The sequence below is a fragment of the Syngnathus floridae genome, chromosome 11 (genome assembly GCF_059516105.1).
Source record: "Syngnathus floridae isolate MCC-2025c chromosome 11, RoL_Sflo_1.0, whole genome shotgun sequence".
Taxonomy (NCBI): domain Eukaryota; kingdom Metazoa; phylum Chordata; class Actinopteri; order Syngnathiformes; family Syngnathidae; genus Syngnathus; species Syngnathus floridae.
The window spans coordinates 5,453,888-6,331,280 of record NC_142423.1 but is presented as its reverse complement, the minus strand read 5'-3'; the positions used below and the strand labels follow the sequence as shown (position 1 = coordinate 6,331,280).

Below are 877,393 nucleotides of genomic sequence, written 5' to 3'. Positions count from 1 at the left end.
GTATATATACTATATAAACGATGAAACAAATAAAATATTAACACATGACAGTTCCATGTATTTTTTGTATGCAGACCTATGTCAAATTTAAAACATTTTACTGAGCAATAAATTCCCTCCTTGAATAACCAAATCCAGAATGGTGAGTTAAATATTACTCTTCCTCCGCCCTCACCGAACCATTTCAAAACTCCGAACTCCTCATCCAGCAAATTAGTTGTTCATTCATATATAATCACAAATTCCTTTGAATGTTGAGCTGAGAGATAATTTATTTCTCCCAAGTTGCTCATTCATAGCCATTCCTGATTTAGCTCATTTGCCCATACACTATTTCACTAAATATTGATTCAAACCATTACAACATCAAACTGTGACATTTATCGGAAAGTATTTTCCAGTCCACAAATTCCCACTATCATTTACATTTTCCAAGCCCATAAGTACAAATCGATATAGCCATTTTATATTTTGACGTCCCCTCCAGGCACATTCCTCAATCAATCAAGAAAAATCGACATATTGTACGGCACCTTTTTTTGTATCCCCCCAAAACAAAAACAAAATCAATTAATTGAGTTTAATTGAGTTTATCAGTGTTTTACCATTCACTCGAAACAGAGAGTGCAGTTATAACAGTATTGTCTTCAAATACATATTCATGACATCATCTTGGTGATGAGGAAGATGATGATGATGATGATGCAATCTGAACCGTTTTAATGAAAAATAATGCTATCACGGCAGTAGATAGATATACACAGGTTAATTGAAGAAAAAAATATATTGTTCCGTCACTGGCATAGACTAATGAAGAGGAAACATGATAATTTCCAGACAAATTTCATTTCACGCTCCTGAAACACTTCCCTGAGGGAAGCAGAGTGAAGACAATGTTCTATGAATGTGGTGATGGTGACGTTGCAAGTCTGATGACCCTGCTTTTTGTAAATGTCCTGTCGTGAGAGAAGGATGCTCGAGGGACGTGCTGTATACTTTTTTTCACATGCCCGAGCGATTCCTATCCTGAGCAGTGCAGTTTCTTTTCCAGTGTGAAGAGATGACACTTTGCCCTGTGTGTACCAATAGTGTAAACACAATCGCTTATTTATGGTTAGATTTTCTTTAGGCACAAACTACACGTGCAAATATGCTCAAGATCAGTGAAAAGCGGGCCAACAGCGACATCTACAGGTTTTATAATGTCAATGTTGAGAGGAACAAAGGGTTCTTTCTTTTTGTGAGGGGGCTGGAGAGTTGGCTGGGGAAAATACTGTAACTCACCACCAAAATGACTCTTTGGTTTCCAGCCCATCACTTTACCGTGGCCAGTTATTCTATCGCACAAAGAAAAATGACTAGCTTATGTAGGCATTTTCACTTTCTCGCCACATTCTTGACTTTGTTTTTTTTTCTCAGGCATTGGCTTGCTTATTTTAGTACTTTCATTGGTGCTTGCAAATGTGGTCATGCCAGATGTTTTTGCCCGATCTGAAATGCAGTGGAAGAGACAGGAAAGCTGCATTTACACACTGTGCAATGGAAACATACTGATCAAATAAATTAAATCTTACTATAAAAGAATAGTTGTACTTTTGGTTTCTTGCTTTACACTGCCACTGTTTTATTTATCTGATTTAAAGGTTCCATTATATTGAGTGTAATGTATTATAGTGTATCAAATGCTGATTTCAAGTCAAATCGGGTATCAATTGAATAATTGTGTACCTTTGTCACAAACACAGAGTTATGATGACACATCTCTTTTTTGTAAGTACTGTATTTCTTTGTTTTAACCCGAACCGACATAGGCAGTAATTTTTTTTAGCGTTTACAGTTCACCAGCAGAGAGCAGCAAAACCCAAGTTGTACTGAACGGGAGCAACTTGGACATCAACAGAATAGTCAAGCAGCTTTTGAGTATTGTAGCAGTCGTTTTTTGTTCAAAATGTAAAAGAAATTGGAACGTACATTTAAAAAAAGAGGCAAAAGCCCTTTTTCATAATCAGTTAACTTCAAAAAGCCTTTCTTTTCGCGAATGTCAAAACAATGAGAACATTCAAAGTTCAGAAAATTCAAAGAGCAAGTCTCGCATCACAGTGTAAGTAATACTTGCAAAAAATCATTATAAAATAATCAATCCAAGAAATGCATACATCTCTACTTCCTCGTACCATTAAATGTCTCTTCTAATTCATCTTTGAGCTAATTTATCTTTCATGAGTAGCTGCGGCGTATTGATTTGTGCCTCTGCAGCATCATGTTGTAACATGATACTTTTATCTGAGGGGAATAGCTCAGTGCCCTTTTGCGCAACCCATACTGCAGTCCGCACATCATGCAGTCTTTTGCCCCCCTAGCTCGCTAAAAAGAAAAACTGAAATCATAGTTGGTCATGCAGTCCAGCATTAATGCCATACAGAATAATAGAAAGATGGTTTTTTTTCCCAGAGAGGACTTTAGGCAGCATTTGTGTTAGAATAAACACTAGTTACTAGCATTCACTTAGCAAAGGTGTGACTTGACTGTATATTACAGACATCTTAAACCCAGAAGTTCACAATTCCCATTGGGAAATCACAAGCGGGAAAAAGTGTTCATCTTGAATTGCACTGCTAGATATTATCCTTGGGCCTGCTCTACTGGGCCACTTGTCCAGGATGGAAACGTGAAAACACCATTCATCTGGCTTATGTCATGACTGGGACGAGTATTTCATCTGTCATTCTCTCATCCACGACGCACCTCCACCCACTTTGTTGTAGCTGTGATAGAACCCAGGAACAATTTGTTGAACGCAGACAATCAACAAAGAGCCCCCCCACCCTCTTCCCCTCCCCAGCTTTATATGGTGTTTACCAAAAGCATAGTAATTGGAAAAGATAGATCCAGACAGTCACTTTGTTGAACCCCCCCCCCCCCACCCCCCTCCACTAACGAGATCCACAAGTGTGCCTGCTGTAAGCAAGCACATGCATAAATCTCTAAACGGCATCATGATTTGGAGCAACACCATGGCTCATGTTGTACTCTCCCTTTCTCCCGCCCTTCCCAGATCCTCCCCTCCTTTGCCTCTGAGCCAGATGGATTATCTCATCAATCAAAGTTCCTGGAATCACATCCTGTGTGTGCGCGTCCCACCGAGGCAGTTACTCTCTCATGCACCGCAGCCATTTTGCAAGGAATGCAAACTAATGCTGAAAAAGGATTTTTTTTTTTTTTTTTACTATTCATACCTATCCATCTGCTCATTGTGAAAGGGGGGGAACACACAGGAAACCGCTAATCTTACGCCGGCACGAAAGTGTGCGCTTTGAGCAGACTGCAATTTGAATGTTTCTGGATAACAGCAGGAATGACTCAGATTGAAAAATAATCAGTAAAGAAAGTAATCATGGTAGTTTGGAAATAGGGGAAGGAGCAAATACAGAAAAACCTCAAATGGCCCTCTTGTAACTCCAAAAATTTTATTCTTTATCTTTTGGCGCAAAGAAGATTGTGAAGACTGATAAAGAAAAGACTAAACCAAGGAGGCACTGTTGGGCAGGTTAAATAGTGGCAATTGTGCGCTAATGCATTTAAAATACATTAATAATTGTAAAATAATTGGAAACTTAACCACACACCCCAGTTATAAGTAGGTGTGCGCACTTTTGCAACTACGTTATCTCCACTTAAAAGGATTCAGTTTTTTTCCAACCGCGTCAAACAAGTCACTGGTTGAGATTTGAGGTGGCTATTCTTTGTCTCATTGTTTTATTTCACAAAACCTAGCATTTGAGCAGGGGTGTGTAGACTTTGTATAGCCCTTGTAGATGGAAGCATTAAGTGAAAAAAAGTGGCCAATGGGTAATTCATTTTTACTCTTTACAATATTCGTTTAGGTTTTGTTTTTAACATACACATTGAGTATTGTTAACTTAATTTTACACTTGTAAGACAATTAAAAATAGTCTGGAATGTTTATTATGCTAGCACAGTGCTAGTTTGACCTTGGAACTAATTAGTTACATCGCCATTATTAATTCAAAAGCAATTGTATTCAACCAGAGCGACACCACTGTATTCTACAGATGCATAAGATAGAAATAATTTATAGCAAAGCTTTTAAACTCGATGTATAACAGAGGAAGGAAAATAGCTCTTGGCTCAACCCTCAAATCGTCTTTTCAGGATTGGCTTTGTTTTCATGGAGCTGAAAAATTTGTCCTTTGTCTTAATGAGACAAGAATAGCAACGTCGGAAATGTCAGCATTTCAGTTCAAAGATCTTGACCCCCTTCGCCCCCGACTCCCTTTGTGGTCGACAGAGTGAAGGGAGGAAGCTTGACCATGTTTCCCCGTTGCACTCTTGTCCCCCTCTCCTCTTCTTCCTTGAAGCCAGCAATTATGCAGCGGGATATGCTGATAACACCTAAAGAATTCCAGGCATGCACAAACAGCCCATCCCCCATCCGCTTCGCTTCTCTCTCTCCCCTTTGCCTGCCCTTGCCCCCTTCCTTTCCCTTCCTCCCTCCCTTCTTCCTTCGCTGGGATTTTCTTTCTGCCTTCCCAAATCCACCGCTCATGTTACTTGCAGTTAGACTAAATAGTCCGCTTCACAGATTCTTGAAACTCAAACGGATTATTTTGAGGAAAGTTGTTTTTTTGAACTTGTCTTTGTCTTGTGTTGTTTTCCCCAAAACATTAAATCCCATTTTGCAAAATGTAACCCTGATTGGATATTTTTCTTTTTAAGACAAAGCTTAAATTTTGCCATTGCCCTGACAGTTGAGGAAGATTGTTGTCACATGTACTAAACAGCCATTACTTGCCAGAAATTCCTGCAACTCCATAAATGTGCTGTCTGCCTCTTGGCTTGTCTGCCAATATTCTCCTTGTTATTGCATCACTTTGGGCGGGATGTTCTTGGCATATGTTCTTGCCAATGTCAATGTTCTTGGTATTCTCTTATCTGAATGATAACACTATGTTCCTAATGCCTTGAAAATTATTTTTTCTCTCTTCACCTAACACCTTTGAACTATAAAACTCTTGTGCTGCAAGAAATGTCAGGAGTAAAATGAAATGAACAAAACAAAACGGGCTATGATGTTGGATTTCCTCCATGTGCAAACAAACACATGCAAATACTGCATTTGTACACAAGCTGCATACTTTTCTCCTTCGACAACAAACCTTCTTAAACTTCCTCTTTCACACTTGCCTTCCAAAACACATTCCTGCCACAGGGAAGGCTTGAGTGATTGTGTGTGTGTGTGTGTGTGTGAGTGAGTGTGTGCACGCGTGTGGTCTGGTGGGCAGACTTGTAACCCGACTACTCTGGTGTGAAGCCAGCACATCCATCACTTTATCGGTGCACTGCTGGCACACATCTCCAACGCGCCATACTTACTGCATGGGAAACGCAAATTGCACCTCGCTATTGATTCGACTGCAGATGTTTCTCATTAAAATGCAACTTCATCTAAATATTAAGATACCTTGAAACAAAAGCAGATGTTTAGCGGTTGGCACACTTGGATACTTTGTGGAACAGGGAAAAAAAAAAAGAACTCTGTGGTCTGTTTACGATTAATTACGGCAACATACACACCATGCAACGTCCTTTGTTTTTTTTCTTCTTGAAATATGATTTCAATTTATTTTAATACATTAAAATGAGATTTAAAGCAACGCTTTACAATATTTATGATCGTGCCAGTTTAAGGTTGGAAAAAATGAATTCCTGTAGTTGAACTATTTGAAAGTTACCCAGCGCCCCAGAATGATTTGTGTATGATTTGGAAGTTCACATTAAGTTTTTGAAATAGTTTTCAAAAAATATTCCCCAATTTCATTTCATTTCTACGCCAGTGAAGTCTGGTTTCTTTCATGCGCTTTCCACTCATTTGACCTTGAACCCCAACTTGACAGTCTCACTAGCCACACATGAACTTGTTGAACTGTTCCACGGCAGTTTTGTTCGATTTACACACACGCACGCACGCACGCACAGACACACGCACGCACGCGCACACACACACACACACACACGCACACACACACAGTCGCAAGCTTCCCATCCTCCCACCCAAACAATAGTCCACTTTGATCACCAAGGTTCACGCCTACAGAATCGACACTTTGCGCGGTGCATATGCATTTGTCCTTGAGGTTGATGGGCGCAAAATGTGGGAGTTGAAATTGTGTAGGCTTGACTGATTGGAGATAAAATGCAAATTTTCATTTCAACCAGGACAAAATAACTACAAAAAAAATACTGAGTTACTTTACTGTAGCTCTATATCTCAACAGCAATAAGTATGGATTCCCAAACCAGAAAACTCAGTTTGGAGGGGGCGTGGTTCCATAGCAACGAGCCTGTTGATGTGCAAACAATGTTGATGTCAAAGAGGCCACTTGTGCTTGACTTATAAATTGTGTTCAGTGCAGCAATGTCATTGGTGTGTTCCAGAGCACACAGATGATAAACAACGCACACACACACATGCACAAGTTGAATTGAAGGAATCACAAGCCAACAAAAACTGCTTACATGGCAAAACTGTACTCATCAAACGTTGCATTGTCGGGGGCATGGACATGGAAATGTGCTGGTCCATCAGCAGATCAGGCAGTTTAGGATGCCAGTGGGCTTTTTATGAACGCTATAAATCGGTGGTATGGAATGATTGAAATGCTTTTCGAATGAGGTTATTTAGTTTCTGTAAAAGCCCGATTGGTTATATTTCTTCATTATGCAAATGTTCCACGTCAAACTTAAGGTGTAAAAAAGGCTGCAGGGTTTCACGTCATGCCCAGCATTTATGGGAGAACTAATTTAAGCGTAAAATGATGTTCCGGAGATGTAATTCCCCCATCTCCTGCTTTTAGCGTCTCGGTTCTGCGTATTTCATATTCATATGGCGCCGTCATGATGTCATAAAAGACGCTATGATGTGATGCGGATGGAACGTATGATTATTTTAAATTGCTTTCTGGGTCAAACTAGCAACGAGTCTTTACAATGCAGTGAATTAATTGCCTTGTGGTGATTCATTTGAATGCCACTGCATTTTAGGCATCAGGTTTCAGCTGCCATCTGCCCAGGCATTCATTTCTCAGCCAATCTGTAGCAACAGGAGAAAGTGAAAAGACATTTAAATATAGAAGTAAAAGTATTTTCCAGAGTCTCTGACAAAAGCATCTTGAATACGATGGGAAAGGTGACTTGAGGACATTCACGAGCCAACGCTAAGTCTTTTAGGTTTAGTACCCTGTACGTGTGTGTGCGTGCGCATGTGTGTGTGTGTCTGATGTTTAACAACCTTTCTCTGTGACCTTCACAGGAAACTACAGGGCATCATTAGAGTTGGCACCAGATGTACTCAACCACATTCCTCCTCTCAAAAAAAAAACTTTCTTTACTGATTCTTCTCGTGATAAATGTGTAATGAGAGTGGAAAAATACAACAAAATGTTGCTCAGATAAACAAGGAAAACATCCACATAGCTTTAGCCTCCCAGTCTGCTAGGCATTGCTAACATTAACCTTACACAAATGGTACAGCAGCACATGTAGGCAGACAATTTAAATGCACTCTTGTCTTTATCTTTGGCAAAAAAAATCAACTAATATTGGAGTTGACATGTCTCAATGAACAGTAAATCTGTCTGTCTGTTTTACACTGCCCTCGGGTGGCATAGGTGGGCACACCATAAAAATCAGTACAATGGCGATTCAATTGATGCAATAAGACATAGCCTATTATTTGGAAAAAAATGTTTATACCTCGAGTAATCGATTTCAAGCTCCCACGAGCTGTTTCACTGTGAAAATGCTTTGTATCCAATTTGTGCTGTATAACCAATTGCTAAAAGAAGTCAGAATGGCAGCTGGTTCATTTAAGGTGACAGGAGATGGAATCATATGAGTGACCTCTGGCTATCAATTGCTTGCATTCATTGCACAAGAGCTTGGACGTCAAGTTACATCATTGTCCTACTTCGCTGACACACAAACATGCATATTTCAGTTGAAGTGAAGTGCAGCAATGTACTCGGAGCGTATTTCTAGGGTGACAATCTCGAATGTTGATGATCTTAATGTTTGTGACACCTAAAATTATTATTTTTTTACTGGTCCAACGTAAAGGGAAGAAAAACAGCAAGTCAGCCTGCAAAATAGTGCTTTAAACCCCGCAATAAAAGAAATTATAGTGACAAATAAAAGCCCCGTGAGTAACACCGTAATAACCGAACCACGATGGAGCGAGGGAACACTGTAATCCCACCTTGTGCTGCAAGGGAACCCACCTGGGAGCAGCACTGCCCACCCCTTCCCGATCTCGGCCCTCCCCTGTCCCCTGCTCTCGTCTCCCCTTCTCTCCCTCCCTCCTCCAGCCGCGTCCCGTAGCAGCAGCACCACTCGCAGTCAAGCAGCGGGACTCCAGGCACTACTTCCCCAGCTGCTGACGTCAGCTGGCAGCCTGGGCAGTGCTCGCCGCTCCGGACATAGCGCCGATAAAAATGCTGCTCTCCGTACCGCCAAGGGCAGGAATCAACCCGTACAGCGGCTTTAACAGCAGAAACAGCAAAAAGGTAAAATCTCTCTTGCTTTTCTACCATTTTGACTCGACTTCAGCTTGCGGGGCAACACGCCCGCCCGCTCGCGCGCGTCGCCACGGAGAGGCTGGTGACAGTGGGTTGGCTGCAGTGTCCTTGAGAGGCCACTTGAATTTAACTTTTGCACTTTAGCGGACCGCCGACATTATTCACAGCCGTCCGGGTCTGCCTGGGTCCGAACCGGTCGATCGCGGGATGGCGTTTAGTGGCGGCCGTCTCTACTATTCTTGTGTGTATAGTATGCGTGCGGTTGCTACACGGGCGCGATGTGGACGAGGATTTGACGCTCTTGGGGGAAAAAGTCCCCGGCGCAGAGCAACTTGTGTGCGGGCGCCGTGCGTGAAAGTGGGAGCTGAAGCGCGAGTTTAACATGATCCCAAATAAATACTTCTCTTTTCGCCTTCTTTCCATCGAATGTTACAACCCGGCTAAGTTGGCAAACTTTGTTTTCCGTGCGTTTCCCTTGTGGAAGTGGAATATGCCCCACCCCTTTGGAAAAAAAAAAACCCACGGTGACTGCTTTATTCCCAGAATTGAGAATCCCGTGGATACTGTTTACACTGTCACATTTTGAAACCAGTTTGAAGACGCCCACTCCTTCAAAAAAAAAAAAAAACAGCAGTCACGACGTTCGTGTTAAAACGTAATTGAAAGCCGAGCTGTTTCTGTTTGATAGATTCTTGTGGAGTCTTTGAATCATTTCCCCTTGAGCCAGAGGCTGCTTACATCCTGTCTCCATCGACCATATTTATGGGAAAAAAATATTTCCCCTCATAATGCATGCATCCTAGCATGTACTATGTACAGTGACATTTTGTCTTCCTGCGATAGAGGCCAACGCCTGGCTACTCATATCAACATTTGCGTCTGCATGAGCATTAGGTTTCAATTGTCTTCTCCTTCCCCTCCACACACACTCGCAACATATTGTACTGAATATTCGTCACTGTGAGACTTGTTAACTCATAAATCTTCTTTCCCTAAATGATTAAAGTGGATTATTTTCAGATTTTCATTGTCACGTCTTGTTTAAAAATAGCTGCTTTGTAGTAGAACACATTGAAAAACGGGGTCATTTACTTGCCAGATAACTTCTTCCACAGTTTCCTGCTTGCAATATTGCATATTCATGTTGAATTAAAACGGTAATGTACACAGAAAATCTGTATTTTCTGCTTTGACTGCACTAGTTTGAAGCAATGTTAAATGCATTTGTTGAAGAGAGATGCTCGAACGTCACCAGATCAGAGGACAGTGAGATGGAAACAATTGATCTGCTGTAGCGACCCGTAAATGGGAGCAGCCCAAAAAAGATAGTATATCTTTTTTATCCTTTGCAAAAAAATGAGTATTAACTTATTGCTGCAGCTAACTGAGCAGTTGTGACCTTCTTATTTGTGCATACACCTGTGGGTGCACTATACTGCCCCCTGGTGTCCACGGTGCACATACCAGAAGGTGTGGCATAATGAAATCGTAACACAAACTGTTCAATTCTATTTACTCTGTTTCTATAAAGCACTATACTGTGGAGTGCTATTCTTATAAAGAAAAAAACCTGCTGGAGTTTTATGGGCACATGGAATTGATGAATGTCATTTCAATTTATTTCAGTGGGGGAAGAAGATTTGATATTGTCTTGAGTTACAAGCACAGTATTGAAACAATTTAATCTTATTCTTGACTTTTGATTACATCTGTCAGCGCCTTTCCTCAAGAGTTGTTCGACAACACAGTGCCGCATATGGCTAAGCTTTTGCGTCGGAGTCGGGCTGTGCTGACTGGAGAAAATCCTTCTTGATGTGGAGGTCTGATGAATGCGACATGGTCAATCAGACTGCGGTCACATTTCAAAACATCACATCTCGTGGACGACGTACTTCAAGAAAATGGACTGGGCCCAAATTAATAAAAATCAGATGTGTTGTTCAGTCTGCCATGATAAAATCTGTGGGCAAAAAAAAAGCTCATTTGGGATAATGCCCACTTTATAACAATATCGATGTTAGCAAGTAATTTCTTTGGCTTTGAACTAACATTGGCGCAGTCAACAGAAGGCGAAGCTGCTTTTTGAGTGATGACGAGTTACTTAAGGCTCATTGTTAATCAAATGTTAGTCCTCGCCATCAGATTTGGACAGCAAATCTGAAATGGGACAATTAAAACAGCAGAGCAGATTGTTCAAAACACAGATGCTCTTGACGCACGTGCTTTCATGGAAAATACTATGAATGGCGCCGCAATTCGTCAGCAAAGATAAGGGTCCGTGTCAACAATCTGAGTGCTGTTATTGCCGACTTACTTTGAAAATAGTATTGCGTCATAATCTCTGTAAAAGAGGCTGAAAGCCACTTGGGCCATGTTCAATATATGTCAACAGAAGTATACATAAGGACAGTTTTTCAAGTCATACTCTGGATGTTTATGTTGATGGCCATGTGATTCATGTTTCAAAGTGTTTCTTGTTCTGAATCTAAATTGATGTAGCTAACGATCTTACGGCGTGGCCGCTATTGAGACGCAAACACACAAGAGTGGGTGGCGTTTAAGTACCCCAGGCACGTATGTAGCGTGACATAGAAAATAGAAAAGGTTATATGAATATTTTGTTTCTTCTACGCATTACGTGACCCCCGTGGGCATAGAAAATGGCAGAGATGATATACTGCAGTATGATGCAGCAGGATGCTAACGCTAATGTGTAGGGTCCAGCACATAAAACAGTGATGCATTACGACAACTGTTATTGCGCCAAGGCACCCATTTTACACGAGATAAATCTCCAGGAATATCACCGAGCAATAATTAAGAATGATGTCATCTTAATTTATTTACAAATGGAAAAATCACTATAGGGGTCGAATTTGTATCGGAATACCGCCAAGCTAGGTTTGGAACTAATGTGGTATATCAAACGCAGACACAATTGAAAGATTATTTGGGAGACCCCTTTTATCTTTATAAACCTCCTCGCAGTCGAACAAATCTCAAGGATTCGGAATAGGCCAAACATTGAAAATAGAAGCATTTGTTAGAATCTCCAAACCTCCTTTGGCCTACTTAGTGAAGAAAAGGTTCAGCAAAAGGTCAGGCGACTCTGTAAATGTTCCCCCCCTCCTATCGCCTTCGTAGAGTTTCCCTCCGCTGCTCACATTCTGCCATATCTGAGTCGCACGATTACACAAAATAAATGTCTGAACACAAAATAAACACAAAGAGGGGTGAGAAAAGCTCTTTGTGTGTGTGTGTGTGTGGGGGGGGGGGGGCGATTAGAGAGCCCGGCAGCTCCAAGGTGTTTGGTTTCTGTTGCGCGCAAAGCCGCCGGCTCCTCCCCTGACTCAGCACCTCATTTCCTCCTTCGAATAAATAGAATTAATGTTCTCAAATTAAATTTGGTCATTTTCCACGTAAGGCTTCCTGAGAGGAAAAATAACAGGAGACGGGCTGTCGCCTCTCAAGGTACCACAGGTCTCGTTCGCTCAGGGCCTCGTCCAACGGCTTGTTTATGTTCTTTTCAGTCAGACGTTCATTCTCATCTCGCGATGAGCTCATCGGAAAAAAATGTCAATGTCTATTACGCCGACTTAATTGTCCAGATGAGCCAACAGACATTCAACAGCATTACAACACAACTAAATTACGTCGTCAAACTGAATATGATAGACTAAAAAAAATAAAAATAAATCAGCTCACACAGCAGAGCCTTTTAACTTGAAACTTTTAAAGGCTCATTGAGTCATTTTACTCGAGCCGGGTTCCTTCTGCCTTGCACTCCACCCTGTAATGAGCAAAGTCCTTTTCATCTATGCACCTCTCTTTTTTTTTTTGCATGGGTGCCATTTGAATTTAATGATGACGTTTAACATGTAAAATACTTTGTAATTTTATGGCACTACTCTGTGAAGATCTAAGCCGTGTTTTTATTCTATCAAGATGCTCCACAATTATTTACAAGCGCTTATTTATTTGTTTAAATATTTTGAATGTCTCTTCTGGTAATCAAAAGGCTTATTATTATCTTAAACGTTTGCAAAAAGGTTATGGTGGAAATTATTCAAAAATAATAGCCTTATCATTTCCATCCAAGACTAAAATAGAAAGACATGTGCTTGCATGTTTGGGTATGCACTACTTTGGTGCAACGCTTATTTAGCAAAGTGAGTCTAGTCGTCACGATATTAATTCAAGTCTTAATTCGCATATTATATACAAGCGAGTTTCGTCAGGCCCACATGGATAATAAAAACAGGAGTGAACGGCTCGATGTTTATCCGAGAAGAGGATAGCGTAGGGTGAAAGGGGTCATCTGAATGACCCCCCCTCCCCCAATATCTAATTACCACAGAGTGTGCTATATTGTATCATCTTATCATATTGTTAGTCTACAGACCATAGTCCCTGTGCCGCCGATCTTGGTCTAATACTGGAGGGCTGAAATCAAGGCAAGGTGAACTTCAGAGGTAGTTTCCCCCATTTTTGCTCTACAGCCAACACTGTCAAAACAATCTCCGTGCACACGGTGCTAGCAAAAAAAAAAAACAACAGGTCCAGTCACACATGGCTTGTTGTGGCGGTTTTAGACATTTGTAACAATGTACATTTGCATATTTTAAGGTTGAGAATTGGAGTTACGGGTTTGATGGTTCTCTTGGTCACAGTAAATATCGACTTAAGTGCTTATTAAGCTAATTTGCACGCCACAAAAGAGCAGCTCTGTCTTCTTGATTGTTATTCGGGCTGTGAGTTACTGTACTGCCATGTGTAAGTCCTCGAAGATTTCTGACATAAAATTTTTTTTGGGGGGTTGGTACATTTAGTAGTTCTACAACAAAGTAGCCAGACATTTTATCGCATTTAAACTGCCTGTAGATTTAATTGTAGAACGCTATATGGGAATCTGTTATAAATATTCAGCATTTGACGCTAACCTATTTTTTCCCACCTCAAACATCAATCAACCCCAAAATAAAATCCTCCAGTTTGTATTGTATTTGCGTCAAGGCACTTCAAGGCACTCATTGATCAACGTTGTCAGCTCTCATCAAACAGCTAATTTTAAGCGGCAGGTTTAGACAGACTTTGTGACGTTACAAATATTTGCAAGTTAGCTCTGCTCCATTATTCAAGTTCGCACGATGGAATGTTGAAGCTTGGAGCTTTTAGCGACTAAATACTTGACGTTAGATTCATATGAATGCAGGATACAGCATGTCTCAAATCCATGTGTAGCTTTTGAAGTTGCTGGTGTGTGCTCAAAATGATGGCATCTATTACTGTACTATATATATGCATATAAATACAGAATATATGCATCGGTATAGATCTTGTTAGATGGTCTAAATGTACCCAATGACGTGTTGGTGAGAGCATATTGAAGTAGAAGGGGGTAGCAAACAGCTATCTGGTCCATCCTGGATCAAATTTCAGAAGGGCACACAGGGGCTGTTTGTGCACTTAGAGCAGAAATGCTTCCTCTCTTTGTCTACGAGATATTTAGCCAGAGTCAAAAAGGCAGACCGGACAGCTGTTCTGAACCATTCTCAGCGCCAGTCGATCAGATAGCACCCACCCAAAACACGGCCTTTTGAGTGCACAAATCTGTGCCACAAGAATGTTTACAATCTGTAACTTGTACACGCCTTTAATTTAATTGGAATTGTTCTAGCAAATACGCAATATGTTTATTGTAGGAAAAAATTTATAAAAATTGACATGACTTTTGAAATGGAATATTATTTGTTATCATAAGCCATTTTTCAACAGTACTTATAGGTAGAGTCTTACACAAAGGCAGATTGTTGAAATATGGTTTTAACTAACCAAAAAATACAATTGAAATCATTTACATGATTTATTTTCAATTAAGTTAAATCCTAGTTACTCTTGAGGCAAGTCACATTTAAAAGTAAAATAATTTAAAGTGCAACCCACACCGCCTTTTATTTAGCGCACGCAAGACTGACATGACGTTGGGTCACTTTTACGAAATATCTTTGACACTTTCCGATTGCTTCCCTTAAAGTGTGCCCGCCTGCAATGGCGGTCATGCGCCACATCATAACTTGGTTCTTTTTTAGTCCAAGCAAGCCTTTTAAGCTCGGAGCACGGCACACTGACAGACTGCCAACAGCCCTTCATGTCCTGAAACGGCTGGATGGGGATTAAGCATAGCTCACCTCACCTGTCTGGTCGACACATTGAAAAGAACTCAGTTTAAATATCCGTGTCCTCACTTGTGCGCCTGCACCAGAAAAACACCATGCATATTAAGTATTAACAATGGGAAATATCTGACATCAAATTTTGATGTCTGCTGGGCTACTTTGAATTTTCGCCGTGACTCAAGTTTCACCTTCCGGCCCAAGTATGTGTATCTATTTCTCGGTCTAACGTGTCAGATGTTTTGGACCGGTCCCAAAAGCGTCTGCCCGCTGAGCCATCCGGTCAAGGTGAGCAGGCAGCGGCGGGGACCAGACGGAGAGTGAGCCGAGTTGTCTAAAGTAGCGCGGCGGCGATGATGCCAGACGCTCGGTGTGCCTCTCATTCTTGTTAGATCTCCAGCTGGGCTGTGGGCCAGCATCTCTGTGGGTGTATACGTTTCAAAGCTCCCTCGCCTTGCGCCATCCGAAACTGCTTGAAAGCAAACACGTGCCTGTGCATCTGTGCATCAAGGTGCCATCGTACCCTAAGAGACAGACAGATTGAAGAGTGATGTGCGCGCCGCATCGCCTATAAAAGCAGAAGGAGGGCGAGGAGGACAATTTAAGAACCGGTCTTAATGCGTGTTCTGCGTCCCTCTCACCTGGTTGGAATGCGGAGTGCTTCGTAAAAATTGCCGCGTGATAAGATCAAGAGCGGGCACACAGGATTTCCTGTCCTCGTCTTTACTTTATAGCTTCATCTGAGATACATTCCTCGCACAACGCTCAGCTAGTTTTAAAGCTTTATTTCATATTGCCGCATTTTTTTTTTCTCTGTACAGGAAACGTGACTAGTAATTAAGAGAGGTGTGTGATCATAATAGGCTATAAAACCTCTTTCACAAACAAAAACTTGTTTGTCTGATCTTTTGCAAGAGTAGAAAATACAAACAAACGTGTCCTTGTAGATGTTTGGGTCATTCAGGCCCAAATAAAATGTGATAAAATGAGTATATCCCGTGCAAAGTAGAATTTGTAGAATTAAAAAATTATTAAATGCTAAAATTTATTTTCACTGGAATCTGAAGATCAAAAAATCACGCACATCGATTTTTTTAATGCTAATATTTATTTTCCCTGGAATCTGAAGATCAAAATGTCACGCACACCGAGCGACACGACCGTATTTTGTCACGTAGTGTTCCTGTAGCTTTACTCCAAGGTCCTGTTTGAGACAGGCCCATCCATGAATCAGCATGTACGTCACTCAGTTGGTCACTTTCCTTCCTGACGAGAAGACAAGCAGTCCCGTCAGGATAAAGAAGCAATGACACACAAAAGCGGGAAAACTCCCCAACAGCCTGGAATCCAGGAAATTCTCAGGGTCGAGCCAGGGTCAACTGGAGAACCGCCACAGGGGAGTTGAAGTGAAACTAATAAAATGTTCGGACATAGGAACAAGCTGGGAAGTGGCGCAGTAAAAAGCTTGATCACCGGACACTTCATTAGGGACACTAATGAGATCTCTGATCTGTCCAGTGTATTGAAAATTCTGCCTTTACAAAAATACTTTTTTTTTAAAAAAAACACCCCCACTATGAGGTTTTCCACCAAGATGCTGCAAATTAAATTAGAATTTTTTTTTTTTTTATCTTGAGCTGGATCCTAAAAATATGCACCAGATAGGTCAGACGTTCTAGTTTTGAATCTCAACATCAAGAGATATCATTCATTGTTGTCGCAGCTGGTTAAGAGAATGCTGCCAGGGTCGGGCGTCATCAAGGGGGCGCCGTGCCTTTCTGGAGACTCTGATTAGCGTGATTGGTTGATGTGGCGGGTGCATCTGTCGGCCTGCTGGGCTTTCCCCAAACAACGTCAATTTAATCAGTGACCCATTCACATCTCTTAAAAGAAGCCATTGTTGCCGCGTCGTCGCCATCCAATTGATCTCGCAAATGAGACAGGAGCCTTACTGCACCCAACTGCGAGACCAGTAGGAAGCTACATCTATTACTATTCCTCACATGTCGAAAACTATTTGGCTAAATAAACTTAATACAAGTCATTTGCGGTGAATCCTTGTGCTGCTATTTATTGCCTGACTCATAAAAGCACCAACTGATCTATTCTTGGAAAGACATTTTTTTTTTCACAGCATCTTGACAAGATTATGAAACCTTGTTCACCTCAAGATGGTTTGGGATGAATGGTTGCGCAATCTCCGCGGAGAGCCACAATCCATGATTCACTGGTTGTTGCGCAATATCCTGTTATAATGGTGAGTCATGATGACGAGTCGGCCGCCGTAGTTCGTAAAGTCAGTTGCGGTGGCAAGTGTTGTTGGAAACAACAAGAGGGATTGATCAGCGAGTATTACCGCAAGAAATCCCTGGTGTGCACTCGAACTTCTGCAAACCAGAGACTACTTGAAGCGCTTTACTCTTTATGATGATTTGATCCGAAAAGAGCAAAAGCAAGTATCACAAAACACGAATCGCACTCTACCCAAATGTTTTCTGGTTTTGCTCTGCACCGCAAGATACTTGTCGTGGTTTCCAAAGTAAAATCGGAGTTATCCAACATGGAGTGAAGCTAAGAGGCCCCTTTTCCCCCATATATGGAGCAAGCGGCCAAGAGGCCCAACATTCCCCTCAGAAGGCATTATTGGGGAGTGTTGACACGGGCGCTGTGAGATATCATTTTTCACTGAAGAGAGTGCACATCTGTCTCCCGCAGATTTACTTTTTATCTCCTCATAAAAGCACATTCCCTTGTACTCACTTAGAACAGCACTGCAGCTGCCCAAATAAGTAGCTGAGGTGTTTGAAAGAAAGGAAAAAAAAAATTACGACAGTACTTTTCATTTTTAAGATTCTGTTGAAATCAAGCGGTTGGGTTCAGTTTGGTACAGTTGTAGGCATGTTTTTGTCTGTGTACGGTTTAGAAAAGAAGAGTTAGGCAAGAGGGGTGTCAAACTTATTTTTGTTGCGGGCCACGCCGTAGTTATGGTTTCCCTCGTGGGGCCGTTAATGACATAACCTCCTGAGACCCAGCAAATCATTTTTGTCCTCTGTAGAGGACATAAGTTTTTGGCCTGTATCTCTGAAGTCATACACGCCACTGAGTTTGTTCCTGTTGGTCCTTACAGAGGACATCCTAGGCTTTTCACATTTCCCAGCACCGAGTCCCGATGTTCTCGCCAAAGGACACAGAGTAATGTTTTTTCACTCAAAGATTTATGTGGTGTAAAAAAATTAAAATTACAAAAGTTTTATCTCTGAGTCTCAGGGAGTTATTATACTTATGACATATCGCATACACACAACAGAATCCAGTTCAACAATTTCTAATTTATTTTGAAAGTTTGATATTAACAAGAAATCATTGCAATATCTCACTGTTATTAAAAAGGAAGATAATTTACAGTTCTGGTATCTTAACAAGAAACATTGAGTTGACACACCTGATGTCAGGCAGGGAACAAGGCGGAGGACTCGGGTGCAGAGTCGTTCTTTTCTCTGATTTATTCCAGCACACACACTAATCAAAAGTACAACTCAAGACGCCTCTTGCGAGGGAAACACGTGGCAAAAAGTTCAAACAAAAGTGTCGCTCTGTGGCGAAACAAAAAGGCTATGGGGATCAAGGCACTAACAAAAAGCGTCGCTCCGTGGCGAGACAAAAAGGAGGAATCTTACTGGGAGCTCGGACGTCAAAGAATCGCTGGTGGTCGGGACGAGGCAAGACACACTGGCACAAGACAAGGGGAAGACACGGACTAAATACACACAAAAGGGCTGGGGCGCAGGTGCTGACAATTAGCGCCAATCACGCAGGTGCCACAATCGGGATCGGGGAATGCAAGACAACCGAACACAGAGGAAGGAAACACGAACTGAAACGGAAGGGATGACAGAAATAAAACAGGAAGTAAAGTTACGACACCGACGAGACAGAAAACCGGAAAAATAAACGTGACCGCATGACACATGAGTTGCCTTTGCGGGCCACATAAAATGATGTGGAGGACCGGATCTGGCCCCCGGGCCTTACGTTTGACACCTGTGGGCTAGAGGTAGGCTGGTGGAGGAACTGACTGGTTTATTAAAAATATTAGGCTTAATAATGCTTAAAGGCTTATTAATATCTACTGCAGTCTATGCATACAAATACAGTTGGAGAAACGTTCGGGCTAAATAGGGTTGCTTTGACTCAGCTAATCCCCTTGTCCCATCAAGGCCGAAATAATGGCGCAGAGACTCTGCAGTGGTTTCCTCGGGGTAATTGGCTTTATTTTCACGGTGCACAGAGCTACACAATAACAACAACAACAACAAGCAAAATGATTCGCCCATTCTTGCTCACCCCTTTGCTGTCTGCCATGTTGGCTCCAATTTTGCCTTCTTAATAAACACACTTGAAACATGAACCTCGTGTAATTTTCTTTTCTTTATGCTTAGATTCAAAGCGATGCCCTCTGGCCAATTAATATCTGCTCAAATGAACTACTTTCATGCATACATAGAGCGGAACCAAGGCACAAATCTAAAAACAGTTTTCTGAAATTAGCACTGTTCAAGGAAGAACTCATGATCTGTTTGTCAAGCCGAAAAAAACCTGTTCAACTCTGACATTCTGATTTTCTCACAGCAGACCTATGCGTCTTTCGGCCACCAGATGGCTCCCCCTAGTCCCAACAACAACAACAGCAGCAACAGCGGTGGAGGAGGTGGCGAACAGCTAAGTAAAACCAACCTGTATATCCGCGGCCTTCATCCGGGGACTACGGACCAAGACCTGGTCAAGCTCTGCCAACCGTAAGTTTCAATATTTGACCGTCTGTCTTCAACGTTACGACCACGCACAAGACATAAATGGCAGTCATTGGTCTTTGTGAAATGCAGAATATTTTCACCACTGGAATTACTATTGCAGTTTGGTTATTATAAATGGAATAAATCTACCGCCGGCTGGGTGACATTACTCCAAATCCGAGTTTTTTATTATCTGCAAATGTATTGGTGAACTCCACTCTTAGAACTTTATGGTAACAGTTCTCGCAGGAACACTGCGATACTTTTACCCCCTTGGTTAATATAAAATGGAAATATTCAATGAGCTGAATCACCCAGCATGACAAAGTGTGTTTGTGTACGTGTTGTATATCCCACTCTAGATGCATTAGTGTTGCGGTTGCTTACCGCTGAGCCATTTCCAGTCTTACAGAATTGGAAGGTTAGATGAGGACAAACAGCAACTGGCTGTACCCATCTTTCTCTGGCTCACTGCTGTGTCTCTATTTTTTTTCTTTCTGAATTAATAAACCTTAAATTTACACCTTCCTAACACAAATTTTACTTACGAAGAAATTTGGCTGTTGATTGAATCAAAGCATCCTGTATTGCATTTCATTTGATGATTCATTTGGCCTGCGACAGCCTTTTTCTGATCATCAAAGTATAGCCTGAACAATTTTATTTCATGTTTCCAACAGATGAAAAGCAGAGCTCAACACAGAGCAGATGTTATCAACTCACTTGAACGTCCTTTGCATGACTCTTAATCCAGATTTTGCGTTCTGTCTATACACAACTGGATCCAGTTTTAAGGAGCTGGCATGTGAATTGTGACATCCAAACGTACAGTGACGAATCAAGCAATGATGAAACTCACTGATTGGATCCAATCAACTTTGACAAACTGATTATAATTATGACACACGCCTGTCACACGCTCGAAGATATTTGACCACACCTTGCCCAAACAACATCGGACATATTCTTCCCGTGCTGGTTTCCTTCCAGATTCATTAAGCATGCATGTTCGGTTACTAATTAACAACTCTAAATTGCCCATTGTTGTGTGTGTTTGAACGGCTGTTTGTCTACTTTGTTGTGCAACCAGAACTGGTATCACCCAAAGACTGCGTCTCAAACCCTAACCCAACCAAGATAAGCAATCGTAAGAATATCGAGTAGATTTGATGATTCGCCACTAGAATATTCAACAAATAACACTTTTCTGTTTGAGTGCGTCATGTAGACAGCCGAGGTAAAATACCCGTTCCTAACCATCGTTTCAAAACACACGTTCCTCTCAGAAGTGACGTGAAAGCTTGACAAACACCCAGCGATCAATAAGCGTCATGAGTGAAGCTAAACTTCAAGGCTATGCTTTTATGTCACAGGACTTGTTTGCCAACATTAAGCGTGAAAAATGTTAGCGTCAACAAATACGGGCCTCAGGAGGTCCACCCTCTTACCTGACCTGATTTTGAGCCTTCACCATCAGAGTCATCTTAACACAGCATGTCAAAGACACGGCAATCAAAGCCAAGCAGAAATCGGCGGTAGGTATGTGGAACTTTGATTGTAAAAGAAAACGGCCCACAGAGAAGGCATTGTGTGGCGTCAGAAATGTGGAGAGGGGGACTGACGTGATGGGACGGTTCCTCCTGAGTTAGGAGGGGGAAACATGAATGAGTGGGAAAAGAGTAGTGCCCGCCCGCCTGCTGGGAAAGAATGTGAATGTCAAGCAGCCCGTGACTGTCTTTTAAGTGTGCGTGTGGCCTCGACAGTGTTGTCAGCTTTCCGAGGGGTCTCGGGTTAAGTGGGAGGTCACAAAAGCACTGCCTTCGGACTTTTGAACTGCTCGGGTGTTCGTGACATGGCAAACATGAACACGTGATACGTTGCTTTTGTTTTTCTTGTCATTCCTCAAACTGAGACTCTTATCAGGGTCTGTTTTTTGTTCTTGTTCATTCATAATAATTCTGAAATATTTTAATGTTTCTAACTGAGATCTGTTTAATATTTTGCTTGTGTCAAAAGAGGCATGTAGCATTTTGGGGACTCAAGCTGGTCATATTTTTTTCAGTATTGCGCTATACATGCAACATAAAATATCTAATAGATGTATGTATGCCAGCCCCCCTCCACTTCATTATAAAGTACTACGGTGAACGTATTTTACATAAAAATAATCTCACTGCACACCACCAAACAGAAATACTGAAATATTAAAATATAATTAAATAATCTCATCTCAATTCAAAAATCATTGCGAGCCACCGTTGTAATATAAGTGATAATGTATTATTAATTTGTGGAAAAAAATAGGAATTCACTTTCTTACACGCACACACAAAACCAACTAAACCTAGGTGTAGTAAAAAATGCAAAACTGGCAGAGACAATGCTCAGATGTAGCTAATGATGAGGTCAGTGAGCTCTTAGTCACGCACTACTTACAGATGACAGTGGAGAAATCATAAACAAACATGATGATGAAATATGAACTTTATAGCGTAGCTATAATTCTTTCTACGACGTGTGTAATCATACACTGCTCGAAAGTAGTCGGACGACATCGAGCCATGACCCAGTAGTACAAGAAGAACATGCCTCGCTGAGGCGATACCAGACACGTCATGGGACACATCCAAATCATCTGGCCACCAAGAGAAGGCAGGCGTGTAAGACCCAGCTGTGTGCTGTGCTCTGATGTGAGGATGGAAAAAAAAAAAGGGAGGAGGAGGGACATAGAGGGAAGGAAGGCCAAGTGGAGGGGCCAAGCATCAGGTTACAATCCGCCCAGACACCATGTCGCCCAAACAGAGGAAGACCGCCCTCCTGCTTTGGATAAATAACCTAGGCAGGGACAATCTATTTTGCTGTAAAGTGGATACGCGACTCATTAGCCTCCACAATATCAAAATATGAATCAAGCTGGAAATGATTCTGCTTAGACTGTGTTTCATTGGTCACACATTTTTCTAGTTTCTGTGCTTACTTGAAAGCCCAGTTCTGGTAGTGACAACACCCAAGAGGATACTTGTCTCCAGGGGAAGTATGTGCGTGGGTATTAAAGACACAAATAGTCTTTTGGTCTAGAGAGGCCAACATACACCTGTCAAAAACAAAGCCAGAAATCCACCCTCGGCAGGAAGGGTGGACGTGGACATAGTTGGCCTTGACGTAAAAGCAATACATGTGTTTATGTTGGTATGCGGTCTAAGGAAATGCGTGAGGATCGTTGTGCATGTGGAAGGAGCGGATTCCTTCTCATTACTCACTGACAGGATGTTTGTTTGTTTTTTTCTGTATCTGCTAAAGGTATGGCAAGATTGTGTCGACCAAAGCTATTTTGGATAAAACTACCAATAAATGTAAAGGTAAGTTGTCACGGTTTCTGGCCAGCACATTTTACACACAATTATTTACCGATATTCCAAACAATTTGGATGCTACCATTACTTGTAACCTTAATTATGGAATAAGGCCATGAACACGCATTTTGTATTTGACAGGCTATGGCTTTGTGGACTTTGACAGTCCGGCAGCAGCTCAGAAAGCTGTTACGGCTCTGAAATCAAGTGGTGTCCAGGCGCAGATGGCCAAAGTAAGATTCCATCAACTTTTTTTCAAATTCCACCTCAGTGCAAACCCAAATCTACCTGACAACACCCGTGTGGTATTTACAGTCACGTGTTGTATTGTCTTCACTGCCTCCTCACGACTGCCGCTCTTGTTTCTCTGCACTTGCTCTCTTGCTCTGAGCTCTTTGTACGGGTGTCCGCCGCAGTCAAAGCAGCTCTTGTCGGCCTATTAAGCTGATCCCCTGGCTCTCCGGCTCCCCATTGATGGAACACAAGGGGAGGGTGCCACTACAGCCACTGTCAATGGGCCAGTTACAATGGCTTGGCATTGTCCGGCGTCTGGGCTCAAGGCCTGAGGCTGACACCCGCACTTAATTGGCTCCGCCCCCTCCCAGAATCCGCTGTAATACAACACCAGGGTATCCCTCTACACTGTAAAGGATCTGCACCCTAACTTCACGCAATATCATACATCCATCTCCATACCAAACCAAGTGCAACTGGACACCTCGCCGTGACTCACCCAGACAGCTTGTGCTCCGGCAGACGTGATGACAACCACAATAAAAACCTAAATATACACAGCTGGTTCAGAGCAGACCGGGTTACTTCAGGTTGTCAGAAGAGGCTAATATTAATATTTCGGCTTCACCGTGACAGGTTTTGTGGTGTTTTTCCAGAGGTAAACCTTTCCCTAAATGTCCTCAGAGTCCACTTCCAAGTAGGCCTCCGGGGTGCAGACCCAGCACAAACAATTTTGAAGGATCTGAGGAACAATGAGACAATTAAAGCCAGAAGGCTTACTGTGCTGCCCCTCCCTGCGCAAATGGGCTCAACATAGAGCGACACTTCTCAGCTGACGCTCGACAGAGGATGGACCGGCGCCAACTGTATTGTCCCTCACAGGTCCGGTATTTCAGCAAATGAAATTAGCAGAGGCGATGGGTAAATAAAATATGAAAAGGGAGGTGGGGCTTTTGTTTGTTCAGCTTGCCTTTGACTAAATGACAGTTTGTCAATGACCTCCAACATTCTGCCGCCGGGTTACACAATCAGCTTATTGCTGAATTGCCGTAGCCAGAATGATGAGAATCACAGAGAAAACATGGCAGACAATAGTAGTAAGCTTTATCAGCAATGGAGTTTGAGATAAATGATAAATGAATCCAACAGAACACATTTGTTGTGGAGCTCAAATATGAAGATTTTTTTTTTTTCATGGAATTTGTTTTTATGTGACAGCATCCGACTAGAAACGTTATTTGCTTTTCGATACTCGTAATCAATTAGAAAAAGATGAAGGAGCCATTTATCGTCTTTTCAGCCATGCTGCTTTAATATTAGTCCAACCTCCCACTGCTTCCTATCCTGTCATTTCCTCCTCCAATACCAAATCCTGCTGGAAGACACTCATTCATCCCACCCTCCCCCTTCCTCCTTTTTCGCCCAGCCTCTTTTTGCTCCCAGTTGCCAGGCTTCGCTTGTTCTGTGAACTCTTAAACTTCATGCCTGACTTCCTGTCTTCCTCTGCAGTCTCACAAGGTTTCACTTTCCGGCGAGCGCCACGAAAATTAAGTCTCAGAACTGTGTGTTTATGTATAATCTCTCTGCTTTAATGCACTCGCAGCTGTCAATATTTGCTAATTAGACGTTTTGTGAGTTGACAAATTCTTATTTGCATGTGTGAGTATTTAAAAGTGACAGGATGCCTAGTCAAGTCAGTGATGCACCACTAGCGTAAGTGACAAATTAGTCAGGGTTACACTTTTTTTTTTCCTTTTACATCAGGCAGATTTTTGAAAAAAGTGTCATATTGGGTATTATCACTGAATATCCTTTGCAAAGGATTAATACGTCAAGACGGTTGCCACAATCATACAAACTAGGTCATATCACATTGATATTTATGCATTAAAAAGTTCACAGATGCAAATATTGAAAGAGATTAATTGAAATCCATAAAAGATGAACTGGTCAGAGTTTTTCAATGGAAATGTGGACAGTAAGCCAAGCCAAACTTCCATGTTGCTATGTTAGCAAAATCACTACCAATTCTCACTTGATGGCGAGATGGCACATTACATTAAAGAGATCAAGTTGTGGATACAAGCGATTCATTTTTCTCTCTGGTGGAATTCCCCCCCCTTTTTTTTTATTTTTACTTATGTTTGAGGATATTGTTTTCATCTGCAATTGGGCTCCTCCCGCCCAGCACTGTCATTTTTCACATCATAATTTTCTGACATTTAGACTTTTTTTTTGCAATGTTTTGTTTGTGGTTTAAACTTGGAATAAGTTTGCCATTCTAGTTTGGAGCTCAGACTTTAATGGGGATTTTCCCCTATAAATATTTAAAGAAATATGTCAACTAAAAGCGTCTTTTGGCACCCGTACTTTCCAACTAGCAACAAGAGCAGGACCCCACCAACCTGTACATCTCCAACCTGCCGGTGTCCATGGACGAGCAGGAGCTGGAGAGCATGCTCAAGTCCTTTGGCCAGGTCATTTCCACGCGCATTCTGCGAGACGCCAACGGGACCAGCCGCGGTGTGGGATTCGCCAGGTCAGATGTCAACTAGCCAAAAAAACAAAACGAAAATGCATGTGAGTGTATTTTTTAAAATATTTGTTTATTGTAATTCCAGAATGGAGTCCACAGAGAAGTGTGAGGCCATAATTCAACATTTCAATGGCAAATTCATCAAGACTCCACCGGGACTTCCAGGTATGTGGAATTTGATTTTCATACAACAAGCTCTTCATATTTTTGGTGTCTGTTCCAGTGTTCATCTGTTTAATCTTTTGCTTTCCCAGTGCCCACAGAGCCCTTATTATGTAAGTTTGCAGACGGAGGTCAGAAAAAAAGGCAGAACCAGGGGAAGTACCTCCCCAACGGAAGGCCCTGGGCCAGAGACGGGGAAACCGTAAGTAACGCTGGCATTGGCGCTTTTTATCCAAACTAGTAAAAGTTTTGAGGTGAATGCAGTGCTGTTTGCATGACCTCACTGGTTCTGAATCCCACATTGTTTTCCCAGGGAGGAATGACGCTTGCGTATGACCCCACAGCATTACAAAATGGGTGAGTGGTATGCAGGCCCTGAGTGAAAACAGTCCCAACCCACACGCAAATAAAAGCAGCGCCTCAACTTTGCTGCAATACTGCCCCCTACTGGGATGTTGATGTTATGTTGAGTTTTTTACGTTGCGGCTTCAAGATGATATATTTTCGACGAGTTCAAATCAAATTGAACTTTACAACCTCGGTGGAAGTTTCTATTCATGCTGTGTGCAAGTACGAACACTGCGGATACGCTTGATGTTTTCGTCTCATTCCATTCGGCAGCTTCTACTCGTCGCCATACAGTCTGGCTCCCAACCGGATGATCGCCCAGACGTCGCTCTCACCTTACATGCATTCTCCTGTATCATCCTACCAGGTGGTGTGTTTTACTCAAATGTCAACTTTTGGATTCACAAATATCAAATACACAAACTCAATTGCTATCTTTCTTCCATCACGTGAAGGTGCACAGCCCGTCCTGGATGCACCATCAGTCATACCTCATGCAGCCAGCTGTGAGTAGCCATTTTGAACATATCCATCCTTTTGAGCCTTACAGCGTGGATCTTGTTTGCAACTAGAGTCTGATCGCATCCACAGGGTACAGTTCTTACCCCAGCAATGGATCACGCTATGTCCATCCAGCCCACGTCTATGATGGGACCTCTCGCCCAGCAGCTAAGCCACCTGTCCCTGGGCAGCACGGGCACAGTAAGTACACACACACTTTTCTTCTTCTCAATGATATCAATAAGGGATTATCAAATTTCTCAATTCCAGGAACCCCTTCCAAGGGAGATTTTTTTCAAAAGTCCTATCATATTCTGGACACAAGTACCATATTTATGTACTCCTCGATGCCATAGGAACCAAAACGTTGCCTATTTTGATCAAACAAAGTGTAATGTTACTTGAACAAATTCATATTTTTAGAGGGAAGAAAGTACAAGAATCAAGTCAAGGAAATAAAACTTGGTTACAATTCCAAAATTATGCTGTAATACTTTGATAATATATGGTCGTGGTCAGTTTTAGATTTTGTAAAAATGCTCCATTACAATAATTCCGGTTGGGTACTAACATAATTTTTTGTCCTCTTCCGTGCAGTATATTCCGGCCAACACGACTATGCAAGGGACATACATCCCCCAGTACACCCCAGTGCCTCCCTCCAATGTCCCAGTAGAGGTATTTACGGAAACACTTTCCATACTGGTTAATAGATCTATACGCACTGTATACATTTCAAATGGCTTAAAATGGTACAAAATGAAGAAAATGTGAATTGAATTATCGTTTTAATTTATGTTCTGTATATCATCCCACGCAAGGTCTCCGTACTTCTCACTTAGTCCATTTTCAACACATTTCTCAAATGTATGTATGAAAAGAAAACGAGACTTTAGATAGAGAGCCAACATGAACTGCTGAATGAAAGGCATCTTGGCAAGAGTTCTCTGCATGAGGCCGTCTGTGCCCGCGGGGAGTCGTCACTGATCTAATTCAGTGTAAATGCTGGTGGGAACCTGGAGAATGAGCGACATTGTCAACAGTTGGGGAAAAAAAAGGGGGGGCCATGTTTATTAATGGGGCGCAGCACGGTGGTAGCAAGCGGTAAACTGGGTGGGAGGGTATGAATTGTAAACATCAGTAATCAACAAGCTCTGCTATTGAGCTTTTGCACATTAAATCATTAGTCATTTGTTTTTCAGGAGAATGGTGGTCAACAGCAACAGGTTGCTATGGAAACCCCCGCAGAACACACAAACTACTCATACCAACACACCAAGTGAAGCTAAGGTACGGATTTTGACACATGGGAGATTGCAATCTAATAGAAAATAGCCGAACAAATTAATTTGCTGCTGACAAGTGGTCAACAAAGAGATGTGGCAAAAATATGTTCTTATTTATTACATTCCGAAAATATATTTAGGTTAATTCAATAACGATTAAAGGGCTCCAATAAATGTTAACCTAAGACTCGTGATAGCTTGAATGCACAATATCATAAGGAAAATAGAATAGTCAACACTTTTTTTTTTTTTTTTTTTTTTAAATCATATCACTTTTCTGCATGGTTTCTTCCAGCTCCATGGGGTGGGGCCTAGGTCATGTGATGAATCAAACCAATCAGGGTTCTACTGAACGAGAACTCTGCTCCGTACCGTCGCTAAGCATCCGAACTTGAACATGGATGACAAAAGGAACGTGTGTACATGTGTGCGAGAGTGTGTGTGTGTGTGTGTGTGTGTGTGTGTTTGTGTGTCTTTCCTTGTCTGTTTGTTTTCTCTTCCATTTTAAAGAAACAAGACAACACGTCCGTCATTGAAAGTTTCTGCTCACAAATTGAACTACCAAAGGAGGTAATCTTCTCCAGAGAAGATCTGATCTATTTTGATAACTGAAACGAGGAACACGACAAAATGTTGGAGAGGGGGAAAAAAAAAAAATCGGGAGGATGAAAAAAACCTAGAGCGTTATTTTTATGCACGTAATATAACAAATTCTTATTTTTAAAATGTGCATTCTGGATGTTTCAGAGTGATTCAAGGAAAAAGAGTTAAAACACAATGTGTCTTTTATTTTTTTGTAAAATATGCAAACTTTTTATTTCCCGATGTCTGTTGTTTGACATTCTATTTGCAGCAGTGGGACAACAGTTTGTACAGGATAAAAAAAACAAAACACTTTTGCTGGATATCAAGTCATTGCAACCGCGAGAGGCAAACCATTTAAAGCTAACTTCTTCCTCTAACTGCTGCAGAGATTTCTATTCATGCACAGATGGTAGAAACCCATTTTATTTATACTTTTTAATCCTTAGTTTTTTTAAAGCATGAATGAACAAAAGACAATCAATTATTTCTATTTATATTTGACTTTTTTTTTTCTCCAGAATTTTTAGACCATTTAAACCTTTATACAAAAGACGTTATTTAATAGTGGGGGCTCTCTAAAGACTATAAAGAAGCCAGAGTGATAAACTGACATTTTGGGATCTGTACTTTTGACCCGTTTCAGTCAGACCACTTCCGTCTCCACATTTCTGCTACTAATGGAATAAGATATAAACAAAAGAATATTGAGATGTGGAATGCTTCATTGTTCATGATTGTAGTAAAATTCCCCAAGCATTAAGAATTCTTGATGCATTCTAGCGCACTAATCAGCCTCCAGCTCATCTTGGGGGTTGGAGAGCTGTCTTGTGTTCACCTCGCTTTTCCTCAAACTGCGAGGTGTTTGTATTCATGAAAGCTGCTGAGCATGTAATCTATAATTTAGTAGCAAATTATGTGAAAAAAAAAAACAAGCTTTGACTTCAGCAATAATTTTAATTAATGAGATGAAGATTGGCTAGCATATTTGCTTGCTAAACGAGCTAATGGTTACAGAGCAGCTTTTCCGTCTCTTTTTCTGGCTAAACTTTGTCCACTTAACAAGATGGATCTGATCTGATGGAGAAGTGCCAAAAAATTCAGTTGTCAATATTAAACAGTCATTCCTATCAGCGTACCTCACCGGTTGACACATCTATCATTATATGTCATAGATCTACAAAAATATAGTTATAAAAATAATAAATTAATTATCTAATTTCCTATGGCCGCAATATTTTCTTTGTCGTTGCAGGATATTTTAAAAAAACATCAATCTTTTTATTCATTTATTTATATCGTATTCCATTCTAACTTGTGGAGCTGAGGCTAACACCGAGAAGATACGGTTCTGACATTACGGTTAAAAGGGATTGGACACTGTTTTTGGTGATTTGCTAGGTTTGAATGTGATCCGTGTACTGTGTATGTGGTGCGCACAGGCTGTAGATCAGCATGACACCTGTTCACACTCCTCACGGCCATATTGAGAAGTGCTTTTAAGCGGTTTTGCTGAAGCAACTCTTCAAGCATCATTCGATTGGTTCTCTTGCCGCAAAGAGGACGTGCATGAGTGAAATGACCACAGTTGTTAAATTGAGGGAACTCGAAGATTTCCGAGTGAGTGCTTGCAAAGGGAGCTGTAGGTCTTTTCTCAATGCTGCTGTTGTCACCTGATTTTAAGTCATTGATTGGTTTGTTGTTGTTTTTTGTAGAAAGTTGTTTTCCTTTTGACTGTCATTTGAAAACCTTTTGAGCTAACTTGCCTTATTTTTGATTACCTTAGAAGTAGTTGACATTTTAGCTGTCGAGATAGCATTAGATGTTAGTTTGTAGGTGTTAGATTTGCCGTTTTCTTGCTCAACATTTGCCGTTTTCTTGCTCAACATTTGATTCACGAGAATCTCTGTTCCTTTTGTACCCATGTTTGTGCCGTTGAGCCTTTTTGTAAAAAAAAAAAAAAAAAGGAAAAAACGAAAAATAGAAGCCTTTGCAAGTGGACAGCTGAACCAAACTCTTGACTTTGTTTGCTGACTCGAAACATTCATACTGACGCTGCATCAGTGTCGTAGCTCTAAATGAGGCTACTGCAAGCCATTGTATCCACACAAGTTTTCATTTACGCACACATTACAAACTGTAAACATCTTTACAAGATTGATCACTAGACCGTGAGTGCCATTCGAGAGGGTATTCATGCCCCTTTTCCACTGCACTGTATCAGAAAGAAAAAAAATGATTTAAAAAAAACAACACAGCAACATCAGTTGAAGCAACACATGCTAATTGCTAACAAAGAAGCACAAAGCTTTCTTTTTACATCACCGCGTTTGGCTGTTTTTATTCAAAGATGGGACGGGACGCAATCGCTTCATCAAAGTGCGTAATACATCTGCAGCACCAAAGAATGTTAATGTTAGCATGTTGAAAAGGGGCTTTAGTACCTTCAATTAGTGATACAAAGTAATCTGGAAATCCTAATGTTCTTTCTTTGTGGGAACTGCCTCAAAATTCCATGGGATTGTCACTACATATGACAGCAACCAACTTGTTGGGAAGCCATTGAGTCAACAATTATTTTGGTTGGCCGGAGCAAAGCCGTTCGTCAGGTTTGGCTCCAGCAAAAAAAACACATAAAAAAAAAAAACCGCTGACTTTATTTTTTTGTTTATTTGTTCCCTGTCTGTTTGCTATATTGTTCATTTGTGCTACCAAAGATGTTGTCGTCACCCACACATTCACGCTCATATATTGCTCTCAACAAAACGTGCGATGCGAGCCGGACAAACTGCTTTTGTCGATACTGAATGACTCATAAGGACGATGGCGTTTTCATGCACTCTGAATCCAAAGTGCGGCTATTTTTCTCATTTGGAAAGTAAATGGAAAGTACCATACTTGTGTAAAGCATTCGCTCTGAATCTAAAGTAGGGTTATTTTTCTCATTTAGAAAGTAAATGGAAAGTACCATACTTTGTATAAAGCATATGCGAGAAGGCTGCAGTGCGTGTAAACACGCTCCAAATGAAAGTGGGCTTAGCATGCTTCCAGGAGGAGCACTTTGTGCAGCTTGAGAGCACATTTTGTACATAGTACCACACACCTTTTCTTGACATTGTTTTTTTTTTGTGTGAATTTGTTTTCATGTCTTTTTTTTTGTTGTTGTTGGATAAACTGTCCAGATCACACAGGGGGCTAGCAATTGGTCCGAATCAATCGCACCATGAAGGACTATGTCATGGCAAACGTTCGTATGAGAGAGAAGGTATACTGTATTCGATGTGTTAGCCATCACTTTGAACACACACATACACTCAAAAGGATTTTGGAACTATGAAATGATGACTTTGTTACAATGCAGTGTTTATTTATTTGATCGTTTTCTACCAAATTATAAGCAAACCTAACGTTAAGTTTATTTTGATGCTGGAAAATGAATTTGCATCATGAAAAGTTACTGGTAGTATGTCAAACTCTATTCTGATGGATGGTCCACAGTTTCTCTCCATGCACTTAAATGTACTTCCACCAATTTGATAAATGGTCATCTGAAAAGAGATTGATGGCTTATTTCATAGCTTCAAAATGTTTTGCTGCTAAAAAAGGACGTCTCAACAGGTTGTAGGTTGCTGCCCTGTCTGCATTTTCTGAATCTTTAGTTTTGGTATTACATCGACAAAGCTATAATTTCCATATTCACTGGTAGAAGTGTAATCTTTAAAAAAAAAAAAAAAAAACATGAATCAGATTTTGAAAATGCACTGGTTGCCTCCCGCTTCCTGCTTGTGAACAGTTTTCTTATTTATACAAGAACTCATTTTGTACAGTTTTGTTAGAGGAAAGAGCTTTTGATATTTGGTTATTTTGCTAGCCACTTGGCTACTGTTGTCTTCCTGTGCCAGAGTTTTTAAAATTGTCTGTAACTTGTCTTTTTTTTTTATATTTTCCTTCTGTCTTGGATTTGTCTTTGATTTGAAAATGTCCATTGTACTTTTTTTAATAAAAAGCTTTGTTCCAACTATTTTCCATTTTATTACTGTTAGCAGTCCAACACCCCACACAATGAGATCATGAACTAAGGCTAGCAAATTCAAATTTTGAGTCATGTAATTCCGACATCACATTGCTTTTTTAAAATAGAAAAATATTACATTCTACTAATTTATATTGTTTATATTATATACAAATTATTAATACACATCACATCAACTATAATTGGTGACACACACTTGCTCTTTATGAATAAAACAGTCACAACATGTATAAAAGATCTGCATCAAATACAATAAATGGTAATGAACACAAACTCAACCCCGCCAGATTTAAAAAGTGCAAGGTGTTCACCAGAGACTTTCATCAGTCCTCACTCCCATACTGTCCTTATGGAATGAAAGGACAGCTCATCACAGATTACTGTAATTCCTTATCCTGCCCAACCAGAGGAGTATTACAGTCAGCTATTATGTCACAAATCACACCAGTCAAAATAGCCACACAACGTGCACACGTTCTCAAAAGGCTGACACAAAGGTAAAGCGTGGTAAAAAAATTTGTAAATTTGCAAACCGCAGATTTCAGCGAAGACGACCCAAGCTCGCATACGAGGATGCGCTTCATTCGCGACCTCCTCCCGCGAGCTGTAACAGGAAGCTGAACAGGTAGATGATGTCCAGGTAGATGCTGAGTGTGGCAAAAACATATTCTTCTGGACTGATGCTGAAGCGCTTGTTCCCAAGCAGCATCTGCGTGTCGAATGCCAGAAACTGCACAGGGCAGACACACGTGTCAAAACTTTGGTGATCCAAATGTGGATTTTGTGTCTAGCTGGCAATTGAAATAGTGAATGTGCTTCTCACCAGAGTGAAGAGGATGGCTCCGAAGATGGCGTAAATGGCATGTAACCAAGGAATCTGGAACAAAAATATTAATTACAAAACACTGCTAAGAAGGATAGCACACTTCTAATTTAGGTAATTATTAATTACAAAACACTGCTAAGAAGGATAGCGCATTTCTAATTTAGGTAACGACTAGCTTATCTGTGACGCTAATCCCTTTAGGTTAACACACGGGGGCATCACATTTACGAAATCGTTATTTTTGAGCCATTATGGGAACGTACGTATCCAAAAGGCACGGCAATGAGAACGAGGCTGCCCAGCAACATGACCATACATAACGAAAACAGGACGCCTTGACAGGAAGTTACATCAACCTGAAAATAGGAAAATAAAAATGTTTTGTACCACATTTAAAGCTCATATCGCACTCTATCAATCTATCCAGAGTAATCTTCAACTCACTTTGCTTTGGAAGCTGAAAACGGTGATAGAAAAGCAGACCATGGCGGTGATTCCCAAACACAGCATCACCGACTTGGTGTTGTAAAAGCTGGAGAAAGGCAGAGCTAGCTCAGTCGCATATTTCTTACTACAGAGCGGAACACGCAATCAAAATCAGCGTCCATGTGACCCAAATATGAACTCACCTCGACATAAATCCCATCATGAAGGCCATGCTTAAAGTCTGTGCGATGAGAGAAAGCAGATAGTTCACGCTGGCCACACACGCCCATAATAACAATGAGGAATACTCACAAAGATAACTAACAAAATGATGTTCCAGGGAACCTGCCTCCTGTTGAGGGAAAAAAAAAAAAAAAAAGCTTGTTTATGATTCCATTCGTAGATTCTCAGGATTGGGTCTTTTTTAATAATTGAAAAATAGCGTTACCTCAAGTCTCCACAGCAGGACAGAGCGATGTATGTGACAAAGAACAGGAGACTGTGCAGAAAGGTCAAACAACAAGATTAAAAACAAAATATAACACTTGAATAAAAGTTGATGCGCTTGCACTTACTAAGATGCCATGTACAAGCTCGGGTGAGTCTGGATGAAGAACCTGACGGGTGCGCTGCAAAAACAAACAGAAAAATGGAGAGAACGTTAGAGTCCATGACATATAGCAATCACTGGCCACTTAATTAGGGACAACCTAATGTTGGGCTGGTGACATCACAGTTGTGCTCATTTACATAATAAATGCCTTCACTCGAATTTAATCTGCCTGTGACTTGCGAACTAGGCTGGGTGAAGATCCGCCTCTTTCAAGTGTTTTATGTCAAAGCCAAATGGTAAGCAGAGCTGCAATTAGTATTGTTGGACATGTTATCTTGAGATAAATAGCACTTCTCTAGGTAAAGCTGTTGATATGATCAGGTGGGGGTTGCTTGTGACTAGCGGCACACCAGTTTTCCTAATATCGCGATCAGTGAGTTCACAGTATGCATAATTGTTTTAGTATATGGAAGAGATCTTACCAAAATGTAAAGAGGGCAACAATTCCCACAGTCACTAAGAGTTGGACCATGAGAATAGCGTAGACCTGCAAAGAAATGTTGTGTCTTCATCAAGCACCTTTACTTTCTAAATAGTTGTCATATACAAGTATTACTCTTGCTGGTAAAATAATATGTTTACCTTCCTGATGAAGGTCCGCCTGATGGTCTGGTCATCCCACGAAAACTGGACCTGCATCGCCTCAATGCCTTTGAGAGAAAACCCAGATATGATCTTAACATTGTCACAATATGAAAAGTTAAAAAAGTGTATTTTAATAATTTAACGAGAAGTTTTGAGCATTTTACCTGAGACCGTTTCCTGATAGGTTGGTGGTTCATTGTCATCGTCGACCTGCTGAAATAAACAGTGTTAGAATCACTTGAACTGCACATATAGTCAAAAAGAGTGTCAAAATATTTTGTCATCACGGACCAAATCGTAGTTTGGGTTTACCTTATAGGGCGTCCTGATTGTGGAAACCATATGTGGAAGTACCAGTCAAATGTTTTGAAACAATTCAAGCTAAGAAATTCAAGCTCTTGCTAATGTGCCGCTGTGAACTGAAAGTAAATCCAGATCATAAAGCATACATCATAAAGCTGAGTGAGAAAATACCGACACGTGCCTACTTCGAAGACTCTGATTTACTTTATGGCTTTGATTAACATCTTATGTTTACCATATAATTCCAATAGTATTAATTATCAATCTACAATTTGAGAATTTTTTACATAATGAAAAAACACAGGATTAGAAGGTGTTTCCAAACTTATGACTGGTACTGTATAATCACCTCATCATATTATTAATATTGCAAAAGATGCAATTTCCCCTGCATTTAAGTATTGCCTTATATATTTTCAACTTCACACTGAGTTTAAAAACCCGAAGACAACCAACTAGAAATACTGTATCAAGTAAGTAAGTTCCGATTTTTGTCCAATAGGAAGTATAATTTGACTTTGCTGTGGTTAGAAAAAAAATAATAATATTTAAAAAAATAAAAAAGATGTGATGGCCAGATCGAGTTTGGATGATAGTTTTTCTAAAATAAAACTTGAACTGCAAGAAAGTAGCTCTCTCTAGCTGTTCTGAACTCCTGTTTCAATGCCGGTGTCATAGTGAAGTAAACAATGTTCCCGTAGCAGTCTAACTTTAACAATGAGTAGCTCACAATCAACAATGAGAAGTGAATTATTTTTCCGATTTTCCAAAGTCACTAGCGCATTTAACACAAACATTACATTGAATGTGCGGCCTCTGCATCTATAAGAAGCTAGCAATGTAAATAATGTACAATCAAGACATTTATTCTTTTACACTAATATATAAGAACACTTTTCATATCACGGTTACAGATTAACGACTATCTTGCAGCAACGTTAAACAGTTATCGGTGGTTCAACATTAAAACATACCTTTGCCTTTTTCATGGTTCTCCCTTGGTGATGATGTTGAGGAGGAGGAAGATGTTTTGTTGTCAGTCTGTTTCTTCCAAGAAGATCCAAAAATCAGAAGACTCTCAGCTTCGTGTTCCTCACTTGACAGCTAGCATGTCATGCAAAGTATGCGAGTTGTTGTCGCCCTGATTTTGTTTGGACGGTGCGGATTACGCAGCAGCTTTACAGTCCATCCTGCTGGTTAATCTCTTTCTAACCCCGATCCACCTCCCCTCTTTCTTTTTCTAACGAGGGTGTTCTAGAAGAGTACAGGTAGTCTCCAAACATCCAGATAAAGCCAGACTGTACCATTTTTTTAAAATAAACAAATGTGTTGTTTAATTCTCTCAATGAAGCCTTTCTCCTTCATTTGAGATGCTCCATCATCGAAGAGCAAACAATAAATCCTCAAATTTTGAATTGCATTTATATCATATCATTCGGTTTCTTCAATAATTCCAAGATCATGGACCATAAACATCATTGGTACGCATCAGTAGGAGGCACAGACAATATTCATTTCTGCCGTATAGTACAAACATGATCCTTAATTTCAACTCCATCTTCAACCAGGTGACCCATGACCTCATGCTTTGTGTAAGAGACTGGTTTGGTAATTGCTGACTTAATTGGTAATTGTTAAGAACATTATGATGCTCCTATGACCGTCACATGGTTTAATAATGAGATTTACTGGCAAGCTTTATATCACCCCCTTGGCAGGTACACAAATAGGGTTTCTGATTGAAAAACTGTCCCCCTAAAAAAGTATCCTAAGCCAACAAAAAGATATGTATTTTTTTTTAAATTGAGAGAAAAAAAAGAAGGAAAAATTACCTCAAACCAACAAAGATGTAAAATTATTTTTAAAAGTTGAAAAAAAAACAAGTGACTGTCAAACCTATTCCTGGTGTCAACCCTGTAGCAGCAAATACACGCTACGAATTGACCACATCTCAATATACTGTGACAATTCTGTGACATTTGTGTTTAGTGACATGCTGTGAAATTTTTCTGATGTAAATAATATTTGTGCGATGGCTTAATGAAACAGTACTGGATCCGCGAATTCTGCCTCAATCAGTGAAATAAATTAAAAAAAAAAACCTCAACAAATACAACTCACAGCCACTTTGTTTGTGTGTGTTTTCTTGTTTTGTCTTGTGCATAATGCATTTTGTGAAAACGACTACTCCAGGCGAAATACGTGCATGTTTAACAAAACATTTGATGTACTTTCTCCACAAAATGTTGGACTCACCATCGCATGCATCGACGCCATGTGTAGACAGTTGACAATTCGAAGTTGGCGATCGACACACGTCCTTCCCTTTCCTGCACGAATGCAAGTGCAATTTAGCACGTACTCAATCTTGAATTTCACTTTTCCAACAAATAGCATTCCCGATCTGTGTTACAATCACCTCAAGATGACGTTTTGCAGCAGGTAGCGGCTCATTAGGTGGCTTGCTTGCACGTGGCACTGTCACTCTTGATCAGAACCAGTCACATGAGTAGAAACTCATAAATCCATAATAACAATGCCAAAGAGATAACACATGTTCTTTTTTTAGGTTTTGCAATTATAGCTGCCGTTTGCCTGGCAGTCATCGGACAGTGAAGCACCTGAGCATGATGGGAAACTACAACAAAGACGTCATCATTTACCTGTCTACCGATGTCTTTTTTTTTCCTCCACTTTGTGGTTCCGTTCTATTCTAAGTGCCCAATAATGCAAAATTGAAAGAAAAAAAACTCATCATTGTTTGAAAATGAGTTATTATTTTTGTGAGTAAATATGTTGTTGTGTACATCATTGGATTGTTGCATATGTGAGCCAAGTATTTGATTCATACATTGACTAGTGATTGAATTATTGCTGATTTTATATTTCTGGGATTTAATATTTCTGCATGCAATGTCATCATCTTTCCACCAGGTGGCAGAAGAAGACAGTATAACAAATTGTGTTTCATTTTCAAATAAATTTAGCGCGTCTTTGCCCAAAAAGTAGTCATGGTCACAAATAGTGTTGTGTAGCCCTTTTTATCCACAATTTATTAAACAACTGCAGTTTGCAGCTATGTTTGGAGCTCATTCCCCTTTAAACCTGAGCTGTGAAATATGATCCAGCAGAACATTAGGGTGTCCTGAAGTGGCTTGGATCAAAACATTAGCTGTGGTGATGGTTTGGTTTACTTCATTTATTTGAAGACCCGGAAGTGAAAGAGAATACCTGTGAAAACACTTACGGCCATTTATTATCTTTTTTTCCCATTAATATGTTTATAATAAGGGGGTGTCTGCATTTCAGACATCCCCAGGGTTCTTAAAGATCACATTGCCTTTTGCCTTTTTCTGGAAAGTTTGGAACTCCTTAACTGAGATTCACTCCATTGACAGCTGGAAAACAAATGCTCACAGGTAATGATCTAAATCTTGTATAAAACCTCCATTGCCACAAAGGTGCTCTCCTATTGTCATTGCCTCAAAAGAAACTCCAGCAGAATACCTTTAAACTTTAAAGGTATTTATCAGCCTGTGCCTTTAATGCAAAACCAAGCAAAGTATATAACAGCATATGTATGAATTCATAATACTCAATTGAAATGAGGCGTGATGTCACTGTCTGCTGTAGTGTTTCGAAAACTTGTTAGACAGTGGCATTTGTTTTCAACACCACAGGGCAAGTGTTGAATGTCAAACTTAACACCTGTTCCGCCTTTCTGCTATTCCTTCCCAAACAGGTGTGGTCCTGTGGACGAGGCTTGCTCGTTTTGTATTTGTTGACCCTTTTGCTCAAATTCATGATTTTATGGTGCACTGCTGCCTCAGCACTGTCAGATGTCTGTTATTTGAAATGGCACATTAAGAAGAAAAATATAATTTCCATTCCTCTTTTAGGGAGCATGATAAGTATAATAATTAAATAAATAAAAAAGAACCCACAGGATGTTGCTAAATTGTGCTAGATGATATCATCTTGACATTTTATCATCAATCACAATTGGGCCGAGGTCATATGAGTCCACTCCAGGCTGGTTTTAAAAATAATGGAAATTTTATGGTCATAAAGATTAGTTCCTGTTTTCAGATATTCTTCCTAAACGTAATCAAGCACAAATTTCCAAGGATATCTATGAATGAGGCGATTCTCTTTGTTCTGTCTGGGGAGCTCTTAAATTTTGAAATTGCCATGTCCATGATCATTTTATGTGGGGAAAATAGCTCCTTCTAGATGCTTGGCAACCCCAAGTATTTATTTTGTGTATTTGTTTTTGCATATTTACTTATTAGCACGCCCTAGAAAATTCAGATTTTCCTTGTTGATTATGCTGTCGTTCCTTTTAGACCAGTGGAGACATTGCTTCTGTTGCTAGGTTACTGTGCATGTCGTGTCTCGGCAGTGATAATGATGATGAAAACATCCTGTTCGGAAAATTAAGAATGAAAATGAGCACAGGGTAATTTCTCTATAACATTATTTAATAATAGTACTCTATGGTGTAACCACAAAACAGTTACAAAATATACACAAGTGATGCAGTCAATTGACAATACATTTAGTTCGTTCATATATTCTCAAATAAAAAGTTTATATTCAGAGTGCATGGTTCAAATGCAGTTTATGGAGCAATTTATAATATATTGTTAATGATGCTGGCTTAATACAATACTTAACATCTTCATTAACATATCCAAGACTCTTCATACTACCAACCAAGCATAATATTTACAAAAATTTACAAAGAACATATTCAGTGAAAACCCATCAGACTCGGTCTGAGCGACCAATAATTTCTCCCTGATTAGCACATAGCGACACAATACAACTTATTTTCATTTCTTAAAAATACATCATTATATATCTCTCATTCCACAATAAGGTGATTTACTCATGATGTGAAAATAGCTGATGGGAGCACATATGAACCATTAGTTTAGCTTGGCTTCATCTCTATTGCTCTCATCTACTCTGGGTTGAAGGACTTGTCGACGTCTGGAGCATGCCATTTACAGGTGAGGTGAGAATGCACAGTCAAAATTCGTCATTGGTGAAGGTTTGTACAAGCTCCTGGAGTGTGTGTGTGTGCTTTGCTGCCTAGTTGGATTAGAGGACAATAGACCAATGGAGAACTTCAGGGAGGAGAGGTCAGCATTTGGTGAACCAACCAGGAAGAACATAGTTTGAAGTCGTTTAACTGACAGTCTTGGAAGCAAGCAATCGGTTGAGTTCAAGGGCTTCCGCCTCCCCTGCTGAGCTTTTTAAGAGTCCCCTCTCTCACGCCATCGCACTCGGCCAAGTTCCAACAACAAGCATCCGTCACGCAGGGGCCGACATCTGCGGCGGGCCCGGCTTGAATAGGAAGCCAAGAAGCCGCCCCCACCCACCGAAGCAGATATCACAGCGGGCCTCGTGCTCGTTTACGGATCAATGCGGAACGCTAAAAGCTTATCAGAGTGCTGGTTGTTCAAGGTTCGCAGGTCCGGCAGACGTAGCAGCAGCTTGGGGAAGAGGGTGCTGTCGTCCGGCCGGCGACTTGTAATAAGTGTGCGCAGAGCTTTGATTAGGTTCTCCTGCAGTTGCTCTACCGCTCCCACGTCCACGATACCAGAACGATCTAAAGGTAACGGTAGGGAAATAAGTTAGAAACATGGACGGAATGAGAATGTGTTGCGCCTTTATAAGTTTGTGTCTTACCAGCTGAAACAAGCACGACGGCCATGAAAAGAGCCATCTCATCTGGTTCCAAACCCAGAGAGGCGAGCTTTTCGCTGAAATCAAACATGGCGTCCAGTAAAACACCCATGCCCAGCGCCCGTAACGATGCCAGGGAGTATGTCTGCCCATTGAGGAAGGTCACGGTCCTCTCCTTGGGGTCAAATAATGAGCAGAACCTCACCATCAGCACCTGCAAATCAATACAAGAGTCATTGGACGAACTTCGGAGGCTGCCGCCGTTATCGCATGTAAACAAGCCATACAAGGTTACGCAATGTACCTGGAAAGTGCCAGATTTGAGTAGCATGACTTGGTCCTGTTGGCTGAGAGTCTGGAAGCCTGGTATGCTCTTTGCGAACTCCACCACTTCTTTGACGGCAGGGGTGAAACACTGCGAAAAGGACTCCCACATTTCCTGACTGGAGCGACTTGCCGGAGCCACCGGACAAGAATTGAGCGGACATGCCTGTTAGGAGAAGACAAAACGACCAGATACATTAGCTCCTTCGTACTGACATTATGAGGAGTGAAAAAAAATGGAAGAATGTTTCAAGACTCACCAAGACTTTGGCTCCACCGTTTAGTTTCCAAGGACAGGAATTTTGGTTCTGAGAATCAGTCTTCTGATTGGCCGCAAAGTGCTGAGATGAAAGGCCGCCACGAACGGGACACTGATTTTGATTGCTGAAGTTGTACTTGGAAATGTTGGCGTTATTATTGGATGTGTTGTCGTTGTTGCTGTGGGCGACGGGACACTTGGAGGGGACGCCGTACCCCGATGTCAGGTCTCCCTGGAACGTGTGGTGCGCCTGTGCTGGGGCCGCTTCCTGCACCTGCGCAGGAGCGTTGTGGAAAGTAGCTCCAATGTTGCTGTTGCTGGCGGGTCTCTTGAGAGTTTTCCTCTCGCTGTTTATTAAGTCGCTCTGGTACGACTGCATTGCGGAGCCCGCTCCTTCATTGGTCTGGTTCTTTGGGCTGCAGTGGGTGTCGGAGGGAGGTGACATCTCCATCTCCATGGAGGCAGATTCATTTAGACTGTTCATATAGCTTTGCATCTCATCCAAGAGTCTCTGTTTCTCCCGTTTGGGAATGCGACCAAAACGCACAGCTGAGGAAGCAAGAGAGAGAGAGAGAACCCTTCTGTTAGAATGCACACTCTGCAAAAGCCCAAATTTGATGCTTTTACAAGCAGTCACAGTTTAGAATTTCAAAAGCCTCTACATTAATGTTGTTCTAAAGTCGTCACCTCATTGGACAGCTTGTTCCTTCCCTCCAGCATTACGGTCAGCCCTCCCCTCTTTTTACCGCTCCTGCTCTGACAGCCCTATTTATAGTTCCGTCGATGCTCTCACAATGCCCCCCTCCCCCTTGTCACTCCTCGCATTCTGTCTCAAATTTGAACGCTGCCTTTCTCTTGAGCTGAAGAACTAGGTCACTGGGTCAACAGTGCTAAATATGATGTCATTTATAAATTGACCAGGGGGAAGGTTAAAAAAGATAAGAGGCAGGTAGGGGAGGTAGAAATTAGTTTGGGTGGGGAAAAGAAATTTTCAAATATTGCTAATCAATACATGACATAAAAATGATTCCGGCAGATTAACCAAACATAAATCCCAACGATTAACCGGTTCTTAATTATACCTTTATAATATTCTTACTTATAATTCTGCCTTTGCTGTGAGCTACTGAATTATCTGGCAATTTTTCAGTCCTACATTATATTCCAGCTTTTTGAGGTCAACTAAAAATGTTTGCTCCAAAAAGAGATGATGTATCGTCACCTAGTTTGCCCATCTCTCAAGAGGCCGGAGCCCCTTGCGGTGAACATTTTCAATGAAGGCCAGATTACATGTATAACACCTAAAGTGGAACACTCACTTTTGCCATGATTAATGAAAGATTGCCTGAAAGCAGAGGTTAGGCTCTGCATCACGCTGAGTGCATGATCACCAATTCTGGTGTCCCAATTTCCCAAAATAAACTATATTTGTCGCAATTTCTCGGTGATTGATGACTACTGGGACTCTTAAGCTCCTCTAGTCATAAATCAGAAGGCAACGAGTGAGGAAACTGAAGTCTACAAACGAAAGCGGGAGGGAGGATAGAGGCGAGTAAAAGAACCAGTGAAAAGCAGCAATGCTTCTTAAAATTATGACTGTGGATTTATAATCCACCATAGTTGATCATCGTGATCGATTGAACAACTCGCCCTGCGATGCAAATGCCTCATGTTCCATTTATAGTGTGTGCACATCTCTTACCATCTCTGGACATGCCCACGGAGAGACACTTCTTAAAGCGGCAGTGTTGGCAGCGATTTCTGTTCATGCGCATGATGAGACAGTTTTCATTCTTCACGCACATCTTGTAGTGGATATTCTGCTGAATGCTGCGTCTGAAAAAACCCTGCAGACAAATGAGAGGAGCGTTCAATATCTCCGGCAGAAACATGATTTTGCCAGGTAAAGGGAATAACGCTTTGGCGAGCTCACCTTGCAGCCCTCACAGGCGTGGACACCGTAATGGAATCCGGATGCGATGTCCCCACACACTTTGCATAGAAGCACCATCCCTCCGGTTTCTGTGAAGACGTAAGCACACCATTTATGAGAGGAACGCAAGAGCTAACTGCTAGCAGGTAGACGGAAAAAGAAGACGACAGGTGGGAGACGAGAGGCGATGTACTTACTTGGGAAGGTGCTAGTAAACCCACAAGGTCTTTTGGCCACTGTGGGATGGCTGTAGGTGGCCGATGACACAGTTGTAACTTGGGCAGCTGGAGCATTGTTGACTTCTGGAAATTGGAAGACCATTTTCGGGGAAGGCGTCCCTCCCCTTTGCTCCCCTCGCTGCTTCATGGCCCCAATCTCCTGAAAGGAGATACCCTCTGGGGATGAGGGTTGCGAGTGGGAGGAGGGCGACTGGGTTTGGTATCCACTGGATGGGCTGCCAGGACTTGGGCTGGCACTGCCAGAGGAGCCGGCATAAAGGATGACACCACCTGGGGAACACAAAAACATGCAGAGAAATTTAATATTGAATTCAACGTCCAGAATTAGCTGAAAGCTAACGACTTGACTCGACCCCGAATAGATTTAATATAGTGATGCTTCATTGGAGGATTATTATTATTGCATGCCAACAAGTTTATTCATTTTGCAATAACAAACTGCCAAGTGAGTTGTTATTCAATCAGGGTCATAATCATTGTTCGAATGCGCCAAACAGCCACAGCTCGGTGAAGCGTAGCTAATGGTGAGTGACATTTTTAATCATTTCTTTTTCTTTTGCTCCATGAAAGTAGATCCTCACACGGTAAATACAAACATTTAATATATATTTATATGTAATATTTAATTGTCTTAATATAATAGTGCTGCAAAGAAAACAAAAAAATAAAGTCAACATAAATATTTCCTACATTTATCTATCTTCTTTTTATTACCACAGCTTTTTTTTGTTACTGTATGTGCCTCATATGAGCTATAAACGTGGCCTTTGTTCAAGGATGTCACATCAAGTTGGAAATGCCCTATTACCCCTGAATGCAACTCCCCCGCAGCCATCCCCCTTGTTTTGCAGACAGTTTTCTTCCCACAAGATGAAAGACTCCCTCTCACGTGCAGCCTGAGCCAGCCAACTCCCTCCCCGCCCGCCCGCTTTCGCTTCACCACAATCCTTACGCCTCCTGCTACCCCTCCCTTCGTCTCCATCCTCCTCTCCTCCTCCCACTCACCCACCCTCCCTCTTCTCTTTGGCTCTGAGCACGCAGACCCATCTATCCGCCAGCCACCTGACCGCCAGCTCACATGGACTCTTGACACAGTTCCCGCCCGGCTCACAAGGCCCTTTTGCGCAGTCTCGTGTAGACAACAGCAGCAGTGCAATAATCGGCGCTCGGCCGAGATCACGTTGGGAATACTCAAGCTAACTGATTGGCTCCAGTCCACATTATCACTGTGCTTTCAATATACAATACTTTGGATCAGTGAATCTAGAAGAGTGTTAGTGTTAAATTGTGGGCCAACTGAATAATTTTAAGACAAAATTTATTTTTATCACAAGCATACATCGCTTTATAGCAGCAATTAGATTATTTGGAGAGGGTTAGGTTGTCAAAAAGGATATATAGACAAACTTGTCATGTTGCTGTGTTAATCACCAATAATCTGCTATTTGGTCTACCAGATTACTAGTAGAGACCTTGGCTCATTCCCACTATCATTTTTTTGTGTACGTTTCCCATTAATGACCTTGAATCAGCCTCGAATGGCTGATTAGCCTCTTGCTCCAGTGCTCTCCTTGAAAAAACGTGCTGTGTTTCTTGGAGGCTTTAAGTGCCTCCCTGCTTAATTCCTGTCCGTCCTCACACGTGTCAACTGCGAGTGAGCCTGAGGTAGCTGTGACTTGACACAATGATGATCCATGTGCTGCTTGTTCGTTTGTGTGTGTGTGTGTGAACAAGGTTTTATGAACATGTGTACCATCTGAGTCACAGCCGGCGTCACATGGTACAAACTTCCTCACTTCATTCAGTGACACACTCCTCATCCGCCCTCTCCAGTGAAAACTATTCAGTTGGCCCCCTATCAACTTCCTGGAATCTAGTTTGACTGGGTGTCACAGTGAGCTCTGAGAATACAGCGCTGTAGTCATGCACAAGTTGAAACACGTGATCTGTGGACTCACACAGGGCCTGAAGAGCTATAGAATAAACAAAACAAACCAACCCCCCTCCCACTTGCCAGTTCTCTATGACTTCCCATCTCGTGTACTCCCGCCTCCTAGGCATCTGACCGTGGCAAGCTTACTGTATAAACATCAATCTCATGTCATGACTCAGAGACCCCCGCCCCTCCCCAACCTCTGTGTGAACATTTACAGTTGTGCATGGGTGGTAAGCCCTAACCCACGTGCAAAGGCTGGGCTTGTATATTTTATGAACGGGATGTTTTGGTAAAGGAAGTCAAAGTGATCGACCGAACTTCATGAACAACAAACCTCAGTTGGTAGAGGCGGGTTGTACTAATTTCATTACCAGAGATATGTACTATAATTTTGTTACTTGTCAACGTAACCTAGACCACAGATGTGACTCACACAGTTTTGATATCTGCGTCATCTTAACTCCTCCAGAAATCAAGAAGAATGTTCCTCGTGGTGTTAAGTACATTTGTGACGCATTCAGACATGCAGACGCACATGTTAACACCTGCCCTGCGATTGCCTGGTAGTCGGTCAAAGGCACTTGGGCTAAGCTCCAGCTTCCCTATGACCCTGAATCGGATAAGTGAAAATCCAGCTGATAATTGATGGACATAAACACATTTAAATTTAAATGCCATCTTTTCATATTCAACTTGTAAAGAGCAAATAATTAACTTTTGGGGACATTTTTTTATTATTTTTTTAACAAATAATATTTTTCTATTGCACTGCATGACTTAGTTAACCCTCCTGCTGACTCTGACCAGAAAGTTCATGAAAGTTCAGTACTGGAAAACATCCCTCCAAGGCACAAAAGAATTGATTCATGAAATTATATTAAATGAAAGAAAATTAAAGGCTCATGTTAAGGACTCTTGCTGGCCAGAAAAGCTAGTCTTACCGGATGAACATATGTTTCACTTCATTAGAATACAATGACGTACACTTGATTGTGACTGCTAATGAGTAATTTGCAAAACAGCCTTATTAAATTGTGCAAAAGGACACTTTTAAACCCCTCTGACCCACTGACCAAACTCGCTGAGAACACAGAGGAATCCCCGTGCTGGCCCCCGGGAGCGAGCAAGCGTGCACGAGCCTGCTTGGAGAGGAGCATCCGTGAGGGGCGAGGCTGAGAGGAAATCATGCGCGGCACGTGGACAACGAGGTTGTTACACGTGTTGTGTGCTCGAGGTGGGGCGAGGCGGGGCCGCGTGTAGGAAACCGGCCGCATGATCGGCAAGTATTATCGTTGCCGCCTCTACCCATGATGCACTGGGCACGGAAAAGACATGGCACTTGAAACGATATAGGGGACGTTGACGTACTTGGAACTGCCTCCGTTGGGATTTCCACCGTATTTTAGAGGCGATATCACCATATTGGGTGCGCCGTGTCATGCATGCATTTAAATAAGCGATAAGAAGGTCATCATTTTGGGAGGGGCGGAGATGCGTCCTCATGCTCAAGGGGCATTTTAGGTCTTACTCCACGTGAGTTTGTTTACATGCAATTGTTCGAAAGTCAAGTGTCAAAAGGTCACTTATGGAGAGCATGCAGCTTCCCGTGCTTGCAGCTGTCAGTCAGATTGATCATCAAGTAGCAACAGAACCTGGACATGAATAAAGACTATTGCAAGTTTTATTCATCCACATGTTTTCCCCATGTAAAGCACCTTGTATATTTGAAATAAACCAACGACATACGCACAACATCCAATTTTCAACCGCATTACTGACAGTTACTATAATTTATAACACATTATGTCGCTGTGGGTTGATAGAGAAGAAGGCTTACCTCCGGGGCTATTCTCCATGATTCCTAGTAGATAGGCAGACGTTGCTTCCGTTGTTCTGGTTTTGTTTAGCGCCTCAGTTTGCCGCTGACGAGGAGTTTGGTAGACACAGGTGAAAGAGTCCTGAACTGCCAAGGCATAGAGAGTGTATCCCACAAATCAAAAGAGCGGGGATGTGCACAGGGCATTGGTCTGGGGGGTTCTTGAGAAAATCCGGTCAGCAGAGCAAAAACTCTTAAGTAGGAAGAATAGAGCAATGCTGTATTCAATCCAGAAAAATCTCCGAGGTGAATGGCTTTCTACGGACGTGCGGCTCAAAGGGGTTCCTCTGTCACACTGAACTGCTTGCCATGTACAGTCACCATGAAAACACGATTAGAGTGCAAGTAGTTTAAACACACCCCACTCATCAATAAGCAACACGCGTCCTGAAATAACCAGCACGTTTTCAGGTGCCTGACAAATGTGACCGTTTTTTTCCCTCTCTCCTTTTCTCGTGTCCCCTCCGCCGCCCGTCCGTTTGTTGATGCGTCTCTCTCCTTCTCTCTCTCTGCCCCCACCCTCCTGGTCCTCCGCCTCCTCCTCACGCCCCCACTCCGCTCGCTCGTGCTCGGCCTCTCATTGGCTGAGAACCCCCGCTCGGAGACGGCTCATTGGGCTGTTTGCACATTGGAATGCTGCTTAAAGCTCTGCTGCATGTGCACATGGCATGTGAGCCAACGCTGCCCTACTGACACACATTTTATGCAAATAGGCTGCCTGAGCTCGCAGCAAGATGGAGGGATGCGAGCGAGAGCTGACAAGATGTCCCACTCGGTGTGAAATACTCCATCTGTTGTTGGAGGGCAGGGAGTAGCCTCTTTCACACTAGAGCAGTGATTCCCAAACACTTAGTGTTGTCGTGGGAGATAATCTGGATTACTGTGGCAAAGAATCAAATTTGATTTCTTTAGTCAAAAAATTTCAATCCTTTTTATGAGTTGAGGATTTTAAAACACACAAGAAATTTGTCTCTGGTAGATAGTCACTCTGGCTCTTTAGCAAAAAGCACTTTTCACTCAGTTAGAAACAAAGCGATGCCCTTGCGTTTTATAATGACAAGGACAAGTGACAAAAGTCAAATTAGCACACACCAAAACAATCTCTCCTGGTTTATGAATGTGTTGAGTACTTCAGTGAATGCGGATATCTTCCAGCCTTGCGTGCATTCCTCCCGTGCTCAAACCGTCCGCCGCAGATTGGGCGAGTGAGCGGTGTGTTTGGGTTTGGACGATCGCTCTTCGTCACACTCTGCACGTGCGTTGTGGGCGGTGCTCAGCGTGACTTCCCCTGCCCCTCCCCCAGCCTCCTCACGTTCCTGCTCTCTGCAGATTGTGTTTGCACACAGCCAAGCTATCAGCACAAGATTGGCTGGGACCGCCTGAATGTAGGTCACAAGCTGCTTGCGGAAACATGAGCTGAAGAAGAAAGGAAAAAAAAAAACCGACCAAATGTGCTCAAAATTGTGGGCTCGTCGCTTGAAAAAAAAAAGAATAAAAGATGAAAACCCTGCCCTTTGGCGGCAGGCGTATCGAGATTGAATGTGGGTCATATTTTATGGCCTGGCTGTATCAAAGCGTGATGTTATTTTCAACAGCTCGAATGTATTCTTGATAGATGAAGTCAATCAAAAATGTGGTCATTTAAAAAAATAGGTTTAAAGGTCACTCCAACGTTATTGGGTCGTAATGGACACCCTGACATATTGGTATTTCAAAAAAATCATCCATTAATTGGGTTTATTTATACTACATATATAGGTCATATTGCTGCCAATATTTTAAATTGGGACAAGTGGGATAGAAAATGAATGGATGGATGGATTTAGCAGTCATTGTACAAATTTTACTGTAGCAGTTTTCGACTCCTAGATGGTGCAGGGCTAGGGGGTGCTATAGCCCCATTAGAAATCGGAGTAACCCCATATGGTTCATTCAGCATTTTAGTTCATATTTTAAAATACATTCATTTTCACAAACACCCCTTTCGCCCTGAGGGAGAAAATCCTGAAGCCTTGTCTGTTGAGAGAATATTTATTATTTACCAATCCCAACATGCAACATCCTAATCCTGTTTTTCTTGTTATGAGTAGATTTGCTTTCATTTCAATTTCATCCCAATGCTGCTTCTTGTTTTTGTTTGTACTTTGTGAGTTGTACAATAATATTTATAAAGCGTAAGTGTTTATATGTAAAGGCTGCTGTGACCGTTTAATTTCTATCAAACGTATTCACTAATATTTATATCATATTTAGCAAAAGTAACTTAACTTGTTGCAGAATGAATGGTTTCCTGAAAATTACCTGTGAGAAAACTGTAAACCCAAAGCTGACATTTTTTCCCGATGCAATAGTGAAACAGGAGCGTCTCTGTGTGGCTAAATTAAGACACTGCAAGTTCACAAAATGCCCAAATGTGTCATTCCAATTTATGTCCACAAGGGTTCAGTGTGTGCTTGTTTTAAATGTACCGTTAACTTGGCCTCACATACGTTTTTCCGTCTGTTTGTCATTACAGATGAAAATGTGATCATTCCTATAAAAAAGGGTCATACGCATGTCACTGGCACGTTCTAACAATGCATGCTTGTTATATTACTTTGAGGCACATTGTTTGCTTGCTTGGATTGCAGGTTCATCACACACGATGGAGAAGAAATAGGTTTTAAGGTATTCCCCTGAGGGACTATTAGAAGTGTTCTTATGATCATGAGGCTCTCTGAGAGCAAGTCAAATATTGGCCAGCAGTCTGATGTTTCAAGAAAGTATAGGCCTTGTGAGGCGCACATACGTACTGTATTTAATGATGTGTACTTTAATCTTGTGTCATGTATGAATGCATTCTTATCACTTATTAATTCTAGCCAATTATTTCTGAGTTTTTGCACAACACTGGTGGTAGAGCTGAACGGCAATGTAAGTCAGCAAAATGGTTTACTTAAATTTCAAAAGCTTGGTTGTGGGTAATGTAGCATTTGACACGCACAAATAAATAGGCCAGGAATGTCACAAATGTATAAAAAAAATTGTTCTCTTCAAGCATTTCCCCCCCCCCCTCTCCCCCCATCATTTAGAGATATTTCTGCAGTTAATAAGTTAACGGGCTTTTGTAAAAAATAGGATCTTTGTTCAAGACCTTGTGTAGCCAAATTATGTGGCCCTAAGATTCATTGCTTCGTATGATATATTGTAGTTCTATCACGCCAATAATAAATACTAAATTTGCTTACTACCACTATGTCAATAAAAAAAAATGTTGTTTTGGATCTTATTAGATTGTGCAATAGTACCCAATGTTGTGATTTGTGAGTGTATATTTAGCATGCTGAAGGAAATATGAAGAGAATGTATTGAACAGATGGTTACAATAAAATAGTGAAAAAAAAATTAAATGTGCTTTTACTGCTTTTGAGGCCTGTTGGTCATGAGGACATTAGTCTCGTGCAAAAAAATAGTAGTGTGACTGCAGCATATTTAATGCCTGATGTCCTTGTTTGCTCTCAATAAAAAATAAAAAAAATTGTTTCGGGCAGGCAAACAGACTTTCCCACTAGGTAGTTAAAATATGCTGACATCTGTTGACAGGCAGCCTCTTGTGATGAGGTGCCATATTATCCCGAGAGGGAAGCGCCACATTGCAGCATTTTGACAGATCTACTTTTGTCCCAAAAGAGTGAATTCTAATATTTGGTGAAGCTGCAGGGGGGAACCATCCATTATTCATTCACTGTAACTTTATGCAAAACCTTACAGCTTGAATCATTCTTCATTTTTGTGCACGACTTCAACTCTGTCATGCAGTGTTGGACGTGGCATCACGTTATGTGTTGTTCCCAATATTTTCATTCCTTCATGTGATTCGTCTTGCATTAAATAGAACTGAATTTGGATTCTCACCAATCAGCTATCACCACTTATGAGGGACCGAAGCTAGCAGCATCACTCTGAGGCAGGGAGGAACAAGAGCACAACAAAAATACAGCACATCCGAAACAGTGAAGAATGTCAATTTTTTCTCAATGCGGTCCCTTGCCGGTTTGCTCACCCCTGATCTAAACAAACCAAATCCAAACAAATCCTCAGTAGCCTCTTGAAGTCCATGAAAATGTAGACAATAAAACAAGCAGACTGTGGCCCTCAAGGGCTGCATTCGCTCACATCCCAAATTGAGCTAATAAATCTTTAAAAAGACAACCTGCTGGAATTAAAAACAAAAAACAAACAGAATGTACACGTCATTGCCAGGTGTTTCCTGTGCAGAGTGTACACAGAGTGTTTGTACGCATGTGGGTCACCAGTCACTCGCCATTTCTGGCTTACCTGTACTTTTTCAGCAAGTGCAACGATCAAACTGTAAGAATTCCTCTCAAGAATGTCTAACACCCTGATCCTAAAAAAATAAGAGCTGTTTATTAGGAGTTTAAAATAATAAAAATATATTGTTTTGCTGTGTACAGGCCATGCCCCCTGAGTGCTTAATAACATTTGAAAATGTAGATAGTTTCACAAGTTGTACTTTATGAGTTCTGTTGTGAAGATAGGAATACTGTTTAACACATTACCCATAATGGAGCCTTTGAGCAAAATGACGTAGTGACCATCTAAATGCTTCCTGTCCATGTGAGGAGATGCGGCGCGGGCTGAAATGGCCTTCAGCGCCAGGCAGGAAGCCTTTAAAATTTCCAAGACCTCAATTTGGAAAATTCCTTGTTAGGAACCACCAGTCTTCAACTCCTTCTCCTCCTTCAATTACCCATCATGATTCCTCTCTCATCCAATCATCTGATTTTTGTCATGGTGTGCCCCTCCAATCAGTCGCTGTCCCCCAGGCGGCAACACTTCGACGTATTTGCCATAATGAGACGATCATTCCCATATGTGGATCAAACTTCTCTAATCACCCCAACCTCCAATCCACCCACTGTCTCCATTTTTCCTCCCTCTGTTTTTTCTTATTTCCCCGTCTCACACTCTTCTACCCTCTATGTGCCCCTTTACACTACCCCCCTCTTTTCCCTCTCGTTCTGATTGAATTACCATAAGTGCAGGTCCTGGCCAAAATATGCCAGCTTTTTCTGATTAAAACTGTCCCTGTTAGAGTAGAGACAGTCCAAATGGCTGTGAGCGGTTTGGGCGTTTGGTGGTGGGAGGAGGGGGGGGATGGGGGGGGGGGGGTTACGAGGGAGGGGGGAGCACATGCGCCTGTTTGTGTTGAAAAAGAAAAATGCATCCAGACAATGTTGCATGGCGAAAGATGAAGAGCGGAAGGCCGAAAACAAGATGGGGACGGAGAGGTAGTGCGGTGGAGGGGGAGTTGGGAGGAGGGATGAGACGGTAATGGTAGTTGACAGTGTTGAGTTCACAACAGGTTCATGGTGACATCATGGTTGAATTTTGGGGAACATTTGTACGGGAAGAGCTATTCAGTGTTCATTGGATGCACATGTACGCCCTTTTCACCCACAGAGAAACAACAAATACGCTTTGGTGCTTTAATATTCATTTGAGCTCGTTTGTATTTCCATGTGCGCATATGATTTACTGTGATTTTTGCCTCCAGTCTTCACTGAAAGGACCCCTTTCATTTCGCAATGTGAGGTAAACTTGCTAACCCCAAAATGGCTACCCAGAGTGTCACTCGTTTCCTTTTCGCTCCCTCGTTTACCTCGTCCCCACCCCCCTTCGTTTTCGGTCTATTTTTTTCGCCCGCACGTCTCGCCAACATTTGCCTGCCGGTACAGTATGTTCTTTGTGTGTAGCCATGTTTGGCCGTTTTAGAGGACGAGACATAAAGGAGCCCCGGGACCCGAAAAGTGTTTATGGCGAATGTGTGGGTGTGATTATGTTTGTGTCAGCTCTTTTGCTTGTTAGAAATAAAAGGAGCCAAAAAACAGCAGGGAGATTTGGTGTGTTAAAGGTTCTTTGTGCACTTTCTGCTCTTACTTTATTGGCCCGTACACATATGCTAGACTTGATACGAATTCAACCCCTCCTTTGTAGCCCTGTCGTGCGCTCGTATGTTAGCGCGTGTCCGAGTCGGCTTGCGGGCTTGTCATGCATGCCTGTCATCCTCGGCATGCCTCTCTGGGCATCGCACAGCTTCACATGACATCCATCCGAGAGCAGCGGGGTAGTGATCTCATTACCAGCAGCCTGTTGCTGATTAAAACCTGCCGTCTGAATCCCCCCCCCCACCCCTTTTCTCCTGTCTTTCTTTTCTTTTGCCTCCTCTCCACGCTACCCTGCTTCCCTGTTCTCTACCCCCCCTCCACCCCCCTGCCTCCTTCAACCCTTTACTCTAGCGTCGCACCATTCTGCGGTTTCTCCACTGCACGCTGCCAAAAAGGGCCCCTTTTCCAGTTCTCCAGAAAGTTAAAAGCGCCCCTCTTTTTCCTCTTCGGATTTGCTACTCCATTTCTTTGTTCTCTACACTTTGTTGTTCATCTATATTAGCGATGGGTAACTTTAATGCTGAAAGGTTCCACAATTTTTCAGTCAATGCTGCGCACTTCCTAACCAGCTATATGACTAATGCTAATTTAAATGTGGACAAAATACTTGCATGTATGTAAACTACTCAATCCAAATTCGCAAATAAATATTACTTCTACTCATGAATAGGAAAGTATAAGACATGTCTGCCATCTAGTGGTGATTAGTGATATTACAACTAAAAATTACAGTCGACACCGAGATATTCATAGTTTAGCACCCACGGATTCTCATTTTGTTTTTCTGTATTTCCAATCATTCGGTCAAGGCCTTAATAACCAAGAAACTGTCTCATGCTGAGTGTTTTATTTCCCAGATGTGGCTACGTGTCATAACTTTTGTTTTTGTTTAACATTGACTAATACACAAATTGCTTCTTTCATACCCAGCCAGGAGTAACACACTGGCCTGCTCTTGGCATATTTCACTGACACAGAAACACAAACAATAGTAACCTTACACCTCCTGCACTGACGCGCTCACTTAGAAGTGTGGTCGGACCCGTAACCCAGTACTGGGCTCCATATATATTTCTATGCAAGAAATTGTGCAGATTTAAGACCCAACTGTATCTATTATTGGAGTATTTTCAAGCTGCAAGAGAATCTTTGCGCCAGTGCATGCTGTGTATGCATTCACAAAAACCACAGTCAGCCACTGTGGCATGGCCACCACATGCATACTGTGCGCAGAAAATGGCTGCGCTGAAAATTACTTTTCCCATAATTTCAATGCAGTTAGTTTATTTTTACATTATTTCAAAAAAGGAAACTTTCTCTAGCTCTCATGAAGTAACAACCAATCAGAGGACAACTAAATGCTGATGTCATCACGGGCAATCTTTAGAAGATCGGCCTTGTCTGTAACTTAACTATTGTAGTTGGTATAAATGTAAAAGAAACTATTAGGGATATTAGACTTATGAGGCACATGATGTTACCGTTAAATCGTTATTCTGTATTAAACATGAAATACATATTGGAAAGAAATACAGCGCCATCCGGTGGATCCATTGGGGCACTGCCCTTTGCCCATTTGGCGTTGTTGCGTAATTTTCTTTGTTTTGTAGTAAGGTAAGTACAAAAGTGCTTTTGGTACATCTATCCATCTGCGTTGTGTTTGAGATCTTTGTCTGAGCCTGTGTTTAAACCTTCCACATATTCATTTTCCCACACATGGCTTAAATTTGTTTATGTCAGCATTAAATATGACAGAACCATATGACTGAGTTCCCGATGGTTTGTTATAGTTTACTGATGGCCAACTTTGTGTCAGTGACACATGAGAATAAGCATTTCGGGCCTGATTCTCCCGCCTGATTCTAAGCGTCTGAACTTACGTCCTTTTCACGTATGTATATTCCCCCATCCAAAATTCCGACACACCCACCGCACGTAATCTACGTTTTAAATGAAGGTGGCCTTATCAAAGACGTGATTCCTAGACAATACAGGTTGTTTGGAATCATGGGACATGGAGATTTTCTGAGACTTGAAATCTGTGCAAAAGATAAAGCACACGTTACAATTGAAAAGGCCTCTCACTTTGATGGAAGGCATTTTTATTTATTCTGTATAAAATGAATATATGTATACATAAAAAGGCTTTGCTATTTCCCTAAGCATAATCCCACTGAAGTGTAAAAGCACTCCAATTTGTCAAGGAAAACAAAGGTAATGATGTCTAAAAGGAAGCTGCATTTCAAGGATAGAAGAAGTGGAGGTGCTTGTGCTGTGTAGTCAAAAGGCACCATGCAGTTTAATTTGGTCAGGGAGCACAGAAAAACGTTTCAAGACAAAACTGGTGTCTACATACCGCCACTGAGCTGAAGCACAGCTTGAGAGAGACTCTCCACGGTACGAAGGACTGCTTGTGGCCCACCAGCTCCTCCGCTTAATTTACCCACAGAGCAAGAAGAAGGGGGCATACAGTGAACAAACATAAAGTTAAGTAGCTGTCTCTGTCTTATTGCATCAATTAGGATTGTATCCAGTTTTTTTATTTTCTTCAGGACTAACTGCATCAGCCAATCTATTGACTTTAATAGACAGATACTGTGATAACATCTTTCCAAAGCCAATGAAGCAGATTATAAAGAACACACACTCCACAGCATATCGTTTTTTATTGACCGGCTGTGGCCAAGCTGTGAGCGTTTAGTCAGACAGGAGCAGACACTTTTGTCTGTGACATGAAGAAGGCAGGTAGCGGGAACCCTCAAGGGCCCACTGGTCGGGTTTGATCTCATCATGGGGCGACATTTAATGATTCCAGTTACTGGTTTGATCCTCTTAGGAACCTCCAGAAGCACAAGAAAGAAGAGTACGCATGAACTCATTTTAGCTGGTGAAACCATTAAGGCAGTCTTGGCAATATGGGAAAGGGCTCATGGTAGCTTGATTTTTGAATTGTCTAATGTACTCATAGCTATATTGTGTATTATCATGATGTGTTTGTACTGTAAATTTGCAATCTATTGAATATTTTGCAGACAATTCTCCTTTTTGACTACATGTGGCTCAGTTAGCCAATTTCCTATGCTCTTTGTCATATGAAAGCCTCACTGGATTGGCATTCATATGAATATTTTATGCAGATGTGCTCCAAAGCAGGATTCCCACAAGTGTTTGAAATTCATGAAAATGGTGTTGGCTTTTCCATGATATCAAAGCATATGAATTTTCATGAAGGTGTGAGAAATTATAACAAATGGAATTCTTAACAAATAGCCATGTGACCAGATAGTCCACTTTACGATGTGCTACCCTTCATGTACGGTCCGAGCAACCAATGAAAAGTTGTTTTTAGTCATAGCCGTTAGCTGGAAACTCTCCTTCCAATACGCAGATTCACGAAAGAACACACCTCGCTCCTTCACATTGTGGGCCACGAGAAGATAAATGCTGATAAATGGATTTATTTGTACGCCAAATTTGAGAATAGTAAACAAAGAAGTCATTTTGAGGGGAAGTAAATTGCGTATAGAAACTAGCACAGCTCCACAAAAACGTATTTTCTCTTAGCTCCTTCCCACTCTGGCGTAATGAGTCTTTGCCTCAATCTTTTGGTCTCAATCATACCCCGACCCGTGTGTCTCACGAATGGTTCTGGGGCCCCTCGTCCTTTCCGCATTGGCTGGCCACTGTGTTTAAGTCAAGGCATTGTAAACACCATTCACTGGTCCACGGGTTGATATTGATACCCCCAAAGGTGTGCGGCCCTGTTTGCCGTGTGTGTTTGTGTCCGCCTGTACGCTAATGACCGTTTTATTTGTGCTAGCGTGTGTCAGCTGTGGACTATATTTGGACAGCACCAACGAGTCAAAATTCAACCAAAGGGTGTGCTCTGGTGAGACGGCTATAGGTAAAAAGTAAAACGTGCTATGAGACAAAGGCGATGAGAAAAGGGGAGGGGGTGGGCAGCTCAGTGAAACCTAAGCCTTGTAGACCCCGGTCTCCCTTCCTACGGGCATTCTGTGGCTGGCAAAAAAAAAATTGCACTGTATATTTGAAGTTTTGGATCACGTGACAGAGGCAGGGTTTGTGAATCAAAGCGCACTATGACTTCAAGAGAGAGAGGGAGAGAGAGAGACGGGAAAAAGAGAGGGAGGCGGAATGCAACAGGCTAAAGTCAGTCGTCGCCTTGAGAGAAACTTCACAACTTTTGAGTTCATGGTCTGCTCATTCTTGCGTTGACTTATATGCTTGTAAAAAAAAGTAGCCTCCCCCTCCCAGAACAAAAACCAGCAAGCAGACTGCCGGCCTCCCATCAGACATCTGGTAAGTTTGTCTTGTAGACTTGTTTTTTGCTTGATGTGGATTTTCCTTTCAAACTTGAGCGTGTATCAGCGATGTGTAAGAAAAGACGGACGGGCATGTCAGAGCACGAGTGACATATCTCTTTCTTGCTCTGTGTTTGTGTGTTGTTGGGACTGCACGAGTGCATGGGGTTGGGTTTCCTGAGGACCGCTTTAATTGAGAGCAGGGCGAAGAGAAAGAAACATTGAAAGTAGAAAAGTGATCGGCACTCCAATGCGCTGGTGGGCCGCGCCATGTGAGCGGATGAACTCTTACACGGGTGTTAGCGTGTCGGCTTTGCGCCGGTGATGGATGCGCAGGCCCGACCTTTTAGATTCACCCATGCTGAAAGATCAACTCTGGATGCCGGTGATATGTTTTTGATGTGGTCAGCCACTAGTTGAGTACTTCAGGTGCAGCGGTTGCAGACTCTTTGCCATCACACTAAATTGATGGATGAGACCACTAGCATAACAATGGTTGAGTAACTCTTGAACAACTTTCCGTCCACATCAAATAGTCTGCCGTGGACAATGCGAGACCAAACTAATTGTTGCCAGTTTGCATTTATTTCCTTTTTTTTTGTCTTTTTTGTCCCTGTTCTATGATTACGGCATGATTGATGAGTAAGTTGCTACTAAGTGCTTCCTCCTGCCTGGTCTCTTTATTATTTGCGTCATATCGGTTCATCATCACGTCGATAGCTGGGGCATAAAAAGTTATGAGTAAACACTTGGGACACGCTGACTCACAATAGCAATTAAAAGTTAGCGATCGGAGAAAATTATAGCATATACTGAATCGTAATTCAGTCCCAAAATATTTTGGTGCCACATTGTAAAAAGACATAAAAATAGAGTTGTTATTGAAGGTTTTAAACTGAACTGGGAAAAATATCACATTCAAAAGTGCCTAAAATGGGGGGGCTGTGACATGTCACATGGGACCATACCTGTGCTCATGTGTCTCCAAACATCTGCCATCGTCAACCCAAGCGTAAACTGGTCTATGTGAGCAACTCGACTCAGCGCTCCATAAAATAAAGTTGGATGCATCTGTTGTTAGTTAAATCCTGTGGCATGGAAACTCCCTAGACTGTTTATTGGTGTCCGCTCAAATTGATTTGGGTGTGTTGGATGTCATTATTTAACCCTGCTGCAATCTCATCTCCATGAATGACCCTTTAGGCCAAAACCACTTTTGGAATTCTCTGTCAGGCTAACTTAGAGTTCCTCGTCTACACTTAAATTTGTCTTCTTGTTTTTTGTCGTCCAATTCGTAGAAACTAGAAACTTGAGTGTCCTTAACCCACCCAAGTATATTTTGCTCTCCACAGTATTCCACATTGTCCATGGAATTATTTAGAGAGATATTGTGAGAGTCATGCATGCCTAATTGGCTTCAGAGATTTGGAAGTCATTTGAATTGCTGCTTTTTTGTGTGTGCCAGTACATTGAAAGAAGCACACAATGTGTGTTCAATTGTGGCCTGAGGATGTTCTGTGCTCAGCGCTGGCTCCAAATGCTTTTAAACACACTTCTAATCTTCTATCTAGAGTCGCAGACTGCGTCTGAGCGTGTGTGTGTACGTGGGAGGGGAGTTTAGACTCACTTTTCACTTCAATGCTAAATGAAAAGCTGCCTAACAAATGCCTCAATTAGGCCTGACCCATGGCCGTAGTACGAGGCCCGGAGCGACAGAAGCTGACCCCCGGCATCGACCTCGAGACCTTGAGCAGCCCACAGGCTTGACTCCACATAATGACAACATTGTGTGTTTTATAAAACATCACGCTCATCCACATCATCCCCATTTACACTGTGTAATTCCAAAACCCAAGTATTCCTGTTTTTGTGGAGAATGCTTGATTTATGTCGCATTCAGTGTTTGGGGGAAAAAAAATGTGGAGCTCATTTATCAAAGTCCTTGCCAGGGTAACAGTGAATTTCAAAGCAATGAAGTGTAACAACAGCATATTTAGTCATTTTGACATGCCAAATGTCCAATTAGTTATCACGTTGATGCATTCCTCATCTTCAGACTAGACATGTGTACGGAGTACGGAAAATATAATTGCAATGTTCAAGGCTGAGATGTTTGGGACTCGTCTCACCTTGGTGTGAGGCGGCTGGTTTACATCCAGTGCATCCATTTTATAAACTGCTTATTGTCACGATGCTCGCAGGTGAGCTGGGTTCTATTCTTGTTGACTTTGAGTGAGAGGCAGGAGGAGGGCACGAAATAAAAAGACACTGCAAACACACATACAAGTTTGCTCTGTTTTTAACGTGCATTGTCTTCAAAAGAAATACATTATTGCACTGGAAATGGGAAATGCGCTCAAGCAATGGGCAACTAGTCGTGTTTATGGCAACCAAATGGTAACGCCTCTGTCGTGCTTGCTTTTGCCAATGGAAAAGTGTCAATTGTTAGCTGAATGGTTACCTCTGTGGTGGGAAGCATTTTTGTCTCTTTTTTGCGGTGCTGTGGGATGTTGGCTATATCTCCCATTCGGTCGCCCGTGTTTTAAGATAAGGCAGATTTGATTGTGGTTGCGGTTGGCGTGTTTACAGCTTATTGTCTTGTTTTTTATTTCCACCCCCTCGTTTAAACGATATTTCCATAACGTTTTTATTTTTGATTTGTGTTTTTTGCGGTTAAGTGGCTCTAAAAGAAAATGTGGTTTTAGAAAAGTGGTCCTGGATTTTAAGTGTTGCTTTATATGCGTTTTTTTAAATCTGACAGACGTTGAATATACGGTTTGATGAAAAATGCATGGTTTGTTATATAAGTATCTACAATCATGAAGAAAAAAAAAAATAGATCAATTTTTCGCTTTAATTTCTCGCAAAAGAACCAAGTGATATACGGGAGCAACAAATCCGGTGGGATTAAACCTGGTCTTTAAGCATGTTTGTGAAAATAACCACAACTTGAAGGTCTAGAAACACAAATATTGAGGAATTGAGTTCTTTTCTCATAACAAGACAGCTTCAAAGCTCTCTCACACTTTGGGACGTAGACACTTTTAAAGCCCGTCACCATGTAATCCATATGATATGCTAACATTGAGTACTAATCAAGCACATGATCAAACTACATAAAGAGCACCATTGTACAGTGCGAAGCAGAGAATTTGTCCCCACCGGCTCAACTTCATAACCACTGGAGACCATCCAAGCATTGCTGAGCATCACGTCTGTGTTCCGCCATTCACGCCATTTCACTACTTCAACCCGAGTCACATGAAATTGGTTTATTGCCATTGTTTGACTTCATCGTCTGCTTTGAGCGCTAAATGGAACATAAAAGATATAATTTAGGAAATTGTGTGGATGAGCATGTCAGAAAGATTTCAGATCGAAGTTGTTGAAGATAATCAAGAGGAACCAACTGGATTCTTTGGTGGCGTACGAGTTGCTCGGTTTTGAAACTTGTCTATTTTCAGGTCCAGCTAAAACTATTCATGACTGGGGAGGCACTGACAGCCACATTAAAGTTTCCACCAATGTTTCTGCATAATAAAAAGTATTTTTGTATTTCATACAATCATTATTGAATCGTTTTATTTTTTATGAGTAGATTTCAAAGTAGGATTTTGGAGCACTGTAAAGTGCATTTGTGTCACTCCATGCCATCGTCTTACTCGAATCGCAACGGTCGGAAACCCGCTTTTCCACAAAATGCTAGGTAGTTAGTTCTGCTTTTCATGATACAGTATTTTTTTCCTGCAGTCGTCAAAGGACACAGTCATTAACAAATTACTTCTGTGTGTTGCCACCATGCAAATTACAAGAAGACAGGTTTTGAGAAACTGCGTTTTGTATTCTTTCCTTTCCATCCTTGTCACACAGAAGTGGCGATTGTGTTAGTCTATTCCCACCATACGACTGCGGTTGGAACCAAAATGGAGGGTGCCACGAAACGCTTCACAAGTTATTTTTGGAACAATTCAAGAATACTGACCATGGAAACAGTAAATAGTGTGTGCTAAACTCCACAGAACTGCCCTACACTAGTTGGTGGAAGAGTTTGGTTTTGTGAGCAGTCTTTGTACAAACTTGCAGTACACTAACAAGATCAAACAATGTTTATGACGAGACGAGATGTTGTAACACGGATCCGTTTTGAATTGGCATCGGCTTCTTTGTTTTCGGACCATGTGTTGAAATGCACGGCGTGTATTCATCATAGCAAGGGAAATACACACGTCTGTGTGTGTGTGTGTGTGTGTGTGTGTGTGTGTGTGTGTGTGTGGTGGCGGGGAGAAAAGTTTTCAAAGTTACTCCATCTTTTAGTTTAAATAAACAGTGCCAGTCATTCTCTATGTTTGTTAATGAGCCTTGACATAGAAGCTGAAGGGTTGGCAGCTAAGGCGTTCACTTCTTCTGTCTGCGTGTCAAAGTGGCCAAGATACTAAACTTTAAAATTGGTACGAGAGGCCAGCTTGCGGCAGACGAATGAAAAGTAACACTTCAATTGTGTTGCTTTTTCTGTCTTTTTACCAGAAATGTGCTTTGATGTGATGTGGGCTCAATGTTTTTTTTCTCTTGTTTGGGATTTTTGTTGTGGAAATGCGGGCATTAATGAAATCAACTTGAAACTGCGGTTGGGACACGTTACCAGCGTGACTCTCAGTGATGACCGTGTGTGTGTGTGTGTGTGTGCGTGTGTGTCTTTCATAACCGTAACCATAAGCTAATTTGGAAAAACTATAAAATCCAGTCACATTTGCAAAAGCTAACTAGATCCAGATGACTCGCCTCACAAACAGCGGAACATGTGATTGAAAAAGTTTATGTCATTTCAACTGTTTAGATGTGGAAATGGAGTGAAAATAAGCAGAACTGATGGTAACTTATGTAGCAACTTGTTTGAAAAGTCGTTCGGATGGAAAGCCCCTTTCAGGTTTTTTTTTTTTTTACACTAAACCTGTTTTTAATCCTCATTGTCTGGGTAAAAGCAGCACCGGTTTGCACGTAAATGTGTGCGTGTGTGTCAGCAGAACCGGTACCAGGTGACCCAGTCTGACCTGACCCAGCCTGCGCTCATAAAAGCAGCATTGAGGCCCAGAGGCCCGCAGACACAGCGCCACTTTTGTTGCCCTACCCAAGGTGTATTCCCCCCGGAGGCGCAACGTGGGGGCGGAGGGTGTTACTCATTAGCGAGAAAGAAACCAGTCCTTGGCTTTGGACGTATATGATTTTATTAGGAGAAATAAAAAAGTGTTTCTTTATTTTTATGTTTGCGTTTGGTAACGACTCCGTCTGCTGCTTTCTTGTAGCCCCCATGCTGTTTCACCACAGTTCCTTCTTTCTCCTATTAATCCACTTTCCAATGCGCCTCTAATTAATAGCACTCCACTCTTACACATGGCCAGCCAGATGCTTGGAACTCCTTGTGTTCCTCATGCTCTCTTTTGCCATCTTTTTTCTTTTTCAACTTTCAACACTATTTTTTTTCTCTTCATGGCAAATCTTTTTACACATCTGGCTTTCATACTTGACTTTTTTTTTGGGTTTGATTTTGTAAAAGAGTCGACGTCAACCTGAGTGACCCAAAGGCTACATCTGTCCTTTAGTTCCTCCTTCATTCTTCAAGGTCAATTGAAACTTTCAATGACGCTTCAGCTTGTGTGTAATGGCTGAATTTTCTACTTGATGATTTGCTCCTGAACATGATTAACCCTCTCGGTGATGCCTGGAAAAGCAAGTATTTGACACTTTTGATCAATATTTGTCTAGTTTCTTGTGTTGAAAGTCGCTTGAATTGAAACTCCATTTTACTAGTTTCTTTTGGCTTCACTCTCGTATTTTCAAACCAGCGTGAAATATATAAATAGAAAAAAGAAAATGCACAGGTGGTGCCGAACAAAGAACCCATGTTATATTAATTATTGTATTCATCCAACTTTAGAGGGGGAGAAAAAAAAGTCCTTGACCCCAAAGGGTTAAATGTGCAGAACATCTGTGTACATTCACTTGCAGACTGCATGTCTGTGCTTGCATGTGCCTCTCATATGCAGCCCTGTGTGTGTGAATGTTTGTTAAATGTGGCATTTTGCACATGTGCATGATGGGGGGGGGTTGGGGTGAGAAAAAAAATTATACACAAACTACCTGGCCACTTTATCCAAACCAGTGTTTGACATTCTTTGATCGTCAAACAGTCAAGGTCTTTGTGGAAATAGTGGCAGGGACTCTCCCAACTGGCTCTCGCGGTGAAGAAAAACCGCAGCGGAGCCGAGCAGTTACAGAAATATGTCAATATGGGAAATATGACTTTAAAAACAACATTGACTGCGCTGACTTTGGTGTGTGTGTGAGAGAGCGGGGGAAGAAATAGCAAAAGAATTCTAACTGTAATGACAACCGCTGATTTGTCATTCTAATGTTACCCTAATGCACTGTGTTATTAAAGATCATGAAATATGATGATTTCCAGTGCTGTGTTTGGTATATCTGTGAGTTATGATATATTTGTTTAAAAGAGCTTAAACAATACTATTCAATGAGAAATTACTCCTCTGACTGATTCAAATGTGACAAGAAAATATAACATACTTGTGCAACTACATTAAATCCTTTTCTTCCCTTTTGTTTTGCACTTTCAAAAAAAATTCCTAAAAACTCACCTAATGGCATATTTTTGTCCTTTTTGTAAATCTCTAAAGAGTCACAAGATGGCGCCAAAGGGAAAAAAATAATGACTGCAATTTTTTGGGCAAATTTAGGCATATTTTGAAATGCAAACTTTCACATTCAAATACCAGTCAACATGAACAATTGTATAAACTCGATGTACTTTTTTTTCATGGAGGAGCAAGTCCTATAAAAACTTTCCAAGCTGGGGTCATGTCGATGATTCAGAGCAAGCACCGCGTTGTTTTTGGACGGCAGTGATGCCATTATGTCTTTTAAAAATGTGAAGCGCAAAACTAAAACATTCTCACAATGAAGCAGCGTTTTCCAGCGACATGCATGTGTGTATGGGTTCATGTTTCTTGCGCATGTGGAACAGTTTACCTAATAAGCAGGTATGAGTCGACCTGATGTAGTTGCTCTCCAAGTGACAAGCAGCTGTGTGTAACCGCGTGTACCCGTGATAACAATGACAGCCGAGTAGCGATTTTTCTTCATTTCAACCACTCCACCTATTTTTTTACTTTTTTTTTAATTCTGGCTGATTCAGTATAATCCCTTTGTTCTTTAGTGGAAGACATTTGTAAATTCAGATCTCCTTCCCTTTGTGCGTGCGTGCATGTGTGTGTGTGTGTGTGTGTGTGTGTGTGTGTGTGTGTGTGTTTGAGTGTTTGATTCGCAAGCTGAAGCAGGCCCAAAACAACAAGACATTCTTTGGCTGAGCTGTATTTACCACAGCTCTACCACAGAGACTTAAGCCCCGCCCACTCGTGAAATCACTGAAGGGAATGAGAAAGAAACAAGAGAGGGCAGCCCTCGTATAACTTTTCCAGCGGGTCACTGAGGCACAGCGGGAGTCCCAAAAAGACAAAAAAAGGTGGGATGAGATTGCGGCGACCTTGAGCCAAGCGAAAGCGCAGAGGCCTTCCTGTGGGGTACGATGAGCACGACTTAGTTTAGTGTGTGTGTGTTGTTGTAAGGGGTTAATTTTACCCATGTTGCTGGCAGGCTGGCAGGGGGAACACAGAGACCCTTTATAATACAGTTGTGCTGATTGAAATCATATGTCTGAAATCATTACACCATTTGTGAAGCAGAGCATGAGAGAAAGGCTTTCTTTTCCTGCTTCTTCCTCACTAGCTTTTTTTTTGTTCTTTAGCAGCATGAGTGCTTTTCTACATTTATTTCAATTGAGGAACGTTTAGCATCTAATGTGTTCTTGTCTCGTGTTCTTCTGCAGACTAGTGGCCATTGCCGTCACGTGATTTCCAGGAGGCCATCACAAGTCTCACCCCCCCGCCTCCGCATCCCAACTTGGGAGAAGCCAACACCTTGAGGTGCTGGCTGAATGGCACCTGACCCTTTCACTTTCCTCTGCGGCCCCTGACCACCGAGACGTGGAGAAAAATCAGCTAAAAATCACAGCAGTAGCTTTTTAGTGTTACCATGGCAACCAACAAGGAGCATCAACTGCGTCATATGGCGGGCTTCCCTCGCACCATGTATCCTTTCCCTTTCAATGCCATGAGGAGCCACTCCCCCTTTGACCTGCTGGCCAGCAGCAACCTTTTTGGCCGCTTTGGGGCAGACCTTCCGAAAGAGATGGCAGCATTGTGTAAGTACATCAAGTCACTTTGTGTTTACAAAGAGCTAGGTCCCAAATTATAGGAAATATTGCTTTATTTTGTTTTAGTGTTGATTACCCCCTCCTTCATGTTTCCTCGCAGAATATGCACACACCACGTCATTCTGCACATTAATCATTTTTAATACATTTGCTTGGCGCCCAAAGTCAGCTGAGATAAACCGAGACACTAATGAGATCAAACGATAAAGAAAATTGATGGCTGGGTCCATAAATGTACAAAGAAAAACGACTTGAATCCTAGTTAATGTTTATAACCATCAAGAAAATGCATTTGAGGTCAGATTCTGGCGATAATTCTAAAATGTGTGAAGAATTGGCATTTTTAATCTCAGTCACACAGTCTTGCACATGACACTGAGTGTGGACTGTCTGTGCTGTGTGAACAACATTGGAATTCTTTTTGATTTAGGAATCTTTTAGAGATACTTTCAGGCTTCAGTTTGTGTACAGAGTTTTTTTTTTTTTTTTACAGTCCTCCATAAATAAAAATCCAGGTGAGCCTTTAAATCCACCATGAGTTTACTACCTTTGACCTACAGGGGGTACTATTGTCCTTCCATAATGCTACACGTGCAAAGCGCCTATCAAGAAATATTCTCTTTGCCTGAGATTGAGGCTTTTCCTTCACCTTAATGTCAATGAAGTTTCATTATTGATTTAATTATCATCCAGATTTGAATTGTCAGGTCAAATTTAAAATTAGCATAAAATCAAGGAGAACAAAGAAAACGTTCTCACAGGAATGGCAAAGCAGTTCACTTTGAGGATGAAGAAACACACCTAGAATTGTTGAACTCATTACATTATGCAGGTGTACCTAATATTGTGGCTGACTGGCATTAAGGAAAGGTCCAATAGCTGCTGAGCAGATTTATTTTTTCTTACCTTGGTTTACCCAGTTTGTTGTCAATCTCAAGTTTGGTTTAAATATGGTGTTAGTGTCGCATGTTTTTTTTTTTTTTCCCCACTTAACCAAACATTCACGTATGGAGTAATACAAACCTAATCTTCTCTGAGTGGATTTCCCTAAAATGACATATTAGCATGTTCACTTTCTGCTTCCAAAATATGCTGTCATCCTTGTCAATATTAGTATTAAGTAAGCTGAAATGACGCTCCGGGTTTGAAGCTTGGGATAATCAACAGAGGCGCCCTGTTTGACTGTACAAAATACAATAGCTCCTCTTTGGGCAAACAAGAGAACATATTTAGTTAGGTTTCTTTTTTGTTTTTTTTAAAGTACCAACCGTTTTTAGCTGCAGCATGGTGACTGAGCTCATTCATTGAGCAAACATCAAAACTGCTTTTTCTATTTCATATTTGAACATCACAGAATTCTACTACATCTGCATTGTGTTAGTTTGAAGGGTTGTAAAGGTTTTTAACCCTTACAACAATTTTTGCACAAATGAGATCTGCCTTGGCTCCTGCGGTAATTTTGGAGTTCAAAAGCAGTGAAGAAAAAAAATGCAGCATGCTCCTGGAGTTTTTCAGTCCTCTCGTAATTACTGGATGCCAATCAAAAGTCATGAGTAAATGCAAAGTTGGAGATATTTGTTGGAACAGTCTTATTTATTTACTTGTCATGGACTAAGAAAATCAATTTTGTTATTTCTCATTTTATCTAAATTCAAATGTGAATGGAAAAAGTTGTTTTGTAGTTGCAATATGCCTGTTTGTTACACTGATATGCAGATTTACTCAGTCATTTCACAGTTTTAAGTCCTACATGAAGAGTGCTGGATTCTGTTGTTTCCAAAACATGACAAATCCATTTGGATCATTATGAGCTTGTTTACCAAAACTTGACATTTTCTTTTCTTCTGACATCTCTCAACTAACAAAACTCAATTCCTATTGTTCCTCCTGCAAATTCCCTTTTTCAAAACCAAATTCATTTGACTGCCAAATTCCCTTTTTCAAAACCAAATTCATTGGACTGCCATCCCAAATTGTCTACAATTTACTGTCCAGGATATTAATAGCCACATTTACCATGTGTAACTGACACCAACCTGAACGTCCCCCCGCTGAGTGTAGCTTCCACATAAGCCTGCTGCAGTCAGCCCGAAGTCATGTCCCGGCCAGCTGCATAATCTTGTAGCCACAATGCAGTACTCCCAGTGGACAGGGACCTCCAAAAGAACAAGGCAGCACTGAGGTGGTAGCTCGAGCACTGTCCAAATCAAACATTTTGAGCAGCGTGTTTGTGTGTCACTATCCTGTGAAATGGGCATCAGGCCCAACATGCCCGTCAATCCCTTTGTGTGTGTGTGTGTGTGTCTGTGTGTGTCTGTGCGTGTGTGTTCCCAGCGCAGCTGTTATCATTTGATCTGCAGTCATTCAGTGGAGCCTATAGCAGCGTATATTTCACCAAGCTAGTAGCTCACAGCATGTGATTACATCTCCAACATGTCGCTCCCGGTACTTTATCACTTATGAAGACAGATGTGTCCAACTTGTATTTAAGTCATGTCGTTGAGATTTAGTGGCGCTGATGATAGAAAATAGCAGCAGGCCGCATACAATTGTAATTATAATAATTCTATCCAGAGACTGTCATAGTTGAAGTTGACAATTTAAAATTCCATTTATTGCTAAGATAATTATATCTATCCACTTTCTATAGAGCCTGGATGGATGGATGGACGGACTGATTTCTTCCACCCAAACCCATACTAGAAACAAACAATGAATTAAAACCAAATAGCAGCATTGAGAAGGCATTAAAAGAAATGTAAATTTAACCCCAAGCAAGAATGCAAAGCAGCTATGATATGGCACTTATTTTTCAAATTTGAGCTCACTGTTTTGATTCTTCCTGACACCCAATTCTCGATGGGTACCCTCGCGCAGCAGTGCCGAGATATAAAGCTACTTGATGAATGGCGTCTTTTGAATACTAATTGCTAGCATGCCAACGAGGTCCCGGTTTGGCTGTTTGAAATGGTTCTCCAAGGCTTTCCATCCCGACCGCACGGCCATTCCTTTACATCAAATACGGCAGCAGTGATCTCTCATTATTTTGCTAATTAATCCGTGCGCAGCGTTCCCTAATGAGATGAAGCATTGGTGCACTTGAAGTAAGCACACACAGTAGCAACTTCAAAAGCTTATTACGGCCTGTTCACTCGTACAGTAAGACGTCTCTAATTTTTCTAATGTAAGCTGTAGTTAAAGAGCTTGAATCCCATTGGACACCGTGGTTTTTCAAATATATTTAGTCAAACACAGTGGTTATAAAAAGTCAACACACCCATGTTCGGGTTTTGTAACGTATAAAAAAAAAATGAATCAAGAAAAATCATTTTAAAGCTTTTTCTATCGTCAATGTGACACGGTATTTGTGCTGACACTGAATGCAATTTACAATCATTTATTCATTTATTGATATTTGTACATTCTGAATACAGCTAGAATTTGCCAAGAGGGTGTGCACACTTGTGCAATCACGTTCTCAGCTGTTAGTTTTTATTTTCCCTCTCGAAACAATTGAGTTGTACACGCCAAAGTAATGGTGGAAAAAGTTTTGAAATGATTTATCCGACTTTTTTTTCATATCTAAAAAAAAAAGGCATTTGAACAAGGGTGTGTAGATTTTTTATATCTATTGTATGTCATCCAGCACAAGCAGACAAATTCTTTTATCCTGAGATTGTGGATAGTTGTGTGGACATGTGAAAAACATTTTAATATGTCATCATATTAATATCATGAGGAAACTTTTTTTTTTCCCTGTTGTCCTTTAGTGGTCTCATCACATAAATTAAGTCGCTATGTGTCGTGTGTGCGTGCGTGCACATGCTTGTGTCGGAGCACAACTATGTGTGTATGCTTGAACTGAGTGCCTATGATGACAGACACAAAGAAAAACACACAAGTCCCACTCTCTGCCTCAAGTTACTCATATCTCACACACGCACAGATATTTCCATTGCCACTCTGTCGGCTGCACATTCCAACATTCATGAATGCCGCGCTGCTGCTCACATTCGTGACTTATTTGTGCGCTCTGTGATGGCCGCAGAGAGACTTTGTGCAAATATCTGCGGCCGAGCTGGAGAGAGAAAGAGAGAGAGAGAGGCCATTGTTCGCCTCTGTGTGTTTGTGTCAGACATGATGACGGGATGAATAGCTGAAAAACCTGATTGTGAAAGCTTGTAATGTGACCCTCTTCTAAAAGTATGAGGCGGAATCAAGACACCAGCATAATGAAGAGCAGAAAGCGTGCGGTTTGGCCCGTTTGTGAGCTAGCGACTGGTGCTATTGGTAAAATGTGGCGTCCGCTTCTTCTTTCACATTCCCCCTGTATTTGTGTGTCTCTTTTGTACAAAGCAGCAACAGGGGGCAGGGTGCTGCGAGGCGGGGAGGGTAATTGTCTCAAGGTGTGGAGAGAGCTCAGCGGGCTGTTATTGTGCCACTCTACTCCCTGCAGGGTGTCATTATAGTGTGTGTTTGTGTGCCCGGCCATGATGTTGAAAGACAGGTAAAGCAAAACAAGAAAAACAAGAGCGGGTCAGACGTGTGAAATAGAGCGCAGCATCCCTTTAACTTCCAAATCATAATGTATTCAGTCAGGGGGATGAAAAGAAACAAATAAAAAGGGGGGGAAAACAACTCTAATAATATGAGTGTACAAAGCCGAAGGCATGACATGTTTGGAAGTGAACGTGCATGTGTGTGTATATGTGCAAAAGGGGGGGGGGGGAGCCCCAGTGGGGGTTTCTTCTAGAGTTCATCCCTCTTGAAGGAGGGAAGGAAAGGGAGGAGTGGAGGGAGGAGAGTGAAGCTGTCTAGTATACAAACTATTCACACCGCAGGCCAGTGTGTGTGCGCGCGTGTGTGTGTAAGCTGAACACGCACAACTTAATCAGTTTGGACCCCATTTGAAAGAATTGAATTTGATAGCCGCCACGCATGCCGGGCCTCGGCTCACAACAGAGAAATGAAAATAAATGATGATTTAATGTATGTGATAAGTATGATAAATTTAGGCTAGGTCTAAAAAGAAAATCTAAGTGGACCAATAAAGACAAAAAATAAAAACGTGATGAAATTTGTTTTTCTTACCTCAATTTCGTTAGTTAGTTAGTTTTTTTTTTAATAAATATCATCACTATCAAGATTTCGATGAAAAAGATCCTTAAAAGGATATAAACTTTTTTAATTGGACTTGGTGCACTTAAATATAACCAGGCTAATAGCACCACTACTGACGTCACTTCTAAATTACTGTCACAATAAAGTTATTTGAAAAATTCCTCTTTGGGCGGGGTTTGGTGACAAAAGGAAGTTTTGAGATTTGACTTGAGCAAATTATGCTACATCTAAAAAAGTAGCTCCCATTTTTGTAATTTTTTAAAATTTTTTCTTCAAACCTGTGCACAGCTCATGCGTGAAAATTTTGTTAGCTGAATTCTGACTGACACCAACGAAAATGTTGCTTTAAGTATGGAGAGATTTTTAATGTTTTGGAAATGCTTGCATTGTGACTAAGTGTGTTTGTGTAAGCACTTGGACCTCCCCCGTAGTCCATCATCTCAATGCACCGCTCATCTCTCAACACGCTCCTGTCTTCGTTGCAACAGGTGTGAACTGATTTCTTTTTTTTAAGTGTTACTGCCGTTTGTTGTCATCGCCAACGGCAATGGAGCAGAATATCATTTATGGGACAAAAAGGAAAAGCGTTTCATGCTGAAGTCATTGCATAAAGGCAAATCAAGTTCAAAAGTGTATTGCAAGGCAGGGCAGAGGGTTTGTTCTTATTTGCATCCAATCTGAAATCCGAAGCTGGAAAAGTTGGAGGCGATTCGGAGGGAAAGTGGGGCTGTTCCGCGTGGCCTATCAGGCATCAAGCGCACACCCGGCTCCTCCCCGACCCCGCCCCCCCTAGTGCTCATGCCTTGCCTGTGCTAGTGGTGGAGAGCGAGAGGCCCACAGAGCCGCCGAGAGGGGAACTGAGATCAGTTACAGAGCTGAGGTCCATTGAGTGACCCGAGGGCAGAAGGAAAGTGCTCCGCAGAGAACTGGAGAGACTGCTTTAGACTCATCAACTTAGTCGGAGTTGCACTTTGGAGGAGACAGAAGCGGTTCGAGTCCGGTATGTTCGACTGCATGGAGGCTCTGGGGCTGGCCCCGCGCCCCCTCTACGATGTGTCTGCACAGGGATCCTGCATGCTGTCCAAGGCGCCCCCGTTCTTCTCCAGCCTGGACCCCTTCGCTTGGGCCGGGACTGGCAGCCTTCAGTGTGAGTACCCGGCCCATCCCATCCCATCCCTTCAATTCTGTCCATCACATTGGTTGCTCCTTATCAGGCTTGTCGCCGGTGTTATCATGGCGCTCTCTCCACAGGAAGAGGCAGATTCCCCTCAGTGCTGTGTGGCCATTCTCACCCCCGCCGTCCGTTTGTTTATGTGCTTAGCGGGCTTTGCGGGGGACTTTAGCGGCGCATATTTATACATCATCATGTTTGTTGTCTTTGCGAATGACTTCACATGATTGACAGCTGCTTGAAACAATACAGGACCTGACCTGGCAGCCAGCGCAGAACACAATGTCCAAACAGAAACAGCTTTGACAGATTGAAGGCAAATGGGCCTTGAAATCACATTGTTGTAATTTGCCCTCTTGTATGGAAGTCGCACAGCGCAGCACTTATGCGCTTGTTTCAACACTGCTTTCCTCTGTGCCTTGGTGACCTTCATTTTCTCTACTGCATTAGCGAGCAGAGCAGTGGGCCAACGTGTGCCGAGGCCCACATTGCATCAAATGTGGACCCTGTAACAAACCCGCTCCAGATAATAACAAAAGCTAATCTTTTCCTATCGTCATGGAGCAGCCCATTGTGGAGATTTTTTTTTTTAAATTCCCTTTGGCCCTGCCGTGCGCCAACTCAAACATTGACTGACTATTCAAGTCAAATTGTGGCAGTCAGATACCTGGCCAGCACGACCTGTGCTCCGCACTCAAGTGGCCAAGGCAAAGCACCCCGAGTCTATTTATCTTCAGCGTTCATTCGGACGGCGACTGTCAAGTCGGCGGTGTGCGCTAACGATGACGGATGAGCAGTCGGCTCGACAAACACCACGGCCCGGGCCTGTCCCGACTCGCTCGGGAGCTTCCCCAGATGCCAGCCTGAAAGACACACTTCACATTCATTCAACTTGTTTCAAAAATGCTTTTGAGAGTCCAAGAACCAAATTGTAGAAACTGTTAATTGAAGCAAAGAAACTACATAAAAGTGCTTTTCTCTTTTTGTCACCTAGACTAACCTGTTAGTCTATTTGAAGAGGAAACAGGCGAAGGGGAGTGACTCATCTCTCATACCTTTATGCTCAAATCTATTTGTAATGCAGATGGAGGCAAGACTGCTTGTTTAGAAACTTTTTAATTTGGAGGCCTAAAGGCTGTTGAATATCAATCATTATTGACTTTATGGATTTTATTTATTTATTTTATTCTTCTATTTATTCTTACTCCTTGATCGTTCTTCTAACTGACTACTTGATAATGATCTCTTTAGAAATGCTATTCTTAATTTATAGATTCCTCATGAGATGGATGGGGGACACTATTTGAATGAATTTTGCCCAACTAGCTTTTTCAACATCCTAACATCACAAAAACACAGAAAAATTTTATTCTAAGCTGATGAAGCCTAGACTATGACATTGCTCAAAGTCGTTTGATTAATATTAAAGTAATAACTATTGATGTGCTACGATTACAGCTAAATAATTTATTAACCCCAAAATACTACACCTCTCTTTAAAAATCATCATTTCCTACACCACAAAACATTCATGTTCATTTTACTACTCGACCTGTTGGTTAACATTCCACTCTGTCCTAAAATTGGATTTTATGTTGTTATTTGCGCCTGACTGAAGCTTCCTCCAAGAAGTAAGACTCAAAGCGCTCAAGTTGCGGCCCATTTTTGGATCGTTATTTATTTTACTTTTTAGATTGAGTTGTTGATGCATTGCCGAGATATCGGATCGAGTATCGGCGGATACTCAGAGTTAAGTGAAAAAGAACTCGATGGGACCTTGGCTACGAATGAAATCTCTGGAAAGCTTTGCTCGCTTTCCTGTGTTTTGGCGCATTTGGGTCAGTTGAGCACCTCTATGCCGTCCTTTTGTATCACCGTCAATGAGCATTAAAAGGAGCGCGAAGTGTGTCATGGCACGCCGGCGTCTCCGCTGTGACGTTTTGTTTCTTGGCTGCTTTTGAGCGTCCACTCTCCCTTTGGCCCATGGCCCCATCCAGGAGTGTGTGTTGGTCCGCCTCTCTGATGTCCTCCTCGCGCACGGCTCAGTTTACACGCCTCGTCTTGTGTAACCCGCAGCTTTTAATGAAGCCATTATAATTAGAAAAGGACTCAATTAAGAGATTAGCAGGCGTGTGGGGGCATGAAAGAGGAGTAGAGGGATGAATTTGGTTTTGGGATTAGCCCCGCGACCCCCTCCCTCCCACTGACTCCTTATATCTCGGCGTTTCAGGCCTTAAGGGGGACATCTCCCGTCTCCGGGCTACTTTAACAATGCCGCAGGACCACCACGTCTCCAAAGTGAGATGCACCGGCCCGCATTCATGACTCAGGAAGTTTTTGTTTGCGTTTGGAGGCTACAGCAAAAGACCCTTGAATGTGCTTTTGCCTGGTGTGTTTGTTTTATCACATATCTTAGAAATCAAGATGAGCTCCAGATAACAGATGTGTTATTAATCTGTCAATTAGTTTGTCAAATAATCTATGAATTAGAAACTGGACATCTGGAAAATGGGCAAAAAAAAATGAATTCCAATTCAGTTACTTGTCAGCATTTCAGAAAATAGGCAAACTTGCTGGTCATTGCTTTTCAAAGTAAAAGCTTAATTTGATCGTTCTATTCAACGCAATAATAAATTTGCTTTCAGTGAGGAGTACATGAATTTTAATTTGTTAACTGTGAGAATGTTTACAATTTTAAATTAAACATGGTCTCTAAACCATTGGCGACACTCATTTTTCCATGGGCCGCATTGGCGTTTTAATTTACCCTGGACGGCCATCGTCATCACAACAAATGAATGAATAACTTACGTATGAAATCTGAAGTCAATAATGGTAATTTTGTTAAACTATTGAGTTACTCTAATAACATAACAAGAAAACGCTTGCAATATTTTAGTTATGATTTATTACAGATGACAATGTGAAAATTTGGTACAGCTTTTAGCTAATATCATGAAAATATTTTTTGCAGGCCGCATCAAATTATCACTCCTGTGCAAACTATTGGAAATGATCCATAGTTGTCGATTACTCATTGCATCTCTATCTCTCATTCTGGTGATGGCAGTCATATGCCCAATTAGTTTTTACCAAAATAAATGCATACAACTTTCAATACATGGTAACTTTCAAAAGTCACCACTTGCAATATTAGTTGTGCTGGTCCGATTTAATGTGTTTTGATTCCCTGAAGAGCTTGTGAGGTCCCTTATTGAGTGTTACAGCAAATGAAGGGTGTATCGAAGACCCGATGATCTACTGGCTGAACGAAGCTGTCTAATATCCGTCCCCTCCCCACATTAGTCAAGGGAAACTAAAACGACGCCAGTGTTGGTATGCTCAACTCAATCAGAACGCTAAGTTGCTGATGATTCACATTTGTGGAGTCCATCCGAAATCCAAGGGCGTTGTTCGCAAGTGTGTGAAGCTTGTCAAGTTGAAGTATTTGTCCAGGCTTTCTGGTGAGCTTGTGCAAACGTGTGTGTGTGTGTGTGTGTCTGTGTGTGTGTGTGTGTGTGTGTCTACCTCCTCCTTTTTAAATGTCTGCTGCTTTGTTTTTTATGGAGCTGTCTTCTGGACAGCAGCCCGGTTTTCACAGTCTTTCCTTTAAGAGGCGCTACCAATGACAGGAAGGGCTCCTCCTCCTGCCCGGGCAGGAAGGCAGGGGAGGACAGAGGGGGGAAGAGGGTTATTACTGAGGGTTGGGGTTGGGGGGGGGGGTTCTGGTATTGAACTTAGAACAGCTGATGAAAGGGATTGTCACTCACATCTCCCCCATCTCCTCCCTGCTGTTGTGGTAATTACTCACTCAGCATATTTGGTGGCAGCCTCCCCCTCACACCGCTCGACAACAAAGTCATTGGAAGCACTTGACAATGACAACAACAATCGATTGAAAGCAGTCAAATCTAGGCAGACGTTTGCTTCTTGCCTGCGTGTTTGTGCGTATGTGCGATGCTGCTCTCTCCCGCCCACGGGCCAACACACACAACACACTCACTCACATATTCACAAGTGCACGCACATTCCACAGGGTGCTGTCGAACATTAGGTGGAGCCAGATAAAGTGCTGCATTTGAATTATTATTATAATAATCGCACGAGCTTTACTATTGCTGCTGTTGGCAGCGTTTTGTCATGAATCATCCCCCGGACATGTTTTTTTTGATTGACAGTTTGAAGTGGAAAATTCAAATTGAATGAATCCCCTGCAACTCTTGTCAGCATAAAAGCCTTCCAGTGTCATTGGAACATTCTTAACTGTCATGCAGGTGTTCGAAAACGGTGTAATAAAGCAAATATGATATACGGAACCACCCAGCCCTCGATGATTTGTGATGGACGCGGTGTTTAGGGATATGAAGTAGTGCTGAAGTCAGTTCACGTCATGCATCACACTTGACAATATTCTTAACTTGTCATACAAGTGTAAAAAGAAGTCGTGGAGCCAAAGAAAAATACCAGACTTAAATTTTGCTCCAAATTGGACAACAATAGAGACACTCCAGTTTAAAGGTTCCACGGCGGACAACCCTCGACACCTCCCCAATGTGATGCTGTGTGCAGCCCCCGGGGCCAAAGTCAAGCTGCATGCCATATGTCACACTATGTCGTCCACGCAGACACCCCCGCAAGCAATAAAATAAAAAAAAACCTTCAATGTCGGCGTAAAAGCACACACTGGCAGATTGGTCAAGTCCAACTGTATTGACGCCAAATGAGAGCAGACACGGCTTAGCCAACTGGCGGCTTCTCCAAAGTGAACGAGGTGTCGACCACGAGGCCAAACTGGACTGTGTTGATGGCACATTAAAACTCATGGCTGAAAGGAAGGAAGGAAGGGATGTTAACAAGACACAAACGTGGAGGTTGAATAGTTGTACGCTGATGTAGGTGACAGAAAGTCTGACAGGATGTTCCGAAAATGTGCATGTGTGTTATGGCCCTGCTGCAAGCGGACGCTGATTCCCACCAGTTCTGTCGTCTCTCGTGGCTTCTCCAAAAGGTGCGCTGATAGATGTTATGACACGCGGCGGGGTGAACTGCAGGTTAAGACTAGACTGCTGTTTCTTCAAGCCGAGTCTCGGAGGCCACGCACAGTTCAGGGTGCTGACAGCCCGCTGACACTTTTTGGCTCCTCTCCTTGTTTTCGTCACGCCAGGTAGCGTCCCCCCTCCCACTACTTTTTCTACCTTCTCCTCGCCCTTTCTCACCACACTCAGACGCCGTCAGTCAGTACCTGTCGGCTGGCGCCAGATGCGCTACCTCGGCGCCTATTTTCTTCCCTCTGAGACACTCTTAACGTTGTTACTATATCAACAGATAGACTTACGACTTTAGCTCCGCCCACAATCCCCTCTCACCTGAGCTCTAAAACCTCATAAGTCAACACCACATGGAGAATATTTTTATAAATTCTCAGCTGAAGCTCTTGTGTGTTGCATTCTTTGTACGGTCACTTAAGAGGCAATACACTCATTTTGAACAGATCCCATTCAAAAGATGTCAAGAGCAGAGGTGGAGAGAACTACGTTACATTTAGTCAAGTCATTTTGGGAATAAATTGTATTTTTACTGCGACATACTTTTTACGACTATATTGAGCTACAGTCTATTCTTATTTTTATCTTTCTACTATGGCTTGAGTGATCATATGTAAAAGTAGTTCAATAGACAGTAGAAAGTTTTCAGTTGATCAAATATGCATGTGAGAGCAGGATGAGGACGTGCAAAGTCCACAGGAAGGCTGTCGCTGAGATTTTAGATTTGTCTCACAACTGCGAGAAAACATGTTACATCACCGGCGTTTGAAGAAAAAATGGCGGCGTGCTCGTTTTGGTCGCTGCTGTGGCACTTCAGAATATTCAGAAAGTGATTCGGACGACTGATAGGAAAATAATATTTAAAAAGCAAACAATTCATCATATATAGTTCTTATATTAGAATTAAAGTATTTGTAATTTTGAGGTTGATGGGTGTAAAGTAGTTTAACCAGAGCAGAGGTTTTTTTAGATTAAGCATCTACAATTCTAGCCCTTCCTTCTCTTTTTACAAATAAAGTCATTTGGTATAAAACAATTGTAATTGTCCGACGACATAAGGGTGAATTGTTAAATGCCACTTGCACACACATTGAACTTTTAAAGTGCCTGCTGGGCAAGTAGTTAGTCATGACCCTCTTGAGCCAAGGTCAAAGTTAAATGGTGGAGCTTTGATTGAAGCTGTTGTCCACTGGGAAGTTTGTGTCCCCACGCTCACCTCCCTTCCTTCTCTTTCTTTCTCCTTTCTTTTGTTTTTATTGGATTATTCCTTTGTGCTTTACCTCTCTTGCGTTTTGAAACCTTACCACTCTTGTTAATGACAGGCCGCCGGGTTCATTTTAGGGTTGTTGCTGCTGGGTGGGGGGTGGGCCACATTTGGTTGGGCCCGGTGAAGGTGACAGAAGGGGCATTGACTTTGGGGGGGGGTTCTGACCCCGGATTCTTTAATTTTTACTAGGAAGGGATGCGAGGATGGAGCTGGATGTGTGAATAGCTGCCCAAGGTGACTGGATGCCAATAAAGGGGTCGTCAGCCTGGCCGGGGGCCTCCTTCCCATCCCAGACACAACCTTTATAGGGCCGCTTGTAAGCCTGGGCAACTATTAAACTCCGTCCTGCCTGCGCTGAGGAATTTAGGGCCAGGAAACAAGGGGGTGGGGGTGCTGGTGGGAATGGGCAGAGGAAGGTGAAGTTGGGGTGAGTGAAGGTGAAAGTTGAAAGGCATGTTCCAGACAATCTGCTTCTTCAGTCGTCGCCTCCAAACGTGGAAGGGGGTCAATGTGGCTTCTTGTACTTTTTACTGAAGGGATGCGCTGCATTGCTTCGTTTTGACATTGCTCTTTATCTTCCTGGTTGTTGGTTTTTTTTTCCCCAACATGGTCTTCACAAATGTCATAATACAGTTTCCCCTCGGAGAGAGGGGACAGGGGCCGAGCCTCGTAAACTTCCAGCTTTTGTTTGTTCACATGGGCCTTCGAGCTATATGGGCATTGGATGGCCTTTCACGTAAAAATGTGAGCTTGTGAACACAAACGCTCACAAAACTCCAGAAAAAGTCAACAGGAATGCCGCCCCCCCTCCTGTTGGCCAGTAAATGGAGAAGCCAATCAAATCTCAGCTGCCAATCAGCGTTTTATCAGCGGGGCCATCTGGCCATCAGCTAATTGTGGCTTCTTTACGTCCCTGTCAATCAGACGCCTCCCTCCTCCCTTTTCTCTTAAGAATCGTTGCTTTTGAGTTTGCCTTCTGGCCCCAGCGCTGACCACACGCTGTCAAACGCGGCTTGTCTGACTGTCAGCATCAACAAATGACTTCAATGCTGCTTCTTGTGCATGCAGCCGTGGAGACCCAGAGCACCAGCTCCGAGGAGATGGTGCCCAGCTCGCCTTCTCCTCCGCCGCCGCCTCGCGTCTACAAGCCCTGCTTCGTGTGCCAGGACAAGTCGTCTGGATACCACTACGGGGTCAGCTCCTGTGAGGGCTGCAAGGTACGAGCACTCACTGGGGGAAAACAAAGCAGTCTGCTGCCCTCTACTGTGGTCTTGCTAGTACTACATTCGGTCAAAAGCATTTAACACTAAACCTTGATTGACCCAAGGCAAGGCATATAGTATACACAAAAAATTAGGATCTTATTTTAGTTTGATCACAAATTATAATAATTTGTTATCTTGAGCTTTATATCAGCAAAGGAAACAATATACATGATGAATATTCTCCATTAATTGAAACGAAATCCCAGGCTAAATGTAGCACCTCAAAGATTTGAATCCCTTTGCAAGGTGCCATCTTATAACTTGTATATAGATAGTATAATAAAGATTTGGTCGCAACCCCGCAGATTTAATCAATGTGCATTTTTGTGTTTCAGGGTTTTTTCCGGCGCAGCATTCAAAAGAACATGGTGTACACGTGCCACCGAGACAAGAACTGCCAGATCAACAAGGTGACCCGCAATCGCTGTCAGTACTGCCGGCTGCAAAAGTGCTTTGAGGTGGGCATGTCCAAAGAAGCGGTACGTAATGACCGCAACAAAAAGAAAAAGGACGTGAAGGAGGAGGTGGTGCTGCCTGAAAACTACGAGCTGAGCGGCGAGCTCGAGGAGCTGGTCAACAAAGTAAGCAAAGCCCACCAGGAGACATTTCCGTCGCTGTGCCAGCTGGGCAAATACACCACGGTGAGTGTCGCGTAACGATGACAATGCGGCGCTGAGAAAGCGGGGAAAACCAGACCCAACCTTAGCGACACGTGCAACTCTTTTGTCTGTCTCTCCCAGAACTCGAGCTCTGACCACAGAGTCCAGCTGGACTTGGGCCTGTGGGACAAGTTCAGTGAGTTGTCCACCAAGTGCATCATCAAGATTGTGGAGTTTGCCAAGCGACTACCAGGCTTCACTACGCTAACCATCGCTGACCAGATCACCCTCCTCAAGTCTGCTTGTCTGGACATCCTGGTACTGTTGACACACACATGACACACCCATGCTGCCTCATTCGCTACGCAGCTTAAATTGCAATCACAAAAACATAAAAATGTGAACAGCCGCCAGCAAGCCTCCTCAAATGTCAATTTTTCGGGGGGGACGTCTTCAGATGCTGAGGATATGCACGCGCTATACCCCCGAGCAAGACACCATGACCTTCTCAGACGGCCTGACCCTCAACAGAACCCAGATGCATAACGCCGGTTTCGGCCCACTCACAGACCTGGTGTTCGCCTTCGCCGGGCAGCTGCTTCCCTTGGAGATGGACGATACTGAGACGGGACTCCTCAGCGCCATCTGCCTCATCTGCGGAGGTGCAGCGAGCCTCATCTCGTTTGTATCTTTTTGCCTCCCTTTGGCGAGATTTTTACGCTGTCTCGCTTGTCAGACCGTATGGACCTGGAAGAACCCGGGAAGGTGGACAAGCTGCAGGAGCCGCTGCTGGAAGCGCTGAAGATTTACACACGCCGCCGACGCCCCAACAAGCCTCACATGTTCCCGCGCATGCTGATGAAAGTCACCGACCTGCGGGGAATTAGCACTAAAGGTCGGTTTGCCGTATGCGTGATCCAGATGAGCACACACAACGTTGCTTTGGTTTGAAGTGAAAAGAGTTTTGTGGAAATTTGTGCAAGGTGGGACGACATTAGGAGCTTCATTTAGACAAAAGTAGTCATTTTCTGTGGCAGGGGGGAAGTCAACTACTCATGTCTGTCAACTCAGGTGCAGAGAGAGCCATCACACTGAAGATGGAGATCCCCGGTCCCATGCCGCCGCTCATCAGGGAGATGCTGGAAAACCCGGACGCATTTGAGGACAGCAGTGACTCGGCAGAAAGCCCCGCACCGGCCGCCGCCGCCGCGCCGCCCGCCGTTCAGACCATCAAGCAAGAGGAGAAATCCACATACGAGTCGGCGGTGGAGGAGGAAGAGGAGGAGGAGGATGACGACTATTGGGACGAGGACAGGGAACGGCTGGCGGACAGTGACGCCGAGCCGTGGGGGGAGGCGGCTGCAACGGCGACCAGCACAAACAAGAAAAGCGGGACAACGCAGTAGGACGGACACTCCCTTCCCAGGAATCCTCATCTTCATACCATCAGGCTCTTATAAAAGAATTGCAAAGTTTACAGGGAGTGAGGGACAAAGCAAAAGCACTCAACAAGCGACTCATTGTGGTCCGCAGTGACAGGAGGGAGGCGGGAGGGGGGGCTCACAAGGAATGCCCCCCCCTCCCCAGGAAAAGGGCTACGCTTGTATAGAAAACATCTCTTTTTTGGGGGGTTACAGGAAATGCTACTTATACTTTCTTCTTGTATGATGTATTGTCTCAGCCCTTTGTCTCATTTCTTCATGGCGTGTGCATTTATGCGCTTAAGTGAGACATCGTGAGAGCAAGTCTCCAACTTTCAATGTCTTCCAGGGTGGTCAATGTCTTCCGAAAACGAGCAATAGTGACTTTGGCATCCTGAATAGGGATGGGAATCCAGAATGAGTGATTTGATTCCAGTTATTTCTCTTATTTGCTCAGTTAACATCTTGCATTGTCAAAGTTGCATCTTGTTTGAACCAATCTGAAAAGTTGACAACCAGCAGTTGAAGACAGCAGACCAATCCAGAGCAATTTCACTTCATTTGCTCATCCACTGAAAATGGATAAACAATTGAATCCATAAATGAATCGCACTGCTAAATTTACGTCGATTCCAATCCATGGACGTGAAAAAAATGTGGTTCTAAAATAACGAAACCGCTCGTGATGTCAGCATGGAAAGCCTTTTGAGCCTTTTTTGATGTCCATCTTCATGTCCTCACGCTCTTTGTGCTCACTAATGGGACAACTTTGGCTTGAGTTGGACATTAAGCATATCAAATTTTAGTGCTCAGGCGCCTTTCCATGTCAGTACTCTTGCATTGCATAATGAAGAGGACGCCGTTAAGCCATAGACGCCCCAGCAGCCATTATGAACTTTTTACATCATAGCAAATCCTCAGGTGTTTTTTTTTTTAACTGTATGAAAAAAATAATTGCATACTTTACCCTGCAACCTTCTACAGTCAACCTCTGTTCATTTTAAAAACTTTGGTTTTCCAGCTAACAAACGCACACATAGAACATAGTGGCTATTTCTCTGCTGCCAAATGTTTCATCATACCATCGCAGTTATGTATGGCCTGAATGTACAGAATGTCATCAAAGTATTAAAAATGTCAGGAGGTTTTAAGACGAATGTTACTTCACTTTGAATGTCACTTAAACAAACTCAGTCCAATGTTTTTGTTTGCATTGTTAAATGTCACGGAATAAGACCCGCAACAGCAGCAGCAAGATCCTCCGGGGGCAATAAAGTCATTTCTTTTGTCTTTTTCCTGAACTTGAGCCAGTGCAATAAAACAAAAGCCGCCTGCAAGGTTGACGGCGACATCCGTACTAAAAAGTATAAATTCAGACAACTCTGGCTCATTTAAATTCCATCGCCTTGATGATTGTGACATTTTTTTGTATGGTTATATGCAGAGAATATTTAATGATGACTTTTAAAGCGCAAACCATCTCATTGTGTCTTCTTTTTTTAATAATCAGCTACCTTCACCGTTATCTCCGTGTGGAGAGATTTAAACATCTCATGAATGGGCTCATTTGTTTCTCTTGGTATTAAATCTATATGTAGTTTGCTTCTTTGGTTTGCTTGTTATTTTGGCTGTATTTTTGATAAAAGGCCCTTTGTGTTTTCACACCTGTCGGCGTGCAGCTGTATTTATTTTGTCATCACTTTCATATACTTAATAAGCATATCGACCATAAAGTCATCTGTTAATACAAATGGCAAGTTAAAACCATCACATTCACCAGACACACAGAATGCATTTCATTATATTACAGTGACTTAAAAGCAGGCATTCCGAATATGCCGCCGGCAATATATGTGGCGCGCTAAGAAGTGTAAAATGTCATACTTGAATCCTGACAATGAAACGTGAGCCGTAAATGAAAGTGTCAAGTTGCTCAACAAGACGTTTTAGCTTCGACTACAGTTACACACAAGAGCCATGCAAACATTTCTGTCACAGACTTGAATCCAGTTTTTAAACACGTGCTAACAAATCTACTCAAGCAAAAGTCTCATTTTCACATTTGAATCTTTCACAGCTGCAAAATTAGAAAAAGTTAAACATCTACATTCGTTAAGAATTAATGCTAGAAGGCAGTGACTCCCAACCACTGTTGCAGCACAACAAAACTATGATTTCCCTTTCATAAGTCATAAAAGCACAATTTGACAACAATGTATCTGAAGTTCTTTCATATATTGCATACAGTGACAAATGTTCTTGTGCTAGATGGCAGAAGGTACAGTTAACCTGTGAGTCCACATGTTGCCATTCATATATAATTGTTCTATTCATTTTATAAGATTCACTTATAGTTGTATAGTTATAGTTAGTGCAATATATTTGGTGTGCATATCTGATTAGACGCATTCGACATGGGCTAAAGAACATTGCCGCCACCTACTGGCCAATTTTAGGTCGACTGTTGCTGTTGCCGGATACAGGTAGTTGTATATATGTATGTGCAAGTAATTGTGTATGTGTAAATGGACACACTTAAAGGGAAATTGTGTTATGTGTAAATGGGACACACTTAAAGGGAGAGTAAAACGCACCCAACATTGGCACTTATGTGATAAAAAACGTATTAAAAAAGTGATGTCAGTAGTTCTTGAAAAATGACCCATCCTCAATTTCCTTTCATCTTAGCCCTACAATCTTACAGTTCTTTAGGTCACCACATGATGTAGTTCGCCGATTCACTGCAGAGGGAAACATTTGGAATGAAAAGCAGTGTTCACGCAAGTATGTTGTGTAAGTCAGTGGTCCCCAACCTTTTTTTGCGCCACGGACCAGTTAAGTGTCAAATATTTACGCGGACCGGTCTTTATATAAATAAATACATTTGTAATAAATATATAAATACAGTGAAATAAAACAAATATAAACCACATAAAAATAAAACTCACCATTACGTTGAATTACTGGGAGCACTCAGCTTGTTTCTATGAAACGAGCCGGTCCCATCTAGGCGTAATTGGAGACAATGTCATTCTTGTTCACGTTTTTTTTCTTTCAAAAAATTCCAAATGTTTGTAATGCAGGATGCTTGGTCTCCATGTACCGAAGCAGTTTTGAAGGCTTCATTGCTTCGTTAGCTAGCCTGTCGCCACATATTGTGCATAGTGGGCTTGCCGCGTCATCACCTGTGGCGATAAATCCATATTTTGTCCTACTTGTTCACGTTTTTTTTCTTTCAAAAAATTCCAAAGATTTGTCTTTCAATGCTTGGTCTCCATGTGCCGAAGCAGTTTCGAAGGCTTCATTGCCTCGTTAGCTCGCCTGTCGCCACATATTGTGCATAGTGGGCTTGGCGCGTCAAAGTCACCTGCGGCGATAAATCCACATTTTAAGTTGGACTCCTGAAATGTTCTTTTAAATGCAGCTTTCCTTTTCTTAGAAGTCGTAGCCTCTTTTTCTTCAGTCTCCTCATTGGGCTTTTTTCCCTTTCCGAAGAAGCTTTCCAAACAACTGTTTCTTGCTCATTTTTGCTAGCTTCGCGGGCTCTACTGAGGTGACATGTCACGTGACCTGGACGACTGTCTTCAACTGAATTAACCTGTGTCAAGAGACACAGATGTACCGACGGATGTAATTGGGAAAGAATCGCCAAATTTTTGATATTTTTCAAAATAAATTCTTACTCATTTTTGCTAACTTTGCTCAACTGGGGAAACATGTCACGTGACTAGGACAAGTGTCTTGACCTGAATTAATTGATCGTCGATAAAAAAATAATAATAATAATTTCTGTGCGGCTTGGCGGCCCGGTACCGGTCCGCGGCCCGGTGGTTGGGGACCCCTGGTTTAAGTGGTGGAAATGTCACCTGAAGACAGAGTCTGCAAGGCGGCTGTCCACGGCCTGCATCACTTGTTTCTTGCCACTGTCAGTCTGCTTCTGATTGGGCCAGCACAAGTAAAAAATGAAAGGGGAGATCTTAAATTGACAGCAAGTTCTTATTTGAGTCGTGGTAATGAGCCAGTGACTATTAAAAAGTATATGTGTGCATGCATGTGTAAAACTCACACTATCACTGTCATTCTCTCTCCAAAACGGCATTTTCTCCTTCTCCAGCAGTCGCTCTTCCGCCCTTTGCACTTTAATCCTCAGGTCCTCTATTTTCTGGTGGTCAGCCTACGTATGCACACGCTAAGTTATTAGGTGAATAAATAACGAAAACTAAAATTGAAAGAAAAAGTACATTTTGTCAAGGAAGTAAAAACAAAAATGCTTTAAAAAAATAAATAAACGAAAAAAACTGAGACTACACTCCGAGGTCATCTGTGCGTCTTTCATGTTTCCGGTTAAAACAATCTAACACTAAAATACTAATACAGACCGATATGTGCTATTGTCACATCTTTACCTGCGCCGCACTCCGGAAAGCTTCTCTCTCCAGGGCCCAGTTGGCACGCTCCTCCCTGAGAAGAAGCTTCTCCTCAGAGAGCTGCAGGCCCAGTTGGGCCACCTGCAGTCGGCTTTGGTGCAGCTCGGCGTGGGTGTGCCCATGGCGGGTGCCCAGCTCCCTCAGCTCGCCGCGAAGTCCCTCGGCTGAGCGCTCGCTTGCCTCCAGGCGAGCTTGCAGGCCGCGGACCTCTGCCTGCGAAGTTTCATGCTCTGCCTGTGGGGAAGAAAGACAGGGAGGATGAACTTTATTGCGATGACAACCAAAAGACGTTTGACGTGAGGTCTATGGTTGGAGGACTTTACAGACCTGCAGCAACTTTCTCTTTTCTTCGACATTTTTGATCTGAGCTGAGAGTTTCATCATTATCTCCTCCTGCCTGCAGAGGAAGTGTCAAAGTGTGATCACACACAAAGCTACCTTAATGCTAATTAGAAATTTCAAAGGCGTGTAGGCTAGAAATATATTCTTTATCCTTAACAAAGCACAAATAATATTACTGCCGTACTGAGGAGCTAAGAGAGGAGCTGAGGCTTTCATACACTGCCTCGAAACCTGTTTTGTTCATTTTAATTAATTTATGACTATCACACAATAATCTTAGCCTCTCAGTCAAGGCACCAATTACTACTTTCCTATCTAGCAAGAGCTCTGGCACCAAGTGAACTTCGCTGTCCAAGCATCTATCATGAGTTTTCAAAACTTGCCTTTCCATCTCCACTTTTGTCTCTTTCTCTCTATCAGTCAACACCTTGACTTCATCTTCCAAGTCTTTCATTTGTTGCTGAATGTGCGCTTGTTCAACCGTAAGTTGACTCAGTTCCGAGGAGAGATTCTCCTCACTGCTTTTCACATCCTGCAAAGCAGCACATGAGAATTAATCAACCATCAAACATGATCTGTGTTAGGTCTTACTTTGTTTTCTCCTTCCACTTTCTTCAAGGCGTCACATTTATGTGTCAGGTTTTGACAGAGCTGGTCTAGCTCCTCCTTCAAAGCATCCCTTTCGCTCTCCCATTCCACCTTAGCTTTTATGTTGCTCCTCCTCTCCTCCTCTATTTCCTGTTTGGCCTCCTGCACAGCCTGTCGCAACTCTGCTTTCTCCCTCAAGCACTTGTCCAGCTCACTCTGTGGAGAGCAAATTATCTTCAGCAAATTCAAATGGCACACAAAAGTGAACGCCCGGCAGCTTTTTTTTCCCACCTGGAGCAGCTGAGCTCTGGGGACTACAAGGAGCAGCTCCTCCTCGTCATCATAGCCTCCTCCTTCTTCCTCATTTCGCTCTTCACTCAAGGTCTCCAACTCATCCAGAGGTTTGGGGGCGCAGAAGGTGAAGGGTCGGCTTTGGGCGCACACTTTCCCCATCTTGTCGACGTAGACGAATCGGTACTCCACCGGGCTGGGGCGAGGCAGGTAGAAAGCTGTCAAAAACAACAACATTTCTTGACAAACTTTTACTACCGAGTAAATCTTTTCAGTGCTTGATGTTTACCTTGAAAAAGTGCACAGCAGTCAACAGCACTTCCTTCGGCGTAGCCTTCGGGGACAAGCGACCAGGCGTACGTGTGGTACTCGCTAAGTGACGACCATCCCACCTACAGTATGGAGGAACAAGACCACCAAGATTAGGTACACCTACACATCAAATGGCAAACAATACAGAGGGTATCAAAAGTCTACACACCTGGTGGGCTGTGCTAAAAATAATCATATTTAAACCCATATTAAATGGAATTCAGCACACACCTGCCATTATTTTAAGTGCCTCTGATTCACCCATGATAAAGAAAAATAAAATAAATCAATAATAATATATAAATAATAAAATATAAGCTAATAAAAGAAATCGTCATCATAATCAAATAAATCAACTGTTCCAGTAACACATTCAGGAATGACAACAACAAAGGCAACCCCAAATTGAACATCAAAAATGTAATCCTTGGCAATTTAAATATGCACTCAAACCTTGAAGATCCCAATCCAGTCACTGCTGCTCCACTGATGGGTTGAAGTCACGCTGTAGTGACACTCGACCCTGGTTTGGGGGAAGTAACGTTGACCCACATTTCGAAACACCACCGAGGACTGTGGATATTGTTTCTCCATGACTTTGACGAGGAGGAAGGCACACGCTGATCCGGCAACAGGAGGAGGACAGCTGAGCAGACATTTGAGAGGAACACTGTTGGGCAATACAGCATGGCCTCCCATCTCGTGTTTATAAACAACGTGCTTATACTTTTACCATACTGTTGTTGTTTTTTTTCACTTTGGACAGACAGACAAATATATATAAAATTTAACATTTAATTACCATATGTAAATACTCAAAACAAGTATGGTACAGGTCTTCAAGTACAGTTAGGATAGCAGTCATAAAAGCTTTCGACTATTTATTTCTCATAGTAAGAATCGTAATTTCGTTTAAAAGTCCTACCTGGGGAATAAAAAGTAGCTCGTAAGACGTTCACACTTCACAGCTGTGCTTCCATCATCACACTGACTTGAGTTGACTTGGTGCCGTCTGAAGACAGTCACGCCAAAGGATCATGGGAAATGTAGTTCACCCTCATCATCACACTGACTTCAGTTGACTCGGTGCCGTCTGAAGACAGTCACGCCAAAGGATCATGGGAAATGTAGTTCACCCTCAGTAAAGGCGACTGGGTACTGTTTCTGGACACATAATCCGATGCTGTGACTTGTTTACTCTCTTCTTTCATTTCTTGGCAGTCGCTGAAGCTTACTAGGAAAAGTGCCTGGGTTATTTATGACACGGATTCATATCCTAATGACAAGTCATACATACCTCCAATAATCTTTTTGTTTTCACTATTGTAGTGGACCTCAGGACCAGGCCGGCAGCCCTGCAGTTAATGGTGGGGTGATATGTTTGTCCTTTGTGACATCAACTGGTCTTTGTTGATTTGATGTCGAGTTTGACTTATTGGCAGTCAATCATGGAATAAAGATGTGTTGACACTGTTGTTTTGATTTTAAAGGGCAGACGTCAAAGACATTCAAATACAAATGCACAATAAAATGACACTTATCATGAATTGAACAGTGACAAATTTAAGTTGACCTTTTAACTTATTGTGGATTTTTCACCTACATTTGAATGTTCTTTTCTAAATTGCAATAATGATATATAACACATGGAAGTGTAAGGTGTGGCGTTACAAGGCAGCAGTGAAAGACCTGATCAATCATAATGGATATAAATAAACAAAATACACTAACCATTATATTCGTAACAAATACAGACATTTAAAGACACAGAATTGGTCAAATGAATAAGAAATCATTATATATTAATACAATGGAAATGTACATAAAACAGCATACAATACAGTAGAAAATCTTCAACAACCCTGAGCATACACTTGTGTACTCTATTTGTACTTTCACACAAAATTAGCAATGATGGAATCCAGTTCACCCGCCACCCTAATGAGGATATGCAATATAAAAAAAAAATGACTGGATGGATTTGCCTGCTATAAAGTCTCTTGAGTGTGAGAGGATTCTGGCCTTGTGTCATTGCTAAGTAAAGGGAGGATGCCTAGTTGTGCTAGCTTAGCTTTAGCCACACTCTCCCAGCCTTTATTGGCCAAAGGGTTCCTGGGGGAAGGATGCATGATGCCCTCCACTCGCACGTCCATACCAGCTGCGGCAAGAGCACGGCGTGCCCGCTGCTCTGCCACCCTGCCCACACCGATCACCATGGAGACACCCAGGGCCTCCACGGCTTGGCACAGGGCAATGTCACACAAGCGCAGGAGCTCCTTGCGCTCATCGATATCAAGCTCAGGGGGGGTCAGGTTCTTCCCGCTGCTGCTCATAAAAATGAGGGGGCAAAGGTTGTGTACAAAACAGTGACGGAAGAAAGCAGCAGGCTCACCGCACAACTTTTGGAAGAAGCCCCAGAAGCGGGCGCCGCTCACTTCGCTCTGAGTGCAGGCCAATCCGCTGATGCGGCGTTTCGGATGCTCGTTGTCGGGGCGACCGACTGCCCCTGTTATCTTCAACCAGTTAATGACTGACTTCACTTCGCCAAAAGGAACCTGTGAGGGATAAAATGGAGAATCAGTGTTTTATTTCCTTACAGTTAAATTTTGTAACTCAATACCTGACAAATATGCATGACTAAAACTGACAATAATTTGTGGGAAGAACTGACAACTCTATGAGTGAGGCACAGGATTAAAGTTATGTATGAATGTTATGTAGATATTCCCACGTTTGTATAACGAACTTATCGTTTTAAGACTTTCTGCCCGTTGTCAGCTGGGATAGGTTCCAGTAACCCCCGCGACCCTGAACAAGAAAAGCGGTGCTGAAAATGGATGGATGGAAGGTCATTCAAAGCTAACTCACCCCCGTCTGGGCCATGCCGAACGGTCCCGGATTCATGCCCAAAAACAAGAAGCTCTGTCCCGCCTGGCAATACTTCTCTACGTAGCACCGGTGCGTCTCCCACGCATACTCCAGTGGGTTGTACACATATTGGACGGGTTCACCGAAACGGAGCCCACGGAGATGCGCGTTGAGCTCCAGCTCGAGCTGCAGGAACCTGAAGGGGGTCGCGTTGAGTTCTGGGGTCCACTTCAATATGATTTTTTCTTTAGAGTCCTGCTCCTTTCCATCAGGTTGCAACACTGCAACGTCGTTTAGCATGGTTGTTGTTTTTAACGTAGTATTTGTACGATGTTTGTTTCATTTGTTTGGGTTTTGTTTCCTTCTTTCGTGCGTCTTGTTTTACGGACAAGCCACACTCGAGCGCTTTACCGCCGCCTCAGGCCTGGAATATGTACTACATCTATGAGATACGGGTAAAACGTCTCCATTTATTTGAAAATGAATTGATGGAAATTCAGGGATACCGATAATGTGGTGTGAAACCCTCCTAAGATGTCCAGAAAGTGTTGGCATATGATAGGTAGTTGTGCGTGTTCTGAATGGATTTAATGGTTTAGAATTTAAAGGGTTATAATTGAGAATTGTGGAAGCCTAAGATTATAGAATATATGAGACACATTTGAAATAGTTTCAATGTTAGTTAAGCAATTTAAGGAATGAGACAGACATCCTTAACAAATGTTTTTATTTCAGCATAATAGTAAGAAGCCTCTCCTCCGATTTCCATACGGTTGAAACTAATTGGATCACAAGGGTACATTATTAGTTAGCCCATTTACAATAATTATTGTAACAGTTTTAGGAGGTTACTTGTATGCACTCATTTTTCTACACAAAATAATCAATATCAAGATTCTATTATTTCAACTGAGGACCATAACTTTGCATGCAAGACTAATAAAGAAAACAACTAATCTGTGATAGCTACCAGTATGCCGTTGCTCTCCTAATACCATGATCAATATAATTTACTACAAATATCAGGGACTTTGCATCAGAAGCAATCTTTTTCTTCAAACAAACCACCATCATGGGCTGTCAGCTGTACTGATCCAAATGTTCATCTTCTCTGAGGAGAAAGAGGCTTTTTCTAAAACAGAGTACAGTTTGAAGGAAACAAAAATATCCATCACTCAGTTTGCCTTTTTCCCCACGTCACTCCAGTGTTTACAATTTAAGAATAAAAATGTACTTGAAATAAAACTCTGACCCACATTTGAGTCGAGTGAAAAGTTAAAACTTCCATGTTCAAAACAAGCGATTGAGACGTCAGGGTTCTTTTGTGCGGTCCTACTCAAAACTAAAACTGACAACAAGTACTGTATTGCCCTTTTAACAAGTGTCACTTATGCACCAGCGGCATGCTTTGTGCACAGCTGGAAGAATGTCGAGACATTCCTCGAACCCGACCCTCCGTCAGTCGGCGAAATGAAATCTACACTGTTCATTTGCATTGAACATAAAACATGAATGTTCTTTCGGGCAATCACGGAGGAACTACAGACACTCTGGGACTGCACCTCTTACATTCAGTCAACCTCAAGGATGTCTTATGTACACGCAAGCGTCTCTCATCGCAAGGCCGTGGATGAGAACAACTCGCGGAGGGTCAAGTTTGAGAAATCGATCGGCAGCGGCCACCATGGCGCCTCTCTGCTTGCGCCGGTACAACAAAATGCTTTGTTACAATAATGTTTAGTATTACAATGATTACTTATGTATCCGCACTTTGTTAAGGCTACACCCAAAGATAGACATACACCTGTTAAAACACACCAAGCACAGAGTATCTGCATAAAAAGGCAATGGTTAGTGCACAGCAGAGTGTTGGTTTCACCAGACCGGGCTTCAGTTTTAGACATCATGTGACTCTCCCTTCAACTGGGGTCACCAACATTCTGTAACCATGACAGTTTAGAGGATTAAAAACATCCACTGTGACATAAAAGCGGCCTTGTCTTTGTAAATACATCTGATACACAGTAATAAAACATTGTGGGGAGAAAAGGCTAAATAATATTGAAGAAAAAAAAAAAGAAGAGGATTCTGACACAGAGAGAAATCTTAACTTGATAGTTACAAGCAACAAAACAGGGGCGAGTCAACAGAATGGGATTGCCCACTCATCACCTACTCCATGGAAGTCCTGGTTAACAATAACGCCCACTGGCTTGCTCGATGTAGGTAATTCTTGGCCAAATGGAAGGAAGAAAAATCCACCTAAGTCCAACTGTGAATGTAGTAGCAATATTTACAGACAGTACACCCCTAATGATGTTAGAGGCAAAGAACGCCGGTCAACCAGATGGCTTCACAATAGAGTCCTGGTCAAGCTACCGTTGCCATGGTGACACTAACTGAAACACAGCTGCCGCGGCCGGCAAGATCTGGTTGACGCAAGCCATATTTGGACTTAAGTGACACAATGAAATGCTTTTCTTCACAACTATGTCCCTGTGTGTCAATTTAAAAAAAAAAAAGACTGCTGTCATTACAGAGTACCAACAACAAATGCGGATGCATCAGAACGATAAAAACAGAGTAAGTACAAAACAGGAACACTCTTCATCACAGAAAAGTCTTGTCATTAAAAAAATATGGTGGGGAGAAAAGAAACTGTTACAATAAAACCAACAAATGTCCCGCAGTTATTAGTAATCCAAGACTGAAGCCGCACGGTCAGTCTGCACCGGAGCCGCTCAGTCCAGAGCGAGCACCACGCCCGTTGGCCGGTCCTGTGTCCGGCGGCCCGATGGACGCGGCCAACATGGAATGTCAGACGGCCAGGCGACCCGGAGGTGGGTGCATGGGGCTCCAAGTCGGAGGGGCGGGTGGTGCTTCTTGGGCATATTGGCGCGGTTCACAACACGGTTGGGTCTCCACTTTAGCTACACCGCGGCCCTGGCACAGCCGGCGATGCCGCAGCAGGCGGTCTGTCCGGGAAAAGTTCTGCGGGAAAAGCGGACGTTGGTCAATACACATTTCCCAAACATGCGGTGGCTTGAAACACAGTTGCCAAGGATGTATATTTCCAATTAGTTGTTCTCACCTGCTGGCAGCGCTCGCACTGGTAAGGCTTCTCGCCGCTGTGCACACGCTTGTGTCTCTCTAGGTGGTAGCGCTGGATAAACCTCATATCGCACATGTCGCACGCAAACGGCTTCTCCCCTAGCAAAAAGCACACACAACAGAGTCAATGCGTCAATATTTGTTTTTTTGCACCACTAAAGTATGTCAAACTGTATCGTTGCAGCAATAGAAAGCCTTATCAGTGACTAATGAGAGTTTGGCTTATCAAAAGGCCTGCTCATCAACTCATTATGTGTAGAGCAGAGTGGAGTTATCGTGGCCCAGATGTACGCAACAACATCTGGGCTGAGTGTGATGCTGGTTCAACATCCCATCAAAGTGGAGGCTGCGGTGTGGCGCGTCAGGGGGGGTGGGGGGGTGCGAGCGGCAGCGGTGGGTGGGGTGGGGGCGCGGCAACGGAACGCATACCCGTGTGAGTGAGGCTGTGTCTCTCCAGGTGGTTACGCTGAATAAACCTCATGTCACACATGGAACAAGCATACGGCTTCACCCCTACACACACAGAGCAGCGTATTAGGCCTACCCGCCACACACCACACAAGGTCAAGTAACGTGCAACATCACCTCTGCCGTACACACACACACACACACACAAATGCGGAAATGTTCACACATGCAAACTACGCGGATGCGGCTGCAACACAAAAGATACCAAGCGCACGGTGTTAGATTATCAATGAGACGTTCGATAGCTTCTACAAGAACCCTCACGCTCGTTCTCCATATTCACAGACGAGTGTCATAAATGAATGCTAATTTGGACATTTATAGAGGGCCTTGGGGGCATATATGCTCAAAATGATTCCTCACTATGAGATTGCAAGCCGCTGAGAATTTGTGCAGCCAATCAGTGAAGAAGAATAAAGAAAAGTGGATTGTAAGGATTGAATGATTACATGCATCGGTCCGTGTTTAAAAATGTGTTTAAAGAGATTTCAACAAAGGAATGAGTTGTGGTTTGCACTTTTTTATTTTTTTATTTTGACACCTATTTCTTCCCCTTTAACTGAAAGGAAATATCAGCGTTCGGCCTCCTTGATTACTAAAAAATCGGTACGAGCCCAGAAACACACTTCATAAATCCCTGTCTTGTGTAATGCACTGGTATAACAGTATTTATTAGGAGTAATAAAACGTCTTTGTTCAGCTAAAAATCTTTTTTTCTTCAAATTTTTCAAGAAAGATCAACAGTACACCCAATATATGGATGTCAAAATGATGTTGAATAAAGTTTGATTTATAATCTGGTGCGCTTTCTAATCCGGAAAATAGAATTTTGAATTTCTAAGTACCGTATTCCAATGAATTGTCCTATATTCGGGCTGCAAATGTCCCTCAACAACAACACAACAACAACTAGTTAATGTATTGGGCTACACGAATTGCATCCCACTGTGTCAGTTTGTAAAACAGGCCCAATGGGAAAACAAAATGGAGGATTACACAAATCCACATCTGAGACGCTTTCTGGCTGAGATCTACGGTCGTACTTGTACGTATGTTCTGAGGTTAGCATGGGCGACGATCAAAACAAGTTAGCGTCGACCTGGATGTGTGATAGAAGTGATTGAAAGCGCTTTTGAAACATTTTTGTTCCCCAGGGAAAGGTCTGATCAAGCGTGAATATTTCTGGCAGGGATGAAGCTACGCTCTTGGAAAGCTTGCGTCAAAGCACACCGAGTGGCTGGAAAGATGAGAGGGGCAGGTGTACGGACCCATACCCGTATGAGTGAGGCTGTGTCTCGCCAGGTGGTAGCGCTGAACAAACCTCATGTCGCACATGGTGCAAGCAAAAGGTTTCACACCTAAACGCAGAGCATTAAGACGTTAATTTTCAAGACTTGTCATTCGGCTCCATCATACGTCAAATTGTCATTGATGGGTTGTTAACCACTTTTCAGAGCTCAATTTAGTTCAAGTTGTATTTGACCAATTTTCAAATCCACAGCTAACACAAGATGAGCTGATGATGTCACACTGTTTGCGTTCATTGTAGTTGTGTTTGAGATTTAAACGCTGAATGGCGCGCGTCCAATTACATCGACTCTAATCATCATCATCATCCGCACGGGGTCAGTGTTGTTGTTTAGGTGGGCGGGTGCCTACCCAAATGAGTGAGGCTGTGTCTTGCCAGGTGATAACGCTGAAAAAACCTCTTGTCACACATGGTGCAAGCATAAGGTTTCACACCTAAATGCAAAGTGGCAGTGTTACATGACTTAGGCTCCATTTTCATTCGTTGCCAGTACATCCCGACGCTATTGGTTATTAACCACACAGTCGCCAATTCATGCAGTAACCCGATTTCAGTCTGCCTCTTTGCAGTGGCATTTAGCGGTTTTGCTGTGGCGCGGTTCTCAACTTGATTTCACGCATGTATCTGCCAGTAACAGAGATGCCAATCCTCCCGACTTCCCGGCACAACCGCTGACATTGCAGACATCTACGACTGGTGATCAAGTCTCATTGTGAATTCATGTGCACTGGCATCAATCAGTTCATGCATGCATGAGTTCTCGCCATAGACATGTCGTCTAATTAATGTGTCTGGGCTGGTTCGAGGGTGCCCTGAATTCACAAGTGTGTGGCGAGACAACACACAGAGACAAAGGAGGATAGGTTATTTCCAACTCTGGCGTCTTCGGACATTCTGGGAAATAAGGATGGTTGGCATCTTTGCTGTAACTGTCCCCACAGTAACTAACCAAGATAGCGGCCTCCATTTTCTCGACAGCAAAGCTAACACGGCTATAACGCTAATATACCCAATTAGATTTTTCCCCCCCACCGTTACCGAATAACGTCTTTTTAAATTAGGCTACGTTCGCTAACGCTTGATGGGCAGTACGGATTCAACAGAATGGAGGGGGCGGGTGCATAGACGCATACCGGTATGAGTGAGGCTGTGTCTGGCCAGGTGGTAGCGCTGAACAAACCTCATGTCACACATGGTGCAAGCAAAAGGTTTCACACCTAAACGCAGAGTATTACAGGGATTACATTCACACTTTGGTTTTGGGAGTTCACAATCCAACAGTGATGTAATGTGCTTCTTCTCTATTTAGAATTGATGGGTTGTAAACCAACATTTTTCAGGCAATTATTTTGGATAGGCAAAAACGCCTCTTTTTAGGACCAAACTCAGCATAAAATGTGGGAAGCAATAATCCGCGGCTGTACTTCTAAGGTACGACTGAATTTAGCCGTTCGTCACATATGCTGTGTGTGATGTCATGCTAAGTCAAACGTGACTTTTAAGTGTCATGGGCAAGGTGGGCGCATACCCATATGAGTGAGGCTGTGTCTTGCCAGGTGGTAGCGCTGAAAAAACCTCTTGTCGCATATGGTGCAAGCATAAGGTTTCACACCTGAATGCAAAGTAGCAACATTATAATATTTTGCTTTGCTTTGCTCTTTTGTAAACACAACTACGCTATTGGTTATTAACCACACATTTCTCAATTGATGCAATGACAATATCTCAATCTGTTGACATCAGTTTTTTTTCTACCATAAGGGATTTAGCTGAAGTGCCTTTAGATTTAGTTGGAGGAATGAAACACAGCTCGGGTAAATGACACGCTAGCCATGACAAGCTAATGTCAAACATCACAAAAAGTCCGATAGCAACAAGTCGAACAAATGTCTGTCCAATCTATTATTAATCGGTCAATGGGGGTGGGTAGTACACAAACTTGACGAGCAATCAGGGTCTCGACAACTGAAGCAAATTAGGCCCAAGTATAAACGACGCTCCAAGAGAATCCGTTTGTTCTTCTGAAGAAATCAAAACTGTACACTAAACTCTCTTCAGACGTCGTCACTGTTCACAAGCTCTAAGTTTGGCTTTTGTTGCATCCAAAACACATGGCCACTGCAGTTAGCTCCAGGGAAAAATCATTCTATGTAAAGTTTGAAGACTGGAGTTTTTTCAAGTGTTCATGTAAATTCAACAGATGCATTAGTCCAATAAAAAGCCAGAAGAAAATAATGTAGCCAGACAATATTAATAATACCAGCCACTTACGTATCTATCTAATACTGAGTGCACTACATAGTAGCTAATCCGTTTATATGAGTGTTTTTGACACAAAGTAAAATACATATATTAACAACCTACATATTTTGGTTACTACAAAAAAAAAAAATTCTTCGATATCCTACTACCCTAATAAAAACAAAATGTTTCCCCAATCCCATTGTATCTGATATGGTAAGTTAGACATGAGTGATTTCCTGAAGTGGCAAATGGAAAGGTGCACACAGAATGTACTGGGCACGGTGTACGGACCCATACCCGTATGAGTGAGGCTGTGTCTCGCCAGGTGGTAACGCTGACAAAACTTCATGTCACACATGGTGCAAGCATAAGGTTTCACACCTAAATGCAGAGCATCAACAGCATTAATTTGCGTCTCTGCCCCAAAGCAACAAGGAATCTTAATGATGTATTGAAAAATCAACTCATTCGGACTAAATTGATGTCTGTGGTTAATAACCAATGTCATACCCTAACAATTGTGACACGGGCATAGTCGGAGCTTTTATAAAATGACACGAGTTTCTGATCCACTTACATTACACATGCCCATAATGTCATTGGTGCTCGTACACTAAATCTGCCCCATCGACAACGGGTCAGAACACAGACATTTAACAGATGTTGCAGCATCCTAATGGTGTGACTGTCTTAAGATTGGCAGGCGCATACCCATGTGAGTGAGGCTGTGTCTCGCCAGGTGGTAGCGCTGAAAAAACCTCTTGTCACACATGGTGCAAGCGTACGGCTTCACCCCTACGCACACAAAGTACCAGCTTTAGCGTGAAAAGGAAATGATTCAACTGCCAAAAATGATCGCCGCTAAACTTTACCAATTTAGTAAAGTTTGGTTGCACTCATCAGCGGTTAGTTTGCGGCAGAGATTCCACCTGGTGAGGAAGTGCGTCTGCCATTCCAATTCGACATGACTGCTCCATAACTACCATTGCTACAGTCAGTCTTCAAATTTCTAAATCTTGGACAATAACAAAAAAAATCTTCCGGAAAGAAAAACAAACCAATCTACAAACCTAGAAAACGAAATATCCAAAGGAATAGTTGAGGTCCAAAATGGATATATTTCACCAAGCCCAATAGCTAATAAGAAATTTCCTCAATTCTACAAATTTATATTTCAACGCTGATCGCAGGTTAGACAATTTTAGGCAGTTGGAAAACTATGCACAATATATAAGTACGTAACATCTGCAATGTAAAATTGGACAGAAATGTAACACCGTACTGGGAAAACATTGCGATCATATGATGGTAAAATGCGATGTAGTCCATAATTTATGCTTTTGTGACAATCATTTTAATATAAAAAGTGACAATAGACAATGTCAGTAAATTGAATGATCAATAAGTGACCTATGTGGGTTGTGGTGCATGTTATAGTTTCTGACCACTGACTAACCGAAATGAATTATTGATATAATCCCTCATATCTTTTTATTATCATTCTTCAATGAACAACAAAAACAAATAAAAACATGACGCAAACAATCATTTTTACTGTCATGGGCAGATTGGGGGTGGGGGGGGACTTTAAACTTTATGCAACTGGTTGCAAAGTGCACAATTGACATTACACAATCGTTTGGCTACATTGTGCCATGTGGCAACACAATTTCATGGCGGCCACATGACCACGGCACCATTAAATAAAATCGACCTACCTGTGTGAGTGAGACTGTGTCTTTCCAGTTGGTAACGTTGTATAAACCTCATGTCACACATGGTGCAAGCATATGGCTTCACTCCTGGACGGAACACAAGAAGGTTAGATGCATTTACAAACACGGAAATGCAACACGATGCAAGCTCGTGCGATTTAGAACAGCATGCTAAAATAAGTGACCGTGGATGAGACATTACGCCAGAAAGAACTGGCAGACATCACAAGCTAAGTTGTATCATTACCAAGAAGCAGACATAGGAGCTACTTTAATAATGTTCAGTCTCAATGCAGACAGTTGCCAACCTTTCGAAGCTGAATTTGTTAGAAGCCAAATGGAACTTCACTTTTTTGGTATTTCAGACTATTGATGTCTGCCATTGAGTCTTATTTGTGTAATGTGCCCGCTACTGGTTGTGTCATCAAGTGCTCAACGATAACATGCTAAAGTAACATTACAGTTTTCAATCACAAAGAGGGACATTTTTTTTCAGTGGACGGTTTTCCAACAAAGCCTAGTTCAAGTGGAAATGTTCCACCGATTACATAATGGTCTTATTGCAGGAAACGGGACTTCCTTGTCGGTTAGTTATATTTACAGATTTAAAGGTAAAAGGGGAACAAATGCAGCATACCGGTATGAGTGAGGCTGTGTCTTGCCAAATGGTAACGTTGGAAGAACCTCATGTCACACATGGAGCAAGCGTACGGCTTCACCCCTGAATGCATACAGTACCAAACTTTATTAAAGTGCTCCTGTCAGCTACAAACACAAATGTCACAAAAGTCAGTTTGGGGCCAGTACATACTCTATAGACTATCAAGGCTATCGGGTTCTTAGTCACGCATTCATGCTGATACAATAAGAAAACCAAAAATAAGTCATGAAAGAACCGTACACAATTAAATGGCCCTTATTTGTCTTGAGCTGCTTTTCCACTGTGTGGCACCTACACGGCTGGCCTCGGACTTGTTTGGATACTTTTGGTTTCCCCACTTAAAACAAGCTAGTCGTGCTAACAACCAATTTATTTGAGAGGAGTCTGGCACCAGCAAGCAAACAGAAACTCTGGAGCAGAACACGATCGCGTTCACAACTGCGTGTTGGGTTTTCATCATTTCTTGCCCAAATGTGACCAAAAAAAAAAAAACCCGCAATGACAAAACTGCAGCGGTTTGCCCCATATGGTCTCGTCACGACATGCTTGGAACCTCAACCGACAATGGAAATGGGTCATCAGTGAGTAGAGCCGTGTAGGTATCGTGCAGTGGAAAGGCCTTTGTGTCCCGGCGCTCTGACGGCTAGGGTGAGGCCTATACACTCCAACGTGTGCTAAGGTTGAGAATAAACATGTACCCGTATGTGTGAGCGTGTGTCTCGCCAGGTGGTATCTCTGGAAAAATCTCATGTCACACATGGAGCAAGCATATGGCTTCACCCCTGTACACACAGAGCAAAAAGTGTTTTGCAAAAAAGAAAATCCAAACACCACAATGATGTCAACAGGACACACCCGGTTATTATGTATCCAGACATGCCAAAGGCAGTGGCACAAGTATACGACACTGAGCTATTGTTTTACTGAACGTTTTGAGAAACTTCAACGTGTTTGTCTTCAGGCTAAGTATAAAGTGTACCAAAAACATGGAAGTACTCTTATCTCTAGAACTACAACTTCGAGGGTTATGTCAGATAGCAACGAGCACTACTACTGGCCTGAGGAGATCGGTGGAGATCATTCTCGAAATAAGTTCATGACAACTAGGCCAGTAGGAGAGTTTAAATGGATCAAGGAAGAGCAACCTCATACCGGTGTGAGTGAGACTGTGTCTTGCCAAGTGGTAGCGTTGGAAAAATCTCATGTCACAAATGGAGCAAGCGTATGGCTTCACCCCTACACACAAAAAGTATGTCAGTAGAAGCTAGAAACACAACAAATCACAACCATCAACTCTTCCCTCATGTGTAGCTCTTCTTATACATCCACACATCCTCCCAGCAACTCATGTTTTGGCTGTGTCTAATTAGAGGCCCAAATCATGTCGGCTACATTAAATGTGGCTAAAGATGATTTTTTTTTTTTTAGGGACAAAGAAGTTAACTACGCAGAACAAAGTAGAGCATTCAGCAGGGGGAAAAGCTGACGTTTTGTACATTTTCCGAAGACACGCAACTCTAGTTTGTATTTGTCTGTCGGAACATGTCTGGATACATTTTCATTCTTCCTAACATTTTGAGTCGAATAAAAAATCTTAACGTCAATTGAGACACGATCGATTCGTCACAGTCTGTTGTTTAATGAGCGGATAAGTGGAGGCACTTGAGACTAGTGTAGGTAGACGCATACCAGTATGAGTGAGGCTGTGTCTCGCCAGATGGTAACGTTGGAAGAACCTCATGTCACACATGGAGCAAGCGTACGGCTTCACCCCTACATACACAAAGTAACACGTTAGCCTACGACCTCACGTTGGCATTAAAAAAAAAAAAAGGGACAGTCGGTAACGGCTCGTTTAGGTCCAATTAGATCTTCTGTTATTTGGAAGCATTTGTTGTGGGGAGTTATGACACAAAAACAGCCACAGGATGTGAGCCAAGCATGCGTGAACGAGACACACAAGGAGGCAGCGGCAGCAGCAAGACAGCAGAGATACGCGCAAGACAGCGATCACACGGGCCAGCGGAAGCAGACACATTTGCATCACTTGGTACTATGATGAATGACCGTTTTAACACTGGGGAGGAACTTTTTTTTTTCCAGGTATGACCTGCCCCGGAATGCTAAAGCTTGCCATTCAATTCCTGCTCCAAACTCCCATCATTGAAATTTTGCTGAAAGCCTCAACTAAAAAAAAAAAATCCACAGCTAATTGCAGCTCAGCCATGTGAGCTGCAGCATTTTTGATGCATATGCTAGATGTGGGTGGACATCAAAGGACTAATCGCCATTGCTTCATTCAAAAGGCGTCAAGCTGGGTGACACAAAACACTACAAACCGACATATTTACCAATGAGACATAATTATCACACAAGCCTATTTCACCAACACCACACTTAATACACTCGTTCCTTCTATTTCACCTAATTTTAACGACACACTGCATGAACCAACAAGAATTATTCCAACTTGCGATCTTGAAAAAGCTTCAAACAAAACAAAATGCATCAAGAGAATGAAGGCTAATAATGTGGTTACATTTATATCATACCAAGAATGTTTATATTATGTAGAATCATGTGATTGGTATGTAAAAATGACAGGTTGTAGTGTGATTATGACAAGGTTCTTGTTCATCATATTTTCATTTTTTGGGGGGCCTCTCATTAAAATGTCAAAGCACCAACATAATGAAAGACTCACTGCACTTTCTTATAGTTATACAAAAAGGGGAAGTTAGTGACTTTAGAAGTTTTCATTAATGTGAAACACTTAAAACATAAAAATCGAAAGTGACGCCGTCCTTTGATGTCCATGCAGTGATTTTTCAAAAATTGTTATATTTTAAGATGTTTACATCTGACCTATTTATTGGGGACAAACACTGTGGTCCACAAGTCAATTTTCTAGTCCACGATCAAAAAAGCTTGCTTTTATAACTTTACAAAACTGATTAGTGGCAAGTACTCAGAGCAGAATTATGTAATCAAACAAATTCTAATCCCACAAAAAAAAATCTGGGACTCGTCAGAATTTGTTGAATGAGCTGTTAATAGGCCCAATTTTTAAGTTGTCCATTTCAATATTGAAATGCACGCACACGTATTTCAATGAATTTTGAGTACATTGAGTATAATAGGGAGTTGTATTTCTAATCATTTGCTTTGATTAATTTCTTTAAAATGTCTTCAAATTAAACCAGTACATAGCCTAAATGCAGTACAAATTGGGGACTGCTGTACTGTGCTGAAAAATATCAACGAGGTCATCAAGAAGTATTACTTCATATTTTTTGGACCGATAGCATGAACCCAATGGAACCTCTTTTCTTATTTCTTTAAGGCCATAGTTGTTAGAACAAACCGGGTCTAGGCAAAAAAGCAAGCCAGAATAAAGATATCACAGATGAAGGCCAGATGTAGCGTCCACACATTTGGGATTTGAAAACAAAAAATTAATTCTGTAGGATCTGCTGTAGTCCAAATAACGTACTGAAACTATTCTTGGAAAGTGCTAAACTACAAAAAGCCAGTATTTTTAATAGTGGACTTGGCACTGATGGGACCACACACTGTGATAACTGTCTGGAGCAGGTTTACTTGATGTTGAGGAAACAACTTAGAAGACAAATGCTGTGTTTGAAATGCTTCGGGCTGGAACAGATTTTTTTTTTTTTTTTGCATGGTGGCTTTGTTGGAAATTACTGTCCACAGACAAAATGAACCCTGAACATCCGTCCATTATTTCAAAGTGTCAGACTACACAGAGGCAGCCTGAAGGATATATGCAATATGGGTACGTTTAAAGGACGCATACCCGTGTGAATGAGGCTGTGTCTCTCCAGGTGGTAACGCTGAATAAACCTCATGTCACATACGGCACAAGCATACGGCTTCTCCCCTAAACCGAAGAGCACCAGTTTTAGTTCAAGCTCCCACAGAAACCACTACAACTGTGAGGCAAAACCTATCATACCAAACAGGCCATTTGAAACCTTACAGTTGCTGCACAGTGCCATAATCCAGACCATTTAAATGTGCCCGTATTCAGGGTGCTATTGTTGATAGCGTGACGCGTACCTGTGTGAATGAGGATGTGTCTCTTCAGGTGGTATCCGCTCCGAAATGCTCCGTAACAGTGGTCGCAAATAAAGTTTTTCTGCACTTTGGAAGACGGACCGTTTTCATCTCCACCTGCACCCTGAGGAGGACAGCAATGAATTGCTATTTAGCAACACTTTCTATGCACCAGTCATAAACTAAGACGTTTGTTTCCATACCTTCTCCTGACCGTCTTGTTATTCAAAAGCAAAATAAGTAATATAGATCAATATACTACAATTCAGGTATATTTTAAAATTTTTTTTTTGCTGAGGGCTGATTGAAAATTAACTCTAATCCCCTCCAAATGGCCATGGTGCTGCTCCCCCTGTTATGCACACAACTGCTGTTATTGTGCAGCGCTCTATCCTGCTCCCCTCCCCCCCGCGTTCCTCTCCAGATCCTCCACCCCCACCACATCTTCCCTGCTACTCCTCCCCCCACCCCCACACACACAAACAAATGTGCAGACTAGGGAGAGCCCCAAGAGGGGGAGCGCTCCAAGACCGTTCCCTGTTTTGCAATCACAGCCACTGACCTTCCCTCCCCTTCCCTCTTGTTCTCTCACTTTACAGGGCGGGACTGATTTCCTGTTCTTTTTTTTCTGCTGCAGGTCCTCATTGGTCCTCAAGTCCTTCTCATCAAGTAGGCGCGGAGCTTGGAATTCACCTTCCTTCCGGAGCAACTAAAATAAAGCACAAAGAACGGACAATTATTTAAGGATTTCTGTTCACATTTTAAACACTATGCAAAGCCAGTAGTGAAATATATTTAGGTTTTGCCTCATACTACTAATAAGCAAAGACTTTAGAAATACTGCAATGTGGCTTTCAAAAAGTCAATCAATCGTCCCGCCTAAATTTCACAGTGAATCCTAACCAGGGGTGGACAGCTCATGCCAGACGGGAGGATCATGTGACTCTGGGGACCACGGTCAGGTCCGTCCCTCTGTGGCGGTGCGTGTCCGAGTGGAGCCATCATCTTTTTGGGTGGAGCTGCCATGGTGCTGGCCTGCATCAGGGCCATACTGGAGAGCACAGCTTCACAGCCGAGCAGACCGGCCTAAAACATGAAAGATGACATTTAAGATTGACAACATATGTTGACATGTCTCTACTGCACTGCAATTATCAATGACAACATCCTGAGTGACACAAGACTGTTTATTAAAAGTGACTTGCAACCACTTTGGTGTTATGAAACACAAACCCATTTCATATGGTCGCGGACTGAGCTGCTGGGCAGATGTGACATTGCTGTGGTAACGGTGTGTGTGAGCGCAGGGACAGGGGTGGGGACAAGGTCATCCACAGAGCCGTCAGTCAGGATGGTCAGGCTGGTGGGAAGCCACACCCACCTCACTCATCTAGCATTCAAACTGAAGAAGAGGATGTGGATGAAATAGACAAGACATGGAATTAAAACATCACTTTTTGCTTCTTCTTCTTTTTTTAGCTACATACACTCCAGTGGTTATGTTTATTTAAGTTTGTGCTACTGCAACTTTAGATGAATCTTATCTAAGTTTTATTTTGTAAAATTGTGAACACTATTCTGTCATTTTCCAGTACGATGGTACACTCACTTATTAGCTTCAAGAATCTGCTTAGTTCTAGGAGTGTAAGAGCTATATGAAAAATCAAAACTTACATCTAGTATTGATACCAATTTATATTGATATTGGATAAAAAACAGAAATATATGGCAATAACTGACAACATACATAGCATGGGACATGTTGACAAGGGATTGTAGTATGAATTTTTATGGAAAATAACAATCAAACCAACACGACTTTGCAAAAAAACAAATGTAACTAAGTATGATCTTTATGAGTGCTTTATTTTTTTAGTTAAAAACGGCCGAGATAAAAAAATACAGGCTGCTATGAATGATTACTCATTTTAAATGTCATTCAGACTTGACTAAATGATCTTTAGCAAGAAGCTAACAGCTAAAGAGGACAATTGTAACGCGTTCAATAGAAAATGCACTAACAAAAGCTTATATCCCTTTAAAGCGTCATGTATATTGTATGTCCCTTGTAATTCGTTACACTATTGCACGATCAAAAACCGACGTACAAAATAATAGACGAAAATATTTGTATTGGTGAAAGCTGCAGTAACATATATTAGCTTTGCTAGGCTAACGTTGTTAACACTTGTTACTGAGTAATAAAACGCTTTGGCTCACTAAAAATGCTACAATGTGGAGTATGTTATGGGTGTGACGGAGGGACTTTATTAGCACATTTTGTTTGAGGAAGAGAAGTTGGCATTTTTCGACATTTTGCAGGGCTTGGCCTTCGCGCGTCAACCAAACCTGACGCTAGTTAAGCGCACTTCGAGTAGCCATTAGCTCGCTTGCCTCGGGAGCGCCCTCGCCCACTGCAATATTATACACTGCGTGTCGTTTTACGGCATTTAGCCTTGAATTACACACAGAAGCCAGGCGAACACGTCCGTGGCCAAGAGGAGAATAAACGACATCGCTTTCGGTGTAAATCTTGAAGACAAAGCCCGAGTCGCTCGAGACTAGATGGGGCGATAACGACGCTCATAATGGCCGTCGTGGAGAGCCTCCCCCTCTCGACGAACAAGCTAACGTTAGCTAGCGACGGCTATCGTCAATGCTAAAATATCGAGTAAATGTCTCGCTTTCACCCTCCTCCTTACGTAGGCGTCCAGAACGAAACAACGCTCGCCATCAAATTAATCATGAAAAGCCAGCAAATACAAAAGAAGGCGATGAAAGGATGATCGTTTTACCTTGGAGCTTAGGTCGGCCGAGGATTTTCCGAGAGCGTCGAGTTTACAAACACAGGAAACGCCACAGGATGTAAGGACCCACTCCCCCACGCAGCAGCAGCACAGCCTCCCTGAGCTCAGAGATCATCTTCTTCACCACTCCAGCCAGCGTCGATTCTTACACGCTCGTGAAAACCATTTGGACATTAGAGGACGGCATTACTCGACGTTTCGGGTATAATTGTGGGGACGTTTTTCGTGAGAGATGTCCGAGCGCGGTTTGCTGCGGACAGAGGCGCGACTGAAGAGACGCAGATGGACGAAGAAGAGGAAGAGGAGAGGAGAGGGGGGGCTCAGCATAACAACCCGCGCCCCTGCTTCAGCCCCTTCTTCACAACAATAATGCTCATTCAAATAGAATTAAAAATTTCAAATTAATCCTGCATTGATTTTCTCCTCAAAATTCTTCAGTACAGCACAGTAATTACATTTCAATGTACAGTAAAGCGAGGCCACAAAATATTAACTAGTAACTACTAAATACTAAATTGTGGCTAGGAAATACTAAATGATGGCCGCAAATTACAACATCGCAGCCACAATTTACCAATACAACATTATACCAAATTGTGGCTTGCCGTGGATAGTTATTGCTGCATAAATATATGCAAAGCTGCTGCATAATTATATGGTTAGTTATCATTGTGTTTGCAAAATTTAATACTTGACGAGAGAAACACTGTCGTTCACTTTTCACTATGAAGTCCACTCTGCAAAAGTGAATGTCACAGGTGGGTAAAACATGGAGCTCAGGGCGCTTCTTATCCTTGTAAATAAGTTAGCAATTATGATAATACAGTATGAACAAGCAACATGACTGACGAACGAAGATGGTGTTAATGCTTAATTAAAACGCCCTTTGCTTATCTTATTACATCATTCACGATCGAAACTACTCGATGGATTTCTTTCATTTTCTTCTTTTTCTTGCTTAGCAATGTTGCGTTTGTATATCCACTAAGAACGTGTGTAATTCTCATCTTTTATTCTGGCGGCGTTTAACTTGTAAAAGTACACTTTCTGACTTGGGACAATAAACAAAACTAGGGCAGGTAGAAGTAACGTAACACCAAAGCTCATTGGTGCATAAAGTCACATGACCTGCCTCCTCCACTCCTGTGACACCTTTCATTTCACTCCACCTCAAACTGCCCTCACGGTGAGAGGGTTGCCAAGTTTGACGGTTTAATTGCAGCAGTTTGATCAAGCGATATATCAAATTATCCGTATTTTCATTTGATTTGTTTCGTCTATTTTCCTATCTTGATTAAGTACAACAGAGGGAAATAATGCAGGAACCACCCGTTTCAATTGCCGCGATATCATTAACCAAGACTATCAGCTGGATCTGGCAACCATGCATCGGGCTGTAGCGAGTGTCAGGTGTCTTGGAGTTTCGTCAAAACTTCACGGAAGTGTGTACAGGTAAGACAGCTTTTTAACGCAAGACCGTAAAATAGACATATTTTTTATTGAATTCTGTCCTTTATGAGTCATACGTTGAACGTAAATTCGTTGTCGTCATAATGCGCCATTTAGGAATGATTTTTTATTAAACCGAGTGCCTATAGTATAGGCCCTATACTTACCGTAAATTCAAACATTTGATCGATTCACAATATAGTTCCAAATCAGATCCCATGTTTTCAAGTACGTTTAAAAAAAAAATCAATAATTATTTTCATATCCAGCCATCATTTAGTACACCAGTAATTAAATTAATGATTTACTAGCTGTTTCGGAATTTGCAGGAGCAGGCTTCTCCAGTCTTACTCAAAGGTTCAACTAATCATACGTTCTGTCAATTAATTTATTTAAATCCTTAAGTTCCTCTGAAGTCTGTTACGTATTAATGAGTGTTTTTCCTCCAATTTGCTTCTGACTGTCTAGACTGCGTCAATATTTGAGTGTGCTGTAGTTACTTGGTAAGGGTAACTTGAATACATTCGGTATGGACCTTGCACTAAAAAAATGCAATATGAGGACTATTGTCCTTTTGGCTTTGTTCATGTAGAACTCTCAGAGCTGAACGCCAGTCGTAATATTTTATTGACCCAAAAGAGCAGAAGCATGGCCCAGCCCAGCACTCCCTTTCCATTTGTCATAATCTGTGATTGTAATGACTTCCGACAAGTCCTAAAGCAAAGACTGTCAGAAGGCAATGTGCTCTGTCACACTTGAGACACGCCACACAGATTTTAGTAATCTAGTATTTCTATTCATTTAACAGGAACATTCAATGAAAGGAATTCCTAAAAGCGATGACTTCTTAACATTGTCAAACAACTCCACTGTTATCACACACCTAAGCCTAACTGAAACTACATGTGGTGACAAATAAATTTAATAACGTTAATTCACATGGTCAAGACTGCAAGCAACACGGTAAATTTATGTGTTAAATGATTTGTCTAAAGTACACACGACACATTGTATTTATGTAAGACGGCCACAGTGGACTACGGAGAAGACATTGAGACAATCTGTGCTTGTAGGTGAATATAAATGCCACTCCTTGAGGGCTTCAAAGGACAGCTTGATGACTAATCACGTGATTTATACGCAGCGGCAGGGCGAGCACAAATTACAGCTACAATGTAGGTTTGTTTGTTTTTTTTTCCCCCCATCATTTGTTTATTTTTATGTCGGTCCATCGAAATTGGAAATTTTTTTGGACACAGAAATGGTCAGAGGCTGCTGTACAATACTGAGGAAAAATATCAGTGATCAGTCCATCGGGGTAATGTCAGTGCTCTCAAAAACAGTATTTCACACTCCAGTACTGCAATTTTTTTTTTTTTAGTTTGTCTTAACATAGCTCCTCAATCTTTCCCATTGCTCCTAAATCATGTTTATAGAGCACACTGTGAACATCAGTAGTGGGATTCATTCCCAGACCTTTGGACGTTCCACTCTACTAAACACAGAAAAGGTAATGGAGGGTTATCATCTGTCTGCCGCTGTTATGATACGGCTGGGTCAGAATAAAGTTAAATAGCGACTGTGTGTTTTGAGCCGTGTGGTTATGAGCAGCCAGTGAGTTCTATCCGCAAAGCACAGTATGCGCTGGCCTTCCCAAAATAACAGCCTAGATGTTTGCACTTTTAGTTTTGAAATCAAGCAGGCAAGGGAGTGCAAGTTTGAACGTGTCAATACCAGGAATGTCGTACTTTGTATGTTTATTTGGATTTGTGTGGCATAAAACTTTGGCCAAGGATAAGCGATTGGAGTGTGTGTGCTGATGCCCGTGATTTGTTTGTGTGTTTTTTTTAGGTAGCTGCGAAGATGGAAAGGACTCCATTCAGTCGAAAGTCGTGGGTGACGCAGTCAGTGCGTGTCACCGCAAAGGAGTTGTCCCTGGTCGGCGGGCCAGGAAGAAGTAATGCCATTGCTGAGCGCTTCTCCAAGTGAGTTAACAAAAGGATTCGAGTTGCACATGTATTGAAAATCTTTTTTTTTTTTTTTTTTATAAACACCCCCCTCTCCCCACAGGTATCAGAAAGCTGCAGAGGAGATAAATACAAATAAAAGGAAAGGAGTAAGTACAAAATTAGATGCTTCAAATACACCGTAACTTCCCAAGTTCAACCTCCAATTTATTTTTATTTTCTTATGTATGTGTAATGTGTTTCCAAATTCCAGTCCTCTTCTTCTTTTAAATTAATTAAATCAATGCCAAGTAAATCCGCGAGCGGAGTTGATATTTCAGTTGGTCACTGAGTTGAACTGTCACAAGATTGACAAATCAACCTAAAGTTTCTTATTCACCTGAAAACTAAGGTTTATTGCATCTATGTTTAGCGTCATCAGTGGCTGTTTGAACTTTGAACTGAATCAAAAGTACTGACTGGCAAGACAAGTCTTGGCAAATTGTGTTGTCCTAGCTGACCTCTCATTGGCCACCAGTAGCAATGGGCAGGTCATGGAACCCATAATCCGACCTCAGTCAGTGTAATCTGCTTGCAATGTGCCGGTGTTTGTTTGCTGTTTTGTCTGAATGAAAGATAAAACACACATGCCTGGACCAACAATTATTATTATTACTGCTATGACATGGATAAGTGACCAGCCACTATCATGAAAAAAATCAAGGTAATATGGCTGTGTGTACCTGAAGTTGTGTTGTTTTTAAATTTGAAATAAGATTAATTTTAGTTAACTAAGAATTACCTTTTTGCGTAAGACGCACAATGTGCTCAGGGATGCGTCATTGTTCAAACTATAGGAAAATAGTTCCCTGCTGTAGTTGAGGCTAAGCGGCAGAAAAAGACCATCTGTCGTTTGCGTGCGTGTGCATGTGTAAGTCCTCACAATGGAAGTCATTAAATTTCAAGGATAAACTAATAGCTAGGTTTGACCAAGTGGAAATAAAAGTCGAGCCGTGAAACCTGTTCGAATGCCACATTGTTGTTGTCACGTAAAGGGCAATCCAGAAAAAGCCCCAAAATCCTTCCTTATGTTTTGTGTGTCAACATATTTTGATTTTTTATTGGTTTTTCAAAACAAACAGTGGTTGGCTTTGATCTTGGGAGGATTTATAAATCATCACTCTTTATCCAAAAAGCAATGTCCGAAACGCAAGATTAAAACATGTCTCCATTGGTTGTCTAGGCGGTTTGGCTGTGATCACAATAAAGGACACAGATGAAAATTCTTGCTAAATCTAAGTTTAATGACACGTCCCGATGTTTGTTGGCACGCATCATAAAGCTAAAGCTCTAGTCTCAAAAGGGAATAAGGCATGAAAGAGGATGAAAACTGTAGAGGGAGAAAGCAGTTGGCAGAAGATCGCATAGGCTACGCAAAATAGGCCACGATGAAGACCTTTAACAGATGGAGAAAAAGTGCCACATCCGGAACATTACCCACACTCGGCGGGCCTCCTTTTAAAGTTGGCGTTAAGTCCAGGAGAAATGTGATAAGGGATGCTGCCAAGAAGCCCACGTCAACATTAAAAGAGCTGAAAGGATTGTTGGCAAGTATTGTTTGGATATATAATGTCTATCCGAAAAGTCAAGAACATTCTCGGCCACAATAATCCATCCGAGTTGGACATTCTGCTTTTATAAAGAATGAGAATCAAACATTCGTTTTGGTGGTTGTTTTTGCGACGCTGTAGAAAAATACTACATCTTACTGAGAGCTGTTCCTAATATTTTTACTCGTCTCACGGGAGCAGCCGAAAGCAGACTAAGATAATGAGATACTAGGAACTCTCATACTTTGATCACAACTGTTCTCATCTGGACTATAAAGTGCACAGACTGCTTGGTTTGTTTGTTTCAGATAAACACAGAAAACATTACACAGTCAGGTTTTAACACAGGCCTGCTTGCATGCTTGGTGCTTGCAATAAAGAGCTTTCTATCCTATGAGAGCACAAAGTGTTAACTTTGCTCCTATGTATCATTTCCTGCTTGAGTTTGTTGGGCTTTCTGACTCTTTCCTGGTGTCGGAGGGGTTGGACTAAGTAGCGGGAGCTTATTTAGTCTGGTGGCTAACATCTGGCACACTTCCACCTCATGCTCATCGGAAGAGGACCGAGCGGAGGACGCGCTCGCACACCTTGCTGCCTCCTCTTGGCCACAGGTTGATTTTCTTTTTGCTCTGGGTTTCTTTTCATTCAGTTTCCGCTACTTTGGGCTTTGCATACAATGTCTGCTCTTTTTTTCTTCTGCATCTAAATGTTGGCATACTGTTTAGCCAGGGTCCATTTCGGGTATCTTGTGGGTGTCTGGTGACAACAATCCCAATAGCAATCTTGCAACATAACAATGAAACCGAGATCAGATGTTCTTTAATTACAAGGCATGCCTAGAAAAGTAAACTGAGATTTTTCTTTTGCGTAATTGACGCCCATGTATAGATCCGCTTTTTCTTCAACGTGTCATTCCTCTTTCACAATTCAGGAAGTTTTTTTGAAGGTCACACAGCAGCTGGCAGTCTGCTGCTGCGTCTTGCCGCTTGCGTTATTATTGGCATGAATGGCAAACAGAGCCATCCTCTGTGTTTTAGTCAAGGTGAAGTTGTTCATAATGGAATGCGGCATGCATGCTCAGCCATGTTCGATATGTCTTGGGCCATTCGTTTTGCCTCGAGCCGACTCAGCAGAGATATTAGCAGTATTCCCAGGACGATCTTTAACAGCTGTTCTGTAAATGGGCCAGTCAAGCCAAGCGAGAAGATTGTGGCATTTTCAGTTTCAGCAAAGAGTGCGTTAATGTTGCCTTTCTGTCTTGTCTTTTAGGGATTTGACGGCGCGTCGTCCTCCCAGCGCACCAGCAACCTTAGTGCGTTGAAGAAGCGCTGGGAGCAAGCAGGGAACAGCAGCCGGCAGGACAAGACTCCATTCATCTCGGCGCCCATAAACAATCAAAGCACATTTCCTGCCGTGGCTCGAGCGGCTTCCGTCAGCGAGCCACCCCGTTCACCAAAGAGCCCAGTGGTCTGGCAGCCTCCTCGAGAAGATCCGCCTAGCATCCCTGTCAGCGATCCGGTCTTCACGCCCCCAGCGTCTCCACGAGCGGAAGATCGGAGTGGGATGGACAAACATGCGCCGATGTACAGTGAAGCACTCGAAAAGCCTGACGAACAAGTTCCGACCAGCCCCCGTGAACAGCAAAAAGTGCCACTCAACAATCTGAAGATGAAGTTTGAGAAGACAGACGACACCTCACTCAAGGTGACATCTGGTTTGCTGAATTCTCATAACGCAAAAAATAGAAGTACAATTGAACAGTTTTATTAGAGTAAAACTGTTGACTTCCCTTTCCTTCACATTCCTTAAAGGGGAAGTCAAGAAAAAAATGGGTCACTATAATAATGTGTTCTATGCGGCCACACGAGACTAAACACGGGATTCTGATTGATAGTGCGTTTGTGGAATATGAATTAAGCAGAAAGATGAACCCATTATAATCGAGCTCTTGGGCGGCCATTTTGTTTTCCTTTCATATGTAGTTAAAAAATGAAGCACAAAGAGTCTGTCGCTGAAAAAAAATTGTTTTACAATAACACTTGGAGAGTCTGTAGTAGCTCAAAATGGAGTTTTTATAGAGAACACCAAGGTTTTAGGTTTGATATATATGACAGTTAAACACCTTATGTGACTCATTTTTCTTAACTGTTGCAAGTAATCTAAAGCTAAAGGATGTTTTCAGTACACGGAATCCGCCAAGAGCTCACTTTGACCAAGTGAGGAATTTAGGAACTTTCCTGACCTAGGGCTACTTCGTCATCCAGACCTGCGTTATCTCACGCTCCACATTTTCTCACCGCGCTCTCATCGGTCCGCGTTGACTATAAATCACGCTTGGCTTGATATGACGGCTCGTTCGGGCCAAAACATTGTAACCAGCGTCTAGACTGCATGGGAGTGTAACATTTGGAGCACGGTCTTGCTCAAAGACAGGAAGGCAGCCTCACTTTGTGTAAGTGGCCTGTGAGTAATGATAAGATGATAACTAAAGTGCACTGATTGAATTAGGCGTAAAGGTTAAGGGAGGCGGCCGCTGCTAATGTTCAAACATAATTCTCCCTCTTTCATTCAGGATTACAGGTCGACAAGACAAAGTGCCTCATCGGAAGACATGGAGCAAACATCTGGTGAGATTCAATATGAATATCAGCGCACTGCTAAGCTTGATAGCAGAAAAACATGAACTTTGTGCTCCATCAGTGTGTGACCGTGTGCTGGAGAAGACGTCACTGAGGGAGAAGCTGGCCAAATACTCTGCTGCTGTGTCCAAACAAAGCAACACTAAATCTGTGAGTATTAAGTAAATTTAAATAATGGGAGGCCTGTGTGGGCATTTTGGGTCGATGGAATATTTTTTCACTTCCACTAATGGTTTTAGTTTTACAGGAATAGAATGGAACAAGTAGATCAAGTGAAATTTTCAGTTGAATGAGAACTTTGACATTTGGAGCTGTGACTTTGTTTGTGTGTTTATGTACGTATTGATTGATTAGTGCCCTCCTGTCCTCCTATCGAATGTTCCTCACTTTGATCACCGTTAACACTTTGTGCATAATAGCCATTTTGTTTTTCTCCAGGCTGTGACCCCAGAGGTGCTTCCCTCCAAAATATCTCTATCTGCTATTCAGAAAGTGATACCTGGAACCGAGTGCAATGGTGAGTCACCGGCCAGTTCGTTGTCAATCGGAAAGCTGAATGTACCGCAACTATATGTTCCAGGTGATGGCAGCAGTGAGATCTCAAAACCATCGAGGGTGAGTCCAGTAATGCAGCTCGTCAGTAGACAAGATGCATACTATACATTCAAGTGTGTCTGTGTTTCAGAGGTTCTGCCCTCCAGCCAAGGAGACATGCTTTGCTTGTCAGAAGACGGTGTATCCTCTGGAGAGATTGGCGGCTCTTCAGCACATCTACCACAAAAGTTGCTTCCGCTGTGTCCATTGCAGCACAAAGCTCAGGTTGCTTTCCTGTCCAAAATGTTACCTTAAATGCAACTTTTGACTAATATAGTTCCTGTTTTCAGCCTAGGCAACTTTGCCTCCCTGCACGGCAACGTGTACTGCAAGCCTCATTTCAGTCAACTGTTTAAAGCCAAGGGCAATTATGACGAGGGCTTCGGCCACCGGCCTCACAAGGAGCTGTGGGCACCTCGCAAGGACGGAGAAGAGGGCGAAGAGGAGGTGGCAAAGTCCCCAGAGCAACTACTGGAAGCGGCAAGGAGGAGAGCCGAGTCAATCGAGAGCATGTCGGACAAGCAACTGACCCCGACTTCTGAAGAAGCATCACTGGCAGTCAAAGTCACCGACCTCGCCGCCCATATGGAAACTCGGATGCATACGGCCGCCAGCTCAGCGGAGAAGCCGACCGAGACCCGCAGGTTGAGGATCGCCTGGCCGCCCCCCGCCGGCGAGTCCGCCCTTGGCGCAGGCTTGCGCAGCCCGGCCTTCGAGGGGAGCACCGCGGGACGAGCCTGGAGGGCCAAGTGGCCCCCGGAAGACGATTCTCAGTCCTCGGTTTCGTCATCTCACAGTGTCGAGCGTGCGGAATTGACGAGCTTGAGGAGGAGCTCTTCCCTAAGGGAGCGTTGTCGGCCCTTCACGGCTGCCCAGCCGAGCCTGGAAGCCACCGCCATTCCCAGGGAGCCTCGCCGGCCTCTCAAGGCGCTACAGCAATGGAGAGAGTCCCTAGAGGAAAAAAGCTCATCTCAAGAAAGAAAGGCAGACGAGAAAGTGGAGGAGCGACAGAGGAAGAGAGAGGAGAGTGAAAAGCAAATCGCTAGGGAAGTAGTCAGTCAAAGCAGCCTGGATGATGTCACGGAGACCGACCATCAATACAGTGAACCTGCACAGGAAGGAAGCCCACTAGCTCATAAGCACTCGATGAGCATCTCTCCCAACATGTCGGCGTCCCCATCGCCGCCCGCGCAACCCAAACAGAATCGCACCTTACAGGACGTCGGCTTCTGGGACGAGGATAAAGCCGAGAGCGACGCAGAGGATAAAGCCGAGAGCGACGCAGAGGATAAAGCCGAGAGCGACACAGAAGATAAAGTCGAGAGCGACGCAGAGGAGCTGACGGCGGAAGACATCATCAAAAGGAACCGTTACTACGACGACGATGAAAACTGAGAGCATCTCATCAACATTAACCTAATTTGTCTTCAGCATCATGCAACAGCTGCCTCTTATTTCTGAAGTTAAGGCTTTCATTTTGGTTTTACCTTTGTCAATTGTTTGTCAGTTGGTTAAGAGAACTCCTGAATATACTTTGAGAGGAGTAAGATATCTCATTTTCTTTTCCTACTATACTAAAGGCAATAATTAAATAACTGGACACAAAACTTCTCAGGTAAACAAAGACAAAAAACAAATGGGCATCTGCTCTGACAAGCCTTTATTTTTGCCGAACACCTTAATAGAAACGAATTGCCATATTAGCCTTATTGAGATCCAAAGAGAGTTGATGTCACACTGGTGTAAATGTTATTTTTAGCCTTTGAGAATGAATCCGACAAATTGTTCTTACTGCCAGACATTGAGAAAGTGCTCCTGATTAATATATTTTAAGATTTTTTCCCCCCCTTCATATTTGATTATGTGAGGTAAACAATATTTTCCAATGTTTCAAGCCATAGATCTGGCTTTCTTATTATTTTAAAATTGTATAACAGATTCCACTTCAGTAGTATTGTTTTATGTTCAAGAATAATAAAATATTAAAAGGCAATCTGGCTTTTTGATTTTGTACAATTAAATCGATTATAATATAATCAATTAAACTGGTCGAGAACCTTTAGGATAAATGCCCATTTATTTGTAAAATAATTTCCTGTGAGAGCCATACCATTTTTAAAAAAACGATAGGCTAAATACAATTAAATGCATGTATTGTAATTAAGACCAACGATTTTTTTTTGTGTACTAATGTATTCTTTTTAAAAACGTTTTTATATTGAAGCCTAGAAAAAAAAACTCACCATTAATGAGACTTCTGGGGCTGCATGGTTTTGCTGATGGCTTTGAAGCCCGGTTGATATGCGGTGAGGTTGAGCTTCATGCTGGCGTTGAGGCTCTCATCAGTCTTAATGGCCCGATCGTGAACGGTTCAGAGGAATGTCTTTTATCCGTTTGAGTATCTTTTATTTATCCGTGAAGTCGTCCAAAACTTCATTAGCCACATCAAGCGTAAATGTTGAAATACTCGCCATCAGTGAATGGCTTTTCATTCCTCACAATAGCTAATGCGCTAGCAAAACTAGCGTAACATGTCTTGTCTCAAAGTGGCGTGTTGTAGCGTTTCATTTATGCAAGTTTGTCATTGCATATGAGGCTCCTCTCTCCACAAATGCGAATTCTTCGGTCCACTCACTCTTTAAATGTTCGGTAAAAGTAATCTTTTTCTTTTCGCCATCTTTCGAGCTTGCCTGGCACACACCAGCTCGCTAGCTGACATTTTTTAATAAAGCGGATGGAATTTTACCTCTCACGACCCCATTGGCACCGTATTGTCCAATAAAAATCGCGCTTTTTTTGTCCGACCTGGCGTCACCCTACACTGAAGGGCAGCTGGGATTGGCTGATATGACGCAACCATGGATTTCAGCGGTAGAAAACAGATGGGATCGATTACAAACGTGATCATATTTTATATTTTGAAAGCTAATTTAACATTTTGATTTCAGTAGGTCTAATTTTTACTTTAATAATATAACAAAATTATGTATGACTTAAATTGTGTGAATAAATGTCAGATTTGTCCGCGAGCCAGACGCAGTCACCAAAAGAGCCATAGGTTCCCGACCCCTGGATTATATCAATCACTTGGAAGGCCAAGGAAATGTGAAAAATTCCCTGACACGTTTTTCCAATTGGCACACATTTATGTTCTGAATTGTCAATCATGAATCAAGCAGGTTCAGCATGACTGCCTATTGCACACAAAACTGTATAACTCAGAAGAAAACACTGGTATAGAATAAGACATTCAATATGTACACAGGCACCAGCAAATAATCAAATATCAATAATACGTTTATTGTATACACAACATTTGGGCATTATTAGATTGCTTCACAGAGCCGTACATAAGGCCTGGCCTGGTTGATTGATTTGACTTATCACAAGCTGAGAGTAATGTGTACTTGAGCACCATTTGGCCATTTTTTAAACATAACTGTGAAAACTGCTGACATGAATAAACAGTACATGCTGATTTGCAGACAATAATTGTCAGGCACTTTGGTCAGAATGGTCTAAGGGTGGCTGATCTGATGCAGATTTTCCAAACAAATTCAACATTCATGCGTTCACACTCTTTACAATATGCTACTTATGCAATTAAGAGGTCTCACAGCCAAGCTGGAGCCTATCCCACATTTACACACCAAGGCCCATTTTAGTGTTGGGACAAGATAGAACATACAACAACCTTCTTTCTGTGCGCGTCTGTGGAGGAACAGAAAAACTGCTGAAAGTGCAGGTGACAGAGAGCAAATCTTAGTGTTAAAAAACGAGAATCCTCTATTATTTGAACACAAAGGACACACACCCCCTTCGAGAAAAAAAAAAAGCAAGGCAAAGAAAATGCAACACAATGCAGAAAACATCTGTGATTTGAATAAATAAAAAGATGATTGGTTTTGATATTTAAATATACCTGAGAGCAATAGGTCATAGTTATGGCTTCATTGTCAAGAACATTTAAACATTTGTAATTGTGTTTTTGGTCATTAATTATCCTTCCATCAACATCTTCCCTTTTACTATTTGATAAAAAGCTTGCAAAATGATGTGTGGTTTGCTAACATGTACACTAGCAACATTACAATACCATGAAAATGAAAACAAACCAAACAAAGAGGATCAAATCACCTAAATGGAGGGAAATAAAGCTATTTTTTTTCCAAAGAATTGGCATTAAAGGCTGTAATGTGTTCGGGCAGTGTTTCCCAAACACTGAGCTTAGTGTGACATCATCAGGTCACAAAACATTTTACACAATTATCAGAAAATTCATTCTCATTTTTGAAAAAATAATGTATTTTTGTCCATCCATCTACATCAGCAACATACCTTGACAATGTTCGACAATTGCTCATCCACTATAAGGGCACAAAGTTGTGTAGCCATACAAGAGTAGTAGGAGTAACGTTGTGTTCGATTTGACAAGCCCAGACTTCAAGCCAAGTTTGAGGCAATGAAGTGAAACAATAACTGCAGTACGACACTCTCACCACTTGGTGTCAGTAATGCACCATTTATGTGGCGTTAGGCTGCAGACTAAATGAGGAAATAAGTTGATTGCTGTTTCTTTTTATCCAACATCAACACCACAATGTGTGGTACAATTAGAACTTCAAGAAACATTTGGATCGTTTCGAATCAAAGTGACTTGACTCTTACAGCATGAGAAGGCCACAGTTCCATCCTGACGTGACCTCTACAAGCAGCAGCCAGTTGATGATGAAGTAACGGGAGTCCCGCGTCGGCATTCAGCCGCTGAGCGGGTGCAGGTCCACTTTAACCTTCTCGCCGTTGCTCATCATGCCGATAGTGGGGTAGAAGCCTCCTACCGGTAAGGCCACCTCCCTACGCCCCACCACCTTTCCATTGCGGGTGAAGAACACCTGTCGCAAGAGGACAGCAGAAGGACAAATGAAGAGCGCTGCTCCAAAGGAGCTCCCGGCTTAGCGCGGTCTTGGCAGCGTCTCACCGTGACCTTAGTTCCCTCCATGTCTTCCCCCTCCTCGTCGTCATCGTCATTGCTCGCGTACAAGTCGTTCTGAACCTGGCTGGGCTGCGGCAATATTTCCAGGTCCCAGTCGTCCGCATCATCTAAACAAGGTCGTCGGGAGAAAGACGGACAGTTAAATAGGATGTGATGGCGTGACCGTCAGATGAAGCTTGAGGCGACTCGCCTCCACCCTCATGGCTGAAGTCTCGTGGAAACATGATGCCGCAGCCCATGAGGTCTCCTTCGAAGCAACGTGGGCCGAAGGCGTCGCCGACACCGCTGCCCTGGAACAACTTGCCGTCATCTACAAATGAAATCTGGGGTTACCTCACCGCGTCACAATGTAAGACGTGTCCAGTTTTTACCCGCTGACAAATAATAAATAATCAATTTTGAATACTCACCAGCGTGATACGCAATGGACCCTCTGCTCCAACCTGGATGTCTGTTTTTAGGATAATCCTGTGGGATAAAATTCAAAGTTCAGTCAAGTAAGCATTAAAATATATTTTTCTCTTTGGCCCTCTTTGAGCCTGGTTTACTCGAGGTCTTCACAGATGTGGAAGCTGATCTATTACGAAGAGATAGAAAGCTCTGCATCAAATCCTTCAACTCTTCATGTTGTGCTGCAGGGTGAGATTTTCCCTTATTGGCAAATTTGCAGAAGAAAGACAGCAGAAGCTTCTAGTTTATGTCAGTGAGCACTTGAGCGCTCTCTAGCTTTTGCCTTCAACTCTTCAACTTGTGCACTTAACAGGGTGAGGTTGTTTTAAAAGTCATATAAACATTTTGCTTCCAAATGCTTTTGACATGATCAGCCTTGACTTTCCCTCCCTGTGGAAGGAGATGGCTGACATGCGTCACAAGCTTGACCGATCAGACTGGCATGACGGTTCTTCTTGTCCTGGACTTGGACATTACAAAACATACGCGCAGTGAAAGAAAACTCACACAAATTAGAGGCAGGTTCTCTGGAGTAAAGATTGATTCATTTTCCTCCAAAGAGAACATGGAAATAAAACCGTTGTGGAAGGACTGAGTAAATAACAAATTCTTACCCTGACAGGAGAAAAAGGATACCTCTGTTTTGATTATTAGCTCAAAAGGAACGAGCGAAGAAAAAAAAACAAAAAAACAACCTTTCGAAAAACCACAGACGTGCTGGGAAAAACAATTCCAGGAAAAGCGATCAGGAAAACGACAGCTCTATTCTCCGATGTCGCGACACGCCCGTGCACATCAATGCCAGAAGGACTCAGAAGGAGATTAGAGAAGGCGCGAAGCTCAACATAGATGGGCCACCTCCCAGGCCGCGAGTGGCGTTGCACACAGCTGGCACAAAGCAAAGAGCGAGCGTGTCAGTGAGCCGCCGCAAAGTGAAAACAATGAGCACATGGCAGAAGATCTCCACATGGGAGGCCCGCTTCTTCTCCAATGTGTTATTCCAATGACACAACTTCTCGATCATGTGTAAACATTCAACGGGTCTTCTTTCCCTTTCCAGAATGTGAATCATTTGCAATCAAACGACACCTAACTAACTTTCCTCCACTGTGACTACACTCTTCTCCTTAATGAGGCAGATTAGCATCTAAGTGGAACAACCCAACCCGCCTCGGACGGAAACGCAGATGTGAGGGCACAATGAGATAATATTTATTCTTTTCCTCCCTCATCCATCATCACGTCGACTGGAAACAATGAAAACATGTGGAAGGGAGGCTCCGGACCCTCACGCTGACGGCCTCGTACCTTGCGTGCCAGGCCCAGGGCGATGTAACACTTTTCCCCGGCGTCCGTGATCTCCAGCTCGTAGTAGTGGAAGCGCGTGTTGAGGGGCCGAAGGGCCTGAGCCAAGCCCACGTCCACGATGCTCTTCCCTTTGCCCATGTACTCCAGCAGCTGAGGGAAGAACACGCTCGTGTTAGAACTTCAAATATACACTTGATGAAATGTCCCAAAACACATCAGCAGAAATGTAAAGGCGTCATAAAGCTACTAAGCTGAGTTTAACCACTGACTTTATTACTTGTACTTACTACACTAACAACAAGAGACAATAAACTAATTGAGTAATTAACTTTTGCAAATAAAAAGTGACAATATATGTAAAGATATAAGACCTGATAAGCTTCCAAGTTCAAGCCCTGCATAACTTGAGGTTATTACCAGAGAAGCCGTTTGTTTGTTTTTCTCCCAACAGGTTTCCTGAGAACCGTAGAAAGGAATTTAGCCGTCACATGTTGACGTAGAAAAGAATGACTTTAATAAAATGATAGGGGGCTAATCACGCATGAAGAAAAGGTGTTGCAGACGTCAAAGTTATTTGCTGGTGCCTGGAGGGTGATTGGGCTGCGATTCTCTCTTTGCTTCCTGTAATTGAGCTCACATTTAATGCGCCTCAGCATCTGAGTCAGACACCAACACTGCAGTCTGGACGTCTCCAAAATGGGTGGGGTTGGTAAAATGGAGGAAGGTCAATGACCTCTCCAGAGTAGTAATTTGACTGTATCATTACGAATTTGCCATCACTTACTTCCGTATTTGGCTTTTCTCTCACTATATTGACTCAGTAATATTGTCATTTAAAAAGTGGGAACTTGAATTTACAATGTATTACAGAGAAATGAAACAATTTGTGTTCCCCAAATTTGATTGCTCCAAAGCGTTTATTTCCTATTGTAAAAAAAATATGTCCTCAGCCATAAAAAAATCCATATGAACGTTCTTCTGCACTTTCAGTACTTACAGTGCCAGACACTCTAATGTCATGGAGGCGGCCCCAGTCGTCTTCATGGCTGTCCACTATCATCAGACCGTCATCCTCCTCCATCCTCCATTCGGCGTGCAGGTCCAGCAGCACTTCCTCGCCCAGCGAATGCATTCCTACAGCAGGGTAGAGAGCTTCGGCCGCCGGCACGTCCAATCTGCCAACCTGCATTTAAATATTTTTCAAAATCAGGAACGCGGAAGTCAAAAAAACAGAACCAAAGATGTTCACAGTGTACTTACTTCTTTACCATTCTTGGTAAAAAACACAGTCAACTGTCCATCATCAGATTCCAGGGAGATTCCACAGCCGATTCGATCTCCTCTGCAGCATTTTGGACCAAACTGTTGTCCGACAGTGTTTCCGTTGTACAGCCTGAAGGAAAATGAGTCTTCACATTAGGTCAAGCATCAGCAGATTTTGGGACCGTTTTTTTTTCCTTTTCCTTAATCAGCCAATTAATTGGTTATTCCGATTTGAATCCTGTTAAATCAGCCCCCCAAAATCCTTCCAGTTTGGGACCTATTTTATATATCTCTCAGCAATAATATGATAATACTCGTTTCAGAAATGAATCATGAACACACAACTAAAAAAATACAGAGATGGAGAGACAAATTTATATTATTGCTTGGGCCACTAAACATGCAGATAAGGTCTACTAATGTAAAGGCACCAGCAAGCAGATTGTGCTGTTCATTTTTCTCCGTTGCCACCGCTGTGAGACTTTTTAAGGGGAAGTGTGAAACACGAAGATTGAATATGCATTAATTCACAGCGCATACCAAAGCAAATGTGTACGAAAAAATGTTGCACAATAAGTGCCACGCGTATGTTTATAGGTCAAAGTTCCTTTAAGTTCCCTCAATGCAAGACAGACATAACTGCAATTTTTTACGCGCCTTAACGTGACCGCGAATCATGCTGTGCATACCTCGAAGGAAAAAAAAAATTGTCACACGTACTTGCCATCATCTGCATGGAAAGCCACAGAATTTGGCAGCCAGCCCGGCTGATGGTCCAGCTTGTAGAGCTGAGGCACTAAACCGACAGCAATCATGCCCCTCACTCCTGTATCCACGATTGTTACCTAGAAGAAGCCACAGTAAATCAGGAAAAATATGATCTTGAAAAATGCCGTGTTAAAACTGAGGCGATTCAATGGAACCCATGTAAGCAGACGCGGGCGATTTTCTCACTTATATCTTTTTATTTCCATTTTCCCCAACTTGTGGGATGTTCACCTTACATCAAAACTAGTGACAGAGTAGGTAGAACCCGGCCTGTGCCATGTGACGTGACTCCTACGTGGAAGCGAACACGCTCGCTGGAGCTCTGCTGGCAGACGGAGGGTGAGCAGAAAGAGGAAACTTCAATTTCTTTCCCATGACCTCAACAGATACCACAAAGATCCCTCGAGATTGAGAAGGGAATGTTTTTTTTTTTCTTTCCAAAACTGTCAGATGGCCCATAAATACTGACATCAGATCTACGAGGAGGTCGCGTCGCTGATTAAGCCCCCAACCCGGCTGAAGCAGATGGCTTCTTCCTTCTCTTGGTTACTGCGCCTCTCACATTGTGAGTCATAAGAAAGAATCACATGCAAGCAGAAAAGGTTAAAAGGTGTGGTTAGCGTATCGCTACACGGTAGACCGGCTTGGCGTGGGTGGGTGTGCTCGGCAAGTTTCAACATGGTTTCTTCTGCCACTGAAAATGAGCATCTAGAGTCCAATAAATCAAAGGTGGGCTGACCTCCGAAGTTGAGGCCTCAATAAGAATGTTTCTGGAGACATTTTCTTGTCTGCCCAATGTAAAAGACTCTTTTGAGGACAAAGGAGAAAAGTGGAGATAAAACTAGCAACATTGTGTTTGAGGCTTCATTACGGCTGGCGCATTATTTGGCTCAGTGACACAAAATCCAAACGCACTAAAGTGTGGAAGCAAGTTACACAGTAGCACGCTGGCCACAATGGCCAGCAATCAGCTGCCATGCTCCATGTCGGCAGAAGCACGTACTCCGTCACGAGTTGAATTTGTCATCTAGCACCCGGCCAAAAAATATCATCTGGATCCAGTCAGAATCTTTCACGCTTCAAATTATTAAGGCCAAATTGACGCAATGAGGAGCTTCTCACTTGATAAACAGCCATGTCAGGCGACATTATTTAAGCTCATAAAAAAATTGAAAAAAAACAATGTTGGTAAGCTTCAGTGGGATCACATCATGGGCCTGGATTGAAAGAAAAAAAAAGGAAATTAAAACAAGGAGCCTCCTAAAATTATAACAACTTGGAATACTGTTCAATTCTTAGAGTCATTCTCCAGTACGGACAGCAAGCACAAATGTGAAATGAGAAAGAACCCGTGCAGTGGAACAATAATTGCTTAATTGATTGTTCTGTAGAATTGATGTTTGATTAGTTGTGTCTTACAGAATTTGAGGCAAAAATAACTACTTGGCTGTGAACGAGTGTTTGTGAATTACTAATTCAAGTTACGGCCACATTGCAGTAATAAGAGGGTGTGCACATTTGTGCAACCACATTAAAAACAGTTGTTTGTTGTTACTTCCACTTCCAGAAAGGTTTTAAAAATTTCAAGCTATATAGGTTATAGGTCACAATAATAGTGAAAAATATTTAGAATTTATGTTGGTCTCATTTCAACAGGGGTGGGTAAACTTTTCAATATCAGCCGTATAGCTAGTATATATAAACTTAAACTGTCCTTGCTTGACACAATTTAAGCAATATGAAGACATTATTATATAATCTGACAATATATTTCATCGTTTATTGCTTGACAAATCTATCTGGGAAAGCAAATCAAATGTTTTAGTGGAAAAGATACTTGGAAGGTGATTTGATGTGTTCAGATCGACAAAAAAATTTGATGTAGTCCACGCACACACCCTGACTCATACATTTTTCAAGGCCAGCAACTAAGATTCCGACGTGGCAAGTGAAGCTGAGGTAAGTTGACGTTGCGAAACAGAATGTTCTTTGTTTTATATAATATTGTCCTGTTCTAATCAGACCGCTGCCATGGCAACACGCACGCTCATGTTCAGAGCTTGGTCTGAGCAAACACGTCCGTGGGCTCGGGTAAAAATGTTCAAAGATTGATGCCAAAGGCAAACAAATAAGAGGTGAACCACATCATTGAAGGGGCTGGATGCGACCTTGGATGATGTATTCACATGACTTCCGACGCTTGCAAGCTTAGATCTAAGAAAATGTATTGATTTCTTAATTATGATGACTCATGCAGGTGGAGACACACAAGCAATCCCCAAGGTTTTCTCCACATAAAACTCTGTCTTGGATCTACACAATTTACAGATGATTTCCATTAAAGATTACGTTCTATACTATAAATTTGCAGACGAGGGAGTGGGGGGAAAAAAACTGACGGTACGGAACCCGCACCCATTCATGAAAAAAATAAGAGACAATTCCGGACAGCTCATTGTTAAACAAAAAAAGTATATCATCGGACGAGCTACCTCATGTGTAGGTGTCGAGAGGAAAATGTGACAGTTTGTGGAACACACCTCTCACCGGAGGCGATTGCACTTCTACCCTCAACTTCCCCAACTGATTCACTGACAGCACTTCCTTGACCCAGACTCGAAATCAAGGCGGATTTGTCGACTTTCAGCGCAGATGGATGAAGCCCGCGGGCCAGCAGCGCTACAAAACAGAAAGCTCTTTCTACCGAACACACCCCAGAGACGCTAATTATGGGCCTAACACCCCACCGCAATTGCAGCCAATTTTTTAGTCGTTTGTCAGAAGAGCACCATCAACACACCCCATTACATACCTACACAGAGGAGGTGTTGTCACGAGCCCATAATTATGACTTCATATTATTGTACAATACCTGCCACCAAGATCTTGGCAAAGCCAAAGCAGCAGAAAACGGGAAAGTTGTAATAAAAGTCGACAGCCGAAAAATAATTTGAAGGTGAACTGTGCATTTCTATGCATTGTTTGGTGAACATTTTTTATCACAGACGGCAAATAAATTGAAAACACAGCAGAGAAATCAACGTATTCAATTCAAGTGGACTTGTTGACTTTTTTTATAGCATGACTTTGACGCTTACCTCAAAATAGCGATTTCTTTTTGATAATGGCCTCGCCGCCACAAAACAGCCGACTTCATCTGAGTTTCCTTGGTACCTGCGCGGAGATTACAAAAACAAAAAGACACTATTAAGGAACTCTTTGACGTGTGAAATAAAACAAATGCATAATGGGACAAACCAAAAATGGCATTCTTATAATGAAAGTGGGAGTAATCAGTGCAGAAGCACGTTGACATTACCTCAGCACGTCGCCATCCCTTAGCATTCTTTTCAGACGCTCTCGGTAGCGTACTGGTCGTACTTCACGAATTTCTCGTATTCGCCTTCTCCAGTTCAAAAAGCGATAATGGAGGTTGATGTCGTCCATTTGTGAGAATCATCACAATCTGAAGAGCAAAGAAACAAATGGGGTCATTTGAATATTGTCCATCCACTTTCTATACCACTTGTTTGGTAATGGTTGTGGGAAGCTAGTCTATCCCTGCTGTTCTGCTTGGCCTAGTCATCATCTCATAAAGAGGCAGACAAACATTAACATTGTCACTGAGTGGAAAAAAAAAAAACTTGCATTGGAAGAACAGGTGATGCTGTCCATTTTATAAAAGTAGCACTGTGTGAGGGTAATACATAAAAAATATTTTATATAAGTAGTTAAGTAATTATACATGATATGATGACACATAATAGCTCTGACAACTCCATTAGAAGACAAGACTAGACTTCAAGAAAGCATTTAAACAGATTTGGAAAGTAGATCAAAAAGAGGTAAATATAGTAAGTAGAAGAACATGTTAGTGCATAGTTCAACAATCAACGCAAACACACAGGGCTTTATTTTACAAAGTCAGAAAAGTGGTTACGATTAAACTTTTTTGAGCACTGTTTAATGGTTATGTAATCAGAAAACTAGAGATACGGGACAAAAACTTTCTATTAGTGTTTTATTTTAGGCACGACAACGCATATTTGCATCGATCGAATACAAACTATTAACTGGACGCAAACAAATGCGTTACAAACGCGTGGAAACATTGCAACTAAATGACAAGTGATCAATAATATATCATTCTAAAATCGTTGCAATATGTCCAGCGAGTAAAACGATACTTTCGTTTACATATTTACGACGTCAGTAAACGCACCACAAGAGTCACCAAAACGACACGGTTGGCCGGCTAACTGCTATTCTTTCAATCTGAGTGAATAAAAACGCTGACAACCCATCGATCCCTCAGTTTGAAGTCAAATCTGTTATATTCCCGCTTTCGTATTCTACTTTCTTACTCTTTGACAAGCCGTAACGCGATGTTCTTCAGACTTTCTTCCGATTTGGAGCAGCTGAAGTCTTTCACTTCGTCTCCACTGTCCAACCGGTGCTGCCGGAAGTTCCGCCTCTGCAGCCAATCAGATCAGCGGACTATAAAAACGGACGCGTGATTATTTTGTACGCGCGTGTTCAAGGCGCGTGTAACTGCGCCAGAAGTGTAAATGCGTTGTTAAAAGGACAATGCGACCAAATTAATAATAATAATAATAATAATAATAATCTACATTGGCAGTACTAATAATTGTGGCGCACATGATTTAAATTATTTCTTGATGTGGGATTTTTTTCAGTGGAGAAAAAAATACACTTAAAATTAAAGTTGAATTTTCCTCTTTTTTATTTCGATCCTATATTACTTGCAAAAATAAATATTAAAGAATACATCAATCTCTTTTTTTGTTTTGTTTTCTAGGTGAAAAAATAATCAACAAAATTCAACTGAGCAAATGACAATATTGAAACGATGGTGTCACTGCTGATTCGTGTTGGAATAGAAAACAACTATACTTCAAGATGACAGACAGCAAATGGTATGAGCGTGTATGCGCGCGCGCGTGTGTGTGTGTGTGTGTGTGTGTGTGTGTGTGTGTGTGTGTGTGTGTGTGTGTGTGTGTGTGTGTGTGTGTGTGTGTGTGCGTGTATGTGTGTGTGTGTGTGTGTGTGACAAGGAGAAATGGGGTGTGCTCAGCTGTGTGGAAATGAGAGGCAAAACTAGCATTCTTCATCATGCACCCTCCCATACCTCTCCTCTCTGGTTTGGCCCTTTAAAAGCTGCTGCCAGTGCTATCTGTCAGCCTCATTATCACCATTTCTTGGCTTGAGCAAATTGCTATCCAGCTTTCGAAGCACGGTAGGAATAAACGTAGAAGCTTTGTAAGTCCTCGGAGAAAACAAGCGTCAACAAATCAAGGCCCTGGACAACTTTCAAGTGCGAGATGCTTCTGTGTGTGAACGTGCTTGGGCTGCTTTTCCTGCAGCCACTTCTTTCCAGCTCAAGGCCGCTAACTACACCATCCAGAGGATGTCCCGGCTGCAAAGGAAAGCCTTCCCAAATCTACATGCCGGCAGATTTGAATGGCACTGCTCTAACCGTTGGTGAGCCATGTGGGGTCTACACACTGAGCTGTGCCAGCGGTCTACGTTGTGCACCTGCGCCGAATGACCCCCGGCCCCTCCGCACCCTGCTGGAGGGCAGGGGCATCTGCAGCAACATTAGCGTCATCAGCTGGACGGAGAGGAGCCAGAGCGCAGGTAACATCATCCGGCTTGGCACCTGGATGAAAATGTTAATGGTTGTGCATGCATCACAAACTACTAGTTTAGGTTCTAAAGTCTCATTTGTCTACTGGGTGGATTTTTGTTTACCAACAGTGTTTTTAATGCACTCATTATAATACCAAAATAGCAGCACTTTTCATTACAACTCACCAGACATTTTTGTAATAAGTGATTTTAGGTGTGAACACATTCACTAGTCTATTATGATGTGTTTCTACCTTTAGATCCCGCACCTACCGAGAATCCGGCGGAGGTAACTATCATCTTCACTAATAATCATACACTCTGGAGACGATTAATGATTAGTCATACTTCCTCTCCGCTGACAGGCCCCATGTCGAAAGCTGCTAACCACACTTATCAGAGGCCTTGATAGCCATTTATTCAAGTCCCATCATGATATCTACATGCCCAACTGTGACAAACGTGGCTTCTTCAGAAAGAAGCAGGTGAGTTGTCCTATAGATTGTGTAACATGAATGTTTGCATTTGCACATCTAGAATATTGTTTTGTTTGTGCACAGTGTTGGTCCTCTCGAGGTAAACAACGCGGTCAGTGCTGGTGTGTGGATGAGAGTGGCATGCCGGTGACATCACAAAAACATAAAGGCTTGACTTGCTGAAGAGGGTCAATGTTGAACTAAAGAAAGAACAGCATGGGCCGATGATAAAGGACGTCTTGATAGGAATTCCACGTCTGGTGTCAAGTGTAACTCAAACCATTGGCGCCCTCTAGGGAACATACAATGAACTGTTTTGAACTGTTTTGTTTTAAAAACATATCCTATGTTTATCATTTACCACTTATCAAGTGTAATGTTTGTTCCGTTCGGGTAAATTGCTTTCTTTGTCTGCACATATCATTTCCCATAACATATTTATACAAGATGAGTATTTCTTACACTACTGCTATTGTGTACAATATCTATTTGTGATCTTATTTATGTTCTTTTTACTATTATTTATGGTATTTGTATTAATTAATAATGATTAAGGCATTAGCTAATGCTTATTAGCAGGTTCATGAGAAAAACAACATGGGGTTTGGAAGATAACTGATGAGGATAATTTAAGTTCATTTTTTTCTGTTGCTAAGAGCATAGGTGTATAGTGTACCACTGGGATGGTACCCTCAAGTAACAAACCTTTTGTATTCTTGTAACTAGACTTATATATAATAATACTAATAATATATTTAATAATCATATTTTTAATAATTTATTATTATTATCATCACTATTATTATCATTATTATTACAGTAACAGTTTGGAAAGATAGCTGAGCCATTAGAGTAGCCTGTACCTTGAGGTACAACAACAGTGTACATCCTTGTATATACTATGATTGTATTATTAGTGCCATGTTAAAATTTATTTTTTGTTTGTTTGTTTGTTTGTTTGTTGTTGTGATTTTGTTTGTTCATCAACATTCCATATTTTTACGTTTCATTGTCATCAAATGTCATATATGTTATTTTCAGATGTCTTTACTTATTTGACCATCAGTAACTTAATTAAAGTTATGAAAATGTGACTGCTGTTATCAGGACGTTGTGTTAAGAATTGCGTGACATTCAAATACACGTAAATCCCAGTTTTCAAAGATTTTCCTTTAGTTTTACAAAATTAATTCTAAGCATGATTCAAGGAAAATTCCCTAACTATAGTGGTATTTCGTTAGTAAATCAAGCATGCCCGCAGCAAAATGTCTCTTGAGTAGCCCGAACCAAATCTTTTCAATAACAGGTGGATGTTACGTCACAGCGCTACCAACCTGCAACAAGAAGTCGGATCCATCCCCAACTTCACATCCAGCCCACTTTTGCAAATTGCAAGGACACGGCGCGAGGTGACCGCTGCACACTGACAAAGAGAGTCTTGGATCACGCCAAAGTGCTCTCCAATGTCCTCTCCGAGCGCAGCACGCGTCCCTCACAAGCGGAAGACCAAGAAGAAGCACTTCGTGCAGCAGAAAGTGGAAGTGTTCCGCGCAGGGGAGCCCGTGTCCAGCGTGCTCATGTGGGGGGTCAATCACTCGGTGCGTATGTGGTCGAGAGCCGTGTGCGTGTGCGTAATACGTATGTGTCCAAAGTAATGCTCATAACTAAATAGCTAAGCTACAGGATAGTTGACTAATTGCGTAAAAAACAAGACCGGTTCAAAATGAAAGTAAATATTCTTCTTACGTAAGTACAGTACCTGTAAAAGTAAAAAAAAAAAAAAAAACTGCAAAATCTGAAATGTACCGAGATGAAATTTACAGTCTAATTAATTACTTTAGTAGAAAACAACTTTGCCACGTCTACACACAAATTTAAAGCAAGACAGACATCACAGGGCACTCCCAGCATGTCTGCGAATGTTAACTGGACAAACAAGTTAAGCACTGCACAGATAGCTGAAAATAGTATTTATTTGTAAGTCTCAGCATTGACTAAATATGTGTGCAGATCAATGACTTGAGCCAGGTGCCCGTGCCGGTTATGCTCCTTCCGGATGACTTCCGAGCCAACAGCAAAGTCAAAGTCAACCACCACCTCTTCAACAAGTACGTATGTCCTCTCTTCCCCCTTTCGTGTGATTGTTTTCATCCCATAACACCGCTTCGGCATCACTTCACAATCAGACTATTTACCATCAAGCACCTCAGGACAAATAACAAAAACAACCGAGTTTCTCCATCATTCAGAGAAGTACAACATGCCTCAAGTCTGGAAAAATGAGTAGCTTTAAATAATCCTTTAATCCAGTCAAGAATCCAGGTTGTGTAACAGTCTGGGGAAGAACAACAAAATGCGTTTTGTCATGTGATGTTACTCCAGAGAGATTTGTACTTACTCTCTTTCTTCTCCTGTGGTTTGCTTTTCAGAGAGAATCTGCCAGGACAGTTTAAATTCAAAGAGTACTGTCCGCAAGTCTTCAGGAACCTGCGTGAGCGCTTTGGCATTGAGGATCAGGATTTCCAGGTACAGGGTTAGGGTTTCCAGCATCACCTCTAAATTTCCATGCTTTGGTCAGGTGTGAAATTTGCATTTTTGTGCCTCTCAGAACATATTAAGACAAGAACGATGTGATGCACCCTCAGGTTCAATCACGCAGGAAATCCGTAATATATTTCCCAATTGTCCTGTTTGAAGCGATTTGCATTTCAGTCCAAAACATTTGCATGTTAAAGAGCGGTATGTAAAAAGGATACGTTTTCATCAACAGGTGTCTCTGGCGCGCTGTCCGCCCCTCAAAGACGAGGAGGGAAGATGCGAAGGCCTGCTGTTGACCTCATATGACCGCACTTTGGTGGTCAAAGAAATCTCAAGCGAGGAGGTGGCCGAGATGCACAACTTCCTTTTGGAGTATCACCAGGTGATGAGCACAGTGAAGCTACTTTTATCCGCTAGCTAAATGCGGCCACTTACACGATATTCCACTGCGGCTTTCTTCCCGTGCAGTATGTTGTCACCTCTCACGGCTCGACGCTGCTCCCGCAGTTCCTGGCTATGTACAGAGTCACGGTTGAGAGTGAAGATACCTACCTGTTGGTCATGAGGAACATGTTCAGTCACAGATTGCATGTACACAAGAAGTACGACCTCAAGGTAAAATGCATACGCTTCACTAAGATCCATTCACAGTAAGTTTACAACTCTCAAAATTTAAGCACTGACGCAAGTTGTGGAGATCCGCTAAAATATTAGACGCATCATTAATTTAAAGTCAGCGATGAGCCAACAGCTCGGTGAAGTTACGTGCGAGTCAGGCCTCCGCTCTAATTGAGCTGCAGTCGAATGAGAAATGTTGTGTGGTCTTTGATTTTCTCAGGGCTCCCTGGTGTCTCGAGAAGCAACTTTGAAAGAGAAGGTGAGCTCGCATGAAAGGACGTGTGAGAACTGATTGAAATTCATGCATAGGTGATGAACTCGTCTTATTCTGTAGCATTAATAATGACAGCGTGCTCCATGGTTGCAGTCAGCTCGCGTTGGCGTACTCCAGACTGCACGATTAGATATGACTGACTGAGTATGAAGCAAAGTGTTATTTTTTTTTAACATCGAAGGCACGATTTTTTTTTTTAACAATTCATATACATTATTGTTCAACTGTCCATAGCCATATGACCCCCATAGCTATGATGAAGCTATTTTAAATTATTTTAAAATACAGTAATTTTTTTGTACTTTCAATCATATTGTGTATGAAATCCACTATAAATAAAACTGCCTTGCCTTTACAGGTCAAGGAGCTTCCCACCTATAAAGACATGGACTTTATGAACAACATGCAAAAGATTTACGTGTGTGATGAAGTGAAGGAGAGTGTCATGGGCAAGCTTAACAGAGATATTGAGGTAAGAGTTTAAGGCTCCACCTCAATGAATGACAGCTTAGTGCGAGAATGTCCTCTTCCTGCAGTTCCTGGTGCGTATGAAGATCATGGACTACAGCCTCTTGCTGGGTATCCATGATGTGGAGAAGGCTGAGCGGGAGGAGGAGGAATTCGAGTCGTCCGATGGCGAAGAAGAGCAAGATGAAAGCAGTCAATCTGCGCTTCCATGCTCCACCTCACCTGAAGGCATCGCTGGCTACATGAACTCCTTCAAGCCCATGGGGCCAGGGGAGTTCGACCCATACGTGGACGTGTATGCTATCGAGAGCGCTGTAGGTGAGACCCGAGGGGACTTTTTGCCCATTTTAAAATGACGTTACGCCGGCCCTGGGCGCATGAGATCATACATGGAGATGAAACGCAATCACCAAAGGCTGAAATGCTGAGCCTCCCTCGCTTCCGTGTAGGCGCACCGCGGAGGGAAGTCTATTTCATGGGTCTGATTGATGTGCTGACGCAGTACGACACCAAGAAGAAAGCGGCTCACGCGGCCAAGGCTGTCAAACACGGGGTGAGCATCAGTGTCGTGGAAAGCAACTGCTGCTACTTATTTATACTTACAAATCTGTCTGTTTTCATGTAGGCGGGAGCAGAAATCTCCACAGTTCATCCGGAGCAGTATGGGAAACGTTTCAAGGAGTTCATCGCAAAGATATTTGCCTAGCGGCACCAAGATTCATCATTTCACACATATTGAAGTGAGTGCGGATCCTTTTATAAAAAAAAGACTTAAATTAGATTTTCCTAAATGAACTAATTTAACAAAAAAAACAAGACAATCTTTAAATCTGCTGTTGAAAGGTGAACATGCAATCACAAGGCACATGAAGGAAAACATTAACACAACAGTCTTAATTGAACGTGGAAAACCTTTTGTATCCTGTAAAAAAACAATCGAAGCACAGGGTCAACATGCAAACTCCAAAAGCTGAAATTCAAACCCTGAATCTCAGGTCTGCGAGGCTGGCATGCTGACCACTACTGCACCTCGCTGCCGCTCAGTCAATCAGAAGTCTTCAATTTGATTGGCTTCTTTATACACTAATTGTGCGCGTGCTTACTGTATGCGTTTGACTCAATATTTCCTGAAGATGATCCTTAAATCAATCCAAGCAGTGTCTGCGGTATGATAATATTTATTCCATTTTAAACGACTGATTTTGCACAATCAAAATAAATATCAGCCTTGTCCCGGGGATTATATTTTAACATATTTATCATTGCATAATCTAATATAAAAAGATGTGCCTTTTAAACTGGAGATAGTTTCTGGGGTTTTCTTATATCATTGAGTGTGTTTTTAGACATTTAAAAATAAACTTGTTTACCATTTTCTTGGCTTGATCTTTGGTTTTTTTCTTGGTCTGTATAAATATTTAGCATGTTCATTTATTTAAACAGCGTTCCTATTTTTCAGCCTAAATAAGGGATTGAAAAGGGAACAACAAGTCAGAACAATTTTAGTCCGATCGATCTTTACTGAATGTGTAAATCATCTGGTTCAGCTCTCTGCGTCTGCAGCAGCTCCATAATAAAAGTGAGGCCAGCGCTCTGACCTAGAAAAGATGTAGGCCAAAGCCAAGAAGCCGACAATCTGACAGCGAGATGATGAGTGCGAAGCCATTTCTGCCGGCTGATTATTGCTGAGCTGCAACATGTTCTTGTCATCTTGGGAGACATTAATAGACATAAACACAATCTTACCTACGTGCAACTTTTAGTCGTTTGTTTTTCGACTCAATGAAAACAGCTGGCAGCGTGTATTGATAATGAATGCTTTATGAATCATTGCATGAGTAAAAAAATACAAATGAATAGAGACTCTTTACAGCACAGACGTGTATACTCAGCAACGGTCATTAGATGAACACAGATTCACATCGAATACGGATGAGATGATTCCTTTTTATGCTACTCTTAAAATCTCCACATGGGCAACATTCCTCTTTTTCTCACACTGATTATCAGCCACTTATAAACATTCATTCCAGTGCTCGCTCATATATATATTTGTATACCTACGTTTGAAAACAACCTATTAAACAATACTTTTAATCTCTATGAATCACAGCAGGAGAGTCAGTTCACGTCCACGAAAGCGACACCTCTTCCTGCTGACATGGCGCTTTTAAATACATTCAATTGAAACGAAGGCATTTCCTTTGCTTATACAAACATCACCACTGTAGCCTCCTGCTTCACTTTCAAAGATATCTAAAATGAATCAATCATTTACAGTGTTTATGTCGCGCACAGTGATACAAACATTACATATAAATCTTCATCTTGAGCTTTGAAGAATTTCATTATCAAAGGAACACGAAACGCAAGAAACTGTAAATCTCTTCGAGCCACTTTTGTACACAGATCCACCTGTACAAAAAGTACAATAACAATGCTGGAAATTAAGCACTTTAAACTTTTGGGATTTTTTTTCTTTTTTCAAGAATTTAATAGAATTCTATCATCTTATCTCTAGTTTTTCTTTCAAACGAAAGCAGCCTTTGTAGGTAGGTAGCGCAACTTTAAAACGAACTGCCTGTTTGGCTGCGTCGAACGCAACACAATATTTACACTCTTTTGGAAATACCAGTAAAGTGATGGCATTTCAAACACATACATACGGACCAATTCATTAGCTTATTGCAGTTCTTGACATTTGGACTTAAGACCCCCCCCCCAACTAAATGGACACTGGCCGATCCTGTTTTATGACACGGCTTTTCTCGACGTACTGTAGCTGAAGCTTGCGCCGCCGCCTCTGTGCGAGATCTTGAGCGTCGTGGCGACCGTCAGGTTCGGGGCCATGCCGACTGGGAAGCCTGGGTTGTTTGCCGATGCTAATGCGGCAGTTGTGGCGAGGGAAGGAGAGGCCTCATTGGGACATCCGTACTGCAGCAGGATGTCGGCACACTCCCGGCTGCCCGCCATGCGAGCCAGGGTCAGCGCTGTTTGGCCCTGAGCATCCCTGTACTGCACGTCACAGCCATACTGACAATAAAGAAAACAAGAGGATTTACTTTTTGAGACTATTATTAGTATTCACGACATTCACTCTTAGGTTCCGATTTCATAAAGTTGGGGTGGTCAGTCCCGGTCAACAAAGCCAAAATAAACTGACCCAAACGAGAAGCTGTGTCATCACCACGTCGGCCTGCTGACAGGCAGCATGAAGGGCAGAGCCGGGTAGCCGCAGCGCCAGGAGGGACCGGGAGGAGAGCGCCATGCTGGGAGGGCCGTTGATGTCCTCCTTAGTGCAGTGGGCCAAAAGGAGCAGCAGTCTGGGGAGGTTGTGCTCCATCGCAGCCAGCAGAAGACGGCCGGACAATGTGATGTCGGGACCCTCATTGGGAGTGGGAGGGGGCAATGGTGCCACAAAGAGTTTTTGCTCATATTTGGCCCGAATCCACGACTCTCGTTCCTCTCTGGAAAAAAGAAACTTTCTTGGAGCACTTCTGTCTTTGTGACACCAATAAATCCAAATATTATTACCGGGTAGCATCAGGCGGGGGTTTACGATGGCCCATGGTGCGTGCCTCCCATATACAGTTAACCATGTGGTTGCCAATGGCACTCAGAACCAGCGTCAGCTCTCGTGGCAGATCGTCCAAATCGAGAGAGCGAACGCGCGAAACGTGAGTCCCCAAGTTCCGGTGGATCCCAGAACACTCGATGCATATGAGGGCACCGAGGTTCAAACTGGCCCACGTGGGATCTTGGAGAGAACAAACACACAATACAATCAAGGATATCATAAATAATATCATGAAATAATAATCATAATGAAAATAAATTCATAATAATATTAAAAATGTCAGTTGACGATAGCATGTAGCTATTTTAAAAAAATCCTCCTATAAATGTTGATTTTTTATATGATTAAATAATTGGATATGTTGGCACATCTCTTCCCGAAAGAAAACTCAGAAGAGCATATTTTATTCTTTAGAGGAGAAAAGTCCTCTTCCTCCCACATCATGGTGACCCAATTTTGATTCAGTGGAACAATTAACATGACATCAAAGTGTTTCTTTTTATTGCAGCTTGTAATCAAGATTTTAACACCGATTTCTGCAATGCACTGTCTCGGTCTGAGATTTTCTTTCACTCTGCTGTGATCAGCCGAGAGTGCAAGAAAGTGAGAAATGACTCAATAACTAATGGTCGACTCTGTTCTATTGTTCTGCTAAGTGTTACTCATCTTCAAATGAATGCAAGGAGAAGATGAGGGAGGATTGATGCTTGAATAGCTTTGAAATAGACATTTGGTACTGACTGGGAGCATCGCAGTCCACGCAGAAGTTGTTTCCTTTTGCGTTGCGAATGGCTTGCAGAGCCACGGCTTCGCTCTGGCTATTCTTGCGAGCCTGTGGGGGGAAAAAAAAAAAAAGTGTTAGCTGTGCTCTTCTTTATGTAGCGCAATGACTGTAACTAAATGTGCCTGTGAAGAGATGATGGTTTGACCTGATGTAAATTGTTTCCATAATAAATAAGAATTGCATCATTGCATTAAGTCGTGATATGGAAGGAAATGACATTTTTATGCACTCATCCGAGGATGTTTCCTTGCTGCAGTGCGGATATCAGCGCAAGACAATATTGAGCAGGCCTGAAATCATGACACGCTTGTGATGAAGTGGCTTCAGCGATGAGAAAAAAAAAATCAATTATACAGTCTTTATCTTTTTGACAAAAGCCATCACGGCCCTGTTGGAAGGGTCATAAATCAAGGTTGAGATGTTCTACTATATTTTTCTTTTGAAAGACAGCAGACACCATATTTTTTTCAAGTGTGCAATTCCGTGTGTGTGTGTGTGTGTATGTGTGTGTGTGCGTGTGTGCGTGTGTGTTTGACCTTGTTCTTACTGCTCTCACACAACTGCAGGCTGGCCAAGATCTGACTCTCGATGGCCTGCACCCAGGAATCTCTCTCCTCCACACTTTGGGCTTCAAAATGCCACGTCTGGCCAGAACTCGACACAATCAAGAAGTCATTGTTTTCTTCATCTGTCTCACACACACACAAACACATCCCGACTATAAGACAGTGTACAGTAAGAGTTCAAAAAATGCACATAACCAAACATTACCTGTTTTGCTTACATTCCTCAAGCTTCCAAAGCTTTTAAGTTTCCACATTTTGCGCTTGGCTGAAAAGAAATAACAGTTGAAATTATCAACATGGTTAAAATGCATTAATAAGATTTTATTTGTAAATTACAGAAACTGTCAAAAATAATTTATATGTATTTATTTGTGAGTTTTACACCACGGAGACGCTCATCACCGTCTGCTTGGCCAATATTGGCGTCGCCTTTCTGGTTCATGCTCTTCTTCCTGCGATGCTTCTTTCTGTCCTCCACTGGGGATGTGGAGCCTATGTCTTTGGTGGACGAGGAGCTGGACACGCCCTCAACTGCAGAGTCTGCTGACACGTTCACAGACACTGAAACATCTCCCGCTATGGTACGTACGATTTCAAGAATTCCGTCGCTTTTTCTTACCGACGCTTTGAGCGTGGTTGGAGACGTTGGAGGAACATCGCTGCACGCCTCTGTTACTCCTCAGGAAGATGGTTCCGCCCATCCCCTCCATGTCATCCACTTGCAGGAGGCTGCTGGCACTGACGGGAACTGTCACAACCATCGAGTCAAGTATTTTCTAAATATTTTATATCCGTCAAGGGGTGTATATTTTCACTCACCCAAGCTGACCCCCTCTGACCCCTGCACATCTTTGACCCTCCCGTTTAGCCCGACCGGAGGCCCACCGGCGGGTATGGCACGAGGCGGACGCTTTCCTGGCACCTTCACCGTCACTCTCAGCAGGTCCATTTCTTTCCCGGGGGCGTTCAGCATGTAGTCCTGCCAAATCAAATAGACTCCATTACACCTTACATCATCAACCGTCAAAAGCGTTCTGTCAAAACACACACTCACATTGACGTTGGAGTGGTATGAGAGGATGCCATCACTGGAGAGAGTGACGTATTTCTTCTTCCATTCTTTGTTGAGTGAGTTCCCGCTGCGCTTGAGCAAGAAACCCTGGTAGGGGTCACGGGGGGAAAAAGAAAGTGAAATGTGAAAATCTCACACGGTTAGGCAGCGTTATGCCAAGTGACGGCCAAAAACACCCGCAATGTATCATCCAACCATATGGAGTGTGCAATCATTCACACATCGACAGGCGTCCTCACATGAAGGGAGTGGTGGTGTCATGTCCTCTGCTGAAATTCATTGGGTGGACTCAATATTTGTATTCTGCATCTTTGTCTTACCTGCTTGATGGGAATAAAGCGCCCGCTTCCCACATCTCCTTTGTAGTCTGCACTTCGCCTGGCTGCGTCGCTGCCTCTTCGACCCTGAAGGAAACACAAGGGGACAAAGAATGTTCTTTAAAGTGTGCTGATGCTGAAACTATTATACAGTGGAAGCTCAATATACACTGAGATGTTGTTTGGAATGCAGCACATGTCCCATAGGAAAGAAACAAAGTGTCAAAGCTCCAACTCGATACGTACACAGCACACTTTGGTAAATATAATGTGTTTTAAAAAAAATAAAAATTGACATTTTAGCTAGCAAAAAAAACAGCTACAGGAGTTCTGGACTTGAGTTTCTCGGGAAGTACGAAATACCCGGCCAGAACAAACTTTGTTCTTGTCTTTGCCACCTTGACAAAACAAGGCAACAGCTTTTGTGGTGTATGCACAGGCCTTCCAATCTTCATTTGCTGCTCCTGGCTCACCACCGTAACATGGCCAGATGGTCTTGTGGCACTAAAACTGTCTGTCTCACAGCTAACAACGCGCAAGCCATGTGACCTTCTGCTAGCACAATAAAGCTAGGTTAGGAAGCGGCGGCAATGAAATACACCACCTCATAACTAATGATACGCTTAAAGACGATTTAAAAATTAGAAGTAAGTCTAGAAGTAATTGTCGTTTTGGTGCAATTGGTGCCTGGGCCTTCAATGGTTATTTATCAAACCTAATCCGCCTCTTAATACCACAACTAATCAATTTGTCATGATTTTATAACTAACCAATAATAAACAAAAAAAATATAATGTAACAGCAACCGTAGTGCTTTTTTCAGAATGAAATCAAATAAAACCAATTGGAAAGGAAAGAATACTGTCAGTGGCAAAGAAATGACACCTACTGTACATTATTATCACACCAGCTGGCAAATGAGTCTTAACTTGCTAAAGGCTGCTAATTGAAGGGAGCCCTCAGAGAAACAAAAGGATTATGACACGCATACTCCGCAAAGGCCATTTAAAAAGAACCGCCGTGGATGAGGGTGATTCAGCTAATGTATTTAATTATGGATACAACCAGCTTCATTGGTTTACAGCGGCATTTGGCAATTGGTTAAACATATTTGCTCAGCATATTACCGAAAAGCGTGCTGTGCGTCTACGGGTGGCACTGCGAACTGATCCGGGAGTGCCGCTGTCCAGTTTCTCCCCTCTCGCCGACCTGCCAATCTCTTTATGGCTGATTACGGGGGTGGAGGGAAGAGATGAGGAGTAATCGCTACTCTGACCCCCGTTACTTGCCTGCAAATGAACCAGAGGAAAAGTGGGGATAAAAATTCCAAATTTGCACATGTGTCCACTCCCACAGCGGCGCAGCCCTCACTAGCATTGAATCCAGTAATAATGTGACAACTTTTTCACTTTTACCTGTCCTGGAAAAACACCAGACACTGGAGTGGAGCCTCCAGAGTGACTAGGAGAGTTTGGAAGAGATTTACAGGAAGCCAGTAAAGCAGCTTGCTTCTTGGCAGCCATAATCTTCTGAGCAGCTGGAAGAAAATAATGAGAAAATAAATTGACACCATAACAATGTGTTGATACGGTAATAGTTGATGTGGCTGTCAGATACCATCAGTGAAGACCCTGTTGACGTTGAGGCCGTAGGTGGCGCATGTTTCGTAGTAGGTGCAACGCCGCACATCTGAGCAGAGCTGCCTGGCCCGGGCGTCGTCGATGACCCTGGGGTTGCTGCTACTGATCTTATCTGCCGAAGAATAGTCCAGAGCAAACACATGATATATTTATCACACCCGCTCTATTTTCCTGCTTTTTTTCTCTCAACCAGAGCGCTTGAGGCAGAATGACGCCTTGCAAGGAGATTTGCTGGTGTTTAACTTTTTTTTTTTCTATAGATAGCAGCTTTCCCTTGACATCCTTACAAAAGACTTGCCTATATGGGGATTTGATTCCAAAGCCCCACAATGGTATTTCTACACATCAGAACTACTGAGTGTATTATTTGCCCATTTACGTTTTAACTTACACACCTTTAGTTTTACTGAATAGCAAATGATGCAAACAGAAAATACAAAGCCCCATTGTATGCATTTTACCGCCTCCTACGAGGCACGACTCAGACAGTCAAATCGTTTATATTCAGAGCAGATTTGCAAAAGGAGTGTGAGTGGGTGTGTGTGAGCTAGACAAACAGTGCAGCAGGTTTAGAGTAAACTGAAAATCAAGTAAAGGCAGTTGAAGCTGTTTTGGTCCTGAAAACGGTTTAGTTCCCAACATTTGTTGGATTGTAAACACATTTTGCAAATCGGAAAAATAATATTTTAAGGTCTGTAGATAAGATCGAAAGTGCTTTATTTATTTCGTCTCAAAAAAAAAATCAACACTACTATTAATACTATTAGAATACAAACGCAGTCGCAAACTAAAATATCTTCTCAATGCTTCCCAAAAAAAACAACAACAACTCCAAAACTGTCTCACCCTGTGTGCCAACGACCACGAAAGGTATCTCGATGACAGGCCGATGGATTGCAAGCTGATGGTAGATCTTGTACACTTCCTGGAAGCTGGCCTCGTTTTCCAAACTGAAGACCAGAATAACCGCGTCTAGCCAGCTGGCAAACTGGAGACCAGGTAGGCAAGGAGCAGGCGTTCATTCACTTTTTTTCACCAATTTAGAAGCCAAGCTCGACTCTCAACTCACCTGGGCTCCTGGGAGTTCAGTCTCTTCTCTGATGATCAACAAGTGACTCTGTCCATCAATTAAGACATCCTTAATGTACTGACGCCCTGAATAATACAAATAATGATTAGGAGTGATTATTTGGAAATGAGTTCCTCTAGATTGGCAGTCACAATTAGTTCAATGTCTGGTCCAGAGTCAGCTCCATAGAAAACAGATGGCTGGCTAGACAGATGAACAGATGTAGCTAATGTTGTGGTCAATGAGTGCACAAGTCTGTCATGAGAGAACGGAAAGTTGATAAAAAATGAAACTGACCCTCTGCATTCTCCAGTGATAGATAACTTCCTGTCAAGTGTCTGTGGACTAGCGCTGATTTCCCACTGCACAGGCCTCCCAACACGGCCTAACACACAAGCACACAATTAACACACTGAGAATCTATTTTAGTATCAAAACTCGGATTATGGAAGCAGACAATCTTACCAAGTGAAGTTCTTGTACAGTTTGAGTGATGGTCCATTCTTGGCTGCTGGTGCATGGCGCTAGAGCCAAAAGGAGAACGTGGTGGTTAGTAAATACACAGCTGCATTTTGTGCTTTGGTGGGCAACAAACCGGAGCCAAGGTTGAAAATTGATGCTTCTTCTCACGAGAGACATCATGACGAGCGAAGATCGCATTAAAATGTCGTACTTTCTGTGGAGTCGTTTTCTGAATTGTCCTTGGGCTGTCGTCTATCACTGAAGTTTGCAAGGTTTGAGCTAGTAAGCTTCCTCTCAGTGAACATAAAACATCTGATGCCTCCCTTACTCCCCATCCACCAATATACTCTAAATCCTATATTCAATGTGTTATTGTTGTCTTGCTACTTGCTATACTGCTGTGTCCATTTAGACGTAAAAAGACAAATCCAAACAAGAAAATGAATTCCACAACAAGCCCTATTAAAATTTTAAAACAGAAGAAAATGGCCCCACTGAAATATTCTCTAAAATATACTCAGACGTTATAAAGTTCACATCAGAATCATTCATTCAAGTTTCTTAAAATGTTTTTAATTCATTTATACTTTTCTTTAATTGGATGTATGCTAATTTTTACCCTTCGCTAACTACAGTATCTGTTTCTTTGTTTTTCTCAAAGTGTCGCGCCTCCATAATTGCTGATCGATTATTCCATGAAAAATATTCATTTACAAACGGAATACATGCGTGATGAAATAAATGTACACTTATAATGCTGATAAAAAAAATGTCAAAGACAAAGCACGTTAAAAGCTTTTTCACCATATAATGTAAATGCATCCTGTGAGGTTCAGCTTAAGAGATGAAAATTAATGTGGCCGTGGAAACCATTGTGAGACTGCATGACTCAGTCTGTTTACATACATACATGCACACACACACACACACACACACACACACACACACACACACACACACACACACACACACACACACACACACACACACACACACACACACACACACACACACGCACACACAAGGTCTTTTTCGTGACGTTGTGCAAAAAACGCCCACACTGTCATCTGCCACACTTTGGATGCCCGTTTTGACGACTGTCGCACACCCAGCCCTCGCCCTAATCCCCCCGGCCATTTTTGGGCATTCCCTGCACTCCCCTCGATCAGCGTCACACCACCAACCAAACAACAATCCTCACAGCTGGCTGTTGCCATGGCAACTCCTTTTTCCAGAAGCCTCCATACAATGAATGGCCCCTCTCGGTTGCGGCGACATGCGAGAGGCATAAAAAGGCTGTGTCCACCTCTGTGCGCGAGTGCAAATTGAGTATGCATTAATTTGTTATTTACAACATGATATGCTCAAGACTACAGCTGAAATATGGACGACGTTACTCTCCAAGAGTCAATGTGTTGTCAGTGTGAATGCTGATGACCACGCCACACAGAGCAGGAAGTTGTAGGTTGTTCTCTGCATGAACACAGCTCTGTGTCTCCCCAACCTTAATTATTCATGTCCCACTTACTCCTGACAAATTATTCAGCGCTCGTTTGGATACCACAAACACCATCATAGGCAACTTCCTTCAGTTTAAGCCTTGAGAAAAAGGCTACATCTTTTCTTAATATTCTCATTGTGAGCATCAAAATTTCAAGCTGTTTGTTTTTGACAAGCAATTCTATGTGAAGCCGTGTTTGCTTAAAAAGCCACGTTTGAGGCCCTTGGAGTTAGGAGGATTATTAATTCAACAATCTTGACATGTTGTCATTTTGTGAGATGTTCATAAAGTCAGAGTCAATCACTACTAGGATGCAATTGACAATGAATGCCAAATTAAAAGCATCATCCTGAGACATGTTTGCAATTTTTCGAGAAACAATGCTGAACAAATAACCTCTTGCTTGAAATGTTAGTCAAATGATTTGTTTTCCGATTTTCCGTGCTATAGCGGATGCAAAATGTCGACACGCCTCTGTTCAAATGCCGCCTTTTTGTGCTCTGAAAAATGAGACCGAGATAAATCATTTCAATTTTTTTTTTACACCATTTATGGGACCTTCAACATGTCCAACTCATTTAAAAAACAAAATTAACCTTTTGAAAAGGCGCTATAGAAAAAAAAGAACTGAAAGAATGTGATTGCATAAGTGTGGACACCCTCTGCATTATGTTTTGGTTTAATTTTTCTCCATGTGGAAGTTGGGGCTTGAATAGTTCCTATGTTAGCATAAAATCTTCAAGCTTTTCAAAGAAAAAAAATACACTGCCAGGAAAAGCCCACTAGAACATCTGAACATTATTATTTTTTTTTTAATTAGAGAAATCATTTATATCCCAGATCACATCAAAAAAATTTGGGAGCGCCAAAAAAATCCCGGTAATGTCTAGCCGACTTTAATCAGATCTACTAATTATTACATTAGGTATGCCTGTATTTAAAAATAAACTGAACAGTGGGAGCATTTCTGAGACTCAGGTAGGTGTTGTAATCACTAATCACTGATATGACTGCTCCCCCGTTTTCATTCTCAGAGGTGTAATGTATTTCTGTTATCAGTTTTGCATTGGGAATGAGATCTCTTTAGCGTCATTGTGTGGGTGACTGCAGAAGGAAGCCACAGTGTGGGAAATAATAGGCCGATTAGAAGGCCAATGTGTATGTTAAAAGTACAGCAAGCCCGCCATAGATCTCTGTCATGTTCTGGGAGAGATGAATCAATGAAGAACTTACCCTCCTCCTCGCTGGAGCCCCTCTCCGCTGCGGGATACAGGGCGGATGCGGTGCTGACATTTGAGGGCACAGCTGCACTTTTGGAGAAAATCCCACTAATGAACTTGAGCATCTTGCGGTCACGGGCAGGAGCTCTCTGGATTGTTCCACCTTGGCCCTCTTTCCCTCTCCTGCCATCCTCGGAGAGGCAATGTAGGTCGCTGTTATCCAGGGTGCGACTGGTGGCTTTTCTCTGGGGCCGGTTGGCATCGCAGGTAATCGGCGTAACCAAGGAAACCTTAAATCTGTCCTCGTGAGTGTTCTCCCTGTTCATGATTCCGGAATAGCCTCCGCTGAGGGGAGCGGCGGGACGAATGAGCGTCCCTCTGCCGTCGCTGTCGGCCCAAGACGCCCTGTAAGGCCCCAGAGTTGTCGTGGCCATTAGGGGGGACTGCTCCCCGATCCGGTTATCTCTCCGCTCTAGAGTCTTGGCAGAGTGATATAAGTTGCTGTTGGCTTCTCGGCCTTCCCTCCAGGAGTTAGCCCCTGCGTGCGATCTCATCATGACTTCGGGACGCTGGCTGACCTGAGGCGGCACTGAAAAAGGGAGGCTGCAACGTGAGCGGTTGTTGAGCTCGGCTCCGTTTTCACCCTTTAGGAAGAGCCTGGGAGGCTCCCGGTAGACTTCCGTCTTGGGACGCGAGGCTTCGTTGCGAGGCCCCTCTCTACGTACGGTGGTCTCGAAGCTGCTGCCGCTGTACACCTTCACCATTTGCCTCAGTGGGGGGTGGATAAGAGCCGGGTCCTTGCTTTTAGCGACTGGGACAATGTCTTTGTGGTCTCTCCTCTCAGCTTTCCCCCACTTCTCATTGGGGCTGCCATACTTGACATGCACCTGTTCCACTTCTTCCACTTGTGTGCTCTCTTTACCCGACACTTGTGGACCACCACATACTTCCTGCTCTTTTGGTGCATGTCTCACCTCCTCCTTCTCTTTGGGGCTCCCTCCCCCCTCCTTCTCCTCTTGCTTACCAGCTACATCCTCTGGCAAAGCCTCAACCTTCACCAAAGTGAGGGAGATGAGATAGGTGGTGCGTTTCTGTGGGTTGTCTGCTTGGCTCATTGGGACGGAACACCTCAGCACATTGGCACCTTCTCTCCGACCAGGCCACGCATGCAAATTGGCACCTCACTCATGGCAGGAGGAGTGAACTGAAACAGAGAAGTGAATCTTAGATTGTTGTTGGACAAATGGATGCTGGACATAATTTTTGTATATATTTAAAATTCTTAGTCAGTCTAGACTGTTTTGCCGTCGTCTGACTTAATCCTCATCCATGCACACTGCTACTACTTGTCTCTAGCACTAATTCATTCATGAGCCCTTCCTTGCTTTATATTCTGAACTCTTCTGTGCAAATCTGACAGGTAGACACGCCGATAGATAAAAATGAGTTCAATGGGTTCAAAGATGATAACATAAATTCCATTTTGCTATCATTGAGATAGAAAAAATACAAATGCCACATTTTTGTTTTTGGATTGTGTTCATACCGTCATTCTGTCTCCTTGTACAAAAAAATGAATGATTCCTTTGGCGAAGGATTGGTTGCAAACCGGACATCAGATAGAGCTGACGACGAAGCGCTGATCGATCCAAAAGGCAAATTTAAAAAAAGGTGAGGGAGCCTACTGGGGGGGTGGGAAAAAAAAAAAAGAAAATCATTCACTTGTCACGATGCGTCTTGCAGCTGGAGCCTCCATTTGACAATGTCATGCATACAAGCAGGTATTCACAGCAGGACGGCTACCCCCATCTCTTGTGATGTACCCCCCCAAAAAAACGGAAGAAATTCCGAAAATAGCTTCCTTGTGTCTGTATCGGTCCTCCGGGGAACAGCTCCTCTCAGTCACCGCATCCTCTCCTCCGAGTGGCTCATCCAATTAGCAAGTCAATAAAATGTGTCTGTAAGGCAGAGGAAGCCCACCAGCTCACCACAGCCCCTCCTCCCTCAAAGCAGCCCCCCCAGTTACTCGACCGTAATCTTGCAGCACAACTGGACTCGCTGGCTCCAAGGAGATGCTAACTGTGAAGGTGGTGGCGGTTCTTGCTCACGTTCATCAGATTTTTTTTTTCATTGGTGCACGCTACAAAAGAGACAGGAGGGAGGAGAAGGGGCTGGGGGGGGTCTTGTCTTGCCAGTGCATCTGCTCTGGTGCTCTCTCTCTTGTTCCCTCCCTCTCTCTCGCTGTCCTTTCCAGAGCAATTTATGGGCAGCGCCTGCTCTCGCTGCTTAGCAGCTCGCATACAAAAGAAGATGCACAGGATGAGACATATCTACGCTCAAAGGTGACGTTTAACATTAAATTCATTAATAAAATTTTGGAGAAAAATGAAAAGGTTTGGAGCCAAAATGTCAGCTGACTATGACAAAATGACTCCATGCCATCCATTTTCTATCACACTTGTCCTCATTAAGGTCACGGGTGAGCTGGAGCCGATCCGAGCTGACTTTGGGCAAAGACAAAAAGTACCAGCAGAAGTTGGGACAAGAACTGAAATAGTAATACAGAATGAACCTATCAGTCATTGAGTTGTTTTGTGATTGAAAGTGTTTTTATTCCTTTGTGGTTGCAGTGCAGGTTGATTTCAAAAGATTTCCACACACACAAAAAAAAACAACAAGACTGGAATCTAAATAAAATCCACCTCTTCAGTCATCTAATGATGCCAAACATTTTTCAGAAATGACTTTGAGGGTGATTGATGTTACCGTGCGTGTTTTCAATTGACTAAAGGCTTGCTCACAACCAAGATGTCAATTCTGTCACTTTGCCGAGCCCGTAACTAAATGTTGAGGGACAGACAGAGTAAAAACAATTAAGTCATGCTGTGTTAACATCAATACTTGTGACATTTACATCATGGAAATGCATGGATGTCCATCCATGCGTTTGCCCCTCTTTAACACGACTCCTCTTCAATTATTTTTGATACTGGAGTAATAAAAAAACAAAACCCAAAACATCCCAGGGCACAAGAGGGACTTCCTTGAGTATGAAATCTTGCGGCCAAAAACTGGGCTTGTTTCTGTGTTTTATTGCAGCAGCTCAGCTTTTTCTCTCAGTCAATATCTCCTCGTTGCGAAAATACGGATGATCTAGTGCATTCAGAGCTGATATTCGATCGCAGGGGTCAAAGGTTAACATATCCTAAAAGAAAGGAAGAATAAGGTATGAGAAAAGACCAATTGAAAAGTGACGTCTACTTATTCATCATCTTGAAGGTCACCATCAGCTCTAAAAAAAACACGGTTTACTGTAGAATGCGCTTTGCAAACATTGATAGCTGCCATTTTACAGGATGTTTTGCTCTCATCCTGGATGAAGCCAGTTGCCTGGCAACCGAAAGCGATTCGGAGAAGTTCTTGGTAAAAAGAATAATCAGGGTCAAACTCTCAGATCACGGTTGTTGTTGAGTTAAACTTTTACAACATTCTATAAATCCACACTCTTTTACAGAAGTTATCAAGGACCCCCCAAAAAAATGGAGCTTTACCAGCACTGTAGTGCTTTAGTTTATCATAGACTGTGGAAAGAAATAGCGGCAGAAGGGTAAATTACAGTTGTATGCTCATATATTATTCATAAAAATATTAACATACCACATAATTCATATATGAATTGAATAAATGATGTACAGATGTAAATGTGGTCTTGTTATAGGAGAGTGGCAGTGTTTTTGTTTTTGCCATGCTGTGTATTTAGGGAAACGCAGGCGCCCACAAATGTCTCATAAAAAAACGAATTAATAAAATGTTGATTTAAAACAATTGTTATCATTGTGTAGTAAATGTGCAACTTGATTGAGGACAATGGCTGCAAAATTAAATTGTTGGTGAAGTAGAGAAAAGAAGACGGCAAGTGGTAAATTAACATTTAGTGGTAAATAAACATCTCTGATATCATACCAGCAGCAGTTGAGCTCCCTGCTCATCTATCTCTGGAACAAAGTCAGTTATGGGGCGAGCCGAGAAAGGGGGGAAGTGTTGTCTTGAAAGCGTAACACCAGTTGGCCACTCCTGCTCTGGTGGCAAACCAATCACTCTGCAATGACACGTTCAATTCCAGTGAAATGAGAATCATCAGCCAGGAGGGTTAAGTCACTCTGCATGAATGCATGACTCACTCAAAGATTTTCCCGAGTTGGTCCACTTCGGATTCTCCACAGAACAAGGGTCTAACAGGGGAAAAAAAAAAAAAGTGCAGGGATGATAATGTTAATTGTTTCCTGTGCCATCTGATTGTAGAGTCATAATTTGACAACTGAATCAAGCGAACATATTTTACATAGCAAATCCAATTAGGAGAAAATATAATCAGGTGACATTTTCTCATGAGGTCACATCATTAGGTACACTTGCAGCTGTTTTTTAAAGGTCAGCCTTCACTTCAGTTCAATTTTGAATGACAATGACATGGTGAAGAACTGCATGACATCATCATGTTCCTAGTATTTTGGTGAATGCATAGATTGCGATACCATAGAAACTAATAAACCTCCATTTTCTATATACATATTAAATATCGAATATGACCGCTCCCAACGCACGGACTGGCGTCTTATCAACATCACAATGAGCTTCTTTTAATCCGATTAGCCTTTCTGCTGACTCACTTTCGTTTGAACATTTCCGCAAAGATGCAGCCGGAGCTCCAGATGTCGACAGGTGTAGCGTAGCTGGACTGCAGTAAAACCTCAGGAGGCCGATACCACAGTGTCACCACCTTGGAGAAACGGATGCACAGAAATGATCAACCACATTGAGGAGCTTGAATAGAAAATTGTGGGTTTTCCTCAGATTTGAATTTGTTGCATGCAAAATATGGCGTACCAGTAAATCACAATTTAAATAACACACAGTATATTTTGCTAAAATGTACACTGTAAATATCCAGATGTGTAACAAATATTTAAAAGTCCAGATAATATTGGAAGTGCAATATAAATATTTCAAAGTGCACTGGTTCTTACCACAGGAGTGAGGGCCATGTGGCAGCTGTACATGCGCGCAAGTCCAAAGTCAGCTAGCTTCACCTGACCCTGGCTGGTTACCAAAATATTCTCTGGTTTCAGGTCTCTGTGCATTACACGGTTTGAGTGCAAGAATGTCAGACCACATAGCAGCTGTTTCATCAAGTCCTGCAAAAAAATAAATAAAATTTAAAAAAATCAAGCGGATAAAGGTAATCAAAAAAACGACAAAGCTGCAAAAAAAATAATGACATCCAATCCAACAAAAAATTCATTAAACAACTTCGTTTCCGAGTAGGTGCTCACTTTGATGCGTTCAGGGGCCAACCCCGGAGCCGGCGCTTTCTCCAAATACGTCTTGAGATCTTGTTCCACGTGTTCAAAGACTAAAGTGACTTTAGTCTCCTGCTCCGTCCTCTGGGTGGCACACACGTCCATAAGCCTGGAATAGTCAGGAGAGCAGTGACCATGTCTGAGGGTGTGCTCACAAGACCCCGCACGCAACCGCTATCTTACCTGACCACATTGGGGTGGTCAAACTGCTCCAGTCGCTTTAACAGAGCCACCTCTCTGACTGTGGAGACTGGCAGGCCATTATGGTCCGTTTTGACTCGCACGCTTTTTAGAGCCACAAACCGACCACTCTCCATATCACGGGCCTTATAGACGGTCCCGTAAGCGCCGCCGCCGATCTCTGCCACTCGCTCATACTGGAGGCTGGTGCCCTGGGCCATGAGCGGTTTTACACTGTCAGAGAAACACAGACCACGTCACTAAATTAGCTTGCAAAAACAATATAAGAAGAATCAAATCATCTCCCATAGGGAACATATAGTGGATCATCAGAAGAATTCTGGGTGGTTTGTAAGATGTTTTTGTTTTGTTTGACCTGAGTCAAGATTCAAACCCGGAACTTTTCAATTGCAAGGCAAAATCACTAATACTGGTGGTGTACAAAGTATCGCAGATAGTGAATATGTGGGGTTAAAAATTCCCAATATGCAACATTCCGTTAAGTGATAGCAAGACTCAGAATGAAAAGGATTTGTGGTGTAACCCACCAACAAAAGTGCACAAAAGAAAATTCCAGACCTCTCGGGATGACTACAGCTAACTAATTCACCATTGAAATGCCAAAAGTTTTGGCTTTCCTGCCTTACTCATTGTTACTTTTAAATAATGAATGAGAGGCTGTTGCGTGGCTCGATTATTTCTTGAGAAGCCAACTCTTTTTGAATTAACTAATGCTGTCGAGAGTGTGCGTGTGTTTTTGATGGCGCCTCCAAGCCCTGCTGGGTTAGAGCTTGTTCAAGGGGGAGAAATGGGCTGAAGCTTGAATTGTTTCTGCAGGGGAGAGTGATTGAAGTGCAACGGAAAATGAAGAGAACCACTCGAAAAGCCAAACACTTCAGGCGATGCATCGAATGCCTTTTGTAGCGTGGCCCTCTTGATGTCTTCCAAAATCTTAACACTCTTTAGTGGCGTTCCAGCTTGTTAACAGCACGTCGGAATGCAACTTCACTTTTGTGAGGTTCTTTTACGAGTCATGAGAAGTTGGTTAAACAGCAAATTATTTACACAACATGACAATCCATTTTTCAGATGCTAACTAGCCAGCTTTACAAACAAATGTGTACATTTCCAAACACTTATCGCATATACTGTATTGTGGTAATAAATAATGAGGGTCTGAATAGTTATGTATTGCGCCAGATCGTTTTTGATGTTTTGTGCTGCCACAACGCACGTGACTGTATGTTGAGAAAGATGAGTCATTGTCTTTGTCATTTATTATTGTTTAAATCTGACATTTCCTTTTTCCCAAGGTTTGCTAAGCCAAAGCACCCGTTTTATAATAGAAAAATGTCATAGCACACTACCTAATAAAAATGTCAACAAATACAATAAATACAAAAATAATTATGATTGTGGCCTTTTGTTTATTTACTATTATTGAAGTTGGGGCTTTCAAACTCCACCATGCAAACTCCAAAATGTGACATGTATATATCATGCATATTATGTAAAGGTCATGCATATAGCTGCTTACATAGGTGACTCATTCAACTGAGGATCAATTACCATTCATTGGACTCTGATTTAGCCCTATAAACATATAATCGCTTATCCACCATCGTTGGGACTAGAAAGGCCACTACAAAGAATCTGATGTATTTATATTACATTATACGTATGAGCTGATGCACACCAAGACCCCATCAGTGTCTTTCATTGCATTTTTCTTCTGGAGGAAGTCATTATGGCGTCAAGACAAATGACCACATGATCTGCCGTCCGTTCATTTTCTATAGTGCTTGTCCTCACAATGAGTGAGTCAACAAAAGGCAGTATACTGTGCAGACAAACAGTCACATTCAGACCTAAGGACAATTTAGTTTGATTTAATTCAGTGAGTCATATGGAATCAAACTCTTCATAATGTTATGTGTACTACTTACAGCAAATTTGATAAATTTTCATTTTGTTCAAGTACAAAACAGTTGCATTTAATCTTTTATAGTATTTAACTTGTTTTGAAATATGTACCCTATCTACAAGCATTTTTATTGAATCATTAATGATTCAGTACGTTTTTTTATTTAATGTATTTAAGTACAATGTAAATATTCACACTGCATAACATTACAATAAATAACAATAATATTAAATACCTGGATTCAGGCAAGCATGGGGAGAACAAGCAAACTGTACCGATTCAAATTTCAAACCCTGAACCTCAGAACTGATCACACGATATTTTTTTGTGATTTTGGATATGGTAACGCCAGCTTACATCTAATTTTTTAAATACACTAGCAGGGGAAGCAGCTGAAAACAACACTGACAGTCTGACCTCATTCATTCAGTCATTCATTCATTCATTCATTCATGCCTGTATTTCACCAAGTAGCAACACCTGAATATTTATTTTTCATCAGGGTCATTGCAAATGGTTGCAAAGACATTCGCCAGACATTTGGCAACAGTCATTCGTTGTTACCTTGTAAAGAAACTTTGAAATTGTTTGCACGGAACCATGACAAAGTATCCACAATGGCTTCGTGCGCATACATTTGCAACTCAATGGTTTAAAGGTCGCCCCTGTTTGCCGTCGGACTGTTCTTAAGTTAAAATGTACATTCAAGTGTATTTCTGAGCAAAATTGTTAAGTTATCTAAGCCATCCGGACACAGGAGGCCGGTGGGAGGAGACAGAGGGAGAACCAGGCCAGGAGGTGGGGGGGCGCAACACGTGGTGCTGCTCCGTCTTTTGTTAATTCAAAGTGAACACTAACGTAACAAAAAAACAAAAACAAGGAGCATCCACAAGTTTGTATCCACACCTCCATCTCCTGTGACGTGGCGCACCTCAAGAAAAATAGACATGTAAAAACGTGCACATGTGCGACTTTACGTAAACGCCTTACGTCCAATGGCCCTACTGTTACCCGCACGGAAGGAAAAAAAAAAAAGAAAAAATGAACTAAATGTGTCATATACCTCCGCTTCACAGTATCTTACCTTGTCTCTCTCCAGAACCGGGTCCGCTTCCCTTTAGACCTTTATGAGGCAGACATGCTTTTCGATGCGGTGCCACGTAGAAGTTCTGCCCGACACACAAGGACTCAGAGGCGACCAGAACTTGTTGTGAATCTCGATCGAGAAAAGACAATCAATCGATACGTGTTCCACCTCCACCCACTCTTTCTTTTTCCCTCCCTAGTCTACACTCCTTTCGGGGGGTTGTCGCTTCCTGTTGCTTCAAGAAAGTCCTTTCGGGGGCGGCGCTACATACATGCACTACTCTGGCATACAACTCGACTAGAATATCACTGTATTAATTCACTCATCGCTGTCAAAACAGTGAGGTCAAAATGTCATTCAGGAATTTTTAGTATTGTTGTCTGCAGATTACAGAATATTCAGTGTTTATTGGCAGTATTTAGTAGAAACCAAGGAGGATTTATGTTCATGTCGGATGATGACAACAGAGAAATTGTAAATTAACAAATGAAATAACCAACCTCACTTGCTTGTGCGTTAATGATTACAGAGTGCTTGGGTTTTGTCAATTAAGCAGAGACAGGGGCGGAGCTACATAGTGACCACCCTTGGTCATTCTCTTCCCCACACCTTCCACCTCAAATCTAGGTGTAAATTTTGATACCTGTGATTTTTCTGACATTTTCACATGGATGTACCGGTGCAGTATTCTTATATACATTTTTTGATTGAGTGATTGATTGATTGATTAATTGATTGATTTTATAGAACGCAAACACAGCGAGATAAAGCTATATAGACTACTGCAAGTACTTGTGCATTAATAAAGAAAATGATCGAGTATTAACAGAGTAGGTCTACAGTGCTGCCTTATATACAAAGAACACAAGTCGTACAGATACAGGGACTGCACTAAATGACATCATGTGAGGTGTCAGAAGCTTTGATGAATCTCTTCAGAGTATAAAGCACACTTTTTAACAGTAAGCAGTAAACTGCCCGCTGGCCAAGCACGTCCAAACAAATTCTGAATGTCTTCAACTGGATCGGTAAGGAAAGGCGATGGTCTCATTTTCAATTTACCAGTGTTCAGTTATGTGTTCATTCATGTGTAATTTCGTCCTACTTAAAAAGCATAAGTGGATATTTGCGGTTTGTAATCATCACACGCGTCAGTACAGTATTTTTTACATTGCACTGCACATCACCCCACATAATCAAAAACATCACCCCACATCTTGGAAGCCAATAAACAAAACAAAAAAAAAACGTCTTTACAATTGCGTCTTCCTGGCGTCTGCTTGCATATCCAATGACATCACCGTAATAAGAAGATGAGCGCTTACGTCATCTTTGTCAAGATTCTGCGAAATTTACCGTCGTTACGCGCACGTCACAGCGCCACTACGGACAGAAGCAGGCAATGTAAGTTTATCAAGTTCTGACTTTGTCTATTCCAATTAGTGCCGTCGGGGCAATCACTCGACGAGAATTAAATGTAAAATACTCATTCTGACGAAGAGGAGGCAGTGCAGAGTTGGCTAAATGGATGCGAGGCATAATACAGGCTATCCACTTGCAGATATTTGTGGATTAATTCATGCATTTTTTTGATAAGTAGAAAATGCAGTCCATAGAGAGGTCCTCCCCTGCTGGTTGCTCAGCTTTGCACTTCTTCTAACAACTTCTGCCACCTTACGTCGAAATCAAACTCATTGGAGCAGCGTGTCCGCAAGAGAATGATAGTTGGTGACTAACAGTGTTCTGCTCCAAATAAAGCAGAATCAGAAGACCCAAACCGGCTCCAGCATGACGGGGGAGATCGGAGGCTCTTCTGGGCCGCCGCTCAAACTCACTTGTCCGGGAGAGGAAGAGGAGGTCAAGAAGGAGGACGAAGAGGAGGAGGACAAAGAGGAGAAGGGCAAGAAGTTTTGCCAAGTCCCAGGTGACAAAGTTAAACACCTGCAGGAGGACACCGAATCCTTCGACAATCTTGCAGAAAGTGAAATGTGCACCCCGCAGTGTCGGATCTGCTTCCAGGGCCCAGACAAGGTACACTTAAATTAATAAATCATTTTTGGGTGCATTCCTCCATTTACTAATTTAGACAAATACTGAATGAACCGCATATCCTCAAAGCAGGAAAGAAGAATATTCACAAAAGGTTAGTGGAATGAAAAAAGGAGAAATTGTCACATTGGTCTGAAACATTGGTCAATTAACCCTTGAAAAAAAAAAAAATTGGTCAATAAATATTGTATCTGACTTTTTTTCTGTATCTAACCTACCGGTGTGTTGCGACTGCTCCTCCACTAGATGGCAGAAGCCGGTATGTCATATTGAACCGTGGACTATAAAGTGCCAAAATAGTACAAGTATAAAAGTAAAACTTTTTCAACTTATGTCTCCATAAACTATACAAATTCGAATCACAACTGGGCAATAGAATCATGTTTGATCACTAAATACATTTTGAGTGACAGTGAATAGGTAATAACAGAATGTACATAGGAATCAAATTGCCTTAAATTTGCAATGATATTTGAGCTGTTGTTTGAAACGGGATACACACATGATTTTAAAAACTTTCGATGCCTGACACAAAGCGTAAAATAATGGGCGCGTGTGCTGATAGTACTGACCCTTGGAAGGCAGGATCGTACTGACCTGTGGGAAGCAGCATGCCACAGGGCATCCACTTAATATTCATCCATCCGTGCTGGAGCCTATCCCAACTGACTTGTCATATTCATATTAATATGCTCCATTTTGGTACTGCACATTGCAAGAAATGGAATTCATTATGTTGAAATTGTATCAATGTTATTTTTGGCAAGACCAATTGATGGAGGCTAGTATTGAAATGTGTGCATGAATGCTATTCATTTTAACGGAAACTATTCACTTGGTGGAATCATCTCCAACTTCATGTAGGTGTTCTTTGTTTTCTGCAGGGAGAACTATTGAGCCCCTGCCGCTGTGATGGCTCTGTGCGCTACTCTCACCAGTCTTGCCTTGTCCGCTGGATCGGGGAAACAGGCTCCTGGAACTGTGAGATCTGCCGCTTTAAGTACCGAGTCCATTCCGTTTGCACCAAGAACCCACTGAAGGTACCATATTGTCTCCAATCTTGTATGTGTGCCAAAATGACATCCAATGAAAAGTATCAAATGGAGGAAACACATTCACAGACTTGTCATTGTCAGAAAAACCTTTTTAACCAAGAAGCAACTCGGGGACCACTGCTTTGAAATATTTTTTTTTTTGCACCGAAAGAGGATGACTTATATAGGCTATTTATTTGCACCTGTTTGTCTATTTTGGGAATCTTAGCTACATGTGACATAATTTGGACGGGTAAACAATTCATAAAAAGATGGAAAATAAATAAAGTCTAAATAATCAATTTTATTTTTAAAACTGTTACAATTATTTTCAATTTTGTAGACCACCTGCAATCCCGTGACGTACCACTAGAGAGCGTTAGACCACCGATTGACGTTACTTGATCTATAATATTAACGCCTTGATATTTGTCTTGTCTGTTTTTGCAGTGGCAATCCATCTCTCTGACCTTGATTGAAAAGGTACAGATTTCAGCCATTATCCTGGGCTTGATGTTCCTCATAGCTAGTTTGGGTTGGCTTATATGGTCAATTGTCAGCCCATTTGCAGAATTCCAGCGTCATAATTATATCTTTCAGATATTATACGGCATGTACGTCTTCATGGACTTCGTTTGTATAGGTATGACACAACATATACACTTATGTAACATTTTGCAAACTGATTTATTTATTGGCAAGTGTGACTGGGTTATGTGCAAGTTTTGGAAAGTAAGGTTGTGCTTTGAATGGTGGACACAGTTTTGTTCATCAGACGGCTGTCACCATTTAATTTGTTGCTTCCAAGTCAAGCCTTTCATATTAATTAATTATATAAAGTGTAATTAGAGTTCCAGTATTTAACCCAACCCTCTTTATTGCTCCCCTACCCTTTGTTCTTTCCACACAGGACTTCTAATCCAAGAAGGACCGTCTGTATACCGGATCATAAGGCGCTGGCATACAATGAACAAAAAGTGGAGAGTACTAAATTACGACAAAACAAAAGACTTGACCAGTTCTAGAAAGAAAGGCGCCCGTGATGTGCAAAGTCACACAGCGGAAGTTCCACACAACGGGCAGGAGCCGAGACGGTCTTGCATTACCTTCTATGTTGGCAATATTATTCTGAGCATCCTCAACAGGCTAAGAAGGCCCGACAACAACAACAACAACAACAACCGTGCCGACAACCATGAGGTCGTCATGAGGGCGACCACTGTATAGCAGGGTCAGAAGCAGAGTTGAACTTCAATCCAAATTTAACCCACACAAGCACATTTTGTCTGTGTGGTGAGGGTGAACGGATTGGTTATATTGGAGTAAAAACAAGGACGTTTTCAAGACAAATGTTGAATAAAAGTATTTTTTTTAACTGCTAGAAGTTTTAACCAATATAAGGTTCTAAAGTTTTTTTTGTTTTGTTTTGTTTTACTGTCAGGACCAATCATTGCCAGTCAGCTGTTTTCTGAAGAATTGACAAATGTGTTTTGTATAATTTGTGTTGTGCACATATGCATTGCAATTGTATTAACTGAGACATTTTAACTTCCAGGACTAAAGGATTAATATCAGGCTTGGTAATAAATATCCGAATAAAAATTATGCCGTGACATAATGGCCTCACTTTTCCTCAACTTGTAATGTTTAGGAATATTTTTCTTATTTAACCAGGCAAATCCCTTTAAGATTAAAAACTTCTTTTGCAAGGGAGTCCTGAACAAAAGGCAATTACAACCAAACTTTTATTTGTCATATTTTATTGTAGTGAAAGATGAATGAATGGAGATTATTCTTTTTTTTTTTTTTTTTGGTCGCTTAATGATGACGTAACAATCCGCGACGCGTGTGTTTGGGAAAAGCATGCAGATGAAACCGTGACTCTCAAGAGTTGACATTTTAATAAGTTACTCACTTTAAAAGAAGCGAATAAAGGAAAAACTTGCGTGTTTTTTGGAAGCACATCTTTATCGAAGCCAGGATGAGTACGTCAATGCCGCAGAAGCGTTACTACAGACAACGAGCACATTCAAACCCGATGGCACATCATTCGTTTGACTAGTGAGTGACGTCCGTGCATATTTTCTTAATTCAACAATTTGAGGGAAACTTTTTTGCACCTTCGTTGAACTCTTTCCAAACGTGTTCATAGGATTTCATTGCTGTCATTCTTGTCTTGTCAGTCCTGTGTGTCCAGAGGAGATGGACTGGAGCACGCTCTATCCACAATTCTTTAGTGAGGGGCAATCTGGAGAAGGAGCACCACAAGTTGAGTTTGCAGATATTGGGTGTGGATACGGTGGACTTTTAGGTAATTACTCCTTATCCATTCGACTTATACTGTCTGCCAATCTTTAGACATTTGTATCATGCGTGGTTTCCCAGTGGAGTTAGCTCCACTCTTTCCAGACAAACTCATGCTGGGCCTGGAGATCCGGGTGAAAGTGTCCGATTATGTCCAGGATCGTATCAAGTCATTACGTGAGAGCAATCCAGGAAGCTACCAGAACATTGCCTGCCTTCGCAGCAACGCCATGAAGTATCTTCCCAACTTCTTCAGGAAGGGACAGGTAGCATTTTCATGCTTTCCATTGCATTTTTTTACAAGCATACACAGATGGAACAACTTGACACTCAATTACGTTCCCATGCATTGTCAAATTGGGATACAAACACAAGTGAAGTTTGGTCATATTGCGCAAATTCTGCTCTTTCCAACATTGTGCAGGAAATATGAATGTCACTAGTAGAAAGACCACTACTTCTCCAAAAAAGAAAATAGCTGCTATAATAGTGAGAAATGTTTGTAGCTGCAAAGTTGGCAACAATTAAAACATGCAAGGGCCAGTCAGAGACTGTGGCAAGGCCGAATGTGGCCCCCGGGCTTTACTTTGCTGAGCTCAGGCTTAATAAATTCTCAGAGTTCAGATTTTCTGTTCACAGAAAATAAACTGAACAATGTTCATCTGGCTGTTGCAACCATTTATTAATATACCGTGTAACTATAGCGTAGTAATCCTTATGACATCGCCACACATTTTTCCACATTATTTTTGACTCGCAGGCTTATTTACATTCTTGGTAGTTGGCCAGTCAGTGTTTGAGGCCAAATGTGGCCTGTTCCCCCTTAGTATTTTATGACGACCTGGCTTTATTTTGGACTTGGTAACATTTCAAGAAAACTCTAAATCAGTGGTTCTTAACCTTGTTGGGGGTACCAAACCCCACCAGTTTCCTATGCGCATTCATCAAACCCCTCTAGTGAAAAATAAAATGCTTTTTTTTTTTTTTTTTCAAATTCAGGACAGATGTTTTTTACTGGTGCACAAAAGGAGCCGTGCATGAAATCACCTTGTTGAAAGAACCAAACCCAACACAATGCATGAACTCACAACCAGTGACATACCTGCAAATCAGCGTGACTTCTTTTCCCTAACCCAGGTTAAGAACCACTGCTTTAAATAATGCAATGAAAAAGCAAGCACAGTCACCATCACATATATACTGCAAAAGATTAAGATGTTAATGGCATTATGATACTGTAAATTCTACCTTAGAAAACGTAATTTCAGGGATTTCCGAACACTAACAACAAAATCCAGGATTTCACAACAATGGGGTGATTGATGTTTGGGGGGGAGGCACATCGCATCAGCTGAGTTTAGAGTACATTAGTCCAAGACACTTTTTATCCAATTCATTCAGCTTCAATAATTTATGACTCAGATTAAACAGTGATCGTATTGTACCACAGTCATGTTAGCTCCTTTGGATTAAATGTTCACCTCAAATAGCCTGAGGCAGTGTTATATTTATAATTAAAAAAAAAAAAAAGTCAAATTAATCCTCCATGGCACTACATTAGGTACATCTGCAATGTTTAGAAAATGTTTCTGCTGATAAAAGGTGTGACGTCATCCAATGCTAATTTAATTTGCACAGCGGTTCCGTTCAATAAAGTCCCCGTTATTACGGAAGCTGAGCTAAGTATTGATAATCCAAAAAGTTTGACTGTTCACTGGAAATTGTATTAACTAGGAAAGGAGACTAGGTTAGGAAAAAAAAATTGCACATTTCTCGTTACCATTGTCACAGTCTTGTTGCTGTATGAATGGAATTCTTAGCTACTAGCTGATTGAAAGTATTTGATGGTCCAGTGCCAAGGTTACTATGATGTCATCAATGCTGTTTATATAACAAGTCACATTATTTAGTCACAGCCAAGCAGATTTTAAATGTAGTGACAATCCACCCTTATTAGGAGTGACTTTTAAACTTGAACTTGTAAAATGGATTTTAACCGAAGCGTGATCAATTACTGCTGTTTATTTGCTCTCCTGGTCTACATTGAAGCTTTTCATATACAGTAGAACCTCTAAAGTTGACTCTATTACAACTGTCTCCATAATAAAAAAAAATAGCTTGGAAAAAAATGAACAGTTTAATTTTTTTTCATATTCAATCAGCACCAACCAAGTCCCCCGAGGCTCCTGCAGCCACCAATTATTACATTCACATCTTTCTGTCAATACCTGACATGAACCCTCAGAAAAGAAAAAGTGGTTTGATTGTTATTTAATAGCTCTGGTAGTCCATTTGACGTGAGAAACTATAGGGACCTATAAAAGGAAATTACAGTTTTTAAACAACCGTGTTTAACAACCAACCGCAAAGTCTCAGGACGGCCATGTTAAAGAGTTTACATTATATAGCATCAAGATAGTGGTCTTAAAAATAGAAACTACAATTGCATGTGGATTGGAGTGATTCAAACTTTTTCAGTCTCGTGGGCTCATTCAAAGGTTTCTGACCTTTTGCCTTTATTTTCAGCTTAGTAAGATGTTCTTCCTTTTCCCGGATCCTCATTTTAAGAAGACCAAACACAAATGGAGGATCATCAGCCCTACGTTATTGGCAGAGTATGCCTACACACTTAGAATCGGGGTACGTATGACACCAAGCACAACATTTGCACGAAGCTAAATTAATTGGGTTTCCATAGCGGAAAATCAATTTGTACCATTTCAGAAAGCCCCTTTAACTTGTTTTCCAGTTACTCGCGTGATGTCACACATCAGGCCCAACTTAAAGAACTAATAAGACGACTATTAATTAGGTTTGGTACAACCATGATCTCATATAGCTGTGTTTTAATTGGAGGCCCGAACTGGGAGGCACATGGTCTGCCATTTCAAAGGCGAAACACGTTCTTGTGTGTATCGAGTCTCACATTTTTCAGTGTCTGAACTTTATACTCGCTCATTTTGTCACCCGATTTTACAGTGTTAGAAATCGCTGAATTGCCGGCTGTGCCAAAACTTAAGCCTTCAGCCTATATACCTTCAATTTCAAACAAAGAAGGGCCTTATAGCGAATTAAGCTTTATAGTTTTTCCTTTGGCATGCATGCATGTGCGTCCGTGCATGCATACGTGTGTCCAAGGTCTGCCCGGCGGGCCTTCTCTTTTGGCACAACTGTGCTGGTAGGTGGGGTCGTCTGTCATAGACGTTTGCCTCCATGATACGCCCCCATGAGCATGAATTTGAATTATTGAGTGACACAATCGTTTGCATGTGAACACTAGTCTGATTTGCGACAGCTGAACAAATAAAGTGTGTCCATTCTGTTCTATCCCGGCTTCACTGTAAAAAAAAAAGTGTGGTAAAGTGCAATGCAGTGTGGTAATGTGTGCCATGACTGAGTTTTCTGAGAAGTCCTTGTTCTCGTAAATCTATCTGTGCAGTGTCCAGTGTAAACTGCTGTGACATAGGGGATTAACCTCTGTGTTGTCTCTGGGTTATTTTTATCATGATGCCAAGGATCACTGCTCCGCACATGTGAGGAAACCTTCAGATGCAATTTACTCTGCAAGCTTAAAGATACATTCCATGGGAATATCTTTTCATTTGACTCATTATGACTCGCATATCCTATAGTAGCAAATGAACACTTAAAATAGTAATTTTCAAACAAGATTAGGTTGGAATTTCACGTTGTTGTTTTTTTGCGGGTGTGACGTCACACACAGGTAGTCCGGAGGAGTCAGACTAAAACTTGTCTCATCTCTGTCAACATTAATTGGTTATGGCTCTTCCAGGCTCTATCTACGACAATGTGTCTTGTGCACGCGATTTGCAATTTCATTTTTTGGCCACAGATGGCAGTAGTGATTAGAAACTCCAAATCCAGCACATTGCAGCTTTAATAAGTGGAAAGGCTCTTGCTGGACCACAAACCACTGCCACGGTTGCATAACCCTCATTTGGATCTGCACCAAGGTGCACACCATCAGTATTGACCCTATTTTCAAATTGATATCTATTTCGGCCATAAATGACATAAATCGGATTTTTTTCCCCCAATAGTGATTGTTATTTGTTAATAAACTCGGCAATTTATTTTTTGTGCTCTTTCCATAATGCCCTAAAATAACCTCAAAGCCTTAGCTAATAGGAAAGTAGTAAGAAGTATGTTGAAGTTCTGAGATCTTTGTATAGAAGCTAAGCCCGTTCTGGGGTGTTAGTGGAAGAGGTTCTGGAGATTCTTTGCCACATGTATGTTTTTGCTCTGCTGTGTGGCTATTAAACAGCTCAGCTTACAAGGAGGTCTTGTTATTTCTTGACAATTGTTATTTTTACAGGTTACGCACTTTTCCGTTTCTGGCAAAAAGTCATCTGTTAGCCATTTATTTAAAAGGCTAATGTAAGATATGATTGAAATAGGTTTGTAGAATATTTCAATGAAAATTCTGGTGGGGCATCATTTACTACACAGTTACTAAAATCATATTGCCATTTTATTTGATTGGCTGTTCTGTGTCTGTTTCTTTAGGGTTTAGTTTATACCATCACGGACGTGGAGGAGGTCCACCTTTGGATGGTGAAGCACTTTAGTGAACATCCGTTATTCTTGCGGGTCCCTGATGAAGAGCTGGTACGTGGAGAACACTGTTTGCAGGTCACACAACTGTATTTGTTTTCTGTCTGCTCCATTGAGGTCACACTTTTTTTTTGCGCTGTTCCAGTTTTCTTAGAGAGATTTAACTTTTACTTTTCAAGTGAAAACTTTTGGTCAATATTTGAACTCTCAAAGTTCCTTATTGTCATGCCTTTTTTCAAAAGTTGGGAGGTGACCTTAACCCTTTTGGAAAAAGGTGCACATGTTCAGCTCATGCACACTTGCCGTAGCTTCCGCTAACAACTCTTTAGCGTTGTGTAACATTTTCAAACAAACGTGGGTGCATCTATTTCAAGTTTTTTTCAATGCACGATGCACAGGTTTATTTGTCTCATCCAAAACTTTGTTTTTGCAGGTTGATGATGTCATCATTTCTCGATTAGGTGTGTGCACAGAGGAAGGAAAGAAAGTGCAGCGGAACGAAGGGAAAAACTTTCGTGCCATTTTCCGGCGGATTGAAGATCCAGTATTGATGGACATTGAATGAAACACACAAAAAAAAGACTTGCTCTTTTTGGTGCAACTTAGAGGATTAAACAGAGCGGCTGTTCGGAAAGACACATGGTCTTCTCTGGTTGTTGCCACGTTACACCATCATGGGGGGGGGCAGTTTTTTAATTTTTTTTGATGATTTTTTCTTTCTAGATGCTCTTTTGTTTCTTGTAAATCACATTCAGTGCATTGTATCATACTTGTCATACAGTGGTAATAATAAAGAGCAGGTACATTTAAAAGCAATATTTTACATACTTGATTGGCTAGCTCCTGTAAAACAAGCGTAATTTTTTTTTGGGGACAGTGACAAGTATCCAGAAAGTTCATTCTGTATACACGGGCGCCACTTTGCATATTTACCAACAGTTTGTTCATTGACCCAAGATTACAGATTGAATCTCAGACTGTGACAGGTTCCAGTTGTCAGTTTGAGTGCCAAGAGAAATCCGTGACACAATTGTCAGCTTTCTAAACTCATCAGTTAATTTTTTGCACTTTGATCGTGTGTTTTTTTTTTTGTTGGTTTTTTGCTCCTGTCAGGAGTTTGGAAGTATTTGCTGCTTCAGGGGATGTGATTAGAAGCAGGACAGCACTTGCCTCAGTCAATTAAATTCATAGAAAAATGCACCTTGATGTTATCTATTTTTGCTAGATTATGACATTAAATTGTTAAGTTAATTTGGTGCTATGAATTTGCAACCATCCTTACGTGTTTTCTCATTCCTGAACTTGGCTTCTCGCTCAAAGTCAGCTGTGATTGGCCCCAGCTCACCAGCAGCCCAAATGAGAAGAAACATTTTAGAAAACGGATGTAAGCAGGAAGAAAAAGCTCTTTGTTAAAACATTTTCAAGATCTTTGAAGGAAAGCCAAAGTTCAAGGCTGAAACAATTTGCACTAGTGGTGACATCTTGCGGAAGTTGCATTTGCTCCCATCTGGACCTCAGACTTGTTGAAGTCATCACTCCTTTCTCCAGATGTGTTTACAGAGGCAGCTGTTTGTAAACTCATTAAAATGTTTTCACATCCTCCTTTTTAAGCGTACTCCTCGGACCCAAATTCAGGCCGAAGACTTCAAAGAACTCCTGACTCATGCATTCCGACCACCACAAATTAGAGGTGATTCATACTAAAATGCACATGCAACAGCAAAATCCTCAGACTGAACATATTAAAGGTAAGAAGAAGGTAAGGATGCTTTCATTCTTCTCCACCTTGTATGATTTATCATCATAAAGAAAATTGTGGATTACTTAATCATATACGACCTCTGCCATCAGGTCACCGACCTCATTTGACTGCTTGGCCTAAAGGGGATTATGGGATTTAAAATTGTTCCCTCTAAAATTTCAGGTCAAATTTAAGGTCATAACAATATTCTGCTTATCTTATTACTAGATGAAATCATGTCTGATGGATACTTTTCATTCAAAAGTAGCAAACAAAGCAGCTGCGGCCTCTTGAGTCTTTCCACCTGCAACTCATGACATCATGACTGGCCCATTATTTAAGTCAGCCCTGCATCAGCTGACCGTCAAAGCACTCTTGTTCTGGATTTTTTTTCTCCTTTGTTGCCATTAATTGTTCCTTAAGGATTGAGTTGAGTCCCAGGCACTCTTTACATTTGTCTAAGCGGTTCAGAAGATGGATGGTTGGATCTTTACATCTCTTTACACAACCCCCTGACACTTTTCAACTGGATTCAATTGGGCATGAAAACAACACTATGCATCACCAGAAAAACACCATATGCACAGCGAAGCATGGTAGTGGCAGTGTCATGCCTCGGGGCTGTTTTTTGTCAGCTAGAACAGAGGCTTTAGTCAAGGTGGTTTATGTGCAGATCCTCCAAATAGTCATCTTTACCACAAACCCTTCAGCTGTCAGTGAAAAAAAGCTCAAACTGCATAGGAATTTCACCTTTTAGCATGACGTTGACCCCATGCGTGCATCCAAATTAACAAAAGAATGTTTTCACTAGGAGATGTTAAAGTTTTAAAATGGAGCCCAGACCTAAATTCCGTTGATTATATGAAAATGGCTGTGCACAATACATGCCCTCAAAATCTGGAGCATTCTTGGACCAAAGAGAGGTCGAATGTTCTTAGGTCAACATGTACCATGCTGAGATGCATAGCCTCAAACTGTCAATATTGTAAAAAGTTCAACAAAGTATTCATTTCAGCATGTGTGCATGGATGACAGCTCCGGTCAAGAATGTGACCTGGTCCTTGGAATTAGCTAGCTTAATGCTGAAATGCCTTCAAAATGAACAGAAACAAAGTATTCTTCCAAGAATTTAACTGTGCAGCCAAGATCAAATACAATTTTGACGTCTATATGTGTCACTGGCAGTGAATGAGTTAAAAAGTCAACCACCAAATTTTTATCATAAAAAAACATCACCTTTCTGCTGGGTTACAGTACCATCCTAGTAACACTACCATCTCATCTGAAACTATAACAGATGTTCGGAACGTGGCAGCACATCTGGATGGTCTGCTTCTATTCACCACCGCTGCGAGAGAGTCCCATGTTTGAATCTGTGTCGACTCGAGCCTTTCTGTGCCAAAAACATCAACTTAAATTGTGTTTCTATGGCTCAGTGTAATAAGACCTCAACCATAGCAAAAATCTTTTTTTTTTCTTTCTCTTTTTAGCATGTGGGTTATATCACATTGCACTACTAGAATGTGTAGAGTAAAAATCAGTTGGGCTTACCATGCAAAAAAAAAATCTTCTCATGTCAGCCAGCTGTTATATGCTAGTAAAATGACCACTAATCGCCATTTGTCTTTATAGATTCCATCAGGCTGATTGGTCAGTGACCAATCACAGAAGAGAAAAACTCCTATTGCGGCACATGTTGACACAGTAGCGCTCATCCATCATGCGGACGATGAAAAAAGTCGTCCACATACAGTCGGACGAATACATGTGGCCTCCAGATGCGGTTCTTTTAACAGATGCTATTCACCACATATACCTTAAAGTCCTTCACATGGGTAACATATAAAAGGAAAAGGCAACATAATCCCTGAAGCAAGTTAATCATTTAAATCCTTGTTCATTGGTGCTCAAATAAATCAGTTAGCTTGCTGCTAATCCAGATTTAGCCAGAACTTTAGCAATTTACCTTTTTTTCCAGAGCACTTCAACACAAGCAAAGTGGATTCTTTTGCTAGGCAATCTTTTCTGTCCTAATCAAGCAGAAACTAATAAAATCTTCTCGGATGAGAGGCGACAAACAGAGCAGTCCGGTTGGCATTGATTCAATCACCCAAAAGTTTCAACATGTTGGAAAGTGTAAATGAATATAGAAGGTAATGATTTTCCCCAAAAAAACATTTCTACACCACAAAGCGTAACTTTGACAACGTGACAATCCGAGTGGCCCTTGAACTTTTCAGCCCAGAGGACTCGATGACTGTCATTTCCAATACCAATTTTAAACACAGACTTGACCACAGTACTTTTTCCCCTATTTTACAAGGCAGTTTGGGTCAAGCTAAATTTGGCGGTAACCTCAAACGTAATGTGATTATTTACTGCATTCTCCCTATTTATCCAACTTTGATCAGCCTTTTCAAAATATACATTATGATGTCGTTGGAATGAGTGCGACAGCGGCTCTTTTGGGGACACACACACGCACACACACTTCTGTTTTACCTGACAGCATAGTCTGTCCCCAGTGAGCCCATTTGTAAACATATATGGCACTTTTTGATGCAGAGCTGGATTCATTCATGTTGAGCCAATGCAATATTGATTTCCTAAATTTGCTTTGTCACGTTAGCCCATTATGTAACCCAGCTTTTTTTGCATTCTGCTCCATATAACATCATCTTTAGTAAATTGTAACATCTAATCAAGACTATCAAATGTGGTTTCTACCCAGGACATGCTAAAATACGTCATATACTGTACTGCCATAACAGTGGCATATATACATAAAATGAATAAAAAAAAACATAAAGATGTTATTACAGGAGGAAAAGTTTTAATTTACGTGAGGGGGAAATTTAGTAATGTGCATTTAAAAACCTTAAACTCATTTTTACAACCTAATTCTTCAACTTCAATTAATTTGCAAAAGTTTGACGTACATTTCCAAAGTAAGTGGGGGGCGTGTGCGGCGCCAGACTTGCCCCCGACTCCCATAAATACAAAGTTGTCCACTTTGTTTTTTGTTTTTTTTTAGGGAGGGAGGGACACACGAGCACACCGGACGCATACGCACAATGTCACTTGCACATGTGTGTACGAGTGCAAGCATGCATGCATGCGTGTGCACAAAGACGTTCTTCTGCAACCGGCAGACAGGCTGGCTGCAGCCATGAACTTTAACATACTAGTCTTGGAGTATAGAGCCGTCTCCCCTCTGGGCAGGGGGCCAACACAATGAGGGAAAATACCTCTCGGCCTGTCCCCGCCGAGCTGGAGAACATGATCTACAACGGGGCCACATCAATTCCCAGACGGCACAAAGAGGCTATTCTTTCGCGCCGCCCCTTATGTTCTTTCATAATCGATATAAATCCCCCCCATTTTTCTGTTTGTGAAATATATCACATTCGCCCCCCTTGTTTAATCCGTCAGCTACTTGTGTGGTCATGAATGAGCTTTCTAATGAGCCGAACGAGGTGGGCAAAGATGAGCATCCAAGCCATTGTTGTGGAAAATTATTGCTTTGTCAGTACTCTAGGCTGCGATATCCGGATTGTAGCGGAAGTGAAAATTTTACATCAGCCCTACCTTCTTAAGAAAAAATTGATTATTAGGAAACCACTGTGTCTGAGGAAAAACAACCTGACCGGCCAGGCATCATTCAACTTTGCTACCTGTTTTGAAGAGCTTTGCTGAACCTATAATGGAATATGCGTTGATATTTTGCCAGCAGTTCTAAAATGCAAACATTATATTCTTTTAAGCCATTCTTAACAGGCCTTACACTTGCCTCTTTGGCAGCATTAACTCTACTTAGAGGCTTTCTAGTTTTAGTCATGTGTGGTTTGTCATGCATGGCAGAAACAATGCAACCAGTAATTACAATTATAATCTACTTTGCAGATAAAAAAAAAAAAAAACCTCTAAACATGAGAGAATACGTCTGAGCAAAGTTGAATGGTGTGTAGTAGGAAGATAAGGCACAGCTCAATATATGTGCAACTGATACAGTAGGAGAGTGCAAACATTGTCTGTATTGGATTAATACATTCGATAGTAGTAAATTGGTAAGCAAAATTCATTCCACAGTACCACGATAATAAAAATAAGGTTACATTAAAAGTGCTCGTATAGGCGCGGTCAACTGCGCACCATTGGCTTTCAATGTATTTGCGTCGCTATTTTCAAACAAGCTGATGGACAATCTGGTGGTCTTGTCTGAAAATTGTTTGTGTCAATGTTTACCTTCAAGATAAGACAACGTCTTCCACTTGGGACACCTCGTGTACAAATCCCATGTCTAGACGCTTGCCAAGGTTTGCTCTTTGCTCCATTTTGTTCGAGTTTTAGGCTTGTATTTGGTTTGCCATCCCACTTGTCGATGATGTCCATGTGGTTGTAATGGATTTTTGTTTTGCACCATTGGTGTTTGTAATCAGTGCATTGCGCAACCTAATAACTGACTTGGGTATGTCATCATTGCATTTGTGGTCGTCTTGTTATTTGTTGTGCAATGAGACACAACAACAAAGGGTCTTAACCTACTTAATGCCAATCGATGTGGAATTATTTTCTCTTGGATTAACACAATTTTCATGTCATTGGAAACGATTTTTTTAAAATGAGAACAATTTGCAAGTCGCAGTTACAAATGTTTGTGGGGGGGAATACAAAGTCACCTTGAAGTGATTTTTTTTCTCCAGTTTTTTTGCTATCTTGTCTTGCTCATTTTTAATTTGAAACAGTGGACAGGAATGTGTTCTTGATGCAATGTTTCTTAGTCATGTTGTTACTTTTTTGCTTTTTTATTGTTTGCTCAGTCTTGCATTGGACATACTGCTACATATGTACAGTAAGCACAGGTGGGGGAGGGGGGGGAAAAATACTTGGTCATGCTATACGTCACTGATGCCAAACTCCACCAAATCCAAAATTCCATAAAACAGATTATCAATCAATCCTTTGCATTTCCCTGAAACATTTCTGATGTAAGACTTCTGGCTCGAGCGTCCTTATAAGGGTCAGCCAAGTCCCCCAGGGCCACATGGAAGTATAGCCATTGGCTTGTTACTCAAGCCTGCACACACACATGGCACTTTACACGAATTCCACTTCAAATTAAATCAGGTCAGGTTTTTCTCCCGGGCTTGGAAAACCCAGTAAGTCAGCGAAAATAATTGTGTGGAGCCACTTTTAAATAGTCCACCACCACCAGACTGGCCTGTTATTCCAGTTTAACTTTAAATTAGCTCCAAAATTGTTTTGTGACTCATGCTCAAGGATAGAATGGGATCAGTACTGCCTTGTTCCTAGAAGCCATCATCATATCTACTCTCACAAATTTGAATTATATTGGCAAATCAAAGTCCGGCCTTCCTTTGTGGGGTTTGCTTTTTCTCACTCTTTGGAGTCTTCCCACATTCCGTTAAAAAAAGCATTTTAGGTTAATTGAACACTCGAAACTGTCCATAGATGATGTGGAATGGCGATAGTATCCGGCCTCTCACCCAAAGTTAGCTGGGATGGACTCCAGCTCACCCGTGACCCCAAATGAGGGCACGTTATAAATAATAGACATCCATTTCTGTTGCTGGGGCAAGAAATTACAACAGGGCCGATAACAATTTAACCCTCTAAAACTAGAGGAGCATATTGACCCCATTTTGGGGGTACTCAAGCACCCTTAAAGTGAATCCAAGAACCCCGAAAATGTGAGAGCTCTTTCTTTCATTTTTTTTTGGGGGGGAGGAAAAATACAGTAACACCCACCTCCATAATTCAATAATGGTTTGATCCACCTCAACCTTCCCACCACAGGTTCTAGATAGGATTTAGCTTTTATTAGCTTGGAAACGTTACAAACATTAACTCATCATAGATAGAAAACATATTTCTTGAAAGAAAGAGCCAAGTTAAGGTAAGATGCGACCCACAAAATGTACAAGCCATCGCATGTCGACAAACACACCGTGTTTAATTCACCCAATTCCAGCTGCAGCATATTTTTTAAGACTTGTGAGACCCCCCCCCGAACTTCTGATCCTAGAAACGCCCCTGGTACCAACCATCTGTTTGTATCTTTGCCAGCGACAAAGGGTTCTTCTGTACGTTGCCAATATGCAAATGTTTCAAAAGTGTCAAGTGTGCAAAAGCACCCTGCAGTGACAGCATCCCAATGATTTAGCTCCTCCGCCTTAATGCACAAATGCGTGCTGACTAAATGTGTCAGCCTGGAGGTCTGTGGGGGAGCAAAGGGCAAGAGATAAGCCTGCATCTCTCTCTCTCTCTCTCTCTCTCTCTCTCTCTCTCTCTCTCTCTCTCTCTCTCTCTCTGTCTCTCTCTCTCTCTCTCTGTCTCTCTCTCTCTCTCTCTCTCTCTCTCTCTCTCACACACACACACACACACACACACACACACACACACACACACACACACACACACACACACACACACAAACACACACACACACACTCGCAAGTAAGTCATGTATTATTTATCCTGGAGCTCCACGTGGACTGCCTCTCAGGGTTGGTCCTTTTTCGACCCTGTGATTGGACACACCTCCAAGCTCCACCGGCTCATCCAAGCGAAGGGCGGGGCCTGGGCTCACACCCACCCACCATTGGCCCCGAATCCAAAAATTTACAGCTTTATCTCCGCGGGTTCGAGGAGCAGGTCGTGGGGTTATAAATAGAGCCTCCAGCCCGGCGGGGGAGAGAAAATGAGCATCGGTGTGCGGCGACCGCTCCATGATCTCAGTGAGAAGGATGCTGCAGCAAGCTCTCAGAGTGTCCGGCCGGAGCGCCTTCCCCCTCCTAAAGTGGGTGGAAAGGTGGGCTGAGGGCGCAGCCGCCCGTCCGGACGGGACGACGGTGAGGACTCTGGATGACATGCCCGGCCCCTCGATGCTTGGCTTCGCCTGGGACTTATTCGCCCGCCGGGGACTGTCCAAGCTGCACCAGTTACAGGTAGGAGCACCTTCAAAAATGACTGATTTGCAGGATATTTCAATGCATTATGCAAATTAACTACATTATTTGGGAGGTTTTTGCCTACTTATTACAAATTAGTGGTTGCAGAGGAAGAACGAGTTCTATTGGGAAAAAAAAACTTTCTGTCTGTATCAATAACGTTGCCTATAAAAAATATGCTTGGTGTCGATTCAAGGAAGCTGTAAATTGACAATATGCTGATATATTTTGTGATTTGCCAAATTTTAGAGCTGCATTCCATCATACTGAGAGGGGGGTCTAGCTGTTGTTAAATCACTTGAGTAGCAGCTCATGCAGTTTAACAACCACTCCTTGTTAGATTTACACTTTCTGGCAGTTTGAGACAAAAGGGAACTGTTAAGAGAACATTTCTTAGATTTGCATTCCACTGTGCATGTGTGCTATTGCCAAGGAACTGACATGCAATATGAGATATGGTAGCATATAGCGATATTGATATCTTAACATGTACCCAAAGAAATGACATTTTTATGATCTAATGATTTTTTTATTGCAAAAATAAGCAAGCTCAATGCATTATTGATGCACATCTAAGTTTGCATCTGACCATATTGCATATTGCCATATTGCATGTGTTTGCGATATGCATCAATATATTGCATTGTATGTTCTAAATATTTTGATCACTGTGCTAGTTTCATAAGCTCAAAGCCTTTTTCACATCCCAGCTGGAGGGAGTGCAACGTTACGGCCCTATGTGGAAGGCGAGCTTCGGCCCCATCACCACAGTCCATGTGGCTCATCCGGCGCTCATCGAGCAGGTGCTGAGGCAAGAAGGCCAGCGCCCCATGCGCTCTGACCTCTCCTCCTGGAAGGACTACAGGAAGCTCAGAGGTCAGCACTACGGACTGCTGACATCGTAAGTCTTCTCTTTTAATGTCATACAGTCGCTTATATGCCACCATTTTTCCGGCAGAGAGCAAAAGTGACTTGGTAGCTGCAATTCACTTCATTTTGTCAGATGTGCATCTCTCACATGCGGAAATTTAATTGAGGCAACAATTAGTTCCGCCTCAAACTGCACTGCATTATTGATTGGAATCCAAAATAAAACGGCATGCAACTCCAAACTGCTTAGGTGACGTTGTTACACATTCCTTTACATAGAAGCTTAGTTTAAATTAATTGAATTAAATTACCTGTAACTGTCCAGAATGCAGTTTGTGGACTTTCCAGGTGATATCAAAGTGACCACCTCAAATGTTCAAACCTTCATCGCGTGTCTTCTGTACAACCCCGCTGCCCCTAAACGATAGAAATGAGATGGCTCCTTAATTATTGACTTCAACATGTTTAGTATCATATCCATGTCTTTTTAAGCAAGCCTCCGCTACATATTGATGATGATGTCGATTTGTGTTCTGCTCAGTGAAGGCGAGGAGTGGCAGGAGGTGCGAAGCCTCCTCGCAAAGCACATGCTGCGGCCCAAGGCGGTGGAAGCTTACGACCAAACCCTGAACGGCGTGGTCAGTGACCTCATCGCCAAACTTCGCCTGCGCAGACACCCCGAAGGCCTCGTGACCGACATTGCCAGGGAGTTCTATTACTTCGGGCTCGAGGGTGAGATGTTTTGTGATGAAGCCAATAGTTTAAACATGCATGCCTGACTTGACCCATTTTTATGTTCACTGACGTCGCATCATTTTAGGGATGACTTAAATATTGTACAAATAGCAGGTTCTAGATTGCAGATGTTTCTTAAGAATCAGGTGCAATTCCACTTTTCACCACTAAATAGCAGCATTTTAAAGCCTAAATTACTGTAGGCTACTATAGTTCAGCCACAGACTTAGATTTTACTCATAATGGTGGTGGAGTACTGTATAATTTGTCAAATCTGCTCTCATAAATCCTAAAGACTCCCAAGGAATACATTTGGACCAAGTGATGATCAATTAGAAGCGCTTCATCACGTTTGAGTGGCCATCAACCGCTGTCTGTTCAATTTAGATTGTATCAATGACATGTCTTAACTCATGTTGTTATTTGTTTTTCTCATTTCTTGACAGGAATCTCCTCCGTGTTGTTCGAGTCCAGAATCGGTTGCCTTGAGCCAGTGGTTCCCAAAGAAACGGAGCTCTTCATCGAGTCCATCAACACCATGTTTGTACAGACGCTTCTTACCATGGTCATGCCAAAATGGTTACATTCGCTCTTTCCCCGACCCTGGAACACTTTCTGTCAGTGCTGGGACTTCATGTTTGAATTTGGTAGGTTCCTTTTAGGTCTTCAGATTACTTTTGAGATTATAAAACTGCACGAATCAAATCATGTCATTGAAAAGAGTGAATTTGGATTTATGGTATGTTGCGTGAAACTCCAGAAATGTAATTATTTTTCTTGCATTGGCTTACACTAAGAGCTGGGATGTTATCCACCCTTGCTCTTACACATGTATGCCCATCTGAGGAGTCCAAACATGAAAAGTGAACATGTTTCAAATAATCATGCTGATCCAAAGTCGATAAGCAAACCAGAGATTATAGTGCATACACTACAAGATATGGCATAAAGGCTGGATTATGATTTATGAAGTTGTGTCATTAGCCTTAAATGTAGAATTGCACATTTCAGTTATGTTTACCCGCAAGCAATTAAATAAACAAAAAAATAGTTGTTTAGCAAACGCTTATGAAAAAAAAACCCATTGCTGCATTAATGTAACTTGTAATCCATCTCAATAGGTTGTGATGGTGTACCTGTAATTAGGTGTCTTCATTTAGTGAACATGCTGTGCCTTTTTGCTGCTTTTTCAGCTAAAGGCCACATTGACCAGCGCTTGAGGGAATCAGAGAAAAAATGTGAAAAAGTGGAGGGCCATTATCTTGCCTACTTCCTGGCCCAGACTGATTTGCCCATGAAGACTGTTTACAGCAATGTCACTGAGCTGCTGCTTGCAGGCGTCGACACCGTAAGACCAAACATCAAATTTGTCTTTGCTTCTGTCGTGTACTATCAGTGGACACTATCAGGTTACTCTTGAGTATACATAAATACCGATACCATGGAATCGATACCACTCGTACCTCTGATACATAAATCTAAACTAAAATCCCAAATTATAATCCAAATGATTATAATCATGATGATGTTTGTGTTATTTCCAGATATCCAGCACGATGTCTTGGTCGCTGTACGAGCTATCCCGTCACCGCGAGGTGCAAGCCTCATTACGCGATGAGGTTCTGACCGTCCTGGAAGGCAGGAAAGTGCCTCGGGCAGCAGATGTAGCACGCATGCCACTCATGAAGGCCGTCGTCAAAGAAGTGCTCAGGTGGGAGTCCTCCGAAAGACGCCACGTTGGAATGCATGAGTTTATCGTGCTCACGTCTGGTGACATTTTACAGGTTGTATCCGGTCATCCCTGCTAATGCTCGCGTTATCACTGAGAGGGACATCCAGGTTGGAGGCTACCTCATTCCTAAGAAAGTGAGGAACGCTTACACCTCAGCAGTATCACCATCATCATCATCATCATTATTAAAGAATAACACCAAAATCACCCCTTCCAGACGCTGATTACGCTGTGCCACTTTGCAACATCACGCGATCCGGCCGTGTTTCCCAATCCAAATGAGTTCCTGCCGCACAGATGGTTGACAAAGGACCAGACTCATCACCCATATTCCTCGTTGCCTTTCGGGGTGGGAAAACGCAGCTGCATAGGCCGACGCATTGCTGAACTGGAGCTCTACCTTGCTCTCGCCAGGGTGAGAACACTTCTGGATTGATGATATAAAATAGAAGATGCACAATTACAGCTTTAACATATTTTAACATTAAGATCTCTCTGACAGTGTTTTCTGTACGCTGTCCTTGTCTCAGTCTCTTTTCTGTGTTTCCGGTCTCCATAGATCCTGATCGAGTTCGACGTGCGGCCAGACCCGAAAGGTGTTTCTGTGAAGCCCATGACACGGACGTTGCTCGTTCCTGAAAATGTCATTAACCTGCAGTTTGTTGAACGATGACTCACTCTTCTGAGCGAGCCGAGTTACGTGAACGTGACCACGGCTCTCAAGAGCACAAAGCATGCGGGCCGGCAGGGACCTGTTCAGAATCATGTTAAAAAGGCCCACGGGAGGCCTCTGGAGCAGAGTGCAGCGGCCGAGGCACTCCACAGAAGTTCAACTAGCGGTTGTGATAACGCATATTTGCACAAAGTCTGAGAGCTCACATGAATGTAGTTTCACAGATGATCCTCAGACCACATTTCATTATTTTTTTTTTTTTATATGACTACATATGAAGTGTCTGGAGCTGATTTTTTGTATCACATCACAAATGCCAAATTCAAGCACAATTTTCAAGTTCTAAATTCCAAACAGTTTTCCATAGGCAATCAGGTCAATTAATTTTATTCCAAGGTCCTTATCATAAAAGCTTTATCAGTTGTACAGGCAGTTTTTTTTTAAAAGTAAGATTGTCATATTCTTAGCGCACATGCACAAATGTAGAAAAATAAATTGGCTTCTGAAAAATACAACTCAAATGGAACACAAGTTTGCAAAGCGAGACTGTCATCTAGTGGTGTTTTGTATTTTTTGAATTAGTGGTAATGCGTGTAGTATTATTTACATTAGCGTCTGCTTAGTAACATTAATTTTTCTAGGTATTTGATATTTTATTATTGTGTTGCTCAGTTGAGTAGCAAGGTGATTTTCAGTTTTATAGTTAGTTTCAGTTTTAAGGTTAACACTGTTCATCTGTGATGACAGTAAAAAAAAAAAAAGTGGATGACTTGTTCAATGTCACGTGTGTGACAATTGGACTCAGGTTATATTTGACTGCTCAAAACGTTTTGTTCAAACTCCAAATCGGATGACGATTAGGGGCGTTTCACTTTGGGACCTTCAAGCTGTGCATGTTTTACGAAGGTCCAAAGAGCATCGCTGAGAAGAATACAAAAAGAGGTTTAGTCATGGTAAAAAACATGATTGGACACTTACAATTTTGATATGTTTATGAAAAACAATATTAGGCAGTTATGATCAAATCCACACCCAATGGCAGCTGTTAGAAATATTTCTTTGCATAAACAATCATGGTGCAAATAATAAGTTAAGGCAATCCTCACACTTCTTTTTTTACACTTTGGAAATTTAGCAACATTGGTGTCTGAATTGTGTATTTATTGTAATTTAACATGAACTACATGACAATAAAATCACAGGTGCATAAGCACTGCTGTGTGTGTTCGTGACTGTTCATCTGTGCCAATTTGTTGTCCAAATGTTTATCATCGATCCCTACTGTTTCAGAATTGAAACGATTACATGTTCTTAGAACTGGCAAGCCAGTGTTTAAACGTTTGGGAAGTAGAAAAAAATTCTCAGAAATGTGTTGTTCCATGTCAAAGTTCTTGTGTGGACTGTACTCATTATTTTTGCTTTTGCAACAGACAATACATCCAAATGAAAGCAATCAATACGGATACAGTTACTGTAAATATCGACTAGATGGCAATTCAATAAATGACTGTATACAATATTTGGGCCATTCCACCGAATCAATGTCCAATCAATTTGCTTTTTTTAGTTCTTTAAATCAGAAAATACACACATTGAACAACCTAAAATGTGTTAAAAAGGTTAAAATGTCTTGTCATACTGTTTGTTTGTTGAAATAGCTGTTGTCTATAATAACAAAATCTATTTATTTAGTTACTCACGTACTTTCTCCTATCCCTCCAGTCCACAAGACGGCGGTATTGCGCCGTAAACATGTTAACAGACCTTGCCGCTTCCTCACAAGAAGAAGAAAACATGACCACAACAACGAGCTTTATGCTAACTGTATTTTGTTCCAATCTAGCAATGTTGACACTGTTTTGATTCAGTACACTTCGCTAAACAATATACACGCGGTCAAATACTTAATTTAGTACTGCAATAAACCAACGAAGGAACGGTGAGTTACGGGAACGCGCACCTCGCTAACATTAGCTTGCTAATAAACAGGCTAACTTTAGCTCACATTGGAATGTTGATTTGGCTCAGCAAATACTGAATAGGAGATTAAAGCCAATCTAATTGCATCAAATTAAGCAAGTAAGATTCATTTGACTATTCTTTTACGTTGATCATCCGAGCCAACGTTACGGTGCTTTGTTCGGTGGTTCGGCCCTGTGGCTAACGCTCACATGTAAACAAAAATACTAGCTGCCAAGGAAGTAGCATCGCCTGCAATAAATTGTCTAAAAGCCGTCTCTAACTGGTTTTATAATGTTCTGAAGTGATTATACATGTGATCTCTTCGCCTAATTGTTGGGATTTTTTCCACGATGATAATTGCTAGGTTTTGGGGGCAATAATTGCAGGTAAAGTGCTTTTACAATTGTTTTTTTTTCCTGAGGGGGGACTTAATGTAAGTATTATTGAAAGGTGTGGATGTTTACATTTTTTAATACTCAATTTGCACTCATACATTAATTTATACAAAACTTATTTAGTCATGTCCAGCCCTTAAAAGTTTATAAGCTGAACATGTCATCTTCTTTGTCTTTCATTCTGTTTGAGCAGATGCAAGCGGTTGAGCCTGGTGCGTCGATGGCGGTAGCAGGTTCACACAGCCGCTCAGAAGACGAAGAATCTCCCATAATCAAAGATGTGAAAAGGACGGCGACGCAAGCGTTTGGCAGCGGTGTTCCTAAACGCAGAAGTTCATCGAGGTTCCATTCAATCAATTGTCTAATTCGAGCTTGCTTCTCATATTCTGTTGGGGATAAATAAACATGTCCATATATTACTCATCCACAGATCAATAAAAAGGAAGAAGTTTGACGATGAGCTGGTGGAAAGCAGCCTTGTCAAGTCATCAAGTCGTGTTAAAGGTCCACCTCTTATGGAGCCTTTACGCTGCTCAGGTAGTGAGCCTTCTTCCAGCGAGAAAAAGAAGGTAACAGAAATAAAAAAAATTATCACCGTGGGAAAACAAATGTTTACGTTTTATTTTGCTTAAAAAGACATTGAAATTGCTCATGCTCTCTTGTCAGATGGCAAAATCAGGACCGTCTTTAACAGCGCCTCTCACAATGCTGATGCATCCTACGCCGATAAGCAAAAGAATGAAGAAAAGTAAACAGCCGCTCCACATTACAAAAGACTTAGGTCGCTGGAAGCCTACAGATGACCTGCTGCTCATTAATGCAGTGCTGCAGGTGAGTTTGAAACTTTGAAGTATGTATGTACAATTTACATTTACAGGCAATGCATTAATTTAGAATCATTATTTAGGTGCCTTTATTTTGCTTTCAAAAAGTATAGTGTTGTTTACCAATTACAATAATGCTGTTTTTTGGAGCAAATAGGGGAGGCTAAATTGGATCGAAATAGTCTCGAAAAATAAATTGAATTTGATTGTGCAGATGTAATGATGTGATCTTGTGTTCATATCCCACAGACAACGGACCTCACATCTGTTCATTTGGGGGTTAAGTTCAGTTGTCGTTTCACTTTACGGGAAATCAAGGAGCGGTGGTACTCGCTGCTCTACGATCCCGTCATCTCAAAGTAAGACGTTTATCACATCCTCCTCCCACTGTGTTGACACTTTGACCTTTGACTTTCCTCCCTGTGTTCGTGGCTGCTCAGACTCGCGTGGCAGGCGATGCGGCAGCTTCATCCAGAAGCCGTAGCGGCAATACAAAGCAAAGCTCTCTTCAGCCAATCTGAGGAAGTTCTATTGGCCAAGATTGGTTCGGTCAGTACTCGGGGTTCTTCTATGATTGTCTTGCCATTGGGACATTTGATCAGAATCACAGAGTGTCTTTGATTGTCATCACACAGACGAGTCAGCCCAAGTTAGACACATTCCAGGATCTTCTGAGTAAACACCCAAGTGTTTTTCACCAGTCACGAACCCCCAAAAGTCTACTGGTCCACTGGCAGCTTCTGAAGCAGTACTACCTGCTGGACGACCAGAGCGGTGAGCCCACAGCAAATATTATTTCTTCAGTGTCCTCCCGGTAAACAGATAAACTTCAAAGATTTTACTTTTCCTGAATGATTATTGCTGGAGTATTGCTTCTATCAAATTGAACTCTGTCAATGTCAAACACTGACCTTATCACAATTGGTTATGATGCAAACTTGAATTCTAATTAGAAAAAAAAAAAATTGACGGCAGTGTGGTTAATAAGTGCCTTGTGTTGCAGTCCAGCCACTCCCAAAGGGCGACCAAGTCCTGAACTTCTCCGATGCTGAGCAGATTGTTGATGAGATCAAGTTAAAGTAAGGCATGCTTTTGTTTTCATTGGGGTGTTCATTTTCAAAGTTTGCTGCAAAATGAAAACCCAATGATAATATTTTTTTATTTATTAGGGCCTAAGCAAAACAGCCTCCTGGAATTTTTTTTTTTTTAACCCATAACTTTACACTTCTGATCCATTTGTCATCTTTTCGTCACATGCAGGGAGAGTAGAGATGAAATATTGGAACACGGTAAGAAATTTTGCATCGTTCATTGTCCAGATTGAAAACATTACAAATTGGCTCTCCCTTTCCAGAGCTGATGATAACCGATCGTCACCAAAAAAGGGAGATCAGGCAATTGGAGCAAGAGTTGCCCCGCTGGCAGGTCCTTGTGGATAGCATCACAGGTAGACATGACGTCTTTCTTCTTGATTTAAACGGGCATGAATCCGAGGTCCCAGGTCTGCTCAGTAATTCCCAACACATGAAATATGATCAACTAAATACGATAAGGACGATGCTTATTTATTTATTCATTTTACTGAGCGAAACTGCAACTGTGTGTGTGACAGGGGTGAGCATGCCTGACTTTGACAACCAGACGCTGGCAGCTCTCAGAGGAAGAATGGTACGCTACCTCATGAGATCACGAGAGGTAGGTCGGACACGGTTCCACTGGTTTACCTTTAAGAGCAGATCAAGTTGTAAGCAATTTATCCTCACTCAGATTACACTGGGCCGCGCAACCAAAGACAAACAGATCGATGTGGATCTGTCACTAGAGGGGCCCGCCTGGAAAATATCAAGGAAACAAGGTGATCAAATTGGAAGGGGGAAATTCAAAGCCCGAAGCGTGAGGTTAACATGACATTTGTTATTCCTAGGAATTATTAAACTGAAGAATAACGGGGATTTCTTCATCGCCAATGAGGGCAGACGACCCATCTACATCGACGGAAGACCGGTCCTGTCGGGCAACAAGTGGAAACTAAACAATAACTCAGTTGTGGAGGTACGTGGGATAGTTATACAGTTCATGATTTTGAAATAGGTCAATATAGTCACAAAATTGTGGAGCTACATCTCTTTCTACAGATCGCAGGACTTCGCTTTGTGTTTTTAATAAACCTGGAACTCATCTCCCTCATCAAAGCTGAAGCAGCCAAGATGACACAACAGTGAATGCTCCACTCCGTTCTGTACATAGAAGTTCTTCGGACTTGCATTTCACAAGCTGGTCAATGGACGGTTTCTGTGGTGTGCTGTAGACTGTCATTGTGGAGCACTTTTTCCACTTTCCAGATTATTTTATTTAAATGTGTAGTAAATCTTTTCCACATTAATAAACAGCTGTACACACACAGATGTCATTCTCTGTATGGACTTTGACATACATTGTTTTTCATTAACTCAGCAGCTGACATAAAAACAAAACATCTGAATTCCTGCATTCAGCATATTTCCTTGATATATTTGTCATATTGTCATCTATTTTTTTATACATTATCATCTAAAATTGAAAATAGAAATGCATTATGTCATTTCCAGACAGAATCTAAGAATATCCACTGAATGGTAATATCCGTTTTTATGCAAAGTCTGCATCGACCAGAATGGAAAGTTCTCCAAAGTATAAAAACCGTGTTTATGGGAATAGCGTCATGATGGCGGCAATACTATTTGAGTGTACAAATAGTATCAAGAGGTGTTACCAATAGTTTTATCTCTCTTAACCGCATGTGCAGTGGTGTGCAAAGTGCAATGATAAACTAATTTTTATCATTTAATAAAGGATACCCTTAGATAAATACCTAATTTGGTGCTCAGGGATAGATATTTCCAAACTGAGAGTGTTCTATTTAACATGTAAGTTTGGTAACAGTTTGATGGAATCATTTATTATTCAATCATATCAACTCATATCGTGCAGAGCGTCCTCTAGTGGTATGCCACATTATTACTTAAATCCCCCAGTTATAGTTTACTTTTATTCAATGCATTTGCATTTAATTTTTAGGAGCTGCTCTTTAACATAATTTAGGTGCAATTTTTCCATTTATTACATTAATTTTTACGTTTATATGCATTGCATTTGACTAGAATTAGAGCATAAAGCTACATACTCGCAGTAATTAACAGTATACTGTAAAATAACTTTCCTGCTGAATGCTTGATAAACACGACATGTTAAAATGTGCACGAGACCAAAAAGTATGTTTTGGGTCATTTCCATGAGAACATTTTGCTTCGTTTTTTAATACAACGCGATATCTGTTAGCTTGAACGTTTGTTTGCCACGTTATGTGCTGCGAGCCTGCTGCTGGGTTCACATCACGTGTGCTCGGTAGGTATCCGTGGCAGTACAGCAGTAACACTCAAGCGGGCGTCTGACAGCGCATATGTGAGTTATTTTACTCTTTATTTATCACAATTTATTGCGTGAAATATCCTATCAGGACCTTTACGTGGACAAATATTCATAGTTAGTGCTCATCAGTGGCAAAGCTTGCTAACTGTTAGCAAAGTTAGCTATGAGGAGATCTTGCACAACTTGTTCCATACGAACAACCAGTTTGCAAACTCAATCTGTTCATATATTATCGACATAAATTTAATAAAACATGAGTAGATCGCTTTCACGTGACGTTCAAGTTACAATATTAATCCAGAAATGGTAGCGTTTGCCACAGGAACGTGGGTAAATGACATTTAAGTAAGGTTTACTCGAGGACATCGTTGCATTTTATTTAGTCCATTTAACTTTCTGTTTAGTGCCCCAATCGCGTTTCAATGTCAGTTTAAGTTGTAGCCATCCGTGTGTCTTTTTTTTTTTTTAACACGAGTTTTATAGCATTTAAGATCAACTGGCTTAAGCAGATATTATTGCAGATGAGTCACGAGGTTACAGGACCTTACCGATGCAAAATAAAACTGACCAGCAAACCCTTAAAAAGGTTATTTAAGAAGGAAAAGTGGAAGTACCGATTCAACTTAAATAAGAGCTCCAGATCTTTTGCCTAATTGTTTGTCAATGTTCCCTGGTTAGGGTTAGTTTGACTCTTTACGTAGTTGTCCAGTGACGTCACGCACCTCTGGAAATGGCTGAATAGTTAAATTTTTCAAAGTCAAAGTCAAAGTCAGCTTTATTGTCAATTTCTCCACATGCCAAAGACACACAAAGAAACCGAAATTTCGTTCCCCCTATCCCACGGTGACAAAACATGGCTCACAACAGACAAACAAGTAAACAAGTACAACAAAAGCGTGCTGAATAAATAATGAATAAATAACACAACAATAAATAAATAAATAAATAAATAAATAAATAAATAAATAAATTTACCAGAGTTTGCAGAAAAATAAACACTCAAAATACAGGTACCAGAATAAATAGTACTGTAACAAAATCATTGTACATTCCTGCGTTCCACTAATGGGCTTTGAGATTGTATTTTATTAGCTGTATTATCAGTTAAAGCTGCAGGGAAAGTCTGTAAACTTGATAGTAATCTCACAAACTACTGAAAAAGTTGATAAGAGATTACAAATGTAATGCAATATGTGCATTTTATGGTATCTGTGTGAAATGGACAGTTTTGTATTATTTAAAGTGCTAGAGACATCCCTTTTTTTTCCAATTAGAACGGAATTTGATAGAATGTATAAAGTGAACACATTTGCCGCATTGGAAATTAAAAATGGACACCGATTACTAAGAATAAAGCTGAAATGAAATGCCAGTTTATCGATCGGGTCCCGCACGAGCGGCGCCATTACTGTGACGTCACAAGTTGTACATCTGGATGTCAACAAACCCAAACAACATGGCAGATGATAGCGACAGCTCCGTTTCTAGCGGCAATATTAGCATCATTTTATCCGATTCAGAAACCTCTTTTGACGCAGAATATGATGAATCTAGCAGTTCACTTGGGCTGAGCTGAGCACATTTTCTGAATTGTGCCCCTCCCGTCACTCTGGTTAGGTTGGCATAGTAAAAAGTGCTCTTGGGGGCTTTAGAGTGCCGAGTTGATCTCGGCACATGAAGACATGATCACTTGCAACGTTTGGTTTAGGTTTTATAAGCATTTTTAATTTTATTGCTTAAATCGCATTTTCTCGACGAGCTGAGCACGTTTTCTGAATTGTGCCTCTCCCGTCACTGTGGTTAGGTTGGCATAGTAAAAAGAGTAGAGTGCCGAGTTGACCACTGCGAATGAAGAAATGAACATCTGCAGCATTTGGTTTAGGTTTTAGGCGCATTTTTAATTTTATTTCTTAAATCGCATTTTTTTCGACGAGCTGAGCACGTTTTCTGAATTGTGCCCCTCCCGTCACGCTTCGACATACTTTTCAAAGTCAAAGTCTCAAAGTCTCCTTTATTGTCAATTCCTCCGCATGGCAAGACACACAAAGAGATCGAAATTACGTTTCCCACTATCCCAGGGTGACAAGACAGCGTTCACAACGCACATACAAGTAAACAACACAGGAAAAATAAAACAAGAAGATGAACAATAAGAGTGATAGCACGCTAGCCGCTCCCGATGCACAGCAGAGTCCGCAAAGATAAGACAGAGTTCACAACGCACATACAAGTAAACAACACAGGAAAAATAAAACAAGAAGATGAACAATAAGAGTGATAGCACGCTAGCCGCTCCCGATGCACAGCAGAGTCCGGAAAGATGACGGTCAACCAGGCCACTGTGAACACGAGCACACAGCAGGCACGCACTGTCCGGTTCGTGGATCAGGCGAACTCAACCCATCTTGTTGTCCCGCGAACGAATGTACGCCAGGATAATGGAAGGCACGGCTAGGCGAGCTGGGTTGGCCGCAAACCTGGCCCGACGTCTCCGCGCTGGCCCCTCTTCTGCTTTTGTTTACATTCACTGAAGCTAAACGCGTACAACTTGAGACGTCATGAGACGTCACTTCCGGCTGGCGGCTCGGTGCAGTCTAACTCGTCTGTGCGGCAAATTTAAATGATATTTTTCAGAGCAACAGCTTCCTTTTCGTTGTTTCGAGCGTCAATTTATATTTATAAGCCCATAAGCTAACTAAAACCGATTTATACATATACCGGTGTCTCTAGCCCTTTAAGTCTGGCTCTTTGCCAAAACTTGAGGCCACATTGCAAGATGTTTTGTTGTTGTTTTTTTTCCCCCTTGAAAAAGAGAATTAAATATATAAATACCTGCATGATCAGTTTGTTTACACCACATTACTGTTAGTTGAGCTCCTTTTTAAAGGTCTCTGCTGATTGGTTGTTTCAGGAGGTGTACGTTTAAGTGCACTTTGGCTTTTTAACAAGAATGTAGTACACTATACAAGCCTTAGAGTGAGAGCACATTTAAACAGGATTAGAATCATAAAGTCAATGTCCGCACGTTTGTTTATAACTCATCTTGCGTGACTGCTTCTGTGAGACACGAAAGATATGAAGTCATATCCGCAGCAGTTTAATGACACAGCCTTTGCTCATTTAGATATCATCCATCCATTTTCTGAACCGCTTAGTCCCCACGGGGGTCGCGGGCGTGCTGGAGCCTATCCCAGCCGGCATCGGGCAGTAGGCGGGGGACAGCCTGAACTGGTTGCCAGCCAATCGCAGGGCACACAGAGACAGACAACCAATCGCACTCACACTCACACCTAGGGACAATTTGGAGTCTTCAATCGGCCTACCAAGCATGTTTTTGGAAAGTGGGAGGAAACCGGAGTGCCCGGAGAAAACCCACACGGGCCCGGGGAGAACATGCAAACTCCACACAGGGAGGGCTGGAGGTGGAATCGAACCCGCACCCTCCTAACTGTGAGGCGGACATGCTACCCAGTGCGCCACCGAGCCGCTAGATATCATTGTTTTTCTTTTTTTTAAAGAATAAAAGCTAAAAATGGGTGCAAGGCAGCTTGATTTAACTGATCGTTAAAATAGAATTTAAAAAAAGTAGCAAGCTTAATGTTCCTCAATGTGGTGATGTACAATTGGTCAAAACGTTACCTGAGTAAAACCTGGTAGGGCTCTGAGGTCTGCAGAATTGGGTCAAATGCATGTCAATTTTCATATCACACTTTGACAGAATCTCAATGTGATCTTCCCACAGACCATCAATGCAATGCTGCTGCTTAGATGTTGTCAAGCTCTAACACGATTTGGCTCACTCACACCTCACAGGTATGTGCAGCTCAGCTCTTCTATTTAATTAGTGGCTTAATGAGATTCCCTCCATTTTCATAGACCCCAAGCGCCTGCTGCTGCAGCATGGTGTGCGGTTCGTTTCGTGGGCAGCGGCAGCCACAACAAAGACCAGAGATGGGAGCGAGGTGGACACGGTCCAAGCTGGAGACAAGCCTTAGTGGGTCTCCTAGCCGGGACAGGAGCTGTTCTGGCGTATGGCTTCCACCATCACAAGGTCTGCTGGATGCACTTTTTTGCTCAATGTGAAATAAATGGATATTATCACAAATAGGGATCCAATTGTTAAAGGTGATCTGTGGAAAACGCACTTCTTGTATCAATGCCGCACTGTTAGTCCTTTTGTTAGCATGAACTCCAAGTAAGTTGAGTTTAGTGTTGTCGGCTGCCGCACCCGCTCTGTGCAAACAGTGCAGCAGAAACCCGACTCAGCACATTTGTTAGTTTTAACTCCCACTTTGGCTTGCATTGCAGTTTGGATAGTGTGGATGACTCCCTAACTGATGAGACATGATTCAGTACAGATGATGTCATCGTGTTATTTTAAAGTAAACTTTAGCTGGCTTGAAAGCCTGCGCTTTCTGACTGATAGCATTTTTCTATTATGGTGTTGTTATCTGTGCCGTGCAGGCGGAGCACACCGACGTCGTTAGCGTTCAGATCAAAGAGCAGACCTCCGACTTTCCCATCTTCAGTCAAGAAGAGGTCACCAAGCACCGCACGCTGAAAGATGGCGTCTGGGTCACCTTCAAAGGCAGCGTCTATGACATCACCGAGTTTGTCACCATGCACCCTGGCGGGGATAAAATCCTGCTGGCGGCAGGCGGGGCCCTTGAACCCTTTTGGGCTCTTTATGCCGTGCACAACCAGGAGCACGTGTTGGATATCCTTTCGGAATATAAGGTGTGAGGAAACACACACCAGCATGGAGATGACTTTCGGTTTAATTTTTGTTTGCCTTTTCAAGGTTGGTGATTTACGAGCGGAGGATCAGAAGAAGCAGCAGAGCGCGCCGTCCTTGGATCCGTACTCGTCTGACCCCGAGCGACACCCCGTGCTACGCGTCAACAGCTTGAAGCCCTTTAACGCCGAGCCCCCTCCCGAACTCCTCTCGGACAACTACATCACGCCCTCCGCCATCTTCTTTAAGAGGAACCACCTGCCCGTCCCGCAGGTGGACCCGGCGTCATATGAACTGCAAGTGGACGGGCTTCCCGGAGGTGTTCTCAAGTTGTCTTTGGAGGACTTAAAAAAGCGCTTCCCCAAGCACACTGTCACGGCTACGCTGCAATGCGCAGGCAACCGGCGCTCCGAGATGAACAAGGTCAAGCAGGTGAAGGGATTGAACTGGGGCATCTCGGCCATCAGCAACGCCACGTGGGCCGGCGCCCGCCTTTGCGACGTCCTGCTGGCGGCCGGATACGGTCCGGACGCGGCACGGTGGGCTCGCCATGTGCAGTTCGAGGGGCTGGACAAAGACGTGACGGGGACAACATACGGCGCGTCCATCCCCGTAAACAAGGCGACGAGCGAAGAAGGCGACGTGCTGTTGGCGTACGAGATGAACGGCGAGCCTCTTCCGGCCGACCACGGCTTCCCGGTGCGTGTGGTGGTGCCCGGAACGGTGGGCGCCCGCAACGTCAAGTGGCTGTCCAAGATCACGGTGAGTGCCGAGGAGAGCGGCAGCCACTGGCAGCAGAACGACTACAAGGGCTTCTCACCCACTACCGACTGGGACACTGTCGACTTCAAATCGGCGCCGGCCATCCAAGAGCTGCCCATCCAGTCGGCCATCACCGTGCCGGCCGACGGCGCCGTGGTGCCCCGCGCCGGCGAAGAGGTGACGGTCAAGGGCTATGCGTGGAGCGGCGGAGGACGTGAAGTGGTCCGGGTGGACGTGTCCCTTGATGGGGGGAAGACGTGGCAGGTGGCCCGGCTGAGGAGCGGCGACGAAGAGAAAACGCCGGAGCCTTCGCCGCTGGGGAGAGCCTGGGCCTGGAAGCTGTGGGAGCTCACGGCCCCTCTTCCCCCGGACACCCACCAACTAGACATCGTCTGCAAGGCCGTGGACAACAGTTACAACATGCAGCCCGACACGGTCGCTCCCATCTGGAACCTGAGAGGGGTGCTGAGTAACGCCTGGCACAGGGTGAAGGTCAACATCAGTGACGATGAAGAATAGATTTCATCGGACCGTTGCTTGACTGTGTCGTATTGATACAGATTTGTTCTCTGGAATTCGCAAAATTGGATGGATGGATTGGTCATAGTTGCAAGTTAAGTTGGTACTTAATCTTTTATTTGTAGCAAATAAAAGCGCTACTTGAATTTAAAACTGCTAACTAATAAAGGGAAATGTAATTTAAATATTTTCATGAAGGTCTGGCATGTCTTGCCAACATTTCACCTCTGTTCTGGACTGCTGAATTGATTATGTGCATCGATAGGAGGGGAAAACGGCGCTGAGATTAATGAAGAGACGTCCACTTTTGTTACTTAAAACACAGGAAATATTCAAATTTACACTTTTAATTCTTTCAAAGAATCTCGGATTATAGGAACGTGTCATAAGAATGATCAGTGAAAGGTGCAGATTGTGGAATTAAATTCACACTGGGATGCTTCCACTAGTGTTTTATATGGCAATTGCTCAATATCATGAATGACAAATAAAGAGCTTTTAATTTTGTACTCGAGTCACTCATTCATTTGCAGTGACTGGGAATTTATTTATTTACTTAATTTTCCTCTGCAGCTACTGTACGTGCGCCAAACAGTTGAGCGAGCACTCACATGCTGGTGACACATTTTTTGGCTTTTGCAAGCTCAGGAAGCTTTTTTTTGTTTGCTAAAGCCGCCTTCCACTTTGCTGGCTGGCGATATCACGCACAAACATTTTAAAAAAGCAGGCAAGGTGCTTACCTAAATGCTTTTATGTTACGTCGTGCGGATGTGGCTTCCATGCATGGAGGATGTGACAGCTAAACAAGGATAACTTCTGAGAATTCTAGCCACATCCTGTTTGGGTATTTGGGTTATTTTGCCTTCAGGCCTCGTTTAATATCCCGTTATTTTGTTCACACGCGCACAGGATTGTGTAACCCTCCAGCGCATGGCCATATGTTATTCCTGATGTTCCTGAAGCCCAGTCACATCCCAAAAAACAATCTATAACAAGTATTTTAGTGTGTTTGTTATTTTGACTGATTTGTCAACATGTCCGCTCGGATCTCTCCCTGACTCATGGCTGCCCAAACATTGGGGTACGCAGAGTAGCTCCATCAAAATGTCATGATGAGTGTAGGATTTTAGTTTTGGGGTAGAAACCAGAACTGATGACTCATTCATGAATGGACTGTGTTTCTGTGTGTGCTGCGCCGAGTTGCTAACCACTAAGACAAGGACAATAATAAAAACAATGTGTAAGAGGAAACCGATAAAACCAAACAAACATCTCTGTGTTAAAATGGAGCAGTGCATAGACATATGTAGGGTTGCATTTGATGTATGATCTATAACTTGCACTTTGTTCATTCAAACATATACTCATGTGGGATTTCACCTTAAAACATCATGCAACTAATTTGGGCTACTTTTGACCCAATATTTTGAAGACAACCTCAAGAGTTCCTCAACTCAAAACGAGTGCTGTGACTCCTCTGACAAGACAACCACACAATCACACACAGATTTAGGGCAGTCTGTTCCTCAAATCTACATTCTTCCCTGATGGCTCATCGTCTCTACAGGACTGAGTCACAGGCCAGGCCCGCTTTAAAAGTGCAGCTGCGTCCACCTCTGAGCTCAAAGATGGAGTGCAGTGGGCTGCTTGTGGCGTTGGTGGTGCTCGCTTGCAGCGGCGCATTCTGTGCGGTGGTGCAGTGGTCTGACCTGAATGAGGCTCAGGTAAGATGCTATTTTTTGTGCTGTCAGTTGCAATTTCAGTAACTCAACTTGTTTGTTCCTGCACACCGCAGGACTATTTGAAACGGTATGGCTACCTCAACGAGCCCACTGATCCACAGGATGCCGGATACCTGGAGGAGGTCATAGAAGCTCTCAGGTAACTTGAATAGCACTTACGAAAGTGATATTTTTGCCTCAATAATGGTATTAACTAAAATAGTCAACATTTTCAGTGTTATGCAAGGAGGCATGTTTCAATTTTTTTTATATGATTGCAGAAGTACCTAACGTTATGGCTGTGTAATATTATGGTCATGTGTCAAGTCTTTGTCCGGTTTGATTTTTATTATTTGTTTGTTTTGCTTCCAGGGTGTTCCAACGGGTGAATGAGCTGCCGACGAGTGGAGAGCTGGACGAGGCCACCCTGGAAGTGATGAGGCAGCCTCGCTGTGGCTTGGGGGACCCTTTCAACAAGAAACAGCACAAATACAGAGTGTTGGGTGAGTAATACCATTTCTGATGATGAGGCTTACTATCGAAACTGCACAGATGTGAGTTGATGGTCTGTAACAAATCAAAAATCGAATTAAAATCGACATCACAAAGCCGTTTTCAAATTGCAAAGGCTGGATGATGTTTTGTATTTATTTATATTGTGTCAAGATAAGTTTAATGCTTAAGTGCACTCTACTCCACAAAACCACGAAAATCTGAATAATAAATCCACAGAGATTTTTGTTATTTGTTGTAATATTAAAGTTAATAACTAACTGAAATACATATGGACAATGGGCATGTTATGCTGCCCCTTCTGATGTACATATGTTGGCCACTTGAAGGCAGTATAATACTAATATGGCTGCAAATTGAGTCATGTACTCCTCTCAGTAAGCTATTGTCATTCCTCGCAGAATGACAATTCTGCGAGGAATGAGTGGACATGGATACATGCTGATATCCCATTTGTATCTTCTCAGGTCGCTGGAAGAAGAAAAATCTGACCTACCGCATTTACAACTACACACCAGACATGACAAAGGCTCAAGTGAAAACAGCTATACAGGAGGCCTTCAAGTTCTGGAGCGACGTGACGGATTTGACCTTTAGGGAGGTGGATTATGGAAGAGCTGACATCAGGATCTCCTTCCACAAGAGGGATGGCTCTTGCAGATTTCCGTTTGATGGCCGAGGTTAGGATTTTTTTTCTGACATTTTTTATGGATTGTAGCTGCTGCTTCATCATCATCTTCTCCCTGCAGGTCAAGTACTAGCCCACGCAGAAGCACCAGAATCTGGATTGGTCCACTTTGACGAAGATGAGTTCTGGACGGAGGGGACGTACTATGGCTCCAATTTACGTATCGTGGCGGCCCATGAAATTGGTCACGCTCTCGGCTTGGGTCACTCTCAGTTCAGAAGCGCCCTAATGGCCGCCGTCTATACCGGTTACCGAAGCAATTACAAGTTGCACTTTGATGATGTGAAAGGAATCCAAGCACTGTATGGTAAGTCAACAACATCACTATTAATGATGGAAACATACTCTAAATTTTCTTAAGCTTCAAGCCAGCAAACAACAACAACAAATTAATTAAAATTTATGGGGGTTATGGGTGTAACAATTGCATCTGTTTTTGTACAGGCAAACTCACCCCTGACAGTCCGAGTACGACAACTTCAGATGGTGTCGTCGTTCCAACTGAAGGCAGCAGTGACACGGAGAGTGTCCCTGACCCGTGCACGGCCACACTGGATGCCATCATGCTTGGTACAACTCCAGGCAATTAACACATCACATCATGTTAGCGCTGGAGGAACTAGAAGTGTATATATGTGTGTTTGTGTGTGTGTGAGTGGGGCAAGAATAGATCACTATGTTAAGGTCTAGCAATCGAGGTAGCTGTCTTGTCTTCAGTTATAAAATGTGTCCCAGACCTTTAGGATGTTTCCATTTGTCCAATCAGGTCCTTGGATGAAGACTTTTGCTTTCAGCGGGAAGTACTTGTGGACCATCTCTGATCTGGGTCACAACACACCCATGAGGATTGACAGACTGTGGAAGGAGCTCCCAGGCAACTTGGATGCAGCAGTACACTCGCCAAGGACCGATAAGACATACTTTCTGAAAGGTCATTTAAAGCCATTGCAACACTTTGAACATTTACCTTACAGGGTGTCAAACTCAAGGCCCTGGGGCCAGATACGGCCCGCCACATCATTTGGCAAATTGTGCATCAAATTTGTGTCATTACTAGAATTGTAACCCCAGGTTACAGTTAGGGGTTAGGGTTGGGGTTGGTGTTAGGGTTGGTGTTGTGTGAGGATATTGTAGCGGAGTGACGAGTGTAGTTGTATCATAGTCGGACTTTGCACGCTTCGCGCAGCTTGACTCGTCAACGCTTTGCTCGGCGATCTATTAAGACGTCGTGCGTACAAGCAGCTTTCTCAAACAAGTGTTAGTCGTTGTGTTGGTTACACCACGTCGACTGCGGCCGCGGCCCCTCACTTTCGTCTTTGTAGATGTTCACTTTCTCCTTCCGTGACCAAACGTCAGCAGCCATTTCTTCAGTTTGAGATGCTAGCTAGCTAGCGTCGCGTCGTTGCGCGTTTTGCCTGGCGTTCACCGCATCAAATCAGCAGCTCTCCGCATCAACTGCATAATTTGGAATGCCGCGAGGAAGGACACCGGTATCCAAGCCTTGTTTCTGCGGATCAGGCGACCATGCTGCGATGATCCAATGCACGAACTGTAAAGCATTCATCCACTACGAATGCCTGGGGTTAACGGTATCAGAAATCAGCTCGGTGATCAACGATAAACTTGCAAGCTACATCTGCAAAGTCTGCATTACTTCGTTGTCCAGCCAAGATCTACAATCGTTTGCCGGTCTGAGTGAAAACGGGAACGTCTACCACTTCGTGAACCGATCAGGCACCGAGGATTCAGGACCACCAGGGTCTTCGGTTGTGGGTTCCGTGGCACCGGATCAGCTGTCGCAGATAATTCAAGCTGCCACAACGGCGGCGGTTAAAGCTGCGATGGAGTATATGGAGGAATTCGTCGAGCTCCGAGAAAAACGGAAAAACTTAGTGGTCGTGGGCGTCCCCGAGAAAGAACCGGACAAGGCGACACAGGATCGTGTGGATCTGGCCATGGTTCAGAAGTACTGTGACACTTTGGGCATTGATCCCGGATCCATCAAAAAGACATTTCGGGATGGAAGGAAGAAGGGCTTCAGGGTTATGAAGGTAGTATTCGACGATGGCTGTGGGCACCAGAGAATGACATTTCTAAAGAATGCCAAACGGGAATGTTTCGAAAAGGATTCCAACTTCTGAGGACTCAAATTTGTCCCATTTGTGCGATTTGACTTGACATTCACACAGCGACGTGAAGACCAGAAGCTCCGAGAAGATCTTAGAAAATTGCGCGAGGGAGGGCGGGATGTGATTATTCGAGATGGGAAGATAATTGATCGTCCGTTGCAAGTTGGAAATTCCCAACAGGGAAACGAGTGACATTTGGTCAGAATGGAGTCAATGTGGCATTTCGTGATAGTATTCGCAAAGGTGAAACTAATGGTGTTCGTATACCCGTATTTTTACTGAACGCTCAGAGTATTTGCAATAAGTTCGTTGAGTTTCTATACCTTACTAACATTCAACCCGATGCCATTTACTGTGTCTGTGAAACTTGGCTATCATCTATTATACGTGACGGTTTTTTCTCGGAAATCCTGAAAAAAATTTAATTTAGAACGCTGTGATGACAGTGTTAGGAGGGGCCCGGGAGGTGGTGTCCTATGCTTGATCCCAAAAATACTTAAGTACAGACTAGTTGATGCATTAGCTAATGATTTTTTCGAGCTTTTGTGTATTGATTTGGTAACGCCTGGTGCTAGAAATAAGGAGCCTATAAGAAAGATTGTATGTTATCGTTCCCCCACTCCGAATCGTGTTAATTCAACTGCAGCCTTGATTCAAGCTCTAAATAACTTATGCCGTTTCGAAGGCCCCATCGCTTTGCTGGGTGACTTTAACTACCCTGAGATTCAATGGGAGAATCCGTATTCTGTCAACACTGCCTTGTCCGATTTGATCAATTTCATTGAAGACAACGGCCTCATGCAGCAAGTTACTGGCCCAACCCACAAAAATGGTAATACGTTAGACTTGGTCTTCTGTAATGAGCCTAACCTCTACACCCACGAAGGCCAAGCTGAGCGTTTAGGTTTCAGCGACCATTTCATTGTTCAAGGCTTCTTTGGTCCCTTCGTCTCATTTAACGAATCCAAACCTGTGACAAAAAATTTTTCCAAAACTGACTTAAATCTTTTCAGAGATTTTTTGAATTCAATTGATTGGGTTAGAGAGTTCGATGGTCTAAATTGCGAATCCATGTGGAAGAAAGTTACCGAAATTATACAGATGGGAATAAGCAGGTTCGTGCCTCCATGCAATCTGCGAAATCACAAATTTCCTTGGTCGGCAGAATCTCACAGATTGCATGTGCGGCAAAAAAGTCTTCACCGCGTCTACAGGAGATGAGGAACGGAGCACTGTTACCGAAGATGGAAGGCTGCTTCGAAAGAAGCTCGCGATAGAAAAAGGCTAGATTATTTGACCTACGAGACAAAAATGCTTGAAAATATTAATTCAAAGACTTTCTGGAATGTTGTGCAGGGCAAATTCAAAGTCAAGGCTGAAATTCCATGTCTCAAACTCCGAAATGGGCAGATCTTAACCGATGCGAAAGAAAAAGCCGATGCCTTTAATCAGTATTATTCAACCGTTTTTACTGTTGATAATGGCGTAGCTCTGAACTTACCAACTCTGTTTGACACTGATGTCTTAGATCAATTTGATGTTGATGAAGATTCAGTTCTGGAGGCGATTCAAAGTTTGGCGGGCAAAAAGAGTTTTGGTGTCGATGAAATTCCACAATTTCTCTTAAAAGAATTGAAGCAAAGTCTTATTCTGCCCGTAACAAAAATCATAGAGGCATCGCTGCGAGATGGCATTGTCCCAAATTGTATAAAACAATCAAAGATAACCCCCATATTTAAAAAAGGTTCCCGATCAGAATGTGAAAATTACCGACCCGTCGCTTTGTTACCAGGTTTGAGTAAGATTCTTGAAGAAACGGTTAAGTTAAATATAAATCATTTTTTTGACCGCAATCATATAATATCGGACCAGCAATACGGATTTAGAAAAGGCCGTTCATGTATAACCCAAATGTTGATGTGTTTAGACCAGTGGACGAAAGCCTTGGATGCGCATAGAAATGTAGATATTTTCTATTCGGATATATCTAAAGCTTTTGACACCGTTTCTCACCCAAAGTTGATCGAAGTACTGAATGCTGCAGGAATTACTGGCCGCGCGCTCGACTGGCTCAAAAGTTACCTTAGTGACCGTTTTCAATTCGTGTTCGTAGACGGAGAAAAATCTGGTAATTTATCTATTGGATCAGGGATACCACAGGGTGGGAAGTTAGGTCCTCTGCTTTTTTCCTTATTTATCAACTATCTACCTAGTAGTGTCAATTATTGCGATGTAAAAATGTTTGCAGATGATGCGAAGCTCTCTTTTGTATTTGAAGATTTGAACGACACTGCGTTTGCAGAAAATGACCTGACAAGTATTTTCGAATGGTCAAGAAAATTTCAACTGAATTTATCATACGCTAAGTGCGCAGTTTTGCATCTAGGGCGTAGCAACCCGAAAAAAGAATATTTCATCAATGGAAATTTAATACCCTCGGTAAACCAATTCAAGGATCTAGGATTTACGATCACAGAAAATTTGAAATCTTCAGCGCATGTTTCGAACATCAGCAGGAACGCTAAGCAAATGATTTGTTTCCTCTATCGATCGTTCAAGTCAAGAAATATAGACACTCTCGTTTCGATTTACAAGTCCTGCATCAGGCCCATACTTGAAAGTTCAACGCAAGTTTGGAATTCATACTTGCTCGGAGACATAAAGAAACTTGAAAGCGTGCAGAAATTGTTCACAAGGCGACTACCTGGGTTGTCGGAAGTACCGTACGCAGTTCGCTTGGAGGTTGCAAAACTTGAGTTGTTAGAACTTAGAAGATTACGTTTTGATTTACACATGGTCTATAAAATTATTCATGGGTTAGTTGACGTACCTTTCAATTCGCTTTTCGAGTGGGCACCCTATGCCGCGACCAGGTCAAATACACACAAGCTCGCAAAAAAGCAATCGAGGCTAGACTGTCGAAAATACTTTTTCTCAAATCGGGTAGTTAACCCTTGGAACTTTTTATCTGAGGATTTGGTTTCTTCACCTAACTTGGCTGTGTTCAAACAAAGATTGTTAGCTGTAGATCGCTCGAGATTTTTGAGAGGGGGGGATTATTAGTGGCCCAATGGGCCCATACCCTCCCCGCCATGCCCATTTCATTGTTCACCATGCGGTATCATGACATAAATATCCAATAACTACTCGCTATGCTGTATTGAATGAATTGAAAATGCTATTATCATTATGGTATACCTAATGAGCTCGTTATATGGCTGGCTAAATAAAGAATAAAGAATAAAGGGGTTAGGGTTGGGGTTAGAGTTGGGGTTAGGGTTAGAGGTTAGGGTTGTTGTTAGGGTTAGAGGTTAGGGTTTCAAACCAGGGTTTAAAACTAGGGTTAGGGTTTCAAAGTAGAGTTTCATACTAGAGTTAGGGTTTCAAACTATGGTTTCAAACTAGGGTTAGGGTTTCAAAGTAGGGTTTCATACTAGAGTTAGAGTTTCAAAATAGGGTTTAAAGCTAGGGTTAGGGTTTCAAAGTCTGGTTTCATACTAGAGTTAGGGTTTCAAAGTAGGGTTTAAAGCTAGGGTTAGGGTTTCAAAGCAGGGTTTTATACTGGACTTAGGATTTCAAAGTAGGGTTTAAAGCTAGGGTTACAGTTTCAAAGTAGGGTTTAAAGCTAGGGTTAGGGTTTCAAACTATGGTTTCAAACTAGGGTTAGGGTTTCAAAGTAGGGTTTCATACTAGAGTTAGAGTTTCAAAATAGGGTTTAAAGCTAGGGTTAGGGTTTCAAAGTCTGGTTTCATACTAGAGTTAGGGTTTCAAAGTAGGGTTTAAAGCTAGGGTTAGGGTTTCAAAGCAGGGTTTTATACTGGACTTAGGATTTCAAAGTAGGGTTTAAAGCTAGGGTTACAGTTTCAAAGTAGGGTTTAAAGCTAGGGTTAGGGTTTCAAAGTACGGTTTAAAGCTAGGGTTACAGTTTCAAATTAGGGTTTAAAACTAGCGTTAGGGTTTCAAACTAGGTGTCACGACTCATCCTCGGCTGCTGTATTGTGTCTTTATGTTACCATGGTTTCTGTTCGCGTTGCCCCTCCCCTCCTGTGTTACCTCAGTCAATGTAACCACTGTCACCTGCCTCGTGTTTCGTGTTTAGTATTTAAGTCCTGTCTGCCCTTCCCTCCATTCTCGGATCATTCGTGTCTTCGTGTCTCGTCGTCGTCGTCGTCCCTGTCTTTGTCTTGTCTTTTAGTTCTGTTAGCCTTGTCCCTAGTTGAGCTTCTTATCGTCTGTCTTTGAGTTCTCCAATAGACCCTGGTCGAAGCTGCATTTGGTCGCCCTGCTCCATTCCGATCCGCGACACTAGGGTTCATACAAGAGTTAGGGTTCCAAATTGGGGATCTCAAAGTGTGCTTTTTTGTGGGTTTTTTTGTTGCTGTTCTAGGCAATCAAGTTTGGCGGTACAGCGGCTTTGTGCTGGACTACGGTTACCCCAAGAAAGTGCAGCGGATCCCTTCAAACATTGACGCTGCTTTGTACAACAAGAACAACAGGAAGCTGATTTTTATCAAGGTACATATTGTGCATGCTTGTCAATCATCTCAACAAGATCTACTTTCATGGCACTTTGCTTGCAGGGCTCAAATTATTGGCAGTGGGATGAGCTCCAGTACAACATATTAAGTCCCAGGCCGCTGTTAATGCTCTTTACTGGCGTGCCCTCCGGCCTGGACGCTGCGTTCACCTGGACCAACGGCAGGATGTACTTATTCAAGGGGGATAACTACTGGCGCGTCAATGAGAGGCTGACGGTGGACAGAGGATACCCACTGAGTAAGAAAGAGCGCTGGATGCTATGCTAGATGTCCGCCGATAGAGGGAAGCAGATACTAAATATTCTGCTCCGAGGAGCATTTGGGAGAGGACTGGCTTTCTGTTATTTTGTGTTTTTATGGACTGTGAAAATGATTTTAGATTTTGTATGTCGGGAAGATATTAAAGTCAGGCATTTTTTTTCTCTTTCTCGAACATATGTGTTGAATCATAATTGGGTTTTGATGCTTTGAAGAGGACGTAATGTGATGATGGGAGCGTGTTATGTCGACCAGAGCTCTTGATTCACAGTGCTTTCTTTGTGCACATATTCTCACTGGGCCGTCGGGAAACAGCACAAGCTGTGATTGTATATTTTTGCACAATTAAACACAATACGATGCCAGAAACAAGTAAAAGAATCTGTCGTGATGCAAAGACTCAAAGGACAGAAAGAAGAGAAGTAATGAAAGGCTGTTTTGTTCCTGCCTTGTGTGAGCAACAAGAAAAAAATCTTGGCTGCACACAGCATGGCAGCTACGACCAACTCCAGAATAGGAAATCCTTCCAATGACCTCTTTATTGCCTGAGAAAGGTCTGGTTGCTAAGAGCCCAAAGAGGACAAAACAATGGCACTCATTGACCCAATTAAGTATCAAACACATGGATTTTATTATTCATTTCTATCAACACATATGTACATATTCATATTCAACACATTGAAATGTCCCTGCTAGAGTCAACAGGATAAGAGCTACTAAATTAAAAAACACACCTTTTCAAAACATTATCACTATTGTGTAGTTGGCTGTATGACAAATAAATTATGTTTGACAAGCACACGTAGACTTCAACTTCACATAAAAATGAATGCAGCTAAAAATTTTAGGCAATCACCAATGATCGTAACATTTCGTTTTTGCTTCATTTTGACACTTGTAGTCTTACTTCACTCTCCTGCACCACTGCGGCTAAAGAAAATAAACTCACACATCCTTCAATGTTAAACGGTGACGAAGGAAAACATGGCAATGCGACTAACTTTTGAAGTACAGTACATGTCAGATTAACAATCTGAGAGAAATGCACATCAGGTTCTGTTATGACTTCAAGAGACGATGAGGAGGACCTTGTGTGGCTCGGTTTTGTCCCTCTGAAAAGCACTGTAATGTAGTGGCTTTTTCCAATTAAAAAAAAACCAGCATCCCTCTCCACCTATTATCTTCTATTTGCACGCAGCTCAATGACAAAACATGCTTCAAAGTTCTTCAGAACATCTTCAGCATGGAACACAACCAGAATGTCCCTTTTTTTTTCTTCTTGCTCTTGTTTAAAAATGGTCACGTGGCTCAGACCCTGACGACGGGGGTTGTAGCTGTGAGGGGCACCGTGGAGCCCATGTCACAGTCCAAGTCGATCATAGTGTGGTTGGTGGTGCTCTGGCTGCTAAGGGAGGTGCCGGTGCCCATTTGTCTGTCCCGCAGACTTTGCAGGTAGCTCTGAGAAACATGCAAAGAATCTTTGAGCTTGACGATACTGTTGTGATCCGAAGATGCAGCGGACCCTCGGAACTCAAACGGATTGATGATAGAAAACTCAGCTATTTATTTTCTATAGAGTAACTTGTCTTCATTTGAGTAGACTACACGGACACCCAAATCGGGTTGAACGGCCTCCTAAATAAATTTGAGCTTGAGTTCTGAGAGTCTACTGCACTTGAAAATCGGAGAATTTTTGAAATGGAGACAGTAAGCACAGCACACCATGTCGGGTGACACTGACCGGTGCCAGAAGGTCCCCAGCGTAACGTTTCACTGGGGTGGCTTTACGGCGGTATGTGCCTTCCTGCCCACCTGCCTGCTGTCGCTTCCTGGCGTCCTTCTCGCGAATGCGCATCAGCTGCACTCTCTTCTGACGCCGACTTAAAACCACTAGGAGAGGACAAATGTTAGTAAATAACCATCTTTTCTGACTTGACATATATTTCAAAACACATTACTGGGACCAGATTTGATCCTCACCCTCCGTGTGGGAGAATTTGCCGTCCGTCAGTTTCCACTGGACCAGAACTCCGATGAGGCTGAGGGTGGGCCAGATGCCCAGAATGACCAAGCTGTACCAGCAGAGAGGAGGGCCGGGCGTGAGGCGCAGGCAGCCGTACACGTGCGTGGCCAAAGCCAGCATCTCCACAAAATAGTCGGTGCACACTGTCATGATGGCGGCGCCGAACACCGCCGTGGAGAGGACGGTGAAGAGCTTCTGCCACTGCAGCGTCAGGACGGCAAACAGCATGCCCGATCCCAGGAGCGTGCCCAGAGGCACCCACACCGTGGTGGGTGTGTAGAATTGCAGAGTGAGCAGCAGGGCAGCCAGAGCAAAGAGGAGGCCCAGCAGGAGGCCCGTCATGAAGAGGCCCACGCTGCGCACCATCATGGTGACCAGGCCGCAGAGCAGGCCGATACCGAGGCCGATGCCGGCGCTGGCCTCCACGCTGAGCTGAGTGTCCAGTACGTGCTCTTTGTGGCACAGCAGGAAGATGATGACCGAGCCGAACATCAAACCCGACAGAAACATGACCGCCTTGAAGCAGCGGTAACCTGAGAAAGGACACATCATCAGAGACAGTGTATTAAATCGTCTTTGGCAATCATTTGCTATTAAAAAAAACAAAAAAAACGATCAAGACCATAAATACCGGGACAAATCCATTGCGGTGGTCTTCAGTGCGTCCAAAATGAGATTAATGTCAATGTCCCAATATTTATGATCTTGACTTTATTGTGTGTAATGTGGGGCCCAGAGTTTATTTCTCACCAAAGAAGCAGTAGATGATGCCAAAGAGGCAACACATGGAGCAGATGACAGCGGGGATGATGTCATACTTCCTCTCGATCTCCAAGCTGCAGGCGTCGACGTCGGCTGAGCCGGTCCCCGCCGACTCGGAGCTAAGCCCGGTGGGATCTGCCATTCTGGGGTTTCAGGTCCACAAGAAGACCAGGACGCAGGGTGGGGGGGGGGACTGGCTGCTGATGTTATCTCAGGTCCATCTGAGCTGCTTTGATTGCTATGAAGACAAATGTGGAAGATAATCCATCATGTGTCCACCTGATGCGCAAGCAATTCTTTCAAACATCTCTGAAGGGAAAGTCAACTCACAAATTTGCCTGTCAACAAATGCAATTTTACTCGCGTTGATTTGCATTACGACAAAAAAAAAAATCACGTGTTGCTTCAATCGCTTTTTACCTAAGTTTTTTTTTTTGTTGCTGCAAAGTTAAAGCCGCTACTACTAAACGGATTGCCACTAATGTGAGGGAGCCACACGCGGCTGGATGGGTGGAGCACTGGCAGGCCTCCGCCATGAGCTCACAGCAGACCAGATCCGATTACAACCAACTCACGTTTTCTACGAGATACTCCAAAAAAAAAAAAAAAATCCGTCAGGAACATGTGGTCCTGCTTTTACTATTACGAATCCAAGCTTGCGACTTTGCTTGGTCACTACCTCTGACTCCACGTTGACAGCTGAATATTTTTCTCCAACACCAAAACGTGTCCTTTCATGTGTTTCCTGGGAATGACTTTACATGGAAAAAATGAGGCCACGTCGGAAAGCTCTCCTCACTCGTGTACTTTTTGGTTTCTCTCTTCTGCTTTTGATTGCTATCAGCTGAAGAACAAGGCTAAATAAAATCTTACCAAATCTGAAGTCATCGACGACCTTGCCAGTACGAAATGAAATCAACAGTCGGCTAATAAAACCCAGTGACCTTAGCTACATCATTTTTGCTGTAATGCTAACAGAATCTCGCTCACTTGACAACTTCAAGTAACACTTTGAGAGTGAGCATTCCCAAACCATCTGAGAAGTCATTTAGTTAAATCTCGATGAAGACACACAGACACTCCCATGCATCATGTTACTCTGAGTCACAATGGTGTCCAATGTCTCGCAGCTTTCAGAGGACCTCGCCGCCGTTGGGAGAATAGAGCCTTTGTGGGCTTTAACAAAGACCCAGAGGCCCATGCCGTGACCTCTGGTGGCACTTGCAAGAAACCGCATACGTGAAACTGGGGCCCGAGTAACGACGGCCGGGAGCACCAAGGATACGAGCGGAGAAGGAATATTTGCATTAAGATTGGAGCCAAGGGTTTCCTTCAGATGGCAGCTGAGTGGTGGGAGTGCCAACAAGAAACATGATCAATCTTCAAGATGGAACTCCAGCAATGCTTCCACGCCGCATTTTCTACATTCGCGCAAATCACCAGGCAACACGTTGAATACGTGTCAGTAAGACGAACAGGCAGCTAGCTGTTGAGGAGTTTGGAGTTCAAAGGTCACATTTTAAATTGAAAGTTTCTGACCCCAAAAATAATTGAAATGAATAGAAGCCGAACCCACTAAAAGAATAATAAATACCAGTGGCAACATTAAGCTAATGTGACAGATACTCCCCTCTTTTTAGGGTACGCACTGAAATATCTATTTAATAACTAACTGGGAGAAAACATATTTTTATTCCCTAACGGCACGCATCATTACTGAAGCTTCAGTGAGCAAAAATGATTCCTTCTCTATAAAAGCGGCTACAAAGAGATTCTTGGTATCTCAGTAAATTAAGCGAGAACATCTTCATAAAGACGGCGCTTGTCTGGAAAATTTTCTTTTCTTTTCAGAAGATCGCAAAACTTTCATCAATATATTCTACTTGTGCGGGGTCACGAGAGCCGCAGCTTTTCACTGACAGCCGTTAAACAGTGACAAGAATTGACCATTCGTTTTATTACAAGGAATTTATGGTTCAATTAACCTAACTTGAACCCATGGCCAAAAGGCCCATTGCGTGACAACTCAGCTGGCATCTTCTACGCCAGCTATGAGAGTCACTCCATGTCAACTTGAAACATGATATCTCAGTTGAGCAAACTGGATTCATGGTGATGATTGCTCTTTTATCACTTGACTGTTTTATATTATGACTTTAGTGACTCACACTTTTGGCTTACGTCACTGCTGTATTAAACCAGGAACACCTTGTACGTTTTTCTAATTTAGATATGGACTGGCAGTAATGAACAGCATCCCACACAACTGCTTAGGCGCAAACAGCAGGGGGGTGAGTAATGCTCAGCTGCCGAGAAGGTTGGTCTGGCTACAAGTTCCCCGCATAGCTAATTTAGGCGTGTTTAATCAAGACTTGGACGCGCGTGGTTAGTGGAAAAACGTCTTTCCCCTAACTTGACACCCATGGCCAGCTGCTGAGAAGATACGATTATGATTTGGTCGCTTGGAAGAAGCCATCAAAGAAAGCAAGTTGCGCTCTGCAGTTGCAGCCATAAATCAAGTTGTCTTCTACCGGACATGTCTACAGGGCCAAAAAATTGTCTAGACAAGAGGAGCCGTAGAGAGAATGAGCTCTTTGGTGGGTTTAAAATGGATTTTCCATTCAGAGCGTGGAATATGAATATGGGTAAACACAAATGAATTTCTGTTCATCCTCTCAATAACATCTGTTTTTACTTTGGAGGATTATTGAGAAGGGCATCATAAGGGCCCCAACAGAACTTCCTGCTTTAGAGGAGCAGGAAGAACCTGATGAGGAAGTGGAACATCAGCTTTCAACGGGGGTTGTTTTTTTGACACGGAGCACTGACACCGAGCTTTTAGATCATCAACGTTGACGCTTCAAATCAGTGAACAGCAATTTTTCTGGATTGCTTGGGAATGTGTAAAAACATCTTGCTAATTGATCCTGCAGAGGCTGAGGTGGTCTTAGCATGTTCAGATTTTTGCACACTAAACAATAGAGGCCTTTCAACAAAAGACTGCGAGTCTGTACTTTTTAAGACGCATGAAAACAGCAAGACAAAGACGTCCGTTAAGAAGGCAGTCACATGTATTCAGTGCATGCTTAGAATATAGCGCAGGAATAGGCACTGCATCTTAACAGCCTCATATTTGGAGTAAGGAGGGAAATCCCCTCCGTTAGCTTCGGACATTCTACTAGCAGTGAAGAAGAGCTTCTATCTGACGCTGGGTGTGGCTGTAAAATACTTTGTGTGACATGAGGTTTAGATTACAGGATTGGAAACGAAGCAAAATATATATGTTTCTTATTAAAGTGGAGTAAAGTGGAGTTATTCTGCTCACCACTATGAAATGCAAAGCAAAAAAAAAAAATGACATGACAGCAATTGAAAATAATTGTATCTTGAGAGCGAGCTCAGCAATTGAAAAGACAGTCACGTGTTTTCCAGACAAATGCATAACCTCTCATTTTTCTGTCTGGTTAACTGTAACACCAAGTAGAAGTCCAAAGTTAGCACAAAGGGAAAAGTAAATAACCTGCGAACCCAGCATTTATGATTATTTTGGGAAAACTGATCTGGTGTTTTGATTTTTTTTTTTTTTTTTTTTTTTTAAGGGTTAAACCTGTCAAGTGCAAATCCATTTTTCTCAACTTTTTTTTAGCATGTCTGCCATTGTGTAGAGTCCCAACATGACTGTGCAGAGACAGAAAGTATCTAATAGGTCGCATATTCCGGTCTACTATAGCTCCATAATTAGGAAGGAAATGACATTATAGGTGTGGCATGTTTGCGTCAATCTAAGCCCAAATTGCCTACCATGACACAGGTATAATCAGTGTTTACAGTCCTTAAAAAAAAAAGTCTTTGGATGTATGTTTGGACATGACGGGCTGGATGTGGTTAGGAACATTGTTTTTAGTTCTGTTGTTTGTGCAAAGCCACAACCTGTTATTTTCCAGACAAACACCCTTGCTGTTGTCAATATGTTAGCAGCTCTTACTAAATAAAAATCAATTCAAAAGTTTAAATGATAAAGTAACCCGAGCTGATCTCAATGTGAAATCTTTTGGAGAACGTACCGATCTGTTATTGTTTCCACGTGGACACTAAAAGTGGCAGTCTGCAAAAACAAAAGACACACACATGTGTTTAACTAGTACTTCAGCTCTAACAATAATAGTGGAAACACGTGTACATTTTTTACATCACTATTGCACACATTTCTTCCTCATTATTTACAAAGTTGTTAGGAAGCATTTTCTATCAACGATGACCAGCCTAAAGGGGTTGCATGACACGACCTGATTAAAAATATGTTCAGTACTGTAAGTAAAGAAAAAGGACCAGGGAATGTTTGGCAGCCGAACAGCTGATGTACGAAATTTATGCAGATCATACGCTGGAACACAAGTGCATAGGCAGCTGCGTCAAGGCTCGCCGGCTGTGATGTGATGGTATTTCCAGAGAGGGGGGAAACAAAAACAAACAAAAAAAATATTGCTAGGTGAGCTTAGCGCTGGGACAGTCACATTACTTTTACACAACTTGGCTAATTGGGGTAAACGTGTCCTCCTTCGGGGCCCGTCACAACAATTGGTTTTGCATGCTAGGAATTTGCTGTGTTGGAAAAATAATGAGACCACATCGTGTATGGTGGAATAATTTCCACTCTGTTCATCTAGCATGGGCCAAAAAAGGAATCTCCCCCCCCCCCTCCTTCTTTCCGGTTCCCTCTCAATTACCATAGCTGCATATTCAGAAAATGATGATAACTTAAATCAATTAAGGTGACAGCGTTATTTTATCCAATACACTTTTTTGCTGCAAATGAATCTGCCTCCTTCTCAAGCTAAAAACACGATTAGTGGTCAATTGAGCTTCAATGACTATATATAGATATATTAAAAAAAAAAAAAACATTGGTCAGTCTCATATTTTTTCCATATTGTACACCAGACAATATACTTCTCATCAGATTGCACCACTCTTCTTGCTCATCAAAACAAACTCAGAGTTCCATTGCTTAAATATGACCATGTGCTCTGCATCTGGACCAAACTATTGAGTATGTGCAAGCATTGAAGCCCACAGCAATGTCTAAGTACTTCAGATTTAATGTCACTGTCAGACTGGATCTGCTAGAAATCTTGACCAATATCAGTGTTGTCACGACTCGTCCCCCGTTATTATATGTAGCTTGTCATGATTTCTGTCCGTCTGTGTACTCGCCCCTCCCTTCCTGTGTCTACTCACAATCAATGTACTAATCACAGTCAACCTGCCTCTCGTTACCTGTCTCGTATTTAAGTCCTGTCTGCGTGTCACTCCCTCATTTTTGGCTTTTTGGTTCCTGTCGTTGTCAAGTCTGTTCCGGTTAGTCGGTCAGTTAAGTTCTGTCAGTTTGTTCCCCTTATCCTCTCTTCCAACTACCTTTTCCCTCAGTAAACCCTGGTCCAAGCTGCATTTGGTCGCCCTGCTCCATTCCGATCCGTGCCAAGTGTCCTTTTGAAGAGTCAAGGCTGACACTGAGCTGCTTCTTTACGCCGGAGGTGTTGTACGTGTTCTGTTCTATTGAACTGTTTTGACTTGATATGTCATCTCTGATAGTACAGCAATGTAAAATCAGGGATTCCAAATGCTCTTTATCAAATAGAAACAACTCAGTCCATTTTTAGAATTATTTTGTCATGAAACTTGACAAAGACGTTTAGCACAACAATGAAATAAATCCAGTGACTGAAAGACAACAATACTGCTACTAACATGCAAAGTTTAACTTGCCGTTGAGCCTCTTTTCCTGTCTTCTCTTTTACTCCAAAGCAGGGAAGGATTTCCTCTCTTCCTTTTCAAAGGGGCAAAACCATCTGGTTGCAGGCTGACAAACTGGGCCAATAGATAGAGATGGCGAGCGGCGTGCACTCAAGTGGGGGTTGGAACTGCAGCCTTCAAGGTCCTGGTTAAGGCAGGACCTGTAGGCAGTCATCTGACTACCCCAAAAAACCAAGAGGCACTCCTAGCCTAGATCACAGAACACAACCGCAGGGCTCAAACTGCTGGCAAGCCATGTAGGCCACAAGGAGAAATGTTGGCCTTGTGAAGGGAAGAATGTATTTAGGGGTTTGCATAGAATGTACAAACCGAAAAATTGTGTCTTTTAGTAGATCTGAACTATGTGAACTGGATTATTTCATAGCATACTACAGATGGCTTACAATAAACTGAACAAAACCAAAACTGTTTTCTAATTTTATAACAATATTTGATGTTTTCCATACTTAATTTCAGTTTGAGTTCAGATTAGGCAAATGGCATGCTGCTGTAATGAGATGCTTTAAAAATGTCAAAACAACAAATCTATTCATTTCCAAACACAGTAAATTGCACACTTCATAAATCCATGTTCAGCACTTATAGGGTTGTTGTCATATGATTGTTAAAAAGGTACCGGGGCATTTGAATGTCACTGTTTAATGACGTCACATGGCCACTCACTACAAAATAAGACAATACGTACAAAACAAACAGTGGCATATTGAAAAAACGTAAACATGGCACAAGATGTTAGTTTGAATGACGAAGGAATACTTACCGATGGAGCCAGTAACTTGGATTGTTGACTTGTGCGGGACAATTGGCGCTGTCAGCAGACAAATTACTCCACCATTCACAAACACATAAGCGGTGGAAATGGACCAGGGAAAACGTTTTTCCCCCTAAATTTTCCTTGAACTCTTTGCTATTAAAAGCGACTATAATTACAGCGCACCAACATTGTTCCCCCCCCCGCGAGTAAATAAATAGTCCAAAAAGAGCTGTTTAGGAGGGTTACCTATTTCGGGAGTTGAGTTTGTCGTGCAAGTGAAGAGGAGGTTCGGGCTGGACTTAGGACGAGTTTAGGTCCAACTGCGTTCTCTCTCCTTGGAAAGTCTCTCCCTTGCACCGCCTCTGGTCTCTCCCACTTGTCTATCTGCTTTAACTGCACTTTAAAAAAGGGAAAACTTTTCCTCTGTCCTTCGACAGAAACAAATCCCCCCTCGATCTTCACCTCCTGGAGTGGTGACTTGAGTCCGTCGGAGGGGAGGAAGAGGAGGGGTTGTGAGATCCACAGTTTGAACTCGGCGCCTCCATTGTATGCAAAAAGCTAAACAAAGTTTTATAAGGTGCCACTAACTCAATTAAATTGTTTTACAGGACACATGTCAAACCCGATTTGTAGCCCGTGCAAGCAAATAATGTGAATCGACGTCATATTTTCTTGCTGATATCAAAATTACAAATGAATTTAAATTTTAAAAGGGCGGGGTATTGCAAGCATTTTTGTTACCAATGCACCTTTTGAATCAAATGTTATAATCAGTTTTTATTGGACTCATCAGTTTACTGTGTGTCTTGCTGGTGACTTACTACTGACTACTGTAAAATGTTGAAAATGCAGGGGCGTGCAGAGGGTGGAGACAAGGGGGGTGTGGGGCATCCAACCCGTTTGACCTTAGGAAAAGATCGCAGACATTACTGATTGTGTGATACACTGTGAGATGTCCAGGCTTGTCTTCGTCAACCACTGCCCGTCTTTTCATGAAAGAACATTACTCATCAAATTATTGTTTGATGGAATGTGATGAAATGTGTAGGCAATTCAAGCAGTTGTGCACATCTGCTTTCACAACACAATGTGTTTTAAAAACAATTAAAAAACAAACCCTACAGCAAAACCTCTGGTATGTTCTAATGTAGAAGCTCATCCTACTCTTGATGTTTTGCAACCTGTAGTTCTTCTCTGTATGGAATTATTACATCAGTAACAGGTACGACTCACTTGTGCCTTAAGCAATAATGTACACAACTTTTGTTGACATTGCGATACTAATGACAACCGTCAACTTTCAAAGGAAAAGCTAGTCTTTGTTTCGGGAGACACAATTCTGGCATCTAGTCCCATAAAAGCGCAGACTTTAATGACTATGTGTGCATGTCTGCACCTCAGATGTATGTAATAAAGCGGCCAGGGTTACTCTTTTGTTCTGGTCACGAGTCATCCTGGCCGTATATTTGCTAGGCACATATGTGTTTCTTTGATCATGTCAATTATAATGCACCTCAAACCATAAAAACCGACCCAACATTGTACACACGCACACTCCAGGGTTATTGTGTGGACCATCAGGTTGGACTGAAATTTTTGTGAGGTGGGGGCAGAGCAGATGCTGTGACAGGAAGTTGCTAACATAGTCCAGATGTGAGGACAGGAGACCACCTCCCACACAGTTGGAATATGAGGATGACTAAATGCAGCAGAACCGCTGTCACACACAAGATCTTTGTTTTGAAGAAAATGCACACTGAACACGACTCTCAGTGTAACTCAAATACTGAGCATTGTCTTTATACTGTTAGTGTCTGTTTTAGTTTATCAACTCCCCTAATGCAAGGGGGGGGTAACCGACAGCCCATGGGTCTTGCACATCCCCTCGGAACATTTGCCTTGCAAATCTAAAAACAAATAAAATCTTGACGCAACTAAAAGCACCAAAGTTTCAAACCTACAATTATTACAACATATTTCAGAGAGTATGACCCTCAGAGGACTTAATAAAACTGAAAAGGCAAATGGTTGCACACCCATGTACTAATAAATTGCAATGCACTTGACTCTTGTGAGGTCTGTATGAGTGTTACGTCTTTGCTGCTCTTTAGTACCACCTACAGGTAATAAGATGTAAGCAACCTTACCACACATTTGACTAAAATGACATTTTGCAATAGAATTCAGCAGTCAAAGCGATCACTGTGGGGAGAAAAAAAAGTATTTTGTACTTTAATCATATCTACAGCATGGATGGCCAGCTATAATTAGTTGCAGTACAATTATCTTGAAAAGTAACGTTTTGTCAACCTAAAAATATGAAATACAGCACTGATTATTTTACATTGATTATTAACACGAGAGTTTTACAACACAGCGATGAAAATGTTGGTAAATATGTTATTGATATCGAACATGACGTTTAACGGTAACATATGCGACACCTACTGATCAATTATGGTACTGCTATACAATGACTGGGTCAATAGCATGTAGCACAATTGTGCAATTTCTTTTCAAAACACAGAACTTTATTTGAAAATACAAATAATCAGAGCCGATTTGTGCCAGGGCAATCAGAAGCAACATTTTCTTTGGGTTGTTATTTTCACTGTATTGACTCCAACTAATCTTCATCATCTTCATCAATTATTACCATCTTCCGCCGACGCTTCACTGGTGCAGAAATATCTTCCTCGTCTGAATCTGCGTCAGCATTTCTGTTCATATCCATTACAGAAATGGAACTGTCATCTGCAAAGAGAGTCTGGCTTAATCATATTTTGAAAAATTCATATGCATTACAACCACTAAGCAGATGTATTTGTTTCATTCTAGACAAAATTGTAAGTGACAAATAATACAATACCCTGCTCCTCCTCCTCCTCATCACCATCCAACACTCTGCTTCTTTTAGTTGTCTTCTCTTTGGGCCTGATATAAGAAGTGGATTTTACATTTACAAAGGAAACAGGTATTTTTTTGTGCAGGGATTTCAAATTGATTGAGTTTTTGTGACCTCACCTCTCAAACGAACTGTCTGCATCTTCAGTAGAAGCTAAATCCATATCAGGGGCTAAAATAAATGAGGTTTGGGAAATAAATGGCCATCCTATTCACTGGCTTCAGAAAAAGAATGCAACAATATGTGTGTCCTGACATACCTTCATCTTTGCTGGAGTGCAGTTTCTTCTTGCGTGCACTCAACAGGGCTCGCAAAGCATCTGCTCGTTGTGAACCCGAGACCTCCTTTTTCTCCTCCCGAGGTTCTTTAGGTGGGCCGTCGTCTTCCGCGAGGACCTCCTCACTTTGAGATTCATCGTGATTAGGACTGAGAGATGCAGCTGCACTATGGAGCTGAGATGGGCTGATCTTTTCAGGGATTCTCCAAAAGGTCTCCTAATGTGAAAGCATTATGGAAAAAGTCATGTGAGGCATTTTCAATCAGCAGTTTGATCATGAAATTTGCCAGTGTAATCCTGAGCAATAAAGCCACACCTGTTCATTTGCAGGCGGACGCATCCCCAGTTTGCGCAGCAGCTTGTGGAAGGTCTTGTTCTCCATGGCGTCTTCACATGCCTCAGTGAGAGGGACAAGAGGAGTAGCCTGGGAAAAACCTGGCCAGAGGAGCAAATCTTATTAAGACATTTTCAAATCCGTGCTGCAACACAGCCTTTATTGACATTCTTACCATCATCTTCTCTGCCCTTAGCTGCTCGGTCCAGACAACGTTGTAACCACGCAAGGGCTTCAGACATGCCTGGAAGACAACAGGATCAAGAATATTCACAACCATACACAATTGTTTGCTCTGCGTCACACTGAAAGGATACTCAAAAAGTTTGTGTCACCTTCGTCACGCAGCCTCGTAACTATGGTGCCAACATCAGCTCGCCTTTCCACTTCCGACGAAACGCTTTGACTCCTACTGCTGGCACCATTCTGTCTTTCTTGCATTTCTGGCTCATCTTCTTCCTCACTCTCTTCCGACTCATCCTCATCTTGTTCTTGAGGATCATCTGGTAAATTCTGCGTGAGTTCAGCCAGGAAATCCTCTTCACTCTGTAGGAAGAATGTATTTTCTCAGTCTTCCTTGTTGTGTTCGGCCATTGAAGAACCGTTTTTAAAACTTGCCATTTGTGTGCCAGAACTTTTTGGACGAACACTTCGACTTCTCTTCTTATAAAGTTCTCGTCTTTCTGACACAAGGCCCAGACTGAGGAGCTTGTCCACCACACGTGCACGAGAGCGCTTGGCTGTGAGCTTCTTAAAAATGTTGCCGAGAACATCTAGGGGTGAAAGACAAATTAGGGAAATTGCATTTTCTCAAAAATTAAGCTGCTTCAATCAATCCCAGTAATCACCATCAGAGTCTTTGTATTCTTCATAGAGCATCTGAAGTTCTTCTTCCTGGTCTTCAGTCCAAAGAACAATCCCGGTACCTTTCCTTTGTCATAGAAAATGATTTTCAGATGATTATCGATCGAGTCCACATGATTATATCAAAACTTAATGAATCAGCATATCCAGCCGCCATACTTGGGTTTCTTCAGCTCTTTAGCGCTGTCCACCAGACCCAGGCGTACCATCTGAATCACAACCTGCTTCCGTGTGCGTGTACTGTTGCTTAGTAACGGCAGCAGAGTCTCCACAATGTCTGGATCTGGCAAGAGTTAGTTAGTATTAGTTACCCAGTTAGTGCAACATGGAAAGTAAAATCACAAACAGCTAACAATAAACAAACAGCAAACCTTCAGAGTGCCGGTGCTCTTCATAAAGATTACGCAATTCCTCCTCTTCCTCTTCAGTCCAAGCTGGCATCTTTTCCGCTCTTATGAATGGAAGCAAAATACCACATGAGTGCATCGTTTCCAGCATTAATATAATATGCAATAAAAATAAAATAAATAAATAAACACCAACCCATCTTTGCTGTAGCCTTCAGTCATCTCGCGCACAGCGCCAACGTTTTTCCAGAACAGCAGCTCAATGTAGGCTTTGTTGTTGGTGGTTGCCAGCGAAAAGAAACGATTTAGCACATACTTGGCAAAGGTGACCAGCTCCTGTGGATGACAGAAAGAAGTTGAGCTCATGGGCCTCATCACTGTCTTTAGTTTATGAACCAACCTTGTAAGCAGAGGCTGCTGGGTCACTCAGGATCTTATTGAAGAGATGGAAGACTGACAGCTGATATAGCAAGGCGTCCATTTTGAGATCAAATGCCACACGGTGAAGCATTCGAACAATGCAGTGGTTTGTGTGAGGTGTGTTTTTGGAGTAGGATTTCAGTAAATGCAGGTATGGCCGCACAATGTTGGGGTTGGCAAACCTGTAAAAAAAATCAACTGTCAAAGTAGGATCTGATTTGAAAGGCAAAAGGTGCAAACGTTACAGCCTCACTTCTTGACAAAGTCCAGAAATTTGAACTCAGTTTCCGAAACCTGGACTGCCTCCAACTCTTCGTCTTCTTCTAGATCCGCACCATCGTCCTCATCATCCTCTTCCATTTGAGTCACAGGAGGGGCCGACCCTGAAATCAAAAGCGAATCCTGCATCCAGATGGTGCGATACTCAGATGTCATGTAAATACGCTGCGTGCATACTTGGCAACTCTGCATGCAAGATCTGCTTGAGGAGTTCAAGTTCTTCTTCAGGGTCCACATCGCTCGAGCCAAACACGTCTCCCTCGGGCCATACTTCCCTGAATGCAGTCATTTATTTGATATCTTAAGTTTTGGAATGATTCTAGACGCTGAAGGTGCTGAGTATGAAAATTTACCTGGCAGCTCTCAGCAGCGCTAAAGATTCTGGTCCCAATTGAGCTTGCAAAGAATCCTGCACCCGCACCATAGCCTCAGTCCGTTGCTCCTCCAGAGGAGTTTCCGATGTGGCGTCGAAAGGCACGATGCGCTCAGTTAAAGATTCTGACAGCTGCAGACGAGCCAGAAAAATGAGACACTATGCCATTTCTGTTCTTCTTTGGTAGTGTCCCAATACTTAATTTTATAATTTTTCTTTTCTATTACAGATAATTACACTGACCTGAAAATTCACACCCTTTAGTTGTTCCTCCACAACCTTCCAAGTATCCGCCAGAGCTTCTGGGGTCCTTTCTACATCGGGCTGTTTTTTGTCCTTTTTGGGCTTTTTTCGCTTCACTCGCTTTTTCTGTAAAATTAACCACATCTAGAGTTTTTCTGGCTGGCACTGAAGGAGAAACATTCATCTACATATAACTTGTACATACTTGCACAACTAAGCTCCTACGACCTTTGCAGAAGCGCTCCAACATACGTAGGAAGAGATGCGTTGACTCCACCAAATCTTTAAGGTAGGACTGTGGCTGTTTGGTTCCGTCATACCTTCTCAGCAGAGTCAGGAATATCTCCCTGTATTCCATTAGGTAGAAAATGTTACCTACAAGGTGAGAGGGGAAAACAATTTGTCAATAATTCTAATGATATATCCATTCAGAGGAATAACAATACAAGTGCTGACTCTTTCTTTACAATGAAAATGCTCCATTTTGATTGGCTCCCAGAACAGTATTCACTTTATTTAATATTGCATTACTTTTGATAACATTGGCGCTGTGGCGGATGCTTTCGTCCTCAGATCGGTCCATTTCGTTCACAGTCATCAGCAGCTCCTGATATGCCTTCAGCGCCAGGTGCATCCTAACAAAAACAAGGTGGAATAAAATATGAATGGACATATTTTTAGCAATTTAGTAATAACCCTGCTTCCAAACACCCCTCTTGCCTTCGTGACCAGGACGTGGCCTCTTTGCGGTCAGCCAAAATCATTTCATAGTAATTGGTGATGTTGGTCTCGATAAAATGAAAAGTCCGGGTGGACATTGTTTCGGAAACTAAATCAGCTCGGAAATTGTTGCCACGGTTGAAGGCCATGAAGAAGCTGAGCGCCCACAGGTAGTAGGTCTCATCGTGCTCCTGAGATTGCTCCCGGATCAGGTTTTCCTGGAGAGGAGGGAGGCAAGACAACAGAATGTCAAGTTAAATTATCAACATGAATGGGATAAAGAAAATGAAGATTGTGTATCATCAATGAATCATAAAGAGCTGCCGCTAATTAAATAAAATACTTTAGGGGACAAAATAAAGTTAATTGTCAACTGTGATGGTAAAAATATTGTGGCTGCTGACCTTGACAATGTACATGAGGCGATTGTAGCAGTTCTCTAAGAAATCCACACAAAACTCTCGCAGGAAGAGTCGAACATTTAGAGCTGATCGCCGTTTGTCCATGCATTCGCGGGCCTGTTGATTGCGCCTGGGAACGCGCCGCACAGCTTTACCCATGTCGTGAGTGTAGTTTTTGAACTATAAATTTCAGGGAGGAAACAGATAAGTGAGCTTTAAAAACATTGCTTGGTAAATCGCTTTACAATACTTACTTTGTTGACATTTCTATGATAAATCATATCATTGTCTCCGATTGCTTTGAGTCCTTTCACAACAAAAGACCCTCCGAAGCGTGAATGTCTGACAAAAAACAAAATATTTATTTGTACAAAATAAAACTAATGCGCTTTGAAGATCCTCTCATATTACGTACCTGGTTCCTCTTTGCAGTGTGCGAGAACGTTTCTCTGCCTGTTCCCTCTGCCTCAGCCCCTCCAGCTCCGAAATGTCTCTCTGTTTCTCCTCGGCCGAGCGAGCGTGCCCTGCACTCACCAAGGTGTCCGGCGTCTGTGCCACACCAGAACAAAGCTTAAACACCACACAGTTATCAATCTCGATGCATTGCGCATTGAAAATGATTATTTATCTTAACCTGGTCTCTGAACATGAGGGAGATGATTTCCAACACATGCATACTCCACTGCTGCTCACTCTGGGCCGACGCCAAGAACTTGACCAGGTCATCGAAACCGCTCATGTGAATGGCCCAGAGCAGCCTGTCGTGCACGCTAGCATCATCATCGACTTTCTGTATTAGGATAATATACAGGAGACACATCAATGTAACTTCCAAAAACTGAATCATAGCAGGACATTTTACCTCTTTTTACCCGCTTCAATGATTCATCCAATCAAACTACAAAAGCAAATTAACCTTCTCTTCCAAAGGGTCTGCAGGTACATGAAGCACATTCCGAACCAGCAGCAGAATTCGCTCAATCAGAAGGTTGTCTTCTTCCTGCCTCTGCTCCCATTCCTGAGAGGGAAGCACATTAGCAGAATGAGAGGAAAAATCAATACTGAATACAAGCTGGCATGTTATCAAAAAACATTCACTTACCATTTGTAATAGATTGTACAATGTCTCACTTAAAATGCCAAACACCTTCTCAGTAGCAAATGCCTATAATTAAAATAAAGGAAAAAAAACATTGTCAGATAATTGTGACTTGATCACTGCATTTGCCACTTTAATGTAATCTATTTCAGGTTATTGTCATTTTTAAGTGTCAAGTTTCGCTTTTTGTCTAACACCTACAAAGTATGACGCAAAAAGCTTATTTACAATCACCCGGATAGACACAAATGGGAAAATATAACCTCACAAAATATATACAAGCAGTACCTCTTTGTAGGCTTGTAAATGAGAGGTCACTTGCAAAAAGTGGTGTCTAAACACGGCATCGTCAGGAACCTTCCCAAAGCAGAGCATAGCAGGTTGCGTTAGATTGACCATTAGCCTGTGATCAAAACGAATGATAATTTGAGTTATCATGCTGCTCAACAAGTTTAGACTATCACAAAATCGATTTTATCTTGGGGTGTTTACCGTATGCAGGCATCAAACAAGGCCTTGTCATGCCCATGTTGAATGATAATAGGCAGAAGGTCATGTTCTACGATGTGGCCTTCACCCAGCTGCTGCCTGACATCACGGGTGTCATCTTCATAACGCAAGTACCTGATCAGGTCTTTTACACTCTCTGGGACAGAGCAAACATGTTCACAGTTGTTACACATAGTGATAAAGCACAAGAATGTATTATAAAATCCAATCCACTCACCTAAGCAATCAGCTTCTTTGTGATACGTGTCCCCCTCCAGGTACCCAAGAGCACTGCATGTTGCCAGAAGCTCACAATTCATCCTGAATACCGCCTTCTTCAAGAACACATAAAAAAGAGAATAATGGTCAAAATTTTCTACTGACTGAAAATAAAATGAACTTTGTTTCTTGATGATAGGCAAATTTCTATAATTAGAAATCATAGTCATATGCACCAACAGTGACATTCACCACATAATTAAGAACACACGTTGAAATAAAACTATCATATTTAAAAAAATATCTGCCAGTGTTAGTCAAAGGTGAGAGGGAACTTTTACAGCCCTTAATCCTGATTTCATTTTAGGGTTTTAGATCTTTTACAATATCGAGCTTGGGAACCTAATGTGACCAGTGACTGTGTTTACATCATCCATGTAGAAGCATAAAACAAGTTTTCTACTCACGTAGTAGTAGTCGTTTAATTCGTTCCCTGGTGGTGTCAACTGCCAAGCTTCACAATGTAAGAAATATTATCAAGAAAAGTGTGTCATGCTAAACTAGTTACCTAGTTACTACTAGTAAATGTAGGAGCAAGACCTGCCATCAGCTTTGCAAATTTGGCGCCAAGAAGCGAACAAAACCGGATGTTGAGTGTCGTCATTGTGTGGTGTTCTTCTTGGGATTTTCAAAGCGAGTAGAAAGCACAAAGTTACGCATTACTGCCATCTAGCGTCTGGATTACTCAACTCCCATTTTTAAACAAAACTGTACAGTACTACACGCAGCACAGTATATAATTTTGACAGTAAAATCTCACAGTTTTTAATTAAAAATGTCAAAATGAAATAAAATTCACATGAAGCAATCGACAGAAACATAAGACTTGCTCAAGGTTAATTTATTTGCAATTATGTGGCGCTTCATTGTGTTAAATCACACAGCTATTCAAAGCTTGGACATTACATTTTTTTTCATCACTTTTTCCCCCATGTTTCACATTTTTCTTCTTTTTCAATATAGTCAATAGATGTGGACAGCAAAGCCCTCCTGGAAGGAGATTTTTCTATTTACTGAGGACGGTATGTAAAGCAATAATGCAAATTGAGGCTATTCTATTTTCCACTGCTGTTAAACACATAGCAAGCTACAAATGTGGCCATCAAAGGATGCCATGAGATTGCACTGCAAATGAAGGCCTCATCTGGTATGCTGTTCGAGTTACAGTTTTGCTTTGTCACACAGATGACATAGCTGGGTGGCTGCAATAGCACCAAGTGACACACCAGTCAAAATGTATTTATTTCACTTTGCACCTACATTTTATTACTCTTTGCTAGACAATGAAACACTTAGGAGTTTTACTCATTTTTTTAATTCTTATGTTTTTTAGCTCTTGTAATGGCACAGGCCTTCACATTATCAAGTCAGGTTCTTCTCAGTTGTCCTTGTCATCTTTATCACTGTGGCCTGAATCTCTCTCAGTCTTGGATTCCTTCACCACCTGATGAGAAAATTATGGTAATACCGTTAAGGTTTTGACAGGTTAGAGCACTGCAAATATGAATAAAAGGCTCTTTTGAATACAATCTTATTATCTATACCTGTCCATCTCTAGTCTCAACTGTCTTTATCACGACAGTCTTCTTGGTGCCACTCTCTGGTCTGGGTTCAAAATCTGAAATACAATTTACTGCAGTTAATATCTATCCATCCATTTTGTGAATTGCTCTAATTCTCACAAGGGTTGCAGACTTTTTCAGAGTTATATGAAATGCTACAAGCAGAGTATCGCTATCCCTGCTAACCGTGTTTGCTTTGGTCCATTAATTAGTTTAACCCCTGTGACCTTCATTTACAGTGGTAAAAACAGCAACTTCTTGCAGTTGAGAACTTAATTGTCTTATTTCTGAACAACAACAAAAAAAACTCACCGCGTTCACCAAAGTGATTTGTCATGCCTATATTGAGGAGAGGCATGGTGATCCTGAAGAAGAAATGCAACCAAAGTGTCGGGCCACTCATTTGCTGTTAAATATCATTCAAACTAAAACAAGCCCAAGCTCACCTGCTCTCCTCCCCTTCCAGCAGTTTACGATAAGTCGCAATTTCAATGTCCAGAGCCATCTTGACATTGAGGAGGTCCTGGTACTCCCGGAGGTGACGAGCCATCTCGTCCTTCAGGTGACGGATCTCGTCCTCCAGTCTGCCGACATTGTCTTGGTAGCTAGCGATTTCATTGCCAAACTGATCCTCCATGTCACGCATCTGCCTCAGGAGTGCTTCATTCTGGAATCATGTGGTGAGATGGTTATATGGGGCAGCTCATGTCATCCGAGGTCAAGATAAAATGTTCTCCTCACCGTGTTCTTCAATGCATCAATCTCACAGTTCAGGGACTGGATCTGCCTTCGGGACTCTGAGGCCTCCTGCTTGGCCTGCTTCAGAGCGTCACCATTGCGCTTGGCAGATTCAGTCAAATCTGCAAACTACACACATGACGATAGCAATACAATCATTAAAGTGCATCTTTGAGTGTGTGTTTTGTGTCTATGTGTGTTGTTGCCGACCTTGGACTTGTACCAATCCTCAGATTCTTGCATGTTCTTTGTCGCAATGGTTTCATACTGGGCCCTGATGTCCCTCAGAGCACCAGTGAGATCAGGTCGGGTGGCGTGGTCCACTGTCTCCATCCTCAATTGTTGGGTCTGCACGGTCACTTGAACATCCTGGATTTCCTAAAATAACAAGAAAAAGGAAATTGTTGAGCCATGTCATGACGAGCGCTCACATTTTTAGTAACTGATTATCAAAATGAAATCAAATTTTCAAAGCTCATTTAAATAATGCTTCAAGGACAGAAGAGTTAAAAAAAAAGAAGTCATATGTATGATTTGCACGTACTTCATCGTGCATCTTCTTGAGGAATTCAATTTCATCCATTAGGGACTCGATCTTCCTCTCCAGCTCCAGACGGGATAATGTGGCATCGTCTACATCCTGTTTTTTAAAAAAAAATAAAATAGTCATCGTGTGCGTCCATATTATGCATGATATTCTACAAAGGCAAACATTCTGCAGTACAAAAGAAATGTTTTTTTGTTTTTTTTAAATAATGATATATATATATAGTATATATATTAAATGTATTCATCTCACAACAGGTGATGCCACATATTCAGGTATTCAGATGTTAGCAGAAGTGTCAGAAAAGTTCCAGGACTGAAGTCATGAAAAATATCTGTCTATCTATCGCTTTGTGTCTTTCAACGTAGTAAACTGTGTTTACCTTGCGGAAGGCTGAAAGGTTATTTTCAGCATCTGCCCTCTTCTGAGCTTCTTCATCCAGCCTAGAAGAAACACACAAATGCACACACACGCACACACACACACACACACATGCACATTCTTTAGACACGCTACTAATCTTTTTACACAAAGGGTATTCGCTAGTGGAAAAAGGCACTCTGGATCAATTTGTTGATTCACTGTTCCGTAAAAGGGTTTTGGAAGTGTGCCTCGTGGGAACACCAGCTGATGCTTTTCCACTAATGCAGTTCAATAAGGTCACCATGTCTCTTTATAAGGTTAACTATGCTCCCCCATCATTTATTTCTCTGAAGAAATCTACAAAATGGCCCGTGAGCATGTCGAAATGACAGCCATGTGGATTCTAATGTAAAGTTGTCATCAATATTAACAATCCTAAATGTTGTGATGAGTCACTTCTTGGTACTGTACATCACCTAAATTGAAAAAAAAAGTTTGCTCAGCCCTGGATTTTCTCTCCATTTGATTGATGATCGTCGCTTCATCCCTCTTGTCTAAAATCATGCCGAGGCTGAACATTAAGTAGATTAGCAGGAAAGTGTCACATGGTTCCCTCATCTTTAATTCATGTTGGGTTATAGGGGCCCTTTTCTTCTAATGGGGTCTCCGGCACCGTTTAATCAGTGCAAAGGGACAGTGAAAACTCAACTAATGGAGTCACTGAGTCACATTGATTTTTTTTTCCTGAATCATCCATTTCCTCTACTGACCCCACCCTTTGTCTGGTCACTCTCCTCTCAGCGATGCAAGCACGATGCATGTCATTGAAAATTCACATACATGGTGTGGTGTGTTGATATTGGTTGAGGAAGTCAAACTTGGGGTACTTTAGTGTTTAAATTATTAATATAGCTCCAAAAATACTTGAGCACCAACTACATCTTGTTCCTTTGCGTTTTACTAAGCTGATGCACAGTCATGACCTGTAGCATGATGCAGCAGTCTGTTGATGGACCACGCCCTATTTATCTATTGAGTGAGCTATCTACCAAAATTCTGGGTGTCCTAAGTCGGTACTAACCTCTGCTTTAGGAGGCCCAGGTCCTCAGCCAGGTTGTCCCTCTCCAGTTGGTACTGGTCCCTCTCCTTGCCGATGGCGTCCATCTGGCGCCGCAGCTCCCTCAGCTCGTCTTGGAAGATCTCGGTGGCCCGGTTGGGTTGGCCTTGCTGGTACTGACCTTTGTACTGGGTCAGCTCCTGCTGCAGTGCACCATTCTGCTGCTCCAGGTAGCGCACCTTCTCGATGAAGCTGGCGAAGCGGTCGTTGAGCTCCTGCAGCTCGGCCTTCTCATTGCTGCGGGTGGTGAGGAACTCCTGGTTGATGGCCTCGGCCATGGTAAAATCCACCTTGTCATAGGTGAGGCGTTGGGGCTGGACACTGGGTCGGGAACGCTGTTGGTGGTAGGTGGTGGAGCGGGAGGACACCATGGGTGACACGGAGCGCATATAGCGTCCCCCGCCGACGGAAGGACGAGAGGCCACGCTGGAGTAAGAAGACATGGCGATAGGGTGTGGGCTCCCGAAGGTGCGCCTGTAAGAAGTGGAGGATTGCATGGAAGAATGGCTCATGCTTGGTGTCTTGGTCTGATCGCTTACGAGAACGAAGAGTGGTGAGGCTTGGAGACTGTCCTCAAACCAGTGGTGGAGGTTTATATACTCGCACAGCGGCTCGTAATTCCTCACCCCCTCCCATCCTTTTTCCATCACTCCCCGGCATGTCGGCCCAGGCCACTCCCTTCCGCACAGAGAGAGAGTCTGCCACCATGTCCTTCCAGCACCACTTTGTCTGGACAGCTCCACCCTTTTTAACAAGAGGACATCACATTACTGCTTCAATTTCTCAAGATGTCTCCTCACGACCATCCTTCCCTGTCTCAGGCGGGTGGGCACAGCCCATTTTAATTCCTTCATCCATATTCCACACATGCTTTCAGCTTGTAATGCATTTTACAAAATTTCATGCTGATGTCTTAATGAGACAATCTGAGTTCAGTCCTGTTTCTTTCATTTTTTACATCCACTTATCTCCTTCGCTCTCTCTCTTTTTCCACTGCCACTCCTTTTACAGTAATTCAATACTTAATTGACGTCTTGGGCGTCTGTGGCAGCGCCATGACTCTGCAGTTATTCAATAGCTTTTATGCTTTACATCCAGTAAGCCGCACCAGTCAAATACATCAGAGGGAATGAACACGGATCACTTAGGAATATAATATCACTGTTTAGAGATAAATGCCTGCCGATTAGAACAGATAAAGTTGAATTCACACCACGTTTTGTGATTCCTATCACAAATGAATGTGAAGAGCATTTTCATTTGGGCTGTACTGAAGACTACTTTTAAAGTGAGACTCCACAAGCGCATGTATTCCGGATATTATCGATCATTTGGACTTTTTGCTGGGGTTAATGGGTTGATCTGAGGTGTGGCTTTACCGTCCTCTGAAGTGATGGCTGTGTGCTCTATAGACATTTTAATTGGGCTATCATTCCATTATAAAGTTGACATCATTCTGAGCATGCTCAGTGGTAACTGGGTGTGGCACGATATTGATCAGCTCTGCTGCAAACTCTCATATTTTACACAGAATTTTCATTTTAAAGAGACTTAACAGAGAATTAACTTATCACTGTTTCTGATTAAATATAAGTGTTGGGTTTCCTCCGGAGCATTTGTACAAAAATAACTATCCTATTCCATTTCTGTCCTTGTAACAAATGTAACTGACCTATTCATTAGCATTTTTTTTTTCCTCCATCTGATCCTGCAAGCCTTCTACCACAGAGGTCTGGCGTTGTGTGTTGGAAATGGCCTGTGTCTATATTTGTCTTATGAAATCTAATCAACCAGCATTGTGGTGTAGCATTTCCTTCCCCCTATGTCCTGTACTCTTGATCTGCTCATGGCGATTGACTTTCTCTTCTTATGTCCTTCTTGTTCGTCTTCTTCATCTTCTTAAAACATCAATTTCCAACATGCACACGTGTGGTATCACACTTTGGTTTGTCAGGAGCTAACATTCATTCAAAATCATCACACGTAATGATTTTTTTGGGGGGGTCTCAGCTGTACTAGTAACATAACCCCTTGCCAGATGTTACCATTAGGGATTGAGCCTTCTGTTTCTCAGAGAAACCCCAGAGGAACCATAAATCCAATCATCGACAGGATCGAGCTACAATCTCTGTTTCCATTTGTATATGTGTGTGTGTGTGTGTGTGTCAGGTTTCATATCTTAATGGGTATCAAGATATCATCAACTCGGGGACATAAAAAGGGTTTTGGCTCAGTGGGTAAAATAACATGTATGGATCTTATATGGTAAATGCACAGAGCTTTAAATTTGATAACTGCTTTGAGATAAGACATAATTTGTCAATCTGGCCTTGGTAGACATGGCGGACAAATCATAGTGCTATACCTCTCTGACATTGATTGAATCATCTTGGTATGATGCGTATGACTTAAAACTGACCAACCTGATGTTGTAGTCTGGGCTGTGGAAAATGATACCCAAAGCAGGGTGGCTGCTTGGTCTGGGGCTTCTGTAGTTCAAAATGGAAAGCAAGAGGCCATCAGTTGATCAGTGGCTGTTGTGTTTAGCAATCAGAGTAATGCTGTGCTGGAAGACATAGAACATTTGGGGGGTGGGGTGGTTGTAAGGTACGGCAACGAGGGAGGTCATTGTGTAGCTTGGACAAGGTGCCTCCTGATGCTTCCCAATTATCTTCAAATCAGACATGAGGACAAAGTGCAAGCTCCTTTATTAGCAAACTGACTCATGCAATTTGCTCTCAATGTCATTTATTAACCATATTTGTTACATTCATTTGGCCTCCTTAATGAAATGTTATTCCTACACTGAAGTCAGCATTTCTTCCAGGGTCACAATAAGTCATGTGACAAACATGTTAGTAACATGCTGCCTGACACATGCATCCCAAGGTATGCTAATGGTTGCACATATTTTATCGAGTTCTTTTCTGGGGTAAGCAGTGGTCTTCAACCACAGGACTGAGGACCGGAACTGGTCCATGGGACAATTGGCTTCCGGATGCACAAAGACTTAATAAGAAATATTTTGTTGATCATCAGAGTCAATAATGAGTAAATATAATAATAATAATAATAATAATAATAATAATAATAATAATAATAATAATAATAATACATTTTATTTGACACTAAAGATCACCTTACATGGAGAAAAATAAAATATTCTTGAAAGACTCAATAGACAGAGAAACAAACATGTTAATGTGATAAAGTTCCATTTTATTCGCATTACAACACCAGTGCTCCGTGATATGTAAGAACTGATTACATGTGGACACTTTAGTAAATCTTGATTTTTTCAATTTAGGCGATATATACAATAAGGCCAAAAATCATGGTCAGTGTTTATAAATATTGTAAGCCAAAATAAATATCACAGACACCAAAATTGCTGAGGTTTCTTTCCCATCTTCATAATGGGGTTGGCTTTCTTGTTTATTTCAAGATGATCACAGAGTATATAGGTAACTATGGTAATCAGACATTTTGTGCATTGTGGTGTTGACATTTACACAATCCTCCCCTGAAGCAGTGGGCGGCTTTCTCCGGGCGACTGTCGCATCAGCAAGTTCCACAGCAGCAAAGGCGCTGACGTTACTGCAGAGCGGCCGCCATTGTTGTCTTCGCTCAGGGGCTGGTACTGCTTGAAGCGCCTGCTTGAAGTCATTTAAAGATGAGAGGGAATGAGATTTCACTTTATGGATGAGAATGCTGCTTTAAAGTCCCGCATAGATCCCCTCTGTTGCTTTTTTTAATGAAAAGTCAAACTTTTTACTTGATTACACCTACAACAAATTGCCTGTCGATTTTAAAGCAAACGTGAAGAAGTGATGGAGTGGAAATTGAGCTGCGTGAACCACTGCTCTCCCAATGGTGTTGTTTATGACCCGATGAAATAAATAACTACTTATCTTGTTTAAGGTTGGCAGAAGGCCCGCAGTTACTTGGCATTATTGTGCAGCTGCAATAAAGTTCACAATGTAAACCACTACATGAACCCATGAGGCCATGCAGTATATGATCAAAGTTAATATATTTTTAGGATTTTTTTTTTGGTCTGCTTATATATATTTGAATTAATGCCCCAAAATGTGGAAGCTCACCTATACATCAACCCGACACAGCACACCACGCAGGCAAGAATCGTCACACCCAAGATTATGGCGGCAGTTCCAGCTGGAGAACCACCAGAGGCTATGATGGGAAGCAAATTACACAAATGAGTAAACAATTCAATCAGTGAGTGACTTTAATGTGTGTTTCATTCCCGCACCTACTGCCACGCTAACACGGGCACTCGCCATGGCAAGGCTGACATCGTTGGTCAAGGAGACATTGAGACAGAAAACGCCTGAGTCATTGAAGAACTGGCGAAGGACCATTTGGCAGTCAGGAGAGGGGGTGGCTGCACCGCAGACCGTCTCCATTGGTGTGATACAGTCAGCATCGGAAATGACTGTGCAGACCTCACTTGGTAAACTAGGGCAAAGATCAGAAAATATCAACAAAAAGCATCCTGCCTCCACAGGATTAGAGATGCATATATTCCAGAATTTTCAGTACATTTGTCTGAAAATGTGACATCAGTGATTCAGCTGTATCATGTTTTGAATGCAAATTAATCCCTCACCTTCCTTGACAGCTAATTGTGACATCCACAGCATTCTGAGCCAGTTCAGTGACCAGTGACACGACATTGGACATCTGTACAATCTCGACACTTTCAATTCCCTCTGGTTGAGCAAAAAAAAAAAGAGAGCATTATAAGCCTATGTTGTTTCTATTGAGCATAGAATTCTTGTTTTATGACTTACGGACGACATCAACAGAAGTGATAAGGGAGCCGTAACGGTAGACCATGCAGTCGGCGGAAACTTCTGGCGCTTGTCTTTTGACCACAACAAGGGCAACTTGTGCTGGATCTACTTCGACTTCAGTTTGGACTTCTCCTTCGGTTAGAACCTCTTCATCGGCCGCTGAAATCAAAGTTCCGCAGTGGAGAATTTGCATTGGGATTGTTTGTAGTCTGAGTGCTGGTGCCCCACTCAAATATCTCAAAAAAACCCTAAAAAGTTTTTTAACACACCTTCTGGAGCTGCCGTGGCAACAGCAACATCGTTGTCAGTCTCAGTAATTTCTGCCTCAGCATCAGCTGCCTCTGCTTCTTCTACAGCGGTGCTCTCAGTGGCTGCAGGGACGACGACATTAGCAATGGCGGCTTCTGTTTCAGCCTGAACCACCTCTGCGGTGTCTTCAGCAGCAGCAGCCACCACAGCGTCGTCTTCCGCCGCTATGGTAACTTCAGGGAGGACCGGGGCGACTGTCGCCACAGCATCAACCACGGCCACCTCCTCCGCAGCTTCATCCTCCGCAGCTTCATCCACAACGGCAGCTTCATCCACAACGGCAGTTTCATCCACAACGGCAGTTTCAACCTCTGCTGTGTCTTCAGCTGCAGCTCCATCTTCTGCAGCAGCATCAACCTCTGCGGCGGGAGCGGCAGTGGCGGCTGGGTCTTGTTCTGCCGGAGCAACGGCTGCTGTGTCGATCGGTGCGGGTGCTGCTGAGACAGTCTCAATTTCCTCGGCTCCTTCGTCAATTGCGGCCTCTGCGTCGGCGGCTTCGGCCGGCTGCACGGAAGCCTCGACTGGAGTGGCGTCAGGGACTGGCTCATCAACCGCTGCTGCTGGGTCAGTGTCAGGGGCGGGGACATCTGCCGCTGCTGGGTCAGCTGCAGGGTCGGCTGCTGGGTCAGCTGCTGGGTCGGCTGCTGGGTCGGCTGCTGGCGTCACGACTGGAGCTGTATCATATGACATAAAAAGAGCCTTCACTATGATGCAGTGCAAACTAAAAACACAACAATATTGTTAAAATACAATAATACCCTCAATTGAAAGTTATCACTATTATGTTCATAGCACTATACTTTTCTGATACAGCTTTTGTGTTGTTGTCTCATGCAGGTGTACCTAATTTTATGGCCGTATGCTTTTCATTTCTTTACATTATAAATAGAAAAAAATCATCAAAAATATATAGTTATTTTAAAGTGCAGAATACATACACATACGTATATATATATATATAGCACGCCCATTATTTTTTATTGCCTAGACATAAATTTTAATGTGCCGACAGTGTAATTGAGGGTGCCATAAAACCCATCATATTGCTCATGTACCATATGACTAACCTTCGTGACATTTCCACATTTAAAATCTTACCAGCAGTTGGGGTTAAACAACCATTGGGGATGCTCGCCATCAAGACCACTTGTGGTTTGAAGGTCCCCACTGACATGTATGTGTGCGTGACACTGCGCTCCCTGGAGATCAGAGTTCCGGTGCTGTCGCCGAAATCCCAACTGAAGCTGATATCGGCGCTGCTCAAGTATTGGCTGGGATCGTGAAGGTCGACATTGAAAGCAATGGCTCGGTTCTGGATGAAGTTGGAGTCATCTTGGTTTATGTCATTGACTTGAGCCAGAGATACGGTGAAGGGAACTTGATCTGATGATACAGAGATATAATACAAATGTCATTATGATATTTAAGATAATATAAAATGTTCCACATGATTTGATGGGTCACCAGTGATGGTGAAGAGCGTGGAGGCGTAGCCAAGAGGGATGAACTTGTTTTTTCCACGGCAGTGATAGATGATAACTTCCATGCTGTAGGAGCCCATAGCGGCATCATCTGTTGAGATGGTGAGCGAAGAGGAGGGTCCATCTGCCACCTGCCAGTACTTTCCTGAAACACGTGTGATCATTATTAGGAACTATTGCCTAGAACATACTCTTCAGAAAGTATCTACACAGACTCCTTAACCAAATGTAATCAGTTGACTACCCAAATATCTCTTGTATAGTTATTTGTTCTTTTTTTTTTAATTATGGTTTGATATTTTTGTAGCAATAGTCTTACCCCATGTCTTCCAAACATAGACGTAACGGGGCGGCTGCCTGTCCCGGATCCTGGTGAAAGGCGTGCCATCAGGGAAAACACCAGTCAACTCATTGCTTTGGTCTGGATATACCGCCTGGCCGGCCTGATATTGTTGACCTGCAAATATGTTTCCCTCGGTTACCAAATTTGGCTGTATAGAAGGCGCAGAAGAAACAGGTTGACTTCAGGATCTTACGACGAATGGACTTACCATCGACGGTACAATTACGCGCCCACACCACCTGCCCATCGGCGAGCACTGTTTGGTTTTCAGGGAAAACCAGATTAATATTAAAGGTTGATTTAGCTCCAAGCAGCGTGGGTGCGTCGTTCTTCAGATCAAATGCGACTGGGCCACCTGAAGAAGATGAAGACAAAAAAAATCACTTTACAACCTTTATGATCTCAAACTGGTGGTCTTCTCAGAAGCAAATGATCATCCTCACCAGACCAACAATTTCTGAATCTTGGATCTCCGTCCTTCCACACGGGGTACATGCGGGAGTTCCATGAGCGGTAACGGGTGAACTGACTTCGAGGCCCTGGAAGGAAGGAAGAACGTTGACTTCAATTAACATTTTAAAATACCGCAAAATAATTGTTGATACTGTTGAAATTAAAAGCATTGAGTATAAAACGGTGTAAATTTCACTACATAATGGCATATTTTCAAAGTAGATTTTAGAACGATGTATTCAACCTAAGTGATTATTTGAACCCATACACCTGCAAATAGAAGCCAAAGAGAAAAATATTTTTGGGGTCAATGATTTTTGAGTTGAGGAGAGTGGTGGGGGGTTGAGGCTGTGCGAATCATACGACCTGCAATCCCCCTCAAGCCTTTTCATGTGACCATCAGCTGAGCTGCAACATTTGTAAGCTTCCCTGCAGGAATGAGATCCCACACCCTTCCTTCTCCCTGTATGTGAGTGTGTACGTGCGCATGTGCATGTATGTGTGTGTGTGTTTTTGGTTTACACTTTGAAAAAATGTGGTTGATGGACATCCAGATAATCAGTGTACTAATATTATTTTTACACAGTGAATGGAAACATAACCGTGAATGATTTTTCAATTACTAGTTCAATTTATTGCATTTGTATACGTACACGTATTTAAAAACAAAACTAGCATTAAATATTAATATTATTTCTAAGTTATTTATTCCAATTATCGCAAGTAAAAAAATATGGTTAAATTGTGTGCCTAATTCAGCACTTCATTATTTAAATACTATACCCCTTTTCTATTTTTTCCCCATTTTAATATGACTATTTTCTTGCACCTGAAAAAAAAAAAATTAAATCATTGCGCCAGTGTGACACAAGGCATGAAATGTTCCCCTTAATAAGTTGTCCAAACACATGTAATAAACGGGCATGCTTGTAATCAATGAGAAGTCTTTTGTGTGTCATATTAGTCATGGTCATTCACAACACTTGCTTGTTTATTCTTTTCCAGAACTACATCAACCTAATAGGACCAGTGGCCTCGAGGATGAAATGTGCTTTATAAATAAAATTGCCTTGACTAATCGATGACATCATTAGTTTACCAAAGCAAAAGCTATTGCTAGAAAATTGACCAAATGAATGATCTGACTTACTCTGTGCAGTGGTAGATGTCAAGGCCAGAGCCATCAGCAGCAGTAGCACCAGAGTCTTCATCCTGTCCTCGGTTGTGTGTCTCGTCCCAGAACCCCGGACCTCAGCAACTGCTCCTGACGCAAACACAATGTTCACAGAGACTTTGGAGGAGTCCTCTCACTCTCTTTAAGGAGCTCCTGGACCGGAATTATCATAGACATTCTTACATCACTGCTGGTCTGTACCCAGGCGCCGCCCCTCTTTTGAAAAACTTTTACCCTGACAATAATTCAGTCATATATTCATTCGGGCGTTTTTTCGAATGACTACTAATAATAATTATGATATTATTATTAATAATAAGAATTTCAGGTAATCCTCAGTTTACCATGTTATTATAATTTTCACAGATATGTACTTTGCTGTTACGTATCAACTTGGGTTTGGTCAGTACAGGTAGATTTGGCACATTTCAAGTGCAGAATTTATTTTCTTTACCCACCTATTTTGGCTGAATTTTGGTCCCAATATGTATCCGATGTGCCTAAGGGCTCAGCTTGTGAACGTCATGTGACCAAACCCAGAAAACAGGTGAGTCGTGATTGGTCCTTACCTGAGCCATTTGACACTGATGTAATTTTCAGTCGACAGCAAATGGGAAAATTAGCGTCATTCCGAGATGGATAAATATCATATTCCACAAATTGGATACTAATCAGAATGCTTTATTTACAGTACTGGGGGTACACAATGTACAGAATTTTTTTGTACAGTAAATTGTTCATGACAACAAAAATATGTGTCCACTTATGACAGCAGATTAGAACCACTGTTTTAACTGATCCTGAAAAATCATTTTGTGCACATTACACATGAAGATCTTATGCCCGTGTGTGACGTATGACTTCTCAGTTATGGGTGCATGGGTGTCACAAGACAAAAGGGCAAATGGCAAATCAATAGAGTCCATTTATTGCCAACCTCTCACAACCGTGGTTGTCCTCCTCAGGCAACTCTTACATTCCGTCACCAGGAGCGCACGCACACTCGTGCTCCATTTAGTCGGATTTTTTCTTCTTTTGGATGTAGTTTCATTCATAAGACAAGTATTCATTAATGCTGGAAGGACGATAGTGAAGTTTATTTATACAGCCCTTAATTACAGACAAGTCGTGACAATTATTCTCAACATCCCCTGATCTAAAAAGTAAACGATCATTGTTCTGAAAAATGAAAGAACACTTTTTGATATTTCAATCAATGTGTCCTCCATTTAAGAAGAAGCTCTTTATATATTACAGCAGTGTCCTTCACGAAGTGAGAGTAGAATCATCAGATTTTCTTTTTCACGTTTCTATTTCATGATGATAATTCCTGATTGGTGGTTCCTCACAGCTACTTGGTCCCAAGAGTCTCATGCCAGCCAGACTGTGAGGCTGCACTACATGTGACCTCTCATGTGCTAAACAAGCAGTTAGGCCAAATTCTTCCCACAGAGCACCTGACTGCAGATACCACTAACATTCACTCCTCTGGACTTAAAATAATTGATATTAAATATGAATTAATGATACTAATATGGCATTGTACTTTAATCAGCAAACATCACCTAAAATATGTACCTCTAAGAATCCACAGTAAGGATCATCATAAAAGTACAGTAACATAGTGGGCCTGAATTTGAACATAAAAAACAAAGAAATTGTTTAATTCCTAAAAAGTATATTATCTTAGGCCACTGTAATATGTTGCTGTCTTTGTATGTCAGGCAGCAATGAGAATAAATCTTGAGAATAAAAATTTTATGAGGACAAATAATAGATCTAGTTGGTGTCTATTCATTCATTCATTCATTCACTCACTCACTCACTCACTCACTCACTCACTCACTCACTCACTCACTCACTCACTCACTCACTCACTCACTCACTCACTCACTCACTTTTAATTGATTAATTAATTAATGATTAATAAATAAATAAATAAATTAATTAATTAATTAATTCGTTCATTCATTCATTCATTCTGCTGGTAGGGCTCACTATGGAATGCGTTCAGTGTGTACTAAACAGACCAGAGACGCGGCACAGATTACGTAAAACGTCACTACGTCACGTGACTTGTGTGACTGGTAGACGTTTCATTTACTTACGCGCCAGTAACTGGCCAGTGTTTTGTTTGTTTATTGCGACCAAAGTCAGTTATCTAAACTCAAAAGCCAAATTATGGAAATTAGACTAACCTGTTAGAAATGCACTTAAATTATTTACAAATTCATTCTAATAGTTTACACAAAGAGCGTCGACAAAGACGCGGAACAATTTCCAGAAACACCGCCCCCTCCACAATCGGTACATTGGAGAAAATAAAACGCGCGCTCAGTGTGGCAACGCGGGAAACGTAGCCGTGTTGGTTCTGAAATGTTTTGCGTTTGGACGGCAAACATTGTCACACGGGGTATTTCCGTTTAGTTTACACCGTATGGTCTAATAAACTCGTTAACCAAGCAGTTTCTTTGTCACCGGGTGACTATTTTAACGATCGGTGGAACTCTTTACTCCGGTGGCCGTGCGTATGTGAGCGCAACACGCGGGCGAGTTTTGAACTAGTAGTAGCAGTTGGTTGGATGAATGTCCGCGCGCTGGACACAAAAGACGCGACTGAGCTTTTAGCTGTCTTAAGCCGTGACATTCCCGTCGAACACCAGCCGAGCCTCGGAAGATGGATTCCTTTCAGAAGGTCGAAAAGATAGGAGAGGGAACTTATGGAGTGGTGTACAAAGCCAAGAACAAGAACACGGGGGAAACGGTCGCGCTCAAGAAGATCAGGCTGGACACGTAAGTCAGCTGGGAAGGTCGTGTGGTCAACAGCCCGCTTTGTGTTGCTCAACGAACCCTGCTTTGTGTTCATGATATGGGGCCAAAGTCTCCATGCGTTGCTGGAGTGTGCGAGCACCGGGAGAAATACTGACCAATACTTAAAAGCATTTTACTGTCAATGTAACACTAAATTCAAGAGTATCCTTTTTGTATATGCATCGCTGGATAAAAGTCAAATTACAATTTTTGGATTGTACTGAAACAAAAGAATAGTAAGATGACGTCTAAAGAAAGGCTGGACTTTGGAGCCAGTGGTACTTGTTGTTCTTGTCATAAACTGGTCGTTCTCAAACTTTCAAAAGTACCACTAAAAGGACAAAAAACAATGGACCCTTAAAGAACCATCATAAGGATCCACTTTAAAATACAGTAGCGTAGTGGGTCTAAGTGTGCATACAATTATACAATATAAGTCATTGTAAGATTATGCGTTGTTTGGACATGTGCCTTAATTGCATTAAAAAGTTAAATATAACTTGACTGTACTTAGGCAGTGATTTTTTCCAAGTACCACTAGAGTGAGCCTGAGTACCGCAGAATTGAGAATTGGAGACACTGCACCCTCCACTGCAGTGTTTTCAAACTTTTTGGACCACCGCACATATTTTACATGAGTAATAAGTTTAGAATTTACTCAGCGGTGCCATGACTATGCTGTTGTATGAACAGCTGCAGGTGGATATACAGGTTAATTATTCACCTTCTGCCATCTGGTGGAAAATTATGTCATCGATCAATCAGCAATATATCAATATTTTTTCTCCCCAGGGAAACTGAGGGTGTTCCAAGCACTGCCATTCGGGAAATTTCCCTCCTCAAAGAACTCAGTCACCCAAACATTGTCAAGTAAGCACCAACCGTCGCATGCAATGTTGTTGTCTAATTTACAAAGTTTTAAAATCTTCCGATGCTTTTAAGGTTGCATGATGTCATCCACACGGAGAACAAGCTCTACCTTGTGTTTGAGTTCCTAAACCAGGATCTAAAGAAGTTCATGGATTCTTCCACAGTCACTGGCATCCCGCTCGCTTTGATTAAGGTAAACATTGTGTTTCCATCGACCTCTTTAGTCAATTTATTTACTGTCCTGGTTATGAATCAAAGACATTAATGTAAATTTCCTTTATGTCTGCAGAGTTATCTTTTCCAGCTGCTGCAAGGTTTGGCCTTCTGCCATTCCCACAGGGTCCTCCATCGTGACCTTAAGCCTCAGAACCTGCTCATCAACGCTCAGGGTGAGATCAAGCTGGCTGACTTCGGTCTGGCGAGAGCATTCGGCGTGCCCGTGCGCACGTACACACACGAGGTAAATGACAAAGTGCGACTTTTTTCTTCATGTTTTTGTATACCAAAATGTTCTGTCTTTTTGCCCAGGTGGTAACATTGTGGTACAGAGCACCGGAAATTCTGCTGGGCTGCAAGTTTTACTCCACGGCTGTCGATATCTGGAGTCTGGGCTGCATTTTTGCTGAGATGGTAAAAATCTTCATTTGGGAATTTTTTATTTTTTTTTTTTTTTGTTTATTTCAGCTTGTACACAGACATCATCAAAGTCACACTTTCTTTACAAAGCTTAGAGTTCGTTTCGTACTTGCCGAAAACAGAACGGGTGGAAGCAGTCTTGCTTATCGAGTCCCGTCCCAAAACTTTCATACAAAGATTTTTCGTGTTTTCACAGATACTTATCACACAGCAATTTCATGAGAGTCTTCACAGATATTATGTAACACATTAATTTTAAAATAGTCAACATAAAAATTTCTGGTTATGTATGATGCTAATATTTGTACATTAGTGCATTTACACATTTAGTTTCAAAATAGCCAACATCAAAAATGTATGGTTATGTATGATGCTAATATTTGGAATTTGAATGATTTGTATCGAGTGTAACAAACAGCTATCAATGCTTTCGTCCCAGGGTTGCCGCGGACTCAGCTTACGTAATTTGATATGAGAGAGGCTCTCAGTTTTTTCTTGAAGTCCTTGAAATTTTCGGATAGTTTTAGGTCAGAGTTTAGTTTGTTCCAATTTCTTACACCGACAACCGTCAGCGATTGCCCTCCGAGTGTACTGGACACTTGTCGTTGGTCAAAGTTTAATAATCCTCTGAGGTCGTGTTTTGTGTCCCTCAGGGTGAATAGGCTTTGAATATTTGCTGGTAGCATACATCTAGAAGCTTTGTACACATTTAACAGTCCTGCAAAAGTGATTAAGTCTTGGAGCTTCAGGATTCCAGTGTTTATAAAGAGGTTGTTCGTGTGAGAATTGTACAGCTTTTTGCAAATGATCCTCAGTGCTCTTTTCTGTTGTTTGTAAAGTGGTTCTATTGATGTCTGGTATGCGTGACCCCAGACCTCTGAACAATAATGTAGATGTGGCTCTATGAGTGTCAAATACATTATTCTTAAAGCAGATGTACTAATTTTATTTTGCAGCCTCCACAGAATGGCCATATTTCTTGATATTTTTTTGCACAAGTTTGTAATTTGTTGTTTCCAGTTAAGTAAACAATCAAGTGTTATGCCAAGCATTTGATACTCATTAACTCGTTCGATCTTGGTACCGTTTGACACTAAGTTTAAGTCTTCGCTTGGTTTTCTTTTCCCAAATAGCATATATTTAGTTTTGGATGGATTTAAAGATAATTTATTTGCATTGAATCAAGCTTGTAAAATTGACATTTCTCTGTTTATACAAGCTTCCATGTGTCTTAAATTATGTCCAGTACATAATATACTGGTGTCATCGGCAAACATTACCATTTTGAGGGAACATGCCTTTGCAATGTCATTTATGTATAGTGTGAATAACCTAGGGCCCAAAATTGACCCTTGGGGGACGCCACACGTTATTTTCAATGTAGGTGACCTGTTGGTCTCTACCTGTACAAATTGGGTTCTATTTTTTAAGTAACTCCTGATCCATTTTAAGGCTGTACCCTTTACCCCATATCTATACGATTTCTCAATCAATATTTCATGATGAATTGTGTCAAAGGCCTTTTTAATATCAAGAAATATTCCAATACTATATAGTTTTCGATCCATCGCCATTTTAGTGGTTTCTACAAAATCTAAAAGTGCATGTGCAGTCGAATGTTTTTTACTTAATGATTACGATTTTTGCTTTGGGCCACTGCATCTCTTCATTGTGAGTCAGCAAATCCCACAATTTTTACTCGGACTTTTGTAGCATTCATAACCTGGATTATGTGGAAATATCCTATTTTTCCATTTTGAGCAGGTTTTCCTAGTGCTGTCATTTTTGGCTTTGAAAATAATGCTAATCTTCTCAATGCAGTTGAGGATTTTCCAAGATGACCTTGGCTTTGTTTTTCTCTAGTCATTAAAATAAGCCTGCTGTCTCAATCCCCATGTGCTGCTCTCTGCGGCATGGCACAGAATTTAAGTGGATGGTTTCCACTCCTCCAGTCTTTCTAGAGTGTACCAACTGCCACGCTTTGTGACACTCCGCGAAATCTTTCTTAGATCACAAGGAGGGCCCTGTTCCCCGGCGACTCGGAGATAGACCAGCTCTTCCGCATTTTCCGCACCCTCGGTACCCCCGATGAAGCCACGTGGCCGGGAGTCACGTCCATGCCGGACTACAAACCGTCGTTCCCCAACTGGGCCCGTCAGGATCTATCCAAAGTGGTTCCACTCCTGGATGAGGATGGAAGAGATCTGCTACGAGTGAGAACATTTCCCTCATTTTTGTCTTCGTCTCGACTTGGAAGTGGTGTCCCGCGAGATTTTTCTGTTATGAAATATTTGCACTGGCTCAGTTAAAGTCTGCAGCCGCTACAAAAAAGTATTCTGCTTGTCTTTCAGGAAATGCTGCATTACGATCCAAACAAAAGGTTATCGGCCAAAAACGCTCTAGTCCATCGCTTCTTCCGTGATGTCACCATGCCTCTGCCTCATCTGAGACTTTGAATTGTGTAAAATCTCATAAAAAAAAAAGCAGCAGGTTCTTTTCACGACAACAAGCCGTAAGTGATCTCACTTGATGAGTGGTATCCTTTTGATGCTCTTTTGATACTTTAAAAACTGTTTGAAATGTTCTTGTCTGTTCTGTAGACCTAACATTGTTCTGTTTGTCCATATTTGCCATCGTTAAACTAAATATTGTCACCCTCTAATGTACGTAGGTATTCGTAGACATATTGTAGTTTTGTGCCCAGAGACTTGTTTGTTTTATATTCGTGTTCCGGCCTTAGGCTGTCCAAATTTTAGAATTTAGAAATTGATAGCACACGTTTCGGGATAGTGCAAATACCAACGTTTATTGTTCGTTCAAATTTCCGGCTATAAGAAGTCAACAAAAATGAAAATGTCTTATATTTATGCAAAGTTTGCTTTATTTTCAGATTTTACAGTCTGGTAGGTTGTCACATCTTTCGTACACTAGATTTTACCTGCCCCTTTTATGGCTATTGCTTGTTGACAGTTGAAAATAAATAAATAAATGTGTTTATATAACTGTTGGGGTTCAGTTCGGTTTCTGGTTCACACCTGGTTCATGAAGCAAATTTGAAGCTTCATTTCTAATCACTAAATCTTGGATGATATTAATAGTCGACCAAGTTGTTACTTTTCATCAATTTTATTTTGTCAAAAACAACTCAACACGATCAGACTTGGTTCACAGATATGCGCAGTGTAAAGAGGGAAACGCAACCATGCTAGCCAGCTAGCAAATACCATCAAACACCAAATTGTTTGCTAATGTTGCTGTGAGCTTGAACTAAAATTCTTTGCAATGATTTGAACCACGACTGTCACATTTGATTACATGGAACACACAAACTAACTCTGGGGGATTACACATGTTTGTATTTCATTATAACTCCATTAAGTAAACTATATCTCAATCAGGCTGAGTTGGTTTTGCTTTTATGAGCTATAATCACAACCAGGCAAAACCATATCAAGACAAAGCACTGCTCATGTAAGAGCTTAGTGGAAACCAGTAGGAAATTGAGTTATGCCTGCAGATATTTAGACTGTCCTTCTGCTTCAGTGAAAACAAGAGTTTTAGCTTACTGATGAATCTTTTCCATTGAGTGAGTGAAAATGGAATGCAGATTTTTTTTTTTAAAGGCAAAATCACAGAAATATCAAAGAATAATAAAAGTACAAGATCCCTCTGGGCAGAAGGTTGTCAGCAGTTAAAAGTCACAATGTGAAGAAATGGACACTTTCATTAATGTACTGTACAGTAAACATACAATATAAAGAGACACAACAGACAATAATACTCCAAAAGATGTTGAAGGTTCACTCGCCAGTAGGCTCACACGACGCAGTGCGGCCAAAACTACTCAGCTACCACAATGTGGGTTGGCAATTCTCTCGTTTGATGCTAAACCTCAAGTTTCTTCTTCATGACAAGTTTGTAGAGAATCTGGTAGCCATCATCCCAAGCGTAGAGCAACTTCTCCAGCGGGTTGTACTTGAGACTGGCGTGAGCGCCGTAACGTTTAGGGAAGTAAACCAGCGGCGCGTCTTCATTGCTTACCATGTCATTGACGTCGAACACGCATTGGACGTGAGAGCGGCCGGGCTGCTCCGTGTTGTAGACCACGTATAGCGTGCCGCAGATGACGAAGGCAGCTTCTGCTTTCTGCCTGGGGCAGCTGGTGTCCCACGTCTGCTCGATACTCAGAGATCCGCTGTCCATCTTAGCCAGAGAGATGTGCTGCTCATTCTGATGTGTTGCGTAAATGGCCCACAAGCCTTCTTCATCCACAGCCAGGTCCATCACGGTTTCGGGGCTCAGACCGTACACAGGAATGTAGTCCCAATCCGGCAACACCACGCTATCTGCCACAGACTTGTTCCTCAAGTCATATTTGACCAGCGTCAACTCGTCGGCCTGAATGACGAGATAGGCGTGATTTTTGTAAATGATGTGTCCCGTCCCACTCCAGGCGGATGGAAGCTTCAGCTCCTTGGAGTCAGACAGGCTTTGCGAACGAGTGAAGTCTTGCACATTGGAAAATTCAAAGATGGTGTCTTCATTGGTTCCGTTAAAGATGAAGACCTTCCCAGAGCCCACGCCAGTGTCTCTGGTCCACATCCCCTTGGAACCTCCCACTCTCTTCAAAATCTTCATAGCTTTGATGGTGGAGAGCATGTCGTTGCAGTCTAAGGAGAGCAACACAATTGGAAGACAGAAATTTTTGTCCTCATAATCCTAATGTCAATTTTTTACTTCCAAGCACAATCTTACCAGTTTGTTTGAAGTATTTGGTCTTCTGCTTCTCCTGCACCTGAGTGACGTGCTGCTCGATCAGCTTGTCATCCATATCCACGCACGGCTGAGCGCCGCCGTTCTGAGTCTCCAAGTAGTCCAGCTCACGCTCCACCCTGTCCACCCGCGTCCCCATGCTGTCCAAACTCTCACGGAGTGTCTCCTTCTCTTTGTCCAGGTTCTCAAGCTGCGAAACCATATGTTGCTTGAGTTCCCGCAGCTCCGTGGCGTAGCGAGTAGCCTGCTCGTGCCATAACGAGATGCGATCCTGTTTTGTTGAAGCGGGCGAGGTCAGATACGGAAGCGCAGATTTAGGAAAAAAAAAAAAGGAATGTCAAAGCACAACATTTACATGGATTTCATCCATAATCCACGTTAGAAATTCAAAGTACCATGAATTTTCCTTGACGCCAAGCTGTTATCCTTTTGTGGTACACCGTACCATTAAAGGATAAGACATTCTAAGAAACTCGCTGGAGACTTTCCAGACAGGATATTGATGTAACAACTTCCTTGATTAGCTTGATAAATGCAAAACTTGGCAATTCCAACTTGTTCTGCCATTTTAACATTCCAGATGAATGTAATGCGTCATTTGACGTCCTCCCTGTCAAAGGTGACTAAATGGAACATGAGCGGCATACATAATTGAAAACTTTTCCACAGGGGTTGACGCACTTCTGCATTCCATTGCCTTTGCCCCCTTTTGCTGGAAGTTTCCTCATAGAGTGCAAGAAGCAAAGCCTCACCTCAATGGCAAGCAGCCGCCGCTCCAAGTAGTCAATCAGAGCCTGGTGCTGTGCGCCGGCCAAACACAGCGTACTGATGAAGACAACGAGTCCTCTCATGTTGTCTCTTCCTGCTCCCGTAGACTGGCGAGTGTGTGGAGGAACCGGCAGATCCCCAGAGGTGGGCTGGAATGTCCAGCTGAGCTCAGTGGGAGGAGCCACCAACATCTGGTGGAGATGGAAGAGGCAGGCCTGTTCCTCCTTGTTTCCGAATCGAAGAAGATACATGTAATCTCTTCTACTTTTTTATAAAAATTAGTTTGTGATAGCAGGACCACTGGTCAACAGAGATGTGTCCCTAAACATTTTTGAAACAGATTTAAAAAAAATCCTTTTTTTTGTAGCACATCAGGTTTTTGAAATAGCCTTTTTATCTTTTAATTTTGACCTATAATAACTTGTGTAATCTGGATTTTACCATGCGTTGTCATTTATAGCTATGACGTTTCAGAGTTAAATTCTACCTGTTGTTGAACTTTACCTTTAATTTATTAATATTGTTAAATATATGCACTTATTTTATTATTATTAAAACCTGATGTGCTTGAGGAAAAACAAGAGCAGCAAAAAAAGTAGAGTATGAGTCAGCATGTCTGCCTCAGTTTTGTAGTTCATGCTTTAAATATCTATCTTTCCTGACGAGTATATTGACGCTACATAACCAGTAAAATTCACATGTATACTTAAATACTATTTATAGTTTTCAGTGACCCTCAGGCGCATGTTTTTGGAGCCACCTCAGGAAGAACATTGAAATTCATCACCCTAATGATGACAAGTGCTATAGAACACTCGTGGATGGACATTTCTTCCCCAAATTCCAAAATGTTTTGACTGGTAAGACTCTTTTTGTTGCGTCCGTGAGCAACATGACATCAGAGAAGACACACTACTTTATGACATCATTGCCTTTCTGATCATCATCTTAAAAGTCCCCTGTTGCCAAAGCAATGTGTTCAGATGGAGAATTTACCGAACCTGACATCTTGAGCAAGGCCAACATTTTGTTCAAATCTGTTGAATAATTGTGAGTATAATTTGTTGGCTTCACTTGAAAATATGGTTGGGTTGAACATTGTTCTACTAAAGGACGTTTTAGGTTGTTATTTGTCTTTGCCAGATCACAGTACTTTTAATTACAGGGCTGACAAATGCAGGAAGCCAAACAGTCGTTGGCGTGAGTAATAAGTTAGTCTGCTACTTTGTGATTATTTCCACCTTCTGTGGTCTTCCAAGATCAAAAAGCTGAAAGGAATAATCTCCTTTTTGTGCCAATTTTTTCCACTTCAATCAAAAAAAAAAATACTAAGTGACCCGCTGTGCTCGTGCTGTTGATTCATGACCATTTTCCAGTACTCTCAATTTGGAATGCTGTGTCATTTTATTTCATTTTGGCCAGTAACTTACATGACGTCATTCCAGTTGAGGCACATGCAAGGATTCCTGGAAAAACGGCAAAGTCATAGCATTTAAGAGTTTACAAGGCTGAAAATGTTATTTAACTTGTCATTCATGCCTTTTTTTAAGTGCATATGTGCTAAGGCACATGTAACTAGAAGTCCTGGAAAAAATGGAAAAAGAAAGTGATGTTTAGATTCTTGTCGTTCGTCACTTTTCTGAGAAGCACGGCTACAAAATCACGTGGAAGTGTTAGAAGATTATTCCAGAAGGGACTGGATGCATGTTCATGAACAAAAATGAAATTTCAAATATCTCATTAAATATAAATGTTGCATTTAAAGGGAATGAACGGAGCCATTTTGAGTTGCCATGATTAATTGCGGCTTTAACCACTCCCACAGGAGCGCAGCCCTCACTCTTACAGATCCGCCGACCTAAAGCAGACCCCACCCAAGTTGGCTATACATTATTTAAAACAAAGAAATGATCACAAAGCTTCTGTTATGTATTTTTAAAGAATTTTAGTTACTTTTAGTGTCCAAAAAACGCTGTGGCAATGGAAGAAAGTATGTGTACAAGTACAATACAAGTCAATCTTGTTTTTAACCAATTTCCCTTCAAGGTCAATGATTGGGCAGAACTTTTGAAAAAAGTCTCGCTAAATACAAATGCATGCAAATAATTTTGCCGGCTGTATTTAATGATTGCTTATTGTTAGCAAATCAGCCACGGTATGTAAGGTTGTTTAACATTGTATTGGTTTTGTTGATGTTGTTTATGTGTCTCCCGGGTGATGTTTTTTATTGAAACAGGTGAAAAGAAGAAACAATAGCGGCCCGCCACAACTGCGTGCAATATGGAGTACACATTTAGAGCTGTAACTCACACTCCTGGGATCATAATCTGGAGAGTTGAGGTACTTGTGTAGTTTCGCCATCACATCTTTCCGTAGCAGAGATGGTACAATGTAATGGTGAAAACAGATGTTCTCTCCTTGTGAAACAGAAAATGGAGCTTGTTCAAGTCCCTGAGAAGTCACATGGACAATTTTATGAAGGCGACTGCTATGTTATTCTCTATGTAAGTAAAAGATCTATCTTCATATGATGGAAAACAAAAGTATCCGGACTCCTTTTCTGTTCACATGACTCTCAAATGTCCAGACCCCGAAAGTCAAAGGCTCCCAGCACTGCAACATCCACTTCTGGATCGGCTCACAGTCCTCACTGGATGAGCAAGGGGCGGCTGCACTTTACGCCACACAGTTGGATGACTATTTGGGTTCCTCGCCGATTCAGCTCCGAGAAGTTCAAGACCACGAGTCCGATGTATTCAGGGGTTATTTTAAGCATGGCATAATGTGAGTGAAAGTGGAAGTCGGGGTGTGTGGGGGGGTTAACCTAGATGATCTCTCAGTCTTGTCTCACAAACTGCAGCTACAAGAAAGGCGGAGTTGTATCGGGCATGAAGCACACCGAAGTCAACACCTACGACGTACAGAGGCTGCTTCATGTCAAAGGGAGGAAACGGGTGGTGGCCAAGGAGGTGAGCGTGGGATTTCAGGCCGCTTATGTAACACCAGGGGCACAGAGCACCTTGTGTACGCACACTCCGACTGGTTTCAGGTGGTGCTTTCCTGGAAGAGCTTCAACCTGGGGGATGTGTTTTTGTTGGACATCGGTAAGGTCATCATCCAGTGGAATGGACCAAAGAGCAACAGTCAGGAAAGACTTAAAGTAAGATTATTGTGATTGACATTTTTTTTTCTGCAGCATTGTAATGTGGTGATGTCATACCTTTTAAAAATCTGTTGTGGACCCTCAGGGCATGCTGCTGGCCAAAGATATTCGAGACAGAGAGCGAGGTGGTCGTGCCGAGATCAAGGTGATCGAGGGTGACGAGGAGGACAACAGTCCTGAAATCATGGAGAATATGATTGACGTTCTTGGGCAGAGGCGCATCCATCTGACAGATGGACCGCTTGATGAAGCCCCTAACCAGGAACAAATAGGAAAACTCACTCTTTACCAGTAAGCTCCACCCACTGGGACAACATTGCGCTTCAGTCTGCTTCTTCCAGTATGTGTGATGAGTTGTCTTCTTTTTGTGTACTTTTTCCAGTGTGTCAGACGCTAAAGGGCAGATGAAGGTCGTAGAAGTTGCTCGCAGACCACTGGTGCAAGAACTGCTGAACAATAATGTGAGTTACTGTATTTTTATCTAGCTGCGTCACCGAGCATTTATTATCTGATCCAATCGTGTAATACTTTTTTCTTCTTCTAATATTTCCCAATGTTGATGTTTTGAGAGCCATTTGTCAAATCTATGCAGGACTGCTACATTCTGGACCATGCTGGCTCAAAATTGTTTGTATGGAAAGGGAAGAAGGCCAATAAAGCTGAGAAACAGATGGCCATATCCAGAGCTATGGTGAGTTGACGCACATCTAGATATCTTGTCGGTGATGAGTAGCGTGTTTACACACTGTGCGACTGGTCCTGGTAGGAGTTTATCAAAGCAAAAGACTACCCCAGCACCACAAACGTGGAGGTGATGAATGACGGAGCCGAGTCGGCACATTTTAAGCAGTTATTCCAGACGTGGATGGTGAAGGACCAAACACAAGGCCTGGGAAAAGCACACACAAGAGGCAAAGTTGGTATGGAATACACAACATGGCTGCACGTATCGTCAAATAATTGTCGTGACTTAGTGAATCATTTTTTTTCTGCACTGTTTTAGCGATTGTCACACAAGAGAAATTTGATGTCGCTCTGATGCATGAGATGCCAGAGATTGCTGCACAAGAAAGGATGGTTGACGATGGTACAGGTCAAGTGGAGGTTTGTGACAAAATATCTGCCGTCTAAAATACTTTTTAAGCCTCATTAACATTCCTTTTACCCCGACTAGTCTGAACACGGTATTAATATTTCACTTGTGGAAAATGAATTAAGCAGCAAAATGGATCCATCTCAGGGAGCGGCCATTTTGCCACTTGCTGAAAATGACATCACAGTTGCTGGGGGCTTCACATGAGCTTATCAAATTGATTCCACTTAGGTTTGGAGAATTGAAAATCTGGAGCTGGTGCCCGTGGACGCTCATCGTCACGGCTACTTCTACGGAGGAGACTGTTACTTGATCCTCTACTCTTACATGGTGAACAACAAGCAGAGCTTCATACTCTACATATGGCAGGTGAAGCCCCAACACTTCCCGCTTCATCTTTGAAGGTTGAACCAAACTAAAACCATCACGTGCTGTTTTAGGGCCGTCATGCCACACAGGACGAACTGGCGGCGTCTGTGCTTCACGCCATCGATATGGACCACATGTACGGTGGGGCGCCGGTTCAAGTCAGAGTGACCATGGGAAAAGAACCCAGACACTTTTTGGCCATTTTCAAAGGCAGAATGGTCATCTTTGAGGTTTGACCAAATTGGATGCCAGTGGGATTTTGTTTTTGTCTCATGTAATGTACGTAATCCTTTTCTGTCAGGGGGGCTCATCTAGAAAAGGACTTTCTGAACCCGACCCGCCAGTGCGACTGTTCCAGGTTCATGGTTATGAGCCCTCCAATACGAAAGCAATTGAGGTTCCAGCGTTGGCCTCTTCTCTCAACTCCAACGACGTGTTTCTGCTCAAGAGTCAGAGTGGACTGTATCTGTGGTGTGGAAAGGTACGGAGAAGGCCTTCAAACGTAACAACGGTGTCATTTAAAAGCTAATTGACGTCTGGCGTTTGTAGGGAGCAAGCGGAGACGAGAGGGACATGGCAAAGGAGATCAGCTCCGTGATCGGACACAACTCGCTGGGCTTCTATAGCCAGATTGTTGCCGAGGGTCTCGAACCTTTGGATTTCTGGGAGATGCTGGGAGGTCAGGCACCCTACGCCAATGACAAAAGGTAAAGTTGGCGCACGGGTTTGTTTGGAGCAGGCGGGAGTTTTTGTCCCCTCTGACAGCTTTTTCCAAATTATTATATAAAATATGTTTTCAGCGGGTTATTATATTCAAATGGCACTCTGGATCATTTTCAAATCATCAACTGTTAAGATAAAATTTAAATGTTTTCAAGCAAACCTCCCTATGATATTTTTTTCTCAAATGAAACCTAGTTGTTAACATTATTTAAAAAAAACTATAATTATTTTATTTGTGTGTCGCCCCCCCCCAGGCTGCAGCAGACTGTTTTGGACCATGAGCCACGCCTGTTCGAATGCTCCAACAAGTCGGGACGTTTCGTCGTGACCGAGGTGACCCAGTTCACGCAGGATGACCTCAATGAAGATGATGTCATGCTACTAGACACATGGGACCAGGTCGTGAAGAGGAAGCGTACCAGAACCTAAGCATACAATATTGTCTTAATATGCAGAATAATAATGCTTATTCTGCCTTATCAGGTGTTTCTGTGGATCGGTAAGGAGGCCAACAGATTAGAACGCAAAGAGGCAGTGGTGACCAGCCAGGAGTACCTGCACACACACCCAGGCGACAGAGATCCTGACACACCTATCATCTTGGTCAAGCAAGGGTTCGAGCCACTCACCTTCACTGGCTGGTTCACTGCTTGGGATCCTTACAAATGGAGTGTAAGCGGGTTTTCAATGAAGCGTAAATTGTTGAGTCAAAAATTTGCTAATATTAATTTAATGATATTTTGCAGGTGAGTCTTTTAAATGTATTTTTTATTCGACTACTGTACTAACGTGGTACAAAATGTTTGACCTAACAAGACAACTTGACCACACCCTTTAGAATTTTCATAGCATCTCTTACATGGATCTTCTTTTGCTTTTACAAGTTTACTTAATGAAGTGTTTTTAATTGCCTGGCAGGAGGGCAAGAGCTACGAGCAACTGAAGAAGGAGCTGGGAAACGTGGCGAGCCTTGTCGATGTTTTCAGTGTACGTACAGAACACTTTTGATGTTTTTTTACGTGACGAGTTGATAAACATCATTGTTTGAGTGTTGCTGTCACTTTCTAGGTTCATAGCGATGCTGAAAATGATGCAAGCTTTCAGTGTTTTCCTGCTGAGGTTTTAGTCAAAAAGCTTGTCAACGAATTGCCTAGAAATGTTGATCCAACCCAGAAAGAGGTATGCGTTGGTTTTATTCATTTTCATATGACTGCATGAAACAAAGCCAGTCTCTAAAATATAATCTTGTATTTTGTCGACTGCTTTTCAGAAATACCTTACCGACAAAGACTTCTGCCACATATTTGGAATCAGCAAAGACCAGTTTGCAAATTTGCCAAAATGGAAACAACTCAATTTGAAAAAAGAAAAGGGGCTGTTTTGATATCGATCATGTTTCACTCCTTAACATATCCGACTACAGAGTACATTGAAATAGAACACAATTTGGCATGTAAAATTTACATGTCTGTGTTTTGCATCAGTGGTTTATTCATCAAAACATTAATCATATTGGGCTTTGAGTTCTGTTGGCTAAACTATCTCCTTTCGATCTAGTTTGCCACCTGCTGGACAAATATTGTCACAACTGGCTAAAACATTTGCGATAAAAAAAAAAATTGGGATGACTTATCAAACTAAAAATGTTCAAATAAAATATATAAAACAAAGCACACAAGATTGATCAAGTTATTTTATTCCAAAATTTCAATTCTGGTTTTAGATTTACTATAGAATTCAAAATTATTCAAATGCAAAAAATTTACAAGAATATATACTTTTGCATTTTTCGAATGCACGTGATCTGATGACATAGAACAAAAAAAAATTACAATTGGAAGTTAACACATTGAGGGAAACTATTTGAAAGTCTCTAACCATAGGTCAGAGTTCCTATTACAAATAATGACGTGGCAGACATGTCATCAGAGCTTTGCGTGGCTAAGCAAGTATTAGGACAAAAACAATCATGTTGAGCGACCATACAAATCAAAGATCATACATGCTCATTTCATTAGCAATCAAATATGGCAACATTATTTTGATGTGTTTATGGTAGTTGAAGTCTTTTTAAATTAGGATAAAAAGTGAAACCTGATTCGTAAATCTTAACTCATGCTTGAAATGAATTGCCATGACACCAATGCTTGAAATGAATTGCCATGACACCAATGCTATGCGCAAAACAGTGTTCAAAATGGTTTGAAGATGTGCCATGTGGAAATAGAAACTGACAAATGTCCATGCAATCAACAGCTCCCAAAGGCTTTAAAAATATGACAAAGTTTACAGCAATCAGACATGAAAATTGGACTGCAAATGTGCAACAAGCAGTCTTCCCATGCAGACAAAGGGACTTCCTATCCCTCACTCAAGGTTGATTCTAAAGGGAATGTTTTCAACGCACAAACTTGTGAAAAGTGCAAATGCTGCCAATTCCCCCTAAATCCTCAAAATCGATGATACAAGACATAAAAATACAACTGTTAAGTCACTCAGTCAGGCAGTGAATTGTGGTTCCCTTACTTTTTGACCTTCCAAAAAGTTGCATCTCAAATTAGCCACCCAAAAACAATTAAGCCCAAACTGTAGCCACAATGACTTATTGCAGACAAGTTGAGCAATTGTGCGGCTTACTCTAGTTTCCCTGTATACACATTTATTTCTTATTCAAGCAGCAGCTAAACATTTCTTGAAAGAGTATAAAAAAGACAGGTAGTAAAGATTCGATTGGCGAAAAAGTAGTATCAGCTTGAGAACCACCGAGAATGGTAGCTGTGAAAAAGGATGCATGGCTTCAGAATAAATTAAGACAAAAGGCAGCTGTCGGCGTTTCGGGGCCCCTGGGACTCATTGCCGTCCTTACTCTCGGAGTCATGAGGCAACTCTGGAGGGACGGCGTCCTGCTCAGGAGTTTCCGTAGACGCGTCCTCGTACATGCTCGCCGTGTCCGAGTCGCTCTTATCCGGGGACTGGTCTCGTCCGCCTTTGAAAGGCCTCCGGTGCACCCCGTCCTCACAGAGCGGGTTGTCCAGGGCGAGGGAGGGGGCGCTGTTGGCCACCCACTTCACTTTGGTCACGACACTCCCCTCATCTGCCTTGGTCAGATGCGCATCGTCGCACGCAGCAGCGTCTTCGCTGGCTGAGCTAAGTTGTGCTGTTTCCTGGGTCGGATCGTCCATTTGACTTTCCCCTCCCTTTGCGTCCACTTCACTTTCATTCCTGTCCTCCGATACATGCACAAGAATATTTTTTTCCTGTGAGGAGAAAGCGAAATATCAAATTTTCATTCTGGCTATATGGTAGTGTGTTTGTGTTGAAAGTCACATGACCTCTTTTAATGTCTCCACTTCCTGCATTAAAGAGTTGACCATACGCTCCAGTTTCTTCTTGGCCTCCCGCTCTCGCTCTAACTCCTGAAAGCAGACAGGCATGTTTGGTTTTTTTGTCACAAAGTCTTTAACCAAACTACCATGTTTGTACCACGCACCATATTAGCCTGTCCAACCTCCCTCTGGGTTTCGGCCAGCAGCTCCTCCACACCCTCCAGCGTGTCCTGCAGGACGTCCACCTGGAACAACAGAGCCTCACGCTCCACCTCCAGTCCACGCAGCTCGTGCACTGCCTCGTCGTAGCTGGCCTGCAGCTCCAGCTACACAACAGACACGGTAAGAAAATCAGCGTGGGCTGAATTCGCATGGCAGCGTGTGGGTGTGAGTGTGCGCTTAACAAGCTCTCAAGAAGAACCCTCATCAGGGACATGATGGATGACTGCAATGCTTGTGAGCCATTATATTTACGACAAAGAAAAATTCTCACCATCTCTGAGAGTCCCATTGGGATGTCCTGGTCTGATTGCTGGAAAAAAAATCATTTTAAATAATTGTTTTTTCACAGGAACTGTCAGATGCTCAAATGTACGTGCGATTGTCCTGACTGCCTCTTTTCGCATCTTGGATTTGAATACATATTTTGTGACAAAGGTCCAAGAATTTCTTTGACACTTCATACTCACAAACTCCAGATGACGCTAAGCTTTAATGTACGAGTTTGGATACAGGCCAGAGATTCATGTCGCTCTCCTTTGGACCGCGGCTCCTTACCTGGCTGTCAGATCTCCTTTTCAGGGTCCCGGGTCGGCTGTCGCTTCGTGTCAGACGCCTGGATGAGCTCTCAGCCTGGTGAACGCACGCACACACACAGCACTTAACATCTCGACGTGAGCATTAGTCAACACGGCAGCGCAGCTAACTGGTATGAGGAAGTAGGTTGAAACAAATATGTTAATGCCTCACGGAAGACATTAACGACTACAATAATGATCACTTTCTAGCTAACTACATACTGTGAAGTTGAACTATTTCAAGAAACCGAACGACTCATTAGAGTTGCACTCTATAATAAAAAACAAAAAAAAAGCCGCTGATTCTCTTTCTCTCCGCTCACCTCCTTTATGATACTACGGAGTGATTCATCCTCGCTACGCGAAAACGTCCGCTTCTTTGGAGACCCATTGTTATCCAGAGTAACTGAAAGCATTTTGTATATCTATACACACAAGTGTTTATATAAGGCAGACACCCCCGAGCTCAAACGGTGCGTGTTTCTCCTACGTAACAGTAACAGTCAGTGCGGCTGCTAAGTAACAGTACCATGACAAAGCCCGGCCCAGTTAAGTACGGAGAGCCACCAGGGACAAAATGCATGTAACGCTCACAAACCTGGTACTCAAAACGATTAACAATATAAAAACTAAATATTAACAAGATTAAAGTTGATAAAATGATTAAAGTTAATAAATACATTATTAAAGTTAAACTGTGACTTTATCAAGCACTCCATATTCATAATAACTGCAGTGTATACTTTTACTTTGTACTTCAAGTGAGAGTATTTAGATATTTTGCTGTTAACCAATGGCATTGATATTATTTCTTTAAAACAAATCACACTGAAAGGCTACATGACTAAGTGTTTGAGAATCTTGACAGAAAACAGGAAAGGTCATCATGGATAAAATATTCGTCCCACCAATCCAATTGGAAATCCAACTTTCTAAGTGCCTCTGTCAGTCATGGGTCCTTAGAATCGGCGTTCCTCCCACATAGTAAAAACGTGCATGTTCGGTTCATTGAAGCCTCTTAATTGCCCATAGGTGTGAATATGGGTGTGAATGGTTGTTTGTTTGTGTGGGTCCTGCGATTGGTGACCAGTCCAGGGTCAATGAGGATAATGAGGATGCGCAGAATAAAATGATGGGTGGGTTAATGTTAATATTTGCCACTTTGTGTAAGGGGGTGAAGTGGCACACAAAAAGATCAGTGTTAAATAATTTAGATAGTCTGTCTTAGAGCATATTAACATATAAAAGGGAAATAAATGACAGCTGAGATTACAATTGCTCCACTTGAATTTCTCCAATTTTTTTTTTTTTTGTGCTTTTAATCGATCATAAATCCTTAAGGAGAATTGTTGCTGCTGCTGCTGTTTTTTTTACTTACTTGTCTTTCAGCAAACTGCTGGTCTGGCACCTTGGGTCGAAGCATGTTCTTCTTTCTACCTGATACCTGCTACAGTAAGTGCACAGCTACACACAGTGACGTCACCCTTGGGTTCATCCTAATTATTTATATTTCATTAATTGTAGATTTTAAAGTTGTCTTCAATTCCAAAGGAAATATGCAAAGGTAGTGGCGACTATTTGTGAAGCAATTGAGTCACATAGGTGACGTCGTATCTTAAAATATCATTATTCTGCAAGTCCCCTTTATAGTCGTGCATAAAGGCAATTGAATGCAATGTCACGTCATAAATTGTATCAAAGGAAAAAACGACTCGTCATTGGTTTACGAGTCTTTCTTTATTCCCCCAGCAGATGTCACTGGTGGGTCAAATTTTGCCCGCACTGTACATTCGCAGCATCTTCCTGAGCTATAACAACTTTTCGTATGCTACAAAACAGTGTATTCAAAGCAAACCCTGACATTTTATACACGTATTGGTGTTTTAGGGTCAAAGTTTGAGACTTAATAGGAGAACAAATGAGTAAAATAACTGAGCATTTGAGATAATTCAAAAGTTAAGTCTAAAGATATTTGTTGACTTATAAAATGACTGTATTAACCATTTGTTTTGTTTTTGTGAGTGAACATACTGTCAACTCAATCAGCATCATTTTGACACGCCATTTGAAAACTTAAGCAACTGATTGGGCTACAGGGAGGGAAAACTTGAGATGAGTATAGATAATTACATTCAATGATTTGGTTATATTAATTTGTTTGGAGGAACACGGAGAGTCTAACTGCAAGACGGGATAAAACAATCAAAACATATATTTCCATCGTGAGAATAAATGTGCCATAGACTGTTAAAAATAACATACAATATAAAATACATAACAATTTTGTCTAATAAGAGACCTTACACCCTCCCTTCGCTCTGTCCCTCTTGACTTGGTGACAGACCTAAAAGCCTTTTGTTGCCATTTTAGCCAATGGAGACGGATGACGACAGCGGGCAGCTGAGATATATAAAGAGCACCCTTTTTGACCGCACTTGCACATTTTCCAGTGACACTTCTGCACACTCACACACCTCCATGGACTGAAACTATAGTACAGACGACGCCAAAGGCAACCATCATACTACACGTGATCGGGCTATGCATTCATCTGATAGAAATTTGGTCAACTTGCAATAAAGACCCACTGGAACGCAACCCCCCACCCCCCGACTGCAAAAAGACTACTTCTCGGTGTTGGATTAGATGCCACTCTGGTAGGATAAAGACAGGAGCGACGCACAGCCAAGAGAGGGGATTTAACCGGTAACGTGAGTTAAACAACAAAAAGGAAACAAGCAAAAAAAAAGTTGCATTGCCTGGTGTCCACGCATCGTCATGTCGAGGTATAACTTCTTATTGTGCTTGATGGTGCTCATTTCCCTGGGACAGTCGGGGAGCGATGAGCCCAATCTGCTGCTGCCTCCCGCCAGCGAGACGCCCACGGATGCCGGCCTGTCACTCCTGGATGAGGACGCCGGTACCCACGAGTGCTCCGCCTGCATTTGGAGGGAACAAAGTAAAGTGCTGAGGCTGGAGACCATCAAGTCGCAGATCTTGAGCAAGCTGCGTCTGAAGCAGGCGCCCAACATCAGCCGGGAGGTGGTCAACCAACTGCTGCCTAAAGCGCCCCCGCTCCAGCAGCTCCTGGACCATCATGACTTCCAGGGAGACGCGTCCTCCCAGGATGAGTTTATGGAGGAGGATGAGTACCACGCCACCACGGAGTCCGTCATCACCATGGCTTCTGAGCGTGAGTAATACTTTTTACTTCACGACTTCCGACACGCGCACCGTGCGTAATTACGCAATGGTGCAGACTTTGAGTTTCATGTGCCTCATTCGAGTTAGACACCGAGTGACACTTTTTTTGCTGCATTCAGAAGAACCTTGGCTAATTGGCTCAATCAGCTGTTGGTGGCAGCTGTCAAAGAGGGATTACGCGTGAAGCTGATAAATCAATATTCAGCCAGCCTGACGACCCTTGTCTCTATGAAGCAGAAGGCAGCTTCAACATGGCCCGATGGACATTTTGTTTCCGCGGTGCAAACAATCACTTTGCTAATAATGATGATGAGGACGATGGTGACGATGATGGTCCACCTGGCGTGCGCGTGCACGTGCGTGCGTGCGTTTGGAGCACGCAGCTGCTCTCTCGGGTCCACCTCCTGCTGCTGTCAGCGTGTGGAAAGCTTCCCTCTTGTTTCACCTCGTTTATGTGTGCGAACGCATGACAAAGCAGCCCGAATGTCAAGTGCATTATTAATGATTACGCGACTCTAAATGCGGGGAGTTATGACGACAAAACGAGCGGACGAACAATTTGCTGGCTCTCTTCTCGTTTGCCATGAACCCAATGATAAACCGCATGGGGCCCCCTAGGAGACATTTGATAAAATTACTGTTGAACCCTGGCAGCTGTGCTCTATCGCTCTTTTATAGGAGCCTCTACCGGTCTCCCTGCTGTTCGTCACAGTGAGAAAAAGTGTGTCCAAAAAGCTGCCATTGTTCCCCTCATGCAACGCCCCCCCCCCCCCCCCCCCCCCCCCCCCTCCTCGGCCGCACTTGCCTTTTTAAATGCGAAGTTTATAGGCACAGCTCGTTTTTTCCACCGCGGGTACACAAAGACAGAGAAGCACTCGGGGTCGAGGGGAGTGTGTGACCTTTTCCTGCAGGATCGTGGGGTTCAACAACATTTACACACGTAATATATTCTGCACAAGGCGGATAAAACACGCCCCAAATAATCAGCTTGTACAAGCCGCTGAACAAAGATGGCCTAGTGGGGCTCATGTGTTCCAAATGTCATTTAATATACCCTTTTTCTCTGATTTTAATTTTACCTGTCCTTTCCTCACGACGCTCGTGGGATTAACAGAAATTGTTCATTTTGCAAAAAAAAAAAAATTGCCAGTCAAAAATGTTTTCTCCACATTGGCAGCTCTTTGCCTCCATACATAACAGCCAATTAAAAAAAAGAAATAAAAGCATTACATTGCATGGCAAAGTCACTGAAATTCGGTCTCCAGCATTTCTGTGCGGATCCAGAGGATGTCATCCACAAGATTTAATTTACTTTCTGCTGAGTTTCAGCGTCAACTGGCATTATTTTGAAGTAGCATCGTAAAAATCAACATCTTTATAATGTTGGCCACACACTTTTCTCCGATAAATCCCCCTAATAATTCTGTCCATGGTAGCTACAAGCACAAACGCCTCCCATGCACTCCGAAATGAATTTTATCCTATCCAATTGATCTTAGTACATTATTAAAAACTTATGTGTTAAATTCTGAGTTGTTGCATGTTAAAAAAAAACAGCTGTATTGTAGTTGTGTTTTCCCGTCAGTGCTTACAATTTTGGAATTGTATCACAGGGTGAAATGTGCGTCCAAATACCTTTATACCAAAACAAGATGGTTTTAGGCCACCTTCTCAAGACATAAATAATCTTCATAGATCTTCTCGTATGCGTGTGACGTCTGTGCTCTATCTGTCATGTCTCAGCACTTCCGCTTCACATCAGCTACAGTTTTCATCATCTGCTGCTTCTCCCCCTCATACCACCTGCCACCCCCCACCTTACCTCCTCTATCATCCCTCCTCCTCTCCGGTACCCACGGAAGAGTTAAAAGGAGTGCATCTTTTTTCCGCCTGTGGCGTCTTGGCGGGGTCCCACGGGATTAGAAGTGCCTTCCTTTTCTGTCTTTCTCTGATAGAAGAAGGATTTCAAACACTCTACTGTTCTGTGCGCACGTCAAACCCAATCACCCTTTCACGCTGGCTGCCTTTGATGGCCGTGTGGGTTCACACAGTACATACTGAAATGGACCTGTGCCAGAGTTGCTTCTTAGTATTCACTCAAGGTACGTGTGGGTGCCGCAGTGGGGGTTTACCGGGTCCATGCAACCGAGTGGATAATTACTATGAAATTTCATGGAACGGTACAGCTATTTATATCACGCAGCGGCAGTTAATGTACTTAAAACATCCACCTCCATACAGTATGTTCTCGCTGGCTTACATTCTGTGACTTAACCATGACGTGTAAAGCAGTTCAAAGCGCTCACGGGCTTTATTAGTATGAATTATTTTTGGAGGTTTTTATTCGGGGGGATTTGGTCCCGTTGGTCTGTTTTTTGCCATTTAGGCTTATCGTCGGTGTAGCAATAGTTTGACACACTTTGAAAAAATTTTCTACTATTTATGTACCACCACAATGGATTTGAAATGAATCAAATAAGGTGAAGACATTCAGCTTTTCATCCAAATCAGGGGAACGGTGTAGGAATTATATTAGGCCTCCTACAAAAGTAATGGGACAAATAAACAATCATAAATCAAAGTTTCACTTTTCAGCACTTGGTTGCAAATCCTTTGCAGTCAATTACAGGCTGAATTCTGGAATGCGTAAACATGACCAGACACTGGATTTCGTTTTAGGTGATGCTCGACCAGGCCTCTAACTCGAGTCCTGCTTCTTCTTGTGGCATTTTGTGAAATACATGTCCAATCGATTGAGGTCAGGTGATTGACTTTGTCATTGCATAATGTTCCAATTCTTTGAATAACAAAAACAAACAAACTCAGTTCAGGTGATTGACTTGGCCATTGCATAATGTTCCAATTCTTTGAATGAAAAAAAAAGCAAATTGATTTTGCAGTATGCTTTGTGTCATTGCACATCTGCACTGTGAAGTGCAATTCACTTCATTCTGAAGCATTTGGATATAATATGAGCAGATATTATCCTCCACAGTTGATCTGACTTGGATTTAGAGACACTCAAAAAGTGAAAGTCTGCAGTTCTTTGTTTTATTTCTAATGTATTATGGTGGTGGTGGTGGTGTTTAGAGTTAGAACAATAAGAATTGTGCCCATGCCCCAACATTTAATATTTTGGAACACACCTGAAAAAAATGTTTGAGCGAGAATTGTGCTAGGAAAGCAAATATTGATGCGGTGTATCTCATTTGCGGAAATATTTCATTTGCTGTAAGAACTCTTTGTCTTTTCAGTTCTTCGAGGATACAAACGTCATTTAATTAGACAGTGTAAAGAGAAAAGACATATTTAGATTGAACACGACATTGATGGAATTTTCCCCTTGTCAAGTAAATGTCCAGCATGTCCGATGAGATGAAGTGCAACCACAGGTGCATCTGTACGTGAAATACACGCTCATAGAAATACATTAACATACAATGTTAGACTGGTGTCAACACACATGGACGCTAGAGCACACGCGCGCGCACAAACACACACAGTCGCACACACACTCAAGAGAAAAGTTCTCCTATTGACAAAAAGGGTCACAGAGTTCACAGCTATGTGATATATTGAAGAGGAGACTATTAACCTCATCAGGTCTCTTTCTTTGTCAGCAAAGACGAACCGGTAGTAACTTGAACACTTATCCCCCACCACACACACATGCACCAACCACTCCCACAAAAAAAACAAGTCTTTTATAGTGTTGACCCTATAAAAGGGTCATTTCCTGAAGGTGCAGGAACCATAAAAATTAAGAGGGAGAGCGCTAAAAGGACAGAGCAGAAGAAGCCGGACACTCTGGCTTCGACTCACCGGTCGCTATTTGCGGCAAGTGGGTGACTATGTGAGGTTTTTTTATTCCACCGAGGTCTCAGTTTGACGATGACACTTGCTCCTCTTGCCATCAATGGCGGGACTCCAAGGGGAAGATTGCCGCTGAATTGTTTAGCCGCCGGGGCACGACCGCTTTGTTTAAAAAGAAGTAAAAAGTCAAGAAAGGTCCGCGGGACTGTTGAAATTGCACAACATACTGTCAACTTTATGGCTAATAAAATTTCAAAGGGACCAAAGTCTATTAATACAAGGACAAAATTTCCCCAGGACCTCAGGAATCTCGCTCCCTCCACCCTCCTTCCTCTCTTCCCACGCTCCTCTGGACTAGTCCCTATAGGCCGCTTTCTCCCGCTATACTTGCAAATTTACCATTAGCATTTAGCGCACGCTTTAGCAAAATATCAATATTAGGATACACTCAAATATGTTTTGGTGGTGCCGTGTAGCTGAGAAGGGGAGCGGACATGTTTTGCTAGCTACTCAGCTCCAGTGTAAAACATTTTGGGAGTGTGCGATGGAGTTAGGTGCATCTTGACTCATGCTGTGCGTACAAAAGGGGGTGGAGGAATGAAGCCAGTGAGTCCACGGGGAGCTACCAGGAGCCCAGCTCTACCCTAAAGGGACAGAATTCATGGAAGGCTTTTATAGGTACACTTAAAAAGGCTTGAAACAGATGTTTGGTTTCACTAATAAAGGAAATAATTACTTCGGAACAGTAATTAAGCCTTGCGTAGGGATGCGGCAGGGGGGGTAGGAGGAGTGAGAAGATAAAATGGAGATCATTGAGGGATTATTGTTGATGGATGCATTCAGCCTCTGTGTGGTCGTATGGGCAAGGCATCGGTTTATGGTGGAATCCATTAAAACTAAGAGGCGTTTAAGCGGGGGAAATGCAGTGTGGGCATAATGTCGGATCCTCCGAGGGGAGGGAGGAAATGTGTTGGAAGAAAGCACAATTAATGGCAGATTACCTCATTTTTACCCCATGAAAATTTAATTCGCTTCGTTTCAGCGGCAAAAGGGGAGCAGCCTTTTGGTGTATCTATCACCGTGTCAAACTCGAGTTCCATTATGAACCTTATGGAGATGATTGGCCTAGATATGTTTTAAGGAGTTTGACTTATATGATGTAACGTACCCTTTAATAAAGATCTTCAACCAGTATTAGAGACATCCGATTTCATAAAATCATTCCCTTGCCCAATTTTGAGTTAATGGTTTTTTTTCAATGGGTATCCTTTAGCTGGACATGAGACAAAAATGAATAGCAAATTTAAAATGTAATGTCACGAGGTATCAACAAAAAATGTATATTTGTTTACATTGGAAAAAAAAAATTCTCAGTGTAGACATGGAAAAAACATATTTCTCAGTGTAGGCATAGTTGAATAGAATGCTCATAAGTTAGGAATACTCATTTGTAATACTCCCCAGAAGAGGCTTTTTATTGACTTAATATAACTTGGTTAGCCCATGAAACACGGAAATTAAGAACAGCACTTCTTTACTGTATATGCGAGCATATAAAAGTTTGGGAAACAGAGCGGTGACCTGACATTAACGCTTCACACCCAAACACAGGCGGTGAGACAGAGTAGTGTGCTTTCTGCTGTCCAGCTGGCTACCTTATTGCAGTTCACTGCACCCCCTCCCTCGGAAAAAAAAAAATATCATCCCTCCATCCCCCCTGCTGGAAATGCGCCGGTGCCTCCAAATGAAAGCGCATCTTAAAAAAGACTCTTAAAAACTTAGCGCCAACTGAGTTGAGGAGTGCTTTGCCTCCGTTTGGAGTCAGCTATGGTGTTTGCGGTGTGTTTTTGTGTTGTTCCATGTTTCTCTGTGTGTTTGTGTGCACTCAGCTAGAACAGGCAGCATTAGGAGGTGTCTTTTGTTGCTCCTGGGGGGCTACTGTCCTCAGTCCTAATAGGAGTCTTGTGCCTGCCGTTGTCCCAAGGGAGGGCTTCTGAATGAGGGGGTCTAACTTCACACTCCCACCACACGCACACCCCCTCCCACCACCACTCGCAGCTCAAGCTCAGCCTCCCCCACCACCTTCCTCCATCCCTGGGGACTGGCCGAGAGACAAAGAGGGAGTGGGGCTGCGGTGGGATGGGATGTTTTGGGGGGAGTGGGGTGGGGGTACACCATGGCCCCTGTCTTATTAGAAGGGTCGTGAACGTGTCACGATGATTAATATGCCGAGGTGCGCGGGGATACCCTAGAGTCACATTTATTCAACATGACGGCTGCCAAACACACACTCGCCACAAAATGCCACATTTGCATTTCCCATTAAGGAAAGAAAATATAGATATATAGATATATAGACATGCAAATGAAACTCGGATCTAGATTTATACCATGATGTGCGGTCCATTTGGACATTAACAATAGATGACCGTTTTGTTGTGTGGTTTCACCTGGACGACGGCCTCGTGTATAAGATATAATCACAGCTGCCTTTAAGATTAACAAATGAAAGGCTGGAATAGTAAAAGTCATTTTATCGCCTAAATAAAGTTACATATGCGTAATTATTTTGAAACCGTACTCCCTGATACTCACTTCACAATCCAGGAATGGGCCCGATCTGTATTCTTACATTCCAGAAGTTGCCATTTGGCAACTTTTCTTAGTGTTAAATGTCATGAAAATATGAAATCCAATCTCAACTTTAAAGCCTTGTACCCATTTTTTATTGTGTAACTGCAGTTTGACGTCCCCTGGCGATATGTTTTTTTAACTAGCTCAACACTAGCACAATGTTAGTTCATGTGGCTTTTAAAATGCCTTGTGTCTCATATTAAAAGGAACAGCTTGCTGAATAAAAGCCTTTATTTTCTACATGTCTACCGGTACTTGCATGTATGGGCTAACTGTGCGTCACAGGTACCCAGGGAGTCAACCAGATGCTTGATAGGCTTACCTGAAGGCCTGCTGCGCTTGGGCAGTAAAATTCATGCGCTGCATATTCTGCAATTACACCGCGGGGAAATAAGCTGCCGTTGTAATGAAACATGGCCAGGAAAGGCAAACAAGGCTATTTCCTTTGTAAAAACACAGCATCTGTTAATACTTTTCTTGACGTGTTGATGTTATGTAAAGTACGAGCAGTGCTCTACTTTTTGAGGATCGACATGAAACGGATGAAGGACAATGTTATTGTGATTTTTGTTTTTGTTTGAAAAGGTCTTAAACAAAGTAGTATGACTAGAAATGTGTATGCCATGCCAGTAGTTTGCAGTGTTTAGCAAAGTACGGCCCGGGGTTACATACTGTTTCTGACTGGCCCTTATGATGTCAAAATAAAATGTCACATTTGTGTTGCTTTTATTTAGAAGGTTGTGCTTTCATTTTTATTTGCATTCGTGTGTTAGCGTTTTTATTCAAAGCTGAGGTTGGCATGTCGGCTTGCTGTTACAAGCATCGCAGTTTCTGATGTGGTCAAATTGATTGCTCCATAGCCTCCAAATAAATGTATATAAATGCAATGTCAGACAAATTGCAGGACTGGTGACATAAAATAAATCCTGAAGAATCAGTTTCCCTCTATGACCCCAATGAACTTGGCAAAGAGGGAGATTTTTTTTATATTTAGACCATAAAGGTGCTGCTGTGAGACCTATTAGCATAAGTTTACATTGTCAGGCTCCTAAATGAAACAATACTTTTTTTTTTTCCCCAAAATGTTTCCGGCTTAAAAAATACAAAGGTGTTATATAAATGGCCCTATTTGTTGATTTGCCTTCAGTGAAGTGTTCTCTCGAGTGTTGCTGAATGCAAACACTGATCCTACAAAATACCATTTGTCGGTTGTAAATTAGTGTTAAAAAAAAAAAGTCTAGAATTCAATTTGGGAAATGAAACACAGATGAGGTTCAATTTGCAATGGCAAAGGCCTTAAGGTCTCCCACTGGTTTTCTGTGCTTTACAAGCAAAACTCACCGGCTTTCCCCAAGTGAAACACTCTGCCAAAATGTGCTGTGTAATAAAGCTGGAGGCATTCCTCTTCCTCCTCCCCCTCCTCCTCCTCGTTCTCCTCCTACTAGAGCACTTACAAGATCTATAAAGACACAAATTGAATTCATCAATGAAGTCATTGTTTGACGTGACGTTGCTCATATGTTGGGCATGTGTGTTTAATAAAGCTCCTAACTAATTGACTTGTGCTTCTCAGATTACTTCTTCAGGAGAACAGAAGCAGCAAATACATCTTTGCAATCTTTGGTGCCTTGTTTTGCTTTGAACAAAAGCAAACTGTTGCCGCCACCATCGATCCAAAACAACAACTCGTCATCGTTAAGTAAACCTCGAAATCATTCATTGGCAGTTCCGTTCTGATGAGCAAACGCGTTAATTAACGTGACCTCAGCAACCCACCGAAAAGGAACATATTGTTTGTCCAGCGTGAGACACTATTATTTACGTGCACTAATGACTCGCCCTGGAAATACAGGCTGAAGGATTACGTCTGTCCCCCAGCTTGGCCCTTAATCAACAGTGGCCTGGGCTCTTCTAATGGACAATGTGTGGCCATAATTTAATTATGACTCTTGCTAAGTGTAAAAAAAAAATAAAAAATCAGGCAGTGTTCTCCCCTCCTCAGTGCTTTTGTTCCCCACCCTAATCAAAACAAAAACAAATAGGAGGCCTACCGGGCTCACTTACGCGCTACCGATTTCCAACGATTGTGTTGAAAAGGCACGTTGCGAAAAAAGACGTATTAGCATTGCCATAGGCTCGACCTTGACCTTCAAACTCAATCTGGCTATTCGGTGTCACCCCTCCCCAGCACCCCTGAGATGTAAAGGGGCTGACGGTTTTGACCCCTGATCCCATTTCTTAACTAGGCTGAGGTGCCAAATAACCTTTTGACCCAGGAAGCATTTGCAGGTTACCCGAGCAACCTCCGATTGAGCAATGATTGACAAGTCCATGCACATTTTATCTTTTCTTTATCTGACAACAGTCCATTGCCAAACAAATGACAGTACGTGGCAGTTTATTCACTTATGTCCGTCAAATACGCTCAAGCCCAAATGGACAGCTAAAATATTCTATTGTACTCTGTTAGCGCATTATTATGCCTGCTTGATGCGGAATAAATTTCCCTTAATAAATGAACACTTTACATGGAAATGAATGTATGAATGCAATGGATGGATGTCATTATATCAGATGGAGCTCTATGTAAATGAGCCGCTGTGGTGCCAATCGCCGAAAACACGAGGGGATCATGACAGGAATAAATCTGCCTATTTGATGACACCTCATGTTCTTTGACACGTGCACCTTAATCCCAGGCCAAAGTGGATTTGCTACTAGGCAGAGCGGCTGGGGAAAAAAATAAAAATACATTTTGTTCGTTTTTTTTTTTTTTTTTTTTTTAATAGGGGTAGACCATTTCATTATAACTGACCCAGGGGAATCTAAGGTTACCATCTGGCCATTGGCCAGCATCACTGATTCTTGTTTTAATATGCAAATGGCTTTTTTTTTTTTTTTAAAGGGAGGCCTCATGTAATCACAATTGAAACTCGTCTCAATTGACAGGGACAAAAAGGTTTGCATAGCCTTGCATGAGCAACTAAAATGTGAGTACAAGTGAGAGTCCGCTGAGTCATTTGATGTACAATTAAAAAGTTAGAAAATAATTCAATCAGAAATGTTGAATTTGTTGCATATACATCAGAGCTTCTGTAGTGTTGACTTGCATTATGCAAGACTTGCCATCGATTAAAATGCAAACTATGATGAGAGATGACACTGGATGGGGTTTTGGGTTATTTACACAACTGTTGGTGTGTGAACTGGCAAAAGTCACCGACCGTGCTGTTACTGTCACAGTATTTTTATTTAAAAAAAAAAAAAAAAAATTACCTCACACCAGTCACTGTTATTCATGATGTCACATTTGCAGAAAAAGTCCATTTTGTGGGAAAGTGATATTTGTGGTGAAAAAGTAGTAGCTCAGCATCAATCTCAGGGGTGAGACAAATATGGTCTGCACTTTTTTCTTTAATTTGTCCCCCCAAACATTTACATTACTTACCAACAACATGTTTATGTATATTAATGACTGCTCTCTCTCTTTCACAGCGGAGCCCCTGGTGCAGGTGAATGGGAAACCGAGCTGCTGCTTCTTCAAGTTCAGCCCCAAACTCATGTTTACCAAGGTTCTGAAGGCCCAGCTGTGGGTGTACCTACGGCCACTGCAGCAGACTTCCACCGTTTACCTGCAAATACTGCGGCTCAAGCCCGTAACGGAGCAAGGCAGCCGCCACATCCGCATCCGCTCGCTGAAGATCGAGCTCAACTCCAGGGTGGGACACTGGCAAAGTATTGACTTCAAGCACGTGTTGCAGAACTGGTTCAAACAGCCCCACACCAACTGGGGAATCGACATCAACGCCTTTGATGAGAGCGGCAATGACCTGGCCGTTACCTCGCTGCGACCTGGGGAGGAGGGGCTGGTAAGGACCCTCAGACCTGTCCCAGGGACAAGAGATCCCCTCCAAGCAAAATTAGGCCATACTCAAGTCTCAATTTAATACAAGGAGCCACATAATGTCATATTAACATAATACTAGAATCAATCAATCAATCAATCACTCACTCACTCACTCACTCACTCACTCACTCACTCACTCACTCACTCACTCACTCACTCACTCACTCACTCACTCACTCACTCACTCACTCACTCACTCACTCACTCACTCACTCACTCACTCGCTCGCTGCTAAGCCAGTATGTCAATTTAGGAGCTTCGTAAGGAACCACATTTGGTTAAATCAGTCAAAATTAGGAAATTATCCGATTTTTTTTATTGACCCAAAAAGTTTAGAACAACACAAAATTGAATGATTGTGCTGAGCCATAACGTGTTGCCATCATCTTGGACAGTTAATTATTTCTATATGCGTATGTGAACTGTTGTACAAGCAAGACTGTCATGATTGTAACTTGTTCTTACTGCCCCCAAGTGGCCAGAAAAAAACAGTCAATGTCGATGTAGATAGAATCTTACATCAAAACGGAGGATGATGTTCAATTTTGTTTTGAATATTATATATGAATCGCTGTCATGCTAAATAAGGCCTGCAAATAATTAGATACAAAAGAGACGAGCTAAAGAATGTCCATAAAGGTGAATTTGAAATCTTTAGTGCTTTAATGAGAGTGGACATGATTTTCATAAAGAATCGGCTCCACCAAATATTTGCCAAGTGCTTGTCACAGAGGTCATCTCTGGTGTCTTGGCCAATAAAACTTTGTCCTCAGTGAACACAGCAGTGTCTATTATTATTCTTGAAGTAAAAAAAGAAAAGATCCAAAACAAAGGCAAGATCAAATAAGCAAAGAAAAAAGCAAAACGTTTCCAACCATCATCCTCTGGGATTTTACTTCAACAACAAGGGCCCGAAAGGCCAAAAGTGGTTTCACCCCCATTGGCCTTTCAGTTTATATCTTCTTCTTCATGCGTCACATCAAATTGATTGTCGTCCAGCTGGAATCACAGAGGGAAATGGGGAGGCTTTGCAAAAAAGTCACCCAATGTGGTGCAGCATTTTAGTAAGCAGTTAAGCTACATATTGATGAGAACAATTCGAATTATAAAAAGGGGGCGGTGGGTGATGTCAATGTCATACCTTATGAGATATCGCAAGATTCATGTCAGAAGATGAGTAAAACAAAGAATAATTTAAAGTCATGAATGTTTTGGGATGTGGGAAGACACCTATGATTGATTATATGCAAAAATGTACGTTGATATGACAGAACAATTTTTTTAAAATAAAATTATTAATGAATTTTTAAAATGAATTAATATTGAACAATCAAAATACTTTAAGTGAAATGTATTATTTTCACTTTTGTGTTCATAGATGTTTTTTTTTTAACCCTGTTTGATTTGAATAGTCAATTTTCAGTAAGATAACCAAACACCAAAAATACTCAATAGCTGCTAGCGCTAATTGTCTTTTCACCATTCATCATCAGTTGTTTCACTTTTTACCCCCTTTATAACCACCCCTTTCTCTCACTCCTCCCCCTGTTTCCAGCAGCCGTTCCTGGAAGTGAAGGTTCTGGAGACGACCAAACGCTCTCGAAGAAACCTGGGCCTGGACTGCGACGAGCACTCCAACGAGTCCCGTTGCTGTCGTTACCCTCTGACGGTGGACTTCGAGGCCTTCGGCTGGGACTGGATCATCGCGCCCAAGCGCTACAAAGCCAATTATTGCTCGGGCGAGTGCGAGTACATGTTCATGCAAAAGTACCCGCACACTCACTTGGTGCAGCACGCCAACCCCCGCGGCTCGGCAGGGCCCTGCTGCACCCCCACCAAGATGTCGCCCATTAACATGCTCTACTTCAACGATAAGCAGCAGATTATCCATGGCAAGATTCCCGGGATGGTGGTGGATCGATGTGGCTGCTCTTAGGCTGAGGGGATGACGCACTTATGCACGTTCACCATTCCATCAAACCACCTTAAATGCAAATGGAGCTCTCCCCTGGCACCAGAACCCATTCCTTGGCACCAGATTGAAAAAAAAAGATTAAAAAAAACAACAACCAAAGGGTTCCATTTCGTCAAATTCAAATGATTCTAACTTGTAGAAAGTTCTGTGTGAAATAGGAATCAAAAAAGGGACCGAGTGATGGAAATACAGTACATGAAGTGAATGTGAGGTGCGGCTACAAAGAATAAGAACATATTTGATTTCTGTTGTTGTGTTTTTAATGGCATCTTTGTGAAATGTCCATCCATGTTGGTGGATGAAGATGACAGGAGACATTTTTAGTTTCGAGACATTTTAGTTCACAGCACTCTTTCTTCATGAGTGATCTACAAAAAAAGGGGGGGCGGGCAGACACCTCAACCGGAATCCACACCTACAAATTCGGTTCATTGCTGTTTACAGATGTCTAGAAATGTAACGTTTTGAAGAGATCCAAAAGCAAACCCTTAATCTATAACACCTTAGTGTGACATTCTCGCGTATCTACAAACCCTTTTCACTGCTGCTTTGATGTGTTTTATTTGGAGTCTTGTAAAAACTCCAAAAAGCAAGAGCGTGAGTGGAAAGTATGGCTAGCTCTGCTAAAGCGGCGACTTCAGATAAACAGTTAAAGCTCAAATGATTCATATCTGGGTCAAGTCTTGAGTTGGTCAATTTGCATTTGATGAATGGCTGTTGTTTAGCTCCATAGGTTTATATTCTAAACGTTCTTAGTTGCTTTTAAATTATTCGCATCCTTGCTGTTATGGGAGCTAAACGATAACCATTCAGCTCAACAAGATTGCACTTGAAGTCAACGTTTGGCTGCGGTATGAATCATTTGACGCTTTACTGTACATCAGGAGGTCGAGCGTGCGGAAAATCTAACCTGGTGTAAATAAACAAAAATGTCCAAGCTGGATCACTGAACATTAGCAAAATTAGATCCAATCAAGCCACTAACCGCCATTTAGAGAACTGCATCCCTCCCCATCCCCCCACCCGGCTCATTCTCATCGTGAAGAATTACTATTGTTAGTGCTTAAATACAGTAGAGGTTAGTACAGTATGCTCAAAGTGTGTCTTTGTCTCCTGGATATCCTAGCAGAGATATCCATTTGTTGTAAACGAAAGCACTATGCTGTTGGATAAAGGAAGAGCCTTCTGACATTATTATATATAAATGATATATGTATATATTAAAAAGAAAAAGGCGTACGAAAACCTTTTTGGGGGGGGCACTCTACCTTACCAACAATAAATTTTGCACTATGGCATGAGGAGGTAAAGTGTTATTTTGTGTTTTTGACCAAGCACAAGCGAGCTTGGACAATGTAGCCTCAAAGAAACTAGTCAAGCTTCTGCTGAGGAACCATGCGGAGAAACTAGCAAGGTTATCACTCGTTTGATGCCACCACACTCGTCCTGGCTTTTTGTCTGAAGCGGGGGCCTGTCCACTCCATATGCATTCAATCCATTTTGAATGTAAATCCAATTTGGACCCTGACGTCCTGTCCCGTGCCAGCGGCCTGAAAGGCCTCCTTTTTCCGAACCAAGTCATCAACGTGTGTAATGAAAGTCTGCGTCGATGAATACAGAATGCTTTAACTGGAAATGGCCCGCCCATCTACTTTATTACAAAGTTAGCGAGACTTTAGAGTCCGATTTGCCTTTGTGTGTGTTTTAAAGGAAAGCGCCCATGTAAGAATGGGAGGAGTATCCAGGGATCGTTAGCCAAAGTAGAGGACGACATGTCTTGTGCTGTAACTTGTGTTGTTATCGCAGGAATTATGCTAGAACTTTTCAAAGGGAGGAAAATGCTGTTAGGGGCAGTGGTTGGAAAAGATTCAACTGGTTAATTGTCTATATTTATTAATATTAATTACAAAGTCTGTCTACCTCACTTTAGCGTTCTAAAAAAACAAAAAAAACAAGCTTTTAAAAATGGATTAAAATGTGCAAATGAACCCTCACGACCCCCAAAAAAGAGAAGAAGAAAACCACAGGGTCCCCGTACTCTCAGGCTGGGATGGACTTCTTGACAGAATGACTGATGCTCACGTGTGATATCCGAAGATGGAATTAGCTGTGCCCGCCATGGCTTGACTATTGCGAAAGCCATTTTGAAATGTAGTCTTTGTATACTGGTATGTGTGCAAGTGTTTTCATAGAAATATATGAGAGTTACAAAAAAAAAAAAAAGCCTCTATGTAAATAACAACCCGAATGTTGACATTTATGACATTTTGGACAGGTTCACCGCTTCTAGTGTTTTTTCATTGCTCCATACTTTGTGTAGTTTTAAATAAATCACCCCAACGTTGTAGATTAATGGTTGTGCATATGAATAACTGTTCAATTGTTATTTTTTTGTCTTTGTTGTTTATTATCAATTTTCTTTTGTACAATAAATCATTTATTTAGCTTATGAGATTGGTGGTTTACTCGTTGGTGTTATTTTTTGGACGAGTTCGCCAGGAAACAGACTGATGATGTACGCACACGCTACTGGTGGCGCGGTAAATCCGTGAAAGGGGTAGCGGGCAGCGGAGGTGGCAAGCGACGCATCCAGCGTGAGGCTAATTGGTGAAGGAAAGTGTTCGGAGGACAAAGGTTCAGTGTTGGGGTTGGAGTTGCCATTATTTGGATTTCATATAAGATCCAGCCTGACCCAATTAATATGCCACCTGATAGGAGGGCCTCTCATCAACCTAATTTAGAGAATCAATAGGAATGAGAGTGAGAGCGAAGCCCTTTACGGATGCAAATGGACAAAGACCACCCAGTACAAGCTCAGAGAGACCGATGCCAGCAATGACATAAACCTTTTGACAAATCCTTACTCAACATAAACAAACATTCACAGTCCCCTGCCTCTCCAGTTCATCAACCTGCTGCGCAGATCATCGCTCTTAGTCGCCCTAAATGGACAAGGGAGGACATTGATTGATGCTTTCATTGTTTTGCTCACATAAAGATGACTCGTACAAGTTGGATGTGATGTCATAAGGGTCCAAGGCTGCACGTGAAAGCCTCAAGATCATTAACATGATGAGCTCAGACCCGAGCTCATTTTGAAGTAGAGTTTCAAATTAGAGTTAGTGTTTCAAAGGGTTTAAATAAACGGTGGTAGAAAGGCTCATTTGAAATGGTACAGTCCAACAGGAATATTGAACATCTCGCAAAATCCTCCTGAAAGGCTGCTGGGGGTTGGGAGGAGCTTTTTTGCAATTAGCCATAAAGTTGAGAACGAAGGTGAATTGGGGGCAAGGAGTGAATAGCATCAATTGCCGGACACAGTCATCAGTAACACCTTTTTGTCTGGCTCGCCAATTGGTGTGTGTCGACACAAGAGGAACCGCTCACCAAAGATCACACGCACGGGATTGGACGGACGAATCTGACATCACAATAAAATCAACTAGTGAAGTAGGAAAGGTTGAGCCCTGAGGCAGCCTCACTTATAATTCATATTTTTCAATCAACCAAGCCTTTATTTAAAAGCAACTGACTGATTTTCTAAAAAGGATTTTCCTAGTGTTTACATTTCTTTTTTTAAAGTTTGATTTATTATACATAGCTTGCGCATTACAAACTGTTCCCATTCAAGCGTCCAGAGAGAGATTCAGGGCAAATTAAATGTTATAATTAATTAATTGATCATGTCCCTATTAGGTAAAGGTCCCGTCCGTGCTTGATTCATTGCAAATAATGTGCTGGCCTCATACAGTAACCCAACAATTCATCATTTGAGCTTCAAATGAAAGGTGTTGCCAAAACACAGAACGTGGTCACTTACAGTGACGGCCATTAAAAAAAAAGGCCTTGTGGATTTCTTTGAGTCCCAAGCAGTCAGTGAAAGGCACTGTGGGGTCTCCATAGTTCACATGGCACATTTCTCAAGCACCCTCGGTGGAGGGGGTGGCTTGGGCAAGTCGCCCTCCCTCCGTCCCTCCCTTGCTCCCCATGTCATGCCTTAACTGAGTCTTGTGTTGACACAGTGCTGGCCAATCTAATTTTGATTGTCAGGAGCAAGCAATGGCGATCCTCTCCTCGCCCCCCTCCCCCCACTGAGATCATCAAGTTCATTTCTCTGGCTGCATAGGGATTCTCTCGCCCCACCCTTTCGCCACCCCCTTCCCACCCGCACACCCACTTTCCATCTCCCCATCTCCCCAGCACTAGAACAATATTCCGCCGTTCCTGGGCCTCTCAGAGTGAGCTCACTGGAGTTAATCTCTCAGGCCTCTCCTCCTCTCTTTTTCTGCCTCTTTCTCCCTCTCGCTCTATTCAAAAAGCCAACGGAGAACAGCTTGAATTAGTGACAGTTATTATTCAGACTAATGAGTAAAATCTCAAAGGCAACAAAAGCGGATTGTGAGCATTCATAAATCATCTTGTCTCGGTGAGATTTATTAATTAACGTGTCAAATACGATATCTGATTACTTTAAAAATGTTATTACTTTATTTTGAAAAAATAATACATTTTGCATTTTGGTGTGTATTATGTGCCAAGTATCCGAAGACATGCTTATCTTTATTTTTATTTGTGCATTGGTCCAATTGTTTGAAAATGCAAATAGTTAGCGATATCTCATTACTACAAATATGGTAAACGAGCATTTCTTTGGATCACGATTCATTTATTATTAATGTATTCTCAGTGCTTTCCATCATTTTAGATTTAGTAGGTATGCATGATGGGTTAATGAAAAAAAGGTCCCTCGAGGCCTTTGGTTTGTCACCTAGTCAGTGTAGACATTAAAAACAATTGATTATTTGGTAAACAAAGATACGCTACCATTTTGTGCTTTAATTAAAAATTAACATTGCATAAATAGCCTGCTCTCAAAGAATAGAGATGCTTGATTGCTATAATTTTTCATAATTTCCCGTGACATTGTGTTTACATCATTTTAGAGCTGTTTTTGATTGCCTCCTGCATATGATTAGAATTTGGTTGTAATTATGCGCAATCAAGTAACTGACATAAAAAATACTGTATATTGTTTGTTAGTTTATACAGTAACAATTACAAATTTATTTTTAGGCTAAAATATGCTCGCTATTATTGTGTTATTTGATTTTTATCAAACTTATAATATGTTGAACAATTTTAGCTTTACCGCATCTTTTTTTGCATTAAACAAATCGGATGATTGCATTCGGGGTATTTGCCCACTGTGGTTGTTTCGAATATGCTATAGAAATAAACAAGACTTGACATTAATCAAACACTCCAGTTTAGGCTTCAGCCCAGCGAGAACAACTGCGGCTTGTCAGAAATCATCTTGACGTTGTAGAAAACAATTTCAAATCGAAAGATCAAAGGTGAAAGGTCGGAATTATGCTGTCAGGTCAGGGGCTCTTGCGGGCTCATTTTGGGTGGTGGTGGCTGAGCGGGGGGAGGAAGCTGACCAGGTGTGGGTCCTTGTAGCATGAAAAACAAATTCAAGGGAAAATATTTGTGCAATTTGTAATGAAAGAAATGGTCATAACGTCCAGGGAGCCTAGGGGGCTGGGCAGTGTGTGTGGCGTAGGTGCGTGATTTGCAAGCTGTCACATGACGGCCTTACCCGTTGAGGAGGAGTATAGGCTCCCATTCTCTGTCCGGTGCTCGCCGCTCCCCACCCCCCTCCCTCAAACGCCTCTCGGTATACCCCATGGGAGGAGGTCTGTTGCGCTGTGGCCGCACTAAATCAACACCGTCCTAATGAGGTGTCACACTTGACCCCCAGCAGCCTCGGCCCCTCACTTGGGTGTCAGAGCCACAATGAGCGACCCTCCATCTCCAGCGCCTGGCTGACACATTTTGATTCATGAGAGAGCCTGGGCCCTGTCAGGTCAAAATTACCCCTATCAAAACGCCACCATCAAAACATTCATCAAGTCTACCTCTGGACCTCTTTTTTTCTTAATGCAAGAATCAACAAATATTGGAATCTTGCTCTGGCACACACCGTTTTATGGCATGTCCTCATCGTGTCACCGATTGCCTCCTGTACCGGCGTCCTTGAGGTGTCCCACCCCCTTCGCTCCTGATGCTTCTCTGAATGATGAACTCGATCCCCCTGGTGTTTTGTGAGCTTGTCATCTGACCTAAAACGACTCCCGATGTGAACAGGTCTGATCGTAAAACTGATGATAAGCACAAGATAGCCTAGCTCTGATCCTCATTCTAAACCAAGCGCTTAGGTAGACCACCTACCAGGAGAGCCACCGTACAAGTACATTCCCAAATGATGTGATGCTTGGCAGATGTTGAGGCATTCATTGCCATCACCATCTTGCAGCGGCGTGCCCGGACCTGATTCATGCTTATGAGACTCGTAAACATCGACCGGGTGACAGCTCGTAACTAGAAAAAAATTGGAAATTTGTGCACTCATCAGTAGGGATCGGAATGGAAAACCTGAAGTAGTGGTGGAACAAGAACTGGATTTAAATTTGGAAATTTAATTTTGATTTAAAATAATTTATGAATGCTTTCATTTTAAAATATATCAGGTTATGGACTCACATTTATGGGAAAGATGCACCCCTAATATATATGTATAGAATCTCTTTGAAGGCTATGGCACATTTACACTCTTAATCTGACCTGTATCGAATTGAATCAGATTCCCACTAAATTGAGTCGAATCAAATTGTTGTAGCTAGTTACCGTAATTGCCGGACGATAAGCCGCACCGGATTATAAACTGCACCAGCTAAAATTCAGGGATATTCGTTTTTTTCTTACATAAGCCGCACCAGACTATAAGCCGCACGTGCACACGAGTTTTTTTACAAAGAAAGACAGTACATCGAAAGCCTTTTTAACGTTTTAATAACATACTTGAACATGTCTTTCTAAACATTGCCTGTGACGCAGCAGTAGTACCGCAGCAACGCGGAAGTGTGCACGCGAGTTATTAGCAAAAAAGGCTGGGCACAGAACGTTTTTTTAAAGCTTTAATAACATACCTTAACATTTCTTTCCAAACACTGCCTGTGACGCAGCAGTAATACCGCAGCAACACGGAAGTAACACAGCAAAGCCACTGAGACACAGCGGTAACACAGCAGCAACACAGCAGCGACACGGTAGCACAGCACTAACAGGGCTGGTTAAAAAAAACATACCAGTAAAAGTAAAAAAAAGAGGCGTCTTCATCTTCCTCCTGTGCACTGAAACCATCGAAGTCTTCCTCCTTAGTGTCCGATTGGAATAGCGTTAGATATCCTTCGCCTCACACTTTCGCAGTCTCTCTTTCGTCGTCGGTTTTATGCATTTCTTCGAGTGTGAAGAGGGTCTGTTCATGCTAATCTTATTCATGCACGAAGCGCTAAATTACATTAAACTAGCGAGCGACACGTATAGCTTAAAAGCGGCATCGTATGCATTTCTTTTGTCCCCCATAATGACGGTTTGTGTATAAATGCTTCCTGTCTTTGTGTGAATGCGGGTGTGTGCGTGATGCGCGAGACGATCACGTCTTCTTCGGCGCATTATCTCTTCTTCGTCTGTCTCACTCCTGCTTCCTGCTAGAGCGCCCCCTGGAGACCGGAGGCCGTAAAAATCCATAAGTACGCTCCAGAGTAGACACAAGATAATGTCATCAACATCGACTGCCTTTGGCTTAAAAGCGGCATCATAAGCATTTCTTTTGTCCCCCATGATGACGGTTTGTGTATAAAGGCTTCCTTTCAGTAATGTCCGACTTGATCGCGTTCTGCGTGACGCATGAAATGTAGACACATACTAGCGCGTCTTCTTCGGCGCATTATCTCTTCTTCGCCTGTCTCGCTCTTGCTTCCTGCTAGAGCGCCCCCTGGAGGCCGGAGGCCGTAAAAATCCATAAGTACACCGCGCCGCCGTTTAAGGTTCAAAGTAACCTTCTGAATAAAATGCATTAAAAGTTCACATTCATTACAACTTGTTTTTGGTGAGCAAAATGTCAGAAGAATTTAATTTAAATGCTGATTGATTGGGTTTTAATACAATGCAGATGGTGCAAACAGCGCCACTGCTTTGTGTAGTCTCTGAGTGATATGGCAGAGTAAGAGAAAGGGTTTAGAGCACAGGTGTCAAACTCAAGGCCCGGGGGCCAGATACGGCCCGCCACATCATTTTATGTGGCCCGCGAAGACAAATTGTGCATCAAATTCGTGTGTCATTACTAGAATTGCAAATTGTCTTCACTTTTAATATCTTTTTTTTAAAATATTTGACCAGTTTTTACTCATCTGATTTGAAAACGAGTTATTTGTCAGTTTGTTTTGTAGCTTTTACTGTATATAATAGTGTTAAGAGTAGAGGTGATCAAGTCATCACAAAAATCACGAAAAAAAATCTTATATAAGCCGCACCTGACTATAAGCCGCAGGGTCCAAAATTATGGAAAAAAGTCACGGTTTATAGTCCGGAAATTACCGTAATCATGTATAAAATAAGATAATAAGAATATGTCTTAAAGTAATTAGACAAAGTTGTTTTTTTTTTTTTTTAGTCATGCAGATTATTATTTTTTTTTACGTCTTTGACATGCCCGCAACCGTTCGCCCTCCGAGTTACATCAACAGGCAGTTTCTGATCCCCTCATTTGAGTGTCAAAAAGGCTGACAAACACAAACCCCATGTTGGCACTGACCAGCAGGCCTCTCCTGGCTTGTGTCAAAGCTCCTCATTTGGCTCTCAAGGGCAGTTGGCTTCAAATGAAACATGACTCCTCCCTGAGTCGAGTGTTTATCAAATGCTGTGAGATGGAATGATAACATTCACTGTGCAGAAAACAAAACATTTGATATATATTTCACAGAAATGGCTTTTAAGTGGCAATTTTTTCTTTGACGTTTGTGATCAACTCTCAACATAGTATTTTGAAAATAATATTTTCTTTTTTGCTGGATATTGCTATAACAAAAACTACATGCAGCATCAAATCGATTTTTGAAGTTGTCTAGGTCTTTTTTGCATCTTGTTGGATGACTTTGATTTGCTAGTGTGCATGTGTGAGAGTGATGAACCAGAATCAAGGAATCCCTCTTTAGCAAAAAGGTTTTGTTGTTTTTTAGTCAAAAGACCCTCTTGAAGTGTCACAGAGTGGTTGACGCTGTCTTTGCACGTCATTGTGGAGGAGGAACTTTGGCTGTGGTTAAACAGCAACAACAAGAACCTTTAACACCCAGACAATGGACTATTTTTCTGAAACGTTGCACACGACAAGTGAGGAACAAATTGTGCGTGTGAGTGTGTGCGTGCGAGCGCACGTGTGTATGCCCCACCACCCCTCCATGTCAAACAACCGCCCTGATGCTGACCACCCTTTCTGTCCACTAATAAAAAAGCAAGAGAAAGAAAAAAGAAATCATTCTCTGTTGAAGACGTTTACGAGATCTTCCTTTAAAGGGAGCAAAGAGCAAGTATCCATGGGAATCTTAGCACGTTAGGGAGGCCTTTCTCCCTTCCTCTCATCCGCTCTCCCCCGCTGCACCCATGGACCGACGCAATTGTTTATTTTCCCCCATTGAGCCTGCTCCATTCACTGGCATTCACATTGACTCTGCTCAATTGGAGTGAGACAGCACTTATTCGGCAAGAGGAATGCAGTGTTCCACTGACAGAGCGGCAAGAATGCAGAGGAAGAAATCATTAAAGGGTTTTAAAGGAAAAGGTACAGCTGAGCATGAGGAAGAACCACGTCAAAGCAAACAATGTGGCATGATGTGTATATCCACACATCACCTTGACACAAGAAAGCGGAATACTGCAAAGTGGAGCGGGGATCCTAGAAGGAGGTCATTCATTCTCTGTGCCTTCTTAACTGAAACTGCCTGTAGAACAATGAGGCCTTCTCCGGCCTGCGCAGCCGCCTCTTATAAGATGCGGCCTGTCCTCCAGCCCTCACTCTTCCCGGGCCAGAGCACAATAGCTGCAAGCTGGACCTCAGAGTTAATTTCTCCCCAGTCCATTCTGTCACGAGGAGGGCGTCGTAATGACAGTTTCCCGGCTAGAACAATGTCCGCATCCACCGAAGCCTTCTCGGTGCTGTCAAACTTAATTAGCTTTGACCGGGGACAATATGATGGGAGAAATGAGCAAGGACCAAGGCAGGACTACAAAAATCTCAAATACACCCGCTCTGAAGGGACCAATTGATAACTGCGCCACAGTTGAAAAAAATAAAATAAAGAAATACTATGAACCACTCCTGATCTGTCTTTTGCTCTTTAATTGCTATGCCACCAATGCAAGAATTGTACATTTGCATCAATTACTTTAGTCTTCAGATTAGAATATGAAACATATGAGGCAAGTCTTTAATTAAAGTGCAATTATTAGGCCTACTGAGACATTATTTTTTTTAAATTATACATGACATTACATCATAGCACATTGTCAATCAAATTTTCATAACAAGCTGAATGAATGAAGTTTTATTTGTTGCATATTGGAGAAAAACAAATATAAGGAAAGATAATGACTGTGACCTAAACTCTCCTAAAAATGGAATTGTGATAAAAATAAACCTTTCCTCTCCAGTGACCCAAGGAAAAGGGACTTAAATGAATGTTTTCAAATTTTCAAAACTCACTGCGGCACAATTAATCCTATTTATAAAGAAATAAGGGGGGAGGGTTTTACAGACCTGCACCAAATCAAAAATATTTCATAATTTAACCTTGTGCCAGGTTTGAGATGAAAGACGTGTGACATTTGCTGGTCAGTGTGAAGGAAGCAAATGGAGGTGTTGTGCTCGATTTGGTTCCCCCGTGAGATTTTGTTCCCCCTGCCGCGGGAGCGCGCACAGCTTGTTTGGAAAGCGAAAAACCGATGCCGTACGGCGTCGTACGGCGTCAGCACTATGTTGTTTTCAATAAAAACATGAAGAACTCACGTTTGCGTCAGTCAATTTTAATTTTTATAAGGGATTATTGTCATTTGATGTCTTTAAATTCATCCGCGTTCTGCCATTGAAGCGGGGTGCATTCAAAGACCAGTCGTAAAGACGGAACACTCACTCACTTCACCAAAAAGCAAGGATATAATTACGTGAGCTCTTTGCATAAACCTCGATGCAAAGAAACTCCTCCTTTTGGGTACCGTTACATGCTACAAGGAGTATATATTACAAAGGAGACTTTATTCTTAATTGTAATCATCATTCATCCATCCATTTTATTACTCAGGTATTTTCAAAGCAAATTAATATTGTTGCATTTATTAATTTGCTTTAAAATGACAGCGCAATATAATTAAAAGCTGACACTCTAGCAATGTCAAACGTGTTAGTTTAAGAAAAAGCCAAGATTGTGATCAAATCTTTCATAACGACAATGATTTGAGTGAATTGATTTGAATGAATAATTGAGAAGACATTTCAGTTCTGAAGGCTCCTTTTGTCCCAAGCAAAGTGAAAGGTGGTGGGATAAAAATTGTAACAGGAACGCTATAAAAAATGTCAAGCCGTGAATATTTGTGCCCCCCTCCCATTTTGAGAACGGTGAGTCCTGGACATCGACTGGCTTTTTTTCTGTCTTCCTGGGGGTCTGCTCAGGTAGTGTGGCAAATTTGAACAAGTTCCCTCATTCCTGGCCCAAGTTACAGGGGGGGAACAAATCCTCACGGGGCACCCGTGAGGATTTGTTCCCCCCCCCTTATTTTGAGAACGGTGAGTCCTAGACTCCAGCTGTTTTTTTTCTGTCTTCCTGGGGGTCTGCTCAGGTAGTGTGGCAAATTTGAACAGGTTCCCTCATTCCTGGCCCAAGTTACAGGGGGGGAACAAATCCTCACGGGTGCCCCGTGAGGATATGTTCCCCCCCCTTATTTTGAGAACGGTGAGTCCTAGACTCCAGCTGTTTTTTTTCTGTCTTCCTGGGGGTCTGCTCAGGTAGTGTGGCAAATTTGAACAAGTTCCCTCATTCCTGGCCCAAGTTACAGGGGGGGAACAAATCCTCACGGGGCACCCGTGAGGATTTGTTCCCCCCCTTATTTTGAGAACGGTGAGTCCTAGACTCCAGCTGTTTTTTTTCTGTCTTCCTGGGGGTCTGCTCAGGTAGTGTGGCAAATTTGAACAGGTTCCCTCATTCCTGGCCCAAGTTACAGGGGGGGAACAAATCCTCACGGGGCACCCGTGAGGATTTGTTCCCCCCCCTTATTTTGAGAACGGTGAGTCCTAGACTCCAGCTGTTTTTTTTCTGTCTTCCTGGGGGTCTGCTCAGGTAGTGTGGCAAATCTGAACAGGTTCCCTCATTCCTGGCCCAAGTTACAGGGGGGGAACAAATCCTCACGGGGCACCCGTGAGGATTTGTTCCCCCCCCTTATTTTGAGAACGGTGAGTCCTAGACTCCAGCTGTTTTTTTTCTGTCTTCCTGGGGGTCTGCTCAGGTAGTGTGGCAAATTTGAACAGGTTCCCTCATTCCTGGCCCAAGTTACAGGGGGGGAACAAATCCTCACGGGGCACCCGTGAGGATTTGTTCCCCCCCCTTATTTTGAGAACGGTGAGTCCTAGACTCCAGCTGTTTTTTTTCTGTCTTCCTGGGTTTGAATTAAAGACAATATTGTTTGACCAACAAAGAAAAGAAAACATTATTATCTATTTGTTTATTTATTTATTTATTTATTTATTTATTTAACATCCAATATTGTAAAGTTATCAGTGCACAAATCATTTATTTACATTTACACCGTTTTAAATGGGGGGGAACATATTCTCACAGGGCACCCGTGAGGATATGTTTCCCCCCCTGTAACTTGGGCTACAGACTCAAGGTCTGTCTGTATTAGTACTGTTTATTGAATTATATATTGCAAAATTATCAATGAAGTTAAGAAGTTAAATATCTTAATATTGTTGTCGGGCCAATTAGTGGACCAACAACTTTATTAAGACATTATAACTGGCATAACTCAATTGGCATTAATTTTGTTCTTTACACATTTTATTGAAATTATTGAAGTTGTCAAAGTTGTTTGACCCAAATAAGGCCAAAGACGTTGATAAAGTGCATTAATAACAGTATCACTGCACAAATCATCAGAAAAAAAACAGCTGAGGATATGTTCCCCCCCTGTAACTTGGGCCAGGAATGAGGGAACCTGTTCAGATTTGCCACACTACCTGAGCAGACCCCCAGGAAGACAGAAAAAAAACAGCTGGAGTCTAGGACTCACCGTTCTCAAAATAAGGGGGGGGAACAAATCCTCACGGGTGCCCCGTGAGGATTTGTTCCCCCCCTGTAACTTGGGCCAGGAATGAGGGAACCTGTTCAAATTTGCCACACTACCTGAGCAGACCCCCAGGAAGACAGAAAAAAAACAGCTGGAGTCTAGGACTCACCGTTCTCAAAATAAGGGGGGGAACAAATCCTCACGGGTGCCCCGTGAGGATTTGTTCCCCCCCTGTAACTTGGGCCAGGAATGAGGGAACTTGTTCAAATTTGCCACACTACCTGAGCAGACCCCCAGGAAGACAGAAAAAAAACAGCTGGAGTCTAGGACTCACCGTTCTCAAAATAAGGGGGGGGAACATATCCTCACGGGGCACCCGTGAGGATTTGTTCCCCCCCTGTAACTTGGGCCAGGAATGAGGGAACCTGTTCAAATTTGCCACACTACCTGAGCAGACCCCCAGGAAGACAGAAAAAAAACAGCTGGAGTCTAGGACTCACCGTTCTCAAAATAAGGGGGGGGGAACAAATCCTCACGGGTGCCCCGTGAGGATTTGTTCCCCCCCTGTAACTTGGGCCAGGAATGAGGGAACTTGTTCAAATTTGCCACACTACCTGAGCAGACCCCCAGGAAGACAGAAAAAAAACAGCTGGAGTCTAGGACTCACCGTTCTCAAAATAAGGGGGGGGAACAAATCCTCACGGGTGCCCCGTGAGGATTTGTTCCCCCCCTGTAACTTGGGCCAGGAATGAGGGAACCTGTTCAAATTTGCCACACTACCTGAGCAGACCCCCAGGAAGACAGAAAAAAAACAGCTGGAGTCTAGGACTCACCGTTCTCAAAATAAGGGGGGGGAACAAATCCTCACGGGTGCCCCGTGAGGATTTGTTCCCCCCCTGTAACTTGGGCCAGGAATGAGGGAACTTGTTCAAATTTGCCACACTACCTGAGCAGACCCCCAGGAAGACAGAAAAAAAACAGCTGGAGTCTAGGACTCACCGTTCTCAAAATAAGGGGGGGGAACAAATCCTCACGGGTGCCCCGTGAGGATTTGTTCCCCCCCCTGTAACTTGGGCCAGGAATGAGGGAACCTGTTCAAATTTGCCACACTACCTGAGCAGACCCCCAGGAAGACAGAAAAAAACAGCTGGAGTCTAGGACTCACCGTTCTCAAAATAAGGGGGGGGGGAACAAATCCTCACGGGTGCCCCGTGAGGATTTGTTCCCCCCCTGTAACTTGGGCCAGGAATGAGGGAACTTGTTCAAATTTGCCACACTACCTGAGCAGACCCCCAGGAAGACAGAAAAAAAGCCAGTCGATGTCCAGGACTCACCGTTCTCAAAATGGGAGGGGGGCACAAATATTCACGGCTTGACATTTTTTATAGCGTTCCTGTTACAATTTTTATCCCACCACCTTTCACTTTGCTTGGGACAAAAGGAGCCTTCAGAACTGAAATGTCTTCTCAATTATTCATTCAAATCAATTCACTCAAATCATTGTCGTTATGAAAGATTTGATCACAATCTTGGCTTTTTCTTAAACTAACACGTTTGACATTGCTAGAGTGTCAGCTTTTAATTATATTGCGCTGTCATTTTAAAGCAAATTAATAAATGCAACAATATTAATTTGCTTTGAAAATACCTGAGTAATAAAATGGATGGATGAATGATGATTACAATTAAGAATAAAGTCTCCTTTGTAATATATACTCCTTGTAGCATGTAACGGTACCCAAAAGGAGGAGTTTCTTTGCATCGAGGTTTATGCAAAGAGCTCACGTAATTATATCCTTGCTTTTTGGTGAAGTGAGTGAGTGTTCCGTCTTTACGACTGGTCTTTGAATGCACCCCGCTTCAATGGCAGAACGCGGATGAATTTAAAGACATCAAATGACAATAATCCCTTATAAAAATTAAAATTGACTGACACAAACGTGAGTTCTTCATGTTTTTATTGAAAACAACATAGTGCTGACGCCGTACGACGCCGTACGGCATCGGTTTTTCGCTTTCCAAACAAGCTGTGCGCGCTCCCGCGGCAGGGGGAACAAAATCTCACGGGGGAACCAAATCGAGCACAACAGAGGTCACCGCATCACCACAGAAATAAACCTTACCTGCTCTCTACTGGTCAGATACCGTTATTACACTCCTATATGTAGAATAAAAGACTGGATAGTTTTATTTAAAAAAAGAAACAATAGATTCGTTTTTTAATTTATCTATTTTTCTAATGTAATTGAATCCCCAGATATTAATGACAAACGTACAGACTTAACAAAAACGTCTCCCGTAAACTACAGACGCAGAAAATAGTTGATGTGGCGTTCAAAGACACACTTGTAAGTAAATTTGACACTCTACATTACGGGCTGGAAATGACGATGATAACTATCATGAATGAAGATTCCCCTGTTAACTTCTTATTTTCAAAACATAACTTGTTTCCAGTTGACCAAATTACAACATTGTATTTTGGGAGATGACACATCTGAGCTCTTATCAAATTGACTTTTTGGGTTTTACTATTTTTACATTTTATGTATTTAATTTTGCATATTCGCTTTTTGGTCACTATCCCCTTGTGGACATTTACAATAACGTTTTTTAGTGAAATGAGCACTTCATTTTCCGAGAGACCCTGAATGTATCACACGTAACTTTACTGAAGTACCCCCTGGAAAAGTTTAGTTTTGGGAGTAAAACTTGAATCAAGCTGTTGAACTAAACTATATTTTGTTTTGGAACCACTTTACGCATATTCGAATACACGCGTCTATGTTTGTTATACTCCATGTATTAGTGAGCGTTAAAACGTCAGTTTAATCTTGGAAATGTTCACCGATGGAGTGGCGATTGTATGGAGACAGTTAGCTCGGGATGCTAACTAGTCTGCAAGGTAAGTGCCAAGAATTTCATTTCACTATTTGTTTCAACAGCATTTCTGCATATCATTTGTGTACCGAAATCGACTGAAATGAGTTGTTGTTGTTTTTTTTCATAGGAATGCCAAATGTTTATGACTGCTAAAATCTCAGCTGTTTAAAGTAAGTTTTCCCAACTGATGCTCAGGCCCAACGACAGTAATCATAACGGTGCAAGAAGAAAAAAAACTACAGCTACAATCTATTCTTTTAACGCTCCTTTTATTTTAGTTGCTTTTCCTAGACCATTGACCCTTATTGACAACAAATACAATTGTCACTTCTACAACATTCTTCAAAAATCATAATTTCCCATCACTGATGAACTTTTTTTTAGAACATGTCCATGTGTTACTCATGTGCGCATGGTGACCTCTGACTTAGTATATTGTTGACAGCTTCGTACTTAATTGGTTATATCTTCTAAATCACAGATTTGGGGTTTGAATCTTAGCTCTGGGCTTCCAGTGTGGAATTGGACAAGTTCATCCTATGCTTGTGTGAGGATTTTCTGGGCACTCAGGTTTCCCACAGTCCAAAAATGTGTTAGGTAAATTTAATGCCTTGTCTTGTGTCTGTGGGAATTGTTGTTTTTCTAGCTGAGCCTTTTGTTGTCTCACTGACACAGAGGCAATGTGCAAAGGTGGATCATAAAGATAAAGAAATGCAGAGAAGTGGCGGGTTCGCAACATCCTCTTTCTGCAAAAATGCTCACCAATGTATGAAAACTAATGCTAGATAGTTCCTCTCCAAACATCCACACACCTAACCGGATGTGAAGAGGTAAAACTATACAGACATGGTCATTTTGATGTAAATTTTGAATTTGCATTTGTTTAGTTGAGTTTGTGTTGTGTCCTGTCCATTAAAATATTCCACAGTCTCCACATTCCAAAGTGCTGACCTGAGGGCAAAAGGTCAGCGGTAGCTTGAATCCTAACACCTCGCTGCCCACAGCATGCAGACAGCTGATTCTTTGACCAAATTTGATTAGTAAATATGATATTGCAATTTTTGACCTAGTAGAATAGTGCTACTTGTAATACAAGTGTAAAATATTAACAAAAAAACAAGTGCAGTATGAAAAGAGTAACATTATGAGATAAAGTTGAGCAGAGAAATGTGGAAAATATGATTTATTAATTTTATTTAAAGCAGGCAACAATCTTGTTCCCAATCCAATTTTGTGTCAAGGCTCAGGAGAACGTTTGGCAATGAACTTTACCTGTATAAATTTTTACAACATATTACATTTTAGGAATAGAATGAATAAACTGTCCGGTATGTACAGTTCTTGGCGCTACACACCGGCACCAGTCGTCTGCTCGCACACTTGTAAAAATGACTTGAGATTATTTGAAGAATTTCTTGAGCCAGCTGCTGGTTTGCAGACACAAAGGGCTTTCTGCTCTCCCTCTCCGTCTCTCTTGCTGCTTTAGAAAAGCAAACCATGACCTTCACCAACTGGTTCCACTGGACTGGTCTTGAATGAGGGAAGTCAACTAAACATCCTGTCTTGGCGACACAATGAGAAAGATGGATTAGAATAATTATGCTTTTAAATTGTGTTATTTATCATACTGATGGTCTTTAATGATTAAGAGAATTTCCTGGCTGTTACAAAACATTTGGTTTGTATTTTTATCTCTTGATTGAACGCTACAGTAGCAATCATCCCACACATTTCTTATCTCCTTTCAGGTCTGCCTGGCATGCAGCCTGTTTAAACAAAATTCTAGCATTTTTATGGCCATACTTTATTGTAATCGCATCTTTAGCTGATTTACAAATAACCCGGTCAAGCAATTCTTGGCTAATACCTCCAGATTATATCAGCAAGCACTCATTCCAGTCCTGGATTCTTGTCCAGCGCTAATTTGTTCAGAGTTCTAAACGGTTCTTCCCACAAAAGTAGTGGTGATAAACTATATAGATTAAGAAAAAAACAATTTATGTATTTATTTATTTGTTTATTTATGTCAGGTATAGTTTGTCATATCTGTAAATATGCCAGAATTAGACAAAAGGCGATTTAAAAAAAAATATATGTACAGAAATTAAAAAGATTGATAAAGCAGTTCAGAAAATGGATGGATGGATAAATGTTGTGCCTTGCTTGGGCTCCACTTGGCGGAATGTGATTAATTTGTTTTTGCACGCTAAGTAGCAAACAAGCCAAGCAACAATGAAAACATAACTCCCTCGTGGAAGTCATTAACACAGTGAAACATTTGCTCCCCACCATCATCTCTGAGCCTGTTAGCCGGAGCCGTGTCACATTTTTTTCTGTGCATGTATGTCTGGACACCGACGACATTCCTGGAAATCCTGAATGAATATTGAGATTCACAATGAATGCATGCCATGCGGTGAGACAGCAGGTGCTGTTGTGGCTCTCTATAAATCACACAGACTATCCCACCAGCATGTGTTTCCCTCTCGGAAGTCACAAAAATGGCCTTGTAGAAAGGAAGGAAGGAAGGTACGACGTGTATTAATTTCTGCTTCCTTTGTGAGCGAGCCATTCGAACAACCAGAAGATGGCACTACAATCACTCTTTATTTATAATTTGTTATAAAGAGATCACTGTTAATAATACTAACCACAACATGTCGCCTTTTCCCCTTTAATTTGACTCTTTGTGTCTTCTCCTGCTGTCCTTGAGAAGTTACTGCGATACTTTTAATCAAGCACTCCTATTAGGCGAGTTGGCCTCTCTTCAACCATTACTGATAAGCGCAGATATAATTGCAATAAAATTCCCGGTGACCTGCTCATTGTTGCTGACACAGTTTGAAAGTCAGATGGGAGTTATATGATACTGACTCTGCGTGTGGCCACTCCCTTTCAGGCAGGCAGGGCTTTCTTCTGTGGGCCAGGCTCTCGTTGCTGTCCATACTGAATTCACACTGGTCAGCCTGCTATCAGCAGTGAAGGATTGGTCGCACGTTGGAGTTCAGCAATTCTTTCCTGAAGTAAGTAGATTCGCATATGAACTGTGTGGTTATGATTATACAGCCCAAAGGTTTGGCTTCAGTTTTCAGTTTGTGACTCACATTGCTTCTATGTCGTTGTAATAAGCAGTTCTAATTCATTATTTGAATTCCAAAGAACTTGGCTCTGTTCTGGGGAATATGCGGTCAACATTGTAAATATTGCACACGTGATTTATTTGCCAATATAAGATACGCTTTAAAACTTGCTTACTATGGATTTTCGGTGTATATGATGGAAAGAAGTTAAAGAAAAATGCATATTCTTTAAAAGTGGTAAAACAGCAGCCAAAGATTTTTCGATAAAAAACTGTATTAAAACACATTTTAAAACCCTTCTTTTAATAGTTAAATTTTATTTTGATATGAACATTTTTATTGTTATATGTGCTATAATATTGCATTCTACACTTACTGTAAATAGGCATATGAATAAAAATGTATTATTACTTTGTGTTTTTAACCAACAGACTGCTTTAATAACTTTTTGCTTCATTATTTACCACACCAATCATTGTTTTGATGCAGAGCACTGAATGATAGAGACGGTCATTCTTAATGCATGCATTAAAAAAACAAAACTGTAATTGTTTGGAGATTGGCTATTATTTTTCTTTCAGTCTACCCATTCCATTATGAAGGCCTTGATCGTACCAGGAAGTTTTAATTTTGCCTTTCTATCAGTGGTTAAAATAAGAAAGTGTTGAATACTGTGTAGTCATGATTGTTAAAAGTATCTTAGCAAAACAGTGTGCAGCCTAAGCAAGTCACAGTCATATGCAGGATGTGTCATGTTTAAGTCATGTCCAGCTTGATAACAGGAGTCACTTCTCAGCATTGGGGCCACGCAGTGTGCAAACAAGTTGTAACATTCAAGTCGTACCTCCTTGGCTTCCCACGGCTATCCGAACCCAACCTCCTCTGCGCGTCGGAATGGACCGCTGCCACGCCGCTGCATTCCGCTGATCCCTTTTAGTTAATAATCGAACCAGGAGTTGTGATACTGGCATCGTATGACAACAGAGCAGTCACAGGAAACAAGCCAGACCTGGCTTTACACGCTCGCTCTGCTGTAAGATATGACGCCACTTGCGTGAGTGTGGGGTCAAAGTAGCAGGTCACACCTGAGTCATTTCAGCTGCATGGTTGGATGATAGCAGTAGGACGGGTAGTTGTTTGCTGAGTTTCTATTGCTGGTGTCCATTGGACCTCTGTGCTTGGGAAAGCTCTTGTTTGTTCTCCAAATTATTGAGTGATTGTAAATGTGTCTTTACAGAACACGATGGCAATCAGAAGCTGAGTCATCTCAACTTGAAGAGTAGAACCGCAACAGTATGGAAGGCAACGGCGAGATCAGCGATACTGATAGTGGCATCATCCTTCATTCTGGTAAAGCATTATTCGTTTGCAACACACTCATGCATTTGCGTTGGAAATCTTTCTTTTTTTATTAGTGATTGATTGATTGATTATTGAAAATGACATTGTTGATATTATAATTATTTAATATATTAATACACTTTTGACCCTGTCTTTTTGGACAGCGACTGTATGGTTGTAGTATTTGCACATTTCACATTAGCTTAGCGGTTAGCATGGTATTCCCCCCCCACCCCCCGCCCCTGTCGTTTCTGTGCAGCTGGAAAAGGACAGAGCATGGGTGACTCATGCACTTGTTGAATAAGAAACTTTAATTTGTAAAACTCATTTAAATCCAAAACAAAAAGTTGTTTTCCCTCACAGACCCGCAGTGTTGGTTTCGCTGTAAACATACACTGATTAGTTGTGTCCCGCGTGACATTCCTCTGGCCTTAATTTCTTAGCGCGTGGTGCCCGCGCCATACAATAACAAAGTGTCCATCCACCACGAATGGCCAAGGAATAAGAATCCTCAGCTCTTTTGACACATTGCCACACTTCTTTCCTGTTGACACACCGGATGTTTGTCAGTACCTGCAGGGATTCTGTTAATAATCTCTAAAGGTATGCACTGCTCAATGCATTCTGCAACCAAGACACTCCCCCGGCCTGAAGACTAATCCTCTTGTTATTAGTTTCCAAGGCGACAGACAGCACGAGCCGAACACTCACTCACTGGTTGTCAATAGTCACACACATTGTAACAAAAACATTATTTTTCACCCTAATAGTCAGTTTATTTTTAAAACTACTGTGGAATCTCAAATTTGTGCTTACATTTTCTCTGTTGATTGATTACCTCATCAAATGTTTTTTCTGAGCAGACTTGTTGGCAGTTTGTGTAATATTAAACTTATTGCCAGTAAATATTGCCAATTCCCATGTCATGGAAGACTTATTGTTTATTTGAACATTTTATTGCATTCACTTTTCAGTTTATTGCTCTGAATTATTTTTTGGTTTGTTTTATTTTTGTTAATTAAAAGGTTTTATTTTTGTTAATCAAAAGACTGCCTAAAATATATTGTCTTATTTACGGTCATTCTCTCATTGATCTCATCGCTGGTGACAGATGTTAAAGCCTTGGCGGAGGTCTGCGTGCCCCGATGACTCTTACTTTGAAATGAGTTTGAAGCTCAAGTAAAACAAAACGGTTAATTACAATGTAAGGTCAAAACTGCTTTTGAAAAGATTTACTGAGTGCTGAGGAAGGTCTTTTTTTCCTATTTTATGGCTTTATCACTATTAATTGCAACTTTGTTTTAATTATTTTCACTATTTTTTTTTTCTGCCAAAATACAAATTCATTCAAATTTTCTTCTCCTTCATTGCGGTTGTTCCCGGTAGGCTCAGACAGCCCGACATCACATACAAAGGATGTGAACACGCACACGAGAGCCATGAAGCTCAAGCACCAGGCACTTCAAGATCGTCTGGAGCTTTGCCTCTTGGAGCTGAAGAAACTCTGCATTCGTGAAGCGGTGAGCAATTTGAATCGCTATTGTGTCAAATGATCATAAGCCTTTTGTTCTGTTGAAATCTTTTCAACTTTTAGCAGTCGGTACGTCATTGGGAACGGTGTTATTCCATCATTCTGGAATTGTGCCATACTCGTCATCGCCTATCTGTGTGCAATGAGTTCCACTTGGAATGATTGATGGCACATTTACTGTAACTCCTTAAAATAACATGAGATGCTTCTGAGGTTGATTTGAAAATCTCACTTGTCTCTTCTCTTTTTTTTTACTTTTGGTCTCTACTCCCTTTTCCAGAAAAGCTTCACTTTCACTTCAGCATTTCTAATTCTCCACTTATCCACATGACAAGAATACGATGGCAGTTTGTAAGATTTACCAGGCAAAAAACTCTAAGACCCACCAATCTTCCTTCAGTGGGATTACAGAGATTTGGGGAGAGAAAAAAAAAATGGAGATCTTTTGGAAAGTATGAATCATCCAAGAGAAGGTTCAAGAGAAGGGCTCACCCTGTTTGACCTTTTATTACACCATCTAAGGAGTTTGTTTTCTTCAATGTTTATGTGTTGTTGGGGAAATGGGCCATTTCTGTAAAAATGAAACAGCCATGGTGTGAAGGTTGCATTTTTATTTTTTTCCCAATCAAAATAATAAAATATTCACTCCGGCGCAGATATAAAAATTGTTGCTGATCCAGATAGAATTGTTTTGTTACACTTTGACATTCTGGTCATTTTATTAGCTCTTTCTTTCAGTTGCAGTTTTGCTTTACAGGAAATAGCATCTCAATTCAAAAAGGCGATTTCCACATTATTGACTAATTTTGAAACTGGACACGTAATCAGATTTGGGTGTCTGTGCTAAAGTGTTGTTGCTCAAAGTCCCACTCGTGCTCATTCTTCCCTGCCATCGCTCGGGCTGGGCACTCGTGTCGGGACATGCTAAGGTGATCTAATAGGAACCGCCGCGCCTTTTACCTGCGTTCTGACTCGTCACTCTGACAAAATAACGTGTAAACCAGTTGGCCGTCTGCTTCGGAGTGACTCGGAGATGTTGCGATTTTACGAGTTGATGAAATCATAACACCGGGTGTCGTCATTCGCTTGGTACCCCAACGGCGGAGGTGTGAACAGAAGAATTTGCGAGTGCTGAATTGCGCAACAGACTCCCAGACTTATGTGTCTCAACATGTGAAAGCAACGTGATGTTTGTGTATCGGTCCCATCTCGGCCTGTGGGCATTTTTGTTAGAAATTGTGTCTGCTGTTTGTATTTACCATTTCGTACGTGCATAAATAGGCTTTTAAGTCTGGTTCACTCTCTTTGCAGAGTTCTGATTTGTGATTTTATTTGTGTTAAGGAGCTGACAGGCCGGCTCTCGGGAGATTATCCTCTGCTGCCAGGAGAGAAGCCTCCACAGATCCGCAGACGCATTGGAGCTGCTTTCATGCTCGATGAGCAAAGCATACCTCGGGGAGTGGAGGTAAAAAGAACACATTGATTGAATGCGTGACAGTCTGTTTTTTTTTTTTTTTTTTATAAAAATATTTATAATGTGTTTTGTTCCGTCTTTGCAGGAGTCGGCCCTAAATCTTGTGGATGCCGAGTTGGCTCTTCAGTTTAAGATCTACGAGGCGGCGCGCAAGCTCTGCGAGGAGAACCACCTGAGTAAGGCTGTCCGGAAGAGTCGGTTGGAGCAGTGTAAGCGAGAGGAGAAGAAAGTCAAACAGCTACAAGAGACTGCTTTCCAACTGCAGCTGGAGCACGGCCGATCCTCACCGCTTCCTGCTTTTAATATCCCGCAACAAGGTGAGTCAATGCAGACCATCTCCAAGGTCAAACAATGCATGCAAACAATATGCAGCATCAAATTGGGAAAAATATTGCTATTTGTCATGTAAAAGAACAATAAATCCATTTAAAAGTTTTAAAAATAATATTTTGGCACATTTGTTGATTCCCTTGGAGTATCATGATTGCTCTATCTTAAAGTATGTCTTACTTTTTTTTGTCAGATCTCGCTGCGTCTGATGACAGCTCTTTGTCTGATTCTGTGGTTCAAGATGAAGGTAAGGCCCACATCTATGGAAATATGTGTATTTGCAGAAGTGCAGAGTGAGTCGTCACAGCCGTCCACAGTCCTCCCATATTCCGCAGGGATGGATTCTTCACAGCCAGCCACTGCGTCCCACACAGACGGTTCCTACCGATCACCATCTGCGGGTCCTCAGAACCTGCCCTTGACACCAAGATCATCTCCTCATCCCAGCCTTGACTCATCCATGAGTTTTACCTCGAGCCCCGCCTCATACGACCTGCCTCCTATCCAGCACTCCCCGTGGTCGGAGACAAGCCTGGATCAGCCATACCAGAAGAGCAAGAAGTCACGTTCCTCCTGCAAAGCCAGGTAATAGCAACCATCCATCATGACACGGTTCTCAAGTTTCTATTTTAGACAAGGCAATACAGAGAGAGAGTGCAGCTACTTTTTTTTTTTTTTTTTAGTTGTAAGCATGTGAAGTCTTTATAGTTTGGGATAATGCTAGCTGATAAAAAAAATCTACAATGACTCCAACTTTGCAGTTCTTAAATAAATTAGTTGGGTTTTTTTTTCCGGTGAAATACTGTTGACTTTGCTTTCTGTCAACTTGGTCGCCAATCTGCAATATTCCAGTATATGTTGAAAATTTTGCAGAGTTCGCCCGTTTATCTTTTATGACAAGTTATCATTTGTAGTAGTTAACATAATGGTGCACAAAGAGAAATAATCTCAATCAAAAGTCGTGGTGAAATTATCCTCCATTGTTACAACTTCTATTGTGATAAAAAGTTAGTAATTTAAGACGTGCTGCCATCTACTGGTGAATACATGGTACAATGACCAACAGGTAAAGACAGAACCCCCTACCTGTACGTCCCAGCGGTGTAACCGCCTTGTATAACTCTAATAAAATTAAACACTAAATTTTCAAGGCAAGGTTATTATGGTATGTTTTGGCAAATAAAATATGACGTGAAACATGTTTTTCTCCAGCCCAGCCAAGAATGAGTTACTGCCGCCACTGGAGGCTTGCTTGCCACTTTCAGCTCTGCCACAGCAACTATCCCATTTGAAACTGAGCCGTACACAGTCCAATATCACGTCTTCCATGTCAGAGAAGCAAGTACACAGGCAGCTCTCCCTCAGGTACAGCAAAGAATTATATGTCAGACACCTTGTATTTGTTTAGACTTTTTATATTCACTGTCATTAATTCCATTTTAGTTGTAGTTAAACACATTCTAACATTTTGTGTGACTTGTGCAGGATATCCAACCCTGAATCTTCACTCAAACAAGACAAGGAGCGGGGTCGCCCCAGAGGTCCGAGGAGGCGACTGACCGATTACATCAAAACCCCATCGGAAGCCTCTCCGCTCATGGTTAACTGTGTAAACCATGCGGGCTCCGAGGATAGCAACTCTGAGCACTCGTTTGCATCCTACAGCAGCTCCCCCAGTCAGGAACTTCTTTGCGATTTGCCCAAACACTATCAGGCCTCCTCCCCGCTCGCTGCTCCATTCGGTAGACCTCAAGCATCACCACATGCTGGGTTTTACCACAGTCCCAGACACATGCTCAACCCGGGTGTCCACAAAGCCTATTACAACGAGGAAACGGTCTACTCTCCGTATGTGGACATGCCTTGGAGCTATTATAGCCATCAGCCTCCCTGCTCCCCCAGCAGATATGAGTATCGCTACAAAGAGGCTTCTGTGCCCCTGCAGAGAGCACCGAAGCACTTGGCTCCTGATAGCAGACACTCCCCCACTTCAGCACAATGGGATCATCCACAGTACCGCTCCAACTGCCTCCCACAGCAAGTTGTGAACGAACAGCTGAAGTCGTGGCACCGGCGCAGTCAGCTCAAAGGGCCCAGGTCGCGATCCCTTGACAGACAGGGAGCGGTCAGGGTGAAAAACATGGCAGCTCTGGAGGCAATTCACCATCCAAATCAGAAGTACCAGAAGCAGGTAGGCAGAACTTTGGTTGTTTGGTTTTGCATCAGCAACTGCTTTCTGAATTGAATCACGCCCGTATATTTATTTGATTGTATTTTCAATGAGCTGTATGTTCCACTCACGCACAGGCCATCCCAAGAAGAGCTCTTCAATTACCAACTGATGACCAAGGACGTTGGCTCGTAGATGATGGCACTCACTATATGAGTCAAGTATGACATCGTGAGACGGACGGAAACAGTTTGGACTAAGTGAGGGAAACCGATTTTATGTGGACTTTGCTGTTGAATTACCAAATCAACAGAAGTTGTAATGTTTTGTGATAAAGGTCACAAATTTGGAACATGGACATGAATGATTACAAATAATGAACTGAAGGGGCCGAATAGCTTTCAGCACTATTTTAGCAATACGTGTCTCCAGTTACGGATTGCTGAAGTTTATACATGTATGAAGAATATGAGCCAGATCATGTAAATTAATGATGTGTCCTAAAATTGTATGTAGAGTATTTTTTTTCTTTCCTGGATCAATCAGAATTCCAGTTTTGCCACTTAATCATGTTCTTAAATTGGCAGAATAGTCTTGTTTACCTGCAATTATTTGCTCCTATGCCTGTTATCTACATACATGGTAGAAAAGACTTGATGCATGGCAGCTATGTTCTGTACATTTCAAATGAAAACATGTGCGATTGCAGATTACAACTGACCAAATTTTAGTAGCCTACTCCACGTGAAATATTGCCAGTGTGTCACAAAGTAGAAGTCGGTAGGGTTTAACTACACTCACTCAAAGCTCTTCACTGTTACGTATGTAGTGATTTATTATTTATTCAACTTAGAAAATCCACCAAAGTCAGACTTGAAATCAGTGAAGTTGCTGAGTGAGTTTGTTAATATAAGAGACTACAATCATGCTTCCTTATGTGCATTTTTACTGTTGTATTTTAAAATGGAACTCTAGTTGTATTATTTTTGCCTGTGGAATAAAGACGTTTTTACAATCTTTACCAGTGCTTACATTGTGCAGTATTTACCAGCTTTGTGTTGCTGTCTCACCAACATGATGAACAATGGTGTGTTTCAATATAGATTTTACCAACTAAACTTATAACAATTTCTAAATTAACAGGTCAATCAATAAGTTATGAAACAGCTATTTTGTCATATTTCCAAAATCTCCAAGCGGAATACCTTGCTCAATTTACCTCTTCAAAGATAAACTCCTGGAATGCTCGTTGACGGAATTAAACATGCATGCGACAAGTTTAGATTTTCTTTTTGAAAAATATAAGATTACTGTAGAGCAGTCAGTTATTTTTGTTTTGTGCAACATGATTTTACACAAGTCAAATTGTAGTCAAGGGATGAAAGAAAGCCTTTAGCACAGTTTGGTGGTGTGTCATTGGATTTTTCTAAATTAATTTTCAATGATACCGGCACTTATATTTTGAAATACATATATGTTCAATAAGAAATACTTTTGTTTTGAAGGATAAGGATTAACTAGCCGGAAAAAACCGCAACTTCCGGAAAGGATCGTATTTTGCTTTTTTCGATTAATAATTCACCTTCCTGGTTTGACGACTACCTTGTCAGGTAAATGGTGTTTCTTTCGGGCAGTTGTGGTTGCAATTGTTTTTTTCTTTTACATCTGGCGAATCAAACAATTGTCTCGATTTGTCGCTTGTCTGCCAGCTAAGCGCTAGCTTGAAGGTAATGTTAGCGACATGAAATACGGACGATCTGTCATCACTCATTTATTTGAACTCCTGCTAAATTGGGATTTGCTCCGTGACATAAACAGTAAGCGAACGAAGGGGCTTAAGTTAATCAAACCATCGCTATTTTGCTTTTGTTTTTTACGTTTTGTTTTGTTTCCGTACTGTATTTGGGTCTGACGCTTTGCTAAGTCACATCCGTTGTTTGTCTGCCCGCCAGCGTTTGCTGTACTGCTCACTGTGTGAACGTTCTGTTCTTCGGTTGTCATCTCAGATTTGACCCTTAATCGCAACTGTGTAAAATATTCCACTTGTAGTTTTGCAATCAATCGTGTTCATTACGAAACTTCTATCCAGGTGTCATAGGATGAACCCAATTCATCTACAATGTTTTTTTTTGCGTTGCTGTCAATTTGAATGTTTGCTACATATTTATTGGAATTTAATACCTCTTGAATTCTACTCCCAATCCACTCTGTGCGTGACAACCACTAGATTAATAAAGTATGTCAATGCAATCAATGAAATACATTTGTTAATTAATGGGTCTGATATAAGCTACAGTGCAGTAGTTGACGTGAACATGAACACTTGTTTCAATACGAACCGTACAAGGTCAATTAAGCAATCTCACGTTGTTAGTGGAAATATTTTTATTATTTTGTTACAAAAGTTGTATCTGCGACTGTTTGGAAACACGGTAGTAACAGTCTGTATATGTTGGTTGCCCTTCTCTCTCGGTGCGTTTACTTACTATGACTGAAAACTGTAAAATATATCACCAAAATGCTTTGTGTTTGTCTAAGGAGGAAATTGAAGTGTACAGTTTGAAACAGAATACAAGGACTGAGAGTGGGTCATCAGGCAGTCTCCCTATGTCAAACCGAAACGGGTCTGCAAGTGATGCAGACTGCCGGATCTCAGAGGACTGCAATGTCCAGGATGTTGAGCTAATGGAGTTGGGACCACTGGTGGAGGAGGAAGGGGTTAGCCCACTATCCTCCAAAGGTGTCCAGCCAGAGGTGGGATTTTTTTTCCCCCTAATCCCTCTAACCCCCAAACTGAGAAAATTATTACAGCTCATCTTCTGTAATCCTCTCTTTAAAGGGAGCAGCCATGCTTACGGATGAGGATGAAGATGAGGATGATGATGTGGGAGCGGTTCTGACCTTACCCCTCCAGGCGCACCACGCCATGGAAAAGATGGAAGAGTTTGTACACAAAGTAAGTGTGACGTTTCATTTTTCACCCCAAATAATTATTTGGTAGCAGTAGCAACACACCATTGTTTAAAGTATAACGCCAATTCTTTAGAATGGGAAAAGCTAAGCTATGAAAAGCCACGTGCGAGCAAAATCGACAAGAGAGCACAATGTCCCAAGGCGTGGCTGCCTGTCAGTTAGTGCAAACATGTAATACGCATGGCTCCGCCCAGGAGTCAGAAACAGCATCTTCTGGTTCTAAAATATGTAAATGGGAACAGCTCGCAGGTTTTAGCTGACAAACATCCTATTGTCACTTCCGTGTTCCTATTCACCGCGTACATTCCAATCCAGTTCCTCCGAGGTTTGCATTCGGCAGTTGCCGACTATGATTTCGGTTACAAGTTACAGTGAAGATTATGTGTGTGCAGCGGCTGAGGAAGAGTGATTGAGACTGCCGAGGTTAAAATGGGCTTTGGGCAGTTGATCACTTTTCACAGTGCTTGCACATGTATTAGTCAAATGATGTTTTTTTCAGGTTTGGGAGGGGCGCTGGAGAGTCATCCCTTTCCATGTCCTGCCAGAGTGGCTTAAGGACAACGATTACCTCCTGCATGGTCATCGCCCCCCCATGCCTTCATTCCGGGCCTGCTTTGGAAGTATCTTCCGAATTCACACCGAGACCGGAAACATTTGGACGCATCTGTTAGGTCAGCATGCAAACACGTCCATTTCCTCCTTTTTTTTTTTTTTAAATCATGGTCACAGTGTGAAAATATTTGTTTTACACTGGCCCGACAGAACATGTTTGAACTATTTTGATTTCCTCCAGGGCTGATATTATTCCTGTGTCTGGGCACGCTAACCATGTTGCGACCCAACATGTATTTCATGGCCCCGCTTCAAGAAAAAGTGGTGTTCGGGATGTTCTTCCTGGGAGCTGTGCTCTGCCTCAGTTTCTCCTGGCTTTTTCATACCGTCTACTGCCACTCCGAGAAAGTGTCCCGCACCTTCTCCAAGTAAGCCCTCAAGCAGTTTTTCACAAATGCCTTCTTTGCATTTCAGTTCTCGATGAAGTAATAATAATAATTTGTCATCCACGTTGAATCTGAAGGAAGTTTGTCTGGAAACCTTGTTTTATGTACCCTGTCAGTCGTTTAGAGTTTTCACATTTAGTGCATGAGACTAGGAACTATATTTTACTCAAGCTCGAGATAAGGGTGCAAAAGGAATGTCAGTTTGATATCAGTGGAATCTTTCCACCTACTAAGATAATATTGTCACCCTGTCTGTTCTCCATCTTCGATTTAAAAAGGAAACTAAGCCTGCAAGCTAATGAACAGATTGACATACAAACCTAAATACAAATCTTTTAATTGTTTTCACTTTTATTAATAGTTCAGTCTTGGTGGTGGTCTGCGAGTTACATATCATCATGACATTTCAAAAAACAACAAAAAAATCTTATGGTAGTTTAAGACTTGTGCGTAATGATCCAAAATGATATTTAATATTTTAGAAGCACTCCAATATATAACCAAAATAATAGACATTGTTGACTGAATACATCTGTGACATTCAAAGCTGACTCGGTATCTGTCAGCGGCGGAATTGGTGCACAGAATGTGTATGAGAAAAGATGGAATAAATCTTTCATTTGTCCCCCCAGGCTTGACTACTCAGGCATCGCGCTCCTCATCATGGGTTCCTTCGTACCCTGGCTGTACTACTCCTTCTATTGTTCTCCTCAGCCGCGACTTATCTACCTCACCATTGTTTGTGTACTCGGCATTGCCGCCATTATAGTGGCCCAGTGGGACCGGTTCTCGACACCTCGACACAGACCCACAAGAGCAGGTCAGACCATCCTTCACTATAGTGCAGAAATATTACGTGTCCATATTTGTAAGGATGTCTTCCAATTAAAGTGGAATTGATATGGTTAAAATGATTTTGTTTGCTCTTTTGGCCTGTTATAGGCGTATTTATGGGTCTGGGACTTAGCGGCATTGTTCCCACCATGCACTTCACCATTGAGGAGGGCTTTGTTAAGGCCACCACTGTTGGCCAGATGGGTTGGTTCTACCTGATGGGGGCCATGTATATCACTGGTGCTGGTCTGTATGCAGCCAGGATCCCTGAACGCTTTTTTCCTGGCAAGTGTGACATATGGGTAAGTATCTACTCTATTTTTTTCCCCCCCATTGAGTGACCCAACTGACTATACTGCCGCCTAGTGGCCAAGCCGCACACAGCAATACCATTATATTGTCCATCCATTAGCCGAACGACCCCTTTTAATGGGAGGACTCTATTTTTATATTTACACAATTAGCAACTTTTTGTTTGTACTCATAATGTCTCTCTCCTTCTAGTTTCACTCCCATCAAATTTTTCATGTTCTGGTCGTGGCAGCAGCGTTCATCCATTTCTACGGCGTTTCTAACCTGCAAGAGTTCCGCTACGGCCTGGAGGGAGGATGCACAGATGACACTCTTCTCTGAGCGGCCGAACTGTGACTTGTTTTCTTAATAGCCCCCCCCCCCCGCAAACACCACACGCACACACAGAAACACAGTACAAATGCTGCTGGAATTCCTTATAGTCACTTTTTGCTCGTTATTTACTTCTGGTTTCCTCACTTGATGTGAGGGCTTTGGTGGCTTTTGTTTTTCTGCTTTGGCTTATTTTTGCTCCAATAAAGTAGCATTAACTGGCCAACGAGCGCCTGAGGGAATTGTTAACCATCACCGTTTTGTCAGTAATGAAACTTGAAATTTGCAAATTAAGTAATGAATATTGTACCTCCCTCTTATTTGGGGTCCCTAACATGTTGGTGTCAGTCTGACAGCATGCGGTAAAGGGTAAGAAGAGTATTATTAAAAGTGCTGTAGCAGTGGAAACACATTGTAAACCAATCATTTTCTCCCACTTTGTGTTTGTCCAAGCTTGAGGATGAATGTACAGTCAGTTATTTAGGTACAGAACAACAATCCAGGTCAATGTACATATGAAGGGGCATCCGTGCATTTGTAGGAATTTGAAATGTTACATATAGTATGTAAGGATGTTACCAGACATTTACTATGCTAACAATTATGGTTCAACTTTTGGTTGAAATATGGTGTACTACCACAAACAGTGTAAGACTCTGAAAGCCGTGGTAATCCACCAAACTCTCACTAAAGAAAAATTGTCTTGAAAGAAACACTGTTTTGGTGCTATCCTTTAGATTTTATTGATTATTTGCCTGGCATTTGTTTCTGACACCATTTCCTACATTATATGATTTATTTATTTTTATTTGAAATATTCCTTCCTCAGAAAAAAGATCCCCAAACCAACGTCAGAGAAAAAAATTGTAGCAGTTGTGCGAAAAGAATGACTGGATGATGTTGTAAATGTAAAGAAGTTCCCTGCCGGGTTTTTCCCCCCCAGACAATGGATAATTTCTTTTGTGATGTGTAGATTTTGGTCCCAGGCTACACACAATGTACAGATCTGGAGTAGGTCAAGTTATGTTTTTGTCAGTTGCGAGCTTCCTTTTATGTTAGATTTCAGATGCAATCTGAGGTGTAAATAACAAATCCACCTCCTCCGCATTCTTAAATTCAACACTTTTAATTACCAGATGGGGTTTAAAATGTGTGATTGGTACAAAATTTTAGTATTCCTGTGCCTTAGGCCAATGGAAATGTTTGAAATAAAATGGCCTATCCGAACAGTCAAGTAATCCGCAATGATTTCCAGATGTAGATTCATCTTGATTTCTTTGCCATATACAATCAAATCATTATTGAACTACAACCCCATGGACAGGTTGTATCAACTGCTGTTTAAGACTACCTTTTGTAGATCAACTAATACAAGCTTTATTACAGACTAATGTGTATTCTTGACTTTGTGTTATGTCGTGTAGAAAGTGAGAAATCATACATTTCATTGAAATGTAGGCAACTATTTATTAATCGTAATCTTGGGGGAAAATACTGTAATAAATTTCTTTTTCCACATGTACAGAGGTGTCCTGCTCATTGTTTCCAATAGTTTTTTTTTTAATTCACTTGTCCGTGGCGTAAAAAAATTATGAATATAAAAAAAAAAAGAGAATTCTGCAAGTCTGCAACGTAAACATAAAATATAACGTAAATGTGATTGGTGGACGCTCTCATTAAAAGTAAGCGCATAGCCACCCATTCAGCGCACGACCTTACTGGTTGGGCCAATCACGTTGCGAGCTACCACAGACCCATAATTGATTATTAATGCACTAAATCATCGATTATTTACGAATTTGTGGTTTTCATTTCCTTTGTTCCTGTGATGTTTTGGTGTAAGTTGTGGATGGGTATGTATTGTGTGGAACAGAAAAACGCGTATGTAGTGCCGGAACTGAAAACAAAGTCGATTGTTTTCTGAACGAGCCCGTTTAGTGAGTGGACCGTAGAGTCCAAGACCAGCCAAAATGCTTTGCAATACCTAATCTCTCGGTTCTACGTCAAATTTGGTCATCTTCCCCTCAATTTGCCTAGGTACGTATTCTTCATATTTCTTTAAGAATAGTTTGAAGATTTTTATTTTTTATTTTTTATTATTACTTGATCACAGCGTTAGCATACGCTGTGCAAACTCGAGGGAACGAAATCAAAGTGACACGAACAAGGAAGCATTGTATTGAAATATCGATTGAGATGCTAATACAAAGATGTTTGTCTTACTCATTTGAGATAATTTAACAAGTAAATTTAACACGCATCCAACTTGTAAACGATCAGAACGCTGGTAAGTCCTGTTTCTGTCATCTTTACTTGAGTCAACCTCGCCCCATATTTACAAATTTGGTTTGAAACTATTTATTATATACTATTGACGTGCATTTGGACGCAATAAATAAAGCTCTACCGATTATGCTCAGTGTGTGTATTAAGCTGCAAATGAATGACACACCCTGTACTGAACTGTTTTTGTCTGCAGTTTTCGATCTCGAGATGGACCAAAATACACATACTAAAGACGGTGTGGATCGATCCAACCTGGTTTCCGAGGACGGGAAGAATAGCAAGTCGGTTCTATGCCAGCGATGTGGATCCAAGGTGCTGTCCCCAGGAATGGCTGTATTGGCAGAGAAAGAGGTAAAACAATATAAGAATCCTCAGAAATAAATTGTTTTTCTGATACAGAGGATATGATTTGATCAGTTGCACTTGTGATGGAGTGGTACATGCTGCCACAATAAGGTGCTAGTTTGATTACCAGCCATGCATGGACACAAAATGGGTTGGTTGTCAATGAAGGACATCTGGTGCAAAAACTGTCTTAAATAAATCGTAGAGAAACTCGTAACAGTTTAATATTTATCAGCTGAAGCTGAGTCGGGGAGTTCTACGAGCATTTCGACAATAGTTTCTCACACTTCAGCTTTAATCGTCCTCAGATAAGACCCTAACAATCACACTATAGTCAAAACCTCTCTCAGTGCCTCAAGGCTATCTGTCCAGATGGCATTGGACAACTCTGAGGGTACTTTGTGAATGAGGTGTCTGCTGACAGCTTTTTTTAATGTGAGTTTGAATGTGTTATGAGAGCGTGCACACTTATGCAAACAGATTTTCTCAGCTTTTCAGTAGTTTTGTTCCTTCTCAAAAAAATTTCTACTTTTCAGTTGAGTTGTAAAGGTTTAGGTCTGGTATTCAAACAGGGGTGTGTAGACTTTTTATTATAGCCATTATCCACTGTGACTCTTAACACTGGCTCTACTTTGGTCATTTGTGTCTGTGTGTGAAGCCAATTGTTAGTGGTACGAATGACAAAGCAAAATACTGGATGGTGGGGGATTTAAGGCTAAAATTACAAGCACTCCATCCGTCTCTGTCCAAAATTCCACTGAGTTGTATAAGGGGAAAATGTACTATTTGTCGTTATGAAGCCACTTTGTGAAGTCATTCCAACCTTTGTACAAATCCATTCCCATAACGCTTGAAGGATCAAGTTTTGATTGAGACTGTGTTTTGTCATTTCAGCTTATCCTACCATCCATGCGTAAAAAGAGCAGCCTCAGTGATGCAGAGGGCTCCGTGGACAGGGACACACTGACTGACCACTGGTTAGTGGGGGATATGTTCGATTTTGAGAACGTGGGCTTCACTAATGATGTCGGGAGAATCAAGTATCTCATCTGCGCAGACTGTGAGATCGGACCCATCGGTTGGCACTCTTTGGATGATAAGATAGGTTATTATGTTGCATTAGACAGGGTGAATCATGCCTAGTTTTGAAGCATCATGAAACAAATGCATAGAATAAATACAAATAAATAAATACAGTTTATGTGCTAGCTGGCTTTACTGTCAGCGCTGACACTTAACAGCACACACTCGATTCATACTGTACATGTCACTTCTGTTTTTTTTTCTCACTAAGACCATTGTATCATCGACCATTGCGCTCTAATAAAAATATTCAACTTTCTCATTTTTTTATAATTATGTTTTGTGAGTAACCTGAGGGTCAACCTTGTATGACTGACAAGACCCAACATTACGACTACTTGATGTTACACTGGTGTAAAACTATACTGTTTTTTACTCTTGTGTTAAAATCTATGCCACTCAAAATAACCACAATAATAACCTTGTTGTTAAATTAATACCCCTGACAATGTCACCTGAGCATTATTACCTTTGTGAAGGCAGACCCAGTGCTTGTATGCCAGTGTGGTCATGATATTGTGGCTCATGTTGTGAGGCACATTTTGGCTGCAAGTGCAATAATAAACATTTTAAAATGAATACTTCTCCAACAGTGTCAGTTACACACACATTTCAATGCAAGCATGTTTATAGAACTATTAGACCTCATTGGATGCAGTGAGTGTATCTCACCAGGAATTTGGTAAATTAAATATTTGCTCTCATTTTTTCCATATCGAGTTATTACTAAATGTTCCTCCAATAGGCTACTGTTAAGATTTCAAATGTGACAAAAGGCCTTTTTTTGTAGTTGTTTAGTGTGTGTAAGCCGCTTGGTGTCGTCATTATAGCGTCTTGATCGTTATCTTTCATTTGAACGTGTGGTCATTGTTGTCGTTTCCTTACTGTGATGCTGTCAATCAAAAGGTTAGTTTACGCCCATTTGGCTGGATTCCACCAATAGGCCACAAGGAAGAAGACGAAGCTCAGGCTTGTCTGGAACAGATGACCATCATCTGATTGACTGAAAGTGGAATTTAATTTGAATAGAATGTGTTTCCACATAAATGACACCATGAAATAATGATGGAATCAGCTGTCCGTTTTTGAATGTTATAAATAATATGTAAATCTATATGTGCTTTTGGTTTATATATACATTTAACGACATAAATTGCCTCCAGGTCTTGATAGAAATTCATATTCAAATATTAAAAGAAACAGTTTTACTACGTATGGATTGGGCTGCACTAGACCATTTAAAAACAAAGATCCGGTCGAAGCGGATTGATATGTTAGGTGAGTTCGATTTGTGTGCCATCTAGTGATCTTTATTTATTTTGGTCCAGTCGGGCGGAGTTAGTGCCAAACCAACCTATCGCACTTCCTCGTAAAGTGACGAAGCTACCATGTCTCACGGTGTGTAAATCAAACCCACACAATGGGGGAGTAATCGCTTATAAGAAAACCACGGAACCAATAATCCTTAAATAGAAATATGTTGCGTACAAAAGACTAACCAAGAATAAAGTTCGCTTAAGTGGCTTCTGTACGGTTTGGAAATAACCTGAAGTGCTGTTTGAAGTATGCAATCCATGCCGCCTAATTTTTCTTAGATGTATTATGAACATGAATTAATATAATTTAAATTAGACCAATTATACATAAAAGTAATTTCATCGTATGATTGTGGTGTTTTTCGTGTGCAATAACGTGCAAAACAAGTCATTTCTGGGTGTCTACTTTTAGAGGCGGAAGCACACAGCTCTTTTGCCCTATCGCTTACAACTAGATAATTCGCCTTTGAGTTGAATGAGTGGAGAATGGATACGGATTGAAATCTGGATTACAAAAACAACAAATTGAGCGTCGGCAACCCATCGAGTACCACTGAACGAGCATCACAACAAAGATGCAAGAATGAGTCAACCACAGCTGAATGAGTTCATTCCTCCCCCGGAGTGTCCTGTTTTTGAGCCCAGCTGGGAGGAATTTGCTGACCCTCTTGCGTACATCAACAAAATACGACCCATTGCAGAGAAAACTGGCATTTGTAAAGTCCGACCGCCACCGGTAAGCCTCCCTTAATGTTTGGCATGTTTTTCAACAATTGTGTTGGCGATCTTGGCGTGAGCGCTTGGCCAGGGAAGAGCGTCAAGTCGCAGTCAAAGTTGTGTTTTTTAGACAGCTTTCAACATGGCGGAGTGGGGGCTCGAGAGTTGAATCGTCAGCTAGCTGTGTGTTCTGTTTGCTAACCTTCAAACCCAACCGATCACAAGCCTTTTCAGCACAAAAACACCGAAACGTACATTTAATTTCGACGCCGCAAATTGTCCAACATTCGATCACAATGTTGTGTGAGTTTCCCCAAATCGAATTAAAGGGCTTTTATACATGTAGAGATAACTGAGTTTACATTATATCAAAGTGATCTCAGTGGACTGGAATCTTGCATTTACAGTACTGTTTCTTGTCAGATACTGTTTCGAAATATATTTGATCATTGCAATTCGATGGAATAGGTCTGTGTTGTCTTAGTTTAAAATAATCGCCTGTCCGGTGTACAGCTACGGTCCTGGCATCGCTACGTGCTCGAGAACCAGCAGTTTATGGAGAGAAAGGACGCTTTATCACAATGGCCGCAATGTTCCTCTTTTTTTTTTTTTTTTTTTTTTAAACACATCTTTCCCCCCATTAATACATACTGCGCGATACATTAAATACTCGACGATTGTTTTTAGAAGTGCGTGTCGTGTTTGTTTTTGTCCAGCAGCTTGCTTACTTTGTTCTAACTGAGTGGTAATTGTGGCTTCACTTGCACTTGCTTTAACTTGAATATTGGCCAAATGTGTGAACACAGCACGACTTAATCTTTCAAGTAATTTAGCTTACATTATTCGTCATGCATTGTGTTTGGCTAAAGCCACAGCTTTGTCAAGGGTGTGTCCACGCCTCATTAGCCTACTAATGAAATAAAGGCCCAAATCGGATTGAAATGAATTGACAAATATGCACGGGGTTGCCTTTATCGAATAAATTAATAGCGATGTCCAGGATGCAAACGTAGGTGAATTTATTTAGAGGACATAAATGCAAGTGTATCACAGTCAAATTGGGGAGCTCTTTGAGGTTATATCAGGAAATGGCTGGTGTCGCCAACAAATATATTGTTCACTTAGTCAGTTGGGCAAAGATGGTGTTGGAGAGTCTTTGATCACATTGATGCTTTCAATGGATTGACAATTGTTCTTTTATTAGCCGTTCAACGTCCTCACTTTGTGTATGCATAATATAGGACTGTCAGACCCTTGAGGCCTACTTGCACGTAGCCTCTATGAAATTCTTAATAAGATATGCAACAATGAATTGGTTGTTGTTGTTCTGATGCTTTTCAGTTTCCCAGAGAAATTAGGTGTAAAATTCATTTAAAAAAAATTCATAGTCACCACTTGTATAGCTTTTAGTCAGCAATTTGGACAAACCGTGTGGAAGCTTTCTTTGCTTTCAAGAACTTAAAATGTTCTATTGGGGCAGATCAGTTTTTATGAATTCATCAGTTATACTGCATGTATAAAACAATGATGTGTTAAACAATATTACATGAGTTTTATCATGTGAAAAAGTGTCAAAAGCGAAATCCCTATCCTCCAAAGATAGTACTCCCCCACCATTGGGCCACACAGATAGATCGAGGAAAAAAATATGATGCTTTTTTGTAGCGGTACATATCGTTTGATTGAGAATGTCAGCACCCACACCACACCCATCGTTGACGAATGGTTGATGATCTGCCAAAAATATGTTCTACCTTGAACAGAGCCTTGGCAGAAAACAAATAGACCATGACTGCAGCCTGCGTTGCCTTCAAAATGGCAGATCAGTGATACGCCCCTTCAAACTCCCAGTTTGTGCTTCCAATCCAGACTGGCTATAGTCATATAAAATCCCAGTGCTACAAAACTTGATATGGTTATTATTCTAAATTACTTAAAAAATGTAGAAAAAATAACTGTAGTTTGATCAAATTATTCAGCAATCCACCTCCAACTACGTGTCATGTGACTACTTTTTTCCCCGCTGTCATCTGACCAAAGCATGCTACCATTAATGCTAGCTAACTGGGGACCCTCTAAATTCATTTAGGTCATTAGTAAAGGAGCATTGTGTCTAGCCGGGTTAGAACAGAGATGGACGTTTGCCATAATACAAAGCTATTCCTTTGCACAAGTTAACAACTAGGGCAAAATAAGTACGGGGACAAATGAACATGTAGCATTGTCGTGTGAAACGGAGTTATCTTCCTGTGTCTAAACCCCATTACCAGCAACAGATATGTATGTGACATTTTGCAGGAAGTTGTGTGGTCTCGTGTAAGATATGTTGCAGAGAGAATAGTCACGGTCTTGTCAGTAGTAAAATGTATTTGGATAACCTCGTTAGGGAATGTTAGCTTTGCAGATGACATCAGCATGCATGCTGGTCAATAATCAAACTGATAAAATTGCCCCATTTAATTGTTCAAGCAAAATAAGCGTTGTGAAAATATTCAAATGGTGCATGCAAAAAGTGTTAAAATTTTCATGTCGTTTTATTATTTTTTTTTTCATTCCAGGAATGGCAGCCACCATTTGCCTGTGACGTTGAAAGATTGAAATTCACACCCCGAATTCAAAGGCTCAACGAGTTGGAGGTATTACGTTCGTGGAATTGTGTATGCTAGTGTGCACACTAACTCGAGTTTGATGTTTTCAGGCTCAGACGAGAGTGAAGCTGAACTTTCTGGATCAAATAGCAAAGTTTTGGGAGCTTCAAGGATGCACGCTGAAAATCCCTCACTTGGAAAGAAAGATTTTAGATCTCTACCAGCTCAACAAGGTGTCTTCAAATTCCGCATGGAAACACACACATGAATGTGAAAATTTCCCTCCAACCTTATAAAAATTAAATTACATTCGGTACTTTGCCGCCTAGCTGGTGAATGACGAAGGAGGTTTCGATGCCGTCTGCAGAGAGCGGCGCTGGACTAAAATCTCCGTCAAGATGGGTTTTGCTCCAGGCAAGGCGGTGGGCTCCCACCTGCGGGCACACTATGAGCGGATCCTCTACCCATATAACTTATTCCAGACCGGCGACAATCAGCCTGTACGTCCCACCAAATTGTTGTTTTTTTGTTGTGACCGTGTTTTTTGGGGGGTCACCGTTCATATTCATTGCCTTCTGTCCTTCAACTTCTGTCTTTGCAGAGAGCCACCTTGACCAACGACACGAAGGACAAGGTGTACACGCCACATGACCTCCCACAGCGCCAGTCCGTGCAGCCTCAGGAGATCTGCAGCATCGCTCGCCGTGCAAAACGGATGAGAGCTGAAGTGAGTGTGCTCTGCCTGTCTAATTCTTCGTGGGTTTTAGCCTTCCCTCATCCTCTTTGTGTCACGTCTTTTTCCTCACACTGCAAAACTCCGCAGAGAGGCTACTTTAAAAGCGAAGCTGAGGAGGCTCGCAAGAATCGTCCTAATCTCAGAAGGAGAATGGGAACATATGTTGCCAAGACGGAGATGGAGCCGGAGCCAGGTAAGGACAAGGACCATGAAGGTCGTAAAGAGAAGTAAATGAAGCTTAAAATCAAAACGACTAATTCATCCGTGTGTTTCAGTGAGCATGTCGATTAAAGAGGAGACCATAGAATGTAACGTCACAGAAGGTTGTGAAGAAAATGGGTCAAATGGCACAGCCAGTAAAGTAAGGATATTGCAGTGGACCGACAATTACTTGGATTTGTTTTCAATTGTTGTAACGCAAATGTTTTCAGGTGGAGCAATACATGTGCCTGGTGTGTCACAATGGAAACGAGGAGGACCGCCTGCTGTTGTGTGATGGCTGTGATGACAGCTACCACATCTTCTGTCTCATCCCCCCACTTCCTGAAGTTCCCAAGGGAGACTGGCGATGCCCCAAGTGCCTAGCGCAGGTGAGGGGCCTCCTCTCGCTCGACCTTTGGGGGAGTCATATCCTGACGCAATACCCGGCTCGCCTTTGGAAACAACACAATCCAATTCCAAATGCGTTTTGTCTTTGTTTTGCAGGAATGCGGCAAACCTCAGGTCGCTTTTGGCTTTGAGCAGGCCAGTAGGAGCTACACCCTGCAAACCTTTGGAGACATGGCGGATTCTTTTAAGTCGGATTATTTCAACATGCCCGTTCACGTGAGTGGGGATCTTGTCTGTTTACACAAGTACATGAAAATTACAGGGACTATTGTAACTGAAACGGGGGGAAGGGCATGCAACCATATAATGCAATGAAATCTAATTTGATGTTTCAGTTGACTATGTTGAGCACATTTTTTTTTTATCTCCTAATGTCATTTACTAGACAAAATCTTGATTTTTGTAGATGGTTCCGACTGAGCTGGTGGAGAAGGAGTTTTGGCGTCTCGTCAGCACCATCGAAGAGGATGTGACTGTAGAATATGGAGCAGACATTGCCTCCAAGGAGTTTGGGAGTGGTTTCCCCCTGAAGAACAGCCATTTTGAAGTGTCTCCTGAGGACGAGGTACCAGCTGTAGTTACTATGACGACAATGATTTTTAGTTTTGATCTTAATCATACTTTAAAAATTCGATTTTTATTTTTCCTGAACAAGCTGTGTAAAACATACAAATGACGACGATACACTGATGACGGTGGGCTTGACCATGGTTTTGAGACTTGTGTTCTGTGTTTTACAGCATTACCTAACAAGTGGCTGGAATCTCAACAACATGCCAGTGCTGGATGCCTCGGTGCTGACTCACATTACAGCCGACATCTGCGGGATGAAGTTACCTTGGCTCTATGTGGGCATGTGCTTCTCCTCCTTCTGCTGGCATATTGAGGACCACTGGAGCTACTCGATCAACTACTTGCACTGGTACATTTTCTTAGTACTGTGTGGAGTTGAAGAGATTCATTTTTATACATTAGTCTTTATTTTGAGTTTTTTCCATGATCATGCGTTTTATTTTTATTGCTGTGCAGGGGTGAGCCGAAGACCTGGTATGGGGCGCCGGGTTACGCCGCAGAGCACTTGGAGGGGGTCATGAAAAAACTCGCTCCTGAGCTGTTTGAGTCGCAGCCAGACCTCCTCCATCAACTCGTCACCATCATGAATCCTAACACGCTGATGAACAACGGCGTCCCGGTAAGGCACACTCAATGAGCACCTAAATAAATACAATTCCAAGAAGAGTACACATGAAAATTTGATTGGCTTTCTACTTGTAGATCTATCGCACAAACCAATGTGCGGGGGAGTTTGTCATCACGTTCCCCAGAGCGTACCACAGCGGATTCAACCAAGGTTTCAACTTTGCTGAGGCGGTTAACTTCTGCACCATGGACTGGGTAAGGCACTGACTCGAACGTCAAATATTGCATTTTAATGCAGACTCTGTGTTTGTTCCTGTCAAGATGTACAGAGGAGTCTGTGATGTAAAACTAAGAGTTTTTAATTGTCAATTTCTTGTTAGATGCCTGTTGGGCGAGGCTGTGTGAAACACTACCGCCAGTTGAACCGGTATTGCGTCTTTTCCCACGACGAAATGGTCTGCAACATGGCCTTCAAGGCAGAAACGGTGGATGTGGAACTGGCGTCCGCCGTGCACAAGGAGATGGCCGCCATGATCCAAGAAGAAGAGGAGCTTAGAGAGAAGACCAACAAGATGGTGAGGAGGTTGACATTTTCATCCACCGTTTTTAATTGCCTCGTCAACTGTTAGAGTATCTGGTCATACCAAAGTCTATGACTTTCTTTCTGTCTCAAGGAAATAAGGGTTTAACACATTGTATTTATCAAACACCCAACGGACCGACCCCCCTCCCCTCACAGCTGTTCTGTTTTTGTCTTAAAGCATTAATGACTGTGAATTTGTATCCCCAGGGTGTGGTGCAAACCCGGCAAGTTGATTATGAGCTGCTCCCTGATGAGGAGCGTCAGTGCTGCAAGTGTTGGACCACCTGCTACCTGTCTGGCATCACTTGTGTCTGCAGTCCTGGCAAGGTGGTCTGCCTGTACCACGCCCAGGACTTGTGCTCCTGTCCACTGAGTGACCGAATACTCCAGTGAGTGTTGCAAAAAGATCAATTATTGAAAAATAAAATAGGCAAACATGTTCAAATGTTTTATATTTAAAGCTGCGCTTAGTGTTGAAAGACCAAGATGTTAAGCTTGCACTGAGGTTATTAATGGAAATGGTACTTTTGAAGCCTGCCTTTTTCATCTCGTCTTCTTTTTTTCCCCCCTAGTTACAAATTTACACTGGATGAGTTATACCCTATGATGGCAGCTGTGAAGCGGCGTGCAGAGTCCTATAAGGAGTGGCTGTGTGCTGTGCAGGGCATTCTGGAGAAGAAAGAAAGCCACAAGAAAGGTGAAATTGATTTAAAACAGATGATTACCCAGAATTATTTTTTGTGTGCTAAAAGAATAGTCTTTGTCTGTTTAGGTCTGGAAGAGCTTCACAGCCTGGTGGAGCAGGCTGAGACAAAAGGGTTCCCACAAACCGCCCTCTTGGACCAGCTGCGTGTTGTTGCTGTAGAAGCTGATAAAGTCGCTGTGGTGGCCCAACAACTTCTCAATGGGAAGAGGCAGACGAGGTAGCCACTGTGTACCAGTGTGATTTTTATTTTTTTTTTATTTTCTATTTTATTTTTTTTTAAATCTGAATAAACATGAAGAGTAATTACTTCCTACATCAAAGTTTCATGCTCTTCATTATCTGCATCCAAAGCTTCAGTCATTGTGACTTTTTTCTTCTAATGTTGCAGGTATCGTTCTTGTGGGGGGAAGTCTCAAAGCCAGAACGAGTTGAGTGTGGATGAGCTTCGATCGTTTGTTCAACAGTTGGACAACCTGCCATGCAACATCAGACAAGCACCTTTACTGAAGGTTGTTAACAATTTGAAATGTAGAGCCCTGACTGTGTTTTTAGTATTTGAACCCTAATCACAATTGCATGTGCCTTTCAGGACCTGCTGAAAAGGGTCGATGAATTCCAACAGCGCAGCGAAAGGCTTCTCTCTGATGAGTCTCCTAACTCAGCCGAGCTTCAGGAACTGCTGGATCTGAGCCTGGGCCTTGACGTAGAGCTTGCCCAGTTGCCTCTGCTCAGGGAGAGGCTAGAGCAGGCCCGCTGGCTGGAGACAGTGAAGCAAGCCAACAGCAGGCCGGACAACCTCTGCCTGGACACCATGAGGAGGTTGATCGACCAAGGGGTTGGCTTAGCACCACACAGCTCTGTGGAAAGAGCCATGGCACGTCTGCAGGAGCTCCTGACGGTGTCTGAGCAGTTGGAGGAGCGGATGCTCGGCCTCATGAAAGCCAGGTGAGGACAAAGGCGTGCTTATGTTTCCAAGCAAAAACATATCAGGTTCACAGCCATTCAATACCCTTGCAATGGGTGGTATCGTTACGCTACTCATGAAATATTTCACATATTCAAACACATTGTAGTCTAAAGTTGATAGTCACTTGAGCTATTTCATTTGTGAATGTCTGTTAGATAACTTTCACATGCAACAAAATATCCATTTAGGTTTCACCTGAGTCTTTCTATCGTTAGTCATTGCTTTCCTAATAGAGAAACATTTTCAAGTTCATTTTTACCACAGTTTTCCCCTTCTGGACCTCATAAGATTATTCATTTTCTCTTCCCGCTTTTCTCTTGCCAAGATATCAAGTTGTGACTTGGAAGCCCTACGTTCATTCCAGTCATCTTTAAATACCTCCTAGCTAACCACTCCCTTACTATTCTGCACAAAATAAACCTAGGAAATAATCTTGTTAAATTGATAAGGCTGGCACAGTAATAGAGGGGAAAATATTGAAATGACTTGATATGAATGAATGAATTGATCATGCTTCTCTGTCTTCTCGCAGTCCCCATCACAGTATAGAAACCCTTGATGGCGCTTTACAAGAAATGGAAAATGTCCCCGCCTATCTGCCAAACTGCCTGCAGCTGAAGGATGCAGTGGTCAAAGCCAAGAAATGGCTTCATGAAGCTGAAGCCCTGCAGGTAAAGTGGACACTTATTGAAAAGTTTGACCGAGAGTAACCCGGCTGGCCGTCTAAACGTTGCCATTGCACCCCTTCAGCTCGGGGGACGTATACCCCTGCTCGAAAGCCTCTCTGAGCTGGTTCTCAGAGCAGAGGGCATTCCAGTGAGACTCGACCCTCTCAGTCGATTGGAAGCTCTAATTAGTGACGTGCAGACATGGAAGGAAAGCGCAGCGAAAACATTCCTGCTCAAAAACTCACCCTTTTCGCTTTTGGAGGTATGTCAAGCATTTTAATAGTCTTTGGGTTTACGGTCGTTTTTCCACTGGCTGTGCCACGCTAAATATTATTATTGAAGATATATTTTGACCATTTACCAAAATGGTATCTCCATTTTTTCCCTTGCATTTGTATTTGCAGGTTCTGTGCCCAAGGTGTGACGTAGGAGCTGGGCTTCCTAGGTCAAGATCTAAGAAAACAAAAGAGGGAACACAGATCAATAAGAGACCCGGCGTAAAGCTGGACTCGCTCTATGATGTGGAAAAGGCTCTTTCGGAAAGCAAAAGCTCCGCCTCTGCTGTGAGTGTCACTTCTGATGTAGTCATTTGACTGGCATTTTAATTAGGCTTGCCTGGGAAGAAATCTTCTCACACATTATGAACAACAAAATCTTCTCTGGTGACAGATGGCCACCCTCGATGATGTCCGTGACAAGGAGATGGAAACCTTGTTGGTGTTGAGGGCTTCAAACGAGTCCAAGCTTCTTCCTGCTGAGAACTGTTGTGCACTTAGCGTTTGTGTTTGCCATAAGGCGCCCTCGGGGGCCATGGTGCAATGCGAACTCTGTCGCGAGCTTTTCCACAGTGGGTGCGTCGTAGCAAGCGCCGACCTCAAATACGGCCAAGTCTGGCTTTGCCCCTTTTGCCAGCGTTCAAGGAAGCCACCCCTGGACAAAGTCTTGCCTCTGTTGGCGTCACTGCAGAGGATTCGGGTCCGATTGCCCGAAGGAGACGCGCTGCGCTTCCTCATCGAGCGGACGGTGCAATGGCAGCACAGAGTTCAGCAGGCCTGTACAGATGGACTGCTGGAGGAAGTGTCAAAAATGGTCAGTGGTCAGTCAGATTTGCATCAGGCCATGTGGAGTTGTTTGCTATATTCTGTGTGTTTATGTTTCAGGGGAAGAACAGATCAAGATTATTGCAAAAGAATGCCTTTTTTTATACAGAACACCAGTGCGTTCCACTACAGGGTTAGTTCAAACTGTGGGTGTATTATTTTGTCTTTTTTTTTTTGTCTGGTGCCAATTGTGAATGCCTTTCCCAGGACTTGGCTCTGAGCTGGAGGAGCTGATGGTGGAGGGGTTCCTCCTGCAGGTCACCCTTCCAGAGACTGAGCAACTTTATACATACCTGCTGTACACTCTGGCTCCTCTGCCCACTCAGAGATCTCCTTGTAACAAAAGGACAGAAGATGATGAGCTGCGGAGAGAGAGTACGAAACACCATAAAAAGGTATTGAGTGATTTTTGGACTACAGTGGACTCTTTCTACTTGCAAGGCCATCGTGAGCAGATTTCCATCGACAATTGACACAAATAGGGCAAGTACTAGTCTTATTTCACGGTATCGATATTGTGGAGGCTGTCGATACAATCGTCCGATACTTACGGCAAAGTAGTTGGTGCTATACTGCAGCGAGTTATGTATTATAACTCTAACCCAATACAATAAACAACTCATTAATCCAATTTATCTGACGTGTTTCGACAGAGTGGAGGCTCAAATCACAGTAAAGAGGCGCTGAGCATTCAGAGCAAAAGGACCAAACGACGCAAGGAAAGCTCTGATTCTCAGCACTCCGGGAAGGCCAAGAGGTGTTGCAAAAAGAAGTCTAAGAGGAGACGTGACCGGAGCGAAGAAAGAAGGAGTAGTTGCTCCCCCCCACACAGAGCGTCAGAACCTGCTGCATCCGCTTCCGCGTCCGATTCGGATGAGGATTATTCGTTGTGCGCCGCGCCGTGGTGCAGAGAGCCGGAAGGAGATGAGGTGTGTTTGACGATCAAGCACTGCACAGCCAGCACTGAACTTGTTTTTACTCTCAAGATCCTGTTTTGTTGTCTTTCCAGTTAAACTGGGTCCAATGCGATGGCAGCTGCAATCAGTGGTTCCACCAGGTCTGCGTGGGACTGTCTGCCGAGCGTGCCGAGACGGAAGACTATATTTGCATAAGCTGCACACAGCCAGACTTTGACCGAGGGGACTGAAGACCAAAAAGTGACTTTTTGAAGGATCAGCAGTTGATTTTCAGCACGCAGCACTTGACGTGCACACCTGAACTCCGCTCCCCTTTACCTTGTGGCTAGCCCTTAATGAACACGGTGCTAATCACTCGTCTTCTACGTTACAACAGTTCTCTCAGCACTGTTTTTGCCACGTGGCTGCTGCTTCAGCCAATCAGCTTATTCGCTCCAAAACGTTCCAGAAAGAACTGTGCAGGGACTTTTAATCCAAAAGTCAAAACAATATCACAGCCAGCAGTTTTTTTTCCCCCCCAGCCCGTGTCTGAACAATGTGAAATTTTACCTGTAGTCTTTTCTTCATCAAAGCAATAACTGAATACATGAATCCCAGTTCACTTTCAAGAAATCCCAATAGAATGCCTTGTCAAAGTGAAACCCTGCTTAGAAGTCACCTCTTGAGTCTGATGATGCTCCAAAACAGTTCAGGTAAAAAGTAAACACAAAGTTGAGGAAGGTCACAGAGATTCCCATTGGTATGTGGGGTGGATTATACAGTTTGTTGTCCCTTTACAGTTCTCCTGACATGATTTTGTCAGTATCCCGTATTTTGTGGGGGGGATGGGGGGGTGTCAATGTTCTGTTAGAATTGATATTCACAAAGTCAGAAAGAACTTCCCGACATCCAAGGAATGTACATTTTCTTTTAGGGTGCAGCTCGATCTTGTAAGATTAAGGTTGAACATATGCTGGATTTAGATTTAACACAGATTGTTTGATTTATTCGCCACGGGTATGACTTTTATGCTACTATGGCTAAATAATATAATTCATATGTTGCAGTTTGCAATTTAAAATAAAAAAAAGTTTGTTCCCAAATGTATGAAATTGTTGTCCTTCACTCATATCCTACTGAATGGCTTCGTTAAACAAAACTAAACGATTACAGCATTTATCTGAAAGATTTACTCTTGCAAATGACACAACAAATTCACATCTGTAGCAGATGTGCCACTTCCTCATTTCGATGTGTTTATTGCTCGCAATTATTCAGGGTTGGTAAGAACACTTGGTAAGAACAGCCTAACAATACAATGACAAATGTACATAAAATGATTTGTAATGTGTTTTGAAAAAATGGTAACCTTACAAAGCGTCAAGACTAAAACAAAACCACTTTGGCTATTTTATGTCTTCGGTTTATTATTAGGCTGAATTTAAAATGCTCAATAATCACTATTTGAACAATGAAGACACACGTTACATTTTACATTATGTTGGGATTCGAACCCACTTTTCCACCAGACGAGATTCTTCTCGCGAGATACTCATTTATCGCGAAAGCAGAAACGGAAGCGTCTAAGGTGACGTCATAAAAAACGGCCCTGAGATGGGTCCTTCTTTACGTGACGTAGCTTTGCTTGCCAGAAATTACATTGCGCTAGCTGTTTGTGTCTAAGAAGAAATATGCTGTCGATATTTGACTCAATTCCCACACACATGGTAAATTTGATACACATATGGTAAATTTGATAATCGTCGATGCTATTGTGTCACGGCACGATCCAGTCTGAGCTCCTTATTCTGTTTGCATTTGCGGAACTTTTGATGCTACTTGTTATGCTGCAAGCCAACGTTATTCTCGTCATCATAACATCGATCAAACTCATCAGATGTAGTTTTAATACAAAATCTACCTGTCGTTGACCGGCCTGACTCGTGTTTATCAAATTGTTTAATAATGTTTACAATCGATCTTAACCGCTCGAGCAATTACAATAAGAATTCACCACCTGCTTTCATGTGATGGGGTTGAACTGTGATGTTGCTTGCTTTTATTTGCTATAGGATTATAAAGGCCAGAAACTGGCCGAACAGATTTTCCAAGGGATAATCCTCGTCTGTGCGGTAACTATGCAACTATATCCACACACAACTACATCAACCCATCATTCTCACCTTTATTCAATTGATTGGTTTCTCGCTTTTAGGTCATTGGATTTGTGTATGGGCTTATCATTCAACATTTTGGATGGACTGTACTCATAGTCATGACTGGATTTGCTGTCTCATGCATTGTAAGTTTTTGGGATACTTTCTGTTTTACAGTTATGTTTAAAGTTTGCATAGCTAATAGGTGATTTTTTTTTTTTTTAAAGCTGACTCTACCTCCATGGCCAATGTACAGAAGGCATCCCCTACCTTGGCAGCCTGTTATACCAGAGAGCAGTGGGGAGCCCAGCCAAAAGTCTCAGGAGACTCAAAAGAAAAAGAAGCATAAATAACTAATAATCTTGGTAGTTGACACATTTTTTACATCGGAAATATTTGTCCGATTTATCTTACAGCCCCAGGTGTTAAGTCTGAAATACAGATCCAATACAATTTGTGTATGGTGCATCCGTTGTCTCTGTTGAATGAAACACTCAGTAATACGTACTTGTGTTAAATTGATGAAGCATTCTGACATGGCCACAACTGCATGGTATTTATTTATTGACACTGTTGCTGGCTACATCAGCAACAACTCGCTGTTTTACAGGATAGTGACCGTGTACTTGGTACAGGCAAAAAAAAAAAAAATCATTTCCAGTCCTAATTGAAATCTGACCAATAAAAATGCTTAATACAACAAAATCCACAACAAAGCAGCAAGGGCTGTCAAAAAGGCACTTTGACCATTCATGGAAATGAGGCCCTGATCAGACACCCGCATAATTCTATGTCATAAAGCACGTTGCTGCTTTATGACATAGAATTGCCACAAGAATCATGAAGGCAAAGGTCAGTATTTTTGGAAAGGCTTTATCAGAAATAATTTTATTGTTACTATCTGTGATACAACATGTCTATAAGACTAATAAGACAAAAATAATTACTGGTATCTGGCTCACGCAATAATTTAACAAACTAAGAACTCGATTAAAGCACGTTACGTGTCAACGTAGTTTAACATTTTTGCATAGACGATGAAAAATACAAAACTAGAAGTTAAAGATATAAATAATGTTAGTTATGTACATGTCATTGCATGGTGTCAATGTAAAAATAAGTGTGACAAATGAGAATCTTTATGTACTGTAGAAAGGAAGTGGCACTTGCTTCATTGGTGAAAGCTCTAGTTATAAGTGTTCTTTTTCTAAACCTCGAAGGCGACCTCCTCGAAGAATTTCAGCTGTCTCACCATCACAGCATAAGCGTGATACTTGTCATCACCCATCTGCTGACGAAGACACAGCTGCAGTGACAAAGGAGTGAAAAAGAGTGATGCTCTTGTCCTCTCGACACTTTTGTCTTAACCAATTGGATTCGTTTTCAACTTTGCACAGTAGAAAAAAAATGGACACAATGTGCCCAATTTTATTTGCAACATTCCTAAAAACATACTTCTCGTTTATCGTCGTCCTCCTCCTCCATGGTTTCCAGGACTTTGTCCAAGAGCTTGACCCCCAGGCCTTTCACAACATTAGTTCTCAAGAGCTCAATGGCCCTCCTGATCTTGGCTGGACCTGACTTGGAGCCTTTATGAAGGGAAAATATTGTTAAGCACACCACAACAGTGACGATGTCAGTATGATGGTAACATCTGACCTATTGGGATTTCACCGAGTGACAAGTTCTCCGCATCCTGTCGAGCCTTGCCGTGGAGCACAAGGGTGTCCCTGTACTTCCTGTTAAGTTTGAATTCTGGCAACAACATAGAGCCACATTCATGTTTGTCCATGTCGTTTCCACCATCCATCCTCAAGGTTTGGGTCATCATGTGGACTAAATCCTGCATGTCTTTGGATTCGGCTCTCCTGCACAGAATATACGTGGAGTTGATCTTGTAACAATAGATTTATTTTGAGGTCTTTCTCTGCTGTACTGACTCACCTTTCCCTGCCATCTCCTTCTGCATGCTCTGTGGAGCTTGTGGAAGAGGCATACTCATCTTCATCCTTCTGAAGCTTTAATAAATCATAGCAAAATTGGGATATTTGCCACTTCTATTAAGGAACCGCAAGTGTATAAGTGACATATCATACCTTATTGGACTGAGTAATAAAGTCTGAAACAGAATTGGAAACTGGAATGTTGTAGTGTTGGGCCTTGGAAGTGGTAACATCATATGATGACCTTACAGCACCTGGAGGAGGAATTATCATTTCACCATGATGAATTCTGTGTGTCATCTTTTGTCAAAGTCGGACTCTACCTGACTGGGAGGCAGGGTCTTGGGATTGCCTCAGTCTCCTTCTTTCTCTAGCAGAGAGAGGACGCTCCTGAAAGTTAACATTTAGTTTTATTGTGTGGATACATCGATATAATTTAATAATAAACAATAATAAATAAAACATTTAAAAAAATAATAAAACAATAATAAAATCAATATTTTACCTTTGGCAAATTAAATAACCCATCCCCACAAGATTTCAATATTTCATTCTCTGATTTATTGCTCTGTGTGCTTCTCCTAGGTTCTAACGATGTTTCGATAGGACGAGGAGGCAGGGGCCGGCGAGGTTTTGCCTAAATGATAAAAGATGTATATGGTTGGAAAAGTATTTTTTACCTAACTTTCTTCACATGCACTATTGACTATCGTTACCTTCTGTTGATCCCCATCTGTGTGTCTTGTGTCCCTCCCACTCAACTCAAGTGAGACAGCAGGTTCTTTGGCTGTGAGAACCGGAGCACTGCTTACATTCTGTTTGTTGATTTGTAATGGAAAGTCTTGTTCAGGAGGTTCCTTAACAGAAACAATGAGTTAAGACTATCAAGCACATGAACATCTGTCTTCAGGTTGATAGCATGAGACCTATTTGATTTATTAAAGCTGAAAGAATATGGACAACTTTCTTACAACTGTTGGAGGGAATGGTTGGAGGAGCTTTTCTGTAGATTCCAAATTGTCCTGAAAAGATGATAAAACATGAGGATTCCCCTACAAACAAGCAAGCGAGATCTCTATTGTTAACTTACTTGTTGCGCTCCAGCTCCATTGACAGGTTTCACTGAGTCACTTTTACACTCAATATTCATCTCCTTTTTTTCTGAGGGGATTCTGTGAGTAGATCTCTTCTCAAGCTCACTTCCTTGCTCCACTTCAAGTTTTGGTTCCTGCATGTTAGCTTCTCGAAGGAGCTCCATTGTGTCCTCCTTTTCATCATTAGCTGCCATCTTTTTATCAAAGACAGAATAGGTGTCCTGAAATGGACGAAACCCATTCGATACTTTTCCCTCATCCGCTCCCCTTTTGCCAGCTGCTGACGGAGGCTTTATTGGGGGCTTAGCATGTGGAGGAGGGGGAGAGGGCTCCTTCTTCTCAAGCTGGTGGTGTGCCGCAGCTAATCGAGGTGTCTCTAATGGCCTCTGTAAGGCATCTGCATCCTCCTGTGGATACATGTCAACTTGGATTTTGCTGATGGTTGCCATGGATGTAATGCTGCTTTTGAGAGCATCAGGTGAAGATTGCCTGGGCGGAACTGGGTTGCAGTCTATTGGACCATTGTGATTTGGGGGCAGTTGTGATTTGTCTTTCTGTACAATGAATACACACAAAAAATATATAGATAATTATTCCAAAATATCTTCATTTTTTTTTCAGTTGTAAAATATTTATATAATTTTCTAAAAACTCAGTAAAGCCCAGTATTTTGTCTTTCTTCAATGAAGGCTGAAACAGTGCCAAATTTACAGACTAAATATTTATATTTATGGTTTGGTTGATATTATGTCTTATAATATTACTTTGCTAACTGAATCATGATACCAAATTAAGGTCCATGTGCTCATTAACATTCGCCAAAAACTGTCTATGATGATAATGACTCTTTAGTCCAGTTCAAAGACATATGAGGTTATGGCGCACACCCAATTTATATAAATAAGTATGCCTTTATGACCTCACGCTGGAAGGGAAGATGATGTTCTTTTCCAAACTCTTTCAGTATATGACATCTTGGCACAATGAAAGTTGAAGATTCCAAATCAAAATAATTGGTTAGGAGGTGCACCTAATTACCTATTTTGCCCGTTTGTTTGCTTGTTTGTTGATTTTTCCAGCATATTACATTTATATATTCACCGACCTGTTTCAACCTGGGAATGGGTTCCGGCTGAGGACTTGGAGTAAGTCGCTCAGGTTTTGTCTGAGGCTGCGCCGTAATAGCTACATCGTTGCTTCTGATGTCACTGCTGCCAGCAGCAACTTTTTTTCTGGACTTGGACGTTTTTCTGAGGAGCAAAATCCAGAAGATTTTTATTATCAACATTTCTCTAAAAACAAGAGTTGAGTACAGTGACAAAGCAAAAGTATGAATGAACAAATGGAGATAAAGCGCAACCCTGTTTTGTCTTTCTAACTTACTCCTTGGTGGCCTCTAGGAACACGGCAATTTGTCGCTTGATGTAAGGTTGCCGAAGGATGAGTTTGACATCTGGTCTGTCGTCTGGCCTTTTACACAACATGCGCTTGATCAACTCTCCTAGCTGGGGGTCGTATTTACTTGGCATCTGCGGTAGCTGAGAGAAGGAACCAATAATTGAACGCTCACCGCGGATTTTTGGCTGCAGTTGACGCTTAAAAATCTGAGCTTGGCATCTTCTTATCCACACATAGTAAGACATAAAAATAGTTCCTACCCTTCCTTCCACAATGCGGTAGACCAACGAGTTCATATCCTTGGCATTGAAGGCGTGTTTTAGTGTCGACATTTCATACACACAGCAACCCAGGGCCCACACATCTGACTGAAAAAAAAATACACCGATCAAGCCTTTCAGTAGACATCAGTATGATGAGATGAAGGCGATACCTTGTGATTATAGGGTTTATTAGAAAAGAGCTCTGGACTCATGTAGTAAGGGGTCCCGATAAGTGTGCTAGCCATATCATTCTGGTTCTCCAATACTCTTGCAATGCCAAGGTCCCCAACTTTGATTATGTTGGTTTTTGTCAGAAAGATATTCTGTGTTTTAAGGTCTCGGTGAAGGATGTTCCTTTCATGAAGGTACTGAAAGTGAATGCAAAACAAGTGAATTTGGGCTTACTTGCATTCATCATTTGGCTTCATATGCAACATACCTGGAGTGCCATGGCAATCTGGACAAACCACTCCACGACCTGCCGCTCTGGGAGCAGCTCTCCCTTTTGCTGTTTGAGTCTGTGGTAGAGGTCGCCTCCTTCACAGAAGCCCATCACTATGTAAAGCTGGAAGTCTGTTCCTTCCCAGGATTCCCTGTATGTTACGATGTTGGGATGTCTCAGCTGGGACAGAAGCTGAGCCTCCTGCTCTGCAGCACGACGTTCCCGTTTTGAGGAGGTGGTTAAATTCAGCTTTTTAATGACATACTGTGGGGTAGGAAATGGGGAAAAGTGCAATAGTTCACATTGATGCGTTAGAACATTTATTGACACATAAATATAGTGAAACTATGGTTGTGTGCTGGGAGACACTGGAAAAGTCAGAGCCAAGATTCGAACAGCCAACACTCAAAACTGTGAGGCAGCAAAACATTATGCTGTCCCACTTTATTTATCTGATACTAAATGACATTATTTGTGAGTAATTGTCAACAATAACTTAGACATTTCACAAATGTTTGTGATCTCAAGGCTGTATGATAATTTAAAGCTTTGAAACCAAAATGTAGTTGGAAAATTGTGAACATGTTAATAAAGGCTTAATACTAGTTAGTTTGATCAAATGCTCTGAACTGCTGCAAAAATTACTTTTAAAAAATACCTGGAGGGCATCCTTTTTTTTTTTTTTACAGCTACTACAGGAACAGTTTTGTATTTCTTTTGGTGCTCACAACGTTTGCTTTGTTGTAGTTCATACTGTTAATATAATAAGGCTCAGTTCGCTCCAAAGCCTTCTCAAATTTCATATAAACAAACTTAACACTTCAAGGCTAGCTGCTACACTGCGCTAGCTATACCCAAAGGCACTTAAATAATCCTTCTCGCCATTACATTTCCAAATAAATACGCATCTCACCTGTTTTCGGTCTATTCTGTGCTTCACCAGGTTCACCTCCCCGTAGCTCCCTTTCCCAACCACCCTGATAAAAATATAATTATCCATCTTTCTTCAAGGTTCTTCATAACCGAGCCGGACGACACATAAGTTACTCAACACTCGCTCCAAAAGGATACGTGTTTATGCAACCCATCAGGCAACTAAAAGGTCGGCAAAAATCATAAAATGTGTTCTATAAAAGTTGGACACTGTCGTAGTAGTGGGGAGATTGGATTTTGAAAAGCAGGAAACCATCATTGGAGTCACTAGGCAACTAGCAGACGATCGAGGGAAGGTCCATAAAGCACCCCAGTAGAAGCTACTGCCACCTATCGATTGAAAAATTAACTGCTGGCAAGGTTTTTTTTGGGGGCCAGTAGATGGCAGCCTTTGCAAGCGTGATTTATGCAGCACATTTCTGCGAGGTTTGTACTGAATATTGTGAATAAAACGGTGACTATTTTTTGGATTCTTGATCCATTACAACAGAATGACATATATAACATTAATTACATCACGAGCTAAATGGCGAATGCAAGCCATATGAGCTGTCACTTCATTAGGCCCACATATGCATGCACATAATGACAAAGCTTTGTACAAAAAACAATAATGCGATCAATAGGCAAGACTCCAAAAGTAATTAATGTTTCTGTAAAATATCGTGTGTTCCGATGTGGACTATTTATTAAGTGTCCCTTAAAATATAAATATATTTCCAATGGGGCTGCAACGTACAATGACATTGAGAAAAATATATTAACATTGATTTAGAATTGGCGACCGTTTGCCCATCCCTGCTTAATGTAGACACTTGAGCCATGACAACAAAGTGCCATACAGCATGTAATGTTAGCTACACATTAACCAAGCAGCAGCTAAATAGAAGATGGGTCCAGGAAGATACGTATCACTTCATTAGGTACTTTTAGCAGCCTGTGCATTTTGTATTTACCTAATTCACATTTTGATACCATCACTATTAATATGTTTTATGCAATAAAACAGGATAAAGCTGTTTCATTGGTGTTGATTAATGGGATAAACTACTTTTTATCTCACGTTCATACCTGGTAGATTTTTAAAAAATGACAGGTAAAAAGATCGAGGTGGCCAATAGCGTAGCGCTTACCTGTGTGGCCCAGGTCCACCTCTGATTGGTTAGTAATTTTCGCTTTTTATGACGTCACGTAAAACCCCGCCCTTTGGCTGAGAGGAAAGCGTGAGGAGGAGGCTCGTGGTGGACAGAAGCGCGCGGATCTCGGTCATCAGACAATCTTTTGCTGTACCCCGCAGGTAGGGCAAACTACCGCCGTTACTTTGAAATTCTTTTAGGCTGGGAAAATGTTTGATCAGTTACTGACTGACATGTGGAGAAAGCGCGTGTTGGTTTCACTTTAATTTCTGCACGGGGTTTGCACGAAGCCCTCGCATACAGTCGACTGTATAAGCGGCTTTATTAATCCTCAAGTCTGCTGACATGGTTTCTCTGTAATCATGACCTCGCGTGTGGTTTCTACTGCTGTCCGGCATGACCTCGAGTATCCTTTATTTGACTTCCCCCTTATTGATAAAGCAAATTTGCAGCTTGTAGAAGAGGTGCAAGAATTTCACTGGTGGTGCCTTGTTGACAGGAGTCAGAAATGAACCAAAAGGAATTCCATGCCAATATGCAATTTGCAGTTGCATGTCATGTTTGTCACTGGCTATTAAATAAATGTGTAGTTTTTGCACCAATATGACCCTGGGTACCTGATAGACAATATTACTATATACATTTTTTGCATAACAGAAATTGAAAGGTTTGTTTACATTCCAACATAGGTGGCATAAACCACTTTCCTATTTATAGAATAAACATGTCAGAATCATCAAATATTTGGATTCCTGTCAAAGAAGTGGTCCTTATGGAACATATTTGGAGAACAACAACAGTAGAACAGGGAGGCTTTCTGCTTTTGGAGTTTCGGTTTTCATTATTCTTCTCTTCTTAGACTCCCCTTGATGACGCTCACACTACATTTGGAATTGTGCTTTTTTGGGAGGGTCACTTAAAAACAACACAGAAATAGCAAAAAACACTTAGTTATCCTTTGATGCTGGTTCTCAAGTTCTCATGAGCAAACATGAGATTTTCGAGATATGATGACATCATAGTTGCAAAATACCAAAATAAAAAGCACAACACACCATGTGCTCTTATTTCTTGCTGTGGCGTAACTCGACTGTGGAGGCGAGTTAGAACCCATCTTGGCAATTTTGCAGATGAGTGCAGCACAGCGGATCTGAGAGGGAGGGCTCAGCCGTTGTGGTAGTGATCACAGCCGGCTTAAATCATAGCCCATCAAAGCAGCTCCTTATACCCCCTTTAGATATGACACTAGTTGCGCACTAGAGTCTCAAGATGGCATGAGCGGATCGGAAAAATAGCGCTCTATAATATAGACAAATAAAAACAAAGGGGCCTGACCTAGCGAGTGACATCATCAACCTGGGGTCAGTGTGATGGCAATATCTCTTGTGATCAGTTCAGTCCTAACATCTCCATGCTCTTTGCGAGTCCTTCATGTTCATATTTGTGTTTGACTGTTTGTCCCATTCAATAAACTGCTAAATGTGCATCGGTGACTGTGCCTTTCCTTTTCTTTTCTTTCACTTCACTCGAGGGGTGCCATATCCAAAACTCGCTCGGAAGTCAAATTTCCACTAGCAATTTTGTCTGATCAAGTAGTTTGTAATACGGAAAAATCACAAAACTGTGATTGTATTGTTTGTCGAAATTTGTGTGCACATATAAATGAATTCCACAGCCCTGTAAACCATTTCTGTTATGTCAGGCTAAATATAGGACTAGTTTTCAACACTATGTAAATTTTCACCATGCTTTAGTTACTTAGCCATTTTACAGTGCTGTCAAAACAGGTGGAATTGTAATGACATTTCTGAGACGCTGAATGAGGAAATTAGTCAGGCAAATTCTTTAACAGCAAATGAGCTTCCTTCTAAGTGGATCTGCTTCCAGCGAAGGGACTCATTCAAAACTTAGGCATGCTTGAAACCTGGCAGCAAGCTTCCTTGCAGTTTGATAATATGCCACAAGCGTGTCACATGTGCGCCCGGATCAACATTTGTACATGCATTCGTGCAAGTTGGCTTTTTAATATTTGCTTTGTCTGTCGGCGATGTAATATGTGTAACAATGTTGTTCTCAGTCAAACAGCGCACACGTCATTGTGTTCTTGTTATTGTCTATGTGTGTTTGTCTCTTCTGTCCATGCTCATCACAGGAATGGGAAACCAGTGAGTACAGTTGCTCTTTGTGTCCACCTGCAACAAGGCTGTGTGTTGCATGTCGTTTATGTTGGACTCGAAGACTATTATTTTTGCCATTGTGGATCTTCTGACCTCAAGTTTCCCCCGATTGCAAGCGACGTGCCTCCACCCACAAACTGAAGGTCATGTCACCACAGGACATGATTATAATTCTCTCATGATACCCGCATGTGTCTCTCCTCTTCTTTCCCACATTTTCAAAACTATTTTTCTTTCAGTTTGCACTAGTTATTAATTGTAGTCTGCTATCTACTCCTCAGTACTTTTTTTTTTCAGATTTTTTAACAGATTCCAAAGTAAAATGACAATTCACTTTCATTTCCTCTTTTTCTGGTTTCCTGTCTTGCAACTGTCAGTAGAGTCTGAGAATTTCTACACACAAATATCATTTCAAGCAGCAGCATCAGGAACAAACAGAAATGGAGAGACGAGGGACTTAAAACGGCATCATCAGTTTGTGTGACTGCGAGTCTTCTGAGACGCTATGTAATGTGATTTTAACTCGCTAACATGCTGCAATTGGTGCTTCATCCGCACGAACAAGCTAATGGCACACCTTAGAATTACATCTCATTTTCTGTTGCCGGTATGTGACGTTGTAAATTGCTTTACCGCAACATTTTCATGATTAGCAAAACTGAGGTTTATGATGCATTTGAAATAGAAAAGGTTTTATTCAGCGCGGGCCTTTAGAAGAAATAAAATCATTTCTCACATTTGTATAGATGCACTTGTCACAATACTTCCACTTTAATCGTGACTGTAGAAATGTCAGGTTTCATATTTCATTGAAAGAAACTTCCTTGTGCAGTTAGTATTTTAGATGCTTATCAAACGTTCACTTCTCAGGAGAATCGCATTGTTTCAATTCTTCCAACAGCACGCCCTGACTAACATAACCCTGACAGATTGCTGTGCGGTTGTTATGGATGACTTATGCAAAGTTCAAACTGTGTATAGCAAACAAACAAATGGTTGCGTAGAACTTAGTTCAACAAAGTGACCGTAAGATTTCCATCAGCTGCCACCTGTTGTGAGACACTAAAGCAATTTGGACTCTCAAATACCATCACGGCTCCGTTTGGGTTTCTATGACGACACATAGAAGCTCCTGGCCAAGGCAGCAAGCGGGCCACCCAATGTGTGTGTCACACACGTGAAATATGTAAACCTCTGCTGGAATATACTCCATTCATGTCTACTGCCAGATCATTGAAGACAACTTTGCATTAATCACCGCTCGATTCCACATGAGCTAATTGGAGATGATTTACGGAGCTATTTCTTTGTAACAAACGGAACGTTACATCATCTTATATGGCCCGACAGGGAAGTAGTTGCTGGCAGCAGGAACAGAGGAGGCGTGAGGAACGCTGATATGAACTGAGCTATTTTAGTCTGCCAGGTCTTGAGTTCGAGACACTTTGAGGGTTTATATGATGATGTCTTTGGCAGCCTCTCGCTCAAACCGTATGACGGGGACAGACAGGAATGCTGAAATTCTGAAAGAAACAATTTCTTAAGAAATGTTATCTGAAGGTTACTTATTAACTGTCATAAATTCCAGTTAGGCAATGAGTAAGTGTCTGAATAGAGATAAGACCATCATGTTTTTGACCTTTTATATTCATAGTGAGTGGATTTTTCCAGAAATTGCACAAATACTGTGGTGTCCCACTTTTGATGTTCTGATGGACAAAGTGATACATTTCATTGTCACACTGCAGCAAGTATGTCCTCCAACATATGCCAACTGGCAAATCCAGGACAAAAAGCCCAAAAATCAAACTATTGACAGGACAACAGCACAATGCCTCCAGAGCAAATTCATCCATCACCATCCTCATCGGTAGTCTCTTTGGTTACCTTGCTTTAACCACAGTTGGTTTAAGATATTTCATGGGACTGATGATGTCACATGAATGACATAAGATACACAATCGCAATTTCAACTTAACAGCCTCAAAAAACTATTTGGAAGTTTTCGGGAAATCAAGTTTTTGATTTTTGAGACATCACTTGTGAACAGTTTGAATAATAATGATCACTTTTGTTTCCCCTGCTCCTCTTGTTCTTCCGTAGTCACGTTTCTGACCGGAACAACAAGAAGATGCCGCTGGGTGACGACTGCCATAGCTGGAAGAAGAAGACAACGGATGTGAAGGAGCATTATGACTTCAAAGATATCCTCGGAACGTAAGTGCGGTTTGTGATTTTATTAACTTGAAATGTTTCATTGTTAGAATTACAATACTGTACCAATTATATTGTCAGTTTGTCTGCACTGCAGAATTTTTATAGATGCTATGGACTGGTAGAATCCACATAAATGTCATTATTCCATAAAATCCCTTTTTAATGCAATGGTATGTTGACTTCCAAGTTATTTTACTTCAAATAAGTTTCATTGGATTTGCAGCAGGTTCATGTCCCTGCAGTCATAAAAAAGCAGGTCACTAAATCAAGCTTATGATGTCCATTTTATGACACCGCGTGATGACACAATGTTAACAAAACCTTCGCAAAGAGTCACATGAAGAGCCTGTCGCTCTGTAAAGAATTGTAAATGGAACTTGAGAAAGCCTCTTAAGGAAATGCAGTTAACTTTAAACTGTTACGAAAGAGCCATGACAGCTCTGCACCCTGGAGCCGAGTAAGACACGTCCGTGACAATAAAAAATGAACACAATATACTTCACTTAGATAACTGTTTTGGTTGGGCTGCTACGTTGAATTAGCATAGATTGTCCCGGTGTATAAAAACGTTTTCTGAGGGACTGTAGATCAACAGAAAAATTCACAAAATTAAAAACTTGTCCACCCGCTACTGTCACCCATCCTCCACGCTTTCCTTGCTGCTTGGGAACTAGTGTGAGGAATGCTCAAATTCAATATTAGAATTATTTACCAGTATGACTTTCTAAGGGGACTGCCATATTGTCACACTACATGTAGAACATTGAATACAATTTGATCTCTCAACATTTAGGTGAAGAAGAGACATGAGGTGAACGGAAGGCCACTTCACGAATGTTATGACATTTATATGAATAATTTTTTAATTACTCTCATTTTAGCACTTAGCAGTGCATGACATCATTTGCTACAGACACTGCAAGGTTAAATATTGCGGTATGAGAGGAGCATTTGCCTGTGGATTACTGCGGGGAGTGTTTGAGTCAATGTGTGTGTGTGTCTCATTTGCTCTGTTTGCTTTTTTTTTTCAGGGCATTACAATCTATATTAAACCTCTTAAGAGGACATTGTGTGCGTGCGTGTGTATCATCGTGAGGATGTGCTTGTTGTTTGGAGTGGATGCTGGGATCATCTAGCACATGTCATTTGGAGACTCTGAACTCATCATCTGTATCTCAGAGGCCTCCAGTAGCAAATAATGCAGTTTCGTATCCATGGGAGGAAAGGGCCTACTTAGCTATACAAGACAATTTTTCAAAGCGAAAATGTAATTTGGGTCTTCCAGCGATGGAAAAAAAATCACTCAACGCTATGTGACAGTTTTTCTTGAAGATAATTTAGTTTATATTTCCAAATGATACAGGTTCTCACCCACGAGGTACTGCCCCTCAGCGGCTCAAGATCTTGCTGGTATTTGATTTGGAACTTGTTTTTCCTGCTTTTTTTTTTTTTTCTTATTACTACTTTGTCATGCTTGCTGATCGTCACATCAGAATATTTATTCAAGATATTTGCTTGAGGTGTTTTTTTTTCCCCACACACACACATATCCCTGTTTGACTAGGATTGTTCTGTGTGGGCAGTAGCTGATATAGAAGTGAAACTCAATATTGTTTTTGTGACTAAATTGAGATAGGGAAATCATTTTTAGTAGACAAGACTTTAGACCAGATGGAAGCAGGTCTAAATTGTGGCGCAGGTGGTGTGTGTCTGCCAAATTTTCAAAAGAAGGAAAACTTGAGCTATGTGCACAGTTAAATCATGTTAGGATTTGTGACCCCTGCTGTATTTTGATTCATGAATGAATGAAATTAGACGAGACTTTAGACCAGATGGAAGCAGATCTAAATTGTGGCGCAGGTGGTGTGCGTGTCTGCCAAATTTTCAAAAGAAGGAAAACTTGAGCTATGTGCAGTTAAATCATGCTAGGATTTGTGACCCCTGCTGTATTTTGTTTCTTGAATGAATGAAATTAGTGTACTGTTAAAATCAACATTCACACAATCAACATGGTCTTTAAACATAACTGATGGTTGCCTGGATCTTTTTCTATCTCGCCCTTCATTGCCATCCCCCAGCTCTCCACCTGTACCTGCTCGGTTTCAGGAGCTTGTTTATGGGACGAATCCTGGCTCACCGTATTACTCATCACCCACCGTGTGCCACCTTCATGCGCTATTGCCGGATTGTTGTCTTGGTAACAACTGGAGACACTTTCCAGAATGGACTCAAACAGTCACTATGGAAACAAAGTTTTTTGATTCGCTATTGTGTGCATTCGGAGACTGCGAAACTCTCGCTCACATGCACAGAAAAGAACAGCAGTAAATACAGTACACTAGATGGCACGCTTTTGTTTTGGTAAGCATGTTACACGCAGCCTCGCTTGACCAAACATCCGTATAATTTGATCATGTTGCTGGCATGAGGCATATGTGAAGACATGCACTAAGGGAGTTCCATACATTGTAGAAGATTCTATGTTCTAGAATGTTTCTGGCAAAGGAGAGAGAGCAAAGCATTAGGGAGCGACACAGCCATGTGATTGACAATCCCAAAAAAAAAAGTCTAAATATTGTAAATTAATTTGTTCACCATCAGACAATATTTATGATGCCAACGCTTGAAGTAACATTTCATGGAGGTATACTATGAAGTTACCCATCGTATGAGTGGATACGACACATCTGTATAAAAATAAAACTACAAACTCCAATTCCAGTGTCATTGGGACATTACTTTGACTCCCGAGTTGTCGCCTCACGGTTTTGTAATCAAAACAGATGGGGATTAATAATGCACACAGGCACTGCAATCAAATCAAATCCTCTTTGGCCTTCTCGGTTTTCTCTTTGCTGTTATTTATGTTAATCTGTTCTTATTCTGTTTTTGTGCGTCTGTGACTTGGGAGCCGTTCCTGGTTTGACACTTAGTGCGCTGTGGAGGCTGCATCCTCGTGTCCTAGCGTGGAAGACATTTTTCTGCTATATCGGAATTGCACCAAGTCATTGACTCCTGTTTGGTTGATTGCTTATGGCTGCTGCAATGTACACTGGCCCGAGTAATATTCAAATCAAAATATCACATGGATATGAGAAAAGGGTCTGGAGGAAACCATATGATGCATACAATACACAGAAATGCAGGTTATTTAGGGTAGGGACTTTTGTTTCCCATGTTTTCCTTGGCAGCATTTCAAATATTGATGTGTTTTGTGCATGTTGCTTATTATGCCGTAAGATCATTTCTCAAATCTTGAAGGTTATATATAGATTCACAAGTCCCATATGGGAAACAATTTATTTATGTATTAGCTATTCTTAACTTCTGTGGAGTGCTTTGTTTGATACGAACATTCAAAAGGCACTTCGAGTCTTCTGCTCATTTCAAACCTGCTTTTCTTGTCAGAGTACAACATTGTGCGAGCTGCAATTCCACAGCTACAAAACTTCCTCCCATTACTCCCTCTGGCTTTGAGGTTTTCTCTACCCGACTGCACAAACAGGCTGTGTTGACATTTTAAACATGTTGTCATTTCGAGAACAAGCGCTTGGGTTTACCCATTTGCTGGATAAACGAGAACTTCATTCAGCTCAGGATACTTTGCAAAGTGCATAGGGATGGAGCAATGGGGACTACGGGATGGATGGATGGAAGGAAGTGAAGGGGAAAATGTGGAGAGAGTGACGCAATGGCCTAAAATCATTAGCCCTGATGGATCGGCCCCTGACAGTCTGTGGTAGAATGATGACACAGTGGCCTCGGCTATTGGCCTTGAGTGGTGTGTGTGTGTCACTGGACCACCTTTTTTAAATGGATTGAAAAATGCTTGAAAAAGCTACCAGATTCGACTCCAGATTTCAAAAATAGTAATCAATCATTTTTTTGTCTATAAAAAAATAATAATAAGATGATGATTATCGTAGCCTGCACCTAAAATTTGTTTCAAACCCTCGACTTAAATTATAAATGTGGGTTGCATGAGATGGATTGGGGATGCAACATTTAAAAACATCATTTGTCATTTAAAGTTAATTGCTTAAATTATTTTAATGCGGTTGTTAACCAGATCGTTGTCACAGAAGCGACTCCCTTTAACCTTTGGGGTTCCGCTCTATGTTTACGAGAATGTGATGTAGAAAGTGCTGTCGGGACTATTTGGCTGTGAAAAGAGGAACCTTTTGCTCCACTTGTTCCCTCTCGGCTATTACACTGATTTCGACAACAATTCAGCACTTTGAGAGCACTCAGCTTCTGAGTACAATGTTCAACAACTCGGTCTGTTTTGTGAGCGTTTGTGTGAGACACGTATCCAAGCGTCTGAACAAGACAAATTTGATTTAGGATCTCAACATGCATAACTTTGCATAACTTTAAATAAAGTGTCAATACTTTATAAATGACATATTTTACTGTAAGAAAACTTAAATCTAATTCAGTAATGTATTCCATTATTTTTCCTCTCTGTTCAGAACTCTTTTGCTTCAAACAAACTAGATTTCCATGCAAAGATGTCTGGATTTAGACCATAGTACCTTCCATGTTGGTCATGAATAAACTTCTGCACAAACATTTAGTTGATGAATATGTACAGTATGCTGTTCAGCTTCTTCAGAGACACGAGTACAGCAATAGCTGCTGCTGTAATGTCAAAGGAATGCTAAACCAAACTACTGCATATGTGAAGTGCCTTTAGATCATTTTAGAATGTCAAACCCAGATTCAACATACAGCGCTGCTTCCTCTTGAGACCAAGGCTCGAAATAACTTGAGGAGCAGTTTAGCTAATCAATGACTTCAATCGACGAACAACTCTCCAGTTTTGAGGAACATATTTTGAATGTTAGGCCCAGGGATCTGATGCAATGGTTTTATTTAAAAAAAAAAAAAAAAATTAACAATAGAACAAATGTAAAATCTGTTTACTTTTTTTGGAATCAACATTTTTGTTTGTATGCAATTTCAAAGAAATACAAAATTTCAGTTTAAATTTAATGTTTTTGAATCCATTGTACGGTCCTTTAAATATTCAAAGCTGCTATTTTGCTCTTCAAATCAGGATACGCACCACTTTAACTTAAGATCTGTGGAAGGTGTAGGCACTCGATCACTTCAACCACAATTCCAGTCTTTCAACATTACATGTCAATCTTAGGTTAGCTTAGCAATTAGCATGGATTCTCTGGCCTCTGTTAAATTTAGTTCTTGTCACCTCTTTGTGACAACTTGACAGAATGTAAATTGTGGAGCTGATGATTTACTAGTTTAGGGATGAGTCCACAACGTGTTTGAAGCTAGCTGAAGCTTGTCGCGAGCTAGCTACTGCAGCGTAACACCTAGCTAGCTTGCCTCGACTACCCAAAACGTCCCAAGGTGACATTACCGCATTGCATTAATCCAGCAAAACTCATTTCCGCAATTCAGAAAAAATCAAAAAAATCTGTGATTTCAAGTTTACATGTTCAATATGTTTTAATGAGGCACAAATTGCAAATATTGACTCAAAATTGTGAGGTTAAACCGCTTATTTCAAACCTTGCAGATTCATTTGTCACATCGTCTCAATCACACCCTGATGGTGGCTTATCATTTTAAAGGAGTCAATGGTGAGCCTCGCTTTCATTAGATGACAACCAGTGAGCTGGTGCAATTCGCTCCTTACACAAAAATGAAAAGTGGCATGCTACTTAATGCATCCTCAAGCGTTAACAGCATTTGTCTGATTGCAGCGATTTTTCTGATTTCCAGAAAATCTGTGTGTGTGACAATCCTCCCGCTACATGGAAGGACCTGTGAAATTTGTCTAAAAGCTTTTTTTAGTGAGTGTCTGAGCAGGAGGTCTGTTTTTGTTACTTTTATTAGTCATTGTTTGTGTGAGATATCTGAATCAAATGAATTCACAGTAATCATTAACAAGGAAATTTGGACTCAAAAGGAACAGCGAATACCTTTATGGAGCAGATGAGTCTCTCAGCATGAGAGCTGTCCCTCTTCATCTATTTTTCATATCACTCCCGCTCTCGTTTTCTCTCTATCCAATATTAAATACTATATCTCCTATTTTTTTGTCCTCAATCCATTATTGGCCCACTGATGTCCCAGATAGACACCTGACCTAACCCCAAAACTAGAATATCTCTTTTTCTGTGCCTTGCTTTGACGTCACTGTCTTTTTTTCTAACATCTAAATTGCAAAATGATGCAGCTAAGACCTTCCTCCATTACAGAGTAAGAAGCATAAATAGTGTCATGCACTTCAAAGCACAGGACAACATGTTATTCCGCGTCTCAGCCAAAGCAATGAATTAGGCTTGTGTCTCTTACTCACACTCAAGCATTGATAAGTCTGTTGGTTAGCATCCAAAAATGTAAACACAACTTGATAGTGTTTCCTATCCGGTCCCGAACCAGAAAATTCATCCCTGCTTACTGCACTCCGCAGTCCTTCAGCCCTACCCTGACCTAATTTAAGCAGAAGCTTGTATCTCAGAACAGTGCAGCTCAGCATGGCCGTGCCCGCCAGTTCCTGGAAAACACACAAACAAAAACACACGTATGGTCGGCTTATGCACCTCCCATCTGCTCCTGGAAAAATATCCCTAAAACATTTTGAAATATATACTTGAATGGTTGATAGTCCTAGTCAGTATTATTTATATCCCTTCTTTCCTGCTTTACAAGCTCCCTGTATATTAGCGAACAGACTTAATGATTCTTGAGGTACTCTAATCTTAAGTACAAGACATCCTAATGGACGCTTGTTTGTTTTGCAACTTAATTACACGCTAGAGTATCATAATGTATGTTCCATAGCTTCTGTAAATGGACCTGGGAAATGTATCAATTCTTATGTTGGTCAGAATATCAGCAATTCAAAGTTGAGAAAAGGTCTTGATTTTTATTTCATCATTTTAAGATCAGTCATTTTTATTTGATTTATTCAGATTTGACCAAAGCTGTTAACAGCTCTCCTTCTGTAGTGTGGCGATTTTACAAGGCCTTTTTATTTTCTTTTTAACGGGCTTAAGCCTAACAAAAAATGGGTGTTAACCTTCCAGTGACTCTTTTGCAATCTAAAGAATGAGGTCACATGTGTCTGTCACTAGCTATTATCACTGTCAAAGCAGATTTACACTTTTATAATACAAATTGATATATTTACAAAGGGGTTCACGGGGAGAATGACTCACAGAATTTGATTTTTCACTCCAGATGCCTGTATGGAAATTGTTAGTTATTCTCACTTTCCGATTTACATATGGAGTGATATGTTTGTGATAGAAGAGGTGGGAAGTGTGAGGCATTTCTGTCACCACAGCTTCCCATCCCTCTGTTCAGAATCATCAAAAAAAAATTTTGTCAACAATCTATGTGTGTGTGTGTTTTTTGAAATGCTGATCCCCATTTGGTTCTGCAATGAGCTGGAGCTTATCCCAGCTGATTTTTTTTCCACACCTTGGACTGGCAATTCACACTTATGTGCAAGTAGAAGACAAAATCACACATAGGCTAACATGCTAACTCCCTGCTAACATATGGGGACATTTTTTTTGTTTTTATGCAGTTTTGTTGTGAAAATACTCTTGAAGTTTTAAATCAACATGTTCTGCTGATAAAAATATGAGATCTCCGAGTAAAAGAGTGATTAAATTTGAACAGCCCACAGAGCCAAGGATGGTCTTTTTGTTTCCCGGCCAGCATCCCAGTTGGAATTCTCTCTCAGTTTTGATTGGACCAGATGGTCCTGCCCTGTCTCTCTGACCTTTCCGCAGGCAACACTTTGTCAACTGTGCAAGGCTTCTTGACCAACTTCTCAATGGCACAGATAATACATCTGCTTTGTGTTTTTCTTTTTTTTTATTTGTCATGACACCATACCCAGCACGCAAATCTTTTTATTTAATCTCTACTTAAACTCTTTTGACTTTATCTTGACACAGCAGCACTGTCTGTAGATGACAGTTAAAAAGAAAACAGAATTGTGGCAAAAAGATTTATATTTGAGCACATATTTTTTTCTTGAACACTGGTCATATTGTGGCGGCTCGGTGGCGCACTGGGTAGCACGTCCGCCTCACAGTTAGGAGGGTGCGGGTTCGATTCCACCTCCGGCCCTCCCTGTGTGGAGTTTGCATGTTCTCCCCGGGCCCGTGTGGGTTTTCTCCAGGCACTCCGGTTTCCTCCCACATTCCAAAAACATGCTTGGTAGGCCGATTGAAGACTCCAAATTGTCCCTAGGTGTGAGTGTGAGTGCGATTGGTTGTCTTTCTCTGTGTGCCCTGCGATTGGCTGGCAACCAGTTCAGGGTGTCCCCCGCCTACTGCCCGATGACGGCTGGGATAGGCTCCAGCACGCCCGCGACCCCCGTGGGGACTAAGCGGTTCAGAAAATGGATGGATGGACTGGTCATATTGTCTGTAACCAGCTCAGTAAACTCAACTGGCCTTTTAATGTTATTTTTTTTAATACTCTAACATCGCCTTTTTATGACTTTATTTATTTTAAATAAAAAAAAATTCATCCCTTGTGAGCTGTAATTGCATTGGCTGTTGCACCAAACTAATAAATTACAATAAGATCGTAAAATGATGATAAATTTGAGTAAAACATTTATAACATTTGATTGCAGATGACGCTAATCCTTTTTCCATCTTAAGTGTTAACCGCTGTAAATTGTCATTAATGCCGTGCACTTCTGTTTTGGGGGAAAAGTGCAAAAAAGCCAAAGAAAATTATTATTATTATTATTATTATTATTCACAGCACTGCGCTATTGGTCGGATGATACGTCAGGGGTGTGTATTACAATGGCTGTTAAAAAATACTCGCAACACAGTGTTTGCAAATGACTTCATTGTTTGTGTGAACCACGAGTTGACACTTGGCCGCTGCTCTCTGCTCTGTCAAAAAGCGTATGGTGAACATCAACTCAATCCTCCAGATGCTGCCAAGGAATGCGCAGCTCTCCACGCTGCTGGATTTGTGCCAAAATGAACGGCCTTTCCGCAGCCCTTTGACTCTTGTCCATGTGACTAGAGGGGCCTGTGGTGATTGTTGTTATGTTCAGGAAATGGAACCCGTAAATCTCATTACATGCTTTTCATGGGTGATAGGATTGTAAAGTTTATGTTGTGGGAATTATCCGCGGAACTTCGAGAAATCCAATCAGACCGCTTTCCCAATTTCCATGAAATATGTCTTTAATATATCTTTAAGTCTGACACTTTGGAGCTGTGCCAAAATGCCACCAGAAATGTGCGCCCCTGCTGTTCACCGGGTCATGGGAAAATGTTGTCGTGCTTTGTTTGTTATTGTTGGTTTCCTAAGGAAGAGAACAAGTACAAAAAGAATCTATAGCAGCTACTATGCAGCAGGGAGGGAAATAAATCCAGTGAGTGCACTTCAAAATGTCACAACACTGCAATATTTCCTTAGTGTTATCTCACTAACGTTAATCAATATGTAGTGCTGCATTGATTGATATTCTATTTGTGGCATTAAAGTGGTATTTTTTGTATTTTTAATCCATGAACGCAGACTGAATTGACACAATCAGTCGGCCATATATTCATCATCAAAATGCTTTTGGGGTGTTTCAGGGGAGCCTTCTCTGAGGTGGTCCTGGCAGAGGAGAAGAGGACCCAAAGGTTGGTGGCCATCAAGTGCATCCCCAAGAAGGCGTTGGAAGGCAAAGAAAACAGCATTGAGAATGAGATTGCAGTGCTGCACAAGTGAGTTCAATCATTTGGGTGTGATAAGATCTTCATACAATCACCATGGAGAGCCCTGCTCAAGATGTTCAGGGTCACGCAAAGGCCACCTGCCTCGAGCCCATTTCGTTGAGTGTTTCAAACATCCTTTCTTTTAAATGTAGACAGAATTACAGAGGGTTGTGAAAATGGCATTTCTGCATTGGTTCCCAAGTTATTTTTAGAGCTGTTGTTGCCTGGGTTACAGCAGACACACAACTCAAGTACTCGAGGTACAGATGGTTGAGGGGATACAGGTGGGGATTAGAAAGCAGATCTGTTACAGTTTCGACCAAATGAAGCTAACTGATGTAAACTGCTTTGCCCTGTGGGACTTTGTGTGTACTTATTGGAGGATTTGATTACTCTTTTTCCCCTTGGAAATATACAAAGTGGGGAAAACATTATGAAAACTACATGAAGTTGTTCGAGCCTGCACAAAAATCATAGTTCCTTTCAACATGTGTCACAGCTCTTCTCTAATTTGCTGACTTTTGCCCTCTGACACCCCGTGAGGTGCAGAGGTCAGCAGATGACTCACCAGCTTTCCTTTCTTCCCCCACTCCTCAAGTCACCGTGACCAGTGTCAGCCTTAGCGACGCCGCATCCATCCCTCGCCCACACAAACACATAAAACAGCCGCTCACAAACATGGCGTTATTAAATGCGAACGTGGGTGTGGACGCGCACGCACGTACGCACACGCTAGCACATGTCCGAGAGCTGCGCGCCTTTAATCCGACATTCATCCCTTCTGGGGTCCGTCAATCCTCTCGCGCTCAGATAAGCAGATGGATGAATGAAGCCGCATTGTTTTAGTCATCACTGTAATCCAGCGGGACTTTGGACCTCCAGTACAGCTGTGCCCTTCACGTCAACTGGACACTCACACTGTAACAATATTAGAACAGAATGTGAGCACATTAATTATATACAGAAGCATTGACCGGAATTTGGGGATTTTTATATTATGTTTTCTTCCTATATTGTTTATTTTTTTAATTAATGTTATTAAATAATTGGTAAATTGATTATACGTGTACTGAAAACAATAAATAATTATTGTATGTATTAAATTCATTTACATATACATATTTTTCCCCCCGCCCTGGCTCATTTGTCTATTTTTGTACAATATTATATAGTATATATAATCTTTTATATATATTATATTTATCAACATTGGCTGCCACTGAAGGAAGAGAATTTATTTGTATGTTTTTAACCAACCTTGACACTTTCCTTGCAGGATTAAACATGCCAACATTGTGACTCTGGAAGAAATATTTGAAAGTAAATCGCACCTCTACCTTGTCATGCAACTGTGAGTATTCACATATGTGTGAGTTTGTAGATCGTGGTTTGTGCCATCTCCCACACACTGCTTGTCACATGCCATTAATTGCACTCTGTAACACACACACACATGCATGACGCTTACTCACGGACACCGGTGGTGAGTTTTGCCTTCACAGTACACCTGCACCCTGTCAGCCTGCCGCCCACTTTAGTGACTGAAATGTCAGGGGGAAAGAGAGGAGATGACAAAAGGGATGGATAAGGATCAGGAATTTTATTTAATTAGCCTTCAGAAACTACACATGATTGATGCGGGACATCAAAACCGCAGCTGTATAAAATGATAAAGGCAGAGAGGGAGTGTGAAAAGATAAATTCCTTTTCTATTTGAGGTCATTGTACTCCCTTGTAATAGTTCTTAGTCCTCAACAATTTAAGCATGACCTGGTTGCATAGTCGTGAATCTTATTATGTTAACTGAATCAGGCCAAGTTCCAACTATTAATACAAAAATATTATCAATGTGGCTAGAAGGGTAACAACAACTAATATTTATATTAATATATATATATTTAAATATTTCTTTGCAGCATAGTATAAACATATTTCACATTTGTGTACGTTTTAAGACATTTGGATATTTAGGTTTTAAATACTACTTTGTAAGCTAAATTACGTCGCCATCTATTGGCCATTTTGTGGTAGCAGCATCAGATTTTTTTTCCCCCCTTTTTCGCTCAAATATTTTATACGAGTATAAAGTCTTATTTTTTTATTTGCATGTCACACATTACTGGCCATCCAAATATGTGGGTCTCTTTCTTTTGTCCATTCAGGGTGTCTGGTGGGGAATTATTTGATCGCATCATAGAGAAGGGCTTCTACACAGAGAAAGATGCCAGTAAACTCATTCAGCAGATTCTGGATGCTGTCAAATATCTCCATGATATGGGAATCGTGCACCGAGACCTCAAGGTTTTTCTTTTTTGTAATTGTTTTAATGAAAAATGTGTCCTTGATCTGATTGCAACACAACCCCTCCATTGGGATTTCAAATGACTGTATTGTGGCCACAGAGCTGAGTTTCCAAATTATGTATTCAGGACAAGAGTGACTTAATGAAATGTTCTCCATGTCTGCTTTGCATCACAGCCGGAGAATCTGCTCTACTACAGCATGGAGGAAGACTCCAAAATCATGATCAGCGACTTTGGTCTGTCGAAAATCGAGGGTTCTGGTAGTGTGATGTCCACAGCCTGTGGAACACCCGGATATGTCGGTAAGTCTGCAAACGACCCTTGAGGGGTTAAACTATTAGATACCGATTTTTATCTTGAAATTGTAATGCAATAAATCAACACAGAAGGTGGATTTTTTTTTTCCCCCAAATGATTCATTGTGTTTATTTCAGCACCTGAGGTTCTGGCCCAGAAACCCTACAGTAAAGCAGTAGACTGCTGGTCCATTGGAGTCATAGCCTACATTCTGTGAGTGCGCAGACATGTTTTTTTGGGGGGGAACCAATTGTGTCTCTTAGCAACTGTTGTTAATTTATCAACTCCCAGGCTGTGCGGTTACCCTCCGTTCTACGACGAGAACGACGCCAAACTGTTTGAGCAGATCCAGAAAGCGGAATACGAGTTTGATTCGCCGTACTGGGACGACATCTCAGATTCAGGTAGTGCACAGATTTTAAAATGTTGGACTGTTAATAAGATGAGATGTCAAATGGCAAAGAAATGAATTAAGGCTTTCACCACTATATAGCATCTCACAGGAATCATCAGATACCTTAGTAAATTTCCATACCTTGGCATCAGAATAATCAGACTCTGTAATTAATTATCTTGACAGCTAAAGATTTCATAGTCCACCTGATGGAGAAAGACCCCAGCACACGTTACACCTGCGAGCAGGCCCTGCAGCACCCTTGGTACTTCTCATTTTTACCTTTCATTAGCATTTAGCGACTGGAATTGTAATGAAAATGTATTCATCTTAATGCTAAGAACATTTTTGATTTTGAAAAGTCAATTCCACTTGTACTAATATAGGCACATGCACACACACATTCAAATGCACACACACACACACACACACACACACACATGTCCAAACTGATATGTTTTCTCACTTCAGGATTGCCGGAGATACCGCTCTCGACAAGAACATCCATGAGTCTGTCAGTGCGCAGATCAAGAAGAACTTTGCCAAAAGTAAATGGAGGGTAAGATATTTTCTATTTGCATGACGACAGTATTTGTATTTGGATCTAATCTTCATGTATCGCTTCAGCAAGCATTCAACGCTACAGCGGTGGTCCGCCACATGAGGCGTCTTCAACTGGGCACCAACCATGAAGGACCCAACCAAGCCACCCTGACGAGTCCGTGCCGAGCGCACCTTCTGCTCCCAGGGGAGGACACTCAAAATGCAGGTATAGAAGTCGCTCTTTTGCTCTGAATTAAAAATAAAAAATTTTTTTGGTCTGAATCTGTGATAGTGCGCTAAAAAAACACCTTGGAGGTGGTGTTGTGATGTTTGACCCTGCTTTCGTTTAGAATCTTGCGGGGAGACGGGATGCTCCCAGGCACTGGACGGGGACGGCATGGACCCTCTGTCCAGCTGTACTTACCGCTGCCATCCGACCAGCCGGGTGTGATCCCCGTGCCGCTTCACTGCCTCGTCGACCCCAGTGATTTTTTTCCATTTTTAAACCCCCTCGGTGAAACCAGAGGTTGCGACTCTCTCACACCCTCCTCGTGTCTGGTTAGGAATGAGGCGTCATTATGACCTCTCGCCTGCAGGGGGAGCAAGTATGTCCAGTCTGGGAAGGAAGGAGATTGAGAAAATCGGGAAGCGGTGATTGATGATTATGATGACTAGCAGACTGGACAGGTAGTTGGTGCTCAGACAATTCAGAGTAGAGGGGGAGGAGTTTTTCTTTCCAAAGCAGGACAGAGCTGAGACTATTATTTGGACACAGCCTGTGCTTGCTGTTGTTGCTATTTGTTTTGTGCTATTTGTGCATGATCAGAAAAGAAATCCCCCGGGCATGTTTTATCTTTGAAAGATGCTCTCTTTCGCTTGTCATCGAGGACGGGGGTACCATAAGCAAAAGCCTTTCCGAGATCTTTTTGCAGTCTTTTGAATGTAACGGGATATAGTAGTGCAAAGTCAGCACAGATCTGTCTACTATAAAGAGACCATTTTAGACAATCTGTGATCTTTATGCAAAACTCCAATCCGTCCCTATGTAGCCTTTTATGAGATGGTATATACAGTATCTGGTGTTTCCGTGCGGCTGCAACAAAGGCTTCCCCTTTGGTATTCTTTCAACCTCTTGAACCACTTGAAGACAGGGATCCTATCTTTGTCTATGGTGCCTTTAGGGTTTACAGTTTGATGGATTTATTTCGGGTGGGAGCTTCTCAAGTGTGTGTATCTGCACAGTCTTTATGTTTTATATTTATCGCATTTGTAGCTTTACAATGTTTTGTTTCCCTCGAGGTTAGCTGTGGTTATGATCTTTTTATCATATTGTTTTTAATCCAGGCAAATTGTAATCAGAGTTGATATTATACAAGCCTGAAGATAAAGAAGTATCTTCAATGTGTACTGTAATCATGTTATTTTACAAGCAGACTAAGAACTACATTAAAGAATGTCAATGCGTCATTATTTATTTTATTTCCTCACCACTCTCTTGTGTTGTAGACAATCCTGTAATGTAATCTACAAGAAATTCAAATGCACCCCAAAAACATACATATGTGCAAAACTGTTGTAAGTATATTTGCCATGAGCTGAGCGCTAAAGAGAACTAAGCGAGATGAAAAGATAACATAACGGTGTTGCTTCTAAATGAAAATGTTAAAGCTTTATTCAGCATTTCGTCAGGTAAGGTAATGTGGTTGTGTTTTTGGACAGTAACTGTAAAATGTAAACTGTATTTTACAGTGTTTCCAAAAGTGAATTTTTTGCTTCTGTAGCTTTCAAAAGTACTCCAATTGGGGGTGGATAGTGAACTTAACAGAATTCCTGTTGTTATGCCAGTGTTTTATTGTGCAGGCTGAGCCTCAGTGATGACTGACATGTTGTCAGAATTCTAAACAGTTAATTAATCTATTATTATTATGACATAATCAGAAGCCCCCCCCCCAGAAGTCTATTTTATGATCATATGGTGTCCCCTTTTTGAAAACTGGGCCAAAACTCCAAAAAAGGAAAGAAAATTGAACATTCCTGCTCAATGAAGCAAATGATGATGACATGCATTACCATGTAGCCATGACCTCACCACTAAACTTGCTGTGGTAGGATTTTTTATTTTTTTTTTGTACTGGGGGGTTGCAGACAACAGGGTCGGACATACACAACTATATCTGCTTTCAATTACAGCATTAGAAATGCTCTTCACCGGGATAAAGGGAAAATATTAATGTGAAGGTTTCTCATTGAAATAGATTTGTCATACAAAGCAGTGCTTTTACCACGTTGTCTTTTTTTAACAGTATTTTAAATTGTAAACAAAGATGCAATGCATCATGGGCTGTGGAAAAGTGGCTGTAAGTGAAACACATTAAACTCCTTGTCTATGCAGTAGCCATTTGTCCTGTTCTATTCTTTTGTCCTTATTTTGATTCAATTGGATCGTACATTGTGTGGCCAGCTGCGAGGGTGAAGCAGGTCCAAATAAATGTGACACTCGGATCCAAAATGGCTGCATCTGAAATATTCATTCTCCAAAAACAACCAAAATAGAAATTGTGTGTGGGTCAATGACAGACATCTCTGCAGGGGAAGCTCTTCTTGCTTAGGAACCTTCATCCCTTTGCGATACTTGCTGAGCTGAAATGAAATGTACAGGTTGAAGTGACATCTGTCAGCAGAGCTCTGTCAGCACATGCCGGAGGTTAATGTGTGTTTGTTGTCACAGAAACGGAGAGTTTCTCACCTCCTGTTGTTTTGAGTTTCACATCAACTGAAGTTATAAATTAATGAAGAATGCCTTTGATAGTTGCCACATCTGCCTGCTTCACACATCTTGTCTGGAAGTGGAACCAGACCAAATGCAGGGTTTTCTGGGTTGATTTTCAGGGGTGTCAATGCAACAGCATATAAAAGCTCTTCAAAGCCCAAAAAAATAGCAAATCATCAGCAACATCAAACTTATAATATATATTTATATATATTTGTTAAATGTAAACTGATTTTTTCTCAAAACAGATTTTTCTTAGACGCCTCATATATATGTACAGTTTTATATTATTTTTGTTTGACTATATATGGAACTTTTTCAAGATTAATTCATATTTTTAATCAAATAATAATAATATTTTAATGATTAAATGATTGATGATGATGAAGATTCACCTTTTATCAACTTTCCCACGCGATCACATCTTTGGTAAGCAAACCAAACACTCATATTCCCAACTTTTATCTGCAGCCCTTTTTTTGTTTTGGGAGAAGACACAGATTGCTCAAATAATCAATGTTTTGCTTGGGCTGAAACTGCAAAAAAACCCCGGATAAAAGTCTTGATTGCCGTCAGATTTTCCTGTATCCTGTGGCCTGGTTCAGAGCAGGTTATTCGAGCATAAACAAAACAAAGTCCCTGAGGTGTTGAAGCACAGTAGAGGGTGAGAGACTTGAAATTATACAATGAGATCATCTTCCACTTCACTGGGATGAACAGCTCGCAGTTTTCGGAACAATTCATTCACCATGCGTGTTTTCCTTTGAGCACATTTGTGAGACAAAATAGTCACAGCAAGGAAGCGGATTATTAAAGGAAGGGGAAATATAAACAGGATAATGAAAGTGTCACATAGAAAAGTGTTGCTGGCAAAAAGAAAGGAACCACAAATTTCTCCAGCAATTAGACTCACTTACTATAAATGTAACATTCAAAGGATGTTCTTTCCAAGTAGAGATGATGCTGTGTTGATTTAATGCACCATGCCCCTTTTCATGGCCATTTAATTTCCATTCAATTTTAACCCATTCAATATTAAACTTTGTTTTACTTTTCATTCGTTCTCAGATAAGTATGTCAATGAGAGTCGGATGAAACAGGATGCCCAAGGAAAAACATCTTTAGATGATTATTCCAAATATGTGAAACTGGTTATGGGGGGTGGTTGGACTTGTTGAGTTTCCTCTGGGTGCACTGGTTTCCTCCCACAGTCCAAACACATGCACTTTACATTAAGTGGAAACTTGACCCCAAGTGTGGTTGCCGACATGTCATGTCCACGTGCATTTTAAGATGGTGACATGGATGGATAGGTAACGACGTGATTTGCATGAGCGTCGACTTTCTGGATCCATCTGGTATAAATTAGCAAAGAGAACCTTTTTTGAGGCCTCATGGAAATATGTTGACTAGGCTGACCGTAATTGTAAACCAGCGACATTTTAGTCGGTAATTGTGCTTCAGGTGTTCATACTTGTTGACACTATTGTCGCTTGTCACCCCCGACCCAAAAAAAAATAAACACGGATGGAAAACTAAATAGAGAACAAGGTTAAGCTTCCGTCTGTCTTCAACAGCTCTGTCAACAAACACATCAAGTCCCATTCCTCCGTAAGCCTGTTTGGTGAGGGATGGAAAGTAAAGGAACAAAGGAGAGTCTCTTTTGCCTTAGGAAAAATAAATGAATGAAGAACAATGCGTCCTTTAATAGATGACATGTAAATACTGTTTAATGTCAAGACTGGTATTGTAACCTAAATGTCCTGAGCTGAGAATCTTTGACAATATTATTATGCATACAGTCTGACTATGGAACGCCGACGGAGGTCCCAGAGGGCAAAACGCAAGTCAGTCGTGGACGTCAAGAGTGAGGTATCACTCAAACGACAGCAGGTCAAACGGTAATGGTAACGATGTGGAAAAATTTCCATGAGAACAGAAGCCACGTTGCCCGGGCAACCGCCAGCTTTTCTGAAATGAGGACAGAATGAGACCAGAGAGGCGCAGACATTCGAGACGAAAGGCGACAATAATTTTAAAACAAACAACATATATATATATATATATATATATATATATATATGTATATATATATATATATATATATATATATATATATATATATATATATATATATATATATATATATATATATATATATATATATATATATATATGTATATGTATATATGCATAATTATATGTATTATATATATCATATATATTTTTTATATATATTATGTATTTTTTTTAAAACATACATATATGTTTTTAAAAAAAAAAAAAAAAAAAAAATATATATATATATATATATATATATATATATATATATATATATATATATATATATATAATTATAATATATATTATGTATATTATATATATATATTTTTATATATGTTATATATATATATATATATTTTTTTTTATACATATATATATATATATATATATATATACACACACACACAGTGCTGGAGACCACCGGAATTGTCTCACATGTGTTCTGCAGGTTTATGTTGAGAAAGCTGTGTGTGTTTATCTTTGGCACACCTCCATGAGATTTTTGACACTTGGCTGCAGGCAAGCTTGGTGAAGTTGGAACAGGGAGAATAAAGACCTAACAGGATAGAGATATCTATAATCCTCCACTGAGAAGCTCGTAAAAGGCTTGTAAATGTCCCTTTCTATCCTGCTTTAGTGGAGCACAATCCCTCCACATCTTGCTGAATGTTTCCTTTTGTCCTTCTTCCCATTTTAAGCCTGCTTCTCATTCTTCAAACTCTCAGTCGGACAAAACAGCGGCATAAGGAAGCCATTTGGTTCACGTCAAATGTCTTCAAAATCATGCTGGAAATCTCAATAGGTCATGTGCTTGTGCACGGAACCTGAAGTGGAAAACATTTTTAACGGAGGAGGTCATAGTAAGGCCTACTTACCTTCAGGTTGTTTGAGACAGTTGTTTTCACCCGACAAGCTATGTTTGTTTGTTTGTGGGTATGTGTGTAGACACAAGATGGCAGCAGATAAAGCTTCTCCCAATGAGGTGCTAAACAGTTCATTACACAGCCTTTGGAAATATTAGCATAGAAGAAAATAATTTGTCAATATCTGTCGTTCCTCGGCAGAGGTTTAGGATACTTTACGGATATATTTTCCCTTTAGATTTGAACCATAAATTTGAAAATCTTCCATTTTAGCAGCGCTGACAATGCTCGTGCCAAAAGTCATTTTAGGAATGAAGCTATGAAATCCATTTAATGAAATCCATGGATGATAAATCGTAAAGAAAGTCGAGATGAGGAAATAAGCTGCTGTGTTGTGAGAGCGTAGACCTTCAGTCTAAACTTATTTGCAAATATTTTCTTTTAGTAGGATGACACTTTTATTACATATGGGTGTGCTTTTACAGCTGTGCACAATCTGGACCCAAGTTTGTTAATTTATTCATGTCATGTTTATGACATAAAGCAAAATATTTTTTAATAGTTGATCGCACTGGGCGTGTGGGAAATGTAGATGAATGGAAAAACAACATGGGGTGTGATGTTAGAGCTGATTTATTCATTTTAAGCAGGGTGCTCAAATAATTATGCTGGCGGAAAAAGCCAAGCGCAAAACAAAATTGAAAAGAAAAATATACATTTTAAATGACAAACTGTAATTTGTGACTTGAAAAAAAAAGCAGATCTTTGACCACTGTTTCAAATTAATAGGTGCTCAGCACTTTTCAAAAATCAAAATGGCCACGATATATTTGAGTACAAAAAGGTACAAAAGCTTCCGTATATGTTTTCAATATAAATAGTTTCAAAAATAAAATAAGTAATAAAAGAAAACAAAGCGTCACATGGGCTCCTCTCAACGTATACTTCCAGACATCACAACTTTTTTTTTCTATTCAACAATACAACTAATTTGCATGACCAGCATACAGTCATGACTAAATGCATTTACTTAAGTAAACACGCTTGACAGTATTTCCAAACTTGAATTTGTCACTGCACATCAGAAGCTCTTGATTTTATGTGATGCCACTCTGACTAATAGTTTGGATGATGCAGTCAAAAAAAAAAAAATGTCAACACTGCTCTCACCATCATATGTGGCTCTTTGGGTGTGTATGGAAATTATACATTATGTCATTGCTCATTTGAACTATTTTAAGACTTTTTCCGATATCTGAGTTTTTCATTGTGGACACATGAGCTGAAGTTGTTTGTCGATGAAGCGCTTAAATCAGAGGTTTTTTTTTTTTTTTAATAGAATAAGCAGATGAAAAAAATGTAATGAAAGCTACATTAGCTTTAGCCAGATTACATTCAAATTAGCTTTACTTCTTTAACTTTTTTGACAGCACCCTCTTGAGGGGAGGCTCCTTCCGGTCCTGGGCAGTGTCCTGATGTGGGTGTGTCCGGGAAGTCTTGGACTCATACAGCTGCTTGAAGTTGAGCGTTTGTTGCTCCTTGGCCGTCTCGCGTTGGGCCTGGCGCAGAAGACGTTTCATGGTCTTCACCTTCTCCCTAAGATGGCCGTTGGCCTTCTCCAGCAAGCGCACCTTCTCTGAGAGCGTGCTCACTTTCTCCTCCTCCTCAAACAGAGCCTTTTGCACCGTGGAACACAACAACTGCAGAAAAAACAAAACGGAGGTCAGTAAATAAAAACAAAACAAGCACCACTGAAAGACATAGAAGGCAGTGTGGTTTTATTTTCAGACAACCCCATTGAACAGGCCAGACCTTTTTGTAAAGTACTAAAAAGAAACAAAAGACCTCCAGATGCTTCAGAGTATATAGATTTTCTGCCTGAGTGTGGATTTCCTCTGTGGATGCTAATGCTTCCATGTGGGCCAGCATGTCAAGCGCCTGCCCTTAAATAACAACTGCTGAAAGTTTGGAGGAAATGTTGAAAATACGCCGCTGGCTGCTGGGCCACATCACTCGTGGTTACATTTCCTCCAATATAACTGTGGCCACACACCATGTGGCATTACTTACACCCTGTTGGGATGCGAAAAGGCGCTGAAACTTTATAACGTAAAGGTGGACAGTCATGGTATGCGAAAGCACAACTTTAAAAACAAACAGTCTACAGTCTCAATTGGATTTTAGTCCTCATGTAGTTTTGTTTTAGAGGTACATCCCGAGGCAAGCAGGAAATATAATCCACAGTATAATTTAAGAAACCACAGTAGATATCTAAATATCACTTTGTAATTGCAATCACAGGCCCTGTCCAACCCCAAATCTATGAACGGAAATGCAAACCGTGTTTATAATACACTTTTCCCGTGGTACAAGTTGTTTTCATGGGAAGTCAAATGATTGGAAACAGACAGAAGACCAAAATGAGTGGGATTGTGCCAAAGGGAAAAAATGGTGGTGAGTCAGTGGAAACTATTAATACACAACAAATAATCCAACAAAATGCAAAATACATGAATAACAGATTTCAAATCTTTCCCAATTCCTTGGTTGCAAGAATGACTCGTTTTATGTTTTTTTCAAGTGGATTTTTCCACACTAAAATTTTGTGGCTTCTTTTGTCTAGCCAAACCTCAGAAAATGTCTGTTTCCCAGATTTTGGTTAAACTTGCAGCGATTTTCATCTTCAAACAAAAGGATATAATCGTGAATCTTTGCCCCAAAATTAATCCAGGCAATTGTGGCTTCTTGCATTTTGCAATGTGCTGAATCAGAATATTCTACGTACCCTGCTATCCTCCTGAGCCTCCCACTCGGGTGTGTAGCTGTGGACTTGAGTTCCAGGTGTGCAATTGGCAAACTGGAACAGGCTAGCAAACATTCGATGGTTGTCTGCCGTGTCTGGGAAAATGGCATCCTGAAAGTTCACTCCATGGGGCACCATATTGTAGTTTTCATCCATCCTGCATGGCAAGATAAGAAAATATATTTTGTAAAACACACGGCCACTTTTCAACTCTCTCTGACCGAAGCAGATTCTCATGAGTGTGATTAACGTATAGCACCACGTGACGTGCGAGGGAGTACGGACATCTGGAGTCCATCCCGCCTCCCCGGGAGGACATCAAAAGTTTGGTGTACAAGTGACAGAGTTGGCGCATGTGTGTGTTGAAAAGGTTAAAGGTTAGATGTGGATAAATGACTTCACAGCATTGGTTACACACAAACGCAGCATGCGCAATACCCAAAAATGCCTCGTCAGCATTTTTGGTCTGGCATTATGTCAGTGTTTCCCATCTGTATGAGCTGTGTTTGTTATTTTTCGGACAGAATCTTGAAGGGGTAACATATAGGCTAATGTTTTTACAGTGCACATGAGAACCAGACAGCACACTCACTCTGTCTCATTTTAAAATCCCATGCGAGATTGCCAGTTGCATTCTTCTCTAGACTTCGGCTCTCGTTCGCCCTGTCCTGGGAACTTTTTGCCCGTGATTGATTGACTATTTTTATCTCTCTGTGGTTTTGTTGGACAGGAAATGACTGGAGACCATGATGAGAATGAGAACTTTACCTCGTTGTCTTTGTTGGCTCATGAAATAAAGAGTCACGCCTTTCCATTGTTTGTATATATTAAATTGAATTTTACATTTTTAATCATTTTTTGAAGCTGAAACTCTTCTCTTAGTCTATGTTGGCATAAATTCAAATGTTAGCGTGAAGACACATTGATTAATTCGACTATAATATTGAAACAAAGTTTCGATTTAATTTTTTTACTAGACATTTTGGACAATTCCATAGTAGTGGGAACAGACACTCTTATGCTAGTACAAAAATATTTTTAAAAAATTACATTTTAATGCTGTTTTGTCCTGATTTGCACTTCTAGGTTGAAACAAAGAAAGCTTTGTTTCAAGTTAAGATGATCCCAATTTAATGTTTAACAAAGTGACTCAATTTCTAACTATTGCCCCATACAAGTGGTATCAATCTTCTTACGTAACCACCCACTGAGCAGAAGGAACAGCCCGAGCCTCATCTGTTACTTTTGTCAGCAGTCACATCATCAATAAACGCGAGTTTCGCCGTTCCGTAGCAGCCATACATCTGTCATGATCATTGATTTTGAAGCATGATGTGGTATGCTTTGGATCACTTGCTGTTCTTTTCATTCTCCTCCTGCCAATCTGATACAACTTGACATTCTGATTAGACTAAAGAATGGTATTCCACAACCTAGGAGGCTTTTTGTCTATTTTCTGGCAAAATCTAATATTGTTATATTTAAAAAAAAAAAAAGAAGAAACAATAATTTACATGAGCATGTTATTCACTGTTGTGAGGTTCTGCTCACAAAATTGAATTGTTATCCCTGATAAATGGCGACAAAAGTATTTTGACTAACACAACCGGGGGAAGCAAAGTCTAACGGTGTGTTCACACACGTCTGTCTGTAAGATGCATTATATAGAAAAGTAATGCTGTTGTTGGCTTTGTGCAGACCCTCATGTGGGACTGCAAAACATTACAGACCAGGAATGCTTTCCAACGCACGCACACACACATGCATGCACGCACACACACGCACACTCACCTCAATATATGACATCTCATCTATGTATGCAAAAAATATATATAATTGGTAACATCTGTTAGTGATGGTTAGCACATGCTCCCTATCACTAAGTAGAGGCTCTCATCAGCGCCGGGTCCACAAATTGTGGGCTTTATCAAACTTTTGATATCCTGATTGTCTCTATAATTACATCGGCATGCATGCAAAGTTTTAGCAGACACGTTACACTGGTTTTCAACATGCGTGGAAAGTATCACACATAAGGGATCACATTAAGAGAAAATATAGGAGGTGGGCTCTGTTTAGGTTTCTTTACTGATTAAGTCCTTTGAGAATTATTTCTCGTGTTTATGGCACATATCTGAAGAGTTGTTGTAGAACAGAATTGAAAACTCAATTCAAGGAAATATGTTACAGCTCATTTTGAAGATTACTTGAATATATTTACCACCAACTAGAACTTTTTAATGTTTGGACTGAATACCACAACATTCTTCAGATATTCTTAGTCTCCTCCAGTTCCAATATTTGGCTACGGTCTGTGTTGCGCCGAGCAGACGTCTCATTTTCATCGTGATTGATATACCAAACTTCCTCAAATAGTGACCAGCGCTCTAATAGACACTCTGCCCCAATTAAACTCCACTTGCATAAAACCCTTGAACAAATAAATGAGCACCTCAAATTACCCAATCTCCCACGTAGAAATAAAAACAGGCAGTGTCACTAAGTAGCTGTAATTTCAGGCAGAATGGTGGAAAGAAAACCTCACTATTGTCATTAGTATGACTTTTCCTCTCCAACTTGCATGTTTCAGCTCCCTCCACATAAGTTCAACATGATTTAGCTCTTCAGAATGATCCAATTTTTTGTTCTTAGTCATTCTTGCATGTTTTTAGTTGTGTGTTTTGGGTCATTATCCCATTGTAAGATGCATGACCTGCAGCTGAGAGAAAGCTTTCTGACACAGGGGAGCATATTTCAGTCCAGAATACTCTGCTGGTCTTGAGATTTCATTGCATCCTGCACATATTCAGCGAGCCACATGAAGTAAAGCAGCCCTCAAACATTATTGAGCGTCTTCCATGTTTCACAGTAGGGACAGTGTTGTTTTTTTCTCAAGCCTCATTTTTCATCTATAAACAATGAGCTGATATGACTCGCCAAAAACTCTGTCCAAAAGACATTCTCACAGAACTGTTTTGTCTTGTGATTACAGAACTGTGGCAAAGGGAAAGTGTCTGCAGTTAAACAGATGAGGAGGAAACTTAGTTGGCCAGTCTTCAAGGAACTCTAACTTGCATATTTTTGTCATTTGGAATGAATCCAAAGAGACTCTACACTGGGAGAATATGTGAACGCAACACAGGTCAAAGATCATTTTCAAGCAAACTGGGGAAAAATGTGAACTTGAGAGATATACTTATGATCTATTACATATGTCTTATTACTTATATTTTTAAATTGATGGACCACTACAAGGAACAACAGTTCTCCAAGTTCGTAATTCTTTAACATATATTACTTAAAATATTTATAATATATTACAGGATTTTTATGTAAATGATTATTGGGCAGGATTCAAGATTGGTGCGTGTAATATGTTGCCCGCCAACCATACTTTGCTCACCCCTGATGTAGATATGTGCATTTTAAATCATATGTGATGGACTTGGTCAGTCAATCAGCACCTCAGCTATTATGAAGGGGGGATTACTCACTTTAGGAAGAAGTAATAATTGTTGTTTGGGGTGACACTGTAGGAGAAGCAGGAGAAGTAGCCCAGGCCGGTGATGTTAAACCTGGAACCCGCGGGGACCTCCAGCATGCTTCCCCACGCCTGGTCACACAGCAGCTCGATCTCGGCGAAGTAGAGCAGATCGGTGTGGCTCTGCCACGGCAGATAGTTGTACGGCTCCTTGTGCAGACCCAGTACCTTTGCGAACACGATGATCTCGGCCAGCTCGGCACGGCACGCCTCCGTCTGGGGTCTCCAGTCGTGGGGCAGCTGGCACCCATCGGCTGCAGTCAGGAGAAAAATCACGATAATCCACATGGTCCCACGCGAATTTTGCGAAGTGGAGTGAACTGGTGATTGATGGAAGTTGCAGGGGAAGGGCAGTGCGCTCACGCTGTGGACATAATCTATTTCAACGATTCATCCAAGTGGTTTGTACGTGGAGGGGAAAATAAAACAAGCGTTAACTCCACAATTGTGCTTCTGCAGTCTCCCGCCTGCAGAAGTGATACCTGTAATTTTGAGGGAGGAGGATCAGCCTCCTCTAATCTGCAGCAACAGAATCCCTTCTAACACAAGTTTAGGCGGAGCAAAGAAAACCAGTGCACACACCATTGCGTGGGACTTTTATTATATTGATTTCAATACAAATTTAATCTCAAACGTATGCTAGAAGACTGAATGACATTTTAAAATGAATACAGTTGTACACTGAACGACTCAGTGAACTGGCGTTGTCAATGGCACCCTCTTGTGACAAAGGTACTATGTTTATTTCTATTCAATACATTTTGAGTGACTTTATCGTATACTGGCAAACTTCCTAAAAGAAACGATCGGATGATAGAATTTGATGTCAGCGTTGGCATGATGAAACATGGCTTTACCTTTATATTGTAAATCAGTGCCGGCCTTACTCACCGGGCCAGTGGCGCAATGGATAACGCGTCTGACTACGGATCAGAAGATTCTAGGTTCGACTCCTGGCTGGCTCGAATTTTTGTTTTGTTTTCTTTTGCCTCTTTACACTTAAAGAATGTCGGTAACGAAACAATTTTAACCAAAACCGTACTGGTGAATAGCAAACTTATAATAGATATAAAAGCGAAGAGTTAAAATAACTGCAAGAACTTCACTTGTTTCGCTTGGAAATGAAATTGTAATTATGTAATTTTTAAGTAAACTTTTCTTTACTTATAGAACTCGCTTGCAAGGAGGAACATTTACTAAGATCACAAATCGCTGCACGTCTCATGCGTCCGATGTAATCTAAAATGGAGCCCAAGCAATTCAATATCTGTCCTATAGGTGGAAGCATTGTCCATTTTTTTTCTCGTCTTGATTCGAATGCAGCCTCATTGTTCACACCCCGGTCATGATTTATTTTTTATTGTCTGCTAGAATCCTACAGACCTGTAAGGTGGAATCACATTTTTTGCAATCACATTTTTTGCAGTGAAAAAATCAGGTAGACTTGCATTCGAATAATTGAAAGAAAACCTGTTCATAGCGAAGATCCTGATCAAATATGTAGCAAATGAGATGGAAGCAGTTATAATGGAATGGGTATATGTAAATGTTGATTGAATTACGATAACAGCACTGTACTCATCTGCATTTTGTGACTAATAAAGTCCAATTTTCTTTGGTTCATAATGTCACATGCTGATCACGCGTCTTTTCTCCATGTCTTTAAATTGGATGAACAACTCAATTTTCTTCAATATGCAAAGTTATTAAAGTGGTGCTTTGGGTGAACGACCGTTGCAATATTACACATTTATTAATATTTTGAAGTGCTTTATTGTTTTCTATGTGGCCGTTACTCCTCATTGTTGGCGGAAGTACGTCGCCTGTTCAGTGTTGCATTCAAGTAGTCCCGTATTCAGTGACCAAAGATTGACTTTCTCATCTGAAAACCTTTACTTGTATTGTTTTTACGTCAACACTGTGACGTCACATGCAATATTTACCATTTATTTTGTCTAATTCCAGAGACAAAACGCACGACAGGAGTTACACCAATTAGTTAACTTCTGCAAAGATAGCAGTTTCAAAGTAAGTTTGTCCAGTTTCAGTTCGCTTCGCGCTGGGAACGCCAAAGTTCCGAGTTTCCGACTTCCCACAACGCAGCTCAACTACGGGTTGGAACTTTCTCCAAAGAAACATCCGGTACACGATAAAGCAACTTTCACTTCACGATGTAAGTTTTAACTGTCTAAAGTATGTGCACGCATAAACACGATCGAGTTGTTGGATCAAACAAGTTTAGAGCACTCAATGCGGTTGTTTTACAAAAGTCAAGCGTAGCATACGCCCTAAATTTAGCTGTTAGCATGCAACAAGTGCTAGTTCGTCAACCAGTCAATTTCCTCACAAGTTTCCATTAACTGTACAAACTTTACATTTGATCCGAGTAACTTCATCATTTATTCTCAATGTATTACCATTAGTTTTTAACGTCTTTATTATTTGCCCTGTTCTCAATTTAATGCAGTTCACTTGAGTTGGATTTAGCATCCCGAGCTGCTAACCCAATGTTAGCTTCTCAACGTCAAAACTACTTAACTATTTTTTTTTTGTTACCACAAGAAATGAAGCAATTGGTCTAATGGTCAATCGTCTCATGAAACTGACTGCATTTGGGGAAAGTATTGTTTGAATGGCTTTGACAGATATTTATAGGTCTAAAATTGTCTCAGGCCAAATTGTGTTATGAGTACGATGAGATGATTGACGAGCTGCAACATGTAAAAATGTTTACATGGTCTGTAATCGTTTGTATGTTTGACATATTATCTTATCAGTGTGAGTGGATGCGCAGAAGGAATGCAGTGACATGGTACCGGTTGCATGCAGGCCTTATCCAATGTCACAAGTTTACTTGTTAATCTGTGCTTGTGATGGATTTGACAGGCATCTCCATTTTTTCCTTTTTATTAGAACAGTGGTACTTGTGTACAGATTTATGCAAATATGTTAAATCTCATGTTTCTCCAGGTCAGGCTTAGTTCCAGAAGGTTCAGGTGCAGGGTCAAGCAACAAACGTTTGCAGCAGACCCAAGCCCAGGTCGATGAGGTATGATAGATAACTCTGCACTATGTATGTATGTATGTATGTATGTATGTATGTATGTATGTATGTATGCATTTATTTATTTAAATCATATTGTTCACTGCATCAATTTTCAATAGTTGAGTGATCACTGTCACTGACTCTTGATGACAACAAATGCACTCTATTTTATTTATTTTATTTTAACTTTAAATTTAAATAGATCAAATTCATTACTTAATTGTTTGTAAGTGTAAATGAATTGTGATAGTCTACATGTATTTTCTAAAGTCATGTTAATATCCGGATTTCAAACTGCCACAGCAGATTCTGTGCATGACACGTGTTGAAATAGTTCTGTGCGATGAGTAAGGGTTTGATTTCAGCAGTTTGACTGTGGAACAGATCTTTAACAGATTACAGATAAATGAGCCCTCTTTGCAGGAACTTGTTTGAAATTCATGAATAGATTTTGTTCAAATTCAGTTGTTACGTTGTATTTACCAAAAGCATCAAATTTGCACTCACTAAAGCTCATGAAAGGGACTTTATTATATTCCACATTTAGTAAGTAATATTCACAACACCTTTATAACCACCCATCTGTTGACAAACTAACCCAATTTTAGGCCACATGCAAATGTTTGGGCATCAAACTGTTTACCTGTAGTTTTGTTTATGTATGGGAGAAAATGACGTCTGTACAGAGCCTTTATTGATCATCCCCTCCGCTCACTGACCCTGGCTTCTCTTATGACTCACTGCTTCTTGATGTTTGTCTTGAACAGCGAATTATATAACCCTCGCCGTCCGTGGCTGTTCTGGATCGCCACTATGAGGAATGTGCTGCCCGCAAACACATGTTCATTCACATGCCTAAAAATAAAAAAGGCACTGCTCCGAAATGACGTACGACAACACGCCCTTCCCAGTTCCTTTTAAAATGCTCAAACTAGCCCCTCCTTCACTGAGCGTCAACTTTAAGCGTGTTCACTGAGCCTCCAATTGGTTGTCGGAGGCTTATATAATCAGTCCCTGCTTATGTAATGCTTGCGCACTCCTCTGCACTCTGCAGCTCTTTGTCTGAGGGGAGTGGCAATAGTAAGGTTTGTGGATCAGTGGAACATGTGGGTTTAAAAGTGCGTGACTGTGACTGTCTGAAAAGACTTTTACGGGCCGCAACTAACTATTTTGAAAAAAGATGGTTATGTCCATTTTTTTCCCAGTCTTATTTGATGAATCAAGAATAAAATTGTTCTATTTTCCATTCCGTTGATTCAATCAGGTTTCAAATAATGATTGTGTCTTGAATAATTCACATCAGTATACAGTTTCAACAGCAAACACGGTATTTAAATACAGATTTAGTTCTCAGCTGCTATACATGTATGAAATGGTGGACATTTGATTTAACTTTTATGCTGTAGCCCACAGGCAACTAACGGATCATATGTGGTGTTTGCAGGTGGTGGATATTATGCGTGTGAATGTGGACAAAGTGCTGGAACGGGACCAGAAGTTATCAGAACTGGACGATCGAGCAGATGCACTCCAAGCTGGAGCATCCCAGTTTGAGACCAGTGCTGCCAAGCTGAAGAGGAAGTACTGGTGGAAGAACTGCAAGGTATCATTTTGATGGATGTGTTTGCAAAGCATAATGAGTATTTTATTTTTTTTTTTAAACAAATACATTTTCAAATCAAGTTGAGCAGAGTGTCGCGCTGACGTTCTCTGCCTATCTGCCTTCCAGATGTGGGCAATCCTGATAGCTGTCCTACTGATTATCGTGGTCATCATTATTAGTAAGTATCACGCCATACACACAACATGTCAGTTTTGTCCCCCCCCCCCCAAAAAAAATTGCACTCCTACATTTTACATGTTTATTTCAGAAGTGTTAACTTGCATGCTCTTGCTTTATTTTTAGTTTGGACACAAGCCTAAAACGGCATCAAGAAGAAGAGATGAGCAACAAGCATCATTGAAAGGCAGAGGTCACATGATTAGTGGCTTCTTAGTTCACATTTTCTTCTCCTTTGAAGGGTGGGGGGGGTCTTCATTCCTTGTCTTGTATGTGCCTCAATACATGCTATGGGCTTACTCACAAGCCCGACCTGTGCAGTGCCACGTACGAAACACAGATGAACAGAAACTTAGCTAATTGACCGAATTTACACCAGTGTCACATGGTGAACAGAAAATGCTGCCTCTGCAGTCCTTGTTCTCACTTTCAGCAAAACATACACCAAAGCCTTTAATGACATGATGTGGCGTATCATTGTAAACTCCTCTTGTATTTTGTTTTTACATTTGAAAACTAGCCTTCAAAGTGTGTGCCATAAGAAGTACTTTTCAAAATTTTCCTGCCCACCATTGAAGCAAATTCAACATTTTTCAACTTTGTAAGAATCTTCCTGTTCTGTATTTTGCTTGTGCCTTCAAAAGACAGAGATGTTCAATTTGCATGCCTTAACTTATTTATACGCATGGCTGAATGCTCATGAACTCGTTTTGCAAACATATTGGTTGCTAGATAAATAGAAAAATACACTTTATGAATTCCTTTAGGGAAACGTTGGTTATAGTGAATTCATTGTGAAATATATTAAATAATTAAATTGATCATCTCAAATCGACAACTTAGAAGGAGCGTATGTTTATGCCTCAGTTCCTAGTGTTATATTCATTTGCATCATTGTCTCAGAAATGACTTGGTGTACAGTTAAAGATCATTTGTGATTTGATTTGGATTTATGCGGAACAACATATGGCCACGATAGCCCACCATGCAATTTAAAAGAAAACTTCAGAACCAGTTCTAGAAGGCAAGGTGACTGTAATGTCAATTGTTAGCATTTAACTCACATGGCAAACCTTATTTAAGTATTCAGTGTGGTCCTCAAAAGACTGAACTGGCCCCCGATTGGAAAAAAGGTTTTGCGCACTTCCTCTTACTGTCAAGCCAATGGATTGATAAATTATGTATAATTATCTACCTGATGGAGTCTATTGTGCCTTTTGAATGACTATTGCAGCTCACTTGCTCAATTAACTGACACATGAGTATTTTTACATAGATGTAACCCATCCGAATAAAGTGCATACATGTGTAATTAATGTCGTTTTATTCAGCTATGGTTTTTGAAACTTCATACAGAGCTAACCTTAATTTTTTTTTTTTTTTTTTTTTGGGGTTTGTGTCCAGTGCTGCTAAGCATTTTAGCGGTTGGAATTTGTTCAAAAACTTTGGTGGGGTGACAGTGTGAGAATTACATGTACTGTGCCAACACTGGATGATTGCATACCCTGCTGTTGCTTCTTATTAAATCATTAAATAATGCCTGATTACTTTGTCATTTGGATTTTTGTTTTCGTTTATTTATACACATTGTTAAAAGTATTGTGCATAATCTTTTTCATTTTTGCTGCTTTATTTTACCACAGTTTTAACAGCAGCGATGTGAAAGGGTTCATTCCTTCGGTGATGAAGAGGCAAAACGCAAAGTGCCTGCTCTGATTTGCGTACTTGTTTTCCCTCTGTTGTGTAACATGGAGGTCCACGTGAACCACGACCGTTGTTTGACAAACCAATTTGTAGACACGCCCACTAATTACGTATCAGCCACTCACAGAACACATGAATTTCTTTGTCCAATCATCGTGCACTGGGCGGGGATTATATTCAATTGGACTCACGTTGCACAAATGTGTCAAGCGCACGGGAGCACTAGGCGACTTAGCCTAGCTGAGTTCTAATAAAATAAATAGTTGAATTACTACCAGAAGACACGTTCATAGGGAAAATACATTTAAGTGGATGCACGCGTATGGAGCAAAAGGTAAAATATTTCACTAAAATTTGGTATGTTTTTGGCTATTGCTAGTAGTAAGCTAGCAAGCAACATCATCCATATAAATGTGGAAGTAAATCTCGGAAATAATAATTGTCAGATGGTCATTATTTCATATGTACTGGCGAACCTCGGGAAACAAAGTGATCGTTTTAATCGATCGAGCTCTTATAGCGGCCGTCGATCGTCTTCGGCGAGGAGCCGATAAGTAGCTAACGTTAAGTAACATCTCTGCCATAACCCAGCGGAATGTAGCAAGCTGTTGCTATTAAACCATATCAATTATATTTGATATATTCAATATAGATATTGATATAAAATTGATATAAGCAGTCATCTGGAGTTCCCTTTCATGTCACGTTTTTCAATGATTCACGAGATTTAAAAGGCACTCTTACGAGTTGTTTGTTGTTCTCTTATATTATCGTCGGAAAAGTAAATGTGTATATGTGGTGGATCGTAAACAAAAGTAGCTCAAATATAATTGCTAGTTAACTGGTGAATGTTGTTGGCGGTTTGGGGCAGTGACTGAGTTGTCTCCCCCTCCCTCCCTAAGGTTATCTGGTTTAATGTGGTGACGGTGGCGCACTGGTTAGCACGTCCGCCTCACAGTTAAGAGGGTGCGGGTTTGATTCCACCTCCGACCCTCCCTGTGTGGAGTTTGCATGTTCTCCCCGTGCCCGTGTGGGTTTTCTCCCACATCCCCAAAACATGCATGGTAGGCCGATTGACCACTCCAAATTGCCCCTAGGTGCGAGTGCGAGTGCAGATGGTTGTTTGTTTCTGTGTGCCCTGTGATTGGCTGGCAACCGGTTCAGGGTGTCCCCTACTGCACGATGACCACTGGGATAGGCTCCAGCACGCCTGCGACCCCCATGGGGACAAAGTGGTACAGAAAATGGATGGATGGATGTGGGGCCTTGAACTTTCAAAAGAGGGTCAAGTTTGTTTTTGATTTGTCACCATAAAGTGTTCCCTCTTTGAAAAATCTGTTTTCTACCGCTTTAAGGCAGGAAAACATGTACTTTTCCCTATTTAATTTTTTTTTTAATTGTAACTTTAGTAATGTGTTCAAGTCTTTTGAGTCCATTCTTACGTTTTATATCTATTGTATAAGGCCTTGAAATACATACATGTTTGGATATGTGCTTATTTTATAGTTTGCTTCAAAGATGTTTGCTAATTTAACATCATGTCCAACTAATCGTAAAACAGGACGTCTTATCAAGTCTGTTGTGTCGTCAAGGTCAGGGCAGATCATCATCATATCCGCACAATAAAACAAGTTTTTTTTAAACAACAGTTGCAATATCTCAAGATGGCGTCCACTCTTCCAAATTGAGCTCCCTGATTATGTAACCCTGCAGAGTCTATGCAGGATATTTCCACTGGCTTCTGTTTGAGCTTCTCAGCTTGCAATGGATATAAAAAGTCTACACACCCTGGTTAAAAGGCCAAGTTTTTAGAATGTAAAGAAATACCACCCATGTGTTTCCAGCTTTAATGTGACCAACATATATATGATAAACAAACTGCAGCATTTTAACGGGCAAAAACATTGAGTTGATGCCATCCAATTGTTTGTTGCTCACCGTCAATTAAAAACCATGTGATGTCTTGTTAAAATAGATTTTTATCCTCCAAATCTGCAGAACTGAAAACAAACCACCTCTTCGGCATTCCACGAAAATTAAAATACCCCATGGAACCCATTCCGGTTTTTGCTCATATGAAGACCCCCGCTGATGAGGGCGATTGTCGGAATTACCACTAATGTGTGACCAAAGTGAAGAGATGCCCGCTGGAGACAGCGGTCCAGATGGAGAGGAGCCCGTGATACAGTCGTCAACAGGAGGTGACAGAATGTCATCGGGGCAGCGGGTCGGACGGGCTCAGTCTACAAGCGTTCACGTTTGTGGAGAGGTGGCACAAGAAGACGAGGAGATGACTAGTGGGTCGCACGACCTTGCCTCCCCGGAATATCACAGCACCGGAAGCGCCACAGAATCCACCTCGGCTTCTACAAAGAGGTATTATGACATTTATGGAATGCAGAATAAAAAAGTCACTATTAGACACAAATATTTAAGAAAAGACATTATTAGACACAAGTATTTTAATTTGATGATCTCAACCTTGCCTTGCCTTTGTGTGTTTTTGTCTTTGTGCAGCAGCATGAATGCAGATGGCAGCAGAGGTCAATTCCACAAAGAAATGAAGAACACAGTAGCTGAGATGAAGAAGCGGCTTCCATCTGACAAACGCAGCCGCAGCAAAGCCAGCACTGTCGAGGCCTTGCATTATGCCCTCAAGTGTGTCAAACAAGTGCAAGGTAACCCTGCTTCTTCAGGAAACCCCAAGAGGAACTTGTGTTGATAACTCATCAATGTCATTCTCTGCAGCCAATAGCGAGTATTACAAGTTGCTGATGCGAAACGGCCATGACGAGAAGAGCAATGCCACCGTTTGTACCCGTGAAGAGCTGGAAAGAGTCACCTCGGAACACACTCTTAAGAACACGGTACACATGCCAACACTTGCTATTTATTTGACATTCTCACTGCAACCTTTGACGACACACCACGCAATCAAGCGTTTCCCTAAACCCATCCTGATTTGATCTTTTCATCATTGTTGTTCATGTAGTGTACCAGCACACATTTGCATGTGTTCCTTATTTTTGCCTTACACCTGGGTGGGTGTGTGAGTGTATTTGTGTTTTACTGCTTTTGTGTGCGTGTGACCTGGCTTGCTTGTGTGCGTGTGTGCGTGCGCTTTTGTGTCTCTGCGCAGGACTCCTTCGTGGTGGTCTTCTCGCTGTCGAGTGGCCGTGTTCTGCACGCGTCCGAGCAGGCTCCTAGCATCCTGTGCTGCAAGAGGAAGTTCCTTGAGTCGGCCAAGTTTGTGGAGTTGCTCTTCCACCAGGATGTCAACGTCTTCTATTCGCATACGGCACAGCCGCATCTGCCGCCCTGGACCAACTCGCACACAGGTGTGTTTGCGACACAAGTATCCTATTTTTCTTTTCTTTTTTTTATATTAGTACTATATTACTATATTCTTATACTATATTCAAGTATCCTATTTTTCTTTTCTTTTTTTTTTATATTAGTACTATATTACTATATTCTTTTTCTTTTTCTTGGTACTTCTGCCAAGCCCAAATGTAAGACTATATTGTGGCGAGGTAGAACATCCATCATGGAATAACCTGTTAAATATTGATGAAGATTCCTAATACACTGTAGGAAGTTATTTCATCTGTTTGTTCACTCGGGAGTGAATGAAATCATACAGTGTCCAAAATAAATGAACTGTCTGTCCGGACAGCTTGCGTCATTCTCTGAAAGCCAAGAGCAGCTTAACAAAATGAAGAATGAGTAAACACACACCCAATTTTTAGGTTGGCCTTGGCTGTTGAGGAAAAACATATTTACCAGTATTACCCGTCTGTAGAGTCATAATGATAAGGAGCTGGTGGAACAGAGCTAATGTTTCGACCAGGAAATGTTTCTTTGTTTGCTCTTTTATTTAAAGGAACAAGAAACATTCAAATTGTTCTACCCAAATCTCAAAAGGATGATAATAATAGCAGCAATTTGCTTAATTTGAGAACTCATTTCTTGCTCGATCAGTCTCCAGGATTTTCTGCATGTTTTTTTTTTTTGGTAAGGATTTCTCTGTAAATGTTATTCCCTCCTGTTGTGTGTCCTTTTCCATGTTGAGCCTTGTTGCTATTGTTTTTCTTCATCATGTTTGATCACTAGAAGCGGTCGCTGTGCGTTAGAGTGAAAAGTGAGGTTCGCGAGATTCTGTAACTCCTGGTTGTTTGCCAAATGAAAAGGTTACATACACTGAATGATAAGAGCAAAATAAATAAAAGTCTGTGCTTACCTCCACAGCGGGGGTATTATTTGACTCTGCCCAGGTCAAGTCTTTCTTCTGCAGAATCAGGTCAGCATGAAAACAAAATTGTAACATTATTTTTTTTTCGTAGAAATCTGTTGAATCCACTGCATACCTTCTTATTTGTGTCTCAGAGGTGGCAAGGATCGTGAGGGGGAGATGCGCTACAACCCGTTTCGTGTCACGCCTTACCTGCTGAAGGTGCAGGGAACAGGGAGCAGTGGGGAGGAGCAAGAGCTGTGCTGCTTGGCCCTGGCTGAACGCATCATTTCAGGATATGAAGGTGATGATCATTAATTCCACAGTTGCTGCATTCCAATTATTTAATTTTATGCTTGATGTTTGAATAAATAATGGTAGCTACTTAGTTTGCTTCAAGAGTGTGCGTGTTCTTTACTCCCCCAGCACCTCGAATCCCCATGGACAAGCGCATCTTCACCACCACGCATTCACCTGGCTGCGTTTTCCTCGAAGTGGACGACAGGTCATTACCGGCTCGCATGTGCAAGTTAGGAATACAAGTGAGCATCAAGACAATTTAAGGTCATTCGGTGACCTCCCACAGGGCGGTGCCATTGCTGGGATACCTCCCTCAAGATCTGATCGGCACGTCGTTGTTAACCAGCATTCATCCAGAAGACCACGCCCTCTTGTTGTCTATGCACCGAAAGGGTAAGTTTGACTTCTGGTACCAATCCTGGATGACTACATCTTCAAACTGCTAGTTCTTGTGCTCTTATATCCCCCCCCGCCCCTCATTTTATGATACTTTTTATCACGTAGTGTTAAAGTATGCGGGTCAGTCACCGTTCGAACACTCGCCGGTTCGATTGCGCTGTCAGAATGGAGATTATATCACATTGGACACCAGCTGGTCCAGTTTCATCAACCCTTGGAGCCGCAAGGTGGCTTTCATCATTGGACGCCACAAAGTCAGAACGTAAGCAGTAACAAAAGCAATTCATAACCATGCTGCGTTGTCAGCTGGAGAATTCAATGGCTGAAGACTTAATCATTTTGCTTGTGTGCCTTTCGGCTAGGTCTCCACTGAACGAGGACGTGTTTGCTTCTCCCAGTAAAGTAGATTTAACTGTGACCCATGAAGAAATTAAAGATTTGCAAGCCAAGATCTATAAACTCTTCTTGCAGGTGATTATTTAATTGATATTACTTATTATTCCTCATTTACATATTTGAGTTCATAATACTGCTTGCTTAAGAAATTCTTCAAGTTTTTTCTTAGCTCACCATCATTAATGATCGTTTTGCCCTCAGCCTGTCCATACCAACGGCTCCAGTGGTTATGGAAGTTTAGGAAGTAACGGTTCTCATGAGCATTACATCAGCGTTGCTTCTTCGAGTGACAGCAACGGTAACTTGTGGGAGGACTCGCACCGAGAGCCTGTAAGTCACATCATCACCACATGCTTGCTGTGAGGTGTCAGCGCTGCACCCAAAGTGAATTACATTGCATCTTTGTGTCGTTGCAGATGACTCTTCAGCAAATCTGTGCTGATGTAGACAGAGTCAGGAATTGGGGGCAGCAGCCCTATTTTGACTCCAGCCACAAAATTGGTCGTCTTGGTAAACCTGCCCCAGGTAGTGCAAATGAACAAATGCAAAGCACAACATCTGTGGTCCTTATAAGTGTTGGTTGAAATGAACTTCTCGTCTCATAGCAGCACACTTGGTTCCAGTAACCTCCAATCCTGAGGTGGGGGAACCTGAAGAAAGCAGGAAACAGACACACATTCCCTCCTACCAGCAAATCAACTGTGTGGACAACATTATCAGGCATGTGTGACCATCTTGTGTCATCTTTATGAAATGCCCAAACTCTCGTCCATCTGTTTCTCAACTGTGTGTCTTTGGCGGTGTCATACAGATACTTGGATAGCTGTACGGGGCCACCTCTGAAACGGAAAAGTGAATCTCATTCCCTCGCCACTTCTTCGTCATCCTCCACCTCTGAAGATGACAAGCCTGCCGGAGCCAATGACACGACTCAAGCTGCCTCAGATGGTATTAAACACTCATGTATCAAGTTTGTTTATTCAATGTTCTTTGTTTCTTGTTTTTCCTGAAACGCATTCTCCCTGTCCAGTGGCCATGTTGGAAAGCGAGGTGTCCGTCGGGCCGAGCACAGCGGCAGTTGTAGGAGCTCCTCTCACAGACATCACCATGTCCACTAAGGCAATGAGTGTGGTCTCTGTCACCAGTCAGTGTTCATACAGCAGTACCATCGTCCATGTGCCCCAACCTGAATCAGGTATGTGCAGTGCACGCTCTGTTCGGATATGTTTTATGAAGAATTCGCGATTGTACTTAGAGCAAATTAAAATGGTGTCGAACTTGGGGCTCTTCATTTGTTTCGCAACAAACTCATCCTAATGTGCTTGATCTTTTGTATTGATTTACATACCAGAGCCCAGTCCTCTTTGAAGGAAACTTTTGTCCGTATATAATACATAATGGGCGTGTTCTAATGTGGATGTAATTTCATAAAACACTCGTATGGTTCCTCCCAACAGAGGCTACGGCCCTCGAGGATGTGCCAATGGGCAGCGAGCCCACTGATGCTGCACCGACCCCGGTCCGTCCTACACCAAGCCTGGCCACTGAGGAGCGCAGATTTGTTGGTCTCACCAAGGAGGTGCTTTCAGCTCACACGCAGAAGGAGGAGCAAGAGTATGTGGACCGGTTCCGCAATCGCATTCTGCAGAGTCCCTACAGTTTCTACCTCCAGTTGGACAACAGCTCCATGGCTCACTCCCAACACAGAGGTTTGTGTTGACATGAATTGATCATACACACATATTTTTGTGCATATTAACATGCCCTATTTAATATAAAATTTTAGGTGAATATCCACGTCCAATGAACGTCGGTGGGCTTAGCCGCACTCGAAGAGCAAAGCCCAGACTTAGGCGCCCCAAACCGGTGGGTTCGTCAGACAGCTATGCTTCTCCACCCGGACCTTCTCGCCGTGTCCCAGATTCCTCGTGGCCCTCTTCTGAATCCTCCCAGCCACAGATGGCAATGCCCTACAATCAAACCTCTCCACTTCAAGCGCCATTCTTTCCCATGTTGGCTACTCAACCCGCCCCAGATCAACCGCCACGACAGCTACCCGGAACCCCTCCCATGGTGGTGCAACCCCCTGACCAGACCCAGTTCAACTACAATTTCCACCTCATGCAGCAAAATCAGACCTTGCCAGGCATGCAAAATATACAGAAGGAACCCATCCAAAATCTGCAGAGTATCCCCAATTTTCACAATATACAGCCCATGGCTCCAGCCCAGAGTATCAATCCCTTCATGACACCAGTCATGGCCGTCATTCTGCCTAACTTCCCAACTTTCACATCAGGTTATCCACCCATTTTCTCCACCCCCACTGTCACCATGCTGCCCCAGGCACCCCTCACCATGGCAGGATTCCCCCCCGGTGTCCCCTTCGTACAACCCCAGTTCCAAGGCCAGCCACCCCAGTTCCAAGCCCAGCCCGTGCCCCAAGCTCAGACATCTCCCGGGCCCCTCCTGGGTTCACCCAGAGCCTGCTCCTCGGTCGGGGAGGAGGAGGAGACGGCAGGCCCGCGTGCATTGTTCTCCAGCTCGCGCTCAAGTTCTCCACTTCAGCTCAACTTGCTACAGGAGGAACTGCCCAAACCGAGTGGACAGAGCAGCACCGGACACAACCTAGCAGAAAGCCTTCATGAGCAGGCTGACAACGAGGTTACAGAAATAAAACATCTCTCATCACAAAGAAGACAATTACCTTAAGAACAGATCCAGTCATAGATCACTCGGTCCACTTTTGTATTCTCACCAAACATTTTCTCCTCCCCAGGTTGATGCCCCAAGTGATTCTGGGAACCAAGATGCTCAGTCCACGTCCAGTGAGCTGCTTGACCTCCTGCTGCAAGAAGATGCACGGTCAGGGACTGGTTCCAATGCCTCCGGGTCCGGATCGGGGGAGTCTGGAGGCTCACTAGGATCTGGATCTGGATCTGGCTCCAATGGAACCTCTACTTCACACACAGGTGTAAATCATGAATTGAGTTTTTCCTCAAAACACTTATCGCTGATCTAATTGTCATCATAAAGAGAATTTAAGCATTTAATATTAAAGCTAATATATAGAAATTACTATGTTGAGTACCCTACTCAAGTATTACACTCCACTCAGAGATAGCAACTTTGCCACAAGTAGCTGATGAAGCTAAATGAGTCTCACTCTCTTTGTGGTTACAGGCAGCAGCAACAGCAGCAAATACTTTGCCAGTAACGATTCCTCAGACACATCACGCAAAGCCCGCAAGAACCCGGAAGCGCCAGCAGAGCACCAACACAACTTTGACAATCAGGTGGAGAGCTCGCTGTGGAGCATGATCCAGCACACGTCGGAGCATGTCATGATGACGTACCAGATCCATACAAGGTACACACAAACAGTACCCCACCCTTTTTATTCCAGTGTTGATGCTTTTTTTGTTTTAACAAAATACCGTATTTGCCGGTGTATTGGTCGACCTTTTTCGATCCAAAATCGACCGAAAAAAATCGACCTCGACTTATACACCGAGTCATAAAATTTAACTTCGTATTCATCGCTTCAAATGTGATGGTAACCAAGGCCGTTTCTCATGCATCTCATTGTGCGTTGCACTTAGAAAATTTGAACCGGGCGGCGTGCGCGAGTGCGCGGCCCGCTGGAAGTCGAATGAGGCGCCGCGACCACCTCCGCGGTGCTTATAAACAGCCGATCCGCTCGGCGGGGGCTATTTTCGGCCACTTGGCTCGTGCGCACGGCCTCCCGGATGTGCCGGGCGGGTGCGCGAGCTCGCCGGCCGCTGGAAGTCGAATGAGGCGCCGCGACCACCTCCGCGGTGCTTATAAACAGCCGATCCGCTCGGCGGGGGCTATTTTCGGCCACTTGGCTCGTGCGCACGGCCTCCCGGATGTGCCGGGCGGGTGCACGAGCTCGCCGGCCGCTGGAAGTCGAATGAGGCGCCGCGACCACCTCCGCGGTGCTTATAAACAGCCGATCCGCTCGGCGGGGGCTATTTTCGGCCACTTGGCTCGTGCGCACGGCCTCCCGGATGTGCCGGGCGGGTGCGCGAGCTCGCCGGCCGCTGGAAGTCCAATGAGGCGCCGCGATCTCCTCCGCGGTGCTTATAAAGTGCCGATCCGCTCGGCTTGGAGCTATTTCCGGCCTCCCGTTGGTGCCGGGCGGCGTGCGCGAGCTCGCCGGCCGCGATCTCCTCCGCGGTGCTTATAAACAGCCGCATGCGCACGGCCTCCCGGAATTTGAACACATTTCGTCAATAAATTTCGCATATTGAATTTTGAAGTTTAATATAATGCAACAATTGAGCTCGACTTATACAAAGGATATATCATAAAATCGTAAATTTCCGTCGAATTTTAGGGGGTCGACTTATACACCGAGTCGACCTGTACACCGGCAAATACGGTAACATTTATTACCTTTTTATATCGTAAGGCTCTGCTAGTGTTATCGATGTGAAATATTTTTGCGTTGTTCTGGAGTATTGGTTTTGAAAGTCTTGTCATCATCATACAAGATTTCATTGATTACCTCCTGCAGGGACCAGAGTGAAGTGCTGGCTGAGGACAAGGAGAAGCTACGAGTGCTTCAGCCTCTCCAGCCGTGGTTCAGCCAAGATCAGCGAGAGGAATTGGCCCTTGTCCATCCCTGGATCCAGCAGCACACAATCCCACAAGAGATAGACACTCAGGTGGGAATGGGCAAACTAGCTGATGGTCATTCATGTTGCGTTGCTCACCTAAACATTCTCGTGTCCCTCAGGGTTGTGCGACTTGCAGCGTTGGTGCGGGAGCAGCCCATTCACCTCCGCCCCCAGATCCCGATAGCTCGTCCCCTCTGGAGGTCCTGGAGCCAGACTCCATTGCCGACACTTGAGAGCTGTGACCCTAAACTACCATCCACCCTCAACAACTCCCACCACGCATCTTGTCTGATCAGGCCAGGGGACTTGTTCTCCATTTCTTAGCCTAGCTTGATTTGTATAGGGGGGCAAAAGACATGGACATTTGATTTTACAGGTATTTGTGCTCCATCAGCCTAAAGTGACTGCTGTCATGGGACCAGGACTACGTTACTTCTCCATGTTGTTTCAAATATATCCCTCCATGTGCTGCCCCCTGAACAAGAACACGCTCTCACACTGGCCCTGTCGGTCATGTGATAGGACAAAGACCCCACTGGCCCGGTCCAAGTACCAAGCGACACTCTTCAATGGAGTAAAGACTATTTTAGGAGGTGGGTCTCATCGTTGACACTCGCTGAATATGAGCACTGTGCGCACAAAGACATTACTGCCCTCGTTTGTGCATCCCAAGCACTTAATGTACACGGTGTACACTTTGTACAGCACACGAACTCCTTCAGTGACATCATGTCACATCGCGGTGGACACATGGTAGATTGTTGTAAATGGTTGTCTGGATACAAAGATGAGCTGCCCTCTGTAAAATGATGCGCTTAATCTTATTGAATGAATTGCTACTGGAGTATCAATTCTGTATTCCATTGGTTGATTGATTGTCTGTTATTGAGATGCCTGCAAGTTATGAGGCCTACTAAACAGCAGAAGCTCTATGATGAGCATTTCAAGCAGAATTTACAGCGCCCCAAGTATGCGCTTTCCCTAAAAATCCTGCCCTATTCTCAACTCACTACTTTCATGTGATGCTGGAATTACTTGGCTATTCCTTTTTGAGAGTGTGTGTGTGTGTGTGTGTGTCCGCACGAGCGCGTTTCCACTTGACTCTGAATGTTGTAGCTAGTTATGTGCTGTTGTGAGCACGTGACCGCTGCTTCCTTCCACACGGTGGCCCATTTGTCCGAAACCAACCTGGCTTTCTTACCAATTTTAGATTGAGATTATATAAAACAGTTTCATGTTTTATAGGAGAAATGTACACAAAACTTCAGTGTATAAAAGCCATTTGTCTTGAATTCAGGGACTGTTTGTGACACAAAGGAATGAATAAATGAACTATGATGTCTGACCTTTTTAGTATGCTTCTTTGCACATCAATAAAGTAAAAAGTAGACAAAAATGTTTTAATACATGTTCAAAACAATTCACAAATGAAGCATGATAATGCAGGCATGTAACTACTTCCGTAACATGAACATTTTAGAAGAGCAGTATCAGCTATAAGAAGCCCCTCAATGTTGCTTTAGTCCAGAGAAAATAAAAGCAACAGTAGAATGTAAGTTTGACAAATACATCAAAGCTGTAATAGATTCGCTATTTACAACTGAGTCAGGCGTCATTTAAAATACAGTATTGCACCTACATTTAATAACCACAAGGTGGCACTATGGTGCCTTGTAGTATCACGGCTTGACGTGACATGATGAACAAAACATTCATTCACTGTTTTTGTTTGTGCCTTGAGAAAACATGAGGGCTTGGACACACACGCATCTCTATGGAGTCTCCCCTGCCAAAACTCCCATCAGTGTGGGCGTGACGAGCAGCCTCTGGACCAGCCAGTGACCCGATAGTCACTTCTCTCACTTGCGACACTTCTGCATTTCTGAAAGAGGTTAAACACAGTTTAAATCTTTTCTTTCTTTTTCTGTTCCCGCGGTTTTACCTTCATCCAGATCAATGACTTTCCTCTGTGTGTTCATGTTGACCTCCTTCAGCAGGTTGTTCTTAAAATCTTCAAATCACACGGGAGGAGGTGATAATGTAACATTCACTTAAACACAAAACGATGTTGGCTTCCTTTTCACTTACCGAATCTGTCATCCGGCTCCCGGATGGGCAGCGATGTCTCTGCAACTTCCATCTCAAACTCATCTGAGCTGCATCGACTTCGGTTGGACCTAAATGCAGATATTGTGCGTTAAAGGCAAGAGGCAAGTGTCTAACCATTCCAGTGAATCCTCACCTTGTGGATCCCACTGAGTATAACTCTGAAAGCAGAAAAAAATCAAAGTGAGAAAAATAATATATTGTTTCTTTGAATCTACAGTCACCAGCCACTTTTACATCATCAGAATGATAATTGATATTAATTCAGACCTGTTGTTCTACGTCTGCGTGTGATGAGGATGATGATGAGGACGACAAACGCCAGAAGGAGAAAGGCGGTGAGGACGAAGCCCAGAGGCAGAAGAAAGTGCTGTCTGTGGTCAGGAAGGACGACGTTGATGACTCGCGGTGACTCCACTTTGTTGGCATCTGAACGGCGATGAAAACAACCTTTCAGCATTTTATCGTCCAATCAAGCAGTGAGTGTGTCATCACAAATCTGTTCACCATTTTAACATGAAAGATTTTCACGTTTATTTTACTTTAGTCATAGGTTAGGTCATCTTCTCTCTAAACGCATGTCTATTGACTGTACTAAAATGGTAAACTCATTTCCAGTCGGACGAAAAAAGTTAATACTCAGCGTATGTAAGCCAAAAGCAAACAGTCATGCCATGACTCGTTCTCGGCAGTAAAACCATAAAAGATGATGAGTGCCAGTGAAGGAAGTCCGCACGGAAACATACTGAACTGTTTGTGTCTTGGGAGCGTTCCAACAAAATTCCTAACTTGATCCCGGATTGTAACACACTGTATATGTTTATGTTTGTGTATCCGCTGGTCTGTCCGCTTCTTCATTTAGTGGGAGGATGAAGTAAAGAACTGACCTACATTGAATTCTCTCTTGAATTCACCTCTCTCTCCCCTGTCTGTTTTTCACCAGATGCTAGACACATGAAAAACACACTCCACCTTTTTTTTTCCCCTTTTCCTACCAAAAATACTTTCCTGACTAAAGAAGACAGGAAAATAAACCTGAGTATGTGGGATTCTCAAGGAGAAAAAAAATCCAGTAAGCCTTCCAGGGTGTTGATGGAAGCCAAAGTCAACATGGCAGAGGACAGTCAGAGAGACGGGGGGAAAGGCAAAAGACTGAAGATGATCTGCCTTTTTTTTAATCACAAATAGATGGATGGATGTTTTGTGATCTGCCTGGATCAGAAAGATAAATGATTTGAAAACGTTTTTTCATGATTCCTGTGGTTGCACAAGTGTGCACACCCTCCTATAACTGGGGGATTAACCAATTACATTCAAACTCATGTCACACTTATGCTAACAATTTATTAGCCTGTAAAAGGATTAAGGTTGTTCCAGGAACAGATTGTTTGTTTTTGTGCAAACCTTTTTGTAATCCTTCGGAGGAGGGGGGGGGTTCTGAGAGAGAAGGATTAATTGTGAGGGCAGAGATGGATTTCAACTCCTGTGGATAAAATTCCACTGGATTGAGATCATATTGGCACCGACACACACAGGCGGACACACAGACACACGCACGCACACAAACACACACACACACACACACACACACACACACACACACACACGCTCAACCACAGGAATTTCTCCAAAACCTTCTAAATGATTTTGCCACATTTATACATCCACCATTATCAGCTATGACTCAAAACAATCTGTCTGCTTTCACCCTTCTTCTCTTCTTCTGTCTTATACTGAGAAATGTGAACTCGGAAATGTGCACATCAATAGAAGAATGTTGTTTATGCATGAAAAACATCACCATATCCTGTAACTCACACAGGCAAATATACAAACAGACTCAGAATGAGAGAAGGCAATTAAAAGTCCCCGATGAAAGCGGCTTTTTTTTTTTTTTTTAACGGAGGGTAAGCGAGGGCCTTACATAGTGACTGGGTGGTGCGTTTGTGGTTTTGGGGGAATTTAGCGTCAGACAAGCTGAGAGAGCAAGAAAACCAAATGAAACAAACAGACAAAGCTCTTTCTCACGAAGAGGTGAAATCACAGATGCGGAGAAAGAAAATGAGGTGAAGAACAGATGGGAAGTTTTGTTTATTTTTTGCTCTTAATTGGACTCAAGATAGTTTTAGATCAAGTCTGGTGAAGCACTCAAAGTGACCTGGCGTGCGTACATGTGCGTGTGTGTGTGTTTTCGAGAAAGCTTGAGGGAGTGAGGGGAGTGTGTCCACTTTAGTGAGTAATGACTTTTACTTTATTTGGTGTTTTAGAGTCAGTTGGAGTGTGAAAACATGTTATTTTAGTTTTTGATAACTTAAGTGAATGTAGAACCATTCCAATTCCAATGTAAAACCAACCAATTATAATGCGCTATTTTTTTCCACAGCAGTCTGAAAAACAATTAGCAAGGTTAACTTCATAAATATCTGTCAAATGGTTTGTTAAGTCACCCCCCAAAAATACGTGCATGTTTTTTTATCTGTTTAACTAATTGGAAAAAAGGAAACTGTCAAAAACATTTCAGGAAAAAAATATTATAATTATAGTTTACCATTGTCAGCACTGGGCAATGCTTTAGCTGGGATGGTGGCGTGAATCACCGGTGGTTCCACGGTGACCTGAAACTGTCTCCTCTCATGTAAACCACAGTAATGATGATGAAGGTGACACGAGTACATCCCTTGGTCAGTGACCTAAACAGTTAGCATATGTAAACAATTAAGTCAACTCTAATGTAACGTTCGTATAGAAAGTGTGCTTCATTATGAGAGTACACATACAATACAAACTGTACCTGTAAATCAGATATGGTGAGTGAAAAGTCTCCTTCTGAGAAGGCCTGGTTGCTGATGTTCATCTTTCTTTGGAGGAACGAAGGTCCGTAGCTACGCTGCTCCCCTGAGGCGTACAGATCCACCAAACGGTCTGCACGATCGTGGTAGATTCCCGGGGACTGACGGTCCCAGTGGACCACCTGGGGGTAGCAAATTTTTGTGGTCATTCTAAATCGGTGTAGAACATGGGTTGGAAAAGTTTTGTGCTCCAGGGCCACATGAAAGACTCCAGGGGATTACATCAGTCCAGCAATTTTTCTGACTCATCTCATAAACGCTGAGCAAGACAGATTAGTACTCTGTCCACCCCTGTCGTGGAAGATGACATCAGACCCACCTGCTGATTCTCCTCTTCATTGCCCCAGTCTGTCCACACGTTTCTCCTGTTGATGCACGGCAGCACCACAGTGCTCCCCACTAGCACCACGTACACCGCTTTGTGGCCATCCCAGTAGCGCTGCTCTTTACGACCTGGAGGAGTGCACATAAAGGGTTACAGGCTCGTTGTGCCGTGTCACCATTCGGGATCGGAGATGGCGACATACGGGATTTGGTGACGTTCAGTTGCACTCGGACCGTCTCGTACAAGTGGCAGTAGAGGTGGTGGAGGTTACAAGAGTACAGGCCTTTGTCGTTCATTGTCACATCTAGCAACAACATTTCAGCCAATATAAATTTACGAGGAATTTCCATTTAGCTAGATTAGAAGGTTTATGAGTGTGACCTTTGATGACCAGTGAGAAATTTCCATCCTTGAAGGCTTTCTGACTGAGGCCGACTCTTTTCAGGTTGTAGGAGTTGTATATTCTCTGCTCTCCAGCAGAGTACATGTCCAGCACTCTCTCCATGCCGTCGTCCACGTAGGGCCGGAACACGTCCCAGTGGACGACCCTCTGTCTGTCCCTAAGGTTGTCTCTGGTCCACACCATGCGGCCACTGACGCACTGTAACGTCACGACGGAGCCAGCCGGGGCGCTCACATTGTAGCCAGCTACCACAACGCTGCTGCTACTGCTGCTATCTGACTGGCCGTCCACTGAGGGCCACAGAAAGGTCATACAAGAAAACACATTAACTTAGAAAATTATATTGGAACAAATCAAGCGTTTTCAAAGTGTGGGAATTTGAGTCTTCCCTAATTTATTATTGAAATGCAGTAATTCCAGTATGAATGATTTCATAGCGCACTTTTTGTGTCACTGTCTGAGGGTGGTGTTTCCAGAAGACTATTTTCCAACATTTTCTCAGAGACAGACAGAAAAAAAAAAAGGCTCATTTTAACTTGAGTTGGGTCAGCGGGTTTAAATAACAATTTTTGACTTTATTAACCTCAATCTGCTGTGTCTTGCTTTAAATCCTCTGGCGCCCACATCACACACTTTGAAAAACCGCTGCCTAAAACCACAATCATGCACATACTGTTTGCACACACACATGCAGTACACACACGCACATACATACACACAAATGGCTGTTACACACCTGCAGTGAAGAAGTAGACCACAAACACTGAAAGACAAACACAGTAAATTACATCAGAATTAGTTATTTACAGTATGGGAAATTGGAGCCATTAATGGAATGTCACAAGGAATTAGTTCCTCATTCTTTGTATCTTGAAACTTAAATTACTGTACATCTTTCATGTAAGTCATTAAAACACAACTGAATTAAATTTACCCGCTGCTTTGTACATATTGAAGCCACATTTAGCTTTTTTTGTGCTTGCTAGTTACTGCTTAAATGTTAATATGTCATATCAAATGTTATATACAGTAAAACAGTAAGACTCTATGTTTGCAGTCTAAAATGAGATTATGAAGCTATTAATAAGACATTTGTAAAAGAGATTGTGAGAATAAATAATGAGAATTACCTACAGTAAAAATGGAACAAATGAAATTTGTTGACATCAGCAGCCAAACTTACTGTGGATTAAGAGCAGAGACTTAAAAAAGATCTCCCGGTGACTCTTCATGTTGCTTCTGTTTAGTACCCGTACGGTTTCTCAGGTTGAATACTGTCCTTGTGAGGAAAAATAAACAGTCTTCTTTATTCCAACGCTGATTTTCTTTTTGTGTTTGAAAAGACCCAGCTGTAGTGGAGACTTCTGCACAGAACCAAAGTGAACTGTTCCCATCCGGCAAAATGAAACCTGACACAAGCAAACCCCTCCTCTCAGAACTCTACCCGAGACATCCCAAAGAAAATCCTGCCACTTTCATTTGGTTCATTTGTGTTTATGGAGTTATTTTATAATTACTTTTTTTTTACTTTCAACTTCCCCTACTGTAGTACCCACTAAGTCAAGTCATCAAATACTTTGTACATGAAAAGCCCCATTTTGGTAAAGGATGGAATGGTACTGTATTCTAGTTTTGGAGGAACTGTAATGGTTGTAAAGAATAAGTTGTGAGGTATTGTTGGCAAGAAAATGAGGCAGCAAGATAAATGCTGTGATAAAAGTGGAAAACAACTGAACAATGAGGAGATTCTTATTGTTGTTGTGACTTTTTCATCCATCCATCCATCCATCCATCCATCCATCCATCCATCCATCCATCCATCCATCCATCCATCCATCCATCCATCCATCCATCCATCCATCCATCCATCCATCCATCCATCCATCCATCCACCCATCCATTTTTGTTGGAATCGGGGAAACAGTGCCATCGTGTGGCAGTCTGGTTGTTCAAAATAAGAATAAAAGAAATAAATAATGCAATAAATAAATATAATACGACTAGTAAACATTATTTGTACGAATTTTAAACCTTCATATAATTTATAACGAGGTGTTTTCATTTCACAATAGTGGATCCCTGAGCAGGGTTTTCATGAAAGGTTATTGCTATTACAAAAATATATTAACATTTATCACGTGCATTCTATGGTTACCGATGTAAAAAAAAAATCCTGGATTTTAAATTTAGCATTTGCCGCATATAAACTTTATTTTATAAAGTTATTATAGTTTATCGTATACGTTTTTATAAAATTATTTTCACTATACGAACTACGTTGCATTAATGTGTAAGGGAACATTCATTACACTTTTGTAACACACGGACTTTTTCTGGTGTTACACACGATTAACAGAAACTAGCGAACTCATTCAAGGGTTTGTTCAACACAAGGTAAATTAGTTTAACAAGGATATAAAAGCATAGTCTGCATTGGTTATTTTGTACTTATATTAATCATACACAATACTGTTTGGGGATCAATTGATGGATATTTAATCTATCCAATGTTTTTGTTTCGTACGAGGGATAGCTAGCATGCTTGCTAACTATAGCTAGCCTGGTGTTACGGCGAACTTAAATAAAAATACATGATGTAGTATTCTTGTTTCTTTTCTCTTGTTTATTCTTAGTACTCCTGTTCAAAGTTGAACGATGTTCCTGACGAGATCAGAATATGACAGGTTGGTGCAAACAGCGATGCAATACAAATTGCTTTGTCATTTTTTAGCTGTTTCTTCTTGCTACTCCTAGTGAACAAACTAAAAGGAAAACAATCATGTCTTGTTTTGTAGTGGTGTTATTGAATGTAGTAATTCCAACTACTCTGTGTTACAAAGTTCAGCCTATTGTTAACAATTTATAATCAAGTCTTCTCGTTGGTCTACTCTGCTTTCGTTTTTGGACGTTTCTTACAAGCGTCAAACCGTGCATTTGAAGTTTCATATAGTATAAATCCGAATGTTATTTCCCAGCAATAGTTGGTAATGTATAATAGTCACCATTCATGATTTGTTATATTTCAGAGGCGTCAACACATTCTCTCCTGAAGGAAGATTATTTCAAGTTGAATATGCGATTGAGGCTATAAAAGTGAGTGTTATATCGAACTCCCTCCTAAATATTTTACATTACAATAAAGTCAGTGTTGCTTGGTCAAAAGTCTTTTGTATGGGTCTTTTATTCTTTCCATCATGTTTGCAGCTTGGCTCCACAGCCATTGGTATCCAGACAACGGAGGGAGTGTGTCTGGCTGTGGAGAAGAGGATTACCTCTCCATTGATGGAGCCCAACAGCATTGAGAAGATTGTGGAGATCGACAGTCACATTGGTGAGTAGTAGTATGAATTTCACTTTCACTTTCACTTTACTTTTTGCAGGTGAATGGAACCTCTCAAGGCCCTGGAAAGTCTTTGTTTTATCTGTTTGAATAATGGGAATCAATTGAAAATCACATAATAATTTCCAGTGTCAAACTGTTGCCACTGTATAACCTAGAAACATATGTATAACTCGTTCACTGACTTTGACAGGTATAGTTGTAAAGTATGTTTTCAAGAGAGATGGGTAGAGGATTGTCTAAGGCTGGTTCACTGTAAACTTCAAGTTGGGAAACCACTTTACTGACGTACAACCACCAGCGATGCACCATTTTAAATATGAGATATGCCCAAGCTCATTCCTTACACAGAAATTAAGGTTAAATTAACAATAATTTTGTTTTTTCTGCTGTGTGTCTTGTCTTAAAGGTTGCGCGATGAGTGGCTTGATAGCTGACGCCAAGACTCTAATTGACAAAGCCCGAGTGGAAACACAGGTATCGAATTCTTCAGCTTACCTTGCTTACCAGGTGGAGTTTTTCTGAATTCTCCACTCATTTACAGAACCATTGGTTCACTTACGACGAGACCATGACAGTGGAGAGCGTGACCCAGGCCGTTTCCAACCTGGCGCTCCAGTTTGGGGAGGAGGATGCCGACCCTGGTGCAATGGTCAGTCTCTTTGCTCTTTGTCTGTTCTAAAAGTGAGGCATGCCAGTTATGTCTCTTAACTACTCTTGTGCTTCCTCGACAGAGTCGACCCTTTGGAGTCGCACTTCTTTTTGGAGGGGTGGATGAAAAAGGACCTCAATTGTATATCATTTTTACTAGTTGTGCACATTGAAAATACCAGAGTATTAAAAGTGCCACATTGACCCCCTTCATTGAATCTTTTTAAATCTAGGTATCACATGGATCCTTCAGGAACCTTTGTGCAGTGTGACGCCCGAGCAATTGGCTCAGCGTCTGAAGGTGCACAGAGCTCCCTCCAAGAAGTCTACCACAAGGTAGAGTTGTTAATCGGCCGCGGTTATTCAGTTTAAGAAGATAAATCACTCAAAGTTGCCTTTTGTGTTTGAATCCTGTAGTCCATGACGCTAAAAGATGCCATCAAGTCATCTCTCACCATTCTGAAGCAGGTGATGGAGGAAAAGCTCAACGCAACCAACATTGAGGTGTGTGTGCCTGATTTGACTCATGAATTGATCACACAACATCCACATAGACCACATTGGCCACTAGTTTTGCTGTAAATCAAAATTTTGAGTAAGGTTGTTTTCCTCTTTAGCTGGCAACGGTGGAGCCGGGGAAAACCTTCCACATGTACTCCAAAGAAGAACTGGAGGATGTGATCAAGGATATTTAGATGATTTTCAGCGCAGGCACCAGAGAACAGGAAGCCTCAGTCCCGGGCCACAAAACACAACTTTCCATCAGCACCCAGATCTTTTTGGATTACACCACAGGTTTTTGTTTGTGAGATGTGCTCATGGACTTCTTGCCTATCAGCGTCTGGAATGGGCAGGAAGAAAACAGGGGGAGGGGTATTTTTTTCTATAAATCAGTACTTCAATTAAACTGTTGTATTCCACATTTAAATGACTATGCCTATGTTTTCTTACCCTCCACCCATAACAGATATGAACTCCACAAGAGCCTCTCCTCATATAAACATCTTTATTTCTGGGAGTCCATAACAATAAATTTTTTTACAGTTCTGAAGTTACTGTAAGCCTGTATATTTCTCTCCACGTTTCAAACCAAAGTGAAAATGAAATTTAAGGATTATTGGAAAAGATAAAATAGGAATTATTAAATCACTTGCAATGGCTCCAAATTTGTTGATACACTAAATTAGATGCTTATTTATTTTATTTCTTTTTGATCACTTTTTTAACTAAGTAATATGAAACTATAACACACTTTAAAGTTGTGCACACACAATTAAAAAAAATACAGGGTGAGATGTTGCTATTCTAGTTTAATGTCAGCCATAGGCCCTTTCTCCTCCACATCCAGAAAATGCCAGAGGCAGTTCTTAAGTTTTGTGGACTTTTGTTACCTTGCAGAGCACTTCATTTTTAGTGCTTCCTGGAATCGTAAAATTCACAGGAAGAAAAGTGGGGAAATATTCACAGAAAGAAAGGCGGGAGGGGGGGCTTGAAGGTTTGCTGAATTTAGATCGACCACCAAGAGGCGCTAAAACCCCAGGAAAGTCTCGATATTAAGTAGTCGAGGAAGAGCCCTGCCGTCCAATGAACATGCGGGTTATTCTCGTCCTGGCCAATCACGCGCCGCCGTGGAGGGGACGCTAATGAAAGATACGTTCTGGGGGATGAAGGGCGGCACGCGGAGTCAGTGTTTGGAATTAATGAGGCACAGTGATTGAGCGCAAGCAAAACTGACCAGACGATTTAAACATGCTTTCTGCGGCTTACATTTTCATATGGGGATTGTTTGCGTGCGCGCTGGCGAGACATTTCCATGAGGGACAAAAGTCGTTTGTGGGGAGGCCGCCGAGAGATTTGAGGGGTGATGAAGAGCGACACAGTTGGGAGAAGTTGGAGATGTCGAAACGCGCCGCGGCTGGACTGAATGAACACTCATGCCCGAGTTTTCCTGGAGTCGAGTCAGCGCTGTTAAACAACACCCACACTGTAAGTCACCTTTTTTTTTCTTTCTTTAAACGTCTATAATTATCCCTCCCGAAAGTTCATGCACAAACTGAGTCTGTGGAAGAAAATACATGCGCGATGCGTACTTAATTTGCAATTTATTAGATGTTGTTAACTTTTTTATTAAGTATACCCGCACAATCCACAAAACTGCTTTTACCAAGAAAATAATGCGCAATTTGAATTGATCACTTATGCAAACATTTTGAATAGTAATGTTACCTTCACGCTACAAAGTAAATTGAAGAAAATTCTTCCATTAATGAGCTAGATAAACTCAAAAAATGTTTTAAACATCTCAACACTTGTATTGTATATTATATCATATTGCATTTGCACCCTCCTCGGCTGACACTGACAGCATTGCTGCTGCACCTGGCAGAGGTGTGTCTTTTGTCGATTACACACGTTTGGTGTCACCATGAAGAAGGTTGAACAGTTAGGTAGTTTTGATAAAAGCTCTTTTCCTCTCTTGCTTTCTCTCGGGTCCACTGGGATCATTTTCTTCACAATGCTTCTACCACCTGAAGATTGTTTTTAATCAAAGACAACTTCATCTCCATCAGACGTTTGGGGATGACAAGGGATTTCCCCTGATGGGAAGTCCACCACAGCTATTAATGAAACAATGATTTATGACCAAAAGAGAGGCAGCTGTGTATTATCATATGATCCTCTTGTTTAATGAAAGAGCTTGGCAACAATATCAAAGCAGCAGTCATTTTTACTTTGAAAGGGAGCATACAGAGAAATAAAAAGCTTTTGATATTCACCTTCAATTCAAAGTCAAAAAGTCAAAGTCTTCTTTATTGTCAATTTCTTCACATGCCAAGACGCACAAAGAGATCGAAATTACGTTCCCACTATCCCACGGTGACAAGGCATAGTTCACAATGTACATACAAGTAAACAACAAGAAAAATAAAACAAGAAGGCACAATCAATGAATAAATAAGAGTGATGAATAAATAATAAATAAACAAATAACACAATAAATAAGTACAGGACGCTACTTATTCAATGTGTTACAAAAATTGTTTTAATATTAGAAGAAAGTCCATCCCATGTCACTGAATGGATTGTGATTGCCTTTGGGGGGGTGGAGACTCTTTTGGTGTCAACCAAAACTAATAATTGGAAATTGAATACTTGTGCCGGTGTACTTAATGAGCATATGTAGGTCATTGGTTCACATCACATCTATTAGCAGCCAAATAGGGATAGTGCATGGAGTTTTGACAACACAAATGTTCTTGGTAATTGGAGGCTCTTGGAAGAAGCACCGAGACAAAAATTGGTGGTATTCATTGTTCTTCCAAAACCAACTGAACTGCCTCGGTCTTCAATCATACGCGCCTTCATTATTACTTCTAGTGAGCCAAACATATCATCTGTGTTACAAAAGAAAGCGCAAGCTGATTGGCCTCGCTGTCCAGAGGAATGTTTGATCCAACTTGGCTGGATTATCTTCCTTGTTTATCCACGAGTATCTTCAAAATAATAATAATGGACACACAAATGTTTCTTTTCCATCAGATAATTACATACACAAACAGAATCATGTTCCTTTTTAACAAAGCGAAATCATAGGAATATGATTTCAGTGAATTTGTTTTGAGATGACAATAGTCACATGAATTGACGTTTGCGGAACAGTAATAGTTCTTTGGTCACTTGATCCTAGTTTAAGCTGTTCCTCCTTGAGGCTCCCGAGCGAGCTGTGTCTGGGATACCTGGACTTGAGGATTTATTCCCCATTTCCTCTCCACTGCAGGAATGAGTGCACACAGACTCTGGCTGTAGTTTTCCCTTTCTTTATGTGCAACACGTAGGCACACAATTACACTTTGGATGCATCTTACGATGAGTGCGATTCACTTGCAGTCTGAACACTGAGGTGGTACAGATCTCCCGCTGTGACTGCATCTGGAGGAAAGACTTTTGGGGGGAAAAAAAAGTCTCCATTAACACCAAGAAAAATTCCTTGATTTGCCGCTAATCATTCTTTTGTGGAGAAAAAAAAGCTGCTTGATCTGAGTACTGATGAAATGCTGAAATTTGAACAGCTAATCGTTAAATGATTTTATCCTGAGAATGTTTGCTTTGTGTGGGTTTCATTAAAAAGACTGGCTGTTTTTGTTTTTGTTTTTACAGCCTGGCTTTTTTCTGCTTTGTTGTTGCCCCCTCCTTCTCCAAGCACGTCGTCTATCCCCTCTGGCTGAAAAATGTTGAGGGGAGAGAAAAAAAAAACAGCACAGAGGTGAAGCTGGGTTGCAGCCAGCTGTTGGAGCAGCAAGAAAAGCACTAGAAATAAGAGGAGGAAAAGTATAGAGAAAAAAGGCCTTTTTTTGTTCAATTTAATGACGCTAATTATCACCCGGAGCATCTTTTGTTGCAAAAAGCTAAACATGGATTGATGGATGGAAGTTTAGTGTCTATTTCAAAACGTCATGCTTTTTTTGTTGTAATTAGGAGCATTACTGTGAATATATTTGCACAACGCAACTATTTCCTTCCAGGCTTTTACAATTAAAACAATCCAAACATGAAGATAAAAACATATAACCCTTGAAATTGGATTTATCCTTTTGAAATTTGTGTCTTTTTCAAGTCGTTTGAAGCCGGGTTTCCAGCAGTTTGAAGAACAGCATGACTTCAGTTATGGGAAAATGAGTTATAGCCAAACTTCCTCAAAACTGGCACTGCAATCGGAGTTCAGAACATTCAGAAAGATGCTCTCCTCCCTCTTATAAATAATATTTTTTTAAAAAAAGATATAAATAAAATCAATGTTGTTAGCTAAGAACAGATTTGATGCAAATTATATGAATATAATTTCATGGCCATATTGTGATGGTATATTTGTCTGGGCCAGATTAGTGATTTTTCACTTAGGTTTTTATTTTGGGATTCAGACATTCAAAAACAGAAAGTGAAGTTTCCTTGATGGGTTAAAAATGAAACATGCTATTGAGCTGTTTTTTTTAAAATATCAATATGATAGAATTTTCAAAGCTAAATAAAATAAATATTTGCTTTATTAACTTTTTTCTCATTTATTTTCCTCTAAATTAACGTATCTTGAGATTGCTCCATCAATTGAGGATGAAACCACACAACTTACCACTTTACAGTGTACTTATATGGACTGATTTTCTTTTGAAGTCCATTCAGAAAGTTTGTGTGAAGTGACACAAGTGGACCGTCCCGACTTTGTGTAATGTGGTCCAACTTGAGCGCGTCGGTGTGTTAGATCAGAGGCCAGTGTTTGACCTCCTCTTCTGATGTTTTACGTGCGTAAACACTGGCTGAGCGCGAAGGTCAACGCTCGCAGAGAGAGCAGGAACAAGTAGCTCTTTGTGTCAGCGTCCGACCTCTGAAGGACGACTTGGTCGGCCAACCTCCCACTGCCGAGCAGTCACTGTGTGATGTGTGTGAGTTTTTAGGCCACAAAAATGGTTGGAGTCAAGAGCATTTTCAAGCACATCTCATAAGGATCAACATGGTTTGATTTTGGTGAATTGGTTTAGCCAATGTGTTAAAGTTCTCGTGAGCAGCATCTGCCGGGAACATTGGAACAAGAAGCAGACTGACATCAGTAATTGGGTGGAAAAATGTTTTGGCAGTATTAAACACATGAGATGCAGATTATTTTTGTCCTCTTGGGGTTGCCATCCTAAAATTCTACTGTAGTATCTGTGACTGAATGTTTATGGTTTGAAAAGGCGGGGCCTGATCCCTGAGTGGAGATTTAGCTAGCTCTTAACTGGCTTACCTGTTTTAGTCTGCATGTTGACTCAGCGTTCTATAAACATACTGATTGCACTTTTTTTTTTTTTTTTTTTTTTTTATAAATCATTGCCAGATTTTTGTCACTTGAATCCTCAACATACACTTGAACAACTCTGGATGATTAAACTAGGATGTTGTTTGCTACCAAGATGGTCATTATCCCACGTTATGCAACAAGGTGCTGTGAAGTCATGGAACTATAAATCCTCTTTGACTAAATGTCTGAATTGTAAACATTTACAGTCGCTCTGAAGAGCATAATAGTAATCGGTGCAGCCTGCAGCGGAGCGTGCAAGTGCGTCTGTGTTCCCGCTGTGCTTGGAACATAACCGATTGTCTCCTTGTCTGGCTGCAGCTTTGTCATTTAGCCGAATGTGGGTCGCACGCACGCATGCACATACTCACACACTCCAACAAACTTAAAGCCGAGTTACTTTGCGTAGCCTGGACTGGTTCTCTTTGAGCTGTGCACTCATGTTCTTGAGATGCTTTACAAAAATGATGGCTGTACATGATTTATTTTATGTTTTCTCTCTCCCTGCAGTTCAACTTTAAAGTGAGGACCATGGGCTCCCTGGCACTTGCCTGGGTGGGAGATGAATCGGGGGTGAGTCTGCTTACAGTTGGTTTTCAATTTACTTATTTGATGAACTATGTTCTCCCCTGCCAGGTGATTCTGGTATTGACCACATTCCAGGTGCCTTTGTTCATGATGCGATTTGGCCAGTCCAACCTCCACAGGAGGTGAGCGCTGCACTAAATATGGACACTCAGGAACTCTTTTGTTATTGCTGTTGTTTGCCACAAGTGAATTAATTTAAATGCAACTTTGTGTCTGTCAGTGAAGACTACGGGAAAACGTTCACAGATGTGACCCATCTGATCAACCACACCTTCATCCAGACAGAGTTTGGCATTGCTGTCAGCCCAGATCACTCTGGCAAGGTGCTTCTTAAAAAAAAAAAAAAGTTGTTTATTTTGGATGTGTTTTTTAGGAGCCTAATATCACATTCCAAACGGACTGAGTAACTATTGGTAACATGTTTAATTGAATTATTATTGAGGTTGAAATTGGCTGAAACTTCTTTCTTCAAATGTTCTGTATTAATGCAAACCACTTTTGCATGTTGTCTTTCAGGTGATCTTGACCGCTGACGTGTCTGAAACCGGAGGATTTCGACTATTTCGTTCGCGGGACTTCAGCCAGACCTTTGAGACATCGGACCTACCTTTTGAGCCCTTAATTCAGATGCTGTACAACCCTGGCGACTGCAACGTTCTTCTAACTCTCAGCATCACGGTAACAACAATCACATCCGCATGAGTGTTCAATTTGAGCAATGCATTTATTTTCAATGACAATTAAAAAGAACTCCTCTTCAATTACATTCAACTGAATAGTTATGAGATGACAATTGCATAATAATCTGTTTGCACTCCTGCCAGTTGGACTTGTGGCTGTCTGAGGATTTTGGTGCCACCTGGCGGAAGATCTATGACAGTGTTTGTCTCGTCAGATGGTGAGATTTGTCCTCCAAATTGGCACTTTGAGCCATGTTTGTATAAGTTACACTAAATCATGCTACTCACCTAAGTTCAAGTGCTGTACAAATTCTTCTTCAGAATTCAATAAATGGGAAAATATTTAATTAGACACGCAATAATTAAACCTCTCTGATCATCTGGTGAGTCCATGGATGAATAAGACATTTCAGTTGTGTTTTCAAGTATACATTTGTCACTTTTATTACGAATCCTTAAAGCCGCATAAAAAATTGCAATCATCAAACCATACTGGCACTCTTGTTGAGACATTTTTGTATTTTTGTGTTGATGTTTTTCTTGTCCTGTGTTATTCCAGCTGCACACAATTTGCAGCGCTCGGCCAACTACGGTTGCTTTTGTGCACCCGAGGTTGTTGTGTCAACCTGTGGTTGTATTTGCTGCATCGTGGGAGCATTGCGTTAGCACTGTCTGACCGCAGCTGTCATTTTACCCCTAAAATAGCATGCCAAGCAAGGGAACGGATGCTTCTGTTAGGTAGCGTCTTGAGCCAGCAACAGTTTTTGCAATTTATAGATGTTCCATTTTCCCTGTTTATACTTAGACCGCACTTGGACAACAGCCTGGAATGGTTATTTGCTTTAAAGAAGCCACAAATATAATCCGCTCTGATTTCAATGGAGACGACTGCCAAATGACTCGAGTTCACTCTTCCGTGGTTCCCTTTTTCTTCTGTACAGGGGTGCAAAGAACAGCATTTACTTCACGACTAACAACAACGGAACGTGCAGTAAGTGTTGCAGTCACACACGTGCAGTAAAGCGACACAACTGAACTCACTTGTATTTGCCAGATGACAAGGGATCGTTGGAGTTAAGGAAGACGGTAGACTACGGCAAAAGCTTCCAGACAATCGCAACTAGAGTTTTTTCCTTCGTACTGGGGGGGCGCTTTGTTTTTGCCTCCATCATGACTGGAAAGGTGAGAATCTACACTATCTGTCGCGTTGCCATCAGTGTCACAAGTTATTCAGGCATCTTTTGTTTTTTTATTAAGGGCACAGAGCGCAAGATCCATGTTTCGATGAATGGAGGAGAAGTTTGGAACATAGCTCAGCTTCCTGCAGTCACCCACGAGCAATTTTACTCAATCCTGGCAGCCAATGAAAACATGATATTCATGCATGTGGATGACCCAGAAGGTCCGACTAATGTTGCCGATGAATAATTTTGATTAAATGAGAAGAAAACAACATCATTTTGCTCTGTGAAGACCACGAGCGAGAATAATTCAACATAGAATAGCATCCAAGTGTCGTATTTGTTTTTGTCGCCCAGACTCGGGGATTGGAACAATTTATGTGTCTGATGACAGAGGAACCGTGTTCTCCAAGTCTCTGGAACGCCATCTCTACACCACCACAGGAAGCGACACTGACTTCACCACCATTGCGTCACTCCGGGGCGTTTACATGACCAGCATACTCACAGAGGGTAAGCCAACTCACTTTATTGCATGTGGGAGGGAGTGTGCATGCAAGGTCTATTAAATGTCGGAACATAATAAATATATAATAACAATTTTGACACATTTTGGGCATTCCCCCAACATTCTTTTCCCTCCCCAAAATACATCTAAGACTAGTAAATGCTAACGAAATATGTAGTGTGATAAATAGCGGCCATTTTGGTCAGTCAGAATCCGTAATTTGCTGAAAAGGCACAGTACCACTGATTTTGTAATAAATAAAGTTAAACATGCATTACAACTTTTCTGTTTAGACGAAACAGTGGAGACAGTGATCACCTTCGACCAAGGAGCGCGATGGCAGACATTACGTCGACCCCAAAACAGCCACTGCGACACTCAGACCGCCACAAACAGGCCAAACAGAGTAAGGCGGCATTGAAATGATCCGAATGTCGACTGCGCACGTACAAACCGTTCGCCCTGTTTCATTTCCACTTGTGTCTTTACAGTGTCGACTCCACATCCACGCCACTTACAGCACAGCCATGAAGATGAACGTCCCCATGTTGCCGCTCTCGCAGCCAAGCGCAGTGGGCCTCATTCTTGCTCATGGTATCAGACGCACAGAGAACTTTTGGAAGTTCATTTTTTTATATTTTACATCACACGTTACTCTCTTTAGGCAGCGTGGGGGATTCCGAGTCGATTATCGCGCCTGACGTTTACGTGTCCGACGACGGAGGATACTCGTGGTTGATGTCCCTTAGCGGTCCTCACCATTATGCTATACTGGACTCAGGGGCTCTTCTCGTGGCTGTGGAGCACACCAACTTCCCTGTCAATCAAATCAAGTGAGGAGAGATGCGGTGCAGCAATTGTAGTCGTTCGCAGGACCAGTCACTCTAGGTCTGACTCCATCCAATGCAGGTTTTCCACAGATGAAGGCCGATGCTGGCGCACCTATAACTTCACCAATGACCACTTCCACTTCAGCGGAATGGACAGCGAGCCAGGCTCCCGTTCATTGAATGTCAGCCTGTGGGGCTACAGAAATGACTACACCAAATGGGTGGTGATCACCATAGACTTCAGGAATCTCCTCACCCGAGACTGTGAGTGATTTTTGTGACAGAATTGCTCAAGGAGGCCGTTGCTCGGGCAAGACCGTTCAGCCAACGCATGTGTACATACATGTAGGTAATGACGAGGACTACGTGACGTGGTTGGCTCACTCTGCCGACACTGACAGCACCAACGACGGCTGTGTGTTGGGCTACAAGGAGACCTTCCTACGTTTGAGGAAAGACTCGGCCTGCTGGAATGGGAGGCAGTTCAGTGGCAGGCAGCATCTGTCATCTTGTGCTTGTACACTGGATGATTATCAATGGTACGGTATGGCGACACCTATCGACAAAGTTGTGTAGTTATGCCCCATTTTATGTAAATCATGATGGCTTATGGTGAGTTTCAATATGTTGCTGCACAGTTGGGAAACATTTGACTCTGCTCTGTCCCATAGTGACTTTGGATACTTTCGACCTGAGAACAGCTCAGAGTGTGTGGAGCAGGAGGAGATGAAGGGCCATCCTCTAGAGTTCTGTCTCAACGGAACCACTGAAGAGCTGCAGACCAGTGGGTGAGTATCTCTTGTTATTTTTTTCTTCTTCAATAACAAAACTAAAAGGAAATGGCATCATTCAATATATAATATTTCCATACTTCCATTAAAGTTACCGGAAGATTCCAGGAGATCAGTGCACTGGTGGTTTCCAGCCTGTCAGAAAAGAGACTGACTTGAAAAGGAGGTGCACCAGTGATGCTCTTCATCCATTTTCCCTGGTAGGTGCCATTCATTTATTTTTATTTTTTAATGTAGACACAGTGAAAATCAAAATACTGTAATCTGTTACATGCAGCATGCATATTATCATTTCCTCCAATTTTGGCACCACCTCAATGAATTATTTGATTATTATTATGAATTGAACCTTTGTAGCCCTTTTAGTTTTTTAGCATTAATTTAAGTAAAAAGCATGGTTTTTTTTGTGTGTTTTTTTTTTCTTTTTTAATGTTAATTGTGTTCTTGCCTTTCTGTCAGACTGAAAGCGGCTCATCAAACGCTGCAATCATAGCCGTGGTTGTTATAGCCATGCTGCTGATGAGCGCCGTCGTGGCTGTCTGGGTGGTCAAAAAATACGTCTGTGGTGGACGGTCAGTCAGCTATATTTCTGCTACATGTCATATTTGCACACATACGTATCTAATAATGATGCCATTGTCCAGCTTTCTTGTGCACCGCTATTCGGTTATGAGGGAACACGCTGAAGCAAACAAAATAGAAGGAGTTGATGACGTTGACGCTCAGTACATGGAAACAGGAACACACGGAGCACATTTGAATGAGGATTCAGATCAGGTATCAGACAATCTGAAATGTCCCATTTAGGTCACATAAATATATTTTCATATCAGTTTTCTCTTTTCCGGCAGGACCTCTTAGAATAAGTTTGACCCCCTCCGAGCTTCATTGATGCCTGCTTGTCTTCATGCTGATTAACATCTGCTTCTCAATTTTCACTATCCCTTGGTGGCCAGAGGATGAAACTGCAGCGGGCTGAATTTTTATATGGTTGAGGTTCTCACAAAGATAAGACCATCGCAAAGAAACACAATGTGGAGGGGTATGGGGCAAAAACTCAGCAAAGAACAGAAGAAAGGCGTTTCAAGAGAGCTTTTCTTGTTCTTGGCAGCGTCAGTGTTTGGCATTTGACAATGCACTGCAAAGGAGTTTGAGATGTTTTAACTTGCAGTGTTATAGAACAATCAAGTAATAGAGTACAGCTACTGAAAAAAATCCTTTATATACAGTCATTACTTTTTCAGTCTTCAAAATATTTTTGTATTAATTCAGTCGTGTACAGTAGCCGTTTCACTTTGTAGTTTCACCTCAATTGGGCTGCAATTTGTATGCTGTTTTTTTTTGTTATAATCACAGCGAAGCTGTTTTATTTCTTTTTTCTCGAAACGCACTTTTTGAATAACATCTGTGAGCAGATGCATTTAAAAACCCTCTCCCACCGAGTCATGAATTTTCGCTTTTGACTGTAGACAGCGAACCTTTTTTTTTTTTTTTTTTTTTTTATGAATATAATCACATTGGGGGACGCACTTTAGATGCCAACTTTTTAGTGCACACTGTTTGCCTGTATTATATGAAGCTAAAACTACTACATCTATTTTTCCCAAAAACAAAATATCCTAAATGTAGGCGAAACAGAGTATTAAAATAACATTTTATTTGTCCAATATTATGCATAACAAATATTTAGTTTAGTTGACTTTTATTCACAAAAATTTTGAGTGACATAAGAGAACCATGCAATTCTAATGTTGAGCTGAATAAAACAAAATGGTCATGGTCTGACAGTCAAGTGTAAAGTTTGGAATAAATCTTTCTTAGGGCGTAGGTAATGTGAAGCACCACAATGTCACAGATATTTTCCGCTCCCCATTCTGTGCAGTGAAAACAAGACTTGAATTATTGCCAAAGCACTTTTATTGTTATGTTTCTAATTGTAGAGATAAATCCACCGCACCCCAGCAATTAACAAACATGAAGGTAATACGAACGCAAAAACTTTACTTGAATTTTTTTAAATATACACCAAGTCAATAGTAACTGTATATATATTTTTTGTATTTCCCCACATAATAAGTCAAAGTATTAAGGTGGATGCAGGTACAACAAAATAAGCAAGTCTCAACCATTTTGTCATTATACATACACCTATCCATCCAGTATTTTTAAAATACATGCATCTTCTAATCATAACTTAATGTACGGACAAGGCTTGTCTCTTCTATCCCAGCAGATAAGCTATATGCTGTAGAGTTGGTCTAAGAGTCAGGCACATTCTCAAGGACTATTTGTCAGTTATTAGAGCAGCTACACATGCTTGATGTCTCTTTATACCCAACAGCTAGTTACTGGAGTTCATCATTAATATGTTTGCACTGTATCTACACATCTGTGAAAAAAATGCATTCTTGCCACATACATAATATGGTACCATGCTCCTCTTGTTTTTGTATATTTGAGTTGAGAATAATGTCATCATGCTTTCTCAACATTGTTGTGATAAGACCAGGGACGAAGAGTATTTGAACACAGTACAGCTTGATTCACATATGTGTCTTTTTAATGAATTTATTGATGAATTAAATGTCTCTTTAACATAACTTGTGTTCCGATTTTGTTTAGTCTGTTATAAGTCCTGAACGAAGCTAGTGACAGTCGTTATTTTATTGCATAATTTGCTAGATATTTTTATTTTTTAAATTATTTTATTTGCTTAATATGCAATGCTTTTTATTAACGAATTTCCCATTTGCTTGATCCAAAGCAGTCATTATGGGGAAAATCTCATGGTACGCCACTTAACCAAACAATGAGTCAGTGTGGTATTGAACGTGTACCTCACAGTTGCGCCCCCTAAACACTAGGGGCCGCTACTTCCGCCACGTAGCAGTTCTTCCGGAAATTCTTCCGTTCATTTTGAAAAGCAGTTGGGCTAACTGATTAGCTTCCACTTAGCTAGTGTCTAAAACCCAGGATTTAGACTCTCTATTTTAATCCCAAAATGGCACTTTGCGTCTTTGAAGAACAATACGTATGGAGCAAATTAACGGCGTTAAAGTGACGCTAGTTAATTCTGGTAAGATCATTTTTTTAACTAACATATGTTCAGGAAACGGGACAGAAGGCTAAATGTTAGCTACATTTATTGACACGCTTGCAAGGAACGTTTGGCAGGTTTGTAACTGGTCAAAATTACTCTTTTGATCGACTTTATGCAACAGTAGCTATCTGTAGTTTTTAACTTGCATTATTTGATTCGATTTGTTTTACGCACTTTGATGTCGATGTAGAAATTGGGTAATTGTCTAACGTTAATACTGATAATAGTTATCTTTACTATGAAACCGTTTTCTATCAAGCTTTGCATGCTTTGGGTGTTTGTGAGGGCATCCACAAAGTTTCTTTGTTAAGAAAACTACAAAGAAAACCAACTAACAATTCATGTGACCAGAATCAGGTTTGTTCTATGTGGTCAGTGGCTTTCAATGGTTTTTGTCACGTGGCTTTTGGGGATTTCGTTTATACGGGACAGCAACGTGACGCGTACCTAATTTTCACTTATTTTTATTTAGATTCCTCAGAGTTGAAGATGAACTCCTTATCAGCCCAGGCTTCCGCCTCAGGCACGCCATGCAAGGCACTGCCTGGAGAGGGAAATCAGGTACATTGGATCAACACACCAGATTAAAAATGCATCTTTACTTATTATATACATACATAATTGATCCTTTAAAAAAAAAATGTATTCCAGGTCCAACCCAAGGCCCCACTCTTGCAAATACTGCGTATTGCTGGAGCCCAGGAGGATGTCTTCACACTCAAAGAGGTTAGCTGTCAAGTGAAATATTCACTTTAAGAGTAGGGACACTACAGTATTAATCCCAACTATCAAATAGTAATATAATATTCTTGTTCATAAATTAGCACCTCCAATATGTTCAGATTGGGAAAAAAAATCGTAAAATATATTATAATGAATCAAGTATATAGACTGTTAATATAACTTACTTGCAATAATTTGCTCTACTGTCAAGTGTTGCTCTCATAACTTTACAGATGTCCTTTTACATAACAATGTTTTGTAACGTTTTGTGTTTGTGTAGGTAATGCACTACTTGGGCCAGTACATTATGGGAAAGCAGCTCTACGACAAACAGAGGCAGCACATTGTTCACTGCCAGGATGACCCTTTGGGAGAGCTGCTTGAAGTGGAGAGCTTCTCTGTCAAGAACCCAAGGTATATATTTGCAATCGCCTTTTTGTTCAAAATCTAGCCTTTTTTTTTTTATAAATGTATTTTTTCCTTTGTTTTGTGTCTGTTTTTTTGACAGCCCGGTGTATGAAATGCTCAAAAAATATGTCGTCTTTCTTGGTAGTGCTGGTAAGTGACAGAAAAGTGTCAATTACTAATTACTCATTGTCTTATTGATGAAGGTTTTTTTCCCTTTGGTCTTAATTGCAGTTTAACTCTATCTCATTGATTGTCATATCCCCTCATAGTGTAAAGTGTGCTTGTGATGAATGCATGTCTATTTAGGGTCAGGGAAGAAGAATGAGAACGGCATTCTATGCCTTTTGCTACAAATCAACAAAAGAAGGCCTTAGTGAGAGTGCGTGGTGTTCTTGTTTCTGTTACTGTGTCTTATCTGAAATGCAGACGCTGCAGAGAATCTTTCTGTGGGCCATGAGTGTGTTGAGGGCGGAGTGGAAGATCGTGGTCAGGTAAAACTGAAACATGGTGCTTAGAAGAAACGGAGTCCCCGACCTTTCTCGCCTTGCTACACACAACCAGCAACTTGAGTGCAAAGTGCTCATACTGACTAGAGTGACCGGGTGGTCTGTAATTTACAACCTCTGACGTTTTCTTATGAATTCAAAACCAGTACTGTCTTGCCAGTATTCTCCACACATCACACAATATGTTCGATACCCCCCCCCCTACTTTGACTCAACTTTCTCCATTTTGGAAGCATTTTAACAAGTTTTGAAACATATGCTAGCCTGATCCTTCGACAGTTTTGGAGAAATCCGACAATACAAAATGTAAGACTCCAAGAAAGACCTTGGACAAAATATTCACGTGTCCAAAACCACCACTTTACTCCATCATGGAGAGCAAACATTTTGTTCTGTCGTTGACTAAAATTGATGTTATCTTGGGCCAAAGGTAGGAATTTGTTAAAAATGATTAAATTGACCATCTTTGGTCAAATTAATTTTCCGCCAGACAATGACTATACGCATAGTAAGGTATTACCCAAATTGAAACCAAAAGAGTTTCCACTCCAAAGTGTCCACACAAATTAATTTGACAGCAAAGCGAATCTAATAATCTACTCGTCAGATGGTGTGTAGCAAGATGAGGTGCAACGGGCTGCTGTCTTCGTTAGTGTCCTTTTTGTACAGAGTGGCACCGTCTCTGTACAGCCCCATCCTCGGTCTGGTTTGGTGGATGGCCGTGCCGCTTCAGTGCACCCCACCGGCTCCACTGTGGATGGGGGGGCAGAGTCACTGTCTCTGTCTGTCTCAGAGTTCTCTTCTCTGCTTCACAATGGAGGGTCGCAGCTCCCAATCAGAAAGTGGCCTCGTGAGAACCCAAAAACCTCTTCTTCCTTCCCTTTGTGTTTTTCCCCCCTCTCACATCTCCTCTTTGTCTGCTTATTAGTAATGGGCACAGGATGAGCAATGTAATATTGCCTACAGATTAGAAGCTTCACTAACATCTCGTATACGCGTTTTACGCAATCACACAAAATCCTGATTCCTAGCTTATCTTTGTGTAACTTCTCAAATATTCTTTCTTCACTTCCCCTCAAAAATATGACTTGCTTTCATTTCTTCTTTTAAAACTATTGCTACAGGATTGTAACTTCATTCTTTTAGAATGTGAGAGATAGACTAAATAGTAAATACATTTTATATAAAATAGCCTTGAATGAAATAACAGGTCTGTTTTCATTTCACTCATACATGAGTGTGCTCCTGCCTACTTGTTCTTAATTTGTCTTCATTTTTGGTGTCCCGGTTGTCATCAAAATTCTGCCTTGTGTGTCTCCCTTCCGTAATCAGAGGCTTTCATGACAAGGAGCTGCGAATCCTCCAAGTAAACCAGCTGCAGCTTTGTGGTCTAATTTATTTTTTTTCCTCCCACCTCCCCCCTCTCCCCCCCCCCTGTAGATGTTGGTCAAAGCAGGACCAGAGGCTGCCGGTGAAAGGCCTCCCCTGCTGACCTGTTCCCAGAGAAGACCTCGAGATCCCGATGATGGTAAACAAACAGTTTGTGTGCTCGGGAGCGTACGGATACTGTTCAGAGCACTAAAACCAATTTTTTTTCCAAACCCATTCAAGACTCCCTTGAAGGTTTGCCACACACTGCCTGCAAACGACCCAAATTAGATGTCAGTCTTGATGACTGGGACCTCTCTGGCTTGCCCTGGTGGTTTTTGGGCAATCTCCGCAGCAACTACAGCCGCAGGAGCAATGGCTCCACTGATATTCACACCAACCAAGTAAGAACGCCGCCATGGCCGTTTGTCCGTTTTTGAAGAGCACCGAGCCGATTGAGTCAACTGTCTGCCGCACAGGAGGAGGACACAGCCATTGTGTCGGACACCACGGAGGACCTGTGGTTCCTGACGGAAGGCGAGAGTGTGGAGATGAAGGAGGCCGCGCTGGAGGAGAGAAGCGCAGGAGAAGGAGATGCCCAGCTTGTTGAGGAGGATGGGGGAGAAAAGGAGGAGAAGATGGATAGAGAGGTCTTTACCTATTTTCTATTATTTGCCAAAATTTCTTTTGGGAAATGGGAATCTCAAGGCACCACTTGACAGTAGTAGTTGTATTTTACAGATGGATTGTTTTCATTGTGGGTTTCAGATGCAGGAGGAGCCAGATGAAGACTCTCAGTGTCTCAGTGATGACACAGACACCGAGATCTCCACACAGGTTTGGATAACATGCTTTTTTTCCTTTTCATGTTGTTGCAATCATCATTTGAACTAATGAAATAACTGAAATGAAAACTTGAACAAAGAAACTCAGTTTGGAAGGAATAATTAGTGAAATAATACTAAACCTGCTCTAGAAACTAATTAAAAGTGAAATCAACAAGCAAAACTGAAAAATTAAATAGCAGGTATAGAGAAAAATGTACTCTCACCGGCAGGATGCGTGGCAGTGCAGCGAATGCAGGAAGTACAACTCCCCCCTGCAGAGGTACTGCGTCCGCTGCTGGGCCCTGCGCAAGAACTGGTACAAAGACGTGCCCCGACTTGCCCACTCCCTTTCCGTCCCCGACATTCCGGCGTTCAGCTCCCTGAGCGCGCACCGTGATGACGAGGACAGCGACGCGGGTATCGACGTCCCCGACTGCAGCCGCACCGTTTCCGACCCGGTCATTCTGCCCTCCCATGCCACGGCTGACAGACCGCTGCCACACGCCACGACAGCCCGACGCCCTTCCGGCCACAGGGACGAGCAGGCATCAGGCGGGGAGAGTCAGGAGAGTCTGGGCATGGAGGTGGAATGCCCCCCGGAGGCCCTGCTGGAGCCGTGCAAGCTGTGTGGGGTTAGACCTCGCAATGGCAACATAATCCACGGACGCACGGCCCACCTCCTCACCTGCTTCCCTTGTGCCAGGAGGCTCCATAAATTCCAGGCTCCTTGCCCGGGATGCGGAAAGATTATCCAGAAAGTCGTCAAGATATTTGTCGTGTAGAATACCAACGGCGCTCTCATTTGCATGCACTCTGTGTACTATGTGTTTAGCACCATCTTCATTTAGCACTTTGGCACCTCTGAATGACAGACGGAGCCATATTTTGTTTGGTGCCACATTCTCACAAGGTATCAGTAAGAGCAGATATATATTAATTTATGAGAGTGGGCGTGCAGCTATTTTGTGCCCTTATTGTAAAATAAGATCTCTTGAATGGTGCTCTCTGAAAAGAAGTATTTTTTTTTGTTGGTTAGTTTTCCTCACAAATTGCCTGTGCAGAGAAGAATCTAAGACTTTTTTTTCCACCCCTCTTTCCAGTTTGTTTTCAATCTTCCTTGTAGGTCAAGGATGCGAGTCGAAGACAAGGCTGCGGAATGAAATGAAACTACGATGCTCTTACTACAATCGTCTTCCTCCGATTTCCCTTTGTATGTAAGCCAAGAATCTCCAATTACTGTCTAATTGCTCAAAATGATATCAGAAGTTTTAACATTTTCTCCTAGGGCGGCCTTATTTGACCAGACCACCAGTAACCTGAATATGTATTTATTTATGATCATTTTAAATTGAAGGAAAAGCCTGCACGTGTTCTGTTTAAGAGCAGACAAAGTCAAATGTTTTGCAGGCAAAATGCATTTATTGTAGTAAAATCAAAAGGCTTAAGGGGGAGGTTGGGGTTGATAGGAGCTTTTCACTGCCATGTGTGTTTTTCTTTAGATTTTGGTACCATGCCTTTGAATTATTTGTAAGATTCATACTTACATTACTTTTTGAGTGATGATGTTGAGCCTTCTATATAAGCTGTACAGATGTCACCGGGCTTCAGTGAAGTTGATGATTTTTGTCTCCTTGCTTGCGCTTTATTTCTCTGCCTATAGGGGGCGATATATTTTTTGTGGTGATGTGGAGAAGCTGTACATTAGCACTAACAATAAAAAGCAAATGTAGACAGATGCGTGTCCATAGTGATGACAACGCATGGGACAGTGATGCTACCTTTGAGTTTGTAATATGCAAGAAATGAAAATAGCTTGCTGCGTTGTCTCTTGACAAATAAACATCTACAATTTAACACAATGGAGGCAAACTTGTGTTCAAGGCAGTGGCGTGTAAAATTGAAGGGGGCATCCACCCTCTCCCAGTCAACCGAAATATTAAAATGAGCAGTACATCGTCTTTCTGGGCAATACGCAAGTAATGTAAACAAAAAAAATATTGTAGAATAGTTAATCAAAAATTAATATTACATGCTTGATTTTTAATTGCATGCAATCAATTTAATTGTAGTAAACCAAGTTACAAGCTTGAATTTGTCATTTTACTATTATGTATTAATTTACTATAAATTGATTCACAAATTAGTGAGTAAAGAAAATAAACACAATATATTAAAGACATCAAATGTCTGTATGAATGTGTGAACGTGATTGTGACTAATTGAAATTACCGTTGAATCTACTGGCCGTCGACCAGGCCAGAGTGTACCTCATTTCTCATCCCAAAGATACCTGAGCCATGCTGTAGCTCTCCGTCAACCCTAACGAGGACAATCACGATAGAAAATGTATAGATGTTCTTTTTCTATGTCCACTATGATTTGTACAACATGGATAGCTGATAGCATGTTCGTGTGTGTGTGTGAGTGTGTGTGTTTGCACGATGGCCAAAGTTTAAGTCATTATATGACAGGCCAGCTGTCTTGTGTCCTCTCCTCTTTGACTTGTGTGCAGCACCTGTGTCTCTGCTTTCTTTGCTTACTTACTGTTCTGTCCTCCATTGAAGCGCTGTCCATCAAGTGAACCCTGTGACCTCTGCATCTATACATGTATATATGTGTATGTATATATATATATATACACATATATACATACATACACACACACATATATATATATATATATATATATATATATATATATATATATATATATATATATATATATATATATATATATATATATATATATACGCACACACGCACGCACACACACAAAGCAGCTCCAATCGGTGTGGAGGAGTTGTTGTTGCCCTACCACAACTCCCCATCCACATGTCCACGCCGTCAAACACGTCACACAGCATCCATAAAGAATGGCATGCCACTAGTGACTTGGCACCTAGTACAGCTTGGTAATTTGTAGAATGGCACTGCCCGGGGAGTGGGGGATTCTGGATGATTCCATTGCAACACCCTAACACTACCTCCGTTCCAACATCCCAGAATATCTGCACACATTCTCACTCCATAAACTTGTAGGAGGGCAAGTACTCATCACGGCACAACACCAAACAAATGTCAAATAAAAGTGAATACGCAGGTTAATTATACCCCTTCTTCCATCTTGCGGAAGAACATTTAATTGTTCTTTCTGTCACTCTGGGTCACTAACATAGATAGCTGAACAAAGATTCTAAAAATAATTTCTTTTTTGCACCAATTAAATTAAATTGGGCAGTTTTCCAGCGGCACATATGACAATCAGTCACCCACCAAAGGGCTGTTCAGTGAGTGGGAATCACTCGTTTAATGACCTCAAATATATGAGCTTTAAGGAACACACACACACACACACACACACACAGTCCCTCTGTTGTGTCCGACTATTTAGTCGCTCCAGAAACCCGGCCGCTAAATTTGTCCCCCTGCTGAAATGGGAGAGGGTCAGTGGAATCACCCAAAAAAACAAAGATGGAAATGCAGGGCAAGGAACAAAGAGAGAGAGATTTTCAAAATAAAATCTGTATAATTGTTACATTTTTTGGATTTTTTTTACTCTACGGGTAAATGTGTGTTTATATAAATACATCCATATAAGGTGTTATGTTAATGCTTGTTTGAATATCAAGCTGTTGTCATAAACTTGTGCTATGCATGAGCTGCAAAGCATGTTTGTGGGAAGTGGGTTACTAACGCGTGTGCGTGTTTGTGTCTGTGTGCGTATGTGTGTTTCTTTCCTATGTGCTGATGCCTTGCAACGAGTGGCATGCCAGGGGAGGGAAGGGCGGCGGATGGTCCGGCGTCCATTCCTGTGACTTAACCTGACACCACTTGCACTAAGACTGCGACAGCTGCGCATGCACATGCCGCCCATTCTGTTTGTTGTCGGGATTACTGTGCGATAAAAGCACCAGTGAGCAGCAGCACGGCCGGGATACACAACTACTGTTTCCTCCCTGACTTCCAAAGCTTTCTCCAGGCCTCCAGAGCCTTGTGAAAACACAGGTGGGCCACTTCATTCGAAAAGGCAATGAATGGGAGTATTCTCCCTTTAATCAACCGAGCCATGGTACAGTAGAAGCACGTCGCCTTTAGACATCAGTCAAACGGGACAGCTTATATAAGCGGTCATAACTCAACACAAATACCGGACGGCGCGACTGGAGACGCGCAGGAATGATGTTTCTCTTGTCATTGTGACCTGAAAGAGAAACATTTGCATAATGTGAGATACTGTACGTGTCAGCTTCCCAATGACCTTGAACAGGGCAAGAAGTGGCTCTGTCATTTTAATTCAAAAGAATGCAATCCCACAATATTTCAAAAATGTTCCGCCATTGTAATTAAACAAATGAGGCCTTCGTCTATACCAGACTTGGATGTCGCAACAGTAGGTTTTATCCACCTTTACTTGGCACTCCTTTCGTTTTGTTATTTTATTCTCCACTTCCATGTATGAGATTTTCTGACAGTGCTCACATGACAGGCATGCAGGTCGGTGATGATCTTGAGGTTAACCTGGGGGTAGAAGTTGTGGGGGTACTAATACTTCTCCTTTCCTCCCCCTGCCATCCTCCTGCTCAGCTGTCCTGCAATGTGCTGTTTCTTGTCACTGAGGAGAAGTGAAACAGTGTTGCTCGTGACAGGGCAATCCGAGGTACCCACCACCCACACACGCACAAACACACTACCCTACCAATATATCCAGTATATTACATTTACAATACTGTAATCTGATGTACAATAACACAAACCAGCTCATATCTGTTTGACTTGCACTATGTCAGTGAGACTGAATTTCTTTATTTCACAAATAACGTAATTTATTCCTAAAGCACATAATTTAATTTACTATTATTTATAATGCATTTTGGGAAATTTTCTGCTGAGGGTTACTGTCAAATTAAACTATATATACATTCTTTATCTTTTACAAAAAATGAAAAATATTACTGCTGTACCGAGTAGCCAAGAGAGGAGCTGATCCTATCGTACAATATATCCATCTGTCTTATACTGCCCCCAGGTGGTCAAAGCGTGCCAACCAGAATGACTGGCACCCAAAGGAAAAATTGTGACAAAAATAATTTAATTATGTTTAATAGTTTTTCATAATGTCATTAGTGTGTACTCAATACCATTAGATAGAGCTATTTTCCCTCATGAATAAACACATTACATTTTTTAATAACAACAATTATTCCAACGGGTAAAGCAATCACTACGTCTGGTTTGATTCATTCACTGTGTGCAAAGTAAACAGTAAAAAAAACAGCCCCCCAACACCCCCGCTCCGATTTATTGCATGTCAAGTGTTCACTTGAAAACTGCTGAGGAGGGATTTAACCTCGCAAAAGGCACAAGTGTGCCAACCCGACACACCAAAACACACGCACACACGTCCGTCGTTGTGCTGACAATGGGTTAAGATATGAGACGCGTATGAGTGACTGAGACTCCTGTCGGACCAACACAGGCGTCTTTGTGCTCCCTCCACCATCAGTGGCCATCCATCACAGATTAACCTGACAGGCCACTGCAGCTCTGCCTCAAGCCTGAACCAGATGAGAACACGAGCTGCGAGAGGCGAGAAACCGCTCGAACTTTTGCCCGTCATTTTATGCCACTGACGGAGATTTTATTTGCCATTGGAGGTTGCAGATTTAACAACCGATACAGCCAATAAGATTCAGTGAATGTCAAGCGTAATAAAGCAACTGCTATTTATGTTACTTGGCCGTTCCTAATAAGAACATGATAGATTTGAAGGATATGTGACTCGGGCAAGTGAGGCCATGACATGTTGGTTCATTTTCCTAGTTTATGCTGTGTCAGTTTCAGGTTCCAAGCAAATGAAATTTCTGATGATGGCTTTTAAGAAATAATTGTGATTACACTTGAGATCAAAGTTAGGAATAAGAATAAGAATGAGAATGAGACTTTATTTAGAAACAATTCTTTTAACCAAAGCCGGAATATCTAATACCTAAGTCTTCTCGATATTGATTGTAAAATGGCAATACTCCATGTCAATCAATCAATCAATCAATCAATCAATCAATCAATCAATCAATCAATCAATCAATCAATCAATCAATCTTTTTATGATGTTGAGGTCAGAAATTTTACAAAGCAAGTAGTACTAGGATGGAAATAGGAAGTGGAGATGGAAAGTTTGTAAAAATAATTACCCTTAGGTATAGTCCAGCAAAAGTACAACAATGAAGTTTTTATACTTTGTTACTTTCCACCACAAATCACGCCTCTGTATTAGATATAAAAGGCTAAGTGACTACTGACATTTGGAATGAGTCCACTCTCCCAGTGAGTGTGTGTGTTTTGGCTGTGTGTCCATGCCAGCGGAAGCTAGTCTGAATTAGCCAGTGAGCCATGAGGTCAGATATCTCCTGGAAGGATCAACTCTCGATAGTGGCAGGAGGAGGTCAGGACAAGGAAGAACATTTCCACCTCTGCATGTTCATTTCATGACTCTTCCCGGATCTCCCGGAGTAAGAGGAGCAGGTGACAACTCCACGTTGAGCTCTGTCGGTTCCTGCACGGGCTTGTCTGCTTCTCTCAAGGTCACGACAACGTCACACTAAGCGAGCAAAAGCAAGACCCAATTATATTTTTATGCGGTTTAGCATTGTTTGAGATTGTTTTCATCATGAAGTTATCATAGTTTTTAATTTTTCAGATTTTTTGTTTTAATTCGGTTAGTTTGAATTTGTTTTTAGAGCGGGTTTGTTAGTTTTTATTTGTAGTTTGGATATTTTTTTTGCCATTGTTTTAGTTTAGCTCAGTGGTAGCTAATCACTTTTCTGCCACCCAAAGATAACCTGGCACTAATTATTAACAAACAGATTGTCTATTCTGTGCTAACCTGGTCGATCATTCTGATGTCCTGGCCCAAAGTGAAGGATTCATTTGTGACCTAGTTTTTGGAAAACGTCAATCCTCATCTTCATTTCCTCCATATAAACAACTCTGAGTCAAACAAGTTTTTGTCATTTGGTCCAAGTGACAGCTGCCAGCTCCAGACTGTCCATCTCCAACTCAGCGCCCCTATTGTGCAGGACTTCATGTTTAGTGTTATGGATGGAGACGTGAGGCAAGGATTAGCTCATTAAGACGGACAACTTTGATGCACGGTTCTCTTTCCCATTTCCCCAGCAACTCGATCATATGTTGGGCTCTTGAGACACACGCAAGCAAAAGGACCCCCACTTAACTCACACACGCATAGACACACACGCACGGGCCTAGAAAGCTCCAGAGATCAGGCCCTGACTGAGATATGAAGCATAGATGTGCAGCAACAGCTAAACGTCGTGTCAGGTTTCTGGGGGCTCGTGCTAAATTTAACCCGGTGATCCTGCAGCAGGCAGAGGGGTTTAAATGCCAGCCTACAGTTGCTCCACACCAGTTGTTCCCCACACGTCTTCCACTCATCACAAACACAGGCCAAGGACGAAGGCAGGCAGGCACGCACGCGTACACTCCGACACACACGCTCCAGGCGCAGGACTTGAACACTAGCTCGAACGGTTCCGAGGGAAGCCAAGGATCCTCACACATCACAACGTTGTTCAATATGGAGCTTTTCGAGACCAACCCGTACTTCTTCCCAGACCAACGCTTTTACGAAGGAGGAGACAACTACTTCCCCACTCGTCTGCCCGGGGCGTACGACCAAGCCGGCTTCCAGGACAAGAATTCCGTCATGGGCTTGTGCGGGACTCTCTCCGGGGGTGTCGGGGTGATTCAAACGGAGGAAAAACCTTCACCGTCCGGCCTGTCGTCCCATTCCGAGCCCCACTGCCCGGGTCAGTGCCTGCCGTGGGCCTGTAAGCTGTGCAAACGGAAGACGGTGACCATGGACCGCAGGAGAGCGGCCACGCTGAGGGAAAAGAGACGCCTGAAGAAGGTCAACGAGGCTTTTGACGCTCTGAAGAGGAGCACCCTGATGAACCCCAACCAGAGGCTGCCCAAAGTGGAGATTTTGAGGAGTGCCATTCAGTACATTGAAAGGCTTCAGGCCCTGGTCTCCTCCTTCAACCAGCAGGACACCGAGATGGGGCACTATCGGGCCGGACAGAACCAGCCTCGAGTAAGTAGCACAGAAAGGGAATGTTACGATCCAAACTGAACGACAAAGTGAAGGATGAGTCACGTAATGGAATATGACATCACAGTTCTAAATTATTCTCTTGATTCATGTTGAGAGGACTTTCAAAACCTTGGAGATTTGGTGTCAGTTAAAAGTTGAAAAAATGTTAAACTCATCATCTCCTTTTGCCTTCGTGTGAGGTCTCGTGCGTGTGTGTGGCTCCGGTGTTTCTGTACTGGTGCGCTGTGTCATTACACTGTGACTGACAGCGACTTCTGCTTGTTCTCGTCTCCATGGCAACAGGTGTCGTCGTCAAGCGAACCCAGTTCGGGCAGCACCTGCTGCAGTAGCCCCGAGTGGAGCAGCACCCCGGAGCAGTGCACGCAAAGCTACAGCAGCGAGGGTGAGTCCAATTCATGCCAAAACACACACACACACAAACACACACACACGGAAAACGGGCTTTATGGGGACCTCCTGATTTTTAGGCTTCAAACCCCAAGACACTCAAACAAATGCTTACTCACATTTATTTGACTCTCCCCAGATCTTCTGAGTGCTGCCGATTCTCCCGAGCAGACCACCATTCAGACCCTGAGCTCCATTGTGGAGGGCATGGCCGCAGCGAACGCGGCAGTGACCTTTCCTATGGATATTCCCAAATAAGAACTTCCACAGAGCAGATCCAGAGGAAGAACCCTGTGCCTCAGATACAAAGCTATGAGACGATTGGAAAAAGCGGGCTGTTATTTTCATATTTAACTCACATCTCACCTTGATGGTTACTAATGTTTCAAAGGGTCTGCTAGACAAAATGAATTCCACCTTTGGCCTTATTTCCTTTATTCCCTGCCTTAAACCACAGTCCAAGTTGGAAGCCTGCAGTTGAAAAGACTTTGCATGAACAAGGCCTAGTTTCTCTCCTTACTTAATTTAAGCTTTCCTTTTCCAAACCTTTCCTTGATCTTTCATTCTTGTTTTGTGTGTGTTTTTATGCAAACAAAGAACCATGATTTTATTTGCGGGGCCAACTTGTACCATGGCAGTTTTGACCAAGATCTGCTTAATGTTAAACTGGTTACAAATGCCAGTGATGTAAATATGTTCCCTTTTCTACAGAGTGGTTTTGCCAGTTTATTTTGTATTTTTTTTTTTGCTAATTTATTTTTGACTTTTATAACTAAGATTGTTGTGTATTTTAGATGTTTGGAAATGTTACGTTTCCTGACCAGTCCTTGCAATAAAGACCATTTTGAATACAACAAATGTAGTATTGATTGATACAGCAGAACTACTGAGGCCAAACATGGATTTTTTTTCCCCTTTGCATTACAAAAATAAACTAGAATCACAATAGGATATAAGAGAACTAATTTGTTTCGAGGTCAAACTGTAACGATCAGGAAACATGTAGTATGAGCCATTTTTGCATTGATGTAATTCACCTCCATGCCACTAGAAGGATTCTCGTGCAGTACCATGCATTATAGTGGGAAGCCTATAAAGTCCATGGTGAAGTTGACAGGAAGCAAAGAGTTTTTACTGTGCCCACTGCTGAAAAAATACCAGTGTTGTGGCAAAAAGTACATGTGGTTGTTTTGTTAGCTGTTGACTTGATTGGGTGCTCTCATGGCTGCACTGTGATGATGTCATCAGACAGGATGATTGCATATGTGTGTTGCACCTGCTGAAGTAAATGTGAATGTCCTCAATGCAATCCTACGGTGTGCTGTGTGCAATTTGTTCCTCCACAAATAATAAGTTGATCCAGCCCAGAAAAATGTCAAGTGCAACATTAGATTTATGTTGATGTATGAGTTATTTACCGTATTGATCACTAAGGAAAATAAACCTGCAAGTATGTTTTAGACCTTCACCAACAGAACTCTCAATCTGTTTACTTTAGATAGGGTTTAGTCACTTCAACTGGTTGAAAATTTCTTCATTTTTGGATTATTGTTCGTGGTGTTCGTTTGGAAACTCTGGATGTGGGGAGGCCAAACGTTTGGGGGTTGCCGAAGACTGGAGTGGCATGAGCTGCAGAGGAAATCCAAAGGAATACCAGCATCAGGACACCGGGAAAGACGCTGGCCAACGCTCGATTGGGGTAAGGTTTGATCAGCCCTTGTTTGTTTGTTTGTTTTTGAATGGTCATTGTTTTTTTGGGTGTGCACACATTTACAAAAACCCAATGCATTGGTAAGACTAAAAAAAAATCACTTTGCTCCCAGAGACAAGTTTGTGGAACACTGCAAACTGGTGCACCTAAAAAATAATTTTCATTGATTGATACGAACTGTCGGGAGTGACAAAGTTTGGCGATTTTAATGGGTTTTGTGAAAACATACATCAGGTGTACATGTCTTTGTTGGGGGTATTGCCTGCTGATGAAGCAAGCAAACATGATATTTGGTATCACGCCATTATGCTGACTGTCAATGAATTTATTGCAGCTGTAATCCAACGGCTGTTTAATGCTAAACCAGACTCAACCACCAGAGTCTGTGGTGACTTAAGTCAAATGATGGTTTGTCAGGCCAAACTCAAACGGCGGCAAAGAAAGTTAATGACAGCAATGAGAAAGAAGCTACGTTTGGAAGGAAAGAAGAGGAAGATGACATTTGACTATAAGACAGCGTCTCAAATGTGCAGTCACATCACTATGGCTCAAGTCATTCGTCCACTTATGCAGCTGCTTGGTGCAAGGCAGAGGCACGATGAGATGCACTCTTGGCTCTGGGTTGCTGCTTTGAAGTAGAAATACGCATTGGAGGAGCAGGAGCTTATCTTGAAGAGAAGGAAGGAACAACTAGAGTTGAAGACTGGGTTAGCCGAAGAGACAGCTAAGCTAGCAGTGCTAGAGATTGGTAGCAGTACTCATTCAATGTGATCTGATGGAATGGATTCTTACAAGAGGCTAGGCTGAGATCATGCATACCTCGTTGAACCCGCAGGTTCCAATATTTGTGAATTCACCAGCACATCAGAATGCACCTCAACCTTTGGAAAGTATTGCCTCCACGTTTGGACTGGTCATGTCAACCTCTGTTATTGCAGCAAGATACATCACAACAGCAATACAATGCCTCATTTGGACTGCCTTCTATCATACAAACTTTCGGAAACAATGAATGTGCAGTTTCAGCCTCGTCATCGATTCATCAAGAACTCAAGGCTGGCTGAAAAGAAGCTGCTCACTCGACATAGCGCACCAAGAGGCCACGCAGGAGCACTTACCCTAAGTGCAGAGTGAAGGCAAGTTGCTACGGCAACAGCTGGAGGAGGCTCAAAACAAGAGTGCTGCAAAGGGGAATGCCGTGACAGACGCTCAAAAGTCTTTCAGTGACATTTTGTCCAAGCTTCATTCAAACTGTGAGGAAACAACTGCAACTGGTGCATGACGACAATCAGGATTTGGCCATGAAAGCCGCAGACTACATAGGGTTTAGAGCAAAGAAACTTTGAAAAGTCAAAATAAATACAATAAATACTCTTTAAAAAACAGCTTTACTCATGTATATATATTGTCATAGATACAGTACTTTTTTTTGAATAGCCAAATAATAAAATCTTGATATGTCAGCAATATTTCACTCCTGGAATAAAGACACAGTACTCATAGCTGCCACATAGCACATTACACCTTTTAGACACCTCGGAAAAAATAAAATTAAAAAAATAAATAAAGAAAAAAATCTTACACCCATTCTGCACTTCACTTGGTTCATATGTTGTGTTCTTACTGAATGAGGGCAGCCAAAAGTACTGACTGGCACGTCTCTATGGCAACTAAACAGGAAGCGATTGGACATGAATTGCCAATCGGTCGGCGCAATTTCACATCATCACGTGATATCACTGAAATGATGCAGAGCAGCAGCAGAGAAGAGCTACAGTGTTTACACCCAACAGCCACATAGCACGGATCAGATGATCGTATCATTCAAACACACAAACACACACACACACACACACGCACACGCTCTTCATATAACATCATACTCTCTACTCTAGGTGACACAGTGTCATACAGGAAAAGAGGCATGTTGTTAAAAGAGGAGGGAAGCAAGGGAAATTCTGAAATTGGACTCATGAACCTGTGAGGCCTTGTAAGCTCCGCCCACTGATAATTCATACACTTACATCAACCAGCAAAAGACACACAAGGTCCGACACTAAGACAAAGAAAAAGTGAGAGAACAGTCACTATTGAATACAGGGCGATAGGTTTCATACAGCCATTATATCACTTTTCCATATATATTTCCAATATATATATTTATATACTTTATAGAAAATGTAGTCATCCATTTTATATACAGTCCAGATACGATCATTGAGTAATACCTTGCATAACCGATAGAAGGGTAACGTGTAGCGGTGAGTCAGCCATGTTGAGACTTCGGGAAGGGGAGGACGACGGCTCACAGCTGAGATTTGGGGGGGGCACAACATCCACAATGACAAGGCTACTGGGAGCACTGGGTTCAACCGGGAAAGTCCAGAGGCGAGTCTCCTTTACAGCAGCGAGAGCGACGCCAACGGCCGCTCTCAAGAGTTCAAGGGTCAGACCTGGCCTCGGTATTGCACGTGTCCGAAGGAAAGGTGCGAGGTGGGGCCGGAAGCCCCCTACCTCACTGGCACCCCAGGTAGCACTCTCTTCAAATTTGGCATTTGACTCTCAAAAGGCCGCAAGCATGTGTCCGTACAGGTAATGACAATGCACTGGGGGACAAAAGATTGGTAAAGAAAGTCAGACTCATTGCCGAGGGTGAAATATAATACCACACAAATTCAAGAATGATCTATTGTTTTATTATTATAAAATGTATAAATGTACTGCAATTTAATTAGTGCGATCATGCTTTTTATTCAATACATTTACCATCATATAAATAAGTTAGTATTTCAAAGGGAAAATATGTTTCATTCTATTTAGGGTTCATGGTTATGCTGTAGTAAATGAAGCTATACACTTAATATTTGGCTCTTTTTTTGGATTTTTTTTTTGGGATTAAGCCTTATACTGACAAATATTTAGCACAAAAGTTATCGTGCATTGTTCAAGTGCGAAATATTGAAAAATTAATGACCCACACATATGATACATTTTGCACTTTCCCTTAATTTGAAGCTTACCTGTTAGCATCAGGGCTCCAGTTAGTAAGCCAAAGTGAGTTAGCATGAGTAGGTCCGCACTGTTGAGGGGTCGAGCCTCGGGGACGCCGGGGGCGGAGCTTGGCACAAAGTGATTATCAAAAGAGAACATAGCATGCAGTTAGTAGAGACAACATGCACACTCCTGTCCCAAAGTTTGTGTCTTGTGCTCAGTCCGCACCTTCAGGTTGGAGCTGCTTTTTGGGCATGAGGTTCATTGAGGGCGGCATGGACATGGAGGGCATGCGGAAGCCAGCGGGCAGCGTTTCCATGGAGCCCGCCATCATCCCCAGCCCCGCCCCTCCCTCTCGGGCCCGAAACCTCTTCCGCCACGATGGAGAGCGGCGAAACGACTTGTCGTCTCCGCTCTGCGGGACGCGAAGAAGACGAGGCTAGGCAATCGTAAACAACATTTGAATCGAATCAGCGACAAGGCATGTTATGTGACCTCCTCGAGACGTCGGTCAGTCCCCAAGGCTAGCAGGTTGTTGAACTCCCTGTCCAGAACCTGCCGTGCCTGAAAAACAAAACAACACAGTGACATCAGATATACTCAACAGTGACTTTTTCTTTCTGTGAATCAAAGCCACAAAAAATCTCCTGAAAAGACAGCGCACCCTTACATAAGTTATTTTTGACGCCACTCCTGTGAGTCATTTGTTCTACAGCGTGCGATTGGGGAATCATTTAAGGTGAATTCATTGCGGATCAGAGAGCAATTGGAGCAGAAGGAAATGCTGGCAGAATGAAGCCAGCAAAGGGGGGGGGTCTGGTTTCAAACATACTGCTGCTTCATCCAGGCTTGTTTCACTCAAAGAAATGTGGGATTCAACTCATCATTACAACTTGGGTTCTTCCATGATCTGTAAGAACGACACGTATTTTCCTTCTCCGTGCGCTGATTCATAAAGTATGTTTTGTCTGTCAGCACCTGTGTGTTCTGCATGGGAATTTGGAGGATGAGGGCCAGGCTGCTGTAGTCGAAGGTCTCGTCCAGAGAGACGAGCGCTCCGTGAACGCCGCTCTCCAACAGGTTGCCGCAGTACTCCCTCAAACCGATGGACTGGACCCAGTGGATCACTTGCTCGTTGGTCCACACCAACACATCTAAAGTGAATAAGAGTGACGCCATTATACTTACGTACTGGAACAGGATCATACAGAGGTTTTGGCAAATGCGCTTGGGCGCCACGATAAAGAGGGAGAGAGCTTAGAGGGAGACGGCGAGAGAAAGCGGGCGAGCGAGATAAAGAGATAATTTGCGTGTCCGTGCAGTGTCAAGTGCCTGGCACACTCCCTTTGTTGGTTCGCAGGCCAGCTGTCGGTAAACTTTCCACGCTGGAACAGGCGGCGTGTGTGCGTGCGTGTCCAAACAGGCCAGAGGTCTGATTTGAACGACAGCTGAACCAAGTTCATGTCCACGGTTTAAGGTCAAAAGGGTGAGAGGGCAGGCTTTGTGACTGTGTGTGTTTTGTGTCTTGTGGACAAAACAGGATTTGAATGCAGCATTTAATTTGTGATATATTCAAGTTAACAGATAAGCTTGTGTCACCTGTTGATTGTTCTATTTGGATTGAAATGGCTTTTTTGTGATAGCCCATTTTAACATTATTAGAATACTTCTGGCATCACAACTCTGTGTGTATGTATGTGTGTGTGTGTGGAGTTTTGGCCTTCTTTGGCTTGACTATGTGACAGATGTCAAGTGCAGCTGTTACCATGCTTTGGTCTGTATATCTTCCACTAGGTGGTACACTGGCAGCCAGAAGGCTGTCAATGTGCGAAAACGTGTTTACTTTATTCCTCTCTTTGATGCAAAGTTTACCTTTCATTTCATGTTGGCTGTCCTCTCTCCGGCGCTCCAATTCTTTCCTGTCATAATTGAGTCTCTTCAAGCACATGATCCCATACTGCAGACTCGCCCTTGTGAACACACAAGCAGATGGAAGGGGGGCGGGGTCACATAGTCAAAGTCAAGTCGACACCCTCGTGAGGATAAGAGGTTCGGAAGAAATTCATAAATTTCATAAATCTACAAGTCGGGTCATGTGATTGAGTCCCTGACCTCCTCCTCATGTTAAAAAGCTACATATTCATGCTGCAGACCTGTGGAAGCTGTCCACCATCTTGAGATGACTCCTCAGGTCTTTTTTGGTCAGGTGGTCCAGCATGCGAGCGTCCACCAGACATTCCATGAAATAGGAGCGATACTGAGGCAAGCCAAGGCTTGGCAACCACTCGTTCCCGATCCACTCGTGATTCATGTCTCCATATGCCAGCGTCTGCGAGGGGAGGAGTGTTATTGATTTTTTACAATTAAAGACTTCAACATGTGAAAGTGTGATTAATAAATCACAATCTGTGTGCTTGGCAACAGATGCTTGAGGGGATTCACCTCAAAATGTGGGTTATATCGCACCATGTGGTTTTTCTTTGTTTTATTATTTACAGTCACAAACATTTTCGCACGCCAGCAGAGGTAATGCAAGCGTAGCAAATGCCATTATTCATGCTTGCAATCCATTTAGCTATTACAGGTTCAAGGTCCAGATAGCGTGGGTGCTGACTTAACAAAGAAACCCCCCAAAAAACAACAAAACTATTAATAACGTTGCTGTCGGAACTCGGGCGCTTTATTAAAATGATTTGCTTTTAAAAGTTGTATGAACACACAAAGACTTAGTGAAGGGATTTTTTTTTCCTGTTGGACCGATGAAAACATTTCTAGATTTCTGTCTTCATTCAAATGAAATTTGAATGGTGTGTAAATTTGACAAAATGATTTGGGAAAATTTAAAAAATGTTATTTAATTTAACAACATGTAAATCATTCTCTTTCATTAATTGTTAACATTTTTAGTTTTGATGTCTGAATATTAACTTGGTGGTTAACTTATTTTTTGCATATTCTTCCTCAAAACATTACGAAAAGAGCTTTTCCAATTGGACAACGAAACCGATTGATTAAACTTCCAACTTGCTGGAAGACATTTTGCTCCAGCTTAGAGCTGCCCCTGTATTTAGAAACAAATTATAAATTGCACAGCAGAGTGGATTGGCAACTATCACTCCCTGAGCCAAGGGGTGCCAAATTGCTTTCATGTGCGTGGGAAGCGGATTTATGTGAAAATGTGATTGGACACATTTTTGTCAGAGCAGCAAGCTCACCTGCGCCCAGCTGCCCTCCTCATTCGCCTGAGTGGCAGCATGGCAGGAACAATAAACAAGTTGAAAGAACAAGCTGATTAAGAAGCACATTGTTGCACAAAAATGCCTCATTAAATAACACAAGTGCCACAAACATGGACCCCAGCGCACATATCACGTGAAGCACAGGTTACACGCCACAACCAAACGCACAACACAAGTTCCAACACAAGCACAGAGAGGTGTTAGTGATTTTTTTTTTTTTTGTGTACGTTTTTTAGTGGACATATGCGTGTCGTGGCAGAGACAGTGGGGGTGTGTTAGCGTGTTTGGTTCGAGTGGGGTAGAGGAAGGGGGAGCACCCAGATGGTACTGACCGCTTTGGTGGATGAAGCCAGGTTCTCCATCTCTTCATGAGTCACCCACACATTTCCGGAGGACTGCTCAGAGGACGCACGCACACACAAACAAATACAAACAAACAAACAAACCCACAGCCAGTGTGTATTTTCCCACATGATGACCCCCACCCCGTCCACATGCACACGCAAACAAACACACAACCGCACAAACAAACATTTATTGTGTTGAGTGATGCCAAGGGAGGGGGTGTATTTCAGGCTACGCTACCACGTGTGTTGTACGAGAAGCCGTTTGAGCATTTATTCAATATCTTTGACATCTAAGTTAAAGTCCATGTACTGGTGCAGTCGTTGTAGAATCTATGACTATCATAACATACTAGTAACCTACTGTGCTGAGCTAAAAAGCAGGGATGGGAAAGTACCGATACATGTATTGGTACTCAGCCTTGTTTTTGAAGTATCGGGCACTCACTGAGGGTGCCGATACCATTCACCGATACTTAAGCAAATCTGACGTTGAGTGCTTCTCAAGTAAAACTCGAGTATGTTGATGTCAACCAGTGAATGTTGGGCCTAGTGAAGCTGTAGAGCATCTTAGTCCATGGAGCTAAGATCAATAATATGGAATAAATACTCAAATGGATTTCTACTGTGTTGACTTCTCCATGCGATTCACATTAGCAGAAAAAGACACAACACCAGGGAAGGTACGTAAACTAAAAAAGTGAGGCGTTATCAACTTATTACCAAAAGTCGTAAATGGACGGTGACGCTAACGTTTTCTGTGTACATATATCTTGAGAAAATAAAAATTCAGTGTGGTTGTATGCACATTTACTTAAAAACAAATACGCCCATTTGACAGAGGTGTGCATTTACCGTTCTGGAGGTGAGAGGTGCAGAAGGGCTAGTTAGGGAGACCATCTCCTGGATGGCCAAGCGCAGTTTGAGTCGATGCAGCGGGTTACTGATGCCGATCTCCCTCTGGATCTCTGTGTCTGACAGGGCGGACATGATGGCTCCACTCTTCACGTTAGCGCGACATGCTGCCACATACCAAGCTGGCATGCCCACCCACAGCTGGAGAAGGAACAGACCGGTCAAGCGGTGTCTACGTAACGGGAGAAATGTCTCCCTAGAACAGAAGAAGTGGAATCAGAACCTCTAGCCAGGAAACAACCGTCGGACCGTCCCACTGCGCAAACGGTAAGCCTCTTTTCCTGGCGTCTTCCAGGAGCTCATGTCTGGGATTTAAGACAAAGGGGAAAAAACAAAAAGGATTATCAAACATGTACTCGTTGAAAAAAAATTCTACAATGTCAGGAGATTAACGTAAGCGTTTACTTTTTCTTCATCCTGCGATCCCGTTCTGCTTGGGTGCCCAGTTTTCCCAGCGTCATAGTGTCTCCAACAGCCATGTCAAAGTCTGAAAGACATTTACAGACAAAAATGATCAAAGTTGACAAATAATTAGGTCAAGGTGTGAGCCTACCTGTTAACGCTGGTAGAGGTTGTCCATCCCTGGCAAAATCCCTGGTCTGCTCCATTCGACCCCCCTTCTCCTTCTTCCCAAACAATCGGCCAATCGATGACTTTATACCTTTCTTCTGCTTTCTGCAATTAGTTCAAATGAGGCATGATAATGTTAGCTCGGATTTAGCTTGGCCTTAGTTTTTTTTCTGGACATCAAGCATCGGGATTCAGAGTCCTCTGAGAATCGGAATTAAACATGATCGTGAATTAGCTAATCGTCATCACTTGGTGTTGAGTGAACGTGTTTGTACCCTCGTCCATCTTCCAGACTGCCGGTGAATTGGGCGAAATTGGTTTCTAGACGTAAACTGCGTGGCGAGGAAGGAGGCGAGGTTTCACACTTGATTGTCGCCTTGTCCACCTCCACCGGTGACTAAAACATTTTTTTATAAATTGGATGTTTATTTATGGATGTGGTGAGAGGGCAGCAAAGAGACAAAATGTTCAAGTTGACTCACTGCAACTTTTCTCCGGTGTTTCCTCAAGTCGCTTGGCTACCGGTAAATGAAACACATGATTAAAAATAAAAAATAAAAAATCTTTCTTGGGAACTGTGTGATTCTTACCAGAGTCATGATGCCTAGATGGTGACTGGTGTTGCGTGCGTGATGTTTAGGCGTTGAGTGGCCGCTGGTCGGCGGCGAGGAGGACGACGCCAAGGACTGTGCCGTGGCCGACGTGGGCAGCGCCCGTGGCCGAAGCGTCACGTTGAGTCCGTCCATGCTGCCGCTGTTCATGCGGGACTCGATCTCGTCCGAGCGCAGGTCAGTCGACTCTCTCTCCACTTGGATCATCCTGCGCGTCCCACACGAGAAATATTAGCCGAGTGTCTCCTCTCCATCACTGCACAATGTCACCTTATCTCTTCGTTGATGGCGTCAAGCTGCTCCTGCAGCATCAGAGCGAGGGTCTGAGCGTCCGATTGACCGCTTGGGGAGAGCATGGCCGAGCTCACGTCGTCGTCCAGGTCAGACTCGGCCTCCATGTCGCTGCCGAGGAGGTGGCTGACGCTCCCTCGCAGCGAAGGGTAGTCCTGTTCGAACATGCCACAAACCTACGCACACACGCACACACACACATTGAGCAAATAAACACACTAACATGGATGAATAATCAATCAAATAATCAACAAAACAAAAAAATGAACTGGTACATTCGAGGGTAGTTACTGTATGAATATGAATGAACAAGGGACTTACATTAGAGAGCATGTCCATCTCAGCAGGTGAGGGACAGATAAAGAGAGGTTAGTATAGAATGAAGTTAGGCATGAAGATCCCTGCGTGGAGCTCCTCATCAAAGACCAGGCAGTACGCAGAAACGTAAACGCAAAACAAAATGTGGTCAGAACACTAACATGTAAACTGTTTGGGCCACCCTGCTTAGAGTGTGGATCATGATGCTTTGGGCAAAATACCAAATGTTATTTGCACCTTGTTTGGGTCATCTCGTAGCGCCGAGAGTCTGCCCTTTTGGGCCCGCCTGATCACAGTCGTGCTGTAGTGGCCATCTTGGCCTTCCACCACAGAGAAGCGAAGGTCACTTGCACTGCCCAAATGAGACCTGAGGTGATATTAGACGAAAATCCATCATGTTTCAGAATAAGGTCACCAAAGTAGTGTAAAATGGCTACACCAAGTGACATTAGATTGTCTAACTAATCACTACATAAGATTGCGTACCGAGGGTGACTTGAACTTCCGTCTCCGAATGCCCCACTGCGACGTTTCAAATGGTCAATCTCGTTTCTCAGTTTCTCAATCTCGCCAATCAGACGTTCCTGCACGGAAAGAGAATTCTTAAAAAAGTAAGTACAATAAATACAAAATAGAAAAAAAGAATCATATGCGGTATTTGATTCCTTTCTGTGACTAAATGATTAATTATTCCAATACGTACATCAATTTCAGATTTGGTTCAAGAGCACTGACCCGTGTGTGATGGAATTCCTCCAACTGTTTCTGACAATTCTCGAGATCTTGAATAAGAGAGTTCTAGACACAAAGATGATGACGTTCTGTCAAAATCAAGTGTAAAAAAAGACATATTCATAACAAAGTGCATGGGCCTCGCCTTGTCCTCCAGTGCAGCCATGCGTTCTTTCAAATGGAGCTGCAGTCGTTCGTTGGACTCGGTGAGAAGACGGTCAACGGTGTCGGATAAACGTTTGTTGTGTTCTTCATTCATCTTCTCCCGTTGACGAGCCTGATGAGCGCAGACAAGATCACGCTTTATTCTCTTTGAATTGTTTACGCCTTTATTTTTTTTTAATTACAACCATTTTTGTGTGGCAGCGAAGAGAATATTGAAGTAAATCAAGTGAGACATACAAAAGAGAAATTCTCAGAGAGCGCCGCTGACTAAATATAGACGAACAATGGCAGTGAGAGGGAAAAATTAGCCTAGCGTGAATTCATCTAAAGATAGCAGCAAATCACTCATATTTGGGGGGGAGGGGGGCGGGCGAGCAAGTCGCAGGGACAATATGTGGATTTGGTTCAAATTCATGCAACAATGAACCAGGAAAATGATGTGTGTGTGTTAGTGTATGCATGAGGGAGCACAGAGGCGAGGCATCCCACTAATATGAAGCATCAGTCAACACACATGCACGCACGCACACACACACTAAGAGGTCAGAGAGATCCTGCAGGGCACGCACACACATTCTTTTACACAAACACACATACAGACCCTTCCTAGTTCTTGGTTCTTCTCCTCCAGTTGTGATTCCAGCTGTCTGAGCCGCTCTTCCACGTTGCCATGACGCTCCTCAGCCTAAAAGGGAAGACATTTATTCATTCATCTGCACACAGGTCGCTCTCGAAAGGCCTTGCAAAGTGAAATTGTCGAATAAACACTCTTCGCTGTGGCGTGTCAAATTGACAACACATCTTTGACTGCTCCACTGCAATACGTTTTACATTTGCAAATTGCTGACTCTTTACGTTCTTGTACTTATCAAGTTTCAATGACCGTGCATTGATGTATACAGTATATGTGTATGTGTGATTGTAACCTTGGACAGTGCTGCTACTCGCTGTGCCAGCTCTGCCTCCACCTCTGGCAACGTCTCAGCCTTCCTCATAGTTTGAGCCAACCTCTGCTCAGCCATTTCCAACATCTCCTGCAGCTGGCGCACTTTCTCTTCACTCTGACTCACAAACACACACACACACACACACGCACACACACGCGCGGTGTACAGGAGACAGTTGTGCAGAGTGAGGGCAAGGATGTGGAGGATGTTGCTTGAATTCCCGATTGGTACGTGAACTCAGATTCACCCAACACTTTACATGAACCTCCTACGCTATGAACCCCCCCCAACCCCTCGCCATTAGCTATAAGTGTGTTTTTCTTATGATTGGCAACTTTGACCATGTGTATATTTTATTCATATTAAGGGGACGGTGCTTGTCCATCACGCTACCTGTCTGTGCAGGGAGTCCTTGGTGGCCAGCTCGTTCTCCAGCTTGTCATTGAGATCATGGATGTGTGTGGTTTCTCGCTGGGCGGCAAGGTAACGTTTTTCCAACGTTGTTATTCTTTCCTCCATGTCTTCTCTCTGCAAGTCGAGACAACCACAAACCCAAAAGGGCTTTTAGTGTAATATGTGGGTCGAATACAAGTTGGAATGACAGCATGATCATTTCAGATGTACAAATTTCCAACATCCACTTTTAATTAATTATACATGAATCGTATTTCAATTATTTTCATAGGCTACATTGTATCGATTCATTCTCGTTATTGGCTGGAGTTCATCTAAATGATGTGTAATATCCATTGCGTAAGATTAATGAGACCTTCAAGGTCAGAAAATCAAGGTTCAACATTCATTATTCACAACTTTAGCGGGATTGATTGCTATTAGCTTCCCGTGAAGCATAATGAACAATGTTTTATTAACCTTTTATCTTATTTTGCTTCACCTCGCATCGTACCTCGTTTCCACGACAACACCATTATAGATTTTTACGTTGATGCTTCTCACCTCTCTCTGCTCCCTCTGCTGTTTGATTGACAGCTCCTCACTGCGACTCAGCTCCCGCCGCGCGCTCGCCAGCTCGGCCTCCAGCTCGGCCACGCGACCGTTAAGGGAGGCAGAGTGCTCGTGGGTCTGTGCCAGTTCCTTACTGGTTCTGTCCAGGAGCTCCTGAAGCTCAGATACCCGGTTGCCATCTTCATGAACATCTATGGAGCCGTTGGGGAGTCTCTGCAAGGTAAACCCACGCAATTAATGGAAATGCGAGCGCATTCGGTTGGGAGAAATAAGTTCTGGTCTGTGTGGTGCAATTTTGAACATGTTAATGTTGACAACAAATATACTTGATAAAAATGGATGGCCTAGATTTGACTGTGGCAAGTTTATGCAAAGATGGGTGTTTGAGGTTACGCTGCCATGTTGTTGTTTTGATGTTTCTTTGCTCTTCACAGCTCAAAGAGAAGTTGATTAATTGAGCAGACCTTAAGGGACACATATTCAGACAGGCAACACAGTGGGCAGCCCAAAATATTTGGACTCTACTGCCGGGATCATGAACACAAAAACAGACACGGAAAAAAAAAAAGTACTACAAGCAAACTGTTTGAAGTGGTGCAATTAAACACACCAGGTGATTCTCTCACTAGTTTGTTTTGGGAGAAGACTCAAAGTGCCCATGATGTTTTTTTTTTTGCTCAGCTTGTAGTTTTTGCTTGTGTATATTTTTTTTAATGACAAATCACCCTGCTGTTGAAGCAGAAGGCCAAAGCTTTTTAAAAAAAACAGCCTGTCCGAATACAAACAATTTGAAGGTAAATCACCTTTAAGTCATGAATGTTTGGACAAAATAAAGCACAGAGCAGAAAAACAATCACACAGTCAGGAAGACCTTCCATGGAGGTTTGGATCCATCTGTCCCTTCCACCGAGTCACCATCCTTCCTTTGTCTCACCATGCTCAACTGTAATGTAAAATCACAAAAGTCACATTTCATTCTCCTCTGAGTGAATGCATGAAGTGAACGCTCAAGAACTGCAAGTGCCAAAAATTCTAATCAGCATCAAAGGTGACATCAGGACATACAATTCCCATGTACTAAATTTGTGTAGAGATTTTCACCTCTTGTGTGGTAGCTGACAGCTGTCCCTCCAAGGTGGACACCCGCTCCAGAGCCACGCGAAGCCTCTCACGCACCTGACCAGCACACACACATCATTTTTAACATTGTGTTATTGAGTTTGGCTAATAATTTATTTTACCAAGACAGGCTTTCGTGTTATAACCAGTCTGGGAATGTACTGGAGTACAAATACTTAAGTACGATCATTTTTCCACTCCATGTTACAGTGTCCTAGTAATCTTTGAAATGGTTCACCTTTTCATCCAGAGCTTTGTGATGCTCAAACAACGACTTGAGGGCTTTGAGGACCTCGACCTCACTGGAGACTCCAGATGGTGGGGGGGGCTGCCTCTTCACAACCGTCATCCTGAGACTACGCTCGTGGCGAGACACCAAACACTCAAGGTGCTCCAGAAGCAGCTACATGCACACACACACAATAAATCCACGTTAAACCTTTTTTTTTATCCTAACAATACCTATGGAAACACACACATAAGAGTATTGTGGATTAAAATCAAAGCGAATATTATGTTCAATCTGACATGTGCTGACATAAGCACACACACACAGACATAATCACACAAAAGCACTCATGCACACGTACCCTGGTGTTGTTCCTTTCGGCTTTCAGCTCCGATATTTCCTCTTCTTTCTCCAGCAGCTGCTCTCGACAAATGTTCAGCTCCTTGGTAAGTGTGGCAAACTCCTACATAACACACATGCATCGGAGGTTAAGATTGTTTCACCTCTCAACATCTTGTGACAATATTCTTTAGTGCTATGACCATCTACGTACATTTGCAAACAAGATTGCTACTTATAGTTTGTGAAGGCAGCCAGAATTATTTCTATTGTTTGATCCCACCCATCCAGATTGGGCCTATTGACTCAAATGCGCCACAAATGGAAAATACACTCATGACCTTCTATTTGTTTCAGTGTTTTGTTTCTTGCTATGCTTTTGTGGCTTGAGCACAATGCAACACTTACACTGATTTTCCTTCCATGTCTCAGGAAGCACACACACATGTGCACAGACACACACACACATCTTTGCATATACAAAATCAATTCCTGGAGTTTACCCAGACCTTAAATTACCTCTAACCTTCCTTAACCTTACAGTTCATACACCTTCACCCTCTATGGTAATGATTTATTTTAATGTGACCTGCCTTCCTGCCAAGGTCATTAAGTCATCCAGAATCAGCTATAAATATAGTTTTATGTCTCCCATTTGAACTGTATGCATTATGAATATTTTTTTTTGTATTTTCTCCAATAGTAGCCTGGAGCTTTTATTTACTCATATCCACAGAGCAGGTGTTTTGTTGAGCTTTATTTGTACAAATGACAATACGCTGGCAGAACTAAACACGCATGGCATATGTAACGGCCTCGCATTAGTAGTTTCTATTTGTATATTATTTATTATGGTGCATAAACATATGTGCTATTAAATTCATATGTAAATGTGATAAAAGGAGGAATAGCAACCAGAATGTATCCTGCACTCTCGCTATGCTTAAATTTGGATAATGAATCTGTCAAAAGCCTCTTTGACATTTATACGCCCATCTAATCCATCCATCTATCAGTCAAAAGGTCACGCCTAGCCCCTTTTCTTAGATTCATGAAACTACATCGTAATTCAGTCCAAAACGGGACACACACGGATGAGGTGACTGAGGGGATGGAAGTGGGGAAAGGGAAAACAGGTCAGCATGTTTGAGTGACTTTGCGTTATTCCACAGGGGTGTGCAGCAGCTCAGACCAAATCCACCAACAGATGTTGGCGCTCACCGTCTCTTTCAATCACTGCAAAAAGGCTCGACGGGCCACTGACTCGCTAGTTCATCCCCTCATCCTATTGCCTTTTGGGAGCACTCCACATGTGCTCTCCCAATACACAAATAAGCACAGAAAGGTATGAACAATTCATTTTGTCGGGAGTCTTGCATAATTGAATATCTATCCCGCTACATAACATAAAACGATGCATCACTGTCTGGAGGAATAAAAATCTCCATTTAATTTCACAGGAGAGTTTTTCCCTTCGGCACAAAGATGCATCATTGTGCGTACGATACAATCGGAACTCCTTCGAAGCACGTGCGCTCCAATGATATTTCCCCTACTTCATATGAATCGTAGCTGGCTGACAAGGCAACGTCGACATCTGTCAGAGGCTATATCACACCGAGCCGAGAGAAGGTTCTGGGCTTCAGCCTCCAACCACATTGTGAGATAGCAAGCAGGGAGCGAACACTGCTGAGCCCAGACATTGTAAAAGGATTGCGCGCTTCCGCTTCCTTAAGCAGTTTGGGATTAAAGGATGAAAAAAAAAAAATGTGTGTGTCAGAGGGTGTGTGTGTGTGTAGCAAGAGGGAGAGAGAGCGAGCGAGCGAGCGAGAGAGAGAGAGAAATTGGAGTGCAGCTGGATAAAAAAAAAGCTTCAATCAGGCACATGCAATCCCCAAAATATATATAAATATATATATATTTTCATAATAGTGCTTATCCTTTGTGTGTGTGTGTGTGTGTGTGTGTGTGTGTGTGTGTGTGTGTGTGTATTTGGTATTCAGTGAATTGATGTTTTTTCTCATTTGCTGAGAGGTTGCTAATGTGGGGAGTTTAACCTGCATCACCAAACTCACCCATTCAGTATTTCCTGAAAAGTCCAGAATATTCTATTTTAAATTGAGCGCTTTGATGTGCATATATAAACTTAAAAGGAAAAGTTTGCAATTTAAAAAAAAAATACTTTGGCAAGTGTTAAAATTGACTTCATCATAATGGCAAAATATATCATAAATATGATGTCTGCATCACTTTCAGGGTCTCCAAAATTACCTTTAACTAGAATGAGAAAAGAAATGGGAACGCCCCACTAACTTGAATGAAGGAAGAGAAAAATAAAGGTCAAGAGATGATTCATACAACCTACGTAAATGAATTAGAATCTTCTCTCTCACAGCATTTCAGAAACAACAAATTGCCCTTAACACTTTTCTTGGGTGTGAATAGGTAGTGAGTTATCTGCTGCTATGACGCCGCTGCCTTGCACACTTCCATTACCATGGCAACAGGGCATCGAAAAAGTGTTTGAGCAGGATACCAGCAGCAAGTTTTATCAAACGACTGCAGATGTTCACACATGCAAAAAATGTACAAGGCCACTGAGACATTTTCTATGCAAGAAGGAGAAATTGGATGCAACATTTCAATTTTTTACAAAAAACTAACGTTTAAAACTCAGGAAAGTTCTCCTTTGGTACTCCGGCTTCCAATATGTTGGATGAATTGGAGGCATTATTGCCTGAAAAATGTGACTGTGAGTGCTTATCAGTCAGAGTATAAAGGTTTTAATTTGTTGATGAATGAGGACTAGTAAGTGGTGTCCAGCAGGGATCCCATTTAAGGCCTCATAGTTTTAACCTGATAAACTAGTCACAAAAAGCCGAATGTCAAAACTAGTCAACTTATTATTAAACCATTGTATTGTTCCAAAGTCTATTGAAATGCTGAAAAGAAAACTTAGAGAAACTTAAATTGACTTAAAAGAACTATAGTATACTGAGAGTATATGAAACAAACTGCATGTGAGGATAATACTTTGTGTCAAATTAAAATCGTTCTTCTCCTTGTAACAACATTGCTTTACTCAAGTACAGCATGTGCAGAAGTTATCGAGTCGTCAAAGCCTCACCTCTGTAGGCATTGAAGGCCTGAGACCAGAATAGCATCCATTCATGTGTCCCAGCGCGCCTTCATTAAACAAAACCGACAGCGTAAAGAAGGACAGGGAAAGAGAGGTCACGAGGGGAAGTCTTCCTCTCCTCGGCCGAGAGGAGAAACACAAAGACTTTTTGTTGTGCATCAGTTTGTGGACAACAAACACGTAGGCAGAAAGAATCCCACTCGTTGCGCGACATATTGAGTTTGTCGTTTTGTTGAAGCGGAACACGACAAGATACAAGCACCCACATCAACTAGAGAGAAGCCTTAGTGGAGCAACTTCATTCTGCATTTCTTTGAAACTTCAATCATTTCATGGCAGGCTGACTAAAGCATGCAGTGAAAATTGGGAAAGGGAGAAAAGGACAAAAAGGGGCCATGTGACAGTCCTAAATAAAGAGTCATCAGCAGTACATCAATACAGCCAACGACATGTGATTTCTTTCCACTGGAGATCATCCTTCACTGCTCCATATCTAAACTTTGCACGCCATTCCCTACCTGGTACATGTAGGTATTAAAGTGGGTCCCATTCTGAAGGTGGATCTTCACCGTTGGCTTCATGATGGAGGCTCAACATAGCAGATCGCTCAAACACAACCCCCATGAAAAGAGAGAGAAAGAGCGAGAGAGGATGGCGGAAAGTAGATTCACAAGCTGTTCCCTAACGTTATTCCCTCTGCCCTCCGACACCGCTACGACATTCTTGTTGGCTGCCCTGAGAGCGGGTGAGCGAGAGAGAGGGAGGAGAGCGAGTGAAACAAGGGCAGGCTGAGTCAAAGGGGATTGAGGTACATTTAGGTTTTTTGATCAGAGAGAAAGACAAAATTGAGAGGATGTGGGGGGCGGGGGGGCTGGTAGTGATCAGCTGATGGAGGAAAGCACCAGCCACCTGTTCTGTCACACACACACAAGCACCAATGCTTGCACACAGAAACGGATACAATCGAAGCGCCAAATGGTGCAATTTGATTAGAATTGCACAAAAATTAGAGTAGAAAAGGCAAAAAAAAAAATGTGATTGTTGGAGTCAATTTAATTTCCTTAGCTCAAACTCTAATTTTGGTTAAGATTGGCTGGCCTTGGGTGGAGGACTTTTATTTTGACACAGCCTTTTGTCACCTGGTCAGTCACCTGATCAGGCACCTGATCGGGTAAAGATGGCTGCTCAGTCTCAGTTAGGCAAAGGTAGATAGTAGTGATATAGTTTTTTTTTTATTTTACCACTTCAAACTTGTATCTTTTGGAATTTAGGAACTTTTGACTTGGAAAACAAACTTGAGTTTACTTCTTAGAACCTTTTATGTTGAAATTCAGATTATTTAGCCTTAGTTGGATTACAAACAATTTGGATTGGCTGCATCTGTTTTCCACCTGCTTGCCTGCCATCGCCTCTCTACCTCTGCCTGCTTGCCTCCATGTTGGACATTCTTCCTCCATCTTCAACAAGGTAAGAGCAACAGCTATATACAGCGTTTTAAGATATGTGTGTGACAACAACCATACAACATCTACGCTTTAAAAATAAATGAATTGAAACTGACACTCATAATGATCATGACTTATTCCTCATAAGAAAAAGCTAAGTCACTGCTCACTTAAGCCAAATTGAAGAGCTCTATTTTCATCCATTATGACACTGCTGTGCCTCCTGATTTTTGTCTGTTTCTAAATGTCCCTCCGCTCCCAGTGGAGTTTCAAAGTGCTTGACTGCAGTCTGAAAGCGCTTGCGGAGTTTTTCCAGTCTCAACAATAATCAGCCAATGTCTGCAAACAACGCGTGTCACTTTGAGCCTAGTTAGAAGAGAACTCGGGCTAGCTGGGGCTGCTGTGTTGGGTGTACTTCAAGTTCAAACAGGGTTCATCTTAAAATACCTCAATTGCAACAAGCTTGAGTCCACAATGATACTGAGAACCAAGCAAACGGCCCATTTCTGCTCAACATTTGGCTCATGTTAACATGAACAGCTTTTATGGCTTCCAATCTGATAAACACACAATATGGCTATTTCAATTACTGTTTAGCTCGCCGCAAGGGATATAATCGACACAAACAATGGCAGTAAAACGAATTAAATGATGTAAGAAGCATATTGTCCACATTCTTAGTAAAATGACATTGTGATGAAAACAGGATCAATTTGTATAACTGACATTGCTGTCTTTTGATTCATATTGTGTTTATTTCAAATTTATATCCAATTGTTGGTGTCATCCAAGCTTTTAATGAAATACTCATCAAGACATAACTTATAATATGCTGCTGTTCTGTAGAAAAAGAAACAAAAATAGTTCCTGACAACAAGTCGACTTGCTTGCACCTTGCACGGAAACAAGGGTCCTCCGCTGAGAAAGCGGTATGTGATTGTGCAAGACAGGGTGAATTAGTGAGACAGACAAGTCGCAGCACAGCATAACGTCCTTTAGTGATCGTGCTGACTTCCACCGTGAGCTGACAGCATCACAGTGTACCCCGGAGCCTCAGTGTGGTTCCACTCTGCAACTAAATGGACCAGGAGCGGCTCCTGTCCAGCTTTGTAGGGAGACAGTGGCTCCTACTGGCCGCAAGGTACTCACAAGCCACACTTTAAAACAGCATGTGTAAAAATGATGGTTTGGGAAAAAAAATACATGCAATTATGCACATCTGCTTGTGACAAAACAACAACAAAAGTTAACATGTTTGAGAATTCACCAAAATGGAAGTACTCTGCTTCTCTTTTATTCTAGCCTGTCATTCGTTCACACAATATTGTCTTTATCTCATGTCTTCCTCCTCTAAACCAAACAACTCTTCCTTTCACACTTGATCCACTCCAGAGAGCCTTTTTTCATGCAGTCATGATCTCATCTGAACCTTCACTCCATGGAAAGCAGCCATTTTATATATAGAGAGCATGGGAGTCAGAGGACAAGCCCACAAAACCCTTCCCCCATCGTCTTCATCATCTCCACCCCATCGACCACGTGGTATAATGCATTGGCGTGCCAATAAATAAATAAATAAATAAATAGATAAATAGATAAATAAATAGATAAATAAATAAATAACTGCAGCACAAATAGAAAAATATTATACTAAACATATAAAAATAAATATTCATATATGTCTATACATATAAAGTAAACATATATATAAAATAAATACTCACAGGCATGTGTATTCTTTATCCTCTGCAAAGAACAACTATGAATAACAGCTAATAAAGTAGTTACATTACCATTATCAGCATTAAAGCGCTATTAAGTAATGCAGTGCATTAAAAAGAAAAGCCCAAGGTAATGTTCCCTGCGTAGTGGTTGTTGCTTTCATCCTTCTGTCATGCAGAATGATTTGTTTCCAGAGCCATCCCGCCAGTTTAAAGCAGCCATGTCAGCTTTGTTTCCCTCCCCTGTCGCCCTCACCGCTCAGTTCACTCAGTCTCTCTTTCTCTGCGTCCTGCTCCATCCCAGCGTGGCGTTGGGACCATACAGCCATTGCAACAGATGCACACAAGCAAAATCTGTGCCAAGAAGTTCAACAAATAGTCTGTCCCAAAAATGTTTCTATTTATAACCACCTTTCATTGTTGTGCATCTAAATAAAACTACATAATTTAGGCCCTGTTAATTTACAAACAAACGGTTCCTGTTCGCCACCCAGTTGCATCCAATCAAGTCTGGCTGATTGCTTAAATATGCAGTAGCACCGAGGAACAGTCTCAGGCGTACCGCCGAAGACTCCACAAAACGACACACATGTACACATGAGACTGACTCGCTCAATCTGTGAGCTTTGCAGATGAAAGTGAATCATGTCAGACAAAGGAAACAGCAGACAGACGTTTACATATTAATGGGAATTATATTGAATCAAAGAGTAAATAAGGCAAACTCCTCCAAATGTGTCTCCTCTCTTGTATCATTCTTAATGATCGACTCTCACACACTGCAACAACAGGAAGAGGTGTGTTTGTGTGTGTGCAGGTCAGGCATGCTGCCCTTGACCTTCACAGTGTAAAACTGCAATGGCAGGATGTAACTCAACACAAATGTGTGTGTGAGTCACTAGTAAGCTTTCAATGGCTAAACTGTGGCGACAAAGGTAAGGGACAGAAAAAATATACTCAAAACCCAGCTTCGCTTATTAACACACATTTTCAATGTGTTGCATTTCCTCTTGGGGTATGATAGGCCCTCAGTTTAATGAATTATTCTGCCTTACTCATCCATCACATATTACCTGATCTTACTTCGTTTTGCTCTGCCTCCTCTCAAAATATATGGCGTGCCAGTGGAACCTCATAAATGTGCACATTCAACATCACAGCCTTTAGGGAGTGTCAGCAAGCGTGCGACAGACGTGTGTGTGTGTGTGTTGCAATACTTTCCTATCACACACACAGGTTCCTAAAATACTCGTCTTTGTATCGCTCAGGAAATGCATGCACACGCACACAAACATACACAGCAGGACGCCTGACTCAAATATTGAAGCCAAAAGGAGGGATGCATATTAAACTGGGACTTGGGTAATATTTCATATTAATATAGTCTTATACATTTACAATAAGATCTTTTTTTTGTTTCTGAATGTCAACTTTACAGATGGAGCTTGAGTCAAGATATTTTCAAGTGCTGGTATCAGTCACGGGAAAGTCAATTTGCCACCTTGTGACAGTGACCTATTCTGCTCGAAGGGGAAAAAAAGGATGTTTCAATATGAGGCGATTATTTATCCAATTGCGTCATGAAGCTGGCAATTATTTGAGGCTTGGCGGCTACTATTGTGGGTCGTATTATGTGTCTACAGAATCAGTTCGTTTGGAGCAGAACCACACAGACAGACAGACAGACAGACAGACAGACAGAATGGCCGTCATACTATGAACCAGATTAGAGGCAAATCGTTTTTTTTGGGTGTGTGCGTGTGCATGTGAGTTATAAGGCAAGAAAGCAGCAGAAGAAAAATCACATTTCATAAATAAATCATCTGGGTCCTTGTGATCTGGTGATGGATTCCACACATGCATATACACACTCACACACACTCTGTCCCATGGAGATGATTTTGTTTATTTTGAGAAATGGGGATTTAAAGCCTGTGAGAGTGGTATGCACATGTTTAGGAGGAACGAGGTCATTTCAGTGCGCATGTGTTTGCATAAATGTGTTGTGTGTAGTTACTGTAGCGGCCCCTTATTTTCCCGCTGGTTTAATCCCTCACTAAGAACCAGTATGAGTCCTTATGACTCATGCGGTGGCAGCTCATTTTCTCTGTATATAAATGTTTGTGTGTCTTATATTTTCATTTCAATAATCCCCCAACTGCACGGAACTGTTCCATCCTCAGTTTGTTTTGTGCATGTAAGCATGATGCACCTGAACTCATACTAAGGGTGGCAAATTTAGGTGTGGCTTAGCTTGCGTGATGACTTTGCTTGGCCACTTTGCTGGTCGTAGATGTGCCAAGCCGGGCCAGTCACACAGTGACGGAGTGAGCTCATCTGTACTAAGGGGGGGTCTATAAATATTGTAGATGCCTGCAGTCGAACCTCTCAGCAAGCTACTGTATGATGTCATCCAGGAACACCACTCACTAGGACGGACACACACACACACACACGCACACTGCTGCCAAGGGCCGACAACCTTGGCAACAGTGGGTGTGGTATGTTGTGATGCAGGGACTCAAAGTTGCATTCTGGTCCATCATTGTCTTTAGTTGGTAATGATCTTGTTAGCCATCTTGACCCCACAAGCACACACACCAGATTACCGCCATTGAAGTTCCTGCCTTCCTCACCGAGTGAGACAAATGAAACAAACGATACAGAAGCTTTTCATTCTTGTCTTTGGTTAAGCACGTCTTTCATCCTTCCTACGGCATTGAACAGGGAATTCCTTCACACTGATCTCCAGCCAGACACACTAACACACTGAGTAGGCTCAGCTTTGGCAGCCGATCAGAACCAACCACCAAGGTTGAAGCTGCATGTGCCAGATACACACGCAAGCGCACAAGCGCACACACTAAAATATGTGAAAAAATGAGAGCATCTTTGAAACAGACACGTTTGCTTTGTGTTACCTCATCACATGCCGCCTAGCTTAAATTAACTGCACAGTGTTGCTGACAGTTGGCATCCCACGAGACAGAAGGTGTCAGGAAGTCAACATTCACCCCCAGCCTCCCGTTTCTATGGAAACCAAATGTGCAGCGCTTTGAGAGGCTGAGGTGGTAAGAGAAAGGTCTGCACATGGACACACGCGCATTGACGGATGGAGCCTGATTGACAGTTTGATGTTACGGGGGGTGTGAGGCCAGATGATTTGACATGTATTGTGTGTGCTTAATGTGTGTGATTGCGGAAGACGACCACACGGTGCCCTTGGGTGAGGCAGGGGGGGAATTCTGAAGGGACTTGTATCCCACTGGGTCAGCATTAAACATGCTCCAACTGGATGACGGGTGTATTCCTATTGGGATCTTGTGCGCTCGTGTGTAAGATAACAACATACTGTAAATCGGTGTAATTTGAGACAGAGGGGAAAGAAGAGTTGATTATGACAAATGAAGGGATTAAAAATAACCTGACAATACTGACAGATGATGGAATATGCTGTTTGTGCTGACTTGGCACAAATGAGCAAGAACAGCTTTTATTATTCTTGATCACATGCTAATGTTTTATGTTAGTAAAAAAAAATGTGATTTTAATTTTTATATAAAAAAAAGAGATTTGAATCACACATGCAGAGTTGTCCCCAGGGTTTGTCGCTTTAAGCGCACTAAATCAGCCAAACTGGACAGACTTAAGCGGCTCTTACAAGAGAGGTTTGCAATCAGGAGAAAGTGCAGCATTAAGTGTTAATGTGAAAAGGCTCAGGTGGATTGTTAGTTTAAATGGGAGAATCTGCCGCAACAATTTACTCCATGCATATCAACAGTGATGTCGCTATGCGGTTACAGACAAATACATTTTTATATTTCACCTCAGAATCCAGACCAGAGCAATTAAAACACAAGATTGCAGTGACTGAGTGTGTGCGCTCCCTCGAGGGTACCCACCCCCCCATTACTCTTCTCACGGAAAGGAGAAAGACTAGAGTGGTTATCCGGTGAGTGACACAAGATGCGGAAATGTTCGTATTTGCAGACTGAGAGCTGAGAAGCGCAGAAACTGGAGTAAGCAAAAAGGAACAATTCACAATGACAAAAGGGTGCAAGGGGAAACTGGATATGGATGAGGAGGAAACATGGAAGATGGCTGCGGAAGTGTGTGTGTTGGAAGGAGCTTGGATAGGAGGGTCGGTGGGCGATAGGAGATGCCGGCTTCAAGTGACCTTTATGTAACGCAACTACAGGCTCCTCCCCTTCATCGCTCATTTACAATTGAGCTCTTTTGCAAGTGGACACATTGATGGAGTCAAACTCTAATGAGATTCACACGCAGAGATGAATACAAAAGCCACTTGGACACACTGTTGTGCTAAATGTGTTAGCCCGAGTGTTAACTTGACTATCTTAGTTTGGTTTATAACCAAGGGAAAGTAGAATCATTTTCCCTGTTCCATCGAGAGAAAGTGTTTGTTTGCAAAACACCCATCCAGAAATTCATTTGAAAATCATGCTCTCAGGCTATGATGGAGACATGGCGCTTAGTGTAATGAGCTGATTTGGGTCGATTCATTGCACACTTGCAATAGCTAAAGGACATCTTTACGCACGTTGACACACGAACGTACACTGCCCACCTTATGGAGTCGGAGCAAAGCCGTGCGAGTGAGCAAAGAGATATGCAGCTTTATCTGACAGACCGATAGCTAACTAATAGGCCTCTCAGCGCTCACGCTTACAGCCAACGCCGCTGATAAGGCAGAGAGAGAGCGAGAGAAACCGAGAGTGCGAGCTTGCGTGCTTGCGAGAGGACACAGCACTGTTGGTTGACGTGGAGATTTGATTTTCACAGCGTCTGCGTGTGTGTTTACCAAAAGGAGCTAGAGAGTACTGATATTTTCCTACCTTGATTCACTCGTGGTACTGTGAGGTTTATATTGAGAGTTTTTACAAATATGACAAAAGGTGCTTTTCAGGAAATGTGACTTGAGTGCACACAAAGTTGTTTTCAAATAAAACCATAGCGAGGTCTTTGCAGCAAAGTCAGCTCATGTCATCTTCTATTTATCACAGACGACCCTCAGAACATGGATTAATTTGGTGTGTGACCGGCCATGACTTTACTTTCAAGTGGCTAATATCTCATTCGCATCAGGGGAGACACTTTAGTGTGCAAGTAGCAAGTCATCGTGCGAGTTCATCCCCATGCGGCTTGTGTGTGAAGGATGCATCAAGCCAGTTGCACACAAATTGCAATCCAAAATGTCCGTTATGATATAATTATCATACAATCAGACATGAAATATAATGTGACGTGGGAAAAACGATGTTTGTCACTGTACATCCACCAACGATAGATGTTCAATGTCAGCCTTTCGCTAACTAGCTAAACTGTATGTCTTGTAACTCTGTGTCCTTCTCCTAAATCCTCTATTTAACTTGCATGTCACGCTTTCACTGAGTGGTTTGTGTGTGGTAGCAGAATGGGGGCTAGTCGGTAGGCAGGGCTTGTGTGTGGGGGGGTGCTTCATCTCTGACAAACTGTATTTCATGGAGCGCATTTAGCATTATGAAGATCTTGAAATCCCTTTAACGGTTCAACTATGGACTTTAGCCTCTGATGCCACATTTTACTGGTTAAAAAAAAATGTTGGGTCTTCAAGATGTCCTCTCATGTGTGTGTGCATGTACTGTAGATACACTTTATGAACTGTATATTTCGGTATGCAGAAGACATGGCAGTTGTTGTCAGCATAATTAGGGCACGTCTCATTTCTGCGGAGACTGTTTCCATTCAACTTACTGTTCAGCGGTTTTTAAATCTATATTGTTTATCATCCTCCCACGGTCCTCACTTGATCTCCCATGATGCAGAGGGGACAAATTGGCACCCCACTGAGTTAAATGTGCCTGGTGCCGAGAGCCAGATGGCACTGGCACAGGGACGGAAGGAATGAAGGATGGATGCAACTAAAAGATGGCGTGCCGAAGTCATGGCGCGACAGGGCCAGCATGGCGGTGATAGCAATCCACAATTATAATCCGTTAGCACTCAGGGGCGCTAAAGGCTGCGTGACCTGGTCGGACAGAGCTTCAAGGAGGTCCTGAATCAAACTGAATAGCTCGCAATCAGAGAAAAAAATTGTGAGCTGCAGAGAAGAAGAGAGTGACACATTATGTAAAACTGTCAAGATGCTGGAGAGAGAAGAATGTGACGTTAGTCGACTGCTGCTGCTGGAGGTGTAAAGATTTTGGAGTCTCATCACTAGTTATGAGTGAGTGTCAATGATGCCCCTGCTTAAATGGAATACAAATAAATGGAGCCATTAAGGTACTGTGATGCCCTCTCGGCACTTTCAGCCATTTATTGAACAATAAACACAAAAATAGAAAATGAGAATGATGTCAAGGCGCTGCTGTTGGCCACTACTCACACCAAGACACTCACGGACTAAGCACAGTTACAAGTTCAATACCAACCACAGGGGGGGCCAGGGAGCACAGAATCCAAACTATACATTGTGTCTGACAAGTACCAAAAGTCCCAATTCAAAACACTGATGTTAGAATAGCCTGAAAATGCAAAATGAAGACCCTTGAGAACATTTTCATGTCCCTTTGTCTTGACTTCTCACGTTCTGTCCTTTCTCTGTCGCTGTCTCCCTCTCTTCCTCTAACAGGGTTTCTTGGTGGCATTCAGCTGCTCACTTTACGCTCCACTTTGCTCCACATCAACCCAAATTCCCCTGTTTGGTGCTTATGTAACACAGCAAAAAGATTGGGAATCGGCAGCTCACCAATGAGGACAAACACGTTTTTGGAGTGACTTCACTTACCCTCCCCAATATTGTCTCAGGCTACGGCTACCAATCAAGTGTAAACAACACTTGCTGTAGGCATGCTCGCTCGCTCACTCACAAAATCTGACATATTAATATTACATTGTAACATTTGGAAACAGAGAATGTTTCTGGGACGTGAGTTCACGTGGTGGCCAGAGGCTCCCAAACCTGCATCTCTTTGGGGCTCGTGTCTCTTCTGCCAATCAGTCAATCAACATTCACATCCGATTTCCAAAAATACACCAAATAGATATTACACCTCTGAGGGTTTGAGAATACTGCCATTCATTTCGCACAATTTAAAAAGAAAAACTAATTCTCTTAAGATGTCAAGCGTATTGGCAGCCTTACCAAGCACCGACATGTGTGTTTGTTTCCCTGTTAGCCAAACGTCGCTTCTAGCTGTTAGTTGCCTGCCAGTACTACTGTGGGAATCAAAATGACAGAGTCTGGATAATGTACAGCAAAACAAAGTCTTATCGCAATAGGAGGAACTGCATTGCAGAGCCAAATGAGAAGCCTATGATTTTCCCTTGCCACACACATTTTAACACTTTCTCCTGTGCCATCTTTATATACACGTATATATGTATATGCGTGTGTGTGTGCCTGTACAATTGCAGTCGAGGCTATTGCAATTATTTAATAGAGTATATTGCTATTATTGTTGCTTCACAGTAGCATGTAGCTAAGTTGACCAGAAAACAAGGCCGATATTAAACCTGCTAAACGCATTACTCAGAATGAAAACGACAAAACTTACATGGGTTAATGGTAATTTACGGTGGCCTAAACATTTTAGATCCGGATGCTAAACCTCTTGTGACGTCTGGATTGTGTCACTGACGCATCAGCGAGCCTCTCGTCTCATGTCAATGCAGCCGGGGCCAATGTGCCTCCTGTCTGCCAGCTCAAAACGCTACCGGCAAGTGGAAAATCAGGGCTAAAATGCTGTAATTCGAATTAGCTCTGACTCAGTACGCTCTGAGCACAGTTAAGGTATAAAATAAATGCACCTCATTTACCAGGCTAACCATCATAAAAATAGTACACTTAGCGGGTGCACTGCTTTTTTTTAAAATTTGCATCGTCACGGCAACAGCGAAGCATGCTTTTCCTCCAGGTGAGAGATGTTTCATTGCAAACTAGGGAATTTATTTGCAGCTCATATTTAATATTTATAATAAATAAACAGAACCACTTTTTGTTGCTCCGGGACCAATGTTATAATTTTCCAATTGGAATGCACCACATCATCGTGCAATATGTATATTATATAATTTTTCACCAACATTAGTCAAGCAAATAGACACTGCACGGTCCTCACTTGGCTTGATGTAGATCTACTTGCTATTTGTGTGTTATTAATGATACACAGGCAAAATGGTATGCACAGCCACTAAAATTCAATACAAGAGGTGGTTGTTGTTTCGGAATGGCAGCAACGTATGTGTGTGTGTGTGTGTGTGCGTGTGTGCGTGTGTGTGTGCGTGTGTGTGTGTGCGTGCGTGCGTGCGTGTGTGCGTGCGTGCGTGCGTGCGTGCGTGCGCGTGTGTGTGTGTGTGTGTGTGTGTGTGTGTGTGTCTCCTCTTTGTATGCTGGCAAAAAATAGCCAGTGTTGCATCTGACCGGAACAGGTGTCACAACACACAAACACACGGCTGAACACTGCAAACTTTTTATAACCTTATGTGGTTAGCCGTTCTCGGAATAAAGGTGAAAACGGGACCGCCCCCATCATAAATCTTCGCTCTGGAGCCGTGAAAGATTTGGCATTGTAAAACTAACGGCAAAGAGTGTGAACTACAGGCCGCAGGATTCCCTTCGAATTCTGTCATCACTCTGAAGTTGCCTGGCAAAAAAACTAACTATAGATGGTGACAAACGAAAGACAAAACAACCCAGTGATCCAAAGTCACTCTGCCGCTACCGTATTTGGCAACACAGCTTTTAACAATACAAATTGCCTTTTATACCAAAGTGACAAATTGCGCTACTGCGTTATGAAAACTGGATTGAAGAGTCGCCTAAAATCAGCATGTTGGTTTTAAGTATTTGGAAAAGCAGCCTTATCGTTTCTTGCTAATTCCTATTTCAAGGCTACCCACAGGGCTTCACACTTGAAAACCAGCTAATGCCACATAATCAACACTCCAAACTAATATCAAATCATTAAAAAGTTAATTTTGTATTATGAGGAAATACCAATTCAGCACACATATCTGCAAGTGCAATTTTACAATTTTTGCATCAGTTTTTGATGCAGCCAACACATTTGAATGCACTCCTTTTTCACACTTGTTTTTTTTCCAGCACAGAAATGTAAATAGCCTTATTTTCAGATGTTTCCAGGTTCTAAATGTTGCCATGGAAACAAACAATCTACTAAAAAAACACCCCAATATCATTGTGTTAAAAACAGTGATTCAAAATGAAACTGAAAATAAAACAATTAAAAATGGGTCTAGTCAGAGCAAGGGTGTCAACCTCAATCTCAGCAGGCACACCGGTTGGTTGTTGGTTGGAATATTTCCAACTTTAGGGAGGAGCAAACCCGAATGATACAGCACATGAAACATTTTAGTCAGGGCTATCATTTTTATTTATATAGCCTGATCTCAAGAAAGCGGGAATTCGTGTAGCTTGCGTAACGTGTTTAAAGAATGAATAACTATAAAAAAGGCATGCTGAACTAATGTTTAGCACGTCTGCCTCACAGTTGGGTGATCGGTCTTTACCAAAGGTATTGATCTAACAAAATATTTTTGTCCCCTGTATTGTTATGTCTGTGTAATATTCTGCCTTCAGTGTTTCTTGACTCTTTTGGAGCACACTGGCCCAGAAATGTCAAATCACATACACACACACATGTGTAGGTGTAGATGATGCATGTTAGAAGACAAGGTGGTGAATATAGAAGAGGAGAATCGCATCGAGACACTTCCTACCAAAAGGTTACACGGCATTGTCGGCTACGGCAAGGAGCACAACACCGCTCTAATACATTCAGTGTTTCCAAAGCTGTGATCCGATTCTTTTTTTTTTTTTTACACCGTTTTAATGTGTTAAGGCTAGACATGCCCCTGCTCCAACAAAGCAGAGCAAACCTGGAATAAATTCCAAAAGATTTGCATCACTTATTGTTTAGAAGACATAAATTCATCAGCAAACAAGGACAAACAAATATGTTTGCCAATAAAGCGCTTGATGATCAAAAAATATCTTCCTACAAATCACAACCCAATAAAAACTGACCCATTTTTTCCGCTGAACCTGATGTTTGAGAAACTTACCTGCCGTCATCTTTACGCTGGTGCTTTCAAGTCTTGGTTTTGAAGTGTGTGTGTGCACAGTCAGCTTATAAGCAAGCATACCAGTTGCAATGTATGTGTAATGTCCCTGAGGTGAATGACATCATAACTAATACTTGCGTTATTGCTACAATTACACATCACATTAAAGCAAGATTAGGAAACAGGCATGACAGCCTCTTCCCATCCCCTTTCTCTCTATCTCTGGTACACACAAAAACACATTCTCTCTCACACAAACACACACACGTAAGTGCATGTGTGGAAGCAAGCAGCCCAGGGCAATGTACACTAGCAAGCAGCCATGTTTCTCCCACAAGCGACTGCAGCGATGCTGTCATCTCCAGCATGGTTCTTTCTCGCTCTCTCTCTATCACACATACACACACTCAGCACAGCGTCATGCTCGGTGTGACCTCACGCCACACGTTTAGACCTGAGGGTTGGAGAGGATAACACAATATTTTGTGCTGAGGCCTCATTGTCGCCATGCTAGGTGGCTGCAACATCGCTTATTCAGCTCTACCGTCACCGACCTGCCAGGTCACCATAGGCGCTCAATCACTGCCATCGACGGCTATAGACGTCAAAGTTTCATTTTAACTGGGCTGGCAGTGAATGTGATAATGATGAGGTGGGCCTTGGTCTCTTCTCTGCAGGGGTTCCATGCAAAATGTGGGCCAAAGCCTGATAGTAGCAAACCCACTTTTCTATATTTCTTGTTAGATAAGCTTGGCTGCATATGCAGGAAAGTATGATCAAGAGCTGAAAAACAGCAACCCATTAAAGAGGCAACATGATGCCAGTCACGACCTACATCGGCAACATCACAAGAAGTAACTCAAAGATTTATCTGACATAATACAGTTATATACTATATGTCTCATTGGTAGACTCAATTGTAAATTGAATAACTTTTATTCTTTTTGAGAAAGACCATTTTCTGCAGGTTTTTCCAGACCTTTTCATTTGTTATTGTAAATATGGTTTTCTTATTCCCTGTATGCTTTATGTGCTAAGGGTTAAAACCATAATGTTAGTAAAAATATTATATTATGATACGCTACAGTACATTTGTAATTTCAACATGCGCTTACATTTCTAACATGTACCCCAATCCTAAATGGTGACCAGAGGGAAGTCAATTTGTCTCTGCGGAAGAACTCCACTCATTCCCTCTGACCTATTTTCATACATCTTGATCACAGGCCTTGAATAGTTCACACAATCCTTTAAAAGCAGGGCTACCATGATCGTGATCTTTCCTCACAATATGAAGACTGCCACTCATCTGTAGTTATATCGCCTCTCTGATCCAAATCCCCCAATAACTGGACTCTTGACAGTTGCCTAGCCAAACAAGATATACCATGCAACATAAATGTGAGGAACCTGGACCCTTCCATGCAGAGACCGTCTGCTCCTCACCTGAGGCAAGGCTGCGTTGATCTGACGCTGCAGCACGTCCCTCTCGTGCAGCGCCGCCTGCAGTTTGGTCTGCGACTGGATTAGGGTCTCCTGGGTCTCCCTGAGGGACTCTAGTAGCTTGTCTCTCTCGTCCAACATGTTGACCATCAGCTGCTCGAAGTTGGCCTCCTGCTCGGAACCATTCGGCACGCTGCCGGGTCCTCTCGGGGGACCGGCCGAGTCCCCCTCGTTGATGGTCGGCATCACTTCGCACATCATCTCTGCTGCGCTGGATGAAGAGGCGACGTGATTGTCGGTTCAAGACGCGTGCGTGTGTTACATATGAATTAAGCATTAAGCATCTAAGTGGAGGCCATAAACCAAAAAAAAAAAGAAAAAAGAAAAAAAAAAGGCAGCATGCATTTGTGGAGGCGCGCCTTTATATTCACGCGCCAAGTGTCTTCTTAATCATGCATTTAATTCTTACCTATTCAGTGGGAGCCAAATGACGCGATAACTGGCGACCTTCCATCCTCGTTAACACATCTACCGTCGTTTCTCCCCGTGTGCAGATCCGCCCTTACCGGCGCGCCATGCACTCCCTCGCTCACATGTACCGAACCCGGCGTGACGTGATTGACAGGTCAGGCGCGCCGCCGCTCGGAGGGGCGGTGTCTGCGAGCACGGCGGCGATCATCGGAACAATTCCAAAATACCAGAATAGAACCGTGACAGAACGTCTGATGGGCTCTTGGAGCCAGTCAATGTGTGTGCGCGCGTGTGTGTGACAGAGTGATCGAGTCTTACTGTATCTGCATCCGCCTTCTCTGCTTCCACCCCCTCCCACCACACACGCACCATCACCGCTTAAACACACACATCGCTTGTAACAAAACCCGTCTACCTTACATGATGTATTGCACACTTACAAGGTCACATTTGTCTGCTGCTTCATGGGTGAATGTACACTCATATAGCGCTATTTGCATGATTATGACCCAGTAGCTCCATCACCGCCACACGCTCATTAATTAACGCTGTGCATGATTGCACACTTGGATGCACAGCGCTCCCTGCAGGATTACCTATGAAAATGGAATTCTGTCATGCGGAAGACACAAAACGACGATATTGCAAGTCTTAACTGCTTTTTCGACTTGTGCCATATATTTCATAGAGTATACTGTGTTGTGGGAAATGTCGACAACCTCAGATTGTTGTCTTTACTAGAATACAACTATAAAACACAATAAAACAGCTCCTTTGGGCTAAAGTTGTGTAAAGTGTTTATTGTGTGATAAGCGAGAGCCTGCCTCTCTTAAACTTAAATGGGATGGAACCCTAATAAAAGGCATTGTTAGGACTTTCATCCATCAATCCATCAACCATTTTCTGCACCGCTTATCTTCGCAAGCGAGATAATGTTTGCGTATCCGCTGGGACTAAACGTCGACAAACAATGCAAAAAGGTTAATTAAATAAACAGAGATAATCTAATAATGAACCACGTTTGAATTTGTGGGTATTGTATGTCAGGAAAAAAGAACCACTACCAGAATTAGACAACTGTACTCTCGCGATATTTACTAGATTACGCCATTCCATGATGGCTGAAGATCCTGGCGGGGTTATTTTCAATATCTCTCTCATTTATTTTAATTTTTCCTTATTCCAGCTTGCCATAGAGCCATGGCTGGATTCGCAGCCACGTTAAGCGTCCACGGAACATTAGTGACGACATGCCCAAGAAAGGGAACCGAAAACGGCTGAAATTTCGGGCTGTGGACGTCTGCTCGGAATCGGGTAGGTCGGGTTCGTATTGACTTTTCCAATAGCCAACAAAGCTAGCTCGTCCGCCGCTACAGCGTTGGTTCAGAAATAACGATCTTAACTTCAGAACTTCGGAGTTTTGTAATTTAGTTTAGAATTTACAGTGTATGCAAACGTTAATGATTTATTTTTAGGGAGTTGGCCAAATTGGATGGCGTAAGATAGATCATGTGTGTTCTAACATGTATTAGAGCTAAAGTGGCTCACAGGTTAAACATAGCTCAGAGGTCTTGTGCATTTTATCTTTAAGAAATATGCAGCGTGACTAAGCAGTTTTTACTCCTCCTTCAGTGACTGTGGCTGATTATGCTGATTCTGATCCGGCCGTTGTGAAGTCTGGTAGGGTGAAAAAGGCCGTTGCAAATGCAATTGAAAAAGAAGGTAATTATACAGTGCTGCACAATTTTTTTTCTCCTCTTATATATGAACTAATCCGCTTCACCGCTTTACATTTCAGTCAAATTACTCTGTGGCCTGGAAGCATCTCACGGTGCTGTGGAAGAAGTCCTTTCGTCTGCTGGGAACATTAAAATAGATAGTTTGGACAGCAGCGATGACCTGGACGCAGAGGAAGATGGCATTGGTGAAACTAAAGTAATCCACAAGAAGAAGAGCAAGAGGAGAAAGGGTATGATCTCACAATATGTGTGAGGAAAAGTGGGAAGCGGCTTTATTTTATTCACACTGTTTGCGCACTTCCAGAGAGCCGTGAAAGCAGTGATGGACAGGACTATCCGGTGGACATCTGGCTGATGCTTTCTTCTTATATTCGACCTGAAGATGTATGCAGATTCTCACTCATCTGTAGGAATTCATGGATGGTCACATGCACCACAGTTTTTTGGACCAGGCTGTACAGAAGGTAAGATTGTTTGACCTTAACATTCAAAAATGTATTTCTGGAGTATTGGCTGTGTTGTGGTTCGGGTATAACACACCTGATGTTCTATTTCTCCTCCCATTTAAAGACACTACCGGATGGATGTTGACCTGCCGTTTTGGCTCCAGCCCGACTGCATTGACAGGACATGCAGCCTCAGGGCTCGTGTGATTCGCTCCCTTTTCCATTTGTATGAGCCGTTCAGCTCACGTGTCTCCAAAATTCCTGCTTTCCCGGAATCTACCCCTACATCTTTGCTCAATTCCAAGGTAAGCCTGCTCATAGATGCTAAAGACCGTTCTGATTTTGCAATTTTTGTTTTTAGTTTAGTTTAATGATCAATCTCTCAAATGTGCTCCTCCTCTTTAGCATCTACAGTTTCTCATTGGAGTGAATATATGACTTTGTTTTTCTTTTGCAGTGTTTATTGTTCTGGATAAAAAGGATGACTGGGACTCGACCAGAAGGATTGTGGGAGTTCAACTTCAAGTTCTTAAAGCAGGTAACGGGCTTTGTCAAAAACAGCCACACTGAAGCTTGGCAGTTTACTTCATCTCATCTTTGGTTCCGAGCAGCAAAACAAGAAGAATGGCCGCGCAAAGTCCTTGCGCATGCCCAAGCAGTATGAAGACGTCCACACCAATTCGGACTCGGACTGTTACATGCTCCAAGTCTCAACGTTCAACTTCATTTTCACTCCTGTGGTCATGGGCATGACACTTACCCTGGTTGGTGTGATAATCTCGTCTTTTATAGTTGCCTTGATATTTCGATTTTGCTGTAGCTATTAGAAATTTTTGCTACAGAAAATGGGAAAGTGTTACACCTCAAATGTGACATTTATCTCTGTGTATTTTTTTTCCCCCATTATATTTTATTTATTCTCATTTTATCTCATGTAGTCTGCTCTGTTTGCTGTTTTTGTAGTTCACAATCAATGTCAGCACGGACATGCGCCATCACCGCGTTCGTCTCGTGTTCCAGGACTCGCCGATCCAAAGAGGAAGGAAAAGAGGCGATTATGGCAGCACACAGGTTGTGCTGGATCCAGTTCACAGTGTGAGGCTTGTGGACTGGTGGCATCCACAGTACCCTTTGTCACAGTAAAAGGCTTGCACCGAGAGTCTTGATCGTTATCTTGCTGTTTGCCCAAGAGAAATTTGTTCCAAACTCCTTACTACATGCGCTGAGTTCTAAAGAGGGAAGTACTTCGAGCACTTCTGCTCTGGACCATTTAAGTGAAGTTCACTGTCACTTCGTAGCTACATGGTTGCTAATCAGGCCTCACAATTTAAGCATTAAAAAATATGCCTGTTTGTTAAAAAAAATATTTAGCTGAGTCAAATGATTACCGTATAATAATCAGTGAAATTGTTTGCGATATGATTATTGGATGAAAACGTAATGTGGCATTTGACTGGTCAAATTTTATTTTCATAACAGACTTAACTATCATTGCAATTCCTGCCTATCCTTCCAATTAATTTATCCCTCCTCTTTTTTTGCACTTGTTTCACAAGTTGCTGCCATCTGAATGTGTATCGAATGCAGATTTTTTTCAGCCACAATTATGGATTTTTCTGTCCAACCAAAATGTGGATCTTAAATGATCTAATCAGAGACATACTTGGAATGCATTGTGATAAGTGGCCACTGAGAACATTTATGTCCGATATGACTGGTTGTCTTCTTGTGTTTCTTGGTCTTGCACTCTTAAAAAACTTGACTTAGTGTGACTGAACTTTGTCCCTTCCTTCCACTTCTGCAGTATATGTGCTCATGTGTTAACCATATTGAATGTTTCATCATACAAATCACATACTTGATCATGATTGGAAGTGGAGAGAAGGTGCTACCTCAGAAAAGGTTTATCTCTGATTTTTATTCCCCAGCTTTAATAAGACACGGCATCTCTATCTGATAATGTGCAATGTAGACATGTACAGACAAAAAAAATGGTAGATGGCAATTGAGTGCTTTAGTTGTGGATCAACTATTTACTCTCCAATTGGTTGATATACCCCCCTCTTGTGGCAACACGTGGTACTGCAAGCGCACACGATTTCCATATCTTCTGTTTCCCAACGAGCGAGACACACCTAATTTGTTATCAGTACAATATGTGCTTCTAACAACATGTACACCACGGTCCGTTGAATATAAAAACACACAATATTTCCCAAAAAGCCACCCATTCATGAGCACCGAGTCTAAATAGCCTTAAGTGGAACCTTATATAGAGAAATAATGCATGCTATAAAACGCAAAAAAATGTTTTTTCCCCCTAGCAGTCCTATAAAGGGAAACATTACGTACGTACGTTAGGGGCACCTACAATTGAATCCATAAATGATAAATAAACCAAGTTGCGTCTTTGTTTTTGGTCGAGTACTCTAGTTGGATGACCTATTGCGTTGACAACAAACCTCCCGTCACTATCTAATAATAGTAAGTTCCGGCTGCTTGTTCGTGAGAACTCCATTACCCACAATCCCGCACAAACGATGCCATTGGTGACAGCACAGGTGACAGTAGACGCGACGAGAGGCCACCACAGCTCGTCGGTCAAAACATTGCACGCTGCGTAGCAACATGTGGAAGTGGCGAGAAACATAAATATTTTGGAGGCGTTTACTTAGTCAAACTCAGCACTTTTTTTTCGTGCTGGAGACTTTGCGTCCCCGAGGAGTGCACTCGAGAAGTTGTTGCCAAGCTACTCTGCAACGTCTGACCTTCAGAGCTGGTAAGTGTGACATTTCACCAAGACTTCACTTTTAAAACAACACCACTACCAGCATAACTCCACCAAAGCGTATTTTACCTTACATTTGAGGTTTTTTTTTGTGGCTTGCGTTTGTATTTAGAACACGTTTTATGGATGTAATTTGCGCATGGAAAAGTTCAATAATTTTAAGTTGCCCTTCAGTTTCAGACATTGCATATTTAAAAAAAACAATTAGAAATATAATATAAATGTATTGCGATAGTCTGTTGTTATAAAAATATTGTAGATAATTTGTCTTGTGAAAATGCTCGACTTGCTCCCTCCCGTTGAGAGTCAGCCGCGCTTGCCATTTCTGAGCTGAAGCCAGGCCAGTATCAGTAACAACACCTCAGCCCCGGGCTGTGTTGCTATGTATAAGCTGTGACTACATACGTTAACTGTATTGCCTATTCAAGAACAGTACTTCAGCATATGGTAAATTGTGCACGGTGCCAACATCACATGTTGAAGGTACCACACAGGTCTCTTCTTTAGCTTAAGCCTTCAATCACGAACCATAGTGGGGGTATCATTTGTCATCCTGGTTGTTATCACTCGTATGATACATTTTTAGAGGTGATTTAACTTGGAAATGATTGCAATTGATTGAACATGACAAATTCAAAAAAATCAGTTGGAATGATGTGTCATCTGTAATGCATTCCCATGGTGTTCATCAGTTGTCCAACTATATCCAGCCTTCAACAGCTCATGTGTGCTGACCTAACACCAACAATACTTTTGACATTACACTTTGTTCCGTGACTGTTGAACTCTGCGAACATCTTTGCCAGTCTCTACTGTAGACTCCCGAGAATACGATACGGTTTTAACATTATGGTGAAAATGTCATTTTTGCTTTTTTCCATTTGAGATCTATTTCCAGGAAAGAAATGTCCTCATGACATTCTCCTTTAAAACAAGGGCAAAAGTGGAGTCGCACTTAATATGTGGAATGCCGTAGAGTTAAAAAAAAAAAAAGATGGATGAAAGCAGTGTTTAAATACAGAATAGTCTACACAGTCTAATTCTATAATATGGAAGCTTTTTGCCAAATGCAATTTAATCTTCCATCAAACCCTTTGCATACGAACAGCACTACATTACTTTCATCTCATACTCACATGTTTCGGTATGTATCATTGCCAAGCACTGGCTCATAATGTGACTCATGTCAAAAGTGTGCAATACATATAGAAAAGCGTGTGCGTGTGAGTGCTCATATTTCAGCCTCATTGGCTTTGTGTTTGCCAGTAAGTGTTGGTGATGGGGCTAATTTTCCTCAAGTAAACAGAAGCATCCATGCAAACACACAGAAGCCAGCTTAGTCCGATGTACTCAAGTGTGAAAGAGCATCAGGTGTGTGTAAATACAACTCCGTCCGCCATATGGATAGGGACTGTCTTCTTTCGCGTCGTGACCGTGGCGAGGAAGCGCCTCCGCTATTTACGGGGTTTTACTGAACCAAAACATTGAGTGCATCTTAGACACTCGTGTAACGACAGCTTGGCATGTGATATTTGACAAGACGACCCATGATCTAACAGAGGTGAGTGTGGGTGGGATATTTTGGGGCATGTGCTGAATGTGTGACTCCACTTCCCCATCTTAGCTCATTTCTACTGTCTCATATCCTCTTTTGACTTGCAGTCTGTAGCTTCGCTCTTACACAACCTGTTTTCTTTTTTTTTTTTCTTTTTTTCGTGTGTGTGAGAGATGATGGAGTCTGAGATACATTTGAGGGGCACACACACGCACACACACACACATTTTGCAGCTGGCTTGTTGTTTGGATGAACTGCAGGGGTCGTCTGTGACTTGCTCTTTAATTTAATTCAAGGCCCACAATATAGAACTGCACTTATTTTCTCTAAATGCCAAATATGCTACCCTGCCATTCCCGAGTCTCCTCAAACAGATATCAACAGGGGGAAAAAAACAACATTTTTCCTGTTTTTGACTAACAGTAGTTGAAGACAGTCTCTTCTTAACAGCTAATCCAGCAGAATCAGTTCTTTTCAAATGGTCCACTGATGAATCATGGGTGTTTGTCGCTAGATCAGGAAATACTTGGTTTCACTTATCATGTGTCCCAGACTTATCGTCTACAATGACTGAAATGACAAGGCCAATGAATGTTGATAGGAAGCCATCACTGAAAAGCACTCATGTTTCTAAAAAAAAAAACAGGTTGTGATGTAATGATTGGCTTTCCCATTACTATTGTTAGGTTACGGATTCTAGTTATTGATCTGACTCCAAATTGCGATCAACACTTAACACATAAATTGCTATGTCCTAATCCACACACTGGCGCACCTAACAATTTTGCGAGTTCGTTCTGTCAAAGAGAAGACCAGTAGATCAATTAGACCAAATTTACCAATTATTTATTCCTGACAAAGCGCACTAATACAGGCCTGGGTCCCGGGTCCCTCACACTAAAACTCGTGCGTTTTTGTGACCACCAAAAGACGACACATTCTTCCGGGTTGCCCAGTTTTAAAGAAACACAATATGAATATTAAAGCATGCAAAATATTGTGAGATGATTGGTCGATGGCCATCTCCTCCCCGGTCCAGGTTTCGCTGAGGTCAGACGGTTGGGTTTTCCCCTCGAAGGCCGGTCTCATAGACGTGCTGTTATTCTCGCTCCTCACCGACCTTGAGATGGTCTCCTCCGGTACTCCCTATCCGGGCCTATTCCACAACACTTCGAAGAAAACAAGTTCATGCAGTTTGCCTGCACATTCCTCGGCCCCCACCAATCCACACGAGCACTCCAATACTAGATATTAATATGATTATAAGTTTAACACAACCTTAAAAATATGTTTGCAAACTCCCAAAAGCACATTTCCCTTTACTATCTATTACCAAAAAGCCGATGAAACCAAGTTCCTGGAAATGGCGATCGTGCATCACCCGTTAGTAATCCTCAAAACTGTAACTCTGTGAATGAGTAATTTATTCATTTAAAAATGCCTTTTGTCAGAAACCCCCACGCTTTGAAAGGCTTTGTGTCTGTGATTAGCATGCAAATGTTTCAGTTATTTGTTTTTTTAACGGTTCAAGAGTGTAACAGTGTGTTTGCGCTAAACGGTGGAGGAAGAAAGCAGCAGCAGAGAGAGAGACGGGCATTAATTTTGTGTGACTTATCTGGCAACTGATCTCACAAATGCCTCCCATTCCATGTTGCTGTGCATTGTGACGCTCAGCCATGCAGAGAGAAATGCTGCAGGGTGGCTTCGCTCCTTCTTGCGCGTGGTCTCCTTCATTTGTGGCTCATTTATAGTTCTCCATTTGTTTACATAGCCAGTTAATAATGGACACGAGAAGGAAAAATATTTTTGGGCAGCAAACATCAATTGGGTACTTATTACGAGCCTGTGTTCTTATTAGTCCTTTTATTTCTTGTGTCCCTGAAATTTCCGTAAAACAGCCACGAAATTAGAATTGATACCGTCGGTTAATATCATAACGGTTAATGCAGCATGAAATCCTGATGTTGTGGGTGAAATTGCTCAGGGCAAGCACCCATTTGCCAAAGAGACTCAAACGTCCTTCTTATGGCTTCATTGTTCCACCTATGAGTAATTTGTCTGCCTCCGCTTTCTTTTTCGGATTGGCTGGTCTTGAAAGGAATGTAGGTTTCCCAGCCAATAAACCGAGAGCCGAGAGGGGTCCTGCCCCTCGACCAAAATAACCCTGTAAATACACTGCGGGCACTATGAGAACTGGAGCCGGCCCAGCTGATGACTGCTTTGTGTACAAACAAGGCATGTTTGTCAGCCGTGTACCGCTGAACCATGCGGGCCGGCCTATAAATGTTGGTCTTTGTTGTGATAGGCGCCAATCTCTCGTGGTGAGGCACTTTGATACCCATGTTTGTGTGCATTCAAGGGAACTAATGGGCGTGGGCAGGTTACGTGCAGTTGTGTTGTCAGTATTTATGAGCATGGCACTCAGCTAGCCATCCTGCGTAGATGTGTGGATGTCTAATTCAATATTGTTGTGTTTTGACTCATTCACTGCCATTGACGGCTATAGATGTCAAATAATTAATAGGTACGGGTTGCTTTCACCATCACCTTGTCTTGTCACGTTAGTTGAACTCTAGGTTAGTTGATTTCAAACACTTCTTGGGGAAGTCATAACCCGAATAGTTCTCATACTTTTCCAACCCTTCACTGTGACGATTTAAATGGTGTGTCCAATTAAGACGTCATAGTTTGTTTGGTTACTGGTGCTATTTGTTTTTGCTATTCTGATCAAACTGAAGATCTCTGGTCAACTATTTACACGTGACATGATCTATATCTGCCGGCTCCTTGCGCCACTGTGAATTAAAACAGCCATTTTCCAGACAAATAAAATTCAGATTGAACCATATACTTGACATAGGATTATAGTGTGAACCCGAATGAATTTCTTTTCGATTCTACCTTTTTATTTGTGATTTTTTTTTTATCTATATAGAGCACCTCATTCCCTTTAGTTACTCTGTTTCATTCTAATCAGAATACAAGGCTCTGTAAACCAGACGTATCACTTCACCTTTGTCATTAAAGACCACTATTATCTTAAAAAAATCAATTTGAATTCTAAAGTGAACAGGAAGTGTCGTTAAATAAATCTGCTGAATCGCTTGTCTTTGTATGCACGTCGTATGTGAGGCGTGTCCTATATATTATGTCATATGCACATAAGGAAGGGAAGTTGAAGTTTCTGGAGTCGCAAGAAGGGAATGAATTCTCGAGACAAGGTTCCTCTTGTTGCCGTTGTTGACTCCAGCTATCAGACTAATTTAGGGGAATAGTAAGAGTGGGAGGAGGAAGCTGAGCCAGTGTTTCGAGAGAGGGATGAGGGAAAATGATGAATCGTGACTGTAACTCCTCCAGTTGAAGGAGGGGTGGCGACACGAGCGCCCAACTTGCTTTTGTAAGCAGTCGTTTGTGAGGCTCGGCAAGCCCGCACGTGGAGGAGAGGCTTTCACATGGATGTGTTCACTCGGAGCTAGTTGGAGAGTTGCCGGTAAGTATTTGAGATCCTACATTCTGTAGTTGACATGAAAGTTGATTTTGTGCTACTCAAGAAGTTAATCAGGCATTTTGAAACTGCCATACTGTTATCCATTGTTATTTGGTAATGCTAGGTGGACACATAAAATTGTGTTGGATTTTCACTTGAATATGTCAACCTGCCCTCTGAGACCAATGTGTTTTTTTTTTTTTCCCCAGATATTGTACTGTACATTTTGTCATACTCAAATGTACAACATGTGTTGATAAGAGCGTTCATGCAAAAGCAGGTTGGGTATCTACAGATCTGAGTGCAAATACCTGTGCGCAAGGTGTTCGCAAAATGATTTTTGTCCAACCAGTTTGGTTAGCCTCGAGTAATAGTTGTTTCCTCTTTAAGGATTCAAATTGGACACAATTCCATTTAAATCATACACTTGGTCAAAAAGTAAATACAATGCCAATCTTACCGGTTTTAAAAAAAAATATCAGGGAAGGGGATAAAAAGTATACAAATGGTGTTTGTTTTACTGTGTTGTCTGGAAGGAAGTTGCTTCATCTCTGACAAAAGTAGGAGTTGTGATACCTGAAGGGAAGAAAAGGGAAGTGATGCACTTTGTTTAGTTGATGATGATCATCTTTGTCTTTCCTGTGCCTTCATGGTGACCAATGTTTACACATTCAACCGTGGCGGACTAAATATAGACATTTGTTTTGCATTCAGACAATACGATTCACTGATTGATGTTGGTAGATTAATTTTATTTTTTTGTTATGCTGGCCCTTGGAATGCTGCTTACGTAGCATAAATGTTCATCTGGATAATGAATGTGGAAGTGTGCAGCTATTTGTTGTGGCATAGGCGCCATTTTGCAACAAATGTATCACTCATACGTTATTAGAAGAGCTTGATACTGTGTGTGGACAGTAGATACCCAGTTGAAAATCGTAGTCCATTAATTTGGTGCTTCCAGTGTTAACGTGTCACTTGTTGACCTCGCTTTTTGCTAATCTGTGCTCTTGCATCAGCTCTACTATCCTTTTATTAATACCAATTGTTTTCAGTGTACATGTTTTGAGTTGTGCCTCACCTGGAGGGCACTGATGGACTTCAGGGGAAGCACAAAAATATAAATAAAATAAAATAAAATAAAGTAGAATTAAATTAAATTAAATTAAATTAAATTAAATTAAATTAATGACTTATTTATACATTTCCATGTTATAACCGAAAATCTTTTCTGTCCTTTTTTCTCTTTGTTCTCGTTTCATCCCATCAACCCTGTCCTCCATAATGGCCATCATCACGCTTCAGCTTCAAGCCATGTAATCAGCAGCAGAAGCGGAGCACACTCCTGTTTGCAAACAATTTTTCCTCTCAAACAAGGTAAATGTGTCTGCAATATATATATATTTGTTAAATTTAATGGTGAAGTGGTGAACATGAACATAATGAGGTGTGTGCCTGTCTGTCTTCATCTAGAATGTTTGGTGTGTTCTTGTCACCAGGGGCTATGGCTGTTTGTGTTTGTGAAGTCATATTTGCCGTGCCAGTCGAGTCAGATAATCTTACCAAACATAACCGGTAACTGAAGACATTTTGTGTTTGTGCTCCGAGGGTCATTTCAAGCCAAACAGAGACGAGACGAATGCATGTTTCAAAGAAACATTGCGATGTGTTCTTGAAAAGGAGAACAGAGAAATATTGTGATTGTGTGTCTGTGTGCAATGAAGCTCATTGGCTGCCGTTATCTTTTCTGGGAGCCTTTTTGTCATTCTCTGAAACGACTTGTCAATTTTGATGATTGTATACTTTTACAATTGAGTTTAATGTCTGCTGCTCGTGCGTCTTTCGAGAGATTCCGCCTTGGTGTGTGTTAGTATCTACACACTCATTCTTTTTATCCCTATGCCTTTGGCTGCCAAAAGTCCTTCATTGGCATAGCACACGTCTAAAAATACACACCCACATTAACACCATATCTGTGAGCACAGGTGCTACGGCCCCACACTGCCCCCAAGTGTGTGTCTGTGCACACTTTCAAATACATGTCATGTATTGGTTTGATGGGCGAAAAGCGCTCCTTATCAGGTATGTCAATGCCTCAAAGGCGTCCATGGTCTGCACACCTCTGTTGACACGCATGTTGGCGACTAATCTGTCACGTTGACCTCTGTGCCCGGCTTCCTCCCTTCCGCGTCGTCCCACTGGCACTCAGTGTTTGAAGTACCGGGGCCTGTGACATCACAGCGTCGGCCACACAATAGTCCTACTGTCCCTGTGCTGCGTCACAGATGCCTGCTTCCCCCGGTGAATGCTTGGCAATGGGAAGGCCTGCGTAGGATGTTTTACTGCCTGGTAGCCGTGTGTCACCATATGAGATAAGGAAGTGAGAGCCCACTTGTGTGTGTGCGCGACTACGACGCTACAAGTCAGGGTTGGAAGATGAACATGAGTTACATAATGTATGTTGGACAGCATTTGGATTACATATAAGGCCTTGGGCTTCTTTTCCTCTACGGCGTAATTGTTTCTCTTTGTCTTGTTATCCTGTTCTTCAGTTTTGTGTCAAATGAAAACCATCGTTTAGATTTTTTTTATTTTATTTGTTACATATGTGTGCACAAATACATAATTTCTATAAAAAAATCTATATCTATATCTATATCTATATCTATCTATCTGTCTGTCTGTCTGTCTGTCTGTCTGTCTGTCTGTCTGTCTGTCTGTCTGTCTGTCTGTCTGTCTGTCTGTCTGTCTGTCGATCGATCGATATATAACCCTACTTTGAAACCCTAACTCTAGTATGAAACCCTACTTTGAAGCCCTAGGGCTTATATCGATCGATATATAACCCTACTTTGAAACCCTAACTCTAGTATGAAACCCTACTTTGAAGCCCTAGGGCTTATATATATATATATATATATATATATATATATATATATATATATATATATATATATATATATATTTTTTTTTTTTTCAATTTCATCATTTGTTTTTGAATGCGTTTCAATTTGTCGATCTGCCTTCATGTGGGTGAAGGCACAAAGCGGGCAGTGTATGCCCCCTCTGGTGCTGAAATGTACACTTCGGACAACAGGCAGCTTCAGCCTTTCTCAATAGGAGCTGCCATTCTTATTGTACCTCACACACAATGACCTTTTCTCTCTGTCTTTGTCCCGTTTCTCCCTGTCTTTCTCCCTGTCTTTCGCCTCTTCGTGACCGCGGACGTCCAATGTTTGAGTCTGGCTCTGATTGGTGGTTTAGAACCTCATGTGACTGCTTCTGTGGATGTCAAAACAACACAGAGACAAGGAAAACGAAACCATTAGTCACTTCCCAGCACACCGTGTGTTGACTCCAGCCGGGCTTTGTCATGCCAAATATGAACACATGTCATTGCAGAAGGGGAACTGGGAGTCCCCACTTAGTGTTTGTCTCTGCATGTTGCAAGACTATGCGTGAGAGACAACAGAAGGAGGTGCTTTAAAGAGGTCAGGGTGCTCCCCATCACCCCTTTGCTCACATGAGCATGTTTGCAATCATCATCAACCACACTTAGAGGCACATCTACTCAAAGTTGAGAAAGTCTTCATTGAATCTAACAAGCAGGTTTTTGGAATGTGGTAAGAAGCAGGTATACCTGGAGAAAAGGCACAAGGACAGGAAGCTGCAAGAGCTCATATTTGAACTTCAGAAGTGTGCAGAAGATGTGCTGACCGGCAATAACGGCACACTGCTGGGGAAATTATTAATCATTCTTGGGGGCAGGGGGAAGTTGGGGGGGAAAAGGAAGTGAAACTTTCTTGGTCACACCCGATGCCACGCGATTTGCTGTGTGGGGGTGGGTGCGTGTCAACAAACACTTTGTTGTTAATGATCTCTTTTGTTTAAACACAATCCCTTATGGATTGCTTTGTCAAATGAATAAAGCCGTGGTTTTTACTACACGCTACTATTGCCATCCAACCTACACAGCTGCATTGGAAATTACCCCGTTTTTTTCACCCTGCATGTCCTCACAGCTTCATCTACCTCTCGGACTGGACTGCGGTGCGTTGACTTCGTCTCGCCCTCCCCTGCCCCCTCGCCCCCCAGCAATGGCCTCACGCATCGGTTTGCGTATGCAGGTAAAAGACACGACCGTCGTCCGTCACCCATTGTTGTTGTTTTCCATTGGAACAAACTCAAAGAATGGCTCAGTTAGTAAATTAGCATGTTATCAATGATTTCGATCTCGGTGATTGTACATATCTACTTCCTCAGCTGATGCGAGACCAGCTGCAGCAGGAGGAGCAGCGTGAGCGGCAACAGCAGCAAAATGCGGCCCTGCACCACATGCAACGCCGCATGGCCGGACCGTCTGCCCCCACTGCAGCCATTAGTACCCCCCAGAATTACCAAAGCATGCAGGTGCCCGTGGAAGTTCTTAAGGTCAGTAGGACTGCAGCATATGATCATTTTCATCAAAGATACTGTACATCAGCTAGCAGTAATACCATAACTGTTAAAAATCAAAAGGTTCTGCTTGCTTGCGATTTTGCTGCTTAGTCACTCTGCATTTGCCAATCCAATCAACATTGATCAAAAAGAGACTTTCCTTTACTTTCCAGGTCCAGACCCACCTTGAGAATCCCACAGACTACCACATCCGTCAGTCTCAGAGGCAGCAGGTGAAAGAGTACCTCTCCACGACCTTTGCCACCAAACAGGTATCTCTCAGTCATCATCATAAATAATATTACAAAGCTACGTATAAAGGAAGTTGCTCATCCACTCTTGTTGTTCTCTCCGTCTCAAGATGGTTCACGCCGTAGCGGGTCCGATGCCGCCGTCTCCCCCTGCGGCCATTGGCCCCACTGGGGGTTCGGCGTCTCTACCGCCACCGCTCCACTCTCCACACAGGCGCACCGAGCAGCTCATGACTGGCAATAGTGCACCCAACAGCCCCATGGCCATGCTCAACATTGGATCCAACCCTGAGCAAGAGGTGGGAAGGGGCGAGAATGTTGCGTAAGCTTGTAGTCATTTGTTGTTGGTCGTGTCAAATAGTGTCATTCACAAATACCACTGAAAAATGACTTTATTGCATACATATAACATTACGAGGATTGAATATTATCCCCATTATCGTCACATTTTACTGACTCCTCGTAATGATTTCATTGGTAAGCTGAAGCGGCATTCCGTTTGTGTCGTGCGCACAGTAGGTGAATAAACGTGTTGACTAACTGACACTGTCTTTTTTTTAACTTTAAATGCTCCATTATGGCCTTGTAGCGGCAATTACGACTTAACAAGTGACAGTTTAGTATGCCAAGGCCCTTTGAACCTGGCAGACTTTGACCAAATTCTCTCTTAGCGGAACTTTTGGCTTCTGTTTTGTCAGTCTCACTGAGAGCAAATAGTCTAAGCAGTTAACCTCTTTGGAGAAGTCATCTTTGAAGTCGACTCTAGAATGAAACATGCGCCCGCAGGTGAGTTCACCTCAACATGTCAACGGGACTGAAGGACTTTAGTATAAGAGCGTTACAAACATGGCTCCGATGCAGGACTTGTCTAAAGTTAGACCGTTACAGGCTGTAATGATACTCACATAGGTTGTCCCACCTTTTTTTTCCAGATGGATGAGGTCATTGATGACATCATCAGCATGCAGTCCAGTTACGATGATATTCAGGCTTACATAGACCCCGTCCAGATGCCTAACACAGTAAGTCGGCCCAAAACTAACTAGTGAATGATGAGTCTGAATGACATATCTTATCGCATTCATCAATTAGTGCTGAGTTCATCTACAACCATTAGTTTTCTCAGAATTTTCATTCTTCAGCCCCTCCTTGGAAATGTCCTTGCATCTGGACAAAAAAAAATCTTAGACTGGAATCCTTTAAACATTCAGAGATTCAATGTTATTGTCCTGTATGCATAATAATTAAATTATAATAATTCCATTAAAATTAAAGAATCTTAATGTTTATTATTATTTGAATTTTTATGCAACTATCCCAAATTACTACACAACAACAACAAATGAATCCATTTGAGTATTTTTCCATTTATAATTTTGTCCCATATGGTGTCTTGTATATATTGTTTTATTTTTTTTTGTTACATGAAAATGTAATTTTAATCATTGCAACTTAAATTTGACTTTTATATTTTGTGTCCAGACCCAAACAACAATTTGAGATGGCACAAGCATTTTCTTGTGTAAACACAAAACAGTCATATTGATTGTAACGTGTTGAGCAAGGTTATACACGCCAACAAAAACATGTCAATTGAAAACTGGGGGGGTGGGGCGAATTAGAATTAACAATTAAACTGCCAGCAGTTAGGGTTCAACTTGTTCACAAGATATTTGGAAAAGCGGGAGAGGAGGAGGAGGAGGAGAAGGGGGGGGGGGGGGGGGGGGGCAATCTGTGCAAAAGGAAAACAGGCTGAAAGTCCAGTTAGGGGAAAGTTCACTCATGTTTGGTGGTGGGGAGAGGAGTATCTCCACGTAAATTGGATCAGTGCTGCTGAGGTAGTGTTCCGACACAGTCTGCCTTGTAGCGAGGAGGAAGGATCCCTCCGACCTTGCCGGCGGATTAGAGGATGAAGGAGATGAGTACGACATATGCCATTGTGGAAGTTATTGAAGGAGAACAAATTCAGTTGGTAAGATATTGATTTGAACTGTTGCGATGGAGTTTGTCGGCGCTCGTGGTGAGAGAAGACGTTTGAGACCAACGTCTCTAATTACCGGCCTCAGGCTGCTGATTACGCTCAGAATGTGGGGGTGGAAGGCGTTTTTGGGTTTGATTTAATCCCACGATAAAGTTTTTGGTGGTTGAAAATTCCTTTGACCTAAATCGGTTTAATCTGCGCGAGCCACATTTGTCTGTGTGCATTTGTGTAATCTAACGTCACAGTGATAGATTGATTGCCACTGTTCAACACTGATGTGTCTAGTGGGGGTGAAACCCGTGCACTCAATGAATTTCTGCAAACAGATAAAGACTATGTAAGAATGTGTGCGGACGTGTGTCTATGCAAGTGTGCGTGTGTGCGTGTGTGTGTGTGTGCATATGTGTATCTCTCTCTCGCTCTCTCTCTCTCTCTCTCTATATATATATATATTTATTTATTATATACTGTACATATATAAATGCAATTGGATAAAAAAGTTTTTTTTTTAATTATTTTATATTCTTTTAACTGGTGAACCTCTGAATCACCTGCTAATCCTGATGGGGATTAAAGAGGCATACATTTGGAATTCTTGGAATCTCAAACTTTAGTAAGAGCCATGAAACATGAAAACCACTGAATACGAGGAAGTTGCTCTGGGCTGGATGTTAAAACCAGTACACTGAAACACTGATCCATGTAGTGCCCCTTTTCAATACAATTTCTGGAATCTGGAGTTTGATTGGTCACTGCTTAATTTCATCTTTTTTTTCTATTTCACCTCCTGTAATTTGCATGCAGAGGAATTTGTGTTTGTGTGTGTTTGTGCACGCGGGTGATGTTATGATGTGCGAGCTCGCACAGTAGCCACTCGATAAGCTATCGCTTCCTTTTGACTTCGTTATCTTGCAGGCCTCATTAGCGCTGCCCTATATGCCCCCAGGCCAGGGTGTAAAACGCAATAGGCAACAAGACATTAAGAAATAAATCAATAGATGAATCGATTCAAATAAAATGGGGTCTTTTGGTTCCTCCATCGCAGCGTTAGTGTTGCGACCTTTATGAGCGTTTGGGAGGGGGGGTGTCTCCTCACAGTGTTGAGGAGAGAATAAAGGCAGCGAGGCAGATAAGATACTGGCCAGAGGATGGCAGTCAATCATTGCTGGTTGCTTGTCAGGGAGTTCTTAAGGTGTGATATTATGGCATGGTCTCTTCTTTACAGCACACTAAACATGGACACTGACTTTATAAAGGTACTTAAACCGGGATGTTTGGCTGTAAATGAGTCGCTTCGGAGCCATAGAGAAATAACCTGGAGTTACGCTCGTATGACCCGTGTTTGACTTTCCTATTTTCGCGATTGACCTGATGCGACAGTGCATTTACGAAGGATTTCTGACATTATGTTTTTTCATGATTGTTTCGATTATGTTTCCTCAGCTCCCTCTGTCCAGCAGCCACCTGGATGTGTACACGGGTCCAGGGATGAAGGGGCCGGCCATTGCAATGACCAGCAATTCCTGCCCTGCCAACTTGACCGTCAAACGGGAAATTTCAGGTGCGTTCGTTTTACATGCAAGTTTATGAATATAAATGATTTTTCTCTGCGAGCAAGATAGACCTATCTATCTCATATAGTGTTTGTGTCAGCCACTCGTTGATGACTTTTTGTTGTTGCAAAGACACAGAAGCCCGAGCTCTGGCCAAGGAGAGACAAAAGAAAGACAACCACAATCTCAGTAAGTTTTTCCCGATTCCAGCTCCCCAAATGTAATAATCTTGTTATTTTGTGCATTGCATAAGTTTCCACACACATGCGCACGGACATAAACTATAATGTTGTACAGTTATATATCCAGTTTTGCTGATTTAGCAGACATAGTGCAATGAATGGGTGAATGGATAAGCCATATTTTTTATTTTTTGCTGCTCTGGCACTGAACAACATTTAATTACCCATGACTGTGTGAGCTTATGTGATTACAGGCAAATGTGTATCTGTTTACAAGTGTGACTCTCTCTTGGTAATCCTTTCTTTTTCTCCATTGTGTCTTTTTAGTCATCCTCTTTTGTCTTTCCTTCTTTTGTTCATTCATTTGCAGTTGAAAGGAGACGGCGGTTCAACATCAATGATCGTATTAAAGAGCTTGGCACAATGATTCCCAAAACCAATGATCTGTAAGTAGGTTTTGCTATAATATGAGGGGAAGGGGGGGGTTGCCTGTGTTGTAATTAGCGTAAAGTAGAAAAATATCTTTAGAAGAGCAATTAAATGTTTGTCCGTTTCTCTTTAAGCTAGATAATGTTTGAGGTTAATCACATGTGGTTAACTTAATTAAAGATAATCATCATTTTACAAGCCCGGTTACTTGATGAAATAAAATAGTTTCAGGCACTACATTACAATAGCGCTGGAAGCTATTTCAACATTTACTTTGCGTCTACGGGTGTCATAGCGATGTTCGCTGGAACAAGGGAACCATCCTAAGAGCGTCGGTGGACTACATCAAACGTATGCAGAAGGATGTTCAGAGGACCAGAGAGGTGGAGACGAACTTCAGAAGGATGGAAATGGCCAACAAACAGTTGATGCTTCGCATTCAGGTAATTTGCTCATTTCTATTCCCGACACTGTACGCAGTATAATTAATACTGATGGCGTTAACAGGAGTTGGAGATGCAAGCTCATATGCATGGCTTACCCAGCAACTCTCCATCTGGCTTGAACCCGGGTGACTTGATGGCCCCATATATAAAACAAGAGACCAGCCCTGAGGAGAACCTTTCCCACACTCAGACACAAGCCCCCCACCACCAGCTAAACCAGAGTCAGGCTCCGCCCCCACCCCAGCAGCATCACTTCCTCCCGCAGAACCACCTGCACCCTCAAAGCCAGGCTCAGCTTCAGCAGCCCAGGCAGCTGGCCATGCTCCCGCAGCACCTCCAGCCCCAGCCGCCCATCCAGTACCCGGCCGTAGGCAGCTCCCAGCCCTTTGACTTTGCCCAGTCGCTGGACTTGTGCGACGGGATGTCGGCGTTCTCGGACGCCATGTCGGGGCTGGGCGATCTGGGAGGACTGGATGTGCAAAGCCGTAGAAGCGATATGGGCTTCCTTATGATGGATGAGCCCCTGTCCCCCATCGGCGGCGACCCTCTGCTCTCCACGATGTCCCCGGAGGCCTCTGTCGACTCCAGTCGCAGATCCAGTTTCAGCATAGAGGATGGTGATATATTGTAGGCACATGCACGCGCACACACACATGTAAACACACACGCAAACACACACGCACGCACATACACACACGCGCTCTCCTGCAAGCACATGCTTTGAGAAAAAACGGGGTGTTGGTACCACTCTAAACAGCATAAAAAGAAAATCATCACAATGACTGGAACTCATTAAGCACCAGTCTCACAATGTACCCAATAAATGACGAAAACGATCACAAAACTCAAGAAGCAGATGAAACATAACAAATACTGATATCAGAAAATTCTACAGCATGTTGTTTTTAGGAAGGTGGTAGTCATTTTTATCCACAGGATGAAAACCTTGACCCCCATTTTGTCATCACGATGAGCACTATCGGGTTGTTGTCAGCCAGCGGCCGTCGCGAACATGCTAATCTTAGCGCGTCCTTAAAGTGGCCATGTCGACATTTACATTGTGGGCTTTACGGGTGTGGCTTTTTTAATCTTCACTTTCGGTGTCCTTTTTTTGTCAACTCACACATCCACAAGTGCCACATTCTACGCCGCCTTCATACTCAGGTATTGTAAGAGAATTTACAAGCAGGGTCAAGTTAAATATAAGTGCTGATGGGAACTTTTTTAGGTGGTACTGGCCCTCACACTGGGTGGCTTTGCAATACAGATCACATTTGCTTCATACACACAAAGGTGTTCAGTAAACACAGATGTGAGATCCCCATTACCCACACGCACTCGTGCACACACACTTACACAAAGGACATCCTTTTTGGTCCATTTTGTTATCATGGCAGCCTGAGCATTCTGGCATTATGGATGGGAAAGAAATCTCGTTGGGGATATTTTGGATTCTAAATAGGGATGGGCATTTGTCTACATTTGTTTGATTGACGGTGAACGCTCACTTAAAAGATTCTTTGTTCTTTTTGGGGATGGAGAATTGCTCTGTGAATGTTCACAACTCATTTTTCCATGGCACAGCGATGTCATGTTGTTCCTACACTTTTGCTGGTTGTAGCCAAGTTGTGCACTCTATATTGTGTCAAAAGCTTCAAGATGCAACAAGTCAACAATCAATTCCACACAATCGACCAAATTCATGATCACGACAACTTTTATGCCCATCCCTAATTATAGCGTCTTTATTGTAGCTTGTTGTTTATTCTATTCCCCAAAGCACTGGAAACTATATTATTGTTTTGACTTTGTACGAAATGATTATTTTTATTTTGATGTTTTATGCCATAAGCAGCTTTTAAATATTTTGTTTGTGTTCTTTAAATGCATTTTTATTTTGTTTTTTTCCACCCAAAACAATTCTGTCACCTTTCAAGCCAGTTAAAGCCACCCATGCATTACTTGAGATGAAGCCAAGAGCCATTTGGGAACTTTTACTGACAAGGAAGGTTTGTAGTCTGATACCTTTTTTTCTTTCTTCTTTTTTTAATATGCACAATTGGGCTTTTATTGTTCTTATTGTTATCTTTTGAAGCCAAATATTTGATGAAAGGTGATTCTGATTGAATTAAAATTTCTCACATTGTGAATGTAAAGTTTACCAGTGTTTCTGGTCAGCAGGAAGTCAGTTTTGCTGTGCTTTTACTTTTCCCTTTCTTTGTAGCTGTGGTTTCCATGGAAACTGCAAGACTGACTTCACCTCAACTTTGTGCTGAATGCCTTACCATGTTTGTTTTCCACCGGAGGTGTGCCTCGTCCCATTTCAACCACAGTTTGACTGTTGTTGACAACGTTGCCAACACTCCAAAGAATTGTTCCACTAGAGGGCGCTATGTTGCGCAACATACACAGCGGGCATGTCCTGATTTGAAATGTTATAAAAATGTTGTACCAGAATCCATTCATTTGCTTCAATTGTTTTATTTGTGTGGTGACATAGTATGCGTCTTTGTGTCTGTTTTTCTTTTGTGCGCATGGCATGAAGTGGAGCGCACATATTTATTCTATTCTATTCTATTCTATTCTATTCTATTCTATTCTATTCTATTCTATTCTATTCTATTCTATTCTATTCTATTCCAAACATCCTAACTATTTTTGGTTTGTGAGAGACCCTTACTGTTCTTATACTGTCGTGTACTCAAGTCGACCTACAAATATACATCTCGACCTTCGATCAATGAGACTTGTCCCCAAAACTGGATGTCTCTTTTAGTACCTAGACTGTCCTGTGAGTGGTAGCACAGTGCTACAGGTAAAAAAAAAAAAAAAAAACACCGCAGGTAATGCGTGGTAGAAGAAGACAAAGTGCAAGAGGCGAATTTTATTTGGATGCGTCATTGCGGTTTGTTGCACACCTTTGCGTCTTACTAATTGTGATTTCCGATACACAAAAATACTATACACAGCTCTTTGGCCTCTAATTTAGGTGCAACCATGGTTTGGCCCAAATTCATTTTGACAGTCTATTTTGAGGGAAAAAAATAAATCCGACCACACTCTCAAACAAATTAATCCCTCAGATTAATCGTTGAGAGAAATACTAATTTTAAAAAAATCGGCCCTTTGCTAACTTTGATCGGAAGACGTTTCAATTTGTCCCGTTTTTACTTTGTTCCAGTCTTTGAGAAAAGCTGCAAACAGGATTATGTAGACCTTCAGCGTCATTAAGCGAGGCCCACTATACGAAAGGTAATGCACGCTGCAGATTCGTATCATTGTTCTTTTTCCTACAAGATTTACTGTGATGTGTGTTTAATCGTAAATCAGTTCAGTGCACAGGTTGAGAGCGACAGATAAGACTCAAATTCTGTTATTTTACATAAATGCATATCAAAAATGTAAATTCGCCAAATAGTGAGCCAGCACTCAGTGCTAACTTGTGTTAGGTATTTTAAAATAGCTTATAAATGACTTCAAAGAGCTTGCAAAGTCATTTGTATCTAAAAACCAATTTTTAGACCTTCTGATTCATGTCATTATAATAATATCCACGAGGGGACACTAGAGGTCTATGGTTTGTTGAAGACCATGAACTATAGAGTAATTATTTTGAGGCGCACAGTGTGATTAATGCTTGAATATACCACCCCAAATTGTTTGAAGTATCGGTAAATATGTTTTGTGCCAACCAGTTAAAATAAAAATGTTGCAGCAGGACATCACAACCAGTGAGTGAACCCTCCAAAAGAAAAAAGCTACATCCCCTCCACCACCTTTTGTCCCTTTTGCCCTCAATCTTCTTGTGATGTATTAGTCCAAGTCTTCTTCAGGATGAACCATAAACTATTTAATAGTCCTTCTTAACTTAAATAGAGGTAATCTTATTTCTAATCCTCACATAGACACACACACACACACACACGGCTGCACTGAGAGCATGTGAGTGTCGTGTGTGCAGCCCATCCGCAAGCCCATTCTCCAGGGTCTTTATGATGCTAATGTACTCCCCGGTCTAATAAATCCCTGTAGAGCCGCGCGGAGTAGATCTTATGGCTCACTCCGATCACCACCTCCGATCTCCCTCCGGCACACACACATTCACACGCCGCTATTACTTGTGGCAGAAGTGCCTGCCTTGCACTTCCATTGATACTTGGGAGGCTGTTTAGTAAGAAGAGGCGAGGGGAAAGGTTGAGACAAATCAAACATGAAGGAGCAACTTAAGAGACGTTGGCACTCTAGTTGCACTCGGTGAGTGTGTGTGTGTGTGTGGTCCTACGCTTGCAGCAAATGGTTGAAAATGTCATTTTCTAATGCCTTGGCCTCCAGGAGGTTTTAGCATCACAAAATTAAAATTCTTCATCCCTCCAACATTTGCTCAGTCGTCTTCCTCTGGCCACTGGGCTTGGTGTTTCTTCCTCCACCTCCCTTTCTCCCTCCCGCCTTTCTTCTCAGGGGAGCAGTGTGTCACTTTGCTGGAAGCCCAAGCGAGAGAGGTGAAAGGGGGCTGATTGAGCTAATTTAGCCCCTGGATGTGAGAGCAGGCAAGGCCTCACCTCCTGCTAATAGACACACATCAAAATGGAGATGAGGAGGATTGATGAAAGGAAGGAAAGGAGGACTATAAAAACTGGGAAGACTTTTTTTTTTGATGGATTTATCTCTTTTTAGTCTTAAGGGATGTAAAGCAAACTTTTATGAGTGACATTGTGAAGTTGATAGAGGTTTATGTGTGTTGCTATGCTGATATTACTCATTGATTCATCCTCCTCCATTAAGTTGCCGTCAATCAAGGCCAGTTTTACGATCTCCCCCGCATTGGGAAGATTCTCCTGGGCAACAAAAAAAAATAATTGATGAAGATTGGAGACACGATTTATGGCTTCTCGACCGAACATTGTCATGTAGCCAAAGAAAGTGACGCAAAATTGATTTGAGAGCCATCCTTCATCACCAATGTTGGATTGAAGTTTCCATGGTTGGTTAATTGCTGCGGAAGTTTTAAATTCAAATGAAGTAGCGTGAAACCTCCTAGGGTCAAACTGCCGTCATGCATGACATGGCACGATTCGCCAGTTTAGTTAGTGAATCTTTGAAATCCCTAAAAAGGTTTAGAATTGCCTGGAAGTGCCACCAGATGACAGCAAATTGTTATTTTTGTCTCAATTAAACTCTTCAACTCACATCAACATAGTTCCTTGACACTAAGATGCTGCAAAAGAGTCATCAAAGCACTATTTTTGTCTAAATGAAACTCTGAGCTCAATCACTCACTTCCTTGGCACAAAATGTTTAAATTTTTTCATGTGAATTTCTTGCATTGCGTTCAACCTTGGCCGTTCCACATTTGCCATTGTCACTTTTGAGCCCTCCTCATTTGAGCTTCATCGGGTCTACATTTAAATGTGGAAGAAGAAGTGTCCTTTTTTGAAAGGTCAAAACTGAGAGCACATGAAGCCACCCGTCACAGAGGCGAAGCGTCTTCTCTTTTCTTTCTGCCGTCTTGACATTCTCTCACTGTAACTACCTCGACACCAACGCCGCACATCTCCCGTCCTTCTTCATTCCCACCTCCGCTGCCCTCTTTATTCTGCCGCTCCTTTTGTCCATCTTCTTCTACATATTTAATACTCTTCACTGACTCCCCTCAACCTCCGGTGCTTCCATTGCTGAAAGAAAAAGGAACTCAAATTGGCTGGAGAGATGAATAATGTCCCCGTCATTAAAAGTGGCTAAGGAAAGGGTTGCTCTTTTCATGTGTGTGCAGGTGATGAGATGAGCCGTTCTGATAGTGGTTAGTGGTCAGAGTCAGTCTCTTCTCCTTGTTTAGTGAGCTGACGTGTGCTGACATGTTAAGGGAGCTATCCGGTGCTGAAAATTGAAGCGAATATATATCTTCTCTTTGCATAGCTTTTTTTTTTTTGCACCAAAATGAACTCCATGCATTCTCGAGTTTGTACCATAGTGTTTTACTCTTTATACCCAGTAGGGGGCGTTAGTGGTCCACAACAGAAGCCAACCCCATTGAGGAGCTGATAAACGAGGCGTGATTAACGTTGTGGTTGTTGTGACAGCAATTGACAAACATTTATAATTAGTCCGTTCTCTTGAGAATTTAAATCTTCATCATTCCCAAAAACATTTTGGACAGTTCTTTGGGAGCAATTTAGTGAAGTCCGTTTTGTGTCCCAGAACCTCAAGCAAGGCCTGCTTAGATGAGTTTTGTTTAGAAGAATTTGTGGAGGCCTCTTGATCCTTTGACAAATTAATGTGTAGGGAATGATGAAAAGGTGTAGCACAGCAAATGATCCAGTTTGAGCTATTTATTTGTCCCCATCCAGATGATTTGTTTATCTAGCTATGCCAGCAACATAACAGTGATAATCAGAAAAATTTAATGCACTTTTACAAGATGGCAGAAAGAACCGTTTTGACTTTTATTGTTTTTCTTCTGTAAAACATGATATGTCTTGGCTCAGTAAAGGTTACAAATATGTTAATATATGTTGCTAGGAAGAAAAGTATCATCCTCTGTAAAAGCAAGTCATCGTATTCATCCAGCTTGATTTGTTCGAATGATCAATGAGGGAACACAAATACACCGCCATCATTTTAGTTTTGTGCCGGCTGCTAATTTCAGCTCGTCATTATGAAGATAAATAATGCATCTGGCAGAATTTGTCTCCTTTTGAAGGTTACAGACTCCATCTTTTCTGCGGCTGTTGAGAAAGATGTATTCTTACCGCACCTTTTCCTGATTGCAGCCTTCTTCCGCCAATAAATTTATGTACGAGACAAAGACTGGCTAAATGATGGCTAATTTCGTTGTCCTTGATGGAAGAGTGTAAGCTAATGGTGTGGCACACAGGATTTATTCTAGCCTGTAAGCTCCTTATTAACATCTATTTGTTCTGTTGCTGTTTGTTTCTCCCCGCCGGCCACTCATTCATTCATCTTGCAAATTCAATTGCAATGTTGAGATTGTGAGTAAGAGTATGTTTCAGTGAACTTATGATGTGAAGGTCGCAAAGATTAGATTTTTATTTTTTATTTTTTATCCGCATCACTCCATGAGAAGAGGTTTATACAGCCTACAGCTGTTATCACATTTATGCCCTTCTTCAAGCTTCTTCTTTAGTCTCATACCGCCGTCTCCCCGAAGATAACGACGCGCCACATGACGCCATTGTCCCCCCCCATCCTATCCTCTCGTAGGTGGAGATTTAAAGTTGTGTTTTAAAACTGCCACTGTTCCAATCCTACTTAACCCCCCTCCTTCCGCCTCCTCCCTTTTGTCTCCCCCCCTCCTGAGTATACCACCTAACCCCTCTGAACTTCAGTCAGAGTTAGTGAAGACTGAGAGTACACTGGGGAGTCGAGATAGACGCCGACTTAGCTGACTGCTATTTCCCCACTTTCTCCACTAATAAGAAAACTTTCTCTTCTTGTGTGCGCTTGGAGATCACACACACTTTTACACCAGTTCACATAAACATTTTGTGGTATTGGGACACCTGTTCAAATTTTTGCTTGGGCCCTTATGATCGGAGTTGGCGGTTTTAATTATTCAAATTTAATCATAAGTCCCTATGTGAATCTAAATGGTTGTCTTTACAACTGTGATTAGTTGGTGACAAGTTCCAAGGGTTGACCCCATCCCTTGCCCAAAGTCAGCTGAGATTAGTTCCAACTCAACAGTTGAAATTGAATGTTTCATGGATTATAGAAATTCCTACACTAGGGTAGACATTGAATGTCTCGGGTCAGTTTCTCTTGCATATTGGATCTACATGTATCAAAATCAAGTGTTAGCCACGTCATGATTGTTATTTTACTGAACTGCATACTTGATACACACTGCACCTAAAATCATTTTCAAAACAGCTATCAAAAGTCAGATGCAGAAAAAAACCCATTAGTGTTGAGTATACGGTAGCTTGATGGACTGACTTGGAAATGGAAGTAAAGGAAACAAGTTGTGTGTGTGCGAGCGTGATTTGAGTGAGAGGCTTTTCTACAAAGGTCAATGTATTCAACACGCTATCCTAAGAGGCAGGAAATTTAATACCCCCTTTTTGGTTGAATTAATTAATTATAATATTAGGCTAGCTCTGGGGCCCTTTTCTTCAGTGATTAAGTGAGCACATATCTTTAAAAGAGTGCGCTGGTCTCTGGGGTGCTGGGGGCTTGTGAACCTTGAGGGAGGGGGGCACAAAGAGAGATGTTTAATACATGAGAGGACAGAGCACCGCTGGCCACTTTGCTCACCTCCGCATTGTGGTCCATGTTTAGACCTTGGTGGGTGGGTGGGGGTCATATTACATCTCTGGTGTCTTTAGATACAGGTTGGTGCTTGGTGTAATATGCATGCAGTTTGTTTTTGCAGCTTTTGTATCCCAATGCGCAACGTGTAACAAAAATAGGAGTTAACATTACTAACGTGCTTGGGGCGGCATTACATTAAGTGAAAACATGCATTATGGAGACTAGTCCTTCTCAAGGACCCTTAAATTATTGATGATGAAGCGTTTTAATGTTTAGGTCATCCGTGCAGGGCCAGCTTTAACATAAATAATACATCTTTAAACTGATAAATCTCATTATCCTGTTATAGTTACTTTTATAGGGATTATATCGGGAACTATTATACACAATTATTTTTATATAATTTATTTCGTGAGTTAAATAACAATCATATCTTAAAAAAAAGGGATCCAAAAAATGGAACCACATGCTGATTATTTTTATTTCATAAGTATTAACTTTGCATGCTGCTCTATTTGCATGCAATTATGTTGTATTATTTCAACACAATATGAAGTTAATGTTGCCTGACCTCATACAGTTTAAGTAAATACAACAAAACAATTGTGCACAATTGATTAATCATTTAATTAATGTCTCTAACATCATTTGAATAACAATAAACGTTTGGAGCATTTTATACTTAATTATGTGCCATTATAATCAGCATCAATAAGAGTTTATACGAACCATATACGAGTGATGTGTCGCTATACATGAATTAATTATAATTTTCTTTCTTTGAACATACATGGTAGACTGAGCGTGTGTGTGTGTGTGTGTGTGTGTGTGTGTGTGTGTGTGTGTGTGTGTGTGTGTGTGTGTGTGTGTATGACTGACAGAGCTTGGACACGACGTCTCAATCATGATGACTTAATGATTCTTTGTGTCTCTAGCAAAGGTGGATGATGGCGACAAAGAGGAAGGGCAAGGATGACAAGGAGGTGATGACAGGGTGACAGACAAATTATGACTGGCTGACGGAAAGTGTGTGCGCACGAGCCACCTCACTTAACCTGCACACACACCAGAGGAGTTACCTGACCTCTCTAACCATCCAGGTACAATTAAGAATTCATTCCAGATCTAACGCACACCGTGCACTGATTGGACACCCTGAGGGTACTGGGGGCATGATTCACTTCCAAGTCATGAATTTTAATCACTCCAAATATACAGATTAATTATTAATTAAGTGACTTTAAGTGATGCTTTAAGTAATGATTTTTCAGGGGTGATGCCATGACACTTGAGTGTTTAAGAGTGTCTCACAGGTCTGATTTTGTCCCCTTTTTTTTAAAGATTATGCCTTAAAGGGGTCAAGTCTAAAAATGTTCATCACAAGTTTTATGGACTCTGCATACCGTGTTCCAATTAAAATGATGTTTTGTGGAACATGAATTCAGCAGAAAAATACACCTGTTTTTATTTTTAACAGGCGGCGGCCATTTTATCTTGCACTGCCACTTGCTGTCGACTAAAATCACAGTGCCTTCGGGCTCAGCTTGTGAACATCACATGAGCAAACCCAGGAAAAAGGTGAGCCATGAAATCCACCTTAATACTGCACAAGAAACTAATTACAACATGCGGTAAGACTTGTTGGTTTAGTTAATCTGAAAGATGTTTTAGGTGTCACGGTAGGTGCTGCTGTTTTGGTTTGCGACATGATGCATAGAGGCAGAGCTGATGACTATGATTTGAATGTGGATAGCGGCTTCATTGAGCTGAGATGAAAATGGTCACAAGACTTATTTATATTTTGAATGTTGACATCCATCACAAAGTCTTACTTCTATGATGCTATTTAAAAAAATACAAGAGTAAACAGCCGCCTGTTGTGCACACTGTAAAGTGGCAGAGCAAAAATATGTATGCATTTTTCCAACAGCACCTATTTGCATGGCTGTGACTATTCCTTAGGTTAACCTCCCGAACAAGACCCAAGCGGGAACAGGACAAATTACAAATTACCTCCCTTATTAGGCATGACCCCAAATTTCCTTTCATGAATATTCATTATGCAGACCCGCTCGGCGCGGCAAAGAAATGAATTTGCCCTCTTCTCAGAGTGGACTGAGAAAAAGGAATGATTAATGGAATTCTGCGTGGTATGAATCCATCATTCCTCAGATGGAGGCTGGCCTGGTAATAAGGATCCAATTAGAGGCACACTGGGTGGGACACGGCAGGAGCCACCACAAGACAGGCTTTATAACACCTACACACATACACACACCGTCACATTTGGTCATTTTTATGTTCGTTCAAAAAATTTCATTAAGGAAGAAATTGAGAGTTTGAATGTACACACTCACTCCCATTTGAGTTTACGTCTAATCTTCCACGATAATGTTATTAGTTTCTTTTTGGGTAGCGCCTAGTTTTGCCCTCTAGCTTTTTCTCTCAGTTGGCCCAATCGGAAGAATTTCATGCTAGAAATGTTTCATGTTTGTATTTCTAATGCTATGTTTGGTTCCCAGGTACTGAATGTCTAAAGGTAAAAATGGGAGCAAAATGCAAGTCTTGGCCACAGCCAACAAAGGGAGCAGTTAATCTGATTGGAAGTATGCTGCCTAAAGGAGTGGAGGTACTGTATCTTAATTCAAAGTCATCTTTTTATAATAGTGGTACAGTATTTTAATAATAATGACAACATTTATTTAAAAAAAGCTTTTATGAGACAACACCTGAATTTGTTTTTCTGGATAAAGAAGGAGCAGAGGTTCTAATTTAACATGAAAACTTCTACTTAAAGTGTCCTATAGTTTTCTGTTTAATATGCATAAACAAATATTCAGCATATGAGTTACATTTCCACATACTTGATCAGATATATTTTAATTCTTACTTTGGTCAAATTGCCTCATTCCTTTCGTGAGTTTAATTCCTTGCTGAGCCATCCTTGTGAAAAAACATGGCCATATCTCACCTGTGGCCAAAGTAAATCTAACTTCCTGCCGTGTCTTTAATATCCCTCCATCTAGTTCCCTGCGTCCTTTAATAAGTCACTCTGTTCCTCTCCCTCATCAACTAAAGCCTTTTTAGATGAATTACATCTCCTTCAGATTGATCCGCAGCACGGTGGCTCCCTCCGCTTGCCTTTCTGATTGTAGTTAATCCACATCACATCGTCATCACTTCGGAACAAATGGCCTCCGTGTGATACATCGGCGGGCTCGGGCTCGGGCTCGGGCTCGGGCTCGGGCTCGGGCACGGGACAGGCGTACGGGTAGGAAGTAGAAGTGGAGATGTGCCAGCCTGCTCTCTGATCACATCCTGGATAAGACTTTCAGCTAATTAAGCGGCGCTTGCCTGTGAATAGAGACAAAGACAATGAAGCTGCCTGCCAGCTCAATAGCCAGAAAGGCTGTTGAAAGAGAGACAGATTAACATTTGTTCTTTTACATGCCTCCCTCTTGCACTAACACAATAACTTTGCTTATACTAATTAACAATTAGCAAAGACTAGTTGGCTAATTGTCTTATTGCTCCTAATCAAGGGGCTAATTACCTGAATGTCAATTTAGATTTAATTACTCCGTGCTTTGTTAATTCCCACTGTGCATACGTTAGCCCCCCCCTCCACACATGGCTCTCATTCTTACTCTTATTTGGCGTTGAACCTGCTCCCATGTCCTGTGGTGGCTTTGGGGGGGGAAACTGGATAAATACGCAGATAAATGAAGGAAGGTATTTGAAGGCAGAGGCATTAATGAACATATTTTACCACCGGGCCTCCAATTAGTCGCCTCTCCGCTGCCACAAGCGGAGACAGGAGACTTCAAAATCCACCCAGGCATGCTTACTCTAGGACCCCCCGCCCCACCACCACCACCACCACCACCACCATTAACATCACCTCTACCATCCCCACAGTGACAACCACCACTACGGCCACTTGCTTCTTTACGTTTTCTTAAGTAACTTTTTGGATAAATCAGATTTTTTTGGCAGGTTGCAATTGCAAGGTATATTTAGATTAACAAACGTTCACATCCACACCTATAGATCATTTAAAATTCACTTAACATGCAAGTTTCTGTAAAGTGGGAGGAAGCCGAAGCAAATCTACACACGCAAACAGCCAACATACATTTCCCACACATGAAGGTGATAAACATCTAAAATGTCTTTATTAATTTCAATCTTCTAATTTGAATCTCTAAATATCTAAAATGCATTTCATTATACATTTTAATCTTCCCCTATAATGTCTTCCCCGTTAAGCACAATGATTTTTTTTTTCTTTTTTCCATCCGCATTGCAAGCATTTCGTTCAGCCACAGTTTGGTGCTGTTGTCTCACAATTATTCATTACCTGGCTGAATGAAGCCGAAGCCCATCCACAAACACACGTGCATATCTTAAAAGGAGCAAGTACTTTCACTCTTCCTCTCTAACTGCCTGGCTCCTCATACTCCTGCCAAAATACCACAAGACAGGGTATAATATATATAATTATCCCCACTTACATTAGCCATTATGCCAGTGGAGCATTGCCTGCAGAATGACACACGACCTGTCAAGACTTCATTCATGCCATTAATAAGCGCCATTAGTGTCTGCTTTGAATACCCCTTTTGCTCACTGCACTCATTTCAACATGTCATAGATTTTAATTTGAGGGTAAAAATAGCTGTGAGGATATTATGCACTCTCCCAGGCAGTCTTTGTGGTTTTCTGATGGTGAAGAAGTTCACAGTGTGACCTTGGATTTTCTCTTTATTGGAATCAGAACCATTTCTGCTCTTTAGTGCTATTGACCAGGATCACCTTTGTTTCAAAATTAACAATTTACTCCAACAACAATCCAAATTAACTCCAAAAGTTTCCATAGACATCATATTTGTCATTTCCTACCTTCAACTTTGGTTGTATAATTAGTAATATTTTGTTTTTTTGGCCACCAGATCTGCCATACTGGCAAGCACCAATAGGACAAATAATTAAAAGAAAAAAGAATAACACTTAACCAATGTGCTACTTTAAGAAATAGGAGCTCATCTTGCTGTCTGGCACTTCTAGATTTGCCTGTTGCAGAGTTTTTGGAGAACCGATCTTTGGTGGAAAATTATATTTTGGTGCTAAGGCTAAATTCATGACTAATTTAAAAATATTTATTTGGTACCCTTTGCAAGCACTGTGGTGAACCTTATATTTTCAACCTGCTTTAAAGAGGCCATGCAATCTCCCAACTGGCAAACCTCCCACTTTGATTCTGTTTTTGTTGTCTCCTTCCCTTCACAAGTTCTGTGTTGGTGTGAACTCCCCAACATCGCATGTCTGTCTTTAAGTGTGTCACCCTGCGTGCGACTGTGCAGCACTCCACCTCAGGAGGAGGCACAGGGGGAATCTCCCACAGGTAAAAAGACATGACTGCGCTTGTGTGCAGCAGAGACGCCGTCCCACAGGTGCAAGTTTATGTGTGTGAGTGTCCCACAGGTACTGCAAGAGTTGGAGCCTCTTGACAGGCTGTGTCTTTGATCACTTGGTGAGTCAGTGGTTGTTTGCCTCGCTGTAGGGGCTAATTAACCAATGAAAGCACTTAATCACTAGAGCCTGCTGTCAATGCTGTACCTTGCTTTTACTCTTAAGGAATCTTTAAACAAGAAGGTGGAAGGATGGATTTTTGGTTTGAGTTTTTCAAGAGTAGTAAACTAAAAAGAGTGTTTGTTCTGCAAAATAGTGTACTCTAATGGTATTCTAATAAAAAAGGAGACTAGACTCAAACAGCTGGCAAAGCGTCTGGAAATTAAAAATCGCCGGAGTGAACTCAGTGACCTGTGTTAGCAGGATGTCTATATCGTTGGCAGAGAGACGACGTGCTTAGCCGACCAAGTTATTGTGAGGGAAATTTTTGTCCTGTGGATGTCTGGTACTGTCGTGTTTACCTGCACGATGTTGATGTTCATTTATTGCCTTTGTAATGCAATAATTGAAGATGTGAATACTTGCAGAGTTTTTTGTGTTCCATAGTGATATTTTTTTATTTCATCCCTTTTTCATGGCATTGTTGATAACACCGGCCAAATAATGGTATTTTTTTAATCCACACTGCAAGTAAACATTTGTTGATGATTTTTTTTGCGCTGATTCCAAATCTGAGCTTGTTTTTGTCTGACACATCAGGTTTTAATAATAATAATAATAATAATAATAATAATAATAATAATAATAATAATAATAATAATAATAATGATAATAATAATAATAATGTTTATTAATTAAGGGTTAGGTTCAGAAAAGGACCTCAAAGGTCTATAAATTACAATGCATGGTCAAATCTGTACTGCACAAGCTTTTATAGGTCAAACTTAAAAACAAAAAAAGACATCCGCGACAAAAAAAACTTTATCTACATATAAATCCACTTTTGAATAAAATTTGCTATTGACCAATCTAATTAATGTGAGAAATCATTGACTTGCTTAGTACCTTCACATAGATGAACATCATTAATCACAAATAATCGCACAATTAACGACATTTGGAGCAAAGGTGTTATTTCAAAAGTGTGTATCAGCCCTTCGCATGAAGTAGCTCTCAGTTTCAAAAAGGTTGCTGACCCCTGGTTTGAAGAAAGAACCTGAATGTTATTCTATACTTGAGACTAGAGCAGTAGTGAAGCGGGGAGGTCCACTGACAGAGTGGAGAATGGATAGTTGGTGTGCTAAAGTGATGAGATATTACTTGGAGGCTAAATAGCCTCCATTTGGCCCTCTCATTCTCTCCTTCAGCTCTCCTCTGACTCCCTGTGAATGACAGCCATGTTAAGTGGCATTTGACACCAAAAATGGAGGTGACTACGTGCAGGTGTGTGTGTGTGTCAGGACAGCAGTTGTGTAATGAATTAGAGACGTAGGTCCGATTAAAATGACTGGTAATTTCTCCGGGGAGACGAGAGCCTGGAGCTGCATGAATCGAATGAGAGGCGGGGATGACTCACCACCACCAGCAGCAGCAGCAGCAGCAGCAGCAGCAAACTTGAGAGCAAAGGCTCCAAGTCAGTGACAAAAGTAGGAAGACACAAGATGGTTGCAGGATGTGACAATTAAGAGAGAAAAAGGCGCCTTTATTGTGCGCCGATGAGCAAATCGAGGAAGAAGAGACGTGACAAGACGAAGGTGTGCAGGGTTAGAATGGTGGGAAAGGTCTCAAGCCTCACTAGTTTCAATCTGTTCTCACCATTCCCGCTTCTATCTGTGGCCTCGTCGCGGGTGACAGCGGTGCGGCTAAATTACCACCCGCTGCTAGTCAAATTAAACGGCCCATATAGGAAACATATAGAATGTGTGTGCGTATGTGTGCGCGCTTATGACAAGACTGTCCATGGTCACATTAATGCAATTTCTTTTTCGATCCCTCCGTTCCCTCTGCCCAGCCCTGGATAATGAGCTAGCGCACACCCTCCGCCCCCTCCCCTTCCCCACCGGGCCTACCTGCTATGCACAAAAGGCTCTCAACGCTATTTTTGGAGCCCCTCTTCTCATTTATCTGCCTGATTTGGTGATGATAATAATCATTGTGGCTCGGGGTGCCATATTCAAATGAACTGCCATTCCTCCGCCGCTATCGGCCCCCGGTATCGCGTCAAGCCGCCCGCCTCCCCGCGTCTCCATTCCCCTCGCCTCTCCTGGAAGCAATACAAAGTCCATTGAAGCAGCACCTGATATGTTTCCTTGTTGAGCGTATTCAAATGAGCCGTTTGAAAACTAACCTTGTTTGCATTGTAATGTGGCGTGCAGCCAGAGTGCAATTGACAACTCCCCCCAGACAGGCCTTCTGTGAATATGAAATAGTTGTTCACACGCCAGTGCAACATGATAGCTTACACGAGAGGCTCTGAATGGGCTCTAACTAAATCAACTGCATTTGAAGAGGGGATGCGAGGCAGATTGCGCACATGCAGTTATGGGATGCAAGAATCTTTACAGATGCAGTTGAACATCCCAAGTCCCCCAGTATATCAAAATTTCACACAGGTTAATGTAAAGTGAAGCATTTGTCGCATGTGAGACTGTCATAAAACCTCAATTAGCTGTACTAGCAGTTAAATGACATGTCAAACTGAAATTACGTCATCAGCGAGCATAAATTATTTTATTTTTCATTTACTACTATGGTAGGAATTATTTTCTGCCCCATCCATACTTGACAAATATTTCATGTATTAAAAATAAAAAACAACAAAAATCCTTAACTTATGCTAAAGCTAATACAAACTAAACTATAAAAAAACAAAAAAAAAAAAAACAAGAGTCTCGTGTGAATACCCCAATTAGCATTTTAGCATGTGCATGTTACAATTGTCAGTCTGTTCATCTTTGCCACTTGTGGAATTAGACCTTCACAGAACTGAAGCCTCATTACATACTGAATTCCAAATTTCTAAACATTTTTTTTTTATTTTCCAAACAGTAGCTTGTAACATTAATCTATTCCACTTTTTCCACTTCCATGTTTGAAATCGGTGTCCCACAAAAAGGCAAAGGCTGCTTTGCACACACAGAAAACGTGATTTGATGAGGAGATTAGTAAATTGTGGATCTGCACAAAAATAAAAGCTCCACTCCGTCATGCTCTCTTTTTGACTTTTTAGAACTAAAAACATCAAGGGGACCCCTGTCACTGCCGCTGACATTGAAATTTCTCCCCAAAAACACAAGTGAGATTGAGGACATTTTCCTTCAGTTGAGAAAGTTAAGATTTATGGATAAAAAGAATTCTCTTTTTATTTTGGTGACAGGTGTGTGCTTTGCGTGTGCATGTGTGTGTGTTTAGCAGCTGCTCTGGATAATCTGGGTTGGTCGTCGCTAATGGCTGACTTGTTTTCTGGTCCATCTGAGCTCTTAATTACATGATTGAGCTCGCTGTGGCCTAATTAAAGTGGTAAAACGTAATGCAGAGGGAGAGAGGGAGAGAGGGAGAGGGAGAGGGAGAGGGAGAGGGAGAGGGAGAGGGAGAGGGAGGGAGAGAGAGAGAGAGAGAGAGAGAGAGAGAGAGAGAGAGAGAGAGAGAGAGAGAGAGAGAGAGAGAGAGAGAGAGAGAGAGAGAGAGAGAGAGAGAGAGAGAGAGAGAGAGAGAGAGAGAGAGAGAGAGAGAGAGAGAGAGAGAGAGAGAGAGAGAGAGAGAGAGAGAGAGAGAGAGAGAGAGAGAGAAGAGAGAGAGAGAGAGAGAGAGAGAGAGAGAGAGAGAGAGAGAGAGAGAGAGAGAGAGAGAGAGAGAGAGAGTAATCAAGGAAAGAAAGTGACAGAGACTTTGGGCAATCTTCCTCTTAAGGTCTTTCGCTGCCCCCCCCCCCCGCCCCCCCCCCCCCAAATGCCCCTCCCCCCCAATTGGCTGTTGAGTCGAGTCCACAATCACCAGGCTTATTCTTCAAGAGCACATTTTTATCATTTCATCTCCAGTTATTGAAAGCAAGATGGCAGCACGTGTTGCGTTTGAGGAACTGCAGGCTTGTCAATAACAACGTTCCAAAGACCAAAACGAAATGATTCTAATCCGAACTATTATTACAAGACCCCGAGGAGGAAAGACCAAGTTTGCAAGACACAAGAGACACGGGACAATGTTTTTGTTGCTCCCATTAAAAAAAAAAAAAAAAAAAAAAAAACGTCAAATGAGTACACTATTGGCTCAATTAACAATAAAGATCACTCATCCTTTCTTCTGTGATTTTTGGCCCGCAGTAATGAGATAAATATTTATGAAGGCTGAAAGTCCCCTGCCTCTCCTGCTTGTGTCAAATGCTCAGCATGATCAAAGCGTCAGCCCCAAAAACACACTGAAAGCATTTCAGGCTCTGCTGGCATTGTTTTGCTACTGTCCCACAGCTCCAAAACTGAGCATCACTCTGACTCACCCCCCCCCCCCCCTCCACTCATACCATACATTTGAAAAAAAAAAAATCAGCATAGTTTTGGGACCAGCGCACTGTCCCTTTAAGATAAAATATTCTATCTTCTACATCATAATTATCTCCTTAAGGTAGAAATATTAGCATATCTAGCAATCTTATTATCTGAGAAATTGTCTCATTAAGTCAGCGGCCTCCCCTCGCGCCCACCTTGTTCCCATTGTCCACACTCCATCAGGGAGGAAGGCAGCTGAGGGCCACGGTGACTGACAGGAGGCGCACAAACGCTCCGAGCGCTCCTCTGTGGGGACCGACCCGACCTGGCCCGGTGTGACGAGGTTCGTTGTGTTCTCCATTTGACAGGAGAAGGGGGTGGGGGGTTGTTGTTGGTGATCAGGTGAGACCTGATGCAACTAGCAACATAAAGGTGGGCAATTTTGTAATTTTCTAAAATTGCTATCTCTTTTGAGACAATGAATGGCTGCACGGAGCTAAAAGTTTGAAGACTTGTGCTTCTTTCCGGGGATGTGAGCCGACCCCTGTGCAGATACACTGATCTCGGCCCAACTGATGCTTTTAAATGACAAAGCATACATTTGCTTAGTAATCGGAAAGGCCGGCTTTCCAAATGACATCTTCTACACTATTAGATATTAATGAGATGCCGGAGAATAGCCTCGGTTTCTAATCTGCAGAATTTAATCCCTGGAATGAAACCTGACACCAGAGGAGGCTAATGAAATCATCTTTTTAATCCGGGGAAATGTCCCTGGTAAGCCCACAGCTTTAGAGAGCCGCGGGACACGGCAGCGGCAGCGGCGGCGGTGGGCAACACGGGCCGAGAGAAGTTCTGGGAGAAGGAAGGCACAAACACAAAGACTGCGAAAGGGGAAAAGGAGCAGCTGCAAATTGCACGCCATGCTGTGTGATTAAAGATGAATTTGCCCAATCTTTTTGACATTTTTCCACTGGGCTGAAACCACGCTATGCTCCCTCTCCCTTTTCCTATGTGGCATTGACTTGTTAATTAGAATGGTGGCCAGGCCAAATGAATTTAGACCTTCTTTGTGTAATGGTGCTGCAGACACCAAGCTGAGGGCGTTTAATTCTCTTCTCATCAACCTTGCTGCATTCAGCTCTGGCCCTCATTAAAAGCAAGCCTACAAAGGTACTGGGCACAATGGACAATTACATATTCTTTTTTTTTTTTTTTTTTTGCCATTCCTTTCACCCCCATTTTTCTTTATGAAGGCAAGATTATGTGTGTGCATCAATCTGGAACCATATGCTGTGCCGCACGCACTTCGGCGAACACTTGCACATTCAATGAGATTGGGTAATAATCATTTTTAAAAATAGTTTACAAATATAATGCTTACTTTTCATATCAATAAACTATTTGTAATAATAAAAAATAAAATTAAGCAAAATAATGGAAACACTTCAATATGAAGGAGCGCCACAATAAACAGTGTAAAGTTGTTCAAGAGTAATTGTGTCTAAATGTCCCATCGAAAAACACACAAATGTCAATTTGAATCTCACCGGCAAACATTTGAAATTTGTGTGCGGGCGTGGGCAGTGTGTATGAGTGTTTCATAGTGTCTAAATACTTCTGAGGCCAGTGTGTATTAATAGGCAATGTGTGAGACACGAGGGTCAAGGCGCGATATGCTTAACAGGCAATTTACAAAGGTCAGGTGAGTGGGATCAAACGGGTGGGAAGATCACACCTTACACTTTTAAATGAGAAACAATCATCCCTGTAAAGGTCATCGAGACACAACCACGGATTAGAATAATAGAGTGGGCCCGGCGCCTATCTTCATTGTCCTTTTCGCCACAGGGGGCACCATGGGAGCAGAGCCAGGCCCCCTACCTTTTCTGATTTTAGTCTGCTTCTTCACCTTCTTTAAAATTTTAAATTACTTTCTGAGCTTCTGAAATCACAAAAGTCTCTTTGACAAGGAACTAGTTAAATAAAAATCACAAAAATAGCCGAAGGCATATTTTAATTGAGGATATGTGTTTGTCATCAGGTTATGATGATCAATATTGTTATTAATATTTATCTTGTTATTTATTTAGCATAATCTCAAATCTGAGAGAGCTCAAAGTAAGATGACATTCAGGGCATGTGGCAAAATTATCTTTCTGTATATATAATTGTATATATTTCATATAATTTACTGTATTTAAAACGTCTAATTGCTGGTTTGTGCGATGGAAAAATGAAATACGGAAAAATAGTGACCGAGAGTTTTCAATTGCAGTGTAGATTCTGCAGGATGATGGCTTGATTCATGCAGAGGTGCGGGGGGCTTAGTAAAGCATCAACAGGGGGCAGTATTGGGTCACATTAAATAGACAGCCCTTGGTCCACAACTGTGCTGCTTTCTCTCAGGCCACGCAGTCCTGTAGTCCTTCCTCTCAGGATTAATTACTCTCTTTTTTTTTTTTTTCTTTCAATTAATGGCTTAACTAGAGCTAGTGGTGAGTGAGTCTGAAAACACACACACGAACGTCACACTGAGAGTGACCGATGAGTTCCAAAAGCTTGTGGAGACAAAAGTGCACTCAGGGATGAGCATGGGCATTACAGTAAACCCCCAAATAAAATGTAAAGCGTGATAACGGAATTAGGAACACACCTCTAGCGTGTCGTGACGAGGCCCCCGGTGACAATCACCCACACTTCTGGTTTCCATAGTAATGAGCTCAACTGTTGCAGGGGGACCTTAGACACTCATATGCACACATACATATGGCGCCACGCACCAGGGGAGCTGTCAAGTATAAATTAGTGCAGCTGATGTGTCACAAGATGCCCCCCCAAGGTCATTAATTGGTCAGCGATTGGAGGTTGGCATGTCATTTATAGGAAGATAATTTGCATTTACTTGCACCTCAAAAGCAGCTCCCACAATCTCCATGCCGAAGCTAAGACGTCGTCGTTTTCTTATCCCTCAAAGTGCTTCAACATGAGCATCCTTTAAAAACAGAACCATTCATGCATTTGGAATTCTGGAAAAAAAAAGTTATAAAAATTTGTCTTCATTTTGAATGGGCCGAAGAACACAGTGAACGCGTTTTTATTCTCTCAAGTATGGCACATTCTTATTATCATTCTCGAGTAAGTCGCAGTTTGAACAGATGAAAATGAACATCAATGGAGACCTGATGAGTCTTAAAGGCGCCCATTGTTGCTGAACCAGAACCAGATTGAAGGTCAAGAAATATAATAGAAAATCTCGGACTTTTTGATGACATCCTTTTGAACGTGTGGAGGCTTAGTGTTCTTGGAGGACAAAGGAGAAGATGTGTGAAAGTGTGCGTGTGTGTGTGTGTTTTCAAAAGTACAGTATATTCTTAATAATGAAAACTCTAAAATGCTGAATGTGAGTCTTACTAATCAGAGCAAAGCATTACATCACATTTTACACGATAATTAGAATTAATAATATCTGTTCGGTGTATGCATTTGATGGCTGAATCAGAATACTATTTCCAGCAAAAAAAAGAAATATATAACACACACACACACATTCACACGCTCGGTCGCTCCTTTTCTTTCTCTTTGCTTATTTCTTCAACTCTCTCTGTCTCATTGGACCATAACCACAGAGATGAGTTCAAGCCACCATTAAAGCGTTAAAAAATTAAATATATATATGTATTAAAAAAATGGTAACGCTCTTTTTAATTAAAAAGGATCCTAATAATCCACATCATATTATACGTCGCAGATTCATCGGTCAATTTAATAACAGTGAGGCTTTTGGATCTTAATATCTCTGCTACCAGGTTTCCTTCATAACTGAGAGCTCGTGTTAATTACAGCAGCGCCTAATGGTGGGGAATATTCCGGGCCTCTCCATGTTTTGATAAATGGCTTTCCACTAAGATTTATTCCTAATTATCTCATTTGTCTTTCTCCATTACTTTTTATAGCTTAAATTTATGAAGTCATTAAGACGTTAGTGGGCCTGATAATGATTAGGAGAAGGAATTGTATGAAAGTGAATTATATGAAAATGATTATGGCTAAAGGACTGTTTAAAATGAGGGCTGCGGAAGGCTGGGCTTATGCGTGTGTGCGTGCATTTGTAAGATGTATAATGGATATGAAAAGTCTGCACACCCCTGTTCGAAGGCTAGGTTTTTTTGTGATGTAAAAATTTGAGGCCGAGGAAAATAATTCCAAAACTTTTGTCCACTATTAATGAGAAAACACGGATAAAAAAATAAGGTTATTCGGATGGATGAGTAAAAAGAAATAAGTATAATATAAATATAAATATACAAATAAAAATAAGTTTGCATATCCCTGTTGAAATGCTAGATTTTTTTGTGATGTAAAAATTTGAGGTCAATGAAAATAATTCCAAAACGTTTGGCCACTATTCATGGGACAACACAGTTAAGTAGATAAATAAATACATTCATTCGGAATGGAGAGTAAATAATGTGGTAGTCAAATCTTACAACACAAGCCATAGTGTGCAGAGAGCTTCTGTAGCAACAGAGCACTCTCATTGGTTCAAAGGAATCAGTGGACAACATGCAGCACAGTGAGTACAGTCACAAGTGGAGAAAATATGGCAAAACTTAACAACAACAACCAGATGTCCCTCCAAAAATTGCTGAAAAGACGAGAAGCAAACTGGTCAGGGAGGCTTCCAAGAGGCTGACTGAAACATTTAAGGGTTTGTAGTAATTTCTGGAAAGTACTGGATGTTTAGTACATGTGTTAACAATTCCTGCTGTCTGCTTCGTAGGTCGGAGCTATGTGGTAGGGAACAGGCAAGCGTTGCTACATTCTAGTACAGGGTCATGGAAGTTGACGGACAGAGTTTGCTTTCACGGGCCGCGTAGAATGATGTGTCAGGCCAGATTTGGCCCCCGAGCCTTGACTTTGACATCGGTGCCATACTTCATCTCTTTGGACTTTATCACTGCTTTGAACACAGGTTTTCCTTCCGCTGCACTTTTAATTCCATCTGCCCTCTCAGATAATGAAACATATAAATACAGAAGGCCCACCTTTGGGATTTTGGAGTTATGATCATCGCTTCCTTGTTTCATCGGGTCGATGAAGCCATTTAAGCCCCGAGACAATGGGGATGATGGATAAAATGCGCACCGATGCTCTCTGTCTTATTCAAAGTCTCTCTTGTGTGTCAGCAGTCTGTTCTTCTGCCCCCCCCCCACCCCTCCCTCACTGACAAGATCATAAGAGGCGGTCGGTGCAAAGCTCCTGTTTAATGAATTAATTACTTGATTATTTAATCACCTAGATGAGACTTGTGTTAATTAGCCAAACAGCTGGGCCAGTCAGGAGGCCGGCCACACACCACCTCGGAGATGAATACAAACACGTGTTCAGACATCCATGATCATTTGCGTCACTTGTCTCCCTTGCGATCACGATGCAAAGCCCCGTAATGTGAAATCATCACTTTATTACTGAAGATATTAGACATATTTGACATAATAATACACAACTCTTCACACTCAAATTCACACTTACGGACAATTTATTGTCTTCAATTGACCTAACATGCATATTTTTGAAATATAGGCGGAAGAAAGAGTCCGTGGAGAAAACTCATGACAGAACACACGGCGTCCACACAGGAGAGAAGGAGAGAAAATCATTTTCTATCTTATGTTGTCTCATACACAACACACACCCACATTTAGGCACGTACACACCCGCACTTTTTGAAGCTTTCCCTTGCTGCCCGTCAGGATCTTCCTTGATTGCGTCTGATTCTCTGCATTTGTACTGTACTGTGTTAAATGCAGCATCTTGATGCGCGTGTGCGTGTATGTATTTGTATGCGTGCGTGTTCTGCCAAGGTTAATTGAGACACAAAGCTCATCTCTGCCCTGATGAGGGTCAGAGCACAGAGGCAGATCTGCATTGCATTAATCTAACCCCAATTTATGCCGCCACACACTGTCAGTCGCCACCCTGCCCCCGCAATGACATGCGCACACATTCGCACTTATCCATTAATTTAGCCCAATTTGTATTGTCTCAGCCTGCTCTGATGCACGGCACGTAAGGCGCGCACACACACACACACATTCACAACCAACTCACACAACCCGTGCGTGATTTGACGTCATTCCCCCCAAATGTGTCATCTAACAGGTAAAAGTTTCAAACGAAATTAGCCAACTGCAAAAGAAAGCAGTTTTCTCCCTGAGTATCTTTCTCCCTAATACACACTACCCCATCCAAGAAGTGGCCTCTATTATTCATGCGTAAGTTTCTTGCAAAATGCCGATCTGACAGAAGCAAAAAAAAAAAAAGCCTGGAAGCACCACAAGAAGGGAGGCAAATTAAGCCGCCTCACTCCAACACTGAGGGACCATTAAAGTCGAAACGCCTGATCTCCCCAGCCGCCTTTCCTCTCCATCCTCTCACTCGTTTGTTCACTCCAGTAGCTGGAAAGGTTAACCGTGAGAGTCTCTCAGAGACACTCCAGCAGACACACAAGTGATCTTTCTTTTAATTGGCTTTACCCACTCTCTCTCGCTTCCTCTCTCCTCCTTAGCGGGTCAGCACTGGCCACTGCGAGGCCAAACTGAGGGAACACATACACACACATACAGAAACACTCACACTCTACGACAAAGAGGCAGACAGGTTGAACCGAAGTCTTGATGTGCAAAGCAAAGTGCATGTATGTGTGTGTGCGTGTGAACACTTAAAATATCTCCATCCGAGCAGTCAATCTGTGGTTAGTAGTACATGAGTAGCGGAGCTGTGTAATTGAGCGATATGCCTCTCAGGCCTGCAAAATGTCCTCATGCATGAAGCAGCTGACATTGCACCTCTGTGCACACTTAAGAACAATGACAGGTGGAGAGTCGTTATCAGTTAAAAAAATCCTAGCTGCCGTCCTTTTTTTTTCCTGTGCTGAAAATAAGATATGTCCTTTGAAAAGAGGACGTGGTCATCCTAATTATGCCGCCATATTGTTTGATTTAACGTGAGGCCATTGCAAACAGCAGAGACAAACATATCCAATCCTACAACTTCTCATCACATCTGGATAAAAAAAAAAAAATTGGATCCTATTCTTTTCAACTCAATCTGGCAGCTAGCAGGTCTAGATAGCGGAGAAAGAACCACAGTGTGAAATGAGCTACACATTACAGTGAGATGAGCGCGCTGGCCAAGAATCAGAAGGAGATGACAAGGCCGTCCGTTGTTGCGCCAATTATTCTGCTCCACCTCATACGACGCTGCGGCCGCTCGGCAGCCATCACCTGCAGACTGATGCGTGTGAAAGGACATCATCCACTTGTCCACCGGCACATCGGACGCAGCAATTTTTGCTGACACCCCACCATGGTTCTCCGAGGGTGTTATATGTATTACTGATGTGCTGCGTTTTCCTCACAGGTCCACATGCAGGTGGAAAACCACACAAGGGTGAAAGGCACTGACAAGAAATAGCTTTTAAGGTTGTCATGGTAACAAGAGAGCTTTAATAGGGGCGGGGCCAAAAGTAGGACTCCTGCTGGCTGCCCGCTGCCTCACTGGGTTGCAGGTCAGGCGTTTAGGTCACTTGGACAATATCCTTTTGAAGTGTAACCGCCGTGCCGCTGTGTGTTTCCTCTGAGGCTTGTGCTCACGCTCACATGTATGATACACACAAGGGTCACGGCCGCTTGGTCAGACACGGGACAGGATGTAAGTATTTATAAGGACAGGGCGCCTCTTCCTGTGCCAGCGCTCAGGTTCTTTGTCGGTTTTTAGGGCTGACTGTAAATACCATAAAAAAATAGTCCTTTTCTCAAAGCCTCAAAATATGGCACTCCCTTCCCCCACATTTACTGGCTTTTTTTTTTTTTTTTTTGCTCCTCGTATTTATTTATTTATTTATTTGTTGTTATTTATTCATTATTTATTCAGCACGCTTTGTTATACTTGTTTACTTGTTTGTCTGTTGTGAACCATGTCTTGTCACCGTGGGATAGGGGGGAACGAAATTTCGGTTTCTTTGTGTGTCTTTGGCATGTGGAGAAATTGACAATAAAGCTGACTTTGACTTTGACTTGACTTTGACTTTGACTATTTAGGAACAATGAAGTTTTGTTGGGCAGTTTCACTATAATTGGGACATGTTTATTTTTTCTTGCACAATTTTAGGTTATACTAGAGTGTTAAAATGGTGGCTTGCAAAGGGTCTCCAGTTTTGCCAACTTGAAATGCAGAAAAGTGTGTGTGTGTGATAGTGTGATCGTGTGTGTGGACAAGGCTCTGGTCTGTGCTCCCTGTTTGCTCAAGGTGGCATGAGTCAGCTTGAATCAAAAACAGGGGCTCTGTTTTTGTGTGACGCGCCAACAGCCTGTCGGACACACACACATGCGCACACACGCATGTGCACACACACGCATGCACACACACACCTAGCCACAAGTCAACATCTCTGTACCGAGCTAAACTGCCTTTTGATTCCCCCGATGATTGCAAGCAGCATTTTTGCCTCTGTCATTCTCTGATCTCCCGTTTCCAGCCAAAGTAAATACATTCTGTTTACGTTTGTATTTTAGATTTGAATTGGGGTTTTCAAGCATCCTGTACAAAAGTCAACAGCACAGCGATACGCCTTAGCACATGGAATGAGCTTGTATCCAGGATATAAAGTGCAATTGATTGTTGACGTATCAAGAAGCTAAAGAGTTGTTAAAGAATATCAAATTTTCAAATGGACGTGCTTGGTTTGACTTCTATTAAAAGAGGGTCATGATGTCATGACCATGGAAAAATATGGGTCCCAGTTGATACTCAGTAGTTACTCTGAGTTGCTATCCCTGATACACTGCGCTCACGAGCCTCCACCAGGGTTTGGATGACTGCCAGATGCATAACCGGGCCCTTAAAACCGACCGTGAGGTCATGTCATTCCAAATGTTTCTCACCTCCATGTTGATTAAATCTATATATTTTTAGTGCTGTACCTTCAATGATAACCAAGTTCATTCATTTAATTAACACGACCACATCACTTTGTCTTAAAGGCCGCTAAATCAATGAGCAACTGTTGTTACTGGCTAACAAATAGTATCTATGTTGATATCTTTATGCAATAGAAAGTGTTCAGAAGCACATTTAGAAAGGTAAGATGACAAGTAATAGTCATCTTCTGGGAAGAAAAACTAAAATTAGTGCTGTACTGAGGAGCTGAGACGTCTTTGTATGTCTTATACTGCCCCCAGGTGGCCAAGGCCTGAACAGCAAAACTGTGTTATACTTTTTAATTCTCTTTAACCATAAGACTACTGTATTCTTTTATAAAGGGTAATATTGTCGAGTGATATTTTTCTTCACTGGAAAAACATTTGTTTTTAAGTGCGCTCGTAATAAAAAAATTGAATGTCTTTAAAATCAACATGGTGATTAACCAATAGACAGCAGCAGGAGTGGTTCTTGTTGAAGCAGTAGATTTGCAACTTGCAAGTCCATGTGTGAGTCATCTGTTCAAAAATACTCAATTCGCAGGCTCAGCACACGCAGAATGCAGATTTTGGGCAGTGCTCTGGCGGACTCGGTGTGCTTGGCATCTCCCACCCACACAGATGAAAGTCAATTCTTAAGTGGCAGTGTCTGCTCAGTGTGCACCTCCCAAGTCTGACATATATGTGCGTGTGTGTGTTTGTCATTATAGAGTCGAGGAAGAGTTAGCGCTCAACATCGTTCAATTTCTGCTTTTTATTGTTTGCCTTGGTCGCCTTTTTGTTCGGCATTCTTAAGCGTCTGGGATGGATCAAGCATTCTAGTGATGGTTTCACTCAGCTTTGAATTGGATAAAGTTCCGCTTCAGTTTGTCACAAAGACACACTGGAGTCGGAATTTATTTTTTTAACCATATCATTCACATCGGTGACGTTTACTATGACCCCGAAAGCTCTTTTCGCCTTCCAGATACAATTCAGATAACTTCTATGACCACAGATACAGTTTTTATTTCCTACAATGTAAGATAAAGCAACACCTGCAGGGAAATGAACCCACTGACCCGAGATCAGCATCACAAATTTCTCTGCTACCTCCGAAGCCTGGATATTAAAATGACTTTATTCTGGAAAATCTTTTATCACTGATTCATTATCAACAGATGCTCTCACATAATCGGCATGAATCTATCGGTCACTGTCTCGTAAGGTTTTTGTTCAACCTTGCAGGGATTGGACATTTGCAACATAATTGGAGGGAGGAGCTACTCCCTAGTCAAAATATACACGCTCTCTCCTCCACAGCCAGCTGTAGAAAGCTTTTTCATTCTTCCTGCGTCAAACGCACATCAGATGCCATTTGATACTTTTTACTTACACACGCAAACGGTCATCTGGGTCGCTTCGCCCACTCTCGGGCCCGCTGCCCGTGCGTCTGTACACTTTGTGTATGTGTGTGCTTTTCATGAAAAGCCACTGGCTTGCGGTTGCCTCAGTAGCTCTGCAGCAGCAGTAACTCGATACAGTAAACACACATTTTTGTCATCCATCCAAACTTGTCTGCTAGCCGCAATTTAGTTCCGCTTCGGCTTGTAAAAAGCCATCGAGCATCATCGGGAAGACAAAATGTGTCAAGAAGTTGATTGTATTGAGTTCACATGGAGGAAAATGCATTTCATGAGATCTAACCCAAACAAAATAATTATCTGAATACATCCTTTGTTTGGCATACAGATTTGGATGTGAACTACAAAAGTAATGATAAAGTGTAGTTTGCAACCACAATCTCCTGTTTCCTCTGGCTGACATGAAGCCATGAAAGAGGAAGAAGTGTTTCTTTGTAAGGGTTGACTCATAGTCTGGCACGCCAAACTCTGACTAGCATGCAATTAAACATTTGCAAACATTTTGGGGTCAAATGAACATAATTATTCTGACCTCGAATTGGCGTTATCCAATTGACGCAACATGCTAGAGCTTTTAAGGTCAAATACGTAATGTGTGTTTGAATGTGTAATCAATTGAAAATATTTACGATAAAACCTTGACAGGTTGTGTTTTAATTGAATTATCATTCGTCGTCTCAGACAAGTATAAAAATATCTCCTATCTCAAGGCATGGCTGTATATACCATATTAATCGTCAAACATATGGTTCGCATCAGTCACCACATGAGTTACCACACAGCGTCCGTACGTATGTATGCGGGCCTCAAAAGTCGCTTCCAATCATCTTCACTATGTCAGCAAAGCAACGATAGCGCAGACGAATAAATTAAGAAGCTTGCAAAAATAGTTGACACTCTAATAGAGGTCCCTTAAAACAACGCTGCTGCTACACACAGAGGTGACATTGTTGTCATCACATACAAGAGTCACGTGTGACCACTATCAGGGATATTCGATGGCCGCCGTGACCTGATATTAATAATGAATCGGCCATTTCTTCCTCGAGGTGTCTTTTTCGAATCCAGTAAGACGAGGGGGGCGGGGGGGTATTTGGTGTGAGCCAAGGGCGAGTGACTTGTCATGAGAGGAGTATTAATTTATGATTCCCATCCCAGCGTCTGACCTCATCACCTTCATTAGAATGCAGCTTTTGTAATTTCATGGTTAATATTCAATAGCCACTTGTCCCCTGTGCCCGCTTTGCGCATGTGAAATTTCGGCATGGGATGTGTATCATTTTTGAGTTTGTGTGTGTGCGTGTGTGTACATGGAAAAGGAAATGAGGGCTGACTGCAGCACGGCTTCCTGCAAAACATTTGCAGATGTCCAAAGATGTCCTCTGCATCTCTATTGCCATTGATTTGACTTCATTCCTCTTCTATGTCATTGCCTTAGTTACACGTTTGTCCACACACACAAATACACAAACATCAATAAACAGTAGCAGACCACTTTCCATCATTTCTATTCTGAACTTTACAAAAGATCTTTTCTAAGTGATGATGTTCCAACGCCTCATATTAATGCACAGCAAAAGGTCTGTACACACGCACATCAACACACAAGCGTAGAGCACAGTGTACTTTTTTTTTTTTTTTTTTCTCTTTCTTCACCAGACACAACTGCTGGCTCCTGACGGGATGCAACAGACCACAGTTAAATGAAGAAAGGATTAAGGCAAAAAAAAAAAAAAGCTGTAAAAACCAATGTCCCCTGAACTTATCCACACACATTAATATCTTGGCCTGAGCACACATTCCTCCTCAACGACTTTGGCAAGCCGTTAAAAAACAACACATTAAAGGATTCGGTTCCGCACGAGGCCAGTTGTTGCGCCGTTTCTCGTATTTCTGACATTTTTCTCCTCTTTCTGTCAGCTGAAGAGACAACTAATCTGCCGGGGTTATGGGAAAACCTCCAGATACTAAAAGATGTTTTTGAAAACATATTATTGGAGAGAGAGAGAGCGAGAGAGAGAGCGAGAGAGAGAGCGAGAGAGAGAGCGAGAGAGAGAGCGAGAGAGAGGGAGAGAGAGAGAGAGAGAGCGAGAGAGCGAGAGAGAGAGCGAGAGAGAGAGAGAGAGAGAGAGAGAGAGAGAGAGAGAGAGAGAGAGAGAGAGAGAGAGCTAGGAAAGATATGAGCATTGAGCTGTTTGCATGTGAGGAGATGGTTGGATGGCTATTTTAGTGTTATGAAAGTAACCCCCCCCCCAAATAAGTTCCATATTTCTGGAGTTCACATTGTTTATTCAGTAATAACAAAAAGTTGAATGCGACTTCCAAGACAGCAATTGAAATGAACATAAAGTTGCTTTGTTGTAAACAAATTGACATTATTGTGGACAACAGTCAAGTAACATTTCATCTGAATTGTGATAGGCTTAAAACTACTTAGCAGAGAGGGGAAGCTCATATATAAATCACTTTAGAAAAAAAAAAATGTATCGCATAATTATAAATCCACAAAATTACACAATGTTTGGCAAAAAAAAATGGGAATAATGGGACATGGTCTGAATACCAAAGAATAAATGATATGGTACATAAAATCTCTTTCCAGTAATAATAGCCAGAATATATGTTTATCCATATGACATTTTTGAAGTTGTGATCCACTTCCAGATTGACTTCTCTATTTCCAGACCAACCAACCAGTCCTAACAGAATTCATAAAAAAGACTGATATTTATTTTCCTTTGGTTTTAGCGTTGTCCGTAACTGGTTCTTCTTGTGATATGGTTGGTCTGGCGACAGAGCAACCGTTCCCAATTAAAGTGCTTTAATATTTGTATCTTACCCCAAACATGAGATTGTAATCCATTTGTCTGTAGTATTCTACGATCCAGTTGTCCCTTCGTAAATCTCTTTCCAGGATTATCATTTTCAACATGTTGGAAAATTTGAGACACTCTTAGTGATAAAATCTTCCCCAGTTCCACTTGTTCATTTCCAGTAACTTGCATTCATGCGTTGCTGCTATTAACTTGATTTTCCTCACTTTTGTGTAGTCGTAACAATCTCAGCCCCTAAAATAGGGTTTGAATCCAACATAATGAAACATAAAACCAACCCTTCTATTTACATACATACACGTTTAGGAATCAAGAAACTACGTTCCAGTCAAAATAAACTTTGATATTTTTATGAAACAAAATTGCACAAAATATGAGGCTGCATGACAGAGAGAGAGAGAGAGATACGGATCACGTCATTTATAAAGCACAAAATATTGGCTCGGACAAAAGTGTGTATGTGTGATGGTCTGAGAGTTGGGGCCTGTTATCAAAAGCGTACCATTCATACTACAGACGGGTAGATCCAACTTAGCATAATGCCGTATGAGATTGTCACTGGCGGAATTCAATTAGATGTTCGGCAGTTCCAGCTCTACAGCTAGCTTGGCCAAACCTGATAACACAGAAATGTGATTTTCACATTGGAGGAGAAATGCAAATATCTTAACTAAAATCTACCCACTCCTCACCTCTAAATGTATTTTTAAAGGATTAATAGAGATTTGGAATCTACTCGGAAACGCAGGCGGTGAGCTAAGCCGAGAAGGCCATTTGTTCACGAGAAATGTATTCAAGAAAGATTCTGCCTATTATTTCATTGACTCGATTTTTGGACGAGGAAGACTTCAGTGGACAAAGCCGAAGCTCCTCAAATCAATGTAAAAGTAAACACGATGTGAACTCTGAAATGAAGAGAGACGTTTGATTGCCAACTCTCCCTTCACATGTTAAGCGGAGAATGTGACCATTAGAAATGCCATCAAGCGTTGCCCGCTGATGTCCATCGCTAATGCTCCTGATTTGATTCGCTCCATCTGCAAGCTGATGAATGACTCTCTCATGATTCCGTTAAATGAGACACTTTACGAACAAAGGAAAGGCGTCTGTAATATTGCCACAAGCCACCATTATTCTCTGTTTTCTACTTTTCTCCGTGGACAAAGACATCAATGGATCCAACATCAGCCTCTCGGGCCGCGCGTGTCGCAAAGGCCACGGCAGGCAATCAAACTGGAAGACGTTAACCTTGCCAAGGACAGACTCAGACGGTTCTACAGAGAGCTGAGCTTCAATTTTTCCATTACGCCGCTGCTCTTATCAACAGAAACACTAAAATCCGGTTAAATGGATCCATTTTCTCATTTGCCTTTGGAGGTCATTTTTCATGCTCGGAGAACTCCGGTCGCTTAGACCACAAGAGGGGCTCCGTCGGAACGATCCAGTCTTGCGCACGCTAGTGGACGACGGCTGAAACTCCGGCCCAACGGCCAGCACAAAGCAGGAGGGGCTGCTGTTGTCTGGTTTGATCCATAAAAGAGGGAGGAATTCACCATTGACTGCTCTCAGAGTCTTTTGTTAGAGACTTATTGTATGATGGAGCCAATATAGTGAGAGCCGCAGAGTCCTGGCCAAGCTTTGACAACAAAGACTGAATGCAGCACTTTGCAGCTTTGACAAGACGCTGATTGAAGTCGCTCCTGCGGCGATAAGATGGAGACGAGTATGGGCATCGTGACCTCAGGAGGAGAAGCAAAGGCTGCAGCACTCCATGCAGATCTCCAAACAGTCTGCGGACTCACAGCAGGCGTCGATGATGCCGCAGTCCATGTCGCACGGCAGTTCACAATCGCCGCACTCCTCGGACGCGCAGCAGCAGCAGAAACATGAATCGTCGCCGGCGCACGAGCCGCAGGTGGCGCAGTCCAGCACGATGTTACACAGCGTCAGGAATTCACAAAAGAGGCAGGCCAGGATGCAGTGAACGCAGCAGTCTGAGGAGAAACAAAGTTCACCCTTTAGAATCATTTTGTGGGGCAGGAATGAGGTCTATTGGAAAAGATGGAGCGTAATTAAGTGCAAGTTGGAGAGGGAAGGAAGTGAAAGTGTTGGTGTTGCCACAGATCACAGAGAATATCTGAATAAGGTTATTGTTTGCAATGATTGTATGTGATGCTGCTCCAAATTTGTGAGCCGTTATTAGAAGGTTTCTAATTACTCTAAGATTACATTTATTTATGTTCGTTCATGTGAGGTCTTTCTTACTATAAACACAGGTGTTTAAATATACAGTTTTTGTTATTGGCGTAAGTTTGGCACGATGGGCAGTGACTGAGTTTTGGTAATTGTTTAGAGGGAGGTCTGTGCTTATGTGGGCGTGAACACGGCTGATTTGAATCATCTTCAGTCAAAGCTGTTTCTCTCATTCCCTTTAAATCTGGCACAATGGCTATATCTCTTGAGCGGGGAGGAGCTAAACAAACTGTTGTCCATGAATTGGTGGAAAGATAAATATGACAGCATTATCAGTAGACTACAAAAAACGATGTTTAAATATTGTCGATTGCAACAGAGTGGTGTCTGTTTATTTATGGATAATGTTACTAAGCAGAGGTGTGCTGTTTTGTGTTTAGAGTTCCTTCCTGCATTAATTGGATAATGACACACTGTATGCATTACGTCTCGCTTCTATGATGTCACACTATTTATGTAGCTGATGCTATCTCCCTCTCCACCTTCACGCCCTACAATAAAACAAACCAGATCACGTTTTAGCAATCACCGCTGTACCGTGGCAAACAATAACATTGGGATTTTTCCAGTTGACCTACTGTATTATGTCAAAGACCTCCAAAAGTGAGCTAAAAAAATCTACCTGGTGCCAATCTGCTAGCATGGCGAAGAGCTGGACAGTGTAAACGCTCAGTATAATTTGTACAGAGTCCATTGAACCAAGCCAGACAACATTTCTTGTATTCTACAACCAAGTCATGGTTTGGGGGTTAGAAAACACAGACCGTCCTAGTTCAGTTTGTTCTTAGGTGCCCTAAGAACAAACTGAACAAGTAATGAATTCATTTCTGACCACAAGACAAAATTTTACATGGTACGATTTAGTCACATCTTGAACTAACTTGGAACATGTCAGACTAACCACAATAGTTTATTCTTCACCATTCACAAGATGGTTTAAGTTGTCAAAGTATTCAAGATACCTTTTATTATTGTTGTATTAAGTCATGTAGTACCCATGAAGTCAATGCATCGTCTTAATAAAAGACTGAGAAACATATTGCTGTCAGGCCACAGCACTAACCACTAGCGCACTGCGCTGCCAGGAAATTGCAACGTTCTTTCTTTATGTTATGATGATAAATGCCGTAGTCCTGCAGTTTGTCATTACGTAAATGTTGCATATGCACTGAGTTAATTCTTAACTATTAAAAGTTGTCATGGCCAAAGGGTGGTACAACTTAGAATCATGTCGCTGCATGTATTGTTATTATTATTATGATTAAGATTCTCGCTGGTGTGTGCATCTTACCATCCTGTGCTTCTGTGGGAATCTGGGAGCTGTTGCTCTTGGAGCTGTTGCTCTTTGAGCTACTTTTGGAGCTGCCTTTGCTCCTCTTGCTGCTCTGGGAGGTGATGGAAGGGTTAGACTGCAGCTTCTTGCTGTTTCTGGGCCCTGCCGAAGAGGAGGAGGAGGTGGATGAGCCTCCTCTTGGGAGGGAGCCCAGTTTTGGATGAGGGCACCCGTTCCTGTCCCCGCCAGACTGGAGTGAGTGTGTGTGAGGCGTGGGATGCGCACACTGAGGGGAGTGTGTGTGAACGTGGGGTTTGGTTCCGTTGCGTAGTTGGCTGCCGGGTTGCGTCCGACATGGCTGGGTGGGGTGGATGGGTGTGGATCTGGCTGCTGGTTGACCTGTAAAGAAACAAAAGCGTTACTGTTAGCTGATACTGACCTCATATCATGAAGCTACGAGATAATGACTTTGCTGTTATTACAGGCATGTGATTTTAATATTTGGATTGTGCATGTGCGGTCCAAATTTTGTATTTTATCTTAGAATACGTGCACATGGGCAGCATTTCTAAAGTTAATTTAAAAGCAAGCACAAAGGCAACCGTGATTTTACTTCAGTGGCAGAATACCTTATTTGTCTCTGAGTACGCTGCTACTTCAGCATAAGACCAACCCTGACTCGCCTATTGAACAATGATCTAGTTTTAATGTTAACGACTTCACTTGACAAAACAGGTGTCAAACATCGCAGAAACAAATCTTATCCTTCAGCAGCAAAGGATCAGCAGTTTTCTGAAAAATGCATTCTATTAAATTAGACTGATTCCAATGTTCATCCAAAGAAATGTACTAAGATGGGCTTTGAATGTGCCCCGCTCTATTGTGCATAATTAAATTAAGCGATTCATTGAACGTAGATAATTTCAGTGTATAAAAGCAAAGGAATCGAGTTTAAACAGAACGCTCGGTCCTTAAGACACCACTTCACTTCATCAAGAGCAGTTATTCATCAATTGCCAATAGAAGCGCATGGGCCTCCAAGATTACTTTGGCAACACTTTATCAAACAGAACAATACATACTTATATCCACCTTTGCCAAATTAAACTCCTCCGCTTCAAAGGGAAGTCAAATTTGAACTGAGTCAAGAAGTAACGTCAAGCAACTGGGCTGGACCATCGTGCGGTAGAATTATGTGTTGTGGTCAGTTGATTTCGGTGTGGACACTGTGGCTTCTAGTCAGCTATGTGGTCAAAAGCCAAGCTTCTGTCGTGTCGTAAGACTGTGTCAGTAACTTGGACCAACTGCGATGACTCCATTAATGCCAAAAAGTACAAGTGGCCATGAATATTTCAACAATACAAAACCACATTGTGTGCGTTGGTCCAATGTGTGGTTGCGGGAGGAGAGTTTGCTGGACTGCAGTCCCGACCTCTCCCCAGTCAAGATCGTATTTTGTCTCAAGACACACAATTCATTTTTCCCATTTTATTTTAGAAGCTCTCCCTTAAGTAGTGTCTTTACTTTTAAGGTGAATTAACAACAGTTGACATGCTTTTGATGAAAGAAGAATAAGAGATGAAGAAATAAGTATATAGTGAGATTTCTGAAGTGGATAATTCAGATTTTGTCATAAATATTCATGAGAAATAGGTCTCTAAAGCCACAGTAAACTAAACCACAGTCATGAATGACGTTACTTGTTACATCAGCAAAACTTCAGAGTTCAGTGTAGCCAGGATGAACTCTTTGTATTTTTTTCTTTGGAGTTGTACATTTTTTGCGAAACAAGGACCAATGTCAACAACTGGATCCATTGTTTTTTCTGTAGCACTTAGCCTCACCAGGATTGTGGGTGAGCTGGAGCCTACCCCAGCTAACTTTGAGCTAACTGATGCTAACACACCACAAAAGCATCCATGCAAGTCCACCAAGACTGTCTGTATATATATGTCAAACTAAAACAACAGTAAAATCAAAAGTACTAATTACTGTTTTGATTAAACCTAACATTCTGCGCCAACTTTTTCCAATTAGGATTTTTATAACGTGGTCTGTTTCATCTCTGGAGTCTATGCTGAAGCGTCAAGGAGGTGAGAAAACACACATTTGCTGCCAAGCCAAACACGAGTGAAAAAGAAGAATCAAGTCAAAGCTTCGGATTAATGGCAGCGTTTCATAGCATCTTTTAAAGGTTTGAATATTTTCTTGACCATAAAGCAGATGTTGTCTAAAGACACAGTGAGGCCTGAAGAGCCACAGCGGCAGACTAAGAGAGAAAGCGAAATCAAAGTATTGCTCTGCACCTCATACACGCACACACGCTGAGAGTGTGGTCTTAAACTCTGGCTAAGGAACACGACCAGCAATAAAAGCGTCTGTTCGATAACCACTCCCAGACAGATAACCCAACAAGGACTGTTTGAATTGGCTCACGTCCGGCGTCGCACAACCAATCCGCTGTTATTTAAGATTCTTTTCATTCAGCGTTTTCTAACTTTGCTCCAGATGTTTGGCAAGTCACGCAGCCAGTGTGCGCATGTAGCTAGCTAGAAGGAACGTTAGCGTCTATAAACGATTGCGAAAGTCCGCAAGGACCGCTCAACTCATCCCTTCCGCTTTCAACACCCCCCCTTGATTCATCTCGTGCCCCGCCAACAACACTTCTCTGTGTCTGTCCTGTTTAAGCATTTTTTAAAATAGTGCTTTTAACACCACACGTTGACCAGGATGTTGCTGCATGGAGGTTTGCATTGTCCTCAAATTATTGCAGTTTTCCCAAGTTAGTGCATGTGTAGCGTGTGTTTCGGAGAGCATGATTATAGCAGAATCTGGCACGCAAACAGACAAACTCTGAGAGCTCAGGACTCAGGACTGTCTCCAAAGAGAGCTTGAGGTTAGACCCACTTGTGTACACAAATATATGCATGCATGCATGAACACGTGAAGGCCTCAGTCCCGAAAAAAAAAGACAAGCTCTCTTTGTCTGAGCTTGAGAATGTAAAGAAATGGGATGGGGTGAACGTGAGAGGGAAGGAAAGCAAAAGAAGTGGGTCGACGTTTGTACGTTAGATATTTGGAGCGGGAGGAACTTGCGCCGAGGTGACTCATACACGCAATGATTCAGCACTGGTTAAATATAACAGCAAAATCGGGGCAATGTGTGTAGTTGACACGTTGAGACTGGGAAACTGCAGTGTTTGTCGTTCCCAATTCTCCAAAAGATGCACATATATTATGACGCATATTATTAAGTCAAATGTGCAATTAAATATGAGTCACGGCCGATCCCCTCCTCGCCCACAACTTCCAACTCCTTTCTACTTTCCTCTGGTGGTGTGAGCCACCAGGTTTCCTCTTCACTGCTACGGCTTGGCGGAGAATCTAATGAAAGATTTGATTGTTTATGATCATATTTGTAAGTGACCCAAAAAACTATCAATACATAATTAAATCAAGTTTTTGAATGAACAGTTTGAGTATTCCAAACACCCTGAACACACAGTTGTGAAAACTCATTCTTGGTTTTGCGATGCATTTATTAGCTATTAATCAAGTGATTTTAAAATCATACGATAAGAAAGATTTTGAGGACATCATAGTGAAAGGGTAACATATTAATTCAATACCAAATAATGCAAGATAAATAAAGTAGGCGTAAAGCAGCTCATCTTTGGAAAAGGCCGAATGTTCATGTATTGGAACTCATTAAATTGAGCGATTGCAGCTCCCTTGAGTGCGGTTCATCACTGTACTGCTAAATCTCTCATCAATAATGACACATTGCACACCCCGAGATGACAAGATACATAAAACTAAAGAAAAGATAACTTGATGTCATCTTTGTTAAAGACATCATACTTCCAAGGCCATCTGTTTGTTGGGCTGTCAAAACAAGTGCACAAAAACATCTTGCAAAAGTATAACATGAATCAGGGAGGAAAATCGCAGCGGAACCAAAACCGAACATTATGAAGTTGTGTCGTAAACACAGTCTCTGATGAATGCCAAGTGTTTGGTGAGGCATGGCCGTTAAGGAAGCAGATCCCGCTGCGACCCTGACGTCAAAGACAGCGGCAGGTTTATGACATCATTGATGAAGAGTGAGTCTAACTCGCAGTCAAGCGCACACACATTAACAGCTCTCGGGACGTCTTGTGCTCAGACGGCTCGTCATAGGCCCAGCGCCAGGTGCATGCTTGTGCTACAATGTCATCACAACGTCGGGGTTGAGAAACCTTCTGTTTTGGCTTCTGTTTCTTCACACTTTTTTGCCCGGGCAAAAAACACACACAAACACACACGAATAAGCGGATCTCACAAAGACATGAGCTCAGCACACATCTTGAGTCATTTTATGTGTTTTAGGCCTGGTGCACACAGAAGGAGTTCTCAAATCTTAAACGTTCGAATTTATGACAGTTTTTGATCCTATCGTATTATTCACAATTCTTGGCAATCTTCATTAATCGACAACATAATTGATTAATTGACAACAAACCGATTCTGAGATTAATCGCTTTGTATTTTAAGTGATCTTCAAGAGACAATTTTAAACTAAAGATTGTCTAAATCTTCTGATTTCAGGCTCTGGTTTCATTAGTATTGTTTTGGTTTCTCTTGCCCTTCATGAAAGAAGACTGATTTAATTTAAATAAGATTTTTGCAAACATCTGTTTTTACTTTAGAAAACAAAGAGCATCAATCCTACTTATGTGGTATTGCTTAACAGTGTTTTTTAAATCACTGAATCATACCAAATAAACAAAATAATAACTCAACGGAAATGTGTTTTTTGACATATTTTCACTGAAATAAAGCTGTAGCTGATTATTAAATTAATTGACGGTATAATCAATAATTCTAAAAATATTAGATAGTGACATATTTGTTTCTCAAAATTGGTCCAAAAACCAGCCTGATTGACTTAATTTGTATTTGTGTCATTGTTGAACAATCTAAGAGTATTAAAGACAGTGACGTGTGAAGAATGGTAAAAGCTTCCAACTAAACCCATGTTGCATAACTCTCTGCCTACCATATGGAGTCAGCAGCTTCCATAGATTTTACAGCCATATAAAACCCAACAGGGGGAGGAAGAAAGCACATGATTCAAACTAGCACCTTTGTGGGCCTGAAAACAGACACACAAATATGGCAGACAGAACAGGTAGAGAATCAAAACCACAGACAGACACGGCAGACGTTCACACACCCACTCACCCACTCACCATTCACCTACTTTTCTGCTTTCTAACTGAGCTGCGGGTCAGTCCGTTGCCACAAAGTAGCTATTAGCAATGGGCAGGTTTACATGTGCACGTCACCCGTTACTGGATTCCAGGAAACAAACGCTCCAAGTTCTCTAACACAAGCTCATATGACAATTTGCTCAACGGTCTTCCCACTCCTCATTTGCTTTTTTCGGTCATTGTTACGAAACGTCAGGAAATGCCGATTTTAGACAATGTGAAACTAGCACGAGTGCAATAATCAGGGGACTTTGTGGCTCCGCAACTTTCTAAATGGCACAATCGGGTTAATGTTTGCCTTATTTCCAACTGTCACACAAATTGATGGTGGTATAATTGTGCAACTTTGGCTTTGTTACAGTTGGGGCGTAACTGAACTCCAGACAAAAAGAGTGAGAGACCGACTCTTTGGCTGACACGTCGGACATAAAATCTGAGGGAGGGAAGTGGGTGGTGTCGGCTGATAACGATATGACTCAAGAAAAGGGATTTCCAGGTGTTATAGACAGGCAGGGTTGGAGAGGTGCTAGTGGAAGAACCCAAAATAGGACAAGTATCAATTTCAAGGACGTAGCTAAGATGTTTGTGGATGAAGCCAATTAAAGCCCGAATTGTTCAGAAAAACTTGTTATTCAATTGCAGATGAAGCTGACCGGACTGTAACACAACTTGATCCAACCCCAAACCACTTCTTTTAGTCGGATCAAATTTTGGCTCTTTGGTCCAGACATGCTGTCTCAGACACTTTTCACACCGGCTATTTTGGTTCGGACCAAACAAGGTAGGTTGGAGAACGCTCTAAAAGTCCTGCAATGGAAAAGACAGGTTCTTTGGTTCATTCCCATTTGTCCACACAAGTTGTCCAGTATTTGATATTCAACACACCTTTCTGATATCACAGTTTATTTTTTCCTCTCATTGTTTTAGTCCAGACAACTAAGGAAAGTCCCGAGCACGGCTCAAAAAGAATGTTTTTTTTTTTCTTTTTAGCTATGCGCCATTCAAATTAACAAGGGAAGCAGCATGCATAGTCACAGTGTCTTCTTTAGAAAGGTTGACAAAATAAGTTTTAGAGGCTACTTGCAGAGAATGTGACATGAGACCGTGTGGCTTTCAACTGATTAAATCTAATATTTCATTAGTATTCATATTGATTTGACTGATAACATCATGTCCCGTGAACCGTGAACAATTAAATGAGCTTGACAAATGGAAGCAAATTTCACAGTAGCAGCCGGTGTCGTCAAGGTAACGACAACACTCATTTTCTCATCATGACAAGAAGCAGAAGAGAGAGTTTCAACTCTGCTTTTTTGGACCCGGGCTTGCTTGTGTTCAAAAATCAAGAACGCAACCTACTTGGCTGAAAATGTGGATTTTTTTTCTAGGCCTATTTGTTAAAGGTCAGGACAATGTGACTCATCCGACCTGGTGATATGTAATGGAAACACGATTCTCCCTGCGTTTGTGTGTCCGTGTGCGAACGTGTGCGTGAGAGTGTGCTATTTACTCACATGTGATATTCTTGCTGAGTGTTGTGAGCTCGGCGTGCGAGAGGCTGCTTTGGCTTTGGCCTCCGTCATCATCTTGCGTCCTCTCAGGGATGACATCTGACCTCAATATGAGGGGCTCAGTGTAGGTGTTGGCCACATCTGGAAAAAAAAACGACACAAGCGCTTTAGATAACATTAAAAAATATATAATCGGCGACCATACGGTGAACTTTATTTTGAAATGAATTTCCACTCCATCATTTCCTGTATGAATATTTGACCAAGCCATAATCCCTCTGTGTAAACATGTCAACTCTCGTTGTTGTTCACATCCACACACACTTCATTAATTTCAAAAGCAGTTCTGCTGACTTCACCAAATCAGAAGATTTGTCTGTGTGTCTGCGTTGGTGTGTTTTTAGCGCTCAACCTGCATCTGGAAGTCGTTATACTCAGCCCCCCTGGGACTTTTCGGGGGTCTATGTGCACGCTTGCGTAACCTGAAATCTTGTGGCTCTCTAAGTATGCGCGTGAGAGTATATATGCGTCAAAAACATTTGAGAGGAGCATATAATAGACATGTAATATAAAATAAATAAATAAACACAGCATTTCTGGGTTTTTTATGAGTTCTCTGACACCACAGGCTGCTTTAATGAAGCTGTTATTATGTACACACCCATACACACATATACATGCACATATATGTGTACAACACACAGAGGCCTTCAAAGCAGGGCAAGCTTGGGCCTCCGAGAGGTGCGGATTCATTCCGAGGCAAATGGCTGCCAGCTGGGTTTGATAGACACACACATACACGCATACATATATATGCTCACAAGCCAAACCACGTCCTGTGCATGTACTCAACACTTCCCGGTGCTGTTTATTTATTTTAGCAATTCTCGCTCACTTTATCTGTTTTCCCGTCTCTGTCCCCGGCCTCTCACCCGCTTATTCACATTCCCTCCATACTGACTTTAAATACAGTCCCTCTAATAGCTGGCATGGCCTTAGAAATAAGTTCACACTTCTGTCAAGTCTTTGCAAAGGGGCCTCAGTTTGAGCTACAAAAGAGAAGTGCTAGAAAAGACGTGATGTAAAATGACAAACAAACTCCTTCCAGTTTTTTGGTTCCCAAGTGGCGCAATTTGAATGTGGGTCATTATACCGGATATTCTCAGATGTCAGGCCTCCTCCTAATGCGGGTACAAATCTGACAAGTAAACGTACGGATCAGATATAACGTTAGCCTTGTTTAAAACAATAGGACAAAGAGTCATTCTAGGCCAACAAAACAGTTTGAATGGCTGCCAAAATGGTATCCTGCCCCTCAGCTGCGGTAGCTGTTAAGTGTGTCCAAATCAGTGATTTGAATCATTACAAGTTGGATCACATTCACATTGGATCCGCCGCATCACCACCACCATGAACCGATTGATGGTGAGGATACGGCCCATGGGTCGCTAGTTGCCCATGTCAGACCTACTGTAGCTAGAATCAACACTCGCTGAAGCAGTCCTACGGTTGCACTTCCTTTGAAATTCAATTCCCTTTTTTTTCTCGCCGTTTCCCTGCACTCGGATCCTAAGCAGTGCCAAATGGTGACATAAGCTCTCATCTTAATGACTTGACCAGTGAGTGTATCCACCTGCTTTCTGAATATCAGAATAACATCTGGACATTACAGTTTATCATGTATGTCAATCATCTGGTCAGCCGATTCATTGCGAGCGTGTGCAGCCAGCCTACTGACTTATTTCGAGTCGTGCCGCCAAAAGAGTATTATGGGTTAAAAGTGTGCAGGCCTTGTTTTGGAGTTCCTGACAACTAAACACATTCCCACCAAAGCCCTTTGTGCCATCCAAGCAGGCCCTCAACCAATTATTCATTGGCACCGGCATCAAACCGCCAAACCGCCCGACCTCAGAGCCATTAGTGAGATCTAAGAATGATGAGCCTCTAATTCGAATCAGACCAGAGCAATCAAGAAAGTCTGAAGAGACCCGGCTTGTGTGCTTACATGTGTTTTGGGGAATATTATGGACGTTTGTTCGCATATTGTGTTTATGTGTGCGCTTACAATGCACTTGTGTGTGTGTCCCTGAAGGGCAACGCAGAGGAATTTTGTTTTTCTGGTAAACACAGCGACAAAAGCAAAAGCATATGGATGACACACACACACACGCACACACACGCACACACACGCACACACACGCACACACACACACACACACACACATATATACACACAGAGGCTACTGTCTGAGTTAATGCGAATAATATTTTAAATTATCAGCTTCCTGTGCATTTTAACAGCTTAAAAAAATACAGTGAGAGAGAGAAGACTCAAAGATACTGGAAAGAGGTGGTGAGTATCAAAGCAGAGATGTTTAGTAGCACCGAACTAGTAGGACTGCAATGTAGAATCTGCCTGGCCGGCGGTAACAACTGGAACTGATTGAAACCACACACGAAGTCGGAGCCTTTTGACCAGAAGGAGCGTAACAAGAGGGAACACACAACTCTGGTAGGGACGGTTTTATCTCGATCCAACAACAAACAAAAACAAATCCATGCAGGAGCACATGCACAATGAATAGAATAGTGGAACTAATTGTTTAAGTGCAATCTGGCTGACACACACACAGACACACACACACACAGACATGCAAATAACTGGAATATGTCCAAAAGGAAAGACTACACCTTAAAAGAATGACACTGATAGTAGCTCATTAAAAACAAAAACTGTCTGCTCTTAAACGTTAATTGTGTTACAGTGTCCTAGAGATTTGTCTCTTTCCTACACTCTAATAAGTGTTACACTGTCGCACTTGATTGGACTCTTTACATTTTAGATATTTTTGCTCATTTCGACAAGTTGTTAGAGACGTGGCATCAAGATGAGAAAAAAAAAAAAGAAAAACAAAATGCCCACTAGGACCTAGTCAATTAGACAGGGCTACACAAAATGGCTTTACAAGTATAGCACATAAAAGAATAGAAGCAACGGAATGGCTATCACAAAGAGACACAACCAACCAGCACCTTGACCACTGTTTTTCCATAACATTTCTTGAATGTGTTAAAGCAGTGTTTCCCAACCTTTTTTCATTCACGGCACACCTTTTCGTTGGAAAAAATCTCGAGGCACACCACCAACAAAAATCTGTTAAGTGTTACACAAGCTTCTATATTAAAATCATTTATATTACAGCAAAAGGCGTAAAGTTCTATTCCTATATATGTATGGAGAGTCGAATAATTGAATAAAAATAAATACTAAATACTTTTTAAATTGTATTTCTTTTGTAAATGAAAGTGACAGTTTTTGAAAAAAGGTTTTAGACAGTGTAAGGAATAAACTATTGAAAGTGATTGTGATCAAAATCTAAAAGAATCAATATGGCTTTGTTTACTGTTTTAGACTAGCTCTATAAAATATTGTGACATTAAGAACAAAGTCACTTTTAAAGACGCTCTGCTGTTCTGACAGCGGCTGAGTGGCTATCACAGTCGAGGTGTCTCGACTTGACTGTGTATTTTACGTTGGTGAAAAATGAACAATCCAGGTTCTCTCGTTGAACTAAATGCTCTGATTTCCATCGGACCGAAAACGCACCACAGCAGTCATAGTGTCACTGTTCGTAAAAGCACACAGCAACTAGTGATGTGCATTCCAGTTCTTTTAAGTGAACTGAATCTTTAGAATCAGTCCATTCAAAAGATTCATTCAAACAAATCGTTCAATGATTCTAAAGATTCAGTTCACTTAAAACTGAAATGCACATCACTAGTATAAAACCATGCAGATGGCAAAGAGCCTCCAGGTCGAAATAACCGACTGGTGAGTGACACAGGGTCTTGTTTGGTAAGGACCTGGTTCAAGTCCAGGTGTGAGCATATACCTATATGTGCTTTTAGAATTGGAACCTTGCTTTGTATGCATATGCAAACAAATGGAAGTTTTTATGTGTAAATACATAAAGTGGCCCCGCCCCCAAGTTGGCGGAGCAAGCCAATGGACATATTGGAAACATATTTGAACGTGGCCCCGAGGACTAGAGCTTGACACCTGTAACCTTTGACCATGATATTTCCCTAATGAAGTGGCCTGTTATTAGGTACACTTGAAAATGGCGGTGTACCTAATGGCGTATCCAAGTGAGTCCATCGTTAAGTGCAGGTGCGTGAAACGTTTTAGCTCCTTTTGAACGTGAAAGTGGCTAAAACTTTTCACGCAGGTGTGCTTAACGAGGGCATGTTGGAAAACATGTTGGAACGCGGCCCAGAGGACTAGAGCTTGACACCTGTGACCTTTGACCATGATATTTCCCTAATAAAGTGGCCTGTTATTAGGTACACCTGAAAATGGCGGTGTACCTAATGGAGTGTCCGAGTGAGTCCCTCGTTAAGTGCAGGTGCGTGAAAAGTTTTAGCTCCTTTTGAACGTGAAAGTGGCTAAAACTTTTCACGCAGGTGCGCTTAATGAGGGCATGTTTGAAAACATGTTGGAACGCGGCCCCGAGGACTAGAGCTTGACACCTGTGACCTTTGACCATGATATTTCCCTAATAAAGTGGCCTGTTATTAGGTACACTTGAAAATGGCGGTGTACCTATTGGAGTGTCCGAGTGAGTCCCTCGTTAAGTGCAGGTGCGTGAAAAGTTTTAGCTCCTTTTGAACGTGAAAGTGGCTAAAACTTTTCACGCAGGTGCGCTTAACGAGGGCATGTTGGAAAACATGTTGGAACGCGGCCCCGAGGACTAGAGCTTGACACCTGTGACCTTTGACCATGATATTTCCCTAATAAAGTGGCCTGTTATTAGGTACACTTGAAAATGGCGGTGTACCTAATGGAGTGTCTGTGTGATTCCCTCGTTAAGTGCAGTTAAGTTGGAGTGTGTTGGATGTTTTTATAAACATGTTATTCATATAATAGTTGTCCTTAATCACTCTATATGTTACGTTAGGCCCGTTCTCAGCTCTTTGTTTGTGTTTGTCACGTTAGCATACCTATCGTTTAGCCTGTTGTTGCTATTTAATGAATTGGAGTGACACCGATGGTTTTATAAACATGTTATTCATGTAATAGTTGTCCTTAATCACTCTATATGTTACGTCAGGCCCGTCTCAGCTCTTTGTTTGTGTTTGTCACGTTAGCATACCTATCGTTTAGCCTGTTGTTGCTATCGTTTAACCTGTTGTTGCTCGTTCATGACTGTTTTTGGTGTGGGATTTTGTCGAATAAATTGCCCCCCAAAATGCGACTTATACTCCGGAGCAACTTATATATGTTTTTTTCACTTTTTGGGGCATTTTATGGCTGGTGCGACTTATAGTCCGGAAAATACGGTATAATGATTACATGGGGTAGTACACGAGCAAGTGTGTTGCAAATTTTTCTATGATAAAATGTTTTAGGTCTCACTGGGATTTGAACGCAGGTAGCTTAGTTGAGAGTCCAGAGTACTAACCACTATACTATGGAACACTCACGCAAAATGGTTGGAATATATATGGTTTTATGGAGCAGCACACGAGCAACTGTGTTGCAAATTCTTCTATGATAAAATATTTTAGATCTCAGTGGGGTTTGAACCCGAGTCGCTGGGGTGAGAGTCCATTGCACGAACTACTACACAATGGAACCCTTGCTCACACTAGATGGAATATATATTGGTTTATGGAACAACTCACAAGCAAATAGTATAGATCAGTGGTCCCCAACCTTTTTTGCACCACGAACCGGTTACGTGTCAGAAATAAGATAAATAAATAAGAAAGTGTAGTGAACGATTCGGTGAACGATTCTTTTGAACAAATATTTTGAGTGAACCGATTGTAAAGATTCAGTTTACTTAACTGGAATGCACATCACTAGTACAAAATAGTGCAACGTGGAAAACTTCCATTCATGTTCTCAACAAAAAATGTAACTTTTCACCGTTAAACACCTGACAATAATTTTTTCCCGGACTTGTACAATTATTGATTGGATTCCCCTTAACATTCAAATCTTATTTGCTTCAGTGAAAACGAATTCAAATTCTAGTAGTGAGTGCTTTTCACATGAAAGGCTGGCTTTTGGCCTTTCACACCCTGTTGACACAGTCTGTCATCGGTAAATGTGTGTTCGTGTCCTTGTGAATGTGAGCAACACTTTCTCAAACGTTTGCGAGGTGGTGAGGAGATGGGGGGGAACTCTACTTCAAATATCCTGTAAAAATGCCCCAAATTGCACCTTGGTTATTTCAATCTCAGTGGGAAACTAAATTAGACATTGGCCTCAATGAACCTCTGTGACTAAAATGAGACGAGCGGGCACATAGTTGCATTCCAACACAGGAGAGGAGAGACGTACTGTACTTCAGTGCGATTTGGAACAAACACGAGTTGATCAAACAAAATATACTATACTAAATAATATAATATTTAAACTGTAGCTTGTTTCTGGAAAGACAAATACTAAATAATAGCTGAATAAATATTATCAATGGAAAACTACCTAAATGTTGATGACTCCACAACAGACTATTGCAAAAGCTGTTTCCAAATCTGCTCTTGTTTACAGAACACCGGGTAGACTGCGGTGAATGGCCAAACAAGATCAAATGCCAGTAAGGAAATTATTTATTGTCACAATTATTGTAAGTTCTCATGTTATGATGGAATACAGGCAAGTAATTGAGTTTCTCAGCATACAAAACAAACTGATGAATAACTAGTTTTGAAATCAGAGACTAGTAAAACTTCAAATATTTTAACAAGACGAATGGTAATAAAAATTGCAAGCCATGTCTCTATTTTTTTTAAAGTGAAGCCAATTTGTAATTTTACTAATGGCACGAAATCGATGCACAATTTGTCTTAGCGGGCCACATAAATTCATGTGGTGGGCTGTATATGGCCCCCAGGCCTGGAGTTTGACACCTATGATTTAGGCCAAGGTGGTTGTTGTGATCACTGTCTGCTGGTCAGGTTTTTTTTCTAAAAGGTTTACCAAATTTCTTGCAAACTGTGAAATTTGAGCATGCTAACCACTCGTCTACAAACAAGAAGAGGAAGCAATAAAATTCACTGGTGCTGACTCCTAAAAGAATGACGCAGTTGGACTTCCTTTATATTGAAAACAACACGCTCATCGGCTATATATACACAAATCAAGTCATTAGTGGGTTCGGATAAAGATAAAACAACTTGAGAAAAGTGGGTCAAAAACACTGAAGAGGAGGCAAAAAAGAAAGAAAAAGAGATGCCAGTGGTAAAAAAAAAAAAAAGAATGAGGGCTTAGCATATGGAGCTGAGGCTTTCCTACATAAACAGATAGCCTCATTGCATCTTCATGTCTGAGGCAGAGCAAGATTCCCAACAGTGAGGAGCACACATCTGTCAAAACACAGCACCGTTGCGTGGCCTTGGAGCTGCTGAGGGGAGCTTGACTTACAATTCGAGCACGACTAGATAGCTCCAAGAGATCTCTCTGCACTCTGTCGTGCATGCTTGGTCACATTTGTCATTTAGTTGTGGACACTTTGGTTTAAAATGTCTCATTTTAGTTCTCAAATTGTGTGGCACTAAAATAAGACAGATTTTTGGCCTTGTTATATTTGCATCTTTGAGTATGACATCAGCGCAACGGGTGAACAAATCTTTCACCGCTTAGGAAGTCAAAGAGACGCACTGTCATGTGCCATGAGCTGTTCACGCAAACAGAAAAAAAAAAAGTTTGCTGGTGTGTGCTGTCAGATGTGTTTTTCACTGTAGTCGTGCATGTTGTCTTGCCCCAGAGTCCAGCGTTCTCCAGATGGGAGGGGTGGGGTTTAGTGAAAGCAAGCCCTTGTTGCCCTCTGTGGTAGCCTGACCAGTCGTCTCCACCCCGCCCTGGCTCACCTACGTGCCCTCAACTCACACATGCACACAAGTAGTCAGGCAGACCGGCACACCGACTTCAATAGAAGAAGCCCAGTTCTACTTTGCGTTAGATTCCTGAGTTTGCACAGTTGAAGGCGGCTTAACTCCAAGAACATGTTGAGGCAACCCTCCTATTTTTTTTTTTTTTTTAATAATTAAAAAAAAAAAAACTTCCTTGGGGTATTATCACCAAAGATTACCATCTCCCTAATCCCACAATAAGAATACGAGACAGAAAGGAGCCAGTACAAGATGAGCAAATAGGAATGCTAATGTAAGTGTAAAAAAAAAAAGGCTTTCAACGAATAGTTTTGTTGTGGGATGTCATGGCAACATGACATTTAAATTTTAACTGTTCGACCTGCTGATGCACAACAACTCAATATGAGGAGACATCACCAACCACGCCCCCCAGGACCAATCACACAGAAGGCAAAGCACACTCGCAAATTTCCCCAACTTCGACCTTCTGTGATCCGAGAACCTCCATACCAGTCAAGGAAGCACGGACCCATCTGCAATCTACTGTTGCCGCTAACGTGTAGCATCTATGAGGAGTAGCTACTACTCCCCCCCCCCCCCCTAAAAGAATCCCCATCATGGTCACAACTTGATTTTTATGTGAGGCAGATGTCCTAACCACAAATCAACTGTGATGTCTTATAATGTTTATACATTCGTGAAAAATCCGCTTATACTCAAACTCGTTAAAGGGCAGAGTCCTTTCCCTTACCTCGACTTGTTGCTGGGATGAAGGTTCTATTTTCAATCTCTACGTTAGCATTTACATGTAAACTGGGCAGGTAGGCTGCGGGACTGGGGTCCCCATCATCGGGTGGCTCTGGGGAGATGGCAGGAGCGCTCCTCTCCTCATCCATGGGCGTAGGCCTGGCTCTTTTCTGAGGAGGTGGAGGGGCCCAGGAGCTCGCCTGGAGATAGTCAAATATATCATATAAAACACTTGTTTCCAAAATCTATAAATCTGAGATGAGCGGCATTTCTGAAAAGATTGTTTAGAGGCTCGTTCAAATGAAGAATAAAATGAGATTGTTCATTAAAATAGTACATGAGCTATTGAACATTTTCGAGAAAGGAATAACAAATAACAAACAGGTCTTGAGTCAGTAGGACATTCCACCATGTGGTGTTTTGACAATGATAAGGAGAGAATGCTGGGTCAGCACATTTGAGTCATCAGAACACTCATTCGTTATGTTAACTTTTAGTCACTTAATATCAGTAATTTCAAACAAGTAGGTCAAATATTTATTGAAAATATTTCAAGTGAGCGCAAACATTGTATTGTATGACTGAGCAAACATAGATGACTTATAAATTGAGTTTCTTCAGCTGGATAGGCATCAAGAACGGTTATGGGGGGGAAATAATCGATTTTTTTGCAGACTGATCTGACAAATAGATAGAGTTCGATCACGTTCTTTAGATCACGTTCAATCACGTGCCAGTGCGCTTGGAGCGCGCGCGTGCCGCTCATCTGGCCAGCTGTTTGCGCGCTCCCGCTGTTTCACTACCTTAACTTTTTGCCCCAAAACAGCCGAACGAACGTGATCGCATTCAGAGTATGCACACAAAAGTTCATCCTAAACTTCAATGGGGAAAGTGAAACCGTTTCTCAAAGTTTCAACCCCACAAAATACTTCAGTCACAGAGAAAACTTTGAAACTCGAGCAACTTTTGTCGTGTTATCACGATAGTTGCGAGGTAAACACTGTGGTGCTTTTCCTTTAATTACACGCGTCTGCTTCCCTTAACGAGTCCCTGCACGCGGAGGACTTGACAGGGAAGAACTTTTCATCAGCACGTTATAAAAAGTCGTTTTGCACAACTGCGACAACAAAGACACAAACTCACCTTGTGTGCGGATGGGTTGCGGAATATCCGAGCTTTCGGCTAATTCATTCTCTGTCCTCTCCAGGTGGACTCTTCTCACCCTCCGAGACCTCCTTCCCCCCCTCCTCGCCTCCCCCTCCCCTCTTATCTATACACTTCCACGGATCTTATCCACTGCACGCCGGGTACGTGCACACCCCCCTTCCCCACAAAACTTTTCAGTGCATTTTTCTCCGCTCGAGATTCCCCTCTTGCTCTCCGCCTCCCTGAAAACTTTCTCCTTCTTGCTCCTCGTCCTCCAGATGTTGCGACGCTTTTGGCAGCTTGCTGGGAGAAAAAAAAAGTGGAGAGAGAGAGAGAGAAAAAAAAAGTTGTGACTGCAGTTTTTCTCGCTCTCACGCGAGTGAAAGTCGGACTATTCGTGTCTGTCCCGTGCGCTCCTTTCACCGTCCCAGTGTGCCGCGCAGCTTTTGGGGGCAGGAAACTGGTGTGGAGTCAGCAGCAGTGATTGTGCTTCCTCCGGGCTACAAACTGCTTGGGCTGAGCTCTACAACCCCGTCATATAATTACCTCTTAACCCAAAGCAGACAGCTCGCACTACGGGTTAGCTTTCATGCCAGAGAATTACGAGGCCGGTAACCACATGTTTTCACATTAATAATAGACTTTGGCACTGATGCCAACAACACAGGTAGCAATACAGCGATACAATTCACCAATAGCTTTCTGTCCATGATAGTCAACAGAAGTGATGGTATGAGTCATTGCTGTGATATTTGTTTTTTTTCCCCCTCAAATCTAAAAAGTTAAACACAATCAACTGGTTTGTACACTTTTTGGGCGTTGGAGCTGGAGTTGTATAGCAAAGATACCAAAGGCACATAGTTGCTCTTTTGAGCTCACAATCTGTTGCAATTCCCTTTGGGAATCTTCCTCGCTCATTCCAGTAAAAGGTCATAAACAATCGCTGGTTTCACAGCATCACTAAGCATTTGCCAGCGCTTAGTCATCCTTGGTACGTGTTACTAATGGTCAGTGCTGACATGCTCTGTACCAAAAACACAAGTTGAATAAGTTGATGTGTTTTAAAACAGAAAAACAGCTGTCAAGTTGACCTACAGCGTATTATTAAAAGTCAACAGTTTGTTGAGAGCTGACAAAAACATGACAGCTGTGATATACTGTGACATCACACATGCAAGTTTGTATAAGATGAGAACAACAGCTAGACGTGTTCTTGGGTTTGTTTTGCAGGACAAATTGTTGCACATATTTGCAGCACAGGCCCGCACAGGAGATTAAACAAACAAGCAAGTCGCTCATGTCAACGCCTGACACTGATGAGCCTGCATTGTTGGATTGATGTGCGAAGGGAGGGGAGGGTAATGTGCTGCAGCAAGTCTTTGGAGGCCTTTCAGACAGCTTCCATTTTTCTTAACAACCTGTTGGCCTCCTTTTCAATATAGCCTCTCAATCACTCATTTGAGCCTGTAAAGCTTTTGGCAGTGAAGTGTTTACTGGTTTGTTTTGTTTGACCATACCCAACCATTTTGTCTTTAGAGTTTCGTGAATGATGAGGCAAATGATCCAATTTCACGATATTTGTCTAAAAAAGATTTAGCGTCAACTCTACAGTATATGCCAGCAAAGTAGTGACAGGCAGAACAATTAAATGCAGAGGTGGGCTGCTTCTGGGGGGCAGTCAGAGGTCGAGCGCACCAAGCAGGCAAATATGACAGTATCATTCCACATTCCTCACCTCTACCACTTCTATCAAATCAGCCTGCAATTATGAATCAGCACCAACTGCTATCACAGCAAGCATTTTTTTATTTACACAAGTGCGTCTTCAGTACACAAAATCCTGTGAGTTCAAAACAATATACATGAAAAGTCTCATTTAACGTATAGTTAGCATAAAGATTCAAAGTCATAATGCTTGTCATAATGTCCAAATCTTGTTTATTCTAAAAATAACCTACAATTTAAACTTAAATTAGCATTTCTTGGTGGCTCTTAGGCACAGATGCATATAAAAGAGAAGATCGTTTGCTCCCTACTACGTAGCGTACAAGGGCATGTTGTCCTCACAAAGGGAGCCGTGCCACGCTCGGGTATATTTAAAGCCATTCTACCTTTCACACGAGACGCAAACGTGCTCGTTGTTTGGCTTGGGCCTGCGACGCTTCTGCTGAGGCTTTCCACTGTGCTAAAAACCAGCAGAGCGACAGAGTGGGAGAAGGGAAGTTCATCTCACCAGGAGGTGGACTGAGCTGCTCCACTGCCCTACTGCTTCACTAGCGCAAGAACTGACTGACACAAGGTTTGTTTGTGTGCAAACAAGTCAAACTGCAGCCACATGGGCGCACGCATAATGATTATAAACTTTAGACGTGGATTGTAACAGTCGTTTAGAGCGGTCGGATGGGAGAGAGGAGGAGAAGAAGGAGGAGGAGGTTGAAAATGTGGTTCCAATCACTCACAAAGATGCTTTTGTTCTGCAGCTGTGGTCTTCTCTCTCTCCCTCTCTAAAATGGTCAATGTGTATTTGCATGAATCTGTCTTCTCCATTTCTTGACCCCTCGTATGATGTGCTTTTTTTTTTCCCATCAAAACCTTTACGAGAACCAATGAAGTGTTTTTTCAAACCCCTGCTTTAGCACAGATTTATGTGAGCTTTTTTTTTTTTTTTTCATTTTTTTACCATATACATATAGGCGGAGCTAGATGGGGGGGCCGTGGGGGCACTGCCACCCCCAGAAATTTGCTTGGAACACCTAGGAAAAAAATCCAAGCCCCTCTAGCGCAGGCATCATGTTTAATCTTTTTTTAATGGAAAGTGCACGTATTTCATCATTTTGAGCAGTAAAATATTAGCAGTTAACTGATAACATCATGTATGTACATATACTAAGACATTTAAAAACACACTGCCATTTACTGTCGACTGAAAATGACATCACACGAGCAAAGGGCAGTTTGCAAACTTTTAATAAAACATTGGGTTCACACCGTATTAGAGGTCTATCTGTCCTTTTCGTGTCTTTGTGTCGCTGACTGTAAATCTGAATAACATACATTGCAGAAGAGGCAGTCTTTGCATTGTTACTATTTGATTTCTTTTAGCACAATATTGTTAAATAGGCTGAGAGGTGGAGATGTTATTAATAACGTCTGAGCATTCTGAATGTCATTCATAAAAGGCATTGAATGAAGACAGTGGATTTGAAATGATTGTGTATCCTCAAATGATAGCCTCTAGCCCCGAAGGATGTACCTTGTTACTGAATTCAACAAAGGACAAAACAAGGAACACAAAAGTACTTTCTTTGTTGTAACCCTCTGCATTTTTCAAAGTTGCTTTTGTTCTTGTTTCATTTAGTTGTATCCTTTTCCGGAACACAATACATTGGTAAAAAAAAAAAAAAAAAAAGAAAAAAATACTTGGTTGAACGTCAAGCCTGATTTTTAATATACAGTATATTGAATGGATTTTATTAGAGAGAGAGACGTGCGGACGCCTGCAGTTGTAGTTCAACTCGCTATGTTGTGTTGTTTTTAGTGAGTCAACATGTTTGGAGGCCAGCCCTCTGTGGCACACCACAGACACGGAGAGAAGGGGAAAGGAGTGGATGACAGGGTGAGTAAAAAGAGAGAGAAAAGATGTCAGCACGCCTCTATGTACACTACACTCAATGTATTTAGTGACTCATCGGGTCTGCCTGGACCTCAGTGCTCTGCGTGATGCTGGGCCCCGCATCATGGCTGAAATGCATCTAAAATGCAATAGCCATACCCTTGCACCTAATATTTACTCAGTCCAGATGAGCGTTCCGAAAGAAAGCCAGAGCAACACGGCCAAACATCAGCGTGACATGCCAAGAACAACCTCTTTATGTTGCTTTGCACCCTGGCTCACCTTGTGCAAGAATATATCCTCATGGTGTCCCGTATACGTGTTTGCACGCACGTCTCCAACAAACTTCTCCCAAAAGTCAAAGTTGCCTGCATTTCAGTGCCAGGATTGAGTGGATTTCCTCCCAGATGACTTAAAGAAGTTCCAAAAAGTAAAACAAAGTTTCAACTTAACACAAAAAAAAAAACATGCAGCCATTTTTCCCCTTCTCCCTGTGGCAACGTATGCAGAGTGCAGTGCCGAGGTTCAAAGATAAGCTAGAGGGCATGTGCCAAACTTGTAGGAAGAGAAAGCACAAGGAAAGAAAGGAAGTCAATAGCAAGGTGATGAGAACTACAGTAGGTTGAAATCTCACCTGCTTGTCACTGTTCCTCCATCGCAAAGCAGTGTTGTACCTGAACGTGTTCAATAAATGAAAGTTCATGAACTCGTTGATTATTTGGACAAATGAACGGTTTTGAATGGCGGTTCATTTTGGTTCAAGGATACCAGCTTTTCTCTTCTTAGACTTCAAACTAAAACCTTGCTAAACACACTGTAAATAAGATGGCGGGAGAAAAGGATTTGGTAACTCCAACCACAAGTGGCTCAGGCTGTTCAGAAACCAGAAGGGAGGCGGTTCAAACCCAGCTCTGACCGAGTCACATGTCCTTGGGCAAGACCAATGGCAATGATTAGGTATCATCCCTTGAGAATTTGGGAATTTTAGAAATTTTCCACTAATTATTCAATGAGATTGTTTCTGTTGTTTTAGTAATTTCATTTTTATTTAATTTATAATGATTTATTTTAATTTATTTAATCAACTAACCCTGGCTTTAACCCTACAGCCAAAATGTCAAAAGTTTTTTTTTTTTTTTAATTGTGAGAAGAAAAGAACTATGAGCTCTTCATTTTTGGAATGATAAACGTAGTTCATAAATCATGAACTGATCAAGTTCATTTTAAAATTGGTGAACTGAACTTTGAACTAGTTTGCGAGACATTGAATTTTCCCAGCACTGTCTCAAAGTGTGCAGGAGCTCACCTTGCCAGCTCGCTCACATGCCGTTGTGAACTCTCTAGCTCACCCTGTTGGCAGGACGCTGTCAGTGGCTGTTTGTCGCAGCCTGCATGTTTGTGATATGCTGCTTGTGTTGTCCGGTTTGTTTACTCCTCCTGGCGGCTGCTCTTTGTATCACAACACACTCTCCTTGACTCAGCGTTTGCTATCGACTCATCTCAAGGCATGTTTTTACTTGCATGACTCACTAAATTGGGTACATTTGTTGATGTGGTAAATCAATAAATTACCTTTAATATATAATCTACATTATAAGAAGGAAATGTTTTAATACTGCTGTGTGTAAATCATAAATGAGAATGATTTAGACACACAGCTATGACCAAGATAAAGCGAAAAAAAGCAGTTGTTTCCTAGAATATAAAATTAAATTACAATGATTAATTAAAAAAATATTTAATAAAATATAATTACCTGATACTTTTAATTTATCCATTTGATTAATTAATAATCCTAAAGTAACAAAGACTCCAAATGGGACAGTGTAATAAGTATTTTATTGCATTTTATAATGCCATTGTCAATAATTAGTACAGATTACATGCAACTAGACCTACTGTACAGTTTTTTATTGTCTGCATGGACAGACACAAGAAGATTCAGGTTACAAATACACAGATATATGCATGTGTGTGTGTGTGTTTTATACAGCATGAAAGAAAGGGCAGTGACTGGCATCGACATGGCTACCCAGCATGGAGGCTTCACTATGTCTTAAAGCCACCTGCACCCAGCCCCCGCCTCTAAGTCTGGTGACACTTGCAAAAAAAAAAAAAAAATAGCAACAAAATTAAGCAAAGCAATAAAATGAAATTAAATCACAACACACTGAAGAGTCACTGCTGAAAATGTACACACATTCCTAAGGTTTAACCAGAGGAGAGCTGAAGTGGTCATTCGGACTTGTTTAGTATACTCCACTTGGACAGTCCACCTCACCCAACCCAATCCCACCCCCCCTCCTTTTAAAAGACTGAGAAGCGTCCAATCACACGTGACAAATTGGGGCTCCGCTTAAGCCACCGAGGCCGACATCACACACGTACGAGAGAGAACAGCTATCAGTGAAGGTGATCTGTGATGTCAATAGAGACTTTTGGAAGTAGCTCGCTTTCGGTTTGGTTAAGGTATCAGTTTGGTTACAGTTCAGGAGTTTTGGACTTTGGTAGTCAGACGGAGAGCTGCATCTCGGAGCGCCGGTCTACATTATGGTACCGTGACCACGCCAAATATAAAAAAAAAAAAAAAAAAAAAAAAAAAAAAAAAAGAGGATGAGCATCAACAATGCAAGCAACACTAACCCTTTGCAGGATTAAAAAAGGAAGTGTGTGACTTGGCACCCCCCCCTCCCGCCCGCGAATGATTGACAGCTCTGCAGGCCAGAGGTCAGCTAAGGAATGACAAGGGTCAGGGGTCAGAGGGACACAATATTGGCACCTGAAAGGACCAACGGACAGTCCACATTTGTGTAAAGCAGGAGAGAGGCTAAATATTCTTACACTTGTTTTCTTTTCAAAAGTTTTGGTCCTGTCATTGAGAAGAGGAAAAAAAAAAGAAGTCCTTCTGAGGTATCAGTACATCATAACGTAAATTTTTTAGTTCATCCATTTGTGTTTTTTTTTCCTTAAAAACGCATAAATGCAGTACAGAGACAAAAAAGTATCAAAATAGACCTAGCTAAGATAAATATACAAACAGATCTTACCTAAAACCACTGCTCTAACTTTTACTCTTTTAACCTTTTTTTTCGCGATAATACACTTAAAAAAAACTAAATCATCGTCCCAGACGTTTTTATGAAGATCTGAAAACATGGAAACAAAAAGAAAACTATCAAAACCAAGATACCTGCAGTACTTAATATGATAAATACATATAGTTCAGCATTAGCAGTACAGTATAGGAACCAGAGCTGCAAGCTTTACAATAGCTAAACAGGTGCAGGAAACACACACCGAAAATGAACAAGCGCAAACGAAAGGAAAGAATGCCCCGGAGAGATAAGTCAATCATTAATATACAAGAATACATTGTGTTATGCCAAGAAATGTTACGCGGTGACCTGTCAACAATCTTTATAAAAGCGCCTTGTTTACAGGTGTACCTTAAAGCACAAGATCATCTACATATTCCACTGAATGCAGCAGTTCCTCTTGTTTGGACTGAAGGAGCCATGATGCGTGTGTATTTGTGTGTGTGTGTCCTCTTGTAGAGTGGTTACTGCTTTTTTTTTTTTTTTTGGTGGGGGGGGTCTTTGGATATTTGGTCAGAGCCGCTGTTTGCACAAACCCATGTAGCCCTGCTTCTGTGCCACCCATGTGTGTGTGTGTGTGTGTGTGTGTGTGTGTGTGTGTGTGTATGTATGTATGTTAAATTCTGCCTATCATCACATCTGATAACAGTTTCCCTGCAACAGTACATTGGCCCAATCAGGGGGTTCTCCATCATGCCAGTGACACGTAGGAGCTGCAGAGAGCGCTTCAGGTCGCAGCTAAGGCGAGGTAGTCTTTTACAGTCCGTCTTGTTTGTTTTTGGGCTGAAGCACACGTATGTGACAGGGGAGTCCACATGTTGTTATTAGTGAGGAATAATGTCAGGGGAAGGAGGGGGGGGTATAGACGAGAGTTCCAAAAGGAGGTAGTGTTCTTTTTGGTCTGTCTTTTTTTTTGTAAGAAATAAGTTGCTTCTTCAATTAAATAAGAAAATGGTGTCAAGTGCAAACGTTAAGAATGAAAATGTGATTTTTTTTTAAAAAGATGACGTCCCTTGGTTGTTGTCCTCTTACGTTGGAATCGTTTTAGTGTTATTTGTTCCCTCTTAATGGAAAGATTCCTCGCTACACATTTTTGGAATGATTTAGTCCTGCGCATTGTGTTTGGAACACACGTTAGCCTGAGCATGGCAGAGTCACGCTGTCACCTCTAAGTGCTTTTTTGTTTTTTTTTTGCCTTAGTAAGAGGAACTGTGCATGTTAATACTTATGTATTTGTACCGAGGAGTATTAAGGCCACACTAAAAATTAAGGAAAAAAAATAGGAGAATGTTAAGAGGAAAATGTAACAATTAGAATGTTGGCACAAATGAATTGTCACATCATCAGGATATCAAGATGAAGTTTACTGTGAAATGTTTAAACCTTTTTTTTTTTTTGAAAACTCATTTTTGTTCTGTTGTGAAGCAGAAGTAATTTCACAATTATTAACTAATGTTCAATTCTTAAAATTACACACAAAACAAAAATGGGATTTTTTTTTCCCCCTGGGATTTTTTGCTTATTGGTGTGGCTTTAATACTCCTTTGTATATTTGGCCTCATACCTAATAGGAGCAGTTTGGAACTGGAAAAAAAAGCTTTTACTTCAAATTTGTAGTTTACTTCTCACACTTTGGTTTGCGGGAATGGTAAGCACTGTAAATCCTGTTTAACCGTCAAACAATACATCAAACAAAAAAATAAACAAAAACAGCTCAAACTCCTGGTTTGTTGTCTTTTGGCCAGTTTTTTTTAAGAATAAAAAGGAGGCTGAAATAATAATAATAATAAAAACAAAGGAAGGGGGGGGGTGAAACAAACTACAGGGTTTTTGGTTTTCTAAACATTTCTTTGGTTACCTGTAACAAAAATAAGACGGGAGTAAGAAGCAGGTAATAGATTTGAAAAATGACAAATGTTAAATTTGGTATGGCACTATGGAGAAAGCAATGCTGCAAATACAAAAAAAAAGAAAACATCTCACGTGATATTCCTTTAACACATCCTCACACATTGAATCAGCGTCGACACGGTAACGAATCACCAGCACAGAACTTTGAATGGAGCCACGTTTTGGTTTCCCGCGCAAAGAAGTCCCCCCTTGTTTCTTTTTCAAATTGGAACCTTTGTAGGATGAGGTATTCTCTAACTGCATTAATATATATTTTTATAGATCTTTTTTCTTAAAGCATTATCTCTCAACTAAATACACAACCAAAAATAAATGAATGAGACAGAATGCAGAATAATAAAAAAAATGCTGTTAAATAATTTGTTTGAATAATGGTAACTTTTAAGTGCTATTTCCAAATTTCTAGCCTGCTACACTTGGGAGTGAAAGGGAGGGGGGGTACAATACTGTGGGTTCTCTTTTTTTTTCCCCATACATTTTGGAAATGGTGTGAAAAACAAATCGAACACAAAATCAATACAAAAATAAACCAGCATCGGCAGAAAAGATACACGGAAAAAGAAACACCACCATGGGAATAATGCTCCTCAAAAATAAAGACAACTAATAACATCAATAAAAAAAGGAAATGATAAAGCTACCACATGTTTTTTTCCATGTCATTGACAGGTTCCTTTTTTTTTAAGTCACAATATTTCTATAGACACTTCCCGGCTATTTTCTTCTATGAGTGTTCCAAACTCATCTCGACATCCCAAACGAAGGAGAAGAGACGGCAATGGATGTTCCTTTTCTTGCAGTCTTTTTGGGTGGCTGGGACAATGTTTTCTTATTCTTCTTTATTTTTTTTAATATCTCACAAGCAAAGAGGGGCCATGCCCCCTCCCGGTCACAAATGTCGAGACGATGTGTTGGGTTGGCGCAGTTCGAGGTATTCTTCTTTGAAAGCATCTTTCCTCACTTCCCATCCTGAAAGCCAAACGTTTGGGTCTGATGAAAGATTGACTCCAAAGTGTGTTTGGGAGATGGAGAGGTATACTGCACTCCCCTCCCTTGGCGAATACTCCGGATCTACGGATATATACACATGGTCGCACGCGCATGTACAGTTGTGGGCCTGCGCGACTCGCCGGGCCGCCTGAGTGAGGAAGAAAAAGAGCTCTTGGGGTCTCCAAGAAGCTGAAGGAGGCTTCCACTAGTGAAGGAGTGCGCCAGTGTGTGCGTGTATATGTGTGTGTAGGTGTGTGTTTGTGGAAAGAGATGTGAAGTTAAAGCAGTGCTCCACAGACTTAAAGTAACGGAGGTCTTCAAACCCTGTTTGGAGTTTCTCAATGTCATCCTCGGGTTGCTTGCCCAGAACGACAAATAAAAATAAAAAACATTCTCGTTTTCTTTTTTTTCTCTTCTTGCTATCGTTTCTTCTGACTAAGCCACGCCCCTTCGATCCCGTCCGGCGGAGCCGTCTTACTCCAGGTCGTCGGCGGGGAGGTCGTCCTCCAGGTCACGGTCGTCGCTCGGCAAGGGCATGTTGTGTGTGATGCCGGCCAGGAGGGAGACGGGCCGACAGTCCTCCTCGATCTCGGTGGGCTCCTCCTTCACGTGCACCGCGTGGCTGCCGGTGTGGGGGCATGTTAGCAATTGACAGCGACACGCTCATTATTGATCACACTGGAGTGTTACTGTGTGTGTGTGTACCTGTACTGCTGAGGGCTGAGGGTGGGACTGCAGCTGCCGTTGCTGTTGACCTGCTCCACTGTGGAGCTGACATCATCATGGCCCACGTGCAGCATGTTGAGGCTGGCTGCAGATGGAGGGGTCACCAGGGGAGGACTGTTGAGCAGAGCCAGGCTGCTCTCTGCCAGGGCCGCCTGCACCCACAAAAAAACAAAAAGCTTATATATCATCCACATAGCTTCACTTCATTGGAAACAATTAAAATGCTCAATTTGGTGTTCCCACAGAAAATCCTTGACGTTTTGCTTAATCGGGATGTTTAAATGAATCAAAGGTAAAAATTGTAGACCTTCAACTTTTATTTTCCAAATGTAGCCCTTGAAGTAACAACTTAGATACCCATGTGCTGGATGGTCTCTAAATGATGCTTTGGCAAACCACTAGGGGGCACTTCGACACAGTACATTCCACACAAAGCGCACGGAGAAGGCTGTCAAAAGTCTGCGAGTTGAACCCGAGAGTCTCAACAGGCATGTTGAGGGAGACTGAGCCACAACCTCAACATAAACACACGCACAAACACGTGAAGCGTCAACTTCAGAGAGCGGGAACAAGTGCCCCCAACAGAGGGCAGCGTCTGTCAGCGCATACTGGCATCATCATCATCCAGCTACTGCTGGAGAAGACAACTCGGACCTCAAAGCCACCCCGCAACACACACACAAAAGATGTGGGCAACTCTCATCAGCTTAGGGATGTTTTTTTTTTTTTTTTTTTGCTGCTGCCATGGGCCATAATTTTATGCAGTAACCTTAATTGACTACTACTTGACGCCTTGTGCAAAACTGCTGTGCTGTGTGTGCGTGGAAGTGGGGGTGGTGCCTGTGTGAGCGAGGGAGGTGGGAGGTGAGGTTCATGAGGGAGACGAGGGAGGTGGTGCGAATGTCGTTAGGGAATCTGCTAATTATAAAAGGGAATTGATATTAGTGTCCTTGATTGTGATTGGCTGGTGTGTGTGCATGCGGCACAGCAAGAGAAAGATGGAGTAGGAGGGCATTCCTTACCTGGTAGCTGGCGTTAAGGGATCCAAAGCCCAGGCCTGAAATCATGTTTTTCACCAGAGTGGGACTCCTAAACACATGCACACACACATAGAGAGAAAAAAAAAAAAAAAAGAACCATGAGGATGCCAGATTGGGCACATATGTGTAAATGTCACCACCTCATCCAAAGCTTAGAATCAATCTCAGTAGAAACATACACACACTGTAAACAGATGCTTAAACACACACAATAGCAGACTGTCTGCTAGCTGATGTGCAGGTGTGTGTTTGTGTGTGCGCATTTAATTAACCCCAGTTTTTCTGGCAATTGGAGAGAACATCTGTTTGCATTCACTAACAAGGTTTGTTACTCCCGTGCATCTCACACATGCAGCTGCTTGCTAATGGTGTTGACTAACAAGGAACACACACATGCACGCACACGCACACACACCCCACACATATAGTAAATGTAGTTCCATTTAGGCATTCATCACGCCAGCACCCATAAGCTCATGCTCACATCAACCTCGAGTGTGCCAAAGAAAAAGTGTAGGAGAGCACATGTGTGCGTGTATGTGTGTGCTCACGCGTGTACTTGCCCGGTCATCTTTGGTGGTCTCCTCTTTTGGTATTCAACTTCGTCCACGGTCCACACGGCTCCTTTCACGTTCTCCACACGAACAAAACATTTGTGCAGACTTAGGTTGTGGCGCACAGCATTCTGGGAAAAAAGAAAAGAAAAAACACATTTTACTGTATTTCATTTTGAAGGATTTTTAAATTTAAACTGTTTCTACATTTACAAGAAAATCATACACGATGTTTGACATGAAATGTTTTCAAGTGCAGGCCAAACCTTGCCCTGTATATTTTTATTTTTTCAAAGTAACTTTCCTCAAATTAATGTACATATGGTGTATAAAAATAAAATGATCCACATTAATAAAATAGAGGTGAATTATGTGAAAGAAAATCTATGTTGTGTCACAATGTCTCCCTTAAAATATATTATCATCATCACATTATCGTTATAAAATAAAGTCACATTACGTTAATAATGAACAAAATCACAACAGTCCAAAAACACATTTTGCAACGATTCCTCAAACTGTATTAAATACAAATGTCAATATTATATTCAAGTTACATGCATGAGAACATGAGATCAATTTGAAAATCTCTTTTTATACACAAACTGCAGCAGCGTGCTTGGAATAATGTGTGCGAGGCAGCATTATTTTATCTCAGAGTTTTCTTATCCGTCATCATCAAGCATCAGCACACACACACACACACACACACACACACACACTGAAGCAGACACACGGCTATCTGGGTCCGCTCCCCAGGGACAGGCCTCCCTTTTCATCTGCCATTTGTAGTGTGTTCATGCCCAATTTCATTACCAATTTTAATTCGTCTATAATTAAATCCTGCATATTCTCTCTGACATGCTGTTCTAAGCCGAGAGGGAGGGACAGGCCAGGCGTGCATCACTCGTTGCCGTAATTACACACACATTCACACATTCACACAAACACACATAATTACACAAGCCATAATCAGCGCAGGAACCCGCTCTCCCCCGCATCCCTTCAACCCCTGAGCCACCATGCTAAGTTTTGTAAATGAGTCTGACCCCAATCTCCGCCTGCCACCCTGACGACGCACTCTCACTCAAACACACACGCGGGGAAACACAGACCCACGCACACTCACACAAACACACACACACACACACACACACACGGTGCTATAAAGGCGTTATTTGCATTTGTCTCCGTGATGAAAGCCTGATTCTCCCAGTTAAAATATTAGAAGTCATTTAGAGCGGGTCACAACACTCATGTCACTCATCCATCAGGCTCGGGGACGCCTAATTTAAAAAAAAACAAAAAAAAAACCATTCAATTGTGTATAATACAAAAACCTTCCCCTGTCTATGTCTGAGTCTTGTGTTAAATTTAATGAGATGTAATCAGACAGGATTTGTTTTTTTCTGAGTCAACATTTTGAATTGTGCCCCAAATGTAACAATTATGGGATAAAAGCTTTTTTTCCCTCATTTCTCTCACTCACTTTCCCTCCTTGCTCTTTCTCCGGTCCTTCTTTCTCCGGTCCTTCTTTCCTCTGATCAATGACTTCCACTCACTTGACACCACTGCTCCCCTCATGAAATTTAACAGCTTATTAAGGGACATACATCTTGGCCGCCCTGTTTGACTCACCGAGCTGCTGTATAAATCCATAAAGCCAAAGAGGAGTCAAATTTTAAGGTCTATATATTTATGAAGGCTACATTTAAAGATGATATTCCATCTCTTTACCCTCATCGCTTGCGCCTTCTCGCCTCGGTTTTGGGACTGTGAGGGAGCAGGTCAGGGTCTCTTGGTGCCCCCTACCTCACGGTCATATTCTCACTTTCTCTGGAGGAGCTGCCACTCAAATTCCCTACGACATTTAGTTGGAGAAGGTTTACCTTCCACGTGGCCGTGTTTCTCCTGAAGTAGGCGAACTTTCGTGTAAACCAGTTGTAGATCTCGTTCAGAGTCAACTGTCTGTCTGGTGACTCCAGAATGGCCTGTAGGCACGGACAGACGGTTGAAAATTAAGATGGAAGACCGATAGGAGGAAGAAGAGAACCGAGGAGACTTACATGACGTATAAGAGAGGCGTATGTGAAGGGAGGCCTGACATCGGCGTTCTTGTAGAACTCACAGTTCTGAGCCAGCTCTGCGTTGGGATTAGTAACACGGTCGAGAAACATTAGAAATTGTCTTGATACAAAAACACGAGCGAAGGTCGTCGGCCTACCCGAGGCGATGGGGGTGCAGTATTTGTCGGAGTTGCGCCTGCGGATGGGCCCGACGCCGTGCGCGTGGGAGTGTGTGTGAAGGCTGGAGGAGCTGATCACCGAGGGTCCCTGGCGCAGTGGCGTGATGGGGGTTGCCGCTGAGGTGGGGGGGTGAGGAAGACCATCCGGGTAGATGTCACTGTCACGCTTTAGAAGAGAGCCGCTGGAAGCCAGGTTCAACTGCAAAGATGGAGGTGAGGTCACCTATGTAAACCGCTCGACAGAATCGATTCAGAAATCGACCATCTTGGATTCCTGCATTCTTTGCAGTTCAGTAAATCAAGCAAGGGGTTTGTTGTGAAAGAACCTGTGCAGAACCCTGACCTCAAATCCGTCCATCATATAAGTTGAGTGTCACACAGCAGCTTCCTCTACTAGTTTGAAATCCCTGGCCTCCCACACACACACACACACAGACACAAGCCACAGTCACATTTATTCATAAAACACTCCTGCAATTAACCCTGCTTGCAAAAACAAAACCACACACCAGCATGTTTGTAAAGAACACAAACAGAAACAGCGCTGCGGTGGCCAAGTCTTCACGGAAGAATACAGTCCAATTAGGGCCTTGCGTGCACGCACGCACACATATATATATATAAAACCACATCCGCGTCTCTCTGGAACAGAGGTTAGAACGACTAGTTTAGGACTAATTAAAACCTCTGCATGTGTGTGTGTGTGTGGGGGGGTGAATTTGCTCGGCTTTCCTCTGTTCCCTCTCGCCACCATTTAAGCCGACTCGAGGGGGGCGGGACTGTTTAACAGGTACTTCATTAACGCTCCAACCCTTCCAAATCACCACGGCAACAGTCGAACCCTGTTAATTGAGGCCAAGCTCTGTTTCCATTCCTGACGCCCCGCCCTTGCCCCTCCTTCTCCAATCCCTGACCCAGAGGCTCGGCTCCAGCGGCGACAGAACACGCCTCTTCCTGATTTCCCATTAGATGATAATGGCGGCTGATCCCCCCTGCCAACAACCCGTCAGACACACACACGCACGCACACACACACACACGCACGTGCGCCACTCAGCTGCACCATTTACATCAAGTCAAATTATGACACTCTTCCTCTAATTGACAATTAATTTCAACATCTTCATATTTTAATAGGACTCTTCGTAAATCTGAATAATGAAATATTCATTAGACAGACGACTAATAACAAGTGCGCCGAGCACTATGGTCAAACGCGCACATACACTGCACACACACATCTAATTTTGAGGTCTCATCAACCTGCTTTGCTATTTCTCTCTCTCAGACCAGATTTAAATATTGCATAAAAATAATGAAGAAGTTAAAAAAAAGAACAAAACTGAGGAGTACCAGACTGATCATTGACCTTCAATGGTCAACAGAGGGCGCAAATGGCGAGCTACATGTCAGCATTTTGGTATCCTAGAAAGCTTCATAGATCAAATACTCCATAAATTGGTGAATGAAAGATGGTGAAGGAAAATGTCATCATAATAATCGGCGTGTGCAGGTGTAAACTCACGGGTTGGTTAAAAGGCTTTGGCTCTGATGGGCGCATGTGCAGGTGGGTCATCATGGCTTGGAGTCGCTCGCTCTCTTTTGCCAGCTGTGAGAAACACCATGCAAGTTATGCACTTTTACTCACAAATAAATACAAAGCTTTACTGACACAATATTACGGATGGAAGTACAACCTGGGCCGAGAATCACGAGAGCAAGCGGAGCACTCTCATGCTTTCCACTAGCCTGCAGAAACACTTGTTCCCTTTTGACATTGTTGACTGCCTTTAAATGGGTACCATTATAGCCTCTGGATATTCTTTTAGTGTGTGCGTGCGTGTGTGTGTGTGTGTGTGTGTGTGTGTGTGTGTGTGTGTGTGTGGTGGTGGTGGTGGTGGTGGTGGTGGTGGGGCTTCCAAGTGTTGCTCCTTGATGTACTTTTAGCACTATTAACACACACTGCAGTGACGTGTGAATATTTCAAATGTCTTCATTGGGCCCAAGTGTGTGTGCACGTGTGTGTGACTGTCGAGGGATGAAGTGACATGTCAGTGAGATAAAGATGGACATTCCAATGTGATGTGACGCCGCCTGCTCCTCTGTCACTTTGTATTCCCCAGTGAAGGTCTCAGCGGCTCAAAGAAAGAATGTTTACCATCAGTGTTGGGAGTCACTGTTTGTGTGTGTATGCGTGTGTGTGTGTGTGTGTGTGTGTGCGTTTGTGTGTGTAATGCAATCTTGTCGTCATGAAATGTAGCTAATATTGCATGAATTACATTCTCAGTCGTGTCTGATAATATATTGAAAACAAAACAAAGCCATTGTTTGTCCCAATGTATTTAGAGGCAGCTGCAACTTCTGTCGTTTTTATTTCATGAAGGCCACGTGCCCGAGTATTTTTGTTCATACAGCGCATATGAACATGATTTTCTTTTTTTTAAATTGTATGTCAGCCTTTGCTGTCAAGATTGTGGCATGAATGAACCATTTGGAGGTGAAGAGAGGCCATGCTACATGCCCCTTTGCTTTCTCGCTTATGTTTTTTTTCCCTCTCTTTTCTGCTTTTCCTTCCGCTCCTTCATCACCTCGCTCGCTCTCGCCGGTGACCAGAGCAGCTTTATAATTGGAGCGGCCGATGGCAGCTTCCCCGCCGACTGCTCCTTTTAAATTACAAGCTCCACTGCTCTCCATAAACACGGCTTCACGGGCTCAGACGAGTTAGCGGCATCGACCGGCTCGGAAAGAGTCGGGTCGGGCTTTTGTTTGGGAAGTGGTGACAATGAAACGCATGCGTGCGTGAGAGCGAGCGAGCGAGAGGCCCACCTGTATCTCCAGTTGCTGGACCACCTGCATCTGGACTCGGCACTGAGCGGTGCTGCGGTCATCCAGGGCGTGCTCGTTGTTCAAGTGCCTAAAGAAGATTGGACGGGGTTAGGTCATATCTGGAACGAAAGCAAAAGCCGCTCTTCATCGGCAAAGACTTTGGAGAGCTATCACGATTTATTTAGCTAAGCGTTACGAACTGTCTCCGAAATGCTCTGGTGGTTTATTTTGTCTGCCGAAAGACGCGGCAGCTGTGTTGTATGTGCGTATACTCGACTGGTGCTAAGTGAGCCGTGTTCCGAGACGACCACCTGGATATGAGCTCATGCATTATCGGCCGAGAGCTTATCTTCAGACGCGCTTCTTGCTAAACTTCACTCCACTTCATATGAATGCCTTTTCGGATGTGACTGAGCTGAGCGCCGGTGCTGTTTGTTTCCTCCGCTGTGGGAGGACCTGGGACCTTCTGATCTTTCCCACTGCACCCCTCCCTGTCTCCCTTCCTCCATCCCTTTCTCTCCTCTGTCATCACCAAGGTTATTCACAGGTTGCTGCCGCCCGCCCGCCCACTGCGTGTTTGTGCCAGCGCATATCCGTCAAGTGTGTGCCCGTGCTCCAGAGGGACTTTTTATGATATCATGTGGTGTTAATCCGAAGGAAGCACTCCTCTCACTGTTTTTGGGTAAATGATCATGTGCGTGCGTGTGGAGTCTCTGACTTAGACCTCGGAAAGTTAGGCAATATCAGAGTGAGGCTTGAAATGAAACAAAAACAATGATGTCATGGCATGGCTAATCCAAGGCTCAACACAAGTGCACGATAATAATAACAAAAAACATGATCTCACTTTTCTCCCCCCTTTTTTATACTCTCCTCACTCTTCCGTCCACTCTCCCCCCCTCCCACGTCTCCCTAAATGCCAATGATTCAGTCTCATTCTTAGCAAAAAAAAAAAAAAATCCCTTCTGTCTGTCCATGGGACATAAACAGTAGCAGATTTTCTTTTTGGATGTGGCCCACAAAGAGGCTCTGTTTACTCCTGGCAGACGAGACTTTAACCCACTTCATACCCAGGCCCATCAACCACACTTTGAATGCTAGACCAGAGAACTTTGACAAGGGGGGGGGCTGAAATAGGGGAGCGTCTTCCTCCTCTGCTCTTGCCGCTATCCTCATGGGGCGATGACAAAGGCTGGCTGGAAGGGGGGAGCGTTGTCGGACTTACGGGCATTATCTGTCACCGCCTCTTTTTTCTCATCTTCAACTCTCTCTCTTGCACACTTTCACTCAGCCCCCCCCCCCCCTCCCTTTCCTTCCATCTGCCCGAGGCTACGTGAAATGAGACACCAAACAACAGCTTTCCTCTTCGAACTTTCCCAGCCTGCCTGCGAGCTTTGATCTGCTTGTCCGATGCCATCGCGATCACACTTTCACGATAAGGCCGATTTCATCACCTTGGCTGATTTATATCATCCCTCACGCTTTTTCAAATAGTTTAATAGTTCCATGAAAACATAATGAGGGTGAGTTTGTTTTAGGAGGGGGGCTTCGTTAAGAGCTTGTTAGTGCTACGGGAAGTCCGCTGTGTGAGGAGGAAGTCACAGCGTGTCAAGGCCGGACTCAGCATCCTCAATTGACTTCATACTGGCTAATAACAAGCAACAGGAGGGACTGGACCACAACACTGATGAAAAAAAAGCTGTAGAAATACAAATTTTCAATATCCACATCAACAAAATTGTTATCTGTTGTTTTTTTTTGTCTGCTTTGGCCTCCATTAATATTCTTGTGATCAGAAAATGAATGAGCAATTTCAAAAGACAGCATTGGCGTCATCCACCCACCACCCACATTTTTTATTATTATTTTTTTTACTGCTAGTTAATTGTGTAAAGTTTTATGGTGTCAATGTATACACGTGTATGGCTTATGTTAGACAAGCATTGAATATGATGCAATCAATGGCAACTGAAGACTGAGAGGTGCTAAAATACATCAGTGAGTGACGTTGAACATTCCACCGGGGCTTTATTTCATCTTTCTACAATCTCAATCCGATAAGAAGTCATGTTTCTTTTAATACATGGGATCAAATCGAGTCCCTTGTAAAAGACAGGCAACGTGTTACAATTCAAGATGGAATTGAAGACTGTTTTGATGTGGTCCAAAGTTTGTGGTTAATGAGAAAAGAAATGAGCGACTGCCAGATTGGAAGATAACAACCAAGAATAGTTGGAAGGAGACATCAGTGCCTGAAATCTAAATCAACATCAATACTGGTGCCTGATATGGCTGAAGAAGAACTTCTAGACACTTACTTGATGAACTGTCCCATGTCCTCACACAGTGCTTCACAGCCGGGCCACTTACACTCTCCATGGCCGTAGAGAGGATGGGAGCCGGCATGCTCCTCGTGGCTGCGGGTAGAGAGCTCGGTTAGGTCTCGCGACACAACACGCGCTCAATAAAGGCAAGAACGGAGAGCAGGAAAGTGTCAATCGACCACACATGAATAACTGTTTGCGGCAGTAGCAACAACACCACCATCTGAGTGTGGTTAGCTTGTGCCGCTCGCCGAGCCAAGTGCGGCGAAAAGCGTGATAGAACAGAGTGGGGTCAGTTACAGAAGCCAGGCGAAGAAGAAGGCGATCGCTCCAGCAACCTCAGAAGCATATTTTCAAATCCATGACCCGTCTTGTTTGTCCTTGGCGTGCATGCGGCGCACGTGTGTGCGCCAGTGTGTTCGTTTTGCTGTCGGTTCTTGTGTTTCAGGTCTTGACGTAGAGTCGGCACGGGGCCCAACTCGTTCCGAGACTGATTAGCAGCGGCCGCCATCGAACGATGGTTATTCTGGTAAGCGCTCGTGTGCTTGCTGTAACTGGGCCAGCTTGGCTTTAGCGCGTGGTAGTAAAACAAACACGACATACTGTAGAGTAGAATGTGTGTGCATATTGGTGTGGAGCAGATGTGGATCTAAACTTTCTCTGGCAACTGTCATCTCTGCATATACGTACATGAGGATTGTGTACGTGTGTGTGCATGTGTGTGTGTGTGTGTGAGGACTGGAATGAGGATCCGACCAAATCAACATCATGAGGTCGTCTAACAAAAAACATTTGTTTCGCAGATGGAAACATGTCTCCGTCCTTCTCCCTTTTTTCTTTTTCACCTCTTCCTGATCTAATGTGCATGCAGGGGTTGGGGCGGTGTGTGTGTGTGTGTGAGTGTGCGTGCGTGCGTGTGTGTGTTGGCTGTGGTTGAGTCAACTCAGAAGCTGCTCAGACAGCAGCCGTGACAAACTGCTGGCAACCACATTTTCCTCCACATCAGCCATGCATTAGCTTAGCAGGCTAAACGACAAACGCTGCCTGCTTCTGCATCCATTGTTTAGATACAATGAGAGCAAAATTTCCCCGCATCTCACTCATCTTGATCACTCTTGGAACCGCCATCCAAAGTGACTTCCTGGGTGTGGGCCGTGCGCGTGTGTGAGTGGTGCGTGCATGCTACTCACTGGCTGATGGGGGGTTGGCTGCCTTTGGAGTATGGGGGGGCATGGTCATCGCCACTGTCTGCCTTGGTGAAGGAGGATATCCACTCAAACAGTCTGGCTCTTAAAAACGGAGACAAGCCCATGAGCAAGCCATGGGACCACATCACCCCGATATCATGTGTGTGTTCATTCGTCGACAAACTGCCAGCAAAAATAGATCCATCTATCAATCTCGATCTTTGCACCATACCACGTCTTTCCTTCCTTCCGTTCATCCTCTCCTATATTAGCATGTGGTTGACAGCATACCGACACTACATACATAACTTAAACCACACTCTCTATCAAATGAGTTAACACGCTGGTGCCGTGTGGTGTGTTGCATGTGTCGCAAAGGAAGAATGGCTAAAAAGTGAAAAGGAAGGCAGGAAATTGAAATATAGGGAGAGTGTGAATTAGAAAGACGACAGGTCACACAGTGGAAGGACACTAACACTGACCAGCCACAACATTGGGTACACCCACCGAATCTAATTTTGGATGGCTTCAAGCGCAATAATCAAGATGTTGTGAAATGAATACGACTTTGAAGCTGTCGATCAAAAGGGAGATATATTACCTCTACACTAAGCACAAGTTGAGTAGTTACCAATACCGATACCTAATACCACTAGTGTTTTTGATACATGCAATTGTTATTCTTCCATAAGATTTTTATTTTTTTTTATAAACAACAGTTGCATTGTGCAGGTGTACTTAATCTTGTGTCTAGTCAGCGTTATACGTCAACGCATCTCGTACCTGTCTCTCTTTGGGGTGTGGCTCTGTCCATTGGGCAGGCTGTGCAGTGGCATGTGAGCGCCGGCCGCTTTGGGGAAGGCTGAGGTAGAATTAGAGCTGTTGGTACTCAAGTCCAGGCCCTCGGCTTGCTTCAAGGCCTCGTCGCTGCTCGGCACGCCCGACACCTCCTTCCACAGCTGCTGGAGGTCCGACGGACACATGGCTGCCCAACGAAGACAATGAAGACGATCACAATGAGGTTATTTAATGAAATGTATGCGTGTGAGAGACCTGAATTGAGAAGAAATGCGGTTAATATGATATTGATGAGAGAGAGACAGCCCTTTCTAATTTCTACTCATTAAAATCACAATGCGGCCGTTTGGGCCCCTGAGATTTAGTGCGAGAGGACAATAGTGGCAGCCCAAGCTAACCAAAAGCTAATTTATACATGCTTTCCCAGCGCTAATGGCGATTCGAGCTTGTCACTGGCACTGTTCGTCTCAACTGGGTCGAGGTACCCTTTGAGCACAGATTTGTTATTTCTGCTTCAATTTCAAAGCAAGAGAGATGCTTAAAATGCCATAGTCCACTCCAATGTAACCCGGCGCACACATTCGTGTCGGCACATAGCGACCTTGCAGCAATACAAATATTATGTCTGCTTTGAATGCATTCTCCAGCGCTCCCGCCAAAACAAAAGTTCTCACTGTTGAGGAATGAGGCCTCTTGTTGCTATAGAGTTCTCAGTGTGAGCACTTATTACCCCGAGAAACCCGATCAATCTATGGATACACCCTCACTGTAAAAAATGTAGAGCGTTTCCTTCTGTTTAACTTATCGAGCTGGCTAAAAAACTTTAAACAACCGCTTTGTGAAAACAGAAAACACGCCAAGTGAGCTATTGATGAGTGAAGAGCACGTTAACACGTTCATAGCTGAGCACTTAAGACATTTGTAGAAATAAATAGTAAGAATGAATACACAAATAAGATCAGAAATGCATCTGCCTTCCAGTAGGGGCAGGAACAGCAACATTCCAACCTCATATTGCTGCTGTTCATAATTCTTATGATTATTTATTATTATTAAATATATCCCCTCCACTGTCACAGTATATTTGAAACGGAAATACTTGGCAGGGTGTAGTAAGTCATTTCAATTATTTAGTGGCTTGGCTTCAACATACTCAGTGAACTGAGACATTCATGTTGAAGATAAGACAAGATATGCTTCAATATATGAAAGTATATTTTTTTTAAATCCCAGACAACCTGCAATTTATGCCTTTTATATTCAATTCCAGCTTAACCACAATGTGATGAGCGTTTTTTTTTTTTTTTTTTGGTACAGTTACGCCATCTGAGCAGCTTTTCTATCTTATTACAGCTCTTGAGATGCCCTCTTGCCCCCCCCCCCCCCCACACACACACACACACACACTTACCAGCCGGACACAACAGCCTTTTGAGGCAGTCCACTCGTGTGTTCATTTGTGTGTGAGTGTTTAATTATTCGCGTTTGTGCTCAAGCGTTTCTGCGTGTGTATGCATGTGTGTGTGTGTGTTTGTGTGGCATGGCTGGTCCGAGGAATGCTTCGGTTCACGCCTGGCTGAGCCGTCACAATGGGCCGGCTCTTTCACACTGCAGGGAAATTCCACTTTGGATACGGAGGGAAAGCACAAGAGAGGGAGATACCAAAATGCAGTGTTGTAAAAAAGACCCCCTTAAGTGCAAAGTGTCTTTTATATCATCCTAATTGCTCCTAGTAATTGTATATAAAAGAAGACCAAGTTTTATTTTTTTTCATTTAAGTTGTAATGTAATAAAAATTGAGCAGGAAATTGTGGGGAAGATAAAAGGTAGAAAATTCTCATTTATGAGCAATTTATGAATGAATGAATGTGGTTGATGTGGGCGGCGCAGCCAACTTTTATCAGCAGACAAATTGAAGGAACTGTGGGATAAAAATAGCATTTTGATGATATCCTTGGCTAATTTTAATGACAAGTGCGCACACCTCGCACTGTGGAATTAGTAGCATATCTGCCCTATTATGAGTACCTTCCCAAAAGCCACCAATAGGCTTTTGATCTTTTACAGCCTGATGAACTTAGCAGGCTTCACAAGAGGCCTGCAAGGGTTGCGTTGGCGTACCTTGCTGCAGAGACTGCATGGCGGCGGTGGGCTGCAGGGGAACCAGGCCTTGTCTCTGGAGGTTAAGGATGTGCTGCTGCTGAAGCTGCTGCATCTGGATCAGCTGCTGCTGGAAGGCCAGCTGCTTGCTGCTGAGCTGTTGCACGCCGGGGGAAGAGGAAGAAAGAAACAAAAAATTAAAACTCCAGTTTCCTGCTTTTAGCACTCAATTCAAGGAAAGGCATATTAAGCAAAGAGATTTTATTTTGTCACGTCATCAAATGGCCATAATGATGAAGAGGGGAAAAAAAGACTGAGGCAAAGGTCATGTGTGTGTGTGTTAGAGTGATAAATGTCCTCCTTCCTGTTCTCCCAGGCTAGACTTGAGCGGCACTGTGCTGAGCCGTTTGAAGTCCCTGCAGGCCAAGCCCAGAGTGATGAGCTTTATCTCTCACAGATAACTTGCGGGGAGAAAAAAAAAAAAAAAAAAAGGCTTGAGGACCTGCTTATTGTGTGCCCCTGTGTGTGTGGGGCAGAGAATGAGTTGGCAACATGAACAGAGAGCAACTCACAGGAAGGGCAGCTAGGTCACTTCCTTTCAGACTGGAGCCTGGCGAGGGAATGTGTGGTGGCAGCGTTGACTGCATGTGAAGTTATGGAAGGACAATAGGAAACGTGCAACTTTTGTTTTGTGATAAATACATTTACTTCCTATATTCAATGGCGGCATGTTTTTTCCATAAGCAAACTCCTTCTGTTCTTTTCTTTTCTGTCCAGCTCTACTGCCCCTTTTTTTTTTCCATGTCTGTCCATTTCATTTGCTCCTCTGCCCCCCTCTGTCCCTCACTCTCTCCTGAGATATGTCCTTCTTTAAAGCGCACGTTGCGTGTGTGCATGTGTGTGCACGTGTGTGTGTGTGTCTGTGTTCTGTTTACATTAGCTGTGGCTGAGTGGCCAAAGCTAGCGCTGTAACAGGCTGTCAATGTGATTTATGAGCACATCACACACTGTCTGAGCCTGCCAGTCACACAGATGCACACACAAACACACACACGCACACACAAATGGACGGTCACCGACAGACGCACACATCTCTTGCGATGCTCAGAGTCACTTCATTAAGCTGACTCCTGACCAGTCCCAAATGTGCTCACGCACAAAAACACTGACACTTTCATAGTCTTGGAATGCAGCACTTCTATGCGTAAAAAAAGCGAGCAAAAAATAGGGAAAAGGTCAAGAAGTCAGCACCACTTGAGCTGCAGTGATTAAAGGTTTTATCCTCCCTCTGCTCGCACCTCTCCGCCTCCTACTATCTTCTTGTTAGCCTTTATAAATTCCTTTTCCACACATAGGCCATGATTTGTTGAAGTAAATGCTTGTTGTTACTTGCAACGTGCATCCTCTCGCCAGTAGATGCGCTTGTGCAGTGACCCAGCACACATCAAGTGTATACGTGGACGACCAGTGATTGTCGAGTTGTTACAGGACAACAACAAAAAAGTGAAAAGTGGGACAGTGGCTGGGAAGAGGGGGGAGAATGCAAGAGCAAACATGGCAGTTGAGCACAACTGCTTTGCTTTGGTCACGCTCGACGCGGTTGGCCGCTGTTGGCCAGGTGTGCCGGTTTGAGTCCTTTGGGAGAAGAAATGGAATGTAGGACGTGTCTTCTTGTGGTTTTGTCAGAAAGTCTCAGGTTAATTTGTGCCTCTTTGCCGCCACTTGTTTTCAGGTTTGTTAAATTACCAAGTTGAGGGGCAAGATGGCGACCATGTGATTTGCATGCTGCTTCCTAATTCGTCAACTCCTCCTTTTCAACTTCTAAAATTCAGTTCAAGCCTGCTAGTCAAAATGTGGATTATGAGTGGTTTTTTTCCATAATCCATAAACTTTAGCTCTCGTATAACATACATTATTTAATACGCAGGCACAATTTTGATTTAAGTCGACAAATTTCACCGCTGTTAGTCAGGGACTAGTAAAATGTGTTCCTTCTCTTGTATGGGGAAGAAGAGAAATGCTCGGATGATGTCAGGAAGGATGTATTTTAAAAGAAGTTAACCACAGCTCAAAATATTAAAGCCATAACTTCAATGAAATGTGACAAGAGAGAGGGAAGATTACAGTGTGGATGGTGAATACTTTCCGATGTGCATTCTGTTTCTCTTCTGCTATTATCGTTAGCGACTTATTGCCAACTTAGCTTATTATATCGAGCAGCCAGAATAAGCATGAATGCACCACTTTCCTCATTTTTGAATATGCTACATTATTGCTTCTATGATCCCGATGACATTTTTCCTCTTTGGAGTCACTGCTGCTTTTCTGGTATGTAGGACAAAAAGAACAGATGGAGTATGTGGCACTAAGTTCAGTCTCTGGATTTTTGCATGAATGTATCATTTTTCTCTCTAAAATATTTGGCATGTTTTTATTTTTTGTTTTGAAGCTGGAAAAATAGACAAAGAGCGCAGTTCAATGCAATCTTGTCCCATGAAGAGGAAATCTTTTTGATCGGGCGTGACATGATCCTCAGAAGTGATTTGCAGCTGTGGTTAAAGCAGCGCGTTTGTATTTATTTAAGCAAAAAGGAAGAAGAGCGAGAAAGCAGCCGAGGCCTACGGCGTTTGGCGGGGTTAATTGACAATTAAAAGAGAGGAAGACCCCTCCTACATGGAGATTTCACCTCGGGCTCACCGTCGAAGGCATGTAAATGAGGGCTTTGGCACGGCACTCCTACGCCGCTCCGACATGGCGGAGAAAATGACAGCGTGCGTTCGCTAATGCTTGCTTGGAGATGAGCTGACCGCAAACCACAAAGGAAGACGAGGAAAGAAGATGACGACGGGCCAACATATGTAGCCTACCGCACGGTCAATACGTTAGACACTTGATGGATTTTTTTTCCCTTTCTGCAAGCTCTCGTATCAACCACTTTTTGATGCATTTAAGGCCACTTGTATATTTCAAAGTGTACTTGAATGAAATGAGTGTGCACTTTATGTTCACCTCTTTTGCTGCTTGCTTTCCGGCCTGCTGTTGCTGCTGCTGCTGTTGTTGTTGCTGCTGCTGCTGCTGCTGCTGCTGCTGCTGTTGAGTCAGGAGCTGCAGATGCAACTGCTCCTGCTGCTTCTTGTAATACTCCTGTAGCTGCAAGGAGAAGACCAAAGACGAGACGACCAAACGTCAACAATGCAAGAATCATCGGCATGCCGAGGTTGCTTTCATTAATTATCTTGGCAGCGTGTGGTCCAACGACAAACCGCATACATGGCAGAGATGCTATAAAATAACGTGTGTTGACTTGTTGCAAGGCAATTATTAAACATTGCATCCGAGGATCCGGGGGTGGCGGGAAATGCGTCTGCACGCACGCCACTGTGAGGGCAAAACGTTTTGAAGGTGGCAGATGTCTTTCATTCTTTTTTCTACATACATCCAGAGGGTCTATAACATTGAGCAGGGCCACATCCCTCTGAGGGTATTACACACAGATAGTCATTATCTACACCACTTATTCATGAGATCAACGCAAGGGGTTGCAGGCGATCCCAGATGACACTGCTGAGAGGTGGGACTCCACTACATGTTTACTTAAGCACTGAACTTCAAGTTCCTACTGAAACTACTGCTACTCGTTTAAAATAATTCATTCTTTGGGTAGAGGAACTATTTGGAATATCTCTTCATATGTGTCGAATTTACACAATATTATGGTTGCAAAAATATAATCTAATAAATTTGTTTTGAAATTGTTTTTATGTATATTTTTGTATCTTTCATTGATTAAATTGAAACTTTTTGAATCTAAAGGATAACACAAAAAAAGCAAAATAACTCGTTTGTGGCAGTAAAAAAAAAAAAAAACACCTTGTTATTAAACAATCATAATTAAAACTTGTGAATGGGACATTTACTTGTTTCGTCACTCATGTCACCATGACACCAACGCTTCACATTTACTGCACAGAAGCGGAATGGAGAGATAATAAAAAAGCCACAAAAAAAAAGTATATTATGCAAACATCCAGACGACCCTAAGTGGGAATTGATCACGTGCCAGCTGCACAAAAGTCAGCTCTGTTCGGCACTATCACCACCACAGACCCCTCCGCTGGGACCATCCCTTCATTTAAAAAATACACTTTGCAAACACCCAAGCATTGTCTCCCCTGACTGACCACAGCCTGTCTGTGCATTTGTGTTAGTAATCAGTCATTTAGGCAGGCCGCTCCATTAAGATTACAATCTCGCACACCAGGCGAGCAGGGAAAGTCTGACCACAGTGTGCGCTTAAGTGTGCAAGGGAGGTTATCCTCTTGAGATCGCCTCTGCCTCTGCAGTTTGTCTTTGTTTCATGGTGCATCAAATGTTCAAAGAAGCTTCTCACAAGAGAATGACTTCACACAGCGGCAGTTGCCGCCGTCCGTCTCTCATACGTCTGACCCGCCATGCGGCCGACTAGACACCGGTGCACATCCTAACCGTAATGCTCCTTTTCCTTTTGTGCGCGATACGCCATTTTTACATTTCCCAGTTTGAGTCTTATCCCAGCCATAGCTTGAATTTTGCATAATTTACTTTGCATTTCAACAATGACGTACGTTCTTATCTTTAATTTGCTTGCTTGGAAGACGCAGTACTTTTCATTCTTTCTTTCTTGACGCTCTTTTATTGTTCCTCAGGCGGGGTTAATATCTCTTTTCTGCCTCACTTGTCCTGATCCCTCTCCTCGTCACACATGCAAATGCTCACGCAAGTGAGCGCGTGCGCATGCACGCACGCACGCACTCGACTGCCGAATGGTGAGTTGAGGGAATAATTAAGTGATAATTAAGGTCTTTTAATGATTTGATTCAGTGGCTCTATGCATTAAGAGTATGGAAGTGAGGCATTCACCTCTTCAGCCTATTACCATGACCTTGCCTTCGTGAACAAACCAGCAGAGCAGTTGTAGCAATGTAGAAATTTAAAGGTTAATTTACACACATATACACACAAATATGATGTGGTAGTGGACCGTAAACCACTTTTATATATTGCTGTACTGCCACGGGGTTATGAAATTTAACGCTCTGTTGAGTGATATGTCAGCTGATTGTCTCGGTCTGTGTGTTTCTGTGTGTGTGTCATTCGGCGCCAAAGTGCCAGCTTGCAGATATAGATTCGAAGAAAGTCCATGCTGCGGTTAATTAAGGGGGAGAATGATGTTAAACGCGATGGTTTTATTAGCCTGACTTCTCTGTCAGAGACGAGGGGAGAAGGTTCTTGGCCACCATTATGCTCACAAATCATGTGATTTGTAGATGTCCTTTAGCAACTGAAAATGATGCAGATGACGGATATTACAGTGAACGATCCGATAAGATTGTAAATGGAGGGCTTAGTGCGCCGCTCCATTGGCACAAACACTTCTGAATCACAACTCACATCTTGTGTCTGAATTTTTGAGAGATCTTTTGCAGATGAGTAGTGTTTATTTGTTCGGTGGCTGTTGTCATGGCAGCGCTGAATACATGAGGCATTCTTAAAATAGTTAGTGCATGTGTGTGCCTACAGGTGGGGTCATGCTTAGTTATAATAACATCATCCACAGTAGTAATAATATTAAGGAGGAGCAACTTAAAAAAATGTGCATGAGTCAGAATGTTTGCCTTGGTTTATCCTCGATGAGCTCACAGCATGAAATGAGATGCAGGCACACCGAGTTTGTGTCATTGCACAATGAAACATCAGACACATCTAAACATGCTGCTGTGGGAGTGAGTCCAACCAGACACCACCTGTGTGTGTGCGTGTGTGTGCATGTGTGCACTTTGGCACATGTGTTTCACCTGCTGAAGCATGAGCGCCTGCTGTTGCTGCAGCAGGGCCTGGAGCTGAGGGGGCGACAAGATCTGTTGCATCTGCTGCGGAGTGATCATCTGGGGGCTCATCATAGCCATGGATACAGGGACCTACAGGAACATAATAAACACATTCAAAAGTTGATTATTTGAACACAATCAAAGCTATAATTTTATGTGATCCTTAATCATTATTAAATTTTCCTCATGGGATGTCTGTCTTATTAGCTAACGAGCTAATTTGTTAAAATGTACTTAAAGTTTTAAAAAAGGTACTCCAATGTCACCTTTAATGGAAGTGTAATACAAAAAACAGAAATCATTCATTTATGACAACATTTACTAGTAAAACACAATTTAGACTTGTTGCAAGGCAGAGTTCACGGGGCTGAACCGTCACTGCCCCATACGCCAGTAAAAACAAACGCATATGCTAGTCAGCCTAAAAACAGACTATAAAGATCAACACTTAGTATTAAATATAAAATAAATATTCTAAATTGAGACAGGAAGAACAAATACAAAAGGTTAGTTCTAGATCACATAAAGTCTAATAAAGTCATCACTTCACACATATTTTCTTGGCACGTTCCTTCCCTGCGCTGGCGTTGTTGAAAATAATTGAGACAATTTATGGGACAGCAGCAGAAATACATGCTCCGATAGGTAATCTTCATCTCCAAAATAATAAATACATCTTATCTCCCGCCATAAACACATGATTACGGTTGCTTGCAATTTACTTCCCGCATATTCAAGCCTGGCTATGGAAAGACATACAACAACATCTCAGCTGTCACCGTGAGATGTCTATCTCATCAGAGCATGCGGCAGGCAAGCAAAGACACAGCAAGGAGAAAAAAACAGCGTGCAAAAGAGATAGGCAGAGCTGATCTGATTACAACTGGAAAAAAAAAAACTAATCACATAATTCAGTCAGACACGAGGGCTGCGCAGAGATGCTAAATTAATGTGTAAAAAAAACAGCTTTACATATTAAATGAAATGACAGATGATAGCGGAAACAATTAAGGGAAATAAAGACAAATCAGATTTTAGTGACTGCCAAAGTGGATGTCGAGTCTCTCCTAACAGGCTGAGGGATGAATCACGTTTCCTTCGCTGCCTACTCGTCAATAAACTATACTGCTGCCTTAGCAATACAAATAATCCTGCCTGTTAAGCAGTGATGGCACTTTAATAGAGAAATACAAGCATGACTTATCACCTCACAAACTGGCCATTTATCTACATTCACTCCGCCGAGAATTATTTGTCACCATCACAGTCAAACAGCTCATCGGTCACAAGAATGCCAGATCGGTGAAGAGCTGCTTTTGGACTTTTTGGATAGAATCGTAATAGAATCATAACATTATGTGACCCCATAAAGTGTGATGTGCCATTCAAGTTAAGGAAGAGTTTATTTTGCCTTTTTTATCCCTTCCAGTGGTTGACTTCTTTTTACTTTTGCATGACATTACATATTCAGCCTGACATGAAGCACCAGCATTAATAAACCTATCAACCCATTTCTTGGCAGCCTTAACTCACCAGTATGGGCAGTTTTTTGTTTGTTTTTTCTCGTAGGTCACATGCAGAGCTGAACTCAACTTGCATGAATAAGATGCGTTAGGAAATTTGTGATTGAGCTCAGGGGCAGGCGGCATTAATAACGGAGGGCTGGGGTGGTGGCAGTTGGAAAAGTAAAAGGTGCAGGAGGAGAGGCGGGGGAAGCAAGGTGGAAGCCATGTTGGCCGCCACTTGGCATCATGCCAGCACGCCTCCTTCGCCGGGACTTGTCATTGGGGGCTACCAAATGAAAAGCTGTAATTAATTGCTCTTGCGCATCCTTTTCTTTCATGTTGACAACTCCTACATTGTATTTTATGCACACCGCCATTGACTTTTTCATAATAATTATTGCACCTTTTCCCCATGCTGGCTAATGGTGCTGATATACGGAACTCATGTGTGAGGATGTACAGAAGGCTGAATGAGTGTGTGACAACCTGAATGCTGAGTAGTTACGGTTTGATGCCATTAATTGCCCCTATAATCTAATATCACAAAGCGTGGTGATTACGGGGCCACGCGATGCCACCGCCATACGACACCGCCAGGCGGTAAGCGACGACTCAAAACAAAAGCCCTGCCATTAACGATTTGACGGGCCGGGACAAAAGGGCCTCACAATGCAGAATTATATTTTCATTCGGCTTTGTCTCTCCCACTGAATGATTTCTTCCCTTTCATTGGGGCTGTTGAATAGGGGGAGGCTGAAAAGCTGGGCGATTTGAAGTCAGCCGTTTATTAAATGCATTTAATTTTCCCCCCTTCTGCCCACTCCCCCCTTTTTCTTGTTGCATGTTAATTTAAAAGAGGGAGATGTGTGTGTAGATTAGTGCCAGAAAGGTGGGGCTGGGTGGCAGTGGAAGAAAATGAGGGCTGAAAAATGAAGAAATCCCTCATCAAGTAAAACAAAGTGCAGCCAACAGGTACTCAAGGAGGAAAGTGTCATCTCACCTTTTTTTTTAATGTATTTCGTTTTATTATGTTAGAGACAAGCTTTAAATACTAGTCATGTGACTGTGCCAACACTGAGATAAAAACACCGTAGTGAATCGCGCCTTTCATTAACATGCAGGAATCAGTCATCCACGTGCACAGGAGCACACTGCTGAGGGCCGACTGGTGGCTGACAGAGGTCAACCCCTGCCGTAGCGAGCGGGAGCTGAGGGGGGGCAGCGAGGGAGGGATGGAGACGAGATGCAAGAGACAGCCCTGTCGTTTACAGAGAGTGGAGGAGTAATTAGAGGGGTTGTTTGAAGAGGGAGTTTAACTGATTAACAAAGGAAGAGAGGGAGCGTCTGAAAGATGGGAAACAGAAAGGAGGAGAAAGGCAGGGAGTCCCCAGAGGAGAGAGGAGAAAAGGGGGGATGTTGCTTGCATTTCAATGAGGGATCCATCCTTCTCTCCTCTTCTCCCTTGATGACTTCCCATTCAAACAAGAATGAGGGAAAGCCCCACTTTACATCTCGGATGAAACCTCGGAAGATGGCGAGGACGACCGTCTGATATTAAAAAGCAGGCTGCATGTTTATATACAGACAGGCTGCAATATCTCCTAGGAAGGGCTGAACTTTGGATATCGTCTTCACCTTTCATCTGATTGGGGGTTTCTTGAATGTATTAACAAACACCCAAAAGCTCAACTCTGCCAAATGGGTCCACTGAGCCTATCCTTGCACTCTGGACTTGTTGCCAGTCAGTCAGGGCACAAACTTGTGGTCATTCATGTGAACTGAACCTTCTGCTGCTTGCACCAAAAGTGAAGCAAATGTAAGACAAGTTATTTATTCAATTAGACGTTTGTCTCCATCGCAGCTATTGAATGCAAAAAGAAATAATAATAAGAGGGAAATCTGAGTCAAGCAGAGGTGCCATAATCACCATCCAAACAGGCGCTCACTCTAAATGATGTGCACCTTGCCTCTGGGTCTACAGGGGCACATAGGAGAGAGGGATAATTGAAAAAATGACAAGGGGGGGAGGAAGAAAGAGGCTGACACACACCTCCTCCTTCCCCTCTTGCTCCCCTGCTAGGAGCCCCCCCCTCCCCACCCTGCCCCCCAGCAATGCTGTTTATCCCTGTCACCGAGCATTACCACCTCTCCCCTCTCTGTTACTCTCGCTGTCACACACAAACCTTGATGTCCCTGAAAGCCTGACTTGTGCATACAACATGGAATCTTGTGTTGTTTGCATGCATGCATGACCCTCCTCTGTCACAGAGGGGATACTCGCAAGGGAAGGGGGGGGGTCTGCCTCCGTTCCAAATCAAGTCTCCACACAAAGCTGGTTGTGTGCTGAAGCTCCATGTTTCTTCTTGAACTTGGACTTGTTTCTACAAAAGCTATCCTTCCCCAGGTAAACAACCTGTCTCCCCCCCCCCTCGCTAAGTTATAAGAGGAGGGTGTGGAGGGGTGACAGGCTTTTTGAAAGCAAAAAGGACTCGACAAGAGCGGACTGAAGTAGAAAGGCGATGAGGGGGGAAAAGAAGTAACTGAAGGAGTCCCTACTGTGTAAAGAGTGTTTGGAGCTCAGGGTCAGACCGCTGCTGGAATTAAAAGGCCTTCCATTGTGTGCGGTGAGTACCCCTACACACTAATCCACAGTGGGGCCAGGGGCCACATTAGTCTGGGGAGGGGGAGACTGATGAGCAAAGTTAAGGTGAGCAGAGACAGGCATGTTCTGATCATCCCGCCTCGTCGGATCTCGAAATTTTATTTCCCTCAGGAGGACACAAACAACTCATACTGGCGGGAAGCCAAATAAGTATCCCTAAGGAGGATACTGTTTAATTAGCATCAGTAATAATGATAGTTCAAAGTGCATAAAATTGTGTACATTATGTTGGGGGGGTTGAAGAAATGTCCCGAGAAACTTTTCATGTTGGCGATAGTTCTCTTGAATTGGCGTATTGCTCATAGGTGGCAGGTATGTGTCATCCGATGTCATGTGAGTTATTATTTAGCTTTCACATAGTCCTAATAAAATATGCCGCATCTGTCACTAATAAAACACACACGCGTGTGAAAGACTCTCTATAGGAAGACCACTGAGAGCAACAAAGAACTTGAAGATGGTGGATGAGTGGATCAAATGGATGAACAGATAGGGGAGGGGTGCGAGGAGCTCCAGTCGGGGCTCCGGCGGACTATTAACGAGCTGGGAGGTGAACGCTACGCTCTGGTCGTACACATGTAGACACACACTCGTGCCAAATAGTCTCCTTGACACGGCACGGGCAAAATGAAAATCAAAGAAACTTCAGAGGATAGTGACAGAGCATCAAGTTCAAGTGGAAAATTGAGCCACTCCCCCCCTCCCCTCCCCTACCGTCCATCTAACGCCCCAGTGCCTCAGAATAAAAATGACAACACAGTTCCAGAAACACACACAGGCAAACACACACTCGGGCCGCTTGGTTGGGAAGTGTGAGGAGTGGCTGTTATTGACCATATTTCATTATTGATTTCACTCATGTTTCAAATCACAAAATAAGAGTTTCACACTCCAGCGCTCACAAGCAGACCCTTCAACTCCATCCCGGCCAGAGCCGAGTCCGATCCCAACCTCTTCCCACAAACTGTCAGGACCCCGCCCACCCCCAGCTTTGTTCTGTCCCCGCCTGTCTGACGCAGACGCACACACATCCGCACCCTTGCAATTCCCCCCGAACATCAAATGAGAGAAACTGTCGACTAAACACTTTCAGTGAGTGGACAAAAGGAGTGCTTTGGGGAAAACACTTTAAAAGGAAATAATGGGAAAGAAGGGAAAGAAGGGCTGCTTGAGTCCCACTCTGAGAGGAAAAGCACTCATCTTTTCACATACTTTTGTTGGTTACTATAAAGACTATCCGACAATGTGTGCTTGAGTTTCTCACACATGTGCATTGGTGCAAAGCGGGAGCAACCCAGATGATCAGAAAAAAGTTCAATCTTAGCTTTGGACAAACATGACTCACTTCCTCGCAACCTGCTGCGCTGCTTCCAGGCCTCTTCAGAGCGCCACTCATTAACATTCCTCTAATGAGTGTTTTCATATTTTCTCCTAATTAAACACGCTCCTCAATAATACATGAAAACAGGACACCTCGCTATTCAATTACACACGTATGGGCCTCCGCCAAACACGCTCGCTAATCTGTATGTGTGCATGCCAAGTGGCAGCGTGTTAAGTGTGCCCCGGCGAGCCATGCCAAGTGGGTATATGTGCACCCGCCATATGAGCGAGCGCCAAGTATCATGCCGCCAGTCGCTACTGTGTCAGCCAATTGGGCTCCCGCCCACTCGTGCCACCGGCAATTACGATAACGGCGACACTCAAGTCCAACAGCAACGGCGTGATCTGTTTTTAAGCTGTGTCAGCATTTCAAACTTGTCATTTATTAACACAATGATGTGACTAAAAGTGTCTTAAATTATGACTAATAGAGCAAAGTCTGCATCCAAACTGGCAGCACAATGCACTGATTGTATTATTAATTTAATTTCATCCTCTTCAAACCTGAAATCACACTATTGTACTTGGACCGCACTGCCGTCGGACACCATCAATTGTTCTCGCAATTGCCTGTCGAGAGACGTAAGCTATTGTCAAGTTCCTCGTGGCTGCGACACAAGACAGTGACACGCGCGCGCGCGCACGCACGCACGCGCCGAGTGGATTGATAATATCTCACACAAGCAGTCAAACACAAAGACCATCTCAGAACAACCAATCATAGAGCAGATAGGATCTTTGTGAGTTTCTTTCGCTCGCAGTCCAGGTCCTCCCTTCCATTACAAATGAAGAAAAAGAGGAGAAATGTGATTGAGAATGGGTGGGGGCCACATCTAAGGGGTGGAGGGGGGGCTTATATTAGAGTTGTTGTCAGCATAAACCATGACTTCAGAGAAGTCAAGACACAAGAAGAAGTCTTCCCCCCTTTCTCTGTCCCTCTGAGAGAAGGGGGGGAATCTAATTATCAGGCTCCTAAAGATCTAATTATTGTCTGACACTCATTTGCATGTGAGAGAGCACCCCAGGAACAACGTGAGGGCGGCCATTTTGTGCCTGGCCACCCTGATACAATTTAATTTACAGGCATTTGACGCAAGTGTGGAACTGCAATTGTTTGACTGGTAAATACGTTCGAACGTACCGGATGGCTGAATGTTAAAAAAATCGTTTTCCCAGGGTTTGTCTGTTTACAAAAACCACGCCTGAAACAAATTACAACCTTGGAAGTCCAGTTTGCTGTGGTGCCTAGTAAATAGCGCCATTTTTTTTTTTTTTTTTTTATGTACCTTGTTTTTGCTCACTAAGGATACACACATACACACACATACCCTGCCAACACACATCCTAGAGTGCATTGGCAGGATGTGTGTGACCATTTGAGCTGACAGCTGAGACAACAGAGATGTAGCTCGGGTGCCCTGGATAGTGCAGGGAGGCTAACAGGCCAGGCACCAACAAACAAGACAAACAAGACAGAGATGGAGAGAGGGGAGGAGGAGCTTTTAGTGTGTGTGTGTGTGTGTGCGTGCATGCGTGTGCATGTGTGTTTGTTAGGAGAAAAAGCGAGGGAAGGAAGTGGAAGGTAACACCCCACATCAGAATGTGCACATGAGGCAGGTCAAGTCAACGTGTGTTCCATCCATGTTTTTCATCCAAAAGTGTCATTTCAGGTTATTGACATCACTTTTGTGTCTGAACGACAGAAAGTAATACATTTGGAATAACATTGTTTCAATCATGATGATTATTGGCTCTGTGTATTTTATTGTATTTATTCTTTTACCTGACGAGGATTTCATTTAATATCATCATGTGGATTAATTTGTAAAAAAAACAATGACAAACATTTACTATAAGAAATTCAAATGCATTCAAGTTTGATGACAATGTTCAATTATTATATATTTTTTTTAAATGACATTTTCCTAGTTTGAACTGCTTTCTCTTCACTTAACAGTCTGGAAACCCTAACGTGAATGACGGCTACAAATCAAACTGCCCCAATGTGACAAAGGTGATAAAAAGGAGGAAGCCGGAGCAATAAGGAAGGAAAGATATGCGCCTATATCACACTATGTAGTTGACATGGACACAGACCTCTGCACATCTGTGTGCTAGTGAGTGTGTCCAAGTATGTTCTGACCTGCACGGGGCTCTGTTTGACCTCGTTGCTGCCCGGGGAGTTGAGTCCAGAGGCCTGCTGGAGGAGGAACTGTCTGGCTGCCTGAAGAGCCTGCAAGAAGGAGAGCAGACATGATGGCAACATGTACACATGGGGATAAATGTTGGAGCATAAAGGTTGAATGTTTTAAGGGCATACCATTTGGCTTTTGTAATTCATTCGCACATGATGTTGTGATCTATTTCTTAAAGCGTGTCCACGTATACAAACCAAAACTTCTGACATAAGAAAATGCAGTCTAATACCGGCGGCTCCTTTCTACGACGTACTCGACTGTCTCTTGAAGTGACTTATCTCCTCCAAACTCATTACAAATGTCCTATTTCCAATATTTGGGCCTGTCTCACTCTCTTGCACCCCCCCCCCCCCCCCCCTTCTGGTGTCTCGCTGTTCCAATTGGGTTGTCCACATCCTCTGAGGCAGAAGTGTGTCAGGATATGGTCATGTGTGTCACTTGCACGGTGTTTATATGTCAGAGTGATGTAAGGCGACCCTGATGCACATTGAAGAGCCATGCGACTCGCCACGATTCCTCCTCTTCCACTTCCCTGCCCTGCAGTGATGTCCAGTCAAACCTCCAAACTTCCTTTCCTCAACCTATTTGTCCACATGCAAATATTCACATTATTATAAATGTGGTCGTTTGTAGTGTTAAAATCTCCCTATAACGTGCTATTGTCAAGACAAATCTGTTCCAGAGGCAAAGGTCTTTTTGCAGGAATGTCTGAACCGTGCAGAAAACAAAATAAGAAAACACCCATTTCAAAACACGAGAGCTGCGCACACACACTGACACACACAGACACAAACAAACCTCGTGATGGAGGGTTAGCCAGGGGAGACAGCAGGATGCACATTTGCTTCCTCTGACTCAAAGGGGAAAGGTTGCTTAGTAAATATTGATTTATGAAAGTCTGCGTGTGCACGCGCCGACGCCGCAAATTAACCGCCGCGATTCGGGATGTTCTTCGGCGTAGGCAAAGCGCCCGTGGCGAAAAAATGAGTTCCAATTTGACAACGAGAGGGAGAAGAATGTTTTGGTGAAAGAGTGCGGCACGGTGTTACTGTATAATGTCACCTATTTAATGAATTGTCAAATTAGACACTCTGGCACATTAAGTAACGTCTAATTGCAAAAACAGAGCGAGAGATTAGAGGCAAGCTGAAAGAGACAGAAATGCTCTATGCAGTCACCATGATGGAAACCATCTGGATGGAGCGCACTTGCGACTTTTGCTGAGACCGCAATTAAAACACACATACACAGATGTGGCCGTGGACGTGCCTGTATACGTACACACACGCATGAATTTTAACACTTGAACCAAAATCTCGGGAACCCCCTCCCATTTACTGGTTTGACCTCAGCATTAAAACAAGCACAGACACACAGACACATATACACACAACCGCCCAGTTTGTTGGCATGTGGTGTGAATTAGGCCTTGAACACCATGTCTGCCCGAAAGCGGCTGTGCGCTTTTTGTCTCTATGTGTGTCTATGCGTGTGTGTGTTGGCAGGAGTTGGGAAGCCATGTCTGGCAACAATAAAGGACAATTCCACCCAAATTACCACCCTGATTACCACTATATTAAAGAAGCATTTATGGCTTTCATAAACGCTCGAACAGAGCAGAGCTGATGCCTGTCTCCTCTTCTACGCCTCTATTCATGGGTGCCTTTCTGGAAAGCATGTGATAATTACAAAAAAAAAAAAAACTCAAACAGCATTAAGGGAGAGTGGATTTATGTAAAGGTTGATGTAAATGCCCCGCAACTTAAATGTAACGCTGCCTTGATTTACAAGTGCCATTTATTCCGTGACTAGGTAATAAAAACATCAAATAAAAATAATATATCAGACAAATTTTTCTTGCAGCTATATCAAATCAATTTACCCTATTGGAATGAAGTGACATGGTATGAATCTGTTTCAGCAGCCCCACAAAATGTCTTAATAATGAAAAAATTAGCATTGTGTTATATAAAAAAAATACTTTTATAGTTTTTGTATGTTGCACCTGAAGGTTTTTTTTTCACCTTACTCGAGCAGTCGCATATCTGAAGCTTATTCACAAGTCAAAGTTTGACAACACAAGACAAAAATGTGAAGTGAGTTAAGTTACTATTTTACCAGCACTGTGGGCATTGAGGTCTTTATAAAATATATTATTATTATTAATATTGTTATTAATACTTTTACATAATTATTTGCCAAATAAAGTATTGCTCGACTCACATTTCGGCACAAAATGGGAAGGAAAGATGAAAAAAAAATGAAGATAGAGTCTGTATTTGCCAAATTCCACAGTTGTGGAGGTGTTAAGAGTAAACACAAGTTGGCTGTAGATCTATAGTGGATATGTCTACACTTTTAGTGTTGGCAAACAGTACAATGACGCACTGCTCGGTGACTTATTAAGAGGCCGTGGATGGGGCTGATTGCATACACACAAATGCAATGTCTTTTTAACCTTTAGGACGTTTTAGACATTTTTTGTTTGTTTTTGTACCCTTAGTGAAACTTATGCTAAAATTTCAAGACCCTACACCACTTGGGATACAGCTACAATTTCCAAGGAAAATACCTTCCTCATTGTTGGGCCTCCTCACTCATTCATCATCTCATCTTCACCCTCTCTTTTTCTCTCTGTGACTTGGGTGAGCTGTAGCATTGTAACGCATACACACACACACAGACACACACAACCAGCTCCTCCTAAACGCCCAACCCCTCACCCCCACCCCCAAACCCAACTCTCTGTTCCCCCTGTGGCATTCCTGGGGGCGCACTGCACCTTTAAAGAAAATATGAGAGAGGCCTAAGAGGGAGGCCCAACAACAGAGTCTTTGTGCTGCCGAGGAGCGCGCACGCACGCACACACACACACACACACACAAAAACACACACACACACTCACACACACATCAATGGTGTCAGACAGGTTTTATGAGAGTGAGAGAGGTAGGAGGAGGAGGAGGAGGAGGAAGGGGAAGGAGGGGTGACGAGGTCAGCGCTCAGCTTGGAGGCCTGAGAGCACACAGCCCGAGTGTGTGTGTGTGCGCGTGCGTGTGTTCTTCTGACTTGTCATCGCTCCCTTCTGTAAATCATCGCCTCTGACACAGCCTTTAATAACAGTGCATTTTTTTAATTTAGCAGGGTCACCCACATACACATACACATGGCGAGGAACAGTCTCACCTTGCAACAAGGTTTCGGGAAAAACAGCTGACAACTAAGTTTGTTCTTAACGAGGGCGTGAAAGAGAGTCTGTAAAGAAGATCCATTTTGAGAAAAGGAGACGTTTCATTTAGCAGTGCACGTGTGTGCGTGTCAAGTCTATGATGATCTTTCAATGGGTGACTGCTGGAGTTTGGGATTTTTAATCAGTTTTCATTTTGTTTTGACTTTTTTTTTTAAATTCAGTTAGTTTTAAATTGTTTTTAAAGCAAGTTTTTTTCTTTTTATCAATGCTTTAGTATTTTAGCAATAGTAACAAAACTGTTATTTCAAATTTTACTGTTAGTTATTTTGTTACCTTTTGTGAACTATAACAACCTGTGCGGCCAAGAATTTGACATTGTTCCTTTATAGCTTTTATGTGAATATTTTAGCCATCACGCACGAGAAAAATCCTCGGTTGATCTCTTTTTCACTCCATTAGACTGTGTGTGCGTGTGGTGTCCGTGTGCGTCTGGTTCAGGTTGCTAAAGCAAACAGGTCTGGGTGTGCACGTGCGTGTGCACATGTGTGTGTGTGATGAATCTGGTCTCTAATCCATCCAGTGTGTTTGGGTGAGACAGGGAGAGAGAAGCAAAGTAATCTAAACAGAGTGAAGTCTAGAATAGGGAGGGAAAAGACAGGTGGGTACCATATGTTGGAGTAATCCATCAGCACTGACTGAGGTCCATTGTTGATGGCCAAAACGAAACAAACGTGCCCCCCCGCCCCCTCAACCATCCACTCTTCACCCCTCCCTCCTTCATCGGTAAACAGTCCCCGGGGCGAGCACGGGGTTGCTGTCCTATGGGGAGAAGGAGGAGGCAGGTGGGATCACATTTCTTCACTTTGACCAAGAGGAATTTGCGGGAAAAACAAGAAGTGAGAGGCCTGTTGTTTCATGACCCAGCTAAAGTGAGAAAGTGCGCAAATCGCACCGCAAGCACAGTAAAGTTGAAGGGAAAAGGGGCTGGAACGTATTTCTATCCATATAGATCTCCTCCTCCTCCTCCTCCCCGAGGGGGGGGGACGCAGGCAAAAGGGGATGGGTACAGCGGGTGAAGATGCAGAGAAAAGCCCGTCACACCCAGCTGCTTCTCTACAGGCCTGCATGCTTTCTGATTTTGGATCGGCAGGAGACACAGCTTCACAGGGGAGGGGCGGGGCTTATTTTCTACACAATCTTTTGCGGGGGGCTGTTATTGAAGCTGAAAGCCAAGCTAAAGCTGGTCAAAGCTGCCCTTCCTCCTGGGTCACCCCCGTGATCCCGGCTATCCCCTGTCCACTAGGCATCATCACTTGTGCGCCTTCAAATCAAATCCATTTTTAGTTTGATCGACAGGCCATGATTATTCAAGTTGAATTTCATATTGTTATTGTTGCTGCAGCGCCTCGGGAAACGGCGAGCGTATCATCGTTTCCTGGAGGTATACATAAGTGGGGTGCAGACGGAGTCAAATCTTGCTAAAGCCTCCCAATTTTACAGCGAGTTACAAACAGGCGATGCCGGGCCAAGTTTTTGCCCCGTTCGTCTGAGTCGTCATCACACAGGGCTTCGCTTTCTCTGGAATTAATCATCTCCCTCACCGGCTTTGCAACCATTTGTTTCCACTCAAAGCGACTTCAAACCGGTTGCCCAAGAGTGGCACCTCAATCTTTTGCTATCTGGGACACCGACATCAACCAAGCACGAGCAACTTTTTTTTTTTTAATGTGATGTTTCCGCAATATAAAGTCTCAGTTAGAGAGCTGAGGTTTTAAAATGGCCGCTCCTTTGGGCCCAGACTGACCATTAAAGAGAGGAAAGACCGTGCTCTAGAGCCAAGGCAATAAAAACTCACAAACTCCAAAAGGAACATCAAAATATGCTGTAATGCTTGCCGATTTGAGATTTCTTTTTTTTTTCCTCATCCTATTTTTCACAAAAGCGACCTGTTTGAAAATCCAGGAAGGACGTTGTTTTCCAGATGGTTCTCTTCAGTGCAAAACCGTGCGGTGGAATGAGAAAACCTCCCCTTCCCGACACTCGTCTAACGTTTCTATTAATTCGCAAGGGTATAGACCGAGTCATAAATGCTCGATGACTGAATACCCAGGACTGCTTTATATCATTACATAATTTAGCATCACAATCACATGTCAAATCGTAAGACGTAGTAACTCCAAATGGTTTCTCAGCATTTACAGACTCCAATGAGGTGAGAAGGGCCAGAAATAGAGAAACTCCCTTCCTGACAATATAAAAGGGGTTTCCACTGTACTCTGAGCCTCATTGCAGTCCAAGCGGCTAATTGAAGGCAAATAGGCCTATACACACACACACACACATACACACACGCGTCCTACATTATATGGACATATGCAGTTTCCCTGTGGTTTCCAAAACAGCTCGTTTGGCAAGACAGGAAGGTCTTACTCCAGACAGACTCAGCCCACAGCGGAACACACACACTCAAACACACACAGCCATACTTTGAGCCTTGTATTAGTTCACCCTCATCGTGTATAAGCTAGGACAGTTTAGTAGCTTGGTCATGCTCCAGGGCCGAAAAGGCCACTTTGCTCTTATTTGGTTGACCTCCAGAGTTGAAAGCGCTCCTCCTCCCCTACAAGAGGCTGTGCGGGCCGAGCCACGATGAGCATACTTCCAGCCTGGCAACCGGGCCGAACATATGGAAGCTGTTTAACTGTTATTATTAATAACCAAAAGGAGAGAGTAAAAAATTAAACTAATAACACATGCAAGAAACTGCCAAGACCTGGCTCAGGAGACAGACTGAAAGCACACTTATACGTAAACAGACACCGTCTGTCATGTGCACATGAACACACGTACACACACACTCACAGGAAGACAAATGTAGACAAAAAGATTCAAGAGAAAAAAAAATCAGTTCTTGTCAGTGGCCTATAAAAGTATTGCCTGCCTTGATAGAAATAAACTTTTTATGTTTTTGGTTCAGAGAGTTTTTACACCTGGCTGTGGCTTGGGGGAAGGACACACCCTCACACCCAGCCCTACACCACAAACACACACGCACACACACGCACACACATATATATATATATATATACATATATATATACGTATATATATAATACACTTGTATGCAAAAAACTTAAAAAAAAAGTCTATCAAACGATTTCTACGTGGGCTGTTGCTTTCCTACGTGAAAACAAAAACAAGTAGCGACTACCTATTACACCTGCTTAACACCACAACAAAATCTGGCTCTGCTCGTTGACCCCTGAAACTGTTACTATGGTGATGTCCTTAGCAGATTAACTGAACAGTCAACATTTTACTCCCCCCTCCAAAAAAAAAAAAGACTTTTCGCTAAGTCTGCCCCAGCTTGTGTGTGTGTGTGTGTGTGTGTGTGTGTGTGTGTGTGTGTGTGTGTGTGTTATTTACCTGGCAGCACAGGCCGGCCCTCTGAGCTTAAGTGCTTCTAAACACTTCCATGGCAACCAAAGCCAACCTCAGCACTCCAGGTGCCTCGGCAAGTGTGTATAACTCAGTCTCCACAACAAAGACGGGGCAGAAACACACACACACACATAGACACACATATCCTTTTTAGCTGGGTTGCTATCTGTCTTTTCTTGTCTCGAAGCCTCTTGGCTGACTGGGTCAACCAAGCGTGACTGTGTCCATGCAAGCTTATCTGGCCTGCTGAACCAATTCTTCAGCGCGTCTACGATTTATCCATGTAGCCTTGTCGCCGGATTGTAGACTCACAACAGACAGCGAGCCACTTCATGTGTATTTGATACACTTTTTGGTCCAGTCGAACGCTCTATGATCAGCTCAGAAATGCATAGAAAATCACCCAAGACGTACGAAGAAGCAAATGAAGGAGCTCAGTCTTCTCGGCTCAATAAACTAACAGTGAAAAAAGGTATTCATATTTTTGAGTCATGTCATATATCTGAATCGTAGCTATATTCGAGTGTCTTTAGGGGAGCAAAAGTCAGAAAACAAAAAAACGTACTGAAGCTTTGGGCACTCTTGGAGGAAGTTGCTGTTCTATAGTCTTCTTTGTACTATGGCCTATCCAGCAGTGGGTGTTCTGTGATGCTTGGCAACCCAGCCTGGCCTCTGGTGACCTTTGACCTCTATTGACCTCAATCATAAAGAGGACAGCCTGGCTGAGACCAATGCAACGCTTTTAGGAGATGACAGCACTGAGAGAGAGAGAGAGAGAGAGAGGCCCACCACTGATTTAGTGGCCTGCGCATGAGAGTGGGAAACAAGCGTGCACATTCTGCCGCAGATACACACACACACACACACACACACACACACACACACACACACACACACACGCGCTTAGTGAGGGAAGTGCAAGAGGACTGCACTCCTAATGCAGATGCACAAGCATAATGTGATTAAATGAAATCCCACTGCACTAAGAAATCAGAAGGTGTTGTCAGGAAATGTCTCTTGCTTTCTTTTTGAGCGGTCACCTCCATCTCCTGCGCACCCCTGACCTGAAAGTGAACTGTAGAGGAGAGCTGGAGGTCACATGGGACATAAGTGTCCCAGTGACCAGCATTCACCTCCCATTACTTTGCAAGTCTTCTCCGCTTCCACCCATAAGCAGCCAATCATAATCATTCAGCGTCCGTTTATGAATGTGAGGAACATAGGAGGTGGTCCTCGGACTGATCTGCAGTCCTCTCACACACGTGCCTGCAACACTTATCATATTATCAGTGTTTGTGTATATGTGAGATCTGTATCAGGACCCCCCAATCTCCATCCATCACTGTGGCTACTTAATTACACCCTTCATTAACTCACATCATCCATGTGCACGAGTGAGGGTGTACATGTATGTATAATGTAAACTTGTCCAGCTTGCTTCATGAGGACCAATTTTAGTTTGACAGTTTCATAGGGATGAATGAGGATTCAAATATGGTTTTACAGGTAAGGGGAGATAATAAAAATGTGCACAATGTGCTAAAAACATCCAATATGATTTTTATCAATTTAGGTGTATAAAACTTTTACTGGCCCAATCAGGCCGACGTCAGTGAGCTTCTTGTGGCCCCAGGGTCATCGGGCCACTGTTAATGTGGGTTCAACCTCAGGTAAGGGTTGGATGAAGACCCTTCACAAAGATGGTTAAGGACTATTGAACGTATTATGGCATTACAAAGACGTTAGATGTGAGTGTACATGTCGAGAGCTACAACAAGGATGGAAAAAAATAGAACATGACAAATGGTCTGGTCCAATTTGTAAAACTGCTTTTTTTTCCCCCCGCCAATATGCCTTTGATAGCCTTGGGGAAGGCTGAGCATGACTACTATGCACCTCTCACTTTCTATTTGCCTGCTGGAGTAACTTAAGGCCAAGGCAGAGAGAGAGTGAGAAAGGGGGGAAAATCCCAAACTGATGAGTGGCACTCCTAAAAGGAAACGGCACCTTTTTGTCGCCATTTCGCTCTCCTTCCTCTCCCCTCTCTTTTTGCTGTCATCGCCAGCTGCTACTACTACTGTGGCGGCTGGAACACAAGAAGCCATTAATTGATGGCGAGGGGAAAAAAAAGAGACAGCAATGTAGTAGTTTACTGCAAAAATGGAGGGAATGGGGGGGTGAGAGATGTAAGGAAAAGGAAAGCAGTGAAGACACCTGGTTCTCGTCAGAACGCACATACCGTTTGGAGGTATGCGAGGATTTATCCTGCTTACATTTCTGCTCGGCTATGCATCATCGCATGTCTACACCCGTGCACCTCAACAAAGTGCAACACACTCTCACTTTTCCACCTCTCCTTAGCCTGGCCCTGTGACACCCGCCGCTCTTTGTTCTCGTTGCTTCCCTCCTCCTTCTCCCCGACATGATGGGGCAGAACTGCTTTTTGCCCCCCCCCCTCTTCCCTTTCTCTCCACCGCTCTGTTCTTTCTGGGGAGGCAGACAGGCCGCATTCCACAGGGGGGCCCAGGCGCCCTTTTTCTGACACGTCTCAGCGCTACACTCCTCCCTCGTCCCTCGATTCCTTCGCTTCGGCCCCACCAGTGACCAGCGCCTTCCCTTCTTTCCCTTTTGCCCCTCCTGGTACCTTCAAAGCATGCGGCTGTTTCGGCAATCTCTTCGACCTCTGCTTGTGCCACCTTCAACATAGATTTAGGTACACCTGCACAATCCAATGAGATGTCAAAATGAACTTTGACTCTTATCTCAAAACAACTTTTGACAGGTCTTCTTGGATCTCATTATATTGGGTGTGAGCAGTATCCTTATGTTATGGCCAACTAAAATTGACAAAAAATGTTAACAAGTAAAATAAAAACAAAAATTATTCAAAATAAAAAAATAACTGATTAAAGTTTATACAAATAACTGCAAGTAATTATAGTAAAATTTTCCTTTGTTTTTGTCTTTGTCAATTAATATCATATATAGTAGCTGTAAGGGTTCATTTGAATGCTAATAATAAAATCTAAATAATTTACAGGTGACTCATTATGCAATTTTGTTACTAAACAGCAGAGTGGTTAATGATCAAATTTCCCATTACTTTTATAGGCCAATCAAAAGCAAGATCACTTCTAATTTTCAGTCAGAGTATGCTGACTCTAATTAGTACTTTGTTTAATGTAACAAATTAAGGTAACCCAATTACCATTATGTAGCAGCCATACTATTTCGGTGGGGTCAAAAACTGGAGGAAAGGTTGTGCTTGTCTTTCACAGTCTACTGTGGACTGAAGCAAAAAAAAAAGGTTCAGTGAGTGAGAGGAAGAGAAAAAGATGGAAAGAGAGAAGGAGGCATGTTTGTGGTTGGTAACTCACTCAAGAGAGGAAATACCAGCATACACACACACACAGGTGCAAAAACATTGCGAGAAGAAAGACTCGCTTTGTGTGTGCGCTACAGGTTGGCTGTTTATGTATGTGCATTCGGGCTTAACTGCATGTGTGTCCTTGGTTGAAGGTTGCTGAGGAAGCAGAGTGAGGGTGCAGTCTGGGGACGAGTTGGGCAGGGGGGGGGCGAAACGGGAAGCGAAGGGCCTCGGGTGAGGCGAAATCATAATTATTAGGCAGATTATTTTAGTGGGCCTCATCGGGAATATAAGCAGATGTCATGGCGGAGCCTAAACCAAACGCGCACTTCCTCTTCGTGTGTGTGTGTGTGTGAGGGGGGGGGGTGTATACAATATGGGGCTTCTGGGGGGGGATGAGTTGCATCTGACGCACAAGAGACAAAACAAACAACCTAACTGGAGAAGTTTCGTGTGGATGTGTCATACACACAAACACTGACAAACACTTTATGCACGAGGGACAAAATAAAACAAATGAACACAGAACCTCGACACACGACTATTGTGCACACGATTGTGTTGCACTGAGGTTCTCAACTCTGGAAAAAATGTCTCAGAATGTCTTCACTATTTGCATAATGAGGAATGAACAGTATGAGCTGATGAAAGGGCTGTCACAAGTTGCCCCGTGTGTGCATTATGTAACAACTACGCGTGTACATGCTGTTCATACTGTACATATGTTGCAAAGCGCAGTCTTTTAACTTGACGATCACGATTAGATAGACGCGTAGGGGAATGCACGCACACACCTGTTGCTGTTGCAGGTGCAGTAGATCGACCGGGCTGATTTCTCCATTTGCGTCCCCGTTAGACCCGCCCTCTCTCCCTCCTCCGCCGTCTGATTGGCTGCTGAGGCTGCTGACTCCGTTCTGGCCGGACGGTGTCGTTCGAATGGTCTCAGAGGCTGATTCCACCATCATCACTGGCACCTGGTGGTGGACAAACAGGACAGGATGGGATGGGGGGGGGACAATATGGATTAAACAAACGCAACCTGGACAGTTTTCCACAGAAATCACACTCCTATCTGAGAGTGTAAACAAGTCTGGATGCTAAAGCAAACACACGGCGAGATAGACAAGTGAATTGTGTGTGCGCTCATGTGGGTGCGTGTGCATTTTGTGCAAAAGGGCTTTTTGGTCATGAACCACCCACGCACAAGTGGCCACAAAGCGACACCTGAAGCAAGACTTTTTGTCTGCATGTAGATGTGTGCGTCTGGGAGCGTACGCGCGGATTAGGATCAGACAGGCAGCAAATCTAAACTGACAAGGCTGCTAATACCCTGCGATATAGTTAAATAAAACACGCATTTCTCCAATAATCAGAGGTGGCATGTGTGCGCCGTGTGTGAGCCATGAGCAGGTTGCTCTTTGACAAGGCTTGTTTGAAGCACCTTCATAGGGCCTCTCTAATTAGAGCGCCCTCCTTCTACAAAACTAGACAAAACGTGCCGTTCCTGGATGTGTTGTTGTTTTTGAGAAACAACGCCTTGCAAACACACAGGCATATTTGCCATCGTTAGGGAGTGCGAGCGTGGGAGTGCCGAGACGCACGCTCGCACACTCACGCACGCACGAGCGCGCCGGTATAGCTCACACAACGCGGCTAATACAAAACAAAACAAAGCTTCATGCAAGCACGCGAGCTGCAAACTCCTAATGACAAGCTCAATCTCGCCTTTCTACTTTCTGCAGTTTTTAGAAATTAACACACGGCAGACGAGCGTTAGATGGAAACTTCAGATGCGCTCGTTTTGTGGGTACACAAAATGCCACGGAGACTTTCTATCCAACCAGCTCTGTGGGATTGTGTGTTTGTGCGCTGGCTTTTAGAACAGCAGAACTTGTGCCTTCTGTGGAAATAATAAAAGACATTTCATCAGAGATTCCAACTTTCTTTGCCTCTGAGGCAATGGGCGTGTGTGTTGTGTGTGTGCGCACATTTTCATTGTGAAAGTGTGACAGCAGGTGAGGTTAAGATAACACACGAGCAGCCCCCATTAAGGGGATAATGCCAGTTGCTTGCTGGGGGACCGAGGCCTAAATGTGTTATTGTGCAGGTGGCAATGATGCAAGTTGAAAGGGTCAACGTTTTCAGTTTTTTCCCATCTTGTGGCAGAACCACATATTATCCAAACACTGGATTTTACTTGTGCCGTGTCACACTTGCTGATCAACAGCAGCTCTGGGATGTCATTATATCAAAGAAGACACCAACTCCAGAATAAATGACAACTGTGGGTTTTTGACAAATAGTCAAAACTGATTTTTGACCATGGAAACAGATCGGGAGAGTTTTGTGGTGACGATAATGCTGCTTAACAACTACAACATCTGTTGAGGAAAAAATTAAAGGCTCAATTACAGACAGATTGTGTAACCACAAGATGAAGTCACCAGTCACGCTTTTAATGAAAGTTGATCAATGCCAACTACATGTGTGAACTGATACTGCAATTTGGAATTGTTGTCACCATTCCAGCTGTCCATGCATTCTCTTGCTACCGCGATGGCTAACTTGCTTTACAGACCTTTTACATAAAATTGCAAAATATCTGCTCATCTAATCCAACCAATTAGATCTCTAAAAAATCGAGTTTCTTTCCATATCAGACAAATGCATGGTTGGTTCAGGTTTTTGAGATACATTTATTTGCAAATTATTGATTTTAATTTAATTGAATTCTACCTGCATCTGAAAGTATCCCTTAATTATTAAACATGACTAAAAAGCATAAAATTATCTGTTAAAATATTATTATGAATTACCTGATGTGTTAAATAATTCATCAACTAAACTTCCCAAAAACTGTATCTTGAATTGTAGTGGTCTATTAAAACAATTGAAAATGTTAATGAAATAAAATTGTTTAGAAATGTGCTCTCGTAATGTCGCGGTTGAGAAGAACAAGGTGCTAACAGTCTGGTCAAGAATTCCTCTTTAATAAGCAGTCACTTGAAAAGCATAAATCAAGACTGCGGCACTTCCTAACCCTCCCCTCCAGCTGCTGACACCCATCCGCCCGGGAGGTTAAAATTAAGATGTCGAACGTTATTGTGACATTTAAAACTAGTCACTTAATCTCCAAACTCAAGCATCTCTACCGCCTCTACGCGGACCACTACTCGGCCAAACTCCTCCCCGAGGTAATACAAAGCATAGTGACGAGCGATCACCACTGACTTTGTAGTGCGCGACAAAACTCTTGGCGTCATCCCGCGTCTCACTGAGCATGAATCACCCGGGCCGCCTGTCGGGCCCACATGGCGCCGTAATGTACTGCACGCCCATCTGCTGCTAACGCTTCCTCATTGACCTCATTAGCAATATGCTGCGGAGATAGAACTCGCAGGTGGACAGGGACCTAATGGGGAAGTGAGCACATAACCTGTCTTTCACACACACACGTACAGTCAATGTGCTCTGGCGCTCCAAAGGGTGTGTACTCTGTCATATCCTGTTAATGGGTGTATATAAGCTGGTGTAATGGAGGTCGGGGAAAAGGCAGGGGCATAAATCTAGCCTGAAGTCTTTGATTAGGTCTATGATGCACACACACACACACACACGCACGCAGACATGCACATAACTGGAGGTTCAAGTGCTTCTGGCAGCAACTAGGAGCGGCTCGTGAAAAAGGCCTGCCCGGACGTGCCGAGCGCACTCTGTCTGTGCGTCGTCGTCTTCTTCACCGCGCTATAAGATCCCACCCCCCTCGAGCTTGAACCTCTGACCTGAGAGTGTGTGCGGAAGAGACATTCCCACCGTAGCCTGAGGGGACGCAGTGAGAGGGATGGAAAGATGAGGCAAGGCTGATCAGAGAGATAGAGAAAAGGGGCGGGGGGGGGAACTGTCTAATTGGGATTGAGAAAATAAGAGTCAACATGTTCCTGATGACACCTAGCTTTTGTACTGTAATAGATTAGCTCACAGCCGGGTTGCATATGTGTATACGGATGTGACTGCAGTGATTGATGAACACAGACCGGTCCTGTTTTGACACGTTGCCTATTCAGATGTTCCCGAAAAGATTGCCCTCATAATCAGCCAAACTCTTGACTGATCCTTCCCACTGCTGCCGGGGGGAGTGGTGGTGTGGGGGAGTGTTGGGTGGGTGGGTGGGTGGGTGGGGTTCAAACAACTTCAATGCCCAGCGAGCGGCTACACTCTGTGGCTTTGTTAGCGGGATTGGCTCTGTCAGATTCCTCCTGGTCAGCGCTCATCACTACTCCTAAAGCAAGTTCACTCCGAGTTTGTTGTCAGAGCAAAGGCGCAACTGAGAGAGTTGTGTACAGTGTGTATTTATGCGCGCATCTGTGTTTACAGCAGCTTAGTGAGATAATAAGTCTTTATCATGTTATGCCTCATGTGGGAATATTTCCAACGGTCCCAGAACGCCTGTTCTGTTTCCTTCGCCTTGCATCAGCTCACAGGAACGCTGCTTATTAGGCAAAGAAGTGAGGGAATAAGTGTGGGAGGGAGGGAGAGCGGAGGAGGTAAAGGGGGAGGGAAAATGTCTGTACCAGTATGTGCACTCCATCCAATCTACTTTCATCCTACTCTTGAATCATTTGTCTTTCCCTGCCTGCGGTTGCGCCCGGTAACTAGTGGCAGGTTCAACCCTGGAAAACATTAAAGTTCTCCCCCTGAAATAGAATCCATATAGGTTACGTGTATAATCTTTCATTGCTCAATCTGTTTTTCTGAGCAAGTAAGACAAGAAATGTGCAAAATTGAAGGAGTCTGTGTTGACGTTGAATGTACGGCATACATATTTTCCCATTCCGTTAAGCTGACAGGTGTTTCTTTATTGCATCCTGCTTGCTGTCAGCGTCTACTAATGTCTTTCCGTGAAAAAAGACACATGCAGAATTTCTGGAAATCCCAACTCAGTTTTCCTGTAACTCATCATTTAGAGATATTTTACACACCCATAGTCTCAACTTAATAAACCGCGGACGACACCTGCCATCGCCCCCTCCCTCGGGGATTCTGTTCTTGCCCCAATCGCTAGAAACAAACCCACCAATAAAGTCTGGCTCGTCCAATGATATCAAGTGTGACACACGCAACTTGAAACGTGGAGAGCACACATTGAACTTGTTGACTAAAAAGATTTTTGACTACATTTGCATTTGTGTTAAAGCAGCTATGAATGTTACAAGAACAAAGTAGGCTTGCATAATCCTGGTTTCAGGGCTTGAGACGGACCTCCGGTATTGTGTATTCTGCTACTTAAAGATATTTGACTATTTCAATAATGACTGAAAAAATACAGATTCGTTTCTTACATGTTTTTAGGGTGTGACCCAAAAAAAATGTAACTATGAAAATACTACAAATTATTCCGTTTCTGTATGCTTCGAGTTCATCCCAATCCACATTAAAGGAACAGTGAGCAATATTTAGCAGCACAAGAGAAACTTTTCCAATGACAATTTAGACCACTAAAGTAAAAAACACATACGATAGCTCAATATTTAAAATGCGGCCTAACACAATACACAAGAAGGAATACAAACTGAAAGCAACCAAGGGTAGAAGGAATATCTGGCCGGCGTTTCCGAGCAGACTATTAGTTTTGATATAAGGAGTGACGAGGTCATGAAGGGCGCAATAACACACTCTTTCAAGCGTGCACACACACATAGCTCCATATCATCAGTTTCTTCCTCAGAATCTGGTCGTGAACACAAATTATGCGTGCCCGAGGCAGGTAAACTTCAAACGCACACTAAAGCTAACAGGCTGACGGCAGTGCTCCGGGCCACTCTGGCTGCGTTCCAACAGGTTGGCTAACATCGAACAGCTCAGGCTGGATGTCTGCGGTTGCCCTGGCCTCGCTCCAGTGCTAACAGGTGAGCGCGATTATCACACACGTAGTCCCGTCGTCACATGCGGGCCAATATCTGCGAGCGAGCGACTGGCTGGCTTCACAGTGCGACGTCAGGTACGGGAGAAGCTGGCCTGGACTTTAATCCGAACTAGGGTGCTCAACTAAGACGCAAAAAAAAAAAAGTCAGGAAAATTGAATCAGACTGAAAGCGGCTTTTATCTGTGCATTTGTGTGCATGGTGTATTTTTGTGAAGACAAAGTCCCTGTTTACAGAGCCCATAAAGATTAGCCTCCCTCGGTCAGGTGGGTTCTGGAGCCATAGGTAAACACGCAGAGCATTCCGCACCCATGAGATCGCTCGGCGTGTGTGTGTATGTTTGTGTGACCGGGGCAAACATACACTCTTGGGCCCTTCCTTCATAGAGCAGTAAGTGATTTACCAGCTCGCCACTGTCGGTTTAAAACAGTGAATACAGAAACAAAGGTACACACAAATATTTGTAGAAGGAACGGATTCATGCACACCTCATTTATCTGAGCCCCCCCCATCCCCAAAAAAGAAAATCACGGGTTGTGCATTCCAAAAGAGGTAAAGTTCATGTGTAAAGTGATCATGAGGATGAAAATGGAAAAACAAAAAGAAAGTTCCCCTTCATCTTACCAGAGAAGTAAACGGAGGTCAGGTTCATGCTCAGAGTGGTGGAAGAAAGGTGAGGCGGCGGAGGAATGAAGGGCTGAGAAAAAGGCCGTGTGCCTTTATTTGGATGTGAAAGCAGCTGAGCAATTAGCCGCCGTGTCCTGAGAGAGCGCTTTATTAGGATGACCTTCAGCTGTGATGGAAGGGAGGCAAGGAGAGAGAGCGAAGGGAAGGGGGTGATGTTGGCTGAGGAAAAGAAATTCTGATGAAACTCGGCCACTCAGGAATATAGAAGTTGAAATGGTGGAGTGTGGGCTAAAAAAGACATGTTTCAGTCTTTGAACAACAGCACTTGACATGGTCAATATAATTGATGAATTGATCATTAAAAATTCTGTAGATTGTCATTGAATGTTCTGCATAGTATGAAAAAATAAAAATGCAAATATGTGAATCCTCGGGTACTGAATTGTGAATATGTAGGGGTCGACTATAGGTTTTAGTTGTAATACCACCAATTACCACTAGATGACAAATGTCTCAGTTGAACTTATACTGAGAGTCAATCTAAATATTGTTTATACTTAAAAAATATTAAAAAATATAAAAATATTTAAAAAAAATATATATATTTTTTTTAATTACTTCTTGCATGTGACGTTCGTTTCTTGTTCAGCTTTATGCCATCTTTGAATGGTAATTTTGCGCCAATTTATTTATTTAATGGTCATTTCTGCTCCGTACCACAACTGCATGCAAGCAGTAGTTCAAAACATTCTGAAAAAAATGGTAAAATAAATGACTAAAACAAATGCCAATCAAGGAAATTTAGTCAACTGCTCCAAGTTCTGCAGTCCATCATTTATTTTGCAAAACTTTAAACATAAAAATGGATTCCTACCTGAGCTATATGAATCCCACGGAACAAAGGAACACTTAAATTAGATATGAAAATTCATATTTCCTTCCGTGAAAGCATTAAATTGCGGAAGAGATAAAAAGAAGAACTTTATTTGCCAAGGAGCCCCATTCCCTGCCTTTAGGTGACACAATTTATGATCAGAATTTGCATTACAAGGACAATGAGTCGAGTAGATTTAATATCACCTGCGAAGGGGCGACGGCAGTCATAAAGTGTTACAAAGGATTTAAAACAGTGCGTGTATATAAATAAATAAATATCAAAGTGGACATAATATAATATTATACGCGGGGCTTTCAAGTCGGGGCACTTTGCATTTCTGAGTTAATTAATAGATTGGATCAGAGCAAGTTTAATCAAATATAATTGAATAAGAGCACAGTAAAAAAAAAAAAAAAAAAGAAAACAGGCCAGACGTTAAAAGGAGACATGGAGAGGAAATGATAGCATGTCCACTTTTCAAATTAATTGAATTTCACTACTTTTGAACTTGGACCAAGCTGAGGTAATTAATTGACATGCTATCCAAAAGTAGTAAAACAAGATAATATCGCGCACTGTGCACAAATAACAGTCTCAGACAAGCATGGAAAGTAAAAATCAATACCAACTAAAGACGACTCAATATAACTTGTTAGTTTTCTGCTCCTCTAGCTCTTTTCGTCACTTTTTTTTAGTCTCACATTGCACATATTATACTGCATTATATTATAAGATGAATAATTTCGTAGCCGTTTCTCATTGCATTAAAAAAATGACTTCTTTATAATTCATCACAGAATGGGAAGAAAAAAAAATCTTTGTTATATAGTGACAAGCATCCTAATTAAAAAGTAAAAGGAACACTGAGAGTATTCGAACTAATTTGGAACATACTAATATTAATAGAATAATTTATGGCGCAGTATAAATAAATTAATAGAGTAATTCGTTTGAAAAAAGCGATGGTTTCCGTTCAATTTAAGACAAAAAATAAAGTCAGCCTCTCAGACAAGGACATTAATAAGTGCTCTATCACCAGAACAGAAAAGGAAGCGACAAACTAAACACGCACTGCTCACTTTTAAAACACATCAATATTTCAACTCCTTGGTAAAAAATTGATGAGAAACACTTGTACTTCCTGCCTTGTTATTTTCATCTGCTGTTTAAGGACTTTTGATTGGGACGTTTGTGCACAATCTGCAAAATGCATTGCATTTTTTTACTTTTCAACCAGAATGATCTCCTGTATAAAAATAGATGAAGCTGTATAGGAGAATGTAAAAAAAAAAAAAAAAAAAATGCAGCAAAAGAGAGATAGGCAGACGTGGATGGGGTCATTACCATCCTTATTACTCCTCATTAAAATACAACCCTCACAAAGACATTATTCTACGTGCGCGTGTGTGTGTGAGCACAAGTGACCGGGCATGTGCATGCTTTCTGTGTTCCTGATGTGCACATGTGCGTCAATATCCAAAAGTGACAAAAAGGAACAATATAATTGGAGAAATGTACGCAGTAATAATAGGTATTCAGAAAATGATAATTCATATTAAACAGGGGTGCACAAAGTCAGCCTCATTTGCATGTTTTAGATTATATGCATTTCAAAAGTAATTTCCGCGGGGCATATGAATGACATTAATTCCCGGGCGGGTTCTGCTATAGACCTCAAACTATCAAACACTCAAACATTTAACAGATGAGGAAAAAAAAAAAAAAAAAAAAAAGCAGGAGCTTGTGACTGGGCGAGGGGACGTTTCAAGGTTAAAGTGATTTATTTATTTATTTTTCCTCCCTCGAAACTTTATTTAAAGTTGGTCCACGGGTATTTGTTCAGATGTATGACTGTGCTTTCCGGTACCAGTCTGAGAAAGCCACTTCTCTTCCTATTCAGCAACGTTTCCTCAGCAAAGAGTCTGAATAAGTGTGACTCACAGTGAGTCATGTGCCCGCCGTGTCAGCTCCAGAGCCAGACAAGCAAAATCCAGCAAAGACAAGACTCCAGTCGCCCTACCAGAAGTGACCCCAACAGAGCGAGGGGAAAGGAAAAGTGATGAAAAAGGATGTGGTGAGCGAGGGGAGGGGCGGGACTGTGGACGAGCGGGAGACAGAGGGTTCCCTCTCATCGCCTGGCCGGGCTGAGAGGAAGACCCTGGGGCAGGAAACGGGTTGGATGAATGGATGATTCCAGTGGAAAAGTCAGAAATGCCACAGACAGCGCTCTTGTCTTATTAGGGAGTCTGGTTTCAAATGACATTCGAAACACTCGCTGGATATATTTGTCCGTCATATTGATGCGTGATACGCGTCAAGGCTAATGCTAATGTGTGCCTATTGTTTGTGGCTTGGCTTTGTCTGTAAACAGAGCTGCTGCTGCCATTGCGAGTCACTTAGCAGGTTATTATCCCATTAAGAATTGATGCTTTCTGTACAAAGGCATTAAACTGGTTTGTTTGCCAGTGTAATGCTCTACACACAAAACCACAAAGCACACACATGAAAAAAATAAATAAAAACAGAATCCCGAGTGGATTAAGTTAGGCCGGGTCCACTGATTTATGTTATGCCTTATAAGATTATCCCATCTTTTGGTCTGAGGTGTGTTAAGCGTGGATTTGTTCCGATAAGAAAACCAACAATTTTGAATATCAATATTTATAACCAATTCCCATCTGGGGACATCGAACATCTCCTCGAAATATTTGACTGTATTTAATGCTGCCAATTGTGAACGAAAGCAGAATACAGCCAATAAAAGCGCCCTGACTGTCAATTGGTCAAACAGTTCTCTTTGTTCAATTTCAGAAGGTCCAGATATTTTCATAGCTATACGCACGTGCATTTGGCGTAAAAATTGCCACATTGTTTTTTCTCTGGAGGCTAATCTAATTTACCGTGTTTGGGAATCTCGCCCTTCTCGGTGCACCTGACAATCGGGTGACAGAAAGACTTTAGACCAGGTGAAAGCAGGTCTAAGTTGTGGCGCAGTAAAACAATTTGGGTGAATTTGTACTGGGCACAGGAAAACAGATTCTTCACTCTGATATGTTATATCATCGTATTTCTTTCATTAATATAACATCAGTGTTCGCCTGAAACATCGAATGTATCGTTATAACAATTATCGTCATTAATCGACTTTTAAAAAAGTAGGGCTTTGGTAAGGTTCCAAAGCTGTAACGTACAAACCAGCATTATAGTTTTAACGTCCGTCCTATCTCTCATTACCGCCATTCGTGGCAGTCGGTGATTTTATGGAATGTGACTTCAGAGAGTACAAAACGAGAAGGTGGAGGGCAAGAGAACAGATCTCCGGGTCAGTGAAGGAAGGGATAACGTGAGCCTGGGAAACATGTTTGTTTCCTCACTTTTTCTCTTTCATATTGTTCCCAGCCAGTCAAAGCGGATCTGTTCATCCGACACACAAGAGGAGGACGTAAAGAGGATTAGAGTGTGTAAGACACAAATCATTACACACACACAAGTGTGTTCATATACAGCCAAAGCTTCAACGTGCCTTGAGGCAGCCATGTGGCGTACGTATTGAATAAGATGTGTCCGTCTTCACCAAATGACCAAAGAGGTGCACGGCCCGGAAGCGCTCTACTCGACTTTATCGATGACGCCGCCGCTCGGCCTATTCAGCGGCAAAGAGCTTTCCCGCGGCTTCGGCCGGCCACACTCGATCGATGTTATGAGCAATGCGGACAAACTGCTGCTAAACAGACGGCCCTCGCCGCAGAGGCCCGCCACGGCGCTGGCTCCCCCGGGGTTAGATCGTTCCACTAATGGAGGTCTCTGCTGGGGCCCCGATGGCCCCTAACCACCAAACAGGCCCCAAGGACTTGCTTTGCCGTTCTCTTTTCAATCTCTTTCACCGTCATCCCTCCATTGTTTCTACATCTGCACAATTGTATTGACCTCAGCCTCAATGGGCCGTCCATACTTCCTCGTTTGTCAAAAGCACAGAGGGCCCTCGGAACTCGACCGGGTTGACTCTTGAGCAACAAAAAAAAAAAACAGAATAGCGTAATTTTTCATCTCCAAGGTGGCAAACACATTTTTGGAACGATTCAATTTAGCATGTACCACTGTAAAGTCTTAATGACTACAACAACAACAAAAATTCATCTGTACTTTAAAATATTTTAAAATTTCATACCACTTACATTATTGTTTCCATTGTTAATTGGCTCTTATTCCTTTTTTTTTCCAACTTCAGAGGATCCGCATACAGAGCGTGCGTAGTGGCGGAAAATCTGTTTCGGGTATTTGAAGGGGTAAAACTCAAACCGGGCTCCCTTCCCGCAACACTCCTGATTAGTCACTCGCTTCGCCTTTGCATTTGTCTTATTTAATAACCGTGAAAGTAGCGAGAGGAGAAGAAAAGCAAACGCGCAATGGAAAGAACCGTCGCGTTTTGTCATTTGCGATTGTTTACCTTCCCCACTGCAAATTGATTTTTACATCTCCTCTTACTGGAATCTCTCTACACTGGAGCGCCAAAACTGTCTGGCTTTGGACTCGGCTGCCAAGCCCGTCCTCCAGGCTTTATGAGCGAACTCCGGGGAGGACATTTCAGCCTTTCAACTCACAAGTCATTGCAATGATACAATACTGCTTTTGTCCTGACTCCTGACCACCTTTGTTGTTTTCTTTCTCCCTCTTCCAACCACCGCTCGCCTTCCTTTCTTCACGTCTCCTGCTTTTATGTCCTTCCATAAACCGGGCCTACTTGTATGTCTGTAAGCGGACAAGGTGGATTTTACAGATCAGAGGTGCCGTAGGACACACGCATACTGCAAGACAGTGGAGCTTCAAGTACAGGCTAGGGTTACATTGTGGCGGTTGGGCGGTGCGCTGTGGTTCGGTTCTTCCTCGGTTCTGGTAGGACTGAGGTTTGCCTGCAGGGACCTCCAGTGAGTCAGGCAGCAGGCCTGAGCTAAACTAAGGCCAAGGCCGGGAATAGTCGGGCGGCGCTAATGGTGTGTTTGTAAGGGCGAAGCCAAACAAACAAGGTGACGTTTGAATCCAAGGAGAGGACCAGATGTTGCTCACGCACACACGGGACAAAATAAACTTGCGGTGAGGGAAATACACCGTGTATATCTGGTACAGTCGTAGCATCAGCTGCCGCTAACGTGTGTGTGTGGGTGTGTACGTGCTTATGCCAGCTGAAGTTCCACAATTTCTCACCACGTTCACGCTAATGAGAAAAAACGGCCAGAAAACCTCATCGGTAATTATTCCCCCAGGAGCAAGGTTTCGACATGACCATCGTACGTAAACAAATACACCCCCACACACACACACAGTACAAGTGTGTATAGCATCCTGACAGCTGAAAAATCGCAAGGTTGAAATGTGTGCATGTGAGTGAAATGGAGCCTAATTATGGTTAAAATATTATTTTGTGTATGTGTGTGTTTGTGTGTGGACACGTGGTAAACAATCACTTAGAGCATTTTCCCCACAATTACAGCCTTCTCAACCTCGCCTACACAAAGCGCTTGAACTCACTCCAACCTCTTGTAGCGACAAATCCAAATGGAGCTTTGCCACACAAAATGTTTGCCTTGCTGCATTAATGTTTGTGCGCATGTACAGGATATGCCAAAGTGTGTGTGTGTCCGAGACAGATAATTGAGCAGCCATTAGGGTCAATATTTTTGCAAAATTGCTGTCTTTGTCACACATTGACTCTCCTGCACTTAAAAGCGTATTTAATTCAACCAGCCTGCACACAAACTATTTGAAAAGTAAAGATGTGTGGCAAAATCAGGCAATCATTTTGTCGGCATAAAAGTGAATGGCTGGGCAAAGAGGCACATAGACACACACACAAAACACACACACACATATATATATGCTCCCTGCCCAGTGTTTGTGGTGGCGCGGCACATCTGGTAACATCTGGATGTATTTTAGGAGTGTTTACATTTCCAAAAAGCTGAGAAAAAAAGAAAAAGTCAACCAAAAGACAGAACTTAGAAAAATACTGCAGGTACCAGAAGAATATTGAAGAAAGCAACTGGTCCCAGATGGTGATTGTTTCCAACCTACCACAGTAGACGACGTCCACGCAGTGTTGCAACTATTTGTTCGGATCTCAAGCCAACAACAACTCACATTTGTGGTGCACTAATTGGCAAACTACAGCCTCCCATTTTTTGAGGGGGGGACTTTTGTCCCATCAAGCTTTCCTTACCTTAAATATTTCTGGTTGACAACCACTCTTACGCACTCAGCGCTGCACACAACTCAGCCATTCCCGCCAGCACATACACCCATCCGTTCCGACACACACGTACACACACACGAAAACAGCTGCATTTCCATTTTTCTTCCCCTAAATGACGAAAACACAAAAACAGTTGGACTTCATTCAGGCTAATCAAAGTTGACATAGAGTACAGCTCTTTGAGATGATGTCAGCAATGAGGGGAAACACACACACACGCACTTCGTCTATAGGATGTAATTTCAGTGACTGGGTGTAATTTACCAGTGTAAGTTGAAACCAGACAGGAAGACTTGTGCCATTCCGGCAAAGTAGAATATAAAGCATACATACTGAGACGAAGCGTTATTTTTCGGTGGACACACACAGAAAAACAAACAATCAGCCATATAGCCAAAGTATGCTAAAGATTTTATCGTACGTGAGCTGATACAAAACACATCTTAATTCATGCGGATTGACTTTTTGATTGGAGTCCCACACAAAGTGTCTTTGGGATCGTTCTAATCCCCTCAGGTATTCCACTTTCCCATGGCCCACCCTAACCTCTACTCACCCACACTCGCACACACGCACACACTCACCCACACACACAGGGGAGATTATTAAAGCAACCTCGTGGCACATGAAGGTTTCTGATGGATTTAACATCAGGAATGATTGTTAACTTTTAGCACTAAAAAGGCTTGGAGTGACTCCTGAGGAAAAAAAAGAAAAGAAAAAGAGAAGAAAAGGGCGATCCGGCCAGACGCTCGGATCACATGACAACCGGGCCGCAGCTGCAAGGACCCCTGGGAAAACGGCCCATTGCCATCCCTCAGATCACGCCGAGTCGGGAGCCGAGCGGTAATGACGCCATGCGTCTATATCGGGTGTCCGCACCGAGACACCATTTAGCCGCAGAGTGGAATCCGCAGGAAAAAAAAAAAAGGTATCACAGTCGAGTGGTAAAATAAAAATAAAAGTTAATCACCGTGAAATAGATTAAACCTATTAAGAGGAGCGTATGCTCAAGGTGACAGAAGAAATTAATTTGGCTCAACTATTGAGACCCTTACCTCCACCCCGCTATAGGATTTCTACCAAACTAATTATCACGCTCCACTTTCAGAAATAATAAGAAAAGTGCTTAATAGGTCCGGATTTACCCCTGCATTCATATGTCCATTTAACATCCCAGCTTTCATGCCCACACACTTCTGCCTTAATGCAATTTCACATTCATGATTTCAAATAGGCAAAGGACTTATATTTCAAGTGGTGTCAGGATTAGAATATACAAGCGGCAATATTAAAACACTGTTAGGTTCACAGCCAGCACGCCCAGCCTGAGTGGCTGAACGAAGCGAAGGTAAAGATGTTCAATAATGTTTTTGTCACACTTGAGGACAAAGGAAAAAATGACAATGAAAGCGCAGCTATCTGATTAATCTTCCTCGCTGTATATTAATTTTCTCTCCTCGCTGATTTATGCCGGTTGGGATTTTAATTTTTAACCAGAGCACAGATATGAAGAAGATCTACCAAGCCAGCAACTCAAGTCAGTTTATTTAGTCAGCCATTTGCCCCAATTAGAACAACATTCAAATGCAACTATTGTTTCATCTTAAGCATTATTTTACATTTTTATGTTTTCCACTCGCTTACGCACCACTCATTTGCATCGTAGCGCCCCGCGGCCATCAAGCAAATCTAAAGTGAAAAATGCAGGTTAGGCCAGTTTCATTATTAGAGCAATAAAAGTTAAGCACAGAATAAATAAATAAGGAGGCCGAACAAGCCCTTAAGATTGAGTTTATGTTTCATGATGTTTTTCATCACTTATTTATGCAATTCAATTAATCATTTCGCCGAGCTTTCGCTGAACAACACCCTTATGTTTTTCCACACATTTCCTTTAGAAAGCACGATTTGTTGCTCTCTGTTATCATGTGAAATTAATGCGGCGCTCATCTCGATGAATCTCATAAAATTAAACACAATAGCCAAAGGAATAATTAGCATGAAATGCTGAGCTCCTGTCAAAATCAAGTTGGCGTCTTGTTTATACTTTATTTTAGTTAACCCATCTTAAACTTTTTCTTCATTTTGATGCAAAACTAAATATATCTGGGATTAATAAAGTATTCAGAGATGAATGATGTTTTTTTTTCCACTTAACTTTAGTGGAAGAGAAAAAAAGACAATGACTTGCTATTACCTCACACTGTAGAAAAAAAAGTTGTGTGAACTCAAACGTTCAAAGCAACACACTTTGATCAAATTCAAAGTTCTGCTGCCGTGAAAATCAACAATTCAACAAAGAATTTGCAACTTTATGTACCCCAACTTAAAGCTACAAGTAAAAATAACTCACCAAATTGTTATGAGCAAACAACTTTCTTATTTTTGTTGTGCTAACTAACATGGTCACCATAAATGTCAATAATCCATATTTTAAAGTTTTTCCATCTTTAATGACTGTTTCAGCCTCCATAAAATACAACTTGTATTTTTTACAGTGCGGAGAATTTTAATTAATGGACTAATAGCTACTAAAATAGCTTCAAAACTGTGGTACCATTAAAAAAAAAAAAAAAAAAAAAAAACCCAAAAACACACACACACACAACCTCAAACACAAGAATGATCATGTATGAAATAAAATGTGATGACTAAATGAGCACAAGCGCCTCTCCCCTCACTGGTCAGTTGTTCCACTGTTAAACAGATGAGGCATACTTTCACACTTTTTCCAAAACTTTTTAACGGTGGCTTCTTGGCCTCTGCAGTCATGTCAGCATAGCGTCTATTAAAACCGCATGTGGGCCCGGCCCGGCCCGGCTCGCCGACACACACACACACACACACACACACACACACACACACACACACACACACACACACACACACACACACACACACACACACACACACACACACGCACACCCTCTACTTTTCAACACTGAACTTCTAACCTCTTCCTTCGCCGCCACATCTGGGCTTGGGCGGTAAAATGTCCCCTAACGTTCCCGCATAGACGTCGTCTAAGTCTATAAAAATACACACTGAGGTGATCTCGATTCGATTCCCAAATATTGACTGCATGTCAACGTCGTCATAGTGACCAACGCAGAGATAAAAGGTGAGTACCCGAAACCCCTCTGTGATATTTTGCGCTCAATTCACCGACTTTTCAAAATGCACACGTCGGAATGTTTCCATTAAACTACAGCCAGGCTCACACGTAACTCTAGCGGAGGCTTTAAATAAGCCGAGATAGCCATCAGGAAGATCTGATTTTAGCCTGCCACCCGCACAAACACATGTAAAAGAAGACACAGTGGCACATTATTTAAAAAAAGACACCCCTGTCACACGCCGATGCGTATCTGGACAAGTCAGCCCGAGATAAAGTCACTTGACAACTACAGCAATCGATGGAAGTAATTTATTTACCTCGCAGGGCAATATCTGCTCTGTCTTCAGACAGCAGAGAGAAGCGGAAGATTTGGCAAGCGAGTGTGAGTGCTGTGTAAATTAATCTAGCAGCAGCCACATCCACAGCCGCGCATAAGTCCATAAAACAAGCGGAGGTTAAAGCAGCTCACATCATACGCACACGCAGCAGGCAAAGGTCCAACACCAAAACCACTTCTGCTAGAAACACAAGAGACATGAAACGTCATCTCGCTTCCATTACCGCCATCCCTGGATACTACTAAAAAGTGAAAGTTAAGAGTTCTTTATTTCTCTTTCTTTCCATTCAAAAGCAACACGGCCGAGTGAGGCCCGTCCACGGCCCTTAACTTTAACTCAATGAAATAAAAGGCACTTAACTAAGCCTCAATGGTGCGCAACACACACACAGACACGCATACACACACACGCACACACACACTTATCCCCCACCTCCTCAGATGCTCATGAATATGCATTTCCATTGTGATTTATGCATCCCGGCGGGGGTGTGGGCCTATCTGAGCGCAGGGCCAACATACAGGTCAGCTCATTTGTAAATCAGTTGCCTATTTATGGATGTGTTTGGAGTGTTTATATGGAAAGGTAGGTGCACATTTGTGTGGATGTTTGCCGCTATAAATTGCTGCTTATTGGACAAGGTCAGCGTCCTAAAACAGACTCTTAATTAATTACGACTTCATCCTCCATATTTATTGATGTCTTTGGGCTGTGTTGTTTTTGTGTGCTTGTGTTAGTGTGTGTTCTACTTGTGCCAACCGGTGGTCTGACCCAGCACTTTGAAGCAGGAAGTTGCCTCGCTTTCTGACCTCTCTTATTATTCCCAGGGAAAAAAAGAGACACGCCTTTCTGTCAAGAATAGAGCCAATCCTATGCGTTGGATTATGGGGGGGAAAAAGTGTGACCAAAAAGTACACCAAAAGACGCCCAATGCTGTGTGCGTCCTCTTTGTGAACGTTCAGTGCTTGTTGCTCCGCCTCCTCCCACCTCCTCCGAACAACAGATTTTGGGCTAATAGGGCAGCTGCTGGTTACCCTGCCCCCCTTCTCTTAAAACTCTGCTACGCTGCTCCCTTGCAAAAAAAATAAAGCCCAGCAGGACATATGTTGTTTTCAAATTCTTATTGATGCGTCTGTGAATGGAAAAGTTGAAACCGTTGCTGATAGAAAAATGTTTAATGTGTCCAGTGTTTTTCTTGAGCTACCAGATACATTCTCGACTTTGCCAAGATCATCCAAACATTTTGGAAGGTTATACGAGTATGTATTGAATGGACAAACATTTGGTCTTGGGCCACTGTTAGCTTTGAAGATTTAGCAATGCCATAAAACTAAAAGGCCACAAAGGAGAGCAAGCTCTACTAATGTTTAACTATCAAGACAAAAGAAAACAATTCTTCCAGGCTTTGCATTTGGATTGTTTGTTCAACTGTTCGTTAGTTAGGAGTTTAATGGAAGACGAATACCAGTGTGATGCTGTCAGTATAATTCAAGGGTGTGTCCGCTTCCAATGGTCTTACATGGTAAGAAAAAAATAAACCCGTATCCAGGACATGACCAAAATGGATATCAACAGGTTGAAATGTAACTAGTTATTCCTTCACGCACCATTTCTAAACAAACCTTTGTGGACGTTGATTGTGTGACGCGGTGAAAAGGGTCATCATAAAAAAAAGAAAAACGAGCAGAGTTTGGCTAAATACTGTATGACGATGGAATGGGTTTAGCACAATCTTTAAACTCAATACAATATAGAATATTTGGCCATTAAAATACTGCAGAAAATAAATCGCGTGGCTGACTAATGATGGCCAAAATGTCCGATGACAGCATTTTTCTCTGAGCCATTTGTAGACATCGCTAGCTGTTGCATAACACTCCAACATCATCCAAACACAACACACACATCAATCTATAGCGCCATGTGTAAGCGAGCTCATCCTCATGCGCTCATTTGATGGACGGTGTTTGTTTATGCATGTATGTGTGTGTTTAGTGAGCTCCTGTGTGGTAGCACCCGCCAGCCACACACTGACACCTACATGCAAACGCCTCATAAAGACGCTTGCTTACTCACAAGCTTGCCTCGGAAAAAAAAAGGCCCTCCACTTCATTAGGAAAGTAAACACAAGTGCTGTCTGAAGTGGCTAATTAGAGACTAATTACTCCCCGCTCGTTACTAATGCAAATTAGATTACGCTGCTTAACTTCCTCATGTCCACAACGCTGCTGTTAATTGAGGCCTTTTGAAATTAAATTAGCCACTAATTAGCATATCAAAACCATTAATTCTGCGCAGCAAGGAGCGGGCGGAAGGAGGGGGGGGGGAAAACAACAACAAATGCCAAGTTTTCGTAATGAGTTTTGCTAATTGAATATGTATGCTCAATCCAGGCGTTTGTGCCAGGAACACCTTCTTGTTTAGTGCGACGCACGCGTGTGCTTGTGTGTGAAAGTGTCGCGAAATAAAATCAGCGTGTATCATATGAGCAGCATGTAATTAAAGTCAGCAAACACTTTGCCAGTGAGTCGAAGATCACACTGAAGCAAGGATGAGATGGATGCTCATCTCATGAGAAGGGAAAGAGAGGGACCTCATGTGTGTGTCTGCTTGCTCTGGCTATTAGACATCTTTGAAGTCAAGAACTTGCAGCTCTTGTAAAGTCCCGCAAACCCCTGCCAGCACTTTCTCTGGTTCTAACTGGCCCCTCTTCACCTCCTTTATACTACCTAAGCAATACACACTGTCACATTTGATGGTCACTAGCAGGTGAACAACAGCGCAATCTTTCATTCAAACAGGATCCGATTATCCCCTTTCCTCTCACTGAATAGACGATTTAAACTTTACGGATTAGAAGTGGTGAGTACGTTTGCCTGCTTCTGAGTGAGCGAGGGCACGCACGCGCACGCACACATCGTGAAGCTAGCGGCTATTAACGACGTTAATCTAAAGATCCATCTCAGCCTTGTAATGTAAAACCAAGAGAAATAAAGTCATTCTGCGCAAGTTCCTTTCCTAAGGTGCATGAAAGGCCCCATTCACATCTCGGTAAGTTTCATCGTTCTCATTTCTTATCGCTTTATCATGTAAGGATGGAATTTATAAAAACAAAAAAAACAAAGGAAGGTACAACTGAGAGGCACAGACAAAAAATAAAAATGATTGAAATAATTAGATATGAATATATTAATTGGATGCAACAATATTTGCCTTAATTGCTACAATTATCATATTAACCAGTTAAAATTTGATATAGGTTGATTAGAAAAATTGATTATTCATCTGTTTCTTTTCAGAGTATTTTCTTAATCACGATCTAACATCCTTGAAAAATTAATTTGAAGCCATTTCTTATCAGTTAATTAAATCGGGTAAGAAGTCTTTTTTTTCTCTTCTTTTTCTTTTCGGTGCCGCATGATTAGAACGGTTCTGTTCTCTTCTGTTCAGACACCATGACGTTAGAGGGGGAACTTTTCATAGTCTCATCAAACATTCACCAGTACAAGAATAGGACTTCTTTGAAGGGCCCGCCGCCGACGTCTTTTTTTTTTTTCTCTCCCCTCTTCCGAACCTCCACTGTACTGATAAATTGTGCTACACCCAATAGATCTTTCTTTCTCGTTAACACATTCTCATTAACGGACAGAGAAAGCAAAAGGAGAGGGGAGGGGAGAAAAGGGGGCAGTGGAGGGAAGAAGAGGCAGAGGGGGAAATGGGAGCCAATGGCAGCAATAAAATCACGTTTTAACATAATATTATGGACATAGTGATCGATTGATTAAATCGATAGATGCCGATATATTTGGCAAACACGGAAAGTCACCAAAAATAGACTTCCTTGACATAGATTTCATTTCCGTTAGATTTACTCATCAGAGGGCGACTTCACCTAAGAAAACTAGTTTTCTATTTCTGGAGGAATACTAATTATAAAATCTCAGCCAGCCCCTGGCAAAGGAAAGCCCCAATCGTGGGGGGAAGGGGGGCAAGTCCATTCAGTGCCATCAGACGAAGATAAGTTCTCTCTCTACTTCAGCGATCAGCAGAGCAGAACCGAACAGATACCGCGCACTCGGCTCATCTGTCCATCCCGGCCTCCTCAGGGGAGACGAGGAAAGATGGGGGGAGGAGGAGGAGGTGAGGTGGGGGCGCATGACGAGAAGGAGAATAAAAGGGAAGAATCAGTCGGAAAGAGAGGAATATGGAATATTTCTGTGATTGGATCATCAATGGAATGAATATTAGAATGTGGCTAGATTTCCAGATTAACCAATCAAGGCGCTCCCCCTCATCAGCTAGTCGGCCCCCATTAAAGCTCCAGGGTGGAGCTGTCGGTAGCTCCATCTGTCCCGATTTCGCCCCCCCCCCCCATTTTTTTTTTCTTTACTCCAGCTGTCCTCATCTTTCTCCCTGGGAGACGGCACAATTCTTAAAGCCACAATTACTGCACACAACTATCAATTTCCCCTTCAATTAACCCTGTGGGAGGGTGTGTGTGTGAGTGGGGGGGGGTCAGGAGATGAGACATTTAAATTTTGGGGCACTCCTTGCCCTCTCACCATTCTCCGCTTTAGGAAGTGAATGACACCTCAACGGAACCATCTTGACCTTTTCATTGGAGGTCAAAGAGCACTCAGTGTAGCCCAGGTGATTTGATTGGTCAAAGAAAATCCGCAAATTCACACCACAAAATGCAGCAATAGAGTGAATGAGAAAGAGAAGGATGGGGGGGGCGGTTGTGAGATGCTCTTAACGACTCTCCATCCCCGATAAAATGTTCCTAAATGACATTTTAGACAATGCAAAATTGCGGCAGACTCCAGATTGTATGCGACAGCTCCGACCTTCGCTAACCAATGGGCACATTTCAAGGCAGCTTTCCCCTTTTACTTACTGACGAAAAACTTAATAGGAGGAGTAAAGCGGATTTTGTTCTCTATAGTCAGCGCACCGTTTAATTTATTTCAGGGACAAGCAGGTGTAGTGACAAAATGTTCATTCAGCCCGCAGTGTATTCAGACCAGCAAACACAATTTTTATATGATGAAAGCATACACATGAGTTTACACCGCAGCTAAATGAGAAATGTGTGTTTACCCGTGGTGGCGGCGGCGCATGAAAATATTTTGTTAAACGGGACAGGAATGTGTATGAAATGTCTCCATTTTTGAATGGTTCAGCTGCATTGTGTTGAATTTGTTGAAGGGTGTGATTGATTGACCTTGCGGCACATTCCTGTCAAATCACTGCGAGAGAATTAAATGATTGCTATTGAACAAGCGTGAGGAGAGCTAGCAAATGTTGGAAGTAAACTGTGATGACAGCCGGGATGTAATGAAGAGGCTGGGAGGGAACGCAGAGCCGCCATAATTAGAGACAACAGTCTTGACAGCCAGTCCGAGAGAGAAAAGGAGGAATGGGGAGCGATGGAAGTTCAACGTGAAGGTGGCCTACCGGAGCTTGGCCAGCAATAAGAGCAGCGGGAAACAATCGGCTATTAAAGAGTTGTGTTGTAAATGCGTAAAAATAAATAACTACAAATTGTTGAAAAATGAAAAAAAATAGTGAATGAATGTGCAATTTTATTTATGCCTACTTTTTAATCGCCTTTTTCTTTTCTTCCAGAGCCCTCCTATCGCATCCCCTTTCAATCCCGCAAGTCTTCAAAGCCTACCAACCCAAACACACACACACACACAGCGACACACACAAACACACACGGCCTTCCCTCCTTAGGAACATGAGAGCTGTCTCTAATTCACAGGCTTGCAAAACTGCGCCGGACAGCAATCTTGATCTGCCGGGATTAGGATACTTTTATTTCCCCGAGAGCCAAGGGGTGGGTGTAGGAGGGGGTGGGGAGTGGAGTGAAGACAGAGGCAGGTGTGCAAGTGTTTCAACCCAAATGTCAGAAAATGACCGGCGACAACAGCAACACCTGCACAATGTAATGAGATACAACCAAGAGATTATTTCTTCTTCCTGTATTCCACTCGTGTCTGAATTGGATTTATTTAAAAAAAAATTTAAGATACATTGCTAGCAGTTGCAATGAAGAGAGGCCAGTTGCCTGTCAACATTCAACAATACACAATCAAGTGGACGAAGAGGACACAAGGGGGCAAGAAAGGTGGAGGAGGGGATTATACAGTTATTTAGATAACAGCTGGGAATAATCTAGTGGCAGATGTCTCTCGCCCAACAATGCCCATCGCACACGGTCGCGCATGTGTAAGCGCAAGCACACCAAAGTGGAGGAAAAAAAAATCAGCCAAAGATCTCAATCCTCTCTCTTTCAATGAAGCCTTCAAACCTCATCTGCAGCTCTGATGAAATCATCTTTAAAAATAACAAGACTATCTCCTCACAGTGATGAAGTGCCCTAAAGAATACATACAAGTTTAGAAAACTGATGACCTGTTTGCTTTTTTTTCTCCGTCACAGCCTCTCGAAAAACAGAACCTAAAACCAGAGGAATTCAGTCCGGGGTGTAGAGGGGAGGGGGGGTGTCACGCTGTGATTGACAGTTAATTGAATGTGCTCGCACACACACACATGCGCACACACACGCACACAATAAGTGTATCTACAGCATCCCCTCGACTCCTGATAGTGGCTCAAGCAGCCCCCTACCGAGTAAATCCTTCCCAGTGTCTTTACCTTGAGGAGCAAAACCACGCACAAAGCAGGAGTTAAAAAAAAAAAAAAAAAAAAAAAAAAAAAAAAAAGTCTTTCATTGTTTTTTTTTCCCCCCTAGAGGAGATAAGCAAACTATTTAGAAAGCCTCCAAGTTCCCAAGCACTGGCCTCTCCTAATCTCCCATGTGAGGTTACAAGCAGCAGAGGAGGAAGGAAAAGGGCGGTCCACACGGGTGTCAAAAGCTCTGTCAATCCGTCAAGCCGGGCCGCCTATTGTGATTTAGTCCGACACTGGCTAACAGCTAGTCCTGTCAAGGAATGGATCATCCCGCACGGCGCCTCACATGCTAATAGCTTAAGTCGGCATCCCGTGCCCCCCCCCGGAACTAATACCACAAATACTAATACCATAAAAGAGCTACCCTGCGACGTTTTCGCCAGCGTTCGCCAACATCCCGATACTCGACGGATTAGAAGACATAATAAGATGCATTGAAATGGTTATTACCTCACCGGTCCACCATGACGGGGAACGGTGCCATGCTGAGCAACGACCAATGCAGTAAATCAGACTCACAGTCAAATAAATGAGCAAAGAGAAAAATAATTGTGTCTTTAAAGGTGTCAATTAGACTAATTAGACTAAATCTGAAGATGAGCGTGAAAGTGCTCGTCTCTCCAGTCAAACCATTTTTGAAACGCTTGGCAGCTGTCACCGAGCGTTCGCTACCATCCTCTTCGCTACGCATTAAAGCGGCGGCGGCGCGCAAAAGTTGAGTCACATTGTTGTTCCCGGTGAAGCTTTCCTCTGATCTGCTCCCTCGCTCCTCTGCTCGGTTTGACGGCCGCCCCTGTCAGTCTGTCGCGGCGCTTTCGAAAAACATCAACGGCTTCACTGATGAAACGCTTACAAAAAGGTCAGAAGGTCGGAGGCGAGGGGAGACGACTACGGGGAGAGGAAGGCGAGGAAAGGGAGTCGGGACAGAGTGAAGGAAAATCCATAACACAAATAAAGCTGTCAGCGGCGATGCGGAGTTAGCGGCAGATTCGACGACCAATGAGTGATTGTTCATCAGGATGCGATGTTTGAAACACAAACCGTAAATGGGAGTGTGTGTTAGTTTCTCGTTGTCAGCTTATCGTTTTTTCTTCCGATGGGCTTTTCGGTCAGTGAAGAGTTACAAGGTGAAACTTGTTCACCATTTCATGGGCCGATCTTTATTCAGGAGTTCTGATTATCTACGATGGATTCTCAGGTGTCTTATTGGTTCGAACAGTTCATTCTGCTCTGCCTGTGAGCTTTTTAAAAAATCTAAAAAGTATTTTGGTTTGAACAGTGACAGTCAATCAAACGATGTCACTCTCCACTCAAAAAAATCATTTTCTGTACATTTTACTCTTCAAAGTCTTTCATTAATTTTGAATGGATATCAACCAATTCCGTTGGTTTACAAGAGGAGGAGCTCCAAGCGTGCTTCTGACCTCATGCTCCTTTGCGACTTTTTCACTGTCGGCGAAACTTGAAAAGCTCCGACCGCCGCCTCTTTACTTTCCGATTCGCTCTCATTCCTCCAGACTTCACACTGACAGCAACACCACGACCACCAAATACACACACACATACACACACACGCGTACACGCACACACTCCAGCATGCCCCACCCCTTCAGTTCCAGCTCTTTGCTCCAACCATGGCCTCAGGTGCCAAACGCACCCTGGAGAGGCTGATCTAATGCTTCCTCAGCTGTAATGACCCACGCCTCAAGAACTCTTGGACGCTCCTACCAGCCTTTTCACTCGTATGTTCTATCTTCCTCTCCGTCCCTCACTTCCCTTTTCATCCCCCGCCTCACCGCCACCCGCTCATAGGAAACTGTCTCTTCCGCTTTGAACTATTGGGTCACTCCTTCCCACATCCATCAGCTGTTAATGGGCTGGTAAAAAAAAAAAAAAAAAAAGCCTGGCCCAGATAAAATTAGGATTATGTCTCATGTCAAGACAATTGAAAAGCAATCTGTTGAATTAACTCTAATCAAAGATTTGAAAGGAATAATCCTCAAAACATAGGTTTGAAGCAATGACAGCTCTCTTAAAAGACAAAAGCGAACACACACCTCGCCCGCATCTATTTAAGATGTGTCTCAGGGTGCCCCCCCCCCCACCCCACCTTGTTCTTCCTCACCTTACTCTCCTGCAACTTTACAGTACAACGCTTGCCTCCTGACCCGTCAGGAAAACACATCTCATCTTTGAAAAATGTGCAGGGATTTATTAAAAGCGCACGCTCACACAAATACACACACACACGAGCATTGAGCCCCGTACTTCTCCTAAATAACTAGCTCAATTTGAACCACATGTATAATCAGGACTCAGTCAAAAGCAATGTGGCGGCAGTTTCACCATGCCGTCAATCACGAGAACATTCTCTTGCTGCACTTCAACGAATTTGTCAATTATATTGTTTTAATAATTGGAATGATTTTATAGCTGAGGGTAAAAAAAGATCAGATGGAATCACAATCATGGAAATAGAATGTTGTTCTGACAACACTTAAAATGTTTTTTTTTTTGTTTTAACTGCCTGCACGGTAACAATTTTTAGTGCTCTCCAACCTCAATGATAATTTTACCATTTCAGTTTTTTGTGGCACCGTAGAAAGAAAAGCTGCCAGTGTCTACGGCTGCTCAACGCTTCCATGTTTACCATTGCAATGTCACATATGGGCACTCTTCAACATCACTTTGCATCCAAAAGCCCACTCAGACTTGTGGGCAGCGTATTACGGACACAGCCGGCGCACGGGACATTTAAATCTTCAAAACGTGTCCATTTTCACTAGAGCAGCACAGGTGAATTTAAAAAAAAAGCACTTTTGTACACACTCCTCATTTACACATTTATCAGCAGCCCTTCTGATGGAGGTGAGAGGACCCTCTGAGTGAGTTTATGGACTAAAACAATCATGCCAGCCTGGCTTTTAATCTGGCTAAAGCTTTTTTTTTTTTGACGCATATGAGATTCATTGCAATTTTTTTTTCACAGCTCTCACAAAGTCACACACACGCACAATGCCTGAATGTCAGACAGACACACACATACACAATCGGGCTGATAGAGGTACAGCCCGGCAGCGCACGACAAACATGATGCAGAAAAGGCACAGCTGTCGGAATAGATGGCACGAGAAAGGGAAAAGAGGCAAAAGTGTGGGGGCAAATGTGAAGAAGAAAAAAAAGACAATGGTGGACATGGGCAAGAAAATATAAGCCTCAAAGTTTTTTTTTCTCCTCAAAAATTGCTGGTACCTGCCTTCGAAAGATGTCAATAATGTGATTAAACAGAAAGATCTGAAAAGGTTCATCTTTAAAGTTTGATACACGGCGTTTGACTCGATCACCTCCACAAAAAAATAAATGGGAAATCAAAAATGCTAATTAATGTCTGTTTTGTACGGAAATGTGACTGATGGGCAGCTTTCAGAATCCACCTTGTAGATTAAAAAAATCTAAAATATTCCTGACATTTCTTTCGAGATGGCTGAATTTCGACACATTCTGCAGGTAATTAACACAAATCTATGGCAATTTAGTTAATTTTTATCTCACTTGTAGAACTTTTAAAGGAGGCCTAAGTGCATTTGACAGCAAACGTGTGCATTTTCCCCCTCTTTTCAACCTACATGTAATTCCAATTTGATGCTAGGCAGTCGCCACAAAGTGCCTGTCCGACACCACAAATGTGACAAGGTCATAAAGCGTGATTGAGAGCTTTTACATCTTTTCTCAAAGAGCAATTAAGAATGTGTCTTGGAAGAGAGGGAAAAAAAAAAGCCAGCGCGGAAGATGAAATGGAAACAAAACAGTAGGGGATAAAAAATGAGAGATGGATGACACGGTAAATAAAATCAATTTTGACAAATGTCTGGAAGCCCATCCATCAAGTGGCAACGATGTTGGTGTCGGGTTGGCCATCACGTTGTCACACAACAAACGACTGTAATTAATTGTTTCATGTTTCCCTCTTTTTTGTCCATTTGATGTCATGCATAATAACTCAATTTAAGTTTTTACATGGAACAGGATGTCATAATGCAACTAAGTTGTTAAATGCAGTTAAAATGTATGCAGCCTTATGTCATCTTTTTTATTTTACTACAATCAAAAATACTACCTAATTTTCTGAAATAATTGACTGCATTTTAATTGTTCTATTTGCATGCAAGAAATCATTCCAATATAATACAACGCAGCTCGACTATTAACGGTGCAGACGCAACTTTACTCCGTGTTGGGGCATTTTGTTTTAAATGTTGGACGGCGCAAAAGAAAATGGGCAAAATCATCACTTAGAAGAAACTCAGATAGCTCACACACGACGGTTAAAATTTCCAAAAAGTCAAAACGGGTTTGAAAAGAAAGCATTGTTCTCTGACCTTCTGGCTAGAGAGAGCTTTTTTCTTCTCTCTTTCTTTCTTTTTAACACAATGAGTTTATTATCATCAATGAGGGTCGCTTTTAAAAATACGTTATAATGCAAAGATATAACTAAATAAAAATAACACGTATTGGGGGGGAAAAGGGAGGACTTTAAAGATCTTGTGTAGTAAAATTACCACCACATAACTTCACGTCGGCGTTTATGGTTAAAAGACGTGTGGGGATTCATTAGAAGCGACGTTACAATTTGCGTGTAAATAAAAGCTGGACTTACTTGAGCGCTGAGAGTTGAAGATTTGAGTTTATCCTAATTCTTATGAAGAAATAACTTTTAGACACATAAAAAATAGAAAAATATATATAAATTAAAAAGTCTTTACGCTTGAGAGGCTGTTAGGGGACCTTTTGGATTTTCCATTGCAGTACAAAATGAAAAGTTCCATTTTAGAGTGTATTTTAAAAAAAAGTTTGGAGACACGTGCGATAGTGAGTAAAAGTGGTCACTTTGAAGCCAATAAGAGACACCTTTCAACCTGGCTTGTTCGACTTAGTTAAAAGTTGACAAACGAGGAAAAAAGTTGACAAAAGTGGTGCGTTCTCGCAGCGTGGACACGCCAGTGCATTAGATAGGGTGAGTGCGCGTGCGTGTGCTGTGCATGAACCTGTTCTCTTGTGTTGGGAAGAAGTCAACTTTCACGCCAGCGGTTGGAGCATGTGGGCAGCCCGGCTCCGGCTCCTCTCGGCCCCCCGCGCGTCCCCTCGCTCTCTCGGCGACAAAAAGAGGCCACACACGCCGGTGGAGGGGAGCGATATGCACACAGGGGCAAAATGGGAAACTTCTATTTAAAAAAAAAAAAAAAAAACGATTGAGGATAAAATAAAAACGAGAAGAAGAGAAGCGAAGACGACAAAAGCGTGCTCGCGAATTAGTCCTCTTCTTGTTGTTGGCTTCTTTTGTGCGCTTCTGGAGTCAAGTCACAACAAATGCGCCGCTCAAAGTGTGCCACCGTGCGCAACTTCTGCTTGGCTCCCCTCTCTCCCTATCTCGTCCAAAAAATAAAATAAAAAAAGTCTCACTCGTTTTGTCTATTGCTTCTTTTTTTTTCAGCGCCACAAACTTCGTCCGCCGCCGCTCCGCTCTTTTTTTGCCATCCACTCTGACGCTCCCTCGCTGGAAATCAGCCTCGAATCACCAGGGCAGCGTGCGTGCGCGCGCGTGTGTGTATGTGCGTACTGCAACGGGGACAGTTTGTGCGCTACCGTAATGCCTCTAAAGCAGGTGCGCCTTTTCAAAACTCCCCGAGAAAAGGAAACAACTCTCTCCCGCTCATTCTGCACGACTGTATTTCTCTTTGGGAATACGTGCGTCTTCTCCAACTTAACAATTGCATTCTTCATCGCTAATGCAAAAAAAAAAAAAAAAAAAAAATTACAGATGGTCTATTCACCGGCTTGTTTTCATCAAAGAGTTTGTTAAAGGTCAAAAGCGTCTGCTTAAACAATAGTGCACAAAGCACACAAAATCACAACTAAAGTAATAAAAATGAACAATGTAGTCTAGATTCAAAAAGTTGCCTGCGAGGTAGCCTACCACTTTTGGTTAGGTTAGCATGTCTGTCTTAGAGTTTTGAGGTTGCAGGTTTGAATCTCAGCTGCAGCATTTATGTAACCTAGTGGCGCCAAATAGATATTGCTGGAATTTAATTTCAAGTTGTTAGGTCGTTGCATTCTATCAGTTCACCACAAGATGGCAGAAAATGATACACACTGTCCCTTTAAGGGACAAATGGCATTTGGCCAAGTGCTCCATTATGATCAGAGATTTGATCTGTCAGGATGTGACGTTTCAAAACAAAAATGGTCATCAGTCAGTTATGTGATGTCTTTGACACTTGTTATTCTCTTGTCACTAAGCATTTTAAAATTATGTTTAATCAAATGTTCACACTCGAGTACACACACACGTGTGTTTCTTTCGGGAGGCAATGGGGAATTTTGAGAGGTTCAATTTAGCAGAAAAGATAAAATGTACAAATACCTAAAATATGTTTTAATGAAGAGGTCTTGGGATTGAAAACTGAGATCTAGAAATAATTTACAAAAATTTAAGTGCACAATAACTTTTGTGATTCTCTTGTACTTCTAAATAAGAAAGTTGATTAAAAGTAGCATTGGCATGACATTCTTTTTCTTGCTGTGTGCATGAGGGGAAGTGAGTGACCTTTTGACATCCTCGCATCCCGGCTGAGTCTTGCCATTATGTCGTCACAGGACAGATGGTTTGCCTGTGCTGAAGCTCAGAAAAACAACCCCTACAAAAAAAACAGATTTGAACATTTCACTTGCATGAACATTTTTTTCTTACTTTTCTGCACTGACACACCGGCACTATTTGCTACATAATTGCCTCAACGCGGTGCCAGCCAGCATTTTGAGAGCACGCATTAGAGGAAGCTAAAACGTAACTTTAAATTCTCTCTCGCTGCATATTGATTTAGGTGTAAAGGACTGATGTCAGTCTTTAAATAATAGTCTTCCACAAATACAGGAAAAAAAAAAGTCTGGTTAAGTGGGTTCACTGCTGTTATATGCTTTCCTTGCAAATAGCTACATTGTGATTGGACAATTTTTACTGTCTGCATAGCTCACGATGCCCTTGATGTATTTTGGAAGCCTGACAACCCCTTTTGCAGAGTTATTACCACCTTTTTTCTTCCTCACCGCACTGCTTCATTCATTTACTAATTGACAGCATAATCAGTGTTGAGATTACTGTCTCTGAAGAAATTTGGGTATTACATCATGCCTGTCGCGGCAAAAGATGAGTAAAAAAAAAAAGCTAGAGGAGGAAGTAAAAAAAAAAAAAGTGTGTTATAACTCAAAGGAGAATCTTGGAATAACTTGGCGTGGGCTATCAATGGGGGATTTAGACTCCTACCTTTTCTCTCGAAGCTTTTCCCATTGGAAAATGATGGCAGCAACTCATTCATTAGTATAATCAATGATGCTAAAAATATGTATACTGTCATGTGTGTGGGTTTGTTCGTGGGAGTGTGTCCAACCGGATCCTTTACTCATTTGCTGCTGTCACTGTAAATTTGAATTTGATTATGTTTATATCTGTGAATCAACCTATGTCGCTAATGGGTCAATATTAGTATAAAGCGTGTTAGGCATGCCCATCAGAACTATTCAATCAAAGTGGAAATTTTGTAAAACTGAATGATTTGTACACTTTGCAGTGCAATGGCTCTTCAAATGTGTTGATGTAAAGTGATGCTGCCTCGGCAAGAACAGGCTGCGTCACTGGATGAGAAGAGCTTGATAAATCTGGTTCTCATCTTCTTGTTTGAATTCCGCTACCTTTCTGCCCCATGTTAATCAGGGTGAACAATTATCAAAGTGGACAGGTAATTAAATTAAAACACAAGTGGTTTTATGAGTTGGCTTGGCTCCACTACAAGTTTTTTTTTCTTCTCCCCAGAATTTAATGAAAGAAAAATATGGCAGTGTTCACCCAAAGTGTCACCGAGCCGCTGATCCCTCCAGTATGTGTTCCGAAGACAAATTCCACCCTGCTTCTGTTCGCTTGTTGAATCAGTTCCCCTTGTTGTGTTGTTTGTTTGCGTATGAGAGTAAAAGCGTTTGAGAAGCGTCGTTGGAGGGAGGGGGCGGGCAGCTTGTGTGGTATTAGCAAACAGTGAGCTTTAGCAGTCTTCTGGGAATAAACTAAAGCGGCACTACTACACAATTTGCCGCTGTCGATGTTTACAAACAAGTCCCACAATGCCTTGAGAGCTGGAGAGGCCTAAGATAAACACAAATAAGCAAGACGCTGCAGAGTGTAGAACAAATTTGAAAAAATAGAGCAAACTATTTGTACGTGCATGTTTTATAAATAACGACAACTCAAGCTGCACATGGAAAATCACGCTAAGGTTGATTTAAAAGAGAAAGTACGAATCAAAAGGTTGCATATGTGGCTTTGGAAGAAGTGTGAACAAAACAGGACAAGAAAGCTCATCACAGCTTTCAATTATTCTGTCAACAACTAAACACACAAATACGTGAGTGGCCACAGGACGGAATAATTGGGAGTCCCGGTCCAGGGAAGTCATAGATGTGCTGACAAGATGTGCATGCAGACAGGCAAGGAGAGCCAAAGAAAAGTGAGGGAGGGGCTCATTCAATACCTCAAGGACTCACTTCATTTTTTGGCACTTGTGACCAAAAAGTCTAGAAAGGAGTGTGTGTGCATGCGTGTGTGTGTATCCGTGACAGGCACACACTCACACCCACCCAAACACAACAGTTGAAGCTGTGCGTGATGACTTGCAGAGGCGAGAGACAGAAATTTGACACACACTTTGATTGTCACACATATAAACCATTGCTTTTTTTTAATTCAACTCTCTCAAAAAGTCAATGTTTGAATTTGTTTATTAACAACCAGATTTGCTTTTGATTGGGGCAGTTTCCGATGCCTTAACCATATGTGCATGTTTTCATATACCGTTAAGCTCACATACACCATAAAAGTTTCTCTTTGATACTTGGCTTGAAACTGATCTGGGTTAAATGTGATGGAAAACATTTACAAGTGATGGAGGGGCCAGATGAGTACACAGGATGAATGCTTGAGCCTGGTCTGGGTTTTTTTTGGTTTTTTTGGAAGGGGGGGTGTTACCTTAGAAAAAATGTGTATAGAAAGTAATAACTGTACGGTGGTACCTCATCTTACAACTTGAAACAAAATATTACCGCTTGAGTGACATGCCGGACTACGCCGGGATCGGCCGCCATTCGAATCCCCAAAAATCCTTCACGGCTGCCTCACAGTGTGACCTCGGTTTTCGTGTGCCTTCCAACAGAACTTTAGATGTTGCTTGTATGGTGAAATGTAGAGACCTGCAAAGATGCGCAACTCAGTAGTCCGCTCCCCTGTGCGATCTTGTATCAAAGCAAACAAGTGACATGCTGTCTTCTCCTGTCGCCCCCCCCCCCCACACACACACACACACACTGTCACTTTTGATGCGCGCTTGTGTAAAATGACACGCCGTATCTCTCAAGCTGACATTATCACTCGCCAATGCGCTCACATCTTCCGGCCGCACGTCTTTCCCACAGGACTCCCTACAGCAGGGGTCTTTGTCTCCGAAAGCTTCACACACACAGAAACACCGCTACGATTTTACCTTTTCATTGTGTGCCGGTTCAAGGCGTGTGTGAGGCCGCCAAGTATTGGGAGAATAAGGATGAGGCTGGCTGGCTTCACTAACCTTTTTTGGGAATGTGTGTGTGTTTCACAAGATGAATTGTGAACAGACGGATGTTTTTTTTTTTTTTTAATCCAACAGAAAGAGATGTAACCCTGAGAGCTGTGTCACATTAGTGTGGCCAACAGTCTTAAGCCGACATGTACAACAGCCCAGATACAATAACCAGCTCAAGACTCGCGATGAGTTGATGGATAGCAGGAAGGATTGTTTGATTTAACAAGAATTAAACAGAATACAGACAATACATTGTTTCAAAAAAAAATGAGTTATTACAGCACTGCAATGTTTAGGATAATTCATAAAGGTGTAAGGATGATTAGTTGCAACATCACTTGAAGTCTAAAAATATCTTGAAATGTGTTAACCTTTTGAATTTTGACAATCGCATACATCTTCGATGAATATATGATACACTGGTGCCCTAAAAAAGAGACTTCCACATTGTACATTTAAAAATCACATTACCTAAGTCAGTTAGCTTGATGCTAACAAATAATTGGAAATGCCATAGATTGGTTTATAAATAGCGACTTTGTGGCAGCTCAAGATATTTGAATACCAACGGTGCAGCAACACGTGTAGACAGACAACACAATACTCAGATGCATGTATTCTTTATCCTCGGTGCAAAATGACTAATGTTACAGCAGTTTACTGAGTTACTACTTAAAATGGTTGTGAAACTCTGTCATTGTCCGCATGACTGTACAAACATGCTGCCAAGGAGCATAGTCACACCATAAGGAAGCCGCAATGAATTATTTATGTTTCACAAACTGTTTCATTCAAAACATTCTATTCGATTGTTATTACTAAATGTTTTAGATAATAAACTATTTTCCTCTAGTTGTGGAACATTGTGCTTTCACCTACTCTACTTGAGAAGTGAATTGGAAAACACACGCGCGCGCGCGCGCGCACGCACGCACGCACGCACGCACGCACGCACAAAAAAACACACACACACACACACACACACACACACACACACACACGCACACACACACAACTAGTCCTTTTAGTATTTTGACATTGAAAATAAAATACATTTCTTTCTTTCTTTCTTTGTCGAGCTTCATTTATTGCCACACTTACTGCAGATGCCTGTTTTGTAACCTCATGTTAAACTGCAGATCTCTTTTGAACAAAAAGAAAGAAGGAAAGAAACCTTCATGTCCAGTAGCTTTCAAAGCCTTGGAGGTCTAAGATCCTCAAAAGCAACTGATATATATGTATATATTTTTGTAAAAGTTACAATATAAAATCTACGATCACTGAATTGACATTTAGGGAATGTGAATAGGTGGCCTGAAAGCATGAAAGACTTCCATTGACTTTCTTCTCTGTGTCCTGGCCTATTCATCTCTTAGCTTTAGACTACCAAAAATGCAACTGATTAAAGTTACAAGTCACCTTTTTTGACGTTCAAGAATTTCCATTTGATGTTGCATGCATTTAAACCATGTCTCACACACATTAATTCAGCCTCTCGCTCAACAGTGAGTTAAAGTATCTCATTTAAGCATCATAAAAATGTTGGCGTATGTGAAAGATGCACATCATATACTGAATGCATCATTTTCCCTATAGGCTGTGTGTGTTTGTGTTGACAAAAAAAGGGCTTCTGAAAGGCATCAGAGGTCATCACAGTGCTTTTTGGGGTTCCATCAAAACGTTCAAGGAAGGCATTGTTGAGTGAATTTCAATAATCACCCTGAAGGACTTTTATTTTATTTTTTTTCTTGGGGCCACATTCTGTATCTCTGGCTCCTTCTAATTCCCCTTCACAATATGTCTGGCTCTGGCTACCCATCATGTCATTGCTTCCCTTTTCTATTCCCCTGTGTTTGATTCTGACAAATACATGGATTATCGACCAGGGGGGATTTTTGAATATATAGCTAATGTGAGCTTTCATGCCTGTGCTTTAATCTGCAGAGTATTTAAAACCAATCTTAAGGAAGGAGACAAAAAAACGCAGAGGTCAGGCTTTTTCTGCGGGAGAGCGAGCGCGGGAGATTGGGCGACATCACTGAGGCAGGAATGGGAAGGAAGGAAAAGACAATGATTTAGCTTCTATTTAAATTCTAACTCGGATTAACTGTCGAATCGCAGGTATCAAACTTAAGAAGTCTGTCAAAGGAAGAAGTTCTCGCGGCACAGAAGATTGTTTAAGATTTTTGCATGTGCGCCCTGACTCACCCTCCCTGGTTAAAATTGCTCCTGAAATGTGAAAACAGATCTGTCGCAGTCTGTTGAAAGGAGCGAGGGCACAATACAGCAAAGGATGAAAGAGCGCCACTCGCCCTGAGTGACGCCTCCTTGTTTTAAAATTCACACTTCCTAAGTTCCTTCAATAACTGTCTTGATTTCTTTCACTTTTCCTTTCAACTGTCTTCTTGTTTCTCATCCTCTGCATTCTCTTTCCCTGTACTCGCCTCTCCTTTTGTCATTTGTCGGGTCCATCTGAAAGCCAGACAGGCCCCTCTGCTGGGCGTGTGCGTGTGTGTGCGTGTGGGTGTGAGGCCAAAGAGCACAGTGTGATTTGAAACATTAGCCTACTCCCCGATCCAATTTTTGAAACTACATCAAGCTACTTCCAGACCAGATTTTATTTTATTGCTGCAATATGAGGTACTTAACATATCGCTGCCATAAAGCACAACAGATGCATGGAGCTATTACAAACACACACACACACAAACACACACACACACACACACACGTGTTCACTGAGGAGCGATGTCAGACACAGATGTACAGAAGCATGGAACTGCCAAAGTGGAGTCAACATATTTTCCCCATAATGCCAGCAGGTCATGCGCATGCGCAACTCAAGCCCCATGGCATTATGGGGGAAAAAAAAATACAGACTGGAAATCATCCATTGCAGACAATAATTAAAAACATAAAAATTATGAATAAGCAATGTTTACCAAACTTTCAAACATATTGGTATAATGTAGGCCAAATGCTAAAAAAAAGATACCTTTCTGTTTTCCCCAGTAACATTATGGGAGAAAATAGTACGTCGAACATAGTACATACAAGTACGTTGAAAGTTACTTCAAAAAACATATTTGCCAGTGAAAAATATTGACTGCACCCAAGCAGATTCCGTACCGGCGTATATCGAAGTGGAGTGAAGTTTACACGATTTGCCGCGTTCACGCGCCTCACCCGGGCTAGTTAAGTAGGGCACGGCTGATATCATCTGATACACTTGTTTGCTCGCCAGCCACACAATCAGTCTGTCCGGGCTGCTGAGGAAGCATTCAAACAGCTATTTGAACATCAATGCAGCATGCAAATAAAATTCACCACCCTCTTTTTTTCCCCCCATCAGATAAGATAACCACCAAGGCCTCATCTGGCAGCTCTGAGATGTGTTTTGCATCCCGAGGCTACGCTGAAGCTACAAAAACATCATATATGAGTCCTCTCAGCAACTTTACAGCAAAGAGGGGAGAAGTTGCTGCTTGTGCGGCTAACGGAGAAGAGGGGATGCTGGAGAGGGAATTAGCGAGCACAGTACAGTAGGGGAGATGAGGTGGCTCTTTAATTTGGAAAGTTTGATGTGAATGACGCATATAATGGCTCCCCAAGATGATGGATTCAGCTCCGCATGCAATATGGAAAAGTGATCCATTCACCTCATTCTCACTCTCAGCCTCTCTATCTTTCTCCATTCTCAATTTCTTCCTTCAATCTTCCATATCGTCCACATGAAGAGACTTTTTTTGGCCTCTCCCTCACACATGTACTCTGACTCATAGTTTGAGCCTCTCAATAAGTTGCCGTTTGTCATCCATGCAAAGAGCAGCTTGGCTGCGCGTACTCGATCGTTGTCGTTAAGAAGCTGAATAAATGAGGGAAAATACTTTGATCTGATCGTGCAAGCAGGAGGCGGGACTATCCTTTGTCACCAATCCAAATTGGGGATGTTCGCCCTTGGCAGCCTGACCAAATGCTATTATTACGTTCAAGCATTTTCCTCCAGTGGTGTCAAACTGCACAATGAGTATCCTTTAAATTCTAATTGAATATTTTTTTTTAATTCATTGAACAAAATATTTCCATGGAAGCACATCAGCATATTATGCAGAGCAGTTGTTCATGGCCATTTAAGATGAAAACAGATCAACTGATGGAAAGCCACTTATTGTCTCCATTCATTCTTGTCGGCAGTGTTGCAACAAATTATTTCTCGATATTTCTTTGTGCTTAACAGTTATGGCAGGTAAAGCCACATCCGCAAGAAAAACCCGACATGTTTGTGTAAAAATTCCATTTGAGTGTGCATATTTTGAAGCGGTTTTCACCATGGGCTGTTTTGTCACATCTTGTTCATAATCATGTGAAAGAGCACTTTGCTACATTTTTTCAACATGTTTTCTGACTGTAATAAATATGATCGTAAAATCTCAAATCAGTGATGAGCTACTTTCTGACAAGTTGACACTAGTTCTGAACTTGCGCTTTGTGACTCCTATTTAGTAGAAAAATATTTTCTACTGTCGATATTTTCATGAATTACGTTATTCTTCAGTCAATGTGTGCGGGGTCGAAAGGTACACTCCAGTTTGGAGTGTGCTATCAACTCAACTTAGTAATGATGCGTGCGTACCTGTGTCCAGAGTAGACGGTGTCCACCAAAATTGTCAAAACCGTTGAGTTGATCTTTTCCGTTGCCCGTCATTGGCGTTCCACCTCCATCTAGCGTTAAAATAAAAGCAAAAATGACTTTATTGTTGTAGAATCCACTGAGTGACAGAAAAAGTGTGCTAGACTCAGTCAAAAGAACACTAACATTTTTTGTCTCTATTTTCTTCATGTTTCAATGCTGATTTTAATGGTGACATCATCAACGACCTTTTGTGCCTTTCGACCATACATTGGTGTTAATTCGGTCATCGTCCATTTGGTATTATGTCTGAGCTGCTTTGTAAACATAAGGACCAACATGTCCACGCAAGCATAAAGACACTTGTGTCCAGATGATTTCGGAGTTATAAGGTGCCCTCTGACTCCATCAACACAAAGGTGCCGCTGACGCTCGGCAGAAAACTCACAGGCCTTTTTCTTCTCTTGCACTCAAAGATAATTCCCTCCATTTGGCATTTTGACATCATATCTTCAGTCACCCCCTCGTACTGGATTTTTGTCTCCCAACCTGGCCAAAAAGCATGGCCACAATAACTTAATTTTATTTTTCCTCGCCGCTCCAGTGCACAGCATTCAACCCTTAACACTCTATTCTTTTTTTTTTAATGTCTTTCTTTGTTGTCGTCCGCCTGTCCTCTCGGCTGACTTTGAAGGTCAGACAGGACAAACAATGCCACTGGTGTCTGCTTGAACGTTACTCACTTACCGTCATTGGCGCCGCAGTTGCCTTGGCAACACACTAACCATTAATTTTCAATTAAAGCAGACAAAGAGATGACAGCCCAGGGTCCACGGAAGATGTCAAGAAGCAGTATTAATATACGACAAGTGAGTATAATTGTGTGTCCATTTTCCTCAGCTCTCATCTACGCTATCAGTGAGTTGTGAAAGCGGCAGATAATTTGAGGGTGTGGGAGACGAAGCTCTCTGTTTTCCTTTAACCAAGACGTCGTATGATGTATCTCTCGGAGAAATATGGCATTCATCATTACCTTTATGAATATTTTCTTGGGGATGTTATTATTTTCATTATCACTCCATCGAAAAAGATGCTATTTCAATGGCAATTCAAACAGACGTGCACGCACATGCACACACTTAGAAGACTTGTGAGAGACCGTTAGTGACTGCCATCATCCAATTTTGGTGTTGATAATGAAAATTAGAGTGCATGATTATCCGGTGAGTTAACTCAAAGTTGAATGTTGTCATGCACACATGTATGCAATGGGCAAGTACCGATACCAGGTATCGGTATCGTTAATGCATGGCCTGATTTCAAGGTATCGGTATTGGATGTTGTTTTACGATTAAGGATTAGAAATGTAAAAATAGGTTTTTCTTTTTTCTTTCAAATGATCTATCATTGTTTTTGGGGAGTAATGCATCAAAAGTACTAACGTTATCGGTAGTTGGTATCGGTATCATTGATATACTAGAATCGAACATTGCTATTAAACCCTTTTTAAGCATAATGTCGTGCTGAGCTTTTTGTGTGAGTTAATACTAAATTCTTGGGAGATTATATTGAGGGGACAATTACTGTGGTGTGTTTTGTGTACAAAGACACAGTTGTGACAAAAAATGTCCTGAGCATGTTTTCTCTCCCTCAACCCTCCAATCTCTTCAATCACTAACTATCCCCTATCCCGTTATCCTGCCATAACAAAGCACTTTTATTCCCCCATATCCCCCTTCCTCAACTGCTGCACACTGTTGAGTGTGCCCCTTAAATCACAGAGTCCCTAAACTGCTCCATAAAAGATGGCAGGTTCTCTCCTGTCCAACCCCCCTTTCTCTTTTCCCCACTCTTCCCTCCCTTCTGCCTGCACACATTACTGCTTTAATTAAGGTAATTACTTTCAGAGTACTACTAATCGTATCCCCTTCCCTCCTGGCATATATTGGCGCTCATGCAACCACATGTGCACACACTCATGCTAGTGTATAACCTGTCACCAGAAAAGTAAACTGAACCCTGGCCTGGTTAGTCTGCACCAAGGAAGGCTCGCCTCAACACCTGTGTTGTGCAAATCAATAATTTTAAATGTATGCTTGAGTAGGGCAGTGATTTCCGTCTTTGATTCATGAACATTTTGTCATCTCATGATATTTACAATCAATACTGTCTCTGTTTGTCCATATTTGGAAATGGTTACTTAGCAACCAAGCAGGAAGTGGCCTGGAGGTTTTCCCAACTGGTTTGGATGTGATTTGGATCAACGTGGTGGAGTTCTCTGTCCATTGCTGTGCTTTCTTAACTATATCAAGGTGCTATATCAAGGTATGTCATCTCTCTTGGGTCCCAAAGAAATTGGGACACCAAACCAGCTGTATTATTACTCCCTCCGTTTTCTTCAAGTCCAACATCGATTGCTGTTAGCACCCTGAAATTACTCGTTTGTGACTCAAAGCGGCCGTGTATTGGCTGCCCACCTGGAGCAGCTTTGAGCAATGTGACCCAGATCCAGGAGTCGTGTGTGCTCACCCAACAAAAAGACTCTCACAAACTGCACCTGCAGTATTTCTCTGTCACTACTTCAATACCGGTCATGAAATAATCATTCGTTGAAGGCATTTCCACGTGATAGCAGGCCTGAAGAAACTGACATTAATATCGGGAGAGGTCACAACGTGTATCGTTCATGTTTTGCTCCAGGCATCCTTCTTCTTGCCTATTGATTACGAGGATGACGGAAACCAAGTGCTAAGTTGAATTCACTGTGATCTGTAGATGTTCAACTGGCCTGTCACAGGAGATTCTCAAGTCCTTTCTGTCACCAGCCACCCACCTCCCCGCTGCTCCCAAAGGCACCTTGGATGATAATGAGAACGGGAATACAGGTACGGCTCTAACTCAGGGGGGTTTCAATTAACGCCCTGCAGATTAATAAAGAGTAATAAGGTGCGCCGCACTCGTGTGTGTGTATATGTGCGAGCGGATGCTTTTGTGCACGCGGGAGTGTCGTTGTGTGTCCGTGTGCAGTGGAAAGACCCCCGTGGCTCAGCACGATGGGCACAATGGAAAAGGGGAGAGGACTGTGAAAAAACAGTGGCGTACTGTGGAGAGGAAGACCCTCACAGCGCTGATTGGGTATTTGCCAAAGGATTTTTAATTGGTCATCTGCTTCAACCCACCAGAGATTAACAGCAGGGGATCTTGAGGTCTAACTAACTAGCCAAATAGGACTTGAATCATCACAGATTCTTAAAAAACAAACCTGGTCCACGATATTATACGTGATATTCAAGCAAAGGTCTTGGGATATAAATAAAAAGTATTTCTTGGAATCGTTACTCGAGGTGTTTACTCAACTATATGGTGTGGCTTGATGGCTGAATTTCATTTGGTAATGGCTAAAGCATGTCTATGATTAAATATTAAATATAAAATAATGTGGAGTTTTGATTGGCGCTAAATATCAGCACTACTGCGACTGCATTTACTTGACATTTGACTAGTTGCAGATGCTCGACAACTAGTTGAGGCCTATAGTGTCCTATTGTTATGCAACTTGTACAACAGTGGAAACTCATACTGGAATCCTTTCCACATGAATTTGAAGTATGACTGCAGCAATGTTTGTGTTTTTCGATTTTCATTACAATTTCTTTGTTGAGGTTGTCATCGACTCCAACAACAAAGCAATTCACCCACTTTTTGTTTTTTAATCAAGAACTCCCTGAAATGCCACACAACAACAAAAACTCCATATTTATAATTATGATTATTCATTGACTCTTTCAATGTGTTTTTGCGATTGTTTGGGGTCAAACCCGTCTTGCATCTCCTCATCAAAAGCACAAACATCAAAAAGGATCCCCACAGCCTCCTGCCTGTCACTGAACAATGTTTATTTTACAAGGTTGATTTATCTGATGTGCACCAGTTTCTCACTGACCCCAGCCAGCCTCTTCTTAACTTAGGCTATTTTTCTCGCTTGTTTTTATCACCCCAACACACACACACCACCACCACCACAGTGCAAAGGAATGCACCTACAGCTATCTGACAAACACAAAGTTAAGGCACTTTTTGTAACATTTCATTCTTGGCTTGAGTATACATGGCATTTGGAAAATACTAGTTTCAGTCAGGGGCTAACTCTCAAACCAAGAGACTATTGTCTTGGCCACGTACAATACCGTGCATATCTCAACCATGGCAGGATAAATATTTACATAAGCAAGGGCTGGATTTGAGGTGTGTTGTTGCTAGCAGATGCGAAGGTATTTGTTGTATTTACTGTATGCGTCTGGGTGTGAACATTTTTTTGTAGCGTGCATGCTTGTGTGTGTATGTGCAGCTGCCAGGGAAAACTCCACAGTGTGTACAGAAGATTCGAAAAACAGATAACTGACATGTGCGGGGTGTGTGCGTGAGAAGGGCTTGTCTGCATATGACTTTGGGATGTTATAGCCTTGATTTACGGTTTCTTGTGTTATTTGCTGTGCCATGCGTCTGTGAGTGAGTGTTTAGGGGTGAAAAGGACGCTTTCAGGTACCCTGCGGCATGTATGTGAAAACACAATATTATCTCCCGGGACAAGCAGCTGCAGGAATGATTGAGTGACAAAAGGGCTACAGTGTGATGCATTTCACACCAGCAGATATAGTTGATTTAAAAAAGAAAAAAAAAAAAAGGAATGTATCAAGTAAAATGAAAAGGTCAAAAAATGTCATGCATCACTCAACAGATCTGAAAGGATGAGCGAGAGAGAGAGAGAGAGAGAGAGAGAGAGAGAGAGAGAGAGAGTTGTGTCTAAATTCATTGATTTTATAGTGAATGGAATGCTACACCTTGACAAAAACTAAATTGGCTGATGCTAGTAAATGAGGTTTTTGGTCTAAGAAGTCAAAGCTACTTCAGTTGAAGTGTCACGTTAAAAATGTACAGATGAAAAAGGTACCGATAAGAATCAAAACAAGATTTTCTATTGACCTTTAAATTAATCTCACTGTGTCTTATGTCGGCTTTAAATTAATCTCTGAAAGTTCAAAGAAAATGGAACTCAAGATTTTGACTATGAGAGCATTAAAATGAAATATGTTTCCACCTGAACTAAACTGCAAAAAAAAAAAAAAAAAAAAAAAAACTGGTTGGTTGGGATTTCCTTCAAAATAGATAAGATCCTTGCTTAAGTTTAAAGTCTCTGTGTAAATTTTGGCAGCTCCGAAAAAATTCCAATATATAAAAAATAGTGTATATTATAAAAAAAATAAAAATAAATTTAACGTAAACACATTTCAACACAGCCGTGCATTCTTCCATTTTTGTGTGCCTAAAATGAAAAAGTTTGGATACCCTGCATGTTTCTGTGAGTGCAAATGATGTGGAAACACTTCACATTGGCTCTCCAACCATCCTGATACAGTAAATCATTCCAAATGAACCAAGTTCTCTGCATGGCTAATGACAAATCATCCCCAAAAGTTAAATAAGTTACAGTAACAACAGCTGGAGCTTTTTAAATGCTACGTAGTTAAGTCAAAAGACAGAAGTGGCGTCTGCAGAGACCAACCATCAGACTGACTTCTTTAAGGTCCAGCTCAACCCGCTGGCACAAACAGTGGACAATCTGAAGAGGCAAGCGGAGCCACCACGGAAAGGGGGAATCAATTTAGAGATGAGATGTGGAGGACAAAGCATGATAGGCCGCAGTGTGGAGGAGCGAGAATCAATCAGTCTTCAAGGGGCTGTTGATTAGACATTCTACAGCCTCCTCCATCTTTGTTAGGCTTTAATTAATTCATAATACCGAAACAAATTACCTTTGCATGGATGAAAATTACACCTAAATGTGGCGTGGCAGTTTGGCATTTGGTGATTAAATTATCTCCGGAGATTGTGGGAGTTTGATAGAGCGGCGTTTTCTTAATGGAGTCGTGTAACATTATTAAGTTTGAAATAACAATCCTCTCATTTCCTACGTGCGGCCATTTGTAACGGGGAGGAAGGTGAGATCAACTGAGGAGAGCGAGGAGTGCTCGGGCAAATATTATTTATCCTGTGAGTCCTCCAAATGAGGACGAAGTGTCTATGATGTTGGATTTTAAAGTCGTCCTTACGTTTTTTTCCTTTATTCTCCCGTCTGCAACATTCCAAGTATAGTTTGTTACATTTTCACTTGGTATTGAAGTCCCATCAAGGGCAGATAGTGGCCCATTAAAGCGTCATTATCAATCCCACCCTCATTGGCTTTGTTCACAAGACCACCAGACTAAGGATGTCTCCCCAGACAATAAAATATGAGGATAAAAAAAAAAAAAACTTTACAATAAGAACACTTCCTGCTTGCGATACAATAAAACAGCCTTGAAGCGGGGAAGAAAGCAAGAGACGGCTCAGCTTTGAAAAATGATAACAGGTTTAAGGAATAGAATAGCCACGAGTCTTTTCTCCTCTTCTTTTAAATATAGATTATAGTAAGCAGATAGCACCTTAGCTTTAGCTTTGCCTAGAGGTGACGCTGTTGCGACTCCAGTTTGAGGGTTGAAAGACGAATGGCAGCGGCCTCCTGTAGTGTCATTACGGCTTTGTCCCATGAAGTAAACGGTAAGAAAGAAATATGGCAGACGTTACAACACACAGATAAAGTAGATCGGAAGTCTAAGTGGAAAAATGCAAAATGCTTCTGGCCTGTTTTGAGTAATAGCTACTCAAAGAGAATATCGTCCTCATTCACCTTTTTGATTTTAATCATTTGTAGATGTGTAAAGCATCACACTTGGAATTAATTGTATTTCTAATTTATTTTATATTTGGAATAAATCTCATCAGGCTAATGAGATTGGTTCGGAAATGTTGCCGCTCAAATTTCATATTCGAATATCAAAATATTGACAGATTGTGCATATCCTGCAAACATTATTTTTTTTATATTGTTATAATGATCTCATCGGCCATCCACGGCAATCACTGTCTCGTTCACCTGCAATGTCACATGACCATCCTATCTCACCCTGCTGTAAAGAAAAGTAAACAGGTCATGACAGTGCATAAAGATGCTCGGATCTTAAAATCGGAATCACAACAATGTTCGGAACTGTGCTTGGCACGATTGAGTCTAGCACAGTTTAAATGCCGGCCAGAGAAGGTCATACTTTGTCTCCCAAAAAACACGGTTGTCACGGTTGTCTTCTCCATCCTTTGTTTTCTGGTATGTGACTCGTCTGCAATGCACTCACAATATGGATAAGCGCTATCAGTTTCATTTTGAGGACGCTCAGCAGAGACGAGCAAATGACGGGTGGGGTTATTTGAAAACATCATGAATGCGCTGTACACATGTTTGTGAGCGTGTCTGCGTGCGTATTTGTGCACAGTCTTGTTTGCTCTTGCACTAAAGGCCTCGGAGAGGGGAAAAAAAAGAAAAAAACTCCTCCACAGGCAATCGGAGCATCCGTGTCAATTATCCTGCCCCGAACCTGCGATCTCTTCCCTTATTTTCTCCTCGCTCCTCCCTGGCTCCCATCATCCTCGGCTCCTCTAATAGGCCCTCACTCACGATGATGAGAGGACACGCTCTCCTCTGATGGCAGCGGAGCGCAGCTCGCAATGCTCCGTGTCACTACGAGATTAGGACGGGGCAGAAGGGAAAAATATTCCAATCTGCCACGCGGGGAACCACGTGCTGTTACTGACAGGTATTAGTCTATCAGCTATTGTTGCCTCCTCAAAGGGAATACGGCAAACACGGGGCTGACATGCTAATAAACACAGACATGAATGCAGGTTAGTACAAAGTGAAAAGACGCATACAGGACGGCTGAGCAAGGGAAACAAGGGAATGCAGAGGAAGACGGGGAGACGTTATACAGAAGAAGAGATGTACGGTATAAACTGTCAACATTGTTATGGAAAATGGCCCTCAAATTAAGCCATGCATGCAATTCTACAAGGGACTCTGAAAATTGCCTTTTATCACTTCCCAAACAATAGGCTGCCTGACAGTGTTGCGCACGATAACACACACACGCGCATGCACGTCTGACGGTGCTACGCCCGATAAGTCCGCCAACCGTTATTTATTTTATTCCGCCATCACCCCCTCCCGTCTTCAGCCACTTTAACTGTCCTCGTGCGCTTTCATGTGGTTAATATCATGCAAAATAACAGCTTTTTATTTTCCCGCCACAGCATCCCGTCTTTAATGGGGGCTAAGCGCTGTAAGCCGGCCGAGTGTGAGGGCCTCTTATACACACACTGCCGTGGTTATCTCCGCTCTATGTTTATCATTGCTATTATTATTAATGCTCTCCGCTGTAAGCGCGGAGCCCGACACGAGAGCGAGCGGAAAGGAGGGAGCGCAAGAGGGATAAAAGGGGAGGAAGAAACACAGCGACAGCAGAGGGTGAAAGTGCTGCTATGATGTGATGCTTGTTAAATAAACTGCTATTTACCGCTGCGACTGAGAGATTATTTACAAACGCATCATTACGCCGCCATCATCTTACGTTTGCCATCTGTTTCCACATCATGTGTTTGATTCGCTGTGAGGGCCGCGCTGGTCGGAGGATTATGACTCTTGGCAGCGTAATGAAATGCTACTCTGCTGTGGTCTGTAAGGATAATGCAGTCCAACAATATGTTATCTTAAGGGATTTGTAATGCACTGAAGTAAGGAATAATGAGGCTCATTAGAAGCAACTGTAATTCCATACAAACAACATACAGTAGAAAGAGAGGAAGTTGCTTCGCTTCAGGCCATCTTGACTGCGCAATCAAACGGGAATTAAATTGCTTACTCTGCCGGCATGCGCCAAGCCCATCAAATCTTAACATAACACTCTTTTCATTTCAAACACAAACAATGTGATTAAGAGAGTCAGGTTTAGTGTGAATGGGGCATTGTAGTCGTTTCGGTTTGTGATGATTAGAGTTGAAATTGCAAATAGCAACACAGGAAATTCTGAATGTGAATTACTTCTGTTTTCATTCCAATCTACTTCCTCTTTGGTTAATCAGTATTTATGTGGTGAGTTGTATTGTGTTGGGCCGTGTTGTCACTATTTATCCTGTTGTATTTGGGTTGATGTCTCTGGTTAAACTTTTGGAACATTTCAATTTTCGGCACAGTTACAAATTCACAAGCCATTTTTTACATCATTTGAATGGAGTTAAGCTTTTAGTTGGGTTTGATGTGATATTTTCTGATGTATTGTTATACGTTTTTGTAAAGCCCTTTCATACATCAAGAGCTGTTTGGAAAAGTATTATATTGCATTGTATTGTTATTGGAATTCTGGCTATTCTGGCTCACAAAAATATGGTAAAATCATGCCTACAATTGTGAAAGAAAGAAAGAAAGAAAGAAAGAAAGAAAGAAAGAAAGAAAGAAAGAAAGAAAGAAGGAAAGAAAGAAAGAAAGAAAGAAAGAAAGAAAGAAAGAAAGAAAGAAAGAAAGAAAGAAAGAAAGAAAGAAAAAAATTTGACACAATACTTGAATGTAAGGCATATGAGATGAACAAATTACACTTTGTTTTCATTCTACCTTTCAAAAGCTTTCTGAGGTCATTTTTATGTGTGAGAAGATTTTCAAGAATCTTGAAGAGGTCATTGGACCTCTATTAATACTCTTCACTTCTTTATTTGTTCTTTACCATTCAGGACACCGAAAGTGAGGTCATCTGTGTGTATACTGACATTTCATGTACTGTATAGAGACTTGGAGCAAAACCGAGTCAAGGCTCCTTTTCTTTTATGAGGGACACTGAAGTTGGTCAATTGAAATAAAGTGTGAGTGGGTGGACAGGAGGCACAGATACAAACCAAGTGACAACACCTACAAAACCTTGCTGATTTGTTGTAGGGTGTGTGCTCTTACATTATTCCAAGATGAATACCACAAACTATACAGCGTTGTGAAAGAAATAAAGAATAGCCCAGTGTGTGCGTGTGCAAGTGTGTGTGTGTAAATGTATCCAGTGCTGTATTCATGTGGCCAGTGGCTTGTAACACACACCTTGTGTTACCCGACACCCCAATGCACACGAGTCTGAAACACACACACACACACGCACTAACACAATGGCCCATTATCTTCTGCGTGTGTCACCTGGCTTCAAGACCCCCATCGCGTTTTTATTCAGAGTATTTAGAGACTAGCCTGAAGCCGACTATTGCGCTCTACTTTAGACATTTTTTACTCCCCCTCCCCTCCCCTCCCTCCTCCCGCTGAGCCCATTAAAGACCTACAAGTTTATCAGACCTAATGTAGCTTTAGCATAAGCAGCCTTTGCCTGTGACGCACGTTTTCTGCCTATCTGTACCACTCAGTGTGCAGAAACCTCACCAATACTATCTCCGCAATTCACAGCGAATGGTCCCCGCTAACAATGCCAATTAGCAAGTGCACACAATGCAGGCTTCATCTCCCCTCCCACCTGTCAGAAGTACACGCGGCACAGCCTCAAAAACCTGAGAAAATAACTTCCCTCTTTTCTCTCCTCCTCCGTACAACCTTCTATCTTTTGCGTTAGGCTTGTTTTATGTTTGTTTGGTTTGTGCTGTGAAAACTCCAGGAGAAAGTTTCATTCCTCTGCCTGTTTTTTGTGTGCAAAAAAAAGAAGTGTCTATTGGGTTACCAAACAAAACAAAATCACAAGCGACAAGGTCGTACCCTCCAAACTCAGCATTTGGCTGCGAATGGAAGGATTTCACAGATATCGTAGATTGAGAAGAGAACAGTTTTGCCACCTGGAGCAGTCCGCAACTTCCTACTGCCTATCATCTTCACTCCCTCATCACCTTGAGGCCATTCATGAGTTCATCACACAGATGAAAAAGTGGATATAGCCTTTCTGATGCTGAATGACGATGCGTTCATTTCCCCGGAGGATGCGGAATCCTGTTTCAACTATTCTGTTAGCTGCCCACACACAAAAATGCTTGTTGCATGTGTATGCGGGGGCTATTTTGTGTGTATGCATGTGTGCGTGTATGGGAGAGACTTAAGTGTTGTGTTTCGTTTGTAAGAATGCAGTGGAAAATGTGTCTCTTAAAACCGATGCTCATATCTGGAAGGCCCTTTAGGTTTTAGTAGCGTTTGCTAACGAGGCATACTACTGGATTACTTAAAACACAAATACACAACTTTACCCAAGCCAGCAAGTGTCTCACACAGAGATGACTAATCAGGGCGGAAGGTGGTCTCCAAGTGGTCACTTCACAAATGTATGATCTTCTTAGGCAACAATTTGTCATCCGACTGGGAAGCCTTCTTACCGTTCCTTGTAAACGTACTTTGACGTGCTGCAGGAATGTCAAGGATGAGCGATCTGTGCCGAATTCAAAGGGAATTAGAGGTGCCACTAATCAGCATCTAATGAAGTTGCCTGTGTTCATGCCCACAACGACGCAAACTACTCTGTTAAATCCAACAAACTCCCAACTCAAGCGCGTAACACTTCCTGATTGGTGCATTCACTTTTTCATCTGCCTTAAGTTTCACTTAAGTAATACTGACGTGACTAAAACCATGACATAAATTGTCCCATAATACTGTATAAGGTTGTTTGTATCCTCAAAGATAAAGAATGAGTTTAACTTTCATTTTTAAGTTTTCACAGCCTTTCATGTCTTTCATCTCAAGGTCAAGAACTTTGGACCCAAACAAATGGCTGCAATTTCACAGTGCTCATAAAGTAGTTCCCTGCACAGATTCTTTCTCTTTCTACTTCATTAGTGCTGTGTGTGTGTGTGTGTGTGTGTGTGCGTGCGTGCGTGCGTGTTTTCCTGCGGTCTTTGTGTCCCCCTATCGACATTGATTTCTCCTTACGACAGACGGGGTGCTCTTAAAGGGGACAAAGATGGAGTGATGAATGACTGAAGGATGCTTGTTTTCTCCTCTCCCTTTGATTAGGTCACAGACAAGACGAAAGGTCGGAGGTCTTGAAACCATAAAGATTGACGTCTAAAAAACACAAAAAAACTCACTTTACTCGGTTCAGTAGGTCTCCACTTACAATTACTGATAAATTGTCAACAGCCTCCACACGAAATCCCATTTGCTCACACACATGGCCGACTGAAGTGCATAGAGAGCACACATGCTCACACACTAAAAAAGCCTTTATGGTGGTCTGTCTTACTGTACATACCCCTGTATATAATGTAGAGTGTATGTGTTGGGGTCAGACAACCAAATTCCAGCGGAACAAAGTGCTGGTTGTGTAGTCTACCATGAAAGACTTTTGGAACACACTAAAAAGCTACACATACTACATTCATGTATTTTTCTATTTTGAAATTTTGGCATTTCTCCACACTCAACTAACTCGCAGTATTTATTTTGTCTTAAAAATTCAGCTTTTCCAAAATTCTGTCTTCTGTGTTTGTTGTGGTGAGAGCAAAAAAAAAAGCGTTTTGGCTTATGTCAGTAGAAATGTGCGACAAAGTTGTGAAGCAATCTGTCACTTCATTTGGGAAACAATATGCCTGATGATGTCATCGCCTTATGCTGATTTCATTTTGTGTAATGGCCGAAGAACCACCACTTAAAAATTCTATCATGTTGTCCACGGTCTCATTATAGATGAGAATGCAGGACCAAATCTGCTCAAACTGCTTTTTCAAAATTCACAATAGCCAAAACGAGTTCAAGAGGATTTTTTTTTGTTGACTTCCCAAATAAATAATTGTTGCCTTTGGGATGCCCCAACCTTTTAACTTGTTTGTCTGAGTTCCTCACAGGGTGATAGTTGTATGTGCGTGTGTGTGTGGTCTTAATGTAGTGGCGGGCTGTGGAACGTAGAGGTCAAGAGGAGGCTGACCCTCTCCACTATCTGAAAACTGGTGAGATGGAGGAGGGGTGAGGTGAAGGTTGTTAGATGCATAACACACACACACAAACACACAAACCAGCTACCTAAGCATCACTAAAACTATCATGTTTGAAGTCCACATTATACGACTTCTGCATTTTGCATCGAAGATGAGTTTGGTACGGTAGAACTTGACAGCCCTGACCTCAACCCCATCAAACACCTTTAACATAAATTCCAACAGTGACTTTACAAATGTTCTTCTGGGGTGACCACCTCCATATTTTCGCTTCCTGTTTGTATAACAGCCAGGTGTCCGCATACTTTCAACAATTCATTCACACCTGACTGCCTCCACTTCCCTTTTTACTTGCCTCTCAGTTTTAGGCCCCTCCCCGCCTTCACACTTTTGTCTTTCAGACTAAACAAATGTAACTTAGCTGGGAAACATTTCTGGATCCAGATGCTGCTCCTCTCTTGGTCCCTCATCCCTCAGTGCACACCCCGTACTACTTCACACCCACCCCAACCCCACTGACCTTTGACCCCGCCACTGAGTTGCTCTGAGTGCAGCAGCAACTTTCTCATTGTGACAGTTGGGAGTCTTTTCTCAAGAAGAGGCCGGCCTTCAAGTGTTTTTAGATGTCGGTATGATTAGGAATAGAGAAAATGGTCAAGATAATTTACACCCTCAAAATTATACAATCATTTTTAAGGATTTTTTTGTGTGCATGGTAGATGGTACAATTTTGAAGATACACTTTCATATCAACATTCACATCAAGTATTGACTATAGGTGATGGCAGGGCCCACCATGACGGTGGATGTGATGCCGTTCCAAACAGAAGTGGGGGCCACTACAGCGAGACCCACACAGACAAGCATTTCAAGCCCTATGGTTATATTTCCCACGAGTCTGTCCAGTTTTACAACGCCATTAATTTAGAGGGTGCAGATTTTAGCTCCACTTCGGCCCACATTTGTCCTGAAATAAATCAGAAAATGAGGAAAGTAAAATCCAAAATGTGGGTCCCTAAGCACTCTTGGTATAATTCCTTGCACTGGAGCAAGGGGAGTGAGCTAAATATTAGTACAAGTACATCCTTCACAGTCCAGGCTGGCCCACCCTGAGAAGTAGCATTTGCCCGACTGACCCTCATCATTTAAGACCTCCTTCCTCTTCACCCATTCCTTCGATTTTGCCTTATGTGTATGTTTTTTGTGTGTGTGTTTAGGGGGTCTCCAGTGATTCCCCCTCAGCCGCACAGGCAGCCTCATTTGAGCGCTTTTCTAAACATCACCACCTTCCGAATAAAAGACAAAATGGAAAGAAAAACAGGACAGCAGCAGAAAAAGGAGGAAATGTTATTTAAAAGGTACCAGACCGCAGCATTTTCCACTGATATTATATACTCCCTGCCCAATCCAATATATATACAGGCCACAGGCCAAGAATGTAAAAATAAAACACATAGACCCAACATCTGGAGCAAAGTGAACAAAACCTTCATTTAATCTGACCTGAATACAGCATTTTACCATTTCTACTCTGGCCTGTCTCACACACTAACTCACTCGCAGAAATTATTTTACATTTACACATTCTTCACAAACATACTATATGGGGACTGATTTAAGATTCACACGTGCATAAATGGGAGTGAATTGAGTTCACTCGCAAACGGATCTGGAAGCTGATCTATTAGCCTCTGGATGAGCTACGGCAGGGGTGTCAAACTGTGGCCCGTGGGCCGAAACTGGCCCGCAGTGTAATTGCAATTGGCCCGGAAAGACAAATTGTGCAACGAGTTTGTGTCAATACTAAAATCTTCATTTTGAAAAATAAATTTTTATTACTATTCATTCTTTTTTTTTAATTTTGAACAATTCTTCCTAGATTTTAAAAGTAGTTATTCATTAGTTTGTTTTGTAGCCTAAGCTGTATATAATTTGAGAATTATTTTCTCTGCATTTCCGTTTTCAAGATTCTTTTGCCGCACGGTGACAGTTGGTGGTCACTTGAGCAGTTTTTCGGGCAGACTGTCCCGGGAAACTGTCCCGAGGTTTAATAAATGCACATACCTGTAGTACTCACTCAGGGTGAGTTATATCAAGCAAAGGATGGCAATTGCAGTTTGCCAAAATTACAAACACAATCAATTTAGTAATATGTTTGTTTGCCTTTCCCACAAAAATTTCCAACTCTGCCACTTATATATAATATTTGGTTTTGGCTATCTCCCATGGTTCAAAACCCTCTTTTAAATATGGGATACTTTATGTGCAAAACCATCACCATGGCGACAACAAGCCGGCCTGCCGTTGTCCTCGATCAAAAAGGTACATTGTTTCTTGGAAAAAAGCTTTTTGGTTTTTGTCTGTGTGTATGTCCACATTATTGCGATTCGACAGATCTGTGGGTTTGTTTTGCTTTCTCCACTGTCCTCCCCTCCTCCTCTAGAATCAGTTAATACATGAACAGCATCATGATTGAATATTAATAATTCACATCAGCTCTCCCTGATGACTCATTACAACCCTTCAATCGGGGAAGGAGCTAGAGGAACGCAGACGAGGATATGCAAACGCATACACACATTTGATTATTTTCACATTTTAAATCTTGAACATACATATAGATTCAGATATACTATATAACATTCCAGCATATTCCAACCAATCATGTGTCACTTGTAAAATGATCATCAAATATCAGCAACTCAAGAAACACACATTATCATCCACGGGGAGTTCAGGTGCACTTTACGTGAACTTGTCTCCCACTGACTCCTACATGCAGAGTTAAGGTAGAGAGATTTTTCTGTTTTTATTCTTGCCAGTGGTTAACCTTTTCGACACCCATGCAACAAGAGCTTGAAACATTTAGACGGTGTGTTTGACACCTTTTGTCAATGCTAGTTAAAGATTCTTAATTTCAAAATGCTACGTTGCATGTTACAGTCCCAGTGCCAGTAAAAGTTTCATGATGATGACAGTTTGACCTTTAAAAAGATAACAGTATTTGCAGTTCCATTATTTAAGTTGTTTAGACAACTGAAAAAAAAAGAGGAAGTCCATCCTGGTGGAGCAACCTCTGAGGTTACACTGTATTCCAAAAAGAGTACTCCTGCATTTTGTTGCACGGTGTTCATGTGTTGCAATGTATATCATTAATATTTTAGCTAACTGTGCAACATTAGTTTCTACATTATAATTAAAATGAGATATAATAGAAGGGATATTGGAAGCCAATATATATTTGTCGATGTATACAAGCTGGTAAACATGTACTAACAACTATCTAGATATGAATATAAAAAAAAATATAGTGAAGCCCTTATGTGTGTAGACAGCCTGTTTAAGTCATCTATTTTTTTCCTACAAGAGGGTTTTCTTAAGATTTCCTTTAATTTAGCGCAAGATTTATTGGCGTGTGACTGCAAGCGTGATAGTCAGCTATGCATTAATATATAGCTGAAGTGAAACCTGAATAGCTTTTGTAAATCTTCCTTCACTGAAAAAATAGTATTTTGTGAAAACGTCTGTATTGTGTTATTTTTGGCTACGGCAGATCAGTGAGGAAATCGCTGGTTACACTTACACAACATTTCTCACTTAAGCACACACACAGGGCCACGTTCACCGCCGTGCATTCCGAGCCATTAGCGGAAAGCAAAGTTGAACACCTTGCCGACTGTGAGGTGCGTGTCAATCGATGGAGGTTAAACCCGGGGTTCAAATATAAACAGCTGGATAAGTCACAATCGATAGCCGCTCTCCCTCAGCAACTGGTCAATACTTCCGCACCCTGACACAGTCCCAGCAGACCGAGAGAGAAGACACTGGCCGGATGTCGTTTTATTTTTTTTGTCTTGGTGATAAGGATGTTAATGAATAAATACAATCACACACACAAACATTCTCCCTGAGTAGATAACACATTAGTGACGGTAACTCAATAGACAGTTGCGCTAAAGAACAAAATGCTTTGCATTGATTTTTTGACAAGCCACAATAGCTTCCAGCTCAAATGCACTTTATCAAACCATCCGTCTTACTTGTAATACAAACACAGATGAAATATGCACAAGCAAATAAGAGTATATTTATCATGGGTTACACCGTCAGGGCAAATTTTGCTCACATAACAATCAATGAAACCTTTATGATGGCAACTGTTTGATTCTGTAAAGTTTCAAGGGTACCCCAACATAATGACTAATAATGGTTGTTGTGAGCGTATATGAGGTCTGGATTGTACATTTTGCTGCTCCATGTTTGAAAGTAGCAGTTGTTTAAAAAATAAATTGCAATTCGATCACACGATCAGAAAAAAAATGGAAGGCCAGCTTTTCTGTCACAGTAGCACGGTCAAAGTGGAAAGACTCTCTTTGTGAGTGCACGTGTTGATGCTGTGTGTGTTTTAGTGTCTACAGTAAGCCATAGAGGAGATGGACTCCATATGTAGTGTGTTTTCACAGCCCTGAAGGAAATCATGACCATAGCAGAAAACCCACCAACTATTCCACTAAGGTCTCATTTGTCTGTGTCTTTGTGTATGTGTGTGTGTGTGTGCACCTAGTGAGCCAATGTGTGTGCGTGTATCGGCATGTTATTTGTACAAGCCCGCTTGTGCACATAATAAAAATATACTTTGCTTCACGTTTGCATGCCCGTCCAAGTGTGTGTGCGCTCGCATGTGTGTATGTGCTTCTCAATGGTGATGAGTGGGCGTTGGTGGCGTGACAATACTGCAAAACCGCTCAAATTAAGTGTTCTCCACTTTTGCGGAAATGTTTTTTTTTTTAAATGTACCCAAATGCAAAAAGTGATGCCAAGAATGGACACACACACACAATCAACTTTCAGTTTGATCATCAGAGAAACATTTGGTCAGTGTTTCTCGCCCTCTGTGTGCAAGTTATCAAGGACAGACATCGTGGGATCGCATTGTCATCCTGTTCTCAGTCTCATCTCAGTGAAAAGAATATGTGGCGACCATTCTCACCTAGACACAAAAGTGAAGGAGAGATTGGCTGATTGCTTCTAATGCAGGCTGCAGCTAAGCTTTATCACGCTGATAAAGTTGGGAGCTCAGAGCTATCAGTGGTGGCAGTCCTAAGCCAGAGCGAAGCAAATCATTTACAGCAGTCGTCTAGAATGCACAATCTATTCGCTTAGCAATAGAAAATATGTTAAATTTAGATCTGTGAACATAAATCAATTAATCGGCAGCTATTTGATGATAAAAATTATTGTAATTTTAATAATGGAGGCGCACTGGGTAGCACGTCCGTCTCACAGATAGGAGGGTGCGGGTTCGATTCCACCTCCGGCCCTCCCTGTGCGGAGTTTGCATGTTCTCCCCGAGCCCGCGTGGGTTTTCTCCGGGCACTCCGGTTTCCTCCCGCATCCCAAAAACATGCTTGGTAGGCCAATTGGAGACTCCTAATTGTCCCTAGGTGTGAGTGCGAGTGCAAATGGTTGTTTGTCTCTGTGTGCCCTGCGATTGGCTGGCAACCGGTTCAGGGTGTCCCCCGCCTACTGCCCGATGACGGCTGGGATAGGCTCCAGCACGCCCGCGACCCCCGTGGGGACTAAGCGGTTCAGAAAATGGATGGATGGATAATAATGGAGTAATCGTTTAATTGTTGGTTAGTTTTTTTTTTTAGGATGAAATAATCATAGGTTACTGGGAAATTGAGAAATTTTTGTAAAACATTTTAAAACAAAAAAATCCATCCGATTATTCGATGGGAAATTAGATGGTATAATCAATTCCAAAAATATTTGAGAGTGAATAGATGAATATATGTGACAGAAAAACAAGTTTTTTTAGGGAAGATATAACCAAATGGGAACTATATCGGGGATACTGGATTGTGCTTAGTTTGAAAAATATCAAAAGCAAAACGAGGACAGGTGTAAGATATGAAGCGGTCAGAGGGCCATAAAAATAGAACAACAGGCATCAGTGATTACCTAAAGAGCCGTACACTCAAGAGACAGAGGCTCTTTATGATGGGATCAATAACCATTCATGGCTGGCTGCTCTGGAACCAGAAATTTTTCCTCTAACACACACAGATCAATAGAGGTGATTACCGGAGTTAACCCTTCACATTCTGAATCTCGTCATTTGACTGAGGACACTTAGTCTGATTTACTCGAGGGTTGCAACAAAAAAAAAAGGATGTAAAGTTAATTGGTCATGTGGCAGCTGATATTATTTAGAACCACCAAATTTTATCCAAAAAAAAGAATCCTTTTGAATTGTAATAATAAAGTCCACTGTCAACACTGAAAGGTAATTAAGTAACGAGCCATTCTTCTTTTGCAAGATTTCACCGCACTATTGTGTGTTTTGTCGCGGGTTGACTCAATGTCTAAGGTCAAGCCTTCTCTCTCATTAGTTGCGACCCTCGGCAACCTCTTGTCATCGCAGGTGACAAGCGGGTCAAAGAAGATTACACTAATTATGAGAAATTCGAGATGGAGAGTAGCGAAACGTAGGCAGAACGTTAGGAAAACAAAAAGCCGATGTTGTGGTAAATATGAGGTTGTGACATGATGGGATAATTCCGTGTTTTACTTCTGGTCTTAAGGTTATTATTAGCTAACGATAAGAGGTAAGTTGGTCCCTTGACACAACTGGGACAAACAACAATCATATGAACGGAACTTGCTGAGGTTGACCCAAATTCATTAGATCTCAATCACAACTAATGGCGCCATGCTTCAACTCTTTAGCATGTACATTTGTTAGCTTCAACATATTTTTTGTGGCACTCTTCTAAGATGAATATTTGCAAAGTGTAGGAGGAAGTACTAGCAAATGAAACAATAGGTGATCCCTTCCTGACTGTGAATTATGGCACTAATATAAAAGATTTTTCGGAACAAAATTTACAATAGACAATATTAATTCAAAGTGTAGCGTCAAATTAAACCTGATGGTGAGTGAACATGAACAACAGCCAGAGTTTGTAATAGCAGGATTTGAATGTAGCCTCACAAATGTTGAGAGTCTGACCAGAGCCACACCCCAAATTTACGTGCTCAAGCGCGATTCTCAAAAATGGCCATTCATATATACATGATCGTCAAAATGTTTTGCAGTGTTTAGCCAAATGAATGAAACTCGTCAGTCTCTGCTTCTGTCTCTGATAGGTTGATTTTCTTCGGGTGCTCTGGTTTCAACAATCAGTGAGGTTTTTTTATTTTACAATTGATATTTACCCTATTTCAATAAAAAAATGACAAAAAGTGATTTTATTATATTTTTCAATTGCTTTTAGTCGTGGTGGTCATTTATTTTCAATGTAACGACCTTCGATCTAGGGCTTCGTGAGATCTTTCCATAACTAGCATGGAACGTGCCGATGTACAAACAGACGAGCTTAAATATCTGAACGCCTCTGGTCACGACGGCTGCGGGCACGGGGTGGGGGGCATTAAAGGTGTTTTATAATTCAAAGTCAGTCTAAAGCGATGTATATTCTGAAACGGCAGGGTGCCAAAGGAGCATGCTTGGCATCAGAGGGTAAGAGAGCCAGAGCGAGCCTCAGAGGGGCCAAGATAACGAACCATTAAACTTGGCACCGCTGTCCGAAATCCTGAGGAGAGCGCGATGGAGCATCTTTAAACACTGTCATTTGACTTTGAACAAAGTGACTTTTTAAGTGAAAGCAGCCATTTCCCCTTTTCCCCCTGTTCTTTTTTTCTTCTCTCCCGTCCACATTTTAATGCTCCCTGCTCTATCATGTAAATCCCCATTCAAATTAGTTGGGCATTAGAGCCCTCAGCAGTAATGTCAGAGAGACTGAATGAGATGGGGGACTTAAGCACCTAACGAACAATGAAATTCCCAAGCCTTGGGACAGGACAATTAAGAAGCAGGCTTAGCCAATGATGAAAATTTATTGCTATCTAATACATATTTCTATTTTCTGAACACTAACCAATTTGAATGTGATTAAGGGGGGTGGGGCGCTTCATTAAAGAGATGCGGGCTCTCAGAGGTCGCTCGGAGAGGAGCCTTTTGATGTTAAATTACAAATACGGAGGAGAGAGGCATCGCCATTGTCTTTCGGGGTTCCGAGTATTGTTTTCGGCGGTTCCCCTTAAATGGGTTAGTTAACCCATCGCTGTCCAGAAGAGATGCTAATGTGAGGAGCCACGGGAAGCCAGAGGGGGGTTGCGGGAATGGAGAAGGCTTTTTAGTGGGATTATGGACAAAATAAATGCCTTTGCAATTCTTCCTTTCATCTGAATAAAAACATCCAAGCATTCATTGGTTTTTCCTTTTTCCGGCGCATCCAACTATCTACCGGCCATGCGCTCAGCGGGCGCCGAGCGCTGCTGGAGCTGACTGCACAGGAAGCTTTTTCCAAAGGGGAAAGCACAGATGGAGTGAAACTAACAAGACAATTGAGTGCAGATTTGAGCTTAATGCTGCAGACAGTTTTCTTTTTAACTTGGCAAAATATGTTTTATTCAAAACTCCAGATGAAAGTTCAATGACTGAGAGGCTTTTATTTTTGGATAGGGTTTGTCTTATTAAGTGTAAACATACTGGGTCAGTTAAGCCTTCTTTTGACCAATTTGGGACCGGATGCATTTTATTGCATTGGTATTGTGAAGATCAATGATGAATTAAACAGAAATGTCCATCCTGGCGGTTTTGTCATCAGTCGATTGAAATGTTTGGGTTTTTTTTCTCATGATGAATTAACAAAGACTGAAACATTTCCTGCAAATGCTGATAATTCTCAAGCAAAGCATCAATTCTCGGTATCCCAGAACGAACCTGCACGTCTTCCCGGAATGTTTAAATGTGAGCAAAAGCAACATAGAATTTGTTATCTAACCGTCCCGTTTTAAACGAGGTGCCATAATTTAGGTCCTCCGTGAGCACGGCAAACTGCGCATATATCTTTTCCCCTGAAACATGCACCGGGGCTAGATTAATTTGTGTTAATAAATGCGTTCTCAGGCCTAGTTTGGCGAGAGTAAAGGACATTTTCATTAACTTTCTTTATATTTAATGTTCAATTAGTTGCGGGTATAACCGGACCATAATCAGATGGAAATATGGGCAAGAATTAATGCCCTGACAGGAAGAAAGAAAGACCAAGGGACCAAATTGAGTGTGTGTGTGCGTGCGTGCACGTGTGTGTCTTCATAAGACTGTGTAACTCTGCTCAGAATGCTAAGTATGATGCACAAGGTATTAGGTGGCATAAATATATTTACAGAGATTAGTTAACTTATTTACACGAGCACACATATGTGTCAGGAGCGATGCCTGGGGGAGGCAAGTGGGAGGGAAAAGAGGTTTAGCGCAAATGCATGACATGGAAAATAGAAAAATCAAACGCTTCCTCATGCGGGTGACGAGCACTTTTATCATCCTGATAGGCGGTGTTTAGTGTTGTGTGCATTCGTGTGTGTGTGTTTCTCTGTGACTGATGCGCCGTGTTGTGTTGCGTGTCACGCTGAATGATAGGATTACTCATTTTCCCCTTAGCGGAACACAAATCACTCTTTTATCCGCCATCATTGAATCTTTCCAGGGTTAAGTGTTCATGCTCGCAGCTTCTCACTGCGCTCCGACGTGTGTGTGTGCGTAATTGTCTACTTTACACAATGTGTTTGTGATGTGCGGCAGAATATTCCATCACACTTTTGGAGGCAACGTGACAGCAACAACTAAACGATTGCTAGAAGACAGTGATGTGTTGTCTCGACTTGTCGGAAAAAAGCACACAAAATATGAAGCGGCTTGATTTGAGTGACATGTTGAATCAAACAGAATATTTTGATCCAGGAAAGAAAATAGAATTGTGTGTGGGTGAGGGATATCGGACAAGATATGAGGTCAGTGTCTGATGATTCTTGGCCTCGAGTCCAGCAAGAACACCAGAAGGGTTGATGGAAACCATTTGTGAGATTTGCTCACTCCAACTTATTTCGCAAGAACCACACGAGAGACAAGCATGTTCTTTTAGACACCTGCAGGTGGAGAGCTCACACGTTGACGGAGTGAACTCTGAAGCTCTCCCAACTGCAAGGACATATTTATTAAGAGAAAGAGTGGGGGCAAGAGTAGACTGAATAGGAAGCCCTTGTGCTCTAGTCAAAACATATCAGGGGGTGTTTTACGACCTTGTATAGAATGGGATTCATTACCGGTTGCATTCCAACATAATCATACGATAAGGATACTCTGTAAAACCCTAACAATTTGGGTCATTATTTTTTAAACTTGCTGGTTATTGTGTGGGTCAAACTTGAATTTTACCAAACCTTATCAATGCTTCATGTTTGCATCCTTTGTGCTGAATAGGATTCCACCTCTAGATGGGCATTGTGATTGATAAATTGATTATTGGGATTGGTGAGGAGCAAGTTCATTTGAATATTTCACAGTGGCAGGAATATTATTGTAAGATGCGATGATCAACTCAGCAGTAACTAAATTCAGTCACACCGTGAATAACGTCGGGCTATTGCCGTCCATGTAAACAAAGCCGCTGTAGTCTCTCATGTCTGTGCCACGATAAGCGAGTTAAAAATAATCTCCGGTCATAGTCTGTGAAATTTCTCTACATACGCGATGATCATAGATTTCAAAATTCCAAGGCTTGGTTTTGCTTGTTTCTATTTTTTTGATGCACTCCATCCATACGAATTACTCTCCTAGTTTCAAACAATTTCATGCTCCAATTCGAAAGCCTACTTGGTTCAAAGATAACAGAGGGGAAACATGGAGGAAATTCTGATCATTTGGTTAAGATCCCCTCTGACTTCATTAGCTGCCTGTAGTAATTAAAAACAAACAGGATCAAATTGACCACAAATGGAATTTTGGGTGAAAGCCTGTCAGCAATACAATCGTGTTGCGTAGGAAAAAAAAAAAATCATTTCAATTACAGTCTAAGCTGTCTAAAGCGGGGGTCCGTGATCTGGCCTTCTACTATGAACTTGGGGGGGCTTTTGCAGGCTGTATCTAGCCGAGGGCTCGCAGGGACTTGAACACAGACGATTACTGAGGTAATTTGGCTGAAAGCCCACTTGAATTGGCCCGGACCCTCGATACTATCAGCTTCACAATTAACCAACAAAAACAGATAACCTCCCAATCTCGGCAAGGCGTCGCAGCTATAATAGCTCGCCGGTGCTGGCCGACAACACACACACGCACACACACGTTCATAAACAGATACAGTAGCGATGCACACGCAAACCTAAATACACTGCAGGGATTTCTCTCCAATTAACATGCATGCAAAGCAATTTAGAAGCCAACAAGATGTTTTTGTCTGACTGCTCCAGGGTAATTTAGCACTTGTGTTTCCGCACAAGCCCGCCATGGCGAGGAGGAGTAGAAGGAGGAGGAAGCAAAGAGGGGGTTAGCAAAGTGGAATGGATTTCTTGATTAAAAGTGCCCCTCTCACCCCTCCTTTCTCTCGGCATACAACGGCATGAGACTGCGGCCGAGCACACGCGGCAAACATGCAGCGAATCCATATGGCCTAATACAGAGGCGGCGGCATCATTGTTAATTTCCTTTGTAAGCCGTCTGCTCCCCTGGCCGATTTAATTTGCGGTGGCGTTTTAGAGAGCGCTGGACGGGAATTGAATTAACAGACATTCGTCCACTCGCACATTCTCACATGGTGTGTCCGTTTTCCGTAGCGTTCAATAATTGGACTTGGATTACTGTTGATGCGAATGCATGATCACACCGATCACGCCGGCCGGCGTGCAACAGATGTCCACAGATGGTTCGAGGTGTCTGATGCGCTTTCCGCACAGCTTTAGAATTTACGCAGTCCGACGAGGAATGTTTGTGAGATGGAGCGGCACTTTTGTAGCGGCTTTTATCTTTTATTTGCCATCTTTGTGACTGGATCCCCCGTGGCTGGCTGCGCATCTTTCACCCACGCACTCACACAACAGACTGTTTGTGATCCTGACGAACTTGCCAGGCAATTATTTGTCGACAAAAGACGAGTAAACGGGCGGAAGCGTACAAAACGACAACTATAAAAGCTTGGAATAAAAAGGGAATATTACAAGAGAAGACAAATATATCAGAGTTTCCCACCTTCCTCCTCCTAACCCTTTGACGTAATTAAACCTATAGTCACTTTCAATTAGGCAGCCTTTCTCCCCATGCACGCCGTTATGTAAAAATTAATTAGTCAATTAGCCAATTAACATGTGAGCGGGCCTTTGTGTTAACGAGGCTTTTACAAGCTGCAGCAACCTTGAAGGAATGGCCGACAGGCAACAGACGCCATGGGACTAGTTTACGCCGCAACGAGTCCACACACACACAGACACACACGTGTACGCAGACAAACGCACACACAAACGTCACCTTTAGAGATGCTGGAGAGTCAAATACAAAATTGTAACTACAATACATGCCTAAGCCGGCAGTTATTGATTGATGCATTACACTTTGCATAATTGTTCTCATTGAGCACCCAGAAAATATATCACACGCATACACACACCGCAAAATTAGGTACACTTGTCAGACCTACAAAAAAATAAAAAAATAAAGATAAAATAACTGTGATTCACAATGTCTTGTAAAAAAAAATAACAGTTTATTTTTGTGGATTAACTTGATAAGTGTTCTAATTTTTTATAGTTTTCTACGTATGGAGGGACAAAACAATCTGAAATTCGATTGCTTTTGTAGAAAAGTGTTGTACTTACTATGTTTCGATAAATGAAACGTTTACCGTCTTACTTCCGTGACGTCTCATTTTAGTAACATTGAACATTCACAACTTCAAAGTCATTGATGTGTCTTTATTTTTGTTGTTGTTGTTCCCAATCCAGCCTCCCTGGTCCACAGATTTTTTCATCTTTGACCCTCCCTGGACCCCAAAAACCTACGCAACATCCCGTTACCACATACCACATCAGCACTTGCTTACTTATTTTACACCCGGCGGTTGATTCGACATCTTTCATTAGCTGAATTATGAATTTAGTAACTGGCCTGCTTTCAATGTTATCCCTCTGAGCGCCGCTGATCAAGACTTCACAAAGCGGGCCTTCCTCTTTTAGGCTCACGCAAATCACAGCAGTTTATCTTTACCATGCACTGTACACATACAATAACACCCCCTCGGCAAGCCACTTCTTTCTTGAACTTTCTGACACACCGAGACAGAACCAAGTCCAGTTGTGTCAGCGAGCGTCTGGTCTGTGTCTGTGTATAAATACAGCCGCAGAGACAGCAGTAATGGCTCCCACTTCAAATAAACAAAGCGCAAAGAAGCCTCCCATCCCTGCCTCTCCATGACCTAAATCACAATTGGACGACACCCCACTTCCTCAAAGATGGACGTTCTCAAGGAGACGGGCGCTCCGCCGGCAGACCTGTGGGTGAGAACGCGTGTGCGAAGAAGTGAGAGGGCGAGCGAGAGGGAAAAGCGGTGGCAGCCGGGGTTGATATATACCACATGTTGCTAGCGGCCCAGACACAACAACTCCCCTGCATGAGGAGGGGTGTTCAAAAAAAAAAAAAAAAAAAAAGTCAGGAGATGGCGGAGAAGTTTCTGCTGGAGTTATTCACGGTATAGGAAGGAGCTGTTGCACTGGCGAGTTTTAAAAAGGGATTTTAAATGTGCCTTATAGTCAGAAAAATACGGTAGATTTGGTAACCCCGCTTGGCAGGAGAATGAAAGTTTTTACAATGTTGAAGTTGGAGGTGGAAGGGGAATAAAAACGCCTAGAGGTCATAAAAAAGTTTACGTAAAAGAGTCCAGTGATCAGCCGAACAGTCCCAAAAAAAGAACCTGTCATTTTACGCTCAACACACACATACAAACACACACACACACATTTTAACGCTGGTAGTGGAGATCCCTCTTTCAGTGGAGTGTACCGGCCTCCTCAAGAACGTTTATTTTTGCGTTGGGTCAATCTAAACAATCCCTTAAAAGGGATCGCAGATGTTTATAGGGCTTCGCAGAACAAATGCTGCCTTTCTGACCTGCAGATGCACACAGACACACACAATAGAGGGGACACACACACACAAACACACTCCCTCAAGCAGAAGAAATGGTGGCAGCTGCTTATGTCAGATCATCTCAATCACGTGCAAACTTTTGTTGAAACCTGCAGAAACTTTGACCTAATCACGGAAATTAGAAGTTATTTTTACAGTGGAAATCAAATAAATGGAACGAAGGCTGCTATGTGTGTGTGCTTGTTTTGTTTATTTTTCCTTCTTTTTTTAGCAAAGAAAAGGCTTGTTAAAAAGGCTACCCACTCTGCTTGAGCACTAAAGCCTCTCGGACAAGCAGTGTTTTAGTGTAAACACACTGCTTTTCCCCTTACATGGCCATGTGCTGCCAGACTGCGTGGATGTGTGTGTATGTGTGTGCGTGTGTTGAGGATGGTTGATTATGGTCATTATTAAGCAGCTCCGAGTGTGTGCGGAGGGAGCCGGTGTTGGAGAAAAATGTTGTTTAAACAGTGCCAGGTGTTTTGTCATTGACACTGCACCATTTCACGGAGCTTGCCTCTTGCTCACGCACACAAACACACACACACACACACACACACACACAGCTGTATGCTCCCACTGTGGCACCAAAGAGTCCATTTAATAAAAGAAGAAAGTGGAAGAAGTTGAAAGCTGCCGAGATGCCTTTGTTTGAGTTAGTCGAGGCCAGTGGTTATATCATTTGCAAATTGTGTCTTGATTCGACACTTTCCTGTCACTTCATTACTTCTATCTGTGGCCATATATGGCAAATAAATTAAGTTGGAGTGTTTTTATAGCCTTAAGAAAGTACAGTCCCCCATCAGAGGATAATGCGCCTTTATGATAGTGACTATTATAAATTCCGGAAGTCAGGCAGGGATGGGAGGGGGCGGGGTGTCGGTGGCTCCCCTAAGTCTTGGTAATGAAGCTCAATCCATCTCTCCTCCTTCACGCACACATATGCTCAAATTGGCTCTGAGGGCACCCATCACTGAGATTATGACCGCCTGACCATGAAAAATTAACAGGTTTATCTCTTTCCCCCCTCTCTCTCTTTATGGTTGTTACACCCTCAGCCCCCACTCCGACTGTCCATTCCACTCGTCTCCAACTCCGGCCCTGTGATACTTTTCCAATTTTCCTTCAGTGTCTTCCAGAAGCCCAGGGGAGGACCGGAGGAGAATGGAGCTGTGATTAAGTTGATACATTCCAGATAATAAAATCAAAAATGGCTATCGTTCTCGCCTCTCTGCCCCTCCGCCCCACCCCTTTTCCTCTCTGCTCTGGGCAGTCTGGTCAACGATAGACGAAGCAGACGAGGACAATGAAGGAGACGGAGCGGTCCAGATACAGGATGGGTTCCTGGGGCTCCCTTTGGCTTGATAGCTTCCACTTGACGGTGTCACTGACGTTGGCGAAAAGTTGAGATACTCTCAAGTTGTGCTATCAGTAAAAGCTTCTGTCTGTCTGCTTGATTTGCTGCTTTTAGTTCCTGCTCTGCAACTTTAACAATTAATTTTGTGTAGATTTTTAATTAGGAAAGTCTTAGCTTGATACTCCAATCAATCACAGGGTTAATGTTAGAATGATTAATTAGCGCCTCTGCTGGTGGCATCTATGTAGTGCGCTCTATTTTGTCAATTGTTTCAAGATGCACTTCATGTTTTTTTTCTTGATAGAAAAATGACAAGCAGAACAATTTCCAAATCATGTGAGGTTAAAAAGCCATTAGTGTCACTTATTAGAGCAGTATCAAATTTATATTAATGCAAGAAGGCAATTCAGTTCCAAAGAAAACGATGACAATCAGCAAAAAAATCAACCCACTTCCACAAGAAGAGTGAATGACAAAGCGTCATACGCAACAAATCTCAAGTTAAATTTTTCTATTGAGCTCCTTGGCACAAGACTTGATTGGCAAAAAGAAGCGTCCTTGACACACACACACACAAACACAAAAGGCTCAGGTAAAAACAGAGCAAGGCGAAACGGACAGACAAGGGCTCTCCTGCCAACGGAACACTTTGTTCCTCCAGAATGTAAACATACTGATTTATTTCAACAGCGCTCTTCAAACAGGGCTGCCGCTCTTCCTCACATCCTCCTCCTCTCCTGTGCAACTTTGCTTTCTCCACAGCTCTATGCCCTGCTGCTCCCCAGTGCCCTCTCTCGTTTTTGGAAACTTGTGATGTCTGTGTTAAAACTCACAAACAGCGGTGGCCCTGATCGCCTTTCTTTCATGCCCACCTCAGCGCCGTGCAAAAAGGGAGCCAAACACTCCAAAGCCACAAACCAGCCATCGCACAAGATGGCGAGATGCTGAAGAGAGCTTTGCGCTACAATGACAACTCAAACCCACCAAATGAAGCTTCTGTCATTTTTTCCCCCCTTCCCCTCATTACTCACTGCACACTCTTTGCCCCCATTTCTCTTAGGATCCAAGTTTGATGGCTTGCGCTGATTCCAGCATCAACCAGATTGACAGTTGACATTCTCCCTTCTTTAAAACCATGTCCTACTCTTTTATTTCCCTTGCTTTGCTCAGATTGCAAGGCTATTGTCAGAGGTATAGCACGAGGGGGGTGCAGGGAGTGAGATAGCAGCTTTCACCGTCCTCCGATTGTCTGATTTCGGTGGCTGTGGTGAGTTTAAAAGAGGTGAAAGTGAACACAGGCCGAGTACGGCGGGAATAAAAGGGACAAAAACTATGTTGGGGAGTAGACAGATAATAAAGCAGATGACACTTGCTTTGCTTGTCCGGTGTCGGTGTGCTTTCAAATTCTTTTTCCCCTGCTGTATACATTATTGACGTCATCATTGACCCCCCCCCCAACTCAACCCGAGGAAAGGCTTCCATGGCACTTGTAATTGAGTTTGTCCATGTGGAAAAACAATACAAGGCAGAAAAATACTTAATGCCCGGTATTTTGTATACATGTCAGATCGCATGAGTGTAAGTTTAAATTGGGGCCGTTGGTGCATTGTGTGTAAAAGAAAGAAAGAAAAAGAATGTACAGGAGCTGCCAAGGGGATGAAGGAAAAGTATGTTTCATTATAGCTCGACATTGTCTAAAAGTAACTTCTTTGGACAAGCAAGCTTCATGTAAATATGATCAAACTGTGTAAGATATAAGATGTACAAGATTTTGTATAAGATTCTTTTTTTAATCATATTGTATTTGGAACCGCCAGACTTTATGGAATAAAAACCTAATGACTAATTTCAAGATATTTTCTACCAGGCTCCAAATGTTACCATCATAAACTTTTGTGAACTGTACAATGTTTCAGGTAACATTTTCCTTGCCATTAATTGATATTGAATCTAAACTGAACATAAAATCAAACAGCTCGCTCAGAAAGTTAACAAGAATTCACTAATTAATTATATTTATAATATTAGAACATGCTTTTTTTTGTTTCCTTGTCATCATCACACCACCTTGTCATCAGTATCATCATTTTGCATACTAATACCATCATTTTGTTTTGAAATAGATATGGTATCCTATTTGCCCATCCCTAGCTAAAAACACATTTTTATTATTGTCTTTTGTCTCTCATGACAATCAAGCTCATCAGACAGTACAATTGAATTAACGACATTTTTTTTTTTTTTTTACTGCATACAATCACTGGAACGTTATTTATCCAAGCTTTGATACAGAATTTGGTCTATATTATATAAAAACATGGCAAAATAGATGTGATGCAGATTACTATTTAGTTCTGACAGACAAAGATAGAGGTGTGTCCTCTCTCGGGCCTGTCTGTCGTCCTTCCCCGTGCCACTCGTCAACCCGTGCGATGTGTAGAAGCCAATCCCATAATAAAGAATGCGGCCATACATATTCATGATAGAAATCTAGTAATTAGTAAAACCCCCATGTACGCGCACACACACACGCACACACACATGCGCGCGCGCGCGCTTCATGCATATGGATGTCCTTGGCAAACAAAGGCGATGGCAGTACGGGGCATTCGCTATTAACAGACACGTCCACGTGTGATGGCACAGATAGCTGCCCTTCTACTCTTATCCACACACTCACAAACAAATGCACAAGCACACACACACCTTGATACACACACGCTTGCAAGATTGAGAAGGAGGGGGTTTTCCCCGGCTCATCAATGTAGACCCTATAATTTCCTCCCGGGGTTGAAAAAGTGCATTAAACAGCGCAAGATGACGACTCGCTCCGACGCACAAACACACATTGACAGCCCTGCATCACTATTGCATCACTAAAAGATCTTGAGGCATATTTAAGAATCTCAACCCTGGCGGGATGCTGCCTTCTCAACTCCCATGTCTCCACAAACACTCATCCGCAAGCATGCGTTCTTTCTTTAACGTGTATCGCTCTCTGCACGGAGAGAAGAAAAAAAAACATGAGAAGGCCTAAGAGAATTGGAACAATCAATGCAAAATTGTTGCGTCATGTGAAGGGCGCTTGTTGCTTTGAACCTAAAAGGTTTGGTGGGTTTAACTTTTGTGGAACGCGGGTTTTACGGCATCTGACATTCTGAGCCGATCTCCCTGGAGAAGTTGCATTTCAGTTTTGCTGAATTAGATTACACACAAAGACAAGGCAAGCGAGGAATGAGCAAGAAGCGACAAGGAGACAAACTCATACAAGAGTTTTGTTGAACTTTTGCAACATTTCTCACTAAAGACCGACTGACTGCATGTTCCTGATTGACCTGATTGAATTTATTGCAATCAGGATTGAATATGTGGAATGGATTGATTAACCATGTTTGAAGCAATTAAATTTAATTATTTAAAAAAAAAAAACATGATGTGTTTTCTCCGGAAATATTAAAAAGGGATGTCGGTTCAAGTGAGGGACACCAAGATTTTTTTTATTGGAATGATTATTAACTGCTGCCGTAGGGACAGACACCAACCAGCATGTTTAGCTTCTTCTAATTTAGGGTTTCTACAAATTTGTACCGTTCAGAAGGATCTGAGGCAACCGCAAATCTCACTCATGAATAAATGCCTGCTTTAATATTCATTTGGCTAAAATGACAACACGTTTCAGACTGCAGACACACACAAACACACACACGCGCACACACACACACACACACACACAACAACCTGTTTTTTTATGGCTGAATAAATGTGCCGCTGTTTTGCCTTGGACTTGGTCAACTGCCAACCATTTATACATGTATATAATAAATCTGTTAAAAGACGTCAATACCATTCGGTGCAACGACCATCATTTCTTTTCTTCTGCCCGTGTGGGTTCTGAAGGACTCAATATTATCTAGAAAAGAGTTCATATTTTACAGTACTTTCTTTCAAAAAAAAAAATGCCTGAGCATTTCATTTAACTATTCAACAGTTAAGTCAATAGCTGAGCTGTGAACATCGAGCAAAAGACCCTCATTTAAGTATTTTCGAAATGTTAATGAGCCGGCGTGTTGCATGTACCACTTGAATTACAGATTTTTATTTATTGAGCAGAGCAGTAAAAACACAGAACATCAGCTTGTTCAGTGACTGATGGATCTTTTTTTTTTTTTTTTTTTTTTACTGGGTTCTCAGAATCCGTCATCACGAGCCGGGACCGATCTCCATGCCAAATGAGCCTCAATACGAGCCGTAATCTTTTTGAGCGGGGTCTATAGTTGTAATGGATGACGTATAGAAGAGCCTTTTATGTGCTTGTCAATCAGACGTGAGCATAGTGAGAAAATTAGAGATTTGCCACAAAGAAACATCTAGCCTTTTAAAATAATAGCAGTCAAGACCAATTTAGCAGCTCGGTCACGTTACCATATGAATTTAGAGTTGAAAAAAATAAGACAGTAATACTTTCTGTCGTTAGGTGAGAACGGATTGTATGATCTGATGTTTAAGTTGTTCTAAATGTTTGTGGGTTTATTTTTTGGGAATGTACAAAAAGATATTCCGCAATAGTTTCAGCAAAGCTGAAGAAGCCCAAGGGAAAAAAAGTCAACGTGAGGCTGCAGCAGCATGTCGTCGGTCCAACCGCCTGTCTGTTTGGTTGCTTTTCTGCTGTGGTTTATTAAAAAAAAAAAAAAATTGAAGGTACAATAAGATTTTTCAGATTTGTTTTTTTTGCCCTCCTTGAAGAGTGTTTAACGGCACATTAAGAGTGTTTCATTTTTCACTAAAATGAGAATGACTAACCTCTTATGGCAATTTAGATGAAAATGTTAAATACTTCAACTTAGATTGCATGTGCAACAAGTCAAAATATTATACCAAATTTTTGGAGCAAATGACTCCAACTATACTTAAATTCCAGTTTGTTTTGAAATCCCCAAAGAACACATTGCATTTGACTTTGGCGGTTCCACTAGAATAATATTGATGAATGTAATTTATAGATTCTAAATGTGTGCAGAAGATATAGCCTAGAGTATCTTGAAAATGTTGTATTCTTTGAACTTTAAAGGCCTACCTGCAGGCTTAAATACACTCCTACGCATACATCCATTTAAAAACCTGCCTAGTTCATGCATGCAGCATCATGCAAATAAAAGGTGTGCAAGAAAAAGCAGAGGCTGTCAGTCACTAAATAAAGAAAGACATACAAAAGGCTGCATTTGCAATCAGATGTTTATTGCTAGCAAAGGCCAGCATATGAAAAGGGGATAAACCATCAGATGGGGAAAGATGGAGGGGGGAGGTGGCGCAAGAGCAGTTCAATTCATCAACCTACCCCCACCTAATGCAATGGGAGATTAATTAATTTGTTTGTGTGATTGCCACAGCCCACATACACACCCATACACAGACAGACAGACATGCACACACCTCAGCATCCCGTCGGGTTCTCTCCCTCCTTCACGTTTGTATTTTAATATGTGGCTGGTGCACACTATCTCAGGTTCCACTTCCTTGTCTTTTGTTTTGTTTTGCTGAGCCTTATTTCAATGCCAAATTGAGTCTTCAAATTATCATTTTTATTCAGACTACTTGCCGCACAATTGTGCGAATGGATCGCATCGATGCCTTTTTCCGAGCATGCCAAAATATAGAGTAGAAAACAAAAGAAGGCCTCAGAAGGAATAACATTGTGCACGAGGTACATTGCGACAATATTTCAAGATTTTTGATTTAAATATTCTCTCTCTCTGCTTCTCTCCCTCTCCCACACACATTTGGTAATAGTTATTAAGATTCCAAGCTGTGTTCCTTCCTCTGTTGGTTTGGAACTTCAGCGTCACACTGGGAAGTTAAGGCTCTTAGGCTGCCTTCAGTCCACTTCCCTCTTCAGATGGGACACCATGACGAGCAGGGTGCTCAGGAGGAATGTGGAGGACTACTAACTATTTTTCCAACCTCAACCCCGCGCAGATGACAATACGATAGTTGGGTGTGTTCTTATTCTCTCTTCTAGTGTGTGATGTGGAAGATAAAAACGAGAAGGCCGTTGTGGAATTTAGTAAGAAGAAAAGAATCGGGTCTAAAAACATCCACATTATGGTTATGTGTGTACCCTGTTTGAACTGGTCATAAAAGTCTTGGCTCCGAGCCACAAACATTGGACTACACATACCTTGTGAGTGCCTGAGCGAACTTTGGAGGCCAATAATTGGAAGTTGCCTCGCTTCAGAGAGCATGACAGGAACCAAGAGCTTTTTCGCACTGTTTGTTTGCAGCAGTTGGGCGCGACTTGGGATAGGTCAGAGAACCGTGTGGCCCTGCTTGGCAGCAGAGGTGTGGAGGAGGGCGGGGGTGGGGGGGGGTTGGGTGGGGGTGGGGGGCAGGAGAGGGTTAAATCCGGGCTGCCATGGCTAATGCTTCAATCTTCTCGCCCCCTCCCCCCTCCTCTCTCTACAACAACACAGGATCAACAAAGACAGGATCAACAAAACTCTGACCAAAATCCTCTGACGCACTGACACAGAAAATTCCCAGTCTTCCTCAGAGTGCACAGGGGACAGCAAACACACACACACTCTTGCACACACACACACACACACACACACACATATATATCTCCAACTGCTTAGGGAACAACAAACAAAGGAGGTAAATACAGCTGCAGACGAGTAGGCAGATAAGAGCCAATCCCTTTCCCCAACTTGTTCCGTGGCTCACTGGCTACTGACTGCCCTCTGCGGCCGGCTGCCTCAGCCGTGCCTCTTACACAGCACAAACACCTGCTGCTTCGTGCTTGGACTCTTTCAACCACAGCACCCTTTGCCAAACACCAGAGCTCCAGAGCTCCATCCAAAACTTTCCTCCAGTTGCGGCCTTTCCTTTCATCACAACCCATTTTTGTCAGCTCACCAGTTCGGCTGCGTTGTCACGCCAAGTGTCTTGACTTGCCGCAACGCAGATTAGTGACATCAAACACAGATCTCAGCACTTTGGGGATGAAAATGCCAGACGAGCTTGTTTTTGAGTGGCGCAGACAGAGCCGGACGTTACTGTGTTTGTGCACATGTCTGGATGGAAAGATGGAGTGATAGACTCCCTGCAGATAGAACGAGAGAGTGATAGGGAGAGGTGGTGGAGGAGGTGCCGCTACACTCAGACAAACTCCATGCAAAGGGCGTTTGATGTAAACCAGGAAGTTAGTTCTGTAACTCCATCTCCCCGTCCCACCGACTTAGTGAAGGATCGCGTAAGGAGGGATGAAGGAGGCCCTTGTCTGGAGAGCCAGGGGTTTTCCACATCTGTCCTCCGCATTGTAGCCAGCCTCTCTAAACAGCCCGGGAGTCTGTTATGGCTGTGGGACACACACACACACACACACACATACACACACAGCAGCTCCGTCTGAGTGAGCCTTGTGGAACGCTTTAACACTGATTGCAGTTAAGCGTTAAATCATCCATACTAAAGTTACCAGAGAGAGAAAAAACATCAGGATGCAATTCCTCCCCCAGAGATGTCTGCATTGGTGAGTGTGTGTGTGTGTGCGTGTTTATGAAACAGCAGTCATGCAACACTTCCCTGCCTTCTGAAGGGATCCTTGTCTTCCTTTTTTCTCTCCTCTGGAATGCTTTGACACACACTCGCCTATTCTTCCTTTGAGGCATTTGACATGTTGCCTACGCACCCCAACCTATCCCACACCGTGCCATGATCTACGGACCCTCACCTCCCAAAAACTCTGGAGGGAGAAGAAATGGCAAGCCTTTCATACTTTCAGTGGGTAGGTGCCAAGTAAACAGGGATGCGTACGTTCACCAACACGGAGGTAAGAATAACTACAGTTACGCAGATACACAAAACTACTCACTTGTGCCCCCTGTGGGCAAAAAAAGAACATCATTCAACCCAATCTCAAACAAAAACGAATTGTGTTAGAGAACAGTGAACGCTTTTCCTGTAATGAACAGCTTTTAGGATACAAAAGATTTGGATTGGTATACTGTGATGGGTGTCATAAATTTGAGAGCTACTAATTCAGATTTTCCATTAGCCACAAACAGAACCATATTATTTCAAAAACAATCCATCGCAACTGGAAACTCTGTCGAAAGTCAACCAAATCCGAAATCAATCAGCGTCACACAACAGACAGCACTTGTTCCGCAATTCAAATTCCACAAGTCAGGTCAACTTGTCGCTATTTTTTTTGCCTGAATCCATTTTGCAGCAAAGCAGCCCAGCCGTCGCTATTGTTCCTTTCATTCTCTCCATTACAACCATTTGATGGTCATCTCAGCAGGCTGACATGTCATTGTAGTGGGCGTTTGACAGTCAAACACATTTCAACGTAATTGCCACCTCATAACGTCATAATTACCATCGACGATGCAGTTCTCACTCCTGAGTGGCTTGGCAATAATGGGAGCGCTTTAATGATAGGTATGTTTCATGGCGTGCACGCACACACACACGCACGCACGCAAGCTACTCTGGCTCTTGTCCAGGTTTGCTTTTCTTATCGTCTTGCCATTTCTCTTCATGAGGATCTCTCATTTAATTCAATTAAAACTTTTAAACAATCTAATTGGAAACAACTGCCTCGAAAAATTAAATTACATAAACAAAACTATCCCGAAAGATTACGTCTAATATTGGGCATCTGGGCCTTATTAAGCGGCAGTAATAACAGTATCAGCACACGGGGAGGACGGGGAGCATTTTCTGCTGTATTAGCTTTGACTGGCCGTGCGAGTAGAAGCTAACCTGTGTGTCGCTCTACAAGGCTAAGTTTATTTATTCTCTATTAGGGCAGGAGCAGACATTAAACCCAAACAAGCCAGCAGGGCACCCTCCCCTTTCCATGTGGACATTATTTTTTTTTCAAACCTCTCTCTGGCCCGTCCAATTAAGAACATATGGAAATGGGGCACAGTAGAAATGAACGCATGTCAAGCACAGGTTTGTGTAAAAAGGTCAGACAGTTTTCTTGAGTCTGAAGGATGAGTGGAGTAAACATGTTTTAATTTCAGAAAGACATACAATTTTGTAAGTGCTTAAAAAAAAATTCCCATCTCTGATCAAGCAATGTTCCAGAACACTTTTGACACGTCGATACCAGATTATTTCAAGTTATCGCCTTGTGTCTGTTTAACGATAAGGTATGAGAAATTAGAATAATAGAAAATTGTCATTAATTTCATGTGATTTAAAGGAAAATGCCAGATTGTTATATTTTCAGTAACTCTTTCTTTGAAATGATCTGTTATTGTTTTCGGGGGAAATTTTATGTATGCAACGTACTAGTGGTATCGGAACTTGGTATCAATGACTACTCAGGAATTGAGACCTTGTACGTGGATAAGTCTTAAAAAAAAAAAACTAAGAATGGAATTTTACCAATTTTAACCTGAGAGGTTCTCTTGCACATGGTGCTACTGAGCTTCAGTGAACAGTGAGTGGTTGTCTACAGCCCATACCTGCTGTCCAGTGCAGAGCAACACTTTTGTTAGCTGCAGCTGTTGTCAAGGTCAAACTTCTTTCTCAAACCTTCTCCCCTCAAACTTTCTTTCCCTCTGATCTCTTCCTGACCCCGGATCAGCCTCTTGTTGCCTGTCTTTCTTTGCCTCTACCACTTCTCTGCGTCTCTCCTTCCCTCCCCTGCTGTGGTTTCAACCCGTGTCATCACATCAGAGTCGACAGCTCTAATCACTGTGCAGGCTGTAAAACATGGCAGGGACTGACAGCGGGGCTCAATGTGCGCACACACACACACACACACACGCACATGCACGCACAGACACACACCTTTCCCTTCCCTTAACACGCACATCCAAATGCAGCAGACACACTTTGTTGGGCACACACAATCGTGCACATTTCCACTAATGCGGGCAAGTGCCCAAACATATTCAAGGAGACTTCATCTTTCATCACACCCGCTCCACCTCGGGTGTATTATCGCACCAGTTTCCCGCCTATGTTCTCGTGCAACCCCAAACATGGTGTTCCTGGAGGAACAAAGGAAGAGCTGCCAATCAAGGCCTGATCCACCTAATCCTCAGGTAAGACAAGAGCTTTACCATGAAAGACTGTCACAGGCCAGACAGAGGAAAACCCACTAGCGAGTGACCCGGCAAAGCAACTTTTTTTTTTGCCCCCCCCGAAGCAGATCTCACTGCTTACTGGGTCAAATGTGGCCCGCAAACCAGGGGTTTGACACACATAGGATTTTGAGGACAGACAGGTCAAATTTGGCGATTTCTATGAGTGTTGCCATTCAAGGCAAAGCAAGGAAATCCGCAATTAAGTGTTATTGGTATTCAAAATAATTTGAGTCAGCTCCGAGGAGGAGAAAGGACCAGTAGCTCTCAAGGTTAGTCTGATTGAGGCTCAAGTGGGCTTGGTGTCCTTGTGTGGTCCAATCCGTGCATTCTTTTTTTTTTTTTTTTTGTATTATACTTTGTGTTTGTAAAGCTTTATGTGAGTGTTGATGCTTTGCTGTTTGCTGTGTGTGCATCTCCATTAATGAAAAAAGAAAGGCTATTGACAGCCACTGTGCACCTGATACAAAAGAAATCTGATTTCAGTGTTAGTAATTTATTACAAACCTTTCTGCATTCATGGCAACAAGATCACATCGTCAATAGAAGACGTATGCTTGAAAAGTTTAAAAGGTTTTTATTCAGCCAAACTCAGATAAGACACACAAAAACAGTTCAAGGAAACAGCCAAGATGGTCAAATGAAATGTCTAAGCACAAATGATCACAAGCGTAACCAGAAGGTTCTCCACAGATATCACAAAAAATATAGTTGTTTTTCTTTTTTTTTTTGCAATACTCAAAGAATATACTATGTTGACAAAGACGTGAACTGATTAAGCCATCTCGGATTGTTTGTCCTTGAGCGTTATTGTGATGGAGAGTAACATCAATCCATCCTCTTAAAAAACATTGGCACAAGGAACGATTGAGATCTTTCCGGCACCTGCGCTCAAGACAGAATTTCACCAGCGAAAACACCTCAAACTCTCTTTCAAGGGGGAACAATGTGGAGTGCCTCCGCCTATCAAGGCGCAAGGCTATATTTTCAAAAACTTTGAAATGCCGTGTATTGATGGCACGGGGATGTTTACTTCCCCGAGATCGGCCATTATACGATTCCAATGTATAGCTTTCACAGAGCAAAAGTTGAATTTCAAGACGGTTGAAGCCCTTTAGAAAAACTTGCAACAAGATGAACGTTGCCAAAAAGAATACAAGAATCCCAAACCACAATATTTATCCTGTAAGATAAGACATATGGCAGAAGGTGTAAGTGATGCGCGTATCGTTTTCAATGAGGCCCTAAGGGTGTGTGTGTGCGTGGCGCGTGTGTGTGTGAGTGCGTCAGGAAATAGACGGCTTCACGTTTATCCTTGCTCGATCAGGTTGCAAGTGAGTTACTGCCATCACTTCACCCCCCATCACCACCTCAGGGGCTTGGGTGGTATGTCATCGTCTATGAGACACCCATACTCAGTGGCATGCCTGTACACACACGTGTGTGTGTGTGTGTGTCACCCTCCCTCCATCATCATCTGGCTAGACAGTAATGGCCGCCGGAGCAGATTCGAATTTCCCTGTGGGCTCAATACAATATACGTCATCAGTTCCACTGAATGTGTGTTCTTCATTTATCAAAACAAAACAATCTGTAGACCAAAACAAGATTTGTTGAAGTCTTCACTGAGGTCTCATTGGACAAGAATGTCATGCCAGTTTGAACTCTGCAACTCAATTTGTTTAGAACGCCACACGTGCACGACCACTGTGTCCTGACTGGCCAAAATTTTGATTTGTGAGTGTGGGCTGAAAAAGGTGTTGTATGGAATGTTAATGATGTTCTATTCAAGGGTGTCAATAAGCCGTGACAGGCACCAGAATGAAACCCAAGCGGCTAAGTGCAGTCCAGTCATAACTCATTGACATTGTTTAGAACTGTACTCACTAGATATCTTGTCTACCTCCAGCTTTTGTTTTCTCAACTTAGCTTTTGAAGGCCTCCTTTCGAGAGCTGCTTGCGTGATACACTACATAACCACAATTAATAATCCCACCAGGGATTTAAGTTCGCATGCTAGGCCCAATCACCACAAGCCACAACAACCCTGTGCAACAGCTGTAACAAAAACCTCGCAGACCTCACAGACTAGTTCAAAGCAAAACTATAGAACAAAATATATGTACATGCACAAGAATGAACGCACCATAAAGTTCTTCGCTGTCATACAAAAAAAGTTTCAAAGATAAACAATTTATTCCAAGCATTATTCCATAACGTAAAATGTTCTGTTGTTTACTGTCCAATGTCACCATTGTATATAATTTACAAATTATACAAGTGTGTAATAGAATTGAGCATATTTATTTTATTTGTTAAAGTCCAAAGTTGATTTTCATTCAAATATAAATGGATGGATGGATACGAATACTATCTGATTTCTTTAGTCTTCCATGAGAGCAAAAAATGGTTTTGAAGCGTTTTTTTTAAGAACTTTTCAGAGGTATTTATTTATTTATTTATTTATTTGTTTATTTGATATATATTTTATATTATATATTATTTTATATACATATATATATATGTATTTCTATTTGAACTCAGTTGTAATCTTTTGATGTTGCACCTTGGGAATCTGTCAATGCAGTAAGGCTGCCATAGCATTTTGATGATGTTCCAGCAATTGCCGCCATCCGAAAGAAGAAAAAAAAAATCCATTGTGTTGCAGCAAGGGAATTGAAGCTGACAAATGGGAGTTCACCAGTGTATTAAAATGAAATTATATGAAACAAAGCTGTGAAATCATGAAAGGTTGCAGCTCTGATATCAGATAATAGATTATTTCTTGTTCAGGTTCTGTGGATGCGCCTTTCCTAAACCATTTCTCTTGCAGGGACACTGGTGCCATACATTATGTCAGTGTCACGGCAAATACGTGTGAATGGGATGTAATTCCCCCAGTTTAAGTCCCTTATTTCCATTTTGTCATGTTTGAGCGCCTGTCATGCTTTTGAACAAACATTGACATCATTAAAATGCAAATGTGCTTTGGATGGCGGAGGAGACAGAAGGAGATCTCCGGGCTGATACGCACACAAGAAGAAACGCACACACCCAAACTAAGACACACACAACTGCCAGTCGATACGGCAAACATTCGTGAGGAAGCGATTGAGTACAGTGTGTACAGTGTGGGAGCGTTTACGTTCTAGCATGGTCTGAGTGTGCTCCTGCCCTTTATTAAGAAAGGGGGGGGGGGGGTAGCGGCCTTCACTCCAGGGCCCCTGCAGAAGCTCAGGGAGTGGCTAAGTGGGTTAACCCAGAGGCCCAGTCAAAGCCTGTGGAATGGATAAGTGGGTCACCCGCCCTCCACTGAACACTCAAAGGATCCACTCTGACTCCTCTCCCTTTTTATTATTAGAGCTGGTCTAATGTGTGAGGGGACCACAGGAAGGAGCATGACACTCATCTCCATAGGACTAAAGTAAGATTGTCGCAATGTATGGACAGTATATGTTTTTGCAACTACAAAAAATAAACTGCTGACTCTGCTGAAAATTGAACCAACCCAGGAAGTTGGCGAAAAGAGAGCCACCATACAAGTCAAATCCACTGACTGTAAATAATGGGAAACCTTACCTTACCAGGGTGCATCTGGCCCAAAATCAGTCAGCAGGGATGGACTCCATCATGCCTGTGACCCTAAAGAGGAAAAGCAGTGAACAGAATAGTATATGAAATATGAAATTTAACCACTATTAGACCACTATGAGTTGTAATATTGTGTGCAAGTGGCTCCCACACAAACAGAATGAGTGTTTCACAATGCAGATCAACAGTCCCTGAGGTAACAGCCGAAATCAAGATCTTATTACTTAAGTCCCGCTCGCTCGCTTTCTCTCTCTGCCTCCACACACACACACACGCACACACACACACACACACACACAGATGCACAGTGGCTTGTCAGCTGCCAGACCCTGACGTCTCCTTTCATGTCGGCCAGGCCTCCGAGAGAAGCTGAGAGATGCTGAGGGGCGCGCCGAGCCTCCCAGGGCTTTGAGCGGCGTTTGATTCCTGCTAGATAATAGCTGGTTCACTGTCAGCTTCCGGGATGATCAGTTAAATCCTTAATCACCGCCTGTCCACTTGCATGACAGTTGTTTTTGGACCCGATGAGAAAAGTAATCCCACGTGAGAAGCAACAGGGTTGAAAAAATACAATAATCATGTGGTGGAAGGTGATCTGGATGCAGGTTTATTTACAGGAACTGAATTTTGTCATTGGAGCGCATGATTCTCCAAGCCAAGAACTTTTAACTGTCAGCGTGACAGGAAGAAGGTTGACCGGTCCACCTGTCTTCGAACCTCCTTTTTCTCCTATTTCAGAGGAAGAAAGAAAGACAAAAACTGTAAAGTCGTCACCTGTCAGCCTGTCCTGTAGTCCCGTCACGGGCGGAGTGGCGTGGGGAGATGAGCGGCCTTGATCAAGGCTACTTCGAAGTAAGGTGCTGCCACCGCTGACAGCCTCTCAACTCTGACCGCCGCCTCCTTTAAGATGGGGGGAGAGAAAGACGGAAATTTCAAGTTGCTGTCTTTTTGTTCAGTTCTAGAAGTCAAGTTCAGGTTCAGAGGGCATCAAAGGAAGTTTGGGAAAATTGGGACACTGACACTTTTGGAGAGTCGTGAATTATCTTTGTACAAATTCAAAGGATTAAATTAAAGTGAATGGGGTGATCTGGAATAAAATCTGGATTGTCATGTTTGTTGCAGATGAGGATAAAACAATTTTATGAACGTGATCAAGTGAAATCATTTACTCATTTCATATGATCAAATGAACAGTCATTCCCCCCGAATTTCGCATCGGAGCTTTACTCACAGCTGTTTCTTGGAGTGCATTGTTACATTGCTCGAAATAAACCCACTTCAAATACAGTGTTGACTTTTTGTGGGATTTCCAACTGAATTCTTTTGAGAACACAAGGACTTATACAGCTTATTCCTTCTGCCTCTTCCTTGTTCCTGCACATCCCGCTCATCCATCCTCAGTTTCTCACAAGCACCATCACGCGCACAGAAAGATGCTATTGTGGCTTCGCTGTAAAAGACGGTCCCGTACTCAATCGCCTCATTTCCACATCTTGACCTTTGACCGCTTGATTCTAGCCGACGGCGCTCGGCTGCAAGGCACAGGGATCCTTTCAGCCAATCGAATCGGAGCGCAGCTGAAGGTCAGCGGGTCACCGTCGCACCGTGTATGGAATTCCATAGAGCGGCAAAGGTCAGGGGTCACACTCAATCACAGCCCGCAGAGCCTAGGAAAAACATGACTCCTAAAGCCACAACGCACAACAAACGGTGATACATGATGACGCAACCTGATGATACAATCTAATGGAGGCTCTGCATTGTTTTATTTGCCATCAATAATGGTCACACCATGTGGGACTTTCCAGGATGGGAACACTTGGAAAGTACATTAGAACCTTGTAGTCATACGATTCAGAATATGATCCAACGCTTAAGAAATTCCATCAAATAAACAGAAAAGTGTTGAGCCTTATTTTGATTTGCAAATAGTTACAGAACATCAAATTACATTAACCTTTCAGAGTGGCTTTTGTAAATGCTTTCCACGGTACGCCATGTTTTTTTTTCTTCTCACAATTCAGCAGGTCAACAACACTGCTAGACTGATATTCGGTTACGAACTAAGCAAGGGTATTTTTTTATTTCGTGAGTGTGTACAAGTGCATGTCAGTCAGTGAAGTCTCAGAGGTGCCATCTGCAAATCTATTGAACGATCGTCAAGAGACTACCAATCTGTGCACGAGTGCAATCTCCGAGGGAGCATGCAGGCCACGTCTGCTGCTTAACACTCACTTTCATCACGCGCACGCTCAGAAGTGACAGTCCCTGTCTACAAAGAGATTTAAAGCATCGCCAAGAGACCTGCCATCTCTTTTCCCCTCCCTGTCTCTTTCTCACACATGCAAACACACAAACATGGAGAAATACCCGCACAAAGCTTGCAACAACAGGCCCGATGATGTCACCCAGAGACGTCTTTTAGCCCCACATAATTTCCCATTATTCTTCCTAATGAACAAGAGTGAAGCTGTTAAACGGTTCCCCTTTCCCATCCCTCCTCTTGTCTCCCATAACCCTCCGCAACCTCACATCCCGTCATCCCCGCTAAATCTCCCTCGCATCCCGGGCTCCCTATTGACAAGTATCCCCAGAACGCACCGGCAAACACAAGGCCCACAATAGGCTGAGCGCCTCGGCTAACAACCGATACACAAAAACACAACAACAAAGCGGTTGTTGTCAGGCTGTTAAGTCCTTGCCACTGTATCCGAGGGTCGGGGAGACGGTAAGCAGACAGTGAGAGGGAGAACGGGATGAGATGGGCTTTGGAGAATAAAAGCCGGCTAATCCTCGCATTTGGATATGGGGAAAACGCAGGCCCGCAGGAGGAGGCATCAAAGCCCAAGCTAAATTAGCCTCCATCCGGCAAGGCAGAGGAGCAGTAAGAGGCATGCGGAGTGAGAGGAGCGCGGAGAGCTAGTCTCCTATGGGCCCAGATTAGCAACACACACTCATTATTCGTCAGCATTGCGCGCAAGCACACATGCACACACTGCCGTGCCCACAGATTAGAAACATACACTCATTATTCTCTCTCAGCGGGACACTAAACCCCAAAAATCCAGCACGCTTGCTGGGAGCACTTGCACGGAGACTGGCTAACCGAGTAACGGGGCCCATCATTGCCTTTGTGTGCATTGTTAGCTAGGCTGGGAGCTAGCACCTCACTGGGAGTATCTCCGTGTGTGCGAGTGTGTTTGAGGCGGAAGGGAGAACAGAAGCCGGCAATTTGGATGGGAGGAGAGTGGTAGTTTCATTCAATGCCACAAGTGGAAGCCCTTCAAAACATAGTACATTAGGAAGTTGGGATTTGCACGTTTGGGGCCCTTCATCATCAGTATAATTATCCATCCAACCATCCATCCATTATCTGTACCGCTAGTCCTCACGGGGGTCGCGGGCGTGCCGGAGCCTATCCCAGCTGTCATCGGGCAGTAGGTGGGGGACACCCTGAACTGGTTGCCAGCCAATCGCAACAGCCATCCACAGTCACACTCACACATAGGGGCAATTTGGAGTGCTCAGCCGGCCTACCAAGCATGTTTTTGGGATGTGGGAGGAAACCAGAGGACCCGGAGAAAACCCTCGCAGGCACGGGGAGAACATGCAAACTCCACACAGGGAGGGCCGGAGGTGGAATCGAACACGCACCCTCTGAACTGTGAGGCGGACGTGCTAACCAGTGCCCCATCGCGCTGCCATTATTATTATTATCATTAATTATTATATTTATTTATTATTTATGAATTATTATTAACTATGATTAATTATTGATTAATATTAATAATTATTATTAATTATTTATTATTGTGGTTGTGGAAGTGAAGACAAAAGCTAACAAGTTATCCACACACATCGCTGCATTCATACGTAAGCCCCAAACATTTTTTTTTTTTCTGGCATTTCAAAAATATTTGTGAGGAGTCATCCTTGCACCTGCCTCACAGATGTGATATTTAAAGACGTAAACTCTGACTTGTAAATCATTCAGATTTGGCGGGGTTGCGCAAACTCTTTTCCGTGATGTGTCAAATAAACAAAGGTTTTATGATGCCAATTAACAGTACGGCTCTGGATTGGATTTTCACTGTTGTTTCAATATCTGTGTGACTGAGCCGTGTCCCAAAACGGATTGCGCTTGACCTTTGAGGTTCGACTCCTTTAAATCATAAAACAGACGAAAACAACCATAGTGGTCTGTGCAGAACGCTATGTTACCAAGCAGGTCGTTTGCTCTCCCATTCACTCACACACCCACACACACACTCACGCACACACACCCACATGCACACACAGTAGCAATTATGGCAATCAGCAAGCCGACCCAATTAGTGTTTCCTGCTTGTTAAGCCCTGGGGGTTGGCTGCTCGACCACCTCACTTTGCATAACTTAATCTGCAATGACAGGGTGTGACACCCAGACTTCTGACCCTAACTAGCTGCCTGTGCGTGCATGTGTGTGTGCATTTACAAGGCATTTTATGTATTATAAGGACTTTTGCAGGTCCTCAAAATGTCAAACGGATGTTAAAGTTGCAATTAGGCCCAGGGATGGGGAAACTGGTTTTTAGTTACGTTATGAAGAAACACATCATAGGGAGACTGTCTATCGATTGCGATTGTGAATGCGAGCGAGCGCGAGAAAGAAAACGCCTATTTGTCCGACCTATGTGTGGTTACAATTTACAATCACCAAATTACTCCCAGGTTGAGGGAGACCCGCGAGTTCACAGATCCAGGAGAGGAGTACGAGATCTGGGCCTGATTTTGCAGCTACCTCCCGTTTCTCTCATGGGGGCTTTCTCCTCCCTCTTCTGCCTGTGCTACTTACAGGCTGATGGACAAGTCTGTTAATATGCAGCACGTGAGGCGAGGCAAAACAAGGTCTTTCCAGAACAATTCGCTGCCGCCCTACACACACACCTCCAAAACTTCCACTCCCGATTGCGACGGGAAGCTTAAAAGTAAGCTCACCTCTAGCAGTGGTGTGTTTGTTCAAATTAGTTTCATGGTTAAACACTTGGGCTGTTATGGAGTGAAAGTGAGGCCCCTCCCCTTTTTGGTGAGTGGTTGCCCCGTGACACATGTTGCCAGGCATTAAAGCTGACAGAAACCATGGTTACTGAAAACAAAAGAACTATTGTGGTGGTGTGTTTGATCGTAGTGTGTGCGTACATGCGTGTGTGTGTGTGTGTGTGTGTGTGTGTGTGTGTGTGTGTGTTTGAACTCGGTGTGAACCGCATGGAGTCTGCGGAAGCGGGAACAAAAGCACAGCGGCGGGCAAGTGCGGCCATCACCCGGATTGCAAAGAAAAGAAGGAAAACAACAACTTGTATCTTCTTCGCCTCTCAACTTCCTCTCTTTTCTGTACTTTGAAAGTCTCCATTTTGCATTCATCCCTTTCTTGACTGATTTAAAAAAAATAAATAAATAACATTACGTTGTTGCTTTTTGTCCTCTCGCCTGTTCCGAAGCAAGGAAGGCATAGCGGAAAGTGTTTTCTACAAATATCTCCCTGGTGCCAATTCCATTAAAGGCAGGCTGATAAACAGGCTAGGATAATTAAAGGGGAGTGATAAATAGTCCTGCCTTAATTAAAGGGGAGTGATGAGGACACGTGTCGAAATGTTTTGTTAGCGGGCCAACGGACAGATGAAGGAGGAGAGTAATTGCTTTGGATTAATTATTTGGATATGGGCAGCGAGAGGGTACACACATCTCTTGAGGGCTCTTTCAGGATGGCGGGATGCACGGGAAGGAGGGGTGGCAGGAGGAAGCATAGCGGGCTTGGTATCAGGAAAAAAAAATGGCTTCTATCGCCCTTTGGCATTTAACAGCCTTCTGCTGTTCAATGAAAATTCTTCTGGCTGGTCAAGGGGGGAAAAAAAAGGCTTTTCATATTTTCCAGTAAATACTTTCACACCGGAGGCCGAGCGGCTTCACTACAGGTTTCAGCTGGTGTCCACTGAGGAGCTGTCAGAGGCCAATTACCTGAATCACGGCTGCCTCAACTTCAGTTATTCTTTCACTTACCCTTCTCGTCTTCCAGAAACCTTGTAGGCCTATTCGTCTTTTTTATAGGCCAGGTTAAAGCTTCAGATGAAAATGTCTGAGATTTAGACTCATGGCGGCACAGATGAAAACTGAATGATGAGTTGCAGAGTAGCAGATGTGGAAAAGCAGATTGGTTGGTAAGTAGGGCTATGAAATTCAATTTTGATTATTGCACTCCACGATTACAAATATAGCATCATCTTAGAAAAATAACCGATTCATATGGAAAAGCATATTGGTTGTAAGTAGGCCTGTGCAATTAATTGAATTTTAATTATGATAATCGTTAAAAAAACAATTCACACTAATTTTGAGTTGTTTTCAAGCAGGCGCACATGAGACCAGCTTATCAACATAAAAGTGCAAAAAAATATATATTTTTGATCAAATTGGGGAAAACAGGCTCTGATTAAGGGTCATACAAATGATAGTCCGAAATAAGGATTGATTTTATATTTTTATCAATGTGTTACTGTGTTTCTTTGCTATATCATTTTTCAAAGCTAATAATAAGAATCCTGAGAGCTTGCGACTGCCCCTCTGACGCACTCATAAATGTTACCTCAGTGCAGCAAAGAAAGATTTACAGCCCATATACAGTACACACACACACACGCCTCACCTTTCCACCTCTGTCCATGTGTGTGTGAGAGCAGGTAGGACCATCTGCGGTGTAGATCACAGACAGATGTGCACAGCTGCACCACCAGCCCAGATCACCTTACATAAATACTTTACCATGTGAGGGATTCATTTGGCCGCATTAATTGACGGTAAACTTGCTCCGTAACGCCGGCTCCACACAAATGCGGGCCCACTCACACACACACACTTAAGATAAAAAAGGAAAACACAGTCCTGCATCACAGGTGGCTTTCTTCACTCACAGGAGCAACGAATGGGTAGCCAGTGGTAACTGGACGCTGATCAAAAGCAAGATTGACATAAATAAAGAGCCTGCAGGAATGCATTGTGCAAACAAAATATGAGCTGGGCCCCCAAACATTCCCCAGAGGGGAGGGCTGAGGAGGGGTCGGCGAGGGGGTGAGAGGGACGGGAGGGAAGGAGGTGGAGTCCAATACTTCACTTTTTCTTTATTCCTTCTTGTACTCCTGTCTCTCATTTGCCGCCTCGGTGAGACAGACAGATAGACAACAACAGCGTAACAGATGTGATTGATGTTTCCTTTTGGGCAGCCAAACTAAATATTAAAACAGATGCTAGGAGGGCACAACAGAGTAGATTTCACCCCTCCAGTGACTGTCTAATGTTCTGCCACCTTTTGTTGTCACTTCTAAACTGGACTAAAACTCGCTTGATATTTAATCCTCGCTCAATGAACCTTTGATATGGTAGCCGTCACCCAAAAGCCCCTTGAGGCTTGCGTACACACCACACACACATATGTACACGTGCGCACACACACGCGCAGAAAATTGCCCTGGGGAGTTTCTATGTATCTTTCGGGTGTCTGTTTGTCTCCATGTAAGGCTTTAAATCTAGAGAGGAAAACAAAGTGGCATAGTCCATGTAGACACACACACACACACGAATGGCCGCAACACTACCATAAGAGGAATTTACTGTTGGCAAAGCATGACCAACCCACGCTTGGACATTTTTAGTTTTTCTTTCCAAAACAGAACCAAAGACCACATCATTAATACAAGAAAGACACTCACGTAGCAGAGAGGCCACATGCTCCGAGGTGAACAGATTGCACTCATCAACACAAAGGGTTCCAAAAGAAAATATTTTCCTTGAATTTGTAAAGCAGGGCTCGCTGAGTTTTTGGAAATCTACTTTTTGGGTACTGATTGAGGTGAGAGGGCAGTTTGATGCACAGTGCTGAAATAAATTCACGCAAATAACTTTTATTTCTATTGTTTGTTATTAATAATTTATCTGAAGACAATGATGGTGTTATTTCTCCTAATAACTACAAAGAATGAAACCATTGGGGAGCAGCAGCAAGGGGGTAAAAAAACTAATTGCAAGTTTGAGTCTACAGGGCCAACACACACACACACACGTCTCCACCTGTCGACAAACTCTCAGCGGGGACTGACGCAAACCTGTCAAGCACCTGTTCACCCTGAATTCTGTTTATTTGGATGTTTGGGTGTGTGCGTGCCCTGGAGCAAGGCACCCAGGAAAGGGTGAGAAACCCCTCAGGTGGCAATAGCGCTCCTCAGGGGCAGAGGAGAGAGTAAATCCCTCTAAGGTGCCCCCCAGTTCTAAAACAATTGTGTCTCCGAGGTGACTGGACACATGGGACAGGTGAAAAATAAAAACAAAAATCCAAGTTGAGCACTGAGGGGAGTCTGGGATTCTCACCTTATTGTCTCCTCGTGGAAGAAAAAACAGCTTTGATGAAGCAAGAGCGGGAAGACAGGAAAGAAAAACAAGGCAAGGTAAATCTAATTACAGGGGGGCCAGATATGGCAGCAACGTTAGTTAACACTAAGACAATAAACACAAGTCCCAGGCAAGCATGCTGTGTGCGTTCGCACGAGCGATAGGCACAGGAGGAGGGCAAGAGGGAAAGACGAGCCCATGTTTGTTTGTACGTGGCTGTTTCTCAGGCCCCAAAAGCTGGCATTCCTGAGCCGCGCAAACACTCACAACTTAAGCGCTGACGTTTCATCACAGGCCAGGTCAGATCTCAGCACACGCCCTGTGGCAAAGCTACACTACATCAAGACAGATACTACAAATGGCCGTCAATAAAGCACTCCGCTTCATAAAGGCTGTTGTTGCTGTGTTTATGGAATCCACCGGCTTGAAAATCATCTTTTTTTAGAACACCAAGTTAAAGACAGAGTTTGGAAACATGATTGTGTTTGCAGCAAAGTTTGCATAACGGCCAAGAAGACTAAACAAAATGCCTGAATGACTTCCCTTATTGATGAGCAGTGCTTAAAAACGTGACATTTCCCACTATCGTATATCTTTCTCCATTCCATCACGCTCGTTCCAACGTTGGCCTCGCAGCAGGTCTCGCTCACTCGCACCTGCCTGCTTTGTCCGTGCACGAGTGTGTCAGTGAAACCTAAACACTTGTAAGAGGAGCTTTTTACAGTACAGACACTCAAAAACAAACCGCTGCCCCACGCAGCCACATAAAAATGGTTAGAATTGCAAACTGAATGCTCCACAGAGTCGAGTGTATATGCGTACTCCATCCAGACTTTCCAGGAGGTCAGGAATAAGGAGGGGCAGGTGGGCAGCAAGCTATCGTATTAGTGCGCGTTCATCATGGATGAAGAATGGCCATAAAAGGCAAAAGCATCACGCTCGCAAATGCTTACTGTAAACAAACGGCGAGGAAGCGGAGAGGGTACAAGATGCCATCGGAAGAGGTGAAGAAAAACTTCATCATTGGTTGAAGCATGTGGTCACTCGTTACGACTACAGTTTGTTAGGAACTTAAGGGATGATTTCCGAAAAGAACTGGGATAAAGTTGGTGCACCTTACCTGGAATTGGAACTTTTTGTAAAATGGGATTAATTTAGCAACCCCAGTGACGTGTCTGTTTTGGCTGCTCAGCAACAATATGTCTAAAATCAACTGAACTTCTATTCACATGTTCAGAAACTAATAAAGAAGAAAAAGTGACAAGCCACTCCACTTCTAACACGCCGTTTGCCAATGTATCGCTAATGTGTAAATGCTTTTATGTGCTTTTGTTCCTATTATATTCACTGACTTGAATTAGCCTGGACTAGTAAAACACACACACACACACACATATACACACAATAACGTAACAATGCAAAGAGGAAAAACATGAGTCAGAATATTAAGTGTGAAAGTAGGCATCCGCCAATGAATAGAGTAAACCACAGCAAATGAAGAGATGCATCAGAATGGAGGAGTATGAATGGAGGCAAAAGGACAAAACGGCGTGAGGCTGATTTGTGTAATGCCATTGTGGAAATTGACTTTTAAATGCAATGTTACATTTTGGCACTGGTAGAGAAAGAAGATGGAGGGTCTATCTATTTTTTGCTTAATATGAATAACAAGATGGAAAAGCAAATAGACGAGTGAAGATAGAGGCCAGGAGGAAGTGTATTTGTGAGGCACACAAACAAAAGTGCGACAGATTTCATTAATGAGTTTAAGAGTATTCCTTGCGACTTGGTAGTTTGGGTGCTACAATTAGGAGCATTTTCTCAGCAGAACATAATGGGAATGTAGACTGGACAATATTGTTTTTGAAAATTGGGTAGAATGGACAATATTGTTGTTGAAAATTGGGGATAATTTGTGTGTTTTGAGTGGTGTGCTGTGTTTGCTTTTTTTCCATGATCACAGCCAAGTTAGTATTTTTTAATTAATGTACAGAATGTTTTTAAAGTGTAATTTTCACTTTGATTATCAGTATGTTTATGTGTGCGCCTTGTTAAAATAAGTTAGACTTGATTTATTATCATTTGCAATCATTTACAGTCCTTTTATTCTACTTTTTCATTTTTGGATTAATTGTCAAATTTGAAAATTGAAAAAAATCAATAATTTGTTGTCATTATTCTGCTGCTGTACAGCTAAATTTGTGATTTTATGACTTATGATTTTAGCTTGTGGATTTGTGATTCTGCCATATGTGTGTGAAGAGATTTTTACTCTGTTCCTGTATATGAAAGTTAAAAATGTTAAGACTTTAGTTAAAACAATTCCTGTACAGTGAAAGGTGTCGCAATGGTGAAAATTAGACGATTGGTGCCAGATTACTAGAAAAAAAATCCATTAATTCTTGATCAGAATTGTTAAAAAATATCATCAAATTGCAGCTTGACTCAACATTTGGATTGCGTTTAATCCAGACAATTGCAAAAAAAAAAGATGCATAAACTCCAACACAGGTGGACGTATCAGGAAAGAATTTGTAAAAATAAACTTCCTGGAATTGAAAATAATTCATCTCTTCACCCTGAAAGCGGATTTGGAACACTTAAATATATGGCTTACTGAATGATGCTTCAGAGTTTACATAGAAACACAGGTGCACCCTTAAGCAGTGCCTTCGCGCCAGTACAATCAGCATGTTTAGACAAAATGTCAAGAAGAGCCGGCTCGCTCTGACAAAACGCACCGAGTAAAATTGGGAATTTCCACCACCAAACGTTAAATGGCGTAAACCGCATTATCCGTCTGGAAACTACACACACAGAAACACACACACACACACACACACACACACACACACACACAGTGCGTCGTCACTGACGACGACTGATGGTGGAGTCGGCGGGGACAGAGGAGTCAAACAAAGAGGAGAAATATGAAGACAGGAGGAAACAGAGAGCCAAAATAAGCGAGGAGGAAGCAGAGCGACGGAGCACAGGATGAAACTGACACATATTAGAACAAGCAGGACACACAGAGAGAGATTTCCCTTCCTGAGCGCTCATATACAGAGATTAGTGGGGGCGGGAGAGAAAAATGAAGAGAGCGTTGCCTTTTTTGCTAAAAAAGAAATATATATATATATTAAACTGCAAAGAAAGGCGAAACTTTTTAAACCCTAAAAGCGTTCTTGTCACTGAGTCTTCTCCCATAAATTTACATTGAATTATTAACTTGCACGATGTGTCTGAAGTGCAATCATTTTTGATTCGTGAGACGATCAACAGCTTAAATGTATTTGGACAGGAATGAATTGCTTGGTTAGTTTAAGAGAAATTAAGTACCGTCTGGAGTTGGTATCAGGCAATGTTTATGACACACTGCAGATGAATAAAATGGACATAAAATGGACATTAGCACACAGAAGAAGATGCTAAACTGGGAGGAAGCTAGCAAAGAGGCCTGATCTAAAAAAGTGAGATTTTACATGTGGCAAATGTTGAAGCCTTGGCGAAGGTGGTGCAGTGTGCCGTCCTTTATTTTCCTATTCAACTGTGAAAGAGTGAGTTATTGAGTGCGGATTCTATTGTCAGATCCTATAATCATTTAAACAAGCAGCATTTTAAACTGCTGTGAAAACAAGGCCATTCTCACCTTACCTTCTGCTAACAAATAAAAGTGTAATTGATGTGCAGTCAGCTCCCAGCTCGACGTTTTGTCTTACGCTTCGCCGGAAAGATTGTGACATTGGAATCTCACCGAATATTTTTGTGGACCTCCGGCGGGATCTGAGGTAAATTTAAGACGAGAAAGAACTTTTTTTTTTCTTTTCCACACAAAGCTCCGTGGCCTTAGCAGGTGTGTGTATTTTGATTTACTTCAGGGAGAGACTATGAAGGTGAGGAAAACTAATATTTCTCTTGAGAGAGATTGATGTGATCTGTTCACAAGCATCATTGTTTGCGGATGATTTGAGACAAGAGCGGCCGTTCTCAGCAGACATTGCTGTCGGCGTGTGTGTCAACAGCAGAGCGCGTGGCATCAAGCAAAGAAATTGCTCTATTATTTTAGCGACTGCAACAAATCAGTCTCTTCACCTTTGTCCCTCTCGGTTGCTGGAGCGAATATGGACAAACGGAGCCGGCGCACATGGGAGCGGCTGCTCGTTCGTGCACTGCATAAGCCCGCCGGAGTGAATAGACCCTTTCACGTCCACAGATAAAGGAATGAAGGGCAATAAACTGTGTATACTTTAGTCACTAATACACTTGAGCTGTCCTTTCATGCTATTCAACCGAAGCATCTCCGAGGGGAAACATGGTCACACACTACTGAATATGAATAAGAAAAAAAATGTTAGCATTGCTGGAATGTTTATTTAGTGTGATGCCACTGTCCAAATGGACATCTCCAATCTCATCATAAATGGCCACCACTATTAATGTTTCTTTAAGTGTCAACATGAATGTGAAATGCAATGGAACAGACAAATATAATTTTGTAAGCAACATTTGACCCAGCCTTAATAAATGCAAAGGGAACAACTAAAAAAAAAAAAGAATTAAAGTACTTACTCACCTTTTAATATAATGAACCTCTTTGGATTCTGTTGATATGGTGGAACTTTCCATTCCTTTCCTGTTTGAGTGGAATGATCTGGAAGTACATGGAGAAAATGTTTGGATTTTAAAGTGTAAACTTCAACCCAATAAATCCATCTCATTGCAATATGGGTTACTCCTGACCAAATTGGATGGAACAATTTGTTACCTACAATCCTTAGCAATATTTAAAACATTGCTACGCTTACTGTCGTTCTATGCTAAAGTAGATAAATATTGAAAAAGTTTACAATCTATAATTGTCAACTGAGATGAATCACTCTGAACTCACACCATGAACATGATTATCACTCAAGATGATAAATATACTTTTACTTTATAACACTTTTGTGCCAGAATTTTCTCTTTTTATTCAACTGTAGCAATAATTTTGACTCTGACATCACAGTCTTATGTGGGATTTCATTCCAAATCAGTAAGCTTCTTAAAGAAAGTTGGAAGAAAGGTCACGAGGTTTAGAAGCCATCAGCTCTGAACGAAACTAACAGAAACTAAGACGAAAAGCAAATCCCATTGTAGTCCTTCGTATCCACACTCTATGACAGACACAATCAGGTTTCAAATTATAATGGAGATGGCTCTGGATTGAGTGGGTCATGTGATTATTAGAAATGTTTTATATAGGTGAGCATCAGAGGTGGACACCAACATGGCGTACAGTCGCTTTGCGGATGAAGAAGAAGCAGAAACAGATGGCGGTCACATCTGTTCTCCAGCAAATCAAGTTGGCTGGAGCACATTCAAATGAGACAGATGTTTGCAAAAGAGCTGCTTCTGGCACAATGCTTCGCGGTGTTTAGATGTTTCTAGCTAAGTGAAGATGATGGGTGACTACAGCGCAGATTTACTGTTACATGTTAAAAGGCGGATCTTTGCATTTGTAGTTGATAGCGTGATGGCTAAAACGGCCAGAAATTGATTTTTTTGTAAAACTTGAGTTTTATTTTTTTGCAGTGGTTAAATTCTTTTTACACTTGTGTGACAAAAGTCACATGGGCAAGGTGCATGTAACAGTACTCCCTATATCTGTGCCTTTTTGTTGATAAAACTATTTTATTTTTTAGATCCTATTCTCTCTCCGGGTGCAATGTGAGCTGGGCGGCAGCCAAAGGCAGGGACCTTGGCGGTCTGATCCCCGGCTGCAGAAGCTGGCTCTTGGGACATGGAATGTCACCTCTCTGGCTGTAAAGGAGCCCGAGCTGGTGTGCGAGTCTGAACCCGAGCGGTGTTCTATTGTTGGACTTCTGTGCTCGACACGGATTTTCAATAATGAACACTATGTTCAAACATAAGGGTGTCCATGGGTGCACTTGGCACCAGGACACCCTAGGCCGCAGTTCGATGATCGACTTTGTAGTCGTGTCATCGGATTTGCGGCCGCATGTTTTGGACACTCGGGTGAAGAGAGGGGCGGAGCTGTCAACTGATCACCACCTGGTGGTGGGTTGGCTCCGATGGTGGGGGAAGATGCCGGTCCGACCTGGCAGACTCAAACGCTCTGTGAGGGTCTGCTGGGAACGTCTGACAGAATCTCCTGTCAGGAAGAGCTTCAACTCCCACCTCCGGCAGAGCTTTTCCCACGTCCCGGGGGAGGCGGGGGACATTGAGTCTGAGTGGACCATGTTCCGCGCCTCCATTTTTGAGGCGGCCGACCGGAGCTGTGGCCGTAAGGTCGTTGGTGCCTGTCGTGGCGGCAATCCCCGAACCCGCTGGTGGACACCGGCGGTAAGGGATGCCGTCAAGCTGAAGAAGGAGTCCTATCGGGCCGTTTTGGCCTGCAGGACTCCGGAGGCAGCTGACAGGTACCGGATGGCCAAGCGGAACGCGGCTTCGGCGGTTGCTGAGGCAAAAACCCGGGCGTGGGAGGAGTTCGGTGAGGCCATGGAGAATGACTTTCGGACGGCTTCGAGGAAATTCTGGTCCACCATCCGGCGTCTCAGGAGGGGGAAGCAGTGCAACGTCAACACTGTTTACAGTGGGGATGGCGTGCTGCTGACCTCGACTCGGGACGTCGTGAGTCGGTGGGGAGAATACTTCGAAGACCTCCTCAATTCCACCTACACGCCTTCCATTGAGGAAGCAGGGCCTGGAGACTCTGAGGCGGATTCTCCAATCTCTGGGGTCGAAGTCACTGAGGTAGTTAAAAAACTCCTCGGTGGCAAGGCCCCGGGGGTGGATGAGATCCGCCCGGAGTTCTTAAAGGCTCTGGATGTTGTGGGGCTGTCATGGCTGACACGCCTCTACAACGTTGCGTGGACATCGGGGACAGTGCCTCTGGATTGGCAGACTGGGGTGGTGGTTCCCCTCTTTAAGAAGGGGGAACGGAGGGTGTGTTCCAATTACAGGGGAATCACACTCCTCAGCCTCCCTGGTAAGGTCTATTCAGGGGTGCTGGAGAGGAGGGTCCGTCGGGAGGTCGAACCTCGGATTCAGGAGGAGCAGTGTGGCTTTCGTCCTGGCCGTGGAACAGTGGACCAGCTCTACACCCTCGGCAGGATCCTCGAGGGTGCATGGGAGTTCGCCCAACCAGTCCACATGTGTTTTGTGGACTTGGAGAAGGCGTTCGACCGTGTCCCTCGGGAGGTTCTGTGGAGGGTGCTTCGGGAGTACGGGGTGCCGAGCCAACTGATAAGGGCGGTTCGGTCCCTGTATCACCGATGCCAGAGTCTGGTCCGCATTTCCGGCAGTAAGTCGGATTCGTTCCCAGTGAGGGTTGGACTCCGCCAAGGCTGCCCTTTGTCACCGATTCTGTTCATAATTTTTATGGACAGAATTTCTCGGCGCAGCCGAGGCGTTGAGGGGGTCCGGTTTGGGGACCTCAGCATCGCGTCTCTGCTTTTTGCAGATGACGTGGTGCTGTTGGCTTCTTCAGGCCGTGATCTCCAGCTCTCGCTGGAACGGTTCGCAGCCGAGTGTGAAGCGGTCGGGATGAGGGTCAGCACCTCCAAATCCGAGTCCATGGTCCTCGATCGGAAAAGGGTGGAATGCCCTCTCCGGATCGGGGATGAGATCCTCCCCCAAGTGGAGGAGTTCAAGTATCTTGGAGTCTTGTTCACGAGTGAGGGGAGGATGGAGCGTGAGATCGACAGGCGGATCGGTGCAGCGTCGGCAGTAATGCGGACCCTGTACCGGTCCGTTGTGGTGAAGAGAGAGCTGAGCCAAAAGGCAAAGCTCTCAATTTACCGGTCGATTTACGCTCCTACCCTCACCTATGGTCACGAGCTATGGGTCGTGACCGAAAGAACGAGATCTCAGATACAAGCGGCCGAGTTTTCTCCGCAGGATGTCCGGGCTCTCCCTTAGAGATAGGGTGAGAAGCGCGGTCATCCGGGAGAGACTCGGAGTAGAGTCGCTACTCCTCCACGTTGAGAGGAGCCAGATGAGGTGGCTCGGGCATCTTATCAGGATGCCTCCTGGACGCCTCCCTGGGGAGGTGTTCCGGGCATGTCCCACCGGTAGGAGACCCCGGGGACGACCCAGGACGCGCTGGAGAGACTATGTCTCTCAGCTGGCCTGGGAACGCCTTGGGATCCCCCGGGATGAGCTGGATGAAGTGGCTGGGGAGAGGGAAGTCTGGGAGTCCCTCCTAAAGCTGCTGCCCCCGCGACCCGACCCCGGATAAGCGGAAGAAGATGGATGGATGGATAGATCCTATTCTCAAATGAAGTTTTTGTATGGATTGAAGTGTTTTCAGACTTGGAAGTAAGACCAACTCCTTACTCATATTCCAGTGTTATAAAATTACTTGTAAATTGCTAACCCAACCTAATGTTTTTTTTAATTATAGTGCATTTTTGCTTTGCAACATTAATCCATTTATTGAAATTATTTTTTTAACTTAATGTGGATTTTAAAAAATGACATTGATCAGAAAAATAATGCACTTTACACATACATCATTTTGCTAAAACGCTGCATTTTGTTTATTTATGCTGCTTTTCATTGCCACTAACAAAGAGGAAGCATTTACCTTTGTCTCAGCTCATTGTGTGCAGGTCTCTGTGGAGTATCCACCCCACTGGAAGAGACAGAACCATATAAAAGCTTCATTAACTCACAACAATTAATACATTCATTTCACAAATCAGTAATCAAGGCTAGTGATAAGACAATGCAGCACACATCCTGACTGGATTGACTTCAAATGCATTCATGCAGGCAAAGTGCAATATTTTGTCTTTCAAAGCCGCTTTTCCTTCTGCTAGGGATAATTTGACTTAACTAACCATCCAACTGCCCTGTCCCCCTGCTGCCATTTAATATGAAAGCTTACAAAGCATTTAAATTAAATATCATACAAACCTTGTAAATTAGGCCAAGCTCACCTGAAGCTCACCTATGTTATCACACCAACTTCCTGCAATGGAGCAACTTCCTGTTTAAATACTGCCACTAGTGTTTGGGAAGGGAATATACAGACTAAGAACTGACTTCAGGCAAAATGTCAGGGATTACACAGCATGCAAAAGTGGATATCTTGGAGTTTAACCATAAAGACAACACTAATATATATTTTTTTAAATTCAGTTTGTTTGGTTTTGCTTGGGTTGGGTTCTATTGTTGTCCAAATCATGTATAAAAATTGAGTTAGGATATATTTTGTACTTTTAGACATCATAGAAAATCATTATCATTTATGATGCACTGGATAGTTTAAGTGAGACAGATCTTTTTTTTTTATCCAATTGCATTCCTGAAAAGTTGGAGAGTTAGGCTTGATTATGTGCTGTAAATTCAACATGACACCACATGATCTGTGAGACAAGCAGGTGGTTGTCTCATTAAATTGTCACAAAATGTATATGTTGAGGAAAAGAATCAGCTCAAACCAATCCAATTCTCTTCTAAGAAATTCCACCAGTATTTCAGAGAATACAAAAATGGAAAAGAGAAATGCAAGTCAAGTTTTAATTTGTTGTTGCAGCCTGCAGGTAAAGAGAGCATTCAGCAAAGTAATGTAAAATGTATGTGAGAACTACCTGTCAAGCCTCTCAAGCCATTTTGCACAAGGAAGGTCAGACATCCTAGCGAGCAAAACCTGCTTAAAATTGAAGGATAACGTTAAACGTTTTATTTCAGTAGCAGCAATAGAATATTTGTTAGCACTTTAACAAATGTTCAAAAGTACAGTGTCACTTTTAGTCACGTCTTCATAAAATGTGTTCACAATTCTTCATCAGGCTTGATGGGCCACACTTGAGGAAAAGTGTCGGTACTTTGTTCTTTTTTTTTTCAGATGTGTCACGATAATGAGAAGCGTCAGGTTCCATCAAGCAGAAGAGGCCCGGTCCACATTACAGATGCATACATCACTGCCCTCATTTCAATATAATAACACCTGTCAGGCCTGATGATGGCCGTTCATGATGGCTCAGTCCCGGACCCACGTGTGCCCTCTCATATCACACACCTGCACGCACACGATTACCAAATCAACAAAACACATGTATCGTGCGACACGAGAAACTCAAAAGAGAAATTACTTCACATCTCCTTTGGTACATACAGTATACGTACCGTATTTTCCGGACTATAAGGCACACTTTGGCCCATTTTAAAACTTTGTCCTTATAAAAGGCGCATCAGATTTTTAATCCAAATCAAATCATTCTCCATTTTATCTTTTTTATTTCAACTTCAGACGCAACACATTACTTTATAATCACAAAATAATGATCCATAGTCTTTTTGATTCATGATTCATAGTCTTCAGCGGGCCACTTATGATTGATTTCATGACACAATGCTTCGGGCCCGTTTAAATTTAGGAATTTGGTCCATATATAAGGCGCACCGGACTATAAGGCGCACTGTCGGCTTTTGAGAAAATTTTAGGTTTTTAGGTGCGCCTTATGGTCCGGAAAATACGGTACTCCAAATTGCCCAGAGGGGTAAATGCAAATATGGACGGTCCTTGTGATTTAATAGCGATTTTGCACGCCTCCCAAATGTTTTAACATCACAACCATCAATATATGTTACAAATTAAAATTAAAACGGAAGAAAAATAAAATAAATGTGGAAAAGCATGAACAGCTCTAACAATATCACTTAACAGAACTGTGAGGGGGGGAAAAGTTCCATTGTGTTTCCCAGAATATATCACATTAACTTCATTATTACGAGATCATCTCTTGCTGTGTGTACTTGAACGGTGAAGAAAGGAATAAAGTGAGTAGGTTTACTAATGGACTTCATTCTGAGGTTGGTCACTGCAGGCTACTGTCACCTGCTTTTAACGTTTAACCAGCGGCTGCATATGTAAAAAGTCTTTCTCGTGCACCGTAAACCAAGAAAGTGTGTTGTTGTGTGCACAATAGACACACACACACGGCAGGAGCAGTAGAACAAGGCATTACCATAAATTCATTAGAGTGGTTGGGCAGCATTTCTAAACATGTAGAGATGTTGTTTACAATGTGCGACTGGATGGATTACACAAGTACACACAAACTAGCGCGGGGAAGGCTCCCATATATACACACTGTTTACACTGACGGAGGAGGAGGGAGAGTGGGTTCGAGCACATCGCGGCACAAAAGTCCCTGAGTGGCATGTTTTACACAGCGAAATAAACATTGAATAAAATAAACAGCACTCCACTGTGTCAGGCCGCCACGCGCATATAAACGCTGTTTTGTGTGTGCGTATGGGCGTTCGCAGGTGTCGATGCTTCTATGCGTTCATCGGGGCCAATAATGGTATTTAAATGATGGTTTATGACATAACCCATGTCTGGATATCCTGGTTGGGTTTAGTTTCCAAAAAAAAGCACATTTAGGATGAGGGGGTGTTGAGCCTTGGTCGCCATGGTTGCAATAATAACAGGAGCAAAAAAAGAAAATCCGGCTGCTGTTCTGGACTGTTGTGTTAAAACGTGCGACAGAAAAAGGAGGTTGCGTGGTTGAACATGGGAAACAAACAGTGGTCATGCGAGGTGATCTCATTGTGGTCTGTAACTTTTAGAAGTGGAACATATAAACAGGCTCCATAATTGACTTAGAGCGGAAGTGTACACACCCCTCTTAAAATAACTGCTTATTCGTATGTTTGAAATAAAAATGACACTACGATAACTCGCACCACTTATTTTTCTTCATTAAAAAATGCGGATGACCTTTGACCTCCACCCATTCAGTTTTGAAAGTCCTCTTTAGGGTTCCAGGTGAACTCAAACCTAATTTCCCAGCTGACTATTGGTGTGATGTTGCCCTGATCTGGTCAGCAGCCAATCACAGGGCATTTACAGACAATACTATTTGTGTTATTTTGTTAACTATTTTTCTAACCTGAATGTACACGTCTTGTTCACTAATATCACCTGCTGAAGTTTATTGGTAGACTTGAGGTGCATTTAGTGACTGCTCACAAAATAGGACATCTCAATGACTCGTAATTGAGCACACTGCAGGGGGTACGTGGACACGTGGTTGGGTGATTTATTGATATAAGCAATCGTTTCCCTTGGGGGTACAAGCTTCCCCGGGAGAGGAGATGGGACTTAAATACGAGCATTAGATTTGAATTACTGGTGGTAGTGGCCTTGACATTAAGCATATGAGGCTAAAGAGAGGATGTGCACCAAAGGTGACAAGGGTGTTGATACAAAAAAAGACAAAGGGATTCAGAGAAGACAGGATGAATTTATCGCTCCTTGGAGAAGTGTATCTCGACATGATGGGAGGAGGAGGAAGAGAGGTGAGGGCAATCAGACAGGTTGGACGAGGAGAGCACACACAGACGCGTCCTGTTTAATGTCTGGCTGACATTTCTGCTCTCCATTGCCTTCCCGCTCCCGATGGAGACAAATGATCCGAGGGGAAAAAGGCGGAGCCAACGGCGTGCGAATGGTAGAGTCGCACCTCTCTGCCTTGCGCTTCACTCAAGGGCACAAGTCCCAGACAAGGTCACGGGTCAAGGTTCACAGCAAGGCCGACCAATAGGGAGGTGAGCAGATCTAGGCGGGACCAGCCATCAGAACTCTCTGTGACATTGTCTAGTGAATTTGTCGCATTGATCGTTTGCACATCCGTCATCTGGCATGCGTTCGGGCTATGTTAAAGATGCGTTTGGAAACTTGGGAATGCTCTTAAGGGCAGTTGAGAAGCTACCTTGTAGCTCCCTAATTCAGTCCTTGACTAAAATTCCTTCTGGATTCCGTCACTCTATTAACCCGTGCAACCCGGCTCCCTGCATGTGTGTGTGCGTGTGTGTGCGTGCGTGTGCGTGTGTGTACAGAGAGGCTCGCATTCACTGTCACTGCTCTGTGTCTGGTGCTGATTTCATTGCACTAAACGAAACCATCTGCATGCTCATGTGGAATCTCACACACACACATACTCACGCATGCACACACATACAACACGCACACAATGCTGGCTCCTCCTACCCCATCAATTGACCTCTAAATGCCGGTGTCCATATCAGCAGGTGAAGGATGTTCGCGACCAGCTTCCTCAATGACCCTCATATTCATCCTGCATGAGCGCAGGCTGCTATATAGTTTAGCTGTGGAGTGATGATATTAAACGGGTGCCATCATGGTATGTTTTGTCTGTAAGCAATTGCATTAAAAGCACAAAGGCAATTTTAGCAAAGTATAAGTTAGGAGCATGGAAAGACAAGGGTGAAAACAAAACTGTGAAGAGACAAGAATTTGTGTTGGTTGACATGCAAAAATTAGCTGACATCACAGTTTGTCAGGGCTCAGGTAAAAACTGTGATGTCTTTTTCAAGTGTCAAAATGGCCACCACCTGAGCTGAGCAAAAATGGGTGAATTAATATTCTACAAACACAATGCCCAGCAGAATGCTATGTTTAGACTAGTGGATGTGCATAAAACATACTGTTTGGAACAAATTTTGACTTGAAAATTTGCAGTTAACCAGCATCACAGACCACCAAGCCAATCACAAGGCCCCTATATACAAACAACCAATCACATGCAAGTACATATACTGTATGAACTGTATCTATGAAGGTGTTCAATTTAATGATGAACCAGATGTTTGGCCTTCTGCATTCCACAGAGTGTCATCCGAGCCGGTTCAGTTTCCCCGTCTGGTTGAGTCACCGATTCTCGAGAAGCTGCCGTGAGCGACAGAGACAACAGGCAGCACAGGGCCTGAGAACACTTCACTAACCCGAGCGGTACCAAGACAAATAGAGGGGTGATTGCTTCCCCGTGGGCCATCTGGCTTCTCTTAAGGCAAGCGCAGGGGAGAAACAGGGTGGGCGTTGAATGTGTGCGCACATTTTAAAGGCTGCCACTTTACGTGGGGTAGTTCAAACACATGTCTGACTCGCCGACCAATTACAGCCAATCGCTGCTGTCGGGCCGACTGCTTTCGCCCGTCAATAAAAAACATTTTGTTTGGGCCCGCTCAGGCCTCACTTGGATGGCCGCCCAGCAGCGCAGTGGAATAAAGATCAGTGTGATTCAACGGAGGAAACCAAGGGGTGAGTTTAGTCACTGAGGAGGCAAAGGGGGGGGGGGGGGGGGGCGGAAGGGGGGCACAGTCTGACCCTGTGAGCATGACTGGGTGGGTAGACTCAGGTAAGGATGTTTTCCATAGCATGGGCGTATTGCTTTCCTATAGCATGGCAGTTATTTTAAGTGTTTGGACGAGGTCCCGGGTGAAACCTTAAAGCCGCCACCTCTGAGCTACAAAACCAAGCACTCAGGACCGCAGATTTATTTCAGCTCCAGTGGAACAGACAGGAAGTCCACCGCTTCACTTTTGGGGGCAAGCCTGGGTCAAATCAGGGCCCTGCTCCATGACGGCTTGCTGGCCACATTGCCACCTGCTGGGTCACTAATGAACTGCGTCATCCACACCATAAATCCGATGTAGTCTAATCCTGTACTTGATGCTTTGTAATTCATATTTCACTCCAAACAAACACACCTCTCACTTCCTGTGTCACTGCTCTGCGTCTTCTCTTTCTTTTGAGACTTAATAGTAAACAGAGAGGCAGTGGGCAGGGAACAATCCACACAATGGGGAAATAATAACTTAGTTGTCACCACAGATACACACTTTTATTACTGCCAAATTGCAATGATACATCTGGCTTGTGTTAAGCGTAGCCCGGCATTACGATTATGTTTGCAGTAAATCACCAGAAAATGAATGAGAGTCAGTTTAGATCTACACGCCCAAATGGATGCACACTTAAATGTGACGGGCCTTTGCGTTCAATATGGACATGAATGGACTCTCAAAGAGTTAAAATTTTAGTGTGAGTCAGTTGTTGTTTTGAATGCACATGAGTGTGTGTATGGGCTGAGGAATGCCCCTCCCAGATAGAAAGTAGGGGGCCCGGGCCAGGGGCTTCACAGAGAGAGAGAGAGAGAGAGAGAGAGAGAGAGAGAGAGAGAGAGAGAGAGAGAGAGAGAGAGAGAGAGAGAGAGAGAGAGAGAGAGCGCTTAGCAAGGGGCCCATCATGTTTTGTTCTGTTCCACATCAATGGGACATCAAGCCGGGTTTGGGCCTGACAGCACCCGGATTAGTGACTCTCTCTCTCGAGCCCTCCCCCTGCATACATGCACAAACACACACACATACACACACAAGCGCACACGCACTGACAAACATGCAAACATACTTGCAGAGAATGGGCCGACACACAAGTGCTTGAGTGCTAGATTGTAATTTGCAGGTGGCTACAAGCAGAGGACAGCAGTTCTAAATAATGGTGTGTGTGTGTGTGTTTGTGTGTGTATGTGTGTGTGTGTGCGTGCGTGCGTGCGTGCGTCCGTGCGTGCGTCCGTGCGTGCGTGCGTCATTGCTAGAAATTACGGGAATTTCCAGGATTATAATCTCTTTAAATGTTTCTTTCACAAAAATTGCTTAATCATTCTCATTTACATGCATAATAATTTTGAATTCCTCCTCGGGGATCAATAAAGTATCTATGTAATTAAACTACGACAGGCTGCATCAATGTTAGATGGTGAAAATAATAGTCACTGGTCAGAAATAAATCATCTCATCTTGTTGTATGACAGTCCGCTGATATCCAATAACAGAACTCAAAATTTAAATGAATAAAAAGTAAATGACCATTAAGCATTATCAGAATTTTGAATTAAATGCTTAGAATTTTGAATGTCATGTTTTGCTGGCCTTTCAATGTGTTGCACTCTTTTGTGCACTCTTTTTTTCCTCTCAACACTGCAACATTAAATGACTTGAATGAATCTCATTTGCAACCAGTGGTCCACATTTGTATGGGTGTTTTGTATATGCCATAGAAAATATTGATTCTGAACAAAAACTCAAGGTTTTCTAACAAACCTGCTGCTCTTTTGTTGAGCACAGTATACTATTAATTGATGTCCTGTACTGCAATCACACCAAAGATGAGATTTTATATGTCGACCTTCTCATGAAGTGAGACAATAATCACCATAATAAATAATAGACATTTTTTTTTATAATAATTGAAAACCATTTTTTTTAAATAACCACTAAAATCATTTAAATTATTTGGTTAAACATAACAGCATTGATGAGCAAAATCTATTGTAAGGGCTTTTGGATACACGCAGTGTTTGGATTGGGAGGAACTATATAGAGGCTTGAAGTTGGGGGGGCTTTGGAACTGCTCCCTAGTGTCTGTATGTATGCAACAGTTCATACCTCGACTGGACCTTCAGCTGACAACAAGTACGTTTGATGCCGACTACTGTTGGCCTGTGAAGTTTCCAGTGAAGCAATCCCCTCCTCCCTTCTTCTTCCGTCGGTCTGGGCTTTGGGGAACACATCCATGTCGGCTCCCTCCGGTTCCCCTATGACTTAATTAGAGCTCTCTGATTCTCCACATTAGTTTACTGTATAGGAACAACTTTTATCCCTTGCTGTAATCAGCTTGGCCACAAGAACAGAACACAATAAAAAAAAAAGGGGGGGTAGAGGCTGTTTGAAGTTTTCTTTTGTGTGATCTTGAGCACTTGAGTAGCAAAAGCCCAGTGCAGCTGGTCTCACAGTGGAGCGCCGCATGGACGAGTAGGCACAGAACCTGCAGCCTACTACAACACCTGCACGGTTCGGTTTTCACGACTCTCCACTTCCTCGCATTTCACTGAATGTGTTCATATTCCACATGAAAATCATTTGGATGCATTATTTAAAAGATGTCTCCCTGATGAAGTGTGTCCCTAAAGGGAATACATTCAGCCGTTTATTACCATTTGCCCTCCTCACCCATTGTAAAAAGATTTTTGTGATGAATTCTTGAGGTGTCATTAATATGCATAATCAGGCAATGGCAGACATTAGCCCTTTTAGCTCTATTATCGGGAGATGGCCATGACAGACTGCCTAGTTTTATGAACCTCCTCGTGTTTCTTGTATGAAATACTCTCCTCTCTATGATGGTCAAGGTGACCTCCAATTTGATGGTTGTCTATGCTATCTGCCTTTAAGGGAGTAGTTCATTATTACACGTTTAATATCAATAATGACAAAAATAGTATAAAGCTGACAAACTTTATGAGGCCTTTTTGATAAACAAGGCACTTTGGATGTATTTGTAAAATATTGCTTAAAAGAATACATGCGCGTTATGTAACATGTTAAATTCAAATATTACAAATATAATACAAAGAGTATTGTTGCAAAGTCGAAGTCCTTGTATTTGCAGTTATTAAAATGCAGATTTTATTATTCTTAAAGACAGGTTCGCAATCTGGTTGTCCCTCCACTCCTGCGAGACCTCGGGTTATATTCATGGTACAACTACGCCATCTAGCGTCACAGTATTTTGTTGAAACTGATACATTGACGTACCGCAGTCATTCCTATTCCATGCAAAGACTAAAATGCTTATTATTCAAATATTATATCGGTGATTATGGTCTTGAATAAAATGACTCTAAAATTATTTTGTGTGTAGTAATTCTTGGCCATTGAAAAGATTATATGAATAATGCACCCACATTACTGGTTGGATTTGAAGTCTCTCTAAATACAAATTATCTATCAATAAAATTAATTTCTGCATATAATGTGTGTGCCCCCAATTTTACATTCCAGCAGACTATAGTTTTGTTGCAGTCTGACTCATGCCAAACAAAGGTCAAGGTGAAACTTGGAACAAGGCAAAAAAAATAATAATAATAAATTTACTTAGTGGTGTCGAGTTGTCGTTGTCACAAAATAGAAGTGTATGGACTATGAGGTATATAGTACGTTGAATGTGTGTGTAAAGAACTGGTGAGCCTTTCTATTCTATAAAGCCCATCAAAACTATCATGAGGAATTGTTTTGAGTTTCAAACATATAAATGTTATTTTGAAATTGCATAATCAAGAAAATAATGGTTTTATTTCCAATTCGGATCCATAATTATTTGTAATAATTCTGCTTGACGCCAATTCAGCTTGTGCATGCAATTTTATATCTCATCCACCAGAGGGCAGTAGAGAACTGATCAAAACGTCAATAGAGAACTAACACTCTTTTTCCGGGAGGCGCTTGTTTTACTTTTTTTTTTTTTAAATAAGCGTATAATTCGTCTTTGACTTGCACTATAGTTTCCATGAATCTGATATTCAATTAAATTAAAAACAGCTTTCAATAAAATAACCAGTGAAACTTGATGTCCTGTTTTAAACAACCCCAAAAGAGTGGTGGGGAGTGTATATTTATTATTTACTTTGTTTTGAGAAAAAAAAAGCTTTTGATTTAATTCAACAATAAGCAAACAAAACAACAATCGTTTTTCCAAATTATCAATTCAGTTTCAGTGCAATTCCAAAATATAAATTTTCACCAGGGCAAGAAATTAGTTATTCACTTCATAAACACTAACATTTTTTTATCATTATTATTATCATGAGACTATTGTCCTAACCAGAGAAAGTTCTGATACCTTCTTGCGGTAGACCGATACAAACACACATACACCCAATCGTACAAAAACAAACAGCAAATGAAATATGAAATATATTAAATGCACATTACAAAACAATGCACTTGTAAACGAAGATCGTAAACAAAAAGGAAGCATGTGGAAGTATTTGGTCTTAAATAACAGTTCTAGTGGTTCACTAAAATGACAATTGCTATGGAGACTGTCAGTCTTATTGATAAGTTTGTTTTGCCAACCTGCTTGTGTACAAACAAAAGACAACTGCAGAGCAGGAATTTGTTTTTGCTTCGATAGAAAGGACAAAGGATGCTAACTTTAGCACCTTAGCATGGTCTCAAGGAGGGCAACATTGATTTCAAAAGTTACTATAGCCAAACGAATGCTGAAACATCAAAACGTGAATACCATAATCGTCATATGATTCAGAAATGAGGAGAATAAATAACTTGATTCTTGTTGAATATTGGCTCACTGATTAGTTTTTTTTGGTTGCAAATTCTGTGTGTGTGTGTTAATATTACAGGGTTAGGGTCTATCTTTGACACCTTTGAAATGTTAAACTGTTACATTAAACACATTCTGTAAAGTCCAAACTCATTCCCCCAATATTTCCGATGAGAAAACCTATTTGGAAATCTAGCTACATGACGATTGCACTCAATTATGATGGAAACTCAAGATTCAATGTTTCACTTTTTAGTCATTGTCCTACTTTAGAGGCGCTATTGTGACACGAGTACATACAAAATCAAAACAAAACAACCAACATTAGGCCCCTTTCAAATGTGCTAAATAGTTCAGGCACTGTCACAGCATCACACATCCAGTAGGACTCGGGGCATACATGCGTGCACATGTCAATGCATCCCACATACTCTACAATTTCACTTTGTGTAGCCCATGTAGTCCTTTAAAGCCACTTTGCTATTTTTTTTCCTCCAGTCAAAGAAACGGTTTCATATTGCCACACTTGACTGCTAAGTTGATTATCATTATACTAGACTTGGAGTAATTGTGTCAGAAATCCCGGCTTAATTTAAGCACAGTATGAGATTTAATGATTGGAAACTGTTTATGGGCGTACCTTTAGCTTGACAGCAAAAGCTGGTGATGATTTAATCGCAATTTACACAGCATGAACACATCGTGATAAGAAGCACAACCGTCGCGCTGTTTTCTGGGGAGTCAACCTTTGGAGTGTGCCATCCTTCAGGCCAACTAATCCCTGTGTGTGTCAGAGCAGGTGTTCTGCCGCTTGCCCAAGGCCAAACACTTGCTGTGACATCATTGATTGGGGTGTGGCTTCAGGCGTAATTTAGCCTAAATAAAGCAGCGCCTTTTAAGTCCTATGTGATTTTAAATGACACTTTAAGGTCATCCTTGTCTTTCACTCATACGGTTCCACCTCTCCACTGGTAGCTGCTGCAAAGTGTCTCTGGTCATCCATTTCCATCTTTACCTGATGCACTCCTCCTCGGACGGGCTTTCAGGTTCCTCGTTTTCACCGTCATCCAGTTCGGGTAGATCTCTCCACAGAAGCAGATTGAGACCTGCCCACATGGAGGGTCGTCAGGTGATTAAGTACACATATTTTTGTGACTTTAGTGTACTGAAATTCTATTGCAACCTTACTGTTTGAACAGACCTGAAGCATCCAATCTGTTGACAGTGGAAACGGCGTCACTGTTGAACATCCACAAGTGTCCGTTATTACAGGAGAGCAGACAGGGTTTACAGGGGGCCACAACATGATAGCCAACTACATTACCACTGGGAGGGGAAACAAAGCAGAAGCATAAGTCAGCACTTTACAATGAACCCAACTCAAAAGTGCTAACTCCACTATCGGCTGCGGAACAAACAGTTTGTTTTCAACCTGCATGTGACAACAACAAAGGAACGGCACACAAAAGAAACACCACGTGATTTGTTATTTTCACACTACTCTTCAGCTAAAGAGAATTATACTGGAATAGTTTGCAAATTATAGTGTAAACAATCATGACAAAAAACTTCATCGGTCAATCATAGATGCTTCTTATAATATTTAATATTACATGTGTGCAACTGTTCTGCTGTTCCTTGTATGTTTTGGTAACCTTATTAAGAGGGACAATTAGAAAGACCTCAATGTGATTCTACACCACTGGAAAGTACACGTCAGACCAGAAATCACAATTACCCCATGAATTGTGGGCAGCAAATGATTTTTATTTTTAAATAAGAATACTTAAATTAAGTAAACGCTGTCTTTGTTGCTCACTGCCATGATGTAATTTAAATAAAAGCTGTATGATACGGCCCTGGTGAGGAAAATGAATGAACCGCTTTACATACCACTTGAGACATGCAATGTCTCTCAGTGCGCACTTGCAGCTTTCAGTCGAGTAGCAGCTGGCCACAAAGTCAACAGTTCTGTGTCAGGTTGAAGAAAAATAAGTTGGGAACCCAGAAAACATTAGCCAGAACTATATCGCTCACACTCGCTGTTGCAGGAAAACCTCGACTTGGCAACAACTGCATTTGTAAACAAAGCTAGCAGTAGTGCTAACGTCATTAGCACTTACCTATTTGGAGGTATATCAGTGGAAAACAGCTGAACCTCGGAGTCTGCAAGAAGCACCGATTTCATGCCTCTCATACAGAGCACGCTGTCACAAAAGATGCAGTTAACCTGGGCGACGCACTTATTTTTGAAATTAGCGTTGGACGTCGACATGCTCGTCCTGCAAACCGCCTTGATGTTGCAATTACAGCAAAAAGAACAAAAAAATCAGTGACGTTATCCGATTTCTTGACGTTTTCGGATGACAGGGGTGCCTTGAAAATCCACTTTACATGCGATGGTGTGCCTTTCTCAACGTGCGAACACAGCTAATGTTAGCTCCTCCGATATAGTACAAGAAACGAAATCCGAATTAGTATTTTAACGTCAGACAAAGAACCAAGTCGGCAAAATTTTAGAAATACACCCAGAAACGGCGAGTAACACGATTGTTTACACAAGCAATTCCGCGTTCATACAGCTGTAGTTAAAAGCTAACCGAATAGCTGTCAGTGTTTTGTTTACAACTTTCTGGAATTAAAAGCACTTCCTGAAACAAGCTTTGAAAAGAAACCAGGCTTAGCTCTGATTGGCCAGACGCCACAGCGCTGTACACGATTGGTCAGGCATATCCTAAACCCGTGTTTAATTGGTTATATATTCTACATAGGCGGAACCATTCAGTTGATTCCTATGCTGATTGGTTTCTTTTAACGTCATTTAGACTATTACAGCCAACTGCAGACTCAAAACCTCTGTTCCATTAAATTAGGCGGGGCAGGCTTCATGACTATGAAAAGTTTTTCCTTGACCGGAAGTGTAAAACAATGGTTACGTTTTAATTGACACATTACTATTTCAATGCCAGTGAAATTCTTATCAACGTTATAGAAATAGTGTCAAGATAAGACCAATTTGTATATTAGTTGTAGCTTGGTAGCGTTGGTGACTACTTCCGGTCTTTGCAAGTTATTTGGCACTTTAAATTATTGTATGCAGCATATGGAAAAACATTTTGTCGTTTAAAATAAACTGCTCTCTCGTCCCCGTTTTAAAGCAATCGTGTACTTAATGTCTACATGTGATACAAATGTGTGTGACTGGCATTTATTAAATAAAATAAATCCATTATTGTTTAAATGAATTAGACAAGTATTCTTTTGCTTTGGAAAGGTTGCTTTAAGTGCTTCAAAGATAGACTTGCACGCGTCCATCCTTATGTCATGTGCAGTACGTAGTGTGGAGGAACTGCCAACCCCTCCACTGGTTCCTCCTCTCTCTCACTACTTCATGGGGTGAGCACAGATCACTTCAGGCGGGATCGAAGGAGTGAGCGGACGCTTCGGGAGTGCATACTCACAAGTTATCGCCGTTTCAGAGGCAGGGATGTATCTCTCTATTGACTTTAACCGCTTTGCACCACAGCCAGTGGCTTAGAGGAGGCGCGCATGAGAATTGTGCAGCAGCAGAAGCAGCGCCAAACTCACAATGCGCCCTCAGTGAACACACGCAGGGAGACAATACGGAGCGGCGGGCTCAGCAAGCGAGGAGACACATTTTCTCATCTGGACTCCCCCCTTTTTTTACCCCATTCCTTCTCACCTAGCCGCTACGTGGATAGCCTCCCCCAGTCCTCCCATCAAGCTTGTTTTTATTGCCCAATTAGGAGCAAATTGACTTTACAGCGTGGACAAGTGGTTTGCTCTCCAAACTCCAGCCATGACGTCTCCGGCCAAATTCCGAAAGGACAAGGAGATCGTGGCCGAATATGAAACTCAAGTTAAAGGTAAAACTTTTCAAAGCTTCCCAAGCGACGATGCAACGACGCTTTAATAAATGAACAATTTTGTCGTATTGAGAGTATTTTTAACTGCTGCCAACATCTCCCGTTTATATGTCCATTAATCGTCTTCTCATAATTTCTCTTTATTTATGCGTAACGATCGCAACTACTCTGATCCGACGTGTGCTCGCTCATGTGGTCGCTCGCCAGCTAACGTTGGGCGCAATCCGCCAACAAAGACAGAAAGGGGGGAAAAACGCCCAAGCTTCAGTGTTGTTGACCACTAACCGCTTGTTAAGGTGTGAAAGCTTACGCGTTATTTGCTGTTTGTCCGCTAAGTACGACAAGCAGCAGGCTTGCAGTTTCAACATGGAACAAGACAGGGCGTTTTCTCTCTCTCTCTCTCTCTCTCTCTCTCTCTCTCTCTCTCTCTCTCTCTCTCTCTCTCTCTCTCTCTCTCTCTCTCTCTCTCTCTTTCTCTTCACCGCATGTCTGTGCTGCAGGCTGCTGAGCTCCGCATACCGCCCGAGCATGTGTGCCTTACACGTTGCAACTAATCGGAGATTGTTCTTTAGCGTCCAATGGTGTTTTGTCCCCCCCCATGCGATGCATTGGCGTGAGTTAAAGCCCCATTGGTTGTGTTTGTGGATGCTTCTGTCGTCAGGCAGGCAGGCAGGCACACTGGTAGTGGCTGCGCTCACTGGCCACTTTATTAGGTACACCTGCACCGCCATCTGTTGAGGTCCAAAACAAGAGATGCATCAAAAAAGTCTTCCTTTTCAAACAATCATTATTGACAGTCATTATATAGCAATTTATTTTTGTCATTGTTGTAGTTTGCAATGGGGAATGTGTGAGAACTGTTTAAAATAGAATGCCTTACTTTAACAATGTGGAAATGAGAACTTTTTCTGACCTGTTTGGTGATCCTTTGCCCTGATGTTGGATTTAAATAATTGTCTTTTTGTGATGTCATAGTGTGTGGATTATCTCCCCATTAGAGCCATTTTTTAAAAATTATTGTAGTCTTCAAGTGGTGAGCATATTTGCATCACTATAGAGAGGTCCAGGGTTCAAATCTTAACCCAGGCCCTCCAGTGTGGAATTTGCATATTCTCCCTGGTGTGTGTGGTGCTCCAACTTTCTTCCATAAACATGGATCTTAAGTTTATTGAGGACTAAATTGTCCATAATTGTGTCTTTGAATGCTTGTTTATTGTGTAAAGCGGTGAAGAAAATGTAGAATGGAGTCTGTGTATTTATTTCGATCTATTGCAGGGTTTGAGGAAGTGTTAGTCCTGCAGTTGTTGAGCAATGTAAATATTGTGACGTCCTCTTAGCGCAACCCGCCAATTAAATCAACAATTCAGAACGTTGACATTAGCAAACAGGAAACGCAATGGGCACTGAATCCTCTCTCTCATGATGTGCAATAATTCTCAAACAAGCAAATACTACTCGTCCAGATTGCCATGTGTAGTGGTCGGAATGAATACATGTGCTTCCATTTTGTTCTTCGTTGGCTGCCAGTCATGTTGTAGCAAGCTGAAAAGCAAGTGAGGTTTTCTGCGTTCAGTATGAATGTTCCATACCACTTTTTTCAGAACGATACTAGTATGAGTAGTAGTTATCGATGCCGATACCAAACACCGATACATGTACCGTAATTGCCGGACTATAAGCCGCGACTTTTTTCCAAAATTTTTGACCCTGCGGCTTATAGTCAGGTGCGGCTTATATAAGATTTTTTTCGTGATTTTTGTGATGACTTGATCACTTTTACTCTTAACACTATTATATACAGTAAAAGCTATAAAACAAACTGACAAATAACTCGTTTTCAAATCAGACGAGTAAAAACTGGTCAAATATTTTTAAAAAAAGCTATTATTAAAAGTGAAGACAATTTGCAATTCTAGTAATGACACACGAATTTGATGCACAATTTGTCTTCGCGGGCCACATAGAATGATGTGGTGGGCCGTATCTGGCCCCCGGGCCTTGAGTTTGACACCTGTGCTCTAAACCCTTTCTCTTACTCTGCCATATCACTCAGACATTACACAAAGCAGTGGCGCTGTTTGGACAATCTGCATTGTAATTGTACTAAGTTCATCTTGTTTTTCCTTTTTTTAATCACTTCACTGGTTTCTTTTAAATCAAACAAGTTGTTTGATAACAACTTGTTTGATATAAAAGAAACCAGTGAAGTAATCTGCATTGTATTAAAACCCAATCAATCAGCATTTAAATTCAATTCTTCTGACATTTTGCTCACCAAAAACAGGTTGTAATGAATGTGAACTTTTAATGCATTATATTCAGAAGGTTACTTTGAACCTTAAACGGCGGCGCGGCGTACTTATGGATTTTTACGGCCTCCGGCCTCCAGGAGGCGCTCTAGCAAGAAGCAAGAGCGAGACAGGCGAAGAAGAGATAATGCGCCAAAGAAGACGTGCTAGTTTTTGTTTACATTTCGCGCATCACGCGATCAAGACGGACATTACTGAAAGGAAGCCTTTATACACAAACCGTCATCATGGGGGACAAAAGAAATGCATATGATGCAGCTTTTAAGCCAAAGGCAGTCGATGTTGATGACATTATCTTGTGTCTACTCTGGAGCGTACTTATGGACTTTTACGGCCTCCGCTCTCCAGGGGGCGCTCTAGCAGGAAGCAAGAGTGAGACAGACGAAGAAGAGATAATGCGCCGAAGAAGACGTGATCGTCTCGCGCATCACGCACACACCCACATTGACACAAAGACAGCAAGCTTTTATACACAAACCGTCATTATGGGGGATAAAATAAATGAATATGATGCCGCTTTTAAGCTATACGGGTCGCTCGCTAGTTTAATATAATGTAGCGCTTCGTGCATGAATAAGATTAGCATGAACAGAACCTCTTCACACTCGAAGAAATGCATAGAACCGACGACGAAAGAGAGACTGAGAAAGTGTGAGGCGAAGGATATCTAACGCTATTCCAATCGGACACGAAGGAGGAAGACTTGGTTTCAGTGCACAGGAGGAAAATGAAGACGGCTCTTTTTGTACTTTTACTGGTATGTTTTTTTTAACCAGCCCTGTTCGTGCTGTGCTACCGTGTTGCCGCTGTGTAACCGCCGCCATTACCGCCGCGTCTCAGCGACTTTTCTGTGTTAATTCCGTGTTGCTGTGGTATTACTGCCGCGTCACAGGCAGTGTTTGGAAAGAAATGTTAAGGTATGTTATTAAAGCTTTAAAAAAAAAACTTTGTGTCCAGTCTTTCTTTGCTAATAACTCGCGTGCACACTTCCGCGTTGCTGCGGTACTACTGCTGCGTCACAGGCAATGTTTAGAAAGACATGTTCAAGTATGTTATTAAAACGTTCAAAAGGCTTTCTATGTACTGTCTTTCTTTGTAAAAAACTCGTGTGCAAGTGCGGCTTATAGTCCGGTGCGGCTTATGTAAGAAAAAAAAAGAAATATCCCTGAATTTTAGCTGGTGCGGCTTATAATCCGGTGCGGCTTATAGTCCAGCAATTACGGTAGTAACTAATATTTTTTATGCATTAACCCCCCGAATTTGATAATAATAATAATAATAATAATATTTTTCAATATATGATTAGTTAGTGGAAGGCGGGTACGCCAGGAAAGAGAATGAAAGGCTTTTGGAACAGAAGGTTTTGGCTACCAGCTGTAATTAGCCTAGATGAGTAGATAAGATGGGTCACCACCTTCTCTGTCACATGGGCTTCTCGTGTTCCATTCAGAACAAGTTGTCCAGTTACTCCCAATCCTCCTCCTTGCCCCTCTTGTTGTATTTGGGTGTGAAAATCTGGAATCGCTCAAATCATGTCTGTGTTTATCTGGGAGCTGGAATAATCTTTCTTTCTTTTTTTTTTTTTTAACGCTTCTGCGTGGAAGGTAAATAAATGTAAATCCCACCTCATGGCTTAAGTTGATAAGGCTTCTACAGCGTGATGGTGCAACTATAGTACATACAGACAGACTTGGGGGGGGCGGACCTCAATCAAAGCAGCCCACATTTTTGGCTAGCTGTGAGCAGCCCTCAAATTTCTTCCATTTTCACCATCTGTAGAAGTAATGGCCAGGTGTTCAAATACTTTGGTCCTAAAAAACAACACACAGGATAAAGGAAATTTGAAAGAATGTTAGGTGAGCAGTGTGAACCTTTAGTAGTAGAAATGTTACAACACAGATGCAAATGCTTATACACCAAGGTAAGTAATGAGCGCTTACTGTACGTACTTTTGGAATTGAATCCAGAAGTGGACTCTGCTTTTCAGAGAGACTCCGGCTTGCTCAGAGTTGGGCACTGTCACAGTCTTCATGGAACTGCATTTATTCAGCCAACACAGTACTCCTGTTTTACTAATCAGCCAGCTCGCCATAGTAGCCAAAAGAAAAAAAAAAAAAAACAGGAAGCGTTGCATGTGAAAGCCTTTCAGAATCTTTGACACACTTTGGCATTGCATCTGTTACGGTTCCACACAGTTGTTAATCAGCGTCTTCCTCTGTGAACCAAATTCCCATTCACCATTAATAAAGCTTATTGATCTTGGTGTTTTTGCAGTCTGTCTGAGACACTAATAGCAATATCATAGCTGTCCGCTCTGATGGTCTGCTTGAATAACTCCTATTGATCGTTCGACACTCAGCAACTCGCAGATGGCCCCAAAAAGGCATTTGGGAGCAGCATCTGTTGAAAATTCACAGCAGCAGATATGATGATCTTTCACCCTGAAAGGCGTGTGTATCAGTCCTGTGTGTGTGCGTGTTGGTGCGTTAACTGAAATGGTGTCGACTTGCCTCCACGCACACCGTCAGTCAACCGCATGTTTGCTCGGCAACCAGTGAAACATACGATTTCGGATAAATGGCCGCTTTCACTGGCTCACAATAGGAAAGGTGTTGACACAGCACTGGGGTTGTCTGCAAACAGGCTTGCGTGCACGCGCGTATGTAAGACTATGCCCGGACATGTTATTTCTGTTGTGTTTGATTGATGCACTGTTGGTGGAGAGAAAAATCGAGTGCAGTTAGGATGGCAGCTTTGAAAAGCACTTCATTACCTGATGGCGTTTACAGCGTGATTGTTATTGCAACACTGACCCATCTTCATTGTGGCTGTGAGAAAATGGGGAGCTGTTTAATTAATGACACTTTTTACCGATGATGTCTGTGTTTAAATGTTTAGCGTCTGCCTGTCATTTAGAAAGAACACCAGCTAGTACAATTAAACAATCACAAGAAGTTAATCACACGCCTTTAAACCAAAACATCCGCTGAACATAAATGGCATTGGTTTATCACAGTTCATTATTGTGCAAGGTGAGGGATTGCGAGGTTGCTTTTTGGAGTGAGTAAAAGTGTTTCAGTCTGAATTAAGGATCTGCTGACAGAGCTGAAAATAATCAGTCGGGAAGGATGTTAGCGTGAAAGTGGGGGTATGGAGTCGGGCTTGAATACACACTGATTGTGCTAGGAAGCTTCCTGTCTGTACAGTACTCACACATCCACGTACAATTGAGCTCTTTACGTTTGTTCGGCAGCATGAAAAAAAAAAAAAAGCACTGCTGAAGGTTATTTTCTTTCTTTCAATGACTCAAATTCCGTCTATTCCTGTAGTAAATAACAGAACCAGCTACTCCGCCTTTGTTTCAGGTGCAGTGCTGAGTCAGCAATGGACTTGACATGGCTAGGGGGAGGAAAAAAAACCCATAGATTTTCTCTATCACGCTGCCAATCTGCTACTTCCTCATTCTTCACGAGTGGGTACACTATAATAGCTCACTATGTGGCGTCTTTTTAGCTCTAGCATTTTTGCCGGTTATATACAGTAGACACTCAGCCATGTATAATCTAATCTGTCCTCCTACATGCTGTCAAAGGATGAGAGATAAAATGAGGAGTGTCAGCCATCAAGGCATCCTCCACGCTATGTCGATGAAGCGGGACAGGTGAACGACAACATCTGGCATATCAGATGCTGCGCACGGTCGCCTGATGAGAGATGAAGCGATGCGACGGGAGTACCGGAGTGGATCAAGAAAGGGAAGTAAACACGCCAAGAAAAGAAAAATGCACACTGCCGAGCCGGGTAAGGTCGGAGTTCAGCTGCGAGATGACTGCTGTTCATTCGAGCCAGATGCTCGCCGTGCTCTGATTGGGGGACAGATGTTCAGTTTGCCGTGGTCGGCTGACGGAATTACTCTCGGTTTCAGGTGTGTCAGCTTTGGTTTAAAAAATATGACGATCGAAGGCAGTGACAAATCACTTGATAGATTTTGGAGCGCTTCTGTTTTGCACGATGTCCACCGAGACATCGTTTTGTGCTGCCTATCACTTTAAAAGGAGACATCTGTTTATTTTCTCTTTCATTTTTTTCATTCTGGTACTCCCTGCTAGTGCCTGCGTTTAGTTAATACGCTGCCTTTTTCTCTTTGGCTCTTCAGTCTCTTTAAAATTCCTCTTCTGAGTCCACATTCTTTTTGATTGGCCAATTTGTAGAAGCCTGCTGAAAGGTAGAGCGTCCCTGTGCATTGTGGGGGAGCGGGAGCTGATGACCTTATGAGGTCACCCTTATCTGGATGACCTTCCTAATACATTGAGACATATTTATATGTTAATGCTTTGTTCCAGAAAATGGGGAAGTCCGACATTTCCGACCCCTGACTCTAAAAAGTGCAATGGTAAGCCACTGTGAGTTCCTCCTTGCAAAGTAGATAAAATCAGTCTGGTACACTTGTCTGACATAACATGATGCCTACAGAAGAACACCGCTGGGCCTTGAGTTTGAAATATAATACACAAATAAATCGAGGAAAGAGGAAATAGTGTCTGTTTGTTGTAGTGCCATGCCTTTGGGGGGAAAATGTGTAAATAAGCCAAGAGCATATCATAAAAAAAGACTTGACCCCTTTAGCCACTGCAACAGCACAACAACCACTCAACAAGCGCAAGAATGTGAAAAGCTGTCGATCCCTTCCTCCCTCACGCTCATTTTCAATCTTTTTCTTTCTCTCGGCCCACATCCACTGAACAATCGGAGCATTGTGAAAAGAACCCGCCGGTTCTCCGCTCATACTTTTTGTTTTTCTCACTCCTCCTTGCACCCCCCCTCCTCTCTATCTGTCATTCCGTCTCACTCCTTTGCCCCTCATCATGTTTGACAGCGGCGATGACGTGTGACACACACCAGCCTCCTGTTGTGCTTCAAAGCAGCTGAATGGCCTCTCGGTCTCCGCATGTGCAGACCACATTGCTGACACACAACCGGCCGCGGATGTTTGTGCGAGTTGACGAACGGGTCTTTAAAAGCAGATGGGTCTATCTATATAAAGACGAGGAAAACTGCTCATATCCTCTGCAAAACAATTAGAACGGCGAGCAGATAAATAGGAAGAAGCCGAGTAAGGGGTGCGAGAAAAAAGCAAGTGTATGAAAAGCTGCACAATGGAGACAGGTTGTATTTGAACAACCCTTAGCCCGACAACAAAGGGAGGAGAGGGGGTGTGGAAAGAAAAAAAAACACTTGGAAATGAAAATAATTCTAAATAAAATCTTAACCCTCTGAAATCATTGGTGCCACCTCCCCTCTCCGGCAGCAGCTTGTCTGTGCACGTAGGCACACTTGGTTGCTACGGTTACAGAATTGCCCCCATTTTTCTGGGTTTGCAAGGAGCATGAAGGAAAATGAGGAAGAGTAATGTAGATTTGTCTTCCGTGTAGGTCCCTCTGGCTAATCACGTTATCGCGCACGCACGGAGCAACACGTGCACGCACAACGCCAGTTTCAACCCGTTTTTAGTTCTTCCTCTGTTTTGCATTTCTTTCTCCATGTTATTGCTGTTGATTCATATTTTTAAGGCTGTGTGCACTATAAATGTAGTTTAAGGATTGTACAACAGAGCGAATGTCTGTATGGAGTCGATTCTACACGTTCAAACTAGTAAGCAAATCGCTCCCGTTTGCAACCCCTTTCACCTCTCCTAATGCTGTTTTAATGAAGCCATTCATCAGCTCGTCTCCGTTGAATCTGCATTGCACACACACGCACACACACAGCCCGTGTACTCGCTCGCCTCTTTTCTTCTGCATAAAGTGAGGACACAGTGTTCTTTCCCCCTGGTTGCCATGCGGATGCACCAGTTCTGCTGTTCCCAGCATCCACGCTCCTCCAGAGAGAGGCTGAGTCTTCCCCCTCTTCTGCTGGTGTTTGTTGCCACACATGCCGGCTTGTTTTAAGTGCTGAAACCGAGATTTGCTACCAAGCCGTTTTGAATGTGAGAAGCATGTTGTGGTTTTCTTTCCCACAAGCATCGGAGACAATTACATGATACAACAAGGTGGTGTGGTTCAAAATGGTTTGGAAGTGAGCCAGCATCAAATATCAAATATGTTGTTTCCTTGTAACTTCTTTAATTGATTGAATTAATTCTATGGAGTAGTCTTTTTGTACCCTTTCCAAACTATCTGACTGAAGTAAAGCTTAATGATTAAATCTGATGGCATGTTAGAAAATGCCATTTTATAATAAGAGCCTCACCGGCGACTGCTGCAAGGCAACGTGGGCTGGGCCGTTCCTCATGAATGTGGTCAAACACGCCTTCAGATGAAGTCTTTCATGTGCACACTCGTCCCGAGCCTCATGTTTGGATGTGGGTGTGGCAAACATGTTTGACTTAAATATTTGTTTGTGTGTCGGAGGAGCTCGTCGGTGTAGGTGCCAGGAGAGCTGTTAAGGAACTCGTAGCGCATACCTGGGGCCCGATATTTATCTCAACGTGCCCGTTGGAGTTCGTTTTCTGTTGTTGGTGCTTCTTTGCAAGCATCGCCATGGGGTGTGTGTGTGTTTGTGTGAACTTCAATCTGAGAAGTGTGATTCGTCTCTCATGCATGTTTAAGTGCATCCTGAGGCAGCAAAAGTATTTTTCAGAACCTTGTATGAACTGTGCAACACGCGTCAACCACCAAGAGAGGGACATTGATGGCAACTTAGACAGTTCTGAAGACACATTTGGCTGACTGTCCCACAGCAAGTTAATAAGTGAAGATGTGTGGAATTTGCCCTTTGGCTCACTTTTAATATTACATCCTAGTTGCCTTTCAGTGTGGTACATTTCATTAAAATCTTCAGAAGACCTTGAGAGATTTTTTTACTAAAATATACCATCGATATAAATATTTCAAATGCTTTTGATTGAGGTCCTCAGTGTCTGGGCCACCGCTACCAATGGAGCTTTCCAAGCGCTCTTCGGTTAACTGCATCTCAAATTCTTCCTGTCTAGCGTCCTCCCCGTCGTCTTTTATCTACGCTTCAATCGTAAAGTATGCATAATTCATATTCTTTACCCCAGAGTTGGTAAATACTGCAGCGTTGTTTTGGGCTGCCATTTGTTCGCTCCTGCTGGGTTTTCGCATTTTGGGCAATTGTAATCATCACGGAATATCCATAGTCTAATCTACAGTATGACTGAAAAGCTTCTTTCACGATGTCATTTTCATATCTGCGATTTTATCACGTGTGCCACGGTCGCTTTGTCGTAGCAAAGTTCACAAGCTTTTTTGTTTGAATTGGCAGATGGATGTTTAGTACACAAGCTAAATTGTCATGTTGCCATAAATCAGCCAAACCATCCCAATTGTGCGCCGCACATAACTTGAACGATGAGCTTTGTTTCCTCATAACGAGACTAAATGATACCAATACGTCATCATTATCTTTATGTAGCCGAGCACGCTGAGTCTGCTGTCGTCTCGCTCTCTCCTACATGCGCCAAACCGACTGTGGAGGGTAGAGGACCATGTGCCTGCCCGCCCTGTGGGACTCCCCTCTCGGATTACGGCCTTCGCCTCTCCCATCATTCTCCCTCTGGTGCCCCCTCCCTCCTCTCCTCTCCCCTCGACATTCCGGCTCAGTCCGTGTGCTTCAAACAGAGTGGAAATGGGAACATCCCTCCCCTTTAAACATGCGAGCACACATACTCATTCCCGTTGTGCAGTGAACCATGCAGGGCGGGAGTTGTATGAACTCACGGTGACATTTACTGTCGGGCACAACATTAGGTGGACCACCGCGAGTCCATTGAGCAAATATAAGAGCTGTATAAACAACTTGGTCTATAACCAAATTGAATAGGAAATACAAAATGATCATTTCATTTGAACAGGGGTGTTTAGACTTGTAAAACTTTCAGTCTCATGAAATTGTAACACCTTTATCATCATTACATGACTTCACTCATTGACAGAGAAATCTCACGGCTCTTATTACATTACATTACATAAGCGGACGTTTGTCTCAGGTTCAAGTAACCTTAAACGGTTCCTTCACCTTTATATAGCCACAAGGAAATGAATTTTTGGTTTTGATTGACAAAAGATAACATCACATTGGCTCACACAGCCACCGCTATTCATTTAACAAAATATTTTGTCTTTTCTCTGCTGAGGAGTTGTTTGTTATGCATGAAAGTGAAAGCCCATGGCGGATATAGGCCAAGGAATAAGATCACGGTTCACTATGTATTAAATAATGCATGAAAGTGAGCTGCACAGTTCATATGTATTCAAGACGTGGGCGATAATTAAAGTCGACTTTGGGACCGATCCAAATCGGGATTGTTGTGGCTTGGCTTGGGGGAGGACTGGATGTGTCATTTTAATTGTTTGCGGTGATGTAACAATACACTGCGTCATGCTAGTATTACAACCACCGCATTGCAGCGTAGTTCTACTCCACTCATCATTTATTATTTGGATGCGTCTCTTGGGGAAAATATTCTCGAGTATATCTGATTTGCTGCATGTTGTGTCGTTTCTTAGAGGAGACTTGACTAGGAGGAAAAAAAAAACACGGGGTCTGAGGGGTGCTGCCCTTTGGCACAAAGGATTTGACCATCAATCACCTCATTTCATTGGTGACGGCAGGATCAAGAGGCACACGCATTTTACTGGACCCCCCCTAAGTAGCTTTTTTTTCCCCTGAATCATTCCACTCCCACTCTCTCTGTCATCCATCTCCTTTTCTTGGAGGACAGTGGTGTTAAAGGTGGCAGTCTGTGACACACAGATGCACGCACTCAGCCACTTACTGTGTTCAAAGGTTGCAGTGGGTGGCAACGGGGCTTGAATGTGTGTGTGGGACTCTTGTCATGCTCTGGTGGTATTCCCGCTAAGGAATGTTGTGGGGAGACTTTCCCACTGCCGTGGTTGAGCTTTTTAATTGATTGTAATCTTGGAGTAATCCAGCATGCCGCCAGTTGAAAACTACTATACTAAAATTACTGTGTAAATAGAAACAGCCATGTTCACCCACTGTGCTCTAATTCACAAACCGCAGGCGCAACATCAATGAACGGGCCTAGCTTAAAAAAAAAAAACGTAAGACGCGCCGGGTTAAAAGGCAATTTTTTTTTGTGAAGCGTTATATGTTAAATATTTTATGGTAATTGTACCATGTGTTTATTTGATATGATTATGCTAGTACTTGCCATTTTTAGTAATTTTCAGGTCCATTACCTTTTTCTGAACTAACAACCTCAATCAAGATCTGGTAAAAAAATTTTAAAAAAGTAAAGTGTAGAAAATAGGTTCCAGAGTACCTGTTAGCTTGAAAATAAATGCTCATATTTCATGAATTAAAGTGCACAAGCATACATTTACATACACCCAGTCATTGGACGACGTAATAAAATTATCATTTTTGTCTTTCCAATATCAACACCCAGCCATGTATTCCTTTTTTTCCAATCATGAATGTCCACAATGATTCCTAAATGAAGACATTAAGAAGCTTTTCTTTCACGTAAACAAATTTAACAATAATGCTGTTTTCTGCAACACGGCTTAAGTCCCAAATTGGCATACGTAATGCTGCTATTGTTTAGCTGGACAACGCGTGGACACTTACTGCCTATTGTTTGTCAGCCGTAATGGTCAGGAGGGCTTACAGTATGTATGAGTCATGTTCCTGCTTGTTCCTGCTCCATTGTGTCCAGCTCTCGCCGTAGAAGACAATGATGGCTACTGTCCGTGCCGTGTCATAGCTCACATACTACTTACATGGTCCATATGCACGCTGCAGAGCTGGCATCAGTCCAATTGTTCCACAACATAGAGGCCATTTTGAATTCATGAATCATGGTCTTGTCTTTGGTACAAGAGGGAGAATGCGCCTCGTTTCTCCGAGGGGGTGAGTGAAGGAAAGATGAGCGACAGTTTTTTTTTTGTAAAGAGACATTGAAAAACCCGGGGAGAAAAAAGAGCAAGCTCTTGTCTGAAGTGAAGCAAATGAACAAGTGAATGCCTGATGTCTTTGAGCTTGGAGCTTCAGAACAACGGGGAGTCTCCCAGATCAAACAGGCTTCCTCTGCGGATAAGAAAAAAAAAGGCAGGCCAACAGAGAGAAAAACACTGGCTGTAGAGAGATAAAGCAAAACAACATGACAGCCTTTTGTAGTCTCTCACAGTTTAACAATAAACTCGAGTAATGACTGACTCACTTGTCTACTTTACCTTGTTTTGCTCTCCTAACGACGTGACTGCGGGGTATCTTTGAACAGGTGTGGGCCACATGTCATCCTCCGGTCTGCTATGACCTTTGACCTCTTCTAATCCCATGCTACATGCTCAATTATGAAGTGTGATACGCTGCCTCCTAAATGAACTCGTAATAGGCATCTCATTACATTCCTTGTGGAGGAGCTAACATTCACACCAATCGCGAGCGGAGATACAACTAGCTTGCTTTCTTCAAAACAAGTTCAGGTGATATTACGAGCTGATCATTTGAAAAGTTTGTATTCCGGAATCGAGATGATACAAAAAATTGAGATGTATAACTTGTAGTATGACATTCATTGCTAACATGTCCACGTTCTCTTGAGCCTGAGCGACGATCGTGTTCTTGTCAGCCTCAGGCAGCTCTGCATATGTCGTTGAGATGCATTTTTATGACGCGGCGATTACACCGAGCACATCAAAGTGTTGTCTTTTCTCACTTCCACTGGATCCAACGTTAATAATTCAGCTCCACCAATGCCAAACAACAGCACTGCTTTCCTTTCCTTGCTTCTGTTTAGCTCCTTCCCATTTTCCCTTCCATCTGCTGTCTCAGCTGTCTGTCCAGAATCGCTTACACCTCCTCGGCCTTTCTCGCACTTCCTGTATTCCTAAGACTTGCTTTCTGTTTTGATAAGGATTTCATTCCTGATGGGTCCACTCCCTCTCTCCTTATTTTCCCTTTTCTTTTTGAGCCTCCTTAGGGTCGTTTTGTAAGGTCATGGAGCTAGGAGGAAAGGGTGTGACCACCCACGGGAGAGGACCCTATTGTGTTGGACCGACTGAGACATGTCCTGTCTTTGATACGGGACACACATATATTGGAAGTCTCCGCGAGGGATTTTGTGGTATCAGACGGTCCATGACCAAATCCAGATAGTGTTGTTAGTAGTCAAGGCAGACCAGGCGCCATCTTCCCATGGCGTCAAGGATTTCAGGAGGGTTACTCAAGGTTCTAAATCTGAAAGTCTTCCTGAAGCAGATTATCAGCAACCTTAGTTCAAAAATGTGTTTGGAAGGGAGCAGCCTCTTAATTGAGCTTCTGTCTCTTTTTCCACAAAGTGAGTGCAGCAGTTCAGATGAATACTAGTGGGCATGTTGCTTGTTACCAGATCCACCAAAATGCAATTTATAATTCAGGATCACGTTTATATGAAAGGAAAAGATGCCTGAGATGATGACATTTGAACTGCTGGGACATTCATGCGGGTTGGTATGTCAGAACTGCAAAGCGGGAATGGTTGCTATGCGTGTGGAGGCAAAACAATGGCGTGAATGTGCTGTTTTTACCAAGCAAGGTCGTTCTCTGAACCACCTGAGGTGAGTGTTAGTCACTATGCATCAGTTTACAAACCCATAAATAGTGAAAGGGAGTGCGGGTTTTTTTCTTCTTCCCCTCTCATTAGTATTGTGGTGCTTTCTAAAGGGAGATTTCAAAGCTTGCTTGAGGCGAATGTGAGTCTTGCGTTTTGTGGAAACATGAGGAATGCGTATTAAGTGAAGCTATTTTTCATGTTTAGCCTTGAAATGCCCTATGCTGACGTTGCGTGTGGTACTTTTCATTGTCAGTTTTGCTAGTATAAGCTTCATTGTATCAATTCTAGGACTTTGACCATGAAGACCATCCTTGGCATATTTAACGCTCATTTTTTTTTCCAGTTTTTTTATTTGTGCAAAGCTCTGTGAAATTCTTGAATGCCTATTACACAGCACACAATCCTTTTAGTTCCACATAACAGGGGGATGGATTTATTTTTCATCTGTCTTCCTTCCTGAACAGATTTCAATGAATGATGAAAGATGTCAAATGGAATTTAACCTCAGATTATTGCGCTTAATTTAGAAGTAGCCTGATTGCCATCTCCGTGTATGTAAACTTTATTTCACAAGGTATGTTAGCCAGGTACTCTATATGACGTCACTTTTCTGCAGTTGTTTTAATACTACGAAAATCTTGAGGAAAAAAACTAAATCCCAGCCCACCCTTTGTCTCACTAACACCCCCCCTCTTTTTTTTTTCTATTGCAGTGGTTGTTTTGTGCTGAGGTGTAGAGTTCCAGTCTTTCCTTAGAGCCTCTTCATGCAGCTTGCCCCACTTTTTCCTTCCCCTCCTGTCAATGCACCACTTCCAAAGATGCTTTGATGGGAACGGCAAGGAGTGGCGGCGGGTTTGGGGAGAATCTTTATCAAGATGCTGAATGCGATAATCACTATAGGGATTTTTTTTTCCACAGTAGTAGTGTATTTAAACATTAAGCTGTATAAACTCCCCCAAGCCTGTGATACAGCACATCATCACCTTGTTCTCCATGGAATAACAACAGAGAGGGTGGGGCTGTTATTTTCCTCATATGATCCATTTAGCTGTATCTCACACACAAATCTACAAAGTACTTGTGTACTGTTAAGAGGCTGTTACTGCTATACAATGGCTCATATTGTATTGGATGTACAGCAACTCCGGAATGCTGACTCGTCATTTGTGAGGTTTATATATTCGGTTCTTGTACGTTTTGCTGTTGGCGGCTGTCTCGGTCATCAGTGCTCATCGTCCTCATAGTTTGAGATGAAAGTTGGAATATTTTTCAAAGAGGAAGAATTCCTTTTTTTTTCTTCATAGATGCCAATGTTCAGTGCCTGAAAGAATGTATTCTCTTCACTCATTGTCTTCTCGTGGCATGCAGATAAGCATCACCACTTGACAGCCATCAGCAGATATGACCCTTTGCCTCCGTCTCAATGCTTCTCATGTCCCTCGGAATGCCACGATAGGAATTTTCGCCTTTATGCATCCACGCCAATCGAGATATTACACGCGTGAGAATCTGCCGTGTGATTGAACCTAACCCTTCACAACGTTCAGCTTTTAAGATAAGAACAATTAAAGTCAATGTTGCATTCAGACAGCTGGTGAGTTCCTCCAGCAGCTTGTGCTGACGAATCAATTTCCGCGAGAAGTAAAATGGAAAATTACTATTTAATCTACAGAGGGGGTGTTTAACGCCATCCCTCAGTCAGTGGAAATATGACAAATATTAAACAGCTAATGGAGACATGAGCTGACCCATTGCCCGCCAGACGACGTGTCTGCATTTGAATGGCGTCTACTCCCACCCACCCATCGCTACTTTCATTTTGTCACATCTCTTAGATCAACGCTGTAATGCAGAGAAGGTTGAGGCTAGCACACACAGAGTGAGACAAGCAGACACACTCAGCGGGCTTCTTCCCATGCTTGTGTTGTGGATTAATCAAATCCCCTGACTGGCTGCTAAGCTGATTAAGGAGGGTGTTATGCACTGGCCATTTGGAAACACTGGAAAGAGTGCACACAGAAATATACACGTGCACAAACACACACACATGGGGAGATAGTATAGCTTAATATTGTCTCTGCAGCTGATCCAGGATGGTATCATACATGTGAGCAGGTCTCACCAGGTTTTGATATTTCATCGATTCTTTTCCAGACAGATGGCACTGATGGCTGTGTACGGTCGTGGTTTGCATCCCTTCGGCAAAGTGTGTGCGTGTGTGAGAGTGAGCGTGACAGAGATGGAGCCTGCTGGAAGAAATTGAAGCCCAGATGGCTGCGTCCATCAGGGACAGGAAATAGAAGTGACACCAGGTGCATGGTCATGCGAGCAAAATGGAACATCATTATGATTCTCATTTTGTGATTAATTGAATTGTGTGTACACTACAGGATGAGCACTTTGTTTTAAAAACATCATGTTAATTTTGTGATCTCCCGCAGATAGTAATAAAATGTACATTTTGCTGCTGAAGTCTCATCAAGTGTTAAAAGACTTTGATACTCATTTTTCAAAGTTTGCAATTTACAACATAAATATACGAGTCTGTGTGAGTATGCATCCCCCCCAAGAAATGGGTTAGTGGAGCAGGCAGGCACACTAAGTGAGTGAACAGTTAGTTAACTTTTGATAAGCAGCCCTTTTCATTATGCATAGAACCCCCGCCTTCGCCTCCCCTCAATCACAGCCGGCCGGCAATGCCGCGGAGAGTAAAAGAGCAAAACGCCTGCCAGGACTGAAAGTGATCTGAAACTAAGTTCTATTGTTCCGAGTGTTTTATACCATTTGGTTGACATAGGAGACTGACCTCTGCCTGGTAGCACTGCAAACTCTGACCCCCTGACCTGTAGTCCAATCTCGGGCAAGGAACCTCGGAGGGAGTCCACACGGCTTCGAGCCCTGCTCACAGGAACTTCAACACCCTTCCTAGTGCAAACATCTCATCTTGCACTCTTCTGACTGAATCATGACGCCTATGAAAAGGTTAATGACTTCCTGGCCTGGTCACCAAGGTGAAGAGAAGCGTAGAGGAATGTACTCCTGCTGATCACGCCCCCCCCCCCTTCTATCGCTGACCTTTTGTCATCTCCTCACTCCTGTTCTTTGAAACATTTGCATAAACTTTAAAACAAAGTATTCTACTGATTTGATGGTCATACTGTCTTGGAAGCACTTCCGGAAATGTTCTTCCCATCACTTGTTTTACATTCCTTTGGTTATAGTGGTTTAATTGGTCCATGGGTAGTGTTTGTTTGTGGTTCTTAAAAGTTAAATCTGTCTTTCCATGCTTGGTCAGAATATTCCCTTGAGTCTCAGTTCTCCATTATAATAAACCAGAACTCACATAGAAAAGAAATTACATTGTGACATCTGAAATTCCCCTTGGTCATAGGGCACACAAAATTCCCCACTTCTCCATTGTCCTCATCTTTGCTTCTCACATACTTGATTGGGCTTCTTCGGTTTTGGCACACTGGCAAGTTTTCCATGTCTTGAAGTCAACCAGCCTCATTAAGACAACACCTCGTTTCCTTAAATTGGTGTGATTTGGGTGACAGGTTTCATTCCTTTCAGTCCATGTGTGTGTGTGAGAGGAAATAAGTCGACCCAAGAAAAAGAAATCGTCTGGACTCGTTCATTCCGGCAATACTTTCCCCTCCAAGACTTTTACTGTACTGTAATTTTATCTTTTCCTATACTCCCCCTCTTCACATACTGCTATGTGTCTCTAAAGTCAAGTAGTATTTGCAAGGCATGTCTGGAACTAATAGATTCCACCCTTCTTAAGAATTCTTTTAGGAAATACTACCTGCAACCTAAGGCCATTCGACTGCCTTGAAATCGCATCCGATAGGCCAACCCAGCATATATATAATACAACCTGCAAAGTTGAGTATTTTTCTTCTATTTTTTTTTTTTTTTTGTGACTCACTCCACAGCTGCCTCCTTTTCTTCAGGTTTTTCATTCAGACCCTCCCGCCCCCTACACAGGCACAACTCCGGCCTCTGTGCACATACTTCCTGTCGTTGTTTTAATATAACCCTCCCATGTGCTCCTATGGGCAATGAACTGACTTCCTGTTTCTCTGTCTTCTCTTCCTGCGTAGAGAACTGAATGACTGTGATGCTAACCCCCCCCAAATTCACTTGACAACGCTCTGTTCTCCTATTTTCACTGTATTTCTCTCATACTCTAGAGCAGGGATTGTCAACCTGTGGTCCGCGGCCCTCTAGTGGTCAGTGGCGGTATGCCAGGTGGTCCACGAAATTGAAAATGGAAAATAACTAACATTTTCAAAAATAGAATTGATTTATTATTTAAACTTGATTTATTTTCCAGCTAATTTTGTGAATCCCATCCAAACTATGTCAAAAGTAGCTGGGGTTCCCAAAATAGACATGCAATAAATAGCCTGTATTGGCCTATTCTACTTGGGTGCAAAATAAGATAATATGGTCCCCGAATTGCTTCTTGGTTATAATGGTGATCCCTTGGACAAAACCATTTGAAAATCCCTGCTACAGAGGATAAGAGCTCATGTCGGTATGATTCAAACTTGTTATGAGCCCTGGAGAGCGTTCGGCAACAACTGACTGCAATGCCATTGTTTTTATTTAGAATCCCAATCATCTGTATTGACCAAGTATGCTAAAAAAAATAACAACGAATTTGTCTTTTGTAGCATAAGCTACTATGACAAAGACGTGACACATAGGAACAAAGAACATTTACGTCGTGCAAGGGCACTATTAGTGACCAATGACAGCTGTGCAAACAATGTGGAGAGTCATAAAGCAAAAAAAAAGTGTACAGTAGTGCGGTAATTACAACGCAACAGCTGTGCAGATGATGCAAATAAATCCAGTTGCAGACAAAATTTTTATCTTAGCAAGTAGCAGGCAATTTTTTGTAACATTTACAGCTTATGAACACAGAATGTCTCACACTGATGGGGGGAAAAATCTTTTACGTTTCTAAATTGAAACATTGTGAAGGTATCTCAAAAATGAATTCACACATTCATGTTGTTTAGCTAAAAGGATCAGCTAGGCACCACCAGAATGGTGGACAAATTGAGTTTTTTTCGCAATGTCATTTTAGAGAGAGAGGAACGTCCATTCTGGGCTCCACCCAGAGATTTTTATGTGACAGGCCCTTTGGCAGCACCTTTCGATGCCAGAAAATTTCTAACCGCACGCTAGCATGCGGTATGTTTGACTGATTTGAGGCAGCAGCCTTAAATCTCAGACGTTTGCGGTGAGCAAAATCTCTGCCAAAGACAATAGACCATCTTTCAGCTCCGTGCAAAATGCGCAAGTGAAAACGAGGTCGGGGTTGTATGACTTGATAGAAATGAATGAAAATGTAAAACAAATATGTCGCATATGGAGTTATCATGGTGGAGCATCAGTAAAGCAGAATCCCAGATCCAGTTTGCAAAACCTGCTGTCATCTGCCTGGAAAATATGACTGGGCCTTCTGGAGGGAGTGGAGGCGCCACATTCCACTTCACATCCCACTTCTTTCTGGCTGAAGAGATGATGACCATTACAGAGGGACGGCATCGACCTGCGCTGTGAGCGCCTCGCCTCCTCGCTGTACGATGGACATAGATGAAAAGGCCGACTTTTTATTACGCAAGGAAATTAAGCTCAACAGCCAGGATCAACAATGAGCTTGTGGTTGCCAGTGGTTGAGTCATATCGCTATAGATTTGGAGTGTGCTTTTAGGAACACCTCTGTGTTTTCCAGAGCTTAAGATGGAATTCGGGCCTTTTTATTACAATAAAAATTATGGGACTAGTCATAATGTTGCATGTCACTCCTAAACCTGCTTCTCAGCGCCCGCCATCTCGATTGCGGTCCGCATGTCGGAGTGCTGCAGTGTTTGCACAGTGTGGTATGCGTTGTTGTTGTCCTGTGACAGTTAATTACAAGGCTGTCTGTCACCTTGTGGTTCTGTGGTCACAGTCACAAGAGGCCGTGAACGATGGGCCCCGACTTCATCCCTGTCATTGATGGCGTTTTGCAATGTGGAAATAGCTCACAAATATGCGCACCCCCACACGGGACGGAAACAACAATTCTTCACAACAGGTTATTTATTGATTCCGACACTGTGTGAGAGACAGATTGGGGATGAAGCATGTGCACACAAGCACCTTTACAGATATTCCACCTCTTTTGTGGTACTGAGGAACTGCACTCTCAGCTTTAAAGCACAATGGCAGCATCAAAGAGGCTCTTGGCTCAACAGACGAGGGACTCTTGCCAGATCTGCCCTGAAAATGTGCGCTTGTGTGTCAGGGAACTTGATGGTGAACAGGAGCCAGGATTGAGGCTAAAACACATTGCTTCCTCCAGAGCCAACATTCCCGAGGTAGGGCAGCCGCGGTGGTACACTAGCCGTGACCGAACAGCCCGGTTTGTGCCTGTGTGAGGTTTGTTGTTTCTTCCCTCTTCCAAGGCTACACGTGCAGAGTGCACACAAACTGTCGGCAGGCGGCTAGGAGAGCATAGCATTAATCTGTCAGCTGTCGGCACTGATCCATTTATCATTTATGTGTGTGCGAGCGTGTGCACGTGGCAACTTGCTTCCTGCGACAAAGCTGCATTACGCGCCATTCTCCAGAGGAGTTTTTCATTGTGATTTGTTAGGTTACGGATTTTAGTTATTGATCTGACTCCAAATTGCGATCAACACTTAACACATAAATTGCTATGTCCTAATCCACACACTGGCGCACTTAACAATTTTGCGAGTTCGTTCTGTCAAAGAGAAGACCAGTAGATCAATCAGACCAAATTTACCAATTGTTTATTCCTGACAAAGCGCACTAATACAGGCCTGGGTCCCGGGTCCCTCACACTAGAACTCTTGCGTTTTTGTGACCACCAAAAGACGACACATTCTTCCGGGTTGCCCAGTTTTAAAGAAACACAATATGAATATTAAAGCATGCCTATACACAACACTTCAACGAAAACAAGTTCATGCAGTTTGCCTGCACATTCTTCGCCCCCCACCCATCCACACGAGCACTCCAATACTAGATATTAATATGATTAACCACATAGACGTGCTGTTCTTGTTCCTCAATGACCTTGAGGTGTTCTCGTCCGGTACTCCCTGTCTGGGCGTATACACAAGACTTCAACGAAAACAAGTTCATGCAGTTTGCCTGCACATTCTTCGCCCCCCACCAATCCACACGAGCACTCCAATACTAGATATTAATATGATTAACCACATAGACGTGCTGTTCTTGTTCCTCAACCTTGAGGTGTTCTTGTCCGGTACTCCCTGTCTGGGCGTATACACAATACTTCAACGAAAACAAGTTCATGCAGTTTGCCTGCACATTCTTCGCCCCCCAAGTTTAACACAACCTTAAAAAATATGTTTGCAAACTCCCGAAAGCACATTTCCCTTTAGATTGAATATATTAACAGAGTGCACTCTATTATAATTAGAGACCGGATTGGGGGGGGGGGGGCGTGATAAGCCACAATACATGTGCGGAAGACAATTTTGGGTTATATATAGAGAGGCATAAGAGAATTGTAATTATGTATGTAGTTAAAGGATGACAGTCACTGAGGCGCTTCGATTGCTTTATTCCCCTAACAGGATGCACGTTCATTAGCGGAACTATCGGTCGGCCAGTCACTCCGCACAGTGACCTGACTTGAACCAGTGGTCAAGCTTCTATGCCCATCCTGCCCTTTCATCTGAAATATTCAGTTGAGCCAATGTAATGTCATTGAAGACACACTATACAAAGCAAATAAAGAGCTTTTATGACATTAAAATGAGTCATTCCTCTTTACATTTTTGTACAGTGTTGTTAGTGGCGGAGGTAAAGGGTGAACCGCGGGGTCGCCCCTCCCCCGAAACATGCCCGGCCAGATAATTTGCATTGCTATACTGATGATGTGTATTACATATTAATCTATCATCATAAAACTGCAGACATTATAGATTACGTTCATGTGTCAACATGACATGAACAGATTTTGTGTGGTGAATTTTTTCTTTTTAATCAAATACAGAATATGAATTCGAAGACATTTGACATTCAATGTATTGTGGTGCATTGAGATCATCATATAAAAAAAATGTCAACAAACTTGTCTCTCCCTGTCTTGACAGAAATTCGCGCCCAGCTGGTGGAGCAGCTGAAATGTCTGGACCAGCAGTGTGAGCTGCGGGTGCAGCTGCTCCAAGACCTGCAGGATTTCTTCAGGAAAAAGGCGGAGATTGAGATGGACTACAGCCGCAACATGGAAAAGCTGGCCGAACGCTTCCTCACCAAGACACGCAGCACTAAGGACCATCTGCTGAAGTATGTAACAGACACACACTTGGCTTAAAGACGAAAATCCAAATAGAGTTATTCTGCGTTCAACTTTTATAAATTGCACGGATGAAATGTGTACTTGTTCAAAACACAACCAGGTTGTGACTGAGTCAACGTCTCTGTGGTATGTCCAGCTCCAACACGTGGCACATACTGTAAAGGTAACCAAGATAATTTAGCTAATTTAGCTTATTATCATTTGGATTTTGTAAAATTACATTGTCATACCATATTTTTTCAAGCCCAGACACTTAATTTTTTTACTTTTAACTTCAAAGTCATGTGATATAATCCCATTTTTGTAGCCATTTTAAAAATCCATTCTGATTGCCATATTTTATTTTTCTGAAATCCTTCAACATCTGTAAAGTTCTCCACACGGCTGCTACTGCTGTTCTGTCTGGGTGCCACATTGGAATTTGAGCTATTTTCCGGCTATGTGTGCACACGTCCCCCCCACACCCCTTTTTTTTTTAACTCCTAAAAGTGTGTGGTCACAGCAACACACTGAATTCAAACACTGTAAGGAACCTAAAGTTATCAATGTAACATTATATTTTGGTATATTTGATTTAACAAAAATGTTTAGACTTTGTTATGTGTGCCCCCACGCACCTCCTCACCACATCTATCTCTCTCTTTGCTTGGATGCCTCCAAAGGACTCTCCTTTGAGTTCTTGATCGGATTTCACGCCGAAAATCCCCTCTCACGCCAGGCAGCACAAATGATCAGCATCACAGTTCAAGCATTGTTGAGTTATTTTTCTCGATCGAGTGTTAAAAGTATTTCGCTATAAGCTGCTTTGGAACTTTACATGAGCCTGGCTAGTTACGTCATCGAAGTCGTAAAGAAAAATCGTGCTGGCAGCAATGCTCCAGCTAATGCTATGTGCTTTGATCCCGACTGTAAATGACCATTTAGCATTTCCCTCGAATGTGACTCACTGCCTTCACCTGACCCCAACGCTCACTGTCGTTCCACTAAGTGCACCATGTGACCTTCAAAAGAGGCCAATGACATTTTCGTGTTTACATTGCGAGAACCGAGAGCTGGGCAGAGGTAGCTTGTTATTTTATTTCACCGCAAGTGCTGCAGTGCCACTGTGATCAGGAATTGGCTCAGGGTTGTAAAATTAAAGTTAATTTATAGTTTTCTAGTAATCTTTTAGATTTTTAGAACATGTTGTGCTTCTTTGATTGTATGGTAAGATCAGCGATAATAATCAATTTGAAAATGTCAAAAAAAAAAAAAAAAAAGGAAAAACCAATAATACAAAAGTCTAAATTGTTCCCACATATGTATTATGCTCGGCTGTGTGTGATGACTATTTTCCATACCACACACATTTAGTCATCTGACCACTGAGAGCCGGTACCAGCCTATCACATCATGGTTGATGACTCAAACTTAATCCAACAATTTGACTCAGTGCCCCTCTCTGAGTCAAAGACTTCCTCTGTCTGCGTGACCCGGTGCCCGCTGTGACCTCATCAATGTGTCCACTATTGGCCTCTTCAAGTCATTTAATTCACCTCTTATCACACAAAGACTTTCTGTCATCCACTTAAACGCATAATCCATTTTGCTTTCCTGATTAGCCATAGATAACCCATGATTCTTTTTTCCCCCAATGGGCACAGTGAGGCGAAATCAGTGTGACATTTCCAGTATGAGAGGAACTTCCGAGTCGTTTTCTCATCTCTTTCCCTTTTTTTTTTATGTGTCCTTCTCTGCAACAGCTGTGCTTTTTGGGGAGCCTTACCACTTCCTGCTGGGTTTTGTACCCTGGCTGAATCCCCTGTTTGGGTTGGCTCACTGACCTGCTGTGTGTGTGTGTGTGTGTGTGTGTGTGTGTGTGTGTGTGTGTGTGTGTGTGTGTGTGTGTGTGTGTGTGTGTGTGTGTGTGTGTGTGTGTGTGTGTGTGTGTGTGTGTGTGTGTGTGTGTGTGTGTGTGTGTGTGTGTGTGTGTGCATGCGTGCGGGAGACACACAGGGTGGCTGTTTTCTGTATAAATCTGTCTGGGCGTTCTCTCCCACCATGGCTGTTATTCCAACGCTTGTTTCATCTTGATGAAAAACAGCGTGCTGTACAATGAACTTATTTCTACCTTTAACAAGCTGTGGGGCCTCAAGGGCATTCGTCAACCGGATGAAAAGCGGAACTTAAAATCAGATGAAAGACTCGATGCTGCTTTATCCGAATTTATGCCTCGAAGGGGGTGCCTTGATTGCATTTTAAGACTTGTTCTCTATCATTGTCATTCTGTGCAGGAAAGAGCAGAGCATCTTATCTCCGGTGAACTGCTGGAATTTGTTGCTGCTTCAGGTGAAGAGGGAGAGTCGTGACCACGCCACTCTGTCGGACCTCTACCTCAACAACATCATTCCACGCTTCGCACAGATCAGCGAGGACTCAGGACGGCTCTTCAAGAAGGCGAGCAGACGTGTCTCATTTGGCTGCGAACATGCACATGGCATCTGCTCTTAATAATTCATCTCGCAGTCATTTTTATCCAAATTCCATCGTCGGCGCTTTTCGTCAAGTGTATAAAAAGAAATCTGGATGTTTTATATGTAAAACGTCAATGACAGTCCAGCATAGAGCAGCTCCACAGAGAAAAAATAAACATCACTATATTTTCAAGGGTGTTGAGAATTTGACTTAGGGATCAAGTGGAGCAAAGTTTAAAGACTGGACTTAGCAGAAGAATGTCGCCCGAAGAATGCCTTCACTTGTAAGAAAGATCAGTGTGTGTTTTAAGCGGTCTGGTATGATAGTTACAGCCAGATGGGGTACGAAAACTGGATGGGGAGGGGGGGGGGGCACTCAAGTCAAACTGCATTAACAAGCTTTCTGTCAGGACATAAAGTTGTCTTAATATGTTTTTTGCGCGGTCTTGTCGAGCCAGACGGGCAAGCACAGGCCAGAGGAAGAAGTTCAAAGGTCAAGATTCACAGTAGACGGATAGGACGGCCCAGGCATAGCTGATTACTTTTAGATTGCTGTAGGCCGACCACTTTAAAGCCCGAGGGCGGGGCCGGGGCAACCTCACTTGTCCCTTGTGTTATCTCGTTTGTCCGCTCCAGAACCCTAAATCGTTTTGCTGTCTCTTTCTCTCCACACACCCATTTATCCCACTCATCCTCATCCTGACCTTTTTAACTGCTTGGGATTCAACTTCCGGCCATCCAAGTCTGATTTAATGCCTCTTGCCAGTCTTTTCTTTTGATTCTGTAACTTATTTCTTTTGTCTACCCAGAGCAAAGAGGTCGGCGTACAGCTGCAAGAAGACTTGATGAAGGTTCTCAACGAGCTTTATTCGGTAAGACAAATCAAAAAGTTGTGTGTGATGTTTTGTTAGCTATGCTACAAGACCGCTAACAACTTATTTGTGATTCAGCATAATCCTCCACCGACTCAGATCCGTAGTCCAGCCAAATTGTGACGTGTGCTCGTCTGTTTGTCTTTGCGACCAACGTTTAGCTGTAGCTCAGCCCGCCAATTATAGTTTGCAAAGAGTTATAAATAAATCTGGTTTAAATGACATGCACATGCAGACGCATAAACAAAACAGGGACTCTCTTGGGAGTTTTGAATCAGAAAAGTGGAGTGCCGGTCGACCAACTTGGGCTGAGCAAGCTTCGTGTACTACTTTCATGTGTTTGACCGCTGGCGGGTGGAATGAGTGTGTGGCTATGACAATTGCGGAATGCCCCATCATTTTCCCGGGTGGGGAAAAAACGTTGTGACGGAAATGTCATGTTCCCAGGTGATGAAGACTTACCACATGTACAACACAGACAGCATCAACGCAGAGTCCAAGCTAAAAGACGCAGAGAAGCAAGAGGAGAAACAGATGGGGCGTTCCGGTCGCCAGGACGACCGTCAGACCCCACGCTCGCCAGACACCCTTGCTAGCATAAAAGCTGACGACAAACCCACCCGCCGTTCTAGTGTCAAAAAAATCGAAAAGATGAAGGAGAAGGTGAGTGGCGACAAGATGCCGCATGTTGTCAGAGCAACCTGTTTTGGGCCCTTGTTCTTTACCGCGCATTCCGTCGTCATCTTAGAGACAAGCCAAGTACACGGAGAACAAGCTGAAGGCCATCAAAGCCAGGAATGAGTACCTACTTGCTCTGGAGGCCACCAACGGCTGCGTCTTCAAGTATTACATCCATGACCTCTCTGACATCATCGACGTGAGTATGAAAACACTTTAAAACAACAACGGGCAGGATTAAGGACTTAGATCTAAATTATTGTTGTTGTTTTTTTGCACAGTGCTGCGACCTGGGCTACCATGCCAGCCTCCACCGTGCCTTGAGAACCTACTTGTCAGCAGAACAGAACGTCGAGGTGTCCAAACACACTGGTCTGGAGACTCTGGAGGGCGCCGCTGAAAGTCTGGAGCCCAACGGAGACAAACAGAAGCTAATGGAGACCTACAACAATGTCTTCTGCCCTCCGGCTCGCTTTGACTTCCAGTCGCACATGGGAGACATGGTATTTCGGAATATCAGCTGCATCTCAGTATTATGCCATGCGCTTCCACACCACTTCAAATTAAACCTTTATGTGTGTATAGATGGGCGTCATGTGTGCACAGCAGCCATTGGAAGGGGAGCTTCTCCAGAGGTGTCAACAGCTTCAATCCCGACTATCCACACTCAAGATAGAGAACGAAGAGGTTAAGAGATGTTTTAGTATTACTTCTCCCCTTTGGTAATTCATACCATGCCTAAGTTTTTCCCCTCTCTCTGCTGCTCATCAGGTGAAGAAGACTATGGAAGCCACTCTGTCTACCATCCAGGACATGGTGACGGTGGAGGACTACGACGTGTCCGATTGCTTCCACCACAGCAACAGCATGGAGTCTGTCAAGTCGACGTTCAGTGAATCCTATCTCAGCAAGCCCAGCCTTGCCAAGAGACGGGCCAACCAACAGGAGACGGAACAGTTCTACTTTACGGTCAGTTGCTGCTCTTCGGCGCGTAGTTGAACTACACACCTCTAATACTCTGCGTTGTGTAGAAGCTGAAGGAGTTTCTTGAAGGCAGGAACCTGATCACCAAGCTCGAGGCCAAACATGACCTCATCCAGAAGACCATAGGCGAGAGTAAGTGTCCTTCAGACATGTATGTAGAGGTCACAGTGACTGTGACCATATGTGGAGGCAGATGTGTTGAGGAGGGGAGGGGGGGAGCGATTGGTGGTCTTCCTCAGGAAATGTCTGCATTTCCGCTAGCGAGCAGGAAGGCCTTTGTATGTGTACGCTGACTTCTTCCTCTCGTGTCTCCCACTTCTATTCTGCTGTATTCATCTTTTATTCTCCAATGTCCACATTTGTCCTGTCTCTCCCCCCTTTAGGTCAGAAGACCGACTGTTGCCTTGCCAGGTACGTGTGGTGAAGGAAGGAAGTACAGAAACGCACACTATCTTGGATACATATGCCTCAGTGGGGTTTTCTTAATTTCTTGGCACTCTGGGCTATTATTTTCAAGATATTCTCAACATAAGTGTCTGTGTGAGCAAATAGAGCATTACCAGAGTTGTGCGCGTATAAATAGGCACTCTTGCGACTTAATGACAGAGTGCTGTTTCTCTCTCTCTCTCGCTCTCTGAATAGTGGACGGAGAAACTCTGCAGTACGGAAACAGGTAATTATCTGTCGTGTGAGTGCGTAGTTTTGTTTTGAACTCATTTTCCCACTGTCGCCACCCGTAAGATATATTATAAATGCATTGAAAAAATAAATAAATATAAAACATATTTGAAAGCATATACACACAGATGTGTATCTGCTATGGAATTAATACAATCTAATGGTCGTGAGTGTAGTGAGGGACAAGAAGATTATAAACAAGAACTAATGTTTGGAGCGCCCCCTTGTGGCATGAGGTTTGCCGTGGTGAATCACACAAGTGTAACTCACTTAAATTGTAAGCAACGTTTTAATTATTAAAATTGTTCTGTGTTCTAACTGCTAGCAACAAGCAGGACAATTATTTGAAGGTACAATACACGTGTTTCTCCACCGGTTGTACAACAGAATAAGTCATTTTCTCGGCTTTGGCCTAAACAAGCCAAGATGTCACACCGAGTATACCGATTTGTGAGAAAATTGCGATGACCTAATTTTACTATATTTTGCGACACTCTTGTTGAGAAATTGTGAGAATAAACTGGGTTGCAGTGTTGAGTGACTAGATGTTTTTGTAATGGATTCAATTAACTCATTAGTCAATTAAATATTCCCTCTGATATACCCTATGTTAGTTTTCTGAAAAATGCAAAACAAAGGGGAAAAGTGTAGTCTCCTAGCAACAGCAGCCCCTCCCCTCCCCACGTCTGGCACGCTTTCCTCCTAAACGTGTGCTCTGATGCATGTGCAGCAGACGTGTGAGGTAGTCAGACCTCCAAATAGCAAGCATGGTTGCTTTTGTTTTATGTCCTTGGCAAGCTTCCTATTTGTCATCCACTGTTGGGTGCAGTTTGTGATGCAAACAATGTTTCCCTCCAATTTTAGGATGCAGGTGAAGCCATTCCCCTCATGGTCGAGAGCTGCATCCGTTTCATCAGTCGCCATGGTGAGGAAATTCTTCCGTCGAGCGATAGGTTTAGCGGCAGCCTTTACTGCGCACCGATTGGTTGCATTGCAGTCACGTGACCTGTTTTGACCCGAGGAATCTTCGAATGAACAAACTAGATATCCAATATCCAGCATGCCAATCCCGAGCATGAAAAATGGATGTCGTAAAAGTAACTGTGATTATGCCCCTGTAGGTCTGCAGCATGAGGGCATTTTCCGAGTATCCGGCTCCCAGGTGGAGGTCAATGATATCAAGAATGCATTTGAGCGAGGTTCGACTGCAATTCATAGAAAATACACATCCCCTTCTTCCCTTCCCTCTATCTTATCACTTTGTTTCCCTCCATCTTCTGGGTTACAGGCGAAGACCCACTAGCAGGAGACCAAAACGACCATGACATGGACTCAATTGCTAGCGTTCTCAAACTCTACTTCAGAGGACTGGATCATGCCCTTTTTCCAAAGGAAGTGTTCCATGACCTCATTTCCTGCGTCTGTAAGAGTCTCCGCCGACAATCTTTTGTTTTTCCAACTCATTATTGTGTGACTAATCTCCTGGGTGTCATCACGGTTCTGTTCTAGCAATGGAGAGCCTTCAGGAGCGTGCTGTCCACATAAAGAAAGTGCTGCAATCTTTGCCGAGTGAAACACTCATCATCATGAGATACCTGTTTGCCTTTCTCAATCAGTGAGTAGCAGGACACACACACACACATTAAATGCAATATGAGAACCTAAAAAATATTAATAGTTGTCAGTCAATAAATAATAATAATAATTGCTATTTTACAGTAATGGTAATAATAATAATAAAAGTGCAGTTTGGTAGTTTTGTACGTTTTATTCTTTCCCTTGAATACTTCCAAATCAGATTTTTTTTTTTTTTTTTTTGCCGCTCGGGCATCTGCCCCTGACATCAGCAGCTTTCTGTCTGCACACACTGTTAAAGGTAAAATACTGTAATCCAAAATTCCCATGATAACTGCGATGAGGTAAACTTCCTGTGAAAAGGCCGAAGGAGGCCCTTAAAGGATTTTGTTTTCCACCATTCCACTCTTGAAAAAAGACCCCCCCCCCTCCCTTTTCTAGTTGATTTATAACCTTGTATCATATTCGGTGTCTTGATGAGCGCTGCAGGCTTACATTCCCTGCAAAGCCAGACTTTTTGTCAGCTGACATTTGAAGCCACAGAGATAGTCTGAAAAACTGAAATAAAAAATCCCTAACAAAGTTGATCACAGGGCAAATGAAACTAGATGGACAGCTGAAATGTGAGACTACTGAATAAACAAACAGACAAGTCTTGTGGAGCCAGAAGAGGAGCTTCTACTTTAGCCCCCGGGGTGATTTACAGCCTCCCAAACAAATCTGCTTCTTCTCACACACTCCAATACCCTCACTTGTAACTCAAGTGAGGCACTGATGAAGGAGTTAATGGCAATTTGACACAGGCATGCATTTGGAGTTCTCACATGATATGCCTCATTTGTGATTGGTTGCTAACCAGTTTTTGGCCAGGACCAGCAGTAGATAAAATAAAAGGATGCCCCATAAAATGAGTATAAAAGGTGAATTTGACACTAAAAGACTTCTTTTTCCTTCCAGTTTGTCCCAGTACAGTGAGGAAAACATGATGGACCCTTACAACCTTGCCATCTGCTTTGGCCCCACCCTGATGTCTGTCCCGGAAGGTCACGACCAGGTTTCCTGCCAGGCCCACGTCAATGAACTCATTAAAACTATCATCATCCACCATGACAGCATCTTCCCGAAACCGCAAGACCTGCAGGGCCCCATCTACATCATCCCCGGAGCTGGTGACGACTTCTGGTCAGTGGAGGCTCAACAATAGCTTGGGCGCAGAGCTACCGCCCAGCTGAGTCACAGTGAAAGGGACAGAAATTAATGAAAAGTCATAATAAAAAGATTTCAAAATGTATGTACAATTGTTTTTAAGAGGAGCAGGATAGTGTAGTTACTGATGAGGTTTGTTTACCTCTGGCATCTCAAAGTAATGTTGAAACTGAGCAGCTGTTAAAGCCGACGTCATTTCCTCCCTGGCTCCATTCAACGGGAACGTGACGTGGCGGCCATATTGGATATGGCTCAGCGCAGATTCTGCAGTGTATAAGATCATGTTCGACTCAAGGAAGTGACTTCAACATTTTTTGAGAGGAGAAGTGCACGCCCAGGCGGCGAAGATGAGAACAGGTAGGGTGGATTTGTTGACTTAATCGTAGGTTCCTCGAGTTCGAATCCCATTTCGAGTAAAATTTTTTAAAAAAAGGCAAATGTAAACACTTTAACACGTACTTTTAATTTTTATTAAAGTGTCCGTCCTGCCAAAAACCACCAGCTGCGACTGCTTCTAGTAAGGTGAAAGCGAGGATAAGAGTGATTACAAAGTTGAAATGTTGAAGTAGCAGGACTGCTTCAACTGGCAAAAGAGGAAGCTGCAATAACAGAGTGGAGCGGTTGGCAGATTTCAGTTACAGAGGATTTGAATGATTTGAGGGTGAGGAGCCTCAAGTTTTTTTTTGTGGTTTTGGTCGGTTGGGGCCACGAGGATCAGCTTACCCGCCATCACGCAGGAGATTAAAGTGGCGCCTGACCACATGTCACATGCACATATAGACAGACATCTACATATTGTACAAAGGTTAACTTTTGCTGTTATGACGAACCACAGCAACAGTGATGAATGCCTCTAATAGTTGCAAAATTCTCCAGATCGGATTTATGATTTCCAGACCCAACCTGATTTAGTTTGCAAACTATATTTTGTTGTTGAGAGATTTTTTTAAGACTCTTACACTCATACGAATGTTGCTCTGAAATGATCTCCATCAAGCAAGAGTCAGAGGTCAGGACAAAAAATAGATATTTTGCGTAAATCCACACACTTTATTTTTGTCAAACATCCGGTTAGAAAGTGTGTGTCCCTATGTGAATCAACACATACAGTACGGCACTAAGGAAAAATCTTGGCCCTGTCCGACAACAGCATTGCCAGGTCTTGCGGGATATGATCTTAGTGATGTGTTTCATGTAACTTCATATGACTAAAAAGATGAATGTCGTTCAGTCTGCAAATTGTACACACGGCGACATGCTGGCGCAACTTTATCTGTTCCTTTTGTCTATTCCAGTGACAGTCCACACTGTGAGCCCCCACTTGTGCAAGAGCCGGCGCCCGACAATGTGTCCGTTGGTCACAACAGCGAAGATGGTACGTACTCCCCAGAAACGTCATCAAATTGCTCCTCTTATGATATCTTCTCAAGCTCTTTTGTGGCTGAAAGCTTTTGAACCAGCTCACATCCTGCTGCTTGATTATGCTGCTTTGTGTATTTTTTGCAATGTGTGCCGTCACCAAACAGAAGCACTAACCTGCTCGACATCGCTCTGGCTTCCCTCCCTCCCTCTTTCTGTCTGTTTTACATCACCCACTCTATCGCTTCCTGTCTCTATCCGCCATTCTCTCAACATCAGGCACCTTGGCTGTTTCAGAGTCCGACCCAGTTGAAGCCATTGCTCGTTTTGACTATTCCGGCCGGACCAGTCGCGAGCTGTCGTTCAAGAAGGGCGCATCATTGCTTCTGTATCAGCGAGCATCCGATGACTGGTGGGAGGGGCGACACAACGGAGTGGATGGATTGGTGCCACATCAGTATATTGTGGTCCAAGACATGTAAGATGACAACGTACAGTGTTGACAACCTGCCTCAGAGGGAGATTCCATTTGTAGCTAGTTGTGTATTTCTGAGTCAGCAATATGAAGTCATGTATTGAAAATTCTTTCAAAGTGGAAAAAGGGGAACATCTCAGACTTGATTATTTTAGGACTGATGGCGGCCGTGGAAGCCCAAAATCGGATGCGGACACCAGGGACCAACTGGAGGAAAGGGTTTCCACTAGAGGCAGCGCTGCATCTCCTACTGGTGCCCATGTGGCTGATATCTACCTGGCCAACCTCAACAAGTAAGTTGTACCAAAACATTTTATATGTATTTATTGTTCACAAAGTTACAAAATGAATTCAAAAAATCTGATTTGTCATTAAGATAGAAAGGTTACTTAATAATGATCTCATTCAGGATGAGGAAACGTCCCGAGTCCGGGAGCATCAGAAGAACATTTCGGAGCTCAGACAGCGATAGTCCAGGGGCCAGTGGAGGTGGTGTGGGAGGGGTCAGGACCGCATCACTTCCTGTAGGCAGCGCTCTGGTGAAGGAGTCTGCGGAGAAACGGCCAGTTAGTGCTCACAGCATCCTCAATTCTATCACACGCCATTCCTCACTGAAGACCAAGGTACTGTGACTTGGAAATTCAAAATGATCAAGCCAGTGACTTGCTACATTCAAAATATGTTTATGATGACTTAGGTGGAAAGCCCTCAACTGCGCAAGTCAACTCCGGCAGGACGCTCCAAGAGCTTCAGCAACCATAGACCTCTGGAACCTGAGGTCATAGCTCAGGTGGATCACAGCTCACAGGTATTAAAAAATTATTGGTTTGAAACTTTAACTGACAACTATTACTATGTGATTGGCTCAGTACTGGCATATCCTTCTTTTTTTAAAGGGCTGTAAATAATTGACAAATTCTGCCTCGCAACAAGTGACTCACAATAACTTTGGATGATAAATGACAGCCGCTTCTAAATTAACTTAATGCTTCCCTCTCTGTATTGCAGGACATCGAGGCAGCCATGAGTTGCGCTCTGAATGAGCTGAGGGAGTTGGAGCGACAGAGTAGCTCCAAACACACTCCCGATGTGGTTCTCGACACACTGGAGCAGCTGAAAGGTGTGAGCGGTGGCGGAGGAGGGGCGTCGGAACCCTCCAGCCCGCTCCACTCCCGCCTGTTGCGGGACAGCGAGGGAGGCTCCTCACACGCCCACCCACTCCAGCGTAGCGCCTCCTCGGCCAGCGACGTGCCCTCCTCCTTCCGAGCTACCAAAAGCCAGCCGAGGACCCCCCTTCCCTCCGCCACGTCGCCTTCCCTGTCCTCTTCCTCACTCTCCTCGTCGGTTCCTTCCTTTAGAGAGCTGCGCCCGCCGGCGACGAGGCCCAAGCCGGTGGTGTTCCCGAAAAGCGGCGGGGGGAGCAGCAGTCCCGCCATGGGTTCCCCGACATCCACCGTGCCACCTACACCACCGCCACCGGGGCACTCGCATTCCCTTCCTCATGCGCCTCCTCCACCTCCTTCATCCCAATCTAATGATAAATCCTGTCCGGCTTAGCACCTCTTTGCTCAAATTGGAATCTGATCCTAACGCTTAAACCAGCAGGTCGGAAGCACTTAGTTTGTTATACATACAGTAGATACTCGCTAATCCACAACACACTGTAGCATTTAGACAACACAATCCATTTTCCAGCGGCACATGGTTGCATGACAGACATCTTGTCAATGATCGCAGCACGGAGAGGATTTTCAAATCTTTTAAAAGGGAACAGGTCAAACGCGCTCACATGAGGAAGAAAAAGCACTGTATTGCTTTTTTTTTAAATACTTTTTAAGACCCCGTAACGATCAGAAGGAATTGTTTGATTCCTAAGACGAGACTGTGAAAAGTTTTAAGCGCTCTTGAAATGAAACACTGTCTTGCTGCTTCACACGTGGAAGACTGGAGATGAACTTCTGTATTTAAAGACTGGGCCAAATATCAGCACGAGTGCTATATTGGTCTAATAAAATGTAGCCTAAAGAAATACAAATTTAGGGGTGGGGAACTGCAAATAACAAATAAATGAATTCTCAGTCAAACTTGTATAAAAATCCCAGAAACATTGAAACCATAAATATCCAGTATATAATAATAAACATTTGCTTGACTGCATTATTTTTTTCATGAATTTAATACGGCTGTCAGAGACACCCACTGTTAATAAAATGGTTCCTCAGCCCTAAATAAAGCAATAAGAATAATGAAACGCTGGTAGTTTGAGGCATTATGCTGCTTTTCTCCTGCAGCTCTTCTTCTATGTGTAGGGGACCACTGAAAGCCAGCATTTTTTTTTCTTCTTTGTAATGTTGGACTGTATACACACATGTTCTCCACAGATGTGTGTGTGGTGTTTTGTGGCAGCTAAACACCTTTCAGGTCGCATGCTGTGGCCATTTGAGAGCAGCTTACGACTCGATGGCTGACATCGTTTTATGTATCTGTGTAATGCCAGCGAGATGATAACTTAAAAAAAAAAAAAAAGACAGCGTGCTCATATAATTATACTTCACACAGCAGTAAAAAAAAAAAAGTTGAATTCTTCTAATGTTTATGTATGTTAATCAATAGGGCAACTGAAACCTTGGTGCTGAGGGCTTTTGTGTTTTGAGCACAACCAACCACTTCATCCATTTTCTTGTTAGGCACTGTTTTGTTGTGACTTCTTCACTGTTACAATTTTATGGTCAAATGTTGCTGTCTGGTTGTGTGCTTGTGTGCGCCGCGATGAGAACATGATGGGTGGATGAGTCCATTACAAGAGGATGGCCAAGGCAAATATTTTTTGTCACCCGTGTTTTAGAATTTTGCAATAGCGCCACAAAACCTTTAGCTAAACAATCACAGAACTTATAAAGGTGGCCAAAGAACCCGTTTGTTATTACAGGGAGTAGCACCAAATAAATGTATCTTTCCACAAGTATGTAAATTAGATGAGGATATGAATTCATAAAAGGGTAAAAATATTTTTCTGCATATCAGACACTGCATCACGCTCTCCCATCCATTGAATTACACTTTTTTTTGTTTTCTATAACTCTATCATGATTGTGTATTACCGTGTATTTTTGTTGCTCTTACCTCATCGAAACAACTAGAGGAAATGTGACTGCATGCTTGTGCACACACACAAACATGGATGTGGGTGGTTGGTGCATTTGTCTGGTCTCGAATCAGTCATGCACTTGAACAAAGTTGGCTTTGCGTGTGGACTAATTGTGTGCAGTTGACTTACCAGATTATGCATTTGTGTCCATTTGGAAACAGCTAAAAAAGAGAGAAAGAGACTGTAATTTCAAATTTATTTATAGTCGTCTTTGTATTACTGGAGAATCCTGTGTTCAGATGTACTTTGTATATACAATGTTGTACATTACAGAGGTACACTCTTGTTTTTTGGTACAATATTGTACAGTAATATCAATGGTGGTTTAATCAAATAGGCCTTATATAATTCTATGTGTAGTTATTGTTGTAGAACTTTTTTTAAATAAACATTGCTTGCTATGAATTTGGACTTTTATTGTCTTTGTGTTCAAACTGGCAATTTTTTTAGTAGCCTTCTGTACAGTATGAAACAACGACCAGTGCTGTAAAATGAACATTGAGCACTTTAACTACAACTCCCAGAAGCCACCTCGCCCGACTGCAGCACTTAGGGGATATTGGTGTAGTAGCGTTTAATTATTTGAAAATAAACAAAAGTGATTTCAAATAAGCTATTTTAAAACATATTGCATGTTTTAATATTGGTATTGCAAATATTGTGATTTCCCTTTTTTTTAAATCACAAAAAGTCAATACAGAAGTGACGTAGTCACCTGACCCACGGGGCGAGCTGTTTTCTCTCGCGAAATAAATTGTTTAATCTTTACATCTGATTTCTCTAAAGTCCACATTATCCGATTTTTTTTCGCTTAAAACAAACATTTGGACATTGTGTTGCTTGTTTGAAATAGTTGACGTTAACATAGTCAGCTTCATTTCCGCAATCAAAACCGAACCATAGCAGACACTTCCTCCGAGAGTCGAAACAGTGAAATTTGGTTATCAACACTGCTTTGAGATAAAAATACTAAACGTTTTGCTCATAAACGAAGGAAAGAAAATTCCGCAGCAGCAGCCAGCGTAGACATTCAACCATTCAGGTGTGGTTTATTCTTCAACGGATGTTTTTAGTCCATATCGATTTACAAACACTTTTCGGAGACGGACGACTGCTGACAGCTGTACAATATAAATAGAATCTGCTATTCCTGCTAAGCTAATAAAGATCATGGAATTGAAATGAGTTGTAGAAAATTCCTGGTTGACATTTTCTCATGGCTAAGAGAAATCACTCTTCCTAAACTCCTAAACTATCTTTTGTATTTACTGTAACGATTAAATAACTAACTTGTGTCCATTTTTCTTATGTTTACTTCATGCTGCCATGTCAGAGAGATGACAGCAAGCACCCCTAGCTACCTGTGGTCCTTACAGGATGTCCTGGGTCAAGGGGCGACTGCCTGCGTCTACAAGGCTCGAAATAAGGTAGGCTCTTGTTTTTTTTCAATACACGTGTTTGTTTACCTCATCTCCATATCTCTATTGGCCTTTTGTTATTATTATGTGTATGATGTCATTTGTTTAGCGGACGGGTGAGTTGGTAGCCGTCAAGGTGTTCAACTTGGCGAGCTACAATCGCACACCCGAGGTCCAGATGAGAGAGTTTGACATGCTGAGGAAGCTCAACCACAAGAACATTGTCAAGCTGTACGCTGTGGAGGAGGTATGGCTCCCCTTTCATGCAGGGACATGTGATCGAATGTTGTGAAAACTGGAGAAGTTAAACATGAAATGTCAAATGGAGTTGTTCTCTTTTGCAGCTGCCATCCAAACAGAAGGTCCTTGTCATGGAATTTTGCTCAGGGGGAAGTTTGCTCAACCTGCTTGAAGAGCCAGAAAATGCTTTTGGCTTGTCTGAGACGGAGTTTCTCACTGTATTGCAATGTGTTGGTAGGTCAAAGTTGCCGTGTCATTCAATGTACACGGGATCCTTTGTCCCTTTAGTGCCCCCTCTCATTCTACTTTAGTGCAGGGAATGAACCACCTACGTGAGAACGGCGTGGTGCATCGGGACATCAAACCTGGCAACATAATGCGGCAGACGGGCGAGGATGGCAAGTCGGTCTATAAGCTGACTGACTTTGGAGCGGCGAGAGAGTTAGAGGATGATGAGAAGTTTGTCTCCATCTATGGAACTGAAGAATATCTGGTAGGAAATCTCAGTGAAAGGAGCTGTGTGTGATATCGGTGTGCAGCAGAAATAAGATTTACAACGATTGTTTGAACTGCCAGTCATTTCTAACTTGTCTCATTATTTTCATCTGTAAGTAACTTGAAACATTTGCGACCTCTTGTGGGCAAAATGATTAACGCACCCACAAAATTTTATTTGACTCCTCAGCCATATTTTTCTCGTCCACTTTTGTTTATGTATAGCACCCAGACATGTATGAGCGTGTGGTGCTCCGTTCGCACCACCAGAAGTCCTACGGAGTGAGCGTGGACCTGTGGAGTGTCGGGGTGACCTTTTACCACACTGCCACGGGGTCTCTCCCCTTCATGCCGTTCAGAGGACCTCGAAGGGACAAGCAGACCATGTAAAGTCATAAATAATGCCAACACTTGTTTAAGTTATTGTTATTAACTTGCGATTGGTTGTGCAGGTACAAAATCACCACGGAGAAACCGATGGGGGCCATTTCTGGATTGCAGCGGGTCAATAACGGCCCAATAGAATGGAGCTCATCCTTGCCAGACAGCTGCCAACTGTCACAGTAGGTCACGTCCCTGAATATTGAAACTTGGTTGTTCTTTTAAATAACATGTATGATTCATAAAAAAAATCATTGTGGTTATGATGCATTTCTTCATTCTCAACCCATGTCAATTTTTAATGTCTCTATAGGGGTCTCAAGATGCATCTGGTTCCCGTACTTGCCGGTTTACTTGAGGCAGACCAGGAGAGGTGTTGGGGCTTCGACCAGTTCTTCACGGCCACGACGGACATCCTCCAACGACAGCCGGTGCACCTGTTTGCTCTCCAGCAGGCTATGGCGCACTGTGTTTACATGCATCACTACAACACGTGAGCCCGCTCCAAAGTTTCTTTAACAACACACGATTGTTTGTGTTGGATAGCCATAACAGTTCTTGGTTTTGTCCATCTACCCAGGGTGAGTGGTTTCTTTGAGGAGGTGGCAATGCAGACTGGAATGGATGTCCAACACCAGCAGCTGCTCTACTTGGGCCATGAGCTCCCTCTAGAGGGCAGCATGAAGGTGGTCAACCTCCCTCACACGACAGCTGCACGGCCTCTCATCCTGCTGAGTCACGGGCCAGAAGCAAACAGCAGCCTCCCCTTCAAGGAACGTAAGACGCACTTTGATTTACAGCACATCATTATAATTGTCTGCTACAGACTGCAAATTCATATACAAGTATATGGCAATAACTTTAACGTGCATATATCCCATCTGTAGCAGAGACGCCGATCATCCCGGCCAAGTTTGACGTCATGGCCGACTACAACTTCACCAAGGTAGCGCCGCTATTATTCGTTACGTTCTTGCCACATGGGGAAAAAAAAAACCTTCATCAAGTCATTATTACCTTTCCCTTTTCTAATGTCATTGAAGTTAATAGTTGGAGTGGTCCACCAATATCTGAGGATGATACAACTGCTGCACTCTCACAGAGAGCTGTTACTGGAGGGATATTACAGTTACATGTGAGGAGCACTCTTGTTCTTAATTGTGACCCCAAACTGGAATTTCAAATAAAAGTAGTGACAAACAGAAAGCACCAATAAACACGACGACTGTATTTCAGGATGAAGTTGCGCAGGGAGTGTGGGGAAGCTATGCACAGTATTGCCCAAATCAGCATTCGACTCAAGTCCTGCCTCGGCTTACAACACAGGATCGGCACCCTGTGAGTCCGCTTGCACACATACTGAGCAAAATAAAAAAAATGTCCCTCTCCCATCCTAACGTTTTCCTCTCACGTCTTTCCTATGACCAAGAGAGCACCTCGCTTCGGAAAACCAGGGTGCAGCTGATAAGAGTGACAGGTTGCAGCAGGTAAGCAATACCATGAGGCGCTTAGCTAAAATCGGGTCACCGGAAATGTTCGGACTAGTTTCAGATTAAAGACGAGGGAAATATGTCTTGGGGTCTGACCTATTTTGGTTTGGCTGGAGAGGGATACAATATTAAGCCCAGCAAAGCTGACGTGATTTATGACACAATGTCACCGTCGTCATCCTTGCAGGTCAATGAGCACCTGCCCGGATACGCCGCAGGCATTCGGGAATTTCAGAACCGCCTGGATCGCTTGCAGATAGAGCAGGCCAAGCTTGCCGAGACCCTCAACAGTGATAAAAGGTACAAAGCAGGAAGTTGCCAGTTTACGCTGGTCTGACTTTTGATCTTTTGTCTCCATCAGCTGTCAGAAAATGCAGATGCTTCTTCAAAAGATCGTGGCCATTCATCAGCTTTACCGTAAAGACAGACTCACAGGCAGTATGTGTGCGTCTCTGAACTTTACATCCATAGTTCTGTTGGCTCAACTTAACTTGTTATTTTCTCCACAGAATTGTTATACAATGATGAACAAATTCACAAGTTTGAAAAGTATGTGTCACACTTAGCTGCCCTCCCTGCCTGAGAACGTTTTCGTCTCACCTGCTTCTCATCGTCTTTGCTAGAATCCACTTGTCCTCCCACATTAAGCGGGTCAAGTCTCTCACCAGAGACAACTGTGTTCCAAAGTACAAGGATCTCTTGGACATCACTCAGACATGGAGCAGGTCAGCGCATGTTTCAACCACAGAATGAAATACTTCACCCTGGCCCAGATTCGCGTCACTAGACAGAACTTTTTAGTCAATACACATTTAAAGTCCCTGTAAAGTGAAAATAAAGTTTCTCTAGATTTGACACACCACGGAGAAGAGTATTGTTAAGACATGACAAATTTGAATGATTTCAAAAAGAGGCAAGTATTTATCAAATGTTCTTACTATGTCTGCAGAGTTTTACTAGAAATGCAGAACCATTTACAGGACTTCAGTTCCTTCTGCACAGGCATGGTGGCTGATCTTGAGATAACGGAGCAGCACCATAACAAAGTGAGTGGGAACCTGTGGCTACTTGTCAGTCTCAATGAAAACTTTTTTGTTGTGCGTGAATGTAGTATAGTTTCATTTCAGAGGTCATTAGATTTAGTGGAAAAAAATAATTGTCACAATGAATGGGAAAATTGCCCGTGTGGAACTTGACCTCATTTTATTATTTTATATATATATATTTTCGTGACTATTTTTTGGTTGTAATTCTTTTTTTTTTTTTGGACTTGTTTGAATGCAACATAGACTCTGGACAGAATCTTGGTTACGCTACAGCCAAGCAGAGCAGGACCGCAGCAGCACGAATTACCGGTTAGGGACAAGGAACAAATGGTGTCCAGGTCTGTATGCTTGTCCATCTGTGTAAATGTAGATGACATATAGTTGGCATGCTAACACGTCTATCTTTGTTCCAGAATGTACCACCTAAAGGAAGAAATGGAAATTCTGGTCCGGGAACTGCAGTGTAGCAACGCTATTATTGAGAGGTCAGTAAACGCCGCCACGCTTAATGTACAGATTTATTTCAGCGTATGGCATATCCTTATTTTTTTCCGCAGTCTCGAAGCGGTGAACTCCGCAGTGGCTGCGAGGCCGAGCTTGAGCCGGCCCGCCACACTGTGACGGCGCCTCGTTTTAATTGCCTAGTGAAGGCTTGCGGGATGACTGCTGTGATGCTATCAAAGACTGCCTGCTGCAAGGAGAGCTGAAGACAGCAGATTGTGAACCAATTAAGAGATAAGATTCTCAGTTGGGGGGCAAAACACCACAGAGGGATTGGGGGGGTTGCCAGCATAATACATCCCTATACCTCACTGAAGAAGCGGAAGTTTCCCATCTCACTATCAAACCAAAATGATCAATCTTCCATGCTGTTTTATTTACTTGAAGCACTCAATGTGATTGATCAATCAAAGCCACTTCAGTAGTTTTCATTTGAAGTCATTTTCTAGTTTGTCCCTGTGTTTCCATGTAGTAAGTAGTACTATTGTTTTTTTTATGTTTTCTGCACAAAAAAAACAGGATACTTACTCACGAAAGGATATTTTGTTTTTTTAAATAATGTCAGGCTATAACGTACTCATTCAAATGCTTCAATTATACATCAGTGAGTCTACCGTATTTTAATATTTGTTGCACGACTAGCTTTCATTTTTATTTGTTCTAGGGGGTAATTTTGTCAATATAAGAAAAGTGAAAGTAAATACATATTTAATGCCCCCTTGAGTTTCCATGAACGCTTCTGTGATTATGACTCACTATGTTCTGAAATGATCATCTTTAAAAAAAAAATGTTGGGGGTGTTTATGTGCAGCTCTAAGAGCAAAATGTCATAAGTTTCATACTTAGACTGTGCTTATTTAAATGTCCTTTGTGAATTTGTGAGTCTGTTTATGTACGTGGGAAATTATGGAATACCAACAATATGCAAGTTATTGTTTGATTACTTGTGCATTGGTCGTGAAATCTATTTGGTAGCCAAAATATTTAATTTGAAGAAAATATGGCATGGTTCAGTCAGAGCTGTCCTATTATAGTCCACTTTTGATCAGAGCGCATTCACTTTGCTTTGCGAGCGCGTCCGCAGGTTGTGGAAAACCGTACGAGGCTGGTGACGTCACGGGGACTCATTGGTGTCAGGCGCGAGTCGAGTCAACATTCAAGGCACGGAAGGAGTACAACACGCCAGACACATTAAGCACTTAGCAGTCGCGATGGCTTCTGCGAGTGTTGTGGGCCAACACCCGGCCCAGCACAGACTGGACTCGGAACCGCTTCTCCGAGTCTTTAAACCGGCCGCCAGTAGGAAGAAAATCACCCTTCCGAGGAAGTCTTCCTGGGAGAAAATGATGTTGAGGAGATGCGGTTCCGTCACCGCTGCGAATCAAGCCGGAACGTGCCATTTGCCTGCAGGATCAGCGGGTGATACGACAGTCGGTGGGTGCCGGGGAGCTTCGTCTGCACCCGCTTCGCCACGTAGCCCGGACCGAGCCGGGCAGCAAGGCAGCGGCGTGCGCTCCCCGGTGCGGAGAGACACTCAGGACCGCAACGCGGAGGCTGCGCTCCAGCGTTCCCCCGTCGATGTCACGAACAGCACGTCGCTTGCTGCGCGGCACCGGCAGCATCTGCACAGTGGACGGGAGCATACCAACAAAGAGGTTGCACACCAGATTTTTTTTAGCTCGGGGTCCTCCCGGAACGAGAGTGGGGGTCTTCCTCTGGAGCGGCTCACACAAGGCAGGACCGGAGTGGTGAGGTTGGCCCGCACCGAGCCTCCCCGCAGAGAGGCCTGGGCCATCTTCCCGCGGGCGTCCGAACTCCGGCTGACGGTCGACAAGGGCGCAGGACACCGGTTCGAAGCCAAGGCAGTTACGCAGGACTGGTGTGACGCTTGCAGCCGTCAGATCACCGCACAGGCCCTCGAGTGTCAAAGTAAGTACTCCAATATGTGTGTGTATGCTTTTGCCACAGTAGAGTGGTTGTGCACAATTTTACCACACTTCTAGTAACAATGTACTCTCTACTAGTGTGCCCATAGTTGTTCTACTAGTCCACCCATTTGCAAGGACAAAGAGTGTTGTAGTAGTAGCCAGACCTTGACTGCATGCTCAAAAGTCCTTCCATACACAAATAGGCATTTTAACGACCTCAAATGTTGCACATTTTATGGATATTCAATGAGTAGTTGCAGCCTCCCCTCTCACAAAGAGAGTACAAGTTGTTGTAGTAGCTGACATTTTGCTCCACAGATGCTGCCAACATTTACCCATGGAAAGCTCATTATCTTGTCCTTCCAGCTTTGCCTCCTTGTTCTCACTCCAGGATTTACGGCTCTTGTTTCAAGAGAAAGACAGAAAGGGGAAAAAAAAATGCTGGTTTTGTCATCTTGAGCCATGTGTTGTCTTTTGCATTCCAGAAAGAAGCATTTAAAATGGGCCCTATTTATTTGCAGCCTGGTGAATATGTTGGAAGTGTTCTGCCGGGGTCACGTGCTTACTGCTGACATCACAAACACCTGTACTGCCTCGGTCAAGCCAACTAGGTCACAGTGGTTTAGTTTTTGAACAGGCTGCTTTGGTAGACATGTTTGCAAGCAGTGTGCAATCATAGATTTAGCCTTTCAAAAGGACCTATTACATGCATCTATAAAGAGATTTTTGTTTTATCATCCATGAAAGCAGTATCTTAGATATTAAAATAGCACTAGAGAAAAAGGATAAAAGGGATGATAGACAAAAAGTAGCGCAAGATGCAAGTCAGAAGGCTTGCAATATAGAATGCGAGCAAAGCCTAGCGAGGAAGTCCGCAGCACTGCAGGGCTGTCTGATTTAATGTTCCATCAGCGAGTGGCCGCCCAGTGAAGCGAGAGCAGAAAGATTACCATCGTTCATGAGTTTCTTTGGAACGCTCACACAAAAAAAACTTCTCTTAAATACTTTTATCGTTTGCAGTTAAAATTCCAGCTGCTGACCCTAAGAATAAAAGGTCCGCTCATTCTGCAGCGTTTTCTCACAAAACATTAGATGTGCAGAAATACGGGGTAACATAAATGTCGGCATTTCTGGACTAAAATAGAAACTGCCCATGCATGCGCACATGATCTACTTTCAACTACACCCATAACAAATAATAAATAACAGGGATGGAGTTGGAAGTTCCTGCAAACAAAAACAATAATTTTGTGATGCGCGTGATACTTCTTTATTTTGTCCTGTCCTTCACTCCGTCTGCCCGTTTACGCTTTACGCTTTTCTGCATGTGTGGTTTCTCAATGTTGTCTCAGATATCAAGAAGAACCGATGGCTAGCTTGTTTTTAACATGACTTTACACTGCATCTGAAAAGCCTGGGAGCGAGGGGAGGGTGGGCGGGTTGGCAGCCAGTTTAATCCCTGCTATGTGTCTCCTGCCTGGGATTATGTCTGATGGATGGAGGGATTGGGATTACAGGCATGGCAGACGAGTCAGATGTCACATTTGTTTTTAATTAAGGCTTTGAGGCCGACCGTGCTGTTGTGGCACCATTTAGCAGCTACCTGTACTACTTGTACTGTATGTTGACCGACATTATATAGTTTTGTCATTTTCTTTGTGCTGGGCAAATCTATTTTAGCATGCTTGTCAATTTAGCTAAAACTCCCCTGGCAAACTTGCCAATTAAATGAAAAAGAGTAGGCAACATTTTAGAGTTCTGAAAACCAGGCCTAATTTGTGGCGCAACGTGATTTTTAACAATTCCCATGGAGTCCAGAAGTTGGCTCTACATGTGGTGTACATTTGTGACAGTGTGTTCTTGGAGCACCTGGACAAATGTTGAGTAGTCTTCATTTTTCAGTCCATCTCTTCCTTGGTCTCTTTTGGTCTACAGAGTAGGCCTTGTTTGGGTCAATTCTCTCATCTGTTCCACATTGGTTTTCCACAATGCGCCATTCACGGTGAAAGCAACCCTCAAAAGAAGCTTCTGTTCAATGGCTCACAAACGTCTTGTCCTGATCAAAGTCTTTTTAAAAACATTCCGCTTGAGCTAATGAGTCTTCAGTCGGAAAGAAAATGCTGACTGTAGAAGACAGACCATCATCCTTCTAACTGACCCCATTTAACATCTGTTATGGTTCATGTGTTCACTGTCAGGTCTTTTTCCAAACGAATATTAAACAGTACAAGAGTTTCCATCATGCAGTGGAGTTTGGATTAATGATTGTGATGAAAAATTGAGGTTAGGAGATGAGAGACATGGTATAAGGAGCAAGACCTTGTTGCCACCGTGCCCTGCACAGAGGAAAGACCTTCAGGCAGTCTATATTTAGATTGCCCTTGGCAGTTGCATACTGCAACTGCAGAAGGACAAAGCAAAGACACTCCTCAGAAAATGTGATTGTAAAAAACAGCGGGAGCACAGGTGAAATTAAAATAACGGTGGAACCTTTAACTCAGTGGTTCCCAACGGCTCTTGAGTAGTCACTCATACCGATACCAAGTACCGATACTACTAGTACTTTTGATGCATAAAATCAAAAATGTCAATAATGATGAAACATTTCAAATCATTTTTAAAGTACCTTTATATTGCATTAAAGCATTTTCCTTTAAAATGCATGAAATTAATGCCATTTTTCTATTATCTTTTTCTGTTTTCAAGCATGTAAGTTACATAAATTGCATCTCATTAGGCATCTGTCAAAGATGTATGTCTTTAGTTTATCGTAAAAACACCACAAGAGGGCGGCCAGTACCTTGACATAAAGCCGTGTATCGGCCCGATACCGATGCATGGTATCGGTAATTGCCCATCCGACAAGATCTTACATGGCTATTGGACCTATGAAACTGGATTGCAAAGAGAGGATGAGAATGAATAAAAAACAGGTAGCAAGAAGGTGAAGGCTGGAAGGAGCAGGAGGAGGAGGAGGAGAACTGGTATGTGTCGTACAATGATGTTGATATCGCATGCTGGGGTCTCTGTCTCTTTAAGCCAGCCACACAGCACTGCAGAGTGTGGGTGCTGCAGTACAGACCGGCAGAGAAGCGTTGAGATCACAGCAATCGGACCATGGAGAGAAAAGTAGCATCTCGGGGCTCGGAGGTCCGAGCAAAGTGAGAGGCAACAGAGCACTAGCGGGGCGAGGAGTACCGGCGGAGGGGTGGCAGAGCGAGCGCAAAAGGGGCTCTTCGTTCGAAGCGTGGCACCGGTGGCAGAGTGGCTGCGCTGGGATGGCAGAGGGGGGCCATGGGGGGGCTGGCGTTGGGGCAGCCCTCTGGGGGACAGGAGCAGGCGGGGGCAGCAGCAGAGAAGGGCCAGCGAGGGCTATGGGACCATGCCCTCCAGATGGTGCCACCATGCTCCATCCATGGCACAGATAGCACCTGGCCAAGACGGAGGGGGGAGGGACACAGGGGGCAGGTCCAGGAATGCAGAAGGAGTCACGGTGGGGAGAACATTCTTTGGTCAGGTGTCTCTTCGTCTGGACGAGGTACGGGGGGACTCGGAAGGGGAAGTCAGCGGCGCCTGCTTCGGGCAGGTATCGCGCCGGCTTGGCCGACTTTTGAAGAGGCTGCCCAAGTCCCGATCGTGGAGTGACGGCCTGAGGATCCTCCGGAGGTCGGCCTCCAACGGGTCGCTGCTGCCCACGGCAGGTATGACCGCAAGAGTGCAGCTCAGGTAGAACCGGCAGAAAACTGGGAGTTCAAATTGTGCATGAACGGAGGTCCGCGTTGTTGCGATGAAAAGACGGATCGGTATTTTGTTTCCCAAAGGGGAGATGTGATGAGTGGACACTTTTTGTCTGCGTGGCTCAAAGACAGGCTTGGAGCCAAAATATGTGGATACTGTGTGTGGATTGTGACCATTGCTCACTTTCTGTGCCCCATCATGTGTGAACAGCCTGCACAAAGAGTCCAGATGTGCTGAAATCAGCAGAAAACAGAACAAACAGATGCAGACGGGTCTGCAATCGACACAGAAAGAAAAAACTGGAAAATCCAATTAACTATTGAATTTCATATTTGGAGCAGGATGTTCATTCGTACGGCATCGATTGTTTTCCCTTGTTTCCAAATCCGGCTCAACTAATGTAGCTTGGGACAGCAGATTGATGAATGCCTCATGTAACTCAAGTGCAAACTGCTAACAAAAAAAGCTGGCCTCTGCAGTTTTATTGATTGGCTTCCACTGCAGGAAACTGACAGCTGAAGTTAAAAATAAATAAATAAAAAATATATTCCATGTTTTTGAGCATCCCCTTCTTACTTCCCAAAGCAAAGCGGCCTGTGATGTTACAAAAGGCTTTCGAAAGGATCAATAGCACAGGATACCGCAAGAAGATAATAGATATTTTTAGATGGCGCTCCCAGTAAGGAAACCCAGTTAATCCTCGCTCCCTCCTTCTTTGCTATCCTATAATTATCTTCTGTCGCACACGATCTTGCTTGGTCCTACTTTAGGGACATTTTCTCAAACGCTACATTTGAAGTTGGTGACTTTAGTGGTCAGACATTATGACTTGGCATAATTACCTGCTTGAAACCGAGGTTAATAAACAAGTCTGAAATTTGAAAACAAAACAAAGCACGGGTAGGTTGATGCTATAATAAAACTGGGTTGTCGGCAAAATGGCACGCTTAGAAGCAAACGTGACATACTTGCCAAACCGTGTAATTATAAGGACGGCGTCACCGCACGATACGTCGGCCTACATGAATTTCCCCAAAGACTTACCATCTGTAACACAGATAACTGGTTGAAAGGATTGTGTCTACCCCTTGGGGAGCTAAGAACAGTTAAAACTGTTTTCATCTGTATGAATTGCCAGTTTGATCTCTGATTTAGGGATAAGCTCACTGAGACTGAACTAATACATTAACCTTTAAACCTTGACCTTTAAACGTTGTCTTTAGTCGTAATCTTGAGTTGTATTCTGGCAAAAGTTGCAAAGAGGCATTAAAATAATATTTAGGTCATACTATTTTTGGAAAACCGACTGTTTGGGTCCAAATTTCAGTGGGACTTTACCGAAAGGGCGGAGCTTAACAAAATGGAGTCTGCTGATTGGCTGACAACGAGTTGAAATGGATTTGTATTGTGTTGTTGAATTCATCAGTGGCATAAACCGAGTCACTCTGCAGTGATGTCACACGTTAGATCTCACCAGCCCACCCACACAACCTGCTTTGGAAGAACAAGCCGGATGTATGACGTGTTTTTTTTTTAGAGGACTAAAACAAAAATATGAAAGCAGGTCTGAAATAAGAAGCGAGTGGGATCATTTTAAGTGCTCGGCGTGGGCGAGTGTTTCACAACTAAAACAGTGATGTCATGCATGTATTACACAATATAAATGTCAACTCTGTGTCAATTTACTTTGCTGCACTAGTTACAAATTTACATAACTTGCCAACTAATTCTAACTCCTGGGCTGGAATGCACACTAAAGCTTTTTAAGTCATTTTTTAGAAATCCATGTGTGTCTTTAAGTGTCAATTCCATCATTATTGGTGAAATATATGTATATTTAACAAGAAACAGAATGCACCCCAGTTACTGTTAGCTTACTCACGATGAAAGTTTTTAATTCTATTCTATTGCGAATAGAATTCACACAGTGAAAATAACCAGTGAAATAAAGGTGTGATGGCCGCCCACGTGAAAGCACCACTTTGAGACTTCAGCTTCATCCATTTGCATCTCAGCCAGCAAAAATCCTTTCCCAAACAAACATAATTAAAATCTCCTCTTGTTTATTTGGTGGCGTCTGCATCTGTTGCCAGACAGGGAGGAAGACCATGCAGTAAAATAATATATCATGTTGCATCCACAAAGAGTTTGTTACCACGCACTTAGTAGGTGAGTGCTTATTAAGGCAGCAGGCAACAATATGTTGAGTGCATCAACTTTAATTCCTCGCGATATCGTGAAGGGATGGGCTGCATTAGCTGCGCCGAGAATATGGATAGCTCTTCTAAATGAGCTACGATAGGATGATGGGATCAGACCGGCTAAAAGATGCTCTTAATTCCTTCATAAGACGCCTTTTGGGTTCTTTTGCGACCACATTAATAGCATGGCTTCAGATTTAGAGTTGCTTAAACTCGGATTTACCCCTCCCTCCTCACCTAGATATGGTGAAACAACAATGCGACCACATCATGTCGCTATCTGGTGCCGTACAGACATCCTACGTGAACCCAACAACCAGGCTAATCTCCATCTTTCCCCTCCCGTTTCTGTTCCACACCCACTGTCTGTATTCTTCAAAATAAAATACTCCAAATACGCCATTGCAAATTACGGAAGATTTGGCTGATGGCAAAACATTCCGACTCCCTGGGCTTCCAAAGAACTCTGAGAGCATTGAGTTTGCAAAACTGGAGTATATCTAAAAATGTTCTACTTAGCAGGCCTCCATAGAGACAAGCGGAGCGCAGCGATGGCTCTTCACGCAAATAGCACATTTAATAATACTGTGCTAAAGGCTAGCTTTGTTTTATTATTTTCTACAATGTGCTTTCGACAAAGTTAAACATAAAATAGGACAGGATTATGGAGTTAAAATAAAAAAGACGATGAGTCACACATGGGATCAAGGGGGTATTTAAATTTTGGCACAAAACTGGATTTTTACTGGTGTACCACATGGTTGCGTTCTAGGGCCTCATCTGTTTGTTTCAATTCCCATTTTGTTAATGTATAATGAGGTGCTTTTGTTATTTGGCTTCTTTGATGTGGCTTAGCAAAGTACGTGACAACATCACATTATTGCTGTGTTTGTTGGTACAGCTGTTATTAGGATTTTTGCAACACACCCTTGGCTCAGCCTCATTGTGTTGCGTTTTTCTTTCATTTCACATATTCATCCTGAAGCAGTGTCATTGACGTTTGGAAGTAGTCTGACTGGAATGTTGGGATGCGGGACGTGTTTGGTGGGGGTTATGGTGGCGGTTGGGAGGCATCTTGCAATGGAAGATTAGCCGAGGTCAGCGGATTATAGCAACACACAACATCGCAGTAGACATAAACTTACTTCCTTGCAAAAACTAAGACTGAAATTGAAACTGTGGGGTTTTTTTTGCAGAGGTGTTTGATAAATGGCCTGTTTTCAAGTTGTACACCTTGAGGCTTCTGCTCCAATAAATACAAATAAGAGTTAAATCCTGTTAATGAGATTGCAGGAAAACTTGTAAAATCCACACCGAAACAATCAGTGACATCATGAAAGCTGGGTGGAAAAAAAATGTGGACTTGAAACTGAAACTCGACTCTAGCGACTTGTCATCGTCATGTCAGGTTTCTTTGTTTGCGTAACCACAAAACTTTACACAGATACCCCCTCAGAGTTCTCACACGACTAAAATCCAACAACACAGTAGACACGACACACTGGGAACAAAAGAAAAATTGTCAACATGCCTCATTGACCTTTACAGTCATGTGGGTCCATTTGCACTCACAAAGGCTGAACTGCAGCCTATGTGCATGCACACAACAAAGTGGATCCATTTTGATTATGATCAACATATAAAAAAAAATCCAATTTGTCCATGCAGACTACACTCTTGAAATATTATTCTGTAGTGTAACACAAATCTGTAGCTTCATCTTATCGGCGTGGGAATAATGGGATTGTTTGGTGAACCACGACATGCTGGTAGAAGCGTTATCCTGCCTTGGGCATGTCAGAAAGGAAAATTTCCAGCTCCGAGTGTTCCTGGTGTTTTCCTCACACTTCACTCAACAGTAAGCCAGTTAAACACTCCTCCCAAAGTTGTAGCTGAGCAGCCAACAATAACCATCATGTCTGGAATTGAACATGACTGCGCCAATTTATGGATCTGCTTTTATGGTTGCTTGCCACAAGGGGACAGCAAAGCGTTTTATTTGCAGGTAAAGCAATCGGGAAAATAGATTCATTTAGTCTAATTAATACGTTACCGTTTAGGAATTAACATGGCACGCTCTGGTGGGTACTAATTTAGTTCATGTCCCCCCAGAAAGAGCATAACTCAAGTAGACGACATATTTAAGGAATATGATAAATGATTAAAAATGTTTTGTCCCGTTGAAAGTGAATTATCTGTGTGGTTCCAAAATGATACCTGCTTAGTGATGCACCGCTGTATTTTTTTTAAATGATGTCATGCTAAACCAAAGTGACTAAATCGAGGCAGGAAAGGAGTTCCTCTCCTCCTTTCCTCTTCGTATTTCCTTACCCTGCCGTCTTTCTGCAGTGACCTCCAAAGAGGTGAGCGCAACACAATCGCTTATCTGAGCGCTGGCCTTTCCCTCCCCGACACATCCCTGCTGTCAGCAAGACGCTGCCTCCATGAGCCATCACTCCCATCACATTGCGACTCTTCTCACAGGGCACCGAAAATGTCTGTGTGTACTCTGACGCACACCGCACAGTGCAACACCCAAAAGGTTGAATAATCCGGAAACTGTTCAATTTGATAAAAATGAAAAAACTAAACAGCATCTGTGTTAAATCATGTTTTTATTTTTTTTACAATTGGTGACAGGGGCACTGTGTTTCTCCTGATTGAAAAAGGAAGTCATCTATTTGAGGGGGCTGTTTATTTATCTATTACCCGCCAACTAATTGCAGCACAACTTTCGTTGGAGTCATGGCCTCGATTGAGAAAATATTACCATACAATGAGCCAAGGGAAGCTTGTTGCCATGGTTACAGGGCTGATGCAGCTCTCTCGCTATGATTTAGAATTTGATACTTCTGCATCGCAAAAGTTGTGCTGAGAAACATTTTGTTAAAATGACCCATAGCTGCATCTTTTGTCTACAGTTTATTTTGTCATTCCCCATGCGTGTGAAAAATTTGAAAGGATTAAGAATCATTGTCGCCTCCAAGCTGCAGTCCTATCGTTACCCGAGTGCTTTTAGAATCTCATTTTTTTTCCTTGTGCATGGACTTTGTGATCAAAGGCAAAGACACTTTGAGTTTGCGCTAAGCCTCTGGCCACAACAACCTTATTTTGGGGACGTTTTAGGAGAAGAATGTAAATGCATTCCTGTCTAGCCAAGCAGTAAAAGATAGCTAACAGTGCCAGTGCTGCTATTCTGGTACCTTGTGTTTGTAAATGAATTGTCAGTATTCTCATGTACTGCATTGTGTGGTATCCATTTTATGGTCCTTTGCATGTGGGGTCTGTTTGAAGGATCTGGTTTATTTATCAAGCTGCATTTGTTCTTGCTAAGAAAATATAAAATAAAATGTGATATTGCTGTGCTTCTATATGGATCCAATAAAATGTAATCTGTAGTAATGAGGTTTTCATCATGTAATTACCTCAACTTTTGGTGTGAATTTGAATCTTGCCACTAGGTCGAGCTGTTGTCACTGTTTAAAGGAGGTTTGCTTTTGTGCAGTGGTTTTCAAAATGTGGGGCAATGAGTCTCCCCCCACGGAAAGAAAAAACAAGAAACGTTTAGAACATGTGCACTTAAGCACAGTTACACTCTTCATAAACAAGATTTTATTCATGGTAGATTACACTCAACCCAACATAACTACACACTACAATTGTGTGTGGAAAGCTATTGCTACGGTGTTATTCTTGAATTGTTGACTTTTTAATACTTAAAGGCAATATTTTATAATAATTTCAAGTCAGGTGATAAGTCATCACGTCATGTTTTTTTTTTTACTGTTTCAACTCTCAATACCAAAACAATTGTCCGATAGATGCACAGGAATTAGAACCAAATTAACTTTGTCCTAACAAGATATTTTGCACTATGCAGTACCTTACAACATCAATAATGCAATTAATCTGTATGATGCATTTAGTTTGACTGCTATTTTTGCTTTCCTCAGATTGCACCTATACCTGCCATCTGGAATGTGAGAGACAAGTCCAGTTGGACTGCAACCAGAAGGACAACAAGCCTGAAGAAACTCCATTTCCCAAAAGCCACTGCTCCACAGCAGAACACAGAGTAAGCATTCGAAATATAATGTACAGATGCATTACATATAAAATAGCACAGGTGATGTTTGTGTGTGCGTGTGTCAATTGCACAGTGCTCACCTCAACATCTCTTCAAGTCCACACTGTTACGTAAGCACTCTTCTTTTAAGACATTTACAGTAAAATGAAGTCCTCTTAAACATAAACCAGATCTCCATTACAGGCCAAATTTATGGCTCAAGGATTATCTGTTATCGTTATATAAATCACTTCTCCTGCGCTCTTGGGCTCACAGCTGCAGTCACCCCCACACACACATGAACATGTGCTTCAATTCAACACGAGTGCGAGTCACACGAACACACATACCTGCATCGTAATTTTAGAAGTCAGTGGGCTGACGAGACCAAATTAGAATCTTGGTAGCGAGCCAGGTAGTACTCCACTTTGAGAGAGCGTGAACAAACCCACTTGTGCTATCACGCTGACCCTTAAAATGTTTGAGATAAGGGAGCAAGTGACAAATGAAGGCTATTTTTTTTTTTTCGACAAATGTCACAACAATTATAAAGTCTAGCTATAGTTGTATGAGCGAGCGGAAACGCTGCTTAATGATTCAATTTAATAAGCTGAATATACAGCTCAGTGCTACTGTGAGGAGAAGGAGAGAAGGCAATTTATTTCCGTTGTCTTCTTTACTGTCTTACTGTCATTTGCTTTCCTTTATGGCTCAGCGTCCGCGTTTGTTTCAGGGCTCAACTGTGTGTAGGTCAGCAGAAAACAATTCTCGGTGGCACTATTACGCTTGTAGAATTATTTGTCTTTGTCTATGTGTGGCTTTACCCTTTGTTTGTGCTGCCGTTTGGCTTTATTATTATAATGGATTGACACTTTAAATAATCTTACAACTATCTTTTGAACGTAAATTCAAGAAATCCATTATGGCAACCACGAGAATGTTATTGTTGTAATTTAAAGCTCACAGTGCCAGTGAGAAGCTCTTATGTCAATGAAACTTTTTGTGGCCTTACAAACACAACTCAGAGTGCATTCGATGAATTTAAAACCACCTTGCCTTCCACGTAGCCACAAGGACATAGATGTAAACTGCGTACAGAGAATCCAGATGAGGAGACCCTATCTCAAGTTGCGAGTAAATCATCACCTGAGTAGATTTTAACCTTGAATTACACACACATAGAAAATACACGCACATACAGATGTAATGAGTATTCATACATTTGAGTGTTTGGGGAATTGGTGCCTTTCGGAGCACGGGTCAAAGGGTCGGAGTGAGGTTAGAGGTCAGTTTAATCATTCTCGTGTAGGTAATCTCATTTTTATCACCACTAGATCAACTCTTGGTGACGGATTTACAAAGTCCATTAAAATCGAGCCATTTTGAATATTTCGAACAATAGTTTTGGCTATTTTGTTTTCCTGTCATTCAGTGTAATCATGAATTCAGCTGAAATGTCATTCGCTATTTGAATTGTTAAAATATGTCAAGGAAGTCCGACATAGCAGAGGCTTCTCTTTTTTTTTTTTTGTGCTGGTTAGTGTAAACAGGATTCACACAGCCCAGCTGCCAACCTCTCACACGGTGCTTTCAACCTACACACATAACTGCCATCTTCCCCTGCGGTACGACCGTCTACACGTGTTCCTGTCATTTCAGTTCAGTTGTGGCACGCAACGATATGTAAAACAGGACCTCAGTCATTGACTTTCCTCTCTCTTGCTTCAGCGAGAGGAAGTGATGTTGCACTGCAGAGAGCGGGGGAAGGGGGAGTCTGTTCTCAGGCTGATAACCACAGATGGTCGAGCGAGGCTGCACGAGAGAGAGTGAGCCAGAAAAGCCCATGAAAAGAAAGAGGGAGAGGAAAGCACCACCGTTCCTGGCTTGCATTGTCAAAGCGACACACTGAAGAGGAGAACGTACGTGGCCGCACGATGTAGATCAGCCGCTTTGCAAACTTGATGCAATCTCACTTGGTATCAGCATCACTCAGATGATTACCAAGAAGACAGGATGCGGTGACTGTTAGTTTGCAAGTGCAGTCAGGTGGGTTAACTTGACACCCAACTGTAAAGTGACTCCAGGACACCGGGGCACAGGTAGTCTCGAGCTTAAATGGTGTCAGCGCAACAAAAGTCTCGGGGAGGAAGTGAGTGACATCTATGCTGCTTCGCGGATTTCCTGGTCCCCCAACTCCTGCAATCGCCGTCACAGGTGGGGACTCAAAACCCTCTGAGGGAAGTCTAGTTAGGTTAAAGCGGGACTTTGTCGAGACCTCTCCATGACTGTCAACACGGAGCCGACCCATTCCATGACCAGCAGTAACAGCATGAGCAGCGGGTATTGCAGCCTGGATGATGAGAATGAAGACTTCACTTTCTTCACGGCCAAGACTTCGTTCTTCCGCAAACCGGGGAATTCCGTTAAGGTATGAAACTTTTGTGGGTGTCCATGGCAGCGAGCAAATGAGTCGCCGGTGCTTTTTTTTTTTTTGCCAACTTTGATTGTGAAGACAAGAAAAGCAGAAGTCTGAAGAGGAAGTGGTTATTACTGTAAGCAGCCTCTTGCTGCATGTACACATGGAGAGTCATCCATTATTTAGTAACATTGATCACGTCAAGCCTTGATATCTCATAACTGTATCTGTCATGGTAGGACGCACATGGATCTAATATTGTGGCATGTATGAAACGTGAAGGCCACAACATCGTTTTTAAAATGAGGTAATTATGTCAACCTCTTCAGTGCGTGGGAGAGGTTTCCGTAGAAACGAAGCTAATACTCTTCAGTGTGTGTGCGCGTGTATTGGCCACCGCTTAACTGTAGCAGGTCATTTTTTTGCCGTAACCACGGCAACTCTTTTTTTTTTCATCACGCAACACAAAGGCTAAACATGATATTTGCTTGTGGCAATACTGTGCATGCTATTGCTCTTGATGGAGCACGAACTCGTGTAATAGATACTAACCTCCTTGAAAGCGTTTTTTTCCTTCAAGAGGGATTTAACAGAATTGCATCATGAAAGTGATGCATTTGACATGTCTGTATTTCTGAAGACACAGATCATGTTGATAGTTTCTATTCATGGGGAAAATGAAGCTTCATATTTACTTCATGAACCAGTTGTATTGTATTTGAACCCTATTTATTTTTTGACTCCTCTAGATGGCACTCGCTGTTCAACAAAGACTACGCTGACTTGCCATTTTTTAAAGCCCTATATTTAAACCAAATATAGTGAAGGCCTATGTCAGAAAGGCACAATCCACCTCTGTATTTCAGTCATTTTTGTCAAATTTAAAAGAGGATTAGATGAAAAACTATGATTTATAACATTTTGGAATTTTAGTTTGGCCATTCTGCCAAAATGAAAAGAAAAGAAAAGCTCAAGTAGCATAGCGACTCCACCATCGTCTCACATTGTGTGTCTAATTTGGCCAGGGAACAATCCCTAAATAATTGACCGGCTGTGTAATCAGCATGTGCGCTTAGCTTTGCTGCTGTCAGCTAGTGAAGCATGTTATCGCTTATAGCCTGAGGAAGATGGTTGTAAATGACATTATGGCATTGAACTATAGAAGGGAGTGTCTCCTCTCTACTGGACATTGGCAAGCATGCATGTCCTCTTTTCCACGGGTTTGAATATGAAAAGTAGTTTGTGTGTACACTGTGAGCTGCAGCGCAGGTGTATTGGTTAATGGTTAGTGCATCGTCTCTTTGCATTTGAGCTTTTTTGGATGTTATGAAACACACATGCAAATACTGAATGTTACTGGCAATCTTTCAAGCAGTCACATGACCTCACTTGTCTGGTCTCATCAAAATGAGAGAGCATTAACACATCTTCATGTCACCCTGAGGTGTGCGCTTGTCTGGAAATATTTGTGTTCCTTACATCACAATCAAAGCTGGATTGAATTCTGCAACAGGATTATTATTCTTGATGTGCTCTCATTTAGTTGACATCAAGTATCTGAAACAATGAGATAAGAAAGAGGTGAATTTGATGACAATCATGTAAAAGGGAGAAAGGGTCCCACAAAGTTCTAAGCTACAAATATTGTTTTGTAATCACTGTCGCTGGTATGCAGAGAAACCTGTCTGTGCCTGTGATGCATTTCAAAGCTCACACAAACGCAGGAATTCCTGCGAGGGTCTTTTGAATGTGTTTGCCTTTGACATGGGAGGACCTTTAGATGCATATCATACATATTCCCCAGATGCTTTTCTTAGCCTCCAATTGTTTCTGTTCATGCTTGATTATTACGTAAGCAGCTCAGCTTTTAAAGTCTGATTTGAAAAGGGATGTCAATTCAAATATGCTCTTTGTAATTTGTTCTATGCAGCACCACTAGTCAAAACAGTATATTACAAGTATATTTGTGGAGACTAGTAACTCGTCATAATGCAGGATTAACAAAATGGGCAGGAGACCACAAATTGCTTCATGTTCCAAATAATTTGCTCTTAATTTGAAAAGAAAAAGGTCTTCCTCCTGTCACCACTGAAATGAAGACTTTTACAAAAACATTATATACCCTTTGTTTAAATATAAAACATGATGTTTCTATCTTGCCGAATACTAACCAGGATGAACTATGTCGATATGTGAGTTTTGTGTGCTGTCTATATCCATAGACATACAGTACACACATTTGCTCACGTGATTAAAAAAAAAATAAATAAATAAAATTCCAGTATTCCAGCACGCAACCTGAGGACTTCCCTTTGGAAGCAATTCCTGACCTGCATTCGCTTACTCCTTTTCATAGTCTCTTTCCCTCTCTCTCTCGCTGGCCCAGATAATGCAAAGGAACAGAGGAAGGAAAAATATATATATATAAGATAGAGAGGATGCTTCCCCGTGTACTATAAATAACCTAGTCAAACTGTGTTGCTAAGGCTGGCTCAGCAGCTTCTCTTTCATCATTTCTTCTAGCCCTTCGTCGCTCTCTACACCCCCCCCCCCCCACCTCCACCTCACCCCCTGCTTCTGCTGTCATTGCCTCTTCCATCCCTCACCCTCCTTCTCTTCTACATAATAAGTGCAAAACATGGCACGGTGTCAATATTCGGGTGCAGTGATGCTGACTGAGTCGTTTGTGCACTTCATATGCAACATTTCCTGTTCCACTTTTCAAAGGCAAAGTTGTTAGCCCGGAAGAGCACATTTAAATATGAATATAAAAATGTTGCCATGCATTCTAATCAGCTTGAGTCAGGGGAGCATATTACAATACATTTCAATACATCTTTATTTATATAGCACTTTCACAACATATGGGTTTGGAGATAATAGGAGACAGGAATTTTATGGAGAAGCAACCACTGGCTGCAGCTACAAAATGAGGATGCGCTGACTGTGCTAAGCCAAGCAGAGGCCTTCATTCACCTTGTGTTTGTGTGCGAGTTAAAAAGAAAAAAAAAAAAACTTTGCCATCAATAAATGAACGGAGTTGGTGCTCTCCTAAGGGAGGCAGCACCATCTTGTGGCTAAGATCAACATTGCATGATTGCGTCTCTCTTTCTTTCTTCCTGGCAACAGAAGAGTGAGGCAAAGGAGGAAGAGCAGGGGGGTGTAAAAGACCTTCCTGAAGGAGAGGTGAACACCAGGATAGAAGAATATAACTCCAGAGTGTCAGAGAATGGCATGAAATTGGTGAGTTGTCATGTCCTGATCTTTTCAAAATAACAAATATAAGAGAACTCGGGAAAGGATATTGGAAAACATATTATTGGGCAGTAATCCTTTTCACAAAATGTCATGCCAGTTCGTTCAAACTTTGCTAGCTTCATGCGAATGCAAACAAACTTTGACAAGCTAAGGCCAGTGCAAAATGAAATCCACCCTTCTTTGTGCTTGCAGGCTTCAGACGGCTCCTACACAGGTTTCATCAAAGTTCATCTTAGGCTCAGTCGACCCGTCACAGTGCCGGCTCTGGAAGAGCCGGTCCTGGGAGCTCCTGATGGCTCCCTATCAGAACGCCAAGACTGTAGGCAGGGTGAGGACAGAACCTCCTTCTACCTCCCATGTGACTGCGTGAAACAGTTGCACATCAGTTCCACGACGACAACCAGAGAGGTGATCCAGGGCTTGCTGAAGAAGTTCATGGTGTTGGACAACCCTCGCAAGTTTGCCTTGTACAGACAGACGCATCGTGATGGACAAGGTGAGTAAACACCTCGAAATGTCACACAAACATACAATGGAACACATTCCAATTGTTTAGGTTTTGTCTTTGTCAGATTTGTTCCAGAAACTTCCTCTGTGCGAACGTCCCCTTCTTCTCCGACTGATAGCAGGGCCTGACCCAGAGCAGCTCAGTTTTGTCCTCAAGGAAAACGAGACTGGAGAAGTGGAGGTGACCAAGCACACATTTGTTTACATTGATTGTACGCTTCTACAGTCTTTCCAGACAAGGCTGTGCTGCCACCTTGTGGCATTTTAGGACATTACAGGAGTACAAAAACTACAAATAGTTTAGTTTGGCATCAGCACTTGTCCTAAACCTTGGTGGTCTTGTTTGGAATGATAAGCCACTAACACCCAAACGATTAACCTAAATATAATGTGCATTTTATCAACAGTGGCATGCCTTCTCCGTCCCGGAGCTCCAAAACTTCCTGGTCATTCTGGACAAAGAGGAGGCGGAGCGTGTGCGAGCCGTGCAGTCTAAATATACAATGTATAAGCGCAGACTACAGCAAGCTCTACAGCAACACGACCCCTGACCCCCCCCCTCACCTGGTACCATGTGACCTCAACACGGGGAGAGATTTAACCCTTTCCACACTGAATGGCCACCTTTCACCGCTCCAGTGACCTGCCATCTATTCAAACAGCTTGGAGACGTACACACAGACACACACGGGCTTTCTCAGGACACATAGTACACACGCGCACACACTCTTTGCTCCAGGAGACTTTCGGGGTGTTGGGACTTTAGCAAGACTGAGACTACAAAGTGTTGTATTGCATTTAAGAATGACCCCTTCTCTTCCTGCTACTGCTGCTACTGCAAAGTGTTACTTATGCATGAGTCTCTTTCAGCTCCCAAACATAACCAGACACCCATTTAGAATGAAATTGAACGCATGATTACCTTAGGAGAATGAAAGGACAATCATTCCGAGTGTGTTTTCTTTCACTGAAATGTTGGCTGTGATGAGGAAAAGAATTTGGTGTTCATTTGATTGCTTGAATAGAAGACGAGGGATGGAGTTGTGCGAAACGTTCGGGGCTGTCTGGTGAACAAAGAAAAAAGCTTTAAAAGCAATTTATTCAATCCTAGAGTTGTGGATTCCAAGTTCAGCAAGTGATAACTGTGTGTAATAAGGTCCAGCCTCCTTTCAGGTGACGAATGTCTGAGGTCCACCTGCAATTGAAGCCATTTTGTGACTCAAAAACACTGTTTGTGTGCATTGGATGATTATGCTTGCAGCAAACTCTGAGGAACACATCCAACATGGTGATTTTGAAATATGGCAAACAAATTTGGATGCTTTTTCAATTGACAAGTGGCGCTTACATTGACCAGCCCCAACATTTGGCACAGAAGTTTTCAGAGAGCTCGTCAAGTGTGCTGTTTATTTAACAAATGTTTTCTATTGTGGTTGTAGTCATTATAATCCTAGCCGTATCTAATTAGACATAATTATTGGCTCACAAGTGGTTATTAAATATTTTTGGCTGTACCAGTACTACAAGTTTGATCAGATTGTGCTCAACTCATTTTAGGACTAAAAAAAACAAATCTACTATCTTAAGAAAAGGCTGTGGGCAGCAAAAAAAAAATAATGAACCACCAGTTTGAAATTTATACAGATAACTTCCACGTGAATTAAAAGTAACAAAGAGAAAATCATCATGAGGGTTATGATGTGCCAATGATGGGTTTGTGATGCATACCATGTGATAACTACCCAAAGTAGACACTGGAAAATCATGGTTTGTTGTGTTATGATGAATATCATTGTTCTTTTGGCATCATTGTGTGTGTGGAGATAATGTGAATCTTTTTTATTTAAATTTTCTCTCACACATGCTCATGTGGCCTCTTATCAAAACGTGCATACTGTGCATGACTTCCATCTTCCAATTCAGTTGCATGAATGATAAATTTGACTTTAAATCATCTTTTTAAGCAATTTCATGTAATATTTCAACCAAAGAATTGAATAAATTCTCACATAATTATGTTAAGTCATTTTAAAATAAACGATAAGATGCCACTTGTCCATTAACACTTTGTTAGCTTAATACCATAGTTGCGTTAGTCATATTTGAACATTTTCGGCAAACAAGAGTTCAGGTATCTCGATTTAACTCTTAACGTGGTATCACAACCTGAATGACAGAGAATCTACACAGATTTTTTTTTTTTATTTGACTGGTTATTTTACTATTAAGCTAACGAAATGCTTGTTCTACTGTATAAAAGCAGAGCTGATCCTGCAGGCAGTGCCTTTTGTTCCCCGTGTGCTGATGTAACTGCACATGTGCCCAATGGATGAAGTTTGTCCCCGAATACAGGCGGCTCCGTATGCGTGCGCTTGTATGTATGCAAATATTTGGTTTTCTTTGAACTACTGTCCCGAGTTACTTCACTCTCTTCCATACTGTCCTTAAAAGTCATTTGTCATTCCAACAAACCATGTAGGCGTGTGTCTGACTGACTGTTATTTATGTAATTATATGCCCAAGGGTTGAGGCGTTGGTTGTCACGCTTTTTGACAACTTCTTTCATTTGACTTGAAAAGCGTGTGATAATTATATCAAAAGCGATGTACAGACTATCAAAGTGAAATAATTAATAATAAAAAAAAGGTTAGCTCTTTATGAAAATCATCTTGATGGGTTTGTCATTTATAGTGTGATTATTGCATACCAGTGTTGGATGGTTCTGTCACCTTCTCGAGCTCATGTTTCAGGTTTTTTTCCTTGTACTACATGACTCCACGTGGATAGACAGATTTACTCTTGAGCAAAAATACACCTTAGGTGGGATTAGGTTTCAAAAATTCCTTCCGCACAGATGGTCTTCCCATAAAGTTGCAAATGACAACAAATAAATAAAAGGAGAATTTAAAAGTGTCACAAAATCAGATCAACAACTTTACTCATCACAAACTATAATCCCCGCTCATTTAAAAACATAATGCACACATATGGGTGCACACAGAATAAATTTATCAGAACATCACCAGCCACAACAGAAGGTGATGATGTCACATGTTGGGCTTGGTGCAAATGCATGCAAAATCCTCAAGTTGTGATTTCGTGTTCACAGATCCTGATAGGTTCAACACATACATGTGACCTAACACCAACATTCCAACCCTTTTCTAAGGCTTGAAAGACCAGTTCTAGTTTGAAATGGCATTCAAATCAACAGGTGCTCGTGTCGATCACAGACCCTGAGACCAAATACAGTCCGGGCCCTTGAGCCACCCCCATAGGCTGCACCTGGTCTAATCTCTTGGTGGCATGTTTGTAAAACACGGCGAGGTGAGGTCTGTGATTTAGAATGCTGACACTTACACCTTGACCTCTTTGGAAAGAAGCGCACGTCTATCAATTATTACACATAGTCACCCCAAGTCCACGGGCTAAGAATAAGGCGCATGAGCTTCAGAGTAGCTGGAGGGCAACGTGAAAGTGTGTCAAAATGCTTATTTATGGCAGTGAATATAGGCAGGTCCCCTTTTCTCAACTATGAGAAAGAGTTTAGTTTAGCATCAGCGCCTGTCCAGCATCTATCACCATCTTAATTTAGCCTTGAGCCCTTCTCACGTCGGCCTGATCCCACTGTCTGTCCTCTGCACTGCTGCTCACTATATCTAGCCCACTGTCTAACTCCATATGCTCACCAGTTTAAAGAAGAAGAAAATACACAGGTGAACAAAAAAAAAAAGGAAAATAAATCCTATTTGTGGGGCACTCCCTGTCGATTCCAGACTAGCCCATGATTAATCAGTTCATCATTCCTTTGTATTCATCACTTCAAATTATGTCACCGATTCTGTAACAAAGCCACTCAACGATGATGCGGCCTGTGATCCTTGCAGTGCCGATCACCAAAGTCAGTGCGGACCGCCAGACAGGGACGGACGGGCGGGGGCAGAGGGATGCTTTCATTTTAGTGGGGAAAATGGACAACAATGAGAAGCAAGTAAGGAGAGAAGAAACAAACTCCAGGGAATAATCTGAATATTCTCAAAGTAATTGCAAACATTAGACGGCACAGGGCATCCAGGGAGCAGAGCGCCAACAAGTCTAATGAGGATCGGAAATACCAGGTGATACCAGTTTTTTTTTTACTGCCTGCATTCTTGTGGTTGTCGCTGACAGTGGTGTACTGTAGAACGCTATTGCATCATAGTGAAAACTGTTTCTACTGTCATCTGCCATGCAGGTGGCGCAGTGCTGCAAACTACAACCTTTAATCATGAAATAACAATCCAAACTCGATCTGGATCCTATCGTGTAGGTGGCACTAATGTTGTGATAGGACACCATTGTTATTTTATGTATTCAGTTGATGCATTGGAGTTCTACAAGTGTGCTAACGCATTTTCTCTGTGTTCTCTGCCACTCCTTTAAACACTTCCGAAAGAATTCTTCTGGGATCTTCTGCAGGTCCATCGTCACAGCCATCTTGATGCCGTCCATATCTTCGAAACAGGTGCCCTGATGTCCACCTTGACCATGTGAACGAGAGGAAAAGGGGGAATCACACGGAGCTAAGTTAGGTGAGTTGGAAGATTGCTCCAACAAGAGGAGGAAAATTGGTGGTTTGTAATTTTTGTGTCACCGGTCCTTCTCCATCAAGGCTCGTTTATGAACTAGAAGGTCAGAATCCTATGCATGTATTGGCTTGTGAGTATTATCATTCATTCAATGTTGAACTGCATCTCATCAGTTCATCTTACAAGGCCTAAGCAGGCAGCACTGGCTCAAAAAGTTGGGAACTCTATTCAAAATGCTGTGCACATTTCAGCGCCACCAGGGGGCGCGCCTTCCTCTTTCTGACCTGGAGTTCCCTCTAAGCCCCTCCCCGTTCCCCGTCCCTCTGCCCTCCCTACTCCCCGCCTGCCTTCTCGCTCACCCCGGGAGTCTCCGAAGACGCCCATAGCAACATCCCTGCGTCGAATAAGATAGTCGCACCGTGGAGCGGACGGATTAAACGCCGCTTCTTCGCCGCGCTGACTACAGGTGTTCTGCGGAAAGGCCACACTTGGGTCGTCTGCGCCGTTAGCATGGGGCGAGAGCACCGTTCGCTAGCTTGTTTTGGATAGCCGAAACGAAGCAGCCCCCCCCCCACCCCCCTGAAGCCGTCCCGACGGAGTTAGCGTCGCCGTTCGCTAAACACCAAGTCTTTAACGAGAATAAAGACGGGGATGGTGCTCTGGAACTAGTTGTTTGGCAGACAGAGAAAGGCGAGGGGCGCACGGAGCACACCGCCGAGCTGTTCCGTTTGGACTTGAAGTGTTTTTTCGAGAGAGGGAGCGGCTCCCCCGACGGACGTGGTTTGTTTTGTGGCTAGCTGGCTAGCGAGCTGAAGGAAGCGACCCCCCATCTCCAGCGTCTCCCTGCTGCTACCTCGGCTAACATTAGCAATCCACACAATAAAAACACAAGTGTGGGCAAAAAAAACTAACTTTTAACTCGAAAACTAACTCCGGGCAGTTTGGTGGACTCTGCGCCTGATACTAGCTTCGATAAAAGTGCCATCAGCTCAGTTGGCCATGTAACTTTTTCTTTACGATTTTCTGGGACTTGTCTTCATTTCGGATGCTGGCATCACAAACTAATTACAACCATGATGATCATAAGCAGAAAGCCAGAGGGCCCAATCGCAACAGGTAACAACTTTGATGTCTATCTTTTGTCGTGCTTTTTTTTTTGGGGTCTTTTTAGTTGGAGGCCCTCGTGGAAGTTTTCACCGTCGGGCGACGCTTTGCATTTGCATCAATGCCTTGTGATCAAAATGGCTGTGAATTCGCGATTCAGTCACGTTTTGGCACTTTATGGTCAAGCAGCCGTCTTGATCGTGGAAACATGAGTCACTCCTTAGAAGTCAACCACGAGACTTGTTTCTCCGTGTTTTGGCACACGTTCCAGGAAACGCCGATGATTTTATTTACTTGCACGCTTTTATTTTGCTCCCTTTGCACGAGGCCATGCCTTGATAGCGTTATCAGGAACACGAGTTATCTTTTATTCTATCACGTTTTTGGCTGCATTTGTACTTCAGCAAAACTGCAGTCATATTTCCTCCTATACACTGGTCTTTGCAGCCAGAGACAGTCTGTAGTGTCCCGGTTGTAGATGAGGGGTAATAATAGCTTATATTAGGGGTAAGGTGTTTATTTCGGGGAGGAAACCTATGTCCAAACATCTCATTAAAATTAATTTTGCATCATTGCTCTCTAACATGAAACTCTTAAAAATGTAATTAACTGAATTTCATTTTTATCCAAACACCACATAAAATTTGCCGTTATTTTTGTGATTGATAACTGACTCATTATTTTATGAGACAGCCTTAGCACACTACAGTATTTTATAGTAATAACAACTGACTCATTATTTTATGAGACAGCCTTTGCACACTACAGTATTTTATAGTATTACACACATTAAATAACTAGAATATGTTTAAAAATCAAAATATACATCCACGTTGTAATTGAGTATTTGTTTATTTGAAGCGAGGTATCTGATACTTGTTTGACTTAGTTTTTGTTGCTGTTTTTTTCCATGCATATTTTATCATGTGTTCATCTAGCACGCAAACAGGAATTTTTATCTCTTCAGCATCATTTTTTGAGGAAATAGCATTTTTATTTTGTTATTTCCCCTTTTAGGGGTTTGCCTCGAAAGCGAGCAGATTGTTTGAAAGTGCTGTGCCCCCGCTGAGTGATTAGGACTTTTCAGAAAGCTAATGGGGTTCTGTGCTTGGCTAATATTTTGCACCTGAGACCTAAAGCCTTTATTTGCTGTGCTGTGCTGCGCACGTCTAATGCGTGGGTATCCAAGCAGCAGGTCTAATCTGTCCCGGTGCAGGTCTGTTGATTTGGGACACAAACTGACACACCTGCCCCCGTGCTCAGAACCGCTCTCAAAGGCCACTCGTCGAGAACACCAGTTGTTTGGTTAGCTGGAAGAAAAACACGTCGGCAATGTAAATGTTCATCGGCCGGCTCCTTGTGGCGGCAGGACGCTGCCTAACAACCGTCGAGCCCAACAGCCAGCTGACAGCCCTTGTCATCTGAGAAAGCACCTACAAGCTTGACTCATTCATACGTTCAGCCTGTTATCATCTCAGATGAAGCGACGTGACCCCCACGCACGCCTCGCTATTGAATGAGCCCCTTTTGGGAGCACACCTGACCTGGTGGCAAGCTGGAACGGACAGATGGGCAGATGGAAAGATGCTGTCGTCACACGGGCATCTGTTACCCCCATTAGGCCAATAATACCACTTGCAGCGCTTGCAATCTGGGACCCTAAGCCCTCACCTAAGCTGGTCAGGTCGTTGGCATGCTCTCGGGTACAATGTACTGCTCACAATACACGCATCAGGTGGATTGTCGCAGGAACTGTGCTTTCTCCAATTTGTTTTCACAACATTGCAGTCGATTGACGAGATAATGAAGGGGACTTTGCGTTGGCCTTTTTCCGTCGAGATTAGATGCCACGTTTTCATGCATCCTTGACTGAGTGCGTTATTGATTGAATGCTTTCCCTTTGATCACGTTGCCGTGTTTGTTCCCCCCTTAGCGCGTCACGGTGATGGACTTTACGACTCGTACATGAGGACGGACCACATCCTCAAAGAGGACGCGGACACCAACAGTCCTTCTGGCCTGCCCCCCATGCCCAAGCTCGCAGTAAGCAAACACACAAACAACCCGAAGGCAAACAAAGCCATGTTTCCTGTCTTTGCGTCTCCAGACATCCTGTTCCTCGGAGAGACACCCCCCCCCCACACACACACACACACCTTGTTTGTTTCTTGTCATCCCATTAACTTGACTCTGTTTCTCTTATACGGTTGCATGGCAGTGAGATCAGCTTATTCCTTGACTTCCGCCTGTCTCGTGTACTTTTTGTCACTCTGAAGCTTCTATGAGGATTAGCTACCGTAGACGTGTGGAGCCGTTCACAAAAGTCACGGTTCGGTTTGACAAAACTGAAGATGCGGTGTAATGCAAGTATGAAAACAGTACCTTCTAATGACATGTTTGGTAGTTAGTGTTTACATTCTGTAGCATCGCATAAAAACGGTGCAAAGTGCTCAGCATACAGAACGCGGACATGCGGCATGCAAAAAATCGTTTCATATTTTTAAGTCATTTCTTTAGCCTATTAGCATTTTCACCCAAGTCATTTTCAAGCCACTGTCATAATGCTCGTAAGAAATACGAATCATTTATTTAAAATAAATAAATGACTTTGGCAACAATCATATGTTTTGAAACGCGATTGTCCTCTTCAATACATTTCGTATCAAATACGATCAATAATGCCTGTAGGTTCAAGCTGGCTACCTAGCTTTATATGCCACCTGAATGGCCCCGTTGGGACAAAATGTGCACATAATGAATGCCTAAAGCCTCTCGTGCCAAAAGGGGCAAAATGGTGTGGTTTAAAGTCTAAAGATTTATTGGACTTGAAAATGTGACCCACAAACAAAATCACTAATCAACAACCCCCCCCTCCCCATCACTGTTGTACTGTGCAGTGTAATCCACCATCAGTGGGCCTGCACAGGGGTTAGAGCATGTTCATTCTACCACAGCCACTCTTCTCCTTTTGTATGTGCTGTCACGCTGGCCGAGGTAATATCCTCAATTGAATGTAGCTGACAGAAGCGCGCCCCAGTTCCGTTTGTAGGAATGCACAGAGCTTCTCGCTTGAACCAACATAACCACGTTTGTCATTGCTGGCCCATAAACAAATTTGCGTGGGATTGTCCTTGTTGAGGTTGCTGGTGCTAAAAAAACTTTTGTTTTTGTTTTGTTTTGTTTAGCATTGAGACAAGTTTTGCGGGTTTGCTGCACGTGAGGAGTTGTGCAACTGCCAGCACGCGCTTACAGGCATTTCTCTTACAGCGAAGAGATAAGCTCCTCGCCATCTGTCGCACTTTGCGCACGAGGAAGTTTGTTGTCACCCTCGTTCAACAACGTTAACCTTTGGCTCACTTGGTGAGTTTTTTTTTTTTTTCCCCCGAATTGCTCCCGGAGGCCCGTCAGATCAATAATCAATCACTATTGGCGCGTCACTCACTGATTGTTGTGCTCGTACATTATGTGCATCTCAATCAATGATATTGGCAGTACAGTTTTGGGAAGAACAGCTGCGGAAGGCCACAGGGTCAACCATATAAATCAAGATTTTATAGTTGCTCGTATGGAAACGCACCCTGAGTTGTCTTGCTTTGCCGGAATGCAGGATCAGTGCTTTTTATCTTTATGACTTCTTTCTAATTAAAGCGCAAATATCACCATCCATTGTACATTTCCCGATGGTGCGGCTCTGCATCAAATAAAACCAGGGGTGCGGCACCTTTTCTCTACCAGGACCTCTTTCACTCGTCACAGGTCATAATTAATGTATTGTTAAGAAATGAACAAACAGACACATCTGTGGGCTTGTCGATCTTGCAAGTTTTGAAATTTGCATATCGGCTCAGGTTGAATACATGTAAGCCCAGAGGCTGTCGTGAACCCCACCCCTGAACATTTCAAACCGGTTGCAGTGAGGGTGGCCACTGCCATAAGTGGAAAACTTGACGACTAAAATGTTAATATATAATGGTTAACATATACACAAATATATTTTTTAATGCAAAAATGAGTGCATAGCAATGAAATCTGCACATTTAAAACATACAATTAAAAGTTTACACCGACGTGATCATTATCAAAATTCTGAACATTCTTGATGCTTACTTTTCAAATGGATGGACTGTATAAGTACCCTCATTTTAGTAATAACTTAACAGACCGCAGATCTCATTGTGGATATTTCTCTTTCCACCAGTCAAGAGTTTAAAGGATTGAATTCCAGGCGGTTGGTCAAACGAAACTACTGACAAGATCTGAAACTCTTCTAAACATTCAGTCCTGTCATTGTTACAATGTCACCAAAAATAGTCAATCTGAAAATGTGAATGACTTCATCCAGTCATACACACGATCTGTTCCGATGTAATTGTTAGATATATTTGTGACAAGCAAACAGAAGTTTGAGAAGTTTGATTGTTTTGTCCGGGTGGGGTGGGGGGGGGGTTCTGGGTTCGCCTTTTAGACTGGATCTCCATCCGGTTTTACTGGTTTAACCATTTCCTTTAGCGTTTCTAATTCTGAAGATTTTGTTGTAGAGTGGCACAATTTCATGTGCATTCATTGTTTCAAACCTGTCTGTCCATCTGATTGCCTCTTCTTCCTCCTCTTCAGGCAGTCAGTAACAAGGGTGTGATGAGGGATCAGATAACCGTACGAGGTGGCCAGCTGAAGGTCAAGTATCTGTACGAGGACTCGGCTAACAATCGCAAGATCAGTGCCATTACCACGGTTGCACCTCCAAACAACGGGACCAGCGGTCAAGCGGCCAGTAAGCCGGCACCACCCACCACCTTGTCCAAGGACCATAGCGGTGACAGGTGGGAAAGAAGAAAGATTTTTTTTAAAAATGTAACATTTTGACTTAACACGGAAGGGTATTTGCTCACCACCTGGAGTCTGCTCTCGTTAATCACAGCTCCGATGCCAATAAGGGCTCCAATGACAACTCTGGCTCTCAAGTGGTTGCCAATGGAGGGAACACAACCAAGCTGTGTGGCCCTCTCACGCCAGAACAGGCCGTGAGACTCTACCGGTCTCAACTGACCAGCCTTGAGCAGACGGAGATCCACTCCTACTCGGACGTCTACTTCGTGGGACCCAACGCGAAGAAGAGGTCCGCCGTCGCCGGCGGCAGCAACAATTGCGGATATGACGACGAGCAAGGCGGTTACATCAACGTCCCCCATGACCACCTGGCTTACCGCTACGAGTTTCTCAAGGTAAGGCAGAGGAGATGCTCAAAAGGATATATTTGCACACATGTAGGCAATGTGTCAGATCTTTACAGTGCCTTATTCATCTGCCTCCGTTTTGCTGTCCTCAGATTATTGGCAAGGGCAGCTTCGGTCAGGTGGCCAAAGTCTACGATCACAAACTGCAGCAGCACCTGGCTCTGAAGATGGTCCGCAATGAGAAGCGTTTCCACCGCCAGGCGCAGGAGGAGATCCGCATCCTGGAGCACCTGCGGAAGCAGGACCGCAGCGGCACAATGAACGTGGTGCACATGCTGGAACATTTCACCTTCCGCAACCACATTTGCATGACCTTCGAGCTGCTCAGTATGAACCTCTACGAGCTGATCAAGCGCAACAAGTTCCAGGGCTTCAGCTTGCCCCTGGTCAGGAAGTTTGCTCACTCCATCCTGCAGTGCCTGGAAGCCCTGAGTAGGCTCCGAATCATCCACTGTGACCTCAAGCCTGAGAACATTCTGCTCAAGCAGCAGGGACGCAGCGGCATCAAGGTATTCAAGCGCACCTGCTCCACGAGGCCCGCCGGCGACGTCTTTCTCTAACTCGCTCACCGTCTTGTTTCCTTTCCCACCAGGTGATTGACTTTGGCTCCAGCTGCTTCGAGCACCAGCGCGTTTATACATACATCCAGTCTCGCTTCTACCGAGCTCCCGAGGTGATCTTCGGCGCTCGCTACGGCCTACCTATCGACATGTGGAGCTTCGGCTGCATCCTAGCCGAGCTGCTGACGGGCTACCCGCTTTTCCCCGGAGAGGACGAAGGCGACCAATTGGCCTGCGTCATGGAGCTGCTGGGCATGCCTCCTCAGAAGGTCCTGGATCAGGCCAAAAGAGTAAAGACCTTCATCAACTCCAAGGGCCACCCCCGCTACTGCGGATCCAACACCCTGCCCACGGGGGCCACCGTGCTGACGGCGTCTCGCTCCCGCCGCGGTAAGTTGAGAGGCCCTCCGGCTAGCAAAGAGTGGAGCGCTGCGCTCAAAGGTTGCGAGGATGCCACCTTTATTGACTTCATCAAGAAGTGTTTGGACTGGGACCCGTCATCTCGGCTGACTCCCAGCCAGGCCCTCAGACACCCTTGGCTCTATCGGCGGCTGCCCAAATCGCTGCCCGCGGCCGATCGGAGCCAAGGGGCCCCCGCCAAGCGCCTCCCCGGGGATCACCACAGCACATCCTTCCCTTCCATTACAGCCAAGGGGGGATCAGGGCTGGGCACCGCCGCTGCTAACAACAAACTGAGAAGCAACATTTTGGGGGATTCAGGCGAGGCCATACCTATTCGCACAGTCCTACCCAAACTCGTCACTTAGAGACAGAGAGAGAGAGCGCCACTCATCTCCTCTCTCCCTCCTCCCCTTCCTCCTCCTCTGCACTTCTCAGGAGGGGTCAGAGCGCAGGAGGAAGTGGAGTATAGGTTTTAAAATGGTCGCTTGTCCTTTGTTTTTTTAACTGAGCGGTGTCGACACCCCCAGTTTTGGCTTTTTGATATTAGCTAAGCAAACGAGAGACGACACAAGAAAAGAAAAAAAACCTCTCATTAAGTTTTTCTACAGAAGATTTCCCCGGGCGGCTGTGCGGTTTCTATACAGTCGTTGATTTAGATCATGCTTTGTACAAAGGTGTGAGTGTTTTTAATGTGAATTTGTTCCCACGTGAGTGTTTTTAGTTGGCCGCACTCAAATGCCTCACTCTTTATTCTCAAACGCTCTGAGGAGTTAAAAGGGCTACAAACTCCCTTCTTAGCTCACTAGCAGACAAAGCTTTACTCAGTCAACAGTTGCAGTCCAAAAGAGCACACTGACACATTCAGGCAACACTTTGACGACAGCATCATGTAGTTTCTGCAATAACCTTCCACCTCTTCTCATCGAACTCTCTACCTAATCCCGGTGCTAGGCAATATGTGACATTAGTGTGTGCGTGATCACGTTCGGCTTGGCGGTGCTACTGCGGGAGACATGAAGAGCGATCGACGTATGTTTAAAGTCCTCTCGTCCTGAAGGTTGAAGATGAAGTGTCATGGTCTCACTTTGCTTACTGGCTCCTACCTAGCCTCCTGCCCGAAGCCATATAGTCGTGTTTTAGGACCACTAAAATGCACTTGTTTTTTTTAAACTGTGTAATGACAGCTCATGTCTCCCTACTGGGGAGGGTTGAATACCGTTTAAAAGAAACACAAGCTTAATGTTACCGAATGTGATGATTATGAGCCATTTTCTTTCTCTTGAGAAGGGCCAGTAGCAAAAATGGCCCTCTGTGGTACCGATTAGAAGGCATGTTTCTCAGGGAGACATACTTGATACATCCTTTAATCCTATATAGCAGGGTTCCCCAACCACCAGACCACAAGCCGGCTGCACAGAGAGACTGAACAAATGAATAATTGATCATCAGATTCATTTATTGTTTATTGGGAAAAAAAAGTGTTCCTCTTTTAAAATGTTAATGAAAAGAAAAGAAAAAAGCCAAATACTGAAAAACGATTTAAAAAGACAATATCAACAGTCCTACCTAAGGTGCGGTATTATAACTCATTGACGCACCAAAAGTGATGACACAATAAAAGAAATTACGCCAAGATCAGCACAGAGTTCCCACTAATTACAATTCCATTCTGCCTGACGGAGCATTTTAAATGCAACCATTTGATTTAGTTTATTTGCTTGTCTGTTGAAACGTCCACTCTGCAGCGCATTAAAGGTTGGGGAGCGCTGCTACGAAGGCTACCGTTTGCGTACAGTATAGTTGTGTTGCCGTGACGCAGCGGCGCCGCAAATGGGGCCCGGCCTGCGTGCTCCACAATCTGACCTAGATTCACTCCCCCCCCTCCCCCTTGTTCTCGTACTGTCATCTAGGCCAGGGAACCTTGTCAACCCAATAATATATATATTGAATTATGGTGCTGTTCAGTCACACACAAATTTACAAAGTAGTCAGGTGCATGTTGTATGGACCACACTGCTCAAAGACTTGTCTATCTCATCCCTTGTTTTCTAAGTAAAACTGTCAGGGATTTCTACTCCATTGTTGTTGATTATTTGTTTGTTTGAATAGAAGTGGTTTCGATTGCGAGTCACTCCTAAAATGTCAAGTGGAAATCAAATCCAAACACGGATTCAGAAGACAAAATGTATGCTGTCATGTTGTACTCGTGGTGTGCGGTATAGTAGCAGGATGTTTGCTGTTCCAGCATGAGATCACAATCTTAAAAAGTTAACTGCTGAGTGACGACCAGAAGAGAAATGTAAAGTAACCAAATGAAGTTGTCATAGTTTTTTTTTTTTTAAGAAAAATAAATGAAAATGGTTATTAATTGAGTGCCAATTGACTGATTTCAATAGCTGTATCAAAATTACTCACTGGACGGCGGGTCAATCACACTTTTGGGATATGAGCCGCATGCAACCTGAACTCCATCAGACAGTTTTGTGGATGCTTGTTGGAAGGGAGATTTAGACCGGTTGTGTAATCATCCAGACATTATCTCTGCTAATAAGTAGTTATTACGTCACTAATTTTCCCTTAACACCCTCACGTAGGCCCTTTGCTCGTATTCATTTTGGCGTGCTAACAAAACAATGGTGAATATTTTCCACTCTGACGCCACTCCAATAGATAGACTCAAGTGTTTCTAGCAAAACTGTCAGAAACAGACTTCGGAAGGGTGGCATGAGGGCCCGACATCCACAAGTGGGGACCCGTGACTGGTACCAGGGATACTTCATCTGGAGGGCCGGGCCCCACACACCTCCTCGTGATGGCTGGAGGTATCTCAAATGCTCTTTGGTGGAGAGATGTGACCCATTGTCAAAGCACATGCTGACTCAATTAGCCCAAGATTAATTTTTTTGTCATTTGACACCTTGGTTATGAAACAGTTTCCAGCGATGCTCACGGACACCTGAATAAGCTCTCGGGGTGAGATAAGGGGACAGAATCGGTGCCCTTGACTTAGTATGACACATTGTTCAATCCCTAGTCCCCCAATTACCAGTAAGGGATTTTCAACCATCAAATGAATTTGGCGCTTAATTACATCACTATTGTCACATTGAAACGGCACTACAAAAGCGTGACAAAACTCAGTTTGAGCCAAATTAGAAAGTAATTTTGATTAATATTTGGGGGGATTAATACGTTAGTAACGCTTTAGCCTAGTTATAATTTGTTTGTATATTTTGTTGATTAGTTATACAGTAATCCCTCGTTTATCGCGGATAGTTGGTTTCAAAAACAACCCGCGATAAGTGAAATCCGCGAAGTACGGTCACCAACAAGAAGTACTGGGCAGGCTAACGAGTTAGCGGAAAGATGCTAATTCTCGATCGTGCTTACACGCGAAGTCGGACTTCTTAAGGAATGTAAATGAACATTTGGAGAAATACTACATTGTCCTAAAGATTAGACACATGTTTCCTCAATATAGACGTTTTATTTTGACTTTTAAATGTTTTTTTTAATTTGGAAAAAAAAATCCGCGATGTAGTGAAGCCGCGAGAAACGAAACGTGGAGTAGCGAGGGATCACTGTAATTTGAGTACATTGTTTTGATTGGCTAGTAGGTTTCAACGAATACGGGTGATTTCGAATAAAAACGCTCCGGAAGTGCACGGCAGTGAGGTCATATCTGTTTTTCACCTTGTCAGTATCCGGTACCTTATGAGATCGACGGTGTTTGATGAAGTGAAACACCGTATTATGTTAAACTTCTTATGTGGTGTATCAAGATGACATTCGGAAAGTAAACTTGAGCGAGCAATCCTGAAACCGAACCGTTAAACTTTGGTCGGAAAGCGCAAATCGAGCAGTGTGAGGCGATCGTGGACACGAATCAACCAAGGCGTTCTAAAGTGAAAAAAAAAACAAAAGGAATCTCAACCGGTCCGTGAGTACACCGAAATAATGCCGAAAATGCATTGGATAAGGATACGAATCAGAAAAACTGAATGGTGGTGCAACAGAATTATTCAAAACAAATTCATGAAACCAACCTGGACAGAAATGACGGTACTGTGGAATTCATGTTGGACCTGGTTTGCCAACAAATGTGTCACAAGTGATGACTCAATGTCATCCACTTCGTATTTCTAAATTACATAGAAAAGCACACGGACTCTACATAAAAATTCCCAAAAGTTTTTAAAAATCATCTTGATGGTATTCTTTTGGTAAAGCTGCATCCGCTATTCTGATGGGTCAAATGCACAGGTCCGATTTTGGTTACGTCTGTGGGTGTACCTGACAAATGAAGATAATGAGTCTTATTTTTATTGCCCTTTTAAGTCATCACGCCATTTGTGCACCATTATTTGACATTTAATAACTGGGCATGTCCTCACCATGTGACGTGCAGCTCTAACCACAATAATCAAAATGATGAAATAAGTACTTCACCAACAACGCCTAGATATGTTTTGAAATACAAAGGTGAAGATCCATTGTATGCATAATACCCATTTCTGATAACTTGGAACGATAAAAAACATTACCCCGTTAGCTAATGTGAACTAAATAAAAAATAATTCATGACAAAGCCAGGAGTCGAAAGAACGGACTGAATCTGTACTTTTACCACTTTACTTTTTTTTCCATCACAGGTGCAGAAGCAAACAAGTAGAATTCCCGATGTGCTTGCAAAAAGCTGATGACTAATTGTTGAAAGCGCTTATCGGCGTCACTTCATACGCGTGACAGCCGAGTTGCGACTTGTCAAACAGGTTTTTGTGAACGCCAGTCTCATCTTTACCCGCAGGCGTACAAAGTTTTTGGAATCTTACCTATGAGCGATGGCCTGCTCAGCTTACACACCGTATCTCGTAACATTTGAGTCCTTCGTGTTTTCGTGCAGGCTGGTGTGTCATATGTGCAACAACCAGTTGAGCAACCAACCTTACCTCCATCACAGTTATTGTGGAGACTGTGTAATCATCCAGACATCATTATCTCAGGTAGTCAGTAGTTACTACGTCAGTATTTTTCCCCTGACACCACCACATAAACCCTTTTGTTCATTTTAGTTTCAGTGTGCTAATAAAAGAATGATGAGATTTTACACTCTGATGCCACTTCAGTAGGAACACCTGCACAAGTGGTGTATCAAGAATTCATAAAGACAGCAGTACTCCAGTGACCTCATTTGATTCATGATTGATGTGGAGGCTAACCCAGCTAAGTAAGAGGCAGGGTGCAGCGTCGATCATGGAACACGTCATTTCAGTTAACATTTATTAAAGGTATTGTGACAATTGAATCATTTACTGCTAAGATTGTCTAAATGCTTCTGTGCACTAACTGTATCCTAGAAAAGAATCCCTCAAATTGTGCAGCCAGTCAACTATTATCTAAAAATACACACAGTTCAGGCTAAAACATCTGGCAACACTGTTAAGTTGCAGTAAACAGTTTCTGGAAAATCCAAAGAGAATGGAACTATAATTAATGCTTTTCGCACTATTTGTTATGGTTTCCTCAATGCAGGTCTTCCTTCGTCATGTCAAAGAAGCTTAGATCAATCCCATTACGCAGCAACCCAGTCACCTTTCTGACCATATGCTTCGAAGCTCACCTGTCGCTATTTGGCATACTGACTTGTGCTCTAATCTCACCGCTGCCATGCTCGCTGAAAAACAAAACAACAAAGTAGCACAAACACATTGGACGTGATTTATTCCTAGGGATTAGTTAACTTCCAAATTTAGATGTAATGCTGTTAGCGAGCAGTGAATCTCAGAGAAATGCTAACAAAGAGAATTGACTCAATGAAGGAAGTAAGAAATGACTAAAATTTCCTGGAACAAGTCATTAGAATGTAGGTCAGTGCTTCGTATTGGGGTTAGGTCATCAGAGAACGCCTGTTTTGTTGCACTGTTTGCATGTTATAAAGCATTAATAATCTCATTTGTCTGATGTTATGGCAATGAGGGCAAGTGGACAAGCTCAACTTCACTTCTATTCTCCCCCCGTTTTCAACTTTAGAAAGCATGCAATGCAGCTACGCCCACACAACTATAATAAACTCACATAGTCCTGGGTCAGCGAGTGTATACACACAAACACACACACGAGAGAGACGTACGTGTGGTGCTTCTGGCTGTGGACCACAGGGACAGCTGACTCTACCAGTAAATGGACGAAGCGGGACGTGCTCGCTTGCGTGCATTTAACTCACTACCCCTTTTCCCCCAACAAACACACACACTCACACACCCTTCCAGACACATGTCCTCACATGCTCCACAACAGATTGCAGTCTACTTCTTGGTCGTGCATCACCCAATGACACAGCCGAGCTCACACGCCACAGCTGGGCACGTCTTTACAAGTTAAACCCATCACACACTTTGGCTGTCGTCGGACCATTTGCCCACTCAATCTATCACCGTTTGACTTTCCTCACAGGTTGGAGAAGGAGCTTTGGACATGTGCGAGTGGTTGAGAAGGCGAGTTTATTTACAAGTGATAAAAAATACAGATAGCTTTCTGTTGGCATTAGTTGGTCCAGTTATTCCGGTTATTAGTCCCCCGACTGGAATAGACGGTGACTCATTCTCCGTCTTCACGGATGAATCTGTCTGTCTGTCTTACTATATATAACTCGATATACAGTATATGTGTGCGTGATGTGTTTTGGTTTTATCTTTCCAGTCCTTCTTATAGACCCAAATGGTGGAAGGTCCCCACGGCAACACTCGAAAGAAAGTCTGAGAAACATTGCCGGCATGTTGCAACATCACTTATCAACCTTAATGAGGATGTCCAACAGCATTTTTCTTATTTGTACTAAACGAATAAGTTCTGTGTGGACTAATTGACATCACAGTTGCCAGATCTCTGGTCACAACCAATCACGGCTCACCAATTTACTGAAGCTGAGCTGTGATTGGTTGTACAGCCTGATTGTATTGAACATCAATTAATATCAAAATTAGTGGAAGATTGTCGGACTGGGTTGTACCAGTGGTGTCTAAGCACAGTTCTGCCGTTTAAGATAATCGTGCCTTATACAAGAGTGAAAAAAAATATTTTTTTTGTTCCGTTGACCATCAACGAAGCAAAATCTATGGACAACAGAAAGTGCTGTGTTTATTTCACATGATAAAAAACATGATTGAACAAGGTCAACATTTTGACGACTAGACCGGTGTCCCGTTTTCATTTTTTCATTCCTGTCTCCCTTGGAGCAGCTGCTGGGTGAATTGTTGTGCTGAGAGCTTTTTCCATGTCAGACTTTGGAGGGCTACTTTCCGTCTGCCTGTGACAGGAAATACACTGACCTACTGAGGAGAGAGCCAAAATGAAGATCGTATTTTATATTGTGACCCTCCCGCCAGACTGCACACACTCCCACGGATGCCTCTGAAGGGGACGCTTGAATATGGCCCACCAGCGCCACATCAATAATTCAGTGATTCTGCTCTATGTTCATGTTTGTTTTACCGCTGGCTGAACATGAAACATCAGCACTATATTAGTGAATTAACAGTGTCAGGGAATAATAGGATGCTTTGTGACTCACAGTTGTGAAATTGATTTTTTTTGGGGGGTCGGTTGTAATTTTTATACTTTGAGGATTGCTGGTCGCATGTTTTGCCTAAGGCAACAACACAATCAAGACCTTGTCATGAAGGCCTATACACACAGAGCAAAGGCCTCGTGAAAGCCATAAATAATTAATGGTTTTCACGAGGAGCCATTTTAACATAAAAATATAAGCAGTTAATTGCAGTATGTTAGATAAGACTTTAATTTGCTATCTAAGAGAGGCAGGTTCTTTCAGGTTAAAAGAAATTCTAATAAATAAAAGACCAAATTAACTGTCAGTGACTCCTCCATGGGGCTGTATTAAAATAACCTCTGTTCATTGCATAATTTTCATGGAGCTTTGAAAAAATTGATCAGTAAAAAGACCTGCTTAGGTTAAAAATCACTCCTTCACTGATCAATACGTCTGAGAGTTAAGCTGGAGAGTTCACTGCTAATCCCGTCCACGGAGACATGTACACTGGAAACGTGCTGCATGTAGTGTACTTAGCAAACATACACTAATAATTTCTATTTATGCCCAAGGTGAAAATGGCTCGTGATCATGCCTTATACATTAGCACGTGTGCGCCATACGCTTCAAGTGTATATAAGCACTGTTTATTTTTACATGCAAAAACAAGCAGTGGTCATTATGCGCAGCAGGTCGTGATCTTGACTTGAGGGCAACGCAGTATGTGTTTAAGGACAAGGCTCCGGGAATGGAAAGCCACACCAGAGGGGCCTGCTGGTGTGTGGGTCATATGTCCGTACAAGGACATAGTCAAGGCAAGAGGGCCTTCATACCAACCCTGTACACACATGTCTGCGAGGGTGTGCACAACTGTGGCAGCGATGGGAGGGGAGACGGCGGCAGTGCCAGCTGGGAAGCTTAAAAATAGCGCCGAGTACGGGATTGCAACTGCACGGGAATCTAAGAACACATGGTCGCCGCTCCGGTTGTAATTCAGTGCGGATTTCGCCAGGCTAAGTGACGACTGACGAGCCGAGGGAGGGAGTGGGGGGGAGTGATTAAACCGAGTTGCCGGAGAATGTCTGTTTGTGCTTTGATGGGATTTTGTAAGAAGTCACGGATACGACAGGCAGGGCCGTCTTCAGGTGTCACCCAGGCTAGTAAATAGAAACATACTGCGGTGAGGATGCTGGCTTGATATGGCGGGGCAGTGGGGCACTAGGTTGAGTGTGAGGAAGGTGAAACGTGATGGGGATCAGACTGGTAGGATTAAAGAGCACTGCACTGACCTCGACTCATGCACACAACAGAGGGAAGGGATGAAGAACCGAGGGGAGGATGCTCAGAACAGAACAGCTGCTCAGTAAGAGAAAAGAGTCAGCGCAATGTGCCCACCCCCGAGTCAATACAAAGAAGAAATGACAAATGCAAGCAAGAAAATCCATGCACGTGCATTCAGAACTGCCAAACTGTAAAAGTGATTTCATTCGGAGGATAATCTCATGCACAAAGTGGCTCTTTCACCTCACATAATCTCCGTTTGGATTAAAATGGATTAGTGGATTACAAGGGTCTCCCCATGGGAGAGAGATACAGGCAGACAAGAAAAGAAGATAGCTGGAATGCAAATTCAACAGATCAGAGCTTGGAGGCACTCATTTCTGAATTGTGTCAGCTCAAAATAATTATTAAATGTTGTGTTTTTTCATTTGATCAGTGGATTAGTATTTAGTGCAATGATTGTCAACCTGTGGTCCGCGGTCCTCTAGTGGTCCGTGGGGATATTGCAAGTGATTTGTGAAATTGGAAATCGAAAATAATTGTAACATTTAAAAAAAAAAAAATTATTACATAGACTTGATTTAATTTCCAGATAATTTTGCCCATCCAAATTATGTCAAATGTAGCTGAAATTCCAAAAATAGACATGGGACAAGTGCAAATAAATAGCCTGAATAGGTCGAACTACCTTCGGCACAAAATAAATTCATATTCCGCCAAAGCATGAGTTGCTTCTTGGTTATAATGGTGGTCTCTCGGACAAAACCAGTTGAAAACCCCTGATTTAGTGATTCTGTAAAAATAATGCTGAGGAAGATCAGTGTTAGATCCGTTCAATGCTTTTAAACACATCCTGTAAATTCACGGTCTGAATCAGTGTCACTGTTGGTCATTAGCCATCATGGAAGCCTGAGGCCCGAGCTCTTGTGTTGTTTGCGTCAGCTGTACTAAACACTAAAGTGGCTAAACACTTGAATGTGTCTGTTTATGATGAGCGTGTGTCCTCTCTCCAACACTGCGTCAGCGGCCTGAATGAATCATGGGGAGAAACGGCCGCATGACATTATTGCGTCTGCCTGTGAGGAGAGCCGTCATGAGCCAAAATGCCGATAACTGCAAAGACTACCTCTTGTGTGGGACAAGTGGAGCATGGTCAGCAGAATCCAACCTGCGTTATGAGGCTACGAGCCAATGAGAAGAAGGAGTGGGCGTTTGTGAGTGTGTTTGCTAACAGCTTGAAAATGAGGGCAAAAGAAGTAGGCTAAATAATTGTCTCTTGTTATCAAAAGCCCTCTTGTGCTGTTGAGAGCAATATGGGCTACAGGAATGTTCATGTGACGAAAACGTGACAGCCACTGCTCACACATACACTAACAAACTGTCGCCCTACTGACCTGATAACAAATGTCGAGTGGTGGTGGGTGGGGTGAAGGTTAACTTTTAGAGAGCGAATTGAATTTTCACTGTGTTCATATATGAACGAGGGATTCCCGTGGTGTGTTGGAGAGATGCTCTTTTTATGGATGACAAAGGTTACATGGTGCTCTTTGTGTCCTTGCATGTGCTGAGTTGGTTGCATTGTGGACGATTCTGTCAAAGGTGAACGGGGAAGGTCTTTTCTGTTTGGATTATGCAGTTGCACATTTGTATGTGTGGGAGAGAGAACATGCTTTTACTCATGTCACATGGTTTTTAAGAGTACCTCACCATCTGTTTTCGGACAAGTGGTTAGCGTAGCCACGTTTTAATTCTGAGTATGAATTTGAATGTTCTACCTTTGCTGGCACCGGTTTTCTCCTTTTGATCTACTGATCAGAATAAGCTTAACTAATTCAACTTTGAATAATGGATTTATTATTTCATTTTCACATTGTTTACTTGTTTGTTTTTATTATATTTATTTGTGTGTGTGTGTTTGAACGTTTGTGACCTTGCCGCTGATAAGTGTAATACAAATAAAGTACAATTCTGAAAATAATGTGGCCCAACTCCAACTGACTTTTTCAACATGGTTTGACTTTGGAATTTCCGTGTCTGTGTTTGCGGAGTGTTCTGCGGCGGGACTTGCTATTTTCTTTGGGGTGTGTGTCACTGCACTTGTGGAAGCTTTTTGTGTATGTGTACAGTAAATCCTTGCAAGTATCCACCCCTTGACAATGGCGACTATGGACCACAGCTCACATTGCTGGAAAGTTGTGGTAAACTTTTTGTATCATTTCCTACAAAATCTCTTGTGAAAACACGCGTCACATTCAAAAGCTCTGACCTTGAGTGTGTGTGTGTAAAAATGAATACAGAGAGAAAAGGGAAAGGATTTGTTAGCTTTTGAAGAACTGCTAGAAACAACTAAGGTGACTGGTGAGCCAAAAAGGATGTAAATAAACCAACACAGCCGGACCGACTGACATTTAGTTCTACTTTTGTCTAAGGTCGTGAAGATGAAGACAGCTTTAAATGATCTCACATGTAAATATAGGTTTTTGGTGTTCGACATAGCAATTAGAGAGCGACGGCGGGACAAAGTGGGAGTGAGAGATCATAGCTGGGGGGGATCATGAGGGGATCTGTGTGCCTGCGTGCATCACAGGGGTGAGCCGGTTCAGAAGGTCCCATGTTGGCCAGGGGGCTCGCAAGTGTTCAGGTGCTAGAATCCCCGGGCAGAGCCAATGCTGACCATGCGTCTATATCAAGAGCTGGCTTGGGTTTCAAGCCCATGCGCTGATGGAGGATCATTCGGAGAAATCGCCTGGAATAACTGCTGCTCCAAATTGGCTCTGGCTAATGAAGAGCGGAAGGTATAGAGAGATGATGGATCTGTGGATCTACCCCCGACCGCCCTTGGAGACTTTCTTCCATGAGGGACGTTTGCGGAAAGAGAGACGGCTCTCCAAAAGAGAAAATGAAAATGTCAGCATTCCCAAATCCTGCAGCTCTGTGCACAAGCCACACATTCCTGGTCCTTCACAGGACAAACAGTCCAGCAGCTATGCACGAGAATCATCACAGCATGGAAAAGTTGTCTGGTTTCGTTAAATGCATCTCGGATTTGCCTTGGGGAAGAAACACAATGGGGAACACACTGTCCTGATCTAAAGTCACGTCACAGCTCTATAACTGGTGTTAATTCATCAGCACAAAGCTGTGAAAGCTCAGACAGCACACTCAAGTTTCAGACATCTCTCACAATAGCCGGGTGTGTAAGAGTATTTAAAAGATACGTGCGTGTGTGCATATTTGGGATCCATGACCCGGGGTAAGAAGTCATGAGACGTGTTTCTTATGTAACAGTGACAAAACTAAAGTGAGCCATATTATTACCATGGAACCCGAACACAATCATTGACACTTCATTTGGACAAGGAAGTGAGTAAATTTTAATTGAATGCAATATACACCCTCACAACAAGTTCAAATGTCTGTTATAGATTCATCTTGTTAGCTCATCTCAAACTCCCATAGCAATGGTCTGAAATTCAAATTAAGATGCCGGTTATTGTCGCAGTGGTTTACACTGTTGTCTTTTACGTGGATAACTTTGGATTGGACCTGTGATTTAGTATAACGACAATTTAATTTGATTACGTTCAATTGTTTTATTTATCAATTCAATTAAGATCTGTTTGCCTATTTTAGTTTAACTACCTGAGCATGTCAAATCAAATAGTGAAAAGAAAATTTAAGATGAAGTATTTTCAAATGAAAATGAGCTGCGGTACCTACAAAAAGTAACATACGGAACGTATCATGGACGTTTATAATAGTAACGCTTTAAATGTCATCCAAACCCCACGTCCTGTTAAAATCAAATATTATGAAAGGCCTGACATCTAGTGGTTACAATGAGAACTGCAGTAAACAGCCGATGCGTCAATCAGTAAGTGAACGAGATAAAGAATTTGATCACATCAGTTCGTGTCTTGAACTAAAGCCTTTTGTATTGCCACGGCACTTAACATAAATGTAAAACAATAAATATTATGTTTAAATGTTTATAATAAATAAAATTAAATGTTTTTTTATTCGTTTTACAAGTGCGTGGAATAGTTTAACCCCTGAAAACAAAACCTTGTACTTTAGTCCATGAACCTTAATCAAGATGTATTGACTGCATTCTGAAACGGTTTTCTACATGTCAAATAAGAAGTTAATAGTTTTATTTTAAAAATATATTTATATACCGTCATACGTGTCCACGACCATTAGGAAGTAGGGGCGACAACACTGCCAATCAATCACCTTAACTTTGCAACCTTGGCGCGTGTCCGTGGGCTGGCTGGCTGGCTGGCTGGTTATATAGATTACCAGTTCTATTTTTATGTTTGCAGCTTTTACTATCATAACAGAACAAGTGGCTCTCGACTGAAACCGCAGTCAGTTACGACCTGAGTAAATGCATGAAGTTCAATGTACCAACAACGCCTGTTAAGACGCAGAATACACTTTCTTTTGAAAGAATGTGAAAATAGATATGAAATTCCCCCTGTCTTACAGTTCTGAGAACCATTACGGCTCCTCCGCTTCTCTGTTTTTCTTTCCCCCCACCCACAAATCTTAAATGTCCCTGATTTGTAGAACAACGTGTCAAAACATCAATATACTCCAAAAAAAGCAACATACAAAAAAAAATCACAGGACACATTCATTCGAGGTCACCTACTGATAAATCACTAAGAAAGAGGAGTTTACAAAGACCTTTATTTTAAAATGTAAATAAATAACAAAATATACAAATAATAAGACAAGCCTAAAATTGAATTTTGCGTCCGCTTCTCCTTTAAGTGCCGTAAACAAGACTATGACGTCAGAAGTAAAACCTGCCCTGGCTGGGTGTCTGACTTGGCCCTCGGAAAAGTGAAGTGTTTGCTGTGCCGCCTACTGCTAACCGAACTTTCCTCGCCGTGCCGTTCGGATTTTTTAAAAATTCTTGTTCGACGGTACCTGCTTGGCAACGTGCCTATCTAAAACATTTTTTTGAGGGGATGTTAGGCGAAGAAAAAAGTTCTTGGAGGATCCGGTGATCGGCAGCCAGTACCAGAGATGGATAAGCTAACCGAGAGCTGACTTGTTAGCCGAAAAGTCAAAGGTCAAGATTAGGAGCGAATGGACATGCTAACGACGAGCTAGTTTAGCATTCTACCGGCTAATCGAGTGACTTTGTTAGCGTCTGACGAAAGCTGGCCGCTGTTTGCTTCCTCGGGCCTGGTTGCGACACCGCGAATAGTTTGTCAAAAGGAAGCTAATCCAGGAAGAAGCCCCTGCCTTGAAAACGGACTTCTGATCAGGCCGGACGGGGGAGTTTTGACACGAGAGCTTGTCGCTTAGCCCTCAGACGAAAACAATGCTATCCAACGCACAGAACCAGCCGCTCTTTCCCAACCCGACCGGGCAACAGAATCCCGCCGGACAGCCTAACCCGGCGGGCCAGTTTCTCCCCTTCCTGAGCAGACCCACCTTACAGATAAAGAAGAACGCCATTACAGACGATTACAAGGTGACCAGTCAGGTGCTGGGGCTTGGAATCAATGGCAAGGTGCTTGAAATCTTCCAGAGGAAGACCGGGGACAAGTATGCTCTAAAGGTAGGCTCAACTCGAACGCAACATCGAATGTGTATACTCATCTAAGTGAAACCCATTGTCTCACTTGAAAAAAATTTCCAGCCGGTTATCTGGGTCTCTTCCTGCTTGAGCTGTCATAACATGCCAAAGCGAAAAAAAGTTCTGACACAATCTAATGTAACACAAATGTCACTCAGGAAAGACATGCATTATGCATCTAATTCTTTCCCATTTAGAAATCGAAATGTGTCAGATCAAGATCGATCTCACTGAAAAGTGGTTGACCAAAAAAAAGTTTGCCCAGTTTCTTTCACTGTGAATTGAATTACAAATAAGAGACAAGAAAGTTTACGATTTCACAAAGTGACTAATGTAATAACAGCTAATAAAATAATTTTGGCCTTTGCTTTCGGCATAGTACAAATTAGATGTAAATTCATTTCAATAGACTACAATACTTCAGAATTAGATGACATTTGGTAATATGAAAAAGCAAGCTCCCTCTTACCAATTTGCTTGAAGTTATCCCGCCTGCCCGCGAAAAACACTGAACTACTACCTAAGAATCATCCAATTAAAAAAATGAGACGACGATGGGATTCCACTGTACGTCATATCTAAAAATAGAAGCCGAAAACACTTTTTTTCAACTAATGTGAGTGCATTATTCTGAGATGAGCTCAAACAGACCTGTCGTGACATGAGCACACCAGGTAATGACGGAATCGGGCCTATTGTCACATAGCTATTTGTTGGGCCTTGACCACATGGGATGTTTGTCTTTCCAATTTCTCAATTGGATAAGGCAAGTTTTCATATGAACAGCCACCACTATGACATAATAATGTCAGGTGTTTTGCTGGTGAAATACTTCCCAAGCCGTGAAGTTCCCTAAAAGCTGCAACTCTGTTTGTGACGCTCCTTTTGAGGGAACATGCAGTTAGTCAATGATTAATAAATACTGTCATATATTCAGGTGCTCCAGTTGTTTTTTTGGGTGACTATTTCTTTCTGAGGGGGGACAAAAATTGATTGTGCAAAGTCACAATTTGAAAACATCCTGTAAAAGTTAAATAACTGGGTCATTGCTCTCCGGTCTCCTCATACGTGCTTCAAGTGACATGCCTTCCGGTCTTCTCTGCTTGAGACGTGTTGGGCCTGTCTTGGTCCTTCTATACTCTCATACCGCGGAAGTAGTTTGGTGGCAAGATTTCCAAGTTGCATTTCCTGGATGGACGTGAAACTCCAAGTAGTGATGCAGGCACCCTTGTGAATAATTGGCCATCTTTGAGAGAATTTGCATTAGGAATGTGAACGTACAGAATTGTTTCCTAAAAATCAGTTTTAGCTGGATTCAGCAATTCCAGTTCAGTCACAGAGGAAGTGCTTGGCCGTTTTTTAGTCACGAGATGCAAAAGTGAGGAAGGATTTGGAGGGAGGCCATGAGGAAGGAAGAGGCTGTGGCCTTGACCCCCAACCTTTCTTTAGAGGGTTATATTTGTGTTATTTATGGAGTCGGGGCTTTTACTACTTTGGCAAGGATTTGGTTTTCTTCAGTCCTGGAAAGTTGTGAATGAACAAATGAATTATTACAGTTAATACAATATTACAGTAACTCGCATGATATGGTTGGCATGATATTTACGGAATACTTAAAAAATAAACAAGGCAATTGACAATTCACTCAGTTGTGTGTGGCGGCCATTAAGAGGAAATGTTTTCGTGAAGCAGTGTTAATGCTTTCCTCATTTGTTGTTTCAATTTCACCCTCACTTCCTCCTCAAGGTCAGCCACTCAGTTTTCTGACTACATTGCACCCCGCGACATTTAACGTATTTACCCATTATGTCATTGCTAGCTGGCGTCATAGCTATCAAATGCAAATAAAGTTTTACTAGCAGAATGGAATCCAAAATATATCCCGCTTTTACATCAGGAGAAATCATCGCGGAAAAACCTGTATTTATTTACGTTTCGGAAGGATCACACACAACTATTTACAGTCAAAGTGGCTGTTTGTCGAGTATTGTATAGTTGAACAGATTTCAGTAATCAGATTGACACATAAACATGTTTGCCTCACACCAGGCAAACACATACGTGAGCATATCCTTTTGTAGAGTTTGGTTGAATCCCTAAGAGGCTTTTATGACGGATTCAAGCTTACGCGTTGCCTCTGTAATCTCGAGTTCACCGCCTTATCACCCTTTAAGCATGATTTCTCTGGATCTATTCTGGCTGTGGCTCAAGTGGCAGGTGGACACTCGTGCATCTTTCCCTCACCCCACCTCCCGGGTGTCCTGCCAGTAGGCTCTGGACGGAGCCTTTGTGTTTGCGTCAGGAAGTGTATTGTTTGCCCATCTGCACCGTCCTCCTCACCAGGCTTCGGGATTTAGTCTCAAAGAGCCCACAACAGATGGGTGGGCCACACAGTTATTGACAAAAAACACTGGGGGTGTTATGTATATATTTTCTTAATGAAGGAGTAGGTGGGACGATGGGGGGGGGGGGGGAGTAGTGTTTGTTATATTTAGATTCAGCTTTGGCTATTTTAGTTCATGGCCTTGTCTCTTCTTACAGCCCTGGCTCGTTCCTCTTTGACATTTCAGGCCCGGGCACAACAGAGAAAATCACAGTTTTAATGTTACTGCAAATGATGGCGATTATTTGAACCCGATTAAGATAAGCCTTTTATTTAAATGTGTTAGTTGGTTGATCTGAACATTTCAACATAAATGACATTAATCACCATAGTTTCTATAAAAGCAACAAAAGAAAAGGAATGTTTTGACTACTCGCAATACAAAAATGGTGAAAGAAAGTTGAGAAAAAAATTTGATTATATTATGATCAAGATGATTGACCATGTTGATGAATTATTCATAGTCAAAGATACAACAAAGCAGAGCTAAATCTCTCTTCCCCAGACGCTTTGGAGGGAGGCATATACTTTGACGCACACCCCCTTTCTTTTTGGGCTTGATGTAACGCAGTCATTGTCAACCGGTGGTCTGCGACCCTCTAGTGGTCCGTGACGGTATTGCAGGTGGTCCGCAAAATTGGAAATAGAAAATATTTTCAACGTTTTAGAAAATAAAATCGGTTCATTATTTAGACTTGATTTATTTCCGAGCTAATTTTGTGAATCATTTGCCCATTCAAATTATGTCAACTGTAGCTGAGATTCCCAAAATAGACATGAGACAAATATAGAAATAGCTAGCTATAAATAGCTGGTATAGGTCTATCCTCCTTTGGTATCAAATAATATTGCGTCAAAGCGGTGGTCCCCGAGTTGCTTCCTGGTTATAATGGTGGTCCCTTGGACAAAACCAGTTGAAAACCCCTGACGTAAAGCATGATAAGTGGCAGCTGCTATTACTGCTATTCATTTCTGTTTTTATCATTAGAGAATGTGTAAATCAATGTCCCATACAATAAAACATTTGTACATTATTTATTTTTTTGCAGAAAACCTCAAATAAATAAATTCGCGTCTAGGCTCAAAACAGAACCTCTGGCAATTTTTTACCCGCAAGACAGCAATTAGCTCAAAATAAATCATTGGCGTTAATATGCAATTATCGACTCCCGCCACAAGAGGGCGCCATAGCTGCACATAATCATCTCTGCAATGCAGGGTCTATATTTCGCCAAATGATGGCAGCATTGGGCTTCTTTTTGTCTCATGTGGCGAGTGATTCAATTTACCACATGCCTGGTCTTCTTCGTTCATTTCTTGTTATTTCTGTCCCGCCATCCAGATGCTGCAGGATTGCTCCAAAGCACGTCGAGAAGTGGAGCTCCACTGGAGAGCATCGCCTTGTTCCAACATTGTCCGGATTATTGATGTCTATGAAAACCTCTATCAAAGCAGGAAATGCTTGCTAATTGTCATGGAGTGGTGAGTTAACAAATTCAGAAAATAAAAGGTCCCCCAGATGCAAACAAACCATTTTACCCAATGTCAAATTTAATGGTGTCATTTAACAGATGTCACTGCCAAGACAGGCAGTTTCTTCTCATAATTACGTTCCTTTAAGTGAAGTCCATTATCTCGTTCATGACAATGTAAAATAAGTGTGATCGAAAGTGTGCGTCAATGTACATTTACTGGCACCATTCTCACCTCTGATGATAATTCGTCATCCTATACAGTTCAAGAACACAGATGTAAAGATAAACAAAATGCAAGCCAGAGAGGCTTCTCATTTGGTGATCAGTAGCGCAACCGAGAACGTTTCTCCGTAAGCAAAAGTGAAAGGTTTTGAGAATACCGAAGTGCGTTGAGGTTAGAGGCTGTCCCTCGCTTTAAGACCACGCGCGCCTTCCTCACCTCTGATGATAATTCATCACCCCATACAGTTCAAGAACACGTGGGGAAAGCGAGGGCTTAAAAATAACCAAAATGCAAATCAGAGAGGCTTCTCATTTGGTGATCATTGGCGCAACAGAGGATGTGCAGCTTGCGTTTCTCCGTAAACAAAAAGCGAAAGATAATAGATTTCGAGAATGTCGAAGTATGCTGTGGTGAGAGATCTTCCCTCGCTCTTTACATGCATGCTGGAAGAAATCATTTGTGCAGTCATGCGTCTTTGGTCACACACACAAACCCCAAATCGTGACAATGCGACAGCACCGGGACATTTGAATGAATCATGTCAAGCCGACTGATTAGCATATTCCCATGCATCACTTCATTCAGACGTACCGCTAACCAATGTTCACAGACACAAGATGACTGTATTAGCAAGTGTGCGCAAAATACGTGCGTTTAATTACCATTCACTTGCGCATTAATTTCAAATGGAATAAAATGATTTGAGTGTCTCGCCATCACTCATTTAATTGGAATTTCCCAATTTGAATTGCTCCCAAACTAGCAATCATTTCAACATTGAAAACAGATGTATCTTTTGTTGCAGCATGGACGGAGGCGAACTCTTCAGTCGAATCCAGGACAGAGGGGATCAGGCATTCACAGAGAGAGGTACAACATCACGCCGACTGCATTGCCGTATTATAATGTACCAGTGCTGACATTCATTTCATCTTAAACCCGTTTATTCCTGATGCCAGAGGCATCTGACATAATGAAAAGTATCGGCGAGGCCATTCAATATCTCCACGCTGTCAACATCGCCCACAGAGATGTTAAGGTAAGCGTGTTCCGTCACCCCTCTGTTCGGAACAGTCCGACATAGAAGTGACATCACTCGCTTTATGTGAAACATCCCGTAGCCAGAGAATTTACTGTACTCCACCAAGAGGCCCAACGCTTTGCTCAAGCTCACCGACTTTGGCTTTGCCAAGGAAACCACCTCACACAACTCCCTTGCTACTCCCTGCTACACGCCGTACTATGTTGGTAAGTGTTCTTCGCTGCATTTTGTAGCACGGCATTGCATTGTTCGCGTTTCTCTAATTGTTTTTTATGTATTCATTTCACTTCCTACAGCTCCAGAGGTTCTGGGCCCAGAAAAATATGACAAATCTTGTGACATGTGGTCTTTAGGTGTCATTATGTATATTCTGTAAGTGATGTCTTTTTTTTAACGTTGCATCACGTGAGATCATTTGGTCGCTGCAACATGTAACTGTTCTTCTCCAGGTTGTGTGGGTACCCCCCTTTTTATTCAAATCACGGTCTAGCCATTTCACCCGGGATGAAGAAGAGGATTAGGATGGGGCAGTACGAGTTCCCCAATCCTGAGTGGTCCGATGTATCAGAAGAAGGTAAAAATACGACGCATGTAGTAAAGCAAAGTAAATCAACAGCCATCTAGAAAACTACAAAACCTTAATTGAAAAGAACTGAACTTGAACTATTCCAATTGCAGCTAAACAGCTGATCAGGACCCTCCTGAAGACGGAGCCCACCCAAAGAATGACCATCACAGAGTTTATGAATCACCCATGGATTAATGTAAGCACAAACCCCTTTCAGTTCAATCATTTTGCAAGATATTGTCCATTGAAGCCAGATTGCTGCTTGTGTCCATGCAGCAGTCCATGGAAGTTCCTCAGACGCCCCTGCACACCAGCCGGGTGTTAAAAGAAGAGAAAGACGCGTGGGAGGATGTCAAGGTTTGTCACTTTGTCCTATTTGATTGTTTTTGGTCTAGTGCTGCTGCTGCTGCTGAAATGTGCCAATATGGCTCATCTTTCAGGAGGAAATGACCAGTGCCTTGGCAACCATGAGGGTTGACTATGAGCAAATAAAGATTAAGACCATTGAAGACTCGACCAATCCGCTGCTAACAAAGAGGAGGAAGAAAGCCAGCAACGCCATTGCGGACGCTCAGTCCACTGCTCACTAAGATGCACTCGCAGATTGTAAAACGGAAGCAATAAGTTGTCTGGGTGTGAGTCACACTGCATGGATTTTTCTCAGTGTTTTAATATGCCTAATGTTTTGGAGAGTGCTCCTTTTTGTTTTATCAAGCATTTTAATGCCCCACTTTTTAGATAGGTTCTTGAGCTGTGGTTTTAGTTGAGCGAAGAGATTATCAATTCAAAAAAGGCGAGGAGAAGCACTGTTATTTTATTTTTTTTAATCTCAAATGTCATTTTAGCACTCGAGAGTAGACGAAGCCCTCACAGTTAGCAGTGTCTCGCTCCAACTCGTGAATGTTAAACAAAATGGCTAAATCCCCAAAACGAAACGGAAGGCGGTCCTTGACATATACACCATGTAAGCAAATGTATTTTGAACTGACGAGTGGATTGTAAGGACTATCTTGCCTGGAAATGAGCAGGGACTGTTTGCTCATTTTGTGTGTGTTTGAGGTTCTGTTTGTCTTAGTGAATGTTCCCGGCAGGGCCGTTCTGACCTGTAGCCTCCGCTAACCTTTCTGGGCTCTCACCTGCCTTAAGACATCCTCATTACAGATCCAGTCTCCGGGCAGAGAAGGTTGCGCCACCCGCACGTAGCTAAAAAAAAAAAAAAAAGAAAATAGATTCAATTGTATTTTTTCACGGATTTTTACAGACATTTCCGCACATGCCTTATTGACTTTTTGTTTGTGGCATTTCGTAACGTCATGTTTGGCTGCCAGATTACAAGTCGATGCTATGCAGATGGTGCGTCGACTTAAAGCACTGCTTGGACCTTTTGGCGATGGTGTTGGGTATCATTCGATCACTGTATTGGAAAGATGGGAAGTGTGTGTGTTCCTGTCGTCTGGTGTGAGAAGAACACTGGGACACAAGTGGTTAGTAGCTGCCATTCTTTCATTTCTTTTAACAACAAGTGCACCTCCAAACGTCCTGCCCGAAAGTACGAAAGAGCATCGCTTTGTTGTGACACACCAGCAGCAAGCTATCGTCACAATCACGGGTGTAATTGATGGTTCCTCTTCAGTGTTCTCTCCATTTAGGACCTCCCAGCTCACTTGGGATCACGGGAACGGATTGTGTTCCTTCATTTTTCTTTCTCTTTGTAAGTACACCAACATTCTGTAGCACATATTTCGCACTGTAAAAAAATGTATGTTGACAAAATCTTTTACTTTTTTTTTCCTGCACATTTTAGTCTTTTTTTCTGTTCAATTGCAACTGCCATACTTTTGTCTGCTTGCTTTCAATTAAAACATACAAACCAGGCCTGCATCTTCACAAGATTTTTTTCCACTATTTCTTTTCAATGTAAATATATTAATTACATATGAACATTCAAATATGATGATCACGTTGGAACAGCAACGTGTCCATCATAATTGAATAAAATAGAAATCAGTTGATTAGAACACAAAAAGATGCTGTTTGTTTCCAAAAAGTTGCTGACCCCTGATAGTTATACTCAGACTTTCCCCTTATCTCAGGGACAACTTCCTGGAATATGCCCATTTCTACAGGCTTTGGAAACAGCCCCTCTGTACTTTTTGTGATTTACGAGGCACGTTACTGAGCTTCCTTCTCCGCTCAAACCGTGACAGTTGGCATGACTAGCACTTTTTTCAGCAGCCATCCAGTTTGTCAACGGAGCAAATTAGTTGCCGATTTATCTGAAGAAAAACTCCACTGATGTTAGTCAGCCTTCAAATTGAGAATCCAAACATACGGGTGATATCTGGCGTGAATTGTCATCAAAATATCGATCAAAAATATCAACTACATGTTTTATATATTTATATTTATTTCTTTATATATACAGTCATATGCAAAACTTCTGATCATTTTCATGATAGTCCTTTATAAATCATTGGTTGTTCGGATCAGCAATTTCGGTTAAATCTATCATATAGCAGACAAACACAGTGATATTTGAGAAGTGAAATGAAGTTTATGGGATTTACAGAAAGTGTGCAATCATTACTTGAACAAAAGTAGGAAGGTGCATAAATTTGCATAGATAGATAGATAGATAGATAGATATGGATGTATATGTATGTGTGTGTATGTGTATATATATATATATATATATATATATATATATATATATATATATATATATATATTATATATATATATATATATATTATATATATATATTTTTTTATATGAATGCCACGTATGGTCTACGACGCAAAAATGTGTATTCCAGCCAGCACTCGTGTTTAAAGGCACGTTTGTCACGAGTGTGCCATCTCAGAAAAAAAATCCCAAACCTGCCAATTGTAAACCTTGTGACTGAGTCATGTCTGTTGACCTGTGTTTCTTAAAGTACAAAAAAAAAATCCAAAAAGATTATTGGTGCCCACAATTTTTTTCCTTTCTTAAGCAGCTTTTCAAAAGTCCAGGGCTCATGTAACAGATATGACTCAATACATGTGAGCAATTTTGTGCTTGGCATTTTTTTTTTTTTTCTCCGACATTCAATATTGAAGATTTTTTTCCAGGAAATGTACACATTTGTTTCGTAAAGGAAATGTGCTGGACTTGATATACATAGCTTCTGTTTTCCCATATAACCCTTTTCAGAGGATGGGGTGTGGTTTTCAAGGAGGTCCATTTTTAGATCTGTTTCGATGTCTCATGTCAGCCTCAAAACTGTTTGAATCACCTCAGTTTTTCACGTGGCCAGTGAATGACACACCTTTGTATTTATGCCACGTTATTTGCAGCGGTGCACCATTGTGCTTCGCATCCTATGATTCACATCTGCTCACGCAGGAAGCAGCGTGACCCACGTTTGACTAAGTAGGCCAAGAAGTGAGACATCATTTTGCTAGCACGTTTTGCAAAATTCGGATCCTAATCGTTGGACTTTCCGGTTTCTTCAATTAGGTCCTCTGTCATATTTTGAATCGGAAGTTTAACGGGCTGCGAATATGCCAGCACGTAATGTGTGCACACATGTTTAAAAACTTCAAATATCTGGACAAATAACTAAAAGCAAACTTCATTGTTATTTGTCTTCTTTTGAATACATGCATCTCACCAAAAGGTAAAGGGTACACTTTCATTTCAAATTTTTATAATTAATCTACAATAGGTTTTACTTCTTTTTTTCTTGCTGTTATTTCAATCGATTCGTAGAGATATTTTATTTTACTTTTAGTTACTCGCTTGACCACCTCATTTTCATCGTCAGGAAGCAATGAAGGCGCCACATTTTTACACAGTGATGTATTAACAGAGAGAAGTGAATCATGCGCTACTTCGTTTTGGCCCCTCAAGATTCAGCTTTGTCATGCCATGGTCATCTTTCCTGGATAGTTGTAGTGGATGTCATCCATAACTGAAAGGTATCATCATGGCTGCCATTTTTTGAAATGATGTTATTAAGTAGTGAGCTCTAAACAGAAACCAACGATTCAAGCTCGAGGTTGCTATTTTAGTTGACGTCTTACTAATTTTTACAATGTACAAGGGAAAACTGCGGTTTAGCATCAGCCATCATCAGCTTGAGTATTATCAGTACAGACAGGTGGCAAATATTTCCCAAGAAACCGCATGCGCAAGTTTTATCGTTTCTCCATCATCTGCTAGTCTCAGTCTCATCTCAGTCACCATTGCTACTTTCACAACGTTTTTCAATCTTCAACTATGTTGACTGACACATATGTTGACTACATTTGGTCGAAATAAAATCAGTTCGGTTTCAGTCATCAAATCAATCATTAGGAAAGTGCTTTTTTAATTATGATTATTTTGTTTAACCTTGCGTGAGTGGCATACCATTGCATATGCAAGGGCTATGGAGTTCCACTTACGGTAAGTTTAAATCAGGGGCTGCTGCTGGTAAGTGGAAGATATAGGTCACGTTTGAGGTTAGTGCAGCATTTCGGCTTTACGCTAAACGTGTCTCGACTGCAGTGATGTAGGGTGTAATGTAGTGAGTCATTTGGTCCTCCTTATATGTACGTGCACAGAAAATATCAAAGGAAGCTTTACATGGTGGCAAATCCTTTATTAGTTACAGATTTAAAATAAATAGAAAAGTACATTGAAACAATAAATATTTCAGCCGGCACATTGGATTCAATATGATTCTGATGCAGAGGCTTTTCATAGGCACATACTGAGTTGTCAAGTGGTAAAAAAATAATATTAATCTAAACATCTATGCTTTCTTCCTGAGATAAGCAAGTTCACATTGATGAGGGTTAGCGAGTTTAATTTTTTTTTTTTTTTTTACAAGGACACAGCTTGGTTCTTGAGACGTTTGGAAGCCAGATATATTTCGATGTAGTTAAAAAGCACGTCCAGCTCACCCATGGCCTTGTACACACCTTTGTTCTCCATCTGAGGGCAAACACAAAGCTGGCTTTAGAAAAATTAAAACTGCCGCTGGTGCTGGCATGATTGCGCAATGCAGGTAGACTCACCTGAGTGTAGGTCATATTCAGTTTGACGATGTCAAACTGCTTCTGGCAGCCAAAGTATTTCCTCTACGCAAAGAAGAGGGAAAGTGTGTTATTTAAAATATCTGCAGACTTTGACAAACACGTCCTCCAATTCACTTCCCCTTCTGTAAGAACGGGATGATGCACATAATACACGTCTTATCTTTTTTCAATGCGTCATGCTTCTTCCAGTGAACCACACAAGCAGTGACTTCCTTATTTTTTGGGTCATGCTGATGCATGTGGCTCATCTTCAGGAGCGTCAGTGATTTATCCCAAAATTAGGATGGGACTTTTGATTCAATACTGAAGGTACTTATCCAAACACATGTTTTATGACGTTTATCTTTGAAACTCGAAATAACATGGAAAACAATTTAGCTCAGCGTTGCACTATGCACTGTACAACCTAATTCCCACATTGTTATATAAATTAATCCTGCCTTAATGTGCAATAAATTCTATACACAAGCACAGCCAATGTTATATATGCTAGCACGTACCATGCATTGGTAAATATCAAATTTACATTACGCTCAAATTTGAACTTCAATCTATTTAAAAATGATTCCTTACCCTTTTTGTTATTATTTTCATGCTGGCCCACCAAAATCAGTGTTGGTGAATTGTTCGGGTATCTGTATTTTTCTTGACTATTTATTTTTGGGCCACTTTTTACTGTTACTCTCAGCTATGTTTGAAAACAGTTGTTTGTACTTGTCCTTGTTCCTTTTTAAATAGAATGAGATATTGCGGCAACAGTTTGGAACATGAACTTTATGACGTGACTGATTCAGAGAGTTAAGATATTCCTTATCCAGGACCTTATTGAAGTTAATTTGTAATATGAAAATTAGCTGGTGTAATGTTTTATAATTAGCTGAGTTGTCTTTTTTAAGTGACAATAAAAATGCATTTTTTAAATTTATTTTTTTGATCAATTTTTCTGTACGAACGTGCGAGTCTGATTACGAATCGGTAAAAGAACAATAGACGCGTAAAAGACGCATTTTTCACATGCTGTACTCACACATTTGGTGACATCTCTCTTCAGCTCATCAAATATCAGCTGGATGGACTCCACATAAGGTCTCAACTCACTGGTGTCCTCCGACACTCCGGTGATGGCTGCAGGCAGAACCGTGCCAAGGTAAAACTCCAGAATAGTGTTCATGGCATGGCAGGCAAACGGCGTCTGAGTACAGAAAACAGAAACTGTTGATGGTGCTGATGATTACCAAGCTCAGATGTAAAGCGCTTGTCAGAAAATAGAGGAATTTACTTTAAAAGAGTCTTCGATTGTCTGGTCGAGCAGGACAGTGTCCAAGTCATCGTTCGCTTCCTGTGTAAATAAAACAACGCGTCAGACTAGTGCGGGGGTTTGCTTTTCGCGATGCTGTCTTCACGGACATCGACGTCTCGTACTCACGTAAAAATCCCTGATCTGCACGTAGTCTTCTCGCAGCCTTCGAAGCCTGCCGGGGAAGCTTTCCACGAAGCGGCAGCATTGGTTGTTGCACTTAGGACTGCAGCACACTTTGCTGAGGAGCAACTGTGCAGTCAGGAACAAGAGAAGGACGGAGAGACAGCCGGTGCTCATCATGCTGGATGGTTGTTTTTGGCTTTTCAGTCGAGAGACCCTGTGGAAGTGGATGCTTATTTCTCATGCAATGTGTCTTATTATATAGGCAAATTTGGGCTGAGTGGGAAGTATTGGGGGGGAAAAATGCTTAATGCTTAATATTGCTTAAAACACACGAGAAAGTCCCCCTCCCCACCCCAGACTCGTATAGGCTATTACGCATCGGCTACTCCACCCATTACATAGGTTGTTGTAAATGTCAGGGGGGGGCTTTGAGGTTGGGGTGTCCCTAGATTTCAAAATTACAAGAAGTCGTTTTGGCGGCGTAAGTTTTTGTTGAAATTTCAACGTTTCTACAATATTATTTTGAACAGACTTGACTTTGGCTATAGTTAACATCCAGTAATTGTCAGTCAGTTGCCCAAAATCAAAACCAATCTGATCACTCTATATATTTTTCTCATACTGTAAAAATCTGACTTTGTTTAATATTTTGATGAAGCTTTGGATTTACATACTTGACAACTGTCTTGGTTTAGTACTTTTACAATTTATCAAGTAATGTTGAAAAATGTGCAAAAAGTGTGAATCCATTCAGCGTTATTAATGAGATGTTTCAAAAATGTACTATTAACTGGACCCTCACATTGCAACCAAACTTAAAATTTGTCAATACAGAGGTGATATGATGATGAATGAAATTTGAACATCCTTTGCTTTTGTAATGTTTGTAATTTTTCTTTCAATTTTGCAACAGTAACACCAAAGGATAGAGTGATCAATGCTTACTGAAAGTGACAAGAGAAGACAAACATACATGTACAAGTTTTGTGAGGTAAGTTGATTCTAGTAATATAGCCACTGTATGGTTGTTGTCATAGGCAGTGTTAAGATTTAAAATGCATTAATTGACACTTTTGCTTTAGACTTTTCATTTTAACAGTTGGGATTAGAAAATTGCTTCAATTTCTATTGCATTCATCATTAATGTTTAAAAGATTGCTCTGTAGTGTTTCTCTTACAGTATATCACTTTAACACAATTATAAGTGTAATTGTGTAAAAGGTAAGGATTCTATATTGCTTCTTGAAGCATTGCCTGTAAGTATGTTTTGATAGCAAGCGTTGGCTCCATAAAGAGCTAAATCTATGGAATCTAAACAAATCAGGAGGTTAACCAGCACCCACAATGGACTCTGCTCAGATTTAAAAGGTTCTACTTTTTTAGAAATGAAGCAAACAGACATGCTTTCATTTTGTACTTTGTGGGATGTCCCGTTCTTGTGTCCCGTGTCCCCTGTCCATCTATCACGATCACAATTGGGTAACTTTGGTATTTTGAAGTGGTGCTAAGAGTCATTCACACAGCTTGTCTCAGTTGGGCCAAGTTAATGTTAGATAACCTGCTGACACTTGAGTCACACATTAAATAGAAACAGTGACAAACAGTGACAGCTAGCAGTGTGGTGTAATCTAATAATCGTTCAAAATATTTAGATTTAAATGTAAATACTCAAAGAATCAAGATAATTAATTTTAACCTGTATTCTACTATTCTCTGTTAGTTCAAGTGCGGAGAGCAAGACACTGACTTGGTCGTTGAAAAATATTCAGTGGCTCTGCCTTGAATCAATCTGGATTTGCTTCGGAAGGATTTTGTCTGAATGGCACACAGTTGGTGGGAACATTTTTTTTCTGCTCGGCTAAGTGCACAATGCACAAACATCATGCTATGCCGTTCAGTTACTCAATTCTCAATCTGACTGTGCAGTGGCACTGTGGCAAAGTGTGGGAAGGAGACCTTGACCATCTATTTCCATTGTCAATTCAACCAGCAATTTTCAATTGTGTGTGTGTGAGAATGAGTTGATGACTAATCATACATATTGTACGCTTCCTCTGTTTCCTTTCAAGTTGTAAAATAAAAGATAAATAAACATGAGAAGTTTTTCTCGTGTAAATTCATGCGTTGGCGTGCCTTATGAAGTCATTTTTAAATAGTGATTCACACTATTTTCCTCCAACACATTCTTCTTAATTTCAAACTAAATCTAATTTGGTTGGGCTGAGTTAAAAATTCTATGCTGCACGTAGAGTATATTTTACAATTCAAGTCATATTTTCCAAATGGCTATAAAGTTTGGATTATAAATTGAAATTTGAAGATGTTTAACAAAAATCACTTTTTTTCTCATTTTGGACAAGAGCCTATATATATATGCTTTTCGGTAAGCTATGTCATGGTTTTTCTGTGTCTGTAAATCTGCTGAGCTGAGAATTTGTGACTCACGTGCATACGCATATATGTCATGCAGAAAATGAATGGCAATACTTGATTGCGTCACTAAACATTTTAAACACTGTGGTTGCCAACTTTTATCCCTCAAGTGTGGTGTGATGTGCTTTGCATGCTTTCCACCTTCTCGTGGATCACGGTTGCAATTGTCTGTGCATATGTTTGGTAAATATAAAGTAGATTTAAGACGACAAAGTAGTTACAAAGCAACAATATAGGAAAATAGATGTTAATGTTAATGTTTGTTTTAATGTTTTGCAACACTGTCATGAATAAGTACTGCTAGCAATGTAGCAGCTATGGCTAAGATCGGCTTGTTTTCCATGCACATTCGTGCAACGCTCGTTAGTGAGTGGTGTGGCTTTGGTCAGAGACTTGAGCAGGCGGAGGGATGCTTCATTCAAATTTTGCGAGCAGTTAGTAAATTGCGAAACTTAATATATTTTCCTCTTTTTTTTTCTTGTTTATTTCGCAGAATTGTGCAAGCAAACTGCTGTTATGAAATGAAGCCCGAAACCAATACGAGGTCTCTGTTTTGCTGACCTAGTATTCTTTTGGATATGAAAGTTTCTTAAGCTCATGACTTTGACCTGGAAGTTACAAACAGAGGATTCTATTCTATTCTATTCTATTCTATTCTATTCTATTCTATTCTATTCTATTCTATTCTATTCTATTCTATTCTATTCTATTCTGTTGCTGTTGCTAATGCTATTGCCATTCATGTAAACATACTTAAGAACATGCAGAAAACTATCTTCAGTTATTTTTCTCTTTTATTATTTACAGAATATTTATCGAGTTGATTGAGTTAGTCACATTTTTTTGGGACCTTTGCTCTGTGTTGAAAGTTATAGTTATTTATTCCACTAAGTTCTCAACATTTCCTCGAGCTTCTTTCAAGGTTACCGAGTAAGTGAGTCACCAAACGACTGGTTTTTAAAAATGGCCATTCATCGATTCTACAAATTTTAGTTTTGGGAAATGTGACTGTAACGTAACGTTTGAGGTCACACAGAGGTGCCGTGGGTGTCTTTAGACATACTGTTCCCTATATAAGACTGGTTTTGTTGTGATAATTCTGTCATCATCGTCAGTAGTACATTTTGGTAAAACACTCCAGGAACACATATGCAATACATTGTGAGTCATGATACACGTGTGTCAAGAAACTCCTAGAAAACTCCACGAAATGTCGTTTTGCCTTTACAGCTGACTTTTTAGGGGTCCCAACACTGGTCCCAGACAACCCAAGTCTAGGTCACTAAGACACTCACTGTATAAACCGGCGTTTGCGCCTTTGTGGGAGTAAACACAATCGGCTTGTTTCCCGAACAATGGAGGAGGCACACTCACTAAATCCAAAATTTGCTGTATGCGATCATTGCTGACTATCTATATATCTATCAATCTCTCAATCTATCTATCCATCTATCCTACCTATTATCTGTCAATACCTGTACTTACAGAAGAGCCTACACCACGTGTGTCAAACTCAAGGCCCGGGGGCCAGATACGGCCCGCCACATCATTTTATGTGGCCCGCGAAGACAAATCGTGCATCAAATTCGTGTATCATTACTAGAATTGCAAATTGTCTTCACTTTTAATAATATCTTTTTTTTTTTAATATTTGACCAGTTTTTACTCGTCTGGTTTGAAAACGAGTTATTTGTCAATTTGTTTTATAGCTTTTACTGTATATAATATGAGGTGCTCATACATTTATTTGAGTTGACAGTCAAAATGGCCCTCCGAAAGAAGCTATGACTACAATGCGGCCCGCCAAAAAAATGAGTTTCACACCCCCTACACTTTATCACCCTCTGTTGATCGAATGGAGTTGTGTATGTATGTATTAAGTCATTTCGTATCTTCTCTGTGCGTGGGAATATATGTTTGCACTACCCTGTGTAACTTGTTGAACCAAGTGGTTGTGGTTGCACCGTGTGAAGCACTTCAGCTCAGTCATGCTTTGGTTTCGCTTGAGGGCTATACTGTAGCATACGTTTTCTCAGAATTGAACATTGATATCAAGATAATTGTGAGCCATCCGTATTTCTTGTCAAAAAGGGAGCAGATTGCCACAGAGAAACATATTGTTATCTCGTGATAAGTTTGGTTGGTCATTGTGTCCCTGAAGTACTACCATCAGCCTTGTGTGAAAAAATTGCCCTGTCATGAAAAAGCTTGTTAGAGTAGCTATAAAAAATAGTTTATTCACTTACGTTGAAACGTTGAGAAACGATACATAATAGAACAACAGGTACATTCAATGAATATTCCAAACTCTTATAAAAACATGCACAAACAATGATGCTCCTCATCAGAATCTATTGTGATATTAATGAAAATGTACAAAAACACATTTCCCTAGGTGGTAAAAATTAATTTATCGACAACAAATAGGCACTGGATAGTTAATTCATTTAGATAATTTGGCCCAATTACACTGGCCTAAAAACACATACTGTTTGGAGAACATGGAGATACTTTATCAAAGTGCAGAAATGTCAAAAGTCACTTTTAAGTGACCTTTGTAGTCAAGTGGTTGCGTGCCTGATGTCCACTTCATCCAGCCAATCCAGTAGTGTGTCCAGCTCTGCTACGCCTTTTATCGCCGCCTTGTTGGTGGCCAGCTGGGTTGGGAAACAATAAAGGCATAGATGGAGAACTTGAATAATGTTGATACACATTCAGAGAAGTAGGTTAAGACCTATTACAATATGAATATTTAAGTAGAAATGATGCATTTATATTCAGAATCCAAGTAAACAAACGTTTGCCTGACTTGTTAGTGGAGGTCAGTGTGGCATACAATCAGTCGTAAGGCGAATAAAAAGACATTTATTTACCTTGTCAAACTCAGTTTGTAGCGAGTCGATTGCTTTGTGCGTGATCTCGTTGCAGACGCAGTGCTGAGGAGAGAAGATGGGGGCGTTAATTCCCCGTCACAACACGTTTATGAGCAAGCCGTTTGCGTATTCATTCATTGGCCTTCTGTTGTCATAAATTTGGTGCTGGCAAATTTGACATTTTTAACTCATTCACTGCCAAGATCTATTTGAACTGAGTTAGCGTGTATTGTTGATGGATTTAAATTTAGGGACCTCCTGCAGTCACAATATTTGTCTTTAATTTTGAATGCAATCTATGTTTTTTTGTGGACTCAGTGTTATTGAAGCTAGATAACACTTTGTCTATTTTCCCGCTTGAAAACACAAATCTCTCTCCTTCCTCCATGGCTGTTTATATGTGTCATCAGAGACAAAATAGAAAATATACAGGGCCACTTTTTGCGATTTTCTAGAATAACAGTAATCTAATTACTTGACTGGGAGAAGTAAAGTAAATTAAGTAATGTTGGTGGGATCAATTGTTACTGGAAAAACATTCACATTTTGGAGTCAACTAGTGCCCAGTTTTGACCACACTAATAGATGCTCTCCTATTTTTTGCAACTATAGCCCTGAATTGTCTTAGTCGTGAGGAAAAAGGTCAAATCAGCTCGTGGGTAGGATATAAAATCAATGCTCATGAGCACACTTACACATTTGTTTATATTCCGCCTCATGATGACAAAAGCGTTAGCCAGGGCGCTGGCACTACGTTGCCCCTCTGGCTGATCGGTGACAAAGTTGCGGAACACTCTCTCCACGTAGAAGCGGAGGAGCAGGTGCAGGAAGCAGCATGTCTGATTCTCCTGAGGAGATCCCAAAGGTTACGTCACAACAGTCCCACGCCAATGTTGTGTATTACTATGATCAAGAACTCCCTTTTAAGCAACAGTCAGACGTCAAATTAGACTCACCTGAACGTTTCTCATTGCTGCTGTGTTGAGAATCCTCACTCCAATCTCAGTGTCTTCCATAATCTAATAGAGAATCCAAACAAAATAGGATTAAATATCCACACCTGCCACCTGATGCCATCGCTCGGAGTGCTGGTGGGAAACGTACCGCTCTCGTACGTATTTCGGAGTAATATCTGCGTAGCTCTTGCTTGTGGACGCTGAAGGTGCATGTGTTGGTCAGCGTGAAGGTGAGCACAGGTTTAGTCACAAAGCCCATCAAGAGGCAGAGTGAGAAGGAGAGCAAACTTGTCAACATTGTGGTTGTCTGGAGAAGAGAAAGGAGATAATGAAGTGCAAAATTACAATCAGTCATTCATGGTTACCACTGCTGTGTATTTTGTGGTGCAAGTGTAATTTTGGGTTTTAAATTTTCAATGAATTTGATCCAATTTGTTATTCATTTGTGCCAACTACAGTATTTAATCTCATGAACTTGTCTAATCTTGTCATGGAATCTGCAGCAACCCACCACTATCACTGTGTTCACACTCACCTGTGTGTTCACCTGTATTCTGGAGAAGATTCCAAGGCTGGCTGTGTCTGTGTTCCTCCATGCTACCTGTTGCCTCTTATAGTCCAGCCAGGGGGATTTTGACAACAATAGTATTTTCCATGCAATTCAAAAATCTGATTAGGAGGAAGTGTTGAAACAGGTATTGCCCTTTAAAAAGAGACATCCATTAGAAATTCCCTGCTCCCTCAGGATTACACAATTATTTAATGACTCATTCATACAGTGACATCAATCTGGTTCTGGATCGGCAGAATAACACCACCACTAGATTAGATAAAATGATCCAAAGCCAAATTTTTTTTAATGCAATTATTTATATATTTGGCATGCCTCGAATTAGTCACAATATAGCCTGCTCGATATTATCAAATACTTTTTGGATCCATTTAAAAGACATTTTTTATAAAGCAGTCTTGGGACTTTACTGTAGTCAGACAAGTTCGGATTGGAAACACCCAGTGGATTTGCTAAACTGCTAATTCCATTTTTCAAAAATTCTCGTGGAGAAAGGCGTCATGAATAAACTGGCTCACTTTCCATCTCTCTGACAAGATTTAAAATGCTTGGATTGAAATGCTACTAGTCTTGGCCCTCTGCCAGCTTCAATGTTGTTCATTCATTTTTGCATTTAATTTACTCGTCAAACCACAACCGAGTATTCACATTGTGACACATTGTAAACACAAAAGAGCCTTCAATTACATTGATGTTTATTTCATAAAGTCTGCAATCATTATCTCACACCACACAATAGATGAACAATGACAAATAGTCATTATAATTATAATGTCCTTGTAGAAGAGAGACAGCTGCATTGTGTTTGGAAATCCAGCCAGCATTTAATAACTGCAGTTTTCTCTCTTGGCCACCAGAGGGCGACTCCACTAGTTGGAAGAATCATTTGTTCTATTACGCAACTATATTGTTTGGTTAATAGTTTCTGTAGTGTCTAGAGCCAAGTGCAATTATCTCTTCCTAAAAATAGAACATGGCAGAAGTTTGAATAAATTTATGGTTTTATTAAGTATCACCACCCAAATGATTGTTAAATTGATGGTTGTAAGTCTTTTGCAAGAATGTTTAACCTCAGTGACGTAGCCACTGGTAAGGAAAATGGAAATAATCTACCTCTACAATACAACACCCAAAATGGCTCAGGGTGTCAACAAAGCAACAGTTTTTTATTGCAATACAAACTTCCAAAATCCTTCAGAAAATGCAGATGAAGATTAATTATACAGGGTCCGGCAAAATAATCTGACACATTTGTAGGTTTAATAAAATACTAATAAATTAAAGAAACAAAAAAGTTTTTTTTTTTTTTTGCAAGTATATTTCAGGGGAGCGGTCATGCCCCCGCATCCCCCATCTAGCTCCGCCAGTGGAGGCAGGATATTTGCTGCCCACCACCACCAATTGTCTAGTTATCTTTTTTGTCGCCCCCTAAAGTTTTCTACACTTGGGTGGGGGAGTGAGCACTCTCGGGTGGGCCCTGAGTGGAGGCATGCCCAAAGCCCCATGTAGCTTAAGGTTGTTGAATTACACAACAGATAATTTATATTGATCACCCTCCCACGTTTTCAGTGGCTATGCCCGGAAAGTTGCCAGTGTTTTGTAATCTACAGTAGTTGAAAGCAAAATAACAGCAAATATGTTTTCCATACAGTTGAGCTTTTAATATTTCAGGAATGAATGACTGAATGTTTAAATTCAACTCTGAGCCTTTATTAACACTCTTGATAATTGCTTTCATAATTGCCATAACATGACTGATGACTGATGTCATTATTTCCCACGCAGCACTTCTTCCCTGTCATACCTGTTTTGCAAACACACACTTTCATTTCCCTCAAAGAAAACGAGAACATGTCCTTGTGTAAAGTGTAGTACATATATTTTTAATGAACCCGTTTTATTATCAATATTATAAGGTGGTTAACAAAGAATCTTTAAATCCAATTTATTCACACATTTCAAAACTCGTAAAAGATTCCAATCAATAATTCTAAATAAAAGAAGGTACGATACAATGTTTATTCATTGAATTATTATTTGTACAAAGCTTTACACAAGGAAAAAGGAATATAATGACATTTTACTTGGAATAACGTGAAAAATGCATGCACATTTAGGACACTTCCAACTACACAGTAGTTAACGTTTAATGTTATTTTTTCCCGGTCTACTTATGAAGATACTAACTACATATGTGAAGTGTGTCCATCAATGCACTTGTATTCTCAGGCTTTTCAAGCATTTGTCTTGATTTTATTTTTTCTTCAAACAACAACACAATACAATAAGCACTGATACATTTATATAAACAGTAAAATGTATCATAATATTATTAGGCAACTCCATATGTAGACATCTACCTGGAAGGATAATGAAATTTGGGGAAGCCTGCAGTACTACGTCATAGACAGTTTCACAAAGGGCACGCACGTGTGGAGCGCCTGGGGTGACAGCGGTGCACGCCTCCTTGCCTCAAAGGTTGTTTCCCTAAATAACGATGGAGTGGAGGTGTCTAAAACACATGATGACATCCAGCGGTATGGGAGGGCTGAGTTGATTTCCATCCAAGCGCAGGTACCTGAAGCAACAATAGCCTGACTTAACACGTCCACTCACCACATTTTGCTCCCAGGTGTTAGAAGTGTTTCATCTGTTTGACTCACCTTAGCCTCGGGATCTGGCTGGGATCACTCGTGTCGACCTGCAGGCTGCGTGGGCAGATTAGAGTGCCGTTGATGCCTAGCCAAGAAAAGCACAATGAATTTGCAAAACATAGGGGAAACTTATGTAATTTCAAAGTGCACTTTCGTTGAAGACCAAAACAAACCGAAGAAACAAGGTGTGGCACAGCACAGGTGATTCGTTAACATTGCTAAATGTTCATTACGTCTTTGGTCACTGTTACGGGCTGTTGAATGTCGTTGAACTCAGCTTTAGTTTACACAGATGAAGTCTAAACAGTTTGGTCTATGAAGGTTCAAATGAAAGAGCGGCAATAATAACATGTTTTAACTTTACACACTCATACTGTGTAATTAGCGTCAGTCCAAATATAATACAATTATATTTATCAAGGTTGAAATTGGGCATAGGCATTCATCTAAAAATAGAAACAGCAAACCATATTTACAGACATTAGGAGAAGCGATTCTATTAAAACAAACAACAACAACAAATTGAATGTTATGCTAATACTAATTATGTTTAAACTGTCTACAATCAAATCATTTTTATTTCTAACAAATTTAGTGTAGGGTTGAAATGACTTAATTTGAGTTTGCATTTCTGAAGTATTAAAGAATTATTATGTATGGTATAGGAATCTGGAATTTAATACCAATTTTTCATGACCAGGTATTTTCCGCCCACCCTATACGTACATAGTGTAAAGATTTACACCCCCCCCCTATTCAAATTTGTTACGCTTGTGTGGAAACATTTTGTGTTGTAAGTTGATACTGAATTGATACAGAAATCTGTCATTCGCCCAAAGCATTAAAGACACAAGTTTTGTCTTGTTTGATTTAGAGCAGACTATCGTAGTATAATTCCACACATCCATTCGGCTCATCCTTCCGGGTGTCACGGCTGTGCCTGAGCCTATCCCAGTTGACTTAGAACGAAAGGCAGGGTACAACCTGAACTTGATGCCCCGCACAAGTCGTAGAATTATGCAACCAAAAATAATGACGCCTACGCATGGACAACCCGTTCCAGCGAGGTGCCTTGGCCTTACTCTCAATGGTGTTGTGATTAAGGTGCAGATGCTCCAGGTGAGCGCTGAAGAGAGGAATGGAGGCCAGTTGGTTGTGAGAGAGCTGCAGGTCCAGCAAGCTGGAGATGTTGAACACGGCAGTGGGGACACCTTTGTCACTCAGGTGGTTGTGGTTGAGCCTCACAAAGGCCAGGTGAGAGAGGCCTTGGAAGTAGTCTCTGAATAGAAGAATAGAGAAGAAACTTTTTCAAAATGTTGTATTCCGACACACGTCAGAATATTAGAAATGGATCTCAGTACATTGTAACTCTATCACTGCTGTTCAAAATTATTAACATGATTGAAATTGATCTAAAGCTCTCTGAGTCCAGCGAGTTTTGTATGTGATTTTGTTGACTGTATAGCCGCACGGCCTCCGTATACTTGCTTTGGGATGTCCTCGATACGGTTTTTGTCGAGGAATAGTTGCACGAGACTGTTGGGTACGCCAGCGGGCATCTTTTTTAGCACATTGTGAGCCAAATTGAGCTGCATCAGGCTGGACAAACCCTTGAAAGTGTTTCTGCCCAGGTCATTGTCGCTCAACTGGGAAGGAAGACGTCACGGGGATGTTGACACAAGATGCACGGAGAACACACAAGTGCATCCAAAAAGAAAGTTTCACCTGGTTGTGGTAGAGGTCAAGTAGGGTCAGGTTTCCCATCTGACTGAGGGCACCTGCAGGTATTTTGGAAATACGATTCTTACTGAGACGGAGCTGTTCCAAACTTGCTGGAAGGCCAGCGGGCACCTCTTTGAGCTGGTTTCGTTGGGCATAGAGGTACAACAGCGCAGGTATTTTCTGGAACACCTACGCAAAGGATAAAAATAGAAGATTGTCAACACTCCAGGCATTTCGCAAACCCACATCGAGCCAGGGAAGCCCGTCCTACCTGTTTGTCTATCCGGTGAATACGATTGTTTGCCAGATTGATCCAACGGATCTCTGTGGCATTAACGAAAGCTTCCGCCACCACCTCTGAGATGTAGTTATTTTGAAGGTACAGATAGTGGGCTCTGAACGGGATGACGGGGATCACACGGATGTTCCGGTTCTCGCAGTTGAGAGAGTTGGGATAGCTTGGGGAGCACAAACACTCCCTGGGGCAGTCGGGGTAAGGGGAAGGCGGGCCGAGGATGAGCGGGGGGATGTCCGTTGGCTCCTGTGGCTCGGGCTGGGGGACGGAGGGCATCCTGGGGGTCGTAGGGCGCCTGGTGGGCTTCCTTGGCCGAGGCCTCTGGGTCAGCACCGCTCCGATCAGAAGGAGCAGCACCAAGGCAGAGAAGAGTCCTGTGGGGGCCTTCATCCTCCTGAAAAAACATGTACAAAGATTTGATATACATATAACGTGCGATCATTTATGTGAGTTTTTGATTTCTGTGTGTGTTTTTTTAATCTTCTAATGTAGATGAGAATCGCCACACAAAGAAAATCAATCATCAAGATCGCACAATGTACGAGCTACAGTGCCAGTTTTGACAGCATTATCACTTTGAGAGAAATAATTTCAACACAATTGTTGAATTATTTTTTATATCTACTTCTTCTTATTCAGTGCTGGAGAGTGAGCAGAAATCAGTAAGTCGGGAGATGAATATTTGAGGGGGAAAAAATGTTGAAAGAACCAAAGCAGGGATAAAGACTCTTTTGTCAGGGGTGCTCCTGAAGGAGACTTGAAGAGGGGAAGACTGCAGGTCTGGAAATTCCACGTGTGTGCTCACTAATAAACTTACATACGGCTGCATATGGCAACAGTATGTATATGACATGCTTACATCACCACTCATGTAGCTTCATGGTGGAATTCCATGGTGGAATCCCAGGCTCTGTCTTTCCTTTTCCCTCTCAGTCATCCAGAGCCTTCCAGACCCTCCTTTCATATCGGACACCGAAAGAACCCGCCCTGCTACCTCCATTCTGTGAGATTGTTGTCACGTATAAATAGAGCCAAGATATCTTCAACTCCATATCGTAAGGAAGTGTTTTGATTATTTGCTTTGAATTGAATCTTCAGAATATGGCGTAACTCGGATTTGATTTATTTCTACATAACGACATTATATAAACAATGTATAAAAAATCTTCAGTTTTTTTTTTATACGTGTTCCTCGGAAGGAAAAAGTTGGGATACCCCTGATTTGGAGTCTTCGATTAACAGCACGTGAATGCTTTTAGGAATGTGGGAGTACCCGGCAAAAAAAAACAAAACACCAAGCATACGGAAAACATTCAAACTCTAAATAGGAAGTCCCGAGTTGAGGTTCATCCTCAGAACCTCTTGATGGTGTGGCTGACATGAGGTATATCGCCCCATGATAACATTAGCAGTAGCATTGTTTTAATTTTATGTGGATTCCAATTTTCAAAGTGCTCTTCTATTGGATTGTTTTGAACAGAGCAAGGTGGGCCTATATAGTATGCCACTGGTTGTAAACGGAAAATATCATAACAAACAAGTCCCTCATATGTTTTGATCAACAAAATAAGTGTTTTCATAATATACTGAGACCAGTTGACATGAATGTGGAGATCAAATGCTAATCAAAACCATATAACTAATATTTCTGTTTAAAAGAAATATTTAACCGCAGCTGAAGTGGGCAAATGAATTGTTGAGTCATTCGACTCAACAACATATAATTAGACGTTGCTCGGCGTGATGTCATCCAAACGGCTGCTTTTGTGTCTCTCATCAACAACCTGGCTCATAGGCCAGGAAATCTGTAGAAGCGTGCATCTTCCTCGCCAACACACTGCAGCAGTTTTCGTATGTGGATGCCAAACATGTTCTCATGTGGGTGTGGCCGGTTTGCATTGGCTTTTTCAAAGAATGTGCATCTGTGAATCCATCAGAGACAACCGCACGTGAAAGAATCAGTAGCCTAGAGTCAATAAAATAGTTAAAATCATCTACAGTGAGATCAGAGACTTTAGATTTGTTTACTTGTGCTTTATTGTCCGTTGAGTGGACGCTGAACATTTAAATCCTTCTGCAGTAAATAATACTTAACAGTAATCACGATGCAGATATTAGACTAGAACTAGTGACGGAAGAGGCTCAGCAGGTTTTTTTTCCAACACATCACAGCAAATGGTGACGTGTGTGTCTATAAAAAGCATGCCTGAAAGGTTTTCCCTGTTACAAAATATTTAATTCTTGCTTTTAAACCGTCTGAGTCAAAAGAAATGTTTGTGATGAATGTGGAATGTGGCTAAATCAGCATCAGGCAAAAAGGACCTGGGAACAATTTTGGTCAGTTTTGGAAAGTTTGGGATTCATACATGAGGAAAACAAGGATCTCCTGGAGTGGCAGGTATGGCACAGCACAGCACAGCGTTGCCATGGAAACACACTCTGGCATTTGCTGTACAAGTGCCAACAGTCTCAGTACACAACACCGCCTCTGTTTTCACACCCAAACATAAGTGTAAAAAACAAAACAAAAAACAAATAAATTTCCTTACCTGCCTTTGGTACCTGCCCTCTTTTGTCAAGTCACAAGTTGTGTCTTTTCTTCTCTCTGCCTTTCGCCCTCCTTTCGTCTTTAGCCGTCCACTCCCTCTCTCCCTCGCTGTCCCTCACCCTCCCCATCCTTATTCCTTTCCTCTCTCTCTTTGAGTTTGGCTTTTTTCCCTTTTGAGGTCACAGTGCCTCTTTCTTCACGACCCGTGATTTTGACTCTTCAGAGAGTCCATCTCGGCTTGCTTCAGTGAGCAAGTAGCACGGTCGCTGTGGTGTATTTGCACGGATGCAAAAACGTGGGAAAGATGGAACATTAGATATTTGCTCAGAGCCGCCCAGCTGGGATTGCATTGGTCCCAATAGCCCCCCCACCCACCACCCGCTCTTTGTTTCTCTCTTTCTATCCCCACATCCTTGTTTAGATGAACGCACACGCATCTCATCATGTGTTTTTCATTAGCAGCATCCAACCCTATTATGCATCCATGACTTTCTTCCATTTGTGTCTAAGTTAAATGTGTCTCATACCATCTAAATATTTGCAAACTGAAAATTAGGACGAACCCAATGACCTACAACAACCACCTTTCCTCAGTGATCATCAAAGTTAGGTTTTAAGGTTTATTAAACAATATACCAATTTTGACTGTTGCAATACTACTTTTTATGGGCCTTTCTGTAACAGAAGTCATTCTTTGTCATACCATCAGGATTTCGTCAAATAAAATGCATACATAACTTTTGCAACACGCTTATAATACAAGCAGAATCTAGTCTAAGTAAAAAAGTTTGCTGAACTTAATCTACCACATAATGCCGTTTTATTTGCTGTCGCTTTGCTTACGGTGTGCATTTGCTAGCTAACAGCCAATCAGATTGGTTGGTTAATTTGCTGCCTATATTGTAGATGTATTGATGGGTTGTTCCCTCCAGTCTTGGGTCGGTCTTGTGCTAAAATGGGTAGTTAAGCGTCTTTGGAACACGTGATGTGTTTTTGGAACACTCACCCCAACCAAGCCACCTGATTAAGAATGATTGCTGAATAACTGCCCATACAGTTATTGAAGCATTTGTGATGACATGGAACAGATGAATTCAATCCCCAGGCTTGTGACACAAAGCGGAGCGAGGCCAAACATCTGGTTAAGGCTGACCTCAACCAGAAACAAAAAAATAAAACATTTGTATTCATTGACTTGTGATCATCCCGTTGTGGTTAAAGTTGATTTCTGTTTTTAATGCATTTAAGTATGCAATCCCGTGGAAAGCACCTCCATGTGTACAAAGAAAAGAAAGCAAACAAAACTTCAGGTCCAGTTTGTGCTACACAAATTCTGTGAAGTGTTTAAATATGTCAAGGAGGTTTGAACATAAACCCGATGTCGCTTGTTGTGGCTTTTTAGGGAACATGTATCTGCGGGATGCCTGAATTGTTTCATTAGAGGTTGTGAATACACAAGACTATTTGTGTGGTTGGTTTGTGCATGTGCAAACTGTGTCACATGGCCTGTGGAATGCAAATCTTCTGGCTCGTAGTGCTCAAATCCAAGCAGATGTTTGCACGCAGCTCCTACCTGTTGATTCTAGAGCCGTGATATTTATTGAGGGCTTGCAATTGCTTTTACTGCAGGAAACATTAAAAGCAGACGGCCCTTTTGCTAGCTAAGCAGCTGCTTTCCAAATGGATGGTGAGTGAGGCAGGTTCAGGTCCAAAATAGCATCTAGTGGAGAATAATCTAAGAGCCAGCTTCTGTTATCTATAGAGGAGCAATTGGTGATTTAGAGAGGATGAGTGGAATTTTGGGCAAGAAAGAAAACAGCGGAGAGGAAATGATATTCTCTCCATCATTGATCGTGTTGTACATTGAGATGAGACAACATCACATCCTGTGAGCTGTGTGTGAACATTCTTGTCTTTTTCATGCCGCACCCAATTGGTCATGTAAAAGTCGGGCCAAATTCCATGTCTCTGAATATCTGTGAGCCAACAATATTGGCTGTTAAAATCCTTAGTCTCAGCTTTTTAGTCATGTCACTATGTCTGTGAAAAAAAAGTATCATAAAAACACAAACATTTTTGTTGTAAATCATTTACTGGTGACACAATGAAATACGACAAGGAAATTTATGTCTGATGGAAGAAAATATCATTTGTTACTTTCTTTCTTCGGTTTCCAAGTCCTAGTTTAACTATATCAGCTGGAACAGGCCAAAGAGCAATTTTCTCACTCTCTCGCTCCCTTAAGTGAGTTGGGAAATAAAATAAACCCCCATAAAAACAGATATAGACTTCAACAGACTTCCACCAAGGCCAGAAACAAAAACTTTAGATTGGAAATATCTACTTACTGTTCTACTCCAGTCCTGTAGGTGGCAGACATGGCATAATGAAACACAGGCGTTATTTCCCCACAGAGCGCTACCTACTGGATCAGGCGGGTCACTGCTTCACTTGACCAAAATGCAAACAGACATCGACAGATAAAATTATACATAACAATTCTTCAAAACACATATTTATGCAATTAGCATCGATACTTTAACTTTCATAACAAGTAATAACTATCAGTTAATAGACGGTGGTTTTTGTTTTATTAACCACCAAGGGTGATTAAAAAAAAAACTGTGCTAATGCTTGTTTTTAGGCATCAAGGTCCGTGAGTTATTTTCTTCTATTCTGACAAAGTCACCTTCACCTTTCACAGTTGACAGTTGACTCATCATAAAAAGCAACACAGACGTGGTTGAAAGACTGAGCGAAGCTTATTGTGTTCTGTGACTTGTGTCTAAGGCGCATTGTTTCAAGTATGCTGTTCCTGAAGCCAGTTCAAAATTTAATTGTTGCCAGAAGTTTAAAAAAAACACAAGTATGTTGCCTTTTGTACAGCAGTTTAATGCCTTGTTTAATCAACTGGGTAGAGCGAGATCATTTTTTGCCTCCTCATTATAATTAGCCAACTTGGTGTAAGGTGTTCGACTGGCTTGTTAAACATGTTTCTATGTAGAACACCATTACTAAAGGGAAAATCCAGCAGAAGCTAATTTTTAAATCCCTAGCTGATTCAAACTCTGCAAGTAATGGAAAATGCTACCTGATTGTATGACAGGAAAGTAAGACTCACACACGCTCTAATAATATTGTTGCTGATTTGAGAAGGAATGTTAAAAGTCAAGAAAATCTTTCCTCTCGGAAAACACTTGGTTGCTAATGTTCAACTGGTGTCTGATCTTGCCATCTGTTTTAACTCTTAAAGTTATGTAAGGTGAAAATAAAAAGGTGTTCCATAGGAATAATAGATTGTGAATTTTACCCAATGTTGACATTCATTGTACCGCACTTTTCTGCAGGTAAAAAAACCAACAACAAAAAAAAAACACTTCCACCTCGCTTGTAAAATTACAAGCTACAATAAACCTGTCAAATTACGGATGCTTTTTACAAGCTTCAAATTATTTTTTTTCTTTTACCTTTTGGCCCCTTGTTATTTTGTCTTGCTGGTCATATGATAGAAACTTTTGGGCCGTTGAACCTCTTAAAATTCCTAAAATATCAAGGGTCCAAAGTTCAAAGTAAAATCCACAAGTGCTGAAATCAGCCAGTCGGCTCCCTGTGAGGCTGTACTTCTCATCGTGTGTTTGGTGTTGCCAAATACTTTATTGTCTGTCCTATTCACTGAGAGTAATGATGGCGCTAGAACTAACACAAGCTCTATTTAAAGTTGCTTAGCTTGCAAAAGGTTGCCACAGATTTCCAGAACCAAAACAAGGAGCGACTAGGAAGCATCTGGAAACATTAACAGTGTTCATGTAACTGCAAATACAAAAGAGCTTTGTCTTTAGTTTTGCTTATATGCTTGAATTGAGTGCCGTGTATTTGTATGTTATGCGCTACATGATCGGCTCCTGCGCTGTCATTGCAATTTTTTTTTTTTTGCTCTGGCAGCACAGAAGCTGCTCAGCACAGCAGCTGGTTTTGACTACAGGTTTTAAAAGTATTCATTCTATTAGTGAAGACTGAAGAGATTGATTCTGTTTTTAAAAGTTATCTCCATGGTGAGTTTTTGTGGGAGAGATGTTTGTTGCTCTCCAAATAATGTTGATTTTCATCTAAAAAGTCATTGGCGAGCCTTGAAGATATTTCTGTAGGTAATATGAACAATTGATGTAGCATACGGCCAGGTTATAATGTGCTATCCGCTCCTGGAGTGCTTCCTTTTGCAGCATAAACATCTGACATCTGGAAGGTCCCTCAAAAACCTTTTGGAGGGATGCAGCAGTAGTCTGGCTTTGCAAAACAAGGCCGACTTAATGAGAAGGCAGTAAAACCAAGTCTAATAGAGAGAAAAAACATGGGGGGGTGGAAGTTGGACCAACTCCCAGCTCCTCTGAAGTACCCTCATTAGCATCTAATGCCGATATTTGTTTCTTTGTTTTAGTGGGACTGACAAGATGTGCTCTTAATGTGCAAAGCTTGGCTGCTGTACAGTGCAAAACTAGTCATGTAACTTGAGTTTGTAATCAAGAGGATAAATCCGCTCTCGAATGAGACTCGTATTTTATGTGAAACTCGGCCCAGACACTGTGAGCCTGTTCAGACCATCACAAGTACTTTTGGAGGACATGGTGTCACCTGGAAAGTGCGCCTGTGGCTGCGAAAGACGCAGACTCAAAACTAGTAATTATGTCTAGAAAAGCAAAGTTACAAATGAAAATATTGATGGAAGCAGATTTGAACATTCAAATTTATCACTTGGGGTTCACAAACGTCAGGTTAGGATTCTCCCTCCATCTGACGGAAAACAAGGCCTTAAAGCAGACTTTAAGTGGGGAGAACTAGTGTCATCAGATGATTCATGCCAAAGCTATGGCACACATCGCAACATAAATATAGTCTTTCTTCCATTCTCGCTACAATTTTCCCTGTTCACACCTTCACTAAGTGGGAACTTCACTCACCCGGCCTGTATTGAAGTCAGGCCAATGTACCCCGACAGCATTAGTGACACAATGCAGGTACAATTGAAATGGAATAATGCTGAAACTCGAAGTGTAATGTTCCCTGTTATATGAGAAGACTGTGTGCGTACGTGACCCTAGTAGTCGATGTCGTCATAACTGTTGCAGCAATGCCTGGCTTGAAACAATACGTTGAAAAAAAGAAATACGTACAGCGAACAAGTGTTATTAGGCAAATCTGGAAAAGTAAAGGTCATTAAGGAGTCTCACGGAGAGCTGGTTACTCACTTGGTTAAGATTACACAATTGTAAGGAAGCAAAGACGTTTCTGGTGCTGGGTTATTGCATTCGAGCATCTAAAAGATGCATGCTCGTCTGCAATATTGGAAGATGACATGAGTTCACCTCCCAGCGCTGCCACTGTGGTGAATGAGTCACTCTGCCCAGAGAGCGCTACCGCGTTTGTCATGGCGCCAACAATTTCTCTTCCGTGTTCTATTTCATTCAGACAGACATGAGACAGGATGTCACACTTGATGTCAAAACGTGAGGCCAAAATAACACACAGCACAGCCGCTTCAGGACTACACGCAGAAGTTTATTTTCATTTTCTGCATTTTTAAATGAAAATATCTTGAATCACTCTTAGACAGAAGACCCAGTCAGAGGGCAGATGCCGGTAGGACAGCTCGTTGCCGTCCAGTCGTAGGCTCTTCAACCGGGAATAAGTCAGACGTCCCACTTCTCTGCAGAAACTAGTCAGGTTGAACTCTAAGAACACATAAGTCAATTATTAAGTCCGCATTCTGACTTGGTGACTTAGTCTTTGGTTTCATGCCGTGCTCTGTTTGTTCATTAGAGGAACTGGGCCAGTCTGTGTTTCCTATTCCACCTCACAGGTGCTGTGGTTAAAAACCGCCGCGGTTCTTTTCAGTCATAGCGCGGCTCTCGGCCCAGACGGGGAGCGCTGGCGCGAGCAGACTTTTGCTTGGCGTTGTTGGCCAACCTCAGAGGTGTGTGTCGCCACAGAAGTGTTTTGCTGTCATTTGTCTGCCTGAGACACTTCTCACTGCAGTCTTTGAGCGCAAACTATTATCGTGAAATATAGCGCTGCAGTTGAGGTCCAATCCACAGCAGGTCAGAGTGATGAAGAGCAGATCGAGAAAGAGGAGCATCGAAAGTAGAACGCCATGTGCTTCTCGCTCATCTGGCACGACTTCCTCTAGTCTAAAACCATCACAGATGTTTTCATAGCAATCTCACTCTTCTATCTCCTCCCCTTACTCTCTCTGCTCTTTGCTGATGTGACTTTTTTTTTTATTTATCAGCTGCTGCTTATTTAAATCTACCAAGTATTTATAAGTGCATTCCATGATGTGTTTATGCACAGCTCACCTTTGATTTCATTGGCTTCCAGGTAGAGGTGCTGCAAGGTGATGGGGACTTCGGGGATGCTAGTAAATTTGTTGAAGGACAAGTCCAGTTCCACCAAGGTAGAGAGGTTGAAGGCCTGAGGGTGGACGTTGCCATTTTTCAGGTCGCAGTGGCTTAAACGAAGGTACTGAAGGTTGCTGAATCCCAGGAAACTGTCCTCATCGAGCCCAGAGAGCGGGTTTTTAGATAGATAGAGCTGCTGCACGTAGGTTGGTAAATGTTTGGGAACCGATGAGAAGGAATTCCCTCCGAGGTCCAATAAGTTCAAATTAACAAGACCTGAAACACATGTGTCCATGCTCAGAGGTATAAAATGTTTGAACCTCCCATGGTCCTAAAACCCAAATAATAAAAACACCAGTCAACAAGATGAGGAAGACACCGGTACCTCGCAACTCTCCTTCTTTAATGGTTTTTAAGATGTTTCCCTGCAGAAGCAGCAGTGTCAGGTTCTTCAGGTTCTTGAAAGCGTCGGGCCCGATGCTACTTATTTGGTTATAGGCCAGTCGGAGCTGCTTGAGACCGTCTGGCAGGTTATTCGGCACTGAGCTCAGGTTGTTGTGGTTGGCAAAAAGATGAACCAGTTGGCTCTGGTTTTGGAGGATACCCTGGTCCAGCTGGTCACTTCTCAAACAGTTGTGATCCAGAATGAGCCAGTGAAGTCCGGTGATGTTTGCCAGAAATGAAGAAGTGAGGGAGGAGATGTTGTTGCGCTATAGAAAGAAATATGATGTGCTGAAATATAAGATAGAAGATGGCCTACTTAAGATTTTTCCCTACCTGCAAAAACAGGTACTGCGTTCTGGCTGGAAGGTGCTCCGGGACATCTGCCAGGCCTCTGTGGTCACAGTAGAGTGCCGTTGGCCACTGAATGGGGCAGTCACATTGTTGCGGGCAGGCCTGAGGGTTGTTGGCTCGGTACCAAGCCGCATCCAAGCGACCCCGCAGGCTCAGCACGCTGGGCTCACCCAGCAAGCGGTCGATCCACAGGGGAACGCCGCCGTAGTCCGGGTCGGCCAGAGTGATTGTGGAGGCCACGGCGAAAGCGCACCACAGCACCGACAAACACAACAGCACAGCCATGGAGACGAGATGGCATCTATGGAAGCCTGCATGGAAGCATGTGAGATGACAACTCAGATTTGAAGTTTGCCTAAAATCAGATCACATTGAATGACAATTGTCTTTAATAATAATACAAACAATTTTGGAATTATAACTTCAAATGTAGTATACAGTATGTGTGTATAAATATTTCTGTTTTTATCTGAATGATACTTCTAAGCTTGGAAAGCAGCATTTACACACAAAGAGGCTCTGGGTTTTTCATAACAATATGCCACCAGAGAAGCTTGCGTCATCAGTAAGCATGTGTGCAGTGTCACAACGTGCAAATGACATTCTGGCAGTGTGAAAGTACAGCACGTGCAAAAAGTCAAGCAAAAAGGAAATTGGTGTCGAGTCATTCCAAGAACGTAACTCTCTGGCAAATGGAAGCAAACACTAATAAGACTGCCACATTTCCAGTTTGACAACCCTGTGCAAACAAATTCAGTATTGAACCAAAGAAGACCATAAATTTACCTTGATGTTTAGAAGAAATGATTGAATTCCCAAATGAAGCGCTCAGCGTCTTGCAGGAGCACTGAAGATGTGCGTGTGTGTGCGTGTGGGTCAGTGTGAGAACTTTCATGCTATGTTTATTTGCTCTCGAATACATTCCTCTTTCTCAAACAGTGGCGCCATCCCAGACTTCCTCCATGGTCTCCCCTCGCTAACTAGGCAGTAAAGTGGGGTGCAAACATGTCGCATGTAAAACAGAGATACACGTGCAAATGCATGCAAGTGCACTTCGCTGCAACTTTAGCGTGTGTGTGTGCGTGTGTGTGTGTGTCTTTGTTTGTATGTGTGTGTGTGGGGAGGAGGGGGTAGTGTTGCCTTTAGGCCTTCCACAGAGTACCTGGGGATCCAAAGAGACCATTCTGAATGTGCATGTGCCTGTGTGTGTGTTTAAACGCCTGCTTTCCCACATCACAGAGGAGAGAGCATAAATGACTCCAGACTTTTCTCCCAAATATGAGCGGGTTTTGTGGTGAGAATGTTGAGAACAAAAAAAAAATATTGCGCGTACAATCCTGTACAATCGTAATAAATCCAATGCTCAGTTGGATTTGAAACTTTGGTGCACATGGCACTAACCCTGGACAATCACAACCAGACAGAAAGAAATATTAAGTTAACAATATGTTTATTATTGTGGTTGTACTTTGCAGTGGTGTAGACATATATTGACTGACCAGAAGGAAAATTAAAAATCAATTATGTTTTATATGTTTATAGCATACATATAAATACTTCACACAGATTTGGTCTACTGTATTTTATATAGTGTCATATATGCAGGCTTTTCAATTCAGCATGCATTGGAGGCCTTATAAAATAATGGACAGCAAATTTAAGTTTTTATTGAGCCATGAAGGTTCATTTCATAAAATGTGGCAACAAAAAAAAACATGATTACTTCACTTGTCTTCTCACACTCCCTCAAGTTGTTTCTTATTAATGTGTGTAGATAGAAAGTTACTTAATTTTCTTTTGTCTGAAAGGTCACATTTAAATGCCGCAATTAGAGAGCGAAGTGAGTCATTTTCAAAGGAAGTGTAGTGTTGAAAGTATCACTCCAGGGAATTCTATGTTAAGGATTGATGCTTTATTTCCTGACAGATTGACATTCAATAAAATCTCTGCAGGCAATATTACTCAACTGTCTGTGAAGGTCTATTGTGTCTATTTGACCTATTGTGTCAAAAAAGAAAGACCTGACCTTTTTGAGTCATCCTAAAAGTAATCCATCAAAGCAGATGGGTTAAATATAAATATAAACAAATATATATATTTAAAGTTTATGTGTTTTTTTTAAGTACGGGAAGTCAGATAAAATTACTTTATCAGAATAAACTTTCAAAAGAACTACATTTTATATTCCATCTGCCCTCTGATTTTATTATCATCTTATTAATTATTATCATTTTTTCTAATTTTGAACCCAAAACGCACTATTATGTCCTTTAATTAACTGTGTGGAACTTCTCAGCATTCACAGTAGGGGGCAGTGTGTCTTAAATGTGTACCGGTGAATTTGGAAAAAAGATAGTTTGATCTCTAGCCTGATCTTCCATAAAATGGAAAACCACAGCTGATTTTAATATAATTTGGACAAGTTATAAGAGACTAACAATGAAAACAACATCCATATAAACCTCCTTTCACTATGTGTGAAAATGTCTTTGTGACGCAACGTTCATTGCATTTGTGTTTGCAGACATCTGCTTTTCATTGTTTACTTTATATTGTTCATCTCACAGGGAACCAGATCACCGACGTGTAGGCATGCAAGCAGAGATGTGAGAGTAAAAAAGGCGCAAAAACATTGCTCCTCTTGTTGAGCTAAGGGTGGGGTGGGCAGTTGTGGGGGTGAGCGATGCCGTGCTCAAGGGCACAATGTCAGACTCAAGCAGGATGTGATCCTGCGATCCAAATCCCAAGACCTTACAGATAAGCAGTTGCTGCACCTAAAACTTTGTTTCATTCAGATTTTTTTCTGGTTCAAAGCAGTAAACTGCAACAATAACCCACATCGGCAAAACCAATACATCTTCATCTTATGACTATCTTAACATATTTTGTGGGTTTTACCGAATGCATAATCTAGATCAGATCTGTATGAAACTATAACATGATAAATGAATTCATATTTTTTTATGATTCAGCAAATTGGATTATCAAAAGTAACATTCTTTTGGCGAAAGGACAAAAAATGAAGAGAGTGGACACAAAGTCAGATGGTATTAGGGAAGCAGGAAGTGACCCACATTAAGTCCAGACAGCCAACATGTGGGCAAGCTCACACGTGTGTTCAGTTAACCCTTTCGAAGCAACTGCTTGGAGAGGAAGCTCAGCAACAGATGTGAAGTTTTGCGAAGCAGGCTGCATACAGAATAAATCTCAGTTTTGTTTGATTGATAGTCACTGGCAATTCAGGGAAATCCTTTCATGACAATACGCTCTCTAGTGGCTGAGACCATCATAGGTGATGACATTATGCTCATATTTTACTCATTGCTTTAAAACATTTTTCTCTCTTATATTTACAAAATAAATCATCAGGTTGCACGCACAATGATATTAGTTATTGCGCTTCTAACAGTATTTGCACAATGGTCGATAAATATGTTCTCACCTGGGTGTTAGAAAAGGGGTGCAGGATGGTGGAGTGGAAGAAACCATCACGGTGAATGAGCAAAAAAGGGGCGGAGACGTCTATTTTTTTGTTGTTGTTGTTGGTTAGTGTGCCCTCCAGTCTTGGGACCATTCGGACACAGCGAGGGTGAAGCAGAGAAGGGGCCTGTATTGCTAAACAGGTAAAACGTGTAACCGTGTGTGTGTGTGTGTGTGTGTGTGTGTGTGTGTGTGTGTGTGTGTGTGTGTGTGTGTGTGTGTGTGTGTGTTTGCATGCATGTATAGGAATGTGTCTTTCAATGTGTCACAATTACAACGGTATGAGGCCTAAAAAGAGCTCCATTAGCATGTGCTGATATGATCATACGAGCGTTTTTCTTTGCTCCTCAGACATTGAAAATTTGGACCAATTTTGAGGCCCAGCTACAAAGAGTGCATTGTAACCATGGCTTTTTTTTTCTTTTTTATACTTCCTCCTTGGGTTCCCTGTGGATTAAGACTTTGAAGAATGTTGCTCCCCGCGGGCAATCCCATTGCAGAACTTTGCTAGTGGTGGCTTTTTTTTCTATATTTGTTTATTTAACTGTAGCATTATAGCATGCACCTATAAAAGCAAGGATTTTATTTTGCACCCTTTTGAGCGTGCTAATTCAATAACTGTCACCATTCAGGTTAAAGAGGATTTTGCGTGTGTGCTGCCATGCATCTTGTTATCGTCCTCTTGTCTGCCTTGCTTGCACTCCCTCCCTCCCATGGCCAAGATCCTTTTGGCTGGCTGTACAGCCGCCGGAGCTTCGTCCAGGACAAGGCAGGAGGCGAGTGCCCCCCTGAATGCGACTGTCCCCCGACCTTTTCCATTGCTATGTACTGTGATGCACGGGGCCTGACACTCATGCCCGCCATCCCTTCCCGAATGAAGTACTTATACCTTCAAAACAACGCCATCTCAGCTATATCCGACTCAGATCTGGTGAACGCAACCAATCTTGTGTGGCTCATGATGCACAATAACCAGCTCACATCTGATGGCATCAGCGAGAAGGTATGTTCATTAGTTGCAAGAGCACACAAGTTGCACGTTGGTTTGAGAGTGATTTAGAAACATAGCAAAGCTTTTCAGAAGCGGCAAGATTGATTGGTGTGCTATTTATCAGGATCCACATGTTGTTTTTAGGCCTTTTCGAAGTTGGAACAACTGGAGCGTTTTTATTTAAATCACAACAATTTGACCAGCATCCCTCGTAACCTCCCTCGCACCCTTCGAGACCTGAGGATCAACCATAACAACATTCAAAAGGTAACACTTGCTTGGCAGCAGTGGTGTCACTTGCGGGCGAGGTCACTCATTGTGGTAGATGGATACTCATACAAATCATTTCTCTGAAATAATTATGATAATGATTATTCATTAAATGAAAGAATTTATTTACTATTCAAGTGGTTTGAGGAAACTGATTGCAGTTATTCATTTAAGTTTAATAAAGTAACTCGAACAACTTAGCTATTACCAACTAAATTTGTCTCACTCTTTTTCCACCGTTTCGGTTTTCCAAATGTATTCATTTTATTCCGTCACGGCTTAAAAGGAGCTCGATGATGCACTTTGGCATCTCCTTGGAGTTTCCCCTCCCCCTTTATGTAAGAACTGAGCTCCTTTGTTCACACCGGTGATTTTCTGCCAATTGTGAGCTACTTACATTTCTACAAACTACTGTGTGCAATTAGCTAGCTAGCAGCGCCTACACCACAAAATGCATGACGCAGTTTACAGAATACAAAGTTTGCCTTCTACCCGTTCTGTGCATCCTTTATCGATTTGCACCTTGTTATATTTTGCTGTTGCTCATTACAAGGCCATATAATAACGTATACTTGTTGCCTAGGTAACACCTTCAGACTTGGAGGGAATGGATAACCTCACAATCCTGCATCTCAATGACAACGCTATCACAGACATGGGTGCGTCGCTCAAGTCCCTGACATCCCTCACGCTGTTGGACGTCAGCGCTAACAAGTTGACAAAGGTGTGTAACTTAATATGTCCAAAGTAAGAGCCTTTGTATATGCCAAGTCTCTCCTCCTAAGGTGCCAGAGGCTCTCCCTGAACAACTGCACCAGCTCTACTTGGACTCCAACTCCATTGCCTCCTTGCCTGAGGGCTTCTTGGCCGCTTTCACGCAGCTGCAGTACCTGCGAATGGCCCACAACCAGCTCACAGACAAAGGCCTCCCTTCCAACATCTTTAATGTGACGGGCCTGGTAGAGCTAGATTTGAGCTTCAACCGCCTGGAGAGAATCCCTCTGGTCAGCACCGCCCTGGAGCATCTCTATCTCCAAGCCAATCACATCAAAGGTAAGAACTGGCGGGATTTTATTAGCTACCAAAACGTCACATGGAGCAACGCAGTCAGAGTTCATACGACAGAGTGAAAACTATTGAAAGAAATGTGCCAGCTACATGTGGCCATGTTTTACGGATCTCATATGTGTACGGATGAGGTTAATGTCAGCAGATGATTAATTGTGTTTGCGTTGTGCCGTCGCAGAGTTCACATTGGGGAGTTTCTGCAACATTGTAGATGTTACCAATTTCTCCAAGCTGCAAGTTCTGCGGCTGGATGGAAATGAGATCAGTCAAGAGGATATCCCGTCGGATTCCTCGCTCTGTCTGCGTTTGGCTTCCAGCATTGACTTTTAATCAACCTTTTCAGAACACCGCTAACATTATCCACCTTGTGGTTTGTTTTTGAATGTTTCTGTAATGTACTGTGACTTTTCTTTCCCTTTTTGATATACTTGAATATACTTGATAATCAAATAGAATTAGTATCGATGACAAGATTGACCTAACTCTTGCTTCGATCAGCACGTGTCGAGCTTTAAGGTAGCGAGTAGAGTTAATAAAATGACAAAGCTTGATTTTGTACAAGTGGACGAATGGTATTAAAGATATTTTTATTTACTTTTTGCATGGATAAAACATACAAAAATTATCATATCCGTGTACTTTTAGTCTGTTCATCCACCAAATTATGTATTGAGTATGACAGTAAATTTCAAATAATTACTGTTTTGTTTTTTTTAAATAGTATTTTAAAACCAAGGTCACTATCAATCAGATGCCTAAAGGGAAAGGGTGGAGGATTGTACCTTGAAATATTAGTCAGTATGATTAGACAAATGTTTAAAGTCAAACAACATTTAGTATGTACATTTTAATTTTGTATGTATTTAGAATGTTTAGTTTGTGCATTTTTAAGTGCCTCCGTCATATCACAAAAGCTCCAAACCTTATTAGACATCAATACTAAATATTGTTGCTCCATCAATATTTGGCATTGTCGAGATTCTGTGTTAATTAATGGCCTCTATTGTCAGACATAAACTCCCCCCAGTTGTTCTCGAGGTAAATAGATAAGATTCATATTCTTTTGGTCAACAAGGTGAGACAAACTTTACAAGCCTCGTGTTCACAACAAGGAAAAGGTCAAGCATTTTCCAAATTAATGAAAACATTTTTTACTTGTCTAGGCATAGGAGGGTGACACACGCACACACACACACACACACACACAACTATAGTGCAAAGGGCTTTTTGTCCCCATTTAGTGGGAAATACCAGTACGCACTCACACAATGGCATTTCAAGGGCGGTCAAGTGAGTGCTTGTGATTGGTGGAGAAGCTCCCACTTCTCAACCTGACCGAGCCTTAAAGAGAACTACCTGAGAAAGCTCGATGAGGAAGAGTTCAGGAGAACGTGAGAGGAGGACATGAGGGAATACCGCTGGAACAAATGGAAGGATTTTATTTCGTCAAACCCCGCCGTTGTTGACCAGGTACTTACTCGTTAACAATCGATTCTGTTTTGGGCAATTCTATGAAGCCACGCAAGTTGCAATAGTATTGCTAAACACATTGTGGCACTTTATTAATGTTTTTTTGACATGTTGAGACATTGCAACAGAATGTGCACGTGGACGAGGGTGATAAGAGTACCGATCGAGGCAACTGGGCCAATAAGAAGGAGTACATCCTTTCTACCATTGGCTATGCCGTCGGCCTCGGGAATATCTGGAGGTTTCCATACTTGGCCTACAAGAATGGAGGGGGTAGGTGTATCTGATTACATCTGATGTGATACGAATCCTCTAACCTTTTCCTATCTTTGAGCAGGAGCCTTTCTGATACCTTATTTTGTGATGTTGGTACTGGCCGGAATTCCTTTTTACTTCTTGGAAAGTGCATTGGGGCAATTCTGCAGCCAAGGCCCGATTCACGTCTGGAGAGCAGTGCCGATCCTACAGGGTAAGATTTGCAGACGATCGTACCTGATTATAGATTAACAATGCGTTTTATTTGTATGACTCCCTTGCAGTTGTTTTTTTTTTTTTTTTTTTTTTCAAGGACTTGTGGTCACAAAATTGAAAAGGCCTCCAATTATTTACTTTCAAATAAACTAGCAAATTGTACTTCAAAACAATTGTGCCTAAAGAAAATCTGTAATAACAATAAATAAATAAATAAAAAGTCCGAAGCCCATTTTTCATCTCTATAAAACATCATGAACATAAAAAATGGTTAAAATAGACTAAAGGTGGCTTTAGTCGAACCAGAGCTAATCTATAAAGTCTGTTTTTCTAAATGAATTTGTCATATTCTCTGCATTGTTTGACTTCAAGGGAATATTTCATCTTGACAAATAGACACCAGGCCAACAGGAAATTGTGCTTCAGGGGAAGGAACACAAATATGAAGAACAACCCATGTGACTCTTGCTTTTCAGGTGCTGGCATTGCCATGGTGATTTTGACCTTTATGCTGTCCGTCTACTACAATGTCATCATGGCCTACAGCGTGTACTACATGTTTGCCTCCTTCCAGTCTCCTTTGCCCTGGTCCGACTGCTTCGGTTGGACCAACAGCAGCTGCAGCGACGCTCCTGGAGGTGCTTTTAAAAATGTTATAGATTACGTTGGTCAAGATCTATAGTCATGAAGTATTGATCCATTATTTCCTATTTTCTAGTATATTGCAATATAAGTGGTGCTTTAGTGGCCAATTGGAGCCAAGCAAACATGACCTGTCCTTCATCCGACGTGATCTTGGCACCAGTGCAAAGCCCCAGTGAGCAATACTGGGAGTAAGAATGTTCCGGCTTCAAACATGTTTGTGTCCATTAGTGGATTTGTTTTTAAATGCTGGCTCCTCTTCCACAGTCGCGTGGCTCTGCAAAGATCCGCGAGTATCGACGAGACAGGTCCCATCGTTTGGCACTTGGCTCTCTGTTTGCTGCTGAGCTCCATCCTTGTTGGTGCCGCACTCATCAAAGGCATCAAGTCATCAGGAAAAGTGAGTCATATCATACAAAATCAGCTTTGTGGAGCTTTAAGCTTTTTTAGAAAGTTGACCTTTTCCCTCTAGGTTGTGTATTTTACTGCAACGTTCCCATACGTAGTGCTTGTGATTCTGCTGATCCGGGGAGTGACACTAGAGGGAGCCAGAGATGGGATCCAGTTTTATATTGGCTCAGAGTCCAACTTGACTAAGCTGGCTGAGGCACAAGTATGGAACCAGTTGATTGATTGATTGATTGATTGATTGATTGATTGATTGATTGATTGATTGATTGATTGATTGATTGATTGATTGATTGATTGATTGTCGTTTTGTTATGATATCAAGCATCATTATGTGTTTCAGGTATGGAAAGACGCTGCGACTCAGACCTTCTTCTCTCTGTCTATTGGTTGGGGCGGAGTCATAACACTTGCTTCTTATAGCAAATTCCACAACAATGCCTTGATGGATTCATTAATTGTCACACTCACTAATGCTGGTAGGAGCATGATGAACATTGTTTTGGGGAAATAGATATAAGCTCTCCGGGCACTTTATTAGGTACACCTGCATTAAACTAATCCAAAAGTTGTAACAAAACTGTGCTTTTAAATGGTGTTCACTTTTGAGCCCTAAAGTTGCAGTACTATTTTCCCTCTTTGTTAGGCACCAGTGTGCTGGCGGGTTTTGCCATATTTTCCATTTTGGGCCACATAGCTCATGTTTACAAAACGCCTGTTGGAGAGGTGGTGAAGGAAGGTGAGTCACATATAATTACATCTAAATATTAAGTTTATGAGGCTTTTATTGTAGAGTTTGGGGGAAAAATGTTTTGGTGTTGTTGTGCAGGTTTTGGCTTGGCCTTCATTGCATACCCAGACGCTCTGTCCAAACTGCCTGGTTCTCCAATCTGGTCCTTTTTATTTTTTTTCATGCTGCTGACTGTTGGTCTGGACTCCCAGTTTGGAGCAGTAGGTGAGGCTTCACTGTGCTGGATGAGAGCAGCAAACCTCTCTGTATGGTGTGATAAAGCTCTCATGTCAATCCTTCTAGAGGTGATCATCACATGCCTGATTGACTCCTTTCCTAAACGCCTCACCTCCAAACATGGCACCTTGGCCATATTAATCAGTGTACTTCTCTTCCTCCTTGGTCTACCTCACGTCACACAGGTACATCTTTTAAGCATGTTTCTTATCGTCGTGGAAGTATACCTGCTCCATTTTGTGTCCAGGCAGGGATATATTGGGTGACTCTTGTTGACCAATTTGTCGCAGGCTGGGTCATGCTAATTTTGGCTCTCTTTGAGATCATTGGTTTCATCTACATATATGGTAAATATGACAACTGAAACAAATGGAAGTGAAGTGCATAATTACCTTAAATATGGGGAAGATGAAAATGTTTTTGTTTCTTAAGGGGGAAACTATTTTATTATGGACGTTGAGATGATGATTGGCAAGAAGAGTTGGCGTTATTGGTTCTGGTGGAGAACATGTTGGTTCTTCATCAGCCCCTGTGTTATAGTGGTAAGTGTACACTCCATGCACCTCGTTTTTAGGGCCTCTCCAAAAATTTACAGTTGACCTGCGGTCCATTCCCTTGTTGTAGTGCCAGATACATGATGATATAATATAATGATGTTGGGTATTAATTGTTGGTTGACTGGATATATTTTGGGTGAACTTAGTCTAGTCTGCCCCTGCGCAGATTTGCACTGCACTTTGTGCCAGACTTGCTCATAAAAAAAAATATATAGCCCTAATAAGGTGGTGATTGTAATTAGCTTTTGACTTCAGGGAGTCTTGATTGTGACAGATTGTGGCTCGAAAGCGTGGGTTACTTACTTTACACGTGATTCTTATTTGGTCTCGGATGACTAATTTTACATTACTTTCATTTTACAGGTGATTCTTATCTGGTCTCTGATGACTTTCATACCCCCTACCTATGGAACGGTCCAATACCCAGCTTGGGCTCTGGCTTTGGGATGGTGCATGGAAGCGTTTATCCTTCTTTGGATTCCGCTCATTGCTCTTTATAAGCTGATAAGAGCACAAGGAACATTGTGGGAGGTGTGTGTACGTGCAAGCATTCATGCATGTGTATGCCCACGTTGCTTGATATTTTTCTCATGAATGCCATAAACACATTGCATCAATTTTCTTGCTGTATGACTTTTCACAGCGTGTGAAGTCACTGTGCTCTGCCTCGGAACATTGGCATCCCTATCTAGACATTCATCGCAGTGAGCGGTATGCAGAAGAACACTGCAGGCGCAGGAGGAGCTCCAGTAATCTCAACAAACCAGAACAATGTCTAAATGTCATCTCCAGCTCAAAGTTCTGATTAATGTATTTTGAACCAATTTAACTTGCACACAAGTGACAAACTCACATCGAGCCACTACACATTTTGGCCTTTTTAAGCAAATCACATATTTTTACTTAATTTCAAACAATTTTAAAAATGCAAATGATCTTGATTTTGAACAAATTCGTCTATTCAATGTACTTTATTGTTGTCGAACCACTTTTTAAATAAATGATTTGCTTTAGAAACGAGTTATTCGTCATTCTGTTGTGTATATGTAAAAATAATTTGTGACTGTATGGTTTCATAACAGCACCAACATCGGCCAGCGTGAGTCTAGTGACGTCTAGTGGCCAATTAGTAAACTGCATCCACCGAACAGTTGGAGCAGAAACAAAGCCAGCAGGTTACTGTTTGTTTTGAATAAACTAATGGGGCTTCCTTTGCACTTTGCAGCTCTTGAAATTCTGCGATTCAAACTCACCTGACAGAGTTTTGGATGGAAAGACAACAGTGTGCAGTAGTGTTGGCTCGTGAGTGAACGATTCGTATAAAAGAACGAATTTCTTTTCAGTGAACGAGAGCAAACGAATCACTTCCTAAAGTGATTCGGGTTTTTTTCCACTTCATATGACTTCAACTAGTAGGTATCGGTAATGTGCATTGAAGCTGTAAAACAAAACGAAGAAGAAAACGACGTAACTTCCCGTTTGCGAACGAGTCGTGAATTGCATTTCCCGTTCACCAACTAAACAGATCTGTGAGTGAACGATTCAGTGAGGTGGGGGTGAGGGCGGGTGTGGCACTTTTCACTTACACTTAAGCTTTTTCCCTAATGAAGTGGCCTGTTATTAGGTACACCTCATGGACACTTCAATAAGTACACGACACGAGGTAAAAAATAAAAAAACAAAAAATAAATAAGAAAGTGTAGCGAACGGTTCTTTTGAACAAATCTTTTGAGTGAACCGATTCTAAAGATTCAGTTCACGTAACTGGACTGCACATCACTAGTACAAAACAGTGCAGACGGCCTTGGACTGCCAGGTCGAAATAGCCAACTGGTTTGTGACATGGGCTCTTTCTTGGTAAAAACCTGGTTCGATCCCAGGTATGCGCACATACCTGTATGAGCTTTTAGAATTGGAACCTCACTTTGTTTGCATATGCAAACAAGTGCAAGTATTTATGTGTAAATACATGAGGTGGCCCCACCCCCAAATTGGCGGAACCAACCAATGGATCACACCCACTACCTAGGCGGCGGGGTGGAATCCAATACTGTAGTGAGTGGGGCGAAGACAGTTAGGGTTTCAAAGTATGTTCACCTAATAACAGCCCACTTTATTAAGGAAATATCACGGTCAAAGGTCACAGGTGTCAAGCTCTAGTCCTCGGGGCCGCGTTCCAACATGTTTTCCAACATGCCCTCGTTAAGCGCACCTGCGTGAAAAGTTTTAGCCACTTTCACGTTCAAAAGGAGCTAAAACTTTTCACGCACCTGCACTTAACGAGGGACTCACTCGGACACTCCATTAGGTACACCGCCCTTTTCAAGTGTACCTAATAACAGGCCACTTTATTAGGGAAATATGGTCAAAGGTCACAGGTGTCAAGCTCTAGTCCTCGGGGCCGCGTTCCAACATGTTTTCCAACATGCCCTCGTTAAGCGCACCTGCGTGAAAAGTTTTAGCCACTTTAACGTTCAAAAGGAGCTAAAACTTTTCACGCACCTGCACTTAACGAGGGACTCACTCGGACACTCCATTAGGTACACCGCCCTTTTCAAGTGTACCTAATAACAGGCCACTTTATTAGGGAAATATCATGGTCAAAGGTCACAGGTGTCAAGCTCTAGTCCTCGGGGCCGCATTCCAACATGTTTTCCAACATGCCCTCGTTAAGCGCACCTGCGTGAAAAGTTTTAGCCACTTTCACGTTCAAAAGGAGCTAAAACTTTTCACGCAGGTGTGTTTAACGAGGGAAACCTGGAAAACATATTGGAATGCGGCCCCTTGAGGACTGGAGGTCGACACCCCTGGTTTAAGTGAAAAGTGCCACACCCGCCCTCACCCCCACTTTCTCATTGGCTGTTTGAACAGTGATGTCATCTGACACTCTATTAGGTACACCGCCATTTTTAGGTGTTCCTAATAACAGGCCACTTCATTCGGGAAAAATCATGGTCAAAGCTTCAATGAAAGTGAAAAGTGCATTTACACATAAATACTTGCATTTGTTAGCATATGCATGCAAAGCGAGGTTCCAATTCTAAAAGCTCATTCAGGTATATGCTCATACTTGGGATCAAACCAGGTTCTTACTGATCAAGAGACCGTGTCACTAACCAGTCAGCTATTTTGACCTGGCAACCCCTGGCCGTCTGCACTGTTTTGTACTAGTGATGTGCAGTCCAGTTAAGTGAACTGAATATTTATAATCAGTTCACTCAAAAGATTTGTTCAAAAGAATCGTTTGCTTTTTTTTTCTTTTTTACTTCGTGTCGTGTACCTATTGAAGTGTCCATGAGGTGTACCTAATCACAGGCCACTTCATGTGTTTACGTGATTGTTTTTGTCTGGTGTATTGCTTAGTTGTGTGTGTTGTTGTGGTAAAAAAAAAAAAAAAAACGATTCGTTTGAGCTAATCTTTTGAGTGAACTAATTCTAAAGATTCAGTTCACTTAAAAGAACTGGAATGCACATCACCAGTGTGCAGTGAACCACTGGAGATGAATATGAGGAGCAGATAAATTTGTTGAATCCTTTGTTTAAAAAATAATAAAATCGACTTTTGGGGCTGCTGGTGGATAGCATTGAAGACGTCAATTTTTCCGATCAGTTTCACTTTTAACCACCTGGAAGCAGCTGCAACAATAAAATGTGGAAATCTAACATCAACCCTCCCAAAGACGCGCCTATTCTAACAGATCAGGTAAGACGGGAACTTCAAATGTCATAGTAAATTAATTTTGAGTCGAATCATTGTACAGATGGCAAGTAGAATGTAGCTCACTGTACTGGAGTAAAAGTAGTACACCCTTAAATAAAAGTTAATTCACCCCAAAGTTACTTCTGTAAATATAACAGCAAATTTAGCTCACTTGTGGTATACTTAATCAGACCCCAGAGTCCGATGGTGTGAAGTTCTTCATCATTCAAAACTACAACTACAATTAAATAATACATTGTTAAACTAATATCTCTTAACCAGGTAAAAATGCATTATTAGCTTTGTATAGGTATACACAGAAATTTCTATATAGCTCTTTTTCATCTGATTGTGGAGGCAGACATACATGTTCATATTATTATCTATTACATATTTTCTTGGGAAAGTATTTGAGTCTGAATAGACCAAATTTAAAAAATAAAGGAGGCCCTGAGCCCTTGAGGGTCCATTTCAACTTTGACAAACATTTGCACAATCAGTTCTGTCCCCCTGGCTATTATACCATTACTGTTTATTTTTTACCTTAGTTACCCGTTTTGCACTTCACATCCAAAGCAAAGAATTGTTTTTGGCACCTGTTCAAAGGAAGAAAAGTGTTGCAATAAACGGAACTGTACGAAAGAAGCGTGGGGGGGCAAACAGTCAGTACAGTAGCGATACACCAATATCAAATATTACAACCGTTTCCACCATTAAAACGTACAAACGGCATTAGCTCGATACGGTATCAGGTAAAGTGTTGCATGAACAACATCTCTGTGCAGGATCCTCCTGCGGTTGATGGCGGTGATGAGAATCCAGAGCGAGGAAACTGGACCAATAAGACAGAATACATCCTCTCTTTGATTGGTTACACAATCGGTCTGGGAAATATATGGAGATTTCCTTATTTGACCTACAAACACGGCGGGGGTAAAAGTTCCACGTTAGAAATGCTTTGAATGACGTTGACGTGTGAGAGTTACAAATGGATTGGTGATACTATTTGTTTCTTTCTGTCAAGCAGGTGCCTTTCTGATTGCCTACTTGACGATGTTGGTTTTATTCGGGACTCCACTTTACTTCCTAGAAAGTGCCGTGGGTCAATTCTCCAGTCAAGGAGCAGTCAATGTATGGAGAGCCGTGCCTCTACTTCAGGGTGGGGAATCCTTGAATTCACTTGAGTGGTCTCAGATATAGTCCTTTAATGTTTGTTGAAGAATCCATGCAAGCAACCAGCTAAATACTCAATTTTAAAAAAAGTAAAAATGACTGCAAAAAAAATCCAAAGCAATCTAATATTACTGCACATTTTGACCCATTCGCAGGGGTCGGCATCGGAATGATCATTTTAACCGGCCTGATGTCGATCTACTACAACGTCATTGTGTCCTATGGCATCTTCTACCTGTTCGCCTCCTTCCAGTCTCCTTTGCCGTGGCACGTGTGCCGAAGCTCAAACGATAAAAACTGCAGCGACGCATCTTTAGGTACTCCTTGTTGAGTTGAACAGCGTGAGATGTTTGAAGGGAACAAAGACGTCACATGCAAAAAGACAACACTCATGCACATTTTTTAAATACAACTCTCAGTGATCAGTGAATTTAAACTTCTTTGAGCTTTCAGCACAAAGTCTCCAAGTGGCAACTTTCATTTAATTCTCTTTGCTGTCTATTGTGATTGCTTTGTGGGCAGTGTTGAGTTCATCAATTTTAAAATGAACTTTTTCAGTTCATAGTTCATAATTAAATTAATTGTGGGGACTTCACACTGTTTTCATCAGTGCTTCCAAGGGGGGGGGGGGGAGTAATTGTGTCAACATCTCTTCCATTTTAGTACATTGCAATACAAGCAGTGCGTTATTGGCCAACTGGACTCAGGACAACAGAACTTACACTTCATCTGACAAGCTAACACTTGGGGCCCAGAGCGCCAGTGAGCAGTACTGGAAGTAAGGATGTTCTTATTCACATCTTCAAACACATTAGCAGGACTTAGTTAATCTCTTTGTAAGTGAGAAGTACTTTCCCCTCTCATTCAGTCGCGTGGCTCTGCGGAGATCCAGTAATATCGAGGAGACGGGTCCAATAGTTTGGCACTTGGCTCTCTGCTTGCTGCTGAGCTCCATCCTTGTTGCTGCAGTACTCATCAAAGGAATCAAGTCATCAGGAAAAGTAAGTCAAGCTCTTATCTTACATCTACAACATCAGACGAGAAACAGCAGGAACATATAAATTGAAGTCAGTGCTTCTGATTGCGTTTTGGCCAGCAGAGCAGGCCTAGCTAGTCTCAATTGGCCACCCCTAGAATTGACTTTTGTTGATATGTACTGTCTCTCTTTACAGGTTATGTATTTCACCTCTTTGTTCCCGTATGTGGCGCTTGTGATCCTGCTGATCAGAGGGGCAACACTCGAAGGAGCCAGAGATGGCATAGATTTCTACATTGGCGCTAAGTCCAACCTAACAAAACTGACAGAAGCAGAGGTGAGAAGTAGTGAGCATTATGTATACTGAGTTTGGTCATGTGACATTCACAAGCCGAGCTGTGATTGGGAGGTACGTCTGAGCAACTGTGATGTGGACAGCAAGTGGCGAGATGATGTTTGGTCGTTGACATCAACAACCTCTGCCATCTTCAGAGCCATTGCAAAATAACAAACCAATGTATTTTTAGGTCTGGAAAGACGCGGCAACTCAGACGGCGTTTTCTCTCTCGATTGCTAGTGGGGGACTTATAACTCTTGCTTCTTATGGCAAGTTCCACAACAATATGTTCATCGACTCTATGGCCATAAGCTTCATCAACCATGGTAGGCCAACAAACGCAGGCCAATCTAGATTTGCTTGAAAATAAAGCCTAATGTTTTTTGTGTGTTTTTCACGTGTCAATTTCAATGCCATTCTAGCAACAAGTATCTTAGCAGGCTTTTCCATCTTTTCCATTTTGGGTCACATGTCCTACATCTACCGAGTTCCTATTGACAAAGTGGTGAACGACGGTAAGACATTTGACAAAGCACAAAATCCAAATGCTATTGTTGTCTTACGCAATGAGCTATCTTTACGCAGGATTCAGCCTGGCATTCATTACATATGCAGAAGCCCTGACCAAGCTTCCCATTTCCACTTTTTGGTCAATCATCTTCTTTTTCATGATATTTGTCATTGGCCTGGACTCTCAGTTCACAAATTTAGGTAAGGTCATTGGATGCCATGCAAATTGCAAATGGCCACTTTAAAATGAAGCATCGTCATCATTAACGCCTGTTGTCTTTCATCAGAGGTGGTCTCCACCAGCATCACTGATGCCTTCCCGAAATCAAAGCGGGCCTACGTAAACTTTGGTTGTTCCTGTATCGTCTTTTTATTAGGCCTGCCATTAGTCACAGAGGTGCGTCTGCGGATAAGTGCTATTACAGCGATGTCTTATAACAATGTTCATGCGCAGTTTGTCTGTGTGATAGGCGGGAATATATTGGGTCAGTCTAATGGATGCCTTTATATCAACTTGGATTCTGCTTGTTTTGGCTCTGATGGAGCTCATTGGCTTCATCTACATATATGGTAGGATTGACCAAAAAAAAAACTGTAAAAAAACAAGTAGAAATAATTTGTAGTTTAAGTGTACACATTCTGTTGCAGGAATGAACCGATTAATTGAGGACCTTGAGATGATGATTGGGAAAAAGAGCGTTTGGTTCTGGCTATGGTGGAAAGCCTGTTGGTTCGTTATCAGCCCGTGTATCCTGTTGGTAAATTCAACCTCATTATTTCCTTTTTAATTTGGATCATTGCCTCGTGCACTGATTTTAAAGGGAATGAGCGGCTTGGAATGGATGTGAAACAAGTCGGTTGTGTTCATGCCCACAACGGTGTAAATTACATACCTGTTTTAAACTGCACCAAGCTGTGTCTGCGAAAATATCCAAACTTTTCAAGCCCGCCTCTGCGCAGATTTTGACAGCACCTCACAATAGATATCCACTGGACATGAAAATAAAGCAATTAAAACAAAAATTTAGCTGTCGATCAGAATGTTGGTAATTTCGAGTTGCTTCTGAATCAGAAACATGTCTGCGGGGAATTCTACTAACACCTAACTCCTGTTGTCTAGGCCATCCTGGTGTGGTCTCTAAAGTCTTTTGAGGCCCCCAACTATGGAGGGGTAAAGCTCCCATCTTGGGCAGTGGCATTGGGTTGGTGCATTGCTGCTCTTCCACTCGTATGCATCCTCATCATTGCAGTTTATAAGCTGAGCAGAACAGAAGGAAATCTTTGGAAGGTGTTTTGAACACATTTTTCACACACCAAAAAAGGTGCAAAGTGAAAGTTGTCACCTCGATCCATAATGCAAACTATTCCTTGCAGCGCATAAAGTCACTGTGCTACCCTTCGGAGGAATGGCATCCTTTTCTGGACATCCATCGAGGAGAACGTTATTCAGAGGAAAACTGCAGAAAAAAAGCCTCCAAAGCAACAGATGGTGAACAAATGTCAATGGCGGTATTCAGTAGTATGTGACAATACGGAAACGTGACACTATTTATGAAATTTGAACTTGGAGTACAAGTGAAAAGATGAACATTTCTACACCCTTTGCCAATCCTTCCTTTCTTATCACTGAATTAAAATATGGTAGCAGAATACATGACAAAAGGAGACATGCATTTCAAGACTACACCTCATATTCATGTGCATATATACAGTTGTTACATCAGGTACTATGCAGTGAAATAAAAATGAAAAAAATCCATTCATCCATAATTCTGCAATCTTCTCCACTTGCTTCAAGTGCACTTATGTATGCAATCACAGCCATATGACTCTTTATCATAAAAAGCAGCACGACTATATCCATTTTCTGCTGCAATAATTATCCTCAACTTATTGAAGCACTTAGCAAACTCTCCCCTGTCACCTTTACCATGGCAACCACGCACACAGAGAACCTGCAGATAAACATAGACCTGTGCTGCCACCCACGCAACACACACACTCAACATGTGCCATGAAATGTCTCTAAGAAATGATTAAAGAATATTGCACACTTCAACAGAGAGGTCACTGAAAGACACTCAAAACAAGAAAGGGGAATACGTTGACGTATACACCAGGGAACAGATGATGACAGCACTTACGGTCTACAATGTCACTGTTTCATAGAGATGTGACAGTTATGAGTTACGACAGAGTGAAAAGTATTCACTTGTTAGCCTTTTCTATGAATCTGTGTTTCCTTCTGCTGCCCCCCCCCCCCCCCACACACACACACACACAAACTGCAGGCTCCTTAACATCCCTTTGTTATTAGATACTGCAAGCCTTGTCACCATGGCAGCAAATTCCCAATTTCCCGCCGATGTGCGCATCTCCCACGTGTGCGCACACAATGTGTGCGTGTAAGTGTGCGTGCGTGTCTGTGTTGGTGGGCGGGTTGTGCTTGAGTCCCTACAAGAAGTCCTGTACGAGAAGAGCCACCTCAGTTGATATGAACATCTCAGAATTTTTTTTTATATTTTCCAATTTACTGTACAAAACAATCATCACTTCATTTGAAATAACATGCAATTCAATTGGCGCTCTTGCAAGACCAATATAATCCAAAACTGCTGCTATTTGAACACATGCAGCTTTTTTTTTTTTTTGCCTTGAAACAGTTCTGAAGTTGCTGAGAGGAGCCATTGGGCCAGATCTTAACAACTCTGGCTGTGTGGTGGGGGCACTTTTCCTTAGCTGATAACAGCAGCAAAGATATATGGTCTGACTGACCCACATACACTAACACCTTGGTTTTGTAGCCCCAGTTTATTTTCTCCTCTTGTTGCACATTGCTGATGTAATTTGGGGAGGAGTGCTTTTAATTCAGCATGATTCAGATCCCCTGCTATGATGTCAAGATATCTGTACTGCTGACGGCGTCGTATAATAGCCCGAATGCAGCGTTAGCTTTAGTAATAAAATTTAGCTTTTGGAATGCTAACAAAAGCAATGAGGACAGCTGTAAAGTCCCTGAGTTAGATAAAACAAACTCATTTAGGTTCTACTTATTTTTATTTTTTCCCCCAATAATGAGATCCAATAAAGGTTCTGCACCAAAAACATTACAACGACAATTTATGGACATTACAAACTTTATAAACGCCACACAAGTCGAGATTCCAACCCCAATCTCAGACTGTGATGCAGGCGCCAAAACCACTAGTACACCATGCTGATCATTTTTTGGAATTCAGAAATGGATCTCACATGTGCAGCTGTACCTAATGAAGTGACCTATTTTGGGGAGGGTGGAATTAACACCACACCCAGAGTAAAACAGAAAGGTAAGACCGATTCAGTATGACTGATATGAAGGCAAAATGCAACGATAAAAGCACAACAACCCCTCTGTGTTGCTATGGAGACCTCCTCTCTTTCGCTTCCTTTCAGCAAGCTACCACTTATCCTTGCTGCTTTTCAGTCAGCAGGACATGTGGGTGTGTGCAAGTTTTTGTGTGCTGGCTGTGTTGTGAATCCGGCAAATGAAGGGAAACGCATTAGAGAAGCAAGCTGGACTTAGGTGCACGCACACTCTACACGTGCGTGCACACACAATCAGAAAGATCTGCCCTAAAGCTGCAAAAATGGTTTGTACCTTAGTTGACTCACTTGTTGGACGGCCTCTTGAATTTATTCCTGTTCTTCCTCCTCCTATTTTGCACAGTTGCGTTCTCCCATCAATTCAAGGGCTGCAAACTCTCACAAATTCGTAACTGTAAATGAGAGTTCCAAGAAAAATAGCAAGATTATGTTGGGGAGTTTTCTTAGGTTAATACTCTGAGGGAAAGAAAACAACAGCTGAATCACAGTGGATGACACAAAATCAAATCAGAGCACGTGAGCAAACACACGCACACACACAAACAAACACACAGTGATATTACGATATGGACAATACCTGCAATGGCTCACATGAAGCTTTCATTGTGGCTCCGGTGTTTTCTTGTTCCCAGTCCAGAAGCTGTATTTCTCTTCTTCATCATTTAATTAGCACTCTAAGTGCTGAATAAAAAATGTATGGCTGCAAGCAGTTTTCGCAGCTGGCTGCACCATTGGACTCTTGTTGCCATTCACATCGTTTTAAACTGTCTGAAGACATTTGATACTGTTTATCGCGTGCTTCAAATGAAACATATATTTAATTTTTTTGTTTAGTTTACTGCCACAATGAATGAAAGGGAAATGGGCTCTTTATTGCTTCTGGAAGCTTTATTGCATCTTTTATTTGTGAAATGGTTGTGTCTGACAGGATCTTAGTTACCCACATGGGAGACTATCTATATTGACTTGGATGAAAACATTTATTTTTATTTATTTTTTAATGACAATAAAACAAACAAACTTGCATTTTTCTTCAAATATGTCAAGAAAATGAATTTTTGTGATATGTTAACCAGCTCCACAAAACTCTGCCATAGCTATTAAGGCGACACTGAAAAAATAACTGCAATTTACAAAACAGTTTCCAAGTACTGTAGACTAGTGTGAGACTCCAATAATCCCATTCTGATTCATCTATTCATCTCTTTCAGATTTTATCCTGTTTTCGAATCACGGCTGAGGGCTTTCAATGAGTGGATTTGTTTTGAACAAGAAAACTTATACCCAGTGGTGCACCTAATCACATTAAGAGAATGCACGAAACAACGTAAGCACGGCAGCTTTGCATGAATGTCGACAGTGTCAGTTTGATAAGACGATAAGATAAAGTATTTATTTTCCCCAACTAAACCAGATGCATACAGAAACAACCTGTCATCCACACACACTGTATCCCACTGCAAGTATTTTTCCATCAGCATGTGACAGAGGAGAAGAGAACGAGAGAGCGAGTGAGGCAGGCGGTGGAAGAGGGGAGGCAGGATGCGAGGGATGAAGCTCTGCTGCAGAGCCAAGAGAGAGAGAGAGAGAGAGAGAGAGAGAGAGAGAGAGAGAGAGAGAGAGAGAGAGAGAGAGAGTCAATGTTCTTCCCAGCTCCAGTGCAGCATAGACGTGATATTTCAAGAATCTTAATTGTGTGGCTGAGAGGGAGACAAGAAATAACACCCTCCGCTCTGGAAGCAAGGCTGAACACAGCGATGGAGTGATCCTTGCAGCTCGGGTAAGAAAACAGAAATGATAGCACAGACATGTACACATGTCACGGTGGATGCATGCATGCATGCATGCATATTTGCTCGGTGTGAGTGCTTTACAGATGGAGAGGAAAAATATGATAAGTTTGTGGATACGTGCGTCTGCAGCAACAGCCTGCGTTATCATGCGCCTCTTTTTTTTTTTTTTTGGCCAAGTACAGTCTCTATCCAGGTTCTCCATCTCTGTCAAAAGCATCCCGCACTCCTGCATGTAATGCCTCCTCTGAGTACATGCAAATGTATTTACGTTCTTCATACAAGCAGTCATTTGTCACCTCCAGCAGCTTAAAAAAAAAAAAAGCTTCAAGGTCTAGCTCGAGTTTGTTCTTAGATAAGAGGAACAGCAGAGATAAGCATGTAATGTTCTTATCAATGTGTTAATGAAAAAGCTGGTGGGTTTTGTTTTCAGCTCAAAGCTTGATAGAATAGTGAAAGCACGGGAGGCACTCAGCTCAGATGTAATGCTAACAGGTGAACAAGGAGGTGCGAGTGGCATTTTAGAAATATGAAAAGCTAAGGAGGATTCCATTTTTCCACTACCACTAAACAGTGTTTTCTTTTAGAATCGAGTCCTTCGAAGTGTCTAAAGAACAGAGAAATTCTTGTTAATGAAAAGTTGCTTCTAGAAAATGCATGAGCTGCAGTACGAACATATCACAATGCTGAATATATTTTCTGCAGATCTCTCTTCTGTTTTTTTTTTAAATTCATATACTTTGAATCAGCATGGATACAATCAATTAAAGAAAGACACAACTGTCACATGGTCAACTATGATGACAAAATGGAGGGGAAAAAAAAAGAAAGCCAACCAGGGTGAATGCTGAGGAAAAAGAAGCTCCAGTTACCAGGGGTATGAATTCCAAAAACTTCTCAGGCATGCAGTCAGTGCATCGCTCTGCGTTCCTGAAACTAACATCGTTGACATTTGAGAGCAAAAGGCAAAAACATCCAAATTAAACGGCCAATACATTATTGAGCAGGTTGCACGTGGAAAGACGAGAGAGCGGAGATGAAAGCGGATGGCTGACGGAAGAAGGACCCCGGGAGGAAAGATCTGCACCGAGACGATGTTGACACAAACGCGCTGTCGTACAATACTCACTCGTCCGTCTTTGTAGAATGTTTGCTGCCGCGGGCATTAAAGATAGCGGGCTGGCAAAAGTTCTCTGAGTCGGCAAGTTGAATGTAATGAATGGCTGAGCTGCACTGTAATTGTTATTTCATTACAAATACAAACGATAAGAACGAGTTGATATCCATGCTTGTTTTTTTAAATGCACAGTGGCATGATCGTAAATGCTTCTCTCTCAGCACTCACAATTAGTCAGACAATGGCGAAAACATTGATTAGGCGCTTTATAGATGCAGTCAAAGGGTTCCAAGCCCCACTCATGACTTCTTTTAATGTTATTCTTATCAACTGGTGCACAGATTGGACCAAAACAAATTACAAGCAAAGGAACACAGCAAGAATAATTCTGTTTCCATGGCAACAATGCACTAGACCTTGCTTTGACTTCTTTTTACAGATAGCCATGCTTATGACAATTGCTACTTATCCATCAGTGAATTACACTTTACTCCACTTTCTATTTCTTTTTCCGTGTGTGTGTGTGCGCTTGATAGAGCAGCAAGCAATGAGCCAAGAGTCGTCCGCCCACCGCCAGGATGTGAGATTGATGGCGTGACAAGAAAAAGACGGTCATCATGTTCTACCGCTGCAGTCCGAATTGTTCCTAAAGAGTCACACGGTAGATTCCCTGTGTGCCAAGCAACTTGGTATGATTATCCTTCCCCGTTTGCCTAAGAATTTCATACCGGTGAAAGCGATTCTAACCATCTTCTGCCATCTGAGCACACTCTCCGACAGTTGACTTCGTCAGATCTCAACAAGATCTTAAAACCTTCTCCAAACGGCACCCGTGACCCCTTTAGGATTATGAGGCCAATGTTGATGCTTCTACAATCACAGTGTCTCCTGTTTGTCAGTGTGTGCATGCTCGGAGCGCTGGGCTCATTGCCTCAAGCGCTGCCATGGCATGTACCCTGCCCAGGGCGGTGTGTGTGTCACATCAAGCCGTGGTTCTCCCCAGACTCGGTTTACCACGAAGCTCCCACCGTGGACTGTAATGACCTTCTGCTGACTGGACTCCCGTGGCCTCTGCCCTTTGACACACACACCTTGCACCTGCAGGGGAACAATCTGTCTGAAATGGAGGTGGCTGTGCTTCACGGGCTCCCCAACCTCACTGATCTTGACCTTTCACAGAATCACTTCAGCTGTGTCAGGGCTATTACGCCAAATCTGTCTCTGCCGTCTCTGCTGTCTCTACACCTGGAGGAAAACCATCTCAGTCACCTCCCAGAGGCCTCTTTCTCCTCACTGCTGGCTTTACAGGAGCTCTTTCTCAGCCATAACAACTTATGTTCTATCGCACCCGGAGCCTTTACTGGCCTGAACTCTCTCTTGCGTCTGCACATTAACAACAATAGACTCACCACCATTGATCCAAGGTGGTTTGAGGCTTTGCAGAACCTAGAAGTTCTCATGCTTGGAGGAAACCCAGTAGAAACCTTGCCTGAGCAGGGTTTCCTAGCCTTGAAATCCCTCCGCAGTCTTGTTCTTGGTGGTATGGGCTTGAAAGGTTTAGCTGACAATGCTCTAGATGGGTTGGAGGATCTGGAGAGTCTCTCCTTCTACGATAATCAACTGATCAAGGTGCCCAGTCGGGCTCTGCAGAGAGTGAAAGGACTCAAGTTTCTTGATCTTAACAAGAACCGAATCAAACTGATCAACACGGGAGACTTCCGAGATATGGTCCACCTAAAGGAGCTAGGCCTCAACAACATGGAGGAGCTGCTGTCCATTGAGAGAGCGGCGTTAGAGAACCTCCCAGAGCTGACCAAACTGGAGATCACCAACAACCCCCGACTGTCCTTCATTCACCCGCAGGCATTTGCGCAGCTGAGCAGGCTTGAGAGTCTCATGCTCAACTCAAACTATCTCAGTACTCTGCATCGTCACACCATGAGCTCCCTGCCCAGACTCCAGGAGGTCAGCCTGCACTCCAACCCACTCCGTTGTGACTGTCTGTTTCACTGGGCCGCAAAGGACGCCTCCCACCCTCACCGAGACGCACCGGCCAGCAACCAGCAACCATCTCGGGTGGTGCGCTTCATCCAACCGCAATCGACGCTGTGCTCAGACCCACCAGACCTGAAGGCTCGTAGGGTGAGGGAGGTGTCCTCCAGGGAGATGTCAGCCTCCTGCCTCCCAACAATCGCCAGCGCCTCGCTGCCCTCCAGCGTGGGTGTCAGAGAAGGAGGGAAGCTTCTTTTGCACTGTAGGGCTCTCGCAGAGCCGCAGCCTCTACTTTACTGGGTGACTCCCACAGGGTTGAGACTTGGACCAGCTTTGAGCAACACATCTGAGGGACCAACAGCTTCTTCCCTCACAGCCACCCAAGGAATCGCATCTGTTTCCAGGATCTCCCCCAACCAGGCCCAAGGTGATTTCTCCACCAAACGCTATTGGCTCCTGCCTGAGGGAACTCTGGAAATCAGAAAGGTCACCCCGAAAGAAGCCGGCTTGTACACCTGCATAGCTGAGAATACTCTGGGAGCTGATACACGTAGTGTTACCGTGTCCGTGCAAAGACGACACAAGACACGGAGAAGGGTGGTGGATCCTAACCCCGAGGGCCCTTCATTGCTCAAAGCGGGGACGAGTTTAAAGGTGATGGAGACTGGAGAACACTATGCTATAATGTCCTGGCAGAACAGGCGCAATTTCCCATCAACTCGTTTGTCCTGGCAAGCTATGAGCTCCGACGCACCCGCATACGCCATACGCATCCTTGCCGGCACATGCAGCTTCAACTTGACCCACCTGCAGGCAGAGACGTTTTACAGAGTGTGTTTACATTTAGGCACCGGTGAGGGCAGCAAGCATACCAGCAAGAGAAGCAAAACAAGCAGGAAACCCCAATGCATCTCATTCAGAACAAAGCAAGTGGCAGAGCCACGGGCCAGCCTGCAGCTCAGCCCGCAGTTGACGTCCACTGCCGCGACACTTCTGATGATCCTTGCGCTCGTACTGATGCTGCTGGCGGGCCAAGGATGGGACAGTGGAAAGCACCCGAGTGCTCTTTTCCAGGAAATCAAAAGTCATAAGGCTCTGATCATCAAGCAGAAGACAGAGGGGAGCAACAAGAAACAGCCAATGCAGAGTGACAAACTTCTGTTCCATCACGACTGCTGAGCTCATCAAAATGACAAATGCAGAAACAAATACTAAATGTCATTTTCTGAAAAGTCACGGTAATGTAGGAAAGATTTGTATTTATTTTATATAAATTATATATGTACAGTATCAATGACATTGTTTTGGTGTTGAAACACATTGTAAAGAATTCCTTAAGCCAAACCAGATGGATTTAAACGGGGCCATGGCACTCAGACAGTGCACAGCGAGTGCATAAATCCAATATAAAAGACTGCTTTTGGCTGCTGGGCTGAAAATAAAGAACACTTGAATTCAGTCCAGGGACATGTGTTACATTTCCCATCTAAATGTCTCACAGACTGAACCATACTGTAACCAAGCAGACGGAACACTGTCTGATAACTGATCCAAAAAGAAAAAGTGACTGCTTGTTTTGTTCTTGTATGTCAAAGTGATTGATGCTTAGCGCTCAGTATCTTGGACTACTGTTCTTATACAGCTTTCCTCGCCTAACATCTGATATCTTCATTCAGCATTAATGATTCTCAAAGTGATTGTGTCAAATTCTATTTTGAGCTATTATACAATAAATCTTTTTAATGTAACTATTGCTGCCCCACTCTTTTTCTTTTCACAAATCTGATATAGAGAACAATTTTCCATATTGGTGCGTACTTTACACTGAATTTAAAACACCACAGTTAAGAGACTGTTGTAAAAATATATATATATATTCTTTTTTTTTTATTATATATATATTTTTTTTTCCAACATACATATCATAAATTAGCACAAGCACAACTAACTTCAGGTCCAGAGAAATACTTTGGTTACTTTGTATTTATTGACACCGAACATTATACAGTACATTTTGTCCAATTAAATCAACACAATACTATATACTGTATACACAGTTATTATAAATGTGTACCATATTTAGACTAGTTTTTTTTTTTGCTGTTGTATTTATAAACCAACAACATCCCATTCAATACGGTTACAATCAAATGGAGAAAAGTACCAGATGCAAAATCATACTGTCAGCATATCTAATGCAAAAGCACTTCAGTCATTAAAGTTACTGCTGTATGCTAAATTCAGCTGGAATTCTGTAATAGCAGCTTCTTTTCCATAAAAAATATGAAACTATTACAACATCCATTAGTAGTTAAAAACAGACACATTTTTCCACAAATAGCATCAATAGTACAGGGATTTGCAATACTCTTTAACCATACAAGACACATTACTATGACATCATCATTGTCTGATAAAGTGCCTAATACTAAAGAATTTTTTTTTTACAAAAAGCCAATATGAGCTTTAAAAACATGATTTGGTAGCATTGCAGTCAATGCAGCACAAAAAAATACTTCAAACATAAATTGCATGCTAAAAAAAGGATTATACAAAATGATGATGTTATTTCAATATCATTCTCCTCACAGTGTACAATCATTTACAAAAATATAATTCTATTCTGCATTAGCAAATGACATCATTGACATGGTTTGTACTAGTTTCAACATTGACATGATGAAAAAAACATTTTTAAACAATAACACTTCAGGCTTGATACCATGGTATCATGGCCACTGTTTTAAAACAACAAAAAGTGTGCTAATTTGGTACAATAACCAAAATGACAAAAAAGTCTACAATCATTCAATATACAATATGGCAATGGTTTCTTCAGAGACATTCTCAAAATATATATATATATAAAAAAAAAAAATCTGATCATTGCCACAATTGTAACCATAGTACAGTGCGAAGCTATGGAGGGGAAAAAATAAAAAATAATAAAACCTGATTAGCACAGTAAAAAACAAAACCTGATATAGCACAGTATATATTACATTCTTAGTTTTTTAAACATGATAGAAATTCTTGGGACTGATGATGGATGCATTACTACTTAAAACATACATAAAATAAGTCGAAACATTTTCCTCCAACTATATTACAGTATTGTGGTTAGCACAGCTCTTACAGCTTTGAGGTTCTGTGTCCAAATTTCGGCTCACGTTAGATGAGGTGGGCTGGAGCTGAATGAATAAAGCATGTCGTGCTGTTTAAAAATATGTATTCTTTCTTTACTTGGGAGTGCGAAGAGTTTGTTGTTGCCAATACTTTGAATATGCTAAAGAAGTTATGATCATTCATAATTTTGTGTACCAGCATTTGGAAATAATTCCGAATTGATAAAACTGTAAACACACAAAAATGCATGTGTACACACACAAGATTCAGATGAGGTATGAGATTAATACAATCACAAAAAAGAAATGTAAAATATATTAGTACAGTGGAGCCCCCATAGTTGAACGCCGCTAAAGTTGCTGAATCATCTTGAAATAACATTCCTCAGAAGTCAAAACGGGAGGTGGGAGGTTTAGTTCCCAAATATTTGACTTCAGATCAGTGAGCATTTCAAGAATGAACCCCAAGGGCTCTATTTTCATTACCACCCCAAGAGGTGTTTCACAAGGCGGCATATTTAAAAAAAGGGCAGTTTACAACGTTGTCGCCATGAACACAGCTAACTCGGCCAATCACAGTGCTCCTCTCATTCCTTCAAATGTGGCACACTCACATCTCGCATGGAGACATTTCTGTGCAGAGAAGGAAGCAGCGATGCGTGCATGACGGGAGCATCGTCACTCTCTCTGCTGGCTGGTGTGCAGACAGAAAATGTAAAAAGGTGCTGACCTCATTTAATGTGAGGTGACTTAATATGTCCGTGGACCTCGTTACTATTATGTAATATTTTGGAGTTTTAAATTAGGACGACTTCGCCTATGGAGGTTCTACTGTCACTTTTTCCTAAATCGCACACCGCAATATTGGTCAAAATAGATAGTATGCACATTCTTGACCTTTGCTGGTATGCGTAATAATCAACACACCTCAACTGTAGTTGTAAGTGAAATTATAAGAGCTTGGCTCCTTTGGAATAGGGGGTGGAGCTTCTGGGATTGTGATGTTCTCAAGGTCCAGGAGGCGGAGCTTCATCTCCATGCTGATAAGCGTGTCCAGGTCACTACGTGTCAGGTCACTGCTCATCTCTCTGCCCAGCAGCGCACACAAGCCGTCCGTCCAGATGCAATACTGCTCCACAGACAAACGTACAGACCCGAAATGAGTCACAAGAGGGTGTGACATGCAAGTACGCGACACAACAAAGCACACCGCCCAAAGTCCTCTTTTCCATTTTTGGGATGAAAAAGATCCAGATGGAATTTTAAAATGGTGGGAAATTCCATGAAGTCATTCCAGTGGCATTGCGAATCGCGTTCCCTGCACATCTATCTTGGCTTTTCTGTCATAGGCTGTCTTTTAGTCATTGCTCATGCATCTGGTGGGTAGTCAGTCATTATCACTCAGTACGAGATGTAAAGTCTTACTGTCAGTGACCTGGCAAAAGTGGTTGCTGCAATACTACATTGAAGATGCGGCAATGCAGCTTAGAGTATAAACTGGTATTTTTGGTCTATCGGGAATTTCATCTCTAAAACTGTATTTTTGGCGTTTCCAAAACTTTTTCCAAAATCAAGTCAAAGTCACAATCATAAGGTTTGACATTTCCTGGACAAACCCATTTAATTATTTTTTTTGTTTTTAGGAGTACAAAAGCTATTTTTTTTTTCAAGATTTCTTTCCACCATCCAGTGAAAGATTATAATTAAAATAAGTTAGGGGTAGTCAGCCTACCTCATATTTGTTGGGCGCAACAAAGTTGAGAGTCTCATCTGGATCGTAAAGGACCGAGAAAGCCAACTCCAGCACCTCCTGCGACAAGAGACCAGTTAAGACAGTGAAATACAGAGCAAATGAAAAGAATAAAAATAAAAAAATTTGTAGATTAGTGGGAAACTGTTCCTTGTAGAGCCCTCTCATGGTCACGTTGTGCCGCATACAGTATTCGTCATAATTATACGGGTTCTTGGGTAAAATAATCCTTGAACCACTGAGGTGCGTTCTCAAAGCAACTATATTTCAAGATTAGAATGACTTTAATTTGACTAAAACCTACCTTGTTTTGTTTCAGAGCACTTTTCTCCTTCATATGAGGGCAGTCCTTCCCAGTCACCACGGACTTGATGTCAGAGACGGGGACTAGAGAGAAAACCATAATGTGATGTTCTCCAATAATGGCCTAGTGTCAAACTCAAACCATGTCACATGACTCATTTTTGAGCAGCATTATGCATAAAACAATGGAAACAATTAGATTTTGATGGCATATTTTTGGTAAGAAGAAAGAGAACCTTACTTTTGTCACTAAGCATCTCAAAAGGCACTTCACCCTGAGGTGATTCATCCAAGTCCCCGTAGTGCAGCACTTTGTGATTAAGAGAAAGTCTGCAGAACCAAAATTTCTCTGCAACAAAGGCAGAAATGCTTAGCTCAACAAAGTTAACAGAAGCCATACTGTGTTTTTAAACAACAAAAAAGTGATTGTATTGATGTGGTACCTTGCCTTCGGCGGTTCCCCACTTTTCGGAAACAGCTGCCCTCGCACAGCCGATTGAGTCGTTGTTGTTTAATGAGCTCCAGAATCTCAGGCTGGATTCTCTCGCGAAGCTCACTACCTCACATTGACGGCATAAACGACAAAAACACATTCGGATGATACATGACAGAATATTTGTTTTGGAGAACAATTAAGAAGTGTGAAATTCCATAGCTAATAAGATTTTTTTGGGGGGCGTGGCACTGACATGATGGGCGGGGATTGAAAGTCATCCTGGCTCATTCTCTCAGACTGTCGTAGTCGCAGTATCTCAGAGTAGTTGAGACCTCGCAGCTTGTTCTTCAGCTGGTCCAAAGACGAGGGCTTCATGGCCAGAGCTCTGGTGATCTGCTCTCGGACCACCTGCATCACCTGCTTGGAACGCATGTCCTCATAATAATTTGCAATTTCTCATTAAGAGTCGCCGACTTATCTTGTCAGGCAAAAACGAATTCTGTCAGTAAAAACAACTTTTTTCCATCTCAAGTCATTTATATTCAAAAATGTACCCAAGATAAACGACCGGTGCTAATTTGATAACAATAGACTGCGGAGACTCAAAACGTGCTCATGTGGAGGAAGCGCTCTGAACCTCGTTAGCAGCATTAAGAATTTAGCTGTTGTGTAATATTAATCGCAGTAAAAGCATTTCGGCCGCCTACTCTTGGGAGATTCGCACATACTTACACAAACAGCACAGTCCTCAGTGACTGTGGTTAGACGGATGTGCTTTGTTGACTTTCACGCTGAGTGATGGAAATGTGATCTAATGCAGCTTTTACGATGAGAACACAAACACACTTTCTCCACAATGGGAGTTACTCATCTTTCAGAATAACAATTTGACGTTTTACCACGCCCTCCTCCCCAAAAAAAATTCTATTGTAAAGCTTGAAAATTGAATAAATGAAAAAAAATTAAACACAAGCTACATAGTTTTTTCTGCTGTAGCTAGAAATGCTCACACAAACGAGATAACATCTCTTAGCATGAAGGAAGCAGTGCAGGTCAATAATAAATCAAAACCTTTTTGTTCTTTTTCTCAGGTGTGAACCCGGGGGCTTGTTTGAAGAGGAATACATGAATAATTTACAACTCACTAGAAACTCAAAATTGAAAATTAATACAATCAGTGCAACTAAACAAATTAGTATGTATCTTTCTAATGAAATGATTTTCAAGCAGAAAAGCAAATTCAATCACAGTTTTTATAATGTGAAATGCTAGGTTTTGACAAAACCACTGGCTTTCTAATCACATATATTTCTCAGTTTGTTTTGCATCCCTTTTTAAGAAAATTAAAGCTTAGCAACTAGGAAATCTGCACAACACTTTCTGGCCTAAACCTAAAGATGAGCCATACTGTAAAGATCTGTCCATAAGATTGTAGATTTAAATATTTAGGCCCGTGCCAGCGAAGACCTTACTGACCTTATTAAAGTCCTCGGAGGTGGCCCTCATCTCCTTCCAGGTTTTATTGAGCAGCTGGATGCAGATGCAGAAGAATTCTTCCCATGCTCGGTCATGAGTGAAGAACATGGGGTGGTAGTCATTGCAGCCCTCATTAGCTTGTGAAACAACAACAAAATTAGTGAGGCGTGGAAATTACCAGATCATGTCATATTCTCGTGCACTTACGCAACTCTCCAACTTGGAGTATTTCACAAAGTATTCGAGTGAGGTCGATGGCACACCGGCCAAAGGGACATTCATGCTTATCCTCGCGACTACTGTTTTCCAAGACAATCTGTCAATAACGGGAAGCCTTGATCAAAATGAGGATTTGCTCATATCTGGGAGTCGAGCAGCATCCTGCCATGAGTCAGAACTTACACGGATGTATGTGTCCTGATGGACCTTGGCCAGGTACAGCATGTTGTCCAGAGCTAGCATCCCGGGCGGAGTCTGTGTGAAGTCCATAGCAGGGTTCACATGGTTCTACATTTGAAACAAACAATTTCAAAAAAAAATTAGAATATATTACAAACATGATTATTCATTCGTTTTTGTTCATTTAAATCTGAGGTAACTTACTGTAAAACCTAGCATTTTATAATCTTTAGCATACAACGTCTTTCGTTTTTCTGTGCCAGTGGGGTCATTTTCTCCATCAAATGCAATCCTCCGCAGCTCGAAAATGACATCTCGTTGAGTCTGAGTCACACAAATCAGCACGTTTAGGGACGCGTGGATAAATCCAGAAAGGTATTCTCCAACCACATTTTAGGCCACACACCTCCAAGATTATTATGTTGCATAAAGCAAAATTAAAACACGCACAAATCTTTTTGTATTTCCATTTTACCTGGTCATTAGGATCCATTTTGGTCATCATTCGTTCCTCCAAAAGATTAAAGGTCAACACCTGCAGAACATACAGCTGATGTGCCATTTCTGCTTTGATTGGTCGATTTCCTCTTATGACATGCTGGAAGGAAAGAAATAAAAAAATATTATTAATAAAACTGAGATGTTGAAACTATCCTCTGATCATTGCTAATGATTAATAATTAATAACTCCTGGATTAGTATGTAGATGCATCTCATTACTTTTGCCATCTAGGACTGACTAGTCACATGCCATAGATAGATGGCAAAACACTATTTGGACTTAGTCGTATCAAATTAGGATCCAGACATTGCTATGGTCCAACAGTCATCATAAGTGCATCTCAGTCTTGGAGATTTGTTTCCAGAGAGCTCGCAATAGCAATATTGCTCCAGGAAATAACACTCCACTGTCTTCCTCATTTGCAGCTAGCTCAGGGAAGCACTTCCACACAAGTTGGTGCCAAAAGGAATCATTCTGAGAGCAGAGGTTTTTTTCCACTTCATGGACTTCATGCCATATCACATTTGATAGTTCTGCTTCAACACACTTCACGTTAGACAATCTTTGCACTGGCTGAGCGGCTGGTCCAGATGCGCCGGCTATGCGTCATCCGAGCCTCAGTTGGAAGAACACTTTAAAGAGGAATGGATCATAATATTTGGGTTTTAACGATGTTCTGTATTTTCTTACAGCAGTAGTCATTTCAAGCACTATTTTAGACAGGGATTAGATAATTTGATGAACACAGCGTCGCTACATACACAGTCATTCTGGGGTAGCCCGTGCGGACTACTCACATTCAGAATAATGGACCGCAAGTGCTTCTGGGCCAAGGTGCTGGCCATTTCCTGTCAGCAAAAAACAGAAAACAAAGTGAAATGATTAGAGACAAAAAAAAATTTGAGCAAAATGTCAACGTTATTTATTACAAACAACAAACATTTCGGTGCAGATTTTAGCGAGGGAATTTTACAGACATAATTTGCTTGCAAGGGCCATATAAAATGATTTGGCGGGCCAGGTCTGGCCCCCGGGCCTTGAGTTTGGCACCTAGCCAAAACCTCCCAGTCACAACATACACTACATAACAGTTTGAACCAACATGAATTTGTGTACAGGCAAGTTGAGGCTCTGTTCGAATTTGCATGGATGGTGTGGCAGCTTTAAACAAAGGAAAGGCCTGTGGGGTGGAGAGGATGATATGGGACGCCAGTGTGTACTCACAGTGAGGTGCTGCTCCAGCGGGTTAGTGTACACCTCCTACAAGTTCAAGGGAGGGGGGAGCAGGAGGTGGATGTGCGGTGGTGAAAATAAAAAGTGCACACATGGACAATGAGATACAGGAATACAACACTGACAGGCATGCACAGAAACAAAGAAAAACACAGCACAATTCCAAGATTCGACAAGGTCTCCCAAAAGTCACGTTAGCTTTTTGTTTTCCATTTTGAGTTCAGCACTTGTTTGAGAAGCATTTTTGGATGTCACACTGCTCCTCAGCATAGTACAATTTACACTAACAAACAAAACAACAAAATTATGGCAAGTGAAAACACAGAATGGCTAGTAACTCTGGGAAAGCACAAACCACAGTGGCTGCTGAGCAAACAAGTTCATGTCAAGCCCTGCTTATGAGTATACAATATTCAAAACAATACTGTCCTCAACTACTATAATATTCATCTACACTCAGTGTAAATGTTTTTTTTCCCCCACAGTGGTGTACTAACCTGCCGTCTGTCCTCGGGTGCTTTCAGGAAAAGAGCATTGATGAGGGCAATTGCGTAAGTCTGAATCTCTTGGTTTGACCTGCAAGGATATCAAGCAACAAACAAATCTTGTTAGAAGTATCTTGCTCCATATACCTGACCACAGAATTCCTCAAAAAAACTGTAGTGCTAATTATAAGTCTAAATATAGGGTTTTGTCTTTCATTTCTCACCTAAGTAATATTAGTGGATTCATCAAGTACCTTATTCCATCATGTGATGATATAGAATATTCTAATGATTTTAGGACAAATCCATAACTTGCTGCATTGATAGTTTTGGATTGGATAAAGTTAATGTTAATGGAAATTTGACTGAATGATTGATGCCCTCCTTTTATGAGCATCCCTGATGCATTTAAAAAAAAAAAAAAAAGGTACACATCAAACCCATAGCAGCACTTCATTCATCTATCCTCCGAAATCAGAGAGCAAAAAGCCCCTGTGCATGTGTGTGTGCTCACACTTGCAGGTGCCCGATGAGCTGTCCCACGGTGATCTCCTGAGCCACTCGGTGGTAGAGGCTGTGGCTGTTGAGTACCATGCTCTCCAGGATGGCCAGAGAGCGCTGCAGGATGGACACGTCCACCATAGGCTGGTTCACATAGCCTGCAATCTTTGGGAAGATAAAAGAAGTGAGGGTGGTGGGGGGTGCCACGATAAAAGCTTCTGCATCGTACACTGCGTGTGAATCATGATTATTGTTATTACTACAGCAAAGACACTGGGGAAAGGAACAGCCCTGTTAATGATGAAATGTTGCAACAAAAGAGTTACACTTGTTTACTTTGAGAAACTCTCAGGGCCATAGTAAAGCTTTCAGAAAATACACACATGCATGCACACACACAGTCACACACACACGCACACTGAGTGAGCTCTGGGTAATCTCAGGCGTTGCTAGGCAACTGCACCCACTCATTTCCGCTGTGTAGGAAGTAAGGAAGGTCAAAGTTAAATCAAAGCGAGCAAATAACAAGGACTGAGACACCGACACAAGTTGAGAATATGCAACTGTGAAATGTGGTCTGATGTGAGGCACCTGCTTGATGAAGGAGAGTGAGATAAGATCCCAGGATACAATGCCGTGATCCATTAATTCCAGGAATGCGGTGAGGGTGAATGCCAGCATTTCGCCGAAGCTGAAGTAAGAGGACAACATTCGTATCATTTAATGTGCCCCTGTACATATAAAAATTATTAAAAAGAAAACTACATTGAATCCCACATTACGAAACAAGAAAGGAAGCTTTCATGTTCGCGACATGACCAAAGTGAAAACTAAAAACGGAATCTCACTGGGTGCCACTCTCGACGAGGCGGGCCAACGTCCCAATGCCCTCCATATTGACAAACTCTGCGGCAAACGTGGTGTCTGCTGACAGCTTGGCCAGCTCCTTCAGAGCTTCTAAGCGAGCGTCAATCCCATGGGATTGGATACGCTCCAGGAGCTGACGAGCAGCCCGGCCCTGTCAGCCACAAGAAAAAAACCATCATGAAGCTGATTAAATTAAAAATAAATAAAAAAATCACGATACAAAACGACAGTAGCACTTGAAAAGTGATGCGATTTTTCATTCGACTGATTTTTTTGTGGTTGGTACTGTGGTGGAAGTGTCAGAATACGGTTGGCTGTGAAACAAACTGTTCTGCAAAATTGGTAAATTCTTCTCAAAAAAAAAAAAAAAAAAAAAAAAAAAAAACCTCAACAATCGCTCCAGTGACAAGAAACACTGCAAGGGCCTCAATGCTGATTGAACAACACTCAAGAATTGCAGTCATGTGTACCTGTGTTGCATTTGGGTTAAACAATTTATTCCAGGTCATAGCAAAATAAAATGACAACATCTATAATATCATATATAACTGTAATCAAATTGATTGGAATCTAAATGTAAAATTAAATATTACTCACGGGCGAAATGGCTAACCGAAGGATGGTCCCGTTCTTGATTTCACTGCGACTCTAAAGATAAAGTTTGGTGCTTACTTTTTTAATCATCACAGAACAGTGGGTGAAAAAATAGAAGAAGCTCACCTGTTCTGTGATATAAAGCTGAGGACCATCAGCATAGCGCAGAGCAAACTGTTCGGAGCCTGACAAAGACCATCTGAAAATTGAGAAATACCATTTATTCTTTAGATACTAAGTCAACAACACATGAGGATTTTTATTTTTTTGGTCAGAGCTGTGAAAGTGGGGTAGTATGTGAAGCTGTAAGGAGCAACATAAATTACTATATTAAACGGAAGCTAAAGAACACATTTGCAAGCTATGAACTGATGCTTTGTGAACCATAGGAGGTCTCTCATATTGCTGTCTTCTTGCATCATAAAGTCTTTACAGCAAACAACCTAGTTAAAGTCTATTTAAGGCAAGGGGGGAAAAAAAGCTTAAGCAAATGTTTTTTCAACGAGTGCATTTGCTGAATACTGAAGCAGCTCGTTAACACGGTTCCCGCCCCTTCAAAGCTCCACAACAGAAGAAATTACATCTACTGACATTGTGCATTATTTACAAATTATACATGACCAATACTAGAATTACACTTATATGCACTAAAAGGAAAGAAACTAGAACGACATTCAAGAGTAAATGCTACGAATCGTTGGTGAAATACCAAAATACAGAACAACGCTTACCCATCACAGACTTCACGGATGATTGAGGTCAAAGGTCGTTTCTACAAACAAAAAAAGGCAGAAAGTGCTTAGAGTTGCATAAGTTTGTAGATGGGAGAAAATGATGATATTTCTGATTATGTTTGATAACACACAGACCTGGTCCATCTCTATAAGTTGAGCATTTGCACCCGGCCATTCAATAGCCACCTTCACGATATCAGCTGGTGGGGGCATGGCTACCTTTTTGTTGCCACTTGCAAGAAGAAGAAAAAAAAAAAAAGTTCCATATTTAAGTTTAGATGTAAAATGACAGTCTGAAGTAATTTGCCCTCTCCACAATCTACAGAGGAATTCATGTTTTGATATTCAATTTATGAACTAATTACCTAATGAAGAAGTATGAATGGGGTCACGCTGTTGCACACCACTGCTCTAATAACCAGTGTCTGTTCCTCTGTGAAAAAAACACAAAAAGGTGTTACCTCATTTAAATGCACTGTGACAAACATGCAGCTCGAGGTAAAATGCGTGTTGTTTTTTAGATAGAATACAACTCAGCCATTAAATGTGAGCCAAACGTATCAGCACGGATCGCTTTATGAGTTTGTATATTCCACAATTATATTGCAAGGAAAGTGAACTTACTATTCATGCAAACAAAGAAAATGCCATCTAATATGATAAACCCCAAAGTCTTCTGCCTCAGACATCGTCATCATAACACCAGTGCAATGAATAATATTAATAATGGCTGTGTTCTATTCAAATGTGCCAATAGCAAAGCCTCAGCATTTGTATGCTGCAGCACCAACTGGCTTTGTGAGTTCTGGAACAAAGCCACCAGCAAGCACCCTGTGAGCGATATGAATTCAGTTTTGATGAATGCTGAATTTTTAGTACACCTCTGCCAATGGAGCTTTTAAATTGCTGCTGTGGATGACATTTTGAGGATTCTGTCTTATATGAAAGATCTGAAAATGAATAACTTCACAAGAGAACCCTTTTTTTATATCATTAGTATTATTATAGTATTATCATTTAGTATTATAAGTTCCTTTGCAGCAAGACAAATACAATACTCTTTAATTTTCACTTTCATAAATCAAGTTTCTTGGGAGCCAAATTAAACCGGCAATGTTAAACCAAACTTTGCCTCAACTGTTGCACAAAACAAGAGGGTAGGTAGGTCAATGCATGCAAGTGCAGGGTGCAAACAAGAGGGTAGGTAGGTCAATGCATGCAAGTGCAGGGTGCAAGCAGTGACAACATTTGTCAGCACCAATGCCCAGCAGTAGCATGTGTTATTGGTAGCATAGCAACAACCGCTAACTAGCCTTTAAAAAAAAAAAAAAAAAAGCTTCAACTTCTTTGACAACCAATTTCAACAGTTTCCAAGGCCACCACGTGCTATTTTTAGCATTGCACAAAATGTTCTGATGCCATAGTTACCAAGAGGTTTGCAGTTTGATTTTCGGTCCGACAGAATGCCTAACTACATTTTGCTAGTGGGCTGTGGCGCCCCCTACGTTGAGACGACATCAGTGCAGATAATGACAACAAATTTACCAAATTGGTGTTAAAAATCGTCTGCTATGAAACGCAATAGTGTCCGCCTCCGCCTGTTGAAAGATGGTCGGTTTGTTGGCAGCGTTACCGTGCAGCTAGCTCCCATAAGGCATGGCTGTCTGTATATATGTGTGACGGTGAGACGTGAAGATGCATTCGATTAAATAAAGGAAGTGTTGTGAGAAGCAGAGTTTGAGTAGCAGTCAATCCCGGATGACGCAGGACAGAATGACTTTTATAAGCAGCGGTGACTGGCAGAAGATGAACCGGATGTAACCTCAAAATATTAACCAGTAACAGCGATTAGACGACGTCACTTGGTGCAGAGGTGAAAGTTGCTCTAAACGCAAATCAGTAGCCTGCAAAGTCTAATCGGAAGTGTCGCCCCTCAAACAACGTGATTCATGCATGCGTCTGCTTCCCCGTTGCAGCCATGGAGCAGCGTGACTATCGGTATAGCAATCTCCTCTAGAAGATGTGTTCAGACTTCGGGGCTTCACAATGAGCCCCGAAATGGAGCCAATGATGGAAGTGACTGATGGTGTTCGTGTCGGTGCTCGGTGTTACTCACCCCGTGTCTGGGCCATCGATGATGCTGTGAGCATCCCCCTTTTCTCGTTCTCTCCAGTGAAATACTTTAGAAGAGCAGCAGACACTCCTCCAACGCCTTGTAGGCGGGACGCAATGCAAATGTCACATCTTCCTAAAATAAGCACAGAGGACACACAGCGTCTTGCTTGTGTTTAAAGAGCAGTGTGTGATGAATCACAAATGCCTGCCCAGAATAATCACTGTAATATATATAATCAGCACAATGAATTAACTCATATACAATGTGATATTGATTTAAAAATGGGTAGGAAAAGAACATCCTTCGAACCGGATTTGAACCAGCGACCTAAGGATTTCAGCTTATTGCTCCTACAGTCCTCCGCTCTACCAACTGAGCTATCGAAGGGGTATCAATGAGGGATTCATTTGTCCAATATGCCCGATTGTTTAGCTATAGTGGAGAAATCAAAGGGTGGGAAAAATAAACTCCTTCGAGCCGGATTTGAACCTGCGACCTAAGGATACCAGTATCTTGTGCCTACAGTCCTCCGCTCTACCAACTGAGCTATCGAAGTCTGGAGAAATCAGTCTTGCCTCATCCATAGAATGGAAACAATTATCCCCTGAGCGTGCTTCATATGATTAATGAAATCTAACGGTGGGGAAAAGAAACTCCTTCGAGCCAGATTCGAACCAGCGACCTAAGGATGTCAGCATATTGCTCCTACAGTCCTCCGCTCTACCAACTGAGCTATCGAAGGGTGTAGAAAGCATTGTTTACTCATCCTTAGAATACAACCAATTATCCCCAATAGTGCATGACTAACGAAGTCAAACGGTGGAGTAAATAAATTCCTTCGAGCCGGATTTGAACCAGCGACCTAAGGATATCAGCATTTAGCTGCTACAGTCCTCCACTCTACCAACTGAGCTATCGAAGGGGTATCAAAGAGGGATTCATTTGTCCGATATGGCCGATTGTTTAGCTATAGCGCAGAAAAATCAAAAGGTGGGAAAAATCAACTCCTTCGAGCCGGATTTGAACCTGCGACCTAAGGATAACAGCATCTTGCGCCTACAGTCCTCCGCTCTACCAACTGAGCTATCGAAGGCTATCGAAACTGACGTTATCTCATCCATAGAATGTGACCAATTATCCCCTGAGCGTGTAACATGACTAATAAAATCAAACGGTGGGGAAAAGAAATTCCTTCGAGCCGGATTTGAACCAGCGACCTAAGGATACCAACATCTTGCTCCTACAGTCCTTCGCTCTACCAACTGAGCTATCGAAGGGTGGAGAAAGCACTGTTTACTCATCCTTAGAATACAACCAATTATCCCCAATAGTGCATGACTAATGAAGTCAAACGGTGGAGTAAATAAGTTCCTTCGAGCCGGATTTGAACCAGCAACCTAAGGACATCAGCATTTAGCTGCTACAGTCCTCCACTCTACCAACTGAGCTATCGAAGGGGTACCAAAGAGGGATTCATTTGTCCGATATGGCCAATTGTTTAGCTATAGTGCAGAAAAATCAAAAGGTGGGAGAAATCAACTCCTTCAAGCCGGATTTGAACCTGCGACCTAAGGATAACAGCATCTTGCGCCTACAGTCCTCCGCTCTACCAACTGAGCTATCGAAGGCTATCGAAACTGACGTTATCTCATCCATAGAATGTGGCCAATTATCCCCTGAGCGTGTAACATGACTAATAAAATCAAACGGTGGGCAAAAGAAATTCCTTCGAGCCGGATTTGAACCAGCGACCTAAGGATGTCAGCATATTGCTCCAACAGTCCTCCACTCTACCAACTGAGCTATCGAAGGATATGAAATTAATGTTTCAGCAGTATGATCAATTATTTCCCGATAGTGCTTTACATTAAATCAAATGGTGGGGTAAAGAAAGTCCTTCGAGCCGGATTTGAACCAGCGACCTAAGGATTTCGGCGTATTGCTGCTACAGTCCTCCGCTCTACCAACTGAGCTATCGAAGGGTGTAGAAAACACCATTTTCTCATCCTTAGAATACAACCAATTATCCCCAATAGTGCGTGATTAATGAAGTCAAACGGTGGCGTAAATAAATACATAAATTCCTTCGAGCCGGATTTGACCCAGCGACCTAAGGATACCAACATCTTGCTCCTACAGTCCTTCGCTCTACCAACTGAGCTATCGAAGGGTGCAGAAAGCACTGTTTACTCATCCTTAGAATACAACCAATTATCCCCAATAGTGCATGACTAATGAAGTCAAACGGTGGAGTAAATAAAATCCTTCGAGCTGGATTTGAACCAGCGACCTAAGGATATCGTCTTATTAACCCTACAGTCCTCCGCTCTCCCAACTGAGCTATCGAAGGGTGTAGAAAACACCATTTTCTCATCCTTAGAATACAACCAATTATCCCCAATAGTGCATGATTAATGAAGTCAAACGGTGGAGTAAATAAATACATAAATTCCTTCGGGCCAGACTTGAACCAGCGACCTAAGGATATCAGCATTTAGCTCCTACAGTCCTCCACTCTACCAACTGAGCTATCGAAGGGGTATCAAAGAGGGATTCATTTGTCCGATATGGCCGATTGTTTAGCTATAGCGCAGAAAAATCAAAAGGTGGGAAAAATCAACTCCTTCGAGCCGGATTTGAACCTGCGACCTAAGGATAACAGCATCTTGCGCCTACAGTCCTCCGCTCTACCAACTGAGCTATCGAAGGCTATCGAAACTGACGTTATCTCATCCATAGAATGTGACCAATTATCCCCTGAGCGTGTAACATGACTAATAAAATCAAACGGTGGGGAAAAGAAATTCCTTCGAGCCGGATTTGAACCAGCGACCTAAGGATACCAACATCTTGCTCCTACAGTCCTTCGCTCTACCAACTGAGCTATCGAAGGGTGGAGAAAGCACTGTTTACTCATCCTTAGAATACAACCAATTATCCCCAATAGTGCATGACTAATGAAGTCAAACGGTGGAGTAAATAAGTTCCTTCGAGCCGGATTTGAACCAGCAACCTAAGGACATCAGCATTTAGCTGCTACAGTCCTCCACTCTACCAACTGAGCTATCGAAGGGGTACCAAAGAGGGATTCATTTGTCCGATATGGCCAATTGTTTAGCTATAGTGCAGAAAAATCAAAAGGTGGGAGAAATCAACTCCTTCAAGCCGGATTTGAACCTGCGACCTAAGGATAACAGCATCTTGCGCCTACAGTCCTCCGCTCTACCAACTGAGCTATCGAAGGCTATCGAAACTGACGTTATCTCATCCATAGAATGTGGCCAATTATCCCCTGAGCGTGTAACATGACTAATAAAATCAAACGGTGGGCAAAAGAAATTCCTTCGAGCCGGATTTGAACCAGCGACCTAAGGATGTCAGCATATTGCTCCAACAGTCCTCCACTCTACCAACTGAGCTATCGAAGGATATGAAATTAATGTTTCAGCAGTATGATCAATTATTTCCCGATAGTGCTTTACATTAAATCAAATGGTGGGGTAAAGAAAGTCCTTCGAGCCGGATTTGAACCAGCGACCTAAGGATTTCGGCGTATTGCTGCTACAGTCCTCCGCTCTACCAACTGAGCTATCGAAGGGTGTAGAAAACACCATTTTCTCATCCTTAGAATACAACCAATTATCCCCAATAGTGCGTGATTAATGAAGTCAAACGGTGGCGTAAATAAATACATAAATTCCTTCGAGCCGGATTTGACCCAGCGACCTAAGGATACCAACATCTTGCTCCTACAGTCCTTCGCTCTACCAACTGAGCTATCGAAGGGTGCAGAAAGCACTGTTTACTCATCCTTAGAATACAACCAATTATCCCCAATAGTGCATGACTAATGAAGTCAAACGGTGGAGTAAATAAAATCCTTCGAGCTGGATTTGAACCAGCGACCTAAGGATATCGTCTTATTAACCCTACAGTCCTCCGCTCTCCCAACTGAGCTATCGAAGGGTGTAGAAAACACCATTTTCTCATCCTTAGAATACAACCAATTATCCCCAATAGTGCATGATTAATGAAGTCAAACGGTGGAGTAAATAAATACATAAATTCCTTCGGGCCAGATTTGAACCAGCGACCTAAGGATGTCAGCACTTGACTCCTACAGTCCTCCGCCCTACCAACTGAGCTATCAAAGGAGTATCAACAAGGGATTCATTCCAGCTCAGTGGCCTAGTCCCAGCTCAGTGGCCTAGTAGAGTGTCCGCCCTGAGACTGGAAGGTTGTGGGTTCAAACCCCGGCCAAAGACTATAAAAATGGGACCCATTGCCTCCCTGCTTGGCACTCAGCATTAAGGGTTGGAATTGGGGGGTTAGATCACCAAATGATTCCCGGGCGCGGCACCGCTGCTGCCCACTGCTCCCTTCGGGGATGGGTTAAATGCAGAGCAAAATTTCACCGCACCCAGTTGTGTGTGTGACAATCATTGGGACTTTAACTTTATTTGTCCGATATGGTCGATTGTTTAGCTATAGTGCAGAAAAATCAAAAGGTGGGAAAACTCAACTCCTTCGAGCCGGACTTGAACCAGCGACCTAAGGATGTCAACATATTGCTCCTACAGTCCTCCACTCTGCCAACTGAGCTATCGAAGGATATGAAATTAATGTTTCAGCAGTGTGATCAATTATTCCCCGATAGTGCTTTACATTAAATCAAATGGTGGGGTAAAGAAAGTCCTTCGAGCCGGATTTGAACCAGCGACCTAAGGATTTCGGCGTATTGCTGCTACAGTCCTCCGCTCTACCAACTGAGCTATCGAAGGATATGTAAGTATTGTTTCTGCAGTATGATCAATTATTCCCCGAAAGTGCTTTGGATGATTAATGAAATCAAATGGTGGTGCAAAATACATCCTTCGAGCCGGATTTGAACCAGCGACTTAAGGATATCGTCTTATTACCCCTACAGTCCTCCGCTCTGCCAACTGAGCTATCGAAGGGTGTGATCTTAGGATTCCAGCGTATTGCTCCTACAGTCCTGACAGACTTTGATGTGCAGCAAAACAGCACAACAAAGCTTCTAAATTCTCGGAGATATGCTAAGAGTGTCATGGTTTTTTTTCCATGAAAACAAGGTCTAAGCAGACAAAATGCCAGTGAATCTACACAATTTATTCAACACAGAGATCATGTATACAGGTGAATATCCACAGTCTGTGGCCTGTAACACAGGCTTGCCTCATGGGGTTGCTGCTGGTGAAACTTGGAAGGGAGCAACTTGACAGAACCGCACTTGAATACACTGAAGATTTGGAGGATTTAACAACAGCTGAATATTTTAATTTTCACACTACAGATCTCATGCACAACATCAAAAATAACATCTGTCATGAGAAACATTAACATAGCATAATTGCAATGTTTTACAGGCACAGCTGCTGAGCAGTTTTTTTTTTAAATGTAGTTAGGTTAAGATTATAATGCAGAATAAATTTTGTCTCGTGTTTATGTCAGCACCTGGATGCATTTTGTTTAGCATTCAGCGACTTACCCCAGCAAGATATTGGAGAATAATGTTTTTAAAAGAATATTAGGTGTGTATATATCATGCTGTCATGACACGGGGAGGAAATGAGTCATGGAAGAGCTCGGAGGTAACAATTTACAAACACGCATAATATGAGATTTTCCATTTACAAACATGTAAAACTCACGGCATCACATGAACAAAGTCACAACAAGCTGACATGACCAAAGAGGGGTTTAAGGCTTTAACACATCAGGATACAGGACAACTGTTCTTGGAGTGTGTGTGTGTGTTTTTTTTTTAATCATAGTACTCTACTGACAGTGAGGCAATTTAAAGTTGCTGCCATTCCTTTTGTCTTGTTTTAACATAAGATGAAATCCCCATCATACTGCGGACACAACAAAGAAAGACATATCGCATACTATATAGTAATTTCTTCGAGGTAGAAACGGAATAGAATAAGGTTTTCTTCATCAAATATGACTTAAAGGTGGATTAAAAAAAATAGATATCTTGAACAAAGCATTTGTCTTCCCAGAAAAGCACCAAAAACATTGTTTGTTTATCATATGTGTAAATAAATGTGTTTTAATGGTTATAACGCGGATCATCTGTCCGTCCGTCTGTATGCATTGTTTTAATTGTCTCATTGCCACAAGATGGCAGCAACTTATGTCTAAATGAAACTCCTCAGCTCACGTCAACATACTCCAGTCGCCACTAGATGGCGCCTGATCACAAAACCAGGCATTAAGTGTCCTGCAGGGAATAAGGATAGGTGCAAATAGACAAATCCATGACAGCTAATTTGCATTTTTTCACAGATTCATTTATGCACACTATCAGTGCGGCTGACCACAAGATCAAGAATAGCGCTAGCCATTCTGTATTTACAATGATTTACAGTACCAACAGTATCTCATGCGTCATTTTCTTTTAGAAGTGAAATGAGCAGCAATATTACAATGTAACAAGTATACAGGATGAACATTGACTTATTTAGCAACAGGGTCGATACCACTTTCTGTCATGGAGTAGTCAATTGGAATCTTATATACACTGATTATTTTTTTCCTCGGGGCAATATAAAACAAGTCCGAGTCAATATAGTTGTCATTTTTATGAATAAGACTTATCATGCAGTTAATGTAAACCTTGGGCATGTGTTTAACGTAGAGCATTAGAATGGACTGACAGGAAGTGTTCGGCAAAACACCTCCTTCCCAGTGCTGGTGGGATGATGAGTGAAAAAGAGGCAAAGGGTTGGTGAGATGATTACCAGTCTGCATTACCCCAGGCTTCCTCGGCAGGTTTCGTCGGACTCTTTTTGGTCTTGCCATCTGCTTTCTCCCAGTTGTTGTCCCAGGCCTCCCAGCTCTCCTCTGTGCTGTGTTTGTTGTTGGATGCCGCATCTGAGCCCCAATTGTCCCAACTGTCAGAGCTCTTCTTTGCAGAATTATCTGCAATGGTCCAGCTGTCACTGCTTGGGGATTTCTTTGCTTTAAGGGAGCTGTTGCTACCAAATGTTTCCCAGAAGTCCTTTGAGGCAGGCTGGGTGGAACTACCCTGATATCCCTCAGTAGCATCCATGTTCTGGTAGCTATCTCCAGCGGCCCTAAACACAAGGACACAATTTCACATTACAATTAAATTTGGGGTGTGGCATTTCTACTCGACTACTTTATTTCAATGTATAACTACCCGTCTTCTGGTTTTCCCGAGAAGAGATTGGTCAATTTGGCACCAGCTCCCTGCACCTAAAGTAGACACTATACTTTAAAATAGATATAAAGTTGACACACAACAGTTACCTTGCGCATTCAGTGACTACCAATGTCTTTTTTTTTTTTAAATATCATTTATCAATAACATTTAATATTTAATGTATAAGTCTTGACAGAACAAGAGACAGTGATGATAAAATAACAAATGGTGTGCATATAAATACTCACCACCAAAGTACAAATGGCAGCAAGAAAAAACAACAGAACATTTCATTAATATATATGTACATACATTTTGCAACAAAACCAGTCTCTTTTGAGGGTGGAAACAAGGGCACGTGCCTTGCACAGTTATTGTTTTCCAGTGATTTTATTTTAAATATTAATTATTACTGTTGTACGCTCACAAGACTGGTTTTGTCCCTTCAGTTTGTCAGAGCTCTGCCATCCATCCTACCTTGTTTGCCAACTCAGAGATGCCGATTGTCATTTCATCTAGCAATTTGCCATCTTTCACCTGGATGAGCCAAATTGTAATAATTTCAACAAATCGTATGAATACATTTTTAGTACAGTTACAGTGGATAGAAATAGTCGATACAGCCCTTGCGATGATGTGCCAGGATTTTGTGATGTTTATTAAAAGAATTGCGAGAAGCTAGGATATGGTGTGCACATTGGCGCAACCACATTTATCCAACTGAGCTGAACAGGTCATAGGTCAACATAGGTGATTTTTTTTTTTAATGATTTCTGTTGGTCTTATTTTTTACATCATAAAAATCTGGCATTTGAATGGGGGCGTGTGTAGTTTTTTTTTTCTTTTAATCCACTGTATATTTAAAACAGCAATCATTTTTGGCTGATTATATTTATTACAAATGCCTCAAAAAAGTTAGTTAAATGCAAAGAAATGCGGCTACAATCGTTTTCAATAAGGGAAAAGAGAAGCGCATGCTGCAGGTGCCTAATCCATGTCAACTGTACATTATAAGGCAAAAGACTGATTTTACCAGGCTTGTCCAGTCACCGACTCAAAACCTAAGATATGTATAGATTCATATGATATGGTTGAAGCAGGTGCCAAGAACGATGGCCCAGAACCAGAAGGGGTGGAGAAAAGAATTGATCATTACAATTCTGCAAAAACAACTTCAATCTCCATATCCCCTAAACTAGTTAGAACGTTAACTTACTAATGTCCTGGTTTTGTCTTATAATGTGAGTTCACATGAAGCCGATAAAGCAAGCAGTGTCAAAAATAGCACATTCACATCTAAAACTGTTTTCTTTTTAAATGCTGCAACCCACCACCAAATGAGCAACTTCAAACATCAATGTTACCTTTTCTTGGGTAGGTTTGATAACACTTTCATTTATTGTGTGTCCTAACTCTGTGGCCTAGTGGGAAGTGAGAGGGAGGGTCACTTCAATTAAACAGATTCATACTGACAGTTTGGCATGAAGTGACTAATGACGCTCAACAAGAACTTGTCGGTGTAATGGCTCACAGACCGCTCTAGCGAATATAGAGGCATGGATTTGGGATTCAATGTGAGGAAACCATTTTAAACATATAATTAAGGGTGGGTGAAAATATTTTTGGGCCATTACACCTTGACAACACAAAAAAAAAGCAAAACTATATAAATAGTTGATTTTTTTTTTATCCGTATCCACTTATACAGTGACCGATGGGAGAAAATTAAAAATTTATTCTTTAAGTTATCCATAAACTCATAGCACATATTTTATGATGCAGAAGCCAACAACCCACAGGTGACAGCCACCATTTGTGAAATGTCTCTTTGCTAGCAAAAAATGATCTAAATCGTGCAAGCAGAACAATCCGAAAATAAAGTAACATTAAAATAAATGTGCACTAAGCAGAAAATATTCTCATGCAGACACATTTTCGTTCTTAAATGACATGACACAAATACAAACATGATGCAGGAAAAGTCTCATGCGCTCATTTCTTGCTTTACCGGTTCTGGGGGCGCTTTATAGCCCCTTAACTACATCCAGAGAAGGCAAAGAGATATTAAACGTAACTGATTAGAGATCATCATGCCTTTAGATTTAAAATGTGCAATGAGGCAAGTATTTTTTGTATTAAATAAACAAAGCATTCAGTCTATGTAAAATAAACTAGTCATAAATTCAATAATGTATGTAATCACTTTTGTGTGTACCTGAAAGACGCCACCAACCATATCAGTCTTACCTTCAAAGTTGCTTGATTTGCCAATTTTGTTGTCTGGGTGGGAAGAAATATGAATATGTTAAGAAGTATTTGTCTCCGAAATGTTACCACTTAACTGTAACGGTGCAGCAAATTCTTACATTATCTTTTGCTATGGAAGCAAATTTAGTGGCCCCAACAGTGAAATTGCTCCAACCCTGCAAAACAAAAAGAAAGCAGGATAAATGAAAAGCTATGACAGTCAAATGAAAGGCTGACTGTTTACAACGTGGTCTTACTGAATAAATGGAGGTCATGGCATTGTTAATGAAGTCATCTTCCTTCTTTTCAGGGGTCACTGTGTTGCCAAAGCCAACATAGCGATTCTCTTGATTCCCACTGTAACCACCTCCACTGAAAAAGAGATTAATCAAAGTCATAAACTTCTTAAAAAGAAAAAAGAAAATGTAACAATCCTTGATAGGACGATCAGGTTTTCAACCTCTGATAAGAGTTGACGTCATCACTCAACCAGTCTTCAAATGCTTTATCACCAGATGTGGCGGAGTTCACTCCAGACCCCCCGGATCTGTGGCGCATATTCGCAGTATTAATGACGAGTCATATCCTGGGAATAAATTTCCCTTCGGTCTTACCGGTGAGAGGATGAAAGGCTGCTTTTGGGTTGAGGTGATGTCCAATTTTTGGCAGATGATGTTTCAATTGACCACTCCTTGCCCTCTGCTTCGGTGGCAACCTGACACATCCAATAATAAAGATGAATAACAGAAATTTTATGTTTCTTGAGATAACATTAGATATTGAAGCTGAGACAACCAGGCTGGAAATGTCACAAGAAACTGACACAAGATTTTACAAATATTAATACTCTCCATTATCATTAAGATTGTTTTTACATTTCCTAATCACCTTGGACAACTTTGAGGAAACAATCATTTGCACCACTTGCATACTTAAATGAGATGTAAATGCCAAAAATGTTAAAAAAAAATTGTTGTTAATGTTGGAACATCGTTATCGCTTAAAGGAACTCGCTTGTCAGCTTACCTTGTCCCTGAATAGCGCAGCAGCTCGGCTGTTATACTTCTCCTGTAAATTCCAGTTGGGATTGTAATCATCTTGGAGTTCGAGAAACAAACGAAATTTGCCATTCCCTCCCGCTTTCATCTTCTCAAGCTCAATATCTTTCCACTTGTCCATAGTGACAGAACGTACAAAACTGTAAACAGAAAAGAGTTGTTTCACCAAACGCTACAATAAATGTTAAGTAATATTCTAGAAACAAAAAAACAATAGGTGAAGTCTTTTGGTAATCATTTGTATTTTATAACGCTGTTATTAACTAACTGCTGCGTTACGTGGATTACAATCATCTAAGGGTGTGTCAAGGATGCAGAATCATGAATTAATTGAGGTCAAAGTTGAAAGCTGTTGCACTCATCTCTGAAAACACATGAGATCATTTTCTCTACCTGAGATGAACCCCCAAGCCTCTGTGTTTTCCAGAGCATTCCAGACATATCCAGATTCCATAGGTCACACTAACCCACTGTGGGTTGAACGCCCCACACTCAAAGCACAACTGCGAGAGAGAAAACAAAAAGCATTATATAAGGAATTCAATATTCATTAGATATGGTTGCAAAGTATGCTGTTAAAGCTTGCAGACACTATTAATATTAATCGTACTCCTGTATTCATTGGTTTGGTCCCCTGGGGAAGAGAGGTAGCTTTCTTTAATGGTGATTTTACAGCAGCATTAGCTACCCACAACACCACATTTGCTTACAAGTTTTTTAAAGTGGTTTCAGTTCATGTGTAGCAACCATAGCTAAATGGGTTCCTCTGTGGACTTACATTATTTTCATCTTGCGTTCTGACTTCCTTCAAAACTCTTCTTGTTCTTGGACTGGCCATGTTGATTCACTGGCAACAGATATAACAGAATGTTATTACGGTGGCGCTGTGCTATAAAGTGACTTCTAGTAATAAACATTGTGTTTATGAGATTTGAAATATATTTATTGCATAAGTCGGAGAAGTACTATTAGTACAGTACATTGCTGCTCATGAATGAGCATGGAATCTACAGATTTAATCTATCGACGTTTACCGCACGACGTGTTAATTCTCAACATTTAACTATTTCACTTGTCTTGAGGTGTTGCCAAATAGATGGATAGTCAGTCAGTCGCGATTATGATTTGACACGATGACTGAACACCGACAAGGCTAGGTTAGCCACCGAGCTAGCGCACCAAGGCTTACCTGTTGGGTTGGCGAGCAACAATGTCAGAAGATGCTGTAAAAATCAACCACACACGTTTTACTTTACTCGCAGATGTTAAGATAGTGTGATGGGGCGACTTTAAAGGGCTGTCAGGCCAACAGAAATAAAGAAAATAAACTACTGCTCTGTCAAACACCGGCAGCCATGTTCCTGTTTGCATACGTGGGCAGTGCAATGCATTGTGGGATTCGTTTCTTCTTCCTGCTACTATTTCGCCTCAGGTTTAAAAAGTCGTGACTCAGCGAGTCTGTCGTTAAAAATAATAATAAATAACATCAGACAAATGAATGTGTCATTTTTTCACGCAGTGTGCAGCATGATGTGATCAAAAGGTTCTATAAACTATAATTTGTTGGATTAATTCATCCACCTTTGCCCGCAAAATACTGTTTGTCAAAATGTATTGATTCAATTTTGTAATTCATTTTTCTCAAGAAATCATTTATTTAAATTCATTAATAAAGTATCAAAATTAGTGTTATAAAAATTGAACATTTAACTTTTTTTTTTTTAGGTAATGCGTACAAAATTTAATTAAAAATGATAGTCGATTATTTTATACATTGGAATTGTTTATTTAATTATTTGTTTAATTATAAGATAAATACTAAATACGGAAAGGTGTTCTGTTTTATCAGGAATGTTTCTGGTTTTATTTTTTCTTCATTTTATGTTTTTGGTTTGTTTTTGGAGATTCCATGGAGACATGTCACAGAATAAACATGCATTTTGTTAAAATGTAATATTTGCTTTGCTATGTTAAACTGAAGTTTGTATTAAATAAGAATAGGCCGGACAGTATTGTTGAAAAACAAAACGAAGACTTGCCTTTTGAGTCTTAGTTGAACATTATTTTCTCTTTGTATGAAGCTGGTATCTTTTAATTTGTACTTGACCATTTATAGACGGATATTCTGATTACTGTAATCTGTTTTATGTGCTGATTTTATGGGTCTTGATTCATCCTTTGTCTTATAATAATTTTTAGTTATTTTATATAATGTTGTCACGCTGACTTTCATCACTCTCATTTTGTGTAACTTTTCAGTCTTAAGTTGTTGATATTAACTCTGTTTTTTCTAAATAGAGCACTTTGCGTGAAGTAACAATGTTTTTAAACAAAAACTATTATATAAAATAAATAAATATTGATTTACTTGAAGTAAAACAACTGCTGTATTATAAAGCATGTATTTTATTTATAACCTTTTTTTAATTGTGATACAGCAGAGGGGGGAAAGTTTCCACTTATGAGGGATTAAAGTGCAGTCCCCTGAGTTTATACGTTGTTAACCTTAACTTATCACCTGCATGGACTGGTGCTCTTTTACCATTGTTATTAGCTTTCCTTATCTGATTAAACTGATTATAAAAGGAGCTATTAGTGCAACTGAGCGAGTATGAGATCAGACCGCCCTTAGCGTTCGTCACCATGAATACGTCAACAAGTCTCCGAGTGCGCCTTCCAGCATTGGTGTTAGTGTTGGAAGTGGTCATCCTGACTCTATATGCCGTCTTTGTCACTTACGATGACGACGCCAATGCCAAGATGCAAAACAATGAGACCGAGGCGATGGACAACAGCGTGTATCACGACTATCCTTTCTTCGCCGACGTCCAAATGATGATCTTCGTCGGCTTCGGCTGCCTGCTGGCCTTCTGCCGCTTCTACGGCTTCAGCGGAATGGTCTTCAACTTTCTTACGGCCACCTTTGCCATCCAGTGGGCAATCGTCATCCAAGGCTTCTTCCAGTTTTACCACGATGGCAAAATCCACCTGAGCGTCGTCAATCTTTTGTATGCAGAATTTGCATGCGCTGTGGTGCTCATCTCCTTTGGGGCCGTGCTTGGGAAGACCAGTCCGGTGCAGCTCCTGGTAATGGCTTTGCTGGAGATCCCCGTGTTTGCTGTGACAGAGTGGGCTGTATTGAAATACATCCGGATAAATGACGCCGGCGGCAGCATTCTTATTCACTTGTTTGCCTGCTACTTTGGTCTCGGTGTGACTTTTGTGCTGTACCGCCCGGCCCTCTGTAACGGCCACTCCAAAGAAGTCACCAGTTACCATTCTGACATCCTCTCAATCATGGGAACCTTGTTCCTCTGGGTGTTCTGGCCTTCCTTCAACTCTGCGCTCACCTTAAAAGGCGACGATCAACACCGAGCGATCCTGCACACTTTTATCGGTCTGAGCTCATCCACTCTCACGGCGTTCGCACTTTCCGCAGTGTTCAATAAGAGAGGCAAGCTCACAATGGCCGACATCCAGAACGTGACTTTGGCAGGTGGTGTGACAGTTGGAGCGTCAGTGGACATGATGATTTCTCCTTCAGCTGCCTACGCTTTGGGCATCATGGGCTGTGTCGCTTGTTTTTTTGGGTACAGGTACCTCAGCCCCTTTTTAGCACGAACCTTGAAGATCCAAGACCAGTGTGGCATTCACAATCTACACGGACTCACGGGCCTCATTTCATCCACGGCCGGAATCTGTGCCATCCTGCTAGCGACCGAGGAAACCTACGGACCCAGCATGTACCAGATCTTTTCCCACTGCGCTCCACCTGAGGGAGATCCAAAACTGCTGGAGCTTCAGATGCTGATCCCCGGGTTGAAGCCGGGCTTGGGGCGTACGGTACAAGAGCAGGCTCTCTACCAAGTGGCAGCGATCTTTTCCACCATTGCACTTTCTACTGTTGGTGGACTGCTGACCGGTTTGGTCTTGACGCTGCCAGTCATGGCTTCCCCATCGGATGAAGACTGCTTTGATGATGAGGCGTTTTTTGATATGCCTCCAGATTTTAATGTACCTGAAAATTTCAAGAACTCTCTCACCTGCAATGAAGTTGGTGTCCATAAAACTAAATTAGCTCTATAAAGTTTAAGCAGACACGCCGATATTTCCCTGCCATTGTTTATATATAATATGAGTCAACCAATGTGTAAACTTCTAATAGGTGATTATATGTTGTCAATCATTCTGACTGTTTTTTCTATTTATTAAATACATTTTTAAAAATAATAAAGGTGAAGACTTCTTTTTTGAAATGCAAACAATAACTGGTATTACTTCAACACAGGTCAACAAATACTATTTCGTTAATCAGGCTAGTTTATTTATTGAGTCCTTACAGTAAAACTAAGCAGTGCAAAGTATAAGTATGTGCACAGTTGGAAGGTTGCGTGGCTGATTTTATGCAGATATTTCACTTTCATCATCAGTACCCCATTTCCTTTGATGAAACGCGACTGCTTATCATCTGCTTCCGGAAGGTAACGCCACTGTGTGAGATAATAATGTACCCATTGGCACCTTATCTACAAACCAAAATTGAATCTTGAAAAAGAGACTTGCATTGCCACCCACACGAAGTCATTGATTAGATTAGGAGAAGAACAATCAGTCAGTCATTTAATAAAAGCACAAAGACTAACCTAATTTAGGTCTGAATTTTGGCCAGTAAATTTCCAATATGTAGTAATAGATCATTTTCAAGATTATTTCATATTCTTGCCGTGTGCGGTCCTTAAAAACGTGCCACATGCTAAAATGTCCAGTTTACTCTACATAGGTGCGTTAAAAAAGTTGTACCATCTCAAATACATTTCATGCTTCTTACGGGATATTTCCAAGCCTCATTCGTCAAAAGAAAATTTGTGGCAATAATAGTCATCACCAATGTTAAACCAAATGATACACACGACACAAACTTCCTTGTATTCACAGTGCAATATTTTGAATGATAATGAACTTAGATAGAAACACAACTATCAGCAGGAACTATGTTTTACAACCGTATTTACAATTTTACACATAAGTATTTATTGCATGACATTGATACTTGATACAGTATCATGGTATTGTATAATACTGTATTTTTAGTGCCCAAATTCAATCCATAAATCATGTCAATTTAATCTTATTATTTTATTTCATTACAATATGATGGTACACTGGTTGGCACAGCCACCTCAGAGGTGCAGGGTTCGAGTCTGACTGGAATGTGGACTGGGATGAATAGAGCATACTTATTGATTAGATAACAATTTAGATCATCAGCTCTTAAAAGATTATATAAATAACAGGGAGATCATGGGTCACCAATATTTTTCAAATTGAGGGCTACTTTTTGGGTACTGACTATTGCAAGGGCCTACCAGTTTGATATACACTTCTGTAAAAACATTTCTTCAAAATATCGTTTTTAATCATTATTATTAATGAACTGTAATCATTTAAAACTAGTGACATTCGTTTATGTGAATACATTATTGTAATCTCTCTAAGTTTATCTAGGTAGAGTACATATTAAAATGATTTTAATTCTAACATACTCTCACAACTTTGCTAGCTACTGAGAAACTAAAATTTACAGTAATCAAACTATCAGTGTTAATCCAGTTCATGACCCAAGCGGTACATATAGTCACTTTTTGAACTTTCAAATTTAGTTTGTAGGTCAGGTGGCAAAGCATACAGTATTATCGCACACATGTAGTGGTATCACCTTCGAAATGCAGATAATAAGCAGCCATTATTCATCAAAAGGGAAAGGCGACTGATGATTAAGTAATACTTAGGTGTCGTATTAGCCTCAAATCTTCAAACTGTGGTTTATTGTACACATTTTCACCATTGAAACCTAAATATGCATCTCAAATGATGTACTGTATAGAATAAAAATGGATGAACCATACCACAAATCTATGTTGTTTAATGTTTAGGTGTTTAAAAAAAAGGGTCTGCACATTTACCTTATTAAGCATTTGATTACGCTTTGAATGACTTTGACTTTGACATCATATATAATAGATAACAGTGAAGTATCAGTGTGGCTGATCAGACTTTATGGAGCTAGTTTATTTTTATTGACATCAATGTTATTGCAGGTTAGAGAGTTCTGGATATCTTCCAGTCCATTAAAATCTGGAGGCATATGAAGGCATGCTTCTGTGCTGTACACCGTAAGCCCGGTTTCAACCTAAGGATCAGCATCTGAAGCTCCAGCAGCTTTGGGTTTTCCTCAGGTGGAATGCCGTGGGAAAAAGTCCAGTACATGCTGGGTCCATAGGCTTCCTTGGTTGCTAGCAAGATGCCAGAGATTCCAGTCTGTGCAGATTGTGAATTCCGCACTGGTCCTGGATCTTCATACTTCATGCCAGAAAGGGCCTGAGAGACTTTTATTTAAAAGAATAAACAAACAAGCGACACAGCCCATGATGCCAAAGCGTAGGCGGCTGAAGGAGAAATCATCATGTCCACTGACGCTCCAACTGTCATACCACCTGCCAAAGTCACGTTCTGGATGTCGGCCAATATGAGCTTGCATCTCTTATTGAACACTGCAGAAAGTGCGAACGCCATGACAGTGGATGAGCTCAGACTGATAAAAGTGTGCAAGATTGCTCGATGTTGATCGTCGCCTCTTAAGGTAAGCGCAGAGGTGAAGGAGGGCCAGAATACTGAGGGCAGGGCAGGACAGCACAAGTAGAAGTAGCAGGCAAACAAGTGAAGAGGAAAGCTGATTGACATTGGCGTCGTTGTCATAAGTGACAAAGATGGCATATAGAGTCAGGACCCCTTCCAACACTATCACCAATGCTGGCAGACGTACTGGAAACTTGTTGATCCGTTCATGGTGAGGTGTGCTCACGGCGGTCTGATCTCATACCCGCTCATTTGCTACTAATAACTAATAGCTCCTTATATATGTAATCAATTTTATCAGATAAGGGAAGATAATAACAATGAGCACCGGTTTCATGCAGGTGACAGGTTAAGGTTAACAAAATATCAACTCGGGGAATTGCCCTTTAATCCCTAGAGGAACATTTTCTCCTCTCCTGCTGTATCACAATAAAAAAGATAATTCTGTACACCAAAATACCAATTTTATTACAGCACATTTGTCTTACTTGTCGTCAATCCGTATTTATTGGTTCAGTATGTGTTTTGCACAAAAATTTTATTACTAGATCACATAAAGTGTTAGCAATATTAAAAGCAATATTAACACACATACAGCAGGGACTGAAAAGAGAGCTAAGAACATACATAATCAAGAGTGAGCTAAATAATATATATATATTTATTTATCTATCTATTTTAAAATATTGGTTTGAATGTGGTTGATTATTCAAGATAAAATTGATGAGACTAAGAGTAATATGAATGATACAAAATAAGACAAATGGCGAATCAAGAGCTATAAAAATATGATCACTAAAAGACAAGCACAAAATAAAAGTAAAAAGTTAACTTTAAAAAAGATGAAAATAATCTTTCAATTACATTTGAAAATAGAACGAGACTAAAGACTAGGTCTAAAGGTAAGTTTTAAGTTTACGTTTAAACATATCATTTGGCATATATGAACTTTACTATACCATGGCCGTTTTAACCTCAAGGACATCAACCAATAAATGATCAACAGTGCCACCTTGTGGTTAAAAGTTGACAGTTCAACCTGCCACGGCTCTTCTCAAACACGATTAGCATAATATTGCGCAATGTCTGCGTTGTCGCCAGTTTTGGTGCGCTTGGTTTGCACAGAAGCATACACATCCGTCACGGTAGTATCTGAATGCGCGTTTTTTTTGTCTTTCTCTCCCAATGCATCTGACTGAAACACGGCTGAGTATTCAACCTGAGGAGAACTGCAAGCAGAATTGTTCTTGGAGCTCTTTCGGTCCAGGTTGGCGTAACAGTCTGGACTTTGTGGCTGAAAAGAGAAAATAAAGAGGATCCCTATGTAATTGCTTCACTTAATTTCATTTTCTACTACATGGTGATGGTAATGTGCTTAATTCCTTTTCGTTGTTTTTGCAATAAATTTGTATAAAAAAAATAAACCTGCGAGTCAGGGCTTGGGCTCAGTGGATCATGCAGAGATGACGAACTGACTGTCAAGCGTGAAGGATTGATTTCAGAAATTGCAGTTGCACCTGAGAACGAAATGTTGAAAGTCGACACAAATCCAGAATGCAAGAGGGAAATTCCCAAAATGACTTACTAGTTTGCATACAGCTGACGTTTCCATATATTGGATTATCGCTCATCTGTTGGACACTCTGTCTAAACAGCACATAAAAGTGATGTGTTTTTGATCGAGGGTTGCAGTTTTAGAAATACAAATATCCTATATTATTTGGATTAGGCAAAATTTAAATACCTTTGTTTGGACCAACATTTTTTGTTCTCTGATGAAGCATACAGAGGAACAAATCAAATATTAGATGACCAAAATACATTTGTTGAACTGTTTTAAATAAATTGGTTACCTGAGCAACATAATTTTAAAACACAAAAAATAATATTGCAAGAAACTGACAGTATCAGTAATCCACTGATCACCCAGAAGCAGTTCTCATCTGGCAAAGGAGAGAACAGAAATGACTTGATTACAATTCATTATATAATACATTATATGAGAAAAACTATTACGCGAATAAACTTTCTACTTGCGGGATTATTCATTGGCTAACCTATTTCATAATTTTGCTAGTTTTTGTGTTGAGCTTTTATTGTTTCAAAAAAGAGGAAGAATGAGACAACAATGACCACACACAAACATTCGACACACTTTAAATAAAACATGCACAGGTTGAATAAAAGTTAACCATGCACCCTCCAACAATGCAATATACAACACTTTCAATCAACACACCAAAACGGAACATAGTAATCTTTGTAAAAGCAGAACATTCGCAATATATCTTAGAACTGCACTTAATGATCGAGATGAGTAATATCTATTTCAAGACTTACCATTTGTGAATGGGCAACAAGTACAGTTTGACATGTTGATGATTCTGTGATCACAAGCAGTTTATCTGCACTAACTAATTTCAATGGTGACTTGCAAGCTGCGACTGTCTTCTGAGTAGGCACGCTGAGAAAGAAAAACTGTTAGACAGGATGTGAGCTTTGGCAGAAAACCACAAGATGAGAATAACACCATGTTGAAAAATAAAGATTGAGCATAAAATCTGTCTTAATTTACAAGATCAACAAATGAAGGTGCAAAAAAAAAAAAAAGGGTGACTAAAGTATAACATTGTGTTTCGGCAGCATTTTAGACATTTGAAAATTGATGCTAGCAGAGATTTGGGAGGTTATTCACCAGGATATACTTGGGTAGCAGGGTGTTAGTGGTTACCCCCAACAGGTCTGAAATTGGTTTGAATCAAGGCCTAACCCTTCCTGTATGGTTTCTGCATGTTCATGACCGTGCCATTCATCTGAGCAAAAGAATGAATTAGCAATTAACAACATTCTGGGGTAGACGTGTCAACATGCAAAAAATAAAACAACCAAAAATGAATAAATATTGAAAATCCGCTTGTGCCGAACCGCCGGGCAATAAAATAATGTCTGACTCTGCCTCCAACTTCTCCAAGGATAGTCGATGGGCGGGTCTAAACTCTCTCCAGCCACGCCCCTTCCAACCTCGTCTCTCTCTCTTCTGCAGAACGCTGATGTGTAACTAACTTCAGTCTGCAAACTCGCTCCAAAAATGTTTACTTTCGGATCAAAAATGTTGCTGTTGCTCCTCCTGGCTTTCCCCTGCGGCTTGATATCTATAGGTAAGGTATTTTTAGACCGTATAATTTCTTTTTGTACAGTTAAAATGCGAATCAGACTGTTAAACATATTGACGTGGCATATTTTCCATGAGAAGATGTGAAGCCAGTCGGCCGTGTGCATTCTAAACTACTTTTCTTCATTATCTGAAACGATAAACTTCATGGATATTATTGATCGTCTACTAGTTTACAAGCGCTCATTCGGAATGAATGAATGAAAGTTATCGACGTCTGCTAGCGTTAAACGTGAGGATTTCCCACATGCGCGGACACGCACACTTGAATTTATTCGCCAGCAAGGACGCAGATGTTTTAAATCCATCTCTTTAAACTTGAAGTGTGTCGATGGAGCAACGCGCCTGATGGGACACGTCACCATAGGTGAAATACAATTTGGAGGGTTATCTGACGTCATAGGTCAAGCTGCCCTACTCTGCTGTAGTGTAAATTTGTCCAAATATTGTTTTTATAAAGTGAATAAAATGTAAAAAAATGTAATTTCCATTGTGACTTCCAGTAGTTATCCTCAATTTTTTTATTTTTGCAATATGAATAACCTCCAGATTTGAATTAGTGATTATTAATTAGTGATTATCATGCATGCATCTATGGAAAAACATTTTTGTAGTATGCACAAAGTAGCTGCAAATGTTTACAAGAACTAAGCATACATTGTCTCCATTACCTTAAGATGAATATTTTGCAGGTGATTAGCGAGTGTGTGCATCTAATTAAACTGCTCTGTTGCTAAATGAAATCACTATATGTACAAAATTATGAGAATAAAAATATAAAATGTCTTTATTGTTGTGCAGGGAGAGTGTCTGCCGACACTGAATCTTCTGAGGACATTGACCCAGATGCATCTGTTGATGAGGAAGAAGAAGATGACGAAGAAGAGATGCCGGTGGAGGAAGATCAGATCCAAAGCTCTGTATGTAATAAAAAAACCTGAGAGGTATTATTTTCCAATGCACGTCTACTAACACAATTGTATGTCAGGAAGGAGATGATGACGATGACTCTGACGGTGATGAGAAATTGTTAACATCTCACACCGATGCCGACACAACCATCGTCTTTACGACAGGAGAAGGTGAGTCGGTTTTTCTTTGGTTCAGCATTGCACTCTAATACTCATGCAAATAAATCCTTTAGAGTTTCCTGCCAATGAGATTGTGAGATTCCTAGTGGGTTTCACCAACAAGGGCAGTCAGGATTTCACCGTTGAGTCGTTGGAGGCCTCTTTCCGTTATCCCCAGGACTTCCAATTCTACATTCAGAATGTAAGTCAGATCAGTAATGATTGATATTTTTTTCAGAATGACCATCTCGTATCCTAATAGGTTTTATTTGATTGCGTAGTTCACAGCTTTGCCTCTGAGTACGGTGGTTCCACCGGGCGCGCAGGCCTCCTTCGAATATTCTTTCATCCCAGCTCAGCCCATGGCCGGTCGTCCATTCGGTCTCGTTATCCTCCTCAACTATCACGACACTCAGGTGAGCCAGTACGGTATTTGTCATTATGTCCTTTTTTTTTTGCACCGACGACCACATGATCACAAAAAAATGATGAAATCGCTATCTTTTGTTCATACTGAATGTTTGTGATTGTTCTTCAGGGCTCAGTCTTTCAAACCGCCATTTACAACCAGACTGTCACCATCGTTGAGAAAGAAGAAGGACTGGATGGTGAAACGTAAGGCATTCCTCTTTTGTCCTTTTTTTTCATAGATATTTGAATTTGAAAAGAAATAATGCTCCCATTACATCAAGTCTTATTTCACAACTAATGCCCACAGAGCCATCTTGCATTTCCCTAAAGTGTTGTCCTACCAAACTGTAAAAGGAGGTGTGAAATTGGAGTTGTTAGATTTTTAGTGCTAGAAGCTCATCCGCTTGTGATGCCTCCCACCTTTCTATTGGTTCATAAAATGTTATGTATCTTGAGAAACATTTCCCAGACTTAGGCTAATGGCTGTGTTATGTTCTTTTGCAGAGTGTTTATGTACATCTTCCTCAGCGGGCTAGTGGTGCTGATGCTCTTTGCGATGTACCAGGTTCTGGAATCACGGACGGTAAGTATTTTTAAATCAATTCTACCATTTGAATTCAGAAGTTCCCCTGGTACTCTACTGTTGGATTTTTTTCCTTATATGAGGAAGGTTGTGAATTTTGTTTTTCAGAAAAAGAGAATCTCAGTAAAGTTCGAGAAGGGCACTGGTGGGAAGAACGATGTGGACATCAGCTGGATTCCTCAGGAGACTCTCAATGCCATGAGTAGGTTCTTTTTTTTTTTCTCCTACTATAGTGTAATTGAGGAAATTTGATCCTAATTTCTGCTTTCTATCTCTCAGACAAAGCTTCTCCAAAAAACTCACCACGGAAACGAACCAAGCGGGCAGCCGGAGCGGATCAATAAAGCTGTTGCCTCTCCTTCAGTCAACATAAAGTCCACAAGGATTTCGAAGATCATTTCCTCGCACATGTCTGATGCGTGATGGATGACAGTGTTTGGACTTTGGACTCCGCTGCTCTTAGAGTTGACATCTTGACACTATCTGTACTGATTGTTCATTTTAAGTTTTTTTTTTTTTTTGTAACTATGAATGTTTCTGTGTGACAGGAAATGAGTATGGCTGAAAGCATCTCAGCATCTGAATGTGATACAGTTATCAGCCTTATCTGTCCGTGCCATTTCATAGGACCCTCAAAAAAGCCATTTGAATTAGAATCTTTATAGTCAGTGTGCAACAATGCAATGCAATTGTGATTTTAAAAAAAACAACACTACATTGTGTCCTTGAAGTGACATTTCAAAGATAGCGGAGTGATGGCAGCTGCAATTCGAACAAAAAAAGTTTTTTCTACAGGTCGTTAGATGCTTCCTAAATGTGTCTTGAAGGGGTTACAGACTTTGTTGAAAGACTTTTTGGAGAAAAATAAATTTTACCAAAAAAAAAAAGATGTTTTTGTTTTGTGGCATACAGGTTTAGCAAGTCTTTTGATCTTTTATTTACACATCCTGCATGGAGATGAGCTGACAAAAAGATGAAGCAGCGTGATTAATGTGTGATGTATCAAGGTTGCAGAAGGGAGAGATGGAGGAGGCGAGGAGGGAGGGGGCTGCCCGGTTCCGAAAGGGGGGCGGTTAGCTCATTTTCCGTCGGAGGGGAGAGACAACGTCATCGACCGGAGCAGGGAAGGGCTTTGTGCACACACCCACCGATTGTTTCCTTTTTTTTCCTTTTTTTTTTTACACCCTTGTACTGAAACACGACTCGTGTCAAAATATGAGCAGCTAATTTTCCCAGCGCCTTCTTTTTGTTACTCCAGGTTCCTGTAATCCGATTAACGATCGCATCACGGAGCGTGAAATGGGATGACATGGGATTGTTCACGTCGACCAAGATCGGAGAGATCCTCGGTTTTGCCTTAGGTAAGACATCTCCGTGCTGTCGTATTTTTTTTTATTTTTATACATCTTCCTGCGTGCAGCCATAAGTGTGACATCAGTGCTGTACACGCCTGACGGGAACGTTACATGAGACATGTGGTCGATGGAGCACACGCAGAGATTAAAAAAACACAAGCAGGCGCAGTAAGTTTTTTTTTTTTTTTTTAAATGCCCGTTAGCGAATGCTTCTTTTTACTTGGTCCTTCCAAAATGTCCTTCTACATTTCGAGGGGGGTGAGTGAAGTTCAAATGATGTTGACCAAGTGATTTGATTCAATTAAACCCGAGAATTATTTATGTATGAGCTCTTCAGAAGTGTCAAGTGGAGATGTGGGACACATTTGGAAAGAATTATAATCTCAGTCAATTTTTTTTTGTGAAACATTATCAAGCGTCAAGGACTGTAACGGACAGCACATAGTGGTGGACACATCTGCCTCACAGTTTAGAGGTTCTGGGTTTGAATCCCGTCCAATATCCTCATCGAGATTGATTCGATTGCGCTCTCTGTGTCACCTACATGTGTATTTCAGTGATCCTTTCCATCTCCATGCTGGTGGATTCATCAGATGTGAATTGTGAGAACGTTTACAAGGACTTCTCTGATTGTGTCCTGGAGCTGGGGGAGAGCATGGACAACTACCAGGAAAACGTGACCAGCGAAAGCGGAGTGGCGGCTGTGTGCAGGTGAGACAAGATGAAACATGAAAATAGATCAAATGTGAATGCAATTTCTAAGGTGTACAACTGCTGCACCATATCGATTTTTGTCTGCTTCTTTTTTTAGCTTTTAGGCCGGGGGGCAAATTTTGCAATGCAGTGCACTGTGATCTATAACCGCTATTATGAGGAGCATTTTTAAATGACAACTGTTTGTAAAAGGGGAGTTCTCGATCAGATCCAGTGTTAGATTTCATTAGATGGCGAGTGTATAGAGTTCATTTCAGTAAGATCCATGACTGAGCAGAATAATATAAATGCAAGGAAAGCTCTGCATCTCGTGACAAAAGCAAAGAACGCAGTCCATCATCCGGGAGGAGGAAGACATCCAGTATGGTGCTGAGACACTGAGCCACTCATCTAAATAATTTATGACTCTGCTGGAGTGGTAATGAAATTCCAGGGACTGTTTTGTCATTGTTATTGCACTCCACCACCGGCTTAGACGGCGATTTACACATGAGCTTTCTGTTGAGGAATTTACTCTCGCAATATCATCTGTGATATTGTTTCTCGCGGAGAAGCGGTTACCATGGTAGTTAAAGCTCAATTTGACTTACCGCGAGCCGCCGTATCCATCGCCGTGATGGATTATTGGCAAGTAACTGAATCGGCGACGGCCATCAGGGATGAATTGTGGATAATAAGGTAGATGATTGGCGGTGCTGATCCGATGATGCTTTGTTTGCCGCAGCCACTGGGAAGCTTTCCACACGTGTGCCCTGACGGCGCTGTCTGACTGCCAGCAGGAAGTCAGTTCCATCTGGGAGACTCTGAGGCAGGACTCCCGAAAGATGCGTTTCCAGGGAAGCTTGTTTGATCTGTGTAGCCCCAGCTCGAGTCCAAGCATGAGGTCACCTGTAGCGGCGTTGACCCTGCCCCTAACGGCCATGTTGCTCACCACCGGGCCCAGATGGTCCTTCATGTAAAGGCGGGCGCTGACGAGGAGGAGGAAGGAGATGGGAAGAGTGAGGCCACAGTTTCTATCGGGCTCAGTCCTCGCGAGCACAACCTAAAGCCAAGGAATGCGACAATGATTATCGTGACCTTAGTATCTTCAGTTATACTCAAACTCATCTTGGAAATCAAATTGTCAAAATGATGTAGTGGTCACACCAATGAAGTGACTTTTAAATCAAAGCACCGTGTTCTTTTAGTTGAAGAGTTTAACATTCAGCAAACGTTTCCTCTTGTTCTGTACGCTCAATATTGCCAACAGTTAGCTTGTTGCTTAGCTTTGTGCATTACGTTTGCTGTCGGATGCTGGCCATGAATTTTATACCTGGAGATAGAAACGCTTAAGGGATTTGCTATCGCTACCAACTTCTTTGTGCTAAGCTAAGCTAACCATATTTACAATATATTGTAACATCATTTAGTGCAAAGCTATGATCGCTTCATGAAACTCGCATGTTTTTTTTCACGAATTTCATTTTTTAAATCAAATTTAAATTTTCATGAAGTTGAAAGGAATTCAGGAGGAGGATTAGCCTTAATTATTATTGGCCTGTCAAATATTAGGAGTTCTTCTAATGCTATCATGCAATTTAGTTTCTTTATCAAAGTAATATTTCAATGCCCTCCAGGGACATGTTAAAGTTGAAATAAAGATTCTGAGAATTTTTTTCCAGGAAAGGAACATTCTAACAATGTTGAAATAAATAACAAGCAGTAGCCCCTCCTTTTAAAGTAGTTTGGCCATGACAATCAAGCTTTTTACAAAAGCCTTTTTCGCAGCACATCTGTTGTGAGTGAAGTTCCATAGATCCTTCTCACATGCCAAAAAGTGTCATTTTTACACATTGTTTTGAACTGTATTTGCTCACCAAATGTTTACATAGCCAAGTCAAATTTGTGATAGTGTCAAAGCAATAGAAGCTGTTTTTGTAATGTAACAGTATTTTCAAAATACATTTTTTAATATAAAAAGTGCTTTCATTGTACTTTCAAAAAATTAGGTACAAAATTTATGGTAGGACCAAAACAATACAAAATCAAAGCTTCTCCATTGAAATGTTTGACACACTGACTCATTTACATTACATGTATTTTTTTTCACATACTGTAAATTTAATTATAGAGTGGTGTGATATTTATTGTCATGATCAGTGTTTCAGTTTGGTTCACCTCGGCCCAAACTATTTGACCCTTCTGGTCAATAAACTGCCACAGGCATTGTTTTAATTAGGACATTTGCATTTATAGATCTACTGACACTAACAAATAGTCTCATAAATGTACTGGTAATGAGAAGCGCTATTTATTTCTAATGTCAACATGTTCTGTATTCCAACAGTTGATCTCTTTTTCCTGTTACCTCTCTCGTCGTATATTTGCATGATGACCGTTTTGTGACGGTGCTTCAGATCATTGGGGGATGTGATGATTTGATCGCAGATAAACGTATACTGATGAGTGCATGAAGATATACGACTAACTCCAAAGCACATCAGCTGCCTTTCTCACATCCGTCACCCATCTTGCACCCTCCCTTCTCCTCAATCGGCATGCTCCTTCTGGTTGTTTCTATTTATTCTCTAAGGTTGCGCAGGTCCTAGCATGATGTCATCCATTGTGTGTATGCAGTAATGGGAAATCTAATTGTCCTCAAGCATGAGCAATATATAAGGTCACTTTCACGAAATGACTCCTATCTCTCCGTGTGTATTTCAAGAGCGCATGATCATTTTTATCATAACACGATTTGATTAGAATTTAGGGTAAAACTCTGAATGTAAAGTTCAATATCTGTTTTTGTTTGCTGCTAGAAAGGCACACTACTGTTTAGGATACAAGCAATATATGGCGGTCATGTGTTTGTAATAAAGCACCAGCGTTGTAAAACGTACGGCTCAAGTCTGTGATGTTTTCAGAGGAATAAAGATGGAAAGCAAAAAGTAAGGGTTGAATCAATATGATGGAAATGGGTCAGATAAAGTTTTTTCTATATGACCCATTTAGAACAGAGTTTCTGTTTTCAGTCTTCCCTCTAGCAAAGCGTTGGTAATGAGGACCCTAACAAGCAGGTTTGCACCCATCCGTGCGTTCCCATCTGCTACTTTCCACCTGGACGTTTTCAGCGGTGAGGCAGTGGGGGAAGAAAATGAAGGATCATGGCCTAAGGTGAAATCTCGTCAGAGAAGCGAAAGCACGCCGGCACTTTGCCAGTCAGTGAAGACCACCGATAGGTTTGGGCATCTGATGCATAGACATCGAATATCTTCCACCGTTTCCTGATTCAGAATCACTCTCTTTCAACCACTGTGAATTGGTAGTGTTTTATTAAAAAAGCAGACTTTTTTTTAAATCTCAATAACAGGTCCATATCTCAGCTTCTTTGTATTCAAATAACACATAAACCAGAGTTCAAATACTGGGTGGTATTTTTGGGTGCGGCGGGGTTAATGTTGAGGCTGACTGTAAGAGTATTTAGGGCAATAGTGTAAAAATGTTGTCAACAACCCCTCATCCGAATCAAGCTGGACACTTATGCATCGCTCATAAAATAACTTTCTTGGAATAGCATCACCACTTTGTCAAATCATCACAATTTAGTTGTGATATAAAATCACAGCTTTAATTATAGAAAGATTCATGTAAAGCTGTATCGTCAAGCGAGTTAAAGTAGAGGAACTTCAAAATTTATTAAGCTAGTGTTTTAAAAGCTTGAAAACAAGACTGTACTAAAACTGCTCCAGAACTATTTGCGTCGCACAATCAAATATTTTTGCAGCTTGTCAAAGACTTGTCTGGAACAGAGACAGTGTGCTGTCATGACACAGCTGAAAGCAGACAAAAACCTCCCAAAGAGGCCTTCATGTTGTCTGAATATATTATGACAAGGGAAGAGGAAAACAAACACTTGCTGTGTAAAATGCTAAAAAGATTTGGTTAAAATTAAAAAAATACTAGCCCAATTTGACCTTGACCACAGGGAGTAAAATTCATTCTGAACGGGGACACCTTATTCACACATTTGATTTTAATTATACACTACTTTTTATTTAAAAAAATTAAATAAAATAGTAACTGCTACTGTTTTTTTATGTGAGAATTGCTCTAATGTTTGTTTCCAACTCAAACTAGGTTGCAGTCATGCGAAGACATTTGACTAAAAGATTACACTTCCCCCCTTCTGAGAACAAATATATTTAACCAGAAAAAACGAGAACCAAGAAATCGAATGCAGCAGTTCACACGAGTTCATAGAGAAGATGCAGAGAAAAATTGTCCATAGCTGAATGAAAAGTCAATAATAAATAGGCCATCTGATGTGGAGCTTATATATACAGTCCGATGTATGTGCCACATTTGCTTTCTTCAAGCAGTTCGTTCAAGATGTCTCAAACTGTCCATTTTCAGCAAAGTGCCAAGAAAAAAATAATAAATTCAAAGGTTAGACTTGGGTCCAGAATTGACTGGAATGGCTCTGAGCTCAGTCCGCATGCACAAGTACTCTCCGATGACTGCCATCAATGCCATGCAGGCCAAGTTGACAAGCCACCAGGACAAGGAGGAGGGAAAGCGAGAGTTATAGATCCAACAGATGATCAAATGGAAGAAATGCACCGTGACGGTGAAGTCCAGGCACTGCTTCCCTCGGCGGATGAAGAACCACAAGCCCAGAGCGCTGCGGCAAAGATACCTTCATTATTAATTCACACTGAACACATAAAAACACACTGAGCGCCGCATGTATTCTTTATATAAAAGTACGGTCCACAAATACAGGGACGAGGACATTATTTTTATCTCCAAGCCTCACCAGGTAAGAGAGTTCAAAGCGAACGCCATCATTGACAGCCTGCCCAACATCGGTGCAAAGCCAAGGATCTGACAAAAATAAAACAGTGTCACCGGGCGTACGAATTTCAACACGGTTCAGATTTAAAACGGGTTAAACAAGGCCCACTCACTTCATAGCTAAAGATTTGGTCCAGTGAAGCACGTGTCGGCACCAGGCTGTCCACACCCGCCAACCACAAGCCGAGAAAGCTGTAGTAGATGCACTGCATCAAGATGATTTGAAGCACAATGAGAACAGGGTCCCAGATGTAGCTTCGGAAGTGGCTGCCCATTGTGGACTCAAAGTGCACGTCCAAAGGAAGCTTTTAGCTGGTCGGGCTGTTAGCAGACATGGTGCTTCGATTGCAAAATCTGAAGAAGAAAAAGAAGATATCTCAAATAGACGTCTTCATTCTTTCAACCCGTAGTAACATTTAACAGACTTGAAAAGAACTGCTAGCTGTCTTTTTGGCTCTAAAACAGCTTGATGTTCTTAGGTATAAAGTACGTAATTCAGTTAAACCTTGTTAAATATTATTATTACTATTCTTATCTCACACATGTCGTAATACTAGTGGTACACATCTGCCTCACAGTCCAGACGTTTAGAGTTTGAATCTTCGCTCCAAACTGATTCCCCTGGATTACCTATGTGATAGAGAGGCGACGAGCAATTACATCTATTTTAAGGTTGTTAGTAGCGCGCTCATTGTTTTCCCAACAATTTTGAGCTTGTGATATCGGTTAAGATTAACGACAAATCAAATGCTGAAAGGGATGAGCAGTTGTTCGAAATAAATTAGCCGAAGACACACTAAGTAAATCGCAATAAAATGCAATACAACACAATAAAATGCGACTGCGTGCCTTTCAGTTCAAGCTAATTGAGCAGATACGTTCCACTCTGGTTTAGCCATACAACAATACAAGTTAGAGTGACTATTCAATACGAGAAAAAAACGGAATACCTCAACCAAAAAAAAAGAGTGATAAAACGGAACAGACATAGTCACTGAATGTGTAAAGATGTTTAACTACATTAATTTAAGGACTTTTTAACGCCCCTTCATTAGCTTGGCAAGATGCAGGCCTGCGTTCCAACGAGACAAGTCCAAAACACAAGCAAGTCGCAACATTGAACCGGAAATGTTTTTGAACACTTTAGTACGACCTTTCAGAATAAAACATTTTTTTCAGAGAAATTAATTTATCAAGTTATTTCTCTATCGGTTGTTGTTGTTTTTTTTGTCACAGTTAATCAGTCGGATAAATAGTTTGCTACAGTGTAAAATGAATAATAAAATTAATATTGGTTAATTGATATGCAATAAGGAGTCTTAAGTATTTGTTATTATTGTATTTATCTGGCCATTTTGTGATTTGTTGTATGCAATTTGTCTTTTCAAATGTTGGGCAGATAACATTATGAACAAAAGGGTGTGTATGAGACAGTTCATTAAACTAATTCAGGGGATTGATACCGGTTTTTCCACTGGAAAACATTCTGACACGTTAAAGCAGGTTCTACATAGTTCTCCAGTGAGATCTCGCACGCATAACTATCAGGAGTTACACCTACCCAAACATCTGTACCAAATCAATTCTGGTGAATATTGTTAAGGTAAGACTTTATACATAATACAATACATTTAGGTTTTGGTTTTACACACAACCTAAATGCAGAATCTTTCTAATTGTAATGGGTCCACCAGAACAGTAATTGGCAGTAAATATCATGTCAGGATATATTATTATTATTATTATTATTATTATTATTATTATTATTATTATTATTATTATTATTATTATTATTATTTAGTATTGCTCAATTCTCTAAGTATAGTAAAATCGTCCACATAAAAAGATTTATAATTCATAAGGTCAATGAATGAATTGATGCATGGAGCCTACTGGGAATGATAAGTTCCCCATGAGAACAGGTAAAATGTATGTCAAATTGGTAATATATTAAAATTACAAGCTGACCTCCTCATCAAGCCTTATGTTTTTTTTCTTCGACTCTGCAGAGAGTAAAGTGTCAAAGTTCTTTAGGAGCACATCAGTGATTTCCAGGATGTGATTGTTAACTCATTCGGGCTCTATTGAAAGCAGTTCGGAGACATCACAGGATTGTTTCTTGTTTCTCCTCTTATGTCCATTTCCAGGACAGACAGCATGATTTGGACTCAAGTGCGAGTGGCAGTATACCGGCATCTCATAGGAAAGTCACTCACTCCAAATGTTGGTCTACACAGAAAACATTACTGTTTGCACCGAGCTGCAGGTAAGAAACAGTGCATGCAGTACAAACATTTGTGCTGGCACATACTTTTAATATTGATAATTGCTCAAGAAAATGTTCAAGCCTCACGTTTAGCTTAGTTTCAGCTCAGCATGTTCTTGATTTTCATGTTCGGACTGCTTCTAACAGCAACTGTCATGTTGCTGAGTGGACTGTTTAGCGTTGGTGTATAGACGCTGCTTCCCCTGCTTTTGGGATTCACAAATTGCCAATACCAAAGGTTCTGTCTATTTGTTTAAAAACAAGTGAAATCAACTCTTACTTTTGAAATATGCAGAGATCCTCTCCGTGATGGTCATAATAGTCAGTCAGAAACCTCACCATGTTAATGCAAACAAGTTGTTGGACTCTGATTGACTTCAAGGTGAATGTTAATGATTAGGCAGCAACTGGCGTAACCCGCCTCTTGTCCGTTTCCAGTTATAAATACTGAAACTGATTATTCCTGTTTCTTTTATTGCTGTGAATTAATTTTTAAGAAAATATTTCTTGAGCTTATAATAATCATAATAACCACAACAACTTAAATGAATTGTAATTATTTGAGGACACTGCTAGCTAATCTGCATAGCCATAATAGTCATCAGTCAACATTCGCGTTTGCCCCATGAGTAGCATGTACAGGCAGAACAAAAAGGGGCCAAGTAGTGACCCTTGAGGGACCCCATATGTCATGGCCATAGAATCAGATTCAAAACTTCCAATCATTTCCTCCACATAGGACCTGACATTACACATTTGTCTCCACCAGCGATGCGACAGATCAGTACCGGTCCAGCTCCTGTGTTGACAGCTGCTCCAGCCCGTGGCCTGGTGGATGATCCACTCAGCATAAAGGCATCATTTCTGCCACCACACCATTTGGTTACATTGTGCGCACAAATGCGCAGTGAGGATGGTGACCTGTGGGAGGCTTTTGGCCACTATAACACAAGTGCAGATGGCACTATCAACCGTGAGTCATGTCGAACACAGACTGTTAATTGATAATATGTTGTGTTTGTGTGAAATGTATTATTTTTAACATGATTGGCACAATTTTAGTTTCTTAGAATAAAAGCATAGTGAGCTGCAGTTGTTTTTAATAATTATTTATTATGGCTCACTGGCTAAAATGAAAATTCTACTCACACATTTGATGTAGCTGCTTGTGATCTTTTTCTGTCCTTCCTGTGCTTTCAACAGTGGCTAGGGATCATTCTGTGGGTGGTTCATATTTGGGATGTGAGCCAATGGGTCTCTTCTGGGCCCTGCAGCCAGCACCTGGGGAAAGGGAAGGTTTAAGGCAAGTGGGAAAAAAATCTCAATTGAAGTTGTCTTGTTTTGAGTTGTTTGAGTGCTTCTTGTAGTGCCATAACCTCCTTTCATTATAAATCATATTCAGCATAGATGCCCGTTGTTTTTCTGGTGATTTTTCATACAAATTTTAATACAAATACAGTTGTGCCTTGAGATATTGAGTTATTTGACCACTCTTGCAACCCAAAATAATGAATGGAAAATGCAATTAATCCCTTCCAGTCACTACCAAAAAACATCAATCAGGCAGACACAAACATTATTGTTTTTTTTGGGTTTTTTTTGCAAAGGCTGCGCAAGAAAAATGTCGAGATTCCCCACATTGTGGACATTTCCTTGCTGGAAGGTCACGTGACTCCCAGAGAGCGAGCGAGCGCTGAGCTGGCTGTTGCAACCACCGAGCGCTGGTACATGGCACCAGGTGTTCAAAGAATAGACATTCGCCAAAATGGAGTGGTGGGAACGTTATTCTTACCACCAGGTGAGCGCAAATGTGACTCTTTTCATTACCGTTTATCTGACCTAGTTTCACATTCTCTGCAGGCCCAGGCAGGTTTCCTGCCATGGTGGACTTGTGGGGTATGGGTGGAGGACTAGTAGAGTACCGCTCATGCCTATTTGCATCCAGGGGCTTTGCCAGCTTCGCCGTCGCCTTCATGGAACACAAAGATCTGACGGTCCAACTGGATGTCAACTCTGCGGATGCATATATGAAGGCAAGAAGTTAGGTGACACCATGGGTTCAAAGTGTGAGAAAGGCTCCGTCAAGACCTTTCATCACACGGCAGGTTACTCTGACTGACATGAAGTGCTCAAAGCTGTCTAATATTTTCCTCCCCCCACCCCCTTTTGTTCAGAAAGCTTTTAATATTCTTCAGGATCATCCTCAGATCCACGGCAATCGAATTGGTGTCATTGGTCTCTCGTATGGAGTCTACCTAGCCCTCCGATTGGCCACTCGCTCTGAAGTAAATGTATGTCACGAAGTTATATATTGTATGTTATGTCAAACATTTACACATATTAAATCGTTCTCATGTTTTGTGCGGTGTGGTACCTCCGCCACAATCGGTATTCTTTAACTTCATTCTTTATTCATCATGATGCAATGTTGGCAGTGAGAAACCAGATTGTTGCTTGCCTGATATTGAAAAACTTCCATGTATTTTCCAGCCATCCTGTTTGGTTTGTATAAACGGCCCAGTAGGAAGTAACGTGGAGCTCACGCGAACCTTTTGCAAGCCTAAAGTATCCGAAAGGTATTTGACAGTTGGAGTTTACAGTTAAGGTCATAGAAACACATTGTTGCTGATTGGGGTTGGGAAACAAATTTTCATTTTATGAAATTGCTTAAACACAGCTGAACTTTTCCAGGTGATGTGAAGTTTTCTTTTCAATCTTGATTTTCAGTGACCAGCGGTTTTGGCCACGGGATGATGCAGGCTATCTTAGCTTTAAGGACATGTCTTTACCCAAAAACTGCTCTCCTGGAACTGTAGTGGAGGTGATATAAAGATCATCTTGGCAACAACGAAAAAATAGAAGGAAAAAAAAAACGCTTGAAATGTGTCTCATCCTTGCAGTTAGGGAACCTGGCCTGTCCAATGATGTACATTTTAGGTGAAGATGACCAAAATTGTCCAAGTATCGAGAATTCAAACATGGTACATATATATTAATTTATCTCATCACGGTAGATTTTGCTGCACATTTAAAGCTAACGCAGCTCAGTTTATGTGCTTTTCAGATTGACCATGTCCTGAAAGCATCCGGTAAATCCCATCTGTATACCTGTTTGTCATATCCCGGTGCCGGCCACCTGATTGAACCACCTTACACACCAAATGCACGGTTATCTGTGTGGAAAATCAAACCAGAAAAAAGTGAGATCACCAACTTGCGATTTGGTTTCCCGTGTTTCTTGTGAAACGTGCATATCTGACCGCTGCTCTCTTGTGCTTCTCCTGCAGTGCTCGCTTTGTGGGGGGGTCACACTGCACCACACGCTGCTGCACAGGAAGATTCTTGGAAGAAAATCCTGAATTTTTTGGACGAAAATCTGAGAGCGTGAACTTTATTTCCATTTGATGTTAATAAAATTAAATGCAAAGTTAGATTTTCCACACAAGCTCACAGATTCACCGCTAGGGGGAGGTGTTCAGTCGTGATGACAATAAACCTATCTCTAATGATGATGTACAGTACAAGTAGGAAGAATGACCTAGACTAGAAAAAAAACCGGCATTTATTTTATCTTACGTGTTTATTAAATCTCTATAATGCATCCATCCATTTTCTTTACCATTACTGTAGTCACAAGTGTGCACGATGCTATATCCAAGCTGACTTTGGACGAAAGGCAAGAATTTATTAACATGACCAGTGACGTAACATGAATAATATTTAAAATGTTTAAAAGTTGTTGTTGTTTTTTTTACAATATTCCAATGTTTTGAGACGCACCTGCACTGTTGTAGTGACGTTTCAAATTGAAAGATACTGGAAGGTCTGATTTGCACTTGAACGCATCGTGCGCCCCCGCTTCCTGTTTTGCTTGTGCGCACCTCACTTCCTGCATGTTGGGACGTGAACGCACCACCGCTCGCCTCCTATCTCTGACGTCAAGAAACTGAAATATAGCAAGAAAAAAAAATTCTCTCATCACTAATGCAAGAGTCGCATCGAATTATCAGCGAACTGTTACTCCCATCACCGCGGGACGCTTAAAAGTTTATTTGACCGAGCAGTATAAGACAACGTTTGAAAAGTGTCTTTGGTAAGCTTTTGCATTCCTTTGCTGAAGGTGTGAACCGAAAACATGCTAACGAAAACAATAGCCGCCCTAAGAGCTGCAATTCTGCACAATTATTAATCTTTATTAGTCGTAAAGCCGAGTTAATGTCAGAAGACCTAAATAGGAGCTTCTGCAGCTTCTTATACCTGCATCTTTAGAAAACATAACGCAATAGTATGTTATTTTATCATTTAATATTATAATAAACTATGCGTTGCTAAAAAAAAAAAAAGGTTTGCTTTCCAAAGATATATCCATCTTAATTATTGTAAACAATTAAAAATGTCATCTACAATATTTGGAAATAAGTTCTACAGTACCACTACCGCCTGAACAGGTGACGTTTGGTAGTAATAAATATTTTCTATTTGTTTTCACTGTAATTATAAAACAGTTTAACAGTACTCTCTAAATTAAATAAATTGTTTTTATTGTGCTGAACGTTTATATTTGAGCAAATGTGTGTTGTAAGTTTAAAAAAACTTGACCTTGAACGTGGTTGATCTTGAAAATCAAAATCAGGGGTAATGGAACTATCCGATTACATTATGGAAATAATTGTCATGACTAAATATCTGACTAAAACTGAATTGTACAAGAAATTTAGCATAATGGTGGCAAATTTAGTGATGTAATGACCCACATCCTCCCACAGCACTTTTCCCGCCACATGCCCTATATTCATTGGGTGCTATAATTAGCACACCGTATACAAGGCGCACGTCACACTTTCCAACTGTGTTTTGACAAAAATCTCCTCATCGAGATCCAGATATGGCCGAGCTGCTGAGGCTTCTGCTGCAAGTCTCGGAGAAAGCTGCCAATGTTGCACGCGTCTGCAGGCAGGAGGCGCCTCTTTTCCAGCTTCTGGTCCAAGAAAAGACAGGAGATGACAAGAACAAGAAGTTTGTGCAGGACTTCAAGACGCTGGCCGATGTTGTGATCCAGGAGGTGATTCGACATGATGTTGGCACTCAGGTATGAAGGTCACCTTGACTCATGAATGATCCAAGGATTTTTTGTCTTTCATAAATGTCCCTGTTTATGTTTGTATTCAGTTCCCTGAAATGGTTGGCTTCATTCATGGAGAGGAATCCAACAAGTTTGAAAATGGACTTGGTAATTATCTCAAAGTTGATAAAAATATAATGATGGCGGTAATGGCAGACCTTTATTCTGCCTCGCAGGTGAGAGTGTGACGGTAACGGTGCGCGGCAGCGAGGAGGAGACGGCAGCGCTTCTGGCCACAGTGCTGGACGGCGACCTGACGGCAGCGGCGCTCCTGGCACGAGCCATCCACCAAGACCCGGCCACAGTCGACGCCAGCGCGGACGGATTAAAGGTGCCGCTCAGGCCTTCCGAGCTTGGCATTTGGATCGACCCGATCGGTGAGCGTCTCATTCTCAAAGCAGAAACCAAAAATGTCAACGGGGCGTTAAGTGTTTCTTATCTGGTTGATTCAGATGCCACCAGCCAGTATATAGAAGGTCGCGAGGAGGTGCTAGAGGAGGGCCACCTTTCACCTTCAGGTCTGCACTGTGCTCTGGTCCTCATCGGGGTTTACCTCCGTAGCACAGGTGAGCCTGTCATGGGTGTCATCAACCAGCCATTCAACTGCAAAGATCCCGCAGGCGGAAGGTGAGCTGTGCAACTTGAATCTAGACAGTGTTAGTCTGTATTGCCTGAAAAATTTTTCAACCTGTTTGTTTCCAGCTGGCGAGGAAAGCTCTTCTGGGGCGTGTCCTGCGGCGACGTCAACGTGTGCTCGGTGTCACTGCCCAAACCTGCACCGGAGGGGCGTCGAGGGCTGTCGGTGGTGCTTAGCTCCAGCGAGAAGCAAGTGGTGAAGGACAGTCTGACTTCCCTGTGCGGACCTGAAAATCTGATGTACGCCTCGGGAGCCGGTTACAAAATCTTGTGCGTCATTCAGGGCCTGGCCGACGCCTATGTCCTCTCTGAAGGAAGCACCTTTAAGTGGGACTCCTGCGCGCCTCACGCTCTGCTCCGAGCCCTCGGCGGGGGGGTGGTAGACCTGACGAAAAGTTTAGAGTGCAGTTCTGAGGCCAAGGTAGAATTGACCTATCACCAGCCTTACAGTGAGGGGAAAGGTGCTGACCGCTGGGCCAACTACGGAGGCCTGGTGGCATATGGAGACGGTTCCCGGCTAAGCAGCATTATGGGGGCTCTGAGAGGAAAGCTGTAGTTTTAATTTGGGCTGACGTCACACTCGATTCTGTTGTAGAGAAAGGTCTGGGGATATTTTAAAGGTAAACACTTTTTAAACCAAATATATATGTCTATATAAGTGGGCCAAATGAGATAAATTTCTGGGGATTCAAGTGTGAAAAATTGTGTGTTGAGTGCTGGACAGACAGGCTTTCTTCGATAAACACCTTCCAGCTGACATAAATGGCTTGAAGAACCTGTTTGTGGACACTGCGAAGGGTGAAAAAATGATGTGGTCTCGAGAAGAGCGGGAGTCTGACCTGTAACTATGTTAAGTATCATTTCATTGTTGAGCTGACCTGTCAGATGCTATAAATATGTCAAGTGGATGGAGCGGTGTGCAGTCATGCTCACCTTCTTCAAACATCTCCTTGTAAGGAGATTATCCAATCACATGCGCCAAACACTGATCCACTTGTAGTATGGCACTTTTGTCTTATGCTACGTATTTATAATGTCACTTTGTTGTGGATCTATGCATATAAAGCAAGTCAAACATGTTGCATTTATGAAATTATCTTTACTTTGAAAACCAGAGAAAGCAGGGGAAACTTACCCAAGAGTGATATTTTAAAATGGTCTGCCAGCCAGGGAACAAAAGCCCCTGATGATTGTCAGATAAAATTGTTTACAATATTTCTGCATATTCTGTAAAAAAAAAACCATTGTTGACTCTGCCGTTGTCTTCTTGAACTTTCAAGCGGCACCTAGTATGTCCATCAGTGTGTCCACATTTTCATGCTGAGGTGAATGTGTGACAAGTCAACAAATGCAAATTTTCACTGTCAACGTTCATGGCAATTAGAAAACCAAAGCCTAAACAAGGACGGCAGACCACAAATTGCACATCATTGGAAAAATAAACCAAAGGCAAACAAAACATAAAATCATGCTACTTTATCAGCAAAATATAAATCAGTTCTTTTCAGTTATAGTGCCACTGCTGAGGAGCAATCTCATTTCAAGCATTACAAGCCTTTGTGGTTCTGGCATGGCTCACCTGATCATACACCACAAATGCATAAAAGAGGAGCGATGTGACACAGGGAGAGGAACATGGCAGCATCCTGCGTCAACACTTATTCGGGGAAAAAAAATAGATACATCGCAACCACTCCAACCCCGAGGCATCACAATGCAGCGAACTTCAGGCTTCTGTGCAACCGCACACGAACAGCGACGTCACAGGCCCCAACACAAAAGGTACAAAACTGACCCCCAAAAGAAAAATACAAATGTCAAATTCTGCTCGCTCGAGCAACGTTTACACAGTAGGTGTAAACAGCCGAGTTTTCCTGAAGTTATTTGAAGTGATTAGGAATGCAAGCAGCAGAAAGTAGAGTGAACCCTTTGCTGTTAGATGAAGACATGAAATTTCACTTCCGTGCTTTTTTTATCTTATGTTTACAGTAATTTCGAAATCTTTAGGGAGTGATCGTTTAAACCATTTCACATCACGTTCTTAAAAAAGCTGGGGAGGAACCTGTGATTTGATAAAAGAAATGTCTTATTGCACTGATGAGCAACAGAGGGCAATGTAGGCCACTCATCAGGCCTGTCCCGTTGAGAATTTTGGAAATCACAATGGAGCACAAATATGAATGGGACTAATAATTAGAACCCTTTCACTGCTTAATGTGTTAATGTGCATACAGTCATGGAAAAATTATTTGGTATTCTCCAATTTCTTCATTTTAATGTCTTGATGCCACGACAGGTGTATCATGTGACTAACAGAAAGACAATGTGGAATGGTGATGCTTTTGGTTATCAAAAAAAAAAAAAGAAAAAAGGCTCTAGAATCACACTTATGAGCTACTTTCAACGTCATTATATTTGTCCTACCCCAAATACGTGCCTGAACATTCAGGCATTTAAAATACAAATAAATCTGAGGAAGAAAGAGCGGTCTAACATTTTGTCCATAATTGTAGGTTCCAAGCTATTATTTTTTTCCCCCATATCCAAATTGTATATCACCACAGCATCACTGGTAACTCATTCCTTGTCGTGTTTAACATACAGTATGCTGATACTAAATTGGGACTATTACTCATTGAGCTTTTCCATGTCTTAAAAACAAAAATTTGCAACGTACAAGAGAAAAAAACATTTTTTAAATGTAACTGCTAGCATGGAGAATCACTGCAATATCATGTAAGACAGTTGCGCTGATGCTGAAATGGATATTGTCAAATCGATTACATTGAGCCACTGCTGGTGCCACCATGGCTCGCGAAGATTTCGTTTTGAAAGTAAGTGAATGACTGGGAGTGGCAAAAAGCAAGTGAAGAAATGGTGCAATGCGAGTTGGTAGGAAAGAATGGCAAAGCTACAGTCAGTGTGAAGATGAAGCCAACCTAAGGTGAAATGAGAGCTACCGCACCACCACCACCGGCATCTCTTGAACCTTCCAACATGTTCAATGGAGACTACAGCCTTTCCAAGCAACCTCAATCTCCTCCAGCTGGGATGTCAGCAAGACCCAAAGCGGCCTATGCTGAATGTCTCCCTGGATTGTTTTTTTCCGTAGCTGTCTTCATCTCAGCAGACTTCACCTCTGGAAGGGCTTGCGGACTTTCTTCTTCCTCCGAGGCGGAGGTTTGCCGCCCTCCGCCCACGATTCGCCGGGCTCGGGCCGCGGGGCCCCCGGCATGAAGAAACCCGTCTGGCCCGGGGGAGGAGAGAACGGGGGTGAGCCGGCGCCCGGTGGAGGATGGTGAGATGGACCTGAGGGGAAAAAGCCCCCATTGGCTGGCATGTCACTGGGGGCCGCTCCCTTGAAGATGCGGTTGAAGAAGTCCTGTAAATCTGCCGGGTTGGCCGGCCCTGGACCGTGCTCTGAGTGTGACCTTCAAGGGAGAAGGGAAGATGGAGGTGAATAAGGAGTATCGAATGTGTCTGCAGGGAGGAGTAAAGTAATTGCAAATTTCACCCCTATCTTATATTCAAAATTTAAAAGGCGTTTTGTTTTTTCAAAATCCTCTTCCCATACACGACCACAAGCAGCAATACACGACACCTGTTTCTGGCGGCATTGCTGTTGTTCTTGGACCCAAAGGAGATGTGATAGGGCACGCGGTGTGTGTCTGGAGAGATGACTATCCTCTGGCAACCCGCCCACTCTGAAACGTGACACAATAACATCAGATGACAGAATTTTCTTTTTTTTTTTTTTTAAATCGACATCTTTGTTGCTTTGAATGAAGAGAAGTTACCTGTAATATCATAGACTTTGCCATCCATGCAGGCAAAATAGGTGATACGTAGGCCCAACATGCTGGACTCGGCCCAAAGGTCGCCTTCGTCAGCGCTATGGCGACGACTGCATTCGGCGCAGAAGCGGGCCTCGGCTGGTTCTCGATCCATCTCGAAGCGCCTGCGGTGACAAGGACGAATCTGCGTTTTGTCATTCTCTTCTACGCAAGAGCAAATCTTATTCTGCTGTGCGGGAATACATACTTGTGCTTGCCTTCACATTTGGTACACATCATGGTGTTCATGGCTTCCTTCAGGTCATCCTGCAGCTTGGTGAGGAACTCGTTCATGGACTTGGAGAGCTCAGTCGCCGCCATTCGCTTCCTGTGACGGGACAGAGCAGATTGCTGAGGAATGGCGACAGACAAATTTCATTGATCGACGAGGCTTAGAAAAGTGATTCAAGGTTGGCCCGCTGCACTAAAGAATTTAATTACATCATATCTGTTGCTGTGAAGTAGCTGCACGGTTACAATGTAGCTTTCCGCCATTGGGTGATGACAAGGAACATGTACACACCCTCCTATCACAAGGTCTGTGATCAAAATTAATCAATATTAATCTCATGCTAAATGGGAGTCAGCAGACATGTTGCCATTTTAAACGCCCTTAACAAGTTCTGCCTTTTTACTTTGCTTTTTAGCAGAAGCCTGAAGGTTTTCTGCTAACAGGGACCACTATTTGGTACTGCTCATAATTTCCTCCACCCTGACTAATACCCCAGTTCCAGCTAAAGTAAAAACAGCCTCAAGCAGAAGCGTAAATCGCAAAGGACTCTTATCTTTAGTTGGGTGCTTGCTGTACCTTACGCAGCTAGCCACCACAGGCTGATTGGCTATAGCGTTAACTCTTAAGTCTGCCTTTTTCTCTCTCTTTCTGAACTTGTTTTTTGTTTTTTTGTACAGCATTTGTTTCGATGTCTACCAGCATCCTTGAATGAATCATTTGTTTTGAGAGATTCCATTGCAGACTCTGTTGTCATGTTACTACTACTCACAATTCATACTCTCTTCGTGTTTCTGGGTTACTGACAATATCCCAGGCAGCCCGCAGTACTTTGAACGCCTCACCAGCTCGTGGGTGTTTGTTCTTGTCTGGATGGACCTAAAAGAGATGAGATGGGGAAAAAAACGATTTGTGTGTAGACAATTTATTAGTCATCCATTCATCAAAGACAATCGATAGAAGCATTTGATGTGGGTTTTTTTAGCCGGCATACCTGGACAGCCAGCTGCCTGTAGGCCTTCTTCAGCTCGGCTTCAGTCGCATGGACCTCCACGCCAAGCACAGTGAAGGGATCAAGCTCGTCTTCTGGGACCCCAGCCAAGGCCAGCAGTCTTTCCAGCTCCTGACCCGGTGGGCCTCTCCCGGCTCGACCCGGTGATTCGAAGCCGGACGTGTGCACGTGGCCGGCCCTCTTGAAGCACTTTCTTATCCTTTCCACAAAAAGCACCACCCTCTTCCAAAAACGTGAATCCTGGAAAGCTGTCCAATACCGTTTCCCCCTCTCTCCACCAAGCCGGACCAAGACACTTTTCACTCGCTGGGACACGAGCACGATCAAAGCATAAAGAAGTCTGAAAGTCGATAAGGCAGCTTGTTTAGTCCACTTGAGTGAGCAACCAACTTTATCGGCCACATCCGCGCCTGCGCACTTTGTCCATTTTAAAAACCTACTAGCGTCAGCCTTCATTCCCGGTATGTCCGTCATCTTTCCAATGAGTCGCTGCCCCAAGCGGTAAAGTTTTAAACCTCCGGTCTCCACGCCAACGCCACAATTGTGAGTTAAGGTGACGATAATTTCGATCATCATATGGACACAGGAGATACACCAGACACTGAGAGACTCCGACAACATTTCTTTCAAAGCAAACACGAGTTGTTTGCCTGAACGCCTGCGGCCACGGTTCAACGGATGATGATGATGGTTGCGCCTGCGGGCCTGCTTGTGCCTGCCGCCGCCCGACACGAAAGCTCCTTTTTGAAAGGTAAAGCCACTTTGAGTGCTTTGCTCGGAAACGGAACCTCCGCTCCTCAGTTTGCACCTCCTTCCTGATCCGAAGCTCCTCCAAGCCGACTCGCCGTTCATGTGCTGCTCCTTTGCGGATTCATCCTCCTCTTGATTTATGACCCGGGAGCTCACGTGGCCGTCAGCGCTTTCGTGGTCGTCGGAAACTTCCTCGGTTTCATCCCTGTCCTCCATGGAGCCGCAGCATTCCACGTCACCGATTCCGGAATCATGCGGGGTGGCTGGGTTTGGGGTGTCCTGAGCATTGGATGTGGCCTCGCGGTCGTCTTCGGCCGCTCGAGTCTCCCACCGACTTGACTTATTCACTGAAGTGGAATCACCCTCAGTGAGCTCCTCATCCGAATCTGTAAGGGCATCCATCTCCCTCTCAGTTGCCACTCTCTCCATTTTCAAATGTCTTATTTTGTCGTGGTGAAAATAAATTCTTGTAGAAGATGATCCCCTAAAGCCATATTCTGCTGCAATATTCTCCCCAGACCCTCACCCCAATGTGAGACTGGGGGCTTCTTGGGTACACCATATCAGCAGCTGATTTGGGCTTTTAAACATTTGCCATTGTGCAGCAGGAACTATCTGAAACAAAACACAACAAGTTACAAGTACTGAACAAAAATAACATTTTTGTGCACCATCCTAAATGGTGACACAACAAAAATCTAACAAACACAAATGTCTTTATATTTAGCACAAACAGGACATAAGCAGAAGTCTCATACAAGAGCTGTAAATTTGAAATAAGAGCTCTTTCTAACATCGCTTACAGCATAAAGAAAATTAATGAATTACAGTGGCTATTGTGTTGCAAGTGATGGAGTCCTAGCCCACCAGCTTGAACTTCAGACATGCGTTTTAATCATAAACTATTCCAGATCATTGATTTCATTCACCACACCATCATGAAAAAACTGAATGTCAATCTACCACTCAAGTCTACCTGAAAATGTCTTATGGAAAGATTGCACTTTATGTACTAATATTCGTATATCATGACACTGCACTTCTAAGGACGTCCCCACAATGCACGGTCGATTAACATAAATAAAAATAAGATCACATTAATAAATTATACACCATATTCTTTCTCAACTTTACATATTTTAACTTCGAAATTAACAAAACGGTATGTCACCGTTCTTTAAGGACTGCCTGCTAAATAAACAGAACCAACAGTTTGACTACAAGCTAATATAAAGCAGGATTGTGTTGTATAGCTTTACCGATAGAAATAAAACAAAAGGAAAACAAAAATATTTTCAAGCTCACGTCAGCCAGGTGCTTTAGAGGCGGCTAATGTTAGCAAACGCCCCGAATGTTAGCCTTGGGAAACACCCTACCAAAAAAGGCAGGCGTGCAGGCTGACTAAATGAGTTATAATTAGTCCCCGTTCGTGTCAGCTTTTTCGTTAAATGTTGAGAAAATGCGTCGACAAAATAGAAACAAAACTACAGATTGTCCTTTAAAGAGAAAACATATCACCGACGAGCTAAGTCTTCGCTAACGACGTGTGGTAACAGTTAGCTGATAAAAGCAGTTTGCCCTTCCTGTGGGAATAGCCCAAACAGTATCACACATCATTTGGGTACCGTGAAGTTGCGTATCGAATTTTCACGTGCATTCAAAACAGCTTGTGTTGAATTTATAACGCTCGGATAAGTGTGTAACCTTGTTTGTGTCAGACTGCCAGGTGTCCGTTGTGTTGTTTTTATGGTTCTCTTCTTCTTCTTCTTCTTCTTCTTCTGCTTCTTCTTCTTCTGTTCATTTTTAACTTCCTTCTCGTTTTTGCCGGACCCTTCCCGAGTCCAACAACACATTTGAGTACTACCGCCATCTATTGACCAGAAGTGTCCAATGTACTTAAAAAAGTGACGATAGCTAAATTTAACATTTTGAGTTTTTATGTTATTCTATATTCATATTTACACACTTACTTATAACTAACTCTTATTTAGCCAACCCCAACACTTTTTTCGCCAGACAGACAGTTTTTAATTATTATTTTAAATGCAATTCAAAAGAATTCATAAAAATTCTGGACCATAATCTTAGCTTTTGTGGGGCGGAGGGTACTTATTGTGAACACAGTTCTGGTGAAAGACCTAATAATAAGTCTGCCTAATAAAGCACCCTGCAAACTAAGAATGCATGCACAATTTAAAAAAAATAAAGACAAAAACTAACAATATACATTGTCTCTTGTATGATTTTTACTCGGGTCTTCAAACTTCTCTGTAAGAAGACAGGAACCCCCCCTTAATAGTTCCATACTCCGGAGCACACATCTTGAAGACGCAGAGGGTTAATACCGAGCCCCCCACCACCATCACCACCACCCACCCACATCTCCAATTTGAAAGCCGCCTCTCTACCGGGAGAGGAAGGCTCTTTTTCGGTCAGATGGCGCGTTGCAGTCCGCCCCCGTCATTCTCCAGCCCACACAGACACACAGCGAGAGAAAGAGAGGCAGCCAGCGACCAATACGGTGCGCCGGAGGAGGATTTCTGCCAGTGATTTCAGACGAGCCACAGTAGGCTGAGGGGATTTACTACGCCAACCTGACGCTATTGCTTCAAGGTAAAAAGGCTGCATTTGAAACGTGGACGTACAGGCAGTGCATTTTTTTTTTGCAGCGTTGCAATATATTTAATGGCCTATGACTGTATCGAATACTTATTTTGACTCAATGAAACAATGACCGAAGATTTTTTTCCCCCATTTGTACAGAGACATCTGTTGTTTGAGAGACTTCTCCGCAGCCTCACTCATCTTCCTGACCTGAAGGTAAGAACATTGACGAGTTGTAACACTTTTTAAAGCAAATGATTGATAATCAGTTGTGGGAAGTTTAGGGGGGGAAAAGTGCACATAGTTACTGTACTTACATGTAAATCCGTCTCGTCTTGACTATTTTTTTCTGATGAGTTCAAGCTTTTACTCCCTCCATTTCAAAAATGGATATTGTTTTTTCTTCTTATTCTGTCAAATAGGCTTGTTACTTTTTTCAACCTCTTCATGTGTGAAGAGGTAAGCTTTTGATTGGCTGAACTACTGAAATCTTGTAAAATAAAAAATACAAAGATGCCACAACGGTGACAGATTTGGAGAAGCAAAATATTCCACATCATGGCTTTATTTATGAGAATTGTTTGCTGTTGTAATTGGTGGGGACTGTGTTTTTTGTGCCATCTTTTATAATGACTTCTGGGAATTCACCTCTGTTGAAGATTTCAGTAGAATGAGTCAAAAGTTAACATTAACATGTTTCATTGTCTCATGAGGATTTCAAACTTTTAGTCGGTCGGTCTCATTTGTGCTCGTCTTTTGTGTGCAGCGTGCCATGTCTCTGCCACGCACTCTTGGGGAGCTGCAGCTCTATCGCGTGCTGCAAAGGGCCAACCTGCTGGCCTACTACGAAACCTTCATCCAGCAGGGCGGCGACGACGTGCAGCAACTCTGCGAGGCGGCCGAGGACGAGTTCCTGGAGATCATGGCCCTGGTCGGCATGGCTACCAAGCCGCTGCATGTGCGTCGGCTGCAGAAGGCCCTCCGAGACTGGGCGGCCAATCCGGCCCTTTTCAGCCAGCCCGTTTCCAGCCTTCCTTCCCTCGGGGGGATCCCGCTCTTTAAAGTGGACAGCACGGGTCCCAGCGGATCAGCGGGTGGACCGAGGAAGTCTTTGAGCAACGGGCAGCCGGGGTCACCGTGCGAGCGGGAGGATCGAGCGTGTCTTACGCCCATGCACAGTGGGAGCCCCCGGAGCCCATGCTCTCAGGCCTCCCCCCAGCCACCAGACTCACATTACCGGGAAAAACTGTCCCCCATGGACCCGCACTGGCTCAGCCCAGAGCCTGATGGCAACGGCACCTTACCCTCTGCACCGGGAATGGAAGAGGATTCGCCCAGTCCGCCGCATCTACCCATAGGTCACCCCGGTCCCTCAACATCTCCAAGCTCATCTTCTGGCCCCGCCCCTTTGTCTGCCTGGCCCGGAGGACAACTAGACAGTGAGACGAGCCGCGCCGTGGCGGAAAGTGTGGAGAGACTCCTCAGGACTCTGCCCCGCTCCGACGCAACGGAAGTGAAGAGTCTGCTGAGGATAAACAAGAAGATTGCCAAAACCGTGGGACACATCTTTAACATGGGCTCCCAGGACGCAAAGAAGGAAGAGGAGATCCGCAAGTACAGCCTCATCTATGGACGTTTCGACTCCAAGCGGAGAGAAGGCAAACTACTCACGCAGCATGAGGTAAAACAAACTATCCTCTCGTCACTTGACTGCGTCATACGCACTCATCTTTCTTCTCCCCTCAGTTGATCATCAACGAGGCGGCAGCCCAGTTTTGTATGCGTGACAACGCCCTTTTACTCAGGAGGGTGGAACTCTTCTCTTTGGCTCGGCAGGTGGCGAGAAAATGTGCCTACACCTCCACTCTCAAGCATGCAAGGTAAGTGTCTTGCAGTTTTAATATATTTTTTAATCTCGGCTCAGGTCTTTATGTTTGGAGCTTGCACGTACAATACGTGTACTATGAATTGTCGATTGAATGTTGTTTTTTACCCTAATTAGGACAAGCATTTCATTATAAAATAGATGAATAAATTACCTCTCCCAAAGTGTCAATAAAACTGATCTTTATAGAAAGTAAAATATTGGAACTGGATAAAACAATACAATACAAAATCAAAAATGTTGATTATTTCACTTCAGGTCTAATGTGGAGGAGAACTGTGCGCCATCACACAAAAGAGCAAGACTCGAAGTGAGTTGACAAATCCTTCTTGTGGGAGTGCTTGCGATTATAACGTCTCTGTATATCATCTGAAATAAAAAACAAGTGGTTCACAATAACAAACTGTGTCTTTACTTCAAGGTGACTGCACCCGAGAGCACGTCGTCACTCCTCGGAGCAGACAGCGCCGAGGCCTCGCACCAGAGGGCCGATGATGACAGCTTGTCTGCAGAAAGTCCCGACAGCATGTCACATGGTAAACACTCCAAGAAGTTATTCCGATTACTCCAGATGTCACCGTTGCTTCTAAAACTCTATGAACGGCATTCTCTTGCTGTCTGTGCCCTCTCAGATATAATGAGCTCGCAATGCAACAAGTCGCCATCGCCGTGTCCCGTCACCGACAGCTCCAATCCGCCCACCTGGAGTCGCCATCTCATGCAACAAACGCTCATGGATGAAGGGCTGCGATTGGCTCGCATGGTGTCACATGATCGGGCCACCAAGGTCAAATTGGGGTCAGATGGAACTCCCCCCACAGGTGACTTTTCAGATATTAACTTATCATTGTGTGTTTGATTTTATATTATATTATAATAAATGAATATTTTGCAATGATTGCCCTTCTCTTTGCAAGTTATAAAAAAATAACATTGACACCAAAACCCATTTGGTGTGCATTCATAGCTTCCTAGTTAGCTTAACTAGCAAAACTCCATAAATGGAATTTAATCTAGACAGACAAAACTGACGTTATGAGGATGAATTCAAGTAATCATGAGAGGCTCTTCCTGTTATCACACTGCCTTATGAGGAAGAAGTGATGTGTCCAAGTTAGTTGTGATAGGCAGAGCGTGGAAAAAGAATTCCGGCCAAGACATGAGTGGGCGTGGATGGAGAGCAAAAGAGGGAGGGAGGTGGTATAGGAAGTACTCTGTGGGCGACAGCATAAGACCCCCCCCCACACACACACACACACCAGCAGCAGCCAGCACCGCCACCTCAGTGGCAACTGACGTCAGAGTGCGTTGGCTGCGTGGGCAGAGGGGCGGGAAGGATGGGTTGTGGGGGCGATGGAGTGGGATGTAATTGAGGGGCGTTGCACTGACTCACCAAGCGACAGTGCACCAAAATAACACCTGTGGGCTGCAAAATGGCACAGTCTTTTTTATTCCTCTTCTCCTGCAACCAAAAGGACTGCGGAAATAACAACAACAAAAAGAAGTGACATGCATTTCATCTCTGACGTCAAACTGCCTCACTTCTTGTCTTTTACTTGCCTAACTTCACTACCCCTGAATATGTTTTCTCATGACTCTTCAGATTTTGTGAGTCACGTTAGTCGGAATAACTTGCTGTTATGGTTCAGTATCAAATGTTACTTTTATCGCTAGCAAAATTGTACGTATGCACAAGTTTAAATATGTAGTTTGTTGACTTTACATTTTTCTTCAATTCAACTGCCGAGATGTTCATGATGTGATGACTTCACTTAATATGGGGGTGTTTCTTGCTGAATTCCCCAAACTATTATTCAAAGACTTTAGAACACACCACTTCGTGGCAGTGACTAATATTTGCCCTTTAGAGTACTGCATCAGATCAGAGCCCAAGGAGTGTATTAGAACGCACTTTTCTGTAATTGTTTAAACTTCCATTTATGGACTAAACAAGTGTTTGCCTGCAGCATGTTGGTCATGAGTGAGTCTCAGATAGTAGGAATTATTTTTGCGGAGATTTCCTGTCGTGCTGCTGCAAATGAAACGAGAGCATGAATATAAAATGCATGGCTAGCAGCAAAGGTGAATAAAAGTCAAACACAACCGTCAGTCTCAATTTATTTGCATTGGGGGAAAAAAAACAATGAAATTAGAAAAATATGTCAACGCCTTTAAACTTTTATTAATTTTTTTTCAAGTAGCATTTTAATATTCTTAAATGGTATGTTTGCAATAAAAATGTCGGTTTGGTTATGTTAGTGCTTTTCACAAGCAGCAGACACAGCAGAGGCTTTAGCGTAAATGCTAACATGAAAGGTGTCCTAACTGATCCACATATATTTGAGACCACTAAAATTTTTTAATTCTGAGTCACCATAAGGATGACAGGAATGTTATTTTCGTTAGAACAATCCTAAGGAAAAATGTCTTTATTTTCTCCATTTCCTGTCTCCATAGAACATGCCAATAAAGTTCCTCCACGGAGCCCGATCACAGCGTGCCGAAGCATCAGCCCAAATGTCACCAAAGACAGTGTCAATCACAGAGCAAAGTAAAGTTTATGAATATTTAAAAAAAAAAAATCACTCCACACCGCAAAGGACTCAGGATACTACAGACATGGAGCGCATCCAATGACGATAATATCATCATCATTATCAGCCTGCCGTGAACTGTATGGACCTGTCATTTTGTTAATAAAAGCATCCATTCTGCATATGGAATCATTCAGTTTATTATGAGCAATCTTGTGTGTTAGTGGTGGCTTGATTTGAAATACCCCAACACACAAGGGGGCACTACAACTTTGGAAATGAAGCCCCTTTTTAAAATGATTTTAATTAGTGAAGTTTTATTGACATTTTCAAGAATGTACAGTGTAGAACAATTGCAATAATTGTTGTTTTATTGTTAATTGAACAATAATTTGCCAATTATTGTTTTCAGAAACAAAGAACTTTATATTTATTTAAAACTGAATTAACATAGTCTTATCTCTGTTGTCACTTGAAAAAACAAACAAACGCAAAACTGCAGTAGCAGCATGTTCGGCACCGAAACAAACATTTTACTTTTATCGACACATCCACTCCAGGCTGTGCATTCGTTCCACCTGCTTGTCTCTTAAGCATTAGTGACACTTCGTAATTTGCCAACAGATTAGTTATTTAGTTCGAAATTTCAAAAAGTTATTTTATTCCCTAAGGACCGTGTGCTGTATTGCAACGCACACATACTTGTATGTTTGTGTCGTGTGTAAGATGCTGGAGGAGCTGCGTCAAGCAGCCAACAACACTCCAGCTGTCATCTTGTTTGTTTTGCTGACGTTCTTCTGTGACTCACGATGATGCCACTGAAATTCTCTTACTTGGAAAAATCCTTAAAAGAAACATTGCAACGTATGTGTCATTCTTAAGGAATAGGTAGAACAAAAATCCGATACAAATTGTTGCCATATATGCAATTTTAACAGTAGCATCTGCCATACAAA

At 42.1% G+C, this 877,393-nt stretch overlaps 72 protein-coding genes, 10 long non-coding RNA genes, 26 other non-coding genes and 1 pseudogene across 235 annotated transcripts; 48 read left to right on the top strand and 61 right to left on the bottom strand.

The window, feature by feature from the left end:
* The first annotated feature begins 8,384 nt into the window (after positions 1 to 8,384).
* On the top strand, positions 8,385 to 32,580 carry LOC148390624 (RNA-binding motif, single-stranded-interacting protein 2-like). Of its 2 annotated transcripts, none has more exons than XM_088388641.1 (14): positions 8,385 to 8,582; positions 19,400 to 19,563; positions 22,861 to 22,919; positions 23,055 to 23,146; positions 25,529 to 25,686; positions 25,769 to 25,848; positions 25,938 to 26,047; positions 26,159 to 26,202; positions 26,467 to 26,560; positions 26,649 to 26,699; positions 26,785 to 26,895; positions 27,292 to 27,372; positions 27,897 to 27,984; positions 28,276 to 32,580. In XM_088388641.1, exons 1-13 carry the CDS (start codon positions 8,511 to 8,513, stop codon positions 27,975 to 27,977), a joined length of 1,197 nt encoding a protein of 398 aa, XP_088244767.1. In that variant the 5' UTR covers positions 8,385 to 8,510; the 3' UTR covers positions 27,978 to 27,984; positions 28,276 to 32,580. The 2 variants fall into 2 exon arrangements, with proteins under 2 accessions (XP_088244767.1, XP_088244766.1); XM_088388640.1 differs by having other exon boundaries at positions 8,386 to 8,582; positions 19,397 to 19,563.
* On the bottom strand, positions 10,007 to 15,479 carry LOC148390625 (uncharacterized). Its single transcript, XR_015861161.1, has 5 exons — positions 15,409 to 15,479; positions 14,959 to 15,291; positions 14,783 to 14,847; positions 10,644 to 10,751; positions 10,007 to 10,554 (listed from the first exon to the last, which is right to left on the bottom strand). It is a non-coding gene; the product is annotated as an uncharacterized LOC148390625 (long non-coding RNA).
* Positions 30,516 to 37,980, bottom strand: faim2b (Fas apoptotic inhibitory molecule 2b). Of its 6 annotated transcripts, none has more exons than XM_088388645.1 (14): positions 37,768 to 37,980; positions 37,605 to 37,678; positions 36,323 to 36,389; positions 35,210 to 35,258; positions 35,043 to 35,110; positions 34,883 to 34,947; positions 34,423 to 34,476; positions 34,296 to 34,346; positions 34,160 to 34,199; positions 34,051 to 34,088; positions 33,866 to 33,953; positions 33,685 to 33,777; positions 33,419 to 33,472; positions 30,516 to 33,325 (listed from the first exon to the last, which is right to left on the bottom strand). In XM_088388645.1, the coding sequence occupies exons 3-14, from the start codon at positions 36,335 to 36,337 to the stop codon at positions 33,176 to 33,178; spliced, it is 765 nt and encodes a 254-aa protein (XP_088244771.1). In that variant the 5' UTR covers positions 36,338 to 36,389; positions 37,605 to 37,678; positions 37,768 to 37,980; the 3' UTR covers positions 30,516 to 33,175. The 6 variants fall into 6 exon arrangements, with proteins under 6 accessions (XP_088244771.1, XP_088244773.1, XP_088244772.1 ...); XM_088388647.1 differs by having other exon boundaries at positions 35,210 to 35,255; XM_088388646.1 differs by lacking the exons at positions 37,605 to 37,678; positions 37,768 to 37,980 and having other exon boundaries at positions 35,210 to 35,255; positions 36,323 to 36,734.
* Positions 37,981 to 39,811: 1,831 nt separating this feature from the next.
* Positions 39,812 to 48,120, bottom strand: nr1d4b (nuclear receptor subfamily 1, group D, member 4b). The gene is made up of 8 exons (XM_088388639.1): positions 47,571 to 48,120; positions 43,756 to 44,067; positions 43,559 to 43,647; positions 43,328 to 43,472; positions 41,627 to 42,174; positions 41,347 to 41,532; positions 41,046 to 41,256; positions 39,812 to 40,965 (listed from the first exon to the last, which is right to left on the bottom strand). The coding sequence occupies exons 1-8, from the start codon at positions 47,587 to 47,589 to the stop codon at positions 40,769 to 40,771; spliced, it is 1,707 nt and encodes a 568-aa protein (XP_088244765.1). The 5' UTR covers positions 47,590 to 48,120; the 3' UTR covers positions 39,812 to 40,768.
* Positions 48,121 to 55,807: 7,687 nt separating this feature from the next.
* Positions 55,808 to 83,716, top strand: rargb (retinoic acid receptor, gamma b). Of its 4 annotated transcripts, none has more exons than XM_088388878.1 (8): positions 55,808 to 56,043; positions 65,777 to 66,151; positions 79,836 to 79,984; positions 80,368 to 80,673; positions 80,773 to 80,949; positions 81,089 to 81,293; positions 81,368 to 81,526; positions 81,703 to 83,716. In XM_088388878.1, exons 2-8 carry the CDS (start codon positions 65,983 to 65,985, stop codon positions 82,035 to 82,037), a joined length of 1,500 nt encoding a protein of 499 aa, XP_088245004.1. In that variant the 5' UTR covers positions 55,808 to 56,043; positions 65,777 to 65,982; the 3' UTR covers positions 82,038 to 83,716. The 4 variants fall into 4 exon arrangements, with proteins under 4 accessions (XP_088245004.1, XP_088245003.1, XP_088245006.1 ...); XM_088388877.1 differs by lacking the exon at positions 55,808 to 56,043 and adding an exon at positions 56,073 to 57,877; XM_088388880.1 differs by lacking the exon at positions 55,808 to 56,043 and adding an exon at positions 72,305 to 72,431 and having other exon boundaries at positions 65,777 to 66,144.
* On the bottom strand, positions 83,487 to 89,098 carry calcoco1b (calcium binding and coiled-coil domain 1b). Its single transcript, XM_088388881.1, has 11 exons — positions 88,938 to 89,098; positions 88,466 to 88,658; positions 87,990 to 88,092; positions 87,701 to 87,918; positions 87,413 to 87,625; positions 87,201 to 87,353; positions 86,807 to 86,872; positions 86,459 to 86,713; positions 86,119 to 86,226; positions 85,919 to 85,989; positions 83,487 to 84,793 (listed from the first exon to the last, which is right to left on the bottom strand). The coding sequence occupies exons 2-11, from the start codon at positions 88,604 to 88,606 to the stop codon at positions 84,766 to 84,768; spliced, it is 1,356 nt and encodes a 451-aa protein (XP_088245007.1). The 5' UTR covers positions 88,607 to 88,658; positions 88,938 to 89,098; the 3' UTR covers positions 83,487 to 84,765.
* Positions 89,099 to 89,784: 686 nt separating this feature from the next.
* Positions 89,785 to 91,302, bottom strand: LOC148390619 (single-strand selective monofunctional uracil DNA glycosylase). Its single transcript, XM_088388882.1, has 2 exons — positions 90,881 to 91,302; positions 89,785 to 90,567 (listed from the first exon to the last, which is right to left on the bottom strand). Exons 1-2 carry the CDS (start codon positions 91,178 to 91,180, stop codon positions 90,001 to 90,003), a joined length of 867 nt encoding a protein of 288 aa, XP_088245008.1. The 5' UTR covers positions 91,181 to 91,302; the 3' UTR covers positions 89,785 to 90,000.
* Positions 91,303 to 91,590: 288 nt separating this feature from the next.
* Positions 91,591 to 107,582, bottom strand: znf740a (zinc finger protein 740a). Of its 29 annotated transcripts, none has more exons than XM_088389032.1 (20): positions 107,261 to 107,581; positions 105,699 to 105,867; positions 105,369 to 105,551; positions 105,028 to 105,174; positions 104,469 to 104,589; positions 104,206 to 104,289; positions 102,078 to 102,161; positions 101,541 to 101,624; positions 101,087 to 101,170; positions 100,365 to 100,448; positions 99,731 to 99,814; positions 98,724 to 98,807; positions 98,310 to 98,393; positions 97,297 to 97,380; positions 96,902 to 96,985; positions 96,119 to 96,202; positions 95,734 to 95,817; positions 94,421 to 94,504; positions 93,972 to 94,090; positions 91,591 to 93,871 (listed from the first exon to the last, which is right to left on the bottom strand). In XM_088389032.1, the coding sequence occupies exons 2-20, from the start codon at positions 105,741 to 105,743 to the stop codon at positions 93,698 to 93,700; spliced, it is 1,881 nt and encodes a 626-aa protein (XP_088245158.1). In that variant the 5' UTR covers positions 105,744 to 105,867; positions 107,261 to 107,581; the 3' UTR covers positions 91,591 to 93,697. The 29 variants fall into 29 exon arrangements, with proteins under 29 accessions (XP_088245158.1, XP_088245159.1, XP_088245160.1 ...); XM_088389033.1 differs by having other exon boundaries at positions 105,058 to 105,174; positions 107,261 to 107,580; XM_088389034.1 differs by lacking the exon at positions 105,699 to 105,867 and having other exon boundaries at positions 107,261 to 107,582.
* Positions 107,583 to 108,451: 869 nt separating this feature from the next.
* Positions 108,452 to 117,503, top strand: LOC148390617 (LIM domain and actin-binding protein 1-like). 3 transcript variants are annotated; one of them, XM_088389029.1, is made up of 10 exons: positions 108,452 to 108,724; positions 110,573 to 110,706; positions 110,792 to 110,837; positions 113,547 to 113,981; positions 114,850 to 114,904; positions 114,978 to 115,066; positions 115,355 to 115,433; positions 115,497 to 115,531; positions 115,602 to 115,735; positions 115,801 to 117,503. In XM_088389029.1, the coding sequence occupies exons 2-10, from the start codon at positions 110,585 to 110,587 to the stop codon at positions 116,903 to 116,905; spliced, it is 2,100 nt and encodes a 699-aa protein (XP_088245155.1). In that variant the 5' UTR covers positions 108,452 to 108,724; positions 110,573 to 110,584; the 3' UTR covers positions 116,906 to 117,503. The 3 variants fall into 3 exon arrangements, with proteins under 3 accessions (XP_088245155.1, XP_088245157.1, XP_088245156.1); XM_088389031.1 differs by lacking the exons at positions 108,452 to 108,724; positions 110,573 to 110,706; positions 110,792 to 110,837 and adding an exon at positions 111,237 to 111,391; XM_088389030.1 differs by lacking the exons at positions 108,452 to 108,724; positions 110,573 to 110,706; positions 110,792 to 110,837 and adding an exon at positions 112,033 to 112,274.
* Positions 117,504 to 118,789: 1,286 nt separating this feature from the next.
* spryd3 (SPRY domain containing 3) lies at positions 118,790 to 128,777 on the bottom strand. 3 transcript variants are annotated; one of them, XM_088390511.1, is made up of 12 exons: positions 128,657 to 128,777; positions 127,612 to 127,758; positions 127,391 to 127,466; positions 124,245 to 124,369; positions 123,522 to 123,654; positions 123,259 to 123,444; positions 122,679 to 122,717; positions 122,262 to 122,411; positions 120,914 to 120,971; positions 120,694 to 120,813; positions 120,489 to 120,610; positions 118,790 to 120,402 (listed from the first exon to the last, which is right to left on the bottom strand). In XM_088390511.1, the coding sequence occupies exons 2-12, from the start codon at positions 127,737 to 127,739 to the stop codon at positions 120,268 to 120,270; spliced, it is 1,272 nt and encodes a 423-aa protein (XP_088246637.1). In that variant the 5' UTR covers positions 127,740 to 127,758; positions 128,657 to 128,777; the 3' UTR covers positions 118,790 to 120,267. The 3 variants fall into 3 exon arrangements, with proteins under 3 accessions (XP_088246637.1, XP_088246638.1, XP_088246639.1); XM_088390512.1 differs by lacking the exon at positions 128,657 to 128,777 and adding an exon at positions 128,515 to 128,641; XM_088390513.1 differs by lacking the exon at positions 122,679 to 122,717.
* A 649-nt stretch (positions 128,778 to 129,426) lies between these two features.
* Positions 129,427 to 131,511, top strand: LOC148390615 (insulin-like growth factor-binding protein 6). Its single transcript, XM_088390461.1, has 4 exons — positions 129,427 to 129,950; positions 130,202 to 130,230; positions 130,307 to 130,426; positions 130,502 to 131,511. Exons 1-4 carry the CDS (start codon positions 129,635 to 129,637, stop codon positions 130,598 to 130,600), a joined length of 564 nt encoding a protein of 187 aa, XP_088246587.1. The 5' UTR covers positions 129,427 to 129,634; the 3' UTR covers positions 130,601 to 131,511.
* A 234-nt stretch (positions 131,512 to 131,745) lies between these two features.
* On the top strand, positions 131,746 to 135,690 carry LOC148390614 (phosphatidylinositol 5-phosphate 4-kinase type-2 gamma-like). Its single transcript, XM_088390460.1, has 10 exons — positions 131,746 to 132,015; positions 132,428 to 132,525; positions 132,847 to 132,943; positions 133,188 to 133,337; positions 133,424 to 133,570; positions 133,794 to 133,832; positions 134,206 to 134,319; positions 134,384 to 134,633; positions 134,765 to 134,868; positions 134,941 to 135,690. The coding sequence occupies exons 1-10, from the start codon at positions 131,881 to 131,883 to the stop codon at positions 135,019 to 135,021; spliced, it is 1,215 nt and encodes a 404-aa protein (XP_088246586.1). The 5' UTR covers positions 131,746 to 131,880; the 3' UTR covers positions 135,022 to 135,690.
* A 428-nt stretch (positions 135,691 to 136,118) lies between these two features.
* LOC148390613 (arf-GAP with GTPase, ANK repeat and PH domain-containing protein 1-like) lies at positions 136,119 to 148,707 on the bottom strand. Its single transcript, XM_088390505.1, has 20 exons — positions 148,070 to 148,707; positions 146,537 to 147,727; positions 143,806 to 143,864; positions 143,638 to 143,725; positions 143,341 to 143,426; positions 143,118 to 143,259; positions 142,249 to 142,383; positions 142,047 to 142,168; positions 141,759 to 141,920; positions 140,635 to 140,718; positions 140,297 to 140,401; positions 140,062 to 140,221; positions 139,862 to 139,990; positions 139,645 to 139,782; positions 139,448 to 139,507; positions 139,213 to 139,364; positions 138,634 to 138,724; positions 137,850 to 138,072; positions 137,479 to 137,782; positions 136,119 to 137,348 (listed from the first exon to the last, which is right to left on the bottom strand). The coding sequence occupies exons 2-20, from the start codon at positions 147,636 to 147,638 to the stop codon at positions 137,067 to 137,069; spliced, it is 3,624 nt and encodes a 1,207-aa protein (XP_088246631.1). The 5' UTR covers positions 147,639 to 147,727; positions 148,070 to 148,707; the 3' UTR covers positions 136,119 to 137,066.
* A 403-nt stretch (positions 148,708 to 149,110) lies between these two features.
* cdk4 (cyclin dependent kinase 4) lies at positions 149,111 to 155,339 on the bottom strand. Its single transcript, XM_088389899.1, has 8 exons — positions 155,072 to 155,339; positions 152,067 to 152,297; positions 151,857 to 151,992; positions 151,551 to 151,718; positions 151,194 to 151,303; positions 150,705 to 150,755; positions 150,487 to 150,622; positions 149,111 to 149,728 (listed from the first exon to the last, which is right to left on the bottom strand). Exons 2-8 carry the CDS (start codon positions 152,282 to 152,284, stop codon positions 149,627 to 149,629), a joined length of 921 nt encoding a protein of 306 aa, XP_088246025.1. The 5' UTR covers positions 152,285 to 152,297; positions 155,072 to 155,339; the 3' UTR covers positions 149,111 to 149,626.
* A 655-nt stretch (positions 155,340 to 155,994) lies between these two features.
* On the top strand, positions 155,995 to 159,762 carry LOC148390611 (E3 ubiquitin-protein ligase MARCHF9-like). Of its 2 annotated transcripts, XM_088389898.1 has the most exons (6): positions 155,995 to 156,102; positions 156,833 to 157,105; positions 158,008 to 158,163; positions 158,608 to 158,640; positions 158,758 to 158,800; positions 159,068 to 159,762. In XM_088389898.1, the coding sequence occupies exons 1-6, from the start codon at positions 156,085 to 156,087 to the stop codon at positions 159,382 to 159,384; spliced, it is 840 nt and encodes a 279-aa protein (XP_088246024.1). In that variant the 5' UTR covers positions 155,995 to 156,084; the 3' UTR covers positions 159,385 to 159,762. The 2 variants fall into 2 exon arrangements, with proteins under 2 accessions (XP_088246024.1, XP_088246023.1); XM_088389897.1 differs by having other exon boundaries at positions 158,608 to 158,800.
* A 211-nt stretch (positions 159,763 to 159,973) lies between these two features.
* On the top strand, positions 159,974 to 165,852 carry mettl1 (methyltransferase 1, tRNA methylguanosine). The gene is made up of 6 exons (XM_088389900.1): positions 159,974 to 160,218; positions 160,341 to 160,468; positions 160,543 to 160,727; positions 162,988 to 163,101; positions 164,989 to 165,090; positions 165,470 to 165,852. Exons 1-6 carry the CDS (start codon positions 160,139 to 160,141, stop codon positions 165,599 to 165,601), a joined length of 741 nt encoding a protein of 246 aa, XP_088246026.1. The 5' UTR covers positions 159,974 to 160,138; the 3' UTR covers positions 165,602 to 165,852.
* A 7,584-nt stretch (positions 165,853 to 173,436) lies between these two features.
* Positions 173,437 to 178,971, top strand: cyp27b1 (cytochrome P450, family 27, subfamily B, polypeptide 1). Its single transcript, XM_088390468.1, has 9 exons — positions 173,437 to 173,745; positions 174,459 to 174,649; positions 175,160 to 175,350; positions 175,800 to 176,000; positions 176,547 to 176,701; positions 176,898 to 177,064; positions 177,138 to 177,219; positions 177,303 to 177,500; positions 177,645 to 178,971. Exons 1-9 carry the CDS (start codon positions 173,527 to 173,529, stop codon positions 177,756 to 177,758), a joined length of 1,518 nt encoding a protein of 505 aa, XP_088246594.1. The 5' UTR covers positions 173,437 to 173,526; the 3' UTR covers positions 177,759 to 178,971.
* A 538-nt stretch (positions 178,972 to 179,509) lies between these two features.
* On the top strand, positions 179,510 to 183,340 carry mcrs1 (microspherule protein 1). Its single transcript, XM_088390816.1, has 14 exons — positions 179,510 to 179,697; positions 180,309 to 180,457; positions 180,546 to 180,684; positions 180,782 to 180,946; positions 181,189 to 181,298; positions 181,380 to 181,488; positions 181,575 to 181,713; positions 181,943 to 182,018; positions 182,200 to 182,228; positions 182,294 to 182,386; positions 182,552 to 182,634; positions 182,707 to 182,794; positions 182,864 to 182,991; positions 183,075 to 183,340. The coding sequence occupies exons 2-14, from the start codon at positions 180,309 to 180,311 to the stop codon at positions 183,159 to 183,161; spliced, it is 1,395 nt and encodes a 464-aa protein (XP_088246942.1). The 5' UTR covers positions 179,510 to 179,697; the 3' UTR covers positions 183,162 to 183,340.
* Positions 183,341 to 184,237: 897 nt separating this feature from the next.
* On the top strand, positions 184,238 to 190,870 carry suox (sulfite oxidase). 2 transcript variants are annotated; one of them, XM_088389213.1, is made up of 5 exons: positions 184,238 to 184,380; positions 188,090 to 188,160; positions 188,224 to 188,398; positions 188,812 to 189,084; positions 189,149 to 190,870. In XM_088389213.1, exons 2-5 carry the CDS (start codon positions 188,102 to 188,104, stop codon positions 190,361 to 190,363), a joined length of 1,722 nt encoding a protein of 573 aa, XP_088245339.1. In that variant the 5' UTR covers positions 184,238 to 184,380; positions 188,090 to 188,101; the 3' UTR covers positions 190,364 to 190,870. The 2 variants fall into 2 exon arrangements, with proteins under 2 accessions (XP_088245339.1, XP_088245338.1); XM_088389212.1 differs by lacking the exon at positions 184,238 to 184,380 and adding an exon at positions 186,705 to 186,723.
* Positions 190,871 to 191,895: 1,025 nt separating this feature from the next.
* mmp19 (matrix metallopeptidase 19) lies at positions 191,896 to 274,563 on the top strand. Of its 2 annotated transcripts, XM_088389215.1 has the most exons (9): positions 191,896 to 192,087; positions 192,159 to 192,244; positions 192,457 to 192,587; positions 193,065 to 193,277; positions 193,347 to 193,592; positions 193,730 to 193,855; positions 194,052 to 194,216; positions 199,802 to 199,929; positions 199,995 to 201,376. In XM_088389215.1, exons 1-9 carry the CDS (start codon positions 191,911 to 191,913, stop codon positions 200,217 to 200,219), a joined length of 1,497 nt encoding a protein of 498 aa, XP_088245341.1. In that variant the 5' UTR covers positions 191,896 to 191,910; the 3' UTR covers positions 200,220 to 201,376. The 2 variants fall into 2 exon arrangements, with proteins under 2 accessions (XP_088245341.1, XP_088245342.1); XM_088389216.1 differs by lacking the exons at positions 199,802 to 199,929; positions 199,995 to 201,376 and adding an exon at positions 274,450 to 274,563 and having other exon boundaries at positions 194,052 to 194,260.
* LOC148390605 (transmembrane protein 198-like) lies at positions 200,818 to 210,099 on the bottom strand. 9 transcript variants are annotated; one of them, XM_088389218.1, is made up of 6 exons: positions 209,570 to 210,090; positions 207,060 to 207,100; positions 202,984 to 203,233; positions 202,191 to 202,766; positions 201,952 to 202,100; positions 200,818 to 201,668 (listed from the first exon to the last, which is right to left on the bottom strand). In XM_088389218.1, exons 3-6 carry the CDS (start codon positions 203,135 to 203,137, stop codon positions 201,519 to 201,521), a joined length of 1,029 nt encoding a protein of 342 aa, XP_088245344.1. In that variant the 5' UTR covers positions 203,138 to 203,233; positions 207,060 to 207,100; positions 209,570 to 210,090; the 3' UTR covers positions 200,818 to 201,518. The 9 variants fall into 9 exon arrangements, with proteins under 9 accessions (XP_088245344.1, XP_088245347.1, XP_088245348.1 ...); XM_088389221.1 differs by having other exon boundaries at positions 209,810 to 210,090; XM_088389222.1 differs by lacking the exon at positions 209,570 to 210,090 and adding an exon at positions 208,762 to 209,519.
* Positions 208,187 to 209,214, top strand: LOC148390606 (uncharacterized). The gene is made up of 2 exons (XR_015861226.1): positions 208,187 to 208,529; positions 208,804 to 209,214. It is a non-coding gene; the product is annotated as an uncharacterized LOC148390606 (long non-coding RNA).
* Positions 211,816 to 219,200, bottom strand: timeless (timeless circadian clock). Of its 2 annotated transcripts, none has more exons than XM_088390725.1 (30): positions 219,001 to 219,200; positions 218,553 to 218,646; positions 218,318 to 218,471; positions 218,114 to 218,228; positions 217,829 to 217,891; positions 217,643 to 217,744; positions 217,361 to 217,516; positions 217,142 to 217,275; positions 216,981 to 217,068; positions 216,730 to 216,906; positions 216,326 to 216,543; positions 216,137 to 216,240; positions 215,811 to 215,980; positions 215,606 to 215,731; positions 215,343 to 215,494; positions 215,167 to 215,264; positions 214,964 to 215,093; positions 214,691 to 214,892; positions 214,487 to 214,626; positions 214,315 to 214,394; positions 214,103 to 214,226; positions 213,928 to 214,010; positions 213,698 to 213,852; positions 213,415 to 213,625; positions 213,255 to 213,323; positions 213,062 to 213,180; positions 212,728 to 212,962; positions 212,588 to 212,639; positions 212,433 to 212,497; positions 211,816 to 212,317 (listed from the first exon to the last, which is right to left on the bottom strand). In XM_088390725.1, exons 2-30 carry the CDS (start codon positions 218,632 to 218,634, stop codon positions 212,190 to 212,192), a joined length of 3,732 nt encoding a protein of 1,243 aa, XP_088246851.1. In that variant the 5' UTR covers positions 218,635 to 218,646; positions 219,001 to 219,200; the 3' UTR covers positions 211,816 to 212,189. The 2 variants fall into 2 exon arrangements, with proteins under 2 accessions (XP_088246851.1, XP_088246852.1); XM_088390726.1 differs by having other exon boundaries at positions 218,553 to 218,649; positions 219,001 to 219,045.
* On the bottom strand, positions 219,417 to 223,602 carry prph (peripherin). Its single transcript, XM_088389779.1, has 9 exons — positions 222,885 to 223,602; positions 221,823 to 221,883; positions 221,438 to 221,533; positions 221,104 to 221,271; positions 220,897 to 221,022; positions 220,602 to 220,822; positions 220,468 to 220,520; positions 220,138 to 220,211; positions 219,417 to 220,037 (listed from the first exon to the last, which is right to left on the bottom strand). Exons 1-9 carry the CDS (start codon positions 223,565 to 223,567, stop codon positions 219,972 to 219,974), a joined length of 1,548 nt encoding a protein of 515 aa, XP_088245905.1. The 5' UTR covers positions 223,568 to 223,602; the 3' UTR covers positions 219,417 to 219,971.
* pmela (premelanosome protein a) lies at positions 226,119 to 231,624 on the bottom strand. Of its 2 annotated transcripts, none has more exons than XM_088390686.1 (12): positions 231,474 to 231,624; positions 230,314 to 230,409; positions 230,079 to 230,225; positions 229,847 to 229,984; positions 229,511 to 229,672; positions 229,145 to 229,429; positions 228,007 to 228,720; positions 227,735 to 227,896; positions 227,551 to 227,653; positions 227,194 to 227,399; positions 227,024 to 227,114; positions 226,119 to 226,576 (listed from the first exon to the last, which is right to left on the bottom strand). In XM_088390686.1, the coding sequence occupies exons 1-12, from the start codon at positions 231,532 to 231,534 to the stop codon at positions 226,429 to 226,431; spliced, it is 2,313 nt and encodes a 770-aa protein (XP_088246812.1). In that variant the 5' UTR covers positions 231,535 to 231,624; the 3' UTR covers positions 226,119 to 226,428. The 2 variants fall into 2 exon arrangements, with proteins under 2 accessions (XP_088246812.1, XP_088246813.1); XM_088390687.1 differs by having other exon boundaries at positions 226,119 to 226,573.
* On the top strand, positions 233,808 to 238,816 carry cdk2 (cyclin dependent kinase 2). Its single transcript, XM_088390878.1, has 7 exons — positions 233,808 to 234,290; positions 235,101 to 235,178; positions 235,251 to 235,371; positions 235,468 to 235,638; positions 235,707 to 235,808; positions 237,824 to 238,027; positions 238,166 to 238,816. The coding sequence occupies exons 1-7, from the start codon at positions 234,175 to 234,177 to the stop codon at positions 238,268 to 238,270; spliced, it is 897 nt and encodes a 298-aa protein (XP_088247004.1). The 5' UTR covers positions 233,808 to 234,174; the 3' UTR covers positions 238,271 to 238,816.
* On the bottom strand, positions 239,521 to 242,207 carry olfml3b (olfactomedin-like 3b). The gene is made up of 3 exons (XM_088390870.1): positions 241,340 to 242,207; positions 240,570 to 240,858; positions 239,521 to 240,484 (listed from the first exon to the last, which is right to left on the bottom strand). The coding sequence occupies exons 1-3, from the start codon at positions 241,604 to 241,606 to the stop codon at positions 239,700 to 239,702; spliced, it is 1,341 nt and encodes a 446-aa protein (XP_088246996.1). The 5' UTR covers positions 241,607 to 242,207; the 3' UTR covers positions 239,521 to 239,699.
* avil (advillin) lies at positions 242,270 to 248,166 on the top strand. The gene is made up of 20 exons (XM_088390869.1): positions 242,270 to 242,405; positions 243,592 to 243,695; positions 243,785 to 243,859; positions 243,943 to 244,139; positions 244,216 to 244,324; positions 244,405 to 244,515; positions 244,604 to 244,809; positions 244,901 to 244,979; positions 245,111 to 245,209; positions 245,285 to 245,438; positions 245,522 to 245,622; positions 245,843 to 245,980; positions 246,052 to 246,210; positions 246,282 to 246,461; positions 246,530 to 246,687; positions 246,958 to 247,102; positions 247,187 to 247,375; positions 247,622 to 247,690; positions 247,772 to 247,882; positions 247,974 to 248,166. The coding sequence occupies exons 2-20, from the start codon at positions 243,636 to 243,638 to the stop codon at positions 248,085 to 248,087; spliced, it is 2,454 nt and encodes an 817-aa protein (XP_088246995.1). The 5' UTR covers positions 242,270 to 242,405; positions 243,592 to 243,635; the 3' UTR covers positions 248,088 to 248,166.
* Positions 248,383 to 252,428, bottom strand: LOC148390598 (uncharacterized). Of its 2 annotated transcripts, none has more exons than XM_088390877.1 (6): positions 252,205 to 252,428; positions 250,807 to 250,881; positions 250,523 to 250,561; positions 250,194 to 250,355; positions 250,036 to 250,119; positions 248,383 to 249,960 (listed from the first exon to the last, which is right to left on the bottom strand). In XM_088390877.1, the coding sequence occupies exons 1-6, from the start codon at positions 252,247 to 252,249 to the stop codon at positions 249,511 to 249,513; spliced, it is 855 nt and encodes a 284-aa protein (XP_088247003.1). In that variant the 5' UTR covers positions 252,250 to 252,428; the 3' UTR covers positions 248,383 to 249,510. The 2 variants fall into 2 exon arrangements, with proteins under 2 accessions (XP_088247003.1, XP_088247002.1); XM_088390876.1 differs by lacking the exon at positions 252,205 to 252,428 and adding an exon at positions 251,150 to 251,366.
* On the top strand, positions 250,718 to 268,811 carry gdf11 (growth differentiation factor 11). Of its 4 annotated transcripts, none has more exons than XM_088390872.1 (4): positions 250,718 to 250,957; positions 252,216 to 254,019; positions 263,973 to 264,346; positions 265,940 to 268,811. In XM_088390872.1, exons 2-4 carry the CDS (start codon positions 253,605 to 253,607, stop codon positions 266,318 to 266,320), a joined length of 1,170 nt encoding a protein of 389 aa, XP_088246998.1. In that variant the 5' UTR covers positions 250,718 to 250,957; positions 252,216 to 253,604; the 3' UTR covers positions 266,321 to 268,811. The 4 variants fall into 4 exon arrangements, with proteins under 4 accessions (XP_088246998.1, XP_088247000.1, XP_088246997.1 ...); XM_088390874.1 differs by lacking the exon at positions 250,718 to 250,957 and having other exon boundaries at positions 250,996 to 253,612; positions 253,700 to 254,019; XM_088390871.1 differs by lacking the exon at positions 250,718 to 250,957 and having other exon boundaries at positions 250,998 to 254,019.
* Positions 274,564 to 282,174: 7,611 nt separating the features above from the next.
* On the top strand, positions 282,175 to 293,365 carry inavab (innate immunity activator b). 4 transcript variants are annotated; one of them, XM_088390359.1, is made up of 12 exons: positions 282,175 to 282,440; positions 282,546 to 282,588; positions 285,318 to 285,441; positions 286,736 to 286,848; positions 288,226 to 288,359; positions 289,713 to 289,835; positions 289,930 to 290,161; positions 290,368 to 290,421; positions 290,510 to 290,759; positions 291,387 to 291,539; positions 291,660 to 292,365; positions 292,482 to 293,365. In XM_088390359.1, the coding sequence occupies exons 4-12, from the start codon at positions 286,794 to 286,796 to the stop codon at positions 292,569 to 292,571; spliced, it is 1,797 nt and encodes a 598-aa protein (XP_088246485.1). In that variant the 5' UTR covers positions 282,175 to 282,440; positions 282,546 to 282,588; positions 285,318 to 285,441; positions 286,736 to 286,793; the 3' UTR covers positions 292,572 to 293,365. The 4 variants fall into 4 exon arrangements, with proteins under 4 accessions (XP_088246485.1, XP_088246484.1, XP_088246482.1 ...); XM_088390358.1 differs by having other exon boundaries at positions 290,492 to 290,759; XM_088390356.1 differs by having other exon boundaries at positions 290,459 to 290,759.
* On the bottom strand, positions 283,548 to 286,608 carry LOC148390595 (uncharacterized). Its single transcript, XR_015861393.1, has 3 exons — positions 286,343 to 286,608; positions 285,293 to 285,436; positions 283,548 to 283,976 (listed from the first exon to the last, which is right to left on the bottom strand). It is a non-coding gene; the product is annotated as an uncharacterized LOC148390595 (long non-coding RNA).
* A 489-nt stretch (positions 293,366 to 293,854) lies between the features above and the next one.
* On the top strand, positions 293,855 to 299,295 carry adipor1a (adiponectin receptor 1a). Of its 4 annotated transcripts, none has more exons than XM_088390136.1 (8): positions 293,855 to 293,954; positions 294,883 to 295,098; positions 295,184 to 295,300; positions 295,817 to 295,988; positions 296,111 to 296,297; positions 296,948 to 297,135; positions 297,258 to 297,451; positions 297,654 to 299,295. In XM_088390136.1, the coding sequence occupies exons 2-8, from the start codon at positions 294,952 to 294,954 to the stop codon at positions 297,780 to 297,782; spliced, it is 1,134 nt and encodes a 377-aa protein (XP_088246262.1). In that variant the 5' UTR covers positions 293,855 to 293,954; positions 294,883 to 294,951; the 3' UTR covers positions 297,783 to 299,295. The 4 variants fall into 4 exon arrangements, with proteins under 4 accessions (XP_088246262.1, XP_088246265.1, XP_088246263.1 ...); XM_088390139.1 differs by having other exon boundaries at positions 293,873 to 293,954; positions 294,886 to 295,098; XM_088390137.1 differs by having other exon boundaries at positions 293,948 to 294,071.
* Positions 299,296 to 299,644: 349 nt separating this feature from the next.
* On the top strand, positions 299,645 to 302,066 carry rabif (RAB interacting factor). Of its 2 annotated transcripts, none has more exons than XM_088390140.1 (3): positions 299,645 to 299,810; positions 300,253 to 300,410; positions 301,299 to 302,066. In XM_088390140.1, exons 2-3 carry the CDS (start codon positions 300,267 to 300,269, stop codon positions 301,545 to 301,547), a joined length of 393 nt encoding a protein of 130 aa, XP_088246266.1. In that variant the 5' UTR covers positions 299,645 to 299,810; positions 300,253 to 300,266; the 3' UTR covers positions 301,548 to 302,066. The 2 variants fall into 2 exon arrangements, with proteins under 2 accessions (XP_088246266.1, XP_088246267.1); XM_088390141.1 differs by lacking the exon at positions 299,645 to 299,810 and adding an exon at positions 299,902 to 300,060.
* A 1,182-nt stretch (positions 302,067 to 303,248) lies between these two features.
* On the top strand, positions 303,249 to 314,616 carry kdm5ba (lysine demethylase 5Ba). The gene is made up of 27 exons (XM_088390121.1): positions 303,249 to 303,539; positions 306,079 to 306,156; positions 306,219 to 306,341; positions 306,438 to 306,608; positions 306,710 to 306,835; positions 306,932 to 307,037; positions 307,120 to 307,205; positions 307,276 to 307,434; positions 307,550 to 307,669; positions 307,860 to 308,018; positions 308,194 to 308,375; positions 308,483 to 308,645; positions 308,729 to 308,848; positions 308,974 to 309,168; positions 309,384 to 309,565; positions 309,749 to 309,873; positions 309,949 to 310,099; positions 310,271 to 310,391; positions 310,472 to 310,827; positions 311,382 to 311,520; positions 311,600 to 311,779; positions 311,922 to 312,080; positions 312,187 to 312,606; positions 312,678 to 312,750; positions 312,825 to 313,012; positions 313,271 to 313,546; positions 313,627 to 314,616. Exons 1-27 carry the CDS (start codon positions 303,387 to 303,389, stop codon positions 313,762 to 313,764), a joined length of 4,449 nt encoding a protein of 1,482 aa, XP_088246247.1. The 5' UTR covers positions 303,249 to 303,386; the 3' UTR covers positions 313,765 to 314,616.
* Positions 314,617 to 315,086: 470 nt separating this feature from the next.
* On the top strand, positions 315,087 to 316,135 carry spcs1 (signal peptidase complex subunit 1). The gene is made up of 4 exons (XM_088390278.1): positions 315,087 to 315,240; positions 315,586 to 315,645; positions 315,729 to 315,815; positions 315,897 to 316,135. Exons 1-4 carry the CDS (start codon positions 315,205 to 315,207, stop codon positions 316,020 to 316,022), a joined length of 309 nt encoding a protein of 102 aa, XP_088246404.1. The 5' UTR covers positions 315,087 to 315,204; the 3' UTR covers positions 316,023 to 316,135.
* Positions 316,136 to 316,204: 69 nt separating this feature from the next.
* Positions 316,205 to 322,036, bottom strand: nek4 (NIMA-related kinase 4). The gene is made up of 16 exons (XM_088390277.1): positions 321,723 to 322,036; positions 320,807 to 321,073; positions 320,538 to 320,735; positions 320,365 to 320,472; positions 320,090 to 320,244; positions 319,812 to 319,956; positions 318,703 to 319,260; positions 318,584 to 318,634; positions 318,329 to 318,469; positions 318,118 to 318,249; positions 317,936 to 318,002; positions 317,766 to 317,866; positions 317,614 to 317,687; positions 317,329 to 317,537; positions 317,125 to 317,258; positions 316,205 to 316,975 (listed from the first exon to the last, which is right to left on the bottom strand). The coding sequence occupies exons 1-16, from the start codon at positions 321,807 to 321,809 to the stop codon at positions 316,877 to 316,879; spliced, it is 2,526 nt and encodes an 841-aa protein (XP_088246403.1). The 5' UTR covers positions 321,810 to 322,036; the 3' UTR covers positions 316,205 to 316,876.
* Positions 322,037 to 322,916: 880 nt separating this feature from the next.
* camk1b (calcium/calmodulin-dependent protein kinase Ib) lies at positions 322,917 to 342,925 on the top strand. Of its 4 annotated transcripts, XM_088390049.1 has the most exons (13): positions 322,954 to 323,039; positions 325,031 to 325,043; positions 327,159 to 327,272; positions 336,872 to 337,003; positions 338,271 to 338,345; positions 339,157 to 339,295; positions 339,473 to 339,599; positions 339,732 to 339,807; positions 339,886 to 339,998; positions 340,175 to 340,253; positions 340,460 to 340,547; positions 340,616 to 340,757; positions 340,882 to 342,925. In XM_088390049.1, exons 2-13 carry the CDS (start codon positions 325,033 to 325,035, stop codon positions 340,980 to 340,982), a joined length of 1,197 nt encoding a protein of 398 aa, XP_088246175.1. In that variant the 5' UTR covers positions 322,954 to 323,039; positions 325,031 to 325,032; the 3' UTR covers positions 340,983 to 342,925. The 4 variants fall into 4 exon arrangements, with proteins under 4 accessions (XP_088246176.1, XP_088246175.1, XP_088246178.1 ...); XM_088390050.1 differs by lacking the exon at positions 325,031 to 325,043 and having other exon boundaries at positions 322,917 to 323,039; XM_088390052.1 differs by lacking the exons at positions 322,954 to 323,039; positions 325,031 to 325,043 and adding an exon at positions 325,068 to 325,562.
* A 3,918-nt stretch (positions 342,926 to 346,843) lies between these two features.
* ccdc3b (coiled-coil domain containing 3b) lies at positions 346,844 to 353,098 on the bottom strand. The gene is made up of 3 exons (XM_088388826.1): positions 352,526 to 353,098; positions 349,014 to 349,188; positions 346,844 to 347,928 (listed from the first exon to the last, which is right to left on the bottom strand). The coding sequence occupies exons 1-3, from the start codon at positions 352,858 to 352,860 to the stop codon at positions 347,635 to 347,637; spliced, it is 804 nt and encodes a 267-aa protein (XP_088244952.1). The 5' UTR covers positions 352,861 to 353,098; the 3' UTR covers positions 346,844 to 347,634.
* A 366-nt stretch (positions 353,099 to 353,464) lies between these two features.
* Positions 353,465 to 353,537, top strand: trnar-acg (transfer RNA arginine (anticodon ACG)). Its single transcript has one exon. It is a non-coding gene; the product is annotated as a tRNA-Arg (tRNA).
* An 893-nt stretch (positions 353,538 to 354,430) lies between these two features.
* Positions 354,431 to 358,953, top strand: vamp3 (vesicle-associated membrane protein 3 (cellubrevin)). Its single transcript, XM_088388827.1, has 5 exons — positions 354,431 to 354,745; positions 355,543 to 355,621; positions 357,063 to 357,221; positions 357,348 to 357,399; positions 357,525 to 358,953. Coding segments are annotated over exons 1-5 (309 nt in total). The 5' UTR covers positions 354,431 to 354,743; the 3' UTR covers positions 357,542 to 358,953.
* A 318-nt stretch (positions 358,954 to 359,271) lies between these two features.
* Positions 359,272 to 370,416, top strand: per3 (period circadian clock 3). Of its 3 annotated transcripts, none has more exons than XM_088388822.1 (22): positions 359,272 to 359,436; positions 361,101 to 361,478; positions 361,623 to 361,780; positions 361,851 to 361,969; positions 362,242 to 362,440; positions 363,351 to 363,402; positions 363,489 to 363,637; positions 363,760 to 363,838; positions 363,920 to 364,026; positions 364,138 to 364,294; positions 364,395 to 364,503; positions 364,630 to 364,758; positions 364,845 to 364,953; positions 365,034 to 365,148; positions 365,240 to 365,376; positions 365,459 to 365,623; positions 365,886 to 366,137; positions 366,215 to 367,092; positions 367,208 to 367,400; positions 367,612 to 367,798; positions 368,969 to 369,119; positions 369,191 to 370,416. In XM_088388822.1, exons 2-22 carry the CDS (start codon positions 361,222 to 361,224, stop codon positions 369,302 to 369,304), a joined length of 3,816 nt encoding a protein of 1,271 aa, XP_088244948.1. In that variant the 5' UTR covers positions 359,272 to 359,436; positions 361,101 to 361,221; the 3' UTR covers positions 369,305 to 370,416. The 3 variants fall into 3 exon arrangements, with proteins under 3 accessions (XP_088244948.1, XP_088244949.1, XP_088244947.1); XM_088388823.1 differs by having other exon boundaries at positions 361,620 to 361,780; positions 365,037 to 365,148; XM_088388821.1 differs by having other exon boundaries at positions 361,620 to 361,780.
* A 41-nt stretch (positions 370,417 to 370,457) lies between these two features.
* On the bottom strand, positions 370,458 to 376,167 carry mxra8a (matrix-remodelling associated 8a). 2 transcript variants are annotated; one of them, XM_088388825.1, is made up of 12 exons: positions 375,938 to 376,167; positions 375,491 to 375,517; positions 374,733 to 375,044; positions 374,554 to 374,655; positions 374,346 to 374,479; positions 373,969 to 374,148; positions 373,726 to 373,867; positions 371,448 to 371,606; positions 371,314 to 371,338; positions 371,160 to 371,236; positions 371,014 to 371,082; positions 370,458 to 370,953 (listed from the first exon to the last, which is right to left on the bottom strand). In XM_088388825.1, the coding sequence occupies exons 1-12, from the start codon at positions 375,984 to 375,986 to the stop codon at positions 370,931 to 370,933; spliced, it is 1,299 nt and encodes a 432-aa protein (XP_088244951.1). In that variant the 5' UTR covers positions 375,987 to 376,167; the 3' UTR covers positions 370,458 to 370,930. The 2 variants fall into 2 exon arrangements, with proteins under 2 accessions (XP_088244951.1, XP_088244950.1); XM_088388824.1 differs by having other exon boundaries at positions 371,160 to 371,248; positions 375,938 to 376,165.
* Positions 376,168 to 377,042: 875 nt separating this feature from the next.
* psma5 (proteasome 20S subunit alpha 5) lies at positions 377,043 to 379,673 on the top strand. The gene is made up of 10 exons (XM_088389600.1): positions 377,043 to 377,148; positions 377,388 to 377,438; positions 377,781 to 377,847; positions 377,959 to 378,085; positions 378,504 to 378,571; positions 378,639 to 378,746; positions 378,829 to 378,887; positions 378,979 to 379,081; positions 379,163 to 379,249; positions 379,363 to 379,673. Exons 2-10 carry the CDS (start codon positions 377,410 to 377,412, stop codon positions 379,438 to 379,440), a joined length of 726 nt encoding a protein of 241 aa, XP_088245726.1. The 5' UTR covers positions 377,043 to 377,148; positions 377,388 to 377,409; the 3' UTR covers positions 379,441 to 379,673.
* A 704-nt stretch (positions 379,674 to 380,377) lies between these two features.
* LOC148390581 (sortilin-like) lies at positions 380,378 to 391,753 on the top strand. Of its 2 annotated transcripts, none has more exons than XM_088389401.1 (20): positions 380,378 to 380,731; positions 385,086 to 385,148; positions 385,212 to 385,285; positions 385,384 to 385,486; positions 385,680 to 385,841; positions 385,988 to 386,061; positions 386,785 to 386,834; positions 386,898 to 387,025; positions 387,101 to 387,245; positions 387,382 to 387,537; positions 387,826 to 387,938; positions 388,024 to 388,126; positions 388,197 to 388,365; positions 388,442 to 388,626; positions 388,712 to 388,901; positions 389,034 to 389,150; positions 389,245 to 389,353; positions 389,613 to 389,725; positions 389,798 to 389,930; positions 389,987 to 391,753. In XM_088389401.1, the coding sequence occupies exons 1-20, from the start codon at positions 380,495 to 380,497 to the stop codon at positions 390,017 to 390,019; spliced, it is 2,457 nt and encodes an 818-aa protein (XP_088245527.1). In that variant the 5' UTR covers positions 380,378 to 380,494; the 3' UTR covers positions 390,020 to 391,753. The 2 variants fall into 2 exon arrangements, with proteins under 2 accessions (XP_088245527.1, XP_088245528.1); XM_088389402.1 differs by having other exon boundaries at positions 380,379 to 380,731; positions 390,005 to 391,753.
* A 294-nt stretch (positions 391,754 to 392,047) lies between these two features.
* Positions 392,048 to 397,818, top strand: mdm4 (MDM4 regulator of p53). The gene is made up of 11 exons (XM_088389403.1): positions 392,048 to 392,229; positions 392,726 to 392,814; positions 392,905 to 392,979; positions 393,257 to 393,390; positions 393,485 to 393,534; positions 393,811 to 393,875; positions 395,331 to 395,418; positions 395,502 to 395,662; positions 395,738 to 395,908; positions 396,027 to 396,095; positions 396,316 to 397,818. The coding sequence occupies exons 1-11, from the start codon at positions 392,187 to 392,189 to the stop codon at positions 396,865 to 396,867; spliced, it is 1,497 nt and encodes a 498-aa protein (XP_088245529.1). The 5' UTR covers positions 392,048 to 392,186; the 3' UTR covers positions 396,868 to 397,818.
* A 5,263-nt stretch (positions 397,819 to 403,081) lies between these two features.
* myog (myogenin) lies at positions 403,082 to 405,461 on the top strand. The gene is made up of 3 exons (XM_088389404.1): positions 403,082 to 404,195; positions 404,499 to 404,598; positions 404,743 to 405,461. Exons 1-3 carry the CDS (start codon positions 403,383 to 403,385, stop codon positions 404,859 to 404,861), a joined length of 1,032 nt encoding a protein of 343 aa, XP_088245530.1. The 5' UTR covers positions 403,082 to 403,382; the 3' UTR covers positions 404,862 to 405,461.
* A 438-nt stretch (positions 405,462 to 405,899) lies between these two features.
* On the top strand, positions 405,900 to 412,059 carry LOC148390578 (uncharacterized). The gene is made up of 4 exons (XR_015861340.1): positions 405,900 to 406,302; positions 409,527 to 410,217; positions 410,281 to 411,354; positions 411,512 to 412,059. It is a non-coding gene; the product is annotated as an uncharacterized LOC148390578 (long non-coding RNA).
* On the bottom strand, positions 407,684 to 438,821 carry ppfia4 (PTPRF interacting protein alpha 4). 4 transcript variants are annotated; one of them, XM_088389962.1, is made up of 31 exons: positions 438,394 to 438,820; positions 437,928 to 438,195; positions 420,113 to 420,214; positions 419,761 to 419,925; positions 419,505 to 419,579; positions 419,275 to 419,346; positions 418,395 to 418,616; positions 417,831 to 417,965; positions 417,417 to 417,551; positions 417,092 to 417,175; positions 416,471 to 416,602; positions 416,329 to 416,391; positions 416,080 to 416,177; positions 415,831 to 415,960; positions 415,255 to 415,451; positions 414,964 to 415,192; positions 414,856 to 414,891; positions 414,649 to 414,770; positions 414,357 to 414,478; positions 414,209 to 414,290; positions 414,027 to 414,108; positions 413,744 to 413,944; positions 412,877 to 412,939; positions 412,521 to 412,547; positions 411,459 to 411,634; positions 411,178 to 411,275; positions 410,284 to 410,459; positions 409,801 to 409,869; positions 409,534 to 409,720; positions 409,335 to 409,432; positions 407,684 to 408,920 (listed from the first exon to the last, which is right to left on the bottom strand). In XM_088389962.1, the coding sequence occupies exons 2-30, from the start codon at positions 438,183 to 438,185 to the stop codon at positions 409,374 to 409,376; spliced, it is 3,597 nt and encodes a 1,198-aa protein (XP_088246088.1). In that variant the 5' UTR covers positions 438,186 to 438,195; positions 438,394 to 438,820; the 3' UTR covers positions 407,684 to 408,920; positions 409,335 to 409,373. The 4 variants fall into 4 exon arrangements, with proteins under 4 accessions (XP_088246088.1, XP_088246089.1, XP_088246090.1 ...); XM_088389963.1 differs by lacking the exon at positions 412,521 to 412,547 and having other exon boundaries at positions 438,394 to 438,821; XM_088389964.1 differs by lacking the exons at positions 437,928 to 438,195; positions 438,394 to 438,820 and adding an exon at positions 423,748 to 423,968.
* LOC148390577 (uncharacterized) lies at positions 420,066 to 421,903 on the top strand. The gene is made up of 3 exons (XR_015861341.1): positions 420,066 to 420,197; positions 421,263 to 421,435; positions 421,551 to 421,903. It is a non-coding gene; the product is annotated as an uncharacterized LOC148390577 (long non-coding RNA).
* Positions 438,822 to 439,493: 672 nt separating the features above from the next.
* On the top strand, positions 439,494 to 442,352 carry tmem183a (transmembrane protein 183A). Its single transcript, XM_088389849.1, has 8 exons — positions 439,494 to 439,709; positions 440,028 to 440,117; positions 440,194 to 440,364; positions 440,439 to 440,598; positions 440,705 to 440,885; positions 441,038 to 441,118; positions 441,192 to 441,344; positions 441,544 to 442,352. Exons 1-8 carry the CDS (start codon positions 439,646 to 439,648, stop codon positions 441,721 to 441,723), a joined length of 1,080 nt encoding a protein of 359 aa, XP_088245975.1. The 5' UTR covers positions 439,494 to 439,645; the 3' UTR covers positions 441,724 to 442,352.
* A 781-nt stretch (positions 442,353 to 443,133) lies between these two features.
* tfeb (transcription factor EB) lies at positions 443,134 to 460,151 on the top strand. Of its 5 annotated transcripts, none has more exons than XM_088389846.1 (12): positions 443,134 to 443,359; positions 449,717 to 449,788; positions 452,434 to 452,538; positions 452,675 to 452,842; positions 453,022 to 453,120; positions 453,210 to 453,398; positions 454,032 to 454,121; positions 456,524 to 456,641; positions 456,766 to 456,822; positions 457,186 to 457,259; positions 457,529 to 457,687; positions 457,752 to 460,151. In XM_088389846.1, exons 3-12 carry the CDS (start codon positions 452,509 to 452,511, stop codon positions 458,319 to 458,321), a joined length of 1,554 nt encoding a protein of 517 aa, XP_088245972.1. In that variant the 5' UTR covers positions 443,134 to 443,359; positions 449,717 to 449,788; positions 452,434 to 452,508; the 3' UTR covers positions 458,322 to 460,151. The 5 variants fall into 5 exon arrangements, with proteins under 5 accessions (XP_088245972.1, XP_088245971.1, XP_088245973.1 ...); XM_088389845.1 differs by lacking the exon at positions 443,134 to 443,359 and adding an exon at positions 448,116 to 448,414; XM_088389847.1 differs by lacking the exon at positions 443,134 to 443,359 and adding an exon at positions 448,117 to 448,414 and having other exon boundaries at positions 456,772 to 456,822.
* Positions 460,152 to 460,450: 299 nt separating this feature from the next.
* On the top strand, positions 460,451 to 535,720 carry LOC148390571 (uncharacterized). 5 transcript variants are annotated; one of them, XR_015861299.1, is made up of 8 exons: positions 460,451 to 460,595; positions 460,872 to 460,942; positions 466,894 to 467,058; positions 467,436 to 467,536; positions 468,481 to 468,587; positions 505,921 to 505,966; positions 512,674 to 512,751; positions 535,647 to 535,720. It is a non-coding gene; the product is annotated as an uncharacterized LOC148390571 (long non-coding RNA). The 5 variants fall into 5 exon arrangements; XR_015861303.1 differs by lacking the exons at positions 505,921 to 505,966; positions 512,674 to 512,751; positions 535,647 to 535,720 and adding an exon at positions 487,898 to 488,011 and having other exon boundaries at positions 460,451 to 460,942; XR_015861302.1 differs by lacking the exons at positions 505,921 to 505,966; positions 512,674 to 512,751; positions 535,647 to 535,720 and adding an exon at positions 484,431 to 484,547 and having other exon boundaries at positions 460,451 to 460,942.
* On the bottom strand, positions 488,507 to 513,523 carry mdfi (MyoD family inhibitor). 2 transcript variants are annotated; one of them, XM_088389701.1, is made up of 6 exons: positions 513,383 to 513,523; positions 509,133 to 509,438; positions 507,994 to 508,189; positions 499,365 to 499,502; positions 492,617 to 492,997; positions 488,507 to 491,066 (listed from the first exon to the last, which is right to left on the bottom strand). In XM_088389701.1, exons 3-6 carry the CDS (start codon positions 508,136 to 508,138, stop codon positions 490,813 to 490,815), a joined length of 918 nt encoding a protein of 305 aa, XP_088245827.1. In that variant the 5' UTR covers positions 508,139 to 508,189; positions 509,133 to 509,438; positions 513,383 to 513,523; the 3' UTR covers positions 488,507 to 490,812. The 2 variants fall into 2 exon arrangements, with proteins under 2 accessions (XP_088245827.1, XP_088245826.1); XM_088389700.1 differs by lacking the exon at positions 513,383 to 513,523 and adding an exon at positions 513,031 to 513,205.
* On the bottom strand, positions 495,257 to 497,934 carry LOC148390573 (uncharacterized). The gene is made up of 3 exons (XR_015861379.1): positions 497,841 to 497,934; positions 497,637 to 497,732; positions 495,257 to 496,864 (listed from the first exon to the last, which is right to left on the bottom strand). It is a non-coding gene; the product is annotated as an uncharacterized LOC148390573 (long non-coding RNA).
* On the bottom strand, positions 514,569 to 585,591 carry foxp4 (forkhead box P4). Of its 3 annotated transcripts, none has more exons than XM_088389697.1 (18): positions 585,033 to 585,591; positions 556,952 to 557,131; positions 546,105 to 546,194; positions 538,379 to 538,501; positions 535,554 to 535,694; positions 532,566 to 532,701; positions 530,430 to 530,631; positions 529,650 to 529,748; positions 528,454 to 528,552; positions 526,136 to 526,223; positions 524,835 to 524,918; positions 523,289 to 523,508; positions 523,131 to 523,207; positions 522,954 to 523,055; positions 521,074 to 521,195; positions 520,493 to 520,559; positions 519,450 to 519,622; positions 514,569 to 519,366 (listed from the first exon to the last, which is right to left on the bottom strand). In XM_088389697.1, the coding sequence occupies exons 2-18, from the start codon at positions 557,120 to 557,122 to the stop codon at positions 519,219 to 519,221; spliced, it is 2,142 nt and encodes a 713-aa protein (XP_088245823.1). In that variant the 5' UTR covers positions 557,123 to 557,131; positions 585,033 to 585,591; the 3' UTR covers positions 514,569 to 519,218. The 3 variants fall into 3 exon arrangements, with proteins under 3 accessions (XP_088245823.1, XP_088245824.1, XP_088245825.1); XM_088389698.1 differs by lacking the exon at positions 585,033 to 585,591 and adding an exon at positions 562,703 to 562,796; XM_088389699.1 differs by lacking the exon at positions 529,650 to 529,748.
* A 738-nt stretch (positions 585,592 to 586,329) lies between these two features.
* On the bottom strand, positions 586,330 to 653,555 carry LOC148390569 (uncharacterized). 2 transcript variants are annotated; one of them, XR_015861314.1, is made up of 7 exons: positions 653,510 to 653,555; positions 653,178 to 653,225; positions 649,164 to 649,241; positions 636,950 to 637,075; positions 636,164 to 636,226; positions 594,280 to 594,368; positions 586,330 to 586,682 (listed from the first exon to the last, which is right to left on the bottom strand). It is a non-coding gene; the product is annotated as an uncharacterized LOC148390569 (long non-coding RNA). The 2 variants fall into 2 exon arrangements; XR_015861313.1 differs by lacking the exon at positions 586,330 to 586,682 and adding an exon at positions 588,862 to 589,278.
* A 9,261-nt stretch (positions 653,556 to 662,816) lies between these two features.
* LOC148390568 (protein FAM72A) lies at positions 662,817 to 666,252 on the bottom strand. The gene is made up of 4 exons (XM_088390103.1): positions 665,654 to 666,252; positions 665,424 to 665,501; positions 664,732 to 664,856; positions 662,817 to 664,636 (listed from the first exon to the last, which is right to left on the bottom strand). The coding sequence occupies exons 1-4, from the start codon at positions 665,803 to 665,805 to the stop codon at positions 664,542 to 664,544; spliced, it is 450 nt and encodes a 149-aa protein (XP_088246229.1). The 5' UTR covers positions 665,806 to 666,252; the 3' UTR covers positions 662,817 to 664,541.
* A 648-nt stretch (positions 666,253 to 666,900) lies between these two features.
* On the top strand, positions 666,901 to 703,499 carry srgap2 (SLIT-ROBO Rho GTPase activating protein 2). Of its 6 annotated transcripts, none has more exons than XM_088390086.1 (23): positions 666,901 to 667,417; positions 689,461 to 689,653; positions 691,940 to 692,102; positions 692,929 to 692,991; positions 693,439 to 693,654; positions 693,740 to 693,868; positions 693,951 to 694,172; positions 694,255 to 694,356; positions 694,441 to 694,638; positions 694,701 to 694,785; positions 695,037 to 695,064; positions 695,296 to 695,326; positions 696,196 to 696,256; positions 696,453 to 696,530; positions 696,620 to 696,754; positions 696,841 to 696,946; positions 697,864 to 698,088; positions 699,408 to 699,487; positions 699,751 to 699,949; positions 700,102 to 700,239; positions 700,356 to 700,569; positions 700,644 to 700,754; positions 700,955 to 703,499. In XM_088390086.1, exons 1-23 carry the CDS (start codon positions 667,351 to 667,353, stop codon positions 701,501 to 701,503), a joined length of 3,393 nt encoding a protein of 1,130 aa, XP_088246212.1. In that variant the 5' UTR covers positions 666,901 to 667,350; the 3' UTR covers positions 701,504 to 703,499. The 6 variants fall into 6 exon arrangements, with proteins under 6 accessions (XP_088246212.1, XP_088246213.1, XP_088246211.1 ...); XM_088390087.1 differs by lacking the exon at positions 666,901 to 667,417 and adding an exon at positions 673,347 to 674,119 and having other exon boundaries at positions 699,769 to 699,949; XM_088390085.1 differs by lacking the exon at positions 666,901 to 667,417 and adding an exon at positions 673,347 to 674,119.
* LOC148390567 (uncharacterized) lies at positions 688,910 to 690,601 on the bottom strand. The gene is made up of 2 exons (XR_015861364.1): positions 690,284 to 690,601; positions 688,910 to 689,648 (listed from the first exon to the last, which is right to left on the bottom strand). It is a non-coding gene; the product is annotated as an uncharacterized LOC148390567 (long non-coding RNA).
* Positions 703,500 to 703,797: 298 nt separating the features above from the next.
* Positions 703,798 to 709,608, top strand: ikbke (inhibitor of nuclear factor kappa B kinase subunit epsilon). Its single transcript, XM_088390093.1, has 21 exons — positions 703,798 to 704,136; positions 704,428 to 704,521; positions 704,622 to 704,759; positions 704,857 to 704,986; positions 705,064 to 705,245; positions 705,473 to 705,633; positions 705,700 to 705,810; positions 705,942 to 706,121; positions 706,209 to 706,405; positions 706,516 to 706,574; positions 706,672 to 706,763; positions 706,865 to 706,966; positions 707,058 to 707,115; positions 707,306 to 707,418; positions 707,480 to 707,556; positions 707,628 to 707,667; positions 707,742 to 707,843; positions 708,068 to 708,164; positions 708,408 to 708,502; positions 708,578 to 708,649; positions 708,722 to 709,608. Exons 2-21 carry the CDS (start codon positions 704,432 to 704,434, stop codon positions 708,783 to 708,785), a joined length of 2,160 nt encoding a protein of 719 aa, XP_088246219.1. The 5' UTR covers positions 703,798 to 704,136; positions 704,428 to 704,431; the 3' UTR covers positions 708,786 to 709,608.
* Positions 709,609 to 709,746: 138 nt separating this feature from the next.
* Positions 709,747 to 729,443, top strand: rassf5 (Ras association domain family member 5). 2 transcript variants are annotated; one of them, XM_088390101.1, is made up of 6 exons: positions 709,747 to 710,594; positions 720,486 to 720,607; positions 726,144 to 726,257; positions 726,465 to 726,768; positions 726,845 to 726,960; positions 727,187 to 729,443. In XM_088390101.1, the coding sequence occupies exons 1-6, from the start codon at positions 709,877 to 709,879 to the stop codon at positions 727,328 to 727,330; spliced, it is 1,518 nt and encodes a 505-aa protein (XP_088246227.1). In that variant the 5' UTR covers positions 709,747 to 709,876; the 3' UTR covers positions 727,331 to 729,443. The 2 variants fall into 2 exon arrangements, with proteins under 2 accessions (XP_088246227.1, XP_088246228.1); XM_088390102.1 differs by lacking the exons at positions 709,747 to 710,594; positions 720,486 to 720,607 and adding an exon at positions 722,207 to 723,026.
* Positions 729,444 to 730,698: 1,255 nt separating this feature from the next.
* dyrk3 (dual specificity tyrosine phosphorylation regulated kinase 3) lies at positions 730,699 to 741,015 on the top strand. 7 transcript variants are annotated; one of them, XM_088390096.1, is made up of 8 exons: positions 730,699 to 730,897; positions 731,014 to 731,084; positions 731,238 to 731,350; positions 734,385 to 734,494; positions 737,066 to 737,271; positions 737,370 to 737,673; positions 737,778 to 738,194; positions 738,278 to 741,015. In XM_088390096.1, exons 4-8 carry the CDS (start codon positions 734,417 to 734,419, stop codon positions 739,010 to 739,012), a joined length of 1,740 nt encoding a protein of 579 aa, XP_088246222.1. In that variant the 5' UTR covers positions 730,699 to 730,897; positions 731,014 to 731,084; positions 731,238 to 731,350; positions 734,385 to 734,416; the 3' UTR covers positions 739,013 to 741,015. The 7 variants fall into 7 exon arrangements, with proteins under 7 accessions (XP_088246222.1, XP_088246221.1, XP_088246223.1 ...); XM_088390095.1 differs by having other exon boundaries at positions 731,215 to 731,350; XM_088390097.1 differs by having other exon boundaries at positions 731,014 to 731,088; positions 731,215 to 731,350.
* An 11,274-nt stretch (positions 741,016 to 752,289) lies between these two features.
* mapkapk2a (MAPK activated protein kinase 2a) lies at positions 752,290 to 767,370 on the top strand. Of its 3 annotated transcripts, XR_015861441.1 has the most exons (13): positions 752,290 to 753,055; positions 756,799 to 756,938; positions 757,960 to 758,024; positions 758,114 to 758,193; positions 758,276 to 758,402; positions 758,493 to 758,568; positions 758,646 to 758,770; positions 758,875 to 758,960; positions 759,041 to 759,121; positions 759,205 to 760,475; positions 764,879 to 764,974; positions 766,164 to 766,241; positions 766,971 to 767,370. XR_015861441.1 is itself a non-coding variant. In XM_088390681.1 (10 exons), exons 1-10 carry the CDS (start codon positions 752,816 to 752,818, stop codon positions 759,352 to 759,354), a joined length of 1,170 nt encoding a protein of 389 aa, XP_088246807.1. In that variant the 5' UTR covers positions 752,290 to 752,815; the 3' UTR covers positions 759,355 to 760,638. The 3 variants fall into 3 exon arrangements, 1 of the variants encoding a protein (XP_088246807.1); XR_015861443.1 differs by lacking the exons at positions 764,879 to 764,974; positions 766,164 to 766,241; positions 766,971 to 767,370 and having other exon boundaries at positions 759,205 to 760,248; positions 760,398 to 760,638; XM_088390681.1 differs by lacking the exons at positions 764,879 to 764,974; positions 766,164 to 766,241; positions 766,971 to 767,370 and having other exon boundaries at positions 759,205 to 760,638.
* il10 (interleukin 10) lies at positions 763,368 to 765,580 on the bottom strand. Its single transcript, XM_088390684.1, has 5 exons — positions 765,254 to 765,580; positions 765,107 to 765,166; positions 764,855 to 765,019; positions 763,807 to 763,869; positions 763,368 to 763,723 (listed from the first exon to the last, which is right to left on the bottom strand). Exons 1-5 carry the CDS (start codon positions 765,425 to 765,427, stop codon positions 763,613 to 763,615), a joined length of 573 nt encoding a protein of 190 aa, XP_088246810.1. The 5' UTR covers positions 765,428 to 765,580; the 3' UTR covers positions 763,368 to 763,612.
* LOC148390555 (sodium- and chloride-dependent neutral and basic amino acid transporter B(0+)-like) lies at positions 764,927 to 805,186 on the top strand. 2 transcript variants are annotated; one of them, XM_088390677.1, is made up of 16 exons: positions 764,927 to 764,974; positions 766,164 to 766,241; positions 801,299 to 801,446; positions 801,541 to 801,672; positions 801,842 to 802,003; positions 802,350 to 802,464; positions 802,555 to 802,687; positions 802,859 to 802,999; positions 803,190 to 803,325; positions 803,422 to 803,514; positions 803,585 to 803,710; positions 803,797 to 803,906; positions 803,980 to 804,079; positions 804,158 to 804,267; positions 804,630 to 804,797; positions 804,884 to 805,186. In XM_088390677.1, the coding sequence occupies exons 2-16, from the start codon at positions 766,188 to 766,190 to the stop codon at positions 805,034 to 805,036; spliced, it is 1,881 nt and encodes a 626-aa protein (XP_088246803.1). In that variant the 5' UTR covers positions 764,927 to 764,974; positions 766,164 to 766,187; the 3' UTR covers positions 805,037 to 805,186. The 2 variants fall into 2 exon arrangements, with proteins under 2 accessions (XP_088246803.1, XP_088246804.1); XM_088390678.1 differs by lacking the exons at positions 764,927 to 764,974; positions 766,164 to 766,241 and adding an exon at positions 800,300 to 800,516.
* On the bottom strand, positions 770,002 to 772,077 carry il20 (interleukin 20). Its single transcript, XM_088390685.1, has 6 exons — positions 772,048 to 772,077; positions 771,661 to 771,819; positions 771,513 to 771,575; positions 771,252 to 771,404; positions 770,557 to 770,619; positions 770,002 to 770,340 (listed from the first exon to the last, which is right to left on the bottom strand). Exons 2-6 carry the CDS (start codon positions 771,808 to 771,810, stop codon positions 770,245 to 770,247), a joined length of 525 nt encoding a protein of 174 aa, XP_088246811.1. The 5' UTR covers positions 771,811 to 771,819; positions 772,048 to 772,077; the 3' UTR covers positions 770,002 to 770,244.
* Positions 773,772 to 779,579, bottom strand: prelp (proline/arginine-rich end leucine-rich repeat protein). The gene is made up of 7 exons (XM_088390682.1): positions 779,304 to 779,579; positions 776,731 to 777,148; positions 776,463 to 776,648; positions 776,226 to 776,383; positions 775,820 to 776,016; positions 774,747 to 774,822; positions 773,772 to 774,661 (listed from the first exon to the last, which is right to left on the bottom strand). The coding sequence occupies exons 2-7, from the start codon at positions 777,142 to 777,144 to the stop codon at positions 774,571 to 774,573; spliced, it is 1,122 nt and encodes a 373-aa protein (XP_088246808.1). The 5' UTR covers positions 777,145 to 777,148; positions 779,304 to 779,579; the 3' UTR covers positions 773,772 to 774,570.
* On the bottom strand, positions 784,835 to 787,556 carry LOC148390558 (lumican). Of its 2 annotated transcripts, XM_088390679.1 has the most exons (5): positions 787,276 to 787,556; positions 786,472 to 786,800; positions 786,080 to 786,404; positions 785,653 to 785,970; positions 784,835 to 785,028 (listed from the first exon to the last, which is right to left on the bottom strand). In XM_088390679.1, the coding sequence occupies exons 1-5, from the start codon at positions 787,409 to 787,411 to the stop codon at positions 784,877 to 784,879; spliced, it is 1,260 nt and encodes a 419-aa protein (XP_088246805.1). In that variant the 5' UTR covers positions 787,412 to 787,556; the 3' UTR covers positions 784,835 to 784,876. The 2 variants fall into 2 exon arrangements, with proteins under 2 accessions (XP_088246805.1, XP_088246806.1); XM_088390680.1 differs by lacking the exon at positions 787,276 to 787,556 and having other exon boundaries at positions 786,472 to 786,790.
* fmoda (fibromodulin a) lies at positions 790,631 to 792,864 on the top strand. Its single transcript, XM_088390683.1, has 5 exons — positions 790,631 to 790,972; positions 791,105 to 791,227; positions 791,814 to 791,954; positions 792,016 to 792,283; positions 792,477 to 792,864. Exons 1-5 carry the CDS (start codon positions 790,631 to 790,633, stop codon positions 792,626 to 792,628), a joined length of 1,026 nt encoding a protein of 341 aa, XP_088246809.1. The 3' UTR covers positions 792,629 to 792,864.
* On the top strand, positions 793,058 to 797,833 carry slc6a14 (solute carrier family 6 member 14). 2 transcript variants are annotated; one of them, XM_088390676.1, is made up of 15 exons: positions 793,058 to 793,768; positions 793,897 to 794,041; positions 794,106 to 794,237; positions 794,716 to 794,877; positions 794,958 to 795,072; positions 795,149 to 795,281; positions 795,354 to 795,494; positions 795,633 to 795,768; positions 795,936 to 796,028; positions 796,119 to 796,244; positions 796,323 to 796,441; positions 796,504 to 796,603; positions 796,689 to 796,798; positions 797,177 to 797,344; positions 797,457 to 797,833. In XM_088390676.1, exons 1-15 carry the CDS (start codon positions 793,703 to 793,705, stop codon positions 797,616 to 797,618), a joined length of 1,908 nt encoding a protein of 635 aa, XP_088246802.1. In that variant the 5' UTR covers positions 793,058 to 793,702; the 3' UTR covers positions 797,619 to 797,833. The 2 variants fall into 2 exon arrangements, with proteins under 2 accessions (XP_088246802.1, XP_088246801.1); XM_088390675.1 differs by having other exon boundaries at positions 793,060 to 793,768; positions 793,885 to 794,041.
* On the bottom strand, positions 801,766 to 808,226 carry LOC148390554 (uncharacterized). 3 transcript variants are annotated; one of them, XR_015861445.1, is made up of 6 exons: positions 807,453 to 808,226; positions 807,164 to 807,267; positions 804,853 to 804,981; positions 804,403 to 804,767; positions 802,873 to 802,984; positions 801,766 to 802,711 (listed from the first exon to the last, which is right to left on the bottom strand). It is a non-coding gene; the product is annotated as an uncharacterized LOC148390554 (long non-coding RNA). The 3 variants fall into 3 exon arrangements; XR_015861446.1 differs by lacking the exon at positions 801,766 to 802,711 and having other exon boundaries at positions 802,721 to 802,984; positions 804,403 to 804,499; positions 804,610 to 804,767; XR_015861444.1 differs by lacking the exon at positions 801,766 to 802,711 and having other exon boundaries at positions 802,721 to 802,984.
* A 236-nt stretch (positions 808,227 to 808,462) lies between these two features.
* On the top strand, positions 808,463 to 813,522 carry LOC148390553 (leucine-rich repeat neuronal protein 2-like). 2 transcript variants are annotated; one of them, XM_088390674.1, is made up of 2 exons: positions 808,463 to 808,655; positions 810,324 to 813,522. In XM_088390674.1, exon 2 carries the CDS (start codon positions 810,632 to 810,634, stop codon positions 812,951 to 812,953), a length of 2,322 nt encoding a protein of 773 aa, XP_088246800.1. In that variant the 5' UTR covers positions 808,463 to 808,655; positions 810,324 to 810,631; the 3' UTR covers positions 812,954 to 813,522. The 2 variants fall into 2 exon arrangements, with proteins under 2 accessions (XP_088246800.1, XP_088246799.1); XM_088390673.1 differs by having other exon boundaries at positions 810,319 to 813,522.
* Positions 813,523 to 813,739: 217 nt separating this feature from the next.
* elmo2 (engulfment and cell motility 2) lies at positions 813,740 to 826,410 on the bottom strand. 8 transcript variants are annotated; one of them, XM_088390112.1, is made up of 23 exons: positions 826,296 to 826,410; positions 824,545 to 824,612; positions 824,315 to 824,411; positions 824,177 to 824,217; positions 823,572 to 823,644; positions 823,449 to 823,499; positions 822,833 to 823,002; positions 822,576 to 822,675; positions 821,998 to 822,149; positions 821,496 to 821,574; positions 820,990 to 821,025; positions 820,563 to 820,613; positions 819,739 to 819,861; positions 819,468 to 819,587; positions 819,267 to 819,371; positions 819,072 to 819,180; positions 818,865 to 819,001; positions 817,642 to 817,805; positions 817,396 to 817,508; positions 817,194 to 817,301; positions 816,954 to 817,036; positions 816,632 to 816,709; positions 813,740 to 816,028 (listed from the first exon to the last, which is right to left on the bottom strand). In XM_088390112.1, exons 3-23 carry the CDS (start codon positions 824,390 to 824,392, stop codon positions 815,828 to 815,830), a joined length of 2,172 nt encoding a protein of 723 aa, XP_088246238.1. In that variant the 5' UTR covers positions 824,393 to 824,411; positions 824,545 to 824,612; positions 826,296 to 826,410; the 3' UTR covers positions 813,740 to 815,827. The 8 variants fall into 8 exon arrangements, with proteins under 8 accessions (XP_088246238.1, XP_088246244.1, XP_088246240.1 ...); XM_088390118.1 differs by having other exon boundaries at positions 822,004 to 822,149; positions 826,296 to 826,409; XM_088390114.1 differs by lacking the exon at positions 826,296 to 826,410 and adding an exon at positions 825,813 to 826,184.
* Positions 826,411 to 826,594: 184 nt separating this feature from the next.
* Positions 826,595 to 826,682, bottom strand: trnay-gua (transfer RNA tyrosine (anticodon GUA)). Its single transcript is given in 2 exon segments — positions 826,595 to 826,630; positions 826,646 to 826,682. It is a non-coding gene; the product is annotated as a tRNA-Tyr (tRNA).
* Positions 826,683 to 826,763: 81 nt separating this feature from the next.
* On the bottom strand, positions 826,764 to 826,851 carry trnay-gua (transfer RNA tyrosine (anticodon GUA)). The gene is given in 2 exon segments: positions 826,764 to 826,799; positions 826,815 to 826,851. It is a non-coding gene; the product is annotated as a tRNA-Tyr (tRNA).
* A 98-nt stretch (positions 826,852 to 826,949) lies between these two features.
* Positions 826,950 to 827,037, bottom strand: trnay-gua (transfer RNA tyrosine (anticodon GUA)). The gene is given in 2 exon segments: positions 826,950 to 826,985; positions 827,001 to 827,037. It is a non-coding gene; the product is annotated as a tRNA-Tyr (tRNA).
* A 92-nt stretch (positions 827,038 to 827,129) lies between these two features.
* On the bottom strand, positions 827,130 to 827,217 carry trnay-gua (transfer RNA tyrosine (anticodon GUA)). The gene is given in 2 exon segments: positions 827,130 to 827,165; positions 827,181 to 827,217. It is a non-coding gene; the product is annotated as a tRNA-Tyr (tRNA).
* An 83-nt stretch (positions 827,218 to 827,300) lies between these two features.
* On the bottom strand, positions 827,301 to 827,388 carry trnay-gua (transfer RNA tyrosine (anticodon GUA)). The gene is given in 2 exon segments: positions 827,301 to 827,336; positions 827,352 to 827,388. It is a non-coding gene; the product is annotated as a tRNA-Tyr (tRNA).
* Positions 827,389 to 827,484: 96 nt separating this feature from the next.
* Positions 827,485 to 827,572, bottom strand: trnay-gua (transfer RNA tyrosine (anticodon GUA)). The gene is given in 2 exon segments: positions 827,485 to 827,520; positions 827,536 to 827,572. It is a non-coding gene; the product is annotated as a tRNA-Tyr (tRNA).
* A 92-nt stretch (positions 827,573 to 827,664) lies between these two features.
* trnay-gua (transfer RNA tyrosine (anticodon GUA)) lies at positions 827,665 to 827,752 on the bottom strand. The gene is given in 2 exon segments: positions 827,665 to 827,700; positions 827,716 to 827,752. It is a non-coding gene; the product is annotated as a tRNA-Tyr (tRNA).
* An 83-nt stretch (positions 827,753 to 827,835) lies between these two features.
* Positions 827,836 to 827,923, bottom strand: trnay-gua (transfer RNA tyrosine (anticodon GUA)). Its single transcript is given in 2 exon segments — positions 827,836 to 827,871; positions 827,887 to 827,923. It is a non-coding gene; the product is annotated as a tRNA-Tyr (tRNA).
* Positions 827,924 to 828,019: 96 nt separating this feature from the next.
* Positions 828,020 to 828,107, bottom strand: trnan-guu (transfer RNA asparagine (anticodon GUU)). The gene is given in 2 exon segments: positions 828,020 to 828,055; positions 828,071 to 828,107. It is a non-coding gene; the product is annotated as a tRNA-Asn (tRNA).
* Positions 828,108 to 828,189: 82 nt separating this feature from the next.
* trnay-gua (transfer RNA tyrosine (anticodon GUA)) lies at positions 828,190 to 828,277 on the bottom strand. The gene is given in 2 exon segments: positions 828,190 to 828,225; positions 828,241 to 828,277. It is a non-coding gene; the product is annotated as a tRNA-Tyr (tRNA).
* Positions 828,278 to 828,377: 100 nt separating this feature from the next.
* Positions 828,378 to 828,465, bottom strand: trnay-gua (transfer RNA tyrosine (anticodon GUA)). Its single transcript is given in 2 exon segments — positions 828,378 to 828,413; positions 828,429 to 828,465. It is a non-coding gene; the product is annotated as a tRNA-Tyr (tRNA).
* A 92-nt stretch (positions 828,466 to 828,557) lies between these two features.
* On the bottom strand, positions 828,558 to 828,645 carry trnay-gua (transfer RNA tyrosine (anticodon GUA)). Its single transcript is given in 2 exon segments — positions 828,558 to 828,593; positions 828,609 to 828,645. It is a non-coding gene; the product is annotated as a tRNA-Tyr (tRNA).
* Positions 828,646 to 828,745: 100 nt separating this feature from the next.
* On the bottom strand, positions 828,746 to 828,833 carry trnay-gua (transfer RNA tyrosine (anticodon GUA)). Its single transcript is given in 2 exon segments — positions 828,746 to 828,781; positions 828,797 to 828,833. It is a non-coding gene; the product is annotated as a tRNA-Tyr (tRNA).
* Positions 828,834 to 828,916: 83 nt separating this feature from the next.
* trnay-gua (transfer RNA tyrosine (anticodon GUA)) lies at positions 828,917 to 829,004 on the bottom strand. Its single transcript is given in 2 exon segments — positions 828,917 to 828,952; positions 828,968 to 829,004. It is a non-coding gene; the product is annotated as a tRNA-Tyr (tRNA).
* A 96-nt stretch (positions 829,005 to 829,100) lies between these two features.
* On the bottom strand, positions 829,101 to 829,188 carry trnay-gua (transfer RNA tyrosine (anticodon GUA)). Its single transcript is given in 2 exon segments — positions 829,101 to 829,136; positions 829,152 to 829,188. It is a non-coding gene; the product is annotated as a tRNA-Tyr (tRNA).
* Positions 829,189 to 829,280: 92 nt separating this feature from the next.
* On the bottom strand, positions 829,281 to 829,368 carry trnay-gua (transfer RNA tyrosine (anticodon GUA)). The gene is given in 2 exon segments: positions 829,281 to 829,316; positions 829,332 to 829,368. It is a non-coding gene; the product is annotated as a tRNA-Tyr (tRNA).
* Positions 829,369 to 829,451: 83 nt separating this feature from the next.
* On the bottom strand, positions 829,452 to 829,539 carry trnay-gua (transfer RNA tyrosine (anticodon GUA)). Its single transcript is given in 2 exon segments — positions 829,452 to 829,487; positions 829,503 to 829,539. It is a non-coding gene; the product is annotated as a tRNA-Tyr (tRNA).
* A 96-nt stretch (positions 829,540 to 829,635) lies between these two features.
* trnan-guu (transfer RNA asparagine (anticodon GUU)) lies at positions 829,636 to 829,723 on the bottom strand. Its single transcript is given in 2 exon segments — positions 829,636 to 829,671; positions 829,687 to 829,723. It is a non-coding gene; the product is annotated as a tRNA-Asn (tRNA).
* An 82-nt stretch (positions 829,724 to 829,805) lies between these two features.
* trnay-gua (transfer RNA tyrosine (anticodon GUA)) lies at positions 829,806 to 829,893 on the bottom strand. Its single transcript is given in 2 exon segments — positions 829,806 to 829,841; positions 829,857 to 829,893. It is a non-coding gene; the product is annotated as a tRNA-Tyr (tRNA).
* A 100-nt stretch (positions 829,894 to 829,993) lies between these two features.
* On the bottom strand, positions 829,994 to 830,081 carry trnay-gua (transfer RNA tyrosine (anticodon GUA)). The gene is given in 2 exon segments: positions 829,994 to 830,029; positions 830,045 to 830,081. It is a non-coding gene; the product is annotated as a tRNA-Tyr (tRNA).
* Positions 830,082 to 830,173: 92 nt separating this feature from the next.
* trnay-gua (transfer RNA tyrosine (anticodon GUA)) lies at positions 830,174 to 830,261 on the bottom strand. Its single transcript is given in 2 exon segments — positions 830,174 to 830,209; positions 830,225 to 830,261. It is a non-coding gene; the product is annotated as a tRNA-Tyr (tRNA).
* A 100-nt stretch (positions 830,262 to 830,361) lies between these two features.
* On the bottom strand, positions 830,362 to 830,449 carry trnay-gua (transfer RNA tyrosine (anticodon GUA)). The gene is given in 2 exon segments: positions 830,362 to 830,397; positions 830,413 to 830,449. It is a non-coding gene; the product is annotated as a tRNA-Tyr (tRNA).
* A 369-nt stretch (positions 830,450 to 830,818) lies between these two features.
* trnay-gua (transfer RNA tyrosine (anticodon GUA)) lies at positions 830,819 to 830,906 on the bottom strand. Its single transcript is given in 2 exon segments — positions 830,819 to 830,854; positions 830,870 to 830,906. It is a non-coding gene; the product is annotated as a tRNA-Tyr (tRNA).
* An 82-nt stretch (positions 830,907 to 830,988) lies between these two features.
* Positions 830,989 to 831,076, bottom strand: trnay-gua (transfer RNA tyrosine (anticodon GUA)). Its single transcript is given in 2 exon segments — positions 830,989 to 831,024; positions 831,040 to 831,076. It is a non-coding gene; the product is annotated as a tRNA-Tyr (tRNA).
* Positions 831,077 to 831,165: 89 nt separating this feature from the next.
* On the bottom strand, positions 831,166 to 831,253 carry trnay-gua (transfer RNA tyrosine (anticodon GUA)). The gene is given in 2 exon segments: positions 831,166 to 831,201; positions 831,217 to 831,253. It is a non-coding gene; the product is annotated as a tRNA-Tyr (tRNA).
* Positions 831,254 to 831,404: 151 nt separating this feature from the next.
* Positions 831,405 to 838,202, bottom strand: arfgap1 (ARF GTPase activating protein 1). 7 transcript variants are annotated; one of them, XM_088390341.1, is made up of 14 exons: positions 837,982 to 838,202; positions 837,571 to 837,639; positions 837,186 to 837,295; positions 836,761 to 836,932; positions 836,349 to 836,449; positions 836,195 to 836,281; positions 835,992 to 836,106; positions 835,854 to 835,910; positions 835,735 to 835,767; positions 835,496 to 835,525; positions 834,852 to 834,908; positions 833,965 to 834,024; positions 833,485 to 833,540; positions 831,405 to 833,398 (listed from the first exon to the last, which is right to left on the bottom strand). In XM_088390341.1, exons 2-14 carry the CDS (start codon positions 837,628 to 837,630, stop codon positions 833,059 to 833,061), a joined length of 1,278 nt encoding a protein of 425 aa, XP_088246467.1. In that variant the 5' UTR covers positions 837,631 to 837,639; positions 837,982 to 838,202; the 3' UTR covers positions 831,405 to 833,058. The 7 variants fall into 7 exon arrangements, with proteins under 7 accessions (XP_088246467.1, XP_088246461.1, XP_088246464.1 ...); XM_088390335.1 differs by lacking the exon at positions 835,496 to 835,525; XM_088390338.1 differs by lacking the exons at positions 833,965 to 834,024; positions 834,852 to 834,908 and having other exon boundaries at positions 833,485 to 833,534.
* Positions 838,203 to 839,416: 1,214 nt separating this feature from the next.
* Positions 839,417 to 841,020, top strand: LOC148390525 (ammonium transporter Rh type B pseudogene; annotated as a pseudogene).
* Positions 841,021 to 843,870: 2,850 nt separating this feature from the next.
* Positions 843,871 to 846,339, bottom strand: LOC148390524 (uncharacterized). Its single transcript, XM_088388914.1, has 7 exons — positions 846,124 to 846,339; positions 845,769 to 845,892; positions 845,282 to 845,371; positions 845,173 to 845,200; positions 845,014 to 845,075; positions 844,854 to 844,945; positions 843,871 to 844,722 (listed from the first exon to the last, which is right to left on the bottom strand). The coding sequence occupies exons 2-7, from the start codon at positions 845,800 to 845,802 to the stop codon at positions 844,483 to 844,485; spliced, it is 546 nt and encodes a 181-aa protein (XP_088245040.1). The 5' UTR covers positions 845,803 to 845,892; positions 846,124 to 846,339; the 3' UTR covers positions 843,871 to 844,482.
* An 83-nt stretch (positions 846,340 to 846,422) lies between these two features.
* Positions 846,423 to 849,551, top strand: LOC148390523 (translocon-associated protein subunit alpha-like). Its single transcript, XM_088388912.1, has 9 exons — positions 846,423 to 846,586; positions 847,402 to 847,520; positions 847,589 to 847,682; positions 847,745 to 847,872; positions 847,952 to 848,086; positions 848,209 to 848,285; positions 848,586 to 848,664; positions 848,773 to 848,866; positions 848,944 to 849,551. The coding sequence occupies exons 1-9, from the start codon at positions 846,517 to 846,519 to the stop codon at positions 849,006 to 849,008; spliced, it is 861 nt and encodes a 286-aa protein (XP_088245038.1). The 5' UTR covers positions 846,423 to 846,516; the 3' UTR covers positions 849,009 to 849,551.
* A 208-nt stretch (positions 849,552 to 849,759) lies between these two features.
* On the top strand, positions 849,760 to 853,608 carry LOC148390522 (neuritin-like). 3 transcript variants are annotated; one of them, XM_088388920.1, is made up of 4 exons: positions 849,760 to 850,025; positions 850,577 to 850,730; positions 851,458 to 851,736; positions 851,770 to 853,608. In XM_088388920.1, exons 1-3 carry the CDS (start codon positions 849,974 to 849,976, stop codon positions 851,690 to 851,692), a joined length of 441 nt encoding a protein of 146 aa, XP_088245046.1. In that variant the 5' UTR covers positions 849,760 to 849,973; the 3' UTR covers positions 851,693 to 851,736; positions 851,770 to 853,608. The 3 variants fall into 3 exon arrangements, with proteins under 3 accessions (XP_088245046.1, XP_088245045.1, XP_088245047.1); XM_088388919.1 differs by having other exon boundaries at positions 849,762 to 850,025; positions 851,458 to 853,608; XM_088388921.1 differs by lacking the exon at positions 849,760 to 850,025 and adding an exon at positions 850,062 to 850,187 and having other exon boundaries at positions 851,458 to 853,608.
* A 417-nt stretch (positions 853,609 to 854,025) lies between these two features.
* sys1 (SYS1 golgi trafficking protein) lies at positions 854,026 to 858,217 on the bottom strand. 4 transcript variants are annotated; one of them, XM_088388917.1, is made up of 4 exons: positions 858,113 to 858,217; positions 855,680 to 855,920; positions 855,529 to 855,596; positions 854,026 to 855,393 (listed from the first exon to the last, which is right to left on the bottom strand). In XM_088388917.1, the coding sequence occupies exons 2-4, from the start codon at positions 855,839 to 855,841 to the stop codon at positions 855,153 to 855,155; spliced, it is 471 nt and encodes a 156-aa protein (XP_088245043.1). In that variant the 5' UTR covers positions 855,842 to 855,920; positions 858,113 to 858,217; the 3' UTR covers positions 854,026 to 855,152. The 4 variants fall into 4 exon arrangements, with proteins under 4 accessions (XP_088245043.1, XP_088245042.1, XP_088245044.1 ...); XM_088388916.1 differs by lacking the exon at positions 858,113 to 858,217 and adding an exon at positions 856,587 to 856,689; XM_088388918.1 differs by lacking the exon at positions 858,113 to 858,217 and adding an exon at positions 856,615 to 856,689 and having other exon boundaries at positions 855,680 to 855,922.
* Positions 857,631 to 861,546, top strand: LOC148390520 (peroxisomal succinyl-coenzyme A thioesterase-like). Its single transcript, XM_088388909.1, has 11 exons — positions 857,631 to 857,832; positions 858,602 to 858,805; positions 859,036 to 859,135; positions 859,440 to 859,630; positions 859,693 to 859,865; positions 860,007 to 860,123; positions 860,323 to 860,408; positions 860,560 to 860,653; positions 860,733 to 860,813; positions 860,897 to 861,032; positions 861,120 to 861,546. The coding sequence occupies exons 1-11, from the start codon at positions 857,700 to 857,702 to the stop codon at positions 861,218 to 861,220; spliced, it is 1,416 nt and encodes a 471-aa protein (XP_088245035.1). The 5' UTR covers positions 857,631 to 857,699; the 3' UTR covers positions 861,221 to 861,546.
* Positions 861,547 to 861,710: 164 nt separating this feature from the next.
* On the top strand, positions 861,711 to 864,674 carry inpp1 (inositol polyphosphate-1-phosphatase). 2 transcript variants are annotated; one of them, XM_088388911.1, is made up of 6 exons: positions 861,711 to 861,925; positions 862,716 to 862,921; positions 863,002 to 863,062; positions 863,131 to 863,331; positions 863,407 to 863,581; positions 863,657 to 864,674. In XM_088388911.1, the coding sequence occupies exons 2-6, from the start codon at positions 862,718 to 862,720 to the stop codon at positions 864,144 to 864,146; spliced, it is 1,131 nt and encodes a 376-aa protein (XP_088245037.1). In that variant the 5' UTR covers positions 861,711 to 861,925; positions 862,716 to 862,717; the 3' UTR covers positions 864,147 to 864,674. The 2 variants fall into 2 exon arrangements, with proteins under 2 accessions (XP_088245037.1, XP_088245036.1); XM_088388910.1 differs by having other exon boundaries at positions 862,710 to 862,921.
* On the bottom strand, positions 864,670 to 871,232 carry dnajc14 (DnaJ (Hsp40) homolog, subfamily C, member 14). 2 transcript variants are annotated; one of them, XM_088388907.1, is made up of 7 exons: positions 871,119 to 871,232; positions 868,647 to 870,029; positions 868,425 to 868,531; positions 867,632 to 867,751; positions 867,388 to 867,548; positions 867,192 to 867,294; positions 864,670 to 867,021 (listed from the first exon to the last, which is right to left on the bottom strand). In XM_088388907.1, the coding sequence occupies exons 2-7, from the start codon at positions 869,841 to 869,843 to the stop codon at positions 866,724 to 866,726; spliced, it is 1,986 nt and encodes a 661-aa protein (XP_088245033.1). In that variant the 5' UTR covers positions 869,844 to 870,029; positions 871,119 to 871,232; the 3' UTR covers positions 864,670 to 866,723. The 2 variants fall into 2 exon arrangements, with proteins under 2 accessions (XP_088245033.1, XP_088245034.1); XM_088388908.1 differs by having other exon boundaries at positions 868,647 to 870,025; positions 871,119 to 871,200.
* A 581-nt stretch (positions 871,233 to 871,813) lies between these two features.
* Positions 871,814 to 876,619, top strand: nab2 (NGFI-A binding protein 2 (EGR1 binding protein 2)). Its single transcript, XM_088390603.1, has 8 exons — positions 871,814 to 872,027; positions 872,178 to 872,234; positions 872,785 to 873,699; positions 873,765 to 873,898; positions 874,162 to 874,213; positions 874,325 to 874,439; positions 874,536 to 874,724; positions 876,361 to 876,619. Exons 3-8 carry the CDS (start codon positions 872,791 to 872,793, stop codon positions 876,456 to 876,458), a joined length of 1,497 nt encoding a protein of 498 aa, XP_088246729.1. The 5' UTR covers positions 871,814 to 872,027; positions 872,178 to 872,234; positions 872,785 to 872,790; the 3' UTR covers positions 876,459 to 876,619.
* The last annotated feature ends 774 nt before the right edge of the window (positions 876,620 to 877,393 follow it).

What these genes read in the sequence shown, in the direction of transcription:
- timeless (XM_088390725.1), bottom strand. Translation starts at nt 218,634, where the DNA reads ATGAATTGTGAGCTTCTGGCAACATGCAGTGCTCTTGGGTACCTGGAG. An exon ending in AGAATACAAAGACTCTGATG is followed by an intron (nt 213,853 to 213,927) that starts GTGATTACTGGG and finishes TTTCACCCCTAG; the next exon opens with ATGTTCTCGGCAACATTTTT. An exon ending in AAAGTTCTGGCACACAAATG is followed by an intron (nt 213,626 to 213,697) that starts GCAAGTTTTAAA and finishes TTCTTCCTACAG; the next exon opens with AGTGAAGAGGATTTCCTGGC.
- LOC148390619 (XM_088388882.1), bottom strand. Translation starts at nt 91,180, where the DNA reads ATGCTAAACGACGTTGCAGTGTTGCAACCTGATGGAAAGGAGCAGGAC. An exon ending in TCGGCATGGCCCAGACGGGG is followed by an intron (nt 90,568 to 90,880) that starts GTGAGTTAGCTT and finishes TATCCCTCACAG; the next exon opens with GTTCCTTTTGGCGAAGTGAA.
- gdf11 (XM_088390872.1), top strand. Translation starts at nt 253,605, where the DNA reads ATGTCGAGGTATAACTTCTTATTGTGCTTGATGGTGCTCATTTCCCTG. An exon ending in CATCACCATGGCTTCTGAGC is followed by an intron (nt 254,020 to 263,972) that starts GTGAGTAATACT and finishes TCTCTTTCACAG; the next exon opens with CGGAGCCCCTGGTGCAGGTG. An exon ending in GACCTGGGGAGGAGGGGCTG is followed by an intron (nt 264,347 to 265,939) that starts GTAAGGACCCTC and finishes CCCTGTTTCCAG; the next exon opens with CAGCCGTTCCTGGAAGTGAA.
- rabif (XM_088390140.1), top strand. Translation starts at nt 300,267, where the DNA reads ATGGACCAAAATACACATACTAAAGACGGTGTGGATCGATCCAACCTG. An exon ending in CTGTATTGGCAGAGAAAGAG is followed by an intron (nt 300,411 to 301,298) that starts GTAAAACAATAT and finishes TTGTCATTTCAG; the next exon opens with CTTATCCTACCATCCATGCG.
- fmoda (XM_088390683.1), top strand. Translation starts at nt 790,631, where the DNA reads ATGCATCTTGTTATCGTCCTCTTGTCTGCCTTGCTTGCACTCCCTCCC. An exon ending in GCGCTAACAAGTTGACAAAG is followed by an intron (nt 791,955 to 792,015) that starts GTGTGTAACTTA and finishes TCTCCTCCTAAG; the next exon opens with GTGCCAGAGGCTCTCCCTGA. An exon ending in CCAAGCCAATCACATCAAAG is followed by an intron (nt 792,284 to 792,476) that starts GTAAGAACTGGC and finishes GTGCCGTCGCAG; the next exon opens with AGTTCACATTGGGGAGTTTC.
- tfeb (XM_088389844.1), top strand. Translation starts at nt 452,422, where the DNA reads ATGTCCTCACAGCTTCATCTACCTCTCGGACTGGACTGCGGTGCGTTG. An exon ending in TGCCCGTGGAAGTTCTTAAG is followed by an intron (nt 452,843 to 453,021) that starts GTCAGTAGGACT and finishes TTTACTTTCCAG; the next exon opens with GTCCAGACCCACCTTGAGAA. An exon ending in AGTTGATGCTTCGCATTCAG is followed by an intron (nt 457,688 to 457,751) that starts GTAATTTGCTCA and finishes TGGCGTTAACAG; the next exon opens with GAGTTGGAGATGCAAGCTCA.
- LOC148390617 (XM_088389029.1), top strand. Translation starts at nt 110,585, where the DNA reads ATGGAAAGGACTCCATTCAGTCGAAAGTCGTGGGTGACGCAGTCAGTG. An exon ending in ATTGCTGAGCGCTTCTCCAA is followed by an intron (nt 110,707 to 110,791) that starts GTGAGTTAACAA and finishes CTCTCCCCACAG; the next exon opens with GTATCAGAAAGCTGCAGAGG. An exon ending in ACCTGGAACCGAGTGCAATG is followed by an intron (nt 115,434 to 115,496) that starts GTGAGTCACCGG and finishes TATATGTTCCAG; the next exon opens with GTGATGGCAGCAGTGAGATC.
- rassf5 (XM_088390101.1), top strand. Translation starts at nt 709,877, where the DNA reads ATGGCTTCTGCGAGTGTTGTGGGCCAACACCCGGCCCAGCACAGACTG. An exon ending in ACAGGCCCTCGAGTGTCAAA is followed by an intron (nt 710,595 to 720,485) that starts GTAAGTACTCCA and finishes TGCTTTCCTCAG; the next exon opens with ATTGCACCTATACCTGCCAT. An exon ending in GACGCATCGTGATGGACAAG is followed by an intron (nt 726,769 to 726,844) that starts GTGAGTAAACAC and finishes TGTCTTTGTCAG; the next exon opens with ATTTGTTCCAGAAACTTCCT.
- LOC148390520 (XM_088388909.1), top strand. Translation starts at nt 857,700, where the DNA reads ATGTCCATTTCCAGGACAGACAGCATGATTTGGACTCAAGTGCGAGTG. An exon ending in TGCAGATGGCACTATCAACC is followed by an intron (nt 858,806 to 859,035) that starts GTGAGTCATGTC and finishes TGCTTTCAACAG; the next exon opens with TGGCTAGGGATCATTCTGTG. An exon ending in CCACTCGCTCTGAAGTAAAT is followed by an intron (nt 860,124 to 860,322) that starts GTATGTCACGAA and finishes TGTATTTTCCAG; the next exon opens with CCATCCTGTTTGGTTTGTAT.
- dnajc14 (XM_088388907.1), bottom strand. Translation starts at nt 869,843, where the DNA reads ATGGAGAGAGTGGCAACTGAGAGGGAGATGGATGCCCTTACAGATTCG. An exon ending in ACAGGCAGCTGGCTGTCCAG is followed by an intron (nt 868,532 to 868,646) that starts GTATGCCGGCTA and finishes CATCTCTTTTAG; the next exon opens with GTCCATCCAGACAAGAACAA. An exon ending in CAAAGTCTATGATATTACAG is followed by an intron (nt 867,295 to 867,387) that starts GTAACTTCTCTT and finishes GTCACGTTTCAG; the next exon opens with AGTGGGCGGGTTGCCAGAGG.
- LOC148390581 (XM_088389401.1), top strand. Translation starts at nt 380,495, where the DNA reads ATGCTTTCTGCGGCTTACATTTTCATATGGGGATTGTTTGCGTGCGCG. An exon ending in GGGTGGGAGATGAATCGGGG is followed by an intron (nt 385,149 to 385,211) that starts GTGAGTCTGCTT and finishes CTCCCCTGCCAG; the next exon opens with GTGATTCTGGTATTGACCAC. An exon ending in CCTCCATCATGACTGGAAAG is followed by an intron (nt 387,026 to 387,100) that starts GTGAGAATCTAC and finishes TTTTTTATTAAG; the next exon opens with GGCACAGAGCGCAAGATCCA.
- myog (XM_088389404.1), top strand. Translation starts at nt 403,383, where the DNA reads ATGAAGCATAGATGTGCAGCAACAGCTAAACGTCGTGTCAGGTTTCTG. An exon ending in CCGGACAGAACCAGCCTCGA is followed by an intron (nt 404,196 to 404,498) that starts GTAAGTAGCACA and finishes CCATGGCAACAG; the next exon opens with GTGTCGTCGTCAAGCGAACC. An exon ending in GCAAAGCTACAGCAGCGAGG is followed by an intron (nt 404,599 to 404,742) that starts GTGAGTCCAATT and finishes GACTCTCCCCAG; the next exon opens with ATCTTCTGAGTGCTGCCGAT.
- il20 (XM_088390685.1), bottom strand. Translation starts at nt 771,810, where the DNA reads ATGTTGACAAGTTTGCTCTCCTTCTCACTCTGCCTCTTGATGGGCTTT. An exon ending in GGCGGAATATAAACAAATGT is followed by an intron (nt 770,620 to 771,251) that starts GTAAGTGTGCTC and finishes TTCTCTCCTCAG; the next exon opens with CACTGCGTCTGCAACGAGAT. An exon ending in TACAAACTGAGTTTGACAAG is followed by an intron (nt 770,341 to 770,556) that starts GTAAATAAATGT and finishes TTCCCAACCCAG; the next exon opens with CTGGCCACCAACAAGGCGGC.
- camk1b (XM_088390049.1), top strand. An exon ending in TTCAAAGATATCCTCGGAAC is followed by an intron (nt 327,273 to 336,871) that starts GTAAGTGCGGTT and finishes GGGGTGTTTCAG; the next exon opens with GGGAGCCTTCTCTGAGGTGG. An exon ending in TTGCCAAAAGTAAATGGAGG is followed by an intron (nt 340,548 to 340,615) that starts GTAAGATATTTT and finishes GTATCGCTTCAG; the next exon opens with CAAGCATTCAACGCTACAGC.
- mmp19 (XM_088389215.1), top strand. Translation starts at nt 191,911, where the DNA reads ATGGCTCATCGTCTCTACAGGACTGAGTCACAGGCCAGGCCCGCTTTA. An exon ending in CTGACCTGAATGAGGCTCAG is followed by an intron (nt 192,088 to 192,158) that starts GTAAGATGCTAT and finishes TGCACACCGCAG; the next exon opens with GACTATTTGAAACGGTATGG. An exon ending in GAGGTCATAGAAGCTCTCAG is followed by an intron (nt 192,245 to 192,456) that starts GTAACTTGAATA and finishes TTTTGCTTCCAG; the next exon opens with GGTGTTCCAACGGGTGAATG.
- arfgap1 (XM_088390341.1), bottom strand. Translation starts at nt 837,630, where the DNA reads ATGGCCAGTCCAAGAACAAGAAGAGTTTTGAAGGAAGTCAGAACGCAA. An exon ending in AGCCTTTCATCCTCTCACCG is followed by an intron (nt 836,282 to 836,348) that starts GTAAGACCGAAG and finishes TATGCGCCACAG; the next exon opens with ATCCGGGGGGTCTGGAGTGA. An exon ending in TCAAACCTACCCAAGAAAAG is followed by an intron (nt 834,025 to 834,851) that starts GTAACATTGATG and finishes TGGCTCATCCAG; the next exon opens with GTGAAAGATGGCAAATTGCT.
- LOC148390613 (XM_088390505.1), bottom strand. Translation starts at nt 147,638, where the DNA reads ATGAGCCAAGCAGACAACCCACAGAAACGCACCACCTATCTCATCTCC. An exon ending in CTGGTGTTTTTCCAGGACAG is followed by an intron (nt 141,921 to 142,046) that starts GTAAAAGTGAAA and finishes GTTCATTTGCAG; the next exon opens with GCAAGTAACGGGGGTCAGAG. An exon ending in GCTTTATTCCCATCAAGCAG is followed by an intron (nt 140,402 to 140,634) that starts GTAAGACAAAGA and finishes GACCCCTACCAG; the next exon opens with GGTTTCTTGCTCAAGCGCAG.
- ccdc3b (XM_088388826.1), bottom strand. Translation starts at nt 352,860, where the DNA reads ATGTGGATTATCGTGATTTTTCTCCTGACTGCAGCCGATGGGTGCCAG. An exon ending in AATTATTACTTCTTCCTAAA is followed by an intron (nt 349,189 to 352,525) that starts GTGAGTAATCCC and finishes CTTGCCATGCAG; the next exon opens with GATGGATGAAAACTACAATA. An exon ending in AGGCTCAGGAGGATAGCAGG is followed by an intron (nt 347,929 to 349,013) that starts GTACGTAGAATA and finishes TTTTTTCTGCAG; the next exon opens with TTGTTGTGTTCCACGGTGCA.
- mdm4 (XM_088389403.1), top strand. Translation starts at nt 392,187, where the DNA reads ATGGAGCAAATTAACGGCGTTAAAGTGACGCTAGTTAATTCTG. An exon ending in CTGATATTCACACCAACCAA is followed by an intron (nt 395,663 to 395,737) that starts GTAAGAACGCCG and finishes TCTGCCGCACAG; the next exon opens with GAGGAGGACACAGCCATTGT. An exon ending in AGGAGAAGATGGATAGAGAG is followed by an intron (nt 395,909 to 396,026) that starts GTCTTTACCTAT and finishes TGTGGGTTTCAG; the next exon opens with ATGCAGGAGGAGCCAGATGA.
- nab2 (XM_088390603.1), top strand. Translation starts at nt 872,791, where the DNA reads ATGTCTCTGCCACGCACTCTTGGGGAGCTGCAGCTCTATCGCGTGCTG. An exon ending in AACTACTCACGCAGCATGAG is followed by an intron (nt 873,700 to 873,764) that starts GTAAAACAAACT and finishes TTCTCCCCTCAG; the next exon opens with TTGATCATCAACGAGGCGGC. An exon ending in TCCCGACAGCATGTCACATG is followed by an intron (nt 874,440 to 874,535) that starts GTAAACACTCCA and finishes GTGCCCTCTCAG; the next exon opens with ATATAATGAGCTCGCAATGC.
- rargb (XM_088388880.1), top strand. Translation starts at nt 65,983, where the DNA reads ATGGCAACCAACAAGGAGCATCAACTGCGTCATATGGCGGGCTTCCCT. An exon ending in AGCTGGGCAAATACACCACG is followed by an intron (nt 80,674 to 80,772) that starts GTGAGTGTCGCG and finishes TGTCTCTCCCAG; the next exon opens with AACTCGAGCTCTGACCACAG. An exon ending in CTGCTTGTCTGGACATCCTG is followed by an intron (nt 80,950 to 81,088) that starts GTACTGTTGACA and finishes GGACGTCTTCAG; the next exon opens with ATGCTGAGGATATGCACGCG.
- prph (XM_088389779.1), bottom strand. Translation starts at nt 223,567, where the DNA reads ATGGAAAAAGGATGGGAGGGGGTGAGGAATTACGAGCCGCTGTGCGAG. An exon ending in TCAAGAAGATGCACGATGAA is followed by an intron (nt 221,272 to 221,437) that starts GTACGTGCAAAT and finishes TTGTTATTTTAG; the next exon opens with GAAATCCAGGATGTTCAAGT. An exon ending in TTGATGCATTGAAGAACACG is followed by an intron (nt 220,823 to 220,896) that starts GTGAGGAGAACA and finishes ACATGATTCCAG; the next exon opens with AATGAAGCACTCCTGAGGCA.
- LOC148390555 (XM_088390677.1), top strand. Translation starts at nt 766,188, where the DNA reads ATGCTTACTGAAAGTGACAAGAGAAGACAAACATACATGTACAAGTTT. An exon ending in CAAAACTGACAGAAGCAGAG is followed by an intron (nt 803,000 to 803,189) that starts GTGAGAAGTAGT and finishes ATGTATTTTTAG; the next exon opens with GTCTGGAAAGACGCGGCAAC. An exon ending in TCAGCCCGTGTATCCTGTTG is followed by an intron (nt 804,268 to 804,629) that starts GTAAATTCAACC and finishes CCTGTTGTCTAG; the next exon opens with GCCATCCTGGTGTGGTCTCT.
- nek4 (XM_088390277.1), bottom strand. Translation starts at nt 321,809, where the DNA reads ATGGATAATTATATTTTTATCAGGGTGGTTGGGAAAGGGAGCTACGGG. An exon ending in ACCGCATTGTGGAAGGAAGG is followed by an intron (nt 320,245 to 320,364) that starts GTAGGAACTATT and finishes TCCTTCTCTCAG; the next exon opens with CTACCGCAGATGCCAAGTAA. An exon ending in CAGATGGGGATCAACAGAAG is followed by an intron (nt 318,250 to 318,328) that starts GTAACGATAGTC and finishes TTTATCATTTAG; the next exon opens with GCAAAACCTCGCCGGCCCCT.
- dyrk3 (XM_088390094.1), top strand. Translation starts at nt 732,421, where the DNA reads ATGATGATCATAAGCAGAAAGCCAGAGGGCCCAATCGCAACAG. An exon ending in CCCCCATGCCCAAGCTCGCA is followed by an intron (nt 734,495 to 737,065) that starts GTAAGCAAACAC and finishes CCTCCTCTTCAG; the next exon opens with GCAGTCAGTAACAAGGGTGT. An exon ending in AAGGACCATAGCGGTGACAG is followed by an intron (nt 737,272 to 737,369) that starts GTGGGAAAGAAG and finishes CGTTAATCACAG; the next exon opens with CTCCGATGCCAATAAGGGCT.
- kdm5ba (XM_088390121.1), top strand. Translation starts at nt 303,387, where the DNA reads ATGAGTCAACCACAGCTGAATGAGTTCATTCCTCCCCCGGAGTGTCCT. An exon ending in GCCCCAAGTGCCTAGCGCAG is followed by an intron (nt 307,435 to 307,549) that starts GTGAGGGGCCTC and finishes TTTGTTTTGCAG; the next exon opens with GAATGCGGCAAACCTCAGGT. An exon ending in ATTTCAACATGCCCGTTCAC is followed by an intron (nt 307,670 to 307,859) that starts GTGAGTGGGGAT and finishes TGATTTTTGTAG; the next exon opens with ATGGTTCCGACTGAGCTGGT.
- pmela (XM_088390686.1), bottom strand. Translation starts at nt 231,534, where the DNA reads ATGAAGACTCTGGTGCTACTGCTGCTGATGGCTCTGGCCTTGACATCT. An exon ending in TGCCACGGCAGCTCCAGAAG is followed by an intron (nt 227,897 to 228,006) that starts GTGTGTTAAAAA and finishes CTTTGATTTCAG; the next exon opens with CGGCCGATGAAGAGGTTCTA. An exon ending in ACAATTAGCTGTCAAGGAAG is followed by an intron (nt 227,400 to 227,550) that starts GTGAGGGATTAA and finishes TCTTTGCCCTAG; the next exon opens with TTTACCAAGTGAGGTCTGCA.
- suox (XM_088389213.1), top strand. Translation starts at nt 188,102, where the DNA reads ATGCTGCTGCTTAGATGTTGTCAAGCTCTAACACGATTTGGCTCACTC. An exon ending in GGCTCACTCACACCTCACAG is followed by an intron (nt 188,161 to 188,223) that starts GTATGTGCAGCT and finishes CCATTTTCATAG; the next exon opens with ACCCCAAGCGCCTGCTGCTG. An exon ending in ATGGCTTCCACCATCACAAG is followed by an intron (nt 188,399 to 188,811) that starts GTCTGCTGGATG and finishes TGTGCCGTGCAG; the next exon opens with GCGGAGCACACCGACGTCGT.
- mdfi (XM_088389701.1), bottom strand. Translation starts at nt 508,138, where the DNA reads ATGGATGAGGAGAGGAGCGCTCCTGCCATCTCCCCAGAGCCACCCGAT. An exon ending in CATCCCAGCAACAAGTCGAG is followed by an intron (nt 499,503 to 507,993) that starts GTAAGGGAAAGG and finishes TTTTTTTTCCAG; the next exon opens with ATGTGGCCAACACCTACACT. An exon ending in TCCCACAGAAGCACAGGATG is followed by an intron (nt 491,067 to 492,616) that starts GTAAGATGCACA and finishes GTTTCTCCTCAG; the next exon opens with ACTGCTGCGTTCACTGCATC.
- tmem183a (XM_088389849.1), top strand. Translation starts at nt 439,646, where the DNA reads ATGCCCAAGAAAGGGAACCGAAAACGGCTGAAATTTCGGGCTGTGGAC. An exon ending in GAAGAGCAAGAGGAGAAAGG is followed by an intron (nt 440,365 to 440,438) that starts GTATGATCTCAC and finishes GCGCACTTCCAG; the next exon opens with AGAGCCGTGAAAGCAGTGAT. An exon ending in TGGACCAGGCTGTACAGAAG is followed by an intron (nt 440,599 to 440,704) that starts GTAAGATTGTTT and finishes TCCCATTTAAAG; the next exon opens with ACACTACCGGATGGATGTTG.
- mxra8a (XM_088388824.1), bottom strand. Translation starts at nt 375,986, where the DNA reads ATGAAGAGTCACCGGGAGATCTTTTTTAAGTCTCTGCTCTTAATCCAC. An exon ending in ACTGAACGTCACCAAATCCC is followed by an intron (nt 374,480 to 374,553) that starts GTATGTCGCCAT and finishes GCACTCCTCCAG; the next exon opens with GTCGTAAAGAGCAGCGCTAC. An exon ending in ACGCAGACGTAGAACAACAG is followed by an intron (nt 371,339 to 371,447) that starts GTCTGAATTAAT and finishes TTCTGCTTTCAG; the next exon opens with AGTTATACTCAGTGGGATCC.
- il10 (XM_088390684.1), bottom strand. Translation starts at nt 765,427, where the DNA reads ATGATGAGCACCGGCTGTCTCTCCGTCCTTCTCTTGTTCCTGACTGCA. An exon ending in CAATCGAAGACTCTTTTAAA is followed by an intron (nt 765,020 to 765,106) that starts GTAAATTCCTCT and finishes TTCTGTACTCAG; the next exon opens with ACGCCGTTTGCCTGCCATGC. An exon ending in TGAATATGACCTACACTCAG is followed by an intron (nt 763,724 to 763,806) that starts GTGAGTCTACCT and finishes GTTTGCCCTCAG; the next exon opens with ATGGAGAACAAAGGTGTGTA.
- znf740a (XM_088389032.1), bottom strand. Translation starts at nt 105,743, where the DNA reads ATGTCACATCTGCCCAGCAGCTCAGTCCGCGACCATATGAAATGG. An exon ending in TCCGCGACCATATGAAATGG is followed by an intron (nt 105,552 to 105,698) that starts GTTTGTGTTTCA and finishes TTCATGTTTTAG; the next exon opens with GCCGGTCTGCTCGGCTGTGA. An exon ending in GCATGAGCTGTCCACCCCTG is followed by an intron (nt 105,175 to 105,368) that starts GTTAGGATTCAC and finishes GCTTTATTTTAG; the next exon opens with TTGCTCCGGAAGGAAGGTGA.
- faim2b (XM_088388642.1), bottom strand. Translation starts at nt 35,387, where the DNA reads ATGGTTTCCACAATCAGGACGCCCTATAAG. An exon ending in AGCTTGTACATGGCATCTTA is followed by an intron (nt 34,347 to 34,422) that starts GTAAGTGCAAGC and finishes CTTTCTGCACAG; the next exon opens with TCTCCTGTTCTTTGTCACAT. An exon ending in TCCTGCTGTGGAGACTTGAG is followed by an intron (nt 34,200 to 34,295) that starts GTAACGCTATTT and finishes TTCCCTCAACAG; the next exon opens with GAGGCAGGTTCCCTGGAACA.
- avil (XM_088390869.1), top strand. Translation starts at nt 243,636, where the DNA reads ATGGAGTACACATTTAGAGCTGTAACTCACACTCCTGGGATCATAATC. An exon ending in TGTATCTGTGGTGTGGAAAG is followed by an intron (nt 246,462 to 246,529) that starts GTACGGAGAAGG and finishes TGGCGTTTGTAG; the next exon opens with GGAGCAAGCGGAGACGAGAG. An exon ending in GGGATCCTTACAAATGGAGT is followed by an intron (nt 247,376 to 247,621) that starts GTAAGCGGGTTT and finishes ATTGCCTGGCAG; the next exon opens with GAGGGCAAGAGCTACGAGCA.
- adipor1a (XM_088390136.1), top strand. Translation starts at nt 294,952, where the DNA reads ATGTCAAACCGAAACGGGTCTGCAAGTGATGCAGACTGCCGGATCTCA. An exon ending in ACACAGACCCACAAGAGCAG is followed by an intron (nt 297,136 to 297,257) that starts GTCAGACCATCC and finishes GGCCTGTTATAG; the next exon opens with GCGTATTTATGGGTCTGGGA. An exon ending in CTGGCAAGTGTGACATATGG is followed by an intron (nt 297,452 to 297,653) that starts GTAAGTATCTAC and finishes CTCTCCTTCTAG; the next exon opens with TTTCACTCCCATCAAATTTT.
- srgap2 (XM_088390085.1), top strand. Translation starts at nt 674,050, where the DNA reads ATGTTAATGCTTTGTTCCAGAAAATGGGGAAGTCCGACATTTCCGACC. An exon ending in TCAAGATAGAGAACGAAGAG is followed by an intron (nt 694,357 to 694,440) that starts GTTAAGAGATGT and finishes GCTGCTCATCAG; the next exon opens with GTGAAGAAGACTATGGAAGC. An exon ending in CAAGAATGCATTTGAGCGAG is followed by an intron (nt 696,531 to 696,619) that starts GTTCGACTGCAA and finishes TCTGGGTTACAG; the next exon opens with GCGAAGACCCACTAGCAGGA.
- LOC148390598 (XM_088390876.1), bottom strand. Translation starts at nt 251,242, where the DNA reads ATGCTTTCAGTTACTCTGGATAACAATGGGTCTCCAAAGAAGCGGACG. An exon ending in AAAGGAGATCTGACAGCCAG is followed by an intron (nt 250,562 to 250,806) that starts GTAAGGAGCCGC and finishes TTTTTTTTCCAG; the next exon opens with CAATCAGACCAGGACATCCC. An exon ending in CAATGGGACTCTCAGAGATG is followed by an intron (nt 250,356 to 250,522) that starts GTGAGAATTTTT and finishes TCTGTTGTGTAG; the next exon opens with CTGGAGCTGCAGGCCAGCTA.
- spcs1 (XM_088390278.1), top strand. Translation starts at nt 315,205, where the DNA reads ATGCTGTCGATATTTGACTCAATTCCCACACACATG. An exon ending in GGATAATCCTCGTCTGTGCG is followed by an intron (nt 315,646 to 315,728) that starts GTAACTATGCAA and finishes TCTCGCTTTTAG; the next exon opens with GTCATTGGATTTGTGTATGG. An exon ending in GATTTGCTGTCTCATGCATT is followed by an intron (nt 315,816 to 315,896) that starts GTAAGTTTTTGG and finishes TTTTTTTTAAAG; the next exon opens with CTGACTCTACCTCCATGGCC.
- inpp1 (XM_088388911.1), top strand. Translation starts at nt 862,718, where the DNA reads ATGGCCGAGCTGCTGAGGCTTCTGCTGCAAGTCTCGGAGAAAGCTGCC. An exon ending in GACATGATGTTGGCACTCAG is followed by an intron (nt 862,922 to 863,001) that starts GTATGAAGGTCA and finishes GTTTGTATTCAG; the next exon opens with TTCCCTGAAATGGTTGGCTT. An exon ending in CAAGTTTGAAAATGGACTTG is followed by an intron (nt 863,063 to 863,130) that starts GTAATTATCTCA and finishes TCTGCCTCGCAG; the next exon opens with GTGAGAGTGTGACGGTAACG.
- LOC148390523 (XM_088388912.1), top strand. Translation starts at nt 846,517, where the DNA reads ATGTTTACTTTCGGATCAAAAATGTTGCTGTTGCTCCTCCTGGCTTTC. An exon ending in CGTCTTTACGACAGGAGAAG is followed by an intron (nt 847,683 to 847,744) that starts GTGAGTCGGTTT and finishes TAAATCCTTTAG; the next exon opens with AGTTTCCTGCCAATGAGATT. An exon ending in GAAGGACTGGATGGTGAAAC is followed by an intron (nt 848,286 to 848,585) that starts GTAAGGCATTCC and finishes GTTCTTTTGCAG; the next exon opens with AGTGTTTATGTACATCTTCC.
- LOC148390605 (XM_088389218.1), bottom strand. Translation starts at nt 203,137, where the DNA reads ATGGCAGATCCCACCGGGCTTAGCTCCGAGTCGGCGGGGACCGGCTCA. An exon ending in CAAATTCTCCCACACGGAGG is followed by an intron (nt 202,101 to 202,190) that starts GTGAGGATCAAA and finishes GTCCTCTCCTAG; the next exon opens with TGGTTTTAAGTCGGCGTCAG. An exon ending in CTGGGGACCTTCTGGCACCG is followed by an intron (nt 201,669 to 201,951) that starts GTCAGTGTCACC and finishes CATGTTTCTCAG; the next exon opens with AGCTACCTGCAAAGTCTGCG.
- LOC148390524 (XM_088388914.1), bottom strand. Translation starts at nt 845,802, where the DNA reads ATGTCAAACTGTACTTGTTGCCCATTCACAAATG. An exon ending in TTTAAAATTATGTTGCTCAG is followed by an intron (nt 845,201 to 845,281) that starts GTAACCAATTTA and finishes ATGCTTCATCAG; the next exon opens with AGAACAAAAAATGTTGGTCC. An exon ending in GCCCAAGCCCTGACTCGCAG is followed by an intron (nt 844,723 to 844,853) that starts GTTTATTTTTTT and finishes TTCTCTTTTCAG; the next exon opens with CCACAAAGTCCAGACTGTTA.
- inavab (XM_088390356.1), top strand. Translation starts at nt 286,794, where the DNA reads ATGGAAGGCAACGGCGAGATCAGCGATACTGATAGTGGCATCATCCTT. An exon ending in CGTTCCTCCTGCAAAGCCAG is followed by an intron (nt 290,760 to 291,386) that starts GTAATAGCAACC and finishes GTTTTTCTCCAG; the next exon opens with CCCAGCCAAGAATGAGTTAC. An exon ending in CACAGGCAGCTCTCCCTCAG is followed by an intron (nt 291,540 to 291,659) that starts GTACAGCAAAGA and finishes TGACTTGTGCAG; the next exon opens with GATATCCAACCCTGAATCTT.
- ikbke (XM_088390093.1), top strand. Translation starts at nt 704,432, where the DNA reads ATGACAGCAAGCACCCCTAGCTACCTGTGGTCCTTACAGGATGTCCTG. An exon ending in CAAATTCACAAGTTTGAAAA is followed by an intron (nt 707,668 to 707,741) that starts GTATGTGTCACA and finishes CGTCTTTGCTAG; the next exon opens with AATCCACTTGTCCTCCCACA. An exon ending in CGGAGCAGCACCATAACAAA is followed by an intron (nt 708,165 to 708,407) that starts GTGAGTGGGAAC and finishes AATGCAACATAG; the next exon opens with ACTCTGGACAGAATCTTGGT.
- olfml3b (XM_088390870.1), bottom strand. Translation starts at nt 241,606, where the DNA reads ATGTATCTTCTTCGATTCGGAAACAAGGAGGAACAGGCCTGCCTCTTC. An exon ending in GGCGGCTGCTTGCCATTGAG is followed by an intron (nt 240,859 to 241,339) that starts GTGAGGCTTTGC and finishes TCAACAAAACAG; the next exon opens with GATCGCATCTCGTTATGGCA. An exon ending in CAAATACTTCAAACAAACTG is followed by an intron (nt 240,485 to 240,569) that starts GTAAGATTGTGC and finishes TGCTCTCCTTAG; the next exon opens with ACTGCAACGACATGCTCTCC.
- cyp27b1 (XM_088390468.1), top strand. Translation starts at nt 173,527, where the DNA reads ATGATCTCAGTGAGAAGGATGCTGCAGCAAGCTCTCAGAGTGTCCGGC. An exon ending in CACTACGGACTGCTGACATC is followed by an intron (nt 174,650 to 175,159) that starts GTAAGTCTTCTC and finishes TGTTCTGCTCAG; the next exon opens with TGAAGGCGAGGAGTGGCAGG. An exon ending in TCTACCTTGCTCTCGCCAGG is followed by an intron (nt 177,501 to 177,644) that starts GTGAGAACACTT and finishes CGGTCTCCATAG; the next exon opens with ATCCTGATCGAGTTCGACGT.
- per3 (XM_088388821.1), top strand. Translation starts at nt 361,222, where the DNA reads ATGTGTGACCAAAGTGAAGAGATGCCCGCTGGAGACAGCGGTCCAGAT. An exon ending in CTGGACCAACTCGCACACAG is followed by an intron (nt 362,441 to 363,350) that starts GTGTGTTTGCGA and finishes TTACCTCCACAG; the next exon opens with CGGGGGTATTATTTGACTCT. An exon ending in ACGTACCAGATCCATACAAG is followed by an intron (nt 367,799 to 368,968) that starts GTACACACAAAC and finishes TACCTCCTGCAG; the next exon opens with GGACCAGAGTGAAGTGCTGG.
- LOC148390614 (XM_088390460.1), top strand. Translation starts at nt 131,881, where the DNA reads ATGTCCTCTCCGAGCGCAGCACGCGTCCCTCACAAGCGGAAGACCAAG. An exon ending in AGCTTAACAGAGATATTGAG is followed by an intron (nt 134,320 to 134,383) that starts GTAAGAGTTTAA and finishes CTCTTCCTGCAG; the next exon opens with TTCCTGGTGCGTATGAAGAT. An exon ending in CCAAGGCTGTCAAACACGGG is followed by an intron (nt 134,869 to 134,940) that starts GTGAGCATCAGT and finishes GTTTTCATGTAG; the next exon opens with GCGGGAGCAGAAATCTCCAC.
- foxp4 (XM_088389697.1), bottom strand. Translation starts at nt 557,122, where the DNA reads ATGATGGTGGAATCAGCCTCTGAGACCATTCGAACGACACCGTCCGGC. An exon ending in CATGCAGTCTCTGCAGCAAG is followed by an intron (nt 530,632 to 532,565) that starts GTACGCCAACGC and finishes TTCGTTGGGCAG; the next exon opens with CCATGTGTCCGTCGGACCTC. An exon ending in GACATGGGACAGTTCATCAA is followed by an intron (nt 526,224 to 528,453) that starts GTAAGTGTCTAG and finishes AATCTTCTTTAG; the next exon opens with GCACTTGAACAACGAGCACG.
- LOC148390558 (XM_088390679.1), bottom strand. Translation starts at nt 787,411, where the DNA reads ATGTATTCGAGAGCAAATAAACATAGCATGAAAGTTCTCACACTGACC. An exon ending in CATTTCTTCTAAACATCAAG is followed by an intron (nt 786,801 to 787,275) that starts GTAAATTTATGG and finishes GCTTCCATGCAG; the next exon opens with GCTTCCATAGATGCCATCTC. An exon ending in GGAAGCCAATGAAATCAAAG is followed by an intron (nt 785,029 to 785,652) that starts GTGAGCTGTGCA and finishes ATGTGTTCTTAG; the next exon opens with AGTTCAACCTGACTAGTTTC.
- calcoco1b (XM_088388881.1), bottom strand. Translation starts at nt 88,606, where the DNA reads ATGGAGAAACAATATCCACAGTCCTCGGTGGTGTTTCGAAATGTGGGT. An exon ending in ACTGGATTGGGATCTTCAAG is followed by an intron (nt 88,093 to 88,465) that starts GTTTGAGTGCAT and finishes TCCATACTGTAG; the next exon opens with GTGGGATGGTCGTCACTTAG. An exon ending in AAGTGGAAGGAGAAAACAAA is followed by an intron (nt 87,354 to 87,412) that starts GTAAGACCTAAC and finishes GCTGCTTTGCAG; the next exon opens with GATGTGAAAAGCAGTGAGGA.
- LOC148390553 (XM_088390674.1), top strand. Translation starts at nt 810,632, where the DNA reads ATGAGGCCAATGTTGATGCTTCTACAATCACAGTGTCTCCTGTTTGTC.
- elmo2 (XM_088390112.1), bottom strand. Translation starts at nt 824,392, where the DNA reads ATGCCCCCACCAGCTGATATCGTGAAGGTGGCTATTGAATGGCCGGGT. An exon ending in CTCGTCGAGAGTGGCACCCA is followed by an intron (nt 822,676 to 822,832) that starts GTGAGATTCCGT and finishes CTCTTACTTCAG; the next exon opens with CTTCGGCGAAATGCTGGCAT. An exon ending in TTTCAATCCCCGCCCATCAT is followed by an intron (nt 817,509 to 817,641) that starts GTCAGTGCCACG and finishes AATGTGAGGTAG; the next exon opens with TGAGCTTCGCGAGAGAATCC.
- mapkapk2a (XM_088390681.1), top strand. Translation starts at nt 752,816, where the DNA reads ATGCTATCCAACGCACAGAACCAGCCGCTCTTTCCCAACCCGACCGGG. An exon ending in TCAGGCATTCACAGAGAGAG is followed by an intron (nt 758,025 to 758,113) that starts GTACAACATCAC and finishes TCCTGATGCCAG; the next exon opens with AGGCATCTGACATAATGAAA. An exon ending in TCGCCCACAGAGATGTTAAG is followed by an intron (nt 758,194 to 758,275) that starts GTAAGCGTGTTC and finishes AACATCCCGTAG; the next exon opens with CCAGAGAATTTACTGTACTC.
- cdk4 (XM_088389899.1), bottom strand. Translation starts at nt 152,284, where the DNA reads ATGGCCCAGGGCACCAGCCTCCAGTATGAGCGAGTGGCAGAGATCGGC. An exon ending in CAACTCGGGAAAATCTTTGA is followed by an intron (nt 150,623 to 150,704) that starts GTGAGTCATGCA and finishes GTGTCATTGCAG; the next exon opens with AGTGATTGGTTTGCCACCAG. An exon ending in AGGGAGCTCAACTGCTGCTG is followed by an intron (nt 149,729 to 150,486) that starts GTATGATATCAG and finishes CCTTTCTTTTAG; the next exon opens with GATATGTTAACCTTTGACCC.
- LOC148390615 (XM_088390461.1), top strand. Translation starts at nt 129,635, where the DNA reads ATGCTTCTGTGTGTGAACGTGCTTGGGCTGCTTTTCCTGCAGCCACTT. An exon ending in GGAGAGGAGCCAGAGCGCAG is followed by an intron (nt 129,951 to 130,201) that starts GTAACATCATCC and finishes TTCTACCTTTAG; the next exon opens with ATCCCGCACCTACCGAGAAT. An exon ending in CTACCGAGAATCCGGCGGAG is followed by an intron (nt 130,231 to 130,306) that starts GTAACTATCATC and finishes CTCCGCTGACAG; the next exon opens with GCCCCATGTCGAAAGCTGCT.
- slc6a14 (XM_088390675.1), top strand. Translation starts at nt 793,703, where the DNA reads ATGAGGGAATACCGCTGGAACAAATGGAAGGATTTTATTTCGTCAAAC. An exon ending in CTGCAGCGACGCTCCTGGAG is followed by an intron (nt 794,878 to 794,957) that starts GTGCTTTTAAAA and finishes CCTATTTTCTAG; the next exon opens with TATATTGCAATATAAGTGGT. An exon ending in TGGTTTCATCTACATATATG is followed by an intron (nt 796,604 to 796,688) that starts GTAAATATGACA and finishes TTGTTTCTTAAG; the next exon opens with GGGGAAACTATTTTATTATG.
- vamp3 (XM_088388827.1), top strand. An exon ending in CCCAAGCCCAGGTCGATGAG is followed by an intron (nt 355,622 to 357,062) that starts GTATGATAGATA and finishes TGGTGTTTGCAG; the next exon opens with GTGGTGGATATTATGCGTGT. An exon ending in ACTGGTGGAAGAACTGCAAG is followed by an intron (nt 357,222 to 357,347) that starts GTATCATTTTGA and finishes TCTGCCTTCCAG; the next exon opens with ATGTGGGCAATCCTGATAGC.
- sys1 (XM_088388917.1), bottom strand. Translation starts at nt 855,841, where the DNA reads ATGGGCAGCCACTTCCGAAGCTACATCTGGGACCCTGTTCTCATTGTG. An exon ending in ACCAAATCTTTAGCTATGAA is followed by an intron (nt 855,597 to 855,679) that starts GTGAGTGGGCCT and finishes TATTTTTGTCAG; the next exon opens with ATCCTTGGCTTTGCACCGAT. An exon ending in GCTTTGAACTCTCTTACCTG is followed by an intron (nt 855,394 to 855,528) that starts GTGAGGCTTGGA and finishes TCTTTGCCGCAG; the next exon opens with CGCTCTGGGCTTGTGGTTCT.
- mcrs1 (XM_088390816.1), top strand. Translation starts at nt 180,309, where the DNA reads ATGCAAGCGGTTGAGCCTGGTGCGTCGATGGCGGTAGCAGGTTCACAC. An exon ending in TACGATCCCGTCATCTCAAA is followed by an intron (nt 181,299 to 181,379) that starts GTAAGACGTTTA and finishes GTGGCTGCTCAG; the next exon opens with ACTCGCGTGGCAGGCGATGC. An exon ending in AGATGAAATATTGGAACACG is followed by an intron (nt 182,229 to 182,293) that starts GTAAGAAATTTT and finishes CTCCCTTTCCAG; the next exon opens with AGCTGATGATAACCGATCGT.
- LOC148390568 (XM_088390103.1), bottom strand. Translation starts at nt 665,805, where the DNA reads ATGTCGACGTCCAACGCTAATTTCAAAAATAAGTGCGTCGCCCAGGTT. An exon ending in ACTGATATACCTCCAAATAG is followed by an intron (nt 665,502 to 665,653) that starts GTAAGTGCTAAT and finishes AACCTGACACAG; the next exon opens with AACTGTTGACTTTGTGGCCA. An exon ending in CAACAGATTGGATGCTTCAG is followed by an intron (nt 664,637 to 664,731) that starts GTCTGTTCAAAC and finishes CCATGTGGGCAG; the next exon opens with GTCTCAATCTGCTTCTGTGG.
- LOC148390624 (XM_088388640.1), top strand. Translation starts at nt 8,511, where the DNA reads ATGCTGCTCTCCGTACCGCCAAGGGCAGGAATCAACCCGTACAGCGGC. An exon ending in GACTCCACCGGGACTTCCAG is followed by an intron (nt 25,849 to 25,937) that starts GTATGTGGAATT and finishes TTGCTTTCCCAG; the next exon opens with TGCCCACAGAGCCCTTATTA. An exon ending in GGGCCAGAGACGGGGAAACC is followed by an intron (nt 26,048 to 26,158) that starts GTAAGTAACGCT and finishes TTGTTTTCCCAG; the next exon opens with GGAGGAATGACGCTTGCGTA.
- LOC148390522 (XM_088388920.1), top strand. Translation starts at nt 849,974, where the DNA reads ATGGGATTGTTCACGTCGACCAAGATCGGAGAGATCCTCGGTTTTGCC. An exon ending in GATCCTCGGTTTTGCCTTAG is followed by an intron (nt 850,026 to 850,576) that starts GTAAGACATCTC and finishes TGTGTATTTCAG; the next exon opens with TGATCCTTTCCATCTCCATG. An exon ending in GGAGTGGCGGCTGTGTGCAG is followed by an intron (nt 850,731 to 851,457) that starts GTGAGACAAGAT and finishes TGTTTGCCGCAG; the next exon opens with CCACTGGGAAGCTTTCCACA.
- psma5 (XM_088389600.1), top strand. Translation starts at nt 377,410, where the DNA reads ATGTTCCTGACGAGATCAGAATATGACAG. An exon ending in AAGCCCGAGTGGAAACACAG is followed by an intron (nt 378,572 to 378,638) that starts GTATCGAATTCT and finishes ACTCATTTACAG; the next exon opens with AACCATTGGTTCACTTACGA. An exon ending in GATGAAAAAGGACCTCAATT is followed by an intron (nt 378,888 to 378,978) that starts GTATATCATTTT and finishes TTTTAAATCTAG; the next exon opens with GTATCACATGGATCCTTCAG.
- spryd3 (XM_088390511.1), bottom strand. Translation starts at nt 127,739, where the DNA reads ATGGACGACATCAACCTCCATTATCGCTTTTTGAACTGGAGAAGGCGA. An exon ending in ACAAACAAACGGCTTCTCTG is followed by an intron (nt 122,412 to 122,678) that starts GTAATAACCTCA and finishes TTCTTCCCTCAG; the next exon opens with CTGCTGGAGTACATGGGCAA. An exon ending in CTTCAGCCATGAGGGTGGAG is followed by an intron (nt 120,611 to 120,693) that starts GCGAGTCGCCTC and finishes GACCTTGTTTAG; the next exon opens with ATGATGCGGACGACTGGGAC.
- nr1d4b (XM_088388639.1), bottom strand. An exon ending in ACGGTGGAGCCAAAGTCTTG is followed by an intron (nt 41,533 to 41,626) that starts GTGAGTCTTGAA and finishes TTCTCCTAACAG; the next exon opens with GCATGTCCGCTCAATTCTTG. An exon ending in CGTCGTGCTTGTTTCAGCTG is followed by an intron (nt 40,966 to 41,045) that starts GTAAGACACAAA and finishes CGTTACCTTTAG; the next exon opens with ATCGTTCTGGTATCGTGGAC.
- mettl1 (XM_088389900.1), top strand. Translation starts at nt 160,139, where the DNA reads ATGAGTACGTCAATGCCGCAGAAGCGTTACTACAGACAACGAGCACAT. An exon ending in ACTTCTTCAGGAAGGGACAG is followed by an intron (nt 160,728 to 162,987) that starts GTAGCATTTTCA and finishes CTTTATTTTCAG; the next exon opens with CTTAGTAAGATGTTCTTCCT. An exon ending in GGGTCCCTGATGAAGAGCTG is followed by an intron (nt 165,091 to 165,469) that starts GTACGTGGAGAA and finishes TTGTTTTTGCAG; the next exon opens with GTTGATGATGTCATCATTTC.
- ppfia4 (XM_088389962.1), bottom strand. Translation starts at nt 438,185, where the DNA reads ATGATGTGCGAAGTGATGCCGACCATCAACGAGGGGGACTCGGCCGGT. An exon ending in AACACCGGAGAAAAGTTGCA is followed by an intron (nt 414,771 to 414,855) that starts GTGAGTCAACTT and finishes AAAATGTTTTAG; the next exon opens with TCACCGGTGGAGGTGGACAA. An exon ending in TGGCTTCATCCACCAAAGCG is followed by an intron (nt 412,548 to 412,876) that starts GTCAGTACCATC and finishes GCTGCCACTCAG; the next exon opens with GCGAATGAGGAGGGCAGCTG.
- LOC148390611 (XM_088389897.1), top strand. An exon ending in GCACCAAGAACCCACTGAAG is followed by an intron (nt 158,164 to 158,607) that starts GTACCATATTGT and finishes CTGTTTTTGCAG; the next exon opens with TGGCAATCCATCTCTCTGAC. An exon ending in CATGGACTTCGTTTGTATAG is followed by an intron (nt 158,801 to 159,067) that starts GTATGACACAAC and finishes CTTTCCACACAG; the next exon opens with GACTTCTAATCCAAGAAGGA.
- prelp (XM_088390682.1), bottom strand. Translation starts at nt 777,144, where the DNA reads ATGAAGGCCCCCACAGGACTCTTCTCTGCCTTGGTGCTGCTCCTTCTG. An exon ending in TTGACCTCTACCACAACCAG is followed by an intron (nt 776,384 to 776,462) that starts GTGAAACTTTCT and finishes CTTCCTTCCCAG; the next exon opens with TTGAGCGACAATGACCTGGG. An exon ending in TAATCACAACACCATTGAGA is followed by an intron (nt 774,823 to 775,819) that starts GTAAGGCCAAGG and finishes TTTCTTGGCTAG; the next exon opens with GCATCAACGGCACTCTAATC.
- cdk2 (XM_088390878.1), top strand. Translation starts at nt 234,175, where the DNA reads ATGGATTCCTTTCAGAAGGTCGAAAAGATAGGAGAGGGAACTTATGGA. An exon ending in TCCCGCTCGCTTTGATTAAG is followed by an intron (nt 235,372 to 235,467) that starts GTAAACATTGTG and finishes TTATGTCTGCAG; the next exon opens with AGTTATCTTTTCCAGCTGCT. An exon ending in GCTGCATTTTTGCTGAGATG is followed by an intron (nt 235,809 to 237,823) that starts GTAAAAATCTTC and finishes AATCTTTCTTAG; the next exon opens with ATCACAAGGAGGGCCCTGTT.